General features: G+C 37.4%; 2 protein-coding genes and 1 pseudogene across 11 annotated transcripts; 2 read left to right on the top strand and 1 right to left on the bottom strand.

Moving 5' to 3' along the window:
- Positions 1-262,830: 262,830 nt before the first annotated feature.
- On the bottom strand, positions 262,831-268,159 carry LOC148758243 (uncharacterized). Its single transcript, XM_088798445.1, has 2 exons — positions 266,240-268,159; positions 262,831-266,094 (listed from the first exon to the last, which is right to left on the bottom strand). Exon 1 carries the CDS (start codon positions 267,733-267,735, stop codon positions 267,148-267,150), a length of 588 nt encoding a protein of 195 aa, XP_088654571.1. The 5' UTR covers positions 267,736-268,159; the 3' UTR covers positions 262,831-266,094; positions 266,240-267,147.
- Positions 265,898-1,086,122, top strand: GRM7 (glutamate metabotropic receptor 7). 10 transcript variants are annotated; one of them, XR_012489707.2, is made up of 14 exons: positions 265,898-266,416; positions 522,558-522,774; positions 670,921-671,062; positions 678,733-678,887; positions 779,271-779,411; positions 813,324-813,524; positions 820,981-821,120; positions 918,004-918,939; positions 1,027,915-1,028,161; positions 1,033,847-1,033,938; positions 1,038,590-1,038,722; positions 1,038,830-1,038,949; positions 1,039,637-1,039,671; positions 1,041,697-1,041,800. XR_012489707.2 is itself a non-coding variant. In XM_074313055.2 (11 exons), exons 1-10 carry the CDS (start codon positions 265,898-265,900, stop codon positions 1,033,915-1,033,917), a joined length of 2,733 nt encoding a protein of 910 aa, XP_074169156.1. In that variant the 3' UTR covers positions 1,033,918-1,033,938; positions 1,084,921-1,086,122. The 10 variants fall into 10 exon arrangements, 5 of the variants coding, with proteins under 5 accessions (XP_074169156.1, XP_074169154.1, XP_074169155.1 ...); XR_012489705.2 differs by having other exon boundaries at positions 1,039,637-1,041,800; XR_012489706.2 differs by having other exon boundaries at positions 1,038,830-1,039,671.
- On the top strand, positions 595,738-596,269 carry LOC148758242 (ribosomal protein uL24-like pseudogene; annotated as a pseudogene).
- Positions 1,086,123-1,153,433: the final 67,311 nt, after the last annotated feature.

The following is a 1,153,433-nucleotide window of genomic DNA, read 5'->3' as shown; positions in this document are numbered from 1 at the left end:
TCTTTAGTTGCAGGGGGTGCAGCCCACCATCCCATGCTGGAATTGAACCGGCAACCTTGTTGTTAAGAGCTCGCACTCTAACCAACTGAGCCATCCAGCTGCCCCAATAATAAGTCTTTTCTGCATTGATAGTCAGTCAGGGCAGAAGACTAAGATTTAAACCTGGGGTATTAGGGCATTCATAAGCTTTGTGAAAGAATAGAAGAATGGTTTAAGGCAGATGGAAAAGTCTGTGATGCCTTCAAAATACAAGTGAAGGTATGAATAATAAATTCTTAATACTCTCTAGAGAGTATGCTGGAATTCAACAGTCAGCAGTATTGTTGTGTCTATTTTTTCCTTAGTGTAGCTTTTCATCCTCTTTTGTTAACTCATGCATTGAAAATATTTCTGAGCTCCTTATATAATAAGAGCCTCAAAGAAAAATAACCAAACTCTGTTAGACATAAACTTGGCAGAAATTTATTTTCCATTTCCCTCTAAGCCTTTCTAGTTTAGAAGTTTTGTCAGTACAGAACTAGGTTTCTTTTTGACTTGCTATAATTATTTTATCTCCCATTAAGTTCTGGTCTATACCCAATTTTAACAAAACAAATTAGCTTTGGTGTGTTGATTTGTTTTTCAACCTGACAGTATATAATGAAATCAGCCAATGGGATAGTTTTCACAGAATTATTGTTTAAGTTCTCATTTTGACAAATAGCAGTTTAACTCCTGTGACTCTGCCTTTTTTCCTGCTTTTATCCTATTAAAATTATTTGATTTATTACTTCTGGACATAAGATAAATTATTTTTCCTGGTGTACCTTTAAATCAAAGTCAAATAAGAAAAACTGATTTAATATTATATTCCAGACTTTCTTATCTCTGTAACCTTTGACTTAGCCCTGTCAGGAATGATGTGTCAATGATACTCTTTTGTACAGTGTTTATTCTCCATGATATCCCATCTTTTTTTTCTTTTCTTTTTTTTTTTTTTAATTTGTGGAGTGTAATAAAAAGTACTGGAGAGAACATCCGATGAATCCGATTGTGATTCAATCTTCCAGTTGCTGTTTGATTCATTCTCTTTAATTTACCTATTATTATAGTACCTATCTTCTCCCTGATTATTAGTAAATGTGTGGCAAAAATTATAGCTACTCTTCTTGACATTCAAGGCTTTCTAAAATGTAACGCCAATAGTCAATATTTATTTACTTTCCTGTACAGTCTTCTTCTTCTTCTTCTTCCTCTTCTTCTTCTTCTTCTTCTTCTTCTTCTTCTTCTTCTTCGTCTTCGTCTTCGTCTTCGTCTTCGTCTTCGTCTTCGTCTTCGTCTTCGTCTTCTCCTCCTCCTCCTCCTCCTCCTCCTCCTCCTCCTCCTCCTCCTCCTCCTCCTTCTCCTCCTTCTCTTTCTTCTTTTTCTCCTCCTCCTCTTCTTCCTTCTTCTTTTTCTCCTAGTAATAGTTAAAAGAATAAAAGAATGGCCTTTGGGAAACTAATTTACTAATTTTCTTCAACTTTCAGCTGATGTAGTTTTTATTCTCATGGTTGACTCTGCCACCAGTTTCTGGGTAGATATGTGACTCAGGCCTCGTTCATGAAAGCATCACATCCCCAGATCTCAACGTTTTTTATGAAGGATGAGTAAAAGATCCAATCAGAGCCTATCAAAGCTAATTATGGGACTTTGAAAGGAGAGATTGGTCTCTTTGTCCTTGAACTTGGGTTTGTGCAAATGTAAACCTGGAGCTCTTTAATTCACCTTGTCCTCTTACCTTCATGAGAGAAAAAAGTGTATCTGAGAATAAAACCATTAGAGAAGAAGGCAGATCAGAGAGATGGGTAGACAAAAGTTTTTGGTTTTGATGACATTGACTAATTTCTTGATGAAACCATGCCTGAAGGTGGAAGCCTTTGAATTTTTTTATTTATGTGAGCTAAAAAAATTCTCTCTCTCTACACACACACACACACACACACACACACACACACACACACGCACATGAGGTCGGACAATTAAGTTCGCGAACTCATCCTAGAAAAAATATTACATTCCTCATTGCTGAATATCACTACAGTCACCTTTGAAGTACTCCCCTTGGGAAGCTACGCATCACCACCAGTGCCTAGTCCACCCTTCAAAGCAATTTTGCAACTCTTCTGGAATAGCCATCAGAGCTGTGTCATATTAAACTTGATGTGCTGTATGTCATCAAAACGTCTTCCTTTCAATATTTCCTTTATCTTTGGGTAAAGAAAGAAGTCACTGGAGGAGATCAGGTGAGTAGGGAGGGTGTTCCGATACAGTTATTTGTTTACTGGCTAAACTCCCTCACAGACAGTGTCGTGTGAGCTGATGCATTGTCGTGATGCAAGAGCCATGAATTGTTGGCGAAAAGTTCAGGTTGTCTAACTTTTTCTTGTAGCCTTTTCAGCACTTCCAAATAGTAAACTTGGTTAACTGTCCAGTTGGTATAAATTCATAATGAATAATCCCCCTGATATCAAAAAAGTTTAGCAACATCGTTGCAGCAAGTTTACGAACTTAATTATCTGACCTCGTGTGTGTATGTATATGTGTGTATACACACACATATGTATATATACGTATGTATGTATATATGTATATATATAAAACTTTATCTCTCTCTCTCTTGCTCTCTCTTTTTATTATGCCAGTTTGTGTTGAATTTCCCACCGCTTGCTACTAAAAGTATTTATCACAGGTTCAAACATTCATATATGAATACTCCATAAAAAGATATGCATAAAATGAGTTCGTTTGTGGGTTATTATAAACCAGAAATTCTGGACTTAAACACAGTGGGGGTAACAAAAAGGAGTAAATCTGATGTACGACCATAGGTACTAAGCTATTGTATTATGGCCAACTTTAACAGTGGCTTAGTCACATTGTCCTTTCAAATCCATTGCCCTTCAAAATATTAAAGCTGTGTGCCAGTCAACTACAATGGCCAAACCAAGACAGTGCCTACCTAATCTAGCCCTGTGCTAAGGTCCACTATCTTTGGACAAGTTACCACTCACTTTTCTAGATTTCAATTGCTAATGCTGTACTTCTAATATTAAGTTTGGCAGACCCCCACCTTCTCACCCCTAGGTGCTCACTGATATCAGATCATGAGTATCCTTCTCACTGTAGAAATATACTACATAATCTAGAAGCCTTGATGGGTCAATCATAATTAAAAATGTATGTGTGCAAGGTGTTGTTATTATATAATTTGAAATGGAATTGTTATATAAAGCAAGCACAGATACATTATGAAGTGTCCATACAAATTTCACATGAATTAACATTGATAATTTTAAGTAGACTTTTTTACCAAGTTTGTAAACCACCCTGTACTTTAGACACCAGTCATAAGCCCAGGGTGTTACTTGTGCTTTTGATCCACCTATGACAAATCAGAGGTTCCTATGACTACCTCCTCGGTTCAATTAATTTCCTAGAATGGCTCACAGAACTAAAGAAAAATTGTTTACTCACTAGATTACTAATTTAATACAAAAGATATTAAAGAATATGAATCAACATGCAGATGAAGAGATACATAAGGTGTGGTCCAAAATGAAGGAGTTTCTGTCTTTGCAGAGCTTGGGGTCAGAAGTTTGGCACCTGGAAGTGTCCTGGTTCCTCAATGTGGAAATTCTCTGAAAAAAAAAGGACCAGGGAGCTGTCCTCCTGGGTTTTTATGGAGCTTACATAGTCCTGATTGACCACTGCCAATTGAACTTAATCTCCAGCCCCTCTACCCTCCCTGGAAGTCTCTGGGGTTGGGAGTGGAAGTTTCAAACCTCTAATCACCTCATTGGTTCTCCTTCCTGGCAACCCTTGGGTGGAGTCCAAAAACTACCTCATTAACATAACAAAAGAAACCTTGATCACTCTTCACACTTAGGAAATTACAAGGGTTTTGGGAGCTGTGAGCAAGAAACTGTGGATGAAGACCAAATGTCTTCTTATAAATCACAACATCGCAGGGGAGAATTTACATTGGCAGAAAATCACTAAATGAGGCAAGAAATATGTTACAATAACTGCTTTTGACTATTAAAGTGAAGAGTTTAAATAATTATTTATAAACTTTCAAGGAGAATAAAACATTTATGCATGTAGTCAGGGATTTGAGGCCTAAATTATTCAGAGTATTTATCTACACAGTGCTTATTCACTGGATATTGGCTTACCTCTACTTTGTCTGATAAAGATTTCATTCTCCACTTGATTAGTTTGGATTGGGTACCCAGCATTCAAAAGGTTATTAAATCTGTATTTTTGCTCAAAGAGAATGAAATAATGGAAACCATATTCAAATACATAAGAGGTTCATATCAGACAATGTGTAAGCATTATTATGTAAGAATTTAGTGTCCTGAGGGAAATGAGAACTGTGTACAGATCCTTAGGACAATGAACTGGTAAATATACCCAGCTCTGTGATTTATGCTGCATATGAACACATTTTTTTTTAATTTGTATTACCAGTTTTAGTTAAAGATGCTAATGAAATGAGTTAGTCAGTTATTCAAGTTTCTCAGTTACTCACAATTTTTAAACATATATTCATTTCTAGTCTTTATTGTTTTGTATTTTTCTGTAGATTGGTGAATGGTAATACATTTACATGAGTGATCTGATTAAAATGGAATAGTGCATATATCTGTACTAAAATGTAAAGTATTGTAAATATTCAGGCATTTTTACTTCTTATCATTGTGTGCACATTACAAGCAAGGGTATAATTCAGATATTGTAGATAATCCTTAGCCAACACCTGTAGTCATTTTAAATGTTGTATAAAAACTATTTACACTTCCAAATATCATATCCTGTCTATGAACTACAAATCAATGGGGAAAAAAGTGTCTAGTTAATGCCTCTGGCAAGAAAGACAATGAGACATCTGTCTCCTATGCATTTGTTTACCTTTCTGTTTTCAAGGCTGATAGAAAAATCCTCAAATACAACGCTGGCATGTTGATTTGATGCTATAAATTCAACTCAACATATATGTTTCTGCATGAAATGTTTTATCTAACCCAAATATGCAAAATTATTTAAATTGTAGTTGATTCAGAAAATATGTGGATAAGCAGAACAATTATTCAAGAATTTAAATGATTTCCATTTCTGTGAACATCAGTCACTTTCAGATCGAGCCACCAAGCTCACCTCAGGTTTTGCCGTCTCACATTAAGTCTCCCATTAAGTTTCTTGGCATTAAGGATCATATCAGTCTCCTATACTTATTGACTAACATGGGTCAGCTGCAATTTTTAACGTTTACTGCATTCTAAAATCTAAACCTGATGTGCAGGACAGAAATAAGGCTTTCTATATTTACGTTCTTGTAAACATAGAACTTTTCAGTTTGGAAAAATATGAAGAACCGTTTAGAAACAAATGATCAGCTATTTGTGTGAACACCAAACTGCTTAGGAAAGAAACCTACTTATGAACGAAAATAACCCGTTTAAGAAATTAAATCTGATAAATATTTTGAATTTATTTGCATGTATTTAACTACATACTGATTACATATCATATTTTTTTAGTTGATTTTCTTGGAAAACTGACTTAAAGTATACAAAATTAAGATGAATTGTTGGCACTGTCTTCAGTGAACGCTATGGTATTTTTGTCTCAGACTTGCAGACTGATAAAGAAAGCAGATAATCCTGTGTTGATTTACAGAGCAACAACTATCTTCCCAAGCAGAAGGCTAGAAGTAAAAACTTTATCTTATCTTAAATAATAAAAATTCCCACATATTTGCAGAATAAATCAAAACAAAATATCTACAGAGAGGACCTAAATTCCCAGCCACAATATCCATAATTTTGGCCAGCATGCCTGCTGTTGATTCTATCACACTTGCCCGGCAGGTCATCAATTTTCTTCACTGGTTTGAAATTTGCTTCAGGTGCAGGCAGATACCAAAGGAGGCAAGATGACTGCATGTGAAGGGCAGGGTTATGAATACTGGAAGGAGATATCAAACAGCATCAGGAGCAGAAACAAACAAATATGACCTTTATAGTCATAAATCTGGTGGACAGTGCCCAATTAGCAATGGTATAACGTTGGTTTTGTTAGTATAGTACTCGATTTCTGGCTTTCTTTTTGGTGCTGGCAAAGAAAGAAGGGGAACTGCAGGAATTTCCTTCTTTTTTTTAGAGGCTAATCCTCAATCCAGTTTGACTGCTTTTCTGCCATTCCTCCACTTGGGAAAAGGAGGACTCAAGAAGGCTCAAAGGAGAAAAGAAGGGAAAAGTGTTCAAATTGAATGCTGTGAAAGGATTTCCCTTGTTTAGCATTGCCAAGGGATTTGAGAGATTTTTGTGTCCTACTTACTTTTAGGTGGCTGGCAAAGCCAACGAGTGGTTTGAATTTAAAATGCTCACAAGCATGGAAGTCAAGCTGTTGTGCAATTGGGGGTGGATATGGCTACACACAGGATAGTGCCATGGGATATAAGTATAAAACAGAATTTATTTTGACGGAAAACTTAGAAGCAGGAAACACTACACAAGATCCCCTGAGACCTCATTATTTCACACAAAGATGTGCTTAGACTGGGCGTGGTTGAGCTGGATGAACACAGAAAGGGCTCCAACAGATGAATTCCACTCCATCATGCTCCTCAAATTTATAAGGAAATAGGTCAGTAGGCCACATCTGTTCAACTCCATTACAATGGAAATTTTCTGGCGAAGGAAGTGCCCTCATTAGTATGGAGAACCCTCTGGAACTCTGGCTGGTACCATCTGATCTTCTATTGACCTAGCTCATCCATTCTGAACTCACTCTTTGCTTGCCTAGCAAAATGGGGAGGAAATGAGCTTTCAATGCCATCTGGATTTGTCTCTCCTCTCTGGCCCAGCTCCTTGGCACATTCTAGTGCAGAGAAAAAAGTTTTAATTTAGAGCACATCTCAGTCAATGAGGCAGCTGTGAACACAGCTCCCTTCTCAAATGGATGCTGTCCACATTCTACCCATAAGCCCTCAGCAGTCTCAGACAGCAACAGCAAGTTCCCCTGTGCAGTTTGGAAGACAGGTCTTGAAATCCCATTCTGTATGTCACAGTGATGCATCACCTTATCTCAAGAATGGAGCTCTGCCAGGACAATCAGTTGCTGAGAGGCAAAGCTCATCATATGAAGGGTTAGATGAAGGCAAATTTAATTTTCTCTAGGAGAAAATGTCACCACCACCAATGGTAAGCACAGAAGATTCAGAGTAAAATTTGGCTACATCTTCACATAAAATTGTGTCTGAAAGAGAAAGACGTGATTTATGACCAAAGAGCCAACATTTTCCCGTAGGGGGTTCATTTCATTTATGAAGAAAAAGGGAAAATATTTAAAGGATTTGCTGGTTTTGTTGATGATCAGAATACCTACCTCCCCTGCCATTTTGGCTGAAAAAAAAATTAAAAAGCAACTTCAGATTTTTATGCCAGTGACTGAGAGGCAGGTGATTAATATCCCTCCAAACAAGATCCATAAATGTTGCTTCCCTTGAGAAATGAGAGAACAGTACTTGGCTTCTAAATAACACACACACACAATTTTGCATAAGATTAGGATGATTTAAAAAGTGCCCTTAAGTCAACGAGCACTGCTTTTTAAAATTTCTTTTGGGAACATCAAAAATTGTTAGTTTATGAAGGGCATGTCTTATTATACCAGGTGTTTTTGAACCAAGCAAGTTCAAGAGAGCAAACGGAAAATAAATAGAAATGTTTTATTTTCTTTTTTGTAATAATTTGATTAGGCAGTCACAATGTTTTATAAAGATGCTTTGGCTAAGTATGTTCTTAATTTGATAAATCATCATGTAAGCTCTGCTTCAATCAAGAAAACACTTTTCTTTATGTCAGTTCCTACAGATATGCAGTCAGCACACATGCAGAAAATGTGGAAATATAAACCCTATAGCTACCTCACCGTGTCATTGCAATAATCAATGCATTTGTATTTACCTGATTGATTGTAGTTGCTAGTATTGCTACTACTCTTTTCTAGAAGTTAAATGTATTGTCTCTTTTATTGTCCCTCAAGTAAATGCCATCTTACTGTATTTGCCTCATTCATCCCAGTTTGCACAATCAGTTTTTAATTCTTGCATCCAACCTGTTTGTATCTCTTCCAGACTTATACTCTTTTCCTATTCCATGTTAGATGAGACAGGCTTGATGATAGTGGTCTGTTAAGCTATGGATAGAAACCTCTTTTATCCTCACCTGAGTAATTAACATTACTTTGATATATTCATTCAACATGTCATTAATCTTCCTACCTATCTGCTTTCTTCTCCATGCCATAGTACCTCCTCATCTCAATAAGAAAATTATGAAAATGCCATCAAATTTACATACACTGGGGCTATGGAATCCTTCTAATCAACCACTTCAATAGTGCTACACAGAAGGGAAAAAAAAAACAAAAAAAACTAAAAATAAGAAAACGAAGGTAGGGAAGAATTTGTTTGAAGCAAAATATATAAAAACTAGTTAAACATAATCCAGTGCAGGGATTTTAATTCAGTTCAACAAATATCCATTGCATTCTAAATGGTGAGGAGCCTCAAAAAAAGAAGGGAAGCCTGCCCAAGAGTCTTAATCCTTCTGATGTTCTCTTTCTGGGCCAGTTCTATCTGTTATACTTTCTGTGCACTCTCTGGCACCACTTTGGTTTCAGCCAAGTTACTTTCTATTCGTATATTGTCTGCATCATTTCCTGACATTATTCAGTAGCACTTGAGGGCAAAAGTCTTGGCAGCCCCACTGTATTTTCTCAGAACCCTCTCCCCTGTTCCATATACTCATGGTCTTAACAGACATGGGAAGTAACCCATTTCAGAAGGGACTGTACTAAGCAGTTGGGGGGGGGGGGAGCTATCTATACATTTCTGCTTTGAAGTCTTGCTGAGCCAGTTTTCAACAGGAAGATAATATTTCGTATGGTTCAGACAGGTACAATCAAGCCATGACAAAAATGGAAACACTTAGAAATTGGGGATAGGTAAATTTAGCAATATGCTCAGTTATATTTTGTACAGGTAAAAAATGGCCCTTTTTTGAAACAGAATAAAGCTGATCACTTCATTATTTGATTCGATTGTTCCAATTGTACTGAGTTGATCAGTTAATTCTCTGCTAATTTTCAAAACATATTTGGAAAATCAAACTAGGATGCAAAGAATAGAAGCCAAACAACACTTGTCTGTCTTGTACATGGAGTGCTACTTGACCTTTCTCCTGTTACATTCAAGGCAATTTAAAAAGGTAATTGTGTCTTAAGAAACTTTAGACAAGCTAGAGAAACTAACAGAACAGATGGAGAGAGATATGTATTTTGCCTTAAGAAAGTCAAGTTATACCATTTGTGAAGAGGCCTCTCTGATCCTTAGAGTGGGAGGTAATTTTTACAAATACAATGGCATATACAGCATATTATATAGGTTGTAGGAAGTTCAGACTTCTTTCTGGTAGATCTTTTATGATAAAAGTTAGGTGAGCATCCACGATTGCCATTTATTTATTTCAAAAAGAAGCATGGTGAATTCTGTTGTGAAATATTTCTGAGGGTCAAACTAATATTCTTCTGAATTGAGGCCAGGGCAGGCAAATCCTACTATTTGTAAGGGAAAATGATAGATGTTTCCTTTAGGAGCTATTGAATTTACCTCACACATCTCACCAGGCTCAATTCTTGAACATTAAAACCTGTACAACACTTGATTTCAGAATGCAATGAACTGAATCCCACCGACAAGAAACTATTCGCATATTGCTTTGTGTCTAGTCTTGAAAGAGGCAAAATGACTCAACTTGTTTTGGTGCTGTCATATAGAAGGATTTTTTTCTTCCTTCAGGCCTCGGCATATGCAGTAAATCTTCTTTCTGTAGAGAAGTGAAATGTTCTGTCCTGCTTCTATGCTTTCTAAAGAGTACCAATTTGGGAAGCTCGAAAAAGTTTTGGTGTATATGTGTTGAGTGAATGGATGTGATGTGCTCAAGAGGTTGCGTGTGAAGGTGGGGGATTAGTAGGTATGTTCGAAATAAGGGAGATCAGGATGAATAGTATGTGGGGTGAGGAATCTGTAGAGAAACAATCAAGAAGAAGTTTGTGATTAGAAATTTCAATAACAACATACCAGCAATGACAGCTTTCTTGGATCACTTTTCCTTTATACCTCACTGGAGGAATCTGCAGACTGAGAAATATGGCCCCAGGATGTGAGGGATAAGAGAGAAACGGCCTTTTAAAAAACTTCAAAAATTACTTGGAAATCAAATTTGCAAAGTAAGAGCACAGTTTTTTAAGGAGGTAAACTTTGTTTTGCCAGGTACTAGATGTGGTACTTATTTAAGTTTCCAACTCTCTCTGTTACTCCGTGTCTTCATCTGAAAGAGGGGTGAATAATGGCCTCTTCATACTGTTATCCCACCTAACACTGGAACCACACTACACATGTACTTTAAATATTTGTTATTATGGTTAGTTTTCCTGATTTATGTAATAACATTAAAATGTTAAAACTAAATTTTGAGAAAATACATAAAGCACACTAATTTAAAAAAATATTTCAATCAGTATTTATTGAGCATCTAATATTTACTAAGCAAAGCTACCTGCTTAAGATGCAAAGAAAAATAAGTAATGGGCCCTGTCTTTAGGAAAGGCACAACCTAATAGCATGTACTGTTAGCATTTGTTATATTCTTCTTTATCCCCTTCTCATAGTTGTTTTAATATGGTTGTGAATATTCTGCACATATAATTTTTTTCTTTGCCTTTGTAACAACTCATTTCTCCTGTATTCCTACCTATTCTTCTTTGAACAAAGTCAGCTCCTACCTCCCTGGTAACCATTCATTACTCAAATTCTATGTTCTGTTATTAACAACAACAAAATCCTCAATCCACTTAACGTATCAGTGGATGCTAAGTATTAATAAAGGTGAAAAAATGATTATGTTTTGAGAGATAAAGGAATCCCATTTTCCCAGGAATAAATTATTTCAAGATTACTTGCAAAACAGCAAGAGTGATAAAGAAAAAATAATTTACTTTGTGTTTTCTTTCACATACTGACATAGTACCAATGGACCCAAACATAAAAATTATTATTGTTATTATTATTATTATTTTAAATTTTTAAGTGGTTCCAGATTTACAAGAAAGTATACATGGGGATATTTGAAGTAAAAAATAAATGTTTGTTTTGCCATGCCAGACTCCACGGGTTGAATAATTTCATTAGTGGTTTAAAACCTTTAGTTATTTCACAAATTAATATATAACAAACTTCCTGAAATAGCCTGATTTCTTTACATGGTAAAATTGTAGATGAACCTTAGTCTATCATTATGAACAAATCATGTCTACTGTTAATTTTCATTAAAAATTAATTGCCTTTCTAATTTACATATGATTACCTCCTAATCCCCACCAGATTTTTTTCTTCAGGAATAAGGAATCTGCTGAGAGACAAACAAGAAACACAGGTAGAATCAGGAATTTTATTAAAACATTTCAGTTGACATCATTAGTTCTGTTACAATAGTAATATTTATTTTGTATCATTCCTGACAATACTATTTGAGAAATAGTGCAATTATATCACTGCTTATATTACAATAAGAAATAAGAAATATTCATCTGGAACAATTTCTGGAGCTCATTTATGGTCCCCAGCCACTATATACACAAGGTCCCTGATAAACTCTGTGAGTTTAATGCTGGTTCTAATTCCCTGATGTGGCATTTCCCTCCCCACTCCAAATGTGAACTGACTTTGTTTTAAGAAACAGTTGGATCTTTTTCACACTTGCCTTCAGAGTTTTGTAGGGCACTCTTGAATCCTGTTCATTATTGTGCCTGATGGCTAGGAGGGTCCTTATTTTCTATTGAGTATAGCATTATTGAGAAAGCTAGCTGAGACAAGAAAGAGTACAATGTGGGCAGGGCTAGCTGCTCTCAGAGAAAATGCCTCTGGCTTTGGGGTTGTTGGATGGGGCAACAGCCCAGTGAATCATCAGTGTAGAGCAGCGGAGGTCACCAGACCAATCAGATTCAGATTTGGCTTGTGAGGGAGGGCTCAACACAGAAAAGATGGCTCCCGCCTGCTCACTGCACAGGAGAAGGCCCCTATACAGGGAAAATGGCAACTGTCCTCTAGTCCTCGCTATGCAGCCACATACCTCAGCCACCTGTATGCATCCAATACCTCCCCTCAATCCCCCTGGCCAAAATTACTGTTTCTCCACTGGAGCTCAAGGTGAGTACCTGTGAGTGAGAGAGTCTGTTTGCAGGACATTTAAGAGGATGTCTGGCTTTCCAGAAGCCTTCTGTCCTACCCAATGGTTGGAATCCCTACTGCTTTTCAGAGCCAGATATGAGGGCTCCCCTGTACTCTGGGTGGGGGAGGCCAGTGTGGGGCTGTGGTCTCTTGCTCCTTCTGGGGGGAACTTTCATGGCTGAGGTATCCCTCCCAGTTCTCAACTGCCACGCAGAGGTTTGGGGCCTGTTTCCTGTCTCTACCCATCGTACCAGTCTTGACGTGGCTTCTTCTTTATATCTTTAGTTATAGAACTTCTGTTCAGCCAGACTTCAGATGGTTCTCCAGGTTGATTGTTCTATAATTTAGTTGTAATTTTAATATGTTTACAGAAGGAAGCAGGCACAGTGTTTATCTATTCTGCCATCTTGGATCTCTCCTCCTCTTCTTATTTTTATTATTATTTTGAATTGTGTTAAAGCTAGATATAGGAACAGCTTGGTCAACAGTAAACTGGGTTACTGAAGTGAAGTTACATAAAGCTGATTCTTGAGCTGTCTAAAAATAGACAGTACTTTTGTGAATTTCTTGGGTTAAGTGTTAATCCGCCTGGAGGTAGGGAGATAGGCATATTGACCTCAGAAGGCCTCCTCCAGCCGAGGGTTCCTGTTTCTGCACTTAGTATTTAGACCAATTGCAAACTTAGATGAGCTAGAAGCACCAGGTAACCAAAGAGATAAAGGGCACATAACCAGGTAGAAGGAGTGAAATTCTGTGATATTTGTGTGTGTGTAAAAGTGACGCCATTTCTCTCTCCACATCCTGCAACATCAATTTATGTGAGACCATTTCCCTTCTTCCCCCAATACACATTTCAATTAGAAGAAGATTCTGCAGCATGGAGCAGTAATCTTGTGAGATTAGTAGGAGAAGGTCCTTGAGGAGCCAGGCTGCAAACTGTTTTATTGATAAACCGTCACCTCCAATAAAGTCCAAAGACTATGGATATGTGAAGGGATGTTTTGTGGGCAAGGCCTACTGACCTTGTCTAAAACAAAGGCCATAGGCCTCCTTAGTCTTTCCAGACTTTTAACTATTCATCATGATCATCTATAAACCAAAAGATGTGGCCAGTGCAATTATAGTGCATAAACTCAAATGTTCAGAAACGTCCATTTATTCATTGTTTTTTGCTTGTTTGTTTTTACCGAAAATCATTCTGACTCCAAGTTTCCCTACCATCAGCTGGTAAGAAAAGTGACATTAAACATTATTGAGTTTGGCTTGCCCAGAGTTGTGCAACAACCCTAAAAACTCCTTAGTGTCATGGCATTGGGCACATCCGTTGACAATTGGTTATTGGTCATTAATTAATAGTACCAATGAGATGCACATTGTACCCATCTTCTTGGTCTCTTTGAACATAATTGTGCTTCTTTGGTGCTCTGCTTGAGAAAAAGGCAATTATGGAAAATCTAAAAGTCCCTGGGACTGGGGTCCAACATTCTTATAAACACCATAAAACCATCTCCTTTTAGTTCTTGCCAACTCTCTGAGATATTGATACCAAGACCTAAAGGGACCCATTTTCTTTGGCTTATTTTTTTCTTATTTCCCCCATCTCCAGTGTCTTTTTAGCTTTAGGAAAATCTCTTTATCGGTCTCCTTCCTGCCCATGACGGCACTTACTAGCCTTCTTAGGCAGGAAGGAGAAAGATAAGAACTTTGTTTTGAAGTTCTTATAAAAGATAGGCAAATAAATTTTAATTTTAAGTAGCTTCTGTTTTCCACTCTGTAAACATTTGTGACCAAGGGCCTGCCTGCTAGCTTGCAATGAAGGAATGGAAAGAGAGAAGAACATCTCTCAGTAAATTATTCTCACACAAAAACATCATAAGTGCAAGGAAAAGAGAAGAGAGAGAAAGAACATTTGCATCAATCAAGTTTAAAAGGACTAGAAGATTGTAGGAAGAGTTCGTCTTAATAGTTCATATTTCCCGTCCTGTCTATTTTCAACTATATTATCTATCCATATCTGATCTACTTTCCATTCTTGCCTTTAAAAGTTGTAGGACAGGGAAAACATAATGTAGGTTTTTATTGAAGTAAATCATCCCAAAATATCTATTTGTAGTAGAATGAAAATCTCTTCTATGCTGGAAAGAAGCATGTTTCCAGACAGCCTTCTTCAGTTGGGCCCTTTCTCTAATGTTCTGTACCAACTTGTTGGGGTAGACCAAGATGGTTTTGCTGTTGAGATAGAACAACCCGGTGGCTGGGTACCCATCTGTTAGCAACAGAAGCATCTGTGGAAGGCGTGGTGGTGGCCGGGATTCTCAGCTTGAGGACCTCTGTACTTGGGAAAAGAAGCTGCCACTAAACAGGTAAATGCAAAAAAAGGAAGTGCAACTGTCAACACTGAGGTCTGCAGCTCTATCACCTGGGATGACTTAGAAACTGGGGGGCTGGGCCATGGAATTTTCCAGACTGCCTTTCTCAAAGGGATGAGAGTAAGAGATTGCAAGATTGCCTACTGCTTATTGAGGGGTAGCCAAGGTTGAATCAAGCTGAGAAACGAGTGCAGGTCTGGATGGAGTTTTGTTCTGAGGTGGGGTTAATATAGTCCAGACTCTCCAAGATCAAGACCATCAACCTGAGTGACAATCAACCAAACTGTTAAAAATGTAAGGATGCTAGCTTTAAGATCTTGGGTTTCAGGAAAAGACTCTGAAGAGTATAACGTACTTCTCTAAAAGAAATTGAAACTATCTAGACCTAGGAGTGGCAACTTTTTCTATAAAGGACTAGATAGTAAATATTTTAGGATTTGTAGTCCACATATATAAGCGGCAGTCCCTCTCTTGCATATTATCTGTATTTTGTTTTGTTGTTTACAACACTTTAAAAATGTGAAAACCATTCTTTCAGAGATTTATAAAAACAGACCCTGGACTGGATTTGACCCTACAGCCATAATTTGCCAGCCCCTAATCTAGAGCATTTCAAACCCAAACTGTATGTGGCCTTAAGAAACACATTGTTAGGATGCAATGATGAGTGAGAGTGGGAGGAGATCTTGAAATACTCTGAAAGGCCACACATCGGGCATGTGGAGCAAAACCACAGTGTGCAAGGTTGTTTTATAAGCATAGATCATCACGATTTTCGCAGTGTCAAAAGCAGCACAATTGCCTCCAACTGAAGAGATAGCACCAGGTCCATTGTTCAAAGGAAGATTGGTTTTTGCAAAAGGCATATGACATCAGGGTGGCTAGAGGTCTCTTATCCATAGTGTAACCTAGTTAATTCCAATTCATGCCTTTTCTTTAAAAATTCTCATGAGAGGTTTTTGTCAGCATTTTGTTAAGCAGATAAACCTGAGTCTGGGGGGACCCTAGTTTCTTACTACAAAATGAGCACCCTCACAGAGGCAATGCATCGTTTTATTTATCTGGAATTGGTCCATTTCCCTCCCCTTTGTCACCCAAATAACATCTGTTCTCATGTCCTGTTAAAGACCCAATGGAATACCATCTTTTCTTTTTCTCCTCTGGACAATTTAATTAATTGTTTACATTTATTGGAAGATTACTCGTTTCCTTCTGGGATCTTTTCTTGTCTGTAAAATTCAAACCAAACCAGCTACAGAATTTGTGGGGCCCAGTGCAAAATGAGGATGTGGGTCTCTTTATTCAGATACTATTAAGAATTTCAAGACAGCATCATCATTACCATGCCTGGCACCAATCTGAGCCCTGGGTCAGGTGCCATGTCCGTGCAGCCAGCCCTGAACTGAAGTAATGCTACATGCCTGCTCTCTTAAGATTCAAATGGGGAGATGTATGTGAAAATCCTTAGTAAAGCACAATGTGAAAAACTAATTTACCAGGATTTGTTAAATCTCTTAATAAATGATTTGTTGTTATAAGCTCTGTTTTTGTTGTTGTTGTTTGTGTGCTTGTTGTTGTTGTTTTGTTTTGTTTTACTGTTTTCCATTGTTTTGTAGATAAACTAAATATCAGGAAATTGGCCTTTCATTTCGTCTATAATCCTCTCTGCTCAGGGCTCATGTCTAGTATGGTGTTGGTCATCTAACAGGGCTCAACAGATGGGCTAACCCAATCTAAATGATAAGATAAAAAATTCTTCTGTGATGTCTTTGGATTCAAGGGACATAGAAATGCACTCAACCTTTTATATTTGCTTTGAGTATAAAACATTTATAAGCTTCTCTAGAATTCAATGAATATGCACACCTCTATCTTTTATTTGTTTAAAATTTTAAAGCATGTGCTAATACTAAACCAAAAGTTCTTTTTTTGTGGTTAGAGGGAATTCTTGTAGTTCAATTATTGTGCTATTGAAATGAAATAAAACTAAACAACTAATTGAATTACTAGTGACCTCAAAGAAGATATTCAGTGTGAATTCCTGTGGAAGTGATTCACACCCAAACACCACAGGACTGTTTGAGAGGTTAAGGAACTAAATAGATCATGAGGAATTTCAGTTGATTTTCTTAAATTAAATTTATTGGGAGTGACAATGGTTCGTAAAACTATTAGGTTTCAAGTGTACGTTTCTGAATACATCATCTATATATCACATTGTGTGCTCACCACCCAGAGGCAGTTCTCCTTTTGTCACCATATATATGTGTGCAAGTAAGAATGTAGTTAGTATCAAAGGTCTATGTGTATAGGAGAAAACTGCTTTTTCCCTCTTATATTTTTAGGCAGAACTGCTGAAACACAATAACCACTCTATGTCTAATGTGCTGCTAAATGAAAATGAGCTATAAATATAGACTTGGAATTCCTTTTCAATAATCCTATTGGCTTTCCTGATTCTGTTATATTATTAGTATTATTAGTATTGTTATTGACTATTGGGTGAGCAGTCTATATAGGATTTTTTAGTACATTGCAGAATACTTGGAGTTAATATTAAAAGTAAGTATTGATAATAATATCTACATTGTTAATGCTTTGAGGAAATAGGAAGCAGTAACCCTGTGTGCTTATGAGAGCCTCTGGATTTATATCCATTTAGAATATTCAGATTGTTAAATTAATAAAACTTTGTAAGACTGACTTTTTTTTTACATATGCATATTCCTCTTATGCAAAGATTGATACAGGTACCTTTATTTCTGCCTTACACTGTAGAAAATCCCTTAATTCAAAAATAAATATAAAAACCAGACTTCACCCAAAAGTTCTTATCATCTTGCTCCCTAGAACTCAAAGGGGATATAAAAGTAGTGAAATGGGTTTCCTCCCAATCCATCTATTGAGCATTTTCAGCTGGTGGAACTGCATGGTGCCTTTCTTCACAGTTTAAAATGTCATTGGAGAGACAAACAGGCCTAATAAAAGTTAAGTAACTTTATTTTAAAGAGTGGAGAAACTGAAATGGTAAATAAGTGAGCAGTCATATTTGTCAGAATTCTGAAAAAGCAGACATTTTGCAATTTATCTTAAGGGATAGAAAAGTGGCTGTTTGCACTATTGGATACAAATTAATTTCTTTTCAACTAAGGGTTTTTTTTGTATTTCACTCTTAGATATTCATATATTACTTTCTAGACATATGGGTAATTTCTTTTTTTATTTTCATGTGTCCCTTATTCTAAACTTCCTTTGTATATTGTCTATATTATTATTATTATCCATGATAGATATTAAGTTTGTAGGAAATAAGAACAGTATTTGTTGAATTTACTTTCTGTAAAATCTAGCCTTGGGACTTCTGAGCTCCTGATACATTATTTCTTCTTTTTTTAAATAAACATTTAATTTATGATTTTATTCATTGATATTAACCATGTAGAACTGTTAAAAGTAATTCAAACTAACTTTCAAAATCACCTGTGGTTCATAACTCAGCTTTTGAAATTGTGCTTATTTTGTACTATGTAAGTACAAATTACATACACACAGAACAGAATCAGAGAATATCTGGAAAGAACTTTTCAGTTTAGTATTGTCAAATGACAAAACTAAAACAATTCAGCACTTTATTCCGGGAAAATAATCCATGGATTGGGGATTACAGCGCCTCACAAGCGATGGAGAACTCTTCTTGCGGGATTTTGGGCACAAATGAGATTTATGGAGAGCAATAGAAGCAGCAACGCGGAAATAGGTGCTGATGGGCTGGGAATGCATACCTGACCTTATTTAGAAAACTCAAGGAACGGGAGGTAAGACTTGAGCTGTAGCTGGCTTGGCATTTGGGGTTGGGCTGAAGGGATGTACTGCGTGCGAGTGAACATTTAAAGGAACACCGAGTTTGATATGCTGACATGACACGAGAGAGCAGCTCCATCTTGGGCCTAGGGATTTATTTCCACAGGACCCTCAAATTGATATTAACGTATTCAAAGTACATTTTGGAAGACGCACTGGCCGGGTTAGAGTAGATGCGCTGGAGCTGCACAAGCTCCTGACGCCGGTCTGTGTCTTCAGGGAGCTCACAATCCCGTCAATGAGACCGACACTTAACCAATTATCTGTAACACTCAGGTAAGCCCACGTGGGGATGAAGAATGCACTTGGGAGGCTCAGGAGCAGGGCTGATTAATTCTTCATGGAGAGGTCAGGAAAATCATTACATCATTATATTCGAAATAGGTTTGGAGGAAGGAATGAAATTTCACCTAGCAAAGGTTAATGATATTCCAGTCAGAGAGAACCATGGGAGCACAGGCAAAGAGACCTAAAACTACGTGATTTTTTTTTTCATGTTAAGTCTGGAAGTTTCTTTTATTGGTTCTCTGAGCTTTTTGGGCCTGTGAGGAAAGGTTTTAAGAAAATGATAGCTGGCTTGGGTCGGAGAGGAAGTATACACCTGTCTTCTCCCTTCCCTCCACTACCCACTGGGAAGCTCCCATCCTACTTATTGGGGTGGCGAGGGGGCAGGGGATACACTTTTAACTGTTAGTCGAGCTACCTTGAACTCTGAGGGGTTAGGATATGTGACAGCAAACTGTAATAACCAGGTACTCTGTCCCAGAAATCCAGCCCTTAAGCATAAGTGACACAAAAAATGAAGCAGGGATGAAATTATTCATTGAGCTGGTTGTGACCTCAGAGAGAACATCTGTTTGGTTCTGACTCCTAGAAGGCCAGAGCAGTCAAGTTTATACCCTTTTGGAAACTTGTTTCACATTTTCCTAACAATAAATTATTTGTTTGCTGGAGTTAGCTAGAGTTACTTTTTGTTGTTTGCAATTCTGATGTAGTAAGAAATGAGATAACTTCTTCCGGCAAGATTAAGGTGAAGGCTTGAAGAAAAGTCACAGCCAACCAATGTGATAGCAGCTGCTTGCGGGAGTCTTGTCTTTTTAATTTTTCATTTGTCTATCCTAAAGCCCATTTAGTGCCTCAGAATCAGACCTATGAAATCATAGGTGGGGTTCAGATGGGCATCAGATATTTCTATCAAATAGCTCAACTGGAGACTCACTGAATGTTGACTATTAAAAAAACAAAAACCTGTAAATTTTGTTGCATTTTAATATAACTCACTGAAATGATTTCAAAATAAAGCTAGAGATTATGGATTAAATGTGTAACTTCTCTAAAATTTCCGCACTTACTGGCTTTCATTCTCCTCGGACTCTTTTAGACAGACTAAATAAGTCTTTCATATTTGTTAATTTGTCTTAAATCAATTTTTGATTGAGTCATTAGTTATTAAGGTCACTGCAATTTGCCCCTTCTGTTGGGATTCCAATTGGGAACAAAAATCTCTATTCTACGTTTGCTATAAATTGTTTGAGCATTTGGTTTTTGAATAAATGTATGTAAACAAGGAGCATGAACTATTAAACAAGTACAAATAAGAATCCAAGAAACTCTAGCTATTTGAAAATAACCTGCTAATTTGTATGTATTGCAAGTTTAGAGAATAATTTAGTTTAAAATGGTAGTTTTTGTTTCTGAACAAAATTCACTGAAAGGGTATTTCTTTGCTGATCCATTGTGTTCCTTCTGTAGTTACTTTTTTTCACTTAAAAGAGACTGAATTGTTTTATCACATAGATTGAAATAGATTTAGGGGGAGACTTTTTATTTATTGCATAACGTGATAAATTAATATTTTGTTGAATGCCCACTTGGTATGAAATGATTTTGCAGATGTAAAAATTAACAAGACACGATATTGTCCTCAGGCAGCAGATATACTATAGTAGGGAAAAAATATAACTATTTATAACACATGAAAATGTGATATCTCTTAAAACAGTAGAGAGTCAGAAAATGCTATACAGTAGTGAGTCAGAAAAGGCTAACGAGTTTTACAGTTTTGGATTGAGGTCATCAGAAATGGCTTCTTGAAAGGAATTGCTTTTAAAATGGTCCTTAAAGGATGGGTTTGTTTCCCACCATCAGAGAAAGGAGAATAGGTGATCTAGAAGGAGCACACAAAACATGCCATCTTTTCATAGTTATAACCTCCCAGATGGCACTAGTGTAAAGTAGAAATTGAGACATTTAAAGGGTACTTCAGGTTAGCTTCATTTGCCATTTGCCCTAGCATGGGTAAGGGAATAGATTGCAGTGTCACAACATCACTGTAATCACCTCCTTTCTTCTTCGCCAATTCTACGCCCCAAAGTCCATGCACATTGGATTTGGCTTATACCGTGTTTCCCCAAAAATAAGACCTAGCCGGACAATCAGGTCTAATACATCTTTTGGAGCAAAAATTAATATAAGACCCAGTATTATATGATATTGTATTATATTGTATTATATTATATTATACCTGGTATTATATTATATTATATTATATTATATTATATTATATTATATTATATTATACTATACTATACTATATTATATTATAAGACCTGGTCTTATATTGTAGTAAAATAAGACCAAGTCTTATATTAATGTTTGATCCAAAATATGCATTAGAGCTGATTGTCTGGCTAGGTCTTATTTTCAGGGAAACAGGGTAAGAATGAGCAGATATTTCCTATCCTTGCCACATACTAAACTCTAACAACTTGAAGTCAGAAAACTGAGGATACTGTTTAGGGAAAAAGAAAATAAACCACTTGTACTAGAGCATACAGAGTATTTAAAAAAATAAAGGAAAGCAGATTTTTTTCTTTCTTTCTTTTATTGGATGAGGTCACTATTGAGCCTGGAATGCCAAATGAGTTTGACACGTCCCTGGAATTTTGGGGGCAGATTCATATTAAGGTTTGTGATTCATGAAGACTCATTTATTACGAAAATGTAGGTTGTGTTAGAGGGGAGCAATAATGGAGGTGGTTAATATTTGATGTTTCCATTTAGAGAATAGCAAAACATTAAGCATCCAGGTTCAATAATATAGACTTAATTTTGTGTAGTATATCACAGTTTATGATGTATTTTCCCATGCATTTTCTATTTTGTCCTCACAATATTGTAAGTTGGTATGTGGGAGAGATAGCTTGCTTTTCTCTAAAATAAAAGTAATACTGAGACTTGAAAATAAAAAGGATTGAATTAATCCCTCAGCTAGTTAATAATGGAGACAGTTGTTAAATTGCCAATCTAGCTCCATTTCTACTACTCTCTGCTTTTATGTCATGCGAAGATTATTTGTAATATGTTCATGATAATTACTGTTTCCCCCACTTCCTTTGTCCTGAATAAAAGCGATTTCTGTAGGTGTTTATTTAAAATTATAGAATAGGTAATATATGCACATTGTACGCTATGCAAAATATATAAAAACATGTACAGTGAAATCTAAGTCTCTCTTCTTCTTTTGTCTCAATTCACTCAGTTCCCCTCTTACAAAAATAAGTTGCTAGTATCTTTTATATTTTTCCAGAAATAGTCTGTATACTTACAAGCATATTTACATGCCTTTATATGTATTTTTCTACACACCCAAGCATCTTGCTTATTTTCAATTAACATATTTGGAGGGTATTCCATAATATACATCCCTTTAAATGGCTGAATAATTCACTATTGTATACATATACTATGATTTATGTAACCGATCCCCTGTGACCACATTTAGGGTTTTTTCTGGCCTTTTGCTAACATAATTTATGATGTAATGAATATTCACATGTCATTTTCGCAATTGAACTAGTCTATGTGCAAGTCAAAATTATTTTTAAAATGCAAGTTCTGTAGACCCCTTTAGTTAATCATTTTCAGCTAAGTGACTAAGGGGATAATTTTTATGTTGTGTTTTAGTAAGCAATAAACATATAGCCAGTGGAATATTTTTAGCTTAAAATTGCAATTTTTAAAAATCTTCTATATGCAACCAATAAGTTCTGTGTTCAGTTTGTACAGTAAGACTGGTGTGGTTATCACATAGTTATTTCAGTCATCTTAGCTTCTTTTTACAAGGGATTGGAAGTATTATTTCACATTTTTCAAACTTCAAAGTATAAATAAATCATCTAGAGGTATTGTTAAAATGCAGGTTCTGTGTCAATAGATGTGATATGGGGCCTGAGAATCCATATTTCCCATAAGTAGTAAGTGTGGCCAACATTGCTGACCTACAAGGCACCAAACAGAAAGGATCTAAGGATAAACTGAGTTAGGGGATGACAGGAAGGGTAAGGGGGGCCACTGATATACCAGAAACAAAAATAATTTTAGATTTAGCGTTCCCACTCATTTGAACTATTGCTTCTCCAATTAGCCACTGAAGTCTCAGTTTACCCATTTGTTCAATCAGTATAAAAATTCCAGTTTGCTCAACATACGTAAGTTGAATGGAGAAAATGGAGAATACATGCACATTCAATTTTTTTGTCACACTTTGGAGAGTTAAACAAATGTGTAGAGACAATAATACTGATTTTGTACAGCACCTTGCTTCTGGGAAGAGATTATGTGAACAGTAAATCTTAACCTGCTTTAATTAATATGAAAAAAATGTAACAACATACAAGTGTGCACATGAGAGCTCAACTGTGCAGATATGCTTGCATAAAAAAAACTGGAAGAAAATAATAATTATTAGCAGTTGTCTCTGGAAGAAAGGATTAAGGTTTTCTTTTTATTTTTTTTATGATATTCTTTACAGTTTTATGAATTTTATAAATGAGTGTATATCACTTTTATGATAAGAAAAAGTAATTAAAAGTTAAATGTCCTCTAAAATGTGGTCATTCTTCTCTGCATAGATTTGGGATATATTGTAGACTTGCACTGTTATAATAGAAAGCAATAATAATGAGCTAATATTTATTAAATTTCTACCATATACCAAACATTGAGCCCAGGACTTTACAAATGTGAGCTTTTCAGCATAGCCCTGTAAGTTACCCCATAATAGCATCCCTACATACCCGGGAAAAGTCTTTTTAATTTACAAGTTAAGTTCTCATTTCTTCCCTGTGTGATACTCCAATAATCTCCCACATATTCATAGTCTACAAGGTATGGTAGAAGCCAACTTCTGCCTGTCTCCTACCATATCCTTCCCTGCTAGCTCTGGTCCAGCTAGCTACAATGGCCTCCTTCTAATTCTAAAATCCCATCACCTTCATTCTTACCTTGAAGCCTTTGAACCAGTTACTAAATCTGCCAAATTAGTCTATCTCCCTGACATGTACAGTTTAGTTCCCTATTCAATTGTGGTCCTCTCAAAAATAGACTTTGATGGAGTTCAGAACACGATACCCCAAAATATGGTACTTGGGCATATTGGATATTTGAAACTGGAGAATTTGAGAAACAGCAGTTGCATAAGGACTCTCTGACCTCCACCTTCTCCAGTGAAGCAGGAGGTCAATAGAACCTCATGTGAGAGGAGACCTTCCTATAACTAGAAGTAAGGACTATCCTTATTTCCAAAGATGAAATGATGCTGCCGGGAAGAAAAATAATTTTTCTAAATCCTTCTAACTAGACTAATAATCAAAACAGCATAAGACATATATTTGATCCTTTTCACCCCCATAAACTTTAAAAAAAATGACGTAAAGCAGATTAACAGGAAAAAATCAAGTTTTAGTACCTGTGCACAGGGAATTCACACAAGCATGAAAATTCTAAAGACGGTAAGGCCACATGAGGTATGTATGTCATTCTGGAGTAAGGAGCGGGAAGTAGGCAATTTACTTGGAAGTAAGGTGATTTACAGGGAGATGAAACGAGTTAAGGTTTAGTAAACACATGTTTGTTGGGTTGTATTGAAACAATGGAACACCGGGAGTACGCTGATCAAATGGGCCTTTCTAGGTTCTTCCCTGTCTATCCCACGCTAGTTCAGATTAAACTGCAGTTACCTGGATCTATGACTATATCTCTTTTCCTGGAGCAGGTCCTCAATCTTAAATTCCTTTATGCAGTTAGGGGGAAGGTTAAAGGTTTTTCCTGAGTCTTTTGGGTCTTAAAAGTAACCAGCTTAAAGTAATCACTATCCTAAAGAGGCATATTTTGGAGTAGTAAATTCTGTTTCCACTCAATGCCAAGAGGAATCTGAGCCTTGCTACATCTCCCTAGTTTACTACCCTTAACTCATACCCTTTGTCCTATCACATGTTTTCATGACTTTCTACTCTTCATCAAACCTAGTATAAAAAGGCTCAGGTTTAATGATTTCTTGAGGTACTCATTTCCTTTTGAAGGCTCCTGTGCCACCCAAAACTTATATTAAATACATTTGCATGCATTTCTCTTATTAATTTGTCTCTTTTCAGTCCAATTCACAGGCCCTCAGCCAGAGAACCTAGGGGGATAGTATGAAAAATAATCTTTTTCTCCCACAAGCCTAACTTTTTAAGATAGCATCCTACCCTCCTTACTGTTCTTAATTTTTCTTATAGGAGTTAGAACCATTTAAAATTAAGTTATTTATCTATTTACCTTTTTGACATCTTTATTGTTTACTCGGATGCGAGCTTCTAGAAGGCAGGGACTTCATCTGCCTAGCTCCTGGCCTGATACATAGGACGCGGTACATTTGCTGGACTCAGAGCCCATACTGGTCCTTTCTTATCATGGATTCCAATCAGTTCAGGAGCCAGGCTTGTATGTATGAATGTGCATTTCCAACAGTCCGTGGGGGAGTTCAAAGGTTTACAATGGGAGCATGTTCCTCGGGACAAAGAAAGTGGATGACAGAGAAGGGGAGTTTATTTGATCATCCCGGATGTTGTATCACAGTGTCAGTGGGGTATAGAGAAAGAAAGACATTGTGAAAAGAGTACACAGTGTGAACACTTGTTACATCTCCTTGCATTCACTTTGTCATGCTGGTGTCAGGAATAGATGATTTCTGCATACTTCTACGGATAAAAACAAACTTTAAAAATTGTTTATTGTTAACATTTGAAATACTTTCAGGTGGAATAAGTAAGTCCAGTTGACTTTATATTTGGAATGTTCTCCTCTCGCCCTTTTACTTGAAACAAAAGTGTATAGCTGAATATAAAAATTCTACTTTGATTATTTTTAGAAAGAGTTGAAAATACACTTTGTTTTGAAAAAGCTATCATAATTCTGACTCTTGTGTTCAAGGAAACACATCGCTTATTGGCTTTTCTGGGACTTCTGGGATGATCTAGAATGGGAATAATTCCTTCTAAACCTTATGGAGTATAGACTCAGGATAGTGTTAAAATTTTAATGTCAAAAGAGATTTTCAGATGTATTTAGATGATTCTATTCTTTATAGGTCTTGAAGGGATTTGACCAAGGAAAGATTTCTGTACCTATGTTTAAGTCCCTGCTTTGGAGTAGAATATTGAGGAAGAAAACTTTAAGGAAAAGAAAGAGAGAAAAAATTATTGCTATAGAGCTATAGCCCCGAAACTCAGGGAGCTCCCAACAAAAGGCTTCAAGCAGTAGGAGGTGCTTTTGCATTCCTTTTAGCATCTTCTGCAGTGAGAATCACTTTGAATTTTATTCAAGAATAAATTTCAGCTGGGGTTTTATTATATTTACTTAGCAGCATAAGGGAGATGAAAAGTCCTAACTTATTAATTTAACACGAGGAGCTAGACCAGCTATGCAAAGCAGACCAGACAGTGAACTCCACATTTCAGGACCGAATGATAAATATTTTTAGTATCTATCACACTGTCAAAGATTCCTTTGGTTTATTAAATTGCCTGAACCATTATGGATTACTTTTATAATGATGGGATGAATCTTCTAGACATTTCTTAAAGTATTCACAATCCATAAGGCATAATAAACCTCTTATTTATCTTCCCACAAATCCTTCATTAATTTAATAGAACTTTCTTATAGTCGTTTAAACATTTTATAAGACATTGGTGGTTGTAATAGCCTTGAGGATAAGTCATTTGTGTGAGCCCACTTCAATTTGCTGCTGGTACAGTTTCTATTGAAGGGTATACAAATTGGAATTCAAGATAATCAACTCCTAACCTAGTCAGCAAAATAAAGTTTTAAACCTTAATGAAAGTTGTAGATAGACTCAATCTTTACAGCTCCTTTCAAAACAAAGCTTTTAAAGGATATGTTTACTATAAGTGTCAAGCAGAGATAATAATCTTGCCTCCTTTTTAGTGTTTCACATCATTAAGTGAAATAGAGTAAATATGTCAGTTGGGATTGTTTTCAGTAGCAAGCAATAGAAAACCAGATTACTGGGTCGTATGATAATTCTATTCTTAATTTTTTGAGGCACCTCCATTCTGTTTTCCATAGTGGCTGAACCAATTTACATTCTCACCTGCAGTGTATGAGGGTTCATTTTCCTCCACAGTGTCTCCAAGACTTGTTATTGATTGTTTTGTTAATAATAGCCATTCTAATAGAGGGTATGTGGGGAGGGGCCTGGTAGAAGAGGGTAAAGGGGGGCAAATATATGTTGCTGGAAGGAGCGCTGACTCTGGGCGGTGAGCATGCAACGCAATATGTAGATGATGTGTTATAGAAATGTACTCTTGGGACTTACATAATTTTATCAACCAATGTCCCCCAAAAAAAATTTTAAAAAAGAAAAAGAAGAAAACCAGATTAATGGTGGATAACATACATAAGGACTTACTTTCCTCATATAACAAGAAATCCAGCCGGCTAACTGCTATCGATTCAGTGGTGCCATTAGGGACTCAGCGCTTATATCTGTCTCCTTTGCCATCTGAAGTACTGTGGTTTTTGACTTCACATTCTCAAGATGGCTGTTTCACCTCCAATAGTGTCTGTGTTTCAGACAGAAAGAATGACAAAAAGTAAAGGTCGAAAGCAGTGATGCCAGCTCTGTCTGTTCTGTTCTAAAGCTTTGCTAAATATTCCACTAATTGATATCCACTAGCTTTGTATAGCAAAACGTATGTCACTTAGCCATCTCTTGCTACACGTTAGCTTTCCTGTCTCTATGCTGGAGGAATCAAAGGGAGAAGGAGGTTGCAAACAGCTTTCAGATGTCACACTAGCCTACAGTCTGACACACTTTCCACTAAAGCGTCAGATGCCTATTATGACACGCACATTGACAACAACAATGTTTGTAATTCTACTGTGTGATTGCCACCAGAATGATCCTGATTACGATCCCATATCACATAAAATATAATAATTATTTTAAGTGAAAAAATTAGATAAGCAATAACAGTGTAATAATACATATTGAATACTTACTGGCAATAGTCATTTTTCTCCGCATTTTATTTGCATTAACCGAATAAATCCTCACAACAACCCTATGAGGTAGGCAATGTAATTGCAGTACCTCCATTTTATGAATAAATGGGCTGAGGCTTGAGAGGATGTGGCAGTGGCAGAGCTAGGTTTTGCATCAGGGCAGTCTGGATCTCGAGTTCCTGCTCTTAACCATTACACTAAATCGTGTATACAAGACTGCTTCCCGTGACTTAAAAATTCATAGAACTTTGGGTCTAAGGTGAGAAATAATGTCACTCGAAACTTATTTTATCAATGGAAAAACTGAGGCCTTCAGAAGGAACTGTGGTACCCAAGGTCAGCCAGATTTTTTTATTAAAAATAGTTTGAGTATGGAAGTGAGACCCCTTACATATAGTTCACTGTCCTTTTTTCTACAGTGTGCAAAACTTCTCAGTTAATTCCCAGGTCTCTGTGAAAAGAATAGTCACACCCATTAGCAGAATGAGTAATTATTATTTAATGTACACTTACAACCTAAAAAAACTATTTCTATCAAGTTGTTATTATAAGATTATTTCATCAAGTACCTAATTAGAAGACTTGGTAGTTAAATCAGGTTGCCTCATTCTTAGTGGTGCCTAGTGTGATCATATAAGTTACAGCGGTGCCAACAGATTTTTCTGTTCCAAAGCTGTATTTTTCTCTTTGTAATGAATACGTACAAAGGAAGGAGGTGGGTGATTTCTTTGGTACTGGGCTAATTGTTGGTTCTGCAACAACCTTTCATCTAGTGTTTTCAGCATCTGTCGGTTGTCCTTTCCTCAATCAATGATTCCTTGGGCATTGTATAATGGTTATTTTCTAATTCTATATTTTCTTCTACAGTTATTGACTGTAATTTCTGGTTATAAAGAATCACTTTTATTCATCAATTTGGGATTAAACACAGTTTCTCCTAAAAGGAAAACAAAACAAAACACAGGTTGAATGCTTATTTCTCTTTGATTAGAAATTTCAAAGTAAAAATTTGAGGCAATAAACACTTCCAATGAGATTTAAGGTTTTGTTTGTTTGGTTTTTGGTATTTGCTTTTTCTGTCTCCCTCTGTCTTTTCTTTTTTTCCTAAGAGTATTATTGTGGACTCATGAGATTGTATTTATTCAGTGTGTTATAATTAATTAAGCTTCCAGGGACTATAAGAAACAATGAACACATACAATGAAATAATTCCAGATACAGAATGGTCTTTGAAATAACTGTCTTGATTATTAGTTCTTTGAAATAAATATGCAGAAAGTCAATATAATGAAAAAAAAAGAAAGAAATGGAAAGCTGTCATAAGATAATAAAGACCAAAGGATCATAAGGAAATCCAATGAGTTAGTTTGAGAGTTGTAGTAATTCAAATGAGTCAAATTTGAATATGGACTGCATATTAGATATTAGGAAAAGTTATTGCTAATCATTTTTTTGATGTGATAGTGGTATTTTGGTTATGTAGGAGAATGTTTTTATTTTAAAAGAAGCATCCTGAAGCATTTAGGAATGAAGGATAACAATGTCTGCAGTTTATGAAGAATTAATTATATAAGAGAAAAGTTTGTAAACACACACACAGTCATACTATTTAGACAAAGCAAATATGCAAAATGTTAAGTGTTGTATTTATTTGTAGAGTGTACAGGTGATCATTATTTTACTAATTCAACTTTTTTGCAAAAGAAAATTAAAAAAAAAAATTTAGAAAAGAATGGCTATGGCTGCTTTGGAAATGTAGGATACTTACTTAATCTGCAGTCTTGAGCAGTGTTTTCTGCAATATTTGTTTTGCCTAGAAAATGGGATTGGCTCAACATTTAGACAGAAAGGTCTGGGTCCCCTTTTTTACTTTAAATAGGACCGTTACATTCAATCTGAATTTTGGGAGTCTGTTTATAATTTTATTTTAACACAAGATTCACATTGAAACAATTATAATACCCTAGCAAGGAAGCCTTAAAATTAATAACAAATTTCTTGATGAAGTTTGTCCTAGAGCAACCAAGGTTTTGCAAAATTTGGCAATCTCATTAAAACCAATGTTTTTTATACTCGATTAAAAGTCTATAACAGGGTTTGGCAAAGGGCCAGATGGTAAATATTTTAACTCTTAAGGGCTATACAGTCTGTCACAACCACCCACCTCTGTCTTTTCAGTAGATGAGCAGCGGCAGAAAATAAGTAAAAGACTGAATGGGTGTGGCTGTGTTCCAATAAAGCTGTTTACAGAAAGGGTTGGAGGACCTGATTTCCCCTGAAGGAATGAGTAGTGTGCAGGCTCTTGTCAATCACATCAAACATTTTTATGAATTACAAAAATAAAGGGACAGTTTTAGTTTTTTATGGGACACAGTGACCTCTCCCATCTCCAGACCTATGCACATTGTTAAAAAAAAAGTGCAGAGCCTGCCTGTAATTAAAGAAAGAAAAACAGATTTTAGTCAGGAACTATAAAACATGGACAAGTGGGGATCTATAAGCGAGAAGTAGGGTGGGGATCAGTGGATGAAAGATTATTAAGAAGAAACACCAGGGGTAAGGGGGAGTTCTGGCTGAAGCAACAAGCCAGGGTGACCTGACAGGCCTGGAGCCTGGTGGAGGATGAGGAATTTCATCAGGTAGCAAGGTGGGGGATTCTGGCTAAACTAACTTAGCAGGATTTTTGCTGATGCTGGACTCGGGGACTTGCACTAGGACGGGTCCTAGTTGCTGAGAGGAACCAGTCTAGGGTTTGATCTAGGAGAAAATCTGCCAACATACTGCTTTCTTTCCGTGAAAATTTCATTTCTCTTCTCTCACTTAATTTTTCCCTTTTTAAAGATTTCTCCCCTTAAGCATCACATTCCCAGGAAAGATTCTTTGATTAGGCCAATTCCTGAACTACATGAATTATTTCTTATTCACACTATTTATTAATCATATATTTATATGATTAGTTGATTAATTCTTGTGATTATCGATTAATGATCGTCTCTAAGATGTAAGTCATTGAGGACAGGACAATTTCTGTTGCATTTTGTTCTTATTCTTCATTAGTTAGTTGTTTTTGTTTCTGCCTTTTTTCTCAATATTTTATTACCAATCTAGTAAGGTGCTTCACACTTAGTAGGCACTTAAGTATTTGTTGAATGGATTAACCAGTTACCTTTCAGACTTAGTTATTATAATGTAAATGTAAGAATAAGATGGATGTTGAAATGATTTGGTTAATGAATGTATTAATGTATAAACTGTATGAGAAGTTATTTTTCTTTTCTAACCCGTTGTCTTTTAAATGCCAGTAAAACCGGAGTGTAAGAAATAAGGCATAACGCATGTCAATTAGCATCTTAAAGGATTAGCTAGATGTCTTTAGGGTTGTTTTTTACTCTACTATGCAAATCTTCTGCCTTTGTGAAACTGATTTATTTGGTTTTTGGATCTCTTTTTTCGGGTTTTCTAACTGTGATTTTCTATACTCTGAAATTTTAAGTGAGTTTATCGTCTCAATTACCTTGTACTTTCTAAGTTAATCAAACTACTTTTTCATGCAACTATTTTCCAACCAGACCATAAATTAACTTCACAAAATTATGTTATTTTTGTACAATCTCTCATGTAATATATGTTATATAGTGAGCACTTAATGAAAATATTTTAAATATTTAGAGGTTTTGGGAGGGAGATCTAAATGAAAAAGAGAATTTTTAATAGCTCCTATCTCTAGATATGTGATAAATATATCTTACCAGCCTGGGCTACCCTGCAATTAAACCATAATTCAGCCAGGATGAGTTTTTGTCATTTAATTTATATAAATATCTATCTGCCAGTTTTTTTATATTTTTATTAAAATTAACTAAGATTTCATGTTGGTACTTTGGAGGGCAGATAACATCTGTGAAAATAGCATGTCTATAGTTCGTCTGCTTAAAATTTAGTGTTTACCATATGAGGGATGAGTAAAATATTTCTTCAGAATAAAATTTGTTTAGAAACAAGAAACATGAAAACGAAAGCAAAGGTCAGCCTCATTAAACTGAGCTCAGTCAAAATGAGCTAAATATTATTTTCTATGACACTCATTCTTCTTTAATGACCATAAAAAATGAAAATGTATTTCTTGGTGCATCCTAATGGAGCATGAAGAAAGAAAGGCTGATAAAACTCAGAGCAGTGTATTTCCATGCCCATCCATTGAGATGAGGTGATCTGTCTCTGGCTTATGCTACTTTACTGATTGGGGGATGGGGGAAAGGTAGATGCCATTGTTGAAGTATTCTAAAAATGATTTCAACTTTATTTAATTCTGATTTCATAAGGACACTTCATTTTTGTTGAGTTGGATTCTATATCCACGGAGAAGTTAGACAGTGATTTGAGGTGATTTTATGAAGAATTCAAGCCAAAGCACTAGCTAATGAGGCAGTGTTGTCTTGAGGTAACACAACATTTTGATCCCTGTTTTTGAAAACAAATTTTAATAGGGTGTGTTTGTGTGTGTGTGTGTGTGTGTGTGTGTGTATGTTCACAACCATAAATCTGTATGCTATTCTGTGTCTTTAATTGTTATATATCTCTTAGATAATGGTAAGCAAAGGTTTGAAGTTAGAATTTAAAATGTCTAATTTCCGGGCACAGTAACAAAAATGGCCCAATAAGAGTTTGGTATATAAGGTGGGGGATAAAGGGAGATAAACTTGGACAGTTTGCGTTGGGCTTCATCATGAGAAGCAGAAAATACAAAAATCAAGAATTTTAGTTTATGGGGAATTGTGAATTATTAGAGATGGTTGGGCAGAACAGTGACATCATGGACTCTTTCTTGCAGCCGTGATCAATCTGAGCACATAGCACAGAAAATACGTGATGGTGGGAAAGCACTGGAGACTAGTGGAATAGCAGCTCAGCAGTTAGTGTGATGCAGCAACGGTAAGGAAGAGGGAAGATGGAACTAAGGATTCATCTTTGGAAGTCTTGGCCAATAAATGATAAGAATAAAGAAGTCCATGTGCAGATAGGGGAAAACTGATTTTTCCATAGCCATGGTAACAAGTAAACTGCCAACCAAACACATGAAACTGGGTCAATCCATCAAAGCCATCTGACACCAACACAAAATACACTTCCAAGGTCATCCTACTTTTGCCTCCACACTTCCATATCTGTAAGCAACCTGACCCAAAACAAACTCTTCCCCTAACCTCCACCACAAATCTCACTACATACTTTCCTCAAGCTAAACTAGGCTCATCTTTCCTATTTTGATACCACATGGATGAGCGCTGGCATATTTTCTACCAGTATTCTTTCCTTCTAGAATGCCCTCCACCTAGTTTCCACATAGTTAAATCCAGTCTATCTTACTTCTTAACTTTTTCTTGAGGCTGCTACCTCTGATTCCCTAGATCAAAACAACCTTACCTCCTAAGACATCTGACACTTGAATTAAATCAGTGGTTCCCTGAGCTTGTGATTTAGTGGACAAATGAAATTTGCTCAAAACAGTCCATTCTCACACACACATAAAAATGTGGGGACCACATAGTATTGATAATCTCTTAAAGAACATTTCTGACGAAACAATCATCTAATATTCCCATGACTTTATGAAATACATTTCATCACCAAATTATCATGGAAAACATAAAATTTGCACTATGAAAATTTTACTACATTGTTCTTATTTTTGTCATTGTGCTACAGACCAATGAGAATATCGTAGACTAGCTCTGGTCTCTGGTCTCACTCTCTCTCTCTCTCTGTCTGCCTCTCTTTTTAAACAGAAAAGCCTGTTTTTGTTTTTACTGGTGGCTCAGGTGGCACATGACAGTTCATAAAATGGCGTCAGAGATAGCGGGTAGAGGGGAAACAAAAAATAAGTTGGGGTGGGAAAGAAAAACAACCAGTGGAGGTAAGAGCGGGCTGGTTCTTTCTCAGCCTGATTTAGGGAAAGGAGCTGGTGTCTCTGAATAATAAGGTTAGATCCCCTCCTTCAACACTTGGTAGGGAAGAAAGAATAAAAGTAAAAGGCTGTTGCTTTGACCCTCCTGAGTGGTCTGAGAACCACTGATCTATAATACTCATGTATATATCTAGCTACCGTGTTTCCCCGAAAATAAGACCTAGCCAGACAATCAGTTCTAATATGTCTTTTGGAGCAAAAATTAATGTAAGACCCAGTATTATATTATATTATGTTATATTATATTATATAAGACCTGGTCTTATAGTAAAATAAGGCTGGGTATTATATTATATTATATTATATTATATTATATTATATTATATTACATTACATTAGACCCAGTCTTATTTTACTATAATATAATAAATATTAATATAAATATAATATAATAAATTAACATAAGATCTGGTCTTATTTTACTATAATATCATATCATATCATATTGTATCATATCATATCATACCAGGTCTTATATTAATTTTTGCTCCAAAAGATGGTCTTATTTTCGGGGAAACACGGTATCTATCTATCTATCTGTCTGTCTGTCTGTCTGTCTGTCTGTCTGTCTGTCTGTCTATCTATCTATCTATCTATCATCTGTCATCTATCTTTCTTATATCTTCTGGAAGCTTCAAGTTGTTACCTGCTTCTGAGATCCATAATTCATCTCATAGTTTTAGATCTCAAACTGAGTTGAAGCTACTTCCTTAGGACCTCCTGTTCTGGCATCTTCTCAATCCTATCTGGGGATGTTGATATGCTCATTCGTAATTTTTGAAACTGAAAGACAAAGCTAGAATGCTTGTTTTTGAACTCTCTCTGCTTCCCTCCTCTCTATAGCTCTTTCTTATCCCATGGGATAAAAATGGTATAAAAAACATTAAGGAATAAAATCATCATATTACTGAAGAAGGAAAATGCTCTGGGAGATCTTTTAAAACATTATCCCTATTAGATTATTTCAGTTTTTTTGTATCGTTAATGATTATACTTTCCCAGAATGTTTTACTTTCCTCGACTTTATTATGCATTACTGGAAGCCATGAATAATTTGTCCTTTATACTCTCCAATGTCATCATGGTACCTTATAGGAAGCAGGAACTCAGCTAATGTGTGTTGAGGTTATGATGCTAATAATGACTGTAAGGGGATGATATTTGACTTTTTGTGTCAAAAATCTGAAATGCAGTGTCAGCGGAACTATATACTGACTGAGAAAAGAAATTCCTATTTTTCTTATTTTTGCAATCGGAATAAAAACTGCTCACAAGATTTTGTATTAAAGAAATGAAATAAACATATGAAAGTTCTTCTAAGCTATAATTTGACAGTCAAAGTTACTTTATAATAAAGTAAATGAAATAAAGCAAATATTAAAGAACCACACTAATGGATCACACTCATGATTTTTAGTTAGTTGTAACAATGCTTTTCAGTTTATAAAATAATCTTTTCAAAGAAAAATGATGGCTTTTATTTGTAGCCATTCCATGACGTGGTTTCCATTTACACTTGGCATTTTTTGGCAGTTTTTAAGAAGTTAAAATGGTTAACTTATTAAAATGTTTTTTAAGAAGTTAATATTTTGTGTTGCCATAGCCTGGGAAGAAAACCTAATTCCAGTGGCCAAGAGGAAATAGGTTTTGAGATAAGAGTAAAATACCAAGCTTCCTTTTATATTTGTCCATTGAAGCTTTTTAAAAACATTCCATAAGCCATTTTTCAAATGTCACTAAACTGCAACTGGTATAGAACTTAAATGGCCTTTGGAAAACTCAAAATTGTGTAGGTCTGGCTTAGTTGGGCCCAAAATAGGTTTGAAAAACATTGGATGAAAAAATAAACTTCCGTGTCAGTGCTGTGTTTGCATGAGTTTTAATAGCTTATTTTTTATTTACTCTGAAATAATATTTTCTAATCTTCCACATTGAAAATGTTATAGTTATTAGGAGTTTTAATTTTTATTATTATTTTGGTATATGCCTATGTCCTGGATTTGTTGAGATGAGTGGATATATTTGTCAGTGTTCTGAGAGACAGAACCAGTGGCTTCTATGGATATGGTATGTGTGTGTGTTCACACTGCACATTGATTGAGCAATTAACTCATTTCTAATACTACCTGTAATAGTGTCAGGTCCCACAGGTTAAGACCTCAGTCCCACAAAACTGTCCCACCCCAGCCCCGCCACAGACACACTTCAAATACCAACTGCAAATCCAGGTTGTTACCTTCTCTTCTGATTGACTAGCTGTAGTTAGAGGTTTCAGTGACCCACTTCTTGGGTTTGATTAATTTGGGTGGCTCAAAGAACTCAGAGAAACATTTTACTTACCAGATAACTGGTTTATTATAAAAAGGATGTAACTCAACAATACTGACATGGAAGAGATGCATAGGGCACAGAATGTGGGAAGCGTGTACAGAGCTTCCATGCTTTCTGAGAGTGCCACTCTCCCCAGATTTCCATGAGCTCACCAACCCGGAAGCTCTCAGAACTCTGTTCTTTTGGGTTTTTATGGATGCTTCATTACATAGACATGCCTGATTAAATCATTGAGTTGGCAGTTGCTTTAACCTTCATTCCCTCTGCCCTCCCTAGAGGTCAGAGGGTGCGTAACTGAAAATTGCAACCCTCCAATCACATGGTGGTTTCCCTTGGCAACCAACCCTCATTTTCTTGGTGCTCTCCAAAAGTCATCTCATTAACATAAACTCAGGTGTGGTTGAAAGGTGTTTGTTATGAATATGAAGACACTTTTATTGCTCTTTTCACTTAGGAAATCCTAAGGGTTTAAGGACCTCTGTTCCAAAATCTAGGACAAAGACCAAACGTACAGCAGATCCTTGAATAACATCATTTTGTTCAACATTGTTTTGTTATAATATTGATGAGAAAAATAATTTGATTCCATCCAGGACCACTGTCTGTGTGGAATCAAATGTTTTTCCCATGTCTGTGTGAGTTTTTTCCATGTACTTTGATTTCCTCCTACATCTCAAAGATGTACACATTAGGTAAATTGGCGTGTCTGCATTGTCCCAGTATGAGTGAGTGTGGGTGTGTGTGAGTGTGCCTGTGGTGGTAAATTATTATCTTATTTGCTTGTATTACTTTTTCTTAAATGTATGTACTATGGCTCACATTTATTTCAGTGTTTAATATTAGAAGTATTTTGGGTCTTTATATAAAAGTTTGGTGGTTTTTTATGTGGCCAGAGAGATGCCTAGTAATTTAACTCTTGTTTATATCACTTAGCCTAGGGTAAAATTGATTTCATTATACGTTGTTTTGCTTAACATCAAAATTTCCAAGAACCTATTGACACCGTTAAGTAAGGGCTTACTTTACATTTGTTATTATAAATCACAATATCACAATAAATGTCCTATATGCAAAGGGATTTATGATAAGGAATTGGATCATGTGATTATGGAGTCTGGCGATCCCCAAATATGCAGGGTGGGTCAATAGACTGGAGTCCTAAGAGAGCTAATGTTTTTGGTCCAGTCTAAGACTGGCAGGCTAGAGACTCGGGAGGACCAATGCTCTTTTGAATTGGAAGGCACTCTTCTGTAGAACCAGGAAAAGCCACGTTGCAGACTGATCAAATCCACAGGCAGTTTTCTGGAGAATGTTCTCCAGCTCCAGGCAAGCTGGTCCGTTTGTTCTATTCAGGACTTTAGCTGAGTGGATGAGGCCCACACCCCGATGGAGGGCAATATGCTTTCCTCCGCATCCACTGACTTAAATGTTAATCTCGTCTAAAAACACCTTCACAGAAACACTCAGAATTATATTTGACCAAATATCTGGAACCCCCGGGCCCAGCCAAGTTGACACGTAAAATTAACCCTCACAGAAGATAATACATGATTTTGCAGGTGCATGTTACATGTCTGCCAGAAAGCAATAAAACATTTTATTTTCCAACTTCACAACTCATAAAGCCAGTTACAAATGATACAAAATCATGTTTTGAATGGCAGTCTGGTGTTTGGCAGAGTAAATTCTTGTTGAAGAGAAAGTAATGACAATTTTGTCTGCATAGTATTTTACAGTTTGCAAGGCACTTTCACATAGCATTTTTGATCAATCAGTGTCATTCTTTTTTAAAGCACTGGTTACATGTCCTACTGCCAAGTTATTGACTATGTCTAACAAAAGAAGTGAAATTAAGGGTCACATAATTATGCAGTGAACCTGTTAGATAAAGTAAGCCAGTGTGAGCAATTTAGCCCAACAATCTTGTTTTTAACTGAAACTTTTTTTGCCTGGATTATGTGGACAAATACCTCAGTCTGTGCTATTTTTCAGAAGATTCTGATATCCGCATTGGAACAGCGTCTTATTCTTATTTGAATTTCCAGACTCTAGAAGCATTACTGGAACATAGTAATTAAATAAAAGTATTTTTGGTGAGACTGTATTTCCCCGAAAATAAGACCTACCCTGAAAACAAGCCCCAGTTAAGATCGTCAGCCGGCTGGTTATGACGGTGTTCCAGAGGAAGATGACATGACTGTATTTGAATAAATGTAGATTGTTGTACACGAGAAAATAAGACATCTTCTGAATATACGCCCTAATGCATCTTTTGGAGCAAAAATTAATATAAGACTTGTTCTTGTTTTCGGGGAAATACAATATAAGCCCCGGTCTTATTTTTGGGGAAACACGGTAGTGAATCAATTCATGATCAAATTAAACCCTCTTTAAATAAACTCTAAACCTAAAATAACACCAGTTCAAGGTGTATCTGAGTACTTTTTAACTTGCCATTAAATAGCTAAGTACTGGCTCTTTTTCCGGTCTCTCAATTCATTCCTTTTGAAACCTTTTCCAATTGTTTGAAATAACTACTATTAGGAGAATGACCCACAACCTCATAATGTCCAAGTAGCTTCATTGTATTCACCCTTATTCAGTGTCTCTCTGACTGACTCACTTACCCTCTCTCTTTACCTTGCTATATTAGTCCTGATTTATACCTTACGTTTTTGTGTAAATCCTTCCCAGTAGTCTCTCTGCCTCTGAGCTTTCCCACTTTCAATCCATTTAACACATTGTTTTATGGATATCTTTCTATAAAGCATGGACATTATCATTACCCTCCTAGTCAACATATTTTACAGATAAAAAAAATAATACTACAGTATGAAGTAGGCACAAATATATAGAAATTGGGCAACAATTCTGTTACCAATATTAGCACAAGATTAAAACAAATTTGACTTGATGGTAAGTCCCTAAGCTGTTGACTTCAGAATCCTTCAGTTATATATGGCTAAGACAGAATGCATCTCACAACCTGAGCTAAGACTAATATAGAAATAAGGGATCAACTCTTCCCACACAGTGAGGGGCATAGGAATTGTGGGGCAGGAGTGAAGAATGGCATTATGTATTTGTTGTACAAGATGATACACCAATGATCTGTGGTAGTGCTGATCTACTTATTAAAGTATAATGTGAATTATACTTCAAATTTAAATATGAAAAGGAGTAATAACACCATCACCCACTTTGCCATATTGTTCTTGTAGTTTCGTGAGTTAACACATATCTTAAGTGATTTTAATTAAGTTTTTTATTGTACCACAGGTATTGTAATCAGATATTGTCCAAGGCCAAAATGAATTCAATGAAGAATTTATAATCACCAAAGTTATTATTACATCTCAATGGAATTCTTAATTTCGCTCTAGTCCGCATCTATCACTGGAACCATAAAATCATAACTTCACTTGTTTCATCAGCTACTCTTTATCCTTTTTTTGTCCTTGTGAGTTCTTTCTACTTACAGTCTTTGGTATCTGTTCTGATCACTAAGGAATTGTCAATTTTGCATAAGAATCTCTATTCCACTCCTACCCCACTGTGTTCAGCCTCAGTAACAATTCTTCATGTCAGCTGAGTGAAAAGAGATGATCACTTTGTGCCAGTGTTGCTAGGTAAAAGTGAAGTTCAAGAACAACAACATTGCCTGGCCCTGAGCCCCAGTGGCTTACAGAAAAGCATAGCATACCTGTTCCGTTCCATTGGAGCCATTCTTACGTTAAACGTAGAAGTCAGGCATTCTGACTTAGCTTCACTTTGTATCATTTAGAAAGTTATCCTATTTATCTTATTTGTTACAGAATATAGCATGGAATATCAACAAATGAAACACCAGATCAAGGCAGAAATAAGAATATGACATGGCAACCAAAATGGGAAAAAAAAAAAAAAAGTTTTTCAAGAGACACTATAGTTGTCTCCTAAGTTTATTTTTGCAATTGATCATATTTATGAAAATAACAGTTTTAATGCAAGTAAGATGGTTACAATATAATGTAAAGAATTTGCTCCATATACCATTTGACAACTTTATTTCCACTACAAACTGGTGTTACGGTGCACATAAGTTATCCTGCAGCAAGATACTACTGGTGCATTACGGTACTATATGTTATTTGTTACAAGAATAGCAATAATATCGCAGAGTGTTTATTGAAATATCTAAACACAACTGGAAAAAATGACTTTCTCTGGTAGGCCAGCTATATTTTCCATACTCATCTTGACCGTTACTTCTTATTATTAGGTTTCTGGGAAGTTTACTCCCCAGCAGACAGGCTTTCAGAATTGTAATTTGGAGGAATAAAACTGGATAAGATGACTATATTTAAATGTTGTACTGTAGAGTTCTTCTCTTCATTTCACATGGCAAATGTTCTCTTCTAGTAAAAAAGGATTATTCTGAGCTTGACTCGTTTCCTTGTCCTGATAATATTGGACACCTTAAGAGTAGTTGCTACTTAAATTTCATGATATAAATAACTGCTACTTAATAATGCTGAACATTTTTGAGTTTTTGAATTTTTATTGCATCCACTTTTGTGTGGTTTCTTATTTACTTTTTATAACAACCAGATGAGCAAACAGAGGCTTAAAGAGTTACCCACAATCCCAGTGAATGATATCTGAGCCCAATATATTTAAATTCAAAGATCGTTCATTGAATCACTTCCATTCTTACTGGTTAGTTCAAATGGTTAGAACTATCCTCTGCATAGGTTTATCTATCAGAAGTTACTAAGCCTGCCATCTTGTTATGCTGAGTTCTTTGACTGCCCCTTGAAAAAGAGGACTTAAAGTTGGGACAGCCACAAGTGACATGACATGAACTATTAATCAACAAATATAAGTATCCAGTGGCATATCTGGGTGCACAGAATAAGCCACCAAGACTTCTCCCAGTAATGGCATTCCATGTTGGTGGTCCATGCCATGACCCATCCATGTCCATAACTTGACATGGTAAGGGACCAGCCAAACCCACAAGACCTGCAAAAGCAGCTATCCATTGACATTTGTTGCCAGTCTTGTGTCATGCCAATTTTACATTTAGTTCTGATGTTCAGTGGCCTCATCTTTATAGGAAAGTTTAATCCTGATGACCACTAACCATTTACAATCTAGTCTGAGCCTCCCAACTCCTGTTTTTCATATTCAACCTACTTATTTTCTGAAAAAGTCTATGCAATTTACAGACATATTAGATACTATCAAAGATAACTTATGGTGTAAAACAACGCTGTATGTGGTAGGAAACTATGCATGTGTGACAGAAATCTAGAGGCTTAAGGTCTACAAAAGTGCTTTGAGAAAAATGTACCCTTACCATTTCTATTTATAAACTGTAGGTGTCATGCAGATTCTTACTGATATTTTCAGCAGTATGGAAAAAGCATGTAGAAATGAAGACATAGGAAAATAAAATTGAAGCCAAAGAAAAGAAACACATACTGGGTAAGAAAATTTTTATTTCATTTTGATGAACTGTTTTCTAAGTCCTAGGGAGACTTTTTCTTCTAACCTATGTTATATTTATCTTCTACACTTCTGAGGTAACCAAAAAGAAAAAAAGATAAAAGGAGAGAACAGAGAGATATATTTTCCTTTCTCCTTGAAGTCTATTTCTTAGATACACATAAATGCAGCACAGTGGCCAAAAGAATCACCACATTTAAGGGCAAGTGAATTTTCAAATAAAAAATAAATAGTTTCTTTCCCAAGCTCTATTTCCAGCTCATCAATATTATAGTAATTTTCTAAAATAAGTTACTAAAAAATGGAAATTATTAAGACATTGCAATAGATCATTTTTTGAATGCATACTATTATTATGTTTTGAGACCTCATAATATTGAAAATGTGCCTTTTTCATTGTTTCTTTGCCTTGAGAGTGTATAGGTTAAAATAATAATATGGTATTATACATTAAAAGGATTTTATTTTTCGTGGTAAAATGGCATTCTTTTTGGTGTGTTGAGTTCCATGGCAAGTTAATTAACATTTTAACTAATGTCTATTTAATGTACTAGAGCCATATTTATCAACCTCCTCCACTATCTGTTTATCCATTCAGCAATTATTTGCTAAGTCTCTCTCAGGAACCTGACATTTTGCTCAATGCTAGGAATATAACAATGAATTAATATTTTTCCATCCTCTAAAAGTGTGTGGCTTAATAAGAGGTCACTGTTGGGCTTAAGAAAGTGAAGATTTTTGTCTCTTGTATTATGGGGATTATACATGTAAAGAATGACCATTTTCTTTGACAATTAAATCTAGACCCAACCTAACCTTTCTAAAATCCTTTCTGCCTGGATTATTTCACATTAAAATGCTTGCCCTGCGTTTTGTGTTTCACAATAAAGAATATTCAAGTATCATACTCTCTAGTATGCTCACTTTTTTAAAAATCATAAATTCATTTCAAACTTTATCTCAAAACCCAATTTGTCATCAAATTGTTGAAATGAGATTAGCAATGAGGAAATGATACACATAAACTGTCGATCCTCCATTTTTAATTCCTATAGTTAAAATTTGGCATATTTTTTCTTAAGATTTTAATTGAGAGTTTTTTCTTTCTGGTACTCTGTTAGTCCATGTATCTCAAAATAAATGTATATCAAAAACTGGAAACTTGGCAATTCTTCAGCAGGAAAGCTTTTACCAAATTTGAAAATTATTTTTTAGGAAAAAAAATTGCAAGCAGGCAAAAAATAGTTCAACTATCTAAGCTTGATATGTAAAACACCTTTAGAAATATGTATGTATGTGTATATAAATAAAGCTCTAAAATTGATAGATTAGTAAATGTAAACTTAACAGTTTAAGGGAAAATTCTAGCTTATGAGTTTAACGTATTTGGTTTTGCTATGTGGTGTTAACTCTTTTGGCACATTATGGTAGTTTGAAAAATTTAAAGATCTTAATATTGTTTAAACATCTACTTTCGAGGAAATGCACCCTTTCTTTTTCCAAATATAATACATATAAAATATTGCATCTGGGCTGAATGCCAGGGATGCACCGTGCTTAAGTAATAAGCCCAATTATCTTGCTAATAAACAGCAGCTAGAAATTGAACTCCTGTTGGCAGATATATAGGATACTTAAACACTAAGTGGGATTAATTAAACTCTAAAAGGAGTTACATTACAAGCATATAATAATAAATCATTATACAAATATTAAGTATAGCAATTATCTCATTTTCTTCTCTTTTTAGTTAATGAAGTTTATGTTTTTGAATTATCATGAGAAGAGGGTTTCAAAATTAGGAGAGCTTACCTCTAAGGATCTTCTGAGATAGAAATATCAGATTCCAAACTGATAAAAGGTGAATGCAGTGATAAATATTTTACTCCCAATGACAAGGGATATGAATATGATATTTCCAAAGTTCGTGTAGACTTTAGGTAAATATTTGTACTATAATGTATCAAGCAAAGTGTTTTGGGGGAACATAGTGGAGGGCAGTTGTGATTTCTCAGGTCAAGTACATATAAGAATGAGTTTATAGTTAAGGTAATTTATTTACTCAGAAATGAATTGTTGACTTTTCTACAATCTCTTTTCTAATTATTTCAAAGCAAACAATTACAGAAGTGCAAACTTGTCTATATATAAAAAGTAAATTTTATTTTCTCTTATAAACAAAGCCCATTTCGTTTGAGGACATTATAGAATTTTGTCTGAGGCCGTTGTATTCAAAAGGGAGTCTTACTTTCTAAGAACAAATGAATTACAAAACTTGGGTCTCCACTCTTTTTTCCTCAATAATATGTAATGAAATGGGAGGGATGAGGTAACCCATCCCCCACCATTACAGACAAACCTACATAGAAACCTACACACAAACTGACAAATACAATGAATGACAACAATCAAGCAAGAAGTAGGGCATGACCTTATATCATAACTTTTTTTAAAGGTGACTATTTTAGTCTGTGTGGGCTTCTATAACAAACTACCATAGACTGGGTGGCTTATACACAACAGAAATTTATTTCTCACAGTCCTGGTTTCTGGAAGTCGGAGATCAGGTGCCAGCGTGGTTGGGTGAGGACCCTCCACTGAGATACAGACTTCTTGTTGTATCCACATATAACAGGAGGGACTAGGAAGCTCTGTGGGTTCTCTTATAGAAACACTGATCCAGTTCACGAGAGCTCCACCCTCATGATTTAAACACTTCCCAAAGTTCCTACCACCACATCCCATCCCATTGGACATTTGGATTTTAACATATGGATATTTTTTGTGGAGGATGCAAACAGTTAGACCATAGCAGTGACCAAGGAAGTAAAGGACATTTCAGTACAGCATCATGCTGTATTTAGTCATGATATCATATTTTGCATCTGCATTGGTGAGTTGATAAAATCCTGAAAATTCTAATAACCTTAACTCTCAAGAGAAGGAAGTATTATTTCCCTCCTTTGTACTATCTTGTGTGTTGTGGTTAGTATTAACTGCTGATGGCAAGAGAAATATGAAATGGATATCAACAAGGGGTTCTGAGTGTTTCTGATAAAGGCCTAAGCTCTTAAGTTAGTCACAGCCTTGCTAGTGATGATGGTCAGTAGGGATGGGGGCAGTGGGTTTTCTCTCTCAAAGGCACAGCTATATTTAGTTAAATCAAATGTTGTCAGAAAGTATGCAAATAATCAGGAAATAGAATAGAGATCTAGTCTTCTCACAAAGAACACCCAAGGTACCAACTGAGCTCTTAACTTTCCTCTCTCCTCTATTTACCCCACACACTATAGCAGAGTAAATTGTCTGCCCTACCCATTCATCAAATTATAACTCAGAAAAACACAACTAAATGACAGGTCAATTATAGATGTAGTAAACAAACACCCTAAGGGGAATTAGTGATTGGTGGGTGTAGAGTTAAAGGGTTTCAAGATGAAAAAGTTCTAGAGATCTGTTGCAAAATTTTGTAAGTATACTTAACACTATTGAACTGTACTTAACTACTTAAGGTAGTTAAGATGATAAGTTGAATGTTATGGATATTTTTTTTAACACACACACACACACACACACACACACACACACACACACACACATACAAAATAGCCAGCCCAGGTGTTTTCTAATATGTGGTGAGAAACAGAAGTAATCAAGCATCAAGGAACACTGAGAATGCTACATCCATGATTTTTTTCCTAGAAAAAAAGGAAACTTGGTAAGGAAAACCAGCCTAAAGATAACAAATCAAAATGGACCTCAGGGAATTGAGAAACTGAAATTTTTTTGTGTTCAGATGAGACACCAAAGGTTAACTTACACGCTGTACAAATATAACAGAATAAATCTTTTAGCAGAAATTTATCATGGCAAATATTAAGTAAAAAGCATTAACTATGTTAACTAATCTTATTGTGGCAATCATTTCACAACATAGATGCATATCAAAATAAAATAGAATACAATAAAAAGCATTAACTTTGGATGTGACAAATCAGAAATGGGGATTGATAGTATGAGAGGCAGTCTTTGTTGTTTTGGGGACATGAGATCTCTCCAAACCAGTATGCCAACATAGGCTTGGTTTATTTGTTTATTTTCAATTGTAATAGCAAAGGTTACCTTATTTTGGGAAAATTACCTCCGGGCCATATCATAAAAATGCAAAAGTGACTTGTGAAAGAGAAATAAGTACCTTTTATCATTTGCCAGATTCTATATTAAGTTTTATTATTTATATTAGTTAACCTAATTTTCACAATAGCCCTATAATAATAATAATAGCAATATTCCCGGTAAGTATGTATTTTTTAAATGTAATGTTATAGTTTTTTTTCTCAATTCAAATTTTCTTTTTTAATTTTTGGTATGGCTTTATATTTTACTTTTCAAATTTTATTTCATCTGAATTTCATGTAAATTTTATGGCATATGGAAAGAAATGAGGTGTGTGAGTGTGTGTGTGTGTGTGTGTGTGTATAAGCAAACATTTTTTTCCAAAATAGATAACCAATTGTTTATTTACTATATATTGAATTCTTTACTCACTAATTGAAAAGTTAACCTGTTTTAGAAGATTAAATTATTCTGATAGATATACTCATTCAGGGTTTTCTTGTTTCTTTTCTTTTCTTTTTTTTTTTTCTGAGTGCCGTGTCTATGGATCTACACAATCTCATGCTTAATTACTTTAGTTTTATAGGGTTTTTCTTACTTTATTGGGCAAAACTACTTTCCAATAGTCTTTTCAGTTCTTGCATATTCATTTTTTAGATGTCAACTTTAAATTAGATTTTCCACATTTCCCCCATATAATCTCATTGAGCATTTGATGAAAATATCATTAAGTTCATAAATAATTTTGAGGAGAAATTACATTTCTACAATATTAAGACTCATGTTTAGAATTATGTCATGTCTATCAAAAATCACTTATCCTTTGCTTCATTTTGCTTTGAATGTTTTCTGGTTAATTTTAATTCTGTGTATTTTGAAGTTTTATTTGCCATTTGAATAGTAATTTTTTTCTAATACATCAATTTTTACTTTATATTACTGCTCCATAGAAAGATATTGGTTTTGTGAATGCTTTTTTTGAAACAACTAGGTTGCTATATTCTAATTAATGCATTTTTAAATTATTCTGATGGACTTAATGTACCTAATCTAAAAATACTTATATGTTCTTATATTATTTACCTTATTTCTTACTCTTTGGTATTACATTTGCTAGACATAACAGAATAATGCTGAATAAAAAAATATGATCTTTGTCTTTGCCATCACTTTTTATTTTATAAAATTCTCCATTAAGATTTGTATATTCTATCGGTTTTGCATAAATTGTTTTATAGTTTTATTCTGTGTTTAGTCAAATCAGTAATAAATGATGAATTTTATAAATTATTTTACTCTTAAAAATTACTAGATGTTTTTCCTCCTTTAGTTTAACATGATGGTTATATTATTGATTTCTTAATGTGGACTCATTCTTGCATTCCTGGAATGAACCTTTCTTTCGCATGGTATATTATTGTTTAGTTTAGTGTTAAATTACATATACATATATTATATATATATATATATATATATATATATATATATATATATATGGTTTTCATCCATACTTCTAGGTTAAATCAGTATGTTGATTCCTTCTATTGTTTCCTTTTAGTTTAATTTTTGTCATATTGTGATATTATAGTTTTCTAGGCCTTAGAATATAATTTGAAATATTGTCTTTTAATATAATCTTAACCACAGTTCTTACCGTTTATATGTCTCTAATAATTTGAATAAGCATTTCCACATTATATAAAATGAATCCAAGAAAGAAGTTAGCACCTGGATACAAGACAGTCACAGGCTATTTAAAGAAAACATTTCCAATTTCTGGTTTCAGCTCTGACATTCAAAGAACTTAGAAGTTTCCTTCCTATCCTCACAACAAGAAAAAAAGCTGAACAAGCTGAAAATCAATGATTTTCCTTAGATCTAGGAGAGGATTGATATCACAGGGCAAACTACCACCCCGAAATCTGGAGAGACAGGCAAACACAAATACCGAATATAAGTGCCAACATCAGGTTACACAGAGCAGAAGTCACTGGACCCTTAAACCATATTGACAAATTGGTGGAGGCTGAGTGTGGACTAGCTTAAGAGTTAAAATCTCTTTGGAACCCAGAAATAAGGGGGAAGGCTCACAATTCCTGGATTTTACCTTCAATCACCCCACCCAGTTCTCATGTTGAAGAAATGAGAAAAAATATCCTTCTGTTTCAGGCTGAAGAAGAAGCAAGTAACCATTTTGATATATCCCCAGGGGAATATTGATTATTTTGAAATATTGACATAACATTTTCCTTAGCAAAGTCCTGCCCTCCAAGGTAAACTAAGTTACTTGAACTTTATCTGACTTGGGAAAAGGGCATTGTGATCTCTAATAAAAGAGGTGGGGAAAGGCTATAAAACATTTCTGAATTTTCTGGAGTGAGGTCTGGGAGATGGCAGAATAGTAAGCCCTCATTCCTCCAAGGGAAAAACTAAAAACAAACAAACAAACAAACAAAAAAACAGAAATAAGCAAAACAAACATTTAAAACTCTAAAAAAAAAGGCTAAGTTAACTTTATAGAAGCCCTGGAAAACAGAAATCTACAGCAACTCAGTGAATGCACAACCAGGAAAAATCCACTTTCAGTGCAATAAAAAAATTTCATGGATGTTTTACTAGCCATTATCCGTTTCTTTTCCCTGCTGTAGTATGGCCCAGTCTGGAGAAAGAAGCAGCCCAGCTTCTTAGATTCCTTTTCAAACAGGAGGGATTGTAATGGACCTTAATTGCACTGTTCTTACGTGTTTGGAAGTTCTCTGATTTGTCATTGTTTTGTCTAACTTGAAGCTCAGAAGGGAAAGAACTGGTTAGCTGAGGTCTCGGCTAGGGAAAGCTATGGGAGGTAGCTCTTGAAAGCTGCAAGGGGAATACAGATGTGCTGATACCTAGGACAAGAATTTACATGTAGAAGAATAAACTAAAAGGCTGCAAAAAGGAGCAGAGATGAGACTTTGAGATATTTAAAAGCAATCATGTATGGGGCAGACTTTTAAAAAGACACATACCAGGCACAGAGAATAACTGAGAAGGCCTTAAGTCTGCATGTTGGGCAAATGCCAAGGTCCAGAACATGCCCTGCTAATTACTGACCTTTCCCAGTGGAAAAAAACTGAGAGAGATGATTTTTTTGCTTCTTTTCCCCCAAATGTTAAATTTTCAACAAAAGATCACAAGTCATACAAAGAAACAGGAAAACATGACCCACTGAAAGGAAAAAATAAATTTCCAGAAATCATCCCTGCAGAAACCCAGACATCAAACTTTCTAGACAAAGCCATTGACGTGCTCAAAGAACAAAAGAAAAACACGAACAAAGAAATAAAAGATACCAGAAAAGAATATATGAACAGAATGTGAATATCAATACAGAGATAGAAATTATAAAAAAAAAAAAATAACTAAACAGAAACCATTGAGTTGAAAAATAATAAACAATTTGAAAGTTTATATTAGAGGGATTCAACAGTAGACTTTAACAGGCAGAATAACAAAGCAACCAATTGGAAAACTGATCATTTGAAATTATTGAGTCTAAGGTGCAAAATGGAAATAAAAGACTGATGAAAAATGAACATACTCTAGGAAATTATAGGATATCATCAAAACATGATAGCAGTCCCAGAAGGACAAGAGAGGCAAGTGTAGAGAGTTTATTTGAAGAATAAAGACAGAAACCTTCCCAAAGTGGAGGAAAGGCATGAGTATACAAATCCAAGCATCTCAATGGATTCTAAGTCGAATAAACCCACAGTGAAATGCTTTATAATGAAACTGTCAAAATCCAAAAACAAAGAAACAATATTGAAAGGATCACAGGAAAGATGACTCATCATGTACAAGGGATCCTCAATAAAGTCATCAGCAAATTTCTCAGAAATCTTGGAAGCCAGAAGACAGTGGATAGTATATTTAAAGTGCTGAAACAAAAAAACAAAACAAAACAAAACAAAACAAAGCTGTCAATTGAGATTTCCATATTTGGCAAAACATTTCTTAAAAAATTAGGGGAAAATGAAGACACTATTATTAGGTTGGTGCAAACGTAATTGTGATCTAAAAGGTTAAAAATAATTGCAAAAAACTGCAATTATTTTTGCACCCACCTAATAGATAAACAAAAGTTGAAAAAGTTCATTCCCATTAGACCTGTCTTACACGACAAAGCTAAATGGACAGCAGTTGATATGAGTGGATAGTTGACAATAACTCATAGCCATACAAAAATAGCAAGTTCTCTGGTAAGTACATGTACATATACACAAACCAGTATTATTGTAATTTTGGTTTATATCTCTGCCTTTTATTCTACAAGATTTTAAAGAAATGCATAAAATACAAATCTGTGTTAATGAGTACACAATAGAAAAATACATAATTTTTTGACATCAATAATATAAAGGGCAATGTTTCTTACAAGAGCCAAAGAAGGATATTATATATTGATAAAATGGCTCAATTTACCAAGAAAATCATTGTAAACATGTATGCTGCAAACATCAGAGCTCCTAAGTACATGAAGCAAACATAGGCAGAATTGAAGGCAGAAGTAGACACTTCTACAATAACAATAGAGAACATCAATACCTCACTTTCCCTAGTGTATAGAAAAATGAAACAGAACATCAATAAGGAAATAGAGGATTTGAACAACATTATAGACCAATTGGAGCCTATAAGTAACACTTCAACAAAGTCAGACTATAAATATCTCTGAAATGCACACACAACATTCTTCAGACTAGATCATTTGTTAGGCCACAAACCAGTCTTAATACATTTTAAATGATTGAAATCATATGAAGTATCTTTTTTATCATAATGGAATGGAGCTAGAAATCATTAGCAGAAGAAAAATTAGAAAACACACATATATATGAAATTCAACAACACACTCTTAAACAGCCAATGTGTCAAACAAGAAATCACAAGGGAAATTTAAAAAAATATATCTTTCGTCAAATGAAAATAAAAACACAAACACAGGATACCAAAATTTATCAGATTCAACAAGAATGATGTTTAGAGGTAGCTATTGTTTAATGGGTACAAAGTTTTGGTTGGGGAAGATGAAAATTTTCTGGTGATGGATGATAGTGATGATCGCATAACAAAGTGAATATAATTACTGACACTGAGCTATACAATAGTTAAAATGGTAAATGTTATGTATGTTTTACTACAGTTAATTTTTGTTCTGTTTTTTTCTGAATTACAAAGACAAGTAATTCTGAAGATCACAGCCCAGGATTAAGCCCACTAGGAAAATGAGATTTACTCATAGATTATAGAGTAATTGTCTTCCCCAATGTTTTATCATCTGCATAGCTCTAGTAAAAGTACAACTAAGAGAGCAGCAAGAAACAGACTCCATTTAAAAAAAGATTTCTTAAGGAAACCCAAAGATAGCAAGGGAGGGAAAAAAAGAAAGAAACTTGAAGAAACAATTCTCTTGTACTTACAGCTACAGCTAACACAAGACATAGGCAACTCCTATTCAGATTAACATAAAACATTACACTAAAAGACTAGTTACCTTAATTACTATTTTTAATACATCATATTGGGCTTTCAGCAGAAACTTACAAGGCGTGGTAAAAAGGAAGGAAAAGGGCTGGCCTGGTCGCTCTGGCAGTTAGAGCTCCATGCTCCTAACTCATAAGGCTGCCGGTTCGATTTCCACATGGGCCAGTGGGCTCTCAACCACAAAGCTGCCAGTTCAACTCCTTGAGTCCCGCAAGGGATGGTGGGCAGCGCCCCCTGCAACAAAGATTGAACATGGCACCTTGAGCTGAGCTGCCGCTGAGCTCCCGGATGGCTCAGTTGGTTAGAGCGCGTCCTCTCAACCACAAGGTTGCCAATTCGACTCCCACAAGGGATGGTGGGCTGTGCCCCCTGCAACTAGCAACGGCAACTGGACCTGGAGCTGAGCTGCGCCCTCCACAACAAAGACTGAAAGGACAATAACTTGAAGCTGAATGGCACCCTCCACAACTAAGATTGAAAGGACAACAACTTGACTTGGAAAAAAGTCCTGGAAGTACACACTGTTCCCCAATAAAGTCCTGTTCCCCTTCTCCAATAATAAAAAAATAAAATAAAAAAGTAAAAAAATTAAAAAAAGGAAGGAAAAAACCCACAATCTGAAGAAACAAAACATCAGTATCAGATTAAAATTCCAGTATGGGAAATTATCAGGTAGTGAATTTAAAATAACTATGATTAATATGTTAAGGTCTGTAATGAAAGAAACACACAGAATGGAAATCATATGGACAAAATAAGCAGAGAGATGGAAATTCCAAGAAATAAAAATTAATGTTACTTATCAAAAACACTGTAACATAGTGGAGGACTATTTTAAGTGCTAAATAATTTAGTACACTGGACATAACTGAGGAAAGAATCAGTGAGCTGGAAGATGCATCAGTAGGAAATTCCTGAATTGCAATAAGAGGAGACAGAATGAAAAAATTGAAACAGAATACTCAAGAACTGTGGGATAATTAGAAAAGGTATACTTGAAAGGAGAAGAAAAAGAGAATCAGAACAAATATCCGAACTAATAATGACCAAGAAATTTCCAAAATTAATGACAGATAACAAGTCAACATCCAAGAAGCTGGAGAGCACCAAGCCATCTAAATTAAAAAAAAAAAAAAAAAAAAAAAAAAAAAAAAAAAAAAAAAAAAAAAAATCTAGGTATCATATTCATGTTGCAAAAGCCAAAGAGAGAAATTTTTAAACAAGTCAAAAAGAAGAAAACAAAAACATTTCACCTTTAAAATAAGAGAATTTGCATCAAAATTTTTGTCAGAAACTATGCAAGCAAGAGGAAAATGGAATGGAAAATTTAAGTGTTAAAAGGGATAGAAAGAAGAAAAAAAAAGAAGAGGGAAAAAATAAACACAACTAGAATTCACTTTCCAATTAAATTATCCTTCAACACTGAAAGAGATATAATATATTAAATATCCCAATCCATGAACACAATATATATCTCTATTTATTCAGGTCTTCTTTAATTTTTCTTAACAATATTTTCAGTTTTCTGTGTACATAACTGTCAAATATTTTATTAAAATTATCTCTAAGTATGCAAATCAAAATCACAATGAAATATCACCTCACATCTATTACAGTGGCTGTCATCAAAAAGACAAGAAATAACACATGTTGACAAAGATGTGGAAAAAGGGGAACCCTGTGTACTGTTTTTGGGAATGTAAATTTGTTCAGCTACTATGGAAAACAGTATGCAGTTTCCTTAAAAAAATGAAAAATAGAACTGCCATCTGATCCAGCAACTCCACTTCTGTGTATTTATCTGAAGAAAATGAAAATAAATCATTAACTTGAAAAGACACATGCACTCCTATGTTTATTCCAACATTATTTACAATAATCAAGATATGGAAACAAACTAAGTCTCCACTGATGATGAATGGATGAAAAAAATATATGTATATGGTTGAATAATATCCCATTTAATATGTAAAATGGAATGTTATTCAACCACAAGAAGTGAAATCTTGCCATTTGCAGCTACATGCATAAATCCTTGAGAGTATTATGCTGAGTGAAATAAGTGAGACAGAGAAGGACAAATACATATGATCTCACTATATGTGAAATCTAAAACAAACAAGCTCGTAGATACAGAGAACAGATTGGTGGTTTCCAGGGGTGACAGTTGTTAGAAGATGGGCAAAATAGGTGAAGGGAGTCAAAAAGTACAAACTTCCAGTTATAAAATAAGTAAGTCATGGGGATGTAATTTAAAGGACAGAAACTATAGTTATTGCGCATTTGAAAGTTGCTAAGGGAGTGAATCTTAAAAGTTATCACAAGACAAAAGATTTATAACTATGTGTGGTGATGGATGGTAATTAGACTTATTGTGGTGATCTTTTTACAATGTATTTGGAAGTTTGCAAAAATCAAATCATTATGTTGTACACCCCAAACTAAAATAATGTATATCCATTATACCTCAACAAGTGAAATTAAAAAAAAAAATTCCTAAGTGTTTCTTGGTTTTCATGCTACTGTAAATATCATCTTTTGATTCCATTTGTATTGATTCTTTTTTGTGTGTGTGTCTGTACCATGTATACTGTGACAGTGCTAAACTCACTATTGGTTCTGGTAGATTTTTGTAGATTCCACAGGATTTTTTATGTGCATGATCATGTCACCTACCTATGAATAAAGACAATATTTTTCCTTCCTTTCTAATCTATATGTGTTTTTTTTCTTACCTATTGCACTTGTCTTGGCCTCCATTATAATGCTGAACAGAAGTAGTAAATATTGACACTCTTGTTTCATCTTTTAAGACTAAGCATTCATTTCTGATATTAAAAATGTTTCTAACTATAGGTTCCATTGTAGATAGCCTTTATCAGTTTGAGAAAGGTATTAATATATTTTATTTATATTTTGTTAAAAGTTTTTATTATAGATGAATATTGAATTTTATTATATCTTTTCTTTGCTTTGACTCAGTAATAATATGGCTTTTCTCCTTTATTTCTTTACTGTGGTAAATTCCATTTATTGGTTTCAAATGTGAAGTAAATTCCTGGGATAAACCTTACTTCAGTATGATGTAATATTTTGATATATTATGGGATTCAATTTGCTAATATTTTATAAATATTTTTGTGCCAATTTTAATGAGAGTTTTGGTCTGTAATATTCTTTCTTGCAATGTGTTTATCCAGTTTTAGTGTGAGGATTATGGTGGTCTAATAACATAAATAACAAATTGATTCTTCTTTCTCTAGTCTCTAAAAATTTTTGTGTAAAATTAGTATACTTTCTTTACAAATCATTCACAAAAGTCAACAATAAAACTACTTGGGCCTGTTATTTTTTGCAGTGAAGTTTTTGATAGATTAAAATTCTTTAATATTAATAGATATAAGGGCTGTTCATATTTTCTTGTCTTCTTGCAGCAGGTTTAGTAAGTTGTTTTTTTAACATTTGTTGACTTCATGTATGTTGTCAAATTCATTGGCATACAGTTGTGCATAGTATTAGAATATCATTGTATTGTCTGTGGTATTTGTTGTAATATTTGTCTTTCATTTCTGATATTGGTAATTTATAGTTTGCTATTTTCTGTAGTTTTTTCCTTGATCGGTCTTGCTAAAAATATACCATTATTATTAATCATAGAAACTATGTAACTTTTTTCTTCATTAATTTTCTCCATTTATCCTTTTGTTTTTATTCCACTAATTTTACTTGTGTTATTATTATGAACTTCCTTGTACCTATTTTTATACCTACATTGGAAATGCAAATAATTAATTTTGACCTTTTGTATTTCTAATATAACATAAAAGTTATAAATTTCCTTGTAAGCACAACTTTAGCTGCGTCCCACAAATGTTGATAACTTGTGTTATTATTTACATTAAGTTCAAATATTTTTCTGATTTCCCTGATAATATCTCTTTGACCTATTCTTAGTTTTTGATCTATTGGAGTATTTAAAATGTTTCATTTTTTAAGTTCCTATGTATTTGGTGCTTTTCAAAATATCTTGCTTTTATTGATTCTTAATTTAATCTGTTGTGGCAGAAAATAATACTCTGTAAGATTTCAATATTTTCAGAATTTATTAAGATGTATACTGTCACAGTATATGAAATTCCATGTGCACATGAAGAGGTTGCATAAATTTTGCCTTGTTCAGTGTAGTATCTTAAGTATATAAATTAGGTCAATTTTGTTGGTATTTTTCAATTATTTTACATACTTATTTTCTGCCTGCCTATCCATTTGATGATATTGTTCAAGTTTTTAAAACAGTTTCTTATTTTCTGTCTGCTTTTTACATTAAAGAGAGGAGTGTTGAAAGATCTAATTATACTTGCATATTTATCTATTGCTTCTTTTAATTCTGTTACGTTTTGCTGAATATATTTTAAAACCCTGTTAGTAGTTGTACACATATTTAGAATATATCTTGCTGACAATTTGACAATTCCATGAGTAAGAAATATTGCTCTTTATCTCTGGTAATATTCTTTGTCCTAAAATCTATTCTGTTTCATAGTCACATAGCCCCTTAATTATATATTTCTTCTTTCCTTCTGTTTACTCTGTCTTTATATTTACAGTTCCTTTTTTTGTAGCCAATATATAGTTCATTCTTATTCTTTTATCCAGTCTGATACTCTCTGGCTTTTATTTGGAACATAGACCACTTAAGAAAATGTAATGATTGATGTGGGTGATTTTAAAAATCTCACGTCATATACATAATGAACTCAAATTGTATATGTAAGTTTAAGAGTTAAAAGTGCAGTATCTCTGAAAGAAAGCTTAGGAGCAGACCTTGTGACTTTGAGTTTGGCAAAGATTTCTCAAAATCGTATATAAATAGTGAGTAACAATAGAAAAAAATAAACAATTTGAGCTCCAACAGAATAAAAAACTTCAGTGCTCCAAAAGCCATTGTTATAAAAATGAAGAGGCAAGCCACAGACAAAGAGAAACAAATAATGTCAGATATTTTTAAAACACATAGGTGACAAAGTACTTGTATTTAGATCATATAGAGTCTTAAACTTCAATGTAGGACAAACAAGCCAATAAAATGGGTAAGATGTATACATAGACACTGCATCTTAAATAATATATGAATGGCACATAAGCAAATAAAAAGATGCTCAACACCATCAGGAAAATACTAGTTATAACCCAATGAGGAACCATTATATACCTATTTTTTTCTAAAAATTTTAAAAGACCAACAAACCAAATGTTGGGGAAGAGATGGAACAACTGGAATTCTCTTTCACTGCTGGTGGGAATATAAAATCATACAACCATATAGGAAACCATTTAAAATTTTCTTAAAAAGTTAATCTAACATCTACTGAACTATTCAGGTATTACACTCCTAGACATTTATCTACAAGGAAAGAAAGCATACATTCATACAAAGACATGCACACAAATGTTAATCATAGCTTTAACAGCACAAATTGGGAACAACCCAAATGTCAATCAACAGACAAATGGATGAACCTATTTTGATATATCCATATATAATGGAATAGTCATCAGCAGTTATAAAACAGTGACTAATGATGTGTGCAACAATGTGAAGAGTATATAAGTACCAGTATATGATTGCGTTGTTTTTTACAGTGCCTCCTACTCTGCCTCTAGGTGACTGCAGGGTTACGAGTAATCCCAGCCAAGCCCAGAAGAGCCACTCAGCTCTACCCAGACTAAGTTGCTGACCTAAGAATCATGAGCAAAATATGTATTTCTAAGCTACTAAGGTTTAGGGTGTGTTGTTACACAATGATAGCTAACTCATGGTTGCATGCTAAAATATTAGAGTAAATATGTATTCTCTCTGAGCAAAAATTTCTACTGTATTTTGCCATGTATAATGAATGCGCACCCATGTTGTTTGGCCCAAACTTTCAGGGGAAAAAAATGTTTCATTTTAATTTTTAATTCAAATTTTTATTTGTTTATATTTAGGTATTTGTTTTTGGTACTACAAAGGGATTATAGTATTTATTTTTTAACATATTATGGTATAAGGAATTTTATGTACTGATAACAAATTTACAATATTTACACATCATAGAAAGCCAAGAACTCTTAGTTGTTGCAAGTACATAGTAAGTTCAACAAAACCAATTATTGTATTCCAGGGTATTATTTTGCATACGGATATTGTTATTGATTTCTAGAGTTAGACTTAACTCTTTGTGGGCACAGAGCCCCAGAGAGCAGTTTCCAGGCTCTCGGCCTCACATAGAAAGGTGCTGGCTCAGGTAGTAAATGGCCATCAACTGTGATTAGATGTCCATCAGCTGTGGCTAGTTGGCCATCAGCTGTAACCAGTGAGCCACTGGCCACTAATATAACTGCTATGGCTACGCTAGCATTAAATGTGGGCTAGCAAGAAGATGGTGGCTGAGCTAGCAAGAGCAGCAGATTGCAGTTAGCACGGCGGAATGTGAGTTGTGGACTGCAGAGAAGTGGACGGCAGGTGGCGGATCGTGCGGCTCCTGCTTCCTGTGTCTCCAACCCAGCCACCAGCGAGACTATAGTGGTGTGACTGCCCTTCCTATGGCTCCATGGGTGTTCCTTTTTGGCCTCACCATGTCCTGTATTCTTATGACGGGGAGCGGCAGCTGAGATCCCGCAGGCAGCCCCGCATGTCACTCTTAAACATAAATAAAATAATTAAAAACATGTATATAGATATGATTAGTACCTATATAGATTAGTACTACTCATGTATAATGCACATCCTTATTTTTCACTCACAAATTTGGGCAAAAAACTGTATTATACATGGCAAAATATGGTATTTTGTAAAATGGATACAGGAAAATTGTACCACATAACTCAGGCTTTTGGTACCAAATGAAATACCATGTTAATGTCCTCTAAATTATAAGATTAAAAAATTATTATCTAAATCTATATTATTTTGTAGTATAAAACCTTTCACTAATACTTATCAAGCATGGTTGAAACATAGTGGAGTTCAGGATCTGAAATTTGGGAATCACTTTTTACTGGCTTTACCTCCAGCCTTTCATGTAAATATGCCAGTAACGAGATAAATAAAACAAGCTAATGTAATAGGAAAACTTGCCTGAAAAAAAATTCTTATACATGACCACATATAAAATAATAGAGTTGCAACATCAAAACACAAATTCATTTTTATTTGAGTTACTTATTTCATTTCTGTGCAAGTTTCAATCACTATTTTTCGGTGTAAATAATGGATAAAATATAAAAATAGTCTTTCAGCTTTTGTTTAAAGATAAAGGGCTTGTGCATGCTGGTTCTAAATTAAGCTTAGAAGGATACCTGGCAGTTGCGTAGTCTAGAATACTTAAAAGCATGCGTTAAGCCATTAAAGTCCATTTGTTGAGATATAGAGCTAATATAAGAACCTTCCGATAGGAAAAAAATGAGGTTCAGCCTCAGGCAAATTGGCTTCCTCAATGTTACAGAGCAAGTAGAATTTACTCCAGGAAGTAATTTAGGCCGAGGTACATTGATTATTCCAGAATTTTTTGTTTGTCAGCAATATGAGTGTGTGTTCTCTCTTGCTATACTCATTTTGATCAACTAATCAACAGAACTTATTAAGCTGATAAGAGAAACATTATACATTTTTGGCCTAAACGGTAAGTAGAGGACAGAATCAGGGCCCCTGATATCAAGACGATCCACATCTTGATGGAGATTGAAGATGCAAACACGAGCAGTCACAAAACCATGTTACTGAGCAGAAGACGGATGCTCAGCAAACCTATTGGTTTTCTTTGGATACAGGGCTAAGTGGTGTTTCCATTCCCCCTGTGTCTGTCTGGGGCTGCATGCTCGATTCTGGATATTACAATCTGATCATAAGTGACATACACCATGTCTGCCTAGAGAATTTAAGAGACACTGTGCCTTTTCTCTCTCTCTCTCTCTCCCTTTCTCTCTCTTTCCCTCCCTTCCTCCCTCCTTCCTGCCCTCCCTCCCTCCTTCTTTCCCATCTGCCTGCAGAGTGTCATTTTCTCAACAAAAATTGGCAGCTATATGTTGAAGAGGATGAAGTCTCTACAATCCCCACTGACCTACTTTGGACTCTTAGGTGAGCCAGGAATAAATCTGTTTTTGTGTTAAGCCACTGAGATTTGGGGGGTGATTTATTATAGCTCTTGGTCTACCCTGACTAATTCTTAGATACATTTACTTCATTGACTCAATAAATATTCACTAAGCACCTACTAGGTGACAGACACTGTGCTCCAAGAACCCAAGGGGGACAAAAGAGAAAAACACAGACAATTCTGTATTCACAGGGCATACATTCTAGCGTGGCAGATATAAATTAAATATATATTTAAATAATGGGATAGTTATTAATTATGACTTGAACCATGAAATAAGTAAATGAGATTATGTGACTGAGAGTGAGGGCTATTTCAGATGGAGTGGTCAGGGCATGCTTATAGAAGAAGGTAATAATGAAGCGACATTAAAGGATAAAAGAAAATAGTAAGGCAAAGTGTCTGGAGAACAAGGCTCCTAGCAAAGCAAGTATTGGGCACAAAGAAGCTACATCTGGAAACTGAGAGATTTGCATGAATTGAGAGTCAGAAGAGATTGACGAGTTTAGGTAAGAGGAGCAGGCAGTGGCTTATTCACACAGCATTTGGAGGGGGCCTGTATTTGCTTTTATGTTAATCCTAAATGCCATAGATATACACGGAAGTGTTGTAAACAAGGGAATGATATTACTTAGTTTAATTTAAATGAACTAACATATGGAAAGTATGTAGGTATATTCAGTCCTACATACATTTTAGTGATGCTATTAGTAACTATTGTTATCTCCTAAATTATAACACTGGATACTGCAAGGCATATGGATGAAGTATGAAGGCAAGAAAGAAACAAGAGAGACCAGTTAAGAGGCTGTTATGGTGTTTCAGAAGAAGACAGTACCTTTTCCTAATGTGGTGGAAGAGGAGATGGAGAAAAGTAGACTGAACCCAGACAGTGAATGTGGGAATGAGGCAACATAGAAGTGAATGTCTCCTAGATTTCTGGCATTATTGTCAAGACATTGGTGGTGATATTATTATTATTATTATTATTATTATTATTATTATTATTTTGAATGGGGTACAAATGAAATGGGAGTCAAAGATTCTATGTTAGACATATTCAACTTGAGGTGCCAGTGATACCCTCAAATGGTGAGATCAAATAGGCAGGGGAATATTTGAATCTGGAGCTCAGAAGAGAGGTTTGGGATGGAAACATATATTTGAAAAGTCTTAGTGAAAGGATAAGCTTAAAGCCTTGAGACAAAATACAGTCCTAAGATAGAAAAGAAGATTAAATCCTAAACAGAATAGAAAATTAAGACAATAATTAGTCTTTAAGAAAACCAAGATTTACACATCTTAAATAGAAGGAGAAACAAGTATTAAAACTAAACTCTGTCCTTTAGTTCATGGCTGCACATGAAGTCTAACCGTTTTCTAACTACTGTTCTAAAGTCCTAACTACTGTCAGTTTCTGAAACAAGCTAAGCAGCTCGACAACCTGAATATACCATTCCATCGGTCCACAGCTCTTCTGCAAGCCATGCTTGTTCATTCTCAGTCATGCCTGTGGGTTTGCAAATCTCCTTCTAGCCTTTCTTTTGTGTCTTGATACTTCTCACCTGCTGTTGCCACACTTGACTCTTCAGTATTCTCTCCAATCAAGATCCCAGAGGGAATCAGTCTATTTCTCTGGCCAAGCTAATTACCATTGTTCTGATTACTGGGGAGAGCTCGTCCTGACAGCCCACCTCATGAGTCACCACCCCGTGTCTGGATGGTAACCGTCCTGGTATCATCAGGGCTCCTTTCTGCATAGACTAGCCCAATATCTTTTGCCTGAGCAAACAGGATGCTTTAGCTACAAGGGGACTTGGAACATAGCATGTAAGTGACAAGGCTAGGAAAAGAAATATGTATTAAATTGAAATTATTTAATTCCACTATTCCATTTGTACCAAGTTACAGCTCTCAGACTTTTTCTATCCTTCGCTTTTCACCCTGATCACCATTCTGAGAAGTGATTAGTGAGCATCTTTCAGAAGCCCTGCAGAGATATAGAAAGAAGTGGCAGGTGAAATGTCCAGATATTGGATATGGGAACCGGCTAGAGAAATGGCAAAGCTGGATCATTTACCAAACTTCCCCAGTTCTATAGATATTCCTGTTTCTTACCACAGGGCTTGGCTAAAATGGAGAAAGGAAGATACATATATATGTAACTTCCTTTCTCCATTTTGTATATCTATAGCTATATCTATCTATATCTATATCTATCTATATAGATAGATAGATATAGATATAGATACAGATATGTAATATATAATTTTGTGGTTATAGGCAGAGAGTAAATGTGGCCCATTTGTGACTTGAGAGAATTTATCTTCACTTTTTAACAATGCAATTTTTGTTTTGTTTAGTATTATTTATTTTATGTTAGTTTGTTTGTTTTTACAGCTTATACCCTGCTGCTTAGGGCACCTTGACATGAAATATTTGGACAAAAGGAGATTTTTGTTGGAAATGGGAATAATTTTGTTCCCCTGATTCTGGATGGATAGTGACTGAAAACATTATCTTGTATTTGGACAATCATGGTTGTAATACAGTGACTGCCATTATATGACTCTGGCATTTGGATACAGGTTTCATTTTAGTGCTATTTTGTGGAAAGAAGAAGAAACACATTATTGCATTGCTGGTTAGAGTCTGTGGTTCTTCTTTCAGAAAACTATTCTACTAGTTAGCACACAACCAAGTCTTTGGCCTTACTGCCAGCAAATAATGCACTCTTTAAAGTTTAATTTTTATCACTTTTTAATCTGTCACAAGTTTTACATTAGCATTAAGTTCAAGAAGCTTTCTTAATCAGTTTTTATCCTTGTAATATTGAGAGGAGCATTGCGGTCCCCGCCACAAAGAATGTTATCTCTCTCAGCAAACACACTCTAATTTTCTGAGTCCATAAACATTTATTCATAAATATTTGTTATTTGAATGTGTTTTGAATGCTCATTAAATATTCATATTATGAATTGTGTGATATATGTAATACAGGTACATGTTAAAAACAACACATTTCAATTGAAATAAGCCTCCTACAGGTCTCATCCAGGAGCTTTGGTTTTACAGATTGTCAGTTTAAGAGGAAAAATCTCAGACTGTTCATGGATTCATGAATGCCATAAATTTCACTGGGAAGAACTATTCCAGTGCCTCTGCCTGTGGAGTTCATGGCTGGCCTATTCCTCAGCTCCTACAGGGCTTCCTCCTGCAGCCCCCAGGTTGCTGTGCTCACACAGTGGGTGTTTATGGAACACGCAAGTGGACTGGACCCTGAGCTCTTGGTGTGGGCGGCCTTGTCACACAAAGGCTGTTCCTCACACTGGACAAAAGACACTGTTATGAGAAAAGATATTATAGGGTTAGGGGATCTTGGAGTTAGAAAGGAAGTGAGCCTCTCCGGATGATGTTCATGGAGTTTTCTTATTTTTATCGTGTGGTTACAGAGCCAGGAGTGCAGTTTCCAGGTTCTCGCCCTCTTGTGGAAAGGTGCTCACTCGGGTAGTAAATGGCCATCAATTGTGATTGGACGGCCATCAACTGTGGCTAGTTGGCCGTCAGCTGTAACCAGTGAGCCACTGGCCACTAATATAACAGCTATGGCTATGCTAGCAGAAAATGAGGGCTAGCAAGGAGATGGTGGCTGAGCTAGCAAGAGCGGATTGCAGTTAGCACGGCGGGTTGCAGCTAGCAATGAGGTTGGTTGGCAGAGAGAAGTAGACGGCAGGTTGCAGATAGTGTGGATCGGTTTCCTGTGTCTCCAACCCAGCCACCAGTGAGAATATAGTGTTATGACTCCCCTATCTATGGCTCCATGCGTGTTCCTTTTTGGCCTCAGCATGTCCTGCCTTCTTATGTGGGGAGCAGGACCAGATACCCCGCATGACACCCTGCATGACATATTGTTTTTCTTTTCTTGTATACATGTGTACCTCAGAAATATGGCAGGTTTGATTCCAGACCACCACAGTAAAACAAATATAATAAAGCAAGTCACATAACATTTTTGGTTTTGCAGTGCATAAATATAAAAGTTATGTTTATACTGTACAATAGTCTATGAAATGTTCAATAACTTTATGTCTAAAAAACATAATATACATATCTTAATTCAAAATACTTTATTGCTAAAGAATGCTAACCATCATGTGAGCTTTCAGAGAGTTGCAATCTTTCTGCTGGTGGAGGGTCTTGCCTCAATGTTGATGAAAACACAGTATCTTCCAAGCACAATAAAATGAGGTATGCGTGTAATAACAGAACTCCTTATGCTCTTTTTTAAAATTGCTTGTTTATAATTACTTTTTTAAAATAGTGATTCAACATTTATATGCCTCACAAAGTGGTAACACCAATAAGTTATAAACCATCTCATACTGTGCATATTTATTACAATATTATTGACTATATTCCTTATGCTATACTATACATTCTTGTGACTATTTTTTTAAAATTATAGTTGGGATTTAATATTATTTTATATTAGTTTCAGGTGTACAGTGTAGTGTTTAGACATTTGTATAATTTACGAAGCGATCCCCCAACAAGTATAGTACCCATCTGACACTATACGTAGTATTTAAATACTATTGACTATATTCTCAATTCTGTACTTTACATCCCTGTAACTCTTTTGTAACTACCAATTAGTACTTCCTAATCTCTTCACGCTTCTCATCTAGCCCCCTCCTCCTAACCCCTCCATCTAGCAACCATCAGTTTGTTCTCTGTATCTATGGGTCTATTTTGTTTTGTTTGTTTATTTTTTTCTTTAGATTCTACATATAAGTGAGATGATAAGTTATTTTTCTTTCTCAGTCTGACTTAATTCACTTAGCATAATATCCCCTAGATCCACCCATGTTGTCACAAATGGTAAGATTTCATTACTTTTTATGACAGAGTAATATTCTGGTGGATATATATGTACCACAATTTATGTATCCAATCACCATTGATGGGCACTTAAGTTGCTTCCGTATCTTGGCTATTGTAAATTGTGCTGCAGTGAACATTGGAGTGCCTATATCTTTTCAAATAAGTGTTTCGGATTTCTTTGGATAAATACCCAGAAGTAGAATTGCAGGGTCATAAGGTAGTTTTATTTTTAAGTTTTTGAGGAACCTCCAACTCTTTTCCATAGTGGCTGCTTCAATTTGCAGTCCCGTGAAGGTTCCCTGTCCTCTACATCCTCGCCAACATCTGTTTGATGATTTATTGATGATGGCTGTTCTGACAGGAGTGAGGTGTTATCTCATTATGATTTCAATTTGCATTTCTCTGACGATTAGTGATGTTGAGCATCTTTTCATATATTCTTGACCATCTGTATGTCCTCTTTGGAGAAATGTCTATTCAGGTCCTCTGCCCATTTTTTAATTAGATTGTTTAATTTTTGGTGTTGAGTTATATGAGTTTTTTAGAGATTTTGGATATTAACTCCTTACAGATGTATCATTATTGAACATCTTTCCCGTTCAGTAGGATGTCTTTTTGTTTTGTTGATGGTCTCCTTTGCTGTGCAAAAACATTTTTAGTTTGATATAGTCCCATTTATTTTTTTCTTTTGTTTCCCTTGGCTGAGGTGATATGTCAGTAAAAATATCATTAAAGGTAATGGGTAATGTCTGAGAGTTTACTGCCTATGGTTTTGTTTGTTTGTTTTTAGTAATTTTATCATTCCGTGCCTTACACTTAAGTCTTTAATCCATTTTGAGTTTATTCTTGTATATAGCATAAGAAGGTGGTCTAGTTTCTTTCTTTCTTTTTTTTTTTTTTTTTTTTTTTTTTTTTTTTTTAGCATGTATCTGTCTGGTTTTCCCAGAACCATTTATTAAATAGACTGTCTTTACCGCATTGTATATTTTTGCTTCCTTCTTGTAGATTAAATGACCATATAGGGATGGATTTATTTCTGTGCTCTCTATTCTGCTGCATTGATCTATGTGTCTGTTTTTATGCCAGTACCATGTTGTTTTGATTACTGTGGCTTTGTAGTATAGTTTGATATAAGGTAGTGTGATACCTCCAATTTTGTTACTTCTTTCTGAAGATGGCTGTGCCTATTTGGGCTCTATATAGTTCTATGTAAATTTTAGGATTATTTGTTCTACTTCTATAAAAAACACCATTGGTATTTTGATAAGGATTGCATTGAATCTATGGATTGTTTTGGGTAGTATGGACATTTTAACTATGTTAATTCTTCCTACCCATGAGCATGGTGTATGCTTCCATTTATTTGTATCTTCTTTAATTTCTATCTTCAATGTCTTATAATTTTCTGAGTAGGTCTTTTACTTCCTTGGTTAAAGGGGAATGCTTTTAGCTTTTTTCAGTTACCCAATAATGTCTTTTATAGAACCCCCCCACCACCACCACCACCCCATCCCTACAGGAGCCAGTCCAGTGTCAGGTATTACATTTATTTGCCATGTGTCTTTAGCCTCCCTTACCCTTTATAACATTGACATTTTGAACAATACAGTCCCTCCTTCCTTTTTTGTTTGTATCCTCATGATTAGATTGAGTTTTCACTTTCTTAGCTGAAACACCACATGGGGGATGCTTTGTCCTTCTCAGGCACATAGTATTCAACAGGGACTCATCGTTGATGATAATTTTGATCACACAATGAAGATGTTTCCTGGTTTCTCCAGTATATAATTACTTTTTTTTTCTGTCTTGAAATTAATAGTCTGTCTATGAGGAGACATTTGAGACCATGAAGATATACTGCTCCTCATTAACATTCCTCAGTAAACTGATATCGTGCCTGATCATATCTTTACCATGAAGGTTGCAAACTGACAATTTTTACACTCCAGCCCTACTTTCATGTTTACCAATCAGACTTCTGCAAATAAGTAGTTTATTTTTTCGCTTAAACTTTTTATTTTATTTTAGATAATTGTAGATTAACTTGCAGTTGTGAGAAATAATAGAAAGAGAGCCTTTGTATCCTTTATCCATTTTCCTCAATGGTAACATCTTTCAAACTTATCATAGTTGTAACACATAGGATGTTGACATAATATAATATATAAGAACATTTGCATCACCTCAGGGTTTCCTCTTTATAGCTGCACCCACTTGGCTATCATCTCTACACTCTCCTTAACTACGCAAATCACTAATCTGTTCTCCATTTCTAGAATTTGGTCATTTCAATAATTTGTAAATGAAATAGTATAGTATGTAACCTTTTGGGATGTGAGACTTAGACCAAAGTCATTCTTATTTTTTGCCTATGGATGTCCAAATGAACCTGCACCATTTATTGAAAAGGCTGTATTTCATTCATTTAATTGTTTTTGTACCTTTATCAAATATTAGTTGGACATATTTGTATGATTATATTTCTGTGTTTTGGGTTTTACATTGCACTTCATAACAGTTATTGGTGTGTTTTTTGTTTGTTTGTTTATTTGTTTGTTTTGTGGTACTATCTTTGTCTGGTTCTGGTTTCAGGGTAATTTAACCTTCATTAAATGAATTGGGAAATGTCCCTCCTGTTCTATTTTTTGGAAGAGAATGTAGAATTGATATTAATTATACTTTAAGTATTTGTTAAAATTTTGGGAAAGAATTTTTATATTATAAATCTAAGTTCCTTGATACTTATAATAGTTTGTAGGGGGTTTTTTGTTTGTTTGTTTTTTGAGGAAATGGTCCTTTTCATCTAAGTTGTCAAATTTATGTGTGTAGAGTTGTTTGTAGTATTCCCCATTATCTTTCTGATATCTGTAGGTTCTATAGTGATATCTTCCATTTTATTTCTGATATTAGTAATTTGTCTTTTTTAAATCAATCTTACTAAAGGTTGCCAATTTTATTAATCTTTTCCAAAGAAAAGCTTTCTTCTGGTGAATCCTATGTTGTTTTTATGTTTACAATTTCATCGATTTCTGCTCTGAGCTTTCTCATGTGATTCCTTCTGTTTACTTTGGGTTTGTGCTGGGTTCTTGAAATGATTACTTAGATTATTAATTTGAAATTTTCTCTCTTTTCTAATGTATACATTTAGTATTATATATTTTCTTCTCATCATTGCTTTAGCTGTGTTTCACAATCTCTATCTTTTAATTGTTGTATTTGGACTTTTTTATTTAATGTGATTATTGCTATGTTAAGGCTGAATTTCATCATTTTTATTTATTTATTTTATGTTTTATGTTTGTCATTTGTGTTTTTTATTTCTCTGATTTCTTTTACCTGCCTAATTACCTCAGTGGTTTCTGTAGTTATGAATTAACTTTACCCAAGGACAGATCTGTTTGTGTTTTCCCCCTCAGCTACTGGGAGGTGGGCTTTAGGCCCTTGGAATTTCATGCCTGCTAAGAGTATTGTAATTTAGGAGGGGGACTTGGGGCCATACCAGATAGTCTGACAATGTAATTTATGGTGGGAACTTTGGGTCACAAGGTTATCCGCTTAACTTCTGGAGGGCTGAAGTCTGAGACTAGCTATGTGGTTAGTCAACCGTATCTGTGACTGAGCCCCAGTAAATACTCTAGAAACTAAGACTCAGGCGAACTTTCCTAAAGGCAACACTCTTATGTGTATTGCCACACTTTATTGATGGGAGGGGTTAACAATGTCCATGAATTCACTAGGAGAGGACAACTGGGACCTCCATGTTTGGAACCTTTCTAAACTATATCCCTTGTGTCTCTTTTCTTGGCTGATTTTAATCTTCATCCTTTCACTGTAATAAACTATAACCACGAGTATCACAGCTGTCAGTGATTTCCATGAGTTTTTCCAGCAAATTATCAAACTTAAGGGTAATCTTAGGGACCTCTGAACTTATAAGTGGCAGAAGTGAGGGTGATTTGGGAGATTCTCAGACTGTAAATGGTGTCAGAAGAAAGGGCCATATTGTGGACTGTTCCCTGACTTCACAGTATTGTATTTTATATACATAAATTATCACAGTCTTCCGGAGTCTTCATATTACCAGAGTGAGTAAAGTACAGTAACTTTACTTCCCTTTATGATCCTTTACCCTCCTTTGTTTACAATTAACTTTAAAAAAAAAAAAAAATAATTATATAACTATAGTTGGTATACAATCTTATATTGGTTATATTAGTTTCAGTTGTATAATATAGTGACTTAACATTTTTATACCTTACAATGTGATCACCCTACGAATTCTAGTCATCATCTGTCATTGTGCAAATTTATCACAATATTATCGACTATATTCCCCTTCCCCTTTTCACCTATTCAACGCCCCCTCCCTTCTGGTAACTAGCCCTTTGGTCTCTGTTTCTATGAGTCTGTTTCATTTTGTTTTATTTGTTTTGTTTTGTATTCCACATATAAGTGAAACCACATAGATGAATCTAGAAGGTATTATCCTAACTAAAGTAACTCAGGTAGAGGAAGACAAATACCATACTTATAATTATCTTAAATATTTCCTCTACATACACTTAAAGCCACTTCAGACAGAGTTTTAATTTTGCTTCAGCCAAGAAAGGAAAGCCTGTTTTATTTACCCATATTTTTGCTTATAATATTCTTTCATTTTCCCTTATGTTCCAAGCTTTCTCCTATGTTTCTTTTTTGTTTGGGGAACTTCCTACAGTTATTTTTGTAGGGTAGGTTAGCTAGCAATGAATTGTCTTACTTTTCCTTCATCTGAGATGTCTTGGTTTCCCTTTCTATCCTTTAGTATATTTTCACTGAGTATAAGATACTGGATTGAAAATTCTTTTTTTTTCAACATTTGAAAAATGTATGCCTCCCAGTTTTCTGATGAGAAATTCAAAGTCATTTTAGTTGTTTTGTCCCCTGGAAATATGGTCATGTTTTTTTCTGCATGATTTCAAGGTTTTTTTCTTTGTCATCAGTTTTCAGACATTTCGTTATGAAGTGTCTTATGTGTATTTATTGCATTTATCCTGTTTGATCATCTTCTCTAATCTATATTTTTAAATCTATTGCCAAATTTAGGAAGTTTTTAGCCATTATTTTTTACATTACTTTTTCAATCTCAATCTCTTTTTCTTATTCTCCTGGGACTCTGATTCCATGAATATTAGATCTTTTGTAATAATTTCAAAATTTCCTGAGACTCTGTTCATTTGTTTTTTCAATCATTTTTTTTTCTCTGTTGCTCCGATTGGGTTGTTTTGTTTCATCTTCCACTTTTTTGATTCTTTCCTCTGTCTCTTCCATTCTATTATTGAACCTATACTCAGAAGTTTTTATTTCAGTTGTTATATTTCTAAGTTCTAATATTTCTATTTGGCTTTTCTTAATATCATCTTCTCTGTTTGGTGTGATTTTCTGTTTCATTCCTGAGATTTTGTATTTTTCCATTTGTTTCAGGTATGTCTGTATTTGCTCATTAAATCAGTTTTATCATGGCTGCTTTAAAATCTATGACAGATAATTCTAACATCTCTGTCATCTTGGTGTTTGCATTTATTGGTTTTCTTTTTTTCATTCAATTTTCTATTTTTCTGTTTTTGGTATAATGAATGATTTTTGTAAAAACTTGGACATTTTTGCATCATGTTATGCATCTCTGGTTCTTATTTACAGATTCTGCTTCCATTAGATTTTCTCACATAGCTCCATTGAGGGAAAAGGGAGGAGACACTGTTTCATTACTGTCATGTGAAGGTAGAAGTCTAGGTTTCTCACTCAATCTTTGTTAATACATAGAAGGGTGCTCCTCAGTATTGCTGGGTGGAGGTTGGAGTGGGGCTCCCCATGTGGTTTCCACTGATATTTTGCTAGAGGTCATTTGGTTACTGGGTGATAGTGAAAGTCCGAAAACACTACTTCCATCCTCCTTTGATACTAACAGTGGGGGGAGGAAGGGAAGAAGTTCAGACTCTCCATATGTTCTCCACTCATACTACAAAAGGGTGATTTTTACTCTTTAGCCATATTACTTGACCTTTTCTGACACTTCCTCTGCAGGGGTGTCTGGGTATCTCTTAACAACCTCATGGAGTCTAGACTTTCCATGCTGCCTTTGCTCACGTGGGTGTGGATGGGGCCACAATTTTTTTCTGTGGTGCTTGATTGAATTGAAGTAGGCTTTGTCTAAAAAATGTATGTCTTGCTAGGGTTTTACTGTTTTGGTCTTTTGGCTATATGGATAGGCTCTGGTGGGGGTTTTTTGTCTGTGTCTGTTGGTATTTCTGGATCGCTGCCTTTTTGGTTCCAAGTCAAGGATATATAGCACAAAACAGAAATCCCAGGGAAGTTACTACCATGGCTTTCCTCAGGTCCCTAGTTGGTCTATGTTCTTTTCCCTAACTTTCAGAAGTAAAAAAAAAAAAAAAAAAAAAAGTTTGTATGCAATGTCTAGAATTTTTAGTTATATTTATCAGGAGGAGTAAGGAAAACATGTCTATTCCATTTGCCAAGAAGTGGAAGTCTCCAAGTAGATCATGTTTTAAACTCCTTCCCAAGGATCCCTTCTCTGTTGGATTTAATTGTGACCATACAGTAGAGAATTTTCAGCTTCTAGTTGGGTTCATAGCCTGTGATAGAAACTGAATAAATGTTTTGGGAGGAATTATTTATCTTGGAAATAGTTAAGGACAGAGAAATGAATTCCTAATTGTTTTTTAACTTAATCCCCAGATAATCAATATTGGTTTGTGGATCTCAAATATCCTTGAAAGGTCATACACTTAAATTTGTTTGTACTGAAATCGCTTTTATTGAGTGTGTTTTATTATAACTAAATTAATTATTTTATTCTCAAAGGAAAGATTGCTCTCAGAAGACAAACCTGTTTCTTTTCTTCTGAGGAGATTTTATCAGTTGTCTCCAAAAGATGTAAAGATATGAATATATGATCTGCTTTACTAGGTAACTTAACAGAAGTTTTTTGGGGAAATATTTTAGGTACAGCTCTTATTACCTTATCGCTGGCGCCTTCCTGAGTATATGATGTAGTGGGAGGTAAGGAAGAACAATTGGATACAGTAAGACCTGCTGTGTTTAAACCAATTTCTACCCCTGAAACCTCCTCTGAAGATGTTTCATACAATAAAATAGGAAGTACTTGAGAAATAGTTAATATTCCTTAGTGAATTTTGCTAGTGAGGCAGGGAAATACTACTAAAAAGAACAGCAATCTAAAAAAATGATTCAAACAAATGTGCTATTAAATGCAATTAAAATAAATTAAAGTGGTGAGTAAAGATGTAATGCTTTATTTCTTACAATTCCACCCATGAACATACATACTTAAAGACTCATGAAAAGGATAAATGGGTTTTCTTTCTACTTTATTAAATCTTTAAGTCATTGGAAATATACAAACCCACACTTCTTTGCTCACATCCCATTCGTCTGTGAAAGAGGGTGAAAGTAATGGCTCCAAATGTTTCTCATCTTTGTCTGAGTCCTATATCCTATTGATTGCTTGTTTCCAGCAAATGGTTGATGAGCCATAAACTCGGAGGCAATCTATGCCCTATCTCCTCATCACTTTCCTTATAACTACCAGAATCAGATTCATTCTATCTGCTTTTTGTGTTTTTAAACATTAGTTTTAACCTTAATACATCCATGTAGCTCTCAACAAGGTTATTATTTTTTATAGGAAGAAAAATGAACATTTTGCATTTTTAAAATTGCATTTAATAATTCAGAACCACACATTGGTTTCTGTTCTTAGAAACTGCAATAATAGATTTGATTATTGAAAACACAAGATAAAATTTGCTTTGTAATGTATAAATATGTTGATGAAGAGTAATGGGATGCTGTGTGGTACAGCTTTGATTTACAGGTCAGCTAGGGTGGTCTGTTTTGATCATTATCTGTGCATTATTGATACCCTTAGATCAATGAAATGGTTTCCTTTTAGCTAGACTCAATTTGTACTTTCTTCAAAGAATGCAAGTTTTATTGGTAGGAACTCTGTTATTTGACCTCCCTGAAACCAAATTATTTAAAAGACACATTAGAAGAGGATTCTATTGCATTTTGATATTTTAGGAAATTTTTTAAAAAGTCTCCTTGGAAAGATAGCCTTTTCCTCCAGTGCAGCAGAATTGCTCCTCTGTATCAGATCCTTGTAGAGTTCTGGTTCTTTTTAATAAGATTAGCCTTAATCAAAGCCTTTCCCACTTTCCCTGGCCATTTGACATTAGAACTATTCAGGTAATGGCATCTCTTTTTTCTTTCTTTCTTCTCTCTCTCTCTCTTTTTTTTTTTCCTGATATGACCAAGTTGTTAGGTGACAGTTAAAACAATCCACATTTCACTCAAAATTAAAACAAAACAAAACACACACAAAAAAAACTTGAAATCACTTTTGAGTATAACCCCCCCTTACTTTTCATGTGTAATTGATTATCAAATTGTGTTGATAGCTTTCCTATAATATCTGATCAATCTGTTTCCCCTTATTTTAATTGTGGCTACCACAATTAAACAATTGGAATAATCACTGTTTCCAATGTTGGCTCTCTATAATCTAAACATTCTTGACTTATGTATTTAAAGGGTCCAGTCTCTGAAGTTAATGAAAAATGGCACAGTGATATAATTCTGGAAAAATTATAATTAAAAAAAAATATATATGTCCCCAAGGTTTTCAGTGGTTTTGCTTGAATTGGATACCCAGGGTTAATCACCATGGATGTGGTGATGTGATTGGCCAGGCCTGAGTCACATGAGTACCTATGAGCCTTGGGGTCTGGTTGTAGGTGTCAATCACACACAAAACACATGACTGAAAGGTGGAAGAAGAGTGGTTCCCAAAAGGAAATAAGGCGTTCTGTTATTATATTAAAAATAGGCAAATGATAAAAACAAGAAAACTCCATGAACATCATCCGGAGAGGCTCACTTCCTTGGGGAACTCCAAGATCCCTTCCCCCTATAATACCTTTTCTCATAACAGTGTCTTCTGTCCAGTGTGAGGAACAGCCTTTGTGTGACAAGGCCGCCCACACCAAAAGCTCAGGGTCCACTTGCGTGTTCCATAAACACCCACTGTGTGAGCACAGCAGCCTGGGGGCTGCAGGAGGAAGCCCTATAGGAGCTGAGGAATAGGACAGCCGTGAACTCCACAGGCAGGGGCACTGGAGTGGTTCTTCCCAGTGAAATTTATGGCATTCATGAATCCATAAACAGTCCGAGATTTTTCCTCTTAAATTGACAATGTGTAAAACCAAAGCTCCTGGATGAGACCTGTAGGTGGCTTATTTCAATTGAAATGTGTTGATTTTAACATGTACCTGTATTACATATATCACACAATTCATAATATGAACATTTAATCAGCATTCAAAATACATTGAAATAACAAATATTTATGAATAAATGTTTATGGACTCCCAGAAAAATTGAGTGCATTTGCTGAGAGAGGTAATATTCTTTGTTAGGGGACTACAATGCTCATCTCAATACTGAAAAAATAAAGCAACTTTTAAAGTTAATCCTAATGTAACACTTCTATCAGTTAAAAATGATGAAAAATTAATTCTTATTGAGTGTATTAATTGCTGGCAGTAAGGCCAAAAGCTTGGTTGTGTGCTAACTAGTAAAATAGTTTTCTGAAAGAAGAACCACAGACTTTAACCAGCAAAGCAATAATGTGTTTCTTCCTCTTTCTACAAAAATAGCACAAAAATGAAGCCTGTATCCAAATGCCAGAGTCATATAATGGCAGTCACTGTATTACAACCATGATTGTCCAAATACAAGATAATGTTTTCAGTCACTATCTATCCAGAATCAGGGGAATAAAATTATTCCCATTTCCAACAAAAATCTCCTTTTGCCCCAAATATGTCATACCAAAGTCCCCTGAGCAGCAGGGTAAGCTGTAAAATCAAACTAACATAAATAAATAAAAATAAGCAAAATGAAAATTGCATTGTTAAAAAGTGAAGACAAATTCTCTCAAGTCACAAATGCTTCTCTGCCTGTAACCACAATATAATATATAGATAGATAGATAGATAGATAGATATAGATATAGATATAGATATATAGGTAGATATAGATATATAGAGATATGTAGAGATATATCTACGTATCTCTCTCTCTCTCTCTCTCTATATATATATATATATATATATAGATAGATAGATAGATAGATAGATAGATAGATAGACTATATATATATATATATATATATATATATATATATATATATATATATCTTCCTTTCTCCATTTTAGCCAAGCCCAGGAATATCTGTAGAACTGGGGAAGCTTGGTATATGATCCAGCTTTGCCATTTTTCTAGCAAGTTCCCATATCCCATATCTGGACACTTACATTTCACCTGTCACTTCTTTCTACATCTCTGCAGGGCTTCTGAAAGATGCTCACTAATCACTTCTCAGAATGGTGATCAGGGTGAAAAGCGAAGGATAGAAAAAGTCTGAGAGCTGTAACTTGGTACAAATGGAATAGTGGAATTAAATAATTTCAATTCAGTACATATTTCTTTTCCTAGCCTCGTCACTTACATGCTATGTTCCAAGTCCCCTTGTAGCTAAAGCATCCCGTTTGCTCAGGCAAAAGATATTGGGCTAGTCTATGCAGAAAGGAGCCCTGATGATACCAGGACGGTTACCATCCAGACACGGGGTGGTGACTCATGAGGTGGGCTGTCAGGACGAGCTCTCCCCAGTAATCAGAACAATGGTAATTAGCTTGGCCAGAGAAATAGACTGGTTCCCTCTGGGATCTTGATTGGAGAGTAGAGGATACTGAACAGTCAAGCATGGCAAGAACAGGTGAGAAGTATCAAGACACAAAAGAAAGGCTAGAAGGAGATTTGCAAACCCACAGGCATGACTGAGAATGAACAGCCATGGCTGGGTGAGCAACTGTGGACCGATGGAATGGTATATTCAGGTCATGGAGCTGCTTAGCTGACAGTAGTTAGGACTTTAGAACAGTAGTTAGAAAATGGTTAGACTTCACGTGCAGCCATTGAGTATAGGACAGAGTTTAGTTTCAATATTTGCATCATCTTTTATTCCAGCTGGTACAATTTTCTGGGAATAAACTACACAAATTTTGATCTGATTGTTACAGGGAATCTATGATTTGAAAACAAAACAAAACAAAGCATTCCTCTTGTAAATTGTCTTCTGGCACAAAGCTTTAAAAATGTTTAAGTGATTCTATACAAGTCTGTATGAATACCCTGAGTAGACAGCTCATCTGTGCAAAAGAGTATTTTATGCTATATCAGAGAACATTTACCAGTCATAGTATGTGAGATATTTAAACATTACATTTTAACAGATATTTTCTTTAATTTTTTTTATTTTGTCTGTCAAAAATCTTCAGTGAACCCAAATGCCAATTAGTAGGGCACTGGTTGAATCAATAGTGCTGTATCTGCAAAGTGAAAGACTGTAGAATCATTAAAGTAAGTAAATCCACCTGGCTTTACATAGAAAAATGCGCAACATTGATTGTTAAAAAAGAAAAAGCAAATTGTGGAAACGGTTTAGAGTAGATACACAATTTTGTTGAGAAAATAAGTAAATGTATCCATATGTACATGTGTTTGTACAAAAATGTCTAGAAGGCTGTGCTCTAAATTATTAAAGTAGCTACCTCTTAGAAGCAAATGTAAAAATATTTTTAAACCTTTATACAATTACTGAGTGAAATTTTCATTAAGAGAGCATGCCTCACTTTTATATGCAAAATTGAAATTTAAAATAAAATGACATCTAAGAAGTCTTTGCAAACTATACAAGCAAGTCTAAAACTAATATTCAAAGTCCTCACAATTTGCCCCCTGCTGATATTCTACCATTATCGGTCACTTTATTAGAATGAGGGTGAGATAAGATGACCTCCAAGGTTATTTGCAACTTGCTTTTATGTTTTACTAACTCTGTTTTGACCAAAGTGATTTCCCCTTTTTCTGAAGGTGCCTCCTGTGACTATGGGGATCTCTTTGAATACCTGCATTCACAGGGGTGAATCTGGCCTCCTTTAAATACCAGTACGTGTCTTCCATCTTCCATCATGTTTTTACATATCCAACACTTCTGCCTGTCAATATTGATAACAAAGTTTTCTGAACTTCAAGGATTGGGTGCCACTGTCATAGTTTTTGCTAAACCCATGTGCAATCTGTAATATTACATAATTTACTTGGGTTGTCCCATGTTTTCTTTAGTGTTTTTGTAAGTATATGTTTATAGAATTAAGTATGAGCAGTGAAACAAATTATATGATCAGTCTGTTCTACACTTTCTTTAATGGCTAATAGGAAAAAAAAAACTGTTTAAATATAGCACATACTCAAAATGGAAATTGTTTTCTGATCTGTAATAATCTATTAATTATTCTGATACTAATGCCAATGTGTGGGTTTTTCCCCACACCAAGAAATTCTCTGAAACCAGCTGGGCATGCTATAATTCCTCTCAATTCTCACAGTTTGTAGATTGCATCATCTCCCACAGGTTTAAAGCTCAGTCCTACAAGACTGGCCCCTTTACCCCAATTCAGATACCAAATGCAAGTCCAGGTTTTCACCTATGCTTCTGACCAACTGGCTATAGATCAGTAGTTCCAACGACCCCCTTCTTGGATTTGATTAATTTTCTAGAGCAGCTCACAGATCTCAGAGAAACATTTTCCTTGTTAGATCACCAGTTTATAATACAAGGCTATAACTCAGGAACAGACAGATGGAAGAAATGAATAGAGCAAGGCATGTGGCAAGGGCACAGAGCTTCCATGCTCTCTGGGTGCGTGACTCTTTGAATCTCCATGTGTTACCCAACCCGGAAGGTTTTCGAACCCTATATTTCTGAGTTTTGATGGGGGCCTTATTTCAAAGGTAGGATTGATTAAACCTTCAGTCATTGACAATGAATTCAACCTCTTGCCCCTCTCTCCTCCCCAGAGGTGGGAGGGGAGGGGGGTGCACGTGGGACTGAAATTTCAAATCCATCCTTAGGTGCTTTCCAAAAGTCACCTTATTAACATAAACTCAGGTGTGATTGAAAGAGTCTTGTTAGGAATATCAAGAAACTTTTATGGTTCTTATCACTTAGGAAAAATCAAGGGTTTTAGAAGTACTGTATCAAAAACTGGGATGAAGATATATATATATATATATATATATATATATATATATATATATATACATATTTTTATTATAAATCACAGTATCACATGTAATTCTTTTGCACAGATGAGCTGTCCACTTTGAACATATAGCCTGTATAAAATAACTTTAGAATTATTATCTTAACTATCTTAGAAACATTTTCCTTTACCCTATGTTACTTTCTAAGTGCTTAAGACCAGGGGCACATTTAAAAAAAAAAAAAAAAAACTCTTCCAGACAGGTCTACTGACAACTTTTCGACACCTTACTTATTCTTTGTATGCCTCCATACTTCATCAGGTCATAACAGTAGTTTCTACCTGATGGAATTATTAGATTATATGAAATAATTATATTTAAATGTGATTAGAATAGTGCTTGGCACATACTAGTGATGTTTGATTTAATCATCATTCATCTTGAGAGTTTAGTAAAAATCAGATATGATACTTCAAACAGTGCCTGGCACACAGTAAGTATGTAGATATTACTGGTGATGATGACGATGATGATGATGATGGTCATATGATGATGATTACTACTCACTCTAGAAAGGGAATGTTGAAGATTTGACAAATGAGCACCGGTGAGAGCTGAAACCCAACCCACTTTTGCTCATCATACTGTAAGCTCTTGGGTGGGCTGTGCCACGCCTAAGAAACGGACACATTGTATTATTTTTCAATCCAGAGAGTGCTCCTTCTTGTACTTTGTCTACCCAAAGGAAAACCTTTTCATTAAGTTTACAAGGAGTGGTATAAGTTAATGTTGTCCTTAGAAACACAATATTTGTAGCCTTCAAATACAGGTTTGAAAATAATTTAGGGAATTCTTTCTTTTTTTGATCCTTCTGTAATTCCCCTGCCACATTTTATAAAAGTGTCTAGGCACCCTTTATGCTCTTTGGTCTCAGGGCAGGTTTGTATTTCAGGGCTAACTACCAAAGTTTCCTGTAAGACATTTTGTCCTTCTGGATTTGGTTTCTAAAGGCTGAGCATCTTGAACAGATGACAGTGTCTGTGTTGAGGATGAGGGTTTTAGAGAGTACACATTGAGGAAATGACTGCATTTTGGAGGGAACAGGAAGCAGTTTGGGGGCAGATTTCTGGAGGGTCCTGGTCTCAGCATACATTCCCATGTACATCCATGGCATACATCAAATAACTGTTGGATTTTAGGCTTGTATAATGAGGTTATCAACTATGGCCGTGACAGACTGCAATACGAAGCAATTTCTCTGTAAATGTCCTAAATTATGGAGAAACATGGAAAGTGATATACCCAATAATTGCAAAGATGGGAATTTTCCACCAGTCCAATAGGCTTCTGAGGCTGAGGCTTGAATATAATTTGATTAAATGAAATTAAATATTAAATGAAAATTGATAATTCTTGCATACACTGTAAAACTAGATTCATAGAGCTTACCCAGAAAAATAAGTGGTTTTATAGGCTAGATTTGTCCATGTCACACTGGGATATGAACCTCCTAATGATTCAGAAGGATAATTTAATATTTAATAACCTGAGTCCCAGGATCCATCACTTGTCTTATAGCTGCTCTTTGGAGGATGTGTGAATAGCTTTTTACTAAATCTTCATTCAAGGATGAGTCTTAAAAAGTTCTGGAAATATAAATAGTATGAACTTCACTGAGAATAGTGCAGAACAAACACACTAAATAGTAAACTAGAAGTAATCTGAAAGAGTGAATGTGCTCATTTTGAACGAAAAATTGTAAACCCAATGACGGATGGTAGAACAGCAAATGAAACATGATCTAGTCACTGTAGACTCCCTAATGAAGCATAAACCTTAGCTTTGTTGCAAGGAGGAAAGTAAAACTATTCTCCCTTAATGTGCACAGCAGACCAGAGGTGTTCAGTCATCTCTTCCAAGTGTAAAATCACTGATGGTAAAATCACCTCATCATCCTTATGGAGGTAAGGATCATTTACATAAACTTAACGTCACCCTTGACAAGCAGACTCTTTGTTGATTTCATTAAATGCTAGACTTTACTCACCCAGCTCACCTCAGGGTACACACATTTCATTTCCATGAGTATTCTGGGATGAGAGTCTCTGTCATTTGCCAACATCCCGGCCAACATCCACATAATAAAATGCAATCACCGTGGAACATGGACAGAAAAACAATCCATCCAGTGTTTAATGAGTGAACATTAGCGTGCTCTTAAAAATACTAATAACAAGTTTAATTACCGTTCATTTTAGTATGGATGACAGCTATCTAAAACCTAACTTGTTACTAAAGTAATTTTAGTAGAAGTAGAAAATAATAAATAAAATAATGATTGTAATTGTGAGTTAGGTACTTCTAGAAGTTAGACATAACATTGTAACATTAACTCAGAAAAGAGACACTTTTTTTTCCAGATTACAAGGTTTTAGAGAGCCCCTCTTTTCCTACTCTGACTTTCAATCTGATATTGTCTTCGAGTCAATTTTGACTGTTTTAAAAGTGATTATATGTTCTGGACCCAGTTCCACTGTGTGTGTGTGTGTGTGTGTGTGTGTGTGTGTGTGTGTGTGTAGTTGGGGAAAGTGTGTCCCACACACCAAGCAATTCTCAAATATCAGTTGGGTGTCCTACAATTCAATTGAGCTCTGACACTATCTACCTGGACATAGTGTCAGATCCCCCGGGGTAAGGGTTGTTGATGTAAGAATGTCCAAATCTATAGAAAATTTTATGAGTTTATGTGAGTCAAACTAAGGACATGCCCAGAAGCAAGACCTCCAAAATCTTCCATAGATTGGCAGTTTTACAGTTCTTTTTATATATTTGGAATAAAAGGAGGGAACATAAGGAAGATTACATGAAATCCATTGATGGTAGATTAACAAGGTCAAGAAATCAAGGCAAGGAAATCCCTGTGATAGGATAAAAAGTAAAATAGAGAGATGTACTTATTTTACATTGGTGGATACAAGATAATTAACATTTAATATTTACAGTGATAGGCATGGTATAGAGACAACAAGATCATCTGCTCCCTTGAGGGTGGTTATGCATGCCTCCTAGGGGTCTGAAAAAGGATTATTCTGGCATTTCAAAGACATGTAAACCTATATGCATAAGAACAATGGCCAGGGCTGGCTTAAAAACCTTTACTAAAGCAGTTATATGCCTGTGGCACCACTACCCACCATGACCTGCACAGCTAGGAATTTATGATCAGAATACCCTTTGAGGTTACTTTTGTTCACTGAGCTTGTTAAATTTATTACATAGCACCCTTTTCATTCACAGGTTTCAGTCCTATAAGACTCTCCCCCACCCCTTCAGATGCCAGTCTCAAGTCCGGGTTGTCTTCTATGATTCTAACTCACTGGCTATAAATCAGAAGTTCAAACATCCTTCTTGAGTCCCATTAATTTGCTAGAGTGGCTCACAGAACCCAGGGAAACTGGATCACCTGTTTATTATAAAAGAACATAGCACAGGAACAGCCAGGGGGAAGACATGCATAAGGCAAGACCTAAGGAAAGGGTGCAGAGCTTCCATGCCCTTTCAGAGCCCACCACTCTCTCCAAATCATGTTCACCAAACCCTGGCCTTTTGGGTTTTCATGAAAGCTCCATCACATAGTTATCATTAGTTAATTGATCATTGTGGACTGAGTCACCCACTAAATCCTCTTCCTTCCTTAAAGTGGGTGGTGTGGGTGGGAATAAAAGTCCCAATTCTCTAATAACATGGTTGGCTCTATTGGTAACAGTGTCCATCATTATTTGCTTTCCTAAAGTCACATCGTTACATAACAAAATACACCTTTATCACTCTCAAAACTTAGAAAATTTCAAGGTTTTTGGAGCTGTGAGCCACGAATCATGGATGAAGAACAAATATATATGAGAAATATATTTTGGTCATGTGAATGACCAAATATATAGTTTTCTTATAAATCACTATATTGTAGTGATATTATTCTACCATTTGGGGTTTTTAATCCCAAAGGATAAAAAATAGTTAAAAACAAACAAACAAACAAAAAACATTTGGGGCTTTCTAAAAATTATTCAAATACAGAAAAAAAATGCCTAACAACATGATATAGAATTGTGCTAGTCTTAAGTTTGATTTGTCGAGAGCTGTTGGTCTGAGAACTGTCTGTTTGCCTGTCTATGACTAGGTGAATTCATTAGCATTAGGAATTTTTATAGCAATTTGACATTGCCACATGTTTTCATTATATTTTAAAAATGTAATCAGTCTGGTATGGATTGTGAAAAAAATTCTTTGCTATAGAAACTTAAAGAAGCACTGAATTTTAATGAACATGGGACTAAACTTCTCATATGGAACTTGTGAAAACTGGGAGAGGGAAATGTGCTGCTGTAAAGATTACATTTACATTACATGTGATCAATTTTTTTTTCTTTGAAAGAGGTAGGTATGTACCTATTCAGCAGTTCCCATATTTCAAGCATCTTAAATTAGCCATTTATTCTTTAACTGTGTGCTGGACATAACATGTCTTACAAGTTCTTATACGTGTGCTTCTTTGAGACTATTATCCTGGTGTGTTATCTCATACTTCATAATCCCAATGTGGGCACAGTTTACTGGTGAACTGTTGATGCATGGAATAAAACATGAGTTAAAATTTGCTAAATTTATTCAAAAAGTGAAGGCAGAATAAGCAGAAATTTCAGCTTAGAAGATAGATGGTAGAAAAGTCAGGAAAATTTCTGTGATTTGGATGGACCATTCAATGGACTCAAGACAGACATCTTGGTGTAGAGAAAAGGCAGGATACTTGTGTCATACAGACACCCATTTGAATATCAAGTCCATATGATATAAGCTATTTGACTTATCCTGTCACTTACACATTTATCACCCAATTTCTCATTTTAAATGGGGATAATAATTGTGGAGGTTTGTTTATGTTGGCTTTTGTAGTGCCCATTCTGACTGTTTTCTTGTGTGCCTTCCTGTACTTTTCACCTTTCCAGCCTCTGCAGTATATTCCCCGGCTCCCTTGCAGCTATGGTTCTGGATGTGATTTTAGTTCTGAAAATCACACATACTACTGGGACTTGGATTTGAAATTTGAACTTGTCTGGTGCAGATCCTGCCAGAAGTGGCTCAGATGGTTCTGTAACCACCAGCTGCAGTGGAGTTTTCCTGATTTGAGGAGTTACTTTCTCACCATTGCAGAGAAAGTAGCTGTTGTGATAGCCTGGCGTGGAGAGAACCTCAGTCTAGAGTCCTTTGCTTCACCTCTGTAAACTTTTTCTTCTTCAAATATCTACAAAATATTCTGTTCTTTACAGCTGAATCATGAATGAGATAATGTTAGTACCTACTTCATAGATTACAATCATTTAGTGATTAAATGGGATACTTGCATATAGACTGCTTAGCCAAATGCCTGGCACAGTGTAGGTAATAAATATTCGCTTCTTGATTTCCCTTCATGATGCCTAGGGAAGTTCAATGTGAACCTTCCTGATAGAAAAATTAAATCATGTCAGTAGACTTTTTAGTTATGAAGTGGCTATGTATGACTCAATACAGAATGATGTAGAGACAGTGTCATAATGGTAAGGGCAGAGAACAGTAAATGCTATTTAGAGTAAAATGATCTAGGTTCAACTCTCAGAACTTCTTATTGTTGGCCTTGAGCAGAGTTTCCTGGGATTTATTTATTTTATCTATAATGGGAGACAAACTGCGTTATTTCAAATGTTCCTCAAGTTTTTAAAATTCTGAGGCTCATATTCTAGCTTCATTTGTTTTTAATTTTCAGTGATTATTTGAAATACCAGTAATGCTCACTTCTTTAGATGATTTATTGTTTAGAGAATGTGATGGCAAAAGATAAAGAGATTTTCCTTTTAAAGACTTGCTTAATGCTTTCAGTCATAAAAGGTGAATTAAGCAATGCAATGAAGAATAAATAGAGGTGATAATGGTACATTGAGTACATTTTGGGGTGTAAAGGAAAAAGTTCTTTTAGTTTAGTTGGTCATATCAGTGGGATTTTTCATGGCGACAACTGGCTATTGTTCTAAAAATATGAATCTTGAAAGCCTGTTTGTTGTTGGTATGCTTGTTGTTGTTTTTTTGTTTGTTTGTTTTTACAGTTAGAAACTTTGATTATAGTGCTACAATTTAGAAAAGGTACTCTGAGGGACTGAAAAATATAGATGATAATATAATCTTTTAAAGGTGTAGGAAGTAGATACAATATCTGGCAGAGAAAAGCAGATTTCACAAAAACATAATAGAAAAAGATAGTTAACTTTTTTTATAAATGCATCTAAAATGTGAAAATCAGTAGGGGAAAGGAACTTATCTCCTAGTTTTATAGCTGTTTAAATTCTTGGTGGATGTCAGGAAAGATACAAAATGTCATGTATTCTTTCTCTCTTAAAAGTGCTTAAAAAATCCATAAGAAAATCAAAGCTGCCTTTTAGCTATTAAAATTGAATTTTTAAAAATGGCATGGGTTTAGATTTGGATTGACATTATTGACTAGCTACTTTTTAAAAATACAAATTATAGCAGTATTGATGTTTGAATCAGGCCCATTTGGTTGTAATGAGGAAAAATTCAGTCAGACTATTTCACAGAACAAATGGCTTTGTGTTTGGTATAATGGACATACGGACTTAGATCGGAACTGGAAGCTTAGGCATAGAGATAAATATTTCTCAGCCTCTCTGAGTCTTTGTTTCTCTGGGTCCTTCCACTCTATTCCCCATTCCAACCTATGGAACTTGTCTTCTTACTGTGGTTTCCTACATTTTCATTTTCCAACTTGCTCATTTGCATATTTTACTTCCTCTAGATAGATTATTTTTGTACCCTTTAACAGCACACATATTTTCTCTAAGTTGTATTTTAATCTCATCTAGAAAATAGGAACCCTTGCCCTGTTGGGGAAGGAAGGCATTTTCCTCCGGTCTCCTCAGAGCAGCTCCTTTATTTGGGAATATATGATTAATAGGACATCAGACAATTACTTTCATGAACTCATCCTAGAAAAAGTGCTATATACCTCATTGCTGAATATCACTATGGTCACCTTCAGAGTACTCCCCTTGGGAAGCTATGCACTGACACCAGCACCTAGTCCACCCTTCAAATAAATTTTGGAACTCTTTCTGGAATGGCCATCAGAGCTGTCGTTGTATTACCCCGATGTCCTGAATGTCATCAAAATGTCTTCTTTTCAATATTTCCTGTATCTTTGGGTAAAGAAAGAAGTCATTGGGGGCCAGATCTTGTGAGTAGGGAGGGTGTTCCAATACAGTTATTTGTTTACTGACTACAAACTCCCTCACAGACAGTGCCGTGTGAGCTGGTGCATTGTCGTGATGCAAGAGCCATGACTTGTTGGTGAACTTTTAGGTTGTCTAACTTTTTCACACAGCCTTTTCAGAATTTCCAAATAGTAAACTTGATGAACTATTTGTCCAGTTGATACAAATTCATAATGAATAATCCCTCTGATATAAAAAAAAAAAAGTTTAGCAATATCATTGCAACAAGTTTGCGAATTTAATTGTCAGACCTTGTATGATTGAGGTCATTGGGACCTGGGCTGCTGAGCATGTGCTACTCATTCATATTCTCATTCTCTTGTTCTCTCTGTTTCTTAGTAGTTTTAAGTCATTGAGGAAAAAAGAAATCTTGATTTTCAATTCCAAGCTATATTCTGGTTTTACTAAATTTTTTTTCTTTTCATTTCTGTGTATGCTGATCTACTGGTTCAAAATCCTAGGGCCATAACTCTCAACAGGGAATTTTGATAGGTAGGGGACATTTGGCAATGTCTTGAAACATTTTTGGTTGTCAGTACTAGAAAAGAGATTCTATTGGCTTCTAGTCGGTAGAGTCCAAGGATGTTGCTAAATATCATACAATGCACAGGGAAGAATTCCTCATTAAAAAAAAAAGTTTTTGTGGGCCAAACTGTCAATAGTGCCAAAGTTGAGAAATCCTGCCATAGGGAAGGGTTTGATGTTAATTTTTACCTTAATATTCAAACACTCTTTTATTACCTTTTCTAAGTATCTAATCTCAGTTACACACTTCCAGATGCCCAGGAAAAAATAAGATTGGTGAAGCCTATTTTTGAACTAACTTCCACAGAACACAGACTTTTGCCAATCTATGGCTTCAAATTCCTTAGTACAGTCCAAACAAGTAAGACCCAGTAAGGTATCAGCTGTAATGTATAAAACACGGACATATTAGCACTCATCTCTAAAAAAGGCAGAGCCATTTTTAGAAGGGGATATGGTTGCGTAGGAATCATAAAACATCTTTAGAATACAAAAAAAATATAACTACCTAAATATTTGATGACAAAAACACAAGTGGGTCTTCTATCATATATATTTTATAAGGTAATATGATTCAAGAATATTGTTTTGGATAGTCAGTTCCCATCTTTGTGAGAACTCTTAAATTTTATTAGCTCTGAGAAAAAACACACAAAAAAACAAATGACATATTAGATTAATTTATCTTTCCTGTTCTTTCAGTACCCAAGGGTCCATGATCCTTACTTCCAGGAACTTCTCGTAAGGTTTTCTTCCCCCCCCTGCCCCCCCAGAAACAAGTCTCAGAACAGGAACACAGAGGCAAGACAGAACAGACATCTTAGATGCTAATGTTCTCTAGAAGAGGAGAAGGGGAACTATTTTCCAGGGAGTGAGGAAGAGTTTCCTCCACAGATACTATTATATTTTTAATTAACTCACGTGTGTCCTTCGCTCCTGAGTAATATACTAATTAAAATGAATGATGAGCTGGAATTAAAACACTCTATTGTTTGATACTGTTTGTTGAGAAACACTTGCTAATTCTAGCCATTTTCCCTTGTGATGATTAGGCAGAGGGGGGCCACTTTACTGAGGAGACTGACGTAATGGTGTCCTCCCACACCCTAAAGCTCATCCGGTATGTGGAAGAGCCCAAGACATGAATTTGGAAAGGATCATCTCAGAGTTATCAAAAGAAAATGTTTTTATTCAGCGATTCATAAATTGGGCAATGTACAATCTAGCAAATGGAAAGGAACTTGGAAGAGCTGTAGAAGACAAGATTTTTATAGACCAAAGTAAGCAGGACCAAGGAATTTGTACTGGGCATTTGCTAATTGGTTAAGGAAGGGTTCCTTTCCTTCTGTGGAACAAAGTGAAGTCTTGGAACCAGATTAGAGTTAGGTAACTTGTGCTCAGTAGGCAAGAGCTGATTGGTTGATGGGGGCCTTCCTTTTCTGGGACAGGTGAGCATAGATATTTACTTCAGTTTTGGTTTTGCTGATGTGAGACTTAGCATGAGTAACTCCATCTTTGGCCTAATCTGGTTACTTTATCAGAGTCCTTAGTCGCTCCTGTTGTCTTGGACTATTTAAATAGGGCAAGTCACTTCCGCATTTTGAGGCTTAATCTCCATATCTTTATATTACTTTTCAGCGTTGTGGCAAGACCTAAGAGCTTTTGTAACAACTTCACCTCTTACTGGTTCTGTGCATGCTGTTATGTTCTGGAATATTACTGTGCTTCAATTTTCTTATTTGTAGATTGGGGAAGATTATATCTGCCTCACAGGGTTTTTTGAGAAGTAAATGAGCTAATGCCTGCAAAGCACTTTTAAAATCAACCTATCACAAATGTTAACTATCATTATTAACGCATGGTGAGATTTTTAGCACAATGCTTGACACTTAGCAATCATTCAGTCTATGATAACCGTCTTTATACAATGTTGGGTATTATTATTGCTAGAAACAAAGAAAAATAAGGATTTATGGCAAGATAGAATCCAATAAATGAGCTGTTGCCTAAATCAGCAGAGGGTTTGTGATAATGGTTAGTCTGGGTGAGGAGCCATCAGTCAAACAGGACAGATGAGCAGATGAGGCAAAGAAACCTTTTCAGTAGACATGTGAATGATTCTAGTGAATTTGATGACATTTTAGCTGGAGCCATAACTTGCCAATAATTGAGCACTCCTCAAATATCATTTGTAAAGTAAATCTATCTTATTACTGTTAATTGGCAGGATAAATTTCCACTCTGTTGGATGTTCTGCACATTCGTGGATCCTATTACAGGGTTAAACCAAATCAACACAATCCTTCTATACCACTCATTTCTAATGCAGCCTGTCTTGTTACCACAGCAGTAACATATATATATTTTTTGATGCACCTCTTATTCACAAAGCATGGAGTGAGAGATTTTGAAACAGATTGTTTAAATGGGGAAACGGAAATCTAGAGGTTAAGTGGTGGGGTTAATGAGAATGATGCCACATGCTGGCAGAGGATTTCATTTTTCAAAGCGCATCCTCATAAATACTCTCCTTGTTTCTACACAAATAAATAGAATATAGTCAGGAATATGAGATATTATCTCCATATTGCAAATTAGAAAGTTGATGTTTCTTTATCACATGTACACTTGGCCTGAATGGTAGTCAGCACTTCCAGCTCTCACTGTGATGTAGGCTGGCTTCTCTTACTGTCAGTGTCAAACCTGGAGTGTTCCCCCAGCATGGACTTTAATCTGACCCCTTTAAAATGAACTCCTGTTGCTCTTTCTTGAATTAGATGCTGATAGACCTAAGAAAGTAATTTTACTTATTCTTCCTCATTAGCCCAAGAGTTAGCAGTACCTGCAGATCTTCTGAGTTACTCTTTTTCTCTAAATCAAACTTTCCCTCAATTGGTCTGAATCCATCTATCACGAAGTCTAGAACTTTCAACTCATCATCCTCCAGAAAAATGTGGTTTATTTACTTCCCTGAGGGGGGGGAAATATTCATTCATTCAACAAATATTGACCGATGGCCAACAGTATTACAATCTTTTCTGTGTTTATGTACCGCCATGAACAAAAATGATAAGATCTTTGAGCTTAGGTAATTTGCATATTAGGGCAGGGGAGACAGGTGATAAGCAAGAAATTGAATAATTTAAAATTTTATTTAGCAATGTGTTTCTATAAAGAAGATTAAAAATTAAAAAAAAAAAAAAAAAAAAAAGACTTTCCTCTATTACATTGAATGGAATGAGAGGTTCACCCTGAGGAAGTTGGCTTTGAATGACAAAAAGGAAGTCAGACATTCAAAAATATGGGGCAAGAAAGAGCCAAATAAAGGAAAATACTAGTGCAAAGGTAGAAACTAGGGTGATCTAGTCAAAGGATAAAGGGAATTTCAATAAATATGGACTAAGTTGAACAAGGGGGAGGATGGGAGGAATAAAGTTAGAGACATAGGCAGAGGCAGATTTGTGTCCTTATAGTGTATAGTGAGGGATTTGGATTTTAGTCCAAATCCTAATGGTATCTATTGATTTTAAACATGAAGGGACTTGATCTGATACACAGTTTTGAAAAATATTATATTGGCTTACTTTATGGGCAATTGATTGGAGGGAAACAAGAGTGAACATTGGAAACTTGTGAAGGGTAACCTGGTAAACCAAAAGAGAGATTGTAATTTTCAAACTAGGGTTGGTATAGTGGAAACTGAAAATAGATCAATTCAAGGTAAGTTATTCAACCGATAGGACTTGAGGATACATTGTCTTGTCCTAGAGTTGGGATGGATGGTGATTAAAAGAGACGAAGTAGATGCATCTTATAATAGTTTGGGGATTTGAGTAGCTGGGTAGAAACTGTTGGGGTGACAGACAAGTCCTTGAGGCTTTGGTAAGTATGGATAGCTCCGTTTTTAATAATTTACTTCTAGAATTCACATTTTGTTTTAGGTGTGCTTACTTGCATGTAGTACAATGTGACTATAGACTCCCTTGAACTTGAACCTTTATTTCTATTTTGAGGTCTGACAATTAAGTTTGCAAACTTGCCACCATGCGCTTACATTGGCAGCACTGTACAAACAGCTCGGTAAGGTTTCATAACCTTGGTATATCAGTGTCTCACAGCTGTGCTCGTGTCGGCGTGTGGCAGTGTCTTGCTGAGAGGTGTTCATTATTGTTGTTGCACAGTTTTGTGTGCCGTCGCGAGAGTGTCTGAGCTTGAATTAGAGCAATGAACAAACATTAAATTTCTTGTTAAACTTGGCAAGAGTAGAATTGAAATCAGGGACATGTTACTCCAAGTTTATGGGGATAATGCCATGAAGAAAATGTCAGTGTACAAATGGATTAAACATTTTTCCGAGGGGAGAGAACGCGTCACTAATGAAGAGAGATCAGGGTGGCCAGTAATGAGCAGAACTGATGAAAACATTGCAAAAATTCATCGAATTATGTGTCAAAATCATCGGCTGACTGTGAGAAGCATAGCAGACCAACTAAACATCGATAGAGAAACAGTTAGGAAAATCTGAATAGAAAATCTTGGCATGAGAAAGGTATGTGCAAAAATGGTCCCGAAGGAGCTCACCTATGAACAAAAGCAAAGAAAAGTCAAAGTTTACCAAGACCTTTTGGAGAGGCAAGACGGTGTTTTGGGTCATGTTATCACTGGTGATGAAACCTGGGTGCACCAATACGGCCCTGAAACAAAGCGTCAAAATGCACAGTGGAAGTCAGCCAATTCTCAATGACCAAAAAATTTCCATCAGTCCAAATCAAGAGTCAAAGCGATGTTGCCAACCTTTTTTGATATCATTGAGATTATTCATTATGAACTTGTATCAATTGGACAGACAGTTAACCAAGTTTACTATTTGGATGTGCTGAAAAGGCATGAAAAAGTTAGATGAAAATGACCTGAACTTTTTGCCAACAATTCATGGCTCTTGCATCACAACAATGCACCAGCTCACACGGCACTGTCTGTGAGGGAGTTTTCAGCCAGTTAACAAATAACTGTATTGGAACACCCTCCCTACTCACCTGATCTGGCCCCCAATGACTTCTTTCTTGACCCGAAGAAAAATGAAATATTGAAAGGAAGACATTTTGATGACATTCAGGGCATCAAGAGTAATATGATGACAGCTCTGATGGTCATTCCAGAAAAAGATTTCCAAAATTTTTTTGAAGGGTGGACTAGGTGCTGGCATCAGTGCATAGCTTCCCAAGGGGAGTACTCTGAAGGTGACCGTACTGATATTCAGCAATGAGGTATGTAGCACTTTTTCTAGGGTGAATTCAAGAACGTAATTGTCAGACTGCATATATCAGTCTCAGGTTGCAGTTGTTTGTTTAGCATTCATGTGTAAAAAAAAAAGTTGTATTCAGTGAAAAACTATACATCCTCCTTAGATTACCCTTCCTTATTATTAGATTCTAGCTCTAGTTATTGTCTTTAAACTACTTTGCAACTCTTTGGATGTTGTAGGTTAACTGACAGATTTATAAATTCTTCTCTATCCAGTAGTGATTGTAATTAACTTTCTTCTGTGGGGGAAAAAAAAAAGTTTTTCCCATTTACAATTCATCTCAACATTCCTTTACTTCATATGATTTTTTTGCTTTTTTGACTTTGAATCAGTTAGAACATCTGTCTGGATCCTTCATATTATATAAGTAAAATAAAATCTTTCACACATGTTTATTTTTATATCTGTATGAGAGTCATGATTTTATCTTGTCCTGAAAATTGTCTTTTAACACACATCTCACCAATGGCTCCTACTACACTCATGGTCGAATGGACCCCATGCCTTTTTCACAGGAACTGCTGTCAACTTTGTCTCTCAACTCATGTATTTAATAATGTGACTTTAACACATTTCATTTCATATGATGCCAATTTCCCCCAAAAATTCTGTCCTCTCATGTAAAATAGCTAGAATCAATTTTGCCAATACAATTACAAATTCAAATGTGAAATGACTCATATTATATACCTCAGCACCAAGAACATTAGATCTTCCAGGTGGAAGGGAACATTTCTTAGCCATTCTAATCATGAATCTTTGAGCTTCTACAAGATTTTTCATAACATTTCAGACACGGATGCACAACAGAATTAGTTTGTCAATAATGAAAGATACCAGTGAGTGTTTTCAAGTAAATTGGTGTGTTGTCTCTATTCTAAGAACCATATACTTTAGTGACTCAGGTTCTGAGAGATTGTAACTCATTATTTTTAGAGGAAACCTACTTAAAGCTATATCCTAAACCTATCTTTTAAAAATGATTAGCTTCTGACTCATAAATTGGAGTCGTTCATTTTTTGTCTTGTCAAAGAAGAAGAAAACAGACTTCACTGACAGGGAAAAATAAACATTGTATCTTTGGCAAAAGTGCAGTTTAAATATTTAGAAAATTGTGATTCATAACTCTAAAAGGTAATGTTCTAATATCATTTCCACACCAGCATCAGGGTAAGCACTTTTCCTAATCACACATATAACATTAATTGATTGTAGGATATCATTTGGTTGTGTAAGTCATTAACATTTAAAATATTAAATCCTGACCATTAAATAGGGCACAATTAATTTACAAAGACTAAATTAATTGCCCATTTATTTTATAATACTTTTTAAAGTTATTATGCCAAGCCTGGAATATTTTAATAGATGTTTTAATATCTTGTAAATCAATTTATAAATGTGAAATGTGACTGTTTTAGAGGAATTGTAGATGACAACAGAATTTTTACTGCAAAATGGACCTCTAAAAGATCATAGATTTGGTAATAATATACCTAAGGTACTTATGGCATCTATGAGAACCACTTACATAAGTAGACTCGTGAGATGAATCAATGATCGAATTTTTGCTCTGACGTGATAGCAATGCCAATTTAACTCTTAAACGTCACTTGTTTTCAAAGTTGTGGTGGATGATTATTCAGAGAGAAGAATTAAATGCTTCCTAGTTTGGGGACTGAGGTAGCTGGTAGACACTGTTGTCCATACCTGAATTAGGTAAGACGGGAGTGAGAGAGAAGGTCTTGGGGCTGGGGTAGAATGGATAGTTCCGTTTTTAATAATTTGCTTCTAAAATTCACATTTTGTTTTAGGTGTGTTCTTAGTTACCTGTAGTACAGGATGACTATAGTTTCCCTTGAATTTAAACTTTCATTTCTATTCTATCAGTCTCAGATTGTAGTTAGTCATGTGTAGATAAAGCAATGTATTCAATGGAAAACTATGCATCTTTCTTAGGTAACCATCTGCAAAATGCTTATTTTGAAAATCTTAGTTGAACCTGCTTTTTCAGAACGAGTTGACAGTTTTGGTATATTTTAAGCAATTCTAAAACAAAATATTTCATTTTCATCGAGAGATTATAGAGTAAATTTGAAATCTGGGGGCTATACTGACAAAGCCTCTCATTTGAGTGTCCTCATTTGCAAATGTGGGTCTCCCTCCCGTCCTTACATTAGATTACACTTTCTATTCACTTTCTATTCTCTTCAAATAAAGTTCCAAGCAATAAGTGGGCATTTTCATATTTCTATAAGCTCTTTGCTTGAAGGAGTGATCCTTTGTAATATTATCTATTTTAGCTCCAAAACTACATTGTTCTCATGATTACAGGTAGATACCATAGAACTGTCTTTTCCTTACAAAGGAGTCTTTGAATGTACAGTTCCAACATCAAAAGGAAAGAGGTGGGACCCCATTCCTCACAGTTCTCAAAAACCTATGATGATAAAGAATCATAACTCTCTTATCATATTTGGTACCCTAGGAGGCAGACTTTTCTTTATTTTGTATAAGGAATATTTTAAAAGGAAGCAAACATCATTTCTAATCAAAGAGAGTTTTTCAAAAGAATTCTGCAAATTTACATGATCTTCACCTTTGGGACAATATGTAAGATCTATCTTCTGGAAAACTACATCCACATCAAATCATATAAGCTTCTTCCTTCAGGGGAAAAAATCATGTTTAGTAAATCCTATTTGCTTCTTATGAGGAAAAATGAAATCGTTGCTTGGAATGTCCAGAGATTCTCAACCTCATGAGTCTTTTATGGAAAATTTCTCATAATTAAAGATGACCCTGGTGATGTCTAGTTTATGATTCTATTCCAATAATCTCTACCATATTTATTTTTAACCTGTGCCATTTATAGTAGTGACATAAGTTGACTAAAGTAACAAAACAAAGGTTTTATATTTGACAGATTTGGGGAAAGGGATGAATAAGAAATTGTTACACTCTCTTCGCTCTTGTTCCAAGCACTCAAATTCCAGGACAATCTATGGATGATGAGGAAAGAAAAGTGTACTTTGTGCCTGTTGCTCCTTTGGAAGAAAAGAAGCTTATACAGCCTAAAATTATGAGGCTTACAATGTGGAGGGAAACTTGTGCAAGGTTTCTACAAAATAAACCCTTTGGTGCTACTGTTGGAATAGAGATGTCTGACCTGTGATATTAGATATCTCCTATATCCATATGCCTTTTGTGAGGAAAGGCTAAATCACAGCATGCCTGCATCCCTGCACCTGGCTGTAGATCAATTACTGCTGATCTAAATTAACATTATTTCAGGAATGTTTTCCCATTGGCATTATTTAAGGCTTAGATGGTTAATTTGATAATTAGAACCAAAAATAAACTTAAAGATGGTTTGCAAATAAGAGAAAAAAAATCCATGATTTTGACTAAATTTAGAAAATACCTAATGAATATATTCAGAAGTAATGTTAATCTTCATAGCAATGTAGTGGTCCAGGTATAATTTTAGCAATGAGAAAAATTAGACAATTGGTTATATCCAAAGAGTGTTGAAAACATTGAATATCAGTTTTTCCTTCTAGATGGGTGTAGGTTTAATCAGTTTGTGTTAGCATATGAGACAGAGACCAAGAAGATCAAAGAATATGGTCAACAGTATGTATACCTCCTCTTTAAATTTCAACTGGATTGATAAAAACTATGTTTCTCTTAATAATTTCCCAAATGGCAACTCTAGGAGATTTAGGAATAATCCCCTGTATTGTAGGCATGATTCTTTTTCATAGTAACTTAAATCCAGAAATCTTTTCTTATGAAACCCAGGCTCTTCAGATGTTATAAGCTAATATTTTACTAATTTTTTGGATAAAGGGAAGTAGAAAGTCTCTTGTACCCAGATTTACCATAATATCCTCTCCAACTGGACTGATATTGAAAGCAAAATCATGTGTTTTAAAAGTATTTGTATAATCTTTGAAAAAGAGTGTCAGTAGAACTTTGCTATTACCAGAAGAAAAAATCAATGTGACTTTTGACATCACTTTCACATTTAAATTTAGAGAACAACATTCTGAAACAAATTCTTGTCTGTAATTTTTGAAAAATGTGTTTTTAATAACCAAACTAAATTTTGGGGGGCTAGGATTTGTTGTTATAATTCTAAATGGGTATTAGTTTATCATGTTTTTCTACTCAGGTTTAGGAAACTTAACTTTTTCTACTTTCCATTTCTGTAATAGGAGCAATTAATATTTAAATACTCCTTTAATTTTGCTGGCATACTCTGTTTCCCTGAAAATAAGACCTAGCTGGACAATCAGCTCTAGTGAGTCTTTCGGAGCAAAAATTAATATAAGACCTGGTATTATATTATGTTATGTTATGTTATGTTATGTTATATTATGTTATATTATACAAGGCCCGGTCTTATATTATAGTAAAATAAGACCGGGTCTTATATTAACTTTTGCTCCAAAAGACACATTAGAGCTGATTGTCCGACTGATTGTTTTGGGGAAACATGGTATATTACAGGTTGAAGGTATGAGGGGGAAATTAAGTTCAAATATATATATATATATATTTCTTTTTTCCATAAGTAATATTTATTTCAAAAGTAATAAAAATTAATGATATTATAAATACTAATAAAGAATAGGTGGCCAGACAAGAGTGTGATAACTATGAAGCAATCACAAAATAACATTTTGGTAAATAAAAAGTATGATAAATGATACCTGAAGTATGAGAAATGGTATGTGTGGAAACAGGAGATTCTGTAGTCATTCATTGGTGATGACAGCCTTCCTTATAACTTCATATTTTTAAAAAATATTGTTTTAAAATACTTACATGCACCGAAAATGTCTGTTTCATATGTTATCACTATTAAAAAAAAAAAAAAAAGAAAAAAAAAAAAAGAAAGAAAGCCAAAAAGAAAGAAAAAAGTATTTCTACTGGTTTTCCTTTGGGTTGTCATTTTTCCAGGGGCAGAAACTGTGACAAATTATCCAATTCCACAAAACCGAAGCTAGTCCACCGTTCTCTATTCAATCGAAGGCATGGTTCATCTGTAAAGTGTTCTCATTGTGTATTTCATGTAGAGAAAGAAACTATATGTCCTAAACGTGCTGCAGTTATTTTCCATTTCTTCCTGTTTCAGCAGCAATAAAAGGAGGGAAAGAGAGTTAAACATTTATTTACTTGTCAGACTGGACAAAATTCTTCAAAAAGAAAAATTATGTGCTACCTTAAACCACTTTAGCAATTTTAGCAATCTGAAAAAAAAGGAAAAATAAAAGATTGATTTCTGTTTAGCCACTTTATTTTTTTATTCTGTGGGTAATACTGTTTTGTTTTGTTTTGTTTTTTTCCTAGACATTTCCCTCCCTCAAAATTAAGGGGTTATTTTTGAACCATTTTATAGTGTTTCTCGAAAATAATACTATAGTTTTCTAGGGGACTGCCTACTCTGTACTTGAAATATATAAGTTCTGTGCTATGTCTGGAGGTATTAAGTAAGATAATAGGTACATCCTGTTTAAGTGCTCTTTTAGTGAGTTGATGTCCTTAAGCCTGTAAGATGCACCTACAATGGATGTGTAAATTAGTAATTCACTCAGTAAGCGAAAAGTGGAGAGAAAATGATCTTTCTTGGTATTTATATGGTATAACATTGTGTTCACTTTTCAAACACCTATTGATTTGCATCATGTGTAGAATAACACACTATTCTAGAGGCAGAACAAAGAAAAGGCACATTATCCCCCTTTCAAAGTATTCATTTTTCTAATGTGAAGAATAACTAAATCAAAAGAAAAACAAAATTTGGACATGGGGTACAATATCTTTCATAGCCAGTAATAGCGATGCAAGTTTCCAAAGAAGGATTCTTCTAGTTCTTGTGCCTATAGGAAAGTGTTCTTTTTGCAATTTGCATTTTTAGATATTTTCAGTATTCTATGGAATGCGGGTTCCTGGTATTAATCAAGTGTCAGGCCTTTTTAATCAGACCGTTTCTTACAGATTGCCATCTGCAAACACAACACATCTGTAACTAGGCTAACAGTGTTCTGATTAAATTATTTGGACTATTTTCCCTTTTAAAAATAGAAGGTGAAGACTCAGGTTTATGGGAGTATGAATTTTAGATCAACACTATCCAAAATAGCATTTCCAAATTGACTCCAGAACAGAATTGGGCATTGTTCTCTAATGTAGAATTTCAAATGCAAACTGTATTATCTATACATACCAATTTTCTTCCTTGAGGCAAAGATTTACAAATAATTTAAGTGTTCACATGAACAGTGTTAATCCTCTATGTCAGAAGTAGGCAAGCTATGCTTTGTGAACTAAATCAAGGCTGTGGCTTTTTTTCCTATAACCTGTAAGGTAGTTACAAATCAATCAAACAAACAAACAAACAAAAAACCGTAAAAACAAAAGGGGTATGTAATGGAGACCTTATGTAAATTATGGTTTGGTGCCTGTGCTGAACCTGAAGCTGCTCAGTAAAAGTCTCAGAGCCCACTGAGGCCATTTACCACCCACCAATGGCCTGCAAGTCTCAGATAGTTATCCAAGAAAGAGTGCAATGCAGGTGGGGCTGACTGATCACTGAAAAAGTGCCTCAGGTGTTGGGGGGAAGGATGGAGTCCCAGTGAGTCAGCAATGTGGAACAGCGGAGCTCACCAGACCAATCAGATTCAGGTTTGGCCTGTGAGGGTGGGCTCAACACAGGAAAGATGGCGCCTACCTGAGGAGGAGGACCTCACAGAGGGAAAATGCCAATCGTCCTCCAGTCCTTCCTGCAAGCCACACACTTCAGTCTGTTTTCCCGTATGTCTCCAACACCTTGAGAGTCACTGTCCCTCCACCAGAACCCAAGGTGAGTGCCTGCTAGTGAGTGAGTCTTTGCACAGGCCATTTAAGAGGATGTCTGGGTTTCCCTCGACTTTTGTCCCACCCAAACGGTCGGAATCCACTCTTTTTCACAGACAGATGTTATGGGGGCTCCTCTTCCCAGCACCAAGACTCAGGCTGGGGGCCTGGTCTGGGAGGCTGGGGTCCTTTACTTCTCTGGGGGGAAGCTCTTCTCTCTATATATAAATATATACTGCATCTTCTTTATTCCGTCATCTATCAAAGGACACTTTGGTTATTTCCATGTCTTGGCCACTGTGAATAATGCTGCAGTAAACAAAGGGGTACACATATTTTAAGACTTTTTGGATAGATATTCAGAAGAAGGATTGCAGGGTCGAATGTTACTTCTATTCTTATTTTTTTGAGGAACATCCATACTGTTTTTGATAACGGCTGTAACAATGTACATTCCCATCAGCAGTGTATGAGGGTTCCTTTTACCCCAGATTTGCTTCAACATTTTTTTATTATTTGTCTTGTTGATAATAGCCATTCTAACAGGTGTGAGGTGATATCCTATTGTGGTTTTGATTTGCATTTCCCTAATAACTAGTGAAGGTGAGCACTTTTTCATATATCAGTTGACTGTTTGTATGTCTTCTTGGGAGAAGTGTCTGTTCAGGTCCTCTGCCCATTTTTTAAATTTATTTTTAATTTATTTTTTTTGAGTTGTATGAGTTCTTTATATAATTTGGATGTCAGCCCCTCATTGGAGGAGCTGTTTGCAAATATCTTTTCCCATTCAGTTGGTTGCCTGTTTATTTTGTTGATGGTTTCTTTTGCTGTGTGGAAGCTTTTTAGTTTGATATCGTTCCATTCATTTATTTTGGCTTTTATTTCCTTTGACTTTGAGGTCAAATTCATAAAATCCTCTTTAAACCCAAGGTCCATAAGTTTAGTATCTATGCTTTCTTCTGTGCAATTTATTATTTCAGGACTTAAGTTTAGGTCTTTGATCCATTTTAAATTAATTTTGGTATACGGTGGCAGATAGCAGTCTAGTTTCATTCTTTGGCGCGTGGCTTTCCAATTTTCCCAGCACCATTTATTGAAGAGGTTTGTTTTTGTCTCCTTTGTGAAAAATTATCTCCCCATATATATGTGAGTTTATTTCTGGGTTTTCAGTTCTATTCCATTGATCTGTGTGTCTGTTTTTTTTTTTGTTTGTTTGTTTGTTTTTTTTTGCAAATACCATGCTGTTTTGGTTATTGTTGTTTTGTAGTGTAAGTTGTATTGGAAGAATCAACATAGTTAAAATGACCATGTTACCCCAAAGCAGGGGTGTCCAAACTGCGGCCCGCGGGCCAACTGCGGCCCATGATCCATTGTTAATTGGCCTGCAGCAAATTCCAAAAATATATTTAGTTTACTTAAATAAACCAGGTGAGGCAATATGTATTTCACCTCGAGTGAGTGGCCCGACTGTTTGTGTATTTTACCTCATATGGCCGTTGGTGAAAAATGTTGAAAAAAGTTTGGACACCCCTGCCCCAAAGCAATATACAGATTTAATGCGATCCCTATCAAAATTCCAACGGCATTTTTAAAAAATGTATGGAATCACGAAAAACCTCAGTGTAGTTTTTTTTGTTTGTTTGTTTGTTTGAATTCATGGAAAAGAAAAGGAAAAGAAGGTAAGAGGAAAGAGGGAGGGAATGATAATTAAAAGTACAAAAAAAATTACCAAAATAGTTGAATATCACATTTACTGGGTTTTTAGGTTTTTCCTTTGTTTGCTTGTTTTTCCTATTTTTGCTTTTGAAATGTGATGTTTAGTGACTATGTAGTATTCCTTAACATGACTATACATATTTATTTAACAGCATCCCCATTTTTGGACAATAAGGACATATCTGTTTTTATCCATCCACATGCAATGTGGCCTTGAGAAAGAGCTTTTCTGTATTAAGAATCATTTCCTTGCTACTAATTCCCAGGAATAGGTTTCTAATACACGTCCCCCAGGCTCTGCACCTATATGCGTTGCTATCTGCAGTATATTGATCACTCTTTCACCAGCAACTCTCTAACAACTTATTATATTTTACAATAGCCATCTTTAAAAAAGAATGGAAACTGCCTCATCACCCTTCATACACTAGTTGAAACTTCTTCTTGTCCTAATGGGAGTTTTTGAGAATTGACCATCTATTGATTCCCTCCCGAAGGAGATCAGGTTAGTCTTGGTGGCATTTCTGACATCTGAGAGGGAAACAGCTGTGTTTGGAATGATTAAGCTAGAGGCTGGGACAGATGCTTTTAGAAAGTAACTCGTCTTCTTTGAGAACTTGAGCAGAGACAAGCATATACAGAAGACAAGTTTATGTGTAAAATAATATGTGATTATCTTTCCTATACACACAAGACCTTATTTATTTTGACTACATTATACAGATGCTGCTATCTGCAGGGTGCAGAGAGGATGCTATGTAATATGTCAGCCTTGACATCTCAAAAGAAATAACTCATTTGCTCACCATGTTATACATATTGGGCTACATTTTTCCAGATTGCAAATTGCACCCTCCCAGGGAATTTCCACCTGGGGAGAATCATTAACTCTTTCAGGGCACCAGCAAAACAGTTAGCAAATCACATTTTTAGTGAATGAAAATGCTAAATCTAGAAAGGATAATGAAAGTTCTACATTCCATCGCCCTATCTTTGTCCATAAGGAATCTCCATAAGGAATGGCTAAGGGTGTGAATTCTAGGGAGGAATTCCTGGATTCAAATCCTTTCTTTACCAGCTATAAATCTCCTCTGGGCCTCAGTTTTTTTATAAGTAAATAATATCTACTATAAAGGTTTACTGAGAGGATTAAAGTAATTTATACATATTAAGTACTTAAAACTTAAATACTAATAAGCACTCAATAAGCACTAGATATTATATTATTAGTGTTATTATTATCATTATTAATTTGATCCCCTTAAGAAAAAAAATGCACATCTACCTTTCTTGATGTTGAAACCTGAGTGTTCCTCTAAAGCTGGTTCTCTCTGAAGTAGTAACTGACCCTAGAGAAATCCAGTCAGTAAACAAGAATTATGCCATTAACTTTTTAGAAAGAGCAGTATAGATAATAACACTTGCACAATTTTGTTTTTTCTTGTATTATTCCTTTTGAGATCCTAGAATACAAAGTTTTAGATCTCTAGTCTCCTGAAGTAATAAATTATTTAAGCAAGAAAATAGCTGCATTGATAGGATCCTGATAAGCTTATTGGCATTTGGCTTTATGGATGCAAATGCTGAACCAAGATTTAGGAAAGTTGTGTTCAAGACCAGCTCTGCCTCTTAGCAGAGTGACCTTGGAATACTCAATGTCTCTACTTTTCAGATTCTTCCCCATATAGCGGGACTCAGTAGCTTCTGAGATGCTTATAATGGAGCTAAAATCCTGTGATTGATTCTGAAAGGAATCATGTTTTAAAGAATAGAGAATGCTCTCACGTTGTCAGGTAAACAAATAATTGTGATATAATAAGTTGTCAGGAAAATTAATTTTACTTGCATTGAATAGATAAACCATTGAGGTATTTCAGTTCGAGTATAGAGTGTCTGGACAACACCAAAAATCCATTGCTGGTCTAGATTAAGTTCCTGATATAATAAGTTAATAATACAAAAATTTGTTAGAAGCGAGTTAGCCACACAGAGAATTGGTAGATGCAGCCAATGTCAGCAAAACTTTGCTCCGTAAACAGTGTTCCTAATAAAGAGATAACCCATTTGGCAATAATGTTGTCCCTGAAAAGTTGACCCTCTGCCTGTGAGAAACTCACTTCTTGGGAGCCAAACCCTTTTATATTCAATGTGTCTGCCATCATTGAGAAGAGCTTTTACCATAACCTGTCAACTCAATTTCTTTATAATATTTGGCACTTTCTGGTCCTTGAAACAGAGTCAATGAGGTCATTTCTTCAGTGAGGAGTAAAGGGCCAAGCTGTTGCCTAGATTTTGCTGGTAAACTGTGCCTCTGCTTTTAGCCTTTTCGTTTCCTGGTATGCCGATGTTAACCTTGGGAATCACAACATGTTGGTTTAACCTCAGAGATCACTCTTATCCCTGCATCCCTTGGTTTATCATTACTTATTGGTAGAGACAAAAAGCTGCTTTTTATCTGAACCTCTTGTTTCAAGTAGAACAGTATTTTGATACTGCATAGACACATTCATTACACTGGAGGCCTGTCTGACTCAGCAATTAGGGTTTAAAGTCAGGCTTTAGGGTGAAAACCATATCTAGTAAAAATTGCTCTTAGCAACACATTAAGTTGGATGTAAAATGCAGTGTAAATATATTTGTGTACAACTTTATACTGTAAAATATGTCTATGAAAAATATATATCTTTAAACTAGAGTCACACTTTGCATACATTACAAGACGGTCACCCTGAGAAAGGATCCCAGGAACTTACAGATTTAATTTGTAACTCCCTATTTGTGACCCTCCTGGTGATATTCAGTGAGTGCATGGAAGGGCCAGGCAGTCACACAAGCTACTTAAATTCTTGTTTCTCTCCTTCTGTCTTTGTCTCCCCAGATGTGTACACTTAAAATATTGTACGTGGAATGCACAAATGATATGGCTCCTCTGTAAGTAAGCTTAGCTCTGTATTCATAGAGGGAAGAAATAAATGGAACGATATTTATTTCAATAATAGATTGCTGGAGAAAATCAGTTTAAATTACTTTTAAACTAATTTTTACTGAGCACATATGTTATGGACTGAATGTTTATGACCCCCTTCAAATTCACATGTTGAAACCATAAAACTCTAATGTAATGGTGTTTGGAGGTGGGAACTTTGGGAAGTCTTTAGATTTAAATGAGGTTATGAGGGTGCAGACCTCAGGATGGGATTAATGCCCTTATAAGAAGAAAAGGAAATAGGAGAGTTTATGTGAGCATACAGTGAGAAGTAAGGTTTCCAGGCAGGAATTCGCTCCTGGTCTCAGGAATTTTTTTTTTTTTTTGCTTTCCTATTCCCGAATCCTGAGAAAATTTGGTTGGGAAATCAGGAAAATCGGCTCCTTGAACCCAGGTGGTTGATAGTATTGGCCATCACTTTGTGGAAATGATTCATTGTGGAGAGCAGAAAATAGTTTTTATCTCGGGACTGAGGAATGGGAAAGCAAAAAAAAAAAAAAAAAAAAAAAATTCCTGAGAAGGGTGGGAATTCCTGCCTGGAAACCCTACTGAGACCAGGAAAAAGCTCTTGCCAGACACTGAATCTGCTGGTACCTTGATCTTGGACTTCCCAGCCTTCATGACTGTGAGAAATAAATGTCTGTTGTGTAAGCCACTGGTCAATGGCATTTTGTTATGGCAGCCCATGCCAACTAAAATTGACCTACTATATGTTTGATGTAAATTTTTGGAAACCAGTAAAAGAATGCTGTTTCTTGCATGTGACTGTAAATGTGACACATACTGGAGATAGCATTACAAATCAGTGAAGAAAAAAGCGACTGGTAAATTAATAATTGGAGACACTCTGTTTTCCATTTAGAAAAAATGAAGTTCATTCCTTTCAAATACAGAAAAATCAATTGCATGTAGGTTAAACTCCTAATTATGGAAAGCAGACAATAAAATTTTAAAAATGAAATGTAGGATAATCTTTTCTAAACTCAAAATAGGGAAGAGTTTCGTCAATGAGATATAAAATTACAAACTTTGAATAAAAAAGTTAATATATTGGTCTACATTTAAAAAAAAAAGTTCTACAAATAACACTATAAACACAGTCAATTCACAAACTAGTAGTAAATATCTGTAACATATATAAATAGCATAGGATTCATATTTCAAATTTATAAAGAATCCCTACACATTAGCACAGATCAGGGCAGTAACTAGTAGGAAAATGGACAAAAGAGTCAAGCAAGCAATTTGCAGAGGAGACCAGATTAAACCAATGGACAAATAATTGACATGATGTTGAACTTCACTGAAAATTGGTGAAATGTATGTGAAATAAGGAGATAATGTTTCACACCTATGGGATTGGTAAAACATTTTAAATTCTTAACAATACCAAGTTTGGTAAAAATGTCTAGAAAGGAAAATTTTTAGACCCTATTGCCTGTATAGATTGCAAAGCCCAATTTACAGTATCTAGTAATTTGTGTAGTATCTAGTAAAAACAAATTGTACACGTTTTCAACCCAGCAATTCTGCTCCTAGCTATAATTCAAGAAAAACTCCATGGTATGTGAGCAAGGAAACATACACAGACTTATTTAATTATAGAATTATTTGCATTAAAAATTAAATACAGTGCATATGTTTATTAGGTCTTGTTTGTTTGTTTATTTATTTGGTTTACATAGTCTGCACATTTAATCACTTTAAACCTCAAAACAATCTCATGTTGATTAAATAGAACTAACAATATGGGCCTATTTAAATTATGAGAGAAAAAAATCACTCTATATCAAACCAGTATTTTACAAAACAAGTAAGCAGGTCATAGAAGGTGGTAGTGAAAAGGACACCCCTGAGCTGGTGGCAAGATGCTAGCTGTTTCTGGGGGAGAGAAAGAAAAAAGGTGCTTTCAGATAGGAAGTGCTTGATTGTCTCTGTGGCATATTCATACACTAGAGCCGGATGACACAGGTGAAGTGAATTAACCAGGGCCTACATGTCTTAATGTGCTAAAACTCAAATGCAATGTCAAGAAAAGAAAGCATGTTGGCACGTCAAAAGAATAACAACATTCATTGGGTGCTGATTCCGTGTTAGGATATTGTAAATGCAGTTTGTATGAAGTTTAAAGTACCATATTTTGCCATGATAATGTGCACTTTTTTGCCCAAATTTGTGAGGGAAAAATAACGGTGTGCCTTAAACATGGGTAGTACTAATTCCATATCTGTATAAATGTTTTTAATTATTTTATTTATGCTTATGAGTTGAAAGTGAAACTCTAGAAAGAGTTCTTGGCCTTCTGCAATGTGTAAATACCATAAATTTGTTACCAGTACATCAAATTTCTTATACCTTGTGTCTGTTCTTGTGTTTTGTAATTATTTGTTACATAACATTTCTTGTACCATAATGTGTTAAAAAATAAACGCTAAAATTCCTCTATAATACAAAAAACAAGCACCTAAATGTAAACAAATAAAATTTGAATTAAAAAAGTAAAATGAAAGATTTTTTTCCCCAAAAGTTTGAGCCAAAAACGTGGGTGCACATAATATTATACATGGGAACACATTATACATGGCAAAATACGGTAACAGGCAAAATGTTGCAATATATTGTTCAAGGATGAATATTTTAGTAAAGGAACAGTAATATAGATGGTAATGATAAGTATAACATTCAGGAGAGTGGGTACCAGGAAAGGGATGTTGAGGGAAGGAATGAGATTGAGCAGCAGCTCACGGGAGGTGTCAGCTACATCTAGTTAAAGGACTAGTAAACATCTAGTTCTTAAGAAGCAATATTTTTGGAAGCAAATTTGGAAAAGTGAAGCTATGGTATGGTCAGTATATGAATATACATTACTATTTGCTCCAGATAGCTTTTGGCATGTTTGGAATATTCCAAATGTTTAGGAATTTTTTAAAAATTTGCCATTGCAGTTATTTTTATAACATGTTCACTTAGCAGCTCTGTGAAATGTGTGGCAACAACACGGTAATTCGCCCTCTGTTTAATATCTCCAATGGTAGCAAAGTAGAATTTAAAATTTTCACCTGGAATTCACCTCCATAAACTCTGCAGTAGCTACATATTTGATTTTAGGACTTTTATATTGATCAGTATTGCTTTGAATAAAACTCAAAGATTAATGCTAGAAGAATACACATTTGTGGGAAGGCTAAGTAAACTAGGAAGACTCAGATCAGTGATGGATTCACTGCATATTTACATTTTTATGTGTTTACAGTAAAAAAAAAAGAGTTATGTTACATAATAAAAGCATTAAAATATATGCTTACAACTTCCCGTTCAACAAAATGTGCTATGAACAAACTTTATCAAGTCACACATTGATTTTTAAAATCAATAAAGCTGAAGATATTATCTCCGTTTTCTTGAGTTTAGTTAGGACAGTTCAAGCCGCTTGATATGAGTTTTCAGATTTAAATTGTAATAAGGAGAATCAATGGAGAATATGTATAAAAATTTAATAGGTACCTGTTTTATTTTTCTGTTAGCTTTCTGTGGTTACATTTACGTACCACCTTGTACAGCAAAAAGCAAATACTTAGAACAGAGAATAAAAAAATGTTCGAATGAGGAACTCACAACTTTGTTATCAAATATGTAGTCATTTAAGCCACAGTTGACTGAGTATCTTCTCTGTGTTGAGTATAGTTCAAAGTGCTGAGGAAGGAGCAATGAACAAAACAAACAAGAAACCCTTGCCCTCATAGAATTTATGTTCTGTGGGAGAAGGGGAGGGACTTTCTCATAATTTAGTGCCCACGTACTAGGGAGACCTACTAAAAGGTAATTGGTAATCTCCAGTTTTAGGAAGAAAAGGCAGGGTGGTCCAGTGAATGGGCTTTCTTGGATAATCTTACTATAAGTCAAAAATTGCAGAAAGAAAACACAAACTGGCTTTTCATTTTATATAAATGAAAGTGTTTATGACAATTTTACTGGGAATGGCAACCTCAAATGTTTTAAATGCGGAAGAAAAATAAATGGTCATGTCTGCTTCTCAGCTGTGCTACAACTGCCCATTAAACTATTTTCCTTGGCAACTCTAGTGAGCTTAGTATTTGATTGATGGGTTTTATTTTTCTGTCTTTTTTCCCCCAAAAGCACAAATTATTAATGTCTTTATTCAGTAAAGAATCCAAATAAAATTTAAAGCAGTCTTTTATTCAACTGACTCTATACTTTTTAATTAAGACTTTCTGTATGTGCCAGGGATAGTCCCAGGATCTCTGTGTTCAGAAATGCAAACCCTTCCCCCAGGGAGTCTAGGGTCTAACCAGACCAACTGCCAATGCCAGTTGTCATGCAGTGGGGTAGGTTCTCTTGCAGAAATATAGACATCGTTCCCAGTAAGCCATTCCTTTCCACCTGGGGTTAGAAAAGCTTTTTCATTGGAAGTTGTTTTTTGTTCATCCTTCAAAGATGAGTAGGAGTTTGCCAGATAATGAAGTTTGAGATGGGCATTTCAAGCAACTGTTAACAACATCCTAATGATACATATTAATCACCCAGTGTGTTCATTGCCTCTATGTGCCATAACTTCTGCATGTCATTCATTCATTTGGTCATGCATTTATCCATTAATTTATGCCATCAAAAGTAGTCTATTTATAAGACACCCTGTGCTGGCCATTTGCTAAGCAATAGTGCAAAGAGGAAGCAAGTTAGATGTCATGCTTACTTTCATTTTAGATGTCAGCACCAATGGCTAGAGTTACAGTTGTGTATGTTTTCTAATCCAAAGGTTTTTGAATTTCAAACTATTTGAGTTATTAGAGTTGGATTGGCAATGTGATTTGGTTGTGAACAAAAATACCTAGTCTTATTCTAAAGTGAACAAGAGCATTAGTGGTTATATAATGTATGGGGTTATAGTATAGAATCTAATCAGAAAAACAAATAAATATAACAAAATTCTTCTGGAGCTCAATTTATATACTTCTTTCTACACCATCTAAATAATTAGCATTTACTACAATTTTAGGAGAACATAACACTCTACAAAGCATTTTTAGATATGGTATCCTGCTTGATCCTGACAGCATTCTTATGAATCACGAAAAACACAGGAATAGTATGTGGCAGAAATCTAACTGGAGTCTAGTGTTCATTACATCGAGCGCTAGTGCTCCTTGATAGAGCTCTAGCGTTCCTGGGCACCTCTCATATGTTTCTTTGTTTTTTGGTTTTTTTCTTCTGATATATCTTTTTATTATTTTAAAATACATTTTTTCTTATTTAGCTTTCCTTTCATTATAAGCCAAAAGTTTTCTTTTTGTGTTTCCTAGTAAAATAAATAAAACAGTGTGGTAATGTATAACAGCTTCAATATAAAAATGTGCATGCTTCTGAAATATGGTAGATTTGGGCACTATGAACATAGCTCTGTGTGTGTGTGTGTGTGTGTGTGTGTGTGTGCGCGTGCGTGCGTGTGCACACGCAAATATAGCTTCAGTAAATTATAGTTAGTCACAAATGAAAAACTTATATTTTAAACATATTGATATTGCATTTCATCACATGATATAACAAAGAGCTGAAAATGAAAATGAATTGGAATTTCAAAGACACACACAAATATAATCCATCAATGGTCCTAATTCTTCCTTTTTGGTGAATCCCTCCCTCTTAGGATATTTGCTTCTGCTGAAATGATTATATGTAAAGCATGTCATAAATGAAGAATTTAGAGAAACTTATTTTCTCCAGTGGAGTAGAAGGGGAGTAGAGATGAAGGAAGCATTGACAAAAGTTAGGTGAAATTTGGGGGTACGTAAAGTAATTTGGGAGAGCTGGGCTTTCAAGAGAGCTCTGAAATCTGGTGAATGGAAGCATGAAAGATTTTGAGAACTGTGAGGGCAGATCGGCAATTATTTATTAAACCTGTGTTTCTACAAAACCCAGTACTTGGTGTTGTGTACTCAGCAGAGTTCTCAAGATTCTTGAGGTCTGAAAAAGACATGATCTCACTGAATGAGGAGATAACAATAGCCAAGAATGAGAAAGTAAGTCTGAGAGGTAGAGTAGAAATTGAGATTCAGGATTATTAATGTGAAATCCAGACTACAGGCAATCTTTTGAGGCAAAAATATACACTTTGACTCTTCAAGAAAAACTACTGGAAGGAAGGAAATAACTAATCATAAATTCAGACCTAAGCATATCTCTTGGCATGCTATCCCCTTATCAGAACAACAATAAATTGCATGGAAGGGAGGGCAAAGATGCTAATCTTGACAACTTCAAAATGCCACAGCAGCTGGCAAATAATGATAGTACCGTGTATCAATATTTCAAGCAAACTATCTTGATTATCTTACCAGCATAATGTCCGGATCTACACTTTAACTCAGTGTTAGTGATTTGCCTTAAGAGAGCATCACACAAAGCATTTGTTTCCTTATGACTGAAGAACACTTGATTTATTTCAACTCACTTTTATTGAGCATGTACTATGTGATAAAAACATTATCTAGTCCATAAATCCTAGAGTTCTCCACAACCATAATCACTAGAGGCTGCTGATGTTTCAACACATCAGCTGAAGCAGTGAATCTTTAGAAACCAAATAATCCAAACCCAAATAAATTATTGAAAGATTTCTGGGACTAAGGGTTTTTTGTTGTTTGTTTTGTTTTTTAATTATCAATATATAATTTATATCCAGTAAAATACACAGTTGTTGCGTACTCTCTTTTTTTGTGATTTCACCCCCTTAAAATCTATGAAACCATATTGCCCTGGTCTTTCAGGACATACACCTCTGGTATGGTACCTACCGCTTCAGTAAATGTTGGTTTCCTATGTCATCTGTCCAATAATTTCTTCTCTTTTCAGGTTACATATTCTGTTTTTTATTATCTTGCTTTCAGTAACCATTTGCTTACTCATTAGCACTACATCTACATATATAGACTGTATCTCCCTTCTGCCTCATTCGTACATATCAATGGGACATCTTCCCTTCGTGGTCCCATAAGAACTTTAACTTTGTCATATGCAAAACTGAACTCATTGCCTCTTACTACAAACAAGTTTTTGATTATGTTTTCCTTACTGGCATTAATACACACTGATCAAAACAATTCAAGCAGCTGAGCATCTTTATGTGACAAGGGATATGCCAAAGATTACAGATTAGAAGATCCTATTTTGGTGGAACTAACAGTTTAGCCATTTTTCAAGCCAATCCTGAACGTCATTCTGTAATTTTCCTTCATCCTCTTTTAACCGCTCCAAACCTCCCCCCAAATTCCACCTCACCCCAAGTCATCATGACCCCTTGATTCTTCTCCTGGGATTTCTCAAATTTGTCCCTTCAATCACTATTTCTTTTAAAATCTTTGACTTTTTTCCTGGAATTTCCACAGAGAGTAGTATTATAACAGACACAGACTTGGTACCTTAGGCGCAGAGGTCAGGGAGAGATGAAAACTGATTGGAGACTTTGCTCATCAACCATATCTATTAGGCATAAAATAAATCTATTAAAGAAAGAACAAAAATGTAATTGAAGAGTAAAGTAGATAACTCATAAGAAAATCTAAATAATACCTGTTTATGCCATAATTTTCTTTTTTCAGTTAATTCTATGCTAATTTTCTAAATGGATTGTTATTTTAATACTCACTTCTGATTCACCCGAGTCCTGTCTCAGGCTGAGACGATTATTTTCTGGTTTTAAGCTATTTTGGTAAAGACACTTTATAGGCTGCATTTTCCGGCCTCTGTTGTCTTATCTCTGCCTTTATCTTGTGGTGCCTGCCTACCCACAGGCCCAAACTGCTGCACTTGAAAAATCTGTTCATCATACTTAGTGGAAATTAAAGGGATCGCTGCATTTGGCTGTTCAAGCCCAGTGCATCACACAAATCTTAGTTAACAGGAAGTTAAATTTACCAACCAGCACTGGATTGTTCTGAGTTCTGAGATGCTATCTTTCTGTTAGCTCACAGACAAAAGAGGCAAAAATAGCTGAGAAATGTGCAGATCACCTACCTGTAAAAGGCACTCAAAATAAGCCTATGCTTTTCTCTGGTGTCCTCTTTCCCCAGTTTTTTATTTCTTATGTTTCTCATCTCATCTCACTGTGGACGGTGGTAAACATAATACCTCCCTCCTCATATTCTTGTGGAAAGGACATGATTTTTGACTCTTTCCCATTGGAGAAAAGGCATCTGACCTCCTTGTACATTTTACCCCTCACATGCTTTTCACTGTTGGAAGAAGAATGAATAATACTGAAGAGAATCATTCAGTGGTCCCTCTAAAGCTCCTTTCCTTGGTGTCTGCGGTCACTTGCCCCCCGCTCTTCATGGTATTGAAGTACCTATTGGTAGACTCGATTCAGTCCATGTCCTTTCCTGCTGACAGAAGCAAGCTGAAGTCTTCTAGGGGCTTTTGGCTACACTCCTCTAGAGAGGAACCCTAGGATTCTGGATTTGAGGGTAAAGAAAAAGGAGCAAGCCTAATTTTGGCCACACAAGGTGCATTCTCAAATCCAGTTTTACAAATAATGAAGTTCCTGTTTTGATAATGGGACACCATCTCCCTGTCACTCATTGTTTCAGCTGGGTTGGGGTTCCAGGGGAGCCTAAGCATCATCTTCCCCTCCAGATCCTGAACCGATTTGGCCTGTGGGCAGGTAGACAATGGGAAAGAGAGACAGAGCTAGTGATAGAGATAGATAGATGATAGATAGATAGATAGATGATGAAAGAAAGAGAGAGAGAGAGAGAGAGAGAGAGAGAGAGAGAGAGAGAGATTGAGAGAGAGAGAGAGAGAGAGAGAGAGAGAGAGAGAGAGAGAGAGAAAGGCAGGAAGGCAGGAAGGCAGGAAGGCAGGAAGGCAGGAGGGCAGGAGGGCAGGAGGGCAGGAAGGCAGGAAGGCAGGAAGGCAGGAAGGCAGGAAGGCAGGAAGGCAGGAAGGAAGGAAGGAAGGAAGGAAGGAAGACCAAGAACCCTACATGCAGCATTGCATCAAACACATTGACCCATTCCCGTTTGGGAATCACAGATGCCATATCCACAATGGTTTATATTTATTTAATATGTATTTACCTGAATGATAACTCCATGACAGACATTGTGCTAGACACTAAAGATTCAACAATGAACACAGGAATATATTCCCTGGTTTCATAAGGCGTACATATTTATAATACAACAGGAAAAATAAATAAGTAAAGTAGAATGAGCTTTACCATCAGCCAGACCTGAAATCAAATTCTTATCCCATAAATTATTAACTGTGGTAAAATACATTTGATTGGTTATTTTCTTAATTATTTATCATTGTACACCCCTCTCTCTTCTGGTGGGACCTCCACCACCAAGGTGTCCCTCCTGGTGTTCAACCGCTATCTGTGGGTTTGGAGTCAGCCCGTTTCGTGTCTCCTCCCCTTCTACCAGTCTCAGTGTTGCCTCTTCTTTATATCCTTGGTTATAGGAGTTCTGTTCAGGTAGACTTCAGATGATTCTTGAGGTTGATTGTTCTATCATTTATTTGTAATTTTGGTGTGATCCTGGGAGGGAGTAGGCATAGTGTTTACCTAATCTGCCATCTTGGACCTTCTTTCTGTAACTCATATTTACACTAAATGTGCCAAGCTTTGGAAGAATGTGGGGAGTATAATTTTGTAACCAAATTAATTCATAATCTAAATAAAAGAAAATATTTCTAACATGCAAATTGCTGACATTTGCCACTATATTTGTAAAATACAAGTATAGACAAAGGAATTTGTCTGTAAATGTTCCACAGAATGTTCAAATAATAAATTCCTTGTAATAACAATCCCTAAAACATAGCTACTTTCTACTTGTAGGATCCCAAGTTTTTGCTGAGCTGTTTTAACAAACAATTCTTGATCCCTAATGTATAGAGAGAAATGAATCTATTTCAGTTGGAATTATTCATGATGTTCACCCAATTCATAATTCAGAAAGCCCATTGGGAAGCCTACACTTTCTGATATAATAGAACTTTATCTTAAGGTATTTCATAGATTAAGTTATAAAGATAAGTACTTGTTCAGGTCATCCGTTGCACTATTTTAAAACGATAATTATTGAGAATTATTTATATTCCAGACTTTGTTCTAGGGTATATAATTTAGTACTGCCGATGATCCTCATTTTGAAGTTGAGGGAATTCTCACAAGCTCAGTTGATTGACACAAGGTCACATGTGTATAAAATAGTAGAAAAAAGATGAAAATCCTAAATGTCAAGCTATTTCTGCCCACTATATCAAGTGGCCCCCTAAGGTAAATTAGTCCTAGAGATCAATTTAAGTGTAAAAAATTCAGCTCAACAAAACTATGTACAGCTTACAATAGTTTCTTCTTTTCCCAACCCAGATGCTCATTGATTCATTCTAAGAAATCTGTCAGCACCTACTATGCGCCAGGGAGACAAAGCATGCACTTGAGACACAGGTAAGCAATATTATATTTGATCTTCAGCACTCACCATTCTTGCCCAAATCACCGAATTAACAGGGATGTTTCAATAATGAATCATGTAGTATTAATAAAAATGAGGAAGCTCTATCTCTTGATGTTTTAAATCACAGTTTTAAATTTAAAGGGTTACTTTAAAAAAGTTTATTTCTTATGGTGAAGAATATTTGCAATTCAACAATTACTTCATCCACTCTTCAATATTGTCTTCATCTGTCAAATTCAAACAAAACAAAATTTACCCTGAAATTATTGTGGAATGACCTTCTTTTATCTGTTTGACTATTTGTGTCTCTTTTTTTCTTTATCTATCCATCACCTATCCATCCATTCACATGCAATATATAAATACAATTATTTATTTTTGTATTTATATAAACAAGATCTGAAGTGTTGTAAACAATATTAATAATTTTTAAAGTAAAACAATTTTGTATTTTTGTTATTTTTACTTTTTTGTATTTTATGGTTACATATATTTTTTTATTTTAGTATGTTTACCAAAAAAAGCTATTTTTAAAAAAGTGAACAATTCCAAACTCCATGAATAAATACTTTGAATATTAAAAAATCAAAATGACATTCGTTATTGTTCAGCTTCAGCTTCAGGTAAACAGTGAATGTTAACTACAATTATATATATATATATATATATATATATATATATATATATATATATATATACACACACACACACACACATATATATGTATATTTACAAGAAGCAGAGTACAGCATTAGGAATAGAGACAGTGGAAATGTAATGGCTGTGTGCGATGTCAGAGGGGTAGTGGATGGGGGGAGGTGGGTTGTCACTGTGTGAGGGATATAAATCATAAATGTCTAACCATTACATTGTTTTGTGCACCTGAAACTAATAAAAAAATGTTAAAAAATGATTTTGAAATATTTCTGAATTAATGAAATATATATATATATATATATATATATATATATATATATATATATTACATTCCAGATATAATACATAAAACTCTCAAGACCTGAGTGGAGTATAAACTAGATTAGATGTAGGTAACATGTGTAAAATAACATAAATAGAAAATATACAATATAACTCATTCCAAATAACATTATAGTTTTAAAATTGTTCTGTTAAGCTGAAATATTAGATGTTGTAATGAGCAAGTATGTACCATGAGTCGATTGAAATGAGGTTTTACAAAAGTAGAAACTAGGCTAGTACTCTATTAATGACCAAGGTTTTTTCTTAAGAGGTAAATTCTAAATAATTCCAGAGCACCTTTCTCCCTCACTCAGAGTAATGTTGATTGTATAGATTTCAAAATGGTTCTTGCAAATTGAAAGGAGTGTCTGCATATTGGTTCTTAATAATCCCTACCATTTATTGAGCATTTACTAAGTTCTAGGCACAATGCTTCACACTTTATAAGAACTTCTCTTGTAATCTGTTCATCTACTATACATAGTGCGTTCCCATCTTCAGATAAGGAAACAGGTTTTAAGATTTTAAAGCAATTGATTCAAGGTTATATAAACTTGAAATCTGAATAAGAGCTGTCTGAAGCCAGTGTTTCTCCTACCTTTAATCTATTTTCCTTTAAAAAAAAAAAGAATATTCTCCTAAGAGTCTGTAATGATTAAATTTTGTATATCAGCTTGACTAGGCTGTGGTGCCCATTTGTTTGTCAAACAAGAGTCTAGCTGTTGCTGTCAAGGTTATTTTATAGATGTGAATAATAGCTATACTTAGTTGTCTTTAAGTAAAGCAAATTAACTTTTTTAATGGGGTTGGGCCTCATTCAATCAATTAAAGGCCTTAAGAACAAAAACTGAGGTTCTCCAAGGAAAAAAAAAGGAATTTTGCTCTAAGATTGTAATAGAAATCCCTGCTGAATTTCCACTCTGCTAACCAGCCCGACAGACTTCAGACTCACGACTGTAATGTCAACTCAGATAGAGTTTCCAGCCTGCTGGCCTGCCCTATGGATTTCAGAATTGCCAGCTCCCACAACTACATGAGTCAGTTCCTTAAAATGACTTTCTTAGAACAGACACACACACACACACACACACACACACACACACACACACCCTATAGGTTCTTTCTTTGGAGAACCCTAAGTATTATACAGTCTGTAATATATACATACATATATATATATATATATATATATATATATATATATATATATTTTACTAAAGTAGCTTATTTTAACTTCCTCAAGGTATCTTTTTACTACTCAGTCAAAAATAACTAATGCGATTTTATTTATGTATGACATATTTGTTCAAAGTGTTAAGTCTTAATGTTTCTGTAATAAACACGTATAGTCACTTTTAATGAATGGTTACAAATGGGAAAATGTATAGAAAGTATGACTCCCCCATTGAAAATATAAATATTTTGTGCATTTCCGTTATATACTTGAACCTAGCTTCTGAGCAATTTTTCATATAATTGAATTAATTGAATTGTGTTCAATATGTATTTAAGTTGTAAATTTTTAAGAGGTGGTACCAATAGAAATATCTCTCTCACACACCCCCCATACCTATAGCATCAGAAATTGCACTTTGAGGTATACAATTTTAGAATTATGCTAATTCATTTATAATCTACTTCAGCATTTCTCAAACTTTACTATTTAAATACCACTTTACATATTTTTGCTATAATCATTGCCACCTATACTCTCATTGACTTGATATCATAAAATCATCTGACATTTTACACAAATAAACTTATTTAAATAATAAACTTTGTATTACTGTCATAAAAGAAAATTCAGAATATTTGCCATAAATAAAAGGTAAAGATACAAAATAAATACGAAGATAACAATGTAATTATGTTCTAGTGAATTATGGTTATCCATTAAATACTCTGAGTTTGAGGACTGCATTCTCCTGGTTAAAAGGAAAAATATGAAGTATTATAGTCATACTAGCCCTAAACTGAGTCTTTTTCTCAATGGGACTCAGGAAGAGTGAAGGAGAACTTTGCTAGTTAGTTAAAGTTATTTAATACTACGAACAAAAACAAAACAAACAAACAAACAAAAACTTCACGCTTTAGTAAAGAATAATTTAATCCAATTATCTTCTCCATTCTTGACTTTTGCCTGAACACACTTGATAAGTGGCTACCTAGCTGTCTCCCTCATACCTCCAAAGATAAAGACTTCATGAGAAATCATGTTCCCTTTTACTTATTGCCTCAGGTATGAGAATAATCCGTCTTCTAGTGAGCTAACATTTGTTTTGATACCCCTCAGTCTTAGATCAGCCAACTCTATCCAGACCAGAAAGTCTAATCTCTCATTTATAAAAGAGTTTGCTTGAGTGATTTTTTTATTTCATTCAAAGGGTAATGGGAAGCCATTGAAGGTAGATACTTGACCCAAAATGTGTTTTAGAAAGCTCTCACTGATCATAGAAGGAATCAGTTTGGGGGAGGGGAGATAGGCTAGGTGGGGCTGTGGGAGCCATGACCAGAGGCCAGGTAGGAAATGCCAAATTTGGGCAGGAGAGGTAGAAGTGGTGATGGGGGCAAATGGAAAGATCTGAGCTCTTCTTTGGTGGTATAATCAATGGGACTTTTCAATGGCTTGGAAATGGCTGTTAATAATTGAACTGATAGTATGAACACCACTAATTCAACTAGCACTCCTATTCTGTAATTATCGCTCTTTCTTTTATTCACAATATCTTGAGTCCACAGATTAAAGCATGATCTAGGTTCATTTCAAGTTCTTGAGTATTACAAATATTCCATGCGGCCTTTAATTCAATAAAAGTTTTTGGATGTTTTAGGAGGGGAAAAAAAAGGAGCTTGAGAAAGTAAATCTCTTTATAAATATCTGGTAGAATTCTAAACTGCTCTTTTTTGAACACCAGTACCAAGAAGCTGTCTCTTGCTACATTCAGATACTCAAAGTGAGCTGACCAGTATGAGTGTGCTAGAGTGCACTGCCTAAGTCATTTAGCATAAGAAATTTTAGATTAAGAAAGATCATTTTTGCTACAAATTAACCTCCTTTGTTGAATCATTTTACTTTTAAGAAAAAAAAATGTAATGAAAAGGTCGTCCTTCCACATCTAGTAAATATAAAATTCAGTCTATTTCTTACGATGTCAATGTTCACAGGTGTGTAGTGAATGAGAGTATTTATTAAAACAAATTAATATTTATCATAGAAACAATTTAGATTCATTCTGGTCTCCCATGAAAATTCATTATTTATATGTTTAAGTATTTTTACTTGATATTGGAACATCATATATATTTCCTGAAATAAATTTTAAAATAATACTTAGAAATGTAGCAGGAGTTGTCAAAGCTACAGCTGTTGTCAAAGCTGCAGCTGTGGGCTAGTGCTGATTGCTTTTATAAGTTTTTATGAATCCCTACTCAGACATTTCATTAACTCTATTGTGGCCCAAGATTTCTGATAGCATGTAAAGATGCTCTATTTTCTAAGACAAATTCTAGTCAAATTTGCTATCATGATTAATATGTGTCATTGTACATTTGTCAAAACCCGTAGAATGTATACGAGGAGTGAACCCTAATGTAAACCAGGGACTTTGGGTGATAATATCCTGTCAGTGTAGGTTCATCAATTATAATAAATGAACCACTCTGATGAGGGATGGCAAGGGAGCTGTGGGGCTGACAGGGCAGGAAGGGTAATGAAGAAAATCTCTGTACTATCTGCTCAGTTTTGCTGTGAACCTAAAAATGCTCTAAAACGTAGTCAATTAAAAAAGGGAAGTGACATTAAAATTCAAGTGCTCCATTGAAAACTTTGCTAATTAGGTGGAAGTCAGAACTAGGAAAAGCATAATAGAATATGCAGGTCCTAATCAAGAAGTCACAGGCTAACTTTGGTGTTGTCCTTGGTATTGAAGAAGGATATGCCTGTGTGGGAATGAGACTCGAGCCCATCACAAGTTGTTTGTTTCTATCTTAGCACTGAATTTGTATTAAGACATTTGTAATATTTTGACCCCTTCAGAGTTACCTTATGCACTAGAACTATATTATGCTCATGGAGAGGTTGGGGTGGTGTGCGTGTGTGTGTGTGTGTGTGTGTGTGTGTGTGTGTGTGTGTGTGTGTCGGTGTTATGAGATATTTTGTAAAGATTAATGGAGAAGGGACTCAGGATACAGAAAGTTCTTATTTCAAATCTCAGCTCTGCTATTTCTCCTGTGCTTCTTCAAACAAAATTAGCTTTGCGCAGGCTCTTTTCTCATAATGAGAATTGTGATGATGTCACTACCTCTCAGGATTGTGAGGATCAAGAGATAAAATGCTTATATTTGACTTAGCACCGTGGGTGGCACAGAATCAGTACCACTCACTGTGTGACCTTTGATAAGTCTCCTAACTGCCTGGGGTCTTCAGTTCTCCATCTGAAAAGAAGGTCATTGCTTGAAATTGTAGTTTGATCCCTTCCAGCTGTAAAATGTCATGAACCTTTCTTTTCAATGCTAACTGGACCTCAAGGGAAACAATCCCACGACCTATTTCTCATTAATATTATTTGGTGAACAATAGGCCTCAATATTCTACCTGGCTGTGAAAATCAAAACATTGTTATTTTACAGGTGGGTTTTCATTCTCCCCCTGAAAGTCTGGCAGATGTTGTAAGACTGAGAATACAGAGAATGCGATTTCCATTGCATTTCCTATGTAGTAGTAGAGTGAGAGCTTATTCTGTCTACTCTTACTCAAATAATTGTGCAGGTGTAGCCGCCCAATCCAAAAACCAGACATGGCCCAGGACTGGGATTTACAGATAAAATTCAGTATGCTCAGGTCAATTTAAATTTTAGGTAAACAAGTGTTTTTAATAGAAATATTTTCCAAATATTGCATGTGACATATACTAATAATAAATTATACTTTGCGTATCTGAAATTCAAATAAAGCTGGGAACTCTGCATCATTATTTGCTAAATCTGATAATCTTATAACAACAAAATTCACATGGCTGTCATTTTGAACTTCCCCCAAAAGTGAAAAATTCACAACTACCCTCAAATCTGTCCCCTCCTCTATATGCCCACTGTTACTTGGGTAAGGTTGTGTTTTGGATTGAAGGCTTGTTTCTCCCCAAAATTCATAGGTTGAAGCCCTCCTTTCCACCCCCCCCCAATGTTATAGTGTTTGGAGATGGGGCCTTTGGGAGGTAATTAGGATTGGATTAGATCATGAAGTCCTGCTCTTCATAGTGAAATTAGTATCTCATAAGAAGAGACCAGAGGGCTATCTCTCTCTCTCTCCTCCCTGTGAAGATACAACAGAAAGGAGGCCATCTACGAGGCAGGAAGAGGGCCCTCACTAGGAACCAAATCAGCTAACATATGCTCTTGGACTTTCAGCCTTCAGAACTGTGAGAAATAAATGTCTCTTGTTTAAGCCACACAGTTACAGTATTTTGTTATAGTAGCCCAAACAGACTAAGACTTGCTCTATTATCTCTAAGGCTAAAAACTCAATAGCTTCCCAATCTGTACTTTTATTTCCTCTTCCATTTTGTTTGACAGAAGTTTCAAAAAAAAAAAAAAAAATGCTATGAGGATGAATTTTTTCAAACCTACATAAAATCATACTACTTTGCTGCTTAATATCCTTTAACCTTTTTTTCATTGTCTTCCAAATTTATCGAGTCTTTTAACTGGAGAGGACTTAAGACCCTCCAATTTAATACTTTTATTTTACTGCCAAAGGAATGATTGAGTGACTTATCCAAATCCAATTGTAAATTAATATCTGAGCTGAGACTAGAACCCGGATCCTCTATTTTCTAAGCCAGAGGTCTTTCCAATACAGAAAAGATCATTTGCTTCTAGGGTTTTCTATTAATACAAAAGACTGCATATCTCTTTATTCTTTGCCATGACTTTACCCAGACTCTGGGTCCCAAAGGCGTGCTCACTGACTTCGTTGGAAGGTACAGCCTTTGACCATGGCAAGGCAACTCAACTACTTGATTTAAAAGACAGTCAAGCTCACAATGCACATGGAGGGTACTTTCAACTTATTATTCCAAAGTTAACACCAACCAGGTTAATGAGGTCAAAATTGCATTTGTTGGGTCAGAGAATGAAGTGGTGTTTAGATGAAAAGAAAACTGTCAAAACTGGCAAAGAGAGCTAATGATAATGAGATGCTTAATTGTGTGATGAAGGAGTGAGACAGCTGTAGCACTCTCTCAATGTAAGTTCAAGTTATTTTTGCTGAACTTTCTCCTAACTCTTTTGCTCTTGCATTATGTATGATCTATTACAACTCAAACTCTCAGCACAATGGATAAGCCAGGAGTTTGAGATATGCCTTCGGATGCTCTCAAATCAGTTTCAAGGTTTTGTTATGCATAAACTCTCTTTTCAATTGAAAGTAAACATAGGTAGTACTTATCAGAATGTACAGAGGGAAATGACATTCATGAAAGATAATAGTGGGAATGACAAATTTTAATTGTTGGGCAAATTATTAGATTCACTAAAATAACAAATCACTTTCATAAATCATTGAATTGGTGGGAAGAAATATCCAAAACCAAACAATATAATATTCTTTAGGACTTAATTTGTCTTCTTGTGTCTCTTTTCTTCAGAAAGTCGTGCAACCTATCACTCATTCTCATTCTCCTGACCCCATGAATATATTCTTCTGACTATGTTTTGCAGGAACCCAGCATCACTTGGTGTTTAAGTACTCTAGAATCAGAGGTGGGCTGAACTCCCGGCTCTGCCACATTGCTGCTTAGTAGCTGCTTATTATGATCTTGCAGAAGTCTCTTAACTGCTCTGACTTTTAGTTTCCCCTTTTCTACATACATACATTCATATATACATACATAGATGATATACAATTTGCATTTCAGTATTGTATAGGAGGACTAAGTGAGTTTCTCATGTGCAGTTCTTATTTCCTCCTAAATTTCTATTTTTAAAGAAAATAATTGTTATATTGATTTAAATGTGAAATATAAAATAATAGTAGTATTAAGTAAAAATGCATAAATTCTGCTATAATCTTGGAGAGGGAAAAACTGTCTCATTATGATTAAAAAAATAAAGCAGTAAAAGAAAAGAGTGATAAGTTCTACTTTATAAAAAATAAACTTTGCTTTGCTTGGCAATAGTCAACATAAGCAAAGTTAAACACACAGATGTAAAGCTGACAAACTTGAAAAAATAATTCTGGTCAGGGACTACTAGCTCCAGCCACATGCTTTACTTCCCTCCACTCCACTCCATGCCTCTTTGTCTCACATGCTTTCTTCTCCCCTCCTCTGTCTGCCTGGAACCGCCCTGTACATGCTATACTTCTCTTTCTTGAAGTGACTTTTATATACCCCCTTTCTCTTTCTAAATCTCACTAAGATGTACCCTTTCCACCAAAAACAACAACAACAACAAAAACATTAATTAGAGGTATTTTATAAATAACATACACTTTACCTTTGGCTCACCAAGTTTCCAAGGATATGACCAATCTATATCAGAACTCTTTAATTATCAAGAGTTGCGTATCTTTCCTTTGATCCTGACCCATCCTTGCATAGAATTAAGAAAATGATTATATGAAAAGGGAGACAAACTGTTCATTCTTCTCCTGGAAGCCATAGAATATTTATCCCTCCAGAAATGGAATTTCCTCAAATGAAAACCTGGTCACAAATAGCTCCCCAGTTGGGTTCTAACAACTGTTTCCTTAATATCTCAGTTGATCACCTGTCATCTTTCTCACAGGGTAATATTAATTAGGGGGGCTCAGCTTAAACACAGGTCAAATATCACTGCTATCCTTTTAAAAACACATCATTTTAAATTTAACTTTTTTATTCAGTAAATCTTTCCATTTCAGATCTGCCTTTACGTTAATATTCTAGCATGCTTGCCCCTTGAAATAATCACATGCTGACTTTATCAACAAGATCTAACACTGTTCTTCACCTGATTTTGTGGGATTTTTGTCACCCAAATACCAAAGATGGCAGTGAATGAAAAAATGTGGTTACTAAAATGGAATTAATATTAGCCTGTCAAATCTTCAATAAACTACTTAGCGGAGAATAGCGAAGATAACATTTCTTAACCAAATATTTGGTAGACATTGTTAGGCAAATAAAAATGTTATTTTAATATAGAGAAAATCTTTTGAAAACACATTTTTCTGTTCAATTTCTTGATGAAGTAACTTAAAGAGATTAATTTATTTATTAATCGAAATAAAATATTTTGATTTGAGTCCCTTTTATGTATTAGGCATTCATCTAGTTGATGAGAATACATTAGAGAATCAAACAGATAAAACTTTCCTATTTCTGTAAAGTTTATAATCTGGTGGGGAAAAGTATAAGAAACGATGTTCACATATTTATTAATATCATATACTACGTAAAGGTGATATATGCTAAGAAAGAAATACAGGAACACTTAGAATAGCGTGAGGGAGTAGGGTGAGACCAGGTTTCAGTATTAAATATGGTCATCAGAAGAGGCCTCGATGGAAATGTGAGATTTAAACAAACACCTGAAGAAGGTGAAGAAGTAAGTCCTGTGTTTGTCTGGGGAAGATCGTTACAGACAGAGTCCATTAAGAAAGACCATGCCAGCACATGTGGGAATGGCTAGAGAGGCACAGTGAGGAGGGCGATTTTGAGAATAGACTGTGGAATGAGGGCAAGAGTAAAAACATGAAAAACAGAAATCAATTAGGTAAATTCTCCATGTTACATGGCAAGAAGGTAGCAGAATTAGAATCAAAATCAAGATTTTCCTGACTCCCAAACTCCAGCTCTTTCCACAAAGTTGGATCATCAATGTATTGTTGCTCTTTTGTGTCAAGGATTTTTCTGACTCAAGGTTTATTGTGTTTGAGGTAGGGAAAGGATGGAAATTATTCCCCACCAGACTGAACCTGCCTCCTCATTCTTTTCTTCTTATCTTCCTGCTTCCCTCTCCTTTCTCTTATTTGATTCAAAGACAGGGCTATAGCCACAGAAATCTCTGGAGTTGCTTCTAAGTGGGTATAAAATTGTACTGCAAATAAGATCTTGAGTTCAATTATTCTAGTCTTTTCTACTCCAATTTGTGTTTCAGATGCCCATCAAAAATTTCCCCACCTTGCCCTGTATAATTATATTTTTATATTCAAGTATTGAACTTTATATCAATCCAATTGATTTTGTGGAATCAAACCCAAAGCTTTTTCCTAGTGAGAGAGAAACGATCTGACTGGTACCTAGACCACTTCCTTTATTGTTATCCTTAGTGTTATGAAATAATTTAATGAGAGATCTAAATGAAGTTCGGAAGGAAAGCATGGAACTTTGGCAGAATACCTCTTATTACGATATTAATTGTAATGGAGCTTTGTCTGAAACCTGCTATAGAGTAGATGTGGGACTTTCTTGATAGAATATATTCAGTAGAAGAATTAGAGCTCATTGATGCTTAAGATAGTATGTCATTTGTAACTGTTTTGGTAACTCATGGACTCATGGATCACAAATTAAGAACCAATCCTAGAAAATCAGTCCTAGAGAGATCATAAATGCTCTGTGTGTTTTGTTTATGAATCCCCTAAAAATATATGAAAATTGCTTGTATGTGTATACTCAATATTTGGGGGGATAAGATCTATTGCTTTCATTAGTTTATTAACCCCGAATAAAGAATCACTGATCAAATAGTTTCCTTATGACTCACTGATTTGTGAAAAATCGTATTTTATATTTTGGTAGTAGTTCACAGTTTACAAAACCTGATATATATTTTATCTCAGTGTTGAAAGAACACTGTTCGGATATCACACTCTAAATCTTTGGAGTGGGGCAAATCATATGTAGTTTAAGGAAATTATAGGACAACTTGGTGATGTATAGGCTTTGTTGAGACCAAAATATTTATGTCAGTATGATTGGGTATCCTGAAATAGAAAAACAGTCTCAAACTAGTTTAATGAATGAAGAAAATTGGCTCAGATAACTGAAAAATACAGAGACAATGTTGCATTTAGGTGTGGCTTGATCCAGAAGTTTATCATATCATTAGGGCTCCAGCTCCTCAATGCTTTTGGCTTCGTTACTTTAGTGAGTCAGCTTTGTCCTCAAGCTGGCTCCTTATGGAATCAGATGGCCAGAGCAGCTCCATACATCATGTCTCAACACAGTGAGGAGTAATAGAATTTCTTGATGAGCGTTCCCTGGACAGACCTGAGAATCCCTCTGTTGGGCTACCCACTAGTTTACATGCCAGATGCTGAACTCAGTCATCATGGCCAGAGAGCATTGGATGTAGTCATTGGATTGACTGGCTTGGTCATATCCTCTTCTGGAGATGCTGAGAGTAGTCATCTTCTCTGGGCCTCATGGGCACCCAAATGGAAAACTGGTGGTCTTAGAAGGGAGACAACAGGGTATGAATGCTGGGAAAGTGGGAAGGTGATAATTACACTAAGGCCAAGGGAACCCAGCAAAGACAGGGTCAACAGCAAGAACAAGGAAAAACAAAAAACAAAAAAATTGGTTGCATGCTAATATTAAGGCCACCGAAAATGAGGGAACAGAAGGCCAGAGAGTTGGAATAGCCTAAATATGCTCAACTACTAAGTGGGGAAACTGGGGTTCAGACACAGAACTGCTAACCCCAAATAGATCACTCTCTCTACTGTTACTTCCACAGATTCGAGTTCTTAGAGAAGCTGATCTGCAAAGCAACATTGGCTGTGCCCATGGGAATTAACTGTGGGGTAATATATGGCATAGACCAATGATAGTCGCTAATCTTAGTTTCTGTTCCAGATAGAGAGAGAGTTCAGAAAATGGTGTAGTTTTCACTTGCAGGGCAAAGTTATGTCATGTACTTCTCAGGGTTTTCAGCTGAGACTGTCAAAGCTCTCCTTAGAGATGAATCACCTCTTACTTGATAACTGAGGAGCCAGAAGCAAAGGGTGGCAAATTAACCAAGCTACCCCCTCCAGCTACTCTGAAGGCCTTGGTCTCCTGTGCGTGGTTTATGGCTGTTTTCCACTATAAATAAGCACACACACACACAAAGGAGCCTGAGAGTCCAAAGACTGAGGGTGACCCAGGGAAACTGTGATTAACCTTTTTATACCTGGAGAGAGAAAATAGAAAAACTCAGTAGCAAAGTACATTTTTGCTAACATGCTATTGTTGAAAAGTACCAGTGACTCGAGCCCGCAGATGGAATTCTGCTCCTGGCTCAGGAAGAATGTGACCTTGGGCAGATTCTATTGCCCTCACTTTAAGATGAGGTGCCTGGACCAGATGACCAGAGAGGCCCCTTTCAGCTTTAGAAGCCTGTATTCTTTGTTGTCCATCTCTACTCCTATCTTGACAACTGAAATATAGAACAAATGATGACTACAAACGGGGGTGGGGGGGCTAGTTAAATGGCATTAGATCAGTGCTCCTCGTATCTCACCTCACGTAAAAAGGAATTACTTGGGAATCTTGTAAAAATTCAGAGTCTAATTCAGTGGGGTGGCAGGGGGGAGCCCAAACTCTGCATTTCTGACAAACTCTTGGTTGATACCAGCGTTGCCCATTTCAAGCCCATATTTTGCACACTTGGAGTAGAGAGGGTTTAGAGTTCAGTATGTTCCTAGCAAATTCCATCCAGAGAAGAGAACAGAAGATGAGGAAGAAGATGGAAGAAGTGATCACTCTGTCAATTAAAAAAAAAAAAAAAAAAATTATATATATATATATATATATATATATATATATATATATAGTATTTACAAGTCAATTGAGAATTGAGACCTACAGATTAAAAAACAAAACAAATCTATACTTTGATGAAAGGATAAATCCAAACAAAAACATCTATGAGATTTATTCCAATGAATTATGAATGTCTTCTTTGCTGGCTGCTTGTAGTTATAGCTTATGAGGAGAAACACATCCCGTTCTCCTTTAATTGGCCCAACTCTGGGAGATATAAGGTAGATTTTAAAGGCTCCCTGCACTGGACAGATGGGGCACTAGGGGTCACAGGTTTACTAAGTGGCCTAGGGTTGTGCTTCCAGTTAGAAATATATTAGAACTTCCATCAGAATGTCTAACTCCTGGCCAGGATTGTTTCTATTACATGGCACTTCTCCTATAACTAAGTCATTTCCTTCATGGCATATATATATATAATATTTTTGTCCTTTTTTTAATGGAATCATTATGTTGCTATAATGAAATGCAAAATCATGTTCCTTTAAATAATAAGCATGGTGATCCAGGAGCTCTTTGTGTGGGCACCCTTCATTTACTTTTCACTATAATTTCAGTAATGAGCATAAAAGGATCTGGACAAAAAAAAAAAAAAAAAAAAAATGCATGGAATTACCAACATAAGATGTAGCAGTGACTCATTTCACTAGCTTTTATTTTCTGCATTCTTGTTCCCGTGGTCACTGATCCTGTCACAGTGAACCAAGTTATGACCCTTGCTTCACATGTTCCCTGTTGCATGGCTTTCAGTAATAATAGCAATTAGAGCTTAAAATAAATGCATATCCTAGAGTGAATGGTCTGTCCTTTATTCACCAGAATGAGGTATGATTGAAGATTGTCAGGTTCTTTATCTCCATTATTATTTTGCACATTCTCTTTGTTCTCTGCAAGGCTTTATTGACCTCTGTCAGGTTGAAAAGAAGCAGCTAAGGAAGACAGCCAATCAGGAGCTGGGAGGCATGTGCAGTGTGAATGTCCCCTGGGCCTGGAGGAGCAGTGGATTGCAAGCCCAGGCGTTGCTTTTTCCTTCTTTTTGTAGATTACATAGTATATGAGGTTATGTATAGACTCATGACAAAGTTGCCTTCAGACCCTTAATTCAGAAGGGCGCTGGGAGGAAAATCATTCTATTGGCCATTTTCAGGTACCCTGGTTACCTACTCCAAGTCAATTTGATTCCAGGGGAATATTATTTTGGTTATTAAAAACTATTATTTTTATAAGTCATAGGAGGATGGTTGATTGTTCTCAAATACAGCTGAATTCCTTAAGCATGCCTGTGTTATTTAGACCAACCCCTAACAACAACAGTAATTTTAATGGTAATCAGAATATTTATTGAGATTTTATAATATCCAGTTGCATAGCTGAAAGTATTATCTCTATTAGTCTTCTTAATGAAACTATAAAGCAGTTATTACCATTCTTCTTCTTCATCATCATTATCTATTATTATTATCCCTTGTCTGTCAATGAAAAATATGCAGCCTCAGGGAGATTAAGTAACTTATGAAAGGTCAGACATTTATTAGTTATGAAGCCAAACCTGAAACTCAGCTCCAGAAATCATGCTCTTAACTCTTGTATTTGGGCTTCGTTGGCTTACGGCTAGTATCGCTTGTTCTATTAAACCTACTTCTTCATTACAGGGACTCCCTGAGGCAACAGCGCTGGCTTGTTCTGTTCCCTGCACTGGCACCAATACTTAGAATAGTGCCGACCACATGCAAGGACCTACTGTCGAACTGGAGGAGAGGGAGGGAAAGAGGAAGGGGGTTCAGAGAAGGAAAGGAGGAAGAAAGAAAACAAGAAGAGATGGGAAGCCTTGAGTGGCAGAAGACTAGATAATGATAATGTTTGAGGAAAATCAAAACCAACTAGGCAAAACCTTGCACTATTAGGTTTACTGCAAAATAACATTTTATAAAATACTTACTTAAAATATGTCTCCTTAATTAGGAAGATATTTCAAAATGCTTTATGTGTGATATTTTTTTACACACACACATACACCCACACACACTAGTGTGCCTGTGAGTGTGTGTGTGTGTGTGTGTGTGTGTATAAAATGACATTTTGATTGATTTATTTAAAAAGTAGATGAATAAGTTTATATCCTCAGTGGTTTCAAACCCTCTTTTAAAATTACAATCAGGATGTGAACTAAATAAAGTTATTTTATATGACCTAGAAGTCCTTTTATCATTTGACCTCCTTGCTCACTTCTGTCCTTCCTCCATCCCTCCCTTCCTCCCTCCCTCTTTTCTTCCCCAACCCCTCTTTCTTTTTGGTAAATACTTTTAGTGTCAATATAAACAATGCTGAAGAAAATACTACCAAATATAATATTTAACAATACATATTGTATTTCATTAAGTTATATTGCTTCTCCCTTCCCTGTTCCTCTTCCCTCTAAGGTCTGAAATTGCAAGAACCTGTCTAGGAGAAAAAGATGTGGATTCACCATCACCCAAATCAAAGGGCAGTGAGCTTGCCTAAAATGCTCCAGGAGCTTAGAGAGAGTGAAGAGAATAAAGGGTGCATATTTATATATAAACCCTTATTTTGCTTATACCATTAAAATATAATCTTTTATGTTTGTAAATTTGCCAGAGAGAGTGATATTAGCTTAGCTTTTCTCCATCTGGGAATGTGATTACCAGCTGTGTTTTCATGACAAACTTTCATCACAGCAAACATTCCACATGCCTAAAGATTTAGACATAATGGGATTTGATCTGTATCAATTTTTCATAATGCAGTCCATATTGAATTTTTAATCCTTCCCTTTTAAAAAACATTGAGATGTACTCCACCCTCTCTGGCTTCCTTTGAGTCACTTTTTTGACACAATTATAGGAAAAATTACTCACTTTGTTTTCATTAACAGGGACATATCCTCTATTTTAATTACCATAACCAAGTGAAAGCTGCCAGCAATAAGTACCGTGTTTCCCCCAAAATAAGACCTAACCAGACCATCAGCTCTAACACGTCTTTTAGAGCAACAATTAATATAAGACTGGGTATTATATTATATTATATTATATTATATTATATTATATTATATACCTGGTCTTACATAAGAAAATTAATATAAGACCAGGTCTTATATTAATTTTTGCTCCAAAAGACACAAAAGACACTGATGGTCCAGCTAGGTCTATTTTTGGGAAACACGGTATATACCTAAGTTAATTTTTTATTTTTTTAAGTTGACAAAGCCATATGCATTAGACTACAGTTCTGAGTTAAGTTTTCCAGTTACAAGCCACATACAGAGGCAGCCTGAGATGTTTTAAATATATGTATGTATGTAAATAGAAAAATTTTTGCACTCATTCATATACATGCATATACACAGACACACAAATCCCTTTGATCTAAAAATGTCAGGGATTTTTGAAGTACTATTCTTAGTAGGAATATAGTTTCTAAAACTCCAGTAAACAGGATTTTGTTTGTTTGTTTCATTTTTCACTAACCGGTCAGTTAAGCAAAATAGTAGTAGGGTTATGAGAATGGGAATGGAAAGGAAGATTTGATGAAAGTGGACATATTTAAGAAAAACTTACTTGGAGATTTCGTTAATTTCATATTGATGCTGTAACAAATTACCACAAATTTAGTGAGTTGAAACAAGATGAGTCTATTCCCTTACAGTTCTGGGGGGTCAGAAGTTCTAAAATCAAAGTGTCAGCAAGGCTGCGTTCCTTCTGGAGGCTCTAGGGGAGAATTGATTTCCTTGCCTTTCCTGCTTCTACATGCTGCCTGTTTTCTTTGGCTTGTGGTCCCATCCTCGTATCACACCAACCTCTGCTTTTGTCTGCACATCTTCTGTGACTCTGATCCTTCTGTCGCCCTCTTATAAAGACATTTGTGATTATATCAGGTCCACCCGGGGAATCTAGGGTCATATCTCCATCTCAGGCTCCGTAAGATAATCATATGTGCAAAGTCCCTTTTGTCATGTAAAGTAACATATATATAGGTTTTGGGGATTAGGACATGGGTATTTTGTCTAGCATAGAGTCTAGCAGATTGCTGAATCTAGTGATAACATTTGCAAAAGACACCACAATAATCATGTTGATTTGAGAAGCCTCCTTGTCACCATGCACCGAAGACACCTTCTCCTTGTGACACCATGGAAAGTGGGGGGCACATCTCACCACCTGGCCCAGGAAGCACTCTTCAGGTCCTCCCAGACAGGGTATCCTGCCAGAGCAAACTCCCAAGAGAGATGCCCTTTGAAGGCCTGAGTCTTCCTACATGCACTGGGAGACTCCAGTGTAAGCAGACGGGACTGACAGGAGGGACCCAGCCATGGAAGGGGTCCTGATCCACAAGGTCTCTTTTTCACCATGGGCCTGAGACACTCCTCTTCCACCCAGAACAGAGAGACTAGGCCAGCGGGATGTGGAGGTACATTGATAGAGAGATCCAACCACAAATGGAAACCTGGCCAGGAAACATCTTCTCCCTACTGAACCTGGAAAACCTTTTCCCACCAAGAGATACCCAGTGGCCCCACCTGAATAAGCCTCTTAGGTTCCTCCTCAGGCAGCACCTGAAGGAAACAGTGGGAGCCTCAGGGGCATCAGACCAAAATAACAAGAAGACCAAAGTAACACTATATACACTGTGAAAATTAAACTATTGAGGAAACTCAGCCCACAAAGTAGTTAGGACTAGTGTGTTACAGCTAAACAAGGTGACTGCTGCTCCTATGATAGACTTAAATAGCATCCACAGTCTCCTGACACAACAGACAACATGTCCAGGATACAATAGAAAATCACCCATCATATAAGGAACCAAGACAATGACAACGTGAATGAGAAAAGACAGACAACTGACAGACATCATCACTGAGATAAATCAGTTGTTGAAATTATCTGATGAGGATTTTAAAGCAGCTGTAATAAAAGTTCTTAACAATTACTGTGTTTCCCCGAAAGTAAGACCTAGCCAGGCAATCAGCTCTAACGCATCTTTTGGAGCAAAAAATAATATAAGACCTGGTATTATATATTATATTTATTATATTATATTATATCATTATATTATTATATTATATTATAAAGACCCGGTCTTATATTATAGTAAAATAAGACCGGGTCTTACATTAATTATTGCTCCAAAAGACCAGGTATGAGCTGATTGTCTGGCTAGGTTTTATTTTGGGGGAAACACAGTAAAAATTCTGTGGAAACAAAAAACAGAAAATCACATCTAAAATATCAACATTATTTTTAAAAAGAACCAAATATAAATTAAAGAAAGGAAAATTACAATACCAGAAATTAAAAAAATTCAATGGATCAACTCAATAGTGGAGTGGAGATGATAGAGGTTATGATCAGTGAATGTGAGGATACATCAATATAATTCATCCAGTTTCAAAAACAGAAAGAAAATAGACATAAAGAAGCAAAAGGAGAGGAAGAGGAAGAATAAAAAAGGGGAAGGAAAAGGAGAAGAATTAATCAATATAATCCATCATATCAACAAACTGAAAGAGAAAAGTGACACAGAAAAAGCATGTGACAAAATTCAACATCCATTCATATGAAACACACCAGCAAGTTAAGAATAGAGGGGAATTACCTCAACTTGATAACAAGCTACTGTAAAATACTTGCAGCTAACATTATACTTAATGGTAAAAGACTGAATGCTTTTCCCCTAATACTGGACATAAGGCAAGGGTGTTCACTCTCACTACTCTTATTTAATATAGTACTGGAGGTTCTAGCCACCACAGTAAGTCATACAAATCAACAAAGGAGATATAAAAATGCCTGTGTTTGCAGATGACATGATTGTCTATGTAGAAAATCCCAAATCACCACCACCACCACCAACAACAACAAAAACAAACAAACAAAACTCCTAGTATTAATAAGTGAATTCAGCAAGATTTCAGGATATAAGGTCAACACATAAAAATCAATTATATTTCTATATACGAACAACTACAGAAACTGAGATAAAAAACAACATAATACCATTTGCAATCACCGCAAAGATAAGGAAATAAATAAATGAATCTTTAAAAAATGTAGATTCTATATTTTAATTGTTACAAAATGTTTCTAAACTAAATCAAAGAAGACCTAAATAAATGAAGAGACATTCTCTGTTTTAAGATCTTAAGACTCAACATAGTAAAGATGTCATTTATCCCTAAGTTTATCTACAGGTTTAATGCAGTCCCAAGAAGTTTGTTTGTTTGTTTATTTGTTTGTTTATAAGTGTAGACAAGTTTGTTCTAAAATGCATATGGAAAGGTAGAGTTGTAGAATAGCTAAGACAATCTTTACAAAGATGGAGAAAGTGGGAGGAATCACTCTAGGGCTATTATATAACTATAACATTCAAAATAGTGTGAGATTGGCAGGAGAATTGACACACAGGTCAATAGAACAGAATAGAGAATCTAGAAATAGTCACATACAATTATGCCCAGCTGGTTTTTGACATAAACGCAAATGCAAATCAATGGATGATGGATAGCCTTTTAAACAAATGGTGTTAGTGTAATTGGATATCCATAGACAAAACAATAAACCTTGACCTAAGTGTCACACTTTATACAAAAGTTAACAAAAAATGGACATGTACTTAAATATAAAACAAAATGGATAGACCGTTTTAGAAAAAAAAAGAAAAGAACATATTCAGCATTTAGATCTAGGCAAAGTGTTCATATAATTGGTGACAAAATCACAGTCAATCAAAGGGAAAATTCATACATTGGGCCTCATTAAAATTAGAAGCTTCTGTTCTATGAAATTTCACATGAAGAGGAAGAAAAGAAGCAACAAACGGAGAAAATTTTTGCAAAACATATATCTGACAAAGGACTAATATCTAGGATATACAAAGAACATTTAAAACTCAACAACATTAAGCTACAGCTAACAATCCAATTAAAAAATAAAATAACAAGAGACTTTTCACTGAAGAGAACATACAGATGGCAAATAAGAACATAGAAAGATGGTCAACATCATTAGCCATCAGGGGAATGTAAATTACAATCACAATGAAATATTTACAAATCTAACAATGACTAAATAAAAAAAATAGAACAACAGATGTTCACAAGAATGCAAAGCAACTGGATCACTCATACGTTGCTGGTAGGAATGCAAAATAGTAGTCACTCTGGAAAACAGTTTGCGGTTTCTTATAAAACTAACATGTAGCTGTACAATCCAATAATTAATTGTACTCTTGACATTTATCCCAGAGAAATAAATTTGTGCTCACACCAAAGCTTGGACACAAATATTCATAGCAGTTTAATTTGTCATAGCCCCAAACTGAAAACAACTTGTATGTGCTTCCACAGGGGAATGGTTAATAAAAAAAAAATCAAAAAAATCTGCATTATGTATATTCTATAGAGTACTTCATAGCAATAAGAAGAAAAGAGGTATTGATGCAAATAACAACTTAGATGACTTTCCGGGGAATTATCCTGAATGAAAAGACCAATGCCAAAAGGTTACAAGGTTCCATATTATCTCATCCTATTTACATAAGATTATTGAAATGACAAAGGATTTTTCAATGAATAAAAAATGAGTGGTTCCCAGGAATTAGGGATGTTGGGGGAAGGTTAAGAGGGAGAGAGGTATTATAAATGAACAACATTGGGGATCCTTGTGGTGATGAAAGTCTTCAGTGTCTTGACTTTGGGGGTGGACAGACCCACATAAGTGATAAAATTGTATAGAATTAAATGCACACGTGAGTATAAATAAAACTGGGGAAATGTAAATGAGATTGGTAAATTATATCAGTGACTGGTTGTGATATTGTGCTATAATAGTAGAAAATGTTACAATTGGGGGAAAGCAGGTATAGTAGGCAAAAACAAAAAAAAGACGTTCTAAGGGCAGCTGGATGGCTCAGTTGGTTAGAGCACAAGCTCTGAACAACAGGGTTGCCAGTTTGATTCCCATATGGGCCGGTGACCTGCACCCTCCACAACAAGATTGAATACAAGGAGCTACTGCTGAGCTGCCAGAGGGGTGGCCAGATGGCTCAGTTGGTTAGAGCGCAAGCTCTCAACAACAAGGTTGTCGGTTCAATTCCCTCATGGGATGGTGGGCTGCGCCCCCTGCAACTAAAGATTGAAAATGGCAATTGGACTTGGAGCTGAGCTGCGCCCTCCACCACTAGATTGAAGGACAATGATCTGGAACTGATGAGCCCTGAAGAAACACACTGTTCCCCAATATTCCCCAATTAAAAAAAAAAAAGTTTTCCTTTCAAACAATTTTTAAAAATGACCCCCTAAAGTACCCATGTCCTAGTCCCTGGAACTTGTGAATGTGTTGTGAATATGTTCTTTGAACAACAGAATGGACTTTGTATATCTGATTAAGGATCTTAGGACAGGGAGATTTTGCTGGGATATTTAGATAGGCTCAGTGCAATTGCAAGCGTCTTTTTAAGTGAAAGAGAGAGAAAGAAGGGTCAGAGAAGTGGATGTGACTATGGAAGGAAATACTGGAGTGATGTAATTAGTGGCTGGGGGCCGCGAGCTAAGGAATGAGGGCAGACTCTAGCAGCTAGAAAAAAACAAAGAAACAGATTCTCCCCAAACAGATTCTCCCCTAGAGCTTCTAGAAGGAATGCAGTCGTGCTATCACTTTGATTTTAGCCCATTAAAACCCATTTTGGACTTCTGACCTCCAGAAAAATCAGGTAATACATTTCTACTGTGTTAAGCCACTGAGTATGTGATCACTTGTTACAGCAGCAAAAGGAAATTAGTATATTAGATAAACTGCATGTATTCCTGTAGTAGTTCTCTGTATTATTCCTTACAACTTCATGTAAATCTACAATCATCTGAGTAAAATTTTCAATTAATATAGTATGAGTGTGATCCCTGATAAGACCAATGCCTATTTGAGTTGTCTTGAATCATGAAACCAAGATGGAAAGATAATGAAGGGGGAGAAGAGAAATTTCTCCTCTTGTTTGATAAGGCTTATGATAATATCTAACCTTTTTAAAACAATTTATTGTTGGCAGTTGTATCGTTCCCTTTCTACAATACTTCCTACCTCCTTCCTTCTAGTCAATACAGTAATAAAATATGGTTTCTTGGGTTCAGTTACCTCAGTGAATATTTCAACATCATCCAAGGGCTGTAAAATCTAGGGCAAATTTCAGGTTTTTTCATTGTAAACTAGAAGTAATGAGTGTATCTCCTTCAAAGGACATTGATAAACAATTTTTTTCTGGGAATGTGGTTGTGGTATGTTGGTACCCAGTTCTGTGTATTTTCCTAAGTTCTCCAATACCTCTTAACCACTCCTTTTCCTCTAGCCTCTCATCTTCCAAAATGTATCTATTGCTGTAGTAAATGGCCTTTAAATGGCTCTTATTAATTCCGCCTTCTGGTATTCGTGCCTTCTGTAAACCCCTGCCCTAGAGTATGTGCTGGAGTTAGTGACTTGCTTTTATTAAATACAATGTGGCAGAATAAGGGGACATCAGTTCAAATATTAATATTAAGCTTCTAAAAAACCTGGTGGCTTACATTTGGGTTGCCCTTTCTGTGGCTTTTCTGACCTGCTTGCTTTCAAGGTGCTGTGATACGAGCTCCCCTAGGGGGAGGCTCTGAGACATGGAATTGACAGCATTCCCACCCAGAGAGCAGATTCCACCAAGATCCTTTCTTCTCTGTTGTTGTTGCCTCAGCACAGATACCACTCAACAAGGTCTCTTTTGAAAATACGAATGCCCACCAGCATTGCAATTGTATTGGAAAGCCAGAAGCCAGCGAAACCCTGAAGCTAGCAGTCCAAAAGTCCACAAGAAAATGAATCCTGCCAACAATCATGTAAGCAAGCATGGAAGGAGATCTTTCTCCACGGGAGTCTTAGGATGGGGTAGTAGCCATGGCCAAGTCCATGATTGCAGGCTTGAGAGAGATGCTGAGCCAGAAGACCCAGCAGAGCCACATGGAGATCCCTGACCTACACACGCTAGAAGACAATATGTGTTGTTGTTTTAAATTGCCATATTTTGGTGTAATTTGCTACGCAGCAATAGATAAATCATAGGGTCTCCATCTTTATAGTATTCACGGGCATTAAAGAAGCAAATAATGGAGAAAACAAACAGTTGTTTTCTTTATGCAGTAGAGAGAAGAAAAGCAATCTAAATGAGTCCCTGCTTGTTCTATCTAGAAGCCGGAAGTGTCAAAAGTTTAAATAAGCATTTGTGGTAAGTGGCATGAATATGTGAATAAATGCCTGAGAAAACTGCCAGAGGTATTTTTATAAGAAACTGTTAATTAACTGTTAATCCATCTTTGGTGGCATTTCATTGAGATTGACAAAATAAAATGGAATATTTTAGGTAAAGTTAATGATCAGGAGGGATTTGGTAAGTAGGACGACTGCTATATATTCACAAATCTGCCCAGAACAAGCCTCTTTAAATAAGCTTTCTTCACATTCTCTACATTTTTTTTTTTTACTTTTGAAACCATGGTATTTTCATAAGATATTTTTTTTTCCCTTGTGTGTGGTAGTGGTATTTGTATTGGGTGTGGGTGTGAGACGTTCCTGAAGCAAGAACAATGGCTTCCATGTTTATGCAATGCATACATATTCTCTTAGTGTCACAAAAGTATGCATTCTTTTATCTCCTTTACTATATAATAACATCTGCCAGTGAAATACTCTTGGCATTTGCTATAAGTAGGTGCTCCTTCACAATCTTTGGGAACAAAATGTGACATTTATCAGGTATTTAAATTACTGTGTTTCTGAGTCCTGATAGACTATTCTTTTCTCTCTGGGTCCCCAAAGACTTAAGTCTGAGAGCAACACCAGGACTCACCCCATTTAGTGGAGTTTATACTGGTATCTACTTCCTTCATTGAAAAATTTTGCAAAAAGAAAAATAAGGTTATTCCATCAAAGATCCTTTCTTCTCTGTTGTTATTGCTGTAGCACTGACACTCAACAAGGTCTCCTCTGAAAATAATAATGCTTACCAGTGCAGCAAAAGTCTCTGACTGAAAATATGGAGAGGGGGATTTTGAAGCCGTCAAATGTAATCATAACTGGAGTTGCCATCTACATATGGCGGTGTGTCGATGGCAAGAAATGTACAAGCAATGAAAGACAGCCATTAGCTTGTCCTCTTCCCACATCTACTCTCAGTGTTTCTTTACAGGCGAGGTGAGTCCCTGCCTCTCACCTATTTTCTACTTGGTGTAATGCATGTGTGGCCTTATCTCACTGGAGGCTACCATGAAATTTTGTGGCTGAAAAACAAGTGTGCCTAAGGGGAAACAGGCTGTTTCTTAGCATTTGTAAGACTATCCAAAAGAGATATATACAAACAACATGAAAAGGCAAACTGGGCAATTGCTAAGTGAATTTAACAACAAAAGACCTCTGTAAATTACTTCCTATGTCCAAGGCTTGGAACTGACATATTGTCTTTTCTGTCCATCACCATTGGCCAAATCAGGTTACAGGAAGAGGGCAATCTGAACAATGAATTTGGAGAACAAATAAGACCCCATTTTTCCTCCATGTTTGATGGCTGTGTTTATGGGGGTCTGAAATATTTATAGAGTTGTAGCAACTATCCTCTGCCTACTTGCAGTCATCATAGAGAATGAAGAAGAAAATGGACAGAGGTAGTCAAAATGACATTTAAAATTATCTACCAATTTTATTTACACAGATAAACTAGACTGCTTTCTCAAACTCCCAAATTTTTATTTTTTATTTTGTTAATTACAGTTTATTGGGGTGACAACTGTTAGTAAAGTTACATAGATTTCAGGTGTACAATTCTGTATTACAACATCTATAAATCCCATTGTGTGTTCACCACCCAGAGTCAGTTCTCCTTCCATCACCATATATTTGAACCCCTTTACCCTCATCTCCCACCCCTCTCCTCCTTACCCCCTGGTAACCACTCAAACTCCTAAATTTGATATCAGCCTAAATGGGTAGAGAAAAAAAAAAATACTTTGTCTAATTTACTTTCAGTGCATAGTCTGTACACAGGAGTATCTGAGGTATTGTTTGAACAGTGCTTTCACTAAAGGTGTTACATTACACAAATAAAATGGTATATCAGTGCTATTATGAAATTCACTGCAACTTAATACCAGTTAACTTGTGTAGGCATTTTGTTAATAAAATTAAAATAATAAACATGAAAACAGATTCAACGTAAGTTAATTGAAAATTATTTTTTTAAAACAGTTAGTGTTAGCTTCCCCTAATATAATATTACCACTATCACCATATTTATCTTAATGATATAATTATACATAAAGTGTTTGGAGAATCCTGCAAGCTCTTAGCAATGTATATGACGAGGCAGTAAAAGATATTTATCCATTCAGATCAGTGGACTGGGGAAACATATCCAATTTTATAGCCTCTATAATATATTTTATAAATTGGCTTTTGTCCCCATCTTAATACCATATTAATATGATATAATTAGCATTACTATCATACACTACATTAATATGTAATGCATTAGAGTCTTTCTCTTCCCATTAAAAAGCTACAACTTAATCTTAGAGCCATCAATTTCTCCCCTTCCAGCCAGCCAGGGTTCAATACCGATCCCTGTAAAATGACACTGAATGTGAAACAAGCATTCTATGTCATGGGGAGAGAAAAGAGAGGGAACGGTTAGTTATTCCAGATCTTTCTCAGTTCTCTTTCTTCCAGCCTCATTTTATAAATTTGAATAAGGAGGCCACCACAACATCTGTAGGCCAGAGAATTGTGCTAAAGCATGTAATTTCCAGATTGCTTCCTATATATGCAAAAACATAGATATTCTCTTTCCTGTGTGTTTTCTCACACACTTCTCTTCAAACATGAAACATCCATTTTCAGCATTTTCAAATGGCTAAGATCTATCTGCCCATCATTAAAAACAAAGCCACCTATAGTCTCCTTTCTAGGTGGTTGTAACTGTTTCTTAATTTTTGTGTAATTGTGTGTGTGTGTGTGTGTGTGTGTGTGTGTTTTATATTGGTTGGATCTCATGAAAACAATGTCGCATATCAAACGTCCCTAATACTCTGTTCATTAAAACAACTGTTATTTAATATTGCTCATGTATCCACAGGTTGTCTGGGCTTCAGCTGGTCTGGAGAGCATTTTTTTCTTATTCCACATCTGTAGGTCAGCACATGTGGCTCTGGTTTTCCTTGTCTTGGTACTATCAGATTAACTATTGCATGTACTTCTTATGATGATGAATGAGTTGCCATCTAAATGCAGTCTTTAAAATTGTATTTGTTTATTTATTTATGTATTTATTTTAGTGGTATCATTTACTTTAATCATACTAGCAAAGAGAGTTAAGACACTGGTACTTAATAACCATCTCACATTCTTTATTGGTACCTACGTTACATTGGTTTTAAAACATACTGCTTTTCTCCCATTCACTTTATATTCTTCTTCAGGGACTCTTACTATACATGTTTTGGATCTTTTCATTCTGTTCTCTCTGTCTCTTAATCTCTTTTATATTTTCTATCCAGATGTTGTTCGATATGGTGTCTTTAGATTTACCTTTCTATTTGCTAAATCTCTTTTTGATTCTATCAAATCTGCTGTTTAATCTATTCATAATTTTTTTTTTTAATTTTAAGGGTGATCCTTTTAAGTTTTATAGTTTCTACCTGGTTCTTTATTAAATCTGTCTGATCTTTTTGAATAGTGTCCTATTTTATGATTGTGATTCTTTGATGTTGTCATCTCTTTTTTAAAATTATTTTCAAATTTATTTAAACTTAAAAAGAAAATTAACCAACTTCTCCTACTCCTTTTGCAACTACCAATCTCTTCTTTGTATCTATGCACTTATTTGGGGTTTTTTGTTTGTTTTGGTTTTGGTTTTACATTATACATATAAGAGGGATCATACAGTGTTTGTCTTTGTCTATTTCACTTGATATAGTACCTCTAGGTCCATGCATGTTGTCACAAATGACAAGATTTCATTTGTTTTTATGGCTGAGTAAAATTCCATTGTGTGTGTTATAACAATTTTTTATCCATTTGTTGATTGATGGATACTTAAGTGTTTTCCATATCTTGGCTATTGTAAGTAATGCTTTAGTTAATCTGAAGGTTCATATATGTTTTTGAATTAGTGTTCTTGTTTTCTTTGGATAAACATTCAGAAGTGGAATTCTTAGGTCATAAGGTAGTTCTATTTTTAATTTTTTGAGGAATCTTCGTACTGTTTTCCATAGCGGTTTCATCAATTTATAATCCCACTAACAGGGTTCACAAGGGTGCCCTTTTCTCCATATCTTCACCGACGCTTGTTATTTTTTGTCTTTTTGATAACAGCCATTCTGACATGTGTGAGGTGATATTTCACTGTGGTTTAGATCTGCATTTCCCTGATGAGTAATGATATTGAGCATCTGTTCACGTACCTGTCGGCCATCTGTATGTCTTCTTTGGAAAAGTGTCTATCCAGATCTTCTGCCTATTTTTTACATCAAACTGTTTGTTTTATTATTGTTGTATGAGTGTTTTATGTATTTTGGATATTAGCCCCTTATCAGGTATATGATTTGCAATTATTTTCTCCCATTCAGTAGGTTGCATTTTCGTTTTATTAATGGTTTCCTTCATTGTGAAAAGGTGTTTTTTTTTAATTTGATGTAATCCCTTTTGTTTACTTTTGCAATTGTTGCTTTTGGTATCAGATTCAAAAGAGGAGTGCCTACTTGTGGTTCTAAATGTGGCACAAGAGGACAAGTAGAAATATAAAAAACTTCTGAGCATATAAATTCTATGCTCAGAATTGTTACATTGTCGTTTCTCCCCATATATCTTTGGCCAAAGCAGGTCATAGGGTAAGTGCAAAGTCAAGAGCAATGTCACATGACCCTTAGATGAGGCTATGGCAAGGCTGTGGATTCAGGAACAGGTGAAGTTTTATGGCCAATTGTATAATCTACCACTTAACTCTCTTAAATAACATCATTACTTACCCTGTGGTAGTAATCTGGGTGTGTGTTTGCCTATTTTTCTTTGCTCTGATTATTTTATTTGCATAGTGCCTTCCACATGTTAGGCTCTCAACAGTGAAGAAACATACAGGGTCTACTGACTATTTCCTCTACATGTTGTAATTACACATAAGCTCATATGCCCTTTCTACAAAGGCACTAATGGAGGAGCCTTGAATTTTTTGCATCGTGTTGTTCTTCAAACTTACTTCACTACTGGGAATTGTGTAGGATTCAGCAGAATTAAAATGTAAGAGAGTACATAGTAAATATTGATTGTCTTAATTAATGAATTGATAGCACAGGGCTTGTGAATTTTTAAAATTTAGTTATGACTAATGTCCACCTATGACGTACACTTTAACCCAGTTACTGTATGTTCATGAATTGTGGTGATGGAGAATAGCCGGACAGCTGCTAACACAGGGCTCATTTAAAGTAATTCCTTGCTGCTGGCTCATGACCATACCCGAGACTTTATTCTCCTGACACTAAACAATATGACTTACAAAGATAAAATGACTGTTTCCATTTGTATACACCTGACTTTTAGCTCTTTCCTCCGTGAAGCGTTGGTTGTGGTTCCATGTCCACAGTAATTTGCAGTTAATTTGTTGGACTTATAGAGAAGTATCACTCTCTCTATAAGTGAAATCTCACTCGCAGAAATTCTAGCTACTCTTCTATGTACTCATCCAATAAAAATAATAATAAAAAAATATGGATGTTGAAGTCACGATTTTCTTATTTGACTTTTTCCAAAAGTACTCCACATTATTTTTCACTTATCTAATATTTTATCTTTGGCACACGTATAAATGCTGACAAATATGAGTGACTATGCTAACATATTGAGAAGCTTTAAAATGAAACAAAGAAGTAGATAGCACATTAAGTGTTAAGAAGAAAACAATTCATTCTTTGCACTGGATGGTCTGAGGTAATTGAGATAATTTTTTAAATTAATAGGAAGAGATTAAAAATGAACTTTTGTCAATAAACAGTTTGTTATGCTAATGGCCAAACAATGAGGATTCTATGGGGCTAAATCAAACATTAACAACACAGAATATCCCTAGTTGTGAATTTTGATTCTTTTTTCAGTTTTAGTGTTGTAGTGGCCTATACCTCCCAATTCAGACATAGATGTGTAAGTGCTTGAGAAACCTCATGTACTGCATAGTTGTTCAATTTTTTCCTTTCTCGCCTATAAACCTATGTCCAGAAAATATTTACTTACTCTGACTTACCATAACATTAAACTCAATATCATTAAGACAAGCTGTTTGTTCAACTAAATCACAAGTATAGATCCTCAAATTGAATTCCACTATCTAAAAATACTACAGTTAGCAAACTAATATGACCAAAGAAAAATTTTTTACCTGATTTTACTTTCTTCCAAGTCAAAAGCATATAATTTATACTCTAAATATTTTAGGACCAGACAGATAGGTATGTAAAAGTTTGGCTTGTCAGATAAGATGGTGTTCTCAAATGGTTTTGTTCTATTTGAACAAATTTGTTTCTGTGGAAATTTTTTGTGGTGTAACACTCTTGATAAAATAAGTGGGTTGTACTTTTACTACTTAGTCTCTAGTCCCATCAGTTTACTGCATGCTTCTCTTTCTAAACCATGGACACCTACATAGTAGGAACGAAGCCTAGGGTTTCCAGGAAGGAATTTCCACCCGTTCTCAGCAATATTTTTCACTTTCCCATTCCCGAATCCTGAGCAAAGTTGGTTGGGAAATCGGGAAAATTGGCTCCTTGAACCCAGGTGGTTGGTAGTATCAGCCATCACTTTGTGGAAACGATTCATCTTGGAGAACAGAAAACAGTTTATATGTTGGGATTCAAGAACGGAGAAGTGCAAAAATTCCTGAGAACAGGTGGAAATTCCACCTGGAAACCCTATTCCACACATTCAGCAGTGCCTGGTATATAAAAGGAATCTAAATAATTTAGACCACGTCCAATGGTCTCTTGTTACTTTCTAACTTATTTGACTGTTGTGTGTCATTTAATCCTATTGATCACATACTCCTGGTTCCTACCTAAAATTTCCCCTTGTTCCAAGCTTACTTTTTGCAGAATCCCAATTTGGTTCATTTCTGCTAGACCATGTGATGAGGAAAGATGATGAATCTTTATCAATTTTTATTGTATCGTAGGTGAAATCTATCGTCCTTACGATTGATTGGTTTGGGAATCAGCATTTGACTATGTCATGGCCAATGATCAATGAAAATAATTGAACATAGGCAGCAGGGGTATTGTGTCTGGGGAAGATTTTCTGTGAATGAAAAGAGACATAAATGAAACATGCCTTTTTCCACTGGGCATTGTCATGTATACATGTTACATCTGGAACTGGGCGTCTAAAATGTACTCTGCCATGCTAAAGGTGGTAGAGCAGAAATTTTGCAGAACTTGAATCATTCACACTTTAAAGCTTTTAAATAATCAATTTTAGAAGGGACCTATCTGTAATTTCTATAAAATTCCTTATGATTAAATTGAAGTTGAATTTCTGTTTTCTCAGTAGTCTGGTATATAACCATATACTTTTCTAAAGTCTTAATTCTTCAGGTTTATATGACATTGAGTTTGCTTGGTCCTTTTGATTCTTTAGTTGTTGCTTTTCTCTGTGTGTCTAGGGTTTTTTGTTTGTTTTTTCATTTGTTTGTTTGTTTGTTTTTTAAGGCTTTTTTCAAGGTTTTCTTCTTGGTTCCTTTCTTTCCGGCTGGGTGTCCTTGATGACTTCATTCATCTCGCAGCTTTACTTACAAACTCCATTTTTATAACTAAATCTTTTCTAAAGTTTTGACTTCTCAACTTAACTTCAGGCTCAAATTTCTACTTCTTATAAAACAGTTTTGCTTGGGTTTTCTTAGATTTTTCTCAAACACATGAGTTCCCGCCAGTACTCAAGATCTTTCCAACCTCATGTTGTGTCTCTTCTTGTCTTAGAGAACAGCCTCCTGGGTATGTTGACTCAAAACTTTGCAGTCATCTTTGGTCTCTCTGGCTTTCTATGTTCACTTTCTCTAAGTAACGAGCACAAAAATCCTGATATTTTACCTAAAAACATTTCCTGAATCTGTCTCTTCATTTTCATTGTTGCCGGTACCAGTAACTGCATGTTGCAGATCTAGAGTGTCTGGGGTAGAGGTGTAACGTAGTCTGAGATGAGTTTAGTTTTCTTGCCTTTGAAATTCAACTTGCCTTTGAAATTAAAGACCCATGAGGTATTCTGAAGTTTCTCTATAATGTGCCTATATTTGAATTACCTTTTTGTTTTTCATACTTGGAATGTGTTTTACTTCCTGAATCATAAAATACATATCTTTCACCAGTGCCCTGTCATTTTTTTAATATTTGCTCTTCAGATTCTGAAGCAATTTCATTATTTTATTTCTGAATAAGGCAATACTTGACACTTTTCCATTTCTACATACCATTGTATGAGTGTTCACTTAACATTTTTCTCACAACAGTTGTATTTTATTTAACTGAAGTAAATTTATAACAAACATATCGTGAATGGAAATGTGGTATCAGGAACCACAATAGCAATAGCTGTACCACATATGCTCTATGTACATATTTGTACATATATTGACACATTTTATCGTGACAACAGCCCTTTGTGCCACATTTATTATCATCCCTGTATTATGAATAATACAAATGTGGCACAGAGGGGTGATATGACTTGTCTTTGAACATACAGCTCATAAGTGGTAGAATTAGAATTTGAAAACAGGCTCTAGAATTTACTCTTTTTAAGCACTAAATTCAGTGGTCAGACATTGCACTATCCCGATGTTGTCCTCTTTCAGGGTCCTCAAATATTTCTTTGTTAACCAAAAGAAATAATTTAGCCAGAATTCAGTTTAATTTAATTCAAAGAAAATGCAAATTGAATGCATAGCAGTGAGCTAATGAAGAGATTTGCAGAGAAATTGACTCAATAAAAATAAAAATCTGTATCTAAAATGAGGAAAAGATATACCTCCAGCTAATACATAGTTTTGACTTTAACAGTGTTTTGGGAAGTTTCATGCTATGATGTTATTAACACCCAGAAAGACACGTATGCCCTTCTCTACCTCCCCACACTTACCCCCCAGCCCAGCTGAGTTCCATGATGCAACTTGATCAAGTAAGGAATACATTTTAGTATCTTTACATCTAAAATGTAAACATCATTGTAAAGTACAACTGAAGTGTACTTTTAAGCTTATGAAAACTCATGGGCATTACTGAATCTGTTAAGTGATGTTAACATGTGCTGCATCCTACTTTGAAAATGCAAAATCATTTTTTTTCTCCTTGGAGAAGTTAGAATGGGAGCCCTGTTGGACCTTTACATAATTTTTAGAAGATTGGGCACTTCCACTTCTTCACTTCATGATAAGAACGGTGGTGAGCTGACAGAAACAATTTCTTTTTATTTACTGGCCATTATGGTTGTAAAATACTGCAGACATGAGCCTAACATAAATCAGTTCCCCTCAGATGAATGTGACTTTGGAGAGGCTTTCTGCCAAAGTTTCTTCACCTCAGCCCTATCTCTCTGGAGTACTCTTGCTTTATCTTTGGCAGCCCTTCTGAATTTATTTTGTTCTTAATTCCAAATAATCCTCAATCAGAAGACAAATAAACAGAGGCTCAGAACTTTAGAGTTGAAAGGGACTTTGGAGTGTATATTAGTTAGATCATCTGTATCAGGATGTTTTTCTGCTGCAAACAACAGAAGACATGATTCAAACTCATGCAAAAAAGAGAATTAATGGTCTCTGTAAATAGTCTGAGTATAAGTCAAGCTTCAGGTAAGGCTTTCTCTAGGGTTTCAAAAATCTCATTAAGGATGGCATCACTTCCCATTACCCTACTCTTTGTTTAAAAAAAGTGCTTCGTTTTCAGGTTCTTTATGGTTCCATCACAAAGAGATAGAATGCATTGATTTATTTTTGTAGTTTAGTCGGTCAGAGTCTCCCCCTTCATTTGGCAGAAGAGTCAATACCACCCAAACTACGTGGCTTCTCTACACATGGAGATTCACGATGCTGAAAGAAGTGGGGGAAATGGATGCTGCGGAAGAAGCCGAAAGATACCTGTATTATCAACATGATTATTTTATAAATGGGAAAGAGATTTCTCTAAGCTGCAAGATGGGAGAAAGCCATCTATTCCACAACTAAATTTATGTGACCAGGAATAAATGTTAATTTTATTAAGCCAGTGAGAGGTCAGTAAGGTTTATCCCTCACAGTGGGAAAATGCAGATTTTTATCCATTCAGTCATTTTCTCAGTGTTCATCTTGCTTTTCAGTCATTGAGCTAGGTTCTGAGGATGAATTTACTCTCTACCTCTCACTCGTTGAGCACTCATGATTTGACTCTTAACTTCTTTGGTTTTTGGATTCCTGGGTGACTGACTGAGGTTTCTGTTCAGTGAAATGGGGACGATGATGGACATATGCAGTGATGAAAGATGGCACTCACTTATTAGTTAGACAGAGCATGCTGACACAGCTACAGCTGCGTGGTGTGGGCACATTACTTCTCACTTACTTCTTGAGGCAGTACAAGGAAGGTTATTTTTTATTTTTATTTTTTTAACAGATCATCAGTAGAATGTCATGCCTTTTCAGACTATGAACAAATACTCGGGGAGCTGTTCAGCTGGCATCTGAAGCTGTCATATTTTTTGTATGGGACTCAGTTACTCAATATTTGTTGAGGGTCTAGTATACGTCATGCAATCTTCTAGGTAACTGGAGATATGCGTGAAGAAATGGACATAAATTCATGCCCTCACTGTATTTACATTATAACAGCACAGAAAGCAAAAAAAAAAAAAAAAAATAAGTAAAATATATACGAGTATTATAGCACATAGTATGAGTTCTGTGGAGAAAAGTAAAGGGAGTAGGGGATAAGAAGGATGGTATGTGATAGATTTTTGCCATGGTTAAGAAACTAAGTGACATAAATTTTCAGATTAATGTTGGGTTTAGTCATATGAATCTGTAATTTTAGGACATAGTCTCTCTTGTTATGGGAATTTATCCCAATAAAATGAGACCTTAAGTGTTGGGATGTCTCTAGGTAACCTTGCTTCATGAACATAGAAGATACCCTCATGACTTTCTCCCTCTCCTTCTTCTTTGTTAAGAGGTTGCTATTTTAATATGTGTATGCTGACAAATTCATTTACAATGGCGTTACCAGCTCACATACTTCTCATCCCCCTTCCCTGCTCCAATTTTATTTCATAGTGCTTATTACCTCCTGACACACTGCATAATTTATGTATTTATTATGTTTTATGGCTATTTTCTCTCTCTTCACATAAGAATTTACGTTCCACAAGAGAGGGACTATTTGCCCCTTTTTCTTGCTGTAGCCCCAGCACCTAGAGCATAGTAGGCACTCAATAAATATTTGTGGAAGGAAAACAGGGACATGGAGACACAGCGGCAGTAGAGTGTGGTAGTCAGAGCACATATTTTAGGATTTGACAGTTTTGGTTCAAGTATGCCCTTAATCAGTTAATACAACTTCTTCGAGCCTCAATTTATTGGCACTATAAAAAGCAAGTCAGTAAGATTATTTTCCTGGAAAAGATCATTGTAAGAATGACACAAAATAAGTATGTAAAGCTCTCACCCTATTTCTTAACCTAAATAAATGTTAGATGCAGTTATTGGTGTTGATTGTGTGGTGCTAATGCTATTGCTTCACTATTTGACAGCTATTTGTTGGATGTCCAATAGCATACTAGACAGAGTTCCAGCAAATGCTGACACAGCGCTAGCAAATTTCCACACCTTCTCCTCTGGCCCCATAGTACTCAGCTCCATTCCCTATTCCAGAGTTTTGTCCCCAGTCACGGAATCTTCCAAAGCAGTGAATCTCAAATCTGGTTATGAACTTCAAAACCTCAGGATTTGTTGACTACACAGATCCATGGAGAGGCCCATCTGGCAATTCTTATAGCTCAGATCTAGAGTGGGGTAGGGTGAGCGTATACTTTCCGCAGTTTAGGAATTATCGTTGTTTTTTTTTTTTTAAAGTAGCTTCTTTCTTAAGACGAAGTTTTAGGAAACACTGTCCTAAAATATACCTAATGATTATTTTAAAATAGTCCCAGAAAAATATTTTTTCACTCTGGTTGTGAACTTCTAAGATCTTGGTGCTTATTAGAAGCAAGGAATCAATCTTTAAGAAGATAAGTAATGGTAATAGGGGGAGGTTTTTAAGGAGATTGTAGAATAGGGAGAAGCAAGATATACCTGACATTCTAAACCACCCAAATAATATTTGATAAAACATGACTCTCTTCTCTCTAGCTGGGAGTTAACTATTAATGCCTTTTCCAATTTTGAGGGAATTTTCTCTCAATTAAAAGGAAAGAATCTCTAGTTCCTGAAAAATTATGCAAAGTTTGAAGAAAGCAAACCTTCCTATTATGTCAAGTGGGAATCTTTTATACTTACACAGTTTGGTTTCAGGACTACAGAGCACTCTGGGCCTCCTGGAAAGCTTCTGAGAGCAAGAAAATGGAACAGTGCTGTCTTTACTTTTCATGTCCTGGACTTGGCACAACTCAGTCTCGGCGAAAAATACACTACAGTCAACTCAGAGGTTTTGGCTGTAACTTCGGGTCTTCTGAAATTCTGTGTCAAAAGAGAATATTTCTACTTAATTAAGACTTTTATATAGGAAAACTACCTGGAAGGAATTGCCAGCTCAGAATTTTGTTTTTAATTTTTATTTTTTTAAAGGAATTATCTATCTATAGATATAGACATTAGGATAAGTTGTTACCTGATGAAGGAAGGTAGTACGAGGGCATTCGGCTTTCAAAGAGGCATAAAACAGGTAATTGAAGGGTAGAAAAAAATGTAAATGAATATGGGGATTCTTTGTCCATGAAAGAAAATTGGAACTTTAGATAGAAAGATGAAGATAATGAAGGTGATGAGGAGATTAGGGAAATTGATTTGTCATGAGGTTACAGAACCAAGAGAAATCCATAACTGAGAGAAAGAAGAATCTATGAAACAGAAATCTGGCTAACAGTTAACATGTGAAAACAAAATGCCAGAAAGATAAAAAAAAATCTAATCACCATCATTGTGTTAAAGGATTTAATAATGATAAAAAAAACTTGATGCCAGTTTGCAAAATGATGCATACACAGGAAGACGATTCCATGATGGAGCTCCAGTCCTAATGTTGTGCTATGTCACAGACCCGCCGTCTGTTTTCCTGGGGCTGAGGATTCATTTGGACACTCCTGTTGATACCAGTGCCACACAGTTACGAGAAAAGCTAGTGGCTCCTGTCTGTTCCCAGGGCTCAAGCCAAGTTTTACACGCATGCAGAACTTATTTGCATTATCAGTTTTCTCTAATAAGAGATAACGCATCATGTAATAAAGATGATGGGTTTTTAGAAAGGGCTTAGCAATTCATGACCCATGATGTCTTTTGACCCATGAAGGAATTATCTTTAAGAAGTAGCTTAAGTGTCTAGACAGAAAACTGGAAACGCTGACTTTGGCATTTTATTTGCTGTGTGGGTTTAGGCAGTTAGTTCTCAATTAATGGGGTATTTTTGTCCCACAGAGGACATTTGGCAATGAATGAGACATTTTGGTTTTTATAGCTTAGGGAGGGAAGGTGCTACCGGCGTGTAATATGTGGAGGTCATGGGGTGCTGTGAACCAGCCCACAATGCACACAGGTCAGCCCCTCACAACAGAGAATTATCTGGCCCAGCATGTCAATGGTGTCGAGGTTAAGAACACTGGTTCAGACTCATATTTTATTTCTTCTGAGTCTTTCCCCCAACCCTCTCCATATAGTTTTTTACAGGGTTAATATAAAGAATTAATGAGATGACATATATACAAAGACCTGGAATGTGGTAGGTGTTTACAAATTTTGACGATGAACATTTAAAATTGTTTTTCTAATTATGAAGTGCTTCTGAAACCTATGAAGAAGGTTGGACTAGGGCTTTTAAAAAAGTCTGAAAAAGTAGGCTTCATATTATAAATGATACTGAACTGCACCATCTGAGGGAGAGGAAGTATATAAGATCGTTATTTAATGTATTTTATATAATTGTGTAATTATGTCCTACTCTGTACCATGGACCAGAGTTTTTTATAAGTGTGCATTCTCTTTCCATTACCGTCCCCCCCCCCAAATGTTCCTATCAAATGTATATGTACAATTTAGTACAAATAGACTTACATCATTGGACATTTTCTGCAGACGTTGGTGAGAGGATATGGTATTTTGTAAATACTGTTAAGGTAGCACTGTTTCTCAGACTCTCTTAACATCTCATGTTAAAGTACGTTATTTGAAAATAGTTTGGGAAATGCTGAGGTGAGGAAAGGAAGGAAGGGGGGGAGGAGGAGAAAAGAAAGGAAATATAAAATGAGGGAAGGAGGGAGGAAGGAAGGGGGAAGAGAGAGAGGGGGGAACAAAGGGGAAGAAAGAAAAAATATGCACTTTGTATCCCCCCAGGCAGATGAAATGATCAGGATCAAATGAAATGCTCCAACAGTAATTGCTGAGACATGAACACACGTCATTAAGAAGGCGGCTAGCTGCCATCTGGAGGAGGAATGACAAGGTAGAGAGTTGGACTTTGATCAAGAAGTCCTCGTGGGGACAGATACTTAATCTAAGTTGCCCTCACCTTAAAAATGTTGAGCTAATCGAATGAAGCACAGGACTGAGAATTGGATTTGGAAGCACGTTTATAGTCAGGGAAAGTTACTCCCCACAACTATAGCATCCCTTTTCTGTGACTCATGTGCACAATCAGCCAAATTGCTCTTTCTGCTCATAGTCTGAAGTCTGGAAGTCTTTTCTCAACTTGAGTCAGAGAAACCTGAAGGTGTTGGAGTAGAGGAGGCGCTCTCCCACTCTGCGTGTGATGCCCCAACTTGACTGCATATTGAAATCACCTAGGGATCATTCAACAGTGCTGAAGCCATTTTCTCTGCCCCACCACCACCATCACAGACTCTAATTTAATGACTCCGGGGGCAGATTGGACATTAGTTTTATACCCAAAGTGGTTGTATGGGGTAGTAACCTAGTTAATGCCTAACCCAGAGTGCATAAAATATAAAAAGCAAAGAGAGAAGACTCATTCTCTCTCTCTCTCTCTCTCTGTCTCTCTCTCATTAAGAAACTATGGGTTCATCATTACAAACTGGGTAGGAATAACTCCTGAATAAAGTAGTGATAATTGAAACAATATAATAATGGCTAACATTTACTTATTATCCACTCCTTTCCAACTTTGGAACTGTGGTTTACCTTCAATCATCCATCTAAACTCTCCCAACAACTCTGAGACAGGTGTTGTAATGCTCAGTGTGAGGATACGGTGCCTGAATAGATCAATTTACTAACTGGGCAGGAAGTTAGGAAGCACCTGAGTCTTCTAGATTTTGAGCTCAAAAATCTAAAACTAAGCTCTTCGATATATCAGAACCTGACTTTAACAGAAAAGTCTAGTGGCTCTTAATTCTGGATGCACACCAGACTCTCTTGGTTAGCTTTAGAAAAACACTCTGGCTATTGTTTAGGGTAGTGAAAATATTCTGTGTGACATTTTACTAGTGGATACTTGAAACTATTAATTTCTCAAAACCCACATAAGTTTACAGCTCATACACCGTACCTTAATGTATGCAGACTTAAAAAAATCAATTAGGAGATTAGAGAATCTCAAGTTGGAATGCAGACTGTAAACAAAGAATCTAAGTGCATTATGAATGTATAACCTCACTAAGGAAGTGGAGGAAAAGGGCACTGCACTAAGGAACTTTGGCACTGAGAAGAGACTAAAGACTAAAGGCAATAGGATTTGTACATAAGCACTGCATTCTAGTTGGTAAAGTTAGTTTCTGCAGAGGCACACGTTAACAGTCTGAAACCCTGTAAATGTATCCTGGAGCTGAACAATTAATAAATATATGATGAATGTTTGGAGCCAAGTTTCTCACTGCTAGAGGAGGAGGCTAGAATGATCCATGGGGTAATGGATTAGATTTGGAGACATCAATATGAACTCATGTTTAGTTAACTACAGATACTTACGTATTTATGGGTTAGCAGCACACACATACATTTCTAGTTCTGTTTCTGAGAGAGCCTAGAAGCACACCAAGTTCCCAGATACTGAGGTCTAATACCATTCTCCAATAAAAGTAACCAGGGCTTCTTGGAGAAATGGTTGATGCTAAGGCAAGGGCAGGGAATGTGCAAGATGAGCCTGAAGCTCAAAACACAAACAAACAAAAGATAGGGGTGTGTAAAGGGGACACAGGAGACAAATAAAAGAGCTCTCAATAGCCAGCCTTGCAACAATCTGAGCAGCATAATTAATAGAGTATAAACCAAAGTGTAGAATAAATATCCATGAGTTCATACTGATGCAAATAAATAATTGAATGAATGACAGAATGAATGAATGAATGAATGAATAAATAAATAAATAAATAAATAAATAAATAAATAAATAAATGGGAGACCATAGACAAATCTTTTGAGAAGAATAATTCCAAATAATTGATGTAACTGTTCCCCTTTCAAGGAAATGAAACGTAAGTATCTTCCATATAAGTATGGGTTGCATGTAGTTACTTCCTTTTAAAGAGTGAATTATCAAAGGAGGAAGAAATTATAACTGTACAGTGGAGAAACCTGATAAACACTGTCTCAGCTAAAGTCAAGGCAATATCAACAGTAATGTCATATTGATGGCATGTACTCTTGAAATGATATGATGAGAATGGCACTTTACCTCCATGGTCTTTCTCTCAAAAGCCCATAACCTCAGTTCAGTCATTAAAAAAAAAAAAAAAAAGAATCAGACAAATTTCTATTTAGGGACATTCTACAAAATACCTGACTGATACTCCTCAAAACTGTCAAAGCCATCAAAAACAAAGAAAGTCTGAGAAACTGTCACATCCAAGAAGAGCCTTACGGACACATGATGACTAAGCGTTATGTGTTACCTGGATGGGATCCTGGAACAGAAAAAGGACCTACGTGAAAACTAAGAAAATCTGCATCAGGCATGGGCTTTAGTTAATAATCATATATCAATTTTGATACATGAATTATAACAAATGTACCATATTAATGTTAGATGATAATAGGGGAAATTGTGTGTGGGGTATATGGAGATTATCTGAATTATCTTTGAAACTTTTTGTAAATGTACAACTTTTCTAAAGTTAAAAGTTATGCAAACAAACAAGCAAAATAAAACAAAACACCAATGTCTTCGGACAGCTCTACAGACTCAGATTTAATTTGTCTGGGGTGGAGCTTGAGTGCATGCATATTTTAAAAGAGCCCTAGGTGATTCTAATAAGCATTAAATGAGGATTGAAATCCATTGAATGAGACAGATGCAAGACACAACTTTTTTTATCAACAGGTCTTAAAATTTGCCTTTCAGTCCAGAGATCTACACTCTTCCCTCGAGGTTCTTGCCATAAGTGAGCAGAATAAAAGCATCTCTTTTTGAATCACAGTTTCTGAGAATCTAAGGCTGAGTGTTTTGAGAATATTCAGATACTATTTCTAAATTTAGTACTATGTCATTTAACCACCACAGCAATAAAAATCACATAGTCTCTTAAATTAAAATAAATAATTAAATAAATAAATAAATAAATAAATAAATAAATAAATAAAATTTATTAACTGAGATTATGGTCCAGAAGGATAATTCAATCCCAGAATGATGGTGCTTCAAAGGGGCAATTGAAGTGACTGCCTGTTTTAGTACAAGTTACATGTGGCAAACTTTGTTTTTTCTGTGCATAACTTTGGTTTTGAAATCACAGCAGTTCAATATAACGGACAGCAATTAAAGGGACAGAATCATAAACCTCTGATTATCCAGTCCCGTGGGTTTCCTCTGTGCCACATATTACCTGGGAGGCTTCCGTCGTGTTTAGGTGGGATGAGTTCCATAACTGTATTCTGCTTCCATCAGATCAGCTCCAGTGTAATCAATTTTACTTTTTTCTGGTGTTGCCACAGAGTATTCCATTAGGGTCAGGTGGAGCGGTGGGGGAAGGACACGAAAAGACTTCTGATGCTAAGAAAAAATAAATAAATAAGCCTCCTAACTAGTCCAGGTTCCTCAGTTTGCAGATGAAGTATCTAAGGCCCCAAAGTGTCAAGGGTACATAGTTCTTAGGCCCAGTTCAGTCTACAGTATACATGTAATGACATCTAACCTCGATCTCAACATAGGTACCAATGATGACAGCAGATCTGAATTTTATAAGGTTTTGTATCTGTGTCTTCCAGATAACCAGTGAGCTCAGTTTATGAGCTCAAAAATATTAAAATGCTAACACTGAATTCTGTTATTTTCGTCCATCTTCCTTCCTTCTCAGGTATCAGATCACGTTATTAAAGGGCAAGTTCTGTCATGTTTCTTTGGCTGTGAATAACTGTTTCAATTGGATGTTGAACCCAATTGAAATAAGACAAACCTGTGTCTATGTGACTCCTGCATATGTGACAGTGTGGATCCTGCCTGTGATACATGGCCTAAATTCTTCCTAATCGTGCCTAGGAATTGGTAGGGAGTATTGAGATAGGGTCATGTTTCCCTCTGCAGGGCAAAGTCTTTCAACCACCACCCTTTTTAAGATACTCAGACCAGACCTAAGTCAATTGGTTGCCAAGTTGTCAGAATATATTGCAGAAAACTCTGAGCAAATGGCATCTTAGAAATGTTACCTATTCAACACGATGATGTTTGAAGCTAATCAACTCCGACAAGATGATTCAACGCCTGACACTCAAGAATCCCCTTGATTTAAGTTTTAACAAACATACCAATGCACAAAGAACTTTGTCCTGTCCGGTGGGTCCAGTTTAAAAGCTTTAGTGCTTGAAAAACTCAACTGCACAAACACAACCATGCTTTTATATTACAAGTTTCTGAATATGGCTGAGGAGAGAAAATGCCACAGTGTTGGTTTTTTTAAAACCCTGTAATAAAATAGAACTCGCAGATAGGATCTGGCCCCGAGGTGACTTAACTGTATAACTGTTTTAAAAGTTCTCAATACTAAATTACCCTTAGTGTTTGACTCAGCACTTTACAAGCTAATACCAGAACATCTACTTAGACTTTATTAAAAACCCTTGAGAGTACTGTAATCGTGTTTCTGGAAATTTTAAAAAGAGTTTAAAATGTCTGGTAAGAAAAAATACTGGGTACTGTAAGTATATTTTGTTGACAATCTCATTTAATTTTACTCTACATGAGTTGAGTTTTAACTTAGAAGTAAAAATTAGTGAGCGAGTAGAGAGAAACAACAGTGTTTCATTGCCTAGAAAATGTGGACCCACATGTGAAGGTTTTCTAGAGAACTGCACCTTACACCTGTATGCATTACTTTTTTTTATATCAATAATTTTCTAAGGATGTCTGCATATTTTCTTGCACGGAAGGTATTAATCACAATCATTCCATTATATTGAGGGCAGGCTCTCATGTCAGAATGTCTGGGTTCAAATTCTAGCTCTGTAACGTGCTATCTCTGTGAGCTCGGGCACTTCATTTACCTTCTCTGAGGCTTTAGAGTCCTCATATCTAAAATGAAATTAATTATAATACATATCTCACAGATTTGTTTTGAAGACCAGAATAAAATAACCCATGCAAAGTACTTAGTGCCTGGTATGTAGTATAAAAGTAGACAGTGCAAGAGAAGCATGTAGTAAATATTAGATATCATTGCTGTTGCTATTTTATGGTGATTTAACATACGGCCCAATTCTCTTTATGTGTTTGTCAAACGTCAGCTATTGCTTTTCTTGCATTTTTCACCATTCCTTTCACCTCATGTTGCTTCCCTAAACCCTTCTATTCCCTGCTCCTCTGTGGATTGGATTGGAAAAACTAGGTAAAAAAGTTCACTGAGTATAATAGACTCTAAGTAAAAGAATTAGTTAGGCCTTTAGCTTTAACATAGAATTCAGAGCAAGTCTTTTGGCTCTCAGTCAAGTTTTATTTCAGAGTTCGGGAATTTGCTATATGGAAGTTGTTAGAAAACTTATTTGTTGTTAAACATGTTTAATATACATATATTTATACATATACAACTTAATTCTACATGCTTTCTCATTGTAGATACCCTACCCATTTCATTTTAGCAATATAAAACCGAACTCTTCATTTTGTTTTATATATAATAATTATTATAGTTTTAAGACAACCGTATTATATACAATAATATGTAATTTACAGAACATTTTAAGATTTTTTAGTATTATCTACAAATAGAATTAATTATCCACATAAAAATCAATATTCCAGCAACTTTTAAAATGATTAGACAATTGAGAGAAAAGACTTCTCACTAATTTTACCATTCTAACACATGGATACTTTCTGGTTTTATACATTCCTTTCTAGTACTTATGCATCAACATGCAAACTCTTACATCATTTTGATAAAAGAACATAATTTTATAAAGGCTAAGAATAAAATGTTTTTCTCACAATGTCTAAAAACCTTTAACGTGGACATTATAGATTTGAAAAGAAAGGATTCTTTTCAATCATGAACTCAATACTCAGCCAACAAGATGTTCCCTTTCCAGAGGATTTGTTAGTCAATTTCAGGCAAAACACAAAGAGTAAGAAGGATACAATGGTAATAAATATTTCAAATAAAAGAATATTCAGAACCTTTTCCTCTAACCATTCTCCTCTCTTATGCATACTTTAATCACACACTGACAACAATTATTTAACAATTATTATTCAAGAATTATTCAAAAGACCAGAAAAAAATGTTCTTAAAGGTTATTAGCATCACACAGTGTTTAATCAATCAAACAGTAAAATAAATTATATACTGGAACATGATTATAGTCACCTAGCACATATATATATATATATATATATATATATATATATATATATATATATATATATATATATATATAATACAGTAGAAATTTAAATTCTGTGAAGATATATATATATATATCTTACATATATATTTTTTATGTAATATATATACATTTTACTTTTTTTTTATTTATTGGGGTGACAATTGTTAGTAAAATTACATAGATTTCAGCTGTACAATTCTGCATTACATCATCTATAAATCTCATTGTGTGTTCACCACCCAGAGTCAGTTCTCCTTCCATCACCATATGTTTCATCCCCCTTACCCTCATCTCCCACCCCTCACTCTCTGGTAACCACTAAACTATTGTCTGTGTCTATGAGTTTTTGTTTCTCATTTGTTTGTCTTGTTCTTTTGTTGTTTTTGGTTTATATACCACATATCAGTGAAATCATATGGTTCTCTGCTTTTTCTGTCTGACTTATTTCGCTTAGCATTAAACTCTCAAGATCCATCCATGTTGTCACAAATGTTCCTATATCATCTTTTCTTACCGCCGAATAGTATTCCATTGTGTATATATACCACAACTTCTTTATCCATTCATCTATTGAAGGGTATTTTGGTTGTTTCCATGTCATGGCCACCGTAAACAAAGCTGCAATGAACATTGGAGCACACGTGTCTTTATGTACAAATGTTTTCAGATTTTTTTGGGTAGATACCCAGGAGAGGTATTGCTGAATCATATGGTAATTCTATTCGTACTTTTTTGAGGAACCTCCACACTGCCTTCCATAGTGGCTGCACCAGTCTGTATTCCCATCAACAATGTATGAGGGTTCCTTTTTCTCCACAGCCTCTCCAACACTTGTTACTATTTGTCTTGTAGCCATTCTGACTGGGGTGAGGTGATATCTCATTGTGGTTTTGATTTGCATTTCTCTGATGATTAGTGATGTTGAGCATTTTTTCATATGTCTATTTGCCATTTGTATGTCCTCTTTCGAGAAATGTCTCTTCAGGTCCTCTGCCCATTTTTCAAGGTTTGTTTTTTGTTGTTGAGTTTTATGAGTTCCTTGTATATTTTGGATATTAGCCTTTTATCGGAGGCACTGTTTGCAAAAATCTTCTCCCATTCAGTTGGTTGCCTCTTTATTTCATTGATGGTTTCTTCTGCTGTGCAGAAGCTTTTAAGTTTCATATAGTCCCATTCGTTTATTTTAGCTTTTATTCCCTTGCCTTTGGAGTCAAATTCATAAAATGCTCTTTGAACCCAAGGTTCACAAGTTTAGTACCTATGTTTTCTTCTATGCAGATTATTGTGTCAGGTCTTATGCTTAAGTCTTTGATCCATTTTGAATTAATTTTGGTTCATGGTGACAGATAACAGTCCAGTTTCATTCTTTTGCACGTGGCTATCCAATTCTCCCAGCACCATTTATTGAAGAGGCTGTCTTTTCTCCATTGTATGTTTTTCGCTTCTTTGTCAAAAATTATCTGTCCATATTTATGTGGTTTTATTTCTGGGTTCTCAGTTCTATTCCATTGGTCTACGTGTCTGTTTTTCTGCCAGAACCATGCCATTTTGATTATGTAGCCCTGTAGTACAAGCTAAAGTCAGGTAGTGTGATACCTCCAGTATTGTTCTTTTTTCTTAAGATTGCTTTGGCTATTCGGGGTCTTTGTGTTTCCAAACAAATCTGATGATTTTGTGTTCTATTTCTTTAAAAAATGCCATTGGGATGTTGATGGGGATTGCATTAAATCTGTATATTGCTTTGGGTAATACGGCCATTTTAACTATGTTGATTCTTCCAATCCATGAGCACGGAATGTCTTTCCATTTCTTTGTGTCTTCTTCAATTTCTTTTAAAAATGTCTTATAGTTTTCAGCATATAGGTCTTTCACATACTTGGTTAAGTTTATTCCTAGGTATTTTATTCTTTTTGCTGCAATTGCAAAAGGAATTGTTTTTTGTATTTCTTTTTCTGAGATTTCATTGTTTGTATATAGGAATGCAGTGGACTTATGTACGCTGATTTTGTAGCCGGCAACTTTACTGTATTCGTTGTTTGTTTCTAATAGCTTTTTGGTAGAGTCTTTAGTGTTTTGTATATATAGAATCATGTCATTTGCAAAGAGTGACAATTTAACTTCTTCATTCCCAATTTGGATGCCTTTTATTTCTTTCTCTTGCCTGATTGCTCTGGCAAGGACTTCCAACACTATGTTGAAAAGCAGAGGGGATAGGGACAGCCCTGTCGTGTTCCTGAACGTAGAGCAAAGGGCTTCAGTTTTTAACCATTAATTATGAGATTAGCTGAGGGTTTGTTATATGTGGCCTTTATTATGTTAAGGTATTTTCCTTCTATACCTATTTTATTGTTTTAATCATAAATGGATGTTGTATCTTGTCAAAGGCTTTTTCTGCATCAATTGATATAATCATATGATTTTTGTCCTTTATTTTGCGGATGTTGAACCATCCTTGTGTCCCGGGGATGAACCCCACTTGGTCATGATGAATAATCTTGTTAATGCATTGTTGTATTCGATTTGCTAGAATTTTGTTTAGGATTTTTGCATCTGTATTCATCAGAGATATTGGTCTGTAGTTTTCTTTTTTTGGGTTGTCCTTATGAGGTTTTGGTATCAGGGTAATGTTGGCCTCATAAAATGAGTTAGGGAGTACTGTTTCTTCCTCAATTGTTTGGAAGAGTTTGAGCAGGATTGGTATTAGATCCTCTTTGAAGGTTTGGTAGAATTTACCAGTGAAGCCATCTGGTCCCGGACTTTTGCTTTTGGGAAGGTTTTGGATGACTGATTCAATTTCGTTACTGGTGATCGGTCTGTTTAGATTTTCCAATTCTTTGTGATTCAGCCTTGGAAGGCTATGTGTTTCTAAGAACTTGTCCATTTCTTCTAGGTTATTGAATTTGGTGGCATATAGTCCTTCATAGTATTCTTGGATGATCCTTTGTATTTCTGTGGTGTCCGTGATAACTTCCCCTTTTTCATTTCTGATTTTGTTAGTGTCTTCTCTCTATTTATCTTAGTGAGTCTAGCCTAAGGTTTGTCAATTTTGTTAGTCTTTTCAAAGAAGCAGCTCTTTGTCACATTAATTTTTTTCTGTTGTCTTTTTGTTCTCTATTTCATTTAGTTCTGCTCTGATTTTTGATATTTCCTTTCTTCTGCTGACCTTGGTTTTTGTTTGTTCTTTTTCTAGTTCTTTAAGCTGTAACATGAGGTTATTTATTTGGGATTTTTCTTGTTTCTTGCGATAGACCTGTAATGATATAAATTTCCCTCTTAAAACTGCTTTCGCTGCATCCCAAAAATTTTGGTAGGGTGTATTTTTATTGTCATTTGTTTCTATGTATCTTTTGATCTCTCCTCTAATTTCTTCTTTGACCTGGTCGTTCTTTAAATGTATGTTGTTTAATCTCCATGTATTTGTGTTTTTTCCTGCTTTTTTTTGCAGTTGATATCCAATCTCAAAGCCTTGTGATCAGAGAATATGCTTGGTATGATTTCAATCTTCTTAAATTTGTTGAGGCTGATTTTATGTCCCAATATATGGTCTATCCTTGAGAATGTTCCATGTACATTAGAAAAAAAAACATATAGTCTGATATTTTAGAATGAAGTGCTCTATATATGTCAATTATGTACATTTCATCTAATGTGTCTTTTAGGGATGCTATTTCGTTATTTATTTTCTGTTTGGATGATCTATCCATAGCTGTCAATGATGTATTTAAGTCCCCTAGTATAATTGTGTTTTGGTCAATTTCTCCCTTTTGTGCTGTTAGTAGTTGCCTGGTATATTTCGGTGCTCACTGATTGGGGGCATAAATATTTATGACTGTTACGTCTTTTTGTTGTATAGTCCCCTTTACCATTATGAAATGTCCATCTTTTTCTCTTGTTACCTTTTTCACCCTGAAGTCTATTTCATTTGATATCAGTGTGGTTACACCTGATTTTCTCTGGATACCATTCGCTTGGAGTGTCAATTTCCACCCTTTCACTTTGAGTCTATGCTTGTCCTTGTAGCTGAGATGTGTCTCTTGGAGACAGCATATGATTGGGTTAATTTTTTTGATGCAATCTGCTACTCTGTGGCTTTTTGTTGGTGAGTTCAGTCCATTTACATTTAGGGTGATTATTGATATGTGAGGATTTCCTGTCATTCTATCTTTAGTTTTCCAGTGAGGCTGTGTCTCCATTGTTTCTTTGCCATTTTGTTATTGTCTATTATTTCTGTGTGGTGGTATTCTATGATGTTTCCCTCTGTTTCTTCTTTTATTACAGTATATATTTCAGTTCTGTATTTTTTTGAGTGGTTACCCTTAAGTTTATGGAAAAGAAAGTTTGATATTTAGAGTATTCCATTTTCATCAGTATGCCTACTTTCTCTATTCCCATATTCCAGTTCAGGCCTTTACTCTCCCCCTTTTTATGTTTTGGTTGCCAAAAATTGTCCCTGTTGATGGTGATCGAATAGCCTCCTTTAGTATTTCTTATAGTGTAGGTCATGTATTAGAATATTCCCTCAGCTTCTGTATGTCTGGAAAGGTCTTTATTCCTACTTCATGTCTAAAGGATATCTTTGCTGGATATATTATTCTTGGCTCATAATTTCTCTCTTTCAATAGTTTGAATATTTGGTTCTACTCCCTCCTGGTTTGTAGAGTTTTGCTGAGAAATCTGATGATAATCTAATGGGCTTTCCTTTGTAGGTTACCATCTTCTTTTCCCTGGCTGCCTTGAGGAATCTTTCTTTGTTGTTGATTTTTGACAGCTTCAATACAATATGACTTGCATGTTGAGATTGAGGTTCTGTTTGCTTCTTGGATTCGAGGATCCAGTTCTGTCCACAAGTTTGGGAAGTTCTCATCGACAATTTGTTTGAATATATTCTCTGTTCCCTTCTATCTTTCTTCTCCTTCTGGTATGCCCATTATTCTTATATTGCTCTTTCTGATGAAGTCAGAAAGTTCTTGTAGAGTTCTTTCATTTCTTTTAAGTCTCAAGTCTCTTTCTTCTTCCATCCATGTCATTTCCAGGTTTCTATCTTCAATGTCACTGATTCTTTCCTCAATCTGGTCAACTCTACTACCTAAGATGGCTCTTTCATCCTTAATTTCTTCCATTGAGTTCTTAATCTCCAGAAATTCTGTTTGGTTCTTTTTTTAAAATTTCAATCTCTTTAGTAAAATGCTCATGTTGTTCTTTGATTGTGTTTCTGAGTTCATTAAACTGCCTTTCTGTGTTTCCTTGCATCTCATTGAGTTTCTTCAGAACTGCAATCATGAATTCTATGTCACTTAAGTCACATATTTCCATATCTTTAATTTCCTTTCCTGGAGACTTTTCACTTTCTTTCTGAGCTGTCCTGTTGCCTTGGTTATTCATGCAATTACTGATTTATTATTTCTCTTCCTAGACATCTACAAGAGTGGTTTCTGCAACAGATTGATAGGAAGAGGTCTTTCTTTTGTTTTCCAGTACTTGTTGGTAGAATGTTTTATTTTCTCTCTGACTGCAGCCTTTTTTCCTCTCTCACATGCTAGGCTATATTTTCTTTGCTCTATTCCAGCTTCTCACTCAATGGGGGGATTCCCTCGGAGACAGGCTTCTCCTCTGCTAATAGTTCTCCTGGGTCACAGGGCACGGTGTCCGTGTGGGTATGCGGAGAACTTTTGAAGTTCCAAAGCTTTTCCTGCGCCAGATTCAGAGCTTGTATGTTTCAGCAATTCTGTTTACTCCTGCAGGGATCCGCCCAGATAGGTGGGGCCAGGGGCGGGGTGAGTTGTGAGAGGTGGCCCAGAGCAATGGTGGCGACCACCACAGCCAGTCCTGCTTCCACAGCTCCCTCCCCTTTGCCAGAACCAGTTGGGCTGCGAATATGTGTCTGCGGTCCACAGTTCTCAGAATAGCAAATATTCTGTTCTTTTGATCTGACACTGCTACTGTTCTGCTTCTAGTACCGGGCAGGTGGGGGCGGGGCAAGCTTTGGGAGGGTAGGGAGGGGGCGGCTAGTCTCAGTGCCTAAGGCTTCCATTCTCTGTTCAGCAGTGAGGGCTTAAACCACTGTTTTCAGCCTTCTTCCCTCAGTCTTTTCTCTGAGGTCTCTGCCGTGAGCGTTGAGTTCAGCTGTGTTATATGCTGCCCCCTCAGCCCTGCGGGCCATAAGCAGAGCCCTAGCAGTCCGAGTTCTTCCCTCTCCTGCAGCTGCGGTAGTTCCAGGATGCAGCGAGCTTGGAGCACTGAGCTAGGTCTGCGTCCTGCATCCTGCACCTGTGCGGCTCCGTCTCCTCACTTCTCCCTTCCCTCCCTCCCTGCTCGCGCAATTCGCCCACCTTTAGGTGAATTTAGTAGTGGGCCTTTTCGTCTTGCCTGTCTGCTGTGCAGGGAGTCCTTCGTGGAGTTATAGTTGTTCGATTAGTTGTCAATTCCAGGGTAGATTTACAGAGGCTCACCTCACACCACCATTTTGATCATTCCCCCCTCATATTTTTTTAATTTCATGGAATTCTTCCATGGCAGGCTGAAAACTTTATTCACCCCCAATAGTCATAGTTTATTTTCACTGAGTTAGAAATGGGTTTGTCTTGCATACTTGTGTTCAATAACATTCTCTCTGAAATACTGGGTGTTCTAGACTGATCAAATCCTGAGTTAGAAATTCTCCTATGTGTATAAAGTAAAAAGAGAATGGGATATACTAATTTGTCAGGGCTAGAGGTATATATTTGTAAAACCAGGAGATGGAGGAAGTCTCATTTATCTTCAGATCTTGGAGCTTTCTTAAATAATGTGTTATTATTAAATGAAAATGAATAAGATAATTTATGTAAAAAAATATTAATTATTTAGAATAGCCATTAACCAAATGTTACATCACATTATAATGAACCATGTTTAAAATCAATAAATAAGCTCTAAACATTTTTACACATCATATCATCTACATTTAGAGTCTCATTTGTTCTTGATTTAAATATGTTTGTGCTTTTAACAGTTGGTATTTAGGTGGATGTAAGTTCACAAATGGCTAATGTCCCTACCATTAGTGTTTAAGAGCTCAGAGCTGGTAAAGTGTTGGCCCTCTTCCTGCCCATGAAGGGTTGTGGACTAAGACACATTTGTTTTTGTGCTCGGGATCTAGAAGGTACACTTTCCCCTTGGCCTCTCCTCCAAGCTTCTGCCTTCCCCTCTTTTCCCTATGACAGCCATAATTCTGAGTCTTGCCTAGCTACATCATCTTGACCATCTTGATTCCTGACTAGTCTCCATTTAGTAGTTTCACTTTTCTGTTTTTAACAATGAATTATTACCAAGTCACCAGTCATCATTGTTCAAAGAGAAAAGCTACAGCCTCTCCATTTAGCAAATTTAGTTTTTAAATTGGCCATAAATCCATTTTCTTCTTCGGATAATAACTGACATAAAATCCACTTGTATCCCTGAAGCTCACATCAATGATTCTCTAGTCTAGCTGAAAACAACTCTCTGGTTCACCATAATAAATCTATTAAGCAGACATATTTCAGGTCACAAGTTTCTGATAAAGTGAGTCCATGATGAAAATATAATTAGACCTGAATTTTTCAGATGCATGGGCCATCCATAAATATAAAATAGCTGCTTTCATTGTTCCCAGTCGTCTACCTTCCCGTATTGACATTGACAGCTGCTATGCAATCTACAAATGAAATATCCAATTTTTGATAACATCTGTTCTTTTGGGCTTTGACCAAAGAAAGACTCCATTAGACATCATCATTGGCTTAGTACTTACAAAGGCTAATTTGATTCTTTCTTCCAGGTCACTATGCATCATCTCATCTCATTCCTTACTTGGGGGTTAATAAAGGGATCAAACTATTAGGTTGATCTCCCCTTCACATTTTATTATAGAAATAGTGGTTGGCAGTAATGATATAACCATACTTTTTGCACGATTTCTTTTCCTTCCAGGGTCTTAATAATGCAGATTCTTCTGCATTTTAGTCTGTTGTCACTTTTTAGCCATTACTTTTATTTTCCATCTAACTTCTCTGCCTACCATTCCCTGCATTCTTCATGTCAAGACCACTTTAGAATCAATTATTCTTTTGCTAGTGCCAGGATAAAGGCTCACCCAATGATAAAAAGGATGATACAAGACATGACTGAAACCCAGAATAAATAAAACTGCTGTGTTGGAGAAGATCTTTGGACCCAGCCCCTTCAGTCTTGGAGACCAGATATGTATGTGGAGCACAATTGAAGCAAAGTGCAGCAGAGGGAAATAATCAGGTGAAAATCTGACAACAGAAATGTCTGGCATAAGTGGTAAAAAGCAAACCATGAAAACTGGGTTTGGAGGATCGTCTTCTGTATTTCGATTGAACCATGGCAACTTTGCAGGAGAAACTAGTCTCTCAGAATATTGTGTCAAGACATAGGCTCTTAGGCATGATATAAAGTTTAAAAAGAATATCATCTGGGAGATTGATTATAAAAATTCCCGCAGCTGTTTCTGCCTGCCTGTATCCATGCTCTCTGCTATGTGACTCTTCACTTCTCCCATCAAGAATTAGCATTCATTTCAATACCTCTTGAATCTGGACTGGTTCTGTGGCTTGGGACTTGCTTTGACCAGTAGAATATGACTGAAATGACAGTGGGCCTGTTCGAAGCCTAAGCATCAAGAGACCTTGCATGCTTCCTCTTGGTCTCTTGGATCCCTGAATGTTGCCAGATGAACAAGTCCAGTGTAGCTTGCTGGAAGGTGAGAAATTGGAGAAAAAGGAAGTTGTGCCTACTGATGGTCCTCAACTGACCTGTAAGGGGATCCCATACCCATCACTAAATCCAACTAAGAACCACCTATTCCAAAATGCTGACTTGCTCATAAGCTTAATAAATGGTGTTTTTTCATGTGCTTAATACATGGCCACTAATCATTAAATATGAAGATGGTTTATTATACATCATAACTAACTGCTACAATTTCATTTATTGAAATGGGTTGTACACAGTTTGGATTCCATGTTAGAAGGCAAGATCCATTCAACATCAGTATGAGACCAAATTAATGTTGACCAACCAAGATATCATATTAGTGCAGGAGTTCATTTCTTTTTCCAGAGTTGGGGATTTGTTCTGAATTTAGAATGGGCTTAAGAGGCACAGATCTTGACTCTGGAGTGTGGACGAAGTCATTGAGATTGTTACTGAAAGAAGTATTTTGTGCAAACCAAGTCAATCAAAGTATCTTCGCTTATTAAACACTGTGTATTAAAAGGGAAGGTGGCCCAAATAAAGTTAAATGGTAGACAATTTTCCTCCAAGATTTTAAATACTAGTTAAGGGTTTTGTTAATCAAAAATTCTTTAAAAAACAAAAGTTAGCAAGTGTTGGCAAGGATGTAGAAAGATTAGAATGCTTGTATGCTGTTCTTGGGGATATAAAATGGTTTAACCACTATGGAAAATCATATGGGAATTCCTCAAAAAAATTAAAGCTAGAACTACCATATGATCCAACAATTCCACTTTGGTGTGTATATCTGAAAGAATTGATATCAGGATCTTGAAGAGATATACCCACTCCCATGCTCATTGCAGTATTATTCACAATACCCAAGAAATAGAAACAACCTAAATGTTCATTGACAGATCAATGGATAAAGAAAAATGTGGCATATGCATACAATGGAATATTATTGAGCCTTAAAAAAAGAGGAAATACTGGCATATACAACAACATGGATGAACTCGGAGGGCGTTAAGCTAAATGAAATAAGCCAGTCAAAGAAGGACACATATAGCCCAATTTCACTGATATTAGGTACCTAAAATAGTCAAGCTCATAAAACCAGAGTAGAATGGTGGCCGTCAGGATATGGCAAGAGAGGGAAATAGGGAGTTGTTCAGTAATTATAAAGTTTCAGTTATAGAAGATGAATCAGTTCTAGAGATCTGCTGTATAACATTAAGCCTATAGGTAATAACGTTGTATGGTGCACTTAAAAATTTGTCAAGAGGGTAGACCTCAGGTTAAGGTTTCTTACTACAATAGAAAAAAAAATTGCGAAAGAAGATCAATATAAACTAATATGATTTTTCTGTTGATTTTTTCCACATTAACATAGATATGAGGTTTAACAGTTGGAAATACTCGTAGTTAATTATTAAATTTCAGAGGAGAGAAGAATCCTAGGGATTCTGTAGTACAGTTCTGTCATCTTGTAATTATTACACAGGGTCCTGGTTGGGTCCTGTAAATAGTAAATGGCAGAACTTACTATAACGTTCACTGATTTTTTTCCACATGTGGTGCTTTGCCTATATAATCTAATGAGTTTTTCCAAAAGTTAAATTAGCACGACTGTTTATCTTTACGCTAAAGTAAAAACAGAGATGGGTTTAATTTTACAAGAATTGTCTATCTTGAAATTTCTGTTCTTCCTCAGGCACAATTATTATTGCTATTCCGATAGCATATTCCATTGCTAAGACATTTTTCCCCTACAGTATTTTTAAGAGCCTCAGGATCTATTGCTCACTAATTAGTAAGAAAGCTGCAACTTAGATTAGTCTTGGGAAGAAAAAACAGAAATGTCATTACAACTTTTATTCTCAACCTAAAGAAGAGAAGGCTGATGGAGTAATTTAATAATGTTTTTCCAGATTATGATGAGTTTATACATTATCACTGGTAACAAAATTTTGTCCATAGTTTTGTGTATAGTATAAGCACAGTATTAGGCACAAAGAGGGTAAGAAAAGAATGAAATTGACTCAGTGCTCTCTGGTAAATTGTCAGTCAGTTAGTTGTAGCATGAAGACAAACACAGGATAAAAGGATGCTACTGTCTTAGTTTGTGCTTGTATCACAAAACATACCATAGACTGGGGGGCTTAAACAACACATTTATTTCTCACTCTTCTGGAGACTAGGAAGTCCAAGGTCAAAGCGCTCTCAGATCCAGTGTCTGGTGAAGGCCCGCAGAGGAGTGTCTTCTCCTTTTATTCTCACGAGGCAGAGAGCACACACAGAGGAAGCAAGCTGTCATGTCTCTTCTTATTAGGACACAAATCCCACTCAGGAGGGCTCCACTCTCATGACCTAATCACCTAACAAGGACTCACCTCCTGCTTGGGTGGGGGGGGGGTGAGGATTTCAACATATGAATTTTGAAGTGGGCACAAACATTCACTCCATAACAGCTACTATATATGACTTTGTATATGGAAAATCTGTAATGCTTACACAAGCAAAAATTGCAATAAGATGACATGAAATCGATAAACCTAGAACGGCTTGGGAAATCCTTTTCTAAAAAAAGATGGGGTTTGATCTTGAAGGAAGAATGGAGAAGAATTATAACTAAGGAACAAGGATCATAATTAAATTCCAGGAAAAGGAAAAAGTAAATGCAAAAGTTTAGTCTGTCACTGCTGAATATTCATGGAGCTAATATAGAGATATACTTGATTATAGCAGTATACAAATAAGTAATGTCAAATCAGCAAGAATGGACACACTTATTGGGACTATTTCTATGCCAGTGTGAAGAATTAGAATAACGTTTTATAAGCAAAAAGAATCTGACCAAATGATACTGTAAACCATATTAATGCAGTCATTGGCAGACCAACGGTTTTTTACTACCTCTAACATACCCAAGCTTCACTGATATTTTAGTCATTAACTATGTAGCAGTTTGTTCCACCCTCGTCAAACCTGATCGGTCTAATTATACTAACCCAATAGGAGGGTCATGGCTCCAAGGATAATTGCCCTATAGACTCACCATACTATCTCCCACAGTGGACCATGGTGCTTGACATGAAAGAGAATCCCCTTACTTCTGAAGGCCCATGGTAGAATTCCCTTAATTTGGATAAGCTCTCATCTTTGTCAGTCAGGAAAATGGAGGTCTCGTTTTAGATTTTCCATATATTTCATTGGCTCTGCCCTCTTTTTCACTGCTCGTCAGTTCTTTTTTCTTTCAATTGTAGTTTGACTTTTAACTCCACCATTGCTTGTGATACAAAGGAGATAACTCTGTTGAGTAAATGAATAAATGAATGAACTCTGCTGCTGATGCTATCGTGAGAGCAGCTGTGAGTAGTAACATGCGTTGGATGTAGGCTTCTTTAAGCAGGCATTGGTGTCTATTACTACTTCTGCATTTTCCTGGGCACTTAGCATATTGTTGCGTAAATAGTAGAAGCTCCCTGGATAGTTGTGAAACTGAGTATGTTCAGCGACCATGAGAGGCTAAAATGGAAGGAAAATAAAGTGCTGACCTTTTCCTTAATGAGTTTTAAGAATGGTATTACACACAGGACCATCATCATGTATTTAAGTTATCTGAATTCCTATTTATTCCTATTAAATTCCTATTTATTAGGTAAGTACTGAAGTCATTCTCTGGTTTATCACAGATGTTTATCTCCTGACCATCTTTGTTTTAGAGCATTGAGACTCTCCACATTAATTCATAAAACTTCGGGAAAACTTACTGAAAGAAATGCAGATTTTACTGTGGCAAAGCCCAAGAAGCCAGCCTTGTGTGACCTTTGGCTTTCCCTGTCTGTTCCCTTCACTCTGTGCTCTGCACTGCTTACTGCTCTCTCTAGACTCATAATTCAAAGGTTCTAGGTGATTTAGGGTATTTAATGACTCAGTGTGTGAGACTGCACAGGAGCACAGGAGTCATCTTATCACATTATGTCCTACAAGCCACAGGCCCCAGCCTACAAGTAACACTTTCAAGTTAGGTTCACTATGCACTTGGCTGTTGATATTCACTCTGGATCCAAGAAGAGCAGCGGAATGACACAAATGAAGCCTTCCCTGATAGGCCTGTGTGCTTACTGCAATGATATGTAATTATCACAACTGCCTGCTTTGTGTCAGACTTTCTGGAGGTCACTCTGTGAGTATTATCTTATGGTGAGGGGAAGTACAGTGTCTCCATTTAAAAAAGTAGCTCGAGAGTTCCACTGTCACTAAAACTCAACTTCAAATTATGTTAGTTACGTGACCTTGAGCCAACGGTTTAAACTGTCAGTTGCTTCATCTCTGTAAGGGGTACAGTAATGATTGTTATAAAGACTAAATGAAGTGTTTGGCATATATTAGGCTCTCAATACATGCCAGCTAGTCCTGCTTTTATAATCTAATACCTAATTAGAATGAACATGACTTTAAAGTCAAAGGAGCTCAGGTTGGGATCCTGCTGCTACTTTTGAACTTGATGGTTGTTTCGCACTCATATCAAAGGCAAACTTGAGCACAGGTTGATTTGCATAATGTTACTCTGAATTAGAGATGCACTTATTGCATGGAGTTATCAGGATGACTGTTTTAGCCAGGCCGTTGGATGCGTGTGGAGTAGATATTTACATTCAGCATCCATTCACGTTGGTCATGGCTCCTGTTTAACTGATTATTTAATAATTTGAATAGCATACCAACACATTAGTATCAAAATAAATTTTGTTGTTATATGGACAGAAACAGAGACATTCAAGAAATCCCCCCCCCCACCCCGAATGCTCTACCTCAAACGTCCCTACTTCTCCTCTAAAGATGGTGTCTGGGTACAAGATGAGGGGTCGCTTACGCTTCTTCTCACCATTTTTTCTTTACCCTGGGCTCGAAAACAGTGCCCTTTGTCCATCTTGGAGCTGTCAACACTGCTAACATTCAGGGTTATAATCAGCATCTTTTCTCCAGCTGTAGACAGGGCCATGTGATGCTTTCTGGCTATCTCACCATCACTTGAACTCTTGCTGGTGCTATCCAACCTCTGATTGTCTGTGAATCCTATTGAGCTTGCAGCCCTAGGAGCAGAACCCCTGAGGTGAATGCCTCTGCCCAACATGTGAGCCAAATGCTCAGCTGCTCTAGACATGTCTTTGCTTCAGCAGACCCCAAGGCAACCTTGGAAACTAACCCTTAGCAGCCCTCTGCTTTCATGTGCCTGCCCTGCACATGGGTGTGGATGTAGTCTACAATGCAGCCCCCTCCCAGATTAGTAAACGGATGGCAAAGCAAGAATCCCTGCCACCACATTTGTTCATGTACTTCACTCTTCTCCCCTAACCTTCCTTGACATTTGTGCCACCTAAGGGGACCACAAATAATGTTTTCCTTTACTTGCCTTCCATTGTATGCTACTTCTTCTTTGCTCCAACTGACTTGAATGGGGGACCTAAATATTCCCTTATCCACTATTCAGACTGCATTCTATGTAATGGCATTGCCTGGAGGAAACCACTGAATGCAGTGAGAATGGTGCCTCCTGGAGTTGTGCAACTTGGAAGCCTGACCTCTACATGATGGAGAAATTTTGCAGTGAGTCCAATTAGGTCACGCTTGTGAAGGTAAAAGAAGAGAGAAAACAATTTAGCAAATCCCTTATGAGGACAGTAAGCTGGTGTTCAAGGCTATTGTCATACTGAATTTTGAATGTCAGTAGCAATGTCTTCCTTTTGACATTTCTTCTATAGTAAATTCTATCAGGCAGACAATACCTAGAAAGGATGGGGAATAAGGTAAAAGCCAGGTGCTGCAAAAAGTGTAAGAAAAATTAAATGTTTTTTTAAACCTCATTATTCTTATAGAACATGTAAAATGCAGTATTAGCATGAGAAGGAGAACACTGGTCTCAAAGTTATTGCCATTCAGAATGTAGAAAAGGGTGTAACATGACCTCTTCTAGCTCCTCATAGGATGACAGAATGAACCTGCAAAGCACCCTGTAAACTCTGACAGGACTGTACCATTAATTATACCTCTAGTCGCTCTCTTCTTGTTGCATTTCATCCCAGAGACTGGTTTTAACCACAAATTAAAGACAAAACTGTTCACCTAACATCAATTCATATTTCTGCAGCCATCAGAGGTCAAGTGGCAGGAAAAAAGAAAATGAACAGTTTGGGGAAATTTAACAAATAACAGACATTGTGCTTATAATTTTCTACATTTCAGGCTGGTTAACATACATGACAAGACTCATCTCCATTTCACAGATGATGAAACTGAGGCTTAAAGGAGTCTGCATGTTTTTCATCTCATAAACTAGCAAGCAGCAGAGACAGAATTGAAACCCAGCTGTAATGAGCTGCAAATCTGCTCCTCTTTCTAAGGCACTTTGTACTACTAAGAGAATGTTTCAAAAATTTTCAAAAAGGTACCTCCTTGTTTGTAAAAGAGTCATGTGAATGAGTCAGAGATGTGTGAGGGAAAAATGTCACACATCTCTATAGTTCAACATCAGTAGCTTTTTGGCAATTTCAGTTTGTGTGGGTTTTGTCATAATAATTTCAAGGTTAGGTGTTAAGACTTCAGTAAGTTAGACTGTGTTTTACAAGAATAAGTATCTGCTGATCTCTTAACTGTGTTTTACTGCTGCCAAATACATCTTCTCATCTCCTTTCCCTCCTATATATACAATACCACTATTTACATTTCATGATGTCTGTGTTTTCACTTTATTTTTCATTTGACTTTAGTTTAGGTATTAGTTATTTCCAGGAAAAAGTGACAGTCATTTTAGGAATACCTAGATAGATTTAGGAATGATGTATTGCATGTTCAAACTCATTTAACATTCAACTTTACTTGCAATTTCATTCCCTCTCACTTTCAAATACTTCAGGTGACAAGGATTACATCATTTGTACATTCACTTCACATTCTGTATCGATCCTTCTGACCTTATGTGTCATACTTCATGCATTTATTACATCTTATCATACCCAATCTTAACATAGGATGTTTCATTTTCTGCTACACATAACTAAGATTTACTATGCCCAAAGGTTCTCAAATTTTAAAAGCTATTTCATTTTAATTTTGTCATTTTTTGAGACAAATTTATTAATGCATATGTAGTTTTGACTTGCCTCAAATGAAAGTTTGTCATTAATTTTCTTTCAAAACTGGGTGCACTTTATCTGATACCATGTAAACGGTTTCTTGAACAGTGAATTGGAATGTCTTGTTTGTGTCCTAAAAACAAAAACTTTCTGTCAAAAAAAAAATTCAAATACAAAAGGAAATAATGTTTTGATGTTAGCTGGGGTCATGTTCCTTAAATGCAATGGAGATTCCATTTTTATTTGAATTAATTCTTACTAGGCTGCTTTTGTAGGACAAGCTTTCTCATTGGCCTCTGAACTCCTCTAAGCCAGAGCACGTCTCTTCCAAAGTTTAAGAGCTGCTGAAATGAGACTATTTATAGATTTAATAAGTATACGTGTAGGTCTATTTTTAACACACTTGTGGAAATAATTTTCAGTGAGGGTGCTGCTTTTTTAGCCAGCATCAGGAGCCATAAGAGTCACATGCTTTAAAAACAATGGCGGACTTTAAAATGGGTAAATCAGGAGGAGAAATAGTCATGTTCTCAACAGTTCTTTGCTCCTATGACTTCAAAAATCCCATTTCTAGGAATGTAACCCAAAGGAATAATCAGAGACACACTCAGCAATGCATTAAGAGTTCCTTGTGTTCTTTTTTTTATAATAGCAAATACATTCGAAACAATACAAATATCTAATAACAGGAAATTGGTATAATATGGATTTTTCATAATAAGCTCCACAGTCCTTACAAATTATGAGTTGATGATAAGAAATCATGTGGGAAATGGTGCACTAAGTCAAGTTTCAAAATATAACTTAAAACAATAAAGTAAAATATGAAAAATAAAACTGCCTATAGTTATGATGTCAATTAAAAACAAAAACAATATTTTTAAGCAGAGAAAAGAAAAGAAATAAAATGTCACCATGAAATGATAGTAGAGGTATAGAACAGTTTATGGAATTAAGGGTGAATTGTATTTAATTTTCATTAAATTTTAGAACACAGGTTTTTTAATGTTTCCTAATGATTTTTTTATCAATGAGAACTATACTAGACACTTTCCAAAAATCAAGGGTGACTCTTTTCTCCAGAACAGGCTTAATTCTTAGTTAAAAAAAAAAAAAAAAAAAAACCCAAGAGAACACCTAAGGCATTATATTATGCCTTCGTTCTTTATTCAAAATAATACTTCTTTTACCCTTCTGTGAGATTATCCACCACACACACACATCCTATCAGATCTGAATCTCTCTTTCCCTAAGGAGAATCTTGTTGTGTTCACCAGTCATTTTTGTCGGAGGGGAGGAATTTGGGACTTTTAAGCAATCATTCCATGGGCGAATAGATAGGAAGTCATGACATTCAATTGTTTGTTCATTTAAAGCAGCTCCACTAAGCAGGACCTTCTCTGTATCTAAGTAGCATTAATTGCACGGGAAAGTGGCATTGTTTCTGAACCCAGAGTTCTCATAGAAACCTTGAACAATTACACTTGTTGCCTGAAGTGAAATTGAAGTATTTAATAAAAGTGTGCCTGATTTTCATGCAACTTCCTTGAGAAACTTGGTAAGTTGTAAGCTATTAATATTGTTTTCCAGATCCTATCCTCCACTCCTCTCGGACGCCTAGTCCCTTCCACTACCTGCTGCGACTCACTGTCCATCATCAGCAAACTCCCTGTTTTATCAGCCACACTGACTCTGACTCGAGCCTGCTGTCCCCTGCATCTCTGCTTCCTCTGTAGACCTCTGAAGTCATGGCTCTTTTCCCTCCTACATTTTTCACAGCACGGGATCTGGAAGTGAGATGGATAGCCTCCTATCCTTTTTTGCTTTTCATTGAGCTAAACCATGTTTCCCTTCCTCAAAATACCTGCTCCTCCAGCTTTTTTTTCTTTTTCTTTTCTTGTTAAAGGAATGTAATCTGTCTATAGCACCTGCGCCATCCCCACAACATTATTTTGAAAGCTTTAGCAGCTGATCCTCATGTTTTCTTCTCCTCTTTTTTCCAGTATAGATTTCATGGCCCACCAGAATAAGCATTTTTTTTTGCCTTTTCCCTGGAGTTCCCTTACCCCTCTCTTTCCCTGTTGTGTTCTCCCAGCAAGATCCCAGTTCTTGTTACATCTAAATTTCTGCTTATTCTGTGTCTACATCTGATCAGTGAACAACTTGGCTGACTGATGCCATTTAAATTTCTATCACTGTTTCAACTGGGTACTTAGTTATCTTATCACATTTTTCACACATGTTATACCACATAAAGTCATACTGTAACATCATACACACTCTGAGATAAGTATTGCAATATTATTTAAACTTTTAGAAACAATAATTTTCTACAATATAATTGAATTTTACCTAAGCCAGATGAAATAATGTTACTAATAAATAATAACTATGCCATATCATTTTAGAGTTCAGAAACAATCACTTATGTAAAAATCCACAAGAAGAATACACATGTACATTATCTACTAATTAAACTACCTAGGTTTTAAACGTTTGTCTGCCCTAGCGACTAGGAATTATTTGTATAGTATATATACCCAGATGATTTACTTTAAGCTATTAAAAGAAAAAAGTGAATAAATGGCAGGGATATGGTACGAACAGTGCCTCCAAACAGTGTTTATAGCAGCGCAAACTGGTAAAATATTTTCCATAAACAATTAAAAGATATATCAAATCCTTAAAATTGGTTAACTCTTTGGTTTAGCAATTTTACTTCTGGCAAAACTCATGTATTTTCAACCAGAAAAAGTAAAGCAGTAAGTTGTCCTTGAGTTTTGTCGCTATGGAAGTTTGCATTTTTATGATGTTCTCTCCTGGCTTCAAGAGTGGGCATAGGTCCAAGTTGTGTGACTCATAAAACTACCTTGACAAGCTATGACAGTTAGCCCAGGGGATGAGCACACAACCCAAGACAAAGGCCAAAAGGGTTTTTCATAACAGAATAAGCACAGGAAATTTATTTCTGCTCTGTGCAATGAGTTCTTAAGATGGGAGCTCATAGTTCTTGCCACATGGAAACCATGAGAATACGCAGCCTGAGAGGCAAAATCCAAAAGCTAGCAAGAAGCAGTGAGAAAAGAGAGCAGTCACGGCAGAGACAAGACAGACAAAAAGGCCTGATAGTGGTTTTTCCCAGAATCTAGCTTCACCCTCTTCTTTACGCATGTAGCTTATTAAGCAATAAACTCTAATTTTTGTAAAAGCCCGTTCACATTGGGTTTGTGTTTTCTTGCAACCAGAGTATCCTGACTAATGCAAGCTTTATAAAGACCTAGATGATAATACTAAAACTACTTATCATAGAGCATTAAATATAAAAATCATGATGTGACATCTTATATAGAACATTATTGCGAATGACCTAAAAGAGACAACAAAAAGATATACTTACAAATAAAAAAGAAAGAAAAAAATAAAAATATAAAAAGTAGCTATCTTTGAACAGTAGGATTAAAGGGAATTTGTGTTTTGAAAATTTTCAGATTTTCTGCATTGTTTCACCTTTTAAAGAATATATGAAACTTATCAGTAGAAAATAAAGTTATTAGTAGAAACAGCACAATACTTTTTAAATTGTAATTTTTATTTTAATAGATTTCCTAAAGCAGTGATACAGAAGATGATTAACTGGAGGGCACAGATTAACTAGGGTAGCATCTCCAGCCTACTGTGTGAGACCCTGAAAATGAGGCCTAAATATTTGTATTTCGTCCAGGTTTCCAGAATAAGAACCTCTGGAACTAGAATAGAGATGGCCTGTCAAGTTGGGTATTTGACAGACCTGGATTTAAACTTCAGCTTTGCCATTAGTAACTATAACTCTATAACTTTGAAGAAGTTATTTGTTCCCTCTAACCCTTGACTTTTTAATCTCTTTAATTATTTCCATTGTGAGTATGGATGAAACAATGCTTGCATTATGGCATGTAGCACAATAAACAGGCATAGTATGAGCACTCAAAAATAAATATTTTGGGGCAGCCGGTTGGCTCAGTGGTTGGAGCCCAGTGCTCATAACACCACGGTCGCTGATTCGATTCCCACATGGGCCAGTGAGCTGCGCCCTCCACAACTAGATTGAGGGACAATGACTTGGAGCTGATGGGTCCTGGAGAAACACACTGTTCCCCAATGTTCCCCAATAAAAAATTCAAAAATGAAAAAGTAAATATATATTTTATTTAAAAATATAAAAACAAAAATAATAAAAACTAAAATAGAAATAAATGTCACCACCATTATTATTAGCTTTGCATAATGATAATGCAAATCGTTAGGAAAAAAAACATTTAAATTGCCCTAAGTCAGTGTATACATAATTTTCAAGTTCACGCTGTTGATGGGGAGAAAAGGTCTCTATCATCTTCTACTCTTCAAGTCATACTTCCAAATAGCATCATTATCAGTCAGAAATCACTTTCACTCTTTTTTTCTTTTTAATTTCAGTAGAAGGGATTGAATTTCAAGAGTTCACACTGCTGTACTACTCCCAAAAACAAAAGCAAAAAAAAAAAAAAAAAATCACAGTAGATGTTCTTTGAAGGAATGAACACAGGGGAAGATAATTTGGGTTGAATTACTAAAGACCTGGGTCTCATGGGCTTATCCCTATGAGATGGCAATAGCAAAACTTAGTGCAGGAAACAGCAAGGAGATTCTTTAGAGGCAGCCAGTTAGTTCAACAGACAATCTGATTCTAGACAGCCTTTTAACTGGCAGGAAAATTGAAATAATAACAGGCAAACTCTTACAAAAACATCATAGAGAAATCTAAACTGGGTTTTTGTATCCTGGAACTTTTTCAGGAGACTAATCAATAAAGTACATTAATATCTGGTAATGAAAAAACTAGAAGACACATACAGTAACTATTTAAAAATCTGAAAGCATTATTTATTTGCTGCTTGTGTTTTATTTTATGATTTTTCTCTCAGGAAGAAATAACACAATTTTCAAAATGATTTGAAATTTGTATTTAGGCAGAAAAATGAGTCATGCAATAATATATTTCTGGCTGTTATTTCAAAGATGGATTTTGGGGGATAAAATTGGAGTCAGGGATATTAATTTTGGGGCTGTTACAGTAGTTTGTGTGGACCGGTCTTGGTATGGGGGTGTCTATAAATTTTTCTTTACTGAAAATATGTGCAGCCCAAGTCTAACATGTGGAGGACAGAGGGAATCATATAATTTAATTAGTTCTTTATGTTAATTAGCCATTCTTAGTCCATAGGGGCAGGGATATGGGTCAGTTTTATTTGTTTGCTTGTTTTCCTAGTGCTCTGTTATCAGCAGCTAACACAGTCTGGCTTGGAGTATGCTCTGAATAAGTGTGTTGAGCATTGGAGATAGGACATGGATAAGATAATATATAAATGGCAGAGCGACAATCTTTTGCTATCTGAAACATCTTAGAAAACAAGAGACTATAAAACAAACTAGCAGATACTTGAAAATCTCAAATCACAAAAATCGCCAATGATTAACAAGGGGTACCGTGGAAAAAAAGGATCCCATGGGGTGATGAAGACACTGAAGAGAAGCACTGTGCAGCAAGATGCTGGCAAAGTACCCAGTCCTCAAATCTGGGTGCAAAGGAGGGACTGAAATAGCCCCACTGTCACAAAAAGATCAAGACACACAGCTACCTGCAAAGCTTCCCGGTTTGGCCCCTCGATACCACAGAACTGCAGGAATTGGAGGATGGGGGGGGAGGGTTGAATTAAGGTAACACATGTCAGTTTTGCTGGGGGGAGTCTGTCTGTAAGGTAAGGTCTAGGAGGAAGATTCAGAATTGTTAGCCGATCTGAAGCTGCAAATCTCTGAACATTAGGGAACAATGAAGGCTGAAGTAATTCTCTCTTCTCTTTTATTCTTTCTCAAATGAGCTCACATCAGAAGGAACTCCATTCTGAATCAGACATATTGCTGCTCTGGACTCTCTCTGTTAAAGTTGAGAAAGTAGCTGGCCCAGGAAAGACTCACCTAATTCAGAGTGAACAATATTCCAAAAGGAAGCAGTGTATCTATGTAAAGATGTTATACATTGCAGGGGTCAGGGTGTGTGTGTGTGTGGGGGGGGGGGGGGGGGGGTGTGGAGAGAAGAAAAGAGAAATGGAGCCAGAAAAGCAAAAGGCAAACCGAGAACACACATCAGAAAAATACTGTCATGGAGCAGAAGAATACTGCGACCAAACACATTGTCATGATTCAAATAATTTAAACAAACAATCCTATTTTTTAAAAAATAATTTGATGCAGAGATATGATTTCACATAGTTATGTCAACAGAAACAGATGAAAAGGGAGTCGACAGAACTCGGGAAAATGTGGAACAGATACATAGATCCAGCCCATAAATGAAGACCCTATTTGAAAAAACAAAACAAAACCAGACAAATAAAGAAACCTCAAGGACTGTTTACAAAACAATAAAAAATATGGAAGACAGGACGGATTGAAGAAAGTGAACACATAAAACAGAAACTGGTAATGAATTAAATAGTGTTATAGAAAGAAAAAGATAGATACTGAAAATAGACAAAGGAGCATTAATATACGTTTGGTACCCTTGAATTAAAAACAAAACAAAACAGAAAAACTTCCCTTCAAGGTGGAGACTGAAAATGTATTCTAAAATATTCAAGAATACATTCTAGAAATAAAAGATATGAAACCACATCATTCCTCAAGAAAAATTAGTAAGGTATGGTTAAAAATGAAATACAACCTAGTAAAGTTATCAAGTTTAAAGGTAAGAATATAATTTGGTGGCATTCCAGCAAAAAAAATCAAATAACTTATAAGAGAGAAATCTCAGGCTGGCCTTAGACTTCACAGCAATATACACCAGTAGAAAACAGTGGAGAGAAATGCACAATCTTCCAGGAAATAAAATATGAGCAAAATATTATACCTAGACAAATTGTTGAAATGGAAAGGCAACAGCGGTTACTTTTGATCATGCAAGCATTATAAGAATATGTTTCCTATAAATCAACCTTGAAGAAACTGTTAAAAATAAACCTCAATTGAATACTAGTTGAATAGAGACATTGTAACAAAAAGACAGGTGTTAAATCCATTTCACTTTAAGGAAGAAACAACTCTTGGAATCACATTTTCAGTATGTAATGTGAATAGAATGACAATGGAGAAACAATATAACTGGCAAAAGTTTGGGGGAAATTAGACAGTTGTGTAAGAATATTAATTATTTCATCTTTTATAATCAGAAGTCTAAAAGTCTCACTTATAGATAAAACAACTGAGTTTTGAGTATAGCTTAAGGTGTAAAACTAGTGTTGAAAAAAAAAAGTTGGAGATGTATCAATCCATCATTGCTCCTAGTGTCTACAAAATAGAAAATTAAGTATACTAAAAAATGTTGGAGGTATAAAATAAAACATCAAAATGACCCAACACAGAAAAGAAAGTTTACTGAAGCATAGTAAACTATCCAACCCACACACACAAAAAAAGCAAGGAAATTATACAGAACACAGAAAAAGAAAGCAATAATACAGAATGTATAACATATGATGCTGAAATGAATATAAATCACACATTTTTAATATAAATGGAATACGTTTATTGAAAAAAAGTCCTAGATTGTACTAACAAAGCAAAAGCCATCTAGTGTTGTGTATATGTAGTAAATCTAAAGCAGAATGATTAAAAATAAAATGATTGTAACAGCACAGTGAGCCCACACATGTAAAAGAATGAGGTTTATGCTCAATATAGACTAGGATAAATCAGAGCAAAAAGCATTTAATGTTACAGAGAAGGTATTTGTGGGTTGAATTGTGTTCCCCCTAGAAGATATATTCAAGCCTTAACCCCTGGTACCTGTGAATGGGACCTTATTTGAAAATGGGGTCTTGCAAATGTAATCAAGTTAAGACGAGGTCATACTGGATTAGGGTGGTCTCTAATCCAATGACTGGTGTTCTTATAAGAAAGAAACCTGGACAAAGGCACACACAGAGGGAAGATGAATATGTGAAGATGGAGGAGAGACTGAGTTATGCTCCCACAGCCTAAGAAACACCACAGATCACCGGCAACTGGCAGAAGTTAGAAAGAGGCAACGAGGCATCTTCCCCTCCAGTCTTCACAGAGAGCCTGGCCTTGTTGCCACCTTGATTTTAGACTTCTAGCCTCCTTAACCCAAAGATGATAATTTTTTTGTTCTAAATGACCGAGTTCATGGTACTTTGTTATGGCAGTCGTAAGAAATGAATATAAAAGGGAAAGAAAATTCTAATTAATGTACTTCAAAAACAAAAAAGTCCATTAACTCCATGGAAAATTAGATGAAACACATTGGTCATAAAAAAAATCATTTACTTATCTTAGATCATGAAAGATCAAGTATACAAAAGGTACATACACAGATGACTAAATGGCAATTGGTGCAATGGATCTAATTTAAATATATCCATATCTATATGCTGGAAGATAATGTACCTAATTTCCCTATGCCAATTAAATATTTATTAAAAATAAATTCTAAATAGAGAAATATTACAGACAACTATATCTACATCCAATGTCATGAAAACAAAAATTAAGATCAAAATTAGAAATCATGTCTGACCACCTGGTAAAATAATGACAGTGAGTGAGATGGGATGGGGGAAGAAAGAGAAAGTGAACAGATAGCATACAAGGTCTGACGTTACATTCACAAACTCATTCTAGAAAAAGTGCTACATACCTCATTGCTGAATTTCACTATGGCCATCTTTAAAGTACTCCCCTTGGGGAAGCTATGCACCAACACCAGCACTTAGTCTGCCCTTCAAGCAATTTTGGAACTTTTTTTCTGGAATGGCCATCAGAGTTGCTGTTGTATTACCCTTGATGTCTGAATGTCTTCAAACTGTCTTCCTTTCAATATTTCCTTTATCTTCGGGTAAAGAAAGAAGTCATTGGGACCCCTATCAAGTGAGTAGGGAGGGTGTTCCAATACAGTTATTTGTTTCCTAGATAAAAACTCCCTCACAGACAGTGCCGTGAGAGCTGGTGCATTGTTGTGATGCAAGAGCCACGAATTGTTGACAAAAAGTTCAGGTCGTCTAACTTTTTCACGCAGCCTTTTCAGCACTTCCAAATAGTAAACTTGGTTAACTATCCAGTTGGTACAAAATTATAAAGAATAATCCCTCTGATGTCAAAAAAGTTTAGCAACATCATTGCAACAAGTTCACGAACTTAATTGTCAGACCTTGTAGATAGAGAGCAATAGATGAATAGAAAAAGAGATCATATCAACACGTTTTATTGTTATTATTGTTATTATTATTATTCAATTTTGGATCAGCAAGGACATCAAAAATTTCAGGACATACAAAAAATGACAAAGAAAATACTGCATAATGGAACTTATGAGACAACTAAAAGAATACTTAGATAAAATTATAATAAACTTAAACATTTACATTGTAAACAGGTAGGACAAATGTCAATGATTTGAACACTCAAATCAAAAGATAGAAAATTAATATATGCGCATGTGTATGTATTCTGAAACCCCTTTTTGGCGTAATGGAAAAATATTATAAATTTCCATTGAAGCTAGGAAGAAAACAAGATTATCCCCTATCACAAATATAAATGTGGCATTAAATATGGGAAAGAAGAGGATGACGTTATCATTATTTGCAAAAGACGGCATAACAGAAAAGCATAAGAAAATCAGCTGGGAACTTATTATACCAAATGAGAGAACTCAGTATGATGACTATGAACAAAATTACTAGGCAAAAATCAATAGCCTTGCTACATACAAACAATTATATTTTAAAGTAGCTGAAGATATTGCATTTTGAATAAAAATAGAAAGATAAATTATGTATGAATAAGCTAAAAATATTGAAGACATATTTATTGAAAATAAAACTATAAGAAGATTTAAGACACCTGAAAGACAGTTGACTAGAGGGAAATGCATATTGATCTTGGATAGGTAGTCTCTATATGATGAAGATTTTAATTTTCCTTGCATTAGTCTATAAATTTAAGGCAATTCCAATAAAAATACTAACAGGATATTTTTTTTCTCTGAAATTAGAGAATCAGATTCTGAAAATCACATGGAAAGCTAGTCATGTGATAATAAAGTCAGAAAAGTTTTTCAAAAGAGTAGAAAGATGTGAGAATCAGTTCTCCAAATCATATTACAGATATTATCAAATTAACGTATTTAATTGTTAACTGCATTATCGGAACAGAATAGAGTCCAGTTGTAGATGCAAATACATAGGGGATTTTTTTTCTGTGTCAAAAGTGGAGTGTATATTAAGGAAGAAAGAATAGACTGATAAATGAAATGGAAAAAAATGAATGGAATATAAATGAAAACATGAATGTACTTGATTGAAACAGGGAAACATTATTATTTTAGAGTGAGGCGTACTTTTCTTAGCATGACTCAAATCATAGATGCCATACCAAAAAATTGATAAATTCAGTTACATAAATATTTTGCCTGGGAGTTGGGGGAGGGGAACTATAAAGCAGTATTGAAAGACAAGAGAACGGAGTAGGAAAATATTTCCAATAAGTACCATAATATAACTAATATTAATTTTTACTCTATGTGGAACTTTTTATGTATCAGAAAGCAATAGGAAAAATAGGCATAGGATAAACAAAGTTTGTAGAAAAATATAATAAAGTAAAATGTCTTTAAAATATTTGAGAAGCTACTAAGCTCTACTTACATAAAAATTTATACAAAAATGTCATTAACACATCATTTTTCACTTATCGATGGAGGGAATAGAGAAATAAATATTCTTTTACTGTGACAGTCAAATTGTAAAACTTCAGAGGCCAACTTGACAATAAATTTGATACCAAAATTTAAAATGTAGCTACATTTTGATTTAGCAAATTTACTTCTAAAATGTAATAGGTATGGAGAAAAGCATATGCATGAGAACAGTCATTGAAACATTGGTTGCAATAGTTGGAAATACTCCAAATATTCAACAATAGAAAACTGAATTAAATATTATGATATAGCTTGACTTTCACTATTTGTGTGCTGATACAGGTTTAAACTCTATCTGGAAGAATTCACACAGAATGGTTAATAGTGCTTGCATATATAGAAGGAAATAGGAAAACAAACAAGTGGGAAAGAAAATCTTACTTTCCCTACCTGTACTTTTGTAAATTTTAATAGTATACCATGTACATGTATAACCTATCCAAAAAAGAAACAGAAAAAATAATATTGTAGGTGAATGATTTGTAGGAGGTGTTTCATATATGTAGTTTATACTGACTTAAACTTAGTATGAAATTTTTCTTCAAAAAATTTCATTTTGAATAAAATTTAACTTTAATGTTACATTATTTTGTGTATTAGAATAGTTCCATTTAAGTTTTTGGAGTTCTTCCACCAGTAACTTGGTGGCCTATCTATGCTTAGTAAGATGAAAATATTCAAGATAATTTTTTTTCTAAACTGCACTTATCAAATCACCATTTCCTGTATGCTTACCTATTTATATTTGAACAGAACTGTTGAACTATGCTCATTTGCAAAGGTCAATTAATAAATCCTCCAAATATTTAATTTGTACACAAGAGACTCAGATTCATCTTGATTTAATTTCGTATTTCATTTCTTTATTTTAGAACAGTGTGAATATTTACTACAAAATTATTGTTTCTATTAAAATTCCAACATGGACCTTTCCATTCACTCGATAAATATTTACTTAAGCTCTGGGTGTATGCAATACAGGGGTTTTTGTATAGAAGATAGTGGAAGGGAGAATTGCATGTAAACATCATGTCCTGAAGTGCCTTATAAGAAAGCCTCTGATATTTTGCTGTAATGTAAAATATTTATTTACATTTACGTTCAACATACATTTATTGAATGACAGAAAATGGAATATAAAAATTAGTGCAGTGATCACATTGTAAGGTATATAAATGTTAAATCACTATATTGTATACCTGAAACTAATATAATATTGTATTATATTACACTATAGTTCATTTAAAAAATAATGATAAAAATAAATGGTTCATAATCATTGATAATCTAGAAGTGTAGAGCGATATATGAATTATTAATTATAATGCCGTATGACAAATGAATTTATGGAAATATTTCTGTGAGTGAAGAGGAAGAACATATATCCCAATATGGAGAGTGAAAAGGGGGAAATCTTGCTGGCGATGGTGATGCTGAGTCTGAAGAGATGAAATGACCTTAACTAGGGCAAATACAAAGAATATTGCCTAGTGGTGAAGCACTAGTTTTGAATCCCAGAATCTAAAACTTACTAGCTGAATGACTATGGACAAGTTACTTAACCTTTCTGTTTAAAATGGTATATAATAGTCCATGCAGTGTTGATTGAATGAAGTAATTAGAACAGTACTTGGAGTGTAGTGAGTACAGTAATAAATGTAAGCTGTTATTATTATTATTTATTAATTGTGGTAGGGAAAGAAGGGGAGGGAAAGAGCCTCACAGACAAGGGATAAATATGAAAGAGGACAGACAGGCAGGAAAAGAAAAAAACATCTCTGTTACAGGGTAAAGTTCAAGGGAGGAATGACAAGATATGGTGCTGGAGAGGAAGGCAGCGACCAGATCACTGTGACCTTGAATGTCATCCTTGGGAACTTGGAAATCATGCTGATACGGGGATATTCTCAGCAGAGGAATATTGTGGAGAGATGGGGGGAACCATGAGTCACATGGATTCCTCCAACTTGAAAACCAGGTTTTTATGGTTATAAGCAATGAAGAGAAAATCCACGGTAGGGAGAAGATAAGTGAGGGAGAAAGAGTTAAATAACATTACTCACAAGCCCTTTCCCAATTTTTTTGAAATCAGAATCTCTCTTGAAACAGTTAAGTGTTTCAACTTGCTAAAATATCAGCTCAGTTGAGCATTATGGAGAACAAAGAAGTGTAAGAGTCTCCCCTGACAAATTATGCCTTCTCTCTGTCAATGTAAATGCTCCCTTAAATCACCCTTAAATTTCTCCTCCATTCCTAAGGAACTGGTTGGGAACTGAAGCAGGCTATAATAATTCCATCTGTGTATGAATTCATAAAATGAAAGTGACAGGGCAAAGTTTCATCCTACTATATTCTGAATGTTCACATCTCATTTCTAGATGTCAGTGAATCTCTGTCCATTAAAAGAACATCAGATTCTTAAAAATCTAGTAATTTTCTTCTTATTTGATTTGATGTGGCATTTTGAAGAGATTCAGGATATTTTCCGTCTCTGCTTTTTTACACATTTGAATTTTATAGAGATGCTTTCAAGGTCTTAGTTGCTGAATCTGCATTGTTGAGAGGAAATCATAAGCCTTTTGATTTAATGTAAGGAGCTTCATTATTCTCAGCTGTGTCGTTTGGTGCCTGTATCTCTGCTGCCTGAAAATGCCATCAGGATTCATCAAAATAAACAAAACTCTCTTAAAATTTACTTTCTGCCTGAGAACAATAGGGAAAGTAGCTGGAAGGATACAAAGAAGTCTAAAGAGGATGCACAATCTAAGTGAGGGATGAAATGAGAATAAAAGATGTACACATATTTCTTCTCAAAACTTTGTCCCATGCCAACATTTTGAAAATTTCTGATAATTCAGAGACTAACCTCTAGTTCCTTCTCATACAAGAAGAGGTCAGATCAAAGGTGTTAGTGTAGTTTTCTCTTCTATTGTGTGTTTATTTTGTATTTCACAAAGTTGACATGGATCTTTATTCCTATTGACATTCATATTTTCATTTTTATGTACTTTCTAAGAGAGATCCAATTTAGTGTATTAAAGAAGATGGAGGAAGCATAGCATACAACTGTACCTGTGAAATCAGGCTTTGAAACAGAAACAGTGTCTTTCCCATAGGAAGATCTTACTAGTGAAGTGCCTTAATCTTTAAAAAAAAACAAACATTGTGTGAGAAGTAGCCTGGGAGATTACTTAAGACTTATATTTTCATTTGGGGTATGATGCTACATTGGGATTACATTACATGGAAACATATAATAAGGAAAATGTTCCTGTTTCAATTCTCTTTTGCTGTTTCTGGTTACTTCAAGGCAGTGGTGTTGAAGCTGCCTCCTAGATGTCTCGAGAGCCGATTGTATCTCCTTTCCTCTGTGTTCACCTTGGGAGCTTGGAATTGGCCATGGGAGGAGTGTTTACACCACAGAAATGGTAAAATGCTACAAGTGAAGCTTGTCCCTCGGGCAGTTGTTCAGCATAAACCAGCAGCACATCCATGGGGAAAGGGGCTGGTTAACCTGCTGTAATGACGAGGACATGAGGCTCAGAGCCTGTGTACAGGTAGATTCTCTGAAAGTCATGTTCCTTTCAAAAGCCCTTAACTTCAGAGTTGTAGTTAATTTATGCGAGAATGATACGTGTGCCTTTATAGTAATGAAGTGTATAAAGATCTGAAGTGTCTTTCTCTAAATATATTTTTTAAATAAATTCAATAAGAAGGATGAGCACAGCTTTAAAAAAAAAGTGATAATAATATAGATGGTATGTAAAAAAAAATAAAAAACCAGGAAAGTAATACTAGTAAATCTAAATTTGAGGCACACAGCTCTGGATGATTTTTCCGGTGTTTATTACTGTATAATCAGTGGTCTTTAGTTCCCAGCCACAATTTCGACCCTGCTAAACTAGCCTGGATGAGTAAGGCCAAGTTATCACAGGACTATGCTTGCTCTCTCTCTCTCTCTCTCTCTCTCTCTCTCTCTCTCTCTCTTCATCTTTAATTTTCTTTGTCTTTCTTCAACCAAATGCAAGTTTCTATGAGAACTAAAATGGGTATTTCTCTTTTCGAAGGCTGAGCATCTGTTGCATAGTTCATTTTCAATGTTTGCAGTGATTCTGTAGTTGTCTACCTTAAACATAAAACTTGTGCTTCCTGGTTCCTTTTTTTTTATATCCGGATGTCTCCCAGAACTTATATTCTCACGGTTGGGGGAAGGACTGAAGGCTGGAGAGGGGAGATGTGTAAGAAATTTTGTAGCTTCTGAGGCTTTATTTGAAGTATGTTTTTTTATTTGTTTGTGTGGAAAGGCAAACAGATAGCATGGGGGTTGGAGACTAGACTGTGGCAAATATATTATCACTGTAATGGTGGCTTTGATTGCCTCCTTTTGACCATTTTATTGATTTTTAAGATATATAAACAAGACCGACTCCTTCCCATAACTCAAAGCAACAGCTGATTTATATTGTACTATATAGTCTCTGACTGACATGAGCTTCAGTAGTATGAAAGAAATGTGCTATTTAATCCCTTTTTTGACTCTCATTCTCTGGTACTCTCAGACAGTGTTTCTGGTAATATATGAAGGTGAAAATGTAAGAAGATGTGGAAAATAGTTTTAAAATTTGTCAATGTTCAATATCTAGAAGTTGGGAATTAGTTATTTCTCCTTTCAAAGACAGTTTTCTTTGGTGTTCAGTTTCCTAGACGAGCCCAGAATGGAGACAAAATAATTTTAGAAGAGTTGAGATTAAAACATTGTTTGGATGATTTTTAGAAAGCAGTAAGTTTTGCTGGAACGTTTCATCTTGATTTCCAGTTGCTCTTTATATAAAAATAAACCAAGGTACATAGGAGCTGAGTCACCACTCCAGAATAAGACATTTTACATTGCTTTCAAATACAATCACTATTATAGTGACAATTACACCTGTAGAAAATGCTTGTGTTGCCTTTTGTCCTTGTTTAGCAGATAGTTATTGCATGTCTATATGGGCCAATGTATATATTATAGTACCATAACATAAGTTCGCTTTTCTATTACATTACCTCCAAAATCCTCTGTTCTTAAAACAAACAAACAAAAGTCCTTATATTTCAAAATAAATACTTTATGGTCAAAATAAAAAAAACACACAGAATGTGGAGAAAGCCTAAGTGGTCATAATTTTCAGACACCTAATGTGTTTTCTAAAGCACTATCCAAATTCATGTGCTTGGATGATAATTTTATTTAGGGAGACTGAGCATGAGGGAAAACAGAAAGGAATTAATTCTCAGATTCTAGGATCATTTAATGCTATATCTGATTTCATATCTTGTCATGCATCATAACATTTTTCTGAAAGAATATTAAGTCATAGGTTCTTCCTTTTACAGAAGAAGACAGTGGGGCCCCTAAGCAGAAAATAGCTTGTTTGAGGCCACATAGTTCCTCACAGACCTTACACTAGAATCCATGTTTCTCCTGTCCTTTCCCTGTGGGCGTTTTGCAACTCCTATATGTAAACCAAGAATTTACTGTGACCATAACAAACATTAGGTTGTGTACGTGGCTTAGGTCATCGACAAAACATATTCACTGTGAATCTGCTAAAACAGAAATATATTCTAGTTCACTTCACAGATCTTTGCACAAGTGAATGCCCAGTCAGAACATAGACGTATTCAGAGGTGCTTGCACTGATTGAGACACATATCAGATGTTCAAAAATTCACTGCCTGTCTGCCTTTTCATTTATGAGGGCCATGGCAAGGTGGACTTGCAGAGGCATTTCCAAACTTTGCAAGTGTGGCCCCATGTTCTACTTCTATACATGGTTGAGAGGTGGGCAGGAAAGTGCTGAAGATGAGGAAGGTGTAAACACGATCTTTCCCCAGCTACATACCACTTCTTCATGTAGCTACCTCTTTCCTAAGCTCAACTGTAACTCCTTGGGACACCCTTTCTGTCCAGAACAACACTTTCTAGAAGATTAGATGATCCTTCCCTGGGTCCTATAGTGTCCTGTGCCTAAATCTGATGGATTGCATTGAATTAGACTACAGATTCCTTGAGTATGTCCCAATACCAACTACAGCTCCTGACACTAGCTGGATGTTAGGTAGTGCTTAGTAAAAAGGCTATGTCTAAACAACTCTCCCAGTATAAAATTGCCTCATTCCCTGCCATCCTTTGTCATTGCTGAAGAGAGAGTGACATAGGCTCTCTAGCTTGATTGCCCAACATCCATAGTTTAATTAAATGATATAATTTGAGCTAAGATCCAAATCTGTGTTTGAATCATACATTTAATATATGCTTGTGTCTGGCCATATGGAGTAGAAGTCAAAGCCCTGAGCTAACAGAGATCCAGATTCTAGTCCCACAAAAGCCTTTTGTTACCCCAAATCAGCTGCTTATTCCCCCAGATCTTCCTTTACATACTTTATAATAGGACAATTTGTTATTTGCCTCACAGCATTGGCAATGGAATATAATATACAAATAATATAATATAATATAATGAAATAAAATAATACAAATATTTTATTAATAGCAATTAGTATGTGTTAAGCTGTTGCTCTGTGCCAGTCACTGTGTTAGTTTCTTTGCACATATTTGATCATCATAACAACTCATAATCCCAAATTAAATAGAGCTATGATTCAACTGGAGCATTTTGAATCTAAATCTGACAGTCTTAAATTAAGTCCAATATTGTTTGCCCTCAAATGAGATAAAATATGTAAGTATTTTGAAATATAGCAAAATGACTTCTAAATATGAGGCGATGGTAGTGCTAAAATAGATGCATAGCCTAAATCTTTAAGCAAGAAAAGAGCTGACAAAGAGAACTCCACAGAAATTCAGGAAATGTTGTCTCTCTATGGGAGGAATAGGAAAAGTGGTCCAGGGGAGTGGGGGTGGGGAGGTGCTATTGGCAGTTACAATTACATGCTCTGTTTCTTCCTTGCTTACTTCAGGTGATTTTCTCAACCTAGAATTCCTCCCCAACCCCCATTCTTCTGCTCTCTCCACATCCACCTTACACGACCTTCTCTAGCCTGGTCAGAAAATGTCTGGTCTTTTAAGGTTCAGTCCAAAAACCATCTCCCCCTGATTTCTTCGTAGGTTCCTGAATTACTGCCTGAAAATTCATCATTTCTTCTGTCCTCCCACAACCTCCTTGCTTATACCTCTATTTTAGGGTTTCTTCGTTTTGGCGTTTTTGGCATTTTTATTTTATTTTATCAGATAACCCTTTGTTTTGTGGACTGTTCTGCATTAGAGGATGTGTAGCAGCATCTCTATTTTCTACTCCTTGGATGCAGTCATTTCCTAGTAATGGCAGTTAAAAAAGTCTCCAGACATTGTCAAATGTCCCCAGGGGAGCAAAACCACCTTTGTTTGAAAGCTATTGGTCTTTTAGCCATTGAAACTAAATACCCCAGTTTTTAAGGGGAGCCCCATTAACATTGTTACAGTTTTCACTTTGGAAAATATTCTTATTAAAAGCTGAGTTTCTCAAACTTGTATGAGCATTAGCGACACCTTGGGGTTTGTTCAAAGGCAGATCGCTAGCCCCCTCCTCACTCTTCCCCAACCTTCAGATTCAGTTAGTCTGGGTGGGGTCCAAAGAATGCATTTCTAAAAATCCCAAGTGATGTTCACGTTGCCGCTCTGGGGCCCTCACTTTGTAATATTGTCAACACCGGGCTCCGCTCTCCTGCTTCGGCTGCTGCTCGTGAGGGGCCGCTCAGGCAGGGCTACCCTCTCTTTGTTGTTTCCCCCCAGCTCTGTGCCTTGCACACAGTAAGCCTTCGCTGAATTGAACAAATAAATCAGAAACTGCCTTACAAGGGATTTATAGCTATAAAGTGTCATTAGCAAGGTAATGGGATATGCAATATTTGGGGTCAGGTTTCCAGAAGCATTTTGACAGGAGCACTGAATGAAATGCCTCCAGTGAATTTGAATTCATTGTGAGTCAGGCAAAGGGTTGCTGTAAATTATTATGTTGTCATGGTATATCAAGGAAGTTGATGGATAAAGGGGCATACTAATGAGACTCTTTAGTGACAATATGAAATGAAATCAACAGTCTCTCAGAGACATTTTATGAGCAATGTCGAGAAGGCATCTATTCTCATCATTACTGATTATCAGGATCACTAAGATTTTTTAGGAGGCACATTTACTTGAAAAGATCTTGTTCTTCTAGATCCTATCTGCCTGATATTGGGAAAACAATGGTGAGAGATCATTTGGGGAGTATAAAAAAGTGAAAGGAGTTATTATTCATGATAAGCTTTATTGTTATGCATTCTATGGCCACATTTATCTTTTCCAAGCATTTTCATGCCTGAAGCCTTCTCAGTCCCCACATAACCCCTTGAAGGTAAGCACGACAAGGATTTCCCTCCCATGTTTTTGTGGAAAAGGAGAAACAAGCACAGCATCTTTAATTAAGGGTAAAGGTAAAATTTTAAATGAAACACAGCTATGTAGAAATAGAGCTAAGATGAGAAAATAAGCATCTTGATTCTTCAGAAGGGGTCCTTCTAAAAACACCAAACCGTGAATACTGCGTGCATGTTCATTTTCAGGTAAATCCTTCGTTCCTTCTTTCCTTTCTTCCTCCTTTCTTTTTCTCCGCCATGTCCCTTTTTAGAGACTTCTCTTGCCCAACTTCTTCAAGACTGGTTCTTTACTCTTCAGGCCTTTGCTGGAATGTCATCTCTTCCCAGAGGCCATTTCTGGGCACACTCTTTTAGTCCCATGCAACCCTTTCAGGGGTATCACCCTGTTTGTTTCATTCATAGAGCTAATCACAATCTGATTTTGACCTCTGAATTTTTTTCTCTGTTTATTGCTGATCTTCTCTCACTAGAATGTTAGCAACTCAAGGGTAGGAGAGTGGTCCTTTGTCTTACCTACCCTTGTATTGATAGCATCTTAGCACACGCTTCAGCATTAACAAGCACTTAGTGCGTATTTGTGAACTGAATTAATTCATCCTCCTTTAATTGAGTTCCTGTCATGGGTCAGGCACCAATAATATTAAACATAGTTTTTGCCTCAAAGAAACTAATACTTGATGCCTTGAGATCATCTTCCAAGTGAGACCAAACTCTAGTGTCCTCTTGCTGGATGTTAGTCCTATTTTGGTTCTGCAAGAGAAAAGAGAGCGTAGTGACTGACAGAATGAACTGTGGAGCCAGACTGCCTGGTTCATTTTTTGGTTCTGCCAATTTACTACCTGTGTGGCTTTGGACCAGTTACTTAACCTCTCTGAGCCACTCATCTTCAGCTCCCTCATCTGAAATGGAGACAATAATATCCATCTTTGTTCTAAGGACTTAAGTTAATAAGTATAAAGTGCTTAAAATGGCATCTTGTACTGAGCACATTATAAATGTAAGTATAAATTATATATAGCCACAGATAAACATTCCCTTAAAAATCAAATTCCATATAAATCAGGTTACTGAAATGCAGGAGATAACCCACAAAAGTTATGATCACCATTGAGAAATATAAGGAATGGAGGGTAAGGACATTTTAGACATATGAATGTTAAGCTAATATATTTCACCTTTATCTTCAAACTCATTTAGATTATATATTGAGTACATATTTTGATTTTAAGGTGAACAGCATGAAATTAGGGAAATTTATAGCTTCTATAAGATGTTGTATAATAAAGCCTAAAGTCACCTCTGATAAGTTTATGCTGAGAAGAGTGATATGTGATTCCATCTATGCTAAGCACGCCTTCATTTAAACAGAATGTGTAAGAATGTTTCAGCATAGCTCCAACAGCCCAGGGAGGAATAAATAAATCAAAGCAGCCATATGCCAAACAGGGGTTATGGGCAGATCATAAGCACTGTTTTAGCAGCAATAGCATTTGGCTCAAAGGATTACACTAGGATCACTCAGAATCACAACTGAACAGAGATGAAATCAAGTTAGAAACTCAATGACTGAGCACAAAGCAATTGAAAAGTTTAAAGAAAATGCACAGCAAGAAGATTGGTCAGTGTAAACCCTCAAAACCTTGTAAAAGCAAGAAATGATTTTATAGGAACCACCCCTTTTAAAAAAGTAGTAAAAACTCTTTTTCATATTACTTTATTTTGTTAATGCATCACTTCCATCAAGCAAAAATGTTTGACATCTCTAACTGAAAATTAAGGATCTCGAAAAAAAAAGATGATTATAGAAATGATAATTCTGGTTATAGTCATGCGACACATAACAACATTTCGGTCAATGATGGATCACATAGGCAGCGGTGGTCCTATAAGTTTATAATGAAACTGAATTTCCCATAAAAAAAAGGGAGGATACAAGTGTCGTTCAGGAGGAATTATTTTTAGTCTTTTCCTCTGATGGGAGCAGGATGTGTGGGACGTGGTAGTGGATCTCCATCTCACTCACAGCACCTCGATTTTGAGTGCACAGATTCCATCCCCATCAGTAGGCCACTGACATGTTTCAGTACAGAGGAGCCTGTCTGCCCAGCACTACATATTCCAAGAGTGCTACAACCCTCCCAGATCAAGCTCAATAATCTTCAAAGTACATTGCTATAGATTCTTTGTTGAGGACCTAAGACCCTGTACAAGGACACAGGTCCGCAGCAGGCGCCTTAACAAGTATTAAGGGCCACAGCCACTTTAGTGAAAGCTTCCTATGATTGTGTGGCGCCAGCCTGTCCCTGTACTTTGGAAATATTTTCAGGTTGTAATGATGCAAAGCATAGTTAAGTTTTATTTCTTCCATTAGTGCAGTACCAGAGAGAGCCCTTTGTGCCAGATGGGACCAATGGAACCAAAAACAAATTTCCAAAGTCAAAATATTCAGTCCTCAGCTCTCCATGCTCTCCATGTTAAATACTCTCTTTTTAAAGTAAATACCACCAAATTCCTTAATCTGGCCACTGTTCCAACATGCCATAGCCAAAACCACATTACTATGACAATTTCCTATGTCCCTTTATCTCTCCATCTTGATTTCTTATTGCTACTGATCCTCAGGCCTCCGTTCACGCCCCCCTGCAGTCACTGTTATGGTGATTCACACATTACCCAGCCGGTTTCTCCTCCATATTTCCAATCAATCCAGCCACATCCCTCGTCTTGGAGCTGCATGGGCAGCTTGATGTTCTACTGTGTTTCTGCGAAAATAAGACTTAACCGGAAAAGAAGCCCTAGCATGATTTTTCAGGATGACATCCCCTGAACATAAGCCCTAATACGTCTTTTGGAACAAAAATTAATATAAGACCCGGTCTTATTTTCAGGGAAACACGGTATTTCTGACCCTATTGGAAGAAAGCTGGGGGGAGGGCGTGTAGGATGGTGCTGATAAAGTGGACAATAGTGTATGGTATGTCCTAGGCCTTCACATTCGCTCATCGCTCCCTCACTGACTCGCCCAGAGCGACTTCCAGTCCTCTGGTAAGGACCGGAAGCTCCATTCATGGTAAGTACCCTCCATGGGTGTGCCATTTTTTTAGCTTTTATATGTAGTTTTACTGTACCTTTTCTATGTTTAGATACACAAATATTTATCATTGTGTTACACTTGCCTGCATTGTTCAGTACAGTAACATGCCTGCAGCCTAGGAGCCACAGGCTATATTATCGAGCCTAGATGTGAGGTAGGTTGAACCATCTAGGTTTGTGTAAGTGGACTCTGATATTCACACAATGATGGAAGTGCCTAATGACACATTTCTCAAATGTATGTATATTTGGTTAAATGTTCCTCAAAACCTTTTCCAGATTGTTAGAAGTCATCATGCTGTAACTTGAGCTATTTAATCTCGTTTATTTTCTCTTTATGTAGCAGCCACTAACTGTTCCCACTTTCTCATTTCCAGACCTTTCACAATTATTGCCAAAAAGCATATCCATTTGACTGCTCTGTGGTAATTTTGCTACTTGTTCTTTTATTACACTGCTTGATCTCTTTCCTACTCCTGCGGAATTCAGACTGTTAATCTGCATCTTTTAGGTGGTCTATTAACCTACAGATGACATTTTTCTCTCAACTTCATTTAGACTTCACCATCTACCCATTCAGACTCCCAAATACCATCTTTTCTTGCTCACTAAAAATCCCATACTTCTGCAATAATTTAATCTAAAAGTATACTAGTTAATGGTTCTTCTATATTCTCTTGTTTATTTTTCAAAGCAAATCTCAAATTATAAATTCTTGGCAATGAAAGATATCAAAAACCTAGTGTTAACTTTAAAAATACCATAAAACATTAGGCATTATGGAAAGTATAATCCTATTTTCATTAAAATAATAAGTTATAGATTGTGCATAAAAACATATTAATGGACTAGCACAACCCACTCACTGATTATCTCTTAGAACTGAGATTTTTGGGAACTTTTTGCATGTTTTCATATATTTTATTTCTATACTTTAATTGTCAATATGCACTAGTTCTGTTTTATTATGAGAAGATAATAAACACTTGTTTTTCCATTGACAAAAAAAGAACAAAAGGAGCATATCTGTTTTGCAGAAAGAAAGGAGATAAATGTGAGCTATGTTATATGGGTTTAATGGTGATAATCATTTAGTATCAGTTTTCTACAAGATATAAGACTAACAGAATGGAAAAAAAAAGAAAGCTAGGACTCAAATCTTACAGTGTTTGGCATTAACCTAGACAATGTAATAAATGATTCAAAAGTGATAAAACCTTATTTATTTATTTATTTATTTATTCATTCATTCATTCATTCATTCAAAAATATTGGAGCCCTTTTTAGTCAGAGTCAGGAACTCTCTTGGCACAGAGATGTCCTCTGAACTATCAAATGCTTTTATTTTTGTAGCTAATATTCTAGTGGAGGAGACAGGCTACCAACAAATGAACATACACTACCTGGCAATAATAAGTGTGATGAAGAAATATAATGCAGGGTAAGAGAGAGGGTGACAGAGCAGGGACATTTCAGATAAGGCATTAAGGGGAGGCTCTCTCAGAGAACAACAGGAAATTACCAGTGCAGAGGCCCTGAGGCAGAACATCTGAATAGCATTTGAAGTACCCCAAAAACCAGTGTGGCTACAGGATGAAAATCAAGAGGTGATGTGATGGGAAATGAAATAAGAGATGGGGTGAGGTAGAAGACAAATCATACCGAACTTTACAGATCAAGTAAAGATTGAATTTTATAACAGTTGTTTCAGGAAGCTACAAAAATGTTGAGGGAAATGGAGTGAAATAATCTTATTTACAGTGTAAAAGAATCATCTGGCTCTTCTATGGAGAACAGGGTTGGAGGTTAAGAAGGAAGATGACCTCTCTGTTGAGAGATGATACATAGTTCAGACCAGTGGTTGGCAAACTACTGTCCATGACCAAATCTAGCTCATTGACTGTTTTTGTTGTTTAGTCTGAGAGCTAAGAATGGTTTTTCCATTTTCAAATGGTTACATCCTAAATGGTTATGTAAGGACTGACACAATATCCTTGATTTTTTCTCTTGACCTGCAAAGCTTAAGATATTTACTATCCAGCACTTTAAGAAAAAAGTTTGCCAAATTCCGGCTTAGGCAACAGTGTTAGGCCTTTGACCCAGGCAATTTAATGATTTATTATTTCTCCATGCAAATTTTTATTCCAGAAAGGAGCGGGAGACAAATGATGATTGACAGATGAAATGAAAGGCAGAATGTGGGGAAGAGAGAAGTACTTTAAAGGCCAAGTGACAAGATTTGCTTAGATCAAATATGGCATGTGAGAGGAATCAAAGATGACTCCAGGAGTTTGGGTTTGAGCAACTAGGTGGATGATGGTGGCCATTTCTGAACTGGTGATGATTGGAAAGGAAGAAGTTGGGCCAGGGTAGGGAGCATTGAGAGTGTGTTGTTTTGGACATGTTAACTCTGGAATTCTCACTACATGTCTTTACAAAGATGGCTAATGAATGCTAAGAATATGCGCTATGGAATTGCAGAAGAAGGTTGGGGACCTGGGGTTGATGCATAGTGTAGTTGGTGTATGAATAAGACTAGTAATTATAATGAAGATGGTAATAATAATATTAATGATAGTAATAGTAATAATGATAATACCTTCATCTATTTGAAGTATTATGCAAAATACATGAGCATGCACCTGACAGACCTCCAATTACCAGGAATATAACTGATCCAGGGCCCCAAAGGCTGAGCTCTGAAATCCGTTGCCCTGCTTGCACTGAAGCCACACCTGCTATAGATGACTCAGTGAAGGACTGAGCATGACAGGGATCCTAAGGTGGGCATGACTTCTCTAATGGTTGGCTGTGGCCTCTGGACACCCCCTCAGCCTTGCTGAAACTTTGTTAAACTGTACAGCAGTTTAGGACATTTCTACTCAACCTTCATTTCAGAGTCAGACTTGGTCCCATGGCTTCACTTTCCCAGGTCCTGTCCATTTATCTCACACACAAGTATTTCCCCTAATTAAATCCTTACAAGTATAATCCCATCTGATTTCTGCTTCAGATACCCAAACCCAGAAACCCAGTAGCTGATATACATTATTTCATTTAAATCCTATTATAGACCATTCAAACAACTCTTTAAAATAGGTTATTATTCTCATATTAGAGACCAGGAAACTAAGGACTGAAGAAGTGAAAATATTTTTTTATAGTTTTAGCCTTTATTTTCACAAGTTATGATTTAATACCTGCTGTTGTCAAAAACAGGGGGTAGAGACGACTTTCTAACTCCAAAGCCTGATGTTAACCGATGTGTTACTGTCGTGGTTCTCAGTTGGAGGCAACTTTCCCAAGGGGTACTTAATGGTGTCTGGAGATATTGCTGATTGTCACACGGGGGTGGGCATGCTGCTGGCATCTAGTGGGTAGAGGCAAGGGATGCTGCTTACCATCCTACAAGGCACAAAACAGCCCCGTCACAAAGGATTATTCAGTACCAAATAGCAATAGGACAGAAGTTGAGAAACCCTCCATGACACCAGTAGAATCTTATGGAGATAGGAAAGGAAACAGATCCCCAAGATTTACATGAGTAATAGGAGAAGCAGGACAGTGTGGGCAGAAAAGTAAAAATACATAAACAAATCTATAAGCAAGCTCACTCTCGGTGTCTAAATAAGGAAGAAGTAGCCAAAGTACGTTTAATAAATTAAATGTTAAATGTCTGCTGTGTGAACAATCTCACACTCTGCAAGACCAGGGAGAATGGGAGCCAGAAAAAAAATAATTGGTTTGGCCTAATGTTAAATTCAATTGACGTTTGCTGAGTAAATACCATTTGAATGTTGCCTGGAAAAAAAAAAAAATAAACCAAATACTATATATATATATTCGCATGCTTAGTTTTATGTGCCAGGAATTTGTACTAAACATTTTACAAGATATATACTATTATTGATCTCACTTTAAAGATGAGAAAACTGAGACTGAGATTTAGAAAGTAGTTGAACTAGAGTAGAACCTAGAGCTCGAACCTGGAACCCTGTTTTCTAAAACTTTATTCTAGAATGCCTGTGAGAAACGGAAGTGACTTGATTCATCAGAGTATTCTTTAAATTTTAAAGGAATTGATATTAATAACTCACAAGAAAGTAATCATTTAACTGACAACGATCCATTATTTTGATTTCTCTTTGTAGCACCATTTTCTTGTGCCTTTTTTTTGTACACGATACTAGGTAGCTCTTGTACCTGAATTCAGGGTTTTATTAAAGACAAACACAAATATAAAAAAGCAACACAAAACAAGCAACACAAAACAAGCAACCCCAGCAGTTTTCCTTATTTCGGCATGCATATGTGTTGTATATATTACATATGAATACTACTACTGCTACTACTAATAATAATATTCTATAGGATAAAACATGGTGTTAAAGTATAGTAGATGTTTATTATATTGATTGAATTTACTTTTTTGTGACCCCAAATATTTTGTACCACTTGGAGTATACAGATTAGCAATTATTTTCATTTTAATTTGCAGATACTAGTTGGTTAACAAAATTTCACATTTAATCTATTACTTTTGTAGAGATATGCATTTTATTGATTGAATCCATGCTTAAGAGTTTCATGAAACCATAATTTTCTTCACGGAATAGTTTCCCTAGAGGGTTCTAAAACTCTGCTTTTCAGAACAATAAACAATGGCTTTGCCATTTCTTGGAGTACTGTTATAGTATTTCTGTTGTAGAGGAAACTTAATAATCATTCATACAGATATTTTCCAGGACTTTCCTAGAGAACTCAGAAGTCATTTGGTAAAAATCAATATCAAGCAGTGAGGAAAATCTTTTGGTCATTTCTTTCTTGGTACTTTGCCCCCATTATGTTGGTTGCTTAATTCTCTCGAATGGGTTTTACTGGATGTTCTGCAGATAAATTCCCATGCACATTCCTTGGAAAATACCCTGTTTAGTCCCATGAAGTTTAGACATACAATATTTTTCAGACTTTTTTTTTTTTCATTCTGGAGATGAAAGGGAAAGAAATGAAGACTGACAAGTTACACAAAGAGCAGAAAATGTTCTGAAGAAAGTTCTCCTATAAGCAATTTATTTATTTAGAAATAGACTGGACTGATAACATTAATCACAATGACTAAAATTAATCAAACACTCTCTATGCTAAGCATTTAATCTTTACTGAGTCCTCACATCATACACCCTAAGAGATTGGTTCTAAATTCCCTGTTTTACATATAAGAGAAGAGGTGCATATTTAGGTTAACTAACTTGTCCAGCTAGCAAGTGACAGATCTAGGTCACAAACCCAGGTGACCTGGCTCTAGATCAAAATATCTTGACTAAAATCCTGCAAATGAATTTGTCCTTTTCTACTGCATCTCTTACTGAACCTCATACAGTGTGACCTTCAGTTAATAAACAATTAGGCAGAAATGACACACCACAGTAACTCTGTAGAGTTAAGGATTCAGTACACTGGGCTCTAGCCTGCAGGATGAGAAATTTTGGAGGATAATTCAGTTTGCTTCTTTGGGTCTGAGAAACTTCAGCTGTAAAATTGAATACACTACATTATGTAATCTCTGAAGTCCTTCCTGAGGAGCTCAAAAATATTCCAAGAGAAAGTGTCATAAGGTTCCATCACTCTTCAGTCTCTTTAGGTGCATTCTGAATGCGCAAAACTGAAGTCATTCTTTGAAACAAAAGTGTGAAATATGAAGAGCTCTTCTAGGCCATCTGTTAGGAAGCACAGGAATAAAAATTCGATATCTGCTCTGTTTGAGTCACACATGTTTAACCTTATGCCAAAAGGATCATTAAATATAAGTTAGTAGGGGCAAGGGCAATAAATATAATTTATTCTAGTATGAACTATTTCTACTTCTTCATGATGTGTGCAAGGAGATCAGTGTCACAGACATGAACGAAGATGAGTATAGTAAAAGGTCAGATTTATCATGTGAGAGAATTTTTCATCTGCTGGGCACCTCATTCTCTCTTATGGTACAGCAACATAGCAACATTTTTATAAAGTGAGCCATGCAAATATAAATAGTGAGCTACTTAAGGATATCAAAATAGTCTTACTTTATGTATAAAATTTGAATAAGAAAAAATTCCCCAACTGAAAAATAGAATCGTACCATTCAAAAACTGTTGAGTCAAGTCCACTGGAAACTGACTGTACCCTGCACATGATGGAGCTAGTTTAGCTGGTAAAAATAAACACCCATCTCACTGTCTCACAATTAGCCTTTATTTGACATTGTCTGGGTCACATATCTTCTCTCATTGGTAACAGAGTCTTGTATCTCATTCAGTCACAACATGACCTCCTGACTCTATGTCTAGAAATTCTCTTATAAATATAACATGGCATTGTTTCCATCTAACAGTTAAACTAGTAGTGTCTATCTCTAAAGGAAAATGTTTCTGACTTCATTTATGTGAGCATGAAGTTTCTGTGCACAGGATTTAAATCCAATACTTGGCACAGCCCATACTGATTGCTTGCAGTTTCTTTTGAGGCTTCTGCAAAGAACTTATTTAAAGTTGCAAATAACTGTCTTTTATTTTTTATTTTTTATTTTTTTATTTTTTAAGGAGGGCACAGCTCATAGTGGCTCATGTGGGGATCAAACTGTCAAACTTGATGTTATTAGCACCACACTCTAACCGACTGAGCTAACCGGCCACCTCTGCAAATAACTGTCTTAAAAGCTAAATCTTACAGGTGAAAACTGAGCTATAAGATTGATTACTTTTTAGGCATAATGATTAATAAGCATGTTCAAAATCACTTAAAATTTTTTAGTGAGAAAGGCATCCTATAGCAAAATTCTTATAGAGTTCAATCTATTAAAAACTATTCTTTGAAACACGTCCATTTATCAAAGTATACATACATTATATAAAAACTACATTCGCCTATAAATGTAGTTAATTAGAAACAAAATAGAGATTTAACTTAATTTTTTTATCTTAAATATTATTTACATAAAATAATCATTCATAATTCTCATAAAAATTGTTTTCCATGTTTCCATGACTAAAAACAGTGTCTCAGCTATTGGATTAATATTTTCCAGAACTCTGATACATAAAAAGAAAAACATTCTTATTATGTATCCTTCTTGAGAGAACAGTAGAGGCAAGATCTGAGTCCAAAATTATTCATTTCTGCTTCAAATCTTTCTTGAAACCTTTTCCATGGCTGTGGTGTGCAAGAAATAACTAGAGAATTTTTATCTCCACCCCCTCAAGTAACACAAATCATCTGCTCCCCCCCACTTTTTTTTTTTTTACAAATATGAAAGAGGAAAACTGTCCATGATGATTTGTGGAGAGTAGGTGTGTGTGAGATCTGCTATTTCCATGGTGAGTTTAGAAGCTGATGTCACGATTGCTTCCTACACAACAATATGGGAAAACCACATTAGCAGCAGGAATCCCAGTTGGCAGAATTGCCAGTTGTACCTGTTAAATAGACAGTTATTTGAGGAGGAATCCTCAGAACACCTTAGAAAAGTCAGTCAATGTTTTATTTAGAAACTAGAAGCTCCTAAAATGGGATTGTACATTTCAAAGTCTTCAGAAAGTATAATGTGGCACAACAGAAGTTATTATTATTATTATTATTATTATTATTATTATAGCTTTGCACAAGTCTTTCAACACACACACACATACACAAAACTTTGTCAGACAGTAAGAGTTTTGTTGAACAAGAATGAATATCAATATTAAAAAATAAATTAAGTCAACCATTTAGAAGTTGCTTGGAGAAAATTTGGGGTAAGAAATGATGACTTGAAGGTAGATTGGAAAATGATGGTATGGGATTCTGAGGGGAACCAAGATGATTGTAAACATTATGTTGTTAGGAGGTCATTTTACTAGTTTGGCATGAGATGGAAATACCTATCTGTAATAGCTGATAATACATAGAGTGAACTCGTAGTGTTAGTGTGACAGCAGTAGGTTCAGTGGCCTGAACAACTCCAGGGACTTCATTCATTCATTTGTTTATTCCAGAAAGTACCATGGAATAAAAGATGCCAGAAAGAAACAGCAATTTACAAAGACCATCTTGAAACAGCAATTTAGAAAGACCATCTTGAGAGATCTTTCATAAAATCAGAGTTCTGGTCTACAACTCTGAGACCGGAACTAATACCCTGAGATATTCAATGTCATTTAGTCCTTGTTCTCATAACATTTCTGTGTAGATGTCTTTTATCTCTTTTTCTACTATAGTATGACATCAAAATGGATCTTCCAACGTGCCAAGCTCCCCTATCCCTGTGGAGGCTGATTATCTCTTCTGAGAAAGCTGGCAGGTTGCTCTAATCCGGCCAGTTTATCTCTGGTAAGAACTTATCACTAAATTCAATTTCCAGGTAATTATTCAGGTGTTTCAAGGGCTGCTCATTGGTTTTCTAGGAGGCTTTCCCTGGAACGGAGCATGACATGAACTTGGGAACTACTTGTGTTCCAAATTTAGGGGTTTTCAAACTTTGTCTTGACTGAACAATCCTTTGCTCAAAGAAGTACTTACAAAGATGACCAGTAAACAAAATAAAGAGGAAGAGATGCTGTTGCTGAGTTTGGGAGCCTTGTCTGCTCGTTGCCTATCTCCACCTATGTAGCCTTTGCTTGTTCCACGATATCCACTGAGGGACTTCCATTGACCATCTAGGGCTCTGCCGTATCCAGTGTAAAAAATCTCTGCTTAGATAAAATATATTCCGTTGTCTTTAACTCAATTTCTGGAGGTGTATTATTATGTTATTTGAAAATGTTCCCTTCCACACTCTAAAAATACTCTCATTCTAACTCAATCTAAAACTAGCATCACAATATTGATCTGTACCTGTAAAATTGTACTATTCAGGAGTCTTTTAGCAAGTGGTAGAACACCCACATCAATCTGAACTAAAGGGGTTCTGTTGGCTGATATAATTGAGAGGCTTAGGGATATTTCTGGGTTCAAGCACAGGTGGCCTCCAGAAGGCTGAGAAGACGCTAGAATCCATCGCCTGTTCTCTCTCTCTGTTTCAATTGTTCATCTCACTTCACTGATATTGGCTTTATTTATGGGCAGGCTTTCTTCATATGATAGAAAACCTGCCCATTGTCTTTAATGTGCTTTTCTTTTCTAGTAATTCTAACAGTTTTTGGAATTGTGATTCATTGGAACAGTTGTTGTTTTTAATTAATAGGCTTTATTTTTTTAGAGCAGTTTTAGGCTTACAGATAAATTGAGCAGGCAGTACAGAGTTCTCATGTAGTCTTTTTCCCTACACACACAGTTTACTCTATTAACATCTTGCATTAAGGTGGTGCATTTATTACAATTGATAATCCAGTATTGATGTATTATTATTAACTGAAGTCTATATTTTACCTTAGGGTTTACTTCTTGTGTTGCATAATTGTATGTGTTTTGACAAATGCACAGTGTCATGTGTCTGCCATTACAGTTTCATGAGAAATAGTTTCACCGCCCTAAAAATCCACTGTGCCCCACCTATGCATCCTTCCCTCCTTCCTACTGAACTGCTGACAACTAGTGATAATTTTTCTTTTTATAACATGCCACAGAGTTGGAATCACAGAGTATTTCGCCTTTTCAGACTTGTTTCTTTCACTTAGCAACATGTAGTTAAGGTTCCTCCATGTCTTTTCATGGCTTGATAGCCCATCTTACTTTATTGCTGAGTAACAGTCTATCATATGGACATACCACAGTTCGTTTATCCATTCTCCTACTGAAGGGTACCTTGAATGCTTCCAAGTTTAGGCAGTTTTGAAGGAGGCTACTATAAACATTTGTGTCAAGATTCTATGTGGGCATAATCTTTTGAATCATTTGAATAAATAACAAATAGCATGATTGTCAGTTCATATTGTAAGACTGTTTAACTTTGTAGGAAGCTGCTAGACTATTTTTCAAAGTGGCCATACCATTTTGTATTCCCAGCAGCGATGAATGAGAGTTCCTATTTAGCCACATCATGGCCAGTATTTGTTGTTTTAGTGTTTGAGATTTTAGCCATTCTAAAAAAAATGTGTAGTGGTATCTCTTTGTTGTTTTAGTTCACAATGCCCTAATGAGTTTGGAGCAGTTTTAATTGGTGTGCATTCTTGAACCCAATCTCTGTAGTCAAAGGGATGCAGTATGTTTAGGGCTCAGGTCTGTCTCAGGACTATCACTCAAGCAGGGACCACAAGGATAGATAATGAGGGATTTGCAGTGACTGAATTCACAAAGGAGAAATGATTTGCAGTTGTCTAAGAAAAAGAATTAGATGCCACATTGCTAAACACATCAGATAGCTACACAAAACAATAAAAACCTTCTGACAAAAATATAATAATGTTAGGAGTATTCATACTTAAACAATTCTCACATGAAAAACATAGTGTATTTCAAAGGTCAAGGAAAGAGGTGGAAAAAGCATGGAGTGGAGATTGGGATAAGAGGCAATGGGAGTATTGGGCTCAATTTCTACAATTTAAAGGGAAGTAGAATACATTTATTTTCCATATTAATTATTTGTTGTGCATATTGATTCATGAGTATGTGTAGCTCCTTTCTGTGTGAAACATACCACATAGTGGAGAAGGAATACACAGTCCATTAGAGGTCTTTTACTATTTAAATTAAGCTATTATTCAATGTAATTACTAGTCTGAATGTTTTAAAGTTTCTCTAAATAAGAACTATGGAGTTTGTTTACTCTACAAAATGGTTCATTGAACTTATGAATAATCAGCAATGAGTGAACTGATGATCGTAGCACAGAAAACTTTTGGTTCAGAATGTCTTTTTGGCAATGAATATACAATGCCTATTAATTCAGTCAAAGAGCTTTCTACATATGTTGATTCAATATGGGTTCTTTGAAAATTAATATATTGGCCAAGTAATAGGTTGCCACTCTAAATCCAATTGATGAGCTTGAACCTTGAAGTAGGAAGGTGTGAGCATGCGTTAAATTTACAAAATTATTGGCACAAGTGAGTGACGTGACTTCAGGAGAAAACAAGAGAGTTAATGTAAACACTTCTTGGTTTTATAATGATATTTATCCAATGATTGATTTAATTTTGGAATTGATCATTAGCAAAAGTGTAAGCCATATGGCAACTGACATTTACTCATGAGCTTTTATCAGTCAGTTTTATTTATTGAGGACAACAATTTAAAGATGCAACATTCTATAAGTTTTTGAATGCAGTGTTCTGGAGACTTCATTCAGTAATAAATATATTGTTGGAAAGATTCTATTGTGCAGAATCTTTGTAATATCATGGAAGAATAGTGTTGGAAAAAAACTAAGCTCATGATAGGCTAATTCCGTTTAAAGACCTGTAGTTATTTCATCCAGAGTTCTGATAGTATCAGCAGTTGGTATTTTCTAGAAATGCATTGAAAAAAATAAAAAAATAATGTATTTACAGGAAGTATATAGAGTTTTACATATTATGTGAAAAAGCAGATTCAATCTAAGTCAAATGGGCAGAAATGGTGGAATTTGCTAAAGAGAGAAAATCATATATATTTATATAAATTTCATCAATATCCATCTTTGTTTTTTAACTTATTGTGGTGATAGAATTTGTGAAGAAAAGTAACTGATTTAGGTACCCATTCCACTAAAACCTGCCACAGTAGCTATTGGCTTACTCAGCCTGCCTTTGTATTTGAAAGAACACAAACAATTTTTGGCACTATAACAACAGATGTACAACAAAAGACCATGTTTTCTAACTACACATTAGAGAACTTAGTTCTAAGTTTATCCATTCATTCGTTAAAGTGATTTAAAATTTAATGTAACTGTGATTTAAGATAATCATTTAATTATCAATATCTCATAATGTTAGGACTTTATCATAATATTTTATTTTCATTTTCATTATCATGGCTATTGCTATTGCCGTTGTTATTGTCATCATCAACATCTCATTTCCATAATTTTATAGTAGTTAAGTGGCACAATGCCCAAGATAATCAGATCAATCAGAGTACCTCTTTGGTCAAAAATTATTTTTGGTTCTAAATTTACAGGAGGAAAGGCAAAGGGAGAATCTCTATTGAAATGAATGCATTTAAAGATGAGATCCAACAGTGATATATAAAATAATCAGAATAATTCATTTGGATCATTGTGTTTTACTGTTGGTAGAACACTGGGCTGAGGGAAAGTATGGCTTATCATTAAATATTTTCCAAAATCCACTTAATCATTCCGAGCTTTGCTTTTTTTCAGCTGTAATACTGAGAGAGCAGACTAGAACTTGAAGTCAACACAAATACAGTGGTACCTTGGTTTTCGAACATAATCAGTTCCGGAACACTGTTTGAGTTATGAAACATTTGAAAACAGCTAGGCCTCAGGATCTTGCACTCAGCAGAAGCCGCGTGACATGTTCAACTTCCGAAGCGAGTTAGAAAACCAAAGCATTTACTTCCGGTTTACAGCTTTCATAAATCGAAATGTTCATCAACAGAGATGTTTGAAAACTAAGGTACTTCCTTTATGTAGCCACTGTCTTTCAAAACATAATTGAATTGTCTCCGTGGACAATGGACAATCACTTCATTTCTTCCTGACATCTTTATTACTATTTCAGTTTCTGAAAGAAAGAATTACCAACTCTACCCAATTCATCCCACTTCACTCTGGGTTATATAGCAAGTTGGCTTTTGATTTTTTTGTCCAGAACAAGATCAACACTTTTTTTTTGGGGTGTTTTATTTTAGAAGATTCCAGCAGTGGAAAAGAGAAACAGCTAGAAAAAGACAAATCAGGTATCATCAGAGTATTTTAAAAAATGTTTCCAATCATAAATGTTTCTAGGAAAGAGTGCTCTTAAAACTTGCTGGTCGTATTTGTCTAAACTGATTTATTCAGTTTGATCCAGAAAGGAGGGAGCTTGTTATTTTAAGAGCAAATATAGGACTCAATATTTTATTTATTCAGAAGGGGGCACACTTGTGCTTTTAATAGCACATATATTCAGATTTGCTAGTATATGAAATTTATACATCAACTTTTAGGAAATGGAAGAACTATTTCTTATTATCAGGGTTTCTTAAAACTGTGCGTGTGTGTGTGTGTGTGTGTGTGTGTGTGTGTGTGTGTGTGTGTGTATGGTGCCAAAAATGTATACACATTTTAAGAAAGGGAAAAATATTAAAATTGTAATGCTCAATATATACCAACAACAAAAGATGAATACAAGTCACGTTTGACTTCTGCAATTACAAGAGGTGCTCAAAGTGGTTACCATCAGCATCCAGACACTTCTGATTATGGTGAACTAGTGCTTGAGCAACGTTGACCGAAGTGTCCACTTGTATACATTTTTTTTGGTTGCACCCCGAGTATATACACATAGATATAGATATAGATACCAACTTGATACATCTTAAATGTGGAAAATGTCAGAAATGAGAATGCAAATTCTTTCTTTCAGGGGGTGGGGATGGGGAAAGACTTCTTTTTTGAAGTCCAGAGTCCTATTAAGTTGAAAAATTTGTAATTTGGTCTGATAATTATTTAAAATGATTAGCCTTGCTGCTCATAAAGACTTCTGTCACCATGAAAATAATGCTTATGACAACCTCTGATACGTTTTAGTTTAGTCTCTGAATTTTGGTAACCTATAGCCTTAAAAATACCCCCCCACCCCGGTCTTCATTAATAGCATGTCTTCCTTTGTACACAAAGATGACAGTGGCCCACTTGGAGGAAGAAGACTTATGAAAAAAGGTATCTTTCCACCAGCAGGCATACTTGTTCTGAGTTATAATCATCTTTTTCAGGAACTCAAGGGGAACCCTGGCATGGTGTTTGCCTAAGGTTAAGAGTTTGCTCTGAATCTTTTAAAAATCATGCTTAGCCCCACAAATTTAACCTCAGTTTTGGTATGCTCTACCTAATTTAAATATTTGGTCAAGAATGATAAAACCCAAACAGTTTAAATCATACAAGAATATCTGCAATACGTGCAATGGCTAGAAAAAGATAGAATATCATTAGATTTTCCTTTGAGGTTTTGTTCAAAATAATCTTGGCTTTAATCTCTATGACAATATATATGACTAAGGGGGATTCATTTAATATATAAAGAGCTTTTACAAATGATGAAGGGTATTTAAAATATACAGTGAAAAAATGTGCAAGAGCAAAAAACGGTCATTTGACAATTTACAATAAGAAAGATGAATGGAAAATTATCATTATGTATTTAATGTTTCTAGGAGAACAGACTTAGTCTATATTGTAATCTAAAAACTGCATGTTAAACAGGAGATTGAGTTTTGGACCAGTGTGAATGTCTATGATTATTTTAATACTAATAACAAATGTAGATTTACATGTGAGTAAAAGAGTGTATGTGTAAATGTCTATATACCTATACAAAAATACATACTATAAAGTAAAAACATAACTTTCATGAGTGTTTCAATCAAGATTTTTAACTAAATGCGACTCCCTCCAAAAAATAAAAAATAAAAAAAGAGAGAGAAATGAGAGTGAGTCTTAGCTTTTAGTTCTTACCTGCTTAGGTAAGAGTCCTGCTTAGGTAATCTGCCTCCTTTTCATTTCCCAGGGCTAGTGTTTATCACTTCTCTCCTTTCTCCAATATATTCTCAACAGTCTACCTTTACAAACTTTTCTCTCTAAGGTTGATAATGTTGATGCAGCTGTGTGTCGAAACATCTTTCTAGCTGATAATATGGCAGTATATACCACCAGTTTCAATGAATATAACCCTTTTCTAGCCATTCAACATCTCTCTTGAAGAAATAATTGTGCATTTTAATAAAGTAACTGTACAAACATGTTTATTGCCATGATGCTTGAAATAGTGAACAGGTCCTGCCACATAAGTGTCCATCAAAAGGAATTAGTTAAGCAAGTTGTGCTGAAATTATTCAAATGAGTATTTTATAACTATTAATACCATAAAGAGGATTCACATACGTATATTAATTTAAAAAGTCCAAATATTTTGTTACATTGGAAAAGTAGGTTAAAAAAGAGATTATGGAGAAATTTCAATTATATGGGAAACATACAATTATATGGGTATACAATAAATACCTGAATTACATACTCCAAAATTCTCTTAGTAATAATTTTCTTGGCATGGTAGTATTATGTATGTTCTTTATAATCTATCCTATAATATTTGATTATTTAAAAAATCATGTGCTTGACTTATTTTCAGAAAATATAACAGAATTGTTTATTAATGGAAAAAAAATGAAAATCTTAGGGTATAAACAAGGTGATCAACATATGGTTTTGACCAACCAAATTCTAGCTACTGTTCCATCTTTTCCAATCAGGCTACAAGGTCCTTAAGGGAATGACAATGTCATATGCATCAGCATGTCGCTAGTCCTCAGCCTCCAGTACTTAGCACATTGTAGACAACATAGTTGTTCAGTGATTGAATAAAATCTAAATCTTAGCTTGGTCTGTAAGGTCCTATATGATCTGGTACCTGTCTAACTACTTCTCATATCGTTCTCCTTCATTGTTTGTAGTCGATCTTTCTGACCACTGGACATAACAAACTCGCTCCCATTTTAGGGTGTGTAGTCGATTTGCCTGCAAGTCACCTTTTTGAGAACTGTGTATACCTGCTAACGCTAACCATTCAGAACAGAGAACAAATGTTACCTCAAAATGGCTTCCTAAATCATCCTAGTGTAGTATCTCCAAGAGACCCCAATTCTTTTTGTATCCCATTGTCCTGTTTTATTATGGTGCCATTTCCCTCTCTGAATCACCTTGGTTGTCATTTGGCTTCTTAGTTTATGGACTTTTTCTGCTCTCACTAATATATAAGCTTGCTAAGGATGGGGACATGTTTTATCATCTTCATTGCTCTATCCTTATGGTGTAGCAAACAGTTTTAGGCTAAACATCTCTCACTGAAAGGTCACAGGGATCACAGGGATGACTCCTGAAAATTAGGAAAGGGGAAATAAAAGCACTCTCTGATGAGAAAGGGCATACAGATCAGTAAAAACAGCCAGCGGGAATATAGGAATGAAAAATTCAAGGGACAGTTTGGCTTACTGGCCCAGATGGTAAGGGAATAAACTACTTGTGATGTTTAATGTGAAGCTATAGAAAAGTTAATAGGTTTGTGAACAAATGTCCCAAACTCTCAGCTCAGGGTATGATTTCCCAATTCAGGAAACTTTTCTGCCCTGAGGGTAACAGTTTTTACTCAGCTTTTGTGCAAAGAAACTGCCACTATTTCATATTTTCTTTTCTTTTCCTGTTTCCTTAATAAAAACATTCGGTACTACTTGGTGGAATTCTGCCCTATTGTTTAATATCATGACACTTTCTTCCAGGCAGCGTGATGTCTTGTCATTGGGGGCCATTGGTGCTAACCAGAAGTAAATTGAGTTATATCTCATATTTTTATATAATTCACAAATCAGCAATTTAAAATAACTCAATTTCAGAGCTGTGTGATTTCATTTGTAGTATACTTATGTCACATTTCATTTTTAATTCAATATATGCACATTAGTAATATACATTATCTTACTTGCTTTAAGGTCAAACAACCAGTAAGTGGAGGGACGAGTCTTCCAAACTACAATATTTGTATTTTAAAAATCCTTCAGCATTCATACTAGGGCAAAAATTAAGTTTTCAGCTACATCATCAATTTTGAAATCCAAATGGATAGTCCAGTGTGTTCTGAAAATGTGTAGCTCTGGTTCGCCATTATGTGGCAATGTAAGAGCCCTTTTTTCCCCCAGATTCATAGGTTTTATTTTTCACAAGTTTTGCTTGTTTGATGTAGCCTTTGAATTTGCCTTGCATTTCTCTAGTATTTGCCTTGAATTTTTATATTTGTTGGTGAACTCTGCTTTCAAGGGTATACAGCTTTTTTTTTTAATTAAAGTTTATTGGGGTGACAATGGTTAGTAAAGTTACATAGGTTTCAAGTGTACAGTTCTGTAAAACACCATCTATACATTGTGGTAACAACACTTTGAATTGGATTTACTACTGGTTATAATGCATCAGTCAATTTCTGAGGGAGCTATCCAGAGCTGAGCTTGCCACCAGGATGGCCAGTGAAGGAGGAGGCACGAGAGAGACTCCTAGGCTTTGAATATTTGATTTTATGCATATCAAATCCAACTTTCTGGATTCCAAATATAAAGGTTCAGAGGTCTGGTTCTAATTCAAAAGCCCACATGCAAAAATAAGTGAAGTGTCTCAACATTTCCAGTGAAGAGTTCACCCCAAAATCTACAGAGTAAAAAGCATAGGCTTTAGAGGAGGAACGTGTGCTTTCAAATAAGGAAATACCCATTAGCTTTTTAAATGACTTTCATTCAGAGAAGGTGAATCAACAGGGATAAAAGACCTTGAACAAGACTTTTTCATTTTTATTTCAATAAGAATTTTATTCAATTTGTGGTATTATTAAATAACTTAAAGTTGATAGTGGGATTCTTGTATCTAAATATGTGAAAACAATTTTGTATATAATTTATTGAGGTTCATACTGAAGTGGCTCTGAAACTGTGAACACTCTCTATGTAATGCTTTTCCCTAAAGTATAAAAATTTATACTTATCCATTGTTAAACATTCAAATATCATATTAAAATAATATCCAAATTTTTACCCTAAAATCAAGAATATAATTTTCCAGACTTGATTTTAGTTCTAATTACATGGAAGCTAAAAATATAAGATTATAATACTTTTTTTTTTTTTTTTAAGATTGTGGATTTTTTTTTTTTTTTTTTAAAGCCATTCGCTATTAAATCATTCAGTAGATATACATTGGTAAATTCCACGTTCTGGCCACTTCATTCCATCCTCTATTATACCTGTAGTGTAGTGGGGGAAATGTTAAATAAACTGAGACTTAAAATGCCATATAATAAGGGTTATGATGAGTTCAGTGTGGCATATCATCACCACACAATGCAGGATCCTCTTATTTGAACTTGGGGGAGGGATTCAGAGAAAGTTTCCAGGAAACGTAATATGGAAGGTGATACCTAACATATTAGTGAAAGTCAGCCAAGAAAAAGAAGTGGAGAAGAATGTTTCAGTCACGCTAAATATCATATGTGAAGGTACAGAGGCAAAAGATTTGACGTTCTTTGAAGAAGCAAGAGAAGTGAATGTGAGTAAAAGTTAGAATTCTTGTAAAGATGACACAGGGATTGGAAATCAGAAGAGTGAGATGGCATCGTGGAAGCTTCTTTCATCATAATAAGCAATTTGACCTTCCTTTTAAGAGCATTGAGATTCTATGGTAAGGTTTTAAATAAGGAAGCAGCCTGGTCAGGTTCACATTTTAGAAAAGTCATTGCAGTGTGAATAATAGGTAGTAGACAGGTGAAAGCTGCAAAACTAGAGGCTGAGGGACTTGCTTTCTGGATGAGAGGTACTGTTGGTCTCATGCAGGATCCACTAAGTGGGGATGGAGAGAAGTAGCTGAAATCATCAGATTTTCAGAAGATTACATTGAGAGGGCTTCAAAGATGTTTGGACCTCGAGTAGGGGGGTGGGTGAGGGATCAGGACAGCTCACTAGATTTCTGGAATCTGGAACAGTGGTAGCTGGTTCCACTTTTGAAGGCAAAAAGTACAGGAGAAGTTTGCAAGTGAAGAGAATGAGATCATCTGGGGGTGCAGAACGTTTTGTGCTTCTGTAGGACCCCAAATGAGACAGCTGGCAGACATTGGACCTATGGGTTTTGAGATCAGGAATGACATTGGACCTATGGATTTTGAGAGATATAGATTTGGAAGTTTTCAACAGGTAGATATAATTGAACATATGGGAGCGGATGATATTACCCAGGGAAGATATTCAAAAGTATTTCTCAAACTTCGGGGTCAGATGAATTACTCAGGAGACCTGATAAAATTCAGAATCCTGAGTACTAACTCCAGAGTATCTTATTGAGTAGCTGTACAATGTAGCTCACAAACCTCCATTTTGGATAAGTAGAGTTCTATCCCATTATTTTGAGGTAGATAGTCCTCTGACCTCATTTTGAAGTAAAAGGAGAAGATCTTTGCCTGAGTGGTATCAGCATAGAAGAGATGGGCAGAGGAAGAGAGACCCAGAAAGAAGACTGTGAAGAAGTAACCATAGTTATCGAAGGAAAACCAGGAGAATAAAATGCCACAGATTCTATGGAAAGAGAGTGGGTATAAGAGAAGAAATGGTCCACAGGGTCAAAAGTGTTGAGAGATAAAGATGAAGGCTGAAATGCACCCACAAGATGTAACAAAAAAGGAGGTCATAACAGAGTTGGCAAGAACAGGTTCCGTAGAATAATGAGAGCTGAAGCCAGATTGCAGTGGGTTGAGGGTTGAATATGAGATGAGGCTGAAGAGACATGAGCAGAGACAAAATCTTTTAAAAGAAGTTAGGCTTAAAAGGGAAGGAGGTTGCTGCCGCAGAATGTGGAGCGGAGCGTGAATGTTTTAGGAAGCAAACGACCTGAGTAAAAATCTCATCTCACACCCGACACACTCCATGTCTAACTTTTTTGAAGGTCTTTGTTAAACAGTTTCATTAAAGTATAACTTATATATTATAAAATGCATCCATTTAAAGTGTACATTTTGATGGCTTTTAATAACGTTACAAAGCTGTGCAACATTCCAGTGTAAAATAATTCCATCGTCCCAAAGATATACCTCATACCCATTTACAGTTCATCCCCAGCCCTGTGCACAGCCCCAAGCAAACAGTCATGTACTTTCTGTCTCTATAAATTTGTCTATTCTAGATATTCTATATAAATCAGACACCATGTGATCTTTTGTGTCTGGCCTGTTTGACTTAGTATTTTGTGGATGAGGTTCACACATGTTGTAGCATACATTAGTATTTCAGTCCTTTGGATTGCTGAATTGTATCCCATGTGCGGCCATACCGCCCACTGTGTATCGATCTATAAGTTGATGGACATCTGGTTCAATTCCACTTTTTGACTATCACTCAAGAATGGTACTGCTACCGACATTCACATGTAAATTCATAATTAAACGTGTGTTTTCATTTTTCTAGGATACTTATCTTGGAGTGGGATTGCTGGGTTGTACATTAAATTAATGTTGAACTTTCTAACCCAGTATCACACACCTTTCAAAGTGGCTGCACCAGTTTACATTTCCACTGTGCCACCGCAGCCCAACTAAAGCTAATACCTCATTTACATTGTTTTATAACTGCATTCGTTTAGTTTGGCTACAGGCAAAAGAGCTGTGTTTCCTTTGGATAGTGGGGAGCAAAATAAAGTCCTGTTTTGTGTTTTGTACATTTACGGTTATGCCAAAAATTATTGAAACATGCCTGAGTATCACCCTGCCCCCTAGTGGTGGTCTGGATTCATGGGCCAAATAAGAAATGAGTTATTTCTACTCTTACCATCACATTCTCTGCTTCGACACCTCTATCCTTTCTTACAAGTACATAACAGCAGACAGCGGGCTTAAGGATGCCCAAACAGATTTAGGTGGTGTACTGTGGGGTCCAGTGGGGCGGGAGGATGGAAGTCCCTACATCCTGCTATGATATCAATGTCATAGCTTAAGTATCACCAGCTGTGGGACTTTGGGGATGCTATTGATCTTCATTTAAGCTCCATCTTCTCATCTTTACAATGAAGATCATAATTAATACCTATCTTAGAGGATGTATTGTTGACTAAATGAGATTGTATATGTAAAGCATCTAGCACAGTTCAACCCAGAATTAGCATTCAAAAAATTACAGTGATCATATTTTATGATAATAAAAGTGTTCCAAAACATAGTCAAATACTACAATGTAATTTTATTCATAAAATGTATTTGTTTATCTAATTTTTCTTATATTTCATGTTAAGGTGCTCTATTTCAAATTGAAACCTTTTAAAATTTGGACACAGATTGTTTTTATTAGATATGGATAAAAATTACAACAGTATCAACAATAATGCTCCCCTTATTTTAAAGTAACAATATATCAGGACATGTGCTAAGCTCTTTCTTATGCAAAATTTAATGCTGAAACAGTTTTATGAGGTGGGCAGAAATCTCAGATAATCTGTGTTGGAGGGACGATGTTCAGCTATATGTTTATCTTTCTCACTCTGACCCCTCACCTTGAAGACCTGCTGTGCTAGCTGTGCCAGCAGGGACGATAATATCAGTTCCATTTCCTTGATACTGAGAAGTACAAAGACTAGAAAAGATCACGAGATGTAGCTCGCAGTCAGAATCTTATAAGTTTTATTGTTCTGACAAAGAGATGAGTCAAGCAGGAATGGTCTGTATCTGATTATTCCCATCAGCTATTCTGCAATCCAGGAGACTGCATTCTCCTACCCATCCCACCCCAACGCGCACTTTCTTTCTCACTTTAATAGCTTAATTTTGCCCTAGAATAGTCAAAGGTTACTTCCCCCAGTTTGCCCATGTACATTTATTTAATGCATAGGCTTTCTTTTTTTGTCTTTTAATAATGCTGCAGACTCTGTTTTGTTTTGTTTTTTGTTTGTTTGTTTGTTTAGAATTTATTCTCTATTTGCAGTTGTTAAGTTGCTCATTTTATTGGGATGTTTTAAAGCTTTAAAGTGAAAGTGCTCCCCCAAGCAGAGAGCATCTAATATGCAAATCAATGGTTGAGAGAGTGCAACTAATAAAGCACTTTGGACAGCCCATCATAGTGTTCAGGCACACAGCTTTTGCATGGGAAATAAGAAAGCATCTTGATCAAATGAGATCATCTCCATCCAGACTTACACCTCACATGCCTCAGGAGGCATAGATTCTCTTCGGTATTCAGTTATTTTTCCAAGGAGATGTGTAAATTAAAGTAGTGACAATCATGTTAACATATATGTTAGGTAACAAAATAGATGGCACTGGTGCTGGCAGTGTTACAAGTTGTATTTTCAACTTGGGTCTACATTTGAAAATATGTTTCTATTATGTACTATTTCCTTCAGTGTCATCAATTTTAATGGGTTCTATTCCATCTCATTTTTAAGCTGTAAATATATTCTAGTATTTGGAAAACAAATCAAAGTGATCCTTAATGCCCGAGTTTGGTATGCCATCAAATTAGTCTTCAGTTTATAGGTATCTAAATTATAGGTCCCCCAATCCACCCATAATTTAGCCTAGAATTCTTAAGCTGAAAGAAACCAATGTGAGAATAAGTTTGTCTCATATGATCAAAAAAAAAAAAAAAAATCTGTGAGCAAGCATATAAAAATCAGGAGATTGCATATAAATTTTTTATTTGGGCTTCTCTGATAAATTAAAGGTTTAGAAATGCTCTCATAGACCTGAGTAGGTCTGTGGATGGGTAATACACACTTACCCTCTCCTATTTGCTGGAGTGACCCTGGAGGACACTTTTGGCGTTTGCTTAATATCAGTGGAAATTTAATCTACTGAAATAGTTGAATCCATTTTTTCATTTTTCCCCTGTAGAAAGTTGAATCTAAATTTAAAGGAGCTTTCCTAATGCAATCCAAGCACAAAAGTTATAATTCATTTAAAAGTAATTTTGGGACAAGCTTAAAAGTGTATATACAGTATGGGAAACACTTAATTTCCTAGGCTACTATAGAAATGACAATTTCTAACCAATATTAAATATTCTGTGTCACGTGCTGGAGTTTACGTATAATATCTCATTTAATTCTCACAAGCCAGAAAGTAGGTGCTAGATGCTGTTATTAGTTTAACAGCAGCAGCAGCAGCAGCAACAATAACCTGAACTTTAGAGAGGCCTGTGAGTGGCCCAGGTTCACAAAGTTTGCAAGTGGCAGAGCTGGGAAAATCCTATCTCTAAAACCCACATTTGTAACCACTCACTCATAAATAAATATCTGCGCTAACACTGAATAGCATGCTCCAGATACTCTCTGCTCCCCATGGGCCGTTTTAGGTCACAGCGGGTCCTCTTTTTATGAATCGGCCATCGGAGGGATCAGAGCTGGTAGCATTCTCCCTCAGTATTTTCCTCTTTTTCCTATTGCAGATGAATTATGTATACGCCCTGAAGTAATTAGCAAACATGCTGTTGTTCAGCTGAATTTTAAACTAATTAATCTGACCTAATTCCTGTCAAAAATAATTAGGATAAAATATGTCCTCCCTAAGCAACTCTTTCAAGCTAAGATGCTAAAGCACAATATCTCCTTGTGTAGGCACTATGCTGAAATTGAGAGGGCTATTTATTTAATGGTTTTAGAAGAAATGCTAAAATGCTACCTCGTGAATTGCCACCTAAGCATCACCTCCTCAGTTTCCATATCTGAATAAAAACAAGAAACTGAACTAATATCAAGGATTCTGACATGGGCTGTATCAATGACCCCTTAACATACTGTGGTGCAATTAACACTTAAAAATCAGTCCCTCCTCTTCAAAAGGCTTTCAAATGAAGATGTGTGCCCCATTTCTCAGCCCATTCAAATTTTCTTACTATAAAAGCTATTCAACTGTCTTGTAATTCTCTACCCCGACCCCTACCTACCCTTAATTTTAATCTTTACATTTTAATATTTAGTGACCTAATGAATTGGGAAAATGTCTCATCAAATAACCAAGTCTGAAGCTGTATGTTTCTAGGAAGACAATGTGGGAAAATAAAGAAGCAAGCTGCACCCACAGATACAGTTTGTTGACAAGTTGAGAGGCTCTCCCTTTGCAGTGACTGTGGGTTTGAATGTGACGGTGTTTGCTATCAGTGTTGCCTGGAGCCTCCACCACTGCCCTGCCATTCTAAGCAGCCCCTTCTCCCTGCCCTCTAACCTTGCTCTCTGACATATTAAGGAGCTTTGGGGAGAGGAGAGCACTGTGGAACATATACATCACACCAAGCAGTTCAGAGTTAATAATTTCCTTATTAAACCTTCATGTTTTGTAGTCCTCCCTCCCGAACCCCCTTCCATGTTAGTTTCTAGGCAACCAATAAGCACTGAATTACATTAAGCTCTTTATTTCAAGGCTGCAGTTCAGGATTTTGCTGCTTCTGTGTTGGCTCATTTATGGAGACTGCAGCATACTATTCATTAATTCTGTTCAGTCTTCAGTACTTCAGTGATTTGGTGCTAAACCACATTACCTGTACCTGTATTTTCATGTTTCAGTCACCCCAGTACTGTGATGCTATTTTCTATGTTAATTATGCCAGAGGTTCTGTGAGCTCTAATTTGGAATCACAGAAGCAGAATTTCCACAATTTCCAGTTCTTGGCGATCATTCAGCACTTTCAGGTAGCCTATTAGGAAATTTAAGCGTTCAGAATCTCCTGTCTTGAATGGCCAACATGTCTATAGCTGACTTTTAATAAGAAAGAACACAGAGTTTAGGAATTGCCTGAAAATGTAATAAGCATTTGCAAAAGTAAGGATATTGTTTGTTTTAACAAATTAAGGTTTTGATGTGAAAGGGAGACTCTTGGATATATTCCTTTATTGATGTGAATCAAGGAATCGAGGTTGTAATTTCAAATTTCACCCAGCACTACGTGAGAATGGAGATTAATCTCACAGCAGTACTGTTCTCTGTTTTGAATGTTGAACATTTTGAGACATTTCTCTCAAAAATTCTGAGCACAATTTCTCTCTCTCTCTCTCTCTCTCTCTCTCTCTCTCTCTCTCTCTCTCCCCCTCCTTTCCCCACTCTTCTCCCTCTCTCTCTCTTCTTCTGTTCTCCCCCCTTTCTGTCTTCCTATGTCCCCCCTCTCTCTTCCTGTGTTCCTACCCCCCCACCCCCATACATTTAGGTCCTCACATCTAAGCAAAAGCATAAATTACATGTTTGTTCACACTCTAGTTTTTTTTGTTTTTGTTTTGTTTTATTTTGTTTTTTTGACACAAATTAATTATCAACATTGGTCACCCTAACAGATGGCTTGGGAAAAAGGAAAGTAAAATCCTTTAGAAAACACAATCTAATCTCTTTCCCTTTTTGCCTGCTTACAGTCTAGGTAGTGGGGGTGAGTGTATAAGGCTGGGTGAAGAAAAAATGAATTGAATAGTCTTGCAGCCAAAAATGAATTGAATAGTCTTGCAGCTGGCTCAACCAGCTGCTCATCACTGGTCGACAGTGGACAAACTGTTCAGAATGTCTTATTGCCAAGAAGGAGCTCCCTAATCAAGGACTGCATTGCCGAGCCCCCTTTGCATCTATGAAGTACCATGGTACAAGATTCTCCATGTTCTGGGCAGAGTGATGTATGCCATTCTCAGGCTTGTCTCACAAAATCTTCCTGTATGATGTCCCATGTGTCTCTTTCTTCCTCCTCTGCCAACTGGATATCAGTATCCACCCAACCTGGGGCACGATTAGATGTGTTGGCAGACTCTCCATTCCCAGTGGCTACCTGTGAGCACCTGCCAGTAAAACTGTTGTGAATCACTGAAGATTTGGGTGTGTCTGTTCTAGCAGCTAATATTACTCTAATTCATAAAAGGATGGTGAGCCCTGTGATGGGATCACTTCAGTCAATAGAACCACAAACACTCTTGACTGCCCCCTCTATGCCATGTGTAACAGATTGCAAGCATTCAGCAGTAACCAAGACAAGAAAGTTCCCTAACTCCATTCAGTGGTTAGACTAGCAGGAAAAATAGACATAATTGAAACTATTACAATGAACGTATTAATGATATGCATGTAAAGAAATGCAAAATAGAAATTCAGTGGCTATGCAATATATGATGTATTAGGTTGGTGCAAAAATAATTGCAGTTTTTGCAATTTTTTTAACCTTTTAAACCATAATTACTTTTTGCACTAATCTAATAGTAAGACCTACATTATTCTAGCATTGACAAATATTGATCGATTGATTGATTAATAATTGTTTCCAGATGTTAGTTTGCACAAAAATAAGTCTGGATTTCATTTTATCCTCAGGGAACTCAGTCCAGAGTAGACTTGTAGACTCTGTAGGTTGTTTCTTAAATAGATTTTCCCCTCTTTGAGCTATAAGGGCATTTAGAAAACATTTTACTTAAGTTACGTACGAATCACGAGAATCTTCACGAGGGATTTAAACCCCGCCGTACGCAACGTGTTAATCCTTCCTTTCATAGATGAGGAGAAATATCTTTTCCAAACTAATAATACCATCTGCTTTAATAAATGGAATATTTAGCATGTGGCAGGAACTTGCTGTTCTCTATTTGTAATCAATATTTTTATTATGAAATTTAGCATCGACATAAATGAGTCTGCCATAAGAGATATGTAGGTCATTGATTTATCAAACAAATAAACAAACTAACATGTAAATCCACTCAGGTCATGATATTACTGATAAGTCTGTGCTCTCCAGAATCACTAAACAGCCCAGCCCACCTTCCAACTCCTGGCCTCCCACCTCCCTACTGCCCTTCCTCTTAAGGTCATGGTAATTCCTTGACTTTTCTTTATAGTTTTACCACATTTGCATGCATCCAAAAAGGATATTTTTTAGTGTATTCTTAAGTTCAAGTAAACTGAATCATAATAGTATGTATGCTTTTATGTCTGCCTTTTTTCATGCAACTCTATATTTGTGATAATCATTCATGCTCTTATTTATAGCATTACTTGGGTCATTGTCATTCTATTGTATAAATATGTGACAATTTATTCTACTGTATAAATATACTAAAATGTATCCATTTTAGAATGAATAGCATTCAGTTGTTTGATTGTTATGAATAGTGCAGCTCCAAATAGTTGTGTACCTCTTTCTTGGCAGACACATGCATATAGTTCATTTCCTAATTCTCAAACTTTGTGAGTTATTATGTTATATCAGGCATTCATGCTTCTGTAGAATTCAAAGATATTTTCTCATGAAACAAGTTGGGAAGGAAGGGCTGAAATAACAATAGAACCAGATATACTGAATTGGTTACCTGATTGCAGTCTCGCAGATTTTTAGTTCAATATTTAATGAGTTAAGCTGAGTTCCATCATGTATCATTGAAACAAATGAATAGAGAAAATAGATGATCATTGTCCTCTTTGGAATGGCATTATTCATATTTTGTTTAACCTTTGGTAACATGAATGAGATGCATTGCCTTCTTGCTCTGAAGTTTGTTTTTTATCATTTTTATTGCATTACTTCTGTCCTTTCGTTAAGCCAAGTTTTTCCCATGTGACAACATATGCTGTTCCCTTTGCCTGGAATGCTCTCATTGCAAAGCTTAGTGTGGCTAGCACCTTTTCTAATCATGATTATTCAACTCAACTATTCTCTGACCATCCTACCTGCCTCCAGTCACTCTCTATTACATTGCCTTTTACAATTACTGTTAGAGAATTCAAATTCCTCACTCTCAGTGGTTATCCTGTTTATGTTTTGTTTTTTGTTTTATTCCTGATCCCTCCTTTCTCTCCCTTCCTGCAGGATTCTCATCTCTTCTTTGGAACATGCTAGCTCCAGTGTCTGGAACAATATCTGATCCATAATAGGTGTTCAACAAATGTTTGATGAATAAATGGAAGAAAGGAAGGAAGAGAAAGGGAGGCCAAGCAGAAAAATAGGCTGTCCACGCGTTACAAAAGTTCTGTAATTCTGCATGACAGGTATAAATGAGAGAAGATCTGTGTACTCAGATCTTAGAGGAGATTGCAAACTATCCATAATATACCAAACCATTAAAGGTTAGGAAGAAGCAGAGAACCCAGTGTTTCCACACACTGATGTAGGCTGAAGCAACAAGGGAAACCAAAGACCCAGGATAGTGTGTGACCGTCATTCCAATTTTCTACATATGTATCCCTGTGCCAAGCTGTATATATATGAATTCCTAAAAGTCTGACTAATGTTCATCTCAAAGAAAGAATTTGCATCAAAAGTGACCTCAGGGTTGCTAGCTATGGAAACACAGGAGGGAGAGTATGGTCATTAGATGCTGTTGTCAAAGAACAAAAGAGAGACACAAAAGAAGAAACCCAGTAAGCAAGGGTCTGGTACTCTCCCACATTCATTTGGAGGAAATTGGCTGACATCCAAAGTTTAACGTGAGAGTGGCAATTGGGTACCCCTGGGTGAATGAGTCATCTTGGCAGGCTCTGCAGAATTGCTTGTCTATCACTGTTATAATAACAGAAACAAAGGGACAGTATTTACAGAGGTCCAGGAGAATGTGTCATAGGATAAGTCTGGGAGTGGTCCCCAGGAAATCACAACACTAAGGCTCAAAAAAGAAGTATACATTCCAGGAGTTGACCAAACTGTTCTCAATAAAATAAATGTATATTTGACACATAAAGAGAAGAGCGGTAAGTACTACTGTAAATAGATTCAGCATAAAGTAGTCAATAGATTGCAGAGGGAAATAATGTGAACATTTTGGAGCAAAAAAAAAAAAAAAAAAAATATCTTTGACGTGATGGCTATGACCCCTAAATGAAGCAGAGAATCTGGGACACAGATCCGCGCCTCTCATTTGTGAGAGCTCACAGGGGGAGAGTTCCGCTGAGTAATTTTGCTTGGCAATCAATTTAATACTGCTCTCCTCTTCCCCCAATGGAAAAAAAAAACACACACAAAAAAAACACTGAAAAATTAGACTAGGTAACAGAGCTCAATCATCTCCCTCCTAAAGCCAACTTAGCCTTCCACAGCATTTGTGTATCAAATTTCAAGAACTATCATATAAAAGTAGAGTTAATTTGCTACCTTGTAAGAGAAGCTTCAGCTTTCCATTTCTCCTACTTGTGGTTCACATGGTGAGGAGGTTCTGGATGGATTATCCATGAGGAACAAGAGACCTGAAAAGTAATAATGTTTCGGAAAAGCGGCGAGGACCGAGAGACTCAAAGCTGCACACGGAGATCAGGGAGAACCCAGCTTTATTACGCCAGGGACCTCAGCGGGATTGTTCCCAAAGACTGAGCACTTACTGGGGTCGGGCACTTTCTTTTATAGGGTTAGGCCTACAGGTTGGGGGCGAAATCTGGCCAGGGTGCCGGGGAGATCCGTCCCTAACAGCTGTGATCGCTCAATACTGTTTTGACCGGGAAAGCCTCTAACTGCTATGCTTGCAGGAAAACTGCTCCGATGAGATATCAGAGGAGGTGGGGTACGGAAAGTTCCCAAGGCTGTGCTAGCAGGGAAAAAAACCGTTCCAACAATAATGGCATCCCAACCCTGACCTTTATTTACCCTAAGACCTGCCGAGCCTTGTAGCCTTGGGGGATTTTCTATTTCCCCACCAATCACTAGGAACAAAGGTGTGACTCTCTCACCTAAGTGTTCCCAAGGATCCATAGTGTCTGATTTATTTCACTGAAGTAGCACAGGAATGCCTAACATCAAGAGAAGGAGAAGCCAGTCTCAGTACAAGCCTACTAAACTTATATTATTTTCTAGTCTGGGGATAGGCAGCCTTAAATGAAGATTCTCAGTTCCAGCTTCACTTAGAGGACGTTCTGGTCAGATAATCAGAATTGTAGAGCCTAAAGGGATAGATTCCTGACCATCTACTGTAACCTCCTCATCTTCCAGATGAGTACATTATGGCCAAGAGAGAACTGATTTATATAATTCATACCTTCATGCACTTATGCAACGTCTATTACTGAGCACCAACTACACATGGGCCAGGTATGTCATTCGTGGTTATACAGATCAAATAGTGACTAAGACTTGATTCTTGCCCTCAGGCACTTGCCATGAGTCAGGCAGTTAAGATGGTGAAGCAGAATGGTAGGCATTGCCACAGCATGAAAGAGGACAATGTGTGCATTGGTTAAGAGTGTAGGCTGTGGACCGAGGCTGTCTGTGTTCAAACATGACCCCACTGCTCACATGTTGTGTGGCCCTTGTGCAATTGTGTTCACTTCACTATCCTTCACTTTCCTTTTACATGAAATGTTGATAACATTAGAGTTTATCTTGTAAGGTTGCTAGATGATTAAAAGAGAAAACATTGCACTGCTTAGTAAAATATTTAGTAATTAGTAACTGATCCATAAATGCGTGAGCAGTAGTCATTGTATTATTATTATTATTATTATTATTATTATTATTATTATTATTATTCAGATCTGGAAGTTGAAAAGAAAGCTTTCCAGCAGTTTGATGAGTAGGCTAAAACTATAATAAGGATTAGGAAGACTATTATGGCAAACGGGAGTAAATCATTTTCTAGGGTTATGGTTCTAGTTTTCTGAGCTGTCTCTGAAGTTTGGGGGCTTTTTGAATGTCAATTTTGGCCTAGACCATAACTGCACTAAGCACAGAACTCTAGGGGTATAGCTCATGCTCATCATAATGTTAGATTTATATCTCATGTGTTCCAGTAAACGGCAATGAAGTACATGAGGAAGGAGCAGCTTTTTTTAACTGGTATTAAGGTGGCGTTTCAGTTGGAAGTGTAGCTTCCTGGGACATTTTTTCTTACCCGCTAAACCAAACATGACGAACTACATAAAAACCCTGTGTCTGCATTATATGTAATATAAATGCAAGTTGGTAACATTTTCTGTCTTCCACGGCAGATTGTAAGTGCTCTGAAGTCTGGGATGTACCAGTGATTTATTGCTGAGTAACAAACCTCTCCAAAACTTAGTGACTAAAACAACAATAATTATTGAATCTGCAATTTGGGCAGGGCTCAGTGGGGATGACATGCTTTGCTCCATTCCACATCAGCTGTGCAGGCTTGACCTGAAGCTGGGGATCCATTTTCAAGATGGCTTACGCACATGGCTGGCAAGTTGGTAGTGAACTCTACCAAAGCTGGGGGACTCAGTTATTGCTGCCGGCTTATTTGGGCTTCCTCAAAGCATGGCTACCCTGGGCAGTAATATGACTTACACAGTAGTTAGGTCTCGTAAGAGTGTCACAAAAGAACCAGCCAGAAACTAGGACTTTTTTTGACCTAGCTTCAGGAATCAAATCATATTAGTCCCGGCATACTTTCAAGCTCATGCAGATTGATGGGGCAAGAACAGAGACCCTCAGGGAGACCCTCCATTTTACATGATGATGAGAGCAGGTAGGTGAGTGTGACCATAAAATACAACCTGTCAAAAATGCCTTTTCTGCTTTGCTCACCAGAGTGGCCAGAACAGTGTCTGACATAACACTGGAACTTAATAAACATTTGTTCACTGAATTAATAAATGTAGTGAATAAAAAAAATTGATAAATTGGTATTATTACTTGTTTTTGCCCTTTTCCGACTGACACTGATTCTCAGTATCCAACTTGGCTCCTGGCTTGAAATTTACTCTTTAATCTGGGCATTTACTTTAGTATGTCTACACTTGATTTTGGAGTCTTCCACTCCTTTGGGGAACAAGAAAATGATTACAAAGAAAGATTGGTAGTGCCTTTGAAGAGTAGTAATTTGAATAAATGAGGTGGAATTTGATTGTAAAGATTTATCAAGTCATCAAGGACTATTATAAGAGGAGAAAATAGTTCTAAAAGAGGAAAATAATTGATGATGAACCAGTGTGGTTGTGATAGAGGACACAATATGATGACAGTCAACCAGGCAGCTTCTCGGGGAATAGCAGCTAAAAGAATCGTCAGCAGAACTATGTTTAATTAATGAGCAGTAGCAGAAGAGGGTGCTCTAAAAAGATTAGAGATAGCAATTGGAACTGTGCCTCCTGGGAAATATTGGATGACTGAAGTACTTCTGTGTGTGATGTGATTAAAATAATCAACGAGAGGATTGAACATCGAATCATGAATCTAAAAAACCTTAGTGTCTCTATCTAAAGCTGTAGCAAATATCAAACAGTAATTTCTGATTAATCTTCGAGTGTGGGGAAGACCACCCATATAGTGGCTGTTTTCAGAAGTCACAGTAGAAATGTCTTATTCTTCATCCATATTAACCTGATACGTTATTGTCCATCAAGATCTTAGCTCTATGCCCTTAATATAAAACGTAGCCAGAGTTGAAAATTGCAATCGAACTGCATAACTTAGAATAAGTTACAGATTATAAATTTCTCCTCTGCATTGTCTTAATTATTTTTATTTTTAATGAAAACAAGGGAAAGAGTTTGTCTAATCTTCTTAGCAAATGGAAAGCTGTTGATCATCTCACTGTTGATTATTTCACCAACATCAAGTGTTTCTTGGATTCTTTCAGAATGGTTGACATTTCCCAACTTTGATTGAAGTTAAGGGAAAAAGAATCTGCTTTCTTTCTTTCCTTTTTGTCATCTTTTTTTTTAATTTTCGTTATAGAAAAGTCACACCTACAGGGATTTAGATATCAGGTTTCTGAGTGTCAAAAAATATTAGGACAGCAGTATTATTCCCATATCTTCTTACTGAATCAATTTGCCTACTGTCATGGTGAGAATGTCTGATAATTACCTTGTCATTTTTTTTTGTTTTTCCTTATTTTACTGTGCTACAATAAATACATGATATAGCTGAATGGGTTTGACAGAAAACATACTTTAAGTATGTGATGAAATTTATATTTATTTATATATTAATAATATAGGATTTGGACATTGTAACTTTATCACTGGATTTAAAAAATACCTAGAATATTCTTGATCTAGCTTCAGATGTGCTATGAAAGATTTAGAATATAATATGTTCTAATTTTAAGGGCTGAGTAGATAAAGACATTAAAATGTTTCTTATATACTTTAAATCATGCTTAAATTGATATTGCTAACTAAGTAGAAAGTTAATTTATGTTTTTTTTTTGTCTATAAATTGAGATTAAAAAGTGAATATATGTATTTGCACTGGTATAACTCAGATTCTTAGATTAAGTTATATCTGAAGCAGGCTCTAATGAGACCAGTGGTGGAGATCCCAGATATGAAATCCTTCATATCAATTCACTGGTTATCTCTTCAAAGGGACACAGAACATCGCCACTTAATTTATGAAGGAGATCTAGCATATAAAAGAGAGAAAAAATTTCTAATGGGTCTGTGGCCACACAATGAGATACTGACACACCAACCTAAAATAGTTTTTCTTTATTTTCACCAGCTACTCACTTCCCACCATCACTTTTGATTAGAGTCCTAACCATCACCTAAATGGTTAGATTTTTGTTTGTGCATTAATATGTTTAACTCCTGTCTCCCTCACCAGTATGGGAGCTCCTTGATGAAAGACTACAGGGAATTTGTGTTTCCCTGTGGAATCACCTGTGCTTAGTATAGGGCAATGCATATAGCAGACACTTCAGTTAGTTTTAATTAAAGGGTTAAAGCTGTCATTTTGGAAAAGGGATTTCTCATTTAACCTTAATCAGAGCAGGACCAGAATTAGTCCCATGCATAGATTTCAAGGCCTCAATTTACATTCAAATGCATGGGAAGTCACCAGCATTGCCTTCTCTCGGGCAAGAGTCATATGTGTTTCATTCAGGACCTATTTTCTTCTTCTTCTTCTTCTTCTTCTTCTTCTTCTTCTTCTTCTTCTTCTTCTTCTTCTTCTTCTTCTTCCTCTTTTTTTAAATTAAAGTTTATTGGGGTGACAATGGTTAGTAAAGTCACATAGGTTTCAAGTGTACAATTGTGTAACACATCATCTATAAATCACATTGTGTGTTCACCACCCATATATTTGATTCCATTTACATTTTCTTTTTACATGTCCCATGGAGATGTTGCTTCTTTAAATTACCTTCATATTGCAAGAAGACTTTCATGCTATAAAGTCCTTAATAGAGTCTTGAGGTAGCTGGTGGAAAGATATGACTAAAATCTAGCAAATAAATAAATAAAATCTAACAAACCATCTCATCTTTCAGTTCATGGCATAAATCTCCAGGGTAAAAAGTAAACATTTGGCTGGAGCAGCTTGTCAGTAAAAAGAGGAAAAATAACTTTCTCTATTCACTTTGTCTTTCTCTCTTTTGACTAAGGTAAGACTCGATACACCATTGCTTAGTTCTGAGTTTCTTTTTATTCCCCTGTGTATGTTACAGCATCTGAGGCCTTCAACAATGTCTGTTGACTTGAATTCAGCAACTTATTTTAGTCATTTGGTGGTAAGGGGTGATAGGGGTGGAGGAAAAAAAGAGTAATAGAGTTAGAACTCTCTATTGTCCAATCTTGAGGATTTAGTGTTGACAGCAGCATTTTTTAGCTGTGTAACCTTGGTCAAGTTGCCTGAACTCTCAAAATCTTAGTTTCTTAATTTATGAAATAAAATTGTTGTATTTGATAAAATGATTTAATTGTTGCAAAGCTCTTGGAAAAGTGCCAGAATAGTGTATGAGCATATATACACACCCTTCCACAAATTATTTATTATTTATTAGCAAATGCAAATAATATTAACCCTCCAAAATAATCTCCTAAATCTTCACAAACTGCCAAAACCAATATCAGCATGGTGCACTCAACTCCCCATGACTTCAGTATAACAAGGTGGAAGATCAGATCTGGCTGAACCAAGTCACAGAAGGTTGACCAATGATATTAAGAGAAGGATCAGAGCCCCTTGTTTCTTACAATGTGGTCTTAATGATCCCAAACAGCATTAAGGAAAGATGCTAGCATATTTGGTTCTTCATAGGACATTTTTTTAAAGGGTGCTTTAAAAAATGTCATTTTTTTGCAATATCCATAACATGAGAGAAAGTGAGACTCATCACAAGCTTAACAGGAGAAATAAATCAGAAACTCTTTTTTTTTCTAAATGAAGTTCTTACTTTCATGGTGCCTGGTTTCTTTGACCTAAATTGAAGTAATTCAGTATGTGTGAAATTACCTTTTGTAGGACAAGAAATCATAGCAAAAAAGAGGGAATAAATGGCAAGAGAAAGAGAAAAGAATATACAGTATAGGCAAGGATTCAGCCTTCATGGTAGAGTCTGGGACTAATAAACTGAATAGTTATAACAAAGAGAACTCAGAAAGGTAACTACTAATAAGAAGGACTAACAATGATCTCCACTGGGCAGCCATGTTTGGGGAGGAGGGTAAGAAGGTCTTTAAAGAACTGAAATAAAATGATGTAGATATCAAAGAATGGCATTTAATTGAGTTCTCTATTTCCAGACCTTCTTTTATTAAACTTTTTTATCACTTTCAAGTTCATGGTGATGGCATAGCAGATTTATTTCTGTAATTAAATGGATTGTTATTTACCAGCAGAAATAAAGCTGGCATAAAAAGACACACGATCAGTAACACTGTTCAGACTTTATGAATTATCACTAAGGGCTGATGAATGGGATAATTATTTCTTTCCATACAGGTTAGTGAATTATGTCTCAGGTCTGAACACTGGAAGCCGACTGGAAAAGACCAATTATCAGCAATTCGTGACCATCCATGGTTCTTTATTTTCTCCCCCTCCTAGGCTTCAGAATAAGTCATACAAATATCACAAAATATAATCTTTTCATAGTGCTATGGTCAGCACTTGAACAATTTGATTTACAGTCATGATACTATCACTAGCAGAGATTATATTGTGGGTGGGATTTTGTAAACCAGGCTTCGGTGTGTGGGAGCTTCCAGCTTGGCGTTGGAGTTCCACATGTTAAGAGTGGGTGGTATATGAACAGACAGGTTCTCAATGAGTCACCCTGCTACAAGCTTGGTGTTTTTATAAGTTGAGGAAACTTCTGAAAGATAATGACTTGATAATGTTAATGCTCAAAGACCTTGGGGTTATTACATCTAAAGGATCTCTAATTGGGCTGAAAATATTATAAAGGGGTAATTCATTCTTCATGTCAGGAACAGAGGATTAAAACAGGAGCACTAAGCACAGCATCTATAATAAATCTCTGTTGAATTTTTACAGTCCATGCTATACACCTTTGGAGTATATATGTTTAAATGATACTGCTCAAAAAATCTACCCAAATCAACCAAACTCCGTTTAAGAGTGAAAGATAAAAGAACATTCAGTTTTCAGTTTGAAAGATTTAATAAGCCTCTAGCAAATTGTGTATAGAATAAGATCAAATATCTTCCTTTTTTTTATAATACCCATAAACTAGTGGAAGTAAACTTTTTGAGTTTTCCATACAAAGAAGAGTGAAAACAAGAACAGAGCAATTGGTAATAGTCAGTCATTTTGCTAATATATTCCCCGTATCAGTCAGGATGGGTACAATTGTGCTGTGTTAACAAACATGCCTTACATCTCAGTGGCTCAAAACAGCAAAGGTCTTTCTTGGGACATACACCCATCTTGGATCAGCAGGAGTCTCTGCTTCTCATTATCTTTACTCAGAGACACAGGTTGATGAACACTCCACTACTTGAAATAACACTTGTTACCTTGGGAAATGCAAGGAAAGGTGGAGAATTGTGTAGCAGCTCATAAAGACTCCTGCTCCTCATAGGCTTAAGCAAGTCATCTAAGCACAACTTCAAGTGTAATTTAACGATAGGCCCAAAAGCAAGAAAATAGGAAATACTTGGTAAAGAGCCACAGTGGAAGACTCATCTTTCCTTGTTAACAATGTTCCTCTGGACATATATATTTTACTGTTATCCATTTTCCCCCCCCTTTCTCCCTTACTATTAATATTGAAGCTATCCCAGCAAACATCCCTGGACTGAATGAAGGCTATAGTTTCAGAAACACTGAGTTTTAGTGTTAGAGAGATCTTAGAGAATAGTTGATCTATCTTCTCACTTTACAGATAAAGTAGATGAAGAAAATGTGAGCAAGCAATGTTAAATTACTTATCTAATTGCACAAATGCAGTTCATGTCAAAGGTGAGTTCTAATTCTCAATCAGCATCTTTTCAGTTACACTGGTCAATATCTTTTGGGATACGATAGCAATAGCTGAAGTTGTTGAAGAATTTCAATTAGGATTTCAATGATAGTCTACATAGAAAGTAAAGCATTTTTATCTCCTGTTTTTCATAATGCATTGCGCAGGTTTATATATTAGCACTTACAAACCCTCTTTGATACAAGTTCATGAAGAATGTGCATTTGTACTTCATTAGCTATTAGATTCCCAGTACATAGAATAGTATCTGGCACACAGAAGGCATTGAATTAATATTTGTCAGTTCTTTATTTATTTGTTTGTTTTGTGAATATCCACTTACCCACTATTTAGTGTGTTTAAGAGGCAAGAGTTGTTTTATTCATTTCTGTAGTGTCGGTGCTAAACAAAATGCCTGAGCAATAACATGTGCAGTTACATTTTGTGATGAAAGAATAAATTAAAGGAATAGTAATATATCATTAACTTGAGCTAATTATGAAGACTACAGAGCAAATCTGAATTAGTGGAAAGGCTGAACTAAAATATGTTTTTCAAATAAATTTGATTTTATTTCAATTGACTTAAATGATGGCAAAGCTAACATTATCAGGCATAGGGTTCTCTTTCTTGACATTTATAGCTTACACGCAGAAATTTGCCTGCCCATTTGTGAAATGGAGTGGCATTCTTATGGATTATGCAAAAGCTCTGCTTTTAAAAAATATATATTATCCTTTTCTCAGAGCTAAAATAACTGACATCATTCCCATTTTGGATGTTTTTAAACAATCTGTAATGCTTAACCATCAGCTAGCCTATATATACGTGGACCTGATTTGAATTTATTGTAGTTCTCATACTAACATTGGCCTGGCTGCTGATTCCACATACTTCGAAGTAGTATTCTTAAATATTTACTACCATTTTCTTTTCAGTATACATTTTATTTTCAAAGTGTATGAGCAGCTTGTCCCTTCTTCAGCAAGATAGTCAGACTCCAAGACACATAGTTCAAATATTGGGTCGACATACATACAAAAGATTAGAATGTAAGTGCAAATCAAACAGTCCCTTCAGATGAGTCTTCCCCAGCCCCCACCTCATATTGTCTAGAATTTCTTTGACATCCAGTAGATTTTATGTGAAAACTGGTTATGTTCTCTGACCAGCCTGGTCCATTTAGGCATAAGTTGGTTTAGTATTATGGTGTCCTGAAATTTTTCTGTGTGTGATATGGTAGAGCAGGGGTAGGGTAGGAGGGTGGTTTAGTACTTTTTATTTCCCAGTTGAAGAAAATTAAAAATCAAAAGTGCAGATATAAAAGGCACATGAGCTGGACTTCCTTGGGACTGACTGGAACAAATAACACTGTTAGCATCTATAACCAGAATGTGACAGTCTCCTCTTTCACCACCTTTGGGGAAGCAAACCTCCGTGTTTTGACATATCCTAGGAACAACCAACTCTATATTAAAGAGATATGGATATTTTGACTTACAATTTCAAGAAGACTCATGGAAGACAGTCTATATCAGACACCACATGTCCAAACTTTATAAAAGCATCCGAATTTCCTTTATTTCCTTCTCTCTTACCTTACCTTACACAGTCATTTATTCTTCCTTTTTTTTTTCTGGAGTCTTTACAGTCAACCAAGCTGGTTTCAGCTTTCTTTAATCTCCCATCTCTGTTATGTCCTAACGCACACACACACACACACACACACACACACACACACCAAAGCCTGTTCTTATCCCAAACAAATGATCTCTCTGGGCTTCTTCAGTAAAGATGCACATGCTCACTCCTTTCAGAAATATAACAGATACGTATTTTAGGAAGCAAGAGATTGTCAATAGCAGAGAATATTTTCCCCTTGTTATTCATATAGGAACGGATGCTCTGTTCTGTGTCCAACTTTGTCTCACACTTGAATTAACATATTCATTCATTGAGCCAACAAATATTTATTGAGTGACTACAAGTGCCAAACAGTTTTCAAAGGATGCGCTCAATATTTAATAATGATTCTCAAATTTATGGTTTGTTTACCCAAACACATTCATGTCATTCTGAGTAAATAGTTACTGTGTGATGATGGTCATAGAGCCTTACCATGGATGGTTCTGGAAGGAGGAAGGGATGTTTATGACACCAAGAAAAGGCAGCCAGCTCTCTGGGACCTACGTAATTGATAAAAGAAACTTTAGCATAATAAAAATAAAGCCTAAGTGTCCATTGGGTATCTATTGCTGGCCTGAGAGTAAAATTTTACAGTTTTGAGAGTGTCAAAGAGTTAATGAACTAAAGCATTAGACTAAATAGGAATAACAAGAGTTAAAAGTTGGAAGGGACCTGGAAATTATAATGCTCAAAGTCTTCTTCCTGGTTGAGAGAGCCAAAGAGTACACAGGGAGAAGACACTATTGAGGAGACAAGTCCCCGGCAAGCATTGCCAACATTCAAGAAGACCTGGAAAGCTCCTAACAGTCTCATGATAAATCATGTTCCACTTAATCAGAAAAATGTTTGTATGGTGTGGGCTTCAGAACCCTGGATGCATGGTATATTGGAAAAAGCATAGACTTTGATGTCAAAAATTTATTTGCTTTCCTGAATCTCAGCTTTTTAAGCTATGGAAATTTGGGATAACGATAATTACCTCACAAGGTAATAGTGAGAATTGAGTGATGTGATAAATTGTAGTTTGAAGTGTTATGTCTAAGAATAGAAATAGAGCTGCATACAGTCCCTACAACCCAGAGATTTCTTGAAAAAGATATCAAAATAAGTGATTCCTCACAAATTTTCAGAGAAAATAAAAATTAAACACCAGTTCTATTTTGTAAGTAACGGTTTATAAATCCCTTTCTTTCTGACAAAATCTGCTTTCAGGAGGTCTACCTTGGACATTATCTTTCACTTCAAAGTAATTTTCTCTACGCCTAAAAGGTCATTTCTTAATCAATAGACTCCTAGGACAGAAGTCAGCATTGAAGAGCATTTATTGAACATCAGCTCTGTTATGAGAAATTTTACATGTTATTTCAGTCCATAAACCTGCTATAACCTTTCTTCAAATATTCATTTACCCTATGAGAATCATAGATGTAAAAATGTCTTTCTGAATTTTATAAATTTGATAAACAAGCGTGTTCCAAGCCATGTCTTTTGCTTTCAAGTTCAGAACACTTTTTACAATAATGAAATACATGTTTCCACCCCAACTCTTTCCCATATGTAAGAGGTGAAGATACCAGCCTTGCTGAATTCCTGAGAAGTTAAAACCAAAAAGTTCATGTTATTTCACGCATCTTTGAAATATGCTATACATTTATCAGTTTGTTGTTCCTATTTAGTGAAGTAAACTCAATATAAGCCAACAAGGAAAGGATAGTCCCTATTCATTTCAAATAAAGTGAACCTAAATAGAAGTGTTTAAAAGACATTGAGTTTCCCTCTTACTAAAACTTCTTGCATTTTATAGACACTCTAATAGACTTCTATAACACCATTTTACTGCTAACAGCTAAACAGATTTCTCATCTGTAAAATGAGGTTAACGGCAACAAGACGTCATAGGGCTTTTGTAAGAATTAAACATTACAAACATTTCTATATAGTACAAAACATTTATAAAGCACATAGTGTTCAATCATGTTAACTTGTATTTCAAGAAAAAAAGCTTTAAGTGCTTTCACCAAATGTATATATTACACACACACACACACACACACACACACACACACAGTGCCAAAAAAATGTATACACATTTTAAGAAAGGAACACTATATTAAAATTGTAATACTTAATATATATCAATAACAAAAGATGAATACAAGTCACGTTTGACTTCTGCAATTACAAGAGGTGCTCAAAGTGGTTACCATCAGTGTCCAGACACTTCTGATTACGGTGAACTACTGCTTGAGCAATGTCAACCAAAGTGTCCAATATATATATATGGACACTACCAGGGTGCAAAAAAATGTATATGAGTACACATTTTAACACAACATCTCTTAAAATGTGTACACATTTTTTGGCACCCTGTGTTTGTGTGTGTAGTCTGACAATTCTGTTCACAAACTTGCCACCATACGCTTACATTGGCTGCGCTGTACAAACAGCTCGGTAAAGTGTTTCATAACCTTGGTAGCTGTGTTCATGTTGATGTGTGGCGGTGTCTTGCTGAGTGGTGTTCATTATTGTTGTGCGTTTTTGTGTGCCTTAAGAGAATGAGCTTGAATTAGACCAATGAATGAACATTAAATTTCATGTTAAACTTGGCAAGAGAGGAAGTGAAATCAGGGAAATGTTAGTGCAAGTTAATGGGGATAATGACATGAAGAAAAAACGGCAGTGTACAAATGGATTAAATGTTTTTCAGAGGGGAGAGAACACATCACTGATGAGGAGAATTCAGGGCAACCAGTAACGAGCAGAACTGATGAAAACATTGCAAAAATTCATCGAATTATGCATCAAAATCGTCGACCGACTGTGAGAAACATAGCAGACCAAGTAAACATCGAGACATCAACAGAGAAAAAGGAAAATCTTAACTGAAAATCTTGGCATGAGAAATGTGTGTGCAAAGATGGTCTTGAAGGAGCTCTTGCATCACGACAATGCACCAGCTCTCACGGCACTGTCTGTGAGGGAGTTTTCAGCCAGAAAACAAATAACTGTATTGGAACACCCTCCCTACTCACCTGATCCGGCCCCCAATGACTTCTTTCTTTACCTGAAGATAAAGGAAATATTGAAAGGAAGACATTTTGATGACATTCAGGATATCAAGAGTGACACAACGACAGTTCTGGTGGCCATTCCAGAAAAAGAGCTCCAAAATGGCTTTGAAGGATGGACTAGGCACTGGCATTGCTGCATAGCTTCCCAAGGGGAGTCCTTCAGAGGTGACTGTAGTGATATTCAGCAATGAGGTATGTAGCACTTTTTCTAGGATGAGTTCACTAACTTAACTGTCAGACCTCATATATGTCTTACAAAAGAACCCCCCCCCCCCATGAAATTAACCATATAGGGCATGTATGGCATACTTCTAGGATCCACAATAAATCTACTTCTCTGATTCATAAACTACAACTTTTGGGCCGTTTGTCTCTCAGCGCGCAGTCTGCAGTTCATCACCATCAAAAACAACTGGATTTTGTTAAATAAGCAAATTCCAAGACCCCAACCAGACTTCCAAATTGCAATCCCTGGGGATAAGGCTTAGCAATTTGCATTTTCCATAAGAACCCAGTGATTGTTTACAGACTGTTAAATTTGAAATCTTAAGATTTTTTCTTTTTTCTTTTTCCTTGCTCTGCCAGTTGCCTTGGGCAAGTCATATAACTTTCTGTGTCTTCTGATTTGATAAAAAGAAATAATAATAATCTTTGATCTTGGAGATGGAGACCCACAATCTGTATTTGAATCTTCCAGTTTCTTGTTGTGAGCCTTTGAGAAGAGCACGTGGACAAATTTAACCTCATTTTTATCATATATAAAATGGAAGTATCAACACCTATTCAGCTAAACACATGGATATTATGAAGATAAAATTAGATAATAGCAGGGAGTAAAATTTTCAAACTCTAAGGGCTCTGCAGATGAGAGCATTTTTCTTTTCTGTAAAATAGAAGAGAAAAATTTCAAGATGTGATGTGAGGGCAAATTTTAAGATTATTTAGAAAGTGTTCTGAATTGTTTTCAAAGTTCAATGTTTCTAAAAGGAGAATGTTACTTGGATGAAATACTTATAATCCTTTTAGTTTGTATCAGTTTACATTGGATAGTAGCGATAATTTATAAAGTGGTTCAGAATTCTCAAATGAAGAATATTATAAATATTCTTACATTTCCCTTAAAAGTATATCCATAATTACTAATTACATTATAGTAAAAAATAAATGGCATTTTTTAATTACCTGTTAATGGCACTGCAGATGTATGTGGACTGAAATAAAGGACAACCCAAATGTTATTAAAATTAACAAAAGCCTATGCTGATTAAGTGATACATAATATTTGCACATTATTCTACCCGCTTCCTGTCTGAGCGTGGCACAAGGCTGAAGGATTGTGGGTTCATTTACCAGTATGAAATCCAACTCAGCTACTAATCCTTATGTTTTCTAGAACTAAAAAGGATTTTTTTCTTCTATTGTTCTTGTGATTAAGCCAGATTAAGCAAATATTCCTCTAAATCTATTGTTTATACCAGGAACTTGACTCTTGATTCACAAAAGTCTTTTCTCTCAAAGTCACTGTTTTGAACCACAAAAATGCACTGGAAAGCTAAAACAGTAGGAGCTGATGTTCTACTGATGTTGATATTATCAGCTGAGGCACTAATTCCATACATTTGCTGATACAAATTGGTGAAGGATCCCAGGGCAAGGAAATTCAGGGTGAGAAAATCTCAGATTATCTCTCAGAATTCATCTGAGATATTAACTGTGGTTGGGGAACCCAATGACATTAAGGCATGAAAGTTAATAGCACCACATTTGTCACTTATTTCATGTTCAAAAAACAATGATTTTACCCCCTGAATCCCCTTTCCCCTCGGTTTCCCACCTTCTTCCTTCTTTCTTTCCATTTCTTTTTTACATTCCACTTCCTCTTTTCCATGCTTTATGGTTTCCTCATAGGAGACACATTCTTAAGTGTATTCGCAATACAAGCATGCAGTCCCTTTGTTGAAAGAACATAATGACTTTAATTTACCATAAAGTATAAATAACCGCTAGCAAATCCTTCTTGGAGGGAAGAATTTTCAGGGTATTTAGCAGGTGAAGGGGCATTACAACTTGATTACAAAGGCAACTTCAGAAGAAACACAAAATCTTCTAGGTACCTTTCTTCCAAGCAGAGAACATTTTTGAAGATTAAAGTGATTATAGTGGCTCTAAGTCAAATTAACTTGGATTTATACTTTTTGATTCAAATTGTCATTACCTTTGGATCACCCCAGAGAGAAGTTTCAGTGATATTGTCCAAGTTAATTTATCTTACCTAAAAATTGAGGATGGCTGCACATTTCTGGTGAATAGTGAAATTTCCAGTTCCTGACAGAAAGCTACCCAGGAACTTGGCTACTCCCTTCAACAAATGAGAGGGAACACACTAATTTCTTAGGTCATCCCAGGTTATATGGCAGAACTGTGAATCAAAGATCAGAGGTTTGCTTGATTCAGTCACCAAATGTCACTCTATTCTCAGTGTCACATAGCTACGGCACATGGATCTCTGCCCATCTTGACTCCAGCCAAGAGATAATTACTTATACGCAAGCCCAAGCATGCACTATACACTGGCTTCTCAGTAGGAATCATAGTGTTAAAAATTCCAAACTTTGGTTGTAATATAGCTTTTTTTTTTTTTTTTTTTTTTTGTAGTTCTTGATACCAATAATTGCTTGTTCCTTGCAATGTTTGGAATAATAAGAATCCCTGATGTAATTTATTAGAAGCCTGCTGTAGAGACACCTATAGACTGTGGCACAGAGAAAAAGCAGAGCGTGAGAAGGACAGGCACGCTTGCTGGGGCTCAGTGCACTGTTTGCTCTGTTTGTATTTAATTTATTGCTACTAGCAATTTTAAAAATATGTTTTCCATTGCATATTTGCAATGAAATTAGTTTGGCAGAACTCATCCCAATTAAGGCTTTGAAAAACTTTATCTTACATTGGAAAGCAGCTTATGCAAAACACTTGGAAAATGGGGGAGAGAGTCTCCAAAAACTAAATGTCTCCATTAGTAAAGTTACAGCTGCCTCGCTCATCTTGTATTTAGTTTACTGTAATCTAACCTAATGAAATGAAAAATAAACAATCTAATGAAATATATATTACTAAAGTCCCTTGGTTATTACATGTAAATACAATTAATGAGTACAAAGGACTTGCAAATACATTATATTTTGCAATTATTTATAATGGTGTTGAATAAAGATGATAAAAACCTTGGATGACTGAACTTTTATTAATTGTAAGATTTTAGAATGTTTGCAGTTATTGTGTTGTATTTTTCTCAGAAACAAGTTGAAACATCTAATTTGTTTCATTAAACGCCAAGTTTTGCAGAGGAGTCTATGAACTCATCATGAGTTGCCCACACTGGAATTTCATATATTCCTCAAAAATGAATTCCACTTTAAACTTTCTGATTAGCACAATGATTTCTGAGGGTTCTTGAAAATAATTTAATTTAATCTCTGCTTTAAAATAGTGAGATTTGAAAAAAATGAAAAAAAAAATCATTACTAGAGGATAAAATAGGTTTGTTGGTTTACCCCAAAGAGTGTGGGCGCTTGGACCATGGATTCAGAGTTTGTAACAGAGGAGAAAGAGAAATATGGAAACAGTCATTATAACTACAGGAGTAAAACATAGTTGTTAGAACCCATGGTCAGTTACTATTATGGACCCCAATTAGGAGAACAGTAGAGTAGAACTGAAGGTTATGTGCCCCAAAGTAAATCCATTGACTCTATGTGCCCAGAATGTCCTCATTTCTATTGGAAGAACAGTATTATTGACTTAATTTTTTTAAAGTATTCTACAGTGCCTGTACAATGGGCATCTTTGCATTATTAAGAGTTAATGGTAGAAATAATCTCAAAGCTAGCCAAAGTGGTGCAGGGTTTTTGATAGGAAGGATTCTAATAGTTTAGAAGGCAGCCACCATCACAAAATTCTTAAATCATAACAAAGAACATCACTTTTTGCCCTATTGGACATTGACATTTCAAAAATGAACAGCTCTTACAGTTTTGCAATTATAGCAAGTCCTTCTCTGACTGTCATGTCCTGGCTACTAACCAGCACTCCAGCTTTATCTGGTGTCACTTTCTAACTTGCTTATCAGTCTGCAGCCACACTGCTCTTATTTTATTTTTTCTGTACTGCAGTCTCTTTTCCAACACCTTTCTCTCTCTCTCTCTCTCTCTCTCTCTCTCTCTCTCTCTCTCTCTCTCTCTCTCTCTCTCTCTCATATTCTCTCTCTCCCTCTTTCTCTCCCTCCCTCCCTCCCTCCCTTCTTCCTTCCTTCCTTCGCCTCCTCTTCCTCCTCCTCCTTCTTTCTATCTCTCTTTCCCCTTTTGTAATTAGTCCCTTCTCACTTTTGGGTCCCACACGACATGTTACTTCTTTAGAGATGCTTTCCCTGCCCACCTCATATAAAATAGGTGTCTTTATCTGACCCTCAGGTATTATCTCCCGCAGTATCTTATTTTTGTCTAAGGTCTATTAAAAAGAGAAACCATTTTTATTTATTGTGCATTTCTTTTTGTCTCTCTCCTCTATTAGAAAGCAAAAGCTCTATTAGAAACAGAATTGGTGTTCAATTTATTCAAGGATTAATTACCAGTACACAGTAGAAGTTAAATGCATAACTTCTGGGGGGAAAAGAATAAATGATTGAATTTAACAGCTATAATAAGAACCAAGTCAGCACAAAGTGCTATACGTATATTCTGTGCTGTTTAGTGATTTCATGGGAGACTCCAGCTACCTGGGAAATGTAGTAGTGAAAAAGTAAACCTTTATTTCCATATTAGATCAGGGAATAAAATGTATTTGGTAATAAAATCAAACTTCCACTAGAGAATGTTGTATCTATTGTTGTCTAGAAAGATTGGTGAGAATCTAAAAGGGAGAAGAAAACAATTTCTTCAAGCAAAATTAACTTGATTGAAAGGACTTTACCCCCTTTGGATTTTTCTAGAACTAATCTGGAATTCTTACTTAGTCCTGAGATATAACTGACTCAAGTTTGTATCTTCTAGAAAATAGCCCAGTGCTATAAAAGTGAAGGCTACGAGTAGAAAGTGATCATAGCCAAGATGTTCTTCTTAAAGAAGATCATATCTCTACAGTTTCTGAATGTGTTTCAAACTCACTGCTACAGGTCGCTGACAGGATTATGTGGGAGATTTTTTTGGAGGAAAACACTGGACAATTTAAGAAAAAAGAAGCAAAGTTGTGAACTTGAACATGGAAGATTCTACTCCTCTGACAGTATAAAATTTGCCATTGTTGCTTTCAGATAATCAAGAATAAAATAATTTTAGGAAAAATGTTTTCTGTGCCATGGTAATAGAGCTGTAGATTTGCTAAATATTTGGTTCTTTAAAATGTACTTTAGTGCTCTCATGAGGACAGAGTCTGGTTCATTAGGACCAATGTCATACATTTCATCAGCAAGAAAACTTTTCAATAAAATGCCTCTGTATGACATAGTGTTATTTTTATTAAATCTATTGGCTTGATTCATCAGCTGTGAGTTTTAAAAAATGAGAAAATGAGACCAAAATTAATCACATACATAAAATAATTCTGCACAGTTCTGGTGCTGCCATATGCTTTTAGGCTGTTGCTATTTACATTTATCAGAGTAATTAACTCTGAAATATGAATTCTTATTACTATCTTAAAATATTTTGAGGGTGTATACTAAAGAGTTTCTATTTTTCAAAACTGTTCATGAATCATTTTAATAAGTGAAACAAAAGCAAGAACTCACATTTTCATTCATTGCCATTTCCATAGAATCAATGGAACAACTATTACTTTCTCTGCAGAGATCAACATGTTTTTCCTCCAAGTAACTTCTCTGTTTTTGGTTTTGTATGCATATATGTTTGAATGTGTATATATGTATATGTAAATAAATAAATAAATAAATTATATATATATATATATATATATATATATATATATGTATATACACACACATGTGTGTATATACATATATATGTGTGTATATACATATATATATGTGTATATATACACACCCCCACTCAAATGTGGAAAGAATAAAATACAGCTTTCTTTTTTCTCCACAAGTGAACTTCAGAGAAACTGAAACTTTCTAAGGGCAAGTAACTCATTAGGTAGATATTCAATCAAGTCAGTCATTGTTCTCACTTACAACCAAGGTCATTGATCCCATCTCAAATAGTATTCCATCTTGCCCTTTCAAATGTAGTTCTGCTCTAGGTGCACAGATACCTATCTATGCCCGTGGATTTAGGGAAAGGCCTCTGGTCTGCACACTCTTCTCTTTCTGGCTTCGGATAAATTCTGGATGACCTACACATAACTCATCTTAACTAGATGGAGCCATGGTATTACATTTTGCTCTACCTGCTGCTGAAAGGTCTTGAGGCTGATATAACTCATGTTCTATTCAAAACAGAGTGGTTCCCCTTCCCAGTAACTTGACTCCATCTTGGTTCTCACTGATGCTTCAGATCCTCTGAGTCTCAGAAATGCCTGCCCACCAGGCCATGGCTTAGAGCATTCATGTCAAGGCATCCATCCCAAGGCCACCCATTCCCTCACTGTTGTGGTCCCAGCCTCATGACGAGCTTGGCTCTCAGCCCTCAGCTCTCCCACTAGAAGCATACCACAATGTCTAGGTCCTCAACCATCCTGTGCAGACCTGACGTAGCTCCTGTCTACTCTCTTCTGAGACATTCCAAACCATTCTCTCTCCTCAACTGCAAAGGACTATAGCATCTTTTTTCAGAGGGAAGAACTTTCATGGTGTTTAGCAAGTAAAGAGGCATTACAACATGATTTAAAAAGCAGGCCGCCAAAGCAAAAGGATTTTCTAAGCACCTCTCTTGCCAGAAGAAAAAAAAAATTAACGGTTGTCTATAAGTAACAGTGAGGCCACCAAAAAACACTATATATATATGTATATGTATATGTATATGTATATGTATATGTATATGTGTATGTATGTATGTATATATACATATATATGTATACACACACACATATATATATACATATATATACACACATATATATATATATATATATATATATATATATATATATATATATATTCACACAAAATCCATTGGCATTTTGAGATTCTAATATTGTCATTGACAGAGTCAGGGTATCAAGATAAGTTATTCCCATAGGAAAAAAAAAGTAAGTCAACATTGAGATCTGGAGCTAAACAGTGACTGTGTTATTCTGGGCTGAACTTCCCCTGTTTTTACCTGAGGTAATAAACTTCATGACCAAGCCTTCATCATAGAATGGATAAAAATAAAGAAATTGACTTGTCAGTAAGAACATACACCAGGAAAGTGTTTTTAAAGTAGACTTCTGGTATTATGTATTATGCTTAGTTTGGGTAGAATAAGAGTAAGTCTTCTATTTACATGATTGGTCTGTCTGGTGAACTAATGATGGCAATAATTTTTAAAAAGTGATTTTTAAATGTTTAATATAGATGCACTATTTTAACTGCCATCCATTTTTCTTTCTTTTTTTTCTTTTTTTTTTGTTTTTTGTTTCTGGTGTTTAGCTTTTTTTTTAATTGAAGTTTATTGGGGTTACAATTGTTAGTAAAGTTATATAGATTTCAGGTATACGATTCTATATTACATCATCTATAAATCCCATTGTGTGTTCACCACCCAGAGTCAATTCTCTTTCCATTACCATATATTTGATCCCCTTTACCCTCTTCTACCACCTCACCTTCCCCCTTACCCTCTGGTAAACACTAAACTGTTGTCTGTGTCTATGAGTTTTTTTGTTTCCGTGTCTTGTTGCTTTGTTTTCAGTTTTATATCCCACCTATGAGTGAAGTTATATGGTTCTTGACTTTTTCTGTGTGATTTATTTTGCTTAGCATAATAATCTCAAGGTTCATCCATGTTGTCACAAATGGCAGTATTTCATCTGTGGCTGAGTAATATTCCATTGTGCATATAAACCACATCTTTATCCAATCATCTGTTGAAGGACACTTTTGTTGTGTCCACCATAAATAATGCTGCAATGACATCGGGATATATATTTATATTTTTATGGATAAATGTTTTCAGATTTTTTGGGTAAATACCCAAGAGAGTGATTGCTTCTCCCAAGAAGACGTATGAACAGCCAACAGATATATGAAAAATATGCTCAACTTCACTAGCTATTAGGGAAATGCAAATCAAAACCATGATGAGATATTATCTCACACCTGTTAGAATGGTTAACATCAACAAGACACGTAATAACAAGTGTTGGAGAGGCTGTGGAGAAAAAAGGAACCCTCATACACTGTTGGTAGGAATGTAACTTGGTACAGCCACTATGGAAGGCGGTGTGGAATTTCCTCAAAAAATTAAGAATAGAATTACCATATGACCCAGCAATACCTCTCAAAAAAAAAATGTGCTGGGAAAATTAGAAAGCAACATGCAAAAGAATAAATCCATATTGTTCTCTTATCACCATATACCAAAATTAACTCAAAATGTGTCAAAGACCTAAACCTTAAGATCTGAAACAATAAACTGCATAGAAGAAAGCATAGGTACTAAACTTATGGACCTTGGGATCAAAGATAATTTTATGAATTTGACCTCAAACTCAAGGGAAATAAAAGCTAAAATAAATGAATGGGACTATATCAAACTAAAAACCAAAAGAAATAAATGATCAACAAAACAAAGAGGCAACCAACCAAGTGGGAGAAAATATTTGCTTAAGTATTTTGAAAATATTAAGCATAGTTTTCAAAAGAACTGCTCTCGTTTCATTCTCAGATTCTGTTAGGTGGTATAAATAATAAAAAGTAGTAAAAGAAGTAATAAAAAGTACACCTGAAAAAGAAAAAAAATATTTCAGAAAACGAAGAAAAAAACAACCCACAAATTATTCTTGCTAAGTATGCAGCTTATCTGGCTGTAGCAGAAACAGGAGAATATTAGACCATAATTTAGTACCCTTGAGCAGTTGTTGGGTGATAAATGCACGTTATAAATTTTGCAAAGGAAATTGAGATGCTTAGTTAGTCCAATAGGTTAGTTAATTGGAAGTCAATTAAAAGGGCTTCTACCATATTTACTATTTACACACCTTTCTTTTTGTACAGTAATACCAATCATGCATATATTATGCATTATTATTATTATTATTGCTATTGTTATTATTGGCTTAGAGGACTAATTCAATAGCCTTCTGGAGGACACATACGCAGCTTGGCATTGGGAATACCAAGGTGAGTAAGAACTGGACCCTGGATGCAGTGAGGGTATAAAAGGGGATAACAAGGACTCATCCATGTTTTGTGTATTAAATCCCACTAAGCACAAACATTAAAAGTATATGGCTTCACCTATTAGAAATAGGCCCCCATATTATTTATTTTTATGTCAGTATTTCTTCCAATACTTTACTTAATATTCTGCATAATTTAAAGCAATTTTTAAAGACATAAAAACAGCAGGATTAAAGTGTGTGACCTCATCACTAATTGTCAGTCTTTTTTTTAAATGTTTTTCACACCAGTGTTAGAAGGGTTACATTTAAATCATTATCAGTCTCCTGAGATTTCCGCTGCATATATGTAGCTCTGTGATACTGTGAGCAGGATGTCATGCATTGCTTTTGAGGATGTTTTTACTTATGGACTGCCATGTGCCGTATGCCCCATTCATTAACTTCTCTTAGCTCTGATAGTAGATATCATTACTTAGCCTACTAGCACTTTGGATCAATTTCAGGCCAATTGTTTTTTCTGATTTCCCCTCATCTTTTGGAAATTTATAGCAAACACAAATGAAATAATTATTTAACAGATAACATAGTACTTTCTTTTTTTAAAGACTGCTTTCTGTTTCTGTAACTAGGATCAATTTTATTATAAGTTTTAAAATTCTGAAAATATTTTAGGATTAAACATTTCCGTTGTAGTTCCCTTAACAATGAATATATGAGTTTTTCAGTTCACTTTCCAAACTCCTTTTAGTTTCAATTAAGATTTGGTGGAACACTTTTAAAAACTAATATATAAGAGAATATAATACTTTAAGTCAAAATACAAATCACATTTTTTAGAAATATCTTTCTGCTTATACCTAGTAGTTTGTATTCATTTTAATAAAATTGCTAGCCTAGTGCCTGCAAATACTTGGCACTCAACAAGTTTATTAAATTAATGCATTTGAGCTGACATAATTGCTTAGTTAAGCCTTCTCTGTTTCGATTTAAGCTGTTTTGTTTTGTTCTGTTTTGTTTTTTTACAAGATGTTTTCCATTTCTAAAGAGATAATAGAGAATTTTAGAAACAGAAAGGTAATACTAATAGGAACCATAGCAATTATGTAGTCCACCTTCTCCAATTTTCAGATGAAAATGACAGCCAAAGAAATTAAGTGATTTAACCGATGGAGAGTTAAACTGATTTCAACTTTTTTCAATGTATTGCTAAGCCATGTGGTTTATTTGGGTCAAAAGTTTGATTTAATCAACATATATTAAGTGTGTACATTGATGAAGTCACTCTAAGTGCTGAGCTTTAGAAATTTTTTTTTAAATGAATGACACACAAAATTCCTCCCCACAAAGAGTTTGTAAACTCTGGACTAGTATTTGGGAACCACTAAATTTCGATTCAGGACTGGAATCTGGGCTGGATATATTGATTTCAGAATCACCAGCATCCAGTTGTTAGAACTGAGCACGTGTAGTAAATGAGATCCCACAAGAGCAGAAAATAAAACAAAATAAATAATAGAAATAAGGGTAGATTCCTGGTGGAGACTTATTTATAAGATGATATATAGTCAGTTGGTGGGGTAGGCACATCGAGGAGAATCAGAAAATAATATTTCCTTCAAAATCAAGGGACACAGAGAACCAACTAGTGATGATGATGGGTGGTTTCATAATCATTGCAGAAAACCCAATTATGATGAAGACTCCAAAGACACCATTGAAATCAGAAGTTCAGAAACATTGGAGATTTTTGCAAAAGTGCTTTTGCTACTAAGGGAGTAGCATATTAAGGGCTGCAGTGCTAACTGCAAAGTATTTTGAAAAGAAGAAAAGATAAGGGAAGGAAGGTACAAATCAAAGACTAACATTTTCCAGAATGTGTTCTGCTGACTTCACAGTTTTTAATAGCTATGTCTTCAAAAAATATGAACTCTGGGGCAGAGTTCAGTTGTGAAATATCTTGGGAAAACAATTTAAAAAGTTAATTTTCCTGCGGGGCTTCTCAGAAAATTTATTTGGCAAATGGCGGTGAAGAATATCCACAAAGGGGTGTATTTGGTCACCTACTTTCTTAAAAAATACATACATTTTTAAAAAGGATACTTTGAGGGATTAATTTTCTACATTAGTCATTTGGGAAATTTTGAAATTTTGTTTTGGAATAAAGCAAAAATTCCAAGATATTTAACACTTATGGAAAAAGGGAAAAGGGTAGGAAAGAGCAGGAGTTTAAAATAGAATTGCTCCCCAGCTTTATTGAAATAGAATTGACGTATAATATTGTATAAGTTTAAGGTATACAATGCATTGATTTGATACATTTATGTGTTGCAAAATGAGCACCAGTATAGGATTCACTAACAACTTCTTCATATCGTATAACTATCATTTTTTGTGTGTGGTGAGAACCCTTAAAGATCTACTCTCTTAGCAACTTTCACATATGTTAAACAGTTTTATTAACTATAACGCCCATGCTGTACATTTGATCCCCAGAACTCATTCATCTTAAAACTGAAGTTTGTGACCAACAGTTCCCCATTTTCCCCTCCCCACTGCCCCTGGTAACCACCATTCTAGTCTCTGTTTCCATGAATTCAGCTTTTTCAGATTCCATATATAAATGAGATTGAGCAGTTCTGTCTGACTTATTTTATTTGTCACGATGCCCCCAAAGTCCATTCCTGTGATAGATTGAAATAAACCCTCCTAGAGTGAAGGCATGAATCCCTTCTATCCCAAGATAAGTTTTATCAGATTTGAAAACAGAAGTATTGAAACTTCAATATGTTTAAAGGTCCAGTGTAAATAAAGCACTTCTGAAATCAAGCATACACTCAAATATTGACAGAGCCTTGCAACAGAATATATTTATTTTCAATTTTCTTCACAAAGATATCAAGGAAACATGCAACAAAGGGAAAAATCTAGTAGAAAATCTTAAACTGAGTATAATTGGTAAGGCTGATGAAAGAGAAGAGAAAGGTAGCAAAGAAACTTAGTAAGTACTTTTATACCCCAGATTTATTGAGATGTAATGGACACATAACATTGTGTAAGTTTAAAGTGCACATGCACTGATTTGATACATTTATATATTGTGACTTGATACCACCATAGCTTTAGTTAACACCTAAATCATGTCACATAATTTCCATTTCTTTCTTGTGGCAAGAACATTTAAGATATACTCTCTTGGCAACTTTCAAGTATATAACAAAGTATTATTATTAATTATAATCACTCTGCTGTACATTAGATCTCTAGAACTTATTCATCTTATAACTGGGAGTTGGTACTCTTTGGCCAACATCTCCTCCCCCTGCCCCATCCCCTGATAACCACTATTTTACTCTCTGTTTATACAAGTTTTTTTTGTTTTTTGTTTTTTTTGAGATTCCACATTTAAATGAGATCGTGCAGTATTTACCTTTCTGTGTCTGAGTTGTCTCATTTAGCATAATTCCCTCAAGGTCTATCCATATTGTTATAAATGGCAAGGTTTCCTTGGCTACTGTGAGTAATGCTGCAATAAATGAGTGTTTCATTTCCTTTAGATATATACCCAGAAGTAGACTTTCGGATTATATGGTAGTTCTATTTCTAGTTTTTTGAGGAACCTCTGTACTATTTGCCATACTGGCTGCACCACTTTACAATCCCACCAACAAGTGCATGAGGGTTCCCTTTTCTCCATATTCTTGCTGACACTTATCTCTTGTATTTTTGGTGATAACAATTCTGACATGTGTAATGTATTATTTCATGGTTTTGATTTGCATTTCCTTGATGATTAGTGATATTGAACTCTTTTCATGTACCTGTTGACCAGTTTGATGTCTTCTTTGGAAAAATTTAAGAAGATTGAAACCCTAACATGTACATTTTCTTACCACAGTGGTGTAAAACAAGTAATCAATTGCAAGAAGAAAACTGGAAAATTCAGTTATGTGGTGATTAAACAACATGCTACCGAATAACCAACGGATCAAATAAGAAATCAAAAGAAAAATTAAAGAAAAAATCTTGAGATAAATGAAAACAAAAATAGAACATATCAAAACTTATGGAATGTAGCAAACACAGTGCTAAGAAAGGAGTTCATAGTGATAATGGCTTATATTAAGAAAATGACAGATTTCAAATAAATAACTCTACACCTCAAGTAATTAGAAAAGGAAGAACAAATGATGCCCAAAGTTAGTATAAGGAAAGAAATAAAGACAGAACAGGAATAAATGAAATAGTGATTAAAAAAATCAGAAAAACTAATTTTTTAAAGATAAAATAGACAGCCCTTTAGCTAGACTTATCAAGAAAGAGAAACAATTCAGATAAATAAAATTATAAAGAGAAGACATAACTGGTACCACACAATACAAAGGAATGTAAGAAACTCCTGTGAATAATTGCCCACCAACAAATTGGACAAACTAGAAGAGATGGATATATTTTTAGTAAGTACTTTTTTGCTGGTCTTATATTGATGTTCATTTTCTGGGATTCCAAAATCTTATTTGCAATTTGCAGATTTTGGTGTAAACATTGTTAGAAGAATCTACTGATTAACAATGAAAAATTTTTTTTTTTTTTTTTTTTTTTTTTTTTTTTTTTTAATTCAGGAGGATTTTTCTGTTTCTGAGACATATTCTTTCCTACATCAAGTGAATGCAGTAGGGAGTCACCTTCCATCACTTGTCCCCATCTCTGGAACTTGGTTTGCTCTGTGGTTTGGCATTTTCCAGCTGTCCCTTTTAGGCAAGTCTTGAATAAACCATCTTCTCACATAATTTGACAGATGCAAAATGCTACCCTCACCTAAAATGTCACCTGCACTAGACTGGCATTATGCTTGAGATTATAAGTATTAGAGTAATTCCCAAAGAGCCCTCTTTTTGTTTATCTCAGAAATGTTACTACCTGATGGTATCTAAGAGGATAGATTTGGTTATGTTATTAGGTCAAACTTTAATCCTTGATAGAGAGCAAAGTATTATAAAAACGGGGCCTCAGACTGATAAATTTTGCTTTAGTCATTAAACATTAGAGCTGGGAAGGAAAATAGAGTTGATTGTATTCAGTGATTAGTAAAATGAATTTAGAGGAATTCCCAGGTCCAGAACCACTGTAGAGGAAGGAGTGAGCTAAATCAGTAGGGTTCCTGTTCCCTCAATTTTCTTCCTCCATAGCATTTCTTCAGGTTTCTTTTTACATTGTGGACTTCTTTATTAGATTAAAAAAAAAAAGTTTTAAAACAATGGTTTAATCTATTTAATCTATTTTTTTCATAATGAAAAGGTGGAAAATTAGTTTCTAAGGGATGTAATAATTTTCCCAAGTCATAACTCTAGTAAAAGACATAATTGGAACTAGGACCATGGTTTCTTGACTTTTAGTGCATAGTGCTTTTTACTTCACTCTTCTATTATATTAAAGATCTAAGACCCCAATTGGAATATAATAGGACTTGATGGCTTAAAAAAAATTGAGAGAATGAAAGAAAAGGGTTATAAAGAGAATTGAAATTGTCAATGATTATTCTTTCCTAATGAATTTTGCCTTCATATAATCCTTTCTCCACCTGTTTGAGTATACAATATGGATATTGAAAATGATAAAGAATTTAAATAATAAAATAAAATTTTGTCCAAAATGCATGGGGTTATTAATCTAGACCAGAGTTTTCAACCATAACATTATTGGAATTTTGGGCTGAATTATCCTTTGTTGTTTGCTGTCCTTTGTATTATAGGATGTTTAGCAGCATCCCTGGCCTCAACCCACTAGATATCAGGACACGTATCTCAGCTGTGAGAATCAAACATGTCTCCAAGACAATGGCAAATATCCATTTGGGGGCAATATCACTCTGGTTGAGAAACACTGATCTAGATAATGTAGACTCTAGGTTAGAACTGAGAGACCTAACTGAAAATATCTTGCCACATGATGTAAGTTATTGTTTATGGGTATTTGTTCCAAGATTTTAAGCAGTACAATGAGATATTTCAGAAAGTCTAAGGAAAATGATTGAGGCTGTGAAAAGAGAGGTAGGTGTGGGAGTCAAGGCTTAATATAAAGAAATGAAGTGGGCTGCATGTGAGTTGAGTATATGCTTGGTGGATGTGGTGTGGTGAGTCAACAAAAGTATTTAATATTGTCATTTAATAGAACTCAGCTCTTATTAGCTTCTTTATGTGGCCCCACAAAGTGAAGAAAGAAGTTAAATATTTGTCTTTGATGTCTGGGCAAGGCAGTCAGACTCTAGTATAGAGAATGGGGATAGGCATGGGGTTCTTCTATGATTCCTAATTTGATGCCTGGATGTGTTTTAGAGTGGAAAATTATATATATATATATATATATATATATATATATATATATATATATATATATATATATATTTAAAAAAAAACATCATGAAGAAGGGGCTGTCTTAAAGAGTGGGCTAGAGCATTCCCTGCACCTTCCATCTTAAATCTATTCCTTTACTACCAAAAACAAGGAGGTCTGTAAATCAGTTTCCCACACTTATGTTCAGTGTGGAATTTCCCTTTCATTACCCACAAAGTTATATATTGAGCCTCTTAACCACCAAGGTTGATTCCTTCTTGGTGCAAAACATGATTCAGTTTTGCCCAATCAAATTACTTTTATGGTATTTTTTTAATATTTCTTTATGATCATTGGCCTAAAATTCTCTATTACTTCTAGATTTTGATGTTTAATGATTCTGTAATGTGGCTGGGACTGTGATTATCTTGCCTGCCAATAGAAACAGCCTGGCCACAGCAGGAGAGAACAAAGCCAACAAGCATTGAAATACAAAGGGAAATAGACCCTGAAAAAGAAAGAACCCCAAGACTTCTTTAAGCACCTAGATCCAGCCATATCTGAAGCTAGTTTTTCCCCTTGGACATCCCGCAACATGAGTCAACTAAATTACTGGGTGTTTTTTTTTTTTGGCTTCGTCTAGTTTGTGTTAGGTTTTCATCACTTACAAATGAAAGAGGGCTGCTGAGTATAGTGAATATTCTGAAGTGACAGTTATAGACATGAAAGACAAACAGTATAACTGCAAGGGGTAGCCTTAATTCAGGAATAATGAACAAATAAAGAGTGTGAGAGTTATCTTGCAAGTCTGTTTCTCAAGGACAAGCAAGACATCAGAGAAAAATGACCTTGTAACAGATGGAAATAGAGACAATATTGGAAGAGGAAAATGTCCAGAATCAAACCAGAGACTTTGTCCTTCTAGTCACCTACTCTTTGCAAATTTTAATAATGGAAGACCATTAGTTCAACCCACCTTTGTAAAAACTGTATAATTTATTTATTCAACAAACATTTACAAATCATCAACCCAGAGGGTGAATTCTAACTTGATAAAGATGTCTCTGGATGTCAGTCTTTACGAGTGATTTTGGTCTAGGGAAGAAAGGAACAATTCAAGAAATCATGCACAACATGATAGCTATTGCAGTATATGTAAGTGCAGAATGCAAACAGGAAATTTACTCTATTACTTGTGGCTTCTTCAGTTGGAAGTGACAGAAATAAAAAGTCAAATTTGCTTAATTAGTGGGGAAAAAGCTTACATGGGGATGCATTCAGGCACAGCTAGATCCGGGAGTTCAAATCATGGCACCTGGATTCTGTCTCCCTCTCTACCTCTAAGTTTTACTTGCTTCTGAGCTGGCTTTATCTCCAGGGAATGTCTTTCCACAGTGTGACAAAGGTGGCCATTGGCAGCTGTGGGTTAACATCATTAGAAGTTGTGAGTCCAGTGTCATCTTCCCCAAATGACACTGATTGACTCTGCTTTAGTCTTAGGGTCATTTTTGGACCAATCTCTGTATCTAAGAGGCGTGCTTCAGCTTTGGCCATGTTTCACTTCTGTAGCTGGGTGCTGGGGCCATGCAACTGACTGACACACCGAGATAAGGAAAAGTGAGTGTTAGCTAAAGGATCATAGTAGTCAATATCATTTATTGTTGTTATTAATACGTAAACCTTCATCATCATTATTGTATATGTCCTTCAGTCTCCTAACACACCCTGCGTGGGACGTGGTGATATCTGAGCTAACAATTAAAAGGTAAGTATTCATATGATCATGAAAAGGTTAGGCTAAAAAAACAAGAGGACATATTAGTGTAGAAGATTCAGTGTAATGATGTAGGCATGTTTTGGCAAAATTCACTAATGTCTATATATGCACAAATATTACCTACCGTTTATTATGCACTGATTATTTGCCAGGTATTTTCTAAGTAAGCTCTTTAATTGATCATCTCATTTAATTCTCCCAAATTTTTTAAGGTAAGTATTACTCTCATCTTCAAATTGCAAATAATGCTCAGTGAGGTTAAATAATGTACCCAACTAGCAAATGGCAGAGATTGAATTGAAATACAGGAATTGTGAAACAAGAACTTACATATTTAATATGACTTTATACTTAAGGGGACCATACATCTCAATTTACGTCTCTTGTCCTGATATAATTATTAATAGCATCCCCCTCTACTCCAAAAATGGCCTGATATGGACAGTAAATTTGATCACCCTAACACCACCTCCCTCATGGGTGTATATATACAGAGGGTGCCAAAAACATGTACACACATTTTAAGAAAGGAAAAACTGTGTTTAAATTGTAACAATATATACCAATAACAAACGATGAATACAAGTCATGTGTATGATGAAGGCAAGTCACGTGTATACACTTTTTTGGCATCCCCAGTATATAACACTCCCCTGTATTTTACATGCATATCTTTCATTCAAAATGATTTTAACTAACTTTTCTTTTTATTTTAGTAGAGGAGCTTCAGATTACAGAGAAGTTGCAAAGATAGTAGAAAGTTCTGATATGTCCCACACTCAGTTTCTCCTATTAGCATATTATATTAATTGTCACAATTAATGACCAAATTGGTACATTATAATTAACTAAAGTCTATACCTTATATATATTTCCATGATTTTTCCCTAATGTCCTTTTTCGGTTCCAGGATCCCATCCAGGTACCACATTATATTTAGTCATCATATCTCCTCTGGTTCCTCTTAACTGACAGTTTCTCAGTCTTTTATTGTTTTTGGTAACATTGACATTTTTGAGAAGTACTGGTCAGCTATTTTGTAGAATGTCTCTCAGTTGGGATTTATCTGACGTTTTTCTCACAATTAGACTGGGATTCTGGGTTTTTAGGAGGAAAACTACAACAGTAAAGGGCCAATTTGATCACATCACATGAAGGGTATATACCATTAACATAGTTGAGGTAGTTTTTGACATGTTTCTCCACTGTAAAGTTACGCTTTTAAAATGGTTATTACCTTTTTCAAGGTACATTTATATGGAGAAAATACACATATTTTAAGTGTATGAATCCATTACTTTTGACAAATACATTTATCCATGTAACCCAGTCAAGATATGGAAACATTTCCATTGACCTTCTAAGGTTGTTTTAACTTCTCTTAATTAAATATTTTGATTTCATAGCATCCCTAAAGAATCCTTCCAGTTATAATTGAATCAGAAGTTCCCCAATACTAGCAGACATATCACAAAATTTTGAAATGTTCTGGAAATAAATAACCGTGCTGTTAACTATACTTGATTCTACCAGGTTACCTTTTATAGATTGGCTATCTCTCCATATATCTTCCCAATGGAGTAACTAGGAAATACAGTCTTACCATTTCATAGACGTAAAATCTTGTCCCTTAAGTAGAAACATGAGGATGAACCTTGTGTCAAAAGTGAAAACATGAGAATGAATAAATCTCCTAAGAAGAGGACATTTATTTTAAAAAAAATCACACGGAACCAACAGCTTCCTTTATAACTGCTAAGTATGTGACCAAATGTGAAGAAGCCTGACATTGCTTTGACAAATCTGGCATAGAGAAGACTATTTTGGATAAAATCATGGGATACCAACTTCTGAAGAACAAGGAAGGATGTGAAGCAAGAGAATCAAGTGGTTTCAACGGTTTCTAAGAAAAGGGTGGACCTGAAGTAGGAGAGAGGAAGGTGTGATCTTAACATCCTTAATAAGAGTTTTTATCAGTGTTAGGGAGGTTTCTAAAGTACTTTCATCAATGCCTGTTTGAAAGTGTTAGTTATAACATTAATCACTGTTAGATTTATGGGAAAAGTCATGTTTTACAAGAAGCAACACAAATATAAATGTAAAAGTTCATGAGAAGACATTATGCAAGTTTACATTTTAACAATATTTATAAGAATCTTGACATGTAATTAGAACTGAAAGAAATGTTAAAACTCAGAGAGTGAAAAAAATCTCTTCAGTTTATAGATGATAAAAATGGATAAAAGAAGAGTTGAATAATTATCCTACACTTTGATTTTTGTAATCTTTTATGTCCACTTTTATTAAGGTGTAATTTAAATAAACAAAAATGCAAGCAAATTAAGTATATAGACTGATGGGTTTATAAATACATTAATGAGATATAAAACTTTATGTAATATAAAACCTCCAAAATCAAATTACAGGACATTTCCATCACCCTGGCAAGGTCTTTCATGCTCCTACTTACTAAATCCACCTTGAACCACGCTGATCTGCTATTACTACACATTCATTTTGACTTTTCTGGAATTTCATATAAATGGTGTCATGACACACACTGTTTTTTATCTTTTTTTTTTTAATTAAAGTTCATGGGGGATGACAATGGTTAGTAAAGTGACATAGGTTTCAAGTGTACGATTCTGTAATACATCATCTATATATCACGTTGTGTGTTCACAAGAAAAGACGAAATGGTGCCATTTGCAACAACACGGATGGATCTTGAGATTATTATGCTAAGCGAAATAAGTCAGACAGAAAAAGTTCAGAACCATATGATTTCAATGTTTTTAGTCTTTTTCCTTTTACTTGATATATTATTTTTGAGGTTTATCTGTGTTGTGTGTATCACTAATTTGTGGTTTTTCTTTTTATAGTTGACTAGTACTCTATCGTGTGTATTTATCCTTTTAATGGACATTTGGGTTGTTTTCATTTTATAGTTATTTTGAATAACACTACTATAAACATTTATACAGAAATCCCTGTGGACATACATTATTATTCCCTTGGGTAGAAATGGAAATATTGGTTTGCATGCTAAGTGTGTACTTAACTTTATAAGAAATTGAAGAGTTTTCTAACGTGATTGCACCATTATACATTCTGACAAGCAGTGTATGAAAGTACTAGTTCCTTTACATCCTTGTCATCACTTAAATGGTCAATCTTTTTTATTTTAGTTGGCAAATAGGTAACCCCAGGCAATCATGGAAGGTTTTTTAATCAGAAAGGACATTTAACAGACATAAATCTTTTCATATTTTCTCTTTCTTTTTGAATCAGTTTTGGTAAGTTGTGCCTTTCAATGAATTTGCCCACTTTATTTAGTTGTTGATTTTTTTATATAAAATTTTTCATGACATTTCCTTATTCTTTTCAAGATTCTAAGATCTAGAATGATGTTGTTTTTTTTATATTGGTCATTTCCCTCTTCTTTTTTCTTAAGTTATCCAGCTAGACATTTTCAATTTTACTAATCTTTATAAGGAATGACTTTTGATATTATTGATTTTTCTCTCTTTTCTATTTTAATGATTTATTTTTTTATTCTTTCTACTTACTGTGCATTTCATTTATTTTTTCCAGTTCCTAATGCAAAGTTTAGGTGATTGAATTAGATATATATATTAATATAAGGATTTAAGCTATAAATCTCTCCCTAAGATCTGCTTTAGCTACACTCAACAAAATTCGACAGGCTGTTTTTGTTATCAGTCATTTAAAAATATATTCTAATTTATCCAGATATTTTTGTTTGAATTGTGAATTATTTGGAAGTGTATTATTTAATTTTCAAGTATTAGGGGATTTTCCCAATATCATTTTGCTATTGATTTGTAAGTTAATGCCATTGTTATCAGAATGAGTTCAATACTTTTAAACATACTGAAACTTGTATGGAACAATATAGGGTCTAAATTAAACAGTTTTGTGTTTCTTCAAGTTCATCGATCTTTTCTTTTGCACTGTGCAACTGCTATTACTACACACATGGAGTAAATGTCAGATAATGTATTTTTCAGCCTCTAGACATTCCATTTGGTTCTATTTATATATTCCTCTTCATTATATTTATGTTTTCCTCAAATTCTTCAACATTTTACCCTAGCTGCTTATATTTGTTGTTTTTTATTGTTGCTTTGTTTTGTTTTTGCTGTATCACAAACTACCACAAATTAGTGGCTTAAAATAGCACTCATGTTGTACTCCACATCCCATGACTATATATATAAATTATAGTTGGCATTCAATATTGTTCAGCTTCAGCTTCAGGTGTACAGCGCAGTGGTCATACACTGCAGTAGTCAGGCATCCACACCGTCCGTGAAGTAGCCTTAGGAAAACAAAAAACAAAAAAAAAACACTCATTTATCTCACAGATACTCAGAAGTGCGGGCAGGCTCATCTGGGTTCTCTCCTGAGGCTCTCACAGGCTGAAGTAAAAATGTCAGCCAGGCTGGGCTGTTATCTAGAGGCTCTGGGGAAGAATCCACTTCCAGTCTTATTTAAGTTATTAGCAGAATTCACTTCCTTGTAACTGGAGGGCTGACGTCACAGTCTTCTTATATGCTGTCATCCATGGGCCAGCCAGCTGCTAGGGCCACACTCTCAGGTCCTTCCATATGGTTTCCTCCCTCTCAGCTATGGAGAACCTCACTGATGTCAAATCCCTCTCACACTTAGAATCTCTCTGACTTACTCTTGCTTCCAGCCAAAGAAAAGTCTCTGCATTTAAAGGACTTATGTGATTAGGTTAGGCTCACCTAGATAATCACTCCCAGAATAAGCTGGTAAATAACCTTAATTACATCTGCAAAACCTCTTTCAACATGTACTATAATATGATCTTGGGGGCTATTTTAGAGTTCTGTCTACCACGCTGTTTTATTGTATCTGTCTGCTGATTGCAAAACCTGTTACATCTGTTTTTATTGACTACTTTTTCTCCTGCCATTTCACACGCCTTATAATTTTTATTGTACTCTGTACAGTGTAAATGTAACGTGGTGCCGTGTCTGCATTTCACTTTCTGTAAAAAGTATTAAATTTTGTTTTGGAAGTCATTGACTTACTTGCAGATCATCTCGATCCTTTTGGGGTTTGTTTTTAAGACATTTTAGGGTTGATGTTTAGCCCTAATATTAAACTGTAACATTTTTGGATCTCTACTAAATGTTCTGACTATTCAACAATTTATCTCCTCTCTGAAGGCTCTGAACTCCAATGTCTCCCAACCCAATGTCAGCTCTGTTAGTTTCCCAACAGTTGGTACCTTCCTGGGGCCCCAGCTTCCCATCCTATGTTTTCACAGTTTATTGTGGAGCCAAAACTCAAGGGACCACATGCAAATTTCTTGTTCTCTTTCTTTGTGTAAATACTCTCTTGTACTCTTCTCTGCACCTTATAGCCTCCTTCGCCTCAACCCTGATCTCTGCCTCCTCAAATTAGCCAATCCACCATGCTCAGCTTGGGTCTGAAAAATAGCACCAGACAAAAAGTCAGGTCATCCATAGGGCTCTCCTCGTTAGTCCCCTTCTTCAATGATCACCATCCTGAGCTGCTGGTTGCCAATGTTTAATATACCTGTCTAATTTTCTAATTATTGGCAATAAGAGGGAGAGTCTGGGACCAATTTCTCCATCATGACTAGAAACAGTGGTCCTCAATTCAGACTGATTGGCTGAATGGATGTCTACAACAGTGCAGATGCTGAATTCTCCACACAGAAATGAGACTTGATCCCAATCTTATGCTTTTGCTTTTTCATGGTGTGTGTGGGGGGGAGGATGTGGAGGGACTGAAGAATCAAAATATTATAGGATAAGGAATTTGTATAGCTAAGGTACTAGCATCAACTTGTGTTACATAATTTCAATGCATATATGATCATGTGAAATGGCCCCAAAGAATCAAGCCTTGCAAAAAACATGAGTAATTACCCTAAGGAGTATTGTTTGCCTATAATGAAGTGTGGATGTTGGTCTCATAAGACATATTAAGACAGAACTGTCCAATATTTTGAATATTTAAAAAATAGATATATAACATCTCTGTTGATTATGTTGAAAGACACAAAAGATCATTTGGATGGCCGTGTTTAGATATTGTGAAAATACAGCTCTCATAAAATATAAAATACTCAACTAATACTTACTGAATCAAATCAGACCTCAGTCGATTGGGCTAAAGGGTATACAGATATCATAGTGAAAGGGATACTTGGGAACCAGGAAGGAAGATATGCCTTTGACTCACTCAGATGAGTTGTTGAACTTGAGCTTGATTCAGGCAGGTATTGTGTTTGGCAGTTTCAGGGTTTAGGGGTAGGGAGCCATCTGGTTGGGAGTGACAGCTCAGTAACTGCAGCAGGACATGATATATGTAGAGAGTCCTGACAAAGACAAGGCAGCTTGTCTGGGACCCTAAGGTATAGTAGAGAGATATTCATAGCCACATGAAGACCTAGATGGCTTATTGAGAACAGACACACCCTACCTCTAGTATGTGCAGTGCATGCAAGTGTGGTGAGGGGCAGAAAGCAGGAATTGGGTAAATGAGTACCTACGTTTCACTGGACATGCCTTGAACGTGCTTCACCCAGGAGGAATCATACTGGAAACACTCTGCTGCTAGTGATCAGTGTCTAAAACACAGACAGGCAATAGAGTATAGTAGTTAAATACATGATTACTGAACTTAGACACGGGTGTGAGCTCTGCCTCTGTACCCACAAGCCTGGTGGCAGAGTGGAAGAAATATATACTTTGGAGAGAGACTTTCTGGCTTCAAATCTGAGTTCTGGTGCTTCCTAGCTTTATGTCCTTGTCAAGTCTCTTAAAAACTCTGTGCCTCAATTTCTCCATCTGAAAACTAGAGGTGATGATAATACTACCTACCCTCCATGTGTTGGGGATTAAATAAATCCTCACTTTATTATGAGGATTAAAAAACAACAACATGTGTAAACCATTAGAGCAGTACCTAGGGCATAGTAAGTGCCAGATAAGTGTTAGCTATTATAATTATTTCTTGTGTAAAATTACAATAAGAACAATAATAGTACCTCTTTTATAGGTTTGATGCAGAGATTAAATGAGTCACCACCTACAAACTGCCCATTCAAGTGCCTAACAAACAGTAGGTGCTCAATGAAAAAGAATAAACCTCACACATTTGTCATGGTTAATTCAAGAAATCCATGAGGTTCAACCAGCAGGTTCAAATGCCTCCATTGCCCATAGATAATCAGGTCTCGAGAATGCAATGGTGTGATTATTCCCAATGATAAAGCAAATTCCACAACTTTAGAATTGCTACTAACTTTAGACAGGCAAAATGCTATACCCTATATATTTCATGTGTTACATGTAAAAACCAATACTATTGCTATATTTCTTATGAGATAATCATAAATTGTGTTTTAAGAAAACTTAAAAATCCATCAGTTATTCTCCAGCCTTCTTAATTTTTAATTTTGCTTCCCACTCAACTAGTCATTTGCAGTCACTGTCATTTTATATCATTATGTTCAAGGTCTGGATTCACATTAAGAGCTAACTCTAAGACTATTACACTCCATGCCACAGAGTTCTGAACTTTCTGTAGCTCATTTTCATGGGACCTGAGAATCAGTAGCTATTTTTCTTTTAATTATCTGCTTATCTCTATCAGTAACAATCTAAATTAGCATCCTCAATTTTGAGAGCCCCTACTCAAATGAATTACTAGCTTAAGCAAATGATGGAATGTATTTGGGTGTCAAAAATTTAATGTTCAAAGGCAAACGCAACAGCAGGCATTGCTGGATCCAGGGTGTCAGATGAACTCCTTAGGGCTCCACTTTTCTCTGTGTGTCTTTGATCTGCTCCCAGGTGGGTTGATTTTATACTCACCCAGGCTTTATTCATGGGATCAGGAAATCTATACTGGGTAAGTGACACAAGGTGTCAACTACAAATAAGTATGACAGGAAAATAAAATAGATGGAATAGAATATCTTTTCTCTAGAATATATTTTCTCTTTTTCTCTCTTTCTCTCCAAGGAAAAGTGACCTCCATGCAGTGGTGCAAGTTAAATGTAAGATTATGGGGGGAGAGCTATGGAGGAAGACCCACATGAAGGATGGAAGAATAGCCAGAGTATATCAGTAGCAGGAGTAGCAGCAGTTACGGAGGACAACTTTGTAAATTACAAACTGGATTTAAATACAGAGGGAATTCGAAGTGGAGACATTATTGTCTTCAGAAGATGATGGACAAAGTAAAACAACAAAGAAAATAAATAAAACTGAGATGATTATGGAAACACAATCCTAAGAATATAAATTAGGACTGAGCTCTTAACTTTACTTATACATTTTCAGTAATTCCTTTGTGAGGTCAGATTAATAACCACACAGACCCAAGCCTGTGAACACATTTTATAATGGACCATCTTTCTGCCTAAAACTAGATTCTCCTCCAATTAAATAGGACACTAGAAAAATGACTGGCCGCGTTTTAGATTAACCATTTTTACACAAACGTTTTCCATTCACATAATCTCAAAAAAACAAATTCTGTGTCCCTATTGTACACTGTGACTAAAAATATAAAGATGAATTAGATAACATATGTGCTGGATGTTTGTAGGTTTGGCAAGCACAGTATCATTCCCATTTATCTGGTAACAGAGCACCCTTTCTATTTGGTTCAGGCGGTGCTAGTGCCTGGCTTTGACCTTCCTCAGCCAGTCCATGGCAACGGCCCAGTTATTGCTCCAGGAATGAACATTTGACTCGGGAAGAACCCATGAATACCTTCCTTTAGAGTTGACCAAGAGTGTTCAAGTTAGAGCATTTCAATCTTATGCAATTTCCGTAAAACAGAATAATTTCTAAATGTACTAATTATAATTTACACTCTAGAAACTGCATACCGTGACAAAGAGGACAGCAATTTGTCTGCCATCATTTCTGCTCTGCCACTTTACATTTTGGTCACTGTCAGATAACGGCAGTGGGGAATGGCAAAACCAGTTCTGATTCATTCAACACATGAGTGCTCCTTAGGTACAAAACATCATTCTAAACATCGTCCGGGAGAAATGAGAAATAATACCCAGCCCTTACCCTCTAGGATCTTACAACTTGGCAGGGGAAATAAGACATGCGCACAGATGAGTGCAATGAAAAGAAGATAATGATTGCTGCCAGATGTTTGGGGAGAATGAGCAGAGCAAAGGGAGAACACAGAATAAGGCAATATTCAATAGTCAGCCAAGACATATTTATTGAGCAATCACCAGGTGTGAAATGGAAATGGAAGAGTAGAACCTGGATCCAGACATGAACAGGAAAAAAATCAAGTGACAATACTTGAGACCCATCTCTCCAAATATTTATTTTGTCACCAAGTTCCTAATAAATGGTCTTAAATTTAAAACTTAGGATATAGTCTCTGTCAAACACAGCCTGAGGCACCAATGCCTAAATATTAGGATCATAGTATTTGTGTTCCCAAGTATGCCTTTCTGTTGCTTTGTTTGCTTCTTTTTCTCTTTCCAAATTAGCTGATGCTGCCTTAACGAGTTGTCTATTTCAGCTGTTCTGCCCTTTTTGATCTGGTGTATTAGAACAAGTGAATTAAAAGAGGATCTTTTTGTCTTCAAATAAGAGAAAGAAAATATTGTATAACTGAAAAAACCCAGAGGCAATCTTTCAGGCAAAGAGGAATCCAGGAGTTCAAATGTTGTAATCAGGCCCCACCTATCTCTACCCCCATTCTCTCTTTCTCTTCCTTCTCCCTCTCTTGTAGCTTTTATCATGGGAAACATCTCCTTGTTTATGTGGAAACTCCTGGCACACAGGCTTATTCTCCTCACAGCCCAAGGACGGGCAGGAAGGAGCGGGCCATCACAGTGTAATGCAAGGTGAGCACGTACATAGCAGGGCTTCACAGCTAAGAGCTACTGATAATGACATTGTATACAACAGTAGATTAGTATATTAACTGCAGCACTGTTTTCTAGAAGATGGCAATACATGTTATGTTCTTACAAATTAGAATTAGAATGAGATAAATTATTTGAGGATGGCGAGGGTAGAGGGGGCTTTTTTCTCTAACTCATGCACAGATTGTCTGTTGGCTACTGGTAACCCTGTGTGACAACCCTGGTTACTGCAGCAAAGTCCAGGGATTAGCCCTTGATGGCTCTCATTGGGTTCCATCCCCACCCTTGAACATATCATCACGGTAGCTAGAAGGACCCCATGCTTTGAGTAGCCAAGGCTGAATGATGGCAAGTGGCATCTGTTTCTCTCAAACCTTGTTTTGAAATGTGGAGGAAGGGCACATCCAAAAATAAATTAATGGACTGGACTGTCCTTAGAAGAAAGAGGGTTAGATGGTGGGCAAAGAAATACAAAAAAAGTCCTGTATACCAGGACACATTTGTGATATTCTTTGAATAGCAAACAACTGGTCTGCTACACATACAGCAACAGAGCATATTGGCCTAAAAAGAGCACCATGGCCAAAGGGATATGGCCTATTTTAACAGAGGATTTGAGAGTTAAAAGATAATTTGGAGAGCATCCAATTCAATCTCATCATTTTACAGATGGGGAATCTAAAACCCAGACAGGGAAATAGAAATGCCAAGGATACACAGCTACTTGGTGGTAGAGACAAGCAACTACTTCTCTTGTGATCTTTTGGTGTGTGTGTGTGTGTGTGTGTGTGTGTGTGTGTGTGTGTGTGTGTACAAGGACTTTTTTTGGGGGGTACATTAGTAAGAACAACAAAAAGTAGAGTCTTGTTTCTGGTTTTCTCTCACCCTCAAGTCCGTGCACTAGAGTTTTGCTGCACTCCAACAGAAAGCGTCAGGAAGAGCACAGTTAACCTCCGAGTCCACTCTGGACCCAAGGACAAAGACATCACCTTTCCTAGGGTCACTTGTTGCTTTAATGGACCAAATTCGGGCTGGGCCTGCAGGAGAGGACACTTTTGAAAAACAGCTTCCTAATTGCACTGCAACCTACTCTGGTTATCCTGATTTTGCCCCCAAATCTCCAGCCAAAGAAAAGAGAGAAAGGCATTCTGAATCATTGAAGAGACTTCTGTCTGCCCTTCTTTCTTCCTTCTACTATCACCTCTTTCCTGCTGTTTCCTGCCCTGGAAAACCTGTCATCAGCCCAGAAGCATCTCTGGAAATAGGTAGCAGAGCTCCTTACACCTGTCAGTGCCAGAGGAGAAAGTGCTCTGCAGAGGTCTCAGTTGTTCCATCTCTTGAGAGGAAAGAAAGAAAAGGGTCAAGTCCAGGCTTTCCATCACAGGTTAGCTGGCGATGGCGGTGAGTTAGTTCATCTGGCTCTGGCCCCAGTAACTCCCGAAGACCAAGAATGCACTCCCATTCCTAACGTTTTTTGTTTGGGTGTTTCCTTACGGGGTAGCCCAGTTCCTGGCCCTGGAGAAGTCTCTGGGTAAAGGTTCTTTAAGTCATAGGTCAGGCTCCTCTGTGTATGTTCTTTTTCTTAGGAAAAACTGGCACTGGCGGATCAGCAGTAGAGACTAGGGTCTTCCCGCTCCCCTCCATCACGGCTTTTTCACCTTGCGACTCCCTGGCGTTCCCCCGGAGCTGAGAGCCTGGACTCTGGACCTCAGGGTTGGGAGCGGTCAGAACCAGACATTCTCGCCCCATCCCGGGGCTGATACCACCGGTGCCTGGGATGTGCGTATGGGTGCAGGCGGGCGAACAAGAGGCTTCTACAGTGATATGGGGACAAGAGCTCAGCCCTCGCCTGCGACCTGCAATCCCTAGATTCCCCGGGGACCGAGAAACTCCCTATCGGAGGCACTCCCCACCGCTGCCAGCCGCCCACCCATGCCCCCCTTACCTCAGCACGCAGCCCCTCCCTGCGTGATGATGCAAACCAGTGGGGAGGGCGGGCGCTGGAAAGGGTGGGGAGAGACTGAGAGCAAGCGAGGGAGGGAGGGAGTGGGAGGAGGAGGAGGAGAGGGAGCCGAACGACCATTTAAAGCGATAGCAATCCGTGCCCTCTCCCCAGTGTTGGGCTGTTGAAGAGTGCGAGCCGCAAGCCGGGGAGCGCGAGCGCGGCGCGCGGGCCGGCGAACCCGAGAGCGCTCGGAGCCCCAAGCTGGCAGGCGCCGCGGGACCCCCCATCCTCTCCCGCCGCCCGTTCCCGGGCGCCCCCACCCTCCGTGCCTGCAGGAGTTTTGGGTCTTCCCGGGAAGAGCTCACCCCAAGAAGCCCGGACCCCGGCGAGCCCGCCACGGTCTCCTTCAGCGCCGCCGCCGCCACCGCAGCAGCCGGAGCAGCATGGTCCAGCTGGGGAAGCTGCTCCGCGTCCTGACTTTGATGAAGTTCCCCTGCTGCGTGCTGGAGGTGCTCCTGTGCGCTCTGGCGGCGGCGGCACGCGGCCAGGAGATGTACGCCCCACACTCTATCCGGATCGAGGGGGACGTCACCCTCGGGGGGCTGTTCCCTGTGCACGCCAAGGGTCCCAGCGGAGTGCCCTGCGGCGACATCAAGAGAGAGAACGGGATCCACAGGCTGGAAGCGATGCTCTACGCCCTGGACCAGATCAACAGCGATCCCACCCTGCTGCCCAACGTGACGCTCGGCGCGCGGATCCTGGACACTTGTTCCAGGGACACTTACGCGCTCGAACAGTCGCTCACTTTCGTCCAGGCGCTCATCCAGAAGGACACCTCCGATGTGCGCTGCACCAACGGCGAGCCTCCGGTCTTCGTGAAGCCGGAGAAAGTAGTTGGAGTGATTGGGGCTTCGGGGAGTTCGGTCTCCATCATGGTAGCCAACATCCTGAGGCTTTTCCAGGTAGGGGGGGCGCTCCCTCCGGGGCAGAGCGGGACGTAGCTCCCTGCGCTCTTAATCCTAAAAGCTGGTTTGGACTCCAGGGATGAGGGGTCAGGTTCGCCTTCGAGCATTTACACCCTGGAGATCCTGCCGAATCCCTCCCACCCCACCCGAGGAGGTACCTTCCCTGCTTGGTTCACTTCCCTTCCATCTCTCCCCTGTGCGCGCTCCACTCCATCAGGCTTGACTTCCTGGATTTATGGCCCCATTTATAAGAAGCAATATGCGCAAAACAAGGCGATGATTTAAATGGGTTTGCATTAGGGTGAAATATGGTCCGAAAACGGGCTTGTAAAAGTGCCGGGTGAGAGCCGTTTAGGCGCCTGGGATATGAAGGATGGAAAGACGCCTCGAACCTGGGCATTTCTCAACTCCCCAGCTTCCCAGCCCCAAGCCTACCAGCAAGCCTCAGCTTCCTTGGAAAAATTGGAGAAGAGCTTAGGGAGGCACTTCTTAAACCCGGGACTAGGTCTTCACCTACAATAAGGATGTTAACTGCCCATCTCTCTCGGGTTGGATTTCCTGACCTGTAGCCTGTCTCTGCGAGGGCAGGGGCGGAAGGCACGGGGACGCTCCGCAAGTGGGGGAGATGCCACCCGCAGACATGACCCCCTGGTGATCTGCTGTGGGCAAATGTTTGCACCGTCTAAATTGCATTTGCAGTCCCGCCACTGGCAGGAGGAGCTGGGCGATCAGCTTTCTACTCCTGTCACTTCACAGCCAGAGATGAGCTCATGCGAACTGCGAAACAAAATCGCTTTCTCTGCCTCCTCCCTCCGCCCGTCCTTTCCCACAACCTCCCTAACGCAGCGCCCCAACCCCAATCCTGAGCCCCTAGGACGATTCCCGAGCCATGCAAAAGGGCTTCTGGAGCGAGGCAGTGGGGTGCGCTGAGCAAGGCCTGGCGGTGCTGCTCCGGGCGCCGGAGGGCGACGGCGAAACGGGAGGAAGGCGGATCCGGGCAGCTGAGCGGGGGGCTCCTCCGCAGTGCTCTCCCGCCGCCGCTCCGCAGCTTCTGTCCCGTAGCTCCGGTGCTGCATTGGGTGTAAATGGATAGCTTTGGGGTTCAGAAATTGAGTTTCAGGGTCTGCGTGACTGTGGGTTGGTTCTTGTTTCTCCGTGTGCCTCCCTATGTTTCTTACTCGTTCTCCCTGCCGTTTTCCCCCTTTCAATTTTTGCCTTTCTTCTCCCTCTCTACCCCCACCCCCAAGTGTTTTGTTCATCTCCGTCTGGAGATGATCCTTCCCTAATGCACAGCTCTCTCCATGGGTAACACCCATGCCCAATTAATCTCTTCTCCAGATGTTTGGGCTGACTCTGGTGCCCTTCTGCTCCCCACATCCAAAGAATCGGCACCCCATCAAGTGCTTTTCCCAAGGGTGCTGGGTTTCTGGAGGGGACTCCGTGTGAGAGTCAAGCTGTCATCACATCAGCTCCCAGGAGTGTGAAGTTTGTTTTGCGTCAGAAGGTGGGGTGCCCTGCACGGCTGCAGCCTGGTATGGCCTCTCTGAGCCTCCCTATCACCTCCTAAGTATGCCATCATGGAGACCCCTGGAGGTTGGCAAACCCAAAAGTGCTCTGGGGGCAGCTTTCACTCTGAGTTGACGCTTTCAGGAGGAGCCCGGGTCGTTGTAAGCAAAACCCAAACACTTCCTTCATCTCTGAGCCTAAAGCGAGACAAGTCGGGAGGCAGTGCTGCAGGAGAGGATGAGGTCAGAGATCACCTGAGATGACTGGGGCAGTTCACAGGGTTTCCTGAGCCCTGGGGGTTGAAGGTGTGTTTGGTGTAGCATTTTTATTTTATTTTGCTGCCTGATTCTGTTTTCACTCAGAGCATGGCAGTACTGCAGATGGGGCTGTATGAAATAAGAGTGAAATGTTCAAGTCGAGGGAGAGAGATTGCAGACTAGGTTGGTGTTTGCTGAAAAGGATTCCAGGGGGAGCTGATTCCTCTTCTGGTGTGTGAACCTGAGAGCACCTGTGGGGCTAGAAACAGCTTGCTTTACACTTAGTTCCCTCATTCCCCGGGCTGGGAAGGAAAGGAACCCAGTGTTAGCCAGTGTTCACAGTGTGGGTTGGGACCAAAACCATTCAGAGAAAGCACTGTCATTTTCCTCTAATTTGCAAATTGCAGCTGTTCATGTTAGATTGAACAGCTGAGAGAAAAAAGGAGCCCCCAGTTTTCACCTGCATTTGTTGAGAAGAGACTGGTGGTTGGAGCAATGCACCAACTTGTAGCTTGTACTGCAAGCTGAACACAACCATTGATGTGGGCATCCTGGTTAACCGTTGCCCACGTTGGGCTATATCGTGGCCTTTTCTGCATATGATCTTAGAGGCTCCTGGCAGGCAAATCCAATCCCGTTTCCCAGACTGTACGCCTGCAAAAGGAATGGGGAGAGTAGTGGTACACAGACCCATTGTTCAAAGGCACGTGAGGGAGAGAGGAAAATAATAGTAGGTGAATCTTCTCTGGGACTGAAGCGTTCAGCTCAATTAAGATCGTCCTATAAAAAAGTAACTCCTCTAAATGATTGAATTCTTAGCGCTCCAGAGATTTGAGTTCTCTTTTCCCTGTCCCTGTGGGTTGCTGTGGGGAGCATGCCAAGCCTATCATTTGAGATAAAAATGTATAGTGAGATAAGCTTCTAGGCTAGAGGAAAGGAATACTTAGTGACTTAAAAGCAGGGGGAGCTAAGCACTGGGACGGCAGGAGGGAGCAATGAGATAGATGTAACAAATGCTGCTGCTGCCAGCAAAGCCTGGAAAGAAGTTCTTCCCTGACAGTCAGGACCTGGGCAAGAATGACTACTCAGATGTAAATAGTGTCTATGACTTCAAATTCTCATGTTTGTTCTTGTTGTTGTTGTACTGGCGTACAGGCCAAAGATAACGCCGAGCAAGTCTTCTCTCTCTCTCTCCTCTATATGCACCCTGAATCGGTTAAGTAACATGTCACAGGACAGGGACCATATCCAGTGGGTCTTTCAAATTCAGGAATTTGATGTTAATGAAATTAGTGTGTGGCCAGGGCTCCGCCAACTACAATTAAGTCACTGCAACTGCCCTGTAATGCATTTTCAGCCTCAAAGAAGCATGGGGAGGAATTTCTGGAGATTTGTTACTGAGTCTGTACAAAATAATACTCCCTAATGCTGAGAAAGATTAAATGTAAATTAATATGGACTATGAGTAACATATTTAAAAAAATAATCAGAGTGAGGATGGCTTAAAGTGGAGAGTTTATATTGTAATAGGGTGCCCAGAGGCTAAATCTCCCCTGACCACTGTTTTATGGGCTCTAAGTAAGATATATTATAGTGGAAAGTAATGGGAACATTTTTATTCAAGGCTTTCCTGTTATAGACTTGAGAGCAAATACTCTGAGAGTATAAATTACTCTTGCTACATCCTGACTCTGAATGAACAATATTTCATGTGTAGTGTCATGGCTTAAGATATAGATTTGGAATTGAATGGCATCTGTTTCAGGATTGTTCCCTCAGAAGCAACTAGATGGAAAAAGTGGTCAAATTGACCCTTGCTGGAGCATATTGGAAATCTAAACGTGTGGACCTTGTACCATAAGTGAAATATATTTGTAAATTTGTAGATGTTTTCTTTCTCTCCATTGAAGCCTGAATATTATCTCAAACTCTTGGCAACATTTTATATATAAGTGCCTAGTTTTCTTTCTTATTTTCTTTCTTTCTTATTATCTGTCTACCGTCTATCTATTTATCTATCTTATGTAATTGGCTAGAACTGGGTACCTGGTATGGTGTGATATTACTATAATGGATTTTTTTTTAAAAGCGACTCTAACCTACTCTTTTTAAAATTTCATAAATATAGGTGTCAGTGCCACTTGGAATAATCTCTATAACGATCTCTGCCTCCACATTTACTGTGTCTCAGGAAATTTACCTAACAGATGGTGAGTGGGCAATTTTTAAAGGGGCATTTTTTTAAAAGAGCAGAGAGGGATGGAATAGAGATAGGCACGTACTATATTTGAAGATACCTCCACGTGTATTTTATTGTACATACTCATACTATTAGGATGCATTTGGGCAAGGTTTTCTTCAAGAATCATTGAAATAGAGGATGCTTTTAATTCAACTTTATAAACATTTAGAGATTAACAAATCATAAATGCTCTATTTTTTTACATAGATAGATTTTTGTCATGGATTTAAAAGACCATAGCCAGATTACACAAAGTGTGTCATCATCTCAATCCTGCCATTAATTAGCTGTGTTACCCTAACTAAGTCACTTAATTTTTCAAGGCCTCATTTTCCTCACCTGATTTTTTTTTTTCTTTTAAAAAAAATGTAGTTTCTAGAAGTCTCTAATCTCTTTGTGTCATAGTTTAGCTTGTAGAAAACCTGCTTTTGTAAAAAACCCATGAAATTGTGTTTTCAGCTCCCACTTTGAACATTTGAGTGAGTTTGGGGGATATTTTAAGGATATTTTTTCACACAGGCATCTTAGTTAATATTAGTGTAGCTGATTTCCCATAATCAGACATTTCCCTTTTTCTCTTACCAGTGTGCTGCTTAGTTATATATATTAAGGCTGGTGATAAGGAAAATGACCTTCTAGGTCAGCTTACCACGTGGTTATATGACACAGGGCAGGGAGTAAGAACTGTGGAGTTTATAGTGACAGATAAAGCTTTCATTATCCCGTGTCCTATCCCCTTTCATCTTGCAAAAACACCAGGCTTTTCTTTTGGGAAACTGACAAATAATGACATAGTGCCTCCTTCCTAACGCCAGGGGTGAATCATCTGATGGGCTCAAGCAAAGCAGATGATTGGTTCAGGTGTAGGCATCTGACCTTAGCTAGGCCTATCAGAATCCTCCCCAAGACTTTTCTGTCAGAGAAAAATGGGGAAATTGTCTCTTTTCTCTGGAATTTCTAAGCTGGGGAGATGTGACTCTGGGACTCCCAGTGGTCATTCAACACAAGAAGAGAATTTCTGTAGAAGAAAGTCCTGCTGTGGTCAGTAGGGCCAGTGAGGGTGAGAGCTGGAACTCCCCAATCAACTAGGTCTGAAATCTAACTGCATCCCTGAAGTTCTATTACTTTTGTTGTTGTTTGCTTGTTAAGATTTCCTTACACTACTTTGAGGGTTTTTTTTTTTTTTTTTTTCAGCCATATGCAATTGAAACATCATAACGAAAACAGCTGATTTCCTGTTTATGTAAGGTTCTCTGACTGGCATTCAACTGAAAAATAATATCTGATATTTTCTTTACTTTAGATATAATCCTTCTAACCAAGGTTGGGGATGCTCCAAACTTCACACCCTTTCCCACTGCTCCCAACATTCACTGTTTTAGTTTTAAGCATTTGTGTTCACATCTTTCCCATCTGGATGCAGTTGAGAGAGAGAGCAAACACTTTCTGATGTAAACTACAGCCTATAGGCCTTCTATTTGGAAGCTTCAGAATCATACTTGGTTCCTTTCATTAAAGCAAATCTTTTGTTCGTGTCCCCAGGGCACAGAAGCATTTTCATGGCATAATGGAATACAAAGTACATTAAACTGCTGGGTCACTCTACAGTCAGCATCAAGCCTAACTCTACTTCTTACCCCCTTTTACTTTAAATAGGCAAAAAAAAAAAGCTGTAAACACATTTTCCCAACAACTGAAATGCACATATGATTACTATTTAAGAGGACATTTATGCAACATATAGTCAGACTAATTAATTAATGGGTCTTTTGCCATTGGCACAACAAATATATGTTTTATGCACCTAATAAAAACATAGAACAATAAAACTTTTTTGCGGATAAATATCTATCTGAGAAGAGTACTGTGCCAGCACAGTTAATATTTTGGTATTTCCATGTTTGACAGGTAAGCTCCTTTTAACTATATTTACTACTAAACATTTCTTGGAGGGAGATTATAAGGTCAAAAATAAAATATATGAGATTACAATGATACAGGACATGTATCTCCTTTTAGGAGATCAGAAGTTCTAATTTCTTTTCAACTAGTAGTAGTGGCCATAATTTTAATAATTTGAATCCTCACAATGGGCCACTATTCTATGTACTATAAATACTTCAGTTTTTCAGTCCTGCAAAGGGCATATTGTCATCCCTGTTATATAGCTGAAGAAAGTGATTCACAGAACCCCAAATCACATAGCAGATAAGTGTCAAAGTGTAGATTCAACCTTAGATTTGTCTGGCACTACCCAGGTTGTTAACTAAGCATACTGCTCAGTTGTTGCACAAATGCAGAAATGCTTAAAATAATTATAGATGGACCTACCCTGAAGTAGTAGTGGCTTAGAGAAATCAAAGTTGCTGATTGCTTAATCACATCTGTTTACAGAAAGAAATACTATTTCATTTTAGTTCCAAAATAAGATTAAATCTGTAGGTCCATGTTAACTTGAACACACAAATCTTTTACTTCCAAATGAAAGGTGCTTATTCTCTGTTGTTCACTGGGTAGCCCTGTGTGCAAGCAATAAACATATAGTAGGCTTTTCATTCAAATAAATGAGAAAATATGTTTCTCTTTGTCCTGATTCAGTGCCCGTCATTGTAGATTATGATGGCTCCTCCTGAACTTTGTTTCATTCACTCCACTCTTTCTACAAACCTCAAGTGGGAAAACCCATCTTTCAGGTATATGGGCAAAGTGAGAGGACTGTATTAATACAATTGTTGAAAGTCAAGTTGACAGCACAGGAAATGCAGCCCAATAAACACATTAATGTTTGTGTGGGCCGTAGAATGAGGGGTAGGAGGATTTTCAACTTAATGGATTATTTTGCCTGTTGCTATAAAAGTGCTGCAGTATAATAGTTTTATAATTGGTCATTTACAGAATTCTCTATCTCTGGGTGTTGTGTTTTCTCCATTTTGCGGCTGCTGATTCTCTTAGCCTTGATGGAAAATAGCAAGGAAGCCACTTTAAAGGGCTCAGCCTGCTCTTGTCCATTACTGTTTAGATGTATATATTCCTATTTGTTAAAATACTATTAAAACATTTTTATCATGTTTTTAAATGGACTATGTTCTGAAGGTATTAGTACAAGCAGACATAATGGGGGATGTTTTCTAGTAGGAAACACACTTCTATCAAAGGACTTAACCAGAATTTTCATGTAGGAGTTAAGAATCAAATTGTGGAGTTAGACCTGAATTTAAATTAATATACCAAGCACTTATTACCTGTCTGACTCTGATCAAGCAAGTACCAACCTCTCATCAATTTCCTTATCTTTGAAACGGGGATAGTAAAATATACCTGCCTGATAGAATCATTGTAAGGATTGAATGGAATATGTGTGGAAATATTTTAGCATGGAGTTTAGCATGTAATGAGTGTTCAATACATTTATAAGTTATTAGTTCATTATTATTATGCTATCATTAAATATTATTGCCTAAATGTCACTATTGCTAAATTTGCTATAAAATTACTACGATCACGCTGGATTCAACTTTTCTCTTTCTTTGGTTTAAATGGAAAATGTATGTACAGAGAGAGAGAAAGAGAACACTTTAGGGATGCTATTCAGTGGAATGAGAATTTCCATGGCACTGATTAAGGCAAATCGTGAATTCCATGGACCTAAGATAGCAGAGAGGCTGAGAGAAGAGAACTGGGCTTTAAGGTTAGTCAGCTATAAGTTTGAGTTCTGAGTTCTGTTGTGATCCTTTTCTATCTGCAGAACCTTAAGGAAGTTACTTAAATTTTTGAGCTTAACGAGTAGTTTCCTTATCTTTTATTTTTCCCAGAAATATTTATTAGGCATCCCCCTGTGTACTGTTCTACATGCTTGGACATATCAGTGAATAAAATAGACAAGAGCTCTCTCTCTGTCTGTCTGTCTGTCTCTCTCTTTCTCTCTCTCTCTCAGCTTGCACTGTCATGTGGAAACAGATGGTTGTTATAAATAACTCCTATGGTATGTTAGACGTTGACGAGTGCTATGCTATATGGAAAAGAATCAGAAGCACTGAAAAATATTGGACTGGGAGTGCTGTAGGGTGTACAGGTGGGTTCTCATTCTAAATAGGTAGTCAGGGTGGATTTCATAGGGTGATATTTGCCCAAAGACTTGAAGTGAGGAAGTTGTCAGAGTGGATTTGGGGACGACCACTCCCTGAGAGCAGGTGTGGCCAGTGTCAAAACTCTAAGGCAGAAATATGCGTATGCCTGGCAGGTTGGAGGGATATAAAGGAGGCCATGATGGCTGAGTAAGTCATTGGAGAGGAAGGGGCAGCAGGGCTTAAGGTCAGAGAAGTGATGGGGGAGGTCCTTGGAGGTCATCACAAGCATTTTATCTTTTACTCTAACCACAGGCAGCCAGTGGTAGGATTGTAGCAGAGGTGTGACATGATCTGCCTCTTGTTTTAAAATATTAACTCCATCTGTGGTATTTAGGGTAGAGGGAAAGAGTGGAATCAGGGAGAAAATCGGGAAGCAATTACTGGTGTTTGCAACATAGATGGCGGTTTGCGCCAGGAGGTTAGCAGCAGATGTTCCAAGAAGTGGCACATTTGGAAGGTTGCAAGAACATTTCCAAGAGGTGTGGAAGGAAGAAGTGGGACAGGCGTGAATCCAAGATTTGGGGCCTGGGCAACTGGAAAGGTGAAGTTACTATCACCTGAAATGGAAAAGGCTCTGGGAGAAGCACTTTTGGGGATAAAAGATCAGTTTTGGACATACAAAACTTGAGATGTTTTCTTGACATCTAGGTAGAGATATTGAATACACAAGTATATATACAAGTTTGCAGTTCTGAAGAAAGGTCTAGACTAGAGGTACATTTTAATAAAATGAAGATACTAAAAATGATTACATGAAAGTGTCATTATAAAGATTAAATGAGGTAATGCAATTGACACTGTGTGTTCTCAAAACATTGAATAACTATTAGTTAAAAAATAATGATCTGAAATGAAAAACAATTCTGTATAGTTAAACAACATGGGGATTAGGCGCACCAACCCCTTTGCACTGTTGAAAGTCTGCACATAACTTCAGACTCCAAAAATCAGTGGATCCTTGATGTCTGTGGAGGATTGGTTCCAGGAACCCTGCAGATACCAAAATCTGTGGACACCCAAGTCCCTTCTATATATGGTGTAGGACAATGTATACAATCAGCCCTCCACACCCACAGACTCCCAATAGCAGATCAAAACTACTGTTTTCATTCTGTGGTTGGTTGAATCCACAGGTGTAAACCCATGGATACGAAAGGCCAACATATATTTACTGAAAAATATCTGCATAAAAGTGGAACTGTGCAACTCAAACCCATGTTATTGAAGGGTCAACTGTAGTTTGTTTTCACAGTAAAAGTGAACAAAATGGTGTCGTATCATTTTAGTAGCATTTGTGATGCAATTATTTTAGTCAGGACACCATAACTACAAGCATTTAGTTAGAGTAAACATTTCAATGTCCTGTGTTTCACTCTGATATTGTAGCCATAACCACATTTTGTAAGGTTTAAGTTCATTGTGATAGGGTACCTCTTTAATTAGAAGTAATTGGGAACTATTGAGTTCAGTGCAATATGTATATAATATCCACATGGTGAGCTACTTTGAAAAATTTTGCCAGGCATTTCACATCTTTCATTAACTCTGCAATTGAAAACATGTCCAGGGAAATTTTATCTTACTGATTTTGAGCTCCCCTTAGTTATTTGCAAATCCTTAAACAGCCTTTGTAGTTTCACCAAAATTCTGTTCCTTGTTTATCTGGCTACCAGATACTTGTCTAAGCATGTACTTATATTTAAAAAAATGCATGGCCATGTTGTCTCTATGCATCTATAATTTCATTGTAACGCTATCATTATGTAAACTATATTATAATTGTAATTATGACAAATTTTGTATCAACACACATCTATTTCTAGTGTTCAGGGGGAGAGCACAATGTAGTAAATTTTATCAAAATATAGCATGTGAAGAACAGCACAGAGGGTAATTGTGTAATTTTGTATTCACTATAATTAAGTTCAGTAGAGTTGGCATAATAGAATTAAGATGAAAAAAAATACAAAACATTGAGGCACCATGGCTCCTTCTCATAATACAACCTTCTCACATCAGAGAGCATAGACTTTGTGTGTTCCTGTACAGAAGTGGAGAAAGGAAGAGGCCAGAGGATGAGTGACAGGCATGAGTAGAGTGGAACTACGAAACACAACATGACAGTGAAATATTGCTTTTGGGTTGCCGGGGAGGAATCTGCTAGTGTGGATGCCTACTGGGACCACATTTTCTGGAACAGTTAAGCCTAATGTCAAATTTGCTGTCCCATCTTCCACATAAGTAAGGACATACTTGCACTCCAATCTTTGCTCCCTGTTTCTTGATAGTTGGTTGAGAAAGATATCACAAGAACTGTATCTTATGAGCAAAGGACATTGTTTTGAAATGATTGGCAGGCACTACCTCAGCTTCCAACCTCCAAGCTTGCTCTCTCTTTCTCTTGGACTTGTTTAAATTTGGAGTGCAGGAGTGGGTTACGGGGAAAGATCACTGGAATGTTTCTGTCTTCGTGAGGCAGTATATAGCATAATGGTTAAGACTGTAGGTGCTGGGTATATTTCAGATCTCTGCTTCCCTCTTGCTCACCACGTAAGCTTGGGCAATTTACCCGATTCCCTGGGCCTCAGTATTCCCTTCTGTGAAATGATGATAATGATACTCCATCCCCAGAGGACTGTTTTCAAGGTTAAATGAGCTTTTCCTTGCCAAGCACTTAATGCAATGCCTACAGCACATGGAGGTCTATTTATTATCATCGTCATCTCCATCATCATCATCATCATCATCATCATCATCATCATCATCATGCCGGTTCTGTCACTCTTTCCAATGCCATATTCTATTATTCCTCAAACCTCTTTCCTGTCATGTGTCTGTACAAGGGTAGGGTTGTCAACAGAGCTTTTGCTTCCACTGGTAACTGACCCCTAGCCATCAAGGTGTCTTTACTAGTGCACGGCATTTATTGCTGCTTATTTCAATGATCCCTGTTTTGAGAAGGGAGGTTGGATGTTGAGGCCAAGCAGGGTCAAGGAGAGAGAGTTTTCTCCCTTCTTCACCCAGGGGACAGAGTGAAATAGTCAAGCCTTAGAAGGCGAATCAAGCAACGGGTAAAATGCTTAATTGTGTACTTAATGATTAGCAACAAAGTCAGAAAGACTGAATTTGAACTCATTGCCATCAAACACTGACAGTGTGATCTTAGGTGCTTATTGTAAACTCCCTGAGCCTTATTATACATCTGAAAAAAAGGAATAATATTAGGATCTATTGCATAGCACTGTTGTGAGTAATAAATGACTAAATCCTTTTAAAGCATTCAGCGCATTGTTTGGCATGCAGTAAGCACTTAATAAATTTTAGCTTTCGTGACTACTACCTCTACTAATATTATTAAGTAATAGAGCAAATCTGAGGCTCTTCCTTTTATTAGATTGCACACAATCATTTGGACAACCAGTACATATTTGTCAAGCATTACATGTCTATAAAGCCTCCTGAATCTAGGGCTCATTCAACTGTACCCCCAGTCAGAGCCAGTTCTGGGAGGGGAATCCATCTGACTACTGCCACCATCAACGTTACCATTATTGTCACTCCGTTAACCATCCTGAGCACCTTCTATGTGCCAGGCACCGAGCTTAGCCCTGTATATGCACTATATCATGTTGTTCTCACACTCAGGTAGGAGGCTTTAGCATCCCCATTTTATAGACAAAGATACTGCAGAGTTGAAAAGATAAGCAACTTGAAACATGGTAAGAGATGAAGCCATATTTTCAAACCCTTATTTCTCTGACCTCAAGAGCCCTTAAATATTGTACCACTTCCTGGTAAGAAAATATTTTAGCTACTCCAATAAGAGTAGAGAAGATTCTCAATCCCCATATCCCTCTATTCCCCTCACCTCATTACAAGAAGGGAGAGAAGGGAACCTATTCCCTTCAGACTTTCTGGAATCAACTAACTATTATTTTATGTCCTTCTTATGAATCCCCTACATGTTCCTTTTGGTACTTAACCTTGGCCTTTTAGTATTCTTATGTTCTGTACATGATTCATCCAGTCTATTTAATGTTAATATATTTGAGGTCAAGTATAAGGTCTTACTCATCCATTATGTCCTGTAGCTTCTAACTATATATATATTTTTTGTTTTGTTTTGTTTTTTTCTGATAGGACTTCTGTGGTTATTTATTTGAGGTTTGTTGAAATGTGCTCAGCAATAGTACATTAAAGTTTATATAGAAAAAGAAAGCTTTCTAAATAAATTTCATGCTGGTTATGTTTATAGGATTATTATAGAGGTTCTGAACCTTCAGGTAACTTTTTTTTAGATGAAGTGCTTCATATTACCTGTTCTAACATATAATAATAAACCTGAGTTTTCTCTATCAAACCTATGAAGCTTCAGTAGCTTTGAACTTAGCTTGTTGATTATTTGTTGTTGACTTTCCCATTTACAATTATATCATTTGATCCTGGTAGGGGTGGGCTGGATGGGAAGGTGCATCTAAGAGCCATAAATTGGTTTTCTATGATACATTAGTTTCTATGAACTAACATAAAGGATTTCTGCTGAACTCATCAATTGTTTTATTTGAGTAACCCATTCACTCAGGAGGAATAAAACGATTTTCAAAGTGTTTATCCTAATTTGTTCATATTCTTCTCCTTAGTCTTAATTGAAGAGACTAGGCTGTCTGGAAGAAAGTCATTGGGACCACTGGGACCACTGGGGTAAGAGTCAGTCCCCTGAGTCTTGTTTTTATCTCTCCCCTATTAATATTAATTAGCTAACATACTAGGTGCAAGATACTTTGCTGACCATTGCAAATAAATTTTGTCATTTAATTCCTTGACAGTCATATGGTAAAAATCTGTATTACAGTAGTACCTCGGTTTTCAAATGTCTCCGTTGACGAACATTTCGGTTTACGAACGCCATAAACCCGGAGGTAAATGCTTCGGTTTTTGAACACACCTCGGAAGTCGAACATGTCACGCAGCTTCCCCTGAGTGCAAGATCCTGAGGCCTAGCTGTTGGCTGTTTTCGAATGTTTCAGAACTTGAACGGTCTTCCAAAACAGATTACCTTCGAAAACCGAGGTACCACTGTATTATGATACCTAATAATACACATATGGAATAGAGCCTCAGAAGTGATTATTTGTCCATTAAAATATGATAAAAGTGGAACTTGAATTCAGGGGTCTCTGACTCTAAAATCCGTGATTTTCCCCACTAAATTAAAGTTGCATAACTCTGTGAGAGTGGACTAGGCAGTTTCTGTAATTTCCTCAGTTGTAATTTTTACAATTTTCTTATTGCAAGCTTACAGGGATGAGGAGGGGTAGGGAGGAATTCCAGCCTATTTTTCTCAGATAAGTATGAGGTCTGTTTGATGATACCAGTTCATTCATTCATTCATTCATTCATTCATTCATTCATTCAACATATACTGAATACTTACCATGTGCAAAGGCATTTTGGGTCACACACCTCATAGTGGAGTGAGTGCCCCTCCCATAGACGCTCCGACAGCAGTCAGAGAAGCTTTGGACGGTCTTGCCTGGTATGGAGGAGGGGTTTGGTGCCGAGAGCATAGCTGGTCCCACACTGACTAGACAAAGACATCCTCACATTAACTCACAGGCATCTTGATGCCCTGGCAGAGCAGCACATTGGATCTTACTAGTTTTTCCTGGAATTAATGGTACAAATTTGGATATGGGAAGTAGGTGCAATCATAGACTTGTTGGTATGACATACATATGGACATGATGTATCGTCGGCCTGCAGCAACCTGCCATCCCCAACCACTCCTGCTTTGTACAAACCAAACAGGTACCTTCTTATCTCTCCAATGGATCCGCTCCTGACAAGGGTACTAGGGCCTAGCATCGCCCTGTAAGTCACTGGCTAAAGAAATGGCTTTTCACATATACTCATTAAATAACTCATGAGTTAGACTGACATTCCACTGTGAAGTGTAGAAAGTGGTGTTCCTTTACAGCTTATGGGAAAAATAATAGGCCACTGGATATGCTTTCCTCAATTTAAAATTGCTCATATGTATATGAACAGTTGTTACCTATAAATTTAAGTTATTCATACATAATTGTTTATGTACATAAATAATTTTAAATTGAGGAAATATATATATACATATATATGGGCACCCTTTATGTGTGTGTGTGGGTGCCAAAAAAACGTATACACATTTTGAGCAAGGAAAAAACTGTATTAAAATTACGCTGATAGTAACCACTTTGAGCACCTCTTATAACTGCATAAGTTAAATATGACTTGTATTCATCTTTTGTTATCGGTATATATTGAGTATTACAATTTAAATAGTTTTTTAACCTTTCTTAAAATGTGTATACATGTTTTTGGCATCCTCTGTGTATATAAATTTTGGGTGTATATAAATTTTGGGTTCTGCTAGCAAGTAACAATGAAATTAACAGACACACACACAAACATAAGAAAATAGGCAATCAGATTTAGTTCAATTACTTGCTTTTTTGTAGATTTGTGGTTGTGATTTTATATCTGAAGAAATATTTGCTGAAGAAAATATTTCTTCTGCTTTGTACAGAACTGAATTCATTTAACACCCATACAGAGTGTTCCAGAAATCTTAGTACAGTTTTAATCTTTAATAGCATCAGAAGTATGGATTTGCAAACATACCAAAAAAATCATTTGAAATTTAATTATTTAAATTTCCCTTATGCCTATTTACTTTTGTGAAGTTTGAAAAATAAATATTTAATCATATTTACCTGTTTCTGTGTGATTGAAGATGGTAAACACGGACTGACACACAAAATTAAAATAAAAAAATATGTATTATTCAGAACTATCAAAACTAAGAAAATGCAAAGAAATTCAAGGAATTAAACTTTCTTTGTGAGTGTGTAAGTACTTCTTCTGAAGGAATTAATCTTGGAGCTCTACTAAGATGTCTGGGACACCTGTTTAATGAGCAACTACTTTGTGTCTGAGACTGCACTATGCATTAGAGATTCTAGAAATACAATAATAATAATAACAACAATAATAATAATACAAACAACAACAAATCTTCACAGTCCTTCCTTGCAAGGAAGTAGTGTCCACTGGGAAAAGAGACCAGTGAACCACAACTTAAAAAGGGCAAGGATTTTCAGACATGAGTGTGCTAAAGAATTGTGGCAGGCATGCTAACCAGGTGGTTTCCTGGACCCCTTCTCCAACTGGACAGTTTTAAAGTCCTGGAAACTCTATTTTTGGTGAACAGCCTCTAGGAGAGTCTGAACCGGATGTTCTCAGTTGTCCTCAACCTCGATTATACATCAGAGTGGTACCAGCCTGAGAGTCTTGTTAAAAGACAGATTCCTGGACTCCTCTCCCAGAGTTTCTGAATCAGCAGGTTTTACATTTCTCACCATTTTCCAGGTGTTGCTGATGTTACTGGCCCAGGGACGACACTTTGAGAACCACTTATTTATAGAAAACACCTAAAATTCTGCAGTATGAGATTGTGCACGTGATGGACAGGATGGGCACAGAGAACCATCGGAGGGCAAACGGGCTCTACCTTAAATTGACCAAAGTAACAATAATAGCTACATGTGATTGACCCAAGAAAGAGTACAAGGACTTTACCTGCATTAGCTCATTTCATCCTTTCAATAAAGTATGCAGGAGCTACTTAGCATCCCCATTTTGTAGGGGAGACTAGAGAAATTAATTAATTTGGCCAAGTCCTAAACTGCTATGTTGCAAGATTAAGAATTCAAATCTAGAAAGTCTGATCCAGACCCCATACTCCTAACCATTCTGTTTATAGAGAGGAGTAAAAGTGGTTGCCAGTGAAGGCTTCCTGGAGGGATTGGCCTCTGAGTGTAGATGGAAGGCTGAGTGGACATAAATATATTACTCATTTTTTCGGTGGGTCTGAGTATCAGACCTTCCAGAAGAACCAGTCCTCCCCACACATCTACCCTAAGCAAGACTGATTATCGGGAGACTAGAATGGGTGTTTGACTATGGGATGCTGAGAACGGTTCTAGGAACTCGAGGCTAGAATTCCATATCTATTGGTAGTGAGTTGGGTTGAACTAATAGGAAGTGAATAAGAGATTTATCTCACTTTTCACACATGTAACAGGAAGTTTGGAGATGGTCCCTCTAGTGTTAATTCAGCTACTGAAGCATGTCAACAGGGATAGGTTCCTTCCTTCTTCCAGCTCCCACATCTCTAGCATGTCTCTGGGATCCCCTTAGTTGCAAGGTGGCTGCTGAATCTCTTAGTGTTCCAACCATTCAGGCAGGAAGAAAGAGAAAGGAGGGAGAGAGGGAGGGAGGGATGAAGCAGTGTCTAAATCAGGGAGCAAGTTATTTGCCACATATCTTCAGCAGACTTCCACTTAGCCTCATCAGCTAGGGGTTTTAACTGGCCACTTCAGCCTTAAGGATGACAGTATCCCCTAAACCAGGGCTCAGATAGTAAGGAAAAAGGAGAGAGTGCTGATTGACTAGGCAGCTAGCAGTGTCTGCACAGATTTCCTCCCAATTATCCCAAACAAACACCCACAAACTCTGTTTTATTTAGTATATTTTACTTTAGAGAATAGTGGGGAAACATTACTTATCTGTAAATAGCCTCTTAGAAAGGGTACAATTATATAATTATACTACCCCCTAGAGAGTTTCTTTCTTCTAAAAACTCTTTGAAAACTGTTCAAGGTTGAAGACATTTTGATCTTAATTTAGTAACTTGCAGTTGATTATCCTGGAATGACATCCTTTCTCTGCAGATGTTCTGTCAGACTTTAGAAAATTCTGGAAGAAGTGGACAGAGAAGTTTTATGGTACATATATAAGCAATATAAATCTGTTTGAAATAAAATCCATTTGGGGATCAAAAGGCATTTCATGTCTTTGCTATTTTTTTTCTTCTTTCCACATTTTCACAATTTTTTTCTTTCTGAAACGCCTTTGAAGAAATCTGTTAGATATCACCCATCCATTTCTCCTGTCTGAATTCTTTATTAATAAACATTCTTCAGCATGCTCTCTCTCACTCCTCTTTGTCAAAATCATTTCTCTGGGTCCCCTCACCTCTTCTCATCTCATATTTGAACTCATATTTCAAAGCAAAGTAACAGTCGGCTATGACTTCTCCATAACTTGAAGAACCTGACTTTGTGGGGAAAAGGTAGACTTACTGACTAACTTAAAAGGTAAGCAATATGTGGAGTGTTTCCGAGAATTTAAAAAATAAGATAAAAATATAAGCACTGGAAGAAACTTAGAACTGATCCTGTTCAAATACTTCATTTTACAGATAAGTCAACTGAGGTCTAAAGAAAAAAAAAATCATTAGTTGAACACTAAGAGATCTTAAATCTCCATAAGGTGACACAGTGGAAGTTCACTTCTTACTCAGTAAGTAGTTCAGCATGGGTTTGGTTGTTTGGGGCTCAGTTTTCTCCTCAGTGATTTAGGAACCCACTACCTTGATTATGTGACTTCTACATTTGGCTTAAAAAGTAAAGGTGAGAAAGTTGCCAGCTCAAATATCAACTTATTATCTTTCAAATCAAAACTATTCATATCACTTCTGGTCACATTGCTTGAGAAAGAACCAACAATGTGGCCACACATAGACAGATGCAATCAGAGAAGGAGAATGTTGTCCCTGGCTTGGTTCTAGTGATGCCTCTATAATCTGGGGCAGCTAATTAAAGTCTTGAGTCAACAGTTGGTCCTGTCTGCCATAGAGAGTGATTAGCCTACGGTGATGGATTAAGTGTGTGTGTGTGTATAGCAAACACACACACACACAGCCTATATTCATTAGTACAAACTGACACTTGGGGGCTTCTAGCTTGTAAAAAGAGTATAAATAAAATTTCCTTTTGTTCTCTTTCCTAGTTCAAGATCACTACTATCTATTTCCCTTCATCCTAATACCTCAACCCCACCTCGGGATCAGATGGAAACTGTAAAATAAATTATTCCAAAGTCTCTAATATTTTAAAAAGTAATGTAATACTGATATCCTAACAATTTTATTCTGTGCAACTTTTACCAATTTCAAGTAATGAATTTGTGGGAAGTAAATCTAGATTGATACCAAAAAAGAGCTGATTTTTCTTTTACCCAAATACTCTGAGGCACGGTACAAAATATTTGGACAATTAGAGGAATCTGAATCTCTTGATTGAAAATGAAAATATTTTCAATTGTAAAAGTAATACAAATTCATTGCAGTAACTCCCAAAACTGAGACGATATAAAGAAAAGTAAAATTAATCCAAATCCCATTTCTGATAAATCACCTCTGTAACATTTTTGAGGATTTCTTTTGAGACATTTTTGTGACGGAGATGCATACCAACACATCACAAGCATAAAATATCTCTAATTAGATCAAACTATAAAATTATTCTGTAACATATTTTACTCAGCAATATATTATGAACATGATTCCATGTCACCTAATAAAAATCTGTATCATCATTTTCATCGCTGAGCAGCACCCTGTGATTTATGTAACCAGTCTCCTACTGCTCATCATTTAGATTACCCTTGTTTTGCTTCTCTAAATAATGAAAGAAACCTCCTTGTTCATGTGGCTTTGAGTATTTGATCATTTATTTTCTTAGAATGGATTTCTAGAATGTGAATGGCTGCTTGTCAATTTTGGTACATACTGACATATTGTCTTCTGGAAAGTTTACGATGCCTTACTGTTTCACTAGAAATTTAACATCCTATGTGATTCTATACACTGTCACTAATATAAATATTATCATTTTAAAAAACATTTTTGGTAATTCCGATGAGTAAAATATGACACCTAAATCATTTTAATTGTATTTCTTTGATTAATAATAGTGAGGTTGAACATATTTTCCTATATTGATTGGCTGTTTATATGTCTTTATTTGTAAATTTATGACCTTTACTCGTTTTTCTCATCAATTTATGACAACTTTTTATATATTAATGTGTTTATGTTGTTTTATTGCTACAAATGCAATTTGTTTTCTTTTAATTTACTAACTTTTAGTTTATGTATATAGGACTTGTTTAATATTATTAAATCTATTCAAAACCCTTTAATGAACACAGGCATGGGGAAAATCTTCAGTCACTCTCTTGCATATTATAACAAATTTATTTTCTTTGGGGCAATATGGGAATGTAAATCTTTATTTCATATGTTTGGAAAGAACCTATTCCCTCTGAAAGGGATTTTAGCCTCCATGATGCAGTAATGGGAGATTTCATAGGGTAGATGGAGTCTACAGAAGAAAAATCCATAAAACACAGTTCGTTGGTGGTAGTTTTATTAATAAAAATGACACTTGAGATTGTATGCTTGTCATCAGATAAAAAAAAATAATTTTTAGAATGAAATACTGATGTTAGCAAGAACAGCTTAAGGTAGGCTAGTGGCCAGTAGCGGGATGTTATGGGAGTTGGGGCTAGCTTCTGTCCCTTCCAAATTGCTAGGAGTTTAAACTCTGGAACTCCTGCATGGGGTATCTTGATCCCATCAGCTTAGCTAGTATGGATTGTCAGGTAGAGGGAGTAGACTGAGAAGTTCAAGACTTCATCTTTGGTCCCCTCTGGAAATGAGCAGAAAATACTGTCAAGCAGAGGTGATCAGCCCATGGTTTGGAGACTTGGGACACCCCCGCCTCACCCCCCCAACACACAGCCTCCTTAAAGTCCTTAAAGTTAGTGTGAGACAAAATGCCAACACAAATTATATTGATCCCAGCATCAATGAGGTGAAATTTAGTCCTTTAAATGACCCAGCATGTTTTTGTAGTGTGCCATACATTGGCAAAATGGGCAAAGCCATTTGACAAATCTATCTGGTACATTTTGAAAAACTGAAATTGTATCCATTTGTCAAGAACAGTGGTTACTTACTCTGCTTTATTCCCCAAGGTATATAACTAGATGGCATTGCAGGCAGTAAGATGTGACCCCGTTTCACCCCTGGAGCTGTCCATGCCTTAAAGAAGCTGCCTCATCGGGTAGTTAGCTTCTTGTCACCAAGAATAATAAAGTAGATTTGTATTCTCAGCAAATTAAAAAAAAAAAAAAAACACAACAAACTATAATCCCTCTAACTACTATATTCCAAGTTATTCTAAAGAAATCCTAACAATATATTAGGATAGTTTGGATATTTTTATTTGATTAGCCATAATCTTCTAGTTATGACACCCATCACCATTTTGACTGTTACAACATGTCCTTATTCTCTCATAGCCTAGCTGTGTGGTCTTGGGTAAATCACTAACCTGCTTGGACACAATTTTCTTTTATGTAAAATAGATGCAATATTATATGCTTTGAAGGACTGAAGAAGGCTGAATAGTAATATTTATAAACTGCCTGGTATCTAGCTGAGCCTATAATAGCTACTTGGTTAATCATATTTGTTGTAATTTTATTATTCAGTTTACTTACAAACATTGTTTTTTTGTATATCAGGAAATCTAAAATTTCTTCTGATACTGGAGGACTTTGGCAACTCAGAAAACTGTTTGGACTCCTCCAATAGACCTCACTTCTATTCTTAGATAATTTATATGAATGGAATAAATGATGCTTGGTACGATAACTCCAAGGTGATGAGAAATTAAATGGAGGTTCAGTATACACCTGGAAATATAAATGGATTTTCACACCCAGTGCAAATGTGGGAAAGGCATCATTCTCACATTATAAAGGAGGTGGTATGAAGAACAACCCACTTGAGGAGACTCTGGGTTGGGAGATGAGAGACCTCCTTCCCTTCTGTATTTACCCCACAGCTGCTCACAGGGGCTTTTACTCCTGTAGCAGGAATTCTCACCTTATACCCTTGTAGTTAGAAGTAAATTGTACCACATAAGCATTATAGTTGTATTTACAATGAATAGGATTTATTTAATGTTTCCTATATTGCTGTGTTGTAACGATTAAGAGTGTGGTTTCTTGAGCTAGATAATCCTGGGCTGGAATCTCACCTCCATTAACTTTTTTTTTTTCAGTTTTGTTGAGGTATAATTAATAAATAAAATTGTAAAATATTTAAATTGTACATCATGATGATTTGATATATGTATACCGTTGTGAAAGGATTCTCCTAATCGAGTTAATTAACACATCCAACACCTCACATATTTATTTCTTTTTGTTTGAGAACACTTAAGTTTTACTCCCTCAGTAAATTTCAATTATATAATACTGTATTATCAAGTATAATCATTATGTTTTATATTAGCTCCTCAGACCATCTTATAGCTGAAAGTTTGCACCCTCTTACCAACCTCTCCCTGTTTTCCCACCCCTCACCCCCTGCTAACCATTTTCTACTCTGTTTCTGTTAATTTTGTTTTTTCTTTACATATATAAATGATACCATGCAGTATTTCTCTTTATCTGTCTGTCTTATTGCCCTTAGCATAATGTCTTCCAGGTTCATCTACATTGTCAAAAATGACAAGATCTCGCTTTTTAAAGGCTGAGGACTATTCCATCGCCTCTTAGTTGAGTGATTTTTGGTATATTGTTTATACATTTTAAGCCTTGATGATTTTTTATTCTCTAAAAATAATATATTAACAGGCTAGTTTTTTATTTTAAGATTTTTTAATTAAAAGTATAGTTAGCATACAGTATTATATTAGTTTCAGGGGTACACAATAGTTATTCAACACTTATATACCTAAAGAAGTGATCACCATAATAAGTCCAGCAACCACCTGACACCGTACCATGCTATCACAGTATTACTGACTGTATTCCCTATGCTGTACATTACATCCCCATGACTTATTTGTTTCATACCTGGAAATTTGGACCTCTTATTTCCTCCCCCGTTTAACTTTTCAGTTGTAGTTGACATTCAATATTATTTTGTATTAATTTTGGAATATGTATTGCTTATGGTTAGACACTTATATAATTTAAGAAGTGATCCCCCTGACTAGTCTAGTACCCACCTGGCACTATATGCAGTTATTACCATATTATTGACTATATTCCTTATGCTTTACATCCCCATGGTTATTTTGTAACTACCAATATGTACTTCTTAATCCCTTTACCTTTTTCACCCTGCCTCCCAACCCACCTCCCATCTATAAATCTGATAAATCTAGTACCCACCTGACAACATATGTAGTTATCACAATATCATTGACTATATTCCTTATGTTGTACCCTACACCCCCATTACTACTTTGTAACATCCAATTTGTACTTCTGAATCTCTTCGCCTTTTCAACCTACCATCCCAACTCCCCTCTCATCTGGCAACCATCGAAATGTCCTCTGTATCTGTGAGTCTGTTTCTGTTTTGTGTGTTTATTTTGTTCTTTAGATTCCACATATAAGCAAAATCACATTGCATCTGTCTTTCACTGTCTGACATACTCCACTCAGAATAATACCCTCCAGGTCCATCCATGCTGCCTCAGATGGCAAGAACCTATTCCCTTCCATGGCTGAGCAATATTCTATTGTATATCTGTACCACCTCCTCTTTATCCATTCTTCTATCGACGGACACCCAGACTGCCTCCATATCTTGGCCATTGTAAACAATGCTGCAATAAACATATAGATGCACATGTCTCCTTGAAGTAGTGTTTTGGGTTTCTTCAGATAAATAACAGGAAGTGGGATTACTGGTTCCTTCTTTGTCGCTTGTTATAGCCTTTGTTTTAAAGTCTATTTTATCTGGTATAATTATTGCTACCCAGCTTTTGTTTTGTTTTGTTTCCATTTTCATGAAATAACTTTTTTTTAACCAAGAAATAAACACTTTAATTCTCAATGGTTCCAATGATTAAAGTATAGTGTACTAAATAAATTTTAGTTTTACTATTTTTTCACTTCCCCATGCATTTGTAAGTGAAATAACTTTTTTTCATCCCTTTACTTTCAGTGTATGCGTGTCTTTTAATCTGAAGGGACTTTCTTGTAGGCAGCATATGTCAGGGTTTTGTTTTCCTATCTATTCAGCGACCGTCTATTTTTGATTGGAGCATTTAATCCACTTACATTGAAAGCAAAATTGATGAAGATATGTAGTTATGGCCATTTTATTATTCATATCTTTGATTTTTTTTCCATCTTAAAGAAGTCCCTCTAATATTCCTTATAGTAATACTAGTTTGGTGGTGATGAACTCTTTTAGCTTTTTCTTGTCTGGGAAGCTCTTTATATGTCCTTCAATTTTAAATGATAACCTTGCTGGGTAGAATAATCTTGGTTGTAAGTCCTTGCTTTTTATCATGTGGAATTTTTTGTGCGAATCACTTCTGGTCTGCAAAGTTTCTGTTGAGAAATCAGCTGACAATCTTATGGGAGCTTCCTTGTAAGTAACTACCTGTTTTTCTCTTGCTGCTTTTAGGATTCTCTCTTTGTCTTTAACCTTTGCCGTTTTAATTATAATGTGTTTTAATGTGGGCCTGTTTCGGTTCATCCTTGGGTCTCTCTGTGCTTTCTGGGCTTGTACATTTATTTCCTTCAGCAGTTTAGGAAAGTTTTCCATCATTATTTCTTCAAATAGATTCTCAATCGCTTGCTTTCTCTCTTCTCCTTCTGGTACCCCTATGAAACAAATGTTATTATGCTTGATGTTTTCCCAGAGGTCTCTAAAACTCTCCTCATTTTTTCTTTTGGATTCTTTTTTCTTTTTGTTGTTCTGATTGGGTGTTTTGTACTATATTGTTTTGCAAATTACTGATTTAATCCTCTGCTACATCTAGTCTGCTAGTGATTCCTTCTAGTGCATTCTTCATTTCAATTATTGTATTCTTCACTTTTGACTGGTTCTTTATTATGGTTTTCATGTCCTTTTTTATACTTGTTTCTTTCTTGAAGTTCTCACTAATTTACTTGAGCATCCTTATAATCATTGTTTCAGACTCTGTATGTGGTAGGTTGCTTGCCTCTATTTTGCTTAGTTCTTTTCTGAGCTTTTCTCCTGTTCTTTCATTTGGGACATATTTCATTGTTTCCTTATTTTGGCTGCATCTCTGTTTGTTTCTATGTATTTGGTAGGGCTACTATGTCTCCCAGTCTTGCCAGGTAGCCTTATGTTGTAGGTGCCCTGTTGAGTCCTAGCACAGTTTCCCTGGTCACCTATTCTGGATGCTCCAGCAATGTTCCTTGTGTGCATTGTGTGTGCCCTCCTGTTATAATTGTGCCTTGATTGCTCTTGGCATGTCATTGGGTGTGACTGACCTTCAGGCTGACTAGCTTTGGGGTTTGTCCACGTCCACAGCTTGTGGCCTGCTGTATGCGGAGTTTACCCCAGGGAACAGATTCACCCTAGCAGACTCTGGTGCCTGTTGAAATTGCCATTTCTGTGTGCTGTTTATGGGGCTAATTGGGTGGTGTTCTGCTGTGGTCTGAGGCCAGCCTCCAGGTATATTGGTCTGGAGCCTCTTGGGAGGGGCTCCAGTGCAGGCCAGTGTCAGCCACTGCCTGTGACTGGCTCGGGAGTACCTGGTAGGAGCTAGAAAGCAATCCATGGTTGGCTGCTGCCCATGCTGTACCTGAAGACGGGTGGGAGAGGCTCTACTGTGAACTGAGGATGTCTGCCACCAGTATCGGGGCTGGGGTAGGTCTGCAAAAAGCCAGTCTCTGAGGCCTGCTGCCACCTCCCAAGTCCCGTAAGTTTCAGCTGCTTACAAAGCCTCCTGCTGCAGACAAGTTGGGTGAGGCAGCATCCCAGTGAGTCAGCCAGGTGGAGCAGCAGAGCTCACCAGGCCAATCAGATTCAGATTTGGCCTGTGGGGGCGGGTTCAACACAGGAAAGATGGCGTCCTGCATCGGAGGAGGACCTCACACTGGGAAAATTGGGCCTGTCCTCCAGCCCTGCCTCAAAGCCACACTCCTCAGTCTGCCCACCCCACCCCATGCCCCTATGGCTGCGACACCTCCCAAGTCACTGTCTCTCCGCTGGAGCCCAAGGTGATTGCCTGCGAGCGAGTGAGTCTGTGTGCGGTATTTAAGAGGACATCTGGGTTTCCGCAGCCTTTGGTCCCAACCAGACAGTCGGAATTCCCACTGTTTTTCACAACCACATGTTATGGAGGCTCCTCTTCCCGGGAGCAGTCCTCCAGGCTAGGGTCCTGGTGTTGGGGGACTAGGGTCCCTTGCTCCTTCATGGGAATCTCTGTGTTTGAGATATCTCTCCCTATTTTCAACCACCATACGTGGGTGTTGGACCAGCTTGTTACACGTCTCCACCCCTCCTACCAGTCTCGACTTGGCTTCTTTATATCCTTAGGTATAAAACTTCTGTTCAGCTAGATTTCAGATGGTTCTCCAGGCTAATTGTTCTATAATTTAGTTATAATTTTGATGTGTTCATGGGATGAGGCAAGCACAGCGTTCAGCTACTCCGCCATCTTGGGTCTGTAATTTTATTTCTAGCAGGTTATTTTCTGATATGTGGAATGTTTGTTGAATCAACAAATGCTTAGTTGAGATTAAAAAATGTGATACTTAGCAAAGTATTAGCACTTATTATTATTCTCCCTGTTAATTTTTATAATAAATTATATAATAAGTAATAATAGTTTTATAGAATGCTTGGGATGTGCCAGGCACTTTTCGTATATTATCTCACTGACTCTGTACTACAAGTTTGTATGTAGATGGTATCTTACACATTTTTTTCCTTCAGGGGAAATTTTAGCTCAGCAAGACTGAGTAGCTTGCTCAAGATATGAACTAAGGTCTGAATCACTCCACATTTTTGTTCTTCACTATTTAATTCTGTAATTCTATATCTGACTTTGTTTCTAATTGTTGTTTTTAACTTCCAAGCATCTGATCAGAAATTCCTTTTTTATTCGGTGAATTTTCCACTTTGTGAGTTTTGGTGAGAAGCAGAGCTTTCCTCCTATTATACAAGGTGAAAATATCAGATACATCATTTACTCTTTTTCTCAGTGTTCCTTACAGCTGAAAGACAGTCAGGTGACCTAGAATTGGCCAATTACACCCATGTCCTAGATTTTGAATTAGAAATAAGTGATGTGAAAAAGCAAGGGCAGCAGTGCCGGGGTCAGCCTCCTGTGTTCTGTTCCTGTTGAGTCAGCAAGGCAAGCCAGGACATATAACATCACTTTGGCATGATTCTGTAATTTCAATAGGATAGCCTTGACTTCTGATTGTTTTGTCTGCTTCTTATTATTGAGATCTAACCAATAACCTTTCAAAGAATTTCTTTCTGCTTCAATCAGCCATATCTGGCTCCTGTTACTTGCAAGTAAGAGCTTTCTTGATATAAATGATGACCTACTTATCCAGGCAGATGTAACATGTCCCTGGCAGGAACAGAGGGCTGGAAAGTTCCCTGAACATCTGAACATGAGGTAAAAGACCTAAGGAGGAAGAATTTAAGCCAATTTTGTTTGTATCATAATTTTATCTACAGCTGCCTCTGTTTCACAGACCACATGCTAAGCACCATGTCCCTTCACCTATTACAGACAGGCAAGGTAAACGCAGGGCTGCCAACCCGAGGTCCTTTGAGCTGTACCATGGACAGTCCAGGAGGTAAAAGCCTTCACTCAGTGTCTTTGTCACTTGACATTACATTGTTCCTTTCTTTGGGAGTCAGCTTATCCTGTGTGTGACAAGAATATGCTTCACCAAGACATAAATGGACAGAGGTGAAATATGCCAAAATTAGCTACAGAAGAAAAAAAAAAGCATAATGACTTATTATTATGTAAGTGATTGTGTTAGGGCCCCATGTTCAATATGAGTCTTGAAAGGAAAGGTATGTACGACCCTGGGAATATTGAACTTCCATGTGACAATATGTCCTCGATTTATCATAATAAAGATGATGATAGCATCAGTAACATTTATCAGTATTTCCTGGGTGAAAGGCACATCATCCTAATGATTTTTTTCCCGTACTGCAACCCTGTGAAGTAGGAAATATTATTATTCCAGTATCTTCAAGGTTCAAAAAAATTAAGACTTCATCCTAGATCACAATCAGGTTGTAGGAACAACCAGAACTGGACACTAGCTCTGCCTGAATTCTAGGCCTGTGACCTTAACAATTGTATTGCTTGATGCAGATCCATTCAAACGTCACCAAAGCAATGGGACATGTACCTATTTCTGACCGATTCTAATTTAGAAGCTCTGGAGTTAAGTGCAGAGCTGTTGAGTGTGGTTGAACTAAGATGTCCTTATAGACAATAGATAATACAAGGGAAATTGTTTAAAAGCATATTTGCACATTGCACTATACTGTGATATCTGTGATTGGTTAGCTATTGAGTAACTCACTAACACAAATCCTAATCCAATCTCTAATCTCATTCCTCTCTTACATAATATTTGACTTATGAGGCAATTATCTTTGTTTTTTCCCACAAACATAAGTCAAACATGTAAAACATGCTCACAACCTTGTGAATAAATTCTGTCAGTTATTCAGGGGCTGAGTAAGAGTGAAAGAGAAAAAAGACACAGATAAATCTCTGCATATGAAATGTGGTTATTATTTTTATATCCTTTATATTGTTAATAATACCTCTTAACATTTACCAACATTCACTAATTTGTGTTTTTCTTTTTTTTTTTTTTGTATGGAAATTTTATTCACACATTTAAAAAAAAATAGTCTTTAGTTTTTATTAATCTTTATTTTAGTATTTATTTTTATTAGTTTCAGGTATAGAATATAGTTATTCAATATGTATATACCTAATGAATGATCACCACAGTAAGACTAGTAACCATATGATACTGTACAAGGTTATTACAATATTATTGACGGTATCCCCTGTGCTGTACTTTGCATCCCTGTGACTAATTGATTTTATAAGTGGAAATTTCTACCTCTTATTCCCCTTCACGTGTTTGTACTTTCCCCTACCCCCTTTTTACAGAGGTTATTATTTATATGATATTTTAATAACATAAATTATTATAAATTATTGACAAACTCATTAGACATTATACTTTCATTCCAAAACCATGGAAATGAGGTGGTGAGTAGAAAAATGTACATGTATCTTTTCATTGGTGGGATGAGGGGCTAACCTTAATATCGCTCCTTTAGCATTCCCTTTAAATTGTGTATTTTTTCCCTCAGTGAATGTGAGAAACCTTCTGTTAGGATAAATAGCTGTCTTGAGGGCAAACGTAAGAAGAGGAAAAATGAAAGTTTTACGTTATGGTAAAATAAAATGCATTATTTTTCAGACAAAATATTAGTTTTGAATAATTCAACAGCTAAGATCCATGGTGAAAATCTTTCCACTTATAGGTATAACTTCCCACAAAATTCTGGGAAATTTCATTAGTGAGAGTGGGGCTGAGTTCATCTATTTCATTTCTCTCTACCTTATATTTTTCCTTGCTATATTGACATTAAAATCTATAGTGGAATCACACAGTAAGCAGGGTAGGAAATTAGTATGACATTTGATCTAATTCTGCAAACTAAATTTTAGATGGAGATACTATGAAAGTCACATGAGGAAAAAATAACAACAACAAAAAGTAGAAACTAATAAAAAAAAGTAAATTGGAGAACAAGAAAAATAAAAGTAGAAATACTGTCTTCTTATTAAATATGCTAAAATAACAAAAGCAAATCTTATTTCTAGCTAATATAATATTCTTTAAGTGATGTTATGTATGGCAGAGAAGACATTTATACTTCTACTAACTCTATCCTAAAAATGCTAAGGAATGGGGAGAAATGAACTAACTACATTAATTGTTTTAAATTCAAGTGCTAGTTTTGAGTTCATCCTTCTTAGTGAGTTTTTTGAAGCAAATTTATTTCATTTACCATTGCCACTAAATCTGTTATTGTGTAGATTTACCAAAAAATGATCAAATATATATATATATATATATGATACTGTGTTTCCCCAAAAATAAAACCTAGCCAGACAATCAGCTCTATTGGGTCTTTTGGAGCAAAAAATAATATAAGACCCAGTATTATATTATATTATATTAAGACCAGGTCTTATATTATAGTAAAATAAGACTTAGTCTTATATTAATTTTTGCTCCAAAAGATGCATTAGAGCTGATGGTCTGGCTAGGTCTCATTTTCGGGGAAACACGGTATATATATATATATATATATATATATATATATATATATATATATATATGTATATGTATATATAAATGATTTGTATAAATGTATCTATTCATATTATTATTATTCTCCCTAATATAAAAATATGTTACATACTATATTCAATTTCTTTGGCCTATAATGGGAATATATGTTCAAACGCATTCAGATACTTATTAGGTGTCTACTAAGTGCCATGCACTCCACTAGGCTGCAGAACTATTTCATTAGAGATGGAAAATGTCCTTGTCCTCCAGAACTGATATTTTTAAAAGACAAATACTGGGTAAAACTCAAACAGTTTCTTTGCTACAGAGCTTCTTAAGAATCTTGTGAATTAAGAGTCTAGTAATAGGAAGAAACTTCACAGACATTACCCGGAGTAAGATTTTTACTGATATATCTCCTCGCGCAAGGGAAATAAGAGAAAAATTAAACATGTGGGATTACATCAAACTGAAAAGATTTTTCACAACAAAGGAAACCATCAATAAAACAAAAAGGTATCCTACTGATGGGAAAAGATATTTGCCAATGATATATCTGATAAGGGGTTAATATCACAAATTTATAAAAAACTCACTCAACTCCCAAAACCAAAGAACCCAATTAAAAAATGGGCAGAGGACATGAAGAGACATTTTTCTGAAAAGGACATACAGATGGCAAACAAACATATGAAAAAATGCTCAACCTCACAAACCATCAGAGAAATGCAAATAAAAACCACAATGAGATACCACCTCACCCCAGTCAAAATGGCTATCATCAATAAATCAACAAACAACAAGTGCTGGTGCAGATGTGGAGAAAAGGGAACCCTTGTGCACTGTTGGTGGGATTGCAGATTGGTGCAGCGACTATGGAAAACAGTATGGAGGAATATCAAAAATCTGAAAACAGAACTACCTTATGATCCAGCAATTCCATTCCTAGGTATCTATCCGGAGAAATCCAAAACTCTAATTCAAAAAACTTTATGCACTCCTATGTTTATTGCAGCACTATACACAATAGCCAAGACATGGAAACAACCGAAATGCCCATCGGTAGACGACTGGATTAAGAAACTGTGGTACATTTATACAATGGAATATTACGCGGCCATAAAGAAGAAAGAAATCTTACCATTTGCAACAACATGGATGGACCTAGAGAACATTATGTTAAGTGAAATAAGTCAGAAAGAGAAAGACAAATCCCATATGATCTCACTTATATGTGGAATCTAAAGAAAAGAGTAAGTGAATGAACTAATCAGAAACAGTTTTGGAAACATGGAGGAAAAATAGAGGGTTGCTAGAGGGGCAGGGGGGTGGGGATAAGGGGGAAGGTGAGGGGATTAGAAAACAGTCAGTAACTGCAAGATGGCCACGGGGTTCTGAAAATTAATTTGGGGAATGTAATCAATGATGTTGTAAAGATTTTGTAGGGTATCCGATGGACACTTGCCTCATTAGGGAGACCACCTCAGGGATGATGTAGATGCCTGATCACTGCATTGTACACCTGAAGCTGAAGCTGAACAATAATGAATGTCAACTACAAGTTTGTATGTATATGTATGTGTATATATATGTACTTATAAGAAGTGGAGTACAGCATTAGGAATAGAGACAGTGGAAATGTAATTCTCTGTGCAATGTCAGAGGGTTAGTGGATGGGGGAGGGGCGTTCACACAATGTGAGGGATATAAAAGATAAACCTCTAAGTATTACTTTGTCTTGTGCACCTGAAACTAATAAACAAAAAAAGAGTCTAGTGAACAGCAGGTCCCAAATTTGTTTGAAATGAATCCTTTCTGTCATGGACACTCACATAGGATTTGTGATCCATTGAACACTCTTTGAGAGACACTAGTATTCTGTAATTGTTAGTTAATTACTTTCTATTGAGCAATTATATGTTGACTCTATGACATTATTCATGATTCTTTGGAGGATACAATGATGTACATGTCCACTGCAATTATAAGGGAGTCTACTTTAGTTAGGAAGAGAAGATGCAGGAGTAATAACTTAATGTAACAAAGAAATACACACATATATACATGTATTTATATATAAAATAAAATGTATATAGTACAATTTCTTCTGAAGAAGATCCTGTTGTTTTCAGCTTGGGATCTCACAGCAGGTTTCACAGAGAAGGTAGCAGGCACATTGGGCAGAATTTCAGTAAGTTTATTTGGTTCTGACTGGAGGTTAAAATCGGGCATTTTCACTGGTTTTCTGACCTTGATGGAGCAAAATTCCATCTGGAGGGAACAGCATGATCAAACATGCAGTGGTGGAGATTGCCAGAGTGTAATATCCCAGTACCTGGAAGATATTGAAACATCTGCTTTCTCCACAGTCTGGAAAGATATCTCAAGTAAAATGCAAGTGTAATAGAGGCCAAGACTCTTTGCTTTGCACCCTGCTTTTATTCTATAACATGTCACCATGCAGTAGTCCGTTTAGGATGGTCATTATCCAAGAGGGTTCTTAATAACAGGAGCAAAAAACAAAGGACTCTCCTGAATTTCTTCCCTCTGCTTATGAGCCAGAGAAGATGCCAACATCATCAACCCTGTCACAGGTATCTACAGGGCAGATGTGAAGACTCATTCTGGTGAAAGATACTAGAAGTTCAAAGAAGGACTGCAAAGATAGGCTACAACTTCTGCACGCCTTATATACCTGGTGCAATGAAGATGTCACCTCAGCGGACCCCTCCTTAGGAATGCCAGTATGTATTTTCTAGTGTTCATCAGAACTTCAGAGGTAAAACTGGGTCAGGATAAAGAACAATCTTAAAATTCTAGCTCCTTGAATAGGGCCTAGCACACAATAGGTTTTCAATAATCTTAACAACCATGGTCATAATAAACCATTAGAATAACTTCTCATTTGTGCCAAAATATGTTATCAAAAATATATTATCTCTGGGTGGTGAACACACAATACAATCTATAGATAATGTGTTATAGAAATGTACACTTGAAACCTATATAATTTTACTAACCAATGTCACCCCAATAAACTTAATAAAAATTAATTAAAAAATAAGAAGAAAATGTAAGAAAAGAACAAAATAAATGCAGTTAACACCATTCTGAGCTCCAAGCACTCCAACGCAAGAAATAGCAAACTGATTCTGATATTCAAGAGTAAACCTGGATAAAGCAAAAACTACAAAGAAATCTACTCAAGTATGTTTTATTGCTCATCAAATAGTAAAAAAAAGGTCATTTTATCTAAAGAGAAAGAAATCAAGATGAGTAAAATCTTTGACATATTTTAACAAAGTACACTATCACATTCATTTTGTTTTTTTCTTCAGCTTTACAACTTGGGTTCTATTACGATTTTTATTTTACAGTTTAGGTAGGTAAGCCTCAGAGGTCTTAAGTCACTTGGTGTAGGCCGCACAGCTAGTAAGGGATAAATCTGCACCCTTTCTGTCAGATCCTACAAATCACAATTTAAGTCTTTCAAAATATACCTCAGAACATTTTAATGGATTAATAAATAAACTCTCATAGTCAGACTGACCAGATTATTATGTTAGGTTCAGTAAAGTGGGAAAATGGCATAATAATAGTTGGATAGTAAATACAAGAATTTACTTCCATTGAATTTTCTAAATGATTTTTAGCTGATAGCTTCATGATTATAACAATTTAATAGAACTGGCATATTTTGGTGACTGGAATAACATCTCACATTGAGTGAAATATGTATTTATTCCTAGACCAATAAGATATGAGTAACAAATGGCATTGAGATGCCATCTAGAAGTGTTCCTGTGTAGTTCATCATGTCAGCCCAGTCAATATATTTTAAATGTTCAGGGTTGATAATATATGCAGCCATAAAGCATATTTCTAATCAATGCAAATAATATATTTTCCTGTGCTAAACTCAGAGTTAAATTATGGTACACAGCATAAGATTAATGGGCCATTTTTTTTTGTTTGTTTGTTTTGTTTTTCCATCATCACTTGGTTAAATTACTTTGTTTGGAAGTCATCCAGAAGAATGTAATTAGAACTGTGCTGAGCAGTTGGAATGAGATTTTGCTTTTGGTGAAACTATTTTCACCCTTGACCCTAGCTTCTTGGGAAAGAAGGGAAAATTTCTTCTAGAAAATGTCACAGGTTTATAAGCTGGCTCATAATACATATAAAGGGATATCGTGCCTTCTAAGAAAAACCTATCTTGGCATATAACACTGATTCTGAGGTGATGTCTTTCGCTATTTGACTCCTGGATCATGTTCATGAATATAGTTTGCTTGACACTAAGTTTGAACTGAATATGTTCTCCATATTGCAGTGTATGAGTATCTAGCTGATGTGCATAATCTAAAATGCAGGCGCCTTGAGGGCTGGCGCTGTGTCTGCATCATCTCTGTCACCCTGATGCTAAGCTCAGTGTCTAGTGTTTAAGAGATGGCCACTAAGTACTCGTATGAATAATGCGTGTGTGTGGTGAGCAAAGGTTGGCTTCCCAGTTTAAAAAGGCAAAATATCCACACTTATGTTCTATGAACATTGGATGCGAGAATCTTTTCTACATTATTTGTCAGTTTCTTGAGAGGTCATTTCCTGTCCTTAGAATGCCCATCTCCTGTGTTTCCTAGAGAATAATTTCAAATATTTAGTCCCATTATTGACTCTTTGCGATGGAAATTGTTACCTCCCTGTAAATAGAATTTATTTCTCCCTCAACTGTGTTCCACTGCCATGATTGTATCATATATATATATATATATATATATATATATATATATATATATATATTCCATCAAAACAGTTAACTATTATCATTATTTGTTTACTTGAGGTTTGATTGATCAGAATAGAATGAATTCTTGAACATGGTGCATTTCTTTTTGACGTTTCTCACCAGCAAATTATTACAACACCTAAAATGCTGACGAAATTAGATCACATTTTATAGACAACACAGACAGTAATATTTCTTTCATCTTCTGACTTGCAGCTAGGAATTCAGCTGGAAACTAGCCCTAAATATTTGTGCTTCATACTGTTAAACAGCTTCTTAAGTCATTGTATATGGAAAGCATTATTGCCTGGACTAGTAGTTTTTAAAGTGTGGTTCCCAGACAGCACATCAGTTTCTCCGAGGAATTTATTAGAAATCAAATTCTTGGGCTTCAGTTCAGCCCTACAGAATCAGACACTCTGGGATGGGGCCCAGCATCTCTGTTATAACAAGCCCTCCAGGTGATCCTGGTACATGCTCCCTGGCTTAGACCTAGAACTTAAGGTTCAGGCTTCGGACAGATCTGCGTCCTAAGCCGCTGGAGTGACCATGAGCAAGTTATTGCTGATACCATGTAACTACCTTTGTGCCTTGCTTAACTAATGGTGGTTAATTAAATTAGACTAATGCATACAATGCACTCAGGGAACTGAGCAAAACATCATATGTGTTCGATAAATTCTAGCTAGTATCAATCAGAGCATATTGACTCATCTTGAAGATACTCTTTTACTAAGTGTAATAACATGATTTGTAAAATCAATAGCTTAGGAGAGCATATGAAGAACTTCATCAGACAGGGTCTCTGCAGGAAATCAGTGTATACCACAAAGGATAGTTTGAGCAGAATGTTGAGAAACAAGAGGTGGTGTAGCACCCCGGGTTCATTAAAATCTTTACCTTTTCATCTAAACCTAGGAGGGGAAGAAGAAAGGAGGTATTGCTGGGGAGATAAGGTCTCTCCATAGAAGATGTGACTCCCCCCCCCCCCCCCCCATAGAAGCTAACCCTCAGCAACTTGGCAGGGAAGAAGCGAGAGGAATTAACACCCTGACCTCAATCAACTCCTTCATTCCCTACAGTCTCTGATTGGAGCTCTTCATTGGTGAACCCAAAGAGAAGTCAGAGCAATGACACATATTAAGGCAGTCCATGCAAGCCACCCGCAGCACAGAGTGGGATGGAGAAAGGATCTGCAAGGGCAGATAGGATGTATTTTCCACAGGTGGTGAGAAAGCTGTAAAATCACTTGCCAGTCTATCATAATTATCACTGTAGAAGCATGGAGGAACAAGTGGTTATTTCTGGCTTGGGAGATCCAGGAAGCTTCACAGCTGAACTAGTATTTAAGTGAAGTTTTAAAGGAAGATTTGGATTTTAATGGAGAGTATGGAGTACGGATTAGTGAAGAATCAAGGGAAAGAGAGATGCACTGCCAAGTAGAGAAAAAGCAATTCATATGATAGAAATGGCAATTATTCTGTGTATGACTGGAGGAGAGAATGTGTAAGTGAAGGTGGAAATTAAGATGTAGTCAATATTGAAACAACATTAAAGTTTCCTCCTTTCACCTCAATTTCTACCTTCTAAGTCATTTATTAAGATTGGGGAAATAAAAGTGAACTTTACCGGGGTAGGGAAAATGGCAATATAAAGAAAAGAGAGAACAAGAGTAAAAAGTTTAGAAATACGTTGATGAAGCTGGGTAAATGTTGGGTGCTGTTATCACATCAAGTGATTGTGACAAATAAAGGCTAAGTTCCTGACTGTATGACTGCAATCAAGGTACTTAAATCCTGTAGGCTGCAATCTTCTAATCTATGAAATGGGAACAAAATCTAGCTTCCTCAAGGGTTGCTGAAAAGATATAATGCAAAATGGACATAAGAGTTGAGGTAATGAGTTCTTAATACACATAAACTAATGTGATGACGATGATGTTAAGAATAATAGCTACTCTCTGCTGAACACTTGTTATGTGCCCGATACTGTGCTGGTTCTTTTTTTAATGGGCTTTCTTTTCTCTTAGCTCTCTTTCTACAGGCAAGAGACAATAGATCACTCAGTTGTGTGGGAGATATCAGAGGGAAAATACACCAGAAAGTTACTTCTTAATGAGTCTGTCAGCCTTCTAACACAGGGCATGTAACATGTCTGACAAAGACCTGTGCTTACAGTACTCAGACAACTTTTGATAAAGTATTAACTGAATAAATAGGCACAAAGAAGTTGGGGCTTTGGGGAGGGTATGTGGTAATATTAGTATTGTGATGTCTTTTGAAAGTTTCATGGTCTTTAGAAGTCAAAACGAATACCAGGAAGGGGTAAAAGGTATTGGGAAAACCAAGTTTCTAAGACTCCAAAAGGGAAAATCAGTAAGAATCCAGGTTAGTTATAGGCCTTCTAAAAATGAGTCCATAAGAAATATTTGCAATGATTAGATGCCAGAATAAAGGAAAATGCTGGCTTCATGAATGGTCATTTATTTTCAATAAATGGGCTAATGATAAAAATAATGAGAATCTGATAGACTTTTGAAAGTTTCATTGACTAAACTGAGACTTAAGAGCATAAACAGCACGATGCTCATACTTTTAATTAACTCACTTTGGAGTGAGCAAAGAGAGCACCTGAAATGGTAAGGGGCTAAATTGTATTCAGAGTCATGCAGTTATTTAGTGGTGCATTTGGGACATAAACCCAGTCCTAAAATGCTCAGGTCAGAATGTTTTCAGCAGTCAAATAATGGCTTGTTGAAAATAGCATGAACTTATTTCCAGGAAAAAATGTCTAAGAACAAAATAATTTGGCCAATAAAGTATACTGATGTGACTTTAGTTTAAGAATATAAAAATAGAGGTAAAAAGTAAAGTAATTATTGGTTAAAAGAATGCATAAATTCAACTGGAGAGAGGATATTGTCAGAGATGACAGTTTGAGAATGGTGAGTCACCAAAGGGAAGTAAAGTTTAAATTACAAGAAATTTGGGGCTTTCAAAAGAGGTTTTATAGATGAACAACAGCAACAAATTAAGAATAAAATATGAGGCTAACATATGGACTATAGCCTAGAAAGAAAGCAGTGCAGAAAAGCCACATCAATCTAAACTTATATTTCTGTATGTTTGAACTGATTGGAGAGCATTAAAGCAGTCGTTTTAAAAGCCATGTGATTTTACTTATATGTGAGATATAAAACTGAAAGCAACAAACAAACAAGATAAACAAACAAAAACTCATAGACATAGACAACAGTATAGTGGTTACCAGAGGGTAAGGGAGTTGGGGGAGGTAGAACAGGGAAAATATATGGTGATGGAAGGAGATTTGACTTTGGGTGGTGAACACGTAATGCAATATACAGATGATGTATTATAGGATTGTGCACTTGAAACCTATATAATTTTATTAACCAATATCACCCCAATACATTTAATATGGTTTTTAAAGCACATGACTTAATTCAATCATCTAATGAATAATATGAGGTATTTTTGCATTTACTTTATGTCCATAAGTACCACTTTAAACATGAACAAAATCCATATTTTGATACTACTATAAAGAATGGGAAGATAATTTTTGACTTGAAAAAGGCATGGTGAAAAATGAAGGCATAGAAATTTAGGGAGAGAGCATTTTTAGAAAAAAATTATGTTAACATTCATTAGCTGCTATAGTTTTGAAATGTGATGATTTAAAGAGAGAGAAATAAACTATTGATTTTTAAAAGGTAATGTGTTGGCTAGAAAAGAAGAGAACCTTGTAGAGACCCAAAATGTTCTTCTAAGGATACGTTTCAATGTCATTTCAAAAAATAAACATTTCCCATAACAATGCCGTAAAGCTAATGGAATAATGCAGGAGAAAGCTTTTTGGCTCAAAGGAGTTCCATCAGGGGAAAGTATTATTGTTTAACACACCACCACCCGGACTTGCGCGTGCCAGAACAGTGGCTATTTTTACACAACCCAGTGCAACTTTCACAGTATTTTTGGTATTAGCTCTAAGCAACTATCATTGTGCTGGTATCTCCTCTATTGGAACTTGATCATTCCTCCTTTCCTAGGTGGGAAAGTGGTTTCATTCAAAAAAACTAAAGTTTATTCTCCAGACTGAGCTTTTCCAACTCTTAGAGGTCTAAAATTAATTATATGAAGCAGACTATATTTGCATTTATTTTACTTGGGAGATGTCTAAGGTGATTTATATAATTAAACATGAGTTGCATGAACAGATGCAAAAATTAACTAATTTATTATCAACTAACAATTTTTCTTTTAAATTCATACATATCATATAACCATATACACCTAAGAGCTAAAAATTTAAATAGGTATAAAATTCAATGGTTTGAAGAGATGTTTTCTTCCTACCACTTTAGCAATAGCAGTTAGTAGGACGATTCAGGGAAAAAAAATGTTTTTTGTTTTATTTTAATTTGTGATATTTGTGAAGACTTTTGTGAAGCCACAGGCTTTGTGAAGCAAAATTAATGGGTTTGTAAAACTCTGTATTGACTCGTATTTTGTTTTTAATTTTTCATTCTTTCAGTTTTAATCTTTACCATATCAATTTACTTTTTTCATTTAGAAATAATTAATTTTTCTCAGGATTGCGATCTCAGTGAAATCCTCTCAATTTTCTATTTGTTGGACTTTCCCTCAGACTACTTCTAGTTTTTTCTAGTTTTCTACACATTCAATAAGAACTTTTTTGTCTTAAGAATTCTTTATATTTGCTTGGAGACAAGATTCATTGGGATTTCCTTGCACTTAAACTAGAAAGAAAAACAATTTGTATATGAAAAAGTAAAAACTTTGCTACAAAGTAAACATGATACATATGTGTGACATAATTTATGCACTTGAATCAGACTACCCAGCTCTTAACCTCCAGATCAATGTCTGTCACACAGCACATACTTCCAATACATGCATTGCCTTATCCTGGGGAAATTGTTTTGTCTTCTAGCAAAAGGCATTAGCTTTTTGCACATTAAAAAAAAAGAAAAAATGTGACAGCTACCTACCTTAAAAGCAAGCTGAACACTTGTACATGAGGGCAGAAAAGGAAAATTTTTAGACAGGTCCTGCAACATTCAATTATACCTTTCAGTCACTTAGGAAGCTTAGAATCCTAAACCCAAATAGATAGGTGTTTAGGGTTATTGTAGTTTATAGATAAAAATTTGAGTTGGATAAAATCCAGATTAAGTTAGCTGAAAATCTAGAACTAAAATTTCACTACTCCAACATTTTAGACAGTCCTGCTTTATAAACTCTTGGTTGCTGCTGTGGTATCCATTCTATCAGCTGAAAAATTTTCAGGTCTACTCTGACTTTTCAAATTGATTTTTCTCCCTTTGTAGGAGTAAACAGTTGAGGGTGTTTTTGTTTTGTTTGTTTGTTTTTTTTTTTATCCCTCATTGTAAAAATTTCTCTCTTCTTACAAAGCTGATTTTTTTATTGCTTTCCTAGTATAAATAATGTGGGAACAATGATGATATTTAGTCAATCTTGTTTTCAAGTTGAAAGGTTATATGTTTCTACTATGTACTGCAGTAATGCAGTGTTGCAATATTTTTATAAATGCATGTAAATCTTATGGTACTATTTTTTAGTTTGTTTATAAAGCACTTAAACAATATGGACCATGTACCTCAGTTCATGTTGCTCTATTAATGTGTATAAAGTCCTTTGATTTTCTAATATTTTATGACTTTTTTCAGTCCTGACATTCTCTGCTAAATTTAATTCCTTCCTCCCTGCATAGTGCCACTTGATTCATTTAATATGTAATCTACAACTCATCTTTCATATTATATATATATAATATATATATTTGAAAAACTGGATTGTTTTGTATTTTCTAATTTATGCAAAATAATATTGGCTACAAATCACATCTTATGTCTTAATTTACTTTCCCCACACAATTATAGTCTTAAAATTTATCAATTTTGCTCCATATAAATTAATTTATTGCTTCTGGTGACTGTCTAATATTTGAGCATATTTTAATAGCACGTTTTTACTTATCCATTACCCTACTGGTGAATACTGAGGTTGTTTTCAACATGTTATATCCACCATAAAACATTACTAAACTGCTTCTATGTGTCCCCTTAAGGAACAGTGCAGAGTTTTCTAAGGTTTACACTCAGAAATGGAATGGCTAAGGTAGAATCTGTATATATACCTTATGTTACAGATCACTGCCCAGAATAATTGCATCATTTACCTGTCATCAAAAGTAGTTAAAATTTCTCTCTCACCATATCCTTTGCCTCCACATAATACTAAAATTTGCATTTTAACTTTTGGAAGTCTGGCATGTGTAGACTTGTTTAACATGTAATATTAGTTTTAATCCTGCATTTTTCTGATTCTAGCAAAGTTGAGTGTTATATACTTTTTGCTATTGATATTTCCTGTTTTGTGAATTGTCTATTTATAAACTTTACTCCATTATTCTGAGTGGCCAATGTCTATTTAGATTTGTACTTCTTTTGTATTCTGATATGAATTTGTCATTGATTTTTAGATATTGCATATAGCGTCTACCCATCACTTATTTTTAACACTGACTTTGGTGTCCTTTACTATATATAAGTCACTAATTTTAATGTAGTCAATTTCACCTATTTTGCTTGATACAGTATATGCTTCTATTGTTTGTATTTTTAAAATCTATTCCCTTTCTTACCCTGAAATCACAAAAAACATTATTTTGCAGTTTCTTTTATTCTCCCCAGACTTTACCTTTCACATTTAATTCTTTTATAAATCATTTTTAGATGATTGTTTATTTATTTTTCAGTTACACTTGACATACAGTATTATATTAGTTTCAGGTGTAAAACATAGGGATTAGATAGTTGTATACCTTCTGAAATGATCACCCCAATAAGTCTAGTGCCCACCTGGCACCATACATATTTGTTACGATATTATTGACTATATTCCCTGTTTTGTACTTTACATCCCTGTGACTATTTTTATAACTGACAATTTGTACTTCATATTTAGTTCTGAAACCTATTGAATCTGAGTTTCATGCATAGTGTGGGATTGTACAATATGATCATTAATGGAATGACTTCTGAGGGCAGACTGTGTAGGTTTAGGTTCCAGCTCTGCCACCTGCTGCTTACTCCAGTCACTTGGTCTCTCGTGCCTCAGGTTTCTCACTTGTAAGTGAGGATAATAGTTTATGCCTCATAGGATTTTTTGTGAAGATTAAGCAAGCTGTATAGGACTGAGCACAGTAAAAGTGATATCGTTAGGTAGCAATTCAGTCTTACATACCATGTTTCCCCAAAAATAAGACCTAGCCGGACAGTCAGCTCTAATGCATCTTTTGGGAAAAAAAATTAATATAAGACCAGGTCTTATATTATATTACATAAGACTGGGTCTTTTATTATAGTAAAATAAGATTGGGCATCTTTATATAGTGAAATTGTTTCCCCCAAAGCTATAATTCACCTTTCTCCACAAGTCTCCAATGTCATTTCTTCATATGCCAACTTCCCATCTGTATTTGCCTCTGTTTCTAGGCTTCCTCTTTGGGTATGTTTTCGTGTTTGCCATTTTTCCAGCAGTGTCACATTGTTTTTGTACATCATGACTTCCCAATCAATATATCTTAATATCTGGTAGGGCAAGTTCTTCATCTTGGTCTTATTTTTAAAAACTGCCTTAGCTATATGGAATACTTATGGTTGGTGCAAAAGTAATCATGGTTTAAAGGGTTAAAAATAATTGCAAAAACTGCAGTTGCTTTTGCAACAACCTAATAATTCTTCCATATAAATTTTAGAATCACTTTTTCATGCTGTCCCTCAAAAAAAAAAAGGCTTGGATTTTTACTGGATATTCATTTGATTTATAGATTAACATTAGGACATTGATATTATTACAGTGTTATGTCATCTCATCTGTAACTGTGGCATATATTCCTTTTATTCATGTGTCCTCACATAGAGAATAAAAGTTTTCAGTATGAAGTTTTTTTTGTGTTATTTATTAGACAAACCCCTATACTTTATAGTTTTGTTGCTATTGCAAATATGTCTTGTACTCTACTTGGTTATTGATGCAATTGGGGAATACAATTGATTTTAGTGTATTGATTTTTTTTTTTTTTTTTTTTTTAGCCACTATGTTAAGCTCTTTCTTAGATTCAATACCATGTTTCCCCGAAAATAAGACCTAGCTGGACAATCAGCTCTAATGAGTCTTTTGGGGCAAAAATTAATACAAGAACTGGTCCTTTATATAATATAATATAATATAATATAATATAATATAATATAATATAATATAATATAATATAATATAATATAATATAATATAATATACCAGATCTTACATTAATTTTTGCTCCAAAAGATGCATTACAGCTGATTGTCCGGCTAGGTCTTATTTTCAGAGAAACACAGTAGCTCATTTGTTTTCCTGGATTTCCAAATAAATAAATGTCAAATTATAAATATGCCGTTTTAACATAAATTCTTCTAAACCTTTGCTCTCTCTTTCTGTCTCTCGATACATATCTTTATTTGTTTATTTATTATTTTAGCGAGTTTCAATAGATCATGTTAAGCGGAAGCAGTAATGCTAGAAAATCTTTATCTTGAATCTCTCCTTAAGGGAAATGCTAATGTTTTAAAAAGATTATTAGTATAATTATTTTCAATAATATATGCATGAGCCTTGTGTTTTTGGTATATAGCCTTTATTAAGGAAAATAATTTTTTATCTGGGCCTAGTTTCATAAAATTAGACCCACCCAATAGGTTTTGAACTTCACTGTATGCCTTTTATCCCATACATTTAATACAATGATCATATGATTTTCTTCCTATATTTGGCTAAAATAGTGAATTACATTGATTGATTTTCTGATATTTAACCAACTTTGCATTTTCTGGGATAAGCCCAGTTGACTCATTGTATTATCGTATAGTGAGCTTTTGTTGTGTTACAAGCCACCTTAAATCTTAAAATAGCTATACTTGGCAATTTGGAACTAGATTCATCTGGGCAGTTTTTCCCTCTAGTTTTATCTGGGATTATTTATACAGCTTCTGTGGGCTGGTGAGTCAGCTGGGTGAGAGCTGGTCAGAGAAAGATACACTCACATCTTTCGTGGCTGGCTTGGGCCATGGGGGCACCTGGTCTACTTGTCTTCAGAACCGAGTAGGCTCCTCCATGGCAACTGAGAGGTCACACTCCTTGGCTGTTGTCTCATTGTCTGAGCAAATTACATAGCAAAGCCCAAAGTCAGTGCTGAAGTGAGCGACCCAGGGATAAGAATGCCAGAAGGGGAATTATGCCTTCATTTTGAAAAGTCCTATCACAGTACTTTTTATTCACTTTAAAACTGTGTGGAATAATATACTGAGATATTGTGCTTGTATTTAACAAGGGAGATTTGAGTGTAATTTTATTTTATTTTTTCAAATATTTTCCCTATTCATTATGATACCCTTCTTCCATCTCCAGCCCCATCATTCAAGTTAGGGTATTTAAATGCTTTGAAGGACTAGAAATGAGTATTAGATTTTAAGTCACATAGTCTTAGAGAAGTGATTCCCATCTCGCATTGAGGATATTCATAAGGCTTTGTTCTCTCAGTGGACTGTGAACCCATAAGTACACCAAGCATTTTCAAGGGACATAATGCAGAATACATCTCACTGATTTCTTACTAGCATTTTCCCTGTTTTTACTGTACAAGAAACTAAAATTAATTGAATAATATCTCTAGGGTTAAAACAATGGTATGTCTAAGTATACATTAGATTTTTACCTTGATGCATTTGCTTCTATAATCAATAGCTACTTAAAGTAGACAAAAGATATGCACAATTCTTCTGCTGTTCTTTTTTTAATTAAAAAGTACCAAATGCTTGAAGAAAATTAAAATACAAAGTAAAAAGAAAAGCTCTCTATCACCCCAGTCTCCCACCCTTACATGGGAAACTACTGTAAAGATGTCAGTTGAAAACGTTACAAGATAAAAATGATTCTAAAAAGTCATTGGAGACATTTGACCACTGAAGGCTTATGGTGAAGAATGTAACTATCAGTTTGATCTCAAATCTGAAAATTATTGGCAAAAAGTAGGAGTGCTCTAAGAACATAGTCTCAAATCAAATAACTATATTTAAAACTAAAGACAAAGTTAGGATCATTAGGTCCAATTTCACGTTTTTCATATGAGGAACCTGAAAATCATGAATCACTGAGTGATCTCTAATTACTTGTAATTTTGTAATGCTATTTTCTCCTAAGTTGTCCATGAAAAAAAAAAAAAAATGGGTTTAGAGGAATGAGAAGGAATAAGGGCATTTTGATTTTAAGGAATTATGGAGTGATGAAAATTATTTCTTTTAGACTTTCTTGGTGGATAGAGGTCTTCTAAGATTGGATGTCTCATTAGAGTACAGAAATACAGGACATTATTTAGAAAATGATATCAGTCCACTTCCAGTCAACCCTCTTCTAGGCAAACACATCTCTAACTTCATTTGGATTGCATAGGATTTTAAAGTATGAATTTGTTTTGTCTTCTCAGATCAGTTTCATTTAGACATGTGGGTTTGTTCTCTTTTTATTCTACCCTTTTTCCCTTTCTGCTTCCCTCCCTTCTTTACTCCCTTTGTATTAGTGAATTGGCAAGAAAATTACCTTACATATGCTAAACTATGCAATGGCAAAATTCCAAAATATAACTAATATTTTCTAAAAAGGCAATAACTAGGAAAATATTATAGCAGCAGAATCTTGAAAAAGTAGAAGGAACTTTTTGGTCCTTTCTGTCTTAAAATAGATTTGGAAAGTAAATTCCAAGCTCTCTTTTCTAATCCAGGGATGCTAGTTGAGCCTTTGTTTAAAAATAAATAAATAAATAAATAAATAAATAAATAAATAAATAAATAAATAACTTACATAGTTCCTTTTACAAGGTTATCTTCACCTTTGGAAATTAGTAATGATGAAAATAATAATAGAATGTATTTTGATAACGTTTTTTTTTTTTCTCTCACGGGCTCAATGTACATTACTTTATAGCCCTAACCTGTTTAATTGTTCAACAATCCTGAGAGGAACAAAGGGGCAGATTGTTCTCTCCCTCATTTCACAGATGAGAAAACTGAGGTTCAAAGACGTTAAATGATTCAGCCAAGGTCATTCTCTGAGATGATGCCAGAGCCAAGAATAACCCCCCTATCTTCTTGTTCTCTGTCATGTGGTTCTCCATTCACTGGTCCACTCTGACTGTAAAAATGAACTGCACCTGTCCTCACACGGTCCCTGAAATGTCTTTTTATTAGGACACAAAGACAGTGACAAGACTGACCAGACATAAAGAATGCTGTAAAATAGGACCAGGCTTTTTTGTTGACTCTGTCCCATAATATTCCACAGCCACATTGCATGAGAGACATGAGACATCTATTCGGATCAGGTTCTCATTAGTTCTAGCTAGAACTAGATTTTGCAGAAATTAAAGATATGTCTTGTGGCCTGACTGCCAAAATGAGTGCCTCGGGAGTCAGAGACGCCTTGCTGCTCAGGTAAGTCAAGAATACCCTTTACTAATTGTTTCCCCTCCATTTCTTAGATAATTTAAATGCATGATCAGCATCATATATTATACTTCAGTACTATTCATCATTCATCTTGCACATATTTGCAGGGAAGAAAGTTGCCCAAGTCATTAAATCCTCCCATGATTCAAAAACTTATGACCTTAGGTGGCAGCCCAGCAGGTAGCTTACTAGGTACATTAAATCATTCCTATTATGGACCTACAAGAACATGACCTCTGAATTACCAAGCTGTTTCTTCATGAATTGAAAATGGAACTGAAATGTTAGGGAAGCTTTTCAAAGTGTCTGGCTCTTGCAGTCATCTAATGAGGTCCTCATTTCTGGCTGCTAAACTTGCCCTTTGATTGATGGTTACTCAAAAATCAATGATAATAAAACTGTCCAACTCTTGAGAGATATTTTTCTCTCTGTTTTCTGTCCCCTCAAGTGTGCAATTAAGTAAACCACCCATTTGGTCCATTATCATCTTGTGTCAATTACTATTCAGGGATAAGTTAAGTCTTCCTCTCTGAGCTCCTTCAGGAAAGACCTGGAGTCTTATTTTTCACTATCAGGCAGATAACATAGTCCATGGCACAGATTAAGTACTCACAAATGTTAGTTAGATGGGTGGATGGATTGTCAATGTCTTGCAACCCATGAACTATAAAACTAATATTGTGATTTTTATTGTGTATAACAAGGAAATGACTTAGGTCAAGGAAATAAGTACCTAGCCCAAGTGCAACTTTTCCTCTCATGTTCATTACAATACTTGATAAGCTATCATGACATTCTTTCTCTTTGGGTGTAGACACGACCTCAGGATCCTTCTGTATAATATAAACCATCCTTTACTGTTTGATTTGAGTTGGGACATAGGAACAATCCTATTTTCCATCCAGGACCTTGACACTGGGAAAAAATAACTATTTTTTTATGTAAAAATATAGATTTGCAGAATAGAAAAAAAAATAATTTTCAAGAAGTTACCTAGTACAGACTTCAGGGGGGAATATATGTCTAATTGATTATAGACATTTGGTTCAGCCACTCAGGTTCTTCTTTCAAAAGTCATATCAATTTTTATTTTAAACCAGCCTGTGAACCCAAGGAATGACAAAGCAACCTATAAAGCTTGCAGAAGAGAACCCTTCTAGATAGGGTCTCTTCATGGCCTGATATCTATATGAGGGATAATGTCAGCTTCCTTATTGGGAAGTTGAACTGGAGGAAGAGATAGAGTAATTCTAGGCTGACATAGTCATCAAGAAATAATACATGAAAAATTATTTCTGGTAGCTAAAATAAATGGACAATGAGAAAAGGAGATGGTTGGTATTGAGTCGACTCATCATTTGCTCATGGTTATTACCGGTGTACCAATTTAGCAATGAAGTTGTCATGGTGATCAGTGCTAGATACTATAACGAACACTCCTTAAATCCAAGTGTCTTAAATCAATAAATGTTTACTTCTTATGTCAGAGACCAATGTGGATCAGATAATTCTTTCTTAGATTACCTTCAAGTAGTGAAGAAACTCATGCCCCTTCCATCTCATGATGTTGTCTTAAATACATGACCTCCTAAATTATAGCAGAAAGGAACATGGATAGCATAAGGTCTCCTGGCCAAATCTGGAAGTTGTGGACCCATATCCTTTTAGTCAAAACCTGACCCCTACCTAGCTACAAAGGATCCTGGAAGAGGTAATAGTTCTGTGTGTCCAAGAAGAGGAAAATGAAACGCATCTTTGTCTCAGTCACAGTTAAAGACAGGTAGTCTGTGGCAGAGAGCAATGTTTGTAGAAGGTGATGGGTGACGATTGAAGCAGATTGATTTTTTAATCATTGAGGGGCACTGTCCCATCTGAATTCTGAATGATAATAAATTAAATCACCTACTGAAAACTACCAATTGAGTTTTAATGCTAGATTGCAATAATTATATTTTTATCATTTATTTAGTAAACTGACAAATATTTGCTTCTACCCAGCACTGTGCTGGCAACTACAACCTACTGCTACTTCTTTCCTGGGGCCGGGATGATTGCTAGTAGTTGCTATGAATCAGGATATGAGCAATTCACTTGATGTGGACACTATCCCTTTTGTAGCCCCCTTGTAGGAACTAACCATCTTGACCAAAAACAAAGGGGGAAGACTTACTGCTCTGCTTATCAGAAAGTACCTCCTAATAATAGCTGGCATTTTTCTGGCCACATGCTAGTAATTTCTTCTTTCTTCACATTTCTTGGCCTACTGAACACTATAATCAAATTCTCCCTCAGCTTTCTTTTACCTGCAGTATACAACCACATTTTCTTCAGGCTTTTTCTTAAAAGGATAATTCTTTTTCATTTTTATAATTTTGTTTATTTATATTTTGGAATATCTTGCTAAATTTCACTGAACAAATTTGAAGATCTAATTGACTTTATTAAGTGAGTCATGATTTGGACAGCAACCCATCTAGCAACTAGACAGGTGCTCTGAGGTTGTGCAAAATCGAAGGTTTTTATAAGAAGGGTGTGGCAAGGAAGTTACTAGCACACACAAAAAAGTTATTTTTAGACCAGGTCATCTTTTTTGGGGGGAGGGAAAGGCAAGGGGTTTTTATCATGCAGATTGCCTCTTCTTTCTGTAGGGGATGGGAGGACCTAAGTGAAAGATTACCTCATTGGTGTTGATCAGAAAATTCCCCTGGGTGATAAAGATTACATTTCTGGTGAAGGCTGAAACTGTAATTAGGTCAGACATTAAGTATGAGTTTGGTATCATGGGCTTTAGCACAAATGACACCATTTTTGGACTGTGTTTTTTTTTTTTCTATATCAATCTAATGAGGTCACATATTCAAAATCATATAAAATAAAAAAAGATAAATCGTGGAAATTCCTTGTGAGATTTATATCCCCTCAACCAACTAGTTTTAGAGCCCTTACTACCTTTCTTAACAATTTTTATTAATTTCTTAGGTGTTCATCAGAAGTTTTTTGTGGACATAGGCAAATGCACATATGTATGTTTGAAAGGTTATTGTATCAGGAATTCAAAACAGCCGGAAGGTGGAAAAGTTATTGGAGCGTCCTGAGCACCTAATTCCAATGGGGATTTTGGGGGTTTCCTCATATCACCAAGCAATGCTCCACCACCAGCCTAGTGTCCTATAATTCAATTCAATTCTGACACTATGTACTTGGAGATAGCATCAGGTGCTACAAATTAAGGGCTCAGTTCCACAGTACTGAGCCCCCACTTCAGATGCCATTGACTGTTGTCACCTGTGCTTCTGACCCATGGTCAATAGATCAGAGGGTCCAACAAGCCTTTCCTTGGGTTTGATTAATTTACTAGATTGACTCACGAAATTCACAGAAATGTTTTACTTACGAGATTGAACCGTTTATTATAAAAGAATATAACTCAGGAACAGCCAAATGGAAGAGCTGCATAGGGCAAGTTAAGGAGAAGCAGCTTCCATGACTTCTGTGAGTGTGCCAGCTCCCCGCATCTCCATGTGTTCACCAACCTGGAGGATCCCTGAACCGTGTCCTTTTGGGCTTCTATGGGCCTTCTATGGGCCTTCATAATATAGGGATGGTTGACTCAATCATTGGCCAATGTTGATTGGACTTAATCTTCAGCCTCTCTTCCTTCCCCTAAGGTTGGGATGAGGGGTGGGAGGTGGGACTGAAAGTCACATGCCTCCCCTGACAACCAGCCCCCATCCTTAGGTGGGGTCCAAAGTCACCTTATTAACAACAAAAGACACAATTATTGTTCTCATCACTTAGGAAATTTCAAGGGTTTGGGGAGCGCTGTGCCAGAAACAGGACAAAGACCAAATGCATATTTCTTATTAAAAACCACAATATCACAATTATCTAAGTAAATGTTTGTACCACTCCAAGCAGGTGGTCCTCACCAGGAAAAATAATCAATCTTCGCTATTTAATTTTAAAATCACATTTAAGAAGGCTAAAAATCAGATTTTTTCATGGCTAATCAAAAACTTTTCCTACTTCAGCTGTTGCCTATTTCTACTTTGATTTATTTTTAAACTTTTAGTTTTCAAAATTGTTTTAAGTTTTTAAAGTTTAGAACTATATATAATAATTGTGGCAACTTTTCCAATTGATGGCACTAGATTACAAATAAGACATCTGTTTTAAACAAGATTTTTTTCCCCTAAATATGTTTCAAATAAAACTGTTTTCCTGGTCATTCTAGTTAGTGAGACAGCCATCTTATTGTTTAGTGTCTTCACCGTAAATTTGTTAAATAGTTTGAATATCACCTATGCTTCCATGGGAACTTACTTGATGTTAAGTGAAAGAAAGAAGGAAGGTTTTTGGGCTAAAAAAAATTGAGAAATGCTCTATTCAATAAAATTAAACATGTTTCTTGACCAGAGGACTTTTGAGATGTGGAATGAGCTATAATGTACTCTGTGAATTTCCACGTTAAGTAGAATGTGGTGTGAAGTGTTTTTCAACTTCATTTAACTACACAGCCCTTTATTGGTGGAATTCTAAAGGACTCTTGTTTCCAGAAATACTGGAAAATGTTCTAATCTCAGTTATGCCTGTTGAAATCTTAGCATTTGGAAGGAGGCCCACAGATAAGCTCATCCAATTTCCAATATGGAAATCTACGCATATCCATGCTATAGGCTCATTTGGCTGTGGATGCATATTTTGATAACAAAATGCTCATTACCCATAAATCATCTGATTCTATAGTATTTTTGTTTTTTGTTTTTTTTTATTTCAACTTCTGTTAGAGAGTTTTAACTTTTTAAGTGCTTTTTTACTATTAGAAAATTTTAACTTAATTTAAAATTTTGTCTATTAGACCTAGATCTGATATCTAGATTAAGACATATCCTACTCAAGGAAAAGAATATTCATTTTTCAAAGACAATTTCCATCTGGAACAAAAAACACAAACACTTAAAATCATTCATAAATAGTAACCATTTATATGTGAATTATATCTCAATAAAACTGGAAAAAATAGAGACCGAAATTTAATAAAAATAATTTAAAAAATAATTTTGATTTGAAATTAATGTTGAAGTAAGTTACCATTAAATAACTAAAACCAGTAAATTACATCTAATAAAATTTAGGTTAAATTGTAATTATGCCCAATGCCTAGAATGAAAAAAGGACTACATGTTGCTTTGAGTGGTTATTGCAAGCAAACTGGGTTACAGCATAGCGCCCTGCCCTTCACTGCATGTTCAATGTTAGTAGCTCAATCGAACTGCATAGTTCTGGTAAAAATTCATTCAAGGCATTCATCAATTTTCCTAAGGCCTTCTCTTAATTATTTGATATCCAAATAAATTTATTTTACAGCCCTTACTATGTGCCTTTCTCTCTTTGAATTATTAACTATATGTTTTTGCCAGATCCTCATTTATCACTGGCTTTGTATGTTCTGGCAGATTTCTGATAGTATTTACGATGACTTCATGATACTCTGTCTGCAAGATTTAGAATTTCACTTTGCAGTGCATTTGAATTTTATTTCTATTATAAATGGTATGTGTAGTATATTATCATGCATCCATCAGTGAGTGATTCACTGAAACCAGATGGGTAGGTTATCAACTTAAAAGGGGTAGAGTCTATGGGCAACTTAAAATCATGAGGATGTAGATAATGGATACTTGGATGACAAGAAACCCCTGTTATGTCCTAATCAAACCAAAAACTTGTTCGATTCAGGGTTTAGAATTTTAGTAGTTTTAGTAGTAAGGGTAAGGATGGGTTGTCCTCAACCAGAAGTGTTGGACCCAACCTTTCTTCTGAGCAACTCTCTGCAATAGAAAGATAGAAAACCTGACTAAATACTTGAGTCTATGACTATGAGTAGCAATTTACTTTTCAACCTTAGCTTCATGAGCATTCCATCCTTCTGCTCAAAATCAGACTGCCAGATAAAATCTCAGTTCTCTGGTTTGGCATTCAAGATACCGCTTACTCTAATCCCCCCAAATTCACTTTCAGTCCTACTACTCACTTCTTTCTTTCATACACCGGATATCTATTCACCTGACTGCGTTCCATTATCTGGAGTACAAGTCCTCTTATTATTATTATTTTTTTTCATATTCCAGTGGATCCCTGTTTCCTCTGCCTAGAAAGTCCTATAGATTCTTAAAAGTCCTAAATCCTACTTGGCTCTTACTTTAATACCTTTACTACTTGGCCTTAAGAAAATGTAATCCTGTCCAGGATCAATAATCAATAAACCATTAATATGTTCATAAATCACTTCAAAAAAGGTTTCCTCCTCAACCCAAATAAAGTCAATTTTCACTAATAATAGCTATAGTGCTTTCATAGAAATGTGTGTTTGTTTGTTTGTTTGTTTTAATTTATTGGGTGACAAAGGTCAACAACTCTACATAGGTTTCAAGTGTAAGTTCTATAATATATCATCTACGAGTATACCACATTTTCTTTGTTTATTCACCTGTTGATGGACATTTAGATTGTTTCCATATCTTGGCTATTGTGAGTAAATGTGTTTTAACTCACTTATTTGACTTACTGCTATTCAAAATGATAGTATAATATTCTTCATTGTGTTGCTTATTTTCAAGTTTTAATGTCCCTATGATGTTACCAGCAGATGGTATCAGCCCTTTGAAGCCTTAAAATATACATTATCTATTTTTTCAATCCCTTAGTGGCTGCCTTGTTTTATACTTAGTGGGTGTCCAATACATTTGACTTTGACATTTTCAAAAATGAGGAAACTTCCCCCAATCCTACCCATCTCTATTCAAGACAAGTGTGGGCCCTCTCTTTGCACAGCATTATTCTTTTATAGCAGCTGGGCAGATGTGTTTGATAGAAGTGCTAGAAAAAATATTCTACATGTTTCATTACCTAAGCCAATAGATACAGTCATCTTCAGTCCTTTTTCAGTATCATGAGAATATTCTTAAACATATACAATGGAAAATTGTTTTTTCATGGTGTCGTGGTGAATTATGTGTAAAATAGTCATTGACATTTTTAAATACTCTTTAGAGTACAAATATTTTTCATTTTTTTATTTTTTGAATATAACAATTATTTCACAATTAAAAGGAATAAAAAATGATTGTTAGTTTTTTGTTTTTGTTGTTTTTGTTGTTTTTGTTTATTTTATCTCATATTGTGTCTTGGAGATATTAGGGTAACTATTATTTATACTGTAAAGCAGTATATATGTACAATGTTTTTAAAAACTCATGTATAAATATTGAATTTTACCATCACTTGGATGGCAGATATGAAGAAATATGATTCATTGAAATATTTCTAATTTCCTGATTTTAAAATAGGAAGTGCTTTCTCAGATGTTCATCTCCTCACACAATCATCAAGTTTCCTACTTTAACAAAAGTCACTCGGTTCTATGCATGCCAATGAAGTTGAATGTTAAATTTACAAGCTCATGCTAATGTGTTCTCTGCTAAATTTGGGAAAATATTTTTTCTGTGTCTCCATTGATATTTCACTGTTCATCAAAGTGGTATAAATGCTTGGGTGAGCTTGACCAAAAGGCATCTAAATTCATGGAAATCAATGTGGAAATGGTACAGTAGAGTTAAATATCACAACTAATGGGCTTGGTGCTCTTATTGCATTTTTCTCTCAAACATATTAAATGTAGATTTTTTTTACCTAAGGCTTGGTTCTATATATAGTTCAGTCAGCAGAATTATTCTTAAAGCAGTCCCAGCCCATCAGCTTCATAGTATACGAATAATGGCGCAGGAGACTTGATTGGTTTTTCTCTGTTCCAGTCAGCGGCGTAAACAGCAAACAGGAACCCAGTTTGAGAAGAGTTTCAGTATAGAGCCAGGGTAAATTTTTAGCATGGTGCTGTCATTGTTTATATTATGATCAAACAAATTTATCGATCCGTCATTTTTATGTGTTTCTCCAAAGTCCTATATTTCTTCATTCAGCACATTTCCTATATTCTTCCCATGTGCTAAATACTGAAGCTACGGTGATGAGCAAACCCTACATAGCCCAGGTAGCCTTAGGTCTTACATTTTATTTTTTTTAAATTTAGTTTCAATTACAGTTGACATTCTGTATTATTTTAGATTAGTTTCTGCTGTACAGCATAGTAGTTGGACATTTATATAATTTATGCAGTGATCCCCCCAGTTAGTTTAGTACCCACCTAGCACTATACGTAGCTCTTACCATATCATTGACTATACTCTCTGTACTTACTTTACATCCCCATGACTATTTTGTAACAATCAATTTGTACTTCCGAATCCCTGCAGTTTTTTCATCCAGCCCCTACTGAACCCCCTCTACTCTGGCGACCATCATTTTATTCTCTGTGTCTATGAGTCTGTTTCTGTTTTGTTCATTTATTTTGTTCTTTAGATTCCACATGTAAGTGAGATCATATGGTATTTGTTTTTCTCTGCTGGACTGATTTCACTTAGCATAATACCTTCTAGATCTTATATTTTAGAAAGTACAATAGGGTTAAAAGTACCCATAGGAAGAAGGGGTTCAGACATCACTTGAATAATCACACAAATATATGTGAAATGTGTAATGAACAAAACAATGATGCTGTGAACAAGTAAAAGGAGAGCCAATGTTTTCAGGAGCTCCAAGAGAGACTTCCCGGTGGCAGTGCCATGTGAACTGACATCAGAGGGACTCGTTAACTGAACAACAGCCGTGACTGGGAGATTCCAAGAAATGAGCAATACAGGGATATGAAACTTTACTGATTAATTGATTTTATTCATTCAGGACCTACTATGTGCCTATACTATTCGCAGTCTTGAGATGTGAGAAGAAAAGAATGCTTCCAAAAAACTGAGTGGCAGCTAGGTGGAGACAGGGTATGTGGCAAGATGAGGCGGATTAAAGGTGACCACTATTAAGTAACCTTTAGGATTTTTCCCAGTTCAGACATAGTTGTCTCCTTTTTGACTGGGAAAAAGGGTTGCAGAGACTCTTAGCAGCTCTATTCAGAAGAATCTCAGCTATGCCATCATCACTAGTTGTGTGACATCAGGCAGATTACTTAACCACATTGTGTCTCAGTTTCCTCATCTGCCAAATGATAAGCTTAATAGTACCTACCTTATAGAGTTTGGTGAGGATTTGAAAAGAGTTTAGGACTGTCCATCATATAAGCTCTACATAAACTTTAGATATTGTAATTTTGTGGTATTTTTGCCTGTAGTTTACTAGATTAGAAGTAAATTGAAAATACATGTAATTAAACATCGGTGAATGTTCTTATCATACTTATATTCAAAGTAAATTGCAAGTGATAAATAAAAATTGCCATACAAGGGCAAAATTCAGATAGAGAGACAGGGGAATGTTGCAAGAGGCAAAACTAATGATAAAAACATTAAAATATATGCATTAGAAAATGACACCTAGGAAAACTGGGAATCAATAAAGTTTTGTTAATTGCTATTTTTTTGGAAAGGGAAGATGGATGTTTTCAATAAGCTTAAATGAAAGATTTTTTTTAAATGTTCCCTGGGAACAGAGAGGCACAAACAAATGCTCATAATTTTGTGGCTTGGGCTGAAGCATTTCTCAGATGTCCTTGAAAGTTCCCAAAGACAATCTTTCCTCAGGAAAGTATTTCTCCTGTGACTAAATAATGTTCTTGCCTAGAAATGAAATGCAGTAATACATTACATTGCAACTGAACTGATAGCAGGACGGGCAAGAGAAGTTGAGAAAAAAATGTCCCATTGCAATGTAGAGTGCAAGGCTCTGTTTCTAAACTTCTGCAATTTCTTAAGGGATGCCCTTCCGCTTAAATCAATAGTTAGGAAAGAATTTTGCCTACTCTTTACATAACCACAGAGGGATTTATTTGGAATTCTTATTCTATCATGAATGCCCTGCCTTAAACTTTTTTTGGTTTACTGCACAATTGATAATTTGAGGTTTCTTTTCAAGGAGTCATATAGTAATGACACTTACTTGTGTGCTTTTGAAGAAAGCTTTATATCTTCCAAGGTGCTTTATATACCGGTGTGCATCTTTATTTATTTATTTATTTTATAATTGTGATGACCTGGACTTTTTTTTTTTTCTTTCAGTTTTAGGTGTACAAAACAACATAGTGATTAGACATTTATATACCTCACAAATGTCTAATAACCCCAATAAGTCTGTTACCCATCTGACACTGCACATAGTTATTGCAATATTATTGACTGTATGCCCCATGCTGTACTTTATATCTCTGTGACTATTTTTTTTAAATTACAGTTGACATTCAGTGTTATTTTATATTAGTTTCAGGTGTACAGCATAGTGGTTAGACATTTATAAATTATATGCATCTTTATGAGGCAGGTAGAACAAGTCCTGTCAACAGTATTTTACAGAAGAGGAAGTGGAGGCTGTAAAGGAAAACTACTTGTTCAAGGTCATTCAGTGAGCTAGACAAGGATTTCATGGCAGGGATACTCAGAGTTCAGCAGGGAAAGCTTAAGGTTTCCATCCATCTTTACATAAGTTTTTTTTGTTTTGCATAAATTTTTCATTTATACAGAATGAAGTACATTAGGTACCTAGCACCTGCCTCATGCTACTTAGAGTCTGAAGAAGATGACTCAGACTATTCTGATGGTTGATCACATGGACTTTAGAATTTGAATTCCAGCTCCCTCCCTTTCTTAAGTTACCTAACCTCTCCTTTTATTAAATGGCAATTTTAATAGTGTTGTATATGTTTATTCATTTACTTACTCAGTGAAGTATCATCTATATGTCTAGTACTCTGCTAAGAATGGTTAAACTTCTCTAGGAAGCCAGAAGTCATCTTTCAGTGGATACCAGAGGTCGGGATAATTAGGGTTAAGATTTCAACTGACCTTGGAAAAAGAAGGAAGCCTCAGAGGACAGCAAAAAGACAAAAGACTATTGCACAGGTTATAGAAGTAGGCCTGGAGACATTTGAAGTGACAATATGATTTTGGACAGATGTACCACACTTCCAGCCTCAGTTTCCACATCTTGAAAATGGAAATAATTATCAAACACATTTCACAGAGTTCATTGGAAAGGATTAAATGGCATTTTATAAGCATGGAAAGTGACATAGGGATTTGATAACATTTTATTAATATATCTGTGTGTGTATAAATAAAATCAATCTCCATGATCCCTCTCCATACCAAGTGGTTACAGCACTCTTTAATTTTCCAGCTGAGTCTGGGCATGGACTGGTAATTTTATTCAGCCATCATATCAGGCAGACCTTACTGTATTGATTGGTTGGAAATTCTTGCCTTTCTGCTGCAATATAATTTTAGTGCTTTAGGTATGTGAGCATAAATAGTGAGAAACTTAATATATTTCAGAGTTTTAATTGAGAAATGCAGGAAATCGTTCTTTTATTTTTTATCATTTTACCTTTGGATACACTGAACAACTGCTTTTTCCTCTGCACCCAGGCAAAAGAGATTCTGAAGAAAACATTTTAAAAATTTAATTTCACACATAAGATAATGGGAGTCTCTTCTTAAATCAAAATAAAAATATATTTTTATTTTTCATTTACAGTTCACATGCAATATTATATTAGTTTCAGGTGTACAACATACTAATTAAACATTTATATAACTTGCAAAGTGATCACCCCAATAAATCTAGTACCCATCTGACACCATACATATTTACTACAATATTATTGACTATATTACTTGCTATACTTTATATTCCATGACTATTTTATAACTACCAATTTGTACTTCTTAATTTCTTCCTCTTTTTCACCCCCCCCACAAAAAAACCCCATGCCATCTGGCAATCATCAAATGTTCTCTCTATCTATGATTTTGTTTCTCTTTTGTTTGTTCATTTATTTTGTTCTTTATATTCCACATATAAGTGAAATCATATGGCATCTGTCTTTCTCTGTTTGACATGTCACTTAGCAAAATACCCTCTAGGTCTATCCATGTTGTTGCAGGTGGCAAGATTTCATTCTTTTTAATGGCCAAGTACTATTCCAATGTATATATGTACCACCTCTTTATTATCCATTCATCCATTGAAGGACACTCAGGTTGCCTCCATATCCTGGGTATTGTAAATAACGCTGCAATGACCACATGGATGCACTCTTAGTGTTGTACATGCTATGGGCTCGGACAAATTTATGACATGTACTTAATGTTATAGTATTATAAACATTAATTTTGTGGCTCTGAGAATCCTCTACGTACTGTCTATTTATTTCTCTCTCCCCATGAATCCCTAATAACCACTGGTCTTTATACTTTTTCCATGGTTTTGCCTCCTTCATAATGCTGTATATTTGGAATCATACTGCATATACCCTTTTCAAATTGGCTTCTTTCACTTACTAATATGCATTTAAGTTTTGCCCATGCCTTTTTACATCCTATATGAGATGTGATCGAAAAATATGTGAATGTTTACATTTAAAAAATTATTACAGTAAAAGACACATTGCCGTTAATCCCCCTCAAAATACTCCCCCTCACTTCAAACACACTTATCCCATTGTTCTTGCCACATCCTGAAGCAGTTCTGGAAGTCCTCTTTCGTGAGTGTCTTTACTTCATCCTCCATCATGACAACACTCCATGTCACAGATCACTTCTAGTACAGCAATTTCTGTCAAATAAAAATGTTATGGTGTGTCCTCATCCACCTTACTCACTAGATCTGGCACCGTACATCTCTGGCTCTTTCCCATAGTCAAAATGTCTATGAAAGGTAAACATTTTGAATCGATTCAGGACATCAAGGCAGCCACAACAGCACAACTAAAGACACTCATGAAAGAGGACTTCCAAAACTGCTTCAGAAAGTGCCAAGAACAATGGGATAAGTGTGTTTGAAGTGAGAAGGAGTATTTTGAGGGGGATTAATGGCAATGTGTCTTTTACTGTAATAATTTTTTAAATTTAAACATTCACCATAGTTTTTGATCACACCTCATATTTTTATAGAAGGGAGTGTACACAGCGGTTGTATACACAACCGCTTTGTTCTATTCCTTAGTTCTACCAAATAATAGATAATAGATTGCCACTGAAAGCTATAGAGTATGACATAAATGTAAAGCATGGCTTTCTTGTTTGTTTTATTTTAAATGTATTCATACTCTTCATTATTTAGAGAAGATATTTTAAATTGCCAAACTATAATGAGTGACATAGCAATAATACATTTTTATCAATAATCAAATCCAGAAAAATAGAGGTGAAGGACTTTCCTCACAAATTTGTAGGATAATGTCTCTGTGGATAAAATTTGATTAGTTTGCTATGGCCCTCATGAGTTGCCAGGTTTAATGTCCACTTACTGTCATTCACTCTAATGCCCATGATTCCCATCAATTGGAGCTGTACTTGCTTCTGCCTTTGGGTTCCCAGACCTGGTTGAGTTGTCTTTCATGTGCAGTTCACATGTGAAAGCCCCTTTCCGGAACTGTGGCTTCCATATGAGTTTCTTATTCATATCTCATTTCATGTTTGCCTGATTGGACCTAGGCATGGTCTTAGAATCATGCATTCCCAAGAATCCCATCACCATGTTTCTAGCCAATAGTAAGAACATGATCTAAAGATACTTCTCGTCTGATGGAAGCTTTAGAAAAGTCTAACAGGGCAGATAACATTTTAAATTAGCAGCATATAACTTCTGGAGGCTGGCTAACAATCTCATGTGAACCAGCATGAAAATCACTTCTAAAGGCATCCACCACCTTAACTTCGAGGCGTCTTTCTTCAGCAATTGCATTAGGCCATGTTGCATCCTTACTTTGGCTTATCTGTGTGGCTCAGTCCTGGCTCCCAGCAGGAATAAAGGCTGCCAAGAGGCAACTTGTTTGGCTTGGGAGCTTGTCCAACATGAAAACTTTGCAGGTGGAATGAGAAAGAGCAGCTGCAAGATGAGAGATGGGGGTAGATGACAGCTAATGATTCAGAAAGCAATTTGCATGTGCGCCTTCTGCTTAACAGGAGGCAGCGTGTGCCCGGCAATGGCTTACTATCCACTGCCAAGCTGGTTTCTACACCCCGAGTGCTCACGCAGTCAATACCTGATTCCTGAGGGAATGCCCAGCCAATAGTTTCTACTTACTTGATTTAGTACAACCTGCCACATAGAATTTCAAAGAGTTTTTGCATTCGTTAGAACATAGGGATTTATTTCATCCCGAGGCTCAGGACGCCCAGTCCTACACAAACTGTTTTAACAACAAATGTTTAAATACAGATAAATCCAAGGCCATCTAGCTAATATTCATTGACAATTTCCAGTGTACTAGGCTCTGCACTGTGCACTTTACATACTGGATGTTATTTAATAACAGACCACTAAAGTGGGTGTTTAAGATTCTTGCCAAGGGCTCTATATACAACACAGAGCCAGAAAATACCAAAGCGTAATTTATTAATAATGAACTAGCCCGTTAACTCATTTTGGAATTCCAAATGAGGTCCTTTGCCTTCTCTCTGTTTTGCCTCCAAATCACAGATGAGCAGATCATAAGACAAGCATAAACCAGCATGCTTTATTCTCTAAATCATAGGCTGAGGTACTGGAAGACTGTGTGACACATTTGTCACTTTCCAATGCAATAACTCTATTCACCGCTCAATAGATGTTCTGGTTATTGACGAATAACGCTAGTGATTCCTCTTCGAGAAATAAGGTGGAGGGAGAAGGCACCTGATCTCCCATTCTTTCCCAAACATTTGAGGGCTGAAGCATGGTCAATGGAGAAGCAGATCTCTTGCTAACATGTTATAGTCCCTGTTTTATAGATGTGCAAATGGAAAATCGAGAGGCTGAGTAACTTGTCCACGTCACCTAGCCCACTCTTTTAACCTCTCTATTAAACATATTCTTCCTCGCTATCCAGTTTTCCTTTCATACTGATGTCCTGAGAAATAGACCACAGTTAAGGATAGAAATGTAAGCCATAAATAAGCTTGAAAATGTACGTTATTTCCATTAGCTAAGATATTCATTTATTTATTTTAAGTGAGGTCTTCCACCTTTATTGTGGCCATGAGTAACTGATGATATGCTTCAGTTGATCTTAAATAGACAAGAATTCTCCAAGTATAATATTCTATAGAAGAATCATATATTTCTTTAAGCCTTATCTGTGCTTCTAGAGTGTAGATTCTAATCAAATAGATTTCTGTTTTTCATAAAGGAAATGAATACAGGATTTCCTTTTTTTTTTTTTTGTTTGACCTGCAAGCAGTGACTGTTATTGAGTTGTTGGGCCTACTAGATAAAGCCATATCCTTCAGAAAATCACAAATTTTAGAAACTCTAGAATGCATGTGGCTCAGAACATGATGCCAATCATTTAATATTCTGTTCAAAGATGATGGAAACATGGTTGAACCATGGCATTCTGACTGCCATTAGAATGGCAGGATTTCAAACTGCAGTGCATTAGTTGTGCTCAAATGGGTAAAGAATGTGGAATCATTAAGTGAGGAGGAAACAGGAGACCTACATTCTAATCTCTTCTTGGCCACTGGCAGGAATAATGTTGACTTTAAGCCTATCACGTAATCATTTATTGCCTTGGTTTTCCTACCTGTAAAATGAGGGAATGCTATAGTTCTTTAAAAAATCTTTGATGATCTTTAGTTCTATGATTCTAGAAGCGTCTTGATTTAATACAGTTTGACCATTTACGCCTAAATTGTAGCAAGAAGAACAATGTTCTTTTATTCCTAAAATGGGCTTGACATTGCATTAATATAGCAAATGAAACCTTTGGAGGATTGTTCAAAGAATTACCGATTTAGAATTCATCTCCAGTATTGGTTTTTATTGTCTGTTTAACTTTTACTAGATCTATAACAGCTTTATATTTTTCCTCTGCACCTGGACCAGCAGACTGGGTAGCTGGAAAAACACATCAACACTTATTGTAGATGCTTTGTTGTCAGAGCCAACTCTGTGATCTTTGCTCTATCTTTGAATTATTTATTTAATTTGATGTGTTTTTCCCTGGATTCATGCACTTTTCCTTTGTCACGATGTTTCCTCCTATTCATGGGACTGTAAATACAGCTGACTAAACCTTGCTAATGGCTGAACACATATCAGATCTTTTGTGTGAAGACAGCTAGCTATCCCTGCTCATAGGCTTACTACATTTTCATTCATTTGCTTGTTTTTCTGCTCACCCATGACAGTGGTGTCTGTAGAGTAAATGAAATAATGACATCTGATACTCATTTAAATTGAAGTCAGAAAACTTGACCTTTGCTTAACTTTTTAAACTTGCTAGCTTCATGGCCATGTGCACTACTCTTCCTTTCCCTGAATCTCAGTTCACCTTCCATGTGGGAATGATTATGCCTACCACACAATGTGGTCAATATGAAAGGAATTTTGTCCATCTGCCACAATGTTGGAGAAACATAATTGAATTGCTTTTCACCAGATTTGGAGCCACATGTTTGAAAATATTGACTATATGGAGTAAGTGAAACTCTCTGAAGCCTCCTCAAGGAGGTAGGCAGATATCTCCCAGAGCATCAGGAACTACAAGTGAAAAGCATTTGACTTCTCATCAGAAGAGAGATGAACTATGACATGAATGATACTTAACTTTGGCCACATGTTAAAATCTCCTAGGGAGCTTTTTAAAAATCTTAATGCCCAGGCTATAATTTAAACTAATTAAATATGATAGCTATTTTAATTTATATGCCACTCATTGATCTTGTTACTTCACATCTTTGCCTCCTCTAAACGCTTTTGCACAGTTTTGGCATTAACTAAACATTTTGCCAAAAAGTCAGTTAGAATTTCCTCAAGGTAGTTGCTCAATCATTCCCCCCTCCTCAGGTACTAAAAACGCAGTTCTAATTGTTAACATTTGTTAGTATGGATAAGATGAAACTCCACAATTTTCCTATAATAGCTTATTATTTGGGCTGGGTTCACAGGAAAAGCCTTGCACAATAAAGTACATTGATATTCCATATATACATAATGGCATATGAGGAAGCAAAATCTGTGAAAGTATTTAAATATTAAAATAATGCAAATGATAAATATTATTTATTATTAAGTATAATTAGTAGTTGTCAAGCAGATCCTTTCCTGCCAAAGTGCCACACACCTTTCAAAATGAAGGCTTATGATGAATATTTTGATGGGGGGGATGAGTTATTTCTCAACTTTTTCATTGTAGCCCAGATATTGCCAAACAACTTGATAGAATCAATGGAAGCTTAGTTAAGCAGGTGATAATCTCCTCTTGGCCTCCAATTTATCACTAAACGGTTTATCCGCGGATTGCAGTCATTGGAAGATTATAATTGTAGACTTCTGCCATGTTTACCATTCAAAAATTTCCCTTTAAATGGAACCTGTTGTGCTAATAAGTAGTGGGTTTGTGAGCACTTGTTTGTTCCCCATATTTGAACTGGCACATAAAAATGCCAGTTATAGTATTTTAAAGTGATTTTTCTATCTGCCTTCCCTGTTAGAAGCTTTAGTTAGGTGCTTCATTAATATCTTGCACAACTTGGCCTCTGCTAGAAAATGAAAGAGCTGCACAGGACACCCACAGCCTGCTCGGAAAGCTGAGAAAACATTGGAAAGAGATGGTGATATCTGCAGCACTATCAATCTGTTCTATTTGGTGTGATATTGTTATTATAGCACATGCTGAGTTGCCAGTAAAAAACACTCTGTGTAGTTTAGAGGTAGGAAAGGGATCATTTCAGTTTTGTAAAGATGGTGCATCTGGGTGGCAAGAGGGGCTCCATTCACCTTTAATAATGCACAGAGCTTCCATTCTTCTTCCTTGTTATTACTAATCTGTGTCGGTCTCCATGCCTTCCTTACCGCCTCCCCCATTTTACCAGCTGCTCATCATTGTACTTGCTTTGGAATATCTACTGGAGACAGTACTGAGAGCACCAGGCCTGATCTCTGCAAAAATGAATCAGTCTTTTATGAGCCACACAAAATAAAATGACAATCAGGAAGCTAGTAAAAGGGTGTGTGAGCAAAAATTGAATAATTATACTATGGTACTCTGTTTGTAAAGATGATACAGCAGGAGGAAAGTCCAAGATGGTGGAATAGGTAAACACTATACTATGCCTGCTGCCTCAAAGGATTGCATTAAAATGATAACTAAATCATAGAACAGTCAACTTCAAGAAACACCAGAAAATGAGCTAAACAGAAGCCCTATAAATAAGGATATAAAGAAGAACCCACATCAAGACCAGTAGGGGGGCTGGAGACATGAAACCAGCTGACCCCAAACCCACAGGTAGTGGTTGAACACAGGGAAGGACACCTTGGTGGCAGAGGTCCCCACTGAACAGTGAGGGGTCCAGCCACACACCAGGCTCCCCAGTCCAGGTCCCTGTGCCAGGAGGAGGAGGCCCCAAGACACCTGGCAGTGCAAATCAGTGAGGATTCCATCCGGGTGAGACTGAAGGTGACTGGAAACACAGATGTCCTCTTAAAGGGCCTGCACACAGACTCACTCACTTGCAAGAGCACGCTAGGCTCAGGTGGAGGAGCAGCAGCTCGAGAGGTGCCAGAGACATACCGGGAAAGGCTAGGTTGTGTGGCTGCAGGGCAAGGTTCTGGAAGAACAACTTCCATTATTCCTGTGTGGAGCCCACCTCACGTGGAGCCTATAGGAGGGGATCATCTGTCCTACGGTGAACCCTCCCCCAAAGGGACAAATCTGAGACCACAGTGGACTGGTAAAATCTGTGCATGCACCACCTTGGTGACTTTCTGGGACCCTGCGCCATTTCGCTAGTGCAGCATCACCCAGGGTACTGGTGGCTCCTCGATAGCTGGCCCCACCCCACAAGCTGCTGGAGGTTTGTATAGTAGTGGATGGCCCGTGGCAGCCTGGGAAACAATTGGTGGTGGGCAGTCAGCCCCAATTCGTGTTGCAGTCTTTCTTGGGTGGCTCTCAGGGAATGGGGCCCGAGGCTAGCAGTGGCTTGCTGTGGTGTTCTCTGGGCATTTTGCAGGATGGCCACAGGCTCAGCACTGGTGCAAGAACTGGTTCTTCATTAACTTTGTGAAATCCACCGGTTATACCCCCTGACTCTCTGGGACTCCACCCTGCACAACACGGGCGGCATCACCGGGCACTGTCAACACCTGGTCAGCCATTCCAGCCCATGCACCTAAGGAGGTTCTTTCAGTGGCTGAGCCTTATGGAAAGCCAGCAGCTGGCAAGAGGCCGAGGGGGGCCATGGATCTGTTGCTAACTCATACCACTCCACACCAAATAAACAAACAATGCAATTAAAAAATGGGCTTGAATAGACATTTCCCCAAAGAGGACACACAGATGGCCAATAGACATACGAAAAGGTGCTCAATAACACTAGTCATCAGAGAAATGCAAATAAAAGCCAGAGTGAGATACCACTTCACTTTTGTCAGAATGGTGATCATCAATAAATCAATAAGCAAGTGCTGGCAAGGATTTGGAGAAAAGGGAACCCTTGTGCACTGTTGGTGGAATTTCAGATTGGTTTAGCCACTATGGAAAACAGCATGGAGGTTCCTCAAAAAAAATTAAAAATAGAACTACCTGATGATTCAGCAGTTCCATTCCTGAGTATTTATTCAAAGAAACCCAATACACCAATTTGAAAAGATATATGCACCCCTGTGTTTACTGCAGTGCTATTCACAATAGCCAACATATGAAAACAACTGAAATGGCCATCAATAGATGACTGGATAAAGAAATTGTGGTACATTTATACAGTGGAGTAACACTGCCATACAGATGAATGAAATCTTACCATTTGCAACAACATGGATGGACCTCGAGGATATTATGCTAAGTGAAATAAGTCAGACTGAGAAAGACCATATGATCTCATATTTGGAATCTAAAGAATAAAATGGAAAAAAACAAAACAAAACCAGATTCATAGATACAGAGAACAAACATGGTTACTAGATGGAAGGGAGTAGGGGGCTGGGTGAGAAAGTGAAGGGATTAAGAAGTACAAATTGGTAGTTACATAATAGCTAATATGGGGAATATAGTAAATAATCTTGTAAAATCTATGTGTGATGTCATATGGGTACTAGACTTATCGGGGGAATCACTTCATAAAGTATTTAAATGTCTAACCAATACGCTGTACACCTGAAACTAATGTATAATAATATTGAAAACCAAGTATAATTTTAAAAAGATAATCACAAGCACGTAAAGTACAGCATAGGGAATACAGTCAATTATATTGTAATAACTATGCACAGTGTCAGATGGGTAGTAGACTTATTGGGGGTGTTGCTTTGTGAGGTGTGTAAATGTCTAATCACTACGTTGCATTGTACACCTGAAACTAGTTTTAAAAAAGGATTATACAGCAGGCATCCTGCCATATTATCACCCAGCAGGTGTGTACACCCAGCAGGTTTTTAAATTTTTTTTATTATTTATTTATTTATTTATTTATTTATTTATTTATTTATTTATTTATTGTGTGTGTGTGTGTGTGTGTGTGTGTGTGTGTGTGTGTGTGTGTGTGTGTTTTCAGGGAAGAGAAAATGGATACTGTCCATAATTGTGAGTTGAAACTAGGGAAAGATATGGATGAAATATTTGGCATCATTAAGGTGCATGGAACAGAATATGGGCCCTTCACCTGGCTTATTTACAAAGAGAGACTTGTTGAAATGAGCATCTATAAGAAGATAAATATTGATTAGCATCATGAGTAGCTGTAATGTGGTTGGAAGATGCTGATCACACACAGTGCTCAGGTGCAGTCAGAGTGGTTTGGGGGGAGATAGAGGGTAGGTATATGAGCCCTAGGTCTTTCTAGCATCAGATGGGAACAATTCTCTCCCCCAGAGATAACCCACTCTTACCTCTTCTAAAAGAACAAGCCCCTGGAAATGTGGTGTCTGGAGTGATCACCTAATTTTCACTAACCCATGTGTGGCTGTGAAATGAAATAAAGCTAATGTGCAGGCAAACAAAGGTTAGTGAAGATGATATGAGCTCTGGAGTGAGAGAGAATCACATTCAAATCCCACCCCTACCGTTTATTTAGTTATGTAAACTGAACAAGTTTCTTAAATTATCTGAACAGCAGTCGCCTTGTCTATAAGGTGGAAATAGGGCCAGTGCTTACCAGGTTATTGTATGCATTATAAATAATGTATGCAAAAGGCCTAACACAATAGTGGCATTAAGCAGACACTCATCGTGGTGATCGTTACTATAACTCAGGAAAAATACTCTCTCCAATGCAGGCAGTCTTAGTCCTAAAGTAAAACAACATATAATAAAAACTTACTCAGAAGAACCTGTGAGTAGTCAAGCACTCACCTGACTGTGTGACTGTATCCTGTGGCCAGGTCTCAATACATCAATTCGTAGCCAAGGAGATTCACAACATGTACTGTAGGCAGCATGTTTCTAATTAATGTCATCACAAGAACTAAACCTTTGTAATTCTTTGGTTTCTAAGTGTTTGATTTTTCAACCTTAATAATGCATTAGAGTACTTCTGAGTTTAGCTCTTACTAAATTATAAATGCTATCATTTTATACCTAAGATGGATGGTTTGCTCAATGCAGGTAGAGAAAAAATAAGCGTTTTAGACTAGCTGACTCTGGCTTGCTGGGGTTCTGGTCTCAGTACACAGACAAAGGGGTGGACTTAGCAAAGCTGATGGCTTGGTCATTTCTAAATGTACTAGGATTAGATCAAGATGCTACTTTCCAACTGCATATACTCTTTCAGACAGTTTTTGTTGTTGTTGGTTTTTTTTTTTTTTGGTTTGTTTGTTTGTTTGTTTGTTTTTGCTTGAGTGTAAGGATATTTCTTTCTCTGTATTTTTGAGAATATATTAGCTCTGCTGTCTCAAGTACGAAGTCATTCAAAAGCACACGGTTCATCCCACATGGTTGTTTCTCTCACCCTTAGGACTAGTTTCAAATTGTAACTCCCAGCAGAAACTGGAATGCCCATATTTTCCTACCATCATGACCATTCCCACCATCACCATTATAATCATGCCGATCACGTCATCACCTATAATGACCCAGGCTTCATATCCATTCACTGTGTTCAGTACTTTATATACATAGGCTCAATTTGCTAGCTCTTTTCTTCCTCAGATATCAGATCTTTTATTCATTGGGTAAAAATGATACCACCCACTTAAAAGAGAAAGAGTAAAACAGTATCGCCTTGAGTGCCTATTCTGAATGATTGGCAGTGGCTTCCAGAAGCACTGAGTTAAGAAAAATTTCTAGCCTCTGTCTAGCCTTGGTGGGGGAAGAATGCCATGATTGATTTGCAATGCCTGCCCTGGGTAAAAGAAGAAAACAGAAATAGGAAGAGTGACATGTGGACTGAAGGGATGGCAATTTTCAGGCTCCCTTAATATCCTCAGTCTTAATAACTTTTTGGAGACAGAAATGATGTTTCCACCTTCCATCATGTTGCCGCACAGTTCATTTCCAGACCACTCATTTATTTCCTCAGTGCTCTTTATTCCTGCTGAATCCTCCCTGACACAAACTTCACTCACTCCATTGCCTCAGCCTGGATGCTCTGCTGAGGAAACTCAAAGTGGCCTCTGTAGGGAGGCCTTCCCTATTTATCCTAAGAAGCTCCCCCAGGTTATTGCATGTGGCAACATCCTCCTCTTTTAGGCTATAAAACATATCAATTTGTAATTATTCATTGGAATGTTTACTTGTGTGTTTATAGTTTCCCTCAACAAACTCTAAATGCTCTGAGCTCAACAGCCGTATCTCTCTTTTTGACCAGCCACCTGGTACTCGGCACATGGCATCTGGAAGAGTGTAGACATTTAATTTTTGTTAAAGCAAAGAATGCACTAAATTTTGGAGATTCAGACTTAATTAAACAGGGATCCTGGCTTCCCAGAACTCATATTTTAGGGGAGAGGAAAACTGATTAGGTAAGTGATTATGATGCAATGTTGTAAAAGAGATACAGATGTAAGGGGATATCACTGTCTAGGTGACAGGACAGGTGTTGATGAAATATCCTGGAGGTGATGTTAAGATTGGGTTTTAAAGAATACAGAGTAAAAATGGACCTCAGTAAAATTGTCACTTAAGAAAAATCAAACACAGCTACTTGTGCTATTTGAATATGTTCCATCATTAATTTTTTTAAATCAAATGCCAGATATATTAACATGTACCTTTAGTATTGCCATAAAAGCATTTTAAATGAAATGTAATGAATCCCGTGCCCACAAAGGCTTGCAATTAGGTTTTTCCCTGAAGGATATTCTTAGTGTTAACCCTTGATCCTGCTTTTTACCTGATATATCCACTAATTGTTCTGATTCCATGGCTTTGATGGAAGCTCTTGGTCCATTTGCAAAAGGGCCAGTGGGGATTATGTGAGCATGAGTCTTCTGAAATTTTAAGCAGAAAAATGGTTCAAGCATCTCCTACAGTTAGGGGACATATGGTTATAGTGGAATAATTTAGATAAGTGAAATTGCATTTGTCTTTTTAGATTTGTATGCATGACTTGGGGATAATAAAGGAAAAATCATTACTAGCACAGTAAGGGATAATTAAAAGATGGTTTTAGGTATGCCGCTAACTTTCTTACAGCTTCAACGATACATTGTTAAGTATTATATTGATTGTAGCAGGGGGTAATGTGTCCCTTTGCAGTTGAAGCCCTTTTAGGAATAGGATAAAGTTTTTTTTGGCTTGATCATTTGTTTAGTTTTTTACAAGGTAGAGAGGAAGGGATGAATTACAAAAGTGTGGGACAAAACATTTCCTTAAATCACATTTAAAATAAGGTGGAGTTTAATAAAATACAGAAAAGAAAGGCAACAGCCATTTAAATAAATAAATAAATATATATATATATATATATATATATATATATATATGTACATGTATACACATATATATGTACATTTATATTTATATTTATATTTATATTTATATTATTTATATTTATATTTATATTTCAGTGCTTGAGAGAGCTGTAGTGCTTTGTGTAGACCTCTAAAATTCCCCCAAAACATGTTCACTCACCTTGACTCAGTCATGGGCAAAGAAGAGCTTCTTGTTTGATTGGTAAAGCAGGATCGTGCCCAGGCACTAAGTAGATCCTAACACTATTGCTGTTCTCTATGAACCTATATGTCGTGTACAGATAGAAGCAGAAATAGTGTTTAAATCAAATGGATACTGCTTACTTTAAGACGAAAGCTATCCATGAATTTCAAAGTAGGGAGGAAGAATTTATGCAAAGTCAGTGCCATTGTCAGCCCTTCTTTTATTTGGATTACAGGAGGCCATTGATGTAAAATGCATCTTGCAACTTGCTTCTGAGCAAACTGAAACAGGATCAAGGGGAAACAAAGTAACCGCCAGCTTTGGCTTGCGAGATCAAACCAGAAGTGTTAGTCTTCTTGAAAGAATGAAAATCAATTCTGTGTCTAAAACCTGTTTTGTAATCACACTGACCACATTTTACCAAATGTGTCTTTTTAGAAAAAACCTGCAATAAAGAAACATACTTTCAGTCATTCTCAAACTCAGGTACAAAGTGTACTAAAATGGTACTCAGGGCTTGATACTATTATTCAGAAAAGATTAATCCAAAATAGTAACTATTTTATTTCTTAGTCAATATAAATGGCAAGAAACATTGACTTACATTTTTTTTCCCCAACTAAGTGATGGTATAGAGAAAGAACCAATAGGATCAGGGTGGAAAGTTAAATATGCACAAAATTGGGGGTAAATGGGGGAAAGAAAGGAGTTTTCAGAGCTAAGCCAGTGCCTATGAATGGCTGGCAAACTCTCTAAATATGGGAAGGATCATTGTTCCTGTCAGCTAGTAGGCCCATTTCTACCAAGGCCAGGATAGGATTGACAACTGTTTATGTCCTTTCTAACTTAATTGTAATCTATAAGTCATTCATGCACTAGCATGCAAGATCTTAAAATATCTAGCAGTGTCTAGGACATACTGGGCACTCAATAAATATCTGTTGAATGAATGAATGAATGAATGAATGAACCATAAGAAAGTCTGTTTACTAAGAGACATACCATGATATTTGGTTATTCCTTTCTTTCATTTATCATTCAACAAACATCTTTTTTTAAAATTCTTTGAAGTATCATTTCTATGTCAGGACCATGTTGGGCACAGATACAATAATAAACTATAATAAGAGCAACTGTCCCGGGCCCTCCTAGAATTTCATTATATTGGGAAAGCCCAATATTGAAAAATAAAGCCAAGTAGAGAATATGTAACTACCTTCCAAGTTGAGTCCATATTAAAGATTGTGGTACTTCACACTAATGTGAAGATGTTGAAGGATTTTGAGTAAGCGTATGTGTGTACTTGCAGCTCTCTGCAGGTGGTATGGCTGGATATAACTTTGGAAGAGATTTGACTGACCGTAGTCATGGGGAACAGATATGGGGGAGGAAACAGTGGATGTCATGATCATTAGGTTACTGCAGTGCAGGTGAAAGATGACCTAGTCTAGATGAGGATGGTGGCAGGACAAACATGAGCTATGCACAAATCAGAGCTGTATTTAGGAAGGAAAGATCAATGGAACTTGGTGGAGTTTGGATTAAGTGAGGGGTTTTCCAGGAGGACTCCTAGATTTCTGCCTCACATGATGTTTACGTCATGCTCTGAAAAAAAGGAATATTGGAAGATGATCAGTTTTTATAGGGTGGAAGTGTTGATATAATTGGTTTTATCTTGGACAGGTTGAGTTTGACGTGTGTTTGGGATACCCCAAAGTTGTGAAGACTTCAGTAGGTAATTGGATGTATTACGGGTACGGATCCGAGATTGCTCTGAAGAGAAAAGCTGAGTCTTTGATATATAGATGGACACTAAAGGTGTGGTCATGGATAAGATTACTAAGAAAAAAGGGGGATCAGGGCTATAATTTGATGAGCCCCAACAATTAATAGCTGGATACAAAAATTAAGCTTGCAAATGAACCTTAGAAAGAGTAACTGGAGAAACAAGGAAAATTGGGGAAATGTGGTGTGAAAGATCCCAAGAAGAAAGTGTCTCTTTCCCCCCTCCCATTTTTCCACTATCCCCTGAGACTTCGTTTCAAGCTGTTGTTTTTCTCAGTCTAGTTATGTAGGACACAGCTCCCTGGCCTATGCTGGTATTATGAGCCTTGAGCAGCTCATGGCAGCTCTCGCCAGTTGCTGTCGCTTACGATGGCTGCCGGACACTCACGCTGGCCACCGGCTGCTCCTGGCAGCACCGGGTCGTCCACAGCAGCACACAGCAGCCCGTGGCAGCTCACACCAACCTCCAGCTGCTCACAGCAGCTCAGCTCCAGGGAGAGCCGTTGTTCCCAATTTTAGCTGTAGAGGGCGCAGCTCACTGGCCCATGTGGGAATTGAACTGGCGACCTAGGCGTTAGGAGCACAGCGCTCCAACGACCTGAGCCACCGGGCTGGCCCCGAAAGTGTTTTTCTTGAAGGAGGAAGATGTCAGCAATGTCAAACACACCTAAGAGATCAAGAAGATGAATTAAAACACTTATTGGATTTTGGGGGTCATTGAACACCTTAGTGATAACTGTTCTGATTTAGTAGTAAGTCTAGAAGCCAAATAAAATGAGTGGGAAGTAAGTGAAAAGAGTCAGCAAGAAGGAGGGATGTTCTTTGAATTAGTTAGGGCTCTTTTGATTTTGCTTTTGATCAAAAGAGAAGTTTAAATGTAAAGATCCAGAGTCTCAAAAACCTGAGGGCATAGATGCAGCCACATCTCAGGAACTTGGAGGATGCAGGGATAAGACCATGCCTGGAGACCAAGAAATCCTCTCTCCATTTCCTTAATACTCTCTCTCTGCATGTCTGCTTCATTCATACACTGAAAGTCTTTGCTTCTGTATACAAGATAGAAAGTAAAAACTGCCATCACTTAAAAGTGTGTGCCTCCTTTCAAAAGAACAATGAGATTGATGTGGAAACTCTCAGCTATACTCCCACATGCCCCAGGGCTCACTATCAATGGGTCAGTTGGGCAGGCTAAATCCCCTGCTGCTAGAGGTAGGGCTCTGCACACCTTAACCACGTGGATAGATGAGGGGAGGGTCAATTCCAAGAATGGGTTGTTTGGCAAACATGTTTGCGTACCAGTTTCCCATGGTGAAGAACTTTTCAAAATTTGTTTCGAAGGCCCATTGCATCAGAAGTATTTGGCATGCTTTCTAAAAATGACAGATACCAGAATCTTACTCCAGATCTACTCCCGCAGAAACTCTTCAAGTGTAGCGTTGGAATCTTCACTTCTAACAAGTTCCTTGATGGCCGTAACTCACACTGAATTTAGGAATCACTTCCATTCCTGTCACATCTATTTCAAACCCATGGTACTAATCTGGAATTTGGGCTCTGGATAACCTTTTTCCCATACGCAGAAAATCTCCAGCCTGAAACTCTAACAAGTGTGGAAAATACATCCCACAAATATCCATAGGCAAATTGTCTTAATGAGTACAGTTTGTTCTCTGAAGTGCTCATAGGTAAATGTGATATTAAGCACAGAGGATTTATCCTTTGTATATTTCTCCATACCATGTGTAGTATTCACAGATAGACTTGCCGTCCCAAAATTGGCAGTGCATTCAGCAGGTTTCTTTTCTCTGTTCTTGTTCCTCTACTAGGCCTTACCAGCATACCCACCCCATCTCTTACACAGGTCCTTACATAATAAGCTCTTTGAATATGTCATATGAAAAATCCATGCTCTCTCTATTTCTGCACTTTCTATTTGAAATATAGCTAAAAGAATAGTGTCAATTAATTTAGCCTATTGCTTTTGTGGCGATTTCTTTCTTGTTTCCTCCACTGCCTTAAAGCATCATTCCTTAAAACACTTAACCTTGACATTCTAGCTCCCAGGTGCTTTTCAATTGAAAAGGGTCAAGAGGCCAGCCACCACTCAAGGTTCTCTGTATACATCAGCATTTCAGAAGTTCTGAGAAGCTCAGTCATAGGTAAACCTGTTTCCCTTTTAAAGCATTTCCCTAACTTATTTCACCTTGTACCCACTCTCCCCCAGAGACACTTATTAACATTCCTAGAACATACATTAAACACAGCAGATTTGGAGAACTAGCCCTTGATCCACAATGTCCCTCTAGTTAGAGAGAGTGTTTTAGATAATAGAATGGAAGAGAGATTAACAGAGAAAACTGAACGATCCTTTGTTCTTGATTCCACAAAATGCAGACTGATTATGTCCTTAACTGTGCAGAATCCACAGTGCTCTATGCTTACACTTGATGCTGTGTGGAACGAAACATGAAGTAAGAATTGCCAGATGCACATTAAGTCTGTTGGGTAGCTGAGATGATAGTTTTCTTTTTTCAAACAAAGGAAATCTATTTATTTACATTTAAATTGTAGAAATATGGCAATGCTCCAAGGAAAACATGAAATTAACCTGAAATCTCCCACCCAAAGAGATCCATTGTTAGCATTTTAATATGTGTTCTCTGAAAATGTTTTATTATTGCCTCTCACCTCTAAATTCACCCGTTTTTACCTGCTCTGTGAAAATATATACGGGCCCTTTAAATAGTTTTTCCTTTGCGCACCGGTGTGTGATATTAGCCTTTAGGAATAGGTGCTGCTGGAGAGATATTCCAGAAGGAAAGGTTTTACTTCCAGTTGCTGGTGTGCTTGCTTGGGAGGCTCCTGTATCATCTGTGACTTTCCTAGTACCCAGCTCTGCAAGGTATGCAATTGCTCCAGCGCTCGCGGTCTCTCCAGCACCCAGCTCTTGTGGCTCTGAGGGCTTCCTCAGTGTCCTGCTCCCACAGTGCCCACAACTTCTCCCAAGCTGTCTTCAGCCATACACAGCAGCCCACAGCCTCCCCCAGCACCTCCCATCAAGCCCTTTGTAGTAGAGTGCCTCAGATGAGAAACATCCCATGAGTAGTTTTCCCTGGAACCCTAGATGGTGGGTTTCCCGCATGCTACAGAGGGCCTATTTCCAGCAAATGTCACCATGAGGAAACAGCAACTTCTGTACTGTTCCATAGGCCATGCTTTCTCCAGACAGGGCTGGATCTCAGTCCTGTGTGGACCAAGGATGCTTTTTTCTCAACTGGAGGATTAGTGGCTGTTCCTTATATCTGCTATCTCTGTATTTTTTAGAGTTCTTTTTACTTGTCACTAGTCATTCCCTCATTACTCTAATCCCCTGTCATAGTTAATAATTATTGAAATTCCAATGCTCAAATTATCATGTGTTTTTTCTCTCTAGTTGGAGCCAGAATAATAACTGATAAGTTACCTAATTTAGTATTTCTGCATGTATTATTATTTCAGTTTTTAAAGGCATCATGAGCCACTCTTTCACAACATTCTATGAGTTTCTACATCATGATTGTAATTGTTGCATAGTAGCCCATGTAGTAGTAGATACTTCATCTTTTTTTTTTCTATTCCATCTCCTATTGTATTTATATATATACCGGGGTGCCAAAAGAGTGTATACAAGTGAACACTTTGGTCAACATTGTTCAAGCAGTAGTTTGCCGTAATCAGAAGTGTCTGGACGCTGATAGTAACCACTTTGAGCACCTCTTGCAATTGCAGAAATGTGACTTGTATTCATCTTTTGTTATTGGTATCTATTGAGTATTACAATTTTAATACAGTTTCCCTTTCTTAAAATGTGTATACATTTTTTGGCACGCTCTGTATATACTGTTTTCATTTTTCAGAATTATAAACAGTGCTCTGGTAAACATTCTTTGGTCATATCCATAATTTCCTTCCAATTACTTCTTAGCCACTTCAACATTTTAGTCAGAGGCAAATGACAAACACACCAGGTGAAGTTCTTTATATATATTTCCAGGGGAAATATTGAACATATTATTTAGTGGTACAAGGAAACATCAGAAAAAAGTGAGGAAGTGATGGTTTTTATTGTCTTCTGCCAAACTTTCATAGAAGGAATCTGAAAAATCTCTTATGTAACATAAGAACTGAAACTAGATTTGAGATTGAGCCTTAAATATCAATTATCATAAATCACTTCAAGCTGCTTTTCTGATGACATGTTTTCCTTGTGTTTTACAATTGGGGAATCCACCTCATGAAAAGAATGGTAAATGGGAAGGAAGTAAATGGTCCGGAATACCTTGGTTGTGCTCGGAAGGGAGAGCTTTGAGAAAGCAAAGAGTTCACCTGAACTTAAACAAATTGAGCTTGGCTGATTTCCTGGGTTTACAGAAAAGAATCCCTGTGGCTTCTGCGGAAAACCCTAAAACACAGTTTCAGTTGCTGTTTTCATGAGATTACTACATCCCAGGTATAAACTATCTCAGACACTGAGCTAAATGCACCTGAGTTGCTGGGGACCTTTTGTTTCTGTTTGAACCAACAAGGGAATGATCCTGACTGGCGACCACTGAAAATCTTCTCCTACTGGGAAGCACCTGAGGGCAGTCCCCTCTAGCACCAAACTTCAGAGCCTGCTCCGAAAAGTGGTCGTCTTAATTCAGTATTTGTTTCCGATTGGCTCATTGATGTTTCCCAGCTAAGCTGGTGGAAACGTTAGTGCTTCGTGAGCAATTTGGTGGTTTACAAGAGAGGCTGTGCCAATCTCATAATGTGGAGATGTAACATATGTTATGTAAAATCACAATATAATTATAAAAATAGACATGTGGCATAATCGTTGCCATGGTTATTATCATCAACACAACCACTATCACTTATTGAGCACCTGTGTAGGCAACAAACCTCTTGTTCGTGAATTAGTTTAGTTAATACTCACATAGCTGTTAAGAAGTAAGTACCAATAATATCCCCATTTTACAGATAAAGACACTGAGGAAGAGAAAAGTTATGAATTTGCCCTTGATCACACAGTTATCCATCTGTTCAGCCAAATTAGACTGTCTGACTCCAAGATCAGGTGAGTACAGTAGCCTAAGCTTTAGGCTTTACTGCTTCCCACATATTTAGGAGCTAAGAGAAATTGAATAGTCGATCTTACAGAGAATCATCTTCTACTTTTAGTCAATTCCTTTCAGCTTTCATTTCAATGGGGTTTCTGAGAGACAATGTATCATGTAGTATTAAATTAAACTGTGTTTTCCCCCTTAATTCACCATTTTGAATTGAATTGCTTGGATTTATCATATGTTTTACAGGGCTATGTGATCTAGCAAAGCCATTGTCAATTTCTTCCCTACCTCATGTCACCACACATGACAAATGAAATTCACGTGTGTGTGTCATTTTATCATATGCTGCTCCAGAATTAATGTGTGAATCTGGATCAATAAAAGTCTGCAGTTTTGCAGTTTCTTCCAGGACAGCTGTCACTCCACTCCTTTGTGTCGCATTTATCCTAGGGTCTGCAGTTAAGGACCTACAGTCCCCTGGTGTATGATATTAGGCTTTACTAGCAGGTGCTGCTGGAGGGATATTCCAGAAGGAAAGGTTTTACTTCCGGTTGCTGGTGTGCTTGCTTGGGAGGCTCCTGTTGACCTCTCCTGTGTCTGGCTCCTGTATCATCTGTGACTTTCCTAGTACCCAGCTGTGCAATGCGTGCAACTGCTCCAGCACTCAGGGTGTCTCCAGCACCCAACTGACAGAGCTATGTTAGCTTGACAAATCTATCTTGAGCCTCTACAATGTGCAAAGAGCTGGATCACTGTGGTATGCTTGCAGGGGGTTAAAAATAATAAAACAGCCTAGGGGAGGTAGGCGTTGACACCAACCATTAACAGAAATCACTTTAACCATAAGGCAGTCAAGAGAGGAGAGGACGCTGGGAGAGGAGCTTCTCAGCAGGGAGTCGGAGTGTTGCCCATTTACAAGTTTCTTAATTGGAATCGTACTGTTTACATTCAGGCTGCTTCTGGGAAATTCTGTACCATGAAGGTTTTGCTCAGTGTTAAAAAAAATTCTGACAAAACAATGAAGGGGACAGGAGGAAATAGGAGATAAAGCAGATAGCAACTCATAAAGTTGTGTCTAGTAAGCAGGGGAGGTTAATCCAACCTTCCAGTCCCCAAATCCACTCATATCACATAATATTATAGACATTCTACCATGGAACTTGCTGTGTAATTATTAGTAGGCAGCATGGCATGAAAATCAAAGTAACTCAGGGTATAAACTAAACTTCCCCACCCTGTGTTTGAATTTATGACTAAAATAACTACTGTTAGGATTCTATGCATTTTAATGTGTTTTTGTGTGTGTGTGTTTTGTTTGTTTGTTTGTTTTTTTCTGCAACAAGTTGAACAGGATCACAAAATCACATGATGCTTAAGGGAACTCAATAAATATTTAATGCACACTTTCATTCTCGAGATGAGGCAACTCCAGCTAAAATAGAAAAAAAAAAAGTGATTTGATCTATACCCAATCAAATAATCTGTAAAGGAGTTGTAATCAGAAATATCCACTTGTCATGCTTCCTAATTTTGTGACTCATACACCTCACCATCAATCAATAAATCTGATTCTTCACATATAGAATATGTTGGTTTGGCATCATGGCGGGAGGTTTTTTTGTTTGTTTGTTTTGTTTTTGCCGGTTATTCACATTGTTATTTTGGGCTCAGAGCAATAGATTGATGCCACATTTAATTGGAAAGCATATTTATTCCATATTTATAAATATTTAGATTTTGCATGTGTCATGAAAAATGTAACTAAGTTTCACAATAGTGAGCTGTATGAAATTAATTTCTATTCTGTGTCAAAAAGCTCCACAGTAGGTAATTAATGCATAAAACACTAGCGATTGCTGCCCCAAGGGCTGCATTGCTAGATGAAATTATAGATCTCAAATACCATCATTATCCTGGCATTTATTTTTTGTTTGTGTGGTCTAGGGAATATATAATCTTAAATTGAATATTTACCTAGTCAACAGGCTAAGGGTGTTTTCTGGTTTCTGCCCCCTTTATATTTAGAACAAAGTATCTAGCTATGAATATTAATATGTTGCTCATAATACTAAGGTAATACTGCTTACTCTTTTCACTTTATGGCACACTTAATAAAATATTTATATGCCACACTAGGGTAAACTGGAGGGGATCTAAATGGAGCTTGGTAAAAATTGTATATCCTACTTTATATTAAATAAAAATAACACAAACAACTATACAATAAATAAAAATAAAAAATAAACAATTATAGTGAAAATATAAAGTATTTGGGAAGATATTAAATACTTAATTTCTATAACATTTTCAAATAATGTTTTTAAAAGAGAATTCTGTGTCTGCTTCCACAAACAATCTTTTCTATCAGATCTTATTCTTTGGTAACTACAATTCTAATGGATGCATTTTAATATTATCTTTAATCTTTGGTAGTCACATTTGACAAGAAATGTTTAATCATTTTTACACCCATTTAAAAATGTACGAGTCGTTTTTTAAAAAAGAATCTTGCTTATACATGCAACAACAACAACAAAAAAATCATTGACGTACCTTCTGACAATGGGTATGAGGTTGAATTCGATCCAAGTTGGTTGTTGCTTTTAGAACTATGTCACAATGAGGATGGTAGAAGGCACAGGTGTTAGAGTGATGGTGTTAGAGCCCCTACATCTCCTAGGCAGTCATCTCATTTCTATGTGAAGACAGAGATATGGGGCAACTACCTAAAGCCATGCTGACAAGTTCTTCCTGAACATCCACCCCTGGCTGGCTGTACCTGTGCCCTGGAACATGAGTCGTTCTAGCGATCCCAGCAACCCCTTGGTCACCATGAATATTGCTGTGCTCTGCAGCTGGTTGTATAGTGGAAGTTAATGTCCCATTGGTTGAATGTTGAGCACATCGTGGTGGACTCACAGGTATGGTACTTTTCATCATGCCTGTCTTCAATGGCCACTTTTGACCTTCTATATGAGTCTGTCTCTCGTGAGTCACCTTCCTGGGAGATCCCATAGAGGCTCCTCATGGCTGACTATGAATTGATCCAGGATTCTGGATAACCCAGGCTTCACCTGGCAGCCCCATGTCCCTTTTATAAATATGAAATTCACTGCTGTGTACCTAAGCAAGTCAGTTGGAACCCTCTGCTTTACGTATGTGACTTTCAGACAGCCTTGAAGAAATTTGAAAGTAATACCAAAATGGCAAACTTCTCTATTTTATTATTTTTTTATCTAAAATAAAACTGTAGACTCACAGGGGATAAAAACAGACTTTTTATACTGAAAACACACATTTACTCTTTGTCTTTCATTTGAGACAATCAGCAGGAAGGTAACACACTTTGAACAAAATAGGGTAATTCAAATTAGGTTGGTCCTTTGCCTAAGCCAGAAAGGTTTATGGAGAGAAATTGAGAATGAAAAGCACAACAGACTAGTTTTTTCTTTCTTTCTTTCTAACCTCTAATCATTGGACTTAATTCTATTATTTGAATGATTTTGAACTGGTTTAGACACACCCACATTTAAATATAAGCTCAAAAAGGTATTCTAAAGTCAAATGTAATTTGAGCGGTCTTTATATGCAAATGACATTTTCACTTTGTATATTCCAGCTTTCTAGTCATTTACTCACACTTGTATTCCTCTATTTACCTATTTATATATTCACAAAGTATTTGTTAATATGGACTCCATACTTGGTGTTGATCTGGGTGCTGGGCTAGCAAGGTGACAAAGGCATTAGTATTACTTCGGAGGCTCTCCCAGTCTTGGGGGGCATCCTAGAGGCTAACACATAATGATTGTACAATTGGAAAAGTATCGTTGTAGTCATATGCACAGACTAATTGGAGAGAGTTAGAGAGTTATCTCATTTAGTCTTGTTCTTTATTTGGACACTTACATGTCCAAGATGGAAATCCATCTAATGGAGGTTGTGCTTTCAAGGGCACAGTTCTTGTCTAATCACTCTTGTTTTATGTTATGCTGCATCGGATGCTTTGCACACAAGTAACTATAGTTATTTCTATTAAATATATTTTCAACTATTTCTTAGGATCCCTTCTTAGCTTCTCCTTCCCCCAAAGCATGAATTTTGTTTTTGTAAAGTGGTAATACTACAAAAATTACTACCAGTAAGATTGGGAGGATTAAAAGAAATAATGCATTTAAAGGACAGATTTTTAACAGCTTTTTGAGGTATAATTGGCATAACATAAAAGAAACTGCACATAATTAAAATTAATAATATAATAAATTTCATGTGTAAATCTGTGAAAGCTGTTGCCATAATATCCAACACCCACAAAAGTTTTCTCAGGCATTTTTTTTGTTACTATATATTTGCATTTTCTAAAATGTTATAAGAACTCATACAGTCAGTATTTGGCTTCTTTCATTCAGCATAATTAAGATTTATCCATGATATTGCATGCAACAATAGGTTATTTCTTTTAATTGCTAAGTAATATTCTAATGTATGGATGTACTTCTTTGTTTATCCATTCACTTGATAGGAATTTGATTTATTTCTAGTTATTTATTTCAGCTATTGAAAAGAAAGCTGCTACAAATATTTATGTACAAGTCTTCTATGGGTGTAGATATCTAGGAGAGGAAAGCTGGGATCATATAGTAAGAGTATGCTTAACCTTCTAAGAAATCACCAAACTATTTTCAAAAATAGTAATGCCATTTTATATTTTCACCAGTAGTGCAGGAGAATTCCACTTCCTCTACATCCCTTCCAAACTTTGTATTGTCAGTCTTTTTAATTTTTAGCTGTCCCAATATACATGTAGTGCTTTCTCACTATAGTTTTGTTCTGTATTTCCTTAATGAAAAATAATTTTGATTATCTCTTTAGATTTCTTTTTGCCATTCTGACTTCTTTCTTAATAACATTTCTGTTTAAATCTTTGTCCATTTTTAAAGTTGTTTTCTTACTGTTGAGTTTTTGAGAATACTTCATATAATCTAAGACAAGTCCTTTCTCACATATATGCTTTGCAAATATTTTTCCAGGCTTTGGCTTATCTTTCCATTTTTTTAGGAGGGTATTTTAAAAACCTGAAGTTTTTGATTTTTATAATGTCCAATTTATTATTTTTTTTCTTTTATGGATCATGTCTTGCTGTAGTGTCTAAACTAAGGTCCCAACATTTTCTCCTATGTTTTAATGTAAGTGTTTTATAGTTTTATTTTGTGTAGTGTATTTTATATATATATAATTTTAATATAATTTTTTATATATAATATATGATATATATTTTATTATATATAATATATAATTTTATATAATGTATATAATTTTACATAATATATATTATATATATTTATATGTATAGTTTTATTTTACATAGCGTATTTTTACTTAATTTTTATATGTGAGGGATGGATTAAATGTCCTTATTTTGCATATGGAAAACCATTTTTTATAAGTAGCACCATTGTTGAAAAGATTTTTCCTTTGTCTGCTGAAGCCTTTGTCAAAAATCTGCTTTATGTGTGGGTGAATTTATAGACTCTGTATTCTGCTTCATTGGTACATTTGTTTATTTTTATTGCATTACCACACTCACAATTACTGTCATTTTATAACAATATTGAAGTTAGGTAATAAAATTTAACTTTGTTCTTTAAGGTTGTTTTTGTTCTGGGATTTTTTTGTTTGTTTTTGATCTGTATTTTTTGCCTATTCTGGCTGGTATGCATGTCTACATAAATTTTAGAATCAGCTTGTCAATTTTCACAAAGCCACCTGCTGTGCTTTGTTTGAGATTGCATTGAGTTTATTGATAATTTGGGCAAAATTGGCTTCTTAACAGTATTGAGCTTACTGACCAATGAAAAAGATGTATCTTTCTATTTAGATCTCCTTTAATTTCCTTACCAATGTTTTGTAGTTTCAGTGTACAGGTCTTGTACATCTTTTGTCATATTTACCCTTAAATATTTAAAAATTTTGATGCTATAGGAAATTATACCTTGAGAGAGAGAGAGAGATTTTAATTCCAACTCTTTGTTTTTAGTATATAGGGATACATTTGATTTTTTAGTCTTATTGCACCAACTAGCATCTCTAATACAATGTTGAATAGAAGTGGTAAAAGAAAATATCCTTGTCTATTCCCTGATTTCAAGAGAAAAGCAGAAAATCTTTCATCATTAAATATGATGTTTGCTGTAAGTTTTTCATAGATGCCAGTTATCAGGTTGAAGAAGTCCCCCCCTGTTTCTAATTTTCTGAGAAATTTTATCAGGAATGGATGTTGCTTTTTTTGTTTTAAGATTTTTATTAAAAATATGCCTAGCATACAATATTATATTAGTTTCAGGTGTACACCATAGTTATTCAACATTTATATACCAGAAGAAGTGATCACCATGATAAGTCCAGCAACCATCTGACACTGTACCATGCTATCACAATATTATTGACTGTATTCCCTAGGCTGTACATTACATCCCCATGACTTAATGTTTTATACCTGGAAATTTGAACCTCTTAGTCCCTTTCACCTTTTCACCCCTTTAAAATTTTTTCAATTACAGTTGATATTCAGTATTATTTTGTATCAATTTTAGGTGTAGAGAATAGTGGTTAGACATTTATATAATTTAAGAAGTGGTCCCTCTGACTAGTCTTGTACTCACCTGGCACTATACATAATTATTTCCATATTATTGACTATATTCAATATACTTTACATCCCCATGGCTATTTTGTAACTGCCAAATTGTATTTCTTAATGCTTCCTTCCACCTTTTTAACCCTGTCCCTCAACCCCCTTCTTATCTATCACCCCAACAAATCTAGTACCCATCTGACACCATACGTAATTATTACAATATTATTGACTATATTCCTTATGCTATACTGTACATCTCCATGACTACTTTGTAACAACCAATTTGTACTTTTTAATCCCTTTTTTTCACCCACTCTAACCCCTTTTCCATCAAGCAACCATCAAAATGTCCTCTGCATCTATGAGTTTGTTGTTATTTTGTTAGTTTGTTTATTTTGTTCCTTAGATTATTCCACATATAAGCCAAATTACATTGCATCTGTCTTTCTCTGTCTGACATATACCATTCAGCAAAATACCCTCCAGGTCAATCCACACCACCACAGATGGCAAGAACCCAATATTCCATTGTATATACCACCTACTCTTTATCTAGTCATCCATCAATGGACACCCAGGCTGCTTCCACATCTTGGCCATTATAAACAACGCAACAGTGAACACATGGATGCATATGTCTCATTGAAGTAGCATTTTGGATTTCTCCAGATAAATACCCAGAAGTGGGATTACTGGGTCCTTCTTTGTCTCTTGTTATAACCTTTGTTTTAAAGTTTATTTTGTCTGGTATAAGTATTGCTACCCCAGATTTTGTTTATTTGTTTCCATTTCATGAAATAGCTATTTCCCATCCCTTTACTTTGAGTCTGTGTGTCTTTTGACCTGAAGTGAATCCATTGTAGACAGCATATGTAAGGGTCTTGTACTCTTATCCATTCAGCTACCCTATATCTTTTAATTGGAGCACTTAATCCATTTACATTGAAAGTAATTGATGATAGATTTGTTGCTATTGTCATTTTATTAGTAATAGCTTTGATTTTTTTTCCATATTAAAGAAGTCCCTCTAACATTCCTTGTAATACTGGTTTGATGGTGAAGAACTCCCTTTGCTTTTCCTTGTCTAGGAAGCTCTTTATTTGTCCTTCAATTGTAAATGATAGACTTGCGGTGTAGGCTACCCTTGGTTGTAGGTCCTTGCTTTTCAACGCTGTGAATATTTTGTGCCAATATCTTCTGGCCTGCAAAGTGTCTGTTGAGAAATCAGCTGACAATCTTATCTTATGGGAGCTCTCTTATTAGTTACTAGTTGCCTTTCTCTTGCTGCTTTTAGGATTCTCTCTTTGTCTTTAACCTTTGTCATTTTAATTATAATGTGGCTTGGTGTGGGCCTGTTTGGGTCCATTTTGTTTGTGACTCTCTGCACTTTCTGGATTTGTATGTCTATTTCCTTCACCAGGTTAGGAAAGTTTTCAGTCCTTATTTCTTCAAATAGGTTCTCAATTCCTTGCTTTCCCTCTCCACTTTCTAGTATCCCTATGATGTGAATGTTGGTATTCTTGATGTTGTTCCAGAGGTTTCTTAAACTATCTTTTTTTATTTTATTTTATTATTTTTTCTTTTTGCTGTTCCAATTGGGTCTTTTGCTATCTTGTCTTCCAGATCACTGATTCAATCCTCCATTTCATCTAGTCTGCTGGTGCTTCCTTCTAGCACATTCTTCATTTCAGTTCTGACTTTTTTTTCTTATGGTTTCTATGTCCTTCTTTATACTTGCCATCTCTTTGTTGAAGTTCTCACTAAGTTCCTTTGAGCATCCTTATAACCATTGTTTTGAACTCTGTCTCTGGTAGGTTGCTTGCATACATATTCTTTTTTTTGTTTTGTTTTGTGTGTTTTTTCTTGGAGTTTTCTCCTGTTCTTTCATTTGGCATGTATTTCTTTGTTTCCTCATTTTGGCTGCCTCTCTTTGTTTGTTCCTAAGTATTAAGTAAATCTGCTACGTCTCCTAGTCTTGGCTGGGTGATCTTATGTAGTAGGTATCCTGTGCGACCTTGGCACAGTCTCCCTGGACACCTGTTCCAGGTGTTCCAGGAGTGTCCCTTGTGTGGGTTGTGTGGGCCTCTTGTTATAGTTGAGCCTTGATTGCCATTATAGTTGAATCTTGATGGCATGTCAGTGGGTGGGAATGACCCTCAGGCTGACTGGCTGTTGGGTTTGGCCATATCCACAGCTTACAGACTGATGCATGGGAGGCCTACCCCACTGAGTGGGATTTGCCCCAGCATGGTCTGGTGCTTGTTGAGACCGTCCTTTGGGTGTGTTGCTTGTGGGGTTAATTGGGAGGTGCTCTGCTATGGTCTGAGCCAACCTTCAACTATGTTGGTTCTGGGGCCTCTTGTGAGGGCATCCAGTGCAGACCCAAGTCACCCACTGCATATGACTGTCTGGGGGCTACCTGGTAGGAGATACAAAGAGATCTACAGTTGTCCACTACCTCTGCTGTACCTGGAGGTCCTTGGGAGAGGCCACACTGTGAACTGAGGATTTCTGCCATCTGTACCAGGGCTAGGGTAGCTCCACAAAATGCCAGGACACCCCAAGGCTTGCTGCCTCCTGCCAGTTCCCTTAAGGTTCAGCCACTGATAAAGCCTAATGCAGTATACAAGTTGGGTGAAGTGGGGTCTCCGAGTCACTAGAGTGGGAATAGTTGTGGTCAGCAGGTTAATGTAGACTTTGGTTTGGTGCCAGTGCTGAACCTGGAGCTACTCAGCAAAACTCTCAGAGTTCACCGAGGCTAAGTCGCCACCTACCTGGGGCCCATGGACTCCAATAATTTCCTAAGAAAGAGTGCAATTTGGGAGAGGCTGACTGCTTGGGGAGAAATTGTCTCTGGTGTTAGGCAAGTTGGGTGTGGTGGGGTCCGAGAGGGTCAGCAGTGTCAAGTAGTTGAGCTCATCAGGCCAGTCAGATTTAGATTTGTCTATATGGGGGCGGGTTCAACACAGGAAAGATGGCTCCCATCTGCCAGCTCTGCAGGAGTAGGACCCCATGTAGGGAAAATGGCAACGGTCCGCCAGCCCTCGCTATGAAGCCACAAACTTCAGTCTGTCTCCCATATGTCTCTGATACCCTCCAAGTTACTGTCCCTCCACTAGAGCCCAAGGTGAGTGTCTTGGAGTGAGTGAGTCTGTGTGCATGCCATTTAAGAAGATATGTGGGCTTCCTGCAGCCTTCTGTCCCACCTGAATTGTCAGAATCCCCACTGTTTTTTTTTCACAGCCAGATGTTGTGGGGGCTCCTCTTCCCTGTACCAGTATGCTGGGCTGAGGAGACTGATTTGCTGCTGGGGTTTCTTGCCTTTCTGGGGGGGAACTTCTGTGACTGAGATATCCCTCCAGGTTATCAGCAGTCACACAGAGGTTTGGGGTTAGCCAGTTTCGCCTCTCTCTCCCCCCTACCAGTCTCAACATGGATTCTTCTTTGTATCCTTAGTTATAAAACATCTGTTAAGTTAGACTTCAGACGGTTCTCCAAGTTGATTGTTCTATAATTTAGTTGTAATTTTAATGTGTTCATGGAAGGAAGCAGGCACAGTGTTTCCTTCTCCATCTTTGATCTCCTCCCCTCAGCTTTCTTTATTAATAATTATTGATATTATTAGGTTTAAGTCTGTCACCTTGCCGTGTATTTTCTATTACTCCAATCTTGTATTATTTCAAATATTCTTGAGTTTTGTTCTGGGATGAAGTTATGTTATATGAAGCAGTTTTATTTGTTTTGGTCTTGCTTTTAAGAGTTCTTAGGAAATACCAGAGTCACAGTGAGTGTAAAGCTAATTATTCCACGCAACTGAGACAAGACCCTCCAAGTCCTTTACCCAATACCACATGAATTAAGGCAATTTCTAGTCTGGGTAGTGAGAATTGGCACTATTCTAAGCCCTTTGTGGACCAGACTCTGTTACCTCTAATCCTTTTAAAGTGTTCGTTTTCTGCTTTCTGATGATTTCTTTGCAGATGTAGTTTAGACAGCACTCTGTTACACACCTGAAGAGGCCTCTCTGTAGATCTCTGGAGTTCTCTCTGTGGACAGTTCTCTGCTTTCTGGTTTTCTGTCCTATCAACTCCACTGGCTTTCTCTCCAGGTTCTCAGCTCTGCCTCCTCAACTCAAGGAGTCTGCCAGGCTCCACCTATTTCCTCTCATTGCCCTGTGGTCTGAAAATCCCATCAGTGCAGTAAGCTGAGGCAACCATAGGGCTCACTGCGTTGGTTTCCTGTCTCTTAGGGATCACTGATATTCGTTGCCTGATACCCAATTTCTTCAAAATCTGCTTCATATGTCTTGGCCTCCTTTCTTTCTTTCTTTCTTTCTTTCTTTCTTTCTTTCTTTCTTTCTTTCTTTCTTTCTTTCTTTCTTTCTCCCTTCCTTCCTTCCTTCCTTCCTTCCTTCCTTCCTTCCTTCCTTCCTTCCTTCCTTCCTTCCTTCTCTTTCTCTCACTCTCTCTTTTTCTTTTTTAAATGTTTCAGTTAGAGGGGTTAATGCAGTCCCCATTCCATATTCTGTCTTAGCTAGAATCGGGAGCATGTGAGCATACAAAATTGAATTAATGGTACCATATGACTCTCCTTCCTATATTACTCTGTTAGCAACATTCTTATGGTTAAAATGAAGTTTCACGGGTCCCTGTGGATTTCTCCAATTATAGTCATGATATAAAATTCCAATGACAATGGATAATTGACTGCACAATACAACATCTGTTCTTAATGAAATAAAGAAGATGCACATGTCTACACTATATTAAGGAAGGTAATACAAGCTGGTGTAACAACAAATCTTTGTTAGTGACTTAACATAAAAAACAAAGGTTTATTTCTTGTTCACATAGAAATCCAACATGGTGTTTCTGATTTGCTGAGTGCTTTTCTCCATGAAATGAATTAGGGACCTGGGCTTCTTCTATGTCCTGACTATTCCATTTCCTAGGGCCTCAAAACCTTAAGAATACAGCTGGAAAACAGAGAAGAAAAGGGTATATGTAAAAGGCTCTGTTTTTAATTACCTCAAGCCAGAAGTGACTTTCATGTTCTCAGCTCACCTTTCACTGGCAACATCTAGATGCAGGAGATGCTGGGACATGAAGCCCTGACAAGCCAGCATTTAACAACAGCTTTACACAACGGGAGGCAAGCAGCTCTTTGCTGAATTGCTCACCATCTCTTGACATACATAAGGAACTTTGTCATAATACCCTTTACTCCCTTCAGAAATATTTGATTCTTTTTTATTTTTCTCCTATCTTTCCAACTCTGATCAGGGGTGGCAGCCTAAGTATTTCTTCCATGTTTCATCCACTCACACTGTCAAGGGAACCTCCTTCTTTTGCACAAATTGCACAGCACCATAGGTTCCTTTTTATATCACGTTTCCCACATTGGGATCAAGACCATGCATTACGTATCACCAGGTGACTCATGAACAACCCCAAACTGTGGTGTCCACAAGAAAGGAAGAGATGATTAGCTTCCAAGGCATCTGTGGGCCAGACTTGCTCTGCCCTCTGTTCCTAACGTACTAACCTGCTCCTAACTAAGTAGCTGGATTCTTCTTGCAGTCCTTTGGATTTGTAGACTGCTCCCTTGATTCACATGAAGAAATCATAGCCTGAATAGGCTGATTGTGAGGATTAAATGAGATATTTTATGTAAAATGCTAAGCCTGGTCTCAGGCACATATAAAAAAAAAATCTATTATTGAGACACTTTTGATTATTAATTAAAGATAGGATATTAAACAAAAATTGAAGTATCCTTCTTATGGAAGGTGATGACATATCGAAAAATTTAAACCTGTATTGTTTTCTACAACTAACTTCTAATATGATTTCAATGTGTGTTTGCTGTTTGATCCCTCAAGAGAATGGATGTCTCCCTTCACCTTATCACCTGAATAAGGTCTGGATACTTATAACTTGATTCACTTTTAGGATTTCAGCATCCTGCAAGAGGCAGCAAAGTATACTAATAAAGAATGTTTGTTCTAAACTCAGAGTTCAAATTCTAGTTCCGTTACTTATCACCTGTGTGACCTTGAACAACCAGTTTCCAGTGATGTTTTAGCCAGTGATATTCCTTCACAGGGACATTATAATGGGAATGACATTATATGTATAAATCACTTAGGAGAAGAGATGGCATACAGAAAGTGCCCTAATACATGTTATAATCAGTACAATTATAAAGAAGAGGCAGTGTAATAGAATATCAGGATTGGGTCCAGATAACTTAAATTTGCATCCATTTTTTTTCTTTTAATCTTTCTGAGCCTCAGTCTCCTAATCTATAAAATAGGACTAATATTCTCTTCACAGGGTTGATATAGTGATTATAAGGTATGTAAATATACAGAGAACCTTGCCTAGAATCTGTAAAATGCTAAATACATATTAAAATTATTTCCTTTCATTGACAGTATTTGTGGCCCTAGGCTAATTGATCTTCTCTTAATATAAATTATACCTTCTAGTTGGCCTATTGTAGTTAATATTAAACAAACAAACAAACAAAAACACTAAAAGCAACTATAAGTAATAGTACTATGTATTAGATTGGTACAAAAGTAATTGCAATTTTTGCAATTATTTTTAACCTTTAAACTACAATTATTTTTGCACCAACCTAATATAATATTATTAGTTAAGAATAGGATGACAGACTTTTTCTGAAGGATTTGGCCATTGCAATCATGGAGGAAGACCATCACTAGGTTTTTGTGGTGACATTTTTGAAACACATGCTTTGACATGGATCACTTTCATCACAAAGTGGGGCAATATTAATATCCGTGATTTTATAAGTCCTACCCCAGGTTAATTTTATGGTCATTATTAAAGATTAATTCCATTTGGAAGCTTAGTACCCTGCTAGAGGATCTCTCACTACAAAAGTTTAAAACAGCATAAAAATGCATGCAGAAACAGATGAAACTAGCCTATGCCATTGAAACTGTATCTTCAGGAAGGCCAAGTCTGAAGTCTACAGTCAAAAAGGGCTTTAATATGTAAATAGTATCTGCGGAGAGTATTGGTGGGAGGAGGTGGGAGTATGCTACCTGTTAGCCCTTCTTCTATTCTGAGATGCTGTCTAATTCAGATTACATCATTATGGAGAAGCCTGCTACTTCAAATATTTTTCCCTGAGACTTCGGACAAACTCAGGCACCATAAGAAATTTTTTCCTTTTTTTTCTTTTTACAAGGAGGAAACCTGAGGGCTTCCTCTAGCATCTCTCTCATACTCTTTCTCCTATTTTCCTCTGTGGATGTTCTATCTTATGTCACTTCCCCCATCCTAAGAATCCTTCCTGGGTAACCCCAAAGCCAGCCTTTTCTATGTAGAATTACTGTAGGTACTGCTCACGTAGATCTCTCTTCCTTCTGAACCCCTTGAAACAATGTTCATATCTTTCAGTTGAGTGTTAAATCACAGAATTTCTTTTATATTATTTAAATATGTTGCTCTTTTGTTGTAGCAGCAAAGGGGGCAGGGGCCACTATTTGAAGGGAGAGGCTAATTCGTGAAGGCAGGCATTGATTATATCTTAAATTACAATTTACAATCTTGTGGTACTGAACACATTGGCTCAATAAATATAAATTCAATTAAAATGATGGCTTTACAAAAATGCTGTTGAGAATAACATCAAGTTTGCATCAAACTGAATATCTAAAAATAGCTAATTATTTAACTTTCCATTTACATGTATGGAATAGTGCAAGAATTTGCCAAGTAGAATTTTATTTTCCATAGTAGGTCATTTCAGATGGCTTAACCGACCCTATGGGCATCTTTTTAATATAATCTTTGGACCCTGGTGTTACATTTGGGGACTGCCACCATATGCAATCCTAACATTTTTCATAAAAGTTCACTCTTACTTTTATTTCACAAGCTGTTTCCATTTATTTAAAATGAATCTCTTGGCTGCAGGAATATTTCCCAGGACTGAGATGTTTCCATTCATGATGAAAGTGTCTAACCTGTCAGCGCGCTGAAGGCAGTGAGCTCAGAATGTAGCTGCCTAGGAGTGGAAGCCCAGTGTCATATGTGACATGCTTCATTCCAAAAGGGGTGTTCCTTAAGGGAAGTGTCTAACATACGAGTATGCACAAAAGTCTTCCTCTGCACTTGAATTTCAAGCACCAATCGTAAAATGTAAGCATTGTTCTTTGGTGTCCTAGAGGCAGAACAACACACATAGAATGTTTTCAAATTATGTTGCACCTCTGTGTGTGTGTGTTTGTGAATTTTTCTTTTTTCTTTTTAAACTGGTTTCTGAGTGTCTCAAGTTAAAGCATTGTTTCCAGCCTATCTCATGCCCACTCCTGTTTACCTTTCCATCTCCCACTTGCATACCAGAGCATAGTAAGCAGACATATTTCCTCATATTGACCATTGATCTGTCCCCTCTTGCCCTGTCCTCAGAGGACCTGATTTGACAGGAAAGGAGATTTATTCCCAAACATTGACGAGCACAAGTGAGACTGTCAGTGCTTTATCTAGTCATTCAATGCACTAGGCATTGAGGAATCACAGTGAACAAAGGGGCATGATCTCTCTCTGAAAGCAGCTGACAATCCAAAGAGGTAGGCTGACCTTAAACAACAGGTATGGCACTAATTATAAGACATAATTGGATGTGTTTTATCAATGTAAAGTGTAGTTTGCTATGATGGAACATAGAATGAGGAAGAAGAGCACATATAGTTTAGAAGCAGTTGATCAAGGGTTAATGATGGACTTTTAAAATATCTTTATTGAGGTATAATTTATATAAAATACATTGTACATATTTAAAGTATATTGAATTATATGAGTTTTGATATATGTATATACCCATGAAACCATCGTCACAACAAAAATAACAAATACGTTATCACCCTCAACGTTTTCTCATGCCCCTTTGCAATCCCTCCTTCTCTTTATGTCTTACTATATACTAGCTTATATTTTTTAGAATTTTATATAAATGGTAGCATGCTCTTTTTTTGGGAATCGGGGGGGTCTGGTTTGTTTTACTCAGCATGACGATTTTGAAACCCACCCAGTTGTTGTTTGTATAATAATTTGCTCCATGTATTTAATTATTTATTTCTTGCTGAGTAGTATTCCACTCTAAGAATACACCACAATTTGTCTATCTGTTTACCTGCCGATAGGCATATGGATTGTTTCCAGTCTTGTATACATAAAGCTGCTATGAATAGTTGTCTATAAGTCTTTGAATGTACATTATACTTTCATTTCTCTTGGGTCCTTCCCTAGAAGGGGAATTGTTGAGACGTAGTATCAGGACTTTTGATTGATGGTGGAGAACAGTACAAGCAGTTGGAGTACACAAAGAAATGAATCTTTGAAGGAAGAGAGTTAAGACATCTGTTGGTCCGTTCCCAACTGACTATCTCATTCAGAGGTTTTCCAAATTTGGTAAGTTTGAGACTCAGATCTTGAACTTCCCTTTCCAATATGGTCCCTTGTTGGTTTTCCTTATTTCAGTAAATGGTAGCAGCATTTGCATAGTTGGCAGAACCTAAAGCCAGCCTTTGACAGCTGCCCCTCTTTCACCCCCTTTATTCTATTGGTCTTTAAGGCCTACAGTTTTCCCTCATGAAAAGTTCTATCATTTTCACCGCCAGGGACCAAGTATAGGTCACTGTGACCTGATCCCTGGACCACGGATGTCCTATTTCTTGACTTGCACTCTTTATTTATTAGCCACAGTTAAGACAAAATGACCTTCAAAAATGTAAACCTGAATATATCACTATACAGATTAAACCTTTTCATGCTCCCCGCCCCCATGATAGTGGAGTAAAGCCCAAAATCTTTACCATGGTTTATACTGTCTTCATATACATATCTGTTTAATGCACATTCTAGCATTGTGACTCCATATTATTTTATCCTCCTATTCCATTTCATGTTTCACCTATAATGAACTTTGATTCAGGTAATCAAATTTTCTGAGGGGAGAAATCTGTGGACCTTTGAACTCTCAATGTCCCTATCTGTCTCCCCACTTATTTGTCTAACTCTTACTTAACCAACTTAAATATTTCCCCTGAAAATGATCACATCTATGTAAAATAATATCAACCTGATATTCTACGCCAGTCTTAAGCAATTACCATGGCCAAGAGTCTGGTCAGCCTCTTTAGTTACAGGTAGGGCCTAACTCATTTACCATTGCGTCCCTAATACTTAGCACAGTAGCCCATCTTGAGCATATTAAGTCCTCGAACACATTTGATCATTGAATAAACATCCATGACAGTGACCTAGACCTTATATAACAGATGCCTGACAAGTATTTCAGAAGAGAAGCTGAGATAAATTAAATTCAATAAATGTTTTCCAATAACCAATATGGATGTCATCAATTTCATTCACTAAAGTCCATGACTTTGCTTATAAGAGAGTCCCTCTGGCTCTAATTTAAAATCTATTTTATACTTTATACAGTCCTAGAAAAATTAGGTGCCAAGTTTTTATAGAAGAGTACATAAGGAGCAGAAAATCCAGCGGCTGAAGAGAAGAATCAATGTAGACATGTGTAGGCACACACAACACAGAAAAGAGTTAAGATACTGGAACACATGAAATTATAATTCAAAACCTCAGTTGTCTTATCCATTTTGTCCAGGGTCATATAACCTTAGATATCATTCGGTTAAAGTAGAAGCAAATTTTGAGGTTACTGATTAAAATATCGTTCTGGTGAGGCTACTAATATTGGTAAGTACTCTTGATTGTGTCCTGTGTGCCAGAATTGAAGGTAAACTAAGTTCTTTCTATGCATTATCTCATTAAATTCTTATAATGGTCCTATAAAATAGCTGTTGATATATTCTGTAGAGGAGGAAAGAGAAATTAAACATCTTAGCCTTGGTTACATAGCTTTTGACTCTAGCCTGCTTAGCGTAAGTAATCAAGAAAAGATTGAATTGTGTTATTTTACCCTGTTTACAGAAACAGTAAAATTTAAAAGCATTTCATCAAAACCAGATATTTTTCTTTAAATTTGGGATTCTCTATGGAGATGTTGAGTTGCCTAAAATAGTGTGTTAGGCGGAAACATTTATGTCCCAATCACGCCAAATAAATGAAGTTTCTCCGTAAATGCTTTCCAATGATTGCATTACACTTCATGATTATTGTAAGATTATAAAAATATTCTAGCAAACAGTGCTTCCTGAAAAGTGGTAAGAGCGTGCTGCTAATAACTAGACAATGTGTTACCCCATATGAGCTCATTACGGGACCTAGTTATCATCTTTCATTGTAAAGAACATATATCCCTCAAATGAGCCTGTAGTCTTTTCTAATATAAAGTCCCAGAAGTGTAAATAGAATCTGTCACCAGATCCATTTAGAATCCATTTATCTTTATAACTATATGTGTTATGGATCTTCAGCTCGTGATCATACAGACCCCATCTTCCTTATGGCAAGTTTAAAATGCAGTGTCTCTACTAGGAGATTATTTTTTCCCACGTTTGTGAGTGATGGACTCCTACCTTCCTAAACACATTTTGCTTGAAGTAATTAATTCTAAGGTTGCCTTAGGCAAACATGTACTCCTCAGCTCTCTTTTAAGGAACACAGCTCCAGGCAATAACTCAAGGTCAGTCTGCCTCCAATCCATTTCTCCCCAATGTCTTCATGTTGGCTGATTCCCAACCATCCCTCCTTTTGATATCTTTCACTCTCCTGGATTTAAGACATGCCCAACGAATTCTCCGTGGCCCAGATGTAGACTTCCCCATCCCCAGCCATGACCTCACCTTTCACATTTTGGAAGGCCACCAAGCATGGAGTGTAACAAACACTCTCCACCAACGCAAATCAACATCTCTCCACATCTCTGTTCTCGCCACTAATTCGTCTTCCCCCCAAAGACCAGCAGGACTAATTTCATCACGCCTTTACTGTCATCTGACTTTATAACTATCAAAAGTCTAGGCATTCCAGGATCTTTAGATACCCAGGTTATTTTATCCCTAGAGCTCTTTACATCTCTTAAACTAACATAATCTATCATCTCTTTTCAATACTTCACTCCCCCCAAATACTTTCTTCATATCCTCTGGAACACGTTATCAGTCATTGCCAAAATTCCAATGTTCAATGATATTTTCTTTTAATGTTTCCTTAATCTTCTGGCTTAAATTAAAAAAACAAAACAAACAAAAAAAAACCTAACTTCTCCTGATGACACAGCTTCCCTTACAGTCCCCTAGGAGAAGAACTCCGTTTCCTCCTCCATGCTGCTTATCATAGGGCTTAGAGACTAAATTGTCATTCTCTTCTTCCCTCATTACTATTTCTAAGACATTTCTCCTAATTCAGAACAATAAAAAAAAAATAAACCAAAAAACTCAGCTTGTTTGAAGCACATGTCAACAAACTGTACTGACTGGTTGTCAACCATCTATTAACTCTCAGTCATTTCTCCTCATTTCCTGAATATTTTTACTTGTAGCCTTCTTTCAGTCACTGTTCCTGTCATCATTTTTGGAGATTTCAGAATTCACATGGATTGTCTGCCCCCAATCCCATTCTCTCAGTTTCTTGATCTCTGCATTCGGTGATCTTCTTTTCCACTCTACTTCAGCCACTCGTTCCTTTGGACATATCCTAGAACTTGTCATCATCGATAAGTGCCACTTCCCAAACCTCAAGTGCTGGCATCTCATGTTCTCACAGCCATCTCCTGTCTTTCTATATTACAGAAAATCCTCACTCTTACCTGTTTGCTGACCCCTTGCAGATCTCTAATAAACACCATTCAAGTCCATTGTTCCTTACCAGCTTAATTGTTACAGTCTTCTTCATAATGATTTCGTTGCTCCATACATTCAAATCATTTGCCCCTTTCCATCTGTTTGACTGTTCTCACATCCCCATTCTAACTCGTCACCTACTAGACCCCTGGAGCTAAATAGAATATTGCTTGTGAAAAAGGCACACGTGTTCTGATTGGTCTCACACTAGTGTCTCAATGGAACTCCACACTGACAATGAGGACACAAATAACATGAAAATGACTAATAATGATGACATATTTATTCCCATCCAGTTGACATATTTAATGCAGGTGAGAAGGGGTTCAACCTAACCAGGTTCAGTTAGCACGAGTGAGTGAGTTGGCTAGGGTCATAAAACTAGTAGGGTCAAGATTGAGATTCAAACCCAGAAATACCTAGAACTTTGGTCCCTAATCACTGCACCATACTGCAACCTGAAAGACATTCCCAAAATAGTGGAGCGGGATAGTTCCTGATTTTATCAAGAAGACTAACAAACCAACAAAAAATAAAGTGGAAAGGATTTCTTCCTTAAAACACAAAATGCTGTCATCATTTTACTTTTTAAATTTAAGCTGCTTACTTGTCTCCAGCTATTATAAATCATGAAGTGATTGTGAGGAAGTATACTTCAAGGTTAAATGCAGGGGGAAAACTGCCTTTATCTCTGGAAAACTGCCAAAGGACCCATGTTCAATCGTTCTTCTGCAGTGTGTAATTGCAGCTCTTATAAATAAGATTAAAAAGAGCCGTAATCATCTCTGGGAGCCCTTATTTTTCTTTGGGGATGTTTTTCAGGTGGCCAGTGTTCTCCAAAGTGGGTATAGCTGCTGCTTCAGCATAAACATGAAGCTCTGCAATTTTTCCAGGAGAGAAGCAAATTATATGCCAAAATAGGGCCATGTAGAAAACTCAGAAGTTGAAGGCTCTTAAGAACTTTCATTGACTGATATTCCTGCTTCCTTGAGCTCAGCAACCTCAAATACTTACTTTATAATTGAAAACACCATCTGTGTAATAGCTCTGCCAGAATCCAGATGTTTATGGAGCTATATCATGCACAGGATGTATGGGTAGACTGCTACATGGAAAAAAAAAAAAAAAAAAAAAAATATATATATATATATCCCTGCTAATGATTTAAACCATCCTAAACTTGAGAATCAAAGTGGTAATCCTAATGCTAAATTTCATCCACACACATTTCAGCATTTCTGAAATCAGGGCGTAGCTTAACAATTGATGCAGGTTATAGTTTATTTTAACTGGTAGTGTTGTTGTTTTTTTTGCTGTCTTATATAAAAAAAAAAATGGTGTGATTTACATGGATGACATACTAATTTCAATAAAATGAACACTAATATTAAGGGTATTCTCAATACGAATACGGAAATATAAGCTTGTTTTTTTCATTTCCATTGTGTATATCAAAATTTGCTAAGCTGAAGTTCTATTAGAATTTTCTCTCCTTTACACACGTTTTGTTTTGACACTTGAATGCCTTCAGCAACCATCTTCATCTCACCACTTAATTTGTGTATAAGACCATGTACATTTGCTGCCTTCATGTTCTCACTACTGACTCACCAACCCTGCCCCCACTCCCTTATGCAATGCTTAAATGAAGCTGGTCTTTTCAGGGTCAGAAATAGCCTCTTTTTTAATTAATTTTTTATTAAGGTATAATTGACATATAACATATTAGTTTTAGGTGTATAGTATAATGATTCTACTGTGATTTATGGAAGAAATAACCTCTTAATTACCAAATTTACTGAAACTAAAATAATATTGAATGTAAACTGTAAATGAAAAAAAAAAAAAAAACATTTTTTTTAAAAAAACTCTCTTGATTGCTTTTGACACTACTAAATACTCACCTCCTCTTCAAACTTTTTCTTGCCTCCCAGGGTGACTCGTTCCCTTTCTCCACCATATGTGGTCCCTTCTTGGCTGACTCTACTTTTTCCACACTCCTCCACAATAAGTAAGATATGTCTCAAGATTCAGTCTTTAACACTCTGCTCTTCCCTACAAAATCAACAAATTCCCCCTCTTCCCTGCGCTATGTATGTTTATAATCCTAAAATGTTTGTTTCTATCACTTCCCTCTGCTGGTCTGTGATATCTGTTTGATTATCACTTTCACATTTTGTTTTCTGCTTTTACATCAGCTGAAAATCAAGCTCATTGTGCTTCTTTTATTATACCAGCTGCCCCTCCAGACTTCATGGTATCTGACAGCCACACCATCATCATTCTCCTTGTGTCATAGACATGTTCAGTGTTAATTTTGATTGTCTCCTCTTCCTTCTTTGACTTTATGTCGGATAATTCACTGGATGTCATGGATGCTTTCTTCCCACTGTCTATTTTATCTAGCCTTTCTTTTCTACTTTAATTGTCACCACTGGCCCAAATCCATGCTTTTGACCAATTCATCACTAAGGAAAATCTGAGTACCAGAGAAGCGATGTGACGCTCCCCACCCTTAACCTATACTAACCAGCCAGTGCACTCACTGAGGCCAGAGCCCAAGCTCCATATTTGGCGTGTAGGAGTTATTCAGCACCATGTGTCTAATTGAACTGAATTGTGTCATGATGGTCCACAAAAAGGAAGAATACCTGGGAGACAGTGAGAAAGAAGATGGTTTTGCTGTTAAAGAAGTCTGGGGGAACAGTTGATATGAAAGAAACATGATGAGTTTGCTTTTAGGTGTGGATGAAGAGTCTTGAGCCAGAGAAGGATTGGCGGACCCTAGACTGTGCAAGAGTCTAGAATTTCACCCCCTTCTCTTGCTTTATCAACCCTGCTAATGCCACTTCCTTTTTCATTTTTCTAGTTGCCAAATGTGATTGTTTAAAATCTCAATGTCTTTTTCTTTGAGGCCCTTTCAGGTTTTCAGACAACTTTACAGAACTTTTGGGACAAATTTATGAGAAGAACTCTATATTTATAGTATATGAGGTTTCAATGTCGTTCACAATCTAGATTTTTAATGTTATTTCAGGTGAACATCATTTAAGTTTTCTAGCTTTCTTGGGGTATAATTGACAAATAAACATTGTATACTGTAAGGTGTATAATCGGATATTTTGATATGCATATACATTGTGAAATTAGTACTACAATCAAGCTAATTAATGTATCCATCACCTCACATTGTTACCGTTTTTTTGTTTTGTTTTTTTGTTGTTTGTTTTTTTTTTGTTTGTTTGTTTGTTTTTAGTGGTGAGAATACTTAAGATCTACCCTCAGAAAATTTCAAGTATACAATATTTTAATATTAGTTATGGTCACCATGCTGTACATTACATATCCAGACCTTATTTATCTTAAAAGTGAAAGTTTGTATCCTTTGACCAGTATCTTCCTATTTCCCCCACCCCTCAAACCCTGGTAAGCACTATTTTATTCTGTTTTATGAGTTTGACTATTTTAGATTGCAAATGTAAGTGAGATCATGCAGTATTTGTCTTTTCGTGCCTTGCTTATTTCATTTAGCATTGTGGCCTTCCGGTGCATCCACGTTGTTGCAAATGGCAAGATTTCTTTCTTTCTTAAGGCTGAATAATATTCCATTATTTTATCACATTTTCTCAACCTCATTTAATTTATCTTTAAAATCTGGGTGATAAAGCGTGTCGTACCTATTTTGTAAGGTTGCTGTAAAGATCTCAGTATATTCAGAGGGTGCCAAAAAAAAATAAAAAAAAATATATATATATATATATATATATATATATATATATATATATATATACACACACAACTTGTATTCATCTTCTGTTATTAGTATATATTGAGTATTACAATTCTAATACAGTTTTTTCCGTTCTTAAAATATATATACATTTTTTTGGCACCGTGTGTGTGTGTGTGTGTGTGTGTGTGTGTGTGTGTGTGTATTTCACTTTTTCTAATTCAGAACCCTGACTTATGAGACTTGTGAGGCAGAGAAAGTTTATTGTTCATTTTCTTACCTGTTCTTCAAGACCCACATGATGTTGACACATTTTCTTTAAATCAACACCCCTCCCAATAATTATGAACTTCTCCCCTCCTCTATCCTCCAAAAATATGTCCAATCTTCCTTCACCCTTGGCCTGATATCCCAATTCAATTATGAACTAACTCTTATCCAGGTGGCATTGAGTAAATTGTGTTGATGAATTAATTCACTTTAAATGTCAGTGGATGGTTGCCAACATGAGCCCCCAAGACATATATACTTATAAACATATTTTTGTTGTTGTTTAAAGGCAATGTATTAAATGCTATGATTTATAAATTAAATACAACCTAAATGTCAAAAATGGGAACATTTCTGATTGTGATATAATATTGCATTATATGGAATTAGTTTCATTTTATAAAACTCAAGAGTCCGAAGTGGGGGATTAATTAAATGAATTCCTTATAATGGAATACTATTCAGTCATTAGAAAGTATAATATATATCCATATTGACTGGAAAGATGTTTGTGAATATTATTAAATTCATTAAAATATGAAGTTGTTTATACAATATAATTGTTGTGTTGTCTATATGTGTGTACTTATCTAAAAAGTGTGCATAAACATATCAATAATTGTTATTTAAATCAATGAAATTATTTTAAATTATTATTTTTCTTCTCTGGATTTTCAGATTTTCATGTAATACTCAATTAAAATCATAGTATTAAATTAAGTTAAATTCCATGTATTATCAGAAAGGAAAGCTTTGATAATGAGGGGAAGGATTTCATACATGAAGACAGGAAATCATAGAAAATATTTGGAGAGAGATTTTACTTATTATAACATGTCCAAATGATTTATTTATTTCTCCACTGGTATTTATTGAACATCTGCTATATGCTGAGTCCTGTGTTAGGAACTGGGGAAATAAATGATGAGCACACGGACCGTATTTCTACTTTTCTGTACCCCATTGTTTAATGGAGATCAGTATAAATCAAATTATTATACACATGTGCAAGCACAGACAGTAAAAGCTATAAGGGAAATATAGTACAGCTTCTATTTATAGCTCTGAGATGTGGGGTTGGACTATGTGTTTAAAGAAGGCTGCATTGACAGCCTGGCATTTTGGTTAAGATCAAAGGGATACAAGTAGGCAATGACTGGTGGAGAGATAGAGGAGGAACATTCCCCACAGTGGCAACTCAAGTCCAAAGAACCTGGTTGAAATTGAGCATGCCACTTGCCACTTGAGAGAACTGATTGAAAGCCAATGTGGCTGAAGCACAGAGAGAACAGGAGAAAGTTGCTAGCGAACAACCTGGTTCTCTTTGTCATGATGACTTGGGCATATAGATGGCACCTTCTCATCTTTCATTTTACTAACAGGACCTTTTACTTTCACTTCCTGTCTGTATCGGATAGCTTAAGTAGGTGCTATAAGAAGATCCTTTAACTTAAAATCTTAGCCTGCTCTTAGTCCTCCTCAACCCAATTTCTGCCTATGAACAACCCCTTGTCATTGCTTTCTGGGGAGTAAGTGAGCTGTGTTGTGCTTGTATCAGTCGGAAGGGTCTACTGGTAATGAACAGGGAGCAGAAAGAGGGTACGCAACTTTTCAGCATATTCACAAACAGGTCACACTAGAGTTGAGAAACACTGTCCATACTGAACAGAAATAGTTCTTTGATTATCCATGTCCCCATACCCTATCATTTGTGCCAAGGTGATCTGAAAGATTTTCAAAACTGGGAGGAGAATGATTTTGCAGAAATGTGTTAGAGGAAATGCAAATATCACTGGTGGTTTGTGTTAAAGGCTCTTTAGGTTCTTCCCCTTCCCAGGTTTTTGTGATGTTAAGAATTCACTGTGACTCCACAAGTAACTAGCTAGATTCAGGAAATTGTTTGTACTTCTAGAATTTATTGCATGTATTTTAATGGTATCATTTTAATCTCCTCTATCAGACCACATAATTAGAGTAGGCAGGAGGTGAAAGAATTGTGACAATATAATTCTCTTTCATAATTGGTTGTTCTCTTTTGCAGATCAAAATAGAATAACCATAAATAGGAGGAGAAAGATGTAAGAATGCACACTTGGACTAGCAACACAGTAACTTTCTAAGTTGGAGATTTTCTAGGGGCTCCAGCTATAAATAGATAGTGCTGTATTTTTACAGTTTGCAGTTCTTGCAAAGAATACATATTCTTAGAGAGCAGAGCCAGATTTTACCAATTGGTGAACTTTCCAAAGGTTGCTTATTAACTTTGATTCAGTCAAGTTTGTACCATTATTTCCCTGTCTTTCTATATTCACCCTGCAAGACACTTTTAAAAATTGAAACCCCTGTTTAAGTTCAATATATGTGAAAAATCAGTGCATCTATCTGCAAGTTCCAAACTTTGCCATAGTGAAAACTGGGCCAAAGAGAAGGGTGGCATCCAAAAGTCAGATATGGAAACTTTGGCAGTAACTGGTTTATAAAGCAAGAGGGTTTCTGTAGTTGCTAATAAACATAATAGATGAAACCCAGATGTAGTGAATGCAAGAGTTCGGGAGTAGAAATCCAGGGCTATAAATTTTGACCTTGCTATTTATAATTTATCTGACCCTTGTCCACAAGCCTTAACCTCTTTCATCTTCAGGTGTCTTACCCATAGGAAAGAATAATAATAATAGATTACAAATTCTGGTGAAGATTAAAGTTGGTTAGATAATATTGGGTATGCGAATGTGTTGTAGCACAGTGACTGGAGAATTTTATTGGCTTTCAGGCAATATTAGTAACTGCTACAGGCATTGCTTTGGGTTGCTTGGCTATACTAAGACCTTAATAAGCTCTCCTTGATGTCCTGTAATTAAGTGACTCAACTGCTACACACAAATATCTTCTCTATTTATAGAAATTGAAATGAGTTTATGTGACCATACATTATAAATAATCATTATTTTCAGTCTTCGTGGTGAAGGATACGGGATGTCAGTGCATTATCTCAATGCCAATCTTGGGGCGGGCAGACATGGGTTAGGATCCCTATTCTTCCACTTCCTATAGTGGTTTTCAAACTCAGCTGCATATCAGAATTCCCTATTAGTGCCCTACCCAGGCCAATTAAGTCAGTATCATCTGAGTGGGTAAGAAGGGAGGGTAAGAAGATCAGGGCATCAGTATTTGTTAAAAAACAAACAAACAAACAAACAAAACTTATGGCAACCGTCTTGAGAATTTAACAGCTGTTTGAAGTAGGGCCGTTTATTCATCCTCTCTGAAACCTAGTGTATTGGTTTCCTAGGGCTGTTGTAACAAAAGCACTGTGAACCTCGTGGATAAGAGCATTAGAAATGTATTGTCTCATGTTCTGGAGACAAGAAATCTGAAATCAAAGCGTTGGCAGGGCCACATTTCCCCCGAAGGGTCTAGGGAAGGACCAGTTCCATGCTCCCTGTTCAGCATCTGGTAGCCATAGGCTTGTATTCCTTAGCTTCTAGGTGGCCCTCGTTCTCTCCTGTGTCTCTGTTTTTTGGTTTGGTTTTGCTTTCCTGGTAAGTCACAATTTTAAACTTTAAAGCACAACCCTTTTTGTTGTGGTTGTTTTTATATTTGAATTTCTGAAATTTGTAGTTTTAAAATTTGGTCCCATCAGGGCAGGGTAGGTGGTAAGTCATAATAACGTCATAAGAATTCCATATCCCTGACTGATTCAAGTGGGCTATCATATATAAGTAAAGCCCCTTGGCAATTCAGAGAAACATTTGTAACTACATAATCTGTTTTCACCTCAGAACAGACACGGGAGGTCGTACCGTTACCTCCATTATACAGATGAAGACACTAACTACTCAAAGAGGTTATTAAACTTCTTGACATCATAGTTCGTGAACGGTTAGTGAATTCATGAATATAGACTCGAACCCAAGACTTCTAGCTCTACATCAGTGTCTGTCCACTGTGGGTCATTTCATATTTAGGGGACATTAAAGAGCAATAGGGATATCATAGATTGTGAGAACTGTATTTTTGACCTAACACAGTAGGTCATGAATGAATAAATGGATGGGTTGGAGAAAAGCAAATGCGTCATTTTTTGAGAATTCATGGGGAATCTGTATAACATTACCATGGTTGCACCCTAACCATCCCTTCTCTTGGAAAGATGACAATTCCAACTCATACTGAGCTCTTCAAAGATAGAGGTCGTCGTGGTCTGTAGTTGGAGTCACAGTAGGTCTCCCTCCCCAGACAGATTTGGCACTTTGTATTTTCTAGAGCACAGAGGAGTTACCAGGAAAAACAAGCACTGGCTATGCCTGAAATTGTCAACTCTGATTTCCTTAATGACACCTTCAGAATGTGCAAAGCAGAAACACAGGTGTTGTTTCCTAAGAAGTAGAAGCAATTCTTTCCTGCCTGAGGTGTAAAGGAAAACAGCAACAGACATCCCCCTACCACCCTTCACACTGGGAAGAGAAATAGGCTAGAAGTTGCCTCTTTTGTAAAATTGCAATTCTAGATACATCTTCCAGAAGATAAACTCTCTTTGTCCCACCTGTTTTCTAGCCAATAATGACTCAGGACGTCTTTCAGCTCAGAAAGCCACTTCCCCATCTTCCGACACACACAAACATTCATTCACACACTCACACACATTCACACCCACACATGCACACACACACTGAAACTAGCTCCAAGACTTTGCCTTCTCATCTACAGGTTGGAACTAATGTCTAAACATCTGCAATATAATTAAGGGTGTTTAACCCATCAAACCAGAGTTAGCTGGGCCTCCAGTTAAAATACCGATTTTCAAACTTACTACTTTTTCCTCAAGGGTAATTGTTTGGGTTTAAAACAAACAAACATCAAAAATAACAAACACTTTGTGAATTGATCCTAATCAGGATGTATAGTTAAAAAAGCATTGGCTTAAAACTATGTGTATCAACAGAAGACAAGTTTAAAATTTGGTTGATATTAAACTTTTTTTTGAAATAATTACAAACTTACAGAAGTTTACAGGAAGAACTTTTCTCCCTGAACCATATGAGAATGAGTTGCTTACCTGATATCCAACATCCCCGAAGATTTTAATGCACATTTTTTACAAACAAGGACATTTCTCCTATAAGATCTCACTACAGCCATTGAAATCAAGAGATTGACATCGCAACATTACTGCTATCTAATCCTCGGGCCCAATTCAAGTTTCTCCAATTGTTCCAAAGGTGTCTTTAATAGGAAAAAATATTGAGTCCAAAATCACTTATTGCAAAATGTATGACGTGGATACACTCACCAGATGAATACCAGCTTCCGTATATGTTTGCGTGAATGTATATTTAGCCTCAAATGATGCTTTTTTTTTTCTTGCTACACATATCAATTTACTCATTCATTCATTCACTTCATTGACACAGCGATAATGTGGGTGATATAATGGCTTAGGGAAAAAGCCACACTGAATAAAATGAAAGCAACAACACTTACATATTATTGTACAGAATTCATCACAGGTGTTTTACTAAAACTAAAATTAAAACTTAGAAATAAATATGATTTTAAAGGACAATTTTATTGCATTTCTTATAGTGTAGAAATAATAATAATAATAGCAAGTCATGTTTATTGAGCATTGTACTAAGCCCTTTACAATGAATTATCTCATTTACGCCTCACACAACCTAACAAGTAGGCATTGTTATTGTTATTATCTCTATTTTACAGTTGGGATATCAGAGTGTCTGTCACCATCTGCAGCTAAATTTGTAAAAGAGAGAATTATAGTATCTCCCTTCCAAGAGAAATGTGAGTTGTATTAAATGGTGTTTTCTCACCTCCCTGATATCAGAACACGCAGTGCCATTCCCTTTTGAAGTGTGCTTGGCATCCCAGGGCGGTAAGACCCTCAATTATAAAAAGACTTGTGATTTTTTTTCCGAATTAGATTTTGAATATGCAGGCCCTTCCTCGTACTCTTATAGTCCTGGGGTTTTCTATATTGAGAGAGTTCTGATTTTTCTTGTCCCCAAGTCTTCTGATAGAAAGCAGAAAACAAAGGTGAGGATGGAAAAATGTCCTTCTTGCTGGATCGGCCAGAAATATATAGTAAAGTATATGTGGTGAGGTCCCTCATCTTCACTTGTTTTCAGTCCAGTGCCATCTCTAGGGTGCCTTGGGATGGTGTGTGTTGATTTGGATTTTCTGGGAGAGGGATGTGACATGAAGATAGCAGTGCAAAGGTCTATTATAGCAGAAGCTGTGAATGAAAAGAGAGGAAGCAGGACTGGGCAGTGGGAGCTGTTCAACTGTGGCTTAGGTCTGAGAAAGTCTCTGCCAGGCCCATGGCAGGTCTGGAGCAACAGTAGTCAACTGGAAGCACCTTGTGTCTAGCAGAAATGACGAGGCCCCTGTGACACCACCTTGATCAGGCATTGGCCCCCAAAATAGCTTGACCTCTCCTCAAAAGTTGAGGAGGATCAGATAAAGCCAACAGCAAGGCTTTCGCCAGTCACACTCTTTGCAGCTGGATGGCAAGTCATTTCTTGAGGGGGAAATCTCAGGGACTAGGTTCTGTGTCTGTAACAGGTCACTGTATTTATGGAACAGTTCAGGGGAAACTTAAACCGGAAGTGGAGCCAGATAATATGGGTGTCAGTTTTGGTGTCTCCATACTCTGGCTATGGCACTGTGAGCCTTACTTTCCTCCTATGAAAAATGAGAACTTAATATATATCAACCATAAAGAGAGGTGAAAAGGCAAAAATGAGATAATGCATCTGCAGATGCTATTGTGGGATATACAGATGCTCTGAATTTTTATTGTGGTTTTGTTATTATTATTTTTGTTGTTGCTATTTCCAAACAGCACTCTCATAAATTGAATGACTCTTAATTGTGCACTTAATCCCAATGTTCATTTTAGCACTGAGATTGTGGCAGTGAAATAATGAGACAAAAATCCCTCTTCACAAGGACCTTGCATGTCAGTGGGGAAAAATAATAAATATATGCTATATCAGGTGGCAATAAGGCTTATGAGGGAATAAAGCAAGATACAGGAGAAGGAATGAGGGTTTCATATTACATATGGTGGTCAAGGCAGATCTCAGTGATCTGGTGAAACTTGATTGAGATAGAAAGAAAGTGAGAGAATATCATCAGACTATTTAGGAAAGTAACCATGGGGCAGCAAGAACAGGTGCAAAGACCCTAAGGTGGGAGTGTACCTAGAATGTTCTAGAAACAGGCATCACATGTGGTTGAAGTGAGTGAGCAAAGGCAGTGTAAAAGGAGATGAATTCAGAGAGATAAATATTGTGGAGACACAGCAACCATCATAAAGGTTTTGGTGTCGATTGATGAGAGAGGAAGCTATTGTAGGAGTTTAAGCAGAGTTGGGCATGATCTGATAGGCTGGTGTGTTAAGAATAGACTGTATGAAGGGAAGTGCTGAACAGGGAGACCAGTTACATGGCCCCTACAATAATCCAGGAAAGAAATGATGGTAGCTCAGATCAAGACACAGACTTGAATTTGAAATGAAGTGATTAGATCCTGAACATATGTTTAATATAAAGTCAACAGTGTTTACTGATGGAGAGAATGTGAACTCTGAAAGTGAAAGACGAGGAAGGATGACTTCCTGAAAAATAAGAAGGATAGCCATTTGCAGAGATAGGAAAAGATGACATGAATAACGTATTTGGAGGACCCATTAAGGATAGTGTCTGAGGAAAGATCAGGAGCTCCATTTGGGACAAAATTTAAGTTGTTCTATTAGTCATTCTAGTAGATATGATGAGTAGGCACTTGAGTGAATGGCTTCAGGAGATCTAACTGAGGATATCAGCAGTGTAAATGTTGTATTTAATGCAAATGTTGAGATTATCAAGGAGTCTATGTTTATAGAAGATATCCAAGGACAGAGTCCTGGACCTTAACTTTTAGCAGTCTGTAGGATGAGGGATAATCAATGAAAGACACTGAAAAGGAGCCTCCTGTGAAGTGGGAAGAGAACAAAGAGAAAGTGAAAAAGGAATCTCAAGGACGATGTGTGATCACCTGTGTGAAGTGCTGCAAGCAAGATGGGGGCTGGGAGCATCCCATCAGATGTATCGCAGTGAAGTTATTTTGTGACCATGACAAGGGCTTTTTTGAAGGAGTGGACGATAGAGTGGAAACCTGATTGAACTGGTTTTGGGGTACTGTTGTTCGTTTTCTAAGAAAAGAGAAGAATTAGGGATTATGCAGAGAATTCATTTGAGAAGTTTTGCTGAAATTGGTGGGGGGAGACTGAACTCATGAAAGAGGAAGAAGTGGAATAGATCATACTTTTGGGACATTTTCGGAAATATTGGAACATGCTTATATATTGATGTGTTTGATCCAGTAGAGATAAATATCATGATGCAGGAAAAAAGTGAAGATAGTTTCAATAGAGGAATTATGGAACAAACAAGGGGAGAGGGACTTAATACCCAGCGAGGAGCTGGCATTGGGGACAAAGGCAGCACATATGCTGAGACACATAATAGGAAGATATAAATGCATGTAGATGTGTAGCTGCAATGGGAAAATGTGTGAAGAACCTCTTGATTTCTTCTGTTTACTCAGAAAAAATTCATGAACAGAGAATAGGGTGGTGGAACAGTTACTTGAGATTTGAGAGAAAAAGAGTGATTGTCAAAATAAAAATCTACCAAGAGATCTCAAATCGTACCCTGAAAGATCTCAAGGTAACAGTTCTGATTATAGTTCCTTTTTGAAAGAAGATTCTAGTAAGAGATTTTCAGGGAGACTGATATGAATTTCAACCTGAGTTCTCTCATTTTCTAGCTGAGTAAGATTTAGAAAATCTCTTCACCTTTTAAGGCTTCTATTCCCTTGTCTATAATCTATAAGAATTTAGACAAAAATCAGGGCTTTCACAATTTTGGGGCCACAACCCTCCTTAAGACATCTTATCACTGTATATCATGACCCACTTAAGACATGCTGATATACAGACACGTACTTGCAAAACCAGTTTTAAAAAGCAATGTTTAGCTTTCCTATACTGTATATGATGTTCTCTGATATTTTCTATTCTGCGCTGATTTCCTTTGTCCTAATATATTTTACTTTAGTTGTTTGTTTATTTTTTGTGTTTTTTTTTTTGTTGTTGTTTCTAAGCCTGACTAACCTGGCTGTGAAATAGGTTTCACAACCCACTCTTGGGTCATGATACACAGTTTGAAAAGGCACACTCCTAAAGGGCCTCCCAGTCTCTAATTATGAGATTCCGTGAACTTTGAGAGAGAACATGAGGAATAAAGTAATCTTAGTCACAGCAAGCATATTTGTGAACAAGAGCAGTGGGTTTCAAGGTGGCTCCTCAAAAGACATGTCAATGTCCTTATGCCCAGAACATGTGAATACAAGCTTATTTGGAAAAAAATCTTTGCAGATGTAATTAAGGATCACAAAATGAAACCATCCTACATTATCTGGGTAGGGCTCAAATCCAAGGATAAGAGAAAGACATCATATAAGAGAAAAGCAGAGGGAGCTTTAGCACAGACAGCAGAGGAGATACACAGAGAAGAGGAGGAGGCCAGGTGAAGATGGAAGCAGAGATGGGATGATGCAGCCACAAGCCAAGGAACTCCTGGAGCCTCCAGAAATTGGCAGAGTCAAGGAAAAGGATTCTCCTTTAGAGGCTTTGGAGACAGTATGGCCCTGCCAGCACCTTGATTTTGGCCTTCTGGCCTTCGAAACAATGAGAAAATACTCTTCTATTTTCTTGAGCCACTGTGGTTTTGGTAATTTCGCTTTTTTCCTTTATGGTTTTCTTTCTTTCTTTCTTTCTTTCTTTCTTTCTTTCTTTCTTTCTTTCTTTCTTTCTTTCTTTCTTTCTTTCTTTCTTTCTCTCTCTCTCTCTCTCTCTCTCTCTTTCTCTCTCTCTCTCTCTCTCTCTCTCTCGTTTTCATTTTTTTCTTAATGGCTTCAACATTTGGAAACCAATACAAGCAAAACAATGAGAATTATTGTTTTAGTACGTTTCTCCCCTGTTTGGTCCAACAATTAAATTGCCATGGGCACTGATCTTCATTGTTTTCCAGAATAATTTTCTATAAGCAGAGATATTATTCGGTCAGATGAATGCTGGTTTAGATAAAACTGCAGAATGAGAATGTTTTATCTACTGCTTTTCTTGATGGGAGTGGGGGTGGGGGGCGAGGATGACTTATCTACATTTTTTTCCATTAGAGGAGAACACAGGGGCATGGCAGAAGATGAAAAGACCTCTTACAGCACTATCATATTAAAAATAATTGAAAAGCTTTTTTAACGACTGGAAACATTAACCCAGAGTTCCTGTGTCTGTTATGCATTTGTTTAACATTGTTCTTTTAAATTGGGAAGGCAGACTTCCAAATACTTCCAGAATAATCATTCATCCTTGATAGTGGCTTAAAACAAAGGAGGCCCAAGAGAAAAGAGTTCAGACACACTTTTTCACTCTACCCGAGTTCTTACTTCTTGGAAGAAGTTGCTGGAAGAGTGTATACATTTTCCAGAGTAGCCTCTCAAATAAGTAGTAAGTAAGAAGATAAAACAGATTATTTCAATGTACCTATTGCAGTCTTGAAAAAACACCTAATTAGTTAGCAAGTATCTGCTCTAAAATATCTCCCGGTAAACTCAACAAAAAACACCCACCATTTGACTTAACATTTCATAATGGGAAATTATGTTTCCTATTAATAATAAAAAGAAGGAGATGAATCTAAACATTAGCCAGTGAGTAATTTGTACAGCTGGACATGTCAGTGGTCATGATCTCAAGTTTCACTATGTTGAGTAAGACATTCAGAGGAAGAAGAACTGCCTGGACTACGTGAGAGCCAAGATTTTCCTGCCTGTGTGAAGAGGAGGACACTGTATCTCCGATCTCCATAGTCAGCCTCAGAAACTTAGAAGCAAACATATCAACAACTATAGCTTTGCACACTTTCTGAGTCAACAACCGTATTTCCAGGGCTAATGGTAATTATGGTGATGCATGCAGATTTATCTATGAGCATGTCTATCTCAGTGGTATTTATTAATAGCTAAAAAGTCATAGTCAGTAATATTGCAATAGCTATGTATAGTGCCGCATGGATACCAGGTTTATCACAGTTATATGGTTATATAACCGTGTGTGTGTGTGTGTGTGTGTGTGTGTGTGTGTGTGTGTGTGTGTATATATACACACGTATATGTATATATGTATATATATACATATATGTATATCTGTGTATATATATAACATATATATATATATAACCATATATATAAAACATTTATGTATATATGTATATATATATATATATATATGAAACCATGGTTATCATTGTTATATAACTCTGTAAATTATGCAGTTGTCTAATCATTATACTGTGTACCTGAAATTAATATATTGCATATCAACTATAATTAAAAACAAATTTTAAAAAATAGCTGAAAAATCAAAACAACAACATTCTGATATAGAAATTAACTAATTAAATAATTGCTGATAGAGATCACAGAATAGTCAATCAAGTTTTAAAAATCACAAAGTTTAATGCTTATTGAGATATTGGGCTGATTGCTAGGTGAACCAACCACGTGATTAGTATGTTGGAACCTTCAATATGACTCGCCCACCTGCGGGGAGGGAAGAGGAGCTGGAGGTTGAAACAGTTGCCAAAGTCCCATGATTTAATTAAGAATGACTACGTAATGAAGCCTCCAGGAAACCCCAAAAGGACGGTGTTCACAGAACTTCCAGGTTGGTGAACACATGGAGGTGCTGGGAGGGTGGCGCCTGGAAAGAATATGGAAGCTCCGTGCCCCTTCCCCGTACCTTGCCCTAGGCAACTCTTCCTTCTGGCTGTTTCCTGAGTTACTTTCTTTTATAGTAAATCAATAATCTAGTGAATAAAATATTTCTGTGAGTTTTGTGATTCACTCAAGCAAATTAATTCCTCTTGAGGAGGGTATCCTGGGAATCTCTGATTTATAACCAGTCAGTCAGAAGTACAGGTAACCCAAACTTGTCTCAGATCTGAAATGAGGAGGGGCAGTCTTGTAGGACTGAGCCCTCAACCGTAGAATCTGATGTTGTCACCATGTAGAGAATGTCAGAATTGAGTCAATTTTTCCCCATTTTTTTTTCAGTTTTATTGAGAAATAAGTGACATACATAACTATGCTGGACAATGGATGTCAAATTTTAATATTCCCACACGGTGTCCTGAAAATTGCTTGTTGGTTTGGGGAAAAAACCCTCCCCAAATTGGAACTGGTACCAGAACCTATTTACTAGGTTATGTGTGATCATTGATCTCTCCAACTATATATAGATAGATAGATGGATAGATAGATAGATATAGATAGATGATATATCTATAGATTATCTATCTATTTATCTATCTATCTATCTATCTATCTATCTATCTATCTATCTATCTATCTATCTATCTATCTGGTTCTGTGAGAGGTAATATGTTCCACATTATAGACATAGGAATGAGACATGTAATTATTAGTTCTTGCTGAACAACCCTAACTCTCAACAAGGCATTTTTTTTTTTTTTTTTTTTTTTTTTTACTATCCAGTTTCTAGTATTTCAAAATCAATGCTCTTAGGGCCAAATGTTAAAAATGAATATATGTTGCTAACTTCAACTTCACAATGTTTGTTTGTCTGTTTGTTTGTTTAATGAAGAGGAAACTTTGGGAAGGAAAAGCAAATGAAACTACAAAAATCAAAGGTAAACTGGTGAAATTATTGAAGTTAAAAAATGCTAAACTAGGAGGAGATTTTTTTCCTGATGGCAAAGCCTTGAAGGAGCCAAACTTTATCTTCCACCTGCCTTTGGGCAGAACTACGTTAGAGAGAATGGATACGGAGGTGAAAACGGAATCCTAGCAAGAATCTACAGAAATTTGTGAATTCCATGGAATGGAATTCAGTTCAAGTTTCACCAAGACTCTGAAGGATGTTGGGACCCAAAGGACTTCAGGGTTGCATATTTTTAATATTTAAATTATAAATATTTGATTCACTTATAGTTCAGATGTGTTCATTTAAGGGGAAAAATATGTTGGTTTTAAGAACTCTGATATAGTTACATGCATGGTATAAATTTAGGCATATTATGTAATTCTCCACAATGCTGGCCTTTCTTTGATGTGAGTGTTTTTTTTCCAGTAGTTGAAGGTGAACAAGGGACTTGGAACAAGACAGTAGAATCTCCCCATCCATGCTCAAAATTATTTAAATGAGGCTCCAAAAGTGTCCTGGTTCTTTATAAATAATTATTTATGTCAAGAGGCTGGTGTTGGCTCAGGCCCGTCCATCTTGAGAGTAAAAATTGCCTGGCAAGATAATTATGTAGTTTCCTACCATTCTCCTTAATGGGGTGGGGGTGAGGGAAGAGTCATCTCCCTCACAGGTAATTCTCTGGCCACTTGATCACCCACACATTAATAGCCTCTGATTCTGGGTTTTCTAGCTTGCAAGAGAGGACCTCTCAGTTTTTACTGGTATCACATTTTGATCTGTCAGAATGGATGGTACAAAGCAGTCAGTGGGGAGAAAATAGGATATAGAATATACAAGCCAATTACATGATACTTAGGACTTTTTCTCTAATTTTCTTTTTAAATTATCACATAATAAATCTGTCTTTGTTGTACAATTCTATGCATAGATCCATAGAAACATGACCACAGTCGGGATACAGAACAGTTCTATTACACCGCCACCACAAAAAACCTCCCTCATTGTTTTCCTTTATTGTCAGATTCCGCTAACCTCTGGCAAGCAGTCAGCTATTCTCTATCTCTGTAGTCTTGTCCTTTTGAGAGTATTATATAAATGGGACCATATACTGGGAAACTGGCTTTTTTTTATTCTCATGACTTTGAGATTCATCCAAATTTTTGTGTGTATATATAACTCATTCTTTATTATTGCTGAGTAGTATTCCATTGTAAGGATGTACTAGTTTCTTTGTTCATTCACCCAGTAAAGGGCATTTGTTTTGTTTTAAGTTTTGGAACGTTACAGATAAAACTATTAAGGACACTGATGTACAGGATTTTGTAGGAATGTACATTTTCTTTTTTCTCAATACCCGCAAATGGAATTGTTGACCTTGACTTTTTGGGAAAAAAATATAATGGGTGAAGGCATTCTTCAATGATCTCTAATTATGAAATCTTTTTTTTTTCTTTAGAAATTCTATTTTTGTTAATTTTTATCTTTGTGTTCAACATGTAAAAATGAAGGCTGCAAAAGCCAGCTAGGCTAGGCAATTTAGGCACAATCACAAACCACTATAGAGTCACATATCCTACAATAATTTACAAGTTTGTAATGCTTTGGCAAAACGTGAAATTTTGTGTCTTTTATTTTTTTTAATTATTTTTTCAATTACAGTTGATACTCAATATACTTTTATATTAGTTTCAGGTGAACAGCATAGTGGTTAGATGTTTATATAATTTACAAAGTGATCCCCTGACTAGTCTAGTACCCACCTGGCACCATACATAGTTATTACCATATTATTGACTCTATTCCCTATGCTGTCCATCCCCTCAACTCCCCTCCCATCTGGCAACCCTCAAAATGTTCTCTGTATCTATAAGTTTGTTTCTATTCTGCTTGTTCATTTATTTGATTCTTTAGATTCCACATATAAGTGAAAACATATGGCATTTGTCTTTCTCTGTCTGACTTACACCACTCAGCACAATACCCTCTAGGTCCATCCACGGTGTTGCAGATGGCAAGATTTCTTTCTTTTTTTTAAGGCTGAGTAATATTCCATTGTATGTATGTACCACCTATTCTCTATTTATTCATCTATTGACAGACACCCATGCTGCCTCCACATCTTGGGCATTGTAAACAATGCTGCAATGAACATACGGATACACAAGCCCCTTCAAAGTAATGTGTTGGGTTTCGTAGACTAAATACCCAGAAGTGGGATTACTGGGTCGTTCTTTGTCATTTGTTATAGACTTTTTCTAAAGTTTATTTTGTCTTATATAAGTATTGCTACCACAGCTTTTTTTGTTGTTTGTTTGATTTGTTTCCATTTTCATGAAATAAATTTTTTAATCCTTTTACTTTCAGTCTGTGCATCTTTTGATCTGAAGTGAGTCTCATGTAGACACATATGTAAGGGTCTTATTTTCTTATTCATTCAGCCACCCTATGTCTTTTGATTGAAGCATTTAATCCATTTACATTGAAAGTAATTGTTGATAGATTATGTTGTTATTGCCATTTTATTCATATTTTTTATATATGTTTTCTTCTTAACGAAGTCTCTTTAACATTCCTTGTAATACTGGTTTGGTGGTGAAGAACTCCTTTAGGTTTGTCTTGTCTGGGAAGCTCTTTATCTGTTCTTTTATTCTAAATAATAGTTTTTCTGGGTAGAGTAGGCTTGTATTTCTATTTTCTTTGCCAGGTTAAGGAAGTTTTTCATCATTATTTATTCAAATAGATTTTCAGTTCCTTGCTGTCTCTCTTCTCCTTCTGGTACCCTTATGATGTGAATGTTGATACACTTGATATTGTCCCAGAAGCCCCCCAAACTATCCTTATTATTATTATTTTTGGGGGATTGTTTTTTTTTTTTCTTCTTTTTGCTGTTCTGGTTGGGTGTTTTCTGCTACCTTATCTTCTAAATTGCTGGTTCTTTCCTGTGCTTCATCTAGTCTACTGTTCATTCCTTTTAATATATTCTTTATTTCAGTTATTCTTCATTTCTGATTGGTTCTTTTTTATGTTTTCTATCTCCATTTTTATGTTTTTGACCTCTTTGTTGAAGTTCTCACTGAGATCACTGAGCATCCTCATAACCAGTGTTTTGAACTCTGCATCTGGTAGATTGCTTGTCTCCATTTTATTTAGTTTTTTCTCTGGAGCTTTGTTCTGTTCTTTTATTTGTGACATATTTCTTTGTCTCCCCATTTTGGTTGCCTCCCTTTGTTTGATTCTATGTATTAGGTAGGCCTGCTGTGTCTCCCAGTCTTAGTAAAGTGGTCTTATGTAGTAGGTGTCCTGCAGGCCTCAGTGGCATAGTCTCCCTGGTCACCTAAGCCAGGTGCTGTAGGTATGTCCCTTGTGTGAATTGTGTTTGTGACCTCCTGATGTTGTTGAGCCTTGATGTTTGCATGTTAATTGGAGGGATTGGCCCTGAGGCAGATTGTGAGGACTTACCATGAGTACACTAGAGGAGGGGCTGACCCCATAGAGCAGGATTTACTTTAACAGGGCTCTGGTACCTGCTCATTCTGCCCTTTGTGTGTGTGTCATTTGTGGAGGTGGCCTGTTGGTACTCTGGCATGGTCTGAAGCTGGCAACTGGATGTCTGGGCCACGGGGCCTCCTGGGAGGTGCCCCACAGCAAGTCAAGTTTAGCTGTCACCTGTACCCTATCTGGAGCCATCTGGCATGATCCACAAAGTCATCTGCAGATGCCTTCCACCTGCACTGGGCTTGGATTGCCAATAGTGTCAGGCTTGGAGCTGCTTAGGAGGGGTATGGGGCACACCGAGGCCTGATGTTGCTTTTTTGAGGTTTGAGAACCTTTGAGAAATTTTAGGAAAGTGTTCTGCATGAGCCAAGTCAAGTTGTTTATATGGGAAATCCACTGAAAGCAGCTTGGGTAGGTCCTTAAGTTGGGTGGGGCAGGGTCTCGCCAGGTGGGGTGAGCAGTGCTAGCCGGGTTGATGGAGAATCAGATATGGCAGCCACCTGAGTCTGCATGCTTGTTGTGGCGATGTCTCAACAAGGGAACAATGGCTTCTGCCAGCACTTCTGTCTAGGAGAAAACTGACCCTCTAGCCCTCGCCCTGATGCCAGATAACTCAGTTCCTTCTCATATGTCCCTGGTGCTTTTTGAACTGCCTTCTCAATGCTAGACCTCAGAATGAATGAGTCAGTCAGTGAGTAAGTCCAGGTGTGGGTCCTTTAAGAGGAATGCCTGGGACTCCAGCATCCCTCTGTCTCACTCAGCCAAAACCTTTGCTGGTTTTCACAGCCAGAAGTTATGGAACTTCTCTCCGTAGCACTGGAGTCCTGGTCTGGGGAGCCTGGTATGCGCTGGGATCCCTCACTCCTCAGTGGGAACCTCTGTAGTCAAGATACCCCTTCTGATTTTTAACCACTACATGTGGGTATGGGGAACAGCCTCTTCCACGGCTCCATTCCTTTTACCAGTCTTGACATGGCTTCTTCTGTATATCCTTAGTTATAGGACTTCTGTTCAGACTCCATGTGATTCTCAATGATGTAGTTTAGTTGTAGTTTTGATGTGGGTGTGAGAGTATGTAAGTCCAGTGTTTACCTACTCCACCATCTTGATCTGAAATCTAGGGTGAGATTTCTTAAGTCCTTCAGAATGCAAATATGCCATGAGGCTCTCTAAGTGGGCAGTGGTGGGTAGACTATACCACATTTCTCAAAGAAAATTGACAAGAGACCTCTTTAACTGCTTCTAGAAGTAGTTGTCTGTGGAAGATACATCAAGAGATATAATTTGGATGTATTTCTATGTTCAAATAGCAGTATGGAAGGTAATCTTTTGATCTAAAAGAAATCATATATTTTTATGTGTTCACATACTTCATATAATTTAACACATTGGTTAATGCTATTAGCACTACATAGATCAACATTGACTATGCAATCTGGAAATTTTTAAAGATTACTTTCAGCTTATAAATGAGAAAACCCAGAGCCACTAGAGTTTGGTAAATTGCCTATGTAACATAGCTAGTTAGGGGAGAGATCCAGTATTGTATTTATTATCCTGTATGTTTAACACTATGTCCATGACTACCAGATATGACTAGAAAATCTACTCTTGTCTCAGAGTTCATTTATACTCTTAACAACTCCTCTTCCTTTTTTCAAATTCTCACTCAGGACCATACAACTATGAACAACCATGATGGCAAATACACGAGACATCTGAATCCAGAACCATAGTGTTGTAAGAGAAATTGACCAAACCTAGGAAGCCAAAAGTAAATGGGGGTAAAGAAAAGTTCCAGGCTTTGGGTTCAAAAATTCAATAGCTCATATGACTTCAGGAGTGTTGTTGGTTAGAAAGTTGCAGTGGTCTTAATTGATCACTCACTCAATATGAATTATCAGTATAACATAGCTGTGAAGAGCTAATGTTATCTTGGGATCCATGAATAGAAACAGAGTTTTCAGAGTTTAATATTTAATACAATTTTCATATATGCTAGGGAGTCTTCTTCCGGACCATTGTCTAAACATTCAAAAATGTGAAGAGTAATTTCTTCTCTTTATCTTCAGAGCTCCTCTCCCTAAGTTACTCTGATTCTGTAACTTCCAAGAGTACACGATGCCTGCTGAATCTCCATTTCCTTTCTGAATTACCTATGTTTGTCCATTACTGAAAGGCTGTTGAACAGAGATGCTTATTTATTTACTTTTATGCCAGTTAGGGCTTCCCATGAACTTCCACGGTGTTATATACAGGCAGCCATTCCCAACTTCCCCTTTTATCTTGAATCCATAAAAACGAGATCAAGTGATGGGATTCTGAACCTCATAGTTATTTTGCCAGTCTCTCTGAAAGATGCTGGTCCTCTAGACATGTATTTTAGTCTACTGCTTCCTTAATATTTAAAAATTTCATGAGAAGAAAATAAAAATTTTAAAAACAAGCAAATCTAATGGTACAACTTCAAGGACTCTTTCAGGAGGTTCAAAATGTATGGGTATCGTTTTACTTCAGAAGGACCATTAATTCTGGCCTGCAAGACAGTAATTAGGAATTACATACAAATAAAAAAGGAATCTTTTTTGTTCATTTTTCTTTTGTAGTGGAACACCAGACACCCAAGACCTTTAAAAGTTACTACTAGTATTGCTGTTTTCAAAGTTACTAGTGGGGAACATAGAAATGTCAGTAAACATTAGGTTTACATAATTTTGCCATCTAATGGGAAACTGGAAGAGGACTGAGATATAAGGAAGCAAAAAGGTAAAGAAAAGTAGAGAAAGAAAGACAGAAGTAGAAAGACAGAAGCAGTGTGAGGATAGGTGTGTAGCCACAGACTGAGAAGTACAGTAGTTTTGAAAATGGGCATTTATCAGAGAAAATTGCTCTTAATACCTCTCTCCTGCCCTACGTGTTGTGCTGCATGCTCTTTGACATTATTTACTATTTAATAAATTTAATTCAACAAGTATTTATCAATCCAGACCATGTCATGATCATCGGAAGTTTGCAAATATAAATATTTAACCTGAATCCACTTACAGTCAAGTGAAAGAGATGATATGCACATACAGATAACTGAAATGCAATCCAGAATTGGACATGGGTTACACAAACAGGAACAAATTGCCTTCGGGGGCTCATAAGCAGGCAATGTCACCCCTCCATATCAATAAGGCTGCCAACAGGAACAGAAGCCAATTTGGATGGTTCAAAAATTTTAATGAAGCAACTATTTATACAGGTGTGGATAGGTTCCAGCTAACTAACAAGGGACGCTGAGGTTGCAGAGCTTAGCAGTCACAGAAAGCTGTTCCTACCATTAGCCTTAAAGGGGCCGGGAGTGAAATAGTTTACTGAAGCCAATAAGGGGTGGAGGCATGGAGGAGAGCTGCTCACAGGATCTGTAGTCATTGAGCAAAGCAACCACTGCCAGAAACAATGGCCCCAAACAAGGAGAGAATGAGGAAGAGATACTTTCAAATTTCTCTCTTCCTATCCCCTTGTCTCTTGCTGCTGCGTCCCATTGGCTAAGCCAAACTCTGAATTAGCTGACACAGGAGGCTCGATAATACAATCAGTGGGGTCAGCCTCCTGGGAAACAGATCAGGGCACGGAAAGATTATAGCGAGATCTGAGTTTGCAGAAGCAAATAGAGACCTCTTGTTGGAGGTATCAAAAAAAGAGCAGGTCACGTATGATACAAGACTTGCTGCATAAGTGACATTGTTAATATCAAGGGAGCACATTCCCAGGGGTGTGAAAAGATTCAGAAGAAGCAAGGAAGTTGAAAATCAAGATGATAATTCAGATTGGCTAACACATGGAATGTGTCAGATCAGTGGTCCTGAGAGAAAGCTAGAGGAAAGCTGTAGATGCCTAGCTTCAGAGTCTGTACTGTGATCTGAGGTAGAATGGCTTTAACTTAAAAAGAGTAGCATGTCTGAAATATCAATCTTGTGTCAGAAAAAAATAACGTGGAGCAGGGGGAGACTCTATGCAGAAAAACCAGCTGGGAGAACATTGTGTTGTTCAAGGTAAGAAATTATATTGGTCTGAAAAGGTTGTTAGCAGTGGGAATAGAACAGGACATACAGTTCTAGAGGCTACAGGTTTAGCAATGGATTTGATATGCAGGGAGATATAAGAATAAAGGCTTTGAACCTGGATAATCTGTGTCATTCCATAGCACAAGGAAGCAAGTCAGCAAGAAGTAGACCTGAGGAAGAAAGTGATGGCTTAATTTTCAGTTACTTGTGCTGTGAGGATTTGGGAATGGGTTTTGGGCTGAATTTGTAGATTTAGGAGTCAACTACATGGAGATGATAGCTGCCTATGAATGAATCGGGTTGTCAGAAATAGAAAATCATAGATTTTTAGTGGAAATTTGGCAAATAACATTTTAGTGTAGATGTGATTATATAAAGACTTTAACAGAAGATGTAGAAAGGGATATTTTGAGGTAGGGGAAGAAAAGGAGTTAATACTGGGTCATTAGAGTTCATGAAAAGAGGTATTTTTAAGGTAAAATTTTTCAAAAGAGAATCAGGACTAAAAAAAATCGGATTGGGGAATTATATAAATTACTCTTCCGGAGACTTTGATGGTCATGGAGCAGCATGAAAGACCATATATAGGGAGGTGACGGGGGACAGAGGGGATGTGGTTTTGTTTCTCAAATGGAGGACACCTGAACATGTTTCCAGGGAGTGTCCCAGTAATTCTCTCATACTTTCTGACGGATTCTGTGTAAATGAAACAGTATTTGTTGTCATACACACACACACACACACACACACACACACACACACACACACTATACTAAGAGGCCACACAGGATGGAGAAAATACTTTCTAACAGTGACCCACAGAGTAATTAAATTGCCATACTATCTCAATACTTAAAGTAAAAAGACAATGCTCTTTTTTTGCTATTGTTGAAAATTTAAAAGGAACATTTTATAGAACATTTATAGTAGGACATTTATGCAGGACATGTCAACTTTTTCTGTTTTTTTTTTTTTTTTTTGAGTTTTTTAAAGTTTTTGTTCTTGTTTTTAAAAACAACTTACTACTTACTAGTATGATCTTTACTTTCATGTTCCTTGGCCAGTGATAATAACAAAATGTTTTCCGCTTTTTTAATATTCATATTCCCTGATTATACAGTAGAGGTGTAAAAATACTTTTTTAGTGTTTTCCTGAAGTCTTCCATGGTGAAATTGTGTGTCCGGATGGCTGGATTAAATTGGGTTTTGTATTTCCATGTTTAGAAGGAGATTATATTTAAGGATGTGCTGCTGCTATTTCTGGTTCCCCTCCCCCCCATACTCCCCAAGAGCCTACAGGTTACACTTCCCCACTATCTTGACAGCAGTCAGGGTGACATGACTTGCTTTGGCTAATAGAAAAGTAAGCTGAAGTGATGCATTTAAGAGCTGGTGTGCAGTTTTCCGTGCTCTCTTCTCCTCCTGTGGTAAATCCGTGTTGGCATCATAAAAGGATGAAGTTTCATGCATCCTAGAATCCTGCACGATCCCAGTGAGCACAGCCTCTCTCAGCTAACCTTCATTCTTCATGAGATATGAATTGTAATACAATTTGTTGCTATAAGCCATAGTCACCAAACTTTTTCTGTAAAGGACAGAATGTTTTAGGCTTTACAAATCATATAGTCTCTGTTACAATTATTCAACTATTCTGCCATTGTAGTGCAAAAGCAGTCACAATCAGTAAATAAATGAGCATGGCTGTGTTCCCATAACCTTTTATTTACAAAAGCAGAAAGGAGCCAGATTCAGCCCATGGCCATCCTTTACTGACACTTGCTTTAAGCCACTGAATTGCTGAGGTTGCTATGGCAGCATAATGCAGCCTTTACTGTCTGGTGTAACTACTACTACACTTTGCAAAGGGAATTGGAGAGCTGAGAGAGGCAGTGGCAATAACATGCTTCTCTATGAGAATGTTTGTTCAAATCAGACTATGTAAAACCAGGTTGAGTTCAGATCTTTACTTCATCTGACTGAGTCACGTCAGGAATCAAAGAAATAAGGATGGATATCAAATCTACTTAGGGCAACTGTTTAATAAAAAGTGGGCCAAACATTCAGATATTTTCCACAAAATTGAAAACAGACAAGAAAACACCAAAAGAAAGCCTTTTTGAGAGGCTATTTTGAAATGGTACCCAGAGAAGACTTGTCTCAGCAAGGGTCCATGGGAAGCTGTTTTCTAACTGCTTCCATATCACTCAAAGCTTAATGCAAATGAAAATTGAGTTTACGTTATAATTATCAAGGTTTAGAAAGGGCAAAAGTAGGCTTCTGGGATACTAGCAATTTTCTATTTTTTCAGTTCAGTGACAGTTGCATAGATGTGCTCATTTTATAAAAATGCATCCAGCTGTACATGTATATCTGCAGCATCTGTCCTTTTCTGTGTATATGTTACACTTCAATAATAAGTTTTTTTAAAACAAATTATTCAAGGAACTAAACTGGGGAAAATCATGTCTGAAATGTTACATAATAAATGCACTATCTGGTTTTAGGGTGATTTGTCAAGTGTGATTGTTAAATCAGATAACTTCAGCTTTCTATGAAACAGTCAGTGGCTGTCTGAGCAATGCTGTATTTATGAGTTGGCTCCTGAACTCCCTTCTTTCCCAGCCACTCCCCCAAAACAAGTGCTTTTCTTTATAAACTTCACAACAATTGGATATCTCTTTGGTGAGAAAATGCACCAAGTCTCCTCCCATTAGCGGGGAGGGCCATCTCAGCCAAATTTGTTCCAGACCTCACATTTTCTGTCTCAAAGACAGAGGGTATCTTCCTTCTCTTCAGCCTTTGTTTCTTATCCCCGGTCCATCGTTCATGTGGCTGATTTCCTGCTTAGTGCAAACAGAAGCCTGGGCCAAGGATTCCCTGTGGGAACTTGAGAGGGTCTTATTCACCAGACTCAAATCCCTGGCACACAAATCCCGGTAGAGGAGAGCACAGAGGCAGTCTGTGAGGGAAACTATCTGCCTGATTCCCTAACCTATAAACACTCTGAATCCAGATGAAATACTTCAGAAAGGCAAATTATCATGTACCATCAACATAAGAAGAAATGATGATTAAAAAACAAAACCAGACATGTTAAAAATAACAGAATCTTGTTTTAATTATTATTTTTGCTCACTATACATGAGAGTCAAAATTGAATATGGATATACTTAATTCATCATTCCACAGCTCTTTCGTTCTCGTGTCATTTTTTTTTTTTTTTTTTTAATTTTAAAGCTGGTTGTATTAGCTCTATTGGACAATTAATATTTTCTTGGTCAGGTGCCATGACTGAGGTTGCCTTTCTACAGGGATAATTTACTTTATCGTTTTTAATAGAAACTTTGGGTTAATATCTTAATAGCTTAAGTGAATATGATTATTTGAAGTAAAAGGTGTATCACTTTGTTTTCAAATTAAACTTTAAATGTGTACTTTTAATAACAAACTGCACTGGATTCATTATGGGTATAGCAGATTGGCTTACATAGTATTTTTCAAATTTGTTCTCCTTTATGTATGTATGTATATATATACATATATATATATATATATATATATATATATATATATATATATATATATGTATCTGCTCTTTCATCAAAGAGAATGAAGTTGCAATAATAATAATACAGGGTTTGACATTTTACAAAGCACATCTTGAGGGTTCCAAGTGTAATAGGAAAAACATGGACTAGAAGTAGGGTCTATTAGAAGTCTGATTTCCATCTCTACCACTTGTTTGCTCTGTGATTTGGAGCAACTTAATTTCTATGAACCTCAGTTTCCTCATCTGTATAATGGATGCACTTTCCTACCTCACATAGCATTGTCTGAATTAAATGGGGTAGTAGGCCATCAATAAATGGTCATGGCTCTTGTCTTCACTGATAGTACGTCAATTAAATTGCACAACAGTCCTCTTGGAAGACAGTTGTTTCAGTCAACTGCGTTAATGAACAATCCTCAAATCTTAGAGGCCTGCAACCACAGGCATATACCAAATACATCAGCTCTTGTGGACTGACTGATGCATTTCCATGTCTCTTCTTTTTCTGGGACCCAAGCTCAAGGGTTGACCACTCTTTTGGACAGCCACATGGGACCCATTCTCATGAAGTGAGAAAAGCAAGAGATGGAGCCGAACTTCTGATTGAATATGACTTGTGGCAATACTGTTCACATTCCACAGGCCAGAGCAGGCCACCGACAGAGCCTAACAGGGGTGCAGGGAGAATATCCTGACAGGGTCCTTCAAGACTTCAATATTTCAGTGGAGAGAAGGGGAAATAATGATCAGAAATCATGTAATGTATCTCAATGGTATTACCAACTGGGGGACACTCAGTGTAGTAACGGCCTTTTTCAGAAAGTTCTCAAGTCAGGTGATGGTGGTAACTAAGAACTTAGCCTTCCAATGTAACTCCAAATAAAGTATAATAATAATAATAATAATAATAATAATAATAATAAGTATGAGAGGATTAATATTCATGCAAAACTTTATAAAGGCCATTTTTACAGTGTGCATGTGAATATGGTACAGTTGCTGGGGCTACATGTTATATATACATAATTTATAGGTGAACTAGTTAATTGTTAACTTATTTGTAGATCTGTTAAGACCAAATGAAAAACATATCCATTTGTCAACAAAACATATCTATAGGCTCTTCCCACATATAAAGAACAGCTTGTTTCAGAATTTAAAATAGAATAAGATTAACTTTTAAATTGAGTTGATGAAAGAGTGGGCTATAGATAAATTGAGTTACTAGAGTGGTTTCACGTTTTAAAACTGAATTAAGGGCTTTGAAATTAATTTATGTTTGAACAAAATGTGCTCAATGTAAGTTTTGTTTATTAATTGGTCTTTGGACTGCCTCTTTTGAATAAAAAGCAGAGCTATTTTAAAACTTTATTTTTCACATTTATAGCTCTGCATCTAACTTTTCTCTGCAATAAACATGAATTATATTCCACTTGCCCATGGAAGCCCCATCTGCACACTGATTCACATTGCGTGAACTCAATGCAGTACGCATTAAGTCCTCCAAAGCAATTACTTATTTGAGGTATATAATTCATTTTAATCTTTAATTATACACTTTTGATTCATTGTGGGAATAATCTTAAGTTGTAGCCTCAATATTTCATTTTCTTTAATAAGAAATATTCCAGACAATCTGAGAGATTTCCTTACATGTCTATTGTTTTATTATTTTTCTAATCAGAAGTGTGAAAATATAAATTATTCTATTTAAAGATTAATCTTTAAGAATTATGAAGGAAGGCTAATATCTTGGGGTGGTTAAGAGTGTGGCCCTGAATCAGATTGACTTGCCTTATTTCTAATCTCCTAACACAACTTTTCTGATTTGCGTTTGAGGAAGTTTGGATGGTCTTTATTAGACTTAGGTTCCTCGTCTGAAAAATAGGATAATGATAGGATTGCTCTGATAATTAAATGATAACTAATATGGCTAGCAAACGTTACTCATTAAAGCATAGCTTTTATATTATGCACCATTTAACAGATTGCATGGTATTCAAACATATACACAGCTGACAAAGAAGCACTAACATACACATGCAAAATCCTTAGATGTATTCTGAATACATAAGTGAAAGGATATTATTGAATACCTACTTTATCTCAAGCACTCTGCTAGCCACTTAGGGATACAGAGATGTGCAAGAACAGAAATGGTCTCTAGACTGATGTTAGAGGCGTTAAGAGAGACCATTTCAATACAATGATGTAACATTTGGAGGTGGTCCTCAGAGGATTAGACTACATAGAACTCTGAGATGTTGCTGGGAAACTCCTGTGAATTTTGCTCACTTGGTGACTGATATGTAGAAATGTGTCACTAAGCTATGTGAATAAGTCTAGGTGTATGTCAAGCACTTGCTCCAATTTTTTATTTTATTTTATTTTTTTATTTTGCTAATGTTAGCTAAGTGCTGGGTGATTGTTACTTAGAGTAGTAATTAATGAGATGTAGTACTATTATAGTGATATAATGCAATGGTACATGTAACAATTTCCCCTTAAATGTAGCAGCTTAATGCAACAATAAATATTTATTATTTCATACAGTTTCTGTGAAATAATTAGAGCTGCTTAACTGACTCAGGATCTTTTAGGAAGTTTTACTCAAGATGTCAGCTTGGGCTGAAGGCTCAGCTGGAATAGGAAGGTGCACCTCCTAGATGGTGCATTCACATGTCTACCCAGTTAGCGCTGGTTATAGGAAAGAAGCTTCAGTTACTTGCTATGTGGGCCATGCTATAGGGAAGCTTGAGTGTCTTCATATCATGGCATCTGGCTTTCCCCAGAGTGAGTGATCCCAAAGGGCTCAAGGACGAAGCCACATAGACTTCTCTGATCTCACCTTAGACGTCACACTCCATCATTTATGCAATACCTCGTGGATATATAGCTCAGCCATATGGAATGAAGGAGGTGACAAAATAGGAGAAAAATCGGTGCCCATCTTAGGGAGCGGTTACAATAGTAAAAGTAAAAATAAGAATTACATGTGTATAGTGCACTGAGATGAATGGAAAGGACTTGAAAGTAAACAAATGAGGTTTTGAGAAAATATTAAGTTTTTAAATGTTACATAACTTTGGTTAGAATTGTAAAAGTAAGAGAGATACAAAATGTTGAATTGAGTAAAACTTTTAAAAATTGGCTTATTATTAATGAGAAACTGGAACACTTCTTTGAGGACAAAATTATTTTTAAGTACTAGTTTTATGCTTGATATGACTATATGGAATTTACGAATAATACTTTTTTATGATTAGCTCTTCAAATTCTTTATAAGCATCTTTAACAAGAAACTTTCACACAAGTAGATAACAAAAAAAAAATAAAATCATTTTATACTCATTTAAAATTATATCAAATTATGTTTAAAGATGGTAACAACTTTCTTTTCAATTTCTTGGGATAATGCAAATGGATTTAAAATCCAATCGAATTTTTTCCATGTCAAGTGTTTCAAAATAATGATGAAAGTGTAATTTACAAAATGCATTGTGTTGTTGGATTAGGGATCCAACAATGAGCTTGGATGCCTGTTTAAAAAAAAAAAAAAAAAAAAAATCAGACAAATGCCTCTAGGAAAAACGTCAGACAATGGAACAACAAATCTGTATACAAGGGGACTTAGAAGTCAGGCCGCTGGCTGGAGTTGCCATTCCCATGCACAGTCCCCTCTACACACTGCACTTTGGCTGTTTGCTGGGCTCTGTGGGAAGCTTGCTCGTGCACCTTGTCCACGTGGGGAGGCCAGCGTTTGAGACAGATGTCAGGTGATAGTTCGTGTTGTTGGCTAGATCAGTCAGCATATCATGGTGAGGCAGCAGATGTTGAATATTGTTCATTTTCACAGCCAGTAAGGACTGTGAGCTTCACAGTCTTACCAAGTAGTTCCTCTCAGGGTGACCTTCTACGGAAGTCTAAAAACTCTACTCCCAGGTGGAAGTTGCCAAGCCCATAGCTCTGTCCAATTAGGTGTTGGTTGGTTTCCCTTCCATCGCTGAGTCCATGGGATTCCCATCTCTTGCCAAACATATTAACTTATTCTTAGCACATAAAATACTTTGAGTCTGATAAATGAATTTCATCCTATAATCCAAACCTGGTATCTTCAACATCCAGAAACATCTCAAACTTTTCAGTAACACTTATGGCATTTTATGAATGAACTTATATTTAGTAGCAATGTATGCTAACTTAGGTATTTGCAGATATATTAAGATGTGCTTCTTGAGAATGTTTCATGCAGTAGTTTTCTAACTTAACTGATCATCAAAGTCATCTGGGAAAGGTCGTTTGTTACGATTAAAGGTACTGATGGTTAGGCATTGTTAGTTATGTCTCCTGCAATAGCAAGTATCAATAATTCAATTTAAATTAAAAAATCCAGTATTACTTCAAATAGAGGAGAATCCAAGAGCACTAAAAATGACACCAGAGTATGTGGTGGCACTCTGCATTTTTCTCTGGTGATTCTATTTTTAGGCAGTAACAAGCATACTTCCTATCTTCACACTATGCTTAGCATGTAGAGGGTACCTCTTTTCTAACACCTCCAACAAAAGGCTCAGTATTAAGTCTCATTTCTCTCTTGCTGAGCCAGGCCGTGTGGTCAGTGGAGAGGAATGCTCCCACTGGCCAGAACTGGGTCACATACCTACTCACGTAATGAAGGGTATAGAGCCAATTCTATTCAAACCACATCACTGAGATATAGGAAAGGTATGATTCCTCAAAGGAAAGATGAGAGACTGTAATCAGAAAGGGAAATAGGTATTTGGCAACCCTACCACTCTTCCCACCCCCAAATCCATCATATACACTAACCTGAATTTCAAAAGGAGTAGGGATTTGGATCTCTATTTTGAAAGACTTCCCCAGGAATGTAGGAACCACTGGTCTGCTGTATATCATAACCTTTATCATTTTAAATAGATAGGATAACAGATAGAAAATTAATTGGCTCAGTAATTCTTACTGAAACTCAGTAGGTATCCTGAGCTTCAACATCACATGAATTAAATCACTAGAGTGTGTGTGAAGGACACGCCTGTATTTGCCATGCACTGTAGTCTAAGACTCCCATAGTGTCACTTAGTGTGACTGCCCCCAGGATAAAGTCCTGTTACAATCATTACTTGAGGAGTTGACGTGCTTGTTTCCATCAGATCATAGAAATCACTTATTTAAATATTTTTGCCTTTTTACTCTGGATACAAGGAAATTCAAACAAATGTTATCATTTTGACAAAATAATAATAGTAGTGTTTATAGCTATTACAAGGTCTGACAATTAAGTTCGCGAACTCATCCTAGAAAAAGTGCTCCATACCTCATTGCTGAATATCACTACGGTCACCTTTGAAGTACTCCCCTTGGGAAGCTGTGAACTGATGCCAGCACCTAGTCTAACCTTCAAAGCAATTTTGGAATTCTTTCTGGAATGGCCATCAGAGCTGTTGTCGTATTACCCTTGATGTCCTGAATGTCACCCAAATGTCTTCCTTTCAATATTTTCTTTATCTTTGAATAAAGAAAGAAGTCATTGGGGACCAGATCAAGTGATTCGGAAGGGTGTTCCAATACAGTTATTTGTTTACTGGCTAAAAACTCCCTTTGCATTTGTTCATCGTTGAGCTTCTTTGGGACCAATTTTGCACACACTTTTCTCATGCCAAGATTGTCAGCTAAGATTTTCCTAACTGTTTCTCTATCGATGGTTACTTGGTCTGTTATGCTTTTCACAGTCAGCTGATAATTTTGATATACAATTCGATGAATATTTGCAATGTTTTCATTAGTTCTGCTCATTACTGGCCGCCCTGACATCTTTTTGTCAGTGACACGTTCTCTCCCCTCAGAAAAACGTTTAATCCATTTGTACACTGCTGTTTTCTTCATGGCATCTTCCCATAAACTTGGACTAACATGTCTCTGATTTCACTTCCACTCTTGCCAAGTTTAACAAGAAATTTAATGTTTGTTTGTTGCTCTAATTCAAGCTCAGACATTCTCACAACAGCACACAAAAACATGCAACAATGAATGCCACTGAGCAAGACACCGTCACGCGTCGACACAAACACAGCTCTGAGACACTGATACATCAAGGTTATAAAACCTTGCCGAGCTGTTTGTACAGTGCTGCCAACATAAGCACATGGTGGCAAGTTCACGAACTTAATTGTCAGACCTCATATGTCTTTCTTCCCCTGCCTCATGACTTTGTTATTCAATGTCTAATTTTACAATAATCAAGCCACACTAAATCATATTGGGAGGAGAAATTAGAAAATTTTATTAAATTAATTTTAATAATTGGAAAATATTTTATAAAAGTATAACATTACATATAGCCATGTATATGTGTATGAATGTATACATGTATACATATGTGTGTGTATATATGTACATATATGTACAAAAAGGACATTAATTTTAGTTTACAAACTTGATATATTTCTAATGAATTAAAGAAGCACTTATTGAGTACCTACTGTGTGTTAGGATCTGAAGAATACATAAGGATAAAAAAGAGGTGACTCCTTTGAAAGAGATGACAAATAATACTGACAATTAAGGCATAGGAAAATAACTTCAAACAACAGAGACTATCTCAAGGAATATAAGAGGGTCTGTTTATAAAGAATACAACAAACTTTGACAGACAATTTGATAGCTAATTTGACTATTATTTCTGGAAAGTTGAATATGCTGGTCAGAGGTATTTCTACTTGGGTCTCTGGCTTAAACTAGATTTCTCAAATGATTAGTGACTGTGGCTAATGAAGAGAAAGCTCAGAATTTGGGCAGGTGACCTTCTTTGACTTTTGGCTTTGCCATTTACTCAACAGCTGCTGTGTGTCCCTCATCAGGTTCCTTTGCCCTTTGTATTCCTGTTTCCTCATCAATCAAATGGAAATGATGGCTGCACATAACCTATAGGGTGGTTGCAAAGATAAATGACACAGTTTATACAAAATGGTGGAAACATCAGTACAAATATTAGTTGTTGATATTGCCATAGGCCTTAGAGATTTTCTGTGTAATTTTAGCTCTTCTGTAGCAGATATTATATCCCCCAAATAGAGATAATGTCTGTTATCTTGGTAACTCGGAGATTTAGAGAAGCCTATTAGCAAAAAAATCTCTCAATATTTGGTATATTTCAAGGTCTCTAGGCACAAACTATCTCATGTTCTTGTTACTTTCTCAATTCCCAGACACTGCACCTGTGCCCAGAAGCAGCTTCATGGCCTACAATAAAAAGCTCTGAATTACCAACTTGCGAGTTTTCTCTGCCAGAGACAATTGGGTTTACATTTTCTTCTTCTTAGAAATTTCGATATTACTAGTGAAAGAGTTTTAAATTAGCTGATGCTCCACACAAATTCAAGTTCATCCACAGATTGTTAGAGACAGAAAACATTACGTACGTGACATATAGTAGTTAGCAGTAGATTCAAGTTAAGTCTCACTGAAACTGCACATAGATTTGACAGATTTTGGTATTGGGAAATAGGGCATTCAGCCATTAATTGACTGTTGACACCGAGGACTTTTGGTCCTTGACCCAACTCTCCCTGGAGAATTAAGAACAGAAGAAATGTTCAAAACATTTTTTGAACATTTCCCTCTCTTTTCAAAACATTTTTGAACATTTCCCTCTCTTTTTGCCCTGCTTTGAAATTAACAAAAATCATAATCTTTTCAAACCCCAAAGTCCTAATATCTAATAAGAAAATGAAAGCTGATGCAGACTTGCTACATGTTGTAGCACATGTGTAGATGGCACAGTGTTTGTTTGAGTGATGTCTGTAAATAACATTGAGAATGCAAATATTTTTATAATATGTACACGTATCTATAGCTGTCTTTTGGTCTTTTTTACTGGGGTCACTTACAATGGATAGATTCTCTCCTTGTGACAGCTGTACCTCTCTGAACCAGAAGGAGTTACAGAGCTAATTAATTGTCTCCAAAGCATCTCTGGAAATTATCTTTCCAATTGTTCTATTGTCTTTTTCAAGAATGGCCTACTTAGATTGTTGTTGAGGATTCAAGCTCATCTTTTATTTTGGGCCTGGTCCTTTAGGAAATCACTTGGTATTCAAAGCAAACATTGATAACTGACAGGGACGGTGATGACAACTCACATCATCCTGGGAGGCTTTTGGACACTTACCGATTTGTCAAATGTGTTTACATTTAATTAAGAAAACGCTCCTCAACCAGGAGGAAGTTGCTGAATGAGAAACTCAATTGTTTGGAAATTTGTATCCCTTCCGACAGACAATCAAAAGGAAGCAAAATTAAAATGCCATCTTGTTAAAGGAAAATGGTTTGCAAAGAAAGAAAAAAAAAAAAAAGCACTGGATAGTGATTTTATGTTTCACTCAAATACAAATCTACATGTACAATTTAAAATGAAGTACTCATTTGTTTTCACCTCATTTTAGGGCTAGAATTGGCCTTCGGAGCTTGAGTTGGCTTACCTTCTGATCATACCTAGGATGACAGTCCATGCTTCTTTCCTTCTTTTTCTCCTTTCCTACTTCCCTTCCTCCCTTCTTCCCTTCCTACTTCCTTCCTTCCTTCCTTCCTTCCTTCCTTCCTTCCTTCCTTCCTTCCTTCCTTCCTTTCTTGAATAAGCTTAGAACCAAAGAATAAAATTCAAATTATGTCTACATCATATTAGTAGCATGAATATAAATAAATCACCTCTCTCAAACTCAAGTTTTCTTATCCTAAAAGTACAGGTGACGATAATGACTATCTGAGAAAATGTGTGTAAGAATTGTGTGAAATAATGTGAAAAGACCTTTTCCAACATTGTGAGTCTCTATTATTAGGATCTAGTGACTTCTTTAAATAAATAATTTCAATATTCTTTAATTCTTGCTGTCATGAAAGCCTTTGTTTATCCCAAGGCAAATAGATCCTCCTTTATTCAGTTAAGCCAATTTCCTACCATTCTGTCCTCAGAAATAAAACAACTGATACCTAAACTCTTTCTCATCCTTTCCTCAATTTTAATACGGTTTATTCATGGCATGGTGATAATATCTGTATCACCACATCGTCTCCATTTCAACAGCATGTATTGAGCATTTACTGTCTGTGAAGCATTAAACTACATAATATGAGTAATTCCTCTAACAACTATGACACAGAACTGAAAATAAACTCACTTTACAAATGAGAAACACTGGAGTTTGTAGAAGAACTTGACCCAGGTCGTATAGCTGCTAAGTGGCAGACCCACGTCTATACCGAGTTCTGTTTGCCTGACCCTGTGCACACAGCCTATATTCAGGTGTTAGAAATGCCTCTCATCTTTTTGACACTGTGTGTGTGGTAGTCTTTGAATGGGCTTTGAGAATCTGAGAAACCTCTGGAATTTAATGCAACATGTAGTAGGTGAGTAGTTTATAGTTTCTGAAATCAGATTCTAAAATGCTGGGACCCACGAAGATACTTTAAATTTTATCTAGCAACTTTGATCTTTTTCAAAGGGATCACCTTCTCTTGATTCAGCATTAGAAAAATTGGCATTCCAGTGAGACCTGCAACCCCAGATTTGTGGCATGGGGTGAAGAGTGGAATGGCAGCTACCATTTTCCAAGGCTTAGTTTCCAAGTCCCTTCCTTTGCAGGGAACTTACTAGTCAAGGGTATGGCTATCTCGGGAAAATAAAACTGCCAGAAAATGAAAAAAGAAAAAAATGCAAAAAAGAAAACAAGAAACATTTATTTTTCCCTCCTGTGACATTGAACAGTCAGGAAAATCATTGCAAAAGCAGAATCAGGGGGAGAAAGCTCTTCCAGACCCCTCAGATCACATAGTTGTTGCCTAATTTAAGAACCACAGTCCAGTGGATATAGCCCAAGACTCTAGAGTCAGAATAATTAAGTTTTTCCTCCTGGTTAACTCTGTAGTTTATGAAGGTTTTAATTTCTCATACCCTAGGTTCTCCTATTAACAAAAATGTTGGGGGAGAAGGAGTAATAACCATAATTAATTTGTAGGATTGTTGTCTTAATTACATGAGATGATCCATATACATGCTGGAATGGTCCCTGGCATATGTAAAATGTTAGCAATAATAGTAACTGATATTATTATTAATGTGATATAATTAAAACCCCACATATAAAAGAGCTCTCCATAAATACAAGAAAATAAACTTTATTACCATCTGTTAATTGGTAAATGTCTACTCTGATGTTCTTAGTGCCAAGTTTTATTTTTTTCAAAAGCCTTTATAAGTTGTTCCACCAAATATCTTAAATTTATATTTTTTTGGTGGCATATGACCACCATAAGGTGCTTTTTTTTTGTGACCATTTTTTATCTCTACTGTCACTTTTTCCCAGTTTAATGTGGAGAACCCAGCCAGGGTAATTATCTCTTAGCTTTAATTTACGTAGCTATCACTCAGTGCCAATGGTTTTAGCAGGGCAAACTGTTTTCTCCAAAATGGAATCCATTTAATAACATCAAGAATTTATTCCTGTAATTGACTAACAATTGAAAGCAAACCTAGAAACAGAAAACGACTGTTACCTGTACTGTGTACCTGTACGATGACGGGAGTTTCTTTTCTTCAGTCGTGAAGGATTAGAAAGATATATTAAAATGTTAAGTGAATTTGTAATAGAAACAGTGGGAAATGTATTATTTTATATTTGAGCTTCTATAAAGCCCTAAGAAATAGCAAATCAGCCATTTGGGTGTCTGTGACTCATTTTTATTCTGCCCTTTGTCTTGCAAATGAAGCTTCCTAGAAAAGAGCTTTCCTCTAAAATAAAGCTTTTGAATTAACCTCAGAAAGAGGTGAAGCTGCTGAGTCAGATTAACCCTGCCTCTGAGTTGTTTCTTGGGCTGCGTTTTCTTCCCCTGCCACTAGAGTACTATAGCACACTCTTGGTTTCCAAATTGGCGCTGCAAAAAAATCTAGTTTTCCTCGAGGTCAGCACATTGAGTGCTCAGGAAAATGAAATACATGAGTGAAGCTGGCCAAGCAAAGATACTAACAGGAAGCAGGGCGGGCCATGGTCAGCTTGAGACCGCTTGGTCAGTCTAAAGGAGAGGTCTCGGCTCTCGGCTCCAATTTCTTAAGGCCTGATGCTTGGATTTTAAAACCTGCAGTTACATGTGAAATCTCCCAATTTAAAAAACTGTTCACTATTATTCCAATTACATATAACAGCAGAAGATAGCATTTAATAAAATCCATATACCCATCACCCGGCCTCAGAATCTTTTAATTCATGTTCTTTTTTTTTTAATACCTCTCCTCCCCTCTGCTTTATTTTGAAACGAAATCCAAGCATCATATTATTTCATCTGCAATACTTTTAGTAGATTTTTCTAAATGTCAAAAACTTAAAAAAAGGCAATCAACCATCATAATCCCTAATCATCATCAAATATATAGCCAGTGTTTCAATTTTCTTAATGTTTTCATAATTTTCCCTAATGGTTTAAATACATTTTTTTCTTCCCCTCTGCCCTCTTTAAGAGTTTACTTGAACTGACAGCCAAATAAAAAGCAGTACCTTGTAATTGGTTGCAGTATCTTTTAAGTCTTATTTTTTAATCTCTTAATATTCCCTTCCTTCTTATTTATTTATTTTTCTTGTAATTAATTTGTGGAAGAAACTGCATTGTTTTTCTTGTGTATTTTCCCAAAATTTGAATTTTGCTCTTTGTGTTGTTAACATGCTTTTTCCACCCTTGAATTTTCAGTGTATTGATAACTATATATGAAGGTGTAATCAAATTGTGGTAATTTGTTTTTGTTTTGTTTCCTTTGTTTTGTAAGAATATGTGTACAACCATTACGATTTTGTCTGCCTGTCTTTTAGTAAAGTTTCATCCTTTGATAATCAGTACTTAAATCTGTTAATTTACTAGGGGATTAAAAAAAAAAAAAACAAGCAAAAACTCCAGGAACCATCATCACCAGCTATAGCTCTGCCCTAGGCTTTCTTTCTTGCCTTGCATTTGGAAAGGCAGTGAGCATAGTATGGCTCAATATGATTCAATCGGCAACATAGCATTTAAACATTTAATATGAACTAAGATTTTACTTTAGTTACTATGTTCTGCCTCAGATATTTATTGACTATTTCTCTCCTTGCCTCGACTGTAAGCTCCTTAAAGAAAGGGACACCATAACATTGAATCATTGTACCCCAACTTTTGGAAGGGACACCTGAGACATCGTATGTTCTTGGTAAATATTAGATGGTAGATTGATGGATATGAGAGTGAATGAGTGATTTAATGAATAAATGGGTTAATACATGCTATTCCCAGGACCGTGCTTTCAATCTGTTGGAGGAATACAGAGAAATAAATAATGGATTAGTTATCCCCGGGTGCATAGCAAATTCACACAAACATCGCATCTTGAAACAAAAAAATTATCTCATAATTTCTATGGGTAAGAAAATCAGGAGAAACTTAACTGGGTGGTTTTGGCTTAGGATCTCTCAGGAGGTGGCAGCTGAGATGTTTTCCTCAAATACAATTTCTATGTATACTTTTGATGTTGGTTCCTCGTGTAGCTGTCGGCAGAAAGCCTCATTGCCCAGTCAGTTATTGGGAGGAGGCTTCAGTCCTTAACATAGGGGCGTCTCCACAGAGCTGCTTGTGTCCTGCCAACATGGCAGCTGACTGCTCCCAGAGAGCGCGTATAAGAGAGAGCGAGAAGGAGGCCACAGTGACTTCTATGACTTAATCTCAGATGTCACGCACCATCACTTCTGCCTTATTCTATGCATTAGAAATGAGTCACTAATTCCAGCTCACATTTAATGATTAGGCTATATCTTTTGAAGAAAATGTCAAAGGACTTTTGGGCATTTTTTATCCTGCTACAAATATTAATAACCATAAAGAACAATAAAGGTACTATCAGTAAAGAGATGTCCAAAGTAATCTAGAAGTGAATGGAATGTGGAATGCCACTTGACTCCTCTGAGCAGTGAATTAAAGATTCGGAAATCTGGGTTAAAATCCAGGCTAACTCCATTACAAGCTAAACATGTGAACTTAGGCAAATTATTTTCCTTCTTTGGGTCACACTTTTGATAGCTGAAAAAGGGTGGAATTGAACTAACTATAGTGATAATAATAATAATAAAATAACTTTTATTGGCTACTGCTGTAGAACCAACATCTAAATGCAATGCATAAGGTACCTCTTTCAATCTTCATGGCGGCTACTACTGTTTTGTTTTAGAGACGAGGAAATAAGGAATGGGGAGATTGAGAGACTTGTCCAAGATCACTCGCTGGTAGAGACAGCATTCAGATTCTGGCAGTTTTCTATTTCAATTTATACCCTGGACTTTAAACCTTGTCCCTCAATTTGTTGATTGCGGCCCAGTAGCATCAGCCTCACCTGGGAGTTTTTAGGAAAAGCAGAACCTCTGGCCACATTCCAGACCCACTGAAGGAAAATCTGCATTTTTAACAAAAGCCCCAGCTGATGAAGCATTGAGAAGTATTTTCTCAAGAACTAAGCTATTGAATCTCTAAGGAAACTTCTCATCACAAAAATAATTCTGAATTCTGTGCGTCTAATAACCACGTGAAGGATATGTCCATAAAAGAAATGAAACTTTTGACTTATTACTGTAGCGAGACGGTTGGTGTTTCAACATTTCTTCTTTCCTGACAATTTTCAACGAAGTCAAGAAAAAACATTCAAGCTTTATAAAGAGAGAATGACTTGATATTATAAGTTTAATAAATCTAATAATAAATAGCTAAGACAGGGGTTTGGGAAAGTTCTCTCCACACCCAGGAGAGAATGAGATTTAAGTCCACTGAGTATCAACACCTACAAGTAGCAAGTCAATGTTGCTAACTAATATTGAACAGAATCATATGGGAATTGAGGAAAATTGAATAGCCTTAGGTGCTCAGAAGGAACTAAGGGAATGTAGTGATACTTCCACAGTCTGTCCTTAATAGTCATACTCCCCTAATCTAAGGTGGATAAGACGTGCTGTCCAGCCAGGCTTTGCTTGTGCTTCTCCACCTGCTGCACATTACAATCACCTGGGAATCATCAGTTCCTACAACGTACTGACGCCTGGGCCTATCTCCCAGAGACCCTGACTTACTTGGTTTGCTGTGAGGCTCCATTACCAGATGTTTTTAAAAAGCTTCCCACATAGATATAATTTACAACCATAGTTGAGAACCATTGGCCTAGAGAATTACTGTGGTACTTTTTTTTTGCCTTTGTATTTTCTGATTGCTCCGCTAATGCTACATTAAACAAAAACCTTCCAAGCTGAAAGTTTTTCTGAAAATAAGGGTTTATCAAGCCATATGCTAGTCAGAACAAGGACTGGGTCCTGGGTCGTGCAATCTAAACCACCAATAGCACTTCTAGGTGGAGAAGACAAACATGCCCATTGTCTTGGGTTGATGGGCCTCTTTTATACAATGAGTTTCGGGAAAAAAGATGTAAGTTGTTTTGAGAGAATTTAAATTGGCTATAGATAAAGGAGGTGGGAGAAGGGGAAGAGGGGCTAGTTCTGGGATAGGTGTACAGTCCACAAGGAAGTATTTGCTGCTTTTGGATTGGTTGTGGGCAAAAATCAAATCTGGAAATTTCATGTGTGATCAAGATGTGGTGGCTTGTAATTGTCTGCTAGCCTCTCTAGACAACCTCAGAAATAGCTACCTGGAAGTTATTTCAAAGTTTTGACATACATTCAGGAACGTAAGCAGTCTTTTGTTGGTTTCTGCGTCTGAGCTCTGTTAACTGATTAACCTCTCTTGTCTCTTGCTCTGGCAGTCCAGCCTTTTGTAATTTAATTTAGGACATCTCAAAATGTGTCTCTTGTCAGCTAGCTGAATGAGCACAACGGGAGATCAAAATGAAAAGTTACATAATTACCTCTTCTGCTGTCCTAGAAGATATACTGGTTTGGTCCTTTGAATCCAAGCATTTTAATCACAAGTAAGTTAAATAAAAGGGAGGGACGATTTTCTGAAAAGATGTGGGATTGCCCACCAAGTCGATGACAGTATAGTCCAACATAAATGCAAACAAACCACATGTGTAATTAAAAGTGTTTAGTAGCCATGTTTAAAAAAAAAGTAGAAACTAATAGGTGCTATTTTAATATTAATAACGTATTTTATTTAAATAATGAAAGAAAAAAGAAAAAGCTCCTCTTTTTCCATAATCTACTCTCAGTACTTATGATAGCAGATATGTGTGGGTTTTTCCCACATCAGACAATTCTCCAACATCTTAACTACCTGGAGGTAGCACAGACCCCACAGTTCAAGAGCTCAGTCCCACAAGACTGCCCCACCCATGCACTGCAATGCCAGTCCTGAGTCACATTGTCACCTGAGCTTCTGACCAGCCAGGTATAAATCGGAGGTTCCCAACCCCCCTCCTCTAGTTTAATAATTCCTAAAATGGCTCACAGAACTTAGGAAAACAGTTTACCTACTAGATTATCAGTTTATTATAAAATGATACGACTCGGGAACAGCCAGATGGAAGAGATGTGTAGTGCAAAATACTGAGAAAAGAGTGTGGAACTTCCATCCCCTCTCCTGGTAAGCCATTTTCCCAGGAGCTCTCCAAACCCTGTAGTTCAGAGATTTTCATGGGGGCCATGTTACATTGGCACGATTGATTAAATCATTAGCTATTGGTGACTGAACTCAGTCTCCAGCCCTGCTTCCCTCCCTGGAGGTTGGGCCAGGGAGGCAGAAATTTCCAACCTTCTAATGACCTGGTTGGTTCCCCTGGCAACCAGTCCCTTTTGGAGGCTATCCAGAGTCACACAAGAGCATAAACTCCGGTATTGTTGAAAGGGATTGGTTTTGAATTACAAAAGGGACACTTCTCACCTGTATCATTCCAAGAATTTTAGAAGCTCTGTGCCAGGAATGGGGATGAGGACCAAATATTTCTTCTTATAAATCACAATATCACAACTGAATATATTTAAAATCTCATTCCAACAATGTAATCAATATAAAACATTTATTGAGAAGGTTTTTACATTCTTTTTTGTATACAAAGCCTTTGAAATCAGGTGTTTGTTGTATATTTTCAGTACAACTAATTCAGACTAGCCACATCTCATGCCAGTTTATTTGGGAAGTGATTCCAAAGAGCTGCAATGAAGGAAATGGTAGAATTACAGAGAAGGGGGCAAAGACCCATTGCCAATTTGTGCCACCTACAGTTGTCTGCTATTTGACCCTATGGAATCTTCAGAGGAGTCTTATTAAATATGTCTGAAAACTTTTCACCTGGGGATGGAAGGAGAATGTTTCCTCCATCACTCTTTGATCCAGGGTGGCTGCACCACACTAACTGCCCTGCACTTCTGTGTTGCCCATGCCTGTGAGCCAAGCGAGTTTCAACTGGGGTCCCTTGCAGCAGCATCTTGGGTCTGCACCATATACCCTGGGCAGGAAAAGGGCAGGGATGTGGTTCAAGCCTCTGGTGGTACTGTATGGGCACATCTGAAGAAAGCTACTCAGAGCTGAAATGAAAGAGTTGCTGCAGCGTTGGGTAGAATAGGAGTGCTTTTGAGAGGCTCCAAGTGGTACAAGCGCTGCTCTACACACTAGGTAATGCCAATTACCTGAGAAATTCGCAGGGTTGCTTAAAAAATAAATTTTGTTAATTTAAAATTGTGGCAATGTGTTGCATGACTTGTCATAACTTCTAATATATTATATAACAGTGTATTGTGATATTTTCAAGAGAGTTAACAACATAAAGCATTGAAAATACTTTTTTTGTCTATGGAACGCTTTTGGGGAAGTGTATCTTGTAAGACTAGTGTATGATGTAACATATTTTACAGAAACATGCTGTACATCTTGGCTACTCAAGGTGTGCTCCATGGGCCAGCAGCCTCAGCATGTGTTTATATACGTTGCCTAAATGCCAATGGGGACATACAAGGGAGTTGGAGAATTTATCAATGTAGGGGCCAGACCCGGAAGGGCTTTAGAATGCAGAATCCCAGGCCCACCTCAGATTCACTGAGTGACAATCTGGTTTTTAACAAGCTCCCCAGTGATTCATAAGCACACTACAGCTTCAAAAGAACTAAACTGCACTGCACCTGATTTACTCAATCAAATTGTTTAGGACTCTCATGATAATTATTTCACTGTACAAAACAGGTATATTTCTAAAAAGTGAATCATAACCTAGAAGTTCAATCAAATGGACCACAGGAGACCCTGCGATTTAGAAGTGTTTCTCAAATTATTTAGCAGACGTTGGACTTCACTGTTCAAATGCAGATTCCCGGGCCCACCCCATACTTAACCGAAATAGTAATTTCTGAGGAAATCCGGAAGCCTGAATTTTAATTAAGCTACCTACACAATTAGTAAACCCATTACAGTTTGAGAACCACAATTTAAAGGGATGCAATGATGAAATCTGTTACTGAAAGTCTCCTTTTATAGCCTAAATACAACATTGTAAATCTTGTATGATCTTGTATGTAAATATGGAATCTTAGTTTATTCATGCTTCATTTATGCATTTGTTTACTTATCTAATCTCTTTTGAGTGTCTACTATGTGTAAGACTGCTTAGATGCTGGAAAATTCATGATGAAATAAGATATTATCTCTTGTCTAAAAATGCTTGGTCTGGTTGACAGAACATAGATTATCTCTCAGTTGCATGAGGGTCAAGTTACATCATGTAAAAGAGGTTCTGAGAGCCAACAAGAGGAAATCCCAGCTATCATTGTACATGGGACCTTTTAGGGAGGAATCAGATGAGATCTCTTTATAGAATGATACATGCAAAGTGGTTAGATCAGATTACCTTTATAAACTTGACCAGATTATGTGTTTCCTAGACACAATTTTTACATTATTCATTGATAATATGAATATGAAAATAATGATCAAATCATTATTTTCAAGCTATTAAATATACGTATTTTTCTCTCCCTTCCCAAACAAATGTATGGTCCTTAAGTTAATGACTTCTCTATTTTCATTATATGTTCTCAGTGGCATTTAGGCAATGTATTAATATATACTCGTAAATGCCTATGTGGTCCAGCAAACTCAAGGAATGTTCCTATAGTATGCAGTAGAATAATCTCATTTTAATGGTGGAAAAGTCATTGATTTGACCTGATTTTATTTTTCCCCCCTTGGGTTGGGGAACCCAACCCAACAGGTGTAGCCTACTCATAATTGCCCACTTGGTATATCAGAAAAAGCCATAAGTGAATGAACTTTAAGTAACCCTAGACTTTGGGTGATGGCAGTGCCTTCCTTACCAAGTAAAAGTCACTTATATGGTAGTTTCTAGAGAATCAAAAGCATCTAGACACACTGTGGGGCATTATTAGCAATTCTAAGTTCCACACGGGTCTCTTGGGAGGAAGAACATTTCTGATGAATGAGTTAAAGAGGTTAACCCTGTCTAGGAGATCTTGGAGCAGACCTTGCCTTAAAAGGTTTAAGACAAATTATGGTTCAGTTTCTTAAGTTTTCTTATCGTCTTGTTAACATGGTGGACCAATATTTGCGGAACGCCTACAATTTGCCGTGTGCTGTTTCTTTAGCACTTAGCACTGCTTGGCACTTGGTGTGACCTCAGCATTGCCCAGTGCATTACAACAGTGAGGAGCTTTCATAGATAAATAAATTATAGGCAATGCTAACTATGTCATTAACCAAATGTCATACAATCTAAAAAAAACTTAAAAATTCCAAAAATATGAAAATATGTACTATATGGAGATGTCGTTGACCGATGTCCCAGCTCAAAGAGCTTTAGTCTTATAGGTTCTGTAACTGACAGGACAGACTTATTCAACAGGTATTACAAGTGCCATGCCCAGAGTCCACATACTTTTAGGGGCCCAAGAACATGTTTTAAGTTCTTCTAAAATCAGGAGGAAAACAAAAGAACAAAAACCTGAACTATTAGGGTAAGGAAAATGTTTGAATATATAATATTAATATATTAATCTTTATACCAATGTAGTTGTAACATAATTTTTAGGTGTTTTTTTTTTCCTTCTTCTTTTTTTTTTTTTTTTTCTTTTCTTTTCTTTTTTATGGCGGGAGAGGCTCATGAAAACAAAAGTGACTTGAACCCATGAAAGTTCCTTATGAAGTTATGGCAGCAGAAACAGGGGCTTTCCTATCCTACCCTACTAGGTATCCTGGGGTCTCCTCCTTTTCCTGCCTCCAAGACTGTTTTCTGAGATTGTTCATTAGTTTCCTAGGGAAGCTGTAAAGAAAACTACAAACTGGGTGGCTCTGAAACAACAGAAATTTGTTCTTTCACAGTTCTGTAGGTTAGAAGTCCAAAATCAAGGTGTTGGCAGAGTTGGTTCCTTCTGAGGGAGAATCTCTTCCATGCTTCTCTCCTAGCTTCTGGTGACAACGGCAATCCTTGGTGTCCCTTGGCTTGTAGCAGCAGCCCTTCAATCTCTGCCTCTGTCACCACATGGCATCCTCCTTGTTGTCTCTGTCCAGATTTCCCTCTTCTTGTAAGTACCAGTCATATTGGATGAAGGCCAACTTTTATGACTTTGTCTTAACTTGATTACATCTGCAAAGCTCTCATTTCTAAATAAGCTCACATTCACAGTTACTGGGGGTTAGGACTTCCACTTGTCTTTTTGGGGAACATAATCCAATGTATAACAGTTCAATTACATGGAGTAATCAGAAGGAGATCAAACAAAATTGGTGGTGACCCTCTTGAGGGCTGACAAGTGAGAGGCTGATTAAAATCTTCGTAGGCAGTGTTGGCGATGGAGACCCAGCGTGTCCTCTTGGCGCATGCTCTGTGTCCTTCAAGCAATGGAGACACAAAGCAGGCCTTTAGTTCAGGGTACCAGGCCTGCTCCCTCACTAGACAATTTATGCAGATAGCTCTGGTTAACTTCTCTTTCCAAGCTCTTTTTAGTTCTGGGGAAATCTGACCGCCTCCTCTTGTTTCTTTCAGGGGTGATCTCTCCTCAAATCCTCTTTTGTCTTATTTACAACAGACCTATTTAATTCAAAGTCTGAAACTTTAGTAATGCAAAACTACTTTTCTCTTATCTAGGTCAGGGAAGGCTTAATGTTTGATTCTTTCCTGGGAGGAAGGGGTAATATAGGCCATCCTGCTATGCAACAAAGGAAAAGAAACCAACCAAACCAAATGCAATTGCTGTGTCTCCAATGTAAAGCAAGCTGATCCTATGAGCCCTGACATTAGCAACAGTCCACAGAAGAGAGAAAGTTAATTTTTCCTAGGAGGGAAGATAGTGAGCAAGAAGGCCACATAGAGGAGGTGGTGTTTGATGTGGACCGTCAAGGACAAATTGAAGATTGCCGGGCACAGAGAAATAACAACCGTGTTTCCCTGAAAATAAGACCTAGCCAGACAATCAACTCTAATGCGTCTTTTGGAGCAAAAATTCATATAAGACCTGGTCTTATTTTACTATAAGACTGGGTCTAATATAATATAATTATAATTATAATATAATATAGTATAATATAATACCAGGTATTATATTAATTATTGCTCCAAAAGATACATTAGAGCTGATTGTCTTGCTAGGTCATATTTTAGGGGAAACACGGTATTGGAACAATTGAGCAGGGAGATGTTCCAGGCAGAAAGGGTAGTGTGAATAGAGACCTAGAATGTGCCCACATATGACATGCTCACAAAATAACAGCGTACTGTGGCTACAGGACTCGATTGTGTTGGGTGGCAGAATAAGAGTTGAGCCTAGAAAGGGGGCTAATTGTGAGACATTCTTTTACTCAGACCCTACATGAAAATTTACTGAAAAATCTCTTCTTAGAACGACCTATGGCCCAGGGAACTTACCACATAAAACTGACACTAAAATGTAGATGCTCATGGTTAGAAGTAGGAGTGTGTTAGTTTTCCATGGCTGTTGTAACTAACTACCACAAACGTATTGGCTTAGAACAACATAAAGTTATTATTTTACTGTCTGGACGTCAGAAGTGGGTTGAATCCCATTGAGCTAAATCAAGATATTGGCAGAACTATGTTCCTTTCTTGAAGGTCTAGGAAAGAATCTGGTTTTTTGCCTTTTCCTACTTGTAGAGGCTGCTTCCATTCCTTGGGTCATGCCCCCTCCTTCCATCTTTAAAGACAGATGGCTACTCCAGACTTTCTCACATTGCATCATTTTAACACACCTTTTCCGCTTAGGAGGGTCCCTGTGATTACATCGGGCCCACCCAGATATCCAAGATCATCTCCCCATCTCAAGGTCAGCTGATTAGCAGCCTTACTTCCATCCACAATCCTGTTCCCCACTGCCATGTGATAGACATGGGTTCTAGGGATAAACGCATGGGCACATTTGGGTGAGAGACATTATTCTTGCTACCACAAGGAGATCCTAAATAGAGCCTTCAGGCCAACACATCTTTGCCATGTGAAGAAGTCAAAGCGTGGTTCATTTAAGGATTTAATATATAGCAGGGATGGGTGACTATAGAATTTCCTGTTAATACAGAACTGGGCAGATCTTGATATCCCAGCATCCCCAGAGCTCCTCTCAGTCATCTTTATAAAGGCTGGGACACCAACTCCCTGAGTCTCGCCTATGGCTACATGCAGAGGTTTTAAGAACAGAATTATTGGTATAGTTCTCTCTCTCTCTCTCTCTCTCTCTCTCTCTCTCTCTCTCTCTCTCTCATCTTCCCTGGTTTTTCTGTTTATGGCCTTTTTGCATTCATGTTTTGCTCTGCCTACATCTTTTTCTATCAGCCTCCTGTGCTCTTTTAGAAACCTTATTACCTAAAGATCTAGTTAGAGTGGATTATCAAGTGACCATGACTGAGAGACTGTCATTTGCAGCATCTTCATTTAAAAGGCAAATCCCACTCTGCATGGGAAGCTATCATTTAGATACAAGCAGTAGGAGTATCCAGCAACAGAATTCATGCATTGATGTATTTATATCCCTTGTGTCTCATGACGCATACCGTACAAAGCCTTACATGGCTAAGAGAACGCAGCTAGGTGACTACCTGTGACTATTTATCATCTGCCCACCCCCTGACAATGACTAAATTTCAGCTTCCCAGGATTGGCTACCTACTTTATACCCTAAGCAAAAGGAGGTGGAGGCAGAGGGAGTGGATTGTGGCAGTGTCCTGTCAGGATATCAGAGGGTGTACGGGACTTGACATAACCCGGTGATTTGGAGAACATGACTCATGCAGCCTCACTGTCTAAGGCAAACTGGGTTGCACTGTAGACAGTGGCTGAGGTTTACCTATCAGGACCATCTCCAAGTTGCCAGGCATGTTGTGGCCGGTAGGACCAGGTGTGATGACTCAGTGGTTGACAGATCTATGCTGTTGAGAAGAAACGCTATGACATGAATCAGCTTTAGTCTTCAGTCAAAGTAAGGTGACTGAATCCTGAATAACACGCCCATTTGGGTCCCCACCACTTACTCCTGCTTATAAATGCTACTGGGACAAGATGAGTCATAACATTGAAAGTTGAAGGGCTTTTCTAACCCTGGGTGTTTTCTCTGCTATATTTTTGAAAAAGGAATTAACATTGCCTTTAATAAAACCCTTTGGGATATTTATTACCATGGTACCTATATAAAAGAGAAACATTCTCCTGGCACTCAGGAGTGTGTGTGTGTGGGGGTATTCATTTATGAAAACGCATGCCCAGAAATTATGCCCATGTAAGAATAATCACTAATGATAGAAACACAATTTTTCTCCAATAAGTTCTCTCTCTCCCTTCTTTCAGCTAAGTTAAACACCTAATGCAATGGTTGCTAATAAACCATAATTACTGCGTCACTACTCCCTGACTGTATCTTACCAGAAAATATGGGATTTGATTTCTGGATTGAAATTCCAAAGCTGCCCAAATTAACGTATTTGACACCAATCTACCTTTCCAGCTTGATTTACTTCTGCTGTTTTTCCAAACTCCTGGTGCTGGCAAGTTGACTTATGTTCCACCTGCACGTCTTGGGCTTTCAAAACTCATTGCATCAGCTCATACCAGTTCTCTCGAAAACACCCTCCTCATTGTGTTCTGTCCCGTTAGAACACAGAGCCTTCAAAATCAGCACAAATCCCACCTCCTCCATGGAACTATTCCTGTCCTATGATCTGTCTTGTGTGAGCTTTTAATCTGCAGAAATCACACCACTGAACATTCAGTCTCTCTTTTCCCAGATACTCACATCCTGTTGCTATCAGGGACTGCAAACTATTGGTCCACAATAGTAACCTGTCCCATAGACCTTTTGAGACATACATTCAGTATTTAGAATTAGGACAACTTAAAAATCTGGATGTCTGGACCTTTGAAAAATTGTTAACAGCTGGCAACACTGGGCCTATTTTAAAATGGCAACAATTGGCTGGAATTGAGTGGTACTCCTTCTCTGTTCATAGAAATGTATTCCTTAGCTGGCTAAAGATCACACCGTTCCCTTTTGATGATATCAAGCCAGCTTTACTCGTTTATATTCTTGTGTTATTATCTGTCCAGGTACTCTCTGCTATAGACCACAAACTGGCCTCTGCCCTTCTTCTTCTTCTTTTTTTAAATTGTATTTATTATTTTGCCTCTCTACTGCTCACTGTCCACATAGAAGCTGAGATGATCTTTTAAAAAGGGGGACTGACAAAAAGAATGACACAAAAAAAGAAGTTATTATCACCCTGTTAGTTAACCCTCCTCCATCAGTGATTTTTCTATTTGTCAGCCGATGGTCATTGGTGCCAATTCAACACCAACAGAAATCTCTAATTTGGGGTGCAGTGAAGAAGGAAACTTTATTCAGTGCAAACAGCTCAATTGTGAGGCAGCACGGCTGTGAGAACAGCACTGCTGTGGAGCAGCTCAATAGTGTTACTGCTCAATTATGAAGCCATACAGCTATGAAACAGCATGGCTGTGAGGAGGCCCCGGGGTGAGGCCCCTTTCCGGCTAGACAGCTCGGTCTGCGCTGCTCTGCTCTGCACTGCCTGCTTTGTTCTGCTCCATTCTGGTCCAGTGAGATGTCTTGAATGATTACTGCCAGATAAATGTCTTCCATGGAAAGGGAAAGTGTGTTCCCTGAGCCAGAAGGGAGATGACTTATATAAACAGAGGTCTCCATCCCTCGTCCCTGACTGGCTTGTCCTCATGCACATGAGCACTCCAAATCCTCCCAGTTTGACTGGTCCAAAAAGCACTGTCCTGATTGGTCATAATGGAGATGCTCTGATTTGGTGAAGATGCTGATGGGGATATAACTGCACAGCTCTGATTGGATGGGGAAAGTCTCAGTCATATTGATTGAAATACTATTCTAGGAACTCCTTTATAAGGGTTGGCTTAGGTGACAGGAACACAGTGCAGGCAAGTATTTCAGGGCAGGAGGCAGGTAAATTCGTGCACACTTCTCCCTGAGTGTGATTTGCATGAGATGACCCTGTTTAGAAATGGCAGCTAGGCTCTGTTTTTTTTGTTTTTGTTTTTTTTTTTAATTTGAGCTCAGTTAGATACCAGGAACCCTTCTTGGTAGGTACCTTCTTTCTCAGTGTCCACACATTGAATTTAGAGAAATTGCATATTCCAATGACAGCTTCCCTCACATAGTCCCTTCTCCTAGTTGCTCATTATGCGTCAATCATTTTCCTTCTTTCTTGAACATGTCAAGTTGTTCACTCCTTATACATTTTCTTTTTTTCTTTTTTTTTCAGTTTTATTGAGGTATAATCGATATAAGTACTATATAAGTTTAAGGTATACAGCATAATGACTTAACTTACGTATACTGGGAAGTCATCACCACAGTAAGTTAACATCCATCATTCCAATATTAAAAAAAGAAAAAGAAAATGTTTTTTTCCATGTGATGAGAACTTTTAGAATCTGCTCTCTTAGTAACTTTCAAAAATAGACAAAACTGTTAACTATACTCATCATGTTGTACATTATATTCCTAATACTTATTTATATTATAGCTGGAGGTTTGTACCTTTTGACCACCTTCCTCCCATTTCTCCTCTACTACCCTCTGCCTCTGCTCTGGTAACCCAAATCTGATCTCTTTTTCTATGTGTGTTTTTGTATGTTTCTTTTTAGATTCTGCAGATCATAGAGTATTTGTCTTTCTCTGTCTTCTTTCACTTAGCATAATGTCCTCAAGTAGGTCCATCCATGTTGTTGCAAATGGCAGGATCTCCTTTTTTATGGCTGAATAGTATATATATATATATATATATATATATATATATATATATATATGTGTGTGTGTGTGTGTAAAATTAAGTTTACAAACTCATTCTAGAAAAAGTGCTACATACCTCATTGCTGAATATCACTATGGTCATCTTCAAAGCACTCCCCTTGGGAAGCTATGCACTGACGCCAGCACCTAGTTCACCCTTCAAAGCAATTTTGTAGCTCTTTTTCTGGAATGGCCATCAGAGCTGTCCTTGTATTACCTTTGATGTCCTGAATGTCATCAAAATGTCTCCCTTTCAATATTTCCTTTATATTCTAGTAAAGAAAGAAATCACTGGGGGCCAGATCAGGTGAGTAGGGAGGGTGTTCCAATACAGTTATTTGTTTTCTGGTGAAAAACTCCCTCACAGACAGTGCCGTGTGAGCTGGTGCATTGTCATGATGCAAGAGCCATGAATTGTTGGCGAAAAGTTCAAGTTGTCTAACTTTTTCATGCAATATTTTCAGCACTTCCAAATAGTAAACTTGGTTAACTGTCCAGTTGGTAAAATTCGTAAAGAATAATCCCTCTGTTATCAAGACAGGTTAGCAACATCGTTGCAATAAGTTCCCAAACTTAATTATCGTATATGTATTTACATACACACACGTATACACACACACAAACACACACACACATTTTCTTTATTCATTCATCCGTTGGTGAACACTTAGGTTGTTTCCATGTCTTGGCTATTGTAAACAATGCTACCATGAAGATGCAGGTGCCAATATATCTTTGAATAGTGATTTCATTTCCTTGGGATAAATACCCTGAAGCGGAATTGCTGGATCATACAGTCACTCTATTTTTAATTTTTGAGGAACCTCCATACTTATCTGCATAGTGACTGTGTACAAGAGTTCCCTTTTGCCTGCAACCTCCACAGCATTTGTTATCTCTCATCTTTTTGATGATAGCCATGCTAACACACAGGAGGTGATACCTCATTGGGTTTAGATGTGCCTTTCCTTAATGATAAGTGATGTTGAGGCTTTCCCCCAAAAATTACATGGTTGGTTTTCCCTCATCATTTAGGTCTTAGGACTTACTTGACTACCCCATCATAAAATCACCTTCAAATCATATTTGCCCCATTATCCTATCTTATTTTCTTATCTTCTGCTCTTCTATTAGCTTATTAGATAATAATTGCTATTTATTTGTATTTATTCATTTGAATACTTTTTACCCTATTTCCTTTCACTAAAATGTAAGCTCCAAGAGGGCAGAAACCTAGTCTCTCTTTTGTAAAGCTGTTTTCCCACTGCCTAGAACAGAGCAGAGCAAACATAGCTGAATGCTAATTATAAAATCAACTTACTAAATAGCTGTGATTGCCTGACACCTGGCTTATAATGCCGTAGAATAGATATTTGTACTTTTTCTGCCCAGTGAATTTGAAAGCATCTTGTAAGTGAACACCTCCTGTCTTTGCTAATTTTTTGAAAACATGAAAAGTACAAAGCAGTTAGCTTTTTATAGATATTTAGTAAACATTTGATAATATGTTTATAGATTGAGTCGAGAGTGTATTTAAAAGGCTAGGATGAGGAAATGTGTTATTATTTAATTTAAAGCTTTCAGATAATTGCAATCTTGCCTTATCAATAAATAGTAAATCCAGACTTCCACTTCTGGCCAGGATGCAGTAACAGGTACCAGATTCATTCTCCTGCCTGAAAAAACCACTTTTTTTTTAAACAGAAAGTATATATGAAATAATTATTTTTAAGACACTGAAAATAAGGCAACTAGGGACATAGACTCCTAAAGGATGGGAAACAAACAAGGTATAATTGTGTCAGCTTAGTGAACAAATAAATGCGTGAAAAGATTTTCAAACAATTAATCATTAGGGAAATGCAAATTGAAACCACCATGAGCTATCACTAGATATCTATTAGAATCATTGAAAGGAAAAACACATATTGACCATACCAAGCATTTGTATTGATACAGAGAAACACAGTGCTAATTGGAACATATAATACATCCACTTTATAAAACAGTTTGATAGTTTTTTTAAAAAGTTAGACATTTAGGAGAAATTGGAACTCTTATGCATTACAGGTGGGAATGTAAAATGGTACAACTTCTGTGGAAAACAATACTGTGGTTCCTCAAAAAATCTAACATAGAATTGCCACATCATTCATCAATTCCACTTCTGGTATATATTTCAAAGAATTGAAAGCCAGTCCTCAAACAGATATTTGTGCACCAATATTGACAATTGTACTCTCCACAATAGCCCAAAGTGGAAATAACCCAAATGTCCATCAACAGAAGACTGGATAAACAAAATGTGGTATATGAAATTCGGACACATGCTACAACATGGATAAAGCTTGAAGCATTATGTTAAGTGAAATAAACCAGACACAAAAGGACAAATATTGTATGATTCTAGTTATATGATGTACCGAGAGCAGTCAAATTCATAGAGAAAGAAGTAGAATGGTAGTTGCTAGGGGCTAGGGGCTGGGGGAATGTGAGATATTTTAAAGATGTACAGAGTTTTAGTTTGAGGAGATGAAAAAGTTCTGGAGATAGATAGTTGTGATGGTTGCAAAACAAGAGTATTCTTAATGCCACTGAACTGTGTACACTTAAAAATCATTAAAACGGTAAATATTATGTTATGTATATTTTACCACAATAAAAAAAAAATGTTAGACATTCACTTACAATACAATCCAGACATTCCATTCCTAGGTTTTTACACAAGAGGAAAGCATATGTCTATACAAATACTTGTACATGAATGTCAACAGCACTTTTACTTGTAGTAGACAAATATCCATTAATAAGTAAATGGATAAACAAGTCATGCTATATTTACACAATAAAATAATGCTTACCGATAGAAATGAATGAACTATCAAAGCATGCATCAGCATTGTTGAATATTACAATAATTATGCTGAATGAAATAAAAAATGAAAACTTTAGAAAATGTAATCTATAGTGACAAAAAAAAGATCAATGATGGCCTACAGATTTGTGGGGGTGGGGATGGGAGAATGTAAGTGGCAACAAGATATGGTGGGGTGGAGGGATTCCTAAGAACCACAAGGAAACTTTTAGTGGCGATGGATATGTTCATTATATTGATTGTAGTGATAGTCTAATAGATATATGCTTACGCCACAACTCATCAAATTGAACACTTTAAATATGTAAAGTTTGTCTGTGTATCAATTATATCTAAATAAAGGATGTTAAATATGTCTAACATAATGCTAATTCAACAATATCTGCATGTATATCTAGCCTTCTGATCCAAAAGCCATTGTTACTTACGAGGGCAGAAACCAAGCCCTGACTCATATTCACAGTAATTTGACCAAATGGATCCTTGAAATCATTGACTTTAAGAGATGGAATGTATTTAGTGTCCATGCTTCTTTTTTTTTTTCATGTTACACTATTTTTTTTTCATTTTCCTTTTTTTTTTTAAATTAGTTTCAGGTGTACAAAACAATATAATAGTTAGACCTTTTTCATTTATATCCCTCACACAGTGATAACCCCCTCCCCCAATCTACTACCCCTCTGACATCGCATACACCCATTACATTTCCACTGTCTCGCAGTTAAAATTAATGATAATGATTTGGAATTTAATGGATTCCTTGCAGTCTTATTGAAATTTGATAGAAAATGATATAGCACCAATTGAAATTATCTAAATGAATAATTAATATGTCTGTCATAAAACTGTCTACCATCTATTATTCAGAAGCAAATGATTCAGAATCAGGTTTACCAAAAACTCTAACTCTCTTGACGTGTAATGTTAAAGCATCCTTTTCCTCTCTCAGTCCTCTTTGGACAATTCTTGAAATAAAGAAGAGATTCTATGGGTGTATTTATTTTTTAAAAAATGCTTGTAATGAAAAACAACAACCTTATTTTGTATGACACTAGTAGAAGGCATAACTATAAGCACAATCACACTATTTCTTAGGGAGAAAAAAAAACAACCCTGTAGATTTTATGCCAATGTCCTCATTTTATAGATTTGAAATTTTCAATATTTGCCCGTTAAACTCAGGATAAAAAAACAGTCACTTCATCCAGTGCCTCTCTCCTCATTTTTCATACTCTGGTATATTTGTGTTCTCTAGCTTCCTTCAAAATGCTAAGTTCCTTCCCACCTAATACTCCTAGGATGCTTTCCCTTGACTTATGTACGTTATTTTCATGTCCTCAGAGTGACCTTCCTTGAATTCCTTTGAAATCTGCACCCGTTCTTATAATGTTACTCCAAATACTTTTCCTTTATATATTGCTAATATTGTCTGTTAACTATCCATTGATATATTACTATTAACATATTAACATACGACTTTGTATGTGTTAACTATGCATTGATATGTTACTATTAACATATTAACATACAACTTTATTTGGTTAATTTCTGCCTCCCCAGTAGACGATGTGCTTGTTTGCACTTTTTTCCCCCTAATTTATCCTTAGTATGTAGCACAAAGCCTAGGACAAATAGGTAGCCAGTAAATATATGGTGAAAATAAATCAATCAGAGACAGAGAGAAATAAGTGAATCGGCCAAGGAAACTCATCTCAGAATACTAACGCAATCTCCTGACCCGCATCCTCTCCATGGACCCACCCAGACTCTAACACTGACAAGGCTTTGAGGGAAATGGTAATCAATGTGTCTATGTCTCAGGGAAGGATTTGCAGATGAAGATTACATTTGAAGCATCTGATTTTCTAAAATATGTAAAAGACATCTCACATAGATGTCAGTGCTACGGGAGTTAACTTGGTAAGCCAGCTTGTGGAACAATATGTTCTTATACTTTAGATGATGATTTTGCTGTCTAAAATGCATGTAGGCCTTCTGCTAGAGAGAAACGTAGAATCTATACTTCATCCCCAAGCGCATGACTGACTGATTAAGTAGCTGTGGGAAAATGTGGCTTTCAGCCCAAATTGTGCGTATATGCTCTGGAATTTAACCTGTGAATGATTTCGTTAGATGTGAATAGTAGAGGTTAGGCAACTCTGCAATATTTTATTTTAGTTTCATAAGGTATGGGGACTAAAGGAGGAAAGAGATACAACACACTTAGAAGGAAGTGCTCAACAAATATTATTATTATCACTCTCATGCTTAGGAGAAAGTCAGCTCGAAATACGCTGTGGTCTTGTTTTGGCACCATTTATAGGATGTGTGGTTTTCATTTTTCATGTAACAGTCATGTTCCACTGTATTATACACAGCTTGTTCCCCAATTAGGTGAAGAACCATACAAGACACAGGAACTGGCCAAGGGAAAGCTAAGGGAAAGGTTTTCCTGTATGATTATACCAGGTTTCTTGAATGATTACTTTCCATCATTGCTCATTTAAAAAAAACAAACATTTTTTTTTGTTAGTTTCAGGTGCACAAAGCAATGTAATAGTTAGACATTTATCATTTCTATCTCTCACACAGTGGCAACCCCTCTCCCCCTCCACTTCCCCCTGACATCCCACACAGCCATTACATTTCCACTGACTCTATTATAAATGCTGTACTCCATTTCTTGTAACTATATGTATGTATATATAAAATTGTAGTTGACATTTGTTTTTACACTGGTCTCATTACCTAAATCACTTGGGAACACTTTAGGGGGAAAAAAGATTCTCTGACCTTATCTTCAGGAGTTTGATAGGTCTGGTGGAGAATAGAAATCTGTGTTTATGAAGTTACACCAAGTGATTCTGATAAGCAACCATGTTTGGGAAAAACTGAGCTCCTTTTGGAGGATTTTTTTTTTAGGTAGATAAGGAGAGTTCAGAGAAAACCTTTCTCTACATTTGTTGTTTTTCAAGTACCCACAGCTCAAAATATTCAATATACCAAAGTGACATATTTTGGGGTGGTGTGTCCTGAACTCCTGCAGTCATAATTTGGGTGGCATATTTTGCTGCCCTTTAACGTGCATCATTTTGTTTATTCTTGACAACAACTGATAGTGTTTCTATTGCTCCATTTTAAAGATGAGGAGACGGTGCCTGAGAGAGGTGCATTAACTTGTCTGAGATCAGGGAGCCAGAGGACAGAACTAGGGTATAAACTGAGGTCTATCAAACCCCAATCCAATTGTTCATCTATCTCATTCTATAGAGGATATTGTATTATGATTTATGAGTTGTGTAATAAATATCCCTGAAAAGGGGAGCTAAAGAAGAAGCTGAAAACTGAGTTGTGGCCATAGGCTTGCAGTAGGGTTGAGAACAAAATGAAACAATAAGAAGCATGATGACATTAAAATGTAATTTCCACAGCTAAATTTATTTACGGGAGTTAATTTATCTTACTAGCTTTGTGGGGTGAGAATGTGCCTCACATTGCTTGATCATGGCCTGAATGATAATTTTGAAAATGGGAAGAGCTCTGGATGTTATCCTCTTGAGAATAGCATCCAGACCACCAAGTTCCGAGATGATTATAGAATCTCTAACTTGTACATCTAATTCATGAAAAATACCACCTGGGAGAGGGGAGAAGGTGGGGTATAGCCCAATTAGAGTTCAGTGAAGAGCTAATTGAACTATAAAATAGACATTTTATGTGGCTGATTTTTTTCTTTAAAATCTTAGGTGCTTTAATTGTACTTAATAATTAGAAAGGGTTCCTTATTTAATACAGATATCAGATCAAACTTCATTTTCTTTGTTAGTGCCCCATAGTTCTGATGTTTAAATCAGTGTTCTTCTAGAGACTTTGGGACATTGTTATTACTTTTTAGCACACTGGACAGCAGTTATAAACTCAGTCACAAATTTTGAATAAAATTCGGGCATATCTTGACTGTCCTGTGTTTCAAATTGCTCTACCTACAAAATAGGCCTGGCCACAGTGGTTCCTGAAATTTACGAAACAAAGAGGACATGACAGGATAAGTGGTCTGTCTTCAGTCTTAGATGTCTCTGTGAAATAGTCTAAGCACCATGCCCCTTGAATTACCTGAAATAAAGACAGCGTGTCAGCATGGGCAATCAGTAGATGGATGTCTTAAGGTGTCTGGATGATTCTTCACCAAGTACCTAGGAAGACCTCTGGCCTTTGGGGAATTCCCAGAAATATTTAAATAGCAGTTATGTATTTATCACAAACCAGAATGAAAGATATCAATGATTTAGTTGTATTAGGTTGGTGCAAAAGTAATTGCGGTTTAAAAGGTTAAAAATAATTGCAAAAACCACAATTGCTTTTGCATCAGCCTAATAAACTAGCTGACTCAATTCATGGCTGCTAAGGGGATTTCCATTACCTTCGTTTAGAACCACGTCACACTTATCAGGTTGGAAGAAACATACTTTATACATTGTAATGTTAAGAAGGTGTACCAGACTGTATGGGTTTGTAACCTGGTTTTGTCACTTACTAGCTGTGTATCTTTGCGCACATTACTCAAATCATGTCTCAGTGTTCTCATTTCAAAAACAGGAATAATGATAGTATGTCATAAGTTTGTTTTAAAGATTAAGTAAGTTTAATGTACATAAAGGGTTTGGAGTAATAATGCCTTGCACAAAGGAAATACTAGATAATCATTAGCCATTACTTTTCTCACCTTAATTGGAACTGAGATACCTTTCTACAGAAGCATAAAATGTTTTTCCACACCTCTTAAAGAACGGAAAAGAACTGTAAACATACTATGTCTGATTAAACAAAGGAACCAACAAGCATGCAATGTATTTGATATTGTGCTAAATGCTGTAGGAACAGGGAAAATATATTTGGTACAAATGTTTTAATTTTCTCAAGAAATGGAACCTGTTACTACAGCAACAGCCACACATCTGACTGTGATGAGTTCATAAAATAAAAAGAAGAGTAGTCATAGAAACCACAAAGGGGAAATTATACTCTAAGCAGATTTCCAAGTCTCTAGTTATTAAATAATAAACTGAGACCTCATAAACATGCAAATGTATTCTAAACTTAAAGTACTCAAACTCTACTATACTAATTCAACTAAAGTTGAATTGCTTTCCCTATTAAAGAGATAGTCACTTTTTTCTTTTTTTTTCCCCAGCTAGCCTCTCTTTTCTTCTCTGATAAATTATAATAAATAGTATCATTTCAGTCAATAAAAAAGTTATGAAACTAACAAAAGTTTTCTTTTCACATAGAGAAATCCCTCTGTTTACTAAATGTGGGTTGATCTATTGCAGGGTCCCTACAATGTGGTGAGGATATATATATATATATATATATATATATATATATATATATATATATATCGGATCATATTTAGGAAAGACATTTGCTTAACCAGCTTCCACTCAATAGCCAGCCAAGAAGGGAGGCTCCAAAGCATGCATTAGCCAGGTCAGTCTTCTTAAGAATCTGGGTCTTCTTTCTGCCCCTAGATCCTCACCATCCTGAAAACTATTGGCAGATTTGCCCAACTCTCCTTCCCCTTTCTTTTGGCACTGAACTGTAACAGATTGTATCAACCGCTGAGAGAAAACAACACCAAAGCTCATTGATATAGCTGCTGCCTAAGGAAATCCTTACTTTTGAGGGTCAGAGGTCACGGATAGGAAGTGAGGAACTTTGTAGAGAGAAGAGCTAGGAAAACATCTGTTTACAAGACCTAGGATACCCTTCCCGAAAGGCGACCTGCCTATATGATTAACTACTATTAGTGATGGTGAGTTAGGACTGTTTATTTACGTTTGGAGCCTGCCATGCAATGAAAGATCTGTTGCAAGCACATTACTCTATATAATTCTCTCATCCTAAGAAGACATGTTGAGTAAGAACTCATCAGTAAGAACACTAAGTTGAGGCTTAGGGTGTTTTAAAAACATGCTGTTATGCTTATACTGAGCATAAGATGATTAATAAAGACCCAAACCTTGTTATTTTTTTTGATACAAACACCCATGTTTTTAACTTTTGTGCCAGTGGTTCTCAAAATGGATGTCCCCAGAAGACTGCAACAGCATCTCCTGGAAATTAGAAATGCAATATTTCAGGCTCCATCCCAGACCTACTGATTTAGAAACTGGGGGAGGGGCCCAGCCATATGTGGCTCAGCAGGTTCTCCAGGTGATTCTGCTGCCTCTAAAAGTTTGAGGACCACTGTGTTATGTGACACTGCCATAGTTCAAGTATCAGAAAAATGACCTCATAAACTTCGCTAAGCTTGCTGGGCTTCTTACAAGCCTATGGTTGTGGAATTTACATGGTTTCTTTGGAGAAGGAACAAATTATGAAGAAAAACTTGGGGAAAACCCAAGACTTCCAAATTCCTGTCATGTTGTGGCATCATACTTATGACATTAATATATAAGAAGGCAGAAGACATCTTAAATGAGAAAGTGGTTTTTTTTCTCTTCTTTTTTTTTTTTATGTGTTGTGACAGGTGTTATATGGATTAAGAAATTCCTTCTGTCTTTATTTCTCAAATGAAGTACACTGGAGTAAAAATATAACCTTTCTTATCCTGAGCCTTTGTGACAGCTTATTGCCTTTTAAGGGATTAGAGTGAAGCATATACTAATAAACTTAACAGTAGTATCACTTTGCTTCCAAAGATGACAATGGAACATATGCATGTTGCATGTTTGATATTGGATGGGTCATGACAGGAGAAAGCAAAAGACACATAATTTCCAGTTAGGAAGTGTCAATCAATACAAAGTTGGAATTCAGTTTAGGGGAAATGTCATTCTTGTCATATTCTGGCAGAGTAACAGAGGAAAGACCCTTTGACAATTCCTAGATTAACTAGAATTGCTGCTATTAGGGTTTCCAGGTGGGAATTCCCAACCGTTCTCAGAAAATTTTTTCACTTTCCCATTCCCAAATCCCGAGAAAAGTTGGTCGGGAAATTGGAAAAGTCGACTCCTTGAACCCAGTAATATCTACAATGGGAAATAAATGTACTACTCACAATGTATCTCTTAGACAATTTTCCTATTTATCGCTAGGGTTTCCGGGTGGGAATTCCCACTCGTACTCAGGAATTTTTTCGCTTTCTGGTTCCCAAATCCTGAGAAAAGTTGGTTGGGAAATCAGGAAAATCAGCTCCTTGAACCCAGGTGGTTGGTAGTATTGGTTGTCACTTTGTGGAAACGATTCATCGTGGAGAACAGAAAACAGTTTATATCTCAGGATTCGGGAACATGAAAGCGAAACAAATTCCTGAGAATGGGTGGGAATACCCCCTGGAAACTCAAGCTGCCAATGACTATGGATTTGATCTGTTGTTACTAATCTGTCTTTCATAGCTAAGTGGCTCTTGTGAGTATGTAAACTGACCATTTCCTACTGTATTCAATGTTTTGAAACAGTTTTGAGAAGAAAAGCATATCCACTTTCTTTGATCCTGTCCATGGAATTTTTAAAATGATGATTTTGCCACATGTAGGAATGCCAGTCTTGTTCACTTACTGTGTAACCTGTACCGAGCTCACAGTAATTGCCTAATAACTACCCGTTGGACCTGTGGATGTTTCCCTCCTTCGTGGTGTTATTCCCCAGCCCACTGCCCTTGTGTGCTCAGTGTAACCAGTATAACCTCTCCATGGACACATTTTCAGATTGGCAGTTTACAAAACATGTTTACTTGAAGTTCAGGTTTAGTGCATCACCTAATGTTGGCTTTGGAAGAAAGCTCAGAAATGTTCTGAGAGCTCCAGCCTCTCTACAACGTAGCTGAAAACTGATGACTCTTTCAACATTTCTTCTCACAGAAACCTCTCTGTTCCATGGTGAGGTGTGTTTCATGCTTCAACCTTCTTTTCTGCCTCCCTAAAATCTCACTTATTTCTTAGTTGTGTTGTCTAGGATGCCAAGTATGACCCTGGCCTCTCCTACTTAAAGAATCGTCCTGAGATTAGTCGCAGGGTCCTCACCAGGTAGCATGTTAGAAACGCAGACTCTCAGGCATGTTCCAAACCACTGACTCAGAAACATCCTTTTTAAAATTTTCAAATCTATGATATATTCTCTTTCGAGATCTCAAATCTACTTTTCATTCTATCCAGAGTATTTTTCATCTTGGACATTATAATATTCATCTCTAGAAGTTCTGTTTATCTCTTTTTTTTTTTTTTTTTTTCCAATCTTCCAAGTCTCTACTTAACATGCACAAACTTTCTTCTAGATTCTTGAACACTCTTCTGATACCCATGAATTGTGAGGTTTTCCAATCTGGGAGGTGGGAACAGGAACTAATTCCAACTTTGTGAGAACTGCTAGTCTCTCAAATACTTTCAAGTGTGTTTGTTTTTTGTTTCTTGGTATCTGGAAGTGACCTCACACTCAGGAGCCGAATAGTCCTCAGTGATCTACTGAAGTTGGGGGAATACTGTGAAGATCTCAGAGTCTTCTGTCTATGTCTTCCTCTTTCCTCTATGGTGTTCCGTCCCAGGAATTCTAGGAGCCTTTGTCGCCCTGGACTCTCAGTTCTGTCTCCTCACTTCATATAGTCTTCTGAGCTCTGTCTGTATTTCCCTTCTATGTCACAGCTTGGAAACTCTGTTCATCCAGTAAGCTGGGACAATTATAGGACCCACCTCATCCATTTCCAATCTTTTGATGTTCACTGTTCTCGGTTACCTGATATCCAAAGTACTGAAAAAAGTTATTTCAGATATTTTTTCCAGCTTTTAATTGTTTCAGGTGAAATCATAACTAGCATAATCTAGTGCCTATTACTCCATCCTGGTCAAAAGCAGTAATCATTTTAAAAATTGAGAAGCTCTGCTCTTCCAGGTGACATTTCCCCTGACGCCTCTGGAACATAGCTTCTCTCTTTTTTTTTTTTTAAATTAAAGTTTATTGGGATGACAATGGTTAGTAAAGTTACATAGGTTTCAAGTGTACATTTCTATAATACATCATCTATATATCATATTGTATGTTCACCACCCAGAGTCAGTTCTCCTTCCATCACCATATATTTGATCCCCTTTACCCTCTTCTACCACCCCCTCCCCTCTTACCCTCTGGTAACCACTAAACTATTGTCTGTCTATGAGTTTTTGTTTTTGTTTTCCTCATTTGTTTGTCTTGTTCTTTTGTAGTTTTCAGTTTTGTATCCCACATATCAGGGAAATCATGTGGTTCTCGACTTTTTCTGTCCGACTTATTTCGCTTAGCATAATAATCTCAAGACCTTTTCTTCTTTAGGCTAAAGATTGCGAGATAATGCATTGGGATTCTTCTGGCATGATCCCTAGGCCTTTGTGCATCCATTTTTGTTGTTAATTAAAGAATTCTTAGCCATACCTTTCAGTAGTCCTACAGTTGTTTTTCAGAATTCAAGTATAAACCTTTGCATTTTATATGTTGATTAGTTGTCATCTCATTTGCTTTGGTCCATCATTCAAAACAGTCAATATCTTTTCAATAAATATGCCATCATCTTATTTGAGAAATTACTACCAATTCTATGATGTCTGAAAACATGACAGGCAGCTGATTCCTGTCGTCATGCAGGTCACTGACAAAAGCATTCAGCAGAGGAAAGCAGGAGACAGTCCTCTGAGCTCTTCTTCTAGACTGACATCGATGCTTTAATTAATAGTTTCCATATCGTCATTTCACCAAATCACCAGTCCATCTACCCTTTGACCCGTCAGTTTGTGTTTGTTTATAGAGATATCTTGAGTTTTTACCCAAAGTCTTAGTAATATTCAGAAATATGTTGTGTTTTCAGTGCATGAAAATGTGGATTGAATGGAATTGCCAATGGTATTTGCCAGTTGTCTCTTGGCAGTGAGATGAGAGGTGATCTTTATTTTTTATCTTTATTGTCATAAATATTATATATATATTGCACTAATTGCTTAAGTTGCACTAATTGAGACTGAGCAATTTCAATTGCTAAATTCTCAAAAAGTCCCAGAATAGACCTCATTTGGTAAAACTCATAAATACTCATAAAGATTCTTTTTTGATTGCCCTAACTGTTCTGCACATTCTAGCACACGGCTGAGATTTTCTAACATCTTATATTCTTTGGTGATGGATGTCTCCATCTTTTGTTCATTCTCAACTCCGTTCTGGCACCTACGACAGAAGTCAGCATTACTCTGATGCACGTGGGCACTGACCTATGGGCTTTCCTCTCATTCATCTTTTAGGTCCCTTCCCAATGTGGTCCCTGGACAATGTAGTGTTTTACCTTCCCACTCAGAATTTTCCTTAGGCTAACATGACCTAGGAATGCTGAATCCACTATATGCCAGGGAAATAGCATCACACACACATACACACACACACACACACACACACACACACCACATTTATTCATGTTGCTGTTAATAGGGTGACCACCCTTTCTTTGCTCGTGGTTTTTGATCACTTTGTTCATAGTTTTGTTATGAATTTGTCTCTTCAGAGGAAAGAAATATAATGGGAGATGTCTTCTGTCTTTTGGCTCACAATCCCGATGTGTATATTTCTTAGGATAAAGAAAGCCCTTCCTGGTAACTCAAGCAAGTGTTTGATGGGAAAATCTCTCAGAACATGAGCTAAATCCCTTCTCTCTCTCAGTGCTTTCTGCTCCCCTATGCGTGACAGTGCTGTCGGAGACTGTGCACTTGCCCATTAGGATGTGGGTGTGCTGTCCTTGGCACTGTTTGTAGACATTTCTAGACAGGACTCTACGGTGAGTGTAAAGTAGCAGTGTAAGCATTTGGCAGAATCTGGGAGCTTGATGAAGCGGAGCTACACTGATTCCAAATAACTTATGTGTTGCAACATTCATGGTTTCTCTGCAGATGTCAACATATCTTCAACATGGTAACACACACAAAGCTGTTAGCACTTTCTTGCAGTTGAGGGTTGATATGGAGGGAAGATGAGGTCTCTTTTCCTGGAATTTGCCTTTCCTGACTGTCTTTTTCAGAATCTATTAATAGCCCTAATGGCTGCATTTCCTAGTTTGCGCTTTTGTCATTTTCCAGCCATTTACACAAGGGGCTCCCCTTCAAGAGGCATATACAGTTAATGTGGGTAACTAACTGTCTTTTCTGAGAGGTTTATTCTGGGAAGTAAAGTCAGATTAAGTGAGTGAGACTAGAAGTCACAAGATTATTGAAGAGATAGAGAATGGGTACATTTACGAGGTTCAGAGACAAAGTCTTTTTTGATAGATAAAACCAGTTTCTGGGAAGAATCTGATGTGCAAGTCTTTGGATCAATCATTGCCAGAAAGTATTGCATTTTTACCATGAACTGCACTCTAAATAAATTCTGGGGAGAAAACAGCTGTAGGGACAATGAAGTGGTTTTTGTAAAGAATGAAGAAGACAGAATGGTATTGAATAAAGAACGAATAAAGAATAAGGAAATGAACTTTGAAACAAGGAATGGAATGATTTATTAAATAAGTCTTAATCATTTGGGCAGGTCTAGGGATAAAATTGAGAAGGTTCCTTATCCCAAATGTATACTATACACCTGGGGTTGGCAAAATTTGGACTATGGCTCAAATCTGGCCCACTGCCTGTTCTTCTAAATAAAGTTTTATTGGAAAATAATTAATTTATATATTTTCTGTGACTACTTTTGCTCTGCAATGGCACATTTAAGAAGTATGACACAGAGATTGTGTACCCTGAAAAGCAAAACATAAACTAAAATAAAAATTACTATCTGCCCCTTTAAAGAAAAAGTTTGTCAACACCTGGTATGCACAATCAGCATAGAAGTACTAGAAAATCATCATTACCCACATCCAGTGTGAATGGTTAGAGCTACCATGCCACTGGGAAATACTCCTACTGACTTTGAAATTGAGATTTGTGATTCACTGCAGTCACACAGTCCAAACCCCAGCACTACTGCTAGTAGGAAACCAAGAGCAAGAAAGGTGAAAAGACTTGCTCAAGGTCACATCACAGAGCAAATTAGTGACAAAGTCAGAATAAACCTCTAGGCTGCTACAATTCTAGACAATACTGTTTCTAGAATTTGATAAAGAAACCTTATATTATGAATGGATAAAGTATTCCCTTTTGTTTAGTATTTGACATGAATCCCTTATGGTTGGGGAGCTACTGCATGGCAGAATGCTATGTTCAGCTCTCCAGGATTCTATTCAAAGAAAAGTTTAATTCTTAGTAACACCACAAAGACCTCACTATAATGTGACTTATTGTTTAACGAAGATCCTTACAAGGAGTTTTGGGTCAGTATTATCATAAAGCTTCGGTGATCTTTCAAAGAGTAACTTTATTGGTTCCAAGGATGATTTTGCTCTCAAAAATCTTTATTTTGAAAATATCTATGAGACCACAAATTCCCAATTCTACCAATGTAATTCAGACGCTTGGTGCTTAATTATATTTATTTTCTGCTGTATTTTCTTGACGATAAGTGTTGGCAATGTGAAGATTTTCATGTTAAATAACTCCCTCTGTCATGAACATAATTAATCATTCTTATTGAGTTCAACATTGCCATGAAATGGAACTCAACCAAATTTGTGCATTGAGCTCTTGGATTATTAAAGTCCTTCACGAACTGATTTCCTGTATTTTGAATGATCTCTGACTTACATTGTCAAGCTGAAGAAATGAGCAAAGTAACAGATTCCATTCAAAGTTTTCTCTCTCCTCATCCAAACATAACTAAATTATTGCCTATTTATATGTCAGAGCCTATAACTCAGAGTTGGGTTGGCATCTGACAAGACAGAACTAAACAGACTTTTCATTCTTGTGTGTTGTGATTTTGTCTATACTGAGGGGTACACATAAAATCAATACTTTGTCATTAAAATAAGTGTCTGAAGTGTTCACATTAAACAATAGTTAATTGAAATTTATATTAAATTGATGTTTGTATTTTGGTTTTGTTGACCAAAGGAGGTGTAGTTATTATATTTAAGGGGGAAACAGGAGCATTAGGGTATATTAATTAGAAATAAATAAGGTTTATAGGTTTGGAAAGACAGACTTTACTTCCCCCCTGTTTTATATAACTTCTTTCCCTTAAGGATTCTGTTTCTCATGCAAGCAATATGTGTTTCTGGAAGTTCAATAAATGAATGGCTACAGTGTTATTACTCAGGGATTAAATAAGTATTAAAATCTTGAAATGAAGCATCACCCTAATCCATGTCCCTTCATTCTTCTCACACTTGTTCATCGAACAAGTATTTATTGAGAGTTCAATACGCCCCTAGCCTCTGTTAGGCACTTGAAATAAATGATGAGCCAAACCACGCAATACGGTTGTTCTCATATAGCATGCAGTATACATAAGAAGGGAGGCAGCTATTAATGAAATAATCTCTCAAAAACAAATATAGAATTACATCCTAAGAAATGGTAAGAGGGAAAGATCGTTGTTGTATGGGAAATTATGCAAAGGAAAATTGTCTTAAATTGGGGATTCAGGGTCCTTTCCTGTTTTTGGAGTTTATTTGAGCTGAGAGCTAACTGATAAGTAAAGAGGTAATTAAGTGTGGATAGAGGATGGGGTGAGAGTGCCCCACGCAAAGTGAGCTGCCTGCACCAAGGTTCTGTCATGGAGCTGGAGAGACCACAGCTTGTTCAAAAATGGAGAACACCAACCTAGGTCAGTAGAAGAGGAATTTGATGGGGAAGGTAAAGAGCGTGCTATACTGAGGAGTTTTAGTTTTACTCTAGGAGCACAGACACTGTAGCATTTGATCAGGAAAATAATACATAACAATTACAAAATAATTGCACCTCAGAGGCAAATTAAATCATAACCTATACAAATGTGGGGAGGGAACCACAAAAGTTCATTCCCGTTTCTTTTCCAGGTAATTTGTACCCAAGTGTATTTTGGATTGAATGTTGCTTATGGAATGTGGCCATCACCCAGGTTGTGGAGTTGCGTTGGTGGCAAACACCTGTAATGTCTTCCTGGGGCAGCAGAACTCAACTTACCAACACCTCCTCTTGTTCCTACAGTTTTGATTCATCATCAATGAGATGCCAGTTAGAAGAAACACTCGGTTGTTTTGAAAACAGAATTCTATTTGTTTTACATATGGTTAAAAGTGTTCATATGTGAAAGCTCCCCAGGAAAGTGTGGGTAAAAGTATTAGAACTTTATTTTGCCACATTTTAAAATTTCCTATATGTGTATAAAATATGCACATTCCTAGTACATACATATGAGTACACATGCACTCATTTTCTTAGAGTTTAGAGATCACTGCTTCATTTAGGTAAAAATCTGACAGGTATTTGCAATTGAGGAAACGTGAGTTTTACAATTCAGGGTGTGCAGAATCAAAGCCTTCATCTTGTGGAAGAAAGTTAATTACAAAAGGTCCTTTAAGCTTTACGAAAATGCTGAGACTCTTTTCTCATTTGCTGTTCATCCCAACTCTGTGAGACGGATTAATTGAAAATGAATGCTTGGCCTGAACTTGAGGGTAGTTCATGTCCAATGAGTAGGAGAATATAAATTCCTGCTCAACTTGGTGGGATAGTGGAGGTCCTAATGAATTGTAAGGGCAAAGAATTGCGAAGTTGAATACAGTGGCAATCTATGAGGACATTTGCTTGTGTCTGAGAGTCTCTCAGGTAGCATTTCTGTAGTCTGAAGAGAAGCTAGCTCTGGAACATATAAACAATTGAGCCTTGGTTGCGTTTTTTCCTTTTAACTGAAACTACTGTTGAAGGGAATCCTTTGGGAAAGTTTGCTCAACCACACGTGACTATAAAGGATCCAAAGGAATTAGATAACCATGAAGCATTCTGCTTTTCTCCCACTTCCCCATACCCATAATTTAAAAGATTGGTTTCAGTTTTAGAGATTAAAATGAAGTTAGCAACTTAAAATGCCTTTTAAGGTGCAAAAACATTTCTTATATTCTGCCATAGTTCCTACTGATTTCAGCCAGAACACTACTTTTAGGATTCAGTGTAGCTAATGAAAACAGGAAGAAAGGCTGACCTGCCAGATCAATCTATAGTCTCTACATCAATGGGCAGCTTTATTTATTTAGCATTTTAGAAGCTAAATAAATATAATTAACTTGCTTAGCTGTAAAAAGTATTTGTGTGAATCAATGTTTAATTCTTGATGCCACCCAACCCCCACACCTTTCACAGAAGCAAAGTCAGACTCTTAACCTTATAAATTTAGAACTCACATGAGGAAAAGTCATCTCATTGCTTTAGAGATTCTTTTCTTTTTTCTTTTTTCTTTTTTTAGATTTTTATTGGGGAAGGGAAACAGGACTTCATTGGGGAACAGTGTGTACTTTCAGGACTTTTTTTCTAAGTCAAGTTGCTGTCCCTTCAATCTTAGTTGTGGAGGGCACAGCTCACCTCCAGGTCCAGCTGTTGCTGCCAGTTGCAGGGGGCACAGCCCACCATCCCTTGCGGGAGTCGAGGAATTGAACCGGCAACCTTGTGGTTGAGAGGATGCACTCCAACGAACTGAGCCATTCGGGAGCTCAGTGGCAGCTCAGCTCAAGGTGCTGTGCTCAATCTTAGTTACAGGGGGTGCTGCCCACCATCCCTTGAGGGACTCGAGGAATTGAACTGGCAACTTGTGGTTGAGAGCCCACTGGCCCATGTGGGAATCGAACCGGCAGCCTTCGGAGTTAGGAGTACAGAGCTCCAACCGCCTGAGCCACCGGGCTGGCCCCAGAGATTCTTTTCTTAATACTTTGCTCCAGGTGTCTAATTTTGAAGCTTACAAATTACAAAGAGGTAACATGGTATTTGATCCAAAAATGTATATATGAATGAATGATTGTTTGTCGTTGATTTTTATTGCTTGATTTTGAATCTGGGAACTTCATTACCTAAGTGATACATGCTAGTTGAAACTTACACTTATCCATTCTGCTTGGTTCTCTGCTTAAAAATAGTACCAAGAAAAAGAAAGAAAGAAAGGTTTCATATAAGAGTTTATTCATTAGACTCTGAGAATTGTCCAAATTGAAACATTTAAGAACAAAGAACTGTTAGACGTTGATTTTTTTCTTCTATTTTTATTAGTTGAATTGAAGTATAATTTACATACAAAATTCACCAACTTAAGTTTTTTTGAAAATCTGCATCACCATCGCAATCAAAATATAGAACTTTTCAGCATCCCCAAACTTCTTTTTGTTATACTCCCTTAGAATTCAGTCTCCTCCCCCATCCACAGAGCCCAGCAACCACTGGTCAGCTTTCTATTGCTACAGTTTCACGTTCTCTACAAATGAACTCAAGCAGTATGCAATCTTTGTGTCTGGCTTCTTTCATTCAGTTTAATGCTTTGGATATCCATCCATGGTATTGCAAGTATTAGAAGATTGTTTCTTTGTATCACTGAGTAGTACTGCATTGTTTCAATATACCAGTTGGTATATTCCCTAGTTGATGGCATGTGGGTTCTTTCCAGTTTGGGGCTATTAAAAATAAAGCTATTATAAACACTTTTGAACCAGTATTTCTGTGGACATATGTCTTAATTTCTCTTGGGTAAATACCTAGTAGTGTTTTGCTGGGTTTTATGTTATGTGTGTGTTTAACTTTCTATGAAACTGTTAAACTGTTCTCCCAAAGTGGTTGTATCATGTTGTATTCCAGCCAGCATTATTATATAAGAGCACCAATTGCTTCGTATCCTCAATGACACTTGCTTTTTCTCTTTTTAATTTTAGTCATTCTCATTGGTGTCTAGTGGTGTTTCATTGTGGTTTTAATTTGCATTTTCCTAAGGTTTAATGATGTTAAGAATTTTTTTGTGCTTATTTGCCTACCATTCATTGACCTTTTTACTGTCTCCATATTTTTACCTTTTTCAGAGTGTCCTACATTTGGAATTATACAGTATATAGCCTTTTCAGATTGGCTTCTTTCACTTAGTAATATGCATTTAATGTACCTCCATATTTTATGATGGCCTAATAGCTCATTTACTTTTAACCTTGAATAAAACTCTATTGTCTGGATGGACCACCATTCATTTATCCACCTACTGGAGGGCATCTTGGTTGTTTCCAAGTTTTGGTAATTATGAATAAAGCTTCTATAATATCAACATCTTCATGCAGGTTTTTGTGTGGACATAAATTTTCAACTTCTTTTGGTAATTACCAAGGAGTGCAATTGTTGGATCATATGGTAAGAGTATGTTTAGTTGTGTAAGGAACTGCTAAACTGCCTTCCAAAGTCCCTACCGTTTTGTGTTTCTACCAGCAATGAATGAGAGTCCCTCCACATTCTCACCAGCATTCCATGTTGTCTGTGTTCCAGATTTTGGTCACACACTAATAGGTGTGCACTGATATCTTGTTGTGTTCATTTCAGTTTTCCTGATGACATATGGTGTGGAACATCTTTTCATATGCTCATTTGCCATCTATATTTCTTCTTTGGTGGGGCATCTGTTAAGGTCTTTGGTTCATTTTTTAATTGGGTGTTTTTTTGTGTGTGTTTTTTCTAATTTCAGCTTTATTGAGGAAAATTTGGCAAATAAAAGTAAGATGTGTAAAGTGTACATTGTGGTGATTCGATATATGTATACATTTTGAAAGGATTTCCCCCATCTAGTTATTATAATTAACACATCCATTCTCTCTCATGTTTATATATTAATCTTTTTATGGTGAAATCATATAAGTTTTATTCTCTTAGCAAATTTCAGTTACAAAATACAGTTTTATTATCTATAGTCATGTTCTACATAAGATCCTGAGTACTTATTCATTTTATACCTGAAAATTTGTACCTTTTTACCAATCTCTCCCTATTTCTTCCAACCCCTAGTCCCTGGGCAACCACTTTTCTACCTTCTGTTTCTATGAGTGTGACTTTAGATTCAACATATAGGTGATGTCATGAATGGTATTGCCCAGTGTTTTCACTTAGCATATTCCCTCAAGGTCCATCTACATTATAACAAATGGCAGGATTTTCTTCTTTCTCATGGAAGAATAATATTTGTGTGTGTGTGTGTGTGTGTGTGTGTGAAATATCTTCTGTATTCATTCATCTATTGATGGACACATAGGTTATTTCCATATCTTTGCTATTGTGAATCATGCTGCACTGAACATGAGAGTACTGATATTTCTTCAGTATCCTGTTTTCATTTCCTTCAGGTATACAGCCAGAACTCGGATTGTTGGATTGTATGGTAGTTCTATTTTTTTAATTTTGTGAGGAAACTTCATACTGTTTTCTGTTGTGCCTGCACCATTTGCGTTTCCACTAAATAACAAAACAAACAAACAAAAAACCCAGATAATCCAAATAAAAAAATGGGCAGAATAGACATTTTTCCAAAGGAGACATCCAAATGGCAAAAAAATATATGAAAATGTGCTCAACGTCACAAATCTTCAGGGAAATGCACATCAAAACCACGATGAGGTATCACTTCACACCTGTTAGAATGGCTATCATCAAAAAGGCAAAGATAACATGTGGCAGGATACAGAGGAAAGGGAACCTTGTGAACTTTTGGTGGACATGATATACCAGGTAAAAGGAACTGCTGTGAATAAATAGGTTTTTGGTGATGTGCTGGTGAGGTGTGGGGGAGGGGAAGCATCCTACTGTCCTATGATTAGGTCTCAGTCTCTTAGTGAGCCTGTGCCTCTGGGCTCTGAATGTCACAAGAATTCCTCAGGGTCTTTCTTCGCCTTTAGGTAGTAGGGCAGGATGGCTAGAGTGGGCTGGTTTCATTGCTCCCCTTCCTCCAGGTGAAAGAGGCTCTGATAATAGCCCAGCAGGTCAGGCTCTGGTTAATTAGTTTCCCCGGAGAACAGACCTTGTTAAGTACAGTGCTCTGAGTACTCTGGTGTGTTTCAAAATGGTTCCTTTCGCCTCCTCCTGCCAAAATGACTAGGCGATTTTTCTCTGCTCTTTACTGTGGAAACCTGATGAAGCCCCTGGAGGTAAATCTCACAGGATTATGCGCTCCTCACCCCCCAACCCCATCACTGGGTCTGCTAGAGTTTTTAACTCAAAGTTGTTTACAGTGATTGTCCAGCAATTCATCAATCACAGTTTAGGTTTTTTCTACCCTGACGCTGGTTCCCGTGGTGGTTTCCTCTCAAGAGTCTCTTCTCCGGTAAGTCAAGACAACCTGTATTTGTCTGAATATCTCTCCAGTCTCAGGGACAGAGGTCTACCTGTGTCCTCCCCTTCCTTATGGCTCCAAGAAGGGTTGTTGATTTTTCAGTCTGTTCAGAGTTTTACTTATTAAGATGGAGTGGTGACTTCCAAATTCCTTATATGTGGAACTGGAAACTGGCTGAGGGCAGGTTTATTTTCTTTTTGAGTTGTCGGGATATTCAGGTTGTCTATTTCTTCTTCAGTGAGTTTTGATGATTTGGATCCTTTAGGAAATTTGTCCATTTAATCGAAGTTTTCTGAGCAATTGACCTAAAGTTGTTCATTTTGACTTCTTACAGTTATTTGTTAAGATATATTCATAAACCATAAAATCCACTCCTTTAAAGTTTATAATTTAGTGTGGTTTTTTTGGTATGTTTCAGTGCTCTTTTAATTTCTGTTGAATCTGTACTGACAGCCTCTGTGTTATTCATAATATTGGTCATTTCTGTCTTCTCTCGTCTTTCCTGTTCAGTCTGGCTACGAGTTTATCAATTTTATTGATCTTCTCAACAAACAAGCATTTCATTTCATTAATTTTCTCTATTTAAATTATTTGATTTCTGCTCTTATTTTTTGCCTACTTTTTTTTTTTTTGAGGAAAAACAGTTTTTTCTTTTCTAGTTTCTTCAGGTGAAAACTTAGATGCTACAATTGATACCTTTCTTCTTTTCTAACATAGATGTTTAATGCTGTAAATTTTCCCTCTAAGCATTAATTTATTTTCATGCATGCCACAAATTCATAAAGGTTTGCACTTTCATTTAATTTAAAGAATTTTAAAATCTCCCTTGTGATATCTTGGTTGGCCTGAGTATCTCGATAGAAGTGTATTGTTTAATTTCCAAATACTTAGGTATTTTCTAGTTATCTTTGTTTTTTTGTTCTAATTTCATTTTTATGTAGTCAGTGTACATACTTTGTATGACTGGAATCTTTTCAAATATATTGAGATATCATTTTGCATTAAATACTCAATTACCTTTTAAAGAAGTTTAAACAATGAAAATGAATCTTTTGTACTTCCTCTCACATTTACCATTTCTAGTGCTCTTTATTCATTAGTACATATTTAAATTTCCATTTGGTCTGGAAGACTGACATTAACAGTTTTTGCAGTTCAGCCCTGGGGAATGAATCTCTCAAATTTAATATGTTTTTGTTTTACCGTTAGTCTTAAACAATATTTTTTCTAGGTATAAAATTTTTTCCCACGTTTACCGTTAATGTGCTTTATAGATTTCACTCAGTCACCATATGGTTTGCATTGTTTCTGAAGGGAAATCTACTATCATTCTTAGTTTTGTTTTTATGTAATGTACTTTTTTTTCTATTGCTGCTTTAAAATTTTTTCTCCTTATCAATAGTTTTTGGGAATTTGCTGATGATATGCCTTTTTTTCTTTTTGTTTATTCTTCTTACATTTGTTGAGTTTCTTGGATGTCTGTTTTATAGTTATTAAAATCTTAAAAGTTATTTATTTATTCTTTTTTTCTGGCCACCTCCTTCCATCATTATTTATGAGTTTTCAATTACTAACATGTTAGGCTGCTTGCTATTTTCCCACTGCTCACTTATACTCTGTTCACTTTTTTCAAACCCTTTTTCTGTTACTGTTTAATTTTGATAGTTTCTATTACTGTGCGTTCATTTTTATTAATCTCTTCATATGCTTTAATTGCATCCAGTGTACTTTTTATTTTAGATGTTGTATTATTTATCTATAGAAGTTGCATCTGGATTTATTTCATATTAATCCATTTATGTCATTTCATGGGCATGCTTTCCTCAACCTTCTTGGATATATAGAGAATATTTTTAATAGGTATTTTAACAGATACCTCACTGTCTGTTAGAGTCACCATTTTTGAATTTGTTTCTGTTGATCTTTTTTCCTCCTAATTTTGGGTCAACTTTCCTTGTATTATTATTATTTAACATTTATTTATTTATTTTTCAGTTTTGTTTAGATGCTGGACATTGTGCCATTTTACATTGTTATTTGCTGCATTTCTTCTGTTTATTTCATTAGTGTTGGATTTTGTTCTGGTGTACAGTTAAGTTACTTAAAAGCAGTTTGATTCTTTTGAGGTTTGCTTTGAAGCTTTCAGGTCCTGTGGCCTTTAGTTCAGGGCTAATTTAGCCCCTCTTCTAAAGCACATCTTTTCTGTGTATGCTACTCGCGCTGTGCAGATGGGAATACAAATTATCCACAGTCTTGTTATAAGCTTTGACTGTTTTCTCATCTGCTTCTTCCCTGTGATACTTTTTCCACAGCCTCGCTGATTTCTACACAAACATGCACAGATCATTATTTGGCCTAAGACTCAAAGGAATGCCTTTGTAGTTTTAAACTTGTCTCTCTCTGTGCATCTGTCTCCTCTTGGTGTCGAGTCCTCTTTTTTCTGTCCTTAAATTTCTAGCCAGCTTGGACTCCTGGAAGCCCAAACTCTGACTTTTCAACTCTGGAAACTCTTTTTAGATTTCTCCTGCCTATGCTATGTCCTAAAATCTTTCTCTAGGCAGAGCTGGGTCATTATAGGGCTCATTTAGTTTGTTTTCCATCCTCTGAGACACTGTCTTCTTCCTGCCTGGTATCAATGTTTGGAAAACATTGTATTATATACATACATGTACATATTCATATAGATTATATATATATATACACACACGTACATATTCATATATATTCATATGGAATGAACATATATATGTATATATATGCGTATATATATATACACACACATATATATATATATATATATATATATATATATATATATATATTTCAGTTTTTTTGTTGTTTAACCTGGGTATATAAAGTATAACTCTGGTCTCTGTTATCTCCTCATGACCCTGAAATAGAAGTTCAGTTATTAGTTTTGTATCAATCATTTTCTTCCTTTTTTTTTTTTTTTGGCTTTTCCTGTTTTTGTTTATTTGTTTGTTTGTTTGCTTTTGCTTTGACCAAATATAAATCCTCTATAATCTTTGAGTGATGTCTTAACACATTATCCAAGGCTCTAGTTAACATACCAAACAATGCAATTTATCTCTCTCCCTTCCTTCCTTCCTTCCTTCCTTCCTTCCTTCCTTCCTTCCTTCCTTCCTTCCTTCCTTCCGCCCTGCCTTCCTCCCAGGTGGGGAGAATTGCTACTTGTCATTAGCTATTTCTGAAAACTGTTTTAATACCAATAACTACTCTTAGGTAGTCAAATAATCTGAGCACATCCTTATTCAAATCACTTCTTTTATAGGTGGAGGGCTATTTTGTTGAATTTATGTTAGTGATTTTGTCTTTTTCAGTCAAATCACGAAGATATATATATATATATCTCCTGCATTTATACACATGTATGGCCCTCTCATTGTTGTTCTGGAGAATCATTAGACTTTGTTAAATGAAGCTCCACTGCTACTCATCTTGGAATAATTGTCTAGACATTCAAATGAGAAGCAGCTCAGGGGTAGACCAGCTTTTGAAGCTACACTGGAAGATGACTGCTTATTTCTTTGAAATCTATTTACCTCCTTAAACCAATCATTATGGAGTCTCCGGACAAAATTTGGTGTGCATCACATTACCTATGTTTATTAGGTATACTATCCAAGTTTACTTAAAATTTTGCATCTGTTTTCAAATAGTAGGGTAACAAAGAGACAAAAAATTTAATTTTGTTTCTCCTAAATGTAGTAGTATATTTCATCACATCATTAACTTGAATTTGAATTGTTGTATTACATTAATATTTTAATTTAGTGCTTGATTTTACTGTAGACCTCGTAGATATCCTTATTCGTTATAAGATTTTGAAAATATCATTTTCTTTTTGTTGTCTGATATAATTTTCTAAACCATTCTGCATTACAATAAAACATATTAATTTGGACTTCGTAGGGAAGTCTGTATAAATGTGGTATGAATTAATGGAAATATTAAAAGAAATTCAATTACATTCCTTTTAAGACCATTTGGTGTGAAAGCTAGGCTGCCAAAGTAAGTGTTGTCTGTGATAGATCCCTAGGAAACTTGTTTGAATTAGCAGATTGGAATGGTTTTCAATTAACATATGGGTTGTTTCTATGCAAATAAAGGTTTCTCAAGAGCTTAAGGGAATGTTTGAAAAGTTCATTTAATTACAATAGTTGTTAGTATTACCTCTGAAATCTGTTTACTCCTGTATTTATACATATCTTTTGTTTTATAGATGATCCTTCATTTAAAGTAACCTGTTCTAAATTAGTATAATACAGAAGTAATGCAGGGGTTATCTCTAGGTGATAGAAATATGGGTGATTTAAATATTGTTCTTTAGATATTATGTTACTATTTTCCTACATTTAATGATTTTTTTCCTAAACAATTAATTCTCATCCACATTGCAGATAAAAATGCCCCAAAGCTTCCTTTCTAACAAATCAGTTTCTTTTTATCATCAAACTGTGGCAAGTCACTGCATTTTGCAAGGAAAAGTGTTGTGATATTTCTAGGGAATGTATGACCTACAGCTTATCTGCTGTAGAATACCAGTGTGTTTGAGTTAGATGTTAGAAGATCTCTAACATCTTTCTAATGTGAATTTTCTAGCTTCAGGAATTGAGAGCCAACAATATTTTAGGATGGACAGTTAGTTTATAGTTTAATACTTCACTATGTCATCATATAGTACCTCGACATCTGTTAGGGTAAGGTCCATCTACACACTCTATCTCTATTGATTATTTCTTGTCAGTCAGTTGACCTGCTCAGGTGAATGAATGATGCATAGTAAGACCATGGATATGTATCTAGATAGGATATGTTTGCTATAATATGTGACTTTCAGTTTCTAGACATTCCATTAATAGGTCAGTTCCCCCTCTGTGACCTAATTAAATTTCCTGAGGATGTTGTGGAGCCTCATTTGAATTAGAGTGAATCACTCAGACCTTAACTTCTTTGAGTATAAATACATGAAACATTCTACATTTTGTAAATTCACATAGCCTTTTATTGAAATCCAGAAGCTGAGATTGTTGGCCTTTGTAGGTAATTGTTCATAGCAAATTTTCTTTCTTTAGGCTATCTATAGCCCTAAAGAACTAGCTAGATAAAAGTCTGTAAATTAACTCTACAGAGTGTCGACTGAATTTTCTATTTACAGATTTATGTTCTGTTTGTTTCACAATTGGAAGTGTTCAACGCAAATATTGCATTAAAGCTTTTTCTTATATGTTGTTTGGTTAATTCAGAAAATTGCTTTGATTAACATTAAATGTTTATTTTTGGAAAGAGTTGGCTTAATTTTGTTCCACTAAGTTTTTTGGGTTTTCATGTCTTTGTGCTTCCAGGTGCTGATGGCACTGATTTGATTGTTGGCAATGTTGTAATTTCTTTCATTATAGTTTATTTATTGATGTTTCCGGGATATACATTTTCAGTAGGACAAAATGAATCCATATAGGACTGAGAGACCGAGGTTTATTTTGTGAATGTTCCAAAGCAACAGTTTTCATATCAATGAACCAGTTCTAAAGAGCCCATATAGTACATCCTACAACTTTTTACCGTCCTTCCTTCTCCTTCATTCCCCACCATTGTTTAATTCACAGACTATTATAACTAGCAAGGTCTATAGGCCTAAAAATAGTCACTATTTTTACCATGCAGTAAGAGGTATCTCTCTCCAAAGGTAAAGAGATTTGACTGCATTAATTCTTCTAGTACTACATCTTCCCCAGAAGATTGCTAGAATTCGCGAAAGGTAACTTAAATCTTCTTACAATAGTTTATTTTCCATTCTTAGGAGGAGATAAACTATGAATATGTTTGGAGAGATTCAGCCTCAGTTCCCTCCCTGTGTCCTGTCATGATTTGAGGGGAACAGGACAAGTGAGGGAAGCTCTTAAGAAGATAGATCAAAGTTTCTCCGGGTTCCTTTCCACATGAACTTTATTTCTGTCTTTTAGAGTAAATGTTTTAAATAATTGGCTAGGCCTGCAGGTTCATGATTTCACGTATCTCCTGCAGTGTACCTAGCCGATGAAACGGGCAGAAGGAGACCAGTGCCTACCAGGATTCAGGCTCCCTCTACCATGGTTTGGTATAAAACCATCTGAGGTGGCTGCCTAGCAGGGTGCTGAGCTTCCAGCAGCCACTGCTGCCATCACAGCATCCTTGCATTCAGGTGGGACTATATGACTAGTTATTTGTCAGCTGAATAGCGGTGGATATATCATGGCAGGGACAAAATGGTGAGGAACAGATACACCTTCTCTACCTTCCCTTTCTCTGTTTACTGGGGTACAGAGGACCTTTGGCCATAGCAGTCACTAATGGACACAGTAGAAGGAATTATTTTTGGGAAAGAGAGCTGCCAATGAATCAGAAACATCCTTAATGAAGTGTTACAAGAATGATAAATAAACCTTTGTTATGTTAAGCCACTCCAGTCTGGGTGTTTATTTGATGCAGCCACTACCATTACAGTGACTCCAGTGGCTTTTTGGATTAATCATGTCAAATGAAAGTAATATGCTTATTTCTCTTACTGCCTAGATAAGTTTCCCTGTGTCTATAAATGAAATAACAGACTTATTTTTATTGTGAAAAGTACAAAAGAAAAAAAAATGTTGTGGGGAAAAATCCAGGCGTTGTCTTTGAAGCATATGCTTATATTTATAAGGCATATCATTGTTTATCTCTCAAGCCATTTCCCCATTTCACATGAGATGTGTCATCCCCTTTCACAATAAAACATATTAATTTTGACTTTCACAGTGCCTACTGTCATACTGGGTGACTGATTTATGGAACACATTGGCATTGAATCCATAATCCTTCTCCCAAGCTATTTCTGTGAATGTAGTATAATATCCTTTAAGATTGATTTAGAATTCACTGTCATGTTAGTACAAGCATTTTGTGATATGCTTTTATAAAAAAATTAAGATTTATATGTGGCGCAAAGTCCTGAAAATCACATCCCTCATGTTAGGATTTGGGATATATAAGATAAATCTCATAAGACTCTGCATGAAAATTCAACATAATATGGATGAATTTGTCTTATATTGGTCGAATTGTTCTTAGGCACTTGCAGCATGACTATTGGTTATAAAACATGGCTATAATAATATTAGTAACAGTAACAATAATAAGAACCAACATTTTTGGAGCTTCTACTATGTCAGGTACTGTTCAACTTCATAACATTGTATTAACTCATTTAATCCCCGTAGAAAATGTATGAGGTAGATTACTAACATTACCCTCATTTATAGATGAGTAAAAGAGGAGAAGAGATCCTAAGTAACTTTCCTAACTTTCCACATATAGTAACCTGGTATTCAGACTTAGAGTTGCTCATTGTAGGCTGTAATACCTAATAATTAAGACAGGAGTTGTGCTAGAAAAGAATAAAAGTTTTATATCTTGACTTTCCTTTATTAGAAGAACTAGACATACACATGAAATAGATGGCTTGACAAAGAAAATGATACAGCATTAGACTTAATAAGAAATACTGGCATTTGATCTGGGTGATTGATGGTATCAGCAAGGTCTGACAGACAAAGACAGGACGAGGAGCGAACATATTGAGCACTTTGCATAAGTATCCTCGTTTAATAAACCTCTCCCCAAAACAAAAATAACTCAGCAAAATAGTTCTTATCATTGAGTTTTAAAGCAAAGCAACTGAAGCGCAAGAGTTTCTTGTCAAACTAACAGTAAGAGCTGGGATTTGAACTTGCCTTTTAAAATACAAAATAGCAGATTCCCCCCATTATTATCTATCCAATATGCCCCCCAATTTTTTTTTTTTCAGGAGGCAGAATGGTATGGGAACAGTTACAGAAATTAATATGGTTAGAATCAGGCATCTTGAATTATTCAGACTACAAGGATCTTAGAAAATGAATGAGGAAAAGCATGCAAATCAAGAGATGGGTAGTTAATGGACGGGAGAAAGCATTATAACGAGAAGTTTGCATCCGTCCAAGGGACGTGAAGAGAATACTGCAGCATTTTAGGCAGAAAATAGAGATGAGAATTGAATTTTAGAGCACTTATCTACAAATGAAGGAAGAAATTAAAATGATACAAATGAAGAAATTTAAGGAAGAGAGGATCAGAATAATCTAACTAAGAAATATAGTATCTACTATACATTCAACATTAATCTGAGCTGTGGAATAAATACAAAGACATAGAAGATATGGTTTCTGTAATTTAATACCTTTAACTGTGCCAATCAATCCTGGTGTTTGCCATTTTGAAGAAATGTGACCCAGGTAATGGGTCAACCTAAGGCATAATTTGATAATGATAAAGAGCAATACAGAATTCAAAGTAATAAGTGGGCTTTTAGCATACTTGTTTGATAGTCTTCTCACATTTAAATTCAATTAAATAACTATTCTGCAAACACTGAGGCAATCTATATCAATATTAGGTGACTGTTATCAACGAACTTAAAATTTTGGGTAATTTCTGCCAAACATAGTGCATAAGAGGTTGAATTTCACAAACTATTTATTTTAATCTGTGCCTCTTCATAGAAGAACAGTTCTATGAGAGAAATAACTTATGCTCAGTAATGTCCCTAAAAGAACTATATTAAAATTTTTAATTGAAAGAAGTAATGATTGTTCAAAGGCCCATCTGTCTGATTCCTACTGGTATTTGGGGTGGGGTGGGAGGGTCATAATGGACACCAGAAAGCTAAACTGAGAAAAGTGCGCTTAGAAGCATTTGTTTCCTGCCTCCTCTTTACAAAATAGTACAAAGAAAAAGTTAGCTCAGCTGACTACCATTTTGTTCTAGAGATGTCCACTATGGTCTGTCTTAAACATACTCCCTGATGCATGACTATGGATTTTGCAGCCCAGCCCTCTCCAGTGGAAACTAATTGGGCTAGAAAGCAATGCATCACTAATCCAAGGGCAATTAAGACCTAATTAAGGATTGATATATAAGAGACCCTCTTAATTTATCAGATCTATCCATATTGATTATTTTTCCTTCTGTCAAGAATTTGAACTAAGAGACTGTTGTTCCATTTTGGTAAATATTGGGTTGGTGGCCATGTTGCACCATGAGTCTAATGAATAAGCAGGTGAAGCTGATACTTAAAGAGAGGATGGGTGGACATACACAAACAAAACACTAGCTACCGTGTTTCCCGGAAATAAGACCTAGCCAGACCATCAGCTCTAATGTGTCTTTTGGGGCAAAAATTAGTATAAGCCCCAGTCTTATTTTACTATAATATAAGACCTGGTCTTGTATTAGTTTTTGCTCCAAAAGACGCATTATAGCTGATGGTCCGGCTAGGTCTTACTTTCGGGGAAACACAGTATACCTCAAAGGCAGTAGATTCCTCTGTTCATGACAGACCCTAATTTCTTTGCACACACGTTCATTTCTATGAATTCAGTAAGACTCATTATATTTTAAAATAATTCATTTTTATGAGAAATGATTTGAATAGATTTATGATCCTTGTAACCAAAAGTGGCTTGGCTAAAACACATCAACTGAAAAAAGAAACTAGTGGGTACATAGGTGAAACTCCCTACTGGGACAGCCCCCATTATTGCTTATTCACTTAAGTACTGGATTACTTGCAAAGTAGCACAAGATTGAATACAAATTATCTTTTTCTTTCCTCCATCTGGGTCTGCAATTTTTGAATAAGAACCTAGAATATGTTTAAGAGAAGTTCTATATATTAGTTATAATATATGAATCTGGAAGTTATAATAGATGAATCTGGAAGTCTCTATGACTTAACACAATGGAAATTTGTTTCTGGTTCATGTAAAATGTTGGGTGTGTAGGGCGGGAGCCTCTGACCCACCAGTCATTCAGGGATCTAAGCTGACAGAGTATCTGTTATTTTAGAAGCTTGTCTCCCAAGAATGTGCTGATTGTTGGCAAGCAGCCAAGAGACAGGGAGAAGTGAGAAATGGAAGAATTCATGGAAGAAAGAAACTTCCATGGGTCAAGTCTGGAAAGATCACATATGAGATATGATAAAAAAAAAACTACAGTGAATATTTAAATAAAAAAATTACAGTAAAAGACACATTGCCATTAATCACCCTCAAAATACTCCCTCTCACTTCAAACACAATTATCTCATCCTTTTTGCCACTTTCTGAAGCAGTTCTGGAAGTCCTCTTTCGTGTTTTTAGTTGCTCTGTCATGGCTGCCTCGATGTCCTGAATTGATTCAAAATGTTTACCCTTCATGGTCATTTTGACTTTGGGGAAGAGCCAGAAATCACATGGTGCCAGATCCGGTGAATAAGGTGGATGAGGACACACCGTGATGTTTTGATTTGACAGAAATTGCTGTACCAGAATCAATGTGTGACAAGGGGCATTGTCATGATGGAGGATGAAGTAAAGACACTCATGACAGAGGACTTCCAGAACTGCTTCAGAAAGTGGCAAGAATGATGAGATAAGTGCGTTCAAAGCGGGGGGAGGGGGGGCAAGGGAGGTATTTTGAGGGGAATTAATGGCAGTGTGTCTTTTACTATACTAATTTCTTTTTTAATTTAAACATTGGCCGTATTTTTCAATCACGCCTCATATTACTTATGTTTAAAGTCCATTGTCCAGAATTTAGTGATAAGGTCACATCTGGGGAATATAGTCTACCTGTGTGCATAGGAGGATAGGAAAAAAAGTTTGGTGAACAGCCAGTCGGTTCGTGGCATGATACCTCAATTTGAAGTGTTGAATTACCTTAAAATACTTTTTTTTGTTCAACTAAAATAAAGTACTGATTATATAAATACATTATGATTATATTGTCTTTGAATTACGAGCAACTTAACTCACACCCTAGCCTATTCATAATACCGTCTGATATAGTTATTCCAAGGAATAGAACATTTTAGATATCTTCTAATTTATGGTATATAAAGTTACTGCATCTATGATGCTGAAACAGGAAGCCTTCACGACAAACTGAAAGTGGGAGATGGTATGAAAACGAAAAAAATGGATACTTTAAAAAAGTGCTTTTAAAGTACTTAGGGGTAATTACTGATAAAATAAATGCAACATATACGTCTATCTAGGTCACCAGTGGAACAACTGAACAGAGGAAAATATGATAGCTGCATAGAACTACAGTCTATTCTGGTACAATTCCTTGCTTCTTACCATGTGAATTGGCATATATGTTATTTGTAAGTAGAGCAATGATGTCAGCATAATGTAGAAGTCACACTGATTTATACACTTTTTTGCCAGGCTGTTAAGGATTTTTTTGCTGAACACAAAGTACACTAACAGGTAATTGTAGCAAACTGTGGAGCAATGGTCTACTGTCCGATACTTCTGCACTCCACGATCTTCTGTTAGGACCAGTTATGACCATATGTTTTGTACAACTGTGGCTTATTTATATTGGAAATAAAGTATTTTTTTTTTTTTAGAAAATTGAGATAGTATTTTCATTAGGAATTTTTTCCAGTGAATGAGATACAGATTTGTAATTGCATAGGTTTTGAATGTCCTGCTCTCAGTGCCCTTTTCCCCCCTCATAAACCCTATTTTTTAAATTAATGTTGTAGAACGTGAAGTTCTAAGCACTACATATATTTCACTACAGAACACACACCTCTCTTTGCAGTTGCTTGTATCAAAAACTCAATCCAAACTACCTTCAAGAAAATGAAAATGCATTAAATCATACAACTGGTATGTTCAAGGGTTTTGCTGACTTTATGTCGCCGTGAGTGAAAAAACAAAACAGAAAACAAAAAACCAAACAAACAGTTTTTTTGGTATCTATCTCTCTTTACTTCATCTCTTTGCTTGACTTTTTTCAATGGACTTCAGTTTGAATGCACACTTTCTCTGTAAGGCAAATTAATGGCCATTGTCAGACTCAGGCATGTTCTCACGGTATGATTATATATATATATATATATATATATATATATATATATATATATATATATATATATATATATATATATATATATATATCAGTCTGGGTTTCTTTGCAGGAAAGAAATGGCACAGTCCAAAGGGGTGATTAAAGAGACTTAAACAAGGAAGCTATTTGCAAGTTTCAGGTGGGTTAAGAGACAAGTACAAAAGATGCTGCGGAATGCTGGGCTCCATAGAGGATGACGTTTGTACCCCTAGGCGGAAGGAAGAAGTGAAAGGACAGGTTGCAGAACCAGTGCGTGCTGCCATTGTAAGAGAGCATCACCACACTGGATCTGTGGACTTGTGTAGAAAAACAGTCACTGCCAAACTGCAGCCCAGAGGGAGAGAACTGGGACAATAGATATTGCAACCTCTCTTTCTCCATTTTCTCTAATCTTCTAGTGCTTCCCATGAGCCAAAGTCAACTTTATAGAAGGGAATTCAGGTGATGCAGACCAGAGAGGTCAGCTTCCAAGGGTAGAGAGTAAGATGGGAATTATGTATTAGGGGAAAATGGAGAATATCCATCATGCCCAATTTAGTCATTTGAGCAAAAAGGTCATTTTTCTTCCAGTAGCCATCTGTGATTTTTAGGGAAGGTTCTCATCGGCCGTACTTGAACCATACGTCCACACATGGTGGCCAGGGAAATGTGGTATTCTGGGTGTGTAGCTCTGTTAGTGTGAGTGTTTAGACAGTTTGATTAACAATGTGGCTGGGAGCTCATATATGGGGGAGGAGTTTTCAAAGGAAACACTTTTATGGATCCAAGAAGCTAATGAAGTGTGAGAGCAACATGGTGGACCCTTTGCTGGTTTTGAGACACATGTTCCCCTCCAGGTGAATTAGGCCAGTTGATTCCAAGTACTTTGCACTCACACCAGTCAAATGATTCACTTTTCCACTGAGAAGGAGGAATACATACTGGGTGTGGAACAGTATGTATTACAGTATGTATTAACCATAGTATTTTCCTTTTGGAAGATGAGCTAAGTTTCCTTTAAGGAAATGCATGGCAGATGGAGGAAGACAGTACCTCTCACATCTCAAAAAGTTTTATATCCTCAAAGTATAACCCAACATCTAGGAAAGAACAGCTGATCAATGAATGTTTTATGAAATGGTTAATCATTAGAATAACAGTTTCCAAACTGTATTTACAATTGGAATGTGTTTATAATTCCCCATGTAGCTAAGGGAAAGGAAAAACAACTTGCTTTAGACCATGTAGTATACAAATCTATACTCTACATGCTTACCACTTTTCTGTTATGGAATGAAGGTTTGTAGTAACTCCAAATTAATACTAAAAATGGAAATGATTTGCTGTTAATAAATTTATTTTAATCAATAGTTAATGGTACAGAAAAAAAATGCAGTAGTTCAATGTAAGTACTTACACTGTTTTTCAAGTAGGACCTGTGCCCTTGATTTGATGAAAATAATCATATAACAACAATATTTTTTAAAAGCCACTGTGTGAATATAATGGACATCACACCGATTTCTCTCCCTGTCCCTTCTCTTTTCCCACAGTAATTTGTACCTGGAGAGAGCTATTGAATGTCTTAGTAACCTCAGTTGCTCATAATTTCCTTTTAGCATTTTGAGAATGCAAGTTGAAATGATTGAGTGGTGGGAAAACTGAGAAATACAGGCAGGGCTAATGGAAATTTGGTAAATCACCTAGAATACTTGGCTCATGAAAGATCAACTGGTTCAACTTCTCTAAAATGACTGTTCTTTTTTCCGTTTTAATTTGCTTTTGAAAAAATTTCTGCCCAAGACTTACCATTTCAGGAGTGCTGAGGGTTTTCCATTTTAGATCCTTTGGTGAGGATCTAAATTCTAATTTTCTATAAAAGAAAATAGTCACAGTATGCTCTTTAAAAAAATAAATAAATAAATACAACTCAGCCTCCCATTCTACCATGAACAAAACTCATTTAGTGGGTCCCTCTTGAGTTAAGCTTAGCAGGGGATGGTGGCTTTCTTCTGTTTGGTTCCCTAGACCATTTTATCTGTATGGATATTGTTTTCAGAGATACCTTCTACTTTGGAGTAGAGCATTTCAGTCTTAGTAAGAGCCTGAAAAGAGTTGATGGGAATGAAATAGGTGGCATTTTTCTTAGTCACTGTTAGAATGACTTTTAACCCCTCTCAAAAGAACATCTAAGACTGAGAGATCCACTAGTTGTATCTGGAAAGAAAAAAAAAAACTAAAAAAAAAAAACAAGTTTTGTCTCATATTAAGAAAGAACATACTCCTTACCAGTATATGTTGTCTCTTGTCTCTTTGACAATTACCATTTTGACAGGTATGAGGTAAAATTTCATTGTGGTTTTGACTTGAATTTCTCTGACGATTAGTGATGTTGAGAATCTTTTCATATTCATATTGTCTGTTGTTCATTTTAATATCTTCTTTGGAGAAATCTCTATTTAGTTCTTTTTTTCCATTTTTTAATTGAATTGTTTGTGGGTTGTTGTTGTTTTTCAGTTGACTGAGTTCTTTGTATATTTTGGATATTAACCCCTTATTTCATATATGGTTTTCATAAATTTTCTTTATTGTATTTTGTTAATTGTTTCTTTTGTTGTGCAAGAGATTTTGAGTTTGGTGTAGCCCTATTTGTTGATTTTCTTTTTCTTGTGTTGTTTATGCTTTTGACATCATGCTCAAAAATACTATCGCCAATGCCAATATTGATTGAATTTCTTCTCTGTTTTCTTCTAGGAGTTTTATAATTTCAGGTCTTACATTTCAGTCTTTGATCTATTTCAAGTTAATTTTTATGAATGGTGTGAGGTAGGGATTCAATTTTATTGTTCTACCAGTTTTTCCGGCACCATTTGTTTAAGAGATTGTTCTTTTCCCATTGGGTGTTCTTGCCTCCCTTGTTGAATATTAGTTGACAATATATGGTGTGGTTAAATTCTGGGCTCTCTATTCTGTTCTATTGCTAGATGTGTCTATTTTTGTACCAGTACCATCCTGTTTTTATTACCATGACTTTGTAGTATAGTTTGAAATCTGGGATTGTGATTTGGCTTTGCTCTGTTTCTCAGGATTGTTTTCGCTATTTGGGGTCTTTTCTGGTTCTACACAAATTTTAGAATTATGTCTTCTATTTCTGTAAGAATGGGGGTAAACATGATGGTGTTTAAGGGTACAAACTTGTAACAAATAGTAAATAAGCATAGAGATCTAATGCACAGTATAATGAATATAGACAATAATATTGTACTACAATTATGTAATATGATAAATATTGCTACATTGGCGATTACATTACAACATATAAATGTATTGGCGTAATACATTGTACTCCTTAAACTTATAAAACGTTACATGTCAAATTTATTCAGTTAAATTAAAAAGGAGAAGAAGAACATACTCTAGCCATTAAAGAGGAGAGAAAACACTTTCCCATACTTTTGAAACATTCTTACTCAGCTTTCTTTGTTTTCCCCTCAACTATGGGACACTCTCATGACTCTCTGTCTTTGCAGCAGTGATCAGTGTCCATGGAATAAATTAACAACGACTATGCCCTACACTGAGGATAGAAAGATGTGTCATGGAAGGAACCGTAAAACAAGAATCTTTTACTAAGGATAGGTCCTTTGCAGTAAGTTTGTAAAATATGATTCAAAGTCACACCAGATTTTCTTTCTTGAAAAACATTTTATCACTTTTGATATCGATCAGTAACTAAATAAAATTTCTCTACAATAAACTGATTTGTAAAGTTAATGTCAAAATACTATGGGAATGAATTCCATTCAGTCAAGGTAACCTACAGTAGCATTACTAATGATTTATAGTAATACTTAATATTATCTCAGTATTTCTTAATCTCAGAGCACTGTTTACCAAAATAAACAAACAAACAAAAAAACGTGCTTGAGTAAATGTGTAAATTCAGTCCCGCTGTTACTATGACATCTGTAAGGAAAGGAAGAAGTCTGTCTTTCCCTTTCATGATTAATTAACATTATGTTTTAGGATTTGTTCCCCCTGGTAATCCTGCATCACTCCAGGTAACAATATGATGCTCAGTTCCTACTGAGGAGAGATTTCTGTAGGGGGATACCTGCAGCATCTCTTGTGGCTGAGTATAGTGTGGGTATAGAACCCCTCCTCCTCAGGCTTCATTAGCTATCCCAAACTCTCACAGTGGACCCAGAAAAGATATCTGCCGTAGATGGGGTTCTATGAACCCATGGACCCTTAAATATTTTTGGTAAGCTATTTTCTGTATGTCCATTTATTGGCCAGATTATGTCATATCTAAAGTCCTCACCTAAAGTTGATGAAGTTATGTAATGTCCCCAACTCCGTATGTTTGGAAACTTTGTGAAAGGATATCGATGCTCTGAGGATTTTAAAATACATTTCTTTGTTTGAGGGACTGCTATTTTATTGAATTATACAACCCTAAAGTCTGACTAAATTTAGATCATGATATTGAACATTCCTCAATGTTGCTTTCGTGGAGGACCTGTAAGAAGGATTTCAGTGTTCAAAAGTAGAAATTGATGGCCTTTTCATTGCACAATTTTTAAGGTAGTTAACCCAAGGAGAATGAAATATATTTCCGTATGATACCAAGGACTACAGAAAATCTTTTAATTTTATGTGTTTCTGTGTTTCCATGTAACAAGTGGTCAAATGCTATTTTTATTTTAATGATAAATATACAAAATGTGTGACCAATGTGGTAAGGATCCTTTCAGATTGATAATAGTGATAAAATGGTTAAATGGATCCAAAATATAAAGAAAACACTTTGAATACTTTATCTTTTATATCTCAAAATAATTCCTCTTTTTGCCACACCTGTTGCCTTGTCAAAATGTATGCTGATTAGCTAATAAGAATACAGTTTGAAAATAATGGTTCACATACCTTATTAAATCCTTCAAGCTGAAAGGAATTCGTAAACAGTGTCTGATTAATTTCCTTGTTTCAAGGCAGCACTGTGTTTTAGTATTACAGACAACTAGGCTCTCTTCTATTTGAAGGAAAAAGCAATTGTAATCTTCCCTTCATAATTGATTATGAGGTCAAATTTCAAGAACTGTTTGGAGAAAAAGAAACAGATTATGTTCATCTAACATAAACAAAAACAGAAAACCCCACTTGTTGCTGTAGATAAGTTCTGTCAAACTTCAATGTTAGTTGACTGGGTTATACTAAAATTTCTAGTTTCCACTGTTTATTGGGACTTTACTTCCATATTTATTGAGCTCTGACTTTTTAGGATATATTAGGTACATATATTGGGGTATATTAGGATCTGTAAGGATATATTAGGTACTTGTGAGTAAGGTGAAAAATATGCAGTCATGGTTTCCTTGCCCTCATCTATAAAGGACTGGAGAAATAGATAATGTGGAGTGTCTCAGACAATAGCCCTGAGGGAGGTGGAAAGGAAAGGCCGTTGGGATTAGACATTCCATAAATGTTTCTTTATGGTTGGATATTTTTTAAATCACAAAGATATAAACAAGAATACAAATTGTGGGTGTTTAAAGAGAAAGATCAGTAGTTAATGTTCTCAAGTAAAACAGCACTGAAATACTTACGGGCAATACGTATGGCAAGAAGAGAAGGTCGAGAATAAAATTATTTTGTTATATTTATTATTAAGAGTAGTGACAACACATATCTGAGTGTTTCCGATGTACTGGAATGTAATTGAAGCATTTTACATGCATTGACTCATTCAGTCCTCAACATAACACTATGGGGTCTTTCCCCAATTTTGTAGCCAAAGGAAAATGAGACTTAGAGGTTGAAACACTTACCTGAAGTTGCACTAGTGGTGAGTGGTAGAGCTCACATTTAGATCCAGTAAACCCTATAAACATTAGCAAGGAGTAAAATTCATTTTGCCTGAATCATATAACATATGCAGAGGTTACCAATAGGAGCTAAGAGTGGAAACATTCTTTGTGGGCTGTGGTGTGTAAAACACTGCTTTCAGATCTGTGTGATCTGGAGAGCGCTACTTAAAGTGTGGTCCTTGGATTTCTGTCAATGATGTTGATTTGTTAAGTGGCAATATAAATACACCAACACTTAAGAATCAGCACTTCAAAACTTTCATGACAATTCAGCAGTGATTTTATGAAGTCTGACAATTAAGTTTGCGAACTTGTTGCAACGATGTTGCTAATCTTTTTATATATATATATATATATATCAGAGGGATTATTTGTTATAAATTTGTACCAACTGGACAAAACAGTTAACCCAGTTTACTATTTGAAAGTGCTGAAAAGGGTGCTTGAAAAAGCTAGACAACCTGACCTTTTCGCCAACAATTCATGGCTCTTGCATCACGACAATGCACCAGCTCATACAGCACTGCCTGTGAGGGAGTTTTTAGCCAGTAAACAAATAACTGTATTGGAACGCCCTCCCTACTCACCTGATCTGGCCCCCAATGACTTCTTTCTTTACCCGAAGATAAAGAAAATATTGAAAGGAAGACATTTTGATGACATTCAGGACATCAAGGATCATACGAGGACAGCTCTGATGGCCATTCCAGAAAAAGAGTTCCAAAGTTGCTTTGAAGGGTAGACTAGGTGCTGGTGTCAGTGCATAGCTTCCCAAGGGGAGTACTTCAAAGGTGACCGCGGTGATATTCAGCAGTGAGGTCTGTAGCACATTTTCTAGGATGAGTTCGCGAACTTCATTGTCCAGCCTCATATGTCTGTTAAATCTAATAAAAAATTAGATTGTATTTTGCACTTTTAAAAATTTTCATATTTTTAAATTCATTTTTACTGTGTTCTATAAGTAATGATCAGTAACAGATTGGAACATTTAAAACAACAACAGAAAGCCTGGTATGTTATTATGTATAGTTTGAGAACCACTAGTGTAGAATAAAGACCATCCTGGTTACTCTCCGTTTCTATTATTATATCAATGGGTTTAATGTCTGCCTGGTAAGATTGTTGCCACATTTAAAAGCAGGAGCCTATTAGCTCGCATCCGCACTGTGCAGCACCTGGTAGATTTTTAATCAAAGCTAGCTAGACAGGTTACCAGAAGAATAAAAGTCAAGAATTGCTTGACAGCGTTTTTATTGCCTTTCACTCCAGTGAACATTTTGGTGGGAGGAAAAGCACTGAAGCAGAACCTTTTTTTAGCAGAGCCTCCTTCAGCCAGTCTGTTTTTTAATTTGATTCTAGAGGAAAGAGGCAAATAAGATTTAAAAAAAAAAAAAAGGCCCATGTCAGGGATTTATGCCACGCCCCTCCCGCCTCCCCCCAAAAATGGCAAAGCATTTGAAGTTTGGATGGATTCAGATCAATCTTCTGCAGTAGTTTACATGAAGACTGATGCTTTAAAATGATGACTTGGGCACTTGGAGAGTTACAAGTTCAAAGAAAGGCCCTGTTGCCCAGTGCCCAGAACTTCCCCAGAGAAGGCAGCCCGGGGAGGCATTAGCTGCTGCCTTCGGGGATTTCAGCCTGATGTGCAGCACGTTTTTGAGGCCTTTCTTCCCTATAGCTTCTGTGCCTTCGAGGCCCCTTCTCTAACCTCCTTGGTTTTCTCTTGATCTCTTTTTCCTCTGCAAAACTTCTTGCTTCTAAGATCTGAATTTCCACATAACCTTCATGGACTATTCTAGAAAGTCTTTCATAGAATATTCTGGTCCAAATGCCAACTTATTTCAGCAACCCTCTGTGCCACATACCTAGAAGACAGAATTTTCTCTTCGATGCTTCAAAATGACTTTTTCTGGCCATATCCCTTCACCCTACATTCTGAAACCTGAATGAAAGTAATCACATCTAGGATTTTAAAGTAGAAAAATGAAAAAAAAAAAAAAAAAAAAAAAGAAATGAATGAGTATTTTGTAAAGATTTACTGTGTGCCTGCTATGTACCAGAAACGCTGCTGGGCATAGGGACAGTACAAATATGGGTCACCTAGCCATGCAATATTTATTGGGAAGGTCATTGTAATACACATTAGGAATAATCCTAAAGTTTATATGAATATACAAGTTCAAACAGAACAAGACAACATAGATACAAGTGAAAGTTCTATTATTATCTTTCTGTACATTAACAGGCCTTCTGGAATATCCTTAGGCAAGTGTACCCCACTATAAAAACAGCTCTTCAAAGGTGAGATTATACAGGTCTTGCATAAATACATCACAAAGTAGAAAAGTATGTATCATAAAAGTTGCATATGAAATAATATGGAGAGATAGATGGGAGCTAGTATTTCAAACTGAATGTATTCTAAGCATTTGTTTCACAGAACTCTCTATTCATCCAGCTCTAGAAATTAAAAACAACAACAAATGATTCTGACAATATAGTGTGATTATTAAGAGCAGAGGTCAGCAAACTCTTTCTGAAAAAGGACTGAGAGTAAATCTTTTTGGCGCTGCAGGCCACATTGTCTCACCTCTGCCCAGAGTAGCATGAACGAACACAGCCATGGGCAGTAGTTAACTGACTTGGCTGGCTCTGTTTCCGTATGCCACTGGCTGTGGCTTGCTCAACCCTGATCATGATTCCCAGCCTTTGGAATCATGGTGGGCGATGGATTCTGGTATCAGTACTGGAGGCGTGGTAATGGGCCTTGGTTTTCACAGTGAGATCCCAGTAGGTGTCACCTAGGAACTAATTAGAAATGCAGAATCTCAGGCCCTGCTCAAGGTCTATAGATTCAGAATCTGCCTTTTAACGAACTTCCTGGGGTATTTGGTTGCACATGATGGTTGGAGAAGCACTGTGGTAGGTAATAATAATGGTTATAGTATGTGCCACATAAGGTTGTCAGTTGTGTGGTTAATTGAGATGATACTCTTAAAGTACTTACCATAACATTAGGACCAAAGTAGCCACTCTCACAACTTATTGCTCACCCGTACCTGTGTTAGGACTTCTCAGATCACTCAGAGTCTGGTGGGGTTAAGGAGGGAATTATAAGACACTGCCCTTGAATGATGAATAGGATTTAGTCACGGAGGGATAGGAGCTACAGCATACCAGGGTCCCTGCATATTGTTTAACCACTAAGTCATAGCCATACTCTCAATAATGAATTAGTAAGCACTTTTTTGTGAAATCAAGTAGTGAGAGAAATATAAATTTACCTCCTGTTGGCTTTTTCTTAGTCCTTTTGAAATCATGAGGTTTTCTTTTTATTGCTTGACTGTGGTAATTAGAGTTAATAGATGTTATAAGAATGGGATAACTTCCATCTTTGAAGTGAAAAAGCTATAGAGATACCATGTTTGAGGAACTTTTGCTTAAAGACAAGCCAAAAAAAAAAAAATCCTTAGTTAATCAGAATTTAAATAAACGTGGATGTTGCATTCTTTTAATATTGTTATATGATGTATAGTAGTAGTAATAAAGTGAATTATGTTTTCTATATTAATTTAACCTTTTGGTTTATGTTAAGGTAATGGTCCAGACCACAGCCTGAATGCCTCTTTTCTCTCAAAGGTACACATTCTCTAAAGACTGTTACATCGTTAGGTCACTGCTAAGCAAAAGTATGAGGGAACATAGTTTAACAGAGTCACTTTGCCTTCTGTGTCTCTTTTGTCAGATGTTAAATGAGAATAATACCTGTTCTTCTATAGATATTGTGGAGACAGATGATAAAGGTCACTGTGTTCTTTGAAAGAATGGCACTGTATAAATCTAACATAGCATTAAAATCGCAATATCTTATTTCAACCTTTTAAGCAGAGGGCAGTGACTATAAGAAGCAAAAATGGAGAATTGTCTAAATGCCTGGTGAATTGGCACAGTTCACATTTTTGCTTTAAGAAAGTAATCTAAGTTGACTCAGGAGTATGTTCCAACCAGGGCTGGGTGATTAAACATTACACCTATTAGGCTTGGAATCAATGTCTCAGTGAAAGTACCAAACAGAGGGCTGTAAGGGGGCAGAAGAAGGATTTAACTGGTGTAGAGATCTGGATTCAGATAAATCAGCCTATGACCGTAGGACAGTTTTGAGGGGCCGATAGAACGTGAGTTTCAAGATACACGTTGAATAGAGGCTCTGAAAAGTAATTTATAAAAGAAGTAATCATGATTATGTTATTTAATGGTTCTCCTAACTCTGCCCATATTGGAGTGCTGTGAGAATCCCAGATGGTCATGCACATGAGAGAACCTTGAGTAATTCCTGATAAAGAGCAAGTGCTCAAAAAGTCTTTATTCATTTGTTCTTATAGCTGGAAAGTCTGATGCCAGAGTTGATTTAATGAATGGCATTTGTGTGAAACAACGAGTTATGGATTTCCTTAACACAGCCACCTTAATTCTTTCTTGCCACTGCAACCCAGCTTCTAAAGAGAATTGCTCAACATCCTGAAGCTGTCCCTTTATCATATGTTTTAGAGCGTATCTATTTCTTCCCTTCCCGCTCACTCCACAAACTTCTCCAAACTGCCTTTTTCTCCACAAAGCTCCTCCGAAAAATGTGGTCACCCACCACTTTGGTCTTTTCAAGGTCAAAAGACATTCTTTTGAAGCCTAATCATATTAAGCCACTCAGCTTTTCTGACACTGTTAAATGTTTTTCTCTTTTTACTTTGGGCTATGAAATAGCAGAGTTTCCCTTTGTCATGTTTGGTCCCCTGTCTCCTCACTGTGTACCCTTTGCTTTGGAAATATCATTCATAGTCATGAAGTTATTGACCAACTATCATATGACAAGTCCAAAACGTAGACGTCTCGGTCAGACTTTTCATTCTGAGCTTCACACTACACACTTGGCATCTTTTCTTAGCTGTTTCATAGGCAAATGAAATGTAGCAAGTCCAATCCGAATTCCTGCATGTAGCACCATACTCTTCATTATATGCCGTACTCTCTTAGAATACAATACTCTTGTTTAGCTTCATCTTATCTTGTAATTAGACATTAAAATATATGATTATTTTATTGTCTTTCCCCTCTACTAGACCATAACTGGAGATTTCTTATTTTTTAATTGTCCTATGTGCCCTATACCTAGATACGGGCTAACATATTATTGGCACTCAAAATATTTAGCAAATGAACTCAGCTAGTTCAATGAAAAACACACAGGCTAAGCTAGAGTCACAAAGAATTGATATGGATTCCTAGGCATCCACTCATACCTGTGCTATTTGAAGTAATTATATATCTTCTCTGAGTCCCTCTCTTGTCACCTCAGTGCTGTTTATAAAAACAGCTACAGTAGAGTCCTTGTAAGGATATAAATGATGTCATACAGCCAGTGTCTACCACAGTGCTTGATACAAAAGCATAGTAAATGGTCTTACGCTAATTCATCATTTCTTTCCTAGGACTATATTCATTTTGTTCCCCACTGATCCAAAAATGTATAAGTAGCCACTCTATGCAAGACACATGGCTGAGAATCCAGCAATGAACAAAATGGGCCATGTCTCTACTCTTCTGATTACTTATGTTTTCATGGGGTGGGGGGGGCAGGTACAAAATAAGTAAATACATTTAGTAAACTTCGAATATATTTTCTGTGAGGGCTAAGAGGAAATAGAAAGCTTGTTCTGATAAGGTGCCATCTGAGCATGCTGAGGGACTATATCATGTCAAAACGTGGAGGGTGTCGCAGGCAGAACAACCAGTGCACCACGCAGCATTGAGGTTGGGCTGTGTTTGGATGTTTGTGGAGCATCCTGCAGTATAGCTGGAGAAAAATTAGTGGTTTTAGAGGGATGGCGATGCTGTAAGGTCTTTCAGGTCATTATCGAGACACTAGATTCCTCTCTGGATGTGATGGAAGCTATGTGTGGATTTTCAGCAGAGGAGTAATATAATTTGACTTAGATTTAAAACAGATCATCTAGGCTACTTCCTGGAGGAAAACCCCAGGGGAACAAGGGCTGAAAAAGGAAAATCAGAGAGGAGTGTATGAAATAGTCCAGGCAAGATGTAATAGAGACTTAGTATGGGGCAGTCGTTCTCAAGGGTAGTTCCTGGAGCAACATCAACATCAATCACCTGGGTCCTTCCACCCCCATAAACTTTCGGAAGTCAAGACTCTGTAGGTACACGGGGCCCAGGAATCTTTGTAACCAACTTTTAAGGAAATACTGATGCTCACCAACATTTGAGGACTATTGCTCTTGGACACTGATAGTTTTGAAAGCAGTAAGAAATGGTCAGATTCCCGATAATGCTGAAGGTAGAGCTAATTGGATGAATGAGTATACAAGTATGAGAGATATAGGTGAGAAAAGGATAATAGGGAGGTTTTTGAACTAAGAACCTGGTGGAATCAAGTTACTACATGCTGAGAGAAAATCTTGGTAGGAGGAGTTGAAATTGGGACCATTTTAGTTCTAGGTATATTCATCACATGTGTCTGCTAGGCATCCAAGTGGGGCTATTGAGTAGACAATTGGAGGTTCAGATCTGGAGCTCTTCAAGTCTGTGTTCTCTTTAATAAATCCATTTAAGTTGTTATATGGAGACTGATCTGTTGCTCTTGTGGATTTTTTTTTATTCAAGAAGTGAAACTAGAAGAGTGCCTATAGAGATTAAAGAACTATCTAGGGCAGCATTTTTAAAATTAGCTCCACAAGAAAAGTGAATCCTTAAATTTATCCCAAGACTAAATCCTTTAACTTGTCATATGCTGTAAATCATCTAATAGAATCTGTTAAATGACCTAGTGTATTTCAATGAGCCCAGAAATTAAAATCACTTCATTATTACTTTGAAAAACAAAGGTGTCATGAGCATTTCATATCCTCAGGTAGTTCTCTGTATCTGATTTAATAGCTTGCTGAGGAGCTGAGTTGCTTTAGAAGTTCATAGAATGGCATTTTTATGGAGCTGCTACCATGGATCCTAATAGTCTGTGAAATCTGCTTTTCATCAGACCTTTTCAGCATCTGCTAGTCCTAATTTGCACCAATCAATTTAATTTTGAATGGCCCAGGCTCAAAGTTACATTGGTTGCTGTTATATAACTTCTTCTTCTATAAATCAGATGCCTGAATGATGTATTATGTTGTCCAATTTCCCATTTGAAATATGTTTTCTTTCTATTTAAAGAATCAAATATTTGCTTTTTTAAAAAAGTAACAATATGTCTGAATTTACAATGGATAATTAGTTTTATTTAGACCTGTTACAGAATTAATAACCTAAAGTAATGGCATTATTCTTTACCTAAGTGTAAAGAATAGTAGTTGCATTGTTCTGTCCTGAATTATGATTTTGATATATTTTGATGCTCCAGAGAGTCAATAGTGGCAAACTTAGAAAAAAGTATTGGAACTAGAATGAAAGTTAAAACTAATGACTCTTGGTATCTTGGAAATTAAACAAAGTTTTGTTCAGTTCAACTAATATTTTTTTGCTGAGTACTGAAGTAGGAGTTGAGTGGTGGGCATAGTAGGTGGAACTATTAAGTTAAAAATCCTTGGAGGACATCAGGGGCCTGTTTAAACCTCTTACTGAGGAAACATGCAGCTGGCCAAAATATCTACCTTTCATCTAGATGTGGAATGTACCCAGTCCCCTTAAACATGGATTTGTTCAGTTGTTTAAAGTCATGAAAGGCTATTCAAACCCAATAGAAATGTCACCATACTTTAAAGATGTAAATTTATGACTCAAATATAAAAATGTGTTTAATTTAATAATTAAATATAAATCCATTAATACAAGAATTAAAATATTTTAAATATATTAAAATAATTGATAATTAGTGAAATAAAGAGGTGATAGCAATTGTTATGGCAAACATTGAACTATAATAACATGGCCCTAATATGTCTAATGATTGTTAATGGAGTGTGCACACGAGTGTTCATAGTTCCTGGATATCCTCGTGTGTCCTTTAGTGTGGTTGCACTGTGCCCTGTAACATTTCCATTCACATCCAGCTTAGCTCACAGCTGCTTCAACTTGATATTAGTTGCGTAGACATGCAGCTGGCATTCTGCTTCATGTGTTGCAGAGAAGGTCTCTTTCCATGCTTCCAGTCTGGCTCTGTTAAGTGACTGCCATTCAATGTGCAGTGACACTCAGAAGTGATGTTTGTGAAAATGCTTCAGGTGATGGATATGTTTTGCATACTGCTTCCGTGGTATCCTCTACTTCTCTGGATATGACAAGGCTCAATTTCAGTGCAGTTGGAAATGTGAACAAGAGCTATGGCAGGAGTGTTTTGTTTTAGAAGTGAGATGTCAAGATGTTAACTCTGCTGTGTTAGCTGGAAGGTGTGGTCCAGCACAGATCAGGAGCCGTGGGAATGTTCTGCTGGTTTACAAATATTATCGTACCGAAATGACAGATGAAGTTCTGAAATAATAGTGATACTACTACTAATAAATCCTCAACAACAAATGTTGGCATCTTATATTGGATTCCTTACAAACACTCACATAATGTAAGGCTCTCTCATGATTTATTTATTTAGAGGAACAAAACACTGTTTAGAGAATACACTGTAGTCTGAAATTACCCAAATCAGTGCTCATTTTGGATGCTTATGGAAGTTTATATAACAAGAAAAGTTAGAAAGAAAAATTAAGATAGAGTCGACATATACTCATGAAAATATTATAAGTATTTGGTGTCATTCTAAGCATGTCTTCAAATTTGCTTTACAAAGTGAAAAATAGTTATCTTGTAGCAATCAAGATTAAATCAAGGAGTGAAAAAAAATGATGTATTTTAATATGGAAGTCCATGTTTCAGCTTGGGATAAAAGTTTTAGGAATAATATTCTACTCAAATTGAATAAAAATTATATCTTGGCAACATGGAAGAAAGATAATTTACTTAAAAAATGCATTGCAACCTGTTCTAATGAAGATAAAGAAGCTAATGTTGTAGGAACAAGTGAATATTTAAAGTAAAATAAAATAGTTTCATGAATCTTGGGGAGAAAAGTAATAAATGTATAAATAACCCTATATATAGACATAATAAAATTATATATAATATATAAATATATATTTGTATAATATGTTTTACATATACAACCTTAGCTAAATAAATATTATATATAGAAGTCTGACCATTTCATATATATATGTGTGTGTGTGTATATATATATATATATATATGCACACACATATGTGTATAGATATATGTATATAGATATATACATACATATGTATACATGCACACACATATATGTATATAGATATATACACATATTTATATATCTATATACATATGTATATATGTATATATATGCATATATGTGTGTTTGCATGCGCATAGTATGTATAGTTGAAGTGGCTAAACATATTTTATTTTATTAAATTTGAGCTCATAAGAAAAAGAGAAGATCAGTTTAAAATTTGGGTGACTTCTTTTTTGGCACAGATGGTGTTTACTTACTGCTCTCCACATTTTATCTATCAGTATGTGTAGTTTACACTGCTGTGTTCCTTTTGCTTTTTGACATTGAATATTATGTTAATTTCAGGTGTATAGCATAGCGGTTAGACATTTATAAAATTTAAGAAGTGATCTCCCTGACTAGTCTAGTACCCACCTGGCACCGTACATAGTTATTACCATATTATTGACTATATTCCCTATGCTTTACTTTACATCCCTTGACTATTTTGTAACTACCAGTTTGTACTTCTTAATCCCTTCACCTTTTTTCACCCTTCCCCCAACCCCTTCCCATTTATCATCCCAACAAATCTAGTACCCATCTGACACCAGACATCATTATTACAATATTATTGACTGTATTTTTTATGCTATATGCTATGTCCCAATGACTACTTTGTAACAACCAATATGTACTTCTTAATTCCTTCTCCTTTTTCACTCATCCCCAAACCCTCCCACCCCCCACCCCCAGCAACCATCAAAATGTTTTCTATATCTATGATTTGTTTGTTTATTTTGTTCTTAGGATTCCACATATAAGTGAAATAACATTACATTTGTCTTTCTGTGTCTTACACTCCACTCAGCACAGTACCTTCCAGGTCAGTCCATGCTGCTGCAGATGGCATGAACCCATTCCTTTCCATGGTCAAGCAATATTCCATTATATATATGATATATATATATATATATATATATATATATATATATATATATATATATCACCTCCTCTTTATCCATTCATCCATCAACAGACACCCAGTCTGCCTCCACATCTTGGTCATTGTAAACAATGCTTCAATGAACATATGGATTCACATGTCCCCTTGAAGTAGTTTGGGTATCTTCAGATAAATACCCAGAAGTGGGATTCCTGGGTCCTTCTTTGTCTCTTGTTATTGCCTTTGTTTTAAAGTCTATTTTGTCTGTTATAAGTATTGCTACCCCAGTTTTTTTTGTTTGTTTTTTTCATTTCCATTTGCGTGGTATAACTTTTTCCATCCCTTTACTTTCTGACTGTGTGTGTCTTTCAATCTGAAGTGAGACTCCTGTAGGTAGCATATGTAAGGGTTTTGTTTCCTTATCCATTCAGCCCTCCTATGTATCTTGATTGGAGCATTTAATCCATTTACGTTGAAAGTAATTGTTGATAGTTATGTAGTTATTGCCATGTTTTTATTCACAATTTTGATCTTTTTTTTTTTTTTTTTTTCATCTTAAAGAAGTCTCTCTAACATTCTTTATAATACTGGTTTGATGGTGATGAACTCCTTTAGTTTTTCTTCTCTGGGAAGCTCTTTATCTGTCCTTTGATTTTAAATGATAGCCTTGCTAGGTAGACTATTCTTGGTTATAGGTCCTTACTTTTCATCACATTGAATATTTCATGCCAGTGCCTTCTGGCCTTCAAAGTTTCTGTTGAGAAATCAGCTAACAATCTTATGGGAACTGGCTTATCACTTACAATATAGTTCTTATTCTCTTGCTGCTTTTAGGATTCTCTCTTTGTCATTAACCTTTGCTAATTTAATTCTAATGCATCTTGGTGTGGGCCTGTTTGAGTTCATCTTGTTTGGGACTCTGCACTTCCTGGACATGTATGTCTATATCCTTCATCAGGTTAGGAAAGTTTTCAGTCATTATTTCTTCAAATAAGTTTTCAATCCCTTGCTTTCTTTCCTCTCTTTCTGGTACCTCTATGATGTAAATGCTGTTATGCTTGATGTTGTCCCACAGGTCTCTTAAACTCTCCTCATTTTGGGGGGTTCTTTTTTCTTTTTACTGTTTCAGTTGGGTGTTTCTGCTACCCTGACTTCCAAATTGCTGATTCAATCATCTGCTTCATCTAGTCTGCTGGTGATTTCTCCTAGTGCATTCTTCATTTTATTTATCGTATTCTTCTTTTCTGACTGGTTCTTTTTTTATAGTTTCTATGTCCTTTATTATTAATGCTTGCTCCCTCTTTGTTGAAGTTCTCACTAAGTTCCTTTATAAACATTGTTTTGAACTCTGTCTCTGGTAGGCTGTTTGCCTTCCTTCCATTTTTGTTTTTTTTTTTTTGTTTTGTTTTTTTCTGGAGTTTTCTCCTGTTCTTTCATTTGGGACATGTTTCTTTGTTTCTTCCTTTTGGCTGCCTCTCTATGTTTGTTCCTGAGTATTAAGTAAATCTGCTCTGTCTCCCAGTCTTGCCTGGGTGGCCTTATGTAGTAGGTGCCCTGTGGGACCCTGGCACAGTCTCCCTGGTCACCTGCTCCTGATGCTCAAGGAATGTCCCTTGTGTAGATTCCAGTTGCCTCAGTTATTAGGAAAATCAAAATAGACATACAAATAGGTTCTTAAGAATGTAAGAAACTCTGTGTGACCATCTAGGCTAATTCTCTTTGAACACCTTCTTCAACATTCTTAATATGTAGTTTGCAAGATTTCTTCATTATTATTTCCAAAGATGGGGAATCTACCTCCTAAGCATCAATGTAAACAGAACTTTACATTGAGCCAATATAGCCTTACTTTTGACTTCAACTTTTTAACTTCAAACACTCCATGCTACCTGGAACCAGACTGACACTATAGAATAAATGTCATACAGTTTGCACCTGCTTGGGTTTTAAATCTATCTAGAATGATCATTCAAGTGGCACTTTATCAGGATAAATAAGTAAATATTCATGTGAGGGTGTGTTTGTGTGTGTATAAATCTATGTGTTTATAAATGTGTTTCTTAGAATTAAAAATCCCTTTAGGAACAAAAGTTAATGTTTTTCAGTCAAGGTAGGTTGGGTTTTCAGATTCAGGAGTTTTATTAAAGTAAAGGGCTACATGAGAACATTGAGTTCCTAGAAAGCAAAAATGAGAGCTATATAAAGAAAGAGAATATTTCCAAAGAAATATTTCACATACTTGGTGATTGTTGCCTAATACCCTGGTGACTTCTGTGCAGATAACTGTTGATATGCAGGTCTTGGGGTTGGCAACTGGATGCTATTCTCCTGTTCAATGTTTTGTTTATTTTTCCAAAAGAGAAGCTCCCAAGGAATCCAGCCAGTTAGAAGAACAGGAAGTTGTGAGGCCTTAGCATGTGTCACTGAACTGAAGGAAATAAAGGGTTGTCTCAGTTTTGTTTTGTTAGACATGTGTAAGAAAAAAATAAAATAGGAAAAGGAAAGATGCATGCTCAGGAACTCCGAAGTGGAAACTCTGTGTCACACAGAGGTCACTTTGGCTGGTGATTGTGGTCCGATGGAGGAGCCCGTGCTAGTATTTTTGTGGCTAATGAGGGTTTCAGTCTGTATAGTTGCAATTCTGATGCTTCCTTCCAACTGTAATAAGGACATGAAACAGACACTCTCCTGGATGAAGTGATGAGTGCTAAAGAAAGGAGTACATTACAGTGGCCAGGATACAAATAAATAGAAGGAAGTGGAAAACTCTCACTTTTATGTTTTATCTTTAAAAAAAGATACCCCCGAAATATCCAATTGATAGGCATGCCTTTTCTTCTTGTGAAGAGATTTAGTTCATCAAGAGAGCTATTCTAAGTTTGCTGGATGAAATAACCTTCCTGGATGATTAAACTCTGGGTAACACATCCCTCCCTTCCTCCAAGTAAACAGTTCTCTTAATTTCATTAAGTTTTCAGATGCAAGTAATGATTATATCTGATGTGTATCAAGCTCTCTGCTAAGTGAATATATATCTTCTATGCTGGAATAGGCTCAATTTTTTCACCCTAACTAAAAATTTACTTATGATTATTATGACCTTTTCCCAACTGATAGCTAGGACAAAGATGAACTTATTTACAGCTGAGAGAAAACTTTCAGGATCTAGTGACTTGAGAGATAGATGAGGTAAAAGAAAGGCATAGGCTTTTCAATATCTTTATTCCCTGGTAAGTTGATCCACAGAACCAAAAATGTAAACACTGTTTGAAGTCAGTATTGTATTCTAAAGCCCTGGGTACAGAGATGAAAGTGATTAAGTGAGAGAATGAATGATCTCAGAGCAGCACTCTCCCTAGGGAAGACGTTTAATAGATGTAGTGCTTTGTAGGGTTTTGAAGCATTAGGGTTTATAAAATTAATTTCTTTAACTGTAACATACGAATGATACCTTGCCTAGCTGTTTCAAAGGTTGTGGGAATTAGATGATTATATTAATGTAAAATGACTTTATTAGTATTGACATGAAAACACTCTACTAGTGGACCAACATTGGCTAATACATATAAGAGAGACAACATGGCTAGTGGGCAAAGCAATGGAATAAACCTAAATTTTGCAGTCAGACCGGCCTGGATTCTCTAGTGCTTAATCACTGTATGTTCTTGAGCAAAGTAGTTAACCTCTCTGACCCTCACTTTTCATAGCTATTAAAATAATAATGACAACCTCTAGTTAACAGTCATACTAGGAAGATTAATGTGTAGGAAGATTAATGTGGAGTATCTAACAATAAATTGGTGGTGACTCATAACAGTTAACTGTTATTGCCATTACTTAGTCCAGGTGCCAAGGGTTTAGCACCCTTTCCCTATCCCTGTGCCATCAACTTGGGCTGTGCTACAGACGGGACTCTTGCTGGAAGGAAAAGTCAGTCCTTTTTCTCTTAATGGTTACCAAAATTTGGGAAGTGTGTAAAACTCGTTGCCAAGAGGGACATTCACTCTAATATGCTTTGAAGGAGAAGTTAAGAGAATCTTCAAATCAAAACATCTGTAAGTAGGAAACTAAAATGGATGACAAAGTCAAGAATTTGAGATTAAATGGAATTTAAAAGTGGCTAAATGGTACATTGATTGTAAATGGTTGTTTACCTAGAACAAGGTTGTTTTTTTTGTTTGTTTTAATTAGTTTATTGAGGTGACAATGGTTAGTAAAATTACATAGGTTTCCAATGTACAATTCTGTAATATGTCATCTATATATTACATTGTGTGTTCACCACCCAGAGTCAGTGCTCCTTCCGTGAGGTGTTTTGTTATTTAATGGCCACATTTATGCCTGTGATGATAGAGGGCAGCGATCACCTAAATGAATGGCTTTGGGAAACTAGTGGTTACAGTTTTCACATTTACAAACTAAATGTGGGTTATTGAATGAATCTCTTTGTTCATTCTTTCCATCTCTAAAAGTCACCCAAAGCTATGGTGGATCCTACAGGTTTACTGATTTTCCATTCCCTAGGAGCACCAGTGGTGCCAGTAGGAATGCCAAGACCAGATAACAACCCCTCCCTTGCCCCAGACTTTTGATGCAAAGAATGAAGGATTGGAAAGTACTTCTTAGAACAATGCATAGAGCATGGGATAGGTTTATTTTTTTTTTCGTAATAACTTAGTTAAGACATTTATAAATGGTCTAAACTTACTGGGTGGACATGCTGAGAAGACGTATTTCAATGTGCACATACAGCTGTTTTCTTCAAAGCAACAATCTATACAGTTGCCGATTTGTTATTGCTCTTGCTCAGAAGGAAAAGGTCAGCTTTCCCCCAACCAAAAGCAAAGGTCAATTATAAAAATTATGTGTGCACTTTTCCTTTCTTTTGATTTAACTTTCCAGTTTTTTAATGGTTTTGCTAAAAAGAGTGTCTTTTGAGTAATTCCAATTTCATTTGCTGCAGTTATTTTGTTTCAAAGTATCTACTCAATGCCTCACATAATTCATTAGTGAAAGGGCTAGCATAAAATCTATAGGAGAGAAAATAGGATAAAGAAATACTATAAATAAAACATCAATTCATAAAATCAATGAGAAAGGTATAAAAGTATAGACTTCTAATACTTTATAATTTTCTTGCATCAGCTGAGGGGTTCCATGTAATAAAGCATTTTGTATGCTTAGTTCTTCTTAAAGCTGTTTGTGTTGCTTCTCTAATCCTCCAAATATATATTCATTCTCTTAATAGTATCCATTCAACCAAAAGGCTGACTATGAGCTGTGGGAGAATCAGAAGAATTGTATGTATCTAATCTGTTCTTTAAGCAGAATTTTGGGGGAATTTATGCTTAGGAAAATTAAAACAGAAGGCAGTAAATGAGCGTCAGGATTATTAATATAAACACTGAATGACAGACGTTCAGGAAGGAGGGTGTCAATATGAAATTGATTTGTAAATTTTGATTAAGAATTTGAAACCTAAGCTACATCATTGAAGACTTTGTTTGTGTTGTCAGATAAAGAAGAAGCTTCCTTCTAGTCCCCCACCCACCCGCCAAAAAAAAAAGGGTGGATGGAATTTGGAAAATAATTACATTCCAAGGAACTCTGAGAGAGAGGTCTGACTAGAGCAACGATGGAACACAAAGCTAATGTATCTGTAACAATTGATTTGTCCCAAGATACTGACATTGTATGTTTCCTATTTTGGAACATCCTTTGGAATTTGCATTTTGTACAAATTAGTTGACGTGAATTCTTCAGCTCTGCTTAAGGGTAGAGGAATTTACAGGTAAATGGATATCAAAAGATTTATCTGTGGGTCCAGCAGTGACCTGCCAAAAAGACCTATAATAGAGCAACCGATGAATTTGTTAAGTGCTGATAATTAAACGAACTGTCTTGGGACTTAAATATCCTCTAGATTTCACCAGCAACACAAAGAGATACCACTGCAGGTAGCAGAACCACAAAACATCATGTCTACCATTTGATATAAGGCGTTTATTATTTTCATCAAACATAACACATAAAATACCTTATAAATGGCTGCAAAACATATTATGAAGTGCCTCCTGGTGCGTTTATGCTCATCCATTTTGAAAATTTCCCTTTGCTACAGGCATCAAGAAATGACCTTTTTGGCAGCGTCTGCTCCCTTTTGCATTTCTGCTGTCACCCAGAGTCCCATTATCTCATTAAATCATTTATGTGCAGAAAAGGGAATGCAGTTGTGAATAGCAAAATCTCACAATTTGTTTTTGATATGTTCTACCTTTTTGACAAAAATATATTTGGAGTAAAACACATAAGTAACCTAATTAAAGTCAGGCATTTAATGTCAGGAATGAGTGTTCTTGACAATATGGTACAGACTGAGTTTAAAAACTCAGAATAACTTTAGAAGCTCTGAAAGATACAATAGCTACTTTAGCTTATTTTATACTTTATGTAAAATATCTGCCTCAGCATAATGTAGGAAAGCGCCTTCCTGACCAATTTGCAACTATCAAACTCAAAGCAGTAACATGGTGTCACTTTGCACTTGGAACTTCGGTTTTCCCATTTTTAAAATGGCAGAGTGTATTGAATAAAATTAAGATTTCTTTTAAGCCATAAAATGAGGGAATCAATGATACGATGCTACATCAGATCAGAGTCCAGTTGCAATTCCCTGAGTCAACTTTTTCCATGGCTGATTAGCCTCAGTCAGGACAGACCTTCTTAATATGTCAAGTTCCTTATTTGATTTTAAATAAGACACCTTTGTTGTTCTACCCATAATGTTGAGAGCGGAGGTTTTAGTTACAAGCTCGTGGTTTAATCTGGAATCCACGATTTTCTAGTTTTGTATTGTTGGGCAACTGGCAATCATTTTGTTACCTCTGTTTTTCTATGAAATGATTTATTGAAAGGTTCAAATACGATGATGTCTGTTAGATGATAGAATACTGACTGACACTTAGTGAGCATTCAGACATTAGGTCCTATTGCTTATTCTTTGTGTTGGTGTGTAGTTGCAATAATCTTTGCATATGGGCATCCAGTACATCTACATATCACTTGGGATCCTGAGGTAGCTTACGGGGCTCTGAGAACTAGGCCCAAGTCAGAAAACTGTTAATGTGTGTGAGAAAGGTGGCAGTTATTTTCACAAAAGCCCACTTGTAATATTTGTGGTTGACCAGAAAGGGGAGATCCTCTTCTACTGTCTCCCAATATTAAGCTCCAAAGAACTCACTGATTTTTTAACCTATGATTTAGGAGCCACATGTGGAACACTGCCAGTCAATGTCCTCTGTTTGGTTACTTCAAGCAATTAAAATATATATTTTTTTAATTTTCTAGGGAGGCGACTAAAGCCAGTATGATTAATTGACTTTTCAAAGTCATGCAGACAGATAGTGATAGAGAACGTAAATATTACTGGGGTTGATGGTATGGACGTGTGTGTGTGTGTGTGTGTGTGTGTGTGTGTGTGTGTATTGGGGAGAAAGAGGGAATTCTTATACTCTTTGTTAAAGTAGTTGTTTTGTTTTTTATAATTTAAGAAATTGGAACCAGGTAGAGAGTTTTATGTTAATCATCAAGGAACTCCTGTGAGCACCTACTGTGTACCAGGAACTATTGTAGATGTTGTCACCTATGTTATCCCATTTAAAGTGATGTGGTTAGAGACTGACAACCAGAGAACAAGCTATTAGCTCAAATGTTGGCGCTAAAAGACTATATTTATGGGATGAAATCGCACATGTGTCTTTTTCTTGCTGTATGTTACTTAGACTTTTTACCACATTTCCATTTTGTTATTGGATCCTTTAATGATTGTCTTTCATTTATTCGTGTGAAAAAACTATTTATTGAATGTCTACTGGTCACTATTCTAGATGCTAGAGATACAGCAGGAAATATTATAAATAAGCTTGTTGCCCTCAGAGAGCTTTCATTGCAGTAGAAAAGACCACCAGTAAACAAATGGAGAACTAATTTATTGTCAGAAAGCAGAGATGGCTCTGTAGACAAAACAGGCTAAGGAAAGCACAATTTTTTTAAAACAAAGAGCAAGTATGGCAGATTATCCTGTTCAGTGCTCTTCATCCAACTACCTAACTGGCCATGCAAATTTCTTGCAAACCAGGATTGTGCCAGAATATGGAATAATATATATCATTTCACCTAGGAAATGGCTTTTGTCTCAAGAAGAATGATTCTAAAATAAGGAGAGACTTAGGAAATCTTTTAAGTCAGTCTTCTTAGTTTTCAGATGGAAACTAAGAATGAACTTAATCGTGACCAAAGAGGCAGGTAATGGCAAAACTGGGCTTAAAACATGTTGCCTGTTTCCCAGAGATGATACTTTTTTCCCTGCACCAGATGGACTCCCATCTGGGCTATACTCTTACCTAAACTTAATTATCACATGAAAAAACTTTAAATAGCTTTTGTAGGCAATATAATTAAAACTTGAGGCTACAGAGTTTATATTTTGGCTCTGCTACTTCTTAGGTATGTAAATTGGGGGAAATAATTAACTTGCTGAGCCTCCATTTCATAATTTTTAAAGTGGGACGTAATAGATATCCTATACATTTTGGAAGTGAGTTTATATGTTAAGTCACTTTGCACATAGCCTCATACAGAATAATGTTAAAAAAATATTGGATCCTTATTTGATCAAGGACCTCTAATGAATAAACATATTACAGTATTTAGCACATAGGGGACGTTTATTAATGTTTGATGAGTAAGATAGAAAAGCAGTATGTCAATGGAGACCAAAATGCTTCCTTTTTTTTTTTTTAATTTGGAGAGTCTGGCCAATCCCTTTTACTTTAATTCTTGTCCATCCCCTGTAATATGTTCTTGGGTTGCCATAGTAGAATCTTGGTCTCTAGTGTTGATTTACAGTAATGCCCGACCTAATAATTGTGAGGAAGTGATTTGCTGAAAGTAAAAGAAGTTTTTGCCTTCAACATATTTCAAGAAATTATTAATTGTCCCTAAACCTCTCAAAAGAAGGTAAATAACTTTAATTATCTAACAAATGGAGAAAAGAGAGCGATGAGTCACCAGATTGTACTCTTTTATTCAGATTTCTAAGTGGCTTGACTTAATCTATAAACTCATGAATTTGATGCTTCCTACTTTCTTTTTCAAAGCATTCCTCAGTGAGGAATTCATCACGAAACCGATTCCCTTTCTTTAAAAAATGATCAAGTTTAATGTTGGTCACTTTGCTTTTTCTCCTATTGCTTTGAATATTTCTTTTGTACAATAAGAACTCATTCACACTGAGTGCACACATTCTGGGGAGCCTGGGACTTTGGGAGATGAAAAACAACAATCTTCACCACTGATTGCTTGAAAAATAAGTAATTTTTTTATTTTATTTTATCTGTGATAGACACTTTTCATATTGTGTCTGGAATATATTCTGTATTGTCTTCATGGAATACAAAGATGAGATAAAAATGCAAATTGTCATAAAAAATGAGGTCAGCATTTTGGTTTCAGAGGAAATTATCTCTCTTGTGTCTACTTAGCCATATTTCTTTTTGGCTACTGGTTAAATTTCTTTACCAACTTCTCTTTTGATCCTCTTAAGATGTTCATTTTCTCAAGGGAAGGTATCAAACTTATTAAAAACCCAAATTACTAGTAAAAGAAGCCTTATCTAAAAAGTGTAAATCATGTGCATTTTGTGTTGTTCTTTTTTATGTAAAACTCTAGAATATACAAAATTGACGTATGCTGGAAATAATCAGAATAATGGTTGCTTCTGGGGCTTTGGAGAGAGGATTACAATGTTGGTGTAATTATAATATTATATATCTCTTGGATTACACAGATGTATGCATTTGTCAGAAGTCAACAAATGTCACTCAACATTTATGCTTTCCAGTGTATATGACTCTTACATAACTTTTAAAAAATATTAAACACTAGTTAATTATACACATTTTGAAGTGTTTAGAGGGAAGTTTACCTGACATTTACAGGTTACTCTGAAATGCATGAAAAAATTAATTGATTGATGGGTAAAAGGGATAGATTTATGATAAGCAATATAAAAAATGCCAATAGTAGAAATAAGATAATGTGCATACCGTATTTCCCCGAAAATAAGACCTAGCCTGACCATCAGCTCTAATGTGTCTTTTGAAGCAAAAACGTGTATAAGACCTGGTATAATATAATATAATATAATATAATATAATATAATATAATATAATATAATATAATATAATATAAATTATATAATATAATACTGGGTCTTATTTTAATATAAGACCAGGTCTTATATTAATTTTTGCTCCAACAGATGCATTAGAGCTGATTGTCCAGATAGGTCTTATTTTCGGGGAAACATGGTATGGGTGTTCACTGTGAAAATTTTTACACTTTGCAGAATGTTTGAAAATGACCATAATAAAATATCGGGTGTATGTGGATAAAACTGGAGAATGAGGGACTCACAAGCGTTGAATTTTAAGAGAAGTTTGTATTCAGAAACTATTCAACTGTATTGAACTTTGAAACCTTGCTTGACAGCTAAAGTGGAGATTTGTAATTTTGGGCTGCTTGGCAAATAAACCCTCATTTATGTTTAGAGAACACTAAAGCACATGAGCCTTGCTGAAAGACAAAGCCCGATTTCCATTAACAAAGCCGAAAGAGATTCCCTTGCAGTTTGGTTGAAGTCCCTGCAGTTTGTGGACATGGGTTCAAGTTCAGCCAGTCAGACTCATCCAATCTCAGGCTTTGAATAGCGAGCTCCTGAATCAAAGACACAGTGCTGAGAACTTATTTTCAGCAGCAAAAACCAGTTTCAACCAGTTTCCGAACACAGTTTTGGTCGTAGTAATAGGCACCTATTGTTCGACGATGGTGGTGAGGCTGGTGAAAGATGTTGTTCGCAGGTGTGGGTAGCATTTCTCATTGGACAGAGCCATCCCCATTTTGACCTGGTTCTAACCATCTATTTTCTAAACCCTGCTCTCTAGCTTTCCTGCCATTCCTGGAACTTAATCAATATCCTATAATATTTGAGAATATGTATGTGTATAAATATTCTGTGTATGTATATGTATAGGATTATGTATAGATATGCATATATGTAGTTATGTACATATACATGTAGGGTTGTGTGTGTTTGTATGTTGTATGTACATGTGTATGTGCATATATATACACACATTTTACATACACATATATACATGTGATATATAGTAATATAAAGTAAAACATATGTATACTATATATACTTCATGTATAAATCACTTTTGTGTATATACATACACATTCACACATATACTTCGTTGTTTCTATTGCTTGAAATTAAGACTCTTAAAAATAATATATTAAGTTTATAGCTATGTAAGTCAGTTGCCTTTATGGATCTCTTTCAGGTATCTTCTCTATAAACTTCTATCATACCTACAAAATACTCTGGTCATCCCTATCCTAAAGGTACCACCAGCCAGCTGGAGGTACCTCCAGCCAACACCACTGGCCAACATCAACTGTGTGTACAGCAATACAATTCTGATGTTAACCACCTGGAGTTAGCACAGATCCCAGAAGTTCAGGGCTCAGTCTCCCACAAGATGTGGAGGCTCTTCAAGCTACCCACACTTCTGACATCCTGGCTATAAAATGGAGGGTTCCCGTAACACTATCAGGTTCAGTAATTGGCTAGGATGACTCACAGAACTCAAGGTAGTGCTATACTTATGATTACAGTTCTATTATAAAAGATATACTTAGGGTGAGGTCTGGAAGGGAGCACAGAGCTCCCATGCTCTTTTCTCATAGAGCATGGGCATGTCACCCTCCAGGCACACCAATGAGTTCACCAACCAGGAAGCGCCACTGAGCATTGAGATTCAGAGCTTTCATTGGGGTGCCATTGCATAGACATAACTGAATAAATCATTGGCCACATGATTCAACTCAATCTCCAGCCATCATCCCCTTCCTAGGAGGTTGGGGTAGTCCAAGGTTCCAAAGCTTTAATCATGTCCTGGGCTTCCTGCTGACCACCCTCCAACCTGAAACTGTCTAGGGTCCTACCATGAGTCATCTCATTAGCATAACTAATGCATTCCTATCATTCAGGAAATGCAAAGGGATTTTAAGCTCTTCCTAGGAACCAGGGACAAAGACAAGGTTCATTTTTTTTTTTTTTTTTTTTTATTATATTACAGATACCCTTTATCAAAATTATCCTGTAGTTGGAAAATGAAGGCAAAAAGAGGTGAACATTAATAGCAGAGCTGTGTAGCATCCTTCTGTTATCCCTCCTTCCATATGAATTATAGCTGATTAATAAGAAACACAAAAGGCCTAAATGTGGAACAAATGAAGATACAACATGAACCTGGGACCTAATTCAGTGTTAGTACATCTTCCCTCTTACACTGAAGCCAGCTGTGTGTGTAGGGCAAAGGCATCTTGTTCTCTTAACCAGTAACAGGTAAAGCAGAATGGTAGATAGACCTACTCCAGACATTGTTGGGAACCCTATCCCACTTGCCACTGAGATGGACAATCCAGGTGATCCTTGTGCCTACACATAGGCATGTCGAACAGGGTGTAGACAACCACACAATGGCCACCGCTGTGTTTTTCGATGCAGTAACCATCCACACTGGTGAAAAATATGAATCTTTGGATGCTAGTCTCTTTGTCCAATCAGATTCACTGCTCCTACAATCTTGGCCTGAAAGGAGTGTTATATGGAGAACTGTAGACCATCCCTAAAACATTTCTTTCTTTTGTGATGTGGTGTCCAGTTGTCCTCCACTCAATGAAACCTTGAGGACCACGTTGAACTCATCTACTAACAATTGTCAGTAGAGTGTTATGAAATAGGAAAGAATAAAGATTGCTAAAATGAGTGATGGAATGAAGACTCTCCCATTCATGTTAATAAATATTATGAAAAAATAGAATACTCCTTACTACTTCCCTTCCTTCATCACACTTGCCATTTTAGTCTCCATGCTCTTCATACTACTAACAACGTATCTGAGGAGTCGTCAGAACTTTTCAATTGGCAAATTCCATGACCTGGTTTCACAGGTCTTCACCTGTGGCCAATGATTTTTTCAGTTACACCTATGCAATGAAATCCCAATAAAAGCTCTGAAAATCCTTGGCTTATCTGCCTCATTTAACATTTGCGTTCACCCCCTTCTTATTGGAACTTCTTCTATTACCCAGTGTTTGGATTTGCCATACCTATTACTTATAGAAATCAATAGGGAGCCATTGATTTAGGAGGTGGATAACTGATGAAAACCCAGTTATATTATATTGTATATTCTCAACTATCATACCCTGATGACAACATTAAAATGGCAAAGGGACAAAAGCAAAATAAAGCCCTAAACATATGGATTTTGTATTTTCAAAGCAGCTGTTAATTTCCAAAATTGAAACTGATTACCCAGAATGATTTTTGAATTCTTTACAGAGTTCCTTTATTTCCCCCAGTAACAGCTGTTTCTGTCTTCTAGTGATTCAACTTTGTGTGTCATGAATGTTGAAGTAACATGCCAGGAAATGTAATACATAACACTTTGAATGACTGGATAAAAAAACGGACAATTTCAAATCTAGTAGATAGTTATTTGTTGGGTTATTTGCATTTTAAAATAGTAATATTAAAACCTACATCTGTAAAGCTAGAGGGATGGATTTGACTACCTTGAAAATCTAATTCACTGTTCACGTTATACAACACAATTCCGTGGATCAACTAGTGGTTTCTTAGATCACTTTTGAGCTATCAAACAAATGAACATAATGCCATTAAGGAATGTCCACCAACTCTAAAATTTAGAATCAGATATGAGATTTTTTATTCTCATTAATTTCATATATTATGTGTCCTACAGAAGAAATTAGCTAAAGAAGAATTTCCAGGTGAAAATGTATGTCCTTAATTTTGGGTTTTACTCTTCAGTAAGACTGTAGTTGTAGCTACAGTGAAGAAAACTGTTAGTAAGTATTTTTAGGTGCCATTAAAAAAGTAAAACATCTAAGATAGGTAATCACCATATGATGGACTTCATTTGTTTATACTGCAAGAAGGGGTCAGAATCTGTTTGGGCTCCTTCGCGTGATGGGCTATGCATGATGCATTTTCCATTTAAGGAGGAGATGAACCTTGGTGTTCTTACAGGTAGATGAACAGTGCTTTATATCTCCTACTGAGAAACAGTATACAGGCACTAGCATACTTAAATAACTGTGAAATCTGTTCCTTGATGCTCCTGGGCCTTTCTTTATTCCAGACCTTATTATGAAGTTTGAGCATTAGCTTTTTAATTATCCTCAACTGGTATTAGACTATGAGTTTCTTAAGGCCAGGACCTGGACCGCCTATGTGATGGAACTTGTTTTCAGCCTAACATTCTTTTATAGTAATAGTTCAGTAACTGTTATGATTGAACGAATGATTGAATGTACGCGCCAGGAATGGAGAAAGACATTGGGCTCAGAAAAGTTCACGGGTTTAATGGCAAAAGAAAAAAAATGATTCTTCACTTTCTCCACAGAAGATCATAGGCACCAACTCACTTACATCTTCAATGTAGGTATAAACATGCAATAGAAAAATGGCACAGAGTTAAAGAACCTAAATTTTTATAACACGCTGACATGAACTTTCACAGTTTTGTGTACTTCTCATTCTTTTAGATGATTGTTGAAATATCAGCATTAGAAAGCAACATGGTGTTTCTTGAACTGCGTACTTGGTAATATGGGGATGTCCCCCTGGGATTTAAGTTCAGACACTTCCTGCAACTGTGTTAATTGGCATCCCTGCAGTTTTCAAGAGCTTGTTGCATCTTCTGAAGGGGATCACTTCTTTTTTCTCCCACCGAAAGAAAATTGTACAAAGGGAAGATGTTGCTATCAGAAAAACAAAAATAGGGTTGTTTTTCATAAGCCAAAAATACCAACCTAAATCATAGTCTAAACCCTGGCACAGCTTAATGTTAATGAGAGTAGTGTGGAATAGTGAGAAAAGCATGAGAATTGAATTTAGATGAGCTTGAAAATTTCAGCTCTGTCATTCTTTGGAAATGTGATTTTTCTCATTGAAGAAAAATTTGCATCCAGTGAAATTCTCAGATCTTAAGAGTACAATTCTGTGGTTTTGATAAATGTATACACTCACATAACCTTTTCTCCTATCAGATAGAGAACCACTAATCCTATGAAGATATAGAATGTCTCTATTAACAACAACAAAAAACAAAAACAAAACAGACAACAAGAAAGCTTCTTTGTGTCCTTTCCTGGTCAATTCCCACTGCAGAGACAAATCATATTCTGATTTTTTTCAGAATAGATTTATTTTGCCCGTTCCTGAAATTTATATAAAGGTGATAATACACTCTGTACTCCTTTGTATCTGGCTTATTTTGTTTAACATGTTTTTTTAATATTCATCTATATTTTTGTATATGTTAGTAGTTTGTTTCTTTCCATTGCTGAGTCATATTTCATATTACAGTTATACCAGAATTTGTTATCCATTCTCTAGTTAGTGGACATTTATGTTGTTTCCAGGTTTTGGTTACAGTTGACACTTAAACAATGCAGATTTGAACTGTATGTGTCCATGTATATGCAGATTAAAAGAATATATACTGCAAATGTAGTTTCTCTTCCTTAAGGTTTTCTTAATAACATTTTCTTTTCTCTAGCTTACTTTATTCTAAGAATATATATGTAATACATATAACATACAAAATATGTCTTAATCGACTATGTTATCGGCAAGGCTTCTGGTCAGTAGTACACCATTAATAGTTCAGTTTTAGGGGAGTCAAAAGTTATATGCAGATTTTTGACTGTGTGAGGAGTTGACACCCCATGTTTTTTCACAACTGTATTGTGAAAAAAGCCATTATGAACATTCTTGTAAAAGTATTTCTGTGAACAATGCTTCGTTTCTTTGGGGTAAATACTTAGAAATGGATTTATGGGTCGTAGGGTAGCTTTATGTTTAACTTTATAAAAAAGCTCCCAAACTGTTACCCAAAGTAGTTATATCATTTTTCATCTGACAAACAATGTGTAAGAGTGCCACTTGCTTCATAGCTTCTTCAACTTTTGACATTGCCAGTATTTTAAATTTTAGCTTTTCTGATGGGTGTATATTTGTATCTCATTTTGGTTTTAATTTGCATTTCTCTGTTTGAAGACTTGTCAGTTATTAAAATAGCCTACCAGCTTTCTTATGTTTACTGTTGCCTGATTTATCTTTTTCCATTTCCTACTGTCTTTATATTTAAAAGGCAGATTTTGTAGATACCATATAATTATGGCTTTATTTTATACTCAGTTCATTTGATTGTTATGTACAGTTACATGTAATATAATCATTGATAAGTTTGAGTCTATCATTTTCTTATTATTGTACTATATACATGTTTGTTTGTTTGTTTGTTTGTTTAATTCTTTTTCTTAAATCCTACTTTTCTTTTTTCATGCCTTCACTGGGTCAATCAATTAAGTACGAGTATTTATTATATTGTTTTAATAACATTTGGCAAAATTAATTTCAAAGCTTTTTATTTGGTTTTTAGTGATTTTTCTATGAATAGCAATCTGCATCCTTAAATTATCACAGTCCACTTAGAGATAGTATTGTACCACTTCACATAAAATGCAAGAGACTTGCAAAATTATAAATGTGTTTAAGTTGCCCTATCCTTTGTGATACCTTTGTTTACTCTTTTCAGCTACATATAGTATATATCTCGTACTACAATGTGAAAAAAATTTCCATTAAATAATCAGGTATCTTTTGCAGCAACTCTATAAAAATATTCTTTATTTCCTCATATAGTTACTATTTCTGTTTCTGTTCATTTCCGTTGCTCTGAGCCTGAAAAAAATTGTTTTAACATTTTTTCATAAGCAGTTCTACTTCCAACCAATTGTCTCAGATTTTATTTGTTTGCTGATGTTTTACTTTGGTTGCTGTTGCTCTTGTTTGCATATTTGTTTTACCTTTCTATGGATTTATTTTCCAAATGTGGATTTTTAGTCAAAAATGTACTCTTTTTCAGCGCTTTAACTATGTTGTTCCATTGTACTCTGGCTGCCATTGTTTTTGAGCAGTCAGTGTTTCTTCAAATCAGTGTTTATTTGCATATAATGTGCTATTTTCTCTGGCTGCTTTCTTTGTTTTCAGAATTTTGACCATGATGTACCAAAGTGTGGTTTCCTTTATATTTATCCTGTTTGGAATTTGTTGAGCTTCCTGGGTCTGTAAATTAAGGTGTTTTCCTTGAATTGGGGAATATTCTGCTAGTATTTCTTTCAATATGCCATTCTCTCTTTCTGAGGCTCTAATTTTACCCACTTTTAGATTGCTACATGGGTCACTAAGATTCTGCTGATTCTATTTTTTCAGTCTTTTGGTCTCTCCTTTTTTACTTTGGATAAATGCTACTCACAGTTGTCCCTTAGTATCTGTGTGGGATTGTTTCAGGACCCCTCACCTCGGATTCCAAAATCCACAGATGCTAAATAAAGTCCCTTGCATAACATGGCATAGTATTTCCATATAACCTATATTTGCATATAGGCTACAGCAGGTTATGCCTATATATCATGTCATTCGTGGGGATTCAGCGTAGTGCTTAGTGTGTGGCAAGTTCAAGTTTTGTTTTTTGGAACTTTCTGGGATTTTATTTTTTTCAAACATTTTTGGTCCATAGTTGGTTGAATCTACAGATGTGAATCTTGAGGATCCAGAGGGTCAACTGTACATGTCTTCTTGTTCAATGACTGTTTCTTTGGATATCTGCAATGTTCTTTTAAGCCAGTTTAGTAAATTTTTATTTCACATACTGTTTGTTTGTTTTTGTTTACATTAGTTCTAGAATTTCTATTTTGTTATTTTATGTAATTTCCTTTTCTCCGCTGGGATTTCTCATCTCTTTCCTCATTTGACCATCTTTTCCTTTAAGTCGTAAACATTCTTTTGTAATAACTTCTCTAAAGACTCTCCTTACTAGTTCCAAAAACTGGGTAATGCGGGTGCCTGTTTCTATCAATTTTCTTTTTCTTTTGACTATGAATCAAATATGTATGTCTTTGCATTTCAAAATAAAAAAAAATGTAGTCATAATTAAGAATAATGATAATATAGGAACTCTGGATTCTATTATCCTTTTTTTAAGGATGTTGAATTTTGTTCAACATTTAAAAATATTCTTTTAAAAATGTCGGCCAGTTAACTTGAGCTTACAAACGTTTTGTTGCACAAGTTGTGTCAGTTTTGTCTTTTAGTCTGAGGGTCAACTCTTAGCCTTTGTCCCTGAGGTGTGATTCTAAACTGTTTACCAAACTTTTCACATTTGACAGCATTCAAACTCTAAGTTCTGCCTGCCTTATAATGGGCAGAAGCTGAAATCACTGCCTACCTTTTTCAAACTGCCTTTCACCTGGGCTCTTTGGAATCTACTTCACACAGTTTAGTTCAGGGGACAGCAAGGATTTCAACTTCTAAAATAAGATTGTTGTGGCTAATGTTTCCAATACACTTACACCTTGTACTTTTCTGGTCTGGTTGCCTACAGTCTTTTGAGTTCCAACATTGGGTTCTAATCTTTGTCTAACTTCTCCTTATTGTTTTAATCTAGTTTCTTTCCCCTTTTGTTTGTAAAACTATTTGGACTGAGGTGGAGTGGTGGCTTCCTTGTTTGATATTGTTACCTTATTTATTGGAATTACTGTCCCCACTCCCGTTTTCCAGGCATTCCGGCAGGCTTGACTTCCACTTTCTGACACCTCTATCTGTTCTTCAGTAGGAACTGAGCAGTGTCCTCAGGTGATAAACCATTTCAACAAGTGTTCTTAACTAGTATATTTCTCTTCTTTCAGTGGTATAACATTCTCCAGGTTACATTTTGTTTTGGTCACTGTCCTATATCGTCAAATAATTTTTTCCTTAATATTGTGTCCACATATTATAATTGTCTGTGGAGAGTTTATTCCAACACAAACTACTCTGCCACTACTGGAATAATACTTTTGAAAAAAACAAAAATCTCTAAGCATCAGCTTTTTCATCCGAAAAATCCGTCACAACTGCCAAGGGTTAAATCATATAATTTCATTGCAATTAATGTTATCATGCAGGTCTTTCCTGAGGTGACTTGTCAACCTAGAGACTGAACTTTTCAATGTGTAATATCTCCTTAACTAATTTCACTCTAAGTCCAGCTTTTTTGTCATCAACTAGGGTTTTTTTCTTTTTTTCAAATCCTTGCCTTTATCACGGATGTTTCAAACATTATACATATATCTCTTTTAATGAAGGAATTAATTCTTGGACATCCAGTTGTAACTGAGTCAGCCTTATGAGCTTGTTCTTATATTAGTTCTTCTAGTGATTAGGGCTGACTAATTAATTACTAGCATGTGCCATGCAATTAGCCTGTTTGCTCATCTTTTTCCTCTTAACATGCTTACAGTGCTCTTATGGGGGAAGCGGTTAATCTCAGAGCGCAAGCCTCCTATACGTGATGCCTGACAGCTCAAGCTTCACTCAGCTTTGCACTTCAACAAGTGAAATAATCCCATGTTTTCTTCTCCTTTGAAAGAAAAACAAACTGTTTGTTGAGATCGATAGGACCTTGATGGGGGGGAGGGGATATATTAATAAATCAAAATGAAGTCAAGACTCAGTTAAGAAAATTAAGAAACAAAAACAAAAACAGATTAAAGAGGCTAAGTTTTAAATAGCGGGAAGCCCATCATTGCCTGGAAGCGTTCAGTGGCCTGGTGTTCCCACAGCCTACTCTTCTCCAGTTCATGATGAACCGTCCTATAGCCATTTCTGTAGGGAACAGGGATAAAGTGGCAAGCTGTTCTCTCCACATCCACCTTTTATGCCACGCCTCCTCAGTCACATCGCAAGTAACATTTCATTCATGTAATCGCACGGCTTCTTCACACCGTGCTTTTGTGCTGATCCTTACGTCACTGGAGTCTCCGTTTCTCTTGCCAACACAGTGAAGAATCAAAGGTCAGCAAGCTGATTAATATTCAAGTAGGGTTTATTAGTGATACCTTCTCAGGGAAGAGAACAGGCCTAGCAGAGGTGAGAGACAGGCCTAGGGGAGGTGGGGGGAGGGAGAGAGGGAAAGAGAGAAAGAGAGAGAGAGAGAGAGAGAGAGAGAGAGAGAGAGAGAGAACATGTGTCCTTGTCCCAGGAGGCAGTTAATCAAAGCTAGTTATGAGCTTTTTCTGTAGGCACTATGGACCCCCTCCCACCCCTCTTCCTCCTCCTCCGTTTTCTAACTTCTACCTAACATTTAGTCTTGGATTTTTTTTCTTCCCTGGAGAGGTGACTCTCATTATAATTAGGTATGGGAATCCAGAGCCCACCAAATTAAGGTTGTTTGTGGCTAATGCTTTTAATATACCCAGTCATTGCACAATTGTGAGTTGTTGCTACAAGTGTTTGGATTCCAACATTGGGTTCTTATGTTTGTCTAACTTCACAAATTCTCTTATGCTATGGACTGGCTTGTGCCACCCCAAAATTCCTATGTTGATGCTCTAACATAGTATTTGGCGATGGGAACTTTGGGAGATAATTTGGTTTAGATGAAGTCATGAGGGTAGGCATTTCATGATGGAATAAGGGCCATTGTAAGAAGAGACACCAAAGAGATTGTTTCTACCATGTAAAGACACAGTGAGAAAGCGGCTGCCTGCAAGCCCGGAAGCGCTCTCACCAGAACCCAAAAATGTTGGTACCAGGTCAGGGACTTATAGCTTCTAGAACTGCAAGAAAATACATTTCTGATGCTTAAGCCACCCAGTCTATGGTATTTTGTTACAGCACCCTGAGCTGACTAATACACTCCACTTCCATAATCTGCTTGTTTACCTAATAGTTTCTGTTTACAAAACGTTACTCTGTCAATCATACTGCAGTAATGCAGAAAGAACTCCCAAATGTTGGTGACTTAACAACACCATGCTATATGGTCTATTTCTTGCCCATGCAATTCATGTAAATTTGATTGAAAGCTTCTAGAATGGAAGAGTAAAGACAGAATATTGCACCATTCTTTGAGTTCTAAGAGGGTTAGCTGACAATTACCAAGGAACTGGTAATTTTTCTCATGATTGATTATCCTAGCATTACCTCCTACGTAATGTAAAACATAGTAACAGAGACACACATACACTTAGACACCCAGCAAAGACATAAATTCAGGCCTCTGCAAAACCTATCCCCTCAATCGTTATATTTCCTCATTTAACACTTGCTTGCATGCAGTTACTTGTTAACTAAATATGTCATGTCTTATTTTTATAACAAATAATAATTGCTAAACTTTTTTATTTTTGCTAAATATTTTTGAATGTTTGTTTGGCGTTCAACAAGCAACCCATATTGTTAGCTGCTACCAACGTCAACATCTTCATTATCAGTCATCAGGCCCTATGAAAGCATTAATCCATTTAATCTTTACAACAATCCTATGAGATAGACACTAGTTTTCTCTGTTTTACAGATGGAGCATCTCAAACTCACAAAATGCAGCCACTGTTTCAAAGTTAAATAAGTAAAATGTGGGATGACTAAGATTCAAAGCCATATCTGTCTGGCCCAGTGCTCAGAACTTTAATCAATATGATATGATATATAACATAACATAATATAACATGTAATATATAATATAACATGTAATTTAATGACATTTCTTACATTCCAGATATGGTTGTAAGTGCTTAACAAATTTCATTTAATAATGTTTGGTTTCATAATTGGTTCTCTGAGCATGAAGACATCATCTTATTCATCCTGAGTAGTAGGCAGAAGAGAATCTCAGTGAATACTTACAAACTTCATTTTATTCAGGTCTGTATTTCAGAAAAATCCAAATTTCAGGTCCTGACATATTGTTTAATTCACCTTAATATTTTTCATCATAATGTAGTCATAAAAAGAAAAGGCTTAACGTGTTTAGAAAGTGAAGACTTCTCCTAGTTTAGGATAGTCAAGAAATGAGCTGTTGGCCTGGAATAAGTTGGCAAGTTTTCCCCAAGACATCCTATATCTACAACTGTCTATCCAGGAATCCAGCCACAAAGTTAAAAGAGCTGGGAGCAGTTTTGCTACTTCGAGGTTTACCTTCTGCCCTCATCTTGCAGCACAATCAACTGCAAATATGACTCAAGTCATATTTTAGCAAATTTTCCAAGTCCCTTCCATAGGAGTTTTTTTGTATGTTAGATTTTTCTTCATGGTCATCAGTGGTTTTTGTTGCCTAGTTTAATAGACTAAATTGATCAGACATCTACAGTGTTCGGGACCAATGACCTCTCTCTTAAATCTTCCAAATACTTTTATTGTAGAAACTATTCTCTTCCTTACTTATTTAAAAATGTTTTATAGATCTTGGAAATGATGATTCTTATTCATTGATTCTCTCAGCTATCTTATCTACTTTGCCTTCATTGTGTTTGCTCAGAATTCCTTCAAATATTTTATGAGGTGGGTGGAATTATAAAGTTAGGAGAAAAATTAGAATGAAGTGGGGGAATAAACTTAAATTATTTTCTATATAGAGTGTTTGAGATTTTTCAAATACAGGGTTTTGATTGTTATTAAATATGTACAATAATATGCAAAAATATAATTATATACTTCTACTCAATAATAATATTGGAATAACTTGAATTTGCTTTCAAATGCTTCCATTTAGAATGTGTAGTGGTATTTATTGGTACTTTTATGCACAATTCATATTACATAGTACAATTCTGCTTCGAAAATCATTAATTTCATAAAAACTCTATTTGGAAAATGTACATAGACTTTATGTTGCCTATATAATTAATTTCCACTTAATTCAATTCATTTGCTTCTTTGTTCATTCATTTCCTCAACTAATGTTTACTAAGTGATGTGCTTTTAAACTGAAAAATGGTGATTTATATCTAAAATAAAAGCATTAGGTATTTTCTTCAAAATTGAATTTCTAAGAAAATTAAATTGGAAGAGATATTAGAAAAGGCCAGTAACAACTTTAATAAAGTAATGAAGATCTTTTCTTGTTTTTGTTCTTTTTTTGGGAATCATTCTGTTTCCTTATTGACCCCACTCATGGTTCATTTTTTTTCATCAAATGTCTGAGTTTTCAAACTTCTTGGACATTGCTATATTAAGCAGCTACCAAAAAAAAAAAAAAAAAAAAATCCAAATGTGGATGATAATTTTCAAGAAAACAAAGCTCCAAATGAATGGGATGCCTGTGCATTTCCAAGAATGGGGCAGCGATCACAAATGAATAATGGCAACAGCTGAGTTGGAACAAACACAAGATGATCCAGCTGAAGCAAAGGCCACAATTGGATTAATTTGACACTAGGTCCATTTTAGTTCTGGCATTTGGACCACGTTTGATTTTGCTAGTGACCTAATTCCACCTGCACTTGTCACTGCTGCTTTCAGACACTTGACAAACTATTGCAGGATGGAGTTGGAATGCTGATTTAGACTAAAGCAAACACATGTTGTATTTTCATGCCTTCACGGAATGGCTGCAGGGAGACAGATTGTACATGCTGACAGGTGAGTAAGTCCTGCCCTTGACAACATTCAGCAAATGACAAGAGAGGACCATTCCACTTACTGAACAAATGACTGAGTGTCTAGTGCAATGTCAGGCGTTATGATAGGGATATAATGATAACCAAAAGAAACCATTGTTAAGGCATGAGCTAGAAAAGAGCTAACAATTTAAACACACATAAGACCCATGAGGCTATGACATACAGAGTGAGGGAGAGGATGGCCTGAGTTGAGACTGGTAGGGGATGACAGGCTCAGATCATGCAGCATTTCTTTTCTTCCATTTAATGAACTATTACTGAGCATCCATTAGAATACAGATACTCTCCCTGGTACTGAGCAAATAGTAGAGAGCAAAAGAGATATGTGGTTTCTATACACTCCTGGAGTACACCGTCTAGTTTTCTCACCAGTTAGACAGGTGCGTGGTGCCTTGCAGGAGCTTTGTAAATGTTTGTTGAGTGAATATTCATGTAATAGATTTCAGAGCAAACGCCATACCACTTTTCTCAAGGGGTCCTATCCCATAAATCTATGATAGCGATGAACATTCTTTAAAGGAAATCTTCTCGAGGATAACACACATGACAATTGCCATGTAATTTGTCATGAGTGATGTAACAACAACATGTATCAGACAGGACATTTTCCAAAACAAAGTCCAAGTTTGGAAAAAAACATGGTGAAATAGCACTGATCACATACAAATATATTATGAAACAGACACTGGGCTCAAAGTTTCAGTAGATCCAGTGGCTTTGAGGTTTTATATTTTAATAAGAGGCACCAGTAAAGTTAGTTGTTAGTGAAGTTTTTCAGTTCATAATGCACTTAATTGCAAATAGATTGGCAAAAAGTTAACAGTTCTTGGAGAGTTTCAAAGAAGAAAGGGTAGTTATTTTTACCATGCTACAAAAAGTTCAGGCAAGATGGGAACTAAAGAGATAAAAATTAGATTTGGCAAATTAGGATTTACTTGGCCTTTTACTGCACCAGTTTAAGTGGGAAGATACTGCCAAAGACTCAATTATGAAGAACTGGGATAGGAGACAAAGAAGGAAATGGGATAGGTGTTTGAGTATTCATAGGATACCATGAATCCTGTGAAAGCAAGGTGGGAGAGAGAACAGCAATCTGAATACAGGTAGAAAAGGGACACGCGTGAGCCTTTAGGGGATAGTATTTCCCAATTGTTAGTCACTGTACCAAGCAGTAAGGGTGTTGGCCTGAGTTGTGCCCTTTGTAATGGACATGGTGGTCATGATGTGATGGGAGCTGGCTTAACTTAGAAGTGTTGCTTGATACAGTGTTCAGCAAAGCGTATAGTCGTTTACAGTCCAGATTTCTGAGGAAAAATGGACTGTTCTAGCCAGGTCAGGAAACTGTATTAGGCCCTGTCTGATGGCAAGAAGTGATATGGCCTTTGGTGATGGGGGTTGTGGAGAAGTCTGGGCACATGGGTGGCCAAGCTCTGTAGAGAACTGGAATGTGACTGATTTGCTATTGAGTATGGACACACGAAGGTGGCTCTGAGGAGCCAGCGAGCTTGTATTCCTTTAGAAGCCACTGTTTGCTTCTACCATCACTTTGCTGCAACTTGGATTCAGTCATTTTTGTGTGCTGCCTTTTTCTTTGTTTCATGTCCCCTTGAGATCTCTGCTTCTCTATTATTGTACTGCAAGAGGGACAATTAATGCTACAGTTGGTCCCCAACCATTATGGATTATCCCCATTTGATTTCTTACACCATGCCAGATTAGAGACTACTGGGCCTGACAGCTACTTTGGACAAAGAAGGGGTTTCCTGATCCAATCCACTATGGCCAAAATAATAGAATCACCTGCCGTATAAAAAAAGGCCCCTCCTGGCCCCTTCTGTGGAAGGAACATCCAGGGTTGTTTTTCTCATGAAGAGGTTGCAATCGTGTCAGATACTTATTTTGAATGAAGATAAGTTTCCCAAGTTTCTACAGCGTGATACGATTTAACACTGTAGCAGAATTCATAAGCAGGTTTGTCTCAAATGTAGCATGCAACTGGAGATTTTGTAGTGTGTTTTTATCCCAAGAGTAATGTTCAGTTTTCTTAATTTAGAAAATTCTCTCAGGGCCTGAGGAAGTGATGGAGTTCTGAGTAGACAGATCCCTCAGGCAAATGTCTCTGGCCTAACACTGAACACAAGAGAGGCTGCTGATATGGAATGAGAAGGAAGCTACACTCTTATTTCCCTTTTCTTTTGCTGAGATACAGTTGTGTTCACTTGGGTCAGACCGTAGGTCTAATTTGAACCAAAACTCAGCAGAAAGGTTGAATCCAAGGAAGTCCTTCCTTTGAAATTGGATCATCAAGAAAAGCTATGAGGAAAAATAAATCTAAAATAAAATCAGAAGCCAAAGATTATTCTTTGTTTTAACTTTGCACACTTTATGTTGTGTTAATGTTGCTATAAGCTGTTGACTTTACCAAATTTTATGCCATCTCTGAAAATGTTTTGTGCTCCCTCCACTCTACCAAACTGTGTTCTACAATACAGTGTAAATGAAATGTCACATGTGTTTTCATGTTTAGCTATTTTGTTAGCTATTTTGTGCAGAGAAAAAATAATTATAGCGAATAACCTACTGTCCAGGAATGGGGGGGGGGGCAAACAATGCCCCCAATATGGTGCCACTTAGCTGCGCCATCCTCCAACATCCTCTTCTGTTGTTCCAGTTCAGCATGGAGGAGGCTGCATGGACTCTTTTCCATTTCACATACATATTCAGTTTTACATGCTAAAAATAAAGGCTGATATACAAATGAATCAATTCACTTGCGAGGAAAAGGATACTTCCATCTGTTCATTTCTCTGATTTTTTCTTTCTTTTTTTTGGAAGTAGTAGGCAGGTAGTGCCAATTTAGAGAAAAGCAATGCCATTGCAAGCAATTATCACAATTCCCCCATTCTCTGCACTATTGTGAAGAGCATGTCCGTGATTCCATTATAAATACAATCTTCTCATCTAGAATTGATTTTTCTTTTTTTATGTTTTTATCTCCCACTTTTAAATTAAATCTGTTTAGCTTCCCTTAAATTAGATGAACAAAAATCAAAGCCAAACTGTTCTATCCACAAATGTGCTTCAATGCTTCCCTGACTGTAAATAGCAATATTAAAAAAGACATATCTATATAATATATATAAAATAAAAGACATGCATATATATATATATATATATATATATATATATATATATATATATATATATATATATATATATGACATGAGTTTTTTCCACCCTGGAGACTAAATCTCATTATTTGTTTTGAAACTGAAGCCATAAAAACTTCAATCCATTTACTATGGAAAATCACTTAGTGGCCAAGTAATTTAACACATGACCTAAATCTCCAATAGGTTTTAATTATGATGAAAACTTTTAAAGACTTTAATGCTAGATGCTCAACCAATGCATATTATATGAGTATTGATTATATATTATTCTTTATAGGAACCTGTGACACTGATCTACAGAAATGAATAAGAAACATGCCAACATTTTCACAAATACATAGAGTTAATTATATTAGCTTACTTAGCCTCAGGTTAATTACTACAGTTAGATTATTGCTGGAGGCACCCTCCCATTTCAGTGATTCCTTCGGCGTTCATTTTAGTTCATAAAACTTTAATGGATCACCTACTAAGTGCCAGATGCTAGGTTGAGATTGCCAGAATGAATAGAATGTATAGAAATGTTTGCTGAATGATCTGGATGAGAGAAGGATGTATAAATAAGTAACAACAGGAATGAGAATATCTGCAGGAGAAGTGGATACGGTGTGAAAGTGATCACAGAGCAAGAACGTTTCCCATAGCATGCATGAAGGGAGTCCTGGAAAGATTCTTCCAGATAACGATGTCTGAAATACAAGTTGAGGTACAAGTAGTGAACCTGGAGAATAAGGGACAGAGGGAGGTGGGGGGGGGGGGGCGGAGTGGAGAGAAAAGAGGGTTTGCGGTGAGGAAAAGAACTGTGTTTCACGTCAATACATCAGCTTGAGCAGAGGGACAGGGTGGAGAGGTGGCCGGATGAAGGGAGAGCAGATGTGTCAGCAGTGAATATACAAGACAGGAAGTGACACTGAGATAGACTATTGTGGCTAACCATGGCCACCTCATAGAGGGACCTGTACCTCATGCCCAGGTCCTGAACCTGTCCCAGAGATTGGTCACTAGAGTTTTAAGCAAGGAAGTTACATTATCTGACATGCATTTGAAGGTCACTTCTGGGTGCATGGTGACAAAATGGATTTAAAAGTAGGCCAGACTGCAGTCCAGAATTGCTGTAAATGTTGTTAAATTCTAGAGGCCCAGCCAGCAAGTAATGAGGGCCTGATAGTAGGAATTAACGGAAGGGGATCAAGTCAAGATGCATTTTCAAAGTAAAACCATGACACCTTGGTATTTGATTCAAGACAGATGGGAGGGAGAGTGGAAGACGGTATGAGATCCCATTTCTAACATAGGTATCGCAGAGATGGTCTTACCTCTGATTGATAGATTTGGAGAAGCAGAGGTTCAGTTTAAGGAATATCTTTAGTTGTGACTATATCTGTAATGAATACATAGTATCATAAGATAAGCTTGTTAATGGATTATCATCATCTATTTTTCACATATATTTTTCCTTAGATATGTCAAGACCTTTCTGTTTATTTCTGTTTTATTTTTAACTTTAATTGAATTATAATATGCATGCAGAAAAGCGCACATATCATACATAGCTACATAGTTGTTTTCACTTGGCAAAAAAACTCATTGAGCCGTAAAGTTACCATTTGTACACGGCTTCAGTTTTTTTCCAGGATCAACACATCTATGCAAATGGCACCTTGGATCAAGAAGCAAAATATATTACCAACCCTCCCCCCGCCCCAAAATCCCATTTAAGGACCTTTTAAATTTAAACCTGAGATCAACTTTGTATACAAATTATATTTCTGCAGGCTACCCAGCATTTTTGGCAAGGGACAAAAATTGATGAAGGTGAAATTTAAGTTGACAGAAGTGCCAAAGGCAGTAGATTTATCGATGCTGCTCATACTGTACATGGTAAAGAACAGATCTCCAGGAAAGCAAAGGGTGTGCAGTTAGTCCATGAACTGATAACAGGAATTTGGTTAGCCATTTTTATGGAAAGGATAGATTATTCCCTATCAGTTTGCCAATTGAGGTTCCATATTTTGTCATTTTAAAAATGCGATTATTTTACATTATTATGTCTGACATTGAGGTGTATTGTGCAAAAGACGCTGAATTACAGCCACCCTCCGCTTGGTACATGGTAGCTCTCACTCAGATGTTTTTGCCCTTGGTGCTTGCACTTGGTCTGAGCTATGGCTGACATCACCTCAGTTGAGTTATGTGCATTGCTAGTGCTACATATGTTAGTGCCATGGGCTAAGCAGTGCCACCAAAGGCAGGAGAAATTGTCCCATTCCTTAGACTAGAAGCAAGAAATGTCAAAGTCACCAGTAGCTGATGTGATTGATTTAGCAGGACTGCTGGCAACACATCAAACAAAAGGAATGTAGCTTTTTGCTAACTTTGAACAGCCAGTGGCCTGTGACTCTTTAGAGGAAGAGACAAAACCAAGTGTGATCAGGCAAGAGTGTCAGCATCAAAACTTGCAAAGTGAGCTTGAATAAAAATTCTGTAGAAAAGGATGGAGCATAGACATTGGTGGTTTCCAGGGAGAAAGTGATTGAGAATCGTTGAACCCGCATTGTGAAGAAGTTTTAGGAATACCTTAACCACTTCATTTTTTTTAATACTTTAGAGCACATAAAAAATTATTATGGGATTAAAACGTTTTTTTCAATAAATGTAAAACAATTCTTAGATAAATTCTAAACAGTTCTAAGTGATAAGAACACATTGTGCCATAGTTTAATTACAGTGTTTTATATTGTTGCTTTATTGTTGTTGTTCTTAGTGGTATATTAAATAATGGTGTATCTTAACGGGTGGGTGATGTCAGATGTGATGAATGAGATACAGTATCTCTCCCCACCCACTCTCATGAGCCATCACCAGAATCCTGTGCAAGCCCTCAGCAGTATGCTAGCTCATGATGATGGCTAAAGGGAAAACAGCAATTGACGTTGAGTACTTACTATTCATCTAGTATTCTGATCAGTGATTTACATGTATTGTTTTTAATGCTAACATGTCTACAAATTATCTAATTACCCTCCTTTTATAGATTAAGTGTCTTGCCAGAGATTTGACAGATCTTCCTTGTCAGAAATGGATTTTGAAACTACACTTGTTTATTCCAAATGCCCTGAATTTAGCTACTATGCATGTTGTCTCTTAGCCAGTAGATACCAGAATCTTTCCTATTCAGCTGCGCCATAGCAAATTTACGTATCCAACTTAATGGAAAGAAAACCTTAAAACTCTGGGGAAAAAGAATTCAGAAGTTCAAAGATGTTTATAATGCTTGAGTCACTCTAGCTCAGCTGTGAACGCTAGCACGTAGTCACTGGAAGAGGAATTCGCTATCTGTCTGGTTAACATTTTAATGGTTTAGTGAGCAGCAGAATCATCACACAAATACAGCCCATTCTGAAGATGTCCAGTTCCTTTACACACCTCACTTCAAAGCCTACTTTGGTGTTAATAAATAATAATAATAATATTGAGATCATACTAATACCTTTTTTCCAGGTTGTGGCTAGAGTCTTTAAGCTTCAGTTTATACATTCACATCTGGTGGCTTTGTTCTAAACCCCAACAGAAAAGGTTTTTAAATAAATAAAATTTTATGTAACTAGAATTTATCATTTATTTTACTTACATAGAATTTTTCTATATAAATAAAAATATGCACACAGAGACATGCAGTCTCCTTCTTCAAAAGAGAAGAAAGATATCTTTCCTCTAATAAGGGCACAAAAGGGATCCTCAAGCTAATATGATGGTTTGGTAAAAACAGAAAGAACCAATTGGTAACCTCCCCCGCCCCCCAGCATTTACCTGTTTCTGTTGTAATCACCACAGAACTTGTGTCCGTGCAGTGTCTAAACTCTGCACCTTCAGGGAGCTCAGAGTGTATTGCTAATCAGAATCAGTTTTGAGTATAAGACCGAGGGCCTGGGGGAAAAGCCAGAATCGGGCTTGGACCAAGTTTTATCAGTTTCTAATGACAATCTCAGCAGTCCCAGTTGGACATCATTACTGCCCTCAGCCCATGTTTTGCCCTCTCCTCGTGGCTGCATGCCATCTCTCCTTGCTTCTCTGTAAGTGGCTGTTCATGGAAAGAAGTTGGAGGAGATAACGAAAGCCACCACTCGATGGTCACCACTGTGTGCCAAGCACTGAATGAGGGTGATTTGCATGCACTCTTTATTTTTCTGTGATTTAGTCTTATCACTCCAATCCACAGGTGTGGATTTGAGGTCTCAGAAAGGCTGTGCTCTTGTTTCCAGGTAACATAGTTAGGACACGTCCCACGGGTGACTCGAACCTATTTATTTCAGACTTCCAAGCATGTGATGTTAACCCCTATGTTGTATTTAAAAAGTGTGGACTTTAGGACAGTCTTGGTTCACAATCTGCTTCAGCTTCTTACTCTGCGGCCTTGTGCAAGTTGCTTAACTGTTCTGTGCTATGATTTCCGTATCTATAAAAGTAGCAATAACAGACTCATTCGAGCTTTGTTAGGAATGTTCCAACAAGATGTGCCAAACAACTGAGCTGGTGCCTGAAAAATCCTAGGTGCTCAGGATCCATTAGCTTCTCTCCCGAGTCCCCTTTCTCCTGGGTGTTTTCAAGTAGAAACTTACCATCTTCAGCACTAAGGTTTTTTGCTTCTCAGGACAACAATGAACGTACAGATGGATGCTAAAGAATATTTCCAAGAGCATTTTTTTTCCCCTGTAAAAGTCTATGAGAACCTCATGTTGGTTTTCCAACCCTGAGAAAGGGCTACTCTGGTACAGATGTTCATCTTTCTGGAGATTGCTTTGACAAGTCATTCAGGGAAGGTAGTTATAACAATGTCATTCAGATCAGCTAAATAAATAGTGCCTGCCCCAGCTACTCAGGGAGAGAACCCAGAAGGGCATGCACTGCATCTATCCCATTCCAGGTCAATTCCTGGTTATTCTGAACAAATGGAAGAGTTGAGGAGAACTTGAGTCAATAAATGTATATGTGTCATGAATCTTCCAACCTCTTAGAACTGTTTAACTCTTGCAAATTAATAAGCTAGCATTGTTTCATTTGAGGACAGAACAGGGACCTGGAAATTATCTTGTTCATACATTGTCTTGTAAGTGTCTCATCATAGTTACTCTGAGTATTTAGATTCTTCCGGAGGAGGATTATGCAACGCTCCTAGCACTACTTTACAAGTAAGGATTTAAGGATGTTATAAGTCATAAGGTTTGTTCTCCTAGACTTGTTATCAGCATATTCCAAGGGTACATGCTTGCTATGTTTGATGGGGATACTCAAAGATTTTATCAGCAAGTGTGGTGATGATGGCAAAAATAGTTCCCCCCTTTTAGAATCGGTAGCTATTCTCTTGGTAACCACCAGAACAGTGGTCTCAGGGGCTGTCAGTTTTGCCATAAATTGAAAATCCTGAATCACAACGACTGAGGTGCAACTAACATTTATATAAGTTATGTACCAGGTACACTTGACTTGTATTTGCTCACTGAATATACAAAACCTGTCATCATGCCCTTATGCAGATGAGGAAACTGAGGCAAGAGAGACACAGCTGACAAGTGGAAAAGCCACCAATCTGCATCCCGGTGGTCTGGCTCTGGAATTTAACATCCTCGTCACTGTCTTTTACTGCCTATCTCTATTTATACCCTTATTTGAAAAGCCTACTGCCATTGTATTTATAAAGAAGTAATATGGTTACTTTGCTATTACAGGAGGTGATAGCTTCTGGAGCAAATAGAAAAGGAATGACTTGGGATGATGCCAAGAAAAGCAATTCTATAGTTATACTTCACAGACTTTGTTCATTGGGGGACAAAATCTAAACATTCTCTTCTTTTTTAAAAATGTAAAGGTTTATGTTGCTATGAAATCACTCTATCACCAAAACATAATACACATACTTTGGATACCTTCAGAAAAAAGAACTGGGCAATGATTGGGTTCCCCTAAGGTCAGAAATTCCAATTGTGTGTGATTGCGGAAATGGATGATTTGCCTTACTCAGCATTATTTGACTACTTAATACATAAGTTTAGAGCTTGAACCCAAGTTGAAGAATAAATCTTTGGCTCAGGCAATTTGACTTTTTGTATGTAAAGGTGAAACTGTAAGAAGGAAGTAGGAGTAGATGAGATAGTGATGGGCGTGACCATTGCTTTCAGTCACAGGCCAGGCAGCTCGGTAAGCTCCGGGGATAGAGAGAGAAATAAATCACTGTCCTGAAAGAGCTTGGAGTCCAGTTGAGGAGGTGGAATAGCACCAAAATAGCAGCCTTGCAAGGAAAGGGATAATAGGGTTCAATTTAGTGCTGTGTTGAACATTTGCATGGGGATGTCTACCATCACATGACTCAGGTGTGGAAGGAACAAGTCCCAATCAAAATGCCTCACCATTTTCCTTCCCCTTTCTTTTCTAACAGTATCTGAAAAGAGGAAATAATAGCACAGTTCTTGTCCCAAGAGGCCTTTGGTCTCAATAGAATTTTAAACCAATACTTTCACCTTCTGTTCTTTCTTTTGGAATCATGTAATAACCCCCTTGTGTCCATGAAGCCGTGGATCACTTCAGAAAACATCCTAAACATCCTTTCCTTGTAGAACTTGCACTAAGTGGGAGACGATGCTTAATTCCTTCCTCAAGGTAGCATAAGCCATTTTGATTCATCTTTGATGAGGTCCTGGGCCTCATCAAACCGTTAATAAGTATAGGAGAAAAATTTCACCATGTATTACAGAAATAGAAAAATATTTTGTCAAAGGGCAAAATATTTTTCTTATGAATACTCACCTGTAAAGTAACACAGAGAACTTTGCCACGATACAATACTTCTTTGAGATAAGGCATCGTACAATTTAGTCTATCCTTTGGCTCTGTCATACAAAATACGAATTATAGATAACAATAGTTTGCTTTTGATATAGCATCGAGAGGCATTATATGTGGTTAATTTGGGTGTTGGACGAGTTCAGTCCTTCCAATTCCTAAAAAAAATAAATAAGAAAATGAAGACAACTGATTCACTCTTTCTAACAGTGAGATTAAAATCCCACCTTTCCCTGAGTGTTCTGGGCTACCCTACCTGAACACCATGAACCAGTGCCTTTGGAAACTTCCTAGAGATAGCTTTTGGCTTTTTAGATCCTAAAACACTGAGAATTAAAAAAGTAAATGAGTATTTTTTTTTTTTTCAATCACAAAGACATCAACATGCCTGTCTCCCCATATCTTTGCAAATCTACATTGCATCATACATAGGAGGTTACACTGAGATCTTGGAAGTGTAACACTATAATCATATCTTGGTTTGCCATACAACAATAATTAATCTCTATTTTCTTATTTCTCAAGCAACTAGGAGTGTTCCAATATCTAGGCTTTAGAACCTAGCAACAACTTTCCTACAGAATTCTCATTTTAAAAATTAGTTACATTTCCCATTTCTTTTTTTAATCCCTTTTTATCCCTTATTAGAAACTGTGTGTGTGTGTGTGTGTGTGTGTGTTTGTGTGTGTGTGTGTGACCAGTCAGATCATTCTTGCATTCTTGCATAATATCCTTTTACATTTTCTTAAAAATTCCCCAGTATAATTTTCCCATACGATACATTCAAATTTTCAGTGAGGGGTTTTGTCTATAAATTATTTTTACATCCCCAGGACCTTTCAAAATGGGTCCCTTGAAAAACATTGCATGATAATTTTACTGAACCTGTTCTGCATGAAGTTGTACACCGGCAAGGTATCAATAACCTCTTTTCGCCTGATGATGGCGTCCACAGTGCCTTCCTGGGATTTCACATACATGATTGGACTGCCAGTAACTGTGCTTTGGAAGCTTCACAAATGCTTGGCCCAAAGAAAAACAACGCTCAAATCTATCCCTCATAGTTTTCACCATTAGATCTTTGAGCTATAAAGTGAAATTTGGGGTGGATAAGTAGAAATGTGTTCAAATGTCTATAACCTGGGACAGGGTATTTCCTTGTAGTCACTCATGTTATTTCAAATCCTGTATATTAAAGGATTACCTAATTGTTTCTGTGAGCTTTCCTTCTGTTCCACTTAGAATCAGGAATTAAGTGTTTATCTAGTAACCCAGTTTCAACATTTTGTAGAAGAATTCAGATTGGCTTTATTCCAAGTAGAGCAAAATCAGGTCAATATCTTAGAAGATGACATCAGCTCACATTTCAAAACTGTGGGTGCTGACTGTTTGCATAGCTCATTTCCTCCCATTGTAAAATGTGTTTACATTACTTTTGTCTTGCTTTGATTTAATATGGTTTTTCTTTGTGAGGTTTTCTAAGGAGGACAATCTTTCCTTAAGGTAGCAAATGATGACTTCTCCCCACCACCCCACAGTCCTGTAAATAAATCCCAGGAGACTGAGAGAGAAAATAAAAAAGGAAAACATTATCTAATACTATATAAGAACACAGAAGAACTTTGAGATATTTGGCTCTGGAGGAAAATCAGAAAAAAAGGTGTAACCAGATCACTAGGGTTCCAAAAAGCTGATATACACAGTGACTGAAATATTTATATACCAGAAAGCCTGTAACGAAAACAAAAATCTCACCGTCAAGTGCGGAAATATTGGGGTTTTTGTATAGGAGTCTAGAGTTATGTCTATCTAAGTTCTCAAGCTCCCATATCCATACTTGAATGGTATGTAATTGTCAGCCTCCAACTTAATGTACATAACATGTTAGGGAGTGAAAAGCTAGAAAGATTTTGGTACTCACTTTCTGTCATAATTATAGTTAATAGTAATTTTGATGTTTCGCAGAGCATTGTAGGACATACACGTACTTCACTTGCTATAGAAGTGACTAATACCCTTAGCTAGTGAACGTTTTCTATCAGGCTTTTATCATTTTGTGGGAACATGATAAGATCTGAGCAACAATCAACTCCATGAGCAAATTATACAACATTATAACAGGATTCTCCAGCATGTATTTAAATGTATTGCAACACACGTAATTATGTTTCACATTAAATATGCAAACATTTTCAACAATGTGTGGACCAAAGGCTGTTTTCCATTTCTAAAACCAACACAAATTCAGATTCATAAACTTCTTGGATCAAAAGTATTTATTTGATACATAACATTAAAACTTTTAAAACGTTCTGCTTGTCTGGAGCCAGTTTCACATTTAGGCCAATAATAAGGTTACCTTGATAACGCTCTAGAAAAGAATTTTTATTTGTTAGGACAGTGGGATTATAACACTCAAGTAGAAAGGAATCTTAAATTGTCACCAAGCTCCATCACAAAGTACCCTCCACTTTGCCCTCTTTGACACACTGTACTTAGTGAATCACAACATCCATCATACTTGGTTAGGACTTTTTTCTTCTCTCTTGAAATCCACTTATTCACCCACTTAGCCATCTCAAGCCTTAGCAGGATTCCTCACACATACACATCTCAATAAATATTTATTGAGTTGAGTTATGAATGAAAAAGTATTGTTGTAAGAGTCTTCTGCTGCAGTTAGTATCATTTATTTGGACTTGCCCACAAACTCAGTGTACCCTGTGACAGGTTTAATTAAAAGGAAGTGACTAAATGACCATGAGTCCCAGCTGTACATATAGAAATCAGGGCTTTTTGACCTTTGATGCAATTTTAACTCACTGTGTGTTTTTTCCATCTGTCCATCGATCCATCCATTTTAAAGAATGCTGTTTACAGTACTTTGCCTATCACATAGCAGATTTATTAATGAATGTGTGAATACTTTCTTGGAGTCATTATGATTTACTCTTTCTTAAACCTATGCCCCATTCTAGGGTATTTATGTATTGTCTTGGTTTGTGCAGGCTGCTATAGCAGAATACCATAGACTAGGGGGCTTACAAATAACAAAACATTCTTTCTAACAGTTTTGGAAGTTGAGAAGTCCAAGATCAAGGTGCTAATAGATTCGGTGCATGGCAAGAGCCCACTTGCTTCCTGGATCATAGACTGCTGACTTCTGCTGTGTCGCCACATGGCAGAAGGGGCAGGGAGCTCTCTGAGCTCTCTTATGAAGGCATTGATCCCATTCATGAGGGCTCTGCCTTCATGACCTAATTACCCCCCAAAGGTCCAAATACCTCGTTCCATTATATTGGGGCTTAGGATTTCAACATAAAACCTTTGTGGGGGACATAAACGCTCATTCTATGAAAAGTGTTCAGGTATGGATTTAGCTTCCCAGAGATTCTTACAACAAAGACTGCAACATGATCCACTCTTCCTCCAGCTTCCTGTTCTTTCCTGTCTCCCAACCACTCCCAATGGATGGATTATTTATCCCAAACAGTGACTGAACATGCATTGAATATCTATGGACCTACGGCACCTGCAGTTACTAGAGTGTAAAGATCAGTGTGGGAGCAGAGGTGGAATTTATGAATAATGCTGAAAATACCGATATGTGGTGACAAAACCTAGGCTTGGTGAGAAGTGTGTCACGCGCACATAACTGTGGGTGTACGTGGCTTGGAAGGTGAGGTGGAACAGTCCATTGGCAGACATCTGGGCAGGCATTTCTGCAGCATGATCCTATATCTACTACATTTTGTCCAAAACATATAGTTCTTTATCTTGACTAATGGAGTAAAAATACCTAAAAAAAAACAACATAAATTATAAAGACTAAGTAGTGATTTAAAATGTGCTAAATACTGTATATAATAAATTCATAAATTGTCAAAACATTAAAAAAGAAAGCTTTTTTTCTGAAAGATAAAATAACTGTTAAAACATATATTGAGAATTAATCAAAATATTATCTATGTTTTAATATGATCAGCTCTTCAAACTATATAAACCAATTCTGTAAAACTACATCTTTCCCCAGGATGACTTTTGTAGAAAATGGTGGTAAAATTCTTTTTCAAGCATTTTACCATGACTGACTTATCAATAATTATCTGACATTTATTCTACTTTGAAAATACTTGTGAGCAAAAGATATTTCAGTGCTAACATTTTAAATTATTGAAAGTAGTAGGAGAGTATTTTCTGCATCTAGCACATGTTATTTAGCAAACATCTGTTGGGAAAGATACCTGCCACTAGGTACAAATTATTCTTCAAAAATAATAATTAGCTGTTAAATCTAAGGTAATTCAAATAGTGAAAGCAACTAATAAGCTCTTAGCAAAAATTTTATCATGAGGTGGGACATCTGTTTAACCTTGACTATCAGCAGTAGGAAAAACTTGATAGCTATAAAAACGCATTCCTGGGAATTTTTTCCATTTAAACTGTTGAGCCACATATGGAAATTAGAAACCTTTGCTCAATGTGAAATTGGTAAATCAGAACCACTGTAAGCAAAAACATTTCATCTTTGAGTATGTCAATGGTGAATACACAGTTCATACACGTGACTTGCCCATCTTGTGTTCTTTTCATCTTTCTTCTTTCTCCTCTATTAAAATTGACTTCTGTTTATCACCACAGTGATTTTTGTCAAGAATTTTAAAACACATTCTTCTTTCTTTTAGCTGCTCAGATGAGGATGACTGATGATTTGGGGAAGTTGGTGTATTTGAATGGTAGCATGACCGTGCATCACACTACCTGAATGGCTGTCATGTGCTCTGCTTAAGGAAATGGATGCCTGGTTGTTCTAGAATATACTACATTAGGGATTCTCTTTCTGACTCATTCACTGCCCACTCCACAGGGGGCTTCTCAGTAATTGTGTCAGCAGCCTTGGGAATCAATATTTTCTGGATCTGCCTATGCTTCTAAAAGAACAATATAAATGCCTTTGGATTGAGGTTTCCCTTTGTCTCATTGGAAAAAAAAAAAAAAAAAATCTTTCTTGGCCACTTAAATCTTGTCTGTTGGTACTTTGGTCTAGTTATCAATTCCAGCAGATCAGTTCACTATCTGACCCCATTGCCCCTGAGTTTGGGGGTCGCTAGTTCACTCAGTACTGATTTGAGTATTTTCCTGGTCCATACAAATTGGATTGTGTCCGTGACCCGATTCTATTTCCAACTGTCTTGCCCTCATTATGACCTGTTGTCTGTTCTAATCTAGAAATTTTGTGTCTATTTCTCCCTTTTCTCCACACCCTTAATCCGCTACTGCATCTTCTCTGGTGTAATATATAATCATTGTGATGGATACAATTGTTTTTATGATATGTTAAAGGTATAGTTGAAGCCAAAGATATTATTAAATCAGAAGTTCTGATCAGTAGCAGTACTCCCTGATTTTGACAACGTTGTAATTAAAAAAGCATCCCAATTTCAGGGAAGTTAAAATGTGATGTGTAGAATGCTTAGATTTGAGGAAATGTAGCAGTGGAGGGCCTTTTATCTCTAAAGAGGATAGCTCTAGATAATCTAGAATTATATGGAAAAATCAAGACTTAGGGAGGATGGAAACAAGATTTAGAATCTAATTAACCCAGAATAACTTTGATTAAAATTGACTAATTATTGATAAAATATTCATTTCTTTGCCAGGCAGCATAGATACAAGCAAAATTTAGCTCTTTTTCAATTTCTCAGATCACATTAACTACACTTTTCCTTAATAATAGGGAGGTGGTTCAGTCATTTATTAGGAGACCCACATCCATCCAAGGTTCCTTCCCTTCAAAATGAACAGCTTTTGTGAAGAGAAAGAAAATAGATCTAAGAGAAACATATTTTAAAATGATTAAATATATCTACGTTACAGTCCCACATACTAATCGAATGATGCCTTTTGTATCTAAAACATACTAAGCTAGCCCAAGATTAAAATTCTTTTCTACTATTTCCTTTATTTTTGGTCAGATTCCCCCTCCTTGTGTGTGTGTTTCACTCTAGGGGTTTTTCAAAGAGCATGCTGTGGGAAAAGTTAATCTGAGATTAAAAATAAATAAATAAAAACAAAAACAAAAACAAGAAAAACTTTGGCTAACAGATTTTTAGAGCCCGCCTACAGATGGCTTAAGATGAGAAGGTTATGACCTCTCCTTAATCTACCCTGAGCTAAAGTCTCGTACCCAGGCTGAGCTGTGTAAATAGCCCCACCACAAGCTATACATTTGCTTACTTACTGCCTATTGAACCCTGGTACTCATTTATGTCTGAGCACCCTGTTTGGCTACACCCAACTTGCTGATGCGACAGTTTTTTGTTAGCCTGATGAGGGATGCTTTGCACAATGGCTGTTTCACATTACTCCATACCGTCTGAGAGACTTGCTGGCAGTGAAAATATTTCCAGTGAGAGGGCTCTTGTGGTAGTTCACATTTTCAGTTGTTGTTGCTGTCGTCTTCCTGATTGCTTCCTTCCCAGGGCAGTGAACCAGCTAACAACAGGCTCCCGTAAGTATTTGTCTTGAGGGTAAGAGGCTCGCCTTGCTTGTGTTGAGAGAAATAGGATTTATCCATGAAAATTTGACAACTGAATTGTCACCTTCCCCTCAGGTGGTTTCCTAATTATAATTTGTTCTGTGCAGTGTCAGGAAATAGCAGAATAGAAAGACAAAATATCTTTGCTGCTGCAAAGCAAACAGGATCAGGAAAGCCTGGAACCAAGGAAATAGCTCAAAGGTGCTGGCCGGTTGTGAAGATGTGCTACTGTGTTTCTCCCCAAAATAAGACATAGTCGGACCATCAGCTATAATGCGTCTTTTGGAGCAAAAATATAAGACCGGGTATTGTATTATATTATATTATATTATATTATACCCAGTATATATTATATCATATCATATCATATCATATCATATCATATCATATCATATCATATTTATTATACCCAGTCTTATAATAAAGTAAGACCAGGTCTTATATTAATTTTTGCTCCAAAAGACACATTAGAGCTGATGGTCTTGCTAAGTCTTTTTTTCAGGGAAACACGGTATTTGAGGAGGTTATTCAGGTGGTTCAAATTGCCTCTAACCTTAAGTGAACTTGACTAATGATGGGCTCAGTGATTTCTATCCCCAAATAGGACAGTGCTCTGGTACTTTGTGAAATTTGAAATTACCTTTCTGAAGGTGCCATTTATTACTGTACCTCTGCACTCAAACTCTCACTTTTGAGTAGGCAGTGGAGGTCAAATGTGAAGAACTCAGACACAGAACAATGAACTGAAAATCACCCCTGCTCTTTTAATTGCCATGCTGTGGACAGTGGAGCTTGTTTTAAATGGCTCTGGGAAACCACTAGTCACATATGAAACTCTGATGGTTTGTCAACCTTGATAGGTGTATGTTTTGGTGGCTGCAAGAATAAATAGGCTTGGAAATGCCTGGGCAGCTTGTGCTTGTCAGTGCTTTGTTTCACATATATCCTTTTATTGTTTCCAGGACTGTGTGGGGTTTGGAGGGAAACTGTGTTAATTACTATTTACATCACGGGGGACTTAAAACGATCCTTAGTTCAAAAAAGTTACACATTCCAAAATAAAAAGTCTTATCTTTTTATAAAACTATTTGGGGTACCCCTCTCCTCTGCTGTTTCTTTGTCACTCTTCTGTCTCTCTTTCCTTCTGTCCTTTCTTAAATTTTTTTATCTTTTGTTAATGTCCTCATTTCCACTGTCAGTGTATATCTCTCTCTCACCTGTGTGACTTTCCTCCATTTATTTTTCATGGTCAGGGAACTTGTAGTCTGTTTAAAAAAATGCATTTTGACACCATCTCTCTGAGATATTGTGAACAAGACTCACACGGGCCTTTTTTTAACAGGTTGAGTAAACTCAACTATCTAAATGTTATACTTCAGAGAAGTTAGACAAGGGTAGGCAGTGATCAGAAACCAAAAACTACTCAAATTTGCATGATGGCTGTCTCACAACAAGAGTTCATCACCTCCCTGAAAAATGGTGTCCCTCTGGCATTCTAGTGGGCCAAAGGAGATATTTGGAGAGATATTCTCCCATTTGCAACTCTAGGCAGCAGCCACCTTCACTGTATATTTATAGGCTCACTGCTCTCTCTCCTAAACACCTCAAGAGAGGTCACATCTCTTCGTGACCTTAACATCTTCCAGGGGATGGCTCCATTGACATGTTCACAGAACAGAAGTGATCTGAGAGAACACAGACCAGTCAATGTCGATATAATCACAACCCCTACAAAGGAAATGGATCAGAGCGTCTAACTCTCATGACCATGCTGTACCTTCTCATACAAATTAGGCTTAGGGTTTCAGCATCCTCTGTGCTGCTACATTCAAGATGGCTGCCTTCTATTCCAGTGTCAGTAATCTTCAGGGAAACTTCTAGTTGGAATATTCCTTAGGATTATGAAGGTTTTTAGGTTTATTTTTCTTAATACTAACTGGGAATATGTATCCTTTAAATTATATATAACATACATATATCTGTCATTAGTAACATATACAGTATAATAGCAAATAACAAAAATACAGTATAAAATGATAACCAGTAAATAATAGTACAATAGTAAACAATAATGTAAATATTATACTACACAGATACCTCAATAGGATATATATAAATGTTTTCTTTCAAAACAGAAGAAACTACTTCGGAATTTTCTGACATTTTCGTTACTTTCATTATTGTTTGCCTAACTCAGATGATCAATTTCGAATTTGGAACATTTTAAGTGAATTCTCTATAGAAGTGGAGAATTCAGAGCCCATTAATATGCTTATTGATTTTACTGTGGCAATAGATTAGGATCAGAATGAAAAGTGGATCCTCTTCTATGAGGTATAATAGTGCCAGCCTGAGTAAATAGGATTCTTTTAAGTAGGAAGCACACACAATATAATTTTAGAGCGATAAAGATGAAAGATGGCTAAGGGAAAACTAGAGGAGTCTGAAATTAAATATATTTGTATGGGGTCCTTTGCTTAAAAAAAACCTAGGAGATGTAAAATAAAATGACAACTATTGGGTAGAAGTTAGAAGAAATGGTTTACTTGGCATAGTAGTTCTTCGATGTTCAAGAGAAAATTCTTAAAGTATTGATCTTGAACTCATTTCAAATTAGATTGTGACTTTTTGTTCATAGTATATCCATTCACTGTAAGAAATAAAATGCATCTTCATTATTGCTTGGCATTTTGCTGGGAAATTACCTTTTCATTCTATTTTACTTTCTATGCATGGATATAAACATGACTCAAGTTGACAGCTGGAAACCAGACACCTAATACTCATAGCACAGTGCTCTAGAATACATGGGCCAATAATCATGACATTTGCATTTCTTCATTTAGAGTGATAGTTTATACCAGGGTGCCAAAAAATGTATACACATTTTAAGAGATGTTAACACTTTGGTCAACGTTGCTCAAGCAGTAGTTTGCCATAATCAGAAGTGTCTGGACGCTGATGGTAACCACTTTGAGCACCTCTTCTAATTGCAAAAGTCAAATGTGACTTGCTAGTTATCTTTTGTTATTGGTATTTGTTAATACAGTTTTTTCCTTTTTAAAAATGTGTATACATTATTTTGGCATCCTCTGTACATATCGGTGTTTTCCTGTACTTGACAGAAGAGCAATCAAGAATTGTAACTTCTTGATTGCTCAAGGTAGAGTACATTAAGGAAGCTATCTTTCCAGTCCATGGAGGAACATTATGGCTGGAAACAACCTAAGGACCTGAATAAACTATCACAAAGTTTCCTTTAGGCTGAAATGGGAGAAAACAAATTAACAAATGTTAAACTAACTCACATTAAAAACATTTAAAAAATGTTTTGCATGAGATAAGTTTTTGGGTTAACTTTCATTAATGTTCATAGCAGAAGATTTGGGAAGTTATAAAGTCATGCCATTAAAGCATACCAATTTAGTGCCTCGAATGTTTTCATGTATATAGGGGTACTTTTGGGGGGTAATTATAGAATAATCCTAATGAAGGTGTACTCCCAATATCATTTATCATTTATAGTCCACATATGATTAATATCCTATTAAGGAATTATTGACCACTGACCATGTCTTCTTTGCCTACTTGAATACAATTGTGTTAAAGATTGATTTAATCAAACCAAAATTGTCAACTGTATCTATAATACTTACCCAATCCATGGCCTGAACATCTATATGGTCAACTCTTATTCATCCTTCAAGATTATGGCAGGTGATGGCCACTTTGTTTCTATTTTTTCCTCTTCTTTAATAGCAGACCTCAGTTTTATTAGGGGTGGCAATGTACATGGCTAAAAGAATCCATTTTTCAAAAATCTTCTCTTGTAGCTAGGTGTGACTATGAGAGTATTTTGGATAATGCTAGATAGGTGGATGTGTTGTGTGAATGGCTGGGAAGATGCCCTAAGAGGACTTCGCCCAACTGGAAAATGTATCTCTGTTTTTTTCCACATACCCCATCTTGTTGCCTGGAATAAGTCCATAATTGCTGGAACTCCAGCAGCATCCACGGCCCTAAATGACATTGAAGATGGAGTTAACACGCTAAGATGGTAGAGCAGAGAAATACAGAGCGCCTGGGTCCCTGGTGACCATGAGTCTCCTATGCCAGCTCTGGACTTTTTCCTTATCAACTTATTTTGTGTTAGCGAGAAATAAACCTGGTTTTGAGCAACTATTATTTTGAGTTTTCTATTTTTGCAAACAAACAAGTTTATAATTGATATTGCTGAAAAATCAAAATGAGTCTTTCTAATTTTGAAATGTGTTCAGAGGAACTGAACACATAGAACACTGTGGATTTTTGGAGGCATCATTGTAGGACCTAGTCAGAAAATGTGATTCTAGTGATTTTTCAGTAACGCTGTGGCAGTGTGACTTTCGGTAAATTATTTTGCCCCTCTTAGGTTTGTTTCCCTCTGTAAAAGTAGAGATCTGACTCCATTAGCACTGACACCCCATCCTTGATCATTTGAGATAACCTCATCCTTGCAATCTGGTATCTAAAAGGACAAGATTAGAAAGAGGATAAAATGAGCAAGTCCAGCCAATGCTTGCCTCTACTACTATATTTCCTCAAAAATAAGACCTAGCCGGACAATCAGCTCTAATGAGTCTTTTGGAGCAAGAATTAATATAAGACCTGGTCTTATTTTCCTATAATATAAAATCAGGTCTTATCTAGCATAATATAATATTAAGACTGGGTCTTATATTAATTTTTTCTCCAAAAGATGCGTTAGAGCTGATTGTCCGGCTAGGTATTGTTTTCAGGGAAACAGGGTAGGAACCCATGCATTGTGCAGGGGATTAGCAGCTCCCTCTCAAAATATTTCCTGAGACAATCTTGTTAAAATACAACAAGTAGTGTTGCTATTGATGATATTCTCTCTCCTCCTCAATCTCCACAGGAAGCAGTCAACCTAAAATGTAATTACATGTAAAAAAAAAAAATGCAGACATGGTAATTGGAAGATGCTATGATGGCAGGTAATATGGTAGCAAAAGTTGCAGGATGTAGGGAACAAATATTAAAAATGGTAAATTCTAGAACAGATCAATATTTCAAACAATGTGCAATGAAGAGAACCCACCAGGCTACTTCAGGCTACTGAAAAAATATATTGACAATTTTGCAGGAGATGTTTTCTCACAAGCATACTTAACCAAGGGACGGTCTCCACAAAGCTGCAGCTAAAACAGATGGATAAAATAACTTTCTAAGGTGGGGCAGGGGGTGAGGTCTGAGCTAATGAAAGACGTGAGTACAGAAACCTGTAGAAACTCCACTGGCTTACAGTCTGCAGCTCTGCTTAATGTAAATTCAAATATTTCACAATAATTATATCAAGATCTATTAACTCTGGATGAACTTCACTAACATTTTGAACCTTTAAGACTTACCCCTCCAAAAGCTTTATCATTTGAAGAAGAATTTTCCTATTCTTCTAAGGCCATCTAGGAACTAGGAAGGAGGACTGAGAGAAAACTAGTCAAATGCTCAGCTTTGCTTTTTCCACTGGTCCCATGATCAGTGTGCAAGGGAGATCCTCACTAACAAAGTGAACACATTTCTTATTCTCGCTAACGTCAGGGAGTACCCTGCTTCAGACAAGCCATGCAAACCTTTTGTCACAGAGACCTTGTTGAAGAATCAATGACACTTTGTCTAGTTGAATCATTGTTGAATGATGCTGGTATCTGAGTGAAGGAGCCTCTTCATTAGTTATTACTGAGGAGGTATTTGGGACTTAGTATCTCTTAGGATTTCTGATTGTGTATCACCTAACTATACTTCCGAGAGTGCAGTAATGGATGTAAGAAAGATTTTGTCTACTTTATTATTCTGTATGAGTAATTATTATAATAGAAGAAACCATTAATTTAGATAGGTTTTAACATTATTTCATCATCTTGCTCTGTCTTTTTCTCTAGCTGTAAATAAAGTGGAATAATTGATTTTATCCTCAAGCCATACACGTTTCTCTACTTTCTGCAAGAGAATCCCATGTCTTAGTTACTCTATGCATTTGCTTTCACCATTCTTTTCTCCAGGAACGTCTTTCCTTTGGTTCTTTTCTAGGGGGTATCTGCCTCCTGTCCTCTAACTAGCATTAAAAAATAGCCATTGATAACATCTTCTCCTCAGTGAACTTTCATTGATTTATTTAGATCAGTTTCTTTCACAAAAGTGCTTTCTGGGGAACAATAACCATATAAGACTAAAATAACGATTCTGGTGGAAAACGATTGTGGACCAAAGATACTTTGTAAAAACCACATATATACGCTCCCCGACCCCCAATTCAGTTAGTAAAAATGCATAAGTACACTCACGGAGTTATTATGCATTCTTTAAATGCATACAGGTTCTTAGATGCCTGTAAGCATGTCAAACTCATATTAATTTGAAATAGTGACTACATAGTTTCCATAGGACAGACACAGTTACTTGTCTGCCAAATACTCATTTATTTGTCTTCTTTCCTCCAAGAGAATGTAGGATTTTTCTTTTTCTTTTTTTTTTTTTCTTTTTCATGGCAACCAGGAATTTCTCCTCAGAGGCCGAATCATAAGTCAATCATGACAATCTTGTTTATTTTTTCCAGTGTTTGGAGAAGGGAAGATAATGTGGCACAATTCCAGTCAATGAGATATAAGGAAAATATGGTGGGGAGTGGAATAGTTCAGGGAAAAAAAAAATCTTTCTTGATCAAAATCCAAGTAAAGGAGAAAGCCTCTGTGTGCCAGGGTGCCCCCAACTTTGCTTTTTAATGATATCATGGGAAGCACGATGCACAGAGCACCAGGGAGGACCTTGTGAGTCTGAGACAGGAGCTAAGAGAACTTCAGAGAAACAAACCCAACTCCCTAGCATTGTTCAGTCACTAAACCAATCTGGAAACCCGCTACATCCAGACTTATTTTGTAATTTTGTTATTTAAGTTATTATTAATAGAGTAATATGTTACAGTTAAAATTATCCTTACTCATGATTTTATATACCAATAAAATCCCAACATTTGTATCGGCCTACAGTGTACATGGTGTGATCTGGTGTGATACATAAAAGCACACTTAGACATAGTTTCTTTCCTCAAGGAGTCTGGTAGCATATATACAACAGTAATATAAGAATGAGATGAAAGATGAGCAGCAAACAGGAGAGAGTGATGAGAAGCGAGAAGAGGGGAGGACCCTTTGCTTAGCAGGAGAGAATCAGGGCAAATTCAAAAAAGCACTTCGCATATAGTCAGTCTGATCTTGAACAAGCACTACTCGAATTTAAATAAACAAAAATATGAAACAGGTATTTCAGATCTATACAAAAACAGGAAAAGTCCATGGAGAAGTAAATATGTTTGTCTTACAGAATGAAGGCTGGTCTGATAGCTTTGATTACAGATGTATTTTGGAATAACTCGAATGTTTTGTGTGTATATGTACTTTAGAACTTTTTGGAGTCTTTAAAGTGCTAATTTATACTTAACTCAAATTTTACTTGGTACATTATCTGCAGTGCTACCTAAGTCATTCTCTTATTAAACTGTTTTGTTTTCTTCATGGTTATCTATCTATCTCTATGCATATACAGAGGGTGCCAAAAAAAGTATACACATTTTAAGAAAGGACAAAACTATTAAAATTGCGATACTCAATATATACCAATAACAAAAGATGAATACAAGTCACGTTTGACTCCTGCAATTACAAGAGGTCCTCAAACTGGTTACCATCAGCGTCCAGACACTTCTGATTACGGCAAACTAGTGCTTGATCAACATTGACCAAAGTGTCCACTTGTATACATTGTTTTGGCACCCCCCACTATGTATAAGATTGTTACATCCTCTAAAGCTGAACTATCACATTAATTATTGTATCTGCAGTACCAAAATTTTACAGATAAAAAAACCCGGGTCATACACTACTGACACAATATTATATCATCTAAGTTAAATGGTAGATAATTACTTATTGTGCAGAAATCTTATGAATTATCCTTTTTGTATTAACAGATAGTCACTAAATGCTTGTTTACTTGAAATGTGAGCCATTATAAAAGCTAAAATAAACAGCATAGCTTTTCTTCCTTTTTATAAGGGAAAAAAGTGAATAAGGAATTTTTGCCTATTAAGCCTCTTTCAGGGAATCAAAGGATCAGCACAGATTTAACATCACCTTCTGGGACGTCTACATCTTAGTCTTATACAATGAGAATTAATGTGTCTGCAGCCCTGCCAGACTCTGAAGTGGATTCTGAATCATTAAGCTAAGATTGCATCGTGTTCAGTAGCATTTCTGTTAAGTGCACTTTATTGTGCTCTAACTTTTTGAAAACTGGAATTTGCATAGAGCATAGCACGTAGTTTACTACAATATTCAATTAACTGGAGCACTCCATTTTCAAACATCCTGAGTAATCAAGATTTTTGGACTGTAACATACTTAAAAAGATAGCAATAGTTCTCAGAGAGAAAGTAACTTTGGGTTTAATTTTGTTTTCTCCTGAAAAAGGCTTTCTTCACTTTAAGAAGTTCCCATCTGTGTCTATGTAAAGGACTGAGCATTTCCGCAGTTTTGTCATTGTGTATTCTACTGAGAGGCCAGATGATTGAAGGTGATGGGAAACACACAGAGCTTTGATGATTGGGATTGGGAAAGATTGTCAAATGGAAAGGAAAATATGTAAATTATAAAGAGCCTATAACACAATAAAACTATCTCCTCCTTTTGTTGTCACTTTGTGACCAAGGTACTATGACTGCAATAGTCCGTTTGCACAGACAAACTTCTAGCCTAGTGATTCTCAACCGGAGTAATTTTTCACTGACCCCCTAGCCCCCAGCATACACAAACAGCTCTTTTGCATTGTCTGCAGTCATTTTGATTGTGACTGCAAGATGTGCTAATGGCATCTAGTGACAGATTCAGGGATCCTGTTAACCATCCTATACCGCACAGGACAACATCTCCACCTCCGCCCCCCACACCCAACAAAGAATTATCTGATGGCAAATGTCAATAGTACCGAGGTCGAGAAGCCTGCTCTACAGAGATTTGACATTTACTGTGTTTCCCTGAAAATAAGACCTAGCTGGACAATCAGCTCTAATACATCTTTTGGAGCAAAAATTAATATAAAACCCGGTCTTAATATTATATTATGTTAGATAAAACCTGATCTTATAGTAAAATAAGACTGGGTCTTATATTAATTTTTTCTCCTAAAGACGCATTACAGCTGATTGTCTGGCTAGGTCTTATTTTCGAGACATGAGACTCTGGCTCTTGGGGCCTAAAAGAGAGATCTAGGATCATATCTAATAAATATGAGAAATGTTAAAGGAACACATCTTGGTTACTTTTTGTTTCTTAATGAATGGTGGTTTACAGGGATGCTGGCCAGAGATAATTCATAGACATGTAGGATTAAGAAGGACCCTGAAAGGACATAAAAATCACTTCCTTTCTTTTTTCTCTCCATTCCTCCAGTCAAGTGTGTGCTGATGATTTCTGTGTCCCTTATTGGCAGGACAAGTTCTCTATTGCACTTTGTCATTGAATGCTCTGGAGCTATGGGGTGGAGTTATTTCTCCAACCTCCAGACGGCGTTAGGGTGCCTACACACACACACACACACACACACACACACACACACACACATAAAGAAAAAAGAGTTGCAATACTTGGTGGTCATCTCTGTCATGAGTAATTCAAAGTTGAGTGAAACTCCAGATTTTAAACTAATTGAGAATTATTACTCAGTACTTTGAAATAAATAAATACTCTCCCACATCAGAATTAAACTTCAACCATCATGACATGAACAGAGATGCTATGTAGGAAACAGGTAAGTATAAAGGAAAGAGAAGGATGCTTCAAAGAACGAGTCTGCAAGGGTTAATCACCATTTTCCCTTTTTTTGGGGGGATCCATATCAATGGAGCTTAATAAGAACTCAGAGTGAAATTACTGCTAACTGTGAACTTAATAATGCCTACTGGGAGTTCATTAATATCTCAACAGGTACACTGGAGCATTATTTTAATTGCACATAATACTTCCAAAACTTGCCTTTTACAAGTTTTGTAGAAACTGCCCTCTAGAACAAGAGTTAGTACATTTTGTGTTTGCTTTCCTAGCTGCTCAAATTGCCCAGAATCCATAACCCTCATTCACCTTTCCGGAAATAAGAAGTTCTCAGGGGACTTGACCTTGTCATAGGTACTACTACCCTTATAAACAGGAAGAAGCTCAAAATGCATGAAACCAATTGCAGATCTTTTTTTTTTTTTTTTTTTTTTCCCCCAAATAAATGAAATGGTTTCTTCATTTCTATAAATATTTAGAAATTTATTTTGATGAGAATCAAGTTTGTGTGGGAGTAGTTGTGGCAATTAGGGCTTAAATATGTTTATATTGATGTAATCTAGTTCACATCTGGACTTGGGTCTTAAGTTGTTTTGACAGATAGTGACACTAAGATGATGTCTGGAGGGGTGTGTTTCTCAACCTTTGAGATCCCTGTGCCTAGTGTTTGACTTTATAGTGATTATAAGAATAAAATTATATTTAGACGAGTTCAATCTTGTCAACACTTGGAAAGTGAAAGTGCATCACACACTCATGATATTTCATTTTGTATGTATTAGAAATTACAGAATTATTTTCTCTAGTTTCGTTTAATATATTCCTTCTTTTCATTTTCCTTTCTTCTTTCTTTTTCTATTTTGATTTGGTAATGGCAATGTTAACATAAAGTAAAGACATTTAACTGGAACTGAAGACACTAATTCCTTCTAGTATCTGATAGCCAAGCCTGCTCCTGGAAGGGAGAAAAGCTAAGGAGACAGCAGGGGCAGAATCTCCCTGTTTAAAATGATAAACCCATGTATGTCTTGAAGCGTTAGACTGACCTCTGGGCACTGTGGTATGTGTTCCCTGGAGTTGTCGAATCTCAGGCCTAAGAGGAAAAACAGTGAGCAGTCTAAATGCCTCCCTAGGTCCCTTTAGTTTTGGAGCCCCATCCAAGCTCAGCTGGTTCTACATTCCAATGATGAGGAAGGAAATCCTAGGGAAAAGTATGCCAAAGAAAAGAAAGGCTGAGAAAAAAGTATTTGTTGCCATGGTTAAAGCTACCTGTCACAGACCTGCCCAGGGCAGGGGTAACTTCCAAGTGCTGTGGAAGCCACTCCAGCCATGCAGAGGAGGGATTCTGTTCCTTAGGACCGTTCCATTCATTCATTTACTGGTTCACTTGTTCATTCCACAAATACTGACCAGCTTTCCTATTCTGTCGTGGAGAGAGGACTATCCAGGGGGTGATAAAATAATGACATAACGAACAAGGTTGTTATTCTCCATGAGAATAAGTATTCTCCCAGAAAGGAGAGACCAGTAAGCAGGTAATTATACAGATGATTGTTTAATGAAAGTTGTGACACTTGTTACCAAAGAAAATTATGCTGTTGCAGAAGAACCCATCAACTTATCTTCCTGTAAGCTGTGCTTTCCGGGGCAAATATTGGGGAGAGGTTAGGAGGGAGCCTTAAGCTCCTCCTAGCGATTGGTGTGCGACATTAATGAGATATAATTTTACTTTTGATTATTCTTTTCTTCCACCAAAAGAATCCAGTCATCACAATCACTTGTATTGGTGAGGTATGAATATTGGTGACTTGAAAGTTTTTACAAGGTATACAGGGTGTAAGTTATTTAAATGCCCATCTTAATTATTTTTGAAAATAGTTTTCCCCTTGTCTTCTTTCTCTTAGAAATTCTTAGGGCCTTAAATGTGCGTACATATTTTGAAAACGTAAACTTAGAAACAGAGAACTGGGCTTTTTTTTTTTTAAGAGTAAGATACAGGTTTGGGAAATGTTGCATCTGAAGACTCAAAGAGTGATTTTTTTTTTTTTTTTTTTAATTGCTGTTTTTATTCTGTTTGCTTTTCAACGTTTAAAAAGGGTCAGGAAAGTTGACTGCTACCTAAATTTTAAATTATAATTTTAAGGTGTGAGAACTATTCTGTCTCAAAAACTTGATTACTTGAAACTGGTTTTCCATCTTGCGATTCATGTCTTTGGAGAAATAAGTGGAGAAACTGAGGATATTTTCTTTGCAAAAGAGAATTTTTGGAGGGGAATACTTTCTCAACTATATGAAGACACACATAGTACTATGAGTTCTAGCTAAGATTGTATTTTGGCAAAATAAAATTTTAACTGATAATCTTAATTTTTCATTTGACTACATTTTTCAAGATAGGAAATGAGAATCACTGTTAATTAATTTTAAATACTCACTGTTGAGAAATAGGAAAAAGACAAGCTAATTTCACCACTATCATCCTTATTTTCCTGGAAAGTCTAGCTGATGTAATTAGAAAAAGAAAACTAAATGAATTATTTTAATATGACTGGTTTACCCTGAAATCCCAAGAAAATAAACTGAAAGCTATTATAATAGAATTAATATGAATTTTAACAAGAGTGTAAGTCACAAAGTAAATATACAAAATTAATAGATTCTTATACACCAGCAATAAATAGAAAATAAAATGAAAATTTTGTATCATTCCTAATGCGATACAAATAACAATTATCTAGAAATAAAGTTAACACTGTGCAAGGCCTACATGGAGACAATTGTAAAATTTTACTAAGAGAAAGTAATAAATAACAAAATGGATAAAAATAAGTATTGTTCCATAAGGGAAAATAAAATACTGTAAATGCATCAATTCTTTGAAAATTAATGTATAAATATAATGTAATTCTCATCATAATCTTATTGAAACTTTATTATTATGAACTTGAGAAACTTAAGCTAAAGTTCAGCTGGAAAATTAAATGTATGATTACTCATGGTCCTTTTTAAAAGAACAGTTATGAAGAGAGAATATGTTCCAACTAATGGAGCCCTAAGAAGCTCTAAGTTTATAATAATGATAACAGTAAAATACTCGGAAGACAGAAAAGTGGAATAGTAGAGAATACACTCCAAAGACCCAAAATTGTTAAAAATTTAAGCTGTGACAGCAGATGGTCTTTCCTATCAATAAAGAATAAATAATTATTTAATATATGGTGCTGGGGCAATAGTTAACCATTTGGGAGAAAAAAATATATAGATTGTTGATTTACCTTAGAGAACAGTCTCAAGTAATTTCCATATAGGGAAATATTTAAATGTGAGCCTCAAATATTTCTGCCACTTTGGTGAGGGAGGGGCTTGACTAATAGTCTAAGAAAATACTCATGGATGTTTACAATGACTTGCGTTACCTGTCAGGATTTTTTTTTTTTTTTTTAATTTCTAGTAATAGTGAAAACTTGATAAATGTTTAAACATTAAACAATGAAGGTTATGTTTAGGTTAAGCTTAGCTTAGTAGAATATATGCAACCAGAAAGAAAAAGAAAAATGAAAAGGGTTGGGGGAGGGAAAAAGAAATTAGGACTCATGATTTTGTAATTGATAATACATATGTGCATGCCCACACGCACACACACAAATGATAAAACATACAAAATATTAACAGGGATCAAGGCGTTAAAGTTATTTTCCAGTTTTATTTCTATATTTTTCATAAATAGTATGTGCTATTAATATTCTAAGGAAAAGTACAAACTCATTCTAAACAAACACAATAGATGGTTTTAATTCTATTTGATAATCATCAATAACAAAACCAATTTTGTGTGATAGGTGAATTTTTATAAAGTAAAATTAGAATAATAAAATGAAAATTTAGCCCTATGATAAAGATGAAAAGTGTTTTAGTTTTTTTAAATTGGAAGAAGGCTCAAAGAGAGATGGAATATCTATTTTTCTAGAGCTCAACTATTATTATACTAAATTATCTTTATCAAAAGATCAATTCTACATTTCCATAGGAGCCTAGCAAGAGGGGAATGTTTTAGTAGCAGAAAAAGAATGTACAGCTAGATATCAAGAGGGTAGAAGTTAACCACTAAAGATGATTAATAGTAATTTGGTCAATTTTAAGTACCAGTTATAAAACACTCTTCAAAATATTTGCTCTGTAGGCTTAAACACTGGTTTGAAAATAAGTAGCTAAATATGCAGCATAATGGCTAGATAAGGATACAGAATCATATTTCAAAGTTTGCATAAATTTTTCCAGTTCTTCATCTTATTGTTAGGAGGGATATTCTTATACAGCCGTATTTTTATCTCAGAAACGAAACCCATTTGTTCTTTCATTCCTTATGCTAGCGTCATTATAAGCATACTGTAGAAATAAATGTCATTTGAAATAGGATATGTGTATGATCCTAAAGGGATGTGAGTCTTAAACTAGGAGGTATTTCTTGTTTATAATGGAAGGGATAGATACTAACCATTTTCAAAGGTTGCATGATAGTGAGGAAAGAAATCTGCTTCACCTGGATTTTTGTTCCTAAAATTTGGGGCATAGTTTAGAACATGTATCTGCGTTGGGACACTTCACTATTCTGATATTTTGCAGCAGCTATGTAAATGCAAATTCAAGTAGAGGGATGGGTGTGTCTTTATTAGCACTTGTTCAAAGGTAGAAAGGGATTTTGGCAAGGAAGACATCTGCACAATAGCATGAAGCTTTTACATTTCCACAAGTTGAAATTGATGTAAATGTGTTGACATGCTTGGTTTCTTTACATTTTGTTTCTTGTAAGAATAGGTCTCTCTCTCTCTCTCTCTCTCTCTCTCTCTCTCTCTCTCTCTCTCTCTCTCTCTCTCTCTTTCTCTCTCTCTCTTTCTGTCTCTGTCTCTCCCACACACACACCTCACTTCCTCCCTGCCTCCTTTTTATTTTTTCTGCCCAAAGCCTTTATTCAGTAGACATTTTCTTTACCCGAAATTTATAACCTCAGAACTATGAATGAAACATAGGGAACTCATTCTATTAATATATTTGTTTAGGCTTTAATAAGGCATTTAAATATTTGAACAGCCTAAGAGTGACCTGTAAAATATCTTTTAGTATGTCAGTAGTCAGTGTGGTGGACAGAAATTGGCCTGGATTTTAGTAATCTACTGTCCTTCCTTGTCTTATACTTACTATCAAAATGTTTTAGCAACAATTCAGCAAAGTAACACAGTTAAGAGTCCAGACATTTGCACTGGGCAGTTCCAGGACTGAGTACCGCTCTTGGTCCTGCAACACTGAACTGAGGCAAGATTGCATTCTACTTTAAGTCTCAATTTCCTCCTTTGTAAAATTAGTTAATAATAGTATATTATGATATAGTATAGTATAGTAAAGCATATTTACTGATACTTAAATAAGGTAATGCATATTAAACCTTTAGAACATGACTGACATGTAATAAACGTGGAATAACTAGTAGACATTATTTCTAAAGCAATAAATGAGAGCATTTTGTAGGAGCTGATCATCGTTAGAGGTTGGTTAATTGTACCGGTCCTAGTCTGCTGCATGGCTATATGAAGGGGAAGAACTAGGGACAGTACATTATAAAAATAACTAGCTTAGCGATCCTGAAGTTAGGCCCTAAGCCAGATTTCTCATCTATGGATACTTCAGGGCTTCCCCTGGGGTATTTGGGACGACCGGCAAACACTTTTTTCAGGATCTCTTTCTATATACACAATTTGATTTTGCTCAAATCAACATGTCAGAATTATTCAGATAGTCTAATCGCACATGATTCTAAGAAATAAATATAATGCGAGCCAAGGGGAGTGATCTGCTTGTCAGCCTGCCCTCCTGGAACCAGCGTTCTGCTATAGGGCCCTAGCATGATCCCTATAGGAACAAGTTCTAGAACTCGGGACATCTGGTTAATGCCATGTAAGGTGGAGGGTCCGAGAATTCTCTAAAGAGAAAAAAGGGAATCAGAAGCCCATGTGGTTCCCCTCAGACAGGACTGCCAGCCCTTTCCCAGTACCCGAAGGAGAACTTAGAACATTGTGAGAAGGTCCTCTAAAGTGCCAGGACCACTGAGGTGAAGGCCTTGGGGGAGAGAAGCCCCTTGCTGGGGTCTTAGGGTGTTACTGAGCTACTTCATAATATTCTTATGAAGAATTAATTAAATAATGCATATAGCTTGCTTAGATATTTCCTCACAGGTGATCAGCACAAAATCAATGTTAGATGACTCAGACAGCCACCGATATTCATGAGTTATGTGACCTCAACCATTCTCTATATAGACGCTCGGTAGGCAATTGTGTTTTTTGTTTCTCTTATTTTATAAGAAGTAAAGCATGATTCGAAATGTTAGCCAGAATGATTATAAATTATTTCCTCCTGACCATCATGGCCTATGTAATTCCATGCCATCCTCATCTCTTCTTCCCAAGAGAAGAAAACAAAAGGCCAAGGCACAAAACTACATGCTTTTGTGCCATTGAGAAGTGGCATTTTATTTTTTTTAATAGGTGGTCTACAGTTATATACGGTATTTGGCAAAATACACATCCTCTTTGGAACTCAAGTCCTGTATTTTGAGTAAATTGTCATATGTGTAAATGAGTCTCTTACGTCATGAGGGTGTGCTCTCATGTGGTGCTTTCTTGTCTTTTCAGATCCCCCAGATTAGTTATGCATCAACGGCACCCGAGTTAAGTGACGACCGGCGCTATGACTTCTTCTCTCGCGTGGTTCCACCTGACTCCTTCCAAGCTCAGGCCATGGTAGACATTGTAAAGTTCCTAGGCTGGACTTACGTGTCTACTCTCGCATCTGAAGGAAGCTATGGAGAGAAAGGTGTGGAATCCTTCACACAGATTTCCAAAGAGGCAGGTAGGAAGAGACCACAATGGTCAAGATGACCCTCTTCAAATGTCTGTGGCTTGCAGGGCTCTTTTCACACTTTCTTAAAGAAACACTATAACTAGTCACCATATACCTACTCTCACATTCCCCACTGCTTGTGAAGTAGATCTGTAGTCTTTGGTTATAACACTTTGTTGTTTTTCAAGAGCATATTTTGAAGTCCCTTAAAGTCCCTGAAGCCACTTAAATTATTAGTGGAAGAAATGGAGAGAAGAAAATATATTCTAAAATTGATGGGTCATTGTGTGGATTATTGCTTACACATGAAAACTGGAGAAAATGTGTCTAAATGTGCCTCTCAAGGCATCCTCTTTTTCTCTGTTCCTTTCTAACGTGGGGACAATTGTTTAGAATTATGAGAATCCAATCACAGTGGCACTTGACTCTGAATAGGAATAACAGTGATGGCTCTGCCTTGGCCAACACAAAGTTAAATAAATTATTCAGGCAGTAGAATGTATTTAGACAAATAGTCTATGAAACTTTAGATTAGTTTGAGGAAGATAGTTATAATAAGTTGCACTTGAAAAAGATTATTTTATGCGTGTTTATTTAGTTCAAATTGGAAGTAATGGGTTCAAATATTTGGCCAGAAATCTTCCACTGGGCAGATTTGGAAAAATGAGACATAATCTTCATACCTACGAATCCTGACAATAAATGGTCAGGCTTTCCTATACAGAAATATTGGATATAGTAAACATAGATTATAAAATGTATGCTTGGGTATTTCTGTACTGTTCTTACGCTAAAGCCAAGCCCTTACTTTTGTTTGTAAGAATTTTATCTAATCCAAATTATTATTGATCAGAATAGTTAACCAACAGTTGACACACAAACAACGCAATAGAACCAGAGGTTCTTTTCACGAGGAAAAATGTCATAAATCCCGAAGACATGGTTGTGAGAATTTGGCTGTCAGTCTACAGGTTTACTTTCTCATATGGTGTGTCAGTGTAGAGGTGGCACATCTGCTCATTGCTACTGAACGAAGGGAGCCAAGCCTTGCTTGTAAATCCCATGATTTTAACTCAGTGCCTCAGCATTAGCTCTAATTTCAAAAAAATTCACTGGAGAGTTGGGTCATTCTTATGTTCTTCCTTCTGACTGAAATACTCGCACTCTTCACATCTTTGACTAAATTGCTCCTGATCATGAACAGGTCTCATCATAGAAGCCATTTCTAGGTTCAAACACATATATGTGAGGGTACACACACACACACACACACACACACACACACACACACACACTTGGTTCCGGTTCCAATGGCATGGCTCTCATGCCATTGTGTTCCCAGTGTCTTCTCCTGCAGTACTTATCACATGTTAGTATAACTTGCTATTATTGTCTGTCTTGTCCCCTAGACTCTAGAAAAGACCATGTCTGTCTCGTTTACTACTTTAGTCAGAGTTGCTATGTTTCTAAGGGAAATATTTTTAGTATAATTCAGTTAGAAACTTTCTGATTAAAAAAGAAATCTTAACACTGGCCTCATGTTACACTGTGATTTGTAGGACTCATTAACAGTTGCCTGCATGAATCCCTAAAAAGATACCTAATTGTTTTTGATAACTATTTTTCTTTCTTTCTTTTTGAATCCCTCTTCGAGCAAGATAAGGCTAGAGGTGACTTAGATGAATATATAAAATATGAATGCAAAAGCCAGTAGATAAGACATGATGAAGACATACCTTCTTGCTCTATTTTTGCAAACGGGTCTCCAGTTTAATGCTGGACTTTGTACTGGGCAAAGCAAAGAGCACTACCCACTATGTTATAAAATTTAGTGTTCATAACATGAAAATCATGTTGCCTGTTCATTAAAGAAAAGGATGAATGTTTGCTCTGTGATACAGACCTGTCTATCCACAGTTCAGTGGTGGGTTTCTTTTTTTTTTTTTTTTCCTGGTGTCACTTGGTGAAAAGTTAAGATATAAAATCAGAGTCTGCTATATAATGACTCTGCAAAAAGGACAAAGTCCTGGGAACATGGTCTGAACTATAACGATATATATATATATATATATATATATATATATATATATATATATATATGCTGATTTTCTATTCTTACTAGCATGCTTTCATCTTATAAGAAGCATAAGAAGAAGAAAAAGTGAGCTTTTCACTTTGTTCTATGTGTGTGGTGTGCGTGTGTGTGTGTGTGTGTGAGAGAGAGAGAGAGAGAGAATATTAGAGAATATTAATGATTCAATGATGTTGTTTCTATACAAGCTTCACCCTTTTAAAATACGTTATTTCTAAAATTTACTTGGGACTTAGGTCCTCAACTAAAGGCTGCTTGTAAAACCTGAGACTGAAGTATCTCCACCAAGCACATAGTCACAGAACATGGGGTGAATTCTCCTCTATCATAAAGTGATAGAACAAATCAAGGCAATGATGTCAGAGTAAAGAAGTCATCCTTTAACTGGGGCCATCTAATTTGTTTGGAACGAAAACCTCAGTAATGTTTCTCTCATGTGTAGTCATGGCAGATTTAAATATGAATGAATGCTGCTACTTGTTGAACTTTCAGAGAGGAGCGTAACGTGATATTCTCAGATGATGAGATTTTTGTAAAAACAGTTAAATTTGCAGAAATTGCCCTGTTTATTTGAATGGATGCACACACAATATTACCAAAAGCAATTTACTGCTTAATATTGCAAAGAATGAGAGAATATTCACGCCCAACGTGCTTTAAATGCAGGTCAACATAATAACCTAAATAGTTTAAATTAGACATAAAGACTCCTTTTTCTAAGTGAGGGTCAGAGTAAATGCTATGATAGTATATGGCACTAATATATTCCAGAACTTTTGAACCAAATTTGGTTTAGGGATTATAATAGTAAGGATATTAGATATGACTCGTACAGTTTGCCAGACAATTTTCACGACAATCCCATAAATATTGCTTCACAGTATGACATAAATAGTATTTTTTTTTTTTTTTTTTTTTTACTTCCATGTTATCATGACACGTCAACTTTTCAAAACCTGAAAGAACATTTGAACTATCCTTTGGCATGTCATGCCAATCACTTAATACAGTTATTTCAGTTGGTCTCATTAAATAATTTTTATTATTATTCAGAAGAAGTCTAAAACTTCTTTTTATTTAATACTTTATCATAGCCAAGAATACACTTTCCTAGAATAATTAGGTGAAAACTTAAATAACTGCTAGTAGTTATTATTCAGCCTTAGTTTTTTAGACGGCAAGAACTAGTTGGAATTGCTCATTATGGGATTCTAGTCTCATTAACGGATTCTGTGCTTCTCCTTCACAGATGCAATATTTCTTTCATTGCACTAGATGTCAATCTTTCTTGACTAACTGTAACGTCTATGAGGTCAAAGATTTTGCCTTGTGACTCTGTTATCTAGCCTAATTTTGGACACATAGAAGGCATTTGATAAATATGTGTTAAGGGAAAGAGAGAAGGAGGAATTGAATCTTTCCATTCACCTTAAAAAAAAAAAAAAAGCCTGTAGAGGAAGTACTTATGATATATAATTTATATATATATATATATATATATATATATATATATATATATATATATATAATTTTGTAACTTACAACTCACAAAAAATTGTACCTATGTCCATTTACTGTGTTTTATTACCCTGCGTCTACTCCATCCTTGACTAGTAATGTCCCTACAAAAAATGTAAATATGATGCAACCAGGCTGTAATTTCCAATTCCACCATCTATGTTGAATTTGAGGAGTTCCCTTTTATTTTTTATTTTTTTTGGTATCAGTCTATACCATGGTGAATATAGAAAACTGTGAGACATTTTAATATCTAGTTGATATTAATGAACTTTAATGAAATGTCCAGTGGTCCTAGTTTATATGCGTATATACAGGTATTAAACATTCAAGGACTTAATTTTAAAACACAGAGTCACAAGAATCTTCATGACAGCATTTATTTTTAAGTTTTGCTTAAACTAAACTGTAAGGTCCTCAAGAAAAGGCATTTTATTTTATTTTACTTTTTGACCCTCAGTGATTAGCACATTTTAGATTTTAACCTATACTCCATTTGTCAGCACATCTTGAACATGTCCTCTTATCCCCATCGTCACTGTAGTTACATCAGTTCCTGGCCTCATTTTGCTCACTGTGATTTATAGTTACAGTTCTCTTTGCTTCCAGATGAGCCTTTCCAATATAGTATCCATCCTGCTATGATGATAATCTTTCTAAAATACAAGTAAAGCCATTTGACATCTGCTCCCAGTTTCCCTTTCCCCAGAGGATTAAGTAAAAGATGTCTAGCATGGAATGTAGGTCCTTTCTGATACAGTGTCTGCCTCAATAACCAGTATCACTCCCCTACCATCCCTATCCTCCTTAATTCCTACCTCAAGCCCCCCTAATGCTCTCTACCCCACCACAGTCAATCTTCTGTGGGCATCAGGATATTCTGTGCCTTTGCAAATGCTTATTTTGCTGCCTTGACTGCCAGCTAACTCCAAGTTATTTTTTCAAAACATAACACATTGCAGAGAGCTATCCCTGACAGGTGTGTACCATAGTTATTCAACATTTATATACCTAAAGAAGTGATCGCCATGATAAGTTCAGCAACCATCCGACACCCTACCACGCTATCACAATATTATCGACCATGTTTGTCATGCAGGACATTACATCCCCATGACTTATTTGTTTTATACCTGGAAATTTGGACTACTTACTGCCCTTCACCTAACCACCCCCCCTTTTTAGTTTTTTCAGTTACAGTTGATATTCAATATCATTTTATTATAATTTCAGGTGTGTTGTTAGACATATGGTTAGACATTTATATGGTTAGACATTTGTATAATTTATATAATTTAAGAAGTGATCCCCTTGACGAGTGTACTTGACCTGGCACTATGTATATTATACTTATTACCATATTATCGATTATATTCCCTATGCTTTACTTTACATTCCCATGATTATTTTGGAACTACCAATTTGTATTTCTTGATCGCTTTACCTTTTTCATTCTTTCCCCAACTCCCCTCCCATCTATCACTCCAATATATCGAGTACCCACCTGACACCATGCATAGTTATTACAATATTATTGACTATGTTCCTTATTCTCTACCCTACATCCCCTGACTATTTGTAACTACCAATTTGTACTTCTTAATCCCTTCCCCCTTGTCACCCACCACCTCAACTCCCCTTCCATCTAGTAACCATCAAAATGTTCTCTGTATCTATGAGTCTGTTTCTGTTTTGTTTATTTGTTCTTTAGATTCCCCATATAAGCAAAATCACATTGTATCTGGTCTTTCTCTGTCTGACATCCTCCACTCAGAACGATACCCTCCAGGTCCATCCATACTGCTGCAGATGGTAAGAACACATTCCCTTCCATGGCTGAGCAATATTTTACTATATATATATATATCACCTCCTCTTTATCCATTCTTCTATCGGTGGGCACCTAGGCTGCCTTCATATCTTGGCCATTGTAAACAATGCTATAATGAACACATGGACACACATGCTCCCTCGAAGTATCATTTTGGGTTTCTTAGATAAATACCAGGAAGTGGGATTACTGGGTCTTTCTTTGTCTCTTGTTGAAGCCTTTGTTTTGAAGTCTATTTTGTCTGGTATAAGTATTGCTACCCCACCTTTTGTTGTTTGTTTCCATTTTCATGAAATAACTTTTTCCATTCTTATACTTTTAGTCTGTATGTGTCTTTCAATCTGAAGTGAGTCTTCTATAGGCAGCATAAGTAAGGGCTTTGTTTTTTTTTTATTCATTCAGCCACCCTATGTTTTTGTTTATAACATTTAATCCACTTACATTGAAAGTGATTGTTGAAAACTGGCGTTTTCTCCTCTTCTTTCACTTAAGATCTATTTCTTTGTTTCCTCATTTTGGCTGCCTCTCTGTGTTTGTTCCTATATATTAGGTAGGGCTGCTATGTCTCTCAGTCTTGCCAGGTTGCCTTATGTAGTAGGGTTCCTGTGGCACAGTCACCCGGGTCAGCTGTACTGGGTGCTCCAGGAATGTTCCTTGTGTGGGTTGTGTGTGCCTTCCTGTTATAGTTGAGCCTTGATTGCTGTTGGCATGTCAATGGGTGGTATTGACCCTCAGGCTGATTGGCTGTGGGGTTTGTCCATGTACACAACTTACAGGCTGCTGTGTGTGGGGCTTAACCTATGAAGTGGGATTCACCCCAGTGGGCTCTGGTGCCTTTTGAGACTGCCCTTGGTGTGTGCTGCTTGTGGGGCTAATTGGGTGGTGCTATACTGTGGTCTTAAGCCAACCTCCAAGTATGTTGGTTTTGGGGCTTCTTGGGAGGGTGGGTCCGGTGCAGGCCCATGTCAGCCATCCTTCAGTGACTGGCTGGGAGTACCTGGTAGAAGCTACAAAGCAATCTGCAGTTGGTCGCTGCCTACATTAACCCTGGAGGCATGTGGGAGAGGCCACACTGCAAACCAAGGTCAGGTGCCCCCAGTACTAGGTGTGGGATAGGTCTGCAAAAAGCCAAGACACTCCAAGTGAGGCCTGCTGACACCTGCTGGCTCCCTTATGGTTCAGCTGCTGATAAAGCCTCCTCCTCCTGCAAGTTGGATGAGTCAGGGTCCCAGTGAGTCAGCAGGGTGCAGCAGCAGAACTCACCAGGCCTGTGGGATTCAGATTTGTCCGTTTAGGGGCAGGCTCAACATAGGCAAGATGGTATCCACTTGTTGCTGCTTGGGAGGAGGACCTCACACAGGGAAAATGCCTACCGTCCCTCCAGTCCTCGCTCTGAAGTTACCCAACTCAGTCTCTTTCTATGTGTCTCCAACACCCCCAAAGTCACGGTCCCTCTAACAGAGTCCAGGGTGAGTGCAGAGTTCAGGGTGAGTCCAGGATGTCTGGGTTTCCCGCAGCCTTCCGACCCACCTGATGGTCCAAATCCACACTGATTTTCACAGCCAGATGTTGTGGGGGCTCATGGGAAGTGTGATGTTCAGGTCCCTTGCTCCTTCATGGGGAATCTCTGTGATGATCACTTCAGATGATTCTCCAGACAGAGTGTCCTGTAATTTAGCTTTCATTTTTATGTGTTCATGGGATGGGGCAATCACAGCATTTATCTGCTCCACCATCTTGGATCTCCTTAGTCCTTCATGGTCTAATTTTGGATTGTGGTTTGTATGTTTGTCTTTATTAACAGCACATTTTTAGTCTATATCTGTGAATAACTCCATAGAAAGTGACCAATTGCACAAGGCTTGATGAGAGAATAAGATTGCATATCACCGTAGAGTTAAAGGGGCCAGAAATGCAGATAAATGCTGTGATTGCCCCATCCCATGACCACATCAAAATGAAAGCTAAATTACAGGACACTCAGTCTGGAGAATCATCTGACGTCTAGCTGAACAGAGGTTTTATAAATAAGGATATAAAGAGGAAGCCACGTCAATACTGGTAGAAGTGGTGGAGATGGGAAAAGGGCTAGTCCCACACCCATGTATGGCAGTTGAAAATTGGGAGCGATATCTCAGCCACAACCTCTCTTAAAGGTACAGTATGGCCATATATCCCAGTTGTGAGTAATAATAATATCTACCACAGATTAATCAAGAGCCAGGGGCACAAAGAAGCAGGAGCAATGGAAAAACCATTTTGTTCAGAACAGTAGCCGTAATATCTATGTACGAGGGGTAGATGTGGTATCCAACATGAGCTTGCATTTCCAACTTCCTATTTCCAAGAGTAGGAGCAGCGGTGCCACAGCTAACTTGGTTTTGTGGTACTTATTTTGGCTTTGATTATGAAATCCTAGTCATTCTTTGTTTCAGGTCATTTTCTGACTTTGGTTCTCTGGCCTCTGCAGTGATTCTGTGAATTATCATGTGTTATTTCAATAGTTTATTTTTCTACTTAAGCTAGGCAGACTTTACTTCAATTGTTTGGCTTTTATCTTCAGTAATATAATTGAGAGTGGCATTTCTATGAGTTCATAACATTTTGTACATAACTCTATCATAGAATTTGTTGCATATCATTGTAATCATTGTAATCTCATTATTCTCTCCCATTATAATATATATTTATTGAGGACAGGCATTATGTCATATATGACTTTCAACACTCTATGCCCAGGATAATCTCTAACATAGATTAGACTCAATAAATGCACATTAAATTTAAAAAGAGTCTATTAATAATATAATAAGTGATGACTCCAAGGCTGTGGTTGGTACAGTGAAACTGTTGGAAGTTTTTCCCATTTTTATTTTTCACAGTTACCATAAATCTTCTATAATAAACTCACTTTATGGAAGGACAAAAAAGGATAAGAAATATGGTGATAGGCCTTATACTCAGACAATGCATTTCTGAGTACTTTTTATGTGTCAGATACTGTTCCAGGGTAATAATGAAAAATTATAATGAAAGTAGTAACAACAACAAGACAAACAATAATCTCTGCTTTCTATATAAGTGGAGCAGTAAACACAACTCGTGTGATGCAAAGGAAAACTCTAGACGAAGTAGATGCTTAGCTAAGCCCCAAAGGTGAGTAGGAGTTAGCAGACAAGGTGGACCTACATGAAGTGGTAAATAACATTTTTAGGAAGAGAGAGTCATGTTAAAAAAACAAAAATAAAATTTTTTAATGTTACTTGAATTTTTAAATGGTAGAAGGGAATACCATTGCTTTGGAAACTTTTATGATTCTTGATTCACTATGATTATAGTTTTCTTCCACACAACCTGAGAACTACTGGAGAAAATGCTTTGGCTTTAAGGCCAAGAATTTCCAATTCGGGCTCTCACTCTTCTAGCAACTGACTGGGAGCCAGTGTACTTCTTTGGGTTGCAAACTCAACACATATTTAACAAGAAAACTAGCTTCTTTTGGTTCAGAAAATTCTCAAATGCATGTTATCCTGATTGCAAAGGATGGGCTTCTCTTAGGCAATAAACTGTCATTATTGATGTGGGCTTAGAAATACATGATGATGGTGTTTTTACTACATGAAGAAGTAGACAGTGAAAAATTGTATCTCAGTAATTCCTTCTCAGTTCCTCCACCTACCTCCATGAGCAACATGGAGGAATGTGAAAAGATCTGAAATGACTCCTCATTTACTCACCTGCTTGGGTATGATTACCAAATGTTGCATATGCTAAGGAAAGAAAGGACATAGGAGTCTGGCATTGCAGTTGAAGATACAGTGAAAAGGAATATAGGTCTTCTTTAAATATAGTTGTAGAGATTCAAATATAGAGAATTCTGTTTAACAATTATATTTCTTGGTCAGTTGGGTAGGGGGAAAGAACATCGTAGCCCTGGGGTAGCTAACTTTGGAAAGTTACCAGGCTTTTGTAATAATATCGTTGCAACCACTAAACCTTAGAAGTAGGTCTGATTTATTCTTCTATTTGATGACACTGCATTTGATCTTCAAGTGAAGCTTTCATTTCCAGTCTTTACAAAAATTGTTAATTGAGAGAGAGTTCCAGTTTGCAATCTTATAGGTTTTGATGGACATCAGCAAGAGAGATAAATTTTAGTGGAAAAAAAAGTTGAAATTATATTAGTTAGCTTATAGAACTGAAGGGAAGTATATAGAAGCATGTTCAAGTGCTTGTGGGGTATGCCTATGTTTTAGTTGTGGGAAAGTAGGACACCTTGAATTTGAGTCCCACTAAGGCTGCACACAGGGGGAAGAGATATTTCCCAGTATAATTTGTATGCTCTAACCAAAAGTTGGGATGGTCACAGTCTAAAATATGCTGTCTTTTTTGGTTGCCTTTTCCAGAGGCTTCCCAGTGTTCCAACCACTGGAATAAGGAAGTAAATGTGGGAAGGAGGTTTGCATTATGCTACACAGAAAAAAATACACCATTTATCAAAACAGAGGTGAGGAGGTGGGTACTGGAATTAGTGAGGTGGCTAGTTCTGAAAAATAGGCAGACATTCTAGTCCATGGAACATTGCATTAATAATTGGTCGCTGTCCAAAGAAATATCTATTTACTGGACTTCAACCCCTTCCTAAATTATTTTGTATGTTGAACAACTTGATGCATGTAAATATAGCCTCTAAGAAGCACATAGAAGGATCTGTTTTCCTTTTGTGTATTTGGCAAATGGATCCCTGTTGTTAAATCTTTCAAGAGATTATAGGAAACTCTACAAAGCCTCACCTCATTTGCATTAGCACTCCCAGGCAAACTGAAGGTCAGCAGATGACCAAGATCTCTGGCAGTGATAGGTGCCATCCTAAGAACATACGTCATTGACTGACTTCTAAATACTTTGACCTTGTGTACCCCAAAATTGACCTATTCCCAATTCTTCACATTTCTTGTTACTCTTTTGGCTGGGTGTCTTAAATAGCAAACACTTAAAACACATTGCCAATAATCACTAGATAACATTATTCCATTGTGTTAATATTTTCAAGTTGACAGTAGCTGTAAAGCAAGCAAGCTCCTTTTTTAGGTGGGTATTACTAGAATGTCACCACACTCTACAAGCCATAGAATTAGGATGACCCATTGAGAAACTAGTTTATAGGCTACAACATACACTTTTACATACAAGGGAAAATATTAAAAGTGACGACATCATAATGATAAAGGTCTTAGGAAAAAAATTTTGAGGGCTTATATTAGAAGGGGTAAAAGATAAAATAATGCTTACTAAAAATGTCCGCCTAAGAAAAATGTTTATTTTTGCTAGGGTGTTAGTGATCCTTTGGATTTAAATTTTAAAACTTTAAAAAATCAACAACACAAACACAGACATGACGCATTTCTTATCAAAAAAGAAAAATTCCCTTGGAAAGATGGAGTTGTCAGAATTATAACTACAGAAATTATGCTGAATGGTGACTAATTACATAGAAATATATTGTTTTCAAACTCTTAATGCTAGAAGGTACAGAAATTATAGAATCTTCTGGTCAAATATTTTTGACAAAAAGTAGTTAATATTTAGTTACATATAAGGATCATGTGTATTACTTTCTAAAAATCTGGTAACTGGTGATGAATTTAGTATGCGTTCCACTCTCCACATTTTTTATTAACTAATGTAAATTTTGTTTTCAGTCTGTTCTTATGTATTCTTTGTTCAACAGTAACCACTGAGTAATTAAGATAGGAAGTAGAAATTGGAATGGCTTACATTAGACTCATAGATTGCATCCTGCTCTAGGGTTTGCATTATTTGTCTATTGGGCCCCTGTTATATTTCCTCAGCTTTATTAAGATATACTTGACATACAACATTGTGTAAGTCTAACGTGTACAAGGTGACGATTTAATACACTGACATATTGTGAAATCATTACCACAATAGGGTGCTTTAACACTTACCACCTCACATAATTACTATTTCTTTTTTGTGGTGAAGACATTGATTTACTCTCTTAGCAACTTTCAAGTATGTAATATAGTATTGTTAAATATCTTCACCAAGCTGTACCTTAGAGCCCTAGAATTTATTCATCTTATAGCTTGAAAGTTTGCACCATTTGACTGACATCGCCTAGTTTCCCACACCCACCAGCCCCTGGCAGTTACCATTTTACTCTGAGTTCAGCTTTTTTAGATTCCACATATAAGTGATATTGTACAGTATGTGTCTTTCTCTTTCTGACTTATTTCACTTAACACAATACACCCAAGATACATCCATGTTGTGCAAATAGCAGGATTTCCTTCCTTCTGATGGCTAAATAGTAAATAGTCCATTGTATATATAGATATACACCACATTTTCTGTATCCATTCACCCATAGATGGACGCTTAGGTTGCTTCCTTATCTTGGCTATTGTAAATAATACTGCATTGAACATGGGGGTGCAGAGATCTCTTTGAGATTCTGATTTTATTTCCTTTGGATATATACCTAGAAATGTAATTGCTGGATCATGTGGTGGTTCTATTTTTAATTTTTGAGGAACCTCCATACTGTTTTTCATAGTGGCTGCACCTATTTACACTCCCACCGACAGTGTACAGGAAGTCCCTTTTCATTACTTTCTTGCCATCACTCATTATCTCTTGTCTTTTTGATAGTAGCCATTCTAACATGTGTCAAGTGGTGTCTCATTGTGGTGTTGATTTGCATTTCCCTATGATTAGTGAAGTTGAGCATCTTTTCAAGTACCTGTTGGTCATAGTATGTCTTCTTTGGGGAAAAAAAAATGTCTCTAAAACATTTTAGACACAGTTCCTCTACCCATTTTTTAATCAGATCATTTTCTGAAAATTATTTTTGCTATTGAGTTATGTGAGTTCCTTATATATTTTAGATATTATCCCCTTATCAATATGTAATTGCAAATATTTTGTACCATTCTGTAGGTTGACTTTTCATTTTGTTGATTATTTCTTTTGCTGTACAGAAAGACTTTAATTTATATAGTCCCACCTATTCTTTTTTTGTAGTCCCCCCATCTTTGTCTTTGTTACTTGTGCTTTTTGATGTCATATCCAAAAAATTGTTGCTAAGTCCAATATTAAGGAACATTTTTCCTATGTTTTATTCTGGGAATTTTATGGTTTCAGACCTTTTGTTTACATCTTTATCTATTTTGAGTTAAATTCTGTGATTAGTGTAAGATAGAGTCCAATTTCATTCTTCTGCAAGATTACCTAATTTCCTAATATGAATTATTGAAGACATAATCCTTTCCCTATTGAGTATTCTTGGCTCCCTTGTCAAACATTAATTGATCATATAGGCAAGGGTTTTTGTCTGTGCTCTTGCTTCTGTTCCATTGAGCTATGTGTCTATTTTTGCCAGTACCATACTGTTTTGGTTATTATAGCTTTGTGATACAGTTTGAAATCAGGAAGTGTGATCCTCCACTTTTGTTCTTTCTCGGGATGGTTTAATTTATTCAGACTTTTTGTGGTTCCGTACAAATTTTAGGATTGTTTTTTCTATGTCTGTGAAAAATTCCACTAGAATTTTGATAGGGATTGTATTCAGTCTGTACATGGATTTGGGCAGTATAAATATTATTTTGAAGCGTGAACATGGGAAATCTTTTCATTTATCTGTGTCTTGTTTAATTTCTTTCATCAAAGTCAAATAATTTTCAGTGTACAGAACTTTCACCTCCTTGGTTGAATTTATTCCTAAGTATTTTATTACTTTTGATGTTATTGTGAATGGGATCATTTTCTTTATTTATTTTTCAGATATTTTGCTGTTTGTGTATAGTAATACAACTGATTTCTGTATGTTAATTTTGTATCCTCCAACTTTACTGAATTTATTAGTTCTATCAGTTTTTTGATGAAGTCTTTAGGATTTTCCATATATGAGATCATGTCATCTGTAAACAAAGACAAAGTTTCTTCTGTTCTGAGGTGGATTTCTTTCTTTTCTTTCCTGATTGCTTTGGGTAGGATCTCAGGTTCTATGCTGAAGTGAACTAGTGAGAGTAGGCAACTTTGGCTTCCTCCTAATTGTAGAGGAAAAACTTTCAACCTTTCAAAGTTGAGTATGATGTCAGCTGTGTGCTTGCATATATGGCTTTTATTATGTTGAGATATATGTCTTCTACTCAATTTGTCAAGAGTTTTGTCATGAAAAGATGTGGTATTTTGTCAGATACTTTTTCTGCATCTATTGAGGTGCTCATATGGGTTTTTTAATCTTTCATTATATTAAAGTAGTATATCATATTTATTGATTTGTGCATGTTAAGCTGTTCTTTCATCCCAAGGAAAAATCCAGTTGATTGTGGTAGATGATCTTTTTCATGTGCTGTTAAATACAGTTTGATACTATTTTGTTAAGGATTTTTTTATTCTATATTCATCAGGGATATTGGCTTGTAGTTTTCTTTTCTTGTAGTATCCCTGCCTTGCTTTGGTATCAGGGTCATGCTAGCCTAATGAAACGAGTTTGGGAGTGTTCCTTCCTCTTCCATTTTTTAGAAGAATTTGAGAAGAATTGTCATTAATCCTTCATTAAATGTTTGGTGGAATTCACCAGGAGAATCATTAGGTCCCGGGTTTTTCTATGTTGGGATATTTTCGATTAATGATTCAGTGTCCTTACTCATTTTCACTCTGTCAGATTTTCTGTTTTTTCATGTCTTGATAGGTTGTATGTTTCTAGAAATTTAGAAATTGATCCATTTCTTCTAGATTATCCAATTTGTTGGTATGTTTATTATTCACAGTAGTTTGTTATTCTTTTTTATTCTATGGTATCAGTTGTAACGTCTCCTCTTTCATGTCTGATTTTATTTGATTTTTCTCTTTTTTTCTTAGTTGTCTACATAAAAATTTTTCAGTTTTGTTTATCTTTTCAAGAAACCAGCTTTTAGCTTTGTTGATCTTTTCTATTAATTTTCTATTCTCTATTTTATTTATTTCCACTCCAATATTTATTTCCTTCTTTCTGCTAACTTGGGGCTTACTTCATTCTTCTTTTTCTAGTTCTTTGAGTTGTTGTTATGTTGTTTATTTGAGGTGGGTTTTTTTGTTTGTTTCTTGTTTTCTTAATGTGGACTTTTAGCTCTATATTTTTTTTTTTCTCTGAGAACTGCTTTTATTGCATTCCATAAATTTTGATATGTTGTGCTTCCATTTTCATTCGTTTTAAGATAATTTTTTATTTTCCTTTTGATTTCTTCTTTGACCTGTTGACTGTTATAGAGTGTTTTGTTTAATTTCCACATATTGTGAAATTTCTAGTTTTCTTCCTGTTATTGATTTCTAGTTTCATGCCATTGTGGTTAGAAAAGATAGTTGCTATCATTTCAATCTTCTTCAGTTTGCTAAAACTTGTGTTATGACATCATATAATCTACCCTGGAAAATGTTTTATGTATGCTGGAGAAAAATATATATTCTCTTGCTGTTGGAAGGAATGTTCTCTATATGCCTGTTAGGTTCATTTAGTCTAAAGTATAGTTAAAGTCTAATGCTTTCTTATTGATTTTCTGTCTGGATGATCTATCCATTGTTAAAAGTGGGATATTGAAGTCCTCTGCTATTATTGCAGTGTTGTTTCTTTCTCTCTTCAGATCTATTAGTATTTTTCTAATATACTTAGGTACTTTGATGTTATTTTTCTGTGTGTGATATATATATATATATATATATATATATATATATATATATATATATAGCCTCTTAATGAATTGACCCCTTTATTATTACTTGTGGGCTTCTTTATCTCTCATTTAGTTTTTGTTTGTTTGTTTTCCATGCAGTGCTAATCCCCTCATATAGGAGTGGAAAGCCTGCTTCTTCTACTGATAAAAATAATACTTATCCAAATTCAGGGACTCAGTGTTCCTAGCTCCATTAGGGTCTTCCTACACATCCCCATTCCAACTTTCAGGATCCCATTTCTTCAAAATAAATGTCCTCACTCCAACAGTAGTTAGCTTTTGAGGTATGGTATTATAGTCTTGGGCTTAAAGTCTATTTTGTCATATATAAGTATTATAATCTCTCTTCTCTTTTGCTTTCTACCTGCATGAAATATCTTTTCCATCCCTTTACTTTGAGCCTATGTGTGTTATTAGAGCTGAAGTGAGTCTTTCGTAGGCATTGTATAGTTGTGTCTTTTTTTTTTTTTTTTTCTTATCCATCTAGCCACTCTATGCCTTTTGGTAGGATAATTTACTCTACTTACATTAAGAGTAATTATTGATAGGTAAGGACTACTGATGTCATCTTATTAATTGTTTTTGGCAGTTTTGTAGTTCCCTTGTTCCTCTCTCCTTCTCTTGCTGCTTTGTGAATTGATGTGTTCTTTTTTTGTAGTTGTATGCTTTGATTCCCTTTTCTTTATCTACTGTCGTTTTTTTTGTTGTTGTTGTTATTGTTTTGCAGAAATCATGAGATTTACATAAAGCATCTTATAGATTTAATAGTCTTTGTAGGCTGATAGTTTAATCTAAACTGCGTATAAAAACTACGCTTTTCCTCCCCCACACTTTTAGATTTTGATGTCACAATTTACCTCTTTTTACATTGTATATTCATTAACCTTTTATTATAGCTATAGTTTTTTTTAATGCTCTTTTTTCTTTAACTTTTATACTATATTTAAGTGATTAAAACATCACCACATTACAGTAGTATTCTGAATTGGACTGCATATTTACCTTTACCAGTTTATTGTATACTTTCATGCAACCACATTGCTCATTTGCTTCATTTCATTTCAGGTTGAAGAACTCCTTTTGGCATTTTGTGTAAGGCAAATCGTATAGTGATGAAATCCCTAAGCTTTTGGTTACCTAGAAAAGTCTTTATCGCTACATCATTTATGAAGGACAGTTTTATCAGATAGAACACTCTTGGTTGGCTTTTTCTCCCCTCTTATCACTTTAAATATACTATCACATACTTCCTTGGCCTCTAAGGTTTCTGCTGAGAAATTTGCTGATAGCCTTATAAGATTTCCCTTGTAAGTTATAAGCTGTTTTTCCCCCCTCTCTCTCATTGCCTTTAAGATTCTCTCTCTGTCATTGATTTTTTTTTTTTTTTTTTTTTTTACAGTTTTATTATAATATGTCTTGGAGACGATCTCTTGAATTATCCTACCAAAAAGAATAGGTCAATCTTCTCACTTGTAGTTGAGTTTGATGACCTATGAGCTTCATGAAGCCGGATATCTAAATCCTCAGATTTGGGAAATTCTCAGCCCTTATTTCTTTAAATAAACTTGCTGCCCTCTTCTGCATTTCTTCTCTTTCTCATGTTCCAATAATTCACAGATTGCTTCTTTGGATGGTATCTGATAGCTCACATAGTCTTTCTTTACTCTTTTTCATTCTTTTTTCTCTGTTTTCCTGATTGGATAATTTCAAACTTCCTGTATTCTAATCTTCTGTAATTCATTCTGCTATTGATGCTCTCTATTGAATTTCTCATTCTTTTATTTTATTCTTTATAGCACTCCTGTGCTCTCACTTTCCCCTGGGATAAATTGCAGGCCAAAAAATCTGACACTGAATTGTGCCTCTTTGAAGGAGAAGTGATGCCAGTAAAGTCACAAGGTTTTTCTTACTCTCTCCAATGCACACAAACGTGTGTGTGTATATGTATGTATATGTGTATATATATATATATATATCTTTTTCTCTCCAATGGTATACTTGAACTTCTCTACTGGACCTGAACTTCCACAAGTGCTTCTTGTCTGTGGATCATTGTCTAAGACAGTGTTCTCCAGGGGCTCATGGGCCATGGCCAAGAGGGTTTGGATTCAGTTCATGAACCACTGCAGGGTTCATGTCTGAGGTCTGTATGCCTATACTGGATATACAGGTGGGCAAGACTCCTCCTGGGTCTTTTGGTGAATGGTGCTGGATCCCACAGCTCCCACATGGCACATTTTCTTTGGACGGATGCCAAGTTGTTGTTATTGAATGGGCTATATGACAAGGGATGTCTTGTACAGCCATGTCACTGACGTCACTCCTCCCACTGTATTTTTAAAGAATGGAATTTGAGTTATACTTGGACATACTATATCTAAATTGAAAGAAAATAAAGCATAGTTTGTAATGAAACCAAGTAATTGCCTTGTTAAAGACTTGTAGTTGATCAGCGTCAGCATATTTCACTATTTTTCTATGTATGTTTGCTAAATCAGTATAAGGCACTCAACCAAATCTTACTATTTTATCCCAAACATTTCTAAACTTCTAAACGAAAGATCTTGTTAGAGGCTACACAGAGAAGCAGACAGAAGGTGCTGGCTGGAGACTAACCATTAGTGGTAAAAGTTATTAGCGTAGAATCAAGGTTATGGGACACTAAGAATGAGGTGTGCATGTGGGGGGGTAGAGAATAATCAGGAGATGAGGGCTTCTCATTATGTACTTCTCCTGTACACAATTTCTTTGAATTACAATATTTTTCAAAGTGCTCCTGTAATGCTACTGAACAAAGTAAAGTTTTCATTTCCTTATACTGTGTGAACGAAGGTTTAACTGCAGCTTATTTTCTCTGAAAAATAATTCATTCAGACTTAGATTATTACAGTCATAGTAGAGTAATGGCTTTGGGTGGCAACCTGGATCAATAATATAAGACACTTTTTACAAGCTATCTGGTTCCCAGTTTGAATGACTTTTGGTTGGTAATTACTATTTGCTACCTAACTTATGTTTACTCATTGTTAAGGGGGAACTCATCTCTATATCTATCATGTGAAAACATAAAAACTTGTTTACAGTTCAGTGTGTACATAAAATAACTTTAGCCTTGAAGCCAGCCTCCTAAAATGCATGAATTAGTTAACAGTGAGATCATGAGTGCATATGAGTATATTTGTAACATATCATGACCTTGTTTTATAGCTTGGGGGAGGATAACTTGCAGAACTTGTACTGAGCTATGATATGAGAATTTTCAGTTATTTGGGAAGTTGTTTTAAATCATTGTGGTTTTGTTGTTATTATTTATTTAATCTTTATTAGGTATTTAAAGAATTTGGTCAAAAATTAAGAATTAACGAAAGGTAAAGTTTAATCAACATAAACCAACTATAGATACTTAAGAAAGAAAGAAAGAAAAAAGCTACTTTGCAAGGCTATGAGGAAACTCAAGGAATTGGAGGCCAGACTGAGGACCTGAGCTTGGAATGGACAAAACAAACAAACAAACAAAACAAAAGTCTACTCTCATACTCTACTAATCCAGGAAGCAAGAGGTGAAGAACTGTCTCTTCAGGGAACTACTGACAGGATAAATCAGCTCCAGCTCCCTTTAGTTCTTCAGTGGTATGTTCCAAACTCAAAATCAGCAAGCACCCCATGCTCTGCCGTGGATCACACACCCATCCCTTGGTAGTTGATTGACATGTCAACCAGTTTGGGGAACTATTGTCAACATCTAAGATGAACATGAGATCTTAACATCTAAAAAGTAACTAGTGGGTGTAACTGGTACTGGTGACAAATGTGTATTACCAAATGTGATATAGTAGATTTTCTTCTTCACCCTTTAATGTCTTTCCATGTCCTTTTGGAAAAAAAAAAGGAAGAATTAATAGCAATGTAAAATGTTAGAGCAGTTCTGTTACATTTCTGAAATAAGAGTAGTTTTCTTTTTCCCTTAGACAGATCATCAAAAGAAACCATTATGACCTTAAATATTTGTAGAAAATTCCTTAAACCGCTGGCTTTCTCAAGAGATAGGGAATGCCATTTTCCAACCTTTATGTCTGTGACAGGATTCATTAAGAATCACATTTCAATCATCAGGTGATCCAATTAACTCTACCTCATCCCAGGACTTGAGATATAAGGAATGAGAGTTGGGGTGCGGGGGGATTTATCACCACTACTGCAAACTCCCGCAGTCTGTGAGCACTCATTGTAATAATAGAGGGTCAAGTAGACCATTTTTACATAATAAAAATGGCTTTTGCTCATTTGTACTGAGAAGTTTGGAAGAATAAATACTATTTCATTATTTTAGAATCTCAGAATTCCTCCAAACCAACCTCTGTGGCAGTAGGTTTTTGATAATGAGAGTAAACAAACTTACTTTGAAATATAGAAGTGGCAGCAGACAGACCTTGTTTCTGAGTTATTTCCTGCTGGGGCACGAGCTTAGTAACATTCTGTATTTAAACTCAGGAGAAACAAAACTCCCTGAGAATGCAAGTGACGGAGACCCATTGCATGCTGAGACAGGGATGAGAAACTTCTGATTGTGTTTGCCATGGAGCTTAATAAAAAACTTTCAAAAACTGTGTGGGAGACAATTGCAGACAGAAAAGTTTCTAATAAACTAGCTTTATAGAGCCTGTTATAAGTTGTCCAGTTGGAAAAATGCTAATTGCTTGAAAGAGTATTTAACATATGTATCCACTTTTCTAAGATATGGATAATTATTAATATAAGTTTGTATGGAACTGAAATGCAAATACTTAGATAAGGATTATTATTCTGTTATGAAATAAAATCCAGTGAGTAGGCTAGCACAGAGAAAGAGGATTGAAGACCGTTTGTTCTGCTTTAAATCTTTTTTTTTGTTTTTTGTTTGTTTGCTTTTCGGCTTCTGTTTGACCACGTGGTGAGTTTCCTTTGTTGTATATTTTTCTTGGACAAGCCAGCTTCCAAACACCAAACATTGCTTCCCCCTGGGCCTTACTCAGCTAATTTCCTCATCCTGGAATATCCCCTCCTAAGCTCCGTTGCCTGGCAAACCCCTCTCTTAGTGAAGTTTGTCTGGTACATTACTTTCTCCTTATCATCACCCCTGTGTATTGTTCCTGGCGCTTATATGCATATCTGTGGCAATACTCATTTGGTCACTGTTATGACATGAAAGATTATGAAATCCTTAAGGGCATCTAGAGATATTAAAAATGGTGAAGGGGTACTAAAAATTATTGGGCATTTCCTCAGTCCAGGTGCTGGCAGGAGCTTATAACACGGTTCCAGGGAATATTAAAAGCTAAGTAAACATTTGTTTATGTAGTGAAATTCTGCCATCTAAAATCCAGAAATCCCCTTGCCCTTTACATTCATATCATTCTGTAAATCTCACCTCTCCAAGAGAGTTTTTCGTCTCACTCTGTGTAATACTAGAGAAAAACTGCTGTAGCAATATGATGGAGAAACATTTATTCCCTAATTTCTTAAGGCTGGCTTAGTTTCTAGGTTAGAAAATTTATACAGGGTTAACACTAAATTTAAGATTGTGAGATTAGTGGTTTTCTTTTTGTCAGTGCTGTTGAATTTGTTAAAGCAAACCGAATCAAATTATGTTTTTATATTGAAGCTTAAATTAATTCTGTCCATAGATTAAAGGGCTTGTTTTATGCATTCAATGCATGAAGTAGATTTCATAGGTGTGTGTGTGTGTGTGTGTGTGTGTGTGTGTGTGTGTGCACGCATGTGTGAAAAAGATTAAAATAGACAATTGATACACAGTTGGGACTAAAAAATTTAAGACAAGTTGGTTCTGTTGAGTTGGGAGATCAAAAATGAGTATTTTTTCCCCTAAATTAAGAAAAGCTATGTGAACATGAGAAACAATAAACTGCTAAGTTACAGGTGAAATGTATTTCCCACAGGGCAGGACCACTACCTGGTTTAAGATCAACTTGCTTTTGCTTTTGCATCATTCAATGTCTAAATAGATTCATCAGCGAAGGTAACAGAGTAATACTAACTTCCTTTTTCTTATTTCCTTCCAAAGTGAATTAGATCAGTCTGGGAGAAAGATCACGCTTCATTCTAGCTTTTTGGAGAAAGAGAGAGATCACCACCAGGAGCGGGGCAAATACACACTATCTGACACCCGTTCGTCCCTCCTTCCTTCTCCTCCTTTCTTCTTTCCATTTTCCACCTGCTTCCCACACATCCATAGAAAACCTGACTATTCCTGTTTCATAATGGTTATGAGCATGACTGGAAGTCAGATATACCTGGGTTTAAAACCTAGCTCTGCCCATTATAGAAATCTGTGAGTCACTTATCTTCATAATGGTTCCATTTTTCTTGTTTATAAAGCAAAAATCATTTTAGTTTCTTCCTTAAAAGGCCTTTGTGTGAAATAGATGATATAAGCCAATGCCTAGAATTGCTTTTGATTGTACTCATCATAGAATATATACTCCATAAGCATTAACTGCTATAACAATTATTTTCCTCATGTTAATCCTAATAATAATAATAATAATAATAATGATCTTTTTTATTCTATTTTTAATTTATACAACAAATATTTACTGAATGTCTACTGGTTGCCAAACATGATGCTGGATGCCAGGGTGAACAAGGTCGATCTAGACTTTTCCTGTACATTCTAGAGAGATAAGCAGATAGTAAATAAATAACCATATGGTGTTGGAGATATATCAGGGAAAAACAAAGTATTTTCATCTTTTTTCTCATGCATCTTTATTTTCATGAACATCTAACTGAAATTCAGGATTTTATTTGATTATAAGTGTGGACAAAGAACCACAGTAGTAAGAACAGTTCTTGTAAATTTGGAACCAATAAAAGTCATTCATATATATATATATATATATATATATATATATATGTTTTTTTAATAGTCAAATTCTCTTTAAAAAATTATTTTATTAAATGTATTGGGGTGACAATGGTTAGTAAAATTATATAGATTTCAGGTGTACAGATCCTTTCATATCACAGTGTAGCTCTTGAAACTACAAAATATCATTTACATGGGCTTTGAAATTATGAGAGTTACTTGATATAACAATGACTTTTGTTAAAGTTCTTTAATTTTTGATGCGTATGTTATAGTGGGGACGTAGATGGCTTAAATGGGATGAATGGCAGTGACATGGTGACAAATGCTTGGTTATATTCTCAAGGTGGAACCGATAGGACTTACCAGTACGACTTGCTTTTTATTTGGCTATGTTGTTGGGGTGACATTCAGTATGACTCATAGGTTTTTGAACAAGTTGTGAACAACTAATTGGGTGGTGATGGTTTTTACTGACATATGAGAAGCAGGTTTGTGGTGTGGGGTGGAAATGAAGAACCCTGTTTTGTTCTTGTGAAGTTTAAAATGCCTACAATATACTCAAGTGGAAAAACTGAGTGGACATTTGGGCATTCAAATCCAGAAGTAAGAGGATAGGTCCATGATGGAGATCTAATTTTGAGGAATCATGAGTGTGTAAACTGCATGTAATGCTATGAGTTGGGATGTAATCACTTTAACAGAGAAAACCCCAGAGGACTGAGCCAACAGAATATTTAGAAGTCTAGAATTAGAGATGGATCCAGCAAGATGAATTAAGAAATACCTGAAGAGGTAGAAAGAAAGCAGGAAGTATTGTTTCCCAGAAACCAAGTTTTTAAAAGTGTTTCAAGAAGCAAGGGCGATAAACTGAAAATCAAGAAGCAAGTAAGATGAAGACTAAGAATTGATCATTAGGTGTAGCAACACAGAGGTCATCAATGGCTTTGAAAGAGGCATTTTGGTGGAATGATGGGGCCAAAAGCTGAATAGAGTAAGTTCAAGAAAGAATGGGAGGAGCGAGAGTAGACAAAGTGAGTAGAAAACTAAATAGGGGAGTATCAGAATAGAGATAAAAGAAACAGCTATCAAGAGTTGTGAGGGGTCTAGGAAGACATTTTCAGTGAGTTTACATTCATCTCCCATTCTATTCTTCCCATTTTTCTTCTTCCTGCTCTTCTATTTCCTTCTATTCCTTTCACCCCTATTCTTCTCTTCTTTTTCCCTCATCTTTCTTCTCCTCGAAACTGCTGCTGCTCTGCAGTACATCAGGCTAAGGATGCAAATGTGAAACCACTCAACCAGCTTCTGAAAGAGCTCGTTATGTAGGTCCAGACCACGTGAATGGCATCACAGTAGACGTACTGCTCTCGGACAGGCTCACAGATGAGTCAGCAGAGGTGGCCAGACAGGTGCCCCAAACGTTGCAGTCATGGTGTTTGTCTCAATAGTGAGGAACATTTGCTTCCTGATCCCAGGAAAAGAATCTTACTTAGACAGTGTAACCAGCAGTTCTTTCTCTTAAAGCAAACAAGTACAGAACACAAAAGGAGAGAGATTTTCTTTTTTCTTTTCTTTTCTTTATTCATTCATTCATTCATTCATTCATTCATTCATTTGGTATTTAATGGTTGCCTACTCTCTGCTCATTAATTAGTGTTTTTGAATAACCAGTGGTAAATAGTCATGGTCCTCCTGGTTTTTATCCTCCTAAGTGAAGATTATCAACAATGAGCAAATAAAGACGATCAAGGTGAGAGAGTGAGAGGAGTGTTGGGGGGGGGGTTGTGATTTTCCTCAGGATGGTTGGGAAAGCCTGTCAGAGGAGGAGCTATTTGAACAAAGAGATGAATGAAATGAGGGACTGAGCCAAGTGGCGGTGTGTAAGAAATGATTCTAGGCAGAAGGAACAGAACGTTTCTTTAAGCTTGAGGTAGGAAAGTCTTATTACCTTCAAAGAATCTCCTTATGTGAAATGATTTAGTTGAGATCATTCCTATGTCGTTCTTTAAAAAGTTCCTTTGATACTTTTTAAAGCTGTTTATATAATCTTTGAAGCAAAAGGCTAATTCCTGGGCACAGGTATAAACTCCCTTCTAGTACGCAAATCATCTTGACAGCTTCCCTATCAGATGGAATCCTTATAGCCCTTGGGATAAGTATTCCACTTGCCACCTCTCAGATCATCCCACTTCATTGTTTACCAGAAAATAAAATCTCTAAACTCAAAATTACCTCTGTACCTCTGGGCATTGTGGAGGTGAAACAACAAAGAATACTAAGATTTTTTCTCAAAGCTGCATTTCTACAGTTCAGTTATCACTCACGTCCCAAACCGTCTTTCTCACATGCCATCTCTAATTCTGTCTCCAGCATTACCATTAACAGAGTCATATTTGACTCTCCTTTTCAAGTGCCATTAGTTACTAGAACATACCCTCTTTCATTGATGTTGTCCTAGGAATCAAACAGAATTCTCTGGCTGTGAGCAATAGAATAAACTATTGTTAATTTAACATATTGGAACCAACAGGAGTGAAGTAGCTTATAAGAACCTAAAAGTTTTAGTCAGAGTCACCCACTTCTTACTGGCCCTGTTATTGGAATGAATAAATTCAAACATATCTCTAGTCCTTGTAATACTTGACTCCAAGTAGAAATCTAGGGGAGAGGCCCCAGTTAGTTTGGCCTTCTGGGTTCCTGGCCCATCAGTAGGTAATAGCAGTGTAATCTGAGAACAAGCTGAAAAACAAAAGAAAAGCAAAGAAAGAAAAACAAGTCTGTAAGAGTCATAGCATTCCCATGATGGGAAGACAGACCTCTGTATTTATTGCCCAACCAACACTATCCATTTTCCCACAGACATGGCAGGATGCACTTAGATATGGGGAATGAATCCCACACTTGAGATACTGAGGCAGCATTTTCCATGTTTTTATGTTTCCTTTCTTCCCAGTTTCCTCACCATCCCCAACTGTGCTAGTTGATGAACCACCTATGGTACATCCCAGCAGCAGCGTTTCTTGCCTTGACATCTACAATAATTTCAGAATTAAGTATTCCATCCAGAGCAATTGTAAGCTAGATTTGCTCATAGTTGCCCAATCTCAGGCTCTCTGGTGTACTGTGTATGAAAAGGGAAGAAAAAATATAGACAAAAAAACCCCAAAAAAACTGTAATATCAGAGTAATTTGGAATCAAATTGTTTTTCTTTTTAATTTTCTTTTTTTTAAATTAAAGTTTACTGGGGTGACAATTGTTAGTAAAGTTACATAGGTTTCAAGTGTACAATTCCATAATACGTCATCTATATATCACATTGTGTGTTCACCATCCAGAGTCAGTTCTCCTTCTGTCACCAAATATTTGACCCCGTTTACCCTCATCTGCCACCGCCCCCTTCCCCCTTACCCTCTGGTAACCACTAAACTATTGTCTGTGTCTATGAGTTTTTGTTTCTTCATTTGTTTATCTTGTTCCATTGTTGTTTTCAGTTTTATATCCTACATATCAGTGAAATCATATGGTTCTCTACTTTTTCTGTCTGACTTACTTGGCTTAGCATGATAATCTCAAGATCTATCTACGTTGTTGCAAATGGCACTATTTCATCTTTTCAAATGGTTTTCCTCTGATCCATTTACTTTACTGTTTGAGTATATCAACATATTTTAATATATATTTTTAATTGGCCGGTGCATGATTTACATTTCTGGTCAAAATTCCATATTATTTTCTATAATAATTGACTACCAGAGAAGAAAATCTTGTACTAATATAAAGTAACTTTGGAATTGCTATATACACTGAATTATTTCAATATAATATACTTAGTAAATTCAGTATCTATACAGCTTGTCAAAATACAAGGACTTAAGTTCTTACAATCATAACATTAGGGAAAAATTAATGGTTACCACAACTCTCTTCAGGAAATTGTACTTAAAAATATTTACATATATATATATATATATATATATATATATATATATATATATATTACATATATTGATGATAAACTCTTTTAAAATTCTTTAAATGTTTAAATTTTTAGTTGAGCCGTCTAATTTTCCAAATGTACCTTCTAATATAAACATTTGTATTATTTACTTGGCAATGGCAATTAATTTATTATTCTCAATGAATTTTCTCAGTAATTGAAAATTCAATTTTGCTTTTAAAGTAGTTTAAATTCTCAAGTTTTTGGAAATACATTCTTATTTTGTTGTCAGAGAAAAAAATTTGACTTTCACCAATATGAATGTTTTCCTTACTATTATTTATAATATATTATCTGGAAACATTGATTTGGCTGAGGGTCATTATCATCCATTTTAGAATTAAAGAAATGAGCAGAGAGATCTTGTATAATTTTATACTTAGTGGTATTTTCACACTTAAGGCAACATACTAGAGTTGGCATTTAAATTATGAATTTTTTTTTTCCTTTAAGAAAAGAAGCCATCCCTGGGTTTAAATAGAGAAACATTTTTCTTGAATATCGAATACTGGCATAGGTGAATTCTTTTCCATATTCTTATACTTGTTACATTGTTGTATTTATCAGGAAAGCGGAATTATGTACCCAATTTAGCCAATAGTCTAAACAAGCATTTTGGATAATAACTGTTGGTGTATTTCAGCGTTAGAATTGCCCTGTACATTAGCTGATGAATGAATAATCCATAATTAACAGGGGATGTTTTTTCTAGGGTGCCAAATTGGTGTGAACCCTCCTATGCCCCTCCCTAGCCACTGCCTCCACCCAAATTAGGATATTGTTTTAATATTATATAGACTGAGTTGCTTTCCAAGGCAGCCTAAAGTGACAGTAACAGACCTGGGACTCCAGCCCAGAAATGTGGACTCAGCCTGCTGTTCTAACCACTAGACCATGTACACCAAAGCCCTGCATTTTCTAAGCCAATTCCAGGACAGATGCTTATTAACAAACAGATGTCACTCGATGGCACCGACATCCATCAGAGAAAATGATTCTGTTGGAATCAGTCCCTGGGCAGTGCAGAAATCACCACTGTAAGCGTTGTCCCAGGATTCCGTTTTACTTCTTTATGAATAACAAACACCCATGTTGCCTTGGCATTTATCTGGCTTTAGGAAGTGAGTAAAATTTCACTATTTGTGTTTAAATGAAATGTAAATCATGACAACCTTTGTATTCTATTATGTTTCAATTATTATGAAATAAGGTAAGCTTTGCCCAGCTGTATGGGATAAAAGCTCATTATACCTCAAATGAAGTGATAAAAGATAGAATAGTGTTTTAATAGAACAGACAACATGATTCTTTGTATTTTAGTATTCACTGTCCTTTGGTAATGGAAGCTTGAGAAAGTGATTTTGTTTTCAATCAATCAAATTATTTCCTCATCAGCACTCTAAACAAAAATACTATAGCCGCTTCTCTTTTGTTATTATTGCCCAAGTAAGAAACACCATCCCTAATTAGCATAATTTGCATCAGCCACACAGAGTAAGGATTCAATTTGGAAATGTGTTAGTTTCTTCCTGATGCAGACTGTGACATACTATTTCTAATCAGTATACTATGATGATAGTTTCATAGCCCTATTTAGATTGAAGATTAACACAGTTTTTCACACATCCCCACGTGTGCCTTTGCAGAATACCATTTTGTGGTTAGTTAAGAGTCCTTTAGTTGCAAATAACAGTGATTCATTCTTACTAGCTTAAGGGGAATGTTGAATTTATTGAAAGGATACTTGCTTATGTCATAGCATTCAAGGCAGACTAGAATAAGCAGCCTCAAAAGATAAGATCAAAATAAATCAGGCCCTTTAGCGGTTGTTTCTCAGGAATCTTCTTTCTAGAATCCTGCGTATCAACTCCAATGACTCCAAAAGTTTCTCTGTCTCATTTAAAAGAAAACATTGAAATTCCTGAGAGAATCTGCCCAATTAAAGTCCCATACTCACCCTTAGATCGGGATGCCGGAGGCAGTTCTGACGGTGTGTTGGGGGTCATTGTCATCTAAGCAGTCAACCCAAGAATGCCTCCTGTAATCCAGCCCTTTAGTTTCTCAACATACACAGGCACCTACTTTTCGTATAATACACTTAGCACCGTGCCTGGTACTTTGTAAATGTGCAATTAAGTTTCAATTATCATTTTGGTGGTTGTTTAATTTTTCTTCGTGTGATAATTCACTCCATTCAAATAGATTCCTGTTAAATGATCCAAACATCCCATACAACAACAATAAACATGTATTTGCTTTTTTGTCCAATGTGAGAAAATACAGAGTTATACCCAGAGACTATATTTATAGTGATGTTATAGAATAACTACCTAGGGACAATAGTCAGCCTCTCCATAGTAGGATTTCATTTTATCTTGATATGGAGCATATAGTGGACATATCTGCAATCTAATCATCTCTACATTACCCATATAAAATAAAGGAAGCAAAGAATGAGCACAGAAAACAAAAAGTGTTTGCATTCTTGTATGTGCATGAATATGCACAGATACATTTTTTGTCTAGTCAGTATACTGCACACACCTATTATTTATATATATATGTGTGTGTGTATATATATATGTGTGTGTATATATATGTGTGTGTATATATGTGTATATATATACATATATGTATATGTGTGTGTATATATATATATATATATATATATATATATATATACACACACATATGTATATATATGGGGGATGCCAAAAAAATGTATACAAGTGGACACTTTAGTCAACGTTGCTCACGCAGTAGTTCACCATAATCAGGAGTGTCTGGACGCTGATGGTAACTACTTTGAGCACCTCTTACAATTGCAGAAGTCAAACGTGACTTGTGTTCATCTTTTGTTATAGGTATATATTGAGTATTACAATATTAGTACAGTTTTCCTTTCTTAAAATGTGTATACTTTTTTTTTGGCACTCTTTGTATATATGCATATACACACAGACACATACACAAACACACACACACACACACACACACACACACACACCACATTGACAATTAAGTTTGCAAACTCATCCTAGAAACAGTCCTTCATACCTCATTGCTGAATATCACTACAGTCACCTTCAAAGTACTCCCCTTGGGAAGCTGTGCACCGATGCCAGTGACTAACTAGTCCACCCTTGAAAGCAATTTGGGAACTCCTTTTCTGGAATGGCCATCAGAGCTGTCATCGTATTACCCTTGTAGTCCTGAATGTCATCAAAATGTCTTCCTTTGAATATTTCCTTTATCTTTGGGTAAAGAAAGAAATCCTCAGGGGCCAGATCAGGTGAATAGGGAGGGTGTTCCCATACAGTTACTTGTTACTGGCTAAAAATTCCCTCACAGACAGTGCCGTGTGAGCTGGTACATTGTCATGTTGATAGAGCCAATAATTGTAGGTGAAATTTCAGGTCCTATAACTTTTTCACACAGCATTTTCAGCACTTGCAAATAGTAAATATGGTTAACTGTTTGTCCAGTTGGTAAAAATTCATAATGAATAATCCTTCTGATATCAAAAAAGTTTAGAACATTGTTGCCACAAGTTAGTGAACTTCATTGTGAGATCTGGTGTGTGTGTGTGTGTGTGTGTGTGTGTGTGTATGTGTTCAGAGGTTTCATTCCGTGAGTTCAGGACTCTAATCCGCAACCCCCCCCCCCCCCCCCAGGACACACTCTATGTTTCCTTTGCCTTTGATTGATATTTCAACTGGTTCCTTGATTGATATTTCAACTTTTCCTTTTTTCCAGGAGTTTTCCTTTTTGCCAGGAGTTTAACTAAATCAAAGCTGTCCTTTAAAGAGTCTTATCTATATAGATGTGGGATTATTTCCTGGAAGCCTTTCTCTCTGGGGATGGAAATACAGGAGTGCCACAGGTTTCCCCCGGCTTCTGTGCTGTGCTGTAGCTCAGGGCATCCATTTGTACCTTTTGTCTCTGTTACTGGATGTTACTCACTGGAGTCAACACTATGACTCCAACTCTTTGCACACCAATCCCCCTAGTGTTATAAAGAGCTGAGGTAGCCAGTCAGGACTCCCAGCTTTAATTCAGTGGATCTGTCTTGCTTTAGTGGAAGCATGATTCACATGAGTTCTTAAACTTCCAGACCAAAACAAACAAACAAACAAACAAACAAGAAACCACAAAAACAACAACAAGGGAAATTGGATGTGGGGTAGTGTGAAGCACTGTGAAAATTTCACCACTGAGTGAGATATATAGAGTGATATGCGTATTATCTGAGCTTTGAAAATTGAATGAAGCAGTAGAATAGCAATGAGGGTAGGTAGAAGTCCAGGTAAAGTTATAAGTTAGTTTCATCTTCCATAACATCTTTGACTCTTGTACTGTTGTGATGTGTCTGTTTTCCTTGGGAAGAGGGTGTATTGTCATTCATCCCCTGTTGACACAGATATGGCAGACAGTGTTCTCGGGTAATGATTAGCCCATTTTGACAAAGAGAATGGAAGAACAGAGATATTTATTTGCCAATCATTAAACTCATCTGCCACTTCAATCTAAACACTGAGAATCTAAATATGAATGAGACGAGTAGTTTCCCCAGAATGGGGGGAAGACATTTTTCACACAGGTTAAAATATGCATTTAACACCTGTTAAATAAAAATGGAGGTATGTTAGGACAATAGTTTTCAACCTTTGGTCGGCATCAGAATCACCTGAAGGACTTGTTAGGTCACATTTCTGGGCCCCATCCCTAGAGTGTCTCCTTCAGTGTGTTTGGGGTAGAGCCTGAGAGTTTGTGTTTCTATCTTGTTCCAAGGTGCTGCTTGTCTGAGAACCAAGCTCTGAGAGCCAGTGGCATAGGAATCTGTGAAGGCATGGTGCAGGACTGCTCTCTCACCCCCAGTGTGATTAGGGGAGTGGATCACTTATTAGGTCTCTTAACTATACAAAGCAGATATTCACTACTTAAGTAGAAGCAGTCTATTAAACAGATGTTGGGTCATTCGTTGGGAATCATCTTGGAGGCCAGTTTTCCAGAAAGGGTGACCAAACCACACAATGCAAGTGGCCTGATGACTCAAGGAGCAATCGTTCTGAGCAGGGGATGCTGGCTACAGATCCAGAACTACCAGGGACATCACTTGGCTGCAGGTGGAATTTTGCCAACATTGATGCTTCTTAAAACTCTGATTATCCCTGAAGGCCAGATTGTTTCCCCCAGTCTTCTGTGTGGAAGCTCTTTCCTCAATTTGTTTAATTTTGAAGCAAATTGTTACAGAGTTCAATATGATCAGTGGATACTTGTCACATACTTCTATGTTAGAAGTGAAGGAAACTGGGAAAGTGACACTGACAAGTCTTGATATATCTTTATACATAGCAAGATGATTCAAAATGAACTGAACATGCAGAAAACACGTCCACTGAGGGGGAGTTTTACAGATATTTGACCGTTTCCACTCAGAATCAGAGGATAAGGGTGGTGTGTCTTATAAACTGGGAGATGACGTGAGAAAAAGATGGAGCTACCAAGAAAACTTAATGAATGAGACCTACATGGCCCTTTATGATCTGGCTTCAACATTTATTTCCAGCCTCATCTTGACTTTTATTTCCTCTTGGTAATTCAACTCCACACACGTCAGCTGTCCCTTCTGTAATGCTATTCCCTGTACTTGGAGCAGTTGTCCTCTTTATTTCTGTCTAGCTAATTAATGCTCAGCTCTCAGCTTAGTTGTCACCTCCTTCTGTAACCCTTTCCAACCTTCCTCACTGCCATAACAAAGTACCACAGGCTGGGTGACTTAATCAGCAGAAATGCATTACCTCACAGTTCTGGAAGCTGGGAGTCCAAAATAAAGGTGTTGGCAGGGCTGATTCCGCCTGAGGACTGTGAGGGAAGGATCTCTTCCAGGCCTCTCTCCATAGCTTATAGATGGTTGTTGTCCCCCTGTGTCTTGTCACCTAGTCTTTCCTGTATGTGTGTCTGTCTCTGTGTTGAAATGTCTTCATTCTGTAAAGACTCCAATCATATTTGATTCAGGTCCTCCCTAATGACCCATTTTAACTTGATTTATAAAGATCCTATCTCCAAATAGTGTCACTTTCTGAGGGACTGGGGGTTAGGACTACAACATTATTTGGAGAACACTTTTCAATCCATAAATAAAGGTTTCATAGCATCATTGAGTTCTAATTTTAAAATATGCTACAGTTATAACATGACTGTTATTTATGGAGTGATGTGATTGTCTAACTCCACTATTAGATGATACACCCTGAGGAGACAAGGTCCACACCTCAGAGGTGCCAGTGTGTGTTAAATAAACAAAAGGCAAGAGTCCTGCATAGCTGTCTGAGCTGTTTTGTCTTTGTCATGTGGACCATGAGATACAGAAGCATGACTTGTTGAAAACTCCGATTTAGAAACTGGGAATACCACCTCCTCCCTGAACACCAGCACCAGGTGAATCCCAAGTGCATCACATGGCACTGGGCAAGGGTTATGTGCTGTCAGGAAGCTTCACAGTTTAAAGCATTCGCTCTACAGCTTCCCCTAGGAAAATAATACATCAGTCCTGAAGTGAAAACAGCATGCAGTGTTTCCAATGCACTTATTTCCTGGCTGCAGAAGTAGGTTTAGAATACATTCTTGCTAGAAATATATGTGTCTGTCAGCACTTATGTGGGGAAGGACTTCCATGCTGATGTTTGGAATTGTCAGTGGGTTCCATTTCCTCATACATTCTTTTAGTGCAGGATTTTCAAAACAATACAATGTCAGTGAGACATAAGTTGGTAAGCACCCAGAGGATTTGACAAAGGAATATATGCAGTGCACTCTGTGATTTGAAATGACAGATCTCTACTTTTTCTTTGTCTTTTTTTTTTTCTTTCTTTCTTTTCTTTTCTTTTTCTTTTCTTTTCTTTTCTTTTTTTTTTTTTTTAAGTAACAAAAGTGAGAACTAAATCTGGGGAGAAAATTAGCAAAGTGATGTGGTGGACACTTAAAATTCTTAAATATAACAGCTGTACTCACATTCCCCTATTTAAGTGTTAGCTACAGTCATTCTGAAGATAAATGAACTAGATGATTTTCCAGTCATATTTCTGACACTATGGCTTTAATTCATACAATAGCAACCTCAATAATTTGTACTTATTTTTAAAAGCTGAGCTAGTCTGTTTCTTCTTATCAGATGGTTTTAAAACAGTGCTCACGACTCTGCAGCTCACAGTCCCCAGGATATTGTAAACGTCAATAAATGGTCTTCGATCACACGTTAAGTAATATAATGTTACATATTTATCCCCAAATTGCATGATTGAGCATTGTGTCAATGGCTGTAAACTTAATTTTTGATGTTGTATTTTGGGAAAGAACAAGTTCTGGGTATTAGGTGGCATGATACTAAACATTTGGAGTTGTAATTGAAAACATACTAAATTTGAAGGATTACACTTAATGGTACCAATAGACTGAATTATAAATGATGTATGTAATAAACTATGGATTTTTAATAGACATACTTATTCTCTAATAGATGTAGATGCTATACTCTATTTCAGTCCCACCCTTAAAAAAATAGTTGTTTACCACGGGAGGACAACTATATACGTTTCCATGCTATAATAGTAATAATAACAAGCACACACATATGTATATAATGTTATCCTCAGAACAGGCTTATAAGGTAGGTACTATTAATTTCTGCATCTTCCAGGTGAAGCTACCTCCAAATGAAGGTATAGTAACTTGCCAAGGTCACAGAGCTAGAGGTGACAGAACCCATGTTTGAATATTGTCAGTCTTCCTAGCTCTGTTTTAATAACTATGCCTCCCAAAGGTGTGTCTAAGCGCCTCAACAATATAGCCAACTACATTCAAATTAATCAAGTTCTTTTGCCCTTATTACTCAAATTTTTTTTTGGATTCAACCACTCATCTCCATTTCTGCTGCCACTACCCCCTTCCTGATCAATGTTATGTCTCATTACACTGGACCGTTACAATGGACCACAGCAAAAGCTCACCAGCTGCTTTCTCGACTTCCTTTCTTACTCCAAATGGCAGTCATAATGATCTTATATTAGATTAGTGCCAAAGTAATTGTGGTTTTTGCAATTATTTTTAACCTTTTAAACTGCAATTACTTTTGCGCCAACCTAATACAAAGTGTTGCAGCATACATCATTCTTTCCTAAGCCTGTGCAGTGGTTTGCAATTTCACATTGGGGGAAGACCAAAATCTCAACGTATTTACAAGGCTCTCTAAATGATCTGGCTCCTGCCTGTCTCAACATGGTGTCTTGTGCCCCTCTGTTCCTTTCTCTGCTCCTTAAACATGTCTACACTTGTCATGTAAACACATCTTACTCCCTCTGCTTGTGTTACTCTCCCCAGCTTCCCCCAACACCATGCCCCAGCATTTGCTAAGTAAATCCCTACCCATCACTCATACCTTGGCTCAGCTTTCACTGTCCCATGGAAGCCTAACTTCTTCCCCTAGATTGATACAGGTCTCCCTTTAAACAGCTCAGTTAGAAACCTACAATTCTGTTTATTCCAATTGCTAATAAATCAGTATTTCTTCTGATCTTTGATTGTCTCTTTTCTCTAAAATGTAAATTCATGAAAATAAGAACTGTTTTTCTATTTTCTTTCCTCCTGTAACTCTTATGCCCAGTGTGAAATCTTGCATGGTTAATGCTGAGTTTCTGTTCAATGACCAGAGAAAAAGAACTATTTCTATGGAGGCAGGCAGGAAAGCCACATTGAGAAGTTGGCATTTAATCTCCATTTTGAAGGGTGACTAGGATCTAAATAAGACTAGGGATGGGAGTAGGGGAGAAGTAGCAGGTAGCAGAAATCACATGAAAATATTAGTGATGGAAAAACACAGCGTTTATAGCTGGGGAATAGCACAAATCTATTCAAATGCATGAAAAGAAATAGGGAGTACCAGAAGATAATTTTGAAAAGTTACGCTAAGGCAAAATTGGAGAGGAAGGAATCATACATTTGTTCTTCAAATAATGAGAAACTGCTAAAAATATTATTGATGGGAGTGCCAACACAATGACATAGGAATAATTATTTGACAGGAATGTACTTAAAATTGAGTATTTTAGAATCAGACCTGTTAGGTGTCCATCCCAGCTTTCATCTAAGTTGCTCTTCGACCTTGGAAATTATACTTAAGTCTTATATTTGTTAGGGGCATGCTTCTTATATCTAACAAATCCTGAAATTTCACTGGCTCAATGCAATAAAAGTTTATTTCTAGCTGTTTTCCAATATGGCAGCTCTTGGCCAGTAGTCCCTAGTCTTTGTTTCTTATATCATGTGGTTCTACAATTCCCCTAAATCCTCAGTTTCCTGTGTTCACCTGGACAGGGAGTGAAGTAAGGGAGGAGGCCTTCATGATTCTTGAAAGCTCTCACCCCACCTTTACAAGTGAATACTCATCATACAGCCACCCCTGCCTCCAAAGTGTGCTGAGAAATATAATTGTTGGCTGGGTAGCTGCCTTTCTGGATGACTTTATACTATTGAAAGAGGAGTCTGAAGTTTTGATAGATAGTCAGCCACTTTTGCTACATACTCTAAACCACAACTTCTTTTTTAGTAAAATGGGGATGGCAATAATAGCTAACATATAGATGTATGTATAAGGAGGAATGATATGTGGAATGTCCCAGCACAGTGTCAAGAATGTAAGTGATATACTCCTTTGGATTAAGGAGAGAAAAGATCAGGGACTAAATTGCACTGAAGACTGGAGAAAAGGAAAGGAATGGAGAGGAACCAAGAAAAGTGTGTGTTAAACTTAGTCCTAAATTGATGTTTTCAGTTTTGCTTTTGGTACATATATTTAAACTCTTGAGAACTTGAAAGAAAATGATAACTTTTGCACATTCAACTAGAGACAGGCCTGCAATGCAGCCAGCAGCTGTTCCGAGCAGTCCTATTCTATGCAAATATTAGAGTTCTCTAACTACCAAGTTAGCGCAGTGAAGCATTCAAAGATTGCCATGATTTTATAATCTTTAGCAATTTTACATTCTGTGTTATTTATTTTTTAAGATTGGCTGACATTATTGTAGCCTCTTGATGAAACAAACAAACAAACATTATTGGACTTTGCTTATAGTGTGGAAGAGATTATTATATGACTTTTTATGTAGTGCTTAACACAATATACAGAATGATTATGAAAACAATTTAATGATGGATAACAACTTGAAATTTTACATTTTACCAACAAACATCATCAAAAGGAAAAAAAAATACTGTGTTTCCCTGAAAATAAGACCTAGCCAGGCAATCAGCTCTAATGAATCTTTTGGAGCAATAATTAATATAAGACCAGGTCTTATTTTACTATAATATAAGACAGGGTCTTATATAATATAATATAAGACTGGGTATAATAATATAATATAATATAATATAATATAATATAATATAATATAATATAATATAATATAATATATAATATATAATATATAATATATAATATATAATATATAATATATAATATAATATAATATAGTAATATAATACCAGGTCTCATATACTACAAGACTGGGTCTTATAATAATTTTTGCTCCAAAAGACGCGTTAGAGCTGATTGCCTGGCTAGGTCTTATTTTTGAAGAAGCATGGTACTACCAAAGAAGTCAGCACAAAACCATTAAAAGTAGAAGTGATATCTTCATTGTTGACTAATCTTTTTGTATCTGTCTGCCTATCATCATTTACCTAGCTATCTAATCTAACATCTGTCCTTCCATATATGTTTGAAAGAGATAATACTTGCATTATTAGATACAACCTTTCTATGTGATCTCTTATTTTGACTTTGACTTGACTAATTTGATACCACATAACATGGAAAACTTAGAGAAGGGTTTGCGTTTGTAGATTAGATCAAAAAAATCAAATAAATGTAACACTTCATATTACAATTTTCGCAAGCTCATCCTTTCACCTTTATTATTTCAGAGAAGAAAACAAATGCAATTGACCTTCTAAATTGACTTGCAAAAGCTGAATACCCTCTTATTCTAAAGACTTACTAAGTACTAAGTATTTTTTAATGACTCTTAGAGATAAACCAGGTCAGACAATTAAGTTTGCGAACTCATCCTAGATTTCATTGCTGAATATCACTATGGTCACCTTCAAAGTACTCCCCTTGGGAAGCTGTGCACCTATGTCAGCGCCTAGTCCACCTTTCAAAGCAATTTTGGAACTCTTGCTGGAATGGCCATCAGAGCTGTTGTCATATTAGCGTTGATGTCCTGAATGTCATCAAAATGTCTTCTTTTCAATATTTCCTTTATCTTTTGACAAAGAAAGAAGTCATTGGGGGCCAGATCAGATGACTAGGGAGGGTGTTCTAATACAGTTATTTGTTTACTGGCAAAAAACTCCCTCACAGACAGTGCCTTGTAAGCTAGTGCATTGTTGTGATGCAAGAGCCATGAATTGTTGGTGAAAAGTTTAGGTCATCTAAATTTTTCAGCACTTCCAAATAGTAAACTTGATTAGCTGTTTGTCCAGTTGATACAAATTCATAATGAATAATCCCTCTGATATTAAAAAAAAAGGTTAACAACATCATTGCAACAAGTTTGTGAACTTAATTGTCAGACCTGTAAGATAAATAGTTTAAAATAACCTTCCCAGATACTCAAACTGGAAACCTGGTAATTGTTTTTCCACTGAAATCTCTTTCTTGGTTCTGTGAGACATTTCATTGGCCAAGGCTTTGAGTTAATTAAATCTTGGTCACACCCTATCCTTCTGTCCTCACACTTTCTATCTTTATTCATGTCCTTACCTCAACAGTTAACCAACCAGTGTTCCATTTTATACCTGTGACTTAATAAATCATCTTTATTCATACCACTCACAAATTCAATGACTTACTATTACCTATAGAAGAACAGAAGTTAAACTTGTGACCAAGTGTTACTCCTATCCCTAACTCTTCAGTGAGTGCCATCAGTGAAATCAAAGTTCAAGCAAGAGTGAGTTTGTCACTCTTCTCCACACAGAGCCTAAGTTTTCCTGAACACCTCTCTTTCCTTATTCTGTTATCTTCCTCTTTAACTTCTAATCATCCAAGTCAGAATCCAACCAAATATTCGTATTGGAAAAAGAGGATGGATTCTTAAGCTAGATTCACAGAATTCTGATCCCTTAGTTTTTCTTTTCCCCTTTCTCCTCCTTCCCGCCCGCCCTCCCTCCCTCCCTCCCTCCCTTCCTTCAGTAGTAGAGCAGAGACTTGGCTTTCTCATTGTTGGAGATGGCCCCCAAAACATAGCTTTTTGGGTTCTTCAAGATTGAAATAGCAAGGTAAAACTAACATCTTTTTTTTCTGAACTGTCATTGTACTTTTTCCGTTTTTCTAGATAGACAGAGAGCACTTTTTACTTATCTTAACCCTTTGTCTTATTTCTATTACCTGAACATGAGCTGCTTGAGGATATAGTAATTATGTTTAAGTCATCTTTATATCTCTTTTTTTCTCCCACATTTAAACAACAGAAAAAAATAGTCTCTGATTCATCGAGGTATACAGTCCATATCTTGTTTTTATTAGTTAAAATAAATGGAAGGAAAGAATGGAGGGAGGGAAAAAGGGAGGAAATTATGTTACTTTTTTTTTTAATCTTAGGAATGGTGACATATACTGTGTTTTTAATACTACTACTTATTAAATCACTTGTCTTAATGCCTGCTCTTAGGACCTTTATCATTACCTATAATTCACCATTACTTAATTAAGACCTCAATTTCAATTAAATCCTATCACAAATGAAAATACTTTTAAAGTCGAATTTTTCATTTCAATATTAATGTTCTTTGCCTCCCAGAAATAATTCCTTTTACATCTTGTTCAAAATATAAGTTCTGTGTTCAATGTTAAAGCAGCTTGCTTTTTTCTTAATTTCTTTCTTGCTTTGCTTAGGTTTGGTGATTAATTAGAAGATGACTCTCATGAATTTAACATTTTGGTTAAGGATATCTTTCAGCTAATGTGAAAGCAAGGCTTTTCAGAGAATGATTTCTCTGTGTTTCATTGAAACCAAAGTCATATCTTGGCATCAGAAAGTCTAGACAGAGTGTCTAAGAACCTTTACTAGTTAATTGAAATTACTCTAAAGGCAACACCGCTGATGTATTGGGCAAAGACCGAGATAAAGTTGGATTTAGAAACCTTCTTTTTAGTCCCCTTCAATGTCTTATTTCCACTATTGTCTTCCTGACTTATTACACACTATCTGTTTTATACTGTATTATCAGATTTTGCCTTCTTTTCTGCATTTTGAAGTTTAAATGGCCCCATGATGTTGCCTTTGTGTCAGATACATCACATTCATGTAGATGACTATCTACACATAAGCTGTGCAATGAGGGTAGGTCAGTGCTGAGCACACGAGCACGCCTCAGCCCCAGCTCTCATTACTCTCTTCTAAGCCTTTAGGTGTGTACATGCATATAAGCCAAGCATTAATGGCTAGATTCAAGAGTCAGCCCATAAGGCCAAAGTTGCATATTGCCTAAATTATCCTTGAGGATCCCATACAAAAAGACAAAAGTTGCAGAGGGACATATCTTTCAATTGGTCTAACACAGTTGGATTTTCCCTTAACATTGAAAGAGACATCTGTTTCTTCAATTGAACAGCAAATACATGTGTTGGGTTTGTTCCAGAGATGCTGTATAAAAGATACAGTATACTCTAGAACCTAACTTAGTATAATTCACTATATGCAGAGAAACTTGGTATCTGAATTCTATGGAGGGAATATCGTGTTCATGTCTCCCTTACCCCCAGCCCCATCTACTCTCACAAACCCTTCATCACGGGGCATGAACAAGTGGGAGCATCTGTAATACTTAATACCCCTCCTCCTATCACTTTTATTTGTTTCAAAGAACACACCTTTGATTTATGCAAACAAATCTATTATACCTGAAAAGTAAAGATTAAATCCAAATTTTCTGTCTGGACAGTTACCTCTCATCTGTGTATGGGTTTTCTCCAAGAACCTCATTTAGATTACAGAGATCAACCACTGGTTCACTCTTTTAATAATTTTTTTTTTTTTTTTTTTTTTTTTTTAGACTTAAAATAGCCACTTGTCCCCATGGAAAAGCCTCATGTCCCTCAAACACAGTGGTTACTTTTATCTACTCACTTGTTAAGCAGAAGTGACTTGTTCGAGCTCCCAAATTGAACAGGTGTTCCCTGCAGACACCATGTGATTTGCCTTCCTCGGTGACCTGAGAATTCTCATATATCTAGTGAAGAATAGGAAACGCAAGCCTCTTCTTAAACTTTACACATGCTACTGGCTGTGCAATATTTAAGGGAGAACATGTCTAGCAAGGAATTGCTAGGTTTCCTTTGTGCAGAAATAGCCAAGTAATACTGGGGGGAGAAATCAATGAATCAAATTTTCTATTGAGGGGAAAAAATGCATCTTAATCATTTTTAAATGTATAGTTCAGTATTGTTGAGTATATTTACATTACTGTGCAAGCAATCTCCCGAACCTTTTCATCTTGCCAAACTGAAACTTTAAACCCACTAAACAACAACTCCCCATTTCCCCTGCCCCATTCCGTTGGCAACCACGATTCTACATTGTTTCTATGAATTTCACCACTCTAGGTATTTCATATAAGTAGAATCATACAGTAGTTGTCTTTTTGTGACTGACTTACTTCACCAAGCATAATGTTCTCAAGGTTCGTCCATGTTGAAACCTGTGTCAGAATTTCCTTCTTTTTTTTCAAGGCTGAACAGTACTCTATTGTATGGTTAGACCACATTTTAATCCACTTATCCCTGATGGATGCTTGGGTTACTTCCATCTCTTGGCTATTGTGAACAGTGTGCTATGAACATGGGTGTGCAAATTATCCTGCTTTCAATTCTTTTGGGTAGAAACCCAGAAGTGGTATTTCTGGATCATACGATAATTTCATTGTTAGTTTTGTGAGGAGCCCCTGTACTGTTCTCTATAGTGACTTCACCACTTTATATCCCCACCCTCAGTGTAAAAGTGCTCCAATTTTTCCACATCCTTGCCCTCACTTCTTACTTACTTATTTGTTTATTGTAGCCATCCTAATGAATGTGAAGGGAGATCTTACTGTGGTTTTGATTTGCAATTCCCTAATGGTTACTGATGTTGAATATCTTTTCAAATGCTTGTTGGCCATTTACATATCATCTTTTGAGAAATATCTATTCAAGTCTTTGCCCATTTTAAAAATAGGGTTATTTTGTTGTTTTTCAATTGTGGGACTTCTTTATATATTATGGCTATTACCCCTTAGCAGATATATGGTTTGAAAATAGCTCTTCCCATTTGAAAGGGTACCTTTATACTCTGTTGATTATGCTCTTTTATGCATAATTTTTTTTTTTTGAGTAGCTTAATTTGTCTATTTTTACTTTTGTTGCCTGTGCTTTTGTATCCTATTTAGGAAATCCTTGCCACATCCAATGTCATGAGGCTTTACCCTAAGATTTATTCTAAGAGTTTTATAGCGTAGGGTCTGTTTAGGTCTTTGTTACATTTTAATTTCATTTTATATATAAGTTAAAGATCCAACTCCTTCTCTTGCATGTGGATACCCAGTTTTTCCAACATCATTTCTGATGATGAGCAATTCATTTTTAAACAAATTATCATAGAAATCTGTTTGCAACAACTGGCTAGTAGTAAACCCAATGGGAATATGGTGACCAGCATCCTTTCCTTCCAAAATATTTACAAATTATCCTCTTGTTAATTTGTACTAGAATCCTGGCCATTAAACAGCTTTTGTATCACTATCAGCACAGAAAATGATGGACTCAATGTGCATCGTGTTCTTATTTGTGCAGGAGGCTTATACTTCTTACCTGTTTTACTTCTCATAAATGACATTCTTGGGCCTACACTACATAAGAGGCTGGCTACATAAGAGTACAGGCTAGGGTGACACTCAGGGTGATCTGTTTTTTAATGTCCTCCAGCAATTGGAATGCAGTTCAGATACATGACACAGTCAACCTCTGAAAGGTGTAATTCACTCACATCACATCTAATTCGAAGAGCTGGCATTCAAATTCAGAATCAGACTTCTGACCCCAAAGTTCATATTCTTTTTTTTTTTAATAGACTCCAAAGTAAGCCAAGGATTTACAGATAATTCTTTTTAGCAAAGAAACACTTTAGCAGATGAGGGACAAACTTATATCTTTCAATACTCTTAGGTCTATTTTCCATGCTTGTAATAGAGTAAAGAAATATTACATCTGACAAGTACTCTGCTTCTAACACTTTTTAGCTCCTATCATTTTTAGTGAAATTTTCTATTATATTTGCTACCCTTAAGTTGTTTTTGTTTTGTTTTGTTTTTTAACCCGTCCATTTTTCTTTAATGCGTCCACTCCATTCCTAACAAGGAATTTTATTTTTAACAGGGCAAAACATCCATGGTCATTTTAAAAAAAAATGAGCCCCACTCAGCAAGTCTCAATGATTTCTGAGACTATTTTTCCCCTCTGCTACTCAGTTCCTACTTATTATTTATGTTTTCAGCATGGATATATAATCATAGATGATCTTAAATGTTGTTTCAAACTTCTTTCCCATTTTCCATTATAAAGTACCATTAATCTCTTAAACTAATGCCCCTTTTTTTCTTTCCGTACCTGGTTGCCACCATAATGATTGTGTATGAGGCATTCCTGTATTTATCATGCTATATTTATCCCACATTTTCTTCAGATTTAATTTAGAGGCCTTTCAATTGGATTTGTCTCTCCTCAGTGCAAATTCATTCTTTCTAGTCTTTAACGCTCTCTTTCCCTTTCTGAGAGCCCATCATTTTGGAGCCTTAGCCACAGATTTTGACTGCCGGGACAATTGTTAATTGCTTTTATTCTCATGTTTCTTAAAAAGTATTGAAAGTAGCAATGAAAGCAAATTTCTGTTATAAACTGTGCTCTGCCATTTCTTAAAGAGGAAATATTATTTACCCCAGCTTTCAAAATAATATTAAATTATAAAAAACTTAAGAGATGTAAGAATTTAATACTGTACATGTATATAATCCCAATTAGCAATGGCCTTGAACAATGTCAGTCTGTTATTTTCTTTCCAAGATCATGACTCAAGATTTATATATAGGCCAAAAATGGAGGGTCTTCTTCTGTTTATAACTGTTTTCAACTGTGACATATTTTTTCCACTTACTTCATGGTTCTTGTTTTGATATAACTTCAACATGCAATTTCAGAGAATTATGTAGGTAATAAAAAAAAGAAAAACAAAAGAACTTCTCTCCTAATTTATTAATAATGCAAAAAATAACTATTTAAATATGAGAGCTTTCTAATATCTCTCAACTTTTAGCCGCCTCAAGCTTTTCATCCTTTAATACACCATTGCCCACATTTATATAAAATTAACTGTACTGTGATTAGCTATTTTGTTTAGTTTGCAGATTTTCCTCCCTTTGGTATCTTTTCTGATACCTTTAAACAGTATCGCTTTAATAGATAACTTTTGGAAACAATTGCTTTTGCTTTTGTGATTTATTTGTTTGTTTATTTATATATATATTATTTTTTTACCTTTTGTTCCCCAATAATAAGGGAAGAAAGACCTGGGGGTGGGGGGAGTGAAATGTAAAATTACAACACAGTAAATCTATCAGTGTATGTTCTGCTCTTAGCTTTTGTTAAAATAGCACCAACTCCTTCAAAGTGGCTTTGCATGTTTACATCATCTCCCAAACCCTCAAGTAGAAAAGGTTTACTTAATTGTAACAAGATTTCTTCTGAAAAAAACTTTCCCTAATCTCACCAATAGTAAAAAGCCATGTCCAAGGTAAAAGAATTATCCTTGGTGTTGATGGGAATTCTACACTGACAATGTCTTCCATTATTGAAGTCCACAGGGCAATGGACTATTTTATGCAACTATATATGATTTTATTTAGCAGGTTTTGTGGTGACCCTACTGTGTGCTATGTATTAGGTATGGGGTGAAGAGGGAAATGTTAAAATGATGAAAAAGACAGCGGACTTGAACATTTTATGGTTTTCCAGCAGAATATAATGCAACTCATCACCTCATGGTGAGTATAGCAGAATATAGTAGTGGGGGTAACTCTCAAACAGGCTAGGTGTCAAAAGGGATTACAAACCTTTAAAAAATAGTCTTGGGGGGGAGAGTGAGATGATTAGATGGAGTACAGAGGACTTTTAGGGCAGTAAAAATATTCTGTATGATACCATAATGATGAATGTCATTATATGATTGTCCAAACCCATAGAATGTACAACACCAACCATGAACCCGAATGTAAACTGTGGACTTTGGATAATTATGATGTGTCAATGTGGGTTCATCAAATGCACCACTCTGGTGGGGGGTATTGATAATGTGGGAGGTTATGAATATGTGGGAGCTATTAAAATGTTTCAGTAATATACTATTTATATTTATATAATTACATTTCTTATATTTATATTCTTGCCCTTGTTTTGTTCCAACATATTCTGGTTCTTCAGTTCTAGGCTGTGACTAAGCATTCATATTTTTGACAGTTCCACATAGAAATCTAATGAGTATTCAAGAATAACTGTCAGTGCCATGGTCATTAACATCTAGGACTCCAGATTAAAGAACTCATAATTAAGTCCTATCTATTATATTTCCTAGTTGTGTACCAGGGAGAAAAGTACTCCATGCCTTTAATACTTGGCGCCTTATGTTTTTAGTGGGAAGGGAACGTGGTAGGTGGTTCATGGGAAGCTCCTGTCAATGGTCTGGCACCACGTGCCCACTAAGTGTTAATTTCCATTTGTACATTGTTGTCACTGGGGTTGTTGTCAGTGCCATTAACAAAACAGACTATCATAAGTGCTACACCACATGTGCACGTGCACGCACTCACACACACACACACACACACACACACACACACACATTCAGTGTTGTGGAAACTCAAAGAGATACAATTCAAGGTGGAGAAATTGAGGAAGCCTGTAAAGAAGAAATTTAAATTGGAACTTAAGAAATTGCATTAAAAGTTGAACAGATAGAAACATAATACTTTGAAGACAAAGTATGCTTGGTCCTGTCTGCCATGTTCAGAAATACGGCCCTGATGAGAGATACCACTTAAAGAAATTGGTATCTGTCAATGGATTAATGAATAAAGAAGATGTGATGTTTTTGGTTTTTGTGTGTGTGTGTGTGTGTGAAAAATGAAATATTCAGCCATGAGATAAAAGGAAATCCTGCTATTTGTGAAAGCACGGACAGACCTTGAGGATATTATGTTTACGTAATAAGATAAGCGAGACAGAGAAAGACAAATACTGTATGGTATCACTTATACATGGAATATAAAAAAGCTAAACTTGTAAGAGCAGAGGACAGTGATGTTTACCAGGGGCTAGGGGGCGGGGAATAGGAGACATATTTGACGGTATAAACTTTAACTAGTAGGTAAATAGTTCTCCTGAAGAGCTCATGCATAGTTTGGTGAATATAGACAATATTGTATTATAATTATCACACTTTCTAAGAGAATAGATCTTAATTATTTCCACCCCAAAATAGAAAAGATAATTATGTGAAGTGATACAAGTGCTATCACTACACTGGCAGTCATATCACAGTATATAAATGTATCAAATCCACATGTTGTACACGTTAAATTTACACAATGTTGTATGTCAAATGTATTTCAATAGAAGATTAACTCCACACACAGATAAAAGGAATAAAACTGATAAACATATATAGCAGAAAAAGTGATATCAAACTTGTTTTAAAATGATTAATCTCATGACAGTTGGTATGAGGATTAAAGGGGGGAGGGAGAGAGACAGAGAGAGTAGGAAATAGAGAATGAGAGAGACTGGAGACAGAAAGACAGAACCATTTTATTAGGTACATAATATACTATGTAGCACACTTTTATAGCAGAAAATGCAGCTTTATATGGAAAACAATCTATTTCCTTCTCTGAAAAAGTAGAAAACCGGTGAGTACAGTCTCATATATCCTATCCTAGAGGATCGCCCCCTAGTGTGATCTCTCTTGTTTTATAGAGCTTCTTGTATTAGCTGTATTAATCAATTTTATGTATCAGTTTCTAAAATAGAACTACTTTTATTGATTTTTCTAAATAAAAAACTATGTACTACAACTGTAAAATAATATATTTATGACAGAATACATATGTATATATACTTATATTTTTATAACAGAAAAATGTGCATATATGAAAGTAAAGTATATTAGTTATTCTATTGCAGTGATAAGTACTGTTAACACTGTGGTATATAGGTACATTTCAATTAAATTCTCTATTCTCTCTCTTCCTATGTGCATCTTTTCCCCTATTTTGTAAACTGCTTTTTTTTTTTCACTCAATTCATCATGGTATCTTTCCACATAAATAAATTAGAATGACATCATTATTTTTAATGACTGTATGATATTCTATCACCTGAACTCTAATATATTTAAGAAATCTCTCCATAAATATTTATATATGCAAATGTTTTTGCTTTCACAAACCAGTTGTCATGTATACCCCTTACATTATTTATTTGGCATTCCTATTATGCCTTAATATTTCTGTTGTTCCATTTTCACTTCACTCTTGTGTTACTAATTGTAGACGTTTTATGTTCACTGTATTGTCGATAATAGTAATAATAATCAGAAGAAAAATATGAATATTGAGCATTTATTGTGTCAGTCACCATACTGAGTGTTTTTACATATTCTGTGAAATTTATATAATGCAATAACCAATGTTCCCTCAATAAATTGGATTTAATTTTTTTTTTAATAAAATGAATTTTACAGTGGTTTTAGATTCACAGCAAAATTGAGAGGAAGGTATAGAGATTTTCCATATACCTCCTGCCCCACACATGCGCAGATCCCCTATTATCAACCTCTCTGAGTGGAGGGGTGCGTCTGTTGTGGTTGATGAACACACTTCAGAACATCATAGTCAGCCAAAGTCCATAGGGTTCACTCTTGGTGTTTTATGGGTTTAGACAAACATACAATGACACACATTCATCATTGTGGTATCATACAGACATTTATTCTACTGTCCTAAAAATCCTCTGTGCTTCCCCTGTTTATCCCTATCCCCAACCCCAACTCCTGGCAACCACTGATCTTTTTACTATCTCCATAGTTTTGGTTTTTTCTAGAATGTTACGTAGTTGGAAACATACTGTATTAGCTTTTTCAGATTGGCTTCTTTCACTTAGTAATATACATTTTAGGTTCTTCCATGTCTTTTCATTGCCTGATAGCTCATTTCTTTTTAGCCTTGAGTAATATTCCATGGTGTGGCTGTACCACGGTTTATATACCCATTTACCTAGTGAAGGGTACTTTGGTCTCTTCCAAGTTTTGGCAGTTATGTATAACACTTCTAAAAACATCTGTGTGCAGGATTTTGCGTGAACACAAGTTTTCAACTTCTTTTGGTAAATACTAGGGATTGTAATGACCGGATAAGGTTGTAAGAATTTTTTGAGTTTTGTAAGAAACTGCCAAACTATCTTCCAAAGTGGCCGTGCTATTTTCCAGCCCCACCATCACTGAATGGCAGTTTCTGTTGCTTCATATCCTTGTCAGTGTTCTGGATTTTGCCCATTCTAATAGGTATGTAGTGTTAATCTTGTTTTAATTTGCATTTCCTAGATATATACTGTGGCACATCTTTTCATGTTTATTTGACATCTGCATATCTTATTTGGTGAGGTTTCTGTTAAAGTTTTTGGCTCATTTTTAATCATATTATTTGTTTGCTTACCATTGAGTTTTTAAGAGTTTTGAGTAACAGTCCTTTATCAGATGTGTCGTTTGCAAATATTGTCTCCCAGACTATGCCTTGTCTTCTCATTCTCTTGAATGTGTTATATAATATCATTCTCCCAAAAGTGATATGAATTAAGTGTCATTACTCATATTTTCAAGTAAGGAAACAGAGGCTTGGAAAGTGAGAATAATTTGCCCAAGGTGATGAGTTTAGTAAGTGCTGAAACCAATATTTAAGCCCCAGTCTCTGTGAATGCAGGCACCATTGCCTTAATTATTAGGCCATGCTATAATGAGAGCAAAGAAAGTAGCTTCTACTTTTATACTCTGACATTCACCTCTTCCAAAATAGTGCTCGACACCTTTAGAGGGAGAATTAGTTTTATGCCGCACTGCCACTGTTCATAGGAATTTGAGAAATGATACATATTTTAGCCTTGCTTTCATATTTATTTTTATGTCCATCAGTTCATCCGAGCCTGCTTGCTAATTAAAAACCTCAAAGAACTCAAGACAATCTATGCCCAAAAGAAAGATAATGATTTTGGCCAGGTTGTCTCAATTTTCAGGTGGATCCTACTGTGTGACTCTCTTTGGGCACATTGATTAGATTTCTGTGTCTGTTTTGAAGCTAATCAATGAAGGTGAGCCCATTGAAAAGCAGTCCTGTTCAATATGAAATGGTGTCTAGGCATCTTAGTGTTGTATCATCCAAGTAGTTCTCAAGGCGTGGCCCCCAGTGTATCACCATCACCTGATGTGCTGTGTAAAATGCAAATTCTTGAGCTTTACATCTTACCTGCTGACTCAGACTCTGGGGATGGGCCTCAGCAATCTGTCTTAACAAACTCTCTAGGGGATTCTGATATGTGCCAGCATGTGAGATTGATGCATTGTGGTTTATGTAGCCAACTGGGGACACCTACCCTTCCAAGATTTCAAATCATACCAATTCTTATATCTCTGGGGTCAAATCCAAATACTTTGCCAGACAACTGAACATACTGCTTTTGTGAAGTCAATTTTGGTCTGCCCTTTCTCACCCATCTTCAGGAGGCAGTGATTGTGGCCTTATGTCTAACCAAAAATATGACTCAAGATGTTTAATTTTCCTATGAAAATGTCAAATATGCTGTGGACATGTTTGGCTGTTCTAGCAGAGATGTGTCTTCCATCATCAGGAGACAAAGCCTGTTCTAATCATTCTTCAATGAGTTGACTCTTTAAAACATTATGAAAGCATAGTGGACATACAATAGTATATTAGTTTCGGGTGTACAACATAGTGATTCGACATTTAGATACCTTACGCTGTGATCACCATACTACCGTGTTTCCCCGAAAATAAGACCTAGCCAGACAATCAGCTTTAATGAGTTTTGGAGCAAAAATTAATATAAGACCCAGGCTTATTTTACTATAATATAAGACTGGGTCTTATAATAATAATAATATAATATAATATAATATAATATAATATAATATAATATAATATAATATAATATAATAAAATAATATAATATAATACCAGTTCTTATATTAATTTTTGCTCCAAAAGACACATTAGAGCTGATTGTCTGACTAGGTATCATTTTTGGGGAAACACTGTAAGTCTAGTAATTGCACTCAGCACCTGCCAAAACCCTTCCTATACCCATTGATGTTCAAGACAAGCAGAGTAATGGATGAAACAATTATACATTTTTTGAACTGCTTTGTTTATGTTTCTTTGTTCTCACCTTCTATCAATTTAAATTAACAAAAAGTTGAGTGCTTGGCACATGTATGTAGTTTCTATTTTTGTTTTCCTTAAGAAAATAAGTTACTTTAAAGTTATAAATTTTTTTCTAGAGTTGATTAAAAAAAATGTTACATATGAACATTTTATTTTCCTTGTGTAAGAATCCAGGCAATAAATTCTGTTTAATGTCTACTTCCAGGAAAAAGTTGTATTTATTACTTTTGTGTCAATCCTAGTTGTTCATTAAGAATACTTTAGTTGGATTTATTAAAATCATTAAGTCAGGAGCATAGTTATTTTTAAAAATAAATATCTCACAAGGTAATTCAACTCTGTGGGTTGGCTGATTCCCTTTCTTTTATCAGGAAATATTTGTTTATCTATCTATCTATCTATCTATCTATCTATCTATCTATCTATTAGGTTGGTGCAAAAGTAATTGTGGTTTAAAAGATTAAAAATTATTGCAAGAACCACAATTACCTTTGCGCCAACCTAATATTTGCCTGCCTATCTGTCTATTTATCTGTCTATCTATCTGTCTATCATTTCTATTGCATATTATTTTGTTGGCTACTGTGTAACTCAGAGACATATTTAATATGCCCCAGTAATCACCATCTTTAGCCCAGCTTTCTGATGTAATTGCAGTCCCCCTTGTACTGTTGTTTTTCTACTTTTAATGATCCTGATATTAGTCTTCTATTGACAGTAGTTTCAAACTTTTCCTGGAAATAGTATAATCGTAAATAAAGTTTCATTTACTTCCAGTATACCTAGATATCTATGACAGTGCCCTTCATACAAGTATGTCAAACTTAACAATGGATTTTCTCTGAATTCTTGTATGTCCATCAACTGAATGCCCTTCTGACGTACGATCATCACTCAGCAGGAGGGAACCACACACACACAGACACACACACTCACACACACACACACACAAGCTCGCGCACACACATGGTCTCCTTTTCTCTAGCTAACAGCAACATGAACGTTTGAAACAAAATTACAATGGCATGAGATAAACTATTCTCCATCTGTTTTTCAGGCTGCCCTTGATTCCCATTGTTAGCACTTATAACCTTGTCCTATCGTTGCCTTCTTGTCTTATTGGTCCTCCATAAATTTCTCAAGGGCAAAGGCTGTGACATATGCATTGTTGTGTCAGGGCCTACTAGAATAACTGGTACAGAGTTGTTTCCCGAGAATACAATTAAGTACCATGTAGTGGGATGCAGCATCGCTTCTTCAGGAGCTCAAAAGACAGATAAACCTAGAAGGATTCGTTTCCTGGTGAAGGTTTATAGAGGAGGAAAGACAGGGAGTGGGCATTGGCTGAGTGGTCTTGTACTTGGCATTGAGCTTGGACAGGAGCATAGAAAACTGCTGCTATACAGTGATATCCACACATGGCACAAGGCATGTGTGTGGAATGGGGAATGAGGAAAGGGACTGGTTTTGGACAGTAACTGGTCGTAAGATGGGAGATCAGTATTATCAGCCTGAGGACAAGCTGCAAAGCTAGGAGAAAACTTTATAGCTGTTAAAATAGAAAGTATGGATCCAAAGGGCTTTGTGAGTGAGTATGTTATAGGTATGATTCGTGATTAATATTGCAGTCTGACAACAATATTCTAGGTCATGTGTTGGCTAACTATGGCCTGCAGGCCAAATCCAGCTTACAGCATGTGTTTGTATGGCCCTCAAGTGAATAATTTTTAAGATGTTTTTAAAGGGTTATTAAAAAACATAAAATAGAATATACAACTGTGGCCTTTCATGGCCCTCAAAGCCTAAAAGATTCACTATCTGGTCATTTACAGAAAAACTTTCCTGGTCTCTGCAGGTAAAAGAGATGGAGATCAATGAGTAAAGATATTGGGATGAAGGATTTGCTTGTGTGTATAAGGGTAGGAAAGACAGTGGTGACAAATAGTTGTCTCCCTTTTAAGCAGCTAAACACAGTAGCTCCTGCCTTAACAGTCTAACGTTTGTTTCCTTGGTGGGCAGCTTCCTCCCAGGTGATGGTTTTGAGACTCAGGCTCCTTTCTTCCTGTGGCCCTGCCATTCTGCAGGATCTCATCATTAGTGCATCCAAGTAGTTAAAAGGAAAACCCAGTGACAGAAAGACACATGTGCTTCTAAAAACAAACAAACAAACAAACAAACAAACAAACAAAAACCCTTGGATTTGAAGTGGCCCACATCCCTTCCCATTGACTTGCTGTTGATAATAGTTGGTTGTATGACCTCATCTAGAAATGAAAGGATTTGGGAGTCATACTTCCGGGCTGAGTAATCCCTCCTGTTCTAGCCCTATGGTATGGCCACCAGTTCTGTGCTGGCCATTTCTACCAGAGGGGAAGTGTTTTGTAACAGTGAGATCACAAGCCATATAGATAGATCAAATATACGTGTATGTGTGCATATGCATATATGTACATATGTACCTATGATCATATATATATATATATATATATATATATATATATATATATATATACACAAGCAGACATACACATATATGTGAGGAGGCAATGCATTAAGGGGTTTGGATATTTGGATACTAGGAGCCCAAGTATCTCCTACTTTCTATTTTCTGAGTTTTTCTACTTTCTCCTAGAACTCCTGGCTCGCCTATATTCCAGTTATGGTATTGATTGAGATGTTATCATTTCTAAAACACTTTTATTTTCTCATTTATCAAATGGGGGAATATCCAGAAATCTCTTGGCTTTGTAGTGAGGATTAATGATGCAAAGTTTTTAGATTATTGCCTGGCATATAGTAAATGGTCAATAAAAGTTGGCTGTTATTGTTGCTGCCATCACTTCGTGTTGTTACACTCTTAAAATATTCCAAGAAATGTTTATGGAACTTTGCAGCAGGTGACTATGAATAGATAAAAAAGAGACACAAAGCATGGTGACCTCAACCTTTTGTCTTACGTGGTAAAATATTGAACTCAGGGAAGATAGGAAGAGCTGGTTTTCAGGGTAAATTGAAAATGTGTACCTATGAGCAAGGCAAAAACAGTAATAAAAATAATTCTTGTCACCAGTAATTCTTGTCACCTTCGCAGAGACTAGGGAATTTAATGGTCAAGATAAAATATAAAGCATCATAGAAATGTAACATTGCAGAATAAGGAATAAATACTGATTCCTCTAGCACTGTATTAGAATGAGTAAATATCACCCCTTTTGCTATATATATTCACATGTATATGAATGTATCCCACAAAATGTATACAAGTGGACACTTTGGTCAACGTTGCTCAAGCAGTAATTTGCTGTAATCAGAAGTGTCTGGACACTGATAGTAACCACTTTGAGCACCTCTTGTAATTGCAGAAGTCAGACATGACTTGTATTTATCTTTTGTTAATGGTATTTATTTAGTATTACAATTTTAATAGTTTTTTCCTTTCTTAAAATGTGTATACATGTTTTTGATACCCTCTCTGTATGTGTGTGTGTGTGTACACACACACACACTCCACAGCCCACAAAGTTTCATGGTAAATAAATTGTTTATTTCTGAGAGGTTGCTGTACAATGATAGAGACCTCATGTCTTTATTGGTTCTGTCTCCTGTCCTAAGCTGGGATCCATGTTCATGTCTAGTTGTCAAGTAACATATCTGCTGATGCTATTTGGAAATATCTTCTCTCTGTGCTTTCTTAATCATCATGTTTAGTATACACAGTTTTAGAAGCATGTTGATCATAGTAAATCAGGCATTTTGTGTTCACTTCAGTAAGATGAGCTATTCCTTGACCAATTTAAAGCTACTATTACTTATCCTCCATATATAGTGTCTCTTCTGGTAATGTTCCCAAATGGATGTTGTCTTATTCAAAAATAAAAATAAAGATGCAGAAGCAGATTTCAAAACAGATGTGCAACAGTTTTAGACACATGGGCTTCCTGGGCCTATTTTTAAAGCCAAAGGTGATTCTAGTCTCTTGTTTGCTCCAATTTGGAAACAAGATCTGACAGCACTTGATACTTTCCTTCTTACTTCCTGAACAACTTTGCCTTACTCTATTAAATTGTTCATAGAGAGGTTGGTGTTCATACTAACATAATGCTTTTTTTTGTCAGTTCTTCTGATTTCTGGCTTCTGGCAAGAGATCATCATCTTTTTTTTTTTTTCTTTACCATGGGATTTCCCCACCTCCCACCCTCAAGCAGAACTCAATCCTCAGTTAACACATGCCATTGAGTTGAGTATTCTGTTAGAGAAAGGCAGGTATAGCCCCTGGCTCACCCTATCCAGAGGTAAGGCAGACATCCTACAAAAGCTGTACCAGTATATGGGAAACCTATTCCCATTACCTCCAAAGCATGATTTCACAACAACAACAAAAAAGGTTTAAATGTATCTGATATTATTTCCTATGGCACTAACTTACTACCCACCCACTTCCTCCGAAATAATTATGTTCTCTGGTCCCCAGTATACATACATATACATGACTCCTTTAATTATTATTTATCAAGCATTGATTGACTGAATACTATATGCTAATTTTTATATAGTAGTAAACAAAAATATTTATAAAAGCTTTTATTTATTTATTTGTTTAACTTTATTGAGATTGAGTGTTGCTTTGGAGCCCAGGGTTCTATAATGTTAGCCATGGCAATGGGAAGAGACAGTGGTCCTTTCATGTAATCATATCAAGCTCGAAGTTGAGTATATTGATACTCAACCTACAGTGAGTACTTCCCCAGTGAGCTCCGACTCCTTACCCCATCCTTCACTTCTTCGTAATAAGTGTGTATGTCCATCTCTTCCACTTCACCTTGAAGGTCATTCTGCATCTTAGTCAGCTTTGCGATAATTCTTCTACACCTAGTCAGTTAAAACTTCATGTTATACATGATGACTGATCAATAATTATTTATTAATTAACAAATCATCTTTGTAGAAATTCTACTCCTGACTGTAGGATTCTTTACACTAACAAATTAAAGGTGTATGTCAGCACAAAAATCTACACATGCATGTTCATTGCAGGAGTTTTCATCATCATGAAACCTGAAAACAATCAAAATATCCTTCAAAGGGTAAATATGTAAACATATTGTGATATACCAATATATTGGAATGCTATTTAGCAATAGAAAGAAACAAAATATTGATAAAAGCAACAATTTGGATGAATCTCAGACATTATGCTGAATGAAATCAGTCAGTCTCAAAAGGTTGGTTACACTGTATAACTCCATTTATGTGACATTCTTGAAAAGACAAGAATACAGTAATGGAAAACAGGTCAGTTGTTGTCAGAATTTGACTATAAAGCATAAGGGAGTTTTTTTGGGGTGATGTAACTATGTATTCTGATTTTGATGATGATTACACAAATTTATACATGTGCCAAAATTCCTATAACTGAACACCAAAAATACCAATTTTACATTACTTTATAAAGTAAAATTTAAAAAATAATCACTTGTGAACATGTACACCACTATTAATACTCCTTACCAGGTTCCATCACTTCTAAACTTTAGATCAGTGTTCTTAAACTGGACTGGTCATCAGAAGCAGCCAGGCCTCTCATTAACAGCACAGACCCCCAGCATTTTCTGCTGAGGATGAGTTTTAATAGGTTCTGACCAAAGGCTAAGAATCTGTATTGCAGTGAGACTCTAAGTATGATCTGGGCACTGAAAAAGTTTGAGAAACTATGTTAGATCAGTGATTCCAAACTTCAGCGAGCACCAAAATCAAGTGAGAGAACCTGGTAAGTTCTGGAATGGGGTCCACAAATTGGCATTATTAGCAAGGACCCCAGGAGAATTTAATTCAGGTGGTACATGGGACAGCCTTGGAGAAATGCCACTGTAGCTAAGTGCTGTTAAATTAATTCCAAACCCAGCTGGCTCTTTTGTGTCCCCTCAATAATCCTGCGTGTCCTTGACTAGCCTCCTCTTCCATTCTCCAGCTTAGGTATTTCATACCTGCCCCAGCCTCCAAATTCTCTACCTGGCTTCTCCAGTAGTTACTTGAACCTTGTGTTTGTCACCTAGAAAAGCATTTTTAGATGTGCTTTCCTCAACTTCCTGTTCTTATACTTAAAAAAAATAGGGAATCACATGCATTTAATTCCATTCGCTTTTATCCAGTGCCTGAGGAAGAGGTGTGTCTTAGCTTCAAAGCTTACATAGGTCTGCCTCTGTGCTCTTCCTCTGAGTGTCTCTTGATCCTCAGCTTTCTCTCTCCTGCCTTTCCATTTTTCCTTCTGTAATGGCTCCTTCCACACAGCCTGTGAATGTGCTTGTCACCTCCCCTGTATCCTCTCAACTCCCCTCTGACTCAGAATACCCTTTTAATGCTCGCCCTTTCTGTTTTTCTTCACAGCAAACTCCTCAAGTAGCTAATCTCCCATTATAGTGTCTGCTCAGTGCCTGTCCTTCCCTTTTCAACCCGCAATAATCAGGCTTTTACCTCCAATCTTGTACTGAGGTGTCAGGAAAAGCCTGACGGTACCTAATCTTACAGACTGATCACGTCTTCATCTGACCTGATCTTGCCGAGCCTTCCTTTCTGATTAAAAAGTTCTACCTTTTCTGTTCTCCTCCTAACTTTCTGACCATTGCTGGTAGATTTCCTTCCCTATTTCATAATTCTTTATGCTTCAGTGTCTGCTTTTTCCAGGGGTTCTGTCCCTGGTCTTCATTTCTTTTCACTCATTTTCTTTTTCTTTTTTCGGGGGGTGGGGAATGTCTTCCATGTCCAGGACTTCAACTATTAGCTATAGGCTAATGATTCCTAGGCCTGGTATTAACAGGTGCTCAGTAAATGTTTGTTTAGAAGAGAAATGTGTGACTGGATGGATGCATAACAAGAATGTGAGTGAACTAGAGAAATACCATGACCCAAGGAAATAGGAATGATTTCTGATTGTGTGGGCATGTTTACGAGCAGAGACAAACTTTAATATGCTTATTTGCTGTTATAAATCCCCTTTTCAGACTTTGCCAAAATATTAAATTGTGTTCAGCTAAGCAGTTCCATGATGGAAGATGACAGCTGACTGGCCACTGGACGACTGTGAGACGGCTAAGAATTCAATAGGCCTCTATTCTATTTCTTCCAAAGATCTGATTCCTATTGTGCAAATTAAAGCAACAACAAAGCTCTGAATTAATGAGGTAACGCATGGGCACCACTTTTCGCAGCAGTCATAATAGGTAGGATGTTTTGTGACATACCCATTCACATTCGTTCTCTGTATCTCTCTATATGTCACCATTTCCTCTCTCTCTCTCTCTCTGTTTCTCTCTCTCTCTCTCTCTCTCTCTCTGTCTCTCTCTCTGTCTCTGTCTCTGTCTCTCTCTCTCTGTCTCTCTCACACACACACTCTCATTTATTTGCTTTCTCTTCTCACATGCACTTAAGACCAGATGCTGGGGCAATATATTATATTATGAGGTAATATTTTCAGAAGGGCCTTAAAAAATAAGCTCAAGCTACCACAAAAGTATAGGTATTATAGTTTGGCACACAAATGTACAAATAATAGGGAATTGCCTCTAATTCCATTCTGTCTTTTCCAGTGTCTGAGGAAGAGGTGTGTCTTAGCTTCAAAGCTTATGTCCGCCTCTGTGCGTTTGTCCTGAGTGTCTCTTGATCCTCTCCTTCTATCTCCTGCATTTCCATTTTTCCTTCTGTAATGGCTTCTTGCACACAGCCTGTGAACAGACTTCTGACAACTAGAAGAAACCTCTTAGCACCAGGGATTGGTGAGATGACAACCATAAGTGTTGATCCAACCTCAGTTTCTTTAACTACTAGTGGGTATCTTAATTACTTCAAGTTTAAAAATTATAATCCAATGGCTCTAGAAAGCACTGATCACGGTGCCTCATACAAAATAGACATCCAATAAATGTAAGCCCTGTTCTCCTCTGTTCCTTTCAAAAAGGGATGTTCTCTCTGCTTAGACATCTTCTAGTAAGCCAAATAGTGTTTTCTCTATTAATTAATAGAAAAATAAATTCTAGGTATAAAATATATATTATGTTCATTTGAGTCATTTTTCTTTCTTCTTCCAGTTTGTGATTTCCCATTTACTCACCTATACAATCACCAAATGTTTCCAGAGCCTGTACACAAAAATCAACCCTTCCCTTTTTGCTGACTCAAAACAGGGCATCTATTATCTCTGAGTCCCGATATTCTCCTCACTGACATGGGAATATGTGGTATTACCTCATAGGAATACTGTGGGAACTAACTGATATTGTGCATGCAGTTAGTGCGTTTAACATAGTGTTTGGCATAGAGGGAACATTCCAAAAATATTAGATGATGTTGATTTTTAGATGTCTTACTTCTACTTACATTTTGTGTAAGCTGAGTTCTAGAACATTTTGAATCCTTGAATCTTCCATATACGTTATGTCTCAGAGCTAACATCCATCTTCCTGGAGAACTTTTCTGACTGTATCACCTCAAGTGGATCCCCAGGGTCCTCTTCTCACAGCATTCAAGATAGCGTGGAAACGAGAAACACGGGCACTGTATTTGGCCTGAAGACAGTTCCTGGCTCTACCTAGTGTCAGCCAGGTTACTTAGCGTCCTGATGACTTAGTGTCTTAATCTGTTACACAGAGGTAGTAATAGTACTTGTCTCCTAGGATTGTTGTGAGGGTAAAATGAGTTAGTATGAGTAAAATGCTTAGTATAATTTCTGAAACAAAATATATGTCAAATGTTTATTCTTTTTATAATTATATAATTATTCTTTTTGTAATTACAGTACATACTGCTTTCTGAAATTGTCTTGCTCAATTATCATATTACAGTCTATCTCACCTTTCCAGAATAAAAGAGGATCCAAGGGAAGTAGGAAAGATGCTTGCTTCACGAGGCCTTATTTATTGCTATATCCCCAGAGCTATAACTGGGCTTAACATTCATCACGTTTTCGTGGAATGAATGAATGAGTGATGAATACAGTCAGTCATTCAATTCCTCATGTATGGTCTGGCCATTTGTTTTGTGTGTAGTGGTATTGTTCATAGTATTATGCATAGTAGATCATCAAAGCATATTTATGAAGATAAATCCCAGATATCGTTCATGACTTTTTTTTATAAAAAACACAAGTCATACAGGTATTGCATAGTGAGAAAATTGGGAGCTGTAATTGCTCTGTGAATTTTGGGAACTTTTTGAAGAGAATTTGGACTTCCCTCCATGCTTTAGTGAGTCAGAGAGACTGCCTCTGTCCCACTTGATTTAGTTTGGAAGTTTCCCTTGAATGTGAACCATGAAAATAAATTAGAAGAACACTTCCCCCTCCCCCAACTATGCACCCTAATTCAAAGACAGTTCTTCACAGACTTATTTCTAGAAAGGAAAATAAGTTAATGCTTGTCTTAACTTTGGGATCTGGGCTGATTTTTTCTTATTATTTAACTACACTCTGTGTGCCTGTTCTAGAGAAAGAAAATTTGGATTTGGGACTATGTATCGTTGGTGTGCTTGGGGCCTTGGAGTTAAACTGGCTTCAAAGCTGCATTATTTCAGTGATTTCTCCAGTGAAATCTTTAAAGCAGGGGGCTGCAGAAATGTTGAGAGTGGAGTTTATAATGAGGGGAAAAGGAAAAGCAAATGCATGACAGAGAATATTAAACTGGTAAAAGGACTAGGGGGAGACACAATCTGGTAGCTCATTCTAGAAATCTATATGGAGATGCTAGGATAAAAAAAAGGATCTATATAGAACTAATACATATTAGTTCTTCTCTACAGTGGCTTTCCATTCTAATCTTGGGGAAAAATGAAATGTATATTCTAAGTTTTCCAAGGTGTGTTGTATTATTTAGGGTTCTCCAGAGAAACCAAATCGATAGGATTATGTGTGTATATACGAAAGTTTGGCAAACACAAGATCTGAGACTGGACACTCAAGGAAGGAGCAATGTTATGATTCAAGTCCAAAAGCCATCTTCTGGCAGAATTCCCTCTTATTCAGAGGAAGTCAGTCTTTTGCTCTGTTCAGGCCTCCAGCCGATTGGTGAGGCCCACACACATTATGGAGGACAATCTGCTTTGCTCAAACTGCACCTGCTTAAATGGTAACCTCCCCTAAAACACCCTTATAGAAGCATCCAGAATAATGTTTGACCATATATGCAGGAGCTATGGTCCAGACAAGTTGAAGCATCATATTAACCGTCACACTGAGCATGATCTGGCCGCTGCCTAACTATAAACTTCGTTTTGGACCACTCTTCTGCTTCAAACACACAGGCCTTCTTTTAGTTCCTCACAAACACACATTTTTTCTTCCCACGTCAGGCCCTTCATAAGTGTTGTTCTCGCTGCCTGGAAAGCCCTTGCACCCACTCATGGCCTAGAAAAGTTCTTCCTGTCTTTCAGTCTCGGCTTCAGTGGCATTTCCTTAGTGGAGATACTTCTGACCTGGGTCTCAATCAGACCTCCTGATTAGACCCTTCACATCACGCCCTACAATTTATTTCATTATACTTACAAATTATATGGCTTGGCATATTCATAATTACTAATTTGTTTTCTGTATTGATTAGTTTAATATCTGTTTTCCTTTTTAATTTGGGTACTCCATGAGTTCATGGACCTGACTCATTGTGTTCAATTTATGCCAGTACACATGGTAGCCACCCAATGAATATTGACTAAACAAATAAATGATAGAACTTCAGATAATTGCAAAAATGTTTCCATGCTAAGCTTAGAAATCCAAAACATCCTTTGAATCAGGGACACTTTCAAACACTTTAGTACACCTTTTGCTATCACAGGTGGATGTTTCTTGAATTACAAGTGGTCTTAGACCTTGAATAGGCATTTGTTTAAAACTGTATTCTTATCCACTACATCCCATGTGATTCAGTAGGATAGAGAGGGGGACTAGAGGATTTTGTTTTGTAAACACTGCCCAGAGACTCTGATGCTTCTGGTTAATAAACAGCAGGTGGGAACCACTATCTTAGACCAAATTCAACCTAAGTCAGGACTCCCACCTCTGGTGATGGGAGCTCATTGTCTGCTGATGTTATTTATGCCACATTATTACCACAGATTAGATTCAGTTCTTGATTAAATGGAGATGCAGTGACATTCTTTCAAATAAGGACATTTTTCATGTCCACTATTCCTTTGTGTTCAAAACAAAGATTTACAATTATTTCAATAATGACTGTCTTTTAGACCCTTAACCTTCTCTGATGCTTATTGTTCTTTAGTAAACGGTAACTACAAATGTATGGTTATTAGATTCAACCAATACTCTTTATCCTTACATATTCCTAGTACAGAAGGATGAGTAATTCTTCAAAATAATGTAGTCCCATTCATGTAGACTTGTGTTCAATTGTTTTTCTGAATTTTTTCTATTTCACTTGTTTCTTTTTTTTTTTAATTAAAATGTATTGGGGTGATAATGATTAGCAAACTTACATGGGTTTCAAGTCTACAATTCTGTAATACATTGTCCACATTGTGTGCTCAACACCCATTGAGTTCTTCTATCACCATGTGTTTTACCCATTTATCCTCTTCTACTATCCCTCACCCCTTACCCTCTGGTACGCACTAAACCATTGTCTGTGTCTATGAGTTTTTGTTTATTTGTTTGTCTTGTCCCTTTGTTGCTTTCAGTTTTATATCCCACATATGAGTGAAGTCATATGGTTCTTGACTTATTTCACTTAGCATAATAATCCCAAGATCCATTCATGTTGTTGCAAATGGCACTATTTCATCTTTTCTTATGACAGAGTAGTATTCCATTGTGTATATATACCACATCTTCTTTATCCAATCATCTATTGAAGCAGACTTTGGTTGTTTCCACGTCTTGGCCACTGTACATAAAGCTGCAATGAACATCAGAGCACATATATCTTTATAGATAAATGTTTTTAGATTTTTTTTGAGTATATACCCAAGAGAGGGATTGCTGGGTCATATGATAATTATATTTTTAATTTTTTGAGGAACCTCCACACTGCCTGCCTTAGCAGCTGTACCATTTTACATTCCTACCAACAGTGTATGAGGGTTAGTTTTTCTCCACAGCCTCTCCAACACTTATTATTTGTCTTTTTGATGATAGCCATTATAACTGGTGTGAGGTGATATCTCGTTGTGTTTTTTATTTGCATTTCTCTGATGATTAGTGATGTTGAGAGAAATAGAACAAAAAATCATCAGATTTATATGGAATCACTTGTTTCTAATCAGTTTGTTTTTGGAATCTTGCTCAAGTTTTATATTTTGAGAATTCCTGCTTCTAATTGAGATAATCTCTCAAGGAAGCAATACTTTCTAGCTCACGTTTTTTTTTTTTGTTGTTGTTGTTGTTTTGTTTTGTTTTTTACCATCTTAGCCAGTAATAACTTCAACTTTGTTGTGTTACGAGATCTATTATTGACCAGTTTGCTGGAGAGGCTGTGGAGAAAAAGGAACCCTCATACACTGTTGATATAGTTATTATAGTTTTTAAAAACATAATTGCAAGCCCAACCAACTCAGGTGATACAAAAAAAATAAAAAATAAAAAGCACAGACCCTTGGGAGGAGGTCTGTTTCTCCATTCCAGGATTCCAGTAAGGCTAAATGAAAATATGATAGAAGGTAATGCTTAAGTGGGATCCAGTTGGATATTCTGGTTGTTGAGTAACATAAGGTTTGAAAAATAGATTGATAGTAGATTGTGGAAGACATCTAGATTTTATTTTGAAAGTAGTGTAGATCCAAGAGCTGATGATAAGTATTCATTAGAAGAGCTGTAGAATCATCTTTTAAAGAAGATTAATGTAACGAAGGAATAAACAATGAAATGGAGGAAAAGAGATAGAGGATAGGTACACTTTTGAAGGGAGGTCAAAACGATCAAGTTCTATACAACAACACAGATGAATCTTCAGACATAATGTTGAGCAAAAGAAGCCAACACAAAGGGGCAATATTCTAAGATTCCATTTATAAGAAATTGAAGAGTAGGCAAAAATTGACTTATTGTGATAGAATTCAATGGTTACTTTTGGAAGGAGGTTATGATTGGGAGGCTTCTGGGATGTTAATAACGTTCTATCTATATCCTGATCCAGGATGTAGAATCTCATCTAGCTCTACAATTTAGTTATGTGTACTTTATAGTATACATGCTCTAACTCAAAAAGTTTACTCCCCAAAAGGGGGCTGGGGTTAAAATGGAGGCAATGGAATTAGAAAGCCAGAAAAAAATTTTTTCCACAATGTTATTTCAGGAAAAAAAAACAAAAAACCAACAAGTCAAATTGTGATGTATAAACAAGGTATGGACATTTTTGTTATTAAAGTAGACTGCATCTTCAAGGCTTATTGTGGTAAATATGACTGCCAACATTTCCTGTCTTGGAAGTGGGTAGGGTCTCTGTGCCTCCCCATGCATCTGGGCTACCCTATGCTACTTGCTTTGATCCATAAAATGTGGAGGAAATGATGTCATTAAGCTGCCTGGGAGTGTCCATTTCTCTCTGTGGAATCCATCCATCATGTTGTAAAGAAACTTGGGTTAGACAGCTGAATGCCGAGAGATCACATGGACAGAGAGAGCTCTGGATGACCAGATGTGGAGCAAGGCATTCATGGATCTCCAAGTTCAGCCACTAACAGAAGGCAGTCAAGGAAGTGTCATGGCTGCTGCCACATGGAGCCAAAGAACCACTCAGCCAACCCTTCCCTGAATTTATTGACTCATGAGAAAAACAACATGGTTGTTATTTTAAGCTCCTAAGATTTAGAGCAGCATGTCACACAGTAGTAGATAATGGCAACAGTTGTCTTCTAGAGTGGTGGCTCTCAGCAAAGGACAGGGAATATTGTTCCCCTAGGAGACATTTGTCAAGGTCTGGAGACATTTTTAGTTGTCATGACTAGAGAGGCTGCTACTGACTTCTAGTGGGGAGAGACCCGGGATGTTGCTAAACATCCTACATTGCACAGAACTGACCCAACGGCAAAGAATTATCTGGCCCCAAATGTTTATAGTGTCTAGGTTGAGAAACCCTAATATAGAGCAGCGATTGATAACTTCGGTGGTACCCAGGAATTTTTCTCAACAGACATATTTTCTAAACTTTCTTGGTAATATTAATTACGTGGGATTCAATATGTGTGCGCGCACACACACGTCTTAAAATCATCCCAGACCTTCAGAACCAGAATCTCCAGGGAAGGGGCTTGGGAAGTTGTATTTTTATTTTCATGAAAGTTGAAAAACATCACCCTAGGCCAATGCTTCTCAAATTTTAATTTTAATATGCATAGAAATAATCTGTGTGTCTCATTAAATTGTAGAATTTGATTCACTTGGCGTGGGATGAGGCCCTAATTTCTGATTTCTAACGAGAGCCCAAGTATTGCTCCTTGGACCACACTTTGCATAGTAAAACTCTAGAGCAGCAGTTCTCAAACTTTAGCGTACCATCAGAATCAGCCAGAAGACACAGACTACTGGGCTCACCCCCACAGTTTGGTTCTGCAGGTCTGGGATAGGGTCTGAACATTGGTATTTCCCACAAGTTCCTAGGTGATATTGATGCTACTAGTCTGGTAATAGCACTTTAAGAACCAATGCCCTAGATGCCTATTTTGCATATCTAAGTATACATAAAAATTTACCTCAGGTGACAGCAGAAATTGAAGTTTCCCAGACGTCTCCCCAATCCCACCATGTTTGTTTCTTCACTCTGGGCTGGGAGCAAGATGATTTTCATTTTAGTAAATTGCATCACCTGGGGCAATTTCAGTATTAGTGGCCTGGGACCACACTTTATGAAAATACTGCCTGGGGAAATATATTAGAATATCTAGAGTTTGAGAGAGGGGCATGGGTAGTTTGGAAAAACACAATCAATTTTATAATTGGTTTAATTATAATTCACGTGTTTCTAATCTGTTTGTGTTTTTGGCATCTCAACCAAGTTTTATATTTTGAGAATTCCTCTTTTATGAGTAGAGAAGATTGTTATGCTAATTAAAGGTGGCCCTGGGTTATATACTAGAACCAGAAGTAGTTTTAGAAAAGGTGTTTTTTTTTCCTTAGTCAGTCCCTCCGTTTTTTGTGAGTTCATGCATTTACATTCTGTGTAACAGCTACACGTGGCTGCCACTGCCAATTTAGAGACAAGACAATCATAATAATAGCCACAGTAAAACTTTATTTTTTTGTGATGTACCAGGCATTGTGTTAATGCTTTGTGGAATGCTCTGTAATGTAATACACTAGATAACCCCTTCATAAGCAGGTCCTATTATCCCCAATGCATAGATAGGAAAATGAATGCATACCAAGTTTAAGATACCCAAGTTAACATCAAACCCATAATTTTCACTCATCTGATGGATAACTGTTAGGATACCTGATAGATTAATAAGATATAAGATATGGGCATCTGTATTTAAATACAATTTAAAAAAACAACAACAATTCTTATGTAAGCAGTAGTTCAATTGGAATGACCTCTCTATATAATGAGTGAAGAAAGTATTTTGGAACAAGATTTAATATATTGCCTTGACAGGATGTGGTGATGGCTGGAGTTTTTACTATTTTCTACTATCAACTACATTACTGGGTATTTTTTTAACTTTATTGAAACTTTAATATATTCTTCTTATCCTTCTCTTAGTATCTGAAGCTTCCGGAGCAGTATGTTATCTAGCATTGCTTATTCTGGCTTTTGGCAAGGTTAGTTAAGAAAGTTTACAGTCATCTTGTCTCCAATCAAATGCAATTTTCAGGGTTATCTTGTAATCTACTCTGTGATGTATGTAGGAGATACATGTTTTCCCTGTCATCTCTTCTCTTCTTTCACTAAATACCTGTATTGAGGTCAAGTGTCAAACAACCTTTGCTATTGCTTTTCCTCAGTTACCTACGCTCAAGTCAAATACACAAAATGCTTAAAGCAACAGCACACATACAACGTTTCTTTTGCTGTTTTTAATAACATCACTCCTGATGTTCCACTCTATCAAAGATAACATCATCTATCTTAAACACATCCCAGACCATCTAAATCAAACATCTTCAAGGAAGAGGTTTAGGAAACTGTATTTTTTTAATCTTTATGGATATTTGAGCTTCTACATTTTTACAATGAGCTCCATTTCACAATCTGGATTTTGAGCTGCAGTTGCTTAGAAGGCCATTTATATTTTAGAAACTGATTCTTATTAAAGCCTTCTTTTAAAATATGTTTGTTTTTCAAGTCCACATTTTTTAAAATTATGAATCTTCTGATGTATTAGGCATTACTTTATATACAAAATATTTTGTACTCAGATACATCGGGAATAGATGTTCATGTATGTTTGTATTCTTACCACTGTAAATTTAGATACTGGATATTAGATTGATTCCCTGAGTCCATCGCTGGGAAAGGGGACAAGGATCCCCTGAGCCTAATGAGGGGATCCTTTAGGCTAGTCGGCTCTGCCTGAAGCACCAGACTCCCCCATCGGGAAGGGTGGACACGTACGTGGAAATGCTGGCGGTATGGGGTGCTAGGCAGGCCAGTAACAACTGTACGACTTAGCCAAGAGTTAGAAGTATTCTTGACTACACCACATTCTGACTTCTCCATTGAGAATAAAGGACAGTCTGTTGCTTTTTAACAGAAATGGAAAAATACTGGACCTAGTGCTGCATTCATTGGAGAGCAGTGTTGTTTCCCCTCCATTTAGAAATGAATGCATTAATAATTACTCATATTAAAAATAGCTTTGTAAGAGGAAAAAGATATGAAATTTATGTTCTGTGTCAATCTGGTAGGGATTTTTGAGCTGTTTTTCATTTGAGTAATTCAGCGAAAACTAAAAAGGTTTGGCTCCAGATAAGTAAATAATTAATAATCATCTTGCTTTCTGGGTGACTTAAATTTAAGTATTATCTCTAAAAATAAGTGTATAAAGAGAGTGGTGTAAATGAATGACTGAGTATGACCTGTACTGATTCAAATCAAATCATGAGAATGTGAAGATTAGGGTTTTATACCCCCGACAGCAATGCCAGTTTATTTGTTTTCTTTTCTTTTTTTTTATAGTGTAAGATAACTATTCCCAATCCTCATGTTATATCTTTATAAGTTAACATCACTGTTCATATCAACTGGGTGTATTCTTGGTTTTCAGAAACATGTTAAAAATAATAATCATTTCAGAGAGACTGACAATCTGGGGACTCCTGTTACATACAGGTAGTGTGTTAGTCTTAGTGTCACCATTTTCTTGTGTACCCTATAACTTTGAATTAATAATTTGGAAAAGATCTTTAGATAGGACCGTAAAATTGTTTATTTCAACTCTAGTATATGTGCTCTTGAAGTGAGCATTTTTCACATCAACTCTATGGCCAGGTCACCCAAGTCACACATACTTATGGTGACACCAGGGAATGCAAAGTCTGTCTTCAAGGGCTATCCTTCGTTCAGGGCCACAGAATTCATCCAGAACCATGTGCAAAGTGGGATTGTTACACTGCATTACTTTTACTTAATAGTCTTCCATCATGTTTCCTTTTGAAATTGCTTTCCACTATTAAGACTCACAGGCTTTAATAGTCTCTGAGGGTAAATCTTCATTTGAGGATGGATTCAATGTTTGAAAATACAGCAAAGCTATTCAGTATAGTGTGTGGTTAATTATGTGAATATGGTGACTCGTGGGGAGGTACGGGAGGCAAAACTAGGATATGAGTATAGAATAATAATAGTAATTTTCACGTGCTGCTGATACACTAGCCATGAAGGTGTTTAAAAGAAAGAATGTATATTGATAATCTGTTCATTTTAACCACATTGAAGAAAGGCCTACATTTTTGTTTATTTAAACACCCTGGTTAAAGTAGGAATAAATCAAATTATGCTAGGTATCTTTAAGTATTTCTTAAATTTCCCCCAGGGACTTCAGTGTATTATACATGTTCATCTTTGCTCATCATATTGTATCACTACCCTCTTTTAACTCAAATGTACACGAAAGGTTTAGAATAAAGAGAGGGGCCGCTGACATGGTAGTTATCAATGTGACATGGTGAGTGACGACAGACATACACTTGGTTCTATGTGTCTCTTCTTTTTGCTTCTATTTTCTCTTTTTCACTGTCTCCTCCTGGCCACTTCTTTGCTCATTAGCTCTCTCATTATAAGGCAGATAGGGAAATCAAAGTTAATAAAACTTAAATCTGCTAATTTTGCAAGTTGTTAGCAGCTCCTATTAAATGTTCAGTGGGAGAAGATGCTACCATTATTAGCTAAAAGGAAGCCTACGGATAATCTATGGAATTTATTTATCTGTTACTAATTTGTTAATAATTGATCATTAAATTCAGCCAACCAATTTATTGCACAACTATATTATATCAAATGTGCTTTTTCTTTGCCCACAGTTAAAAAAAATATTGCTGGAAAGAAATCAAGTATTATATGTGTAATAAAACTCAAATTTAATACACTGAAGTCCACGACCTCACAATGCCAACCTCCTTCATTCTTCAAGCTGTATGATAGTGCTAATAACGGCTCTATTGAACCATCTTGGACAAGGCAAAAATAACCCTGTTGTTTCTGAGGTGTAAGACAGGAGAATCTATGTATATACCTGCTAAACCTTTGCAAGAAAAGCAAAAGGAGAGATGGTGTCTGAGAAAATTCAGAGGTGATGCTGGCTATCAGGCCCCAGCTTGTGATAGTGTGACTATTACTGGTTTAAAGAGAAAGGTCATATAAAGGAAATTTGAAGCCATTTTGGCTTTTTCTCATCATTCCCATGTGCTCTAATAGATGGATGCTTGCTTCCAAATAGCTGGCTTTGTAATAGAATCAGAACCCCCAGGTGCTGGGGAATGCTTAGTGCAGGAAGTGCCAGAGAAGGTTTTAGGTTGAAAATATGACCAAGATATATACGTAAAATGAAGTGGGAGTTTTGTTAAAGATAATTTGCATATGGGCTATTTAGATGGAGAGAAAGTGATGGCAGTGAAGCCAGATAGCAAGAGAAATTGAATGGAACCTGAAAGAGAAATAGAAATAAAAGGGAATGAAGGTTTTCTGGGGAGCATACAGAGGATGAAGGAATACATTTAGCCCTGTCAGTGAGCTGCTGGGTCCCCCACTTTCTAACATCTCTCTGCATTAAAGATGTGGAAACAGTGGTTCATAACCTTGGCTGAACTTTGGAATTACCTGGGGAGTTTGAAAATATGCTGATGCCTGAGACCCACTCCTATAGATTCTGAGTTCATCAGTCTAGGATAGGACTTGTGCACCAGGAGTTTGTAAAGTGGCCCAGGTGGTTCTAATCTACTGCCAAGCTTGCCAACTACTGCTCTGAAGTGTGACGATGTCATGTGCTGTCATCTTCTCTCATGGTGCTTTCCTTCCCATCTTCAGGCCCACTTTTTATGTCCTGCTCATCACCATATTCCCTCCACATATGTCCTCTCAGCCACAACAGAAACCTGAATAAACTGATAAGATATCCTAACACCCAGGCTGTAGAAGTGAATTCTTTATAACAGTGTCTCCATAAATTAAGGTTTCTATGTCAGGTTGAAGATCCTTTCTCTTTGGCTTCAGTTTTAGACACTAAATGTGTCAGACATTAAACTCTATAATAGGAAACAGTAGAATTAAAGCAGATATTTAGCATATTTAAGATACTCATAGCATAAATTTCAGAATATGTTGCTATCTTTCCAAATCATACTGATTTTGCTATATCTATTTAAAAAATGATGGAAGTGACATATTTTATCTTTCAGATGCCTCTGCAATTATAATCATGAAAATAGGATTTATTTACTCAATCAACCCTGTTTCTTTTTTAAAGCAATGTATGAAGCACAAAGGAGAAATATTATTAAATAGGTCATTTAGATATGGACCTTCTACATTTAATACAGATGCCTCAAAGTCAGATGTGGCATGCAAGATAAATAGAGAAGGTGCTTTGAAAAAGGCATAGTACTTTTGACAACAGCATATTTGGCCACAATTACATGTCAGCATCAGAGATTAACATTCCCCCACCATTTGGTCTCCAAAAATTCATTCATTCATTCATTCATTCATTCTCTCATTTATTTACTTAACTTTGTTTTCAAGCGGCAGTGATCCTAGAAGAGAGAGCAAAATAGACATGGCCCAGGCCCGTCTCCCTCCGTTGTGACTGGCATGGAGGTGACACAAAGAATGTGAATGCAGTGCAATAGACCGGAGGCCAGAGTGGTCTAGAGCGACCGTTCTCAGGCTGGCAGCAATAGCTTGTGCTTGCTAGTGTGTGATGGTGAGCAAGTTATTGAGCTTCTCAGCCTAAGTTTTCCTGTGAATGAAATTTTGAAGAACTGAACATGATATCCCTTTCTTAGGCACCCTCAACACAGCCCTTTTGGCAAGTTAGACAAAGCTCAACTTTCCCACCTTGAATGCTCAGGTTTCTTTTGGGTGTTTCCTTTCCAGCTGTGCATCTTTGGAAAGCCCTCCAGGCAAAGATATTCCGTGTCAGAGGACCCAAATAAGAATTATTGAAGATTTGCCATTTATAATAACAGTCTAGTCCTATCTCTTTGTAATGGTTTTTAACTTTTCTGATCTTTTCAAACTAATGAGGGGGTGGCCAGTTAGCTTGGTTGGTTAGAGCATGGGGCTGATAACAAGGTTGCTGATTTGATCCCCACATAGGCCGCTGTGAGCTGTGCCCTCCTTAAAAAAAAAATTAAAAAAAAGTAATGAAGTGAATATTGCATTATTTTTAAAACATTACTGTTTTTATTTCCAAAGGACTTTAGAAATGCCCTGGAAACTCATTTCTTTCTTTTAATCCTTTTATTTCTTAGGGACATACCTGATTGAACAAGTGGTTTTATGCATGTACTTTTGTAATTTCGAAACTGGGGGAAGCACAGGGTGTGAATTTTCCATAGAAAACATGTTTTTGCAACATTATTGTTTGCATAATTATGTAAATAATGAGAGTACTCTACTGTTAATTGATAGTAAATGTATGTATGTGTGTATTTTTCCATCTGTGTGTGTGTGTGTGTGTGTGTGTGTGTGCGCGCGCATGTGTGTGTTTATGTATGTGTGAGATAGACTTTGATGTGGGGAATTTTTAATATATTTTGTAATTTTTATTTTCTTAAAATAAAAAAGTGACACCTAAATCGATGACAGAATATTTTAATACCGTCTTTGCTAGTGCTATGAAGAGATGAGATTGTCTCAGTTCTATATAATGCACAAGGATTTGAAATTACTTTAGAGGCTTATTCAAAATTGGAACATAGCACATCCTTTGTGGCCACATGTTTACATGAGCAGGTTAGTACTAGGTTGGTGTAAAAGTAATTGTGTTTTTTTCAATTATTTTTAGTTGCAAAAACTGCAATTACTTTTGCACCAACCCATAAGTACCCAAAATAAACCGTTTTTCACTATTGCAGAAATTTGTTAGCAAATGTTTCTGTTATTCAAGTTGAAAGTGCACATCTGAGCAATGTTAGGGTTTTTCTGATTTGTGTGTGTGTGTGTGTGTGTGTGTGTGTGTGTGTGCGTGCGCGTGCGCGTGTGTGTTGTCCTCCCTGCTGGCGTTGTTTTCATTGGAAATACAAGTGACTCATCTACAGCTTTATAGATGGTGTTAGATATGCCCGTATTAAATTCTGCTATATCAACACATTTTAGGGTGTTTGTGTAAGTGCAGGCATCTATCTTTGTTATGTAATTCAGGTGTTCCTGTAATCAGCTAAAGGAAAAGATATCTAGTAATTTATGCAATCACATCATTTAGTCTTTGCTTCCTAAGGAAACGGTTTCCTTTCTTTGGGCCAGCTGGTATACCTCTCAGGTCATTTGTCTGCTTAACTGTTGCAGAAATTGAAAGAAAGAGAAAAATAAACAAAAATACAAAACATCTTTCTTAACAGAAGGGAGCTAATTTGAAAGACAATGAGAAATTATGAAGTCCTGCTTGAGAAAGGAAGTGGTGAGGTAGTACAGAATTACGAAGTAGCCACCAGTGAGCCTGCTGTTGGGAGTCAGGCAAATTATAATTTTGCTCAAATAGTGTATTGACTTAAGTGTGTACTGACTCACCTAATTCCCATTCAACTGGTAGAGTATAAAGTTATTGTTTCCCTGTGGCTTCCTGGCTTTCCTCTTCAGCTTTATTATTGATTTTTTTCATCCTGGTTCAGATTCTTACTATAGAGTTTTTAAATGGAAATGATTACCCAAACCTAAAATCTGAAGAAAAAATTACAAATCACGAAGACTGTTATACTTTTATTTCATTTAAAAAACATTTCAATGATACTAAAAAAATATTGTGAGAAAAACAATTATCCATAGTCCTTTGTTCATGTTTTATTGACTTTTCTTTCTCTACACACACATACATGTATATGCTAGCTGCAAAAGTAATATGTGCACATTTTGAAATCTGTAAATTTTCTCTAAGAAAGTATAAGACATATATATATATATATATTTTAGAACATGAAAAATTATATTTAATATTTAAAATATTTAAAAATTCCTAAACTCAGAGCTAACTATTGTTCATATATACATATATGTGTTTTTTCCTCTTAAAAAATAAACCCTACTTTTGTAATTTTGTGATTTTTCTTTGTATCACTTACAATATTGCAGTAATCCTCCTGTATCCTTATTATTCAAATTTTGATTTATTTTAAGATTGTGGTTTTACTATACCATAGTATTACATTTATCAAATGACTTTATCAAAATATTTTTAGCCAAGGTTATATCTTATAGTATGCATGTAGCAACTTGGATGTGACTAACACTGTAGCAATTAATATTGTAGTTAAGCCCCAAAACCCCCCAGCTATTTCCTTAGCATAAGCTAGAAATTCAGTTGATTAAGAAGTATGTGTCTGTTTAAATATTTTATATCTATTTTCAAATTCCTACAGAGAGTTTTTATCCACTTACAATCTAAACAGAACAGGTCACATCTGTTTATTATTATCAATATCTTTCAGCATTGAAAATTTCTTAGGTGATGCAAGATATTACCTTAACACTACTTTGATTTCTAGTGAAATAAAAAAAAAAAAGTTCCATATTTATTTTCAAGTTGCTTTCTTTTCTTTTGATAATTGCCTATGCCTGCATTTTAATTTTAATTTTTTAAATAAAAAATAGCAGCTCGTCTGATTATGTAAATAATATACATTCGTTGTGAGGGAGGATCAAATGACTTAAAAATTTACGATAAAAAAAGTAAGCGGGCACTTCTGGCACTAGATAGACAATCACCATGAAGTTCAACCCCTCTGTGACGTTGGACCACAGCAAAAACCTCAAGCAACACTCCAGTGTCCCCTGGCACATGCATTGGGAGATCATGTCGTCCCCGCTTTCCCAGGAGCTGCAGCCGAAGAACAACGTCCCTACCGTGCCATCCTCAAGGAAGACCAGGCCCATGCGGATGGAGGAGACTACCCAGGTCAGCAAACGTGCAAGGTAGTCCAGCTGTACGGAAAGAAGTAGGTCATTTACATCGAACGGGGAGCAGCGTGCGAAGGCTAGTGGCATATCTGTCCACATGGGCATTCACTTGAGCAAGGTGGTTATCACCAGGCTAAAACTGGACAAAGATCAGAAAAAAATTCTTGAATGCAAAGCCAAATCTCCACAAGTTGGAAAAGAGAAAGGCAGTTATAAGGAAGAACTTACTGAGAAAATGCAGGAATGAATACAACCTGTTTTGCAAATATGGTTTAACTGAAGATTTTTAGCCTGGTGTGTATTCCTTTGAAACTTTTCAAGATATATCTGAAATATTTTGTTTCCTTCCTGGTTTGTTATTGATATGTAAGCTCTGTAAACCTACTTTTGCTGTTTTGATTAATTTTATAAATAAAAATTGGAAATGTTTCCTTGAAAAAGTGTCAGTATTTCAATTTATCTCCCTTCGTTGGTATGAAGATATATATATAATTTTTATTTGGGGGTTAAACAATACCTTTTCATGAACACAATGGACATCTAGTCCTTTTGGTACTATTTTTCAGGTGTACATCATAGTGATTTAATATTTATATACCAGTATATAAATATATTTTCATTTTCAATTAAAATTTTTTTCAATTAATGTTGACATTCAATATTGTATTAGTTTCAGGTGTATAACATAGTGGTTAGACATTTATATACCTTACAAAGTAATTCCCTGAATAAGTCTTGCACCCACCTGACACCATGTATGGTTATTACAATATTTTTGACTGTGTTCCCTAAACTGTGCTATATAACCTTGTGTCTATTTTGTAACTGCCAATTTGTACTTCTTAATTCCTTCACCTTTTTCACCCAGCACCCCAACCCTTCTCCTATCTAGCAACCATCAGTTTGTTCTCTGTATCTATGAGTTTGCTTTTGTCTTGTTCATTGATTTATTTTGTTTTTTAGATTCCACATATAAGCAAAATCATATGGTCTTTGTCTTTGTCTGACTTATTTCATTAAGCACAATACCCTCTCAGTGTATCCAGGTAGTTGCAAATGGTAAATCTTCATTCTTTTTCATGGCCAAGTACTATTACATTGTATATATGTACCACTTCTTTATGCATTCATCTTTTGATTGGAACATTTAAACCATTTACATTTAAAGTAATTATTGATAGATATGTAGTTATTGCCATTTCATTAATTGTTTTCTGATGGTTTTTGTAGCTCTCTGTTTCTTTCTTATTCTCTTCTCTTGTATGTTGTTGATTCACTGTAGTGTTGTGTTTGTATTCCTTTCTCTTTATTTCTTGTATATCTCTTGTATAGTTTTGGTTTATGGTTACCATAGGCTTCATAGAGAATAGAGACCACCTCAGGGATGATGTCGATGGCTGATCACTGCACTGTACACCTGAAGCTGAAGCGGAACAATAATGAATGTAAACAACAATTTATAAATATATATATATATATATATATATATATATATATATATATATATATATATATGGTTACAAGAAGTGGAATACAGCATTAGGAATAGAGACAGTGGAAATGTAACGGCTGTATGTGATGTCAGAGGGGTAGTAGATGGGGGGAAGGGGGTTATCACTGTGTGAGGGATATAAATGATAAATGTCTAACTATTAACAAAAAGGATGATCATGTGTAATTACAACAGGGAATTAAGGGATATATACAAACACACACAAAGTAAAAATAAGGACAAAACATGAACGTGAAGGAGGTAAAACTGGTAGTGATAACAGAGTATGTTAGAACTTAAATGACAACCTAAAATTGACTGACAGAGACATATAATTTTTAATGCATTTTCCTGATTACTTAAGAAGGTTAAGTATCTTTTTGGATGCGTTTTTGCCATTGAACATTCTCATGTTAATTACTTATTCATACTTTCTATCTATATCTCTATTGTGTTTGTCTTTTCATATCAGTTTGTAAGCTTTCTTTCAATGTTATAAATATTGATTTGTCATTTGCATTACAAATATTATTTTTCAAAACTGCCTATTGACATTGACATTGCATTTGCTACATCTATTGACATTGTATTTGGTGCTTCTGCCATTAAAATAAGTTAGTGGTGTTTACACTATTGACTATATGGTATGTTTGCCATTAGTAATATAAATTAATTTGTATTTTGATCATTAAACATAAACATGGTCACACAGGGTTTTATGTTCTCATTTAAAGTCATTTTTTTTTGCACTTGGAAATAATCTCCATTTATATAACATTATCCTAGGAATTACAGTTTCATCAAGTGTCTATGTGAAATGAGATAAAATCCAAAATTACTGTAGAAGAGATGCTTAAAAGTGATGTTTTTCTGGATCAATAGGAGAGACTTCTTGAATAAAGAGACATACTTTCAATATCTTGAAATTAAATAAGATGGAAATAATTTACTAATAAAATTCACAAATATAGTGTAGATCATTAAATGTTACCCTAAGACCCTTCACATTTCTGGGTAAAGATAAAAATTACTGCCATGTTTCTGGATTATTTTATCAGACATGTTAACAACAACAAAAATACTTTAATTACTCACAAATAGAATAACACGGAAGTTAATTTATAAAGTTGACATTTAAATAATCTAAAATGATAAAACATCCTTAAAATTATAATCCTAAAAGCTTGTATTTAAACCATTGTATCATCCCTTAAGAGCAATAAAGTTAAGAGAAAAATAAATCCTTAACAATTATCTTCAAGTTTAAAAAAATCTTACTTGAAGTTATGTCTATGAATCACCAACAACATGACAGTATGTCTGAATGGCTCCTCTACCAGGTGTGGTAGGCAGAACTTCAAGCTGTTCTCCTGGAAGATTCCTGCCCCACCCCCTGGTTAGTCATTTAAACAATAATGTAGGCAGTTCTGTGAAGAGACTTTGCAGATGTCAAGAGATGATAGTAAAACAGGGAGATTACCCTGGATTATCTGAGTACATTTCATGTAATCACAGAAGCCCTTAAAAATGGAAGAAGAAGGAAGAAGAGTTAGTGAGAAGGATGTTTTGAGAAAAGGAAGGAGAGGAGAGATGAGGCAAAGGGGAGCTTAGAGAAATTTCAAAGCTGAGATGGACTCCACCTGCCATATTTGTCTTTGAAGGTGGAGGAAGCGATCCACGAGTGAAGAAATGCAAGTGGCTCTAGAAACTGAGACTAATCCCCGAACTGACAGAGCAAAGTAATAAGACCTTAGTCCTACAACCATCTATGTGTTTAGCCACAGGCTGCTGTGCAAAGGAACTTGATTTCTTCATGGTTTCTTCTTTATGTTGGTGAAGTTGCTCTATCATCTAATTTTCTCTTCCACTCGGTCTTCATTTGTTTTCTACAGTATGACCGTTTATGACCTCTTTCTTGTTGCTTTTATCTTTTGACTCAGAGATTACCCCAAATATGTATCGGGTGTCTCTTTGATGGCTTCCTTGTCCTTGATCATCCTAGAGAAACTGCATTGAAAAGCTGCCTTTTTAGAATAGGAGACATAGTTCCAAGGTAGTGTTCCTTGCAGGTCTCATAGCTACCCCTGTGCTTAGTGTTTATTTCCTATTTAAGAAGTGTAAGACAAGGGGTAGCATAGTGGGTAGTGTTTACTGAGCGAATTGTATTTCTTTAAATTAGTTCTCCAAACCATTACTGTTAGCAAATCATCTCAAAGTTTGGGGACAGACAGCCATAACACATATTTTTATTGCCAACAATTATGGATTACATTTTCTTACTTCATCGTCTCTTGATCATGTTTATAAAATTCTGACAGAATGGTAGATGTTTATTTGCTACATATGTGAAGTGGGGGTGGCAGGACAGATCACACAAAGGGTTGGACATACATGCCTAAGTTACCATTCATTCCCAAATATCACACATTTGATAAATCCCCTATTCAGTAGTTTTGTTCCTTCTATATGTGCCCTTCTGTTGTGCTTTGCATATTTGAAATTGTGCACTAAACATCGTTAATGTTTTCCTTTAGGTTTGATAATTATAATTTTATAGCTATTTAATATAATATTCCATTTGTGTACCATAATATACTAAACTACTTTCTTGCTGACTCACATTTTGGTTGTTTATTCTCTTTGCTGTTACAGAAAATATTGGAATGAATATTTCATTTTAATGTGTCTTTGGACTTTTTTATTTATATGTATTTCTAGAAAAAGTAGAATCAATGTATTATAGGTCATGGACTTTATCTTTAAATTCTCTCCTCGCACTTTTCAAATTGCTTTTTAAAATATTTATACCAGTTTCCAACATTTTCAGAAATATATAACTATCATTTTCTGCTCAAACTTAGCAGCATTGGGTATAATTTCTTTTATATTTTAAATGAATCATTTAACTAGAAATAGACACATCCAAGTTGCCAAGCTTGTTATTTGCTTAGCATATTATGAGTCTGCTTGTTCATTAAGAAGACATTGAATGTTTTTAAAGAATTAATACATATATTTACTTATCTCATTTATAAGCTAGTGATGTCCCATAAATTATTTTAGGGAAAATTCTGAATTTCAGAAGCTCAAACACTAATTTGCAAATATTACCTAGAAATATCAACCTCGTCCTACTTTCTATGAAGACAACAAAAATCAGTTGTGAGCAGTTAAAAAGGTTTATATCATTCCCACAGATCTTCATGGCCTTTTTTTAAACAAAGAATATCAGTGTCTTCCATTGGTAATGTAGTATTCTCAATTCTGGTTTCAAACAAAATGAGTTTCACTGATTTAGTCAATGAGTATTTACTGTGTATTTATTATCTAACAGGTCCCGAGATTCACCAAACACATAGAAGAACATTTCATAGCAGAAAGTGTATTACATAGTTTTCTATTGCTGTGTCATAAAATCACATGAATTTAGCAACTTCAAAATAACACACATTTATTATCTCAAAATTAGTGTCGGTCAGAATCAGGGCAAAACCGTAAATCTGCAATCATGGTGTCAGGCCTGGGCTGGAGACACAGCTGAGTCTTGACTGAGGAAGGCTCCACTTCCAAGCTCATTCAAGTTGTTGGCAGAAGTCCTTTCCTTGTGGCAGTACGACTGGTACTGGCTTCTTCCTCACTGTGGGCTAGAGGGCTGCCCTAGGTCCTGGAGGCCTCCAGAATTTCCTTGCCAGGCTGCCCTCTCTGTGGTTATTGCTTCTTCAAGGCCAGCAGAAGAGTCTCTCTAATTCCAGTCAGCTAAAATAGAGTCCTATATAATCTAACATCATCATAGGAGTGCTATTCCATTAACTTGGCCATAGTCTATCAGTTAGAATCAAGTCACAGGACTTACCTGCATGCTAGGGGAGGAAATTATACAAAGGCATGGATCATTCAGTCACCGTAGGGTGTGTCTACCACAGAAGATAATCAGAACAATTTGAGTTTCCTATTTCAAATTGTATAAAACCAGCTCCCTGCCCTGTTCTTCATTATGTTTGATTCCTTCATTTATCTACTTTTGTTATTGTGAAAGCCCTTGAGCTGTGTTATACTCTATGGTCTGTTTCTAGGGAATTTGCGTGATAGTAAAGCTCTATTTTAAGGTGTGCTTTTGTGTTTGTTTTTTTTCATCACAAACATATGTTTCAGGATCAAACCATAAAAAGCCTAAAAGTGGCATTGCTCTAATTTGCTCCCATAAATAAGTTTTACTTGCCATTAAGCATTTCCAAGGGCATTCTCAAGGGCATTCTGATTTAGTTTAACTTCCAGAGGTTAAGAAATTACCTAGAAATTAGAAAAAATAGATTTCAACTGGAATGTATGGTTAAAATTTGTATTTAAATTATTTTAATGTTAAATAAATTATCATGATATTCAGAGCCTGTTTAACTGTAGAGGTCTTATTTAGTCATGTATCAATAATTTTCTTTTGTTATTTTATTTTATTTTATTTTATTTTTTTAATTTATTGGGATGATAATTGTTAGTAAAATTACATAGATTTCAGGTGTACAATTCTGTATTACATCATCTATAAATCCCATTGTGTGTTCACCACCCAGAGTCAGTTCACCTTCCATCACCATATATTTGATCCCCCTTACCCTCATCTCCCATCCCCCACTCCCCTTACCCTCTGGTAATAATTTTCTATACTAGATATAATTTATTTTTTAGATTGCCTTTGCCATTTATATTTTAACATTTATGTGACTCCATGGGAAATTGCAAGGATTCAATTTATATTGAATGGGTCTTCATAGTTCAGACATTTAGAAAATAAAGGGCAATACTTTTTTTCTAGAATAACTGGGCAACTCTGTATCGCATAGTTATTAGAATTCTGGCAGATAACGGGGTAACTGTAGCCTCTGGAGTGTCTGCCCTATGATGTCTGACACCTGTTTTTCAATTGATTCACTGTGTTCTCCCATAGAAAGTAGAAGCATGGAGTTCACAGAGACCTAGGAGTGGCCTATGCCCACCTCTTTCAGTACAACTTTGGATAATATACTTAACCATTCTCCCTTTGGAATTCTCATGTGCAAAATGGGAATAATAACACTACCTTCCTGATGTGCCTGTTATTACTCTAGAAAAGAAAAGGCAAACATGAACTGCTTGCCACTATCAAAAAACATAGTAAGGACTCAACAAAGGGGAGTTATTTTTCAAATTACAGTTACAGTACCCCCCCCATCTGTGGTTTTGCCTTTTGCTGTTTCAGTTACCTGCCATAAACTGCAGTCTAAAAATATCAAATGGAAAATTCTAGATATAAACAATTCATAGGTTTTAAATTGTGTGCCGCTCTGAGTAGCATGATGAAATCTCGAGCTGCCCCACTCTCTTCTTCCTGGGAAGTGAACCATCCCGGTTTACTGTGTATCCACACTATTTTGCCTACCTGCCACTTAGTCACATAGTAGCCAACTTGGTTATCCGATTGACTGTCGTGGTATTACTGTGCTTGTGTTCAAGTCACCCTTATTTTATTGTTTAGTGTTTTATTTTATTAGTAGTTATTGTTAATCTCTTACTATGCCTAATGTATAAATTAAACTTCATCACAGGTATATTTGTAGAGAAAAAAAAACATAGTATATATATACTGTTCTGTACTGTCAGCAGTTTCAGGCATCCACTGGGGGTCTTGGAACATATTGCCCTTGAATAAAGGGGGTCTACTGTGTTCCTAAAGGGCAGAAAAGGGCAGCATTTCTACCATCCGTTGATTAGCATCAGAACCACATTGGGAGAGAAACTTTCACTGGCTATCCCATTGACTAAGACTTTTTGTTGCAAGTGACAGAAATACAACTCTTTTAAGAGAGATAGGTGACATCTTGGCTTAGATGATTCATAGGGCCAGGCTGGTTCATAGCGTTAGGGATTGTTGGATTCCAGGGCTCAAAGGTGTTGTCAGATTTAGGTCTCTTCTACTGTCTTGTGTCTACTTTGATATGAATAATCTTCATTTAGTCATTGCCTCTCTTAAAGTGAGCAGAAAGGCATTCCTACCCACTTAGTTTCAATGAAATACCTATGGTGAGCTCTGATGTTACCAGCTTATGTCATGCACCTTTTACTGAGCCTCCGACTGCGATGAGGGAGCTTAGTATGAGGACTGCCCAATCCCAGGACCTGTGGGTGAGGCCAGTCCAAATGGAGGCACATGGACTGAGAATGAGTGAGGGGAAGTGCTGACATCATAAGGGGAGAAGGGTCAATGCTAGACATATGACATCGATAAATAAAACCGCAAATGTTAAATACAACTATATTTAAGGTAATGCCCATTTATGTGTAAGTTATAGTTTTTTGGTAGTAAGAAATAGATACTGATTCTGGGTCACACTTAAAAAAAATACCCACATTTATTAGAAGGATGCAGGATTGAAAATAAAATATTAGAAAACAGGTGGCGAAACAGAATTCAGGAATTTCATGACACGGCATCTTCAGGAATTCAATCTTGGGCTGTTGCTTAAGGAACATCTAAGAATGTACCACACTTTTTATTGTTTGAAAGAAGAATCAAATTTTAGGGGAAGAGTAAATGAATTGCGTCCCTTGGGTCATGTCTTTGTCCTTTGCTTAGGAGTGAGGAGAATTGTGAGGGTTTCTCATACAGCATTCCTACCAATAACGTGTTCAGTGGGAAGAGGGGTCATTCCCCACATCAAAATCTGAGGAGCTGTTACCAACAGAAGTGGAAATGAATATTTGACAGACAAGAATAGCAGAGGGCTCTGCAGTCATGTCGTCCATCCTTGTGTAAAGTCCCTTGCAAAAGAGATTTCACAGAATTTGGAATCAAGTGTTCTGGGTTTCAACCGTGGCTCTACTACCAAGTATGTGATAGTAAACATGCAATAACTTAGTATTTCCAATGCTTGGCTTTCTCAATGTAGATAATATTGCTACCTATGTTTTAGGTGTCTAGAATGAGAAACAGTAGTAGCTTTGATAATGATGTTAATAAAGATGTGGTCAACCATCAGTTGACTGGGTGAGATATTAATAGTTTTATTAATAATTTGACAAATGTTGACATAGTAGAGAATGTAAATTTTTACACAAAACAACAACAGAAAATCTTTCATTTTTAATTTTAAGACGTCATGGCATCAGGCACTAGAAAGAATCGTGGAGTGAGAATAGGTAGATTTCAGTACTTTCCCTGATGTCCCTTGTGATCGACTATATGACCACCTTCCAGTGTTTACATTCATGACAACAAAACAGACAAAAGAGAGAGATAAAATGGTTATTCTACAGATTTTTTTTAATCGTTATGTAACTTTTTGAGCATTTACTGTGTAACAGGCACTGATTTAAGCACCTCCATGTATTAATTCATCTAATCCTCACAACGACCCCATAAGGTAGGCTCTTTTATTATTTCCTTGTTCTAGCTGAGGAAACCAAGGCACAGAGAGTTAAGAAACTTGTTCAGCAACTTACTACATCTGAAAGTGGCAGAGGTAGGATTCAAACCCAAGTACTAACGAGCATTTTCTTAAATTGCTTCTTATCTACACATGAAGATACTAGTCATTTATCATTATCCTGTTTAACAGACTCAATAGGAGTTAGAAAAATGTTGAGACAGTGTGAATATTGTGTAAAAAAATTGAAGAGTAGATGAACTTTAATGGAAAATATTCTCTTGAGAAGAAAACAAATTAGCTTCTTTTCTTCTTCAACTCAGCTCACGCTAGATGCAATTTTTTTTTTTTTTCTGGTTGACAGATGTTTAATGTTTCCTTATGTTTATAGACTTTATGGATCATCAATTTCCCATCTTCTACCTGAACCCTTATGCAGGAAAGAAATTACCTACTCAAATTGATTAAATTGATAGTAAAATAAATATATGTTCACAAACATTTTAGCATACAAACATAATTTTATACCAAACACGTGAAAGGAATTAAAAATTAAAATAGAAAAGGCACCAAGAAGATGCTTATCATTTTGAAGAAATAAATATCTTAAGGCTAAGCACGATCATACAGTGCTGGGTTTTCACACCATCTGTCAATGGTCAACAGGTTGCAATTATGCAGAAGTTACTTGAATTCTAGTCACCTGATTACGTATCAGCAACCACTCCTTACTGTTCCACTCTGAGTGAAGGTTCGGTTTTTTGGTAAGCAAGGCATTTGTTGTAACTTTGACTCTTCTCTTGTAAATGTCCAAGATTCCAATGAACTCAACTGAGAGCAGTGTGGAAGGTAAAAAGAAACTTGGACATAGATTAGAAGTCGGATATGGGCCAATGACTTGAAGAAGCTTAAAAAGAAATTTTGTTTGTATAAGAACAGATTTTTTTTTTTTTTCCTGAACGGCATTTGTGAATTGACAACAATCTGGGAAGCCTTTAAATTTGATGTGTTAAGAAATTTTTGCAAGCAGCATTAAGCATGCCGCAGGGAAGAAATAATGGAGTGAACCGGATGTAGGAGCAATTCTGGGAAGCAGCTATTGCATAAGACCCAGTTGGTATATTTATGAATCTTGCAGTGGGGGAATAGTGATATAGGCCATTACCGCCTCAGGTGAACCGTGAGAAACAGCATTCGGCACCTATCCATCCATTTACTTATTCACAGGAGCACCAAAAAAATGCCCACCTAATAGGCTTAAATTCCCAAACTTGGATCTATTGTAAATGGTGTGTGTGTGTGTGTGTGTGTGTGTGTGTGTGTGTGTGTGTGTGTTATGGGAAGGAAAGTTGGGGGTAGAGAGCCAGCTAGAAGAAGAGAGGAGGGCTCTGTTTGGCAGATCTGTTCGGTCCACATGTCACCTGTCCCTGGGAAGGCTCTGGGAGTGAGCCCTGGGCACTAAACGAGGCAATCGGCATGTGAGCTGGTAATTCCTAGACTCCAGTCAGTTTTCTTATTGCACATATAACCCATCTGAAAGACACAGATTATTTTAATAAAATTGATGCCTAATCAAAAGGTGTCTGATTGTAGGTCAGCACTTAAATGTTTCTTTAGACTTTTATCAAGTCGGCCGTCTCCAACATATGAACAGATGGCATTCTAAAATGTTTTTATTTGAATTTTATTTTAATTGGGAGTGTGTGTGTATTTTCCCTCCAGAATACTTTCTATATCGGTTAAATTCCAAGCCTCACCAATAGAAACATTTTTATTTACCTGGGTGGTGACATGACAGATCTATAGAGACCAATCTCCGTAACAATGATGACAACAGCAGTCATCGTAACACCTGGCATTTATTGAACACTTATATATGGGAGGCACTGACCTGAGGACTTTCCATGCACTGATTTATTTAATCCTCACACTTCTCTATGAGATAGATATGATTACTCACAGATGAGGAAATTAAGGCATTTAGTGTTTGACCAGTTGTCCAAGGAACTCCCGATTAAGAAAAGGCAGATCTGGGTTTAATGAGACAACCCCGCTGTGAATCTGCCCCCTTCACTCCTGCCCTCCAGTGGGGCAGTGCTTCAGTTTAGCATTTGTCAAGATCATTTTATGCTGGGCGCTGTGCTAGGTGCCATGGATGCAATGGGACCCCAGCCCATGAGAGCTGCTGGGCAGAGGGATCTGAACACGTAACTGCACACAGCGCGCTGAACAAACATGTATCAAAGATAATCCATGTAACTTTACTAACAATTGTCACCCCCATAAACTTTATATAAAAAAGATAATCATGTAGGACAGAGAAATAAGTAATCAACTCCTTGTGATCTAGCAGAAAAGGAAAGATTCTGTGGATGCAGCAACTTCTGAGATGCTTTTTGATGCACAGGCAGCAGTTTCAACAAGTGATGGGAAGGGATGTCACAGAAAGCAGAAATAGCACATGGGCACAGCAGAGCACGAAACAGCACTCTCCTGCACGTCGGAAGACTCGCTTCCAACATCTTTTCTCACTCAGATCTTGTAAAAACAAAAGTCAAATTCAGTGTTGGCTCTGGATTGACTCAAAATAAAGATCGTTTTTTCCCCCTCAAAACATAGGTCAACTTTTCAAAGTCAGGCTGAGGTTTCTTCCTTTCCTACTTTATTTTTTTAGATTTTTTTTTAATTAAATTAATTGGGGGTGACATCGGTTAATAAAATTACATAGGTTTCAGGTGTACAGTTCTATAATACGTCATATTGCACTGTGTGTTCATCACCCAAAGTCAAATCTCCTTCCGTCACCATATATTTGACGCTCTTTTCCCTCTTCTACCTCTCCTCCCCCCTTTTCCTCTGGTAACCACTAAACTGTTGTCTGTGTCTGAGTTTCTGTTTGTTTGTTTGTCTTATTTGCTTTTCAACTTTATATCCTGCATATGAATGAAATCATATGGTTTTTGACTTTTTCTGTCTGACTTACTTCAGTGAACATGATAATCCTATTTTATTAATGTTTTATATTTTGTCTTTTTTATAGCAGTTTAAGGAAGGTACAGAGATTGAGAGGAAGGTTACAGAGATTTCCCACTCACGCCCTGCCCCTCACACACAGCCTCCCCCTTATCAACACCCTACCAGAGTGGCACATTCGTTAATCAGTACCACCCAGAGACCATCGTGTACCTTAAAGTTTACTCTCGATGTTGTACTTTCTATGGGTTTGGACAAATGTATGATGGCACGTATCCACCATTACAGACTGAGTTGGGACAGAGATGATAAAAAGCGGGAAGAGAGACTCTGAGCACTTATCTTCCCTAATGTCCACCATAGACTCCCTTCTGGACTTTGGCCAGCTGAGAAAAATCTACATGAAAAGTAGAAAACGGACTGATGTATCAGATGATAGGTGGAAAATGCAAAACAGGGATAAGTTTTCTCAGGGTCAGTTTTTATGGCAGGGATGTAAGTTAGTCAACATCCTTTTGACCTTCTTGTAATTCTTGAGAGATAGATGAAGGGCTCTTGCAGGATGTGATGAAAGTCAAATTAATATTTGGGAGTATTGTCTATGTGCCAACCACTGTGTCGAGGGCTTTGCAAGCTTTAATTTGTTCACTCAACAGCCAGATTGCAGTAGCTACTTTTATTAGCAGCATTTTACAGATAAAGGTTACGCAACTGCTAAGATTCTAACTCAGATCTGAGAAACTCGATGTGAGGTTGCTTAGGATGAGCTTTCAGGCATCTTAACATAGCCTCATCATGATCCCTCCTAGATGATTTCCTTCTGTGCATCTTCGGATAATAGTGAATGTGGGTACAGATGAGTGCAAAGATGGGAATGCTCAGTACATCAGAAGCCTGTCTGAATACAGATTATTTTTTTTATTTGCACGACTATGGGAACAGTGATGTTAAAATAGTTCTTCATGTTGAATGAATTTAAAACCATTGCCAAATTTTGATTTGGACTTTTTTTTTTTTTTTTAATCCTATAAAGGACTTTTTCTTTTTCTTTTTTTGGCTTCAAACACTGATTATATATTCTTGAAATAGAGAATAAAATATATATGTCCTAGTTTAGAATTCTGGAAAACTTGTAATTGAAGTTATGAAACTATATTTTGAGTCAAGAAAGCCCAAATTATTTAATCTGCTTATTGCAGCTTTCCAAGATAAGATTCATCAGAAAGCTGAACAGCCTTCCTGACCACTGGCAAGTTCTTCCCAAATGGGGACTGTGATTAATTATGATCCTTTCACTGATTACACATCAGTGACTAATCCTCTAATATAGTAGGAATTAACCACTTCTACGTTTGTTGGAAAATGTGAGATTAAGGATGCAGAGAATAATACAAAGTTATGATTAGGATATCAGATTGTACCGGCTATTGTAACCGAGGTTTCTTAAAGCCTTGCGGCTTATTTAATTGGGCCATGGAGAATAAAGCATCTTTAATAGCTATTTTGAAAGACTGTATGTTCTTTTTGTGATTGTATCAACTATTGAGCAATATAGCGATATGCATTTACTAAACACCCCCTACATGGGAGACTGCCAGAGGAGAGAAAAATGTTAGATGACTAGAACAGCTCCATTTAGTTTTCCCATCGACTAGGACTTTTGAACAGATGAGAGCCTTTCCTTTACAAAATGATTCCAAACTACAATGAGTAAACCCAACTGTTGGATTCCCGTAGACTCTCTAGACTGGAAGGGAGGCCATCTCATCCACTCCCTTTTCAACTGTTTAATACTTTCTAATCTGCAGCACTCCTTCTGAGAGCCTACCTAATCTTTTGTGGAATACTTCCCGCGACGTGTAGCTTATTATCTCCTAAAGCAGCTCATTGCATTTTCAAGTAGTTTGGAACATTAAAAGTTTTCTTCCTGCAACTTCTACCCATTGGTTCTAATTTTAGTTGTTCCATACTTTAATGTCTTTAGCACAGTTCTAGATGCTCAAAATATCAACTTTTATTTAAGTCAAGAGACGGAATTCTTAAGCAAATTGTAATGGTATTTAAGAAAATGAAATTCTGTGCCATATTTACTCAGAAACAATGCTTCAACAAAAATACTGAAAAATAAGGTAACTTCCCGAAATGAAAACCAAATTGGACCATTTAATTTGGATTCTGAGATTCATGAGAAAATGTGTACCTGCCTCTTGAGTGTTAATTATTACCTCAGATGGGGAAAGGAGGGTAGTGGTTAATGTGGGGACCAACTGCATGGTTTGGATTCCCATCTCAGCCATTTACTAGCAGCACCACTTTGGGAAAGTTACTCGCCTCTCTGAGTCTCAGTTTCATTACCAATAATAACAGTACCCACATCATAGCATTGTTGTATGATTGTAGTAAGATAGTGTTTATAAAGTACTTAGCAATGGGCCTGATCCATGAAAAACACTCAATAAAATTTTCATTCAACAAATGTCCATTGATGATACCTGTTTCATATATCTAATGAGTGATTCTCTATATGACACTGTCTATAACCTTGCTCAGAACATGTTTTTGAAAGTTACATTTTTTCACATATTTTTCTGGCAACACCCAAAGAAAATAGTTTCTTTATGTTTTTTTGGGGAAGGTCATCAGTTTACAAAATACTATTTAGTTGCAAAACACTGTTATTGAGGTATAACTTGTTAACATAACAGTCAAGATAAGGAAAAGATTTATGTAATTTTTCCAGATACATCCTCCATTAGAGATAATGTTTTGTTTTACTACTAACTATTCTTGAAAGGTGCCAGGTCAAAGATTCCCTCCTTAAACTCATGAAAGTTTTCTCTTAGATCCATCTTGGGTCACACCTCCTCAATATGACATTCAAGTATATTTTTGTTGCCTGTAATGAGACTGAACTCTTCATATTTATTTATATCATCCCTCTGTAGAACCATTTTGATACCTATCATTAAGCAATTCCCTTATCAGAATAAAGTGCCCAGTCTTGACATTAGAAAACCAGGTCTTCAAGATTTTTTGCCTTGAACCTACATTATCTTGCAAGTTATTACCAATCATCTAGATAATAAACAGCAGGAAGAGCCAGTGCTTTCCTTTCTTTCTATTTACATGTGGATGTCCTGACTATTTATTTGTACATAGTCCATCAAGCACGGTGCCTCTGCAATTTTTAGCTCTTGGTACTTAAGCTAAGTCATTCATTACATTTGGTACCGCATTTTCTGTGTATGGGAGGGTACAGAATCTTTTGCTTCTTAAACTTCTCTGAAGAGATCTGTTTATCCTAGAATCTTGACCTCCACCAATGTTGATTCTATGGTATTGATAAGTCCTCCTGGCCTCCCCAGTATACTCAAATATGGACCAGGCTTTGTCTCCAACCCTCAAGGACTGTGATGGTACAGAGTTACACCTACACTCGAGACATTTGACCTAAGCCACCAAGCAGATCCTTTGTAGCAATTGGCAACACAACCCTCCTCATGGATTTATCTTGCTTCTCTATTTAATATGTTGCAGAAAAGATACAAATGCACTTAGCTCACAATGGAAACACATCCTTTTTCTGAGATGCCTACACAGATAATATTCATTAATAAAAAACTAGATGCAAAGAATATAACATACATATAATTCGTTCTTCACCTAGAATTCAATCTACCTGGAGTTCACTTTTTCTTTGAAAGAAAAGATACAACCCATGGGAAAAAAAAATGATTGAAGTATAATACACAAATCAGATTGACACTGCAAAGGCACAAACATTTACTGGGTGTATTGGTTGTATCACGCAGTGTTCTAGAGCTTTCAAATACTGTGCTTACTTTATATTGAAAACAAACATGAAAAAAAAGCATTATTGTTTCCTCCTTTTTTAAAAGAATAAGATGTCACAGATTGATTGCGGTCTTATTTTTTCATGCCTTTCTATATCCATGCGCTATATATACAATGTGACTGGACAGCAACTCTTACAAAGAGATAGAGTGTCCCCCTAGTGCTTGGCTATAGGCTGTCTTTGTGACTTGCTTTGAACATTAGAATGCGGTGGAAATAGACAATACAATGGTTTCTAATCTAGCTCAAAAAGCCTTGCCTTCTTTTATTTTCTGTCTTCGAACCCTGCCCAGGTGCCAGGCTAGCCTAATGGATGATAAGAGATCCAGGTTCTAGTTCTTACTCTTTCCATAGCCAAGAGCCAACCAACCACCAGGCATGTGAGTGAACACCCAGCCCCAGCCCCTGACCCAGCAGACTGCAGACCCCTGATCCAGCCCTAAAAGATCATGCAAGCCTATCCCAGATTCCAGATCAGCCAGACCACCTGTCGGTTACTGAGCAGCAATACAATATGTGCATACTGTTTCAAAACACTCTGCTTTGCAGGGTAGTTTGTTGTACCACAATAGCTATTTGATATAGGGGGCTCTCTTCCTTTTACTAACTCTTCCTTCTTCAGTCACCCTGTACACTGATGCTATTATTTTTTTAAAGGAAATACATTATTAAATGCTTCTTGATGTATAATCCTGTGAGGACCAAAGTTAACTCATTTAGTTCTCAATAAATGTCAGAGGAAAAGTATCTTATCTCCATTCACAGATGAGGAAACCGAAGATCAGAAGAGGTGCCTTGTTCCAAGTCATTCAGACATTAAGTGGCAGTGCCAGAATCTGAGCACAAGCCTGAAGCCCGTGCTCTTTCCCTTTTGACGTTTCTCCACGTTTCTAAGGCAGAGTCACAATGAGATGCAATAAAGACACTGTGAGCTTTGGAGAAAGACCGACCTGACCTATTGGTTACTATCTAGGAGGCTGTGGGAAACTTCTTCTTGATGCCATAGTTTGCTCATCTGTAAAATGTGACTAATCCCACCTACCTTCTGAAGGGATTGTGAGTATAAAGTGAATAACTTCCATCAGACATGTAGCACAGTACCCAGCATATAATAGGCTGTCAATTAAATAAGGGTTCTCCTATCACTGCCCCTTCTTGCTGTCCAAATTCAAGCCAACAATGATCTGAACAGAATCTGGGTTGGCAAACTTTTTCTCAAAGGACCTTATAACTTCTGTTCCAACTATTCAAGTCTACTGTTGTAATGCAAAAACAGCCAACTCTATACCTCAGTAAAATTTCTTATGCAAAGACAGGAAAATGGCCTGTGGGCCATAGTTTGCTGCACCCTTGACCTAGAGTCTGTCTTAGATAACTTTTGTCTTTTATTCGTGCTTCTTACTGCTGTGGCTTAATTTCCAAATTTGGGGGAAGCCTCAACTGGGGATGAGTTTTCCTGATATTTTACCTTCTCTTTCAGCTCAGCTGACGCTCCCCATTCCCATCACTGCGGTTCCCACAGGGTCTCTCCTAACTTTCCCTAACTCACCACCATCTCTTAAAAGCATACTTTCAGGGGCTGGATATTATGGGCAAAGGGAGATGTTTTTGGTCTGGGAAATTGTCCTAAGACTCTCAAAAGACCCTGCTTATTTAACTGATTTTCTGAAAGCAGAGGTCTGGGAGCGAGAAACACAGGGGTTAAGGCTTTGCACTGCTTCTTCCAGCATCCTGGTTTAATCTCAGACTGTAGTTCCCAAGTTAGTTCTGCCCTTCGTCTGAAATCAGAGCATCACACACTGTACCAAGTGGTCTGGCTGTAACTTTCAATCACATTTTCAATTACTTTTGGCTGCAAGCAATCTCCCAGATTTTAACAAGCATCCTAAGAGTAAAGGCACTCTTTCATTTTTATCAATTAATTCCCCATACCCTATTGCAAATGGTAGCAAACAATACTAGCTATTTACTCTCCCCAGTGGAGTTCCATCAAACATCCAGGAGTTAGGAGTGGCAGCAATCTTTTAGCATGTATGTTTTATGTTTTGTTTTGTTTTTTGTTTTTTGTTTTTGTTTTTGTTTTTGTTTTCCTCATGGTTTTATCACATCTAGGTTTGGCAATCTATAGGAGACAGCAGAGGCAGATTTGGTGGTATGGGATGGAAACTTATTCAGTGTGGTGGTGGGAGGCCTCTAAAATTTTCCTATAAAACATATATATAAAATTAGGTACAATGCTTTGCAAGGAGTTGTGCTGGTGAGGAGCCCTGAACAAAGCTTCATAACTCTTAAGTTCCCCCTAATCATCTAGGGGAATATTAGAAATCTATGGATGCAGGGCAGAGGCCACACCCTCCAATGCCTCACAAGTCATGTGAGGAAGTGAAGTGAGCTAAGTGCTTGTACCCTCATCCAGTGAGTGGAAAGATCCTGACAGCCCCAGAGATGACACACCTTTTCCAAAAAAAGCACCTGCTATTCCTCTCCAGCTGATTGTGAACATGCTGTCACATCTCACAATTTTTTTAAAGTGTCTATACATTATGATATTTGTTAAACCTGAAAATTCCCAATTTAACATGCAGAAACTAAGTATGTCTGTTGGGAGTAAACGCAGCCCACTTATAGTTTGTGACCTCTAACATAGTTTCTATGTTTGTAAAAAGACATTGAATGTAGTTTGGAATACGAATGAGGGAATTATGTAAGTGCTACTATATAGTTAAATGTTGGCATATATTGAAGATCTAGCTGGTAGGAAGAACCATGTACCTCACTCAGCCCTCAAACTTGAAATATCCATCAGCACCCTGGTAACGCTTCTAACACTGATACAGGATTAAAAAGTCTGTTTGGATTTCCCATTGCTTTCCAGGAAAATTTCCGTCTCCCCCCTGACAGCTTATTCCTTTAGTCATTCTCCCTGATATGGTTCTTAGCACAGTGCCTGGTGCATAAATAAGCAAACAGTATGTGGTTGTTGAATTAAGTAAGTAAAATGTAATTTAGCGAAAGTTGATTTTAGCGTTGACTTTCCTTGTTTGAGCTCAAATTTGAGAGGGGCTTAGTCAGCGAACGACATAGCTCATGACTTCATTCGATCAAAAATGTTTGATTTGGTTTTGATTTCTATGTGGAGTGTGAATAAAGGTGTCTATGAAGATTACAAACATCTGAATAAGTAATACTAGTAATACTACTAGTAATAATGACAATGACAATAACAGTAATTGCTTATATATGTGCTACACATTGTTTTGAATGTTTTACACACATCAATTCATTTAATACTCATAATTGGCATTAGTTCTTATTTACAGAAAAACTTTTTAAAGTTTAAGTTAGGCATTTTTAAAAATTGTGAACTAACTGAACAACAGCATCCCATAAACCTGAGGTCAAGCAAGGAAAAGGAAAACTTACAGGAAAGACTATTTACTTTTCAGATGAAGATGTATTGTGAGGACGATGCTTGGCTATGCAGAAGGCCACACACTTGGGTGAATAGTGAGTAATGGAGTGAACGGATAAGAGACTGATCTGAAATTTCCCAAACTATTCCAATCCTCCATCAGTATGAAAAATGAGAGATATAGGTTGCTGGTAGTACTTCAGGTTTGCAACTGAGTACGTCACCTGGTTCCTCTAACCAGTTTCCCGGGGCACTTCTACAGATTTCTGTTTATACACAGATATAAGTGTCGGTTATTGGAACATTTCAGAGATCTGCCAGCTTTCAGGTCTCTGCTCTGTCACATACCCGGGAGCAAGTTTCTAAGCAATGCCGGCCAACAGTGACAGTAGTTACATACACCTGTTTTTCCTGTGTTCCCTGCTGAAATTCTTGGTTTTTACCTATGGAACATTTTTTATAGCTTCAGTAAAATGGGATGAAAACAATGTCTTTATCTCAGAAAACTGAACAGGCACTGGTACCACCAACTGAGCTGTTAACTTGCGACCCCTTTTTGTGCTAAATCTTTTTATCTGATTCCCTGCAGGATATTTTAGCATCAGGAGAAGATTAAACAAAGACATCAGTTTAGATAATGATTCTCTGATTGGCTAGAGCTAAATGGTTCGGAGAAACAGCACTTGCTGCTTACTTCTCAAGGAGCCCATAGGTTCACAATGTGAGATCTCTTACAAGGTGTGCCCCTCAAATGAGGCGATAGTGGTTGAGTGTAATGTGGCAAAAGAACCTATTTGGTTCATCAGAAAATGATCAGATTTAGAATGGCCTCCCTTATCTTTAAAATGATGGAGTTGGACTAGAGAATAAGATTGCTTCCAGCATAATGCTCTATAACACACCCACATTCAAAACATGCTGTGCCTTACATAATAGGCTGAATGCTGTTGCTTTTTTTTTTTTTTTTTTTTGTAACTTCAGACAATGAAATTGCACATGTGAATGCACTTTTGAAAGTCGGTGACAGAAACTGTAATATTGGTAGGACCTTTAGACTCAACATCTGTATGTATTTTGGCATGTTTGGAGTTTTGGGCATAATATTTTCTTAAAACCGGGTGCTCCCACAAACCATCTAGGTTTCAGATGAAGGGAACTGACACATTTTAGCTTTGATCTTATGGAAACTCATCTCTAGTGTCCCTATGTGTTTCAGAGTTGTGTGTTAAGTGTCTCTCCATTTGTTAATTATGCTTTTCAATCCTTTTCTTTCAGTGTTGTTATAACCCATTTTCACTCATGGTTGTACAATATGGTTTTGGACTTTGATATTGGAATTTTGCAGCCAAAATTGACACTGTGGAATCATAAACTGGTATAGAATAAAAACTCCCTTGAAGATACTATTACAGCTTTCTAGTTTTTCAAATGATAAAAATGAAATTCAGAATAGTACATGGTTTGATTAAGGCAATTCTTTCCAGACATTTTCATAGCACATATGGAAGATAATGGCATGTTTATGACAAATGCTTTGAGGCTATTAGTGGCTATAGCTGACCATTCCAGGGACTCCAGTGACTGTGGAGCTTTTCTGGCCTTCCTGGAGGCTGAAAAATTAAGCTGTAAGCAAAGTGTTTGCTCACTACACATTCCATAATACACTATTTGCAAAGCACTGGGCTAAACTCAACTGGTATCAGAGCCCGGTCTGCATTGACTTAAGGTAAGACAATACGTATTGCCTCATGCAATCTAGGAAAAGTTGAGGCTTGATGCAGTGGATCAAACTTCACATCAAATATCTTCATTCCTTAGCTCAAACTGGCTCCTATCTCATTGTGCGTTGGCTCCGTTGTCAGGAGGTTGATAATCTCATGATAGCAAAATGATTTCAGCAGTTTCAGACTTTTCAGACTCTTGGGTTAAAATCCTATACAAATGAGAAACTCTTTCCTAGTATTCCAGCAGAAATTATGTTGGCATTTCATTGGTTCTGACTGGAACATGAACCTGTCCCTATACCAGTCAATATGGTAAGGAGAATGTAATTAACTGATTGCCTTAAGTGAGGTCATGCAATTTACCTTTGAGTCCGTGTGAGCCTAAATTAAACAGGAAAAAGACAACTCCCCAAAGTGAAAGCACAAACAGTTACCAAAAGTAGAGAGAATGGATGACTGGTAAAAATAACAGATGTCTTCTATATTCTAAAAGCAAGGTGCGTGGTTTTTGTTTGTTTGTTTGTTTGTTTGTTTTTTGGTTTTTTTTTGTGTGTGTTTTTTTTAATTTCTTTATCACTGTGACTTTTTAAATTACATTATATTCAGGAGAGATGTTAAAAAAAAGTTACTAAATGGAAATATAGAACGGAAAAATGCCATATTTAAAGTCACAATTATTAGATGAGATTAACAGCATGTTGAATACAACAGAGCTTTTCATCAATGAGCTTGAGAAAAGGCAAATAGGAATTTGCTAACTGAAGCCCAGATTGATTGAAACCAATCAAAAACCTATGGGTGAACATCAAGTTGCATACATGTCATTTGGAGTCCCAAAAGGGGAGGAGAGATAGACGGACAGAAAATATATTAGAATAAATAATGGCAAAAATGTCTTAAAATGATGAAAAACAGTAACTTCTAAATAAAAGAAGCTTACTGACCCTCAGGCAGGATAATACGAAAAAAAAAAAATCTAGGCACATCGTGGTTACACCGCTGAAAACCAAGAACATGAGACTTACTGATAAAAGGCAGAGGGAAGGGAGACATTAGAAAATCAAAAAAGAGGAAAAAATGATAAGCAATGTCTAGCTTCTTGTGGAACACAATGAATCATCCTTGAAGTGCTGTATTGGGAAAGAAGAAAAGAGATAAGAAAACCCATAAATCTAGAGTTCTACATCCAGGGAAAATATCTGTGATGGTTAATTTTATGTTTCAACTTGACTGAAATAAGGGATGCCCAACGACTGGTAAAGTGTTATTTCTGGGTGTATCTATGAGGATGTTTCTAGAAGACTTTAGCATTTGAATATATAGACTGAATTAAGAACATTGCCCTCACCAGTGTGGGCTGACATTTTACAATCTGTTAAGGGCCTGAATAGAACAAAAAGGTCGAGGGTGGGGGAGATTTGCTCTCTTCTTGAGTTGAGATACAAATGTTCATCTTCTCCTGCCCTCAGACACTGGAGCTCCTGATTCTCAGGTCTTTGATCTTAAAGTAGGACTTACAACATAGGCTCCCCTAGTTCTTAGGCCTTCAGGTTTGGAACCGCCAGCTTTCTTGGGTCTCCAGTTTGCAGATGGTAGATCGTGGGACTTCTCAGCCTCCGTAATAACATGAGCCAATCTCTCATAATCTCTCTCTCTCTCTCTCTCTCTCTCTCTCTCTCTCTCTCTCTCTCTCTCTCCATATATATATTCTGACCAAAATAATATAGCTAATTTTATAGCTATAGATATAGATATGGATATAGATATAGATATAAATAAAGTTGTTGCAAGAGATATTGGCTCCTGTGTGTAATGGGCTTCTAAGAAAGGTGGGTCTCACATCCCCAGTGAGGATTGTGTCTCCTTCCACCTTGACTGTATCACTTGGTAATCAAAGATAATAATTCTTGGATGGCCACTTAAACAGACATAAGGAATACTTCAACTGAGCAGGAATACCTGATGCTACCCTGTTGCTAAGTTCTTACCTGATCTAAATTCTCAGAGTAAACTGGTACCAGGTATGGTCTATTTAGACTGAATAGCACATGAGTAGACTTAAGAAGGCTCCCTGGTTTACATCACTATATCAATTCTCCAATTGATGTGTAGATTCAATGCAATCTCAGTCAAACTCCCAGCAGGATAGTCTTGTGTTGAGATTATACAGCTAATTTTAATGTTTATATAGCCATACAAGTGATGTAGGACAGTCAATAGCCAAAACAATCTTGAAAAAGGAGAAGTTGGTTGGAAGATTTACAATACAAATTTCAAGACCTATTATAAAGCTACGATAATCAAGACAATAACACATTGGAATAGGATAGAAAAACAGATCAATGTAATATAATAGAAAGCCCAGAAATAGATCCACATGTGTCAGTTGATCTTCTATAAAGACACCAAGATAATACAATAGATTTAGGGATATCTTCAGCATATGTTGCTGGAAGAAATGTGTGTGTGTGTGTGTGTGTGTGTGTGTGTGTGTGTAAATGAACTTCAATCCTTACCACTCAACATACCAAAAAAAAAAAAAAAAAAGGCAGAATCATAAATATAATTGTGAACTTAAAACTATCAACATTTTAGAAAAAAGATGACATAAGACTGCGTGCATAACCTTAGGGTAAACAAAGATTTCATAGCACATAAAAAACACTAATTATAAAAGAAAATAAATACTAGTAAATGTGATTTTGTCAAAACTAAAAGTGATGCTTGCTCATCCAAAAAATAAGCCATAAACTAAGGGAAAAAAAAAATACATATATATATATATATATATATATATATATATATATATATATATATATATACACACACACACATTATATACATATATATGTATATATATAGATATAGATATAGATATAGATATAGATATATAGATATAGATATATATATGTCATCTATGTTTAAAATACCTCCTATATGTGGTGTTTTATTTATATATAAAATGCCTATATGCCCATAAATCAGTAATAAAAGGTACATAATACAGTGATAAGAGGTCAAAGACTTAATGAAAACTTCAAAAAAGAAGATATACAAAAAGAAAATAAACATTTGAAAAAATACTGAATGTCATTATCATTAAGGGAAGTCCACATACTCGTACACATAAACTGCAATAAGATGGCATCTTATAATCACTAGAATGGCTAAAACTAAAACTAACACAAAAAAATAAAATCAAACAATCAAAGAAAGCTGACAATATCAACATTGTCCATAGGGTAGAAATCATATATCGCTGGTGGGAGTATAAAATGGTGCAGTCATTTTATAAATATATTTGGTAGTTTCTTTATTTTTTTAATCTTTTCAAAATTAGTTTCAGGTGTACAAAACAATGTAATAGTTAGATGTTTACACCCCTCACAAAGTGATAACCCCCTTCCCCCAATCTACTACCTCTCTGCCATCGTAGATAGCTGTTACAATTCCATTGACTCTATTCCATATGCTGCTTGGTAGTTTCTTATAAATACATATATGGCTATAACCCAGCATGTCTAGTCTTTATTTTAAAGAATGAATGCAGGTGTCCACTTAATACTTGTACATAGACGCTCATAGCAGCTTTATTCATAATAGCTAAAACTGAAAGTGACTCAAATGTTCATTAAGAGCAAAAAGGATAGTACAAATGGTGCTATATTCACACAAGGGAATACTATTCAACAATAGAAAGGAATAAAGTACCAACACACACAGCAGTATGGGTGGATATAAAACCTGTTGGATAAAGGAAGCCAAACACAAAAGAAAGCATACTGAGTCACGCCATCTCTATGACAGTCAAAACTAATGAAAGGGGATGAAAATGAGGACAGTGCTTGCCTTTGGAGAAGGTGGTTTAACTGAAAAAGGAATTTTTTTGGTGTGATGTAAATGCTTGCTCTCTTGATTACGTTGATGGTTACACATTTATCAAAGCTCGTTGAACTTAAAACTTAAAAACTATGTATTATAAATTATTCTCCAATTAAACATGTTTATTGGGAATGAAATTAACCTGACTGGGTTAATTTTATCCAGAATAAAACAATTGTTTTGAATTTGGGCTCCATATTAGACAATTTTAGCATCAAATAATAAATCTGCACTTTCTATGGGAGGTCTTTAACCAGTAATACAAATTTGCGATGCTTCAGATGTGCCATCTGTAAGTGACCTATATAACACACTCATTTGGAAGATTAAATGACACACAAAAAATGCTTAGTACTAAAGGCATAGGAGGTCTTCAATACAGGTAGTTAGTTGCTCCCTTTATTTTTTTTATCACCTTTATCATAATTCATAACTGAAGATCAGATGGATAACACAATAGCTTATTAAACATTAAACATATTAAAAATCCAAGAAAAGATAGATGATAGATAGATAAATAGATAGATAGATGGATGGATGGATGGATGGATGGATGGATGGACGGACGGACAGGCAGACAGACATAAATATTTATATTAATCTCAAGTCTAGGTGTTTACTCTGGAATTCATATATGGTCTCATAGAAGTCTGTGTAGTGACTTAACTTAATTATATGTTAAATGTACATTTATATTTATATGTACATTGTTTGGGATAGAACTTCCAGAGCTTTCTTGAGATTCTCAAAAAAATAATTGTGACCTCCCCCAAGATATTAATTATATCTATTCATGGAATTATCTTTCATGACATACTTTTATTCCAAGTGGTTAACCAGCTTTTGGACGTAAAAGCAAAAGGACTCTAGAGCATATATGTAAATGTTAGTGTGCCAGCTGTAGATATCTTAGCATTTTCCTTGGACTTTGTTCAGCTTTTACAATTCATGATCTTTTCTTGGAGTGAACATAAATAAGGAGGGAGAGGGGAAAAATTCTCTATTATTTTGGACAGAATAATTCTATGTGTTATCAGTCATATACTGAGAGACAATTAGGAAATGTAGGTAGGAAGCATTTTGAATGCTTATATTCAAAACATAGTGTTTATGATTTTAAAAATTAGATGTTGGTTAATAACATAGAAACTGACTTTGACAAGGGAAATTAAATTATATTTAAAAGTAAAAAAGAGCATGACTAAACAAATCACTTCTTAATCACCGAAATGAAAAGTATTGGCATAGACAAATCACTCCATTACAATGGGGCTGCTTCCTGAATTTGCCAGGAGAAATCTGTGGAAATACACAGGATTGATGTTTCTGTGTTTGTTATAATATAGATATCACTGTGTGTGAGAGAGACGAGAAATAAAATAAGCACAAGAGAGAAGTGTGTCTCTGTGTTATTAATGTCTGAGTGGCTCTGTCTGCAAGTTATCAGGGACCCCAACTAATTCTATTTTCTCCACCATGCCAAGGCATTGCACTCACCTGCCAGATGCAACATGGTCTACCCCTATGTCTGCATTGCAACAAGGAAGGTAGAAATGGGAAGGAAAGAGAACACTCTTTCCCTTTAAGAGCTTGGCCAGAGGTTGTAGCCATCCTTGTGCTCATATCTCATGGCCAGAAGATAGTGACATTATTTATTTGGCCAAGTGATAAGCTAAATATTCTGAAGAAAAAAGGGGAGAGTCAATATTGATGGAAAAACGTATTTGAAACTAGTTATCCCTAAAGAATCAAAGCTACAAAAAGAAAAACGAAAAATGAAAAACAAAAACCTCAGAAGATCCCTTTTCCTTTATGCAATTCTTTTTTTTTTTCATTTTTTTTTTTTTTCAATTACAGTAGTCGACATTCAGTGTTTCATTAATTTCAGGGGTACAGTATAGTGGATAGTGGTTAGAGATTTATATAACTTATAAAATGATCCCCTCAATAAGTCTAGTATCCACCTAACTGCATACATATTTATTGCAATATTATTGACTATATCGTCTATGTTGTTCTTTACATCCCCGTGACTATTTTGTAACTCCCAATTTGTACTTCGATATCCCTTCAGGTTTTACACCCGGCCCCCTAACACTCTTCCCATCTGGCAACCATCGGTTTGTTCTCTGCATCTGTGAGTTTGTTTCTGTTTTGATTGTTTGTTTATTTTGGTTTTTAGATTCCACATATAAGTGAAATTATATGGTATTTGTCTCTCTCTGCCTGACTTATTTCATTTAGTATAATACCCACTAGGTCCATTTTTTATGGCCAAATAATATTCCAGTGTGTGTGTGTGTGTGTGTGTGTGTGTGTGTGTGTGTGTATGTATGTATAATATTATATCTATCACCTCTTCTTTATCCAGTTGTGTATTGATGGACACTTAGGTTGCTTCCATACCTTGGCTATTGTATATGAAATGCCTTTTTTTTTTGTCTTTTGTTATATAGCCTTTGACTTAAAGTCTTTTTTGTCTGCTGTACGTATTACTATCCCAGTTGTTTGTTTTGTTTTGTTTTGTTTTTTTCATTTCCATTTGCCTGAAATATTTTTTTCCAACCCTTTACTTTCATTCTGTGTGTATCTTTCAATCTGAAATGGATCCTTTGTAGACAGCATATGTAAGGTTTTTTTTTTAATCCTTCTCCATTCAGTCACCCTATGTCTTTTGATTGTAGCATTTAGTCCATTTATATATAAAGTAATTATTGATAAATATATTAGTTATTGTCATTTTATTATTCATATTTTTATTTATTTTTCTTTTCAAAGAAGTCCCTTTAACATTTCTCATAATACTGGTTTGGTGGTGATGAACCCCTTTAGTTTTTTCTTCTCTGGGAAGCTCTTTAGCTGTCCTTCAATTCTAAATCGTAGCTTTGCTGGGAGGAATAATCTTGGTTGTATGTCCTTGCTTTTCATCACTTTGAATATTTCCTGCCAATCCCTTCTGGCTTCAAAGTTTCTGTTGAGAAATCAGCTGACAGTCTTATGGGAACACCCTGTAGGTAACTGTTTTCCTCTTGCTACTTTTAAGGTTCTCTCTTATTTTAACCTTTGACATTTTAATTATATGTGTCTTGGTGTGGGCCTGTTTGCATTTATCTTGTTTGGGACTCTCCGTGCTTCCTGGACTTCCTTCATCAAGTTAAGAAAGTTTTCAGTCATTTTTTTTTCAAATAGGTTTTTAATCCCTCGCCATCTCTCTTCTTCTGGTACTGCTATGATGCAAATGTTGTTATGCTTGAAGTGGTCCCGCAGGCCCCTTAAACTATCCTCACTTTTTAATTAATTATTATTTTTTTTCTTTTTGCCGTTCCATTGCGTGTTTTCCACTACTTTGTCTTCCAAATTGCTCATTCAGTTCTCTGCTTTATCTGATATGCTGTTGACTCCATCTAATGCATTCTTCATTTCAGTTATCGTAGTCTTCATTTCTGACTGGTTCTATTTTTATGGTTTCTATCTCTGTGTAAAGTATCACTGATTTAATCTATTCTTCTAAGTTCACTGAGGTTCTTTTTCTGAAATCTTATCATGTTCTTTCATTTGGGACATATTTCTTTGTTTTCTCATTTTGGCTGCCTCCCTGTGTTTGTTTCTATGTGTTAGGTAGATCTGCTATGTTTCCCAGTCTTGGCAGGATGGCCTTATGTAGTAAGTTTCCTGTGGGGTCTAGTGATTCATACTCCTTGATCACCTGAACTGGGAGCTCCAGGGGTGTCTCTTCTGTGGGTTGTGTGTGCCCTTCTATTGTACTTGAGACTTTAGTGCTGTTGGCACATGAGTGGGTGGGATTGACCCTTGTGCTGTCTGGCTGTGAGGACTGGCTGTGACTATAGTGGAAGAGCTATAGTCCGGTGGGTGACCCCACGGAGTGGTATTCACTATAGTGGGGCTCTTGTGCCTGCTGAATTCATCCTTTGGGTGTGTCATTTGTGGAGCTAATTGGGTGGTATCCTGGTATGTTTTGAAGCCTGTACTAGTTGTGTTGGTTTAGGGCCTCTTGGGAGGGGCTACAGTGCAGGCGCTGGTCAGTCGCTGCCTGTGCCTGATCTGGGGCCACCTGGTAGGAGGCACAAAGTGATCTGTGTTTGATAGCTGCTGTGCTGTATTTGGAGGCACCTGGGAGAGGCTAAGCTGTAAACTGAAGCCAACTGCTACTAGTTCTAGGGACCTCTTTGCAGGAGGTACAGGGCATGTTGAGGCCAGCTACTGCTTATTTGGGGGTTGTGGACATTTGGGAGGTTTTAGGAAAGCCCATAGCAGGTTGAGATCAACAGCTTGTGAGGAACTGCCACTGAAAAAGGTTCTGTGCAGTTCATGGATTGGGTAGTGGGTTTGTCAGGGAATTACCAGGGTGGGGAAAGTTTGTTGGAGACTGAGATTTGGTGTTCGCTTGCACCTGCAGGCTGGGTGGGGGAAACCTCAGCAAAGGGACAAAGCTCCAGCCAGCAATTTAGTCACAGAGAGAGCTGCTCCTCCAGCCCTTGCCCTGAAGTCATACAATCTAGTTCTTCCCCGTATGTCCCTGGTGCTTTTTTAACTGGTGCCCCAGAACTGGAACTCAGAGTGAGTGAGTCCATCAGTGAGTAAGTCCATGTGCAGGCCCTTTAAGAGGAATGTCTGGGATTCAAGCAGTCCTCTGCCTTGCCTGGACAGAATCCCTGCTGATTTTCACAGGCAGAAGTTATGGGAACTTGTCTTCTGGGCACTGGTGGTCCAAGTTGGTGAGACTACTGTGGGGCTGAGAACACTTGTTCCTTAGCAGGAAGCTGTGTCGCTGAGATATCCATCCTGATTCTAACCTACCCCACAGGGGTAGGGGACCAGCCTGTTTTGAGTCTCTGCCCCTCATACCAGTCTTGACCTGACTTCCTCTTTATACCCTTAGTTATAGTTCCGTGAAGCTAGTCTTCAGGTGGTATTCAAGGGTGGTTGTTCTCTAATTTAGTTGTAATTTTGATGTGGTTATGGAAGGACGTGCTCACAGCATTTACCTATTTTACCATCTTGACTTGAAGTCCTTCCTTCAAAGAATTATATCATTCGTTATAATTGGTAGTGATCATTATTGGGAACCAGTGGATATAATTTTTCTTTTCTATTTTTGCAGGAAGCACTTAGAGGTAGTTAAAAGAATAGACTTATGATATTATTTAACTATAGAAATAATTTGTGTTAATAAGTAAGCATTCATGTGAAAACTAAACATCCACCATGTTTGTTTTTATTGTTGTTGTTGTTGTTTTTTTAAGTTAAAAATAATTGGCAGACTGGAAAAAAACAGTAAAACCCTTGTATCGTAGGCACTTGGGAAGTTGGGAGTAAGTCAAGTTCACTTATGAATGCATTAGATAATGCACTTGATTACAAATGAGAGAAACTAATTAGGGAAGCTTAAGAAAAAGAAGGATGGAGAAAAGATCAAAATGGCTAGAAGGGAACTACAGAGTTAAAGGTGGAAGATTATGATGGTAGAGAGGTTGACTTGGATTACATTGTGAAATGCCTTCTCACACTTAGTAAGGAATTTGGGTATTATTCTGTAGACGATAGGGAATCATAAGGTGAATGTTATGTTATTAGGTCTTCACTGATGATAGACTGAAAGGGATGTAGCCAAGAGTTGACACAGTTCAACAAAGGGCTGTTAAAAGTGTGAAGAACCAGAAAGAATTTTAATGCTTCTAAAGCAGGGAAAGGGAAGTAATGATTTATTTACTAAGAAAAGTGTGCTGGGCTAGGAGTCAAGAGAATTAAGTTACTTTCCCGAATGCCTGACCTCAAATCATTTATGTTTTCAGGGTTTTAGTGTCACTCGGAGGGTATTGTTATCTTTTCCACAGAGACAGCATGAGAATATAATAAAAATATGTATGAAAATACATGAAAGAAATATTAAATGTCATTCAAATCTCAAATATTTGAATAATTTGAATCAGTGCTCTGATATCACTATACTAGGAGAAATAGTAGATAATTTTATTACATTTCTATATTGGGCTATGATGAGCTTTGTATTTTAATTGTGATATTTGGGAGACAGAGTCATTATAGGCCCCCAAGTATTTGATTCAGATGGTGGAAGGGTAAAATATTCAAAGCACACTGACCACCATGAGGTTCAGTTCCCAGACGTGCAGTTTTCTCAGTGTCTTTGATCTATGTGCTCAATGCTGTAAAAGATCCCGCAACTACAGTGACTCAGTCAAAATATCCCTGGCAACTGTGATTTAAAGCCTTTAAGTCCCTTGCATGCATTAAAAGTCAAATGGAAAACCTGCCACCGAGAGCAAATTATACATATTAATTATCACTATTCCCTTTTGGTTACTAGAAGTGAGAAGCCCAAAATGGATAAACTACATTAGCCGGAGGACAAAGCCTTTTTTTTTCAATTATCAGAAATAATATATTTAAACTGGGGGTGAGGACACAGGGAATCCACTCCCTACCCCCACCACAAATCATGAGAAATGGAAGATATCTGATTTATGTTCACATTTAGTTATAATTCTTTCCTGGGTTGGCTTCTGATAGTGAAAGAAGGAAGAGAAGATTCCAGACAGGATACTAGATAGAATAAGTTTGGTTATAGAGAGGCCAGTACATTCACTCCAAGCTCCCCTGTGTTGCAAGGTGAGTTTGAAATGGTTCTAATGTTGGCAATAGACATGACTGCCTTGAAGAGGATGTTTTATTTCCCTGCTCACCTGTCTTCCCCATACCATTCACCTGGAGTCCTTTTGGATACAGAGCTCCACAATTTCTCAGGAGACCTTCCAAAATGCAATGGTCTGCTCTAGGCTGAGATTTGATGACCCACTGATGCTCAAGCATGAGAGTCCTTACACTTTTAGGGGTTCACACTCCTTTGAGAATCTAATGGATGCTACAGAGTAAAGCTTGCAAAATGTCTGGCTAGAGGAAGATGAGGTTAGATGTTGTTTGACCTACCCAGAATATTTAAATGAGTGAATTTATTGTCAGCACTGAAAACTTGGGAGATTTCCTAAAAATATCCAGATTTTTGGTTTCCTTGAAAAGAGAGCTGGTTCCACTGGAACAGTGCTAGACACCGCAGCAACTGGCTAAGTGGCTGAGTGAGAGATGGGCCTCTCCAAAAGCATCCATTCCTCATTGCAGATGTTGCTCACCACTCTGTATTTTAAAATAACAATTTCATTTCTTTACATTAAGTCCTTGAACTTATTCTGGCCTATGTAGATATTTTGGTTTCTGATCCCTTGCTTATAGCTCCGCAGGAAATAATACCAACAAAGATATTCAAACGTATATAGTCTGCAGCATTTGCCAAATGTTCTGAGTATTTTATCCATTAAGTTCATTTAATCCTCATGGAATCCCTATGAGTAAGTACTGTTCTGATTCTGACTTCTTAGCTGAGGAAACAAGCACAGAAAAGTTAGGGAACTTGCCCAAGGGCACAGTGCTAGGATGTGGAGGAGTAAGGATTCAGGTACAGGCATTTAGACTCCAGAGGTGGAGCTTTTAAACTATCCTGAATGAGCTCTCAAACATATATCCGTTCATTTTGCCCACTATTTTAGACTATATTGGTGAACCTCATCTTTTCAAGAAACCCCACAAAGATTTCTTGGACAAGGGTAAAAGCCCTCCCAGGAAACGTTTTAGAAATGTTCACTTCAAGTTCATCGTGAAGTAGATATTCATGGACACTGAACAATGAGGTGTCTCATTAGCCTATTGGGTGACGATTGATTGCGTCAGAATGTGAAAACTGAAATTGTGTGGCATTTGTGTAATCCACCACATGACGGCTGCATAAGTATTGCTTAGAAAGCATGACGAGTTAGTGCTGCCGAGTATGAGGCACACCGCTCTGCGTGCTGTCAGCCCCGTGGGATGCGATCCATGGGCGTGGCTATGCAGCGTGCTCTCATTCCAGGCGGTTACCTTGGTCTGGAAGTGTAAGGACTAGAGTGTTCCTTCCTTATGTATCAAGATTACTGTGCCAGGCTCTCTGGGGCCCAATTTCACAGCCTATGTCAGCAAGGCTATTCATATATACTCGTACAAGGAGCAGGCCAGCATCTGGGGCATACAGCATGTGCAGTCCCCGAGGGCCCCATGCTTGGAAACGGCCCTTTGCTTGGCTGAGTGCTCTGCTGGCTGCCATCTGCAAAGGCTCCTTCCTTCCTTCCTTCCTTCCTTCCTTCCTTCCTTCCTTCCTTCCTTCCTTCCTTCCTTCCTTCCTTCCTTCTTTCCTCTCTTCCTCCCTCCCTCCCTCCCTTGCTCCTTCCCTCTCTCTTTCTTTAAACAAAGGACCCCAGTTTTATTTTGTATTGGGCCCCACAAATTATGTAGGCAGCCCTGATCAAGAGGCAGCATATCTCAGGGTAGAGTTCAGTAAGAGCAGGAAGCTTTATCTGTTCTGTTTATGGAACCTCCAGGACATCCAAAACAGTGCCCCCCCTCCACAAGCACTCAGTAAATGTTTCTTTTTTTTATTATTGTCTTCTTATAAGCCATGTATGCATAATACATTACTTTGTGTGTGTGTGTGTGTGTGTGTGTGTGTGTGTGATGTATCTTTTTTATTAGTTTCAGGTGCACGAAACAATGTAATAGTTAGATTATCATTTATATCCCTCACACTGTGTCAACCCCCTCCCATCCACTTTCCCTCTGACATCGCACACAGCCATTACATTTCCATTGTCTCTGAAGCTGAACAATAACGAATGTCAACTACAATTTTATATATATATATAATTGTAATTATATATATATGCATATATATACATATATGTATATATATGTGTGTATATATATAATTGTAGATATATATATATATATATATATATATATATATATATATATATATTTACAAGTAAATGTTTCTTAAAGGATGTTAAGAGTATATACTCTAGGGCAGTACGTTTTCTTTTATTAAGGGTTAAGGGCTATAGAGCAAATATTTTCAGCTTTGCCAGACATATGGTCTCTGTTATATTTATTCAAATCCGCCGTTATAGCATGGGCACAGTCGTAACAACAGAGGAAGGAATAAACAGGGCTGTGTTCCCATCAATTTTATCTACCTAGATAATTGAGGGCTGGATTTATTCAAAAGGCTGGAGTTTGCTGACCCTTCCTCTAGAGTGAGAAGGCTCAGATGCAAACCCTGACTACACCATTTACTCTGTGGCTTTGGGCAAGTTGCTTAACCTCTCTGAGTTTCAGTTTATTTTTTTGTAAAACTGGGATAATAGAAGTGCTCTCCTCATAGGGTGGTTGTGAGAATTATGTAAGATCATGAGTAAAAGACACCTAGCACAGCTCAATACGCGGACACTCCTTGAATGACTGTAGATATTACTTTTATACACAGCTGTTTGACTTTCAGAGCTCTATGCATTCTGCAGATGATAAACACATAAGGGACAATGTCATTTAGTCCTTTGCTGGATCAGTATTGAAGGGAGAGCCAATATTCTGTTAAATATCCCAAGTAAACGACCTTTGTCCACAACAACCACTGTCCACCTTCCTTTATAAATTCTCATGGTAAGGAAGTAATCATTTTGGTCTTCACAGAGGATCCCTGTTCACTGGAACCAGTCAACCAGGAGGCAAAAGGTTTATTCTATTCAAGGTCTACTCTGTTTAAACCTCAGCTTCTCATCTGTCAAATGAAGGGGCTGCACTAGAATAATGTCTAAGGCCCTTTGTAAACTAGAGAGGCTCCGCAGTGTAGATACTAAGTGCTTACACTCTGGAACTACATTTAATTTTAAATCCTGCCTCCACTAGTCTCTAGCTTGTGATGTTCAGTGGAGGCTCAAAGGAACCACGACCATTCCAGCTCCTAGAGAAAGTGGTCTGCCCACTTCCTTCTCAGTCGTTGATTCTTCATGCATGGAATAAGGAATCAACACATTGCCTTGACAATCCAAACATGACTGTGAATTAAAGCGGATGTGTTAAAAAGGGTTGCTCAGAAACGTTGCCACTTTAATTACATGCTTTGGCAACATGGTTTATTAGCTTCAATATTTTCAAATAAGAACAAAAACAAAAATGTCCCCCAAACAATTGTTCTAATCATTCAAGGTCTTTAAACCATACACCCTTTTTTATACAAAGGATGGTGAAGAGAAGTGGATTGGGTGAACTCTCTAATGATAACAGCTTCCTTTCTTTGAAGACAATGTTGAGGAGAACTGTGTAATGTTCTCATAATTAACACAGGTTCCACAAAACACACCGATCAACAATAAAATGTCATCCCCAGCTGGATTACTACAATTGCCTGCTGTCTCTGCGTTTCCACTCTTGCTCTCCAGCCGTCCTTTTCTCCACGGAGCTGCACGAGTCATCTTATAAAACTAGAAGTTAAGCGATGCCACTGCCCTTCTTACACCACTCCACGAGCACTTAGAGGAAATGCACATCTCCCACCATGTCTTCAGGCTGAGGAAAATGCTGCCGCCTGACCCCCAGCGTCCCTCATGTTGGATGCTGGCCTTTCCTCTGTCCCTCACTGCCCCATGGTTATCCCCTCTCAGACCATCTGCCTAGCTATTTCCTCCATCTAGAACCCTTGTCCCAGAGCTTTGAATGCTTGGCCCCTTCTTATTCTTCAAGGGTCAGCTCAAGCATCATGTGATGCTTATTACTTGAGGAAATTCTCTATTTTATTCATTAGTTTATGGGTTCTGCTGCTAGAAGGAAATCACTGTGAAATAGGGAATTGTCACGTTCAGTTCAGTTCCTAGAACACCGACCGCCTGATGCATGTTAGGTGCTCGATGAATACATATTTTTGAGTGAATAAATGAGTGGATGAAGAGGAGGATTTCTGTTTGTAGTTTGTCTGAAAGAAGATATTTAATTAAGCAGAACAGCTTGCCTGCTTACCATTTTATTATTTTAGCATCAGAGAAAATGCTGGATGGTGACTGGAGTGCCTCTTTGGCTTTCTGCTGTTATGCTCTGTTAAGAAACTCACAGAGTTTTTATAGTGAGGTGACCCCTTTGAGGTAGTCTGATGGCTATTTTATCTGTGGACTATAGACTTCCGAGACACACACTCTATCTATCTATCTATCTATCTATCTATCTATCTATCTATCTATCTATCTATCTATCTATCTATCTAATCAATCATCAAGTTCCTAAAAGAAGGTGCTCAAATGAGCGCCTATTATGCCCTGAGTAATGTTCTACTCCCTGAAAATGCAAAGCTGAATAAGCACGGCACCTATCCCTGAGAAATTTGTCATCTAGTAGAGGACAGAGGTATTTCAATAAATAAGTTGCAATTTGATAAACGTTCTAGTGGAGACTCTTAAAATTTGCTGAGAGGACCTAAGGTAGAGTGATTAAGGTTCTCAGGGGGATTTGAGAAGCACTGACGAGGTAGCTAGTTCTCCAGAGGTGAGTAGAGTTTGCCGGGCAGAAACGAGGAAAATACCATTTAGAGGGATCAGCTTAAGCAGAGGCCCAGCCATGCGAACATGAGGTATATGTGGTTCTCTCTCTAGTTCTGAGTAGTGCAGGTTGCCCCTTAATGAACCCTCAGCTTTTCTCTTTTCTGGGAGCCCTAGAAAGGGAGGTTTTCTTAGGGAGGGGCAGGTTAGGTGAGGGACCTCATACGGTTTCCTATGGAGAGCCTCTCTACCAGCAAGATGTGCTCCTAGAAGGCTAGATCCCCTCCTTTTTTCCTGCATCGTTGCCTGCATGTTGGCTATTACATCCCCCAAGCATACTCATAAAGTCATTCTCTGGGAATATCTTGATTTTTCAAGAGCAAGAGTCTTTTTGACTCTATTGTTTTCATTAGCAGAGTTAATCTCTCTGAATGGCCATTAAAATCTGCCTACCCCATGCCAAAAACTTCGGAAGCTCAGTGCCTCACAATGATGGAGCACCTAGAGAGTAAAGCTGTTTTTGCTCTAGTTTAGCTTCCACTCATTTTCTCTCTCCCACAAACATATGAGAATTGAGCCATGAGTATAGGTTGTTCACATCTATTATATGAATGTATTTATTCTATCCAACTGATCTTGGTAGAAACCTAGTAGTAGCAACCCAACTTATTACCAACTCACAATTAACTAAGGTAATGACTGCTTTTGCGAAATCGCTCCTGTTAATATGGGTCAAGCCTTCAGGACTTCACATGTTCACCTATAGCCTCTTCCATAAATCGTACCACAATCTTGGGAACTTGTACTTAAGTTTCATTCTTTGGCCCTCTTAGGAGATTCCCATACTGAATGGTTAATGTCTGTAAAAATGTTCATGCTCTGTTGCTCTTTTCCCAGTTCCTATAAGAATTTTCAGGGGAATATTTTCCAGTCACCTTTTTCTCATACTTTCATACTTAGGAGTTTCCAGTGATTGAGTGTCCAGGTATTGGGTGCTGCGCTAAGCATTTTATTTAATCCTTACAATCCCACCCTAAAAATGTAGTATCTGCATCACATATATGTGTGTGTGTGTGTGTGTGTGTGTGTGTGTGTGTATATATATATATATTTTCCAATTGAGGCTACTCAGACCCAGAGAAATACAATAGTTCACAAATCACATCCAGTGGGTGACATAGCCCTATTCCAAATGCCATTATTTAACCCCTATGCTATGGCGTTTCCTTGTGAGCTTCCTTCTCGAACTTTAAACCTTGTCTGTTTTTCTTTTTGTTTGTTTGTTTGTTTTCTGTCTTCCACTGCCCTATTTCTTAGCTTGCTCCCTTTCTTCTCACTCCATTTGTATTGTGTCTTTGAGGGTCACTGGATAGAAGCATGCTTACACCTAAAGCGTAAGGTGACTGTGGAATGGGTGATCAGATTGAGAATGCAGGTTTTATGCCAAAATTAAAAAACCCAAAGGTCTAAGATTTAAGTAGGTAATATTACCAATCAAAGTAGATGGGGAGTGAAAGCAGTAGGGGACAGTATGAACAGGGACAGCTGGGGATACACATCCTTGTTAAAAAAGAAGCAGCTGCTTGTTGATTTATTGATGATGGCCATTCTGACAGGAGGGAGGTGATATCTCATTGTGTTTTTTATTTGCATTTCTCCGATGATTAATGACGTTGAACATTTTTTCGTACTTCTGTTGGCCATCTGTATGTCCTCTTTAGAGAAATGTCTCTTCATGTCCTCTGCCAATTTTTTAATTAGGTTATTTGATTTTTTTGGTGTTGAGTTGTATGAATTTTTTTAAATAAATTTTGGATATTAACCCCTTATCAGATGTATCATTGGCAAATATCTTCTCCCGTTCAGTAGGACCTCTATGTTTATTGCAGCATTATTCAGAGTAGCTAAGATACAGAACCAACCAGAATGCCCATCAATAGGCAATTGGATAGGGCGGCCAGATGGCTCAGTTGGTTAGAGCATAAGCTCTGAACAACGGGGTTGCCAGTTCAATTCCCACATAGGCAAGTGATCTGTGCCCTCTGCAACTAGATTGAAGACTATGAGCTGCCACTGAGCTTCCAGAGGGGTGGCCGAATGGCTCAGTTGGTTAGAGCACCAGCTCTCAACAACAAGGTGGCTGGTTCAATTCCCACATGGGATGGTGGGCTGTGCCCCCTGCAACTAACGGGACTTGGAGCTGAGCTGCATCCTCCACAACTAGATTAAAGGACAACTACTTGGAGCTGGTGGGTCCTGGAGAAACACACTGTCCCCCAATATTCCCCAATAAAATTTATTAAAAAAAATAGACAACTGGATAAAGAAACTGTGGTACATTTATACAATGGAGTATTACTCAGCCATAAAAAGAATGAAATCTTACCATTTACCACAACATGGATGGTCCTAGAGATTATTATGTTAAGTGAAATAAGTCAGACTGAGAAAGACAAATACTATATGATCTCACTCTTACATGTGGAATCTAAAGAACAGAATGAACGAGCAACCTAAACACAAATAGACTCAGAGATATAACAACATAAAAAAGCACCTGCTGGTTGCTAGATGAGAAGGGTGTCGCGGATGGGGGAGAAGGTGCAGGGATTAGGAAGTGTAAATTAGTGGTCACAATATAGTTGCAGGGATATGAACTACAGTAGGGTGAATATAATCAATAATGTTGTAAAGTTTATGTAGGGTGCCAGATGGGCACTGGACTTACTGGGGGATCACTTCATAGACGGTGTAGATGCCTGACCAATACGCTATACACCTGAAGATGAAGTAGAATAATATTGAATGTCAACTATAATTAAATATATATATATATATATATATATATATATATATATATATATATATATATACACACACATATATATGCATATATATTGTCACAGGATGTGGGGTACAGCATAGGGAAGATAATTAATAGTATTGTAACAGGTATATGATGTCAGAGGGGTAGTAGATTTGGAGGGGTTATCACTTTGTGAGGGGTATAAATGTCTAAGTATTACTTTGTATACCTGAAACAAAAACAAAAACAAAAAAGGGCTGTTGTTCAGCCACTGATAAATGGGCCCATTATGGCTAAATCCTTTGATTCTCCCAGGAAAGCTGGAAACCCAGATTCTTAGGAGTAAAATTCCAATGTTTTAAATGGTGGACACTAATTTAAATCTTTTAAGACAAAGTATAAACAAAAGATTCCTGCAGGCTGAGTTTAGAGCCCAGGGCCATTACTTTACCCCATTATTTTAACTGTAGGCCTCGGGATGTTTGCCTCACTTCTGACTTATTTCTAGGAAGTCTGTGTTGTAAACTCTGAGCGCATTGCTGCCACCCTAACAGCTTGTGAAGAATCAGAAGGAAAGGAAGATGACAAAAGGGTACCTGGGGGGAGGTGGTGGGGCTGTGTGCGTGCACACAGGTGCTGAAGGAGCAGAAAGCAGAGGATATTTACATGTGGTGATCTGAAGTGAGTATGGAAAACCCCAAGTGTACTGTGAAAGGAATTTATAGGACTCAGGTAAGGTAAGGGTGGAAAATGTGTGCGCCCTGCAGTGTGTTCCAAATGAATGCACGCAGTGGTCTGATGCTAGTTGGAGCCAGATGGAGAAGTCAAAGCTGACAGTGTAAATGATCCATTTGTGGTCACAGCCTTTCACACACTTGTTTGGAATCTCTTTTCTATCTCTTTTCTGCTACCGCATCTAGCCAGCAAACTGGTTAATTAGAACTCTAAAGCCCACTATGGCTGCTTGATAAATGTTGCAATTTTTAAAGAATGTCACTTAGTCTATGAAGTAGAGGTCTTAAAAACACTCAAGCCATGCAGAGGAGCCATATGCCTCATAGGATGGCAATAAACCAAGTGGAGGTTATGGATAAAGGTTGAGGGTGGGAGGTCTGCAGGGAAGTTGTTGGTGGATGGAATTCATAGCACTATTCCTTCACTGTTTTACATGTGGAAGCTTCTGCTCCGTGATTTTGATTTCCAGCAGTCACAGAATGTTAGCCCCACAAAGGACTCTTGAGACTGTTTCGTATATTCCTCTCATTTTGCTGCTGAAGAGCTGAGACTCAAAGAGATGAACTGAGTTGCTGAGCAAAGACTGGATCTGGTTCTCTGCATTCCTAGGGCTGTGTCAAGTGTGTGCTCTGGTCATCAATACCTTAGGCATTGGAGTCTTGGAGATGCCGACTCCGACTCTGCCAGTTACTAGCTCAGTGACTTCTTGGGTGCATTGTTCTATAAGCTAAGGATTGTCGTGAAGACTTAGTGTGTGATCAAATGAAAAGCACTTAACATCAGGTGTGTGTCAAAATCATAGTAAGCCCACGCCTTTGGGCTTAGTTTTACCTCCTGTGAAATGGAGGTGGATCAAATAAGCAAGTGAGCAAATGTATTTAAACCTACCACTGAGTTGATGGTCAAGTAATGTTTAATTATTAGTTAACTTTTAATAAGTTTGTTTGTTTTTATTGGATCTCTGTGAATCTTTCTCAATTAAGATATGTGTTTAGTGGTTGGTGGAGAGGCAAATACTCAAAGTTAACTTTTTAATCACAGATACACGTCTTAGCAGGCACTTTTTTCCCTTTCAGGGTGAATGGGCAGGTGGATGTTTATGAATTCCTTCCCAAGGACTAGGGCCAAATGCAAGTGTATTCTGTGTTAGAACGGATGTCAGAACAGATGCAGCCAGCTCTCTCTCTACTAGCATCTAACATTCTAACTATCTTTGGACGTATTTTGAATGGAGAACTTTTCATTCCAGACTTTTGATCTGATTTGACTTTAAATCAAGGACAACTCTTTGAAGAAAACATCTATTGATGTAACTTATTTTAAAAACAGGAATAATGCTTACCATGTCCTGGACCCTTTTCCTAAGAGCTTTATAGATCAAACTCATAACAATGCTATGAGGTAGGTATTATTATTATTCATATTTTACCCATCAACTTCAGTGGCAAAGAAAGGTTATGTAACTTTGTTTTTCTGTCATGGAGGAAAGCAATTTCATGACCTTGAGAGAGGTTATAGGTGGGGTCATAATTCCTGAATCTAGAGATATTTGGTTCAAAGAGAAAGGGATCACACCTCAGTCACATCTACAAGAATGAAAATAAAGTCACTAGAGAGAGGACATTTCTGGCACAGATTCCACCAAGCCTGGTGCTGTGCAAAATGCTTTGTGGATGTGGGGAGGGTGCGTAGAACTTCAGGAGGGTGCAGGAAATGGTCCTCCTGTTTCCTGTCCTGTTAGAACTGCATCACTTTCTATCTGCCTCAGCACAGAGCACACCAGGCCATCTCTCTTTCTTTCTAAGCTGCCTGAACACTCCTCTTTCTCATTTTCCAAATACGGCCCTGCTGAGAAGGTGCAACTCTTTTGACAGTATTATTTCCTTGATCGTCTAAATGTTCTGGGAGGCCAGATGGGGTTGCCAGGAAGGGTATTGGGCAATCTGATGCATCTTTGGGACAACTCGGGAAGAGAGTGGTCAGTGCTGGGTAGGGGCCGTGTCTTCATCCTGAGCCTAGGGGAGCCGTGTCATCTTCTGAGCCCCAGCATGCCTCTGTCTGTCCAACAAAGAAGTCAAAACAGTGGTTTAAAAACAAAAAAAAAAGGGGGCAAGGAGAAAAAAGCTCTGATATTCCTCACCATAATGAAATGACCAAATGAATGTACAATAGGGATAATAATACACTAGAAGGAAAAAAAGAAGCTAGTCTGTTGTTCAAAGAAAAAAAAATCCGAAATACAGGTTAAAGCCAAAGGTATTAAAACTTATTTTTTAATTTTTTTTCCTTGCTAGAAATTGAAGGATTCAGTATAGCAAAGTGTTACTTTTCAAAAGAAAGCATTTAGTTTGAATACACCATGCTTGACAATCACCTAAATTACTGTATGAAATTAAAATAACTGGTCCTGCAAAATAAAATCTTGTCATGGAACATGAAGTTTCTCAGTGTAAGTAGAGGTTGCTGGAAATTACTTTTTGCAAGGCAGCCCAAGTGACACCAGAAAGGATTGTTTGTGTATAACCAGAGCTGTACCCAGAAATTATATGCAACAAACACATTTCTGTGAATTAGCAATGCTTGAACACTGTTACTACTCACCCTTGGAAACCTTATATACGGAAAACAATGTGCCTACTTACTTTTTTTTTTTTTTTTTACCAAACAAAATGATTTCTATTTTATTTTTCAACCCAGCTAAAACATTCAGCTTGGGATTTTTGGTATACATTCGATATAACCCAGCAAAATATATTTATTTTATGACAATCTAAATAGAAATTATGCATTGTGTCATATTTCAAGTTGCTGAATGTACTTGAACCAACACTCATGAAATTACATGTGCTATTTAAACTTGCATAATTCATTTTTTTAACATCGGTAATTCATCAAGCATTCTAAGATAAATTTTGTCCTATATTTAAATGTAACTTTAACTTACTGTACATTCACTGAAATGGCCCTTTGCTTTTGGGATTGCCAGGTGGCCCCTTCAGTATTTTAATAGGCCATTTATTTGATTTTGTAATAGCTGCTTGTAGTTTTCTATACAGAGGGGGATATTTGCTGATAGTGTTCTCTGGTGCTTTTTTCAGTTGTTTCAGAGAAACTCACCATAACTACACTGTGGATTTGGAATTTGTAGTTAACTGTGTTTTTATTTTTGAGTTAAAAATAAAAGGCAGTAATTGTTTCTTTGAGGAATATGGAAATGCACTGATTCATACTTATTATAGGAACTTAAAAGCTCCAAGTAGAAGGTGTTACATATTTTGGAAACTATTGATTAGTCCCAATTCACTATGTTTAGTCGGCAAGAAGACGGAAAAAAAATAAAACAAACAAACAAAAAACCCTGAAGCTTCTTCCTCCACTCCCTCTATTAGCAAAAAAAAAAAATCAAATGACAGGAAGGACATTCTATCTCCCTAATGAAGCCATGCTATTACCACAAGACCTTCTTGAAATGTTGTTGATTACTGGAATGGGTTAATGAGAAAATTGTATCAATTGGTATTCAGATGAGGAGTGGAGAGGCAGGGGGATAGAATTGTACTTTTATGACAGCTTAGTTTTGCAGGCTCAGGGAAAGAATGGGTAGACATACAGTTAGTTTCTGTTATAAATACCCCCTGCTGCTTTTCATAAACCCAGTAGAGAGACCCTATCAGGCCTCCACATCTTTCACATGTCTTCAGCATGAATTTAGAGCCAAGGTTTATTAAAATATAATTTTTCAAGAAATGTAAAATGATGACTCTAATATAGATATAAAATGAGCCCATTAAATTTTTTATTCAACTAATTATTTATGAAGGAACAGGAGAGATATATTTATGTGTCTTTAGGCAAGAATTATTTCCCATTGCTATCCGATATCTACAACTCATAGGCTGTAAAACAGCTCAAAGGCAATGAAAGGCCAGATTCCCCATAGAATCAGAAGCAGATGACCTAGAAGGAAAGGTGTTCTCTAAATAGGGAAGGCATAGTTTTCTCTGGAAGCATATATATTGCACTACTGTTGTGTGTTGACTACATATCCATTCTGCTCATCAAAATAAACCTACAATTTAACAGAAAACCTTTACAAGATGAACAGACCTGATCTGAACAAAAAAGCCCAGATGGACACTCCCTTATTCTTTCCTGCCTGAAGCATCAGAGAAATTCTACCAGAACCAAGACTTTGCTGACTCTTATTTTTCAAATCAAACAGTGAGTTCTAAAATTCTGGCTGTGCATTAGAACTGCTGGGGGAACTTTAAAATCATCTGGTGCCTGGACCCAACCCCAGAGGTCCAGTTTAATTGTTCTGGGTTCACCTCCTGCATCTTATATGTTTAGAGCTCCTTGGGTAATTCTAGTATGTGGCCATGCTGAGAATGACAGAACTAAAGAGCTGTGTACTACTTCTCAAGCACTTCTCCTGATTTAGCCAAGATTGCAAAGCCGAAGACTTTTGGAGGCCAGGCTGATGATGTAACTACATCAAGATCTTGCTCCTCCTATTCATTCAAATTGCTGTAGCTTTTTCTGCTGGCTAAAGAAGATAGAACTATAGGCAAATTCAGTCTCTGGGCTGCCATCTCATGACCCATGACATAAACACCTGCTCACCGCTCTCATGTTAACTCTCCTTCCCCCAGTCTTTTACATATTAACTCTCACACTTCCTTTAGATTAATATTTCGCAAACTTTAGCATGTGTCAGAATCACATGAAGGGCTTATGAATGTACCTACTGCTTGGTCCCTCCCTCCAACAGGTGTGAGTTAAGGCCGAACAATTTACATTTCCAAGTGGTGCTCATGTTGTTCATCTGAGACCACACTTCAAGAACCACTGCTCTCAATCTTTGCTTGTTGTTACTTCTTCTTTGATGGCTTTCATGACCCATTAACTCTCTGCTAGAGTCTCACCAGACTGCACCTCATTGAGGACAAAGGTGGTCTTTTGTGCACCATAGTATCTATAGCATTTGTGTGGAATGATGGGAAATAAGTATTGAATGGTGGATAAACTTTTTCTTGTTAAGCATTCAACTTAAAATGTAAATTTTTCTCAGCACTTCCCCATTTTCTTCAAGTTATTTATGTATTTATTTATTTATTTTTCCTCAATTCTCAATCTATTATGATACCTCCTAGCCATCCAGGGATCTTCTTTCTCTGCGATACCTTCGCTTAGCTTAAGAATGGATCCCTCTCCAATTCCATATTCTTTATCCTCCAAGGATGGATTGAGAACCAGCAGCTTCAGCATCAATCACCTTGAGCTTGCTAGAAATGCAGACTCTCAGACCCTACCCTGGACTCACTGAATCAGAATCTCATGTTATCAAGGTCCCTGGCTGATTCCTCTGCATTTTAAAGTTTAAGAAACACTCTTCTCTCTGTCAGCCTAAATGTACCCTTAGTCTATATCATCTTTGTATTAAAACAAAACAAAACATAACTCCTGTTTTCTCAGGGCCTTCTCAGCTGAGTGCCTATCAAATCTTCTCAACACATTTGTCTTGTACTCTTGACAGCTGATAACTCCCTCATGGACCCTTCCTCAGAGATCAGTGTTTCTGTTTTAACAGGGTCTTTCTAAGCACCATCTGAAAGAATTAAGGAAACAGAAATCTTAAATATTGTGACAGATTCATGGAGGAGAAAGACCTATTAGGGAGTTTTAAATCATACACACATTCCATTGAATAAATCTATTTCTATGTAGTTAGGATACAATAATTTAATCTTACATTCCATTTTCATCATATTTCTCAGTTGTTATATTTTTGGTCCTTCTTCCCCTTCTCTTTCCTCCCTCCCCTCCCTAACCCTTTCGCCTCTTCCTCACGTATTCTTAGACTTTGTATAACATTATGTTATAAGGTAAACTATTTCATTTGGAGTCTCAGTTTCCATATGGTGCAGGCCAAAGCCCACGGAAGCTCATTTTCCATGTGAATAACTGAGGCTGTAATAATGTGGGCTTCTGCTGCTTAATCCAGTGATATTTCCTCTAGAAATAAAGAGTTTGACCTAACCTCTCTCTGATTTGCTGCTGGGCGTGGTCCTCATGAAATAGCACTGAATAACAGTGTGTTTTAGGTGACTGCAGATTATACACAATGTCACGTGTAAGAGATTTCTCATTTTAACCACTGCTTCTTCAATGAAGTATATGTATAAATTGTCCCTTTATTGTAAAAACCTTGCCTTGATTTAAGAGAAAAAGAAAACCTCTAAATTTTAGTATCTCCCTTCCAAAATTATGACTTCCATTTCTAACCCATTTAATTGCAAAAGGTTAATTCTTTTAATTTATCACTTGATACCCTACCAACATAACAGTGGATGCTCAAACAGGCAATGCGTGCTAGTCTCCTCTAGATGAAAGCCTCTTTAATGTACAGACTGGGACTTACTCTTTAGGGTATTTTCCTTTCCTGTCTAACCTAGTACTTAGTATTAGTGCATACTCCATAATTATCTTAGATAAAATTGTTACAGGATCAATGGCTAATAAAGAAGACTGGAATGTACTCTTAGAATTCTAACTGTGAGGTTCTTAATGTGTGATTTTGCAGACTATTCCAAACCAAAAGTGATGCCAGATGAGCAATAACTCACGTTTTTGACCCAGTGAAATACAACTCTAGCCCTTGAAATTAGTAGCACCTAAGTTTCCTTGCATTTTGTATGTTTTTACTTGTTGTACAGTGAGAACTACATGCATAGTATCATGTATTGAAAAATGCTTTGTTGCTACAATAATATAACATATCAGTTATTATTGTCATCATTATGCTCAATGACAACTGGTTTATTGTAAAAGTCCACTACTTTCCAATTTACAGTTAGGTTTTGTTACAAAGGTTGGTTATTTTGAACTTGAAACAATTAAAAACCATGTTAAAATCGGTAGCTAGTCCAGTCAAAGAAAAGATGCTTCATCCATCACATCACTTATGTGATCATCATGGTGCTTTGTTATCGGTCCTTGTGTTAATCAGAGTTTTCCAGAGAAACTGCCAATTGGATTTGGCTATATATCTATATATCTATATCTATTTCTATATCATCTATATAGCTATATCTTTATCTATATCTATATTATCTATAGCTATGATATATATTCATATTTATATTTATATACATACACATATATCCACATCTATCTATAGCTATCTATTTATTTATCTATCTATCTATAATTTATTTTAAGGAATTGTGGGACTTCTCAGCCTCCACAATTGGAACATAAAAGTAACTATCACAACTCTAGAGTCCTGTTTCAGCCTCGTATTTTCTCTCTCATAAAGACTCTGTCCGTCTGCACTCAGCTGGATACGTGATTTCTAGAATATCGAATTTCATGGACCAGACAATTTTCTAAGGAAAGAAAAAAGTATGGCCTACTCTAAGATTGCCATTGCTTTGTTTTGCCAAGTAAGACCATTTGCACGTGGAAGGCTCAGAAATGCTAGTGCTTTGGTTCCATTCTAAGTCCAAAGGCCTGAGAACCAGGGGAGCTGATAGTGTAAGTTCCAGTCTGAGTCTAAAGATAGAAGAGCAATGTCCCAGCTCAAGTAGAACGTGCATTCTCCCCTCCTCTGCCTTCTTGTCCTCTTCAGGCCCTTAATGGAGAAGATGAGGCCCCCTACATTGGGCACAATGGGCAGGATGATCTGCTTTACTCAGTTCACTAACCCAAATGTTCATCTCATCCAAACACACACTCAGACACATGCAAAAAATGATGTTTAATCTGGACACCCCAGAGCTCAGCCAAGTGAACATAAAAGTAACTATCACAACTCTAGAGTCCTGTTTCAGCCTCGTATTTTCTCTCTCATAAAGACTCTGTCCGTCTGCACTCAGCTGGATACGTGATTTCTAGAATATCGAATTTCATGGACCAGACAATTTTCTAAGGAAAGAAAAAAGTATGGCCTACTCTAAGAATGCCATTGCTTTGTTTTGCCAAGTAAGACCATTAAAAAAAAAAAATCCATTTCTGTCTATTATCTGTATTACTTTATAAAAGATGAGTGTCTCTTATTGGCCATATTTGGTCAAGATGGTCATTCTGAAACAATCAATACTGGCCTGAGGTTAGAGGTTCCTATGGTACAAGTCTAACCGTCTGGAGTCATGTCTATACATTAAGAAGAAATGGTTGTTCCTGTACATTTTCATTATTTGTATTGCATTGTCTCTGTTCTTACAGCTTTCTTTTAATGAGATATATTGAAAAGGAAGTGGATGATAGAGAATAAGATGAAGACAAAACAAAATGAGCAGGAAGGTGTACTATTGGCATATTTTACATTTTTCTTAGGTATTAGCTAAGAAAAATGGTTGTGACACCTACTTGTTATATTTTGAATCTAGTTCTTCCTTAGCCTACTATGAGACAATGTGATGATTTTTCAAGATATTAAGAATTCTAAGTCATAAATTATTGCTGAGGAAATATTTCTTGCTTTAATATCTTGTCTTTTTAATATTTGCTTTTCAAATGCTATTGAGTATCATTTTTATTTTTAAATTAAGTTTGAAGTAGAATTTCTATATTATGGGGAGCTTGACTTAGACTAATAAAAATATTATGAGCAGTGATAAAATGCATGAAAACTATTTTAAAGGTACAATATAAGGCCATGCTTAATAGAAGATACCTTAAAGCTATTTCTGAATACAAAATCTTAATTTATTAAACATTAGTATCAAACCCTCAATTTTATTTTGTCTTTGACTTTAATTTCATCATGATTAAATTAAGTCTAAGATCAAAATAAAAATTTGATAAAGCCCAAACTTTATGATTTGTTTTATTTGAGCAAATCAGTGCTCAGATAAATGAAAACATGTATTTAATTAATAACTGAATAGTATGTTTAAATTTTAAAAAGTGATGTCATTGTTTTAATTCATCTTGTTAAGCTTCTTAAGAGAATAAATCGTGTTTCCTTTCTCTACTCTTCTTTTTTAAAAGCTTATTTATTGATTATTTAAATTGCAATTTTTTGGTTCGTTTATTCATCTGACAAACTATTAAGCAGCTATTTACTCTAGGTAATTTACTTGGTGTTAAGAACATGATGATTTGTAAGATGTAATTACTTCTATCAGGTACTCACTATCCAGTTGATAAGACAAATATATAAGCAAGTTTAAAAGGTATGAGAAGCACCATGGTAAAGCATAGGACTGAATCAGCAAGATTGTTAAGAGAAAAGGCCTGAGGTATAATTAGAATACAGGGAATTCTTAGGTCCTCACTGAATGGCTTAGATACAAACTGAGTGATTTCAAAGCACATAGGAAACATCAAACACACCTGTCATTTAGCTGTTTGGTAGGCCTAAGATTAGAAATGTTAATGTTATCAAAACCTCATGCTTTGGTCTCAGGGGGAAATGATGTCAGGTCCAATATAGATGATTTCTATAGTTCCTTCTCAACCTTGAAAATTTATGATTCTAATATGTAATTTGGTGTGAACATTAAATAGTGTATGATAATGTTTTAGTTTTCAAACATTAGATGAGAAAACATTATATTACAGATTTACTCACAAGTGAGTTGCTATAATGGGTGTATTAAGGTTAATCAAATATTGAGTGATTTGTCAAGTAAAGGTATAAAATCATATTATCTGAAACCCTAAAATCCTAAGCAAATCTTCGTGTATTCTAAGTAATAAAGATGTGGGCCTACCTAGATCAATTTTGACATGACAGGAGTAGGCAAATTTTGGCATAACCACACTGCCCACATCCTCTTACCTCAGCCATCATTCCAACTGGAGGAAGTCTGGATAAAAATGTCTGTTACAAAGGATGTTCCTCTTTTTTCTCTCTGCAAAACTGATTGCATGAGCAGTGAACATTTGGTCAAACCATACAGAAATATGGAGCTGGTTAGTTGTGGTGTTGACTCTAAGAGTTGGCACCACAGCCACCAGTGGATGTGTGCAAACTAAAGTTATAAGGTTAGCAGAGACCATGAGTAAGCAGGGGAAGTTCTCTGTGGCGAGTAGAGTACAACAGATGAATGGAGATAAGAAGGCAAGAGATCAAGCTGACCCAAAGTGAAAGAGTGAGGAGACCTTGTGCCTTTTCAACTCTACTGATTTATGTTTTTATTCATCTGACAAACATTTAGTAAGCACCAATTTATAGTAGGTAATTTACTTGATGTTAAGAACCTAATGATGAGTGAGATGTGATTATAGGCAAATACCAGCTGAACACCGTTTCCATGGTGTGCTTCTCAAGGACTCCATACCTATATGGTATATATGTCCAGGTGTATATGTCTGTGTGTGTGAGAGAGAAAAAAGTTTGAGTTGGTTTATATTCCTCAAAAGCAAAAGTAGTACTGTTCTGAAATGCCAGTTGAGTCGTGGTTGTGATTTATTTCCTACTGCGAGCTGGCTATACCGAGCACATGGTCATATTTGGACTGTTTCTCCTGGTTCTAAAAACGGTGGCCCATGCCCTTCCCTGTAAAACTTCACCATGGTTTGGGAGTCAGGAAGGAAGACTGGTGACCACAAAGGAACCTCACCAGCATGAATTTCTTCCAAGGCCTGGGGTGTATTTTCCATCAGTCATGGATGTGCTTGCTTTGTTAAAATAAAAGCTAAGTCATTGCTTAATTGGAAAGCCAGAAGTATTTAGCATTTTATATCCTCATTAATCACACAATCTATGGGTGAAGTTGAATTTATCTACACTAGCAAAACTGAGTAGAATGTAGAATGTTGAGCCAGTATATCAGACCTTGGTCTCTGAAAGCAGTGTGTTGTATTTAAATATGATTTCCTGTCGTCATTTCTGTGTGACATTTGGCATATCATGCTTCCCAGCTATCAGTTTCATCATTTGGTAAGTGTAATTTTCTATTTCTTGGAATTGTGATGACAATTATGTCCTATAATTGTTAAATGGGTGAGCTCTGGAACCAGTCTTCTAGATTCAAATCCTGGCTCCTCTACTAATAAGCTTTGTGACCATTAGCAACATGTGTGATATATGTGATGACTTGGTGCTTCAGCATGTGCGTCTGCAAAACTGAAATAACAATGGTACCTATTCATAGGCTGTCCTGAGAAGTCAATACGATAAACACACATAAAGCACTAATAGAAGGCCTGGTAGTGCCAGGCACATAGTAAGAGCTCAGAAAAGTATTTCCAATAGTGTTTACTATTATAAAGTGCTTTGTAAATTCTACAGCACTGTACACATGTGGTGATGTTTAAACAAAGGTTTCTTGTGGCACAAATGATATATTTTGAGTTAATCTTGAAAGCACCTAGGATTGAAAACTTGCTCATGGTTTAGTCCATAATTTCATCTCATAAAAAAAAAAAAAAGGTTAAGTAGAAACGGTCTAGAAATGGGCTCTCCTGTGGGACTGAGCAGGTATAAGAAAAGCTTTTATCACCATTGCCAGACTTGCAGGTAAGGAGCATATGTTCATTTTTAAGGATTTAACTTGGCACCTTTCATGGACACTAATTTTATTTTGAAAAGAAAAGCGAGAAAGCACTTTTTTTTTTCTTTTTGTGCTGGTAGAGGTAGTAGAAAATTGTTCTCTTTGGCACCCTCAGATTTACTTAAGCTCTTTTTTTCTCCCTAAGGCAAGTACGAGATAAAATAATTGATGAGGCTTTCTAGTTCCATGCATTTGGGTGTTTCTAGAGCAAGTATGAAACATTGGAAATACAATTTATTTTAAGATACAGTTTTTAAAAGAGAACAAAGCAGAAATCCCCAGGTTCCTTTGGTTTATCATTTTATTCTATGTAAATCTAATTCTGTTTGTAGTACTAAAACAGGTATTTTATACCACGTTTCCCCAATATAAGACCTAGTTGGACAAACAGCTCTAATGCGTTTTTTGGAACAAAAAGTAATATAAAACCGAGTCTTATTTTACTATAATATAAAACCCAGTATAATATAATATAATATAATATAATATAATATAATATAATATAATATAATATAATATAATATATAATATAATGTAATGTAATATACCGGTCTTATATTAATTTTTGCTCCAAAAGACGCATTAGAGCTGATTGTCCAGGTAGGTCTTATTTTCGGGGAAACACGGTATGACATTGTGATCAAATCGAGACTACTTTACAAATCCTCCTTTTGTGCTTCATACCTCTTCAGTCTTATTATTGACTCAGATTTTTTTCTGAATTTTTAGAGATGGGAGACCTCAATGAATTGTGATTTTTCTCCTATATCCCCTTCCCTTAGGGAGAAAAATTGTGTCATAAATACTGATGGATAGGGCAATACTTACAAATCTACTTTCATTATCATTTATCTGCAATATGACATTTTTTTTTCTGGAATTTCATGGTATTCCTTTTACTAAAGTTTTCCTATGGAGCTTGGCAATTTTGGTTTTTTGGGTATTCTTTAAACTTTGCTATTCTAAACGTGTCTATCTGATCAAAAGCAGCAGCATCACCTGGGAGGTTGTCAGGAATGCAGAGTTTGGGGCCCCAACACGGACCCACTGAATTAGAGTCTGCATTTTTAAAACGTACCTACATTATCCCTGTGCACATTACAATTTGAGAAGTGCTGCATGAAAACAGCATCATTCCATCTTCCCCACACTTTCAAGATGTGTCTCTTCAAACCACATTGATGGACTAGATCAGTATTTCCGAAATTAAATTTGACAATAGGTGTTAACAAGAAAAATATTGTATTAATTTCCTATTTGCTGCTATAACAAATTACCTTAAAATTGGTGCCTTAAAACTATACAAAACCAGATGTATTCTCTTATACTACTGGAAGTTTGAAGTCCAAATTGGTCTCAGTGGTCTAGAATCAAAGTGTCTACAAGGCTGCATCCCTTCTGGAGACTCAAGAAAAATCCATATTTTGAATTTGCCAGATTCTAGAGGCTGACCCCATTCGTTGGCTCCTGGCCCACTGCCATCTTCAAAGCCAATAGGGTATCATCTTCAAATTTCTATCTGAGTCTGTCTCTTGTTTCCCTCTCTCTGTTATAATGACCCTTGTGTTTATTATGCACTCACTAGGTAACCCAGCATAACCACCCCTTCTCAATGTCAGTTCATTAGTCACCTTAATTCCACTTGCAACCTTAATTTTCCTTTGCTATAAAACATGGCATAATCAAAGTTTCTGGCAATTGAGGGCTGGGCCTTTTTGGGCTGTTGTTATTTTGCCTACACTAATAGAATCTGTGACCCAGTAAACTAGGGCAACATTGATTAAACATAATTAAGAATGTGTCTTTCCTGCAGGACTTTTGAAAATCTTTAGTATACTAATGTCACATCATGAAACACTCGGAGTAAGATATACAATGCAATAGTACCCAGATGTGTTTGGCCACAGTACTCTTTTATTAACATCTCCCGGAAGAGGGAACTTTGTTTAAAAAATGTGTACCATAGGCAAATACATTCTTCCATTCCATTTCGTCCAAGGATTAACCAACACATAATGGAGCCCTGAGCCTGGAGATTTAGGACTAGGTTTTCATTATTGGACCCAAGATCAAATGTTTCAATTGTAGGCAGATTACTCTGCTGTTGCAATTCTTATTGGTTTATTGGGAAACCCATATTCACATCCTAACCCTATCCCATACTTTTTATGTGGCCTTGATTTTAATCTCTCTAATTTCAAATTCTGAGTTGTGGTTAATATTAAGAATGTGGGTCCTGTCAACAATGAGATCAAGGTAAAAATCAAAAGATAGCTCAAGACAAACAAAAATGAAAATACAACAACCCCAAATCTATGGGCTGCATTGGAAGCAGTTCTAAGAGGGAAATTCATAGTAATGCAAGCCTACCTAAAGAAACAAGAAAAATCTCCAATCAACAGTCTATCTTCACATCTAAAGTAACAGGAAAAATAACAGCAAAATACTCCCAAAGAGAGTACAAGGAAGGAAATAATAAAGATCAGAGCAGAAATCAATGAAATAGAGACCAAAAAAATAATACAAAAGATAAATAAAACCAAGAGCTTTTTTTTTGAGAAGATAAACAAAATCCAGAAACCTTTAGCCAGACTCATCAAAAAAAAAAAAAAAATAGAGAGAGGACCTAAATTAATAAAATCAGAAATGAAAGAGAAGTGACAATAGACCCCACAGAAATACAAAATAATTTAAGAAAATACTATAAGCAACTATACGCCAACAAATTAGACAATCTGGAAGAAATGCAACCTTAGAAGCATGCAACCTTCTAAGGCTAACTGAAGAAGAAATGGAAAGTCTGAATAGACTGATTACTACCAAAGAAATTGAACCAGTAATCAACAAGCTCCCAACAAACAAAAGCCCTGAAACAGATGGCTTCATGGGTGAAATTTACCAAACATTCGAAAAATAATTAATATAGTTAAAATGTCCATATTGCCAATATATAGAGTCAACACAATTCCTATAAAACTACCAAGGGAATTTTTCACAGAAATAGAAAATATAATCCTAAAATTTATGTGGAACCAGAAAAGACCCTGAATAGCCCCAGCAATCTTGAGAAATAAGAACAAAGTGGGAGGTATCACGATACCTGACATCAAATCATACTACAAGGCTATAGTAATTAAAACAGCATGGTACTGGCATAAGAACAGACAGATAGGTCAATGAAACAGAATAAAGAGCCCAGAAATAAATCCATGCCTATATGGTCATTTAATCTATGACAATGGAAGCAAGAATTTACATTGGGGTAAAGACAGCCTATTCAATAAATGGTACTGGGAAATCTGGATAGACACATGCAAAAAAAAAAAAGTAAGTTGGACTACCTCCTTTGCCATATACAAGAATAAATTCAAAATGGATTAAAGACTTAAATGTAAGACTTTTAAACCGCAATTATGTTTGCACCAACTTAATATTAATAGAAAACACGCATGAACACCAAAGGCCTATGTAAATGAATTGTATAAGAAGGGTAAGTCTCATTTCTCATGGGGATGTTGATTTAATGGATATGAAACAGTCTTTTAACTCTAAAAATTTGGAACCATAAAACTCCTAGAAGAAAATGTAGAAAGTAAATTTGCAGACATTACTCTTAGCAATATTTGTACTGATATATCCCCTCAGGTAAAGGAAGTAAGAGAAAAAAAATAAACACATGGGATTACATCAAACTAAGAAGTTTTTTCACAGTAAAGGAAACTATCAATAAAACAAAAAAGCATCCTACTGAATGAGAGAAGATATTTGTCAATGATACATCTGATAAGGGGTTAATAATCAAAATTTATAAAAAATTTCATTCAACTCAACACCAAAAATACAAACAACCCAATTAAAAAATGGGCAGAGGACATAAAGAGACACTTTTCTAAAGAGGACATGTAGATGGCCAACAGACATATGAAAAAATGCTCAACCTCACTAATCATTAGAGAAATGCAAATAGAAACCACAATGAGATACCACCTCACTCCGGTCAGAATGGCTATCATCAATAAATCAGCAAACAGGGGCCGGCCCGGTGGCTCAGGCGGTTAGAGCTCCGTGCTCCTAACTCCGAAGGCTGCTGGTTCGATTCCCACATGGGCCAGTGGGCTCTCAACCACAAGGTTGCCAGTTCAATTCCTCGACTCCGGCAAGGGATGGTGGGCAGCGCCCCCTGCAACTAAAATTGAACACGGCACCTTGAGCTGAGCTGCCGCTGAGCTCCCAGATGGCTCAGTTGGTTGGAGCCTGTCCTCTCAACCACAAGGTTGCCGGTTCGACTCCCGCAAGGGATGATGGGCTGTGCCCCCTGCAACTAGCAACGGTAACTGGACCTGGAGCTGAGCTGCGCCCTCCACAACTAAGACTGAAAGAACAACAACTTGAAGCTGAACAGAACCCCCCACAACTAAGATTGAAAGGACAACAATTTGACCATTGTTCCCCAATAAAGTCCTGTTCCCCTTCCCCAATAAAATCTTTAAAAAAAATAAATAAATAAATAAAAATAAATCAGCAAACAATAAGTGCTGGCGAGGATGTGGAGAAATGGGAAACCTCGTGCATTGCTGGTGGAATTGCAGATTGGTGCAGCCACTATGGTAATCAGTATGCAGTTACCTCAAAAAACTGGAAATGGAGCCACCTTATGACCCAGTAATTCTACACTTAGGTATCTATCTAGAGAAATCCAAAACATAATTCAAAAAAATTATGCACCCCTATGTTTATTGCAGTGCTATTCACAATAGCTGATACATGGAAACAACTGAAATGCCCATCAGTAAATGACTGGATTAAGAAATTGTGTACATTTATAGAATGGAGTATTACTCGGCCATAAAGAAGAATGAAATCTTACCATTTGCAATGATACGGATGGACCTAGAGGACACTATGCTAAGTGAAATAAGTCAGAGGGAGAAAGACAAATACCATATGATTTCACTTATATGTGGAATCTAAATAATAGACTAAATGAACAAACTAATCAGAAACAGTATCAGAGATACAGAGAAAAACTGAGGGTTGCTAGATGGGAGGGAATGGGGACGAGGGAGAAGGTGAAGGGATTAGAAAGCACAAATTGGTAACTACAATATTGCCACAGGGATACGAAAGACAGTTTGGGGAGTATAATCAATAATGTTGTAAAGATTTTGTAGGGTGTCAGGTGGGCACTTCTCTTATTAAGGAGTCCACTTTGTGGACAGTGTAGATACCTGACTACTGCAGTGTACACCTGAAGCTGAAGCTGAATAATAATGTCAACTATAACTTAATATGTGTATAGTCATGGGATGTGGAGTACAACATAGGGAATAGAGTCAATGGAATTGTAATAGCTATATACGATGTCAGAGGGGTAGTAGATTGAGAGAGGGGAGTTATCACTTTGTGAGGGGTGTAAATGTCTAACTATTACATTGTTTTGTATACCTGAAACCAAAAAATAAAATAAAAGAAAAGAATGTGGCTCCTGTTAGACGGCCTGAATTAAAATGCTAATGCTGTAGCAGTGTGACCTATGAAAAGGTCACACTGAAACACAACTTTGTGTTTCAGTTTTCACATCTATTAAACGAAGGCAAGAGTCAACCTCATAGTATTGTGAATTTAAATTAGATAATGCACATAAAATACTTCATGCAAAGCTTGGTACACACTAAGTACTCAATAAAAGTTTTAATGAGAGTTTTATTTCAGTTATTTTATTATTATTATTATTACTACTACTACTATTATGATGTCAGTGCAAAAGTAATTGCGGTTTTTGCAATTATTTTTAACCTTTTAAACCGCAATTATGTTTGCACCAACTTAATATTAATAGAAAATATGCATGAACACCAAAGGCCTATGTAAATGAATTGTATAAGAAGGATAAGTCTCATTTCTCATGGGGATGTTGATTTAATGGATATGAAATAGTCTTTTAAGTCTAAAAATTTGGAAGGAGTTCTAAGTTAAAATTTACCATTAAATGCAAATCAGGGAGAAGAGTTTGGAGAGGAATCTGATTGGATAAATAAGAGTTGAATTGAAAGGTTTTGGGGCATTAAATGGCAAAGATACTTTTATCAAGAGTATTATTTCTGATGAATATCTACAAACGTAGCCAACTTGAACCAAATCACTGAAAGATTCTTCAAAGTTTTACACATGGATTTTTTACTGGCAGTTAGAAGGTTCACTAAGAAAATTTATTGACAAACAAAAACACTTCAGCAGTTTTTATTTTATTTTTTTACAAATAAATAAATGGGTTTCCTGACCTGATATTTTATTTTAGAATTCTAATATGAAAGCTGATTCCCACTACATATATTTTTTTCTTTCTTTTTTAGATTAAAGTTTATTGGGGTGACAATTGTTAGTAAAGTTACATAGATTTCAGGTGTACAATTCTGTAATATATTATCTATATCTCACATTGTGTGTTCACCACCCAGAGTCAGTTCTCTTTCCCTCACCTTATGTTAGACCCTGTTTAACCTTGTCTAGAGCCCCCACTCTGGTAACCCCTAGACTATTGTCTATATCTATGAGCTTTTGTTCCTTGAGTTGTTTGTCTAGTTCTTTTGCTGTTTTCAGTTTTATACACCACGTGTCAGTGAAATCATATGGTTCTCTACTTTTTCTGTCTGACTTATTTTGCTTAGCATTATAATCTCAGGATCCATCCATGTCACAAATGGCACTATTTCATCTTTCCTTACCTCCAAATAGTATTCCATTGTGTATATACCACAACTTCTTTATCCATTCATCTATCAAAGGACATTTTGGTTGTTTCCATCTCACAATATATTAATCAAACCAATTCAGAAGATTAGGTCTTGTAATTAACAATACTGTCTATACTTTTGTAAAGTGACAATTCAAACATAACTGGAACTGCAGTGTCATTGTCTTTCCTGAGAGAGGAAAACACAATCGGGAATCTTAATTCGTCTGTATTGCAGCTTAACAACTCAATTAAATTGTAATAGAAAAATGAGTTTTGAAGGAAATTGAGAGAAACATACTAATTTTCTCAGGTTTAATTAGCTAAGTAAAAATCATAATCACAGATACACAGATGGTTAAAAATACTGATTATCAAAGTACCAGAGTATTTGGATTCAGGAGTGAGGAGTCTATAGTATGTGTGTATGTGTGTGTCATATGTATGTGTGGTGTGTTTGTGGTGTGTGTAGTGTGTGAGATATGTATGTAGTGATGTGTGTGGTGTGTGTGTGTGGAGTGATGTATGTTTATGTATGTGTGATTGTGGTACGGTGTATGTGTGTGATGTGTATGATAGGTGTATATGGTGTGTGGATGTGTATGTGGTACCTGTGTGTGTGATATGTGTGATCTGTGTTTATTGTGTGGTGTGTGTGTGTGTGTGTGTGTGCGCGCGCGCGCGCGCGTGCACGCCTGCGTGTGCTCCCTCTACTGGATCTGCACACCAGTGCAGAGGACTGATGCTGAAAGTCAAAATGGATCGATACATTTAAAAATGTCAATACTACATCACATAATTAATAGGAGGCAATATGTCATCTGCTTTGAACACAGAGATCTAGTTTGGGAAAGGGTGGACCAGGTGAATTTGTAAGCTGTGATCCTTCTGCCTCTTTAATCTAAATTTAATGAATTCTCAGTGGAACACTGACTAGGGAACCTAGCGATGGCTTTTCATGTTCTAATTCATGTTTGCTCCAAGGCACGGCAATTGTTATATTCTGGGTGTCATGATATGTGATAGGGTACTTGTGTTATATAATTAGACCTAGTTTTTAAATCAGGCTTAATTTACCTCCTGGCTGGTCTTGGACAAAATCATCTTCTTACCTTTTCCTCCATTTATGAGACAAATCTATTGTTTACTTTAGGGACATTCTTAACCTATTTGACATTCAAAGTAAATAGCTTATTAACAGCTCCTTCCTCTCCATGACACAATTATTTACAATAATAATCATGAAATGAAATGAAAACTAATAGTAATGATGGGGGGAAACCAAGTGGTAAAAATCTTATTTCATTGCTTTTAATAAAATTTATGCTTTTAACAAAATTATATAAATAAATAAATGTACAAATAAAAATTACACTGTAGAATAGGAATACAATAAAATCTAAATACATTACCTTTTCTAAAAAAGGGTAAAATACTGTATCTCCATATTGGTTAACCTATTGCAGCAACAAATAATGACCTCACAGTTTGGAGGCTATAACTTTTGCAAATTTGTCAATTATTTTGTAAAAATTGATCTTCTTTGCCTCTTCATGTTCAATACACAAGTAGTCAGGTTTATCAATCTGTATTTGTTCAAAGTTGATCAAAGAACACTTTTCACTAATTTTATTACTAAACTTTTTTTTTTTTCCTCAAGAAGCAATAGATAAGCCAATAGGAAAACTCTTGAAGGTAAACATAAGTTTGGCCCAAATTCATGAAATTCCTATTTCATCATAACTTTCAGAAATTGCCATAACATCCATGTCTTTATTTCTTTGGGATTAGTTTTTGTTTTCTTTTTTTTTTTTTTTAAATTAAACTTTATTGGGGTGACAACTGTTAGCAAAGTTATATAGATTTCAGGTGTATAATTCTGTGATACATCATCTCTATATCACATTGTGTGTTCACCACTCAGAGTCAGTTCTCTTTTCATCACCATATATTTGATCCCCTTCACCCTTGTCTACCACCCCTTCCCCGCTTCCCCTCTGGTAATCACTAGACTATTGTTTGTGTCTATGAGTTTTGTTTCTTCATTTGTTTTTCTTCTTTTGTTGTTTTCAGTATTATATATCACATATCAGTGAAATCATGTGGTTCTCAACATTTTCTTTCTGACTTATTTTGCTTAGCCTTATAATCTCAAGATGTATCCATGTTGTCGCAAATGGTACTATTTCATCTTTTCTTATGGCAGAATAGCATTCCATTGTGGGGACTGGTTTTTCAAATGTCTCCACATTTGGAAAATTTTTCCTAAAATATCGTTGTCATTAAATTTATCATAAATGTCTATGATATATTTTAACATCTTCTGAAGTTTTATTTTTCTGCAAAATTAGATAAAAATGGTGACTGATAGTGGTCACTGACATTTACTCATTGCTTTAGAACTATGGAATCAAAGTATTTAGTGTTATGTGTCTTCATCTTTACCATCATGTTATCACTGACCCTTGCAAAAGTACTGTTTAAATGCAAGAATAGGCAATGCTATAGGGGTTGGAGGCATGACGTATGCCTGAGGTGAGCTTGAATAATTCCTGTTATGAACTTATACTTGAAATAAATGTGTGTAATTGAATCCACATGTGTCAGAAGCCAACTGCATAATTTGGGATTCTCTGAGTTCATTTGCATGTAGAATAATACAATGTTGATTAAAGGATAAGGGGTAAAAATGATGTTAATTTGAAGCTTATACATATATTACAAACTCAACAGTAGCTGCAGCAATGATTTTAAACTTACACCAGAGGTCAGGCCAAAATAATCCAACTGCTTATTTTTAGAAATCATTTTTCTTTGAAATTACTTCTTCTGTTTTTTTTTTTTTTTTTTACATATTGTCTAGGGAAGTTGGCTTCTTTCATGCTGCAACAGAGTTGAGTAGCTGTGATAGAGACAAAAGTCTATAATATTTACTCTCTGGCCCTTTACAGGAAAAGTTTGCCAGCTCCTGACTTAGATCAACAAAATATTTTTGGGAGAAGAGTATTTTTTACCTGCCATTGTTTAGAATTGCTATCATATGGCTGTAATAAAAAGCACATGACTTTCAGTTGTTTCTTGGTAAAAATCCCCTGCAGACAGTGCACATCTTCTTGCCTGACCATTCCTGCCACTCCCATCTTGGTAAGCCTTGGTATACCTGTAGTTTTGTTGTGTGATTTTATTGAATGAAAAATCATACATGAGTACCAAATAGGGTCTAAGGCACAGGAAACTTTCCATGATGATTAGAGTGTTTACCCTTCCAAGAGCACAAAACCATAAAATATAAGGGGAGGTGGCTCAGACATGAACCACCAATGAAGGTAGTAGAATTGGGGGTAAAGCATTGTATGTATGCATGTGCTCACAGCATCCATATAAACTCCTTTATCCCAGAGGGCCAGGCTGAACTGAGTGTGTATTCTAGGGCCTAATGAAATTTCTAGTGCTTCTACTTTCCACATGCGACTTTGCCTTTTTTGATTGAAGTATAATGTCAATCCCCTATTGATACAACAGCTGTAACTTTTGTCTGAGTGAAAAAAAGGGTTCTTGATTCTCTATGCATGGCCATCTTTCTAGTTACCATCTTTGCTTATGGAATTGTCTTCTTCGCATTTATCTCTTAGAGTAATTCCTGAAGCCCAAGGGTGATTTTCAGAGTTTAAGTCCGCATGGCACCCTTAGAAGGTAATGTGGGTTGAATCCCATCACGTATGAATATAGCAAATCACTTTAGACATGATTGATCATGTGTATTCCCTTGATTCCCTTAACTTATAACATTGTCAGAAAGGTAGCAAACAGCCCAGATCTGATCCTAATTTCTAATGAAGGTATTTGAATGAGACAAAATGTGTGCCTTCCCCTCTAAGGAAGGAAATTTGCCAAAGCTAGCTTAAGGCTCAGATAATCACAAAGGTGATTGTTTGGTGCAACCTAAATTAAAACCCATATTCAGTGTTACAAGATTATGTGTGTTTTCTTAATATTTTGCATTAAACATTTAACATCGGTTGATTAGACCATATTTTTTGTAATCATTTTAAGATGTAATTTGACAGTTGTCAGCCAGTTCATAAAACTGAGGTTCATGTCTTGTTGACTTACTATCCTTTAGGTAGAAATCATGTGACGTCTATAAATGTTCCTTGTATCACATTCTTTTCTGGTTGGTGATGCTCTGATTCTAGCCTGGAACTCAGTTTATCAGAAGCAATTGATTTGCAGGCCCAGCTGCTTCAGAAGTATTGGTTTTATTTTTATGCATGGAACATAGTTTTCTCATTAATTTTTATTTCATTTACTCAATTTCAATAATCTTTTGAATATGCAAAGTCAATGGTGAAAATAATTCCTTATTATCTGTGTGTATGTGTGTGTGCGTGCGTATGTGTGCGCGCATGACCCAAAACATAAAGCCTTAAAAACTGGTCATGTTTTATATAATCACCCATGTCTCTTTCTAGGATTTGAGGATATCTACATAAGTGTCTCTTCTTCTCTATTCTTTCAAGACTTACAAAGGGTTAATTTTATATTGAGATCATTAAAGGATTTTATTTATTTATTTTTAATATACTCTGTGTTTGAGAATGAAAACTCTTTTATTTCTATCATCAAATCACAATAAAAATAAATATGTCATGGAAGACAAGTATATTTTCAAATATGAAGAGATAAAAAGTCATTTTGGTTTAATACTAGCAGCTCCTTCTTATAACTGAATTTTGGCTTTGTCAGGTACTATTTTGGGTAGATCACTTGGAAGACAGTTGTAGAAGAATCTGTTTTCTAATTCCTAAACAGAGGGCTTGCACGCCCTTTAAACCAGCGAGGTTCATGCTTTGGAAGGAAGTGAGTCGGTTGATTTTCAGAATAATCCTTTGTCTCTTCTGCAAATGATACACCAACCTGTCTGGAGAAATGTACTGTGTTCCAGTAAATTCTTCAAAATCATAAGCGACTTAAGAACTCAGAAAGTATTGCATCCCCAAACTTGATAGCCCAATTTGTGGCTTGACTTCTTGTGGGAATTCTCTACAGAAAACAGTACGAGGGTGAGCAAGACTTCTCTAATGGCAGACCAGTAAATTGGAAGATGAAGGAATCTACTTAAAATGTGTTGTTCTATCTAAGACCCTTGGAAAACTCAATGAACTCTTTCCTTCTTACTGTTAATGTTTCAATCAGACTCCTGGGACATGGGAAACAATTATACAAAGTCACCTGCTTCAGTCACATAGATGGAGACCATGATATCAACAGCATTTTCATTTACCTTTTGTGTTTAAAGAAGCATCAGTTTGCATAAAGCCTTAAATACTCATACTACACTCCTCAGTGAGGAAGGGGAAAAATTTTCTCTGAGCTTGCGAAAAACCGCAAGGGTGACATATTTCTAAAGCCATTCAATGCAGGATTCATTTGTTTCTGCTTCTTTGCTTTGGGACACATATATTGATAAATAGCAAGATTTCTTTAATAAATACTCAAATTCTTTGAAAATGGCTTTTATTGATATATGTACTCTGAAGTCTTAAGAGAACAGTAGTTTGCTGCAGTACTAATATATCTTAACAGAGACACAGAGAGGGAGAGGGGAGAAAGCTGCAGAAAAAGACACTGAAAAATAGGACAATTCTTAAAGTTCAATTTAATTTATCTTTTAGTATGAAGAGGTCACTGTTTTAATGATAGTTAGTCATATTATAGAATTCTAATTTTGATATCTAGCATGATAAACTTTAATCCAAATTGTTAGGGTTAATCGTATGAAATAAATGATTTATCTTGTATTTCTTTACAAAATTGAATTCCATTTATTTAAACATTTCATCAACCATGGAGGGCAAGTGTGAAATCTGAGTACCAAGTTTCCCTTTTTTAGTGACAGGGTGAAGACTCAATTATTTTTCTCCTTTAAAGATATAGAAGAAGAGATATATTTGTTTGTTTGGAAGGGTTGAGTTAAAATGTCTGGCATTAAACCCTGAAATGTTAAATGTTCAGAAGTGTTTGATAGCCTAGATGGTCACTGTAGTTATAAGCATTCCATTTATCCTGTTGTATTGATTCATTGACAGAAATGTGATGAACAGTAAGGGGCAGGAGGTGGGGAAATCTCATCAGGATTCCAGAGAGTTGGTAGGGAAATAGCTCTGGATTGATGGTCAGGTATTCTCAGTTTTCACTCTGGTACTCTTTAGCTATATAGTGTTGGACAACTCAACTTAATTTCCAAGTTCCTGTGCCCTCATCTGTAAAACAGACCAGTAACCTCTTATAGTACTTGGTGGTATTCAAATAAGAATGAAGGAATTAAAAAAGTTTTGGACCAATAAAAGGAATCATTATGGGGGAAAGTTATTACTTTACTGAAAGAACCAATGAAGAATGACCAAAATCACTTATTAATTTATTCAGGGTAACTAATACTATGTAAATGATTTTTTAAATTACTGTAGCATAGTACTATAGGAAATGCACACACAGGTTACTGGACAGTTTACAATATCTTTAGAACTACTGCCCTAGAAATATAATGGAATAGTTTTTCATATATGTGTATTCCCACACAGACATGGTATCCTATTATCCACTCATTTTCAAGATTTAAAATGAATAATAAAATAGGCCTGCTCCCTTTCCCCCACACACATCCAAGTGAGAACTGACTAAATGAAAACCATAGTTTGAATATCATCCATGTTTTAACTCATGAGTTGACCTCCTGTTTATTGTCTGGGGAGGCAGGGGGATATCCTTACAGTTGCTGCTTGGAGACAAGTGACAATTGATTCCGATGGCCGAGGCTGCTCAAGCCAGGGGAATATACTGACTCTAAAAAATCAGCCAATTTCCTTGTTCAGGGAAAGGAGCAGCTTGCCTTCCAAAGGTTTCCTGAATCACAGCACATTCTTGATTAACCCATTCACGACCTGTCAAGATATCAGCTGCTCAGAACTTGATGTTTCACCTTGGGATTTTGGTTGTAAGCTAAACTCAGAGCATCAGCAGAGACCATCACAGTTTTGAAGGAGAATTTAAAAGGAGACAAGTCTTATTTGCATATATTCTCATGTAAATGAGGAGCGTGTTTGTATTTTGTGTTGATTTCTATATCCTTAGCAATTAAAAGAGTGCTGGAGACATGGCAGATACTTAGCAGATATTTTTTTTTAATTAATGGCTGGATGTAAAAATGGCAAAGAAAGTAACTTACAGTGTAACATTACCAACTGAAGAAGTATCAAATCAGGAATGAAAAGCTTAATTTCAAAGCACCAGCTCCACTGCTACATTAGTCCATCTCTTCCCCTTTCTAGACCGGTTTTACCATCTTCAAAATGGAGGGTTGTGCTAACTGTTAATTTCAGTTTTTACGTCCCAAGATCAAGTAGAATATACACAGCTCTATTTAAGATTGCTTTAAGCCTCAATGTCTCCCAACGTGGGATGCAAATCCTTCTCAGACCAAATGATGCCACTGAAATTACTGAACATCTTTAACTGAGACGTACTGTCCTAATTTCTTGGCAGAAAGATATGATGGATTAATCTCTTATTATCATGGGCAGATAGTGCATGAGTTCTGCTCTCAATGAAAGATGTGGTCCTCACTGACAGGGCATAAGCAGAAGATTTCTCACCCAAGCCTATAGTTTCTTGTGGTTTGCTTTACAAAGTCTTATGCAATCCACCCCCAACCCCACCAGCCTGACTAATGCATTGTATTATGTTTTGCTGCAGGGGAGCTCATCTCTCCATGCTCCCCAAAATGCTATTTATATGCTGGCTGCTGAGTATCTTCTTGGGGTGCTCATCTGCTTGCTTCCTGCTTTCTCCTGTCCTTTGTCTCTCTTGTTAATCCAGAAAGGAATATGCATATGTCAAAGATTATGCAGACAGTTAGTGGCTAAGAAAAGTCAAGAATCCTGACTCCTAATTCCAGATTTCCAACAAATGTGCCTGGATTACCACCCTTCCACCCTCCACCACCCCTGGGTGTTCTTTTCCATTTCCATGTGACTGTATTCTCTTCCATTCTGCCTCCCTCTCCCAGCAAACTGTCTTGTCCATAAATCCATGAAGGTGCTGAGGAGTCTCTTTTTCCCAGCATCCCTCTTGCAGGGGTAATTCCTGGTTTGTCTTTTGTTTTCCTTGAAATTCTTCCACTTTCAGGAGTTTTCTCCCCCTTCTATACTGGGCTGGGACATCTTTGAAGACAAGGATAAAATAGGAATGTGTTCAATTGTAAATCATAGAAAACTGACTGCTGGTCAGTTAAATAAGTAGTTTGTCTCCTTGCATATTAGGAAGTCCATTGGTAAGTGGTTGCTGGCACTATTTGATTTGCTCAATGACGCATGTCATCAGGGAATGTGGTTCTTTCTGTTTTACCATTTAATGTTTTTGTTTGTTTGTTTATCATTTTGTTTGTGGCACAAAAGGACAATAAGAGCTCCAGACATAACATCCACAAGGCTGGAGGAAGAGCATTGATAATCTATCTCTCACTCTCTCTCCCCACAAAAGAACACTTTTTGTTGTTATTTTGTTTGTTTGTTTGTTTGTTTTTACCAGAGCTGTCCCCAGGAAATCCCTACAAATTTCGTAGATGATGTGGTCATTCCTACTTTGAAAAGAGGCTGGACAATTGGGGAACAGAACTGACCTCATTGGCTGTGATTAGTGATAGGCTATTTGGGACTGGACACCTTACCACCCTTAGCAAAACCAGGAGTCTATTATCAAAGAAAGGAGAGGGAATGGAGGGTTGGTCAATCTTATTCAAAATGACCTTTCCTGTTTGACCTGTCTCTTCTTTCCACTAAGTATCCTTGTGCTAACACCTTCCACAGATGCAAAATGACCCACCTGAGAATGAATTTCTTTGTTAAAGCCATTGGTGATTCCACTAACATGATGTGTTAAGTCCATCTTTTTTTTTTTTTTTTTTTTTTCTTGTATAACATTTGTCCTGCTCTCTTTGCAATTTGTGAAGTATATGAAGTCAGGAGTGTTATTTTATTATTTAGCATGAGGAAGATGAATATGAAAATCCTAGTACTACTCTGCTATTAAATTTGTGATTTGGGTTGAATTAACTTCAGAATGCCTCTGCCTCCTGCTGTCCAAATGGGAAGGTTTGCAAGCCTAGGTCATAGGGTCATAGAGTTGTATGACCACTGAGTATGTCAATGATATAAAGCATTTAGAATGGTATCTGGTACATAGACAGATCTCTGATTGCCAATCCTTGTACTATAATTAATATCATCACTGTTAGACTCTCTGAGCCTCAGTTCCCCCATTTGTAATGGGGAATTGAACGAGGTTATTTCTAAGGCTCCTTGTGCTGTTCTTATGTATTATTCCATTAGAAAAATCCTAGAAAGCAGTTCACATAATGGTGTCTCAATAAATATTTGCTAAATTGAATTGGCTTATCTAAATAATAGACCAAATCATCAGTAGAACTGTATCGTGTGTAAGCTCTGACAGAATCGACTTGCAAACTTTAAATGGTTTCCTATTGCTTCTGCTTATTAGATGGAAAAGAATCCATAATCATTTGAGAGAGAAAAGTATTTTTAAAGGAAACAATCTGTACTCTGACTCCAGAGGTTCTTCTTGCGGTAACAGATTGCTACCTTCCACAGGCAGACAGAAACCTGACCAGTTTTCAGCTCCAAATTGAGGAGCAAATTGATTTCTGGGATTCAGAAATTCTTTCCATCACCTCAAGGAAAGAATCCACTCAAGCCACAGACAGTGGACTTTTTTAGTCAAATCTGACATGTCCTGAATGAAGTTGTCCTGTCTGTGACATGCCTCTTCATTTGCAACATTTATAATGATACTGTCCATTTTTTCCTCCATGTTTGCTTGCCACAAAAGTGTGAATAATTTAGCAGTGGCACTGCCAACCAGCACTGTCAAACTCCATTTAATTTCCACATGCAAGTAGAATGTCCCTTGAAAGTTATACTCTTCAGCTCTTGATGTTGAACTTATATTTTCTCAGTATAGGTTGTGCATATACTGTGGTGACTAAGAAACATCAGAGGTATAACAGCAGGCAAGCTGAATCCACTGTGAGGGACTAAGCTGGAACACAAACCATAAAGAGAAAGTTTGCATGCAATAGGGCAGCAGCTTGTGATGAAAATATGGTTCCATGTCAGAGCTGAAGGTCGTGTACTGAGTTACCACCATTGCTGAGAAATAAGCTAACTGATACCTGAACTCCAGGTGTCACATGCGCATGTGTGTGGACCACTCCATTCCTTGCTGAAGACAAACACAACCTGCATTATCTTCTCACAATGATGCATTTCTGTTATGACATGCTTGGTCTGACTTGAATGCTTGAGTTGAAGTCATCTATGTACAATATTCATAAATGTTTAACCCCGCTGCCTGTTCTTCGGGATCTGAGGCAAATTATGTGACTATCTTTCCACTGTTACCACTCAAGCCTCCCAAAAGCAGAAGATCAAAACAGCATGTTTATCTCTCATCCTCTGTCTGCCAGTCTTCTTTTTCTACATTTTAGTTTTATGAACATGCTCATCCCCATGACGATGTTAATAGCCAATTTCTCTCTTCTGCTGAATCGTTTGCTTTCACTCACCTGTGAGCAGTTCTCTGTAAGGAGGGGTAAGCATCTTAATTCTGCAATCACAAAACTCCATGCATCAGTTTCCCCAAGGGCACGCTGGGTGAGCCCTAAATCTACACGTGCAGACCGCCCCTCCACTAATCACATCAGCTAATGGAGTTTGTTCTAATTTGTTTAATTACTCAGCTATAATTGAATCCTGATGGGAAGTTGAGGTTCTATCCAGAATTATTCCCCTTCTTCTGTCCAGGAGGTGGTAAAGCAGCCAGTTCTTCTCCCCAGCAGGCCCAGGACAGTTTGCAGATGGTTTCATCCCTCCATATTCTGTGATATTTTCCAGACTGGGAGCAATTATGACATTGAGACTGTAGTCACCATTACCCAGGAGTAGTTCTCCTGTTTCTCTCTCTCTCTCTCTCTCTCTCTCTCTCTCTCTCTCTCTCTCTCTCTCTCTCTCTATATATATATATATATATATATATATATATATATACATATATATATATATATATATATATATATATATATATATATATATATACATATATATATATATGTATATGTATAATTCTGTAGAAGGAAGTCACTAAGCCTAGCCTACTACACTCAAGGAAAGATAGGGGAATTAATCTCCATCTCTTCGGAAGAGTATCAGAGAGGTTGTAGACATATGTTAAAAGCACCAGAATAACTAGTAAATATTTTGAGAAAGATACTTTTAAGCTATATAAATGTTCACTGTTTCCTTATAGTTTTCCACATCAATTTTAGCATTCATCAGTGGATCTTACGTGCAGCAATTATTGCTATAATGTTCTAATGGTAATATTCCATTTTCCTTGTTCCTTCTGCAGCTATTTAGAATTTTTCTGTAAGGGAGATTCCTTCCTTCCTATGTATGTATGTGTATGTATGTATATATGTCTTTGTATCAGTATGGGATATAAGGGTGTGTTATATTCCTTGAATAATCATTCAGTGCCATAGTTATTTAATTTATTGTTCATATTGTTCTAGCTTTGTTCATCGGATGCTCTTTCAGGTGGCTCCTGTATCCTTTTGACATGCCCCATATTATCTTTTTCCTTGTGTACTTCTCTCTCTCTCTCTCTCTCTCTCTCTCTCTCTCTCTCTCTCTCTCTCTCTCTCTCTCTCTCTCTCTCCCCCCCCCCCAAATATGAGTTTACACTGATATTTATCATGCTATCTAGCACCACATGGTTCATTCTAGCCTTACTCTTTTTCTTATGTATAAATTATTTCTCTAACAGTGAAAAACCCGGCATCCATTATCTACAACTCATTTACTGTTTTGTTCAGCTCAAGTATGGAAAACAGTTCCAGAATTGCTAACTCATATCCTTGTGAAAAATGTACAGCTCAGAGTATCATTTTATGTACAGCTCTTTTTGTCTTTAGCCTTAGAGTTTCCAGTCAAACATTATTTTTAAACATTATTTAGGTCAACCCCTTTTCTACTCATCTCCTTCAGGAAATTTCCTCATACATTTGTTATACAGTTAGATTTCATTTGTCACACTCCAGATTCCATTCTAGTATCCCTTGGTATCCAGCTTGAGTTTTTAAAAGTTGCAAACAGTAAAATACAATCTTTGTGGTGTGTTGTTCTTAAGGTTTTGACCAGTATGTGGAGTCATGTGTCTACCTCCACGGCACCATCCAGCACCACTGGGGTAATTTCCCTCAAAACTCCTGTCCACTCCCTTGTGGTCAACTCCTCCTTTCCTCCCAACTCCTGGCATCTACTAATCTAGTTTCTACCCCTATGGTTTTTGCTTTTTCTAGAATGTCATATGAATAGAAGTCTACAATATATGGTCTTTTTGGTTTGACTTCTTTCACTTAGCAAAATGCATTTAGGATTTATTCATGTCCTTCCACAAATCAGTAGTCCCTTTTTGCTGCTGAAGGGTATTCTATTGTGTGGATGTACCACAGTTTATCCATTCATCTGTTAACAGATGTCGTAGCCATTCCCAGTTTTAGCGATTATGAATAAAGTTGCTATAAACATTTGTGCATACATTTGCATGAACATAAGTTTTCAGTCCTCATGGATAAATACCTAGGATTGGAAATTCTGCTTGATATGTGAATTCTATATTTAACATTTTGGGATTGCCAAAGTTTTTCCGAAGTGGCTGTATCATTGTGCATCCCCACCAGCCATGAACAAGCATGCCTATTGCTCTACATTTTTTCCAGGATTTGGTATTGTTAGCTTTTAAAAAAATGCTATTTTAATAGGTATGTAGTAGTATATCATTGTGATTTTAATTAGAATTTCCCTAATGATTGATGTTGAGCATCTTTTCATGGGCTTATTTGTCATCGCTGTATGTTTTTTTATAAATGTCTTTTCAGATGTTTTACCCATTTTGAGTTATTTTTTTCTTTTCATGGCTGAATTTTAAGAATTCTTTATATATTGGGGATATAAATCCTTCATTAGATACACGATTTTTACACAGTATCTGGCTTGTGTTTTCATTTTCTTAACACTATCTTTCATAGAACTTTTACATTTTCATAAAATCTGAATTATCTTTTTATTTATTTATTTATGGATTGTGCTTTTGTTGTTATATCAAAAACTCATTGCCATTGTGGTTTTCATTTGCATTTCTGTAATGATTAGTGACATTGAGTATTTTTTCTGTTGGCCATCTGTATGTCCTCTTTAGAGAAGTGTCTCTTCAGGCGACCTGACATCAAATCACACTACAAGGCTACAGTAATCAAAACAGCATGGTACTGACATAAGAACAGACACATAGATCAATGGAACAGAATAGAGAACCCAGAAATAAATCCATGCCTATATGGTCATTTAATCTATGACAATGGAAGCAAGAATTTACATTGGGATAAAGACAGTCTATTTAATAAACAGTGCTGGGAAAACTGGACAGATACATGCAAAAAAATGAAATTGGACCACCTTCTCATGCCATATACAAGAATAAATTCAAAATGGATTAAAGACTTAAATGTAAGAATCTAAACCATAAAATTCCTGGAAGAAAATATATGAAGTAAACTCTCAGACATTACCCTTAGTAATATTTTTACTGATATACCTCTTTAGGCAAGGGAAACAAATGAAAATATAAACAAATGGGACTATATCAAACTAAAAAGTTTTTTCACAGCATAGCACAACAAAACAAAAAGGCGTCCTACTGAATGGGAGAAGATATTTGTCAATGATACATTTGATGAAGGGTTAATATCCAAAATTTATTAACAAACTCACACAACTCAACACCAAAAAAAACAAACAACCCAATTAAAAAGTAGGCAGAGGATATGAAGAGACATGGAGTGCCAGATGGGGACTGGAGTTATCAGAAAGACCACTTCATGGACAATGTAGATGCTTGACCACCGCACTGTACACCTGAAGCTGAATAATATTGAATGTCAACTGTAGTTAACTATATACACACATAGTCACAGGATGTGGAGTACAGCATAGGGAATAGAGTCAATGGAATTGTAACAGCTATATACGATGTCAGAGGAGTAGTAGATTGGGGGAGGGAGTTTATCACTTTGTGAGGGGTATAAATGTCTAACTTGCTTTGTACAATTGAAGCTTAAAAAAAGAAAGAAAGAAAGAAAAAACAACAAGAAAGAAAGAAAAAGAAAAACTCATGGTCAAACCTAAGGTTATACAGATTTCCCATTTTCTTCTAAAAGTTTTCTAGTTTCATATTTTACAGTTGTCTATCATCCATTCGGAGTTCATTTGTGTATATAGTGTGAGGTATATGTCAAGATTCACTGTTTCTGCATATGGATATCCAACTAAAACAGCATCATTTGTTGAAAAGACTATCCTTTCCTCATTGATTGCCTTTCTACCTTTGCCAACAATCAGTTGACTACATTTATATCGGTCTATTTCTGAACCTCTTTCTGTTCCATTGATCTAAGTATCTGTCCTGTTACCAATTCCACACTTTCTTGACTACAGTAGTTTCACAGTAAGTCTTGAACTTGGGGAGTGTGAGTTCTCCTATGTTGTTCTTTTTCAGTGTTGTTTTGACTATTCTGATTCCTTTGCCTTTCTGTGTAGGTGTTAGAATTAGTTGTTGATATATTTTTTAAAAGCTTGTTGAGATTTTGATTGTAATTGCGGTGAATCTATAGGTAAAATTGTGGAGAATTCATTTAAAGTTTTAAAAATTTCTTTCAGCCATATTTTATAGTTTTCAACACATAGGTCCTATACATATTTTGTTAGATTTATACATAACCACCACATTTTTGGTGATATTGTTAATGACATTGTTTTTAGTTTAAAATTCCAATTGTTCATTGCTGATAAATAGGTATATGATTAACTTTCTATGTTGAATATCCCTCAACCTTGTGTAACTCACTTTTTAGTTCTTGGAGATCTGGGCAGTTTTTTTGTTTTGTTTTTTTTTGGAGGGGGAGGTTTCTACATAGACAATAGTGTAATTTACATATAGAGACACTTTTACTTTTTTCCTTTGCAACCTGTATGCCCTTTGTCTCTTTTTCTTGCTTTCCCCATTGCTCTGACAAGGATGTCCACTGCAGTGTGGAATAGGAGTGGTAAAAGGATAATCTTGCCTTGTGGTTTCTCACTATTAAGCATGATGCTTGTAGGCTTTCTGTAGATGCCTAGTATTAAGCTAAGGAAGTTATCCTCTAATCTAAGTTTACAGTTTTTATCATGAATGTATACTGAATTTGGTTAAGTGTTTTTTTTCTGTATTGAGATGATCACATATTTTTTTATTATCTAGTCTGATAATATGTAAATTATGATTAATTTTCAAATAATGACTCAGCCTTGCATTCCTTGGATGAAATCCACTTGGTTATGATATATTATCCTTTTTTATGTATTGCTGGATCTGTTTTGGTCACATTTTTTGTAAGGATTTTTGCAAGTATTCTCATGAATGATATTGGTCTTTCTTTCTTCCTTTTTTTCTTTTTTTTTTGTAATATCTTGGTCTGATTTGGGTATTACTGTAAAACTGATTTTGTGAAATGAGTTATTTCCTCTTCTCTTCTATTTTCTGGAAGAGATTGTGGAGATTGTGTTTTATTTCTTCATTAATTGTTTGGTAGAATTCATGTGAAAACATCTGAGCCTGAATATTTCATTTATGATTCTTTTAACTGTGAATTTGGTATTTTGAATATATATAGGAATATTTAGGTTACCTATTCTTTATTCAGTTATGCTGCTCTGTGTCTTTAAGGAATTTTTCCATTTTATGTAAGTTGCTGAATTTATTAGCATAAAGTTGTTTATAGTATTCTGTTCTTTCTCGTATTTCTTGAGGTAGAAGCTTAAGTTGCTGATTTTGGATTTCTTTTTTTTCTAATATAAACATTTAATGATATGTATTTCCCTCTAAACACCACTTAAGCTGTAATCTATGCATTTTAATATGTTTCACTTTCATTTTCATTTAGTTAGAAATATTTTTTTAATTTTCCTTAGTACTTCTACTTTGACCCAGGCACCCATTTAGAATACTGGAACCAGGAGCTATGATTAAGCAAAAGCTGGAGCTGCGAGAGTATATCAGTTGCTTAGGAAACTGTTGCATATTTCCCTGTTTTGACATTCATAATGTCAATTATATGGTAACAGCTTTGAGAAGTCTGGAGTAAATGAATTTATTTTTCTATTTAATCTCTTTCTCTTCTAGCATAAAATGGGTAATGCTAAGTATCTTATAAAGTTTTAAAGATGAAATACCATACATAAAACACTTAATTGTGCCTTGGGCACATAGTACAAGGTCAATAAAAATTTGTTACTATGATTTATAATAGTTGTTGGTGGTATTGTTGTCGTTGTTTTATTGTTAGATTTATTTCATTGGTTCTGAGCTTTAAAAGTTGGTATGGGTTTGAAGGGGGAAAAAGAAAATCCTGGGAATACAAACTCTAAGTCACAGAGATAAGCTTTATCTGTTCTGAATTATTATTGTTGTTATTATTATTATTATTATTATTATTATTATTGTAATTTATTTATTGCAGTTTTATTGTAGTGTGTTGCATTCATTTTAAAGACCTCCCATCCACTTTGTCAAACTAAACCTACCTCCCCAGAATCAATACCATTGGTACCCCTGGGCATAATTAACCATTTACAAGTGCATTATAAAAAGAATGAGGCTGGGCAAATACCATGGAAAGTCACCAAGTATGCACATCAGCTCGGGACTCAGCGTGTCTTAAGTCTTCCTCATGCAGCAGCATCACCAGTGAAATGCTGAGCCCTCAGAATTCAAAATCCCCTCGTCCCCATTTACTTTCCCTGCTTCCTCTGGTATCTTTGCAGGAACTTGATTGGCACTCTGCTTTCTCTTCTTGAACAGGTGGGCCCTGCATTGCCCAGTCGGTGAGAATCCCCCAAGAACGCAAAGACAGGACCATTGACTTTGACAGAATCATCAAGCAGCTCCTGGACACCCCCAACTCCAGGGCCGTTGTGATCTTTGCCAATGATGAAGATATAAAGTAAGGATGGCTGGTGAAATTCGTTTATATGCACGTTGAAACTTTAGGAGACAGAAAGATCAGGATACTGGCAGAGAAAGGGGAAAAGATAGCAAAGAATCAAATCCAGAATCACATAGTGGCCGAGGCTGTGTGTGCTTTCTACCCCACACGTGTAATTACAGCAAACTATAGAAGCAGCGGTGTGTTACTGTCATGTAGTTACCACCTGCTAACAAAATAATGTATTCAATTACTTACAAAAAGAGAAAACCACCAGACCTTTTAAAGTTCCTTATGTTAAAAATATGTCCAAATGTAACAGATTTTATCCAAAGATGGTTCCTCTTAAGGTAAATGAAAAATATGTCTTATTATTCTGGCTTGTTGCTATTGCTTTAGATTTAATAGGTTCAAAACCACACTTGTCATACCTCTATATTCTGTAATCTATTTTTTCCTCTCTTTTTTCTTACCTTGATACTTCCTTGGAGTGAAAAATCTGATTGTAATCCTGACTCTCCTTTTTTCCTCCTGTGTTGCATTCTTGGCCAAGCCACTTAGAGCTAGCATTTAAAATGTTTCTAGAACAAATATCCCCTGCTTGTTTTTCTGACCACTGCCACCCTGGTCCAGAATCTTTCTTTCTTTCTTTTTTAGAATGAGTAATAATTATACCTGATTAAGACCTCGAAAACTATGAAATGATCTAGGTAAAAAAATTCCATCCATCCTGTTCCCTGACTAAGAAGTTCTCCTCTCCAGATGTAATGTCTAATTATGAGTTTCTTATATATTCTTCTAGAGACAGTCTGTATATTTTAACCCAAATAGTTGCATACTATGTGTACATCTCCTTCTGCTCCCTGATACCTTTTACATACCATTTGCCATAGATATCCCTGAATGTCAGTACCGATACATCCATTCAGTCTTTTAATAGTTGTGCAGAATTTCATTTTATATCTTTGCTGTAATTACTAACTGTTCCCTTATTGATTGAAATTTAAGTTTGATTATATATTTTTGCAATTATAAATAGTGCTGCAATAAATTCCTTTTTGACAAATTTGTGTGCACAAATATAAATATATTCATATATGATATTAATATACGACATATTATGTATATATATGTGTGTGTGTATATATATATATATATATATATATATATATATATATATATATATATATGTAAATATCAGATCCGATCTTATTTTACTATAAGACTGGGTCATATATGATATAATATAATATAATATAATATAATATAATATAATATAATACCAGGTCTTATATTAATTTTTGCTCCAAAAGACTCATTAGAGCTGCTTGTCCGGCTAGGTCTTATTTTCGGGGAAATATGGTAATATCAATATAATACAAATGTGTAATAATATACAAATATATCATTATATATGTTTATCTTATTAGAATTTGAAGCATACATTCCTAGAAAAGAAGCTTCCAGGGCAAAGACATATCTGTTCTTAAAAAAAATATGAATATTGTCTTACAAAGAGGTTTTGCCAGGTTACATTTCCACTGATGTGAAAGAGTTATTTATTTATTTATTATTATTAATTTTTGTCTTATGGTTTAAAATAATGTGTCATTGAATTTGAAGGTGAATGTCTTTTATTAAAGGTAAAGTTTAAGGGTCCAGGCCGTTGTTACGTCCTCCTTGGATTACTGCTCTGCCATCATGGCAACCTCCCAGGCTTGTATTTGTCCCTTCCACCTGCGTCCTACACGCTGCCTCTGACTCCATCCATCTTTCCGGTATTAAGCTCTAATCACGGATGGCAGGATTGTTAAATAGAAAGAGTGTTAAGCATGAAGTTGGGATACCTGAAGATTATTATGCTACTTAAATGAGCATTGTCTCACCTTGAACAAGCTTCCACACCCACACCACTTCCCATCTTCTCCACGCCTCAGTTCTCCCATCAATAGGATGAAAATCCTTTTGAGCTCTTATCATGGTGAGCCACTCTCATCCTACTTCTAGACTTATTCATTCCATGCTCCCTCACGTTTTGTGCACTGCAGGCAAGGGGGTCATTTGTGTTTCCTCCCTCCCAGGTCTCTGTATGTTCTCTTCCTCACGCCTGGAACACTTATTTTCCCCCTCACTTCATCATTCTAATGCCATCTCTAACTGTTGCTTTCTGAGGGAAGGTGTCTCTGAACAGTGCAACATTGACAAGCTCTTCATAGTTTATGCCACTGGTGTCATTTTACATTGTTTGATCATTTGATTAGTGTTCATATTCTTCACTAGTCTGTAAGCATCATTAGGGTAGAGATGCTGCCTTGTTTGACTTCCTTTTGTGTCCTCAGTTCCTATTACCGTGCTCAGTACATAGTAGTAGATGGTCAATAAATGGCATTCAATGAATGAATAAATTACCTCCTATAAGGCCCACTATTTCATAGTGTAAATACAGGCTTGGCTCTCTGAACTTCATGATGCCTTAAAATATGATCCTATTTCAATATTTAGATATAACTTCCACTCACCCAATTCTCCACCCAAAATGCATGACTCTGGTCTTCCAACATGTCCTAAGTGTTCCACCATCATGGCCTTGGCACATGATGTGAACCTTCTTTCCTTCTCTGTCTGTTGAAAGGGCATCTGTGTGTCAAGGCCTATTTCAAACATGCCCTTCTCCATGAAGCTATTTCTGATCACCGCTTACATTTATTATTTCTCTCCTTACAAAATGGTGATTCCGTTCCTCTTAGGGCATTTTCTCCCATCCTGTGTGATTAGTTATTTAAGACTATTTTGTTTTCATAATATCACCTTTGTCTTTTTGCTCCAGGTTTTTTTCAACTCTACCACTATCTTCCTTAATCATCTCATAAGTCATTGTCATACCTATTTTAAAGATTTTTAAATATGTGACATACTGATAAGGTGTGGCTTCATGTTTATTTTTAAATACATCGTACACAACACATAAAAGTTTTACTGCAAATAGCTATAGCAGTTAGTTGGTTTTAATATTCTTGACTTACAGGTAATGTGAGGTTTTAATTTGGGGTATAAAAATGTATATAACCCTCTCTCTTTCTGTGTTGGGACTTGTTTGTGTGTTGAATATTATTGCATACTGCATTTCATAGTAGTGATAGCAGTAATAGTTCTTGAGCATAGTGATGAAAGTCAAGTGCATATATGAGTTTCTAACATGGTCTTAAACACAATGATGTCTGAAGAGTATTAATGACCTACAATGTTATGTTATTTCTGTTTTCAGAAGATTTACCCTGTAGATGGAAAATTTTGAGATTTCTTAGAACATTAACTTCAAGTATTTTGCCAGAGAATAGCGGTGAGAAGACATTAACATCTAGATTTTGAAGCTAAAATAAGTGCTAAATCAATCATGGGTATGGATAATTTGGATTTTAGGCAAGAGTGGATTCTTTTTCTGGAGCACTATCTGATTATACAAGTAATATATGGCTCTTTTAAATCCATTAGAAAATGTGGAGAAGATTTTTGCTAATGCTCTTTAATAAAAGGAACCCTTATGTTTACTTGGTCCCCTGATTATCTAGACAAATTGAAGGTTAGAAAGAATAATCATAAACTACTCGTATGATTTTTAAATCTCCTATAAAACTTGTAATCCAACACTCAGAGATAACCACTGATAAAATGCTAGTTTATTGTTTGTAATATTTTTTTTTCTACACATGCATCAGTTTTCGCCAATAGAATCAGGATCACATTGAATTTTATACTTTGCTTTTAGCAAATGACATTTCACTTTTTATACCATGAGTATTTTAAAATGGTTTAAACTTATTTATCTTAATAAATAAAACCATAATTTTACATAAATTTATTAAGGTGAATATCCATTTTTTGTATTTATGTCAGTTTCATCTCTCTTTACTTGTTTTACTTGGCTTTTCCCCATCATTTTTTTCCTCTTCAAAACTCATCAGCACCTCCTCAATGAATTGTTATTATTAACAACAGATTGTGTATTATCCATATTTTCCTGATGTGTGTGTGTGTGTATATATATATATATATATATATATATATATATATATATATATATTTAAACTGAAAACAAAACCCAAAAAAGTTACCGTTTCTCCCATCCCCCACCCCCACCACTGGCACCCATATTTTTCTGTGCTTTACGACCCTATACTTTTAACTGCATTCTGTGTCTCCCCGAAAATAAGACTTAGCCGGACAATGAGATCTAATGCGTCTTTTGGAGCAAAAATTAATATGAGATCTGGTATTATATTTTATTATGTATATTATATTATATTTTATCATATCATATCATATTATATTTTATATAAGACCCAGTCTTAAATCATAGTAAAATAAGACTGGGTCTTATATTAATTTTTGCTCCAAAAGATGCATTAGAGCTGATTGTCCGGCTAGGTCTTATTTTTGGGGAAACACGGTATATGCATATGCCCGGCAGTTTTTTGGCCAGCTTTCATTATATAAGAATTGAACAATCTTTGGCAGTGTTTTTTTTTATTTTGCCTTTCCTTTTTTAACAATACCTTGTGGAAGTCACACTAAGTATATTTTTAATCACTCCCCATCCATCCTTTGGATGCACTGTCCTTTGTTTTACCAGTTCCCTATCGCTCTGCATTCAGGTTGTCTCCAGTAATGAGCTTACAATTTTGACAGCATATTTGATCATTTTATTTGGATAGGTTAGTAGAAGTCATACCTCTAGGTCAAAAGTATAAACTACTGATTGTGTTTTATTTTATAAAAATGATAAATGCACAAATTTCAAAAACGATGTGACTGAAATACTCTTCATGCAAAACGTTGGTCTCCTGCCCCAGTCTTCCATACTCTCTGGTTCTGTTATCTTTTAGCCTCTATTTTAATTCTTTAAGCTCTTTTTTAGGTCTCATCTGCATAATGCACCTATACTACAATTTTTGAGTTATTAATTTTAAATATTATCTATTAATTTCTTTTATAGGTAGAATTTGGCTCACTTAGACCTCCCTTATCCTCCCAACATCATTTTATCAGATTTTCATTTAATAAAAATCACTGTTTACATTATTGTCCATATGTAAAGTAATCTGTAAGTTCCATTACTTTTCTTGGACACTTCCTTCCTGAAATCTCCATCTTTCTGGTTTATTCTAGACTAGTATTTGTTATATTTAGATTTTTTTTCTCTCTCTCTCTTTCATTTTTGTTCATGGTTTATTTCCTCATTTTGCTGGAGCCATCCTCCAATTACTTCCTAATAATGAGTAATTAAGGAAAAACTTTTTTGCCTTTCATGCCTAAAAATGTTCTTATTCTGTTTTCACACTTACATAGTAGTTGGGAATTTAAAGTCTGGACTCATATTTATTTTTAAATATGTCATATCTGGCACATAAATTCCTTACAGTAAATAGCTATGATGACTAATGAGTTAGAGGACTAGTAACTTGCAGGATTCTTAAGGTTCCAATTTTAGATGGAAAAACCCACTGGGAATGTATGCTAATTATATTTGTACTGGAATTCTTTATGTGGTAAATATTAGAATTCTAGATTGTAAAATAAATGTTCCTTAGATTTTGGGACACATTGCTCTGTTCATTATCTTTTTTTGTTTCCTCTGTTTCTAATTTCTTTGCATGTGTCCTGATTTTCTCTTGAAAGCTTTTAGGATATTCTCATTACTTCTAGAAATCTTAAATTTTGTCACATGCTTGATTTTTCCTCATTATTTTGGTGAGCTTTTTAATCTGGAAATTTTCAATTTTTTGAATTTTTTTTCATTAAATATATTATTTGAAACATTTCAATCTATTTTCTCTCCATATTTATTCTGGAAATGTTATTGGTTTGATATGTGCCTTCTGGGTTCATTCTTTAAGACATTTAACTTTTCCTGTTTATGTTCTACCTTTTGTTTTTTTGCTTTCTGGAGAATTTTCTTCACTTTCTTCTTTATCACTTATAACATAATTTTAATTTACTATTTTTAATACCTAAGAGCTATTTCTTGTTGTTCATTTCTATCTTGTTCTTGATTATATTATAGATATGATAATTCTTGTTTCAATGCATTTGGCATTTTGTTCTTTTTCATATATTTTTTTCTGCTCCACCCCTCACTGGTTTCTTTCTCCTTGTTAGATTTCGTCTGTCTGTTTGTTGGTTTCTATTTTACATTGGAGATTTTCCACAATTATGGATATTTTCTGGACATTCCCATTTGAGTAAGATACTAAAAAGCTTTATGTACATGTCAACGGACAGAGCTCTCAGTGGACTGGTCAGGCAGCAGTTGGCCTTTTCATTAGAGGATCTGCATGTCAATACCTAGAATCTTTTCCTTAGGTGGTTCAGATTTTTCCAGAAAAGCTGTTTTCTGCCTGAAGCAACACACACTTGGTCTCCAGAATTTTGTAAATTTACTAAAGGGCTTTAATATTTCAATACATAATGACAACTTTAACTTCTCCCCCCACACCTACCACCCTCATGATTAAATCACCATCACTTACCCACAACCATCTACTGTTTGGGTGTTCACAATATCAGAACCTAGTCCTTACATTTTTATTAAAAATTACCATTCTATATCCTGCATGGGAGAATAAGAGAATCTGGTTTTTTTTCCATTCCATATATTATCTTTCAACCAATCCTACTGAATTTAGCCATGTACCTTTGTGATACTTGGTCCCTTCAAATCCTGAGAGGCAAACAAACCACTTCTCCTGTGATTTACCCATCAACGTTGTTTTAGTTGTAGCTTTCTCTGCTCTGCAAATGTAGTTACCTCTTATCCACCCTCTGTTTTTCCAGAAACATTATTGTAATAACTTTTCCATGAATAACTAGTTGCCCTTTTTTTCTTTTATTTTTTAATAGACGTAGCTCTTCTATAATGACAAACATACTTTTGTATCCTAATATCAAGGGCAAAATATTTTTGTATGGAAGTTAAAGTCTATAAGTAAATGATATAAATTATGATTGATATTCAAATACTGTGTGTATTTGAATATTATTATTCAAATACCTTGTTGCCCATGTCAATTACATACTATTTTCATTTATAAACATGGGTTGTATGTTTTTCAAACTTAATCTGGAGTTCTGTTCATTTTAATGAATAATTTAGGACCCTTAATTTAGACTGACGTATTGTTTTCCAGAAATGACATATACCACCAGCAGTGAAGGAAGAGTGCTCGTTTATCCGGCTCCATGCCAAACTCACAACACAGAATAAAATAAAACAAACAAGAAGTGAATTTGACTTATTGTCCTATTAGGTTGGTGCAAAAGTAATTGTGGTTTTTGCAATTTTATTTTTAACCTTTTAAACCGCAATTACTTTTGCCCAACCTAATAATTCACATGTTCCTCCTTTCTAATCCATGTGAATGATCAATTTATTTGGTCATTTATATTTCTCCTTTTATCTTTTGAATTTTAGTATGTTTGCCTATTTTCCTCAAGCTGCTTTGATAATTTTTCTTATTGGTTTATCAAATCTCTTTATATATGAAGTATATAAATCCTTTGGCTTGCTTTTTGCCTTTAATTATTTACTTTTTGAGACATAGTAGCTGTTTTCCTCCTGCTTGATTCCCATATTGTATACTTTCAACAGCTGCTCGTTATCATAATATACCTTTTCCTGTTCCTTTCTACAGGCAGATCCTTGCAGCAGCCAAAAGAGCTGACCAAGTGGGCCACTTTCTTTGGGTTGGATCAGACAGCTGGGGATCCAAAATAAACCCACTGCACCAGTATGAGGATATTGCAGAAGGAGCCATCACCATCCAGCCCAAGCGAGCAACCGTGGAAGGTACCGGTTTTGTCAGTTTATGCTCCGCTAAGAGAGTGGTTGGTACTATGTAGGGTATTTAAAGCATGTGTCTCTTTCAGGGTTTGGCATTCTTACATAATTTATGGAGATAGTTTTAAACTTATAGCCCTGAAACACAAATGAGGCCACATATCTGCCTGTTTTTTAGTGAAAGTGCCTCTTTTGAAGAGATCACTTTATTTTCATAATATCACAATTAACACACACACACACACACATATAGTTTTTGTGTGTGTGTGTTTTTTTTTTTTTTTTTAATTTTTGTTTTCTATCATGCCACAGGAGCTTTTTGAGAGAGGAGCATTACCTTTAGTAAGTAAAACAATCACAAAATTCAAGTGTATGTAAGTGAGCTATAGTTCTGAGTGAATAATTTCCCTTTGTAATGTAGTCATTACCTCCCTAGCAGGATGACTACTGGGACCCTTTCTCCCATCACCTCTTGGGGTCTCTTCCAGGCTAGTGAGCCTGGGATTACATAGCATGCCACCGCTTTCAGGCACCAAAATTACCTTGCCTTCTTGAGTCTCGTGTTCTCTCTCTCTTGCCTTTCTAAATATCTGTCCTGTTCTTTGCATTGGCTTCCTTCCTGCTACAAGGATTCTTTGAGAAGAAGCAGGAGGAGAGGACATTTATTGGCATCCTTCTGATCTAACAAAAGTTGTTGATTATGATTTATTGTCTCCTCTAATTTGAAACGAAAAATTATTTCTAAAAGAACACACTGCAATGAAAAGGCACCCCTCACTAGTATCCCACCTCATGTTCCTTTTCTGAGGGGCCAATTCTCCAAAGAGTCCCTAAAACATGCTTTGTTCATTAAAAAGAACTCTATCCTCTCACTCAAAAAGGGATCAAATATTTGCATTTCTTTCTATTCTGTCTCTACTCCAATCACATTAATTATTCTCCCCAGCAGTCTGCATGGTTTATGCAGGACTTTTGAAGCCAGTCAGGTTATGGTTCTGTCACTGTTGCCTCACTATGTTGTCTGGGGAGATAATGATCCCACAAGTCCCCCATGTGTTCACTGGGCAACTTGGAACTAATTTCATTCCCTGGTACATGTCCGGAGAGGGTTGCCTGTTGTACAACCCAGGAAAATACATTTACAGATGAGCTGCAAGAATGAAACACGCTTTACCTATCTCCACTCCTTTCACTCAAGATGTACTTGAGGATATATGGTGTGGCTTACTCTGCGCTTAGCTGGAAACATGAGGTGCGGACACAATCCTAACCCTCAAAGCTTACAGACCTGAATGAAGGTGTCAGAAAATAGCCAATGACTATATAACATGTGAAACACCATAGTGAGGTGCGAGATGGACCCACAGGACACAAAGGAGACACTGTGGAAGTTTCTCTGGGGGGTGATTGTTGGAGTTGGAGAAGGTTCCTACAGGAGGGGAAATATGAAGGGATGACTTGGAACTCATTGGGCAGGTGATGAAAAGAAGCCCCAGGAGAAGCTCCCAACGCAGGAGATAGGAACAGAGTGAAGAGGCAGGGCCCACCAGGGCAAGCAAGTACCTCCTTCTGCAGAACAGCCCTGCGTGTGGCCATCCTAACATTCTTCTGTTTTTTTTGTGTGTGTGTGTTTTTTAATAAGTTGTCCATTTATAGGACTTTGGGAAAACCCTTCCCTCTCCTAGAGTACCAGCTGCTGCACTGTTTGCCAGATTGACTCCTTTCTACCTTTTGGGTGTCTGCTTAGACATTCATTTTCCTTGGAAGCCATCTGTGACCATTCCACCCCAGCCAAATCTGGGACAGGAGCCCTTTCTATTACTTCTACAGCAGCCTACGTGTTCCCTACCATCGTAGTGCCTCTTGACTTGTCTCTATCTGGGAATGTATCTGTTACGCACCATTGTACCCTCAGCACCTAAATCTTGGCCTGGATATGACAGGTGCTCTAATAGATTTTTAAGTGCTTGGATCCTGGATGGATGGGGAGGAATCCCAGATGACATGAGGGCCTGGCACAAAATGGGGCTGAGAAGTGGGGCAGTCAGATGGCGCATGGTCATGGAAGCTGTACTACGAAACGTGTACTTTATTCTGAAAGTCTGAACATCATCTGGGACTATAAGTGGAGTGTAAGCAGCGGGGGTAGAAAGCTCACTCAGGTGACTCTATGGAGTGAAATGTAAGAGTTGGGTGAGAATCAAAGCGAAGGAATAGATTACAGTGTTTCTGCTGAGATCCTCTCTTCCTGAGCTATAGACATCATATATACATAAATGCCCACAGTCTATGATCAGTAGCCTGTTTCAAGATATTCTAGGAAATTATTAAGCATCTCAAAATTTTTATAAATTATTGAAACAAAATACATTTTTCCATGCACGTATAGGGATATGCAAAGTTATTCAATCAGGTACAAAACCACATCCTGAATCTGCCCAAATAATATGGGAGCCTAAACATTGAAATGGGAGAGAAATATTGTTGTCAATAAAAACTGTTATTGGGGTGAGGTAAAGTGGCAAATCTTCGTGCAGAACTCTCCACTGCTACCCAGAGGAAATAATGAGGGACTTCATTTGGCTATTTAGAAATGCCGTGACTTCTGACTCGCCACTGTCTTCCGTATCACTACAAAGTACAGTCAAGATTTGTTCACTGACACAGATGATGGAACATCAAGAGAGTAGCTATACATTTACAGTGTCACACGCCAAAGAAATGAAACAAAACAAAACAAACAAATGCATTCTGTTTCACCAAGTTTTCTGAACAAAGCTATGAAATATCTCAAATGAAACTATAAATGAAGCATAGTCTATATGGCAAGTAAGTTTTCCCTTCCTGTGTATTTATTTTTCCTTTTTGGTAGATGTTTCATAGTGTATTCTGCTGGGGTAGAACATCATCTAAATACATACTCATAATACTGCTACATCTCTGTCTCTTTGTGTTATACATGGTTATACCTTCAAAGGTAAATAGGAAAATGCTAATCAATAATAAACATTTTTTTTCTTTAGATCCATATTTTTAACATGTTCAGCAAACATCTGAAATTTTGGCTGGTCTTTTCTGTATCTGCATAAATAATTAACAATAAATTGCCTGAGGCCAAAGTCCTAGCAAGTACATTGCCCCTGTGAAAGTAGTGTTCGTCTTTTATTTTCTATCTGTATTTATTTTTCATTTATAGAAAAAAAAAAAAAAGCCTCAGTTTTCGCCAGTCAAGGGTGTCATTGTTCCCGCTTTCACTTTGATGATGATAGGAACTGTGCCCAGAAAGGCTGGCTGTGCCCGCTGGCTGCCCAGCATTCACGGGAGATCCCAGAATGTCTCCAGGACTTGGCTGCACTCCCCAGCTCCCGGGCCAAAACCCCTTTGTAACTTTTAGTGTCTCCGCATTGTGTGAGGAGCCAGGGGATCACTGGCGTGTTCTGCTCTTCCTCGCTGCGCTAACTAGGACTCTCCGTCATCCTCTCCAGCCATCAGCAAGTCTACAGAGCGAAACATGCCCACGTTGCCTTCAACTCATTGTCCTCCAAAGAACTCGGCTTCTCTGAAAGTAGGCTGCCCTAGGCATCCTCTGATTACAGCCAGGAGAATCACGCAGCAGCGTCTTTCCATCTGGGCCAGAATCACTAACATTAAGGAGCTAGTAGAATGAAGGGTGAATTATCAAAGCTAACTATAATGACTCTGACTATTGGTGATGATTCTCAAATGGGTCTATAGAACAACTTGGTTCCTGAATTAAATCTGCGATATTTGTAGGAAAAGACAAAAAGGGCTCTGGACCTGGCATACAAAGTTGGGTGTTTCATGCTTTTCCACTCAAGATTGAAATGAATGCTTTCTTTATTTTTCCTAAAACCAGAAAGATCAAAGTTATGAAGAATTGAACCAAAATATTTCTGGCTTCAATGTTGACGTGTCCTACGTTAGCCTTACTTTATTACTTGGAATGTTCTACATATGTCACCAGGTTTTGTTAGGTGAATGGAAGAAAACACCAAGAAAGAAAACATTGCCTTAAACCATAAAACTATTTCTAAGCAATGCATAAGCTTTTTAGACCTCTCACCTTGTTGGATAAGAGAGCAGTCAGAAGATTCCATGTTCAGTGTCAAGACAATTTCTTTCACTGGGTCTTTTATAAATGTTTACAAGCTCTAGCAAGGTATTAGGCACTAATTTAAACACAGATATAGCAGGTGAAAATCTAGACCAAGTCTCAGGAAGTCACTGTCTTAATGTGGAGATGGCAGATGATAAAAAAGGACATAAATAAGAAAGTGCTCTATTAGGATAATCACTGTAAAGCACATTTCCTTAAAGACCAGCTTGTAAATTATGGAGATGCATAAGAGAAAGAAGATAGACCAGACAGCCAGGATATAATGCAAGTGAAAATATAGATTGGGAGGGTGTAGATATAGGTTACTAGCTCAAGCCTCTCTAGCATTCTAGATTCCTGGAACAGATTCATAGCAGAGCCTTTCACTGCCTAAAATCCATCAAGGTTTCCTATTTCCATCCTTCGTATTGATCTGAAAAAATATTTTTCCTTCAAAACAGATCAAATAATTAATCTTTTTAAAAGACTTCCTGCTTTTCTCAGAGTTAGTCTACCCTACAAAACCAAATTCATTGCTCCCCCAGTCCAAAATGTGTCCCGTGTCCCCTTTGCAGAAAACGCCAATTATACTGTCATGTTCATAGCACTCCGACAGCCTGTGGGTTCCCTGTGATTTCCCATCTTTATTTCTACACTCTTGTTGTTTACTAAGTGATATAGCACAGAGTAAGTTTTGTAAAAGCTACATGTAGTTTTTTTTTTTCTATTATATCTGAATATACCTATAATACCTGAATTGGCAAAGGACTCACATTTGTATGGATTTGAAGTTTTCTCACGATGAGGAAATATTCATCCAAAATGGTTTATCGTTTTGGCTGTTTATTTTAAGATATTTAGTAGAAAAATGTACTTAACCCTCCAATTTAGGGTCTCACCAGCAATTTCAATGTGGGTTTATACATTTTTTTCTTTTGCTTCCCTTTGCAGTACCTCTTGCCGGCTTTGTTTATCTTGCCTTTCTTTTCAACTTTAGAGAGGCTCCCTGTGCAGGACTGGCAGAATGGCTCCATTAGGTGATTTGTTGAAATGTTGCAAACATACAAGGGAAGCCTCAGCTCTGACTCCCCAGAAAGTAGCAAGTGCAGATAAGGCTGCCTCTGTTTGTCTCAGACATTCCAGTGGGAGCTTTCTTTCCAGACTGTACTGCTTGTAGCCATAGGAGGGACTTAGGAAGGGAGGGCAAGCAGATCAGAAGGGTGAGAATATATCCGCGTGAAGAATAACAGCATCTTATTTTTAAAGGTGTCATGCTTAAACTTGAGATGATTGGCCTTGAGCAAATGGTAAGAAATATAAACAGAGAAATCTGCAACCTAGCTGTCTCCTGCAATCTGAAACAGTTAACTTGGAGTTGCTTTATATGCACACAGTTCTAGATTTGGAGCCAGGCTGTCTCTTGTTTCAGAGGATAGATGCTGTCTTTCTGACTTCACTTAATTGGCCAATCATTTCCTAATCAGCAAATATGTAAACCAACAAGAAAATATCTATTCTATGTGCAAGCTTTGCTGTAGATACCCCAGGACACTGAACACTCACAGCCAATAGTCTGGTGTCTAGTATGTCCCCCTGGTTGAATTTTTGGCTACCAAGAACTAGCTCTTTTTGATCCCAATCTATTTATTCCAGTAGTAGGTAGGTATCACCGTAATTGTTTAATATAATTAAGAATTATATAAACCAGTGAAGTGAGTGGAGAGAGAATGAGAGAGAGATGCTATTTCACAGCAAACAAATTTGAATTCTTTGGAAAGATTTGGTAAAACTTTGTCACTATTAGTTGTGGACAACACAAGACTAAATTTGGAGAGAAATCATAAACACTATAAAACTACTGCACTTAGATTATTGTGTAACTCCCTTTAAGTTTTCATTTCACTTTAAAAACCACAAAAGTGAATTTTCTTGTAGTTAATTATTGTTTTCAAGATTAAGATAAGGAGGCCAATCAGATGACGCATAGTCACACAAAAAAATACCTTGATCCTACAGAAGATTGACAGGAGACTCTGTGTGTGTGTGTGTGTGTGTGTGTGTGTGTGTGTGTGTGTGTTTTGAGTTAAAACATTTATCATATTTATGTATTTTTAATGATTTATTGCTAAGATAAAAATTTTTGGTTAACTGACTAATTTTGGGTCCCAATTATATTTAAGTATAAAGTTTCCAGTGTACTTTTGTTTGGGCTTTCCTTTTCTAGGACTTAATTTTCTCAACTGTAGATGAAAGGGTTCAGCTAGATTACCCTAAGGTTCCTTCTAGGAGGAACATTCTAAGAGTGATTACCTATTATTTCTGCCTACCCAGAATCCATTCCCTCTTCTCATTATAGCCCTCACCTTTTCACCTTGGGAACCCACCCTCTAGCCCTCCCTCTGACCCACCCATGAGCCACAGTCAGCCCATGTGGTTCAGATGAGACTGATTGAAAACCTTGGCTCTGAGATTAGGCACAGAGCTCCTATCACATCTCATATCACAAAATAAAGATTGTTTTGCAGCGAGCACATGACCCAAGGCAGGCAACGGTTATGTGTTACGTTGTCTAATTCCTAAAAGTTTATTGCAACTTTCGAGAAAGCCTCGTTCTCTCTCTCTCTCTCTCTCTCTCTCTCTCTCTCTCTCTCTCTCTCTCTCTCTCTCTCTCTCTCTCTCGTTACTATGTCAGAAGGGTATAAACTCCAAGCCAGAGCCCAACTTCACAAAAAGAACCTGCATGAAACCATCAAAGTCCTGAATACAGGAGAGGAAGTCATCAAATCCAAAGGCATCAGTTGACATTCCCGAGCCCTCTGAGCCTGAAGTCTGCATCTGGACTTCTTATCTTTATAAACTTACAGACTCCTGTTATTTGTATAAGATCCTTCAAAATGAGTTTCTGTAACTTGCAACTCAAATGACTTAACAAATATGGTTGAATTTTAGGACAGCCTTCTTCTAAGCATTTTGTCCTACCTGAGGTTACATCCTTTCTGAGTTACATCTTTCCAAGTGCTATTTACCTTCTCTTCCTTTTTTCTCTCTTCTTTATTCCTCTCTCACGGCATCTATATATTCTCCAAACCTCACAGTGAGTCCCATCTACCCTGTGGTGCATTCTTTCCTTCATCACCTCAGCCTTGTTCCAAATATCATTCTCTCAGGCACAAAGTGTCTATGCTGCTTATGAAGTGGTTTCATATATAGTCACTGATTCTATTTCTATATCAGGGGAATGCTAACTAGAATCTCAGTTATAAATTTATATATGCCTGGCAAATGCAAATGAACTGTCAGATCACCTCCAGAAAGCTAATTGTTTAAGAATTGAGCAGACACTTGAAAAAGAACTTCTTCTAAAGGAAGAATGACAAAATGGGCCTGACTCAGTAAGAAAGTCTCAGTAATCAGAAGGAAAATATTAAGTTCCTTCTTCCCAGGCCATCACCTATTGAATTTATACATGAATTCTACAAGGAACAAGCAGACTATTCATAAAAATGGATCTCGGTCAGAACAGACTAAGCTGCACTCTGGTAATAAATACGCTCTCCATGGACTTATGCAACAAACAAATATGGCTCACCCATGTGAAGTCTGCCATGGCCTCCATGTATTTCTTCCGTTTTTCAGGCTGTTTCTATCTTATGTTACTTCGTTACTAACATGTGCTGCGCGACGTTGTTAAAAAGAGAGTGGCAGTTTCATACACCACTCTAAGATGCTTTCATCTGAAAGGGATATACATTATTTCTATTCTTACTTCACTGGCCAAGGCTAGTCAAAGCCAGTTTTCTCTTCAGAGGAGCTCGTGCATGGAAATAAAGGAGAATATTGATGAACCTAATTCATATCTACCTCATGCTCCAATTAACTAAACACTTTGTCGGCTCTCAGGACACTAACAGGAATGCTCTAGAACCTGCTAACAGCACGACATATGAAGAGAGTGACATTCTCCTCTGTTTTGCCCCAGCTTTGAAACCATGAGCAGTGTCTTGGCAGCAGTGCAAATATGGGGATTCCAGCGTTACTAGAGACCATGGTGCTTAGAGGAGCCCTGGCCATGCCACTGTGCCCATAAAATGCCCAGAGGAAAGTAGCAATACCTAGAAAATAGGAAGCTACTCAGTAGGCTGGCTTGTGAGAACATGTGTGACGCCCTTCAGTAGACATTGTGTATGAGCCATGTGGAAAGTATCTGTGGGGCTTTCAGGATGTAGTTATTCCTGTAGGCTGTGAGATTTGGGTAGTCCCTGGCCAGTCACAGGCAGTGTTGTGCCTGCACCAGCGTCCCTCCCAAGATCAAAATTATGAATAATAAAATGGCAATAGCTACATATGTATCAACAATTACTTTAAATGTAAAGGGATTAAATGTTCCAATCAAAAGACATAGCATGGCTAAATGGAAAAGAAAACAAGACCCTTACAGATACTGCCTACAGGAGACTCACTTCGGATTGAAAGACACACAGACTCAAAGTAAGGGGATGGAAAAAGATATTTCATGAAAATGGAAAAAAAAACAAAAGCTGGGGTAGCAACACTTATATCAGATCAAATATACTTTAAAACATGCCTGTAACAAGAGAAAGTAGAACCCAAGTAATCCCAGGTCTGGGTATTTTTGCCCAAAACACTACTTTGAAGGAACATGTGCATCCATATGTTCATTGCAGTTTTATTTACAACGGCCAAGATATGGAAGCAACCTGGATGTCCATCAATGGATAAATGGATAAAAAAGAGGTGGTACATATGTACAATGGAGTATTATAACTCAGCCATAAAAAAATGAATGAAACCTTGCCATCTACAACAACATGGATGCACCTAGAAGGTACTGTGCTGAGTGGAGTAAGATAGAGAAAGACAAATGACGTATGATTTCACTTATATGTGGAATCTAAAGAATAAAATAAACAAATAAAATAGAAGCAACTCATAAATACAGAGAACATTTTGATGGTTGCCAGCTGGGAGGGGGTTGGGGGAAGTAGTTGAAAAAAGGGAAGGGATTGAAAAGTACAAATTGGTTGTTACAAAGTAGTCATGGGGAGCTGTAGGATATAGCATTAGGAATATAGTCAATAATATTGTAAAAACCATATCGTATCAGATGGTACTACAATTATCAGGGTGATCACTTCATAAGTTACATAAATGTCTAATCAGTATGTTGTATACCCGAATATAATAGAATATTGTATGTCACTGTAACTAAAAAAATTTTTTAAAAAATTTAAGTCAGTTATAAATAAATAAATAAATAAATAAATAAATAAATATCATACAAAGTATATTCACTACCCTAAAAATCCTTTGTGTTCTGCCTGTATGCATCTCTGCCACTGCCCTCCTGACACTTACTACCCCCGCCCCCCATCACCTGGCAACCCCAGAACTTTTGAACTGTTTTCAGTTTTATTTTTTCTAGAGTGTCATATCATTGGAATAATATAGTATGTAGCTCTTTCAGATTGGCTTTTTTCGCTTAGTAATATGAAATTAAGTTTCCTCCAGGTGGCTGTACCACGGTTTACTAATTCATTCAACTACCGAAGAACATCTTGGTCACTTCCAAATTTTGGCAATTAACAAATAAAGCTGCTATAAACATCAGCATGCTGGTTTTTTTCTGGACATAAGTTTTCAACTTCTTTGGGTAAATACCATGAAGCACAATTATTGGATCCGATGGTAAGGTTGTGTTTAGTTTTGTAACAAACTGCCAAACTATCTTCCAAAGTGGCTGTACCATTTTACTTTTCCTCCAGCAACGAATGAGAGTTCCTCCCGCTCTGCACAATCATCAACATTTGGTGGTGTCAGTGTCCCACATTTTGAGCAATGGTATCTCACTGTTTTAATTTGAATTTCTCTGTTGATATAGGATGTGAACCATATTTTCATGTGTTATTTACCATGTGTATATCTTATTTGGTGAAGTGGTGGTTAAGATCGTTGGCCCATTTTAGATCAGGTTGTTTGTTTTCTTATTGTTGAGTTTTAAGGGTCCTTTGTATATTTTGGATGACAGTCTTTTATCAAATGTGTTTTCAAATGTTTTCTCCCCATCTATGTCTTGCCTTCTAATTCTCTTGATGTTTTCTTTCACACATCAGAAGTTTGTAATTTTAATCAAGTCCAGTTTATGAATTGTTTATTTTATGGATTCCATCTTGGGTGTTATATCTAAAAAAGCATCTTTGTACCCAACATCACCTAGCGTTTCCTTTATGTTACCTTCTAGAGTTTTCTAGTTTGTGTTTTACATTTAGGTCTATAATCTGTTGTTGAGTTAATTTTTGTGAAGTTTGTAAGGTTTGTGTCTAGATTCAATTTTTTTTTTTTTTTTTTTGCATGTGGAGCTCCAGTTATTCCAGCATGGTTTGTTAAAAAGACTATCTTTGCTCCACTGTATTACCTTTGATCCTTTGTCCAAGATCAGTTGACTATATTTATGCGGGGTCTATTTGTGGACTTTCTATTCTGCCTCATCAATCTATTTGACTGTTTTTTTCTCAGGTATCACATTGTGTTGATTACTGTAGCTTTATAGCAAATCATAAAGTCAGGTGGCATCAGTCCTCCAACTTTGTTTTTCTCCTTCAATATTGTGTTGGCTACTCTGGGTCTTTTGCCTCTCCATATACATCTTAGAATCAGTTGGTTGATATCTATAAAATAACTTGCTTGGATTTTGTTTGGGATTGCTTTGCATCTATAGATCAAGTTGGAGAAAACTAACATCTTGGCAATGTCTTCCTATTCGTGAACATTGGCTGGCTCTCTGTTTATTTAGTTACTTGATTTTATTCACCAACTTTTTGTAGTTATCTTCATATAGATCTTATACGTATTTTGTTAGATTCATACCTAAGTATTTCATTTTTGGGATGCTAATACATATGCATCCAAAATTTTTTAAATTTTTATTAAATTTATTGGCATTACATTGGTTAGTAAAGTTATATAGGTTTCATATGTACATTTCTGTAATACATCATCTATATATTTTATCCTGCAAATTTATAATTGCTTATTAGTTTTTTTATATTTTATGGGGAGTTTCTTTTTTGTTGTTGTTGATTCTTTTGGATTTTTCTACATAGATGATCATATCATCTATGAGAAAGTACAGTTTTATGTCTTCCTCCCCAATCTATATAACTTTTTCATTTTTTTGACTTATTGCATTAGCAAGGAGTTTCACTTTGATGTTGAAAAGGAGTGGTAAGAGAGGACATCCTTTCCTTGTACATGATCTTAGTAAGGGAAAGCTTTGAGTTTCTCATCATTCAGTATGATGGTGGCTGTAGGTTTTTTTGTAGATATAATATTGTTTAAAAAAAAAAAAAAACAAATATAGACTATAAGGTAAGTTATATTACTATAGAATGAAAATTCAAATAGCTTCAAGAAAGATTTTTACCTTTCTTCTATATGCCTATATTTATCACCATAGGTAATATTATTTTGTTAAAAATTTATTGTAAAATAATGCAATTTCACTAGCATTTTTAAAGGAATTATAAGTTATATGCAAATATCCATGCAAGGATTGTCTTTGAAAGGAAAAAATAAGTTAGGGAATACTCTTACAATTGTGAAATCAGTACAGCTTGTGGTTCATCAATTGACAAAAAAATAGTAAAAGTGAGAGAGAGATTTAATATTTAAACAAATACCCTACCATGTTTGAATTAGAAATGCATAAATATTGATAACCTAAATTTTTTTTTCATTAATAAAGCAGAATGCTAAAGTATCTTGGTAAGACATTTTTTTCAGGCCTAGGGAACATGACATTGATAATATCATTTGGGAGTTCCATTGAATTAGGATAACCTACACTCTATAGATTAATATAAATCATAACTTTTATGCAATCTTTGCCCAACTGAGAACTGACTGTGTGTACAATGTATGTTCAGCATTACAGACTGCTCATCCAACTATGTCACCAGTAACTTTCCTCCCTGACTCATCACATTCAGAAACTTTCACTTCATAAGTATACCTCACCCTTTCTTTTACCTTCTTCAAAATTGTTTTCTGTGTTGTCACATCATCCTTAATGTTTCTTTATATGACAGAACTATAGGTAATGTACTGTTGAATGTAGAAGAGACCATTCATTGTAAGTCAGTTAACAAACGTTGCTGTCTTCTATCTGTCAGGCACAGGTTACTAAAAAAACAAAGAAGTTTGCCCTCATGGAGATAATGCTCTAGCAGTGGGAAACAGAAAATAATCATTAGGTACAATAAATAAATAAACAAACAAACAAACAAATGTTCACATATGATAAATGGTATAAATTCTGTCTATTCATTGAAATTCTCATTTTATTTATTTGTCAGTTTACTGGTTTCCTTTAGTTCCTTGTTCATAATTTCCTTTAGCTCTTTGACCATATTTAAGACAGTTGATTTAAAGTCTTTTTCTAGTAAGTCCAATGTCTAGGCTTCCTTAGGGATAGTTTCTGTGTGTTTTTTTTTTCTTTGAATAGGCTATGCTTTCTTATTTCTTTGTATGATTTGTAATTTTTTTTTTTTGTTGAAAACAGCACATATACATATGATGTAAATTATATATATATATATATATATATATATATATATATATATATATATATATGAGATGTAGTAACACTGGAAATTAGGTTCTCCTCCCTTCCTAGGGTTTGATGTTCTTGATTGTTGAAGGCTGTGGTTGTCAGTCTTGCTACTTCTTTGATCTTGAAAAAACTGTATTTTTTGTCATGTGTAGTCACTGAGGTGTCTGCTCTCTTAGCTTGTATTCTGCTAGTGTTTTGATGGACATTTTCTTGAACACTAAGAGCTAAAAAAATAATTTTCACGGTAAATTATTTTGTTAGGGCTGCCATAATAAAATGCTAAAAACTGGGTGGCTTAAACAACAGAAATTTGTTTCACAGTTCTGGATGCTAGAAGTCCAAGATCAAGGTGTTGCCAGGGTTGATCCTTTTGAGAGCTATGAGAAAAAAATTTGTTCCTGCTTCTTGTGTACCTTCTGATGATTTTCTGGGACTCTTTGTTGTTCCTTGGCTTGCCTTCAATTTTACTTGATGGTCTGTCTGTCTGTCTCTGTGCCTCTATAAGGATACCAGTAATATTGGGTTAGGGTCCACTCCAAAGACCTCATCTTAACTAATTATATCTGTAATGGCCCTATTTCCAAAGAAGGTCACATTTGAGGTACTGGGGGTTAGACCTTCAACATGTAAATTTTAACAGAGACCCAATTCAACACCTAACTCTCAGTCTTTGTGGATTGGCTGTGTTCTGAGGTATTCCTTAAACCTTAACTAGGTTGTTTAAACTTCTTCCTTACCCTTTCCTTCCTGATTTTGCTGAGCCTATAGGTTAGACAAAGATGAGAGCTTAACATCTCTTCAGGTCTTTTCTGAGCACCCATCCTGTTCTGGATGTATGTGTGGCTTTCTAAATCCCCTAGAATACACAGAGACTTTTGAATGTCCTGATTTCCTAAAGAAACTCTCTTTTTAGATTTTCCTCCCAAACTTTAGTCTATCATATTTTTAAATCATAATATTTTTCTCCAGGTTACTGTTGGTTTTTCATTCACTTTGTAACATTTATGAACAATGCTTATCTCTTTTCCACCCAGAATGTGTTCTAAGTTAGGCAAAAGAAAGACAAGTATGTTGTTTTCATCCTTCAGGTAGGCCCTAGAAAGTTTAGAATAGAGAAATACAATACTTTTCTAATGAGGTCTACTTTACTCTCTCTCCAGAACCAAATACTTGGGTCGCATCCTAGGAATGCAGGATGAAAGGTCTTTAGGTCTTCAAACTGCCATTGAGACAGGGAGTGGGTGGGACAAAGGAAAATGAAAATGCCACAATGATTTTCTATTTTCAAGTTGTCTTTTTTCCTGGTGCAGCAGTCTTTTGGTTGTTATAAATAGTTTACTGTTTTCCAGAGTTCTGACAAAGTTGGTTTTGACAAGTTCTGTTTGTTTTCGATATTTCTGTGGAGGACTGGGAGTTTGAAGCTACCTACTCTACCATTTTACTGACAGCACACCTGGAAATTGCTATAAAGTAAGAAAAAGTAAAGCAGGATGGGGCAATCATCAGTGGTGTTGGAGGTGTTGCAGTTTTAAATAGAGTGTTCAGGGTAGGCTTTATTGAGAAGGTAACATTTGATAAATGAAGAAGTGAAGGGACTATTCAAATATATAACTGGTGGAAGAATATATGAGCTTAGAGAACAGTGCAGGGGCCCTAGGGAAGGAGCACGGGTTCTATATGTAAGGAACAAGGAAACTGATGAGGCTAGAATGGAGCAAGAAAGAAGGAGATGAAGTCAAGGGGTAATGGGAGGATCACATCACATAGGACCTTGCAGGTATTACCATTTATTGTAAAGATTTTGCCATTTATTATGAGTAAGGTAGAGACTTTTGCAGTGTTTGAGCACAGGAATAATCTGATGTGTCCTACATATTAAAAGGCTAATACTGGCTGTTAGGTTGAATATAAAATATAGGGGGACAAGGATAAAGTCTAGGAGACTATTTCTGATTCTATTACAATAAACCAAGCAAGAGATGATAGTAGGGTGAACCAGGGTGGTAGCAGTGAAGGTAATGAGAAGTGTTTGTATTTAAAATACAATTTGAAAGTAAAGCCAATAAGATTTTGGAGAGAAAAAAAAGATGAATCAATAATGATTGCAAGTTCTTTACTTGAGCAACTTAAAGAGATGGAATTGTCATCAGCTGAGAGAGGGAAAGCTGTCAGTAGAGCAAGTTGTAGGGGAATAAGCAACAATGTCAGTTTTGGATGTGTTGAATTGGAGACACTTAAAATTAAACTTCCAAGTAGGCAATGATACATATAAATCTTGAATTTAAGGGAGACTTCTGGAAACAAAATTTAATTTCATGAAGTCATTGAAATGTAGATGTATTTAAAGAAGTGATATAGAAAATAATAGGGGACCAAAGAGTTATTTCTAGAACATTCTGGCATTAAGAAGTTGGGGAGAGGAAAAATTAGATTGACCAACGAAGTAGGATAAAAATATATGAGTATGGTTTCTTGGAAACCAGGTCAAGAAAAGGTTTCAGAGTGAAGGGATTTTATAACTTCATTAAATTTCTACTGTTTAGTCAGGTAGGAGTACTGAAAACAGACAATTCCACTTGGCAATGTGGAGTTTATTGGTGATTTCCAACATATTGTTATATTTGAGTGTTGTTTGTGAAAGCCTGGTTGAAGTAGGTTTTAAAAAGTATTGGAGGAGTGTGTCTCTAGTTAATAAATATCATCTCCCAAAACCCCCATCAACCCCTCCCCAGGTTTCATGCTATAGACCTTGAGGAAGGAGGATGTGTTCACCTAGGTCTTCCGAGTAGTTTCAAAAGATATGCCATTGTACATGGCCAAAGGGCATAAACATATAAATATATAGAACAAATAATAATCCTGCCCTGCATATGAGGCCATGTCACAGTGGATAGATAGAACAAAAACACTTAGAGGAATTTAACAAGGCAGGTATTTACTATCTTAACGGCATGATTCAGTGTATACTTTCAAGGCATTTGTTTTATATAGTTGTACTTATATTTTGGCATACAGGAAATGTGTGTGTGTGTGTGTGTGTGTGTGTGTGTGTGTGTAATATAATTACCACCAACTATACTGCTAAATAGTGGATTTGGGTATGGGGCTAACCAACGTCAGTTCTTGTGCTGTGCCACCAACTAGCTAGGGGGCTAAATAGGCATCGGGAAAGTTTTTCTCTGTCACTCCAGTTTTCTCAGGTAGAAAATGAGTATATAGGATTAAATAACTAGTGAGAACTTTTATAGCCTCATTATTCTCTGATTACCTATTGCAAAATAATAATAATAATAATAATAATAATAATAATGTGTTTGTATGCCTGTGTGTGTGCGTGCAATGTAGACAGAGCACTGGAAAGACTACAGTCAAGAGAAACAGGTGAGAGAATAAAGAAAATATCACAAATATAGAAAAATTCTGGAGGCAGGAATAAATAGATTTTTTTTAAATGCCCATCTTGGTTTTATTTATGTAGATGACAGATGGAAAACCATAAAAATTATAAGAGAAGAGATTGAAGAAGGAAAACAAGAAAGGAACCAGGGAAAGCTGAAGTCTAAAATCAGAAGTAGAAAGAAAGGAGGAAATGTACAAATTCAGTAATTGGCGTGTGGGTGGAGGGGGGTGGTAAAAATCACAAATCTTAGCCCTATTTTTGAAAATGACCTGTTCAATACCTACTTTTCTTCCCTTTTCAGAACGTTAGCTATTTATTATCTCATCACAAGGAAAAGGAAATAGTTTGTATCTGTTTTCACCCTTTAGGACATTGACTGCATCCCTTGCCTGGAGGAAGGCAGTTAAATAAAGACTGAGACTAAAGCTTCCCTTCTTTGCCCACACTGGGTCATCTCAGGAGCCCACAAACTCACCTGGAGTCTGTGAAGAGCTGCACCCAGTGCCGTTAAAAAGTGCCATTAATTTGGATTGTGTGTGAACAATGAGACAGAAGCACTTGAAACTATTAAATGCAGAGCCAACTATGAAAGCAAAGCAGTAGCAAGAATTTAAAGGGCCATTAAGTTAGCCAAATGGATGGCTGGAAGAAAATCATTTATAAAAAATAGTGAGGTTGAAGGGGCTTCTTTAATGTTCTTTAACAAAATTTAGACGCCTGATAATCTTTTCTTATTTGGACAAGGGGGGAGACCCTCAAAATCAGAGATGGGTTTTTCAGGCTCAGTATGTTCACGATATTAAGTGTGTGCTATTAGGTTAATTGGCATTTTCAAGTTAAAATGACCTTCTTTTAACTTTAAGCAGAAAATTTTTTCCTTAGTCAATTGTAAATGAGGATGTTTTGCACACTGTTTCCTAAGAACTAAGTGTACTCTGCTCTTTGTAATTTGACTTAGAAAATTATTTCCCCTAACCTCTTAATGCTCCATCCTCCTTAATATTGCTAAAAGAGCTGACTACTTTTTTTTTTTTTTTTTTACCATTCACAATTCAGACAAAAATACCAGTTAGTCGACTTAGATTTTAGGTTCTTTTGACGCAAGACCTGTGTGACTTTTTGAAGTTCCTTTTTTAGCATATCTCCAACAAATTTTAGTTGACTACAGCCTAGAAATTCTGATAGATTCTAAGGATAAGAGATAAGGTATCATCCCTAGATGGAAGGAACTCATGGTGTATTTGGGGAATCAGGCACAAAATATCACACCATCATAATATCAGAGGATGAATTGTGATAATGGAAATCAGCTCTGCGGTTGCACGAGTCGCAATAGGCAGAGGGCATTAACTGACAAAAATAGGTGACATGAGAATTAAACCCTTAAAGAACAAATAGCAGTTGGCTGCGAAGTAAGTGGTGAAGAGGCTTCATTTAGTGAGACAGTATTTACAAAGATCCAATAGTAGCAAACAGTGTAAATATGTTAGAACAAATTGGAGAGAGTTCAGGAGTTTGGATGAGTGGTGGAGAAATTGGCAGGAACCAGATCAAAACGTCTCCGTGGAGTTGCTTTCTTGAGGATCTATAGCAAAATGGACAAATCTTCATCTTTGGAATATGGATTCTAGGATCTAATATCCGTATAGAAGTGAGACTGGTCTTTCTTAGATGTCTCATGGACACCTGAATGTATCCTAACAGAACCAGAATGAACACCTATGGTGGAGCAACAGTTCACGACTGACTTGCTGTTTGAATGTATTTAGCTTCAGCGTGCTTGAGGCTTGCTAGTAAATTTAAACAAATGCCACAAGATTCCTTAACTTATCATGACTAAAGAAAAAAATTGACTTAAAAATACACCATTCTTGTTTATTCACTGTTCTTTAGATGAATTGCTTGATTTAAACCTGATTTATTTTTGTATCCTATTGCCATATATATATGGAGTATATTCACATAGGCTAGATTATGTAGGTCTTAAATGCACTACCCAATGACTTTTTATATATGCATACACCAAGGTAATCAACACACAAATCAAAACAGAATATTTCTATCATACCAGATAAAGTCTCTTGGTTCCATTCCCTGTCATTAATCCTCCCATCCTCAAAGATATTAATGTTGTCTTCTCTGTCACTCATATAAATAGATTACTTATCTCAGTATACATTAGGTTTTCCTGTTTGAACTTTTTTGACTCAATACAATGTTTTAGAAATCAGTCCTTACTATTGAATATAACAATTCCTTCTTCTTATCGCTATGTAATATTCCATTGCACAAATACACTACAATGTGTTTATCCATTGATATATTATAAACATTTGTTTTATGGTGTTCTCCCAATGTGATTTCTGATACTTCTGATTTCAAACTGAAAAAACTGTATTAAGATACAAATATTTCTGTTATATTTTATTACTTTTTTAAGAACATGTCTTATTGGGTAAATTCATGTGCTTGCACATTTTTCAGCCAATGTACCATTTTAACAAAGCATTCTTCTTTTTTCCCCCCATTATCTTATGTCTTATTGTCATTGAGTCCCCCTTGATGAGCTTTTGATCCAGTCATAAAGAAAAGTCACAAAGAAAAACAATATATAAGGGTGGAAAGGAAAGTTAGAGACTGCAGAGAGCTTGGCTATGTAAGGCCCACAGTATTAGATAGGATTATTTGTGACCTAAGACTGAGTTGTCACACAAATATTAGAGTTCAGGAGGTTCTGAGATTAATAAAGATACTAACAAGTTTTTAATTTATATGAGGTTTTTATTTGCATTTCTACCTATAAACTCAACTGCCTTATGACCTCTGTGTATACATAGCAATATATGTTAAGTAGAGAGTTCAATTATCTGGTGAATTTGATGAATATAAAAACCAACCACTAACGAGACCCAAACAGTGATTAATCACATAATTCTTTTTCCCTTAGGAAACAGATAATATTATACCTTTTTATGATCCTTCTGCTATATTTTTTTTCTGTCTTTATGTAACAAATCATAGTGGAACAAAATTTCTCTTTTCCGATTTTAATGCATAGTTGAACAATCTTGGGTTTGTGGCAGTTGTGTGTGTGTGTGTGTGTGTGTGTGTGTGTGTGTGTGTGTGTGTGTTTGTGTGTGTTTGAAATCAAATACTTGCCAAAAGCCAACCATTCTGACACTGACATTTGGAGCATTAATGTATTCTAACCTCAGGGTGTTTGTGTTTTAGGAATAAATTGAGCATTAAAATTTTCTATCTGATGTTTTTTAAAAGGTTTATGAACTATTTTATCCATAAGCCAAGTGCAGTACAGCATGTTGGCACTTATATCCAATACTTTTGGGAAACATGGAATTCTGAAACATTTTCTTGTCTTGAATTGATTATTTGAACTATCAATATCATTCATGCAGACGCTGATGACTTAGGCTATGATTAGGTTATATCTGGCCTCCATATGTCAAAGTCAGTATACATGGCCTCTAGCAAATTAGTGTTTGATTCCAAGAAAAACTCAAGAATATTAAAGTATAGTCAGTAGTGAATTAAAAATAGGATTCCCTTGAAATTAGCTGGGTAAATATATATATATATATATATATATATATATATATATATATATATATATATATATATATATATTTTCTTTCTTGTGTGTGGTTTTTTTTTTGTTTTTGTTTCTTTTTTATGAGTGTATGGAGGTTTTTTCTTTCCCTCCGTGGACAGGGTGTTCAGATAATCACACGGAGTTATTTATCATAACAATGACATGATGATGATGATTGATGATGATAAGAGGAATGACATTAGTAGTGAACTTCTGTTAAAGATTTGTAGTTTACTGGATATTATGAAATACAGCTTTGAAAGTAAGAACTCTTTTTATCCACATCTTATAGTTAAAAAGAAATGGATGCTTGGATTAGATAATGTGCCCAAAGTTACACAAAATAATACATGCTCAAACTGGGATTTACCAAAAAAGCTATCTAATTCCTAATATATTTTTTTTTCTTAACTACTATTTAGTACTCTATTTTGCAAAGGGGTACCAGTTGGTGTATAAAATTTATCTTTTTTTAAAAACAATGATGTTTGGGAAAGTATCGGAAGTGTCCTTTGGATGTTAGGACTATGTCCATGTTTAATGGTGTGTTAGATGGAGTTCCTTAGAATCAGAGCCTAAGTCAGGGATTCTGATGTGTATGTTCTAGTGAGGGAATTCTCAGGGGAGAAAGGAGTGAAGACAGCTGGATAGGAATGGGGAAGGCACTAAATAAGGGCATGACTGCTGCTGGAGTACAGCTGCAGCCTGATCCCGGGGAGATCTCTGGAACATGAATTGATCCAAAGATTTGGTCCCACTACAAGGCAAGAAGTGTAGACATTTGTATTTCTGGGTCAGTTATGTTATTAGCTGCAGGCTGACCCTAAGGGTGGGGTAAAAACAGCTTCACAGAGTCAGCTCCTGTTTAGCCAAAGCAAAAGGGAGTAAGCTGTGAATCATTAGCAGCTTATCACGTGTCTTATTTTATCCGGACTGTTGTAACAAAATACTACAGACTGAGTGTCTCATAAAAAAACAGAACTTTATTTCTTATAGTTCTAGAGGCTGGGGAATTCAAGACCAAGGAGCTTGAAAATATGGTCTGGTAAGAGCCTGCTTCCTGGTTCATAGTCAGCCTTTTTCTCGCCGTGTACTCACACAAAGGAAGGGGAGAGGGAGCTCTCTGAGGCCTCGATTTATTATTTATTTATTTATTTATTTATTTATTATATAACATTTTTTTATTAGTTTCAGGTGCACAAAACAATATAATAGACATTTATCATTTATAGGAAATGTAATGGCTGTTTACGATGTCAGAGGGATAGTGGACAGGGGAAGGGGGATTGTGAGGTCTCTATTTAAAAGCACTAATGCTATTCTGCCCTCATAACCTAATCATCTCTCAATGGTCTCACCTCCAAATACCATCATATTGGGGATTAGGATTTAACATAAGAAATTTGGGTATGGAAATGCAGGGAACACAAATATTCAGTCTATAGCATCATACATGCCTTGTCAATCATTTTTAGGAATACGAGGAGTCAAAGTGCAAACTTTTGTCATACTTTGAGGGCTTAGTCTTGACATAGCCCAAATTACTAAAGCCCCAAACACTTTTCTGACATCACAGGATCCTAAATCTTTGTAATGTACCTTTCCCGCCATCTGGCACACATCTGTCTTATTAAGACATCTGGAGAACTCGCCACTTGTTGCTCAACATGCCTGATGAACATACCATTAGTATTATTTCATACCATTTTATTTCATACAAAATGTCCACAATGTTGAAATATATTGGGGCAAACAGTGGGAAAATTATCATAACCGTGGGGTAATGTTAATGTATACTTTTATCTGTCCTGTATGATAGCAAACTGCTTCTAATACACTTTCCTGTTAGGTATTAGGGGAAATAAAGAGAAATCTGTCAGATCCATAGCCACATAACACTCTCTGCTGTGATATTTTGTCATCTCTACTTCCAAGAGCCTTTACAACACTATAAGGATGGACCCCTTAAAATCCTTATCAAGGTGTCAAATCTGGAGTCATAGGAGAGTGCCTCATGTCAACAAATTCTCTCTTATCTAGCTTTATATTCTGTCCCCTTCTCCTTTGACCCAGCACCTTGTGGATCTACTTTCAGACATTCTCTCCTGGTTCATATATTATAGTATATACTAGCTGGATCCTGCAGATTTTCCAACATAAAAGTCTTCTCCTCACTTAGCATTTCTTAGTCGGACCAAACTGAGACTTCATCCTGGTGATATTCCCAGTGACCAGGAAGGAAGGGAGGCGGAGCCTAAAGAGGTCAAGTATTGTCATGTAGGGCACCTGCTTCACTCTGTGGTTTTTCAGAAACTTTAAGCAAGCGTTCCCCACTATACTCCAAAAAGGAGTGGGACAGAGGATTTGGGGGGATCTGGCAATTGAAGGTTCTCAAATACACCAACCAAGATATCATCATGCCAAGTTCCATTGGTGGGAGGAAAGAGGTGGTTACTCCTTTTGTTAGTTCCTGTTTTGACTGAAAGGGAATTTTCTGGAGCAGTGTTTCTTAAAATTTAAGCATATGAAAAAGGGCTTGTTAAAATACAGATGGCTGGGTCTCAGTCCTAGAGTTTCTGATTTGCCAGGTCTTGGGTGGGGTCCAAGTTTTCACATTTTAATTTCCCAGGTGATGCTGATACAGCTGGGTCAGGGCCACACTTTGAGAAGCACTGCTCTGGAGAAAGAAGCAGCTGTGAACCATTATCAGCTAACACACGGTAGATAGATAGATAGATAGATAGATAGATAGATAGATAGATAGATAGATAGATAGATAGATAGATAGATAGATGATAGATAGATAGATAGATAGATAGATAGATAGATAGGCAGACCAGCACAGTAAAGGGAATGAGGGTCTCAAGTCATCCAGCTGGTGCTACATGAATCTAAATAGTGTTGAAATAACCACTCTGATCAAATGTGATTTATTTCAGAACAGGATTCCTACAAGAATCTCTACATATCGAGCCATTAAAATGTTTGTAGCATTAAAAAAGTAATACTCTTTCTTTTATTCTTCCAAATAATATAACAATTAAAATTTGGGGGTCTCTGGGCTTTCTCTCTTCTTAATTAATTTATAATGGTCTCTCTCCCTCCCTCTCTTTCTCTCTCCTTCTCTCTCGCTCTCTCTGTCACTCTCACAGTCACTCTCGCTCTCGCTCTCTCTGTCGGCAATGAAGAAATATTTGCCTAAATCAGTTCATGGGTAAGAAAGAACACAGAAAACATACTTGAGCATGTGTTTCATCCTCATGAGTCATTGCTTAAGGGAACATCTATAGTGAAATGAAATCCAATTTGTCTAAAGAAAATAAACTATCCTTTCTATTCTCCAAAAGCATGAGTACCACCTGATTTTTAACAAAGTGAAAAGAGCTTTGAAATTAGATTTAAGTGACAACCATAGTAATTAATGGTGCCAAAATTTGTTAAACAAAGTAGGGCAAAAAAAAAATCACTTTTTCACTTTTCTTTTTGAGGGGAAAATAGCAGCCTAATCATGTGGTTTTATATAAGGAGGTCTATTTAAAAGTTCAAATGATAATTATTGGATAGGAGTCTCCTTTCTGTCAGTGTTGGGCTAATTTTCTCTTAAAAACTTATTAGATATAACTCGGTGAGTTACTTTTTTATTCTTTTTAACTGCAGATGGTGAGGCATTCTATTAAGTGACTCTAACATTTTTTTTTTACCTTTATAAAGCTCAAAGTTAAAGAGTGTTTCCAAGTGATATTTTTTGTTAGTTAATGGCCATATCATTAGATAATGAGGCTTAATTAAGCGTTTTGTGTATCAAGGGAGAAAGGAAAAGACAGTCGGAAATAAAGGACATTTGGAGGGAGGGATTGGGACTGAAGTCAAAGAGATAGGGTAACTGAGGGGGGTGAGAGAGCAAGATGAGGGGCTAGGAGGGTGGGGTGGGGCAGATGCAGAGAGACTCTGAGAAAAGGAAAGAAAGAGGTAGAGATGCTTAGAGGAAAAAACAAACAAACAAACACTATTAGAAACAAAAGAACAAATACAGTAAAGTTGCAGAATAAAAAATCCATGCACAAAAATCTATTGCATTCCTATATACTAGCAAAAAAAAAGAAATGAAATTTCCGGGGGAAAAAATCCTTTTGCAATTGCAACAAAAGAGAATAAAATACCTAGGAATAAACTTTAAAAAAAAAAAAAAAAAAAAAAAAAGATGTGAAGGACCTATACACTGAAAACTGCAAGAATCATTAAAATAAGTTGAAAGAAATCCCATGTTCACAGATTGGAAGAATCAACACAGTTAGAATGGCCACATTACCCAAAGCAATATACAGATTTAATGCAATCCCCATCAAAATCCCAATGACATTTTTTAAAAAGAGCTAGAACAAAAAAAGAAGAAAAAATCAGATTTGTATGGAATCACAAATGACCCTATAATAGCCAAAGTAATCCTGAGAAAAAAAGAGCAAGGCTGGAGATATCACACTCCCTGACTTCAATTTATACTACAAAGTGACAGTAATCCAAACAGCATGGCATTGGCACAAAAACGGACACACAGACCAATGGAATAGAATTGAGAACCCAGAAATAAACCCACATATCTATGGGTATATAATTTTCAGCAAAGGAGCCAAAAACATACAATGGACGAAAGAAACCCTCTTCAATAAAAGATGCTGGAAAAATTGTAAAGCCACATGCAAAAGCATGAAACTAGACTGCTACCTGTCACCACATACCAAAATTAACTCAAAAAGGATCAAGGACCTAAATATAAGAGTTGAAACAATAAATCGTATGGAAGAAAACATAGGTACTAAGCTTATGGACCTTGGGTTTAGAGATAATTTTATGAATTTGACCTCAAAGAAAAGGAAAGTAAAAGCAAAAATAAACTAATGGGATTATCAAACTAAAAAGCACAGAAAAAGAAACCATGAACAAAACAAAGAAGCAACCAACCTAATAGGAGAAGATATTTGCAAACAACACCTCCTATAAGGGGCTAACATCCAAAATATATAAGAACTCAGACAACTCAACAACAAACAATCAATTAAATTAAATAATGGGCAGAGAACCTGAACAGACACTTCTCCCAAGAAAACAAACAAATGGAAAAAATGCTCAACTTCACTAGCTTTTAGGGAAATGCAAATCAAAGCCACTTCATAACTCTTAGAATGGCTATTATCATCAAGATAAGTAATAACAAATATTGGAGAGGTTGTAGATAAAAAGGAACCCTCATACACTGCCAGTGGGAATGTAAATTGGTACCACCACTATGAAAAACATTATTGAGGCTCCTCAAATATTAAGAATAGAAATACCATATGACCCATAAATCCCTCTTTTGGGTATAAATCCCTCTTTTCACCCAAAGAATCTGAAAACATTTATCCATAAAGATGCATGTACGCCTATGTTCATTGCAGCATTATTCACGGTGCCCCAGACATGGAAACAACCAAAGTGCCCTTCGATAGATAATTGAATAAAGAAGATGTGATATCTATCTATCATCTATTTATCTACATATAATGGAATATTTTATATATTATAAATATATGATGGAATATATATATATATACAATGGAATATTGTATATATAATAGAATATTATATATAATGGAGTATATATATGAATATTATATAGAGGAATATTATATATATATATAAATGGAATTTTATATATATATATATATATATATATATATATATATATATATATATATATATATAATGGAATGTATGCCTATATGAATTACACACACACACACACATATCTGATGGAAAAGAAAAGATCAAATACTGCCATTTGCAACAACATGTGTGGATCTTCAGATTATCATGCTAAGCGAAATAAGTCAGAGAACCAAGTTGAGAACCATATGATTTCACTCATATGTGGGATATAAAACTGAAAGTAACCAACAAACAAGACAAAACCAAAAACTCATAGACACAGACAACAGTTTAGTGGTTACTGGAGCATAAGGTGTGTGGGGAGATGGTAGAAGAGGGAACAGAGGGTCAAATATATGGTGATGGAAGGAGAACTGACTCTGGATGGTGAGCACACAATGTGATATATAGATGATGTATTATAGAATTGTACACTTGAAACCTTTATAATTTTACTTGCCAACGTCATCCCAATAAATTTCAGAAAAAAATTTTAGAAAAAGAAAGATGGAGGAAGATTTCTAGGTGAACATACATTATACCCCCAGTCACAGGGCAACATAATCAACAAAGGCAAAGGCTAGAGTGGAGAAAGAATAGTGTTTACCTTATCTTTGCATGATGAATCCAGTCCTTCCTGGTTACCAGTTGCTTTGGGAGGCTAGGATGATAGGACTCTCCCCAGTCGTGTGGCTGCCTTACAGTAAGGGACTGGAACTTAGCTTGGTCCTACTGCTTCCTGGTTGTCTTCAGGAATGCTAATGCTGCTGTTCTGAAGCCCAGAGGGGGCTGGTCCCCAATTTTGCAGTGAGATGGGTTCCTCCAGAAACAATGCTGTGATCAGCTCTGTTTGGGGGAAAAAGGAGACTTTGGGAGTTTTAAGTTAGTAGTATTTGCTTGTTTGTTTGATTGTCTGTTTGTTTGTAAGCTGCCTATAGTAACAATTGCTTGATGTAGTTTTTTAGTTTAATATGCATATAGTTCATTCATATAAAGTACTTAGGACAGTGCCTAGCACGTAATAAACACTCAACTACTACTATTATTGTTGCAGTTACTTCCATCACCATCATCACTGCACTGTTTTATCTCTGCAACCACTTCCCTACACCCCCATGCATTCATCCACCCTTCAAATCATCCTTTAAATCTCTGTGTATTTGCACATCTCTCTGAATATCCTTCCATTGTCTCTCTCTTCTCTGTCTCTCTGGATGGTTTTGTAGCATGCACCATTCTACACATGCATAAATAGTATTTGAAATACACTTTACATGTTCCTTATTGTGAAATCTTAGCCTTTTCTTCTGCTCTCTGCAAAGGAGACATATTTTTCCTTCCTTTCTATAATTTGTATGACATTTGATTTGGGACATGAAAGTCAATGAATAGAGAGGTGTCAGTGATTTGGGCTCCTTCTCACCTGAAGCCAAAAAAGTCCTGCATGATTTGGCCCTGCCTCCTCTCTGACCCATATAAGACCCCTCTCTCTGGATTACTGAGCTCCAGATGCACTGGCCTTTACTGGAGGATGCAAGCTTCTTCTTTGTCCCAAGATAGCAAGTCTTCCTATTTACACATTTACTGATGCTAGCATCAGCTCACAATGTTCCGTTTGACGTCAATGTTTCTTCCTGCTCTTTGCCCACACACACACCTTGTTATTTCTCAAAGAGACCTATGTATTTGCTTAGACCACAGTTATTATAATCACATTTAAATACCTATTTGCATAAATATTTGTTGAATCTCTGTCTTTGTCCCTAGAATATAAACTGCATGAGAACACATACTGTATTTCTCTTGTTGACGCCAACTGCGGTGTCTGGCACATAATAGGTGCTTAAGAAACTCTTAAACAGATTAAATGGTTAATAATTAAAATGCTGTTCTGTACCATTCAATCAATATCTCTGGACTTAAAACTAATCTTGAACGTGTCTGTGAATTCATTATTAGGTGCTCAAATTACATTTTATCAAAAAAAGATAAGCTCATAGAAAAAAATTATTATATTGAACATTTTAAAGATGGGCTCAGAGTTAATATCCATGAATTTCTTCCTTCATTGCAAGATCTCAGGTTTATATTTCCTCATATTATCTTTCCTCAAGAAAGATATATATGGAGGGAGGGAGAAAAGGAGGGAGGGAGGGAGGGAGGGAGGGAGGGAGGGAGGGAGGGAGGGAGGGAGGGAGGGAGGAAGGGAGGAAGGAAGGGACGGAGGGAGGGAGGGATGTTATGGGGATGGGTATGTTATGATGTCTGTTTTCATGTTTTAGTACGTTTACTTTCTATTATACTGAGCCTATTAGTCTTTTTGCAGATGCTCTTCATTTTAAACGTGAATTAAAATTCTCTGAGCATTAGCTTTGATAAAGAGCCTAAGATAAAACCAGATCCCAGACCCCCTTATATGTATAACCTGGCGTGTGTTAGAGATATTAGCTCAGTGACATTCGTATTCATCGTAACCTGTGTTCTGCCACAGAAGACATCATCAAAGTATCCGAACCAAGGCCACGAGTCACTTGAGGAACATTCTGATGACAAATTCTCCCCTCAACTTTGTTATTTTGCTACCACTTCCACTAGGACAGAAACAGGTTCCCAAAGTGCTCACTCTGAGTGGAACAGCTAGACGGAAAACTGCTCCATCCATCATTCAGCAAGCAGGTCCCTTCAATCACTCTTCACCATAAGTGGCTTTACCCTGCTCTGCACTCACATTGGACCTTGGAAAAGCTACTTGACCCAAGATGGGCAAGACTGCATCATGAGTAATTGAGAAGCAGCAGCCTGATTTGTTCTTTCTGATAGGATTTGTGCAGCCAGTCTAATTGCCTATTTTTCTTGCCTTGCTCTGATTATTTGAGACAGGCTTGTCAGAATAAGCCAGGTGGATCAATTAGACCATAGTTTCTGAAGAGGTGATATAGATACCATTGATGAAGCGATTTTACATGTACGTAAATGAGCATTTAAAAATTTTAATAATCACTTATTTTAATGTAGTTTTAAAAACATTCTAGCATATCACGTCTATGATTTCACAGATGAAAAGTGGTCCGATATTTTTATAAAGCATCCATGATAATGAAAGTGTATCCAATAGGAATTGAAAGTGTATCCAATAGGAATTTTCCTTTTGTCTAGAGTAGACTTCAATTTCTTGTGGCACTAAGTAAAATAACAGTGACACTATGACACCATGAAAGTAAAGGTCAACTCAGTGTCCCATGAGTCACTACTGCTCTGAGTTTGTACAAATGTTTGTAGTTTACATAGCTCCTTCCCACTCTTTATATAATGTGGTCCTCCCAACACCTTTGTGTGGGGGAAGGAGATGGGGAAGATATACAGCTCATCTCATTTATAGGGAAAGAAATAGAACTAAGATCACATATGATTAGTAGTGAGGGTCAGACTTGAATTGTAGCTTCCTGTTTCCATACGGTCTTTTGGGACAGAGAGGAGCTAAGCTGTGGTCAAAAACAATCCACCTTGAACCAGGCGATAAAATATCTTCACTATATCAAATAGTCTTTCTAAGCGGCATCAGTAAGCTTTGAAATCATGGATTTATATCTTTGCCTAATTCCCCTCGGAGTCATATACAAATCTACAACAGAATCAATAACAACAGAGTCTTGACAGATCGTTTCCTTCAATTGAGAACGTATTTCCCTCACATGAATCTTCAAATGTGTTATGAGTGGTACTTAGATAATCCAAACAGCACCTCATGGCTGCATGGAGAATACTTGCTTTTTGAATTTCATTATCATGGATGCTTTATAAAAATATCTGTGTTTCTGGGGATCATTCGTCCATGCGTCTTAAAACTAACAGACTCTCTCCATTTGAAGTATGATGGTAGAAATAACAGTTGCTCATGTCCCCCGAACGAAACTATAAAATTGGGTATTAAAAGAAGCAAATTAACTCTGTTTTATTTTATGATCATAGTAATAATGTTTGGCCTATAAGGCTGACCTTCTACCAGCTGAACACTGCAGTTGCTGCCATTTCATAAAGAGAGACTCCTCTCCAGGCCAGAAAATCTTCTGACATCATCAGCTCATAATATTATCTTTTCACATCTCAATGTTTCAGAAAATAAAAAGCAACAACATCAAATTTATAAAATGAGATTTAAAAAATAAAAAATCCTCAAGCCACAGAAATAGTATTTGGCAATAATTTGATAATACAAACTGGATCATAATAGTTATATCTCAAACATTGACTATGAATAGATAGGATTACATATTTGGAATCTCTCCAGAAAAGCTCTGGAGAAATCCATTTCATATTTTATGAATTGTCCAAGTAACAGTGACTGCTCAAAGGCCATTCAGTAACATGTAGACTTAAAACAGACTGGAAAGTAATCCAAAGGACAAAGATCAAGGTGGTTAGTAGGTGCCAACCCTTATGCTCCATTTCTAGCTTGCTGCCTTTTCCCTTTCTCAAGCAGGCTCAACTCATATGGAGACTATATCTTTTCAGTAAGCACAAAGTATAATTGGCCACAGGGTCTAAGTTTTTAGCTAAAAGGAACATTTCATGTAAACACAGTGTCTTAGATTTACTGCTCTCTGATAGAATCTAAGATTAATACACCCTGTTGAGTTAAGAGAATGTTAGTTTCCATCCTCTGAGCTCCAACCCCACTAGGGTTTTAGAGTCAGCTGGAGCAATAGTTAAGCAGACAGTGCCTAGGAGATTCGCGTGTCTGGTGTAGAAGTTCCATGTTCTAAAGGAATTGACTCTAAAGAATAATGGGCTCCTTCACAGCAAGGAGCAAAGTCAGTCATACCTCAGTAAGGCTAGGAGAAGTAAATTGAAGAGCTTTGCTGAGTACTCCCTGGGTGTCTGTAGGAACGAGCTGTGGGATTGTTTTTCCTAAATAACTGAGCAGTCATTGCTCAGCTATCTCAAAGAACACATTCTACCAAATATAAAATGACTCCGCTGACTGCTGACTCTGTCCATTTGGATCTTTAGGGCCAAAAATCGTATTAATTCCATGGCTTACATTTTTCCCCTTCTGCTGTCCAAAAAAAACCCATGATAAGCAAAAGAATGTAGCAACTACCGATCTCTGACCAAGAGCCCAGAGTGAAATCAAAGGTCTGTCATAAAAGCCAACCTGAATTGTTTTTGCTACAAGCTCAGGCAGTTCGAGGATGGGACTTGTGTGTCTGCATGTAGCCCCACATGAAGCCAAGAGCCCATGTGTGGCTTCTCCTGTGTGTGCGCCTCTTCTTCTCTGGCACCAGCAGAGACAGCCTGAAGCTCCCGTAGATTTCTGCAGGGAAAAAAAGCACAAACACAGCTAACTGATGGAAATGAAAGATCACACACACAAGGCTCTTTGTTCTTAAGCTTTGTTTTTGTTTGTTTTTTTAAGATTTTTATTAAAAATATAGTTAACATGCAATATTGTATTAGTTTCAGGTATACACCATAGTTCTTCAACATTTATATACCTAAAGAGATGATCACCATGATAAGTCCAGCAACCATCTGACATCGTACCACGCTATCACAATGTTATTGATTATATTTCCTATGGTGTACATTACATCCCCATGACTTGTTTGTTTATACCTGGAAATTTGGATGTCTTATTCCCTTTCACCTTATTTGATTTTTTCAAATATAGTTGACATTCATTATTATTTTATATTTATTTCAGGTGTACAACTTAGTGGTTAGACATTTATATAATTTAAGAAGTGATTCCCCCTGATTAGTCTCGTACCCACTTGGCACTATATGTAGTTATTACCATATCATTGATTATATTCCCTCTGCTTTACTTTACATCTACATGTCTATTTTGTAACTCCCAATGTGTACTTACTCCCTTTTCCTTTATCACCCTGCCCCTCAACCCCATTCCATCTGTCACCCCAACAAATCTAGTACCCATCTGACACCTACATAGTTATTACAATATTATTGACTGTATCCCTTATGTTATACCCTACGTCCCCATGACTACTGTGTAACAACCAATTTGTGCTTCTTAATCCTTTCCCCTTCTTTCACCCACACCCCAAACCCCTACCATCTGGCAACCATCAAAATGTGTGTTTTTTTTTGTATCTATGAGCTTGTTTCTGTTTTGTTTGTTTGTTTATTTTGTTCTTTAGATTTCATATATAAGTGAAATCAGATTGCATCTGTCTTTCTCTGTCTGACACTCAGCACAATACCTTCCAGGGCCACCCATGCCGCCGTAGATGACAAGAACCCGATTCCTTCCCTGGCTGAGCAATATTCCATTGTATATGTGTACCACCTTTCCTTTAACTGTTCTTCCATAGACAGACACCCATGTTGCCGCCACATCGTGGCCATTGTAAAAAATGCTGCAATGAACATAAGGATGCATGTGTCCCTTCAAAGTAGTGTTTCAGGTTTCTTTGGATAAATACTCTGAAGTAGGATTACTGGGTCCTTCGTTGTCTTTTGTTATAGCCACTGTTTTAAAGTCCATTTTGTCTGGTGTAAGTATTTCTACCCCAGCTTTTTTGGTTGTTTTTTCTTTTTATTTCCGTTTTTATGAAATACATTTTCCATCCTTTTACTTTCAGTCTCTGTGTCTTTCGATCTGAAGTGAGACAGACTCCTGTAGGCAGTGTATGTGTTTTGTTTTCTTATCCATTTAGCCCTCTTATGTCTTTTGATTGGTTCATTTAATCTATTTACATTGAAATTAATTGTTGATACATATGTAGCTATTGTCATTTAATTATTCACAATTTGTTTTATTTTATTACTTTTTGATGTATTAAAGAAGTCTCTGTTAACATTCCTTGTAATACTGGTTTGGTGATGATGAATTCCTACAGATTCTTCTTGTCTGGGAAACTCTTTATCTGTTCTTTAATTTTAAATGATAGTCTTGCTGGGTAGATTAGTCCTTGCCTTTCATCACGTTGAACAAGTTGTGCCAATCCCTTCTGACTGCAAAGTTTCTGTTGAGAAATCAGCTGACAATCTTACGGGAGCTCCCTCGTAAGTTACTAGTTGCCTTTGTCTTGCTGCTTCCAGGACTCTCTCCTTGTCCTTAACCTTTGCCATTTTAATTATAATGTGCCTTGTTGTGGGCCTGTCTGGGTTCATCTTGTTCGGGACTCTCTGTGCTTCCTGGACTTATATGTCCACCTCCCTTGCCAGGTTAGGGTGGTTTTAAGTCATTATTTCTTCAAATACTTTTTCAACCCCTTGCTTTTCCTCTTCTCCAGCACCCGCATGATGTGAATGTTTTTATGCTTGTGTTGTCCCAGAGACCTCCCAAACTATCATCACTTTTTGGGATTCTTTATTCTTTTTGCTACTCCAACTGGGTGCCTTCTGCTACCTTGTCTTCCAAATCACTGATTCAATCCTCTGCTTTATCTAGCAAGCTGGTGTTTACTTCTAGTGCATACTTCATTTTGGTTATTATATTCTTCACTTCTGGCTGGTTCTTTTTTATAGCTTCTGGGTTTTTTGTGCTGTTTTTTTGTTTGTTTGTTTGTTTGTTTGTTTTTTAACACTTACTATCTCTGTGTTGAAGTTCTCACTAAGTTCCTGAGCATCTTAATAACCATTGTTTTGAACTCTGTATCTGGTAGGTTGGTCGCCTCCATTTCATTTAGTTCTCTTTCTGGAGTTTTCTCCTGTTCTTTCATTTGGGACATATTTCTTTGTTTCCTCTCTTTGGCTGTCTCTCTGTGTTTGTTACTATGTATTAGGTAGAACTGCTATGTCTCCCAGTCTTGTCTGGGTGGTCTAATGCAGTAGGTGCCCTGTGGGGCCCAGTGGCACAGTCTCCATGGTCACCTGCTCTGGGTGCTCCAGGAATGTCCCTTCTGTGGCTTGTATGTGCTCTCCTATTACAGTGGAGACTTGATTACTATTGGCTTGTCAGTGGGTGGGATTGACCCTCGGTCTGATTATTTGTGGGGTTTGGCTATGTCGACAGCTTAAAGGCTGGCATAGAGGGGGCTTACCCTCCTGAATAGGATTTGCCCATATAGGCTCTAGTGCCTGTTGAGACCACGCTCTGTATGTGCTGCTTGTGGGACTAATTGAGTGGTGCTCTGCTGTGATCTGAAGCAAACCTCCAAGTATGTTTATTCTGGGGCCTCTTGGGAAGGGCTCAGGTGCAGGCCTAGGTCACTCACTGCCTGTGACTGGCCAGGCACTACCTGGTAGGAACTACAAAGAGATCCCTGTTTGATTGCTGCCTATGTTAAACCTGGAGGCATCGGGAAAGGCCATGCTGCAAACTGAGGATGACTGCCATTAGTACCAGGCCTGGGATAACGCCACAAAAAGCCAGGACACCAGAGGCTTGCTGCCACCTGCTGGCTCCCGTAAGGTTCAGTCATTGAGGAAGCCTCGTGTGGTATGTGAGTTAGGTGAGGCAGCATCTCTGGGAGTCACTAGAGTGGGAAGAGTTATGTTCACCAGGTTAATGTAGATTCTGGTTTGGTGCCAGTGTTGAATCCGGAGCTACTCAGAAACATCTTCAGAGCACACTGAGGCCAGTCATTTCCTGCCTGGGTCCTTGGGACTCTGATAGTTTTCCGAGAAAGAGTGCAATAGGGGTGGGACTGGCTGCTAACCAAGAAAGTGCCTCTGGGGGAGTTAGGTAGTTGGGGGTCCCATTGAATCAGCAGGGTGGAGCTCATTAGGCCAATCAGATTCAGATTTGGCCATTGGGGGAGGGTTCGACACAGGAAAGATGGTGCCCGCCTGCTGGGGAGGCACCTGTGGGGAGGAGGACCTCACACAGGGAAAACGATGACTGTCTTGCAGCCCTCTCCCCAAAGCCACACACCTCAGTTGGCTCCACATGCCTCTGACATGCCCCAAGTCACAGTCCCACCACTGCAGCCCAGGGTGAATGCCTGTGAGTATGTGAGTCTGTGAGTCTGTGCGCAGACCCTTCCAGAGCACGTCTAGGTTTCCCACAGCCGTCGTCCCACCCAGGTGGTTGGAATCCCCACTCTTTTCACAGCCAGATATTGTGGGGGCGCCTCTTCCTGGCACAGTACTCTAGGCTGGGGAGCCTGGTGTGAGGCTGGGGTCCCTCGCTTCTCTGGTGGGAACCACCACAGCGGAGAAATCCCTCTTGATTCTCAACTGCCGCACAGAGGTTTGTGTCCAGATTGTTTCTTATCTTCACCCCCTCCTACCAGTCTCAATGCAGCTTCTTCTTTATATCCTTATTTATAAAACTTCTGTTCAGCTAGACTTAAGATGGTTCTCCAGGTTGATTGTTTTGTAATTTAGTTGTAATTTTAATGTGTTCATGGAAGGAAGGAGGTACAGTGTTTATCTACTCTGCCATCTTGGATCTCCACAGTTCTTAAGCATTGTTAATGTTGCCACAACTTCTGGCTTGAGAAAAAGAGCTTTAGAGAAGAATCACTTGTTAAAATGATATACAGTATCTCTGAGTGAAAGCCAAAGGCCATAGTCAACTGAAGGTGTGGAAAATAACATTTCCTCAGATTTCAGAGCACTTACAGAGATTACTTTAGGGGTGAAAATTCAATAGATCTAACTTCAAACAAAAATAGGAGAATATCATTTAAAGGAGATTGTGGTCTGTGCAGGGGTTATAGAGATAAATTACATATAAATAACGATAAAATTCAGGTCATGTTTTCCTTGTTTAACAAACATTTATTCAGCACTTACTATGCATTAGGCCATTCCAAAAGCTCATAAAATATTGTCTCCCTCTTATAGAACCTTAGAATCTAGTAGCTAGAGGTATACTTTAGTAAGCAGTGTACTGTGCATATTGATTAGATTAGCAAAAGTACCTTAGCCAAAAGTTTTTGTCTTTTTGAATTCATTCCATTCAAAGAACACTTGGCAGGGTACAAAAAGATTTATCTCTCCTAATAATGAATTTTGTGTCTAATTTATAGAGGGCTGATATTTACTGAATATTTATTACGTATTTTACATGTGTTTAATTCTTGCCTAAACCTTTTAGTTAGGACCTGATATTGAAGGAAGTGAAAATTAGAAGAAGTCTTATAACTTGCTCAAGTTTACATAACAAGTTAAAAGAAGAGTTGGGGTTTGAACTCAGGCTGTCTGAGTTGAGAACCAATACTCTGAACCATTAATCTATTAAACTATTGCCCCATCATTGAAAAGACAAGGCTATGTGCACAGAATGTAAATTTAAAATTATAGATCATATGATAGGAGGGTCATTTAGGAATACTAGGCACTAGGATTTTCTAAACAGTAAATATATGTGAGTATGAGATGTAAGAATCACAGCATTCCTTTACTGTACCCCATTGTCTTGAAATCATAGCCCCCCAGATCAACCCCTCACAAGGTCCATGTCTTACCTCCCTGAGAGGCACTAAAATCAATAATTTGCTATAAGTCACATTGCAATGACCGAGGGACTCGGAGATGATATTTTTCCCTGACTCCCTTGCATGGTGATTTTCAAGACAATCTGTAAGTTTTATTCACTCCAGCTTCAGTTCCTTTTCTTAGGTGGGCCCTCAATCCAGACTTCTAAACTTTCCGAAAAACATAAAACACGTGTAAGTCCTGGAATCTCTAATGTTTCCATAGGATGAAAAGCATACACTCTGCACACAGCTCATCCATCCTTCCAAGTCCAAGACCAACACAGCTTTTACAGTTGGTATAAGAGACTGGATGTTATTTTCTACCTCTAGAGTTTACTGAAGGCAGAACCTATACTGCTCAAGTCTGTTTCCTCATAATAGAGATTCTCAGCCTTTATTTGGCCTCAAAATTACCTACAGACCATTAGGTTGAAGCAGAATCCTTGGATCCCCCCCAGGGTAACTGCCAACTAGGTATGTCAAGGCTAGAGACAAAGAATTTCTGACAAATTCCCAGGTGATGCTGTTGCTATCGGGGGTGGGGGGCAATTACCACATTTTGAGAAACACTGCTGTTTAATTAGTAATATCATGGATGAGATCCTGGACTCCAGAGCAACATTGACTACCTAAATGCCATCCCCACCACTTATGAGGTCTGTGGCTTCGGACAAGTTATTAAACTTCTGGGTACCTGCAATCCCTCATATGTAAAATGTGAAAATAATAACATTCCCAATGGGGTTATTGCAAGGATTAAGTGAATTCACACGTATGAAGTGCTTAAAATAAGACTGGAGCTTAGAAGGTTTATTAAAGTCTGTTGGTTAATAGTATTTATTCATTGTGGTTATTGTACATGGCAGGTACTTAGATGCTCAGTTTATTGGAATTAATATCCATACCTATGATAATGTATCTGACATGTGGCCTCTTTAAGAAGCAGGAGGTACTATGATGTAAGAGGTTACATAGTTTACAGCTCTTTTCAGAAGCTATTTTAGTTGAAATATTTGTTCACAGACTATATGTTGCTGATTGTTTGAATTTTTTGATTATCATATTGATGCACAAACAGAGGCAGACTGTTGCACAGATATTGATGCTGAGAAATAAAGCAAACTCTTGTTATAGGGAAGAAACTCCAAACTGCTGAAATCTCTTCAGCATTCCTTTGTTTTAAAGGTAGGGAAGGACGCTTCCTTCCAGAAATGCTGGGAGAGCTTTGAAATAATTGTGTTGTCACCAGACCATGGCTTGCTTTGGTAACTGGCATTTCTCATGATGATGACTGAAATCTGTCATCTGAATTACTTCACTCTTTTCATCATTTCTTCCTGTGTCCACAATTATGCAGATGCCATGAGTCCCTCATGGCACCTGAGTCCCTCAGCTACAAATTGCATACTGCAAGCAAGGAATGAGAGACTCAAGAATTTGGCGCCCTGATATAGAGGCTGTACCGAAAGGGTTGACTATTTGTCTTAACATAAAATCAGGATATTCACATCAGCAAAGGTTTCTTTTCTCTTTTTCGTGTGAAGTTATTCATATAAAAATATATACATGCCTTCAGTTGCATACTTGCAAAATAATGTCTACTGAAAATAAGAAAAAATGCATACAATGGAATGTGATAAAAAAAATCTAGAAAGTGATTGTTGTAGAGAGAAATTAATCTGCTCTAGAAGTGGCATGTAAATTTTCCATTATAAATGTCCAAGTCTGAACTTGATTTGAACTCATATTATATGAATTTTCCTGTAAAATAATGATAATGATTTCCATTTGTGACTTGGGGAATATGTCTCAGGTCTTCACAATTATTCTGACTCTAACGACTAGGAGACCATTTTTGCAGCTCATTGCAGGTACAATGTCTAACATGTAATAAGTACTTGAATAAATGTCAGTGATTTGATTAGAGTGTATAGGTAGCCACTATAATGGATGAAGAACAACTCTGCTTTCAAATGCTACCCATTTTTCATTCGTGTAGCCATTGGGTGAAGTGGAGACCTGCAGGTGGCTGAGCTAAGATGTGTTCATGCACAGAGTCTCAAAAAAATAAATCAAGTTCAATTTGGAAAAAGTTGTTTATAAATCTTAAAATTGGTGATGTATTAAGGTAAGGTACAGTTGCAGCTTTCAATAAAAGTACAAAGATGTTGTGATTAGCAATATTATTACAAAGAAGTAATTATAGATTATGAATCAAATCATACTCCTCTCCCAAATATATTGACCACAAATTACAAAAACTACAAATTAACAGTTAGCCACTAATTTAGCCATTTATGTACCTAGCAGACTATGGCAGGGCTCTCATTATGTTTTATTTAAATTAGATAACAGTGACCATAGTTGAGTCACAGCTTGCTTATATTATTGTTTTTATCATCCACGATCTGTTTTCCTAGGTGATTTTAATATTGTAGCAGCACTGATTTCAGATTTTAACAACATATTTGTCTGCAAATTGTCTAAACCATATCAACTCCAATGTGTTCCAGCATGAACTGTAGCAATTTTAATAACCCACCTCAGTTTTCTGAATGATGGATTTTCTGAATGATGGATTTTCTGAAATTTTAAGAACCATCAGAAGGTCTTCATGTTTTCAGTCTGTGTAGAAAGTAGATGACATGATTTTCTTCTCTAGAACTAAGTGGAAAGTTGAAACACTAAGAAAAATCTCATGAATTTCATTAGGATTGCTTGTTTGATTTCTCCAGTGAATCACTTCCTTGTGAGAAAAATAATTTTCTGCAGGGGCACTATGAGAACGATTACTCCCAGGAATGTCTAGTTACAACTGTAATGGTGTGGGAGAAAAATAAATATTTTCATTTATTTCTCCTCTGGAAATTGGTAATTATAAGATTCATATTTTCCTCAGTCTCCTTATTCTGGTTCTATTATTAAGAAGGCAATAAAAGCACCCACTGGTAAATGCATCACTGATGAGCTCAGGGCACAACATATATTTCCTTTTTAAAAATATCTTTCCAAATGCTTTGTGATTTTATCATTTAATTTGCATCTATTATCTCTAATCTGATGCTTTCTAGTAAGGTGGGGATTCTAGGTGAATTCTGGTACCACAAAAAATCATAAGTCTAAAACAAGAAAACCTGTATGACAGACCCTACCACCTACTTTGGGACTTTTAACTTCAGCTAAGATCCCATGCTGTACCTAGACTCTCTAAAAGAAACCAGACAAAATGGTCAGGGAGATGGGTTATGGAAGGAAAACACTGTATTAAAAATAAACAGAATATCCACCAGGGAAAAACACCTTTGAGGAACTTTTAGTGTTTTAAGCTTCCCCAAGTTTTCAATCAATCCAGGTCACTTAGTGAAATTGATAAAATGTCATCATAGTTCCAAAGAAGCCTTCAAGTATGTTTAGTGAGAAGGATGGCTCTGAAATTTAAATGGAGTGTTGTTGCTGCAGTGCTATCATAACACATTTAAAAATATTTCGAGGCTGCCCCTTACAATGCCTTTGGGTTTAAGACAACATGCCTAGACCTCTGTCATATCTTTTATTTCCCTGTGAAAGTGAATATTTGGCACCTACTCTACAGCCATAGATAAATCCAAAAGTGGACTCTTCCACTTTCTGAACCCTTCCTGGTCACTTGTAACATTTGCAGATACGCTAATGAGGTTTGCTTGGGAATGAGTCATTTTTAACTTAGAAAATATTCTCTCCAGTGCCACAAATTAAATTTAAAGTAAATCTCCCTATCATAGACCCATCCAGATTGGCAAGGAATGAGTTCCTATTTTAAGTAAGGATGCCAAGCATGCCATATTTTTGCCATTGTTGTTTGGAGATCTGCAGTATCCAAACATCCCAACAGCCCATTTTGTTCAAGGGTTTCCATAAACCCTTCTGACCAAATGTGAACTGAACACAGAGGAATAAAAGCGAAACACAACCCTTCTTTGCCTTTCGTCTTCCTATCTTCACCATTTCTATCTCTTATCCACCTCTTTTCAGTCATAATAGTTTGGACTTCTTAACCTGAGGCCTATGTATCCCTTCCACCTGTTATTTGTTACAAAGTCCTTGAAGTGCTTCTTTGATAGTGTCCCTTGGGTTTATTCTTTCCTCTCCACTTCTTCCACTTTAATTCTGGTCTTATAGCTAAAAATTAGCGTGGGCTTGTAGCAATGCACTGTGCTTACTGCTTTTCATACACACTCGCATTTAGTCCTTACAAAAAACCCTGAAAGGTCATTATTCTTATTTTGCAGAAAAGGAAATTGAGGCTCTGATTGATCAAGAGTATAGGGAATGACCTTGTCATAAGATCCCTCAAATAACTAAATCTGTATAATTCTGTGTGATGGTAATGGGCTCTACACAGCCCCTGAGGTCCACACCTTCAGCGCTCTAATCTAAACTTCAGGCAATCAGACTCTAAGCAGTGACTTTTTTTCAGCCTGGTTAGTCTCTTGTTTAGTAACTTTTTGATTCTTCCATTTGAGTTCAATTTTCCACTCAGTCTGGTGTTCTAGACCATATTACCAGGGACTCTGTTTTCTATGTTACGACTTAGAGTCCCAGTGTTTGCTGATGCTAACTAATCCTTTTCTCTAACTAAGTCGGTCTCCTTCAAAGTTCACAGGCCCAACCACACCAGAATTGCTATTTCTACTCTCATCTCTAATTCACTCCTTTTGTTTTTTTCTTTCCCACAACTAGTTCCTTACTTATAGTTGTTCCTTCACATCAGCTGAAACATTTTCTCTTCTGTATTTCCCTCAAGGTCCAGTTAAATATTCACACCATCTTCCAACATCCCTTATTCCTTTGGTCTCTCTATTAGTTGGGATAATGATAGCTGCTCCAGAAATAGACCCCCCCGAATACATAAAGTTGCAAACATAATAGAAGCGTACACGTGTATCCATAATCAGCAGGTGACGTTTGTCCGCACAGTGATTCTAGGGCCCAAACTCCTCTCACCACATGGCTCCTCTGTCCCTCAGAGGGGGCTCCTCCTATACCAGCAGCAGCAGCAGCTCCTGAGAATTTACTAGAGGTGCAAATTATAAGGCTTCATCCCACACGTACTGAGTCAGAAACTATGGGGCTGGGCCCAGAAACCTGTGTTTGCCGAAGTCCTCCAGGTGAATCTGATGCACGCGAGAGTTTGAGCATCACTACGCTACGGCCTTATTCTAGTCATAGTGTCCAGCTGCGGACGTTCAGAGACTGCAGGCGAGAGTCACATGCTTCTTCGAGGCATCGTTCCCGAAGCGAGGCACATCACTTCCGTGCATATCGTACTGATGAACACTGATTGAATGGCCGTTCTTAATGCAGGGGGTGTGAAATGCAGTCTCTGGAGTCCTCATCTCAATAAAATATAGGTAGACAAATGTAAGTGCAGTCCTTTTAAGAAACTGTCTTCCATCCCTGATTTTCATAAATTATGCTTCAGAATGCAGTCGGACAGGTTCTTACAGTTTGTTTCAGTGCTTCTGTCAGCTTAATTCTTCACAGTGAACAGTTTTATTCTTTCCTCCCCTTCATGTAGTTTGACTTTCTTCATTATTTACTCGATTACCATTTGACATAAATGTCTTTCTCTGTTCATTCAGAGACTGGCCAATGCAAACTTTCAGCTGCAGGTTGCTGCAATATGTCAGCTGATTTTCTATTAGCATGAAAGTGGTCCAGCTGATGGGCTTGTCGTGCAGAACTCAGGACAGAATGGCTAAGTGTTCCTCACATAGAGTGTAAACAGTTCTAATTTTGAGTTTGTCTTTTCCGCATGTATTCTGCATTGATATTCATTGACACTCAAGTCCTTAAGGTATTCAGGGACAGGAGGGGGCATTTTTTAACTCATGATATCAAAGTAGATGAAATGCAACTTCCCTGTGTGCCCCAGCTCTGTGTAACTTAAGTTGAGTTCAGTACTATAGGTCCAGCCCTTGGGGAACATTCTGTACTATAGGGAATGACCAAGTCATTATTGGACCAGATATATCTATTTGTTATCTATCCCCCAATATAAAACAACCTTTCTCCCTATAACATGATTCAAAACAAGTTTGTTTTGAGCCGATTGTATATGTAACTGTTGCATGTGTAGATGAAATACTCAAATATCAATTTATGTGCTTTACTAATTTTATTCTACACACATTTAATTCATATAATGAATGACACATTCATTCAGAATTATTCTTCTATTTCTTTTCATAAAACAGTTATGTTCAAATGTTTTGTAAGCATCTTTAAGCCCAGTTGTTGATTTTTGTCATCTCTAGACCTAATTTTTGAATCATCTTGTCGTTTTCCAGAGCATGTTATCATGACTTCTACCTATATTGTTGGAAATCTGTGTATGAGGCCATAGGTGAAATTGTTGACTTAGCACAAGTACCCAATAACAAAACATAAGGACAATGTTATTTTGTGTTGTTAAAAAGTTTATTCTTTCAGTACTCAGTGTTCCTTGGAATAGTAACCATGTACTGCACTGCTTTCTAAAATGACTTAGAGAAAGTTATTTTTAAGGTCACTGATACTTATCCCTTTTAGCTCATATCACCAACAGTAATCCATGACTACATGTTATATTTCTTTGGCTTTTTTTCTTCTTCTTTTAATGTAACTTTGTAATACTCCAGACCAATATTGGTTGAGATTATTACAGGTTAGAGTCTTTCCTGATGATGTTCTGATATTTCAAACATAGTAAACCAGATAATGCCCAGTGATATGAACAATTTTATATGGATTTCATTATAAGCAAACTCCCTTCATTGTAAGCCATAAAAGTAAAACACAATATATAATCAGCTGATAAAATTTGAGGAGTAATCTCTGATGTCTGTAGGACATTGGACTAAGTAAGATCTCACCATTGAAGACACGTGACCTCATTTTTTCTTATGTCAACACTGTGAGATAGACGTTTGCATTCCTATTGGTTATGAGGATGTTGAAACTTTGAAATGTAAGTGATTTTCACAGAGTTCCCAGTTAGTAAAGGATAGAGCCAGGATTCAGATCCAAGGTTGGTCTTATTCTAAAGCCCGTACTATTTATCTCTTCTCATAGAAAGACTATCTTAATGCAAACAGCCTCCTTGTTTCATCAGGGGAAGTTGGCATTTCCTCCAACTGTCACTGGGTATCAGAGCAGATAGAAGACATGCATCTTGTGTCCTGGGAGACTTAAAATGCACCAAGGGCTCCATGCTGTCCTTGCACTACCATTAGTTTCCTTTGCCCCCAAAATTTGCTTGGCTGTTTTGTAAACTGACCCAGCCCTCCCCCGCCACACATACACACCATTATAAAAATAACATCTTTATATTCTCGTAGCCCCATTGAAGCTGTGATTCATACTGTCTAAACAGGCAAAGACAAGTAACAAGGAAGTTGTTTTTACATATGTCTTCAAAGGATACATGGGGCATGCAGTTTGTGAAGCTCGTGGTGCTGCTGTCCCCAATTCTTTCCAGTTTCCTTTCACACCAAACACTTCAGAACTTCTTAATTACCAAGACTTTTCCAAGAGTATCCTCCTACCCAGCCCCATAAGACTTTCATTTCTCTTTAACTTGAAGTCTCCAACTTGCAGTCCCTACGGACATGTTTCCTTTCCCAGAGTTCTATAAAAATACTGAAATAATATTTAAAAGCCAGAGATTTCCCATATATGACTATCAGATGGCATCTTTTACAATAAAGTCAGAATGCCTTGGTGCACTGCTGTTTCCTTAGCTAGTGATTACAGCTGAATCACATCCAGTAGCAGAGAATGTCACCTGTGGTCAGGACACACATCGTCCCCAACACCAGCGCAGCGCAGCCCTGTCCTTTATGGTCTTTTTGATGTTCAAGGCTAACTGGTCACCATGCAGCCTAGCTTTTGCACGCTCATCCCCCCCCCCCCCCCCATAAATAGCAAACCTTTCTTTGTGTTCATGTCTTTATCAAAAGTGGGAAATTAAAAGGCTGGCCAAGAAGATTGCAGGTAATAAGAAGATGAGTAATTTGTGGCTGTGAAAAACTATCATTTCCAATCTCATAAACCAACACTCTGACTATTTAATTCATGTCTGTTACCTGCATGTGACATTATGACCTCAAATATAGACCTATGTAATGTTTTGCGACATTCGTCTCTTCCTCCTCATCCTTTGCTCCAGTCCTCCAACCTATTCTAAGATTACATATTACGAACAACTTTCCTTGGAGGACTGAAAGTTGAAAATCAGATTAGAAATTTAGTGATGCCGTTTGGAGAGCTCGGGGAAGGTGGCAAATCTATAAAGACCCCCAGGAGTAAAAAGGAGAGATTTTTCATATGTGGGGGCATATGATTCTAGAGTCCAAGTGATGGTAAGTACCTCAGGTTATCACCAGAAGTTCAGTTAATTAGGACAACAAATGAGAATGCAGGGATTGAGTCCCAGTAGGTCATCGCCCATAGTCAATGAATTTACAACTGATATTCTAAACAGTTGAAGATACTCAATAATCACCTGGACCAGTTTCTTAAGTATCTTTCATAAAACACTAGCGTTGCAAATCTCTGAACCAAAAGGATTCTATGGCCAAATAAATATGGAAAATGTATTTTATGTTTTTGTTTTTTTCTCGAAGATTCTCAATGTTTTCATAGTATAAAGGCTCTGCAAAGTCCCACAATTAAGAAACAAATTTAACTTAACCCAGTGCTTTGAAAATTTATTTCATCATGGAACTCATTTTGCAATGGCATTTTGTGTGTGTGTGTGGAATTAAAGTATAAACTAATGCCTTTTGTGATAAGCGTCTTTATTGAATACAGATTATTTTTATAGGTCACTGTCCCATTTTATTATTTCTTTATATTTATGAGCTTGCCCATCACTATAATGTGCAAATTCTTTTTAAACTTGAAGTTAGAGAAGTTCCTTAGGTCTGTGTGTCTTTTATTTTAAAGGGACTTTGCCTTTAACATTTTATTCTGTGTGTGTGTGTCTGTGTGTGTGTTGTAGTTTTATACTTAAGTTTTTCTTTCTATTACGTTGGAGCAAAAGTCATTGCAGTTTAAAAGGTTAAAAATAATTGCAAAAACCGCAATGACTTTTGCACCAACCTAATATTAGCTTCTCCCTAAAAACCACCTGAACTATATTCCCTTTGAATGTCTCTATCCAGGGGGCATGCCTTTCTGCTCTCTGACTTGCTTTGTTGTAACCCAGTTTCTTTAAGGAGACTTTGCATTCTCATGAGTTCAGCACCTGGCACACGATAGGCGTGAAGAAAAAGTTTGTGGAATGATAGTGAGCAGAGTAGAAACTTCATGATGAGCAAGGCACTCACCCCTATGATTCTTGTTATTTTTCCCATTATTGACTATTTCTTCCTTTTTGTAGACTTCAGTCTCAAACAGGCATTCTCCTTGAGGTTTCTTGTAGTCACTGAGCAGTGAGTCAGTCATCAAGGCAAGTAAGGCCTTTATCAGTTACTGAGCATGTTAGCAGACATCAATTGTCAGGAGAAATCTGGCTGTTGATAGAAAAATGTTTTACCATGATTAATGTTCCCTCTGATGTTCGGGAAAACTCCTTTTTATCCTGAGATTTCAATTGCACAATATTGGCAAGCAGGAAGGTGCCTTTATGTGCACGCGCCGCGCAGGCGCACTCACAGAGTGAGAGGGAGAGAATAGATTAATGAATGAATATAAGGCTTTGGATCAACCCAGATGTGCTTATTCACAAGGTATTTTTACCAGGAATGAGAGTGAGATCAGCACATATGCAGGAAAAAAAAAAAAAAAGAGTGAAATCTTCATGCATTTAGATTATTTGAAAAAAAAAACAAAAAAAAAAAAAACAAAAAAACATTAGGAAGCAGTGTTGTGTTTTGTTTGTTTGTTTGTTTTGTTTTGTTTTTTGGTCATAGATTTGAAATATTTTCCTAATATTGCTGCTCACTAATATCTTTTCATCCAGTTTGTTTATTTACCTCACTTCAGGAATTCAAGTCCATCTATGACAAATAATATTCTAACCAAGCAAGTGGGGTTTGTTAAACCATTTTTCCACGTAAGTCAGTAAAGTTGTGACTGGACTGCAGGCTATTTTTACTAATGTGTGATGTTTCGTGGATGGACAAAATGTCATGATGACTTGCAGGGCTGGAGATATTTGGGCTGATTATGGGTAAATAATCGTCAAAAGGTGGTAAAATTTATGCATAGCACACTAGATGGAACAAAATCACTGGTCTCTAAATTTCTTTCTTTTCTTATTAAATTTCCCTTTTCTATAAGATCCTGTATTTTGAAAGATCAAACATTCTCTGCATTCACGTTTAAAGACAATCCTAACTTGAGCATGATTTCGAGGAGTTCTGAAACTCTATCTAACCACTTGTGTTTGTTTTTATGGTGTCTCAAAATTCCATCCTAAAAAAGGGGAACACCTTTTTAATGAGGTCAATGACCAATTGAACTAACTTCCAAGTGACATGATATAACCAGTGTTACTGGTTACTTGTTTGATTATTCACTTATTTTATTTTATTGATGTATTTTTTATCCTCTGACCCAAGCAGAGATTTGGCATTCTAAACAATCAATTCAGACTAATAAATAATAAGTACATATTTTTAATTAGGATTTCTTTTTCATTTTGAAAGTAGATTTCAGAATTTCATCAGTAGCTAGCTCTACACTATGCATTTACGTTATCCTGAATTCTGAATACCAACCAATTAAAATTCTAAATCTGAATCTAAAGTCACTCAGAGCCATTCTTGCTTTTTTTTTTCCTCCCCAACCATATTCTATTACATTCCAATTCCCTCTTGACCCCTCTTGTCTGGCTATTTCCTGTGCATGATTTCGTTTCTGTTCTTTGTATTTGGCTTCACTATTTCATTGTCATGTTTTCTAAATCATGCTGACTAATATCCACTTCTCTGTTTTATTGCGGTTCCAGTCAACCCCTCTAGGCTACCTTGTCCTGTTTCTGGAATCTAGGAAACTACTCAAGAATGTCTGTATTCTTAGGTGTTCTGTGGTTGCACACAACAGAAACCAGTGCACGCTAATTTACGGGAAAAAAAAAGTATATTAGAAGTATATGGCTCATAGATTTGGGAAGAAAAACTCCAAAAGGACAGAAAATAGGGTGGCTCATAAGATTAGGAACTACTGGATATTTTATCAGGGTTGCTGATACACACCTGGCCCCAAATGGATTCTCAAAAACTTATGCTCAAGGAAAGAAGTGGGATTTGGGGTCCAGAATTAACTGAAGATTGGAAACTATAGAATTGGAGGTTCGCTAGGAAGGATTTTTGCTGATTCTAAGGGTCAAAGAGGCTCTAACCAATGTTCACACATCAGGCACACATCAGACCTGTGTTTGACAACTCAATGAGTCAGTCTTAAGTCTCAGCTTTGATCGTAGTGGTATTACAACACTTGCCTATAGCATAGAGGTCTGAGAGATGAAAGAGTAAAACTAGAGATGGAGAACTATATAATGCCATTGTGTTTGAAATGCCCTTTTAAAATAGTAATTTTCGAACCATTTGTAACAGCATGATTAAAGTGCATGGGGAGGTAGGTGAGTGAAAGTTGAAACTGTATTATCAGCAGTCCAGTAGGAAGTGAGGAACAAAGTAACAGTAATTATTTGGAACAATTTTTAAACACATCATAGCAGGTTCCCATTATTAAAGCTATATTCTAGTTTTTTTAAAAAATCTATCATCAGATATTAGTGAGTTTAAATATATATGTAATTTTTGTCAAAAAATGGGACAAAATGACTGTGCTTGAAAATAATCATCCTTTTGTCATTATCTCAGCAGAATTTGAAAGTAATACTGATGTGAGATGTAAAATTTTAAAGAAACATTGGGAAAATATTTCTCTTTATTTCACAGACAATTATTTTAAATTCAATCCAGTCCCTATGTAGACTGCCTCTCATGTGCTAGCTTATGCATCTGCTCTAATTAATAGACATGATGATATCTACCACTATTGATCTATCACAACTGCTCTTTAGTTGTCAAACTCAGTGAAACAATAATTGATGACTGTTTCCTTAGAAAGTTCTCTGTGGGTAATGTATATAATAGACCTAAAGTTATACTCCTGAGTTCATGTGATGAGTAATGGAAAGATGTATTAATTGAGATATCAATTCTCCTGCTTGCTACTTGAATAAGATCCATGAGGTCACTTCATTCCAAGCTTTAGTTTCCTATATTTGAAAATAAGGGTAGTGATACGATATAGCTCACAAAGTCATTATGATGTTAAATGCCAGCAAGGCAAAGTTGAAAAAAGCCCTGTTTGCTACGTTACCATAATCCCATGACTTGTCCTGCACTAACCCTTGAGGAGGTTATGACCTAACAAATGGTCACCAAAAAATAATAGAGATCAAGATAAAGATAGAGAAAATCTACTTTATTTGCCACTTGGACTAACCTGCCCAGAGGAGTAAGGTGTGCAGCCTATGAACGCTATTTAATAACTGAAGTCCTGAGAGACCTTATAAATCCCCACATCCTTCAAACTTCCTCCTTGCCCATGTACTAAAATTTTCCTCATAATTCTTTCAAACCAGAACACCAACAACATTTCATGATAGTAATTTGCAAAGCATATTTTTCTCCACATAAAATTAACAGAAGGTGTATAATGAACATTTCATTTTCCCCTACATGCCATTTCCTTGTTCTTAGTAACAGTGCCTCTGTTTTTTTTTTGGGGGGAAATCATTCCTCAAAAGTAACCAGTAGCGTGTAGTGGTGTCTAACCAGCACCTCTTTATTTTAGCTTAAACATATAGTGAAATCTTACATAGTTTTAAATTTTACATATGTGTGTGTGTGTATGTGTGTGTGTGTATATATATATATATATATATATATATATATATATATATATATATATATATTTAAACCACGTATATCATTTCTATAATTTTTGTCATCCAACATTATTTGTCAGGGATACACTATGTTTCAGAGATTTAATAAATCTGAATTCATGTAATTCCAGTTTATTCATTTTCATTATGGCTTACGAAGTTTGACGATTGAGTTCGCGAACTTACCATCATGGGTACCACATTGGCAGCACTGTACAAACAGTTTGGTAAGGTTTCATAATGTTGCTCTGCTCGTGTCGACATGTGACAGTGTCTTGCTGAGTGATTTTCATTATTGTTGTTGTGTGTTTTTGTGTGCCATCGCGAAAATGTCTGAGCTTGAATTAGAGCAACAAATAATCATTAAATTTCTTGTTAAACTTGGCAAGAGTGGAAGTGAAATCAGGGACATGTTAGTCCAAGTTAATGGGGATAATGCCATGAAATAAATGGCAGTGTACAAATGGATTAAATGTTTTTCTGAGGGGAGAGAATGTGTCACAGATAAAGAGAGGTCAAAGTGGCCAGTACGAGCAAAGCTGACGAAAACATTGCAAAAATTCATCAAATTGTATGTCAAAATTATCAGCTGACTGTGAGAAGCATAGCAGACCAAGTAAACATTGATAGGGAAACAGGAAAATTTTAACTGAAAATCTTGCCATGAGAAAGGTGTGTGCAAAAATGGTCCCGAAGGAGCTCACCAATGAACAAAAGCAAAGGAGAGACAAAGTTTGCCAAGACCTTTCAGAGAGGCAAGACAATGTACTGGGCCGTGTTATCACTGGTGATGAAACATGGGACCCTGAAACAAAGTGTCAAAGTGCACAATGCAAGTCAGCCAATTCTCCATGACCAAAAAAGTTCTGTCAGTCCAAATCAAGAGTCAAAATGATGTCACTAAACTTTTTTGATATCAGAGGGATTATTCATTATGAATTTGTACCAAACTGGACAAACATTTAAGCAAGTTTACTATTTGGAAGTGCTGAAATGGCTGCATGCAAAAAGTTAGACAAAAACAACCTGAACTTTTTGCTAACAATTCATGGCTCTTGAATCACAACAATGCACCAGCTCACACGACACTGTCTATGAAGCAGTTTTTAGCTAGTAAACAAATAACTGTATTGGAACACCCTCCGTACTCACCTGATCTGACCCCCAATGACTTCTTTCTTTACCCGAAGATAAAAGAAATATCAAAACGAAGACATTTTGATGACATTCAGCACATCAAGGGTAATACGATGACAGCTCTGATGGCCATTCCAGAAAAAGAGTTCCAGACAGAATTGCTTTGAAGGGTGGACTAGGCAATGGCCTCAGTAACACAGCTTCCCAAGGGGAGTACTTCGAAGGTGATCATAGTGATATTCAGCAATTAAGTATGTGGCACTTTTTCCAGGATTAGTTCGCAAACCTAATTGTCAGACCTTATATAGATGATGTATCATAGAAATGCACACTTGAAACCTATGTAATTTTACTAACTACTGTCACCCCAATACATTTAGTTCAACAAAAAGGAAAGAAAAAAAAGTATGCTTACTTCATACTCCATAATGATTAATTCAAGGAAAAGATAAAACACTATTATTGATTTTTAAAATCGAAATCACTAAAACAGCCTAATTTGTCCAAATATCCATCACTATTATGTAAATTTAGATTCTTATACAAAAAATATATTCTAAGCTAGCAATTAATGTAAGAAGGATTTTTTTTTTTCCTGTAAGGGTCTAGTACATTTGCAGTTATTAGGAGTTTGGTTTCCTTACATGTATGAATTTGGTAAATATTTTATTTTGTAAGCACTTACTTATCTCATCAAATGAATCAGAACAAAGTCCCCATAACTTAAGAGACAATAAATTAATCTATTAATACTTTCCACAGTTGAGAAAATACTTTTCTGATCACAGGCACACAGAAACATAGACTGTTTTACAGCTCAGTCACAAGACAGAAGTAAACATAAATCTCAAACTACTCACTGGTCTAGATCTCAAACAACTATTTTTCTTCCTAGTGTGCATGAAATTCTTAATTGATGTAAGTTCACTAGCAGACACAAATGAAAAAGGCTAACAAACCGGATTCTGTTTTCTCTCAGTCACCAAAGGATCAGATCATAAAGTCAAATATACAGTTTTAACTGCTACACACAGAAATAATTTAACACACAGAAATAATTTAACTGCTACACACAGAAATAATTTAACAAGAGCATGGGGTGGCAGTTGGGGCTAGGGGGATGGAACTAGAGGAAAAGAACCAGAAAGCCAGCAAAGCCATTTGGAATTCACTCTGAGACCCATGAGATGATATATGTGAGCTTAGAAGCACAGAAAGTATACACTCTGTCAACACAATTTACTTGTTTCTGTAAAGTGAGTTTTGTTAAACACCTTGGTTGATGAACTCCAAAGTTGTTAAAGTCTAATTCTCAAAAGATTAAAAATCATGATTGCATGAAATACACACACACACACACAAAAAAAAAGCTGAGAGGCAAAAACTGTCAACTGTTAATTCATATTTCTATACTTAACTAAGGTTTCTATAAAGAGTATAGGCAAAATGAGAGCAATTTTAGACAAATATCACTATTCCTATAACTTTGTTGAAATCAATGCTAAAGGCTAGTCATTAAAACACGCAACATAATATATAGATGATGTATTACAGAATTGTACACTTGATATCTATGTGACTTTATTAACTATTGTCACCCTAATAAACTTTAATTAAAAAAAAGAATAAAAATTGATTATCTTAGAATAGCAAAAACAAAATTATCAAAAGGAAAATTCACCAGGATATATAAGAATCTCAATCTCTCACTCTCTCTGGCAAACCTGATAAAATTACATGGCAAAATTAAAACAAACAATCGTGGTGGGACATTATATCACACCTTTCTCAGAAATGTACAGATTAAATAGACTGATATCTACTAATGGTAAAGAAAATTTGAATGGTGCAATTAACAAGCTTTACATCCAACATATGTAGAGCCCAACTTTTAACAATATACATAGAGCCCAACTTTTAACAATTGAAGAATACTCTTTCTTATCAATTATGAGTGGATAATCAACAGAAAAACAAATAAAGAATATGGACAGTCTGTTCACAGAAGAGGAAATTAGAATGGCAAATAATCATATGAAAAGTATACTAATCAGGGCAATGCAAGGTTGTATACTAATGATTTTGCCCATCAGATGGGTAAAAATATAAAAATCTAATAATTGTTGGTGAGAACATAAAATAAGAGGAACTTTGACTCCTCCCTCTTACACTCTGATAACCACTAAACTGTTGTCTGTGTCTATGAGTTTTTGTTTCTTTGTTTATCTTGTTCCTTTATTGCCTTCAGTTTTATATCCCACATATGAATTAAGTCAGACGGTTCTCAAATTTTTGTCTGGCTTATTTTGTTTAGCATAATAATCTCAAGATCCATCGATGTTGTTGCAAATGCCAGTATTTCATCTTTTCTTATGGCAGAGTAGTATTCCATTGTGTATATATACTACATCTTCTTTATTGAATCATCTATCGAAGGGCACTTTGGTTCTTTCCATGTCTTGGCCACTGAAAATAATTCTGTAATGAATATCTTTATGGATAAATGTTTTCAGATTTTTGGGGTAGATACTCAGGAAAGGGATTGGTGGGTCATATGAGAATTATATTCTTACTTTTTTGAGGAACCTCCACACTGCCTTCCATAGTGGCTGTACCAATTTACATTCCCACCAATAGTGGTTCCTTTTTCACCACAGCCTTTCCAACACTTGTTATTATTTGTTTTGATGATAGCCATTCTAACAGGTGTGAGGTGGTATCTCACTGTGGGTTTGATTTGCATTTCCCTAATAGCTAGTGAAGTTGAGTATCTTTCATGTATCTGTTGGCCATTAGTATGTCTTCTTGGGAGAAGTGTCTGTTCAAGTCCTCTGCCTATTTTTTAATTGTATTGTTTGTTTTTTTGTTGTTGAGTTGTACAAGTTATTTATATATTTTGGATATTAGCCCCTTATTGGAGGGATTGTTTGCAAATATCTTCTATTTGGTTGGTTGCCTCTGTGTTTTGTTTATGTATTTTTTTACTGTGCAGAAGCTTTCTGGTTTGGTATAGTCCCATTCATTTATTTTAGTTTTCACTTCCCTTGCCTTTGAATTCAAATTTATAATGTCTTTTATGTACCCAAGGTCCATAAGTTTAGTACCTATGCTTTCTTCTATGCAGTTATTGTTTCAGGTCTTATGTTTAGGTCTGTGATCCATTTTTTAGTTAATTTTGGTGTATGGTGACAGATAGCAGTCTAGTTTCTTTCTTTTGTGTGTGGCTTTCCAATTTTCCCAACACCATTTATTGAATAGGCTTTCTTTTCTCCATTGTATATTTTTGGTTCCTTTGTCAAAAATTATCTGCCCAGCCTCTCAGCATCTTTGATGATATTATTTCACAGTTCTAACTCTTCTATTGCTGGTGATTGGTTTGCTGTCATTTTTTTTAAATTTTATTTTTAAAATAATCTACTATTCTTTCTGATTGTCTTTAAGGTATCCCCAATCATGCTTTTTTAATTCTCTGTGATTTTTCTATGATAAAGACATATGTGATTTATATGTATGAATTAGTGTGCTCTTTGAAATTGAAATTATATTATATAAAGGCATATTATATAAAGGGAAGTAAAACCTCAATCATTTTCTCTTTGAATGTTGAGTCTCTAGTCTTCTCTCTAATTTCTTCTTTTGGAAGTACTTCACAAATTCACCATCTCTATGCCTGCTAACGTGACTTTACTTTTTTCTTTTGTTTACCTCTTTGTGCTACATTTTGTGAAATTTCCTCAAACTATCTTCCAGTTTACTGATTATTTCTTTGTCTATATCTAATCTGATATCTTACCCTTTATTTTGGGTTGCTTTATTTAAATACATTTCATTATCTGTATTTGTCTTTTCTGATAACCTGACGTTTCTCCCTTTAGTGTGTCTGTCTTTCTGAGTCCCCACAGTATTCTGTTTGGTTTTTTTTTTGGTGTTTTTTTTTTAAAATTGTTATTGTATTTGTACTCTCTTTTATCTCCTTAATTGTTTAAGTCCCTTATATAATAGCCTTTTTCACATGGCATTATAACCTGATTCATTGAGAACTAATTTATCTGTTTGTTCTCTCCATTGACTCTCACTCTATTTACATGGTTTATAATTTTTGCTTGCAAACTTATCTTTGGTAAGGACTGCTCTTTGTATGTAGGGCTGGGCGGTCTTGCCCTGTAGAAGTGTGGCTACAGAGAGAATGTAATTTGCTAGAAGATTGAGTATTTCATCAGTCTAGAACCAGATTTCATGTTAAATTTTTCAGTGTGAAAATCTCACACTATACTAGTAGAGTGAGTTTAGTCTACAAAACAGTATGTGATGCAAGCTTGAGATTGAGATGTTTTTCTTTTGTTAATTTTTTGGACTTGTGGGGCCAAATTATTTTTTAACTATAATGTGGGGAACTATCTTTCCTGAGTTCTAAACTTATACTGAGGTCTGATTGCCTCTTATGGATTCAAAGTTGTATCTTCCTTCCATAAGAAAACTTTAACATCCACACCATACTTCTCATGGCCTATACCTGGATAATGGTACCTTCTCTGCCTCTCCTCTCTGGTCTCTGTGAAATCTGTCTTTAATTTTACTCTGTATTTATGATACATTGGCAGGTACTTTCTGTTTACACTCTCAAATTATGTGTCTAAAAAATGTTAAGTTTTATGTCATCAGCACTTTCTAAGTGTGTTTTGTTAATTTTATATTTTTACAATCATTGGCAAGTTTGCATTTCTCAGTCCATCATGTTGCTGGAAATAGAAGTGTAGTTCTTTTTGATGTCTTTAAATTTTTTGAGCGAAGAACATCCTTAATTAAGATTTAAGTAATGAATTTTAGAAATGGTAACTTATTCATTTTTTATGCTAATGCTGATTATATTTGATCTAAAACTCTTCTCCTTATTTTTCTATAAGTGCATGCCATTTAATAATTCTAATATTTATCTAGTGTTGAAAGTTCTCGCAGTATCTCAGACGTTCCATTTGCAACATCATCTCTCACTGTATCACAAAGAGGAAAAGTGTAAGAAGGCTGTGTGAGAGATGGCTGCATGGGTTCTGAATTATAGTAACTAAAATTTGTGTATATTGTATAGTATCATCTGACTCTCTTATCATTTTGAGTCTTTCTTCTAAGCATAATGTATTAGCAAAAGCTATGGATAATTGAGATTTCTATTTAATCAAAATAAATTTTAATAGGAGCTGGTCAGAGAAATTATATTGCTTGGTTATGTTATACTTTTAATAATATGTTTTAATTAATATTAAACTGATCTTGGCAGTACATTTTCTTACTCTTACAATGAATCTTCTTAAGGATTTCTACAAGTATATAGCAAAATTATGTTCCAAGTGACTTGTAGGTCATCTGTGCCATTACGCTTCTTAAGGTTTCCCTGGCATTGTTCCATCTATTTTTATATCATATGGCTCTATGCTTACACCAAGGGTCTTGACATTTTTCTTCCATATGCTTTCTAGATAAGAATCCTAAAATCTTGTAGAAGAAGGGTCAGGAATATAAGGTATTGCTCTTTTTCCCCTTCATGGTGCTTTGTTTTTGTTTGTTTGTCTGTTTTGTTTTGTTGTTGTTGTTTTTAACTGTTTTGTCTGTGTGTATAGCATCATTGCTATATTCCCAATGATGTTTGTTGCCCATAGTTTACCTCGAAAATAGATTTTGGTATCACTAAGTTCTTTTTTGGATGGCATTTTTATTTGTTAAAGTGATAGTGGTCTGAAACCTGAATACAACAAGATTCAACTTACTTTATATTTCAATCTCATTGCTAAAATATATTAGAAATTCCTGACAAGATACTAGGAAGAATATTTTTAGATTTTTTTTTTTTTCGGTAAAATATGAATATTATTTAGCCTGATTCTATCTTTCTCTCTTGTGTTTTCTTAGACCAGCTTGCATTTTTGCTGGAGAACAGGGATAAGATGAGGAGAAGGCCCTGAATACTAATCATATCTGACTCAAAAAAAAAAAAAAAAAAAAGTCAGTATCTTCTCAAGAAAACTCAAGTAGATTTTAATAATGTGTGGTTGCTCTAAGAGAGAGGAAAAGTGAAAAAAGTAGTACTCATGGTTGAACTAATTCTGAAAAGAGTCTGGATAGTAAAATCTTCTTATGGTCTTTCTGTCAATCATTTAGGTGGGGCTATGTGGACAGCTGATTCTAACATTCCTTCAAGATGTCACAGTCTATATTCTTCCCATTCCCAACATTATTGCTCAAACCTGTCCATTGAGAGAAAAGGAATATCAACCCACCCCCCGCCAAAAAATAAAACAGATAAGCAACAAATACAATAAGAATCCCTCAAAGGTTTAAGAGACTCCAAAAAACAATGTCAAGTTGGAGAAAATGGAACAAGTTTGAGTGAATGCACATAACGTGCAAGGCTGTCACACCTTCAGAAAATATTTTACCTAAGTGGACTTCTCATTTTCCTGGACATTGGCTTACAAAGACTAAGAAGGTATTTATGGGAGTTTTGCTCCCTGGGAAATAATGGTGAGTTTGTCAAGCCACAATTTGTAATTATGCCACTAACTAAAAAATGGAAGTGATTTGTAAAGAGAGAGTGAGTGATGCATGATTATTTCTTACCACCTTACAAAATGAACCATTTTTTTCTTTGTAGAGGGCTTATTTTTATAAGGATTTTTGTTGTTGTTGTTATTGTTGTTTCTTTAAGTTCAGTAAAGTTCTTAGAGTCTGTGAATTGGCAACAGGTAAAGTGGAACTCACATAATAGTATTGTTGCTGGCAATGGATAATTTACATCACATGATCCTTGCCCATTAGAAATGTAACACATGCCCTTGGATTGCTTCAGCATTTACTGTTAAAATAGATGATCTATTTCCTACTTTGTGTTATGGTATTCCTCAGGCAGCTGCATGAGTTAGTTGAGAAAGCATGAGCTTTGGGAGCAAACAAGCCAGATTTGGAACAGGTTACTTCAAACTCCTCTCAGCCCTGTCTTCCTAGTTGGTAAATGTGCAGCGCTGATGATAAGCGCCGCAGTTTGGTGGTAGCAAGGCTCAGACGGGCAGTGCATGGGACACAACTGCTCTTGGTGTAGCCTTATGCTGTCAGGGACTGTATCTATTCTTGATTCCCATTATAGTTCTAACATCAAACACAGTCCTTAGCACAGAATAGCAGTCTGGTAAATAAAATGTGTTGAATAAAAAGTGAATGATAGTAATCATTTTTTTTTTTAATGTTCACTCTGAATCTACCAGTCTTTTCCCATTACTTTTTAAAAATTCAGCTAAGTTCCAACCGTCTTTAATTCTCACTTCTTTTGACTCATCTATCTTAGTGTTTCCCCTCCCTACTGCTCAATGCAACCAGAGAGATTTTGCTAAAGAACATGCATAATCATGTTGTACATCGATGTAAAGATAGAATCCAAATTTCTTACACAGCTTCAGCATTTAATATAGTACAGCTTCCATCTCATACTCCAGTTTCCTCTTTCACCACCTGCTGCTGCATGCTCTGTTATCTGTTATACTGAATGTACCCAGAACCTGATAAAGTGCCCCAAATTATATTATACTAGTTAAGGTGTATGCTAAGCTGCTGTAACAAAGAAATCCCAGAATGAGAGAAGCATTTATTTCTTCTGTGTAGCTGGATAGAGGCCTGGTGGGATGACTCTTTTTTTTTTTTTTCTTCTGGGGCTCGGGGGAGGAGAACAGGATTTTATTGGGGAACAGTGTGTACTTCCAGGACTTTTCTTTTTTCCAAGCCAAGTTGTTGTCCTTTCAGTCTTAGTTGTGGAGGGTGCAGCTCAGCTCCAGGTCCAGTTGCTGTTGCTAGTTGCAGGGGACACAGCCCACCATCCCTTGCAGGAGTCGGACGGGCAACCTTATGGTTGAGAGGACGCGCTCCAACCAACTGAGCCAACCGGGAGCTCAGTGGCAGCTCAGGTCAAGGTGCCGTGTTCAATCTTTGTTGCAGGGGGCGGAGCCCACCATCCCTTGCAGGACTCGAGGAATTGAACTGGCAACCTTGTGGTTGAGAGCCCCCTGGCCCATGTGGGAATCAAACCGGCATTCTTCTGACTTAGGAGCACGGAGCTCTAACCACCTGATCCAATGGGCTGGACCCAGTGGGATGACTCTTAATGTAGTCAGCATGTGTCTTCCATGTCTGAGCAGTCCTTTTGCTGAGTCAGGAGGAAGGAGAAAAAGGTGTGGACAAGGGGGGCATACATGCATTGCTTCACAGAGTGGCAATCTTCACTTCTCTTTATATTGCCTTGGCCAGAACTATGTAATATGACCACCGTCAATTACAGGGAATCTGGGAAATGTAATTTTTATCTAGATAGCCATGTCTATAGCTGAAACATGGGAACTCTATTATTTAATGAGGGGGGATAGATGTCAGGGGACAACTAGTTATTGCCATATGAGTTTTTATAATTCCCTCTTATATCACTATTTTTCCTGAATAGCACTTGTCAGTTCATTTTGTTCTGTTTTTCCCACTGCAGTTTAGAGTTTTGAGGACAGTATATATGTTTAATTTATCATTAGATCACTAATACTGATTGTGGTGCCTGAAATATAGGTGCTTTTTTAATATTTGTTAAATGGATGGACAACCCTGTAGTCAAGGCAGATCTCTTGGAGACATGGTGAGAGAGAGAGAGAGAGAGAGAGAGAGAGAGAGAGAGAGAGAGAGAGAGAGAGAGAGAGAGAGAAAGAGAGAGAGAGAGAGAGAGAGAGAGAGAGAATTAGAATAGCATTACTGAGCTCGATTTACAATTTCTTTTCTACCATTTTCCTTATCTTTATTCTGAACTAACCAAGAATCCTTAGACGAAGAAAATAGCTGAAAAGATGTGAGCATCTCTCATAGGACATTTCTCTGGGGAAAACAACAGCAAGGAAAGCTTTGATTACAGACTCTCTGCTTCGTATGGGCTATTGGTGACTTCATATTGTACAAAATAAATCTGTCAAAGCCCCTACTTTCCTGGGTTAAAAATAAAAATTTCCAATTAGTTCTCTCAGAGAACTAAAATGTTTTCTGGTATCTGAAGCCAAGACTCAAATAGCTGATACTGAGGGAATATTTTTTTTTTCCCTCTCCAAATTAGTCAATTAAAAATACTTTAGTAAGTTTCTAAAAGCCCATCAGTGTCAAAGTTGATATGGTATCTCTTTAGACCCATTCCTCATGTCCACATACCTCTGAGGCTTGTGTGATTTGGGTTCAGGTTGGAGGAAGGTAAAGGGTATATGACGTCTCCAGAAAGGTCCAGAAACCGAAAAGCAAACAGTAGAATGGCTACAAATATGACCAGAAACAATCCCCCTTATTTTGTGCCTTCATATCTCACCTTCCCTCCTAGAAGGAATCACGCACATAAACCGTAGCATTGACCCTTCAGCTAATATGTCTGTTGTTAAGAAAATTAAAATCAGAACTCACATTTCCTCTTCCATTCCTCGGGCAGTAGTGTGGTGGTATGTCTTACACATGGTAAAAGGTGTTTTAAAATTAAGTTTTAAAAGTGTTTCTGAACTTTAGAACTCAACAAATTAATCTATGCTTAAATCCCCTTAAGTCTTGAATTTGATTTCAGAAGCCTATTTCATTGGATGCCCATATGTGCTGCTAACTTGAAGAAGAGCAGATGTTCAGAGTAAAACACCTTTGAATATATATTTTTTTTCTTCCATCAGAGCTTGTTAAATATTCAGTGAGCATCGAATGTAGGTCACTTTCTGGGCTAAATAGTCCAGGACCATGCAACTCAAAATCTTTAATAATGGGGGATAGTGGATGGGGGGAGGGGGGTTCACACAGTGTGAGGGATATAAATGATAAACGTCTAAGTTTTGCTTTGCCTTGTGCACCTGAAACTAATAAAAAAAAAAAAAGAAAAGAAAAAAAGTATTTTAATCCATTGCAGACCAAAACTTCTATAAAGTAGAATTAAAATGTTATAGCCATGGCATGTTGCTATGAAAGCTTCTCATAGCTGACTCACGTTCTGAAGCCATCTTGCTGTGGACCCCAGTGGCAAGTAGTTTTCAGACAGACCACACTTTGACAGCACCGATCTAAGACATGTAAAAAGAAAGAGTACTTTTTCCTTTCCTCTCAAGTAGCTTACTTGTAGTTAAGTAAGTAGTGAGCGACTTAGTCAAGATTAATTCCCAACTACAATAGATAATAATTGCGGTAAATAGTTTATCCCACTTGACCTGAGGCTGAAAGAGTGCATCAAAATGGAGATTGGTTAAGCTAAATGTGCTTAATACTAACAGCTAACCATTCTTGACTGCTTATGATGGGCTAGGGGCTACACTGAGTGCTTTTTACATGCATCTAGTCATTCAATTCCCAGCAATGCAAAAGGGGGTGGATACTGTAGGTAACCCAATACTGTAGAAGACAGGTAGGCAGGTTTCTGTCTCTATGTCCCTGTGTGTTCTATCTCTTTCTCTCTCTGTCTCTTCCTGCCCCCCCTACACACACACACACACACACACACACACACACACACACACACACAGTAGTAATAAGTAGATCTGGGATTCACACCCAAATTGGTCTGACTCCAAGAAACAGCCCATGTGCTTAGCTTCTTCGCTACAATGCTTTGAAGGAAGAATTACATTTTGAATAGAGAAGAAGTATCTAACAGAGTTAGCAAACAGAATGAGCAAAGGAGTAAATCAGTGAGTTAGTGGGCTTGATGTTCTAGAACAGAAGACCCTAAGGGTACAACTGGAGATAATCCTCAGGAAAAAAGGAGATGCTCAGGAGGGAGAGAACAGTGATCGAATCTGTTGGATATGGGGCAAATATACAGAGGTCAAAGAGTCTGAAGGAAAAAATATCAGTCAGATACTCTGTACCATGGTTCCCCGAAAATAAGACCTAGCCAGACCATCAGCTCTAATGCTTCTTTTGGAGCAAAAATTAATATAAGACCCAGTCTTATTTTACTACAATGTAAGACCGGGTCTTTATAATATATAATGTAATATAATATAATATATCATATCATGTCATATCATATCATATCATATCATATCATATCATATCATATATCATATCATATAATATCATATAATACCATATAATATCATATAATATAATAATGTCGGGCCTTATAATATAACACCGGGTCTTATGTTAATTTTTGCTCCGAAAGACGCATTAGAGCTGATGGTCCAGCTAGGTCTTATTTTCAGGGAAACACAGTAGCTGTAGGTAAGGGCCTCATCTAATGCTATAAAAGCTATAGAAGTAGGGCAAAGGTGGGCAGGACTGTGGGCACTGTGAGAGGAAACTGCTGCTGCTAACTAGGTAAGGGATAACTAGGCGAGGGAGAGAGTTTGGGCAGACGCTAGTGTTTTTGTTAGCATTTGCTGGGTTTCAGATGTTAGCAAAGCAATTATACAAAGCTGTACATGTGGATTTGCTCAAGCTCCTAGTACTTGACAGGCGCTGTAAATATTCATCTTGTGTCCTCAGGTTGTACACAATCTAATGAGGTTCAGCAAATATTGGGATATTCAGGCATGGAGTCACAAGTGAAGTCTTATCTTCCAGGCTAACCTGTCTTAAGAACCAAAATTGTAGGAAGTGGTCTGCATGCATAAAATTAGCTCCCACTTAGCTTTGGAGCTACAAACCTACAGAATGCTTTGTAGCCTTTAATTGTCTGCCAGTGATTTTGGTCACAGTTTAGCCTCTGCAATCTTTCGACAACTAATCATTCTTCTTGCAGCAGGAAGGCTCAGAATAAAAGCTCCCAAGAGGTAGCCGGTATTTTCAAATTCTGCACTTTGGTACCAAAAAAACATGTCACTGTTGATACCTGTAATCTTTGTCAAGGACAATGACATCTCCATCATCTCATTTTAGACCGTGTTGTATCTTACCGCAGCAATTTTGACCTGCATCAGATTTGATGCATGTTGTGTGTGAGAGGAGTGTGTTGCAGAAGGGGCAGGAGGGAAAGAAGGAAAACAGCAACAAACCTTTTCTTTTTAAATTTTCAAGGAAATGTGTCCTTGGCAGCGGAGGACAGTTATGAGAGATTCTTCTCTTTTTATTTAATATATTTTTCTTGATACAAAGAAAAGCCTTGTGTAATGTACCACTAAGCCAACATCATTCAAATTGCCGTTTGGGAAGCATAATCAGAGCAGCGTACTTGAAGTCTTTCTGGAACTTAGAATTGTGATCCCGCCATTTAAGAAACCCGAAGGCACTCAAACTGTTTCGTTCTCTCTCAAGGACAGTCCACATCAAGTCTCATAGCTCAACGGAAAGCTGCCACTGTCTGCTTAATACCTTAATGATTTGTGGGGCCTCATCTCAGTTACCACTGATACCCTGCTTTCTAAATCCTGTTGGCTGAGTTTTTCTTTTAGAATCACAAGTTGCTTTTATGCTTGGTACCCTGGAGTTGGATCATTAGTTTTTCTTAACTGCCTAATTTAGCCCAAGTTTCTGTGTCATACTATTCCAAGTCATATGAATTTGACAAATTTTATTTTATTTCTGTACACATGGGCATATACGAAAATCAGATTGTGCATACGTGGATGCTTAAACTAAGCTTTAATCCCCTGTATAGTGCCTGTTAGGTAGACCTTCTTTCTCCGTCTTCTTCCATTGATCCCAGTTTCCATTAAACATTAATAAACATAGCGCCAAAAAGCCAGTCCTTCACCCGAAGAGCTCAGAACCTGTTGGCTTACGCTCTTCTTTACCGTTTATACTCACTCTGTCCTTGTTTTAAGGTGGAGCTCTTGTATCCACAAATAGATTTCTGCTATGAGAAATGAAGAGAAATAAAAGAAAATGGCCTTGACCCCTTTTGCTCTGGGCTTGGGACATAAAGAGCTTGTTCCAAGTGTTCTACTATAACAGTTTTGGAATGTGGCCCACATCTTTGGGATTTTATATTCCGGAGTAGCCTCACTGCTTAATAGAATTTCCTGCCGTGATGAAATGGTTCCTCTCCGTGCTGTGCGATACAGGAACCATGAGACATGTGTGGCTACAGGGCATTTGAAAGGCAGCCTATGTGGTGGAGGAACTGCATTTTTCATTGTATTTATTTTAAGTAATTTAAATTGAAATAACCACATGTGACTAGTGCCCATTGTGTCAAGGAAGTGTGATTCTGAAGAGTGGTCATCTCAGCAGCATGGTCTTTGGGAAAGGTAGCATGGTGCAGCGGAAATCTAGCCTCTTTCATTATTATCTCTGGGTTCTTAGGCCTGTTACATATTACATATGTCTCTGAACCTCAGTTTTCCCACTGGAAAACGCCCAAGTAGTATAACACATCGCATGGGTGAAAGAGGCTTTTTCAAGGTCCAGCACATATAGACTCCCTGTAAATATTAGTTAAAAAAAAATCTTAAAAAATAACATGAGATAGAGAACTTGGATTAAACCCAAACATTCGTATTTGAGACAGTTAACTAGTGATTTAAGAGTCTGAGTTTGTTACTTCATTGGTAAAATGAAATGACGTCCTGCCCTGCCTATTTGAGGGGATTTCCAAGTTCTGAAACTGTTACCTCTTGTTTCTTGAGTCAGTTTCCTTTCTTCCTTCCTGTTATTGCTGCCTCATCTCTTGTGTGGATGACATAGCAACCTCACCTTCACTCTCCTCAAATGGATTTTGTATCATGACTTGAATTTTGAAATTGAGCCTCTATAATCTCCGTCACCTAAAGGATCAATTCTGTACCCCTCCCCCCAAATGGCAACCAAGAACAGACCATGGACTGGCTCTCACTTTACTTATGTTTCCATCTTCAGAGTTAATCTCATGCTTCCCCAGACTGCTTTTAATTCCCCTATCACATGCCACATCCCCTGCTGTTTCTCACCTCCATGGCTTTGCTCTCCCTGTACCTAGGATGTTGTCTTTCTTTCCACCTTCATGCCAGACCATCGCTGGATTGACTAACTCTTCATATGGCCCCATGGTCTTCACCTCCCTCCCCACACCTATTTCTAGATCAGTGTCTCTTTGGTTTAGCACTTAATTGAAACAAGACAACCTAAGAACAACCCCCTGACCACATCTTTTCTTAGTCTTATCCCCAAAACCAGGTTGTGTCACCATCCTCTTCCAGCTGAAGACCTCTTTCACTGAACACATGCTGGTGTCCTATACCTCTCTCTGTCTTTACACTAGACCAAAATATCCCAGAAAGAAAAGCTCAAATCTCACTTACCTTCGTAACCCAAATATCTGTTAATAATAGCTCAGAAAGTCTTGCTGGCAAGATGAGAGTGTCCCAGGGATCCCATGAAATAATGTAGGTGAGAGCATTTTCAAAATGGCAAAGCTCTCCAAAGGTATAAGGTGGTACCCTTTTAATTAAACTTTCCTGCTGACTTGGTGTCTGTATCATGCTGACCAGCTTTATGACAAAGTGCTCATACCTCATGTCTCTAGATGTCTGGATACATCCCACATGCGGACAACTCCATTCATTTCAAACAGGATGTTTCTTCTCCCTTCTGATTCTCACTTGCCAGTTCATTGCTAGGCATGTTGCCGCAAGCATGCTGCTGACAGTCTACTCTTATACATGGTGTAATCCTCAAACCAGGTTGTTCTAATAAATGTCATTTATATATTTCCCTCCCTCCTATGCAAAATCGCTTTGAGTTCCTTAAGGAAAACATAATAAAGGATTTCAAAGGAGCTAGGATTTTCTGATAGCTTGACATGGGATGGTTACTTACCTGAATACTTAGCCTGGGAATATTTATAATAGAGCTTTTAGCCACCTTTGGACTGAGGTTTGGCAGCTTCAGGGACACTTTAGACCAGGGGTTGGCGATGTATGGCTCTCAGGACAAATCTGACCCGCTATTGCCATGTACATCTGTATATATGTAAATAAAGTTTCATTGGAACACAGCAGTGCCCATTTGCTTATGGATTATCTATAGTTGCTTTCACATCACAACAGCAGAGCTACTAGTTATGCCAGACACCTTATGGCTTACAAGGTCTAAAATATTTAGTGTGTGGCCCTTTAAAGAAAAAAAAAAATTCTGACCTCTGTTCTAAAGCAAGATTTCTCAACCTCAGAACTATTGCTATGTGGGGAATAATTCTTTGATGGGAGAGGGGCTGTCCTTTATAAAGTGGAATATGTAGCAGCACCCCTGGTCTCTACTTGCTGGACACCAGTAGCACCCTTCCCTATTTGTAACAATTAAAACTGTCTCTAGTTATTGCCACATATCCCTTGGTGGTGGTGGTGGGGAAATGACTTCCAGCTGAGAACCATTGATCTAGACAAAATGGACCCAAATACATTTTAGAAGGAAGCAAGAACAAATCAACTATTGAAAAATGTGAATATGTCAGATGTATTTGGTTGGTGCAAAAGTAATTGCAGTTTAAAAGGTTAAAAATAATTATAAAAATCACAATTACTTTTGCACCAACCTAATCCAACCCACTTTCTTTTGGCAAAATCATTACACAAATTTCACTGACCTAAGGACAATACCGTTCTATCTGTTTGGTCAGAAGGTGAAAACTAATGAGAGTTTTCTAGTTGGGTTCCTGTTATTATCCTACAAGCAGAAGTTCAAGTGAAGGAGTGTATGTGGACCGGCAGCAAGGCCATAGTGTGTTGAGCACAGCCTGTGGCATCTGGAAGAACGGAGTTGAAATTTGAGCCTTGTCAGTATACCAGCTCTACAAATTTGGGTAAATGATTTTGTTTCTCTGAACCTGAATTTCCTCATTTGTAAAATGTTAGAATTAAATGATGTTATCGTCACATAAAGCACTTAGGACAGGGCCTGGCACCTCGTGAGTGCTCAATGATGAGAATGGTGGTGGTAGATGTGGGAAAGAAAGAGGAGAACGAGGTGATAGAGGAGGTGAAGAAGAAGGAGGAAGAAGAGCAGAAGGAGGAGGCGGGAGGAGGAAGGCAGGAGGATAAAACAGGTGTGTGCAAAGTACCACCCAGAGTGACAGAAAGAGATATTAAAACCATAATGTGTTAGGGTTGACAAAACATTAAAGGTGCCTCAGATGTTGGAATCCCTGCTATGCCTGTGTGTTTGAAGACAGCACTTGCATCCCCTACAAGACGTGAACTAGGTCTTTTGAGAAAGACATAGTCTAATTCTTCAAGCAGCCACTATAAAAGACCAAATACTTATACTTACATAACAAGAAATTATATAAGAAGAGTTAAAAATACAAAATACGAGTTGTGTTAATAGAACACAAAAATCTTGTCTTTAGAGTCTTAAAGACATCAGAAGTGGCTACTTAGTTAAATAAACAGTGCTAACATTTCTTTGCAAATAAATCTCTGATCTTTCTGTATGTCTGTGGAAGATAAAATGGTGGCTCTCAGTTATATGGAAAGACTGTTGCTTTTATTTCCCAGAATCTCATCACCTACATTTTTCTCCCTCTGGGAAGGCCCTCACCCCCATACCAATTCATGTAGTTTTTGTGGAGCTGACTCTAATCTCAATTCTAGGCAAGAGCATATGATGTTGACACTAAGTGCCCCACACAGCTTTTGGGTGACTGGGGGCCGAATGGCTGCACAACCCAAGTCAACTCAACAGACTTGTGGATTTCTGGAGGAGACATCTTCCTTATATCTTATTGTCCTGAGGCTTGAATGGTTTCAAAGTTTGGGGTTGCTACCATCATCATGCTGCCCTGTGAAGTCTGAGTCTGAAATTCCACAGTAAAAGACTGAGATTTAAAACAGAGAGAAACAAATCCTTTATGACATCCACCAAGCCTGGATGTCACCGGGCACCTGGATGTATAAACTTAAATGAAGTAACTTTTTTTTATTTGTTTAGATCAGAATAGGCTGGACTCTCTACCCCTTGAAAAAAAGAATTCCCAAGTATCATGTCAGACATTGGAGTTAAGGGGTCCTCTGCTACCCAGATGGATCAATTGCAGAGCTTCTCATTACCTGAACTTCTCTTTATAGATAAAGTCATATGAACATCCATCCTACATTACAATCCTCTTTGTGACAAAGACAGTTGATAGTTTAGAGGCATTTAAAAGCCAGCTGTGTATTTGAATAACAGTGTATTCACTAGTATTAACTAAATATTAATATAATATATTATACCAATTCTGATCACCCATTCCAATGTGTGGGTTTTTTGCCCACACCACCAAACGATTCTTGGACATCAATAGGATATCCTACAATTCAACTGAATTCTGACACTGTCTATCTGGAGATAGCATCAGATCCCACAAGTTAAGTGCTCTGTCCCACAAGACTGCCCCTCATCCTGGCTTCAGATGGCAATCACAAGTCCAAGTTGTCAACTGAACGTCTGATCACCAGCTGTACGTCCCAATGACCCCATCCTTGGATTCCCTTAATTTGCTAGAGGAGCATACAGAACTCAGAGAAACATTGTGCTTACTAGATAATCAGTTTATTACACAAGGACGTAACTTAGGAACAGCCAGAGAAGAGATGCACAGGACAAGGTCTGAGAAAAGGGCACGGAGCTTTCATGTGCTCTGCAGGTGCACCCCCCTCCCTAAATCTTCACGTGTTCACTAACCCCAAAACTCTCTGAACCCAGTCCTTTTTGGGGTTTTTAATGGAGGCTTCATTACATAGGCACGATTGATTAAATCACTGGTGATTGGCAATGTATTCAACTTCCTGCCATTCTCCACTTACCACTCCCAGGGTATGGGGGAGGGGAATGACTGAAAGTTCCAACCCTCTAATCACAAGGTTGGTTCTCCTGGCAACTATCTCCCATCCTTAGGTGATTTCTAAGTCATCTCATTAACATAAAACACCTTTATGGCACTCATTGCTTAGCAATTCCAAGGATTAGGAGTTCTGTGTCAGGAACAGGGATGAAGACCAAATAATGTATTTCTTATTATAAATCACAATATCACATATTGCAATATAACACAATGTAATATATTAACTAATAATAACTAAACTTTTATTTTTATTGTAAAAAAAGTTATGCTAAGTCAAAAGTGGAGAGAATAATACAATAAATTCCTATATATAAGTCACCTGCTCTCAATAATTATCAGGATTTTGCCACATTTGATTCATCTGTTTTTTTTTAATCCTCACTTAAGCATTTCAAAGAAAATCTGACACATCACACCTTTTCTCCCTTGTATGTTGCAGTATGCTTCTCTGGGAATTAGAAACCTTCTCTTACATAATTGCAATGCTATTCTCACACCTAACAGAAAGAATATATAGTTCATTATCAAATTTCCCTGATTGGCTAAAAAATACCTTTGTAACATAGCTCTTAAATAAAATATATTGATTGAACTCATCATATGTGTCAGGAATCTTCTCGGCATTTTACATGCCTTGTAATAACCTCTACAAATTAGAGATGCTCAATGACTTACCTAAGAACCGTCAAACTCAATATCCTAAGCCCTAGACAGTTAACAATACTGCCTCTATTATTTTCCAAAACCTTTATTAGTAACGTTTTTTCTTTACAATTTCTTAAAAATTATGAGAGTGGTATTATTCTATTTGTCTTAGATATCTTTTACTTCTCTTTTTGGTGTGAAATTGACTAAATGTTTTATAAGTCTGTAAAAAATTCAATTACATTAATTTTCAGGGAGATATATACCCTTAGTGGAAATTTAAATTTTAAAGCAAACCATATTGTGGAATGTATTCTACATAGTATGTTTCTTCTGTACCTAGGAATATGAGGTTACCCTTGCTAAGGATCTCTAGTTGGCCCCTTCTGGATCTCTGGATCTTTTTTAATTTTTTTAATCAATTTCAGGTGTGCAAAGCAACATACTAGGCAGACATTTACACCCCTCACAAAGTGATAACGGCTCTCTGTGTCTTTAGTTGCATAAGGTGCAGTATTTCCATAGAAGCTGAAGCAGGCTTTTTTCCTTATCTGCTTTCTAACTTCAACCTTACCCATTGCTGCCTTCCCTTCTGTCATCTCCCTGGGTCTCCAATTCTCCAAACCTTTTTCTTGCCCTTGTTTCTGTCCCACTAACAAATGACCCTCTGCAAAGGCAGCTTGCACCTAATTTTTGTTCCACTCTAGCTCTACGTGATATTTCAAAACTAATCATAGCCACTTGAGAAACTAGCAGGAAAGGCTGGCATGGATTGAAATGTGGGAGTCCGTATTCACTTGTGAAAAAAAGAAAGAAGAAGAAGAAGAAAAAAAAAGATACTGGTTACATTTCAAGAGAAATAAAGACTTATTCAGAGAGATCTTGGATGCGTCCCACATGAATGCAGGCAGTGGTTTGACCTACTTTGGACACAGCCTTAAGAAGTTTCAGCATCCCGCTGTGGAAGATCCATACTGTTGAGGCTACACAGTTTGGAATGAGAAGAAAAGAGAATGTGTACCCTGCACATTAAATTCTGTTCAGAACACATTATATTGTGTTCAGAAGATATTTTGTGCTATGTAGACAACCAACTGGAGTTGAAATATTGATGGATACATTTCCTGAGGGAGAATGAATATGTGAACCGTCCGATTAATTCTGTGCACATTTCTTCTCTCTCCACCTCTCTGTTCCTTTTCCTCTAGCTTGGAGTGTAGAGCCCATCAACAGTATAAACGCCTGCTTTGTAAATCAGTGAATTATTACTGTTGACTCTGAGATGTTGCACCAAGGTGAGCAAAAAGGAGGTGTTGAGGACCCCACACCCTTTTAGCCTACCGAGGTGGCAAAATTCAATTTTTCAAGTCCTACTCGACTTTGAACATACTAACTTACCTGAAGATAGCAAAGTTGAACATAACTAAAAGAATGTGTCCTCTGTACTCTTCCAGCTTATGAAGATTCAGCATTAGGGACCAGAATTTCACTATGTCCCATTAGAACTGCTCAGGCAGATCCATTTCTGCTCTTTCTGTTCACATTATTCTTTCCAATATACAACCCTTGGGAAACTGGTGTTCTGTCCATTGTAATATCCAAATGTTCTTTTTTTTTTTAAGGTGAAGAATATGAAAGGAAGGCTGTGTGCTCTGAGGTTATAAGACAAGGTGTGCAAAAATGGCACGTTAAAATACAGGCAGCATAAGGTAATAAAGAACTTAAATTTGAGAGCAGAAGCCATTCATCATTTTTCTCTCTGAGCCCTGGCCAATTTTCCTTTCCCCACATATATTTCTGTGTTCCATCTATCGACATCTGTTGCTTAATTCTATTATTTAGTATGTTTCTATTTGATGCTTAACTTTATTACTCCAGAAATAGTACATTTTTTCCATGGTTTATTACTTCATTTACAATTTGTGGGCCACGGGGTCATGCAGATCAGGACAAGAATCCAAACTTTCTAACTCAAAAGCTGTGCAAATTTGGACAGATTCATTCTTTTACCTCTTCATTAATTTATTCTGCCAATAGTTATTCAATGATAAGTAAGTCCTCCATAATGTGCCCATAACAGGGTTATGGTGGTAAACAACATTAATTAAGGTCTCTGTTCTTGGAGTTTATGGTCCATTGGGGAAGGCAAGCATTAATGAAACAATTCTACAAAGTGTGTACAAATAGGAATTGAGATAAACTCTCTAGAGAAAAGAAAACAAATGATAAATCAGTTAGTTTTGTGAGAAGCTATATCCAAAGAGCCAGAGCACATTGAAGGAGTGGGTTGCTTGATCTCTTCGAGCCTCCCTTTTCATCCATAAAGTGGAAATAATAATAGTGACAACACAGGTGTGTTGTGAAGAGTACATACGATATTGCAGGTAAAGTGCATAGCAAAGTGCCTGGCAAAGAGTGGACATTCATTAAATATTCACTACTAATATGATTTTAGTATATTGTATTAATATCTTAAAATGATAATAATGAAGTAAATAGAATCACTTTAGAGCTAGAGGAAACGTTGAGACTATCCAATTGAGAATAAGTGGACTTCAGAGGTTGGGCAAATACTCAAACACCACAGTGTTTTATGTATTATATATGCATTTACTTCTAGGATGATGATCCATCGGTTATATCAAAAATTTTTAAGTCTATAACTCAAAATAAGTTAAGAATCACAACTATCAAACCCTTCACCAGACATATAAGAAAACCAACAGCCATTTTTCAATATTGCTTTATGAATTTCTTCATAATGAATCGTCATCTCTCTTTCTCTTTTTAAAATTCCCCCCAAACCTCCTTCCCTTATGGCTTATTTTGCTGTTGTAAATTGGATCTTTATTGGGATTTCTATAGTGTTCTTACTGATAGAGTGAACGTTGTTATTTCTATACCAAGTTGTTGATATTTACCAAGTACTTTATGAACTCTTATCGTGTCTAGATTACCTGGAACTTTCTATGCATATAGGTATATTGGATGCAAAAGAGGGTGGTGTGGTCTCTTCCTTTCAAATCCATATGTCTCGGGTGTTTTCATTTGTTTGTTTGTTTTTCCCTTCGTTTGTTGTGTTAGAGAAGTTCTCCACTGTGGTGAAAGAGAGGACACTGATGGTGTATATCTTTACTTATTCATGAACTTTACTGGGAACCATCCTCAAATCATCAGCATTTTACTATTGCAGGCAACATAACCCATTTCTGTCCCCTTAAGGAGAATATAAATTCTACAGGGCAGAAATTTCCATCTGTTTTGTTCACTGATGATTGAGTTCTGAATAATAAGTTGTACATAGAAGGCACTCTATCAAATTTGGTTGACTAAAAAAGGGAAACGAAAACCCAAGAAGAGAGATTTATACCAAAAATAAGTTAGTATGAGAGTGGGTGTTTGTCTATAGTTCTTAATTAGTTTAGAAGTGGGTAACCTAAAATGACATTTGATGATTATTGGACAGACTACTCTCTCAGTTACATTAAGGAAGCATGGTGGATTTAATGTCTATGCAATTGAATTACAAAGCACAATCTCAATTCATTCATGGGATTTGGAGCAGCTCATTTACTCTTCATTTCACACATTTTCCACCTTAACACACTGGATGTCCTGCCCTTACCACCCACAGACTGTAACTTCATGGAAAGGAACTTGACTGGGATTTTTAACCATGCTAAGTCATCAATGTTTTTGCTTTGTTCTTTCTTATGTTATTCACCTGTGATCCTGAATATTAGCATAACTCAGTTCCAGTGTCAAGATCCCCCACCCCAAATTTCGGGGTAAAGCTGTTGGTTACTGAGGCAATGATCCTGAAAGATGCATCAATTGCTCCTTTTCTTCATGATTTTCCATGAAAGGTGGTTGAAGGTGTTTCATATACATATGTTAAAAAGTTGGATATGTATTCAACTGTTGGCTGTGTTTCATCTTCCATCTGGCTCTTTGGTTGGTTTGTAGAACTTTGGTAGCTGAGGGAACATGGTGAAAATAGGAATTGGCATGGAGATGGTTTATGGAAGAGTGGAAATTGTAAACCTTGTGATCCAAATAGATGAAAAAGAGGATGCACTTTTATACCATTCCCATGCTATTAGGAAATAATACCTTGTATACAAACCATACAAAGGACACAAATTTAGTCACTGCTTATACACACATTTCCTATTAAATTACTAGAGTCCTATTTACCTATCAAATAAGATGCTCTGAAAACAAATATGCTTTGTAGGATAATTCTGAGACACACCATCAAGAAACAGTTCAATGTGAAATGTCATAGATTTCCCCTGAGACTCCTGAAGCTAATATTTTGACTTTACTCCATTGGAAGACAGAGAGTTACAAACAGAAACACATCTGCATTTAAATCATCCAAATATTAACCCAAGAAATATGCATAAGTATACCCATATCACAGTAGGAATAGATAAAGTCTACCATGAGTTTTATTTTAATTAACATTAATGTTTACCTTTTTAAGTGGAACTATAATTTCCCTGATCTCTCTTTAGCTTTGTGGAGGTTAGTTTTTATAACTTAAGTATGTTAATATTTTGCAATAGCAATACATTAGCCAGCTAAATCTTACTCTAAGAGTAAAAATGAACTTTTTATGCCATTATAGGCCAAAAAACAATAATACATTTATATCCATTTTAAGATTATTATGAATTTGAACATATTCATCTGAAAAATAATCTATGAACTTTTGGAATATTTTTTTTTTTTTCTAACTGTCAGTACCAATGCTGTCCAATAGAAATATAATGCACAGGTACATATAATTTTATATTTTCTAGCACTAAGAAAAATAAAAAAAATAGGTGAAATTACTTTTAATACTATATTTTATTTAACCCAATGTGTCCAAAATAGTGCCATCTAAACATATAATCATCAGAAAAATTATGAATGAGGTATTTTACATTTTTTATACTAAATGTTCAAAATCCTGGATGTATTTTTCACTTAGAGAACATGTAAGTTGCCCTAGACACATTTCAATTACTTAGTAGCCACATTTGGCTGGTGACTACGAAGTTGGACACTTTAGGTGGACATAGTCACAAAACAGCCAAACTCTTACTGTCCCGCAGAGTATCAGAGAGCACTTAGGAAGGTACAACTTTGCCTGGTCAGAACTTTTGATTGCTCCTCTCTTTCCTTCTCTTTTGCCTCCGATAAGTGTAGGAAAGTTAAAGAAATATTATGGAGATCAAATTTCTTGTAAATAGATTTTAAACAGTACATGTGATTAATAATACAAAGAAAACACTAAGGGAGGAAAGGGTGGTGAACACACAGTGTGATATATATAGATGATGTATTATAGAAATGTAATTTCTATGTAAGTTTACTAGCCATTGCCACCCAACAAATTTAATTTTTTTAAAAAAAATATATTTCACCTTCAATTGTAAACTGCCTTTAAATGGAAAGCATTTTATCTGTAAAACCTCAAACAACTTTCAGAGCTCAGATTTTTCCCTTAGGGCTAAAGAAAGAAATGAAAGCCACTCTTTAAAAAATGCAAACAAATACCTTTAAAAATCCTTTCTCATCAAAATAAGGGAAAATGCACTTCTAGAAAATAAATCATTTTTCCATGTAACCATATAGAATGTGACTTTTATTTATTTTAATTTAATTTATGTTTTTTTGAAAGGACTGTGCTAGACAATGATATAAAAACACTTATTTGTAGCCAAAATATATCGCTGAACCTTAATTCATATAAAATATGTTCAGCTATTAATGTTAAAGTTTCTTAAATTTTATTTCTGCATATATGTTTACATACAGAAATGTCAAAAAAAGGTTTAACTGGTATGAATTACAATATATGTGCTTGGCAATGGAAAATAGAAAAATAATTTAAATAGTAACTTTAATACAGATTTATTGAATACTCTTCCATGTGCACAGACATGTACTGCAAGACATGAACAAAAATATTACAGCATCCTTGTTGCCAAAAGCCAAACATTGGAAGCAACTTAATTATCCATCAATGATAGAATAAAGACACTGTGATATATTCATATCCTGGAAACTATACATTGAAAATGAATGCATTGTAATGGAATGGAACAATTGGAATGACTTCATATTAAAATAAAATGTTGACCAAAATATACAAAGCAGAGAGTGCATACAGTATGAGCTCATCTACATTATGCTCAAAATATTATACTATACTGTTTAGCATTGTGTACAATCTGGTAAAGCTATAAAGAAAAATGTGGAACTGATCATCATAGAAAACAGGTTAATGACTGTCTAGTGAGAGGCAGGGAATATGATGGTAGAGGAATAGCTTCTGGGGGTGAAGTGTTCTCTTTCTTGACCTGGTTGTTCATTACATGAGTGCTTGCTTTATAAATATTCATTCTGCCATGCAACTCAGTTTTATATAATTTTCTTCATGTGCAATATACAATTAAAATGACTCTATGTGTATGCATATTTGCTACACTCAATTTCATCTCATTTATTCAGAGTGTTGTGTCTCCTATCACACTATTAGCTTTCATCTACATTTCGAGTTGTGTAGGAATGTGGTAAAAATACATATCTTCTAAGTCTTCATTCAACAGTCTGTTGATTAAACTATGAAAAGATCAGGACCATGGACAGGTCTCTATAGACCAGCACTTAGATACCTCCCATTAGACTGTAGTAGTAGCAGTGGTAATATACACATAAGATAAATAATGGTAGTTACAATAATAATCAGGTGGTAAAATTTCCTCAGCTTAGGCACTCTGCATATATTTTACACATATTATTTGTATAACATTAGAAAGCATCATTATTTTAAATTATGTCTAAGGTACTATTGTTATCTCCATCTTAGAGATACATTAAAACAGACTTAGAAATTTTAAGTAACATGCCTAAATCACACAGTTATAAGGGAAACTAACCTGAATGTGAACTCAGATTTTTTTCTGATTACAAAAACTGTACTGTTTTCTCCCTATTGTCTTACCTTCTTTGGTGTTTTCGACCATTATTCAACAAAAATCTTTAGTTCAGTCAGTTTTAATCCACCTACTCATAACTCTCCAAGTGGTAGATGCACACAGCATTTCTTTTGTTTGTTCAAGTGGTACATTCACACAGCATTTCTTTTGTTTGTTCACAGGGTCTGAAAAAGATAGTAATGAAATAAACATGTCCAATGAGGACATGTAAAATGTCACAGTTTATTTTATTTATTTATTTATTTTTGGTCTGTTCATCTAGCCTAGTCACGGAAGGAATAATTCTATGTTACCTTATTTTTGTCAGACATGTTAGCTGTCCCTTGATGATCATTACACTCTTTTATTGTGTTAACCTACCGTTTGTTATGTAAGTACTCAGAAATTTTCCAGAGAATAGCATCCAAGTTTTCCATAATTCATCTTCCTTTATCTTCCCCTTTTTAAAATAAGGAAAACATTTTTTCTGCCTGTGATCTTATTACAATTTTCATCAATCTCTGCCTTGCTTTAGTCTTATGGAATGTTCATAGTATAATTTGTTTAGACTTGGATTTGATCTCATTAAAAGGGAAAGAAGCTCTCTTACTCTAACTTCATGTGGTTGGAGAATTTAGTTCCTTTTTATGATTTACTTCTTTTTCCATTTTAAGTATAATTTTCTGATGGTGGGAATATAAATTGTTATAGCCACTATGGAAAAGAGTATGGAGCGTCCTCAAAAAATTAAGAATAGAGGTACCATACAAACCAGCAATCACTCTTCTCATTATCTAACAACAACGAAAAATCTTAAAACACTTATCCATAAAGATACATGTACCCCTATGTTCATTGCAGTATTATTCACGGTAGCCAAGACATGGAAACAACTAAAGTGTCCTTCGATAGATGATTGGATAAAGATGTGGTACATATACACAATGGAATACTACTGGGCCATAAGAAAAGATGAAATACTGCCATTTGTGACAACGTGAATGGATCTTGAGCTTATGCTAAGCAAAAAGTCAGGCAGAAAAAGCCAATAATCATATGACTTCACTCATATGTGTAATATAAAATTAAAAGCAACAAACAAACATGACAAACAAACAAACAAAAATCATAGACAGGCAATAGTTTAGTGGTTATCAGAGGTAAGGGGGGTCAAATATATGTTGATGGAAGGAGAACTGACTCGGGAATGAACACACAACGCGATCTATAGATGATGTATTATAGAAGTATACACTTGAAACCTATATAATTTTACTAACCATTGTCACTTCAAAAAATTTAATAAAATTTTTAAAAGGAGATAGAGAAAATAATAATAATAGTAATAATAATAATAATAATAATAATAAATAGATTACTACTTCAATTTTTTTCTTTGAATGAAAATATAAAATCAAAATAGACCTAGAACAGCCTCATTCACTTTTCTATCATCCATTTGAGTTACATCATATTCACCAAAGAGGGTACACATTAATTCTCATTAAAAATTTAATGAGAATTTTGCCTTTTTTCTCTTTCAAGTCTAGTATAGAGTTTAACTTAAGATAGCATCTCTTCTGCCTGTTTTTCCACCCAACTAAAAATTTTCTCCCCGAAGTATCATGGTTCCTTTGTATCGATGATTCTCATTTCTAAGAAGGTTCATATTGGTCAAAATTTTATAAAATTCATCAATGAGACCCAAGTAAGCCTAGGAAGCATTTTTGGATAAAATGACTGAGAAAAACAAATACCATACGGTGTCACTTATATAAATCTAAAGAACAAAATAAATAAACAAACAAAACAGAAACAGATTCATGGATACAGAGAACAAACTGATGGTTTCCAGATAGGAAGAGGGATGGGGAGCTGGGTGAAAAAGGTGAAGAGATTAAGAAGTACAAATTGGTAGTTACAAAATAGTCAAAGGGATGTAAAGTACAGCATAGGGAATATAGTCAGTAATGTTGCAACAACTATGTACAGTAGTGCTAGGTGGCTACTGGGAGGGATCACTGCATACATTATATAAATGTCTAACCACTATGCTGTGCACCTGAAACTAATATAAAATAATACTGAATGTCAACTATACCTGAAAAAAATAATTTTAAAAGTCCTATAGCTACATATTGGGTTTAATATAACCTATATTTATAAGCTATAATTGAATAAAAGTTCAACCACACCAACTGAAAAAGATAAATTTGAGAAGAGATAGCGGAGGTAGTGAAAAAGAAAAACTATCTCTTTAACTTATTTGCTACTTTGTTTTGATTTTCTTTTTGAAAAATGTTTACAAACTGAAGAAGATGGCTGTTAAGTCCTCATCAGTTAATATGCGCTAAAATTTAATAAATTCTCATTTTTGCAATATGAATTAGCATGTTGGAGACTCTGATTTACCTATATTTTATTATATGGCTATTATTTTAGTATGAATGCCTATATGAAGCTTTGGGAAATGCAAGAATAGTGTCTCATGCTTTATTTATTTATTGTTGGTATCACCAAGATAAAAAAGTTGTTTAAGAAACATGTTTTGGATGGATGAGTAGGTGGATATATAAAATGAACTCAGTTCAGTGGCCTATTTCATGAGAAATGCCCAAGTCCCCTTCGTGTATATCATCTGATGCCAATGGCACCATTTTCCTGCTTCCTTAGGTGCAAACGTACCTTAGTGCAGCACTTCATTCTACAACACTATCCCTGGCTTATTGTATCAGCTTATGTTTCCTGTGTGTATATGAAATAGTTCTAGGTCATAAAATAGAAGAACTTCACGGACTCTAATATCATTCCCATATTCTGTAAACCATAGGATATGGGTTTTGGAGAAACAGGGAAATACGGAATCCCCCAGGAGCCAATCTTATGGATCTTTCTGGAATGTGTTTACCCACAGGCCCCTTTTCCTTATCACCTACTTGGTTAGTAGTTGATTTCAAAATGAAAACACCATGTTTCTCTGATTATAAAAAGTAGTCATTCTAATTGGTAACAATTTGAAGAGTAAGGAAAGTGTAAAGAAATAACTAAACCAAAAAAAAAAAAAAAAAAAAAAAAGGAAAAGAAAGAAAGAAAAAGAAGAGGGTACAAAGAGGAAACGAAAACTCATCCCCCAGGGAACTTTTGGTTACTCCCCTTCCAAGTATCATAATATTGACATATAACTTAAACAACACTGTCATACACTACATCCTAATTTACATTCATTTTTCAGTGTGATTATAAAAAAAAAAACACCCTATAATTCGGTGAAGCTAATACCATACATCTACTTAAAGCCATCATGTAGAGTTCTTTTACTTTAAATCAGTGGTTTTCACCAGAAGATTATTTCAGTAGACATTTGGCAATGCCTGGAGATATTAGTTTGTTACAGTTTTGGGTGGAGAGGAAGCCACTGGCATCTCGTGGGTAGAAATAGGATGCTGCTAAAAATCCTACATTGCGTTGGACAGCCCCACAACAGAGAATTAATGTGGCTAGTGTCATTAGTGCCAAGGTTGCGAAACCCTGCTTTAAAGGGACCCACAGCATCCGGGGCATACCCAAGTTACAACTGATCCAGGTGACAAAGAAATGCCCAATTTTAGGGAAAGGTGAAGAAAATGAAACGATTCTATATAAACATGACTATTGCCTTCTAAATTTTTTCAGAAATACCATGTGGGAATTAATTTAAGTTTTAAATGTCTACATATTTAGAAATCTTAAATTGGGTGACTTAGCCCATAAGTACATTTTAATATATTTTCTGAAAGTAACAAACAATCTAGGATACATGGTTCAGAATCACTTCAATTCATTAGTATTTATTGAGTGCCTGCTATGTGCTAACCACAGTCTTGTCAACTGGCAATGAACAGTTTATTGGTTTTATGGGACAAGTGTCTGAAATCAGGTAAATCATGAAAGTTAGAGCTAACATAGCAGGGCAATTATACTTACATTTTGTTTTCTTCAAGTGTAGGACCAAGACAAATGTATGTAAGTTACAATCAGATTTTAGCTTTCTACAGGTAGAGCTTCTCAAAATTTATGTTTATCTGAGAATGCAATGGACTATCCCCAAGATATGTCAAGTTCCCAGTGACTGGGTAGATTTATAGATAAATTTGATAGTCTAGGGATTGGTAAATTTAAAAGGGAATTTTATCCTTGAATGGAGAATTGGAAAAGGTGACCCCTGAGATCTTTCTAGACCTGGATATATATATATTTCTGTGGAGCCCAGTGCAAAATAAAAACGTGAAGCCCCTTGTTAAAAAAAATTATTACAAATTTCAAGATTGTGGCATGAAAGCATTAAACCAAAGTGTGGGACCCTTCTAAACTTGGAGTCCTGTGTGAGTCTTAAGTCACAAGTGAATGAAGCCAACTCTAGATCTTACTGAGCTGCAGGATGCTACAAGTATCCTATGGCTTCTTTGTTTTTCTGACAATTTCCCTGTTTCTGTTGACAGCTCCTTTGTTTTTCTTACACATCCTTAAATGTGGGCATTTCTCATGTCTCATCTCTTCATGTGCCAGTCTCCTATCTTCATACATTTTTTTCTTGTTTTTTGTTAATGTATTTTTTTCTCTCAGTTCCAAACATCAGATGTATTTGTTTGATTTTTGAATCTATAGCTTTACACTTCAGAGCATTTTTCTTCACGGTTCAACCCAATCTAAAGCTCAATGGCTTGGGAATCATGCCATCTTTCTATTTAAAAAGAAAAAAATAAAACTCATTCTGTAAGCCCATTCTTAAATCCAACCTCAATCTTTTCCACAAACACTAGATTCAATTTTTTTCTGCCTTAAGGTCCTGTTTTCAAATTGTCCCTGTAAAACTTCCCATTCTAGGTGTCATACGTATTGTTTCTTAGTCAACTACTGTTATGATTGAGAAGTTCACAGCACAACCATGAGCACAGTCTCTAGAGTTAGAGAATCTGGATGAAATCTCATCTTCTCCAAGAATGAGAGAATGCTTTGCCCATATCCCTAGGCAAATGACTCATGCTAGTCCTGCTTCACTTTTCTCATCTGAAAAATAGATATAATGTAGTGCCTATCTTAGGGCTGTTGGAAGTTTTAAATAAGTTATTTCATGTAAATCACTTAGGACCTAGAAATAATAAATGCTCCAAAATGTTAATTGCTATTATTTTTATTATAGCTTTGCAATGTCTCTTTGCTTAAGTGTTTTTCACATTGAATTATTTAGAGCATGGGTTTTCAAGTGACAAGACTAGGACTAAAACATTGTGTTTACTTTTTCACTTTTGTGACCCTGAAAGAGGTATCTTCCTGGACATCCATGTAAAGACGATTCAGGTGCTATAGAATTAGAATAGACCACACAGATGAGTGCTTCCATTACAATGCGAACCCTCTTCCCATTCTTGCTAGTGTATACTTCCTCAGGGATCGCTGTTGTCGAGGTATCCGTTCTTAAGAACTAACGCTCAAGGATTTCACCATGCCCATGAGATAATACCCAAGCTTTTTATACTTCAGATATTATTATACAATCTGGTTCCCTCATACCTTTACATAAGCTTCTCCTTTGCATAAACATCCATTGTAATCACACCTATCTGTTCATCACCCAGCAACACAGATGATGCAACCTCCTCACCCCTCTATTCTTGCTATTATCTTCTACTCTCTTTAGTCCTTCCTGTCTGTATAAGCTCTGCATTTAGACTGAACTCAGTTCACAACTTAGCCGTGGTATAACTGCATGTAACTCCAGCCTGGTGTTCCCTTTTGTCGCCTGAATTTCTGCAACATTTATAGAGTACCTCTGAAATTTTTAGATGGTTTTGTGCTCTTTTTCTTCTTTCATTGTGGTTAAGAGCTTACCCTTTGTAATCAAGCAGATTGTGTTTAGGTTCCACTCTAGCTATGAACTTTTGGGTAAGTTATTTACACTATATAAGTTTCAGTTTATTCATTCACCAAATGGGGATAATTATGATAGCTACTGTATAGGATGTTTGTGAGGATTGAAATAACACATTTAACACTCTTAACCCAGTATAATTATTCATTTTTTTAAATAAACAGTATTATTGTTATTGTTGTGGTGTATATTTTCTTATCTACCCCCAAAGACTGAAAGTGCCTTGGGGGCAGGGATTACATGTTTTCATAATCTCTCTACCACGGGGCCTCTTGCTTTAATTAATTTCTGCTGTGATTAATTGCTGTATCATGTCTTTTTATGATTTCATCCAAAACGTTTGAAATTTGGATGAAAAAGAAGCAATCCCTGGTGACTAAAATAGGACTGCATCTCATTGGATGATGACACTGACCTAGGTCGCAAGCACAAGCTCTGCCAGTAACTGTCACAGAATTCTTCTCTGGCACTCAGTGTGCTGCCAGATCCTTAGAGGAAGAGGAAGTTATTGGTAGGGCTATGGTACAAACAATGCTGACCATATTTTGTTGCTGGAAACATCATGTCTGAGGCAAGACCACATTCATTATGTTGCCATGCAGTCTGAATACCAAGTCCACCCATTACTCGTGTTAAAATGCAGAGTGTGACGCTCTTCCACCAACAGTATTCTACGTTAAGAGGAGAAACAAAGATTTCTGTGTCTGAAGCAAATGGCAGAAAATTGAATTTGTACTCTAGCAACACCAATTACTTAGAAAAAATATTGAAAGAAAAAAATGTTGACCATCATTCTAGACATTTCAAATACACCAATTTGATTTCATTGCTCTAAAAAAACTTCTGATCCAGCTTCTCCAAAGATAGAAATGTTTGCTTCTTCCTGTGAAAATGTCTATCATCTCAACTCTATAACTTCTGACAGTCTCTCTGTTTTGTTAAAATTATCTGTGTGTATCCTACTTCTGGGCAATCTCCTTGAGAATAAAATCTATATCTAACTTATCCCGCATCAATATTAGTTACAACTCTTATATTTGCCAATCGATGGCAGATGCCCATTGGGGTTTGCCTAAACATCTAGGAAGAGAGATGATTTACTATAAAGATAAAGAGGTGTCATATAGAATCCAAGGGCAAGAAATATATCCGGGTCCTAGAAACAGGCTGGAGTTGTGTATTTGAGCCCTGTAGAAAGTGCAAGACAATTTTTCCTTCCTCCTCCATGGCTCTTCTCTCTTGGCCTTTGATCGACTCATTCTCCTCTTCCAATGCAAACTGACTTTTTCTATTTCCCAGTATGCATGGCTGCTACTCGCAACTCCTTATTTTACATCTATTAAAGTGAGCAGTCTCACTTGAGACTGGCATTTCATTATTTCCAATTTCAGGTTCTCAAAGAAGGGAATTTGATTGGCCCAGGTTGGGTTGTGTGCTCACCCCTACTCAGTCAATCAACACCTAGCACAGCTATATGAATGTGTAAGTGGATTCCTAGAAAATAAGATATAGTTGCCCAAAAGCAGAGGAGAGAATTCAGAACACATACCCTTTCCTATTATAGCACATAATGCAATGCCTTTTCCTCAGAAATATCTTGGTAACTTGGGTGGTGAAAGAATGAAATGATCTGAATTTGCTTCCTGAACTTGATCTTCGCATAAAGACATTTATTTATGTGGAACATCTATTCTCAGCTGTTTTTACATTTCTGAAAGTATGATGTGTGTATTCATATGCCAAATAATACACAGAGAAATGACACCCATCAATATAACATGCATTAGGATTTGCTGGAATAGGGGTCAAAAGCTAGGATGTTGGGACAGTGTAGCTAAAACCTGAAAATACCACAAAATGAAAGGGACCTTTGTCATGACATTATTAGATGATGCTTTAAATATCAATTTAAGCTTTTCTCAGTCTCCATAAAACTTTTCCCATGGAAAATCAAATAGTAAATGATCAGAAACCTGAGGCACTGGTATTACTGTTTTTCAAGCTTTTCTTTCTCTTTTTCTTCTAGTCCTTTCTTTTTTTTTTCTTCCTTTTTTTTCTCTCTCAGATCTGCATAAGAAAAGTCCTTCCATCAAAGTGTTAGTTGATATTTTTTGTCACTTAATCTTTAGGCAGTGGCTGATTCTGTGACTAGAAAGAAAATGAAATATCATTTTGGTAAAAATTCCTTCTGGATCGTTATAGATGTTTGATTATATAAGTTTAGGTTTTGAACTCACTGAAAACTCTGGCTGCTGAGACATTTTTAGATCAGAGTACAAAATGAAGATGGTAACCAGGCAACGTGGTTCTTGTACAGTTATTAAAAATAAAACGTGAAGCTTTCATGATGCAGAATAATTCTCTGACAAGTTTCTCTGGCTTTCACTCTATTGTTGTCTGGAAAAATGGGTAGTTCCACTTGTTGAATTTTTCAACATTTTCTATGGGCTAAAATCATTATTTTGTAAGAATATGATTGTTGAAAAATTATATACACACATGAATGTAATCATGATAATTTAATGATTCAAAAAATTCTTAAACATTTATTCACACAAATTATATATAACAAATTTTTACAAAATTTAGTATGAAAACGTAAATCTGACCCTACATTCATTAGGATGATATCAAGCTTGAATAAACATATGAGTATGTATACTCTCTATATAGCACAGTATTACTAATTAAAATTTTGGAAAACTTTCCTATAATGAATAACAATTTTCGAAGAACGGTACTGAGTTGCGATTAATTATGGCAACATACTTCAATCACTATTTGATGTTTCAGAAGACAGTTGAGCATGTAACATTATCTTACGTTATCCATATACATATATACCAATAGATATGTTCAAGTTAAGGGACCTTGTCTTCTGTTTTTCTCATATACCTTGGATAACTCTTCTGGGGCTATAAGTAAAATGGGTATATGAGTAATCAAATTACATAATATTCTAGAACGGATGTTGTCAACCCAGACTGCAAATCAGAATCACCTGGGAAGTTAAAAATACTTATGCCCAGACCCATCAGTCTGGCTTGGAGTCCGGGCATAGGTATACCTTTGTTTATTTATTTTTTACATAATACATATCATACGTAATTCCAGTGTTTAGCCAGGGGTATAAACTACTGTTCTAGATGTAGATATTCTGTAAATCCTCATTTAGAACAGAGGATGTGTTCCTAGAAAGAGGAACTCCACACACAGGAGTGTTCGTGGGTTGTTATAGCACCGTCCTGGGGAGATATATCTGCAGGCATCAAACCTTGGCAAACACTCCTCATGTAAAGTCTGTCTTTTATGAAAGACAGATCTCAGCTGGGAAATTCTCTGACAGATCCTTGCTGATTGTTTCGGACTTACATGATCTTCTCCAGCTTGGTAACCTGGCCCACAGCCTATCTGGGAACTTACTGTTTCTTCCTGAATGTTGACAAAGTAAGAGAGGCTAAAACGGGTCTTAGAGTTCGGGAAACAGAAAAGAGAAACTCTGATAGATGACTGATTCTAGGTTTATTAAAAAAAAAAAAAAAAAAAAAAGGTAAAGAAGGAACTGCCCTGGTAGTCTTTCTACATCACTGCAGTCTGCATAAGGTAGGTTTTCAACCCTGATGTCAGGAGGGATGTGGTACCAGGAAGTGTGTGTGTGTGTGTGTGTGTGTGTGTGTGTGTGTGTGTACATGCATGCACTATGGAGTTTGGAATATGCTCTCTTTCTCTTCCACCTTCGTCCTTCTCTCCCACCAGGAAGCCCCTCGGTGGACAAGCAGGAAATGATAGAAAATTCCTAACTCTTTTAAGTTATATATGATATATATATATAATGAGAACAACAAAGACACTATCCAATCAATAAACAATGTTTGCAACAAATCCTACTATTTTTGGTGTTCTATAAAGACAATCTATCTATCTACCATCTATCATATTTCTTTCATGAAAATACTGACCACATTATATTGAGCAAAAATCCCACATGTTTGTCCTTTGTAACTTTCTAGAGATATTATAGAACTGAGAGTTCTTTGAGAGCCGAGAACAGTTTTTTGTTTGTTTGTTTTGTTCTGTTTTCTGTCCAATATATAAAACCTGTGCAAAGCATTTAGGCCAAAGCTTCAGGTATAATAGTCACCCATTAACTATTAGATTATATTATCATTAATTTATTTATGTTTTCATGTCTGAGATTAATATGTATTACATAATAGATTTCCAGGAACAATTTGTTGAAAATATACAATCACATCAAGGATAGCATGTAACTTTTATCCTGAAAAAATGTCAGATCAACATTAGCTTCCTAAAGCACTAAGCTATAAAGGAGCTGGAGACCAGGATCCTTAGGACTAATTATCATGATTGATTGGTGATGTCTGCTGTGGTTGTAAATATAGGAAGTAGTGACATGAGTATACTTAGTCTACCTATTTTTGGATAAAGACATAAATGAGAGAGTCATAGTTTGCCTTTGTGAAAATTAGTTGTGCATAGAAACAGGAATTAGCTTATCTTAGAGGATAGGGCTCTTCTAAAAAATTTTATGACATGAAAGAGATTGAATATTACATAGAATGGACATATATTTTGGTGATACATATCTTACATATATGTGTTTTTGTTTTACACATAATTTATGCTTTGGTTTATAGATATTATAGATGTATAACTATATATAAATATATACATATATTTATATATATAGTTTTATATATATAACTATATAGACAGATTTGGAGACATGAATGAGCTAAAAGTAAAATAAATATCAGCCACCCTCCAGTAATAACCCACTATCGATGTTTGATGAGCTATATATACCGGAAGTCCCAAAAAAATGTATGCACATGACTTGTACTGATCTTTTGTTATCAGTGTATATTGAGTATTACAATTTTAATACAGTTTTTTCCTTTCTTAAAATGTGTATACATTTTTTTTCATCTCTCTCTCTCTCTCTCTGTCTCTCTCTCTCTCTATATATATATATATATATTCATACATATATAGATATATCTATATATGTACAATAGATATAGCATCATACATATATATTTGTCATACTATCAAAATTTTTTAACTTTTTTAATATAGCATATTAATATGAATTCCCAGTTAATGGCGTATGCTCTTAAAAACTATACTTTCCTGTCTGTCAAATTCTGATGACTGCATACTATTGGAGCATATAGATGTTATGTAGTAATGTGTTTTTGGAAATTTGTGATGGTTCTAAGTTTTTCTTATTATAAACAGTGCTCTAATCATTATCTTCAGTATCCTAACTTCAAATGCCATTAATATTTTGCTATGCATGTTCTAACTTCCCCCCTTTGAACTTTTGTTGTGAAGGGACATTTTGGATAAAATCCCAGAAATTATGTTTTTTCACCTAAAATATTTCAGAAAATATTCCTAACTGATAAGAACTAAGGATCTATTATTTACATATTTGCTATCTCTTATCACATCTAATAAAATTAATCCCTTAATATAATTTAGTACTTTATCTTTTCTAAAATGCATATGTAGTTATTTTATTAAGATAAGTATCTTGAAGTATAATTGTAATATCAAAGAGTTTGCACTGTTTTATGATTTTTGAAACATAGTGTCAATATGTATCACACTCAAGATTGGTGCAGTCAAGATTGAACAAATTTAGCAGCACAATTCTTTTTTTTTATTAAATTTACTGGGGTGGCATTGGTTAGCAAAATTACATAGATTTCAAGTGTGTATTTCTATAATATTAATACATCATCTATATATCACATTGTGTGTTCACCACCCAGAACCAGTTCTCCTTCCATCACTATATATTTGACCCCCTTTTCCCTCTTCTACGCTCCCGCCTCCCCTCTTACCCTCTGGTGACCACTAAACTTGTCTGTGTCTATTCATTTTTGTTTCTTTATTTGTTTATCTTTTTTCTTTGTTGCTTTCAGTTTTATATCCCACATGTGAGTGAAGTCATATGGTTCTTGACTTTTTTTGTCTGACTTATTTCGCTTAGCGTGATAATTGTTACTGGGGAGGAAAGAAAACTATGGACATTTGGGATATCTTGAAAATAACATAATGTGGATGGAGGAAAAGGAAGGTGAGGAAGGCAGGAGAGGAGGAAGGCAAGAGATTATAGCAAGGACATTAGAAACTCAAGCCCAAAATAAGGCTGTAACCTATGTGAGTCAGACCCTTTACCAAGGTTCTGTACAGAACCTTTAACCAGCTAAGGCAGGAGTTCAAGTTGAGCATCATACTGAGGGTGGGGTAGAAGGGAGGGGAGCAGGAGCTTCCTGCCACACCTCTGCAGACACAGCCTGTGGCCTCCAGGGAGATGGTGGGCTCTTCAAGCCTCACTTCTTAAAGCATCCACTAGAGGGATGGCATTTTATCCTTCATCCCTAGAAGCAACTGCATGCTGAGCTGCCTCAGAATAACATCAATTCAGGCTATTAAGCTTACGTGGATGCACATGGCAGAGGACAGCAATGAGGGGCTTTCGAGGACGGAAGGCAGTTGCTTTATAGTGTCTGGAACTGATAGTAAAAACTATGTACATTAACAAGGATAAAGTTACTTTCATTTACTCAGCAACTTTAAGACAAATACCATATGATTTCACTTACTGGTAAGATCTAAAAAAAAAAAAAAAAACAGGAACAGAAACAAACTCAGACACAGAGAACAAACTGATGGTTGCTGGATGGGAGGGGTTTCGGGGATGGATGAAAAATGTGAAGGGATTAAGAAGTATAAGTTGGCAGTTACAGCATAGTTATGGGGATGTAAAGTCCAGCACAGGGAATATAGTCAATAATATTGTGATAACTATGTATAGTGCCAGGTGGGTACAAGACTTATCAGGGAGATCACTTCATAATGTATATAAATGCCATTTCCCAAAAAATAAGACCTAGCCGGACAATCAGCTCTAATGCGTCTTTTGGAGCAAAAATTAATATAAGACCTGGTCTTATATTATAGTAAAATTAGCAAAAATTAATATAAGATCCGGTCTTATAGTAAAATAAGACCGGATCTTATATTAATTTTTGCTCCAAAAGACGCATTAGAGCTGATTGTCTGGCTAGGTCTTATTTTCAGGGAAACACGGTATCTAACCTTTATGGTGTACACATGAAACAAATATAATATTGAACGTCAACTGTACTGGAAAAATAAAACAAAAAAGATGTTAGTTAGTTTAGCCTTAATATTTTTTAAATCTTCACATCAGTCTATAAGGTAGATACTACTAGCCTCATGTTATATATGAGGAAACAGAGTTGTCTCTTTAAGTCTTTTCTGGAGTAAGTGAATGAATGAGCAAACAAATATACAGTTCAACAACCAAACACAAACAATGGAAACCTAAGTGATCAACCTAGCATAAGATAAGCAAAATAAAATAGCTAGTAGTTGGCAGCCCCATGATTCAAATTCAGGCCCATCTGACTCCAAAGCCAGGATCTTGATAGCTGAACATTTCATGCATAGTCCCTAGGGTTCAAATTTCAAAGTTCCCTAAATTTCTTCTTCTTGTTCTTTCTCTCTCTTTTTCTCACCTTCCTTGTGTGCCTGTGTTGATTTTATTTTCATTTAGTTAATATTTATGCTCTTACCACAATATGTGCCATGCATGTTTCTAAATGCTGTTCTCCCACAGTAGCCACACAGCAATCTTGTGGAGCAGACGTTTTCATAATACCCCTTTTGAGAAGCTTAGACTTGTTAGTATCACCACACAGCAGCCTACCCTTCCGTCTCCTTCTACCTGCCCCTAAAGAAAGGAGAGTCTGTGAGACGAATCCTTTCAGGGACTTTGCTAAACCTTTGTGTTTGCACCTTATGTCTCCCTGTTAGGTCCCAAAAAGATAGCTAGTCAGCCAATGACGAGTAAGATTCCCCATGGGGGGGGGGGACGACAACTCAAGCCAGGCGCAGTCGAGTGGGGACCAACAGGAGAACCCATGGGGTTCATAGGGGTGGGCACAGCCCCCCACCTTCCCCAGGTTAAGGAAAGCCTCTTCCTCTGTGGCTGCATTCCTTCCCAAAACCTGCAAGGGAAGAGATTCAATGATGTGCTCTCCATCTATTCATATGCATAAAGGTTTTGTCCCTTGGGGAAGTACATGCATCCTGAGACTTAAGGTTCAGCTGCCTGCAGGCAAGGGTGATTGGCTTGAATCAGTTTCCTATTGTGATATACGGGATTCACAGATCTTGAGATTGACAAGCTTTATCTCCTTTACTTCCCCACCTAACTAATAAAAGCTGATGCTCAGGCCGGATTAGGGGCATTCAGTCCTTGAGGCTGCACATCCTTTGCCCCCCCCCTTAACTCTATTCATGGCGACTGTCTTTTCTTAACCCTGTGCCGCCCTCCTAGCCCTCCTTGCTCCCCACAACCCTTGTCACATGGGGCCTCAACACTTAGGTTATTTGCTCAAGGTCTTCTAGCTAGCAAGCAGCAAAGTTAGAAACTGGACCCTGAAATTCTAGTTTCAGAGTCTGCTTTTAACCATTTTAACTATTAAACTATCAGTTGAATATGTACTGTTCATACCCACATTCATTTTCATATAAGCATACTCAGATTACATAAAGTGCCCTTCTGTTTCCCAGGCAATTTAAAGGAAAGAAAAAAATGGTAGGCCTTCTAGCGTTATATAATATGCAACATCCCTTTGGAAGCATTTTGTAGAATAATATTGCAAACATTATTTTCTCTACCTCATCCATAAACACTTCCCAAGAGATTTTTGTTCTTTGTGGAATAATTTCCATTGCAATAATTCTTATTTGTTTTCTCAAAAATAATGGCTGGCTTCCACCACTCTCATCAATAGATACAGCCAGCAAATTTGTGGGTGCATCTGAGAGCCTAGATTTGTCCCATTAGATCAGTAACGTTATCTTCTTGTCAAACTGATTTACATGTCTTCAACTTCAATTTACTTCAATAAACGTTTACCGGAATTTGAATTGGGAAGGCAAAGAGAAGTGAGACAGCGTCTCTGTCCTCCAGGAATGTAAAGTTTCCTGAGAGAGGCAGACAAGGAACCGACTGCCCACAGCATTGCACAAGCGTAGGCAGGCAGTGTGCACAGGGGATCAGAGCACATGCCACGTGGCACTGGCACCTACTGCAGACGTCCTGCAGCAGACGGCCCCAAACCCAGGATGAAGAATCCTTAGTTCCTACAAATGTGCAAAATCCATCCTCTCACAGAGACTGGAAACCTCAAATTCACTTACTATGGTTAAATCCATACAATGCTTCCCATGTTTTCTTGTGGACTAGCAATGTGTGTTTCTAACGAGGATCCAATTCGATCATTATTCAGTTATGTTGGAGGACATTATCTGGAGGATGTGACCTCCAGTTGACCCTCAATCTGGACTCAGGCAGTCAGAGGCTCCTGTCCTTGGAATGGGGGCTCTGGTCACTGTTCCCACAGTGGAAGCCATTTTCAAGGAAGTAGCCTTGAGAGAATATGTTGTTGAAACTATCTTAACTGAATACCTGACTGGGCCCAGTTAAGGCCTCTCTGTAAAGTTTTAAGGATCTCTTCGGCACGTATGAAGATCTATTTGTCTTGTGGCATGCAAGATAAGCCTGGTAGGAAGTTCCTTTGCTTATTAAACTTGCCACCTACCAATCTGCCTCTTTTTTCGGTCTCCCCGTGCCTTCCGTGTACCAGGACCAGTTTCAGATTTTATCTGGGGAGCTCCTGAGTGCGAACCAACAAACTATACAACTAGTTGCTGTTAATTAGATTATTAAGAGGGCTGTGTGCCCCTAGTAATTTGAAACCCTGCCTTTCTTCTCTATTATATGACATTCTCATGTGCAATTGGGTTTATTTCTGGACTTTCTGTCCTATTCCAATGGTCCAGTGATTTTCTTATTCTTGTATCAGAACTATTCTTTTTTCAATCCTAGAGAATTTGGCATCCATTGTTATATCATACCTGGTAGGTTTTGCCTTCCTTTGTATCACCTCCCTTCCCCAACACCCTTAAACATTCATCACACTTACTCTTCTTTTTCAGAATTCTCCTGATTCTCATTGTTTTTTATATATGAACATTAAAAGGGACACGTCTAACTCTAGGGGAAACAAATCAATATTTTTATTAAAATCACATAAAATTTACAAATTAGCTTCAAGGGAGTAGACATAAAAAAACCTTAAAACTCTACTGAAAGACAAAAGGAAACCCGATTTAATGGAAAAATACACTTGTTCTTAGATAGGGTTTTTTATTTGTTTGTTTGTTCATTTTTTGTATCTATTTTAATTATGGTTTTCTCTTCCTCTACATCTTTTAAGTGATTTTGGTTGTACAATATGAAGATAAATGATTTCTCTATCATTTTTGTATCCTGCTTCTTTTTCCAACTTCACTATGTTTTTAATTGCTTTTTTCAAGAATATATTCTTAGGGGCCTGAGATAGTATTTCTCATTTCAGTGGAGTCTGTGTATCACTCAAGTTGAAGCAAAGGTGTATTAAAGTAAGAGAGATGCATTTCTCAGTGGTGGAAAGCTCAGTGTCTACCATGACAACCATATATGTCTTAAAATGTTGACACCATCAGACATGGTGGGGACATATTGTGAGCAGAAGTGCTTAGACCCCCCGAAGCGAAGAGCCATTCTTTAGTACCTACTGAACGTTGACACCTGGGAATAGGGTCTGTGTTACCACATCTTCTAACTGAACAAGTGTGTAAAGCCAGAAATCTGGACTTACAAGTGAAATATCCCGACGTTTAAATTGGTTTTAAAAATACTCTGGGACAAAATAAGAAGGACGAGTGTATAAGTTAAATATATTCCTCAGGCCATTAGTTTGCAACAGCTGGGAAACAAATGTTGCGTTCAGACCAGACAGAAGTTGTAGAATGGTATAATACCATAGGATTTATTTTACGTATTGTTAGTGTATGAGTTTCCTGGAGCTGACATGATCATAGATTTGGTGTCTTAAAACAGAAATGTATCGTCTTACAGTTCTGGAGGCTTGAAGTCCAAAATCAACATGTTAACGTGGCCATGCTTCCTCTGAAGGCTCTATAGAAGGAAGCTTCCTGGCTCATCAAGTTTCTGGAGGCTCCAGTTTTGCTGGGCTTATGGCTGCATCACTCCAGTCTCTGCCTCCCTAGTTACATGACCTTCTCCATGGCCCCTTCTTCCTGAGTGTCTGTGTGTCTCTTATAAGGATATTTGTCATTGGACTTAGAGCCCACACAGGTAATCCCGGATGAGCTCATTTTGAGATCCTTAATCACATTTGCCATGTAATTTCTTGTTATACAATATCCAGATGTTGTATTTGGATCTTGTATAACAAGATCCAAATTCAGGAAGTTAGGACATGAATGTATCTTTTTGAGGGCCTCAGTTTAAACCACTACAATGAGTTATGTCATATGTAGGAGCCTGACTCAGAGAAACTATGCTATCCAGCAGCACATGACCTAATTCCTGGAACCGTCAGTTTGCCCTTAGAAGGTCACGTCTCTGATAAGTAAAGCCCCTTCCTCATTCCGCTCTCTCCTTCCTCATTCACTCCCCGCCCAGTTTACCCTAATCCATATAATCTTGTAGCTGCAATAAAAAATTTGAGGCTTGATCAGAACTTTGTCTTGCCTCCATTTCTTCGCGCCTCCTATTTTCTCTTTTCAGGGTGTCTCCCTTCGGTCCCTGTTGAATGCCCCGCTGGTCGGGGCAGTCATAGAAATAGAAAAGTGCGTAAAACAAATACAGATTTGTTTTCAAACTTTGCTGTTCTGATATACCCTCTCAGTAAGTAGCAGGGAATATGAGTTTCCCTGCTTCTTCTCAGCAATGTCTGTGTCTTCCCTTTTCTCCCCTCTCCTTCATCTCCTTCCCTCCTCTCCTCTCCTCTCCTCTCCTCTCCTCTCCTCTCCTCTCCTCTCCTCTCCTCTCCTCTCCTCTCCTTTTCTTCCCCTTCTTTTCCCTTCTACCCCTCACATCCCCCTCTTCCTTTCCCCCCTCCCTTTTCCTCTCTCTCTCTCTCTCTCTCTCTCTCTCTCTCTCTCTCTCTCCCCCCCCCATTGTTTGTCTTTTCTTCTTACTCATCAGTTCATTCACCTATTCTCTTAGTATTGCATTCCTGTGATGAGCCAGGAGCTGTGTGTTTCTGAAACATGAGCACATCCTTCCTAAGATCCTCTCCTTTATAGGCCAGTGAGAAGGAAGCCTTGGCTGCTGCCTGCCATTTGGGCTGACAGGGATGCTCTAACCTGCAATGCATGACGTGTGGATAAAGCAGCAATCAGGGTTAGTGGTCATTGTCTGATGCCACGTGAAGCTACATTAGTACCTGTCAGTGTCCCTTTACCCTGGCCATGAAGGCAGCTATGTCCTTTGACCCCCTCTTGACACTCTGATAGCTTTCCTTTTGTACCACACACTTGTGAGAAGATTCTTCCTTCTCAGCTGGAAAGGTCACCTCCCAAACACACTGCCAGGATGAACTGTGTGTCTGTAGACTTGCGCTCTCTTGTCTCAACCACAAAGTTCAGGGGGTGTTTAAGGGCAGCACTCCAGTTAAAAGAGGAAAGAACCAGAGAAGTAGAGTCATAATGTCGGCTAAAACCCTGCTTGTTATTTCTATGCTCTTCTAGGTTTACATCCAAGATTACAGGAATGTTACACAATGTGTACCCAATGGGACATTTGCTTCAGAACCACCTGGAGATTAATGTCTGAAGTTAAAATAACCTGTCCAACAAAAGGAACAATTTCATTATAAGAATTTCATCTGTTCCACATGAAAGAATAATCTTTCTCCTTTAACATAATGCTGATTCTGTTTCCTGGGAACCAAAACCCTAGACTCAATGCCCTGGATTACATTGAAAAACTCTGATAACGTAACTAATAATACCTTTATTGTTTATCCAGATCACTTTTCTTCTGAGCTATAATAGGAATGAGGAGAAGTCTCAATTCACGGTCACACACACACACACACACCTATATACATATATTTCTAGATATTATTAGAGTTATTCTAATTTCTGATTCTATCTCTAGCCCTCTCTTGGTGACTGTACATCTTGTATTAAACCACCTACCCCTAAAGAGAAGATAGGTAAAATTATTAGGCTGCAGAACCTGTAGTGACAGGTCAAGAGTGATGGCTTGGTGACTGCAGCCAGAGGGAAAGCTTTAGACCTCCCCATAGCAGAAGCTCCTTATCTACTCATAAAGTAGCGGTACGGCATGTGCCTAAGCCAAAGGGCTGCCAAGCATATTGCAAGGCACTGTGAAGGCATGGTTGTAGCAAGTGTCTTTTGAAAACTTAAAGATCCCATGGACAACTTTATTCTTTGTGAATGAAAATGAATAGAATGAACCAGTAAGCATTAGTTGATATTTTGCCATAGTCCTGCTAAAAAGAAGTAAACAAATTACTAGGTCCCAAAAGAGATGGGACTCAGCTGAGGCAAATCAGCAAGGACTCGCTGAATTCAAAAACCTCAATCTGACCTCTGCTTCTGCCTCTTTGAATTGTCTGCAAGGAGCTGTTTTCTGATACTTGCTTTGGCTGCAGCACCATCAGCCCCTGCAGCCAGTTTTACATTTTGATTGACTGACCCATTCCAATGCCTGACCACGTACAGGCAGACCTCAGAGATACTGCAAGTTCAGTTCCAGATCAGTGCAATAAAGCAAGTATTACAACAAAGTGAATCGTAATCTTTTTCCTGGTGGAGGGTCTTGCTTTCAATTTGTAAAAAATGCAACATCTGTAAAACTCAATAAAGTGAAATGCAGTAAAACGGGGTATGCCCGAAACTGTTTTGCTCTTCTACCTGTTGAATCACCCCAGTTGCCTTGTGAATTGATGGCTGATGTAGTATTAGGTTGGTACAAAAGTAATTGCAGTTTAAAAGGTTCAAAACACTTGCAAAAACACCAATTACTTTTGCACCAACCTAATATTTCAGTGATCGGGCATCTAGGAGTGAGAGAGGGGAGGTGGCATAGTGAGTAGGCTGCAGCAATGCTCCATAGCAGGTATGACAATCTCCTGGGGAACTTGGGGTAAAACAAGAAGACTCAGGGATGCTGCCTCAATAATCTTGGGCTCCACCTTTTTTTTTTTTTTTCTTTAAGTGTGTTTATCCAGGACCCATCAGCTCCAAGTCAAGTAGTTGTTTCAATCTAGTTGTGGAGGGCACAGCTCACAGTGGCCCATGTGGGAATCGAACCAGCAAACTTGTTGTTTAGGGGACCGCACTCTAACCAACTGAACCATCGGGCCACCCAGTCCCCACCTTCTTTATCAGCTCTGCAGATGATTGTGATAGCCGCCAAAGCACATGAATCACTGCTCTGTAGTATGGAAATCAGGAACCAGTGTCTAAAATGAGGCAGACTTGGGCTCAAATTCCTCTCTGGCCTTAGTTTCCACCTCTTAAGTGTGAATAAGATTAGTATCTAGGATTTCTGTGACACTTAATGAGAAAATGTATATAAAATACGTAGAGTGACAACTAGTTGGAAGACAAACTTACTCATATATGTCTTCATTCATTGGATAAGCACTTATGTTGTTGAGTTATTAGAATTTTAGTAGCAACTAGATTGCATATATATAGTCTATTCATACTTGTCAATTTTGAGGCCTGGTTATCCTGGAACATTTTGTAATGCTAGAATGACTTCAAGACTCTTAAGGCGTAGCACATGCTATTTCACCTGAATAAATGTCCAATCTCTGCCAATCCCTCTCTCTCAGTTAAAACCTATTTCTCCTTTTTCTTATGTATCTAGTCTCTCCAGGAAGCCCTTTCTGAATTCTTAAGACAGTTACCTCTCTATTGTGTGAGTTCCCAAAACACCACCTACATTTCCTTCACGGAAGCCATTAAACTTGTAAATTTATGTTACTTTGAATGATACTTTTTAAAGTCTATCTTCCCCATCTGGCTGACTATAAATCCCATGAGGTGCCGGGTATGTTTTAATCCCAATTTTTATGAGTGCAGAGAACAGTGTCTGTCACACACAGATGCTCGGTTAATATTTAATGGGTGAGTATGTTCATTAAACAACCAATAGCTAATATTATTCTTTATCGGGCATGATGCTGAGTACTTACAAATAATAGCTATTTTAATCGTAATAACAACCGTGTGAGGTAGGTATTAATATTAACCGCATTTTACAGATGAGGAAACTGAGACAGAATAACAGTAGTCTACTCAAGTCACACAGGTAGAAAGTGGCAAAGCTAGGTTCCCACCCGTGTTTTGTGACTCTGTTTTTGTTCCCGACCACACTATGTGACTTCTCTAATGACAAAAAGTGCAGCTCTCATACAAGTCAACAGCTCAAGTCTCTAGCAACCTGCCCCAAAGCAAAGGTACAGGCAGACCTTGCAGCTATTGCGGGTTAGGTTCCAGACCATCTCAATAAATCAAGTATCTCAACAAAATGAGTTGTAACCTTTTTGCTAGTGTAGGGTTTTGCCTTCAATTTGTGGGGGGGAAAAGCAATACCTGTGAAGCTCAATAAAGCGACGTGCAATAAAACAAAGCATGCCTGTATGCTGTGTTGGTACCTGGCTGAGAGCAACGAGATTTCGCTGCAAGGCCTGTAGACCTTCAGAGGAGGTAGTGAAGGCACAGGGCTATTTCAGGTTGCCTTCTTAGCAACACTAAGACATGGCACAAAATTGAAATTCTGGGGTGGAGAGCCCAGAGTGGTAACAGGAGACACAGGTGAGGAAAGCAGTCTTGGAGCACGCAAAGGGACCCTGAGCAGTGATGACCAGGGGAAGACAGAGCGAGTCCCCCTGGGAATTCATCCACAGGTAGCACAGCATGCTCTGCCTCCCCGGGGTCATCGGCAGGCCACGGGATGGCAATGCAGGGCTCCTGTCATCCCAAGCAGGGTGCTAAGCAGCAGTCTGAACTACAGAAGCAGAGCCCACATCCTCTCATCTGAATCAAGGCACAAACTTGAGGCTAAGAGGGTGACAATGCTGAGGTCTAACAAACTGGGCTGCAGCTGCTCAAATCCTACTTGCTGAAGTTCAGGATTTGCTCTAGAGCCCTGCTTCTCAAAGGAAAGGCAGCATGAGCATCACGTGGGGCTTGTTACAAACGCAGGATTTCCTCCCCTTCCCCACCAGAGCATTGCTTCTGAGAGGACAGGGCAGCATGAAGATCACCCGGGGCTTGTTAAAAACGGAGCATCTTTGGTCCCACCTCAGACCTTCTGGATCAAAATCTGCATCTTATGAGATCCCCAGGCAAGTCCTATGTACATGCATTTGGGAAGCAAGAGCAGTAGGCAGCCTCCGGGAAAGGGTGGCCAGCAGGCCTGCCGGGAGGAGCAGGGAGCTGAACAGGCCGAGCCAGCCAGACATGTGAGGGAGAAGGACAAAGGTCTTGGATAAGAAATCTTTCCCTTCATTCACTTCCTGTTACAATGCATGCAGGCATCCTCTGCAGTGGTTGCTTTCTTTCCAGAAATCTGTTCGTTCTCAAGTACAACAGAGGGAAGTAGAACTGACTGCTGCTTTCCCTTCCTTTTCTTCTCTTTTAAATGTTCCACACTCACCTACCTGCGTGTTAGCCTTCACCTAGTCCTTCCTTCATCAACATCCGTCTGCATTTCCAGCAGACACAGGCTGAAGAGAGGTGTTTTGAAACAATAGGCTTTTTTAATGATGACGTTTCCTCTAAAGATGTATTCTGAGCTGGAGAATGCATGTATCCAGGCTTCCATCTGAGGCATCTTAGTAGTTCCTATTCTGACTTTGGCTTGGGTTAGTACCTGTAACATGGGGCCGAAAACTTTTTCTGAAGCCCCTTTGTGTTCTATTGAGGATGCCTCTTCCTTGAGTGCGTTGTTGTCTGGGTGATGCACGAAGGGGGGCTCACGGTGCTGTGGTAGTGAAGGGCTGTTTCAGTTGTCTATGACTGTGTAACAAACCACCTCAAACGTCGTGGCTTAAAAGACAAATCGCCACAAATCTGCAATCGGGCCTGGTCTCAGCTAAGTAGTTCTTCTAGTGCTACTTGGGGAGCTGGAATGGGAGAAAAGGTCTAGCTGAGAGGGCTGAGGTCTGGCTGGATTCTTCTCTTTCTATATGACGTGACATCTCCCAGACAAACCTCTTAGGGCAGCTGGATTCTAAGGAGAAAATTCCGCCCATACCAGTACAATTCCGCAAGTACCAGTACAGGGTTTCCTGGCCTCTGCTTGCATCGCACCTGCCAGTGTCCCATGGACAAGAATGCAGTACATAAGAGGGGACTACACGAAGGTGAGAGGCTCAGGAAGCACGGTCCGTCAGGGGCCACCTCTGTCACAGTCTACCACCCTTGCTTAGTTTTGTTCCCCACAACCCCCGCACAGGGCAAAGATAGAAAAATGAGTCACTAGTCACCATGTATGAGTGTCTGTATATATGTACATGACCAAGTGCATATATGTAGTGATCTTGGAAACATGGAGAACTCATCTCTTTCCCCCAGAGAGTCCCCTTTATTTAGGAGTATTACATTATTCTACTGAATAGTTGTCTGGGGTGGAGGCAGGTTTTTGGGAGAACAGGGAGATGGGAGGAGGACTTCCAGCCAGACTAATCAATCAGTATTGACATCAGAATGAGACCGGATACTACAACAAGCTTTATCTTAAATCAGTTAACGTGGTGACTTTAAAAGGACAGTTAGCTGGGTACCTGGTCAAAACATCATCTGGTCCTGAAAATGGCCTGGAAAATGACCTAAGATATATAGAATATTCTTTTTATTTTTTATTGTGTGTGTATATATATATATATATATATATATATATATATATATATTTACTAGAAAGTTATATATATATATATATATATATATATATATATATATATAAAATCCCCTTTACTTTATAGTTTGTTTTTTTTCTTTCTCTTTTTTGTTTCACTGTCACATTTATATATTTTAAGTTTATATTTATAGTAGGTTTACTATATATCAAACCACGAATTTGGTGCTCAGAATGTAGTGGTTAATAAAGTTAACCTGTTGTTCTCCTCTAAGAGTTTAGAGTCTGGAGCTAATTTTATTTTTTCTTTTAATGGCCTTAAAGTTAAGGGAAAACTTTGATATAAATAATGTGAGAGTAAGCCCATCTTCTTTTATGGTTCTTGATATTAAACTCTGTAAATTTCCAGTGTTTCCACTGCTACACACAGGACACAGTGAGGAAGGATGTGTTGTCATCTTCATTTTTACAAACAGATGAGAGGAATATCAGCGAGGTTGTGTGTACTTGCTCATGTTTCCATGACTTAGTGAGATTAGTGGAGCTGGAATTCAAGCCCAGGCCTTGTGATACTGAATCCAGTGTGATTCTAACATGACGGTATTTCTTCATTGGAATATTTAAATTGCACTAACCTAATGAGGTAGCTAGAGATTTCCTGGGGACCTGACCTCTTGGGTCTCTACTCATCTCGCATTCTTTGTGAATAACATTGTGCTAATGTTGGGCTCAGCCACAGACATGTGGCTTCTTTAAAGAACTTCTATTTTTACTAGAAAGTTAATTACATAGTGGGATATTCCTAAATGAAAGAGGATTCTTACAGGGATATCCACAGGTCTGTAGCTCACCTGGTCAGAGATGCAAAATATGGCAAAATGGTTGACCGTAGACAGATTATTATTTCATCAAGCCTGTTTTTCATCAGCAAAATGGGAATGACAGTAACTACTGCATAGGTTGTTGAGATGAGTAAAAGAATGTATGTAAAATACAGAGTCTGGCCCATAGTGAGCCCTAAAAGTACCAGTTATGATCTTGGTGATGATAAAGATGCTTTTGTCTGCAGTCTAGCTCGCCAGAGATGCAAGGCATGTGTGAGTATCATGTCATCCTCAAGGGTCTCTAATACAGATTTCATTGTGAAAATGTCATTTATAACCAACATCCGTCTGACAGATTGAAGTAGAGACACAGGTATACGTTAGCATTAGAATGTTTTTTTCTTCTGTTGATTTCTTTTTTCTTTGATTGACACAAAAGACATTCAGTCTACTAAAACAAAGACAAATCATCACTGGTATTTTTATTTTCAACTGTTTCAGCAGGTCCCCACAAGCAATGACCTTTATATTTAACTCTGTTTAGGGTTTGATGCCTATTTTACGTCTCGCACACTTGAAAACAACAGAAGAAACGTATGGTTTGCTGAATACTGGGAAGAAAACTTCAACTGCAAGTTGACGATTAGTGGGTCAAAGAAGGAAGACACAGATCGCAAATGCACAGGTAATTTCATTCTCACTGTCCGTCTCCTGTTACTCTACATGGCCTCTGTTGAAATGTCTGCATAAGTGACAGAAGGAAGCCTGGCTGGAGACAAATTGAAAAAGTAAATTGAATCTTACTAGATTGTTCAGAAAATGGAGCAGGATCATGCATCTTGCAAGACAAGAGAAGTACAGACAAGATTGTATTTTTTTTCTGCCTGTCCATCTTGCAGTAATTGACATTTTCATTGATTCTTTGAATTCAAGAGGGGTCATGTTGTTTTGAATGCTCTCACTGATAAGTATTAGTTCATGTTGTAGCCAGCAATCTGAAGTCATTTTCACATGGACAGAAATCTCTAATAGTCCCATATCAGCACTGGATTTAACTATTACCATGGATGGCAATATTTGATTAAGGAAACAAAGTACTTGGGTTTAGAGTAATGAGAGTTTCGACTCATTTTTATAACATGGAAATTAATGAGTCATCTGCTACTTAAAATATGCTTTAAAATAATCACCAAGCCTCATATGTAACCTTGTGTAATTATTCCAAATTAAAAACACATGTGTATGCCATCTGTCAATATAGTTAGTAGTCAGAAAGCAAAGTTACACATTCATTCATTCACAAATGTTTACTGAGCAACTCCTTTCTGCTAACCAGTGTGCTAGGCACGGGGGATCTGATGGTGAGCAAACCATGTATGGGCACTGTTTTCATGCTGCTTAGAGTATAGTGGGGGGGAAATCCACATCATTCCAGTGATCTCTCTAGGAATACATAATTACAATCTGCAATAAGTGTCTGAGGGCTAGAAGGGCATATAACCGAGGAATTTCACTCATTGAAGGCAGACGCAATTTCAAAAGATCTACTTGAGGGATGAGTAAGCATCATTTGGTTAGAGAAGGGAAAGGACAGATTAGAGAATTTCTGATAATGGAATAATGTGACAAAGGGCTTATAGCAAGAGAAATTATGGTATCTCTCAGGATGTGAAAAACAGAAAATGTAACTGAAGAAAAGAATAGGATGAAGATGTGAACCGAGGTTTCAAGTATAGAGTTACGGACAAGGAATAAGCCATGTTGGGACATATGTGGAATTTGGTCTTTATCCTAAGAGTACTAGAAATTGTGGAAAGGTGTTATGTAAGGGTGTCACATGATCTGTCTTAGACCTAGACCTTTATTAAGTCCCAAATTCTAAACTTCTGTTGCCTTCCATGTTTGTAATGATAACCTTGAAGTATCACAAAGCCCTAAAATCCCTTCTGTGTGTTCAGGAAAGGCACACTCATGTTGGACACACTTCCTGTGTTTAGTTTCTTTGTAATACAGCTCTTTGAACATCCATTCAGAAAACATCTATTAATTACCAGTAGTGCATGCAAAGCATGATACTAAAAACACGGTCATTGGTATAGAGATGCTTCAGTTTAGGGCTTTTCCTCAAGAAGTTTTCTGTAAAAAAAAGAGGTAAGACATGACCAGAGACAGAGATGTAAGTAAAACAATGATACAAAATAAATATGCATAATTGAATGTATAACTCAGTTAATTGTAATATCAGATTAACCACATTCTCTAGGCCGTGGTATACAACAAGGAGGTTTTTATAAATATGATCCTTATAATATTTGGGGAAAAGGGAAAAAAATTAATTCAATGTTGACTAGACCTAGGTGACACAAAGCTTTCAAGTAGAAACTGAAAAAATTAGTTTGGTGTCTGGATAATTTGTCTATATGACAAGGAACATCCAAATATATTAGAAGAATCGAAATGATTGATGACATTTTTTTGGTTCTTTCTGACATGTGGTGTTCTGTAGAGTGTCTGGAAAATAGAATGGATTGTGTGATGGCCATTAGAATTGTTCCATCAAAGGCGAATCCCCAGTCTTTTTATGTGCTTTAACATAAGCTGTTTTATTTGTAGTCACATTTTAGTGCTGATCATTGAGAATTTAGGTTTACAAAAACAAGTATGCTCATCATCCAAACCACCACCTTTTAATAATGGAAATAGAGATGTTTGTGTTTTCATATGCTCCTTCCATGTGAGAAAAAAAAAATCTGTGATCAGATGTACTAAATTAACTGTGGTCCCAAATTATTTGAATATTCTATCCTTTCCCTGTTGTTGGTTTGTAAACTAGCCTTCATGCTCAGAGAGAAATGAGAGACCAAAGAAAGAGATGGTCCACTCCAGATTGATAGATGGCAAGTTTAATAAGCAAGGGGACTTACTTATGAAGCTTATCTTGGGCGGCCACAAGATGAGTAGATCACCACACCCACTGGCCAGAATCTTGAACATTTATATAGAGGCCTTAACGGGGTTCAGTCTTATATACAGTCCAGATGGTCTCAACACACTGCTCTCTCAAGGTCATGTCCTTGGTACAGCTCTCAGCATGGGAATGGTGAGCAGAGTACATTCCAAGGACAGGGGAGGATGTGAGAAGCCTTCAGTTGCCTGACTCCAGCTTGTGGCTCAGCTAGAGGTTATGTTCTCTCTCAATGCCCTCCTCCAACACCTTTTCTTCCTTACCACTTCCACTGTGGTAAAATGTGCCGTCCTGAGTGAAGGTAAATACTGTTACCACCATTGTGTCTCTTGCTGTTACCATCATTGGATATGAGAACATGGGTGGTTGGGTGTTTGTTTTTCTTTCTTGTACTTCCTTTTTCCAAATTCAGCTAAACTTGTATTTTGCTTTCAAAATAGTCCCAAAATGCTATTTAAAAAAAAAATCTTTACCATTTAAGTACACCTTAACTTAGAAGTGGAGAAGTGGGAGGCAAGGCATGCTAAGATTTGCTAGCCTAGAGGAAAAAAAGAAGTGATAGAGAGAAGTGACAGATTGCATTGTATTAATGAGAGCTCTTGAAACTGGTGAGAAATTAAGTTTCAATGAGGAAAAAGAACGGAGGGAAGAAGGAAGCATTGATGGGCTTAAAGATATGAAAGATATAAGGGAAAGCTGCATTGGCAATCATATTTGGAAACATTGAAAGAATGAGCACATTGGGAAGAAACAACCAAATGAGAAGGCAAGCTGACTAGTCTGGATTGCAGATCTACTGCCTGAAGAGAGTGTCGGTTTTGATCTGAGGCCTGAGGAAAGCAGTCTCTTTCACAGGTCTCTTTCCGTGACTGGGCTGTGCTAAAGAATAAGTCCTAACTATTGTCTGTGCCTGTGAGTTTTTGTTTATTTGTTTGTCTTATTTCTTTGTTGCTTTCAGTTTTATATCCCACATATCAGTGAAATCATATGGTTCTCGGCTTTTTCTGTCTGACTTATTTCACTTAGCATCATAATCTCAAACTGATAGACACAGACAATAGTTTAGTGGTTACCAGAGGGTAAGGGAGGAGGGAGGTGGTAGATGAGGGTAAATGGGGTCAAATATATAGTGGTGGAAGGAGAACTGATTCTGGGGGCTGAACACACAATGTGATATATGGATGATGTATTACAGAATTGTACACTTGAAACCTATGTAATTTTACTAACCAGTGTCAACCCAATAAATGTTAATTAAAAAAAAATAAGTCTTAAAGTATTCACTCCTCAGATTCGGGCACAAATTAAATTATAAACTTTTTTTTTTTCCTGGGCTGCATAGTCTCTTTAACCATAATGAGCTATTTATTATATATTAGCTCTAAGTAGACTATCATCAAATCAGTCATCTGGCAAGACAAGTTTTAGAGTTGAGGCATGGGACCCATGCTCCTTGGAGAGATAAAACTTCTGGGTTCAAGGAATAACAATGGGTTCTAAAAACCTGAGAGAGCAGAAAGTCACGAAAGGAAGAATAATGGTTGAAAAAAACACTGAAATTTATAATTTGTATACTTTATAATTTAACTGGAGCTAGATAGGCATGGATTCTTATAGAAAATGACCTGACTACCCTGTAATCTTTATTTCTACAAATTATCCATATGCATTCAAAGTTCCTTTCAACCAGGAAAGCAACCACATTCTTCAGTATTGATACACAGTCCCAAGCTTTTCCAACCCTGAGAGCTAGACATTCTTCCTCCTACCTTCCCTAATTTTCATTGATATAGATTAAATCTTGGCAGTGACTCATTCTGTTCATGGGTTCACTGGGCTGCCATCCCCCAAGGGGACATGTAGTTGAGTAAGTTTATTGATGGCTTAATCATTCTCAGGACACACAAACTCTATGTGACAGGTACGATAGCCATTCATGCGACTTCATAGTAGAGCTCCAATTCCTCATGGAGAGAGTGCTAGCTACAAACATAATAAAGAAAACTTTTCTAGACAGTTCACCACAGAGTACTTGTCATTTGTGGGCAGAAAGGTCAGACGTGGGTTTATGTCAAGTAGTGTTTATGTTCCTCCACCTCCACATCACTTGCTGTGTGTTTTTCCCCTTAAGACTTGCCAGTGTATCCCTGACACGAAGACCAGTTTAGAGAGTGAGCTCTTTGGGAATAATAATTATGTTTTTGTGGAGGTACGAAGGACACAGAAAGAAGAAAAAGTTCAGAGGTAAAGTGGTCTCTGAAAAAGAAAGTGAGGACCCAAAGTGGTTAAGAAACCATGAGTTCTGGCATGAAAGAGGCCTGGGTTTCTGTTCTAGGGTTACCTCTGTCAACCCTGTGAAAGCCTGGGCAATATTATTTAACCTCTCAAAGCCTTTCCTCATCTTTGAAATGAGAATAATAAAACTTTAATTACACCCAAACTTGTGGGGATTAAATTAGGTAATTCAAGTAAACTGGCACATAGTAATAGCTCATTAATGCTAACAAATATCTTCTCTTCTGGGTTGGATAAGTTGCCTGTGAGAGTTTCATGAAGATCCTATTGTCTTACATCAGTCCTAAGGAAAATCAATCTACATGTTGAATTCTAACAGAAAAATAAAGCCAGGGATTTGAATAAGCGCATAACTATGGACATGTATTCTTCACTGGAGTGTGTATTACACAGCAATATATTGAGGTCTCAGAAAGACAGGCAGTGTACAACTTGGTGCTGCGAATGGACTAGGAAGCTCAGAGCTTAAGGGATTTCAGCACCATTATGTAGAGGGTGTGTCCAAGCATCACCCGGTCTTGGACTTGGCCGACACCTCATGTCCCAAATTTTGTACCATCGTACCCCTCATATGCTGTGTCTTTATGTAGTTAGCATCATCTCCAAGGTCTTTGCTCCCAAACTCATTCTTTAAACTGAGAAGGCAGTGTTGAAAATCTGAATGTGTTTGCCTATGGCAGCCCATAAAAATTATCAGTCTGTCATATCTTGTAGCTTATAGAGAACATTTGTCCAACTAACATTACTATTCTGTCAAATACGACTTTGTGAATACCGATTCATCAGAGTTACCTCTTGGCTGAAAAGAAGGAACTCAACATTTAGAAATGCATCATCCCATAAAGGGACATTTTGACTTTCAGAGATGTGTTTTCTTTTTGAGATAGCAGAAGATGAATAAGTCAGTGACTTTTTTTTTTTCTTTGTAAAAAGCCACTGTATTCCATTGCTAGTGCTTTCAAGTCACACAATCAGCAAATTCAGTTTTTCATTTGAATCCTTAATGTTTGCTGTGGAAAGTATCAGGGGCTAAACAGCATACGCTTATAAATGTTCACATTTTGGGAGGTCAGATTCTGAAGTCTGTGGTTTTCTTTATACCTCACTTCTCAAAGCTAATAGTTTAAGTAAAGGTCATTTTGGTGGGGGGTGGGGGGCAAAAAAAGCCCGTTAAGAAGTGCTGTTAGTGAATAAACCATGTATTTCTCAAGTCCTATATTCTTACCTGGAACCCAGGCCTATCATATCCTATATAATTTTTTAACAGGACTATCAAGACAAAGGAATTATACTTAAGTAAGTCAAATGCTCTGAGAATATACGTGCAAAAAGAGTTTATGACCATATCATTTAGTTTTCCCTGTCATTTTATGGTTCTATTCTGAATTGACCTTTACTTGTTATATACATGTTGTATTGTGTCACCTAATTTATTCAGCGTGATTGAAGAATCCACATCAAAATGTTATGGATAAGTAATGTCTACCTCTTCGGTGCTCTAAGACTTTTTGAAGCCATGTTGATGAGAAGCAAAGTAAAATGCATTTTATACCTTTGTGCTTTCTTAAATAGAGGTTGGGTGCATATTAATTATGATTTAATCTGTATGGAGTTTCCATTATCTGATTATGTGTTAATATGGTGTTCTGTTAAAATTTTGATTCTCTGAGTTAGCTCTAAATCTCAGTCTTGGTTGGTGTTTCTTTTGTTACCATCACCCTTAAATCTGCCCCTCCCTCCCTCCTAAATGGTGGGTTTCTATTTTTGCCAAATTATTAAGAATTTTTATTCATTCATTTAAAATAATTATTAAATGTTTCAGAATTATCAGAGAAAGGATACAGTATGTAACTTTGTGGATTTAGAACAGCATTTTATAGAAACTATTTGGGTAAGTTTACTAACAAAATTTAGATAGATGAGATACTAATTAATATAGTAGTCCACAAATTAAAATTATCTTACTGTCACACTTGAAGTCCTCATTATTCTTGGAAATCTGTAAATTAATTTTGGAACAGGAGCATTGAATAAAAATCCTACGTCCATTAAGATGACTGTTTCTAGACATTGGGTTCCCATATGTAATAGTCAAAAAAGTTTTAGTATAACATTAAATCATATGCCATGCTATTTCTCTGGCTTTGCTTTTAATTCACTTGGGTATGGAAGTTCATCTTCTTATTTTAAAACCAATGAAGTCCTCTTTTTTTTTTAAAGACAGTTAAGAACAAAAAGCTAGCCTCTTTTCAGAGGGAAGCATATCACCAGCTTTGTCAATTATTCCACTGGACACATTTGAAAGAAGATAAAGATGATGCAGTGCTTTGCTTTTGAGGGCAGAGTTCTGTAGCCTTTTCTATGGTGATCTACCGTAGCAAGTAAACTCTCAGGCCACAAAACCAGTGGTGCAAAGAATAAAACTTTTACTTTTCATAACTTCACTTTATTTTTCAAGGCTCCTTTCCAACTGTTCATAGAAATCAGCCTTTGTAGAGTCCTTTCTTCCACCTGATCAAAGAGGTTGAAGCTTAGTTACAGAGGGCTTTTTGAAGGTCAGGACATTGGAGTTGTTTGTTGGGTCTGTTTGCTCTTGGCCTTTGACCTCCATCCCTGACGTCCAGCTGTCCACGAATCGATCTCCAGAAATGACCTTGTCTATGCTGGCTCTTCCTAGTGGAGATGTGTAAGTGACTACAGCATGGGTTCTTGCCTGCTCCTAGCCTCAGGATTTCTCTATGTTCAGCTCTGATTTTGATTATTTCCACAACCTTCCTCTGACCATGGTTGGGGAAGTTGCAGAGTTTAGGACCCTTTTCAGGGGCACACACCAACATTTCCCTTTCATGCTTCCCTTAGTCTCTCCTTTCTTCCATTCCTGAATGCCTTTATTGGAGCCTGGGGAAGGAGACTGACTGAGATCCAACCATATGCTTCTAAGTCTTTTATGTATGGTCTACAGTGTATGTCCTGAATCTTTCAGGAGTCAACTTTCAAAGCTCAGAGCTGAGTACTAAGTACATAATATTGGCTTTTAAAACTCAAAAGCCAATCTTTTTTTCCCCCCTGTTCTCCTGTGTTCTGTTATTACCACCCTTCCATGTTCCCTCGAGTTCCTCTTGCCGTACAGCACACCAAGGCATCCACAGGAGCTGTGTTTAATTCTGTGCAGAATCAATCCAGGCAGCAGAACACCAACTTGAAAGCCCAGGGGTATCCAGGCAAAACTGTTCCATAAATGCTAGAAGCTATAATTATTTGAGCTGTGTGTCATTTCTTTCTCATTAACTCTAACAAGCAGTGGCTTTAAAAATGGGAGTCATGGCCTTTCCAACTTTGGAAAGCCTATCAGACTGGGCGGTTAATGAGAAGGAATTCCTGAACTAGAGGAATTAATGCATATGTTGTCTTCTCAGCAACAGTCCTTGTAAACAAAGTGCCTCTTGTAAGCAATGTAAGTATTATAAATTGGATGCTTAGAGTCAGTTTAGTAGGTATAAGAAAGCTGTTGAATGACTTATCAAGTATCATCAAGCAAGTTAGAATGGAATATAACTTTCCTCAGGCAGAGTTTTTAGTAATACAGGTTTTTTTTTCTTTTTCTTTTCCCTCTTGCAAAGAGAAATATGGACACTAAAAGCATTTTAGGTTTTTACAGTATGTGTGTGGCGTCATATTCATTTTTCTAGAGAATAAAAATGTGCTCACCAGATAAATATCTGCCACATATATAAACCCAGATAAAAAACTTTGTATAACTCCTTCTAACTTTGTCTCACTATTTCCAATAACAGTAGATCAAGCAGGTAGGTGAATGCACGGGAGGCTTCCCATATCTTCATCCTCATCCTGGGCACAGATAGCGCTGAGGGGACTTAAAGCATAGCTTCTATTATGTGGCTGCCTGCTGAAGTCACACTAGCTGACTCATGAAAGCAGTCACGCTAGTTGATGCAAATTGCCTAGGTTCGAACCCCAGGGCTTTCACTTCCTGTGTCACCTTGTACAAGGTACTGAAACATCCTTAGTCCCTTATTTCTTCATTTGTAGAATGGGATAATGATAGTCCCTACTATGTGGGGTCATTTGTGAGGATTAAACAGAAGAGTGGCCTGTGGAATTAGTAGGTGCTCCATGGATGTAGGGGCCGTCACTGTGGTTTGTGGTGGTGGAACTTTTGTTATCTTTGGCCATTATAAAAATAAAAACTGAAAAGATAACTCCTCCATGGCTCCAACCACCTTGCCTCCCTTTATTTTTATATCCAGTCTTATTCTTCCTTTGCCTTTAAAGTTCTTTGCTTGTATAGTGCTATATACATATCAATACACTTTTATGGGTTTATATCATCCCATTTGAAGCCCATATTAACCTTGTGAAATATGCGAGCCAGATATCATCCCGCTTTTAACAGACTAAAGTAAAACTCAACTTTGGAGAAATAATGTGACCCATATGAGAATATGACTGCCAATGAAAAAAATATAATGACCCCAACAACTAATAGCATGCATTCATTTTCTCATGCCTTCTGTTATTTGTTTCCTTAATAAATGTGTATGGAACAGCTCTGCTGGGTCTGCACCTGTGCTAGACGTGAGAACATAGACAAAGTTCTTGCTTTCAGGGAACTTACATTCCAGTATGGGAGGCAGACAGAAAACCAAACGCAGGTAAATAAAATAATTACAAATTGTGATTCCTGTTGTGAAAGAAACAAATAAAGGTTGAACTAGAAAATAAAAGTATAGAAATATTCCAGGAAAATATAGTCAGAGATTATCATGACAGCCCTGTCTGTCTGGGAGCAGTTATTATTCCCATTGTACAGGTAAGGAAATCTTGACTCTTGTACAGGTAAGGAAATCTTGACTCAGTTGAATCAACCAAATGATAAATACAGCTGATTTCCCCCTGTGCTCTTCCTCCTCTGATGCTTGCTTGCCTTCCAAGACTCTAAGAGAACTGAATGTGAATAGGCACTTTCTCATTTGGGGGTAACTTCATGGTTTTGTTTATATAGCAATGCCCTCATGTGACACCTGGTCACCTATGGGCTCTTAGTAGAACATATCTGATAATGATCCAAGATTGAGCCTTTGGCCCTCACTTTTAAACAGCTGCAGTGGAGAAGAGAGCTGATCTCGTTTCTCCTTACTAAACTCAAAATAGGGCAGTGTTTTCCAATTTATGCTCAAACTTCCTTATATGGATGAAGAGCTAGTAGTTTGTACAAAGAGGAAGACATAGAATTCAAACTGTTCATCTCATAAGCGGCAGAATTATACAACAGTGACTTGTAGCCACAATTATAATAATCTCTCTGAACAGTTCTCATCCCCATGGAAATCTGTCCTTTTAGGGTGGAACAAAAAATCATGCCTGCAGCTTTATCAAAGCCAAGGATAGAGACTGAAGCAGTGAGAAACTGAGGCAGCACAAAATAATGCCTGTAAAGAAAAGTTTACCAATATTGGAGGAGCAGTTATAAACTGAACTACCAAAGTGATCCGATGCTCTGGCAGAAGAGGGCAATTTACTATGGAAGGAAAATGTTGAATGACAAGATGCTATTGCTTTTCATTGGAGAGAAAAATGTAACTGTCATGAGCACATTTCAGGCAAGTTTGTAGGGAAAGGCTATATTCTAGAATTCAAAGAAATAAAAACACAAACATATAAAAAGAAAACGATGCTAAGAACCAAGTTGAAGCAGTTCCCTTGATGTGGATGCAAGTGCAGAAACATTATTAGGACAAATAATTATTGGACTTCTAATGTCTGAGAGTCTGGCTGTGGACGTGACTACTACATAAATCATGACTCCAACACAGGCTGCCATGTCCATAGATTCTCTCTTTCCTTGGACAAATTGTGAGATCGTAGAAGTGTTATTGAATTTTAAGAAGTTCTCAAAACCTAAATTGGTGGTATTTTTAGCAAACAGAGCTAATCCTGTTACCTTCAATATTTAGGACATTTTAATGGCCATACATTGTTCCAAGGAAGAAGACTAAAACTCTCAGCATAGTTTCTCGAGCCCCTTGGGAGAGGGGTCCGTCTCATTCTCCTGCAGCTCTGGCCTCCTTTCAGTTCTAGAAAGGCACCTGGGTTCTTCTTCCCTCAGGGCCTTGCACGTGCTGTTGCCTCTGCCTGGAAATCCCTTTCCTCAGTACATCTTTTGACCAGTGCACACTCATTCACCCTTCACGTCTCAGTGGCCCCTCTCAGAAAGTCTCCACTGATGTCCCCACCATGATCTAGGTCATGTTCTTTGCTATCTGTTCTCTGGCCTCCCTTTCCTTCAGCACTGTGCTTGCCTCTGTTTGGGAGGATGTCCTCATTAGTGTTACTATGGGCTGAATGTGCTTCTCCTGCACTTAGCTGCAAGCTCAGTACAGCCAGGCACTCATTTCTCTGCTATGCCTTTCTTCACATGCCCAGCCAGAGCTCAGGTTGGACATCGAGTAGTTGTTGAGGAATTAATGTTGCTTTCTAGAAATCTGCTGTGCATAAAATATTTTAATGCAATTGATCAAATTGAGAGAGGATGGGGCTGGTGGGGTGTGTACTTGTCAGCACTGAAGCTGAATCTCTCGTATGGAAAATCAGCCTGGGCAAATGGGTTGAATTAAGGGCTTTGTAGGATTTATTAGGCTGCACATATTAAATGTTTCATAAGACCATTATGTTGTTTTTACAAGACATGAAAAGAAAATAGCAAGTTCTGCACTTATTTGAGGCGACAAGTGTTCTATTTCAAGTAAAAATGCGAAAATCCCCAAATCCAATAAACTGTAATGTATTAGCCATTCCATCCTTTTAAAAAGAGAGAGCGAAATGTACAGAGGAACAGAGGACTAGGAAATGCATCAGCCTCCCAGCTTTGACCATATCCTTCTCTCTGTTGATTGTGGTTATTTTCATAACCGAAGAATTACTGCATTTTATTTGCTATGAGGAAAAAATTAGATGCAGAGCTAAAACCATAGTCATAAAAATAATAAACTAGCCAATAGTTATTAGGTACTTTCTTAAATGACAGTGCTTCATCTTGCAAACAAGAAGGTGAATACAAATCTAAATGAACAATAATTTTAGCTTTTTGCAATTTTTACACTTAAGATGTTAACTTTGACCATCTTTTAAAAAAATAATTATATTTCTCTCAAGGTTTGCAGGTATATACAAAACATTAGGAAATATCTTAATGCCTCTTGCTTTTTTCTTCTTATCGATAACTTTCTTACGATGAATTGCTAGAAGTCATTAGATGGTGTAGCTAAGAACAGGACATTGAGGCCAAATCTCCTGAAATCAGCTTTGGTTACTGCCCCATACTAGCTGTGAAGACTAGCATAAATGCCATTGCATCTCTGTGCCTTGTTTCCTAATTTGTGAAATGTAAGTGATTATAATAACCTGATTGACTTTTGTTTCATTTGCATTTTAAGAAGCGCTAAATGAATGAATACATGCAAAGTGCTTAATACAGTACCTGACACATAGGAGGCAGTGCCTATTTTTAACATTGCAGATTCATTCTATTAATATTTTTGGATAATTGAAGTATATTGTCAAATTGTTTTCAGAAAGGACTATACTAATTTACACAGCCACTGGCAAAACGACTAAAATGTTAACTCTGTTTTGATTTGTATTTCTTAGAAAACATGCAAGACTGAATAGTTTGTTTTGGTGGTGTTGTTTTCTCCGCCCCCCCCCCCCCCATATGCTTAGGTACTAATTTATCTTTTTTAGGAGATGCATTTTAAGAGTCTTTAAATTGTTTTACTATCGCCTGTGTCATTTGATCATCCCTACAACTCAGCAGAGTTGACAGACCTGATAATATTTATAGTCTACCGAAGAGAAAGATAAAAGCAAAGTTCTTAAACGTTTGTTAAGTGGCTTGCCCAAAGTCACTTGGCTAGTGTCTAGCAGAGCAGGGATTTGAACCAAAGCATCTTGCTTTGTGCTTGTAATTCATGTAATTTGTGCTTTGTAATTCATGGAAGTGGCACCTCATGGCACAAAAGGATTGCCATCATATTTTTAAGAAGAAATAAATAATGCCTACCATTTTTTTCCTATAAAAACTTTAAGCTATTAGGAAAATATGATTTAAACATCTTATAAGCTGTTTTTGGGAATCAGACTCTCTGTAATTTGGTCGTGAGTTGGATCTGGGGAATGAAAGCAGTCACGGCCCCCTCCTCCCATTTCTGGCTCACACAGCTGAATGTAGCAGTCAGGGTCCAAGTGGGAAATGATGGCTCATGCAAACTGGATTATTTAAAGAGCATTTCATCGAAGACAATATACAAAGGTATCAGAGGAGTTCCTTAAGAAGGCAGCAGAGGATAGCACAATGTTTCTGGCCTAGTAACACAAAGAACCATCCACACTCTTAGATTGCAAGTGCAAGCAGAGGTGGTAGTAGTGGGCAGAATCCTGGGAGAATATCTGCAAAGGGAGTCTACCTGACAAGGAGGGAGCCAGACGGGTAAATAATAAGACCAAATCATTCTCCTGCCCTCCAGTCTCCTACCAGTGACTCCCATTGGCCAATCCAACGGGATATCAAAAGGCAAGGGAGCTCTTTGATTCTGTCTTATCACAGTGAGCTTCTCAGGGCATAGAGAATGGTGATGAGTGGATTTGGGGGGACAATATAGCCACTGCAGGAGTTCTCAGGTATGTAGGTGAGCAAGATCTGGAAGGTAGAAAGGGCAAGAGTTTATTTAGTTTTAGACACATTTAGTTTTCAATATACCGATAAGACATTAGGCTAGAAGAGTTAAGCAGGCAATTCAGTGTATTTGTCTAGAACTCAGAAGTGTGTGTTGAAGTTACAAAGTATAGGTTTATCAGTAGGTGATAATGTCATTGGAATGAATATGATTACTCAGGAAAAAGTGAGGAGATATGGGCCTCAAACTCAGAGATTGGTACTGTAATGAGAAGAGTGAATAATGTTGGAAGGAAATTCTCCATGGGTTTCTCATGTTTCTGCACGTATGAGCATAGACACTACCTACCTTTGTTCCAGACCATCTTGTCAAGGATGTTTTGTATAGCAAATTATGTTGGAAGATAGGGGTAGTGTCTCTTCACAGTAAAGTTCAGGCATATGAGGTGTGATCAAACAATATGGTGAATGTTTAAATTTTTAAAAAATATATGGTAAAAGATACATTGTCATTAATCACCTCAAAATGCTCCCCCTCGCTTCGAACACACTTACCCCATCGTTCTTGCCACTTCCAGAAGAAGTTCTTGAAGTCCTCTTTCATGAGTGTCTTTAGTTGCACTGTCGTGGCTGCCTCGATATCCTGACTCATTTTGACTTTGGGGAAGAGTCAGAAGTCTCACAGTGCCAGATCCGGTGAATAAGGTGGATGAGGACACATCGTAATGTTTTTATTTCACAGAAATGTCTGTATACCAGAAGCCATGTGTGACACAGAGTGTTGTCACAATGGAGGATGATTTATGGCACAATTTAAAACACATCTTCTCTCAACCATAATTCACATCCGACTGACTGTACCAAACAAGTTCAAACTTGTTACACACTGTGACTTAATTTCCCTGCACTACTTCCCATATTGAAGACCCTTGCCTTTCCATTGGATGCTACTTGGTAACAGCATTCACTGTATTTTGTGATCACAATGGAAAGTCTCTGTGTCACACATCACTTCTGGTATAGCAATTTCTGTCAAATAAAAACATTGCATTGCAGTGTGTCCTTATGCACCTTATTTACCAGATCTGGCACCATACAATGTCTGGCTGCTCCCCAAAGTCAAAATGATTCAGGACATTGAGGCAGCCACAATAGCGCAACTAAAGACACTCACAAAAGAGGACTTCCAGAATCGCTTCAGAAAGTGGCAAGAATGATGGGATAAGTGTGTTTGCAGCGAGGGGGCGTACTTTGAGGGGTGTTAAAAGCAATGTGTCTTTTATTGTAATTTTTTAAAAAAATTAAACATTCACTGTATTTTTTTTTATCACACCTTGTATTTACTGTCAGTATAAATGACTAGGTTTCCTAAGCTCTAAGTTCCTCTCCTGTGTGGGTTGGGGGTTGGGGAACCAGAGCCTGAAAACACTGCCATGTCCGCTACTATTATTGCTATGAGACATAAAACCCTTGTTTCTGACCCATGAGTCTCATGTCTCCTGCCAACATTCATGAAACTGTGGCAGGATTAATTGTAGGCTTGCAGATATGGTAAAACCTCAGACCCTTCAGAGTTCTTGACAAATGAGTCAAGACCTATAGTGGTTAAGACTCAAAAGAGCAAGAGTTTTTTACAAGGGGAAAAATAAATTAGAAAATGCAAGTGGTATTGGGGAATAAGAAGGCATTGAGATGCATAAGTTATGCAAGGAAAAAAAAAATAAATCTCCACATAATAGAGCCACAGGTTTAAACAGTGTTCTCAGGAAACATTAACATTTTTGTGTGTTTTTTTCCCCCATTTTATTTTTATTATTATTAGTTTCAGGTGTACAAAACAATGTAATAGACATTTACACCCCTCACAAAGTGATAACCCCCTCTCCCAATCTACCACCCCTCTGACATCGCACATAGCCACCACACTTCAGAATCTAAAGAATAGAATAAATGAATAGGCTAATCAGAAACAGTCTCGGAGACATAGAGGAAACATCAATGTTTTGGTTACGGATGTATTTGAAAACTGGGGTACGGTTGTACTGAAGAATGATCAATGCCTAAGAGACCAGTCGCAGGATGTGTGAATATAGGAGTTGGTGTTTGTGCAAGGGAAAAATTGACATGTGAATGTGGGAAGGGTCATCGGAGAGGCTTGTCCAGTGGGCAGTGTCCAGTAAAGCTTGGATGAGAAGCATGAAGGATTTAGTTCTGAGAATGGTCTGGAGGAGCACGGTCACTTGAGTCTATGAAGATTCAGGTGAGTTTTGGAAATGAAGCCCAGGAGTTAAGCGATCAATTCCAGTAGCGGTAACATGAAATTTGACCTTGATTCTGTAGTCTGTTCTGTCTGTGGGCTTGGAGGCATTGGAAGTGATACACAGTTTTTTTCTTTTCTTTTTTTTTTTTTTCCTCATAGTATCTAGCCACATGGGGAATATTATAAGTTTCTCTTTCATAATGACTACCTTTTTATAGATGAAACAACAAGCTCAGAGAGATTATATAACTTCCCTTTAGTCACAAGCATAATGCACGCAGAGGCAGAATTTCAACCCAGCTTTGTCTGAAACCAGCCTCCATATTCCTAACGCCTGTTCTTGTGCAATGGTTGGGCTGATTATAGGAGAGATAGAAATGCCATCACATATTGGTTTCAAAATGTTGATATTCTGAAGGACTTTGCCCCCAATTAAATCATATTGGCAACATGTGTTTTAAACTAAGCCTGGAGTTCAATACTTTGCATCAAGAATCCTCCTCAGTACTATTCTGTGGAGGGTTCCACTCAATACCATTTAATTATTCTCCTTCCCCAAGTAGCATGAGTGTGGTTAATTGCTCTTCAGGCAAATTACCGTGTTTCCCCGAAAAGAAGATCTAGCCAGACCATCAATTCTAATGTGCCTTTTTGAGCAAAAGATAATATAAGACCTGGTCTTATTGTCTGTCATGCGGGGCGACCTGCGGGGTCTCTGCTCCCGCTCCCCATACAAGAACGCAAAATATGGTGAGGCCAAAAAGGAACACCCACGGAGCCATAGGTAGGGGAGTCATACCACTACGCTCTCGCTGGCGGCTGGGTTGGAGAAACAGGAGCCACACAATTCTCAACCCTCACTGCGCCACTTGCAGGCTCAGCCACCATCTTCTTGCTAGCCCCCATTTTTCTCTCTCTGCTAGTGTAGCCACAGCAGTTATATTAGTGGCCAATGGCTCACTGGTTACAGCTGACGGCCAACTAGCCACAGCTGATGGCCATGCAATCACAGTTGATGGCCATTTACTACCTGAGCCAGCACCTGTCTATGTGAGGCCGAGAGCCTGGAAACTACTTTCTGGGGCTCTGCCCCCACATTGTCTTATATTAATTTTGGCTCCAAAAGACACATTAGAGCTGATGGTTCAGCTAGGTTTTATTTTTGGAGAAACACGGTATCAAGTTTGTGCTGACTGGTGAACTGTCACTTTCAAACTTGTTAGCAGTTAACATTTTTTTTCTTGTCTGGTTAGCAGTGCAATAACATGGGTGGGATGTGACATTCCTAAGACGTGCAGAACCTTCAAAACCTCTTGGTAGAGAATTGTATCAATTATATTTCTCATTAGTTATGAATATTGTTAGGACTTAATATGAAGAAACCTATTTTATTTTTTGAATGATCATGACTAATGATAAAAAGTATAGGTGTTGTCAAAAGTATATGTGAAGAGGTATGTATACATATGTATTTTTGTTTGTTTGTTTAGTGTAAAATTAATCTTGACTTCAAAAAAAAAAGCAAACAGAATATTCTTTCTATCTTTACTTAAATAACTCAGTTGAAATCATGGGAGGCAATGATAAGTAGAGTCTTTAGCCATATAACAACCCAGTTTAAGAAAATAATCCCAAATGTCAGGGTTTGGTGTTTGCTGCTATTTTCTATCTTCATCTACCATCATCTTGTCACCTGAATTAAACTCTCCATCTCAGCTGTCAGCTATCAAGGTGAAGGATTGTAACCTTTCTTTTCTACCCGTTTGCAGAAGCTACTTGCTCATTATTTTAATTCCCTTTCTAGGGCATTCATTCATTCTTTCATCCTTCATTAAACATGCATTTACTGGATGTCCACTATATTCCAGACCCTGTTTTGGGTTCTGGGCATATAACAGTATTTAAGACACAAGATTGCCTCTGGGGAGTTCAGTGCATATGTGTGTGTTTTTTCCTTTTTATTTATAGTCACTAGAACTGGATACAGAGCTCAAATGATGTTAAACAGTGACTTTTTCTTTTTATATGAGCTTTAATTGGACTAATGATTTTGAGAAGTCCTTTCGAATCCTCCAATGGGATGAATTCCTTATGCATTTTCTCTGTGTCTCAGAAGGTAGAGGGTCATGGTGCCAGTAAGATGAGTTCATTCCATCCCCACAACATGCCTGCTGTGCTTCCAGGAAGAGATGTTAGACCATGGGAGTCAGAAGACCCTGTCCATATGCCATAGCATCTGTAGTATGTATGCCCCATAATAAATATCTGGAGGCAGAATCATTCTATGAGACATGAGATGAGAGATGGGAGATCTGTATTTCCACAGCAGCATTTGAGTGGAACTGTTAAATGTGATACAATGAAAGGGTTCTGTATTTATATCAGTTTCACGTGTCTGTATTAGGGTATCTGGTGCATAGTAGGTGTCATTTAAATGCAACTAATTTCATCTACTCTAGTGCCTTCCTGCATGTTTGTTTTTTTTTAATCTCAATGTTATTTTTGCTATTTTTTGTTTTTCCTCCTTCTTTTTCCTTCTCTTCTTACTCTTTTTTCCTCTTCTTTTATTTTCGTTAGCATCATGTGATCTTTCAAACAAACAGACACAAAAAACTGAGAAAACAGTATGATGTATCCATCACTGAACCTCAAAAGTACTCAATATATGGACAGTTTATTTCCACATGTACCCCACACTTGTTTTTTCTTACTGTTGGCCAATTTAAAGTTAACCCCAACATTTTAATTTTCTAAAAATATTTCAGTGTATATCTCCAAGAGATAAGTGCTCTTAAAAATGTATAACAGGACATCATAAAAATGGCAGTGTAAGGTGAGCCTCTTGAAATCTCTCCTGGAATTTACAACAAATTGAACAACTATAACTCCACCAAGGACTCCCCGCACAGCAGAGAGGCAAGACTAAGAGGCCCACTACTGAAATCACCTAAAGGTGGGCAAATTTCTCCAGCAGGGGAGGAGGGAAGGGAGAAGTGCGGAGACGGGGACACGCGGGCTCAGGACGCAGACCTAGCTCAGTGCTCCGAACTCGCTGCATTCCACAGCTACCACAGCTGTGCGAAAAGGAAGAACTCAGACTGCTAGGGCTCCACTTATAGCCCACAGGGCTGAGGGGACAGCATATAACATGACTGAACCCAACACACACGGCACAGGCCTCAGAGCAAAGACTGAGGGAAGAGGCTGAAAACAGTGATTTAAGCCCTCACTGCCCACTCAGAGAATGGAAGCTTTAGACACTGAGCCTAGCTGCCCCCTTCTTACCCTCCAAGAGCTCAGCCTGCCCCCACCTGCCTAGTGCTAGAAGTGGAACAGTAGGAGTGTCAGATCAAAAGAACAGAATGTTTGCAGTTCTGAGAACTGTGGTCTGCAGACATGGAATCTCAGCCCAACTAGTTCCAGCAAAGGGGAGGGAGTCATGGAAGCAGAACTGGCTGTGGTGATGGTCACTGCCATTGTTCTGGGCCACCTCTCACAATCCACCCTGCCCCTGTCCCCACCTATCTGTGTAGATCCCTGCAGGAGTAAACAGAGCTGCTGAAATACATGGGCTCTGAATCTTGTGCAGGAAAGCTTTGGAACTTCAAAAGCTCTCCACATACCCACAGGGATGCGGTGCCCTATAACCCAGGCGAACTGTTAACACAGGAGAAGCCCGCCTTCCAGGGAATCCCCCCATTGTGTGAGAAACTGGAATAGTGCAGAGTAAACATAACACTACAGTGTGAGAAAGAATAAAAGGCTGCAGTCAGAGAGAAAATAAAACATTCTACCAACACCCGCTGGAAAACAAAAGAAAGATCTCTTTCTATCAGTCTGTTGCAGAACCCACTCCTATAGATGACTAGGAAGAGAAATAATAAATCATTAATTGCCATGGATAACCAAAGTAAAAAGACAGCTCAGAAAGAAAATGAAAAGTCTCCAGAAAATGAACTTAAAGACATGGAAATATGTGACTTAAATGACAGAGAATTCAAGATTGCAGTTCTTAAAAAGCTCAAAGAGATGCAAGAAAACATAGACAGGTAGTTTAATGAACTCAGAAACACAATCAAAGAACAAAATGAACATTTTACCAAAGAGATTGAAATTTAAAAAAACAGAATTTCTGAAGATTAAGAACTCAATAAAACAAATGAAGAATGAAATAGCCATCTTAGGTAGTAGAGTTGACCAATGGAGGAACGAATTAGTGACATTGAAGATAGAAATCTAGAATGACACAGATAGAAGAAGAGACTTGAAACTTAAAAGAAATGAACGAACTCTACAAGAACTTTCTGACTCCATCAGAAAGAGCAATATAAGAATAATGAGCATACCAGAAGGAGAAGAAAGAGAGAAGGGAACAGAGAGTATATTCAGACAAATAGTTGACGAGAAATTCCCAAACTTGTGGAAAGAACTGGATCCTCGAATCCAAGAAGCAAACAGAACACCTAATTACCTCAACCCCAACAGGCCTTCTCCAAGGTACATTGTATTGAAGCTGTCAAAAATTAATGGCAAAGAAAGAATCAACAAGGTACCAGGGGAAAGAAGACGGTAACCTACAAAGGAAACCTATATTAGATTGTCATCAGATTTTTGAGCAGAAACTCTACAAGCCAGGAGGGAGTGGAATCAAATATTCAAACTATTAAAAGAGAGAAATTGTGAGCCAAGAATAATATATCCAGCAAAAATATCCTTTAGATATGAAGGAGGAACAAGAACCTTTCCAGACATACAGAAGCTGAGGGAATTTTCTAATATATGACCTGCACTACAAGAAATCCTGAAGGAGGCTATTCGACCAGCATAAATAGGGATGATTTGTGACAATCAAAACATAAAAGGGGGGAGAGTAAAGGCTGAACCGGAATAAGGGAATGGAGAAAGTAAGCATGCTGAAGAAAATGGAATACTCTAAATATCAAACTTTCTTTTACATAAACTTAAGGGTAACCACTCAAAAAAAAAAAAAAAAAATCCAGAACTGAAATATATAACATAATAGAAGAAGAAACAGAGGGAAAAATCATAGAATACCACCACACAGAAATAATAGACAACAACAAAAAGGCAAAGAAACAATGAAGAACAGTCTTACCAGAAAACCAAAGATAGAATGATAGGAAATCCTCCCATATCAATAACACCCTAAATGTAAACGGACTGAATTCACCAATAAAAAGGCACAGAGTAGCAGATTGGATCAAAAAACTAAACCCAACCATGTGCTCTCTCCAAGAGACAAATCTTAGCTACAAGGACAAGCATAGACTCAAAGTGAAAGGGTGCAAATCGACACTCCAAGCAAATGGTATCCAGAGAAAATCAGGTGTATCCATACTAATATCAGATGAAACAGACTTCAGGATAAAAATGGTAACAAGAGACAAAGATGGACATTTCATAATGGTAAAGGGGACTAGACAACAAGAAGACATAACAGTCATCAATATTTATGCACCCAAATAGGGAGCACCGAAATATACCAAGCAACTACTAATGGAACTAAAGGGAGAAATTGACCAAAACACAAGTATACCAGGGGACCTAAATACATCATTGACAGCTATGGATAGACCATCCAAACAGAAAACAAATAAAGAAATAGCAGCCCTAAATGACACATTAGATGAAATGGACATAATAGACATATATAGAGCACTTCATCCTAAAACATCAGAGTATACATTTTTTTTTTTCTAGTGTACATGGAACATTCTTAAGGATAGACCATATATTGGAACATAAAACTAGCCTCAGCAAATTTAAGAAGATTGAAATCATACCAAGCATATTCTCTGATCACAAGGCTTTGAAATTGGATATCAACTGCAAAAAGAAAGCAGGAAAAACCACAAATATGTGGAGATTAAACAACATACTTTTAAAGAACAACCAGGTCAAAGAAGAAATTAGAGGAGAGATCAAAAGATACATAGAAACAAATGACAATGAAAATACATTCTACCAAAATTTTTGGGATGCAACGAAAGCAGTTTTAAGAGGGAAAGTTATATCATTACAGGTCTATCTCAAGAAACAAGAAAAATCCCAGATAAATAACCTCATATTACACCTTAAAGAACTAGAAAAAAGAAAAACAAATGAAACCCAAGGTCAGCAGAAGAAAGGAAATGTTAAAAATCAGAGCAGAACTAAATGAAATAGAGAACAAAAAGAGAATAGAAAATAATTAATGTGACAAAGAGCTGGTTCTTTGAAAAGATTAATAAAATTGACAAACCCTTGGCTAGACTCACTAAGGTAAAAAGAGAAAAGACACTAATAAACAAAATCAGAAATGAAAGAGGGGAAGTTATCACGGATACCACAGAAATACAAAGGACCATCCAAGAGTACTATGAAGGACTATATGCCACCAAATTCAATAACCTAGAAGAAATGGACAAATTCTTAGAAGCATAGCCTTCCTAAGCTGAATCACGAAGAATTGGAAAATCTAAATAGACCGATCACCAGTAAGGAAATTGAATTAGTCTTCAGAAACATTCCCAAAAGCAAAAGTCTGAGACTAGGTGATTTTACTAGTGAATTCTACCAAACCTTCAAAGAGGATCTAATACCTGTCCTAGTCAAACTCTTCCAAAAAATTGAAGAAGAGGTAATACTCCCTAACTCATTTTATGAGGTCAACGTTACCCTGATACCAAGAGCTGGTAAGGAAAACACACACACACACAAAAAACTACAGGCCAATACCTCTGATGAATACAGATGCAAAAATCCTAAACAAAATTCCAGGAAATAGAATGCAACAATGTGTTAAAAAGATTATTTATCATGACCAAGTGGCATTCATCCCAGGGACAAAAGGATGGTTCAATATATGCAAATCCATCAGTGTGATACATCACATAAACAAAATAAAGGACAAAAATCATACGATTATATCAATTGATGCAGAAAAAGCATTTCACAAGATATAACATCCATTTATGATTAAAACACTTAATAAAATAGGCATAGAAGGAAAATACCTTAACATAATAAAGGCCATATATGACAAACCCTCAGCTAATATCATAATTAATGATGAAAAACTGAAGCCCCTGGTCTACAATCAGGAACATGACAGGGCTGTCCCCTATAACCTTACCTTTTCAATATAGTGTTGGAAGTCCTTGCCAGAGCAATCAGGCAAGACAAAGAAATAAAAGGCATCCAAATTGGGAATGAAGAAGTTAAATTGTTACGCTTTGCAAGTGACATGATGCCATATAGAAAACCCTAAAAATTCCACCAACAAGCTATTAGAAACAGTAAACAAATACAGTAAAGTTGCCGCCTACAAAATCAATGTAGAAAAGTTTGTTGCAGTCCTGTATAGTAACGATGAAATTTCAGAAAAAGATATGAAAAATAATAATTCCTTTTGCAATTGCTACGAAAAGAATAAAACACCTACGGATAAACTTAGCTAAGGATGTGAAAGACCTATATGCTGAAAACTATAAGACATTTTTAAAAGAAATTGAAGAAGACACAAAGAAATGGAAAGACATTCCATGCTCATGGATTGGAAGAACCAACATAGTGAAAATGGCCATATTACCCAAACCAATATACAGATTTAATGCAATCCCCATCAAAATTCCAATGGCATTTTTTAAAGAAATAGAACAAGAAATCATCAGATTTGTATGGAACCACAGAAGACCCCAAATAGCCAAAGCAATCTTAAGAAAAAAGAACAATGCTGGAGGCATCACACTCCCTGACTTTAGCTTGTGCTACAGAGCAACAATAATCAAAACAGCATGGTATTTGTAGAAAAACAGACACACAGACCAATGGAATAGAATCGAGAACCCTGAAATAAACCCACATAAATATGGACAGATAATTTTTGACAAAGAAGCAAAAGACATACAATGGAGAAAAGACAGCCTCTTCAATAAATGGTGCTGGGAGAATTGGAAAGCCACGTGCAAAAGAATGAAACTGGACTGCTCTCTGTCACCATGTGCTAAAATTGACTCAAAATTAATCAAAGACCTAAGTGTAAGACCTGAAACAATAAACTGCATAGAAGAAAACAGGTATTAAACTTATGGACCTTGGGTTGAAAGAGTATTTTATGAATTTGACTCCAAAGGGAAGGGTAGTAAAAGCTTAAATAAATGAATGGTACTATATCTATTAAACTTAAAAGCTTCTGCAAATCAGAAGAAACTATCAACAAAATAGAGGCAACAAACTGAATGGGAGGAGATTTTTGCAAACTGCGCCCCTGATAAAGGGCTAATATCCAAAATATACAAGGAACTCATGCAACTCAACAACAAAAAAACAAACAGCCCAGTTGAAAAATGGGCAGAGGACCTGAAGAAACGTTTCTCCAAAGAGGACATACAAATGGCAAATAGACATATGAAAAAATGTTCAACATCACTAATCATTAGAGAAATGCAAATAAAAACCAAAATGAGATATCACCTCACCCCAGTCAGAATGGCTATCATCAACAAGACAGATAGTAACAAGTGTTGGAGAGGCTGTGGAGAAAAAGGAACCCTCATACACTGTTGGTGGGAATGCAGACTGGTGCAGCCGCTATGGAAGGCAGTGTGGAGGTTCCTCAAAAAATTAAGAATAGAATTACTATATGACCCAGCAATCCATCTCCTGGGTATCTACCCAAAAAATCTGAAAACATTTATCCATAGAGATGTGTGTGCTCCAATGTTTATTGCAGCTTTATCCAAGACATGGAAACAACAAAACTGTCCTTCAATAGACGAGTGGATAAAGAAGTTGTGGTATATACACACAATGGAATACTATTCAGCGGTAAGAAAAGATGAAATAGTATCATTTGTGACAACTTGGATGGATCTTGAGATTATAATGCTAAGCAAAATAAGTCAGACAGAAAAAGTAGAGAACCATATGATTTCACTGATATGAGGGATATAAAACTGAAAACAACAAAAGAACAAGACAAAGAAATGAAGGAACAAAAACTCATAGACATAGACAATAGTTTAGGGGTTACCAGAGGGTAAGAGGTGAGCGGGGGTTCTAGAAGCGGGTAAACGAGGTCTAATATATGGTGATGGAAAGAGAACTTACTCTGGGTGGTGAACACAAAATATGATATAGATAATGTATTACAGAATTGTACACCTGAAATCTAAGTAACTTTACTGACAATTGTCAACCCAATAAACTTTAACTAACATATATATATATATATATATATATATATATATATATATATATATATATATATGTATAACATATATATTTTAATTAAATATTATATATATTGTATATATGAATATATGTATAAATAAAACACACACACACATGAACAAAACCAACAGTCGCTCGTTATCATCAGCCTCTCACTTCTCTCACAAATGTCCTTATGCCATTGGTTTGTTTACATGTGGATCTGAACAAAGTCCATAGTCACTACGTTTTTTTATATATCTAAGTCTATTTTTAATCTAAAAATATTCCTCTTTTTTTGACTTTTTGTCAATTATTTAAGAAAACAGCTTATTACTATTTTTGTAGAATTTCCTATTTTTAGATTTTGCTCTTTGCATATCTGCAATATCGACTTACATGTTTCCTAATTTCTGTATTTTCTGTAAATTAGTCAGTAAATCCAGAAACTTGATCCAGAAGTTTGATCAAGTTTAGGTCTCTCTCTTTATCTCTCTTTTTCTCTTTTTTTCCTTCTCTGTGTGGTGTTCCATTTATTTATTTGAAAAAATGTTTACCAAGTAAAACTGTACATTACATTATGTCAGAAGAAACATAAAATCCATTTTTTTAAAAATGTTGTTTATATACCACATATCAGTGAAATCACATGGTTCTCTATAAACCAAAAACAACAAAAGAACAAGACAAACAAATGAGAAACAGAAACTCATAAACACAGACAATAGTTTAGTGGTTACCAGAGGGTAACGGGGGTGGGGGGTGGGAGATGAGGGTAAGGGGGATCAAATATATGGTGATGGAAGGAGAACTGACTCTGGGTGATGAACACACAATGGGATTTATAGATAATGTAATACAGAATTGTACACCTGAAATCTATGTAATTTTACTAACAAGCGTCACCCCAATAAATTTAAAAAAAAAAAGAAAAATAAATTTGTGTGATTTTAAGATGAGAAGTGAGAATGGTTATATTTGGGAAGGGGACAATAAGGGGCAAAGGAGCTATGCTGCCATTTTTATTTTTACTCTGAAAAATTAATTTTTTGTGAAGTTTTTAGTTTTACATGCTCTCTCTCACACATACACACATATACAATAGCATTTTCTAAATTAAAACGAAAACTTGCTAACATCTAAAGCAAAAGTAGGCAGATAATGGGAAGAGAAAGGGGGAGGGGAAAGGCAGGGGGAAAAACAGAAGAAAGGAAGACTAAGCAATGGTTCCAGTGTTGTCACCCTGGTCTATTCACTATAAAATTCCCAACTCATAGTTTTAGCAGCTATGGATGATGATTGCACACATATGTTATTGCATCTGCTATATACATGCACTTTTGAATAAATTGTTTCATTAATATTCCCAAATTTCAACCTGAGGACTCCTGGAGTAGCATACAAAGAATTTCAGAGGCCAGAACTCTATTGTTGAAGAGGCTCTGGCTGAAGAATGGATTAAGAAGGTAGACATCTATAGCAGTATTGTTTTTCATCTTTAAGTCAGTTCTGGAAAGAAAGCTTCACCAACGATTTTACAGTTTGCATAAAAGAAGCAACCAAAACTGTGGAAACAGAAATTTAGCTTAAGTAATCAGAGAAGAGAAAACTCTTTGTGAGAAATTGAAACTGAATCTATGAACTTTCAGCAACCATATCTTTTTCCTGTTTGTCATAGCAAGTTTTGCTGTGTGTTTCAGAAGCACTGATCTTACCTTCCTTGAATTGGCTAGTCTTACCTACAGCACAGACTGCTCTTGGCAATAAAGAAAGTCCTGTAGGACACCTTCCGCATTTTGGGGGTGTGTGAACATTGGTGCTAAACATTCCTTCCTTTCAATCCCATGCCCTCTGTGCATTGTATGAAACCTACCCCCCCACTCCGCCCTGCCCCACCACACACACATTTGTTTACTCACTGCATATATTTTTAGTTGCACATACCTGAAAACTGAAAATGGAACTGCAGAAGAAAACTCAATTTGACGAACAAGTAGCTATCCAGGAAGCATCCTGCATAGAAAATGGTTAGAAATGTGAGGGTGTGGCTAGACATTTATTTTTCTCCCTTGCTACAACTCTTTTTTGAATTTTTCACAGAATACTCAGTGTGCATGCATTGCAGACCAATAGGATATTAATGGTTCAATTGCAGTCAAATTTTGGTCGTCCAAGGGGAGGATCGGTTGATAAATCATCTGACGTTTTTGCTTTGTTTTCCTTGTTCCTCTGCCAGGTTTTTGGTGATTTCTCTGGATATTAACTGTTCAATTCAAGGAAAAGTTGGGAAAAACAAATCCATTTCTTCCTTGCAGGAAATTCTAGGAAAACATTCAGTGGGGATAAGAGGGTGTAAAAATCATGAATAGTATGCATTTTGCAATTATTGTTGACTCTAAAACTAATGTTGAAATTGAAAAGAATTAAAGGGGGGGGTGAATCCCAGTTCATCGCTTTCCATGTGCACACATGGAAGGAACCATTTAGCTAATTGTTTATAGTGTGTCCTGAAGTAACGGGGGGCAGGGAATGGATGGCCATAGTACCTTCCCAAGAGAGTGTTGTGAGGGTTAAAAATTAAATTGTCAAAAGTGCTTAGCACAGAACCTGATGCACAGAGAATACACAGTGAGCACACACTGCCAGCAGCACTCTGATCGGAACCCACCCCATCGTTCTTTTCAGGAGTTGCTCATATTCAATTCTCCCTCAGCTGCTTGTACAAATAGAGACACCACAACACTATAGACATTTCGACTCATCCGGGTCTTCCGAATTTCCTTCCACTGATATTTCTTGCAGGCCATGGGTTTTTACTCTGAGATTCTATAAATGTCACATTAAAGGATGGCAACAGAGTAAATTCCCACAGACACAAAATTTTATTTTACCATTAACCTCCATCTTATAAAGAGAAATGTATATCTATGAAGGGAAGAAGAAACAAGTCCACTAAACCAACTTATGTATGCATTTATTTTTAAATTATAGAAGGGGATGCAGTAACATCTTAATAAGGCTTAGCATTTTCCAGAACCCTGTAACATTTTCTAGCACTCCGAGATAGCCACCCTGCTGTCCCTGTATCCTCTTTACCCAGAATCTAGTTTTGTTACAACCAAAATGTGCCCCTGACTCTATTTTCAAATCTCCTGTGACATATTCTTTTCCTGTTAATTAGGGGATTTATCATTGGCAATAGATCCAAGCATTAGTATTTTAGTTAATTATATACAGTAACACTCAGAACTTCAGCCTGAGGAAATATTTAAGATTGAGACTCTACATTCAATAAACTAAAATTTGTTTAATGCCAGGTTTAAAAGCACCGTCAGCGCAAGCATGATTTCAGAGAGGTCTTCCCAAACGAAATAACTTCCATTAATGTTTGAAATCCAAATAAAAATTACAATTTTTCACTCCCTTGGAAACATATGATAAGCATTGGGCCAGCTGGTCACATCTGCTAAAACTTTCTGGTATGTTTTTTAGTCTGCATTAGCAAATCTGTTTGATTTGTTTCTGGCCTACCTCTCACACTATCTTTCTTTTTCTGTGTGTGTAATGCCTTTCCCCATTGAAATGGGATTGTTTATATAAATAATTTCAAATCGGTATTTTCTTGCATTTTCTGTCTTTCCCCCTAATAATTGCCTTATGCATATTCACTAAGGCATATATTCTGAGAAAGTGGTGTATGAAAATGGGCAAATTAAGCAGGTCTCTCAAAGAGAAAACCTCACCAGCAGACTGAATACTAGAAATTCTGGTAGTGAAAGAGTTTGTGGGTTACTCTTGTGTAGTGCAGCTCCCAATGTATAAATAAAAAGTTAGAAGAGTGTGCATTTTTAAGGTAAATACTGTACTCTTTGGGTAAAAATAACAATGGAGCAGAAAATCAGGAGACTTCAAAAGGGAAGCTTCTTTGCATGCTGGAGAAGTGAAAGATAATGCTTCAGAGTTCACCTCATTTTATTTAACCTCAGACTCTTTCCTGGGAAACAGGATGAAAAGGATGACTTGTATACAAGGAAGGAATATAACATCTCAGTTCATCAGAAAGATTAAAAGAATGAGCCCTTAATTAAGAATTAAAATGCTTTTTTTTTTCTACTTCAATCTATATTACAAATATTTCCTAAAACTGCATTTCACTTTTTTTTCTTTTTTCTTTTGGTCGGGGGAAGAGTGTGCTTAATGCTAGTCCCTTAGGATGTTGTAAAGTCGTATAGTGTTCAAATAAACTTGGAAAATATTTGGCTAACTCATAGCTCAATTGTTTTTTCATATCCCTATCACATTTTTGTCCTGCTGTTATCTGTATGCTATGTACTTTTCTCAGGACCACAAACTAGAGTAACTGCAGGGTGTGTGTGTGTGTGTGTGTGTGTATAATGCCTTTGATATACAACAGTGTCCATCTCTTCTTAAGATTAAACTTTTTCCGGAGTTCCCTACTAGACACTTTTCTTCCATCACATTGGCTAGAATTGTGTCCCATGCCTCTTCCTAAATGAGCCCTTTAGAGGAAATTTCACTGGCTTAGACAAATCAAGATGGACTCAGTGAGGCTCAAGAGAGGTCTAGAACCTGTCACTCCTGCAGGCAGCTACCAACGTCTGAAGAAAACCAGATTTCTGTTAAGGGAGGAAAAGTGGGGTGGTAAATGAGTAACCAGAGACTCTGAAGTGTCAGACAGTTGTGTCTGCCACAGTAGAGAAAATAAAGATAAACTTTGTGGGTTTTTTTGTGTTTTTTTTAATGAACTTGCCACTTCTGATTTTCTTGATATAAGGCTACTATTTTTCAGGTCCTGGTAGCCCCAAAGATAAATGTATTATTTAGGTCTTCTCAGAGCCTTTAGTATACTAACATACCTGGTTACTATCCAAGAGAGGGAAAAATCCTGCAATATTTCACAAATTATAAAATATTTCATTATTTAAAATATTGCAATTATTTTCCAAGACAGTCTTGCTGAGATAAATGTCTTTGTGAATGCAGTTTAGAAACGCTTGTTTGAGTTACTAGTCTGAACCCGTTTCATAGCATATATTAGAATGGTCATAATGCCTCAGGATTGCCTTTTGTGAGTACTATAAAAACTAAGAGAAATTTGTAAAGTAGCAGGTTATAAAATGAATATTAGAAAATGAATTGCCTTATAAAATAAGTACAGTAAAACTTTAATGTAAGAATCTAGATGGGTTCACTATAAATTTCTTTCAGCCTTGCACTATACTTAAAATTGTTCATCATAGTTTTAAAATAATAAAACAACCACAACAAAACAAGGAATAGCTTTTGTGTATACAACCAAAACCCAGTTGGAAGATGCATAGCAAAAAATATCATATTTGTAATAGCAAAACTAAATGACATGCCTCAGCTAATTTTCCAAGAAACACTAAATCTGTTGGGACGGTTTTTCCTGCAGCCCCCCCCCCCAAGAGCTCCATCTCCCCCTTATTGGAGCTATCTCCGGCAAGCTCCCCATAAGAGCTCTGTCCCCCTCCTCCTCCCAAACCTTATCGGAGATGACTCCCGCAGGCACCATAGTTAGAGGCTTCCCTGTCAAAACAAAGTTGAGGGATCACAACTGTTAGGGATGGATCTCCCTGGCTCCCCGGCCAGATTTCCCCCCAACCCGGAGGCCTGATCCTATAAAATAAAGCCCCTGACCCCAATCAGTGCTCAGTTCTTTGGGAACAATCCCACTGGGCCCACTAGTGTAATAAAGCTGTGTTCTCCTTGCCCTCTGGGAGCTGCTTGGGTTTCTCGGTCCTCGCCGCTTTTCTGCAACAAATCCTGTGTCAGAAAAATTTTTAAATGCTATTAAAGGAAGCAACACTAGCCTTGAACAAATAGAAAAACACAGATAGGAAGACTCACTGTCATAAAGATTTCTGTTCTAGCTAAGGTCACTGTCAACACAACATAAACCCAATACATGTACCATTTATTTTCTCGAGCTAGAAAAATGTTTAATAAAATTAGCTTACATAAACAAAAATTACATAAACAAAAATTTTGAAAAAGAAAAGAACAATTATGGTAGAAAAAGGGCTAACTCTACTAGTTACTAAAATATGTCATAAAGTTTTTATAAGTGAAACTCCAGTTTTGGTACATGAGTAGACACACCAATCAATTAAATAGATTTTTAAAATCCAGAAATAGTCCTAATTACATATGAAAATTTAGTATATAATAAAGGAAGCACTTCAAATCAGTGAGAGAAGATAAATGTTTATATGTTATGATAACTGAATCGTTATATGAAAAAATAAATTTTTAATTGATTCCTCATACTGCACACTGCTAGAAAACATGGATGGGATCTTCTGTACTCTGAGAGTGGGCGCGTTTTTTCCAACCATAATTGAAAATTCAGAAGCAATAAGAAAAATACACTGATTTTTTTTTTTTTTTTTTTTTAGAAAAACATGTTTTTTAACTTAATGTAATTTTATTTGGAAAATAAATACCTAAATAAAGTAAAACAAATAAAATAACAAACTAGGAAAAATACTTGCAACTTAACCTCAAAGAGTTAATATGTTTAACTAATAGAAAGCTTTTAAAAATAGAGAAAAAAAAATGACCAACAAATTTTTATAACAATTGGCTCAATTATAAACTGTTTGCATAAAAAGAAATACAATGGCTTTTAACCATATGCAAAGATATTCACCCTCCCCTAAAATAAGCAAAATGCAAATAACAATACACTGGTAGCATTTTTCACACATCTGATTGAAGAAAATCCAAGTTTGACATTGTACTCAGGTAGTGAGGCTCTGGGGAAATGAACACTTTCATTCTTTGCTGGTAAGAAAGCAAAATGGTGCAAACCCATTAAAGGGGAATTTGCTAATAGTTAGCGAAAATGCGTGAGTTTCCAGCCTAACAAAGCAAACCCATTTCTCAGAATCTATCGCCAAAATACTCAGACAATAACTTACCAGCACATATTTGTACAGGGCTGTTCATTACAGTCTTTAGACTGATAGATGTGATTGTTATTCTGAAAATGTCACTTGCATATCATGGAATAAGGTGAATGAAAACAATCGTAAAGGAGTCATTAGGAACCAGGGTTTTGCTCATGAAAGGAAGGAGGTAGAAGTGTGCGAGTGTTGAGGGTAGAAAAAACCCTATAGTCCTGAATTTGAATGGGAAATAGCAGTATGAATTCATGATGAATTTTATCTTAAAGAAAAATCCCACTCTCCACTTGCTGAAAGGAAGGCCTAGGGCAAGTGATAATCAGTGAGTGGAAGGTGGATTGGTATTTTAATGAGATACATATAAAACAAAGAAGTGTCTGCTGTGTGAGATAGTAAGGTGTGCTCTGAAGAGGAAAAATACAAACTCAAGTAAATTTGGAAAATTCTTTAATTTTTTTCTCGGAGATTATACTTCTTGTTATATTAAATGCTCTGGAAAAGCCTCTCAGTAAAGAAATCTAAAAATATCTCAGTGGCTATAAGGAACCCTTGTTTTTTGCAGGGGAAGGGATTTGGGCTGTAGAATTCCTGTTTCTTCACTACACAAATGTGCCATAGAAAACAATTTGGGAAGTATTGCTGTGAAAGTGAAATGCCGTCTGTGGATAATTATTTGTCATAGAGGGACATGAGGTCTAAAGAGAGTTCCTGGAACTACAGGAATGCATAATTTAATACAAATATTGTTCAGAATCTGCTAGACATTAAATATTATGTTCAGTGTTGGGAATGTAAGAAACAATATAAGAAAAAAGGGAAAGAAAAAGTCTATGACGCCAACTGTTAGAGCATTAAAACAGAGTGCTATTGTTAATTCTATGATAGAGTTGAAATGTTTTATAAACATCTTTAATTGTGATTGAAGGGCTAAGTGTAGGCTATGATTGGATTGTGTCATGAAAAGAAAATTAAATTATGGGCAAAAGCAAGAGAGAAGGGCATTTCTGGCAAAGTAGAGAGTTTGCTAAGATAGTTTAACATTAGTTTATTACATATTCAGAAAAAGGTAGCCATACCCATCTGGAACAAAAACAACAACAACAGCAACAACAAAAATGTCGGGAAATGGTGGGGTGGGGCCCATGGAATGAAACGGATGTGAGCTTTGGGCCTGATGAGCTTGAGCTGTCATTGCTCTAACTGTAAATGACCATGGAAAGATGATTTAATCTCTATAAGGCTCAGCTTTCCCATCAGGATAATGAAGATAAATAGTATTTAGTTCACAAAGTGAGGATGAAAAAAAAATGTATGCAAAGCTTTCAACACAGTGGGGGGCACTTAATCAATGTCAGCTCTTATGGTTCCTAGGCAGATAGGGGCAATGTGATGAACAGCCTCAGTCGTCAGGGGAAAGGGTTTGGATTTTGTTTTGTGGGCCATGGAGAACCGCTGAAGGATCCGGACAGAGCATGGAGATGAGGTGATTTGCTCTGTAGTAGGAAAGATGAAGACACAGGAATGAAGAGATGAAAGGAGATATGTAGCATCACGTCCTGACAGGAGATGAGATGTGCATAAATGGGGCATTGGTAGTATGACAAAAACAGCTCAGTGTTTCAGAGGTAGAGTTGATAGAACGTGGCTATTCATTAGGTATAGGCACCTGAGAGTGGGGAGAGCAAGACAGGAAAGAATGAAAGATGTCACCAGTTATTCTAGCCTCAGTATCTGAGTCGCCAGTATCACCAGGAACTGAGACAGGCAACACAGGAGGTGGAGTAGGTGTACAGAAGGTAAGGAGTTCTGTGTGGAGTTTCTGCTGTCTTCTATCATTTTCCTTTTGGCCTCTCACCTTTCTACAGTAAGTGACCTTTGAAGATCTGAATGTGGCAGCCCAGATTGTAATCCCAGCACTCCCTCCATTCTAGGCGACCGCTATGCTTTGAATAGTGTGTTGGCTTATGACAAAGGTGTCATTGTGATCCTTGGAGTTCTGCTTCTAATGTTTGTCCACTACTAGTTGGAAAGGTGAGTGTGATGGGCTCCAAAGCCCGATACCAAACACTACCTGACATGACATTCACATGTGGACGTGTGGCGGCTTGCACGATTGCAGTCCTCAAAGCGTTGTTTGCTTTAGTCACAGGTGAAAGTAAATGCAAATTTAGACATTCTACTCAACCCTGATCTTTGTGTGTGTTTCTTCTTTTAATGTGCAGGACAGGAGAGAATAGGGAAAGATTCCAACTATGAGCAGGAGGGGAAAGTTCAGTTCGTGATCGACGCTGTCTACGCTATGGCTCACGCCCTGCATCACATGAACAAGGACCTCTGTGCTGACTACCGGGGGGTCTGTCCAGAGATGGAGCAAGCTGGGGGCAGGAAGTTGCTGAAGTACATCCGCAATGTTAATTTCAATGGTGAGTCTTCTCTGCACATCTGTGCTTTGAGGAACCCTGTGTTGGCATTCTGTTTCATAAGTTACGTATCGGATGATTATTTGCTCTTGGGTATGTGTCAAAACCTGGCTGATTAGATCATTTCAAATGATTGGATTAATATATAAGTGAGTAGTGAGTGAATGAATGAATGAATGAATGAATGAATGAATGAATATTTCGGGGTTATGGTTTGTCCTTCTTTTCTTAGATAGAAATATTTTTGTATAAAGTCAAATTCTTCCTCAGTGAATGTAAGTTCAGATCTGTGAATAAAAAATATAAATCTATTAGTTATTGTACGCTATCTATGTAGTTATCTTTGTCTTCAGTCTTATAGTATTTAGTTAAATGTCTTCCAAAATTACTTACATTCATTTTTTTTTCTCCCTCACCGTCTTCAGTGTGGTTGTTTTCAATTTGTTACTGTCTATATTGAATTTTGTGTTATACCATGTAGTGGTTAATTTTATGAGTCACCTTGACTGGACAAAGGATGCTCAGAGAGCTGGTAAATGGTATTTCTGGGTGTGTCTGTGCAGGTGTTTCTGGAAGAGATTAGCATTTGATTTGGTGAACTGAATAAAGCAAAGGGTTTCTCCCACTGTGGGTGGGCACCATTCAATCTCTTGGGGGCCTGAATAGAGCCAAAAGGCAGAAGAAGGGTGAATTCCCTCTCCCTCTGCTTGAGCTGAGATATCCATCTTTTCTCCTGCCCTCAGAATCTCAAACACAGGTGGGGACTTAAGATATCCTGGGAAAATTACAACATCACCCCCAAGTTCTTATTGCCAAAAATACATAACCTCAATCTAATCATAAGAAAACACAAGACAAATTCAAACTGAAGGACACTACACAATGACTAGCTAGTACATACTCTTCCAAAGTATCCACGTCATGAGAAAGAGATGGAGGAATCAGTCTAGACTGGAGGAGACTGAGGAGACATTACTATCAATTGCAGTGTGGGGACACTAGTTGATCCTATACCAGAAAAAGGATGTTAGTGAGACAATGGAGAAATTTTAATAAAATTTGCAGATGAGTTTTAAATAGTATTATATCAATATTAATTTCCTGGCTTAGATAATTGTATTATTGTTAAAGAAAACCGTCTTGCTTTTCTGCTTATAAATAACAACCCATTTAAACCCACAACATTATATAACTCTTCCAGGACAAATCTAGTATTTGGATGAAGAGGAACCACTCCCAATTTGGGGATCAAAAATTTTCTAGATCAAACGGAGACAAAAATGACTATGTTTGAAACCAGAGATATAGTTTAACTACAAATGATCTTTTTGTAGTTTTTTCCTCATCTTACAAAATCTCCTAAAATAGATAATGAATTTTCCCAGAAACAAGCACATATATATTTCATTATCAAACACATGTGCTGGGGTCAGTTTCTGGATATGCATGACCATTCTTACATGTGACAAAAACATCGGTTCGAGAATATTCTTGGTAACTCTTTTCTCATTCATCTTCAGGATAATGCTTGTAGACTTATTTTGTCAAAATGGTCTTTTCATTGATGTGTCACAGTTGCTGAGCTTCTGACTATACCCAGGATGTATGTTTATCAAATGACTACTGTCCACCAGAAATTGTGCTAAGAACCTGTGTTGGCTTATTTAGTATCCAAAACACCAACATGGTTTAGACACTATTATTTTTCCTTCTTTTAAAGATAGGGAAAGTGATTCACAGAGAATTAAGAATCATGGCATCCAAAGCCATGCTCGCTTCAGCAGCACATATACTAAAAATGATACCCAAAGCCACACATCTAGGCAGTGATGCTGCTACACTTGGTACCTCGGGCACCTAACTCCACGGTCTGTTCTATTTAAGTGTCTGGGAGGAATGATCTTAGACAGGAGTCTCTGTGGGAGTTCACAGGCAGTGCCAGATGTTTCTCTCATCACTGTAGTCGTGCTCTGTGGTCAACATAATCTCCTTTTCTCTGAGGATATTTTTCCTGCCTCATGGGCAGCCAGGAGACTTCTGGCACCTAAGGAGGGCACTGTGACAGTCATTGGTGGTGGGGCTCAACTGTTTTCTAAATCCGTGCTAGATTTAATTAGTGGGTTCTCTGTCATGTTTTAAGTGAGCAACTATTAGAGTGAAAAGAAACTTGACATTTTTCACTCATTCAATTTTATGATTTTTATATGAAAAAATCAAATACTAGAAAGGAGAAGATATTTGTCCTAGACTTCACAGCCGGCAAATGATAGAGACAGATCTAGAAACCAAGTTTTTAATTAGTCCATTGTGAAAAAATTTAGCCTTTTGTTAGCATGTTTTAAGAGGATTTGGGATTTTATTTTGTCTCAATAAACTTAATTGTTCTCTTCTGTTACTTTAGTACAATATTTTCTGTTCCCCTAGGAGTTTTGCCCCAGACCCATAGAGTACAATTTAATAACTCTGACCTTCACATTTACCAAAGCATCAATTTAGGAAATGATAATAGAATGCCCTGAAAGTATTGCTACCGCTTCACCAAGTACTTAACCTCCTCTTATGCACCAAGAGAAAAAATGGCTGATTTTGTCTTCACTTCTAGCTATTTTAATTTATCCCAAATTAATGCAATGGCCTGAGCTTAATTTGATTTTGCCATTTCTATGTTAGTTCATCTAACCAGCTGTCAATGCTTGTAGATGTAAATTTAACAAATTTGTTGTCTTGGATACAAAATCTTAGAAAATTGCCATGTAATGAAGTCTTTAATCTACGGTGTGTCTGTACTTAGATTTATAAGTTTCCAGAAGACTGGGTTGGGGTGTATTTTGTAAATATGGCACCTATCATGTGCTCTTTGTGAAACATGAACTTAATCTTCCTTCAAGAGGTGAAATCTACGTCCCCTCTCCTTGAATCTAGTGAGCCTGTGACTAATGTGGAAGTAACACTATGTGACTTCTAAGACATGTAATTTAATAGGACATCTGCCTCATTCTCTTGGGACATCTGTATTGCAAACACAGATAACCATGTTGAGAGGAAGCCAAAAAGACAAAAGACAGGCCACATGTGGGTGTTCTGACTGTAACCCCAGCTGAGGTCCCAGCTGACAGCTGGCATCCACCATCAGGCTTGTGGGTTTCAAGCTGCCCCAGCTGACATGAGTGGCCCGGAGAGGTGCTGCCCGGAGCCCTGTCCAAATTGCAAAATACAGGTTGTCAATGGAGCATGAAGGTTTAGCGTGGTTTGTTGAGCAACACTGGATGACTGGAACACAAATCTGTGCAGCATTTTTGGAATCTATGCATGGGTGTTAAAATGAGAAGGGAAAACTTGTAAATGCTCTCATGCAGAGGACTGTTTTGTCATCTGAGCAGTCTAGAGCCTATATCCTTCTCTGTCCAGGAAGAAACAACTTTCATTCAGATACTCTCATATAGTAGAGAAGATTTCACATTTGGGTATATCCTGTCATCCATCCTCTCAGTATCCCATCTTGTCCAGTGGACCTGTATCCCTTACCTTAGTACATCTGCATTCTGGTTGTGACACCTGTAGACATTTCTGCAGGTGATCACTCCTTCTTTGATAACTTCTTTCCTTTCTCTAGACTTCTTTGATTTTTTTTTTTTTAATATAGACTTCATTGAACACAGTCCCTTTTTCTTTTTTAAGAAAATCAGGGACAATGTTAAAAAGGAGTCATGGAAAAAAAAAAGGAAATAATAAGCCAGTTGCTTTATAAAATCCATCAAAAGGTCAAAGCCACACAATATGCTATTACAAGTCATCACTTAGATAAAGTATTCGGCTCTTTTGTCTTAATTTTTTAAAGCATGAACTTTAATGGGAATGGAAAGGGCATGACAAGAGTCATTTCTCCTAACAAAGATTGTAAGTAGGGAGAATGATTAGAGGATACGTCCCATTCTGATGACTATTTAGCTGGTGAGCTTGAGCTGCTTTGCAGCCCCAGGACTCTAATATCCTTCTCTTCTCTCAAAGACTGAAAAGCTGAAGTCATATTACTTAATGACTAGAAGCTGAAGAATTACGGCAAAACTCAACATGAGTCCTAGTACTCAAAATGAAAGAAAAGAGAATATCTGAACATTAATGCCTTCCTGCAAAATGATAGGATTATTTTCTTGCTAATAACATGTAAAATACAGATTTTATTTGTTCTCCTCATATACTTGGAAGGCTCACTGAAAGTCAAAAGCCAATACTAAAAACCTTTTTCTTTCCTTTCCTTTCCTTTCCTTTCCTTTCCTTTCCTTTCCTTTCCTTTCCTTTCCTTTCCTTCCCTTCCCTTCCCTTCCCTTCCCTTCCCTTCCCTTCCCTTCCCTTCCCTTCCCTTCCCTTCCCTTCCCTTCCCTTCCCTTCCCTTCCCTTCCCTTCCCTTCCCTTCCCTTCCCTTCCCTTCCCTTCCCTTTTCTTTTTTATTTATTTTCACTTATTCTCTCTCCCTGTACTGGAAAATCTCATATGAATTCCTATACACAGAGGGCTTCAGAGAGCCCTATTGTGATAAAGCAGGTGCCTTTGTGGGCTACTGGGATAGCATCTGGGTACAACACAGAAGAAACACATTGAAATGGTGCACAGATTCAGCCACTGACTCAAGCTGGTGAGGAAACCAAAGCTCCATTGCTCATGATCAGTGCCCGATCTCAGAATGGGCCCTAGCCTGCTGTTTGAAAAATAAAAAAAATGTTTACATTGATAGAAATGTAAATTAGGTGCCAGTTAGGAGAGATAATTTTGGTGCATCAGAAAAGGCATTAGTCTGGATATCTGAAAGCATGAGTTCTGGTCCTGGGATATAAGCAAATAAAACAATGATAAAAATAAAAAAATAAAAAACATAAAAATCATTAACATCTATTGAGCATTTATTATGTAAAAGCAATGGGACTGAGCACGCATATATGTGTGTGCTTAATAAATACATAATTATATTTAGTCTTTACTGACCTCCGAGAAAGGTATCACTAGTGACAATCAGATGTAGAGGAGATTGAATAATTTAATAAAGGTCATCCACATACTAAATGACAGGCCTGGAATTTAAACCTGTTCTAGGGGATTCCAAAGCCAGTTACTCAACACTATTCTAGTTTAATTAACTGAGTGACTCTCAGGCAAGTGATTTCCCCTCTCTAAATCTAAGTACTATGCGTGTAAAATTAGAAAGTCGATGTTCTCTGTCTTCCAGCTCTGTATCAGTTCCCTGCTGCTACCATAAAAAGTACCATAAATTTAATGTCTTGAACAATACAAATTTATTGTCTTATAGCTCTGTCGTTTGGAAGGAAGTCTGACATAGATCCCACTGGGCTTTTCTTAAAGTGAAGGCAGGATTGTTTCCTTCTGGAGCCTCTGGGGAAGAATTCCTCGCCTTTTCTAGCGTCGGAAGGCCACCAGCCCTCTTTGGCTCATGACCCCTTCCTCACATCACTCCAACCTCTTTTTTTCATTATCTCATCTCCTCCTCCCTGCTTTGACTCCTGCTGCCTCTCACTTATAAGGACCATTATGAGTCTATTTGACCCACCCAGATTATCTGGAAAGATCTCCCCCATCTCATGATCTTTAACTCAATTAATACATATTCTCTTTTGCCATATGTGGTAACATTCACAAGTTGTGGAGATTAGGACACCGAGATATTTGGGGAGCCATTATTCAACTTACCGCAAGCTCTATTTTTCTTTTTTAATACCAGAAGGGTCATAAAATCTTGTTCCTGACCATTGGAGGATGGTGTGGCGTTCTTTAGCTACTCCTGTATTATGCCTATAGTGTTGGACCCCTTTTCCAGTAGGGGTAACTTTTAGCACAGGATTGCAATTTTGTATCCCTCTTGGGACCAATATATTGTCCTCTTGTTGGACCCTTTTTCTAACTTCTTTCTTGTGTTGAGTGATCACTTGTGTGGGGTCACTTCCGCCATCATGCCTGTATCTGTAGGGGTGGCATCTGTTTTTACTGTATTAAGCATACTCGTTCCTTCCAGTTAACCTGCCTTGTTTCTCATTCATCCATATCGTTCTTGTAGATGCCACAATAGCCCAAATTCTGCAGAAGCTAATGACTTTGCTAACCAGATGCAGAGCTCCCTCACAATTAGTCTTAAACTTATCATCAGAATTCGCAACAGAGCTTCATTACCTAAGACTTAACCCTGCCTCTACTTCTCTCCCCAAAATAGCAAAATGAACTTCTGTTCTCAGTGACTCCGGTTCAGTTTGTAAACTATCTGTAAACTTCTCGTAAAAGACAGGAAAAAGAGCATTGTTTTTTTTCTGTTTGTTTGTTTTTTTACAAGGGATGTTAATCCATTATCAACCTAAAGGCAGAATAGCCACACACCCTGAGACATTAATATCTGTCCTGTTTCCAAGGGATCCAAGGGAGAGAAATAATACTCAGTTACCAAATTTTTGGAGATTCCTTTGAAACTGTGCCTGAAACTAACCAAAATGCATGAGTTTCGTTCTCTGTATATGGTTTGCCAATTGATCCATATGGTTAATAGTAAGGGACTTTTCATTCATACCTCACTTTCAAAGGATCTCTCTCTCTTTCTCTGTGTCTCTCTCTTCCTCCCTCCCTCCCTCCCTCCTTCTCTCTCTCTCTCTCTCTCTCTCTCTCTCTCTCTCTCTCTCTCCCTCTCTCTCTCTTCGTCCCTCCCTCCCTCCCTCTCTCTCTGTCTCTCTCTCTCTTTAACATACTCTCAATAAATTTATTAGCCTTTTTAAATTGACTTCAATGTCTAATTATGCCCAAATAATTGCTTCCTTGCTTTCCTCTTAAGATGGATGTTTTAAAGAAGTAACATCCAAATGGAAGATTGAGAAGCCAATATTTATTTAACACCTGCCAGACACACTGCTAAGCATTGTAGCATGGTTATCATATAAAGTAATTTAGAAATAATCTGCCAAAAATATCTGTAAATGAAATCAGTGTCCAAGTACCTTTTAAATAAACTTTTTTGCTTGTTTGCTTAATTTTTTTTAAACGTCTGACATGCCCCTTTTTAAGTTTATTTACTTGTTGATTTATTATTTTATAAATGGTTCTTTACTGATCACAATTTAGATGGGTAGAAACTAAAATAATGAGAATAAACCTAAGGTTGTCTCTGGAAAATCACGCATTTAATTTTTATTCCTCACAATTAAAATATTAGAATAAAATATTATGAAATATGGATAAGGAGAACTGTTCAAAAGGGGAGCATTGCAGCTCCTCTACATGGCAGCATCCACAGGCCACAGTGATGACCTTCCCATGAATTTCAGGGACCATTTGGGGGGACCTATGAAACAATGGGTTTATGTACTAGCTGCCTTACTCATCAGCAGATCTCCAGACCATCACCAGTGGCACAAGAGATCGAAGGAATCTTGCTTTACTCTAAAATTTGCCGTTTCCTTATCTTCCTTAGGTAGCGCTGGCACCCCAGTCATGTTCAACAAGAATGGGGACGCACCTGGGCGTTACGACATCTTTCAGTACCAGACCACAAACACCACGAGCCCTGGTTACCGTCTGATTGGACAGTGGACAGATGAACTGCAGCTCAACGTGAGTTCTGCTGGTTTGTCTTCCTTTGCCTGTGCGGTGAATGAACAGGCTTTCAATTGGCTCGGTTCGGCAAATGTGTTTGTCAGTACGTTTGTGGGCATGCATGAGTGAACACGCACCTTGTTAGACGCATCAGCAGGGACTGATAATCAGTAAGAGAATAGTGACAATGGTGATGTTGATTATGATGATAGGAGATGGGTGGTGAGTTTATGCCAGACGTTCTCTTGGTCTCCTTTAATCTGAGGCTCGGACTGCGTAACTAACATGTTACCAGCTGATAATACTTGAATACGTTCACAAGATCCTTCCCTTCCTCCCTCCCTTCCTCCCTTCCTCCCTTCCTTAGTGAGTGGTTTCTTTTTTCTTTTCTTTTTTTTTTCTTTGAATGCATTTCAGAGTCAGTTTGTTTTACATTGAGATTCTCTGAGTAACTGCAGCTTTAGCCCTTTCCATAACCTTTCCTCATTTCTGTGAAATGGGACGTTGAGTAAGCAGCCCCTTCCTCATTCGAAGTTATATTAAAGTCCGCGTGACAGAGGCCATTAGGAGCTCATCTGTAACACAAGGGCTTCTGCAGCAGGTCTCTCATGTTGAGTGTGGGGAAGACCTGCACCAGGGATGCCGGGGCAGGGCACATTGGGTAGGGCCTCCCAGATCCACAAATATAACTTGAAATCATAGGATATAGAAAGTAGTCAAACGCTGTTAACTTTATGTAAATTGCTGCATGAAGTACAAGTTCCTGCCAGCAAAACTTTGGACTCTTCAGGGTGAAGGAGTTGGGATGGGATGGGATTGATTGTAGGCTTTAGACTGAGTCACATGATTCTAAGAATGTTCAGGGAAGCAGGGGCCCATTTTGAGTTGGATCGTCGCAGGAAGTAGAGACAGTTTGATGATTGTGTGTCTTCTTGACTTTTCTCTAGGAGATGGGGGGATGAAACTAGGCAAAAGTCATCACTAACAAAGAAACTACAGGTCCTTATGTGAGCTGGAGAAGGGAAATTTTAGCTATTTCTTGTGGTTACTCAGTAGCCTTGCTTCTGTTTAGCTTCAGGCTAGTCATGGAGTGGCCTCATCTGATTACCATTTATATTCTGCTGAAGTTTATGTTCTGTTTGGAATGTGCCTGCTTAGCTGTGAGCTGACAGCTGTAAGGCCATTAGGTTTTCCTTTCCTAATGTTTTAAGCTGAACATTCAATAGCGTGCTTCTAATAATACTTTCAATGCCCTATTTGGAATTATTGTTTGTTTTAAGTGGATATACCAAGCTTCCCAGGGAGTGAAGATCATGGGCTGGCATGCCTCCATCCTGGCTGAGCTCAGCACAGCTGGACCTCGGCATACTGTGCATCCCCTGCTTTTCCTTCCCTCCTGGAAGGGAGCGTAACTAGGCCAGGCCCCAGCTTGGTGGCTGGGGTCCTGAGCCTGGGAAACGGGGGGTGGAGGGGACAGAAGTCAGACAAGGAGAGGTGCTGCAGGGCCTCTGCTGCGATGTGTTAGACGGGGTGTCACTTCAAGAGGTTCTGCAGCAGGTCTCTCCCTGTGGCACTGAGCTTGGGGATGACGTTCATCAGGGGCATTGTGCCTGGGTCCATTGGGTAGGGCTTCCCAGCTCCGTAACTTGAAGACATAGTATACAGAAACACATGATTTTCTGCTGTCCAGCAGGATCCTGAATTACTCTGGGTTCTCCAGAGAAACAGAATAGACAGAGACAGACAGACAGACAGATAGATAGATTGAATAAGGAATTGGCTCACACAGTTACGAAGCTGAGAAGTCCCAAGATGTGCACTTGGCAAGCAGGAGCCCCAAGAAAGCCGGTGGTGTAAGTTCCAGTCTGAGTCTAAAGGCAGAAGACTGATATTCCAGCTCAAAAATAGTCAGACAGGAAGAGACAGGAAACTCTTATTCCACATTTTTGTTCTATTCAGGCCTTCAATTGAGGCCCACCCAGTTTGGGAGAGCAATGTGCTTTACTCACTTTACCAATGCATCTCACCCAGAGATGTTCAGCTCACCCAGAAATATCCTCACAGACATACCAGCGTAAAGTTTAACCAAATGTCTGGGCACTCTGTGGCCCAGTCCAGTTGACACATACAATGAAGCATCACAGACCCTATCCTAGAAAATTCCTCCTAATCTTTCTTCCAAAGCTGGAAAATATGCCTATATCAGTCTTCACTTTACTATGTGCTCTGGAAATAATTCAGAGCAAGGCTTCTTGAGAATGCTATACAGAATTGATGTCTTCGGGGTGGTAGGTTTGGGTCATGGTTTCTAAGAATGGAGAATGTGCATAAAGGGGGCAGGGGTTTTGAGAAGCCACCACATGCTAATTGCTTCATTTGTACATGCCCTGCTTGGCTTTGCTGGTACCCATCTAGCTCTCCCTCTCCTGAGGTCCACCATCCAGGTCACCTGACATGAAGGTTGGTCCAAAGAATTGCGATCTGGCATCTGAATTCTTCCAAGAATGGAAGAATCAGCCATGACTGAGATGAATGCTAAGGGACAAAACCAAACAAGAAACAAAGTATCCTGAACTCAGGGCACTTTTTCCAAGCAAAAAGAGAAAATAAAAGCAAAGCAAAGCAAACAGATAAATAAACAAACAAAACCTAATAGGGAAACCCAAGAGGTAGTAATCAAAAGCACAATCAAAGCAACATAACCTGGCTGACATACCTAAAGTGTGTTTTTATTGGATATCGCTGTGTGAGACAAAGATGGGTCAGTGAGAACTAAGAGTAGAGAATCAAGGTTTTTGTACACATGTGAAGTGCTTAGGGCCATTGTAAAACAGGAGATGAAATAATACATTAATCTTTTCTAGCACAACCCTGCACCAATGATAAATTTCTGGCATGTGTAATTTGTCCATGTACTCAAGAATTCCCAACCAACCTTCATCAAATTCAGACATTACTAGGAGTTCTAAAGCCCACTATTTTTAAGAACCAACATCAACACTGATTTTTTTTTGTTTACTTTTATTTTAACCTTCATAAAAACTGTATTTGATTAGTCATTAACAAGTTTTTTAATTAAATTTATTGAGGTGACATTGGTTAGTAAAATTATATAGGTTTCAAGTATACTTCTCTATAATACATCATTTATATATTGCATTGTGTGTTCACCACCCAGAGTCAGTTCTCCTTCTATCACTATATATTTGACCCTTTTTCCCTCTTCTACCACCCCGCTTCACCCCTTGCCCTCTGGTAACCACTAAACTGTTGTCTGTGTCTATGAGTTTTTGTTTCTTTGTTTGTATTGTTCCTTTGTTGCTTTCAGTTTTATATCCCACATATGAGTGAAGTCATATGGTTCTCAACATTTTTTGTCTGACTTATTTCACTTAGTGTGATAATCTCAAGATCCATCCATGTTGTTGCAAATGGCACTAGTTCATCTTTTCTTATGGTCGAATAGTATTCCATTGTATATATGTACCATATCTTTTTTATCCAGTCATCTATCGAAGGACTCTTTGGTTGTTTCCATGTCTTAGCCACCGTGAATAATATTGTAATGAATATGGGGGTACATATATCTTTATGGATAAACGTTTTCAGATTTTTCAGGTAGATACCCAGAAGTGGGATGGCTGGGTCATATGGTAATTCTATTCTTAACTTTTTGAGGAGCCTCCATACTGTTTTCCATAGTGGCTGTACCAATTTACATTTACGCCAACAGTGTATGAGGGTTTCTTTTTCTCCACAGCCTCTCCAACGCTTGTTTTTATTTTTCTTGTTGAAGACAGCCATTCTAACTGGTCTGAGGTGATATCTCATTGTGGTCTTGATTTGCATTTCCCTAATAACTAGTGAAGTTGAGCATTTTTTCATATATCTGTTGGTCATTTGTATGTCTTCTTGGAAGAAGTGTCTGTTCATGTCCTCTGCCCATGTTTTAATTGGATTGTTTGGTGCTTTTTTCTTGTTGAGTTCTTTACATATTTTGGATATTAGCCCCTTGTTGGAGGTATTGTCTGCAACTTTTTTCTCCCATTTGGTTGGTTGCCTTTGTTTTGTTAATGGGTTTTTTGGTGTTTTTTTTTTTTCTGTGCAGAAGCTTTTAAGTTTGATATAGTCCTAGTATAGTAGTTAGTATCCTCGCCTGTCATTAACAGGTTTTTATCTTTATTTTTAAAGTACATCTCATGTGATAAGCACTTTGAGAGGCAATGGGTACACAATGTAGGCCAGAACAAATATGGTCCCTATACTCACATATTTGATGATCTAGAATGGAGTTAGATGCTGAACAAGTAAACAGATATGTATGTATAAGTTTCAACATGTAATAAGAGATGTGGCAGGAGAGAACATCATGGCAGTGGAGAGGGACCTACTGGGTAAGAAGCAGGCAATGTTTGAGTGATCCACCAGCAGGTCAGAAGGCTGACAAGGCAGCAACGGCATCACTAAGAGAGACAAGGAGAAGTTAGAGCACTAGGTAAGAGCCAGAGCCTTCAGTCCATGGTGGGCTGTGATATACAGTTTTACATTTTATTCTAATTTTATTCTGAGTGCACTTAAAAGCCATTAGAAGTATTGAGCAAGGGTGTGACTGGATCAAATGTAAGAATAAAAATGACTTTGTCTGCTGGGAAGGTAATGAACTGGAAGCGGCAAGAGTGGGAGTAGAAAGACCAATCCAGAGTCTATTGCAGTTGTCGAGCTAAAGGAAGATGGCTTAGTGAAGGGGTTCTCAAGCTGCAGCAGGCAACAGAATCACCTGGAAGGGTTAGAAAAGCAGAGCCTGCTGGGCCCCGCCCCCACAATGTCTGATTCAGAAGGTCTGGCATTGGGAGGAGGCCCAAATATTTGCCTTTATAAGGAATCCCTGTGTGATGCTGATGGCACTTTGGCTGCAAGTGGAAGGGGTAAAATTAAGAATTCCAATTTAGTGTTCCTAAATATATGAGAGTCAAAATGAAGTGGATCTAAGGCTGAAGCTCAGAAAAGTTTTGGGCTATGGTTACTAAAAACAACAACAGCAACAGCAACACCAAAGCTGTTAACCTATAAATCGCCTTTAAATCCATTAGAGAGAAAGCAAAGAGAATAGCAGAGAACCCAAGGCCTTGAAAACCTCATAGAAAATGATACGGTTCCATTCTGACCACTCTAGCATCCAATTTAAACTATTCTATTTAAGTTGCCTGGGAAGTTGAGCCTACAGTATACTTTGGATTTTGTTTCTGTTTATGGAAACTAGATTTGGGACATATACTTGACTTAGCCTCCTGTGGTAACATTTTTTACTCCACTGTGCCATGCTGAGAGTAATATATTAGGAAGAGCAGGCAGGACACCTGAATCTTTAGGTGGATACAGGAATTCCTGCTTGGTATTGCATGGAACCTAAAGGTATAAATGACTGAGTCACGAACAGGGCTATGTTTAGAGCTGTGAGAGGCTGGATTCATTAAACTAGAGTAGCCACTGAGATAATAGGCCTTGAGGGGGGTCAGCCTATTTATGTCCTTTATAGGCCACTTAGGATATTATTAAATTGAATTTGAATCAAAAAGAAATGACAAAAGAGAAGGTAACTGCAGTATCCAGAGGGTACTACACGCCCTCACCTGGAGAGCCAGGGCCATAGCCCAGGTAGTGTATCTGATGCTTGGTATCCTGTACAATATCACCTGCCCCCATGTTCCTTTTGCTCTAATTATTCTGATTTAGTTAAAAGTTCAGTGAGGGTAGAGTTTGGGCAAACTTAGTTTTGTAGGTTTGCTTTCTTCTAACCAAGCATTTCAAGTAATGTGTGCACTTCTCCTCATTTGTGAAGACCCAGGGGTACACTTTCAATCCCCAGTTAGACCATCTCTAGCAAATGAAATTGTCAGGCCAGCTTTCTCTGTGGTCAGTAATTGCAAATGAGTTTCTTAGCCCAGAAATCAGAGTTTGAGTCTCGTAATCCCAGTGCTGTAGACAGAACTTCTCTGTTGTTCTATTTCCGGTTCTCAGGAATGTAGGTGGCTAGGAGAGCTCTCTGTCATGGAGTGCCATGGTGTCCCCTCACTGCCAGAGGAGCTCTGCGCCCTGTCATTTCTGTGAGTCAAGAGATGAGCACACAGTTTTCTAGTAGGATATTTCTGCACGAACAAGAAATCATTGGAAGGAAATCACAACTAGCAAAGCCATTTACTCTCCCAGTTGCAACTCCTACAGGAATAATCTGGATTTATTTTCTCTGGTTTGTATTCTACTTGGCAGAGATTCCATAAAATATTATTTCGGGAGGAGAAGCGAGAGAAGGGATGATGCAACAAATATGCATTGGTCATCTGCAGGGTGTCAGGCAGGGCAATAGCTAATGGAGATGGTAGGAAATGAGAGCCAAGTTCACAGACTAGGATAACGGTTCCATGATAGATATATTGCTTTGAAAGAGCTCATATAGGCACTGATTTAAGGAAAGCTACCAAAAGTTATATTTGAACTGGACTTTGAAAAATAAATACTAGTTCCCAAGATGGAGAAGAGGACAAAAAAGAAAAAAAAAATCCTTCAGAATGAATAATGCAGTACTATTTCAAAATTGGGATAGTGGAATATGTCGATAAAAAAGGCAAGAAATGAAATGCGGATTTTTAAAATTGCAAATATATGATGTAAAATAAATTCTATATATTTGTGTATTAGAAACAAAGGTGATTTTTGTCATTTTTATTTATTTGCAATTAGTAGGGAATTTAGATAGGCCCCAAATGTTAATTTTTCAAATAACTGAAATTCTCTAAAATATCAAAATGTTAACAAAACAAAAACAAAACCAAAAAAACAAACGCACTATTTTTAATGGGTAGCTTCCTAAAGTGAATTGTACACTTTCTTAAATAGAAGACTCTGAATGAATATTACTTCACCTTTTCTGGAACTTTAATCATCTGCCATTCTGTAGGTCAGTCTAACCTTGTGATCTTTTGGGGTGTGTAGTGCTGGTTAGCTTTTTCTGTGATTTATCCTCTGTTGAACTTTCTTTCTATATGGAGACTGAAAGGTCCTGGAAGGGAGAATCCCTGTTTCAGTCATTGTTTTATATATCTACTAGCACAGTATCTGCCACACGGTAGGCTTTTTTTCCCCCCGATTAATACATTAAACTGTGTCAAATGAACATGAATTCTTTTTAATGATGGACACTATCTGCAGCAAGCAGCCCCTCTGCCTCTGTCAGGGAAGAGCTCCCAAGTTTCCTTTTAACCACGACGTTTGTCCTAAATAATTCTTAAGTCCAGGGGTGTGGCCTGATTCAGTCTAAGCCAGTCAACAGGCCCATAGTGATGGGGTCCTGCGCCAAACTAAACCTGTCCAATCAGGATGAATCACTGGACTTCTACTGCCAATCTAGAAAAACTGCTCTTGTTGGAAGTGGGTGTGTTGCCAGGAGCTACATGAGGCGGTTGGAGGCCACAGTGGAGGAGCTCCAGAGAAAAGAAGTCAAAAGTTGGAGAGAGACACTGGGTCTAGGACACATCATTTGAGCCCTAGGAAACTCTTACTGGAAGCCATTTACAATGCTCTCTGGATTGTTTCATTGTCAATAACTTAAGGCAATTTAAGTTACATACTTTGTACTTATAATCTCATTCACAGTAGCAATCAAAAAAAATTTTGTTCTAAATATTGCTTTATATTTGATATGTCTAATTTAATATGTCTAATTAGAAAATAAAAAAAATGTCACCCTTCAAGAAACAGGTTTTTTTCACACTTTATTAAACTGACATGATTAAAATTAATTTAAGAAGTGATTATATTAAATATTAAATATTTTACATTGGTTAGAATTTTGGCTTTCCCAGGCATTCAAAAACATAAAAAGTATGGTTGATTGCCAAAAATCACTGTTTAATCAAATTATATATCCCAAAATCAATACTTACTTATACCTACCTATAAAACTAATCACTCTTTTGTTTCATAACTACAAGAGTAAAAATGTTTTAATCTCATCACACTCACAATTTACAACGTAATGCATGATCTGTGGAGAAACGGACAGCCACAATCAGTGTTAACAAACAAAAAATTCTGTAAGTTGTCAAAATCTAGTACTTCCTCAGCTTCAATTTTAAGGCTTCTTTTATAGAATCGCCTTATTGTTATAATTAATGGCTCTTACCTTATAATTTATAGCTTTGTTGTTAGTAATTAGAAGTACAGGCTTTGATGCCAACCTTATTAAGCAGATCTCAGTCTCAGCTCCACCACTTACCTGCTGTAAAACAGGATTACAATAACACTAATTTCATATGGTAATCATTAGAATTAAATGTAGTAATATATCTAATGTACTTAAAAGAGTGCCTGGCACATAGTAAATATTCAATAAGTGTTAGTCGTAGCAGCCACAACAATAATAATTATTTAACATCCTTAGTTTATCACATCATCTATACTGTGCAAATGTCAGTTTCTAGTGCTTAGCTAAATTATTTTTCTTTATATCCCAGTACCTAGCATAATGTTTAGCATATAAAAATGTATTTTCTATATTTTATAGATAAGATGAACACACAGTTGAATTCTATTATAAATCATTTAAAAACACACACACAAAAAAAAAACCACACACACAAAACAAACAACAAAAAAAAAAACAGCGAAGGGTTTAAGATCAAGCGAACCTGGTTTCCAAGCATGGCACTGCCCAATTACCAGGCCTGTGAACCAGGACAAGGAAGCCCTCTCTGAAAAGACAGCGTTTAACTTGCAACCAGAGTGACACGAGTTATTTCTATTAGTCAGCATCTCCGAATCAGGGATATTTTACAAAGAATATTTACAAATTCAAAATAGCAAGTACTGCTTCCCAATCTTCAGCCAACTTGAGATGAGAAATCCCAAACTGAAAACAGACAGCAGTAATGTTTAAAAATTTAATTACTTGCAAAGGTTTTAAGAATCAAGAAGTTTCATAAGAATAGTTATATTTTGGCTTCTCTTTTAAAAATCAGAAGATCTGACCATACGGTGCCTTGTCCCATGCAGTTCACCTAGCAGCTTCCCGCTTCAGACAGGGTGTGTATTTTCCAGGTTACCCACTGCAGACCCTACGGTTCCCCACTCCCTGATGCTCATTATCTCTGTTACTCCTATAGCCATTTTGTTGTAATCTAATCTAGATTTACTAATCTAATCTAGACATAACTAACTTATTTCCGCTAATTTCGTCTGAGCACATGCTTCAATTTTTATTTATGGTCTCTGGAAATTGTTTTTTAAAAATCAACAATAAAATATCAATAGTGTTAATAACCCCAAACACCCATAAGTATGTAATTATACTTAAAAGGTCAATAAGTGCAGCCTGCAAGCGACGGTTGCTGTGGTAAAGACAATGCTGTTGTTTGGAAATACACATTTTTATATATTCTGAAGCATTCTTGAAAACGAAAGAAAAGGAGATCACCCTTCTGTTGCCAGCATTGCTTCTAGTAATCAATGGTGTATAACTGTGTCCTGTCTATGAATGTCTGGAAGATTAATAGTATTTATAATTATCAATATGGCTCCTCAAACATGGACGTTAGAGAAGACTAAAACCTCATTGTTTCCAGTTTGCATTGTAGGCATTCAAGCAGATCACTTCATGTTTATTAATATACAACTACTTTCTGTGGGGGAAATTGTTGAATTTCATTACTATCTGCATGTATTATTTGCCCAGGCAAAATATATTCGAAAGAATAATCAAAAGGATGAGTTTAGAGAGCTCAACTGTCGTAAGAGGGCTCTCACCAGTTTTTGCCAATATAAAACTATAGCAGAGATGAGTCTATGTATCCTCTACCTAACTTTTTGCCTTGGGAAGCCAAACATTCTAGAATGACTTTATTATGTTTAAATTAAATAAAGCATTAGATTTGAACTACTTTTAAACAACTGGGAGATAAGTCTTAGAAGGGGGACAGTGTCAGAAGGCCCAAACTGAGTCATGCCTTTGCCACCTGATGCTTAAGCAAGTCATTTAACACCCCGGAAGAACAGTCCCCTTATGTATTTTTTTAAATACAAAGTTAGGTCAAGCAAGATAGCTGCTTCACAAGGACAGTTTGAGAATGAATTGCAATAATTTCCCTGATATAAGAAAGCATATAAAATATGTATTCACTTTTCTTGTATTAGTTTTCTATTGCTCCCGTAAATAATTACTACAAATTTAGTGGCTTAAAACAACACAGATTTCTTTTTACAGATCTATATGTCAGAAGTCCAACAGGGGTCTCACTGGGCTAAAATCAAGGTGTCACCAGGGCTGTGTTTCTTTCTGGAGGCTCTAGGGGAGAATCTGTTTCCTGCTCATTCAGGTTGTTGGCAGCGTTTGCTTCCTTGTGGTTATGGCCTGAGGTCTCTGTTTCTTTGCTGTGAGCTGTGGGTGTATCCAGCTTCTAGAGGCCACCTTGATGCATTGGTTGGTGGCCCCTTTCCTTCATCCTCAAAGCTGGCAATGGTGGGTCAAGTCCTCTCATGTTTCCAGTCTCTCCTGCCTCCTCTTCCATAGTCACGTCTCTCTCACTGACTCTGCTGCCTTCCTCGTCCACTTTGAAGGGCTAATGTGATTACATTTGACCCACCTGGATAATCTAGGATATTCTCCCTATTTTAAGGTCTGTAATCTTATCCTATCTGCAAAGTTCCTTTGCTATGTAATGTCACATATTCACAGGTTCCAGAAATTAGGATGTGGAAATCTTTTTTTAAATTTTATTATTTTTTGGGGGGTGGGGGTTGGATTTTTTTTGCCTACCACAGTTCTTTACAGCATAACTTTGTTTTTTTTGTTTTTTGTCTTTTTTCTATTAAGTCTATAACATCTATATAAAGTTCCCGTTATTCTTAAATAGACAGTTAATATAGTTGTATAAACAGATATGAGTTTAATGTAGTTTTGTATACTTAAGCACTTTTGGTATCTAATGGAGCTAATCTTTTTGATTGATAAATGTTCTAATCACATTCCTGGAAAAGTCTAGAGAAGCACCCTGAATTTATAATAAGCAGACACAATCCCTCTCAAGTGAGAAGGCAGGATTGAAGATTAACAGGAAGAGTAAGTGATGCCATCACATTAGGAGACTCAGATGAGCTCTAGGAGAGAGTTCCGTTGACTCCAACTTTTTCTCAGATTTCTGCAGATAACATGGGTCCAACCTGCTGAAATTGAATGGAACTCCCAAGAGCGTAGTTAGAGATGAGGCTACACTTTTTGTTAACACATTTACCCTCTTTTATTTGTAGTGAGATAATATTTTGATCATGCTAACTTGTGTTTTTCTTTTTGGAAACACAAATAATTATTTTTTTAATTCCTATTCTTAATCTAAAAAATTCTTTTAATCTTTGACCCCCGTTTTAACTGCAAAATTCCTGAGTATTTTGATTTGCTTGAATTAGTTCTCTTTTAATGACAAAACAGAAATGCAGGGAAAGAGAATAGATTGGCAGTTCTTCCAAGAGTTAAGCATGAAGTTGTCCTATGAGCAAGCAATTCCACTACTAGATGGATATACCCCTAACTCTGACATTCTCTGGTCTGTGGAAGGCTGTGGAGCAGTAGAAAATAGTAGGTAGTAGCTTACATTTTGGGGCATTGACTGCCAGCTCTGCTGGAGCTACCCACATGGTCTGTGAATCAAGCAAAGTCATGTTTCTCAGTTACTCAAGGAAGACCACCACCTTGAGAGAATCTTAGCTGCTTCTCAGGAGAGGGGGTCAAGGGCAGGTATATTTATGATACAGAGGTCTGGATTAAGGGACTTCTTTCAATGGGAAAGCTTAATCAGAATTGGGCAAGCTATGTGATATTACAATTTTGTGTTGGTGGACCCAGTGAGGAGGGTATTGAAGTCAAGTCTTTTGGAATAAACATTCATTTGATTAGAGGGTTTGGGCCAGTTGACTGATAAGTGACCCCGAAATAGTACTACTTACCTTTATGGCCATTTATTTTCCTGAGAATGGGGTGATCTGCTGTTCAAACAGATGGATTTTTAGGAAGTTCTTGAAATAAACCATAAGTAGATTTGTAACTTTATCTTCCGAGCCAAGAATTTCTCGGATTATAAAATCATTCTTAGTGTAGACAGTTTTAGTTTCCTTGATCCTGTGAAGTGGGGTGGTTGCAGGCAAGTTGTTCTGAGGAGGTGGACCAAGTTAGACTTTTTCATCTACAAGAAACCAGCTGTGTGTGGTTATCCTCAATGGAGTTTTGTGACACTGAGTAAGGGGCTGTTTGATGGCACCACTTCTAGCCACGTTCTGGGATAATTCTTGATCAAATGGGATAGGCCATGGTGAAAAATCAAACTTGCCTGCCTTTTCCACTCTTCCCCAAACTTAAGAACCAAAATAGCCCAACCATCAAGCTGTATATTATCCCAACCAGCTCCAATTGCTGAAGCCAGACAGCCTCATAATGGATGCTGTCAAAGTCTTCCTCTGTTTAAATTAAATGTCTAGGTCCTAAGTAGGGGCCTTAGTCTGAAAGAGTTCACTTTTCTGGTTACTGCATCTGGAAGCCCCTCCCCCCCAGTTTTCTCAGCTAAGCACTGCCATTCTTAGGAGTGCTTTGCTCATGCCATCTTTCTTTCTAGCATTTTATATAGTGTCATGTCTACAAACAGCTTCTCAAAAAAAAAAAAAAAAAAAAAACACAAAAAACTCTGCATGTGAGAGTAGCAAACCCTCCCCTCAGAAATCTAAATGAGCAAAGTTCCCTTCCATCCCTCAGTAGTGTACACCCATAAACATGTTTCCTGGGAACAGGTTCTGGCTGGTGTTTGCACAGCTGCACAGCTAATTTCTCAGGACAAAAGTGGTGTCAGTATGTTCTTGATATCAAAGCTTCCCCTCTGTCTTCTGATTGATTGTGGAGCCCAATGAGAAATCTCTGTCCTTCTTGGAAAGCGGGTTAAGGGGAGACTAGAAATTGTGGTCTTCCAGCTACACACTTTGTCTTTGTCTTGGAGTTGCCTCACCTGCTTGCCATCCAAACACAGCTCTCTGGCCAGTAGGTGTTCATTCCTTACAACCTTAACACTCAACTCTTCAGAGGTGGGGGCTTTTCAATTACCCTACTTAACAGTCCTCCCAAAGATGACAGTGAGAAAGAAGTAATAAACTCAGAATAAGGAAGACAGAAAAGATGAGGCGGTAACGTACAAAGAAGTTGAAATGTCTCATAAATAACAAATGCATTCTTGATTTATTGTGTGGCGATATTGTAACAGAGCCTTCACAATGAATGCATAGGATACAAGGAGGGCCTTTATCTTAGCAGAGAACATGATGCCTGCCATTTGAAATCCCACTCTGAAGTGAAGCTTTAACACATTGATGGATATACATTGGAAAGGTAAGTGGCTCTTAGAAATTACCCTGAAATCGTTTATGCTTCAGTAAGCAGCTAGCATCAAAGTTGGTAAATAGTCAGTTACATGATTTGTGCACATATTTCCCGATAGTTAATTTTTTCCCATTAAAGGTATAGATCACCTTGGCTATAAATGCCAGTTTACAGGATTCAATCAAGAGTGCCAGATTAGAATGTCAGGAGTGTGGTGAGAGGGGGAAGAATGAATAGCTCTTCTTTCTCATCACTGTTATTGTTACACAAATGAGTGTCATCACCACTTGAGGTGACTGTCTGTAATGAAAGGAGGTTTGAGCAAGACTAACTGATTAGCTTTATAGTCATTAGCTTGCAACATTGTGGCAAAACTGTTGAGGATTTCCTGGATGCCTTGCCCATTTCATTGTGAAGCATCTTATTAGGCTTATGCAGGATTGTGCACATTTTTTAAATCATATTTAAGATTTACAGACTCCTGTTGAATTGTCTTCTTTTACTAAAGATCTCTGTTCTGTATTTAAATTTGTTTCTGAAACACCTGGAGCTAAAATGGCTGATAGCGTTCTTTTTAAACAGAATATACAATCAATTCCTCTGTGTGATTTTTCCTGAGTCAAATCTCCTTTCTCTACCTTCATTGTTTTTTGTTGTTGTTGTTGTTTTTTCCCTGAAAATTGGAGAATTAGTAGGTCTATGTCAAAGGCGTATGTTGACATGGTTGATTTATAAAGAGTCAATATGGCATAGTGTTAAATAGCCTGGGCTTTGGAGGCCGGTGGCCTTGGTTTCAATTCTGAGTTTCCCCACTTACTAGTGCTGCCACTTAACTTGCTTCACCTCACTTAATTTGCCTCACTCACCTTAGCTGTGAAATGGGACTAATAGTATCCAACCTATTGGAATGTTGTAAGGATTAACCACATGAAAAGGGCTTAGGACAGTGGCAGGTACAATAAATATTTACTAGGACTCCTATTACTGTTGTTGCTGCTTTCCCTAAAACCAGAATTGACCTTGTCATTCCTCTGTGCCAAACCTTCCCACCATTTTCACCTTCCTCCAGGATGAGGGTAGGCACTCCTTGCAGAGCCTGCCTCCTCCTCCTGTAGCTTTTGTTTCGCTCCTCACTCCTGTTACGCAGACCTCCCTGAAGTGTCTGGAATGTATTTATTCTCAATGACATTTCTGTACCTTATCACATCTCTTGAAATGCCACACTCCACCACTGAACTGAACACTGGCCCCGGAACACATTCCAACTGCCTTAGGAAGCCCTAGATCAAGCATTTCCTCTTTCTTTCTCTCCAGAGCGAGACTGTTCCTCTCCCCACGGCAGCTTCATTTCTCTATCTGCCTCCATGAAGTTCTCAGTGGCACTGGACCTCCAGGGCCCAGCACAGTTTAGGTCCTGAACTGATACTGAAGAATGAAATTGTAAAGATATCCAAACTGTGGATCTCTTCTCTGGAACCAACTTGCTTTGTTTCAGGAAGCTCTGTGATTGCAGTGTAAAGAGAAGGGTCGTTACTGGAGTTGGCAGAAACTCCTGGCCTAAGTTCATAAAATGCACTCAACAGAGCGAGATGCCCAGTTACCCAGAGCAATGCATCCCTGGAGCTTCAGAGCCCAACCTCACCCCTAGAGAGGACTGAGGGAAGCAGAAGTCTTCTATAGACAGAAACTGGGGAAGCGTTAACCACCCCTTCCCCTCGTTCTCAACTCGCTGTATACTTCAGATATCTACCTTTTTAACTTCTGAAGCCAATCGGCTTCCAGAAGGAGAACTGGTTTCCAGGTGGAAACTAATTACTATCAAAGGTGATTATTTTAAAGAAGACATCTACTGGTATGTGGCCAGAGGTAACAGATTTAGCTGTGTTAGGAAACTTCTTTAAGAATGAACCCTCTATGGAGGACATACCTTTGGCGCTGTTATTAGCCTCTTATTTTGATAGCTTCTTTCTGACATATATGCCTTTGTTACTTTCTTTTTTGGTTTTCTTTTTCCCGTCTTCACTGATCAACACACACCAAAAATCATATGCTCCTTTTTAAAAATGCCTTTGAAATCTAATTTGAATGTTTTTGAATCCCTTCTTTTAGCCATTTCTCACAGAATTGTTGATTTCCCTCTCTTCCTGCACAGCCTGTACCTTCTAATTCAAAAGTAAAATCACATACAAATATATTCAGCATACCAGGGTACATATCAATTTCTAATCGAGAGCGTGGTAAAAAATGGGCTCTGATGTCCAGTTGTTAACTTGTAAACTCTTTGTCTGCAATCGTGATCCTACGTTCCTTCCCCACAGAAGCACAAGTTCAAGTGTCAGAACAGATGACTTCATTAATGTGAAAAGTACAGCTCTCCAACTTGAACGTTAAGTGGCCAGTCCTTGTTTGTCTGTTGTGCTCACACTTCTCTTGCAGTCATTTTCCTTCGCTCAGCTCCCCAAACCTTACACTGACAGCACGTGTCTGTAGCTATGAATTTGCAGGCTTAGTTTTTCCCCAGCCAACTGGAGGGAAATCTGGGGAGTTACTGACCTGCTGAAAGACCATATGTTTCTGCCTTCTTAGGTGGAAGTCTTCAGCGCTAAGCACTGGACTCTGTTTCATCAGGGCTCATGCTATAGGAAAGGTACTGGCAGGGTAATTGCTCATGGCATTAAAAATTTATGTTGGCCAATGTATCAAGTAGACATTTATTTTTCAGCTGTAAGATGAATGGGGCATTTGAAAAGGAAGAGGAGAGGAAAAACATGGGATTTAATCAGCAAATATCTTTGCTCGTGCTCTTCCTTTTGCCAAGAGGGTTTATTACAAATATTTAATAACCAGTCAGGTCTGAGGACCAACCAATCAGTACAGTCACCAGCTCTTGTTGGACTACTGTGTTGGGAGCCCCCTGCTGTGTTAACTCAGAAGTTTCTGGATCATCTGTAGACCCAGCGTGTCCCACGGGAAGGTTGGCGGTGCAGAGCAGTAGCGAGAACTGGAGGGAGGGAGCCAGTCCTACTCACCAACTTGTGTGAGAGCATTTTAGTGTTTTAACAACTTGTAAAATCATTCCTGTGTATATGACTGCTCATTGGTCCTGTCTCTGCCCACCTCCTCCAGGCTTGGAATTGCAGGAGCAGATCAAATGTCACGCTTTCTGTAGAACCTTCCCTAACTCTCCACTGATTCCTACTCAATGTCCCCAGAGCACTGCAACCAGGACTTTATGGGACTTAAAGTCATATGCTAAGGACCAGAAGATGGTTACGTCATGGAGGAGAAAAGAGCATGGCCTCTGAGTGCAGTTTACCTTTCTGGGCTTCATGTGTGCAGTGGAGACATCAAGACTGTTCTGGGCTACATTTCCACAAAGGCAACTAATGAGACAAGGATTTGGATACAAGCGTTTGGTAGATGGTCCTTACAAACATGTAAGGGGGAAAGGCAAGTGAGGCAAGAAAGAGAAGGGCCAGTACAGAGTGTGGTGATGAACAGGTTATCTGGTGGGCGCCTGGTGCTCAGCTCCACCAGAGACTCTGAGAGAGGATCTAGAACAGCCTCAGAACTGTGGCAAGGAAGCTGGGGGATTTGCTACAGCTGCCATGCTTCACAGGCTGAGGGCTGCTCCTGGGACATTATCTCCCCAGCACGTCTACCTGACAATGACTAGAACACACAATTAGGCAGGATGCCCGCATGTTGGAGAGGAATCAGCATTTGCTGAGCCTATCCACAAGGACCACTGAAGTGGGCTAAGGCGATAAGAGTGGAGCACAGACAACACCTGCTACAAACACCTGCTTCACAGAGTGTCCGTGATAATGTGTGCCAAGGAGCTGCCACCATGTCTACCTCCAAAGGGCCTACTCAGTAGATACCTGGTTAACCATAATTAATATAGGTAGCTTTTTGGTCACATATAGTGATCGTATGCAGTCACTATGCTACATGAGAACTCATTTAACCCTCACAATTAACTTATTTGGTAGGTACGATTTTTATTCCCACTTACGGGTGAGGAACCCAAGATGCCCAACAACGTTAATGGTCAAGGTTACATAGGTAATAAGTGGGAGTGATTAATAAACCCGGCAGTCTGGCTCCATAGTCCACACTAATAACCAGTGTGTTATAATGGCTCTGTATGAATAAAAGGAAAAAAAAAATGACTGAAAAGATCTGTAGGATCATATCAGTCTTAACTAACTCTAACCCTTACCTTTATTTTGCACTCAGGTGTTTTATATCACCCCAGGAACAGACCTTCGGGGTACAGGACTTGGCACTTTTCTTAATTTAGACCCAGCCATTTATCTGCGGTATACAATGGATACTGTGCTTGTCACACACTGATGCCATTATTAGTCAAGAGCATTTACTGAACGTTTCCCATGGGCAGCTTTGTTCTCAGAGCTGTTGGAAGTCACAGAGGAAGTGAGGAAGACAGTCTCATCCATCACGGAGTCTAACCGGGTGGTACAGATGCCCAGAATTATCTACCTAAGTGGCAGAAATGAAAACAAGGCATGCAAAACTCAGTCAGGTCCCTTCAGGTATCAGAGTCAGATTTTCCTTCCTCCATTGCAATGTTTTCCAGGTTCCAGCTGGTGAAAATGAAGATTTAGAGTAACATAATGAAAAAACAAAGTCACAAGGGGAGTATTGTGTGGAAAATGGAAGGGACCCATCTCCCCACTTATGGCAGGGAAAGTGACTTACATATAAACACAACTCAAAGCATTGGACTCAGGTTGGGATGTGGTTTTAAAACTGTGTTGACAATGACTTAAACACTCTGAGTTTGAACTTTAAAGTGTGAAACTGGACTCATAACATCCACCTCACCAATGTGTTGCAAGGTTAACTAAAAAGCAAACTAGGAAAATGATGGTCCGTAGATGTCATTTTTCTTTCTTAGCTTGCACTTTGGGAGTAGTAATTCATTGTGAGTATTGCAGACATATTCCTGGTGGGGGATAAAATGTGTTAAATGTACAGCCTAGAGTTGTGAGTTCAAACTTTGCCAGATGTTCAGATTACTAGCACCAAACTAGAAATGGACATTGCCAGACGCCACCACTACCTTTGACATTCTGATTCCAATGAAACAAAAGTCTAATGCTGATGTGGATGAGATGTGGACCACACTTGGGAAAAACTGACCCACAATCCATATTTACCTCAGGATCCAAGACTGAGCTGTATACAATTAATATAATGATCAAATAAGTGCTTAACCTTGGAAATACAAAATACATTTTAAAAGGAGACTCACTTAAAAATGGGAGTGTGTTAGAATCCAGAGTAGTTACCTAGATAGGAGTGGTACAAAAGTGTGTTACTGAGTGGTCAGGCATGAGTGAGAGCATCAGATTATAGGATGCATCAGTCTTAATACTTTCAAATCAAATTCATCCTTTAATATGATGCAAATGGTAGGGAGCTAGTAACATGGACTTGGAGTTGAATCCCAGATTTGTCAAATAATGGCAACCAGGCCTTGAGCAACTTATTTGGCCTCTCCAGACCTCAGTTTCCTTAGTTGGGAAAGGAGGAATAATACCCAGCTACCGTGTTTCCCCGAAAATAAGACCCAGCCAGACAATCAGCTCTAATGTGTCTTTTGGAGCAAAAATTAAGACCCAGTATTATATTATATTATATTATATTATATTATATTATATTATACCCGGTCTTATATTATGTAAGACCTGGTATTATATTATATTTATTATATTATATTAGATATATTATTATATTATATTATATTATATTAGACCCGGTTTTATATTATGGTAAAATAAGACCATGTCTTATATTAAGTTTTGCTCCAAAAGATGCATTAGAGCTGATTGTCAGGCTAGGTCTTATTTTTGGGGGAACACGGTAACAGGATGGTTTTAAGGACAATGATAATTCTTAGCACTGTGTAAGTGAGTCCTCAGTGCATTGTACAGTTATTTGGCAGGGGGAACCTGTCTCAGGCAGGAAAAAGGACTCACATCTACTCATGTGAATGCTGAATATGCACAATACCTATGCAAGGTTCTTAGAGAATACAGAGGGAGCATTCTCAGTGTGGCTGAGCATCTGGTCATAGCCGTGCGAACCACTTGCTGTGAGCTGCAGAAAACATTGAAGGTGTGAATGCACTTCAGAGGCCAAAGCATTTTGCTAATTAGAAATTAGTGCTTCACACCATGGCAGGCTAAGTCAGGTCCTATACATCCAGTGAGTTTGATTGAATGTGTCTCAGTACTATAGACACTGCTCTAGACAAAGAACCAGTCACGTGATTGCTTCTAAGTAAACTCACATGGCCTGAAAAAAAGTAGCGGTCTCATTTAACCACAACTAGAAGCAGAAATTGATATGTGTGTAGGTAAACCAATTCCCATTAAGATGTCAGCAACTGGACTCTACCTGGAGGAACTGAGAAAGGTCATTGACAAGTCAAATGTGAGTTAGGGCCTGGAGAAAGACAGTGCTCGGAGGAACCAACATGTCCTTAGACAGCCATGAAGCACCCCCAGTGATGTGAGAGGCTGCAGGATGCCAAGGAAGTCATGCGATGCCTAGGTAAAATCTGGGGTACAATTGTGAAAGACCCTCTACACCAAATTAGGGCAAGAGGCTTTTTTTCTGGCAGCAAGTTGACCTAGTTATAGAGGTTTTTGTAGAGGAAGTATAAGTGGGGAAAGTGGGAGAATGAGTAGCCTTTACTGGTGAGAGGTTATGCGAGGAGCTCTCAGAAGTGTCCTGGGGAAGGGTTGAGGCTGTGGTTCCTCTCCTTCTGTTCTCTGTTGTGTCATCTGATTTTTTTTTTTTTTTTTTTAAATAAGTGACATTAAGTGAATTGTAGATTGCTTGGAAAGATAAGGGGAGGAACTAACATTTGTTTTATGCCTACAGTTCTGTCAGCCTTCCCATTGAAAATTTCCTTATATCATCTCGCTCAGTGTCCCCAAAAACCTTGAATATGTATTTTTTGAATTCCCATTTTTCCAATAAGAAAGTGAACAAGAAAATGAATAACATGAATTTTTTTCATAGCGTCTTCACTGATTCATCCACTTATTCAATAGATACTCACCGAGTGCCTACTGTGTGCCAAGCAGTATTCTAAATACTGAGGATTCAACCTTGAATTAGAAGAGTACATTTCTGTTCATGTGGAACATAACATTCAAGTGCAGGAGACAGCACTCAACTGATAAATAACTAAAGAGATAAACATAGGTGCTGTAAGGAAAATAAAATAGCGTGACACAGAGGGATAGTTTGGATTGGCAGGCAAAGTCTCTTTGAGGAAGTGACAGTTGAGTGGACATGGAAGTGACAAAAAGTGAGGCAGACTGATCAGGGGCAGAATGGATTTGGTAGAAGGAACAGAAAGCAACAGAGGAACAGAGCCATCACAGAGAGAAGCCCCTGGTGTGTCCTGGGACCTAAAAGGAGCCACTGGGATGGTTTAAGAGGAACAAGAGTTAGAGGGAGAGGTGATGAGGTCAGTGATTAGTGGTGGGCAAGAGGCAGTGAATCTTGACCTTGGGAAGAGTTTGGGTTTTCTTCAAATGGGAAGCCAATTAAGGATTTTAATTAGGGAAGTGATGTCTCTCTGTCTCTCTGTCTCTGTCTCTCTTCTTCCCTCCTTACCCATATATATGAATAGATAGGTCTAGATATATTATTAGGTTGGTGCAAAAATAATTGTGGTTTAAAAGGTTAAAATAATTGTAAAAGCTGCAATTACTTTTGCACTAATCTAATAGTATATGCTTATGTTTATACCTATGTGTGTATATATGTATTATACATAAATTATATATGGACTACCTTACTGTTATTTAGGAATATTATGAAACACACAAAATAGACATTAAAAAATCTAAGGAGAAAAGAAATGTGTTAAATAATTTATTACATTAAAAGTAAAAAACTGCTGTCACTAAAATCTTACTACTAAAACCATTATTAATATTTTAGTGAGAATAATGTAATTGAACATGCTTTATATATATTTACACATATATATATATACACACATATATATATATATATATATATATATATATATATATATATATATATATACTTTCTGATACAAAGATTCAAAGATCTAGCTCTAAAATCAGTTTATTTCCAGAATTGTTTTTGAGTAGTTGTCACAGGTAGTATCAATACACTGTACGTGGAATATGTGGCAATCCTCATAACATGTGAAGCTACGTCTCTTCTAGTGCCCAGAGCTAGAAGATTAGAGTGAAGATTACATATTCTAAACGTCTGGTTGTGAAGACAGAGGACGAGAGGCCCAGACAGGGGCATAGCTCGTACATGCTCCAGTCATTCCTTCATTCAGTTATGTACCAGGCACTATTCTCAGAACTGGGATGCAGTAGGAACAAAACAGAAAAAAAACCCCCAAAACTCTCAGTATGTTTGTACCATTTCCTTACACTCTACTTTTCTGATCTCTAATGCTGGGGAATTTAGGATTACATAGAGCCTTCTAAGCTCTGCGATGGGGCCTCTGAAATGGCCCCAAGTGCTCCTCAACCTCCTGGAGTCGTGCTCTTGGGTACTCCCCTCCCAGTGCTTCAGTCAAAGCAAAGTGACTCACTTCTAACAGATGAAATGGACAAGGGGAGTGGGTTGTTCATTTCTGAGGTGAGGTTGCATATAGAGACTGTGTCATCTGTCTCGGGTGCCCTCTCTCTTTCTCTTGCATCCTCTGAGAGACGTTAGCTGTTAGGCTGTGAGTTGCACTCTGAAGACACCCATAGGGCAAGGAGCTGAGGCCTCCCCCTGACAGCCAGGAAAAAGGCCCTTCATCCAATAGCCATGGGAAACTTGAGCCTGCCAACAACCACCTAATGAGCTTGAAAGTGGACTTTCCCATTTGAGTCTTGAGAGGAGACTCAGTTTCAGTTGACACCTTGGTTTTAGCAATGGAAGGGACCCAGGAAGCTGTGAAGCTGTGTTCTGATTTCTAAAGCACAGAATATGTGAGAAAATAAATGTTTGTTGTTTTAAGTCAGTAAGTGTTAGGGTAATTTGCTACACAGCAGTAGATAACTAATAGACCTCTTTTTCCTTAGGTTCAATTTTTGTTTGTTTGTTTGTTTTTCTTTAGCGTACGCACTCTCAGGAGAGTTGGAACTTATCAATGAAATGTCCCATAATGAGCTTCTCAACTCACCTACTAAGAGTGCCCTGGGCACATCGATTAGATACATCTAGTTGGGGAAGTGTATAGTACTGAAGGATGAAGGAGCTATGTTATAAGATAACCAGTCCTCAGTTCTAAGATCACCAGTCCTGGGAGAGGGATCTGTTCATAATAGCTTGACGTATCTTTTAGTTTGTACATACCATTTACTTTTTGAATAAGGCAGAAAAAAATAATTTCAAGAAATTTAAACACAAAATATTTTAAATTGGAACTCGAAGCCAGGATAAACATCAAATTACCCCGAGATATCAGAAATTATTTAAGAAAGTTCAAGAATTGTTGATTCTTTTAATAAATATGATGCCAGCCCTTGTTTCCCCAGAGAGCCTTTTTGCTGTTTTAATTTTTGCTTTTTCAGAGATTATAGAAAATACATTATTTAGTAGTCATTTGATATCACTGTCTCTTGGCACAACACTAAGAGAACTTTGGGTGTCACTGTATAGGAACTTAATGGCACAGATTATTAACTCGGGTTCTCAGACTCTGCCCCCATCTAAGAATGAGGCTGAAAACTGGAAGTACTTAAATATTTATTTTTCTCCAGCAATTCACAAGTAGGTATAGGTAGAAGCTGTTTGAAGTGCCCTTAATATGTTAATACATTAAGTGAATGTATAAGTAAGTATACATAGGTGTATATAAACAGGTATGGTATATGTGATCAAATAGAAGTTGAATATGCTTTAAAGTTGTTAAAAGAGTCCAAGGACTGTGCAAGAATGTGGTTCTTAAATTCTGTTTCTTGAACTGACTCTGATGTAAGAATATCTTTCATGTTGCTCTACGGAAGTACACGTAAAATATGAGACTTTTCATAAGTTTAAATTTATCCGATAACCTTTATTATGGGATTTTTTTCCTGTTTTATTTGTGTGTATTTAAATATTCTTCTTTTTAAGTGATGATGACAATGATGGTGGTGGTGGTGATGGTAAAAGTAGGAAGCTTTTTTTTTTTTTTTTTTTTTTTTTTTTTTAATGTCCTTAGCAAAATTAAAAGGTGGAGAGGTTGGCTCCTGTCTCCACTGCTTGTTGTTGTTATACATTCTGGAAACCACTGATCTAGAAAGATCTTTATTTTTTTTTCTTCTGGAAGAAGGTGTTACATTGTAGACAAATGGAATTAGAATTCATATCACTGCTCACATAGATGGAGACAGAGTGACAGTATCACTCATACTAATGTGCATTGTGTCTGTGATTTATCCAAATTCATGAGGTGAAATACATCAGAGTTGTCGGTGTATGTGTTTCCCTATAATATAATATTTTAAATGATACACACACACACACACACAAACACACACACACACAATCAGCAATAACTGCAATAACTACTAATGATTGTTAACCATTATCAGTCGTTTACCTTCTAAAGGTGTTGTTTCAAGTACTTTACCTGCTTCAACTAATTTAACAACACTCTTATGAAGTAGATATTAATACTATCTCTACAGGGTTAAAGAGTCTCCACAGATATATTTTTGAAACTTATTTGACTAGAAGTCCATAGTAAGAAACACATTTTACATCACAACCCCAAGACACACACACACACACACACACACACACATACACACATACACACATACACACACACAAAGAAAAGTGCTTTGTATTCTATTTAATTTTTTGAAAGATATTGGTTGTGAATGAATAAATGATACTCCTTTCCTTCTCTCCTTTTTTCTCTTTATATAGCTTAATTTATTTCACTTTGCATAATGTAATTCAATGTCCACAGCAACCTTTTAATGTACATTTTGCTATTTTATAAATGTAGCTCAGAGAATTGATTTAAATCTTACACTAGTACAACTAGTAGGAGGCAGAGTCAATATTTGAAGCAGATATGTCAGTTTCCAAACACTAGTTCTCTGCATTCTGCATCCTGAAGCTGTGGCACACACGACCTCTGTCTGTCAGGCTGATTCTCCAGGCGGCTGTGTAGCCTGCTCTGCATTGTTCCTGTGATTTATCCAGATTCTTTAGGTAGAATGCATAGTAGCACTAGAATTATTTGATTGTATGTTTATGTATATTATAATTAATTTGATATATAATAATATATATTATTTCCCATAATGCAATATGATACATTCTATTTTATGCACATACATAGACCTACACACATATTCTGCATAGTACTAATGGGGGAAAATGATGGAAAATATGCTAAAATCCATCCAAACCAAGATTCCCAAATGATTATGACAAAAAGAGATATCAATTGAACAATAAAAAAAAAATGGTTTCTATAACTAATAAGCAGCCATCTTAAATTTAATATATACAGGTTATATAAAAATATAATAAAAATGCAATGGAAGTTACCTCGGTTTTCGAATGTAATCCGTTCCGGAAGATTGTTCGTGTTCTGAAACATTTGAAAACTGAGGCATGGTTTCCCCATAGAAAGTAATGCAAAACGGATTAATCCATTCCAGAGCTTTAAAATCAACCCCTAAAACTGAAAATTAAGCATGAATTTTACTATCTAATGATACCATAGATCCATAAGATTTACGGCGTTTGTAAACCGAAATGTTTGTCAACGAAGACATTCGAAAACCTAGGTACCACTGTATTTATTCTTTTTTATTATTATTATTTCAAGTGTACAGAACAACACAATGATTAGACATTTACACACCTTACAAAGTGACAACCCCAACAAGTCTACGCCCCATCTGATACTGTACATAGTTATTACAATACCATTGGCTATATTCGTTTTGCTGTAGTTTACATCTCTTGTATTTCTCTTTTTAATTATACTTGACATTCAGTATTATTTTATGTTTTTTCAGGTATACAGAGCAGTGGTTAGGCATTTATATAATTTATGAAGTAATCCCCCCAATAAGTCTAGTGCCCATCTAATACCATACATTGTTTTTACAGCATTAGTGACTATATATCCCATACTCTATGTCACATCCCCATCACTGTTTTGTGACTATCAATTTGTACTTATTTAGTTAGCTGCTCCTGTGTTGGGTGCATAGATGTTTACTAGGGTGATGTCCTCTTATTGAATCAATCCCTTCATTGTTATGTAATGTCCTTCTTTGTCTCTTAGTATAGTCTTCATTTTAAAGTTTATGTTGTCTGATATAAGTATTGCTATCCCAGATTTTTTCTCATTTCCATTTGTGTAAAGTGTGTTTTTCCATCCCTTTATTTTCAATCTATGTGTCTTTTGATCTGAGGAGGGTCTCTTGTAGACAGCATATACATGGTTCTTGTTTGATTATCCATTCAGCTACCCTATGTCTTTTGAGAGGAGCATCTAACCCATTGAGATTTAAAGAGATTATTGATAAGTACATAGTTGTTACCATTTTATTATTCATGTTTTTGATCCTGTTTTATTTATTTTCTCCTTTTTTCTGCTTAAAGAAGTCCTGTTAACATTTTTTGTAGTACTGGCTTGGTGGTAATGAATTCCTTTAGCTTTTTCTTGTCTGGGAAGCTCTTTATCTCTCCTTCAATGTTAAATGATAGCCTTGCTGGGTAGAGTAGTCTTTGTTGTAGGCCCTTATTTTTTCCCATTACTTTGAATATTTCCTGTCACTCCCTTCTGGCCTGCAAAGTTTCTGTTGAGAAATTTACTGATAGTCTTATGGGAGCTCCCTTGAAAGTAACTAATTGTCTGTCTCATGCTGCTTTTAGGATTTTCTCTTTGTCTTTAACCTTTACCATTTTAATTATGATGTGTCTTGGTGTGGGCTTGTTTGGGTTCTATCTTGTTTGGGGCTCTCTTGTTTGGTGCATCCTGAGCTTGTATGTCTATTTTCTTCACCAGGTTAGAGAAGTTTTCAGTCATTATTTCTTCAAATAGGTTCTCAATTCCTTGTTCCCTCTCTTCTCCTTCTCGTACTCCTATCATGTGAATGTTGTTATGTTTGATGTTGTCCCAGAGGTCCCTTAAATTATCTTCATTTTTTTAATGTATTCTTTGTTGTTGTTGTTCCAGTTGGGTGTGGGGCTGGAACCCTTGCCTCTTCCATGGGAGACTTCCACCATTGAAGGTGTCCCGCTTCTGTATTTATTTATTTTTTTCTGAACATTTTCTTTACCTTGAGGTAACATAGTTATTTTTCACTTAAACTTCACTTAATAGTAACATTCTAGTACATAAATTTGATGATGTAGGGCAAAACACAGTATACACACAGAGCACTGTGAAATATGTGGAAGTAGTGAAGAGTCAGATGAACTGGAGAGTCAGAAATTTCTCCCTCCTAAGCCTCCCCCTTGGCATACAGAAGCTACATTTTGAGTTCATCCAAATGTGGCATGTAATTCAAATTTTCTCCATGTAATATTCTTTAACTAGAAATTGACTTGTTTTTGAAATGAGTGGATTTGTCTTAGCTTGAAGCTATAATATTCAAACATCATTTGTAGCATATTCATTTAGTGGGTTGTGGGTAAAAAAATTAACCCTTTTCAAAACCCACTTCAAAAGAAGAAATAGTTTTAAATGTGATATTAATAACTGTCGAAATTGAGTGTTTTATACATGGGAGTACATTAGACTAGTTTTGTTTATGTTTGTAAAGTCTCACTTAAAATGTTTTTAAAGATCACAATACCCAAAGTTGCTACACATATAGTAAGACGCAATGTGTTTTCCTGATAGATGTGAAAAGTATGGGCAGGCATTTCAGATATTAATTTGGCAATATATTTTCAAAATGAGCAGATGCTGTGATGGCCTACTTCTAGTCACCTGAGGAAGGTGTAGTGGGTATGGGAGTTGAATTTGGACACCATCTTCTCTCATAATCACTATAAGACCTTCAGCAAATAATTTTCTCCTTGAATCTGTTCCTTCATTTGAAAAGTAAAGAATAAAAGAAAGCATGAAAACATCAGATGCAGTGTTTAGTACTTGATATCAAATGATAAGCAGCCTTTTATAAAACCTATCGTTTATGCCCCTTTTTCCACAACACTTCTTGAATTGCTCTGGTCTCGCTAGCCAGGACCCTGGCACTAAGATGGTGACAGTGGGGAATACAGACATATGCTCTTCCTTCCTTCCTTCCTTCCTTCCTTCCTTCCTTCCTTCCTTCCTTCCTTCCTTCCTTCCTTCCTTCCTTTCTCCCTTTCTCTCTTTCTCTCTTTCTCTCTTTCTTTCCTCTCTCTCTCTCTCTTTCTTTTTTTTTAATTAAAGTTTCTTTAACTTGTTGATATGATTGATTGCACTGATTGCTTTTCTAATATTGAACCATCCTTGCATACCTAGGATAGATCCCATTTAGTTATGTTATACAATTATTTTTATACATTGTTAGATTTTGTTTGCTAATATTTTGTTGTGGACTTGCATCAAATAAGAGATTGTTCTGTGGTTTTCTTTTCATGCACTGTCTTTGCAGGATTTTGGTATCAGAGCAACACTGCCTTCATAAAATGACTTAGGAAGTATTTCCTTCTCTTGATTTCAAGAAGAGATTAGATGATACTGGTGTTAATTCTTGTTTATATGTTTGATAGATTGTTCAGTGAAGCCATCTGGGCCTGGATTTCTTTTTTAGGAGATTTTGAATTACAGATTTATTTGATGGCTATAGGACTCTTCAGACTGTTTATTTCATTTTTATTGAGTTTAAGTAGTTTATAGTGTTCAAGGAATTGGTCTATTTCTTTTAAGTAGCTGAATTTAGGAATATAAAGTTGTTAGTTATATTCACTTATTGTTTTAATGACCACAGGATCTGTAGTAATATGTCTTATTTAATTCCTGATGTTGGAGATTTGTGTCTTCCCTTTATTTTCATCAGTTTTGCCAAATTTTTATCAATTTTATTGAATTTTTGAAGAGTCAGATTTTTGTTTCATTGATTTTTTTCCCTATAGATTTCCTATTTTCAATTTCAATAATTTCTGCTCTTATCTGATCATTTTCTTCCTTCTGCTTGCTTTAGGTTTATTTTGTTCTTCTAATTTTGGGAAGAAGGAACTCAAGTTATTAATGTGTGAACTTTCCTCATTTCTCAAGTAATAGTGTTATTGATTCCTTTCTTGGCAGTATTTTAAGTGGTGTGCTTCACAAATTATGATATGTGATGTTTATGTCCATTCACTTCTATGATACTTTATTTTTTTTTCTTTTTAAACCCATGAATTATTTAAAATATGTTGTTGAAATTTTACATATTTAGGGATTTTTCTGTTGTCTTTCTGTTATTTATTTCTAATTTGATTTCATTGATGTTTAGATCACAGTGTATGATTTCAAGGCTTTTAAATTATATGAAGTTTATTTTATGGTCCAAGATATGATCTATCTTGGTGAATGTTCTAGGGGCACTTGAAAAAACAATGTATATTTTTCTATTGTTGGAAGGAGAGTTCTATTTTTGTCAATTGGATCCTGCTGGTTGACTATGTTGTTCATGTCTTCAATATTCTGGCTGATTTTCTGTCTAGTTGTTTAACCACTTGCTGAAAATGGATTGTTGAAGTCCCCAGCTATACTTGTGGATTTGTCTATCACATTTTTCAGCTCTATCAGTTTTTGTTTCATGAATTTTGAGTCTCTATTTATTGGTGAGTACATATTTAAGATCATTATGTCTTCCTGATGGATTGATCTTTTTATTATTATTGTAACATTCTTTGTCTCTAGTAGTTATTTTTGCTTTGAAATCTACTTTATCAGATGTTAATATAGCCATTCCTACTTCTTTTTAAAAAAATCAATATTTGCCTGATATCTTTCCCCATCCTTTTACTTTTTACCTACCTATGTAGTTGAATTTGAAGTGAATTTCTTTTAAGCTGCATATAGTTTGGAGAACTAATATATATATATATATATATATACACACACACACACACATATATATATGTGTGTGTGTGTGTATACACGTGTATATATGCATATATATACATACATGGAATATATATATATATATATTCCATTCAATTCTCCCAAGCTCTGTCTTTTTATTGGCGTATTTAGACCATTTACATTTAGGGTAATTATTGATGTATTTTTGCTTCACTCTACCATTTCATTATTTGTTTTATGTTTGTTTTTTCTGGTTGTTGTTCTTCTGTTCTTTTCTTGTATTGTTTTGGGTTACTTAAACATATTTTTAGGATTCCAACTTGATTTAGTTATAGCATTGTTGAGTGTATCTTTTTATATATTTTCATAGCAGTTGTTTAGGTTATTACAATATACATACATGGCTTGTAACAGTTTGCTGGAATCAACAATTAACACTTTGAGTAAAGTTTATAAACCTTATTTCCATTTAGGTCTCTTTACCTTCCCCCTTTTAAATATCATTGTCCTGGGTATCATGCACTGTTAGACTTTTTGTTTCATTTTTCAAATGTGATTTACGAAACATATGAGGAAAATTGAAGATTATTGCATTTACCTATGTTTCTACTGTTTCTTCTTTCCTAATGCTCCAAGAATTCTTCTTTTATAATTTCCTTTTTGTTTGAAGAACTTCCCTTCAAGGAGATCTACTGGCAACAAGTTATCTTTGTTTTGCTTCATCTGGGAAAATTTCTATGTTCCTTTCATTCCTAAGGGTCCATTCACTGGATATAGAATTTAGAGTTGACAGTTTTTTTTCAGCATTTGAAAAGTAATGTCCTTCTGGACTTCACAATTTCCATAAGAAATCTACTGTTATTCAAATTGGTATTCTCTTATAGGTAAACAGCTTTCAAGACTCTTTCTTTGTGTTTAATGATAAGAAATTTAATTATAATGAGTCTTCGTGTGCATTTTTTGGAGGTTTATTCTATCAGGGGTCAGTACAACTCTTGGAAACTGCAGGCTTGTATCTTTCATCAAAATTGGGATAATTTCAACCATTATTTATTCTAATGCTCTTAACCTCACTTTCTTTCTCCCTTCCATCTGAGACTCTGAAAATATACACATTGGATCTCTTGTTATTATCCCACAGGTGACTGAGGCTCTGTTCATTTTTTTGGTAGTGTACTGTCCATCTGTTGTTCAAATTGAGTAAATTCTATTGGTATGTCTTCATGTCTACTGGTTCTATCCTCTCTCATCTCTACTCTTTTCCTGAGCTCATCCAGTGAGTTTTCTTTTTAACTGGTATTGTAATATTTAGTTCTATTTTTCCTGTTTGGGTATTTTTTATAGCTTACTATTTTTCTTAGTGAAATTATTTTTTTATATTTTTTTTATTTCAAGACAATGTGTAATTAATTATTGAAACTTTTTTATGGTGGTGGCTTTAAAATCTTTGTCAGATAATTCCAACATCTATTAATAAGTCATCTCAGAGTTGGCATATTTGGTTGTCTTTTCTCTTTTAAAGTTGTGTTTTTCTTGATTCTTGGCACAACGAGTGATTTTTACTTGTATCCCGGACATTTCGTTTATTGTAGTTTGTTTATTGTATTGAGACTCTGAATTCTACCTGAATCTTTTATTTTGGCAGGCAGGTATTTATTGTGTTAAGGTTTAGCATGTGGGTTTTGGCCTGCTTTTGTGAACTGCAGTTCCAATGGCAGTTTAATTTTTGCAGTCTTTTCAGTTTTACTTTGATCTTCTTGGTTTATCAGGTGCTGCTTGGTGTTCCATTGGTCCTTGGTGGTGCTGCCAAAGGGAGCAGAAGAGGTTTACCCAGGCCAGGGTCCCAGGTGTATTGGTGGAGGAGGGCTGTGGTAAGATCCTCACACTGCTCCCTCTTCCTCCTGGTTTCTTGGGTCTGCAGGGACGAAGAAAGTCCTTGAACCAGGCTACCTGTTATAGCTGGTTCCCTCCCTTACCCATTCCAGTGTCTCTGGTTGGGGGAAAATAGTCTCAGGCTCATAGGGGCAAATAACCTTCCTGGACCAAACCCTAGCTACAGCTGAGACCCTCTTGCTGGCTTGGTCTTTCTAACCCATATCAGTATCTCTGACATTTTCTCCAGCTATTTCTTTCTGGTGGGACTACTAAAATATCTCCTGTGCCAGTGGTATCAGGCTCACCTGATGTTATCAGAGGCACTCTTGTTTTCTCAGAAGGAGTAATAAACCTACCTGAACTTCCTCTTTTGCTAACATGAGTCAAGAAATGCTGGGTCTAGGCCACCTTTGATTAGATAGCAGATACAAGATGCTTTGCCACTGTGCTGTTCCTCCAGTCCTTGGCTTCCCAAGCCATATCACTACCTTCTTACCACCTTTCAGAGTTTTCTGCTGATTGTCTTTTGTGCAAGTTTCAGAGTAGATAGTTGTGCTTAGTGAGAAAAAGCAAGGAAAAATGGGTCTGTGAGCTTGTACAGAGATGATGTACAAAAGCATTTTTACTGCCACATTTTCTTATAGCAAATAATATCCATATGTTTATTGTGAAGCTCATCTTGCACATCTCTTATCAGTGGGGCAATGTAGAGCTTCTAGAGCAGAGACTTATTGTCAATTTGGGGTCAGACCGTTAATCATGAACTCAGAAGTTAGTACTACCAAAGTATTCCCCACAGATCACTTATTAACCAGAATAGGAAAAACAGCACCCAGTGGATAACTCCATCAACATCTTAACTGATTATTAATATCATCAACAAATAAGGTAGACACCCTGAGCCTCTTGACATGACACAATAAGAAGAGATATATCATCTGTGTACTATTCCAGTCAGGAATGCTTAACCAGAATATCACCATGAGAAAATATCAGAAACACTGAAAATGAGGGACATCTATTTAAAAAAAACTGGCTCACATTCTTGAAAAAATGACAATGTCATGAAAGACATCACTGTTAAATTTCCTGATTTGATAACTTTACTGTGGTTATGTAAGAGAATGTCTTTATGCTTAAGAAATACACACCGAAATATAAAGACACACACATACATATACACACAAACACACAGAATAAGAGAGAGGATGTAATTAAAAAATGTGGCAAAAATGTTAAAACTTGGTGAAAGATTATATGAAGTTTTCTAGATTATTCTTGCAACTTTTATATAAGTTTGATAGTGTAGTATGAAACTCTTTCGGTCATGTGTGGGATTTATATCACTTCAGTAGATAAACAGTGAGATGCTTCAGAGGTGTTTAGACACACAAGGCCATAAGTAAAAAAATAAAAATAAATAAAAATAAATGCAGCAAGGTTTCTCACCATGTATTGGAAACCACATATATGTCTCTCATGACACACAAACCCACCTGGTAGGATCTGTTATGCCTCATGAATACCTCCTTCTTCCAAATTGATTTTGATCCTAGATTTCTCTCCATGCAGCCACTGTCTCCACCTATGGTGGTATTTCAGTTATTGGCTAAATTTATCTTTTTCTCTGGAGTCACGGTTTCTAGCAGGTCACATGGTAGTACTTTAAGTTCACAGAATATGCCCACATGTTCCATTGCATGTAATTTTCTTTTGTATCCCTTTAAAGAAAAGATGGAAGACTCGGGTGTTTGGTATATTTTTGAGCCTTCTGCATACAGTTAAAAGGAGATAATCTTACCCCCAAGAGAGTCTCTTGTGTCTCTAAAGAAAGAGCATAGGTTTGAAATCAGTCACTGAATCCTGGATTTAAATTCTGTCTTTTCCATTTATCAGCTCTCTGGCCTGGGCAAGGGTTCAACCTGTCTGAGCCTCAGTTTTCTCATGTACATAATGCAAATACGAATGCCCTCATCATAGGGTGATTGTAAGAACTAAAGATAATATATTTAAAATGATGGATATGTTGGGGACTCAATAAATAGTATTAATAATAAATAATATCAGTATTATTGGCTCTTCTTTCAGTCAGGCTGATCCTTTGGAAAGAATCAGTAAAGAAATGGAGGTCTCTGTTTGAGGACCTCTTCTGATTCCATTAGTTCCCGATTTCCTCATGCTGTTCATCCTCTGGATTCCTGTACCCCTTATCCTCTCTCCCAAGGCACACACAATAGCCTTTTGGGACTCTAAACTTTACTTGGAGAAAATATTTCCATTGGCATTTCCCCTCAATAAACCTTGTCCCTCTCATTATCTGGGTCCCCATAGGAAATTGCTTGTTCTCTAGAAAAATTAATGTACAAAAATGACTTAATGAATTACCTCTCCAAAGTGGCAGTGTCTTGACCTTAGAGAGTGTGGAGTGTGGACAGTGATTTTTGTTGGACATTATTTTATAAGTCAATTGTGCCATGTAGCTAACGCTCAACTTACAAGTAGACACGGTCCTTGTTCACAAGTGTCGTTAAGAAGCATGTGCGCCTTTCTTGTTAAGCAGAATAGCTCCGCTGAGTTTTTGTGTTCGAATTGGAAGTGTGGGCTCTGAGATCAGAAAGCCTGGGTTCGAACCCTGCTCTGCCGTTCCGCAGTTGGCGGATTTGGGCTGGTGGACATGATGAGCATTTAATGACTCGGATACATAAAGCACTTTGCACAGTGTGTCGCTTGCAGTCCATCAAGTGTTGTTCTTTCCTGTGAACTCCATTTATAAAACTATCTAGAAAGCATTTGAGATATTATCAAATTCAGTGGTTTTCGAAATTTTCCTTTTAGCAAGAAGCCAGTGCTCCTAAAAAAAAAAAAAAATAAAGTAGTATACAGATTTCCAATGTAAGAAAGACAGCTGTTCAGATTGACATACAGAGGAGCAGGCCAGAGCCCTTCCCTGTCTGGCTACCTTGGCTCTCTCCTTCCAGTGGGGTGGCTACAGGATTGCTTTGATCTGGGTATCTGCCACTGGTATAGAACAAATCATGGAAAAACAGTGATTGGAAACAGTAACAGTCACTGATTCTACCCCTGAATCTGAGGTTGACTAGGCCCAGTGAGGGAATTCTTATTCAGATTCTGTCATGATTGCAGTCAGGTGGTGGATAGGCTGGGAGGTTTCGAAGGTTTTTTGTTCTATGTCTCGATCTGGGCTGGAAGAGGTGGGGCACCTCAGGCATCTTTCACTCTCTGGGTGGTCCTGGGATATGGTCTTTCTACATGACAACCTCAAGATCTCTGAGCTTCTTAAATAGCACCGGAAGGGTGCCAGAGATAGAATCTCACCAGGAATTAGCAGAAGCGGCAGGCCTTGTATAACCTAGCCTCAGGAATCACCTGGAGAGCCCACAATGTTCTCTCTTCCTCCAAGACACAAAGACATGCCCATTTTCAAACGAAGATGGCACAGGAGCTGCCTCTTGATGGTCAATAAATTTGCAGACCTGTTATAAACCACCATACTCTGTAGTCTAGAGATGATTTTTTGAAGATCCCTGATAAGTAAATCTCTTTATACTCTCATGTAGATAATGATGCTAATGCTGCTGACATCCATAAAAGCTAACATTTAATGAGATCACTCTCTAGTAAGCACTGCTTTAAACACTGAACATATCAAGTGTTACAAAAGCCTGTGAGAGTAGGTGGATATTTTCAAATGAGGAAACTAAGTCAGAGTAAGATTGCTGAAGATTATACAGATAGTAAGGGCGGAGTTAGGAATTAACGCACAACTTCTGACCATTCCCAAAGTAAAACTGCTGAGGCTGGGAAAGCAGAGATTCAGCCAGGAGTAGATAGTTTAATTGGAGATGTGGGCCTGGACACCATATTTTGTCACTTCCCTACACCATTTGCCCTTTCATTTCTAACTCTCACATTATGCCTTATGAGCTATTTTTACAAACCTGTTTTGACAAACTAGGGTAAGGTGTTCTCTTGAATTCATTATGAAGCTGATATGAGCTCTTGTGTCTTTGGTTTTAAGACTCCTTTTGGTCCACTATCTATTAACTATTCTGTGGCATCCAATGCACATTATTCATAAATCAGCTGTCATTTGATTTGGAAAGAAATTGTTTTTACTTTGAGACAGATTGAAGGTGTCATCCCTTAGATGGTAATAAGAGTTTGGAGTTGGAGTTTACTCCACTGTGCAGTGCCCGGAGCTCTAGCTTTCCTTATTTGGAATTCCAAATGCAGCCTTGCTGCCAGAGGGTGAGTTTTCTTCAACTAGTCTGCAGGAAAATATCTTGAGGGAGAATTGAATCTGCTCTTAGTCAACCAATCATATCCTAAGGGTTTAGCTGTCCAGATGCCAGGAGGGAGTTTCATTTGATAATGGGTGTTGATTAAATCGGTGGAGCTAACTCATGGATACTTGGAATTCAACTGTGATGGATTTGATTATTGTTTATCAAGTCCTCTTTCCTGTCCCTCACCTCTTGGGGCAGATATACTTCCCTTCCTCTCTGACTTGGATTGGGCCGTGTGACTTGCTTTGGTCCATGAATTGTTAAGAAGCATGACAGGAACAGAGGCATGGTTTGGCTTATACCTATACTCCTGGCATTCACAATGAGAAAAACATGCCTTAGGGATTCACTGGTACAAGAAGAATGAGAAAAACATGGATTAGTCTCAGACTCAACCTGTAGCATACATCCAAGTCCAGCCATCCCACTTCATGACGTGAACTTGACCAGCTAACCCCAACCTACCTTAACCAAATCAGTGAATCAGCAGATCTGTGAGAGTAAGAACTATTTGTCCTTGTAAGCCACTGAGGATTTTAGGCTTTTGTTTCACATCATTAATGAAACAAAAGATAACTAAAGTAACAACTAATATTTATTGACTATATAGTTGTGATAGTGTGATTTATAATAAGAAATATGTCGTGATCACTTGCTGGCGGGTTGTGAAAGATTCCCAAAGGAATAGAAGTTAGAAAGTTTATTTAAGAAGAGAAACACCAGCAGAGGAGTTGCCAGGGGCAGAGTCTAGAGTAGATAGCTGTACTGAGTTTCTGTTTAGCTGGGGTTTTATACTTTTCTAACCATGATGTAATTTGTTTTGGCCTGTAGTGGAATCTTCTGTTGTGTTCAGCTTTGTCCGTTGGGGTGGGGAAGATGTGGTTAAACTTGTTATCATAACATTTGTTGTGTAAACTTACGTTGGATCCCCACCCCATCCCCTCACCCCCTGGAGTCAAACTGTTGCCCCCTCTGAGGCTAGTTCCTATTTACCCAGACCTGTCTTATCAATATATGTATGGTCTTCAGTTGTTTCTGGTACAGGGCTCCTAAAACCCTTACAATTTTCTAAGTGATGAAAGTCATAAAGTTAATAAAGTGACTTATGGATCCCACCTAAGGATGGGGACTGATTGTCAGTAGAGCCAACCAAGTTATTAAAGAGTTGGAACTTTCAGTCTAACCCTCCAACCTCCAGGAAGGTGAGAGGGGTTGGAGATTGAGTTCAGTCACCAATCACCAATGATTTAATCAATAGTGAGTATGTAATGAAGCTGCCATACAAACTCAACAGTATTTGGAAAGCTTCCAGGTTGGTGAACGCATGGAGGTACTGGGAGAGTGGCGCCCTCGGAGAAGGCTTGGAAACTTCCAGCCCTTTCCCTGTACCTTTCCCCATACATCTCTTCCATCTTGCTGTTCCTGAGTTATGTCCTTTTATTTAAAAAAATTAATACAGTAAGTAAAATGTTTCTCTGAGTTCTGTGAGCTGCTCTAGCAAATTAGTTGACCCTGGGAAAGGTAATGGGAACTTCTCTGATCTATAATGGCTTACTCAGAAACACCATTGACTATCTGCACTTGTTATTGGCCTCTGAAGGTGGTGGGGGAGGCAGTTTTGTGGGAGTGAGGGCTTAACCTCTGAATTCTGGTACTTTCTCAAGGTACCTAGTGTCACAGTTGAGCAGAGTTGTAGGGAACCCCGCTGGTGTCACAGAATTGGTTTGTGGTGTGAGAAAAAATCCCACACATTGAAATTGGTATGTCAGAAACATATTAATGTTGACTGTTTTAAAATTATTTTTTTAAGTACCTAAGATGTGGTATCAGACACTGTCAAAGCACATTTTGTGCACTTTTAATTCTAAAACAAGCCTATAAAGTGGATAATATTATCTCCATTTTAAAATCTTAGAGACTTTGCCTTAGATGAAAATGATTAAAATAATTCATTAAAACTTACCTTTTGAACAAGACACCAAAGTGGACTTTGGAAATCTTTATTAAGGTCAGAAAAGCACACGTTTCTGAAATTCGGGGAGAAAACGGACTTCTGCTTTTTAAGAACAGATCTTGGCAAAAATCAGGCTGGAAACCACTCTCCTAGGCAAAGCAGGTATGAGCAGTGATTGCAGTTGCTATTTGTTGAGTACTTGTGTCAGACTCTATGCTTTGATCATATCAGTTATTGTGCAATAGCCATCTGAGGTTGCTATGTTTATTTCCCTATATGAACAACTGAAGTTCAAGAGGTTAAGTGATATACTTAAAATCACATAGTTTGTAGGTGACTAAACAGTGCCTGACTTCTTACCTACTATATTAAGCCACCTACGATAAGTACCAATTTCTTTACTACATGATTTACCCCTTGTTCACAACCATTGTCTTTGTAGAGAAATTATATTTCATATTTGAGTGGTTTTAACAATTTTTATAATTGTTTCTTGAACAAATATTTATTGAGAATATAATATGTCCCAGGTACTGCTCAGTGCAATGGAACTGAATAATTGTAAAGAGCTGGGTAACAGAAAACCTAGATTCTATTACCATATGACCACAGAACATAAAGGTAGGATGGGCTTCATGTGCAATTTACATTGAGCTTTCTAACCTGTGGAACTTGTCCCCTCATTTAATGGACAATATAGCATGACATAGTGGAAAAGAGCACTTGGCTTCAGGGTTAAACAAAATTGGACATAAATTCTGGCTTTACTGCATGCTACATAAGAACTTGGGCAAGCTATGTCACTTTGCTAAATCGCACTATCTTTATCCACACAATCTTAAGTGTAGAGCTGACCTCAAATTGTTGCAGAGAGAGTCAAGAGTTAAAGTGCCCTTAGCTCAATGATCCCACAAAACGTTTGATAAATCATATAGTATAATAACAATCACTATTATTTTATAAGGAATGATCTTCAGTCCACTTACCATCTGGTTCATTCTCATTTGGATATATTCTCATTTAAAGGCATTACTTTTAAAAACACTGCAGAATTGAACATGTTCTAGTTGACTTTCAACACCAGTTGGATGTACACAAAACATTAATTAAGTCTGTTCCCCTCCCTGGACCTCAGTCCCTTGACATTAATATAAGACATTTGGATTGGATCAACTTTTGACTTCTTGTAGATAGATATAAAACAAAGCAAAGCCAACTAAGAAATCTAATGCAGGGGCTGGCCCAGTGGCTCAGGTGGTTGGAGCTCCATGCTCCTAGCTCCGGGGACTGCCGGTTCGATTCCCACATGGGCCAGTGGGCTCTCAACCACAAGGTTGCCAGTTCAATTCCTCGAATCCCGCAAGGGATGGTGGGCTCTGTCCCCTGCAACTAAGATTGAATATGGAACCTTGAGCTGAGCTGCTTCCCGGATGGCTCAGTTGGTTGGAGCGCATCCTCTCAACCACAACGTTGCCGGTTCGACTCCCGCTAGGGATGGTGGGCTGCGCCCCCTGCAGCTGGCATTGGCGGCTGGACCTGGAGCTGAGCTCCGCCCTCCACAGCTAGGACTGAAAGGACAACAACTTGACTTGGAAAAAAGTCCTGGAAGTACACACTGTTCCCCAATAAAGTCCTGTTCACCTTCCCCAATAAAATCTTTTTAAAAAAAAAAGAAACCTTAATGCATGATTCAAGGATGAATAATTTGAGTAAAAGTTAATTCTCATGGATTTTGTTTTTATTTTTGTTTTTATATATACCTATGCATGGCTGATTGCTTCTAATTGGCTCTATTTAATAGGTTCACTGTTATCTCTGCCCCATAGAATGGTCTATGTTCTGAGAGGCTAATAGGAAATATGTGGTATGTTGGTATTTGTCCAGGGAAATACTTCTCTACTGGTCAGTAAATAACCGCTGCTACCCAAGTGGGTGAGAATATTGGTTGTAATAAATCAAAAAAAACCGCAAGATCCTTTGGTTTGTTGTGGTGGTTGTTTGAATATTCATCAGCATCCATTTTAATTCTAAGGCAACCCTTGAAGTATGATAAATCCCATTTTACAGATGAATAAACTCTTAAAGTCCTTGTAACTAGATGATTTCTATTCAGTGTTATAATAAATTATGACATGGATTTTAGTTTAAATTCTTGCCCCACTTCTTTGCCCACACAAGACTTAGTAATAACTAAGTCTAACTAACTTAGTAATATATATATATATATATATATATATATATATATATATATATATATACAGGATATTACTATTCCTGTCACTGCTGTGTCTAATTAGCATCAGAGGAAGTGCCTACAAAGTAGGGCAGGAGAAAACCGCGTAGGAAGATAAGATTGCTTTCTCAGGGACAAATCAATCCTCCATATCAGTATTTTTGACAAAATCAAACAGCCTAAATAATAAGGAAATTCATTAACAAATGAAGAATTCCCAAGAAAAGACACAGGCGAAATAAAGTTCATCCCCTTTACTTTCCTCCATCATGCCCCCTCCTGCTTAGCTTCCCAGTATCATCAGAGCAAATACAAGGTATGGCTGGTTCTTAGATGACAGTGGCCTCCCCACCCAGAGAAAAACACAAATTACTTTTTAGAACTTGCTCGTGACTTCCCTCATATTAATCAGATGCAATCTGTTTCAGTTCTTTTGACTTCCAGAATTATTCCAGACGAACAGCTTCCCCGCCATTTGGCACATCTCTGGTGATTATTGCTTTTTTTTTTTAAAGCATTTGTGCTGGAAACGTTATCTTTTAAGTTACCTTTTAATCACCCACTAGAGAGTGGATCCCCCACTTGGTAGTATTTTACATTACCCTCTGTATGTGGTGCTAATACAGTGTATTAAAGATGATTATTTGTGTGTGTTAGAAGGGATTGGAAATGTCCACATGTTTATCATTGTTTATTAAATCCTCTGGAGTCAATTACTAATTATAAGAGCTTGTAACTTTAGGGACTTAGCTGACGAATCCAATTGAACTGTCAGCTTTTGCAGGCTAGACTGGATATATAAAGAATCTCCATTCTAATTGCTTTAATTAACGAACACAGAGATAAGGCAACCCATAGAGAGAAATGCTACAACATCTTTATGGCATTAGTACCACACCTGGTAACAGACTAACAATAATCTGTTCTTGATGGGCACTTGGTATATCAGTTACTGCACTTTTATGGGACACCTACCATGTACATAATGTATGGGAATATAAACAAAGTGTCTGACCTGTCCCCAACTCTGAAAGGGCTTATAATTTTATTGAGAAACACACCTCAAATGTATGAAATAAGTAGAGAATAAATAAAAATCCTATGTTAAAATATTTTTAGAGAAAGGAGATATCATTTTTGGACTAGGGTTGCCCCATTGGGATTTTAAAGCCACTGGTGATCGGAAGGACAGGTAAGGAGAGACCAGGACCGACTTAATAGATCAGTTGGTTTCACCCCTGTCCTTAGAATCGAGTTTTTTGTTCTTTCTCTCTTTGTACCTGTTTTCCTCTCTGTGTGGAATGTTTTCTCCCCAGCTCTTCAAATGGCTGCCTTCTTCTCTTTAGTTAGATGTGAACTCTAAAATTATCCTTGGAGAGCCATCTCTGTATCACCATATCCAAAGGGACACACCACTGCTCTCATAACCCCTGTCTTTTTATCAAATAACCGTCATCACCATTTTTATAATCACCTCTTCTAGGATGTGAGCTCCTGTGAACAGAGACCTAGTGTCTGCCCATCATTGAATCACAATTGCCTGGCAGATTGTGGGCATTGAAAAAGCATTAGTTGAATAAATGATTTGTCAGATAGGGATATTTTAGTGTAAGCAGCAGAAGAGGACTCTACTTTTAATTTGGTTAATTGAAGCAAAGGGGCATTAAATGGAATTTTCTCTGATGAAGTTAGAGAACCAGGCTTGTTCACAGGCAGGAAACAGGCCAGTCTAGAGGACTTGGGGGCACGTTGCAGGGAGCTACTGATCAGGACACAGCTGGTGGTATGAGTAAACAACAGCCGCATCTTTTGGCTTTGGATACCTACAGAAGTTTTATTTCCATGTAGAGAAATATAAGCAGATGGGAATCGAACTAAGTCCTGAGGAGAGCAGCAGCAACATTGTGTATCTGCCTTATAGGGAAAAACTGCTTCCAGGCAAACACTTGCTGTATTCCAAAGATTTGTCAGATTAAAGGGACTATTGTGGCTCTGATAAGGTGTGGAGCGAATTAAAGCCAATTAACCTATCAGCAGATAAAAGCTAAGGCCAAGAGCTCTCTTTAATGCCTAGTCCAATTGCAGAGCTGGTGTGTTTCCACTAACTTAAGATCTTCAGGACAGAAAGAATAAACTTGATTTGATTATTATTATTTGATAGTTCATTACAATTGAGAAAATACTGGGTTGTTTTAGTTGTTTTGATTCCTTAAAATATTGCCATTTTCAGACTTCAGTGTATTTTATTTATCTTTTAAAGAATTCATAATATATAATGTAGGTTTCTGGGGTTTTTTGTTGTTTTTTTGTTTGTTTGTTTGTTTGTTTTTAAATAAGGAAGAATTCCTACTATATTTATGTCTCAATTTGGTCTGGAAAGATATGTAATTCCTGGTTAGCATTTGTTTGCTCAACATTTATTTCTATCCTTCAGATAACACCGCCTTGATTTTTTTTTCTTTGGGCAATCACTCCTATTTCCATATCCTCATTCCAAGAATAGTTTTGTAGTATCTGAGAGCCGAAAAAGACCATGTGTATTATTTTTTTACCTATAGGATTAAAAACTAAAGCAATATTTTCAATATCTAGGCACTGAAAACTCTTGTCTGTTTTTGTGCCTTTTTTCTTTTTTTCTTTTTTCTTTTTCCCCTTTTCAGATACTTGTCAAGTAATTAATCCTGGTCAGTCCTGTGAATAGAGGGAGTGAGAGCTCTAGGCATAGTGAGGCTATCAGAACCAGAATATGTGGGCCAGCTTTTGAGTGATAAAATAACATTAGAAGTGGAAGTCACATTGGGAATTAGCCCTGTGCAGAAAAATATAAAGGGAATGAGGATTAAGCTAGGGAGCAAAAAGTAACAGTTGAAATATTGGAGAAAAGGTATTGATTTGTACTGAGAAATTGTATTTCTTTAAATGTTACTTCAAGTGGTGTTTTATACTTATACTTAAATGTGAACACAAAAAATTTGTATTCAACAAATATTTACACACTATTTATATGCTAAAGAACATTACTCTATAATTTTATATACATGCACATTTGTATACATGTGCACACATATGTATGCATTATGTTTTATAATACATATATGCAATTATAAACATATGTGTACATATGTTTGTAATATTGTATATCAATATTATATACATAATTATAAAAAAGGGGTTAATTGGTGATATGGTACACTAAATGCTTGTACATGATTTTCTTACAGCTGTTTACTTTTGTTAATGACTAATATGGTGAGGCTGGAATGTATTTCTAAGGATAGTCTTAGCCATTTTTGTTTGGCAAGTTTTCATTTTAGTGGATTGAAAATTTGTTTTTGGAAAAGCGGTTTTATAGGGCATTTTCTCCGAGAGAATTAAAGAAGAGGAAAATGAAACAGGAAGTTCAGAATTTACAAAAACCTTGGGAAGGCAGCAATAATATCATAGTAGAGTCAGCTCAGAATATTTCCATTTATTTGTCATACATTTATTGAGCTCTTGCTGTGTGCCCAGCACCATCTATGCTTGACAGCATGTCTGCACTGGCATAGCAAGACTGAAAGAGGACACGCTTTGGCTCTTGGTTCTGTGTTAGGGATCCAACCTGTGCTCTGACAAGTCACTTCATAATGGACTTTGACCAGTATTTCACCAGGAAGAAGTGTATTCACCCAAAGTAATTAAGCCCAGGAAATGGTGGTCTGAAGGTCAATCTAGCAGCAGTCTTTCTTTAGTAGCACTTCAGAAACACTTGACAAAGAAGGCAACCACAATTTACGGCCTCTGAGCCCATGACAAGTGGGGCAGGCCTACATTGCCACTGCAGAGATTTTCTTCAATATTAAGAAAGACCTCCCAAAGCTTTTTTAAATCAGGGAATAAAAAAAGAACAGAGGAGGGGGGCGATATGGAATCACCAATGAGTACTTGAAAAGCCCGATTCCCTGGTCCTGCCTGTTTAATTACATATCATCTTGGAAGAAAAAGAGCTAGACTAGCTCCCTTTTGTGTGTGTGATTACCTCCACACCTGGCAGACTATGAAAGTAAGCCGATGCTATCTCTAATATTTATTGTTTCTTTTCTTAACCGATAAAAAATGTCTTAAAAGAAAGACATCTTGTTTACATTGATTTTTGAGATTTTGATTGCTTTTTCCTCTTCCTTCTCTCTAAACTGAAGCTTTAAATTCTCCTTTTTGTAACCCTTCTCTTTTTTCCCCTAGAAGGATCATTTAGGAACTCTATTGGACTTGGTAATTTTCTTTTCCCCTCTGAACATAACTTTTGAACATCCAAGATCCCTAGAGAGTGTCCTGTGACGCCACAGGTGACCCTTTAGATCAGGGGCATCCAAATTTTTTCAACGTTTTTCACCAAGGGCCATATGCGGTAAAATACACAAACAGCCAGGGCCACTCACTCTAGGTGAAGTACGTATTGCCTCACCTGGTTTATTTAAGTAAATTAAGTATATTTTTGGAATTTGCTGCGGGCCAATAAAAAACAGATTGCGGGCCGCAGTTGGCCAGCGGGCCGCAGTTTGGACACCCCTGCTTTAGATCCTTGCCTTGATTTCTCATCATGATTGGCCAGGCCCATTAGACAGAAAGCACCCTCAGGAAGGAAGGATGGTGTTGGCCTAAATCATACCTGCATTAGCAATGCCTATTCCAGTCCCTGGAGCATAACAGCTGCTCCACACAGATTGAATCCATGAATGAACAAATAAGGGACTGAATAGTGTTTGCTAAGAAACCTCGTAGCCAGTGTCCTTTAGATATAAGTGAATTGAATGTACGTTGTGGTCAGACTTCTTCCCTTGCTGGCAACAGAAACTGACTTTGGTTAGATTAGGTAAAATAAAGGAAGTTATGGAAAGGAGAAGGGCTAGTTCAAGGATAGTTAGGGATTCCGTCAAATCAATCCCGCTCCGCTGCCTGTTTTTACATAGCCCATGAACTAAGAATAGTTTTTACATCTACAAATAGTTGAAAAAAAACACAAAACACAAACAATATTTCACAACACATGAAAATTATTAATATACGAAATTCAAATGGCAGTGTCCCTCAATAAAGTTTTTATTGCAACACAGTCGTGCTCATTTGTTTTTGTATTTTCTATGGCTACATTTGCACTGCTACGTCAAAGTGGAGTAGTTGTGACAGAGATCTTACGGCCAGGAAAGCTTAAAATATTTACTACCTGGCCCTTTGCCAATCCCCAAGTTAGCTCATGGACTCCAACCTGGGCAACCAGAACTTAGGGAATTCAGAAACCAGTGCACCACTAGGAATCTAGGTAGCAGAAAGGAAGACACTGTCATTTGGATGGCACCATCAGAGCACAATCTGTTCACCCTCATCCTGATTTCATTCAGCTCAGTTTTCAAACCCCAGCAAAAGAGAGCTTCGGTCGCTGACTTTGGTAGCATGCCCATCCCTTGACTGTAAAGATGACAAAGGGGGGACTCTCGATTAATGTCCGCATCATACAGCAACTTAGCAGATGTGCACTATAGTACTTGACCCTTAATGCCAAGATGAAATCATAGCTGAGCCTGGTCCCTTCTCTTCCCGATGATAAACAGAAGCTGTGTGCTACCTGGTCCCATTCAGAGGCCGCTGAGCAGTGCACACATGACACTGTGACTTCTTGTCATTAAGATCTAGTGGGCTCTTCGTTACAAAGTGTGTTCTCATTCATCAGAAGTGTCAACTTTCATCTCTAAAGCTGCATTTCGCCCAAGATGGTCATACTCAGCAATGCACCATCTCAGACCAAAGTAGCTAAGCACCAGAGGAAGCACAGGGACTTCTTTTTTTAAAGATTGCTTTTGATGTTCCCAGTTTATTTCCAGAACTACTGTACATCACCTTTTAATAAAGCTAAACTGGAGCTGTCTGCATAAGGCTCCAAAGGAATCAGTGTTTGTCTAAAGAGGTGAAAGAGGTGGGGTAGGGAAGAATAGAACTTCCTAGCATCAAGGCTCAGTGTATGTCCTGCCTCCACCCTCAGGAGTTATGGTCATGAAATTACAATGTGCCTTCAGTGCCCATGGAAAGGCCTATGAGCAAGTTATCAGGGAGGCTCATGTTAAGCAAAATGCAGGTAATTTTCAAGCCTGAAAAATATGAAATTCGGTTTTGTTTAAAAAGTTAAGTGTGCTAACAAGATAAGAGGTTGGTAAATTACCTTCCAGTGTGAGGGTCAAATTTTCTCTGAAAGAAATGCAACTACTATTGAGCCCATATGCAGTAGTTACAATCAGTGTGTGTATGTGCGTGTGTGTGTGTCATGTATATAATGATGTAAACAGTTTGGCAGAAATGGTCTTGATGTGAATGTGCTTTGATTCAACCTTTATTTTTCTTATTTCTGGGTTCGAGTAAGAGAGACACTTTAGGTACCCTTTTTTTTTTGGGTTGTTTTTTTTTTTTTTGGAAGGAAGTAGATATGTGGAGAGTGGGATTCTTTATCTTTTTGTTTTAGTTTTTTGAGCTGAGGAGACTCTTTTGGGAATTTGAGGGACTGGTGCATGAGTGTTTTGTGGGTATCCTTCCTTCAAGTCAAGACACAGACAATAGTTTAGTGGTTACCAGAGGGTAAGGGGAGAGGGTGGTAGATGAGGGTAAAAGGGATCAAATATATGGTGATAGAAGCAGAACTGGCTCTGGGTGTTAAACACACAAAATGATGTATAGATGATGTATTACAGAATTGTACATTTGAACCTATGTAACTTTACTAACCATTGTCACCCCAATAAACTTTAATTAAAAAAAAAAAATGGAATGAAATCAACGTCTCTTTAAAAGCCCCCAGGTGATGCTGAGAACATTTTACCCAACTTGGAGCACACCAGAAAGAGGCCCCAGCAGCTGCTGCTTTGAGAAGAAGGAGCTAAGATAGCCATTCTAGGGGAAGGTGGAGAAAAGGCCCGAAGGGTCAGTCTGGACCCTGAGGCTGTCCTTTCCCATCCCAGATTCTAGATGCAGTTGCCTTGTTTAACAAATTCATCAATGTGGTGAAGGCAAGAATACTAATTAAGTGTTTTTAGCATAATAGAAAATCAATTTTAATTGTCCCAATTGGAACTATTGTTTACAGTTACAGATGGCTGCCAGGCAGTACCTGGAGGAAATAAATGAGTCCAGGGAGTAGGGAATTGCTTTTAATTCCTAGGAGTATTTCAGGGAAGGGATTAGAGAATTCAGGCTAAGAAGGTTGTTGCACAGAAAGCAAATACCTGTAAAATTCTGCAAAATGATGTTTTCCATCAGGATGATGCAGTCAGTGGTGTCATCATTTTCCATGTTCTCACCTCCCTCCCGGTGTCTCTATAGGAGGAATGAGCACTCAAAGTAGTCGTTACAACATGGGTTAAAGAGAACACCAGACACCACCACCAGAGCCTCCCCCAACCACCACCAGGTTAAAACTGTGTTCTTACATCTAAGGCAACTTCCACTCCTGGGCTCTGTCTTCCTTAAGAAGAGTGAAAGGGGTGCCCATATAACCCACACCTAGATTCAAAAATTGTTAACGCTTCCTTCTGTTACTGAGCCTCTGAAAGCCACACACAATCCTCAAGACATACATCAGGGGTGTCAAAAAAATGTATACAGGTGGACACTTTGATCAATGTTGCTCAAGCGGTAGTTTGCCATAATCAGAAGTGTCTGGACGCTGATGGTAACCACTTTGAGCACCTCTTGTAATTGCAGAAGCCAAACGTGACTTGTATCATCTTTAGTTATCGGTATCTATTGAGTATTACAATTTTAATAGTTTTTTTTTTTCCTTTTATAAAATGTGTATACATTTTTTGGCACCCTCTGTATACCTCAAAGTCCACCGTTCACCTGATTCCTTCTATGAGTGTTCTCTTTTGCTTCTCTGAACTTCCAGGGCAAAGCAGGTCTTTCTTTTACCACACTTCATCCTTCCTAGCTGCAGTTATTTTCATATTTTTTATTATCTTTTCTACTAGCCTAAAGTTCCTCAGAATAATACTTCATGTTAGTAAAGAGCTAAACCCAGCTCTTAGTAGTGACTGAAGGACCGACTGAATCCATTTCCTAAGATGGGGGTAATGATGGTGTCTGGCGTGAATATCAATGAGTTATTGCAAATGAAGCTTCTAGCAGAAGCTCTGGCGTGTATGTTCAACTCAAAGATGGAAGCTGCTAATACTATTTTTTGTTATCTTCTTGCCACATTTCCTTGAAGAAATAATGGGAGCACATCACATACAAAATCTATGTAAGTGCCCTATTGAAAATTCCCCAGAAGGGACAAAAATAAGAGATTGGTGATAGAGGCTCACTCTGGATGACTCTCAGTGTGGGTTGGTTTAGGAAGTAATTAGAAGGACCCTTTGCAACAGAACTACCTGAAGTGTTTGTTAATATTGCAGATTCGTATTGAATCAGAATCCCAGGGATAGAACCCAAAAATAGGCATTTTTAATAAACATCCCAGGTGATTCTGACAAACGCTACATTTTGAGAATTTTGGTCAAAGGAAAATGATCAGCCCCAGATTTACTAAGTGGTGAAACCCAGATATGGGCTCTGATCTGACAACACACGGGGTTTCACTTATTTTCTTGTCAGAGGGGACTCAGTTAGGATGGCTTTAGCAAGCCAGCAGTCCTCTTCTGTATCTGTCCACAAGGGTGAAGACAGTTGATTCTCAAACAGTCTCCTGAAGCCCCTGGGGTCTGCTGCTGGAACTCCCATGTAGAAACTACAGGGCCATCTCATTTACAGACTTTAATAATTAACAGAATACTTGCCTGGGGCAGTCTCTGTCCAGAGTGAGCCTGAGTTGGGTCTAAGTATATCTACTGTGACTGAAGGAGCCACTGTAACTCTTGTCCCGCTGTGCCACTCGGTGGGATAGTTTCCGTGAGACATGAGCACTTGATTTTATTCTCCAGAGTCCTTTCCTCTGAAACTTTGCTCGGATCTTAATATCTTGAAAACTCAATTGGTGTTTGGGAGTTAGTTATATTTTTTCTTTCTTTCCTTTTTTTTTTTTTTTTTTATCTGAATTCAAATCAGGAATCTTAATTCACAGAGGACATTAGTGTATCAAACAAATCTGGGTTTAAATTTTGTTTTGGTGTAAACTTAGGTGAGTTATGCAACATTTCTGACCCTCAGTCTCCCCATGTGTAAAATGGGGATAAATATAATAAATACTTAATGTCATCTAGAGGTTCTGTGGCTTAAAGCAAAACGACATATAATGGAACCAATTTTACCACAAGCTAATTGATATGAACAAGAGTTAATTTCCTGTGGCATCTCATCAACATTATCTGAGGATCTGCTGTACCTCAAAGGGTGTTGTGAAAATTAAGAATACATGTGAAAGTGCCTGTTAAAATTGCAAAGTGCTGCAGAGAAGATAGTTTCTTTTCTTTGAAACACAAGTGCAACATTAGAAACAAAATAAATACATTTCCCTTAGCTAAGGGTTTCTCAACTTCAGGACTATTGACATTTTGAGCCAGAGCATTTTTTGCATGTGTTTGGGAGGTAGGGAAAGGGGGGGAGAGGGAGAGTGGGAGCTGTCCTGTGCATCGTAGGAGGTTTAGCAGCATCCCCCGCCTCTACACACTAGATGCCAGTAGTACCCTGTCCCCAATTTTGACAACAAAAATGTCTCCAGACATTGTCAGACATCCCCTAGGAGGCAAAAATTATCCCATTGAGAACCACTGCCCTAGTTCTTTGCTTGTAATTCTAAGGTATTACATGGTAAAATAAAACTAAGAAATCAAAAATTGCTAATTGTCTAATAAATGGGCATCGAAAGGGATACTAAAGCATTACCTAGCTGTGATGGTTATCCTTTGAGAAAATTCACCATCCCTATGCAGGGGAAGTATCATAGTGCTATTAAAGTGTAGCAAAGGAAAGCTGGCCTGTCACCTGGAGGGCTCCCACATGATTGACTAGCCACAGTAAAGGGTTAGATTCTCAGCCTTGAAGGGCCATTACATCTGGCTTGCTAACATCCCAGATTTTACTGAACTCCAGCTGGATTCCTCTTGTTGCATAAACTAGAAGGCAATGAATTTTGCATGAAGCTCATGTAAAAATTAGATGATTAGTTTTTCATTTGTAAACAGAAATGAAACTATTGAGAGCACCTCCATTCAAGATGGTATGACCAGCCCAGTTGATATCTATAATTGCAGGGGAAGCCATATTGCCAAAGTTACCTGGTGAGTATGCAGTGAGAACAAGGGGCCTGAGGGTAAGCACAGAGGGCTGGATGGCATCAAGCCACCAAAGCCTGATGAGGACATGTACCAGTGAGTCACTTGTGCAATCTGATGCGTATTGCCAACGTTTGTCTCAGAATTCTGACTCTTCCTTTGTTTCCATTGATGATCTGTCTTCTTCCTTAGTAACACAACATTTCACCATTTGTTCATTCAGGTTTAATCTGGTCCTGTCAGACTTAGATCATTGCTGTTTGCATTGAGATGACTTTGTGAATTTCTATAGGGATCTAACAGGTGGAGTTGTTTTTAGCAGAGCCTTAATCCCAGGTTCCTGAGAGGCACCTCTCTACAGACCCCATCCCTCACCCACCACCTAGAATATCAGTCTGCTTGTTGCCAGCCTCTGTGGCAGTGATCCTGTCCAAAATTTCTTTCACAAGCAGGGCTAGCAGCTTTCTCACTCTGTGACTCTCTTGGCATCACGGTCACAAGATGTGACAAGAGAGGAAACAGTGACAAGTCAGGGATGCATAAATCACACTGAGTCTCCAATTGTCCTGTTTTCTTTCTTTTTGGTAAAATTGAGTGGAAGCCCAGAAATGTTTTGTTGTTGTCTGCATGATTTTGTTTGAATTTCACAGAAATTGCTTTGTTCTTGCTTTAGACGTAGTTAGTCAACATTAATAAACATTTATGAAATGAAGAATAAATGTTATTTGCATAAGAAATAAGTGCTTGATATTATTGTTATACTAGTAGTCATTATTTATTAATATTCAGAGCTGATTATTTTTAGGGTTTATATGGGCCTGGCATTAACACTTTGCATGGCTTACTCTAATTAATTTTCATAATGGTTCACTAATTCTGAAGTTTGTCACCAGATTTTTAATTGTTAAGTAGTTGTCATGTGACAGAGGTGGGGTCTGAACTGCTTACTACCCAAATTGCAGATTTAAGATGACTCACAACCCTTGCAACCAAGTCCCAAGAGAGAACAGTTGTGGTACGATTCTTTCCTCAGCAAGAGGCCTCAATGTCTTTTACCAGGAAGGCCCTTGGCAGCATTTCCAAGGGATCAGGGACTTCTAACTATGCCAAGGGAAGGTCTGCAAAATCAAACCCAGGATGGCGATATCTCCAAGTTAATGCTATTTGATGGCTTCTGTATAAAGTGCATCAGAAAAGCATCACAGAAAAAGCTTCCTCACTGTGCCTGGCGTGGCAAGACTCACCTTATGGCATTCAGGTATGACAGGCTTTAAACAAGAATGAAAAAGGTGCCAGCCACAGTGTACTTTTCTCTCTTCCTAGGAAAAGATTCCAGATCTAATGGGGGGTTCTGTTCAGCTTCAAGTTGTTGTCCTTTCAGTCTTAGTTGTGGAGGGCACAGCTCAGCTCCAGGTCCAGTTGCCGTTGCTAGTTGCAGGGGGCACAGCCCACCATCCCTTGCGGGAGTCGAACCGGCAACCTTGTGGTTGAGAGGACAGGCTCCAACCAACTGAGCCATCCGGGAGCTCAGCGGCAGCTCAGCTCAAGGTGCTGTGTTCAATTTTTTTTTAGTTGCAGGGGGCGCTGCACACCATCCCTTGCGGGAGTCGAGGAATTGAACTGGCAACCTTGTGGTTGAGAGCCCGCGCTCCAACCAACAACTGAGCCATCCGGGAGGCAGTTCAGCTCAAGGTGCCGTGTTCAATCTTAGTTGCAGGGGGCAGAGCCCACCATCCCTTGCGGGACTCGAGGAATTGAACTGGCAACCTTGTGGTTGAGAGCCCACTGGCCCATGTGGGAATCGAACCGGCAGCCTCAGAGTTAGGAGCACGGAGCTCTAACCACCTGAGCCACCGGGCCGGCCCCAGATCTAAACTTTTTCTTCCTGGCTTGACCTTGTTCCTGTCACTAAGCCATTCACTCACTGGCATTAAAATGCTAAGAAAAATACCTCTGAACTGGCTAAATTTTTTACATGTCAAAATTATAATTCTGCAGCTGCCAGCTCTGGTTTCCCGTAGCTCAGGTTTTTGCTAAAAGCCTCACACCAGTTGTCAAACTCTGAGAAGCCAGGCAAATTTAAAATCATAACTACCCTGAGAGAAATTAGTAAGGTGGTTATCAGTAAATGGAAAATAAGTGACATGTGATACTTCTGAACATTGAAATAAGTCCTTAATTTTTCTTAGTGAAAACTAGACCTTTGATTAGTGTTAAGATTTAACTGGCTATTTTCAACAGTAGTCCTTTAAAATAAAAATCATTGAAAGAACTCTCATTCAGAACTCTCATTCTTGTAACAGTTTTGAGCACTTTTTCATCTACTGATCCATTTAATTAAGTCTTCAGAGGAACTTTGCTAAGTGGCATTATTCTCAACCCTATTTTGCATTTGAGGAAACTGAGGTCTAAAGAAATTGACTTGCTCAGCTAGAAAAATGACAGTGTGAAAATTGCCACCCAGTTTTTTCTCAACATAAATTTACTGTTCTGCATGACACTGAGCTGCTTCTCAGTAGAGCTGAAGTGTTTACTTGAACTGATACAACTGATATATTTCCCTTTTTTCCTGAAAATTTGTATGTTCATCTATAGCATAGCCTGGACCTAGGACCTTTGTTGTTACATGGGACCTCCAATGTCAACTTCAATGTCAGACCCAGAGAACAGCATTCGTTTAGTCCCAGTTACCTGAGGCAGAAGAAATGGGTCAGAGAGGTCATAGATAAGTCCAGGTTACCAATGAAACAAAATTAGGGTCACTTCTTGATTATGCAAGAAGAAATTTACCATTTTTTGCCTGAGTAATGTTAGGCACCTGTAATTATGTATTCAGGCTGCCATAACAAAATGCCAAAAACAATTTGGCTTACTGAGTGGTTGAGAAACAGAAATTTATTTTGCATAGTTCTGGAGGTTGGTACGTCCAAGACCAAGATGCTGGCTTACAGACAGCTGCCTTTACACCGTGTCCTCACATGGCAGAGAGAGAACTCTGGTCTCTCTTCCCCTTCTTGTAAGGGCTCCATACCTTTACAAGGGCCCTTATGACCTCGTCTAGCCCCAATTATCTCCCAAAGGCCCCACCTCCAATATGGTCTCATTGGGGGTTGGGGTTCAACAGGTGAATATTTTTTTTTTTGGTAGGGGGAGACAAAAGTGTTTTTCAGCATTGCTCATCAGTAATAGTTACCTCTAACAGTGTAAAAAATTGTCCTGAAACAGTGGCTCAAAACAAGACAAATTTATTTGGTTCATAAATCTGTAATTTGGGCAGGGTTTGGTGGGTATTAGCTCCTCTCTGTTCCACTTTTCACCAGTTGGGGCAGCTCATCGGCTAGCACTAGAATCATCTGAAGCCCCCTTCACTCACTTGGCTGGTGTTTGATTATGGCTGTTGGTTGGGGGTGTCAACTCTGTTCAGTGTGGGCCTATCCATGTGATCTGTGGGCTAGGTTGTGCTTCCTTACAGGATGGTTGCTGATTGCTAAAGACAAGCACTAAGAATGAGAGCAAGAGAAATGGGGAAGCTGTAGCGCAGACTCAGCCTTGGAAAGAAGCATAAGCATCATTTCCATCATATCCTATTGGCTAGAGCCATCCCACCCTGCTGCCAAGATCCAACAAGAGGGAACATACATCTCACATGTTGGGGGAGAAGATGTCAGTCATATCATAAGAGATGTGAGATGGGCCATCTCTGGAACCCATCATTTTTCTGTAAGAGATTGGTAATATGATATGCCATGGTTACTAGAACCCTGAAGGAAAAGCAAGAACACAAAGAGGAGGCAGGCACATTTCTGTTGAACTAACAGGTTTAAGAGCCAGTTTTGTGGTCGGGTCAGAGAGGTATGTATCTGGTTTCGGCACATGAGTCCCATTTTACCTTTATTAATCCTCCTAATTTCTGGTCTTCCTTGCATCATTTAGTTCCCTTAAATTCTGTCTCCTTTAGTTCCAAATTCAAATGACTCTCTGGTTGTGATAAAACACCACCATGGGACCCTTAACATTTGTCCATTAGGATAAAAGGCATCTAAAGCCCAGAATCAACTGAGACTGACCTCGAGGCAAGCTCATGGTCTATAGATTATTTCCCTTTTATTTCTCAAAGGGGACCAAGGTGTGGAGGACACATTTCCTGGGGCTGATTCACTTCCTGCCCTTGTAGGAGGCTCATAATGCGGTTCCATAGACAATTAAGCTGTAATTGCAGCATTTAGATTCCCATTTAAAATAGATCTCATTCCCTGGGTGGGGGGCAAGCATCCAAGTGGCCTACTTTCCTGAGTGGGACATCAGAAATGCTCCTGTCACACCAGGTTGTGACGGCAACTCTAGTTCTCACGTATCTGTTGTGCATCCCTGCAATGTGTTTAAAACTTGGGGATTTCCCTTCCTAACCTATCCCAGATTCTCTCTATTTTCCTTCACTACCTATACATTCCAAATTCTGAGTTGCACGTGGATGGTGACACAGATTTCCTAATGAGCAAAGTAGGGGGTGGGGAGTCAACTGATAATGGGATGTTTGTCCACCTGTCGTAGTGGGTAGAATTATCAGGCCAACAACTCGGGTGTGCAGGGAATTGATTTTGAATGAATAAACATAGATACTGATAGTTTGAGCCCCCGTTCCACTGGGTGGTAGAATTTTATATCAAGCAAGCCAGAGTCTCCCTGCTTCCTGTCTTTTCCTAGGTCCCCAGTGGCCTATAGACACTGACCTCACAACATTGGTGGCTGGCTGGCTGGGTATGGCCTCAATTTTTGATCCATACCCCTCCACAGAGGATCCTCTTCCTGTCTGTGGGTTCAGGTTCCTGAGCCTCACCACAGGATACAGTCAGGCCTGGCCTCTCCCAGATTCTGCTATGCCCCTTAGAGATAAAAGAAACCCTGAGTTTCCCTCCTGAGCTAATTGGGAACTGAATGGATCAAGGTCATTCACTACTTGCCTACATGCAAAATCACTAAGTCTCCCAGATTCTCAATGGATCAATGGAGTGGGGTGCATCCCCTGAGCCCCACCTTCCTCCATATGCCACACAGATATTTTTATTCTCTCGTTCCTTCTCTGTGCTGGAGTGTGGACCCCAGGATCTCATTCTTCCCTGGACTTCACTCAGGGAAGCAACGCGTATATGGTTACAACTGCCCTTCCTCCCCAGCCTACTATGGAAGTCCATAGACCGACCTATTTAGGTTCGGCTTGGACCATAGCATCTGGAATCTTCCTCTAGCCTGGAGAAAAGTAGAAGAGGATAGAGTGGTTCTTTTTGACCAAACCCATCGTCATATGACTGGACCTTGGCTTTTGAAACTTAAAATTAGACTGTTGCATCATGCTGTATCATTTCTTTCTTAAGTACAAAAGCAATCAACTGGAGGGGGGAAAAAACACACAACAAACTACATTTTGGAAGCATAGAAACAGGCCAAGAATAGCAGTTGCAAATTCCTGTATTTCTTTCTCCACTTTGCCAATTTTCCCAGGATCTCAAAATGTCCCTGACCTTGTGTTCCCATGTGTCCATCTTACCTGATGCTCTGTCTCCATCTGGAAACGCATAGCTGCTGGCTTTAGTGCTATACAATCTGCCCTCCTCCCTACCCCCAAAAGATCAGTTTACTGCCACCCATCTACCCCTCTACAGCCCCCCACCCACACACACACATACTTGGCAACCAGAAAATTCAGAGTTTAAGTAACATATGGAGGTCAGAAGCTGGCAGATGGCAGAACAGCCTCTGAAGCCCATTACTATGCACTGAACTGTGTCCCCTAAAATGAAGATGTTGAAATCCTAACCTCCAATGTGATGGTGTTTGAAGATAGGGCCTTTGGGTTAGATAAGGTCACGAGGATCGGGCCCCATATGGGATTGTTGTCCTTACAAGAGGAGGGAGCGGTACCGCAGCTCGCTCTGTCTGCCGTGGGAGCACACAGCAAGATGCAGATGCCTGCAAGTGAGGAAGCTCATGGGCTGGCACCTTGATGTTGAACTTCTCAGTCTTCACAACTGTGAAAAATACATTTCCGTTCTTTAAGCCACACAGTCTGCAGCCTGAGCTGACGAATACACCCATGATCCCGTGTTTCTTTGTTTCCTTTTTTTCTCCTGCTTATCACAGTTTCTTCCCATATTCCCCGTGACTCCATGACAAGGTGTTTGTCACTGATTGTTTCCCATGTTGCCTTTGAACACAGAGGCAGGTCAGAGAAGGAGAAGGAACAGATGACGTATAGGAGTTGTTGCCCCTGCGAAATGCCCGACTCTCTCTTCTTTCTCCCTAATTAAACCTTGAAACCTCACCTAAGCAAGTTTCCCTGTTGCCTGTAACAGATGGCACCTGAGAGACCACTAAAGTGTTTTGCTGGTGATATGCACTTCCTTTTTCTGGACTGGGCTTTACAAGAGCAGTGTGGTGAGCACAGCCTCTCCAAGCTGGTAGCAGCCTACATTCCTGCTGCATTACATTTCATGCATGAAAGACTGGAAGCTAATAGCACTTAAACAGTAAATGTGCCACTTTATAATTTACATCTCTGAAATTTGAAGGAAATAAGCAAATCTGGGAAAACTACAAGGGGAGTGCTTTCCTCACAGTGGTATCATCAGAAAAAGACATTGGGAAAGGGGAGGAGTGTTTCAAGATCTGCAAAAGGAACTCGATTAGCAAGGCATGTCATCTAATTTTGCCTTTGTGACTGCCACAGTTGCTGTCACATTAGCAGGTGGGTGGATTGGGGAGCTATCAGGAGAGGAAGAGTTAGTCAGGGAAATGCAGTGATGGGGAGAAGGAAAATATCCCGACTTTAAGAAAAATCAAGGGTAACTATGAGTGGTATCTCAGTGAAGGGTTCTATGTTTTGGTGATGCTGCTTTTCCAAGGCAATCAAATCCAGGTGTCTCCGGAAAAGCACCTCTTCTTCTAGCTTGCTCCCACAGAGGTTGCTAAGACTACTGCTGGGCTGAGGTGAGTTTAGTTTGGGCCCTAAGTGAATTCTGATGATGCGCCGAATCACGGTTCACAACTTCTCAAAGGTAGTCCATGGGCCACGTGTGTCACAGTCCTCTGCTGATATTACTCAAAATGCAGTTTATTGGACCCACTCAAAGAGAACTGAATCAGATTCTTTGAGACTGAGGTCTGAGAAACTGAATTTTTAAGAAGAGTTTTTGGAAAATTTTTATACATTCAAGTTTGAGAGCCCTTTATCCTGGGAATTCCAGTGTTTAGTCAATGGCTACCTCTTAGCAGTCACAAAATAATTACTGCAATGGATAAATAGATGTCCAGTATTTAGCCTAGTTCCTGACATAGGGTAGTATTCGGTGAATATTCATAGAGGCTTTAAGATATCTTCTGTTCATTGAAAGAATCCATCTATCCAGTCAACTAGCTAGCTGTTCATTCACACACCCATCCGACTTTTCAGTTTGCAAAGCACTGGGTGGGGAATCAGTAACGTGAATTGGACCTGGAGAGTAAGGATCTAAGTTATTAGAACAGGGGTGCAAGGCAGGGAAAGGGCAGAGAAATGAGGTGGAAACTAGACGTTCACTAAGGCCCTGCATGTCCATTGAATGGATAGCCAGAGCAGTCAAAGAATTAGCAGAATGTATGCTTATAGATTTGCACTTGCATTAGGGTAGCGGGACGGGAGGGGAATGCTGGGTCTGCTGGGCATGGTGCTGGGTTGAAATGACAGCAAGGTAAGAAAATGGATCAGAGACCAAAGTCACCCAGGGTATTCATAGCAGGACAGTAGATGAGGAGGAATGAGCAGTGGGAGTAGGTCCTATAAGAGACCGTTTCTCTTCCATTTAAGCTTATCTGACTGCCCCCTCATCCAGCTCTCCAAGGGTCTCTCCAAAAGATAATGTGCTGCAGTACAGATTCAAGTTTAAGGGGTATGAGAAAGAGGTGCAAGACAGTAGCAGCAAAGAGAGTAAAGAAAATTTCAAATGCTGTTCGGCACTGCTTTAATTCACACTCCCCATGTTGAGTTGGAGGTGGAATAGAATCAAAGACTTCTTCTGACCCAGAGAGTAGCACTTATAAAGAGGCTGTACCTCGGAAACTTGTAGCTGAAAATTAAGTCAAAAATTGTCCCCAATACATTTCCTACCATTGTAATTGTAATCCATGGTTATTTTGGGAAGTTAAGGAAGAGAAAAGAAAAGCAAGAAGCTTTTAAAGTACCCCTGATTCCACCTCAATAGGCATGTGGGTTTCTTTTACCCTGTGTGCTGGCTGTATGGTTATTGTCATTCTGTATGTGTGGTTTCATGTTCTGCCATTCTGTTTTACTTAACTTTACATAATTATCTCTTATTGTATGTTTATGACAAAGAGTATAGCAGAGGTTTATAGCAGAGACTCCGGGAATCAGAAAAATCTAGTTTGGCACATGTGCTGCCACTAGCGCCTGTGTAACTACGGTTTGTTTTCTATGCTCTATTCTCATGTCCTTTTCTGTAAAATAAAACAAAAGCAATCACACCACTGGGTGGTTGGGAGGTTTAAATGAGATCATGTAGAGAGAGCCTGTCACACAGTGCCTAGCATATGATAAGCCCTCATTAATGATTTTAATAAGAGAAACAAAGAATGTTAATGGTTGCGTTACGGTTTAACTTAAGATACGCCAACACCCCACCCCTAATTAACCTCTGCAGTAAAGTACATCTTTGTGCTTAAAACATTTGTATGTGTTTCCTGTATTTTTACTGCATTTGATATATTATTTTACCACATGTAATGTATTTACTGCCAATAAGAGAAACCTAATTCAAAGTACTGTAAGCAAAAAGAGGCAGATACATTGACTCACGTTAATAAAACTGTGGGGCTGATAAATGTGAGCTGTCTTCAAAATGACTGGATTTTGGGGCTCCATCATCTTGAGCCTCTTGCTCTCTCTCCATTTTCATCTACTCTTTTGTCATTTGCGGGACCAGCTTTCCTAAGTCTGGAGACATGGTCTCCAGCAGCTGCCAGCTAACATCCTGAGAACCTCATGAAAAGGGAGGAAAAGGCCTTTCCCTGTGTAGCTCCAGATTGGGGTGGGGGGTGGGGGAGCGTGGGCTACAGAGGGAGATCTCTGTCCTTACATGAGTCTCATGTCCATTTGCTCCTGCCAGGGGACCCGTTCCCGTGACTGGCTTGGCAAGCGACATGGCCCATCACCTCATGGGGTAGAAGAGGGCTGTGATTGACAGTTTCCCTGCAGGAGTGACATGGCACAATTCCACCCAATAATATAAGGATCATGTCCTTCGGACAGACTCTCAAGTGTGGAATCATTGGATCAGGGTCATTAACATTGTAGAGACCTAATGTGTATACTTGTATATTGCTCAGTTTTCTTGCTTTCTGACTTTTTTTTTTACAGATTTCCCTTGGGTTCCCATTCCTTGGTTTCTAGCCTGCTGTCAGTGTGCTGCCTTGAACCTCTGTAAATCTCCGCCTATTATATTGCTCAGGGTTGACCCGTCTGCTCTATACATTGCACCTACTGTCCATCTTTAGAGTTTAATCCAACTCTCGATCCTGGTACTTCTGCCCAGCTCAGTCCTTAGGATATAAAATTCTGGCATCACAAGAAAAAATATGGACATTCTCAACAGCTTTAACCTAAGGAATAAACAGGCTGCTTTTAAAACCAGGAGACCATAAGACATTAGGTCCTTGAGGGCAACTATGATGGCTAATTCATCTCTATGCCCCTGGCCCTGAGAAGCAAGCCGTGCAGCCGCACAAAAGGGCCCTCACAGTCTGAAGGAAGCCCCGATCCTAAAGGAAGAGCAAACGTTCCTAATATTTATCGAGTGTCTGTGTAGTGATTGACTGCCATCTTCCACTCTACCTGGTTGAAATCGATAGGAGACTTAATGAAGTGAAAATGAAATCAATATTTAATTCCCATGGGTTAGAGATACTTCCGTGGCCTACGCTCAACTGCCAACTTCCCCCAATTCCGAAAGGTAATAAGAGGTGGACCATCTCAGGCTCACAGCCAAGATACTTGCAATTTCTTTCATAGTGATTTACTGCATTCCTACTATGTGTCAGGAATTATGAGTACATTTTTACCACAACCACACAGTAATCTGAAGTGATTTGTTAACTGAGTATCAAATATGTGGCACATAAATTGCTAAATACTTTAAATATACTATCTCATTTAAGTCTCACTGCTACATGCTGAGATATATGTTCCTGTCTGATTCTCCAGATGAGGAAACCAAGGCTCAGAGAAATGAAGAAACTTGCCGTTAGAATATTGTAGAGCTCGGATTTGAATCCAGGTCTGGCTAAGTCCATATATTGAGTGTTTATCCACTGGTCTTTATCACTTCCCATTTTGCAGATGAAGAAACTGAGGCTCAGAAATGACATTGCAGGCCACACACAGCTGGCAAATGAATCCTCATGCTTTAATTCATCTGCAAAAGTTCCTTTGAAGTTAAATTTCAATAGTCCCATCTGTCCTACCATGTTCCTCAAATATAAGACCAGGTCTTATATTAAGTTTTGCTCCAAAAGACACATTAAGGCTTATGTTCAGGGGATGTCATACTGAAAAATCATGCTAGGGCTTATTTTCCGGTTAGGGCTTATTTTCAGGGAAACACAGTATATTAACCAGCTACAATGAATGAGGCACTGTACTCAATCCTTTAGGGAATATAAATTTGAAGACACTGCCTTCATCCTTACAAGAATTTATGCTCTAATAGGTGGCACTCTAACAGATAAAAACAAAACACAGTCTATGGGAATCCAGACATGGCTCAGCTGGTGAATTAATTAAACCACCTTTGGCTTCAAGCAAAGAAATCCAAGACTGATATTGACTTAGTGGGAGGAAATGCATTTCCTCATGTATCATGAGGGCCATGAGCAGGGTGGTTATAGGGCTGGTTCACGTGGGCTGGTTTTGTCATTTGTCTTCAAGCTACCTTCCATCACGGTTACATGGCAGTTGTGGGAATACCAGGTGTTTCCTTCAGAAATGACCGTGAACTGAGGGATATACCATCTCTGTGTGTCTCTTTTTGAAGAGTAAAAAACTTCCCAGGTGTTTCCCACATATCCCAGGATGTGTTTAGCCAGAATTGCATAATAGCCATCCCCCAAACTATTCAAAGCTCAGGAAATGGGACAATAGTACTGAATTAGAAGACCATTGGACAGGGCTGAGGGAAATGGAGGAGGATGAATATCTAAAAACAACAACAGCAACAAAAAACAGGATTCCATTTAAAGAAAGGTAGGGAAAGTTTAAATAGCACTGGAAAGGTGGCAGAGAGTGTTGCTTTAGTAATAAATCTGAGAGCATCACAAAGTAGTTCTAGGAGCTTGCTGAAATGAACACGAATTCATGTTGGAATGGCTTAGAAATCATGGGGGGCCCAGGGGAGCTCAGGGCCATAGAAACAAGAAGCACCTCTTCTTTGCGGAGTCACCTGGACTTTTGGGACTCACCTGTGATTCACCTGGGACAGTTACAATGACAGCTGTGCTATTTCATTCCTGTGTGATCTTGGGTGAATTCACTTAACCTCCACGTACACTTACTCCTTTGCCTGAATAGTAAGATTCTCTGTCAGGCATCAAAGATTTGAACTCTCCACTCTCCATGCACAGGGAGACTAACAATAAATATTTCTCTAAGCATACAATAGGGCCGGAGACATTCACTGAGCATTTTTTCTCAATTAAAAATGCATATAATGTTGTCCAAACTAGAGGAGATCAAGGCGGGGTTTGAATCCAGCCCATGTATCACTTGAGAAGCCACAAGTGCAGGGCTCTGCATCTGTACAGGGTTGGCGATACCTTTTAAAAATTGGTACCAGCACCATGTGGGTTAGTTAGCAGCAGCCCTGCTCTTCAAGGTACAAGGGGAGAAGCCGGTGTGTCTCTGCTGAGATTTCTTGGGAGACAGTGTACAGGAACAGTAGGCATATGTTTATAATCCTTTGCAGCCCAGAACCTAGTACCAAAAGGGCATGGTGGCTGAGAGCATGAGCTGAGAAATCAGAGTGCCTAGACTTATGTCCCCAAGTCTGCTTCTTTGTCACTGTCTTAGTTTGTGCTTCAGAGCCAAAGATTTGAGAGCAGGTAGCTTTTTGGTAGAGGATCCCAGGAAGCATCTGGGTCTTAGGTGAGGTATTAGGGAACAGAAGAAATCCAGGAATAGTTCCACTGTTGGCAACTGGGGCTTCATTCCACCAGGGACTGTCTGAAGGACTTTGTAGGATACAGCTCAGAATTGTCTCATCCAGAAACAAGAACCGAGGTAGTTAACCCAAAGACTCCTATTTTTCATTAGATGGAAGATGATCCTGAGACATGGGGTAGCTGACCAACAAGATCAACTCGCTCATCCCTGCCTCCTGGTGTTCATGGCCTTGCATAGTCCCTTCCCACAGTGTATCAGGACCTCTCTGTGTGACCAGTGCAATATGGTAGAGTAACAAGATGTCACTTCCGAGGCTTGAATATTACAGATGTTGTGGCTTCTGCCTCGATGTCGCTCTTATATCGCTCCCTTGGGGAAAGTCAGGTGTCACTCAGGAAGGCATGTGTGGGGCCCCATGGCTCCTGTTGGCTGCCAGCCTGCAGCCACGTGAGTCAGTGGTCACGGAAGTGGCTCCTCCAGCCCAGTCACAACTCCAGATACTTACAGTGCTGCCCAACACCTTGATGCAGGCTCCTGAAAGGATCTGAGGCCATCCTGCTAAGCTCCTTCCAGATTCCTGACCCTCAGAAATGGTGAGATAAATATTTGTTGTTTTCTATTGCTAAGTGTAGGGCAATTTGTTATGCAGCAATAGATAACTTGAATGTGGTATTGACTTCCCAATGCTTTTGAACTGTCTGTTGCATGGGCCAGCCAAGATCCTGTGGTCAGAAAAAGTCATCAGGAAAAGGGGATCAGGTGGCTGAGAAAGGCAGTTTATAGCATATACTACAACTGTCGCTCAGAGCTGGGTGACGTCTGGAGGAGGAGTGGGGGAGGGGGGGGACACAGCCATGCCAGCTGGGAGAACTCAAGCATGACTATTCACGCCTCTGTGCTTCAGGTTTCTCTCCTCTTTTTGCCCACTCCTCTTCTCTGCTTCCCTGTGTTTCTGTCTTCTTCTTTCCTTCCCTCTGTATGGTTCTTGATGAATTGATTGTAAAAGCATCTGCCTTTTTGACTAAAACTATGGTTCTTGCCTCTCAGTCAGGCTAACCCTCAAGGGATACTTACGCAGACTGTCCATGGACGTTTGGCTCTAATACAAAGCCATTTTCAGAACTGAGTGTCTGATTCTGTGGCTTGAGGCAAACACTAAGGTCTACCATAGCTGATTCAAAATTGCTGGAGAGGAAAAGGGAGTAGCTCTCCGAAAAATAATGCAAGTAAGTAAATGAAAAGGCAAATGGGTTGGTTTTAGTTTTGACTCCAATCTCAATGCAAAACTCCACAGACACTTGTTTTCCATGTTGTGTTTTCAAGAACAATTGTCACGTGACTCAGGCTTTTGGTCAGTTCCACAAAATGTGTTGGAGGCCTGAACTGTGGAGGCTCTGTGCTGGAAGAGTATTCCACTAAGATGGAAAGCATAAGCTTCCTCCCTCTGGAACGCAGGCTGGTGGGAAAGGTGGCCAGGGACTGATAGTTTTTGTGGAAACGCTTCACTAGCATGCAGGTGTTCATCTTTAGGCGAGAACGTCTATTCCTTTACTTAGAGGCCCCCAAAAGTATAAGAATTACTGATCTAGCCAGTGTGGTGTGCGTTGTGATTCAACATGGCAGAAAGTAGAGTTTCAGCTGAGTTTGTTTCCAAAACAGTCTTGGCAAGGTGAAAACAGTATGTGGAAGGAATGTGCCCTGTAGCAGTGTCCAGCGTTTAACTGGGTTTCAGTTTACCATCTACTTGTTTCTGCTGGTTGCATGACTGAAACAAGAGTTTCTGCCGATGCTTTTAGTGCATTTTGATAGACATACTTTTTCTGGGACCTATTTTGGATGTACTGCCTCTGGGCTAGGAGCAGCCATGCCAGGCTGGAGAAACTGTATCAGCAAATGCTCTCTCTTTCCACAGGGCTGAAAAATATGGAGGTTTAATTTAATCATCTCTGTTGGGCGGTAAAAGCATATAAACAGGTTGGCAGTATTTGACATTGATAAAATTATATTCAAATCAGTCAACGTTAGGAGCGTTGGCTATGTGTCAGATTCAGGGCTGATATGGCAACACACAGTTCCACAGCAACCAAAGAAAAAAAAAATGCAATTAAACACAGCTTCACAGGTTTTTGAGGATTCAGAAGGAATATCGGCTGGTATCAGGAGCATTACTTATCATGGATCTTGTTTTTCTTTTGTGTTCGGTTTTGTTCTTTCTCTAACAAAATCAAGTGAATAAATCCCAGATAAACCTGGGTTACTAAGCAGGTTATCAGAACAGAGACTGGCCAATAGGATGTGTCTCCATGCTTGACTATAGCTAGTAAAAGAATAAAAGAATTTTTGCTGCACTGTGTCTTTGTGTTTCAGAGAACTGCCTCCCCCAAATTAACTGTCCCTTTGCCAAATAATGCAAAATTTGGTTCTTCTTCATGGACCTATAAAATTAACTTTCAGATGGTTGATTCTTATAAATGAGATCTGGGATTCTAAATACTCAGAGGCCATAGAACATGTCTATTGAGGTGATTCATTGTGCCCAGATCTGCAGAGGCCTGGGGGGCACAATAACTGGGGAGAACACACCACTCTCCAAGCCCTCTTTCCAACATTTATTCCCCTGCCTCTGGCAGGGCTTTATGTAAGTTTCTGGGGGGTGAGGGGTGGAATTCCCTAGAACAGACCACAAGCATAATTCTGTGAAAAAGAATATGTTGCTTTTTGCTTTAGAATCAGGAAGTTCTTATAAATATCTTGCTGAAAGTCTCCTTGCTTTCTTTGAAGCCAGTCTCTCATCAGTCACTGACAAAGGCAGGCCACTAGAATGCAGGAGAGGTTAAATGCTTCAATTCCTAGGGTTCATTCAGCTTTAAGAGTTCATTAAAATTGTAAATGACATTGGGACTGAAATGAATTTCAAAGTTGGCTTGTCTTATTTAGTCTCTAAAATACCTTGTGTGTCTCTGAGGCACACTAAAGAAATACTATGTATATTTCCTTTTCTTGCTTTCCAGTGTAATAAGGGCAATTAGCAATTTAGAAAATTGCTTTAGAAAGAATTCTCATATATATTATCACATTTGCTCCTCTTAATAACTTTGCAAAATGGATTTTCTTATTATATCCCTATTTTTAAAATGAACTATCTGTAATTAAAAAGACAGGTAATAAAAGGTATTGGCAAAGATGTGGAGAAATTGGAACTCATATACATGATGGTGGAAATGTAAGTGGGAGCAGCTGCTTTGGAAAACAGTTTTACAGTTTTTCAAAAGGTTAAAAATGGGGTTACCAGATAATCCAGAAATTCCACAGGGAATTAAAAACATATGTCCACACGAACATGTATACATGAATTTTCATAGTAGCATTGTTCATAGTAGCCGAAAAGTAGAAACAACCCAATTGTCATAAACTATTGATTAGGTAAATTAATGGTGGTACATCCATTCAATGGAATATTATTTAACAATAAAAAAGGAATGAAATACAAATGCATGTTACCATAGTAAAGAAACAGGAAAACATGCCAAGTGAAAGAAGTTAGACATACGCATAAACACACAAACACATATTGCATAATTCCATTCATATGAAATATCCAGAAAAGGCAGATCCATAGAGACAAAAAGAGAAGAGTGATCGCCAAGGATGGGGGGAAAGAATAACAGGGGTTACTGCTAAAGTCTCTGGGGTGATGAAAATGTTTTAGAATTAGTTAGTGCTGATGGTATATAAAATTTTGTGACTATTTGTCTTTATTCCTCATGGAGAATCTCTGAGTTTTGAGTGCCCTCTGGATGTTGTGTTGCCAATCTGAGGTGAGGTGTGGGGGTAGGTTAGGGAGTGGGGGATGGTTATGGAGAGATCATGTCCCATCCCCTCCTCCTGGCTTCGGTGTGACAGTCTTCTCATTTGCCCGATGCATGGTTGTTACTCAGCCAGTTTCCCTGTTTTATAAAGAGGACATTTTTCATCTGTAGCTGTAGACCCAATGTGTCCATGGGAGGAGGTGAGTTTGGGATCTTCCTACGTCATCATCTAGAACTGTTCTCGGACATGATTTAATTTATTCAGTATGTGGAGCCCATTGGAACAAGAATGGATTACTTAAAATGTGCAGCATATTCACACAGTCAAATAATATACAGCAGGGAAAAAAGAAACAATTATAGCTACAGGTAAGGACATAGATGAATCTTAGAAACGTAATATTCAGACGAAAAATAAAGTTGAAGAACAATACATAGAGATTGTTCAATAGGTTTGTAAAGATTAAAAACAACTAAATATCGAGATTGTTGTAAAAAAATATATGTGATGTGAATTTAATATATGACTAAAGGTTAAACATTACAATAATACGGGATCAGGAAAAGACAGGAGTTGGTGATGTTCTTATTTTTAAATTAAGTGACAAGTTCTCCTGTCTAGAATATATTGCACTTTATTGTATAACATACATATTCTTTTGTATGCATATATGATAATTTATTTGAAACATATGAAATTGCAATTTTTCTTGGTCAAAGTAGTCAAATATCAGCAATTTCATGTTCTTCAAACCTTTTTTAAAAATGTAAATAGAAGAATGGGGGTTTGGATTCAAACTTTCTGACACTGAATTTAGCTCAGTGCACACTTTTTTGGGGGCCAAATTTTACATCAGGCTTTCTTAGGGTCTTATGGAAAGAAAAAAAAAAAAATAGTAATATTAACATTAGCAAGAGTAGCTAACTTTTTAAGATGTTTATTCTGTGCCAGACACTGTGTAAGTCTTTACAGAAAATCTATAATTTATATTTTGCAGAGAAAATCTGGGTTACTTTTAAGAACTTACCCAAGGTGACTTAAGGAATGCCAGTTCCTGTGTCTTTTCCACTGCCCTACATAGAGACGTGAGCTCTAATGCAAAAAACCTAGCTAACCCTTCCGTCCATTCTCACTGTGACAACCTTAATCCACGCCACCACATGTTTCCTCTTCGCTCCTGCAAGTCTCCAGTATTCCTCTGACCACTCCCTTGGCCCGCCTTCAATCACTTAGAATGGAATCTGGACTCCTCATTGACATCTACAAGGCTGGCTTAGTCTCTGAGGGCTGCTGAAACAAGAAACTAACCACTGGGGGGGCTTCAATCAACAGAAACTTATTCGCTCACAGTTCTGGAGGCTAGAAGTCCTAAATCAAGTTGTCGGCAGAGACTGTGGCTCCCTCTGAGGCTCTGGGTAGACTCCCTCCTTGCCTCTTCCTAACTTTCGTTGGTAGCTGGAGCTTGTGAGCATTTGTTGGCTTGTAGGGCATCATCCTTATCTCTGCCTCTGTCATCACATGACATTCCTCCTGTGTCTGTCTCTGTGTCTTTGTTTACTTTTCTTATGAGGACACAGATTATATGGGAACAGGACCCAACCTAATCACTTATGACCTCATCCTAACCTGATTAGATTTGCAAAGACCTTATTTCCAAATAAGGTCACATCCTGAGGTACTAGAGGTTAGGACTTCAACACATCTTTATGGAAGACACAAAGCAACCCGTAGCAAAGGTCTTTCCAGACCTGCCCAACAGTCTGTCACCCAGTGTCTGTCTCTCCTATGCTACTGCACTCATCTTTCAGTTCCTGGAGTATCCAAGTTACTTTCTGCCTCAGGATCTTTGCACATGCTTCTCTCACCCTGAAACACTCCTGCAAGCTTCCTATGACTTGCTCCTTCTCTGTCTTTAGGTCTTCGTTTTAAGTCAGACCTCCTTTAAGATGCGTTTCTTTTCCCATCCTCTCTCAAGCAGGCCCTTGTCCCTCTATCTTGATTATTTGGTTCTCAATTGGACTACAGTGCTTGGCACACAATAAGTATCCTCAGTTTTTCTTTGAAGAAATAAATGAACACATGAGTGGATGAATAAACCAGAAGCAAGTTTGGTGGGTCTTCTCTGAAACACAAGTCTTTGTCAGGGAGTCAGTTTTACATAAAGGGTTCAGAGCAGCACCCTTTTTTTTTTTTTCAATTCCATCATTTTCTGTACAACTTTGACTTGACTCCTCCAAATCCCTGTTATGTTGTCTAGGAAATGTTGTTGATCATAGTACCTACTCAGCTCAATAAATGAATACAAGGAGGATAGCAGGGGTGTAACAGATAGTGGAGGTGGTGGTGATGGAAGGACAATTTCAGAAGTTATTGAAAAGCAAAGATGTAAGTTGGACTGACCAGAAGGTTGCCAAAGGACCCGTCCTGGCTCCCTCAGCTCATGGGCCTGCTCCGAAAACCGAGGTCACCCTGTGTGTTCTCTTCACTTTCCCTAGCATATTCAGCTAATTACTTGGCAGTGATTCTGCCACTAGGCTGCAGGCCGAGGAACCCATCCATTATAGAAATAGTTCAAATCCTTGGCATAAGAAGAGGACAGTGAGGGAATTGGGACAGATCCACACTTCAGACTTTATGGAGAAAAATTCAATAAGAAGCTGTGGAGGGGGAATTGCCAGAATTTTATAAAAGAATAGAATTCTAGAGATATATCTTTAAGAAAAAATAAATGAACCCCCAAATCTGTAGCCCTGGTGAGCCCTTGCCTCGAGGGACGGATAACACAATAAGGTCGGGATGGCACCGCACATGAGTTAGCTTTAAATGAGAGGCACAGACTCATCCCCGGGCTTTTGCTGACCCAGTAAAAACTGAGTCTCGGTGTGCTCTTTGACAAGGACATTCAATTTTCCTTAAATCAGAGCTTTTCACAATTAAAAGGCAATTGTATGAATTCTACAGTTATATCAAGAAAAACTGATGAAACATGAAGTGCTTAGTTGATTACAGGCAGGAGGGCAAGTTCAATATTTGGTGTCCAGAGAAGAACGACTTGCTGTAGAATCCCTGTTCTATCACGTGTAAGACCAGAGAGCATTCACACAGTTGGACTTAAATCAGACAGAAAAAAAGGGCCTTGGACTTGACAGCAGATCTGCCTCTCACTTACCCAGTAGGAGGTCATAAATCCCTATCCACCTAGGCCCTGTGTCTCCTCTGTAAACTGGAGATGATAATCGCTCCATGAATCTCTTCTGCAGGCAACCTGAGGTCACTTCCAAGTCTTAATGTACAAGGACTCAAAGCTATGTGTTCTCGTGGGTCGCTGTATGTGTCCTACTCTGATAGTCATGATTTACTATAGTGTTGTTCTCCCCTCTTACCAGACCAGTGTTTCTTACCCTGGGTTTCATTACTGTCCTGTAAGGAGTATTTTTGATATATATATATTTTTTATTTCCTGATTGTGCTTACCACTGCCCATGACATTTTAATACCACAGATATTCTGTGCATCAGTTTACATACTGTGGTCCTTTGGAGGACCATCAGACATTGTGAGATTTTTTTTTTTTTTTTTTACCCCTGAGAACCTATTCTTGCCCCTCTGGGGCACTATTGTCCAGTGTTGACAATGCATGCCCCACACTGTAAGTTATAGGTGAATAAGAAGCATGTGTCTTATTTACCACAGAATCCTCAGCACATAGCACATAAGAAATGCACAATAATATTTACTGGATAATTGGTATATTAATCAAGTGATGGATGAAGATGAACTGAGAACCATGTAAAGAAACTGCCTAGTCTTATGCCTGCTACAAAGCAAGAAAGAAATACATATTTGTTCCCACTCCTGAAAACCTGTCTGAACCTTCCAGTAGCATTGGTCAAAATCATTTCAGATCTTTATTTCTATATTTTGATCTCTAACCCTACTGCTGACACATTGAGGGCACATGTCCATTGCCCACTGCTTTGTCTCATTTACCATGTCTGTTACCTGTTTAATGTAGGAACACATAAAAGAAACAATTAAAATGTAAAGTTCAGCTCATCCTTGGTTGGAATAATTCCAGGAGTCTAGTGATAAATTGAAGTGATTTATTTCTGCTCCTGGGAAGCCGTCTGTAGGCAGAGGAGAAAGCAACCTTGCACCTTAGAGTAGCAGCTTATTCAACTCGCTTTTTAACCAGAAACTGTTTGGGATGAGAATGCTATTTATTCCGTTGCAAAAGAGAGAACTTTGCCCCAGGCAAGTATTGTGTTTGGACATAATAAGAATGAGAACAAGCAAACTGAATCTGTGGTTTTAGAAGTCAGGAGAGGGGATGATTTGGAGCAGTGGGGCAATGATTGGGAGGGAGACCAGGGAGCTTTGAGGGTTCTGGGGAGATTTAAATTTCTGATCTGTGCTAATGTGTATGGGTATGCTTGCCTTGTGATAATTTATCGCTGTACACTTATGTGTGTATTTTTCTGTATGTGCATTATAATTCAGTTAAAAGAATAATGAAGTAAAAGAGTGAGGTCTGTGCCTTCTGAGGGTCAGTTGCTTAAGCACACCACCTTTCTTCCCTGAGCTTCACTTTCCTTCTTTGTAAAACAGACATATACTAGCACCTACCTCACAGGTTTGATGGGAGGACTGAATGAAATATAGCATGCAAATCACTTAGCACAGTGTCTGGTTCATGGATTTTTAGTTATTATTAATGAGTTATTCATTATCATTATTCATTTAGCTCAAATTTATTGAGACCATAACAAAAGTGTCAATCACTGTTAATTCATGTGCAATGAGGGTATAAATACAGAAACAGGGTAAGATAAGGACTTCCCTCTCCCTATATTTCATCATGAAAAATTTCAAACACACAGAAAAATGGAAAGAATTGTATGGTGAACTCTCATCGACTTACCACACTGAACGTTTTGTTAGATTTGCATTATCATGTCTCCATCCACTTATCTATCTCTTAGACCATAGTTGGGCCTTTTGTTAGAGACCTGACCATGGGATGGAGACTGCTAAGGACACTTAGGAATAGTAAGGAAAACAGTAGCGCTAGTTTCAGGAAAATGCCCCACCAGAACTTACTGGAATAGTGGTATGTTGCCACCTCCTGTTGAATAATTCAGATCTTATATGCATATCTCTCAGCAGTCCATAAACAAAATGTTTTGCTGCGGGAAATGGAAATAATCTAGTTTCAAGGCTACTGTTTCCTACGTAAAAGCAACTAAAAAACAAAGTCTTCGGGTGACCTTGGATTGGTCAAGAGCATATGCAACCGAAGATGTACATTTTCCCCAACAGCTTCTGAATGCATGAATTAAGACTGACCTTGAATTAGTCCTATTTCCTACTGACAGGATACTGAAAAGCCTAGAGTAATTTTTTCTCTTACAGACATGCTGAATTTCTATATTCTAGTTTTTCTATAACAACTATGGATCATTTGTACAATGAGAGCATTCGTTTTGGTTTCTGCTTTAATAAATCATGGTTTTGCTTTCATGAACAAAAATAAATAATTTGTAATTGGTCCATTAATTATTTGCATGTAAATGCCTTTGTTAAAGCAGCTTAATAAGCCATTGAAAGACATTTTCCTTTGCCAGTTGAGTTACAGTCTAGTAAGCAACTCTTTTATTTTTGGGGGTGGGGGAGAGGGTAGTCAGAGGAGAGGTTATTTTGTTTTATTTTGTTTGATAGCAAGGAGACACTGAGAAACTAAATGAGACTGAATCTCAGAAATCTGAATACTCAGGAATCCCCAAGGCCTAAAGTAGGAAGGGAGGGCTCAAGGAGAATTCAGTTAATTGACATGTTAATTGATGAACCTGCCCTATACTAGGTCCTTGAGAAAGCCCCTGGGATAGTTGCTTTCCTCAGCACTGCCATCTACAGGGTGAAATTTTAATAGCTAGGACTGCGTTTGTCAAACTTTGGGGCACATAAGAATCACCAAAGGCACTTCAAAAAAATCCCCGATGCCCGGCGCCCATCCCCTGCTAATGAAATCGGAAATTCCAGGATGAGACCCTGATATTAATATGTTTTTTAAAGAGCCTCAGAAAATTCCTATATGTAGCAAAGTGTGGCAAACATTTTGTCTTAAGAAAGATGCTCCTACCCCATACACTCTCTCATGTACCCAAAGGAAAAAGATAACCAAACAAAATAGCAAAAGCAAATAAACAAATACAGGCATACAACCCACCCACCCCACCCCCCGACCCCCAGCCACATACATATTGTAAGAGGTATCATTTCTTTGGCTTGCAGTCAGGTGAGACATTTGGCTGCCTGGAGATTCTTTCCCTGAAAAGCTAGTTTGGAAATGAGAACAGTCAGCCTGTGGTTTCCAAAAAGAACCCCGAGGAAGGCAGAGAGGTGGAGGTTGGAGGGGGGCGGGGTGTGTGAAGCAGGGGGTCACAGCACTGGAGAGGAGGTGGCAAGGACAGGGCAGAAAAACGGAGTTACAGATGTGTCCAGTTTGGATCCTAAACGATTATAGTCAGCACAGCCAGCACCCCAGAGCATGACTGAGAAAAATATTCTGAGAGAAATCCAGACTAGATTTAAATGGAAAACCTAAGGCAAAGAATTTTTTCCAGAAACAGGAAAATGCGTTTTCTGGGAGGGTGGAAAGCAGGGCCATCTGTTAGTCAATTTAAAGATCTCGTTGGTTCTTCTGCCAACCTTGATGCCTTGGAATTACCTCTCCTTTGTCCAATGCGATTTATATAATCTCTGGAAGCCACTTCGAAGAAGCAGCGTGTGAGAGTGCACGGACAGGCATGAGTCTGGCTTGGCCACAATTCTACGTGTGTCTCCTTGCTGACAACGGCAAGCCACACTAGCATCATTTTGTAATGGGAACCGATATTTGAAACTTTGTAACGTTAACGTGACAAATGAAATCATGACTGAAAGCACTTCTCACAGTGTCTGGAATTTTCTAGGGCTCAATAGTTTATGACAATTGTTATTATCCAATCAATCTGTGTGGGATGTCTTGTTTAGTTTCTCCCAAGTTTACTTTGTCAGGGAGGGTAGCCAGAGGATGCATCCTTGAGGAAAGCTTCGGGGTATGGCCCTGGCATGCTGGACCCAGCTGTCACCATCTGTCAGCTCGCAAGCGCTGACTTCAATTTGTAGGAAATTTGCAAGGTAGTTTTTAAACAACCACTATTAAAATTAAATGACAAAAACTTATAATTAAATACATTAAATTAAAATCACAAGTAACAGTCACAATTCATATTATGTTACTACATTTTACTGTTATCTCTGTGCTTGAGATTACTTACAGCTATTGAAATCGTATAGTGGAAATACTGTAGAATTGCTATGCTGCCTCCTGGCAACTTGGTATCAGCTATGGTGAGTAATTATAGTATGCAAATCATCAAATGCTACAAATCAAAGCTTCTTCTTTTTTTTTTTTTTTTTTTTTTTCCTTTCAGAGAAGTGGTGGTTGTCAAAAGTTCAGAAATAACAGAAGTAAAACCAATAAACCACTGAAGTAGTAATTAGGAAAAGTTTATTGTGCTCATACCAAAAAGACAGTTTGCAAACTGGGAGTACTCAAACCAAAACATGGAATGAGGCTCAGGGATATAGTGTTATAAAGCAGTTTATATGGCAGTGACTGCTTAGTCTACAGTGTGTGGTGATAATATTACAATTTTCAAATTTGCTTAGAAATCCAAGTGGGGAGGAAAAACTTCTCTCAGTATCTTATTCAAACAAGGTGAGATGCTGAGATAAGAAATCCAGCAACGAGTTGTGGAATCCAAGCTCTATTTCCTAATGGCAAAATCAATTCTGTTTTCACAAGTGACCATGATACAAGAAGATTGTGAAATCGCCAGGTAAAATCCAAGGCCAACTTTCCCAATTCTGAGACTTGATCTTGTAGAAGAGGTAATCCTTCATCATAATTTTTTAGTGTTCATCTTTTAAAATTTAATTTTAAAGAGAATGTATTAAAATGCCCCAAAGAATAAGAAGGTGTAGAAAATTCTGAAGTGAACATAATTGCCATCTTTCTAATATCCCACACCACCAGTATCACTCACCACTGCTCTTTTTATACATCCTGGGTTTTTTGTGTTTTTTTTTGCATATCCAAGTAAATATTTTTTACCACCATCACTCACCCCTTATTACACAAAACATTGCATAATACACTCACTTGCTCCCCCCCCCATTAATAATAGACATTGGTTATCTTCCCATATGAGTGCATAGGCAGCGCCTTCATTCTATTTTAAATAATAGCTAAAGACTCTGCCATTATAGGAATGGGCTCTAACTTATTTCATTAGTCACTTAAATGTTGGACCTTTGGGTTGGGTCCTATCCTTTGCTGTTGTATAATGCTGTGATGAATAGCTCTTTACAACATTAGTAGCATAAGGAGTGTCTGAGTCCATGAAGCCCAGCAAACCTGAGTGAGTGATCAAAGTTTTGCATTTTGCCAATCTGACAACTGAACAATGGTGTCCATGGGATTTTAATTTGTATTTTACTTATTCTGAGTGAGACTGAGCTCCTTTCATATATTTAGAAACCATTTCCTTTTCTTTCTGTTTGTTTGTTTGTTTATGAGCTGTCTATTCATATGTTTTTCCTCATTTTCCTCAGGGGGGCGTGATTTATTTCATTTTAAAGCCTGCAAACGTCACCTCACAGGCCTCCTAGGATAAAGCACATATTCCCATGACTGGAGAGATTCATTTGTCTATTTCTTGTTGCCATAACATTATGCTAAGCTTCCAAGTAGCTGGGGCAATTGATCATAATGTAACCTGGTACAAGCAGGTGAGCAAATCTGAACAGGAGAGGCAGGTCCATCTCTGAAATGTCCGTCCATCAATGCCCACACAATACCCACAACCTCCATTTGACTCAGATGACTGTCCAGAACCTAAAAACTATAAGGTAATAGCCAACCTCCACACTCAAGTCTGGTCTCTCTCTCCTTCCCTCCCTCTCTCTCATTTCACCCAAATGGGCCCCAGATCTCACCTCCCCTGAGAAAACTGTGCTTCTTACTCTCTCCACACCTTCTTTTGCTTTGCCTGCTGGGCCCCGAGTCTCCAGCAAACTCGTGTGTGCTTGTGTTTGGTCGATGGTCGTGGTGTGGTGGTGAGGCCATAGGTCTGCTGTGAACTTGAATCTCAGCTCCCTCACTTATAACCTCCTTCAGCCTTAATTTTCTTAATCCTAAATTTCTCTATGCCCCGGACTGCCACTCAGGAAAATGTGGGAGTAGTGTTACATAGTGGTCAAGAGTGTGGCTTTTAGAGTTAGTTAGACCAGAGTTGGAATCTTTACTCATCTTCTTCCTAGTTATGGTTAGTTAGCTGGGTATAACTCTGTGTGTGTGTGTGTGTGTGTGTGTGTGTGTGTGTGTGTGTGTGTGAGAGAGAGAGAGAGAGACAGAGACAGAGACAGAGACAGAGACAGAGACAGAGACAGAGACAGACAAAACAGAACTGACTCTAGACCTGTTAACACATTTATAAAAGGGAACCAAATCTCTACTGGTCTCTCACATTTCTGCATGTTTTATGAGCAAATGAATTCAGTTTTTGTTCCAGACTTTTTCCCCCCAAGGATATTTATATAGTGAACAGTGTGGAAGACAGATATATGTTTCTTCTTACGGAGCAGGGAACAGATTTGTTTTCTGTCTAGGATAATTAAAATAATGTCTCTGTTCATGTCAAAGTTTGGTCACGTTTATATGCAAGATGCAAGACGTGTAAGCTACTGGAGTTTCCTAAGCACAGGGTTCCTCATTTATAATGCAACCTACAGCGTGTCCAGCATCCATGTGGCCCTCTTCACATCGCCTTGTGAGAATGGGGGCTCGGGAAACCAGCACAAACCATGTACCTCTGCCTATTGCTATCACTGTGAATAACAGCCAGTCCTTTGACTCTGACCCAGGAGTCGCATGTCTTCTGCCACCATCCATGAGACTGTGGCTGACTACCTTGTTAGCTTGAAAGTAGGGTAAAATCCCAGAGCCTTAACGCTTCTGGATATTTACTTCATAGATTTTCTGTAACAACTAAATGTAATAATGTATTAAGCATATATGACAATGCCTACACCTAGTCCATAAAAGTGACACAGTGAGTAGAAACTAGAACTAGTATTTTTTTCTTGTTATGGTTATGCTTATTTTATTACCTGCCTCAGAGGACTGATGTGGGATTAAAGTGAATGGTGTTAACATAGTGCCTGGCCCCAGATAAGCTCTCAGGCAGGAGATTCGTTCTTTTCATTCATTTACTGTATCATCTCATAGAGGCTATGACAGCAGGAGGGGACCACAGATACACTTCAAAGGTAGGTTAATTTCTCAACCTGTTTTTCAGAACTCAGCTAAAGGAGACTAGCCCCACAAGACAGGAATGGGGAACTCATGCCTCAGGGCAGCTTTCTAGGACCCCACCCTCTATCCAACGCTACGATGAACCATACAAGGTAGAGTTTTGCCAGATCTAGGGACATCCTTTGGTGCTGCATTCTAATTCCATAGTAATGCCTCTCTTGGGGAACAATGTACACAGTCTTTGAACCTAAAGTTTTCACTTAAGAATATGCTTATAGACACTGGTGCTCCTGGTTCTTTCACTAAATTTCATTTAACACACTCACATCTTATTGGGGGAGAAAGCACTCTGACCAGGCATCCTGATCTAACTTAGTTGCACTCCCTCCCTACCGCCCCACAGTTCCTTAACAAATATTACTACCTGTTTGCTGCAGGCTGGGCTTTTGCTGGGCGCTGGTTATGGTGGTGGATGAAACAGGTTTGCTCAGTATCCTCGGGGAGTTTACAATTGAGCCAAGAAGATAGCATTCGATGAGTGACATACAAATAAAATGAAATTGTAACTGAGGTCAGTGCTGTGGAGGAAACCAGCACTATTGAATTAATAAGGATAAGAATCCCACTCCCAAATTTCAGCGGTTTAGCATCATCAAGTTTATTTCTCTCTTATGTCACAGCCCAGCGTGGCTTGACAGTGGGAACTAGGGTTGGTGAGAAGATGGGAAGACCTGGGCTCCATTCATTCTTTTCAGAGGCCAAACTCTCCGTATTAGTCAGTGCTGTCATTTCTAGGTCTTCCTCCCTTCTCTGTATTCACCAGGCAGACAGCAGAGGCAGGGTATCTGTGGGGAAGGCCAATAGGCAGGCCTGCCATTGGCACACAGCACTTCTGCTAATAGCGTAAACACTAGGCAGGCTTGGAAACGTGGTCCAGCTGGGCGCCCAGAATAGTCTCCAGCTGTTTTCTGCCACAAGGAAAACAGCAGCAGAGAGCAGGAACAAGGATAGCATCCCCTAGGAAGTGACTTTGGTTAGAAATATAGGTTCTGGAGTCAGACTACCTGAGTTTCCTCTCAGCTCTGCCGCCTGCCAGCTGCGGGCCTTGGGTTTAGTGAACCAGTCTCTCTATGCCTTACTCTTCTGAGCTATAAAATGTAGATGCCGATAACAGAGTGGTTATGAGAAAGCAAATGAAATCACTGATATACTCCATAAGTAACATTTAGCACAGGGTCTGATGGGTGTTTTCTAAACACATAAGTACAGTTACGTTGTTGTCATGGTTGTCGTTAGTAATGATAAGGCAAGACCTGAAGGTATTAGAGTTTTAAACCAGAGGGGCAGAAAACACTATGGTGCTTGGCTCCTCTATGCCCCAATCCCACCTCAGTGGCGTTTCACTTGGTCCTTTGCTAAGCAGAACTGGAGTAACATCTGATCACTTCCCTTCCCTTTACCTTGTCTGTCAGGCTCCCATACTCACCTCCTGACCAGCAGTCTGGGTAGATGTGTGGTTTTCAATTTAACTCAAATTCTGCAAATAGCAGTTGCAGCTTTTCTCTTGTAAAATGGTGTGCTCAGCTAGCTTTTCTCCAAGGTTTCTTTTAGTCCTAACAATGGATATACCTTTAAATGGAAAACTGAAACGTTATTATATGACTGCCTGAATTCCAGGTCTTGTGTTTGGCAGTAGGAATCTTGAATTGGCAAAGGTTTTCACTTACTGACACGTATACTCAAGGCACACAATTACAGTTGAGCTGCAGAATCATCTCTCATCACAGTGGGACAACTCACAGCCCCTCAAGTCATCGGTCTGCTAACTCGGCTGATACTCTGCCACGTGGGTAGCTTTCCCACTGTGCAGTCAGAAGCCTGCCCTGTCTACCTACCTAAAAGACACTTTCTGCATGTGAGGGACAAGGTTAAACCTAATAAAATTAGTTTCTAATTTAAATGTTTAAAGGGGACTCAGCGTTTTAGATGATTAGCATAGATTAAGCTCTATGTTTGAGTTATTTTCACCTCCGTAAGGTAGGGCTCAAGAGGCATAATACTTGCTAAAATGGCCCAGTGTGACCCCTGCAGAGTGCCTGGCACAGAGGAAGCACTCCCTCCTTCTTACTGGCTGCAGTAGATGGTGATAGTTTGGGTATTCATTTGGCTGATCTTTATTGCTTGTCTATTATATGCCAGTCACTGTGCTGGCTGATGAGGACACAGTGTGAACCCAAACACTGTCCCTGCCCTCAGTGAACTTGCCACTGGGTAGAGGGGACAGATGATAACCAGATGTTCTCTCACATATGATATCAAACTGCATCTATAACAATGAATGATGCTCTCAGTTTCCCAATTTCACCCAATTGGGAGATTAGGAATGGCTTCCTTGAAGAAGTGATCTAGGAGCTGAGGGCTGAAGGATGGAGCAGGAGGGCTAGGGGAAGAACAGCAATCCAGGGAGCAGAATGTGCTGGAAGGACTCGATGTGGATAAGCCTCTGAGGAAATCTAAGGGATTTTGGCATGTGGGATGATCCCAAAAGACCAAGTCTTGAAGACCACTGTAAGAATTATAGTCTTTCACTTAAAAGCAATGGCAACCATTTAAGCATTTTAAGCAGAGAAGAATGGGGTTGTCATAACTAGATGAGACTGACCTTTTGGAAAGATCACTGTATTTTGGGGCTGGAGTTGAGTGGATGTGTGCGGGCCGGAGCCGAGGTCCTTGTCAGAGTCTAGGGCTGCGTGACAAATGGAGAACTCAGTCTCTGGGTATAAAGGTGGAGAATGAGTAATGGAGGGGCTGTGAGAGGCACTTAGAAAGGTAAATCTCTAGGACTTGGTGATGGATTAGATATGGAAGATGAGAAGAAGGCCGTTGTGCGAGGAGACGCTACAAGGATTCTGATTTCCTAAACCACGTGGAGAGTCGTGCTATTCGCAGAAGTAGTGCCAGATCTGCAGCGATCAGGAATTCGTTTTGAAGTTCAAGGATATATTTTGTAATTCATATTAATTTAAATGTATAGTTAGAATAGCATATTTGTCAGTTCAAAAAAGCATATACAGAGGGTGCCAAAAATGTATACACATTTTAAGAAAGGAAAAAAAAACTATTAAAATTGTAATACTCAATATATACCGATAACAAAAGATGAATACGAGTCACGTTTGACTTCTGCAATTATAAGAGGTGCTCAAAGTGGTTACCATCAGCGTCCAGACACTTCTGATCGGGGCGAGCTACTGCTTGAGCAGCACTGACTAAAGTGTCCATTTGTATACATTTTTTTTGGCACCCCCAGTTTTGAGGAAGGAAGAAAAAGAAAATAAGTGACCATGTATCCATTGCAATCTCCTACATTTTGGGTGCTTTTAATTTATCTTGGTTCATGTTTCTAGAAATCAAGGGCAGTCACTGTCCTTACTGATCAAATTAGAAAAAAGTTCTGAAAGCTTGAGTGACTGACCTAAGAACATACAATCAATGGTAAGGAAAATATGTGTTTGGTTTCAGATTTGCATGAAACCAACATCTATTGCAAGCTTTCCTCTGTACCTACTTTATGTTGGTTTTCAACAGGACAGCATGGGGCTCCAGCCCTCAGGGAATTTATAGGAAAATGTAAATCTTAGGAAGGTGATGGTTTTTAATTCCACAATAGGTATTTAAACAGGATGCCCTGGGCCTGTAACAGAAGAGGTCTGAGATTTCTCTGTGCCTTCTGGACATGAGAAAGTCTGAGCAGGGTCAGAAAAGAGACTTTATTTCCCCCAGGGTCAAGGATGTGCAGAGGGGCAGGTGTGGCCTGGCCTCTGGGATGGAGAGATTCATAAAATGAGGATAGGAGAGAGGGAGACAAAAGAGGGTGTAAGACCTGTTAGAGTTACTGGAACTCACTGCTATCTTTACAAACCTATGTTTGCCCATGAAAACAGTAACAAAATAAAATTAAACATACTTGGTAACAGTAAAAGGCTTAAGCTCATTAATAATCTTTAAATAATTTATAATTATTATCAAAAATAATTCTGATGGGGGCGTGAATATGCAAAGCTCCTTTTTCCTGTAAGCCAGCCCTTTCCAAATAAGGCAGGTCTTTTTATACTTGAGCGTAAACTAAGAGGGCGGTAGAGTTGGGTGAGGAGGGGAACAATTCTTAGAAATAAGCAGGATCAATATTTAATGATTGATGTTTTGAACCCCTTGGAATTCTTTTTTTTTTCTTTTCCTTGTTGCTCCTGAAAACACACACACACACACACACACACACACACACACACACGCACGCACGCGCACACAAACACACACACACACAATTAACACGAATAGTGCAATTATTGATGATATTTTCACAAATCTACTGAAACATGCACCAGAAACTGGAAATTGTGATTGCCTCAGGAAAGTTGGATGCAAGAACGGAAAGGAGACTAACTTTACATAGTATCTGATTCTGTACTTCTTGAATTTTTAGATGTATAACAAAATACATTTTTAAAAGTCCATTATTTCTGTGGCCTGAAAGCCAAGATGTAAATAGAAAGATTATGGACTCAGACACTTAATACCTGAGCCAGAGTTTTTTTATTCACACAGCGCAGGGAATAATTCTTACCTTGTATGGTTTTTAATGAGGATTAGAGACAATGTGTATTTACTGCCTGGCAGAGAGTGGATGTTCAAAAATAATAATTGCAGTGTTGAAAAGTAAAAGTCCTTTGTGACAGGTTGTAGCTAAATAAAACATTTTCTGGCTAAGTTTTAGGTCTGAAGAGGTTTTGCAAGTAAAATTACTGACCTGGAATTCAAAAAGGAAAAAAAAACAGGAAAAGCCTCCAGCGTGGATGTAGTGTTCCTGGGGCATAGGGAAATCCTACAACTCTAGCACAATTGTCCTGGTGGGAGAGAAGAGGACAAAATAGTAAAAATAGTAGTAGTAGTAGTAGTAGTAGTAGTAGCAGCAGCAGCAGCAGAAGGCCTATTATTATGCTCAAAAAACTTATTTATCAGGCCCAAGCTAATTTCATCTTATCTCACATATTTAATAAGAGAATTAGGGGTTCCTATATCTCAGTAGATCGTATTGCCTAAATGTTATTGATGTAGTTTGGGCATTAAACTATTATCATTTTCAAGCTCTGGATTAAGAAACTAATTATAAGGCTTATAATAGTTCAATCCTAGCTGCCAAGTCTTACGAATATTGCAGTGCTGCCTATAAGGCTGAATAATTGTTTGATCTGTTGACATGGTAACTGCTTTGTAAAAACAATCTGTAAGGTTGCATTCAGTCTTCAGAGCACTCCTCAAGAATTGTATTCAGATTTGGCCATTGAAATCTGGGAAGCTTGTTATTAAAAGCATGACCAGCAAAGTGGTTAATTTTCCTGCTCAAAGATGTCAATTAACCCTAATGCAATTATTTTGGTGCTGATTTTGTTTAATCCAACATCACAAAATAATTGAGCTCTGAACAAATGGCTTATTATAGTAATGTGCAGGGTGGAAAAGAGAATGGAGAATACATTTCACTAATGCATGTATATTCATAGTTACTTTTTTCATTAAAAAGAGCAGTTACTGAGGGGTCTAGCGATCAGAGTACCGCTGGATGTGTAGCCGTTACAGAACTACCTGGCTTTTCATCCAGGGTAAAGTCAGATACTGTGACAGTGGGAGCACTTGGCAGTTTGGAGGGAAGGGAAACTTTGAGTCTTATTCATCACCTATCAGGTCTGCAGAAGGAAAATCCCCAGGTTTACGTCCCACATTTCTTTAGAGACATCTTACACACCATCTCTGCCTCCAGGGTCTCCAGAACCATTTTTCAAAACATAATGTAGCCCACTGTTTCAAATCTCTGGCTTCATGTAAGAATCACATGGGAGTTTATAAAGCATACTGATGATGTCTGGGACCCATCCCTGACCAATTAAATCAGAACCCCTCCGGGTGGGGTCTGGACAGGGGTATGTTTCAAAACTTCCCATCACATCCTGGACAGAGGACCACTGCTTTACGTCACCTGTCACTCCACAGCATTATTTCTCCACTCCTCTGCAAAGGTGAGTGCACATAAAGGATTAGGTTGTCAGACCTGATTTGCACAAATCAGGGATCTTACTCAGTGTATTAGTCTGTGCAGACCGCCATAACAGAATGACACAGACTGGGTGGCTTCAACAACAGACATTTATTTTGTCACAGTTCCGGGGGCAGGAAGTTCAAGATCAAGAGCCAGCAGTGTCAGTGTCTAATGAAACCTCTCTTTCTGGCTTGCAGAAGTCCACTTTCTTGTGTGTCCTCATGCGGCCTTTTTTCTGTGCGTGCACACTCTGCTGGTGTCCCGTCACTTTTTATAAGGACACCAGTCCGGATTATGCCCCCACCCTTATGACCTCATGTAACTTCAATGATCTCCTTTAAGGCCCCTTCTCCAAATATAGTCACCTTGGGGGTTAGGTCTTCAACATATGGATTTGGGGAGTACACTGCTGACTCCATAACACCAGTAACAGGCTTTACTTTTTAACTTCAGAATTACAAATAGTTGTGACATACAGGCCAAGCAGGGAGAGGTCAAAAATACCAATACCACTCCCCAGATATGTTTTTGCCTTCATGTCATCATACATTGGCCCAGGATGATAAATTACATTTGTAAGTAATTTATGTGGCTGCATATCAGAGAGAGAGATAGATGATAGATAGATCAATAGATAGATAGATAGATAGATAGATAGATAGATAGATAGATAGATAGATAGACAGATAATAGAAGATAGATAAATAGATAGATAGCTGTTTTGGTTATAAAACATCATCATTTTAAACTTAGATAGAAACACAGCTTATAAGATATTTTCCAGGAAATCATAATCTGTAAATTGATAGATGCCAGGTTTGTTTACCATAAATAATCCCAGACAGACTAGGTACATCCTGCTAAAGCCATTCCATAGAGAAATCTGAAGCTATCATACACCATTTGTATGTCAGGAGGTCTGTTGTTAGTAAAAGGAAATTTGACCAAGTAACTTTTCTTCTTTCTTTCTGGAAGATGCTCCTGCATTCATCGTCTCCTCCCTCTACCCTGTAAGGAAGGAGAGTGACTTGTAGACCTACTGTGTGCCATATTTTTTCCAATGGGCCAGGCGACAGTCCTAAGCAGACCTCTTTCTCCCTCCGCACTCTTATGTCCAGTGCGTTTACCTTCACCACTAAGCTCTGGACACCCTGTTTGACTTCTGTTCCTTTACCACTTTGCTAGGAAAGTGTGGTTCCCCAGACCAGCACCAGCACCTGAAAGCTTGTTAAAAATGTAGACTCTCAAGTCCACCCCGGCTGACTGAATCAGAGTCTACATTCTAAACAGATTCTGAGGGGATTTGTCTGCACATTCAAGATTGAGAGGCACTGCTCTAACAGGCCAAGTCTTCCCTGCTTCTGGGCCTTTGTACTTGCCCTGTTATATCCCATGTTTGTGCCTTCATCTTTCAAGTCACAGCTTAAAAAAACCAAACCTTTTCCACCTCTTTCTTCTTCTGTTTACAGGAGTAGTGCCTCTTTCCCCCGCCCCATTATTCTCGCCTTAGCACATTATGTATTTTCTGCTTAACACTTGTTCCGATATATATTTCATTATTTTGTTTTATCTTTGTTGCTTTGTCTGTCTCGCCTTCTGAGCTTCCTGAGATTAGGAAGCAGACCCAGCTTGTTCAACAATCACATCCGAATGAATATCCCTTAATAGATACGGGGTGGCCAGTAAATAGTTTTCCAGTCAAAAATGAACTAACTGATTTTGCATGATCTGGTGCCTACCTGCATCTGTCTCTAACATGATCGTCTTCCTCCTGTCCTTGGACTCTGTATTTCAGCTCCATTTAAACGACTTATAACCCTCCATCCTCAGCCCAGTCATGAATGGAGTACTCTCATGCTTTCTTGCATTTGCTCAAGCTGCTAACTCTTCCTGAATTTGTTTTCCCCTTCTTGACCCACTAAAAAAGCACATTCATTCTCAGAGATTCTGCTCCAGTATTTTAGAAAAGTCAGCTTAAGGACCAATTGGGCCACAATCGTATCTTGAAAGATATTGGATTATAATGAGATTTATGTGCAAGTTTCCAGTGCAATACCAAGATCCTATTGAGGGAAAGAAAATAGGTGTGTCTTATCTCTGTATTGTTGCTGCTTAATGTAGTTCACAGAATGCAGGAACTGCTCAGTGAATAGCTTTTGAATTATGAGACAGGAAAAATACAAGATGATGTCAGGAGGATAATTTGAAAATCACCATGTCTGTGTGTTCCAAATTTTGTCATGAAAGATCCTGCATAGACACCATAGTTCTATAGTCCTATATGCACTTTTCTTGAGTGCAAAGTACTTTTCATATCCTTTTAGTCTCCCAGCACTCTGGGGAGGTTAGCTGAATCAAATAAAAACTTTATTTGTCTCACTTTCTGAAGGTAACCTAGTTTCTCAAAGTAAAGATACACAAATCTGCTGTCTTAGTGCATTTAGGCTGTTATAACCAAATATCTGGCTGGGTGGCTTATAAACAACAGAAATTGATTGATTTCTCACAGTTCTGGAGGCTCCTAAGTCCAAGATCAAGGTACCAGCAGATTCAGTGTCTGATGAGATTCTGCTTCTTGGTTCATAGACAGCCACCTGCTCTCTGTGTCTTCCCAGCTGAAGGGACAAGGGAGCTCTGTGGGGTCTCTTTCATAAGGACATTGATCCCATTCATGCGGGCTCCACCTTCAGGACATAATTACCTTCAAAGACTCAGCCTCCAAATACCATCACAATTGGGATTAGACTTCAACACATGAATTGGGGGGGGGGGGGGGGGCACAAACATTCAGTCCCTAAAATGCACTGCTTGATTTAGAGGTCACCTCTCTCTTAGCTTTCTGAACTTAAGCATCTGTGGGATAGTAGACTCAATTTCTGAATAGTCTAACCAATTTTATATATATTGGTGGCTATAGACATCAACACACGTACATCTCAACAGCCTTCTGCAAAACTCATCAGGGCATGGGACAGAATTCAGCGGCTACTTACTTAGATGTAGTATGAAGGACAACAGAAGGTCTCTGACTCAAATATATCACTACCACCGCCTCTGAGCTGGCAATGGAGGCTAGAATTCCAACTATTTGAGTTGTTTCCTTGGATTAATATGGAGGGGTCTGTTAAAGAGATAATTTTCCAATTAATTATCGGACAGTACATGCTTTGAAAATAATCCTCATTGACTTATGTTCAGTTTGTGGGGAGCTGCAGCCCATTTCCCTGTAATGCGGAGGTTAGCTTTTTAGTTTGGCTTGCCCAGTGCTCAACAAGAGGATGATTTAGATCAGTCTGATTAATCTGGATGGGGGAGAGGCAGTGTCAGTCATTCAGGGCCGCGTGAGCAAAGGCAAGAAAGCGGTGAGCAAGAGAAATCTGAAATCCACATGAAATAATCATTTATTCTTCTTATAGTGAAAAATAAGAAAACAATACAAATGCTTGTTTTAATTGAATATTACGTTCTTTAAAACACTTTCATATGTGCAATTCTATTTGACTCTCCTATAACTAATTCCATTTTACTGGTGAGGAAATTAAGCCTCACAGGAGCCAAAGATGATCCGGCTAGTATTCTGAGATTTGACAGTCCAGTTCATGTTCTCTGACTTTCCATGACCCCACAGGTTAGGGAAAAAGATTTGGAAGGTGATGCTGGAATCCAAATCAAAGCAATAGTTACCAGTGGCACTGTTTTCCAGTGTTAGTGGAGGGATATAGCTTCTGCAGGATGTTGAGATAATAAATGTTACAGGAGGGAACTGTGCTCAAATGAGTTAGAAACTGTGGCTTAAATGAAGGCATAGTCTTCCCTTAATAGGGTCTTTAATAAACTAATATGCACTGTGGCTCCCCCTGGCATGGCAGTACTGAATAGGGGGTTTCCTGTGTTAAAAAGATTATGTTGTGGGGCTACCGTGTTTCCCCGAAAATAAGACCTAGCTGGACTATCAGCTCTAATGCGTCTTTTGGAGCAAACATTAATATAAGACCTGGTGTTATATTATATTATATTATATTATATTATATTATATTATATTAGATCCAGTGTTATGTTGTGTTATGTTATATACTTGGTCTTATGTTATATTGAAATAAGACTGTGCCTTATATTAATTTTTGCTCCAAAAGACGCATTAGAACTGATGATCTGGCTAGGTCTTATTTTCGGGGAAACACGGTGGTATTTATCAGAATGAAGTGTGTGTGAGGTAATTATTTTAAATAATCTGTATGGAAACAGTTTCTCTCCTCTAGTTCAAAAAGGGGAAGAAAGAGATTCAGAGGCTTAGAAAAATAGAAAGGAGAGAGAGAGAGAAAAAAAGAAAAAAACAGAAAGAAAATCCGAAGTCCTTCTTGTCTCAGGCGGTCACCTGACTGACCAGCATTCTTCCTCACTTACCTGGCAGAGAGCATGATTCACCCCACATGAGTGGGTACAAAGCTATTTGCAAGTTGTCTAGAGTGTGAAAAGCTAAGATGAATGGCTGAGCTGGTTATAAAAGAAGATTTAGTGATATGAGGACTTCTATTGTTTTGCTTGTATAGTTTGTCATATTTAAGCAAGTCAGAGTTGGGAGGCTCAAACAAAAAGGAAGAATAAGGAACATTCAAGGGCACTAAAAGAAGGCATTTTTCTCCTGAGGATTGTATCCCTTTACGTCCTAATCCTGGAATTTCTTTCTTGGGATAGAATCTGCCCAGGTTCCATTCTACCTTATAGGCTCTGAGGGGTTTAAAAAAAATACCTAGTGGCCCCAGTTAAAAAAGTGTAAGTAGAAGAGGTAGGAGAACAGTACAGATAAAATGCTAAGAGAGTGCAACAAAGGCAGATGGCATTTCTAGCTTGGAGGCATCATGGGACATTTGCGGCATTCGAACTTGTTGTTGAAGAATTAAGAGAAAAGAATGACAGCTAAGAGGATGAGTGAAAACACAGTAGTGTAAATAGGGCATCCTCGGGTATTAAGGGGGTGCATGAGCAGTGCCCTTTGCTAGAAAACAGATGTGTAGGTGGGGAGGCATATGAGGCTGGAGTGGATGGTCAGGGGTCTGCTTTGGAGGGACCTGAATGCTAAACTGAGGTGACTGCACTGTCTCAGGAAGGCAGTGGATTTTAATCCAGGGTGCAGTAGAACCACACTCGCTTTCCAAAGCCCTGTGGCAACTTCATGACACATTGCCATTCTGAACCACTCTTCTAGGCACGGGGTGACCAGAGGAGCCCTCTTCAAGTGGAGAGACAAACAAAGAGGTAAACACCCAGAGGTTTAATTTCAGATAGTAACTGCTATGAAGAGCAATATAGCAAAGGAATAAGAATCAAAAGGGAAGAATCTAAAATCAGAGCGAACCATTAAGAGGACACAATAATTACTTTAATATATGCATGTCATTGGGGACAAAGAGGAAAAGGGTTTATGGAAGACGTGTGGAACCAACTTTGCAACTGTTATTTTTGAAGGGAGCAAGGTAGAGAAGAGTGGGAAAGACAATATTTTCACTCATAATTTCAATAGACATAATAGACACGTAGCATTTACTTTGTGTCTGACAATGTATTCCACATATATTGACCTTCTCAGTAAGTCTAGGAGGTAATCATTACTATCTTTATTTCACAGATGGAAATAAATAAATAAGGTTCCAAGAGCTTAAATGCTTTGGCCTCGGTAACTCTGCTAGGATTTGGGCCCATGTTCTTCTGAGTCCAGTTATTACTACTGTGCTATGCCAAGACAGGTTGGGGGGTGTGTGGCAAGATCTAGAGAAGGGGACGGAAGATGATATGTTCATTTTCCGTTGCATAGAATCTGAAATTATTATGACAGTAATTGCTGGTGAAATTCAGTTGGAAGAATCAGATCTCAAAGGAGAGGGGAGGATTGGGAATGACATCTTAAAGTTTTTTGCATGGGTTACGTTGATCAATGAAGCCGTAAAATATTCTAATAAAAAGTAATAATTATTTAGGTAGCTACGATGTGTCAGTTACCATGTTTGTGCCTTACACATGTTATCTTATCTTCGTAACAAATAATTTGGGGGACCCGATAATCCAGACTGACAGCTTGTCTATGGGCTTACCGTCTGAAGGTAATGAACTTAGCCTTGGAACCTGGTCTCTGACTTACTAGCTTATTGTCTTTTTATTTTGAACTGTAGTTAAGTTTACCAATGGAGAAAGTAGAGAGTTCAGCGAATACTCAGGGACCTATGGAAATCAAATTCTATCCTTGGCTGCAGATTACACATGATTTGTTTTTCTCCCACTCCCTGATATTTTAGTCGTGTCATTTTTTTCCTCTACCTAGCAATTGAGTGCTCCATATTTAATTCCCTTTCCTAGCATAAATGCCAAGGACATTTCAACTGTAAATTTTCATTCTATAGATGGTCATTTACTACACCTCTATAGAGTGAAAATTTATAGTAAAAATGTCCTTGGCATTTTTGTGAGGAAAGGGAAAATTAAAAATGACCAAAACCCAGATAAAACTCACATAAGTAATTATGGATCCTTTCATCATGTCTAATTACAGTTCAACTCAAATTGTGGCTGGAGAAAAATCACTTCTAATGGAATGGTCAGTCTTTTCTTTTCTTCATACTGTGTCAGTCACACATTCAATCTAGCACTGTTATTGAGCCCCCTCCCAGCTGTGAGTTTCCAACAGTGAATTAAGTGGACAGAAGCTCTGATCTCATGGAGCTTACGTTTGAGTTAGGAGACAGACTTTAACGAAGCCACGTATTTGCATAATTAAAACTGTGTCCATTTCTTTGAAGAGGGATCTTGGAGAGTTTATAAAAGGAGGACCCAATCCAGTGGGGTTAGAGACTTCCTGAGCAAGAGTAGGTAAACTGAAAAGTTGTTGAGCCGCGTATTGCAGCACAAAGCTCACTGTGAGGCAGGGAACTTCACAGAAGTCAAATAAAGCCATGATGGTAAAGTCAATTGATGTCTGTCTCTGCCAGATTATTCAGGGTCAGCTAGTAGGTTTAACAGCAAGGAAGCGTCATTGAAGAGATTAAGCAAAAAAGGTGACTTGATCAAACAGGCATGCTCAGGGATCCTTCTGGTTGCAGAGCAGCACATGGAATTAGGACTCAGTAGGAAAGGGAGGTGAGAAAATCCCATAGGAAGTTTTTGCAGAGGTGTGGCCCCAGTAAGGGCCTGTTGCCTGGTGCACACAGGAGCCAAAACTATGGCACCCATTTTTGAGGAAAAACAAAGCTTTTATTGCGAGGTCAGCCAGCAAGGAGACAGGAGACCAAACTCAAATCTGTTGAGTTTGGGAGTAGATTGGGGTTTTGGGGTGAGATGTAAAGGGTTAAGATTAGGGAAGTTATACACATTCATTGCGATTATATCATCTGGTATAATGAAGTCTTACTGGGTAGGTGCGGGCAGTTCATACAATTTCATGGATTGCATGTAAAAATGCAGGGGGACTTAACATGGAGTTCCAGGGGATTTTAGCCTCGTGACATCAAAAGGTCTTTTTTAGGGCAAGAGTATTTTGTTGTTGTTGTTGTTTTTTGTTTTGGTTTTGTTTTTCTGAGCAGCCTCTGAAGACTGGTTGAGACTGGTAGACTCTTGTGGCTCCCCTTTCAGAAAGGAGGGAGGACTATTCCATTTCCCACACTGGCTGTGACCTAAGACCACCTGTGGAAAAAAGACTGATGATTTATTGTGTAGGGCTGACTGGGGCTAAGCTATTAAACTATTGTTACAGGAGCAACATTGAGAAAAGAGGATTCATTTCTCTAAGGCAGGCTTTTTTGTTTTTTGTTTTTTTCTATTTTGTTCCCAGCCACTAAAACAGGTCCAGCACCCAGTAAGATTACGTAATATATAGTTTGTTGGATGAAATAATTAACATGTGTAGATTTTTATCTCTTCAAAATCACCTAAGTTGTTGGTAACAGATAAGAAGGTGCCAAGAAAAAAGATGTCAAAGATGACAGGACCTCTGGCTTATTGACAGATAAGGCTGCCATGCACTAGGGCTTTGCCCTCTGTTTCCTTTGGATCTGAGTCAGCCAATATTTTGTGTAAAGGGTCAGAGAGCAAATAGCTTAGGTTTTACAAGGCATGCATTCACCACTACGCCTTTCTGCCATGGTCGTGTAAAATCGGCCACAGACAAAATGTAAATGGACGACTGTGGTGATGTACCAATAAAATGCTATTTATAAGATCAGGTGGTGGGCAGGATTTGGCCCATGGACCAGAGTTTGCCAGTCCCTGGGACAGATCATGAGTTCAGTTTTGAACAAGTATAAACTGAGGAATTTTTGAGGCATCCCCGTGAATGTGTTTACATTAAAAATTATTCTTAAATCCAAGGTTTGAAAATGACTTTCAAATGTATTTAATAATTTGAGCAAAATTAAATAGCTAATTTTGATTGGTAAGCATTTTTTATGGAACTGTGTAGAGGGGGATGAATAGGACATCACTTGCTGTTAGCATATAAATTGTAAGGAGATGTTTCCTCTAGTGGCGGTATTGATTCAGAAAGAGACAGCTAGTGTCAGAGATGTACATTGTTCGCGATCTGAGTATAAGGTATTTTTAAAAAGACATGACTATGATAAAAAAAAAATTGTGAGATTCCAAGTAAGTGTATTCTAAATAAGTAAAGGAAGGAAGGAGGAAGTTCTGGAATCAAGTAAAGTCAACCCTTTTTAGGTAAAAGTAAAGAAAGTTTTCATCAAGAAAGAGAAACCTAGATTTACTTAAGGGGAAAACTGCTCATTTAGTCTGGGAGCTTTTATTTATGTGCATTTAAAACAAGCACCTGTCCCATTGCCCCTTGTACTTGAGAGAAAAGCAAACATTGGAACAGTAAATGCAGGTAATTTAGGCAGAACTATTATGAAACCTGCTTTCCATGTATAATTTAACACATACTTATATGTATGTATATTGATACTATGTTCCTTTAGAATTGGTTGTTTTGGAGGGACAAGTGTTTCTTACTCTCATCCACTTCATTTGTTTGCTTTTTGCACTGGGCCCATGGAGGCATTTCAGTTGCTTGGCCAGTGACATTAGGAAACTTAAGTTGGGAGACCTTCCTGACTGTGCAAGTTTGTAATTCCACTACTGCTTCCTACTTTCCCATTAAATCATAGTAGAGTATAACTGAGCATGTCAGTGACCCACTCAGACTTTTAATGAGATAGTGCATCACAAAGTCAAGAGTAGAAGCCAGGAGAAAGAAATGTGTAGTCAGCAGATTCTCTAAATAACACAAAGGTTTTCTTCTAAATCCCAGTCCATCGGAGAGCTTAGTTCAGTGGTTCCCAAACTTATCTGCATGTCACTTGAGGAGCTTTAATAAAAACTAACGCCTGTTTGGAATTTTTAAAAGATACCCAAGGGATTCAAATATGCAGGCAAGTTTGGGAACCACTGGCTTACCTCAAAATAAAGTCTCAGTAGTAGTGCAAAGCTATCCACCTCTTGGACCTCCAGGGGTTTTACCATGAGATGAAGTTCGGAATTCCTCCATGAATGACCACTGCCTACCAGAGTAAAAAGCCAATTCTAATAGTACTGTGTGCGGTATTTTCTTCCTAGAGTACATAAAAAAAAGGATGGTTTCTATAAAAAAAAAAGGGTGATTTCTATTATTACAAATTTGGGATACGTAGAATGTGAATTAATGATGTTTTTTATTGTCATATATCGGTCCCAAAATTTTGTTTCACAATCTAGTCATGCTGCCTGAGGTATAAAAATAGAGGCTAAGTCTTACAAAAAAAGAAAAAAGTAAAAGACATTGAGATGCTACAGAATTCCTTGGGAAGCTCTTGCTAGCCACTCCACCTTACCCACTCTCCACCAGAACCAAACCTGGTTTTTTTCTAGTATTAAAAATTCAACATTCCTTTGCATTTTTCCTAAAAAGCTGCTTCTAAAAATTAGATAGGACAAATGTATTTTAATGAACAAATGACATTTTCATAAGAAATATCTGTTTAAATTAGCTCATTGTATTAAAGTTTTAATAAGTAAAACTAATATTTCAGAGAATTATGCAGTAGAAACATCAGCCAGCTTGGTTTACCGAGTAAGCTTTGGAAATATGCAAATTCAATTTCACCAAAGAAAATATCCCTGGGGTGACAAAATTTTCTTTCCGATAGTGTCTGTGTGGGGAAAGGAACAGATCTCTTCTAGATAAAAATGAATGCACCAAACACTGTTTATAAAAATTCGATCACTATTTGATTTTTGCATTTGGCAGTCAGACAGCAACTAATTTGGTTTATTTTAAAATTCCAGTGATTAGAAGGTCTGCACATTCCCTGTGGAGTAGCACTCTCTCTACTAGAGCCCAACCCCAATTTTTCTTTGCCAGACACACGTGCTAGGGACCTATAGCTGACATGTGCTTTTTCATTATTTCTGTCGGAGCCAGAAGCAATGGAGCCATAGCTGATTTTCTGAGTCCAGGACTTTACCACCTTCTTTTTGGAGAATTTTCAGGAGAACAACAAGTGTTTCTTATTGTGTGTGAGTCAAAAATTCCCTTTCCTTTTAGAGCTACCTACGATTTATGCAAGAACTTGAACTAGTGGCTAATTGTCTAATGGGCTCACAAGGTCTGCACATACCTGATGCAGAAGCAAGAAGAATGTATTAGATGTCTGACTGCAAGGAATAGGTTACACATGAGGAATTGGTTAACCCTTAAGGAAGGTTTGTCATTTCATATTTGAAATTCAGCGGTGGAGGGATACCAGTGTTAATTTGGTTATATAATTATGCCATTAAAGACACAAATTAAATTCTTTTTGTATTTTATTGTCTATCCTCAGCATATTGGCTTTGTTCCTTAAGTTGTCGCTTCATGTTTGCAAAATGGCTGCTGCTGTTCCATAAATCATGTTTCAAGTTCAAAGGCTGAAGACAGCAAAGCCCTTCTTTGTGTCTCCTTTTTAAGAGAGAAGTACACTTTCCTGGGACCCCTCAACAGGCTTAGTTTTGCTTGCATTAGCTAGAACTGCGTGCTTTTCTCTTTCCTAAAACATTAGCTCACCTATCTATATAATCGATGTTCCATACATGGTGTTAATTCATGGTACGGGCTATAAGTTTTATTCTCTTGCCAACAGCTGGCATCTCAAGAGTCCCTCATCATCAGCCAGCTATTGAGCAGATCCAGTGTCTAATAACCACAAACTTTGGGTGTCCAGGAGGAAAATGGTAAACAAATTAGCCTTTGTCCTAACCTTTCTGCACCTTAAGCGAGGCTTCCGAGCTAACTGAAACACAATTTTGTTTCAGAGTTCAAAATAAACTTGAAATTTGCATTCCTATTAACCTTTTGGCAAAGTAAATTGACATTAGAGTTGATATTTCATAGCCCTAAATTATTATTCTCCCTTAAAGAGGTGCCCATGGGCATTTGCAGGTGACTGTTTCTTCTTATGAAACAGGGCACTGAATATCTGTGGATGCATATAGACATGCACAAATCATATGCATCGCTTTAACAAAATCCTCACTAGAGCTTTTAAAGGTTACTTGGTACCTTCATGAAACACAGATTACATTATCAATAATGATTTTGTTGACAAAGCAAGTAAATTAGACTTTTGTTCATTTGAAGAGGAGGCAACTTTGTTGGTTTAATATATTTAATTAAATTGCATTGAGATCTACTTTAAATGAAAATTCAAAACAAATTAAGTAATCAGTCAATATAATGTTTGCAGTTACAACTCTCATATATATATGGATAAGCTATGAAAAAAAGCTGTTCAGCAGTGTTGGGCATTTTATTTTATTCCAAGGGGATCTAAAAATAGTGAGCTGGCAACATTTGAAATTGACTATAAAATATGACATAATGATACCTTGTTTTTTTATATTTGTATGAGTTCTACATCTATTCCCATAGATCAAGCTTAATCAGATACCATATTCATAGCCACTAGTGTTAGGATCAGGCAAACCCAAGTTTGGCTAATAAAATTTATTTATGTTTTTTTGTTTTTCTTTGTTTTTTTAGCTCTCTTACTAACCATGAGTAGGACCTTTTAATCTGACATTTGAAAACATTTGTATTAATAATAGTAGTTTTTCTAAATTCTAGCTTCTTGAAATTTGACATTTGTAAAGTTAATGTATATCTTTTCTTTTGTATTACAAATTATTTCTTTATTTTATGACTTTGGCGTGGCTGCTGGTGACTTAACTGCTGCAAAAAGGATGATGTCGAGAAGGAAGTGATTATGGCTTATATTAGTTACACTTATTTTATTTATGTTACATTTGTTAGTTTTGACTTGGGTTTGAGGTTCCGTCAAATGCGTTTACTTGAGTCATCTGAGATTCTCAGGTCTCTGGTCAAAGTTTAACTTCAACCATTGGAAGGTTATGTTATTTGATGAAGTTTAATCTTCGAGCCATCTTTTTCAGTTAACTACCGTACATTTGGCTCAGATTTTGAATGTAGTTCTCATTCATGTTTTGATGGGAGTATCACACCCCACTATAAATTACATACTGTTGTAACATGGCACTGAAATTCCAATGAGCTATGAATTTTCTTTCCACCTCATCTCTTAAAATTATTTTTATCGCTAAAAAAAGTCCCAGACTTTCTCATATCTTTCTAAGTTATTTTTTAGTTCAACTATACTAAAAACTCAATTAACTAGGTATGGGAAGTATCAGCCAAATTTGTTCATTGGAATTTCTTCTGTAAATTAATTTGCTAAATATGTCCTTTGCAACTTGTAGATCCTGGAGCTATTTTTTGATACATATATTTTTCAGGACTCTCGGTTGCAAGTGATAAAAATTAAGCTTAAAGTGTTTCAGCATAGCAGAATTTATGGGCTTCCATACTGGCACAGTCTAGGGAATTCGTGCTTCAGGCATAGCTTTATCCAGTAGCTCAACCAGACTCATCAGTAATCTTTAGCTTCAACTCCGCACTCTGCTTTCCTTAGTGTTGACTTCCTTTTACTGACAAACTCCTTCCTTCTTGTCACCTTGAGCACCAGCATCCTTCATGCTGGAAACTGCAAGTCCAACAAAAACAAAGATTTTCAATCTGTGTAATCTCAGGAAAAGCCATGAAATTAAATTATGTGCCATTCCATAATGATCCTGTCCCTGACCCAATCTCTGTGGTTAAGAGGAGAATGTATCAGTGGTTGATGAAGTGTGGTCCCTAAAGGATCCCCAGCAAAATCACCTGAAATTTTGTTAGAAATGCATATTCTCAGGTCCGACCTCACACCCAATGAATCAGAAAATTAGAGAGTGGGGCTAGCATACTGGGTTGTAATAAGCCCACCGAGTCATTCTGATGTTACTCAGGCTTGAAAACCACTGCAATATACTAACTGGCCAAGCTTGGGTCACATGTGCAACCCATGGAGCATCAGTGTAAGATCTATCTGACAGAAACATATAGAAAAAAAATCTGAGGAACTGATATCAGGCAAATAAAGATTGGGTCTGTGCTGGCAGAAGAGAGATAGCCACTACAATGAGATCTCAGCCCAATAATAAAGTTCCTGTTTCTAGTGCCATTATTTCTCAGAACAATGTTGATTATGAGTTCCCTTCCAGAAAATCAATATTCTAATTAAGCAAATACCCTTTCATCCTTCTCTAAGATACAATGTTTTAGTTTAAATGTCATCTCCAAATAGAAACATGGCCGATCTTGAAAGGTTTCCACACCATATTATTTTCTTATTAAATGTTTCCTGATCTCTTAGGATATACTCTACTACAATTCAAGCCTTCAATAATGAATCTTATCACCCCAGTGTGATAAACAATAGGATAGGTTCACTTCGCTTCAAACGTTCTCAATGAAAATGCCTACAGAATTGTAGGGAAGGAGGTCAGCACTCCAATATCATCCACAATAATTTTAAAAATATTTTTAAAAAGCACCTAATAAGGAAGGTGAATGTAGCTTGTTATATTAAGATTTTTGTTTGTTTTTAATTTGGTTAGGGACGTTTACCCTTATGGAGAAGGCAGTAGAGAGTGTGTCAGTATTTATCTAATCATAAGAATCCTCTGGCACCTGTTCAAAATCAAGATCTAAAGGCTCTTTTTCAGGATATTCTTATTTGGGAGGTCTAGGTTGGGGACAATTAATTTGTATTTTCAAGAGATGCCTCAGGGAATTCTTAGAATCAGGCATGCTTGGAACATATTCTATAGTGTTGAAGAGCTAGGATGCTGCAGCGAAAATGGTAGGGAGTCAAATCTTGGTTGTAGCTCCTTCATCAAGTGTCAAACATTACTATTATTACTGTTTGTTATTCTTTTTCTTTTCTCTTGAATAATCTGCCTGTTGCACCTTCTTATTTCTTACACTGCAGATCGAGGATATGCAGTGGGGTAAAGGAGTCCGGGAGATCCCCCCCTCAGTGTGTACCCTGCCATGCAAACCCGGCCAAAGAAAGAAGACACAGAAGGGAACTCCTTGCTGTTGGACCTGTGAGCCTTGCGACGGCTACCAGTACCAGTTGAATGAGATAACATGCCATCACTGTCCTTATGATCAGCGACCCAATGAAAACCGGACTGGCTGCCAGGATATCCCCATTATCAAACTGGAGTGGCATTCCCCCTGGGCTGTCATCCCTGTCTTCCTAGCAATGTTGGGGATCATTGCCACCATCTTTGTCATGGCCACGTTCATCCGCTACAATGACACGCCCATAGTCCGGGCATCCGGGAGGGAACTCAGCTATGTTCTGTTGACAGGCATCTTTCTTTGTTACATTATCACTTTCCTGATGATAGCCAAGCCGGATGTGGCAGTGTGTTCTTTCCGGAGAGTTTTCTTGGGCTTGGGGATGTGTATCAGTTATGCAGCCCTCTTGACAAAAACCAATCGGATTTATCGCATATTTGAGCAGGGCAAGAAATCAGTGACAGCTCCCAGGCTCATAAGCCCAACATCACAGCTGGCAATCACTTCCAGTTTAATATCAGTTCAACTTCTAGGTGTTTTCATTTGGTTTGGTGTTGACCCACCCAACATCATCGTAGACTATGATGAACATAAGACAATGAACCCGGAGCAGGCCAGGGGAGTTCTCAAATGTGACATTACAGACCTCCAAATCATTTGCTCCTTGGGATATAGCATTCTTCTCATGGTCACATGTACTGTGTACGCCATCAAGACTCGGGGTGTCCCAGAGAATTTTAATGAAGCCAAGCCCATTGGATTCACTATGTACACAACATGTATAGTATGGCTTGCCTTCATTCCAATTTTTTTTGGCACCGCTCAGTCAGCGGAAAAGGTAAGTGAAAATGCACACTACACCATCCGTTTCAAACATGTGTTCATTTCTGTAAATATTAAAACCAAATTAATTGTATAGAGTGAGAGGTTTTACATATGCAGAATGGTATTCTTAAAAGTAGAGAAACCCTAAATTAATGGAATAAGCATCAATGCTACAAAAGTCAGAAACTTGCAGTGAACTTTGCTACATTCATTCCACTGGAAACACACAAGAGTTAGCCTTTTCAAGTTGATTTATAGAATTATTCAGTGTAGCAAGAGATTATCCAGTATGAGGGTATCTATCTAAATTAAACCTTCGGAATAATTCGTTCTCCACTCTATTTACACACATATTTCTTCAGGATAGGAAAAGAGGGCCACAGTTCCTGTGGTCATTAGTAACTCTCTCTCTTCTTAGTGACTGTCTGGGTTGTCACTGTGGATTGCATCTAGTACATGAGCTATACAACATATTAGAGTTACCCAATTGTGTGTGTGTGTGTGTGTGTGTGTGTGTGTGTACATATACATACACATATATACACATACATATACAGTCATGTGCCTCTTAAATATGGGGATACATTCTGAGAAATGCATCGTTAGGTACATTAATCACATCAAGTGATTCAGAGTGATACCAGAGACTCAACTTTCCAGCAGTGGGGGAAACAGTATTAGAGCAAGTGTCATCAAGCTATGAAATTTCAAAGCTTTTCAGAATGAGTGGGCCCTAATCTATTGGTCCTGCATATGGTTAGTGCACATGATACACATATATAATTATAAATTTTATAAATATGCAAATTAGTCTGCCCTAGTGTGTTGTCATAATTAATGTATGTTTAGCTGTAGGTTTGACTGACATGCGTGCAAATACGGCAATGCTAAGGTGTTAATTCTAGTCATGATTTGTACACATCTGACTTCTATACCCAGCCCGTCTGGCTATAGTTTTGTGTGTATGCAAATTGGGAAATCTTAATAAGATGTGGCATCTTCATTTGATGAAGGCAAATGTTGGTACAACTGAAGCCAGAACTGAGACCGAGAGTCCTAACTGGAACACTCTATAGCAGAAAGAAAGCATAGTTATATTAATAGTTTGATTAGAAGTTAGGATGTTAGGGCTCTAGTCTGATTCCGTGTTAGTTTGGAAAAGTCTGTTAAACATTCAGGGACTTAATTCCCTAAATGAGAGAAACAAGGATTGAAGTAGGAATGTCTACAAATTCAGAAATCTATGGTTCTAGGAATTAGGTGAATCTGATTTGTCATTGTTACTTCTGTTTAATCATTTGAAGGATTAATGGCAGTTGACTGGTTTTCCAACTAAAAAGACATCTTTTACCTATATTGTTTGATTCAAAAGCTAAATGTTTAGACTGCATTTTTTTTTTTTTTAAAAAGTGAATATCTCATGAAACCACACAGAATTCTAAAGCCAAGGGCGGTGGTTCCAGATATTGGTTGTAACTATAAAGTGTCTTGAAGGAAGTTCTTCTAAAATATATGCTCAACAAGCATAGTATGTTTCTAACAGTATGTTTCAAATTCATAATGCATGTTTACTGTCTGTGAAACCAACTTGAATTCATTTTATTGCTTCTATCTATCACTGAGCCAAGGGAATAGTAAAATATGAGTTAGGGTAGTGAAATGCAGTACAGAGAAGAAGAAAAAAAAGTATCCAAACTTGTGCTGGTAAGTCGATAACCACTGAACTTTTTATGGAGCATGATGTGTGTCATCAAAGCTGATGGAGGTAATAATTATTTTGTTATTAAAACAAACATAATTTTCCATGAAACAGGTTTAAAAAAATTACATCCTTTCCTTAGACATTTATTCTTAAGGAATATACAAGGGAGGGATAATTGCAGTTGTTTGTAGATGGGCCTTTTTATAATGCATATTTGACACTCTACCAGTTCATTTGTCTATCCATTTTTAGTCATGACTCTGAATCTTTTCATGTCAGGGGTATAATTTTTCATTAAAAAACCCAAAAATGATGCAAGGATTTAGGAACTGAATTCACTGGTTCTAGTTGTTCTGGAAGATGTTGTTCTGGTAGCACTGGACTACAGGAAAAAGTAAGCTGTCTTCAAGCAGTGTGGTTTTTGTACCAGAGAGCAGAAGGCACATACCCCTTTTTGTATACTCCGAAATAGCTAATTGGCACACAGGTACCGAATTGCCAAATGGGAGCAGTGAATTGTTATATGAAAGTGCACACACTCGAATGATGGGCATATGACTAGGGAAGCATGAGGGATCAATTACAAAATATTTTATGTATGTGAAACCTTGGAATTCGAATTGCGGAAGGCGGCACGTTGCCAAATGCATCAAAGAGATCACAGCAAAAGGCATTCTTGCCATGCTAGCAACATATAGACGTATAACCCTTCCATTTCAGTTTGGATTTGACAGTTTAAGTGTTTCAAATGGAAAGATTCCATTGCAACAGAAAAAAAAAAAAAAAAAAAGAGTGGGCAGTAAGTTCAGTAATGACTATTTACTGCTTCAGGGGATTTAATTCCTATTGATTATGCTTGGGATGTCTTCATGGAATCTCTCATCAGTTGAGTTCATTAGCACAGCACGAAGTATGAGGAAATGTCTGATTTCTTGTAAAACATCAACTCTTATGAAGTTTATTTTTGCTCTTACCATGTTTCCCTCAAACTAAAACCAGGTCTTATATTAAGGTTTGCTCCAAAGACGCAGTAGGGCTTATGTTCAGGGGATGTCATCCTGAAAAATCATGCTAGGGCGTATTTTCTGGTTAGGTCTTATTTTGGGGGAAACACAGTATTAAAGAGGATGCAGAAGATTACTGTTATCGTATTTTATCATTGCTAATCCTGTGACTTCTAGAATGAGGATCTTGCAACATGATCAGAGAGGGAAGAGGTAAGCTTTAGCCATAAGAGAATGATTCCTGGTTTTAGGAATTATGTTTAGGTTACTACAATGATTCAAGGAAAAATAGCAAATGGTAGAGCAATAGCACAGGAGGAACTAGCTGGTCTAGTGAGGTGTAGGGATATTCCGTTGTTTTATACTAGCACTGTCTAGGACTAGATTGTTTTCCATGAAAAACAAAGGCTTGGACTATGGGTATATCTATGCAGAGAGTTATACATGCAACCTGGAAAACAAAGCATGTTTCAGGTAGGGAGAATACAGGCGACATTGCCAAAATCCGAGAAACTCTAGAGATGCGATGTTTATCCAGAGACTTTTCAGCCAAATGTTGTCTGAAGAACTTTCTAGGTAAGCCAATATATCATTGCTTACACGTGGACAGGGACACAAGCTTTGTACCACTTGGCTTTGCAAACTCAAAGTAGATCCTGGTGTACAAGGAATGTGATCACAAGGAATTCTCATCCTAAACAAATGGGAGGTCAAGAGATCAAAGAACCAGGAGATCAGAAAGACACTTTCCAGGGTCAAAGACAAAGTCTAGAATAAGAAGTTCTCACTGAAGTATCAGCTCCAAGGTTTGGGCCAGAAATTTTAAAAGCCAGGACCAAGGCACTGACCCGGGGGTCAGAGATAGCAAGAAGACAGACACACAGGACTGTTTCCCAGGGATATTTCTTGAGGGGTTGAGACTATAAGTTAAGACCTTTTGACCTTCCGCATGTAGTAGATAGTTCTTCAGAATCTGAACACAAAGCAAAAACCAGCCTAGGTACCAATATAGAGATCAGAAATATTTGTCGGGTAGGTAAACACTCCCTAATCCATGCCCATGGCAGACATCACTAATGAGTCATGGCAGCCTGCCCCTAAACCCAGGTGTTTAGGCAGCCACTACCAATAAGTGAGAACTAGAAGAAATTTAAAATCCACGTGCTATTTCTGATTTAGTATCAGGCTTCAACAAATGACCATTTGGTACTTCTTCCCACCCAACTATTTATTGTGTGAAAGCCAATAAATTAATTTCGTTAAGATTAATCTGCTTAAAAGTAGGGAATAGTCGAGAAAATGGGGTGTGCTTCAGTTAGTTTTTATTTTGTCTCTGATTACAAGTCTGTTTTTAAATTGCTAAGGAGCAGTCTTAGTTCTCTTCAGAAGCCATATATTAGGCTATGCTCTGTGCTATCTGAGTTGATTAAAATTTCCTCAAGGTCTTTCAGCAATTGGACTGACAGTTGTGAAACACCTACTGTGACCCTAGTACTCTCTGAAGGACTCTGATACAGAGGTAAAGAAGGCGCTGTCCGTATCTGTCAGGAACTCACAGCTAGTGGTCACCATGGGACTTCAAATGCACCAACTAGTGTGAGGCATTCTCTGATTGTCATACAGACAATGAAGGACTGGCCCTGAGAAGGGAACCCCACTTAATCCTCACAGGAAATGGGACAAGTGGAGTGAAGTCACCAGGCAGAGCAAGCAGTCCAGTAAGAAATTATATCACAAGGGAAAAAGTAGGGGAGTGGTGTTCTCAGCACATGGCACATAGAAGGAGGAGACGGATTGCACTTAAGCGACTTTGACTTACGCAAATATGCGAGTGTAATAATAAAATTTAATAAAACCTCATTCTATGGGCAAAGTTTCAATATGAACCCCAATCTTCCATTCCCAAATTAAACTTTTGGTAAGAATCACATCTTTTCAAAATGGAGGACCAAGTTAATTTTAAATTCTAGAGTTTGTAAGCTGAAATACCTGCTGTTCTTTCTTAGGATGAAATATCCCCCAAGCCTATGTTGAACTCTGCTCAGTCTCCCCTCTGATACAAGTTCACATCCGTTCCCACCTCTGGTTTGGGGGACCTGGACTCTATAACAGTGGTAATGATGCAGTGAAGAGTAGTGGAGCCCTAGTTGCGATGATTTTAGACTTTGTCTTTTACGTTATGGAGATCCAGCAAAAGTTGATCAATGTGGGAGAAATATGACCAGTGGGCATTTTGAAATGGGAATTCCAGGGATGACACTTGAGGATGAGCAAGAGTGAAAAGCAGAGAGGTGAGAAACCTAGTTAAGTATCTATTGTAATGGATTGACAAAAGATGACACTCGTTTGAAGAAAGCCTGAGGGATTAGAAAAGGTAGAGCAGGTTTGAAAGCTGTTTGGAAGATTCTGATTATTGAAAGAATATGTGAATACACTGTGCCTTATCTTTCCTTTTGCGCCATGATGTTTTGTTACTGAAATAGAGATATACTTACAAATATATATGTATATTATTTTGCAAGTAACATTGCCCACTATTTAGTCTTTTTTCGAACAGCATCTAAATGAGGAAAGACAAAGGACTCCCATTATCCCATTCTCTAGAGACAATCATTGTCAACAGTCTGATACCTTGACTTCTAGATATATAAACACGCACATATTCGCACATATACACAAACATTTTAAAACAAAAATCTTTATTTTTCCTTCTGGAAGCCTCACTAAGAACCTTCACCTTGCATCTAAACACGGTAGAAAGAAATGTTCCAACATGTGGTTTATGCTGAGGCCATGTGCGCACCCATGCTGTGATGGGCATGGATACTGGTGGTTGAGATCTTGCTTTTGCTGTTTACGTTTTGTCTGTTCCTATTTATATCAGAAGCATATGAAACCATTTTCTTCCTGCTTCCTTCTGTGATCTCGGTGATAACTGAACTTCTCTGCAAACAGCCTTCTGAAACCAGCTGTTTGCATGTCAGGCATTAGCCAGTGGCTTGCGATGGTGCAGTCCTCCTTTCTCCTCTTACGAGGCATCAGCTAATTTCAGGTGCAGTCAACCTAGGATAATGGAGCCTTTACCATCTTATTCCCTTCCTTTAGCCAGAATAACTCGTTCAGCAGGTAAAAGCCAAGGGCCTGTGTAAAACTGAACTGAGCCAGAACTAATAAGGAAGCAGCTTGCTACATTAAAACAAAGGCTCTCGCCATTCAAGGTTTGAACAGACAGCTACACCAGAAAGAAATTTCTGCTAAAAGGAAAGGCTCAACAAGAGACCTTAAATCTGCCCTCCCTGGAGTGCTCCCTGGAACATGCTTTTCCCATTACATGTATTTCATTTTGAGACTTGAGCCACCGAGAGACCCAGCCACAAGGATACAGCCTCACCCTTATAATTAGTGCCAGGATAATCAAACAAATCTCTGCCCTTTGGCGTTTTTTCAGAGCACCATAGACCACCTGTCATTTTCAAAAGGAATATTTTTTCCCAGAGCACAAGAAATCATAACAGAATATAGTCTACTGATGAGCAAAGAGGGAACTGCTTTGGGGTAAGATGCCCATATTATTAGGTTGGTGCAAAAGTAATGGCAGTGTAAAAGATTAAAAATTATAAAACCGCCATTACTTTTGCACCAATCTAATACATATAGATCACAAAACTGGCCCAATTAGGATGTTTTTCTGGTCTCCATTTCTCTGGTCCCAGAAGCTGCCTGATGACAATACCCCCTCCCCCTTCATCCTATGATGCTCTGTCTGAACCTAAGCACCATATATTTTGGATGTGTCATTGGACTTCTTTGGTCCTGGGTACTTTCATCTGCACAATTGGTATAATTATCCCTACTTTTAGGTTTGTTTAAAACCTTTTTGCTGCGACGCTCGTCTATAGTCAAATGATATTTCCATGCTGCTGACTGTGGCATTTGACTTTATCCCGCGGACTCAGTGTTCCAGAAAGGAAGTTTAAGAAAGCAGATGTACATGTTTCTATATTTTTGTGTTTTTCAAGAATGAATAACAATAGGACATTTTTATACTTTAATCATTTATTTTAATAAAATGTAGCACCTTAACTGTATTTACTTAAAAATATAAATACTGTAATTATGTTTGACACATTTTGGAGAACAAACTTGAAATCAATTAACCAGTGAAAAGGTTAAGAGAAAATGACATCTTTAAATTGCTTAGTACAACATTTAAAAGACTGATGACATCAGGTTCTGATGAGGAACAACTGGAGCTCATATACACTGCTGGTGAAAATGTAAAAACTGGTGCAATCACTTTGGAAAACAGTTGGGCAGGTTCTTAGTGTTAAACACGCACCTATCATATTACTCTAGCCATTCCCCCCTGTGTCTCTCCCTAAGAGAAATGAAAGAATATGTCCATACCGATGCTTGTACATGAATTTTTTTTTCCAGTAGCTTTATTTTTAATAGTACAAAACTGGAAATAATCCAAATGCCCATGAATAGATGAATGGATAAACAAATTAAAGTCTATCCAAAAAACGGAATATTACTCTGTGATACAAAGCAATAGACTATTGATAGATCCAACAGCAAGGATAGATCTCTAAATAATTATGACAGAAAGAATGCAGAGAAAAAGGAGTATTTACTGCATGAGTTCATTCATACAAAATTCTTTTTAAAAATTCAAATTAATCTATAGTGACAGAAAGCAGATTAGTTACTGGCTGGAGATGAAGGGGATGGGCTTAGAATTACAAAGGAGCACAAGGAAATTTGGAGGGTAGCATATGTGTTTACTCTCTTGATTATGGTGATGGTTTCACAGACACATACATACATTAAAGCTGATCAGATTGCAAACTTCAGATATGTGCAGTGTATTATATTAGGGTTTCTGAGTGGGAATTCCTGCCCGTTCTCAGGAATTTTTTTCACTTTCCCATTCCCGAATCCCGAGATATAAACTGTTTTCTGTTCTCTACGATGAATTGTTTCCACAAAGTGACAGTCGATACTACCAACCATCTGGGTTCAAGGAGCCGCTTTTCCCGATTTCCCAACCAACTTTTCTTGGGATTTGGGAAAGGGAAAGCGAAAAAAAAAAAAAAAAAAAAAAAAAATCCTGAGAACGAGCGGGAATTCCCGCCTGGAAACCCTATATTATATATCAATTTGTTAAACAGAATTTAACTAAGTACATTTTAAACATTTATTGGCTTTATTCAATTGTACATGAATTGGGCCCATCTAACAAATAGAAAGAAACTCCAAAGAGCTGTATAAAATGAAAGTCTTTTATACGCAGAAGGGGTTGGGACAAGGAAGGTCCTAGGAAAGTGTGGATAATTTCAGGCGAGGTCACCTTCCTTTGAGGGATGACAGGGGTCTATCGGGAGGATTCCCTCACTAGTCCTGAGCAGGTTATTCTAGATTGACTAGTTATGATTCCATTCCTGGAAGAAGCTGAAACTGAAACTGCAGTTAGGTTAAGTATCAAATTTTGGTTTGGTTGTGTGATCTTAGTACAAGTTACTCTATTTGAGGCCTTTTAACAAATACATATGTCAATAAAACCATTTAAAAGTGCTTTGCACAGAAACCCTTCCTTTCTCTCCTCTTCCTCCTTTCTCTTGAAACTTGCTCATCAAGTGTGCTTATACTTATTGGCCTGTTTGCACTGAAACTAGAAATTGCATCTGTAATGAAACTAGAATCATATGAGTTAAAGTATAAAGTGATTCAGATACTTTCTGGCACATGGGAAATGCTCAGTAAAGAACTGCATCCTACCACAAGAGAGTCCCTTTAGCAAAACAGTTCTGTCTGCTCAAGGCGGAAAGGTCAGCAGAAGGTAAAATAGTTATGTATTTGGGGAAACCATAAGTAGAGGCTCTAGTATGCATTAGGGGGTTAATAAGAGCTAACTCTGGAGAGGTGGGTAGAGGTGAAAACTCGGAGGACCTTGTATACTGTCTTCGTAGTTTAAGCAATTGGGGAGGATGCCTCAATGAGTTTTAGGGCAGGGTGTGACACTGTTGGATTTATGTTTTAGAAAGATTATTCATTACTTATGAGTAATGGCTTGCATGATAGTTGTGATATTGTGATTTATAATATGAAATATATATTTGGTCTTTGTCTCTTTTCTGTCACAGAGCTCCTATAACACTTGGAATTTCTTAAGTAAGGAGAGTAATGAAGGTGTCTTTTGTTATGTTCATGAGATGACTTTTGGACCACACCTATGAATGGGGGCTGGTTGCAGGAGAACTAACCATGTGATTAGAGAGTTGGAAATTTTAATCCTACCCCCATGGTCTCCAGGGAGAAGAGAGGGCCTGGAAGTTGAATCCATTGCCAATGGCCAGTGATTTAATCAGTTGTGCCTATGTAATGAAGCATCCATAAAAACCCGAAGGGATGGTGTTTGGAGCGCGTCTGGGTTGGTGAACCTGTGGAGATTTGGGGAGAGTGGTGGGCTCTGAGAGCACAGAAGCTCTACACCCTTTCCCCGTAACTGTGCGCTACACATCTCTTACATCCTTCTGTTCCTGCCTTACACCCTTTTATTATTAAAAATAAAAGTTAATCTAGGAAGTAAAATGTTTCTCTGAGTTCTGTGAGTTGCTCTAGCTAATTAATGAACCTAAGGAAGGAGTTGTTGGAACCTCCAATCCAAAGTTGGTAGCTGACAACCTGGACTTATAACTGGCATCTGAACTTGGGCTTGTTAGTCTTGTGGGCCTGAGCCCTTAACCTATGGAGTCTGATACTGTCTCTGGGCAAATAGTACCAGAATAGAGTTGAATTGTAGGATACCATTACTTGGTGGTTTGGGGCAAAGTAATTCCAAACACATTGTAATTGAGCGCACAACTTTTTATAGTTATTTTGACATGTGAGATTCTATTCTGGGAAGAATAGAGGTTATCAGTGATGATTTAAATGGACTTCCTATGCTCAGAATTTTAGATTTATACCCTGTTTCCCTAAAAATTAGACCTAGCCAGACAATCAGCTCTAATGTGTCTTTTGGAGCAAAAAGTAGTGTAAGACCTGACCTTATATTATAGAAAACCCGGTCTTATATTATAGTAAAATAAGACCAGGTCTTATATTAATTTTTGCTCCAAAAGACGCATTAGAGCTCATTGTCCAGCTAGGTCTTATTATCGAGGGAACACGGTAATAGTATACGCCCTGAAGGATGAGAAAGAGTGAGCACAGTCCCTTGGAGAAAAAATCAGGTCAGAGCTGGTAGCCAGCTGCACCCCCATTCTCTGCCTGTTCAGTAAAGGGGCAGGCAAACCTCCCATACCAAAGAATACTAGATGGGACCTGGGAATTTAGATGCTGATCCATAGGACTGTAGGTAGGAGGAGACTTTGGAACACTGCCTTCAATCTATACCCTCCCTCTCCAACTAAAGAGAGTGGTCTATGGGTGAGACTGCAAAACAGTAGTAGTGATATATATTATGTGTATTAGAGATGGTTTTGAAGAGTATCTATATACTAGAAATACTGTTTGTGTACAGTCTCTTGTTTTGGATTTTGCCAGTGTGTTACCGCTGCTCTGGTTTCTTCCAAGGGTAATGGGTGTCTGGCTTTTGAACTGTAAGTAGTTCCTAATGAATACAGCTGTTCTTGGCTGATTGTCACTTGGGACTTGAGAATGCAGGGGTATAACCACCCAGCTTGCCGACCTGTGCCTTTGGTAGCTCTCTACCCCAGCTCAGCATCACATTTGACTCTCCCGGTCTGTCTGGATTTGGCCATAAAGTCATTGAGAAGTCAGTGCATCAGGGAGTGAGTAGCCTAAATAAATGGCAGTCCAATTACAGACTTCAAGAGGGGCTCGTGTGGAATTTCTCTGGTTGAACATACTCGTTCAAGTCTCAGGTGCATGAGGGTATTAGAAAAGAGACACAAATAGTCAACCGAGAAAATGAAGGGCAAGGTAGAGAGTGCACTGTGGCAAGGAATGTAAAGGACAAGTTAATGCCACTAACTTAGCGATTCCTTGAAGTTCTCAAAGGTCTGTAGATGCCTGAAGGAGGAACCTCAGGCACAGTGGGTCGTCAGTAACTATTGGTTGGTAGGCAATCGAATGACCAAAACAGAAAGTCCCACTTTCTTTCCTGTATGGCGGACTCGCTAATCCTCACTTTGAACTTTGATGTGACTCACTTTTCTGATATATCACTTGCAAGAAGCTAATATTGTTTCCGAAGAGGCTTGACTTACACATAAGGAGTCAGTTGTTCACACCTGGGTAATTCTGGCTAACAGGTCCAAAGCCCCAGAACAGTTTGTAATGATTGGGTTTTAGCGTCCAAGAGCGGATATTTAGGCTGGCTAAATCTGCCTTCCAATTCTATCAATTCCATTGCATTTGTCCGGTAACCTCCCCAGTGCCATGTCGAAGAGATGAAGCAGGAATCTCATGGCCAAATTGCAGTGTCGATGAGACCTGGGCTGCTGCCTGGTGCTGCCTCCAGGAGATCGGAGCGCTTAGTTTTCACTCAGCAATCAGATTATTCCCTCTTTGTTTAACGTTACAGATCTTGAGGTGTAGAAGTTCCTTGTGTATTTTTTTTTAAAAGATGTTTAACTGAGAGGCAAGGAACCACAGAGATGTTTCTAATATGTGTAGCAAAATGTAATTTAGTTCTTAATCCTTTTTTCCCTGAATCCTCCTGGATGGGAGGACAGAGACAAAGATAAGTATTTTGTAAGACCTTGAAACTTTCATATTAGTTTCTAAATTGGAATATTACCTGGTTATAGTGCAGTGGGGAATGGGCCCAGAATCTTCAGATTTTCTAATGTTGAAAATCTGGCACCAAAAGCTAATAAATAACCAACAGAGGCACACTACTGACAAAGGAATTGAGCTGAAAACTCTAGGAATGACTGTGCCGGAGAAGAGACATCACCATCTGATTCCAGGGTTAGAGCTATGTGGATAATTCATAAGCAAGCTCATTACATTTTAGATTCTAAAGTGCTTTGCAAATGGAAGGACCTTTCATTTCATTTTGTCGTAGAATTCCAGTTTTCTGCTACAGCTGTTGGGAAAAGAAAACTCAAGGAAATGATTCCTTAATGGTGATGCTGGCAACCAGATTGCCTGATACCAAAGCACTGGTTTCTGGAGCAGCTCCTCAGGTGCTTAAAATGGAAAATGGTCTCTCTAACATGTCTTGTGTTATCCCATTCAGCTGTATCTTTCAATTGATTACTTGGCTTATAACCAACAGTCAGTTTTTTCATCCATTGCCTTCTGTCACAAAGGTCTTAAAAAAAAACAGTTAGGTGATGTACTGAAATAGTAAATATAAAAGGTTTTGTTCCCCATAATGACACTATCATTTTTCCCCTCCATTGTCTACCACCCCTGAGCTAGATATTTTAGGAGAGAGAGTTTTAAAATAGTTTCTTTTTCTTTTAGAATGGCCCCTGTTATTTAACAACTGACTTTGAAGTGCCTGTCACAGGCGAGGCCCTGAGATCCCAATACCTGAAGTTCATATCACTCCCATTAAAATAAAATAAAAAAAATAAAATAAAATATTCCAGTGGTTTCCCATTGATGATGGCATTATTATTATTATTATTATTATTACTGCAATTTGCCATCAACAGAATGATAATAGTGTTTTATTTTTTACTTAAAACCTATGAGACTTAGATCAAGGATCATAAACTGTGGCCCATGGGCCAAATCCAACCAGCTGCTTGTTTTTATAAATAAAGTTTTATTGGAACATAGCCACATTCATTCATTAACATGCTGCCAATGGCTGCTTTCAGGCTACAAGGGCAGACTTGAGTACCTGTTGCAAGAGATTGTGTGGCCTGCAAAGCCAAAAATATTTATAATCTTGATCTTTTCCAAAAAAAGTTTGCTATCCATGCCTTAGATCAGGGGTGTCCAAACTTTTTTCAATGTTTTTCACCAAGGGCCATATGCGGTAAAATACACAAACAGCCAGGCCACTCACTCAAGGTGAAGTACGTATTGCCTCTCCTGGTTTATTTAAGTAAACTAAATATATTTTTGGAATTTGCTGCGGGCCAATAAAAAATGGATCGCGGGCCGCAGTTGGCCCGCGGGCCGCAGTTTGGTCACCCCTGACTTAGATGATCTAGTGCCTTCAGATCTTTCTGACTCCCATTTTCTTAGGCTTCTCATTCTCAATGACTTCCCTTCGGTCTTGCTGATATCATTTCTTACCCTGACCATACTGAGACCATTTCCTTCCCAGGACCTTTGTACAGGATGTGACCTCTGTCTAGGATGCTGTCACCAAGAATTTCTCATACTGCCTCTTTTCATTATTCACATCTCAGCTTACAGACTCAGATCAGCAGGATCTTTCACCTCTACTCCATCCAAGTTAAAGTTATCTCCAACCCCGTCACATTCTGTTTCTTCCTATTATTTTCCATCCGTAACTGATGTCAGCTGTTTTGTTCATGTGCTATTTTTTTTGCTGGCATCTCTTCTCCTCGTAAATACAAGTACCTTGAATGCAAGCACTTGGTTTGTCTGGTTCTTCTCTGGATCCTTAGGGCCCCAAACAATGACTCACTTTAGTAAGTACTTTATAAATCTCTATAGAATGAATGAATGAATTAATTAATCTGTTTTGGAGTAAGATACAGACCCTTCCCTCAAGAAACAGTTTAGGAATACAAAGAGCCATATAATCTAATATCTGTGAAAAATATTACAATATAAAACCCTAAGAAAGTAGGTTTACAGCAAGGAATGAGAGAGATCAGCCTTGCTGGAGGATATGTCTAGGAAGAACTACACAGATGAGACAGATCTTCAGGGGTGATCAGGGTTTGTTAGACAGAAAAGGCTGTAAACTGAAGGAATTGATTGTGAAACTGATTTCTTGAAATTGATTACCAATGAATTTGTAAAAATGTCCAATCTCACACATTTTCAGAAAAAATGCACGTGACGGTGAGTACATGGAAAAACAGATATTCTTATGAACTGCAAAGAGATGTCTAAACCGATCAAATCCTTTTTTAATTTTTGAGTCTGGATTCTTTTTTAATTTTCATTTTTCCCATTTTTATTGAGAAATAATTGACATATAACATTGTGTTAGTTTATGGCACACACATAATGATTTGATAAATGCATGTATTGCAAAATGATTACCACAATAAGTTTAGTTAACCTTTATCATCTCAAATAGTTACAAATGCTTTCTTATGTTGAGCACTTTAAAGATCTAGTGTCTTAGCAATTTTCAAATATGCAATGAAGTATTGTTAACTATAGTCACCATGCTGTACATTATATCCCTAGAAATTATTTATTTTGTAACTAGAAGTTTGTAGCTTTTGACCACCTTCACCCAATCCCCACCTCTGGCAAACACCAATCTGTTGTCTGTTTCTATGAGTGTTTTTTTAAATTTATATATGTATGCATGTATGTATTTGTTTATTCATTCATTTATTAAGATTCCACATTTAGATGAGATCACACAGTATTTGTCTGACTTATCTAATTTAGTGTAATGCCCTTAAGGCCCATCCATGTTGTTGCAAATGACAGGATTACTTTTTTAAAATAACTGAACAGTATTTCATTATATATATGTATACCACATTTTTTAATCCATTTTTTTTTCATTGATGGACACTTAGGTTGTTTCCAAGTGCTGCAGTGAACGTGGAGGTACAGATACCTCTTTCAGATAGTGATTTTATTTCCTTTGGATATATTTCCATACGTGGAATTACCGGATTATATGTTAGTTCTGTGTCTAACTTTTCTAAGGCACTGCCACACTGTTTTCCATAGCAGCTTTACCAATTTTCATTACACCAACAATACACAAGTGTTCCCTTTCCCACATATCGTTGCTCGCCAGCACTTGTTATCTCTTGTCTTTTTGATAATAGCCATGCTGACAGGTATAAGGTATATATAATAGCCATAAAACAGGTATATCTTACTTTGGTTTGGATTTGCATTTCCCTGATGGTTAGTGATGTTGAACACCTTTTCATGTTCCTCTTGGTCATTTGTTATGTATTTGGGAAAAAAATGTCTATTCAGTTCCTGTGCCCATTTTTAAATCAGATTGTTATTTTGTAATGAGTTGTATATATATGTGTGTGTGTGTATGTATATACATATGATATTAATCCCTCATAAGAGAAAAGGGGGTTTTGGGGGTTTTTTTCTTCCCATTACATAAGTTGCCTTTTCCGTTTGTTAATGGTTTTATTTGCTGTGCAGAAGCTTTTAGTTTGATGTAGCCCACATGTTTATTTTTGTTTAGGTCACCTTTGCATTTGGTGTCAAATACAAAAAAATCATCCTCAGTACCAGTGTCAAGGAGCTTATCCTCTGTTTTCTTCTAGAAGCTTATGGTTTCAGGTCTGATGTTCAAGTGTTTATTCCAATTAGAGTTTACTTTTGTGTGTAGTGTAAGCGTATCACACTTTTTGATGCAATTGTAAATGGGATTGTTTTATTAATTGTGTCTTCTGTTTGTTTATTATTGCTACATAGAAACAACAGATTTCTGTGTATCGATTCTGTACCCTGCAACGTTACTGAAGTCATTTATTCTAATAGTTTTTGTTTTGTTTTATTTTGCTTTGCTTTGTTTTAGTGTGTGTGTGTGTGTGTGTGTGTGTGTGTGTGTGTGTGTGTGGAGTCTTTAGGGTTTTCTCTATATTATCTGCAAATTATGAGAGTTTTACTTCTTTCTTTGTCATTTGGATGGCTTTTATTTTTTTGTCTAGTCTGATTGCTGTGGCTAGGACTCCCGATACTGTGTTGACGAGAAGTAGTGATAATGTTCATTCTTGTCCTGCTCATGATATTCCAGGAAAGGTTTTTAGCTTTTATCATCGAGTATATGATATTAGCTGTGGGTTTGTCATCTAAGGCCTTTATTATGTTGAGCTATGTTCCTTCTATACCCACTTGATTGGCTTGAGAAGTACAAGCTAGAGTTTAGACGATGGAGGTAGGAAATGGAATCTTGGATTGGGCTAGGGAATGTGCATGTAGGCATTTAGAATCTATTATGAGCAAGATGGGGAACAATGGGAGGCCTCGGAGCCTGTTTTATGTTTTAGAAACTCCACTCGGAGTGCCTGTAAGGAGAGAACTGTAGAAGACCAAAAAGAGGGTCAGAGAGACCAGATGGGAGTTTTATAAGCACCGCCACATTTGATAGAGCTTTTCAAACTTTATCCTTGATACAGTTCAGGCAGTGAAAAAACTGAAGTAAAAGTGATTTATTCACAATGTAAGCATCACACTTCCCTACTTTTGGGGAACTCGTTTTATCAGATCAATTAGGTAAGCAAGGCCCTACAACTTCCATGAAGTAGGCAAATCCTATAGGAAATGTCCCTGGGCTACTGGCTCTAATTATTTCCTCCTTTCTTCTGAAAAGATGTGGCTATCTCAGGCTCTACCCACTGGCCCAGTGCCTATCTGAGATAGTTCCCAGAAAGCAAATGGGCCTTCTAGGTTTTCCTTCTCCCTAATTCATTCAGGACACATGACAGAGTACCTTGATGTGCCACATGTCATGAATCGGGACCACAACGTAGGGCCCTGGGGTTGTATCCCACACAGTGCCAGGGTCTGCTATTCACATGGGCCGTGATGAGAACGACACTCCATTGAGTTGTACGGGCATCGCCTCACAACTGTACCCTGTAGGCTGCCACTTTGCCAGGCACTGGGAATAGACAAGTTATCGTCTATTCAGTTAACTGAAAGCCTAGGTTATAGTGATTAACCTTGTCTTGGCTTTTGAATGACTTCATTTATTTATGAACATCTTTTATGTAAAAACAGAAGTGGCTAGACTAACTACATGGTGTTTCCAAACCAAAGAAGAAGAAAAAAAAACCTTCTAAGCCTGTCTCCTGGACAGTCCTCTGGCAGCATGCATTCTGGAAACCTATCAGAAGCATTTTAGATCAAAGCAGGTAGCGGAGGTTAGCTGTAGCCAGGGCTGATTTGCAATTCCAGACGCATCCCTGAGTACCATTTGGGCCTCTGCTGAAACATCTGTAGGCTTTCCTCTGTACTCAGAGCCCGCACACTACAAGCAAGATGAGATATATGGTCCAGCAGATGGTGACTTCCTGACTTATCATAGGGTTAAAAGTGTCAACTCAACATCATTGTGGGAGGGGGTGAAGTTGCCTTCTATTTTCTGACCTTTCTCTCCTTCTCCCTCTCCCCGTGTGTGTGTGTGTGTGTGTGTGTGTGTGTGTGTGTGTGTTTCTGATGTGGTCCACCTTATGTACTCTGGTGCATTCTATTGCAAAGAAATGATCTGTTTAGTCAATGGTTGATTGATTCATTCACTCATTCAGTAATTTAATATGTATTTAGGAATATCATCTTTGTGTGTGGCCACTGTCTAGGCCTTGGGGATGGTGGACAAAATTGATAAGGTTAGGGTTTTTATAAAAATTACATTCTAATGAGAGAAAGCAACCAACAGAAAATTTCAGATTAGTCATGTATGTTCTGAAGAACTAAAACAGGTGAATTGAAATAGACAGTGTTCTGGAAAGAGCAGTGCTACTTCAGATTTGGTAAGAATGGAAGGCTTCAGTGAGGAGGTGGCATTTAAATACAATCTGTGATGAGAAGGATCCAGAGGGATAGCGTAATTTGTTAAACTAGGGAAGAGGAGGAGGAGGAGGCAAACAAGCTTCACAAAAACATCCAGGTAGAGAGAGAGAACACCAGGAGAGAATCATCTCCCAGAGACCAAGGGAGAAAAGGTTGGGAGGAAGAGGGAAAGGTCAGTAGCTGCTGAGAAGTTTAGTAAGATGGAAATTGAGATTTGACCATAAGATTGGGCAATTAGGGCCACCATTAAGGACCGTGAAGAGAAGAATGGGAGGAGAGAAAATTACCTCAGTGAGCATAGTAAAGGTTTTCAAAGGGTTTTACTGTATTCATTCTATAAAAAACCCAAGTGTGGCTGTAATGACCCAAGTGGTAGTGGGGCGGGGAGAGTTTTATGCTCAAGGGAGGGTATCTTTAAATGTTTGTATGGTAAAGATGATCTTACAGAGAGAGGAAACTTTAACAGGTAGTAGAGTGAGGGATCATTATTAGTGATCCATGCTTCTTCTTCTTTGATTTTTAAAAAAAAATTTTAATAGTTGTAGGACATACAAAAGCAGGCTATATATACAGAGCAGATTTTGCCCATGGGCCTCTTCTGCTGATCCCTGCAGTCCATTGGACAACTGTTAAGTTACATCCTTGACTGGAGTTGGATATGCTTTTTTTTATTACATCAATTCCTGGAAACTTTGTGTATATGGAGGGTATTATGTCTCCATCCATTAAGTGGAATACATAGTAAGGCTTCTGATCCAAGATCTCTTTGTCCTTGGGGTAGCTCAATTTTTGTGTCTGTTTCCAAGAGGATGAAATTTTAAAGTATGTTATTGCTGGAACCACGGATGAACTTAAGACATTAGAATTGCAGGCTTTAAGTGATAGATCCTATAGTGCTGGCAGATACCAGGAATGGAGGAAAGCTGGCAGGAGAGGAAACAACATGGTCCCCAGTTGATCAGGATATATCACTGATGAGGAAAAGCAGAAGTTCTGTGATGAACACACGCTTTATAATATCTGAGACAGCGAGGCTCTCCCTTCCTTCTCCACTTCCTATTCCCCTGAACAGCAAGAGAGTGAGGGAGACAGCTTCAATCCCAGGAAGGCCAGAGGACAAATTCCCCTTGACAGGTGTTTGAGTCTTATTAAGCAGTGACATTTGCATGCAAATCAGAACCTTCTCTGGATCTCAGGATTCTGTTCTTCAGTCATGATATCTAACATATCGCAGACAAGGAACACAGAGCTGGGGAGCTTAATGAGCAGAAGCAGTGACCACACAATGCCTGGGACGTGTCGATGTAAAGACTTGTATTAGTCAGTACAGGCTAGAGTATGACACAGTGAAAGACAAATCCCCGTAGCCCAGTGCGTGGTGACAAAGTGCATAGTTTGATGAAGGGTGGGCGGCCTTTCTCAATCCTCTAGTTGTGCTCCCTGGAACACATTGCTGCCAGGGCTACAGTATCAGGAGACAAGTGAGAGTGTGTGGGAGGTGTAGAGGAGTCCATGGGTATTTGGTGAGTGCTAGCTCTGCCACAGCATACGCTGTCACCAACAACCTGTCCTTTGATTACACAGGCACATTCAGCTTATATACCTCACCCACTGGTATAACATTCTCCTCAGGAAAATGAGAATGCCCCACCTCCTACGATAAAGGAAAGAAACTCTATTTAACACCATTTTATCAGTTATCATGAAAGGGGTCCCTTGTTTATGAGCTTTGATTACAAGGGTCTTGATGTTGTCCTTCATATGACATTAAATCTACTTGGACATTTTAATCCTCAGACCAATTGTAAAGTTAATTTAAAAAGTGGTGGCCTTTGCTCGAGCTTCTGAAAAATCCTATCGGCAATTCTGCATTTGATGAGGCACACTTCAAAGTCGGCTAGATACAGATACTTCTTGGCAGGGCAGAAGGGTTTCTCCATGATGAAAAAAAAAATAAAAAATAAGCATTTGTGTCAGTAGTGAAATAATCAATAATTGACTTTAGTTGATTAAAAATGGAGCAGTGGTGACTTGAAGCATGAATTTGTCTTTCCAGAATGACTACAAGCTTGGACATAATGAAGATATCTAGAGTTAATGAGAGCTAAGGACAGGGATGTAGGGACTTAATTTTTTTTCCCTTAAAGCTTCATATATGCCTCTTAGTAGAGAATCCCCACTCAGGATGTGCGAACTGCAAGGAACTGTAGGTATAATCTAGCCCAGCCCTTTTAGTCTACAGTGAGAACAGAGACACAGATCTGAAGTGACCTGCCTAGAGGCCCATCATCAGTGGCAGCATGGATGTCATTTAACGGGATGCATGAAAATGACGTTTCCCACAATGCACTGAGAGCACCTCAGTACCTTTACACATGGGCTATTCATTATTTTTAGACATCCCTCTTGAATTTCTTTATTATAAAATTTGTGTTTGTCACAAAATTAGATGCTTGGAATTTTAAATATTCTTTTGTTCTTTTTTATTTTTAAACAAGAAACTAAAATACATTTACTTCATAGTAATTTTCAGAGCATCACTTGATACATTATGAACATCTGTTTAAACTTTAGTTCCTGTATCTTGGGTGAGCGATCAGAAACCTTGTTCCTCAAAAAATTAGTATTCAGTTTTTGCATTCACAACTGGTGTGTGAGTTTTAGTAGTGAGAGCCTGTCTCTACTCTTATATCCAAAGGTTGATAAAGGGACATCTAAGCTTGCTTTAGTAGCAAAAGAAAGATGCAGGCTCACGGACTAGCACGGCTTTGCATAAAGAAGCAGTCTTTATGTGACTGAAAGTGTTTTGTGGGCCTGGCTCATTACGGAGAGGGGATTGTCAGAGGATAGATGAGAGTAACTGATACAGGACTGTGGTCTCCCAAGTTCAGGTGGCTTAGTGGCAATCTGAACTCATGTAGCCCTAGGGAAAGTTGTCTCTTACCTGCTGTTGTTTCAGGAGCACAGGAGTGGGTGCTGGCAGACCCTAACCTACATGGTTGGAAGGTTTCTAGTGAGTAGAAAAGGATTGTTGAGACTCTGTGAAAGTTCCTGTCTTTTCTAAGTGATAGCATAGTATATTCCATTAACTGTCCTATCACCTTACCAACAATTCAAGGAAACAGGTCATTTAGCATCATTCATGAAAAGTATCTGGGAGACTGGAATTTGTACTGAAGCTACTGAACTGCCCAGAAATGCTGCCATTATAGTGATACAATTACTGTCTCCAGGAAAGGAATCCATTTTCATAACTAAATTGTTCAAAAGGCACACAATGGCACCATGATTTTTATGCTTCTTATTGTTTTTTGTTTTTTTTTCCTAGTGAATACTTAAAAATCAATTTATTTTTGTTGTGGTGTGTACCAAGGATATAGTGTTTGTTAGGATGAAAAAGCAATTTTAATTTAGTGGGAAATGGATTTTCTTTATCACAGATTAATGTAGAATAGATGAGAGACACACCAAATAAAATTCTCTCTCTCGATCCCAGGGGTTGAGGTGGGGAGATGGGGCTGGCAGTAGGACAAGTTTAGATTTTGATAATTCTGTTTGAATTTCTCCTTAGAGTGCTTAGCTGTCAATAAAAGTTCTTGGTAAGCAACACAAATGACCTAGTTATGCCTGTCCTGTTGAACTGAGTGTTCCAAAGCAACAGCGTATGGTGATTACAGTTTAAGGGCCAAGACTCAGGTCTAGCTCTGCCACTGTCTACCTGTGTGGCCTCTAGCAATCATTCCTTCTCTCTGTGCATCAGTTTCCCCATCTGTAAAATGGATTTAACATCGTCATAAGCCCGTGATTCGTAAGTTAACCGGGGAAATGTCTTATATCATCCCATATCATCCCAATCAAGGTTGTTGATTATAGTCTACTGTAGATTATAGTGTTACTTGGAAAATTCTTATTTAAATGATTTGATGACTAGACCCATTTATTTCAAAAGCTACCTCTGCAATTTACTTTCTATAGCTATCTCATTGCCTTATCATATGCTGTTTCAGCCAATTCATGAGCTATTTCCTTAGTACAGTTATGTTGGGGTGTGTGAATGTGTGTGTGTGTGTGTGTGTGTGTGTGTGTGTCTTACAATTTGCCCATATCATCCCCAATCAAAGGAAATACATTCTTCCCTTCAGTTTCATTGAGATAAATTAGAATTAATGTCATTCCTGGACCAATAGTGACTGCGAGGGTAATACCCCCCGGGTGTGTGTGTTTGTGTATGTGTGTGTGTGTGTGTACACACTCATATATACATACACATACATACACACACAATGTCACAATTTTTAAAAGCATTTTGATAACTGTATTTTAACATCTGGCTTTCTTTAAAAGGCTATGTGTCTTACCCTATTCCATAAAGACCATATTCTGAGAAATGGTTCACAGGTTTCCCCAGACTGCCAAAAAGGCCTTTGGTACCCAAAAGGTTGAGAAAATCTCTAATAGACTATAAGTTAAGGAGACCAGGGGCTGTATCTGGCTTTGTGTGTCAAAGCTTTTGGCAGACAGCAGGTACTAAATAAATATTTGTTGAGTGAATAAATGCAAAAATAGAAGTTTGGAGATGATAACCCTCTTCGGTTAGAGATCTAGTTACTTGACATAACCTGTTGAAGTTCAATTCTTGGAAAAAAAGTACAATTAAAACTTGTATTTGTTTAAAATGTGTTGGGCTGCAAAGAACAGAAATCTGACTCAAGGTGGCTTGAAATCCAAGGAGATGTGTGCTCATGAAGTCACAGCTAGCTACGCTTCAGACTTTCCATGCCTCTGCAGTCATGCCACCGAGATGCCACCTGTAGCAACTGGGGCCATGTGTTTCTTTGTTTCTGTCCAGTAGGAAAGAGAGAGACCCTTATCCACAGTCACAGTTTCAGTTTCATTGAGACACATTAGAGTGAATGTCATCCGTGGACCAATAGTGGCTGCCAGGGTAACACCCCACGTTGTTTGGGCGAGACTGACCAGTATGCACATCTGCAGCTGAGGTGGGGCAGATTAAAAAGTGAACAAACAATAAGCCATGCTGGTAATAGGGACAACATGTGAGGTAGGCAACCAGCCAGCAGGGTCAACAACACACAACTCCTCAGGGAGGCTAATCAGGGGACACATGTTAGCAGGAAAAAGATCATTCTGTTTGTTCAACACTTATCTGTGGAAAAGGAGATAAGGGGAGAACAAGTCTGTAAGGGGATAATGTTTATAAGCAGTCCTGCTTTTGACGCTTTGAGAGTGGAATTTCACACAATAATGTGCAGGGGAAGTAGAAGCATTCCACGCTCCTCAATAACCACATCCCTCCCCCTTGAATCAGGTGGCACATTGTGAATCAGCCTTTATACACGGTGAAAGAAATCATACAAAATGAAAACCAAAATTTAACACCATTCTTTTCTGTTTTGTCATATTTTATTCTTCATACTTATTCAGTATCCATCTCTCTGATTATCATCTACAGAAGAGATGAAAAAGAAAGCACTGGAAGTCAGAATGTTTCTCCCTGTAATTACTTACAGATTCATATGCCTACCAACTGGAAGGAGAGATACTATCTCACAGAGGTAACAATTCATGTCTCTCCAGTACTGTCCCCCGCGCCCCCACTTTCAGCATCAGGGACTACTCATGTATAATTAGCCTTCCATTGATTTCCTGAGATTTTAGCTCTTAGAATAGAAATCTTTATCAAGATGCAATTATAGTTAATTTGCCTGCTACTGTTTTGTAATAAAGAAATTTGTTTCAGAAGAAATTACTTTTTTGCAAGTTAGAATTCTCTAAGGTAGGCTGGTAGTCAATGTGGAAGTCTTTGAAGCTTGCAAGTTTTATACTTTGATGTTTCTGTTAGAAAATCAGGGTATTCTGCCATCGCTAACCCCTGTGAGTAATTATTCTAGCCACCTACACTCTTTCCAGAGGCTTGCTGGCATTTGCGTTTGAGTTAGTAAGTTAAGCTTTTAAAATTGTACGTTACTCTGATAAGCAAAACACCTGTTGTCCAAAGGGGGGATATCCTGTGAACTTGTTGCGTTGGAAAATTGGACATAAAATTGGAGCCATCTGATTTCCTACAAATCTGTGATGTCGACAGTGCTTCAGAAAGAAATTCTGTCTAGTTAGAGCTACCATTGAATATTGCACTAATGCCCAGATATGTGCTTTTCAATCAACTTATCTATTTTCAAATGGTACATGACAGCAGAGATGTCTTTCCCAAAGACGTGGACATACACATGGTCAAGGGCAAACCTTTGCTTATTTAATGAAAAACAAATCTGTCAAATCAGAACTCTAATCTACATATTTGACACTGCCTTTTGTAACCTAGGGAAAGAAAGGTTATCACTGTTTGGCACGTTATGTCACTTATTGGAAATGGTTGTTTTTCTAAGTGCCCCCAGCCCAAAAATGTCTACTATTTTATGATATATGTCATAGAGGTCAAGACTCCTGATAAGTCAGAAATAGCACTAGAATTCCAAGAGTTATCCTTCTAGAGAAAAATCATGTGAGGTTAATTTCCAGAAGAGCAGTCCATAGAGATGGGTCTTGTATATCTCTCATAGCATTGTCACCTTCAAATGCACTATGTGACTTTACACTTAGTTTATTAATTGTTCACCTCCCTCCTTTAGAGTCCTTGAATGATAGGATTTTTGTTTTCCCCTTACCACTATATATTACTCTGCACATAATTTTTAAAAGTTAATGCACGCATTTATTATATAACTCATAACACTGTTAATGAGGGTACCAGGCAGATATTATTACCAATTCAAAGAATAAATCAAACACAAATTTATATGGAATAAAGAAAAGTTGAAATGAATATGCAAGTAGACACAAATTTGGCTTTTGCCATGGGGTGGGCAATTAGACTCCTGGACATAGGGGCACACTTTCTCTGTTTGACTATAGACAGGAATTATTTTGCATTACGATGAGTTAAGTTACTGAGTGGAAAATAGTTCAAAGGCATTGAAAGACCAGACTAGATCATCTAGAAAGCATTGCTCTAAAAAGTGCATAGTTTTCCACTGGAAGCACACCAGTAATCGTTTTGTGTAGTCCCAATTTTCTTATAGTTTTCCCTCCTTTTCACCAAAAGTAATCTAAAAAAAAAAAAAAATTATTCTTGGTTATAAAATAAGACCGGTCTCACTCAGTAGGGTTGGCCTGGTTGTTTACATAGGTGCAAGAAGTGTTAATTTACTATCTAGGACAGCTCATTTTCTTTGCTAGAAATTTTCATTAGGAATCCCCGATTGGACTTTTAAAGGCTCTATCATTTGCCATTCTGAGGCGAGGAGGCCAAGTCCAAAAACTATCAGATTTCCCCTGCAGTATCTATAAATTTGGGTAAATTTCTCTCTTCTCAAGTTTTCCAAATTATTCAAATATTTTTGCTCTGCCAGAAATTGGCATTCCTTACCACTTGCAATGCTGAGACCCCATTAAGCCAGGTACCACGGCAGTTTGTGGGGAAGTGCTCCGTAAAAATAAAACTTACTTTTAAAAATATGGCTTGTCATGCCTGATTAAGTGAATATCACTCTCAGGTCCGATATACAAGGTGAGGCTTTGGTTACGTAACAGATGTTTCCTATTATATTTCAGTTAAAAAAAAAAATCTATGCCAACAACTATAGAGTCCTGCAAAATAAGGAAATTCAATATGAGTTTTTCAATCGGGGTCAGGAGAGCCAGTGAAAAAGTGAAAATCAGGCATCATTCCAAATGTTTTATTTCAGTTTACAAAAGCAGAGCCTACCAAATTGTTGAGTTACAGGTAGCTTAAGAAGAAACAAAAGGGACTCCTTATCTATTCAAACAACAGGACATTTTAGGCCAACATCAACAATATTGCAAACAAATAACAATAACATTCCTCTCGTTAGTTCATTCAGGCCTAGATCATTAATTCTCGTTCCATTTGGACTCATGGGTAGCAATCTCATGAAGCCACTTGCATTTTGATTAAAAAGAGTTCTGGAAACCCTGGTATGGTCTGTAAGTTGTTCAAATGATACCATCCAAGTCTGATACAATCCTTTTCCTTGGGGCTCTGCGGGTCTCTAACTGATTGCAAAGCCTTCAGGGAAGAGTCTGAGGAAAACAAAGAGACTCATGATGGCTGTCATTAATTTACAACTGGCCACTTTCAAATGTGAAAGGTCTAAATGGAGTTCATATCAAGAACAATGTAGCTCACAAGGAAATCTAGTTGTTTCTGCAGCATGCAAAACAAGATAGCAAAGCTAACTCAAAAAATGCTTTAGATAACCGTCTCTAAGAATAATGATTAAGGCTACTTTCAAAAAGTAAAGGGATGCTACATATCATTTATAAAAAAATAAATGAAAATAATTTTACAGAGAAAAGATATCGATAGGTAACATATAATAATCCTGAGACCTAGTATATATTGGATACCAATGCCATATGTCATGCGGGAGACCCTGCTCGCTGCACCATTTGTCATGCGGGGCGGCCTGTGGGGTCTCTGCTCCTGCTCCCCACCTAAGAACGCAGCATATGGTGAGGCCAAAAAGGAACACCCACGGAGCCATAGATGGGGGAGTCATATCACTATATTCTCGCTGGCGGCTGGGTTGGAGAAACAGGAAACAGGAGCCACACAATTTTCAACCCTCACTGCGCCGCTTGCAGGCTCAGCCACCATCTTCTTGCCAGCCCCCCACTTTCTGCTAGCGTAGCCACGGCAGTTATATTAGTGGCCAATGGCTCGCTGGTTACAGCTGACGGCCAACTAGCCACAGCTGATGGCCATCCAATCACAGTTGATGGCCATTTACTACCTGAGCCAGCACTTTCTATGTGAGGCCGAGAGCCTGGAAACTGCTTTCTGGGGCTCTGTCCCCACACTCCACCCCTACAGGCTCTCGCCTCACAATCTACGCAACAAGCGTCTTCCGCGAGGGGCCCTGTGCGAGGAGCCTGGAGATGAATGCAATGTCTTGGGCACAGCTAGGCTCTCTGGGCACAGCTAGGGTTTCTCAGGGCACCACCAGGACTTCTGGGCACAGCCAGACTTCCTGGGCATCTTAGGGTACCACTAGTCTTCCCGGACACAGCCAGAGTTCCTCAGGGCACCACCAGTGCTTCTGGGCACAGCCAGACTTCCTGAGTTTCTTAGGGTACCACTAGTTTTCCTGGGCACAGCCAGGGTTTCTCAGGGCACTGCCACTCTCTCTGGGCACAGCCAGACTTCCTGGATACAACCAGGGCCTCTCAGGGCACTGCCACTCTCTCTGGGCACAGCCAGACTTCCTGGGCTCAGCCAGGGCTCTCAGGGCACTGCCATTCTCTCTGGGTCTTTCAGGGCACCATGCTGGAACAACAGCAGCTCACAGTCAAGGTGCCTACATACCCTTGATGGTGGCCAGTCAAGACACAAAAGCAAACATCCGCCAGTTCCACTACATGGTGGTATGTTCCCAAACAGTCAAGTGGTCCATTAAATTAGGGATGGAAGGCAATTCCCCATAGTCCATAGTCATTCGCCAGGGCTGTCCTGGGGGTGAGGGATGACCTTGACCTCACCCTCATCTCCCACGGAGGACTCAGCAAGCCTTTCCTCCTGGGACAAGTCCCGCATCCAGGCTGCCTCAGCAAGCACTTCCCAGCCCACAGGGCCGCAATGACCTTCGCTTTCTCCGGCCTATGCTGGTTGGGGAACCGTCCACGTCTTCCCACCCCTCCACGGGGGTCCAGCTCTCAGCGGCTCCTCCTGATCTTCCTGAGACTGAGCTTTCATACGCACAAACTGCTCCACCATCCTTCGGAGAGCTTTGGCCGGCACCGTACCCTGCTCGCTGCGCCATTTGTCATGCGGGAGACCCTGCTCGCTGCGCCATTTGTCATGCAGGGTGTCATGCGGGGTCTCTGCTCCCACTCCCCACCTAAGAACACAGGATATGGTGAGGCCAAAAAGGAACACCCACGGAGCCATAGATGGGGGAGTCATATCACTATATTCTTGCTGGCGGCTGGGTTGGAGAAACAGGAAACAGGAGCCACACAATTCTCAACCCTCACTGCGCCGCTTGCTAGCTCAGCCACCATCTTCTTGCTAGCCCCCCATTTTCTGCTAGCATAGCCACGGCAGTTATATTAGTGGCCAATGGCTCACTGGTTACAGCTGACGGCCAACTAGCCACAGCTGATGGCCATCCATCACGGTTGATGGCAATTTACTACCTTAGCCAGCACCTTTCTATGTGAGGCCGAGAGCCTGGAAACTGCTTTCTGGGGCTCTGTCCCCACACCATAGCAAAAATATGGCAAGAAAGTCAAGTAATGAAATTAAGTAAGCATGGCATAGGCCCCAGATAGCTGCATTTTCATAAAATGCCACAGGTGAGGCTGATGTGTACCCCTAATTTAAATTCATTATCCTAAGAAATGCTAGATTTAAATAGAAGATGTGAGTCTGTGGCCAAGTAAGCAGTTTAAATAATAACTGAAATTATGGATAATAACACTATACCAGGTCAATTACTAAATCTTTAGGCTGATGGGATATAAGGTCTCTGTCACAACTACTAAATTCTGTTATTGAGCAAAAACAACCATAGACAATATGTAAAAGAATGGGCTATCGATGTTTCAATAAAGCTTCATAGAAACAGGCAGTGGACCATATTGACCAACACCTCTACTATTACTGTTATTGGCTACTATCATCAGAGAAAGCATAACCAGGACTCTGAGAAATAGAAACATATGGGCAGGGAGGACACTGACACATCTCGAGGAACTTCCTATAAGTCATATACTTTCTGAATGTTTAAATTAATAACATTTATCCTATACACATTTAATCTTGGGAAGGCTCAACAACTCTTCTCATTTGACCTCCCTTGCAACCCATAAGCAGGAACATAACAAATGAACCTAATTACTTGTACTTCCTCTTTTTATAAGGTGAAAAAAACAAATCTTTGTGTTACCATGTGCCCTCTATGAAATGTCAAGGATAGTTTTAGGTGTAAAATATATCCTGAAAGGTTTAATATTTTCCTATATTAAGAATCTCATTTGAGGAGAGCATTTATTTTTTCAGTTATCAGAGATGATTTGCATTCTTGATTAAGATGTGACAATGAAACACGAGAATAAGCATACAAGGTTATACAATTGTAAAGAAATTTAGCTTGTTTATAAGTGAGGAAACTTTGCTTGTTTTCTTAATAATCGAGGGCATAATAAAATCAATAGAAAACAGAAGATTTTCTGGTAAAATGAAATCTTTGTTATCTAGACAGATTACACAGGAAAAAAAGATGAATTCTTCGTATTGCAGCTGAAGACATTCACCCATAAATGAAGACACTAGGCCCATCGAAATGGAAGAAGCTTTACTAATATTTTAACACTTTTTATAGCTTTTCAGGTTTAGGTATTATAAACCAAGGCAAATAAATTTCATTCTCCAAGTTGTATCCATCATTATGCTCTTTCATATTCTGGAACAAATGGACATTTTATTTTAGACAGATCTCAGGGGGTCTACAAGGTCAGAACTAAGTTTGCACCATAACCAAGATATTATTAATTCGCAATGTTTTCATCCTTGCTCTCTTCACATGAATCATTATATTAGCGTTGTGAAAATGGCTACTTTTAAATTTCCAACATGGTAAATATTGATAGTTACAACCGACAAAGGAAACCTCCTTACAATCCACAATAAGTTTAAAGAATGTAAGAATGTAAAGTATGTAAAGAACATAAAGTTGAGTGTAAAGAAGACAAAATCAACAAAAGACCCTGATTGCCCACTGCCGAGGTCAAACTGCTTTTTCATGAAGAACACAAACATATATAGAGGGTGCCAAAAACATGTATACACATTTTAAGAAAGGCATAAACTGTATTAAAATTACACTGATGGTAACTACTTTGAGCACCTCTTGTAATCACAGAAGTCAAATGTAACTTGTATTCATCTTTTGTTATCAATATACATTGAGTCTTACAATTTTAATACAGTTTTTTTTTTCCTTTTTTAAAAATGCATATACATGTTTTTGGCACCCTCTGTACACATACACACTTTTATTTCCCTGAAACTATTGGTCCTCAGTATAATCTCATACACTTATACACTAATGATAACTTTTAACCTAAGTAAATAGCTGTATTTCACAGAGAAACCTGGAGGAGTGGATAATTGAGGACGCTGTCATACACCAGCATTTCAACAGACTCACAGAGCTCAGAATCACATTTAACTTTCTGCTGCTCCAAACGCCCCTCGTACAACTTCTCCAAGTGGCAAAAATGAGCACATTCATTTACACAGTTCAAAGCTACAGCTTCTAAGTAAGAAGCAAAAATACGTAAGTTAATAGTACACTATGGTATCTTGGTTAAAAATGATCTAGATTTCCAAAACTACAGAGAAGCAGGGGAATGGCATTGTAGCTGGTGAGGGAAGTGGGGTCAGTCAATGAAATGTAACGCTGGGAGAAATAATAGCACGTGTATGCAGATGGGGATGGTCTAGCAGACAGGGAGAAATTGATGAAGCAGGGAGCTTGCTGGAGAGTAGGTGAGCTGAAGAGCCCAATGGAGCAGTTGATTAAACTGAGGAAGGACAGCTCACGTCTGCCATCAGGAGGAAAGCAGGGTGCACGGGCCCCGGGGTCGGCAGGTAGGTGGGTAATTGTGGCGTTGGAAGCTGATGGAAATGTCTTTCTGATGGCTTCTATTTTGGGAACCAGAGAGCAAGGTCATCAAATGAAGGCCAGCGGTGGAGGTGTCACGGTTTTAAGGAAAGGGGACAATGTGTCTAACAGCCACCTAGAGCGTTGGAACTCATAGGGCTGGCAGTGCCGTCTGATGGTTGGTAACATCAGGAGCCCACTTGCTGGTGGTGGTGGTGAATTTAAAGTGAAACCCGCCAATGTGGGCAATCCACTTGGAGAACTACTCCCTTAAACAAGGACAACTGAAACAAGGAATACCAGGAAGGAATTAAGTTTGGAATAGAGCTGTCCCATTTGTACCTGGTATTAACGTCAAATTGACTCCCAGTCCTTTAAAACTGATTCTTGGTGGACTTGGTTTTACTTAGATAAAACTCACTCAGCTACTGGTGTCCTACATTTGATGTTTATGTTTTAACTTTTTGGAAAAAAGAGTGGTCATTCAGTAAGTACCATTGAGCATCTATCTTACTGAATGTAAGGCATGAGAAAGAATTCTTGGCTAACTGCCTTAGGCTAAAAGTTGCTTGTATTTTAAGTCTAAATAGTGTAGGATTCTGATCACTGAGTGACACAGTTATCTCAGAGAATCATTTCTTTAAAACTGTGCAAAGCCACTCATGAATTGTCTCCTGAATAGAGAATTAGTCATCATAGTGGTGCTTTACAAAGTAATTTTGACCCCCCCACACACACAAGGAGACATGGCAGTCCATTAGTAGAGATTTCCAGCAGGCCTGCTGACATTGCCGTCAACCTACTCCAATGAAGCAATTACCCTGCAGATGAAACAACCAGATTGCATTTTTTAATCTCTGCAATGTCAGAAGGCATTTTTATTTATGTTACAATTTCTATTAAAACGCAAGGCAATGGCCATGAAATTACAACTTAAAAGTAAATGACTGGCTATGTATTTGAGGGGAGTTTTCAGTTTTCAGTGGGTAATTGGCCTAACAAAAAGAAGCAAGAGAAAAATGTGAGTCAGCTATTGCAGAGGTATCAAAGTGGACTAGGTTACAGAAGCATCTTGGGCTTTTTCTTATGTTCCCGATTCAGGTCGTTACATCTAGCCTATTCCGCTGTCCCTGTAACAATCCTCACAGCCTCCAGATAATTCCCAGGGCCACCTGTTCTTAAACATGAACGATTTTTGGTTTTGTCTTTTGGTTTCTCCTGTAGTCATCACACTATGCATTGGAATGGAAGATTCCAACCAATCGGATATCGTTTTCTAAAACTTGACTTGGACCATTCTTCCTGAGCAACTATAAAGCAAATCTCATTAGAAAGATATTTCATGTATAATAATAGTATTTTCCCCTAGACATAGCTGAGCCAATGGAGCACTGTCAACACTCAAATATTTAGGTAGCATTTGTATGCAAAGCAATCTTAGAGAATCTGTAGAAAGGACTCATGGGCTATATTCAGTTTAATTCTACAAATGTTTCTGAATATTCCAAACCTGTGCACACGGTTTACTGAGACTCATATCCTTCATCTATGAAGTAGAGATGCGAATAGGACTTATCGTCTTGGATTATTGTGAGGATTAAATGATTAATCCACCTAAAGTCTTTGGAATACTGCCTGACTAATAGTGACTAATAATCATTAGGAGAACAGTTGCCTTATTGCATCAAAGGAAATATAATTTGATAGAGAAGGGTGGGTGTGAGAACAGTGAGCTAGGATGTACAGATGAGTGAGCAATGTATGGGGAGGAGGCAACAGGGAAGTAGGAAGGAAAATCGGGATGCAGAAAACCCTTTAGGGAAGAGGAAATGGCCTCTGATCAATTCCTTCCTTTGAAATGTATCTGTAGTCTGGCTGCTATTCTAGTTTCTACTGCTGCCACCTGCAACCAACCTCATCCTTCCTGGCCAGCATGACAGCCTCTGGACTGAGTTCTCCACTTCTGTTCCTTTGTTCTTCAAAAAAGAGTAAAAATGATTGTTTTTTTTAATGTAAAGGACTACATTTTTATTCTATTAAAACTTTCTAATAGTTTCCCATTGTATCCATTATTCTGTGTAGGAAGTCTAGAATTTAAAAGACTACAAGGACCCACTTGGTTTGGTCTCTGCCTCTTCTAACCACGTTTATCTAGTGTATTGCCCTCCTTCCCAAGCTTTCCCTTTCTATTCTTGCAACAGATGATGCTCAGTTGTGATTGTACTTCAATATGACCTCCTGGTCAGTATAGAATCCTCTTTCTTCAGCACCTCTCACACCTCTTGTCCGAACACAAAAGCCACCTCCTCAGAGAAGCCCTCCATGAGTGTGCTATGGGAAGTGGCTCTCCTTACGTGGTCTTTGTCCCCCAGGTCACTGTAGATCACATTGTTATACTTAGTCAGTTTCATAGGACTCACCAGTGGATAAAATTGCATTTGCTATGTGAGTAAACTCTGTGACCATCTGGTTCAGTTACCACCTACATAACAGACCCACTCGAATTAGCCAAGCTCAGGAGACCAATGTAAAAAAAAAAAAAAAAAAAAAAAATGGAATAGCAGAGCATTCAATTGCAATGCCCACAAAACAGTCACTGGAACCAGCATGTCCAGTTTGGCGCACCTACTTTGTTTCCCTGAAAATAACACTTAACTGGAAAATAAGCTCCAGCATGATTTTTCAGGATGACATCCCCTGACCATAAACCCTAATGCGTCTTTTGGAGCAAAAATTAATGTAAGACCTGGTCTTATTTTGGGGCAGACACGGTAGGATGCGTTTTCTCCTATGGTTAGGCAAATAATGATCGGAGTCAGGTGGATGAATGGTTAAGGGCTTCGGGCGAATTCACCTAGTAACTCTTTTCCCCTCAGTCAGGAGCCTTTTTTCAGGAGAACCAGACAAATCAGCACCTGGCTCTTACATGGTGCTTTGTCTAAGTTTCCCTGGTTCACCAACCTCCTCTCAGATTCCCATATTCTTCCTTTAGGTCTTTTGACCTTAATTTTCTTGGCTTGGGCCACTCTCTCTTTCAAGTGGCTTTTCATATTCCGATCCCCTATTGCTGTGTTGAAGATTGAGGGGAAGCATCTTAGTTTTAGGCTTAGTAGTGAGAGAGGATTCTACGTACCCCCAGATAATGATAACGGGTGTGATTGGCTTTGTGAAAACACTAATAACCTCTAGACAGTTTTTGAGAAGGTAGATGAGTGCCTGAACCTGTAACTTATTTTGGAGAGTGGTGGTGGTGGAGAGGGGATAGAAACTAGTGTCTGTTGATTGTCTACACTGAGCCAAAGTATAGCCACCATCCTTGGCCATCCTTTCAACCACCTTGTGTGGTAAAGGGATTGTTTACATTTTACAGATGAGGAAACTGAGCCTTAGGGAGGAGTTACAAAGTTACAAAGCCAGGACTGGGAGTCTGGCCTGTTTGGAAGGCCTTTCTTAACAGTAACACTATGGCAATCACATCTAACAAGTTGGAAAGTGAGTCAAGAGGATAAAGAAATTAGAAGGGAAAGGCCAGAGAGAAATAAGTAAAATTGTCCTTGACATACTAGAGCTGGAAGGGGTCTTTGTGATTCTTAAGGCCAAGCCTCCCAATGTCTAGAAATAGAAAATGGAACCCAAAGAACTAGAACAGCCATGTCCTTGCTCCTAAATTTGGACTCATTGGCTGCAAGTATTGGCACCCTCTCAGGACTGATGCCTCATGTACTGAATCAGAATCTGTATTCTAACATGATGCTCAGGTGACCTGTGCATGCTCCTTAAAAGTAGAAAAAACACAGCTCTATGCATCCAGTCTTACAAAGAGAAGATGAGTCTAGAGATGTGGGACTTTGAAGTTAATTCACAGTTTGATAGTACAAAATCATAAATAAAACAATAAATAAATATGGACAATTTTTAAAAGAAATTCACAATTCTCATGAAGAATATTGTAGGGAGAGCTTTGGACTAAAAGTCAATAGCTTATCATTTTAATCTTAATTGTGTCACCTTTAAGTCCCTTGACCTCTCCTAAACTCATTCCTTTATTTGTGTGGTTAGAAGCTTTCTGACACCCTTCTGAAAGTCTTGGATTGTAAATTGATGTTCATAATATTAATACAGCACAGTAGGATGGTTAGAGAGTAGTTTCGCAGTAAAGAGCCTGGATTCCAGAGCCAGACTTCAAAGTCCCTAACACTAGCTTGATACTTAGATGTCTTTAACCTCTCTCTGTCTCAGTTTCTTCAGCTGTAAAATGGGCATACAAATGATAGCATCCAGCTGCTTCCTTGGTGTGTTTTCAGAATTAAATTGAGATAATATTTATAAAATGTTTAAAGCCACTAGACAATATACATTTCATATGCCAGGCCCTGCCCTAAGATGTGTGGAAGTCAAAGAGGAGCCTTAGCTTTTGAGGAGGAGACTCCGAGTTGAAATTCCCAGAATTGTTAACATCAGGGTAGACCTGGATTTAGAGTAGCAACCAAGTTCAAGAGCACTATGGAAAACTAAACTCTGACTCCAGGGGGAAATGGGATATACAGAGGGTGCCAAAAAAATGTATACACATTTTAAGAAAGGACAAAAAACTGTATTAAAATTGTAATAATATATACTGATAACAGAAGATGAACACACGTCACATTTGACCTCTGCAATTACAAGAGGTGCTCAAAGTGGTTACCATCAGCATCCAGACACTTCTGATTACGCCGAACACTGTTTGGTGGACTTCTGTGGTGAGCTGTAAACTGCTCCAACACCACAGCAGAAGCAGCAGGACTTGTGGCTGTGCGAAGCCTCCCAGGTCTTCCCTTGTGCACATCACACACGGTACCATGCGTCTCAGACTTATCATGAATGCGTGCAATTGTTAGGCGTGTTGGAGGTTCTGTTGCATACTCATGCCTCCATTGTCGTACTTCAACGACATTCTCGAAGTTCAAATACCACTTCAAAATGGTCTTCTGCTCCTTGAATGACAACTGTCCTTCGCAATTTTCTTTGTCCTGCCTGTTGCATGGTGACGCTAGCCTTCATTTGATTAATGCCATCTTTTGAGCAAATGTCATACTACACGTTGCTACTATAATTCAATTCAACTTTGAAAAGTAACACAAAGATAACATCTCTTAAAATGTGTATACTTTTTTTGGCACCCCCATATTTAACTTGGAGAAAGTATGAGAGCTGAAGAGACAAAATAGCTGAATCAAATTAAAGGTTAGAAGAGATTTGGGATGGATGACTACTAAAGATTTGGGAAATAGCCATTCAGATTTGTTAATATCTGGGAAGCCTTAGATTTACAAGCGAGAAAGTAATTTATTTAGGCACCATGGAAGAATTCGTAAAGACAACTTTAGTGAAACTGTGAATTTGAATTAGTTTGTGGAGAGGATCAATTAGATTCAGTGACAGATCCATTGCTTATCTTTAAGGAAGCAGAATTTCATTTCTTTCAAATATGCACAGTAACTTGAACCAATTACTCTTTCAGAGTAAATTAATGAGCTGCTTTAATGAACAGATAATATGAACATGTAATTATCAGCCACATGAATATATAATAGGTGTCTTTTTTAACATATTTATATGATGTAAAGACTTAAAAACAATCTTTCAATTTGCTTAGGAAATACTTTTCATCAGCTAATATAAATTCTGCTTATTTCATTTAGTCTGAATGAATGTGGATTTGAAATCATTGACTAGCAGATTAATGAGATTTTGCTTAGACAGTAAAGGTTTAGATAGACGTGTTTGGTTTATTTTGTCAATAAAAATTTTCCATTGTTCTCCATTATTCTCTACGAAGACAAATCATAGGCTATGCATTAAACATTCCAACCATAACATACATATGTCAGGCATATTTTAACAAGATTTAATTATAGCTGACAAAACATTTGTGAAGGCAGCTAGATTTTAGCCCAGATGGTGACTGGACATTTGATGAACACTCTAAATATGTGACATTATTCATCCCCAACACTCAGAAAATAAACAAGGCAACCACTTCTCCCAGGGCAGGGAGATGGAGAAGAAAATGTCCATATCTTCCCAATGTACAAACAGAGTTGCTGTTTTTCCCTAGAAGTTGAAAAATGTTTACATTTTACTTTAATGAGGAAGAATATCTTTCAGCATTCTCCCAAACACATGTGATCTGTGACTGGGAAAACAGAGAATCCTGGCCTCTGTTTCCTAAGACCCCTGTTAAACAAACATTTTATGATAGCATTATCTAAATGAATTCAGAAGACAATGACAGTAAGTCTCAAGTTCTGACAATAAGACCCTGTTTTGACACTTGGACTGACCTGCCTACCACACTTAAGTCCTGGGAAGGTCTGGAAAAATTTATTCATATATTAAAAATCCTGATAATACCTCTCACTGTTTAACTTATAGAAAACCTTTATTTAAAAAAAAAGTTGATAAATTAAGTAAAGTACCTGATTATACAGGTATGGCTCAATGAGTTTTCACAAAATGCACATATCCGATAACCAGTACCCAAATTAATAATCAGAGCATTTCTAGCATCCCAGAAGTCCCCTGTTCCCTTCTTCCTGTCACTAACTCCTTTGCATGTTTGGAGTGACAGCAGAAATTGAAGAACCGAGTTTTGATGGTAAGAACCTAGAATCCACAATCTTGGCCCACTCTCCAAATGGATTTCAAAAGTTCAGGAGGAATATCTTCTTCTTTTTTTTTTCTTTTTTATCCTTTTACTTTCAACTTTCCGTGCCCTTATATTTAAAATGTACAATTTGGTTTCTTTTATAATATAATTAGGTAAGCTTAATCTTTTGCTTTTAGTTCACTTTGAGGTTGTCATTCTTTATTAATCGAAAGAAAGGCAAAAAGAACATAAAACATATATATATATATATATATATATATATATATATATATATATATCTTTTTTTAAATTTCTTTATTTTTTTTCATTGCCCTCTCTTACTTTAACTTGTATACATGTTTGAATCTAATTCTAATATGACTCATTATTTTTACCATTTTTTCTGATAATGCTAGTGTCTTGGAATAGTAATTTCATTAATCCCTTATTTAAATACTATTGATCATGCATTTTATATCCCAAAGGCCAGTATTATTGTATAATAAATTTAAGATTCATTTATAACTGCCTCCTTATTATTCTTTCTAACCCTTCATTTCTTCTTAATCTTTGAACTGTAACTTGAACTCAGTTTTCCTTCTGCCAGTGTCATACCCAGTGGGCAGTTTAATTTTTGTTTGGAAATTCAGTTCCACTTTTAAAGATGACACTTTATGGTCTTTGACTTACATTGTTTTTGTTGAGAAGTCAGTCATATTTTTTCTCCTTTGGAAGTAATGCTTTTTTTTTTTTTTTTTTTCCTATCTATTTCCAAGATTTCCATCAGTATTTTTGTTTGTTTTTTTTAAATTTTTGTTAAGTTTATTGGGGTGACATTGGTTAGTAAAACTATATACTTATAAGTTTCAAGTGTACAATTCTAAACTATATCATCTATATATTGCACTGTGTGTTCACCACCCAGTGTCAGTTCTCCTTTTACCACCATATATTTGGCCCCCCTGTTCCCTCTTCTACCTCCTCCCCACCCACCCCCCAACCCCATTCTGGTAACCACTAAACTGCTGTCTATGTCTATGAGTTTATGTTTCTTTGTCTTGTTGGTTTGTTGCTTTCAGTTTTATATCCCACATATAAGTGAAGTCATATGGTTCTCAACTTTTTCTGTCTGACTTATTTCACTTAGCATGATAATCTCAAGATCCATCCATGTTGTCACAAATGGCCGTATTTCATTTTTCCTTATGGTTGAGTAACATTCCATTGTATATATGTACCACATCTTTATCCAGTCATCTATCGAAGAACATTTTGTTTGTTTCAATGTTTTGGCCACCATGACTAATGCTGCAGTGAACATTGGAGTAAATATATCTTTATGAATAAATGTTTTCAGATATTTTGAGTATATACCCAGAAGAGGAATTGCTGGGTCATATAGTAATTATATTCTTAATTTTTTGAGGAACCTCCATACTGTTTTCCATAGTAGCTGTACCAATTTACATTCCCACCAGCAATGTACGAGGGTTCCTTTTTCTCCACAACCTCTACAACACTTGTTATTATTTGTCTTGTTGATAATAGTGATTCTAACAGGTATGAGATGGTATCTCATTGTGGTTTTGATTCATTAGTTTGTGTGTATGTATATCCATCCTGTGTCACTCTCTTTGATCATCTTTTGTCAATTTTAGAAATTCTTAGCCATTATCTATTTAAATACTACCTTTCCCCCATTCTCTTTCAATTTATACTGAGATACTAAGTTTAAGTAACTTAGAATGTCTTAATGCATTTCTTATTTTCCACAATTTTCTCTTTTTGGTTATTTTCTTCTGACCAATCTTCTAATTCATCTGTTTTCTCTTGAGCTCTGTCCTAATCTGCCATTAAGCCTATGCACTAAATTCTGATTTTGTTGCCTCTTTTCCAATCCTGTTACCTTCAATCTAATCATACCTGTTGAATATTGTATGAGATATTGTCCAGATTATTTGAATTAGTGGATAATAATATTTTCTCCAGAGAAGATGGGGACCTTTACTTCTAAGCAAGGCTAAGTTGCTCACTATTCAAGCTGGTATGTTTCTAAGTAGTCCTTATTCATACTTTAGGGCCTATGAGGTATCAAATCAAAACCTGGATATATAGGTTTTCTCAAGCTGGCTCTTGAGAAAAAACAAGATAGAAGAGTAGGGGAGAGGGACCCTTCTCAAAATACCAGGAATACTTCTCACTGATTTGTTGTTGTTGTTGTTGTTAAGATCTTCTACTTATGATTCTTCTCTACCTTTTGAACTCTTCAATACCTTGAAACAGATAGGTAAGTAGTTAGGTAGATAGGTAGGTAGGTAGGTAGGTAGGTAGGTAGGTAGGTAGGTAGACGGACAGACAGACAGACAGTAGATTTTTAAATTTTGTTCAGTTTTTCTAGTTGTCCTCAGTGGAAGGGTTGATTTAAAGTACCTAGTATGCTGTTAGTAGAAGTGTCTTTATGTGCAACGTTTAATGATACTATATTTAGAAACTATTTTACTTAAAGGTCAAATAAAAAATGTTTACTTTCTAAATAGAAAATACAACATCTTATACTAACAGACTATGGTCACCTCCGAAGTACTTCCCTTTGGGAAACTATGCACCGATGCCAGTGCCTAGTCCACCGTTCTAAGCAATTTTGGAACTCTTTATCTGGAATGGCCATCAGTGCTGTCATCGTATTACCCTTGATGTCCTGAATGTCATCAAAATGTCTTCCTTTCAATATTCCCTTTATCTTCAGGTAAAGAAAGAAGTCACTGGGGACCAGATCAGCTGAGTAGGGAGGGTGTTCCAATACAGTTATTTGTTTACTGGCTAAAAACTCCCTCACAGACAGTGCTGTGTGAGCTGGTGCATTGTCATGATGCGAGAGCCATGAATTGTTGGTGAAAAGTTCAGGTCATTTTCGTCTTAACTTTTTCACGCAGCCTTTTCAGCACTTCCAAATAGAAAACTTGGTTAACTGTCCAATTGGTACAAATCCATAATGAATAATCCCTCTGACATCAAAAAAAGGTTAGCAACATCGTTGCAACAAATTCGTAAACTTAATTGTCAGGTCTTATAAATCTATGCTTGTTCACGTGTTTCTTATACCTAACATGGACTACTCTTGAAACATTGAATCTCTCGATGCTAACCAAATGTATGTAAGATAATATTTCGGTGATTTCTCTCACTGCTCAAAACTTTTAATAGGTCTATCAGGACCCAGATAATTTCCCCATCCTCTCGTCTGTGCAGATATTCTTCATGACTCCAGCCACAAAGCTTTCCTGCTGCAACAATCTAGAGTTCACTGGCTACTGGACCATGTGTTTATTTTCTATGTTTTGCTTTCCTTATCAAATGTATATAGCTGGTTTCTCCTACATATTAATAATAAACTTCTTAAGGAGTACATAAGACATATAAAAAGACCTCAAAAATCTTTTATCATCGTAATCAAAAACCCTGAAGTTATTGATTAATTAAAAACACTGATTAATTTAGAAACCCTGCCTTAGGCAGTAGATTTACTTCAGTTTTATTGCCATAATTAATGACTTCAGGGAGCAAAACTTAAAGGATTCCTTAATGAATTGAGAGATAGGTTTTTGGAGGGTTGGAAGATTATCAGTTTCAAATTAATATATAGATTCAGTGTAAGTCTGATAAGAATTTTAATGCAATTAGACAAACTGACTGTAAAGGTGATGTGGAAGAAAACTAAATAATTAAGACAAGTTTGGAAAAGCAGGGCTGGTGGCTGACCATATCACATGGCAAGATATATATCAAAGCTAACGTAATTAAAACGCTGTGCTTTGTTATAAGTGTGGATACATGCCTCAGTGGAACAGAATAGAGAGTACAGAAGTAGACTTAATTATATGGGAAAATTTTACTTATAATAAAAGTGTCTTGGCAAATCAGGAAGTAAAGATGTTGTGCTCAGGACTTAATGTGGGGCGAGCTGGCTGTCCATTACGAAACGAAAAAATATTTCAGCCCATACTTCACATCTTGCGCACAAAAAAGGAAACTATGATAAACAGATGAAACAGCTAAAATAAAAAATTTTAAAAATCTATGACTACAAGATAAATTTGAAAAATATTGGAATGCAAAGAACTTTCTAAGAAAAACAATAACCCAGAAACCATAAAGCAAAAGATTGACAGAATGGACAAAACTATTTTCAGGAAACAAAAGAGAAAGGAAAATATAAACAAGGCTTGCAAGTAAGGTAAACAAAATAAGGCAAAGGGAGGAAAAAAAAGAATAAGCAATCCGGAGAGAATGAACAGGATTGACCAAGTCATATGAACAAAATGACAGAGTGAAAGCAGCAAGACAGTTAATACCTTACTGGAGACAGAGAAGAGTTTGGCAGAGTATGGGGGAGTCCCTGTGACTAGCGATTCCAAATGTTGACCCCTTTAAAGAATAAGGATTAGCTTTTAAGTAAATGAAAATCATTTCAGTTCAGTGGTGAACACCTCAGGACACTGGGGCTGAGGGGTGGTGAGTGCAGAATTCCAATCATTGCCATCAGGAGTGCTGGGCCGGCACTGTTGTGTCTGGGCAAATTATTTAACCCCTCTTGTGCCTTAGTGTTCTCATATGCAAAAAGGAGAGGGTGGGGAGAGCAGTTGATATACCTATAGCCTAGAATTATCGAAGGAAGGAGAGGATAATGCTTTGTTCCGGTGGCAAGCACACTGCAAGTGCATAATAACTGTTGGCTGATATAGTCCTTACTTTCATTCTTTCTTTCATTTTATTTAAAGCCAAGAAGCAACACCTATGTCTGCATGAAGGAGCTGGGGTAATTTTGAGTAAATTACTTAACCTTTCTGGCCTCAGTTTCTTCATTTGTAAAACGGAGAAATAATAGTGTCTACATAGTAGGGCCGTGCGATCATTAAATGAGTTCATATTTAGAAAGCCCTTTTGCCTTTGGAAGTTGTGCAGCATATATTAAGTCCCATTTCAGTGGCTGTTAAAAGGAAAATGCTGGGTCTAGCTAGCCAAAAATAGCTGTAGAAATCAAGACTGTGTGCTTAAATGTCAAAGGGAACATTTAGAAAATGTGACCACTTAGAGAAAGGCGGGAGAGAGGAGCTAGTTTTGTTTTGTTTTGTTTTTTTCCTTTGGTAAATATAGGCCCAAGTAGTTTATTTTCTGTTACCAGTTGTCACTTTTGAAAAGCCAATCAAATGTCACAAATTTCACAAAGAGTAAGAGCAGAGTCTATTGAATTGAGTCTGGATGAACATTCTTTTATTACAAAAAAGTCTGTTTTGAGTTTACCCTAGATTCCCCTTCATGACTAGCCAACAAAAAGCCACATCTATTTTCCCAGAAGCTGTCAGGCAACTGTTCAATCCACTCACTCACTGAGGAGCACATACCTTGGGAGGGGAACAATTACAGTGGGCTGGACATGTCAACAGCTGCTTCCTGATAATAATACAGAAGAGACATTCAAAGGTCCAATTCTCTGGACCATGGGCACCAAACAGCAAGCAGAAATGACCCACTTTCAGTCCCTTAGGAGAATTCAAATCTCTAGTGAGTGTAGCTTTATAAAAGTCTTTATCATCTCAGGTCCAAGGAATAAAAAAAAAAAAAAAAATTCACTTTTAGAAAATGGCCATATCTTCGACTGGAGAGGGTGCAGGGAGCTTTTACCTTTGACCGTAATGCGACAGAGGACAATGACAGACATAGGTAGGGCACAGGCGAAGGAAGTCCGGAGGTTCGGGAAATGAGAGGCACGAGGTTTTTTTTAGTCTGCCCACTTTGCAAATATGCGTCAAAGAATGTTGTCGTCCTTAATGAATGTAATTAAATGTAATTTGAAGACAAGTTTCTCTTCTCTAGTGATGACACAGATCCTGCAACAATTTAGGTTATCAGAATAATGTGAAGACTAAATTGGCCTTCACTGATGAAAGTGAGGAATTGGGATATTACTCAAATGGCAATAAAAGTCTAAATTGGACAGTGCAATGGCTCTGAGTCAGCCTGTGGGCACTTAGAAGGAAGGAAGGAATGGATAGATTTCAGAAAAATGTCAGCCTTTGCAGAGAAAGATCTGCTTGTTCTCAGGAGGTTGAATGCAGACCAAAAGCAAGATATCAAGGGCCTTTCTGTACTAAACAATGTGACTTAGTGGAGTTAGTTAATTTGAGGAACAAAGTGAACATTTGAGAAGTGTTTTCAAAAGCTACTGTAAAAGAGTCAAGACCTGCAAGGATCATTGTTCATTGCTATGTTGACCATATGTCTTCTGAGCAAGAGCAATAGAACATGGAAGTTATCCAGGGATTTCTTCTTAAGGAAACAAACCTACCCATGGAACATGTACTTCCTTATGGCAGATTCGATGTGTGGAGGGCTTACTCAAGGTAGACTTAAAGAATGCAACTTCTTATCAGAAAGTTCCCCCTTGTAACAAATGGTTTGCAGTCCTAGACTAATGTTTGGCAAAGCCTTGTGTTTTGTAAATACTCATAACATTTTGTCTCACGTTCTAACTTCATTTTCCTCTGCTTTCATCAGATCTGGCCTGGCTTGTCCATGATGAGTGAGGCAGTTGTTGTAAAAATACTTCAGCAGCCAGTGCCATTTTTCTTAAAATTCTGTCTTTGGCCTCTTCTAGAAATGGCAGCCAACTGAATACAGAGCACAGGGACCCCACCAATCCTTAGACTTTCTTCCCCTAAGGGTCATTATCTACTGCCTTTACTTGCCTGGCCTCTGAGGAGAGCTGAGTATCCATTACTAGTATGAAGAAGTAGAAAATGACAGGGAATTTTAACCTCATTAATAGTGTTTTAGAACTGGAAAAAAAATTATCTCTACAAAAATTTTCTTCGAGGGTTGTCAGATTTAGCAAATAAAAATACAAGGTGCCCAATACATTTGAATATTAAATAAACAAAATCATTTTTTTTTATTATAAAATGTGTACTATTTGGGACATACTCCTACTATAAGTGCATCTGTTGTTTATCGGAAATTTAAATTCAACCAGGTATCCTCTATTTTATCTGGTAACTCAACTAACTACAACACCTTTGGGGAAAAGAAGGTTATATTTCAGGATTTTAGATAATTAAATAGTAAGTAACTGTGACTGTCTCAATGAACTCTTCTGATATAAACCCATAGTTTATTTCCAGAAACAGAGCTGTAGGAAATGGGTAGGATCACAACACTCTCAGTTTTTGTTTACAGCATACGAGGCAGTGTACTGACACGTGGGGCCAGTACCCATGTCATATATACGGTACACACAAACGTGGCTTTATTTCTGAAATGACTTACATGCTGGTGGAGGTACGAAGCATGTTACTTTTCATTTTTATATCCAGTTATAGAGTGTAGAAATTGCTTTAAAATGACCCAAATTGTAAACTACCATTTAGCAACTTCTATTTAGGAACAGCAGATTCCATCTATCTCCCTGCCTATTATGTTACAGCAGCCTTGTCCAGAATTTCAACAGTGTAGCTCTGTTTTCTTTCCAATAGTGGAGCAAACCCTGGTGGTATAATTACTGAAATTAATATTCTTGCCACAAGGGAGTAGGGGAGAACAACCCGTATTAGAGGTGAATAATTAATTTCAAGGTTGTCACAGTTTTAGCCCAACACAGATTTGCATCTTCCCCGTTTTATATCATAGAAAAAGGGATGTTTCCCCACCCCCACACTGAATTCACATCTATTTTTATGGACTGCAATATCTCCCTAATTGAACATAAATATGAGAGATCTGGGAATGATTGGAACTTGGCAAACATAAGTGAAATGACAGACTATAATGACATTCTTTTGAAATGAAGAGCTACACATTACATTCCAAAGTGACCAAATCCCCATTTAGCAATAACCATAAGTGTATACTGTGGAAAGTTGCGAATTTGATGGGCTCAAAAGTAAGCCATCCTTGTTTTAGGAATTATGGATGAAGCCAATGGTTTCCATGGTTACTGTTTGCTCTAATTGTTATACATTAGTAGCAACAAGAATTGGATGGCTCAAGTCATTTAGTTAATTAAACACAAACTTGGACGCTGCCAAAAGAATTTTAGATGAAATTAGCATCCAGCGGAATGCACCTGAAAAATGTGTATTGTATTAGTCCTGTCAGCTGAGGGTGAGAGGGAGCTGAAGCGCTTGTTGTATATTCTAAACATGTTTCCGTTACCCATATTCCGTTATAGGACTCTTGATAATTAGTTTGAAAATGTGTTCTCAAATGAAGTACAACAGCACTGATCAATGAAACGTGGTTTTTTGTTGCTGTTCAGACCAGGAAAATAAGTGAAATTTCACGTGGAGGGAGGTGGTAGCTCACAGCAATTACAGACATGATGAAACCACAGAGTCTCCACTAACACACTGAGCTCTCGAAAATAGGAGTTTATAATGGAAAAAGCTGACACAGGCATAACTGCTGCAGCCCAGCTATGTTTTGACATCACTGAAAGTCTGGTGGACTTTTCACCAAGAAAAACAAGAACATGATAAATTGGACTGAGATAAAGTAGGATAGGGTTGTTAAATTCTGCTTACGAACTGGGAAAATGCTGGAACAACTCTTCCCCCATCAGACTTTATAAGTGTTTGTCTGTATCCATTAGCTCTCTTAATAGTCATGGTTCTGGAAAGAAGGTGTGATGATATCCATTTTTCACACAAGAGAACCAAGGCTTGTCGAGGTAAAATGATTTACCCCAAATCATTACCCCGGGGCCATTCTTGTCCTGAAGACTGTAGAGCAGAGCTGCATAAATAGCTCAGGGATGGACATTAGGGTATCAGTTTGTTCAATCATCCAATGGACATATTTATTAAGCACCTACTCTGTGGGAGGCATGTGGGATGAAAAGGTGAGCAACACCTAGCCAGGAAATTTCCTTTAACAGATTGTCCTACCTATGCTGTGTTGTCCTTTCTTTCAAAATTTAGCACACCATCTTGGTGTTGAACAAATCTGCCCCATGCTCATGCATCCCACAAATATGAGTTGAATGCATACAGTGAGTGAAGTAGACATGGCCCTTGTTTTCAAGAGCTGTGGTCAGGTAGGGGAGAGAGCCATTCTTGATGCAATCCCATAAATAAATGGAAAATTACAATGGTGATAAATGTTATGGAGAGGTATGTGGAACTCTGGGGCACAGAACAGGGTGGAATTGACCTAGTTTCAAGCAGGGGTGGTTGGAGCTGAAATCGGAACGATTTAGCCAAGATTCAGCAAGAGAGGCAGAACCATCAGGCAGCTGAGGGAGCTGGCTAAGCAGTATCTATAAGATGGTTGCCTTGGTCTTGATGCAGGAACTTGAAGTCCACAAAGCAGGCAGAAGAGAACAGAGTGTAAAATCGTGAACTACAGGGACTAGCTGGAGCCTCTAAATGCTGACTCATATTGTGTCAGTGTTTGGTGCCTCTGACCTTGATGGTGTCATGGAGCCACACACACACACACACACACACACATATATGCACGCACGCATGCACCTGCCTGCCCATGAGTCAAAGAAGCTGAAGGAGGATCCAGGAGAAGGTGGGGCAGCTGTAGGCTCAGAATGTAAGGTAATTATGGACATGAACTAAGACATGGTGATGTTTCACTTCTGTCCTCCAAATAGCATGCACAAATCTCTTTTGTGGCCTAACTTACCTTAACTGGAAACATCCAGGGAAAGCAACCCTGAGAAAAGCAGGTTGGCCTAGCCAAGTTATTACCTACAAAGTCAGGACACAAGAAGTAGAAGTAATGCCTTATTCAGGGCCCTGGCATGGAGGGCGGCATGTGACTCTTTAGGAACTGAAAGAGACCAATGTGCAGAATCCAAGAGGGGCAGGGACCATCCGCTCTTCGAGGTGATTTCTTCTACCTATTTGGTGTCCTCCCTATCTACTGTCTGGTAATTAGCCTTGCTTCACACACCTTACTGTCTGCTGCTGCAAATAAAATACTATATTAAGTGTTCTGTTGGAATCCCTTCATCAGAATTTTCATAAAACTAGGCCAAAGTGAAATGGAATCAAAACTCCTTTAACCTGAGGGACACCAAATTCAGGTTCACTGGATGCACATGATGAAGGAATAAACTTTGAGTTTTGTACCAGTGAGTTTGACGGATGAGCTCAACCTGCTCTCTTGGCTGACTGCTCTTCAAGCCAACCATCTGTCCTGAAATGTCTCCTATTCCAAGGGCATGACTGGGAGGGAACACCAAGCATGAAACAGGGGCTCAGCCTTCAAGATGTTATCATCTCACCAGCATGATCAGATGTGCACCAGTGAAACTACTAAACTACTAAACATAAGAGCACGGCATTTGTGACAGAACAAGCCACAGGATCTGCACGCCCAGAGGAAGGCAGAGGGCCCTACGAGATGGACAGAAGTATATTCTATAGAGAAAAGACACCAAATGACCTGGGAGAGCAATGCACAAGATATCCTCAGTGGGAAGGTTCCGCTCCAATCAAGAACCTGGTTTGGCTAGAGTTATGAAGAACAGAACTTGTTGACTTTGTCAGATTGTCTTATGGGACAGTAGAGTAGGTACTCATGACCCTAGTTTATCAGATTAGACTCTTGGCACAAGTCGATAAAGCTTTTCCAACTTCAGCCCTTTGTAATATAGATTTAACAATGCCTATCTGACAAGGATGTTTTGAGAACTAGATATAACAATGAACCAAACAGAGTGAATAGTCTTTTTTTTAATTAAATTTATTGGGGTGACAATGGTTAGCAAAATTACATAGGTTTCAAGTGTACAGTTCTGTAATACATCATCTATATATCACATTGTGTGCTCACCACCCAGTCAGTTCTCCTTCCATCACCATATATTTGACTCTCTTTACCCTCATCTACCATCCCCCTTCCCTCTGATAACCACTAAATTGTTGTCTGTGTCTATGAGTTCTTATTTCATTATTTATTTGTCTTGTTCCTTTGTTGCTTTCAGTTTTAGTTTCCCACATATGAGTGAAGTCGTATGGTTCTCGAATTTTTCTGTCTGGATTATTTTGCTTAGCATAATAATCTCAAGGTCCACTAGCTATTAGGGAAATGCAAATCAAAACCACAATGAGATATCACCTCACCCCAGTCAGAATGGCTATCATCTACAAGACAGATAGTAACAAGTGTTGGAGAGGCTGTGGAGAAAACGGAACCCTCATACACTGCTGGTGGGAATACAGATTGGCGCAGCCGCTATGGAAGGCAGTGTGGAGGTTCCTCCAAACATTAATAGAATTACCATATGACCCAGCAATCCCTCTCCTGCATATCTACTCCCCCAAAATTGAAAATATTTATCTGTAAAGATATTTGTACCCCGATGTTCATTGCAGCTTATTCACAGTGACCAAGACATGGAAACAACCAAAGTGTCCTTTGATAGATGACTGGATAAAGAAGTTGTGGTGGAATACTACTCTGCTATAAAATGAAATATTCCCATTTGTAACAACATGGATGTACCTTGAGATCATGCTTAGCCAAGTCAGTAGCCGTAGAGGTTACCTTCAAGCAAAGCTGTAGAAAGTAAACCTATGAGGATTGCTATGAAGGAAAATAAAGCATGTTGAGGTATCAGAACGCGGTTGTTGCTGTTTTATATGTGGGCTGAGGAAGGCCTCACTGAGAATCTGTGTTAGCATGACGGATGCCATGTGGACTTCAGGAATTAAGAATTTGAAGTAGGATTCTACATAGGAAATCAAAAACGTACCCACTTAATATATTCAGAAACTGAAAAACTACAGATCATTTATATTTAGCTTTGGAATGCCTATGCAATTACAATTGGCTAGTTTCTGATAATACAGAATTTCTAATAACACTTTCTAACAAAACCTATACATTAGGTTCAGTTTACATAATGTTTCTCAAATACTACATTGTAATTTATGAAAAGTGCTAGAACAGTTTGTGGGCTCTACATACTTGGCTATGAACATAACTATCTGTACTAAAAGTGTGATATAATCTACTGTTTCTGAGTTGTTATGAAAATTTAATGAGATAATGTATGGGAAGTACTTAACTCGGGGTCAGAAAAGTTTAGAGTTCAATAAACATTAACATATCTTAGAAATCTTACTATAAATGAGATTAGTAATATTCTTCTGGTTGATCTACTTTGGTTTCTCAAAGTTTGAACTTCACCTGGCTGGCAATGAGCAGGAAAGGAAAGCAAAGCTTTCGGAAGGCCAGTTTATACACATCATCACACACAGCGGGCAACAGGAACAAGGTTCCAGGACAGAGAAATCCTTTAGAAGCCTCTAGTAGCTGTCATATTATGATAAGTACCAGCGCTGAGGTGGTGCATTTGGAATATTGAGGCAAATGCTTGCAAGGGGCCTTTCACAGAAGTAAACAAGATTTTCCTGGGGAAGGCAGTGATGAGAAGATTCCAAAGTTCAAAGTCTGGAGAACAAGAAAAAAGTAATAAAATTCTAGCAAAAAGCTAGATCTTTTTCAAATACTGAATTTTACTGCTGAACAAGCCATTATAAATAATTTGTTTCTTTTTTTAGATAGGAATGTTGAGGCTCAAAAGACGGTTGGCTAAGGGTTACACAACTCATGGGAGACAGAAATGAGAACAGGAAGATAGCCTATCTGCTTCTGCTCTATCTTTTGCACAGGTGGGCTTCATGGGTTTGGGGTGAGGTGATGATTGGACATCCGAACGGAAACATGCAAACATGCCATACCCAGTTCAAACGTGAGGACTTCCAAAGAGAGACCCAGGCTGGAGAAAGATATTTGCATCAAGACATTTTGCTGACAATGTCAGCAAAGGGAGAAAGTAGAGAGAAGGATAAGCAAAGACATAAGGGTATCAGAGAACAAGGAGTGGCCCAAGAAGGGAGAAAACACACAGGTCACATATTGTCCTTATAGCTGAGAGAAGGGCTGTTTCAAGAATGTGGGAAGCATGCTGTTAGGCATCATAGAGCTGTTTTCTAGGGAGAAAGGGCGCTATTTCAGGGTACTAGTAAGTCCAGAGGTAGACGGCGGGAGGTACAGGGGGGTCCATGTCAGGAGCTGGTTTCTTGGCAGCTCTCTCTACTCCGAGGCTCCTGCAGCCTGATCCCTGGTCCCTGGTCCCTTCCTCTGAGGGCCTCACTTTGACCATGTGGCTCACTAGTGGGTACTCAGTAGACATTATTAATCAGTCTGCTTGGTAGAAAATAGAAGTTCTATGAGCTAAGTGGATAAATTGGATCCTCCAGGACGAAAGGTCCAGAAGGCAGCTGGAGTTCCTGGGCCAACCCCTGGCAGATCCTCTGTTTGGCTCTAAAATCGTCTTATGGGCAACTCTGGTAACAGGACTGTACTAGTGTTCTAGGGCTGTTCTAACAAAGGCCCACTGACTGGGTGGCTTAAACAACAGAAATTCATTGTATCACAGTTCTAGAGGCTGGAAGTCTAAAATCAAAGTCTCATTAGGGTTGGTTCCTTCTGGAGTCTGGGAGGAAGAACCTGCTCCTTCCCCTAAACCTGCCTAAGGCCTCGCTTCTGGTGGTTGGCTGGCAATTTTTGGCGATTCTTATAGAAGCATTACTACTCCAACCTGTGCTTTCACCTTCACACAACCATTACTTCTGTGTCTGTGTCCAAATTTCCCTTTTTCATAATGACACCAGTTATATTGGCTTAGGGGCCCACCCTGCACCAATATGACCTCAACTTAAGTGATTACATCCATAGTGACCCTCTTTCTAAGTCAGATCACATTCTGAGGTGGTAGTGGTTAGCACGTCAACCTATGGATGTGGGAGTGGGGTGGGGGTGGGGCACAATTTAGCCCATAAGAAGGACCGAATGCTTTGTCATGTCAGGATCTAACGTTACTTGGTCTTATCAGTAGCCCAGGTCCAAAAGCCTACACAAGCACCTCCTTTCATCTTTCACTTTCTAGAAACTCTGAAATAATAACAATGTTCCCTTTCTTTGGCTAGTGTACAAGAGTCAGTAGTTGCATAAGGGGAAAGGGTCACTGGACGGCAGTCCCACCTCAATTATGATCAGGCTTTGGAAAGTCTTGGAGCCTCGGCTTCCTCATCTGGAAGTTGGAAATCCACCCTTTCAAGTCAGAGTATCATGGTTCAAATCAAATAAAATGTAAAAAGAGATTGGACAAGCTATAAAGCACACTCAATATCATTTTTATCACGTCAAGTTCATAAATACACAACCAAAAAGAAACCTAGTCGTTTTTATTTTTTCTCTTATTGATTAACATATATTTGAAATCAAGCCCTGGTCTTAGGTGGCAAATTAGTCTCAGAAATGTTACCTGGAGTACAAATTAATGCTCTAGCCCTCTGGGGATGTAGAACAGAGATCATATCCCCTGTTTCAGATATTCTTGTTAGCGTATAAAGTTAGATATCTTAGGAAACAATTATCCACCACTGAGCGGGGAGCATCTCATAGTCATAAAGACCATAAGAAATTTCCCTTTGTTGGTGTAGAAAGGTCAGCATGACAGATATTCACGTAGTGTTAAAACCACAAGAATCTCAACTAGTCAGAGTTGAAAGCTTGTTGCTGTAGCTTGCTGGAAAACACTTGAAGTTGTGTCTCAAGGTATATGTTCCCTACTGTAATTAGTTTGTTAGACTGCCATAACAAAGTACCACAGACTGGGTGGCTTAAAAAACAAATGTATTGTCTCCCAGTTCTGGAGGCTGGAAGTCTGAGATCAAGGTGCCCATTGGTTTCTTCTGGGGCCTCTCTCCTTGGCTTGCAGACGGCCATCTCCTCCCTTTGTTTCCCCATGGTCTTCCCTTTGTGCGTGCCTAAGTCTGTGCCCGAATCTCCTCTTCTTATAAAGACACCGGTCATCCTGGATGAGGGCTCAACTTGACCTCCCTTTAACTTCATTACCTCTATAAAGACCTGATCTCCAAATACGGTCATATTCAGACGTACTGAGGGTTGGGACTTCAACATTGAGTTTTATGGAACATGATTCAGCCCATAACATTCTGACCTCTGACCCCTCCAAATCCATGTCCTCCTCACAGGCAAAAATACATCCATCATTGTACTTTAGGACCCCAAAGCACAGCTCCAAAGATTTTTATAAAAATTGAGGTCATTTTTTTTCTTGAAATATCAAGATATTTAGGGTTATTGTTTCTCCTCTTAAAATAGGTGGTGTATACTTCAATTATATTATAAATAGTAGCTAAGTTATTCACACTTTTCCCCAGGGTCGGCTGTGGGCCCATCCCAGGGCTGCAGCAGCATCTTCAAATAAAGATGTTACTCAAATAGGCTTCAGAATACTTCACAGCCTGCCCAGGCCAGGACTTCAGAAAGAGCTGGAACCATTTCTCCTGCGTTTCCATATTCTCATACTTGGCACTTAGTTAGCTCTTATTACAAACTGCTCCATTTCTTTCTTCCAATTACATATTAAAAACTATTTTAGATCTAAGTATGTCAACGTATTGAGGTAAAGAGTTGGGCTAGGAGGCCTGGTCCTATGCAGTGTTACCAGCAACCTCACTCACCATAGTTTCTTTAGTTGTAAAACGATGTGATTTGGACTATATCTCTTCCAACTCAATAATTGTATGTCTAACTCAGGCTTGTGGAGGCAGAGAGCCTTCTTGTAGGAGAAAGCATTTGAGATTCATTGCTGAGAGAGTTCACTGAGGGGCGTTTGGGGCAGTGGAACCATCAGAACTGATAGCAATCCTAGTGTGCTCCCAGAACTCGGCCCAACTTCCAGCCACCGTGTTTTTGAATCCAAGTCTGCTCCCCTCCAGAAACATTCAGAGGCATCAGCCCAGCCACACGGTGACTACTTATGTGTGTGTCACTTTCAATCACAGGCCTTTAGGTAGTGGTTGTTCTTCGTTTTTGTTCGCCCTCTACTGCTATTCTCTTTAGAGTAGGCATGAGGATATGTATTCCACATCACCACCTACCCTATCCCTCAGACATGCAATAATCTATAAAAGACAGGATGATGCTAGCAGGTTAATAGATAATATTATTCATGAAAGCTCTGTTAAGAGAGGAAGTGACTTGAGTATCACAGCTTCAAATTCATGAGTTCTAGGACAGCTGTTTTCATTATTTAATATTGGGTTTAGCAAGTAGATGAAATGGCTCAAGAAACTCATCTCCATGTAAGTGAGATTTTACTGTAATACACTATCCGCAGCAGAGAATTAGGCATCGTTGTATATAAGTTTGGCTGCCATAACAAAATGCCATAGGCTATGTGGCTTAAATAACACACATCTATTTTCTCATAGTTCTGGAGGCTGGGAAGTCCAAGATCAAGGTGCCAGCTGGCACAGTTTCTGGGGAGATCTGTCTTTCTGGTTGGTAGACGCCATCTTCCTGCTGTGTCCTTACGTGACCTTCCCTCTGTGTATGCACGGAGAAAGAGCATGCTGCATCTGGCGTCTCTTCCTCTTTTTAGAAGGACATCAATCCTATCTGATTAGGTCTCAGTCTTATGGCTTCATTTAATCTTAATTACCTCCTTGAAGGCCCTATCTCCAAATAGAGTCACATTGGGGGTTAGGGCTTCAACGTATGAATGTGGGGTTTTGGGGGACAATTTAGTCCATAACAAGTTAATAGACAATTTTAAGCTTTGCCTTAGGCTGAGTATCCTATGGACCAGGTAACCAGAGCTTGCCATCTGAACTCTAAAATCGTATCTCGAAAGCCAGCACCGTTCTGAAAGTAACCAAGTCTCTGCTGTCTGAAATATGAGAAAATTATTCTATGTTCCTTTTCCCCCCTCTCTCTCAACCTAGTGCATTTTAAAATAGATTTGAAGCCCAGGAAATTAGCACCTTCAATTTATTCCCAGGACAGATAGCTAATAAGTAGGGAAAATTAAAAATTTTCAACCAGCTCACTTTCATGTTTTATAACACAGACCACTTTGGCTTTGGAGTAGTTTAATTTGAATTAATCATTAGACTCTCTTCAGAGATAGAAATGAGGTGGTATTTAAAGCAAATTACACATTGTTAGTATAACCTGACACATAAAATTTAGCCTGAGGTGCAGTCAGTCATCGGTAAGCTTGATACTCTACATATTTTTAGCCCCAAACCATCAGCTGACAAGGATGATTTCCACGCTCAAGGTTAAATCATTTGAGGTGGGGGGAGGATCATGGAAGAAAGCCCCTTTAGGAATACAGATTACGGGGTAGAGGAGTAAGAATTTTCACCTGCTCTATCGAAGCTAAAGCATCTTCCCTGAGATGTTTGGTCAGACACAAAGCATGACCGTAGAATCCACTGAGCTGCTTCAATTTTTTCAGCACCTGGCCAGTGTTGTGCCGATTTACAAAAGACCATTGTTTGTCAAATCAGGTTCCAGTGGTGACCTGCATCTCTATTGAGCTCACTCAGCACACTGACGGCATGGCCAGACGCACTTCCTCCTGAGCAGTCAGAGGGGAGGTAACGAAGGGATAGCGACTGCACGGTGAATGGGTGCATTCTCTCTGACTTTGCTGGGGCCTTACAGGAAGCACTTGGACATGGAAGACAGGTTTAGCTTGTCCCTTATGATTCATCAGAAGGTGGCCTCATTCTACCTCCCCACTTTGGTGAGCTGACCTGTGGTTCCAATGAGAACATTTGACATTATCAGTAAAGCCAAATCATCTCTTTATAGGAGAAAAGCATGACACTTTATTAAGAACAGTTAAGCACATGTCACATTTCCCAATATCATAGACATGAATTTGGTAGAAGACTCGTGACCCTCAGGGATTAGCTGTACGTGCAATGTCACTCGCCATTCAGGGGCATCTGATGCATGTTACATAGTTTATCTCTGTTTGATTATCTATGTTGCCACCAAGTGTCCAGTGCAACAGGGAAAGGGGGGATTCTTTACTTAATGGTGACATGACTTCCCCAGAAATGACAAATATACTCATCACTGTGATCCTTTGGTGTTATAAAAGGGGGAATTACTGTGAAGTGGTCTTGCCATTGGAGCTGAGTGCTTGACCCCTGCAGGGTCAGAGACCATTATCTTTTTAGCTGTGGGGACCAAACAGCAAGGATCCAGTTGTCTCCTCCGGTGACAAACTGTAGTATAGGAGATGGGTGCTGTCAGTGGGCAGGCAGAGGGCCAGGACCCATTGTGCTTTCCTTGTGCCCTGCAGTCCTCACCTTGGGTGAAATTTGTTCCTGCTGCAAATCTCTGCCTTTGTATAAAGACAAGCATTCCAAGAGATGGATTCGTGGTGTCACAGGTAGAATTAGCCTACAGTGGAGACTATTAGAGAATCCCAGCTGAGGATGCTTCTATCAATAGAACCATCCCAACAGATTGGGACTCCTGGTGGAATTTGAAGTCTCTGCCTTTGGAAAACTTCTGTACATTGGGGACTTTTGTCCCCCTTCTGTATATTATTCATCCATTCATCTGCTAGGATATTTGCTAGGTTCTGGGACCACAGTGATCAACAAGTCAAGGAAAGCACTGCCTTCGTGAAGCTTTCAGTATAATGGTGGATATGAACCACAGTTTTCCAACTTCAGTAGTATTGACATTTTGTGCTGGATAATGCTGCACTGGAGTCAGGAGGGGGAGGATGTCCTGTGAATTATAGGATGTTTAACAACATCCCTGGTCTCTACCTGCTAGATGCCAGTAGAAACCCATTCTGATTGTGACAACCAAATTTTCTCCAGACTTTGCCAAATATCCCCCGGGGGCGCAGGTTAGGAAAAAACTTTCCTCTGGTTGAGCAAGGTTAAAATAGAAGAAAACATAAATATGTATGTTATAATAAGTATCACAAAGGTAACAAATGGGGCACTCGCTGAGAGAGAAACTTATAGAATAGATTTAGGTTAGATGGTTATGGACAGTGTCTTTAAAGAGGTGACATTTATAAGACCTAAAGAAAATGACATTGAGTACAGGAGTGTTCCAGAAAAGACAAAGAATACAGTCAAGGTCAGAGCTTGATCCATTCACAGCACCAAAGCAGGCCAGTGTGAGCGGAGGGTCTAGAGTGAGCCGAAGGACACGTTAGGGACGACTCTGGGGCTGTGATGGGAGCATGGATTTTATCCTACGTGTGGTGGGAAGACTTTGGAGAATTTCAAGCAAGAAAGAGATATAACTTGGCGTATGTTTTAAGAGCAACAGATTTGCCCCTATAGTGTAGAAAATATATTTGGCAGGGATGGAGTAGAGTGGAGGGTAAGTCAGAATCATTATTCTCATTCTGCTGTGTGAAGGTTCTGTTTGACTGATCTAGGTGATTATAAGGGATATAAACTAAAGAAACAGAGGGCCAAAGACAACTTAGAAGGACCTTATCAATATGGGGAAATGAATGTGCAGCAAAACCTAATCTTACATTTCATTATTTAAAAAGAAATGATGATGGTATAAAATCAAAATGGCTAAGTGATACATTCCATGTGAATATTGCTTTGGGAACTATTTTCCAATTTGTAAGATGGGGCTCAAAATAGAATGCATTGAACATGTATTAATGAAGATTGAGAGACTTAAGTAAAGCCATATTCCAATGACAGAAACAAATCTCTCAATGATAGTTATGGACATAATTATTACTATTAAGAAAAATAACTTTGTTAAAAAAATTCAACTGAGTAAAATTTAAAGATCTTATTAGCTTTATTCAATGATTCATGAATCAGGCAGCATCCAATGTAGCAGCTAAAAAGCAGCTCTGAGGAGCTGTACACAATGAAAGGCTTTTATAGGCAGAAGAGAGTGGGAACCAGGAAGTGACACGAGGCAAAAATGTGGGTTGGTTATTGCAAGGTCACTTTCCTTAGGAGATGACAGGCTGTCAGGCAGATCACCTTACTGGTGCTGATTAGGTGACTCCTGAGTGACTGGTTTAAGATTTCTGGGAGAGCCAAAACTGGACTTCAGTCTTGGTTTAATAACGTGGGCTTAGCATAAGCAACTCTATTTTGTGTCTGTCATCTTGTTTTTAACAATTCCCCCCTTTTGATCAGAATCTCAACCTGAGTCCAAATTAAAGACATCAGTGCTTCTCCCATCCACCACTCTGGGGTTCTCACCATTTTACTGTGGTAACCTCAGGTTCATTAAGCTGGGCATTCTCTTTATTCCTTTTATGACATTCTAATGTCAGTGAGATCATTTGCTTGGTAGTTAGTGGGTGCGAATATGCATTTAAAACTTTTCAGAGACTACACCGTCCCTGAAAAGGGAGACTGCTGTAAGCAGGATAATCCCCCATGTCTAGAGTATACTTCAGAGTCACGTTCCCCCAAATCCAAACCAGTCAGAATCAGGGAAGTCAAAGAAAGGAGGAGTCACTTTTTGAAGCCACTGGCTTATTCAGTGATCTTATTTGGTCCCAGAGTCTCAACTTCCCCAGAAGTGTCAACCAAGTGCAGCAAGTGGTGGCAGCCACAGCAGACACGTCCCTCCTGAGCTCAAAGATAATCGAGGGCTATCCTATCATCAAGGACAACTTTAGCCAGAGAGTCTAAGGAGCTTTTTGTTGGCAGCTATTGCTTTATCTCTCACATCTTCAAGAGTTCAGAAGAGGTTTCTGATCATGGCTTCATTTTCACTCACCCCTAGCTAGGCGAGTAGGGATCTGCCAGAGAAAGTTAATTTTGAATCATGAATGCCTCCTGGTACTTCCCATCTTAGTCTGTAGCTGGATGCTAGAATCATGACAGCCAGGGAGGCCAGTAAGTTTAAGGGTCCATAGACTACACAGGCGGTTTTACTCTGGTTACACTCGTCTTATGTCCCTTTCTTCATACAGAGCCTGGGCATAAGGTTCTCCAGGTTCAGAGTTATTAACCAGAGAGCGAAATGGACCCCCCGAGTTAGGGAGTCTGATACAAAATAGGGGAGTTGAGTTTTTTCCAGAGAAACTGAGGTACTGGAAATTAGGGAGAAGTTTGTGACAAGCAGTATTGTGGCAAATCCAGCAGTCCTTTGGAGGTTGGATATCCCCCTGTGTAATGTCTGAGACATGTGAACAATGGCAGTAGTTTTCCAGGTCAGATCAAGGCAAACGGTGGACAAAAGAATTAAAGACATTCGTAGTGTACACACTAGCAAAGAAACGTATTTGATCTGATATTTTAGGAGGAAGCAGTTTACCTCGATGTTGGCTCCTTGTCTCCCTAGTCAACTTGATTTTGAGGTCTCCACCATTTGTACAGGGCCAGGTGGAGCCTTCATCAGTTGTGAAATAGCCATCCGAGTTTCAACACCGTGTCATTTGGCATTCGTGTCAGTGGTCAAGAGTATTTGGGAGAGTCTTTTCCCTGAATTTCATTTTTGCAAAAGTATCAGAGTGAAACACTGTCTGTAAATGATAAAAGACTTAAAAATGCTCTGGTTACAAAGATGAGGGGAGTTCATTATAATGGACTAGACGAGGAAATTTGGTTATTCTGTGAAATACACTTTAAGATAATCTCTGGAATTATGACTGATAATGCTAGGACATATCAGATTTCTAGGAGTTTTTATACAATTTCTAGAACAATTATAACACACACCCGTACAAATACAACCTAAGAAGTTTTAGCACCACTTCCTATTTGATAATGCTTCCCATATAATTTAATCTAATCATATTAAATAAATCTAATTATTTTAACATCTTACCAGATGAGAGATAAATCCTTTGAGAGTTTCCAGGGGTTAGTTTTGAATTAGGATCTTGATGTGTTTTCCCGGGAACGTGATCCTGCTATTACCAAAAAAGGGAAACAGATGCGGAGAGGCCAGGTTTAAGCAGAAGCAGTTTTATTGCAAAAGCATAAGACAAAAAGTGCAAGAGGAGAGCTATCCGCAGACCTTCATGGGGGCGGGGATTTGAACGAAATGCCCCCCAGGACCATCGTGTTGGGCAAAAGAAAGATGACGTAGAAGTGTAAGCTAGAAAAGTGCGTTTAGAGGTGGCTCCGGGAGCGTGGGCGCCACTCATGGCGGCCTGGAGGTGGCTTTGGTGGCCGGGCGGAAGCCTGGTGCTCTGGAGCCACTCTCTTGCGGCCCCTCATCTCGGCCACTGCTGCAGTGCCCAGCTGGGGTGGGGGCCAGGAGGCGCAGAGCAAGAAGCAGCGGGCTACTCCTGGCTGGCTCGCCAAACTATGTCACCAGAGAGTGGGCCCTTCTCAGCGCAATGCCCAGGTTCTTGGAGTCTCCACAAAGAATTGAACGAGATACTGAGATGAAGTCGTGAAAAGGCAGTTTATTAGAAGAAAAAGTGCACTTCGAAAATGTGGGCCCAAGCAGAAAGCAGGGGCTCAAGGCCATTATTAGAAGAGAAAGTACACTCCAAAGGGTTTGGCGTGGGCCCCCAGCAAGGGCAAGGGCTCAAAAAAGGCCTGACTTGCAGGGACCTGAGGGTTCCATCTGGGATGGGCTGCTCCTCTCCAGGTGTGGGACCACTTGATTCACTCCTGTGATTGACAAGAGGCTGTTAACTCATGGCTTCAGACTGCGCAGGTTTTTGCAGTTTGAAATTGTTAACTACAAGCTGATTGGCCGTTCCCCCTACACCTGAACTTTGGTGTGCTTTTCAGCTTGAATGGCTTTGTTACAAGTTGAATGGCCTTCCCCCTCTACACCTGAGCCAATTACTCTGGCTTTGTTATGGTCTCTGCCTCAATCCCCTTTACCAAGGCCATTTTCCTGATTGGCTATAATTTTTCTATCTCAGTTTGAGGTCAAAAAGGCTACATTTAGCATTTGATTTTTGGGAAAATGTCAAAGCGTTTGAATATTTAATTAAATAGGAACACAGATCATTATGGAATACTAATTATTTAGCTAAGTAAAGTGGCAATCGAAAATGTTAAAGGCAAAAACAGAAGGTTACATAGTTGTAAACAAGACTTACCTCTTTTAATATTGAAAAGACTGGGTTTTCTTAAGTAATCAAAGACTTGACAAAGACAACGTAAAACACAATAAATTATTTCTGTAAAACACAAAAAAACATTTGCTGTCTAGGCAGATTGCTTAAAAGGTAAAGAAACTTTCACAATCTCTAAGAAAATGGTCCTTTTAACAGAGAGAAAACCGAATTCTAATTTTGTACCAGTATACTTTTGATATTAAAATTCCTTAAATAAATCCATTCCAATCTTTGCCAGCTTGACCACACGAAATTATTTTCCCAAGACTCACAAAACCTACAATATTTTTATATCCATTTACTTTTTGTCCTATACTTTTTGTCTGCTACAACCAGTCATTTTACTTTCCTTATCTACTTTCATATACAGTTTTTTCTTTCAAACTTATAATTTCTAAATAGTTTTAGGTACATATATTAATTACATATATTAACCCTAATTCCTGGGGAAAACGAAGAAGTAAGCAATTGTGGATTGCCTATTACTCTAGCATTCTGTGGATTGGTAAAAATTTGTACATACAGTTCATAATTTATAGAAGTATATTCTTCATAGCAAATTTTTCAATATGACACAAAATGTGTTTACTAATAGACCCGAATATTGTTAGTTCCTCAGTGAAAGGAAGTGAATAGTAGATTAACCTTTGTTCAGTAATTAATGTTTCAGTATTTTATCTTATTTGGAATTGACCTAGATATTCAATGAATATGTATAATTAATTTATATCCATAAAACATTAAGATTTCAAGTTACTAGAAAGAGTCTTGGAAACTATTTTTTGACATATCATAATTATTGTTGAAAAGTTCATTTATAAACTTTTATCATACCATACCTTATTTACTTGTTCTTAATTATGTTTCAATTACTCACAAAAATTTAATGAGACATTAAATTGCTAACCATCATCTTAGCTTTCTTGCTGACAAATTCTGTAACACAGATAACATGAGCTTATTTGACTTTTAGTAAATCTAGGTAGAATAAAAGTATTATATTTAATGCTGATAACTCTAAAGACATGCCTCTTTACACAGAGCTCTTTACAAATTAATGTTGCCAATACCATCCGGAGGTAGAAAACTATTACACATCTGTAATATACATATGTAGACAAACATACATATAGAAACAAATAGAGATCTCACAGCTTTCATTTTAAAATTTTAGCCAGGGGATGGTATGATAATGAAAACTCAAAGACACGTGTGCTCCAATGTTCATTGCAGCTTTGTTTACAGTGGCCAAGACATGAAAACAACCAAAATGTCCTTCGATAGATGAATAGATAAAGAAGTTCTGGTATATATACACAATGGAATACTATTTGGCGGTAAGAAAAGATGATATAGGAACATTTGTGACAACATGGATGGATCTTGAGAGTATGATGCTAAGCGAAATAAGTCAGACCGAAAAAGCAGAGAACCATATGGTTTCACTGATATGTGGTATATAAACCAAAAACAACAAAAGAACAGGACAAACAAATGAGAAACAAAAACTCGTAGACACAGACAATAGTTTAGTGGTTACCAGAGGGTAAGGGGGGTGGGGGGTGGGAGATGAGGGTAAGGGGGATCAAATATATGGTGATGGAAGGAGAACTGACTCTGGATGGTAAACACACACTGGGATTTATAGATGATGTAACACAGAATTGTACATCTGAAATCTATGTAATTTTACTAACAATTGTCACCCCAATAAATTAAAAAAAAAGAAAAAAAAAAAGAAATAAAAGTTGGATCCAAATTGTGTTTCTAGCAAATGGAGTAAGTGAAGGATACCTGCTGAGCTGGCTAAAACATTTCACTAATATTTATGGCAAATAATTTAAAATTTTTAATAAACCTAGTTTTCAAAAAACTGTTTTTTCCTTTCTGACAAGAATTAATTTGGTTACTATAGAAAACCAGGTAGAATACTTACATCTCAAAAGGCACAGAGAAAGAATGTAAGTTCTGCAAAGAAGGACCTTTGTTCCCTAAGTCCAGATTTTTTAAATAATATCTATAAGCCTTTTGAGATGAATACAAAAGGTTTTGGGATTGGTAAAAAATGATAGGTGGGCTTTGAATTGCTTCAAGAGCTGTGTTTCTGTTCTTGTAAAGACTCAATTTATAACACAGAACAGATGTTTTTAATTCCTCCAAGAACTAAGTGGCAAACTGAATGACATCAAGGAGCTGATATACCCATCCAACTACATTATCTTCAATTGGCTTCTTTTTTATCAGGAAGATCTTCAACTAAGATAAAAATCAAAAGATTCCCATGTTCTAGATTTAAAATTATTTGTCTTCTGAATGTTTTTCTTTCCCTCTGGCTATATACATAGTTTCATTTTAGCTTAGGAGAGAGGGCCTTTAGAAGTTTCTATCATGCACTGAATATTACCATCCAATGTGGCCAACTTCTGACCATAGAGAGACTCAAATGTGTATATGTGTGTGTTTTCTTTCAAATATCTTGTCAGGTTTCATTTGGGACAAATAGTAAATAGTCTTTGCAGTATTGAACAACCCTTTGGACATAAGAGATGTCCCCAAAGAGGGTGTAAAAAGAGACTACCCTCCGAAGATTGAGAGCCACTCCTAAAGGTAGCCCAAAGAAAGACAGACTTAGACAATTCTCTGGAGAGGTGGCAACAGTCGGTAGCACCCCAGCCGCAAATGGAGTGCAACCCACATTTCTGTTGCCCCCTTCCTGACAGTTGCCAAGCTAAATTCTCAGGACACAAAATGCAACAAGCAAGAAGGTGCAATAGCTGTCCGTGGGAGAGCAAGGACCAATAAGCAATGGGTCTGGATTTGGAAAGAAAGGGACAATGTGCAATTTTACCTTCCTCGCCTGACCAGGCACTACTGAGGTCTGGGAGAACTGATACTGGTAAGGATTCTCACCTTTTGCTGACTTTTGACAGTTTTTCCCAGGAGTAAGCTCTGGCATGAGTGAGTTGAGTTTAAATTAGAGAATATAGCTCAGGTATCTACCGGAAGTTGGCAAGGTTTCCCATTAACTTTAATTTTAGTTTTCCCTTGACTGTTTAAGGGGATAACTGGTAGCAGTTTACGGGAGTGTCCCTCAGAGTCCCATCACACCTGGGACAGGCCCACATTGGGGTACTTCATTGAGGGTAGGTATGGGGGTGTCTCTAAGGTCACTAACTTGGCAGACTTTTGTTTACAGTCTTGTAGTCTCTTCAGAGTGGAAAGGCAATTCAGATGGAGGATGAGTAGAGTGAGGACTCAGGTAAAGAGGATGGGGGAGAAGTAGGACTCCTGGCAGTATCATCGTCTTTGTTTTAGGTACCTCTTGTGTTTTCAATTTTCCATTAGTCCTTGCAATTCATCTTTCAAAGAGGCTATTCTAGTATCTTGATGACTTTTGGATGCTTCCGCATGTCAAAATAGGTATCCCATTCTGTATGTTTGATTTGGGATCCCTTTGTTGACCTGAGAAAGAAGACACCTACAGAGAAGGGCTCCTGGTAGATAACTGGGCGCAAATTTAAAAGCAGAGCCTAGCAGCTGTTTAAATAGGGGCCTCTCATACTTTAGAGGAAAGCCTGCACTGAACTGCCTGCCTGCACTGTGTTCCTGCCGTCTGAGCCAGCCCTTAGAAATGAGTTCCTGGAACTGTATTTCAACCAATAGAGCTGAGGCTCCCATCCGATTGGAGCTGCACAGCTATGTCCTTATCAGCATCTTCTCTGATCAATCATAGTGGCTCCATTCTGACCTGTCAGTACAGTGCCTTTTGGACCAATCAAACTGTGAGGCTTTGGGGTCCTTATCTGCATAAGGAGGGACCAGGGGTGGGGCCTTGCATCTATATAAATCAGCTACCCTCTGCTCCCAGAGTGCACTTTCCCTTTCCACCATAGACTGAAGACTGTTTCCCCAGCTAGAGCTGAAACACTGACGATGTTTCACAAGACCAGGGCAGAGCAGAGCTACCTAGCAGGAGAGGGGCCTCGCCCCAAGGCTACCTTACAGCCATGCTGTCTCTTAATTGAGCTGTAACACTATTGAGCTGTTCGCATGGAGGAGTTTCCTTCTTCACAGCACCCCAAATTGGTGATTCCTGTTGGTGTTGAATTGGCATCAACAACCATCAGTGGACACCTTGTTTTTAAGTGCACTTCTTAAATGAACAATCTTGTCTAACTGGAACATTCTTTCTAATGGCCATTTTAATTCTAGGTTGTCTTAGTAAGATTTTACCATTTTTACTGGTATCTTTCACTGTTGTGCCTGAAGGTAAATCACTCAATTATCTGAAACTGGAGGATCCCAATTCTTCAGCGAAGCCTTGGGTCTCTGGGAGCCAAATTCATACCTGAGAGGGATATACCAATGGGTTGAACGTTGTGTGGTGTTTGACAGTGTAACTCATTACATGGAAATTTTCTTGAGGTTGGTGGGTGACCTAATGTCAATTTAACCCATTCTGTGACCAGCTTATCTTAACATGGTGAGCACTCTACCTGCTGTTAAATGCTAGACCCATACCCACCAATTTTGCTGCCTTGGCCTCTGACATTCCCATGAACAATAACAGATCTATTGTTTCTTTACCTCATGTGTACATTTGTAGTAACCAAAGAGGTGGTACCGTGGACTGGGCAAGAGAAGGCATCAGCTCTGCCCCACGAGCAGTCCCCAAAGTGAACTTGCACACAGAACCAGCAGACCCGGACGGATGGGGACTGTGGACTAATGGAGAGCTGGCGCTCTGCTCTGTTAGAGCCTCCTGTCAGTCTGCACTGACCTATGAACCTTGGACAGGAAAGCCAATTAGATTGGGAGCTAAATGCAAAGAGAAGAGAGCTCAGATCTGAGAGGAACTTACCCATAGAAACTTGGGAAAGACAGACCTCAAGGGGTTCATGGGTGCCAACACCTGCGCTTCTTCTTGTCCTTGAAGCTATCAGAAGTCTCTTTCAGATCCCATCGCTGCCACCAAACTGTTAAAACAATTCAACGGAGTGAATGTTAAAGATCTTTCTGGCTTTATTCAATAATTCATGAATCAGGCAGTATCCAAATAGCAGACAGAAAGGAGTTGTACAAAATGAAAGACTTGTATAGGCAGAAGGGAGCAGGAGCAAGAAAGTTATACTAGACAGAAAAGCAGGTTGGTTATTGCAAGGTCACTTTCCTTCAGGGGATGGCAGGAGTCTATTAGGTAGATTATCTAACTAATGCTGATCAGGCGATTGCTGATCATCTGGTTTAATTTTCCATCTCAGGGAGAGCTGAAACTGTAATGAATCAGTTTGGTGGCATGAGTTTAGCATAAGCAACTCCATTTGGGGCCTGTTCCCTTGTTTTTAACAACTTCTTACATGCAAATATCATGTTTTCCCTCTCACATATTTCTCAAATCCATAGGCTTTTCTGGACCACCATCACTCTACAGTCTATTACTGAGTCTGGACTTACTAGTGAAAAATTCCACATTTAACTCATTTTAAACTTATTTACAAAGATAGTGAATCTTTTTAAAATCAATAGAGCAAGAAAAACCTGCCAAACAACTTTACTTCTTAATAGTATATATAGATAGCATTGATAGCCAATCCTGAGTTTCACAGAATGACCCTAAGAACTATAAATAGAAAATAAGATTATACTTTGATAGAAACATGATCAAAATGGAACAGTGACCTGATTGAGCTCCCAGAAAAGGTGCATCAAGCAGTTACTTATCCCCAAATATGGATTGATGCCTACATGCTAGGTGCTGGGATACAATGGGCATCAGAATCTAGCGTGGTCCCAGGTAATGAAAGCATAGAGGAGACTTGCATTTATATAATTACATGAACAAAATGTGAATTACTGGACATGCAATGCACAGTGTTCCTAAAGACAGGACATGTTGCTAATCATGGTTCCCACTCCTGCGGCACTTACTATGCACCAGGAACTACTGGCTACTACTCTATCACTCATTTAATATTCAGATCAAGGTGGTACAGTAGGTGTTATTATTATTCTCATTTTATAGATGAGGAAACTGAGGATTTAGAAAGGTTTACTAAGTGGTCAAAAGATACATCGCTAGCAAGTGATGGAGCCAAGATTTGAAATCAGCACTTTTGTTTCCGTCTATGTCTTAACTATTAAAATATACCACTGCAGATGCAGAGAACAGGACAGAGAAGGACACACATGGACTGAAAGACCAGTGAAGTTAGTGTACAGAGCAGGGTGCATGTGACCAAGGAGAGGAGGTTAGGACTACGGAGGAGTGACACTGGAATTATTATCGTCCTCCGATCCTCCACTACTGACAGCTTCTAAAAACCAGGTCAAACTGGTTTGGTCTTGTGTGGAATGCACACCAGCCTTTTAGAAGATGCTAACAAAAATTTCCAAAATGATCACTGATATTCTTTACCTGCGAGGCATTTCCATTACTTTATTTCCTCGTATATACCCCAAGATTTACCAACAAGACCCTTTTGAGCTGACTGTTTCTTCTTAATTATTTTTTTTTTTGCTTCTTTTGTTAAAGCTCATTCTTATCAACTTAATTACATTTCAATAAATAGGTCTCTTTCTTAATTAGCAATGTCCTACTCCCTGACCTTGGGGTGTATGTATAACAATAGACTTTGCCAGCAGCCTATGAGAAAATATCCTAATTTGTCTTCCGGAGTATGCTTGCTTTTTGTTCACAAAGTTGCTGCTATTAACTCAGTATTCAAAAAGCATTGGAGATCTCATTTCATCGGGAATAAAATCAGATATGTGGAAACTCCAACATTGTGCTTAGCACATGGTATCGTACCCAAACATCCACTTCCTCTTTCCCTTCCTTCTACCTGTAGAGTGACATTTATATGACATGGCTGATAATGTAGTAATAGTCTTAAAAAAGCAGTAGGTTTCAGCTCAGAACTATATAACTAACCTTATTCTGTACTAGGCAGTTTACCCAAATTTCTCATCTACCACCAAAAATTGCTTATAATCAACTAAATTGTCCTCTTATTCTCTCCTGGGTCAATTAGAAACACATTTCCTAAACAAACAGCAACAAAAACATTGACAAGTCTTTCTCCCACTTGCAAACTGAAATGCTATGCTATTAAACACATTATCCAATTTTTACGAAAGGTGGAAATGGTTAGGATTCAATTTTGCACTTTTTTTTTTTCAAAAAAATCTTTCAGAACTTTCAAGGTTACTAGTGAATTGTCCAGATTGTGAATAGTCTATCCAAAAAATCAATAGTTTATAAGACACACAAAAAATCTCTTGAAAACCATAACCTAATTCCCCTTCAGCTCATGGTTAAGTAGGATTAATCATTGGTGTTCATTGATAGCACCACCCAGTAGAATTTTCTGTGATGGAAATGTTCTATATCTACATTGCCCAGTATGGTAGCTACAACCTCATGTTACTGTTGAACACTTGAAAGACTTAATTAAATGAAACTTAAATTCCAATAGCACATCTGGCTAGCGATTACTAGATAGATCAGCATAGGTATAGATCGTTTTCTCGAATAAAAGTGAGAGGAAGAAGCCAGCCATTTACAACTCTTAAAACAACAACTGGCAGTGAATAGATAGCCCTTGAAAATCCTGAAAAGTGAACTCAGCAGATGTACATGGATTGAATCTCCCTAATGACTAAAGAAAACTTTGCCTGAAGTCAAGTAGAGCTTGAGGGATGTTGAACACTATGTCTATTTCAACAAGAGCTTTGAGGTGTGGGCCTGTCGCACCAGCCTGACTCTTTAATGAAATGGCATCTTGAACTTTTCTAGGTTATATCGTCACTAGTGTTTAAGATGAAATTCATTATTTCTCAGTGGAAAGCTTAGACTACCCTACTGCCTTTGCATGTAGCATCTTCAGTAGGTAATTACTTTGACCCTTGTTGGGAGTTAGTCACACTGATTTAAGGCCCAGAGTCCTCTGTGTGACACCATCCTGATCCAAAATCACACTTGCTGCAAACCTGTATAAGCTAATTCATTCTGCCACAAAAAGTACATCTAATGTATTCATCATTCTGAATCTATGCTACATTATCACAACCAGCAAATTTTAGAATGAGGATTTCTTCAAAATCAGTTTATGGAAAATTTTAATGATAGGTTGTTCATCGTGATGCTTACTTAACTTTTGCCTGAAATACCTTTCATTATCTTGTCCACTTGGCTAACTCCTATTTATGCTTCAAGATGTATCTTGAGCCTCAATTACTTTATAATGCCTTTTCTTGTCCCACTTCCCAAGTTCTAGATGTTCCTTCAATCATGGTAAGATCATAGAGATGTAGGAAGATCTTTCCATCACTGAACTTCAATAAAATGAAGACTGGGACTCTGCCCTATTCCATAGGGTCTAATGGTGCATGGACATAGTAAACACACCATAAATGTTTCATACATTAATACATATGCATTATAAAAGTTATGAGAACAATGGGTTGTGAACTTTTCCATGTAATAGTAGAACAATTCAAAGGGTGAGGTCTCAGTGAAGGTAATAAGGAGATATATGCCTATCTATATCAGGACAACTGCAAGGCTCACTGAACCGCTGCCTCTTCAGTGAAAATTCCCTGCAGTTTGTGTTTCTCCTTCCTGTAGAAGTAAGTGCTCTTTATTAAGTGCTATTCATCCTTCAAATCCCATGTCAATGTCACCACTTTCTAAGTCTCTGCAAGTTTACTTGACCACCTCTCCTTCCTTTAAAGTGCTACAACTCTATTTTTAAATAATGACGATATATGCAATGCATACATACACATATACATATATTTACATATATACATATACACATACAAATACATATGTATATAAATCAAAGTGAAATACATAAGTTTTAAGTGTATTTGGGATAAGTTTACAAATGTGGACACTTGTGTAACCATCGTCCACATCAAGACATAGATTTCCATCATTCAGAAAGTTCCCTTTGTACTTTTCCAGTCTGTACCCATCTCCAGATAACCATTATTCTGACTCCATTATCATAGATTAGTTCTCCTTGTTCTTTAACATTGTATAAATAAAATTTTATAGTATATGCTCTTTTGTGTCTGGATTGTTTTACTCAAAAAAAAAACTGATATTCAATTTTGTGATTGAGTGTTAGTTCTGAACTTCTAGAGCACTTTGTTTCCACATCTTTTAAGAAATCCTTGTTTTCCTGCATCATTTTTGTCCTACTGCTAGCAAATAACCTCTTATGGGCAGAGTTTGCAACCTATGTTTATCGTTTGTCTACCATAATGTCCCACACAGGGTTTTACATATAGTCGATGCACAACGCATATTTGTTGGATTAAATTGAGCACATGATCAATTATTTTCTTGAGTCGCCTGATGACTTCAGCCAGAAAGATCCGATGTAAGTAGGATAATATATCCAGTGTTAAACTACATGCCACCGGGATAGGTAGTTTATAATAGTTTGGTGCAAAAGTAATTGTGGTTTAAAAGCTTAAAAATAATTGCAAAAACCGCAAGTACTTTTGCATCAACCTAATAGAAATGATGAGCTTATTGGGCATGATTTAAAGAGGAAGGCAGAACAATGTCTATAGTTTTAGATTGTGAGAATTGACCGCAAAGACTCAATGTCTTATTTAGTGAAATTCTGCATTTTGACATGACCACATGCCTGGGATAAGTTACCATGCCCTGTATGCTATAGATTTTATGAACACAAATTTCAAACGAAAATATCAAAAATTCTACTTGTTCTTGAATAATGGAATGTGAAGAAATTGAAGGGTTCAAAGTGTGAATGCCAGTCAAGCAAATGTTTAGAAAGAATATGCACTCTGTTTGCCATTTTAGTTTATGTATAAAATGAACAGAAATGGTGGCTGAGAGACGTTATTTATAGCAATGACTAGAGCCTGGTCCTTTAAGCTTCTAAAGTCTGGGTGACAATGTAATGGGGCAGAGGAAACCGCAGAAGCTACAAAGCTATCTGCATTGATGCCATCTGCTTTTTTGGGGAAAGGGTATATTATTTTATCTCCAAGGTGAAGTCAGGACTATATAATGCAATGTCTAGACCTCTGGTTTTCAACTAAGCCGTGCCAATGACTCCCACAAGATGGGTCTGCCCCCGAGAGCCCCTTTGCCCATTCACAAACCACCTTAGGCTCTGGAGAGGAATCATGATGATAGAGCCACTGTTCAACAGCTGAGTTTTAGAAACCCTGGAATGACAGGGAAGAAAGTCCCCACTGGGTCTGTCTGGTGACTATTGTCAAGACTGAGTCTATCCAACTGAAGAGTTTACTCAGTTAATCATGAACCGATTTAGTCAATGAAAAGCTAAGTTTCCAGTAGTGACTGTTTGCAAATGAAGCAGTAAGCCCAATTCCTTCTCTGCTTCTTCCTAAACTCTTTTAGATCAGAATTCTCTTGAACTTATCACTTCTGTGGTGTTACTTCCTGACCCTTTACCACTGTAATAATAAGTTATCTGGAATCTGTCAGACCAATTATCTGTTGGATCTAAAATGAAAAGATAGAAGAGGAATTATAGACAGAAAAGAGAACGTAGAATATTATTCAAAGAGTTCAAATATGTCCTGGGTTGAGCCCCCAAAATATCATATCATAAACTAAAGAGAAAAACAGGTAAAGAATGAGACAATTTGAGACACTTATAGCTGACTATTATGCGATCTTGCTATAGGACAGGGCTTTCTAGGCTGGTGATTCTGAACCCTGACTACATAATAGAATCACCTGGGTATGTTTTGAAAATCTTGATGCCATGTAGGATGGCAGACTGATCAAATTAGGATATCTGAGAGGTGGAGGGAATATAATCAACAACAGTTTTTAAAGTTCTCCAGGTGATTCCAATGTGTAACCAAAGCTGAGAATCACTGCTTTCAACATAATACAACTAATAAAGAAATAATAAAGAAAATTCTTTCTAACAATATGATTACATAAAAACATGAAGATTCTGCTAAATGTTACAAACAAAAACAAATAATAAAAACAGAAAATATCAACAACACCTATAAAAGACAGGGTGTTCATGTCCTTAATATATACAGAATCTTTATACATTTATAAGAATATATATTTTACAATGTCTTTTTTTTTTTCTTTTCATTTTCTATGTGCCCCATAATCTTCCACCATGTTTACTTGAAATCAAGATGGAGAACAATGTCATCAAAAACATTAACATTTTCCAGGCAGGTTAGTGTGTAAATACCCCCTAACACTTTCTACTTCTTACTGCCTAACTTTTCTGCATCTAAAGGTCCTTATAATATAAATTTACAAACCAAAACAGCCATATTTTGGGAACTGTTCCACCCCCACTCCCCCGCCAGGCTGTACAGAGATATAACTGGCATATAACATTGTGTAAGTTCAAGGTATACAATGTAATGATTTGATATACATATTTATTTTCTACAGTTAAGTAGGGGTGACCCTCCTTAAGTGGGACATGAGTACTTTCATTGTCACAGTCCCAGTGCACCCATTACTGCCCTGTTCTCTTCCTTAGGCTTTCTGCCTGGTCCCTGTGGACTCTAGCGTGTCCATTACTCCATCTGGAGTAAGCCAAATGATTGCTCCAATAAGGTTAATTAGAACTGTTCACAAGGAACCTTACTCAGGGCTTTTCAGACTTAAATGTGCATAGGAGTAACTTGGGGATCCTGTTAAATGTAGATTTGGGCCTAAGAAACTCCATTCTGAGCAAACTCCTAGGAAGTACTGATACAATTTGTCCTGGGACCACATTTTGAGTATCAAGTACTTAGTCAACTTGCAAAATTTTAAAGAAGGCTAGAGCTACTGTGTTTCCCTAAAAATAAGACCTAGCAGGACAATCAGCTGGAATGGGTCTTTTGGAGCAAAAGTTAATATAAGATCCGGTCTTATTTTACCATAATGTTGGGTCTTTATAATATGATATGATGATATGATATGATATGATATGATATGATATGATATGATACCGGGTCTTATATTGATCTTTGCTCCAAAAGACACATTAGAGCTGATTGTCCGGCTAAGTCTTATTTTCAGGAAACAAGGTCATATTCATCTTTTGTTTCCCTAAGGATCTCAAAAAACTGGTTGGAGAGGAATAAGATGTAACTTAGATATATGCACCCATATGCTTTCATGGACAAGGGCAGGTATTACAGTGGGTTTCAATCTCATGCAAATAAAATTTTAGGATTAAAATATGACATGTGAGTTGTTGCCTACTTTTATAATGCATTGTCTGGCAAATGAAATCTTCAAGTGGTTTTGGAAAAGAAGACCTCTAATCAAGTGAATCTAAATATTTGATGGTCACCACGAAAGTTGTGGGATCATAGAATTATATTAACAATGTGAGTTTCATGTGGACTCTGAGTCAACTGTGCTTTTGACATAAACTAAATATCAGAGTACTTCCAGGATAAAACAGACCAACAGCTCAGTCTGACTTGAATCCAATACCTAGTTGGACAGCTCAACAGAATAACCACTTCTTAACTGTGAGAAGAATCTTAGTTTCATATAATGCATATTACAAGGCAGGCATTCAACAAATGTTTGGTGAGTGAATGATTAGGGAAAATGTCAAATACCTAAATGGCAAATAGAGAAGACAAACATTGTCAATCCATTTTACAACATGATGAATGAAGCTAAGGTCCCAAACATGTTACATCATCTAAGGTCAGAGAGCACAGCACTCTGTGTGTGCCCCAAAACTTGATGGTTCAATGACAAAGAGGCAGACTAGTTGAGTCAAAGGACCAAGGAGACTCCCTAGGACACTGCTCTTTGCATTTTATCACAGATTAATGTTTCAGTCATGCTCCATCCTGGGTGACTGTTCAAAATGCAGATTCCTGGATCCCATTCCTGGGCTTCTAACATCCAAATCAAGTCATTCTGTTTGAGAGCCACTCCAGAGAGACAGAAGCAGAGATGGACTTGATGTCAGTGCCCTGCTTTCAGTTTTTGCTTCTGCCATTTATTGGCTGTTTGATCTAAAGAACATTTTATGTCCTTCTAGAGAAATGCTTGCAAACCCTAGTGTCCCCAGGGACCAGGCAGAGAACCTTAGGGAAGAGAACAGGGCAGTAATAGGCGTGGTGGGACTATGACAATGAAAGCACTCATGTCCCGCTTAAGTTAGGAGGGTCACCCCCACCTAACTGTAGAAGAATGGTGGCCAGGCCTTGAGATTTTTAAAGAGAAGTTGGAAATCCAGTTTTACATGAAAACTTAGGACTCTCAAATGTTAGTAATTCATTGCGAGTTTTCAAACACTGTGCATGCTGCTGTATGGGTCAGGAGCTTGCCACTAGCTACCAGGGTGTAGACTGGGTCCTAAAGCCGTTGTTTGTTTGTTTGTTTGTTTGTTTGTTTGTTTTCTCTCTAACTGTAAAGTGAGGCTAATAACACCAGCCATGCAGGGTTGTGTGGTGGAGGTCAGAGATAATATAAGTGAAAAGCACTTTATAAATCATAAACATAAAAGAGCTTATTAATATCATTACCATCATCATAATTGTTGTACCCAGTGCTTAAGTGTTTTACCTGTTGAGGAGAGAAATAGGGATTTTTATGTTTAAAGTCATTTTCCCGCTCACAATAGATGCAGTATGTCCTTTCCCTTATCACCCTTATCATCGTGTAAGGGGGAAAGCTATGCCATATATTTAGAACCACAACAAGTGCCATATATATATATATATATATATATATATATATATGGCACTAAAGTACAGTTAAGTATTTGTAATGGTCAAGATACCAATAGCACACAAGAAATAATTGAGATGAAACTATAGAGATGCATGAACAAGCTTCTATGACTACAGATCTTCTAATAGTTTTAATTTTAAGAGATTTAGTACAGACCTAATCTCTCAGTCATCTTCTGTTTGCCATTTGATATCTATTATGTCAGAGATTAACATGGTTTTTACTTCTTCTGTCAAGTTATCTACATGATTCAGTTGCCTTCCAGACAAGTTCCCAGAATATTAAAAGATAGAGAAACAGGAAAAACCTTTATTCCTAAATCCTTACTCTTCAACATGTTGAATACCATAAAATGGTATCTTAGTTCACAATCTTCGAAAGGATACTTGTTGGAATGCCAGCCAGGGAAAAGGAGAGTGTGAACCATTGATCCTGATAATTTACCATAGAAAGTTCTTTGGTCTCAGTTATCTGAGTTTACTCAGGTAATTTTTTAGGCCCATGTAATCTGGAAAGTTACCCCCCAACACTTTACCAATCTATAAGTAGTCCACACACTGTTGTTGGTTTACAAGGGAAATTTTTTCTTTTTTTTTCCAGAGGAATTCACATTGGCTTCACTCTCCTTCCTGGGTGAAGTCCAGAGGGTAGAAACCTCTGTTGGGTCCTAGCTGAGCTCTCCAGCAATCAACCTTCTGCCTGGATTTCCACAGAGACTCACATTGGTGCTCTCATAGCCACACCCTCCCCAGGCACAGCTTTCTGCAGAAGCCCTGGTCAGCTGTGCATTCAGCCAGGAAGTGGGGGAGGAAAAGGAGCAAGCTTCCATATCTCCAAGGCTGAGCCCTCCCCAACTCAGTCTCACCCTGCCCATTTTCCCAAATGAGCCTTGCGTAACATTACGTATGAGGAATAACTCAGCCCTTGTCTCAGGAATCACTGACACCTTCCCTGTACCTCAAAGCTTCCTGAACTGAGAAAAATGGATCAAGGAGACTATACAAAGCTAACTCCAATGAAACTGAATTCCCTGCTTCCAACCTCTAGAAAAATGAAATAAAAATTAAAACGTCCACTTTCTCTATCTCCTAGACCCATGAAACCCAATTCATAGGCCAATCTCTACAAGGCACAGAGTCGTAAGACATGCAATTTGAACTTGGCTCCTGGAGTGCAAGATGGAAGAAGCAGTGGCAGTTCTGTGTGCTGCTAGGAGGGAGAATTGAAAATGAGCAGTTGTGAACCTACTTATGACTGAGCTATCAGCTTTCACATTTAGCCTCTGCAGGTGGCAATCTTCCCCAATCTGACCCTAATTTTCCTTTCGGTGTCCAAAGCCCCCTGCTATTTAGGAGTACATTGAGACAGAATTTATCACACCCAGTTCCTGCATAAATAAGCTATTTTATTCTATCATTGTCTGGGGAGGTCTGGTTGGTTGTTTTAAATCAGAAGGTCTTTTTGCTAAGCACTCACAAACATGCTTAAGTATCTATCAGGCTGTGACATATCTTTATTTTGCTTTCTCTCTTTGTTTCAGTCTTAAATCTAATGAGTAGTTTCCCAATCTAATGACAAAAGAAAAGTCTTTGTGTCAATGCAAAGTCTATGTGGCACAGCTGTCACACTGATTATTTTGTCCCATCTTCAACTGTGTTTACTTGGGTGGGCCCCAGTCGATTTTCAAGGCATCACAGGGCAGTTAGTCCTGTCAGATCCAATATCCAACTTCTTGAGAGGCCCTGTAGTGTTATACAATATACATGGGTCCAGACACATGCTTGTAGCTTTTCGTCAACAGTCATTGCCTGGTTTCCCATGCCTGACAAAGCCAGCCACATACTGTGTTTCCCCGAAAATAACACCGGGTCTTATATTAATTTTTGCTCCGAAAGATTCATTAGGACTTATGTTCAGGGGATGTCATCCTGAAAAATCATGCTAGGACTTCTTTTTCCGGTTAGGTCTTATTTTTGGGGAAACATGGTATCTCTCTCTCTGCTTCATGATGATGGTTTGGGGGGAGAAGGGAATGTATATGTGTATGCGTGTATCAGAAGAGTGAGTGTGGGCTTAGAATCTTTAATGATAGTGGATGGTTCTGGATTAAAAACTTTTCTGGTCAGAAAAGACACATTCCTAATCTAAAGAAGTATAGTTCCACAGCTGCATTGTTTAAGTAATCAAGGTGGCATTTCCTCATGGAGCCATGTAAAGTCTGTATTCTGGGGTTCATTTTCTGAGGCAGGGAAAGGGAGTGAGTCCCAGCATGGCATTACGAGAGTATGATTTTATAGGTGAGCTGGGTCAATAGCCAAAGTGTAGTCCATTTGCATCCTTCTTTTGTCCTAATATCCCCTTGGCATTTCATTCTGTCCTCCCATATTTAGCACTCAATAAGAGTTTGCTAAATGTATGTATGGATGATTATATAGATGGAAGGAAATAATTCAAACAGGTAGGAGGAGGTGGGTATGGACACCTGTCCTGTAATAATCAGTATAGAAAGCCTTTTACTTTTTCTCTTCTTTCCATTTCAAAAGGTCCATGCTTAATTATGGCCTACTACTTGGTCAGCTTTCAACCAGCTCCATCACTGCTCTTGGGAAGAATGGGTACATACACTTCATTTTCCTTCATTCCTTCCTCTTTCTCAGAAAGTAGCTTTCTTTTTTCACTTTAGCTAGCCTTGCTGACAAGACACATCCACACGATACAGCCACCTGTGTCTCCCTGTCCAACTAACTCAACCAGGAAAGAGACTGAATTGTTGGAGAAACTACAAGGAGGCTGGGGAACAGAATAATGGCACCAGAAGAGGCAGATACATCAATCAGTTGCAGATACATAGAAAGGCAAAGGAGGATTTTAAGGATGGTGTTACATAATTTAAAGTTATGAAAAAAATCACTGTTTCTTCCTTGTAGAGGGAGCAACAGTTAAATAAAGACCACTTAGGAATCTTCTAGATGAAAAATGATGGTGGCAGTTGAGGTAGAGTTAAGTAGACAAATGTGGATTGGGAATCAAATGACAAGACATGGTACAGGATAGAGTGGGAAAGGGAGGATGGAAAGACCATCATTGGCTTGAACAGATGACTTTGCTATTCAAAGGATTGGGGTAGAAAAAGGAAGAAATGGGTTTGGAGGTAGCAAGAAGGGGGCATGAATCAAAACTACCCAATTTTATTTGAGATTTTACCATTTCCATCATTAATATTATATGTGTTCATTTTTATTTACTTATAAATAAAAATCATATGATCATCTCAGTAGATGCAGAAAAAGCACTTGACAAAGTTCAACATCCATTTATGATAAAAAACTCTCAACAAAGTGGGTATAGAGGAAACAAATCTCAACATATTAAAGGTCCTATGTGACAAGCCCACAGTTAACATGATACTCAATGAGGAAAAGCTTAAAGTTTTTTTCTGAGATCAAGAACAAGACAAGGATACCCACTCTCACCACTTTTATTCAATGTAGTATTGCAAATCCTGTCCAGAGCAATTAGACAAGAATAAAAAATAAAAAGCAGTCAAATTGGAAGTGAGAAAGTAAAATTGTCACTATTTGCTTATATACAGAAAACACTAAACACTCCTAAACACTCCACAAAAGAAAAAAAAAAAAGTTAGCACTAATAAATTAATTCAGTAAAATTTTCAGGACATAAAATCAATGTACAGAAATCTGTTATGTTTATATACACCAATAACAAACTATCAGAAAGATAAATTAAGAAACAACCCCATTTACAACTGCATCAAAAATAATAAAATACCTAGAAATAAATTTAATCAGAGAGGTGACAGAATTATATGCTGAAAATTATAAGACATTAATAAAATAAATTGTAGAAGACACAAATAGATGAAAAGATACTCTATGCTTATGGATCGAAAGACTCAGTATTGTTAAAATATCCATACTGTTCAAAGAGATCTACAGATTCAGTGCAATCCCTATCAAAATTCCAATGAAAGTTTTTATAGAAATAAAATAAATAATTCTAAAATTTGTATGGAACCACAAAAGACCCCAATTAGCCAAAGCAATCTTCAGAAAGAAGAACAAAGCTGGAGGCAACATGGACCCTGATTTCAAACTATATTATGAAGCTATAGCAATCAAAACGGTTTGGTATTGGCAGAAAAACAGACACATAGATCAATGGAACAGAATAGAGAGTTCAGAAATAAACACACCCATATAGGATTAACTGTTTTACAACAAAGGAGCCAAGAATATACAATAGAGAAAGGAGGTCTATTCAATAAATTGTGTTGAGAAAACAAGACAGCCACCTGCAAAAGAATGAAACTGGACCACAATCTTACACCACTCACAAAAATTAACTCACAATAGATTAAAAACTTAGACCAGAAACCATAAAACTCTTAGAAAACAAACCAACAAACATAGGCAGTAATCTTGATCTCAGCAATAATTTTTTGAATCTGACAGCAAAAAGCAAAGGAAACAAAAGCAAAACTAAATGAGTAGGAGTATATAATACCAAAAACCTTCTGCACAACCAAGGAAACCATCAATAAAACGCTAAAGCAACCTAAATAATGTGAGAAAAATATTTGCAAATCATATGTCTGATAAGGTATCAATATCCAAAATATATAAAGAACTCATACAACTCAATTGCAAAAAAACAGTTTCAATTTAAAAATGGGCAGAAGATCTGAATAGACATCTTTCCAAAGAAGACATACAAATACATGAAAAGGTCCTCAAAATTATTAATCATCAGGGAGCTACAAATCAAAACCCCAATGAGATATCACTTCACACCCGTTAGAATGGCTATTTATCAAAAAGGCAAGAAATAACAAATGTTGGCAAGAATTTGAAGGAAACCCTTGTGCACTGTTGGTGGGGATGTAAATTGGTGCAGCCACTGTGGAAATCAGTATGGAGGTTCCTCAATAAATTAAAAACAGAACTGCCATATGATCCATCAATTCTACTCCTGGGTATTTATCTGAACAAAACAAGAACACTAAGTCAAAAAGATATCTGCTCACTCAAGTTAATCGAAGCATTATTTACAATAGCCAAGATAGAGAAACAATTTAAGTCTCCACCAACAAATGGATAAGGAAAATTACACACACACACACACACACACACACACACACACACACACACAATGGAACATTAGAATGAAATCTTGCCATTTGCAGCAACATGGATGGACCTCGTGGGTATCATACTACGTGAAATAGTCTGAGAAAGACAAATGCTGTATGCTTGCACTTACATGTGGAATGATAATACCAATAAAAATGCTCATAGATAGAAGAGTTTGGAGGTTGCTAGAGATGGGCAGTGGGTAAAATAGGTGAAAGGTGTCAAAAGGTACAAACTTCCAGGCATAAAATAAAGTCGTGGGATGCACAGCACGGTGACTATAGGTAATAACATTGTGTTGCATTTTTGAAAGTTGCTAAGAGGGTAGGTGTTAAAGTACTCATTGCAAGAAAAAAGATAAGTTTTGTAACTGTGTTCAGTCATGGATGTTAATTAGACTTATTGTGGTGTTCATTTTACAGTGCACATGAAAACTGAACCCTTAAGTTGTACACCTGGAACTGTTATATGTCAATTATATCTCAATTTAAAATAAATACATAAATGGAAATATGCCAAAATATTATATACATATTGCTTTTTAAAATTTATTTAGCCCTACAAATAGAGAATTTCATCATGAGGGGAGTTATTTATGTAGGTTTTGAAGCTCTCTGCCTAACCACCATTTTATAACAATATCCCAATTGCTCAATAGCCAACCTAGAAATAAACTAGGACAGAGCTTATTTGTATGGCAGGATCTCCAAAGCAACATACAATCTTTCTCCATCCTTTGAGTATAAGTGTTTTGGGACCTCACAAAGCAGTTTCTCAGAAAGAAATGAGAGGATTCTTTAACTACTTGTATTTTTAAAATGTGGCCATGATTTTAAATTATTAACTATGTACAGTTTTCTTTATTTCTGATCTTTGTAGTAGGAAAAAATAGTTATTTTGTTGTTAGAGGTGGGTAGAAAGGGGTAAAACATTTACTAGTTAGAGAAAAGAAACACTTAGAGACGTGGAGCACGGTCAGGATTAAAAGAGGTACATTTCCCTAGTTGCCGGGACAGCGGCGTTTCCTACTCTGCAGCTATCAACAGGTCTTCAGAGGCAGCTAAGGCAAGCTTTCTACAAAGGGTGCTTTTGTCCAAGGTGACAGGCTTAGTGACACTACGGAAAATAGGTGTCCTGGGAGTTGGTGAAAGTCAGAGTGTGGAGTTCACAGACAAGTGGATTCAGGCCAGCAGCGCTTGCGCAGGCTCACGCCCGAGAAGAGTCTATTGGTTGCTCGCATTGTGAATGGTAATTCCAGGTCAGAGTTGCTTGGTCTTTGGGTAATGGAACAAACCAAAGGAGGAATCCATTATTTTCACCCTGACCATTTGGCGTTTGTGCCCGCCCATTAGTGTCAAGTTCACTCCACAGGAAAATGATTGCCTCAGATGAAAGATTTCTTTTCAGGTTACCATGTGTTTCATTTGACTAGGGTGTTGAATCTTTTTGGTACAGCTTTGAAACAAGACACGTTTTCTACCTTCCTGTTGATGGTGGAGTTTTGTTTTGCTAAGTGGTTCAAGGTAGCAGACGTAGATGAACAAAGAGGGGTACAGACACTGCAGTACCACGCCCCACCCACCACCACCTCGCTTATTTGAATGAAATGACTATTTTTACATCATCACATTTTTAACAGACTCAGTTTTGCCTTCTTTTAGGGAGAGCAGCAGCATTGGCATTTGGACAGGAAAAAAAGAAAAAAAGAAAGAAGATTGTTGACTGAATCCAATTGTTTACTATCCTCCTTCCCAAAACTATCCCTAATTAAATAATATGGCCTATGGAATTTTCCACACAAACTTGTTTCTACTACTGGTTCAAAAAAGAGGGAGGATGCTACTTTAAGAAGGAGAGATGTTCCAAGTCAATATGAATTCTGTAATAATTGTTAATTTCATAGTGATGATAATAGATTGTTATTTCTATAATAATTGTAGCACATTGTTATCTAGGCTTCAAATGGAAAATCTGAGGACTTAATTATAGGGTGAGTTATTTGTTTTTATGTTCTTTCCTACATTATTTTGATTTGAATGCTTATGTCTTCATTTCCAGCTGACTCAATAAAGGGAGGAAACCTATATCCTGCATAAGGAAAATATGGTAATTTGAAAAGTGATCTAATGATATTTTGAAGGCAAAGACATTAAGTAACATTAGTGTTTCTCAAGACTTTGCTTGTTATAAGCACATGAGCTCTGGAGCGAAGACACTCCCAGGTATGGATTCTGGTTCTGCCATTCCTGGGCTGTGTGACCTTGAATAAAGTTGTACCTTCTCTGAGCCTCCCTTTCTCATCTGACCTCTGTTAGTAATAACGATACCCATCTGCCCATCTTCTATGGTGTGTGGGGAGTAAGACCCTGTGTACACAGCACTGAGCCAGAGCTTACTGCTGGTTATTACACCATGAAGGTAACAATTCTTCACATCAGGCCATATGGACATTTTTACATAGTTCTTTCTGCTGGTAAGGAGAGGATCTCTTTCACCTTGCAGAAGGCATTCTCTTTGTCACCTGTTGAGACACTGGCCTTAATTCAGTTTCAGATGTGTAAAATGATTAATTACTATAGCACTATCTGTGAAGTGTGGCATTTATTTCTGTCTTAAAGAGCGTAAGCAGAGATCATTTTCTAAGAATAGACTGAGAAAATTCAATGTCCACGGGTAATATTTATCCTCATCAAAAAAATAGTCAGAGATTCCTCCAAACATTATAATGAGGATGCAAATGAAAATTCATGAAGAGGGTCTTCTGATCCCATCCCATCCCAACCCCCCATTCTGGCTGAAGTTCCGTTTTGTTTTGTTAGAGAAAATGAGAAAAGAAGGTAGCTGCTTTTTCACTTAACACATGAAACGTAAATAGCACACGCTATTTATACAACTTGCATCTGCTCCTGTTAAATGACAGGATCTCACAGTTCAGGGACCCACAGGGTTTCTTTCTCCTTCCTAGAATTCAGCTTCAGCATCTGAAAAAGAGAAACCTAGCCGCGGACCTTGTGCTAGGAAAGCAATTAAAGCTGCAGATTAAAACTGGAGGCAGAGAAGGAAGGGGCTTTGTCTTTTGGTCCTTTAAAAACAACAACAACAACAAACCCCCCGTGCTGCTTTCAAGTCCAAATGCATCCTGCAGGCATTACACTTCAATATTCATTTACATTGTCTATGAACTGCCAATTTATTTGTTTGCAGCTCCAGCCTCTCTGCTATTGCAGAGATATGGGAATAAGATGTTTATTTATAGGTTTCATAATGCCTGTTTTGCTGGACCAGAGAGGCGAGTTTCTAGAAGTCAGGTGAACCGGCAAAGCTCCTGTGCTGTAATTGAGGAGGCTGGTGGCAGGGAAAGCAGGATGGGGAGAGCTATTTACATGCACCTCATTAGATCTCCTCCTAGGGAAAGTCCCCCCGAGTCCTGGCTCTGAGCAAAGAATTGCTGTTTCGTTCCATGGAGGGAATTTCAACCAAGGACCTTTGGTCCAAAAAGTTGCTTACTCCGTGGGGCCACAATTGTGAATATACTTCAGCCATGGGGTTTTGTAGTCATAGATCCCAACCTTTCATTTCACAGAAAAAACAGCAAATCAGAGACAGGAAAAAGTTGACAGGAAGTGGCCATTATGGCAAGTTCACTGAGGAAGAAAAGCTCCAGCCAGTAGAAGAGGGGACGTAGGGAGAGGAATCCCCTTCCTCTGACCACGCACACCTGCATAGCATATGGTTCAGCTTAAGACCTCCTGCCTATGTTGGTAAATATTTTGAAAATCTTGCCTGCCTTCTGCTTCACGTCCCTTTGGAACTGGACAAGATCTTAATAGGACATTTTGACCAATGTTTGGAAAAAGAATAGAATAGAAAATCCTGAAGGTCAATGCATTTACCTGAGCCAGGGGAAATCTAGGTCAAGGTAGCAAGTCAGCTCATTTGTTCTGAATATATACAAATGACTCACATAGTAGATGCGGCTAGGGCTCCAAGACCAGAGCTGCTCCCACACACTGCTGGCTCAGAAACTGCTCCCCCATCCGCTTCCTTAAATCACCCTGATAGAACATTGTTGTCTTGCATTCTCTACCAGGAAACTCAGAATCACACTCTCATGTTCATAGCTAATAGCTGTCCTTTCTTGGGTTCCTCTTCAAACCATCTCCCCCCTTCCTAAAAGGAAGGCTCTTTTATGGCCTTATTCTCTGAGCTCACATAGTTTTATGATAAGCCTCTTGAAAACATTTTGAAAAAGACCTTTGTGGAGTGCACGGGACATGTAAATAAGTTGCAAAGTAATTACTACTGTGAGAATGACACAGAACCCGCACACCCTGTGTCCTTTCAATAAACTTTCCTACTCAACACAATAATGACAAAGGAAGGTGTAACTAGCTTCATCTATCACTCTTTCATCTGCTGGGTGACATCTTTAGGCCTTGTGCAGTCTCTACAGTTAAAGCATCACCAACTCTAATTGCCATTTCTACCTCACTCTGTCTTTCGCTTGTGAATGGATGGCCCTAGAAACTATTTTTTGGGGTCTTAGATTAATAAGGTATTCAACAGAGGGAACCAGAAGCTGTCTTTCTCGGATAAGTTACTGGTGTGGCAGATTTGTCAAGAACACTTGTTTCATTACTTTGGTTTGTTTCCAGTACAGTGAAGAGGTTGAGACCTTGGCTTTAGAATTGGGAAGCCCTGGGTTTGAAGCCCAGCTCTTCCATCAATCAGCTAGGCGAGCTTGGTCCCACCTTCTGAGTCCACAGGTCTCATCCCAGGAAATGAGAATTATCTGAGAACTGATATCATGGCACTGAAAGGAGCTAATGTATAAATCACATTATACAGAGCGCGATACCTGGCTCATAGTAAATGCTCAAACATTCTAGCCATGAATTATTTATTGTTTCTGTGAAACACTGTCCATTACTTTACTCCCCATTCTGCATTAGCAAATAATGCCACAGTGTTGTCCACATTTATGTTCTATTTTCTGACCACCTCTACTCTTAAGAAGACTAGAAACGTACCTCCTTTTCTCACCTTTATTATTCTCCTTCCCTCTTACAATGTCATAGGAAGTCAATGTACTTATACAGGGACCCCTTACCAGTTGCCTCAATCATCTCTAGTTCTAGTTCTGTGAATTAACCCATTTAAACAAAAATAAGTTGGCTAAAGACAAGCCCAGCTTGCAACTCTCCAACCACAAGGACATTCGGGGTAGGTTATTTCAAAGTAAAGTAGAAAAACCGGTAGATCGATGCTAAAATTTCACACACAAAAATACAGTAGCTTTGCTTTGGCTTGTTGGTAAAGACCTAAAGGAGAGATATAGTTAAATGTGATGCAGAAGAGCAGAACATTTTATTCAAAATCCCCAAAGATGTGAAGACCAAGCCTATTCCTTCATCCTCTCTAATGACTCACTCCCACATCTGCTGAAGTTTCATTCTAAAGCCTCTGAAGACGACATCTCACAGACTCACGTCTGTAGCATCACCAGTTAAGGCCCAGTCACGTTAGCATCCTCCACCTCTGCATGTTCCAAGCCTGGGCCATCTGCAGACTACATTGGCTCATCTCTTTTTTCTGTTTGTAATCCTCGTAGGAGGGAATGAGAAGTGGGGAAGCAAGCTGTAATAGCTAAGGGGAAAGAGGGATTGTCATTATCCCTAACAGTGTCAACAACAGCTATTCTTTACTGACCATTTTCCAAATGCCAAGTGCTGTCTTCGGCCTTTCGTCTGGATTAGTTCAATTGTTTCAGTTATTTCACCACCAGCAATCAATCTTATGAGGGTTACCCTCACACCCATTTACAATGAGGGAACCAGCTCAGAGAAATTCAGTCCCTTGTCCACGGCCCAATAGCCACAGAGGGATAGCTCAGGGTGAAGGCTATCAGGTTACACCTAATGGAAACCAGAGAGCTGACTGAAAAGGAAGGACCTCCTCTCTTTTCTGGACACTTTGCAGACAGTTTCCTAGAGATGGCTGCTCCAGCCCACGGGAATAAATGATTTAATTACTTACATTGATTTCTTACCAATCATCTATCAGCTTATATTTATTAAGCAGCGCTATTTGCAAAGTCGTTTCTTTATAAAATTGAGGAAAGGCCTCAGTTACAGACCAAGATTATCTCATGTTCTTAAAATTAGAAGAAACTTGAGAGTCTCTAGGCAAGCTACTTTCAAAAGACAGTCAAAGGGCCACTAGTCTAGAAATGACAGGGGCCATTAAAAGGGCAAAATTTCAGGGCTCATTCCAGACCCACTCAAATAAAGGGAGACAAGAAGTGAACCTTCATTTTTTTCTTAGTTCCTGGGTAACTTGTATGCATGCAGATTTAAGAACCACTATTGTGGATGGATGCTTTCATGTGACAGATAGGGACACTAAGGTCTAGTAAGGACAAAGACATGCCACCAAACATCCCCTAACCACACGAATCAGAAGCATGCTTTAACCAACATAATGGAATTGCTCTCAGAATGACTCTGTGGGACAAGTACTAATAATAAGCACACGGACATTATGTGCAATGACTGGGTCCTTTATTTTTCTGCACTGTATTGGTTCAAAGCTCTAAAGGTATCAACTCTTAACCGAAGACTGAAGTCAAACATGCAGCTCTGTTCTTTGGGGTGACTGGAAGGAGTATTCGTGCAGGATTAGAAGTATGCAATCAGTCCTAAAAATGCAAATTGAAACCACAATGAGATACTATTAGCCATACCCACTAGAATCGCTAAAATTTAAAAGAAGGACAATCCCAAATCGTGGCAGGAATGCGGAACAAGTAGAACATTCATGCATTGCTAATAAGTGTGCAAAATTGCACAGCCATTTTAATAAACTGTTTGGCAGATTTTTATAAGATTAAATAATATGAGCCAGCAATTCTTCCCCTAGATATTTACTCACAAAGAATGAGAACATATGTCCACATGAAGTTGTACATAGATGTTCATAGCAGCTTTATGTATAAGCACCCCAAACTGTAAATAACCCAAATGTCCATCAACTGGTGATTGGTAATATATTCATACAATGAGATATTAATCTGCAATAAAAGGAACAAAGTATTGATATGTACAAGAACATGGATGGCTCTCAAAAATGTCATGCTAAGTAAAGGAGCCAGGCACCAAAAACCGTATACTGCATGATTCCATTTATCAAATTAATGAAAAGGCAAAACTTTGCGGTGATACAAAAGCAAATCAGTATTTGCCAGGATGTAGGGAGAGAGAACTGGTTACAAAGAGGCATGAAGGAAATATGATTCTCTGTCATGATTGTAGTGGCAGTTATATGACTGTATACATTTGCCCAAACTCATCCAACTGTGTGTTTAATATTGGTGAATTCTATTGTATATAATTGTACCCCCAATAAAGTTAACCCAAAAGAGGAAGAGAAGGGAAGGGAGGTTATAGACTGAATGTTGGTGCCCTCCCCCCCAAATCCGTACATTGAAGCCATAATCCCCAATGTGATGGTATTTGGAGATGAGACCTTTGGGGATAGTTGAGGTTAGATGAGGTCATGAGGGTGGCGTCCCCATGATAGGATTAGTGTCCTATAAGAAGAGATGCCAGAGCTTGCTCACTCTCTGCTCACACACAGAGGAGGTCATGTGAGCACACAGTGAGATGGTGGGACCTACAAGCCAAGAGAAGAGGTCTAGGAATGAAACCTACATGCCAGCATCTTGATTTTAGGTTTCCCAGCCTCAAGAACTGTGAAAAATACATTTCTGTTGTTCAAACCACCCCCCAAGATATGATATTTTGTAATAGCATCCTGATCTGGTAAGGAAAGAAGGAAGGAAGGAAGGAAGGAAGGAAGGAAGGAAGGAAGGAAGGAAGGAAGGAAGGAAGGGGAGAGAAGAGGAGAGGAGAATACGGGAGAGGAGAAGAGAGGAGAGGAGAGAGAAGAGGAAAGGAAAAGAGTGGAAGGGAAAGCACAAAAGAGAAACCAGTCTCAGTAATGCTGAAGACACTTTGGGATTGTTTAAGCCACTGGACTGGCTGTACTCATTTCCTAGGACTGCCAAATTATCAGAAACTTGGTGGCTTAAAAACATCAAGAATGTATTCCCTCACAGTTTTGGAGACCAGAAGTCCTAAATCAAGGTGTTGGCAAGGTTGGCTCCTTCTAGAGGACCTGGGGAGAGTCTGTTCCATGCCCTAGCTTCCAGCGGCTGCCAGCAATCCTTGGCTTGTAGAATATCACTCCAGTCTTTGCTTTTGTATTCATAGCACTTCTTGTGTTTTCTCCTATTCTCTTCTAAGGACACTTGTCATTGGATTTAGGGCCCAGCCTAATCCAAGACATCCGCATCTTGAGGTCCTTCATGTAAGCATCTGCAAAGACCCTTTTTCCAAATAGGGTCACCTTCACAGGTTTCAAATGTTTATTTATTCTGGGGCAGGGCCAGTTAGATCCACTGAACTGACCAACTATCAAATGGCTTCTTCCCGGTTAGAGAATGCACCTGTATGCCTCAGGGCCTCTTTGAAAAAGGGCAATGCCCATTAAGTGTGATTTGGGGTTGAGACTTCTCCCTTGTCCCCACCTCAGTTGAGGCTTGCCAACTGTCATGGCAGTTAGATACAGAAGATTTCATAACAGGAAAGAGCTGAAGCATGAACGTCTGCTTTCCCAAAGTGCCAGATGGGTTCTAACGGGAGGAACACCTTCTCATTGTGAATGGAAATCTGTTCATCCTTGCCCTCTTCAGAAATTTTGGACATGAGAAAAATTACAAAAATAAATGTATCCATTTTCATGGTTTCTTTATAAAGGAACCATGTGTAAGACAGATCTGGGTTACACCACTTATGCAACCATATGCTATGCAGCCATACCCATGTTACATAACGCACCTCAACTTACAATCCAAAATATGAAAATGACAACATGATTTGAGATGGTTAACGTGATGATAATGTAAAAGCCACTACTAGCAGTGTCCTTGCATATGACAATGACTCGAAAAGAGATTGTTGGATGGTTCTCCAGTGCAGCATGGGTATGTGTCTTTACATTAAATTTTGTTTTTTATCCTGTCCAAAAATTAACGGGTGTGTGTGTGTGTGTGTGTGTGTGTGTGTGTGTGTTTGTGTTACTAAGTTGTGGTTCTTAGAACTTAAAAAAATGATATGTAGAAAGTGTGTGGTGACAAAGAAAAAGCAGGTCGTGTTTTATGTACCCTGTGGCAGGCAGGTCAAACCCCATCTCTCTAAACATGAGCATTCATTTATTTATATTTGAGTCAAGCTACTTAATGCCTCCATTTAAAAGTGTAAATTACCACCTACTTAAGGAATGTCATTTGAAAAGTGAAGCATTAAAAAAAAAAAAAATACACAAAACGTCAAGAAGGGGTCCTAGAAAAACAAGTGAAGTAATTGGGGCTTTCAGACTCTGCCTTAAAATATCAAGATATCCCTACCAACTGAAGTCTAAGACCACCGAAAATGGGCATAATTTCCTAGCGATTGTGCTGGGAAGTGAATTCACCTTGACTAATGCCACTTGAGCCCTATGCTACTAAGAACATAATAAGTATTTACTTTGGGCGAACTACAGAGATATTTTGAAATTGACAAAGAAAATCTACAGTGTTTGTATATGAACTAATGTGTCTGACCAGGTAACAAATGCCAAAGGAACGGCAAGTGTATGCGCTGGAAAGTAAAGCCTGTTTTGTATGCTTCCTACACACTTCCTATGCTTCCTACATCACAGAAATAATGAGCAGAATATTTTGTGCAGTCCACCATTGCTTGTTACTGGTTATTCTGGAGTTCTCCCATTCCAATATCACTAGAGTTCCCTAAATGAGAAAAATGTTAAGAAAATAGAAATGAAAATAGCTAGAATTTGAGGGAAATAAGGTAATCAAGGAATAGTAATTACTTAGGTTTTGCCTTTGTGGTGTTAGAACACCTTGAGTAAAAACCATTGGAAATGATAAATCTATTATCCGATACAAACCCAGATATAAATATGATGACAGGTTCATTTGTGATGAGCATGTGTTGCTCTGTATCCAGTCCATAGAAGATGAAACGTAGTAAGGCAGTTAGAACATGCTTATGGAAGAGGAGAAAGGGTTTCATTTGATGTTAATTTCCATTGAGGAAAAGAGGAGCTATGAAATCTCAAGTCAATGAAAAAAAGACAAGCATTCCTCCATTTGTTTTCTTCAAATAAATATTTAGTGAGTGTCTATCTCTTTGCTAGTTATTAACATTAAGGGGATAGATTTTCAGAATGAATAACATATGTTTCCTAAAGCCTCAAAGTCCAGGGTGGTGGTGGGTGGGAGAAGAGAAGAGAGAGAGAGAGACATAAACTATTAATTACAGTGATTGTAGTAGAGGAGACTCCTGACTATGTTTGGGAAAGTCAGGAAAACTTGACATGAGCTGGTCCTTGAGGCACGCTCCTGACCCATGAGAATAAGAGTCCTGGTCTCAACATATCAACCCAGCTGGCAGTTACAGCAAACACTCATTTCTCCAGACATCAGTCCACCTAAACTAAGTGAGGCTGGGGAAACCATTCTGCTTCCAGGTATGTCTCTCCACACCGTCTAGATCACCAAAGACTTTAACCATAGAATAATGACTGAGCCAGGATTGTCAAGGATGAAAAACACTACTGACGATATATTTCTCTATAATCCCCAAGTTCACGTGCATCAAGAAGCATTCTTTATGGCTGTATGAATGAAGAATGAGTATGTGTGTACACATCTATAGAAACACATCCTAAAATTTAAATGAATCTTCAGTGTTCATCCTGGCTGGGACTCATGGTGAACTTGATAAACCTAGTCCAATAAATTCCTAATAAATTTAGACAGTACAGAACAAATGCTCACTATTCATCTTTTGAATAGAGAATATTCAAAAAAGTAGGAGAGGAAAACATTAGATTGTGTGGAACTTCAACTATTTGGTTTTGAGAAATGAAGATTGGCTCCATTGCCGTTATTTGGTAGCCTTTTGCCTAGATAGAAGTTGGCAGTACTTTTGGCTTGCTTCATTTTATCTTGTCAACTCATTAAATCTGTGCCATTCAATAAAAGCTGGCCACAGCAAAAGTTCCCAGGAATGCATGAAATTCAATGAAACTGGCTCAGTCAATTTTTAGAGAGATAGCTGATGTCAAGAAAATTAACAATGCCCTCTGTGATAAATACTGCATAGACAGTTTAAAGGGAATATTTTTTTGGAGAAAAAAGTGATTCTGTAAACAGTAATAACATCTTAGGAAAATCCATATCGTTATTTATAATACAGTCCACAGAATGGCAAACACCAAATAAATGAAATCATCAAATAGTATTTAATGTGTGACCTAGATTCAATTTGAGTCTTTGAATTCTTCCAGCAATTTTCCCTCAATTTTTATTTTTTGTTTACATGCATTTCAGCTTTTTAAACCTTTTGCTGTTTTATAATTTATGAAAAGATAATAAGGTATGGAAGTTTTTAAAAGGTTAACACTAACATTTTAAATAAATATAATGTTGAGGACATTTGGTGTCAAACAGTTCTTTGTATGTTTAGCAAACATTTTTAAATTTCTGCAAACCAAATTTTGTTAAATAAAGTGATTCAATTTCCCCAGCCCAATAATTGAATACTCCTTTGCCTGAATTGCTCATATTTCTGTCTAGCTGTCTCCCTTCAAGACCTGCTCTAATTCAAGCCAAATGAGGTGAGCATTAACTGTAATTTGCTGAATCTTGGCAGTTTTCCCTATGAACAAAAATAAATACTGCTCTTCACCATAATTTGCAGTACACCTTTCACTCAGGTTTTCATGGATGCAAAGGAATGAGGAAACATTGCAGGGTGGAGAACACTGCATAGCATACAGCTTGAAGAAGATATTATTTTACAGAAATATTCTGATAGCTACGGGATATGAGATCCTAGGATGAAGAAAGAGAGGCGTATTGGATTACAGCAGAAGGCCCAATGCCCACTTAGAGGCATCTTCTGTGACTCCAATAATAGCCGGTTTGTGACTGTCTTAAAGGAGTCTCATATGTAATGTTCTATAGCACTAAGCCTAATGCAAAGTAGAATATCAATAAACATGAATTCTCCTCACAGAGTATAAAATACATCCTGTCTGGAAGTAAAGCCAGCACTATTGGAAGCCCCATCTGTTCACAGGTCGTGCACACCCTTATGTAAGTGAGACACCTGTTTTTGTTTAATGCTGACTGAGGGCCTATGACACAGATTGGTTCACAGTGTATAAAAGCATACAATTGATCAAAACGTGGCTGGCTCCACAGTGCCAAGATCTCACTGAGATAGGAACCAAACTTGCCTTGTAAACACTTTTAAAGGTCTTTTCAAAAAGAATAAGGATTTTCTTTGCCCATACCCCGATATCTTGAGGGCTCATCTCAGGTTTCCTCCAGATGAATCCCCAACCCTAATCAATCACTGTCAGGGAAACATTTCCCAGTGGCATATTCTGCCTCATGGTATATTATTTCAGGGCACAAGGGTAAGGAAAGAATTAGCATATACTTTCTAATCTAGAGAGAAAATTGGAATTCTCTTCACCAAGAAAGAATGCAGATTAAAAAATCACATGTCAGAGCAGAAGTATTAAATGCAATCTTATGGTTTAACTTTTGAAAACAAATTTTTCTCTCAATGTATCACTCCTAGATTATTTCCCAATTAGAAAAGTAAACTATGCCTTTATAATAATGAGATCTGGTGGCCACCACAGTGACCATATGATGCGATAGCATCATCAGTAGCAGGACACCGTGACATGGGGTCTCCTGTAGGATGCACTCAGGAGGCTATGACAGCACTTTGAAGCACTGCTGACAAAGGCATAGGACCTGAATTTAATTCTTAGAAAACGAAATGTGGGGCATTTTATAGGATATTGGCAGAGGCTTGGGATTGTCCAAAAAGTCAATGTGTTGAAAAAACAACAAAATATGACAGATCTATTGCTTGAAACCTACAAAATATTGCTGCTGAGAGGAATTAAAGTGGACCTAAATAAGTGGAGAAATGTACATTGTTGTTGAGTTGGAAGACTCAATATTGTTAAGATTTCCGTTCTTCCCAATTTATTCTATAAATTAAATCCAATGCCAATCAAAATCCTGAAAGACTTCTTATAGAAATTGACAAGTGACTTCTTATAGAAATTGATAAAAAGCTTTTTATAGAAATTGACAAGATAATTCATATGGAAATACAACGAAACTAGAATAGCTAAAACAACTCTGAACAAGAACAAAGCTGGAGGGGGAACACCATCTGATTTTAAGAACTATTGTAAAGCTATAGCATGATACTGGTGTAAAGAGAGATAACTAGATGAATGGAACTGAACTGAGAGTCCATGAATATACCCGTACATTTATGAACAACTGATATTTGACAAAGGTTCAAAGGTAATGCAGTGGATAAGGGTACCTTTTCAACAAATTGTTCTGGAATGATATTTATATATATATATTAAAAAAAAAAAAAAAAAAAACTAACTCAGTTCAATACCTAGTACTATAAAAATCAACACAAAACGGGTTGTAGATCTAAATATAAAATCTAAAACTATAAAACTTTTAGAATAGAGAGGAGAAAATCTTTGTGGCCTTAGGTCAGGAAAAGATTTCTTAAATATCACACCAAAAGCATGATATATAAAAGAAAAAGTTAAAAAACTGGACTTCACCAAAATTAAAAATATCTGCTCTTTAAAAAGCAGAATTAAGAAAATGAAAAGACAAGTCACAGACTATGAGAAAAAACTTTACAAAGCACATATCAGATAAAGGTCCTCTATCTAGATTCCAATTCTCATATCTTAACAATAGGGACCAAAAAAACAAACAAACAAACAAACAAAAACAACAACAAAAAGCACTATATAAAACAAATGGGCAAAATATTTGAACAGACATGCCACCATACAAATGGCAAGTAACCCCATGAAATCCGATAATATCACTACTTATTAGGAAATTGCAAATTAAAATGACAATGAGATTTTACTACACACATATTAGAATGGCTAAAATTAAAAAAAAGAAAAAAAAGAAAAAGACTGACTATACCAAGTATTGGAGAGGATTTCAAGGACTGGAACTCTCATCCATTTCTGATAAGAATGTGAAATGATACTGGCATTTTGTAAAACATTTCAGCAGTTTTTTAAAAAGTTAATCATATACCTACTATATGGCCCAGCCATTCCTCTCCTAAATATTTATCCAAAATGAAATGAAAAATATGTCCATACAAAGCCTTGTTTATGATGTGCATAATATTTGGGGTACCCTTGGTAACACCACCAACAGGTAGAAGGGAAAGGAACGGGATTAGGCCAAACAGAAGTTGGGCTGTGATGCATACTCCACAAGGTCTTAGCTGATGCCCTCTGTGGAACTCTGAAGTTGCCCTTCACAGCTGTCCCCTCCTGGGGCAAGCAGCGGAGCCTTCGTACCTAAGCATAGCCCATGGGTTGTCTGTGGATCGCCCCAGGGAGAGGGGCAGAACCTTAGGCAATGAGTCTCTTCAGTTAAAGTAGTTCCCAAAGAGGACCACCACCTGAGAGCTGTGTAATGACGTCACCAGCACCAGGATGAATGAAATCCCTGAGGACTGCAGGGGAATCCCACTGGGTGATGCAGGATGACACCCAGAAAACCCCGATTCTCATGGTTCTTCCACACATTTTAAATATTTTTTGTTCAAGTGATACCTGACTAATTGTTTATAATGTTTATTAAATAATTGGTGTATAACCATTCATTACTTTTACATATTGTGGGTATGCCAATTATTTCAAAATTCTAATTTTCTTCAGATTATGGCTTAACTTTCTTCAATTCATGGCATGATATAGAGACTGTGGGTTTTACAAAAAAATGTTGTTAGCTTAAAAAAGTACACACATGTGCCTTGGGTTCAAAGACGAAGAGAGCAACAGAGTGTCACAAATATATTTATAAATGGCCTTGTTCACATCCCACAACCATGAAGTGGAGGAGCAGAAACCACAATTCAGGTTTTCTGACACCCAAGTCCCGTGACCTCATCCTTACGCCATTAATATATTAATATATCTGTGCTGTTAGTTCTAAATCTTAACACAGAAGAGTTTTGCTTTTCTGACCACAAGGGCAGGGAAGCTTGTCCTGAAACATCACTAACGGGTGTAAGCCCTGTAATCAACCAGCCAAGAAGGCTCCTACAGTGCAGGAAGATGTAGAAATGGTCAGTTTCTTAAGATTATAGCCACATTTCCCACCCCAAGCAGTTTCCTCTCCCCTAGTAAACTGATCCCCTCAATTCCTTGATGGGTGGAGGTCTTCCCATTTAAGGCCACCTCCAAGGTGCCTCTCTCTTGTGGTTTATTGGTCCTCTTCCTAACATCCCTAGCTCTCTTTCCCCAGAGTGCCAACTCTTGCTCCCCATCTTCTGGTATGGATAGTCCATATTTCAGATCCATTCCATAGGTCCACAAAGGGATCACACCTTTCCCATTGCAGGGCTTGGTCTCTTCAGCATATCTCTTCATGCATTATTAGGCACAAAGAGTCTCTGCTAAGAGAGGAATTGCCAAATGCCCTTTACTTATTCCATTTTATATATAATCTGAACATGTAGAAAGTGAATGGAGCCCTACCACACAAAGAAACAACAAAGATACTAAGGCATACACTGTTTACTTGAGAATCAAAGAATTCTAATTTACCTTCCTGATGTCGCCTCATTCCCCTCTCCTCCTCTATGCCTGGTTCCCTTGATCTACTCTTGACCTTCTCCTATCAGTCAGTCATCGTTTCCTAAACACATGTCAGCAGAACCGTGAGACAGTGCAGCCTGTTCGTGCTTCTGGTATTTACACTCTACTTGCATGTTACTTCTTTTCCATCCATCACCACCCCCTTTTTTTTCTGTCTGCTCCGGCACACCTTTTATTATTTGGGGCATCTGTCTGGATGTAAGTGTGTGTACAGTTGGGTGAAAAAGATAGGAATGCTCTATCCTCTTGACAAGAAACTTGATTTGGCAAGGAAATTGGACACCATTTGAATTGTGTGCAAACGATGTTTGCTCATTATTCTTAGTAGGAAATATGAACTTAAATATAAAATATGCAAATAGGTAATTTGTCGTAAAGAATTCGCATTTTCTGTCAGTTAACTTTACAAATACCTAGAGCTGTTTGTTTTTCTAAGTATTGGCAATTAAAGCCTTGGAGAATGAAAAATTAAACAGTTCTATGATTTATTATTTTATTAAATAGGTTTTTTAGTTGAATGTGAATTTCAGTGCAGTAGTAAAAAGAGCTTTAGAGTTAAAACTTTTTAACTTACATCTTAGCTTTGTCCCTCATTCCTGTGACCCTGTACAAGTCATGTGACCTTTCTGGAAACTCAGAATTTCAACTTAATAGTCTTTAAGTGTACTCAATCTGATAATCACAAAATACCCATAATGTGTTTACATCTGTAAAAGAAAGTCAACTTAACACATCAGGATGCTTATTTTAGAACTACTTTCCTTTTTCATTCATTCAAAAAATACTTTGTGAAGTCCTCCTTTGTGATAGGTGGTGTATCCCTGTCACTCTGAAGTTTGAATTCTAGTAGGAGATTAAGAGTTGCGGTAAATGAACCCCTGGCTATGTTGAGCATTACTGATGGTAACATGTACTGTGAGTGAAAAGAACAGACTGCTATGAGACAGCATCATGAAAGGGGAAAATTCAAGTTGTTGGAGCCATGTGGTCATGTGAAGTCTGTCGGAGGAAATGCATGGAGTTTGAACCTAGATGTAGAGTTAGGGGTTAGCTGGGTGAAGAACTCAGGAAAACAAAGAAAGAAAAAGAAAAAGAAAAAAATCTGGGCAGAGAGAATGGTGTGTGCCAGGACCCTTTGCTGGATAGGAGCTTAGAACTCAAGAATGCCAGTATAGATGTACCATATTCAAAAGGAACTCTCTAGGAAGTTGGAAATGTTGCCAGGCCGGATACTACGTGGCAATAGGAAGTCATGGGAAAATGTTTTACAGGGCACTGCATAATTTGCATTTTTATAAAGATCATTCTGGTTGCTCTGTGCAGAACTGCTTAGAAGGAATGGATGTGTGAAACAGTTCGGATGCCACTACAGCTACCCAGGAACAATGTGAAAGTGAATGATAATAGTAATAAACAATAATAACAATAGGCAAACCTTTGGAACTTACACGTGGTAGCGACTTCTCTGTTCTATGTGTGTTAACTGGTTAAACACATTTAAGACTAGGGTGCAGGCTGTGGAAAGGGAAGGGAAAAGATTTCAGAGATATTTTACAGATAATATTAGCTAAATCAATAACACACTGGATGTAAAGGGTAAAGTGAGGAAACTGCAAGTATTAAAGAATAACCCTTAATGTTCTAATTTGTGCAACCAGTTAGATGGAAGTAACAGTTCCTGAGAAAAAGAAAATTAGTGGATGGGCAGGTTTTAGAGGGAAAATTCCATTTACAATGACATGTGAGATGGCTGTTTGTCTCAGCAGCTTTTAGAGGTTGGCAAAGGTGATGATCCCTATATTAAATAAACATCTACTTGCATGTAAATGAGAATAACCTTCTAGAACCTTCTTCTGCAGGATACTCTGACGTGTGAACATGACTGAAATCTCTTTCGATATCACTGAGTCCACCATGGAGAACTTTACTTTTGTGTTGTATCTTCCTCCCCATAAAAAGACTGAATAGAGAATTTATCTTTAAAATTATATTTTAAGTCTCACTCATCCATTTTTCTTAGAATTCTATCAAAGTTTGATGTAGCTTCATTTCAAGAGTCAGATGAAACAATAGACTTTTATCTCAGATTTTTTGTGGACAGACAGCAATCTATTCAAATGCTCATTATCATTTTATGGATTTCTTTTGCACTTTTTAAGAAAGTGGATCTCTCTCTCTCTCTCTCTCTCTCTCTCTCTCTCTCTCTCTCTCTCTCTTTAAGATCGGTGGGTTAGGAATTCCAAATAGGAATAAATGCAAGGTGCAGGCCTGGAGAGAGAAGAATCTTAGCCATTACAGTGAGGGGTGGTGAAGGACCAGCTCTGTGTGGCCATGAGTGGATTAGGATCTAGGGCTCACTGAAGCTGGTATAAATTTCTGGGTCTAGCATGCTAGAAGGAAGCCCAGAATCCATCTGTGCTAATACCAGTTTATATTGCTTGCAAAGATTTTTAGCCAGTCCACCCTTGGAGAGATGGAAACCTTTTTTTAGGAGAGATCAAACGCACTCGGATCTGTACCATGTTGATATGATTTAGGATAACATCCTAGGGTTTGCATGAAAGGAGATAGAATGCACTAAATGATCCCTTGGTTCCCCTTTTACCCTGACTCCTTCCTATCCAATCCATCCACTTGTCATTTCCACCAAATGTCTCTCTCATCTGTCCCCTGCTGCCCTCTTCAGTGCCATTACTCTAGCCTGAGCCATCACACTTTCTAAAGAGGTGGATTTTTTTAAGTTATATTTATTGATGATTCTGAAAAATTCCTGGAGGGATCAGAATTGCAAAACAAAATGCATATATGGTGTCAGTTAAGTCAAAGTCAGCAGACTTTTGTTAAAAAAAAAAAGAAAAAGAAAAAAAAGAATTAAATGCCTAAACTCTTCACTGAGTTGTCATGGCAACCATTTCATTTTTCCACCATGAGGAGACAGTTAGGTGCTAACCTGGGTGTTGTTCCAAGGTTTTTGAAAGAAAAGTTCCAGTCCTTCCAAAGGGAAAGGGCTGTTGATTTTCACTGCTGCTGCAGGCTCTAAAGGAGTCCTTTCTGATACTTCTGCTGTATGTTAACTGAACAGGTGAAAGAGGGATTTGGAAACGCATGTGGCATCCCCCCAGGACAGCACAGTCCATTCCTCCCTTGGGCCGGTTCTGGAAGTATTCCTTCCAGGGAACGCAAATCCGTGGGAACATCACACTTTCTCCTTCAGAGTCAGGTAATCCTTCTGACTCTGTTCCCTGGAATAATGGCAGGGATGGAGCCAGGCTGCAAAAGGAGTCTCTGTGTGCCCAAGACTTCCTTCCTTAGCAGTATCATTTAAGGCACTTGTTTTTGCCACCCACGGTGCCAGCCTCTGGGATACAACAGTGAGCTAAACAGACATGCTTCCTAGGGGGGCACACAAACCACAGACACACAAGATGTTTAAATATGAATCATCATGATTGCTCTGAGAGCTCACAACAGGATGGTATTACCTAGTCGTGGTTAGAAAAGTCTTGGCTGAAGGAGTGGTGCGTGAGTGGAAATCTGAAGGAGGACTAGATAGAGCAAGGCAGACGGGGTAGGGGAACATTCCAGGGAAAGGGGAAATCATATGCAAAGACCCTGTGGCAGCAGAGAGCATGGCATATGCCAGGGACATGGAAGAGGCCAGTGTGGCTGGGGCAGGGTGGGGAGTGCGGGGGTGATGGTGATGGTGAGGAATGCTGAGATAATAATGAGTAAATGGCTTGGAATGTGGGTTGGGTTTATCAAATGAGTGAAGACCATTTCACTCACCCAACATATACGGAACATATTCCAAGTGCCGGGCAAAAGGATGCAAACATAAATTAAACATGGCCCCTGCCTTTGATTTGATCACTTCTAAATAGTCTCTCCCTTCCTGATTTCCACAAAATATTCTGGTCTGTACCTATTATACGGAACAATTTATCTTTGTGTTTTATCTCCTTTGTTTAGTAGCTCTGAGTGCCATGACTGGGCCTGGGGAGTGTCCCGGTCACAGGGCTAGAGAAAGAAGGGAAGCCAATGAAATTGCTAGAGGAAAGAAAAACTGGAAAAACGGAAAGAAATTATGATTATTCAGAGGCAAAGCACCTCTGGACGTGGTTACATTGTCAGGTGTTGCCCAGACATAAATGTAAACAGCACAGCATTTTGACTAGGGCTTTAGATTGGAAGAAGCATGGCCCACTTCAAGTAGTGTCTTCTTTGCCAGAGCTCTGTAAGGTAGATGCCATTAGTCACCTCATTGTCTAAGTATCAATATCCAGACTTAGAAAGAATATCTGAGGTACACAAGATCTCACAGCTGTTAGCAAGAGACAGAGCCTGCATCCAAAGCCAGGATTCCTGGCTGTGATTCTAGTGTGCTTGTCATACATGCTACTCCTGGCTGCGCAGTGGAGTATGTATTTCCTAGACTGTATTCATTCAAACATTCAGCTGCTAAGAACTGAGCCCTTACTGTATTCTGGGAGCTATCACTGTAAATCAAAAGATATGGTTCATGCCCTCATGGGGACAGTCTAGTGAGGGGATGCTTATTAAATAAACACTTGAATGAATAATCATAAATTGTGATGTATGAAATGAAGGAAAATATTTTGTTCTATGAGTAAATAAGAGAGTATAGGCCTTATTTACACTTGAGGGTCTGTGAGACTGAAACGTGACAGACGGGTAGGAGGGAACCAGGTAAAGATGAGTATCTAAGGCAGAGGGAACAGGTGTGCAAACGCCTTGCAGATGGACAAAACACTGTGATTTAAAGGACTTAGAGAAGGTGAGGGAAGGCAGACCGAGGACCCTGCACAGTTCCTTGGACCATGTTAAGGATTTTATCTTCATGCAAAGTGAGATGGGAAGCTGAGCTAATGCAGCAAGGCGGCTGGAACCCCCAGTGCTCTTGTCCTGAGTATTGAGTTTTAAAGAGAAATGAGACCTGGAAAATATCTCTCAAGCATGGCAAAGAGACTAGGAAGGTTTAGAGGGCAGGCTCAGAGGAAATAAAATGGAAGCTAGGCTAAAGGCCCTCGAGAGTAAGTGGGTAGGAAATGGTACATTAAAGAGCCCTGACCCAAGACCTAGGATGCAAAATAAAAAGAAGATCATTTCTTATGATGAATACAAAACCGTGAACCACTCAGCGCCGACTCCGTGGCCAGCCTCACTCCCTCTCTTTATCTTGCTTGACAGGATGGGTGTGATTGCCCCACTCAACCTCAGACTCGTCATTATTCTATTGAGGGGCATTGGCTGAACAACTCTTTGTCTACAATTTTCTGGAAAGTCTCATTGCAATGATTTTCTCCTTTGGGGCATAAACCTTTACACAGCTGAGGGTCTTGATGGGGAGTCAGAGCACACAGTTACCCCTGGGTGGGCAGTTCAGCTAGCCCACTTTCCAGCCATTGATGTGCGTTGCCCTTCAGCCAAGGGTACCACGTGGCACATTGACGAATGGGTGCAACAGCACACTGTGCGGTCAGGGCAGAGGTTAGGGCACTGCCTCTATCCACACACATATGGCTTCACTAGTGGCAATAGAAAAGCAGGGAAGCAAAGATGGTACAGGGACAAGTAGGAGCTAAAGCAGGGAAAGGAATATTTGAAGGGTAGGGAGGGTGCTACCATAGCTCAGCGGCAAGATAGGAAAGACGTAGGATAAAAGGAACAGAGAAAGATCAGGAAAAATAACAGCCAAGCTAATAGGAGGAGAGAGAATGTTGGATGATTGTGATAATCAAAACCTGTCAAAGTTCATCTGAAAGCCGTTGTCAATGGTTTTGAAAGCTAAGAACACATTTTCTTTTTATAAACGTCTGACATTGACTTCTAGTCAATGACACTCTGGGGTCCAGTTTCAATAAACAATTTATAAGCCCAAATTAAAACACATTGAATATGCCCAAGAGATGCCAACATTCTCTCCTTTTAGCCATGAGTTTGACATCAATATTTTCATTTGATTATTGTCTTTTTATGTCGACTTGAACTATAAAGACGACTTTAAAAGTTGGCAACATTAGACAGCTTTGCTCTTATGTAAATGGAATATGTCAAGTGACAACTTTAAAAACAGAGTAAGTTCCAACTTTTTTTTTTTTTTTAATCCAGTGGTTTACTTGCAGAGTAATACAGAAGATCATTGCACATGGCCTGATATATTCCCCAGGGAGGCACAAGCCAGCATTTTCACTGTACACGACAGAATCTGAGATGGCCTCCTACAGCAAGACTGTCAGGTGCAGTCTTGATGAGTATGGCCGAGGATTCAAAGAGAGCCAGTAGAATCTGGCAGAAGTGTGTCTCTCCAGGCTGACTGTGGGGAAAATGCTTTGCCTTTGTATGTTAAATCACTGCAAGGTAGAGACCTAAAAGTTGTGGGGCTCTCAAACCAGCAGGAATGGTAAATAATCTTTGAGATGAACACAACAGAACAAATAGTGCCAGAAGTTGGATATGTAAAAGAATAAAGCTCCTACCTTTCAGTTGGAGGGGAGGACAAACCTTGACATCAAAATTGAGGGGTCAGAGGGCTGGTGGAGGGAATTCTGAGATGGAGGTAGAATGTGTAGGCTGGGATTGTAAGTGCCCAGAAAAATCAGAAGTGACTTGTCTGGAGCAACTGCCTATCAGATGGGCTGCAGCTCATCAGGGTACCATGGGGAGGGAACCCTGAACGTCCCCAGGATGTGGTCAGTTGGAATCTTAGCATCTCTGATGACACGATGTGGGCATAGACCCAGCATCAGACTCTGGTCAGGAGAGCAAAGAACTGAGATGTAGATGCTTCCAAACATGACATAGTCACTCATGCTTCAGACACTGACTTGCATTCACCTGGAGCACTTACCTTAGCTCCATCCAAATAAATAAGCTAATTGTGTGCAGACTTAATATCATGTCTGCCAGGAGATACTAAATGAGAAAAACAAAACAGTGTAACTAGTTTTGTAAATAATCATCTAGTTTTCTTCATTATCTCTATTTTTATGGCAGACATCTATCCACAGAGTATGTCCCATACTATTTGGGGTGTGTGTGTGTGTGTCTGTCTGTCTGTCTGTCTGTTTATATCTATGAATCTATTAGGTTGGTGCAAAAGTAATTGTGGTTTAAAAGGTTAAAAATTGCAAAAACCGCAATCACTTTTGCACCAGCCTAATATCTATTATATCTATCTATCTACCACTTGTTCAAAGATAGCAGGTCTAAACAGAATAGCATGAAAATTATCTGCAGAAGATGGGACCATCTATTTTGATAAAGACACTTGGATTTCCTAAGCACCCACCATATACCAGCCACTGTGCTAACTACTTTTCACACATGATTTCCCTTAATTTTCAAAATGGTGAGGTCTCCATGGTAGTCATAGAATGAAGTAGGGTTTTTATATCAAACACTTGAATAACAAATTGTTAGGGTTTGAATTTTGACTTTACCACTTGTCAGAGGTGAAGTAGCTTGCCCAAAGTCACCAACCAACAATCCAAAACCAAGATCTGAAATCAGTACTAACAATAAAAATCTTGTTTTCATTGCATCATCCTTCTAGAAGATATGCATCTCCCTCCCCTGAAAAACTAATGTGTTGTTGTTTTTATTCCCATCAGCTTGCTGAATTCTTTTATCATCATGCATTATATTATAACTAAGCAAAAGTCTTCAGTTTGTTGCCCCTCTGGATGACCGAGAAAGTCCCAGTTGCACACATCCTATCCCATTCCCAGCCATGTATCATTATTTGTTTCTCAAACTATGGTTACTCTAATTAGGAAGCAAAGGGTACAGGTGGGGTGGGTAGAAAACATCGGTCATCACTGCCAGGAACCTTCATTTCAATTTAGTCGTGTGAATCTTCAACACACTTGTCAAATAATAATGTATTTTTCCTCTTTACTGTGAGGGCATCAGACAATTCTTCATTTTTATTATACAGATTTTGGGATGTCATGAGAATTATGAAACATCTCCCACCCCACCGAAACATTGCATTCAAGCCTTCTTGTCCCAATTCTCAACTGTCACTTGGGAACACACAAACTTTGTTAGTTCTCATAGAATAGTTAATGACATAAAATAAAGTTTTGAGCACAGCTTTCGAACAAAATAGAAGAAAACTTAAAGAGATGCTGTGTCCTAAAACAGGCTGTTAGTGGATTCCATAAGAAAAAGATTATCATTTTAAAATGTATTAAGATTGTATGAAAACCAACAGCATAAAAACAAATTATTTTATGATCTAGCCCATAAATAAATAAATGACACTAACATGCCTGATTGAGTGGTTGCTAAATGCTGGGCACTTTTCGGTGTATTTTGCAATGGTCAGCCCACTCGATCCCGACAACAACCTTCTAATACTGTTATTGTGTCCACTCTAGAAATGAGGAAACAGAGGCACACTAATAATAGCTGGCAACAACAAAAACAACAGATGACTACAAATAATGGCTTTTTAAGAAACAATGCTGAATGCCAAGGATATTTATCATTCCTAATTCTTGCTTCAAGTGTAGAACTCTTTGTTCAACCAGAATTTAATCAGTATATACTTTGTGGCAGATATCATGTTTATTATGCTATAATGTTGGCGTGTGTTTTTAAGAATCACTATGCTATGCAATATTGTACAATAAACACAGGCCTTATGGGAAAAATTGGGTTAGGGACACAATACTCAAAAACAGCAACAGTGACATTTAAAAAAAAAAAGGTGTAGGAATCTAATAAAATGGTGGCATGGTTTATACATGTTAAATGGGTAAAAATGTATACATATCACACACACAAAAAAATGTGGCACTCATACCTTAAAAAAAAGACCAGAAGTTTGCTCATGGAAGCAGATGCCAAAAGTATTGCTGCTTACTTCTGATTCATTGTGAAATTGAAGAAGAGGGAAGCTGGCAGATGTTTGAGGCCTGGGCGTGAGTGTGCATTTTGTGTGTTCCCACACAGCTTGGTTCAGCAAGGTAAAGTTTACTGTACTCATCTAGTGTTTCTTGTGGAAGAAATCACATGTTTACAAACATGAACTTTGTGTTACACTCAGATTGTTCAAATATAATGTACCAATCTTTTTGGGATGGATTTGCATTTAAAAAAAATATTAAATTTATTGGGGTGACATTGGTTTGTAAAATTATAGTTTTCAAGTGTATATTTCTATAACACATCATCTATATATTGCATTGTGTGTTCACCATCCAGAGTCAGTTCTCTTTCCATCACCATGTATTTGATCCCCTATTCCCTCTTCTATCATCCCTCCTCCCCCCTTACCCTCTGGTAACCACTGAACTGTTGTCTGTGTCTATGAGTTTTTGTTTATTTGCTTTGTTCATTTGTTGCATTCAGATCATGCCATTTTTACAATGGTGTGCACGAAGCCTGGGCCAGTGAAGGCACTTGTAGTATCTCATTAAATATGATGAATGGCTAAATGGATGAATGCACGAATAGTGGGAAAGTATGGTGTCGTTTACATAGCCTACCTGAACATACAACTAACAATAAACTTCCTGCACGTGATCATGAGTTAATTATCCCTTATATCAATGGTTTGATGCCACAAAATAACTCCAGAATTCTTTTTCTAATTGAATTTTTATATAGATAAAGGTGATTCATTAGTATATGTATATTGTTAGTTCATTTTTTAGTATATACTTCTTATTAAAGACGTCATTACTAATGATGAGACTATTTTGATGAACCCCCAAATCTGAAATTGGGTTTTTCCTGATAGTTCTAGTTTTACATCTATCTATGTGCCTCGTGAATATATATTTTTTTTTTTTTTTTTACTTTTTCATTGTATTCTTTGGACAGTATTAAGAATACTCTGATTTGCAAAGTTTAAAACTGGTCACTATTACAACTATTAATGGCTTTCCTTGAAATGTTTCAAAATAATCTTCAAGTAAACCAATTCTGAAATTTACAAAGAATTAGACAAGTAGACCTCCACTAACCCTAAGTGCTATACCTACTTACAAAGCAACAATGGAATCTCATGATATGAATTCACATTTTATCTGACAATGAACTTTTGGGCCAAGATGAGAAAATACATGGAACAGATTCAGCTGGGCTTTGCCTGGCATTGAATTAAGTATGTACCTGTGTATGGACTCTAATAGTATATACATGCTGGTACATTTCAATCAGACAAGACATGAATAGGCATGGCCTTTCAGACACTATAGCTTAGTTAATCAATAAGACGTATGTAAAAAGTTTAAAATATATGAAAATAGTTATAGAGGAAGACTTGCCTGGAGATCTACATCCAACAACCTAATATAATATTAGGCAGAATATAAATATTAGTAGCTAACATTTCATAGGTACTTACTTCCCAGGCATTCTGCTAAGCACTTTTTATATATTAATTAGATCTTCAGAATTACCATATGAGGTAGGAACTATTATTATCTTCATTTAATAAGAAAACTGAGAGACAGAGAAAATATGTATAGCCAAGGATTCTATGCATCAGACTTTAAGAAAGCTACTGTTCTAGAATATTGTGCAAAGCTCTTTGTTGAGTTGACTCTGTATCCCTTCCCCAAATGCTCTTTTTATATATAAGCTGGATTATACATGGCAGGTATTAGAAAAGCCACATTCAACCAAGCAGCAGAAACTGGATTCTGGAAATTCATTTAGGTTGATGATAAAATTAAGGCTTAATTATGCAAACACACAGAAATTACAAGGCTGTCTGCATCCTTCCCATGGGCCTGAGCCATTGGGGATGACCAAGGAGAGGAGACTCCTCTCCCTGGGGTGACAGCTACTAGAATGGGATGAGGCTCAGCTGAAGGCCAGCGCTGGGAAGAGGCTTGATCTCGTCACAACTATATATGTAAGACTCCTGTTCTTTGATGAAAGGGACCAGTAATGATCACCAACACCTTTACATCCTAGAGAAATTATAAGCTAAAATAAAATGGTGTGAAATACCCAAGATTAAACAGGGTGATGCATTTCACAATAGCTAGGAGTTTAAAAATAAATATGCTGCAATTTGCTAAAAGTATGTGCTAAAGGAGATGCTGGGGTGACAACTCAGAGCCCAAAGGCGAGCCTCCCACTGGAGAGCAAAAAAACCAGGGACCTAATTCCCCTCCTGGGGCTTAGTGGGGTCGGATCCCTGTGGACCAATCCCTCTGGGATCCCTGTAGGCCAGAGCCTTCACATCTTTATATCTGTATACTTATTTTACAGTACTTATTTTACAATGCAATATAACGGTGTTTCATTCAACATCATTTTGTTATAACATGAAATGCCATAGGAACTTAATTCCTGTTTATATCAGTTAGCCTATGGTAAAATTGGTTCCACTATATTTCATTTCAATTAGTCACAGAACCTATCAATGACATTGAGGACTTACTGTACTTACTATATGCTCCGTTCTATGCTAAGCTCTTTACAAATACCAATTCATTTAATCATCAAGACAACATTACGAGGTAGGTACAAACACGATCATCCCTTTTCACAGATGCAGAAGCTGAGGCACAGAGAGCTGAAATAGTTTGTCCAGGATCATGGAACTGGTAAATGGCAATTGAACTTAGAGAGACTAGCTCTCAATTCCTCAATTTTAACCAGTATGCTATGTAAAGAGGATTTGGGGGAGTAGGACTTTGATCAATGTAATTCATGTTGGTTTCCACATACTTCTGAAGTGTCACCAGAGATTGCAAAATTTTCAAAACAAAATATCAAAGTCTCAGTTGGTTCTCGTTTGAGAATAATGAAATGTAACACTCCGTAAAATAAACATCATGGCTTTTGGAGTCGTAAGTCACTAAGCAAACTTTGTTAAGAAATGTATGCACACGCATACATACACATATATACATAAGCATATATACATACCGTGTCTCCCTGAAAATAAGAGCTAGCCGGACAATCAGCTCTAATGTGTCTTTCGGACACATTATTTTACTATATTACTTATTTTACTATAATATAAGACCCGGTCTTATATAATATATAAAATATAATACAATTTATATAATATAATACCAGGTCTTATATTAATTTCTTGCTCCAAAAGCTGCATTAGAGCTGGTTGTCTGGCTAGGTCTTATTTTCAGGGAAACAGGGTATATAATCTGCAGTTATATATAAATCATAAATAAAACCAAAGTAAACTGTGAATGATTTCTTCGACTGCCCAATTTGCTTATGAGCAGAGGAACAGAAACAGACCTAAGAACCCAGGTGTTAGGTTATACCTCTTTCTTTCTGGGACTGGCTAATCCACGGTTGGCAAAGCTCTCATTAGTTGGGTGGCAACAGTGGTCATGAGGGAAGGAAGTGACATTGCCTAGATTCACAGAGGCCTGTGGCCGTGGTAGGCCTTTCTTGAAAATAGAGGCAGGCAGGGTAGAATGAATTGAAAGTCTAATGGTATTCTAATAGGAAAAGATGAGCTTTGAAAATGTGGTCTAATTCTCAACCGAAAGGATCATTAATTCAATATTGGTTTGTCTTTCAAGTTTATATTATGTATTTTATAGTTAGCAGCTGGCTGCTCCTTTAAACCATTCAGAGACATACACATTCAAATTAATGTTTGCTGGAAACTGCATTCCTTCCAGATGAGATGGCAAAGTCTCTTTTAATTGTTTCTCTGGGGCCTTGGTTTGAAGGAATGAGATAAGAAATGGCCAGGCAGACAATAGGTCTGATGGAAATGCTTATAGGATATTTGGAGAAAGGCTGTTTGACCACTGAGTCATAGGTAGGAAACTACATCCATTATACAAACACATGAGTTCATTCATCACACGTTCATTAAGTGCCTACTGTTTGCCAGAGCTGTAGACACAAAGATGCACTACAGACAGGTCCCTGCCTTTGTGGAATCTAGGGCCTAGTCGGGGAGACAGACGGTCAGATGATCAGGGTAGTGGGTGTATGATTATAAATGGGACCAACGATCTAAAGAAAACAGTCTTTTTTTTTTTTTTTTTTTGGAGGGCATTTAAGTTAAGGAGCTGGCCTACACTTGAGGCAGCCTGGATGGATGTTCTAAGAAGCAGAGGAGGAATCATCCAAACAGAGGAAAACAAGAATAAAGAAAAAACACATGTGTGAATGTATGAAGTTTCTGTGGTTGAATGATTTCAGCATCAAGACCTAAAAGAGTGCCCGTATGGATGTGCCCTGGGGAGGGAGGGAGAGAGGAACTGGTGGAAAACTAGTCTAAAAAGTAGCAGTGGGCAGACCACGAGGGGTCTTGCAGAATCCATTAAAGATGGGGAATTTATCCTCAGATCAATATTAAGGCAGAATTGCGGAAAACCATGACCAATATGTTCTCAAGGAACTAGGCTTTCCATTGACATAAAAGGCCATACTATCTAGTCACTTTTTTTTAAAAAATGTAATTGAAATGTAGTTACCTACCTACCTGTTTATTTATTTCTAGCCTTATTAAGGTTTGATTAACAAAAAAAAAAATGTGTATTTTAGGTTATAAAACATGATTTTTAAGGTGTACAGTATGATTTAACATACGAGCACATTGTAAAATAATTACCACAATTAAGTTCATTATCACACCCATCACCTCACATTTAATCCAGCCTTTATAAGTCATGTAAAACACAAACATATTTAAATGTATGGGGACGCGGTGCATGGCTGGATCATGACAGGGCACTTTGTAAATGCAGCTGGACCAAGGCAAGTTGTCTGTAGCTTTTCCCTCGCTGATATGACAATTCTCCACACCCTTCAACCTTCATCTTTTCCTATTTAGGCGAGACAGTGATTTAACACATTGAGCAATAATGTGTTAAGAGTGGTTACTCTACTGATTTCTCAAGGAAGCAAAAGGAGACAAGGACAGCTATGGCACCATCCAAACTACAAATGACCCAGTGTCAGAAGGAGACTGTGCATCCAACTAGCACTCCATCAATGCAAACAGACAGGACAGGACAACGTCACTAGATTTCCCTTGCTATGGTGTTTTTTTTGTTTGTTTGTTTTGTTTGTTTGGTTTTTTTAATAGAATTAAGCAAAAAGGGCTGACTTGCCAGTGAAATTGAACTCACTACTTTATAGGTATGGTGAAGGTGAACCGTCTTGAAAAACGATACAAAAAGAGACATATATCGACATAATGACTTTTCAAATAAGGTGCCAGACTCTGTGTAGCAAGAGGTCATGCAGTGTTCATCATTTTGTGTAGGTAGGGGGAATAAAAAAAATAACTACCGCTTACTCCAGATTACAGATTTCTATGATCTTCACGTCTTCATATTCAACCCCCATTCTGATTAAAGGAACTTCCAATTTGATTATAGGTCTACCCTGAACTTCTATGTAGGACGCTTCCCCAGGGCAAACATGCACATGGACCCTCCCCATGGCATTCCATCAATAAGTATATGCATACACTCTCCAATAAATGTTCAGAGTGGTTTTTGTTTGTTTGTTTGTTTTTAATCAGAAGGCCTTGGGGATTGCTTTGCTTTCTCTCCTAGCCAGAGTCATTCTTCAGATCACATTAGGTGTTGACTCCCTCTGCGGTCATTTTATTTGTAATAGTGTCTTGTGCGTTGTGTCTCCTAGCTCTACATACAAACTACCACGCTCACCATCTCCATGAACCTAAGTGCATCGGTGGCGCTGGGGATGCTATACATGCCGAAAGTGTACATCATCATTTTCCACCCTGAACTCAATGTCCAGAAACGGAAGCGAAGCTTCAAGGCAGTAGTCACAGCAGCCACCATGTCATCACGGCTGTCACACAAACCTAGTGACAGACCCAACGGTGAGGCAAAGACAGAACTCTGTGAGAACGTAGACCCAAACAGTAAGTAACCTTCCTTTCCTTTCATCTCCCAGCCCTGCAGCAGGAAGCTCTAGAAAGCGTGGTGTGTTTGCCTTTCTTTGAAGAAATACTGTCACCATTCTTGTCTTATTGATTGGGTTGCCTTGATGAATGCGAACTTTTGCTTTTAAGAGTTTTGACTTATTCTTCCCACCATTTTCTTTTTTCTCCCGTGGAAAGAAGCTTTTAGAGGTGTTGCTTCAGATGTGTGAAACCTCCCCCACCCCTTGCTACTTGACCTTTGGTACCAAACCCTCAGATTGACAATAACACAGCTGTCAGGTTGTGGGCCACCTTTGCTGTTCCCTTCCTGTTAGGGAAACTACTTCCTGTTAAAGAAACGTCAACACCTGATTGAACTCTAGCAGTAGGAATGGAATTGGAATATTTAAGAATTTTGGAAGCATAACTTCTTTCTACTGGAACATGAGTGTGGAGAAAGTTGTGACTCTTTACTAAGTAAGTCTCCTAGAAACAAAGACCCATTGGCAAACTTTTATCCAAGTACACAGGCTCAGACAGTACCTTGCTAATGGCATCCCCATGCAGGAAAGACATCTACCACGCCACTGTAGAAGAGCCCTTCATTCCATGTAAGAGTAAATATTACAGGTGGGATTAAGGATTAAATGTCAGATTTGATATGCTACATGGCATATCTGCAACCCCGGAGTATCCTCTGCTCACCTCTGCAAATGACCCTGAAGAAGATGGGCATTAGAAAATTATCCAGACATTAAAAATGGATAGAATTTCCAATTACTAATTTTATTAACACTATGGTGGTAAGAGTAATTTCAGATTAAAAATAAGACTTCCAGAATTTGTTTTCCAGAAATAGTTTGACCAGTTTCAAATAGAATGAGGCAGATTCAGCTGTTCATGATATTTCCTGTTTTTAAAGTGGAGGGGAGTTTAGGTTATCCATTCAGTCATTCAACACAAAGGCTTATTGCCAAGTGAAAAGAGTTCCTATTTTAAATACTCTGAGGTAATCCTTTATGCTCTGCAAGTAAGAGAGAGGTCTTAAAAAACCAGGAGGCAATGGGTTTTGATTCTGACAAATACTATGCAGAGATTCTTGAACTTGGCCCATCTCCATTTCTAAATAATTCGTTGAGCAAATACTGTGAAGCACTTTGAGAATACATGGGCAGGTATCAAAGGCTCATTAACAACACGGTAGGTTTCACTTTGACTTTTCAATAGAAGAGATTCTGGGACAAGACGAGAGGAAGGAGGAGGATCACCCCAAGATAAGGGGGAACCAGAATGTATGTACCAGCTTGTCCTTGTGATTTCAGAGCAAATGATCAATTGAGAGGAGGGGAAGTGGATGGCGGATTGCTATGGTTTTCAATGTGATGTCGGAAGGGGCTTCAGGTTCAGGCAGACCTGGGTTCAAATCCAAGCCACTCCATTACCAGCTGTGTGACTTTGAGAATCACTGAGCTTTCCTAAAACTCTGCATTTCCAAGTATAGTATGGAGATATATCTATGTCATAAGTGTCATAAAAAATGCATGTAGAAAATAGTAGGTCAACTAAGCATTAATGTCCTTCTATTTCTGAGAAGCAAAAAACTTTGCCTAAAAGTACATTTCAGCCTGTTTGGTGATGTGGGTGTGGTGGTACAGTAAAAGGCATACTGAACACCAGGAAGTAGATGGAACAGATTCACAAAAAATACATTTCTATGAACGTATTTAGGTATCTATTTATATGTATACTTGTACTGATAAATATACCTGCATATTTGTACTTCTGTAGAGTTTTATCCTAGAACCCCTTTTCAGATTTGCATTTCACAAAACCCTTATCCTGGAGAAACTCCAATAACAGTTTTCCATTTATATCTGCACACACACAAACACACACACACACACACACACACACACACACACACACTTAAGTAGAGATACCCAAAATCAATTAGCAGAAAATATTGTCAAAAATCTATATGGATTGAAAAAAATATAGCCAAATTGGAAGTTTTTAATTTGGACAATTCAGTACTATACTACTTAAAAATCATTAGCTGTAAACAACATTTCTATTGTTGTTAATTTTTAATGATTAGGTTCTATCCTTCTTGAGGCTGTCTGGGGTATGATAATGGTTATTAAAATTCTAATAGCAACACTAATACTAAAACAACTACTACTACCACTAATAATAATATCAATTACTCTTTGAAATGGGCGTAACGCAGAACGTTGTGTGTAGACTATCTCTCTCACTCCTCACAATAATAACTCTGTAGAATTGGGTTATCATTCTCATTTTACTGAAGAAAACTAGGATTGTCAAGATTATGTGAAGTTAGCAAAGTCACACATCGAGTGAGCAGCAGATGTTGGACTGAAACCCAGGTCTGGCTTCCAAACACATGTTTGTTTCTCTTTGCTGCTATGTCTTAGAATATGAGTGGCATGTCATAATTCCAACAAAATATTTAATCTTTTGTCTTCCTCAGTTGGTAATGCAGCTTGTGTATAAAGACTATAATGATGTGTCATGGCAGACTCTTTAATTAAATGTGCTATGAAACGTATTATGACTTGCAGTGTTGTCTAAGTGAGGAGTCACCTGAGCTCAAAGAAGCTGCCCAGGTAGAGGCCTCATCCTACTAACTCAGAAATCCAAGTATCGTATTACCCGTATCGATCAAATAATCATTGCATTTGGAATTTATTGGGTATCTTAATCTTGAAAAAGTTTTGTTGAGTTTTGTCATTATTATTGTTTTGGTGTCTACACAAAGATAAATAGTGCAGGGAAAAAAAATGAAATCACAGAGCCTTTGTCTCATCATCAATCCAAAATATTTTGAAAAAATTGTTTTAGTTCTTTTGAATTTGTGTAGACACTCCCTAAAACACTGTAAAGAATTGACTAGATATTTGCTAAACCATAGGAGGAGATTCATGTACCTCCAAACATTGGGGTTTCTGATGTCCCAGCGCTCATAAGTCTAAGGACCTTCTCCACACAACACCTATCCAGAAGGACTTTCTGCAATGATGGAAATGTTTTAGCCACATGTGGCTATTCAGCACTTAAAATATGGCTACTTAATAAGAAAATACACTTTTCACTTTACTTAATTTGAAATAACTTAAAATTATCTGTGGCTATGGCTACTGGATCAGACAGCACAGCTCTAGAAATTAATATTTCTTAGTAGGTAAGGATTTCATGCTAGGAGACACAATCTGAGACCCGATTGGCAACACCTCCCAAAGTTTTAGCAGTGATGCTGAGCTGAGACAAAATCAACTTAAAGAAATGACACATTTAACATGAGACCAAAACACAAACAAATAGTTATTTTAAATGACCCAAAAGGAGCCACTACTAAGGAAAGAGTGATATCATAGATAGCAATTATACTTGGAAAACCAGTCTTTAGCAACGTAAACATGTATGTGTGAAGGGAAAAAGCAGTAGTGAAAAATTCAATGAAAATAGACAAGACTATACTGGTAGAAGGGAACATTTTTAGTCTATTTTATTTAATGCCAAATATAGCTCAAATTATCTCAAATTTCTGCACTTTGGTAGAAGAGACAAAGGAATTCTTTCCTCAAATTAAGCTGTCTGGTTAAAAAGAAACAAACAAAAGCTCAGACCAGGCACTTGGAGCAGGAACTTGTCTTTCCAAATGGGGAATTCTGTACTATTCTCTGACGGAAACCGAGGTGAAGTCGAGTTTATACTATGAGCTACAAAGTAAATAATGAAACAGAATCTCGCCCTCCCCCTTATCCGTTGTTGCTCTGCACACTGAGTCTCCATGTATTTCAATCTTCAGTGTTTTCATTTTTACCAGCTCTGCTCCATCACAGCAGCTTGCCCTCTGGCCCACGCGCTTCTACTCATCCGACGTCACGCTGCAGCTACGTGTCTACACAAAGCAAATTTATCTGTTGGCTTAACATAGGCTGAAATGAAAATTGCCCCAGCACAGCCTGATTTTCGCCCCCAACAAATTCAGCTTTCCTCTTAGGTGACTTCTTTTGTTAAAATGCCATTGTTTGAAAGAAAAACTTCTTTCTTTATGGAATAAACACAAAGTATGTGGGCACTACTGACATATCAGATGTTCAGAGCTGGGTGGATGCTTGTTGGTTTCCACCCAGAAAGGCAGGGGGCATAGAGGTGTAGCTCAGCTACATATTGGAATTTCATTTATGCAAACAAGATGTCTGTAGGTCAGGCTAGCGCCTAACTGAATTTGGATAGCTTATACCCAGCTACGCTGATGTCTTCTGAACATTCCTTCCCAAGAGGAAGGGCACCGCGAGCTCTGGTTCTTGGATCTGCATCCTGCATTTGGCATGTTGCTGGGCACCATTCTCTTGCTGACTTGGCAGGTGTATGTTGGTGGCAAACGTGTAGGTGCTAGATCAGCAAGAGGACTTGGTAATGCTTGGGTCTTAGCTTCTCAATGGCCACCAGGATCCTTTTCTAGTTGGATGGATCACATTAACTGAGGCAGCATGGCTTCATTGAGATGAGTGGGTAAGACCTGTTGCCTTCCTGGACTGGTCAGAACCAGAAGATGCTCTGTGAATTATCCTCTGGTCAGATGCTCTCCTCGTAAAGCATGTCAGTGCATAGTGATGAGCAGCCCTGAGCTACTTTTGTCCTAACTACCACCCGTTTTCTATGCTAATACCTCCTGGGCAGTTCAAAGCAACACTGAAGTTCTCTAGAAGGTCAGTAGCAACTAGAAATGTCAGGCAGGTGGACAGCTTGGAACACGCTCCCTTCTTAGATGTGGGGATGTATGACTTTTTAACTGACCCTGAAATAGAGGCCAGAGAGACACTATGTAAAAGACTAGTTTAAGTCGATGAGCATATTTATGGTGATGCACCTTTTAGAAGAATGATAATTTGCATGTACAATATAAAGTCTACAATATTTTAAATATAAGTTTGTATTCAGATGCTTTTTTTTACTATCATTTTTGTATGTACTGTAAGGAAAATATATAAGTAACCTGTGCTGTTCTCAAGGCAATTATCACATAATATAGTTGAACTGTCAATATAAGTAGATATTTGATTTCAACAAACACATATACAAAACTCAAACTGCTGGAAAATGGATGTGTGCACCAAAGTCTACATAAGTAACAATGCCGAGAAAATTCTGGAACACATGCCTGTGCTGTGTTGATTTGCTATGGGTTTTGTTTTGTTTTTGTGCTGCTGCTTCATTTGTTGGATCCCTAGCATTCTCAGCATTCTGTTATTTGTTTCATCCTTCTGGACTAACCACACAGGTCAGTCAGCGTGCCTGGAGTAGGCTGAGGGAGGGGAAAAAATAAAAAATAAAAAAGGATGGCAACAGGAAGAAAAAAGTGCTCTGACCCGATAGATAAATTACTTGGGGGCTGGTTCCCTCAACTGTTCCAGCTCAAGCAAGTAAAACCAAACAGCCTTAAACCAAGAGACACCAGTACTCCCATGTTCAGAGGTACCTGAATTGTGGTGAACTGGTCTACCAAAGGCGATTGAACCCACGAAATGAGTGGGCATGATGCCTATGGTCTCTAACACAGCCTCTTCTCCAAAAGGAAAAATAAATGAATGAATAAAAAGGAATCTTGTGTGAACACTTATTTTATACATACCTATATATTTACTTTTCCTGTAGACTGTATACCACCGGTAAGAAAGAGTGTACAAAAGTCTGTTACTTGGTACACTATCCCACCAACAGTATAGCTTTTACCTGCTTTCTAAAAGGTAAGAAACAATCTAATTTTTATTTATGTGTGTGCTCTTGTCTCTGCTGAGAATTAGAAATGTTTCTATGAAAATTGTGCATGATTACTGTAAATCTATTTGTATGAAGAAACGTGTTTTCAAAGACGATCAGTTAGCTGAGTGTAGGGCAGGGAGCTGCTCTAAGTCACGTGCCTGGTGTATTTTCTGAGGAACCTATGTATGAGCGTGTGAGCATTTGTCTTTTCTGAAAAAGTAGCCAATAGTGGCAGAATTGGTGCTGGTCATTCTGATACATGCTCTTTTTTAAAACTACCAATGGTAAGAGATTATTTCCAAATGTATGTTTTCACACTCTGGTTTTAGAAGACAATGTGGAAAACTTACAGGGAGGGAAGTGGGGTGTTTTGTAAGCCTAGTAAAAATGTTTGTTCTAGTTTTTTTAATTATTAAATACATTCAAAGAAATGTATACCTTCTCAGAAATGTATTCATTCGAAAAACAATGACTGTTCCTACCATCTTAAACCCCAAATGGCCTTGATTCCTTCTTTGCAACAAAGAAATAGAAAGCGTTTGCTGGTTGGGTGTGATAATGTGTTAATGATTTGTAGCTCATAGTTCTGCCTTAGAGAAACACTGAACCAACTTTAGTCATTTCACAGGACAGGGAACGGTTCAATGAAAGACCACAAGAGTCTAAAGATGAATTTCAATATTAGTCAAATGCAAGAATTACCAATGAATACCAAGGGTATTCAAACTAATAGCTTAAAAGAAACAGTGAAGGGTGTGATGTGTGAACTAGACATGGAATGGTCTGCTGTAAGAATAATAACTTATTCACCCTTGATATTTCCATATTATGCTGGACTCTCGCTACTGGATATATACTATGAAAGAATATTAGTATTATTATCTCTGTGTTTCAGCCTAAGTGATATTACAACATAGTGGAAAACAACACTTGCTTTGGCAAACATCCTTGTTCAGCTAGAGTCAAGGCAATCCAAACTGTGGGGAAATAAACAGTAGAAAACATGGAGTAAAGTTATTAAAATCACATGGTGGGTTTGAATAAAAGGTTCCCTTTTGATTTCCTCTAACCTTCCTATTGAGCTTATTAAAAAGAGAAATCTATCTCTAGAGCTGAGATTAGAACAGAGGTCATACCATGGTGGGGGGCTTATATTGCTTCATAATATGGCTAGTCTCTCTTTTCTATGTTGCTAATATGGGAGTTTTATCAGATTATTGCTATGTTTGTTTCCATCTTTGTTTTTGTAACGATATTCTAAACATACAAAAGATAATCTTGCATTTTTAAAAATCCATTTAGCACTGTAAGAGTACTTTCAAAGAATAATTACATTTTTCTGTTGATTTTAGATGGATGCCAGTAACTCAGTCCTTAATTTTGGATGTGCTGCTCACATAGTTATTTCCTTTTTCCATATCAACATGATCTGTCCTAGTTTTTAAATAGGGCATTCTCTTCCCCCAGTGAACATATAACTGTATCCCAGTGAGATTTCAAGTTTTTGCAGTACAAGTGCTTGTCAAAACACTGCAGCTCATCACTTTAATAGTCCTTTTACAGGAGACGGCCTCAGAATAAATGAGAAGAAATTTTCCCTGGGTAAAAATGATAGATTTAATCTCAATCCATTAAAAATTCTCTTTAGCTCCACTCTAAATTGATGTCTTTTGGTTTAAAGGGTACAAGGTAAAAATGTTTTAAGTGAATCATTCAGTTAAAAAATACTTTTAGAATGTGTTGTTTAGAAATAAACTTCTTGCTAGGATTGTCTTGTTTCAAAGATTTCGATTAGGTGTTCTCCTTTTCTGCCAACTTAAAGGTGCCTTTACAAATTAATGTTAAGCATCTGTAGAGCTAGTTAAAAAATAATGGGAATGGAAGTTAGTCTAAGTTAAATGTATTCAAAGACAGAAGTGTATCACTTTGTTCAGGCTACAATGAAACTGGAAAACTTGGGAGAACATTGAAAGAAACTTAATGGCATATGTTCAGATTCATTTCTATGTGGTTGTTTTCAGGGAGACAAAAATAGTAAAGAAAAATCTGTAGTCTCAAGAGTGAACTTCCATTCTACCATGCTAACGAAGCTTTCATTGCAGCCACCATGCCCCAACAAAGGCCCACTGTGTAAGCAAATCAAACATCTGCTTGTCTGCTTTTGAAAGAAGTAGGTTCAAATTCAGGCAGAATAGAAGCTAACCTGGTTTGGAAACACACTCCATACATTGCCTCTGTTTAATTGCACTCTCCTTCGACAAACACTATGGGCCAAACATCTACCGAATCAATACTGCCGGCATATTTTGTCTGACTGTTTATAAATTTTAAAACTCTGCAGTGTTATAAAATTCAATGGCATTGACTTTAAAATGCAATAATGAAAAACAAACAAACAAACAAACAAAGAAAAACACAATTAATCTGCCATCATCACCAGGTCAGGAAACAGGCTGTTTTGTGAGGAGGCAAATTTTCGTACCACAGGATGGTGTTCTAATGAAAAACAAAAAAACTAAACTTTGTTTTAATTCTGCAAATATGGACATTTAAAAGCCCTGAGTCTTTTTTTTTTTTACAAGGTATATTCTTCCAAGCAAGTACGCTGGTTATAATATTATTGTAATTTCATTACTTTATGAAATGGTATTATAAAATAATAATCTCTTGTTTTCTATAATTACTATAATGGGTCATTTCACATTTTTAAGTGTTGGGAACTGTATAATCCAACTGTTCATATCATGTTGAGACTCTCACTCTGCTTTAACATTCAATGTGATATCTCTTTGTTAACTAGAGACTCCCTCAATTTAAAATCCATTTTGCAACACTCTGTAAGTATAGCACAGCAAAGAATATGTTACCTGACCTCTGACATGAAGTCACCTCAGAAATAAATGCAGCTATAAATCTTTTTGGCATATTTCTTTCTGCATGAGCGCTCTGAAATACCATAATTTCTCTCATCGGGGTCTGATATTTCAGCCTCCTCCAAAGCCAATTAATATTTGCCATCTCTGTCCTGCCACTGCAATTTAACTTAAAGAATGGGATGAAATTTCCCATGGCTGGGATTTCTACTCATTCTTAGCATAAAAGAAACATGCACACTATGCCCCGAAGTCATGAAAACCATGTGAAGTTTTTATATGTAAGCATGTCACCACACTATCCAGCCAGGATTTATTAACTGTAAGAATATTCTTAATTGGGTCAATCAAAGAAACATTTGGCGAGCATTGCTTGTCCAGGTCAGCCTGAACTGACTAGGAATTAGAGGCAGGAGTGGACAATACCCTCAGGGAGCCCAGATCTGATGGAAGACTTGAAGCTAAACAATTATAATTCAGAGTGACAGGGACTCTTAGGAGAGGTCTGTACCAAGTGCTAGTGAGCTGTGTGTGAAGAGCATCACCTACTGTGTTTCTCCGAAAATAAGACCTAGCCGGACCATCAGCTCTAATGTGTCTTTTGGAGCAAAAACTCATATGAGACCGGGTCTTACATAAGACCCAGTATTATATATTATTATATTATATTATTATATTATATTGTATTATAAAGACCCAGTCTTATATCATAGTAAAATAAGACCGGGTCTTGTATTAATTTTTGCTCCAAAAGATGCATTAGAGCTGATTGTCTGGCTAGGTATTATTTTCAGGGAAACACAGTAAGAGGTATTGAGGTGGCCTTAAAAGATGAAGGACTGCAGACAGCCATAAAGAAAAGCCACTAAACACAGGAAATAAGTTTGCACAAAGAACCTGGAGTACAAAAGAATATGATGTGTCCTAGCTTGAGAAAGCAGTTCTGTGAGGCTGAAGTATTGGTTTTTTAAGGCACTTAGTTTCAGGGGCCGACACGGGGGAAGCAGCCCGGGAGGAGAGGGACCCAGTCACCTTTCTCCCTGTGCCTGTAGCCTAGGGCCTAGCAAACACTGTGTTCTCAGAAAATGTGTGTGGAATGAATGGTGTACAATACTTCACATACCAACTGCTCCTAGCCTTACCTAGAACAGAGTATGTACACAGCAAATATCTAATAAGTAACTATTTACTACTAATAAGAAAAGGCCAAAGCAACAGCCACAGCAAGTGGAGTAATATTCTTTCAGATTGAACCTCTAAGGTCACAAAAACTGCCCTGAGAAGGCAAGTTTTGACCTTGATGTCGCAGGTTTCATAACTATGTTGTAGTGTTTGTGTACAACTCTTAAAACTGACATTCAATGCTACATCTGCACTTGTCTAATTAATGTCTGTTTTAATGAGCTAACCCCAGGTGTAAAGCACAGTTTTATGCCAATTTCCTTTCTTTTATGGACCATGGATATCTACACTATTTTTATTTCAAAGGGCACATGAACTTCAAAATTACCATTAGAAATGGATCCTTAGTAATTGTTTTAAATGATTATACCTTCTAATTTGGTAAAAACATAAATAGTCAATTTGGTGGTTTTCCGATTGCTACATGCGTTTTCTTAGAAACTGGCATTAAGGATCGATGTTGTCTTTAAGGCCCCAAACATCAATTTCATTTGTAAAGCAACAGTGTGTCCTAAACCAAGGTCAGTTAATCTCTACAATCTTTCTTCCTCCCAATTACTATGAATGAACATCTTCTCAGGACTCAACTGATGGCGACTCTTGTTTCTGCCCACTAAAGATATGTCTCAGCTTCGCGGATTTTTTTCTTTTTTCTTTTGGCTGTACAAAGAAACTTGGATGCATTTTAAATTAACTCTCTCTAGGAATCAAAGGTAATCATTATTTGCCTTTATGATCTACATGAACATTCTCATTATTTCTTTTCTTTTCATGTTTAAAATTAGTTTTGAGTTCCCTTTATATCTCTATCCTCTTTTAGAGTATGCTCTGAGGACCCCAGCTTGCATAGAGGATTGAAGAAATGTCTCCAAAGCCTGTGCTTGCTGAGCTGACCCAAACACTTAGTAGAACAAGACAGGACTCAACACTCCCTCTTGCTGTAAGTGTTGGTCCAAGTATTGGTTATGACCTTGTGTGTGCTGTTTTCTTTTTCTGGCCAAGAATAAGGAAAACGACCAAAGTCCAGACCCTGGCTCTGATACTTGGGGTAGCATAAGCTTCATCACCTTGGGAACCTCTAAGCCATATTATCTCTGATCTTCAGTTTCCTCTTGGTTAGGATGTGAGCAAACTTCCTTGATGGGTTACCATGGAGATGTCATGGGAACATGTAAACAAAAGCCCTCCTTCATAAAGGGCTGTTTGTATAGAAGGTAGCATTGTTAGTCCCTGCTCATCTCTGTTTTAATTGGCTTTCTCTTTTTTTCTTTTTTCTTTTTTTCCTGTGGTTACATTTTCTTTTCTTCTCTCTCTCTCTCTCTCTCTCTCTCTCTCTCTCTCTCTCTCTCTCTCTCTCTCTCTCTTTCTTTCTTTTTTTGTCTACCGTAAGCCCTCAGAGTTGGAAGGGATGATATCCTGATTGCCTATGAAGTCAGGCAACCTTTTCTCTAGGTACAGCAAACTGTTTTGGAGATGGTTCGCTGTGGTCTTGTGACGGGTCATTAATAGTTTTTTGTCTTGGTGAAATTGACAGAGAAGGCTATCAGTCACTCAAGCAGGCTGCTGTGGGACAGCTAGGCTCATATCACCTGATATATGAACCACTCCATGTGATTAACTTTGACAGGTAACTTCAGGCTGGCTGGCAAACTGAAGAGCATTGTAAGTACAAATAACAGTTCTGGGATATGTCCTGAGTGATAGAAGAATGACTGAGTAGAACAGAGTCCCTTAATCTTTGCTTGTGAAAACACACTTGGTTTCCTTCCGAGGCCAGGATACTACAAAAAAACCAATTAACAAAACCTCTCTGAGATCTCCGCTGAGGCTTTGAAGTTTGGTATCTATCAAGCTTGCACCAAATATAGAACTGCCTTGGAAGGCCAGGCTCACTCATCTCAGTCTCCAAAGGGCCTAGCAGGGTGCTTTACAGCAATGTAATAATAGCAATAATATCCATTATGAAGATTATTGTACCATATTTTCCCTATTTCTACAGACTTACAGAGGGTTCTGCCATCCACTGAGACAAACCTTATTGTCCCCACTTCACCTAGGAGGCAACAGATTCAGAGCCGTGAAGCAACTTGCCAGAGACACACAACAATGGGTGGCACAGTGGGTGACTGAACCAGAGTCCTTTCTAATCAACTTTTCTGGAATTGAATGCAATAGGACAAAACGGTTCAGTCTACATCATCCATCTAATCAGCATTTATTGTTCTGATCAGTTGATTCCTGAAGTTAAGTTAGACCCTCCAGGGCGTCAAGGTGAAAATCATAATCTAATTTCAGGGCCATTTTGCAAGGAGATGTGCCTTTTTTTCCCCCCTTAATGGTACTGAAAATGATAAGACTGCTTAATATTGTTTCACCTACTTTTGGATTCTTTTGGTGGGCTGAAAAATTAAAAAGTACAGTTCCTGCCTCAAAGAAAAATGGCCTTCTGGAGCTGGAAATGATGAACTCTTGAGAATTCATTGAAATCCTCTGACTAAACATAATTGAGGCCTGCTGGTCATCCGGGGCTGAGAGCAGCCTGTTCAGAGTTAAGATCCCATGTTATCATATATTGATGGAGGTAAGCAGACTCCATCTTTGCATAAGGTGATCAAGTTTGGCATGGGAACCCAAGCAAAGGAAATTAAACCCAGAAGAGGATTTGCTAACATTAAAAAATGGTCCTTTCCTCTCACACAAATGTGAAAAGCTAATTCCCACCACAGTGTCATCCCCTGTTCCTTTTCTCTCTGCTTTTGCCATAGCTCTAGAAAGAAACTGACCATCAGGTCATGGTCATCCGTGTTAGCTGACGATTTGATTAAGCTGGCCACTGCAGGATTAGCTGGAAAAATGCTAGATTTTTGTTCTAGGAACTTAATTCCTCTTTCCCTCGTGTTTATCATGTTTGCACATTTCACTTGCACCCTAAGTTCCCGTGGTTTACCAAAGTCCAGACTGAGACTTGAGCTGTTGTTTCTATGCAGGTGAAAAGTGTAATCACAACTGACCACCTACACTGGTGTACAGTCAGGTGATTGCCCACGGCAAGTATGTTTTGGCATCCTTCTAAGTATCTCGTGGAGGCTTTGCTACCTAGGCCACCATGAATGTAATAAATGGAAAAAACCTTGTCTAGTTTCTAAGACAGGGTTAGTCCAGGGTGGTACCCCTCATATACCAGACATGTCCTCTCAACATTCTGAAATAAGGAGAAATTACACCACAGAAGTCTTGAGACCTTGGCCCATGACAACCCTTTCTTGGGGCTTTCGGATTGACACCAATGCCACCAAATGGGGGATAGATCCATACCATGACACAACCCTAAGAAAGCCAGTCTCTTCCAGAGTACTGGATACTTAGTCTATTCTGGGTCATGGAGCAGAGACAGTAGCACCAATGGGGGCTCCTATCCAACAGTCATATAAAGGGAAAGAAAGTAAAATCGGGGATCAGCATGTGAGACTACCGTTTACGTCAAATGGGCAAAATGTTGACTCCTTAGAAAAGATCATCTCTCTGTGCCTCAGCTTCCTCGTCTGTAAAATGGTGGGTATGGGGACTAAATGAAAGCGAAGCACTTAGAACAGAATTTGGCACAGTAGCCATTCAAATGTTAGCCATCAGTGTTGCTACTGTGTCACCTGAAATTAACTGGATGTTTCTGCTTGTGTTTCCCTCTAGGAAAGAACTTGGAGATTCCAATCTGCCCCTCTTCCATGTGATTTCATGTACCCATTCTCTTTCTGTACCATCCACAATAAAGTTTGAGACTGCCAAGTAATCAATCCACCTGCCTCTGATTTTTGTCTAGGAACACCTGCAGCTTTTCAGAGTGAAATGTCAATACATCTCCCGTCTTGCCTTCAACCTATTTAGTATTGATCATTTTGGGAGCAATGGCGCCTTAAAGCCAAAATTTACTGCACCACCAAAGGAGCCACGTGGGGCACCACATTTAAACACACCGAGCTTTCATTTACTTTCACAACACAGTGCCTGTTAGTACCCAGATATTTAAAGAAAATACCAAGGACCGATTTTAAAATGCTATTTATGGCAGAAAATTTGCCAAGAAGAAATCTTCTGAAATGCATTTGAATGTATACTTCGTCTAATTTAAACCCATTGTCCCCTACCCTGGGGACAAATGTCACCTGTACTCAACAATCTTCCCCAGAGATTCTGACACACGTCCAGGTTGGGGAAATCTTTTGGAAAATCCTGCCTGATAATCAATACATGAGACATGACGTTGATGTGATGGCCTTCACACAGCCGAGCATTTTCCAGGATATTAAAAAGATTGATTAAAAAAAAAAAAGAAAGAAAAAAAAAAATATATATATACATATATTTTTTTTTTTTTCAAGTTTATCACACCAATGGCATCCACCACATTCCCAGGAAGTCTTCTCTAGCTGTCTGGTAGCACTGTGAGAAGCGATTTCAAGGTCTTCTCTCAGGAGGTCTTTCAGACTGGTTTTGCAGACTAAATAAAGACAAAGCTAATTGCTGAGCTCTATTACTGGAGTGGAAAACATAGCACCACCCTTGTGTGAGGCTGAATCTCCATGACAACACCTGATAAAAAGCTGGATTAATATTTCTTTTTTTTCCTTTACTTAGTGGGTCACGGGGGTCATAGCCTTCTGTAGGCAGCGTGAGTTGATACATCCTTATGCAGTTTTTCCAAGTTACTCAGTAGGGCAACCTGAATTTATTTAGCCCTGAAGTCCCCAAAGAGATTACTATTTTAAAATCATTTTTCATGCTTTTCTGCCAAGTCAGGCAGGTAGTGAAAACCATCAGGTTCAATTACACTGTGGTTAATAAATTCGCCATCTCCTGGAGAGGCAGGCTGGTGCACAGGTTAAGAATGAGAGTGCCAGTGCATTGACTCCTGGATGCTTCACCCTGCTCAAGATTGTCATGTGGTGCAATGCTTACTCTCAGTGCATCAGTGGTTTCATCTGCAAAGTGGGTACGATATTAATAAATACCTCCTAGGGCTGTTAGGATTAATTTTAGTTAACATATATAATACAAGGTGTGATCACAAAATACGATGAATGTTTAAATTTAAAAAAGAACGTATTACAGTGAAAGACACATTGCCATTAATCCCCCTCAAAACACTCGCCCTTACTTCAAACACACTTATCCCATTCTTCTCGCCACTTTCTGAAGCAGTTCTGGAAGCCCTCTTTCATGAGTGTCTTTAGTTGCACTGTCATGGTTGCTTCAATGTCCTGAATCAATTCAAAATGTTTACCTCTCATGGTCATTTTGACTTTGGGGAAGAGCCAGAAGTCACACAGTGCCAGAGGTGCCAGATCTGGTGAGTAAGGTGAAAAGGTGAATGGATTTCTGCCAAATGTTTTTAATTGACAGAAATTGCTGCACCAGAAGCGATGTGTGACATGGAACGTTGTCATGATGGAGGATGAAGTAAAGACATTCACGAAAGAGGACTTCCAGAACTGCTTCAGAAAGCAGCAAGAATGATGGGATAAGTGTGTTCGAAGTGAAGGGGAGTATTTTGAGGGAGCTTAATGGCAATATGTCTTTTACTGTAATATTTTTTTAAACATTCACTGTATTGTTTGATTGTACCTCGTATGCTTAATATAATGCTTGGCATATAAGATAATGTTCAATAATTAGCTATTACTCTTCTTACTATGAATATTACCAACTGAGTTATAGCTGCTCAGTTTATATGGTAGGCATTAGTCACACACAGCTATTTGAATTTAAATTAATTGGAATGAAATACAATTAAAACTGGTGTTCCTCAGTCACACTAGCCACATTCCAAGGTCTCAGTGGGAACACACAGCCAGTGACCACTGTATCACACAGAAAGTTACAAGATATTGCCATCATCACCAAAAAGTTCTACTAGGCAGTACTGAGCCATAGTCTAGAGAAAGTAAAGCAGAAAAGAAGAATTTCCTTCATAGAAGATATATGTTTTGTTCTTAGCTCTCTATTGATTGTAAATATAGTCTCCAGTCTCTGTCTGAGCATGGGGGCCACTTCTTTGGAGCATTTCTTTTGCAGCATCTCACAAGTGGTTTACACTGTGGAGTGGTCAAAAAAAAAAAATTGTTTTCCAGAAATATATTTTTTCACCATTGGGACAATTATCCCCATTTCTTTCCTACGCTATTTATTAATACAATGCTCTGTATTTATTGATTCTAAAGTTACACATAATTCTTGAAAAGCAGGCAAAGTGACAACTGTGTAGTCATCACGTGTGTTGTAGTGGAACTGTGTAACTAGCGGAGAGGATGACTTTCATAATCACCATCCAGATGGAAGCGAAATACGGATTCACTAGCCATATCGATGTTGTTCAATAGCAGAAAAGCCAAGTTCAGTATTCAAGAATGTAAACACGTGCCTTCATTCAATCTCAAACAGCACATTTCCAGGCACTTTTCACCTATGATTGGCCAATTTTGGAATTCTGTTGTCAGCTGGGAAAATCTTGGTCCTTTTCCTCAGAGTCAAATTGACACGTCTTATTTGTGCTGTACTTGGTGAGTCCCTGCCTTCACTTCCTGGCCAGGGCTACATAAATGTTTCAGAGTGAGGGAAAAATAAAGGCAAAAAAGGAAAAGCTATCTGTCATTTTCAACAAGCAGAAGTTTTATGTGCACCATGAACCATTAGTAATGCTATGTATTGTGTAGAGGCGTCTCTACTATCAATTTATATTTTGGGAGAACTTTTACTATAAAACTAGTGTGGAAAGCGAGGAACAAGAGCCAGTGTAATATAGTTAATCCCAGACCAGTTCTGCCAAACTGGTTGAGTATACTACAGGTGAAGAGACACGTTCGTCAGCCTCGTGGCTGCTCATTCCAGATCTCAAGCTGTAAAAGCTGTAAGGAGAGGGAAAATAAAATCTGCCTCTTTCTATTTTTGAATTCTCATTCAAGCTATACATGTTTTAAGGGAAAAATGCCAACAGAGTATGCTGATCACTAAATATTGTCAATAAAACAGTACCGACGGGTCTATGTTCCAGAAGTACAGAAAAAGAGAAACAGAAAATTCTACATATTATTTTAAAAATTACGTCATCGGTGAACTGTCACCATCAGCTTGCCACTGTATAACATTTTATAGTTTTATCATATGCCTGCACATGCAGCATCTCAGTCCATCACACTGAAGTAGTGGCATCTTCCTCCTCTAAAGATATGCCAACTATAGCTCAGGGGCTAGGAAAACGTCCAAGACATTAGTGACAGACGTAGCTTTAGAACCCATTCGGACCCCATTATACTCTAGTTTCTCTTCATTGAAGAGCTGCAATATCTTTAGACTGAAAAGGTCATTTTTAAGGCAAGGAAAGAAAAAAAAATCTCTCATTATAGAAGATTTAGATTTACAGTACTGAGTGGGAGAAAAACAACATTTTTTTTTTCTTCTACTGATAGATAACCACCAGCAATGAGTAGGCTGGTTAGCTTATCAATGGGAAGGTAAATGGCTCAAGCCAGAATGGAGAAGATGGATAGCGACAGATGAAGGAGTGAATTATTAATACCAGATAACAGAGTGTGCTGTGCATCTCGCTAAGGCTAGGAGGCTGTTATGGCTGGAGAGTGTATTGTGTGTGACGGGAGGGAGGGAACAGGACTCTGTGTTGTGCTTCATTTAGCTTTGGCCTTTCAACGCCATTATCGCCTGGGTTATAAAGACACTGCATATGCCCAATTTAAGTGTAGGCTTCTTATTTTAAAGCAAATGGTTGTGTTAGGCTTACTTAAAAGGGTACATCACGTCTGAAAAGAAAGAGGGAAGTTTACTATTTATTTTGTCTACTCGTCCTCTCCTCAATGGAGCCTAACCCCAAACCCACCAACGTGACTGATGGAACCCTTGCCAGGAACTGGGCATAAAAGGCTGAGACAGAGTGGGCTGCGGCTCCTCCAGGAGGTCACAATCCAAAGGAGAAAGCACAACAACTAACTCCTGTCAGACAAGATGTGTGGATGCATAGAAGTGGGGAAGGCTGAGAATAGCCATTTGCTCTCATGGGGTGACAAGGGAACTTTCTAACTGTGGCTTTAAAATGGGGGCAACGGGAAAGAGTGTGTTCCAGATAGAGGGACTATCCTAAGTAAAGTCAAAGTACATGAAATGAGGCAACATTATTAGTAGCAGTGTCAGGTAATGGATATTGAGTACTTTCTGCATACCCACCACTGTTCCAAGTACTTAACATGAATGAGCTCATTTAGTCATAATAACCTTATCCCATATGCATCATTAGACCCGCTTTACAGATGAGGAAAGTGGGGCACAGAGATTTTAAGTACCTTTCCCAAAGTCACACAGCTAATACATGTAAGAAGAGGGTAGAAGTTCAACCTTCGGGGCCCAGAAGACATGCTTCTGACCCCTGTACTCCCTTTCAGTGATAGGTACATGGGGTGTTTGAGCAAGATCCATTTCCAGGACAGCTGTATCCAGGGCATCACAGCCATGGCACTACTGACATTTGGGGCTAGACAACTGCTCCTGTGCATCATAGAGTGTTCAGCAGCATCTCTGGTCTCTAACCACTAGATGCCAGGAACATCTCTATCCTGCAGTTGTGCACATCAAAAATGTCTCTGGACAAATCTCTGTAGACATCACCAAATGTTCTCTGAGGGCACTTATGCCCCACCTGAAAATCACTGGACAAGCATATGACGTGTGACATTGGAAAAAGGCAGAAAATATATTAGAATTCAACTATAAATATCCTGAAATTCTATTCTGAAGGCTGTGGGAATGTAACCTGTAGCGAGAAAGATGCCACTTGGGGTTTAGCAAGGGAGGAGTAGCAGAAAAGAGAACTTGAAGAAGCATGAGGGCAGAAGGCACTGCGAGAGACAGCACAGACACCAGAGATCTCAGCTAGAAGCAGGATGCATTCTCAGACTTCATGCACTGAGTGTTCGAAAATCCTAAAACTGAAGATAGCAAAGGGTCATCTATGAGAACAGTACAAGGCAGCCATTTCACCCACTGGTCCCTGGAATGGGACCAATCCCTGACCTGAAAGCTCAAATCTCAAACTTCCATTTTAAGTAAGAAAGCTTCTGAAGCTGGGGGTGGGGGGGACTGAATACCCAATTTTCTTAAGAAACTCCAATATCAGATTTCATGTCATAGTTTATCTGTGAACACAGTATGTCAACTTTACAGCAGCCATTTACACAGAAATATTTACTGGGCACTTGACAACCATGGAAACAATGGAAATATTCTTGCCCCAAATCTCTGAGGTGGACAAAACATCAAGCCAAGACAAAAAAGATCTACACACCTTCTAAATAGTCTACAATAAACGTGTTACTTTTATAAAACAGAAGATGATTTTTATATGATCTAATTGAGAACCATACCTCAGGTGGTGAATAAACACTGACCTAATTGTACAATTCCATCCACTCTTCAAACATCAGCTTTCTCCTTTTCCATTACCTGTTTTGGTCTCTAGTGAGTTCTTTACCCTGTCATTAGGAAGAATTCTTAGAATAGAAAGGATTATCTTTACCCTCTTTGCAAGACTGCCTTGATCATTTTGAATCAAGTGCAGATCCAAGCTTCTACCCAACACCATAGTTTTGAAGATGGATTTCTCTGAAGAAGAATAACTTGATTGCCTATAAAGTTATATGATCGCAGAGGAAGTAAGCAATGTATCTCTGACAGAAAGCCAGCCTAGGGTCAGAGTCAAGGGCTCTTGAATCAAACATGGCCCAACTCTGGCACAAACATCTTCCCATCTCAGCTGCCTCAGATGGCAATATGAGGATTTCAATACCCTTATTAACCAGATTCTGTTGTGGTTGAGTGAGATGGCACAAGCTAAAGACCTGGGATACTGTCTGATGCATGGCTCACATTCAGTAATTGGTATCCCTTCCCATCCGACCTTTAAGTGAATCATTCAGGACTCTGAGGAGATCAGACCTACCTTGGAACCTCCTGGAGACTCCTGTGCTCAGATAAGGAAGTGATCTGCGTTCAACAAGAGCACCTCGTGGTCACTTTGTGAACCTCCCTCAACTCAAGGCAGAAATCTGACCCCACAACCCATTTCACTGTGATCTCAATGACAGTTGGGAGGATTGGGAGGCTGGAAACATAGGATCCAAGCCTCTCTGCATAAGCAGTTCTCCTGGGAATAACATTCAGGCCCGCAGCTTACATTGCAGTGGGAAAAAAGACGTAATAGAGAACATTGTCTTCAATAGTTTTGTTTTAAAAAAGATAAATAGAACGCTTAAGTCTAGCTCAGGCATTTGGCTAATGACTTGAAATCTTAAACAGCTGGAGTTTTCCTCAAGCTTTACAGTTTGCCTTTGAAGAAGACTGCTAAGCTTTTAGACTCCTCATCGATAGTAAATAGATTTAGTCATAAATATCCTGTAATATGAGCTTTGTTCCTTTTATTCGGAGGCAAGTTGTAATGTCTGATGAAACATGACAAATCATTACAGAGCAGCCATTGTATGGGCGGGAAAAGCCACCAAGAAGTGCAGTTTCTGCATTGATGAAAGGCATGTGAAGACATCAAAACCCAACATCTGCCAAGCATTGTTGGGGAAAAAAGGACACTGGGCAATGTCTTGTGGCATTTTAAGGACAGCAAACAGCTGGCATGAATGGGAGTCATTTTAAGATGTCAGGAAGAAACTCAGATCACAGGATTAGGTGATCTATCCTCATTTCATAGGTGACTCCTTCCTTCCCTTGAGAAGTGAAAATGCTGTCTTCTCCTCCAAGACAGATGTTAACAGAACGCAAGCAGCCAGAAAGTGCAATTGATAAAATCCCAAGAGGGCAGCGAAAATGAAGCATTTCTACCCCCTTTCCTCCAGGGAACGGGAAGATGACATTGTTTAGACTATTTGGGGACTGCGGATACCGAGCATAGGGTTGATACCAGCGACAGCCTACGATTTGCTTGGGACTGTGCAACAGTGAAAAGCGTTGGCAGAGCAACAGACAGGACCTTTCCTGGCACACTGCCCAGTCTTTCCCCAAAGGTGCTTTCATTCTCAATACCATGGATTCTCCGTAGTCATTGGAGGCCCAGGTCCTGGGGCCTCATACAGGCGAGAAGACACATGTGGTCACCTTTATAACTTGCTATCCCTTCAGGCTTCAATAAGAGTTGGAAGAGTAGTGTAATGACATGGTGGTAGATGCACTCCCAAAATGGCCGCTCAGCCTAAAGAGTGGGTGTTCAATCAAGAGGAATTCCTAACAGATGATGTTCTTCACTAGAATTCTTTGGAAACCAAACACTAAGCTGAACACAACACAGTGTTATACATGTAACGCAGGGCTGCCCATTATCATCTCCAATTAGATATGTTCAGACGCAGAGCTCTATAATAATGGGAGCTGTTTTTGTGTTTGTTTGTTTGTTTGTTTGTTTGTTTTTTGCCCTTCTTGCCATTGTATCTTCACCACCTAGCACAGTCCCTGGCCCAAGGTAGATAGCAATTCACTTTTTGAGTTGACACATAAAACATAATGGAAGTTGCAATGCGTGTATTTTCAACTAACATTAAGTCAACCACACTGATTCTATAGGAGAAAAGTGTGGAATGAGAGGAGGAAGAGTAAAAAAGAAACATCGCTCTTCTTGCTTTCCCTGCTCAATCAATCTAGAGCCAGGCCTCCACTCCTAGGGTGAAATGAAGCCTGAACAAAAATGCAAAGAGAATCCACATAAGTAATTCTAGGCTCTGCGTCTTCTGCAGTTGCAGGACTTAGTGATTCATGAATAATTGAAGGCAGTGCTTCTCAAATTTTAATGCCCATATGATCACCCAAGGGTCCTGTTAAAATGCAGGTGTGGATTCTCTGCGTTTCTGATAAGCTCCTGGGCGATGACGATGGTGCTGGTCTTTGGACCACACTCTGGACCACACGTGGACTGAAGGGACTCTGAAGGGAAATTCTGACCATGCCCGACTTATGCCAGGCACGTTGACTTTAAAACCTAACTCCTATGAGAAATGTGAGTCCACCGGATACAAGCATTTTAATCTAACCTCCTGAGTCAGCGTATAACTGAATTACAGAGTGAACGTGAAAACCTGGCATAATTCAGTTGGCTATTGTTATCTGAAGGTGTTTCTGTCTCAGTAGAAACTATAAAAATATGGCAAGCTATAATTTCACTTACCAAGTGTTTTAGGTTTTCTTGCAAGTACAATGGTTTAAAGCACCAAAAGCAATAGAAAGACAAATAAAATATTCAAGCCTCATTCACACTGTCATATATACTGATCTTAATTGCAGACTGCAGATTTTCATCTAACTGCTACCAGTAAGTAGGCTCTTGAATAATTAGGAGGAGGAAAGGGTGAGACTTATCATCGTTGAAACAGTCTCAGAGTACAGAAACACTTTTGTTTTTCATATGTCACGATGACATTTCAAAAGTAAAAAAAAGAAATTCAAAACAGAAAGATAGTAATAACAACACTAATGCAAATCCTAGTTCAACATTGAAGTCTAGTGAAAAGGACCCGGATGGTCACCTGCTGAAATGCAGATGCTCTGACTCTGTGGTTCTTAGGGCTGACTTCTCATCAGGACCACCTGGAACCCCTGCCCTGGCCCCACCACCCAGGAGTGTATGCAGTTGCATTAGAATTGGGGTCCAGGCAGCTGTACTTTAACTATATCCCCAGGTGAATCTGACAGCAGCTGACAACCTCGATCTAATGGTTTTCAACTCTGGTCCCAGAACCAGCATCATCAGCATCACCAGGGAATTTATTAAAAACACAGATTCTCGGTTTCCCCCCGAAACCTGCTGAATCCGAAGCCCTGGAGGTGGGGCCTATCAATTGGTGCTTTCACAAGGGGACGCTGATGCTGGCTACTGCAAGTTCTTTCCTGAGAAGGATAAGGGCCCTTGTCAATATTCTTACTCAGAGATTCTTAGGAGGCTCCACTGAAAGATCTCTTGTTGACACTTTTCTGGCCTGCAACCTGGCTGTAGTGTTAATTCTAGAGTTGGCTCTGTTATCTCCAGTCTGGAAATCTCAGCAATGGAATGAACCTTAAGGGCATTTAATTAAAGGTGTAGTTGCCCCTATGACAGCCCCAAAATGTGATCATATATAATATGCTTGAATACCTCTAGTATAGGGAACTCACCACCATACGGCCCAATCCTTTCCATCTGTAGATGCTTACTGGGTACAGACACTGTACTAAGTATTTTACGAGGATGACTCATGTGTTCTTGACAATGACCTCTGAGATGGATGTTATAATCCATATTTGACCCCTGAACAAAATGTGACTTAAAAAGGTTTCACAATTTGCCAAGGTTATGTGGTTTCTTATAAAATTTACACCAATTTATTTGTCTTGAGGCAAAACAGAAAATTCATTTTTGGAAATGATAACCTGTAAGCTGTTTAGAAAACCAAACCGTCTCTTTACAGTTCTTGTCTCCAAAAGAAACACCCCTTGTTCCTTGCAGTCACTATGCAGCCCCTTCATCACGACTGCTGGGTCCACGGATCAGCACACCAACGAGCCAGACTGTTAACGCAGTGTTCATGCATTTCGCATGCCCATTAGAGCGGTGCTTTTTCATAGCTTGGCCCTTGTAAAGAAACGATAATACTGGTAAGGCACCCCCAGTAAAACCGAAAGGATTTAGGGAAATCTATGTAAGGCTTGCTGGGGGGAAAAAAAAAAGTGTATATATATATATATATATATATATATATATATATATATATATATATATATATATATATATGTATATTACCAAAATGTTAAAAGTTTTAGAGAAGAGATTCAATATTAAATTTATGTCAAACTTCAAAACAAAACCTAACATTTTTTTAAAATTTTTTTTTAATTTATTGGGGTGACAATTGTTAGTAAAATTACATAGATTTCAGGTGTACAATTCTGTATTACATCATCTATAAATCCCATTGTGTGTTCATCACCCAGAGTCAGTTCTCCTTCCATCACCATATATTCGATCCCCCTTACCCTCATCTCCCACCCCCCACCCCCCGCCCCCCTTACCCTCTGGCAACCACTAAACTATTGTCTGTGTCTATGAGTTTCTGTTTCTCATTTGTTTGTCTTGTTCTTTTGTTGTTTTTGGTTTATATACCACATATCAGTGAAATCACATGGTTCTCCGCTTTTTCTGTCTGACTTGTTTTGCTCAGCATTATGTATTACTTTTCGAAGTTGAATTGAATTACGGTAGCAACATGTAGTAGGACGTTTGCTCAAAAGATGGCATTAATCAAATGAATGCTAGCATCATTTATTGTGTTACAATTCTAAACCAATTTTTCCTTTTTAAAAATGTGTATACATTTTTTGGCACTCTCTGTAGATGAATTTATATTTAAAGATTCCAATAGCTTCTCCTTTATTAAAAAAAAGTAATATTAGAATGTCTTATGATAATGTGAATAGATATTGATTCCAGTTCAGGCTTTTTTTCTCTCAAGTGTTTTAAATAATGATGATGATTCAATTTACTCACATATGTGAGCTGTCAGAGAAGTCCCCATGCAGTAAGAGAGGATGTAACCAAAAGGTAACATCAGTCACAAATGGACAGAAGTATCAAATACATATGCGAATGCAAATATCTGGGGTCAGCAGCTGGATGTGGACCTGCCATGAGGTCCATTCAGCTATCTTGCCCTGCCATCCCTGACTGCCTGCCTTTCTGGGGACGTCATGGGGCTCTTGGTCACCATGGGCAGTGGCACACACTACACTGAGCCTCATATCCAGGTAGGAAAGCACCTCCATGGCAGAATGGCAAGAGCTGGATCTCATTCTTTGTACCTTTCACTTGCAGGAACCCTGACACATGTTACCAGTTCAAGAAGCCTTCAAGGTAGCCCTATCCACCCAGACCACACTGCTGGTGACTAGATATGATTGACATGGTTAACCCAAGCTTTGACTAGTTCTAGCAAGGTCTAAAGGGATCAGTATCTCACAACACTGCCTTACTGGAGCCCAAGATAGTAACACCTTGTCAAGTGTCCTACCCATGACATCCTTGGACATCAAGGGCACTTTTCTGGGGGGGAAAAAAAAAAAAGTGGCTCAGGACAAATCCACTAGGTGTAAAACATCCAAAAGCACCTTCTCCATGAAGATGATGAAGCTGAGTGCTTATGTTTATTCTACAGTCACTCATTCCAACTAATATTCAGTCCCAAAGGAACAACTGCTAGCCTCCCACCCCACAGTTGGCATCTGAACTAAGTCTGGTCTAAAGCCCACCTGCACCAAAATGACCTGGGGCTCTTGTAAAAAGTGCAGAACCATGGATCCACCCAAATGCAAAGAAGTCAGTCTACTTGGGACACAGATGACCAGATAATAGCTGATAAATGTGTAATTGCAACTGTGAGAAACCACTGTGAACAAGTATAAGAAACTATGAAACATCTACGGGGATTAAGAGTAGCTTTCTTAAGAAAGGCTTGTCTGAAGAACGTGGGCACTTATGGCAGGAAAGCGGTGGGAGAGCCACTAGGCAAAGAGAACATGTGCAAAGAGCCTGTTGCAGAAGCCTGGCAAATATGTAAGACTGAACACATGCTTGTGTGACTGAAGTGGAGAGAGCCAGGGGAAGTGAATCAAAATAAGCCTGGAAGATAAGTGCAAAGTCACGCAGCTTATAAAACAAATGGGAAATGTTTGCCTTTATTCGAAAAGTAGTGGGGAGCCATTGAAGAGTTTTAAGCAAAGGAGTTGAGAAAATAACATGATCTGATTTACGTTTTTAAAAGAAATCAGTCTAGCAGGTGTGTGGAGCGAGAGCTATATATAAATATCCAGAACTCAGTTGGAAATATTTCATTAGTCGAGATGATGAGATTGGTTTTGACTACAGAGGTGATGTGGAGCTAGAGAGAAGTGAAAGGAAATAAACAATATTTCAGGGGTAAAAGTAACAATATTTGGTGATGAACTGACTTTCAACTCTACCTCTCCACTCATAATAAACCCCACTGAAATCCAACGGACTCGGACTATAATGCTGACCTACTTATTCAAATTGACTTCTGTAGCCCCAGACATAGAAAAATAAAGTAGGCCGGTTCCACATTTACAGAGCTATTATTACCCAAATCCTGTTGATTTGATTCTTGATTACATATTTATACTATGGAGTATGGGGCAATTTCTCCAACGGACAAGGCCAATTATTTTGAGATCTTTACAAAGCTGTCTCTATATAGTATATGCAGGGCCTTATGCAGAAAGTCAAAAGAAGTTCAGACGTCTGTGTGAAGAGTTCAGGCCAACTACAAAGCTTTGAGAGAGCAGTCAGTAAAAGCGCCCCCAATTCTGATACCAAATGCAAGTTTGGAGGGTTTATAAAACCACCCTCAGATTTGATAATTCACTAGAAAGACTCACTGACAATTGTTATACTCACCTCTATGGTTTATTACAGGAAAGGTCTATTAAAATCTATGTGTTATTAAAATCAGCCAAGGGAAGAAGTTCACCGGACAGAGTCCAGGAGAAGGACCAAATACGGAGTCAGGATGCATTACTTTCCCAGCATTCAGGTGTGACAGTGTACACTGTTATCGCCTACCGAAGAAGCCCCTCTGAGCCTCAGTGTTCAGAGATTTTATTAGGGCTCCAATACATCTACATGATTGATTGATTGATTGATTGATTGATTGATTGATTGACAGATTATCCATGTGAATGAACTCAGTTTCCAGATCAACCGATACCCATGACCGAAAGCCCCTACCCTAAATCACACTGTTACGTTCTGGCTAGCTCGAGGCACCCAGGCAAACAAAGATTACATCCCAGGAGCCAAGAGCAAAAGGCCAGATATCTTTTTGGCCAAGATTAAGTTCTGTACTATATAATATGCCAATGACATGGGAAACTGATGATTTATATGACCAGTAGTAGAAATGGAGTTAAAGTCAATATTGCATTGAAATGGGAGTATAGACTTGTAGAAATATGCTATTTTTCTTATAAGAAGCAGATTAAATGAACCAAGATTAGATTTCACCTTGCCCAGAACTAGTTTTTGTTCTTAGATGAGAAAGCTTCTCCTAAGAATTTCCCTATCTATTCTCCCTTGTTGGCCTCAAAAATCCTGATTCCTGAGGTCAATTTAGGGAAAACATGCTTTTCTTCTTTTTTTTTTTTTTTTTTTTTTTTTTGCGGTTGCCTAAAAAGGAAGCTGGTCTTTATTTCAGCATTTTGATCTTTCTCCAAATTCTTAGTGTCTTGGTTTAGTTATTTGTTGCCTACTGAGTCAGTTAATAGGACAAATTCTAAAGTCTTCCCTTCATCTATCGAGGAGAAACCATAAGGAAACTGAGAGGCTAGACCGTTCCCTGTTTAGCATGATAACTGCGTACATGATACTTAGCCATTCAAAAAAAGTGAGCAGTTTCCATGGAGACTGACTCTTGACATAATGCATCAATGATAGTGTGATAATCAAGAGCACCATGTTATGTTGGCACAGTCACTGATATGCCATCTTTTTGTGTGTGTGTGTGTGTGTGTGTGTGTGTGTGTGTGTGTGTGTGTGGAAGCCATCTATTCTAAAAGAAAGATGAAAATATTATTTACAAGACACTGAGCAGATGGTGGAATCATTATGGTTACTAGAAATTTCCAAAATCACTTAGGCCAGATGCCTCTCAAGCATTCCTAGGAACTAACTTGACACTCACTGTCTCTGCCGCAGAAATTCTGACTTCCCTTGATCTTTCCTGTTCCTTAGGGGCTCTGTACCCACGACAGAACCATCGTAAATGGTTTCTGACTGTCGGCTCCTTGCTGTACGCCCCTGGTTTCACGTCTTGCCAATTCACTGTCCTTTGCAGAGCACAGTGTCTGTAGCTGCACAATAAGAACATATCACTATAAAGGTCTCGATTTTGCTTATTTTCCACACTTTATAAAGCAATCTTTTTATTGATTTCCAAATTCAGAATATGGGAGTTTGGGATGTTTATAATAGAAAATTAGGAATCTCATGGAGTGCTCATTTTGGTTAATTTCACTTGATTATAAGATTTTACAGGATATAGCAAGTTTCTTCTCTGTCATTTTTTTTTTTTGCCTCACCAAAACCCTGACTTTTCTTTTCTTTTTTTTTTTTTTTTTTTTTTAATCTTTAATCCCAGCTGCACATATCTAGTTTTAGTTTTGGTATTGTTTTGTTTGTTTAATTTTAAATACATGTTTTCATGTATATGGTTTTTGAGAATAAGGCCTACTTTTTTCAAAAAGGTGAATTAATTAAAGGATGATATACAGAAAGCAGTGCAGAAATAATAGTCCTGATAGTAAGGAATTATAGCATTTTTAAATTTGTAAATGGTAGAATGGCTGATTGTGTGGAAAGCACAGAGTGTTAGAGGGACAGAAAGGAGAAGGACGTGATTTTCCCCAGGAAGTCAGGGAAAGCTTCCTGGGAGGGATGACACGGGACTGGAGTCTCAAAGGCCGACGAGGAGGTGACAGGGTGGAAATGCAGTCTGTTGGGTAAGACGGAGGGAAAATAGCTAAGAATCACACCTTTCGGTTCCTACATACAGGAGCAGGAAATTGAGAGCGTTCAGACAGCTGGCCCAAACTTTCATTCATAGGCGCAAAGGCATTTGCCTGTGCGTGACTGGGATAGAGGAGGTAAGGGCAGTAGTGGAGGCTGGAAACTGTTCATCTGGGATTGTTTGACGCCTGATGCCTTATGGTTGGATAATATCCCCGAGCTCACTCAGCAGCCTGGCATGAACCCAAGAAAGTTCCTGGGGTGACGTGTGGCTGAGCTTGCAATTAGGTGTAAATTAAGTTGGACTTTTGGTCTCAGAAGAAAAAACAATTCATACAATTTATATATAAATATTAAAATATAAATATTATAAATACATATAAATTATACCTAATTTTAAAATGTGTGTGTATCCAGTTTACAGACCACGTTCTAAAAATGGCATAGGGGCATCTGGAAGTGACCCAGGGAGTAAGGGGGTGGGGGCTGAAGGGGCTCCTCCCTCTGCATCAACCTAACTGAGCAACTTCTCCACCATCTATGGTTTATCTTCGGTTGCCAAGCAGGGTTCATGTGAGTTAGGGTTGCAAACATGTGTGGAAACTTCTGTTTTCAACAAGCAGTTCGGTATTTCTCAAACTCCCTACATTGGTTTAGAGAAACTTAGGTTCTCCCCAGGATCTCTGGACCCCTGTTCTCTGTAAGAGGGGCTGACATTCACAGAGGACAGCAAATGTGTCACTGCAGACAGAATATCAAACTGCCCTGGGTCCTACTTTCACTCCCCATATTCTAGTCTTGGGAGTGAAAGGCCACTAGCCTTGGGATGCATATTACCTGCCCCCTTCCCTTGACCCAAGTTTCTTTTTTTCCCATGTGACCTTCGGGTGTTCTAAAATTCAGACAGACCCTGGGATGGCACCTCTGGAATCTAAATGCCGCCGACCCACCCTACTGCAGTGTAAGAATTGTACTATTACACTAATTCTAACTTGAGTTCACTTTTCTAAAAGAGGTTCAGCATATCTCCTTATAAAGTACATTAACTATCCATAATCGGCCTCATTATCTGGGCAAAAGAATGCAGGATGCCAACGATATGAAGCTGTTTTCATTAACAAAATACGACAACTCTCAAACTTGCAAACCCCACAGGACCCATTTTTGCTGCAGCAAAAGGTTTCATGCAATGTATCATCCTGTCACTCACAAGCACAGTAATTGCTGGAGATTACCAGTCATTTTCATTATAGGTAATTTCAGGGTACCTTGTTTTGCCCTGTCACTCATGTTCCTGGGACCTTGCCAGACAGTGCCACAAGGAGTGAAGCAGGAAGCCGACCAGAGCCTCAGAACCAGAATATAAATCTGAGGCCTAACTGAATATTCCAGGCCAGACAGCATCTACCTAAATAATGACAGGGTGAAGGAAAGGTAGGGTGTTGGTCCTGCCTAGATAACTGACACATACCAAGAGATGTTCGGCTCTTTCCTTTACTGGGTTCAAGCTTTTGTTCTACTAAGTAGAATACATTGGTGCAGATTCATCAGCTTGGGGAACAAAACCCTTGAAAGATCTTGCCCTAGATTCATCTCCCCCAACCCCTAAAGTCATAATCTATACCCCATTCATGCTGAACAATATTTAGCCCCTCGAATGTACCACTGTCTCTGCTGAGAACTTCCTTCCCTTCTTTCCTTGTCTAACCTCAACCTTACATTGGCTTCAGTACTCTGCTTATTGTCACCTTTCTGAGCATCTCTCTTATCTAAGACCCTTCTGTGCTCTCAGACAGCCCTGTACTTGCCTCTCTCGCACATTTTTGTGGTGGCCCAATTTCATTTACTCATAAAACCCATCTTTGATGAGTGGTTACTAAGTGTCAGGCACAATGGTATCCATGATAAACCCTTACCCCTGAAGAGCTTATGTTTTATTGGAAAAGAAAAGCAAGTAAAAGATGCATTTGCAGAAAATCATTTAGGGCATAGAGTATGACCAGGGAGTGCTATTTTAGATAAAACATCCCTGAGGAGATAACATATGGGATGAGACTGAATGACGAGAAAGCACAAGCCATGCAAATTTCTCTGGGAAGGTATTCAAAGCAACAAGCATATAGCAAGTGCAAAGGTCCTGAGGTAGGTGCAAATTTAGCATGCACCAGAATGGCAAGAAGGCTAGTGTACTGAGTGAGCATGACAGTTTAAGGGAATGAGGTCAGAACTGTAAGTGGGAGCAGAGCATGTGGCAGTATGGTCTAAGAGTATCACCAAGAGAGTGATGTGACCTGAACCACCTCTGACTCTCCATTCAGAATAAGATTTCTCAAAGACAAAGAAGGGTTTCAGGAAACATTGTGCTGAATCAGCGAAGAGACCATTGACACTGGGCCACAGCTCCCTTCCTGGATTCTCTTCATGCCTCACTTGGGTGTTACATATCGGGGTCATCATCACCCTAATGACTATGAAATCTCATCACTTTTCAAAGATTAGCACCATCTAAATGACTATGTCTGTGAAAAGCATAAACTGACAAGCCATTCTAACATTTTTCACATGTTAAAACAGCAAGAATAAAAACAGCCCCTAGCCTCCCTGCTCTTTCTGCACCTACTTGAGCTACATAGCTACTATATAACTGAACAGGTGCATGAGAATATTTCATACCTTTGATAGTTAGTGACATTCTTAAAATGAGCACTTCTGTCATGCTGACATGTGATCAAGTTCCAGGAGCCTGCGCTGTAACCGCAGTTCCTGTGCCTCAGACATACGAGTCCTCCAGGAGAAGCCCCCCTCACTCCCCAAGTGACACGAGCCTTCCCACCCACCACCCTAGGGGACAGGAGACGGGAGCATTAGATGGATGGATTCTGGGCTCCACCTTTTACTTCCGGAGTAGCTTTGGGCACTCAGATAGTAAAAGGTGGAGCCCAGAATCCACCTTTTAACCTCTCCAGGCCTCAATTTTCACATCTATTAGAGGAAAATAATGAAAGACATCTTTCTCATAGTGTGTGTATGTATGTGGATTGTATGAAATAGTACTTATGGAGTGTTTAGACTTGATACCGCTCCTTGGATACATTGTGCTGAAGCCCCGAATTTGTGACCCCCTGGGATTAACTCAGCATAAGGGCCTATTTTGTTAGGACAACATAGTCTTTCTCTACCCCACTTCCTGTGCATCTCCCTCCCCGTCTCACCCTTCTTTTTTGTCCCTGCATCCCAAATACCCTATTTCCAATAAGGTCACATTCACAAGAATCAGGAGTTAGGACTTCAATCTATCATTTCTGAGGAGGGAACAATTCAACCCATATCATGTCCCCTGTGGAACCCCATGTGATTACTGACAGTTAAGAGCCTGGAAGTAGATACAAGTGTGAATTCTAGCTCTTTTTTTTTCTTTTTTTCTTTTTTTTTAAGTGTGTTTTTCCAGGACCCATCAGCTCAAAGTCAAGAAGTTGTTTCAATCTAGTTGTGGAGGGCGCAGCTCATAGTGGCCCACGTGGGGATCAAACCGGCAACCTTGTTGTTAAGAGCACCGTGCTCTAACTAACTGAACTAACCAGCCGCCCCCCTAGCTCTACTTCTGATTTCTTGTGTGGCCTTGAACATGGTACCTGATCTGAACTACAGTTTTCACACATGTAAAATAGGGAAAATAATACTTGGCTCATAGACTAATCTAGGCATTACTGCCAAGTAAAGTTCTCAGAATGACTCATGTTAAGGGCATAACAATTATTAAAAGAGTTAAAGAAAGAAAGCTATCAAAATAGAGTTGGTCCTTGGGTGGCGTGTGTAGCACAGGTCATGAACGCTGTTTCCTTGGCAGTGGTTTGAGTTTGCCTGGAGCCACCCCCACCTACCGCCTGGTTCCTGGGGAGCAGAGGTGCATACTTGATAAAGTACCTGATCTGGACAAAAAGAAGGACGTTTCTAAAAACCATCCCCAACTTCTCTTTTGTTCTGGAATTTAGCAGACAGAGCTTCTGCTGTCATTCCTGTGATGCAGAATTGGAACACAAGTGTTTCTGAATCCCATTTCAATGAGCATGGATTGCCAAGGTTATCTAGTGAATGAAGCTGGGATGCAAAACAAAACACTCTACCGATCTGTACCATCCAGAAAGCTTGGTTATTCTGAATGCCTTAGTAAACCAATTAGACATTGGGAGAAAATGTTTGCACAAGCGCTCTTTAAACATATGTAACAAATAAGGAAAATCGAGGCGACGTTTCAGTATCTCAAACCAAAAACAACATCCCACCAGGGTCTATTTCAATCATCTCAACTCTTTATGACTTGAAGAGTCTCGTGAAAAGTGCCAGTTCTCCTTTTAATTGTGTGTGCCATCAAGGCCAGGAATGATAAATAGAACTTGACAGTCATGTCAATTTCTCGAAATGTCCCCGGCGCCTTTCTGTATTCAACGTGTGATCTGCGGGCCAGTAGCAGTAACAGCAGCAGCACCTGGGACTTGTTAGAAATGCTCACATTCAGGCTCCATCCCACAGTAACTGAGTCAGAATCTAGGGTCTAACAAGGTCTCCAGGTGATTCACAGGCACATTTAGAGTTTGGAGGGTTCTCTTTGGCACCCATCTGCTCTCCCAGTCTGCCTCATGCAGACTCAGTCAAGGGCTGCCAACATGTAACTCCCTCGGTGCAGAATCTCCTCTACTGAAGAACTGGTTGGATGCTGAAAGCCTAGAACAAAGTCCATTTACTCCTAACTCCAAAGAGACACCACCTAATAAAACACAGCTAACATCACCCATTGGGGGCGCTGGTGTTGAGCCTCTGACCCACAGCATGGCTTTGTTCCCACCTATGAAAATTTGCAGGTGGAAATGCTAAATCAATCTTGTTCCCAGGCCAATGGCAAAGAAACAGCCACCCAGCTGGTGGTTTCTCTTTCCCAGCCAAAGCAGTGGCTGAACCTAGGTTTCTACTTGCCAAAAATATGGCATTCAACACTCTCCCAGGACCACAAACAGGCCTTTTGATTTCAGAGAGAAAGGGAACATCTCTCTTACCTTCTGCTTCTGGGGGTTTTCTAGGGCTTCTCACTGAACAGCCCAACGGGGAAGTTTGCAGCCCTAGCTACGGTTTCAGCTGGTTATTCACGGGTCAGTGCTTCACATCCAATCTATTGAGACTGGACACGTTTTCTAATGATCAAGCTACTTTTACTGTCACTGTGAGAACGTTGAACAAATCTTCCTACAAACACAATCACCTAAAAAATCAAGGTAGTCAGATTTCTAACATGGCTAGTCCCTTGCTCCACTCCATGAAGTAAATTGTTTTAATCAAAACTGGTTTAAAGTGAACGGATGTCAAATAGCTCCCCACCCCCCCCCAACTGTGGTATTCTGATTTTCTTAAGAACTATATCAGTAGAACACATACATTCAGTATTTAAACCCAATAGCCAAATGAGGCATCGCTTTATCACTGAGCATAACTCACACTATCCACCCATTATTGTGTCTTTAAGCAATGAATCTGCTTTTTTTTTTTTTTTTAAATCAATCCTGCAGTTTCCATTTGGTATTTTTGTTACAATGTTTTGTTTGGGGGGAAAAGTTAGAAAATTTAAAACACGTTTATAAGCAGATTGTTTCCTCAAAAATTTTCCTTGTAAGCTAAAAAAACAACAACAGTGCATTTTGGAAGGGCGTGGTTATACAACAAACCTTTACCTAAGGGAATTAGCAAATTATCGTATACCCTTCCTCTAAAATCTTTTAAGGAATGTCTGAGCAATCCTGAATATAAATAAATTGCTTCAGCTGTAAGTGTTACTTATGACCCAACTGCTCTATGTGGCAGTAAATACTTCAGTGTAAGAGTCTCATGCAGAGTCATTATATAATTTACTAAAGTAGTTAGCAGCTATATCTGCTGAGTGATTCTAGCTCATTAAATCCAGTCAATACCCATTTCCAAGAAGGCATCTGAAGCTTCTCAGAGCCTCATACACCATAGACTCACTGTCAATATTACTTATACTCCAAGATGATATTGTGTGCCATTCAGTTTAAGGGACTATAGTAAGAAAATACTATTTTCTCTGTAGGGATATTGACTCAGTTGACCATTATTAAATAAAAATGATTAAAGATCATTGGCAGAGCATAAAATCTTTTAGAATAGAGAGTATTTGCTTTATCTCTGAATTAAAATAGGGTGGTAGCTAGTGAGAAAGATGGAGGCAATATAGTGACCATCTGGACCCCGTGCAAGGTCCCTACAAAACACGTATTTGTATAGCTTACCAAAACCGCAGAGAAACGTGACTATTCACTCTTAGCTGGGTCTTTATCACCAACCCATAGGTTAAAACTGAGGTGGAGGCACATAAAGATTGCTTTTGTCAAAACTACACGAGGGGAAGCACAAGAGGGTGAGGGGCTTCTTGTAAGACCTATGGTAGAACTGGCTCCGTTGTCCACCTTGGACAGCAGCCCCTGGTCAGTTTCTCTGACCACATGGAGGAAGAGTAAGAGAAACCAAAGGAGGACGATGGTTCTGAGCTCCCATGTCTGAGCTCTTGGAAGGAGGAAAATCACAACTGCCACACTCCCAGAGCTGGATGGTCTTTCTAACAACCTCTCGGGGCTGTGGGTCTATGCAATGCCCCCAAATGGTACTGATCTCCCTTGAGAGGTGGGTGGCATTGAGATGGGATGGAGAGGAGCCTAGGAATACTCACAGAGGTGAAGCCCAACAACTAACCACTCAATAAATGTTTCCTGTTGAATACAAATAAAATCAGAGTAGCTCTAACAAAACATGACCCTCAGAGCACCTCCTTCTGTGGGGGGAGTGCTTAAGAGGTGCTCTGCAGATGCCTAAGGCAGAACACCCAACACTACATCGTGGCTTAACTTGTAATGTGAAACAACACACATGCCAAAGGTTGGGAATACAAGAGAAGAGAGCAGCCCAGAATGAAAAGATACAGTCCCTTAGTAAGCAAACCAAAACTCTGGAATCAATTATGGCTCCAAAATAAGTTTGCAAAGAAAATCATCACAGAATTTCTATTAAATGGGTAGCGCTTCTCTTGTAATTAAGGTGATTTATTTCTTTACCATGTCTCTAAATGTGTATCTGACAAAGAGAGAGCAATGAACGAGACAGAGGCAACTACTGAATGCTTATCAGGGACCAACATAATAATAATAGCAAATGCATATTAAATGTTTACTATGCACCAGTGTTTACTAAGTACTTTACTTATATAATCTTCAGAACCACTTGATGAGTAAGTTCTATTATTATTATTGTTCTTGAACAGTTAAGTAAACTGAAGCACAGAATGGTTAACCACCCTGCCTAAGGTCACACAGTAAGTGGCAAAACAAGAATTCAGACTCCCACAGTCTGGCTCCAGTTTTATTTACTAATACTTCACTCACACACATTCTGCATATACAGAGAGAAGATATAACTTAAAGGTTGCAAATTCAGCCCTTTTTTTCTTTTTTTTTTAATTGTGTGTCTGCATCCTATTCCTCTTCACCTCGCACTACACTGTTTGTGTGTGCATGTGGGTGTATGCCTACTTTCCTTCTTTGCTCCCTTCCACCTCCTGCTCCAAGGAGATTGATTGCAGGAACTCAGAAGCCCTCCCGTAAGTTCCCTCTACAGTGTCATGTCTGCCCCTCTGATTCCTGGCTAGTACCCTCCTTCTTGCCCCACCAGGCCCTCCCCTTCCAAGGAACCCATCGTGTATTCTGGTTGCAGGAGTATCTGAGAAAACCTAAGGTTTAGTTCAGAGGTCTGGCACCTTCACCAATAGAGAGCAGTCTAACGTTCTGTGGAAGATGATTTACTAGTTCAGAGACACACGGGATGGACATAACCATGTCCATTTGTATCCTACTACTGTCACACAAGCTGTCTCCTTCTGATCCAAAGCAAAATGCCTGCTCAATTCCCCACACTCATTCCATAACTACCCAAAGTCTGGGATACATTTATTGCCCTCATTTCCCTTCATTCCGCCTACAGGGAAAATAATACTTTCAGAATATGGAGTCTATAAATTGACCATTATCCAATACCATTTCCAGCAAAAGTGATACCGATGTTTAGTACTTTACATGTCAATATCTCAAAGCCGGGGGCATATATTAAGGAGTAGAAAGCATCTGCAGGCTTTTACAAAAAAGGAAATATGGGCAGAGCAGTAATTGCCTGAGTTTGTTCACATAGTGCCACAGAGGACATGGAAATGGAATGAAATAAATGGTCCCAGTCCAACTTGAATACATAATGTAGTTCATTTGGACATCCCAATCCCATGGGTTGAACGATGTTGCTGATTGATTATATTTTTATGGTTGGCTCTGTTACAGAAAATGATATTTGGGCTGTATTTACAGGACATCAAAAAAGCCAGTTGAAAAATAAGTGGATTCATTCGAACTCATTCTAGCAATACTCTGATTAAGTAGTGAGCAAGGGAAATCAAGTGCCTGAGGTTTATTGAATTTTCTGGTTGACTTGGGGTTACCTGATATCCACTCTTTGTTTCATTCCTTACAGATGAAATTCTTATTTTCAAAAAATATATCACTCCAGTCTGTTTACTTGGTGAAGCGTGCTGAGCATTATTTCATCTTTCATTTGTTTATTTATTTTTTTGCTCAGGTGGAAGTTATGAGAAAAAGAAAAAAAGTAGGGAAGGTTCATTTTTCTCACCATTGGTGCTACTTCCTGGGATTGTACTAATTTCCTGAAAATTAATTGTTCTTTTCCATCCCTCTTTTCAAAATGGTGACTGGGGACCCGTTTCTTCTTCCCCATCTAAAAATGGATGAATTATAAATAGGACAATTTCAGTTTTCATTTTGAAATAATAATAATAAAAAAAGGACTGAAAATACTTCCAAAACTTGGATCTTAAAAAAGAAAGAAAGAAAGAAAGAAAGAAAGAAAGAAAGAAAGAAAGAAAGAAAGAAAGAAAGAAAGAAAGAAAGAAAAAGAAAGAAAGAAATTAAAATCAGACTAACTTCTTTGCCAGTAGACAGACGCAAAGCACAATCCTCTTGCTGACTGCAGTTTTGGAAAGGTGAAATCAGGTCGCTTGGAAAAGTCTACAGGCAGTTACAGAATGCCTGATGCCTTTTTTTCTCCCTCAGAGATCAAAACAAGTCCAGCCATTCAGCCAAAGCATTTTCATATATGAGTGTTTCCTTCCATCACCTATCTTAATTGGACTTTAGAGAAGCAATGGATATATTGTTTAACTGTCAAAACTACAGCAAGCTAAATGGAAACCTAGATTCAAATACAAGGGCCTAAGATAAATGAAATTCCTCTCCCATTGAAAGCTGATATACTCTTGTTTCTAGACATCTATTGATAACCAAATTGTAACCCAGGATGCTTACAATGGATGGCTCTCCCAGTTTCAAAACCCATTACTACATTTTATTATTTCTCACTCATGTGGCATCAGAGAAACACCACAGCATGACAGCAGAAAGGACCTTATATGTCGTCAAGCCTTGCTCACTCGTTTTCTCCACTCTCCTGCTTTATAAGATTTTCATTTTTTAAGATGAAGTGGATGAGTAAGAGCCATTAAAAGAAGAGGTTCACAACAGTTCAGACATGGGGTCTCACAGCCTGGCTCTATCAGCTGTCTGGTCTTGGGAGTTATACGTAACCTCTCTGTGTCTCTCTTTTCCCATCTGCAAAATAAGGAGAGTGAAAGCATCTTCCCAGGAGGTGGATGAGGTGAGTTGTCTATAAGGCTTGATGCCATATCTGAGTATAGGAAACACTGCATAAACGTTAAACTTACTATTATTAAGTAAAATTGCTTAATCAGCCTTTACAAGTACTTCCCTCACTTTCTAATTTCTAAGGGCCCACGGCTCTTGCCAACTTCATCTCATACTTCCTTGTCGGTACATTTTTCTCACGATAAGCAAAAGAAGCTCCATAACTAACTGACCGATTATCATAAGAGGAAGGAAGTAACAAAAGACAAGGCCTCAGATGGAGACACTAAGATGAGGAGAATTATCCCAAGCCTTCAGGAGAGTGCAGACCTCACGGCATTAATGGAAACAGGCAAAAAAGAGAGAAAACGACTCATTGAGTCACCAGGGAACTGGAAACAGAGACTTCTCATCAATGGCATACCAAGAGTGAGATTGGAAATGAAAATGGATATGAAAATAGCCAGAAGCCACCCAAGCAGAAGACCAGGCCTACTCGGGGTGGTGGCGGTGGGGGGTAACGGGGGGGGGGGATACTAGAACCAGGACCATCAGCCAAGCCAACAGACTTGGTTCCCTAGTTGGGAGGTGGCTGACAGTTTGCATCAACATCTGTTCCGGGAAACAACTCCCTGGGCAGAAGGTCACGTAGGATGGACTCATCATATGGGACTGCTATTAGAGCTGCAGCATCTTTGGTGATGAGTCCACTACAGTGCAACCTTGGTATGTTGTCAAGTACTTTAGGTTTCCTACCAGGTTAGAAGTTCTTGGATGGTAGGGATAATGCCTTCTATGTCTGTGCACCCATCACAGCCCTAGAACCTGGAATGGAAGATGCTTCATGTTAGGGATTTGGCAAATATATATTGACTCACTATTGTTTTGCCCTTTGCTCCCTGAAAGACAGGTAGTTGTGGTGACAGGAATGGTGTGAATGGTATGAGAGATTGAGGTGACACATCCAGGGAACAGTAACTGTCTCAGGGAACAGTAACTGTTTAGAAACACTTGTCAGGAAAAAAAAAAGTGCTACTCTCCTTTGCAACACAATAACCCAGATTTTCAGGACACCCTTAATTTAAGAATTGTCTGTGCTGCTGTCACCAAAAACAATGAAAATTTCCCAGGAATTTCAATATTTCTTCAGCCAAACCTTGTCATCTAGAGATCCACTCTTATTTTCTTAAATGATATAGAAATCTACCTTCTAACTGTGCTACAATTTCTCTGTAAAAATACAGTCTCCTTATACATCACCTTTGAAATCTCCCCAGGGGCTTAAAGGATTGCATTAAAGATTTTGAGTTCAGAGTGAAAACTTTCTGGTACATAACTGCAAAACTGATAATTCCAAGTCTCACATGAATTTCATGTTTAAATGACATCCTATGAGAGGAATCCATCCTGTCAAATGGGCCACCGGCAGCGTTTAGATATGACCATCCTTCTGTACCCCACCATCTTGTATAGAAGACTAACCTTCAGCGATGGCCATTACCATGGTCAAGAAGAGGAGATGGTGATTGTGGTAGTGCTGATGGTGCTGACTGATGGTGACAATATCTCCCTCAGGGTCTAGCACTGTGTTTTTACAGACAGAGCATCACCTTTGATCCCCCAACATCACCAGCAGCGCCACCCTGATTTTGTAAACAACATAGAGACTAGGGAACTGAGGTCCTATAACCTCTCACAAGGTCACAGCTTGCTGAGCAAAAGCTGGAAGTTAAATCCCACAGGCCAACATGAGAGGCCTTTCTTTAACCACAACTTCACATCACCTCCCACATCAGTGACTTCACTGATATCTTTCTCTTCTTTGGGGAATGGCAAAGGCTGGGCAATCTTCAGGGTTGTTTTGTTGTTATTGTTTGTTGGTTTGTTTGTTTTGGGGGTTTTTTTGTTGTTATTGTTTTGCCAGAGCCTTTTCTCTGAATTGAAAGGGCGGCCTGTGATCACATGATCTATTTCAGACCTCCCCTCCAAGCCTGTCCAAGTATCTGCTCTGCACTGGCTCCCTTGGGGAGAAGGAAGGTGATGCTGAACGATGGGACACCACCTGACAGATTTTACTGTCAGGATGTATCACTGCCTCTCGGAGCGCTTCTCGGCCCCCTGGAATCTAAGTACCCAAATGCCCAGACTTCCTAAGCATTTCACAGGATGTGCTGCTTCCTGCAACAAGCTGACCATTCATGGGAACTGGGTATAGAATTCCAGGAAAGAAATCAAGGGATGAGAGGTGCTAAAGATAAAAAGTGAGCAACAGAGATTTTGTCTTGATTTCTTAGGACTCACTGGCCAGCCCTGCCCGACCCTAGAAAAATGTTCATTGAATGAGAAATATCCGTGGCCCCTGAAGTCAGTCCCATCTCTCTTTTCCCTCTCTTGCTTTATCAAAAACCACAGTATGGAAAAGGCGTAACATGTGATATAATATTAGATGTGTTCCATACTCTCTCTAAGCCTCATATGTTTTTCGTTTTGTTTTGTTTTGTTTTTTGTGAAGTAGGGATAATATTGGTGCCTGCCTCATAGGGGTTTCTGGAAGGTTTTAAAAGGTTTGTGGTTATAAAGTGTTTAGCAGAGTTTTTAGCATATTTTAAGTGTTCAACAAATGCTACTACATTCAGAGCACAAGAATTTGTACTCTTGGATGCCTCATCCAGAATGCATATATTTCTTAACTTCTAGGAAACAAGTATTACCAAATTGTTTAGTGCCCCAATTTCTCAGCAATGTTGACAACTTCTGTAAGGATTCACTTCACACTGTTTTTTTGTCAAATTGCGTAAGTCAGACTATCTTTTGGGATATAGCAGGTTGTTTGGGCTGTTGGGTACATAAAAGCTTCCTGGAAAACATGGACTTTTGAGTGATCACTGCTAAGTCTGTTTGATAACCACCCTGGGTAAGATGGACCCAATGTGCATATACATTCATACATCATAGACATGCACGGATAGCTTTGGTTGCGATCTTTTTAAGAGAATCAACTTGGAAACTGTCCCCATCTTTTCATTGTTTTATCAGTGCAGACACAGCTCAATTTGTAACTGCAAAACTGAGCAGTGAATAGAAGATAACTCATTTCAGCTAAAATAACTGACATCCATAGGCTACTCATCAGTAGATGTCTAACTTATTCAATGAAAATGGATAAAGAAATATATAAATAAATGCATATTTACAAACTCCCGCAATTGATTTTGTAAATAACATAACAGTGCTACAATGAGGGCTCCTGGAATCAATGATTGCCCACTCCAACACAGCACAAAGATGGCATGGATTGTTTGTAATAGCAGCAGCCATTGATTATGTGTACAAGTCTGTCTATACAGTAAGAAACTGTCGTTTTTGCTATAATAGAAACTGCCAAATCCCTGCTTCCCCCTTTGGCTCCAGTTGACTAACATAAGCTCTCAAAGCCAAGATTTCAATATCACACTTTTGCAGAGATGAAACGGTGGCTAATGATGGCAGTGCAACTGGATGGATGTGGAAACATGTCCACAGTGATCTGACAGATTCTTTTTCAATGAATGGATAAAATGCACTAGGTGCTCTGACAACTCCTTAAACGTCCTTAACACGTTGCGTACGGCGGGGTTTAAATCCCTCATACCCCTCTGTTCCAGCAGGTTTTTAAAAGAAACTACTTTAAAATGCACTCTTCTCTTTAAAGCGTAAATGCTTCTATGTCATTTATTATTTTTCTATGGAATTTTTTAGGATTTACTCACCTATGATGTTAGTAATCCCTCCTGGTGTGATACTGCAGAAAGCAGCTTCCTTTGTGCAGTGGGACATGGCAAAAATTGCATATGTACCGAGTTTCACTTCTCACTTTTTTTGATGCGCACACTTTACACACCCGTGTGTGATATTTTTTCTTTCCTCTTCCCACTATGGGCTCCAGATGATGCGTGGCCAAATCTCCCGAGAGCCTGGCCGGATTGTCTTCCTTGGCGGCCCGCTGCGTAGGCACTTTCACAGCTGGTTCCCTATCGCCACTCATCTCACCTCCCTGTCTTGGCCTCTCACTGCTCTCTGCCCAATCTTTTGAAATTCTCGTTATCCGTCCTTAATGCATGGCTCAGAAAAAATGAAGATTCTCGTGATCCGTACGCTATGTGTTAAGGAAAGTGGTAGCCTAATATCTCCTCTCATCTTCATCTCTTCTCAAAGACACAAGACTGGCTTGAGGCTATTGCTTCTTGGTAACGGGATATTATGAGACAAAAGTAGGGCTACCTCCCAGCAAAGTTGTGAAGTATACATTTTGCTTTGGAGATGAGGGGTTTCAGATTTTTATCATGAAACTTTTCAAACATTCAGAGAAGTAGAAGAGTAGTAGCACAATCCACTGCCAAGATCTAACAACTGTTAACATGTTGCCGTATTTCCTCATCTACAAGTGTATTTTTGTCTTGAGCCATTTTAAAGTTAACTACAGACATTGCGATGCTTTACTCCAAAATATGTTAGCTTATCACAAAGTGCAGACACTGTCTCACAGTTACTATCATACCATTATCATATCTAAGTTCACGGGAATTCTCTAATATCATTTGACATCCAGTCTGTGGGCTCAAATCGTCAGTCTCTTCATCCCTCTTTGCAGAAGGTAACCATTCTGCCTCCTCAATCCAGTGTCTCCAGACCCAGTGCCTTAAAGCAGCTAAGTGTTCACTTCTCCAAGACCCCTGAATGCTAGTGAGCGGAATGCCACTCTCCTGTTAAGAATCCCTCAACTTCCACCAAATGCTCTGACCCTAAGTACAGAGGAATGGTCCGTGTGGACAGGTCCATTGGGCATCATCAAAGCAAACACAATGCATGTAAGGAAAGTGCGTAAACTATCAATTTAAAATTAGGCACTTGATAGATGTTCCTATGAATTGATAAACAGGCTTAAACTCCTTGAGCCTAATAATAGGCATTGAAGTCCAATATCAGTCACTTTAAAGTAACGGACTGATGATGTGTATGAGAAAAGAAGAAAAAGGAAGCATTTCTACAGAGAACACCGGAGATGGAAATTAGGGCATCATTATGGGCCTAATGTGGTTGAGCACAGATTGTGTTGCTCTGATTGGCCACGGGAGCCCAGAGCTGTAGAATCAAGCGTGCTGATATTATATCCCAGCCCTAACCAATTTTCAGTGCCCTCCTCCATTTCCTGCGAGAGAAGCCACTGTCTCTACTCAGGCATAGAAGGATTAGGGGTCTGTTCCATCCATCTGTTACCTGAATACAAAGTCTCTCTTCCCTCAGCTAATAGTTGTGGTTACTCCTGATCATTCTGTGTGATAAGCAAACTCTTCCATTTTCTCTGACTAGGAGTAACTATGCCCAACAACTATGCCCAATTGGGAATCACTTGCCCAATAACTATGAAGACCAGAGGACTTTCATACTCTAGGAAACAGATTAAAACAGACCTCGCAGGTTTCTCACCACTTCGCGTCTACAATTTCAGAAAGAAGGAGAAAAACTCCTGGCAGAAACCAAACTCAAAGATACAAGTTTCAAGGAATACCACACAGAGAAGTGAGTTAGCACCTCTCCATTAGCTCCAACAAATCCCCAAACAAGGACCTATCATCTTTCACCCATTATGTTAATTTATTTATTTATGTTAGTATTACTTACACATTGTCATAAGTCCTGTGGACACAATAGTGACTAAGACAGGATGTGTAGAGTTTACATTCTAGAGGGGAAACAAGTAAATGAATTGAAATATAAATAAATTAAAACACTTCAGAGAGTGATAGTGGAAGGTGAAGACAAATAAAAATGTGCAATGATGTCGGGAAATTGGGAGTTGGTGAGTATTATTTATAGATGGAACCAAGATAGCCCTCTCCAAAAGGTGACATTTAAACTGAAACCTAAAGAAGGAGAAGATATTTCTACCTGTGGAAATATCTGAGGGAAGAACACTCCAGAACACAGGTGACCTATAGTCATAGGGTATCTCTGCCTCCACACCCTTTCTTCCTTTCCGGGATGTTCTAGTGGCATGGGTTTTATGGAAAAGTCCCTCTGGATGACCTTTGGAGCCTGACACTCAATTCTTTCCCTGCTTCTTCACACGGGTCTGCATTTTATCAGTCCTTAGGAGAGTTCTGTTGAATAAATCAATTCCTCTCTTCCTCTCTCTCTCTCTCTCTCTCTCTCTCTCTCTCTCTCTCTCTCTCTCTCTCTCACACACACACACACACAGACACACAGACACACACACACACACACACAGACACACACACACACACACACACACACACACACACACACACACCTTGAATTAGAAGGCACAGGAACGGTGGCATGCACTGATTATCCTTCTAACCCAGGGCACAGTATTTATATTATTACTTCTGCAGACTACTGTGTCAGCGATAGCACCCATGGAGTAAGCTGGCTGCTCAGCAGATGAGATCAAGTGTGTGAGAGGATGACTTAGACAAAGTCAGACAATTATCTGACAGGCACTTCCCATTCTTAACAGATATAACCAACCCACCCAACATTTTCTCCCTCTGAGGCCTGACATGATGATTTGCATATTTTAAAAGCCAAACTCATTAAAAAGATGAATAGACGTACTTAATTTTTAGAGCTATTTTTACTCAAATGTTAGGAAAAAATATCTCTCGTGGGCTTCCAGTGGTACATTCAACATTTGAATGCTTTAGGAAACACTTTAGGAGGCCATTTATTATATGATGTAGATATACCCAGTGAGGGGAAAAAATGAAGGACTAGACAAAATTCTTAGGGCCTTTTTTCAGTGAAAAGCCCAGAAGAAATAGCCATTTTAGGATTAATAATGGGTCATAGCATATAAGTGTTCTTATTCTATTTGGATAACAAGAAAATAGCAGAAGAGGCAAATAGATTGTCTAAGAGAGTTACCCACGAGGGTCTCTTCAGAGACTGCTTCTCAGGAGCACTCAGACCAAAATGCTTGAGAGATGGTTACTGGCATCTACTTATATCCTGCCAAAAACTTGTTCAAAAGTGTTTACTTTCCTTTCAACGTAAAAATAGTGACATTACAGAAAAAATACTTTTAAAAGAGTAAAATGACTACAATTCCACCACCCCAATAGAGTTTTATAAATCATTTCTCCTAACTTTTTTATTTTGAAACATTTAAAACCTCCAAATACATTGAAATGAAGAATATCCACTCACATATAATGTCCACTTACTAACATTTTGCCACATTCATGTTCTCTCTCGATGTGTATATGGATATTTTCCCCATGAAATGTTTCAAAGCAAGTTGTAGACATCACGACACTAATATCCTAAAAGACTTCAGCATGTATCTCCTAAGAATGATAACTCTGTCCTACAAAACCTCAATATCATTTCACACCCAGTAAACTTAATATTGATGCAATATTATCACTTGCCACAAAAACAAAAATTCAAATTTTCTGTTTCCCCAATATAGCTGTTTTTCTTTTTTAAACCCATGGTCCAGTCAATCCATTATTGCATTTAGTGTTTTTGTCTCTTTAGTCTCTTTTAATCTGAAATAGTCCCACTTTTTTTTTTTTTTTTTTTTTGGTCCTTTGTGACTCTGACATTTTTTTAAAAGCCCACCAGATTTCTTGCAGCTTTTAATAATTGGAGGCATTTTTCAGACTTTTCAGTACATAGTTTTAATTATAGAGTACTTACAATTTTGTAACCTATTCTTTGTACTATACATTATTAGTGCTACAGCAATAGCAATTTCCATGTTATTGCATTGTCTTAATAACCATTACATTTGATAGATTTAAAATGCCCCATCAAATGATTGCATTTGAATTTATTTAATCACCCTCAAGAATTAGATACTTAGGTCCTTTAAAATTGTAAATAATACTGTACATCTTCATGAACACCTTAAAGCATATAGCTTGGTCCTTTTTATTTTCATTTAATATTCTTAATACGTACGTATGTTTTTCCAAATATGTATTGTTTTTCTAGTACTAATTCATAGGATTTACTACTTTAAAAAAGTTTGTTATTCATTTTAGAAAACAAAAAATTGAACACCTCGAATTCACATGTTTAATTTTAATTTTTATTACAAAAATTTGCTATTATTAAATAACTGAGGACATTAATTTGCAAACTGAATAAGAGGATGAAAGGGACTTCCCATCATTACAAAGTCCTGATGTTGAGACTAACATATTAGGTTCAAGTCTGAGTGTGAACTGGTCAGTTTCACACGGTGGAAATCTATGTATGAGACATGATTGTTGCACTCTCAAGCTTTACACTCAATGTACAATTTAGCCAAGGGGAATATGCTCTATTAGATTGAATGCTCTTTGAGGAGAGGGACATGTCTTAGTCCTTTTGTTTCCCCAGCAACCGTTTTTTAACAATTAGCAAACATGTGCTTTACGGTGATGGAGCTTTGGTTGCCTTCTATTATCTATAGTAGATTCCAAGCCTTCTATCTTCCAAAGCCAGGATCCCAAAATACGCAGGCCTTAGAAAATTATAGCTATATTTATTCCTGGACAGAGCTTCAGCTCTCAGGCCCTGTCTTTTGCCTACTAGGTTAAGCTGAGTTGAATTTCAAGAAAGGAAGGCAAGTTCAGGTTTCCTTCATCTCTTTTCTTTGCCTGGCCAGGAGGCCTCTCTGGATTCCTCTCCTTTGAGCCCACGGGGTCGTCTACATCTGCAGTCACAGCAGGAGTCAACTGAACTGGACTTAACAGAAATTGACAGTCATTTAAACAAACAACCTAGCTCTGGCCTCAAGGGTGCTTCCACATGACAATGGCCCAAATGGTTCTTGCCCACAGTCTCATCCCCAAGAGAACATGGTGTTGGAGCAATGGTGGCACTATGAGATGTTTCCTCATCTAGAACCCCACTGTGGCACCACCTTGGAATTCTACTCACGACAAACACAGTCCAAATCATTCTATTAACTCCTAGCTAATCTGCTTTTCTGAAATCACTATCCTCTTCCTCTACCTCATTTCCAATCCATCCTCCGGGCTACTGTTAGAGCATTCTCTCTTTTCAAATATTGGTGAACTTCTCACAATTAATCCCAATATATAGAAACATATATATAGCATAAAACACCCTTGGCAATCTGAAGTTAATCTCCCTAGCAATCTCTTCTGACAGCATTCTTTCTTCTCTGCATAAACCTTGTGTTTTGCCGGACTCTTCATATTATTTGCTGTTCTCTCCAAATCCTAAGCTTTTTTGCAGAATATGGCTTTTCCAGTGTCGTGTCCTCAGTCTGGAATGTTCTTCAATGCTTATACCCTATCACTTAGGCCAGCCTGACCAATGTCTATAATTTACTGCTCAAGACACAGTTCAACACTCCCTCCTCTTTGAAACTTTGCCTAAGTTCATCAGGCAGTATTTTTTACCTCTTCTTCCATGCACAAGTTTCTGATGCCACCTCCTGCCAGTGTTGGAATTCTTCATGCTTACTACTGCTTCTGCTCACTCTTTGTTCCTACTGTCTCAGCCTTTCAGATCCAGCCTCAGAGACTGGACTTCAGTCTATAGTCAAATATTTGCATAGCTTCTCTCTCACCTCCTACAAGTCTCTACTCAAATGCCACCCTCTGAAGCTGACTACCACGCTACCTAGGACAGTGACCCCCACCCAGTGGTGGCCTGACATCATCATATAGCTGATCCTCCTGATTCTGATTCTATATTTGCAAACTCACCTATCTGCTAAAATTGAACTGTAACTCTAAAATGAATACTTGTGTTTTTGCACTCATGTGTGGGGAGATGCACAGAGCAGAGAAACACACACACATTCCAAGCTGAGGACAAACAAGATGCCACCCTGCCTTCCTGTTTTAACTTTCATATGGAAACCAGTGTGCCTTTTGAAGTCTATTTAATTCCTGTGTTGCCCACATTTGTGCTTTGTGGGGGCTATTTTTCTTTTTATACTGCTGTTGCTATGAGTTCGACGGTAATGAATCAATAATATATATTAACTATGCTGTCTTTAACAGAAACACACATAAACAAGGTTCTGTCATAATTGGTTGATGAAAATGTTGTGACCAGAGGCTCACAGGAACCTAACCCTATATTTCCCCTAGGAGCAATTGTTCAGTGTTCACTAATTCCGTGTTTGTGGCAACTTTATAGACTATAACAATGGATAACAAGAATTGGACACATTTACTTTTTTGTTAATGATCTGTCTCCACCAAGAAGAATGTAAACCCCATAAAAGTGGGACTATACTGTTTTGTATTATAACATGACTATATCCCCCCACCTATCATACTGTCTGACACATAGTAGGTACTCAATAAATGTATTGAACTGCACTGATCTGGCAGTTGTTCAAGGCTAGAGAGTATTTTTTCCTTACCTTTGTACCACTAGTTTTTAACCAAGCTACTAGCACACTGTGAAACTCTCAGTACTAGTTGAATAAATGAATCAAGAGGTGAATGAATGGACTGTGAATCTCCTAGCCAAAAATAGTAGCAAGGCCTGGATTTTAGCCAGAGCTTTTCATCCAGGAACACTAAGCACTACTCCACTATTATTTTATCATGATTGTCTTTTTGTAGCATTATCCTTAGGGCAGACTTTGATGCACGTCTTCAATCTTGGATGCATCATTGCTCTGCGTCCATAATATGCTCTGGAATGCTCACATCTATAATATATTGAAATTGCAAAATACATAAAATCTCTTCAATGCCCAGGCAAAGTGCATAACAAGAAAAAGCAGAAATCTTTGATGCTGTAATTCAATGCATTCTTTTATTCCAGGCAAAACAAATATGGACCCAATCACATTACCCAGAGTTTAATGTGGCTAAGCTTAAAGATGTTTCAAAACAAACTTAGTCTACTTGTTTCACACACATCTTCTAAGAACCCTGTAAACCTCTGCTTGATGCTTTACATTTTAAAGTACAAATTAAGATTTTTTTCTAAAGAAACACTAGAAGTTTCCTTGACTCTTTTCATGGCAGAATTGAAAATTGATTTGTCAGTTTCAGCCAGGCAGTTTTGGCTCCCCTTGGATGTTAAAAGGGGAAAAAAGAATGTAGTGGTTTAAAAGTTACAAATGAAATCTGAGGAGTGATAGAAATGGCTATCTTTGTATACAATAGCACCCACAGGGAAACTGAGGGAAAAATGGCAAAGTATTATTTTGCATTCTATGTCTCTCTGAAGATCCTCTGAGAGCTGATAATGACTTGACAGAGCAGAAACCACTCTATAGTAAGACACTGAATAAATATACACTTCCTAGGCATTAGGGGGAAAATGGCCTCTTCCATCCTGACAGTTACAGTGCTAACATTGGAGACACACATGAGAAATAAGTCATTCACCCTGGTTAAGTACGTACAGCAAAAGAAAAGCAGAGAGGCCATAAGAGAGTGGAGCAGGGACATCTAACATATCTGGAGAGGTCAGGAAAGCCTCCTGGAGCAAGTGGCTTTGAGAAACCACAACCCAGCCAGGAGCAGAAGGCAACCAGTTAAGGAGAAAAGGCAGTCCGCATGTAGGGAGGGAACAGCAAGTGTGAAGATTCTGCTTCAAAACCATTGAGGGCTCCCCCTTAGCCTCTCAAATATAGCAAATCCTTGAATAACATTATTTTGTTCAATATTGTTTCATTATAATGTTGATGAGAAAAAAAATTGCTTCAATCCAAGGCCACTGTTTGTGTGGAGTGTGCATTTTCTTGCCATGTCTGCGTGGGTTTTCTCCAGGATTCCAGTTTCTTCCCACATCCCAAAGCTGTGCATGTGAGATGAACTGGCGTGTCTACATGGTCCCAGTCTGAGTACGGGTGTGTGTGTGTGTGTGTGTGTGTGTGTGTGTGTGTACACCCTGCAATGGAAAGGCTGCCTGTCTATGGTGGGGTCCCACCTTGTACCCTGAGCTGCCTCTGCCCAGAGAGGTTCCTGCCATCTGTGATCCTGAACTGGAAGGAGCTTGTTTTTATTCATCTTCCTTAAATGTATGTATAGCTCACATGTATTTCAACGTTTAGCATTAGAAGTGTTTTGGGTCTTTATTTTGCAGTTTGGTGATGTTTTTGTGACCAGAAATATGCCATAGGAACCTAACTCTTGTTTATAACAGTTAGTCTATGGTAAAACTGTTTCACTTAAAGTCAGTTTCCAAGAACCTGTCACCTACGTTACATGAGGACTTACTATATCACTGCCTTCACTTCCCATTCAAGGCCTTTCACACAGGTCTCCATTCAGAAGCTAAGTAACCATAGGAATTGTATCTTGTGTATTATTCTTCTTGAATTTAGTATGATAGCACGCATGTTTACTGATGTAATTACCTAGCCCCTCCTACCCTGCCAGCCTGAGTCCCAGCACTCTGACTCCCCTTCCCATGCACCTGGATGGAAACACAGTACATTGTTACATTACCCTGCCTCCTTCCTACATTCCCATTCTTCACTGCCCAGATCAAATGCCCATTTCACTGAGAAGCCTTTCCAGACGTAGTACAGTAGTATACTGCCATTCAAGACAAAGCTAATTAGCCCTTGTAAAATACCTTTATGCACTTATCACAGGTGCTGTAACCATTTCCCCTCCTAGAACACAAGTTCCAAAACAACAGGGATATATCTGACTCATTTCTCTGACCCTGGTAACAATGGGGCAAGCACTTGGCACATGGTCCCTAAGGCTCCCTTGGTTGTTGCTTTTTGTTCTCTCAAAATAGGTTCCTATTGGTCTGCACGCACGCAGACTGGTCCCAGCAGCTTCAGGAGCCCATCATCCATTGAACTGCCTCCCTCACTCAACACTGGTGAAGGGTGCCTGGTTTATCTTGGGGTATCCTCTCAATGTGAGGCTGGGCTATGACTTCATGCCTTATCCTTATCATGCCAAGTAGGACAAAAGCAAGGAAATGCCGACCACTTGCTGCTGGCACATGGCAGCCTTCTATAGATGTTAAATGTAATCTGAATATACAATTAATAAGAAGTGCGCACATAGCTTACAGACTTCCAAGCCTGGTTTGCACAGTTAGCATGCATTAGAATGACTGGAATTTAAGTGTTAAATAATACTTTGTTAGATGAATGGCTGGAAAGATGGACAGAAATTCAGATTTTGGAGATTTTTGCAACTGGCTTAGAATCAATGGTGATTTGGAATCCTGAGTTATTTAACCGATTGACTGCATTTTCATTCCTGCTAAGTTCTTTGTGTCAAGATGTCCAGCTAACTAACATAAAAACAAATAGTCTATCATTCTCCTGGCAGATTGTGGTGGCAGAGTTGGGGGTGGGACCAAGGAAATGTAGAAAAGTCAATTATTATTTAGTTCAGAGTTCAGCTTGTATAATTGTGAATGACTCATTTTTCAGTAATCATGTTCTTCATTCTTGTTCTTTTTCATCTTTTTGGCTGAGTAATGTGCTACTCTTAGATGGCAGTCAATTTAAAAAAAAAAAAAAAAAGATGTAGAAATCATTATAAAATGAGTTACCTTTAAAACACACACACACATACACAAAAGCACAGGAAGTTTACTAGCCTTTTTGAAATCCTGAATGAGAATTAACACTTAAGGGTAACATCTCCTCTTCTGCCATTAAATGATGGGCTAAAAGCAATTTACCAATGAAACCAACAGGCAGGAAACAGATCATTGACCACAGAAGGACTTATTAGAAGAAGTATTTCCTTTTGCTTTAGTAACTGTAAATCATAATGTGAAGACTCCCTCCAGTTGAGATATGTATAACCATTCAACTCTGAATTTTGGTCAGCAGGGATGCTGTAGCAGAGGGAAAGGGCAGAGCAGACACTGTTTAGAATGGGTTCATAGAAAAGTCAGTTTGGACACAGTCTCAGCAGCCAATAAACCAGCATTCCAAAGTCTGGTTAGCTTTACAAATGACTAAAGTAATACGCAGGATCAAGATTTAAGGACTAACCAAAGCATTTCAAAAAGTATGTTCTTATACAGTACAAAGGGATCTATTAAAAGAGGGGGCTATATAATCAAATCAATGTGGGGAACAGTACAAATAGTATCGCAGAGTCACAAACTGACAGCCTAGAGATTCTCTGGCCTCCTTCCTTTGACTTGATAAATATTTTAATTTGATTTTGAATCTTCTGCTAAAAACAGAATGTGTAATTCCAAGAACAGAGCCCAACTCATGATGTGTACTCAATAAATGAAAAATAAATTTTGAAATATTTTCAAATAAGCGAAAAATGAAATTTTACATAAAAATACAGAAGTTCAGCTCTTCTTCAAAGAAGAAATATCTGACTAAACTGAGGTAACATCCCACAGTGACTATGCTTTGTAGGTCGGGTAGGTGTTTTCTAACTCACTGTGGTTCATACTGTTCCCCAACACCTCACACCTGGCCCATTTCACTCATATGTTGTGCCCAGTCACTACAGGAAAATTCCCTTAGAGAATCAAAAAGCAAATCATTATATGAAAGACTCAGAAATGTCCTGCACATGTGATATATATCTAGAAATAAAGTTTCTGAATCAATGATGTGCATATGTTCAGCTTTTCTAGATTATTTCCAAATCGTTGTCCCATGTAATTGTACCAATTTTCATTCCTACCAGTGTGACCAAAATATTCCCACTTCTTCACACCCTCATCAATACTTGGTATTGGTACATTCTTACTTTGTAATGGTGTGGGCATAAAATACTATCGTGTTATTTTAACTTACGTTTCTTTTACCAACGAGGTTGAGTATTTCTCATTCATTTGTTTTTCCTCACCTACAAATTGCCCTTTTATATCTATAATCCACTAAAAAATTAGATTGCATTTCATTTATTTATATGTTAAAATATTTTTGATGTCAATCCTTTGTCAGATAAATATGTCTCAAGTAACTTCACCTGGTCTACAGCTTTGTTATTTAACATTATAAATGATGTTATTTTTCAGATACCATCGTGTTATTGGGAAGAATTAGAAAGCAGGGTCCATCAACACGAAAAGAGTCACAGAAATTTTGCTGTGTTTTTACAAGAAAACAATTTAGTAACCATGATTACCAAATCAAAACAAATAAATCTTAAAACCATCACGTTATATGGAAAACAGTTTGCAAATGGATATTCATGGAGTTATACCATGTCTGTACAATTTAAAAATACACAAAGTAATACTATGTAGAGATTCAGGGCAGTAGGAGTATGAAGCTCCTTGGGAAGGATGCACACCAACAGCACAATAATAGCTCTGGTGGGAGGAGGCGAGGAGGCTCACGGTGGGGATAGGTAAGTGGGAAGGGCTTCTGCTATGTTGTGTTTCCTCCGGATGGATGAAGGCAAAGATGTCAATGTGTGTTATATTCGAGGCTGTGATATATTATTGTTTTCACCTTTTGTAGCTCTTTGAATCACTTAATACACAAACTTACACATACATACTTCTATACACACACATTTATTTTTTTTAAAAGAGCTCAGGAAAACACAGGGTATAATGTCAATGAACTATAGAATTCCTTATTTAAAAAATAAGGAAATTAAATATTGGGTAGGGAAAAGAGCCCTATATAATTTTACTTACAGTGTTTCCCATAATTCAATGTTTCTTATACCATCCATGAGACTCTTCACTCTTCTCTTTTTTCTTTTTTTCTACACTTCCTGTAATCTGGGTTACAACTGTTCCATAGAGCACACTTTGAGAAACATAATTTTTGTGAGACAAAAGGTTCAAAGAAAATTAAAAAGAAAACTAGTTCACTGAAGTTAGTGTCAAATTGAGTTTGATTTTGACAAACACCAAGAATAAGTTGGAATGTCTGTGCTTCTTAAGTAGCAAAGACACATCAGTAATTCAAAAGCTAGTGTCCACACACTTGCCTCATTGCAAACACCAACTATTCAAGATACCTTGCTTTGAGAACCACTGATGTAATAACTTGTAAAAATTCAATAGGGGCCATGCCATCTATTCCTCCTGCTCCTTAAAACTTATAACTTCATAAGAAAAAATGCTAGCTATTTTAAAATAAAAAGTAGATTTCCTTAGCAAGTGTTTTACTCCACAACTATTTTGAGCTAAGCGCTTTTCTTTCCTAGGCCATAAACTACATTGCTATTCAAATAAATGAAATTACTGGACAGCACAGGCACTTATTTTATTTACTCATGGGGCTAGAACGGTTTAAATATAAACATCATAATACTTTGGACACTGCTCTGAAAAGTACATAAATTGTAAAGTACGTGTAAAGTACAACTCCATTATCATTTTGCTGCAATGTTCCTGAGCTATTGTGCAAAGAAAGCATGCACTGAGGTTAATCATTTGTATAGAAGTTTGTAATTTAAAAACACATTTATGCCTTATGTTTCCAGATGCAAAACTGGGATATTTCATATGTTCTTGACATTAACAGTCCACAGGGAGGCAATTATCCTACCCATTTTACAGGGGCCCAGACAAGGTCAATGTCATTGGACTGACGTAAGTCACACCTCAAGGAAGCAAGCGATAGAGCTTAATCAGAACCAGGGCCTGTGAACCGGGGCCCCTCCTTTCTGAATGGAGAGTCGTAAACAGCACTCACCCCAAGGCTACGTGAAAACACAAGAAGATAGTCCATGCCAAGCATGGGTGCATTTCATTATCATCATTTCTAATTGTTTTTAAACATAAGCTCATCTTGATTATAGTGTTATGAAAACTGATGCTCAGCTTTACAGTGAAAAGACAATTGTTTTCTAAGTTACTCATTCTTTTATCAAAGACTCTTCCTGAGTAATTGGTGTTTTAAAGTAACCTGTTTGAGGAATTACAAATATGTTTTGCTTTTTTCCACAAGACAGTTATGCTTATGTGGAAAACAATCTTGATTCATCACACGATAGAGGTGGTCTCAGATATTTGGGTCAGTGTAAGCTTTCGGGCTTGTTTATTTACCCCCCTTTGTCCTGAGGATAATTAATATGGTGGCATTTGACAAGGTACACTGTGACTATTTCTTGCAACTGTCAGCCGTGTGTTTCTAGCTATGACACTGTAAATAGCTTCGGAGTCAAAGGAAAATAAAACATCTTCAGCAAGTTTTCCTCCTTACACTCAAACCAAGCATTTGCTGAAGACAATGAAGGCTGTGATAACAAAGGAAACTTTCTTCCAGGACTTGGGGATTATTAAAGCCATGCGTTTGAGTGAGGACACATCCTGTAATTCTATTTTTCATCTAACTTTGGTTAATAAATGAAATATGATGTATTAGAGAAATAAGCCTTCAAGTCAGAATTTTCCAGAAGGATTATCCAACTTCTTAATCCAGAAAAGAAGATCAGCCTTTTTGTATAGTGCACATGTGCATATATGTATCCATAACATACTGTCTGCATTACTCAAAGCTCAGATACAAACTCGCTCTCAGTACATTATTGTGGCGTCTCTGTTCTTCTAAATTCACACCTAAATCCTTACTTATGAGTTCTGGATGAATTCTTGCTACTTGTTTGTGTGAAATGAACAGTACTATGTAGGATCTAAGAACAATAAGTAAAACAATCCATCTATAAATGCTGCATGACATTTACTTGGCGTCCAACAGAAGCTGATGAAAAACTACTAAGATTTAATGAATAAAGAACATGTCACATCACAGCAATTGCATTACTTGGTATTAAGAGCTCGGACATAAAACAGTCATACCTTGGGATCTCGGTGTTTTTGTTTTCAGCATAAGGACAGGAAAGGGTCTGGTTTCCTCATCAGCTACTCATCAGTGCCTGGCCTCGTGTCTAGGCATGGCAGATGGTGGGCAATTGACACTTATCTACTAAATGAACGACTGAATGAATGAGTGAGTGAATGAAGGTTAGTCCTGAAATCACTGTACCAAACAGAATAATTTATTCTACATTTAAGGGAACCAAATGCAGGCTGTGTGTGTGTTGAGACACCTGGAAGATTTAACTAGCTTCAAACCTTGATGGAACTAGTCCTGTGAATTACCATAAACAATTTACTGATGCTAAGACTACAAAAGTCAATCTCTAGTAATTTGACTGCGTGAATCAGAACTGGAGAAGGCACTCTGGTTGACCTAACCTGCAGTCAACCTAAGTAAATTCCAGTGAGGCAGGACAGACCTTTCCTAAGCAAAGGTCATTTACTATGAAAAAAAGTCTGGGAGAAGATCACACCACAAAATACACTACAACATGGGTGCGTCCTTTAAGCTTAGGGCTGGCTAATTAGAAAGCATGATAACCACTGATAAATTTACTAATGTTACAAACCCTAAAGCGGGAGATCGGAGACATACCAGAATAAAGAGCCCAGATGATTTGAGAATTGCTGGACATTGCAGGTTTTAGTGACCAAAACCTCAGCAAATAGTCATAGGAATCCAAAGTGATTTGCGTGTTCCAAATGGCGCATTGTCCTATCTTGACTTTCCACCCAAGTCATCACAGATCTAGTTCTGCTTCTACCTTTGCAAATATAGTCATTGCCACAACTGACTCTTTCACATTTTTCTTTCAGGCCCTGCTGCAAAAAAGAAGTATGTCAGTTATAATAACCTGGTTATCTAACCTGTTCCATTCCATGGAACCACGGAGGAGGGAGACCTCAGTTATTTCGTCACCCAACCTGGCATAGGACTCTTTCGGTCCTGCCCGCTACCCATCACTGGAGGAGCATCCCCAGCCAGGAGACCAATGTTAGAGGATCCAAGTGTCCTACACAGCTGCTTTATGAAATATTCTTACTTTATCTTGGCTTAATAAGTCACTGGCATCAGCACTGCCAACTTGGCTGCAATTTTGGACCTTCCTGACCAAAGGGAGTGTTGAGACTCAAGTCCCACCAGGCTCTCTAGGATGAAGCACGGAGAGCCACAGTGACTGTTTCGGGGCTGACCTGTCTTTCTACGTATGTACTTCCAGGTTGCAAGGTTTTGAAATTTTCTGTACAGTTTGTGAGGACTTTTGCACTTTATCATCTGATGTTGTACCTTGGTTCATTGTTTGTTTTTGAATGCCATGTTTTCATAGAGCCCTATTCTCTCAGACACGAAATCTTGGGGACATTGTTAAAACAATGAAAAATTTGAAAAGATCTCGGCAGACTAAAAAAAAGCCAAAAAAACAAAAACTTAAATCACATATGTACATGACTGTATAATTGCAATTATATTATCATGGCAAATCATGTTACTTTTTTTTAAGACATAAAAGGATACTTAAAGACCAATAACTGTGCTGATAAACTAGGCCCCACCTATCTATCGTTGGTAACTCATAAGTCACATGAAAGGAAGGTATTGGCTGAACTGAATAGAGGTCTTGATCTTTGGGATGCATGCCAGTAATGTATTTTACAGTACATGTTAATACTATGTTCACTATTCGTATTTGTGTTCTCTTTTATTTTAATTAGGGTATATGAATATTTTGCAATAATTTTAATAATGATTAAGCTATTTGGAAAAAAAAGAATATGGATTTTTCATGTCTTGAGGTTTTGTTCATGCCCCCATGACTGACCAGTGTGATAAGGACTTTTAAAAAAAAAAGCATGTATGTTTTTTACTGTTTGTAATAAGTACTTTCGTTAATCTTGCTGCTTATGTGCCAGTTTAGTGGAAAAACAACCTTGCTGAAAAAAATCCCCCCTTTCCATTCTCTTTCAATTCTGTGATATTGTCCAAGAATGTATCAATAAAATACTTTGGTTAACTTTTTTATTTTCTGCCATAAATATTTTAGTTGTCTACCCCCTTTTAGGTACAGTTGATTTCATAAAATCTTAACTTAGGGAAGAATGGAGACTCAAATGTTTAAAGGAAGAAGCCTTAGCTCACAACTAAAGCCATGTCTGAAATGCATACTCTAAACCCAGAGGTCTAAATTCTCTTATAAAAAAAGGAGCTACCACAAAGCCCATGCATTTTGTTTTTACATAATTAAAGCTGAAACCTGACAACCTTCAGATATTTACTCAGCAAGTTATCTATCAAACATAGCAAAAGTGCTAGAAGAAAGAAAATAAAGACATACAAGCTTCAATAAACAGCAGTCTGGGGACAATTTAGTGAAAAGATAAACATCTCTGCACAACTTCATTAAAGGACTTAAGTGAATAAGAATAACTATTAGGTTGGTGCAAAAGTAATTGCGGTTTTTGCAATTATTTTTAACATTTTAAACCGCAATTACTTTTGCACCAACCTAACATTGCAAAGCATTTGTCTATATCTGCGAACAAATATGGTAGCCATAGGTGACGGCAAGATTAAGACTTGGGGTTTCTAAACTCAACATTAAGAACTGCCCTCATTTATCAGCTCATAGTAACTTGGGTTTCAGGTGCACAAAAGAAAACCTATTTGCAGAGAGTGGTGACTTTTGTCCTTAGCCCTCAGGGCTGGACCCTCAAAATCCAAAATGTATTTAAATGACCTATTGTGCATCTAACTGTGATTAATTTTCTACTCTGATTAATAAAACCCACACCTGCTTATACCTTTGGCATCTGCCGACCTCTGCCTGCTGTCTCTCAGCTCCCTTGGCCCAGGGAATGTGTGTGCAAAGACGAGAAAAGTCATTTCACTTTCAGACAGAGAAAAACTAACATATGTCCCAGTTTTCCCAATCCCTCAAACACCCTGCCAATAGTAGACCATGGAGAAAATGCAAATCAAAAGTGAGCTTTGGATTATCCACATTTTCAAGTTGTAGAGACCAACAACCTAGTATAAAACCTGACTCTCTCTCCTACTAGCTGTCCTTGGGGATGTTACATAAATATTCTGAATCCTCCATTTCCTTACCTGGAAAATGAGTTAATACTACTGCCTACACCATAGGGTGAGGAGGGTTGAGAGCGAACACCAATGTGAATGGCTAACAACAGTGCTTGGCACACAGCTAGCTTGCCGTTCACAGTAGCTATTACGACCACCACCTCTACCACCAGGAGCATCAGCACCGTCAAGGGTGTCACAGGTTGTCCTCAGAACAAACTTCAGCGTGCAGTGCTTCCCCATTCCAGACACAGAAGCAGACTCTGGATAATAGCCCATGGGCAAGCCAGGCTGTCTTCTGGCCATGTAGTACAAAGAATTTCTTTCCCAACAAAGTTACATGAGAGGATATCCCCGTTATTCAAATGTCTAACCAAGAGTGCAGGAGAAACAGCAACAGCAATTTCATTTGGGATTGGAAAGAGCAGACTGCCAAAGACCTTTGCTTTGCCTCTGGATTCTCAGGGTAGAGCTGAGATCACAGTGATTGTGACCATCACAAGGATACAAGTGAAAGCTTCTCTAGCACCATGTACAAGGCACTTCTCTGTACACATTATATAGTTTATATATAGTATACTTTGTACTATATATATGTACTACAACGTATTTTTTGTATATACCGTGTTTCCCCCAAAATAAAACCGGGTCTTATATTAATTTTTGCTCCAAAAGATGCATTAGGGCTTATGTTCAGGGGATGTCATCCTGAAAAATCACACTAGGGCTTATTTTCTGGTTAGGTCTTATTTTCGGGGAAACACGGTAGTAACTTATTTAATCAAAATGCAGTTCTAACCATCTTCTACCACCCCCACCCCCAACCCAGTAGTTGAGTTGAAGTGTGCCTGTAGTCCTAGGACAGATGTATTAGAAAGTATTATCGATTGCAAGCAACATAACGAATGACACACAGGTCCCCTTGCTCTTTCTCAAATACCAAGCATATCCTACCTTTCCTCTCTTGCCTAGTTATTCCCCTCAGATGTCTGCAGGACTCCACTTCCTCATTCATTTCCATTCTCTCTTTTTTTTTTTTTTTGTAAAATTATTTTATTTTATTTTTTCCATTTTCTTCTTAACCTTCATTGTGCCGTAGGTCTTTTAAGGCCATATCTAACAGGGTAGCCATAGGGAATCCATGACCGTGCTTTATTTTTCTTTACAATACTTATCATTATTCGACCTTATAGATTTGATTCCTTGATTTTGTCAGACCCTTCTGCAATAACACCTACGAGATACAGACATTTTCTCTTTCACTCACTATGGTACCCCAGCACTTAGAACAGTGCCTGACAAGGAGGAGGCATTCTGTGAATATTTGTAAAGGGATCAGTGAAAGAAAGATGAAAGGATGGATGAAGACAAAAGGCTCTAGAATATGACAGGAGGGCTGGAGGAGCCTGTGCAGGTGGTTGTAGCCGGCTCTGTGCCAAGAGGCACTGGAGCAGGGTCTTGAAGGACAAACAAGATAATCAAGAGAAAGGAGAGATGTGCACATTTTACAGTCAGCCCCGGCTGTAGAAGAGGAGAGAGCTACTACCGTGTTTCCCTGAAAATAAAACCGGGTCTTATATTAATTTTTGCTCCAAAAGACACATTAGAGCTTATGTTCAGGGGATGTCCCCCTGAAAAATCATGCTAGGGCTTATTTTCCAGTGAGGTCTTATTTTCGGGGAAACACGGTACTATTAGGTGGGGTTCCTTTTCATCAAAGGATGCATCAGTTTTCTTAGGAAATGAAGTGGTAGCTAGATATTCCAAATCAGAAACCTTTTCATGTGAAGGAGCAAGGGAGATGACAGGGAGGTGCGACAGCGGGAAGTCACTGGATTCAGAACCAGAAGGCTCGGGTTAATGCTCTGAGCTCCCCACAGATCAGCCGTGCAATCCGAGGCCATCCACACACCCCTGGAATCCTCATGTCTCCATCTTTACAATGGGAAGAGAACATGGATTCAAGGCCACGCTGTATGAGCTTGTTCCAGAAAGTTAACGATCAACATGTGTTAGCCAACTCTGAGCACAATAACCCGAAACCGTGTTGGACGCAATGGCTGGGGTCCAAGTGGGGAAGCAGAATCACTTCTTTGTTGTGAACGTAATTAACCCAGCCTAAGGTATCCAGCAGTGCTTCTGGCTGCCCCTTTACACAAACAAATGTAATTAAGCTCCAATGGACTAAAAATCCCTCATCTCTCCATCAGTTGCTGCTATGTTATTGCTTATTTGACATTTTCCTCTGTAAATTATCCTTCCATAAAATTTGCTTTAGCATGCCCTCTCTTGACTGTTTCGGTATATCCTGATACTCTCATCTATTCTTCACCCTTCTAACCTCCATGGTGGTGTTAAGTCTGCTTTACCAATCTTCAGCCAAGGTATTGCTAACATTCTGGAAGATGACAGAGCCTAGAGTAGAGCCCTTTGAGGCTTCCGCCAGAGACCAATGACTTACTTAGCTTACTCTGGTGTGTTAATCAGCATTAGATAAATAGAGATGTGGTGATTTCTCTAGTTAGACACCGCTACCCTCCAAAAAAAAAAAAAATGTAGAAAAAAATCACCTTGTGTTATTTTCTCTTGCCCAATAAAAATAACAAGAAATGAAAGCAAAATACATCTGCCATGTCTTGTGAAATCAACAAACTTATAGCTATGCTGTCTCTCTGACTCTCCATCACAGAAGAGAACATAGACCTGCAATCATATCATTCACGAACCCTGAGTGGCTTCCGGGCTGGCTTTTTTCTCTCTAAGGGTTGATGAGACATTGGCATGACAATCTTCACTGAAATCCTGGAGGGAATAAAATCGGGTTCATAGGGTCTTTCCCTTTTGGAGTTCTGGCCGCGACGCACCACCTCTGGATGCTGAGACACTCCTCCTCCTCCGGACTCCTCCCAGGGAGAGTGGGGAGGACAGGTGATGTCTCATAACCTACAGGACAGCCCTGGTGTCTTCACACTCCCACACTCATCACCAGTTGGGTCACACCTTGGCTGCCGACCGTGATTTTGACCTGGTGGCCTTATTTTGTTTGACCAATGGGCAATAATGTAAGTATCACCCAAAGAGGTACGGGCAACTCAAGCACGTAAGCCTTACAGAGCACGCATTTCTCATTCATGTGGCCTGCCTGGCATCTGCCTTTCTTTGACCCGGATCCTTGACCATGCTTCGTGTCTCACATGCCAATATCTTTATCCTTCCTTTTCCTGTCCCAGAATTGTATTAACTTTAAAAGAAGTTAGTAGTAAATCAAGCAATACAGAGAAAGTAGAGCCAAGGTGCAAATTCTGATTTTTTTCCTCTAACATTTATCTTTTAGAAATGCTTCTCAAACCTTGATGTGCCTGTGAGTCATCTGGGGAGCGTGTTGAAAAATGTAGATTCTGAGTCAGCAGGCAGGGCCCAGGATTCTGCATTTCTAATAAATTCCCGAGAGATAATCACACTGCTGGTACTTGAACTGGAATTTGAGTCTCAACCCTGATTATACATTAGATTCACCAATGGGCTTCAAAATATATCTGTTGCCAGACCCTACTCAAGAGAGTCTATTTTAATCAGTCTGAGGTAAAACCTGGGTTTTTTTTTCTGTTTTGCTTTTTTCTCCACAAGATTTCCAGAAAATTGTCACATGTAGGGTAGAAGATTGGTGTTCTAATCTGGTGGGTCCCAGGCTTTAGTGAGCATCAGAATTTCTTGGATGGTTTATCAAAACATACAATGCTGAGCCCCACCCCCAGATTTTAATAGAGTAGGTCCAGGGTCAGAGCTGATTATTTGCATTTCTAACAATTTCCCAGGTGACTCTGGTGTTGCTGGTCCAGGGAACATACTTTGTGAACCACTGGTCAAATCCAAGCAAGCAAATTACGCTTTCTACATTCTGGCTTTGCACATGACAAAGGGTTAAAACAAACAAGGAAAAAACACTTTTACAGGTTCTAGCACATTTTGCAAACCTCCACTCATTCTGGACTTTACGCTTTAAACAGTACTCTTGCCTCTATCACCGTTTTGCAGTGGTGTGCCTGTGCCCGCCCCCCTTCCAGCTTTTGCATGAATTGGTTGAAACCTACCTAACTTACTGGAAAGTTTGTCATGTACCCACAGTTGTCTCTCAATATTTTTTTTTTCTTTTTCTTCCCTGGGTCATGACCAGGGATTCAGAATTCTACTTCTCAGTGCCTTCCCCTGCTCTTGGGTCTGCCACCTTCTTATTTCTGGCCTCTGGTTCTTTACTGTATGTTGACTTTATTTTTAATTTAAAAGAATGCTATTCTTAGTTTTAGGGCAGTTGTAGGCTTACAGAAAAATGGAGCAGAGAGTACAGAGAATTCACACCCATCTTTCTAAAGCGTCATCTGTCCACCTGGCTATGTGTAGGCTGCTTCTCCCTGGCTCAGGAGCCCAGATGATATCTGTGCTTTCCCCTAAACTTCCCCTCCACCAGGTCCTCCTAGCTGGTCTGAATTAGGTTCAGAAAGGCAATCCTTTTCTCTTCCCTGCCCTTGGGTGTTACAGTATGCAGTGGAAGAGCATTCAATCAAAACAATTGGAACACCTACTATACACTAGGCACTAATCTAAATTCTTGGGGCGATAGCAGTTAGGTAAGAAGCTTAATTCCCTGCTCTCAGGAAGCTTGCATTCTGGAGCATGTGTCTAGGGTTTCTCAGATACTGCACTTTTCCCCAGAGGTGACCTCTCCAGGATGAGCAACCCGATTCACTTCAGACATTCTGAACCAGAGCTTTGCTTTCCTTACTTCATTTGTCTTCCTCCAATGCCTCTCACTTCTACTTAGGAAATTTGGACACACTGACTCTTTATTTTGCTTGTTGTTACTTTATGATGTACTGTCTTGTGGGTTCAAAGAGGACATAGAGATCCAAGCAGGCAGATCCCTAGCTGAGTACACCCGGTTCCATAGTTGAGAAATTGTATTTGCCACTCAACTGTAGGGACCTATCCATGACAAGAAAGGGAAATCCCAGAGAGCAATTATTCTAACTTTGAGTCAGCCAGTCAGCTAGCAGCATCCTTTATTAGAGAAAGTGACATAATCTTTTACCTTCTCCTTTGAACAAAGAGACCTCTCCAGCAAGCTGCATCTGGCTACTGAGCTGGACAATGACAGAGTCCATCTTGGTGATTGTCACTGTCCCAGTGAACATTTACTACCAGAGAAAGTGGGTCAGGCAAATCACCCTGGTCCTTGAGCCACGGGGGCAGGGCTGCCCCTGCTGCTCCCTAGACTGTGCCCAGAGCACAGAGGTACAGCCATCAAGCACTGGGCATTGCTCAGTTCTGTGTTAAGCAATCCTTATTTATCTCATTTAATCTTGAAACCAGCTCTACATGTGAGGGATTTTTTTACTCATTTTAAAAAGTAAAAGGATAGAGTAGCAGTATAATTTCCCTAATGCCCTGCAATTGATGAGTAGCAAAGCTGAGATTTGAACCCGATCTCACTGACTCTGGTTCCAATACTATGAAACATTAAATTACAATGCCCAGAACACGATTTCTTATTTTCCACAAAATAGCAATTATTCACAATATAATAAAACCCCTAGCCAGAATGAAATAAGATTTTTATAAGAAAAGTGTATGTATTGACAATACATACTAATAGTTATAACAATAATGATAACACGAGACTATTAAATAGAATTAAAAGTGATTTAGGAAAGTAAATGTTATAGAAAAATGTCCATATGGCTATTTTCAAGATGATTCCAACTACATAAATACACATATATACATTAGGATAAAGCTAAAATAACATACAAAATGAGTTATGTAATTATGAATTATTTTTTTACTCAATTTCTTCTGTACTTTTTGTTTCCTTTGCAATGAGCATGCACTGTATTTATAATGAGAGGGAAAAGTTAGTTTTAGCATCATCCTTTGGATTTCTGCTCAGACTGCAAAGTAGCTGGCTCCCTCTTCAAAATCGTCTCCAGGCACAAATGCTGTAGAATCTCTGGGCCCTGCATTTACAGTGGAACCTCCTGGGGGGATTTTGAAAAATACTGATGCACAGTCTCCACCCAGACTAATTAAGACAGAAATTTTGGAGGTAGACATGGACATTGATGTATTTTTAAATCTCCGCACAACAAGCTTTTAAGAGAAACATGGAGAGCAGGGATCAGGACTTGCAAGGACAGAAGGAATTAGGAATGATGAACCACTCCCATCCACCACAGCTCTCGCCACCTACCTGCCCCCCCCCCCCACCAGAGAAGCCAATGCTCAAAATGGGCCAGAGTGACATCTGAGAAATGGAGTTATGCACTGGGATCTTTGTCAGGGATAGAGATGGAAAAAAGCACTATTCATGTTAAAAACATTTGGAACATTTGCCCATATTACGCACAAAAAAATCAATTCCAGATAAAATACAGATATACATTCAAAAGAAAAGAAAGGCCTTTAAAAAGAAATACAAAGGAGTATCTTTCTGACTTTATGTGTAAGGGATGTTTTCTTAAAGACAGAAAGAGGGTTAATCATAAGGGAACAATTAATAATTTGATTACATTACAATTAATACAGTTCATGAAAAGCTAAAGAAAGTGTAAGTAAAACTGCCATCTCTAAGGCAATATTTGCAATACATACACCAACAAAGGATTGATATTAGAAATATATATATATATATATATATATATATATATATATATATGGAATAAATATACATATGCACATGGAATATATACATTAGGAATATATGTGGAATGCACATATGTAAATAAAATGTTACCTATGTCCTATAAATAGATTTTACATACACACACATACATATGAAAGTCAGTAAGATAAACACGAACAACTCAATGCTATAAAGAACAGGCATTTGACATAAGAAAAAATTATATACTAAAAATATGAAGAGATGCTCAATTTCATTAGTAATCAGGGAGAGATTGAGGTTAGCAAGTGCTCATTACTATTTGAACCCCATCTTATTAAAACATAAAGAAGGATGGAAATGGACCAATAAGGATATTGCATGTATCAAGAATGACAACTACCCTCAAGTGCCTTTGTGGTGCACACCAGTCTCAACTAAGATCCCAGTCTGCCCACTACACAGCTAGAAATAACATGCTTCTTAGATTACTTGCTAAGCCACACTCTTACAAGTGACTTCAGAATTAGAAAAGCTCCATCATATCTGCTCTCATTTAATTATGTCTGTAACTCTGTTAGATGGGTGGTTCTATTCCCATGTGACAAAAGAGGAAACTGCAGAGGAATGGAGTTAATTAAGTCAACTGAACTAGTCTTACTGCTAGCTAGCGCCAAAGCTTGAATATAGACCTCACAAGTCAAAATAAAGCTCTTTCTAAGGCATCCCAGAAGTTCTACAGGAGGTGCTGGAAAGAGTCTGCATGCACTTATGAAACAGAAACAGAAGCACCAGTTCAATGATATGCAGACCACCTGGATTCCTTTTGCGTCTAGTGTTATTTCCATTCTCATAATCAAGAATCCATAAATAGTAAAAGCTAGAGCTTTTTTCCACAGACGGAGTTAGGCCTTTTACAAGACTCAGATCTTGGTTTCATTAGCCTAATGTTCTGCTAGGTCCCACTTAAAAACATACATCCTGTGCTTCTATCTGGTGATGCCTGAAAAATTAAGATCAGACATCCTGACTGCTGAGGGGAGGTCTTCATGTCTATAAGGAAAACCCATCATACAGAAATGAAAGGTCTAGGAACTACCCATTTTTATAGAGATCAAGCTTCTCAAATGACAATGACAAGGGTGACCAACTCTCTCAGTTTTGCCTATGACTTTTTTTTTTTTTTTTTAGCACTAGAAGTTTAGCCTCGGGAAAACCCTCCCAATCCCAGGCAAATTAGGATAGTTGGTTCCACTAACCTTGACCCCACTCTGTCATCTCATACTGCTATTATTAGCCTCCTTCTAGTTCTGTCTTGAATGGTAGTAATCTAGAATCTAGGTCAAAATAAAGCTCAGGGATTTCATATCTGGACAAGTCCACGTCTACCTCCCAAGGGGAAAGTTGCCAGAACTGTGCATAAAGTTTTACTCACAGATTCCTTAATCCCTTTCATGTTTGTACTCTCATCTATATTTTCTCCATCTAAAGACACTCATTCCATAATAAGAATGACGTGTATGACTCACTGAGATGTGCATTTTGAACCAAATCTTCCACACTAAAGTTTCTAACACTTGTATAATTAGAATATAAATATTACTGAATCTTAGAATTACACACAGTTCATTTACTCATTCTTTTTTGGGTAGAGACTCAAAAGTGAGAAAGACAAATAATATGCAAACAAGAATTTCCCTAAATTGTCATGTCAGGGAGGCATGCCATACCTGTCCCCAGCTCATCAGCAATGTATGGGGGAAAATTTAAATATGAATTTGTCAAGGCTGTTGCTTTGTATTTTATGTAGACAACCAAATCAATTACATTAATGAAGGTAATCAATATCCAAGAAGACCTGAGTCGGTGAATTTGGTCTACAACAGATCCACTGTCCCAAAAGGATTGCACTTTCTTTTTCATGTCATGGTCACAAACTGTCCCTCATGATAGTGTTTTTAGGAAAAGAAAGATTGCATGTGCTATATCACAAAGAAGATGAATTTTTAAAAGGAATGTGTAATACGAGCCCTCAACCACACTCACCTGACATTGTGCAACTGATTCCTCGAGAATTCTGGTTCTTAAACTTTAATGAGCCTTAGAACCACCATGGAAGAGTTATTTAAAGGTAGGTTGGTAGACCTACTCCCAGCATCTCTGATTTACGAGCACTGCAATGAAATCTGAGAGTCTGTATTTCAAGCCAGTTCTCACTGCTGATCTTGTTCAGGAAGGACCACACTTTGAGAACACGGCTCTAGAAAGATAAAAGGTAGGATACAAGGTAGGGTAGGAAAGTAGAAAAGGAATGTTCTTCCCCAAGCTCAGCGGCCTCACATCTAGACAAGTCTAGATGGATTTGTCTATCTGGAGGGAAACTGGCAGAGCTGCACATAAATCTTTCTCAAAGATCTCTTAGTACTTACTAACACAGGATTCTACGCCAACTAGAAGTGGCATGCAAGGGATGGCCTCAGCTACCAAGCAGTAATAGGGGTATGTGATAAAGCTTACACAGCACAATGTAAATTGTTGAGTTCAGGCAGTGTATGAGAGTTCACTGTATAATTTTTCCAGTGAACTGTAAAAATTGTATATGCTTCAAAATTTCATACTAAATTTTTTTAAAATCCAATTTCCAATATTTTATTCATATTTAGTATTACACAAAACTCATTAATTTTAAATGCATTACACATTGCCCACGTATTTTCAAGGGATTACATAAATTAAATTATATTTCTTATACACAAAAATGTTTTAAAAACATTTAAACATGGGAGTATTAGGGGTTGGTTTGTCAGTGGTTCTATGTGTGTGTCAGTGTGGACATAGGGATCTGGGGAATTGGGTGAGGGGCTGGGTCATCGTGGTAGTATCCACATGAGAGGAAAAATCTGGAAAAAAGAAGCTTAAAATATTCAACAAACAGGGATACATTTGGCTGCAAGCAACAGAGAACTAAACTAACACATAGGAATTTATTTTTCATAAGAAACAATACAAAGTCTGTAGCCAGACAGTTGAGGCCTATTGCAGCTGGTCAAAGATGGTGTCCAGAACCTGGGTTCTTTTCCTTGGGCAGGGCACAGGCAGTGCCTGACCTTTGCCTGCACCAGAACCCCTCCCAAAAGGTCTCAGAACCAACATACCTGGTAGCCAGCTTCAAACCACACCAGAGCACTACCCAACTACCTCCATAAATGACACACCCAAAGGACAGGCTCAGAAGGCACCAGAGCCCTGCTAAAGTAAATCTTGCTGCATAGGGTCAGTCCCTGCACAACAGCTTCTCCACTGTACCCACAGCCGGTCCTCACAACAAACCAGCCTGAGGGGCAACTCCTTCCATTGATGTACCAATAGCAGTCAAGTTTGAACTATAATAGGAAGACACATAAGGGACACACCTGGAGCACCCAGCTCAGGTGATCAGGGAGATTGTGCCAATAGACCCCACAGGACACCTACTACATAACACCGCTCTGCCAAGACTGGGAGACATAGCACCTCTATCTAATACATAGAAGAAAACATAACAATCATACAAGGAGGCAGCCAAAACGAGGAGACAAAGAAACATGTCCCAATTGAAAGAAAAGAACAAACCTCCAGAAAAAGATCTAAGCAAAATGGAGACAAGCAATCTACCAGATGCAGAGTTCCAAACACTGGTTATACGGATGCTTAACAACCTCAGTGAGAATTTCAACAAAGAGATAGGAAACATAAAAATGGAGAGAGAAAAACATAAAAAAGAATCAGTCAGAAATAAAAAATACAATAACTGAAGTGCAGAATACATTACAGGGAATCAGCAGTAGATTAGATGAAGCAGAGGATCAAATCAGCAATTTGAAAGATAAGGTAGCAGAAAACAGTCAGAACCACGAAAAGGAAAATAATCCCAAAAAAATGAGGATAGTTTAAGGTGCCTCTGGGACAACATCAAGCATCCTAGCATTCGCATTATAGGGGTACCAGAAGGAGAAGAGAGAGAGCAAAGAATTGCAAACCTTTTTGAAGAAATAATGACAGGAAATTTTCCTAACCTGGTGAAGGAAATAGACATACAATCCCAGAAAGTGCAGAGTCCCAAACAAGATGAACTCAAACTGGCTAACACCAAGACACGTCATCATTAAAATGCCAAAGATTAGAGACAAAGAGAGAATCCTAAAAGTAGCAAGAGAAAAGCGGTTAGTTACTTATAAGGGAGCTCCAATAAGACTGTCAGCTGATTTCTCAACAGAAACGTTGCAGGCCAGAAGAGATTGGCACAAAATATTCAAAGTGATGAAAAACAAGGACTGACAACCAAGGTTACACTACCCAGCAAAGTTATCATTTAGAATCGAAGGACAGATAAAGATCTTCCCAGACAAGAAACAGCTAAAGGAGTTCATAACCATAAACCAGTATTACGAGGAGTCATAAAGGGACTTCTTTAAGACAAAAATAAAAAATATGAATAATAAAATGGCAATAACTACACATCTATCAACAATTACTTTAAATATAAATGGATTATATGCTTCAATCAAAAGATAGGGTGGCTGAATAGATGAGAAAATGAGACCCTCACATGTGCTGCTTACCAGAGACACACCCCAGATCTAAAGACACACACAGACTGAAAGTAAAGGGATGGAAAATCATATTTCTGTATTACATCATCTATAAATCCCATTGTGTGTTCACCACCCAGAGTCAGTTCTCCTTCCATCATCATATATTTGTACACCTGAAACTATGTAATTTTACTAACAATTGTCACCCCAATAAATTAAAAAAAAATAAAAATAAAAAAAGAAAATCATATTTCATGAAAATGGAAACAACAACAAAAACTGGGGGTAGCAATACTTATATCACACAAAAGAGACTTTAAAACAAAGGCTATAACAAGAGACACAGAAGAACCCAGCAATTCTATTTCTGAGTGTTTTCTGAAGAAACTCAAAACACTAATTTGAAAAAAAACCATATTCATCTATATGTTCATTGCAGCATTATTTACAATAGCCAAAATATGGAAGAAACATAAGTGTTCACCAATAGTTGAATGGATAAAGAAGTGGTACATACATACAATGAAATGTTACTCAGCCAGAAAAAAAGAATGAAATCTTGCCATCTACAACAACATGGATGGACCTAGAAGGTATTATGCTAAGTGAAATAAGTCAGACAGAGAAAGAGAAACACCACATGATTTTACATATATGTGGAATCTATAAAAACAAAATAAACAAACAAAACAAACAAACAAACTCACAGATACAGAGAACATTTTGATCATTGCCAGATGGGAGGGTCACTGGGGGGATGGATGAAAAGGGGGAGGGGATTAATAAGTACAAGTACAAATTGGTAGCTGCAAATTAGTCATGGGGATGTAAAGTAAATCATAGGGAACATAGTCAACAATACTGTAATAATTATGTTTTAGAAAAGGGGAGAATTGTCTTTCCTGCTTTCCCCTCCCCACATGTGTGATTTTCATCCTCATATTCACAAAATAGTTTCTGCCTTCCAGGCCTGTCACCATGTTCTGAGCAGTAAAAATAAAAAAGCTACAGACCTCTCCCTGAGGTCTTTTTATTCAGGAAGTAAACCTCCTTTTCCAAGAGTTCTTACAGTTTTTTGTCCACAAACATGGCACTTGGCCTCCTCTGAAAGGTGGCCTCTTCAATATATGGAGTAGAACTTAACAGTAGCTTACTGGGAATGAATCTTGGTAGTAGAAATAAAAACAGTATCTGCCAAACTAGGAGATGTTGTGTAACTCTTCCTACTTCTAACAACTTCTTTCTAAATAGTGACATCTATTTAGGACACAAAATCACTACTACAAATCTAGGAGCTCTGCAAATAACATCAAATTCTGGAAAACCTGCCTCAAGTGTTTGAACTAAGGATAAGAAGAAACTCATGTGCTGATTCTTGGGGACACCTCCTCAATGACAATCCCGCAAACCAGAGGGTCTGGGCAGGCTGTGTTCTAGAAAGCTGTCTTTGGAAGCCTACTTCAATAGGTACCATTCTGAGAGTTGCTTAACTAAAACTCGCCACAGGAAACTATCAGGGCTGGCAAGGGCCATTCTGATCCATTTTGCATAGATCATTAGGCTGTTTCAGAAGCTTGTTTTGCTCTCTGGGTAGTAACAACTGTCCCCAAATTTACTCTCATTCCGAATCGTATTTTAAGGCAAATTATCTATTCAGACTCTGTTGCTAACACATGAGGAATCACAATGAGACATTCCATTTCAGGCAGCAATTTCTGTGCCAAAATCTCTTGGAATAGAATCCAGCACAGATCTAATTTTGCCCCTCCCTGCTTTATTCCATCTCCTCTGCCTTACACCAAAATTAAGTGTAATTCCAAATTGTGGAGATATGTTTCCATCCAAAATGGAGGTAGAACTAATCAAAGACACAATAAAGTGTATTTTCATCTCCATCAAATCAGATGCCTATACCTTTCATCAGTCTTTACCCATATCACCTATGATTGAAAAGATTTTTAAATTTCTTTTTAATGATTTGTGTTGTCTAGTCCAATTTATTAATTACCTTACTAGACTTGCTGACAGCCCTTCAAGATCAAAACAGAGCATTGCAATCAGTTCTCCATTTTAGCCCACTCAACAAACGACTCAAGTATTATAAAAATTATTAAGGTATTACGATGCTCATGTTTATCTAATGCCAAGTTCAATATCCAGGCTTATATCCATCCACTCATCTCCTCCATGCTGCATGCTCTGTTCTAGAAAGCTTGTGAACACAGAGTAAGTCCTGCTGTGTAATGATAGGGGAAAACGGGGAAAGTGTCACAGCAATGTTAACTCACTGTGTGTGTTGGACACTGTGGATTTCCCCTCTCAACTACCTTCCATACTTCTTCTAAATAGAGGGGTGGAAATATTGAAAGATACATTTTCTGGATGCCTTTACAGCTAAGATTCTGGATGCAAATTGGTTTTCACTATTTAAAAGCACACGAGACTTAGACCAAAAAAAAAAAAAGGAAAAAAAAGTTCAGTGGATAATAAAAAAAATATGTTTTATTTTCCCGGAAGAAGGCAAGACAAGGCAGAGAAAACCAAAATGGTATGGCAAATAAAAAACTAGTAGAATAGTTGTGTAAACCTAAATAAATCAGTGATTGTGTTAAATGTAAGGAGTTAATTAAGTGTACCATTTAAAAGACAGACTGTCAGATTTTTTTCTTTTTCTTTTTTTAGAAAAACTTTAAATTGTTTACAAGAGGTGCCTTAAACATGGGACACAGAAAGGTTGCCAGTAAAAGAATAGTGTAGTGGGTTGAATGGTGGCCCCACAGATATTGGGTCCTCATGTCTGGAATCTGTATATGTTACCTTATTTAGAAATGAGGGTCTTCAGAGATGTGAGTAAATTAAGGATCCTGAGATGCAGAGAGTATCCTGGATTGTCTGGATGGGCCCTACATGCCATCACATGTATCCTTCTAAGAGGGAGGCTGGGGGACATTCGATGCACACGCATGAGAAGAAGCTCATGTGAGGGGAGGCAGACACTGGGGTGATGCAGCTGGAAGCTAAGGAATGCCAGCCGTCACCAGGAGCTGGGAGAGGCAATGGCAGGGATTGGCCCCTAGAGCCACGGAGGGAGCACAGCCCTGCCAACACCCTGATTTCAGCTCAGTGGTTTCTGACTTCTGAGCTCGAGAACTGTGGGGCCATCATCTTTGTTATTTTTAGCCACCAAGTCTGTGGTAATTTGTCTGTGTCACTCTAGAAAATGAATACAATGGAAAATGCTATATTTTGCAAAACCAACCAAAAGAAAACTGGTGTTACCTTCCTCAAATTTCTAGTATTGCTTCTTTCCTTAGAGGAGGACATTTCATGGTGATTAAAAGAGAAGAAAATGCAGCTTTCTGCTCCATTTGCCTTTTCTCCTGGGAAGCAAAATCATGAGATCATGATTTTTTCTTTGAGCAGGTTTTCAGTGTCCATTCTTCTTCCTGGGTCCCAAGAGCCAGACTCCATAGTAGCAGAGGGCACTGCACCATTCTGGCAACTTCATTTCTGCATGCTAGTGATTATGGGGGAGAGATCTCCAACTCCTAACACCAGTGATGGCTCCAGAGTTAGGTACAAGATGATTGGTTCTCACTGCCCTGGGACCAGGAATAATCCCCACTTTGCTGGGCTGCCACTTAGTTTTACTATGAGGAGGGCCCTTTAAGAAAAGGAATCTGCATTTCCAATATAAAATTGCTAGGGCTCCTCCCAGAGACTAGGAAGCAACCATGGAAGTGAGGAGTCCCTTACCCACAGTTTCTTAGCTCACAACAAGGGAGCCACTCCTGGGGCAGAGTCCAGAACCACAACTCCAGCCTGGCCTGAGTCTGTGAGCACTTAAGTCCCTGGATTAAATCTCTTCCTGCTAAAATACCTGGAGGAATTTCTACACAGAAGCCTAACTGGTACATCCTAAAAAAGCCACGTTCCTTCCCCAGGCCCCCGCTCCTCTTTCTACCAATCAAAGAACACTGCCACACCTCACATTGTAGGCCCCCAAAGATGAATTACATGGTTGTGTATTGCTTACCTGAGGCAAAGGGCTGACTTTCCATTTCTGTTTGGCATTTCACCTCACCACACACCTTTCATCCAAAGTTCTTCAAATACTGTTCTCTGAGAATTGTGTTATCAAGAAGTTGCCTATACCATGCTTCTAAAGGCAGGGTGGGGAGGTTCTCTCTAAGGAATCTGATCATCTTCTACTCTATGGACATGTTCACGACTCCTGCACAAGGGAACTCCCAGAGACGGTACCAGCAAGTGGATCAGCCTGCAGGCTCTGAGGGTGTGAATGTTACTGATAATACAACTTCAATGCATGATTACTAGATAATCACAGGGCAGAGTACAAACAGAGTACAAATCTGAGGTACATTGGCCAGGGTGGTCTTCATGTCATGTTCCACCAGGGAGGAAGAGAAGAGTCCAGACACATGCATCTTTAATGAACTAAGTCTAGAGTCATGTAAGCCTGGAACCTTCCATGGCATAAGTCAAGGGACCTACTATGTTTCTTTCTTGCCAAATATCCACCATGGGGCTCTCTGACAGACACACATGAATTCCTCCTTTGCAATACGGTGTCTGTCTCAGTTAGTTCAGGCTACTATAACCCAAGTACCATAGACTGGGTAGCTTATAAACAAAAGAAACCTATTTCTCAGAGTCCTGAAGCCTGGGAAATCCAAGATCAAGGTGCTAGTAATGTGGGTGTTTGGTGAGAGCCCACTTGCTGGTTCATAGATGGCCATCTTCCTGATGTGTCTTCACATGGAGCAAAGGACAAGGGTGCTCTCTGGGGTCTCTTTTAGAAAGACACTAATCCCATTTGTGACCTAATCACTCCCAAAGGCCACATCTCTAAATACCGTCACATTGAGGGTTAGGACTTCACATATAAATTTGGGGGAGATGCAGGCCCTGAGTCTACAGTAACTCCATGAGGACAGTGTGTCATCTTATTTTGCCCTACATTGCAATCCTAGCATCATAAAAGGCACATAAGAAGACTCAACACATACTTGTTGAAGGAGTAATTTAAATCAAAGTATCAGTGGCCTCTGCCAGGTGGCTTTCTAGTCTGTACCAAGCATTTGCCAGCTATTCATAGCTTTGGGCTAATTAGAGGATAATAGTCTGCCAGAACTAATGGTCATTTTGGAAACCACCCATGGGGTTAGGCCAGGAAAGTAGATCCCTCATGAATGAGATTAATGTTTTATTAAAACAGACCCAAGGACATTCTCTCAGCCCTTCCACCATATGAACACACAGTGAGAAAATGGCTTTCTATGAATCAGGAAGCGGGTCCTTACCAGACACCAAATGTGCCAGCACCTTGATCTTGGACTACCCAGGCTCCAGAGCTGAGAAATAAATGTTTGTTGTTTATAAGCCACCCACTCTATGACATTCTTGTTATAGCAGCCCAAATGGACTATGACACTTTATAAGCCATTATCTGAGGAAGTTGTGATCCTGTGGAGAGGAGCGGGTGGGAACCAAGACAAGACAAGTCCCAGCTAGATAACACTACGTGAGGGATGGGCAGAGGGAAGGAAAGGACGCTGAGCAGCCAGGTGAGTTGTGGAAGGGACTGAGGAACAGCTAAACATAGGAATATGTTAATACCGAACTGTAAGTATTCTTTTAAATGGCATGGCTTAACGCTCTGCATAATTCAAAATCTTCGGTAAAGTCCTTTACAAACACAAAAGCCTTGTACGTGAATTGCCTGGGGCCATACAAGAGGGAGCATATGAATTTGGGGAGAACATCATGTTTCCACAGGTGGAGAAATGGGTTTCCAACAACCTGAATTGGCAGGAAAATGTTAGTTGATCTATGGGCCATATTTAAAAGTTATCTTCTTAACTAAAATCTACCATATCGTATCATCTACCATTGGCTCAGGTCTGGACTCACACCATGCCAGACTGTGTCTCTGACCTGTGGCCACCCAGGAGACAGTCTGCTCCAGGCCACGCTATCCTCTTTCAGCAAAGACTGTTTTGTCTCTGCCATCCGGTATGCAACCCCGTGAACAAGCTCCTTTTTTTTTTTTTTTTTCAATTTTTCTCTTAAAACACATTAATGAAAATCAAATAAATCATTTCAGAAGTAGCTAATCAGTTCTGTGAGTACCAGCAATATCACAGAGAATATTTACATTTGTGCTGTCATGACACTAATGAATGAACATTAGTGGGTAAACAGAGAATTAAAACCCCATGTCATTGTTCTCTGGGCAGCTTCTAAACGAGGCCTTCTACGGTCCATGGACTTGGCATCAGAGTTTTCTTTGGACCTACACTCAAGAAATTGCATTCATCCCTCTTAAATGTAACCTTCTGAGATTAGACTCATTATTCTAGCCAGTTGAAATTAGTTTAGAACCTGATTCTCGCATCTAATATTATTACAGTTCCTTCAAAACTTGTGTCATCCACACATTTGGGATTCACGAAGTCTCTAACTTTACCCAAGAACCTGTGACACAAACCTGAAGAATGTCCCTTCAAGATAAAAATTGAATTTCGAGTAGAATGATCCATCTGACTTCAACATTTGCCTCCTTTCTCCTGCTGCTCTGAGCTGGCTCTGAGGGTTGGCACCCCCACGAGGCTCTGGAAACCCACTGTGCTTTCAAACCTTAGACTTGACAGCAGTGTATCAGTGCATTAGGTATCTGAACTTTCCCAGTGATTCACACAGTGCCTTGCATACAGAAAATGCTCAAACAGCCACCAAATTGATGCTCCATAGATGCCACTACTTCCAACCTCCTGGAAAATTAGCAGGACTCATGCACGAATCAAACTTATCTCCACCTCAAGATAATTCACTATCATATGTGAGGGGACTAAACAAGCATGATTATTCCTAACATTTCCTTTCCTCTGCTTACTCAAAAGGCTTGTGGATTTTGCCCAGTTTTTTTTTTGTTTTGTTTTGTTTTTCTTGCAATCCAGAACTTTTACTCATGGTTCTGCCATTCAGATTGAATCTTTGAGAGTTTGTGATGCAGAATCTGAAGAATCAAAAGAAAGTGACAGCACTGGAAAGGCAGAAAGAAACAGGAGGCATCAGGCCAGCCTCTGGAGAAAGAAATTATGGGGCTTAGAAGAGACAGGAGCAGAGGGGCTTGGGGCATGAGGGAAATGCATGGAAAATAAAAGACAATTCTACGAACAAATGCAAGGAACTACTCCGCTCCTTCACGATAATTTATAAACTCAGGTGAAATTTTAAATTATTTTGGAATTGTCTTTTGGTTCTTGGACCATGTTTCCTTGACCATGACAGTGCTCTAAAAATGGATCACATGTGTGACTCAGAGCCAGCAAGAGTCTGCGAATCCAGCCAAACTCTCCTAGTCCGTGGTCACCTTTGCTTCACATGCAAAAGCAGTCTTGATCTCTGAGCCAGAATAACCAGTGACACAGGGGCAATGATAAAAGTTGGATATGATTTTAAGACCTATTAAAATTCTAGATGGTTGGGAAAAAAGATTATATATATATATATATACACACACACACACACACACACACACACACACACACACACACACACACACACACATATATATCCATCCTTTTGGAATGCCTCTATTTTCATTTCATTATATGGGAAAAGAAAAGTATTCACATCTTTGCTTTTCTTCTATTCAATTTTACCAATAAAATTGCTGAAGAAGATAGGAGAAATGGGCTTTCAGTTCAATGGTGTCTCAAATTAATTAAATGAAAGAAAAGACCAAGTAGGTCACCATCTTTCTGGTATAGCTGCATTATAAAGTTCCAAAAGGACCCACGCTCAACAATGTGTCCTCAATGGCCAGCCACCTTGCCTCCAATTCATACCTTTTGAATACATATTTTGGACTAAGGCACTATTTCCTAAAATAATCTTATTTACCAGATTATTTACATGCATTACTTTCTCCCTCATGACAACCCTGTAGGCATTTGATCTAACACTATAATAACTGCTACAAACTGAATTTAATTTCCCAAAAAATGATATGTTGAAGTATTATATAACCTCAGTACCTCAGAATGGAACCTTATTTGGAAATAGGGTGGTTGTAGATGTAATTAGTTAAGATGAGGTCACTGTGGAGTAGGGTGGGTCCTTAATCTAATAGGACTAGTGTCCTTATACAAATGGGAAATTTGGACACAAAAACAGGGAGAGGACAGACACATGATGAGGACATCAGAGACCAGAGTATGTGTGTACAAGGAACCGCAAGGACTGCCAGCAGACACAGAAGCGAAGCGGCCAGGGACGATTCTCCCCTACAGCTTTCAGAGGGAACACGGCCCTGCTCACATCTTGATTTCAGACGTCTGGCCCTTAGACCTGAGAGAGGATACATTTCTGTTTTTGTAAGCCATGTAGTTTGTGGTTCTCTGTTATGGAAGCCATAGGTAACTAATACAGTAACCAAGAGTGCAGGTTTTAAAACCCAGCAGAGCTGGGGTTCCATCCTAGCTTGGCCATTACTTGTGCAGCCTGTGTGAATTACTTCAAGCTTTGTCCACCTCAAATGCCCTCGTGTGTAAGATGCAGATAATGGTATCTACCACTCCATCATATTTTAAAATGTATTAAGCGGAAATATCCATCTTCTGCCTGCTCTAAATGCTTGCATCAGGCGAGCATTTAATAAGCAGCATGTGCTGCTGGGACCATCCTCATGAATATAATTTGTTCCTCCTTGTGAATGAAGACACTAAGCAATGGGTTCAAAACCATGACCGGTGGCAGAGCTGGAGTTCAAAATGAGGTCTGCCTGCCTCCCTAGAGCGCATCGATTCCAATACAGCTATGAGAAGAGGGATTATGTTTGCTCAGAAATCTGGGGGCGTTCTGGGGAGCTGGACGGTGAGAAGCGAGATCTGGAATGTGAGGGAAGAGGAGAAAGGGACTCATATACAGTAGACAGGGTGCCGTCTGGGTGGGAGCCTTCCTGAGGCTGTCTGGGTAATCGGAACGCTACATCACATGTTCTCACAGGCTCCGGCTCATGCTGTTCCTCGTGCCGTTCCTACTGCTATGCCCAAGTTCATGCTAACACTGCCATTTATTGTGAAAGACCACGTTTCATCCTTTCAATGTGACCGAGTGCCTTGGATGTCTCCAACCCTCCAAAAGCCCATCGCTTCCTTGGGAAATCCAGCAGGCTGGCTTCTTTGCATCCGCGTGCCTGTGGTCACCGCCTATGGCAGCGCCCCCGGGCAGTATGAGAAGAGACTCAGAGCCAGCGAGAGTCTGTGAATCCAGCCAAACAGTCCTAGTCTGGGGGCATCTCTGCTTCACACATAGAAGCAGTCTTGGTCTCTGAGCCAGAAACACCAGCAACCCTGGCACAATGGTAAAATGCGGACATGATTTTAAAATCAATGAACATTCTAGATGGTTGAGCTTCATAAATATCACTTCATAGATTCTGGATGGATTATATTTATTTGAAGTGGGAATGGATTAACCGGAGAAGAGACCAAAACAGGAGAAGAGAAGCAAACAAAAGTTTGCTGCAGCAAATATTCAAGACCCCTGCCTGGTCCAACTCCCACATCATATGCATCTTCCATGTAAGACAAGCGAGGCTCAGACAGAACCTGATTCTGACTCTGCACTAATACGTTGCATATCCCTAAACCCAGGACATAGTGACAAACCAGACCTAAGAATCAGTCTCCTGCCTCCTTCCTCTGTGCATCTCATTCTTCCATAGTACATGGTTGCATAGAACAATGAACATATGTAGCAAAAAGAAAACAATATAGAAATTGCATCAATAAGCATCACATTTATAGAGTCTTTGTCTCTGTTCTCTCCTTAATCCCAGTTGAGTCAATGGGATTTTGTGCTCATGGGGGAGGAGGCTTTACTCTAATGAATAGTGCATCCCTTTAGTTGCACTCCTTGCAAAGCTGTGTGCACAGGTTTTAAGAAGGAAAACAATGTAATCTCTTCCTTTTATGCCATAAATGTCAGTTAATGCAATTTCCAAGGCAAATTTTAAACACTAGATCCTATATCCTTTGAGATGGGAGGTACCAATAGGCTGTAAGAGAGAGGGGGAGTAAGCAATATTGCACTAGCACATTCCCAAATGGATACTGGTAGGTGCCCAATAGATCATACAATTCCATGAAAATATAACAAGCTATGTAGACGATGACTAAATTTGCACATAAGTTCAAGCCCAGTTGAACTAAATTAAAAGAAAAATAGCTTTAGAAACCTGACAACTTCTTACTTATATTAAAAACAGAAAAAGAAAAGCAAACAACAACCTTCTCAAAGTTGCCTATTCTAGAAGAGGTTTAGAATTTAAACGTGAACAAATCTTTGATAACAGACCCCAGGAATAGTTCTCTCTCCAGTTTCCAACAGGAGCTTGCCACTTAATATCTTAAGGCAAAATTTGCTCCCTTGTCTGCTTTTGTTCTTTTCCTTTTTTCACTCTCTCTTGGACATTTCTGTGTACAGAATGCTTGGGGTCATGTCCAGGCCTTCTCTGAGGAGACCTAGCAAGCCTCTGCGTGGCTTGTATGCATGCCTTTCACTACTGTCAAAGTCAGCTCTAACGTTCTGTAATTTCCAATGCATCTCACAGAACCTGATCTGACGCACTGAGGTGTGGAGACCACAGAGGTCCAAACATATCTGAAAGTCCCCGCTGGAATGGAAGTGGAACCTGGGTCAATGAATCCAGGAGTCATGAGGCCCAGTGGGGGTAGGAAGACAGGAAATTGTCTTTGATCTTCACATGTGCCTGACATGTTGACAAAGATGACAAGAGGCACTTCAGTGGGGCCTCTTTGGAAGCAGAGAGAATGTGAAAATAGTACGAATTGAGAAAATATGTATAGAAGAGCGAAGCATGGACCCAGAAACCGGGGGCCTAGATTCAGAACATCCATTTCCCCACTTACTGAGCGCCTGAGGAACTGAGGCAAGCTCCTTACCTTTCCATGATTCAATCTCCTTGTCTAAAATGGGGGAAAGGTCATACCTATCACTAGAGGTTGTTGGAGGGATTAATAAAATATTTGCATTGAGAAGACAAGCAACAGAGGTATACAGACCACAATTCTCCATCAGTTGAATTATAGAAAACATTGGCCTGAATAAAATCTAAGATAGAAATTCAACATTCTGGCTCCTGTCTTCCGTGAGTGTGGACGATGACATTTTCATGCTTCAAAGTGGGTTAGAGTAGGGGGAAGGAGGGAAAAAAAAATAGAATAAGGTGGGAAGATGAAGAGATAAGAGGTCATGAAATGGGATATTCTAGAAAATGAGTGGCAACTACATGTTAATTCAAATGAACTGAACAACTGTTGCATGTGCCAATCTTTAATTTAGCAACAGGGAGACAGAGATGAATCAATCATCAATTCTCTCTTCAAAATGTCTATGGTCTTGTGGAGGCAAATGCACCCATAGTAAGGATGCAGTGTGATAAAACTAAAAGTATGATCAAAGTCTGGAGGAAACGCAGAAAAGATGTAACTGATTCTTCTGAGGGTGGGAATATCAGTATAATGTGAAGAGAGGAAATAACAATGAAGCTGGAATTGTAAGGTTAAGCAGGACTGGACCAAGAACAAAAGAGGAAGAAAGCCATGCTGTGTAAGCAAAATAACATCTCCCCAGATATTTATGCCCAAACCCTCAGACCTGCAAATATGCAATTTTACTTGGAAAAGGGACTTCACAAATGTAATTAAGGCTACAGACCTTATAATAGAGAGATTACTTTGGTGTATGGGAGTAGGCCCATTCTAACCACAATACCCTTCAAAAGCAGACACTGTTTCTCTGGAGAGACTCCAAGATATGAGAGAGAAGAGGAAGTTAGACAGACTGGAAGCTGGAGAGGGACTCCAGCTGCCACTGCTGGAAGAAAGGCCACACAACAACCTGAGAAGGAACGTGGCAAGCCTGGAGAAGAAAGATTGGTCCCCAGCTGACAGCCAGCATGGAAATGGAGACTGCAGTCCCACAACTGCAAAGAGCTGAATTTGGCCCATACCTTGAATGAGCTTGGAAGTGATTCACTCTCAGAGCCTCTGGAAAGGAATACACCCTTTCCAACACCTTGAGTTTGGCCTGTGAGACCCTAAGCAGAGGACTTGGTTCTGGCATGCTGTATCCAGGCTTCTGACCGACCTACAGAACTGTGAGATGATAGATTTGTGCAGTACTAAGCCACTACATTTATGGTAAATTGTGTATAGCAGCAATGCAAAAATGAAAATGTATGCCTAGCAAAAAGAATGGAAGAAAAAATGCATGGAGTCAGGAGAGAGCATGGCATGGCTCCATACACAGTGGTTATTTGGGGAACTACTGGGAAGAAGGCAAGAAACAAGAGCAACAACTTGTTAAAAGCTGCATAAAATGGAGCCATACTGTAAGCAAAAGGGGGACACGGGAGGCTTTTGAGCAGAGGAAGGGCCAGTATGATTTGGGAAGGGAGAGTAGAAAATTAATAAAGTCATAAATTCCCCAGAATTCATAAATACAAAAGCCCTTTTATCTTCAACATAATCATCACAGTAATTTGCATTTTGATTCAAATCAGGTTGTCATGGTCTGAATATACAGGAATTTTCTCTTTGAGATTTGATTTTAGAGCTGACTTTGGAACTGCAGTACTTTACAGACAGGAACATAAAAGCTTGCTTGGGATTTCTCATTCCCCTCCCAGGATGACCTCACTCAGTGTATCAAAGGCCTCCATTTAAATACATAGGGTATCCTTTAAGCCTCTGACCTGGCCTCTCAGTTACATTCATCATTACCAAGTAGTCCCTTATTTTCAAAATACTTTTTTCTTCTCTTTGTTTCTGAGATATAGTAATTCCTGGGTTTCCTCTTACCCTTCTTGTTTATCCTCTTCTGATTTTTTTTCCTATAAATTAATTTTCCAGTCAATAAATGTGCGATTTCATCAAGGCCTAGTCTGAGGACCTCTGCTCTCCTCACTCTTATACAATACCCCTAAATGATCAGACCTGTTATCACCAATTTGGAGATGATTTATAAATTTCTCTCTCCACTTGAGACCTTTCCTCTATGGTTCAGGACAAACATATCCCAATACATGCATCATAGCTCTTGGATCTCTCAAAGAAAACCTGTCCAAAACGAAACTCGTTAATGTCATGCCGGTCTTGGTCTCCCTTCAGCATTCTCTCTCTCTCTCTCTCTCTCTCTCTCTCTCTCTGAGAATGTCTCCACCATCCACAAGCTAATACTCCAGCATTATTCTTGGTGGCTTCCTCTTCCTCATTTCTCACATCCAAGTCCAGACTTTCTCTTTTGCCTGAAATCTCATCAAAAGCTAACTTTAACTTCAAGCCTTCCTTGTATGTTAACAAGAAAAGAGCAAGGATTGCACAACAGACAAACTGACGAATACATGAGAAGTCATGAGTCATTTTAATAATAGTCATCCACTACTGTACATACTAGAAAAACTGACCCAAAGAAGCTAGCGGGGGGCGTTGATGTAAGAGCCATTTGTCACCTGAATCACCAACCCTCAAGTTTACTTCTTGGGTACACTCTGCTGCCCTATCTCAGAAGGCTGTATGGGTGGCCAGAGATTTGGGGAGCTCAGTAAGAGTCACGAGCACCACAAGATTATGATCCTATCTTCACTCATGCATACGATATATTTTCAATTAAAAGTAATAAACTTAGTTAAGTGGCACATGATTGAGACAGCCATTTTGAGCCTGTAGTCATCTCTGAGGAGCCAGATAGAAGTTAGGAGACAAGGCCCGTGATTTTGATACGGACCCCTTCAAGCCACCAAATAAAAATCAATTGATTATTTGAGTAACGCCACATCTTTTCATTAAAAAAAAAAAAAAAAAAAAAAAAAAAAAAAATGCCACTATTCACCTTACTGATTAGACAGCTCTGAATATTATCTGGTTGCTTCTAATAACTGGTCCACCGCCATAAGACTCATAATTGCCCAATGGTTAGGCATAACTAGAGGCTTGCTGAAAAAGGCAGTATAGAATCAGTGCCCTAACAGCCAACAGAGGTGCAGCACTGGCGAGATTTCAGTTCAGTTTCACTTTATAGACCACTGGGTTGGTTAGTGTCTTCCACTGAATACTTGGAGCCACACTTCAAGGGAAATTAACTATGAAGAGGTCTGCTTAGAGAGACAATGAAAATGATTCATGAGCAGATAACCTAACAAGATTCATGAGCAGGTCACCTGGAAGACTGGCTGAAAGACCAGTGCCTGTTATTTCTTGAGAGACAGCAGATTAAAGGGAATGTAGCTGAAGGGTGGATCTGCTTTGGGCCTCAAACAGAAGAATTAAGATAGATGAAGTGAAGCCATAAAAGAATAGAAGAGGAGACTCGTTCAAATATGTGAGGATGAGGATATATGAGGAGAAGACTGCCCTAGAAGGGTATCATCTTTCAATTATTAGCTGTGTTCAGCTTGTCAGAAGGACACGGTTAATTCAAATAGACACTCTGAAAATACTGACTGATTGCCTCCCATATATAACAGCACATCAGAGAGATGTGAAGATAGGAGATGGATCTCTGGGCTACAATATCTTTGAAATTCCTCTTGAAATTGAGTTTCTATAATTCCATGTCCCTATCATTAGGTTCAATTATCAAAATGCAAGTCAAAATTCTTTAACTTTCTCCAATAGCAGCCACACAGCCTCTTTAAAAGATGTGTATTCTACCTCCCTTCTACCACCACATGTAGCTTGGAAACCAAAAGGAGAGATGAAGAGGGACAGGAAAGGATGTACAAACTGTAGCCTCGCTCTCAGCCTTCTTAGTGTTGGCAAGGTAGTACACTGCCCCCAACTCAGAGTATAAGAAAGATCCAGGCAATTTTATAAGCTGAGAGCCAGATCCTGAGAAGGAAGATGTCTGCAAAGCAATACCATTGGGGTGACTCCACAAAGCTTCTAGCTTCACAGTTTGGTATATTTTGAGTATATTGGGGTCACTAGTGAAAGTTCCTAGATTTCCTCTCAAGGTTGGTATCCTAGTCACACCATCTTTTCGTGGGACCTCTCCACTCAGTATGTTTAGATTCTGGGTTCTCTACCAAGGCATATGGGCTCTCAAATATAATTTCTCACTGAGCATGTGTTGGTTTGGTTTCCTCTAGTGGCAGGTCTTAAGAAAATCATCAAAGGACTAGTAGTCCACTTGGGAGGAAATCCAGTCATGGATGGGGAAGAAAATCAGAGAAGAATAGGCGGACCAAAGAGGGTATGTCATCAAGAAATTTACCTCTGGGAGTAACTAGATGTAGTCTCACCAGGAAACTTGGAGAACCAATATAGAATTGTGCCCCCAAATTATCTCAGCTGAGAGGCAAGGGAGTCCCCCTCACTCATTGGTTGGGGGCTGGTCTCAGGAGGCACTTATTTTCTGGTGCCCACAAGTAGAGTGAGCTTGGCCTCTAGAAAAATTTCTTACACAGAGAAGTAGCTACTGGCAGCTGAACTCAGACAGAGTATGTACAATGGCAGGGCCCAGGGTATCAGGGTAAAACACCAGTACCTTGTGCTACAGGGCACTGCATACAGGCCTAACACTCCTTCTTAGCTGGTTTACAGAAGGGAGTGCGTGCTGCAACTAGATACTCGATAAGTTCTACTACTAGAAATAACTTCTGGCTTTATAATGTAGACATTTAACAATCCATATTGATAAACTATTGTGCCAACATCATAGAAATTGAAGGCAAGAGAATAGTTGTAAACCACAAAAATACAATAAAGAAAATGAGAAAGAAAGCTTCAAAGATTGAGATTTCGCCTCCAAATCCATCCCTATTACACTTACCCTTTCATGGTAATTTTTCAGGTATAAAGTATTAAAATGCTTATTTTGTTCATCTGTATATAAGCCATTTGAACTGAGTACTCTGATATACGTTTACAGGATCAGAAACATTTCACTGACTTGCTTGCTTTGGATTTATAGATATAAATGATGATGAGCTATAACAACAACAAAAAATGTATGTGGAGACAAGCAGGATTGTACAGTGAATGACACTGATTCTTTCTCTGGGTCGCTCGGCAATAAACTCTCCAGTATGTTGGCTCTCCCACCACACCAGGAAGGGCCACAGCCAAACTCAACTTCCCACAGAGTTGTGGTTCATGAAGCAGACGTCTTACTTTAATAGGCCTCCTTGCTATGGGATATTTTGAACTAGGTTTCCAGGGGCAGAGCAGCTGGTATCTCCTAGAACTTGCCTAAATATCTGGCAGCTAAGCTTCTGCTGACTAGAGTCCAAGCAATTTGGTTGCATAAGACCCCTCTCATTCCTGGTTCATTACAAGAGTTGGATCCTTTCGGCTTTTGCACAGCCACGTGAGGCATAACCAGATGCAATCTGCCCCAACCACATCTCCTTGAAAGATGTTAAGAGACCAGAAAGCCCATGTAAACTACCAGCTTTCTGCCCACAAATCCAGCTTGTACCAAATGACTCCTACTGGTGTCCACTCAGAGTCACTTTACATGACAATGAAAACCCAAATGTTATAAATCAAACCTCAGCTGAGTTCCTAATAAGTTACATTAACAACAACAACAAAGACATAGCACTCCCAAATCAATTAGCCAGTAAGTCAAGGGCATCTAAATGGAACTCTATCGCAATCTGTTGTTTTAATATATACCATGTAGGTGGGAGACGCCCGGCAAGCAAAAATAAGACAAAATGAAGATTCTTAAATTTGGCACCTGCAAGCAATGTGATTTCATTATGTTTTCACTGTTCCTTTCATTGCAGGGAGGGCACTAATCATATTTGGGAACAAGTGGGATTGAGCCCAGATGTGTCCTGGGCTCTGCACCATGGAAACATAACTCACACAGTGATGGCCTTAGGCACAGTGACCACCAACAGGGACAGACGAATGACCACATCTAGCATGGTGTTTTCTGTATATTACTCATATACTATATCTTGTTTAATCCTGACAATAAACCGGCAGGTAGATAAGAGTATCCTCATTTCCCAGATGAATAAACTGGGTCTTAGAGAAGCAAAACTTACTTCAAGAAGATAAATTTTAACCAAATGTGGTAAGTATTGTAACAAAAGTCTACATGCCTGGACAGACAGAATGACAGCCCCTGCAGAGGACGTGAATCAGGAGTTGGAGTTACCATGGTGAGAAGAAGTGCATTAGGTGGAAAAGCAGGGGCATGTATTCAGGGAAGGGGAATAGCATGTGCAAAGCCACTAATCATGAGAGGACATGGTGTATTCCAGAAACAAGGAAAAATCCCATGACATTATATTTCAGGCAACAGATGGGGAAATATACTGCAGGTAAATTGTGGGAGAGCATACACGCACACCTAGACAAATGAGACATTCTGTAGACAGTGGGGATGCTAAAGACTTATAATCAGGGGTATGACAAGTGAAAACAAGTCATCGGGGTACTCTGGGGCTTATAGAGCACTTACACAGCATAATCATCAGAAACAGAGAGAAAATATCAACCATGTAGGAGTGAAGGAATTATGCCCTCCTGAATTTGAAACTCACATCCACTAGATACTATCACTGAGCATCTGGTATGTGCTGGGCTTTGGTGCATAGTAGAGATTTTGTTTGCTCCTGATGTTGTGATCTCATAACTCCCTAAAGAGATTTTGCAACAACTAGATAGCAGAGGTTTAGCAATTTGAAATCTACACCCCTAGGCAGCAGTACAGACGGCAAGATATGGTTGGAGATGTGAGATTAAGGGACTCAGAGGTTTTGAATTGCTGTCTTGTTTCTGCAGGTGTATTGCACCTGACTTAGTCCTCTATGGTGATATGACGGTATTTGGTAAAATCATTACATTACTAAGTTATAACTCAGTAATTTACACAGATTTGCAGAACGGTCTATGTAAATTAATAAAAAAATACTAACTTGTGAGGACAGAGTTATGTTTTCAAAAGCAGATTTTCTCAGTGTCATGAGATGCCAGTTCTAGAGATTGTCCACAAAATGATGACGATGGTAATGAGGGTGGACATGAGGACAGCTCCCATCATTTATTGCTGTGTGACACATCACCCCAAGCGTAGTCGCTTAAAATATCAACTATTTTATTATATCTCATGATCGGGTGAGTCTATTCAGACAAGGCTCATCTGGCCAATTATTTTGCTCCATGTGGCATCAGCAAGGGTTATTTGATATTCCACTGGCATCTTGGCTGGTCTGTAGGGTACAGGCTGGTTTCACTAACATACCTGGTACCTTGTTCGGAATGGCTGGAAGACTGGGATGGGCTAAGTCACTGTCTCCAAGTGGTCTTACAGCCTATCACTGTGATCTCTACAGCAGCGTAGTTACATTTTTTATATGGTGCCTCAGGATTACAAGAAACTACATGAAAACTGCAGTTTCTTAATGGTTAGTTCTCAAACTGCCATAATGTCATTGGCACTGTATTATACTGTTCAAAGAACTGGCAGGCCAGCTGAGACTCAAGGAGTGGGAGAACAGACAGTGCCATTTGGTGGGCAATTCACCTCCATGTATAAGAAAGGAAGGAATTGACGATGGTCGTTTTAAAGACAAGCTACCAAGATGGTAGCGATGATATTGTGTCTGAAGGCAGCATGCAGTTCAACAAACCTGTTCAATGAGAGGCCAGATAATAAATATTTTAGGCCGACTAAGCCACATGCAGTCTGTTGCATATTCTTGGTTTATTTTTCATAACCCATTAAAAATGTAAAAAAATATTATTAGCTCACAGACTATACAAAAACAGACCACAAGCTGGATTTGGCCCTGAGGCTGTAGTTTACCAACTCCTGTTTTGGGAGTTCTATCGTCAAATAAACTTGGAAGGCTTTATTTCTTTTCAGAGCGTCATAATACACGTTCACGCAGAAAAGGCTCTGAAAAGTTCTAAGTAAGGAACTCCACTTAATACTACATTTCACAAAGTTATGTTGGTTAATTTTTCCACCTGTAACCTATGTTGCAGGCTTTTAGAAAATATGGCCTTGTAGCATATAAGACTGTGACCAAGAAGTAGACTTAGGACCTAGTTAATTGTTCTGCTTAGTTAACAGATTATAAAATTCATTTCTGTAAAATATTAATTGGATATAGGAAATGAGTTCTCCAAAGCATCCAAAAAACATTGTGTCCTTCTCAGTAGCTTAAACCTCCCCTTTATAGTGATATTTTAAGCTTCTCAGCATTTTAAGGATGCCTGCTGTTTTAAATTATAAAATTCTATTTCAGCATATGCCCCAAATTTCACAGATTAAAAGTGAGAGAAATTCAAATCAATAAGCCCCTGCAAGTATGTCAGCACAGCACTGTCAAAAGAGTAGAGAACTTGGCCTTGGGGGTCTCTGGATTATGTCAAAGTGCTGTCAATAGCTGTGGAATTTAAAATAAGTGACTGATTTCTCCAACTTTAGCTCCCTACACATGGGAAAAGAGGAAGCCATTGACCTCCGAAGATTCTGAGGATTAAAGTGAACGAGACTATACACGTGGAGATGTTTCACCAGCTGTGCTAAGTCCCAGGCAATGGTAAGTTTGCCCGTGTTCTACAGAAATGGTATCATCAATAAGAGCGGTTTCTCGTCTTAGGCAACTTCTACCTTATTACACTGTGTGGGCTTTTTCACTGGGTAGTCAGAGGTAGAACTGCATGGAGGATTGGCTTACCTTGCGTAGATTTGAACTCTAGCTTATTGTCTCTGCTACTTTGCACAGGTTCCTAACCCATCCGAGCCTTGACTGTGTCATCTGTAAAAGGATAACGATCTGCCTACTTCATAGGGTTGTGACAAGGATTCAGTAGGTAGGTAATAAAGTGCCATAGCACCCCGTTTGCTACAAGGTAAGCAATCATCAAACATAAGTATCATCGTTACAATTAATAATTATTGATGACTCTACTATAGGAATCTGATCATCAACTTTAGAGTCTAAGATTGATTTTCCAATTTTGTCCAAAAATGGATGCCAATAATATCATCAGGTAATACATACATAGTGCTCAGTATATGCCTAGGCTCTGGTCCCGGAGACTCCATTAGATCATTTATTCTTACAGTAGCCCTGCAAAGTAGATGCTACATTACCCCCACTGAAGCATACAAATGCTAAGTGATTTGCCTGTTACACAAATGATTAGCCCTGGAGCTGGTATGTCAATTCTGAAAGTCAGCTATCAAAGTGAAGATTCTCAGTCACTACATACTACATCTCTTCTCTAAGAAGAGAGATTGGGAAGAGAAGGGGAGAGTTAGGTACCCCAGAGAAGAAACACGTTGTCAGAAGTTTCAGCTGGCAGAAGAGGACAGAATCAGACCTCAGGATTTAATCTTGCCGAGGACAAGTCATACCATGGGATTTCCTTCTCAATACACACAAAGCAAACAACATTACCTGTGGGCATAGTGTCACTGACAATGAGTTCCCTGGAAAATATGAAGTCCTGTCTTTAAAAAATATAATAATATCTTTCAAATCTCTCCCCCATCTCCCAAGTTTTAACAGCAACAAGTACAGCAGAAAAAAAACTTCAGACTAAAACAAAATGTGACGTGACTCACTGGGGATGCTGGGTAAGTGTGTATACTGCAGTTATCATGACAGGCTTTGTGCACCCACAGTGGCCTATTTAATCTCCCGAGCTGACATTTCCCAGGAACCCATTACACACACTAGGTAAATCACATCCCACTAGCTCCAATTATAGACCCCCTGAGGGAAATTTTTAATTCCACTAGCTCCTGCTATACAGACCCTATGAGAGTAAATTTTAACATAAGCCTTGAGAAAACAGGATTCGAAAGTTAAATTTGTAAGGAATGCCTCTATGAAACGTATTTATTGATTCAAAAAATATTTACTCAGTGTCTGCTCTCAGCTAGACACCGCTCTAGGCACTGGACATCCATCGGCAAATAAGACAGCATGAGAATCTCATCTCAGTACGTTTACATTATCATGAAGAAAGTCAGGCTAGAACAAATAAGATAATTTCAGATAAGAAGAAGGAAAAAGAAGAATGTAGACAAAATGGTGATGCAAGGAGGCCTTTTGAAAAGATGGTTGAATCAATTACCAATGACTGTGTAACAAAGCACCCCAAAATATACTGACTTGAAATAGCAATTATTTATTTTAATGAAGTGGCTTAAAATAGCAACTAGTATTTCTCATGAATTGAGGGGTATGCTAAGCAGTTCTGCTGATCTCAACCCAGCATGACTGCTCTTGGTCGGGTTCACTCATGAATGTGCACCAGGTGAAAGACCAGCTAGTGGCTGGCTGGCATAGAAAGGCTTCAACTCACAAGCTGGGATGCTTGCTGATTGTTAGCTGGGTTGCTTAGATGACTGGGCCATGTGTCGGTCATCAATCAGCAAGCTAGCGTGGGCTTGTTTATGTGGGGGCAGCATTGCCACACATCCAGAGAAGCATGCATGGTCTCTTGAGGCCTGTAACTAATGCGTTAAAACTTTGGTTGCATATTATTGGTCAAAGTAAATTTACATGGCCAGCTGTGATTCAAAGGGAGGGGAAGGAAATATACTCTACTTTCTGATAAAAGAAGATGCAAAGTCACATTGCAAAAGGCACAGCGATGAAGAGGAATGAGATTAGGAACATGTTCGCAATAAATTGATCACAATAGTGAAGACAGGGTTCTCTAGAGGAGGGACATTTGAGCTGAGACTTGAATGATGGACGAGTCAGATATACAAAGAGCTTGTTCTAGGCCGTGGGAGGTCAAGTGCAAATGTATGAATGTACTTGTGTTTCACCACATGAAATACACTCAGGTGTATACATGTCCATGCATGTGTAAGTAAATGTGCCTGTGTATGCACATAACATTTGAAAACATAAATGGAACATTCTGCCCACTGACAACACCTGTGGGCCTCTTTCCCCAACTTCTCTCTTTCAAAATAGGAACCTCCACACATCAATAGAAACATGACTCAATATACTCTATTTTCACAATTTAGCAGGCATAAAAACCACCATTACATTATTCAGAAATATAGATTCCCTAAGACTCCTCCCTGAAAATTCTGATCCAGTAGATCTGGGCTAGGACACAGAAATCTGCAATTCAGCAAAGATGCCTAGAAATTCTGAAACAGCGGTCCTCTATCTAATACATTAAGAACCAATTTTAATTTTTCTTGAGTTTTGGCTTATTCACATTTTCCTCCCTTCCCCGATAAATGATGCCTGATTGTGTCTACTTTACATTACCAACCTATAATATCTTGTCCTTTCCCCTAATGATAATCAAGTGAATGTGGACCAGCTGACAAGTAAACAAAAATGGATGAACAAAGTGGGAAATAAAAACCTCAAGATAACATACCCAATTCCCTTGTTGCTCATTCAAATAAGAACTATTTTAACTCTGCCTGCTGCCAGGGAGACTGTAACCCAGGGATGTGTCTTCAAATAGCAAGTCATTGGCAAAAGCATCCTTTACAGAATTTCTCAACACTGCCTACACTCTTGAATAATCTTTTAAACACATTAGTAAACAAGCAATTACATTAATGGGGGTGGAGTGGGACTTGGGCCTCGGTCTGTGATTTTTAAGGGCTTTCATATGATTGTGATATACTGTAAATGTTGAGATCCAGAGTTAAAAAGTCAAATGAGAAATTTGAAAAGCAACACAAAACACATTCTTGAGTATCGGGTAACCAGCACCATGTGCCAACACACGGGCATGTTTGAGGATAATCTGGGCTCACATTCCCACCCGGCAATCGATTCTTCCATTGCCCATCAGTCAAGTCTCAGGTGTCCTGCGAAATTCAGGGGATAATAAAATCTACTTAGCTGGTAGTGTAATCATTTTATTAACAGCAATTGCCATAAAACATGATTTAATTTTAGAAGTAAATATGCCACTGGGATGTGATTATCCTGTAGGGACCGGTTCTCATTAATCAGTTTTAAAATGTCACTTGACTGTGTTTAAGGGAGAAAAAAATAAAAGGTCGCCATATCATAATTTGCTCTATTACTTCAAGAAGGTAGGATCCATGTACTTAGCCAAATCCATCACAAATAGTACAAAGTACATACATTTTGGAGGCTGATGGACATCAATTTGGATCTAATCTTGATTCAGGGCATGTTTCTACCTAAGCCTCTATCTCCTCATCAGTAAAATGGCATCGTAATTTTACTCCACAGGCCGATCTCAGGAATAGCTCAGAGAAGAAATAAAAAAAAAAACTTTTCCTGCAAAGGGCTGTGATTAAATATTTTAGACTTTAGGGCAGAGATTAAATATTTTAGACTTTATGGGTCAGACGGCTCTGTCACAACTAGTCAACTCTGCTTTTGTGGCCTCAAAACAGCCAGACAATATGCAAATGCCTCTGCGTGGCTATATCCCAGGAAACCTTATTTATCAAGATGGGAGACAGGCACTGTTTGCTGACCCCTGACTTAGAGAATATCAGTTAAGCACTCAACATAATTCTGGCCACACCGTAAGCTCAATAAATGGTACCCAGCACCGTGGCCCATGAAGATGAGAACAATGATGATGACAATAATACTGTTATTATTGTTAGTACCATCATTGTCAGAGAATCAAGAGATAGGGAATCCTGTTCTGCTTCTGACAAAGTTCTATGATTTGGGGTCAAGCCACTTCCCCTCTTTGGACATTATCTTCAAAGGATGACATCACCAGAATAAGTCCAGCATTCCTGCCTGGGTTACGAATATTTTCTAGGAATCAAACAATCCATTAGAAATTCACTAACACTGGTAGCACTTTCAACCTCATCACTTGTTTCCCTGTTCCTATGAGCAATAACAAAGAATCTGCCTGGTTAAATGGAGACTTCTCAGAGGTTTAGATGCCAAACCACTTTCAGAAACAAGGCCCCTCCATCCTCTGTAGTTATTTGGAATTTGACTGCAGCTGTCAAAATGAATAGATTCCAACGCACCATAGTATTTGATTTTCATCATAGGTTTTATCACAAACATTACAGTTGGATAAAGACATAGGCACTTCCTCAAGGAGGTTAAATAAAGTGTATTCAAAGACAATTTAAAAGATACCCCACTGTCACACCCGCTCTCACTCTCAAGTTGAAGACAGAGTTAACAGCTGTGACTTATAACAAGAACTGTAGTAAGTCCAAATTTTTCTGAGCAAACATGTCGACACATTGCTGCTAGAAAGAAAAATTTAACTACAATCTACAAAAGGGGTATCATTTATAAAAGACAGTGAATCTCAAAGTCTGGGTCCCAGACCAGCAGCATCAGCATCATTTTAACAATTTGCAAGAAATGCAGCATCTCAGGTCCTTAGCCCAGGGCTATGGTGGCAAAACCTAGGTGAGGAGCCCAGCTCGGTGCTGCAACAGTCTCCCAAGTGATCCACTCACAGGCTAACGTTTGAGAACCACTGACTCAAGTGACGAAAGTGTCACTGCACATGGCCTCTGTGCATCCATGCAGTTGTATAACAGGCAACTGGTGTTCTCCTGTGCATCACCTTTGCTGCCTTCTTTGCATAGTCAGACCATGATTTTCCTTTGGATAACCCATTTCTCAGTGCATATGGTTCTGAAGAATAACACCATCAATGCCCCCTATTCTCTTGCAGGCAAGGGCTGAACAAGTAACCCACAGTGGGCCAGTCTCTTTTCTCCTGGAAACTTGAATTTTGAGTGGATTGGAGTGGCTTCCTCTCAGCAGCTGGACCCCAAAGAGAATGTCTATTCATTCCTGCTTACTAGCCCCTGAGAGTTGCCAGGATCCTGTCCTTTCCAAGCTCTGATGATTACACATTCCCCTCCATCGTATGAGCTACATCGTTCCATAAGAAACTGCCAGGGTTCATTGTAGCTCCTTACAACCACAAGATAATTAACAAGGGCATTTTAATTGCATAAGAGGACCAAGTACCTGAAGAGTGCTGTTGCTAAGCTGTTCAGCATGACCAACCTACAGGAAGAACATCCAAATACTGAGCAGAACAAACCCCAGCATCCGTGATGGAGGGGGGCGGAGGCAGCAGCAAACCTGATCAGTAGAAAGGATGGAGGCCAAAGCAGATTGTATGAGAGCTGAGCCCAGGAAAAGCACTGCAGGGCTTGCTCCTGGTGGAGAAGCTTCCGCAAGCTCCCCTGCTAGCCACTGGCTCGGGGATGTGGCTCCCCCAGTCTCATCACTAGGGGAAACTGACAAGGAACTATGCTAGGACCGGTCATTTAGGACTCATTATGTTGCCAGTAGCCAAGTGCCCAGTCCGAACTGACTTTAATGATGAAGGATGTTATTTGTTCACATAACTGGAGAGCCCTCAGGCTGGGCAGAATTCAGATCAGTCTGAGGTTTCTGATGGTTTAGAAACCATGGCTCAGTCTCCCTAAAATTATTTCAACATTTCCTTCCTTTCTTTGTCTGGGTTTTCTTAGCAGCTCCTGGGCTAAACCTGAGGGAAGAAAGAATGTTTCTTTCTTCAAACGTTGAGCTTCTCCCCAATGGGTCAAGAGCTGATAGGAAATTAGGAACAATGGCAAAGGACTGGGGTCAATTCCACTCAAATAGGAAAAGTGTGGGGGACTGCTAGAGGACAGCTACTTGCTCCGTGCAGACAGGATGGGGGGGGGAGCGTTTAACCTGCAGAACACTTTAGATTGTTTATAGCAAGAATATGTTGGGCAAGAGTGAACAGATGGATATTTGGGGGGTGGCAGTGGAGGTTGTTGGTCGGGTTGTGAACGACTTTCTAAGCCACATACGGGTATAGACATTAATGAACTAGAGGAGGGGTCAGCAAATATTTTTTTGCTAAGCGCCAGACAATAATTATTACAGGTTTTGTGGCCCATATAGTCTCTACTATAGCTAATCAACTCTGCCGTTATAGCACAAAAGAAGCCACACAGAATATGAAATGAATGGGCAGGGCTATGTTGCCCTAACACTTGAATTACCAACACCAGGGTGGGTTAGGGTTTGGACTACTGGCTGTACTTTGCTAAACTCTGAACTGGAGGACCAAATCTTGTATTTTGCTACAATGAAGAAAACAGCAGATGAGGAAAAGTACCATAAACCAGCACCCACTTCTATCTTTATTTACCATCCAGAGTTCTTTGGCATTTGGCATTAAGAAACTTCTTAATGTTTCTTCACTGAAGACCTGCATTATAAATGACAGCCTCTGTTTTTATTTGCCACCACATCTTCCATCCTGGAACTGCTCAGAACTCTTACAATAAAGGTTCATTTTTGTCTTGGTGAGTCGCCCTACTCTAGCTCATGGCGTACTAGACCATCACTGAGCATAAACAGCAGACGTGTGAAGCTTTACCAGGGCACATCCTGGCCTTAGCAGTTGCCCTCAGGACATCCTTTCGACACCACCCCATGTCTCCTCTCCACCTGCTATCTAAATGGATGCTTAAATTCTTCTCATCCACCACCACCCTGCACTAAACACACCCCGAACCAAACTCTTCACCTTTCTGCCAAAACTTACTCCCATCCTAGCATCCTGTTTTCAGCCCCAATTCTACCATTATTCTATGTCCTCTTGGCCTCCTCCTTCTCGATGGCTTTCTACTTTCAATAAGCCATCTGGTCCTATTGATTTCCCCCTTGTAACTTCACTTATAATTACCCCCTTACTTCCAGTCCCACTGCTCTCACTCTAATGCTGGCCTGTCATTACTCCACACCTTCACTATTGTAATTAGCCTCCTCACAGTTCTCTTCCTTTTCAGTTTTCCCTTTTCTAATTATCCTCCCTCCATTCCACTGGGCACCCTACCTCTTAACAAGCCTTGCTAATAGGCTTTCCCCATGCTGTGCCTCCCTTCTTGTTGATTTAGGGAAAACTTTAGAATCAAGACTCCCCTGGGCACAGTCTAAGTCCCTTAAAACTCTGTTAGCTTCTGGGATAGTCAGAGGCCTCAGTGGCATCCTGGTCCCTTTAATCCAATTCTGGACTTTGCTGGTTACAGGTGGATCTTTCTCATTATTTTCGTCATTGATGGATCAAGCTCCACCGCCCACTTTAGAATTATTTTGGCCATCAGAGTTCTCCACACTTCTTGGTCCTTGGGTCTCAAAAACTCCCCTCTTGAAGATTCCAATCAATGACTAAGTCTTGCCTGTTATAAAACTTTAAAATTCAAGTATTCATTCCCACCATCATTTTCCTTTCTTATGATCCCACTGAGACTACTTACCTCCATAAGAGCAACAGTCTCATATTTCCTTCATTTGTTCTCCATCTTCATCCGATTCATTTCACTGGAGCTGAAATAATTGTAAAACAAATATCTGATCAAGTCATATCTCTGGTTAAAAAAATTTAGTGGCTTTCTATTGCCCTTCTACGTTAATTCTCAACTCTGGATCAACATTAGAATGACCTGAGTTTAAAATATGTACAGAGGGTACAAAAAAAAAAAAAAAAAAAGAATACATATTTTTAAGAAATGAAAACTGTGTTAAAGTTCTAATACTTAAAATATACCGGTAACAAAAGATGAATACAAGTCACGTTTGACTTCTGCAATTACAAGAGGTGCTCGAAGTGGTGACCATCAACGTCTAGGCACGTCTGATTACGGCAAAATACTGCTTGAGCAACGCTGACCAAAGTGTGCATTTGTATATTTTTTTGGCACCCATGGTGTATATATGATGCCAGAGTAACAAAACCTTAACTGTAATTCATGGATTGCTGGAGGCTCAGCACAGACAACTCTGACAGTGGAAAATCCCAGAGGGACCCAGTCATATGAGCCCAGACATTATTGTGAGGTTTAACTTCAGGAGCTTGGCCAGGTTCCCACAGCAAATATGTGAAGAGGTGAAATAGCCATTTTGAAATACTAAGCCAGAGCAGGTGACTGTCTTTAAGAGGCCTGCCCTGAGGGGAAACTAATTATGCAGAGCCTAACCTGCTGAAGGATTATCAGAGCCTAACTAACCTGGGGGAGGGAAATATCCAACTCCAGCCCATTCTTGCCATCTTGTACCATTTTGTCCCCATAAGGGGGAGAAAAAAAAGCTGAAAAATGCTCAAGACATTCACAGTCCAGAGGCACAAGCACACTAAGAGACTGAGACCTAATCATAGGACTGTAGAATGGTTCCCCTCCCCCACACCTCACCACCACAGCTACAAAGACCTATTTACAGCAGTTCATTTTACCTACTACATCATGTCCAGCTGTCAAGACAAAATCAAGTCATACTAAAAGGCAAAACACACAGTTTGAAGAGACAGAAGAAGCATCAGAACAAGGCATGGAAAGGATGTTGGAATTATCAGACCAGGAATATAAAACAATTATGTTGAACATGCTAAGTGTTCTAATGGATAAAGTAGACTGCATGTAGCAACAGATGCACTATGTAACCAGAAATATGGAAATCCTCAGAAAGAACCAAAAAAAAATGCTAGAGATAAAAAATAAAAAAATAATAAAAAAATAAAATAAAATAAAAAAACCACGCTGTAACAGACACGAAAAATGGCTTTGATGGGCTCATTAGTGAACTAAACATGGCTCAGGAAAGACTCTCTGAGCTAGGGGGTCTATCAATAAAATTCTTGAAAACTGAAAAGCAAAGAGAACAAGGTCTGAAATGAAATACACACCAATATATCCACGGACTGTGGGACAATTATAAAATGTAGAACATATGCATATGGGAATACCAGAAAAAGAGAAAAGAACAGAAATATTTGAAACAATAATGACAGAATTTCCCCAAATTAATGTCCAACACCAACCACAGAGCCAGGAAGTTCAGAAAACACTAAACAGGATAAATGCCAAAATACAAAAACAAAAAAATAAAACACATGCACCTAGACATATGTCATCTTTAAACTACATCAACTCAAAGATAAAGAAAAGATTCCGAAGGAAGCCAGTGGGGCAGGGAGCCTTATCTATAGAAGAACAAAGAATAAAATGGCATCCAAATTCTCCTCTGAAATCATGCAAGCAAGAAGAAAGTGGAGTGAAACATTTAAAGTTGTTGCAAGTAAAATACACCAACCTAGAAATCTGTGCCATAAGAAATTCTTCTTCAAAAGTGAAGGAGAAATAAAGACTTTCTCAAACAAACGAAAATTGAGGGAATTTGTTACCATGGACCTCTCTTGCAAGAAATGTTAAAGGAAGTTCTTCAGAGAGAAGAAAAATGTCAGTCAGAAATTCAGATCTACATAAAGAAAGAAAGGGCACCTAAGAAAGAACAAGTGATGGTAACCACTCAAAAAAAGAAAAACAAACAAACAAAAAAAACACAGAACTGAAATACATAACATAATAAAAGAAGAATCAGAGGGAAAAATCATAGAATACCAAAACACAGAAATAATAGACAACAACAAAAAGGCAAAGAAACAATGGAGACACAGTCTTACCAGAAAACCAAAGACAGAATGATAGGAAATCCTCACATATCAATAATTACCCTAAATGTAAATGGACTGAACTCACCAATAAAAAGGCACAGAGTAGCAGACTGGATCAACAAACTAAACCCAACCATATGCTGCCTCCAAGAGACATATCTCAGCTACAAGGACAAACACAGACTCAAAGTGAAAGGGTAGAAATTGACACTCCAAGCAAACAGAATCCAGAGAAAATCAGATGTATCCATACTGATATCAGAAGAAACAGACTTCAGGATAAAAAAGGTAACAAGAGACAAAGATAGACGTTTCATAATGATAAAGGGGACTATACAACCAGAAGACATAACAGTCATCAATATTTATGCCCCCAATCAGGGAGCACGGAAATATACCAAGCAACTACTAACAGAACTAAAGCGAGAAATTGACCAAAACACAATTTTAGTAGGGGACCAAATACATTATTGACAGCTATGGATAGATCATCCGAACAGAAAATAAATAATGAAATAGCAGTGCTAAATGACACATTAGATGAAATGGACATAATTGACATTTATAGAGCACTTCATCCTAGAACATCAGACTATACATTTTTTTCTAGTGTACATGTTTCATGAAACATTCGCAAGGATAGACCATATATTGGGACATAAAACTAGTCTCAGCAAATTTAAGAAGATTGAAATCATACCAAGCATATTCTCTGATCTCAAGGCTTTGAAATTGGATACCAACTGCAAAACGAAAGCAGGAAAAAACACAAATATGTGGAGATTAAACAACATACTTTTAAAGAATGACCAAGTCAAAGAAGAAATAAAAGAGATCAAAAGATACATACAAATACATGAGAATGAAAATGCATCCTACCAAAATTTTTGGGATGCAGCGAAAGCAGTTTTAAGAGGAAAAGTTGTATCATTACAGGCCTATCTCAGGAAACAAGAAAAATCCCAGATAAATAACCTCATGTTACTCCTTAAAGAACTAGAAAAAGAAGAATAAATGAAACTCAAGATCAGCAGAAGAAAGGAAATAATAAAAATCAAAGCAGAACTAAATGAAATAGAGAACAAAAAGACAATAGAAAAATTAATGTGATAAAGAGCTGGTTCTTTGAAAAGATTAGTAAACTTGACAAAACCTTGGCTAGACTCACTAAGATAAAAAGAGAAAAGACACCGATAAACAAAATCAGAAATGAAAGAGGGGAAGTTATCACAGATGCCACAGAAATACAAAGGATCATCCAAAAATACTATGAAGGACTATGTGCCACCAAATTCAATAACCTAGAAGAAATGGACAAGTTCTTAAAAACATATAGCCTTCCTAGGCTGAATCATAAAGAACTGGAAAATCTAATTAGACCAATCACCAGTAAGGAAATGGAATCAGTCATCCAAAATCTTCCCAAAAGCAAAAGTCCTGGACCAGATGGCTTCACTAGTGAATTCTACCAAACCTTCAGAAAGGATCTAATATCAATCCTACTCAAATTCTTCCTAAAAATTGAAGAAGAGACAATATACCCTGACTCATTTTATGAGGCCAACATTACCCTGATACCAAAACCTGGTAAGGATAACATAAAAAAAGAAAACTGCAGACCAAGATCTCTGATGAATACAGATGCAAAAATTCTAAACAAAGTTCTAGCAAATCGAATGCAACAATGCATTGAAAAGATTATTTATCACGACCAAGTGGGGTTCATCCCAGAGGCACACGGATGGTTCAACATCCACGAATCCATCAATGTGATACATCACATAAACAAAATAAAGGACAAAAATCATATGATTACATCAGTTGATGCAGAAAAAGCATTTGACAAAATACAACCTCCATTTATGATTAAAACACTTAATAAAATAGGCATAGAAGGAAAAGACCTTAACATAATAAAGGCCATATATGACAAATCCTCAGATAATATCATGATTAATGGTGAAAAACTGAAGCCCTTTGCTCTAGTTCAGGAACACGACAGGCCTGTCCCCTATCACCTCTGCTTTTCAACATTGTGTTGGAAGTCCTCGCCAGAGCAATCAGGAAAGAGAAAGAAATAAAAGGCATCCAAATTTGGAAAGAAGAAGTTAAATCGTCACTTTTTGCAGATGACATATACTATATATAGAAACCCTAAAGACTCCACCAAAAAGCTACACAGTAAAGTTTCCGGTTACAAAATCAACGTACAAAAGTCCATTGCATTCCTATACACTAACAACAAAATCTCAGAAAAACAATTTTTTTTTAAATTTTATTAAATTTATTGGGGTGACAATTGTTAGTAAAATTACATAGATTTCAGGTGTACAATTCTGTATTACATCATCTATAAATCCCATTGTGTGTTCATCACCCAGAGTCAGTTCTCCTTCCATCACCATATATTCGATCCCCCTTACCCTCATCTCCCACCCCCCACCCCCCACCCCCCTTACCCTCTGGCAACCACCAAACCATTGTCTGTGTCTATGAGTTTCTGTTTCTCATTTGTTTGTCTTGCTCTTTTGTTGCTTTTGGTTTATATACCACATATCAGTGAAATAACAAATTTAAAAAAAAAAAAAATTCCTTTTGTAATTGCAGCAAAAGGAATAAAATACCTAGTAATGAACTTCACCAGGATATGAAAGACCTATATGCTGAAAACTATAAGACATTTTTGAAAGAAACTGAAGAAGACACAAAGAAATGGAAAGACATTCCATGCTCAGGGTTTGGAAAAATCAACATAATTAAAATGGCCATATTACCCAAAGCATATACAGATTTAATGCAATCCCCATCAAAATCCCAATGGCATTTTTTAAAGAAATAGAACAAAAAATCATCAGATTTGTATGGAGCCACAAAAGACCCTGAATAGCCAAAGCAATCTTAAGAGAAAAACAATACTGGAGGTATCACACTCCCTGACTTTAGCTTGTACTACAGGGCTACAATAATGAAAACAGCATGGTATTGGCAGAAAAACAGACACACAGACCAATGGAATAGAATCGAGAACCCAGAAATAAACCCACATAAATATGGACAGATAATTTTTGACAAAGAAGCTAAAAACATACAATGGAGGAAAGACAGCCTCTTCAATAAATGGTGCTGGGAGAATTGGAAAGTTACGTACACAAGAATTAAACTGGACTGCTATCTGTCACCATGTACTAAAATTAATTCAAAATGGATCAATGACCTAAGCATAAGACCTGAAACAATAAACTGCATAGAAGAAAACATAGGTACTAAATTTATGGACCTTGGGTTCAAAGAGGATTTTATGAATTTGACTCTAAAGGCAAAGGAAGTAAAAGCTAAAATAAATGAATGGGACTATATCAAGCTTAAATGCTTCTGCACAGCAAAAGAAACATCGACAAAATAAAGAGGCAACCAACTGAATGGAGATTTTTGCAAACAGCGCCTCCAATAAGAGGCTAATGCCCAAAATATACAAGGAACTCATACAACTCAACAACAACAACAACAACAAAAAAAAAACAACCCAATTGAAAAATGGGCAGAGGACCTGAAGAGACATTTCTCCAAAGAGGACATACACATGGCAAGTAGACATATGAAAAAATGCTCAATATCACTAATCATCAGAGAAATGCAAATAGAAACCACAATGAGATATCACCTCACCCCAGTCAGAATGGCTATCATCAACAAGACAAATAGTAACAAGTGTTAGAGAGGCTGTGGCGAGAAAGGAACCCTCATACACTGTTCGTAGGAATGCAGATTGGTGCAGCCGTTATGGAAGGCAGTGTGGAGGTTCTTAAAAAAATTACGAATAGAATTACCATATGATCCAGCAATCCCTCTCATGGGTATCTCCCCCAAAAAATCTGAGAGACCATTTATCCATAAAGACCTGTGTGCTCCAATGTTCATTGCAGCTTTGTTTACGGTGGCCAAGACATGGAAGCAATCAAAATATCCTTCAATAGATTAATGGATAAAGAAGTTGTGATATATATATATATATATATATATATATATATATATATATATATATATATATATATGATGGAATACTATTCAGTGGTAAGAAAAGATGAAATAGTACCATTTGTGACAACATGGATGGATCTTGAGATTATAATGCTAAGCAAAATAAGCCAGACATAAAAAGTAGAGAACCATATGATTTCACTGATATGTGGTATATAAAACTGAAAACAACAAAATAATAAGACAAACAAATGAAGGAACAAAAACTCATAGACATAGACAATAGTTTAGGGGTTACCAGAGGGTAAGGAGGGAGGGGGGATCTAGAAGAGGGTAAAAGGGGTCTAATAATATATGGTGATGTAAAGAGAACTGACTCTGTGTGGTGAAAACACAATATGAGGTATAGATAATGTGTTACAGAATTGTACACCTGATATCTATATAACTTTATTAACAATTGTCACCCCAATAAACTTTACTGAAAAAAAAAAGAACAAGTGAAGGCAAAATAAAAACTTATTTTCTTATTCACAATTGATTTAATAGACAATAATTACTTCAAAATAATAATGTCAACAACGTATTTCACTATGTATTCTTATGTATATATCTTATAAGTATATCCATATATATATCCACATATATACGTGTATATATATATATATATATATATATATATATATACACATATATGTATGCATATATATATACACACACACATATATATATGTATATATATATTTATCTATGGATATATATTTATCTATGGATATATATATATATATATATATATATATATATATATATAAAATGAATGACAGCATTGATGCAAGGATCAGGAAGGCAAAATTAATATTATTTTTGTTATTAAGAGGAACTCACACTAACTGCAAAGTGGTATAATGTTATTTGAAAGTGGACTTGAATTATTTGTAAGTATACTTTGCAAACTCTAGGTCAACCACTAAAAAAAGTTTTAAAATGAAGAATAACCAATATGCTAAGACAGGAGAAAAAAGTGGAATCATATGAAATGCTGAATTAAAACCACAAAAGCAGAAAAAGAATGGAAGACAAAAACTATCTTTCAGAAATCCAGTGAAAAAAATCTGTTATTTTTAGCAAACAGCAGGGTGAATAGATTGAGCAAGATTGAAAACCAGGGAGAACAGAATATATTTGTCTTATTTCTCAACATCCATTACAGCATAAATTCCCTTGGAAAGATACTTTATGATCTTGTACTCGTCAGCTAAAAGGACTAACCTCTGATTAGTATATCCACAGAAAAGCCAGATTTATTTAAAGTTTAAAATTAAAGTACTTCATCCAACAACAGGCAGAATATATATTTTCCTCAAGCTTACATGGAATATTTACCAAGATAGACCACATCCTGGGCCATTAAACCCACCAAAACCAATTAAAAAGAATAGAAATTACATAATCTCTGTTTTCAGACCATAATGGAATTTAACTAGAAATCAATAACTGAAAGATAACTGGAAAAGCCCCACATATATGGAGAGTAAACAACATACTTCTAAACAACACATGGGTCAAAGAAAAGACATTTCAAGAGAAATTTTAAAAATATAGCTTGTGAACTAAATGAAAATGAAAACACAACTTATCAAAATATGTGGGATAAACACAGCAAAACAGTGTTTAGAGGGAAATTCATAGCTTTGAATGCCAAATTAGAGAAGAATGAAATCAATATTCTAAGTTTATACTTTAGGAAACTGAAAAAAGAACAAATTAAATCCAAAATAAGCAGAAGAAAAGAAATAATAAGAATTAGAGCAAGAATCAACTAAATTAAAAGCAGGAAATCAATAGAGAAAAACCAAGAAAACCAAAAGCTGTTTGTTTGTTTGTTTGTTTGTTTGTTTGTTTTGTTTTGTTTTTTTTGAAAGATCAATAAGATTGTTCAGCTCTTAGCGAGGCTAACTAAGAAAAAAGGGAGAAGTCACAAATTACTTATATCAGAAATGAAAGACAGGACATCACTGGGTATCCCATGCTAATTAAAAGGATAATAAAGTAATACTATAAATAACTCTACCCCACACATACATTAACCTAGATGAAATAGACTAATTTCTTAAAAGACACATTCTGCCAAAGACCCACACAAGAAGAAATAGGTGATCTGAATGGGCCGATACCTATGAAAGAAATTGAATCAATAATTAATAACCATCCGAAAGAAAGCACTAGGCCCAGATGGATTCACTGCTAAATTCTACAAAATACTTAAGGAAGAAATCATACCAGTTCTCTCCAATCTCTTCCAGAGAACAGAAGCAGAGGGAGGACTTCCCAACACACTCTATGAGGCTAGCATGATCCTAATACCAACACCAGGCAAAGACATTACAAGAAAACTACAGACCGAAGTCTCTCATTAACACAGATGCAAAAATCCTCAACACTATATTAGCAAACTGAATTCAAAAATAATAAAAAATAAATAAATAAATTATACACCACAGGATTTATTCCAGGTATCAGGCTCCCAAATTGTCTGTAACCCATTCCTCCAGCCTAGTCTTGAGTAATAAAGGCTGCTTTCTGCATCTTAAATCAACCGACTTCTTGTCCTTGGGCCTTCGGGGTACAGTTCTTCCACTCCACACCAGTAAGCACTTCGCTTAGTGGCTCTCAGACTTCGATGAGTATTAGAACCACCCGAAAAGCCAGCAAAGCACACAGAGATCACTATAGATTCACGTGCAGCTGTAAAAACTAAGAGACCTTTTGTGCACTGCTCAGTGTCTGCCAGTGGTGACATTCACGATCTATTACATACTGTCACCACTAGGATACTGACAGCACCTTATTCAGATGTCCCCAGGTTTGCTTGTCCACACCCATGTGCGTGTGTGTGTGTGTGTGTGTGTGTGTGTGTTCCATTCTGTACTATTTTATTGCATGTGTAGGTTTGTGTATCCACACCAGTGATGATACTAGATATCGATCTGGCTATCATGCCACAATGTAACACCCTTGCCCATTGCAATTAGTGGGTGGAAGAGGTTAGGGACTGGTGGTGGGGAAGCTGGAGGTAGTCAGAGCTCTGCGTGTGTTTTTTTTGGGTTTTTTTTTGTATTTATTTTATTTATTTTTAAATTATTTATGTTTCAGTTACAGTTGACATTCAGTATTATTTTATGTTACTTTCAGGTACAGCATAGGGATCACTGCATGAATTATGTAAGTGTCTAACCAGAGCGTTGCATTTCCAAGAAGCACTCTAGGAGATTGAGATACTCACCAAAGGTGGAGAGCAACTGGCTTCCCACTCATGCGCCAATATTCAGTTTTGTCAGGTTCACGTTAATTGCAGACTCTGATGCATTTCCCCATTGTACAATCCCATAGTAACCTCACTTTTTAAAAACATTCTGTACACTTATAATTTTTCTCCACCCTCTGTCTTTCCTGAATAAGCTACAAGCATTATTCTTAGTGCTTAACCTGCTGAGCCCCAAATACTTTTCAGGGGAAACCTGATGCAAACCATCGGCTGTCTGAATCTAAAACACATGTAGTCCACCACTGTGCAATACCTCACCTCCAGGATGTGGGCAGCCAACGGCAATATTCCCCAAGTCGTCTCCCAATTAATATTCTAATCTGTTTTTTTTTTTGTTGTTGTTGTTGTTTAATTTGTTAGCAGTCTTCATTCCATACCCTGAAACCTTTTCTGGCTTGAAGAGTTTACATCAACTACAAATACATGTACGGTGTATGGAAAGTGTGTATGTGGGAAAAACATGTGGAAAATAAGAATTAACAGAAAGCACTAATATAAGAATTATTCGACATGCTTTTCCCACATACACACTTTCCATACACCATATACGTATTTAAGTGAGTGTGTGTGCACATGTACATGTGTTTGTACATATGCACATGTTTAATCTAGGAAATGAATATATTGAAACTATGGAATATTGTGTCCATGGTACCACATCACTTTCCCTTTCAAAATGTTATTACTCAGCTTATAAAAACCCCTTTCCATGCTCGCATCCTTCATAGCATAAATAATCTTCCTACTCAAACCCCAGTCACACTCCTTCCCTTCCCTTTGTAGTTCAAATAACTAGGATAAGGGGCTTCACGCAGATCCTGCACTAGACTGATTTGATGGGCTTCCAAGATGCCAATAGCAGAGGTGGAACCTGAACAAATTCAAGCGCCCCCACATCAGCCCAGCTTTCCCTGGTTTGGACTCCAAATCAGATTTAAAGGAAAGTCTGACTCTTGTGCAGCTCCTTATTTCTGCAGACTTGTAGCTGAGTTGAATCTTGATGTTCTGATTATTGTTTTGTTTGTTCTCTTCCATAGGTCCTCTGCTACTGTGGGATGCAAGGAAGAAGGTAATGATAAAATAATCTAATCCAGTGGTTTTCAAACTTGAACGTGCGTTTGCATTGCCTGGATGTTTGGTTAAAACATAAATACTGAGCCCCAACCCCACAACGTCTGATTCTATAGGCTGGGCCTGGGCGAGAGAATTTGCATTTCTAACAAGTTCCCAGGTGATGCTGTTCCTGCAGGCCCATCTGACCACACTTTGAGGACCACTCCTCTAATATAAGCAGGAGCCAGTCAGGCGACACTGATCTCTCTCTCCTACTTGATTCCAAACACACCGGTTGCAAAGCATCAGCCTTAGATCAAGCGCCCACAAGTCTATGCACTGTTTTAAAAAGGGTTGAGACTACGTTGAATTAGGAAATGTCACATTATAACTCAAACTCCCAGTTTCTTCTTTGGGGAAGAAAGGAAAAATAGATCTGGCAACATAAGGTCCTCCCCTTCTCATGGAACCAATGGGATGAGGCTGATCAACACGCCTTTAGAGCTGGGCTTTTTCAGCTTGGCTTCATATTTTAATAACCTGGGAAGCTTTTAATAATTGCAGTGCCCAGGCTGCTTCTCAGCCCAATTACATCAGACTGTCTGTGGTGGCACCTACCTCTTGTGTGGAATGGCACATGGAGAACTCTACCACCTAGAATCACACTGTGAGGAATAAATTTGATAGCATTCTCGCTACAGACTTCACTTCCATTATTTATTGAGCAATCATTCTGTGTCAGGTACTGTATTAAGTCATTTACAAACATTATTATATTAAAACTCCCCTAGAAAACAGTGGGCATTGAACAAGCGTCAGAGATCAAAGGAGGAATTTATAGAATTAATCTATCATATAGAAAGAAGGGAATGTATGCAAGTTACTTGGGGAAAAAAAAAAAAAAAAACAAGTTGAATTTATTTAAAACCTTGTTTTACCACTGACTAGCTGTGTCATGCTGGGAAAAGAAACAATCTGTTTACATGTGGTTTCAGTTTCCTCAGTTGAAAAATGGAGATAATATCATCTGCCTCTTGAGTTAGAGGATTAAATCATTTCATTTCCTGTACGTGGGCTTCGGATTTCAGCTCTGACATGAGAAGAACTTGGAAGGCATCATTCCCATCCTTGTAATACGTAGGAGAAAGCGAATAAAAACCAGTGGCTTTGGTTAGCCCTGTCAGAGAACGGAAGTAGCAAGGCAAAACACCACCCTGAAATCTAGCGAGTCGGGCACATATGGAGGGTCAACGCTAAGATCTGCCTACCTGGAACAGAAGCCACTGGAGCGGCAAACACTTAGACTCTCAAATGATAATGTTGATGACTGGCCGGAAGCTAAGCGCATGACAATAATACTGGCCTCATAAACAGAGCCGGGAAGCATTCCTCCTTCTCTTTCTTCTGAAAGACTTCAGGATTGGAACTTATTTCTTCCTTAAATGCTTGATAGACTCCACGAGTGACGTCATCTGGGCCTAGACATTTATTTGTGAGAATTCGTGGTTTTTTCGTTTGTTTGGTATTTTTGGGTGTTTTTTTTCCCCCCCTTAAAGGAGAGCACACTTTCTGTTCTTTATTTCCTGGAACCCTATAATGTTCTCAAGGTACAGTTCTAAGAAAGCTTGTCTCCTGGCTCTGAGAGAGGGACAGGAAGAATAATCATTGTAAGCGTATAATAAAGGACTACTGTTCAGGGGAAAGTCTTTTGAGAGCTAAAGGGCATTTCTCCCACTCAACTACCCTCTCGCCATATTGTCTCCCTTAAAGGACTAAAAAATTAGTCCATGTGGCTCAGGGAGTCAAGGAAATTGATTTGGAATTCTGCAGCCAGGGACAGAGTAGGAAGAGGGGGATAAAAGAGTTCTACCACTTAAGTAAACATTTGTGAGTCACAGCCCAGGGACACAGGGCCACTAGAAGACAGAGACTTAATCAGAAGACGATAGAATGTTCTCTCCCCCCAGCACCTTATCACCACACCAGTAGGGCTCCAATTTAACAATAGTGTCTTATAGCTAGAAGAGTCATAAGATCCAAAGTCTCTCTAAGGCGGTGGATTTAGGAAAGCTCAAAGTCAAAAAGAAGACAAAACAAGGATACTAGAGGAACTTCAATCCTCTGGTATCTACGGCTGCAAAAAGTATGAAACACAGTCGAGCTCCCAGCCAGACTGGGAGTAAAGGCCTATGTATCTCAATTGGTAGTACTCAGTATGATGTGTCTGACTTTCAACAACAACAAAAAGGTATAAGGCACGCTAAAGCACAAGGAAAAACCCAGTCTGAAGAGACAAAGCAAGCATCAGGATCAGACTCAAGTGTTGGAATTATAAGAGAATTGAAAATAACTGTGATTAATACGATAAGATCCCTAATAGAAAAAGTAGACAACATGCAAGAATGGGAGGAGAATGGAAACAGAGATGAGAATGCTAAGAACTAATCTAAAGGAAATGCTAGAAATAAAAATCACATTAACAAAAGTGATTTACTATATCAGAACATTTATAATGTTCATAACAGTGCCTGTCATATAATAAAAGCAGGGTAAATGTCAGCTATTTAGAGGAAAGCTGATAAGCCCTCCTGAGGAATAACAAGGCCATGGCAAGCATTGAAGTGTTCTTTTGATCACAGAAGCAAGGGAAGTCAAGAACACAATGGGAATTTTACTGGAAAACTTGCAGCTTCAATGTTATGGTCCAAATTTTTGTGGTCCCCCCACCCCCCAAATTCTTATGTCGAAACTCAACCTCCAATGTGACTATATTTGTACATAAGGCCTTTAAAAAGGTACTTAAGGTTAAGAGAGGTTATAAAAGTGGGGTCCTAATCCAGTTGAACTGGTGTCCTTATAGGAAGAAGAAAAACACCAGGGATGCTTGTGCAGAGAGAAAAATCCATGTGAGGACACAGTGAGATGGTGGCTATCTGCAAGCCAAAGAGAGAGGCCTCAGGAGAAATCAGTGATGCTGACACCTTGATCTTGGACTTCCAGCCTCCAGAACTGTGAGAAAATAAATTTCTGTCGTTTCAGCCTAGCAGTCTGTGGTATTTTGTTAAGGCAGCCTTAGCCCACTAACACAGTCAGGAAATGCTATAAATACCACCCCCAGTCTTTAGGATAGTCATTCACAAGTAAGAAAGGACATGCAAACAAGTTAAGGAGACATCAGAGACTGTGCCTTATACATTCAAGCTAGCTCCATTTAGGAGGAGTATTTGGGGAGGAATGTGAATGGTGTTTGTGCTGAGAAGAAAACATGAAGATGTTTTTTATTTGTTTGTTTGTTTGTTTTGTTTTTTACCTTTTCTTTTTTAAAAAATTAAATTTATTGGGGTGACAATTGTTAGCAAAATTACATAGATTTCAGTTGTACAATTCTGTATTACATCATCTATAAATCCCATTGTGTGTTCACCACCCAGAGTCAGTTCTCCTTCCATCACCATATATTTGATCCCCCTTACCCTCATCTCCCACCCCCCTCCCCCATTACCCTCTAAACTAAACTAATAGTTTAGTAACCACTAAACTATTGTCTGTGTCTATGAGTTTTTGTTCCTCATTTGTTTGTCTTGTTCTTTTGTTGTTTTTGGTTTATATACCACATATTTCTGTCTGTCTTATTTCGCTTAGCATCATACTCTCAAGATCCATCCATGTTGTCACAAATGTTCCTATGTCATCTTTTCTTACCGCCGAATAGTATTCCATTGTGTATATATACCACAACTTCTTTATCCATTCATCTCTCAAAGGACATTTTGGTTGTTTCCATGTCTTGGCCACCATAAACAAAGCTGCAATGAACATTGGAGCACACAGGTCTTTATGGATAAATGTTTTCAGATTTTTGGGGTAGATACCCAGGAGAGGGATTGCTGGGTCATATGGTAATTCTATTCGTAATTTTTTGAGGAACCTCCACACTGCCTTCCATAACGGCTGCACCAGTCTGCATTCCCACCAACAGTGTATGAGGGTTCCTTTTTCTCCACAGCCTCTCCAACACTTGTTACTATTTGTCTTGTTGATGATAGCCATTCTGACTGGGGTGAGGTGACATCTCATTGTGTTTTCTATTTGCATTTCTCTGATGATTAGTGATGTTGAACATTTTTTCATATGTCTATTTGCCATTTGTATGTCCTCTTTGGAGAAATGTCTCTGCAGGTCCTCTGCCCATTTTTCAATTGGGTTGTTTGTTTTTTTGTCCATTGCATTCCTATATACTAACAATGACATCTCAGAAAAAGAAATAAAAAAAAAAAATCATTTTGCAATTGCAGCAAAAAGAATAAAATACCTAGGAATAAACTTAACCAAGGATGAGAAGGACCTATATGCTGAAAACTATAAGACATTTTTTAAAGAAATTGAGGAAGACACAAAGAAATGGAAAGACATTCCATGCTCATGCATTGGAAGAACCAACATAGTTAAAATGGCCATATTACCCAAAGCAATATACAGATTTAATGCAATCCCCATCAAAATCCCAATGGCCTTTTTTAAAGAAATAGAACAAAAAATCATCAGATTTGTTTGGAACCACAAAAGACCCTGAATAGCCAAAGCAATCTTAAGAAAAAAGAACAATACTGGAGGTATCACCCTCCCTGACTTTAGCTTGTACTACATGGCTACAATAATCAAAACATCATGGTATTGGCAGTAAAACAGACACATAGACCAATGGAATAGAATTGAGAACCCAGAAATAAAACCACATAAATATTTGACAAAGCAGCTAAAAAACATACAATGGAGGAAAGACAGCCTCTTCAATAAATGGTGCTGGGAGAATTGGATAGCCACGTGCAAAAGAATGAAACTGGACTGCTATCTGTCACCATGTACCAAAATTAATTCAAAATGGATCAAAGACTTAAGCATAAGACCTGACACAATAAACTGCATAGAAGAAAACATAGGTACTAAACTTATGGACCTTGGGTTCAAAGAGCATTTTATGAATTTGACTCCAAAGGCAATGGAAGTAAAAGCTAAAATAAACAAATGGCACTATATGAAACTTAAAAGCTTCTGCACAGCAAAAGAAACCATTGACAAAATAAAGAGGCAACCAACTGAATGGGAGAAGATTTTTGCAAACGGTGCCTCCAATAAGGGGCTAATATCCAAAATATACAAGGAACTCATGAAGGTGTTTTTTGATATGATAAACTGAAAAAGAGTGAAATTGAGCCTAAAGAAGAAAAACCAAGAAAACAATGGAACATAGTATTTAAAACAATAATATAAGAAACCTTTCCATAAATATAAGATTGAATATATATATATTAAAAGGGTCCATAGGAGAGCCATTCAAATTAACCAAGAATAGTCAACTCTAAGACATATCCTAGTCAGAAATAGCCTGATGGAATTTTAATTGTGATTGTATTGAATCTGTAGATGAATTTGAGAATCACCATACTAACAACATTAAGTATTTTGATCCATAAATATGGCACCTCTCTATTTACTTATATTTTTAATGTCCTTCTGCGATGTTTATAGTTTTCAGTATACAGGTCTTACACTTATTTAGTTAAACTTACTCCTATTTATTTTGTTCCTTTTGATACCATTGTGAATTGAACTGTTAATTTAATTTTCAGATTCAATTATTTTGCTACCTTGCTAAACTTACCTATTAATTATAGTCATTTGGTAGATTTCTCAGAATTATTTTTTATATACAAGATTATGTCACCTGCAAATAATGATAGTTTTATTTCTTTTTTTTCCAATCTGTATAATTGTATTTTTCTTGCTTTTTATGTACTAAATTATCCAATACATTATTTAGTAGAAATGGTGAAACTGGACAGCCTTGCTTGTTTCTGATTATAAGGGAAGGATTCCGTTTTTCATCATTAAAAATCATGTTAGCTGTGGTCTTTTCATAAATGTTCTTAATCAGTTTGAAGAACTTCCCTTCTAAATTTGTTGAGATTTTTTTTCTTTTATTATGAATGGGTGTTGGATTTTTTTTTCAAGTGCTTTTTCTCTACGTATTGCGATGATCATGTGTTTTTTTTGTCCTTTATTCTATTAATATAGTATATTACATTAATTGATTTTTCAAAGGTTAAAGCAAGCTTGAATTCCTGAGATAAACCCATTTAGTCATGGCACACAGTCTTTTTTGTAGTGATGGATTTGATTTGCAGTTTCTTAAGAATTTTTGTGCCTGTGTTCACAAGGAACATTGATCTGTAGTTTCTTGTAATGTCTTTAGTTTTGGTATCATGGTAATATTGCCATGATAAAACGATTTGAGAAGTGTTCCCTCCTTTTCTTTTTTCTGAAAAAGTGTGTGTAGCATTGGGAATTTCCCTTAAGACAGGAAAAAAAAAAATGTTTGATAGACTTCAACGGGAAAGTCATCTGGACCTAAACTTTTATTTGTGAAAAGTTATTATATATTTTTTTTAATTTCTAATGCAATGTCTTTATTTGACATGGATCAATTAGATTTTCTATTTTTTCTTGAGACATTTTTGGTAATTTGTGTTTTTCTAGGAATGTGTCTATGTTGTCTCAATTGTCTAATTGAGCATCAGGTTTTTCATAGCATTTTCTTAGCATTCTATTAATTTCTATAGAGTTGAAAGTAATGTGCTGGTTCCATTCCCTAATTTTGGTGATTCGTGCTTTCTCTCCTTTTTTCCTGAGAAGGGAGTGTCTAGAAGTTATAAAAACCCAGATAAGAAAAAAAGTGATGCTGAAGTCAGCTAATGGAGAGGAAGTGGAGACATATACATGGACATGAGAAAGACTTCAGGGCAAAAATAGTCAGCACTTGGTGAGGCATCCCATAAGGCAGTGGGAGGGGTTGGGGGAGAAGGGAGAGGGGAAGGTCACAGTTGCTTCCCAAACTACCGGATTGGCTCTCTGGGCAGATGGTGATGCCATTTCACAAATCTTTGGATCCTAACAGAGGAAGTCAATTTAAGGGCAACGGTCAGTTGGTTTTTGCCTTCAAAATGCAAATATCTTATCTGAGAGAGGTAACAAATTAACATTAATCTGCAGATTAATCTACTAGTTTTCTTCCAAGGAGCAAGTGATGCTCAGCATTATAATAGGTTAGTGTAGAGAAAATGTTAGAGGGAAGGCAGACCTGCAAGACTCCTGTAGGTATCAGGGTGTGTGCTGACCCCCATCGCCTTTCCTCCATCTCCACTGCTGACACTCAGTTTGAGGTATTTCACAGTTCTCCTTTAGCGCACAGTTTGTTTAATCCTTCATAGAAGGTCACTGCATAGAACTTTAATTATGAACATCAAATGGACTCTAATAATACTGATAGTTGTGTCAGTCACAAAGGGACTGTCATGCCAGAGCGTCACATGAAAGGTGTACCCAGCGAAGGCCCTAACCAGATAACTCCAGACGCAGAATGGAGTGTGACCACCTGGACCGTTTTATCTGACTGCAGATGAGCTTTACTGGACTGCAGATGGGTGCACGGCACCCAGTCTTGAGCATAAAAACAGGCTGACAGCTCATCGCTCAGGCCTTAACAGCTGACAGCCTCATCTGCACTCCCCCCCAGATGGAGCACTTGAAGTCTTCCCTCCTGACCATCTCACAAGCCCGGCCTGACGTGGAGGCTCTGCACTCCAGCACCGCAGGGACTCTCACTGAGCACGACTCTTTCTCATCCTTCTTTTGTGAGACTCTGTTCACCTTGCCTAACCTTATTGTTTGCAAACCTGTGTGACCCTCTTGTGTGAAATCACCCTACCTTTATTATTGGAGGCTATCCTCTGGCTAGAGCCTTGGTTAATGCCCGTGGTAAACTGAGTCAGTCAGACTAGATCCATGGCTTTATTCTAATAAAGCCTGACATTGTGGAGAGATACACACGTGTGAGACTGCTACTTTGATAGCCATGTCCCACTCACAACAGGTACAAAACATATTATGTGGACCCCTGAGGCCAAGTGACATCCAGGAAGATATTGCTATACATCATTATGTTACCCATGCTTTTTGTTTTCTGTATTCGGACCCTTTGACATCTGGGGCCCTGACCCTGGAGAAACCGTCCCAGTCTGGGATTAGACAGTTCCCAGAGATAGCAAGCAACTGCTTGCAAACTTGCTTTTCATATGCAAACCAACCAATCCAGAGCCCATATTCCCATTTCTTTCTGTGTCTGGCTCTCACATTCCAGGCCACTATCTACCTGCCCTCAACAGTCAGCCAGGTACCAGTCAACTGGGGACAGCTCCTACACTCCAGAGCCCATTTAAATTATTTGAACTAGCCAATCCTAATCCTGTTTACCCTGCCTCACCCCTGCCTTCCCACAAAAAGCACAATAAAGACTCCTGCACACATTTCCCTCTGCCTTCTGTCCTCTGCTCCTAGCACTTCCCAGTCCCCCCCCCCATGGTGGGGTGTGCCCTCTCTTCTTGGGAATTGTAAGTAATAAACTATCTTTTCAATGGCAGTTATCTCCTGATCTGTGAGCCTTGCTATACCTAAATAAAAATAAAACCTAAATTTTAAAACAATAAATGAGCAATCTCTCCCACACTGTGAGAACAAATTAGGTCTAGGAGTGCCTGAGGCACAGAGGAATATGCTTGTACATGTTCAGGGCCATTTTCCCCTCCATTACTAACTCCCCACCAAGGCCGCCTACTGGAGCTTTTAAATAAAATGGTCCCCACAACGACAGAGTGAAAATGACCTTTAGAACAGTGTTTGGGGCCTAATTATTTCTGCCAAATCCCAGAGAGCATTAGGAGATTGATTACAGGAAAGCTGCCCTCCTGCCATGTTTGCTGGTCAGTCTCATCCTTTTCTCTCAGTGGGGCAAAGAGAGTGGGGCAGGAGCTTAACTGCCCCTGTCATTGCACTGATCACCTGCCTTAGCCAAGTGTCATTTTACATGTTCAGTGAGGTCATTTCACGGAGCTAACCAAGCACTAGTGTGCATGTTGGGGTTTGGCGGAGATGAAAGGGAGGCATTTTAAATAGTGCAGGTGATTCCTTCTGACCCTGTCAATGATCATAAATGTCTCAAAATTAGGGTGAGACCAGAGTGTGTATCTGCTATATCCACCATCACTTACATTTCCTGCATGTCTTTCACAAAAGGAATACATGTATCGCACATGCTAAGTGAAATGTGTTTAAAATTATAGTATATGATTTATCACACATAGTTCCATCGCCTTTATCTATTGACCAAGCAAAGAAGTGTTGATTAGGTATAATGCTGCAGGGGAAAACAATTGCATAAGAATGATTTATTTAAAGATAGCATATTATGGACAATTTTAAAAAATCAAGGGTGAATTTGACTATTCTGGATATTGACCTTTCAACTGACATTAGAACCTAAAGTTCAAGCAAGGCTAGACTTTGCTACACTTAGAACTCACCATGGGCCAGAAACTTGGCTTGGCACTTCAGACTACAAAAGAGCTTGAGGGCTACATGCCTTCTCAATTTGTTTACTCACTCAGGCAGAGATATGGACAAGTAAAACAAAACTAGTCAAAATCTAGATATCTAAATGTCAAATGAGAGGACTATCCAATATGTTATCTCAACTGAATCTTAATAAACAGATTTCCACAAGAGAGGAAAATCCTAAGCTTGTGAAATTTGAGAGAAAAATACCTGATTAATATATCTCTTTTATTTGGGCATGTAAACTCGTGAAAGGATCCGGAAACAGAGCAGCTTCCATGCACATTGAAACTGTGCAGATACAATGACCCAATACCACTTCTAGGCACACCAGAGAAGTACTTGCACATGTGCATGAAAAAATTACATTCATTGTCTCCGCAGCTTTGCAAAAAGGTGCAAACACCCCAAATGCCCATTCTCAGGTGAATAGATACACAGAACATGCAGTGGGAAGTAGTAAAGGACAATGAATTTGAACTACTTGGAACAATGTGGCTAGATATCAACAAGTATGGTTGACTGAAAGTAACAAATTATGGAATAACATACACTATATGATGCCATTTATGTGAATATAAACATAGAATAATACTATATATTAAGTTAACAATATGCAACCAAACCAAAATGGTGATAAACTCTGTGGAATCAGGATTGGCAAGTATAATCAAACCTTTATTTTATCTGTAATATCTTTTCTCTTTTGGAGAATGCATTTCCTATATCACTTTTTATGATTTCCTATATCACTTTTGTAATTAATTGTAAATTTACACAGGCTTATGTATTTAAAATCACTGGAAATAATGTGACAATTACCAACAAGGATTACCTCCAAATAGAACTATGAATGCCACCTTCTGTTTTGTACTTTTCAGATTTCTTCGGATGAAAACTCTATCCTTACCTAACCAAATAAAGGTAATTAAACTTTGAGAGCACAAAGCATAGCTGAAGACCAGTAGGGGGACAATTTGACTAGAACACCACGGAAAGGATACTAGAATACGGGGTCAAAAAGATAAATTGGTGCTTGGCTCCAAAAGCCTTTAAATGCAAGGTTAAGAAGTTTGGACTTCATCCTCAGCCCACAGGGAAGCATTGTTTGTTTCTGAGATGGAGAACGTCATGGATTAAAAGGATAAATCAATATCCATTCTTCACTTTTACCTCTCAAAGGGTATCTTTTCACCATCATCTCTGACTTGATAGAACTCTGAGGGGTTTAGATGTCAGGCAGGAACTTTAAAGATATATTCTCTTCTCTCCTAAGGGGTTACTGTTTAAGGAAGGATTTAGACGGGTTAAGACTTTAAAAAATGCATTAAGAACTTGTTGTGAGCGCCTGGAAGGGTAGTTGCCACATTTCAGTCTCTTCCTGAAAGTCAAGGGGACATTAACTCCTCGGCAGGGCCCTATGTCCCTGCGTGGTACTCATGACGTGAGGGGAGAACAAAGTCCTCACACACAGGATCAGATAGAGTGAGTAGCACAGCTTTATTTGGGAATCAGTTTCCTTCCAGAGGCCAATATTCTGGTAAGCACAGAAGTCTACACAGAACAGAATAGAATTTAATAACTAATCAAGTCCCAGAGTCAATCGAGGTGGAGAAGGCCCCTGGTCTGGGAGAGACGACTGGGCCCACGACGGGTCTGAGGCAAACTGGTATCGTGTCTTGCACCTCACAGAGGACTCTGTGTGATCACCCAGATGAACGTGCCAGATGATCATTCCAGAGTGTCTCGCTCTGTCTCACTTGCAGAGGGTCATAGCCGGAGCGTCCAATTGGACCATTCACGGCATTGCTCTTGAGCTCTGCTTTTATCCTCTTTTCCTTGGACTTGTTTACTTCTTAGGTAATAACCAGAAGTTGTTTGCCAGGAGTTGTTTACCTCTTAAGTGATAACCAGAAGTTGTTTTGGTGAAGGTGTTTATCACTCAATTTTGTTATGCTCAGTTTCACACAAAACATGTTGTTTTTTTTCTTTACTCTTATCAGTCTCACACATGTGCGGCCATAGTCCTGTCCCTACTAGTAAACAACTTGTTTTGCAAACCTCATTCCAACATATATAATACATTTTATATGCTCTGTACAGAACTGCTCCTTTGCTCTTCTGACTCACCCTTATTTGGTAGCAAAAACTAAAAGGCACTTGAAGATGATGATGATTTTTTAACTGTAAGTGAGAAGCATGTTCAGCCATCAGCAGGGGAAAGCTCGATCATGTTATTTTCATCTCCATGGCTCCAAGTCCTGCCTTTCAAAGCAGAAGTGAGCAGTGAAGCTTGTGGTGAACGGAACAAAACAATTACGAATTGGGTGACTGAAAAAAAAAAATCATTTGTCTTTCCTGAAAGCCCAGGATGTTGCTGAATTAGGGACACTGAACAGGGGAAAGCAACGAAATAGACCCAGTTAGATGTTCAGGATTCAGCATGTGCCGTGTGCCCATGATTTAGCCCCAAAGCACATTATGGAGAGAAATAAATGGATGGTGAACAGGAAAGAATTAAACATGAAATGCCATCGACAAGGAAGACGTGTCCATTAATTAACTCCTTGTCTTTCAGACTTATCACAGTCCAACCCTTGAATCTCTCTTCTCTATGCCTCTTTCAAACTTTTCCCAAAACATCCAAAGAAAGGATAGCAAGCAAACAGCCCAGAGAAATAAGTTTAACTAGGACAAAATAAAATGCAAGTGATAATAGCCAGAGAAGGAAGGACACCCACATGCAGGTGACCATACATACCATAGATGTTGTCATAACTGATGGCTTTTGATCCTCACACTCACTAGTGTTCATTCATTCTTCCACCACCGCACGTACCAAGTGCTGATTGTAACCCAGGCACTGCTCTGTGCACTGGGGAACAGTGGGAAGCACACAAAATGGCTGCCTTCATGGAGCTTATATTCTAGTGGGGATAACAGAGAAGTAAATACATAGCTTCCTGGTAAACTCATTTCAGACGTGAGGAGCCCATATGCTGAGTATAAGTAACTTGCCTAAAGTCTGGGCTATTGTCTCCCCTGGATGATGTCTCTTATCATCCTCAAGGGACCACACCAGCCCACGATAAAACACTTCACAGAGGTCACTGTTTTCCTCTCTTTTAGCAGAGTTATACTCACAGTGGGCCTCCATCTCATAAAAAGAAAATTACATTGCCGAAAGAGCAACCATGCAGGTTATTTTCTGAACCTGAGTGAAATACAAAATATTGTCACTAGAGGGCAAGTTGACATGTGTCTTTTTTAAAAAGAAAAGGCAGTGCTACATTCTTGGAAGCAGAAAGTCCTTGAATGGGCTGTATTTACTGTACACTTCTCATTTTTACTAAAATTATATGCAAAATGGTGACTGGTAAGTGGTATCCTAATGCATCTCTTACCAAGCAGCATACAAAGTTTAGACATCAAATTACGGCGTGTAGCCTCTTTTCCTCAAAACCACAAATGCTTCGGCTGCAGTGCTGTCATTGAGCTACTGATGTCATCATTTGTTAACAGCCATTTTTACTAGACTATTTGCAACTCAAGGGCCGAGATCATCAACACATCCCTAAGCCTAATATTTTGCCCCGAGTAGGTTACATATTTCATAAACATAGAGGAAACAAATGCTTTAAGAACTCTTATAATACTCCTTCTCAGGGTTGTGGTGAGGATGAAATGACATGATATGTGAGCATGCCTGGTTGCGAGTCCGGCACAGAGTAGATGCTTTAAAATTTCTAATGTTTATCATTAGTGTGTTGTTGATCTTATGATAGCATGTTGGTCAACAGTTGACATAATTTCAGATTAAAATTCCTCTCCATGGCCTTGCAAGATTTGGTCTCTGCCTAAATCTCCAGCTCTGTCTCTTGACTTACCCCAACTCCCAGGCCACACTAGTCACCTTTCTGCTCCTTGAATGTGCCATGCGGGCCCCTACCTCAGGGCCTGAGTTTTTGTTATTCCTTTGTTCTGGGCCAGTGTTTTCGAGCTCCCCATGCACATCGTTTGTCATCCTTCAAGTCTCACTTCAGCTGTAATGTCTTAGAGAAACCTCCCCTGGCTACACTGGACTATCACAGCCACCCCTCCTGCCCTGTCTCAACCCCTATTTCTCTCTTTCATAATACTATGTACAGTTTGAGAGTCTTACATTCATCGGTTGACTTGTTTTTGTGTCTCTCTGCTTTTGTTAGAAGGTTCATAAAGTTGCATCCCTGTCTGTTTGCATGTACCATTAGAGACTCAATGCTTTACACACAGTAGGCCATTACTAAAGAGTTTTGTTTTGGTTTTTTTTCCATTGGAAGGATGGAAGTATAAATTAAAGAACAAATAATGAACAAATTTGAAAACTTTAGCCTGGGAAATAAAAGGAAGTCTGAAAAAGAATGGATGGCGCTATGGGTGGAATTGTGTTCCCAAAGGTAGTATATTGAAGTACTAATCCCCCCAGTACGTGCAGATGTGACCTTATTTGGTAAGAGGGACTTTGCAGATGATCAAGTGATGATAAGACCGTTAGAATGGGCCCTAACCCACTCTGACTGTTGTCCTTATAAAAAGAAGGAAATCTGAGCACAGACATACACAGAGAAGAAAACGCCACATGAAGAACAGACACAGAGTGAAGACGGCAATGTGCAGATAGATAGAGGTTGGGGTTGTGCTGCCACAAGCCAAGAAACCTCCGAGGCCACCAGAAGTGTGGTCCTCCCCTGGAGTCTTTGGACGGAGCATGTTCTGCTAACATTCTGTGTTCAGACTTATAGACCCCACTACTGTGAAAGAACACATTTCAGTTTTTGTTTGTTTGCTTGTTTGTTTGTCTGTCTGTTTTTAGCCACCTGTTTCTGGTACTTTGTTACTGTAACCCTAGGAAGCTAATACAGGTGCCAGAATGTTGTAGGGAGATACACATAGGTTTGGAATCAAACATACCAGGCTTGAGCCCCAGCTGAGAGAGCGCAGGAGGTCTTGTGACCTCATGAATAATAACACACTTATTTAGGAAAATAAAGATCTTACATTTGTTCCCAAAACTCCAACTAAACAAGCAACAGAGCCCTAAGATCCACGATAATAGCGGGCTCTGTTGAGCTCCATCCTTGGTGCCAGGAGCGGTAGGGTCTCAGGCAGACTCCCCACGCTAGCTTCTGCAAACCTGGGACTGACGCTCTGGCATCTCCAGACCTCCAGCCAGCTCTGCTAAGACTGTGTGGGTGCCTTTCACAGCCTCAGTGCTCCACCAGGCCTCGCTGTTTCTCCATTTAGAGGGATTTAAGAAGTTCCAGTTCAACTCAAAAGACTTAGCAACAAAGCCTGCTCTTTCACCAAAGTTATAGTCCCATCACCACCCACGAAGCCTGTTACTCTATGAAGTGGGTTCAGTTACTAGACCAGTATCTTACTTTTTAGTCCTTATTTGCCATATTGATAATTTATCTAGAATCTACTGGAATCCACCCCAATGAGCAAGAGACAGTAGAGCTTCGAGTCACATGCTGAAGCCAAACAGACCAGGATTCAAACCCAAGCTCTGCTCAGGTAGCTTCCTTGGGCCACATTCTCATCTGTAAGTGGATGCAACACTCAGTTCCTACAACTGCTGTGAGGGAGTGAATAAACTCATAACCAAGGCCAGACACTGGCTTTCTGTGGTGTTCCTGCCACTGAACCGTCATCCTGAAAGCTCAGAAGGACTTACTTTCAGATGTCATTTACATAGACATCAAGTCCCGAGGACTGGGTGTTAGCATAGCTCAGCTTTGGCTGAATACAGCAGAACAAGTCCTGCTCTGACTTCTGAGATAGAGAGTCAGAACGAAATACTCACTCAAGTACCACTCTCGACTTCCCCAGGTTCAAATATGAAACTTGCTCTCCACAAAACATTTTGATCATTAAAATGGTAAAAAGAACAAAATAAAGTCTGAAAATGTGAAAGTATATGCCACCCCTGACAATGCACCATCATTGGCAGAGGACACACATGGGTTTTGGAAGCAGAGTGCCATTCTTGGACCTGGTCTATAACAGCTGACCAGCATGCATGTAACAACAGACAGAGTTGACTCAACCAGTTTCCATCCTCAGCACTGTATGCAAATGAGTTATTTAACTCCTCATAGTCAGTCTATGAGATTGGAATTGTTTTGTTCCCATTATATAGATGAGGAAAGTGAGGGAAAAATCTACATGATTTAGGAGTCTTCACGCTTAACCACCACCAATGCTGCTTCCCTAACAACAAGTACAAATATTTGAGCACCTACCCTCTGAGCCAGGCACCATGCAAGGTGCTTTCATAGCTCATCTCCCCAAGGTAAACTCTGAGAAATACCACCAACCTACCTGATAAGTTTCAGGTGATGCTCAAAAACATATATTTTAAAGTGTTTTGTAAGCTATCAAGTTTCTAAAAAATGCTGTTTCTGTAAAGGTAGTTGGAAATATCAAAAAGAATTACTAGTGTCTCCAATGGAAAACTCTGCAATGTTTTGAGCACACGCTTCTGAGATACCTGCCTCTACTTCCCATTGCCCTTAAGCTACATTCTAGCCCTGTAAGTTATAAGTAACTGATAGCGCTGCAAAACAAAGCATATCTATAGACTTACATACAAATTCTTTGGTATAGGTTCAGTTGACTTCATCCCTTTTCCCATGGGAAAATATTTGTTTGGTATCCATTTGCACACTAACTTTAACCTTCCCTTGCTCCATAGACATTTGTACTGCTTAGATTTCTTCTGTGAGCCTGTTATAACAATTCTCTAGTTCACTCATTAATAATGAGTTAAGTAAAATCTTTAACACGTGCTAATTTTCTATCTATATGAGAGTCATGATTTTACTTTTTGGTATATAAAAAACATCCTTTAACACTACTTATTACTATGAAAGAATAAAGTTTTTCCTTTTTTTCTTATTTTTAGCTTACTCATTCTGCATGCCTATCAGTCATCGCTGGCTCTTGAGGACCTTCACTTCCCTTTGTATTACATTCAACTACCTGTATGTTAGTGGATGAAAACTGGTAGAATGTGTGCCTTGATTTACTTTCATATGCACGTGAGATGCATTTTATAATATCACAGAGTGGCTGCATCCTGTGTTAAAAAAAAAAAAAAAAAGTGGGTAAATCTGTCAAGATTCAAAGATTTCTATAAGAATGCAGAAACATATTAACTGTAAACAGACTTGGTCCTACAAATCTAAACAAAAAGCAAGTCAGTGTAACTGTCAGGACAGGTGCCATAGAGATAGGTTTCAGAGCTTGTATCTCAGCAAATATGTACTGACTGGCTGGAGAAAAAAATTCTAAGAGAACAAAGACTCCACTCCACACACAAGATGGCCAAATGAGATATTGAAAACAAATCCTCTAATAATAAACACAGCTTGAAACAGAAGAATGAGGTAAGTGAAATGGATGAGTTCGTGCTGTCAGCCAATAGCCAATAAAACCCAGAGGGAGAAGGGCAAATTTCTGAAGACACGTTCCACATAAAATCAACTTGGAAATGAAAAACGGAATCGAAAGCCAGAGTGGTAATAATCTGGCCTCGGATGAGAGAACAAATAGGTGGCAGAGAGGAGATGCACTTGGTTGAAATAAGCAACAAAAAGTACAACACAAATAGATGGTTGATATATGATCTGTTTTCCTTTCAAGGAATCTTCAATCCCAGAACTATTTT

This window comes from Rhinolophus sinicus, chromosome 5 (genome assembly GCF_057876585.1).
Source record: "Rhinolophus sinicus isolate RSI-liver-muscle chromosome 5, RSI-T2T, whole genome shotgun sequence".
NCBI classification, from domain to species: domain Eukaryota; kingdom Metazoa; phylum Chordata; class Mammalia; order Chiroptera; family Rhinolophidae; genus Rhinolophus; species Rhinolophus sinicus.
This window is presented reverse-complemented; position numbering and strand designations above follow the sequence as displayed.

What these genes read in the sequence shown, in the direction of transcription:
- GRM7 (XM_074313053.2), top strand. Translation starts at nt 265,898, where the DNA reads ATGGTCCAGCTGGGGAAGCTGCTCCGCGTCCTGACTTTGATGAAGTTC. An exon ending in CAAGCGAGCAACCGTGGAAG is followed by an intron (nt 678,888 to 779,270) that starts GTACCGGTTTTG and finishes AACTCTGTTTAG; the next exon opens with GGTTTGATGCCTATTTTACG. An exon ending in CACAGATCGCAAATGCACAG is followed by an intron (nt 779,412 to 813,323) that starts GTAATTTCATTC and finishes TTTAATGTGCAG; the next exon opens with GACAGGAGAGAATAGGGAAA.
- LOC148758243 (XM_088798445.1), bottom strand. Translation starts at nt 267,735, where the DNA reads ATGGGTGTTACCCATGGAGAGAGCTGTGCATTAGGGAAGGATCATCTC.